General features: G+C 45.4%; 14 protein-coding genes and 12 long non-coding RNA genes across 137 annotated transcripts in view; 14 read left to right on the forward strand and 12 right to left on the reverse strand.

Annotated features, from left to right (window-relative positions):
- The window catches only part of NCOA1 (nuclear receptor coactivator 1), an 87,101-nt gene extending 76,026 nt beyond the window's left edge, over positions 1–11,075 (reverse strand). For 2 of the 4 annotated variants that reach the window (XM_086875410.1, XM_086875409.1), the window contains exon 1: positions 10,837–10,880. The gene's annotated coding sequence lies outside the window, so the exon portion shown is untranslated. Of the gene's footprint in view, positions 1–10,836 lie in introns of all 4 variants that reach the window. The other 2 variants (XM_086875412.1, XM_086875408.1) reach the window with 2 other exon arrangements.
- Positions 11,076–27,680: 16,605 nt separating this feature from the next.
- LOC147654543 (uncharacterized) lies at positions 27,681–29,469 on the forward strand. The gene is made up of 2 exons (XR_015282487.1): positions 27,681–29,213; positions 29,315–29,469. It is a non-coding gene; the product is annotated as an uncharacterized LOC147654543 (long non-coding RNA).
- An 11,715-nt stretch (positions 29,470–41,184) lies between these two features.
- On the reverse strand, positions 41,185–58,243 carry PNOC (prepronociceptin). Its single transcript, XM_086875416.1, has 4 exons — positions 58,210–58,243; positions 51,359–51,494; positions 45,641–45,968; positions 41,185–41,310 (listed from the first exon to the last, which is right to left on the reverse strand). The coding sequence occupies exons 2-4, from the start codon at positions 51,476–51,478 to the stop codon at positions 41,270–41,272; spliced, it is 489 nt and encodes a 162-aa protein (XP_086731542.1). The 5' UTR covers positions 51,479–51,494; positions 58,210–58,243; the 3' UTR covers positions 41,185–41,269.
- A 6,322-nt stretch (positions 58,244–64,565) lies between these two features.
- LOC111927350 (uncharacterized) lies at positions 64,566–76,290 on the forward strand. 2 transcript variants are annotated; one of them, XR_015282633.1, is made up of 4 exons: positions 66,656–66,717; positions 67,648–68,801; positions 72,058–72,136; positions 73,859–76,290. It is a non-coding gene; the product is annotated as an uncharacterized LOC111927350 (long non-coding RNA). The 2 variants fall into 2 exon arrangements; XR_015282634.1 differs by lacking the exons at positions 66,656–66,717; positions 73,859–76,290 and adding an exon at positions 64,566–64,738 and having other exon boundaries at positions 68,658–68,801; positions 72,058–72,483.
- ELP3 (elongator acetyltransferase complex subunit 3) lies at positions 75,302–152,600 on the reverse strand. 2 transcript variants are annotated; one of them, XM_023924175.2, is made up of 15 exons: positions 152,504–152,600; positions 151,958–152,057; positions 150,361–150,499; positions 148,456–148,526; positions 144,939–145,002; positions 143,604–143,672; positions 142,183–142,337; positions 120,363–120,524; positions 116,705–116,831; positions 100,772–100,965; positions 95,791–95,881; positions 93,355–93,420; positions 90,341–90,568; positions 88,988–89,069; positions 75,302–75,760 (listed from the first exon to the last, which is right to left on the reverse strand). In XM_023924175.2, the coding sequence occupies exons 1-15, from the start codon at positions 152,529–152,531 to the stop codon at positions 75,684–75,686; spliced, it is 1,653 nt and encodes a 550-aa protein (XP_023779943.1). In that variant the 5' UTR covers positions 152,532–152,600; the 3' UTR covers positions 75,302–75,683. The 2 variants fall into 2 exon arrangements, with proteins under 2 accessions (XP_023779943.1, XP_086731544.1); XM_086875418.1 differs by lacking the exon at positions 75,302–75,760 and adding an exon at positions 84,795–85,169 and having other exon boundaries at positions 152,504–152,582.
- A 6,479-nt stretch (positions 152,601–159,079) lies between these two features.
- Positions 159,080–192,805, reverse strand: FBXO16 (F-box protein 16). Of its 6 annotated transcripts, XM_086875577.1 has the most exons (10): positions 192,720–192,805; positions 186,638–186,761; positions 185,884–185,913; positions 181,551–181,586; positions 174,400–174,606; positions 173,302–173,466; positions 172,280–172,485; positions 166,181–166,286; positions 162,437–162,644; positions 159,163–160,595 (listed from the first exon to the last, which is right to left on the reverse strand). In XM_086875577.1, the coding sequence occupies exons 1-10, from the start codon at positions 192,776–192,778 to the stop codon at positions 160,528–160,530; spliced, it is 1,209 nt and encodes a 402-aa protein (XP_086731703.1). In that variant the 5' UTR covers positions 192,779–192,805; the 3' UTR covers positions 159,163–160,527. The 6 variants fall into 6 exon arrangements, with proteins under 6 accessions (XP_086731705.1, XP_086731702.1, XP_086731703.1 ...); XM_086875579.1 differs by lacking the exon at positions 185,884–185,913 and having other exon boundaries at positions 159,080–160,595; positions 166,193–166,286; XM_086875576.1 differs by lacking the exons at positions 185,884–185,913; positions 192,720–192,805 and adding an exon at positions 192,495–192,619 and having other exon boundaries at positions 159,080–160,595; positions 166,193–166,286.
- LOC147654545 (uncharacterized) lies at positions 174,753–181,115 on the forward strand. Its single transcript, XR_015282659.1, has 3 exons — positions 174,753–176,113; positions 178,029–178,461; positions 180,266–181,115. It is a non-coding gene; the product is annotated as an uncharacterized LOC147654545 (long non-coding RNA).
- A 56-nt stretch (positions 192,806–192,861) lies between the features above and the next one.
- On the forward strand, positions 192,862–239,121 carry FZD3 (frizzled class receptor 3). Of its 6 annotated transcripts, none has more exons than XM_086875534.1 (9): positions 193,010–193,101; positions 194,302–194,378; positions 196,438–196,497; positions 198,049–198,542; positions 216,800–216,996; positions 218,019–219,036; positions 233,279–233,427; positions 234,220–234,453; positions 235,159–239,121. In XM_086875534.1, exons 4-9 carry the CDS (start codon positions 198,324–198,326, stop codon positions 235,370–235,372), a joined length of 2,031 nt encoding a protein of 676 aa, XP_086731660.1. In that variant the 5' UTR covers positions 193,010–193,101; positions 194,302–194,378; positions 196,438–196,497; positions 198,049–198,323; the 3' UTR covers positions 235,373–239,121. The 6 variants fall into 6 exon arrangements, with proteins under 6 accessions (XP_086731655.1, XP_086731659.1, XP_086731660.1 ...); XM_086875531.1 differs by having other exon boundaries at positions 196,441–196,497; XM_086875535.1 differs by lacking the exon at positions 193,010–193,101 and adding an exon at positions 193,238–193,388 and having other exon boundaries at positions 196,441–196,497.
- A 741-nt stretch (positions 239,122–239,862) lies between these two features.
- LOC147654546 (uncharacterized) lies at positions 239,863–240,613 on the forward strand. The gene is made up of 2 exons (XR_015282665.1): positions 239,863–239,952; positions 240,477–240,613. It is a non-coding gene; the product is annotated as an uncharacterized LOC147654546 (long non-coding RNA).
- Positions 240,614–244,532: 3,919 nt separating this feature from the next.
- Positions 244,533–266,440, reverse strand: LOC111925856 (uncharacterized). 5 transcript variants are annotated; one of them, XR_015282661.1, is made up of 7 exons: positions 265,930–266,411; positions 263,478–263,774; positions 256,985–257,131; positions 255,754–255,994; positions 247,125–250,806; positions 245,142–245,173; positions 244,533–244,800 (listed from the first exon to the last, which is right to left on the reverse strand). It is a non-coding gene; the product is annotated as an uncharacterized LOC111925856 (long non-coding RNA). The 5 variants fall into 5 exon arrangements; XR_015282660.1 differs by lacking the exons at positions 244,533–244,800; positions 245,142–245,173 and adding exons at positions 252,078–252,982; positions 253,377–253,718 and having other exon boundaries at positions 246,983–250,806; positions 256,989–257,131; positions 265,930–266,433; XR_015282662.1 differs by lacking the exons at positions 244,533–244,800; positions 245,142–245,173; positions 263,478–263,774 and adding exons at positions 252,078–252,982; positions 253,377–253,718 and having other exon boundaries at positions 246,983–250,806; positions 256,989–257,131; positions 265,930–266,440.
- EXTL3 (exostosin like glycosyltransferase 3) lies at positions 246,731–376,974 on the forward strand. Of its 43 annotated transcripts, XM_086875485.1 has the most exons (14): positions 267,009–267,694; positions 286,364–286,426; positions 286,537–286,708; positions 287,764–287,890; positions 288,005–288,079; positions 312,857–313,035; positions 330,656–330,758; positions 332,950–333,010; positions 333,110–333,201; positions 352,304–354,929; positions 372,391–372,518; positions 375,037–375,181; positions 375,566–375,694; positions 376,420–376,974. In XM_086875485.1, exons 10-14 carry the CDS (start codon positions 352,782–352,784, stop codon positions 376,627–376,629), a joined length of 2,760 nt encoding a protein of 919 aa, XP_086731611.1. In that variant the 5' UTR covers positions 267,009–267,694; positions 286,364–286,426; positions 286,537–286,708; positions 287,764–287,890; positions 288,005–288,079; positions 312,857–313,035; positions 330,656–330,758; positions 332,950–333,010; positions 333,110–333,201; positions 352,304–352,781; the 3' UTR covers positions 376,630–376,974. The 43 variants fall into 43 exon arrangements, with proteins under 43 accessions (XP_086731612.1, XP_086731628.1, XP_086731616.1 ...); XM_086875515.1 differs by lacking the exons at positions 286,364–286,426; positions 286,537–286,708 and adding an exon at positions 349,016–349,118 and having other exon boundaries at positions 267,037–267,694; XM_086875519.1 differs by lacking the exons at positions 286,364–286,426; positions 286,537–286,708 and having other exon boundaries at positions 267,056–267,188; positions 267,620–267,694.
- LOC147654547 (uncharacterized) lies at positions 364,811–366,549 on the forward strand. The gene is made up of 2 exons (XR_015282666.1): positions 364,811–365,329; positions 365,894–366,549. It is a non-coding gene; the product is annotated as an uncharacterized LOC147654547 (long non-coding RNA).
- Positions 376,975–382,528: 5,554 nt separating the features above from the next.
- INTS9 (integrator complex subunit 9) lies at positions 382,529–442,884 on the reverse strand. Of its 2 annotated transcripts, XM_086875528.1 has the most exons (17): positions 442,607–442,884; positions 438,008–438,135; positions 433,681–433,741; positions 431,440–431,502; positions 427,481–427,620; positions 425,824–425,910; positions 421,522–421,642; positions 419,687–419,821; positions 416,975–417,086; positions 411,461–411,641; positions 409,199–409,259; positions 402,244–402,415; positions 397,422–397,546; positions 396,578–396,745; positions 385,956–386,054; positions 384,844–384,981; positions 382,529–383,936 (listed from the first exon to the last, which is right to left on the reverse strand). In XM_086875528.1, exons 1-17 carry the CDS (start codon positions 442,613–442,615, stop codon positions 383,760–383,762), a joined length of 1,977 nt encoding a protein of 658 aa, XP_086731654.1. In that variant the 5' UTR covers positions 442,616–442,884; the 3' UTR covers positions 382,529–383,759. The 2 variants fall into 2 exon arrangements, with proteins under 2 accessions (XP_086731654.1, XP_086731653.1); XM_086875527.1 differs by lacking the exon at positions 433,681–433,741 and having other exon boundaries at positions 442,607–442,740.
- Positions 442,829–560,056, forward strand: HMBOX1 (homeobox containing 1). 41 transcript variants are annotated; one of them, XR_015282651.1, is made up of 14 exons: positions 442,908–443,207; positions 488,834–488,917; positions 500,579–501,058; positions 503,128–503,213; positions 511,411–511,521; positions 518,696–518,849; positions 537,776–537,858; positions 540,032–540,127; positions 541,530–541,624; positions 541,786–541,887; positions 544,801–544,968; positions 546,443–546,573; positions 557,975–558,115; positions 558,656–560,056. XR_015282651.1 is itself a non-coding variant. In XM_086875547.1 (13 exons), exons 5-13 carry the CDS (start codon positions 500,592–500,594, stop codon positions 544,936–544,938), a joined length of 1,332 nt encoding a protein of 443 aa, XP_086731673.1. In that variant the 5' UTR covers positions 442,916–443,207; positions 488,834–488,917; positions 490,059–490,449; positions 493,331–493,570; positions 500,579–500,591; the 3' UTR covers positions 544,939–545,297. The 41 variants fall into 41 exon arrangements, 36 of the variants coding, with proteins under 36 accessions (XP_086731664.1, XP_086731679.1, XP_086731677.1 ...); XR_015282654.1 differs by lacking the exon at positions 557,975–558,115 and adding an exon at positions 490,059–490,140 and having other exon boundaries at positions 442,916–443,207; positions 541,786–541,854; positions 558,616–560,056; XR_015282655.1 differs by lacking the exons at positions 442,908–443,207; positions 488,834–488,917 and adding exons at positions 490,317–490,449; positions 493,331–493,570 and having other exon boundaries at positions 541,786–541,854.
- A 2,408-nt stretch (positions 560,057–562,464) lies between these two features.
- On the reverse strand, positions 562,465–680,814 carry KIF13B (kinesin family member 13B). 5 transcript variants are annotated; one of them, XM_086875476.1, is made up of 41 exons: positions 680,642–680,763; positions 669,511–669,604; positions 633,591–633,603; positions 632,053–632,113; positions 630,328–630,420; positions 629,523–629,703; positions 629,035–629,122; positions 627,610–627,744; positions 625,615–625,727; positions 625,051–625,162; positions 620,885–621,097; positions 617,234–617,344; positions 613,943–614,077; positions 611,786–611,916; positions 610,659–610,745; positions 609,822–610,012; positions 609,008–609,218; positions 606,986–607,148; positions 605,842–605,988; positions 605,244–605,393; positions 604,485–604,613; positions 603,078–603,248; positions 601,880–602,037; positions 600,746–600,878; positions 599,595–599,729; positions 596,844–596,873; positions 596,189–596,288; positions 595,741–595,867; positions 594,398–594,453; positions 593,338–593,462; positions 592,042–592,218; positions 590,469–590,561; positions 589,140–589,292; positions 588,140–588,217; positions 587,584–587,637; positions 586,717–586,737; positions 580,148–580,265; positions 579,749–579,882; positions 571,775–571,837; positions 569,312–570,281; positions 562,465–566,747 (listed from the first exon to the last, which is right to left on the reverse strand). In XM_086875476.1, the coding sequence occupies exons 1-41, from the start codon at positions 680,694–680,696 to the stop codon at positions 566,464–566,466; spliced, it is 5,793 nt and encodes a 1,930-aa protein (XP_086731602.1). In that variant the 5' UTR covers positions 680,697–680,763; the 3' UTR covers positions 562,465–566,463. The 5 variants fall into 5 exon arrangements, with proteins under 5 accessions (XP_086731602.1, XP_086731601.1, XP_086731603.1 ...); XM_086875475.1 differs by having other exon boundaries at positions 633,591–633,606; XM_086875477.1 differs by lacking the exon at positions 586,717–586,737 and having other exon boundaries at positions 633,591–633,606; positions 680,642–680,814.
- LOC147654548 (uncharacterized) lies at positions 569,436–573,480 on the forward strand. 2 transcript variants are annotated; one of them, XR_015282657.1, is made up of 5 exons: positions 569,436–569,904; positions 571,022–571,149; positions 571,792–571,895; positions 572,493–572,668; positions 572,819–573,480. It is a non-coding gene; the product is annotated as an uncharacterized LOC147654548 (long non-coding RNA). The 2 variants fall into 2 exon arrangements; XR_015282658.1 differs by having other exon boundaries at positions 569,460–569,775; positions 572,819–573,363.
- A 23,529-nt stretch (positions 680,815–704,343) lies between the features above and the next one.
- Positions 704,344–706,978, reverse strand: LOC147654549 (uncharacterized). Its single transcript, XR_015282667.1, has 2 exons — positions 706,433–706,978; positions 704,344–706,123 (listed from the first exon to the last, which is right to left on the reverse strand). It is a non-coding gene; the product is annotated as an uncharacterized LOC147654549 (long non-coding RNA).
- A 32,920-nt stretch (positions 706,979–739,898) lies between these two features.
- Positions 739,899–743,947, forward strand: LOC111927359 (uncharacterized). The gene is made up of 3 exons (XR_002863539.2): positions 739,899–741,079; positions 742,113–743,724; positions 743,827–743,947. It is a non-coding gene; the product is annotated as an uncharacterized LOC111927359 (long non-coding RNA).
- Positions 743,948–753,725: 9,778 nt separating this feature from the next.
- Positions 753,726–992,559, forward strand: MSRA (methionine sulfoxide reductase A). 3 transcript variants are annotated; one of them, XM_086875419.1, is made up of 6 exons: positions 753,726–761,633; positions 843,853–843,921; positions 866,897–867,016; positions 895,152–895,256; positions 910,729–910,835; positions 991,723–992,559. In XM_086875419.1, exons 1-6 carry the CDS (start codon positions 761,492–761,494, stop codon positions 991,885–991,887), a joined length of 708 nt encoding a protein of 235 aa, XP_086731545.1. In that variant the 5' UTR covers positions 753,726–761,491; the 3' UTR covers positions 991,888–992,559. The 3 variants fall into 3 exon arrangements, with proteins under 3 accessions (XP_086731545.1, XP_086731546.1, XP_086731547.1); XM_086875420.1 differs by lacking the exon at positions 991,723–992,559 and adding an exon at positions 912,029–912,139; XM_086875421.1 differs by lacking the exon at positions 753,726–761,633 and adding an exon at positions 776,846–778,440.
- Positions 959,686–962,236, reverse strand: LOC147654550 (uncharacterized). The gene is made up of 2 exons (XR_015282488.1): positions 962,075–962,236; positions 959,686–961,235 (listed from the first exon to the last, which is right to left on the reverse strand). It is a non-coding gene; the product is annotated as an uncharacterized LOC147654550 (long non-coding RNA).
- Positions 992,560–994,598: 2,039 nt separating the features above from the next.
- LOC111926124 (serine protease 55-like) lies at positions 994,599–1,011,420 on the forward strand. The gene is made up of 5 exons (XM_023922743.2): positions 994,599–994,778; positions 995,644–995,833; positions 996,670–996,917; positions 999,746–999,894; positions 1,011,097–1,011,420. Exons 1-5 carry the CDS (start codon positions 994,670–994,672, stop codon positions 1,011,394–1,011,396), a joined length of 996 nt encoding a protein of 331 aa, XP_023778511.2. The 5' UTR covers positions 994,599–994,669; the 3' UTR covers positions 1,011,397–1,011,420.
- Positions 1,006,667–1,007,112, forward strand: LOC147654551 (uncharacterized). The gene is made up of 2 exons (XR_015282635.1): positions 1,006,667–1,006,726; positions 1,006,967–1,007,112. It is a non-coding gene; the product is annotated as an uncharacterized LOC147654551 (long non-coding RNA).
- Positions 1,011,421–1,048,763: 37,343 nt separating the features above from the next.
- On the reverse strand, positions 1,048,764–1,097,609 carry RP1L1 (RP1 like 1). 2 transcript variants are annotated; one of them, XM_086875423.1, is made up of 5 exons: positions 1,097,565–1,097,609; positions 1,091,967–1,092,097; positions 1,074,023–1,074,680; positions 1,058,240–1,058,408; positions 1,048,764–1,056,351 (listed from the first exon to the last, which is right to left on the reverse strand). In XM_086875423.1, exons 3-5 carry the CDS (start codon positions 1,074,659–1,074,661, stop codon positions 1,048,904–1,048,906), a joined length of 8,256 nt encoding a protein of 2,751 aa, XP_086731549.1. In that variant the 5' UTR covers positions 1,074,662–1,074,680; positions 1,091,967–1,092,097; positions 1,097,565–1,097,609; the 3' UTR covers positions 1,048,764–1,048,903. The 2 variants fall into 2 exon arrangements, with proteins under 2 accessions (XP_086731549.1, XP_086731550.1); XM_086875424.1 differs by lacking the exon at positions 1,097,565–1,097,609 and adding an exon at positions 1,092,320–1,093,653.
- On the forward strand, positions 1,056,175–1,056,493 carry LOC147654552 (uncharacterized). The gene is made up of 2 exons (XR_015282636.1): positions 1,056,175–1,056,253; positions 1,056,341–1,056,493. It is a non-coding gene; the product is annotated as an uncharacterized LOC147654552 (long non-coding RNA).
- Positions 1,097,610–1,116,444: 18,835 nt separating the features above from the next.
- On the reverse strand, positions 1,116,445–1,120,827 carry SOX7 (SRY-box transcription factor 7). Its single transcript, XM_023918073.2, has 2 exons — positions 1,120,602–1,120,827; positions 1,116,445–1,118,718 (listed from the first exon to the last, which is right to left on the reverse strand). Exons 1-2 carry the CDS (start codon positions 1,120,825–1,120,827, stop codon positions 1,117,817–1,117,819), a joined length of 1,128 nt encoding a protein of 375 aa, XP_023773841.2. The 3' UTR covers positions 1,116,445–1,117,816.
- Positions 1,120,828–1,126,954: 6,127 nt separating this feature from the next.
- PINX1 (PIN2 (TERF1) interacting telomerase inhibitor 1) overlaps positions 1,126,955–1,148,268 on the reverse strand; it is a 61,893-nt gene continuing 40,579 nt past the window's right edge. For both annotated transcript variants that reach the window (XM_023924208.2, XM_023924206.2), the window contains exon 7: positions 1,126,955–1,129,821. In XM_023924208.2, coding sequence (XP_023779976.2) covers positions 1,129,222–1,129,821 — 600 coding nt within the window. In that variant the 3' untranslated portion in view covers positions 1,126,955–1,129,221. The remainder of the gene's footprint in view (positions 1,129,822–1,148,268) is intronic.

The following is a 1,148,268-nucleotide window of genomic DNA, read 5'->3' on the forward strand; positions in this document are numbered from 1 at the left end:
GATTTTCTCCATTTTTCCATAAAAATTCCCAAATTTTCTCCGTTTTTCTGGGAAAATTCCAAGATTTTCTCCATTTTCCCATGAAAATTCCAAGATTTTGCTCAATTTTTCTGTAAAAATTCCTGAATTTTCTCCATTTTTCCATGAAAATCCTGGATTTTCTCCATTTTTCCAAGAAAATTCCTGGATTTTTTCCATTTTTCTGTAAAAGTTCCTGAATTTTTCTCAATTTTTCCATGAAAATCCTGGATTTCCTCCATTTTTCCAAGAAAAATCCTGGATTTTTTCCATTTTTCCAAGAAAATTCGCAGATTTTCTCCATTTTTCCATGAAAATTCCAAGATTTTCTTAATTTTTCCAGGAAAATTCCAGGATTTTCTCCATTTTTCCATAAAAATTCCCAAATTTTCTCCGTTTTTCTGGGAAAATTCCAAGATTTTCTCCATTTTTCCAAGAAAATTCCTGGATTTTGCTCAATTTTTCTGTAAAAATTCCTGAATTTTCTCCATTTTTCCATGAAAATCCTGGATTTGCTCAATTTTTCCACAAAATTTCCTGGATTTTTTCCATTTTTCCAAGAAAATTCCTGGATTTTGCTCAATTTTTCCATGAAAATTCCTGGATTTTCCTCCTTTTTTCCAAGAAAAATCCCAGATTTTCTCAATTTTTCCATGAAAAATCCTGGAATTTGCTCCATTTTTCGAAGAAAAATCCCAAATTTTTTCCATTTTTCCAAGAAAATTCCCAGATTTTCTTTACTTTTCCATTAAAATTCCTGGATTTTGCTCAATTTTTCCAAGAAAATTCCAAGATTTTCTCAATTTTTCCATGAAAATTCCCAAATTTTCCTCCTTTTTTCCAAGAAAAATCCTAGAATTTCTCCATTTTTCCATGAAAATCCTGGATTTCCTCCATTTTTCCAAGAAAATTCCTGGATTTTTTCCATTTTTCCAAGAAAATTCGCAGATTTTCTCCATTTTTCCATGAAAATTCCAAGATTTTCTCAGTTTTTCCAAGAAAATTACCAAATTATCTCCATTTTTCCAAGAAAAATCCCAGATTTTCTTAATTTTTCCAGGAAAATTCCAGGATTTTCTCCATTTTTCCAAGAAAATTCCTCGATTTTGCTCAATGTTTCTGTAAAAGTTCCTGAATTTTTCTCAATTTTTCCATGAAAATCCTGGATTTCCTCCATTTTTCCAAGAAAAATCCCAAATTTTCTCCATTTTTCCATGAAAATTCCCGGATTTTTTCCATTTTTCCATGAAAATTCCTGGATTTTTTCCATTTTTCCATGAAAATTCCTGAATTTTCTCAGTTTTTTCCATGAAAAATCCCAGATTTTCTCCACTTTTCAAAGAAAATTCCAAGATTTTTCTCAATTTTTCCACGAAAATTCCAGGAAAATTCACAGAATTTTTAAATTTTTCCCAGAAAACTCCAAGATTTTCTCCATTTTTCCATAAAAATTCTTGACTTTTCTCAGTTTTTCCATGAAAAATCCTGGATTTTCTCAATTTTTCCAGGAAAATCCTCAGATTTTTTCCATTTTTCTAAGAAAAAATCCCAGATTTTCTTTACTTTTCCATTAAAATTCTTGGATTTTTCTCAGTTTTTCCAAGAAAAATCCCAAATTTTCTCCATTTTTTCACGAAAATTCCAGGAAAATTCACGGAATTTTTCAATTTTTCCCAGGAAATTCCCAGATTTTCTCAGTTTTTCCATGAAAATTCCTGGATTTGCTCCATTTTCCCAGGAAAATTCCCAAATTTTCTCAATTTTTCCAGGAAAATCCTCAGATTTTTTCCATTTTTCCAGGAAAATTCCCAGATTTTCTTTACTTTTCCATTAAAATTCCTGAATTTTTCTCAATTTTTCCATGAAAATCCTGAATTTTCTCCACTTTTCCAAGAAAATTCCTGGATTTTCTCAGTTTTTTCCATGAAAACTCCAGGATTTTCTCAATTTTTCCATGAAAATTCCCAAATTTTCCTCCTTTTTTCCAAGAAAAATCCCAAATTTTCTCAATTTTTCCACAAAATTCCAGGAAAATTCACAGAATTTGTTCAATTTTTCCCAGAAAATTCCCAGATTTTCTCCATTTTTCCATAAAAATTCCTGAATTTTCTCAGTTTTTCCACAAAAATCCTGGAATTTCCTCCACTTTTCCCTAAAAATCCCTGAAATTCCTGAATTCCAGAAGTTTCCGAGAGGGGGGGAAAAAAATGGGAAAATTCCCCAAAAAAATCCAACGGGAAAAGGGGAAAAATTGGGAATTTTGGGGAATTTGAGGGCTGAAAAAAGGGAAAATTTGGGAATTTGGGGAATTTTAGGGGGGAATTTTGGGGAATTCTTGGAATTTGAGGGCTGGAAAAAGAGGAAAATTTGGGAATTGTGGGAAATTGAGGGCAAAGAATGAAAAATTTGGGAATTCTGGGAATTTGAGGGTGGAGAAGGGAAAAATTTGGGAATTTTGGGAAATCGAGGCCTGGAAAAATGGAAAATTCCGGGAATTGTGGGAAATTGAGGGGGGAGAAGGGAAAATTCGGGGAATTCTGGGAATTTGAGGGCTGGAAAAGGGAAAAAAATTGGGAATTTTAGGGGGAATTTTGGGGGAATTCTGGGAAATCGAGGCCAAAGAACGAAAAATTTGGGAATTTTGGGAATTTGAGGCTGGAAAAAGGGAAATTTTGGGAATTTTGGGAATTTTAGGGGAAATTTTTTTGGAATTTTTTTGGAATTCTTGGAATTTGAGGGCTGGAAAAAGGGAAAATTTGGGAATTCTGGGAATTTAAGGGAGGGAAAATTGGGAATTGTGGGAAATCGAGGGCTGGAAAAGGAAAAATTTGGGAATTTTGGGAATTCGAGGGCAGGGAAAGAGAAAAAATTGGGAATTTTGGGAAATTGAGGGCTGAAAAAAGGGAAAATTTGGGAATTTTTGGAATTTGAGGGGGGATTTTTTTGGGAATTCTGGGAAATTGAGGCCAAAGAATGAAAAATTTGGGAATTGTGGGAATTTGAGGGCTGGAAAAAGGGAAATTTTGGGAATTTTGGGAATTTTAGGGGGAATTTTTGGGGAATTCTTGGAATTTGAGGGCTGGAAAAAGAGGAAAATTTGGGAATTCTGGGAAATCGAGGTCTGGAAAAGGGGGAAATTCTGGGAATTGTGGGAAATTGAGGGGGGAGAAGGGAAAATTTTGGGAATTGTGGGAATTTGAGGGTTGGGAAAAGGAAAAAAATTGGGAATTTGAGGGGGAATTTTGGGGGAATTCTGGGAAATCGAGGCCAAAGAATGAAAAATTTGGGAATTTTGGGAATTTGAGGGCTGGAAAAGGGAAAATTTGGGAATTTGGGGAATTTTAGGGGGGAATTTTGGGGAATTCTTGGAATTTGAGGGCTGGAAAAAGAGGAAAATTTGGGAATTCTGGGAATTTGAGGGCAAAGAAGGAAAAAATTTGGGAATTTTGGGAAATCGAGGTCTGGAAAAAGGGAAAATTCGGGGAATTCTGGGAATTTGACGGCTGGAAAAATGGAAATTTTGGGAATTTTGGGAATTTTAGGGGGAATTTTTGGGAATTCTGGGAATTTGAGGGCGGGAAAAAGGAAAAAAATTGGGAATTTTAGGGGGAATTTTTTGGGAATTCTGGGAAATTGAGGCCTGGAAAAAGGGGAAAATTTGGGAATTGTGGGAATTTGAGGGCTGGAAAAAGGGAAAATTCCGGGAATTGTGGGAAATTAAGAGTGGAGAAGGGAAAAATTTGGGAATTGTGGGAAATTTAAGGAGGGGAAAAGGGAAATTTTGGGAATTTTGGGAATTTTAGGGGGAATTTTTGGAGAATTGCAGGAATTCGAGGGCTGGAAAAGGGAAAATTTGGGAATTTTGGGAATTTTTGGAATTTGAGGGGGGAATTTTTGGGAATTCTGGGAAATCGAGGGCTGGGAAAATGGAAAAATTTGGGAATTCTGGGAATTTGAGGGAGGGAAAATTGGGAATTGTGGGAAATCGAGGCCTGGAAAAGGGAAAAATTTGGGAATTTTGGGAATTCAAGGGCAGGGAAAGAGAAAAAATTGGGAATTTTGGGAATTTGAGGGCTGGAAAAAGGGAAAATTTGGGAATTTTTGGAATTTGAGGGGGGAATTTTTGGGAATTCTGGGAAATCGAGGGCTGGAAAAGAGAAAAAATTTGGGAATTCTGGGAATTTGAGGGCTGGAAAAAGGGAAAATTTGGGAATTCTGGGAATTTGAGGGAGGGAAAATTGGGAATTGTGGGAAATCGAGGCCTGGAAAAGGGAAAAATTTGGGAATTTTGGGAATTCTAGGACAGGGAAAGAGAAAAAATTGGGAATTGTGGGAATTTGAGGGCTGGAAAAGGGAAAAAAATTGGGAATTTTGGGAATTTGAGGGCTGGAAAAGGGAAAATTTGGGAATTTTTGGAATTTTAGGGGGGAATTTTTGGGGAATTCTGGGAATTTGAGGGCTGGAAAAAGGGAAAATTCCGGGAATTGTGGGAAATTAAGAGTGGAGAAGGGAAAAATTTGGGAATTGTGGGAAATTTAAGGAGGGGAAAAGGGAAATTTTGGGAATTTTGGGAATTTTAGGGGGAATTTTTGGAGAATTGCAGGAATTCGAGGGCTGGAAAAGGGAAAATTTGGGAATTTTGGGAATTTTTGGAATTTGAGGGGGGAATTTTGGGGGAATTCTGGGAAATTGAGGGCAGGGAAAGAGAAAAAATTTGGGAATTCCGGGAATTTGAGGGCTGGGAAAAGGGAAAATTTGGGAATTGTGGAAAACTGAGGACAGGGAAGGGGAAATTCAGGGAATTCTGGGAAATCGAGGCCTGGAAAAAGGGGAAAATTTGGGAATTTTGGGAATTCGAGGGCAGGGAAAGAGAAAAAATTGGGAATTGTGGGAAATTGAGGGCTGGAAAAGGGAAAATTTGGGAATTTTGGGAATTTTAGGGGGAATTTTTGGGGAATTCTTGGAATTTCATGGCTGGAAAAAGAAGAAAATTTGGGAATTCTGGGAAATTGAGGGCAAAGAATGAAAAATTTGGGAATTTTGGGAATTTGAGGGTGGAGAAGGAAAAAATTTGGGAATTTTGGGAAATCGAGGCCTGGAAAAGGGGAAAATTCCGGGAATTGTGGGAAATTGAGGGGGGAGAAGGGAAAATTCGGGGAATTCTGGGAATTTGAGGGCGGGAAAAAGGAAAAAAATTGGGAATTTGAGGGGGAATTTTGGGGGAATTCTGGGAAATTGAGGCCAAAGAACGAAAAATTTGGGAATTCTGGGAAATCGAGGCCTGGAAAAGGGGAAAATTTGGGAATTTTGGGAATTTTTTGGGAATTTTTTTGGGAATTCTGGGAAATTGAGGCCAAAGAATGAAAAATTTGGGAATTCTGGGAATTTGAGGGCTGGAAAAGGGAAAAAAATTGGGAATTTTAGGGGGAATTTTTGGGAATTCTGGGAAATTGAGGCCAAAGAACGAAAAATTTGGGAATTGTGGGAATTTGAGGACAGGGGAAGGGGAAATTTTTGGGAATTCCAGGAATTGGAGGGCTGGAAAAAGGGAAATTTTGGGAATTTTGGGAATTTGAGGGAGGGAAAATTGGGAATTGTGGGAAATCGAGGCCTGGAAAAGGGAAAATTTGGGGAATTTTGGGAATTCGAGGGCAGGGAAAGAGAAAAAATTGGGAATTTTGGGAAATTGAGGGCTGGAAAAGGGAAAAAATTGGGAATTGTGGAAAACTGAGGCTTGGAAAAATGGAAAATTTGGGAATTCTGGGAATTCGAGGGGAGGAAAAGGGGAAAATTTGGGAATTGTGGGAATTTGAGGGCAAAGGAGGAAAAAATTCTGGGAATTGAGGGCAGGGAAAGGGAATTTTTTGGAGATTTGCAGGAATTTGAGGGCTGGAAAAAGGGAAAATTTGGGAATTTTGGGAATTTGAGGGGGGAATTTTTGGGAATTCTGGGAATTCGAGGGCAGGAAAAAGAGAAAATTCCGGGAATTGTGGAAAATTAAGGGTGGAGATGGGAAAAATTTGGGAATTGTGGGAAATTTAAGGAGGGAAAAAGGGAAATTTTGGGAATTTTTTTGGGAATTTTAGGGGGGAATTTTTGGGGAATTCTGGGAATTTGAGGGCTGGAAAAAGAGGAAAATTTGGGAATTCTGGGAAATCGAGGCCTGGAAAAGGGGAAAATTCCGGGAATTGTGGGAAATTGAGGGGGGAGAAGGGAAAATTCGGGGAATTCTGGGAATTTGAGGGCTGGAAAAAGGAAAAAAATTGGGAATTTTAGGGGGAATTTTGGGGAATTCTGGGAAATCGAGGCCAAAGAACGAAAAATTTGGGAATTTTGGGAATTTGAGGCTGGAAAAAGGGAAATTTTGGGAATTTTGGGAATTTTAGGGGAATTTTTTTTGGAATTTTTTTGGAATTCTGGGAATTTGAGGGCTGGAAAAAGGGAAAATTTGGGAATTCTGGGAATTTGAGGGAGGGAAAATTGGGAATTGTGGGAAATCGAGGCCTGGAAAAGGAAAAATTTTGGGAATTTTGGGAATTCAAGGGCAGGGAAAGAGAAAAAATTGGGAATTGTGGGAAATCGAGGGCTGGAAAAGGGAAAATTTGGGGAATTTTGGGAATTTGAGGGGGGAATTTTTTTGGGAATTCTGGGAAATTGAGGCCAAAGAATGAAAAATTTGGGAATTTTGGGAATTTGAGGGTGGAGAAGGGAAAAATTTGGGAATTTTGGGAAATCGAGGTCTGGAAAAGGGGAAAATTCCGGGAATTGTGGGAAATTGAGGGGGGAGAAGGGAAAATTCGGGGAATTCTGGGAATCTGAGGGCTGGAAAAGAGAAAAAATTTGGGAATTTTAGGGGGAATTTTTGGGGAATTCTGGGAAATTGAGGCCAAAGAACGAAAAATTTGGGAATTCTGGGAAATCGAGGCCTGGAAAAAGGGGAAATTTTGGGAATTTTGGGAATTCAAGGGCAGGGAAAGGGAAAAAATTGGGAATTGTGGGAAAATTAGGGGGGAATTTTTTGGGAATTCTGGGAAATTGAGGCCAAAGAACGAAAAATTTGGGAATTGTGGGAATTTGAGGGCAAAGAAGGGGAAAAATCGGGAATTCTGGGAATTTGAGGGAGGGAAAATTGGGAATTGTGGGAAATCGAGGCCTGGAAAAGGGAAAATTTGGGGAATTTTGGGAATTCAAGGGCAGGGAAAGAGAAAAAATTGGGAATTTTGGGAAATTGAGGGCTGGAAAAGGGAAAAAATTGGGAATTGTGGAAAACTGAGGCTTGGAAAAATGGAAAATTTGGGAATTCTGGGAATTCGAGGGGAGGAAAAGGGGAAAATTTGGGAATTGTGGGAATTTGAGGGCAAAGGAGGAAAAAATTCTGGGAATTGAGGGCAGGGAAAGGGAATTTTTTGGAGAATTGCAGGAATTCGAGGGCTGGAAAAGGGAAAATTTGGGAATTTTGGGAATTTTTGGAATGTGAGGGGGGAATTTTTTGGGAATTCTGGGAAATCGAGGGCTGGAAAAATGGAAAAATTTGGGAATTCTGGGAATTTGAGGGCTGGGAAAAGGGAAAATTTGGGAATTGTGGAAAACTGAGGACAGGGAAGGGGAAATTTTGGGAATTCTGGGAAATAGAGGGGAAAGAAGGAAAAAATTTGGGAATTCTGGGAGTTCAAGGGCAGGAAAAGGGGAAAATTCTGGGAATCCTGGGAATTGGAGGGCAGGGAAAGAGAAAATTTGGGAATTGTGGGAATTTGAGGGGGGATTTTTTGGGAATTCTGGGAAATTGAGGGTGGAGAAAGGGGAAATTTGGGAATTTGGGAATTGGAGGGCAGGGAAAGGGGGGAAATTTGGGAATTTGGGAAGCCGTGGGCACGGAGCCCCCTCGGAGGAGCCGTTCCCGATGAACCCGGCTGGGAAACGGCGCCGCCGGGGGATCCGGGGGATCCGGGGGGATCCAGGGGGATCCAGGGGGATCCAGAGGAACCCAGAGGGACCCAAAATGATCCAGGGGGATCCAAAGGAACCCAGAGGGATCCAGAGGGATCCAGAGGGACCCCAAATTATCCAGAGGGATCCAGAGGAACCCTCGAGGGGTCCAGAGGGATCCAGGGGGATCCAAAGTGACCCAGAGGGATCCAGAGGGATCCAGAAGGGCCCCAAATTATCCAGAGGGATCCAAAGGGATCCAAAGGGATCCAGAGGGATCCAAAGGGATCCAGAGGAACCCTCAAGGGATCCAGAGGGATCCAGAGGGATCCAGGGGGATCTAAAGTGACCCAGAGGGATCCAGAGAGATCCAAAGGGATCCAGAGGAACCCTCAAGGGATCCAGAGGGGCCCAGAAGAACCCCCGAGGGACCCAGAGGGACCCAGGGGGACCCAGAGGGATCCAAAGGGATCCAAAGTGACCCAGAGGGATCCAAAGGGATCCAAAGGGATCCAAAGGGACCCAGAGGGACCCAGAGGGATCCAGGGGGATCTAAAGTGACCCAGAGGGATCCAGAGGGACCCAGGGGGACCCAGAGGGATCCAAAGGGATCCAAAGTGACCCAGAGGGATCCAGAGGGATCCAAAGGGATCCAGAGGGACCCAGAGGGATCCCAAGGCCCCGGCAGGGAGGAACTGGAGCCTCCGGGGGTTATTTCGGGAACGCCGGCCCCGCTCCCTCCAGCCCGGCCGGGGCCGTTTGCAGGGCGGGAATAAAGAAATCCAAAACCAATTCATTAAAAAATGGAGAAATGGGTGGATTGAAAAATGGGAAGGATCAAAAGCAGGAGCGAGGGGAGGGGAGGAGGAGGAGGGGAGGGAGGAGAGGTCGGAGCGAGTTTTGCCCTGAACTTGGCGGCGCGGCCGGGCCGGGGGCGGGAGCGGCAGAGGCAGAGGGGACCCGCGGGGGAGGCGATGGCGGAGCCCGGGGTGGGAGCGGAGGCCGGGGAGGGAGCGGAGCCCGGGGAGGGAGCGGAGCCCGGGGAGGGAGCGGAGCCCGGGGAGGGAGCGGGGCCCGGGGAGGGAGCGGGGCCCGGGGAGGGAGCGGAGAGCCCGGGGAGGGAGCGGAGAGCCCGGGGAGGGAGCGGAGCCCGGGGAAGGAGCGGAGCTCGGAGCTCGGAGAAGGATCGGAGCTCGGAGCTCGGGGAGGGATCGGAGCTCGGAGCTCGGAGAAGGATGGGGGCTCGGAGCTCGGGGAGGGATCGGAGCTCGGAGCTCGGGGAGGGATCGGAGCTCGGAGCGGGGAGCTGGGGGACAGGACAGGGCCGGAGCTTGGAGCTCAGGGAGAGCACAGGGCCAGAGCTCGGGGAGAGGAGCTCGGGGAGGGGACAGGGCCGGGTCCGGAGCTCGGGGAGAGGACAGGGCCGGGTCCGGACCTCGGGGAGGGGACAGGGCCGGGTCCGGAGCTCGAGGAGAGGACAGGGCTGGGTCCGGAGCTCGGGGAGAGGACAGGGCCGGGTCCGGAGCTCGGGGAGGGGACAGGGCCGGGTCCGGAGCTCGGGGTGAGGACAGGGCCGGGTCCGGAGCTCGGGGTGAGGACAGGGCTGGGTCCGGAGCTCGGGGAGAGGACAGGGCCGGGTCCGGAGCTCGGGGAGGGGACAGGGCCGGGTCCGCAGCTCGGGGAGGGGACAGGGCCGGGTCCGGAGCTCGAGGAGAGGACAGGGCCAGGCCGGGGCCGGTGCTCGGGTCCGGAGCTCGGGGAGAGGACAGGGCCGGGTCCGGAGCTCGGGGTGAGGACAGGGCCGGGTCCGGAGCTCGGGGTGAGGACAGGGCCGGGTCCGGAGCTCGGGGTGAGGACAGGGCCGGGCCGGGGCCGGAGCCCGGGGAGAGGGGAGCTGGGTGAGGGGAGCTCGGTGGGGGGGGCATGAGCTCGGTGAGGGGGCGGGAGCTCGGTGAGGAGGCCGGAGCTCGGTGAGGGGAGCTCGGTGAGGGGAGCCCGGAGAGGGGATCTCGGTGAGGGGGCTGGAGCTCGGAGAGGGGATCTCGGTGAGGGGGCCGAAGCTCGGTGAAGGAACTCGGTGAGGAGGCCGGAGCTCGGTGAGGGGAGCTCGGAGAGGGGATCTCGGTGAGGGGGCTGGAGCTCGGAGAGGGGATCTCGGTGAGGGGGCTGGAGCTCGGAGAGGGGATCTCGGTGAGGGGGCTGGAGCTCGGAGAGGGGATCTCGGTGAGGGGGCTGGAGCTCTGTGAGGAGGCCGAGCTCGGTGAGGGGGCTGGAGCTCGGTGAGGGGAGCTCGGTGAGGGGAGCTCGGAGAGGGGATCTCGGTGAGGAGGCCGGAGCTCGGTGAGGGGAGCTCGGAGAGGGGATCTCGGTGAGGGGGCTGGAGCTCTGTGAGGAGGCCGGAGCTCGGTGAGGGGGCCGGAGCTCGGTGAGGGGGCCGGAGCTCGGTGAAGAGGCCGGAGCTCAGTGAGGGGAGCCCGGAGAGGGGATCTCGGTGAGGGGGCTGGAGCTCGGTGAGGGGAGCTCGGAGAGGGGATCTCGGTGAGGGGGCTGGAGCTCTGTGAGGAGGCCGGAGCTCGGTGAGGGGGCCGGAGCTCGGAGAGGGGATCTCGGTGAGGGGGCCGGAGCTCGTGAGGGGATCTCGGTGAGGGGGCCGAAGCTCGGTGAAGGGAACTCGGCGAGGAGGCCGGAGCTCGGTGAGGGGAGCTCTGTGCCTGGGCTGGAGCTCGGTGAGGGGGCCGGAGCTCGAGGAGGGAACGCAGCCGAAGCCGGAGCGGGAGGAGGCGCCGCCATGGCCGGGCGAGCTCGGCGCTCGGCCCCGTGACAGCTCCGTGAGGCGCGGGCCCGGCTCCGCCCGCGGGCCCCGCTCGCTGCCGCCGCCGCTGCCGCACTCACCTGCAGCCGAGGCCGCGGCGCTCCGCGCTCCGAGGCCGCTCCCAGGCACCGCGGGGCTGTCGGCGGAGCAGGCGGCCCCGCTGCCGCTCAGGGCTGGCCCCGGGCCGGCCGGGGCCCCCGGGCTGCGCGGAGGCTGCGGGGCTCCGGCTCGGGCTGGCCGCGATCCGCCCTCCTCCCGGCGGGACGGGGCGGAGCTCGGCATGGAGGGAGGACGGGGAGGGGAGCTGGGGATGGGAAGGGGGGAGGGAGGGAAGGAGCCTCCTCTTCCTCCTCCTGCTGCTGCTGCTGCTCTTCCTCCTCCTCCTCCTCCTCCTCCTCCTCCTCCTCCTCCTCCGCTTGCCGAGGCCTCGGAGCTGCTCCGCGCCGCCGCCGCCGCCGCCGCCGCCATCTTCGGCCGCCGGCCCCGGGCTGGGGAACGGGAAAAAAGGGGAAAAAAATGGGAAAAGGGGGGAAAGAAGGGAAAAGGGAACGGGAAGGGATGGAGGGAAGGGAAGGGAAGGGAAGGGAAGGGAAGGGAAGGGAAGGGAAGGGAAGGGAAGGGAAGGGAAGGGAAGGGAAGGGAAGGGAAGGGAAGGGAAGGGAAGGGAAGGGAAGGGATTTCGGGAAGGGATTTCGGGAAGAGATTTAGGGATGGGATTTCGGGAAGGGACTCAGGGAAGGGATTTAGGGATGGGATTTTGGGATGGGATGGGATTTTGGGATGGGAATTCCCTTTTCCTTCTCCCTGTCCCCACCCCGGGCTCGCTCCCGGCGCTGCCCCGGCCAGGCCCGAGTTGGATCCTGAAATTCTGGGATTTGGGAATGGTCCCCGTGGGATTCCTGGAGCTTCCGACCCCATCCCGACCCTGCCCCGGCCAACTTTTCCTTGGGTGCTCCCAGGGATTCTCTGGGAATTCCTTCCCAAATTTCTGCCCAATTCCCAGGGAATTCCCTCCATTCCCAGCCTGGGGTTGGATCCAGCCCCATCCCAAGGGAAGGAATTTTGGGAATTCCCTGGGAATTGGGGACTCCAGGAAGGGTCTCCCTATCCCAGAATTCCATAAAAATCCCTCGGGATGGATCCTGAGCATCCTGGATCCCGGAATGGCTTCAATAATTCCCGAAAAATTCCCGAATAATTCCTGAAAATTCCTGAAAAATTTCTGAATATTTCCCCAGTAATTCCCAAATTATTCCAGAATAATTTTTAAAAATCCAAAAAAATTCCCGAATAATTCCCAAATAATTCCCGAATAATTCCCGATTCATTCTGGATCCAATCCCAGGCTGGGAATGGAGGGAATTCCCTGGCAAAACGGGGAGGGATTTGGGATTTGGGAAGGAATTTCTGGGTTATCCCAAAAAAAAAAACCCAAATCCCAGAAAATCCCTGGATTTCTTTTCCCAAATTCCATAAAAATTCCTCGGGATGGGTCCGGAGCCTCCTGGATCCTGGAATTCCTCGGGATAGGATCCACGGATCCAGGTTGGGATTGGTGGGAATGGGATGGGATTGGGAACCCGCGGATCCCATCCCGAGGAATTCCGGGATCCAGGAGGCTCCGGATCCACCCGAGGGATTTTTATGGAATTTGGGAAAGGAAATCCAGGGATTTTCTGGGATTTGGGGTTTTTTTTGGGGATAACCCAGAAATTCCTTCCCAAATTCTTGTTTTCCCCGGGAATTCCCTCCATTCCCAGCCTGGGATTGGATCCGGAATTATTTGGGAATCAGCTGGGAATTATTTGAGAAGTACTGGGGAAATATTCGGGAATTATTCTGGAATTATTCAGGAATTTTTTGGGAATTATTCTGGATTTTTTCGGGAATTATTCAGACATTATTTGGGAATTATTTGGGAATTATTGAAGCCATTCCCCAGGCTGGGAATGGAGGGAATTCCCTGGGAATTGGGCAGAAATTTGGGAAGGAATTCCTAGAAAAGATCCCTGGGAGCTTCCAAGGAATTTTGGGAATCTCAGGAATGGAATTCCCAGCACTTGGAAAAAAATTCTGATTTTCCCTTTTTTTTTTTTTTTTTTGCCAATCCCGATTTTTTTTTTCCAGGAATTTTTTTTTTTTTCACCATGGAAAATTCCTTGGAAAGTTTTGGTGGAAAAGCAGGGATTGGATGGGAGGGAGCCGGGATTGCGCTGCCCTCGGCAGAGATTCCCGATGGATGCACGGGCGTGGAGCGGGAAAACAACGGGAAAAGCAATGGGAAAAAAATGGGAAAAAATGGGGGAAAAACCCGGAAAAAATGGGAAAAACAAAGGGAAAATAACGGGAAAAAAAATGGGAAAAAATGGGAAAAACAACGGGAAAAAATGGGAAAAACAAGGGGAAAATAATGGGAAAAACAACGGGGAAAAAAATGGGAAAAACAATGGGGAAAATAATGGGAAAATAACGGGAAAAAATGGGAAAAAATGGGGAAAACAACAGGAAAAAAATGGGAAAAACAATGGGAAAAAATGGGAAAAACAATGGGAAAATAACGGGAAAAATAATGGGAAAAACAATGGGGAAAATAATGGGAAAAATAACGGGAAAAAACAGGAAAAAAATGGAGAAAATGGGAAAAAAATGGGGAAAAATGGGAAAAACAATGGGAAAATAATGGGAAAAACAACGGGAGAAAAAATGGGAAAAACAACAGGAAAAATGGGGAAAAGAACGGGGAAAAAGGGGAAAAAGAACGGGAAAAAAATGGGAAAAACGGAAAAAACAATGGGAAGAAAATGGGAATAAATGGGGAAAACAACGGGGGAAAAATGGGAAAAACAATAGGAAAAAATAAGAAAAACGGGGAAAACAAGGGGAAAAACAACGGGAAAAATGGGAAAATAAGGGGGAAAAATGGGGAAAAAAATGGGAAAGACAACGGGCAAAAATGGGGAAAACAATGGGGAAAAATGGGAAAAAAATGGGGAAAAATGGGAAAAACAATGGTAAAAAAAGGGGAAAAAACGGGAAAAGAGATGGAAAAACAACGGGAAAAAACAGGAAAAAAAGGGAAATACAACGGGGAAAAAATGGGAAAACAATGGGAAAAACAACTGGAAAAACAATGGGAAAAACAGGAAAAACAATGGGAAAACAATGGGAAAAACAATGGGAAAAATGGGGAAAACAAGGGGAAAAATGGGAAAAACAACAGGAAAAAAATGGGAAAAACCAGGAAAAAAAGGGAAAAAAATGGGGAAAACTGGGAAAAACAATGGGAAAAAAACGGGAAAAGAGATGGAAAAACAACGGGAAAAAAACAGGGAAAAATGGGGAAAAAATGGGAAAACAATGAGAAAAACAACGGGGAAAACAACAGGAAAAACAATGGGAAAAAACAGGAAAAACAACGGGGAAACAAGGGGAGAAAACGGGAAAAACAACGGGAAAAATGGGGAAAATAACGGGGGAAAATAACGGGGAAAAATGGGAAAAACTGGGAAAAAATGGGGGAAAAAATGGGGAAAAAAACGGGAAAAGAGATGGAAAAACAACGGGAAAAAACAGAAAAAAAAGGGAAATACAACGGGGGAAAAATGGGAAAACAATGGGAAAAACAATGGGAAAAATGGGGAAAACAAGGGGAAAAATGGGAAAAACAGCAGGAAAAAAAAGGGAAAAACCAGGAAAAAAAGGGGAAAAAAAGGGGAAAACTGGGAAAAACAATGGGAAAAAAACGGGAAAAGAGATGGAAAAACAACAGGAAAAAAACAAGGAAAAAAATGGGGAAAAAATGGGAAAACAATGAGAAAAACAACGGGGAAAACAACAGGAAAAACAATGGGAAAAAACAGGAAAAACAACGGGAAAAATGGGGAAAATAACGGGGAAAAATGGGAAAAACAATGGGAAAAAAACGGGAAAAAATGGGGGAAAACAACGGGAGAAAGAATGGGAAAAACAATGGGAAAAATGGGAAAAGAGATGGGAAAACAAGGTTAAAAAACGGGGAAGAAAATGGGAAAAACAATGGGAAAAAAACGGGAAAAACACGGGAAAAACCACGGGAAAAAACAGGAAAATGGGAAAGACAATGGGAAAAATAATGGGGAAAAATGGGAAAAAATTAGGAAAAATGGGAAAAACAATGGGGAAAAATGGGGAAAAAAATGGGGAAAAATGGGAAAAACAATGGGAAAAATGGGGGAAAAATGGGAAAAACAACGGGCAAAAATGGGGAAAACAACAGGAAAAATGGGGAAAACAACGGGAAAAATGGGGAAAACAATGGGGAAAAAATGGGAAAAAACAGGAAAAGAGATGGAAAAACAACGGGAAAACAATGGGAAAAACAACGGGGAAAAAATGGGAAAACAATGGGAAAAACAACGGGGAAAACAACAGGAAAAACAATGGGAAAAAACAGGAAAAACAACGGGAAAAATGGGGAAAATAACGGGGAAAAATGGGAAAAACAATGGGAAAAAAACGGGAAAAAATGGGGGAAAACAACGGGAGAAAGAATGGGAAAAACAATGGGAAAAATGGGAAAAGAGATGGAAAAACAAGGTTAAAAAACGGGGAAGAAAATGGGAAAAACAATGGGAAAAAAACGGGAAAAACACGGGAAAAACCACGGGAAAAAACAGGAAAATGGGAAAGACAATGGGAAAAATAATGGGGAAAAATGGGAAAAAATTAGGAAAAATGGGAAAAACAATGGGGAAAAATGGGGAAAAAAATGGGAAAAACAACGGGAAAAAACAGGAAAAAAATGGGAAAAACAACGTGGAAAAATGGGAAAAGAGATGGAAAAGGAGAAGGGATTTAGGAAAAGGAATTTGGGAAGGGATTGAGGGAAAGGAAGAGGAAAAAATTGGGGAAGGAAATCTGGGAAGGGATTTGGGAAAAGGAAGAGGAAGAGGGATTTAGGGGTGGGATTTGGGTGGGAAGGAAATCCTGGAAGGGATTTAGGGAATGGAATCGGAGCCAGGGAAGGATGCGGGCCGGAGCAGGAGCCAGGAGAGACGGAAATCCAGGATAAACGGGAATCCGGGACAAAGCAGGATCGGGGATGGAGGAGGGAGCAGGGGAGAGACGGGAATTTGGGATGGACGGGAATTTGGGATGGACAGGGATTCAGGATGGACAGGGATTCAGGATGGATGGGAATTCGGGATGGACGGGAATTCGGGATGGGAATTTGGGATGGACGGGAATTCGGGATGGACGGGAATTTGGGATGGACGGGAATTTGGGATGGACGGGAATTCGGGATGGACGGGAATTCGGGATGGACGGGAATTTGGGATGGACGGGAATTCGGGATGGACGGGAATTCGGGATGGACGGGAATTTGGGATGGACGGGAATTTGGGCCAGGCCAGGATCCAGGAGATCTGGGATGGATCCAGGACAAGCACAGATCCAGGAGAAGGAGATCCCGGATGGGTCCGGATCTGGGACAGGATTCTGGGATGGATCGGGATCCCGAATCTGGGAGTGGGATCCAGGACAGGGATCAGGATCTGGGACAGGGATCAGGATCTGGGACTGGGATCCAGGACAGGGATCAGGATATGGGACTGGGATCCAGGACAGGGATCAGGATCTGGGACTGGGATCCAGGACAGGGATCAGGATCTGGGACTGGGATCCAGGACAGGGATCAGGATATGGGACTGGGATCCAGGACAGGGATTTGGGACAGGGATCCAGGATCAGGATCCAGAATCCGGGGCAGAGATCAGGGATTGATCGGGATCCAGGACAAGGATCAGGGATGGATCTGGGATCCGGGACAGGATTCCGGGATGGATCAGGATCCAGGACAGGGATCCAGGATGGATCTGGGATGGACCTGGAATCGGGACAGGGATCCAGGATTGGCTGCAGGAAAGGATTGGGATCTGGAACTGGGATCCAGAATCCAGAGCAGGGATCCAGGACAGGATTCCGGGATGGATCTGAGATGGATCTGGGAATCTGGGACAGGGATCTGGGACATGGATCAGGGTTGGATTGGGATCCAGGACAGGGATCAGGGATGGATCCGGGATCAGGGGTGGATCCAGGATCCGGGATGGATCTGGGTTCCAGGACAGGGATCCAGGACCGGGATCTGGGATGGATCAGGATCTGGGACACGGATTAGGGGTGGATCCAGGATCAGGGATGGATCTGGGTTCCAGGACAGGGATCCAGGACCGGGATCTGGGATGGATCAGGATCCGGGACATGGATCCGGGGTGGATCCGGGATGGATCTGGGTTCCAGGACTGGGTTCCAGGATCCGGGATCCGTGAATCCCCCGAGCGCCGCCCCCGTTGCCGTGGCGATTCTGGAGCTCCCATTGGCGGTGCCGGATTCCCACCGGGAATTCGGGAACAGATCCCTGCGTTTCTTTGGGATCTGGAGGGCAAATCCCAGATCCTGGGGGGATCAGGGCTGGGGGGATTCCCAAATATCCCAAAAGAATCCTGGGAATGCCGAGCCACGGGCGGCACAGCCGGCTCGGCCCCAATTCCGGGATTTGGGATTGCAAAGTTTGGGAAAAGGGGCTGGGATGGGAGGAGGAGCTGGAATTTGGGGATTTCCTCAAAGGGGGATGTGGGTTTGGCGGATCCCGGTGGGAATGGGGTGGGAATGGGGTGGGAATCCCATCCCAATCCCCAATCCCATCCCAATCCTGAATCCCATCCCAATCCCAAATCCCATCCCAATCCCCAATCCCATCCCAATCCTGAATCCCATCCCAATCCCAAATCCCATCCCAACCCCAAATCCCATCCCAATCCCAAATCCCATCCAAATCCCAAATCCCATCCCAATCCCCAATCCCATCCCAATCCCCAATCCCATCCCAATCCCAATCCCCAATCCCATCCCAATCCCCAATCCCATCCCAATCCCAAATCCCATCCCAATCCCCAATCCCATCCCAATCCCAATCCCCAATCCCATCCCAGTCCCCAATCCCAAATCCCATCCCAATCCCAAATCCGAGTCCCTTCCTCATCTCAAATCCCATCCCAATCCCATCCCAATCCCGTTCCCTCAGGATGATCCCGTTCCCTCGGGATGATCCCGTTCCCTCAGGATGATCCCGTTCCCTCGGGATGATCCCGTTCCCTCAGGATGATCCCGTTCCCTTGGATGATCCCGTTCCCTCGGAATGATCCTATTCCCATGGATGATCCCATTCCCATGGATCCCGTTCCCATGGATGATCCCATTCCCATGGATCCAGTTCCCTCGGAATGATCCCATTCCCATGGATCCCGTTCCCATGGATGATCCCATTCCCATGGATCCCGTTCCCATGGATGATCCCGTTCCCATGGATCCCGTTCCCATGGATACCATTCCCTCAGGATGATCCCGTTCCCATGGATGATCCTGTTCCCATGGATCCCGTTCCCTCGGGATGATCCCGTTCCCATGGATGATCCCATTCCCATGGATCCCGTTCCCTCGGGATGATCCCGTTCCCATGGATGATCCTGTTCCCATGGATGATCCCGTTCCCATGGATCCCGCTCCCTCGGGATGATCCCGTTCCCATGGATGATCCCATTCCCATGGATGATCCCGTTCCCATGGATGATCCCATTCCCATGGATCCCGTTCCCTCGGGATGATCCCGTTCCCTCAGGATGATCCTGTTCCCATGGATCCCGCTCCCTCGGGATGATCCTGTTCCCAGCCGATCCCAATCCCGTTCCCGGGTGTGTCCGGGTGTGTCCGGGCGCGGGGTCCAAAGGTCCCGGCCGATCCTGTTCCCAGTTAATGATTTCCCGGGAAATCCTTGGGATTGAGCTCCGGGAATCTGCGGGACTTGGAGAACCCCAAATGGGGAAAAACTGAACCCAAAAACCCCAAAAGGACAAAAACTGAACCCCAAAAACCCCAAATGGGGAAAAACTGAACCCAAAAACTCCAAATGGGGAAAAACTGAACCCCAAAAACCCCAAATGGGAAAAACTGAACCCAAAAACCCCAAATGGCGCCAGAACGAGAATCCCAAACCCCAAATGGGGCTGGGACAGGAATCCCAAATGGGGCCAAACCCCAAATGGGGCTGGGACAGGATCCCCAAAACCCTAAATGGGGCTGGAATGGCAGCCCCAGAACCCCCAAACCCCAAATGGGGCCAGGACAGGAACCCCAAATGGGGCCGGGGCTGAACCCTGAACCCCAAATAGGGCCAGGACAGAAACCCCAAATAGGGCTGGAATGGGAACCCCAAACTCTAAATGGAGCCGGAACGAGAACCTCGGAACCCCAGAAGTGCAAACGGGGCTGGGACAGCAGCTCCAGAACCCCAAACCCCAAATGGGGCCAGGACAGGAACCCCAAACCCCAAATGTGGCCAGGGCTGAACCCCAAATGGGGCTGGAATGGGAACCCTGAACCCCAAATGGGGCCAAACCCCAAATGGGGCCAGAACAGGAGCCCCAGAACTCCAAATGGGGCAGAACAGGAACCCTGAACCTCAAATGGGGCTGGGACAGAAACCCCAAATGGGACTGGAATGGGAAGCTCGGAACCCCAAACCCCAAATGGGGCCAGGACAGGAACCCCAAAACCCTAAATGGGGCCGGAATTGCAGCCCCAGAACCCCCAAACCCCAAATGGGGCCAGAACAGAAACCCTAAACAGAGCTGAGGCTGAACCCTGGAACCCTGAACCCCAAATGGGGCCAGAACAGGAACCCCAAACCCCAAATGGGGCTGGAATGGGAACCCCAAACCCCAAATGGGGCCAGAACAGAAATCCGAAATGGGGCTGGAATGGGAACCCCAAACCCTAAATGGGGCTGGAATGGGAACCCCAAACCCTAAATGGGGTCGGTACGGCAGCCCCAGAACCCCAAAACCCCAAATGGGGCTGGGACAGGATCCCCAAAACCCTAAATGGGGCTGGAATGGGAACCCCAAACCCCAAATGGGGCTGGGACGGCAGCCCCAGAACCCCAAATGGGGCCAGGGCTGAACCCCAAACCCCAAATGGGGCTGGGATGGGAACCCCAAACCCCAAATGGGGCTGGAACTGAACCCCAAACCCCAAATGGGGCCGGAACTGAACCCCAAACCCCAAATGGGGCCAGAACAGGAACCCCAAACCCCAAATGGGTCTGGAATGGGAACCCCAAACCCCAAATGGGGCCGGAACTGAACCCCAAACCCCAAATGGGGCCAGAACAGGAACCCCAAACCCCAAATGGGGCTGGGATGGGAACCCCAAATGGGGCCGGGGCTGCAGGAATTCCCTTCTCCCCATCCCGCTTTTCCAGAATTATCCCTAAAATCCAGCAGGAAAACCCCAAATTATCCCCAAAATCCAGCAGGGAAACCCCAAATTATCCCCAAAATCCAGCACAAAAAATCCCGGAATGATCCCAAAAAAATCAGCACAAAAATCTGGGATTTATCCCCAAAATCCAGCACAAAAATCCCAAAATTATCCCTAAAATCCAGCAGGGAAACCCCAAATTATCCCCAAAATCCAGCACAGAAATCCAGGAATTATCCCCAAAATCCAGCACAGAAATCTGGGATTTATCCCTAAAATCCAGCACAAAAATTCCCAAATTATCCCCAAAATCCAATAGGAAAATTGCCAAATTATCCCCAAAATCTGGGATTTTATCCCCAAAATCCAGGACAGAAATCCCAGAATGATCCCGAATTTTTTCCCATTAAAAATCCCAATTAAGAATGAAATTAAATAGAAAATTTAAATTTCGGTGTAAATATAGAAATATAAAACGTGAATATAAAACTAATTAATAAAGTGTATTAAATAATAATTAATAATTAATAATAATTACAATAAAATTTAATAGAAAATATAAATTTCGATGTAAAAATAAAAATAAAAAATGTAAATATCGAACTAATTAATAAATAGTATTAAATAATAAAATAATTTATAGTTAATAATTTATAATAATTTATTAGAATGAAATTTAACAGAAAATTTAAATTTTATAGAAATGTAAAATGCAAATATAAAACTAAATGATAAATTGTATTAAATAATAAAATAGTTTATAATTAATAATTTTTAATAATTAATTAGAATGACATTTAATAGAAAATATAAGCTTCAATGTAAATATATAAATATAAAATGTTAATATAAAACTAATTGATAAATTGTATTAAATAATAATTTATAATAATTAATTCATAATTAATAATAATCGTAATGACATTAAATAGAAAATTTAAATTTCGATGTAAAAACATAAATAAATAATGTGAATATAAAACTATTATAAAAATTAATAAATTGCATGAAATAATTTATAAAAAATTATAATTTATAATTAATAATTTCTAAAAATTATAATTTAATTTAATAGAAAATTTAAATTTCGATGTAAATATATAAATATAAAATGTGAATGTAAAACTAATTAATAAATTGTATTAAAAATTATATTAATAATTTTTAATAATTTATTGTAATGAAATTTAATACGAAATATAAGAAATTTCAATGTAAATATATAAATATAAAATGTGGATACAGAACTAATTAATAAACTGTATTAAATAATAATAATTTATAATTAATCATTTCTAATAATTAATTAGAATGAAATTTAATAGAAAATTTAAATTTCATGTTAATATAAAATATGACTATAAAACTAATTAATAAATTGTATTGAATACTAAATTAAAATATAGTTTATAAAAATAATTATTAAACTAATAATTAAGGTATTAAACATTGTTAAATTTAATTCTAAACTAAAATATAGTTTATTAATACAATTTATAAAAAGAAATTTAATAGAAAATTTTAATTTCGATGTAAATATATAAATATAAAATGTGAATGTAAAACTAATTAATAAATTGTATTAATCATTTACAATAATTAATAATTTATAATTTAAAATTTATAATAATTAGAATGAAATTTAATAGAAAATTTAAATTTCATGTAAATACAAAATGCAAATATAAAACGAATTATTAAGTTTTATTAAATAAAAATTAAAATATTGTTTATAAAAATAATAAATTATTAAACTAATTAATAAATTATAAACTAAAATATAGTTTATTTATTAATACAATTTATAGAAAACTATTTTTTTAGAAAAAGTTTTGTAAATATAGAATCAAATATTAACAATTCTATAAAATCCTATAAAATAGAACAAAATCTGATAATAAAATAATAATAGAAAAATAAATAATTACTTAATAATAATGAATATAAATTAATGTACGTTATAAATATTATCATAAATAATGATAAAAATAAATAAAACCTTGTCTATAATAAAATAATAAATGAATGAAATAATAATATAATAATTCTAATAATAAAATCAGGTTTAGCAAAAATAAAATATATTAATGAATCTATTAATGATTAAACTTTGTAAATGTAGAATAAAATATAAATTTTATTAATTAATTTAGTAGAATTTAATATTTTATCATTATTTTATCTTTTTTATTATAAATATTTTTATCATTTAATTTTTGATATCATTTTACCAATTTATCATTTTAATCATTAATCATTTTAATGATTTTTAAATGATTTTTTAATGATTTTTTAATGATTTATCCTTTAATTCTAAATATTAATTATGTTTCTAATTAAAATCAAATAATAATAAATTTTAATCGTAAAAAATGGAGGAAATCCGTCACAAAATAGGATTAAATATGTGGAATAATAATTAATAAAATAATAATTATAGAAAATAATAAAAATAATTAGAAGATTATTAATAATTAATCTAAGAAATAGACAAAAAATAGAATAAATTATGTAGATTAATGAATAATAAAATGATAATTAATCATATAAAATAAACACTGGGAAATAGGTAATAAATTAATTAATTATAGAAAATAATGGAAATAATTCTAATATTAAGATAATTAATGAACGGAATAAATTTGATATAATAAGTAATAATTAATAAAATAACAAGAATAATTATTAATGAACTGACAATTAATTATTAGGTAACAAAACCGAATAAATTATGTTGAATACTAAATAATAAAATAATTAATTTTGAATAAATAATTAATTTTTAAAAATCATCAAAAGAATTGCAAAATTATTCAAGTAATTAATAAACAGGTAACAAAATGGAATCAATTATGTAGAACAATTAATAAAATCATTAAGTCTGTAAAACAATAAGGATTATTATTGAAATAATAATAAATAGGTAATAAAATGGAATCAATTATGTAGAATAATAAAATAATAATGAAAATATAATAATAATAATAACAATAATAATAATAATAATAATAATAATAATAATAATAATAATAATTTTATTAAATAAAATAGAGAATTACAGGATAAAAAATTCCAGGATTTCAGTGGAATTCCCAGATTTCCAAGGAATTCCTGGATTTCAGCGGAATTCCCGGATTTCCGAGGAATTCCTGGATTTCAGCGGAATTCCCAGATTTCAGCGGAATTCCCGGATTTCAGGGAATTTTTTTTCGGGAAATTTTTTCCTGGAATTTTTTTCTCTTTGATTTTTTTCCACAAGGAGAGAGGGGAACCCAGAGCCCGGGAATGACGGGAATTTGGGAATGACGGGAATTATGAGAATGACGGGAATTTGGGAATGGGGACAAGGGGAAATTAGGGAATTATGGAATGGGGAATGAGGGAATTACAGGAATTTGGGAATTATGGAATTACAGAATGATGGGAATGAGGGAATTAAGGGAATTGGGAATGAAGGAATTGGGGAATGAGGGGAATTAGGGAATTACGGGGATTACGGAATTACGGAATGATGGGAATTAGGGAATTATGGGAATTTGGGAATTATGGAATTACAGAATGATGGGAATGAGGGAATTATGGGAATTACAGGAATGGGGAATGAAGGAATGAGGGAATTACAGGAATTTGGGAATTATGGGAATTATGGAATGATGGGAATTAGGGAATATGGGAATTTGGGAATTATGGAATTACAGAATGATGGGAATGAGGGAATTATGGGAATGGGGAATGAAGGAATTGGGGAATGAGGGGAATTAGGGAATTACGGGGATTAGGGAATTACGGGAATTATGGAATGATGGGAATTAGGGAATTATGGGAATTTGGGAATTATGGAATTACAGAATGATGGGAATGAGGGAATTAAGGGAATTAGGGAATTACGGAATGACGGGAATTACGGGAATTTGGGAATGAGGGATTTATGGAATTACGGAATGAGGGAATGACAGGAATGGGGGGATTACAGGAATTGGGGAATGAGGGAATTACGGGAATTTGGGAATGAGGGAATTACAGAATGAGGGAATGACAGGATTTGGGGAATTACCGGAATTTGGGAATGAGGGAATAACGGGAATTACGGAATGACAGGAATGGGGAATGAGGGAATTCTGGAATGACGGGAATTAGGGAATTACAGGAATTTGGGAATGGGGAATGAGGGAACTACTGGAATTACGGAATGGGGGGATTATGGGAATTTGGGAATGACAGGATTATGGGAATTTGGGAATGGGGGAATTATGGGAATTTGGGAATGAGGGAATTACGGAATGAGGGAATTACGGGAATTTGGGAATGAGGGAATTACGGAATGAGGGAATTACGGGAATTTGAGAATGGGGGAATGAGGGGAATTACAGAATGAGGGAATGACAGGAATGGGGGAATTACGGGAATTTGGGAATGAGGGAATTACGGGAATTACGGAATGTGGGAATGAGGGGAATGGGGGAATTCCGGAATGAGGGGAGTGAGGGAATGAAAGGATTGAGCGGGATCAGGGGAATGAGGGAGAGGAGGGGAGGGAGAGGAGGAAAAACGGGATGGGGGAATGGAGGGAATTGGGGAGTGAAGGGAATGAGGGAATGAAGGGATGAGGAGAAAGAGGGAATGGGGGAAATGGAGGGAATCAGGGAATGGGGGAAAAGGGAATCAGGAATGAGGGGGATGAGGGGAAGAGGGAATGAAAGGAATCAGGAAAGAGGGAATGAAGGGAATCGGGAATGAGGGAAATAAAGGGATGAAGGGAATCGGGAATGAGGGAATGAAGGGAATCAGGGATGAGGGATGAAGGGAATTGGGTGGGGAATGAAGGGAATTGGGAATGAGGGAATGAAGGGAATCAGGGATGAAGGGAATGAAGGGAATCAGGGACGAGGGAATGAGGGATGAAGGGAATCAGGGAATGAAGGGAATCAGGAATAAGGGAATAAAGGGAATTGGGGAATGAAGGGAATTTGGGATAGGGGAATGAGGGAATGAAGGGAATGAGGGAATGAAGGGAATCAGGGAATGAAGGGAATAAGTGGAATGAGGGAATGAAGGGAATCAGGGATGAAGGGAATCAGGGATGAGGGGAATGAAGGGACAGAGGGGCTGAAGGTTTGAGGAGGATGAGGAGGCTGAGGAGGCTGAAGGCCTGAGGGGACCAAAAGTGCTGAAAGGCTGAGGGGGTGAGGGACAGACAGACAGAGGGACTGAGGGACAGACAGAGGGGCTGAAAAGCTGAGAGGACGGAAAATGCTGAAAGGTTGAGGGGCTGAAAAGCTGAGGGATTGAGGGGAAGGAGGAACTGAGAGGATTGAAAGGCTGAGGGCGCTGAAGAGCCGAGAGCGCTGAAAGAGCGCGGCGGCCGCTCCGGCCCTGGGGGCACGGCAGACTCACAGAGCCGCTGAGGGCACTGAGAGCACTGCAGACTCACAGAGCCGCTGAGGGCACTGCAGACTCACAGAGCCACTGAGAGCACTGCAGATCCACTGAGGGCACGGCAGACTCACAGAGCCGCTGAGGGCACTGAGAGCACGGCAGACTCACAGAGCCGCTGAGGGCACTGCAGATCCACTGAGGGCACGGCAGACTCACAGAGCCGCTGAGGGCACTGAGAGCACGGCAGACTCACAGAGCCGCTGAGGGCACTGCAGATCCACTGAGGGCACGGCAGACTCACAGAGCCGCTGAGGGCACTGAGAGCACGGCAGACTCACAGAGCCGCTGAGGGCACTGCAGACTCACAGAGCCGCTGAGGGCACTGAGAGCACGGCAGACTCACAGACCCACTGAGGGCACGGCAGACTCACAGAGCCACTGAGGGCACGGCAGATCCATTGAGGGCACTGCAGATCCACTGGGGCACTGAGGGCACTGTAGACTCACAGAGCCGCTGAGGGCACTGCAGATCCACTGAGAGCACTGCAGATCCACTGAGGGCACGGCAGACTCACAGAGCCACTGAGGGCACTGAGAGCACGGCAGACTCACAGACCCAGAGGGCACTGCAGATCCACTGAGGGCACTGCAGACTCACAGAGCCACTGAGGCACTGCAGATTCACAGAGCCACTGAGAGCACTGCAGACCCACTGAGGGCACTGCAGACTCACAGAGCCACTGAGGGCACTGCGGGTCCACTGAGGGGCGCTGAGAGCACTGCAGACCTGCTGAGGGGCACTCAGCACTGCAGATCCATTGAGAGCACTCAGACCACTGCAGATCCATTGAGGGGCACTGCAGATCCACTGAGGCACTGAGAGCACTGCAGACTCACAGACCCACTGAGGGCACTGCGGGTCCACTGAGGACACTGCAGACTCACAGAGCCACTGAGGGCACTGCAGACTCACAGACCCACTGAGGACACTGCAGACTCACAGATCCACTGAGGGCACGGCAGACTCACAGACCCAGAGGGCACTGCAGATCCACTGAGGGCACGGCAGACTCATAGAGCCGCTGAGGGCACTGCAGACTCACAGAGCCGCTGAGGGCACTCAGAACACTGCAGATCCACTGAGGGCACTGCAGACTCACAGAGACACTGAGGGCACTGCAGACTCAGAGCCACTGAGGGCACTCAGAGCACTGCAGACACACTGAGGGCGCTGCAGACCCGCGGTCTCTCTGGCCCTGAGGGCACCAAGCGCTGCAGATCCATTGAAGGGCACTGCAGACCCAGCGAGGGCACTGAGGCACTGAGAGCACTGCAAACCAGCTGAGAGCGCCGCAGACCCGCTGAGGGCGCTGCACACCCGCGGTCGCTCTGGCCCTGAGGGCACTCGGAGCACTGCAAACCCACTGAGGGCACCGAGGGCGCTGCAGCCCCGCCGAGGGCACTCAGAGCACTGCAGACCCGCTGAGGGCACTCAGGCACTCAGAGCGCTGCAGACCCACTGAGGGCACCGAAGGTGCTGCAGACCCGGGGTCTCTGTGGCCCTGAGGGCACTCGGAGCACTGCAGACCCGCTGAGGGCACTGAGAGGACTGCAGACACATTGAAGGGCACTGCAGACACACTGAGGGCACTGAGAGCACTGCAGAGTCACAGACCCACTGAGAGCACTGAGAGCACTGCAGACTCACTGAGAGCACTGCACACCCGCTGAGGGCGCTGCACACCCACGATCGCTCTGGCCCTGAGGGCACTGAGGCTCTCAGAGCACTGCAGCCCCGCAGAGAGCGCCGCACACCCGCTGAGGGCGCTGCACACCCGCGGTCCCTCCGGCCCTGAGGGCACTCAGAGCGCTGCACACCCGCTGAGGGCGCTGCACACCCGCGGTCCCTCCAGCCCTGAGGGCAGTCAGAGCGCTGCACACCCGCGGTCTCTCCGGCCCTCAGGGCACCGAGGCCGCCGCAGCCCCTCTGAGGGCACTGAGGGCCCCGCCCTCTGACGCCGCTCGCGCCGCGCCGCCGCCACGGGCGGCCCAGGGGGGCGGGGCTTTCCCAGCTCCTCCCCTCGCCATTGGCCGGAGCCGCCCCGCCCCCTCCCCTCTCCCCGGCGGGCGGGGCCGCGAACGTGCGGCGCGAGCCGTTGCCGGGAACGTGCGGCGCGAGCCGTTCCCGCGGGCGGGGGGCGCGCGCGCAGCCTCGTGGGGAGCTGCACGTAACCAGGGCGGGCACGCGCCGTTCCCGCCAAGGCCCCGGGGAGCGGGAAAGGGAGCGGGAGAGAGGGGGAGCCCTGAGGGGAGATCCGGGGAGGTTTTGGGAATGGCCGTCATGATTGATTGGGAATGGCCACCGTGATGGGGAATGGCCGTCATGATTGTTTGGGAATGGCCACCGTGATTGGGAATGGCTGTCATGATTGATTTGGAATGGCCACCGTGATGGGGAATGGTCACCGTGATGGGGAATGGTCGTCATGATTGTTTGGGAATGGCCACCGTGATTGGGAATGGCCACCATGATGGGGAATGGCCACGGTGATGGGGAATGGTCGTCATGATTGATTGGGAATGGCCACCGTGATTGGGAATGGCCACCGTGATGGGGAATGGCCGTCATGATTGATTGGGAATGGCCACCGTGATTGGGAATGGCCACCGTGATTGGGAATGACCGTCATGATTGATTTGGAATGGCCACCGTGATTGGGAATGGCCACCGTGATTGGGAATGACCGTCCTGATTGTTTGGGAATGGCCGCTCTGACTGGGAGATCATGGGAGTGTGAGGGGTGTCCATGTTTGTGAGGGGAGATCATGGAGGAGATGAGGAGAGGTCATGGAAGATGAGGGGAGATCATGGAGGAGATGAGGGGTGTCCATGAGGGGAGATCATGGAGGAAGATAAGGTGTGTTCCTGAGTGGAGATGGTGGAGGAGATGAGAGGAGATAATGGAGGAGATGAGAGGTGTCCATGAGGAGAGATCATGGAGGAACATGAGGAACATAAGAGGTCTCCATGAAGGGAGGAAGATGAGAGGTGTCCATGAGGGGAGATCATGGAGGAGATGGAGGGGGTGTCCATGAGGGGAGATCATGGAGGAGATGAGAGGTGTCCATGAGGGGAGATCATGGAGGAAGATGAGGGGAGATCATGGAGGAAGATGAGAGGTGGCCATGAGGGGAGATCATGGAGGAAGATGAGAGGTGTCCCTGAGGGGAGATCATGGAGGAAGATGAGGGGAGATCATGGAGGAGATGAGGGGCAGCCATGAGGGGAGATCATGGAGGAGATGAGGGGTGTCCATGAGGAGAGATCATGGAGGAACATGAGGAACATAAGAGGTCTCCATGAGGGGAGGAAGATGAGGGGTGTCCCTGAGGGGAGATGATGGAGGAGATGAGGAGAGATCATGAGGAGATGAGAGGTGTCCATGAGGAGAGATCATGGAGGAGATGACGGCAGCCATGAGGGGAGATCATGGAGGAAGATGAGAGGTGTTCATGAGGGGAGATCATGGAGGAGATGAGAGGTGTCCATGAGGGGAGATCATGGAGGAGATGAGAGGTGTCCATGGGGGGAGATCATGGAGGAGATGAGGGGAGATCATGGAGGAAGATGAGAGGTGTCCATGAGGGGAGATCATGGAGAAGATGAGGGGAGATCATGGAGGAAGATGAGGGGAGATCATGGAGGAAGATGAGGGGCACCGCAGTGCTGGTTTGGAATATTTCTTCTCAGGTGTGGCAGCAGAACCTGCTGCCTCCCAAGGTGAGATCTCAAGGTGATCCATTTCACAGGCACCTCCTCTGCCTATTTAATAACTCAAATTAAAAATTAAATTAAAATTTTCATTTTAATTTTCATTCCAGCACCTAACGACTGAGAAACCAAAGCCTGAGGAGCTTGGGAGGAAATTCAGGAGCGTTTCTGGAAATAGAAGATTTTTTTTCTCCTGTTTGAGTGCACTGGAGAAGGTATTTGATTTAAAAATTTAAAAAGAAAAATACAGACTTTTGTGAAATGACATCGAATTTCATCTTTTAAATCACAACTGGGTTGAAACCCCTTTTTTTATCTCGAAGGAAAAAGGGAGTAAAATCCCACTTTTTGGGGGTTTGTGTAAATTCCTTGGTGGTAAAAATAAACATTTTTATTTTATTTTTATTTTTATTTTATTTTTCTCTTAGGGCCCGGTGTTTGTACAGCAGCTCTGCCTTAAGGGGCTGGAAAAGGGAAAAACACCAAAATTAGGGATTTTTTGTCATGGTGACAAAAAGCTGAAGGGGTTGAAGGGGGGGGAAAAACAACACCCCGAAGTCAAATAAACCCCAAAAGGAACATTTCTTGGGAATGGGGGAATTCCTTGGGAAAGGGATCACGGGGATCCAGATCCCTTGGGAATGGGGGAATTCCTTGGGAAAGGGATCACAGGGATCCAGATCCCTTGGGAATGGGGGAATTCCTTGGGAAAGGGATCACAGGGATCCAAATCCCTTGGGAATGGGGGAATTCCTTGGGAAAGGGATCACAGGGATCCAGATCCCTTGGGAATGGGGGAATTCCTTGGGAAAGGGATTGTGGGGACCCCAATCCCTTGGAAAAGAGGTTCAGGACAATCTGAAGTCCTTGGGAAAGAGGTGCAGGAGGATCCCAATCCCTTGGGAAAGGGATCATGAGGACCCCAATCCCCTGGGAAAGAGGTGCAGGAAGATACAAATCCCTTGGGAAAGAGGTTCAGGAAGATCCTAAATCCTTGGGAAAGGGATCACAAGGACCCAAATCCTTGGGAAAGGGATCATGAGGATCCCAATCCCTTGGGAAAGGGGTGCAGGAGAAGGGGGTGGAAACTCCCAGCCCCGCACAGATAGAAAAGCCCAAATTTAACCCATCGTTAAACCCAGGGCTTTTCAAACCTCAAAAAGCCACACAGGAAGTGACAAAACAATGGGAAAAGGAACAGCGGGAAAAGGAACAGCGGGAAAAGGAACAGTGGGAAAAGGAACAGCGGGAAAAGGACGGGAAGAAGGAGAAGGAGTGGGAGGACAAGGGAGAGAAGGAGGAGAAGGAGGAGAAGGAGAAGGAGAAGGAGAAGGAGAAGGAGGAGAAGGAGAAGGAGAAGGAGAAGGAGAAGGAGAAGGAGAAGGAGAAAAGGAGAAGGAGAAGGAGAAGGAGAAGGAGAAGGAGAAGGAGAAGGAGAAGGAGAAGGAGAAGGAGAAGGAGAAGGAGAAGGAGAAGGAGAAGGAGAAGGAGAAGGAGAAGGAGAAGGAGAAGGAAGGGGAGGACAAGGGGGAGAAGGAGAAGAAGGAGGAGGAGAAGGGGGAGAAGGAGAAGAGGGGGTGAAGAAGAAGGAGGAGAAGGAGAAGAAAAGGAGAAAAGGAGAAGGACAAGGGGGAGAAGAAGTACAAGAGGGGGAGAATGAGAAGGAAGAGGAGGAGGACGATGGGGAGAAGAAGGAAGAGGGGGAGAAGGAAGGGGATAAGGAGAAGGAAGAGGAGGACGATGGGGAGAAGGAAGAGGAGGAGAAGGAAGGGGATAAGGAGAAGGAAGAGGAGGACGATGGGGAGAAGGAAGAGGACGATGGGGAGAAGGTGAAGGAGGCCCCGCGGCAGCCCCGGGCCAGGGGCGGAGCCAATGCGCAGGAAGGGGCGGAGCACAGGGGGAGTTTCTTTACAGCAGCCCAGCCCCGGGAGCTTTAACCCGGCCAGGGGAGCACCGAGCGAGCGCTCGGCTGCGTCAGTGTGTCCCCTTGTGTCCCCTTGTGTCCCCTTGTGTCCTCTTGTGTCCCCTGGTGTCCCCTTGTGTCCCCTTGTGTCCCCTTGTGTCCCTTTGTGTCCCCTGGTGTCCCCTCTTGTGTCCCCTTGTGTCCCCTTGTGTCCTCTTGTGTCCCCTTGTGTCCCCTCTTGTGTCCTCGTGTGTCCCCTTGTGTCCCCTGGTGTCCCTTCATGTCCCCTGGTGTCCCCTTGTGTCCCTTCTTATGTCCCCTTGTGTCCCCTTGTGTCCCCTTGTGTCCCCTTGTGTCCCCTTGTGTCCCCTGGTGTCCCCTTGTGTCCCTTCATGTCCTGTGGTGTCCCCTTGTGCCTCCTTCTGCCTCCTCCTCCTGCAAATGGCACGTCCCAAATGAGAAATCCCAAATGGGAAATCCCAAATGGAACATCCCAAATGGGAAATCCCAAATGGGAAATCCCAAATGGGAAATCCCAAATGGAACATCCCAAATGGGAAATCCCAAATGGGAAATCCCAAATGGAACATCCCAAATGGGAAATCCCAAATGGGAAATCCCAAATGGAACATCCCAAATGGAACATCCCAAAATGGAACATCCCAAATGGGAAATCCCAAATGGGAAATCCCAAATGGAACATCCCAAATGGAACATCCCAAATGGGAAATCCCAAATGGAACATCCCAAATGGGAAATCCCAAATGGGAAATCCCAAATGGAACATCCCAAATGGAACATCCCAAATGGAACATCCCAAATGGGAAATCCCAAATGGAACATCCCAAATGAGAAATCCCAAATGGGAAATCCCAAATGGAACATCCCAAATGGAACATCCCAAATGGGAAATCCCGAATGGGAAATCCCAAATGGGAAATCCCAAATGAGAAATCCCAAATGGAACATCCCAAATGGGAAATCCCAAATGGGAAATCCCAAATGGAACATCCCAAATGGGAAATCCCGAATGGGAAATCCCAAATGGGAAATCCCAAATGGAACATCCCAAATGGGAAATCCCAAATGGAACATCCCAAATGGGAAATCCCAAATGGGAAATCCCAAATGGAACATCCCAAATGGGAAATCCCAAATGGAACATCCCAAATGGAACATCCCAAATGGGGAATCCCAAATGGAACATCCCAAATGGAACATCCCAAATGGGACATCCCAAATGGGAAATCCCAAATGGAAAATCCCAAATGGGAAATCCCAAATGGAAAATCCCAAATGGGAAATCCCAAATGGGAAATCCCAAATGGGAAATCCCTAATGGAACATCCCAAATGGAACATCCCGGGAATGGAACATCCCAAATGTGAAATCCCAAATGGAACATCCCAAATGGGAAATCCCAAATGTGAAATCCCAAATGGGACATCCCAAATGGGACATCCCAAATGGAACATCCCAAATGGGAAATCCCAAATGGAACATCCCAAATGGGAAATCCCAAATGGGACATCCCAAATGAGAAATCCCAAATGGAACATCCCAAATGGGAAATCCCGAATGGGAAATCCCAAATGGAACATCCCAAATGGGAAATCCCAAATGGGAAGTCCCAAATGGGACATCCCAAATGGAACATCCCAAATGGGAAATCCCAAATGGGAAATCCCAAATGGGAAATCCCAAATGGGAAATCCCAAATGGAACATCCCGGGAATGGAACATCCCAAATGGAACATCCCGGGAATGGCAGATCCCAAGGAATGTCTGGGATTTTCCAGCAGTGACAAACCAGAGACGGGGCGGAGGCCACCGGCATTCCCTGGGAACAGGGGATTCCCTGGGAATGGGGATTCCCTTGGAATGGGAGATTCCCTGGGAATGGGGGATTTCCTGGGAATGGGGGATTTCCTGGAAATGGGGATTCCCTGGGAATGGGGGTTCTATGGCAATGGAGGATTTCGTGGGAATGGGGGATTCCCTGGGATTAGGGATTCCCTGGGAACAGGGGTTCTATGGGAATGGGGGATTCCCTGGGAATGTGGGTTCCATGGGAATGGGGATTCCCTTGGAATGAGGATTCCCTGGGAATGTGGGTTCTATGGGAATGGGGGATTTCCTGGGAATGGGGGATTTCCTGGAAATGGGGATTCCCTGGGAATGGGGATTCCTTGGGAATGGGGGATTTCCTGGGAATAAGGGTTCCCTGGGAATGTGGGTTCTATGGGAATGGGGATTCCCTGAGAATGGGGGATTTCCTGGGATTGGGGGAATTCCCTGGGAATGGGGATTCCCTGGGAATGTGGGTTCTATGGGAATGGGGGCTCCTTTGGAATGGGGATTCCCTGGGAATGGGGATTCCTTTGGAATGGGGATTCCCTGGGAATGGGGGATTCCCTGGGAACAGGGGTTCTATGGGAATGGGGATTCCTTTGGAATGGGGATTCCCTGGGAATGGGGGCTCCATGGGAATGGGGATTCTTTGGGAATGGGGATTCCCTTGGAATGGGGATTCCCTGAGAATGGGGGATTTCCTGGGAATGGGGATTCCCTGGGAATGGGGATTCCCTGGGAATGGGGATTCCCTGGGAATGGGGGATTCCCTGGGAACAGGGGTTCTATGGGAATGGGGATTCCTTTGGAATGGGGATTCCCTTGGAATGGGGATTCCCTGGGAATGGGGATTCCCTGGGAATGGGGGTTCTATGGGAATGGGGATTCTTTGGGAATGGGGGCTCCATGGGAACGGGGATTCTTTGGGAATGGGGATTCCCTTGGAATGGGGATTCCCTGGGAATGTGGGTTCCATGGGAATGGGGATTCCCTGGGAATGGGGGTTCTATGGGAATGGGGATTCTTTGGGAATGGGGATTCCCTTGGAATGGGGATTCCCTGAGAATGGGGGTTCCATGGGAATGGGGGATTTCTTGGGAATGGGGATTCCCTTGGAATGGCACTTCCTTGGGAACAGGGGATTCCTTTTCCCTCCTTTTTTCCATCTTTTCCCTCACTTTTCCCTCTCCTTTCCCTCCTTTTCCCTCATTTTTCCCTCCTTTCTCTTCCTCTTTTCCCACCTTTTCCCCCTTCTTTATTCCTCCTTTTCCCTCCTTTTTTCCTTCCCTTTTCCCTCCCTTTCCCTCGTTTCTCCCTCATTTTTCCCTCATTTTTCCCTCCCTTCCCCTCCTTTTTTCCTTCCTTTTTTCCTCCTTTTCCCTCCTTTTCCCTCCTTATTTTCCCTCTCGTTTTCCCTACTTTTCCCTCATTTTTCCCTCCCTTCCCCCTCCCCTTTCCCCCCCTTTTTCCCCTCCTTTTTTCCTCCTTTTTTCCTCTTTTTCCCTCATTTTTCCCTCCTTTCCCTTCCTTTTTTCCCACCTTTTCCCCTCCTTTTTTTCCATCCCTTTTCCCTCCCTTTCCCTTATTTTTTCCTCATTTTCCCTTCATTTTTCCCTCTCTTTCCCTCATTTTTCCCTCCCTTCCCCCTCCCTTTTTCCTCCTTTTTTCCTCCTTTTCCCTCCTTTTTCCCTCCCTTCCCCTCTCCTTTTCCCTCCTTCTTTTCCGCCTCCTTTTCCCTTCCTTTTCCTCCTTTTCCCTCCTTTTTCCCTCATTTTCCCCTCCCTTTTCCAGCTCCTTTTCCCTTCTTTTTCCCGCCTTTTTTTCTTCCCTTTTCCCTCCCTTTCCCTCATTTTTTTCTCATTTTCCCTTCATTTTTCCCTCCCTTCCCCCTCCCCTTTTCCCTCCCTTTTCCCACCTTTTTCCCTCCTTTTCCCTTCCTTTCCCCTCTCCTTCTCCCTCCTTCTTTTCCTCCTCCTTTTCCCTCCTTTTCCCTCCTTTTCCCTCCTTTTCCAGCTCCTTTTCCCTGTTTTCCCTCCCTTTTCCCACCTTTTTCCATCCCTTTTCCCTCCCTTTTCCCTCCTTTTCCCTCATTTTTTCTCTCATTTTTCCCTCCCTTCCCCCTTCCCTTTTCCCTCCCTTTCCCTCATTTTTCCCTCATTTTTCCCTTATTTTCCCTCCTTTCCCCCTCCCCTTTTTCCTCCTTTTTTCCTCCTTTTTCCCTCATTTTTACCTCCCTTTCCCCTCTCCTTCTCCCTCCTTCTTTTCCCCTCTCCTTTTCCCTCCCTTTCCCTCCTTTTCCCTCCTTTTCCCTCCTGTTTTCCCTCCCTTTTCCCTCCTTTTCCCTCCTTTTCCCTCCTTTTCCCTCCTTTTCCCTCCTGTTTTCCCTCCCTTTCCCCACTTTTTTTTCTTCCCTTTTCCCTCCCTTTCCCTCATTTTTCCCTCATTTTTCCCTTATTTTCCCTCCTTTCCCCCTCCCCTTTTCCCGACCTTTTTCCTCCTTTTTTTCTCCTTTTTCCCTCATTTTTACCTCCCTTTCCCCTCTCCTTCTCCCTCCTTCTTTTCCCTCCCCTTTTCCCTCCTTTTCCCTCCCCTTTTCCCTCCTTTTCCCTCCTTTTCCCTCCTTTTCCAGCTCCTTTTCCCTCCTGTTTTCCCTCCCTTTTTCCTCCCTTTTCCCTCCTTTTCCCTCCTGTTTTCCCTCCCTTTTCCCTCATTTCCCCTCATTTTCCCTCCTGTTTTCCCTCCCTTTTCCCTCGTTTTCCCTCCTTTCCCCTCCTTTTCCAGCTCCTTTTCCCTCCTGTTTTCCCTCCCTTTCCCCACTTTTTTTTCTTCCCTTTTCCCTCCCTTTCCCTCATTTTTCCCTCATTTTTCCCTTATTTTCCCTCCTTTCCCCCTCCCCTTTTCCCAACTTTTTTCCTCCTTTCCCCTCTCCTTCTCCCTCCTCCTTTTCCCCTCCTTTTCCCTCCCCTTTTCCCTCCCTTTTCCCTCCCTTTTCCCTCCCTTTTCCCTCCCTTTTCCCTGTTTTCCCTCCCTTTTCCCTCTGGAATTCCGCTGTCTCTCCCGGCTGTGGCCGCCAGGCCGCGGTGTCCGCCCGCCGCTCCCTCCTTCCCTTCCTCCTCCTCCTCCTCTTCCCGCTTTTCCTTATCCCAAAAAATCCCCAGTCCCGGAATTTCCTGGGAAGGAATTCCGGGATGGGCCCTTCTGGGAATTCCCAAAATCCAAACCCCATCTTCTCCCATCCCAGGAAATTCCCGAGGGGAGAATTCCCAAAATTCCCTCTTTTCTGCGGGCTGAGCCCCTCCGGCTCCGTGGCCTCTCCCAGTTTTCCGTCCTGGAGAATTCCGTGGGAATGTGGGGACAAAAATTCCGGGATTTGGACTTGGAAAAGTCCCACGGATCCGACCTATCCCTGTCCCCCTGGAATTCCCAGATCCCACAGATCTGACATATCCCAATCCCCCTGGAATTCCCAAATCCCACAGATCCGACCTGTCCCAAATCCCATGGATCCAATCTATCCTGATCCCTCTGGAATTCCCAAATCCCATGAATTTGACCAGTCCCAAATCCCAGGGATCCAGCCTATCCCAATCCCTTTGGAATTCCCAAATCCCACGGATCTGATCCCTCCAGAATTCCCAAATTCCACAGATCCGACCTGTCCTGGTCCCTTCAGAATTCCCAAATTCTGTGGATCCGACCTGTCCCAGTCCCTCTGGAATTCCCAAATCCCACAGATCCGACCTGTCCCAAATCCCATGGATCCAATCCCTCTGGAATTCCCAAATCCCACAGATCCAACCTGTCCTGGTCCCTTCAGAATTCCCAAATCCCAGGGATCCAGCCTATCCCAATCCCTCCAGAATTCCCAAATCCCACGGATCTGATCCCTCCAGAATTCCCAAATTCCACAGATCTGACCTGTCCTGGTCCCTTCAGAATTCCCAAATTCTGTGGATCCGACCTGTCCCAGTCCCTCTGGAATTCCCAAATCCCACAGATCCGACCAGTCCCAAATCCCAGGGATCCAGCCTATCCCGGTCCCTCCGGAATTCCCAAATCCCACGGACCCAACCTGTCCCAAATCCCTCTGGAATTCCCAAATCCCAGGGATCCGATCCCTCTGGAATTCCCAAATCCCAGGGATCCAACCTATCCTTGTCCTCTGGAATTCCCGAATCCCACGGATCTGACCTGTCCCCATCCCTCTGGAATTCCCAAACCCCAGGGATCCGATCCCTCTGGAATTCCCAAATCCCACAGATCCAACCTATCCCAATCCCTCTGGAATTCCCGAATCCCACGGATCCGATCTGTCCCTGATCCCTCTGGAATTCCCAAATCCCATGGATTTGACCAGTCCCAAATCCCAGGGATCCAATCCCTCTGGAATTCCCAAACCCCATGGATCAGACCCGTCCCAAATCCCATGGATCCGATCCCTCTGGAATTCCCAAATCCCAGAGATCCAATCCCTCTGGAATTCCCAAATCCCACCCGCCTCATCCCACGGATCCGAGCTGCACGAGAATTCCACGGGAAGCAACATCCCAAAACCCCAAATCCCTGGAATTCCCTCTGGAATTCCCTCTGGAATTAACCCACGCTGGCCCGGAGCCCTCCAGACGCGGGGAAAAAACCGGGAAAATTCCCTTGGATCGGAGTTTTCCACGGATGCCGAGGACGGAACCGGGAAAGGGGAGGGAAAAGGGGGGAAAACCAGGAAAATCCCTTGGAAATCCCAGGGAAGGACAAATGGACGGAATTCCCAGAATTCCTGAGGGGCTGGGAAGTGCCAGAATCTCACCCCAATCCCAAAACTCTGGGAATTTCACCCCAATCCCAAAACTCTGGGAATTTCAGCCCAACCCCAAAATTGTGGGAATTTCACCCCAATTTTGGGAATTCCTCCTCAATTTCAGGAATCTCATCCCAATCCCAAAATCATTGGAATTTCACCCCAATCCCAGAATTCCAGGAATTTCACCCCAATCCCAAAATTTCTGGAATTTAATCCCAATCCCAAAACTGCAGGAATTTCATCCTGATCCCAAAACTCCGGGAATTTCATCCCAATTTTGGGAATTTTACCCCAATCTCAAAACTCTGGGAATCTCACCCCAATCCCAGAATTATTGGAATTTCATCCCAATCCCAAAACTCTGGTAATTTCATCCCAATTTTGGGAATTTCACCCCAATTTTAGGAATTTCATCCCAATCCCAAAATCACAGAAATTTCACCCTGATTTGGGGAACTTCACCCCAATCCCAAAATTGTTTGAATTTCTCCCCGATCCCAAAATTCCAGGAATTTCTCCCCAATTTTAGGAATTTCACCCCAATCCCAAAATCGATGGAATTTCACCCCAATCCCAAAATTGTAGGAATTTCACCCCAATTTTAGGAATTTCACCCCAATTTTAGGAATTTCATCCCAATCCCAAAATTGCAGGAATTTCACCCCAATCCCAAATCTGTAGGAATTTCACCCCAATTTTGGGAAATTTGGGGAATTTCACCCCAATTTTAGGAATTTCATCCCAATTCCAAAATTTTAGGAATCTCACCCCAAACCCAAAATTGTTGGAATTTCACCCCAATCCCAAAACTCTGGGAATTTCACCCCAACCCCAAAATTGTGGGAATTTCACCTCAATTTTAGGAATCTCACCCCAATCCCAAAATCGTTGGAATTTCACCTCAATCCCAAAACTGCAGGAATTTCACCCCAATCCCAAAATTCCGTGAATTTCACCCCAATTCCAGGAATTTCACCTCAATCCCAAAACTCCGGGAATTTCATCCCAATCTCAAAATTCTGGGAATTTCACCCCAATCCCAAAATTCTCCCCAATTTAAGGAATCTCACCCTAATCCAAATTTTTGGAACCTCACCCCAATCCCAAAAATCCCCTCCCAGCCTCTTTTCCCCATCAATTTTCAACCGCCAATCCCAAAAAAAAAAAAATCCGGGAATTCCGCCCCACCCTCCCCTTCCTAAAATCCCTCAAAATCCCAAATTTCCAGCTGGAAAATTCCCGTTTTTCTCCCTCCAAACCCTTGGATCAATCCCATTTTTTTTCCCTTTTCTCCATCCCGTTTCTCCCCCATAAATCCCAGATTTTTTTTTCCCGGGAATTTCCCATTTTTCCCGCCGTTAAATCCCGGGAATTCGGGGACGCAATCAGGTTGTAGAAAGCGTAAACCGATTTATTTTCCGATTCTTTTTTTTTTTGTTGTTGCTATGTACAAGTTTAATGGAGAAATCTTGGAAACAAAAAACAAATCCCAAAATAAATAAAATAAATAAAAATCGGGATTATCCTGGAATTTTTTTCCCTGTTTTTTTTGCTTTTTCCGGGTTTTTCCCATCGGGATCGTCGCGATTTTTTTTTTTGGGGAATTTTTACCGACGGCGGCGGCGACGGGAACGGGAATTTGGGAATTTTATTTGGGATAAATCGGGAAGGAGGGAACGGTTCCGGTTGGGATTTTCCTCCTTGGGGAAAAACGGGAAAATCCCAAATTTTTTTTTTGGGATTCGGGACGCGACGGGCGCGGAGCGAAGGAGTCGAACCCGGAGCGGTTCCGGGAATTCCCAGGAAAACACTTGGAAAACGGCAACAGCGAAAGGAAAATGAAAGGGGAGTTCAAATAAACGAGGATTTCCGGAATTCTGGGAGATTTTGGGATGCGAACCCCGAAATTCGGGAACGAATCCTGCGGGAAAACGAAATCCTCTCGGGGACGCCGAAAAAATTCTTTGGGAATTTGGGATTTTTTGGGGGTTCTTTTTGGCTCAAAAAAAGAACAAAAAATGCCCCAAAAATCCAAATTTTTTTTATCTTTTTTTTTGGCAAAAATTCCGGGGTTTTTGGGGTTTTTTGGGGTTTTTTCCCAAATTTTGCGTCTGTTTTTCCACGCGCGGATCCTTCCCCGCCCTCCTCGCCTCGGGATGACACCAAAAAAATTCTCTGGGAATTCTGGAGGTTTTTGGGGTTTTTTGGCTCAAAAAAAGAAGAAAAAATGCCCCAAAAATCCAAATTTTTTTTTCTCTTTTTTTTGGAAAAAATTCCGGGGTTTTGGGGTTTTTTTGGGGGATTTTTCCCAAATTTTGCGTCGATTTTTCCGCCCATTCCGCGCAGATCCCTCCCGGCGCCAAAATTTTTCTGGGAATTCGGGATTTTTTGGGGGTTTTTTTTGGCTCAAAAAAAGAACAAAAAATGCCCCAAAAATCCAAATTTTTTTGTCTCTTTTTTGGCAAAAATTCCGGGGTTTTTCCCCAAATTTCGCGTCGATTTTTTCCGCGCGCGGATCCCTCCCCGCTCTCCTCGCCTCGGGATGACACCGAAAAAATTCTCTGGGAATTCTGGAGCTTTTTGGGTTTTTTTGGCTCAAAAAAAGAACAAAAAATGCCCCAAAAATCCAAATTTTTTTCTCTCTTTTTTGGCAAAAATTCCGGGGTTTTTCCCCAAATTTCGCGTCGATTTTTCCGCGCGCGGATCCCTCCCCGCTCTCCTCGTCTCGGGATGACACCAAAAAAATTCTCTGGGAATTCTGGATTTTTTGGGAGATTTTTTTGGCCCAAAAAATGCCCCAAAAGTCCAAATTTTTTTCTCTTTTTTTTGGCAAAAATTCCGGGGTTTTTTGGGTTTTTTTCCCAAACTTTACGTCGGTTTTTCCACGCGCAGATCCCTCCCCGCCCTCCTCGCGTCACGATGACTCCCAAAAAATTCCCTGGGAATTCGGGATTTTTTTGGCCCAAAAAAAGAACAAAAAACGCCCCAAAAATCCAAATTTTTTCCTTTTCTTGGCAAAAATTCCGAGGTTTTTTGGGGATTTTTCCCAAATTTGATGTCGATTTTTCTGCGCACTGATCCCTCCCCGCCCTCCTCGCCTCGGGATGACACCGAAAAAATTCTCCAGGAATTTGGGATATTTTGGGTTATTTGGCTCAAAAAAAGAACAAAAAACGCCCCAAAAATCCAAATTTTTTTCTCTCTCTTTTTTGGCAAAAATTCCGGGGTTTTCCCCCAAATTTCGCGTCGATTTTTCCCGCGCGCGGATCCCTCCCCGCCCTCCTCGCGTCGCCATGCGTCGGCTCCGGGGTAAAATGAGGATTTGAGAGGGTGAAGAGCAAAGAGAAATTTTTTTTTTGTGCGTTTTTGGAGTTTTTTGGTGTTTTTTGGAGGTTTTTTTTTTGTTTTTTGGAGTTTTTTTTGGAGATTTTGGAGGTTTTTGGAGATTTTGGAGGTTTTTCGAGTCGGAAGCGCTTTGGGGTCCGGCAGAGAGGACGGAGCAGGAGCTGGAATTTAATTTTGCCTGTGCCGGGCTGGGAAGCGGTGCCGGAACGCTACAAAAAAATACAAAAAGAAAATGGGGGAAAGAAAGGGGAAAAAAGGAAAAAAAAAATAAAAGGGAATTTTGGGAGGGAAAAAGGAAAAAAAAAAAATTGAATTTTGGGAGGAAAAAAGGAAAAAAAAAAGGAAATTTTGGGAGGGAAAAATGAAAAATAAAAGGAAATTTTGGGAGGGAAAAAAAAGGGAATTTTGGGAGGGAAAAATGAAAATAAAAGGGAAAAAAAAGGAAATTTTGGGAGGGAAAAATGAAAAATAAAAGGAAATTTTGGGAGGGAAAAAAAAGGGAATTTTGGGAGGGAAAAATGAAAATAAAAGAGAAAAAAAAGGAAATTTTGGGAGGGAAAAAAGGAAAAAAAAATGGAATTTTGTGAGAGAAAAAAGGAAATAAAAGAAAATTTTGTGAGGGGAAAAAATGAAAAAAAAAGGAATTTTGGGGGGGAAATATGAAAAAAAAAAGGAAAATTTGGGAAGGAAAAAAGGAGAAAAAATGAAAATTTTGGGAGGGAAAAAGATTGGGATGGAGGAGGGAGGGAAAAATGGAAATAAAAAGAAATTTTGGAGGGAAAAATGAGAAAAAAATGAAATTTTGGGAGAAATAAAAGGAAAAAAAAATGGAATTTTGGAAGAGGAAAATGGGGGAAAAAAATGGAATTTTGGGAGGGAAAAAGATTGGGATGGAGGGAGGGAAAAATGGAAATAAAAGGAAATTTTGGAGGGAAAAATGAGAAAAAAATGAAATTTTGGGAGAAATAAAAGGAAAAAAAAATGGAATTTTGGGAGGGGAAAATGGGGAAAAAAAATGGAATTTTGGGAGGGGAAAAAAGGAAAATAAAGGAAATTTTGGGAGGGAAAAATGAAAAAGAAATGAAAAAAAAGAAATAGAAAAAATAAAGGGGAAAGGGAATAAAAATGAGGAAAGAGAAAATTTTAAAAAAAAAGGGAAAAAGGGAAAAATTTTAAAAAATAAATTAAATTTTTAAAAAAGGGTGAAAAAAGGGAATAAAAAGGGAGGAAGGGAAAGGGGAAAATTAAAAAAATGAAATAAAATGGAGAAATGAAAGGGGGAAAATGAAAATAAAATTAATTTAAATAGAGGAAAGAAAGGGAATAAAAAAGAGGAAAGAAAGGGGAAAAATTAAAATAAAATGAAATTAAATAGAGAAAATAAAGGGGAAAAAAAAGAAATAAAATGAAGGGATGAAAGAGGAAAAATGAAAATAAAATTTATTTAAATAGAGGGAAAAAAGGGAATAAAAAGGAGGAAGAAAAGGGGAAAAATATTTTTTTAAAAATGAAATTAAATAGGAAAAAAAGGAGGAAAAAAGGGAATAAAATGGAGGAAGGAAAAGGGGAAAAATTAAAAAACCCAAAACGAAACAAAGGAAAGAAAAGGGGAAAAAATAGGAGGAAAAATTGAGGGATGAAATGGAAAAAATAAAAATAAATCCAAGATAAAATAGAGAAAAATGGGGAAAATTTAAAAGAATAAAAAATAAATGGGAGGAAAGAAAAGGGGGGAAAAAACAGGAAATAAAATGGAGAAAAGAGGGGGGAAAATGAAAAGAAATAGAAAATAAAAGGGGGGAAAGGAAGGGAAAAAATTAAAAATAAACACAAAATAAAATGGAGAAAAATGGGGAAAAAATGGGGGGAAAAAGGAAATAAAGAGAAAAAAAAATTTAAAAAATTTAAAAAAAGGGGAAATAAAGAGGAAAAAAAATTTAAAAAAGGGGGAAAATGGGGAAAAAAAAAGGAAATAAAGAGGAAAAAAATTTTAAACAGGGGGGAAAAAAGGGGAAATAAAGAGGAAAAAAAAATTTAAAAAATTTAAAAAAGGAAATAAAGAGGGAAAAAATATTAAAAAAGGGGGGGGAAATGGAGAAAAAAGGAAATAAAGAGGATAAAAATTTTAAAAGGGGGGGAAAGGGAAATAAAGAGGAAAAAAATTTTAAAAAATTCAAAAAAGGGGAAATAAAGAGAAAAAAATTGAAAAAGGGGGAAAAAAGAGGGAAAAAGGGGGAAATAAAGAGAAAAAAATTTTTTAAAAGGGGGAAAAATGGGGGGAAAAAAGGAAATAAAGAGGAAAAAAATTTTAAAAAATTTAAAAAAAAAGGGGAAATAAAGATGAAAAAAAATATTAAAATAGGGGAAAAAAAGGGGGGAAAAAAAGGGGGAAAATGGGGGAAAAAAGGAAATAAAGAGGAAAAAAAATTTAAAATATTTAAAAAAAAAATAAAGAGGGAAAAAAATATTAAAATAGGGGAAAAAAAGGGGAAATAAAGAGGAAAAAAAATGTTTAAAAAAGAAGGAAAAAGCAAAACCAGCTGAGCCGAGAGCGGAGGGAGAGGGAACCTCGATCCCAGGAATCAGGGACGGAGGCGAATCCCGGAATTTTGGGAGACGCCACCCGGGGAGGGGCGAAAAAAAATGGGGAAAAAAAAATTATAAAAAATAAAAGGAAAAAATGGGAAAATCCTCCCAAATTTGGAATTTCTGGGGGGGACCCAGGGGGGTCTCGGCGGCTCCCACGGCCCGGCCCGGAGGTGGGGACGCGGAATTCCGGAATTCCCGAATTTCCTTGGGAATGGCGGAGAGTTCTGGGCAGGAATCGGTCGATTTCTCAATGGAGAAATTCTTTTATTTCAATGTTTAATCCAGATTTCTTTTATATTTCATTTTATTTTTAATTTAAAGCTGATTTTTAATATTTTATTTTCTTTTATTTTAAATATTTTATATTTTTTTTCATCTTTTAAATAATTTTTGATCGCTCTTTTATTTCTTTTAAATAATTCTGGTTAATTCCTTATTTCTTTAAAATGTTTTTATTTCTTCAGAATATTTTTCAGATCTATTTTTTTTAAAATTCCTTTTAAATATCTTGGAAATTTAATCTTTATTCCTTTAAAATGTTTCTGGAAATTCTTTATTCCTTTTAAAATATTTTTTGGGGGGGGATTTTACTTTTATTTCTTTATAATATTTTTAAATTTTATTCTTTATTTTAAATACTTTTCAACTCAGTTTTTTATTTTTTTTAAATATTTTCCCTTCGTCCTTTTGAAATTATTCGATTTTAACTTTCACGTTTTCGTTCCTTTTCCCTTTTATTTCATTTTTATTTCATTTTAATTTTTAAATTTTTAAAGTTTAAATCTCTTTTTTTTTAAAACCCCTTTTTGGTTTGATTTAAAACAAAAAACTCGATATTTTTTTTTTTTAAAGATTTTTCCCGGATTTCTTTGGAATTTTAATTGGTTTTTCCTGGGTTTTTTTTTAATTTGGGGGGAACCGACCCGTGCTGGACGTGGAGCAGCGACCCCTCGGTCCCTCCTCGCTGGCCGGGGGGTGACCCTGAGGTGACCCCGAGGTGACCTCAAAGGTGACCCTGAGGTGACCTCAAAGTGACCCCAGGGTGACCTTGAGGGTGACCCCCGAGGTGGCCACGAGGTGACCCCAAAGTGACCCCAGGGTGACCCTAAAATGACCTTGAGGGTGACCCCGAGGTGACCCCGAGGTGGCCACGAGGTGATCCCAAAGTGACCTTGAGGATGACCCCGAGGTGACCCCAGGGTGACACCAAAATGACCCCGAGGTGACCCCGAGGTGGCCACGAGGTGATCCCAAAGTGACCCCAGGGTGACCCTAAAATGACCTTGAGGATGACCCCAAGGTGACCTCGAGGTGACCTCAAGGGTGACCCCAGGGTGAACCCGAGATGACTCCAAAGTGGACCCTGAGGTGACCCCAAGGTGACCCTGAGGGCAACCTTGAGGTGGCCCCAAGGTGACCCCAAGGGTGACCTAGGAGGTGACCCCAAGGGTGATACCAAAGGTGACCCCAAGGGTGACCCTGAGGATGACCATGAGTGACGACCCCAAGGTGACCTCGAGGTGACCCCCAAGGTGACCTCGAAGGTGACTCCAAAGGTGACCTCGAAGGGTGACCCTGAAGGGGACGCTGAAGGTGACCCCGAGGTGACCATGAGGTGTCCCCAAGGGTGACCACAACGTGACCTTGCAAGGTGGACCCTGAGGTGACCCCAAGGTGACCCTGAGATGACCTCAAGGATGACCCCAAGGATGACCTCAAAGATGTCCCCACGGGCGACCCCCAAGGCTCCCTCGCCGTCCCTTCCCGCGTGGCCCCCGCGTCCCTCCCCGGCCTCGGCGCTGCCGTTCCCGCGCCGTTCCCGCGCGGTTCCTCTCGGTGATGGCCCCCGTGTGGGATGGCACCCATGGGATGTGGCGGGCGGGGTGGAGGGTGGCTCAGATCCCGCTCAGATCTCGTTGTTCCGGCCGGCGCCGCCCGGGCCGTACTCACTGGAGCGCGGCGCCATGCCCAGGTACTGCTTCAGGAACTCGCTAAACCTCTTCTGGTTGTTCCACTTCCGCGCCGACTTGCGCACCCCGATGAAGCCCCCGTACCGCTTCTGCACCCCCTTGGCCGCCCGGCCCGCTCCCAGCCGCCGGGAAATGTCCTCCCGCTCTTCCTCCTCCTCCTCCTCCCGGCGAGGCTGCGGGAAGGCGCCCGGCGCGGCCCTCTCGGCGTCCAGGCGGCGCGGCCGCGGGGCGGCTCGGCCGGCGGTGGCCGCGCACAGCTCCCAGGTGGCCCTGGGCACCGCTTGGCCTTCGCACTCCAGGATGCAAATCTGTGAGGGAAAGGCGGACGGACGTCAGGGGATCGGTGGGGTTGGATCTCCGGGAGATCTCTGATGGCTTCCCAGACCATCCCGACCCATCCCGGTCCATCCCGACCCATCCCAGACCATCCCGGTCCATCCCAGACCATCCCAGTCCATCCCAGTCCATCCCAGTCCATCCCAACCCATGGGGAGGTGCCGGCAGCTCGTGGTGAGCGTTCCCCGGCCTCGCCCCGGAGGTGTCTCCTCCCAAACCTGGTCACCCAGAGGGGCTGAAGGTGCTGGTGACGCTCAGCATGGCTCTCCAGCCTTGCCCAGACTGGATTTGCTAATCCCTGCCCACATTCCTGTTTTCCTGTGGAATTCCAAGCTCCTGCTCCAGAATTTCCAGCTCTGCTGGGCCCTTCAAGCCAGAAATCATCAGGTGGAGCTGGGACAGGGTGGTGGAGCTGGGACAGGGTGGTGGAGCTGGGACAGGGTGGTGGAGCTGGGACAGGGTGGTGGAGCTGGGACGGGACGGTGGAGCTGGGACGGGACGGTGGAGCTGGAAGGGGATGGTGGAGCTGACAGTGGAGCTGGGACGGGACGGTGGAGCTGGGAGGGGACAGTGGAGCTGGGAGGGGATGGTGGAGCTGGGAGGGGATGGTGGAGCTGGAAGGGGATGGTGGAGCTGGAAGGGGATGGTGGAGCTGGGACGGGATGGTGGAGCTGGGACGGGACGGTGGAGCTGGAAGGGGACGGTGGAGCTGGGACGGGACGGTGGAGCTGGAAGGGGATGGTGGAGCTGGGACGGGACGGTGGAGCTGGGACGGGATGGTAGAGCTGGGACGGGACGGTGGAGCTGGGACGGGATGGTGGAGCTGGGACGGGATGGTGGAGCTGGGACGGGATGGTGGAGCTGGGAGGGGATGGTGGAGCTGACAGTGGAGCTGGGATGGGATGGTGGAGCTGGGACGGGATGGTGGAGCTGACAGTGGAGCTGGGACGGGACGGTGGAGCTGGGAGGGGACAGTGGAGCTGGGAGGGGATGGTGGAGCTGGGACGGGATGGTGGAGCTGGGACGGGATGGTGGAGCTGGGACGGGATGGTGGAGCTGGGACGGGACGGTGGAGCTGGGACCGGATGGTGGAGCTGGGACCGGATGGTGGAGCTGACAGTGGAGCTGGGATGGGATGGTGGAGCTGGGACCGGATGGTGGAGCTGGGACCGGATGGTGGAGCTGACAGTGGAGCTGGGATGGGATGGTGGAGCTGGGACGGGATGGTGGAGCTGGGACGGGATGGTGGAGCTGACAGTGGAGCTGGGACGGGATGGTGGAGCTGGGACGGGATGGTGGAGCTGGGACGGGATGGTGGAGCTGACAGTGGAGCTGGGATGGGATGGTGGAGCTGACAGTGGAGCTGGGACAGGATGGTGGAGCTGGGACGGGATGGTGGAGCTGGGACGGGATGGTGGAGCTGACAGTGGAGCTGGGATGGGATGGTGGAGCTGATGGTGGAGCTGGGACGGGACGGTGGAGCTGGGACGGGATGGTGGAGCTGGGACGGGACGGTGGAGCTGGGACGGGACGGTGGAGCTGACAGTGGAGCTGGGATGGGATGGTGGAGCTGATGGTGGAGCTGGGATGGGACGGTGGAGCTGGGACGGGATGGTGGAGCTGGGACGGGATGGTGGAGCTGGGACGGGACGGTGGAGCTGATGGTGGAGCTGGGAAGGGACGGTGGAGCTGGGACAGGATGGTGGAGCTGATGGTGGAGCTGGGATGGGATGGTGGAGCTGGGAGGGGATGGTGGAGCTGGGAGGGGACGGTGGAGCTGGGAGGGGACGGTGGAGCTGGGAAGGGACGGTGGAGCTGGGACCAGACCATGGAGGTGGGATCGGACCGTGAAGGTGGGACTGGATGGAGGTGGGACGGGACCGTGAAGGTGGGACGGGACCTCTGGCCCATTCCCACGGCAGGTCCTGGTGCCTGGAGCTGTCCCTCCCCAGGGACAGAACTTTGCTCTCCTTGCTGCTCTTCCCGAGGTTTCTCCAGCTGGGAATGTTCCTCTGGATGGCAGCAGAGCTCCGTGGGGTCCCACCAGCCCTGCGGCACCCGCTGAGGTCCTCCTGCCCCTTTATCCTGGTCCTCCAGGATTATCCACCCCAGGATTGTCCTCCAGGATGTCACGGGACACCGGGATGAAGATCAAGGCCAGGAGCACCACTTCTCCTCCAGAAACCCACGCTGGCTGCTCCCGGTGACCTTCCCGTCCCCCACTCCTTTGGAACGGCGCTGAGCGATGAGGATGGGAATTCTCCACACTCCAACACCTCTCCGAAGATCCACGGGAAGCTTCCAGATCCTCCTCCGTCCTTCCTGGAAGGCAGGCGGGACCTCCGGCTCCTCCCGCCCCCAGGAACGGCCGTTCCCACCACGTCCCTTCGTCACCTCCGGCTCCCATGGGTTCATCCCACCGCGGTCGTGTCTCTTGTCCCTTTCCCAGCTGGGATTTGGTGCCACCAAACCCATCCAGAAGAAAATCACGGAAGAACCAAAGGGGATAAATGTCAGGTGGAAGGCCCAGAAGGGAAGGGTTGTCCTCCTGCAGGTGGAATCATCTCCATCCCGACTTCTCCTTCACGGTGGGGTCGTTCTGATGCTGAGCCCAGCTGGGTTCATCGGAGCCAGGTGGGAATTCCCATTCTCAGACCCTAAAACCCCATTTTTTATCCCTTTTTCCCCTCACACCACCCCTCGCTCCATCCCCTTCTTTACAAGGGGTTTGTCCTTCCTGCGGCTCTTCCTCACGAGAACGAATTCCGGATTCATTCCCGGAAATGCACCAAAACCTCCTTTCTTTGCCCCCTAAATCCAAGGAATTCCCACGGGATGGGACAGCGGGGATCTGCTCACACCCAGCTGAGCTGGAGAACATCTGGGGGAGGTCTCATGGCCACCCGCAGGCCCCAAACCTCTGCAGAACCTCTCTTCACCTTGGGACCATCGCCTTGGCCAGCCCGGAGGTGCCACCAGTCCCGGCGTGGTCCCTCAGGGCCGCGGCTCTGTGGGTTCTTCTCAATCCCAAGAGCTCCATGGGTTCTTCCCAACCCCGAGAGCTCCGTGGGTTCTTCTCAATCCCAAGAGCTCCGTGGGTTCTTCCCAGCCCCGAGAGCTCCGTGGGTTCTTCCCAGCCCTGAGAGCTCCGTGGGTTCTTCTCAATCCCAAGAGCTCCGTGGGTTCTTCCCATCCCTGAGGGCTCCATGGGTTCTTTCCGACCCCAATGGCTCTGTCGGTTCTTCCTGACCCCAACGGCTCCACCGGTTCTTCCCATCTCGAGGCTTCCATTGGTTCTTCTCAATCCCAAGAGCTCCATCGGTTCCTCCCATCCCTGAGGGCTCCATCAGTTCTTCCCAACACCAAGAGCTCCATGGGTTCTTCCCAATCCCAACGGCTCCATCAGTTCTTCCCAAGGTCTCCATGGGTTCTTCCCGACCCCGAGGTCTCCGTCGGTTCTTCCTGACCCCGAGATCTCCGTTGGTTCTTCCCGACCCCAACGACTCCTCTGACAGAACCCAGAAGAAGGAGAATTGTCCCCAGGCGAGGCGGTGCCGAGGGTTCTGTGGGATGTGGAGACCCCCTGTGCCAAGCCGAGGTCCTCTCCTGGCATCTCCAAGGCTTTGGAAGGGGCTGTGCTGCTGGAAGCGATGGATCCCATGGAGGTGACAGCTCCAAGGCCATCCCAGGCTGTGGTGTCCATTCTCCTGGAAGCGGTGGAAGGTGGCACCAAATCCCACCGGGAAGCTCCTTCCAGGCCAAGCCAAGCCTCGGGAGACCCCAAATTCCAGTTCTGTCTCCTCCGGCTTTGGGATTGGACCTGCCGTGGGATCCGTGGGCCACCAACCGTCCCAGCTCCTCTCCAAGGATCCCCTTGGAGCTCCAGGAGCAGGAAAAGGGGACCCCACAGAGCTTCTGGTGCCTTCAAACCAACATTTTGGGGCCCAACCGGGATGGCGGCACCCCAAATCTTGGCAGCAGTGACGCGCCTCTGTGGCACTGGGGTGGCTCCAGCATCTCCTGGAAGTTTCCGGGTCCTCCTGGGATTTTTTTTGGGATATTTCCCACCCCTGGGAGCTCCCAAGCTGTCGGCTCCTCTCGGGAAAGGCGGGGAACGGAATCCAGCAGGATTTATTATCCCAAATAAACGGGGGAGGTGACGGATGATTCCCTGGGAACGCCAGGACACGGCCATGGCTCAGCGGAGGGGAAAAGAAAGGATTTAGGAGCTGGAAAATTCCGGTTTGATGGCTCTTCCCGTCCCGTGTGGGATGCAAATGGAGACCTGGAGGAGCTGAGGGTTCTCCAAGCTCATCCCATAAAATCCAAGCGGGATTTTGGAGGCTCCTCAGGGGTTTTGGGATTGGGATGGGTGATGGGGGATGGAGGTTGGGGATGGTTTGGGGTCTTGGGAGCATCCTGGTTTGGGATCTTCACCCTGATCTGGGATCTTCACCCTGATCTGGGATCTTCACCCTGGTTTGGGACCTTCACCCTGATCTGGGACCTTCACCTTCCCTTGGGACCATCCTGATTTGGGACCATCCCCTCCTCAGGACCATCCTGGTTTGGGATCTTCACCCTGATTTGGGATCTTCACCCTGGTTTGGGACCTTCACCTTCCCTTGGGACCATCCTGATTTGGGACCATCCCCTCCTCAGGACCATCCTGGTTTGGGATCTTCACCCTGATTTGGGACCGTCCTGATTTGGGATCTTCACCTTCCCTTGGGACCCTCCCAGTGCCCATTCAGGACCATCCTGGATATCCCCAGCACCCAATTTGGGATCTTCACCTTCCCGTGGGACTGTCCTGGTTTGGGACCTTCACCCTGACTTGGGACCTTCACCCTGACTTGGGACCTTCACTGTGATTTGGGACCATCCCCTCCTCAGGACCATCCTGGTTTGGGACCTTCACCCTGATTTGGGATCTTCAACCTGATTTGGGACCATCCTGGTTTGGGATCTTCACCCTGATTTGGGATCTTTGTCCTGACATGGGACTGCCCTGACTTGGGATCTTCACTGTGATTTGGGACCATCCCCTCCTCAGGACCATCCTGGTTTAGGATCTTCACCCTGATTTGGGATCTTTGTCCTGATTTGGGACTGCCCTGATCTGGGATTTTCACCCTGGTTTGGGACCTTCAACCTGATTTGGGACCTTCACCCTGGTTTGGGACCTTCACCCTGATTTGGGACCTTCACCCTCCCTCAGGACCATCCCGGTGCCCCCCAGGGGTGCCGGTGACAGCGGTGGCACCGTCCCCTGAGACCCCCAACCCCTCCAGGCCCCACAGAGGGAGGCGGGTGTCCCGGGGCGTTGGGGACGCGGGGCGGTGGCGCTGGTGGCACTCACGAGGACGTCGAAGCTGTCGCGGTAGAGCTGGCGGTCGCAGTGCAGGCAGTCGCCGCGGCAGTCGCCGCGCGCGCGGGCGAAGAGGCACAGCAGCAGCAGGTCCCAGAGCACGGCCCTCATGGTGCCACCGGCGTGGCTGCGGGGACAAAGCCCTCAGGAGCCCGGGAAATCCCACAAAACCACGGGAAAGCCCAGAAAAATCCCAGAAAATCCCATAAAATCCCATAAGAACCTGCAAAACCTTGCAAAATCCCATAAAACCCCAGAAAATCCCATAAGAACCTGCAAAACCTTGCAAAATCCCATAAAACCCCAGAAAATCCCGTAAGAACCTGTAATATCCTATAAAAGCCTGCAAAAAACCACAAAATCTCATTAGAACCCCACAAAATCCCTCAAAATCCCATAAGAACCCCTCAAAACCCTGCAAAATCCCACAAAATCCCAGAAAACCCTGCAAAATCCTGCAAAATCCCAGAAAACCTGGCAAAATCCCACAAAATCTCATAAGAACCCCTCAAAACCTCACAGAATCCCATAAGAACCCCTCAAAATCCCATAAAACCCTGTAAAATCCCATAAGAACCTGTAAAACCTTGCAAAATCCCATAAAAACCCCTCAAAAATCCCACAAAATCTCATAAGAACCCCTCAAAACCTCACAAAATCCCACAAAATCCCATAAGAACCCCTCAAAATCCCACAAAATCCCATAAAACCCTGCAAAATCCTGCAAAATTCCATAAAACCTCACACAATCCTGCAAAATCCCATAAACCCCTGCAAAATCCTGTGAAATCCCACAAAATCCCCACAAAATTCCACAAAACTCCCACAAAATTCCATAAAACCCTCACAAAACCCTGGAAAATCCTGTGAAATCCCACAAAACCCCCACAAAATCCCATAAAAACACCACTAAATCCCACAGAATTCCATAAAACCCCCACAAAACCTGGCAAAACCCCCACTAAATCCCATAAAACCTCACAAAACCCCCACAAAATTCCATAAAACCCCCCACTAAATCCAATAAGACGCCCACAAAATCCTGTGAAATCCCACAAAATCCCATAAAACCCCCACTAAATCCCATAAAACCCTGGAAAATCCTGTGAAATCCCACAAAAATCCCACAAAACCCCCACAAAACCCTGCAAAATCCTGTGAAATCCCACAAAACCCCCACAAAACCCCATAAAAGCCTCACTAAATTCCATAAAACCCCCACAAAACCCCATAAAACCCCCACAAAACCCCACAAACCCGCACAGCGCTCGCACCAAAACGTTCCTGGCCGCTCCCCGCCCAAATTATCCGGTGGGGAAAGAAAGGAGCTGATCCCAAAAGCCGATCCCAAAAGGAGCTAATCCCAAAAGCTGATCCCAAAAGCTGACCCCGAAAGGATCCGATCCCAAAAGGAGCTGATCCTGAAAGCTGATCCCAAAAGGAGCTGACCCCAAGAGGAGCTGATCCCAAAAGAAAGGAGCTGATCCCAAAAGGATCCGATCCCAAAAGGAGCTGACCCCGAAAGGAGCTGACCCCGAAAGGAGCTGACCCCGAAAGGAGCCGACCCCGAAAGGAGCTGACCCCGAAAGGAGCCGATCCCGAAAGGAGCTGACCCCAAAAGGAGCTGACCCCAAAAGGAGCTGACCCCAAGAGGAGCTGATCCCAAAAGAAAGGAGCTGATCCCAAAAGGAGCTGACCCCAAAAGGAAGGAGCTGACCCCAAAAGGATCCGATCCCAAAAGGAGCTGACCCCAAAAGGAAGGAGCTGACCCCAAAAGGATCCGATCCCAAAAGGAGCCGACCCCGAAAGGAGCTGACCCCGAAAGGAGCTGACCCCGAAAGGATCCGACCCCAAAAGGAGCCAATCCCAAAAGGAGCTGATCCCAAAAGGAGCTGACCCCGAAAGGATCCGATCCCGAAAGGAGCTGACCTCGAAAGGAGCCGATCCCGAAAGGAGCCGATCCCGAAAGGAGCCGATCCCAAAAGAAAGGATCCGACCCCAAAAGGAGCTGACCCCGAAAGGATCCGACCCCAAAAGGATTCGACCCCAAAAGGATCGGGCGCGTCCCAGGGGAATTTTCCGGAGGGCTCCTGGCGCGAGTCCCGGGATTATTTATGGATGTGCTGGGGCAGAACATTCCCAGCTGTTCCCGGGATAATTCCGGACAATTCCCACCCTCCCTGCGGCTCCCGGCTGGGATTGGGGATCCCTCACCCCCTGTCCCCGTCCCGGGTCGCTGCTGCCGCAATCTGAGCCCGATTCCCGGAGAATTCCCACAGAATTCCCACAGAATTCCCAGAGAATTCCCACAGAGTTTCCGGAGAGCTCCCACAAAATTCCCAGAGAATTCCCGGAGAATTCCGTGTCCCAGCTGCCTTGGCCAACAGGTTCAGGTGACAATTCAGGGACCAGAGGGGACAGGGATGGGGACGTGGCTCCAGATTTAGGTGACAATTCGGGGACAGGATGAGGACGTGGCACTGGGATCAGGTGACAGTTCGGGGACAGATCTGATGGAGATGGGAACATGGCACCGGGTTCAGGTGACAGTTCAGGGACAGAGGTGACCAAGATGGGGACGTGGCACCAGGTTCAGGTGACAATTCGGGGACCAGAGAGAGGGGACAGAGGGGACAGGACAGGGATGTGGCACCAGATTCAAGGGACAGTGAGGTGACAGAGACCGAGATGGGGACATGGCACAGGCTGAGGTGACAATTCAGGGACCAGAGGTGACAGAGATGGGGACATGGCACTGGGATCAGGGGACAATTCAGGGACCAGAGGTGACAGATGTGACAGAGATGGGGACACGGCACAGTTTGAGGTGACAATTCAAGGACCAGAGGTGACAGAGATGGGGACATGGCACAGGCTGAGGTGACAATTCAAGGACCAGAGGTGACAGAGATGGGGACATGGCACAGGCTGAGGTGACAATTCAAGGACCAGAGGTGACAGAGATGGGGACATGGCACAGGCTGAGGTGACAATTCAGGGACCAGAGGTGACAGAGATGGGGACATGGCACAGGCTGAGGTGACAATTCAAGGACCAGAGGTGACAGATGTGACCGAGATGGGGACACGGCACCACAGGAGAGGACCCTAAATCCCCCATTCCCACTGTCTCCCCGTGTCCCCACGGGTCCCCACGGTCACCTTTTGTCACCAGTGGGCGTTTGGTGGCACTTTGGCGCTGTCCCCCGCTGGGGACCCGATGAGAGCCGGGGGAGCCGTGAGGAGCGGCCGGGTGAGTCAGAGCCCCCAGAACCCCCCGGAACCGCTCGACCCAAAATCCCGCACCAGGAATGGCACTGCCACCTCCTGTCCCTGTGTCCCCATGTCCTCATGTCCCTGTCCCCATGTCCCTGTCCCCATGTCCCTGTCCCTCTGTCCCCATGTCCCTGTCCCCATCCTCCTGTCCCTGTCCCCGTGTCCTTCTGTCCCCCTGTCCCTGTCCCCTGTGTCCCCATGTCCCTGAGTCCCTGTCCCCATCCTCCTGTCCCTCCGTCCCCCTGTCCCTCTGTCTCTGTCCCCATGTTCCTGTCCCCATCCCTGTCCCTGTGCCCCAGTCCCTCTGTCCCTATCCTCCTGTCCCATGTCCCTGTGTCCCCCTGTCCCTGTCCCCATGTCCCTGTCCCCCTGTCCCCATGTCCCTGTCCCCATCCTCCTGTCCCTCTGTCCCCCTGTCCCTCTGTCCCCATCCCCCTGTCCCTGTCCCCCTGTCCCCATCCCTGTCCCTGTGCCCCAGTCCCTGTCTCTATCCTCCTGTCCCATGTCCCTGTGTCCCTGTCCCCATCCCTCTGTCCCAGTCCCCATGTCCCTCTGTCCCCATGTCCCTCTGTCCCTGTCCCCCTGTCCCTCTGTCCCTATCCCTCTGTCCCCGTCCCTGTCCCCGTGTCCCTCTGTCCCCGTGTCCCCCTGTCCCTGTCCCCATGTTCCTGTCCCCCTGTCCCTGTGTCCCCATCCTTCTGTCCCATGTCCCTGTCCTCCTCTCCTTGTCCCCCTGTCCCCATCCCTGTCCCTCTGTCCCAATGTCCCTGTCCCCATCCCTGTGTCCCTGTCCCTCTGTCCCCATCCTCCTGTCCCATGTCCGTGTCCCTGTCCCCATCCCTCTGTCCCAGTCCCCATGTCCCTCTGTCCCCGTGTCCCTCTGTCCCTGTGTCCCTGTCCCCCTGTCCCCATGTCCCTCTGTCCCCATCCCCGTGTCCCCATGTCCCTGTCCCTCTGTCCCCATGTCCCCCTGTCCCTGTCCCACGGGCTCGAGATGGGAAGCGCTGAACCCCCCGGGGGGTCCCTCAACCCCCACCCCAAAATTCCGGCCGATTTTAGGGTTTTTTTTTGTGGGGTCCCAGCCACAAATCCATAAAAAAAACTGGGATGAGTTTCCTCCAATCCCCCAATATTTGTTTTCTCCATTTTTTCCCATTTCCCCACGGTTTTTTCTCATTATTTCCCATTTTCCCTCAGGGTTTTTTTTCCCCTTCCCCCCCACTTTTTTCTCTCATTCTTTCCCATTTTCCCCTCTCATTATTTCCCTTTTTTCCTCCCATTCTTTCCCATTTTCCCCGCATTTTTTCCTCCCATTATTTCCCTTTTCCTCCCACTTTTTCCTCTCATTCTTTCCCATTTTCCCCCTCATTATTTTCCTTTTTTCCCCACTTTTTCCTCTCATTATTTCCCTTTCCCCCCCTCATTATTTCCCTTTTTTCCCCTCATTCTTTCCCATTTTCCCCACATTTTTTCCTCTCATTATTTCCCTTTCCCCCCTCTCTTTATTTTCCTTTTTCCCCACTTTCTCCTCTCATTCTTTGCCATTTTCCCCACTTTTTCCCTCTCGTTATTTCCCTTTTTTTCCCCCTTTTTTCTCTCATTCTTTCCCATTTTCCCCACATATTTTTCTCTCATTATTTCCCTTTTTTCCCCTCATTCTTTCCCATTTTCCCTCTCATTATTTCCCTTTTCCCCCACACTTTCCCCTCTCATTATTTCCATTTTCCCCCACTTTTCCCTCTCATTCTCCCCCATTTTCCCCTCTCATTTTTTTCCCTTTTTCCCCACATTTTTCCCCTCATTCTTTCCCATTTTCCCTCTCATTATTTCCCTTTTTCCCCCCACATTTTCCCTCCCATTTTTCCCTTTTTCCCCCCACTTTTCCCTCTCATTCTCCCCCATTTCCCCCACATTTCCCCCTTATTTTTTCCCATTTCTTCCCCATTTTTTCCCCATTCCAAAATCATTTTTCCCCACCAACAAAACCCAACCCGGGCCCTCTTTCCCAAAGGATTCTCCCACCTCTCCCTGACCACACCACAACCTCCTCCGAGCCACAAAATCTTCCTTTTCCTCCCCAAAAAAATAAAAAAAAAAAAACCCAACCCACCCATCCCCTCTGCCCCGAGGTTAAAAAAAAAAATCCAAATTTTTAATTTATATTTCTATTTTTTTTCCCACCCGGTTGGAATCCCCTTCATCAATTTCAGAGAGAGGAACAATAAATAAGAAATAAAAAAATAAATCGGGTTTTTTTTTTTTTGTTCCTTTTTTGTGTTTTTTGATGGAAATCCAGCCTGCGCTGGAGATAAGGGCGGGTTTTGTTTTTTTTTTTTTTATGGGATGAGGTGGGAAAAATCCGGCGGATCCATTGTGGGAGCAGCGGGAATTGGGAATAAACCCCGGGAGAGGAGCTGGGAAGGGGCAGCAGGTGCTGCCTCAGATGGGAATTTTTATCCGCTCCATCGGAGACCATCCCAGCCCTTCTTCCCATGGGATTCTCCCTCCTTTGGGATCGCCCCAAACACCCCAAAAATTCCCGCTTTGGGATCATCCCCATCCCAAAATCCCAATTTTTTTCCCCCCAAAGCCAAGGCCTGATCCAGAGGGAAGGATCCGAGGGAAAGGAGGGAGAGATTTTCCCACCCTCCCCCCCCGCTTAAAAAAAATCAAAAATAAAAATCAAATTATTCCCCGAGAGTACCGCTAAACCCCCTGCCCCGAATCCTGCCGGGATTTTGGGGGGTTTTTAGGGAAATCAGAGGGATTTGGGAATGCTGGAGGGGGAGGAAAAAAAAATAAAATAAATAAATCAGCGCTGCCTTTTTTCGCGGTGCCCCTCAATCAGGTAATTGGCCATAATTGGCCAAAATGAGGCGCCGCGGTGTGACTGGAAACGCAGATGGGAGCCGGGAAAAAAAAGCTGCTTGGAGGTAAAAAATAAAAATTCCCATAAAAAAAAAACAAAACGGGAATAACATTTTTTTCCCCACAAAAAAAAAACCAAACCAGGAATAACATTTTTCCTCCTCAACCGCTTTTTCCTGATTTTTTTTTTATTATTTTTTTTTTTTATTTTTAGGGGGGTTCTTAAACCGAACAAAGCAATAAAATCAAAATAAAATTTCAGTCTTTTTATTTTTTGGGTGATTTTAAGGGAAAAAATCCCGGCCAAGTCGCGACTGGAAGGGAGAGGAGTGGGAAAACGGGATGGGGAAAAATCGCGGCGTGGCTGCCGCCTTCCAAAAATAATAAAAATAATAATAAAAAAATCTCAAATGCCGATAAATTCCCGTTTATCCCGGAGGAAAAGCGGGCTCCGGGCAGGCCACGCCGCCTCTTGTTGCATCCCTGCGGCTCCGCTGCCGGGATTTTGGGGCTGGAGAGCGAAACTTTTCCTCCGCCGGGATAAGAGGAGGAAAAGCGGGCTGAGGTTGGAGATTCAGCGGGGAGAGAGAGGGGCTCGGCGGAGGGTTGGGGAGGGGGGAAAAAAGCAGGGAAAAATGGGGAAAATCCCCAAAAAAGAGGGATTTGGGAAGAGGGAGGGATGGATTGGAGGGTTCCTACCTGCGCTGAGCTGGCGGCTCCTCGGCTCCGCGCCCTGCCCGGCGCTGCCGGAGCCGCCGGGGTTTTATAGCCGGGATCGCGCCCCCCGCCCCGGCCACGTGCGCGCCTGAGCCCACCCACCCCCGGGGCCGCTCCAGCCGCCCGCCCCCCGCGCCTTCCCCGCCGCCCCAAAATCCCGCAGCGTCCCCCGGAACACACCGCCCGAATCTTACCGGCGTCCCCGGTCCCAAATCCCGCACCTCGCGTCCCAAATCCGGCACCCTGAATCCATAATCCGGCACCCCGAATCTTCCCCACATCCCAAATCCCGCACCCCGCATCCTCCCTGCAGCCCCACATCCCAAATCCGGCACCCCGAATCCCAAATCCCGCACCTCGCGTCCCAAATCCGGCACCCCGCGTCCGAAATCCGGCACCTCGAATCCACAAGCAGGCACCCCGCATCCCAAATCCGGCACCCCGCATCCGAAATCCGGCAGCCCCACATCCCAAATCCCGCACCCTGAATCCATAATCCGGCACCCCGAATCTTCCCCACATCCCAAATCCTGCACCTCGCGTCCCAAATCTGGCGCCCCACATCCGAAATCCGGCACCTCGAATCCACAATCTGGCACCCCGCATCCGAAATCCCGCACCCCACATCCTCCCTGCAGCCCCAATCCCAAATCCCGCACCCCGAACCCCAAATCCCGCACCTCGAATGCCGAATCCCGCACCCCACATCCACAATCCCGCACCCCGAATCCATAATCCGGGACCCCACACCTTCCCTGCAGCCCAAATCCCTCACCCCGCATCTTCCCTACAGCTCCAATCCCAAATCCCGCACCCCAAATCCACAATCCCTCATTCCTCATCTTCCCTGCAGCTCCAATCCCAAATCCTGCACCCCGAATTCTCCCCGCAGCCCACATCCACAATCCCGCACCTCGAATCTCAAATTCCGCACCTTCCCTGCAGCCCCAATCCCAAATCCCGCATCCTCCCCGCACCCCAAATCCATAATCACACACCCCGCGCCTTCCCCGCATCCCAAATCCCGCACCTCGAACCCACAATCCCTCACCCTGCATCTTCCCTGCATCCCAAATCCCAAATCCCTCACCCCGAATCTTCCCTGCATCCCAAATGCCGCACCTCGAACCCACAATCCCTCACCCTGCATCTTCCCTGCATCCCAAATCCCAAATCCCTCACCCCGAATCTTCCCTGCATCCCAAATGCCGCACCTCGAACCCACAATCCCTCACCCTGCATCTTCCCTGCATCCCAAACCCCAAATCCCGCACCCCGAATCTTCCCTGCAGCCCCAATCCCAAATCCCGCAGCTCGAACCCACAATCCCTCACCCTGCATCTTCCCTGCATCCCAAATCCCAAATCCCTCACCCCGAATCCTCCCTGTATCCCGCACCTTGAATCCCAAATCCCGCACCCCGAATCTTCCTGGCACCCCGAATCCCAAATCCCGCACCCCAAATCCATAATCCAGCACCCCGCACCTTCCCTGCAGCCCCAATCCCAAATCCTGCATCCTTCCCGCACCCCGAATCCATAATCCAGCACCCCGCACCTTCCCCGCATCCCAAATCCCGCACCCCAAACCCACAATCCTGCATCTTCCCCACATCCATAATCCCGCACCCCAAATTCCAAATCCCGCACCCCGAATCTCGAATCCCGCACGTCGAATCCCGAATCCTGCACCCCACATCCACAATCCCGCACCCCAAATCCATAATCCCTCAGCCTGAATCTTCCCGGCGTCCCCAAATCCCAATTCCCGCACCCCAAATCCATAATCTCGCACCCCGCACCTTCCCTGCATCCCAAATCCTGCACCCCAAATCCCGAATCCCAAATCCCGCACCCCGAATCCCAAATCCCGCACCCCGCATCCCAAATCCGGCACCCCACATCCACAATCCCTCAACCTGAGTTTTACCGGTATCCCCAATCCCAAATCCCGCATCCTTCCCGCACCCCGAATCCATAATCCCTCACCCCACACCTTCCCTGCATCCCAAATCCCGCACCCCGAACCCACAATCCTGCATCTTCCCCGCATCCCAAATCCCGCACCCCAAATCCCAAATCCCGCGCCCCAGATCCATAATCCAGCACCCCGCACCTTCCCTGCATCCCAAATCCCGCACCCCGCATCTTCCCTACAGCCCCAATCCCAAATCCAGCACCCCGAATCCTCCCTGTATCCCGCACCTTGAATCCCAAATCCTGCACCCTGAATCTTCCCTGCAGCCCCAATCCCAAATCCCACACCCCGAATCTTCCCTGCAGCCCCAATCCCAAATCCCACACCCCGAATCTTCCCTGCAGCCCCAATCCCAAATCCAGCACCCTGCACCCCAAATCCATAATCCCGCACCTCGAATCCCAAATCCCGCACCCCAAATCCATAATCCAGCACCCTGAATCTTCCCCACATCCCAAATCCCGCATCCTTAAATTCCAAATCCCGCATCCTGAATCCCAAATCCCGCATCCTTTCCGCACCCCGAATCCATAATCCTGCACCCGGCACCTTCCCCGCATCCCAAATCCTGCACCCCAAATCCCGAATCCCTCACCTCACATCTTCCCTGCATCCCAAATCCCAAATCCCGCACCTCGAATCCCAAATCATTCACCCCAAATCCATAATCCAGCACCTCGAATCTTCCCCGCATCCCAAATCCCGCATCCTGAATTCCAAATCCTGCATCCTTAAATTCCAAATCCCGCATCCTGAATCCCAAATCCCAAATCTCGCATCCTCCCCAAATCCCGAATCCCAAATCCCAAATCTCGCATCCTCCCCAAATCCCAAATCATCCCAAATCCCAAACCCCAAATCCCAAATCTCACACCTGCCCAAATCCCAAATCCCAAATCATCCCAAATCCCAAACCCCAAATCATCCCAAATCCCAAATCTCAAACCCCAAATCCCAAATCTTGCATCCTGCCCAAATCCCAAATCCCAAATCATCCCAAATCCCAAATCCCAAACCCCATACCCCAAATCCCAAATCTCGCACCTGCCCAAATCCCAAATCCCGAATCCCAAATCCCAAACCCTGCATCAATTCCAAATCCCAAATCCCAAATCCCAAATCCCAAATCCCAAATCCCAAATCCCAAATCCCAAACCCTGCATCAATTCCAAATCCCAAATCCCAATAGGATGAGATGAGAGCCTGGATTTGGGGAATTGTTTTGGAAAATGGGATGAGATCCTGAATTTTGGGAATTTTTAGGGAAAATAAAGTGGAATGAGAGATTGGATTTTGGGAATTCTTTTGGAAAATGGGATGAGAGTCTGAATTTTGGGAATTCTTTGGGAAAATGGGATGAAATCCTGAATTTTGAGAATTTTTAGGGAAAATGGGATGAGATGAGAGCCTGAATTTTGGAATTTTTAGGGAAAATAAAATGGGATGAAATCCTGGATTTTGGGAATTTTTAGGGAAAATGGGATGGGATGAAATCCTGGATTTTGGGAATTTTTTTAGGGGGAAAAAAAGGATTTATTTTTTCATTTTAAAAATCAGATTTTATAATAAAAATGTCATTCTGCTCTCTCCTGGGTTATTCAGGAATATCAAAAATTCCCTGGATTTTAAAAGGTTTTGTCCTTTCCTGGGATAATTTCCCAAAATTTCAAGGTTGGAAAATTTGGGTGGAAAATAAAATTTTAATTATTTTTTTTTAAAATGGATTTTTTGGGTGTTTCTGTCCCAAATCCAGGTCCTAGAATCAGGAAAATTCAGGAAAATTCTGGGAAATTTCAGGAAAATTTCAGGAAAATTTCAGGAAAATTCAGGAAAATTTAGGAGAATTCAGGAAAATTCAGGAAAATTTAGGAAAATTCAGGGAAATATCAGAAAAATCCAGGAAAATTCAGGAAAATCACGGAAAATCCAGAAAAATTTCAGGAAAATTCAGGAAAATTTAGGAAAATTCAGGAAAAATTTAGGAAAACTCAGGAAAATCCAGGAAATTCAGGGAAAATTAAGAAAAAATTAGGAAAATTCAGGAAAATTTCAGGAAAATCCAGGAAATTTCAGGAAAATCCACAAAAAATCAGGAAAATCCAGAAAAATTCAGGAAAACTTAGGAAAATTTCAGGAAAATTCCAGGGAAATTCAGGAAAATTCAGGAAAATTTCAGGAAAATCCAGGAAAATTCAAGAAAATTCAGGAGAATTCAGGAAAAATTAGGAAAATTTGGGGAAATGTGGATTTCCCAAGCTGGGAAAATCGGGAATTGTTCCCCTGGAATTTTTCATTCCTGAGGATTCAGAGCACCCTGGGATCCCATCCCGAGGAATTCCGGGATCCAGGAGGCTCCGGATCCATCCCGAGGGATTTTTATGGAATTTGGGAAAGGAAATCCAGGGATTTTCTGGGATTTGGGGTTTTTTTTTTGGGATACCCCAGGAATTCCTTCCCAAATCCCAAATCCCTCCCCGTTTTCCCAGGGAATTCCCTCCATTCCCAGCCTGGGATTGGATCTGGAATGAACCTGGAATTATTTGGGAATTATTCGGGAATTATTCAGGAATTTTTTGGGAATTATTGGGTAATTATTCAGGAATTATTTGGGAATTATTCTGGAATTATTTGGAATTATTCTGGAATTATTCTGGAATTATTTGGGAATTATTCGGGAATTTTTTGGGAATTATTTGGGAATTATTCAAACCATTCCAAGGAATTCTGGGATTGAGGATGTTCAGGATCCATCCCGAGGGATTTTTATGGAATTCTGGGATAGGGAGACCCTTCCTGGAGTCCCCAATTCCCAGGGAATTCCCAAAATTCCTTCCCTTGGGATGGGGCTGGATCCAACCCCAGGCTGGGAATGGAGGGAATTCCATGGGAAAAGGGGGAGAAATTTGGGAAAGAATTCCCAGCTTTTTGGGGCTTTGGGGGAGCAAAAATTTTAACCCAATTTAATTAATTTAATTTAATTTAATTTAATTAATTAATTTAATTTATTTTTTATTTTATTACTTAGCTATAATCAAAATTGCAGTTATAATTATAATTTATGAGTCAAATTTAATTATTTTCCTTATAATTTAATGAATTTAAATAATAATTTAATTTACTTAATATTTATTTTTCGTATTTTTAATTATAACTATAATAATAGTTATAAAACCACAATTATAATGATAAAAACATACATTTATCATACTATCATTTATGCTATATTTATATATTGTATTTATATTATATTAGTATTACATTTTATATATTTTAAATTTATATTACATTATATATATTTTATATTTCTATTGCATTATATTTATTTTATATTTAATTTAATGTATATTTATATTTTTATAATATATATTTATTTAATATTTAATATTTTATATATTTACGTTATAACACCTTATAATTATACATAATTTTAAACATAATTAGAATTATAAAATTATAACCCGATGAATTATCATTTGAACCCCCATTAATTATTATTTATTAATTATTAATTAATTAATTAATTAATTATTAATTATTTTTATTTTTTAACCCAAACCAGGCACGATTGGGAATGGAAAATCGGGAATTGCTCCAATCCCTGGGAAAACGGAGTTATTAAAATTAAAAATTTGAATTTATAAATTTGAAAATATTGATTTTTGAAGTCGTGCTGGGGACCCCTCCCCTTTTCCCAAAAAAAAAAACTTCGGGAAATTGGGAACGGGGTGGAAAAATCTCATTTCCAAATCCCCAAAATCCTGGGGTTTAAGGGAGGAGCTGGGAATTCCCAGGGGCTGGAAATGGGGAGGGATGATCCAAATTTTGGGATTATGGGATTGGGATGAGATGAACTTTGAGTCCAAACACCTCAAAATTCCAGGATTTGATGATTTTTGACGTCACCTCTCCTCAGGGTGACGTCCACCGGAATTAAATTCATTTAGAAATAGGAATTTTATTTGTTTTTTAATAAATTTATTGAATTTTTTTAATACATTTATTGAATTTTTTAATACATTTATTGATTTTTTTAATACATTTATTGATAGTTACCATTTTTTTAAAAGTTTTGTTTTAATAAACCGGCTCTACGGAGCCAAACCCAGGCTACATTTTCCTGCCTTTTCCATTCCCGTGGTTGGACAGAGGGACAAAAGGACAAAGGGACAGAGGGACGGACACACGGACAGACGGAACCCAACCCTCCCGCACGCAGCGCGTTTCGCCGAGTTTCGCCTTCAGCGCGCACCCGTAGCCAGCCGCAGAGGCTCCTGGGAGTTGTAGTTTCTCCCCATTCGGCAGCGCCGCTGCGCATGCGCAGCACTGCCCCTTTATGGCGTGCCGAGGAGGAGGCGTTCGCTGATTGGTTGAGAGCGGTCGATGGGCGGGGCTAGAGGTCGTGGCGGGAATTGCGGCGGTCGGAGAGTTCGGCGCGAGCGGCACCGGTGGGAGAGGAGAGGAAACGGCTGTGGGGGAGCGCGCTGAGGGGAACCGAACCGAACCGAACCGAACCGGGCGGCTGCGGCAAGTGGCTGTGAGTGCCGGGGCTGAGGGGAACCGAACCGAACTGGGCGGCTGTGAGTGCCGGCGCTGAGGGGAACCGAACCGGCCTGAGGATCTGTGAGTGCCGGTGCTGAGGGGAACCGAACCGGCCTGAGGGGCTGTGAGTGCCGGGACCGAGTAGAACCGAACCGAACCGGGCGGCTGAGGCAAGTGGCTGTGAATGCCGGGGCTGAGGGGAACCGAACCGAACCGGGTGGCTGGTTGTGAATGCCGGGGCTGAGGGGAACCGAACCGAACCGGGTGGCTGGTTGTGAATGCCGGGGCTGAGGGGAACCGAACCGAACCGGGTGGCTGATTGTGGTTGCCGGGGCTGAGGGGAACCGAACCGAACCCGGTGGCTGGTTGTGGATGCCGGGGCTGAGGGGAACCGAACCGAACCGGGTGGCTGGTTGTGAATGCCGGGGCTGAGGGGAACCGAACCGAACCGGGTGGCTGATTGTGGTTGCCGGGGCTGAGGGGAACCGAACCGAACCCGGTGGCTGGTTGTGGATGCCGGGGCTGAGGGGAACCGAACCGAACCGGGTGGCTGTTTGTGAATGCCGGGGCTGAGGTGGGGAACCGAACCGAACCGGGTGGCTGTTTGTGAATGCCGGGGCTGAGGCGGCCGAGGGGCTCCGGCTGAGGGCGCGGAGAGAGCTCTGAGGTGCGTGGGGAGCCTCAGGAAAGAAGCCGGGAAAGGCTGGGAGTGAGGGAATGGTGGAAGGGAGCGGGGGGTGGTAAAAGGGGCTGAGGTGGGGAAGGGGATGAGGACTTGGCTGGGGAGGGAAAGGGAAGAAGCCGGGAAAGGCTGGGAGTGAGGGAATGGTGAGTGAGGGCGGGGAAGGAGCTGGAGCTGAGGTGGCCGAGGGGTCCAGGGTGGGAAATGGGGAAGAGCTGGGCCTGGGGAAGGAGGTGGTGGAAGGGCCTGGAGTGGGGCAGAGATGGGAAAAGGGGCTGAGGTGGAGGTGGGAAAGGGCTCCTGAGATGTTGGGAGGAGCGGAGGGGAGGTGGGATGGGAAAGGGAAGGGGGAAGGATTGAGGGGGTGATATTTTTATCGGAGTGGGCATGTGGGGAGATCGGGGTTTGGAGCTGCTCTGAGAAAGAGTGAGGGGCTGGGAATCAGCTGGGAGAGGGCAGAGTGAAAAGATGGGATTTGGGAAAGGAGCTGGGAGAGCTGGACCGAGGCTTTGGGGAGGGAGGGGGATTTGGGGAGGGGGGTAGGAAGTTTGAAGGGGGAAGGATTGAGGGGTTGGGGAAGGAATTGATGTGGTTTAAGGGATAAATTTGGGACGGCGTCAAGGAGCACAGGGAGAAGGGGGATGAGGGGCTGAGAAGGAAGCGGGGGGGAAAGAGGGAGGTGTAGGATTTGTACTGGATAACAGAGAAATAACCTGGAATGGGGAGTTTGGGAGCGGGACAGGGAGCTTTGAGGTGAAGTTCGGGGTCAGCTTGCGAAGGGCTGGGGAGACGGACAAGGAGCAGGGCACGGAGCGATCAGGAATTGGAGCTGGAAGCACAGGGACACGATGCCAGGCAAGAAAATTCCAAACAGGGAAAAGCTTCAGTGCCAAACCAGCACTTGTGGCCAACTCCATTAATTGGAAAGTCAATCCTGGGGACCCAGGAGGTCTTGCCTTCCCTCTGCCCCCTGCACAGAGAACGTGCCCACAGAGCCCTTTCCCCTCCTTAGGCAGCTCCCCGCGCCGGGGACGGATCGATGGCGCTTCCCGGGTGGTCGGATCCCGCCGGGATTGTGCCGGAGAACGGCTCCGAGTTACCATGGATATGGCTTGGGCCGCCTCTCCTCAGGAGACGGTTGGGTTTAGGAGGAGTTTGGTTTGGGTTTAGTTTGGAGTTTAAAAGTTGATTTATTTATTTTTTAAAAAAAATTTTTTAATGCTCTCCCAGTTTTCCCTGCCATGAATCCGAAGCAGCCCTGATTCCCGGACGGAATGGCCGAGGAGAGAAGGGTCAGGAATTCCTCAGAGACTTTCCAGGAGTTGGGAATGTTCACCTGGAGAAGGGAAGGGTCAGGAATTCCGTGGAGTGATTCCAGGAGTTGGGAATGTTCACCTGGAGAAGGGAAGGACCCTTAGAGCCCCATCCAAGAGCTGGGAATGTCCCAACTGGAAAAGGGAAGGGTTTGGGAACTCCTCAGAGCCCTTCCAGGAGTTGGGAATGTTCATCTGGAGAAGGGAAGGACCCTTAGAGCCCCATCCAGGAGCTGGGAATGAGAAGAAAAGGGTCCAGGAATTCCTCAGAGCCCTTCCAGGAGCTGGGAATGTTCATCTGGAGAAGGGAAGGGTCAGGAATTCCTCAGAGCCCTTCCAGGAGCTGGGAATGTTCACCTGGAGCAGAGAAGGGTCAGGAATTCCTCAGAGCCCTTCCAGGAGTTGGGAATGTTCATCTGGAGAAGGGAAGGGTCAGGAATTCCTCAGAGTCCTTCCAGGAGCTGGGAAGGTTCACCTGGAAGGCTCCAGGGAAACCTCAGAGCCCCTTCCCGAGCCTCAAGGGGCTCCAGGAGAGCTGGGATTTGGGAAAGGGTTGGAGCGCCAGGAGCCAGGGAATGGCTTCCCACTGGGAAAGGGGATCTTGGGAAGGAATTCCTGCCTGGGGGGGTGGGGAGGGGCTGGGCTGGAATTCCCAGAGAATCCCTGGGAATGTCCAAGGAAAAGCCGGAACACCCTGGGATATCGGGATGGGATTGAAGGTTCACCCAAACCATTCCGAGGTTAAAAACCCCCAAAATGGGATTTTTTTCCCATGAATTTAAAACCCAGGACATGGAAAAAATTTTCCCAAGGGAATTCCCAGCTCTCCTCCCTAAATTTCCAGCGTTCCCACGGATCTGGGATAATAAATATTGAATTTTGGATTTTTTCCTGGTTTTATCTCAGCAGGGATCGAGTCCCTGCTTTCGCAGGAGCCGAGGAGCTCCATCCACCTCTTGAATTCTTCGTCAGAAAATTCCCGGAAATTCCCGGATTCGTTTCCCGGAACGGTTTTATTTAAACGGACAAAACTTTATTTATTTGTACAGTCACTTTTTGGGGAAAACTCCCCAAAAAATCTCATTTTATCCCAAATTTTGGTGGTTTTCCATTTCTGTTCCTTATCCACGGGGATGAACCTCGAGGAGTTTCGGTTTTATCCGGGAGGAATTTCTCCATTCCCTCTTTTCAAGTGGTTTTTTGTCCCCTCTCTTCCCGAAAAAAACCCAGGAGAAACCACCTGGGAATGGAATTTCCAGCCCTGGATTCTCCCTCGGTGGAGAATTTGGTTCATGGGGGTTTAATTGGGATTTTTTGGGGGTTTAATTAGAATTTTTGGGGGGTTTAATTGGAATTTTTTTTTGAGTTTAATTGGAATTTTTGGGGGTTTAATTAGAATTTTTTGGGGGTTTAATTGGAATTTTTTTGGGGTTTAATTGGATTTTTTTTGGTGTTGAACTGCAGGTTTTTGTCTTTATTTCGGGTGTTGAACTGCAGTTTTTTGGTGTTTATTTTGGGTGTTGAACTGCAGTTTTTGGGATTTATTTTGGGTGTTGAAGTGCAGTTTTTGGCATTTATTTTGGGCGTTTTACTGCAGTTTTTGGTGTTGATTTTGGGTGTTTAATTGCATTTTTTGGTGTTTATTTTGGGTGTTGAACTGCAGTTTTTGGTGTTTATTTTGGGTGTTTTACTGCAGTTTTTGGTGTTGATTTTGGGTGTTTAATTGCATTTTTTTGGTGTTTATTTGTAGTTTTTTGAGTATTTAACTGTAATGTTTTGCTGTTTATTTTGGGTGTTTTACTGCCGTTTATTCACAATTTTCCGTCTGCGCCCCATCTCCGTCTCCACCTCTCCTCCCAACCCTTCCGCCAAAACTCCGGGCGGGATCAAAATCCACATTTTCTTCAATATTCTCCCAGATCGACCCAAAACCTTTCCTAAAATAAACCCGGAGAGTTCTCAACCCTGGGATGCGTCAGCGCCGCCGAGGGAATTGCGCTTCCCGCTGTGTCCCGCCTGCTTTTCCCGGGAAAGCGCCGAGCCCGGGGCTGCGATCGTGGCAGGTAAATGGGGGAGCCCAATTTGGGTGGAAAAATGGCTTTAATGGATTTTTAATGGCTTTGGCTTCCCGCCAGGGACGGATCCGACGGCGGCTCAGCTTTTCCAGAGGGAAGGGAGGAGCTGCTCCCGGAAATTCTGTGCGGAGAGGGCAGGAACATGGAGATTTTGGTTGGAAATTTGGGTTTTCCCCTCTGCTGCAGGTTCTGATTGAAGCAGTGGGGCACAAATCCATGGAGAGGATTTTCCTTTTCCTTTTCCTTTTCCTTTTCTTCTTTTCTTCCTCCCTTTTTCCTTCCCCTTTTTTCCCTTTTCCTTCTTCCTCTTTCTCCTTTCCCTTCCTCCTTTTCCTTTTCCTTCCTCCCTTATTTCTACTTTCCTTTCCCATTTTCCTTTTCCTCCTTTCTCTTCTCTTCTTCCTCTTTTCCTTCCCCTTTTTTCCCATTTTCTTTTCCTTCTTCCCCTTTCCCTTCCTCATTTTCCTTTTCCTTCTTCCCTTTTTTCTCCTTTCCCATTTTCCTTTCCCATTTTCCTCTCCATTTCCTTTTCCTCTTTTCCATCCTTTTTTCTCTTTTCCATTCCCATTTTCCTTTTTTCTTTTCCTCCTTCCTCTTTTCTCCTTCCCCTTTTCCTTCCCTTTCCCCCCTTTTTTCTCTTTTCCTTTTCCTTCTTCCCTTTTCCCTTTTCCCTTTTTCCATTTCCCTCTTCCCCTTTTTCCCCTTTTTCCCCTTTTTCCCCTTTTTCCCCTTTTTCCCCTTTTTCCCCTTTTTCCCCTTTTTCCCCTTTTTCCCCTTTTCCTCCATTTCTCACCCCTCACTCTCTGTCCCTGGAACTCCTGGCAGGAATTCTCCCTGGGAATCGCTGCCGTGGGAACAAAACTCATCCCGGAATTCCGGGGGATCACAACCGGATCCGTCTGCTGGGGTCCCCCCTTGGCTTTCCCACCCTCAGTCAGGATTCCCCAGCCTTTTTCCCATCCCTAATTAAGATTTTCCAGCCTTTTTACCATCTGGAATTAAAAATTCCCATCCTTAATTAAGATTCCTCATCCTTTTTTCCATCCTGAATTTAGATTTTCCATCCTTTTTCCCCATCTGGAATTAAGATTTTTCCATCCTTAATTAAGATTTCTCCACCCTTTTTCCCACCCTGAATTTGGAATTTTCCATTCTTTTTCCCACCCTTAAATCCTTAATTAGGATTTCCCATCCTTAATTGGATTAAGATTTCCCCATCCTTTTTCCCCACCCTGAATGAAGATTTTCCATTCTTTTTCCTTTCTGGAATTAAGATTCCTCTGTCCTTAATTTAGATTTCCCACCCTTTTTCCCACCTGGAATTAGGATTTCCCATCCTCAATTAAGATTCCTCCATCCTTAATTGAATTAAGATTTCCCATCCTTTTTCCCACCCTGGATTTAGATTTTTCCATCATTTTTCCCATCTGGAATTAAGATTTTCCATCCTTAATTAAGATTCCTCCATCCTTAATTTTATGATTCCTCCATCCTTTTCCCCATCCTTAATTAAAATTTTCTGTCCTTAATTAAGATTCCTTCCACCTTTTTTCCCATTCTGAATTAAGATTTCTCACCCTTAATCAAGATTTCCCAACCTTTTTCCCACCCTGAATTTAGATTTTTCCATCCTTTTTCCCCATCTGGAATTTAGATTTTCCATCCTTAATTAGGATTCCTTCATCCTTAATTAGGATTTTCCATCCTTAATTAAGATTCCTCCATCCTTAATTAAGATTTCCCATGCTCTTTCCCACCCTGAATTTAGAATTTTCCATTCTTTTTCTCAGCCTTAATTAAGATTTCACACCCTTAATTAAGATTTTCCCGTCCTTAACTAAGATTTCTCCCCCTTAATTAATATTTCCCATCCTTTTTCCCACCCCGAATTTTCTCCACCCCTTTTCCCATCCGGAATTAAGATTTTCCCATCCGGAATTAAGATTTTTCCATCCTTTTTCCCCCATCCTTTTCCCACCCCCAACCATCCCGGAGCTCTCCTGGCCCCGTTTTTCCGGGATATTTTTGGGATTTCCCACATGAGAGGATTCCAGGAAAATTCCTCCTTTTCCTCCTTTTTTTTTCCCCCCACTCAGTGGCTGGATTATTTTTATTATTATTTAATTTTATGTAATTTATTTAATTTTATTTCATAAATTTTATTTTATTTAATATTATTTAATTTATTTAATTTTATTTAATCTATTTAATTTTATTTAATGTTATTTAATTTATTTAATTTTGTTTAATTTTAATTTATTTTATTTAATTAATTAAATTTAATTTATTTAATTGTATTAAATTTATTTAATTTTACTTAATTCATTTTGTTTTATTTATTTAATTTTATTTAATTTTATTAATTTTATTTAATTTTATTTAATCTAATTAATTTAATTTTATTTAATCTATTTAATTTTATTTACTTTTATTTAATTAATTTAATTTTATTTAATCTATTTAATTTTATTTAGTTTTATTTAATTTATTGAATTTTATTTAATTTTATTTAATTTATTAAATTTTATTTAATTTTATTCAATGTTATTTAATTTTATTTAATTTTAATTTATTTAATTTATTTAATTTTATTAAATTTATTTAATTTTATTTAATTAATTGAATTGAATTGAATTTTTAATTCCACAAAACTCCACAAATTAATGAAATTTTGGGAATACTTTTTTTTTCCCTGCTGGGAAAAACCGCCAAGCATTTCCTTGGAATTCCTGACACCTCTTTTTTTTCCTTGTTTTCCCAAGTTTTTTTGGGTTTTCCCCCATTTTTTCACTCCAACAACTCCGTGAATTGGAAAAACGAGCGGATGGAATAATTCCGAGGGAAGGAATCCCTGGATCTCCCTGGGAACAACTCCGGGAGCCGGAATCGCTCCGGAGGCCGAGGGGAGCGGGATAAAAACGGGAAGAGGAGACGATTCCCTGGGATTTTCCCTCCTTCCCGCAGCTCAGGAGTAACAATTTAACCGGGAAAAAACAAAGGGAAAATCCAGGGAAATCCCAAAAATTTGGGAATGGCGGATGGGAAACCTGGAAAACGACGGATTTGGGAGGAAATTCCCAACTTTTCATTTCCGGAAATCCCAAAAATCGGCCTCGGGAAGCGGAGGAAGGCGTTTCCCAGCGGGAACCGCTCCCGGAATTCCACGCTTTGGGATGAGAGCGGTGCTGCCGGTGGGTGAAATCCTGATTTTTCCCGGGATGTAATTCCGTATCTTCATCCACAGCCTCGCCTCACCCGAAGAAAAAAGAGGGATGTGGCTCGGCGATTCCTCGAATTCCCAGGTGAAGGCGGGGAAAAATCCCGTAAGTTTTCCATTTTTCCGTGTTTTTTTCCTGCCTTGGAGCTTCCCGGAATGCCGGAGCTGTGATTCCTCGGATGCCTCAGACCTTCCCGTGTTTTTCCGTGGGACAAATCCCGTGGCTGGCAGAGATCCGGGGGCTGCATTTATCCAGGGAAAGGCGAAATCCCTGTGGATCCCAAGGCCAGATCTGGGATCCAAACCCATCCCAAGGATTCTCTGGGAATTCCAGCCAGGAATTCCTTCCCAAAATCCCACCCGTCCCTTCCCTCTGGATCTCCATCCTCATCCCAAATTCCCGCTGGCGATGGAGATGGAATTCCCAAAAAAAGATGGAAAAATTTGGACAAATCCTCATTTTTCCGCCCGGCGGCGCTGGCTGCGGGGATTTTCCCGAAACCCGACGGACGTGGGGAGGACACGGAATTCCAAAAGAATTCCAGCTGGGAATGAGCCACCGGCTCAAATCCGCTTCCTCTCCAGCAAAATTCCAGCAGCAAAATTCCCGAGGAAATTTTTAATTTTTTATTTTCTTTTTTTAAAATTTTAATTATTTTTAATTATTTTTAATTTAAAATTTTTAATTTATAATTATTTTTAAATTTTTAGTTTTAATTATTTTAAATTTTTATTATTTTGAATTTTTAATTATTTTAATTATTTTAATTATTTTAATTTTCAATTTTTAATTTATAATTATTTTTAATTTTTTATTTAAAATTATTTTTAATTTTTAATTATTTTTAATTATTTTTAGCTTTCAATTTTTAATTTATAATTATTTTTAATTTTTAAATTTTAATTATTTTTAGTTTTTCCCCATGGGAATCCGGAGATCTGGGAGGAGCCAGGATCCCCAATCCAGGAGAATCGGGATGGGATTGGAATTCCATCCTTCCCGTTTTCCGGGAACGCCGCAGGAATTTGGGATAAAATCACCTCTTGTTCTACCCCAGAATACTTTGGGGTTATTTTTTTGGGGGGATTTACCAAAATCTGGAGTTTTCCCCCCAAGAAAATGAGGAGATTTTTCCACAAAAATTCCATAAAAATCCCTCGGGATGGATCCTGAGTGTCCTGAATCCCAGAATTCCTTGGGATGGGATCTCAGGGTGCTCCAAATCCGCGGAGGATTTCATTGTCCGGAATTCCAGCCGGGAGAAAGGGATGGATCCTCGGGAGAAGACGGAATTCCCATCACCCTGCACTTCCTTGGATACCCGACCTCACCCCAGCTCCCACCCCGTGGTGCTTGGAATTCCTGGGAATTTTTCCCAGTTTTTCCCTCTGTTCCAACCTTTATCCTGGAAGTTTTGGGTCTTCCCAGCTCCAGGTTTCACTTCCACAGGGTTGGGTTTGGGCAGATCCTGGGATCCGTTGGGTTTTAGGGACAAATTTTGGGGTTTTTTGGTCTTTTTGGATGTTTTTAATTAAAGAGTGGTGAAAAATCAACTTTTTTCCATTGGGGAGGGGGAGGGGCTGGAATTTGGCAGCTCCGGGCTGATTATCCTACGGATTCCTGAGAGTGGGAATTCTCATGGAGCAAAAAGCTGAAATAATCCCCCAAAATTCCAAAATTCCGGAGCACTGGAAAAAAACCAAACCAGCCAGAAAATCCCTTGGAGCAGCTCCGGTGCAGGATGAGAGGAAAAAAGGGAATAATTGGGAATTTTCCCAGATTTTTTCCCTGGGAAGGGTTTTTCCAGCCCTGCTCTCCCAATCCCAGCACACAAAACACCGGGAACATCTCAGTGGCCTCGATATCCCAAGGAATCCGCGGTGCTTCCGAAAATCCCCGAGAACCCGGGAAGTTTCTGCGCGGCTGAGCCCGGAATGAGCCGGGAAATAAATGGGAAAAGCTAAAAATAAACCCCCGAGGGAAAAACTGCTTTGTTTCCCTGTCAGCTCCCAACGGATCGGCTTCCAACAAAATAAAAAAAGCAGGGAACGGATCCGACCTTTCCCGGTTTTGCCGGAGGGCCGAGCTCCCAGGGAAGCGTGAGCTCGGCCGGCTCCGGAAAAAAACCGGATCTGTCACGGCTCCGACGTCAGCGCCATCCGTAATTGTGTCAGCGGTGACAGGAGAACCAATTTTCCGGGAAATTTCACCCATTCCCAGCAGGAATTGCATCTCTCCCAAGGCAGACTTTGTCCTTTGATGGTGTCGACAGCTGAGCCTGACCCTTTTTTTCCAGGGGATGGAAAAATCCGGTTTTCCTTGGATCATCCCAACTCTATCCCGGGATATTTTGGCGTCTCTCCGACCCCGTGCTCCGGATCACCCAGAGCCTTCCTCATGGAATTCCTCCTCCTCTTCCCGGCTTTTCCGAGCCCTTGGCGCCGGCAAAGCTTCCGAGGGCTCCTGCCGGGATTCCAGCCCCGCTTTTGGTTGAAATCCCACAAAAAACAGGCGGAAAAGGTCGGAGCTCCGGGCGCTCGCTCCCGGATTGAAGTTGAGCTTCCGGAGCTCTGGAATTGCCGATGTCCAGGGACACTCCAACTTCTCCTTGGACACTCCCAGGGATTCTCTGGGAATTCACTTTCAGGGCCTCCCCACCCTCCCAGCCAGGAATTCATTCCCAAGATCCCATCCCAAGCTCCCCTTTCCCAGGGAATTCCCTCCATTCCCAGCCTGGGATTGGATCCAGCCCCATCCCGACTCCTCTCCGTGAAGGAATTTCAGGATCCAGGGGCTTCACTGGGAATCTCAGGACACCAGGAAGGGTCTCCCTTCCCTTTTCCATCCCCGAATTCCATGAAAACCCCTCAGGATGGATCCTGAGCATCCTTGATCCCAAGGATCCCGGAATGATTTGTGTGGGATTCATGGAACTTCAATCCCACTCCCTTTTTTTTCCCCAAGGTGAAAAAGAACAGGATCGTTTGGGAAGCAGGAGGCTGCAGCAAAGTTTGATCACGATGGGCTCTGCTCCTCTCTCCTGGGATCCGCCGCGGGCGGGCGGTGCCGGAACATTCCCGATTCCCGCGGGGATGAGACGATGGCGGCACCCTTGGAGATACTCCGGGATCACAACCCCAGCCCGACGGGATCTGCTGGGAGAGGGGAGCTCCTCCCTGGTGGTGTCACCTCCGAGGGACAATCTGGCTTTTCATCCCAATCCCGGGATTTGGGATCGCTTGGGATGGACAGAAGCAGCTGGGCCCGGAGTAAATAAATAAACACGGAATTTATTCGCTCTTAAAAAGCCGACAGCATCGGAAAAGAAGCGTTTTTCCCGCCAGGCCACTCCAGAGGGTCCCCAAATCCTGAAATTTCACCCCTCAAATGCGGCTGTTGGAGTCCATCCCGAGGATTGAGACACCTGGAATGTCCCCGGCCTCTCCGGGGGGAATGGGATGATCCCAGGGCTGCTCTAAAATCCTGGAATTTTATGGAATTTAGGGACCACCAGCATCATCAAGCCCAACTCTGGAGCTCTGTGTGGCCGCGGGCTTTGGCAGAAGCGAGTCCTGGGCTTTATTCCCGGGCTAAGCGTCATTCCCTGGATAATCGCCGTGTCCTTCCCGTTCTCCCAGGATCTCCGGGAACATCATTCCAGCCTTTTCACCATGTAGGGCCCTTCCAGCTCATAGCCAATCTTCCTGTAGTAATTCCTGGTGCCGACACCTGCCAAGAGGAGAAGAACGAGGTTTAATTCCGTGGGGACAAAGCTGGAAAAGCCAGGACAGGCCCTTCCATGCGGGAATGGCGCTGGAAGGAGCTCGGCCTCTCCCGGCTCGGCCGCTGTGCCGGAGCGGGGGCGGTTACTCGTTAACAGCCGGACTAATTACGGTGTTGTTCAGGCAGGAGCTGCAGCTGCTCCATCCACCCCGGATCGTGCCCCCCGTCCTTTGTCTCGGGAGAGGAACCGGAGCGGAAAACCGGGAAACGCCAACCCCAGGCACAACAAAGCCCAGACAAGGGCCCAGGTGCGGGATCATTCCCAGGAACCGAAGGGCCCTACAACCCCCCCGGACTCATTCCAGGGGCTGTGGGAATGAGCTCAGCTCCACTCCAGGTGCTCAAGTGGGCACAATTCAATTTCCTCCTCCGAGCCTCCTCCAAGAGCCTCTTCCCTGTCCTTCCTCCCTGGAAAGGCGGGACGGGCCTGGCTCCGCATCCTTCCCACCTCGGCTAATTAGTCACAGATGCGGTAATTACTCATCGGGGAGGGAGGAGGGATTCGGCACCACCAGCGGCACTGGATGGAGAGGACTCGCCTCTCTGGCAGAAGGAGCAGCCCCTCTTTGCTCAGATCCCTCTCCAGCCTTCCTAGAAACTCCTGGAATCGGCTGGAATGCGCAGGGAATGACCCCGGTAACCCCCTTCCTGCCCATGGGATTGGTTAAAAAGATCCTCGGCCGTTTCCGAAATGCACATTCCAGGAGTTCCTGAACGGGTTGAGATCCCTAAAAATTCCTGTCCAGCATTCCCGTGTCTCTGGATGGTCTTTAAGGTCCCTTCCAACCCCAACCACTCTTTGATTCATCCCACGATTCCAAACTGGATCATTCGAGGTGTAGAAAAGGCACCTGAAGCCCAGAAATGTCCTCGTGCTCCCCATTCCAGGGAAAACCCTGGAAAACCACAAAGAGCCCCAAACTGGGGAACAGCTGAGCAAATTCACTCGGAATTTTGGAACCTGAAACAGTGGGAGAGCCCAAACCTGCTGCAAACATCCATTCCCCGCTTCCCGATCTCTGCCTGGAAGGGTTGGGATCTCTGGCTTGGGGTAAACCATGACCTGAACCAACAGCTTGGCCAAAATAAAAACATCCCCGGGGTTCATCAGCAGAGCAGAGGAGGAATTCTGGCTCTGGAAGATCATGAAAATACAAAAGATCACGAAAATATGAAAGATCACAAAAAAAATGAAAGATCAAAATACGAAATTTGGCTCTGGAAGATCAAGAAAACACAAAAGATCACAAAAACCAGAAGATCAAAACACAGATTTTGGCTCTGGAAGATCACAAAAACACAAAAGATCATGAAAAATTAAAGATTAAAATATGGATTTTGGCTCTGGAAGATCATCTGTGACCCCAAACAAGTCGGATATAAAGAGTCGGCAACACCTCGAGCTGAAGAACAACCGGATAATTCCAAGTGACGATTTTAAAACCGTCACCTCCATCCCAGTTCTTCTTCTTCTTCCCCTTCTGAGTTTATCCCTCGGAAAACACGAGGGGTTTGAAGGCAACACCTCCGGTTGCTTCCATGAATCCCAGAGCTCTGAAGAGGCAGGAGTTGGTGCCAGGTCTTCCCGAGTATCCCGAAGTTCCGAGTGTCTCCGTCATCATCCCATAAAAAGTCCTTCGGTGGGAAAATCTTCCCATGGAGAAGAGCCTCGGAATGCCCAACACTCCTGGAACATCTCCACGGATAAAGATCCCTTCCCAAATCTTGGCCGATCCGAGCTGCACGCGGCGTTTTCCAGGGAAAAGAAATCCTTCCAAAAACATCCCGAAAGAACAATCCAGCAGGATTGGAAGAGTAAAACCAAGATCTTGGCTTTCCAAGCCGGACCTGGCCGAATTCCCCACCATGCGGCTTTGGGGTTTCACGTTAAATATTCCGGATCCAGCTGTGCCGGAGCAGGATTCATCCAGATCCGGATCCAGCGGAAGGAATGGAATGGAATGGATGGGAATTCACGGCCAGGAGCCAGGGGAGGATTTTTGGAATCCCCTCCTCGCAATCGTGGAGCGACGCATCCTCTGACAAGCGTGAATTTAATCCCCTTCTGGCAGCACGGGAAAGCTGGGATAACCCTCCAAAAAAACCCCTGGAATTTGCATCCCAAAAATTCATTAAATACATTTTTGGAGCAGGGAACAGAGGGAAGTGGCTCCAGCAGCAGGGATAAACACAGAGGGACGGGCACGGGAGCGCGGCAGAACCATCCCAGAAATCCATAAATTCCCGTCTTTCACTCAGCCCTGCCGCGCTGGAATTCCGACACGGCGTCCGAGTGTCCTCAGAGATCCTTCTGGCGTGGCTCACCCGGCACGGAAACGAGTGAAAATGAGGTCGTTTTCAGCAATGTTAACGACCCGCTAATAGTTCATTAAATTTCTGCGGCGAAGACTCGTGGAGACGCACGAGGGGCTTCGTCTCCACGTCTTCCACCGGAATGTTCTCCCAGGATGAGGAGTCTGGGCACATCCTGACTCACCAGCTGTGATTTTCCAGGGTTTTTTTTGGGGGGGGAATAACCACCTGGATCGGCGTTTTGGCTGTGGAAAAGGGAGCCTGGACATCCCAGGTGGGATCTCCGGGGAGTAGGATTGTCCGAGGGTGCTGGGAAAAGATCGGACAGCAGGACAGGAAATGGAGAATTTTTCCAGGGAATCTGTGGTTCTCCTTATCCCTGGAAATGTTCCAAGCCAGGTTGGATGGGGCTTGGAGCAGCCTGGGATGGTGGGAGGTGTCCCTGGCCACGGAACTGGGTGGGATTTTGGGTCCTTTCCCACCCAAACCATCCTGGAATTCCATGGGAGAATGGTGTGAGCATCACCAGAATGCTATGGATTTCACCCAGAATGAGCGGCGAGCATCAAGGCAGACACGGGGATTTAGGATATCCATGGGGATTTGGGATATCCACGGGGACTCGGGATGGCCACAGGGATTTGGGATGGCCACAGGAAATTGGGATATCCATAGGAATTTCAGATATCCACGGAATTTGGGATATCCACAGGGATTTGGGACGGTCAAAGGGTTTTGGGATATGCACAGGGACTTGGGATATCCACAGGGATTCGGGATATCCACAGGGATTCAGGATATGCACAGGGACTTGGGATATCCACAGGGATTCAGGATATCCACAGGAAATCGGGATATCCACAGGGATTTGGGATATCCACAGGGATTTGGGATATCCACAGGGATTTGGGATATCCACAGGGATTTGGGATATGCACAGGGACTTGGGATATCCACAGGGATTCGGGATATCCACAGGGATTTGGGACGGTCACAGGGATTTGGGATATGCACAGGGACTTGGGATATGCATAGGGATTCAGGATATCTGCAGGGAATCGGGATATCCACAGGGATATCCACAGGGGTTTCAGATAATCCACGGGGATTTGGGATAATCCACGGGAATTTGGGATATCCACAGGGAATTGGGATATCCACAGGGATTTGGGATGGTCACGGGGATTTGGGATATCCACAGGGATATCCACAGGGGTTTCAGATATCCACAGGGATTTGGGATATCCACAGGGAATTGGGATATCCACGGGAATTCGGGATATCCACAAGAATTTGGGATATCCACAGGGATTTGGGATGGTCACAGGGATTTGGGATGGCCAAAGCTGTTTCTCTCGGCACTGGGGACGCTGCGTCGGTGCCGTATGAGCCGAACATTTTGCCGCAGCCGGAATTCCACTTTTTATGGAAAAGTCACGGAGAAGGAAGCGACAAAAGCTTTGTCCATCACCTCCAGCATTCCAAGGACACGGACACCACCGAGCCAGGCAGGAAGAGCAGCACGGAACAGAAACTTCCCATTTTTAACCCAAAAAGGGAAGTTTTGGGTTTGTTTCTTTTTTTAACTCCTTGATCTCCACAGAATTCGCGGTGATGCAGGAACGGCTCGTTGGGAATGCCACCGGCGTCCCCAAGCCTTGACTCCCAAAGAAATCCGGCACTCGTGGAAATTCCAGCGTTTCCTTTGGAATGAGACGTTGCTCTTCAAGCTGAAGGGTCAAATCCAAGCTTTCAATCCATGGAAAATGCAGGAAAATAGGAAGAGGGAGGATTTTTTTCCTTTGTTGTGTTCTGGATGCTGACGGAGGAACCCGTGGGTTTGGGAATTGGGAATGCACAGCAGCTCCATCCACGATCTTCCATGAGTTTCCTTTGGAATCTCCGCTTCCCACAAGGCTGGGATTTATCTCCGGGGAAAACACGAGGCTGTTTCATGTGATAAATCCTTGGGAACGGGAACAACAGGAAGCAGGAAAAGGATCCGAGATAACCAGAAACTGCTTTATCAGCACTGAGGAAATGGGGGAAAATCCCACTTTTCAATAGCGCCGAGAAAACCGGGACACATCGGAGCAATCCAGGAGAAGTTCCGAGTTTAAGGAGTCAAGGAACGATCCCTCCAGCAAAGATTTTAATTTGACATCAGAGAACTGGCAAAGCGTTTTCAGGAAGTTCCTGGAGATACTGAGGAGATAAAAATCCTTGGGAAATGAGAGGATTTTTGGGAATGTTCCCCAGTATCCCGGAATGATTTGGGTTGGGAAGGACCTCAAAGCTCATCCAGTTCCAACCTGTCCTTGGACACTTCCAGGGATGGGGAAGCCCCAAATTCTGGGAAACCTGGGCCAGGACCCTCTGAGAAAATGGGAATCCGATATTATTAATTTCAAAGTTAATTAAAAACTCATTGAACGTCTCTGAAAATGCGTCAAATCCAAGCTTTGGAAGTGATTTTGGATATTTTTTCCTAACCCACGAGCGCCGGCGTCTGACGCACTTCCCTGCCACTCTCAACGGGATCGACATTCCCAGAGGGATTGAAGCCAGGGATGGGAGAGCTGAGTATTCCATGACCGGCTCCCGCCGCAGCAGCCACCGGGAGCCACGGGATCATGGAACGACGATCCCAAAAATCCTCCCTCAAACCCTGGCTGTGCCCAACCCCCGTCCTGCTGTTTGTTGGACCCCTGGGACAAATCCACCCCCGAAATCCTCCGGGTTTTAATGCCGAACGCAAGTTGGCATTTTGGGGGTTTTTTCCCCCTTTTTTTCCCAGCTGGAATGCTTCCCGGAGATTTTAAATTACTGTTTTCACAGCCCCTGTGTCTGGCAGCGAGGTTCTGGCACGATCTCACAGCTGGGTGATTTGAAATCACAAATGTGCGATGAGAAAAGGAAATCTGCGAAGTCTGGGAGCCGCTGGTCGGCAAAACACCGCCAGCCTCGGAGAGCCGGGACGGGATCATCTGTGACCCCCGATCCATGGGCAGGAAATCTGGGAGATGCCTGGAATCGCCCTCCGGAATCTTAAAATCCAAAATCCCCCCAAAAATCTTAAACACGGAGTGGATTTGATGGGAGTGAGGAGATGCAGAACATTCCCGATGGGGCTGGATTTGATGGGAATGCAGAACATTCCCGATGGGGCTGGATTTGATGGGAATGAGGAGATGCAGAACATTCCCGATGGGGCTGGATTTGATGGGAATACAGAACATTCCCAGTGGGGCTGGATTTGATGGGAATACAGGACATTCCCGATGGGGCTGGATTTGATGGGAATGAGGAGACGCAGAACATTCCCGATGGGGCTGGATTTGATGGGAATGCAGAACATTCCCAATGGGGCTGGATTTGATGGGAATGAGGAGATGCAGAACATTCCCGATGGGGTTGGATTTGATGGGAATGCAGAACATTCCCAGTGGGGCTGGATTTGATGGGAATGCAGAACATTCCCGATGGGGTTGGATTTGATGGGAATGCAGAACATTCCCCGTGGGGCTGGATTTGATGGGAATGCAGAACATTCCTGATGGGGCTGATCTGACTTCTCAGCCGGAGAAATAAAAACCAGGGAAGAAACCACAGCAGCTGAACAGAATTTTTGGGGAAAAAAGCCCCAAGGAAATAATGGAAATTGGAATTACAGAACTTATTTTTGAAGGCCAAGTCAGGAATCCCAGGGATTCCGGATGGGGAAGATTCCATCTCCTTGATCCCTTCAGGATGGAAGCGACGTTCCCTGAATTCCCACCCGGCCCTGCCGTGACCCAACAAACCCCGGCTCCGGAGCCAGGAAAAGGCGGAGCTGGTGGATCTCCCACTTCCAATCCCAGCAAAATGAAACATTTCGGAGTGAATTCCGTAACTTCCATCAGGATATAAGGAATTGTGGCCGTGGAGCATCGGGAGAGATGGGGACAGGGAAACGTGTCTGCTCCTCACCCCCGAATCCATCACGATTCCGGGATTTGGGAGGTTCTTGGACCTTGTCCAGAGGTGGTGGTTGGAATATCCGGCCTGGGAGATGGATTTGGGATGAGTCACGGAGCGTGTGAGACATCCATGATTCGTCTTTATCATCCTGTGGGCTCCGGGATGATAAACCCGGCGATCCCGAGAGCCAGCCCATCTCCTCCAGCAGGGAATCACGGGGTTGGGATGGACCTTGGGATGTCCTTATCCATGGCCAGGGACACCTTCGCTGCCCCAGGCTGCTCCAGCCTGGCCTTGGACACTTCCAGGGATGGGACAGCCACGAATTCTCTGGGAATTCTGTGTTGAGGATCCGCTTCAGGTGGCTCAGAACGCTCAGAGAAATAACGGAGCGAGGAGCAGGAGGGGGAAACGCTCCACAATTCCTCCGTTTCCCTCTTGGCAGGGCTCCTCCTTGGACTTCCCATCCCTGGAAGTGTCCAGGGAAAAGCTGGAGCAACCTGGGACACCGGAAGCTGGAACCTCATCCGTGCCACGGGGGGCTTTAAAGTCCCTCCCAACCCAAACCATTTGGGATTTGGTGACGCTCCGAGGAGAGGGGCAGGGAGCAGCAGCTCCACTTGGATCCCTGCAGAACCCTGGGAAGTTCTGATGTGACAAAGCAGGAATTAATGGAATTAAAATGAATTAATCCCAGCTCTGGATGGTTTTTCCCAGCTTTTCCCAGCTCCTGGGATGATCCCAGTGAAGGAGCTGGAGCTGCCTGACAAAGCAGGAATTCAGAGAATTAAAACAAATCAATCCCAGCTCTTCCCAGTTTCACCTGCTCTGCTGCTCCGAGCTGGGTTTTTTCCCAGCTCCTGGGATGATCCCAAGCTGGAGCTGCCTGACATCACCAGGAATTCATAGAATTAAGATAAATCGATCCCAACTCTCCCGAATTTCTGTTCCGAGCGGAGCAGGTCACGAAAAACCCTGGATGTTTTTTTCCCAGCTCCTGGGATGATGCCGGGGATGGAGCTGGAGCCGCCTGACATCAGCTGCTCCTCCCGCCTCCCATCGAGGAATCCATCCTGCCTTCCCCTCCCGGTGCACTCGGCCGTGAAACATCCCTGGCCTGCGGCCACGTTAATTTTCTCCTTGACAGCCCCCGAATGGCGGCCTGGGCCGGGGGAAACGCCGTCATCATCCCCATCATCATCATCATCATCATCCCCAGCATGGAAATGAGCTCCCGGCAGGGATCAGTCACCGCTCCGAGCCTCCTCGGGAGCCCATCCCGGCTGGAAGGGATAAAAGGCGCGATGCCCAGGGCAGGCGAGGAAAGGGTGCTGCCGGTGGCCGGGGATCGAGCAGCCGCAGGAGGGGAATTCAATCCCGGCCCTTCTGCGGGAGATAAGGACACAAAGCTGTCGGAACAAGCCGAGGCCGGCTGCTCCCGCTGGCAGCACAAACAGATAACGCTGACGGACGTCAGCGCGGCCCCGAGAGCTCTTCCCGGGATTCACAGAGCTGGATTTCAGTGCTGGAGAAGGAATTTGCAGTCTGAGGCCGTCCCTTGCCCTTGGAGGAGCCCCAGCAGCTTCTCCTGCTGAATCCCAGTTTGGATTCGCTGAATCCCAGTCTGGATTTGCTAAATCCATTTGGATTTGCTGAATCCCAGTCTGGATTTGCTAAATCCCAGTTTGGATTTGCTGAATCCCAGTTTGCATTCTCTGAATCCCAGTCTGGATTTGCTAAATCCCAGTTTGGATCCCCCAAATCCCAGTTTGGAATCGCTGAATCCCAGTTCATATTCACTAAATCCCAGTCAGGATCCTCCAAATCCCAGTCTGGATTTGCTAAATCCCAGTTTGGACTTGCTGAATCCCAGTTTGGACTTGCTGAATCCCTGTTGGGATCCTCTGAATCCCAGATTGGATCATCTGAATACCAGTCTGGATTTGCTGAATCCCAGCCTGGATTTGCTGAATCCCTGTTGGGATACTCTGAATCCCAGTTTGGATTCACTGAATCCCAGTTTGGATCCTCTGAATCCCAATTGGGATTCTCTTAACGAGGGGAGCCCAGGACAATCCGTGGGATAAAATCAGAGATGGTTTGACTGGAAGGGGCCTCAGGGATTGTCCCATTCCCGACACCTCCCACTGTCCCAGGCTGCTCCCAGTCCCATCCAGCCCAGCCTTGGACACCTCCAGGGATCCAGGGGCAGCCACAGCTCCTCTGGGAATTCCATCCCAGCCCCTCCCCACCCTCACAGACAGGAATTCCTTCCCAAGATCCCACCCAAATCCCCCCTTTTCCACTTCAGAGCCATTCCCTGTGTCCTGTCCCTCCATCCTTTGTCCCCAGTCCCTCTCCAGCTCTCCTGGAGCCCCTTTAGGCTCTGGAAGGGGCTCTGAGCTCTCCCTGGATCCTTCTCTTCTCCAGGGGAACATTCCCAGCTCTCCCAGCCTGGGAGCAGAATCCCTCGCTGGGGGAGGGGCGGCTCATCCCAGGACCAGCCTCGGAAAATCCCTGAGCGGAGCCAGGGGCAATTCCCGGGCCGGGAGGAGCTCCAGAGCCCGGCCGGAGATGTCGGACGCAGATCTCTCCCATCCCGGGATCGTCCCCGTGACCTCCGGATATTCCAGGTGGAATCGGCCACCGAGCCTTGCCAGGAAGGACAAAGCAGCGTCCCTCAAAAACAAAAAACAAACCCCAAAGGTACCAGATTTCTGTTTTCATGGAATTTTCAAGGAATTCCGGATCTCTCCGTCACCCAGAATCTGAGGGTGACGCCAGAGCCGTCGGGTGCTGCTCGGGGATAACACAAAGAATATTTGGAATTGTGGGAGCACATCCAGTCACCCAGGAGAGGCCGGAGCCAGCATTCCCGGGATTTCCCCGGTGCCGGTTTTAAGGGAACAGCTGGAAGTGTTTGCTCCAGGATTTGGGTCAGGTGGGGTAATTATGGGATGTCGAGCCTCAAAACCAGAGAAGCTGACAGGAAAGGTTTTTGGGACGGAGGATTGTCCTTTGTCCACCTTCAGCCGGATCCAGGGGTTATTCCATAACTCCTCCCCAGCTCCCAGAGGGAAATCTGCGGGAATTTCACGGGAAGGGGTGAGGAGGGAAGCTCGGCAGATGTTCTGTAGGAAGAGAAATCCCTGGAAAATGCTCAGAGCTCTGATTCAACTTCCCACTTCCTACTGCTGGGAATTCCAAATCCCCACGTGGGAAAACACGGGAAGGGAAAGGGGAAAGGGAAGGAAAAGGGAAAAGGGAAAAGGGAAAAGGGAAAAGGGAAAAGGGAAAAGGGAAAAGGGAAAAGGGAAAAGGGAAAAGGGAAAAGGGAAAAGGGAAAAGGGAAAAGGGAAAAGGGAAGGGAAGGGAAGGGAAGGGAAGGGAAGGGAAGGAAAGGAAAGGAAAGGAAAGGAAAGGAAAGGAAAGGAAAGGAAAGGAAAGGAAAGGAAAGGAAAGGAAAGGAAAGGAAAGGAAAGGAAAGGAAAGGAAAGGAAAGGAAAGGAAAGGAAAGGAAAGGAAAGGAAAGGAAAGATTCCCCACATTCCTTATATTTTCAGCACCATTTGGACACCAGAAGAGCAAATTTGGGAATTGTTTCATTGAGGGTTGGTGGGGGGGTTTGAAAAGGGCAAAAAGCAGCGAATTCAGAGCAGGTAAAACCAAAACTCAAAACCAACCCCCAAAAAAACCCCCAAGGAAAGGCAGAGCGAAACCCTGGCAATTCCAAAGGGAAAAGCAGCGATTTCAGAGCTCGGGATAACGGGAGCGATGCCCCCAGGGGATTCCCAGCCGGAACGGCGATCCCGAGCTCCCGGCCCTGCGGCACAAAGGCGCCGCTCGAGCAGAAAATGACCTGAAATGAGCAATAAAGGAACAAAATCGCTGCTGCTGAGCAGGGGAGGGGGCACCTCCTGCTTCCCGCTGGAAGAGCTCAGAATCCCGGGAAAAGCGCCCCCATCCCGGCTCCTCGCTGGGAATGTTCATCCTCAGTGGGTCCAGGAAAGAGCCGGATGTGTTTTGGGGGAAGGACGGGCCTTGGGATCTAAAGAAGTTCGAAATATCCAGGGATAGCGGAATCCTGGGAAAACAGCACCCAGGGATAGCGGAATCCAGGGAAAAGAGCACCCAGGATAACGGAATCCTGGGAAAAGAGCACCCAGGGATAGCGGAATCCAGGGAAAAGAGCACCCAGGATAGCGGTATACTGGGAAAACAGCACCCAGGGATGGCGGAATCCAGGGAAAACTGCATCCGAGCTTTATCCACGCCACTGGCATCATCACACCACAAGCCCCGGCTGATCGTGGTTCCATCCCTAATTCCCCTGAATCCCAAATCCTTCCCAATCCTCACTGTCCATCCAAAGGGGCTCCGAGCCCATTTGTCACCGCTCCGGGGCCCAGCACTGGAAATTCTCCCAGTGGTCCTCTCCTGGTGATGGGATGTTTAACCGGGAGCAGCTGGGATGGCTCCGGGAATCATTCCCGTCTCTGGGAATCATTCCTGGCTCTAGGAATCATTCCTGGCTCCGGGAATCATTCCCAGCTCCGAGAATCATTCCCGGCTCCGGGAATCATTTCTGGCTCCGGGAATCATTCCCAGCTCCAAGAATCATTCCCGGCTCTGGGAATCATTCCCGGCTCTGGGAATCATTCCTGGCTCCGGGAATCATTCCTGGCTCCAGGAATCATTCCCAGCTCCGAGAATCATTCCCGGCTCCGGGAATCATTCCCGGCTCCGGGAATCATTCCTGGCTCCGGGAATCATTCCCGGCTCCGGGAATCATTTCTGGCTCTGGGAATCATTCCCAGCTCCAAGAATCATTCCCGGCTCTGGGAATCATTCCCGGCTCTGGGAATCATTCCTGGCTCTGGGAATCATTCCCAGCTCCAAGAATCATTCCTGGCTCTGGGAATCATTCCCAGCTCCGGGAATCATTCCTGGCTCTGGGAATCATTCCTAGCTCCAAGAATCATTCCCGGCTCCGGGAATCATTCCCAGCTCCGAGAATCATTCCCGGCTCTGGGAATCATTTCTGGCTCCGGGAATCATTCCTGGCTCCGAGAATCATTCCTGGCTCTAGGAATCATTCCCAGCTCCGGGAATCATTCCTGGCTCTGGGAATCATTCCCAGCTCTGGGAACCATTCCTGGCTCCAGGAATCATTCCCGGCTCCGGGAATCATTCCCGGCTCATTGCCTGAGTCAGGGGATTCCTGCTTTCCCTTTGTTTGGAAGTGCCTTTCCATGGGTTCCAAGGAATCCTGGAAAATCCTGCTGCGTTTTCCCCCCGCTTTTCTCTCTCCAAATTAAAGAACCGGAAAAGCAAAGCGGCTCTGGAATCTCTCTGGGAGGAGATTCCAATGGGAACAGCTGGAGATGCCAGGAAATTTCCCTTTCCTTCCCATTTTCCATCCGAATTTCCCTCTGGATTGAGGAAAAGGCATTTCCAAACCGCCGCCAATCTGAGGCCATGCTGAATGATCAGCCGGAAAATCCTGGATTTTTCTGGAAGCTTTTCCAGCTTCCCAAATTCATTCCCTAAAGGTGAGCAGGACCCGACCAAGCTGCAGGACTTGGAGTTGGAAAAGACCTTCCGAGATCTTGGAATGATGATTTCAACCCCTCCACGCCCCCATGTCCCGAAATTCCGTATTTTTCCTTTCGGAAAAATGATTTTTTGTTGGAAATGTAACTCCAAAATTAAAAAAATTCCATCTCGGACCCCCCAAATTCTGCTCTCTGACAGAGGAAAAACTCCTGGCTGAGTTTTTATCCCGGATAAAACCTCTGGGAGAACTGGAATTCAGCATCTCCAAGGAAACAGCTGGAAAACCTGTGGATCTGGGAGAAATTGCAGGATATTGTGCTCAGCACTCCAGGGATACAAACGGAATCCGGGTGGAATTCCCAGATCAGACCGACACCGAACAGCAGCAGAAATTGGGAGACAAAATCATGGAATTCTGGAATCCAGGTGGAATTCCCAGATCACACTGACACCGAACAGCAGCAGAAATTGGGAGACAAAATCATGGAATTCTGGAATCCAGGTGGAATTCCCAGTTCACACTGACACCGAACAGCAGCAGAAATTGGGGAAAGATTGGGAGATGGAATCATGGAATTCTGAAATGGTTTGGGTGGGAAAGGGACTTAAATCCCATCCCATTCCAACCCTGACACCTCCCGCTATCCCAGGTTGCTCCAAGATTTCCCTGGACACTTCCAGGGATGGAACAGAATCCAGAAAAATCCAGGAGATTCACGTTGTCCCCACTCTCACTCTGACCCTCATCCATGATCCAAGAAAATCCCGGGATTCTGCAGCTGGAAGCACACAAGGATCCAAGCTGTGGATTTCTGCTTTTTGGGTTTTTTTTTTTGGTGGGGCAGCAGAAAATGAGGAATTTTTTTTCCCAAAAAAACCCCTCTGGATCAGAGCTCTGTTGTTAAATCCCCTGGAATTCTTAGGGAAACGGGAATTCCTCTCCACGTCATTCCCCAATAATTAATTTATATTAAATTATTATAAATATAAAAAATTATATATATAAATTTATAATTTTTTTTGTATTTTATATTCCCGCTCCTCAGGCCACATTCCCAAGTCTCCCAGGATCCAGCAGGGATTCCTGGATCCTGGATATACCACACTTCCATCCACCTGGAAAAACTTCCTTGAGCTTCCCAAAATCCCATCAATTCCAACCCAACGTTTTCCCTTTGCTCTCCCCACCCAACATCGGGAAAAACGGGAATTTTTCCCATTTTTTTTCCCCCAGCTCCTTTCTCCAGGATAATTCCGGATGCATCCTCCCTGCCCCGAGGAGCGTTATTTTGGGATTAAGATAAAAATATTCCCGGAAATCCCCGAGGGATGAAGCGGGAATACCTGAAATGACGGCGATTTTCCGTGCCCCGTGCTCCTCCCTGGCGATCCTTTCCGCCTCCTCCATCAGCAACATTCCAAATCCCTGGAATGGCAGAAAATCACGGGGAGGAAAAAAAAAAAGGGAATTTCTGTCAAAACAGAAGAAGATCGGTTCCGAAGGATCCGGATGATCCCGAGGTCGGGAATTTTGAGGGGTTGAGGTCAGCATTAAATTCCTCGGGGAATTTTTAACTCGTGGAATTCCTCGCTGGAATTTCCAGTGTCTGAGCGCTTCTCCGGGATGGGGTTAAATCCCCCAATGGGAAATCATCCTGGAATTTTAAACTGGGAATTCCCAGTGCCAGAGGGCGGGCATGGGTGGGATATGGGGAAGGAATTCCTGGCTGGAATTGCCGGGGAAGCTGTGGCTGCCCCAGGATCCCTGGGAGCGTCCTGGGATCAGGGAAGGTGTCAGGGGTGGGAATGGGATGGGATTGAAAATCTGTGGATCCCACCCAAAGCATTCCGGGATTCTGGGATCCAGGACATTCAGGATCCATCCCGAGGGACTTTTATGGAATTTGGGGATGGAAAAGGGGAGACCCTTCTGGAGTCCCCAATTCCCAGGGAATTCCTGAAATCCCTTCCCAGGGAGGAGTTGGGATGAGGATGGATCCAATCCCAGGCTGGGAATGGAGGGAATTCCCTGGGAAAGGGGAGCTCTGGGTGGGATCTTGGGAAGGAATTTCTGGCTGGGAGGGTGGGGAGGGGCTGGGCTGGAATTCCCAGAGAATCCCTGGGAGTGTCCAAGGACAGAAATTGGGGTGTTGTAATTCCAGACTGGTTTGGGAAGGGACCTTAAATCCCATTCCCATTCCAACCCCGACACCTCCCACGATCCCAGGGTGCTCCAACCTTTCCTGGGACACTCCTGGGAATTCTGATCCAGCGGGAAGAGCCCATCCCACCAAAGTCCCTTGGAAAGAAACCCGGGCAGCGCCAAATCTGACCTCCCCTTCCCAAGGGAATCGCTGCGGATTCCAGGAGCGGAATTCCTCCTTCCAGGAGCGGGAATTAATTAACGAAGGAAATCCAAAGGCAAATCGGCACTGGGAACGGAGCGGCTCCGGGAGCATCCGGAAAGGAATTGTTTCAAATCTCAAGGAATTCTGTTTAAAATCTCGGAGCTGGAATGTGATCCCATGGGAAAAAACAGACAACGAAAACACGGAAGCGACAGAATTCCAGCCAAAAGGAGCTCCAATCCCATCCTGGTCCTATCCTAACTCAGAGTGAAATGAAACAAAATCCCCAGTTTTTTTGGGGGAGAGAGGGAATGAGGAGCAGAGAGAAATCCGGGAATGCCTGGAGTACCTGGTGCTGGAATTTGGAGGGATCCCGGCTGCTGACGGGCACCACGCTGCCGTAGACGTGCAATTCCCGGACAATGGAGACGCCGCCCTTGAGCTCCGGGCGGAAAGATTCCGGGGAGCTTTTCCGGAGGCGCAGGAGCCCCACCAGGATGTCCTGCTCGGGATCCTCGTAGGACAGGAACGTCTCCCAGCCCCCGTTGGCCACGTAATCCCGACGGATCAACTCCACCTGGTCCAGGAGCGGGAGGAAAAGGAGGGGGAGAAGGAAAACCAGAGAATGAAGCTGATTCCGTGGATCCGTAAATGGAGAACGAGAAGGGATTCCCTAAAAACCAAATTTAATTCCAGGGGGGAGTTTGGAATTGGCTCAGGATCGACCCCACCTGATCCAGGAGGAGACAGATGAGGAGGAAAAGGAGGGAATAAAGGAAAATGTTCCATGGATTCATTGAATATTCCTCGGAGCAAAGAGGAAGAGATTCCCTAAACCAAATTTAATTCCAGATGGGAATCCCTGGGATTCCTGGGATCCCCCGTGGTGACCTCTGGCTCAGGATCTCGGAATGGTTTGGGTGGGATTCCATGGATCTCCAAGCCCATCCCGTTCCAGGGGGAACCTTCAGCCATTCCAGGCTGCTCCGACTTTTCCTTGGACACTCCCAGGGATTCTCTGGGAATTCCAGCCTGGCTCCTCCCTCCCAGCCGGGAATTCATTCCCAAAATTCCTCTTTCCCAGGGAATTCCCCCCATTCCCGGCTCTCCCAGCCTGGGATTGGATCCAGCCCCATCCCAACTCCTCCCTGGGAAGGTATTTCAGGAATTCCTTGGGAATTTGGGACTCCAGGAAAGGTCTCCCTTCCCTTTTCCATCCCCAAATTCCATAAAAATCCCTCGGAATGGATCCTGAGCAATCTCAACCCCAGAATCCTGGAGTGGTTTGGGATGGGATCCACGGATCTTCAATCCCACCCCACTCCAACCCTGACAATTCCCGTTATCCCAGATTCCTCCAAACCCCATCCAGGCCCAACTTTGGGAACAATTCCCATCCCTGAATCCTCCCTGGCCAGATCCCCTTTTCCCTGGGAAATCCCATTAAACCTCCGGTGCCTCCTCGGAACTTTGAACCTAAAACCTGCCCCCAGCTCCCATTTATTCCCGGTTATCCCGACTGAATCCCTGTTTTTCATGGATCGGGATCAGACCCCTCGGGATCCGCCGCTTCCGACGTCTCCTTGCAGCCGTAATTCCATTTTCCGGCCTTTCCCACAGCTGGAAAATCCCAGCCACCGGAAACCGCCTCAAACCAGCTCCAAAAAATCGGATTTCTGCCCCAAAACCCCAGGCGGGAACGCGCAGAGCCCTTAATTAGGCTGATTAATTGGAGTAATTAATTAATGAATTAAATTGGAATCGCGGCTCTCGGATCTCTCCGGTCGGGGGGACGTCGTTGTTCGTTTGCCAAGCCCCGACGAAGATCCACGGAAAACGTTTTTCCCGGGATTTCTGCTCATTCCGCCGGAGACGAACAAAGGGAATTTTCCGCTTGGAAAAGCCCGGGATGGGCGATTTCAAATTTACAATTTAAATCAGATCCAACAGAAACTCGGGAAGAGATTCCCAGGAATCTGGGAAGCCTTGGTTCCTCCAGGAAGGCTTGGAAGGACGGGATGATTTTTTGGGAATTTTTTTTGGGATTTCTACAGGAACGGGGAATATTTCACTCATCGTGGAGGAGAAAATTCCCTGGAATGTTCCCCAAAAATCCCGGGAATGTTCTCCAAACTCCTGGAAGCCTTTGGAATTCCAAAGCAGGAACAAGAGGAACTTTAGGAATTTCCAGCACTTCCCGAGGCCAGGAATGGCGGCTCGGTTTGGGAATCGGGATCGGGAGAGGGGTTTGGAAGCTGCTCCCTGATCCAGCCTTTTCCCAGCACCCAAAAAATTCCTGCGGGAATTCGATTTATTGGAAGGACGAAATCCAGGAGCATTTAGGTCCTGCCGGAATGTCCGCAAAGGAAGAGGGAGACGGAATTCCCAGGATCTGGACATTCCCAGGATATGAACATTCCATGGACATTCACAGGATGGGAACATTCCCAGGAACTGAACATTTCCTGATCTGGACATTCCCAGGAACTGGACATTCCATGGACATTCCACGGATATGGACATTCCCAGAACGTGAACATTCCCTGGACCTGGCCTTCCCTGGATCTGGACATTCCCTGGATTTGGACATTCCCAGGATCTGGACATTCCCTGGATCTGAACATTCCCTGGATTTGGACATTCCCTGGATTTGGACATTCCCTGGATCTGAACATTCCCAGGATCTGGACATTCCCTGGATTTGGACATTCCCAGGATCTGGACATTCCCTGGATCTGGACATTCCCAGAACGTGAACATTCCATGGACATTCCCAGGATATGAACATTACCAGGATCTGGACATTCCCAGGATCTGAACAATCCCAGAACATGGACATTCCCAGGAACTGGACATTCCATGGACATTCCCAGAACGTGAACATTCCCAGGATCTGGACATTCCCAGGGTCTGGACATTCCCAGGATCTGAACAATCCCAGAACATGGACATTCCCAGGAACTGGACATTCCATGAACATTCCCAGGATCTGGACATTCCCAGGGTCTGGACATTCCCAGGACGATCCCTCCCAACCCAAATCATTCCAGGATTCCGGCATTTCCCGATGGGGACGCTCCGATCCATCCGCGCACGTTTTCCTTCCTCTCCCACGAGCCAATCCCGCTTTTTTTACCGAGGATTCCGGGATTTTGGGAACGAAAAGCAAAATAAATGGAATATTTCAGTGAACCTCCCTTGCCTAAAACCCGTGGAAATTCACCCAAAAAAGCTCCAAATTCCCAACGATTTTAATCGGGGAAAAAAAACGGGAAGGTGGGAATTTCACCCCAAACCCCCTGTGGGGTTGGTTTATTCGGGAATTTCCTCAGATATGAGAAAAAAAAATCGGGAATTTTGTACCTGGTAGGGCCTCACTTTGTGGTGGATTTCCTGAATTCCGACCTCCCGCGTCCTCACGTCGCGGCACTGCGGAAAAACGGGAATGGGAAGGGAAGGGGTGAGCACGGAAAATTCCGGGAAATCCCTGGGAAGAGCCGAAGGGATGAACCTGAATCCTTGGATAAAAAGGTTTGGGATTGCTCCCAACTTTTCCTTGATTTTCATTCCAGAAATTCCAAATACCCCGTGCCAGGAACAGCTCAGGATGCTCCAAGCTTTCCTTGGATACTCTCAGAGATCCAGGGAATTCCAGCCCGGCCGGGAATTCATTCCCAAGATTCTGTTTTCCCCCAGGGAATTCCCTCCATTCCCAGCCTGGGGTTGGATCCAGCCCCATCCCAAGGGAAGGAATTTTGGGAATTCCCTGGGAACTGGGGACTCCAGGCAGGGTCTCCCTATCCCAGAATTCCATAAAAATCCCTCGGGATGGATCCTGAGCCTCCTGGATCCTGGAATCCCGGGATTTTTTTTGGGATGGGATTCAGATCCGGGAGTTTCTCTGGGGAAATGCGCGGGAAGGAGAAAGGCAGGAGAATTTTACAAGGAAATTTTTCCTCCCTTTTTCCTTCTGATTTCAGGGCTCCAATTCTGGTAAAAAAAATGAGAAAAATGGGAAAATAATGGGAAAAAAATGGAAAAAAAGTAGGGAAACTGGGAAAAAATGAGGGGAAAAAAGGGAAAAATGGAAAAAAATGGGGAAAAAAAGAAAAAATGGGGGGAAAAAATGGGAAAAAATGGGGAAAATATAGGAAAAAATGAAAAAAAATGGGAAAAAAAGGGAAAAATGGGATAAAATGGGAAAAATGGAATAAAAAGGGGAAAAATGGGAAAAAAATGGGGAAAAAAATGGGGAAAAAAATGGGATTTCCCTGCCCCAGTTTCCAGGTGCACTCAGGAGTGAGGTGGAAAAAGCTTTTCAGGAAGGAGATTTTTAGGCATGAATTTGATTTTTTTGGTTTTTCTTTTAAAGCCTTTTAAGCCAAATCTGGGGTTTTTTAGGTTTTTTTTAAGCTAAGTCTGGTTATTTTATTACATTCTATTATAAATAAATAGAAATTATTTATAAAAAACTTTAAATAATCATTAATTATCATTATTTTTTAAATCTTTTTTTTAGCCCAGTTATTAAGTACATTTTATTATAAATAAAATAAATAAATAGAAATTATTTATAAAAATATTTGAAAATATGATTATTTTTAGTTAATTTTTTATGATTTTGTTTTAGAAAAACAACATTTATTAAGCATTTTATTACATTCTATTATAAATAAATAGGAATTATCTATAAAACCACTTTAATCATTAATTATCGTTATTTTTTTAATTCTTCATTATTTTTTTTTAAACCCAGTAGTTAAGTATTTTTTAACATTTTATTATAAATATAAATTATAAAAAGACTTTAAATAACCATTAATTATCATTATTTTTAAATTTTTTTTCAAACCCTGTTATTAAGCATTTTATTACATTTTATTATAAATATAAATTATAAAAATACTTTAAATAATCATTAATTATCATTATTTTTTCATTTTTTTTTAACCCAGTTATTAAGCATTTTATTACATTCTATTATAAATAAATAGGAATTACTTATAAAAATACTTTAAATAATCATTAATTATGGTTATTTTTTTAATTCTTCATTATTTTTTTTTAAACCCAGTAGTTAAGTATTTTTTAACATTTTATTATAAATATAAATTATAAAAAGACTTTAAATAACCATTAATTATCATTATTTTTAATTTTTTTTAACCCAGTTATTAAGCATTTTATTACATTCTATTATAAATAGAAATCATTAATAAAAATACTTTAAATAATCATTAATTATCATTATTTTTTAATTCTTTTTTTTTAACCCAGTTATTAAGCATTTTATTACATTCTATTATAAATAAATAGGAATTATTTATAAAAATACTTTAAATAATCATTAATTATGGTTATTTTTTTAATTCATTATTTTTTTTAAACCCAGTAGTTAAGTATTTTATTACATTTTATTATAAATATAAATTATAAAAATACTTTAAATAATCAGTCATTATCATTATTTTTTAATTCTTTTTTTTTAACCCAGTTATTAAGCATTTTATTACATTCTATTATAAATAAATAGGAATTACTTATAAAAATACTTTAAATAATCAGTCATTATCATTATTTTTTTTTTAACCCAGTTATTAAGTATTTTATTACATTTTATTATAAATAAATATAAATTATTAATAAAAATACTTTAAATAATCATTAATTATGAATATTTTTAATTATTTTTTTCAAACCTAGTTATTAAGCATATTATTACATTTTATAATAAATAAATATGAATTATCTATAAAACCACTTTAAACAGTCATTAATTCTGGTTATTAATTAATTCACCTGTGTCCCCAGGTCCTTCATCCTGGCCAGGGCGAGCTCCCGGAGGTTCCCGTGCTCCACCCCGGAGCTGACCAGCGGCATCGGGATATCCCTGCCAGAAAAACGGGAAAATCCCAAACTTTCCAACATTCACCCAAAATCAGCATTATCAGCCCAAAATCACAAATTCACTGAATTCCCCTGGTTTTCAAGGGGTTGGGTTGAGTTAGAAATGGAAGAAAAAGAAATAGAACTATAAATAGTAAAAATATAAATATAGATATAAATATAAATATATAAATATATAGATACAGATATAAATATAGATAAAAATACAAATACAAATATAGATATAAATATAGATATATGGATATAGATATAAATATATAGATATAAATATATAAATATATATAAATATAAATACAAATATAGATATAAATATAGATATAAAACATATCTATATTATATATAAAAATTATATTAAAATATAGATTAAATATAGATATTTATATAGATATAAATATTAATATGAATATAAATATAAAACATGAATATTACAGAAATATAAATATAAAGTATAAGTATGAATGGAAATATCAGTATCAATAAATAAAATATAAATATAAATAAAATATAAATACAAATAGAAATATATATACATAAAATACAAATAAAATATAAATTCAAATATAGATATAAATATAGATGTAAGTATAAATATATATAAATATAAATATGGATATGGATAAAACATATAAATATGAATATTTTATAAATATACATACAAATTTAAATATAAAAATAAAAATAAATATAGATACAAATATAATGTAGAGATAAATGTAAATATAGATATAAATATAGATGTAGGTATAGATATAGATATAAATATACCTATGTATATAGATACGTAAATATAAAAATATTAATATTAATATAAATATAAATATAAACAATATAAATATAAATACAAATATAAATAATAAAAATTAATAGTAAAAGAAATAAAAGGGAAAAAATAAAGGGAAAACAAAAGGAATAAATCACAGATTTTTTCAGAGTGAAAAATCTGAATTTAAATCTTTACCAATCCTAAAAAAATTGGGATTTTTCTCTCAGGGATTCACTTGGGAATCCAGGAGAAAAAAAGGGATTTTCCAGATGTTCTTCACCATCTGCTGCTGGAGGCTCGGGAAATTTGGGAAAAATCCGTCAGAACGACGAATTTTCCACAGTTTTGGTGTTTCACTTAGAAAGTGGGAAAATTCCGAGCAGCAAATTCCTGCCGGGAATTCCCGGCATTCCCACGGGAATGTCAATCCCAGCCCGAGGCTGGCAGGAATCCGAACATCCCAAGGGAAATTTGGGAGCAGGTTTGGCCTCCCAGGCGGTTCCCGAGTTTGTCCCATGGAGATGAGGAAATCGGGATCCCTCTGGTTTTTAGGGAAAGGAGGATTTCTGCGTCATCCCGCCCCACTGACAAAATTCCAGCTGTTTATCCAAAATCCCTCCGCTTTCCAGGGAAATCCAGACCGGTCCCAAACATTCCTGGGTGGGTTCTCCTCCTTTTCCTCAGCTGGAAATCCCAAAATCCCACCCGGAGCTTGGGGCTGTAATTAATTAATTCATCCATTAATTAATTAATCTGCGCTGGTTTTCCATCCAGCAGCTCTGTGGAATGAATTCCTGGATCCCATCCCGGGCTGCTCCGAGCCCCACCCGACCTCCCCCAGGACAATTCCAGGGATGGGGATTCCCAAAATCCCATCTGGTCCTGCCCTCCGCGGGAAGCCATTCCCTGTGTCCTGTCCCTCCAAGCTCTCCCTGGGAGAAGGGAAAACGGGAAATCCACAGGATCCAAAGCCCCGGGATCACCGGATCCAACCGTTCTCCCACCCCTGATCCGTGCCCTGGATCCCACGGATTTGAAATCCCGGCGGGAATGGGAATTCCACGCTCGTCCTGGGAATGTGGGAGCCGAGGAGATTTTTTTTGGGATGGGTTTGGATGTGGGAATGTCCTGAGCACCGGGATGGAAAGGGATCCAACCCCAAGGAGGAGAAATGGGAGAAGAGGGATTTTGGGACCGCTTGGAATTCCGCCGAGGGATCCAAGCAGTCACTCCGGTGCATTCCCAAAATCCCTCCGGGCTCCGGAGATCTTGCCCAGAACTCCAAGGAAAATTCCTTATCCAGGGATTTCTCTGAGTGAACAAAGATCCTGCAGAGGTGACAAAATTCCCTCCAAAAAGCCGCGATTTTGGGGAAAAGCGAGCGCTTCGCGCGGTGACCGGAGAACGCTCGGATCCACAGGGATAATCCGGGGAACAACAATTCCGGAGCAGCTCCAGAAACGCCAGGCTGGGTGGATTTTCCCTCCAGGAACACAGATAAGAGAATCCTGCTGCGCTCCCATCCCGGGATTTCAGCTAAATCCGGGGAATTTTAACCCAAACCCCGCAAACAAAAGGTGGATTACAACCCAGAGCCGGGGAGCGAAGGAAATGAGAACACGGATGGGGAAAAGCGGATTTCGAAGGAAGGGAAAAGCAAGGAATGGGGTTTTCCGTGCCCACTTCGGATCGCCGGGAGCATCCGGACCAATCCCGGCCACCGGCCATTTGGGGACTCGTTAAAATGCAAAATAAATTTGGGATGCAGGGGATGAAATGCTGATTAAAGTTAACGAGCGATTTGTCAGCAGCTCCAGACAGGTTTATTTAATCTCCCAATTAATTAATTTGTGTTCCTTGCGTTTCTTGCAGAGCAGCTGATGGGAACTTTCCCAGGGAAATTCCGGGTCTGGCTCTCGGCTCCGCCCCACTCTCAGGGAAAGATTTGATTTCCTCGTTTTTCCTCATCATCATCAGGAAAATCCATAAAAACACCGAAATCCAAGGAAAAAGGGAACTCTCCTGTGGTTTTCCACACCCCACAGCCACCATGGGGATGAGGAGGATCCCAAATATTCAGGATAAATGGGATAAGGATCAGCCTGAGAGGTGCCTCCTCCTCCAAGCACTAATTTTTTTAAAAAAACCCCAATTTTCGGGTTTTTTCACGGAATCACGGAATTATTAAGGTTGGAGAAGCCCTTTGGATCATCAACAACGGGAATTAAATCCCAGCCTCAAGGGCCACATCCACAGGATTTTAAACAACTCCAGGGATGGGGATTCCACCTTTTCCACACCATTTCTCCGGATTTCCGGGAGCGGGAAGGATTTTTATGGTGTTCTGTCAGTGGCGCCTCTCCCGCTCAATAAACTGATTGTTTTGGGCTTGGGATGGACACAAACACAGGGAATTCCTGGATTTTCCTCAAAATCCGGTGCCAGGGAACGAGGGTCACCAAGGGAGGCTCTCAGGGCTTGGGATCGTGGGATCCTGGATGGTTTGGGTGGGAAGGGACCTTAAATCCCATCCCATTCCAACCCCGACACCTTCCACCATCCCAGGGCGCTCCAAACCCCGCCCAGCCCTTCCCTGGACACTTCCAGGGACGGAGCAGCCTCAGTTTACCTGGTGCGGTGGAACCGTGAGCAAGATAAAGGTAAAAACAAAAGTGAAGATGTCATGTCTGGTGATGTCATTATCCATCATATGACCCATGCCATTAATTATCCACCAGGGGGTCCATCCCATTAATTATCCACCATGGAACCCATCCCGTTAATTATCCATCATGGGATCCACCCAATTAGTTATCCATCACAGGATCCACTGAATTAATTATCCACCATAGGATCTACCCAACTGATTATCCATCACGGGTCACAAACAATTAATTATCCATCATGCGATCCATCCCATTAATTATCCATCATGGGATGCACCCAATTAATTATCCATCATGGGATCCATCCCATTAATTATCCATCATGGGATGCACCCAATTAATTATCCATCATGGGATCCATCCCATTAATTATCCACCATGGGATCTATCCCATTAATTATGCATCATGAGATCCATCCAATTCATTATCCATCATGGGACACAACCAGTTAACTGTCCATCATGGGATCCACCCAATTAATTATCCACCATGGGATCCATCCCATTAATTATCCATCATGGGATGCACCCAATTAATTATCCACCATGGGATCCATCCCATTAATTATCCACCATGGGATCTATCCCATTAATTATCCACCATGGGATCTATCCCATTAATTACCCATCACAGGATCCACCCAATTAATTATCCATCATGGGATCCACCCAACCAATTGTCCATCATGGGATCCACCCAATTAATTATCCATCACAGGACACAACCAATTAATTGTCCATCATGGGATCCATCCCATTGTCCACCATGGAACCCATCCCATTAATTGTCCACCATGAGATCCACCCAATTAATTATTTACCATGGGATTCATCCCATTAATTATCCACCATGGGATCCACAATAGGATCCACCCAATTAATTATCCACCATGGAACACATCCCATTAATTGTCCACCATGGGATACATCCCATTAATTACCCACCATGGGATCCATCCAACTGATTATCCATCACGGGACACAACCACTTAATTATCCATCACAGGATCCACCCCATTAATTATCCATCATGGGATCCACCCAATTAATTATCCATCATGGGACACAACCAATTATCCATCACGGGATCCATCCCATTAATTATCCATCACAGGATCCATCCCATTAATTATCCATCATGGGACACAACCAATTATCCATCACGGGATCCATCCCATTAATTATCCATCACAGGACCCTCCCCATTATCCCTCAGGATCATCCCAGCCCTGGATGTTGGCCCCGGCCAGAGGTGAAAGCGGCGCCTCCGGAAACTTCTGGGAGTTTCCTACCTCCCCTGAACGGAGAGCGAGCAGCTCCAAGATCTTTGCTTAATTAATGATTAAGGCTGGGAGATAACGAAGCCATAAGGAGATAACGGAAGAAGCGAAGCCGGAACCCCTCCCGGAGCAGGGTGGGGACGATTCCAGGAGGGAATAATTACCTCTGGACACGGTAGACGCGCGTCCACGGCGGCACCAGGGCCAGGATCCTGGCCACCAGATCCACCAGGGTGCTGGGGGGGTAACTCCGGTATCTCCCGCTTTTCCAGAGCTCGTAGAGCCCGGTGCCGCGGATCACCAGCGTGGGGTAGAGCTTCATCCCGTCGGGGCGGAACGCGGGGTTCTCGAAAAACTCCTGAGAAATAAAAACAAAAATAAAGAGTCAAAGCAAAAAGAGACAAAAAAGGAGTAAAATAAAAAGAAGGGCAAACGTTTCCTAGGGGTTGGGAGCTTTGGATGAACTCGTTTCCAGAGGAATTTTGTGTTTGTAAATATGGGAATTGCTGAGAATTCCCGGCTTAGGGAGAGCTGTGAGTATTTAAGGGCTGACAGAGTTTTTGGGAATGGAAAATTAGATTTGCAGAGGAGGCAACGGGAGGAAAAAAAAAATCCGCACAGCACCGGGACAAGTCAAATCCGCGTTTCCCTTGTATTTTTCAGCGTGAATTCAATGGATATTGCCCCATTTATTGTCCCAGAGGACAATAAATGCTCAGAATTGGGACAATAGGGATGAGTGAGAGCTTCCATCTCGGCAGGCCCAGATTGATCGACGTCGGCTGGGACACGGCACTGGAACAGCAACGGAGAAAACCAGATTTATCCTGGATTTCTGCTCGGATTTATTCTGTTCCTCCGTGTCATTCTCCGCTCTGAGCGAGCCCGGAGAACGGGAGGACAAAGCGCGGCTCTGATTCCCCTGCCTGAATCCCAGGCGGAGCACCCCACTTGGGTTTTTCCCAGATGGAATTTCGGGAATGACGATTAAAATAAAACCGTTCTGACAAAGGAAAAGTAAAATCAGGAGCCAGGCAAGGATTAGACTGATTGAAGTGACGACACGGCCGCGTTACGCCGGATCCGATCCTGGGTTAGAGCCTGGATTTATTCCTGGGATGCTCCCCTGATATCCAGGGCCTGGTCCCTCTCCAGCGCGGTATTCCCACAGGAACGGGAATTCCCACTTGGATAAGGTGAGTTAATGGCTGCTGTGACCCCACCAGCTGCGGCCCCAGGGCTTTGCTGGAGTCCTTCACACACTGTCATGGAATCCTGGAATCGTGGAATCCTGGAATTGTGGAATCATGGAATCCTGGAGTGCTTTGGGTGGGAAGGGACCTTCAATCCCACCCCATTCCAACCCCGACACCTCCCACAATCCCACGGTGTTCCAGCCTTTCTTTGGACATTCCCAGGGTGCTCCAGGGATTCTCTGGGAATTGCAGCCCAGCCAGGAATTCCTTCCCAAGATCCCGGCCCAAGCTCCCCTTTCCCAGTGGGAAGCCATTCCCTGGCTCCGGGCCCTCCAGCCCTTTCCCACATCCCAGCTCTCCTGGAGCTCCTTCAGCATCCAGAAGCGTCTCCGAGGCCTCCCTGGATCCTTCCCTTCTCCACGTGAACATTCCCAGCTCTCCCAGCCTGTTCTCCCCACAATATCCCAAATTTTTCTGCTTCTGCGCAACGTAGAAAGACCTCTCTGCTACCAAAACCCCAGCCTTGGCCTTTCCTGATTTAAACTCGACCCTAAAAGTCTCCCAGCAGCCCTGCTGGCTCCCCGTGCCTCCCAAACACAAAACTTCTCCTGGATAAAAGCCCCAGAACGGATCAGCTCAGCTCCAAGGCCCCCCAGATCCAGTGCCAGGATGGGGAGAAGGTCAGGGATCACAATAATCCAGGCTTTTTCTGGCTGATTCCCTGGCTGGATCCAGCCTGGAGCTCCTGTGCAGCTCCAGGAGAACAGGAGGTGGAAAACAGAGCCTGGAAAATGTTTTTCCATGCAGCTCAGCCTCCAGAGTCCCTCAGACACAACCTGGGGTCAGTCTGGGTGATAAAACAAGGTCTGGAGAGGCAGAAATTCCACGTAAAGACGTGGAATTGGAGTGGTTTGGATGGGAAGGGATCTCAAAGCTCATCCCATTCCATCCCCAACGCCTCCCATGATCCCAGGCTGCTCCGAGCCCCGTCCAACCTGGCACTGGGCACCGCCTGGGATCCAGGGGCAGCTCCAAGGCTTCTGCTGGATTTACGGATCAATTCAACTTCTCCTCAGCGAGCCCCTGGATGCAAAGAGAGAGGAAAACCCAACTCCCCGTGCTCCTTCCGGAGCAGGAGCCAGGAAATCCATCCCGGCTGTCCTCAGCCAACCCAAAAGGGGCCGAATTCCACCTTTTGTGGGCAGTCAGTGGAAAAGGCGGGGAAGGAACGAGGAGATGCGAGCGGCACCGAGGCACAGGAGGCATTCAAGGGTGAATCAACCACTCCAGGCAGAGCCTGGTTTAACGTTCCCCGTCATCCCGAAGCGGGAATGATTCACCAACATTCCCATTTTTTTCCGCGCAGCCAGCAAGGCCGAGGTCACCGGTGGAGGTTGCTCTCCCCACCCCGAATTCCGTCCCTTCGCCCCCTCTGCGCCTCTGACGTCAGAGCACGAACCCGGCCGGTGATTCTGCTCCCCGCTGGCTTTTAAAAATCCACACATCTCCCTGTTAATTCCTCAAGCTCTTCCTCAAAACACTCCTGGAGCCGACTCTCCGAGTAATTAATTCCAAACGAGATAAGGGAGCGGCGGCGGCGCCGTTCTTCCCCAGCTCCTTTTTTTCCCTGTAAATCCCGATATTTAAAGGCTCAACCTTTCCCCATTCACAAACAGCTTTTGCTGAAGTTCCTCCTGAAACAAAGGAAGTAGAAAATGCCAGCACGTGCCAAGCTTTAAAGGAAGAATTGTAGCTTTTTCTTGTGTTGTTGGTTTTTTAGATTTTTTTTTTTTTTTAATTAGACACCTTAAAAGGTGTCTGGGGCTGATAAAAACCCTTCCCAGCCGTTTCCTGCCAAGACAAATTGAATCCCGAAAATATTTGTTCCGGAGGCCACCATCCATAGCAGCTCTGGAGGTTTTCCATCAGCTCCTGGCTGAGTCAGGGCTAATCCACGTGAGAGGTTAAAGATGACCCAGGGAGGGCAGATCCCAAATTCCCGAACCCCTGGGGGACTCAGATTATTCCAAATGGAAGCAGGACCAACTTCAAAGCTGCTAAACCAATCCTCCTTCAAGTTTTACCCCCACCCCTCGAGGCAATTAACAGGTTTTAGATAATTAAGATGGACGCTGAAGGAAAATGTAAATTTGGGGGTGTGGTCAATGGGCAGGACATGAGAGATTACTGCGGCAATTTAACTGAGGTAAAAATTGAAATTTACATTTAAATAAAGCTAAAATAAAAGGTCAGCTCAGATGGGCTGAAACTCAAACCTGGAGGTTCACATGGACTCCTCCATACCTTGAAATAACATTTTCCAGAACATTCCTCAATTTATGGGATATTAGGGAAAACCTGAGGGTTTTTTCTCAGTAAATAATTACCATGGATGTTTTTTCTTCAACTCCCACCAAAAGCTTTCGGTGACATTGAAATTGCTGTCCAGGAAATCTGGGATTATGGGAAACCAAAAGCCGACCTCTGCCAGGTCAGAGCATAACCCCAAAATTGTGGAATGGTTTGATTTGGGAAAGATCCTCTCGTTCCAAGGAGATAAAACAGGAGATGGAATCGGGAGGTGTCGCCCTGAATTTCAGTATTTTCCCATCCCCGTGCTCTTGCAAAAAACCTTTTAAATCAGGAAACCCTTGGGTGACCCAAGGGAAAGGTTGGAGGATTTGGGATCCCCGTCCCTAAATTCAGCATCAGCCAATATTCCAAGCTTCCACCTGGAGGTTTTAATCGGATTTTCCTGACCGTGCAGTGAACGAGAATCCTGCTTCAAAACCACCCCAAAAAGCTGCAGCTCTCCCAAAGGAGAAAAACGAGGTGATTTCATGGGATTCCACGTGAACATTTCCCAGCCCCGAGATTCACCTGCCACCTTTAATCTCCTCGCTCTCCAGGTGTCCGACTGCCGGAGCAGATACCGCTTCGGGGATAAAAGCAGCAATTTTTGAAAGCAATTTACTGAAACCTCGGGATTTGTTCAGAGTAAAGGTCACCAAAACCTCTTTCTGAATGACCGGCACGGCCACCGCCATCGGAGACGGACTCTGCCCCTCAACCCCATCCCGCAATCGGCTCCTTCACCACCGCAGCCCCCGCCTGAAAAGAGATGATTAAATTCAAATTCTGAATAAGACGAGCATTATCTGAGCTCTCCATACCCCATCCCTTATCTCCATCAGCTGGATTATTTATAGCACTTGAAAGCTCCTGCCTTGAGTGACACTTCCAACTCCGCGGGGAAGGAACAATCACTTAGCGCTTTAATTACGTGCATTAACAGCAGCTCGTGCCTCCCGAACGCGGCTCCATTTTCCCTCCCCGATTTGCATTTCCCCCTCTCTTCCCCCCATCAATGCCGGGCTAATTAAAACCCTGACGATAGGATCTGCATTCAGCGGTGCAGACAATGGCCCAGTGACCGAGAAATGCAGATTCCAGGGTGCCTTTGCCGTGCCTTTGGAGCAGCCCGGGAACACCCAGGGCCTGGAGCGACGCTCGGCACCTGCCGGGCTGGAAATGGACATTTCAAAGTCACTCAGCTCCAGGATCTCTCAAGGATGCCACCTTGGAGGAGCCCGGTGTTTTCAGAACAGAACGCAGAGGTTTTATCTGGCGGGTTTATACGGAGGTGGAGAGTTGATTTTGTACCATTTTATCTTTTTTTCCGTCCTCAAAGAGCAACGCTTCCTGCCCATTCCAATGTTTCTGCTAATGTTCCCACCAGGAGAGCGAGACAAGAGGGGAGGAAGCCTCAAGCTACACACGGGGAGGTTCAGGTTGGATATCGGGAATAATTCCTGCTTGGAAAGGGTTTTCCAGCCCTGGGTAGCGGTGGAGTCCCCATCCATGGAGGGATTTAAATCCACGTGGATTTGGGGGGACACGGATCCCTGGTGGAGTCCTCATCCCATCCCTGCAGGGATTTAAATCCACATGGATTTGGGGGGACACGGATCCCATCCCTGGAGGGATTGAAAATCCCTGGATCTGATGTTTGGATTCAGTGATCTCCAGGGGCTTTTCCAACCTGAAGAATCCCAAATCGCTTCCTCTTAATGTCTGCGCTCACGGCAAAACCTCCCGCGGACGTGACTGAGGGGAGAAAACTCCTAAAGATCCAAAACTTTCCATTTCCTGTAAAATATTCCGCGCCCAAGGGAGGGAGGACAATGTTCCAGGGAATTGTTGCAGCTTTCCTGACCATCCACGGCCACACAACAAAACCCCTTCAAGCTGCCAAATTCCCCATTACGGAAACCACCAAGGAAAAAGTGACCCTCTGTTCTCTGAGGGTCACCAACACCTAAAACACCTCAGACTCTTCTGGAATTTCCCAATTTTGAGTGTCGGGTAAGAAAACCTTGGAGCTGCAGGAAGCTTCTCCATCTCCTCCCTTCCCCGGCAGCCTCAAAATCCTCAAACCCACACATCGAAGGGAGTTTTTCCAAGTGAATCCTCACCAGCCTCAGCTCCAGGGGAACATTTCCCACACTAAACCCAGGAATCACCCCACAGGCCAGGAAACTGCGGGGAGACATGCTCCTGCCTCCCATCCCAGCCCTTCCACAGCTTGTTTCCCCATGGAATATCGGGATCCGCAGCAGCCGATGCCGCCGGGGAGTTATCTCCAAAACCAGGAGATCCTGGGCCTGCCGGGACACGACCCAACAACCAGGAGAGACACGCAAGGCTTGGAAAAGTCCTGGAGCAGGAGCAGGCTGACCTTGGAGCGCGGGTTTGGCCGCCGAGCCCCAGACAGATCTCTCCAGATTGTGCTCAGCGCCCCGAGCAGCCCCATCTGCCCGTCGGCGGTGCAGGTGCTCCGAGCCAGCCTCCATCCATCCCGCCAAAAACCCGGGAGAATTCCTCCATCAATCTGCTCTCAAGTTCCACCTTCGCTTCTCCCCGCTTTTCAAGCCTTTCCGGGAGGGTCAGCGTTCCCCTCGGGCGCAGCGCAGGAAATAAAGCATTTTTCATTGTCTGCAACACGCTGTTTCTGCAGCGTGGATCCCTCAAAACTCTCCCAAAATAAAAGAAAAATTCCATCCTGCTTTGGATAACCCAATCCTCCTTCACCAACCTCGTGCTCTCCCCCCGCCTCTCTCGGCACCCCCCCAAAATGCTCGCAGCAAAATCATTCTGCTTTTTTTAATTAAAAAATAAAAAAATATATACAAATCCATGCAAAACCAACAATTAAGCCCTCAAAAATTTAATTTGGCCCTCGTGGTTTCTCCACTCAGTAGCTGATGGTGATCTGCACTGAAATAGGTGTTTTACTGAGTGATGCTCTCTTTGCATAAACGCCTGGGAAATTTGCACTCTCTACCCCTTTATTCCTTTATTTTTGGCTGCCTGATCCTGGCCATATGTTCATTATTGACTTCAGCAGCAAGGGGCCTCAGTGAAAAAAAAACAAACAAGAAAAAAAACCCAGAAAACAATTTCTGATTAGTAAAAAAAATATATATTCCTGGCTTTTTCTGGTGTAAAAAGCCCCAGAAGAGCGTGGCTGAATGAGCCTGAGCAGCCCGCGGGGTCTGGGGGCTGCAAAGTGCAGGAATCATCCCTCGGTTCGGGTGGAAAAAGGGTCAGAACTGCTCCTTTTGACTGAGCAGGAGGTTTTTGTGAATGGGAGGCTGCTGGCAGGCAGTGATTGGCATTATCATAACTCTGGTGGTTCGTGCGCCGCAGGAAAATGGGTGTGAGAGGGAAAAAAATCCTCATTTTTAGCAACCAAGGCAGCAACCGAGAGCAGAATAAAGGCAGCTTTTCCCACACTGCAGTGGAGTTTTTCATATCATGGAATTGTGGAATGGTCTGGGTGGGAAGGGACTTTAAATCCCATCCCATTCCAACTCCAACACCTTCTCCAGGTGGCTCCAGCCTGGCCTCGGACACTGCCAGGGATCCAGGGACAGCCACAGCTTCTCTGGGAATTCCAGCCCAATCCCTCACAACCCTCACCGGGAAGAATTCCTCAATATCTCACCCAAATTTCTCCTTTTCCCATCTGAAGCCACTCCCTGGTTCCTGCCTGTCCAACCCTTTCCCAAATCCCAGCTCTCCTGGAGCTCCTTTAGGCTCTGGAAGTGGCTCCAAGAATTCCCTGGATCCTTCTCTTCTCCACGTGAACATTCCCAGCTCTCCCAGCCTGTTCTCCAGACAAAATCCCAAATTTTTCTGCTTCTGCGCAACGTAGAAAGACCTCTCTGCTGCCAAAACCCCAGCCTTGGCCTTTCCTGATTTAAACTCGACCCTAAAAGCTTCTGAGCCCGCAATTCCGCGGAAGTGGGCACAGACCGGGGCTTTCCGTGGGTGTTTTATCCACAGAAATATGAGAGCAATTAGGTGTGAAAAGAGTTTCCAGAAATAGCCTGCTCCTTCCTACCACCATCCTCATTAACATAAAAATTACCCCGGCTTTGGTCACAGTTCACGGACCCCTAATTGCTCCTGAACTGAGGCAGCTTCTGAGCAGGGAGATTTCCTGAGATTCCAGAAGCTTGAGGAACGGCGGGACCGAGCATTAAACAGCCTCTCAAGGATGTGCCCACCAAATATAAATTAAAAACAAAAAACAAAAAACAAAAAAAAACAGTGAAAAAGCCACATTTTCAGCCATAAAACCACCTGCAAATCACAGCTTTTCAGTGAGATGTTTAGAAGGAGCTGAAAGGAAAATCGTTTACCCCACTAAACACTTCAGAGCTATATTTAAAAACACAGGGAACTGTCTTCCCACAGGAGGAAAAATCAATGCAGATCAGCACTCTAACTGTCTTTTATTACAGTTATTAAAAGCTCCTGATAGAGGTGCAATATTTTAGTTTCATTATGAATTTCATCTCCTTGAGAAAAACCAGAGCCCTCAGGAAAAGCCAGGCCTTATTTACAGCTAGAAATATTTGAAGTTTTGAGGTAACGTCACCCACTTTGTAAAAAGAAAGGACACTCAGATCATTTCACCATCATTTTTCCCCTCAGATGATCTCACCCTCATTTTTCCCCTGAGATCATGTCACCCTCATTTTCCCTTCAGATTATTTCATCTTTAGATTATTCCACCCTCATTTCCCCATCAGATCATTTCCCCCTCATTTTCCCCCCGAGATTATCCCATCATTATTTTTCCCTCAGATTATTCCACTTTAGGATTATTCCACCCTCATCTTTCCCCTCAGATTATTTCCCCCTCATTTTCTCCTCAGAATATTTCCACTTTGGATTATTTCACTGCCATTTTTCTCCCCAGATCATTTCCCCCTCATTTTCTCTCTCAGATCATTTTCTCCTAATTTTCCTTTCAGATCATTTTCCCCCTCATTTCTCCCCAGATTATTCCACACTCATTTCCCCCCCAGGATTATTCCACCCTCATTTCCCCCTCAGATCATTTCCCCTTCAGATTATTTCCCCTCAGATTATTCCACCTTCAGATTATTCCACCTTCATTTTCCCTTTTGGATTATTTCACTGCCATTTTTCCCCTCAGATCATTTTCCCCTCAGATTATTTCCCCATCATTTCCCCCTCAGATCACTTCCCTCTCATTTCCCCCTCAGATTATTTCTCCCTCATTTCCCCCTCAGATTATCTCACCATTATTTTCCCTTCAGATTATTCCATCTTCAGATAATTCCACCCTCATTTTCCCCTTTGGATTATTTCACTGCCATTTTTCCCCACAGATCATTTCCCCTCAGATTATTTCACCCTCATTTTCCCCTCGGATTATTTCACCCTCATTTTTCCTCTCAGTTTATTTCACCCTCAGATAGTTTCACCCTCATTTTCCCCTCAGATCATTTCCCCCTCATTTTCTTCCCAAATCATTTCCCCTCATTTTCCCCTCAGTTTATTTCACCCTCAGATAGTTTCCCTCTCATTTTCCCCTCAGATCATTTCCCCCTCATTTTCTTCTCAAATCATTTCCCCTCATTTTCCCCTCAGATCATTTCCCCCTCATTTTCTTCTCAAATCATTTCCCCTCATTTTCCCCTCAGATTATTTCACCTTCATTTTCCTCTCAGATCATTTCCCCCTCATTCTCCCCTCAGATCATTTTCCCCTTCGGATTATTTCACCTTCATTTTCATCTCAAGATTATTTCACCATCATTTTCCCCTCATATTATTTCCCCCTCAGATCACTTCCCCTTTATTTCCCCTTCAGATTATTTCACCTTCATTTTACCTCTCAGTTTATTTCACCCTCAGATCATTTCTCCCTCATTTTCCCCTCAGATCATTTCCTCCTCATTTTCCTCTCAGATCATTTCCCCTTCATTTTATTCTCAGATTATTTCACTCTCATTTTCCTCTCAGATCATTTCCCTTTCATTTTCCCCTCAGATCATTTTCCTCTCAGATCATTTCACCATCATTTTCCCCTCAGATTATTTCCCCCTCAGATCATTTCCCCTTCATTTTCTTCTCAGATCATTTTCCCCTCATTTTCTCCTGATTATTTTACCATCGTTTCCCCCTCAGATTATTTCACCCTCATTTTTCCCCTCAGTTTATTTCCGCTCAGATCATTTCCCCCTCAGATAATTTCCCCTCATTTCCCCCTCAGATTATTTCCTCCTCATTTTCCCCTCAGATTATTTCCCCCTCGTTTTTCCCCTCAGATTATTTCACCATCATTTTCCCCTCAGATTATTTCACCATCATTTTCCCCTCATTTTTCCCCTCAGATCATTTCCCCTCATTTTCCCCTCAGATTATTTCACCATCATTTCCCCCTCAGATCATTTTCCCCTCAGATCATTTTCCCCTCATTTCCCCCTCATTTCCCCCTCAGATTATTTCACCATCATTTCCCCCTCAAATCATTTCCCCCTCAGTTTATTTCCCCCTCAGATCATTTCCCCTCAGAATATTTCCCCCTCATTTTTCCCCTCAGATCATTTTCCCCTCAGATCATTTTCCCCTCGTATTATTTCACCCTCATTTCCCCCTCAGATTATTTCACCATCATTTCCCCCTCAGATTATTTCACCATCATTTCCCCCTCATTTCCCCCTCAGATCATTTCCCCCTCAGATCATTTTTCCCTCAGATCATTTTCCCCTCAGATCATTTTCCCCTCTCCCCCACAGAGGCCTCTGTATCTCTCACATCCCAGATGCATCAGGCCTGTCACTAAAATTAGCTCATTTCTGGGAAATTGCTTATTTTGCAATTCCTCCAGAAAAAAAAAAAAAAAAAGAAAAAAAGAAAATAAAAATATAAAATATCCCATCTTGACACATGACTAAGAGAAGGAATTTTCATGCTGAACTCATTCAGTGATTGTGTTTTATTTAAAGAACACGGGAGCGGCTCTGCAGATGGGAATCCAAAATCTCCTTTGCCAAATCCTTGTCCCCACGAAACGGCCCTGCCTGCGTTTCTGCCCTCATAATTTTATTTATGTCAGACTTTAGATGGACACACAGGATCCCCTCAAGGGAAAAAAAAGTAACTTTTCACCATCTGAGGGTCCATCTGATGGGTCTGGGCAGCATCACCAGCTCCTGGGACACTTCAAATTCCCAATCTTTTGCCTCTCTTCCCTGTTTTCCTTTTTCCCAGATTTATTTCACCTCTGAGGGGGCTGTTGGAGGAAGAGCACCAATAAACCACACTCCAGCAAACCCCATAAAAATAAAATATTTTTAAAGGCAGACACAGCTATACTCTCTCCATTAATAAATCTGTTATTTATAATGTATAAACGTTTATTTTAATTAGATTATTAATAGGTTATAATTAACAGATATATACAAATTCCTAAGAATTATTAGGGTTCCAAAAGCTGCGATCCTCCTATTACCACGGAGCGAGGAATTAACACCGGCGCCCCGGGAATTCTCCAACCTCCCAAAGTTTTGGGGTTGTTTTTTGTTTTGTTTTGTTTGTTTTCTTGCTCCAATCCAAAGTTCTGCCTGGCAAATGTGATTCATGAATCCTCCCAAGCATTTCCCCCCCTTCAGAGCCACCTCATCCCTCTCCCGGGGCAGCGGCGGAGCCGAGCGTTTATCGCGTTCCGCAGGATGAGGTGTCTGCTCCGGTAACAATTCCATTATTCCCGCTGAGTCCTTGATTTATCCTGACCATTATTCTAATTATTTTCTCCGACCACCTGCCTCGTGAGGCTCTGCTGGGCTCTGCCTGGCTTTGGGAGGAGGTTTTTTGGGGGTTTTTTTTTAGTGTTTGTGTCCGGGGGGAAGCGGAGCGCGTTCCCTGCTGCCCTGTGGCGTTCTCCTGTGCGCGGAACGGGGTGGAAAAGACCTGGAGTAGGAAGGAGATCCTCCCAGGCTATAAAAAGAATCAATAAAAAAGCACGGTGGAACCGGGACAAAAAAAAAAGGGAACTGAAATTCCACAGTGGAGGCAGGGAAAAGGCCACATTTTTCTGTGGAAAAGGCACAGAATCGGAGAATCCCAGAATTGTTTGGGTTGGAAGGGACCTTAAAGCTCATCCCATTCCCATGGGCGGGGACACCTTCCACTGTCCCAGCTCCAAACCCTGTCCAGCCTGGCCTGGGACACTTCCAGGGGTGGAGCCCACTGGGATGGGATCCACAGGGATGGAATCCACAGGGATGGGATCCAGAGGGATGGGATCCACAGGGATGGAATCCACAGGGATGGAACCCACAGGGATGGAATCCACAAAGATGGGATCCACAGGGATGGGATCCAGAGGGGTGGGATCCACAGGGATGGGATCCACAGGGATGGGATCCACAGGGATGGGATCCATTGGGATGGAATCCACTAGGATGGAACCCACCGGGATGGAATCCACTGGCATGGAATCCACAGGGACAGAACCTACAGGGATGTAACCCATAGGGATGGAATGCACAGGGATGGGATCCACAGGGATGGAATGCACAGGGATGGGATCCACAGGGATGGGATCCACAGGGATGGGATCCACCGGGATGGAATCCATGGGGATGGAATCCACTGGCATGGAATCCACAGGGACAGAACCTACAGGGATGGGATCCATTGGGATGGGATCCATCGGGATGGAATCCACAGGGATGGGATCCACAGGGATGGAATACACAGGGATGGAATCCACTGCGATGGAACCCACTGCGATGGAACCCACCGGGATGTAACCCACAACCTCTCCGGGCAAAACCAACGAAGATAAAACCCCCCCAGACGATACATTCACCCTTTCCTATCACAACGTTTTGAATTATTACCAACGAAACCACAACGTTCTGAATTATTAGGAGCAGCTGCTGAGCACGCACAGCCCGGAGAGGCCCGCGAGAGTCACTGCTGGGAGAAAAGCGGGAAATCGATAGGTCGGAAGGGACAGAAGGAACGTTCCTGCCGGAGCTGTAATTACCTGCCCCGGTTGAAGAAGCACCCGGCGCTTTCCAGGCCAAGGTCAGCACCATCAGCAGTTATTCCCTTCCCAGGAGAAACCCCGGGATTTATTATTCCAACTGGCGCTGAAGGTGGTCAGAACTTCTAAAGTCAACCGGGCTCCTTTGTGTCCGACCTTCTCCCGAGCTGGAGAGGAGCGGCCAGAAATGGAGTTATTTTGTCCAAAGTTACTCAGAACTAGCCCAAAATCCAAGATTTTATAAAGATCCCTGGGGAGCCACGGGTTTGTGGGAAGACAAAGAGCTGGGAGAGCTGGGGGTGCTCACCTGGAGAAGGGAAGGGTCCAGGGAGAGCTCAGAGCCTTTTCCAGAGCCTAAAGGGGCTCCAGGAGAGCTGGAGAGGGATTTGGGATAAAGGATGAAGGGACAGGAAATGGAATGGCTTCCCACTGGGAATGGGGAGCTTGGGCTGGGATCTTGGGAAGGAATTCCTGGCTGGGAGGGCAGGGAGGGGCTGGGATGGAATTCCCAGAGAAGCTGTGGCTGCCCCTGGATCCCTGTGAGTGTCCAAGGAAAAGTTGGAGCAGCCTGGGATCGTGGGAGGTGTCAGGGTTGGAATGGGATGGGATTGAAGGTCCCATTGCAGGATTCTGGGATCAAGGACATTCAGAATTCATCCTGAAGATTTTTATGGAATTCGGGGATGGAAAAGGGAGGGGAGACACTTCCTGGAGTCCCAAATTCCAAGTGAAGCCCCTGGATCCCAAAATTCCTTCCTAGAAAGGAGTCAGGATGGGGCTGGATCCAATCCCAGGCTGGGACAGCCGGGAATGGAGGGAATTCCCTGGGAAAAGGGAATCTTGGGAAGGAATTCCAGGCTGGGATGGGCTGGGCTGGAATTCCCAGAGAATCCCTGGATCCCTGAGAGTGTCCAAGGACAGGTTGGAACAACCTGGAATGGCGGGAAATGTCCCTAGGATGGAAGGTCCACAAATCCCACCCGAACAATTCCAGGATTGTGTCAGAGGATTTCTCCACTCGGTTCCTCACTCGTTCTCAGCAGATGAAATATTTGAATTTTTGCCAGCCTGGAGTGAGATTTCCACAGCCCAAAATGGACAAAAGTTGTTTTATTGACCCGAGACGAGGATGTAAAATTGGAATTTTTACTGAACCCTCCAGCTGAATCCTTGGGAATGACGGAATTCCAGGGATTCACCTGGATATTTCTGTTATCTTCACCAGGAAATGAAGCAATCATTGGGTTTGGTATTTTATTCTCCGGTATTTAGAAGGATATTTGATAAAATCCTTATTTTCTAAGGATATTATAAATTATTATTTGTTAAATAAAGATTATTAAATAAATTATATATTTATTATAAAAATACTATATATTATATATTATATTGTTATATTATATATGATATATTAACATATAATATATAATTTAAAATATGTTATATAATATAATATATTTGTTTTATATATTATATTTTTATAATATTTTATTATATTGTTATGTTATTTAATATTATATAATATATAATACTGTGTTATATAATATTGTATAATATATTGTATTATGTAATATATAGCATATTATATAATTATATTATTATGTTTATAAGGATATTATAAAGGATATCATAAAGGATATTTAAAATTGATTGAAAAACTAATTAAAAATCATTTAAATGAGGATGAGAAAGGGGCAATGACCCTTTTTCCTTCTGTTCCTTTTCCATCCTCTTCTCCCCACTTTTTTTAACTCCTCCTCTCCCAATTCCAGCCTCATCCCCGTCCCCCAGTTCCGAAAGCTCCGCCTTCCTCCTCTCCAATTTCTGGGAAAGCTGTCGCTGACGCAGCCAGGATGGCACCACCCTTCCCCTCACAACCCAGAAATTCCCAAAAGATTCCCAAATTTCCTCCTGTCAATCAGGAGAATTTCCAGCAGTGGAATTCCTTTAACCTCTCATCACCAATAGGCAGCAAAGGATAATTATTATTAAATTAATTAATTACATAAACTCCTCGGTTTTCCACCTTGGAAATATCTGGGATTTTGGGTTGAACCTGCCTGGGGTTGGCTCTTTCCAGGTTTTTTTGTCATTATTCCTATTTTTCCACCCCAAATTCTGGCCCAATCCCACAGAACTCCCACAGAATCCATGAATTCCGTGAGATGTGGAGGGAGAGGATTCAAGGTTTTGCTGTGGAGGAATTCCATGAAAATTCCACGTCCACAATCTACAGAAATCCGCAATTCCCAGAGCACGGGAAAAGAAATTAAAATAAACAAAAAAAAAATTAAAAAAAAAAATTAAAAAACCCCCCAAAATATGAAAAAAAATAAAATTAAAAAAAGAAAAAATAAAAATAAAATAAAATAAAATAAAATAAAATAAAATAAAATAAAATAAAATAAAATAAAATAAAATAAAATAAAATAAATAAATCAAAATAAAATAAAACAAAACAGAATAGAATAGAATAGCATAGAATAGAATAGAATAGAATAAATAGAATAGAATAAAATAAATAAATAAATAAATAAACATCTATAAAAATAAAATAAATTAAATAAATAAAATAAATAAAAATAGTAATCCAGGAACAGAACCTGGCGCAGGAATTTGGGAATTTTGTGCTCCTCACTTCCAGTCTCTCACCTTGGCCAAGAACCAAGGAAATTTAGGAAAAACTGAAGGAATTCTGCACAAAATCCCCCAAACGAGGTTCCTCTCCCAGGTTTCAGGATTCCTTTCCCAGTTTTTTTCCAGATGTGCCTTTTTCCTCTCTGCCTGTATTTTTAATCAATATATTTCATTACACTGATGTTTTTTAGCACCAGCCCGACCTTCCCCAGGAATCCCCCTGGGATTCCTCTGTCACGACTCCAATTTCTGCACTATTTAAAAAAAAAAAACAAACCACCCAATTTTGACTCAGGGGGGAAAAAAAAAATAAAAATAAATAAACCAGACTGAAAATCTACCAAATTGCTGCAATCCTCGCCCTGTTCACCATTTTCTCTTTATTCCTCTCATTCCAATCTTCTCCAGGAATAATTTTATATTTCCTTCCACATCAGTGACAAACTGAACGGCCGAAACATTTCGTAATTTTGGGATTAATCACCTTCCAGGGAAGGATCTTTTTAACTTGGAACTGTGTCCTGCTCTAAATCCAAGAGGGGAAAAACCACCTTGGGGAAAAAAGCAGAGCCCCGGTAAATACCGGGAAGAGCTGTTTTCCACAGGGATCCGAGTGACTCAGGCTTGCATGAGACAGGGATATAATTTTCTGGATGAAGTAGTTCAACAAATCTCTTTTTTTTTTTTTTTTTTATATTTTTTCACCCTCTTAAGGGGAAAAAAAAATATAAAAAAAAAAAAAGTTTTAAAATTGTTTGTCCTTTGGGAACGAATCTGGGAAGCGAGACAAAAAAAGCTTTCCGTGGAGGGGGGGGTGGAAAAAAAAAAAAAAAGTGGGAATTGATGAATTTTTTTTTTAAGGTATTTTTTTTTGGAAGGAATACTCACATAAAACTGGTCCATGTCCCTGTCCAGCCCCATGTTGGGCAGGTCTGGCATCATGTGGGCCACCACCTTAAATCCGGCGTCCTTGGCCAGGTGGAAGGACTCGCACACGGCCTTCACCGTGTGACCCCTGGGAAAAGAGGGAAAAGGGGTCAGGAAAAGCGGGAAGAGATGGTTTTTTTGGGGATTATCCGTTATTTTTTGGGGAGGTTGAGTTTGGAGGTAAAGCTGAGCCTAGAAGGGGTTTGTTAGACATGGAAGTTGTTCGTCCGCTGCGAGGCTCCGGGTTTTCCGGAGTTTGGGAGTGGGAATTTCCAGGTGGGAAACGCGGGTTGGTGTCACGGCAGGAGAACTGGGAACAAGGGAAATCAGCCAGAAATTCCTTCAGGAGAAACTCCCCCGGCTTTTGGGAGGTGCCAAACCTGGGCTGGATTGGGATTCCAGGAGGATCCTGTGTTCTCCCACACTGACACCAAGCGTGGGGGGATTGGGAGCCCAAAAACCGCAGAATTTCCCACAGTTCTGCGGAAAATTCCTTTTCCCTCCTGCCTCCACGGCTGCTCCAAGCTGGAGATTCCCACCACGGGAATTCCCACACAATCCTGGCTCTCTCCCACATTCCTGGACACTCCCTGGGCACTTCCATCCCAGTTTTCCTCCCAATTCCTGGAATTCCTGGCACCCAGATGAGCTCTGCAGGTGATTTTTTTTCCCCCCCCCTCCTCCAAATCCCTTGGGATAATCAAAAAAAAAAAATCCAACTCCCTTTGGGCATCCCTGTGCTCATTTCCCCTGAATTCCAACCCTCACGAAAACTAAACCAGCTAGTTTTAGTTTTTTTAGTTTTTCCAGGTTTTTTGGGATCTTTTCCTCCCTCTCTCCCAGAGGATCCAACCCCTCCGTGCAGCTTCCAACCCAGCCTTATTTACCTTTTTTTTTTTTAAATTTTTTTTTTATTTTTTCCAGGAGTTTCAACCCTGTTTTTCCGAGCCTGTTCAAGGACAGCATCACTCAAAGACCTCGAGCAGCCCGAGGGGAGCAAACGGGAGCTTTGCTTCATAAATAAAAATTATTTTCCTATTAGGAGCGGGATCCGAGCCGCATCAATAACTCGATTATTTGATGCCTTAGCTCCGCTCCTCAACATTTTTCTGCCTCACAGCCGCCGAAAGCGCTCAGAACCCTCACTAATGACTTATGGAACATAATAAAAAGTCATTTACAAACAGTTCCCCTAATTGGTTGCAATCTTGACATTTCCCTACCAGCGAAATATTAAAAAGTTTCGAGCCCAAAACGCGTCTCCTCCTCCCCCCGTCAGACGCGGAGAAAAGCAAAATGAGGTCGTCTCCACGGAGAAAAAAACTCGAATTTTGCTTTTTCCTTGGAGTTTTTTTTTTCCCTTTGGATGCTCCAAAGACCGGGAGAAGTTGAGGAGCCTTTTAGGAATTCTGCAAGGAGCCTTTAAAAATTCAATTTCAGGTGGGGAAAAGGAGTGGTTTTTAAGGGCCGATGAGGAATTGATTGTTGAAACGACAACTGGAATGATTTGGATTGGATCCTTCCCTCTGGAATGCTCTGGCATCCAGAAACCACCCCGAAACGGGAGCTTTAAACCCTAAATAAATGGATTTTCTTGTGTTTTGGGGCCGTGGCTGTGATCTCCAGACCCCAATTCCTTTGGGATTCCTCCTTGGAACCTCTGAGAAGAAAATGCCCAACGTTTTTGGCTTCGCTTCGGTGCCTCTGAGGTGGGAATTAACCAAAATGTGCTTTTTGAAAAATTTTAAAAATAAAAAAATCTCAGAATTTTCAGGCTTGAAAGAAAGAAAGAAATAGAGATTGGTTTGTATGGGGGGGCGGGTGAAGAAAATATCCCAAATTTTCCTGCAGAGCACAAGAGGTCTTTGGGCCGAAATGAGAAGGAATGAATTTCCTCCTGGAAATGTGTTTTTCCAATCCCTAAGGATTCTGTAAGCTTGGAATGACTGTGGGGAATCTCAACCCGGCCGGTGTCACCTCTCCTGCCCCAAAAAACAGGGAAAAAGGTGGAAAACGCCCCAAAAAACGACAGAGCGTTGTAAATTGTGATTTATTTGGGCCAGGAACCTCCCAAAATTGAATTTATTGGTGGTGTCAGGAGGAAAAGAGGTGCTCAACACAGGGAGAGAATGAATATATTAAAAGAAAAAAAAAAGAGAATGAATATATTAAAAAAAAAACCAAAAAAAAGTGGATAGTACAGGAAAAGAATAGATACATTAAAAAAAGAGTGTGAAACCCAGGGAATGAATAAATACATTTAAAAACAAAAATATCAGTGAAAAAGGGAAAGAACAGATACATTAAAAAGAAAAGAGAGATGGACAATACCGGAAAAAAACCAAGTTAAAAACCCAAATGTAGGACACCGGCGAAAGGATCCGAGTCCCAACTGAACGATCCCAATTCTATTTCCTCCCGCTGAGGAACCCACAGAATTCCCACAAAATTCTCTCCATGGAAAGGCCCAAGAGAATCCCCGGAGCCCTGGGGATGTCCGAGGGTGGATCTGGGTCACCCTGGGATCACGGGAAGTGTCCCTGAGGATGGGATGGAGGGTCTGTGAATCCCACCCAAACCATTCCGGGATTCTGGGATCCAGGTCGCTCAGGATCCATCCCGAGGGATTTTTATGGAATTCGGGGATGGAAAAGGGAAGGGAGACAGTTCCTGGAGTCTCCAATTCCCAGTGAGGCCCCTGGATCCCAAAATTCCTTCCCGGAGAGGAGTTGGGATGGGAATGAATCCAATTCCAGGCTGGGAGAGCTGGGAGTGTCCAGCTGGAGGAGGGAAGGATACTTGGAGAAGAATCCTTGGAGCCTTTTCCAGAGGGAAAGGAGAGCTGGAGAGAGATTTGGGATAAAGGATGGAGGGCCAGGAGCCAGGGAATGGCTTCCCACTGGGATCTTGGAGAGGAATTCCTGGCTGGGAGGGCAGGGAGAGGCTGGGATGGAATTTCCAGGGAAGCTGTGGCTGCCCCTGGATCCCTGGGAGTGTCCCAGGAAAGGCTGGAGCAGCCTGGGATGATGGGAGGTGTCAGGGTTGGAATGGGATGGGATTGAAGGTCCCTTCCCACCCAAACCGGTCTGGAATTCCAGGATTCCATGGCAAGGGAAGATTTTCCAGGAAGTTGGATCCGACAGTTTGGGATAGCAGGAAAATTCCGTGCCCACGGAAGGGGCTGGAACAGGAGGAGCTTTAAGGTCCCTGGAGGAGGGGAGGGGGAAGAATTCCCACCCCAAATCCTTCCCTTCCTGACCTTTTCCCAGCACAGGGATGAAGCACCCGAGGGAAAAGTGGGATCTGCAGAGGGAAAAGCCCCTCTCCAAATTTCAGCAAAAATCCCAATGTTGCCTGGAAAGGGGAACTTGGGAAGGAATTCCTGGCTGGGCCGGAATTCCCAGAGAATCCCTGGATCCCTGTGAATGTCCCAGGAAAGGCTGGAGCACCCTGGGGTGGTAGGAGGTTGGGATGGGATTGAATGTCCATGAATCCCACCCAAACCACCCCAGGGTTCCATGGAATTCACGGGTGGAGCTCTCAGCTCTCAGCGGCAGGGCCCGGCATGGCCGGGAAGCGGGATTTGAGGCGGGATTCCCTGGAATGGCGCTGCCCTGACCTGTTGGTGTCCCTGGCCACGTCCTCGTAGACGCTCTGGACGCCGATCTCCAGGCGGGTGCAGCCGTAGGAGAGCATGGAGCTGAGGTGCTGCCGCAGGCAGTAATCCGGCCGCGTCTCGATCGTCATCCCCACGCACTTGGTCAGGCTCCGCTCCGAGTACCTGCGCGTCGCAACGGCAGAATCAGAAAGGAATTTTAATTATGACTCTTTAGCCAGAGAGGTTAAGGAAGAAATACAAATGAAAGCACGGCTTGAATAATTCAGAGAAACCAGAACAAATTCTTCCTCCAATAAAACGAAGCCGGGACCCCTCTCCCCAGCTTTATAAGGAAAAGTCCAAAGTACCCTGAGATATAAAATCATACAAAAGCGGTGATTTCTATAGGTCACACACAAATGTTACTGTATCAGTATACTTATAAAGACTGGTTAGTGAAGGAATAGAATATTCAGTGTATAGATTATATAAACAATTGTAAAGGAGAGCTCGCTCTTCTCCTTCCTCTTTTTCCGGCTCTCTTTTCCCGGCTCTCTCACTTCTGTTGCTCTCTTTCTCAGCTATCTTCAGTCCTGAACTCAGGTGTTCATGTTCTACCCCTTTCTGTTCCCTCTGAGCCTGCTTTGAGCTTCATCTGCTGCCTCTCAGCAGATTTTATTTCAGGGCTCTCCCTCACCCACGGCGCCCTGAAATAAACTACAAACATCCAGCTCGACCGGAGAGAGGTCGACCGTCCGCGCCCCGAGGAATATCTTACGCCTGCGCCGGGGAAAACCCCACCCTCCGTTAAAATCCGCCCGTTTTGGGGTTTGGGATAAAGCTGGGGAGCTCCTGGTGTCTCCCAGGTGAGGGGTTTGGAGGATTGAAGGTTAAAATTCTGGGATTTGGGGGTTTTGGTGGAATGATGCGCCAAGACGCGTGTTGATACGAGCTGGGGCGTGGTCATTAATTGGGGGTGTAATTAAGACAGTCTGGGGGTTGTTTTGGGTTGTGGAAGCGGCCTGGGGGGGGTTCACAAGGATATCCATGGAAAATCCCGGAAAATCCCGGAAAATCCCTTCGGGAGGGCGCAGTTCCCAACCTCGCCGAAGGACAAAACCAAAATTCTTGGCTGGGCTTTTTTCTCATTTTGTTTCTCATTTATATCCCTGCTGGTCTAACGAAGACTAATTACTCCAAATGGTAAAAAAACCCCACTCCTGATGAAAAACGGGATCAAAAAAGGGGGAAAAAAGGGAAAAAGTACAAAAGAACCCAAAGGGAAGCTCACAAAAGGAAAGCATCGATCCCCGCCATCACCAGCCAGGAGAAAATTCCTTTCCACAGGGGAATCGATTCCCTGCAGCATTTTTTTCCTCAACTTTGAGGTGTTTTTGTCAGAAACCAGGATGTTTCAGGGGAAATCAGGCTCTTTAATGGCCCCAAACGATGATTTTTGGGAAATGCTGCCGGAAAAGGGGACACCTTGAGGAAGAGAGGGATGTTATTCCCATACCTGCACACCCAAATCGAAGGGATGAGTAAGTTCAGCTCTTTATTAGGAGTCTGTAAAGATTCATCATCCCATTGCTGGAAATTTCCAAATGGAAATAAAAGCTCTCAGAGCAGCATGGAACAAAATTTCCAACCCCCACCAGAAAAAAAAAAAAAAAAAAAAAAATCCTTCAAACCACCAAAAAAAAAAAAATCCCAGCAAAAAGAAAATTCCCCAAAGTGGGCTCAGACTCATTAAAAAAATATTAACTCCCTTCAAACTGTTCTAATCTATATAAAAACTGAGATATTTGGGGGATGTGCTGTCAAAAGAAACATTTTAAAAAAACAAAATAAAACAAACAAACAAACAACAAAAAAAAAAAACCTCAATAAAAACTACGTGAAAACATTTCCAAGTTTGTGGCTCACTAATCTGACAGCACCAATTGTTTATCACGTCAGGGAAAACACTGCCAAAGTGTGATTCATTAACAGCAGACTCCCAAACACCCACTTTGGAAGACGTGATTTGCAAAAATTAAGAGGGGAAATTGGAGCAAAAGAGGAGGAAAAAAATAAAAAAAATAAAAATAAAGTCTTTGGATAAGTTGGGACAAAAGGTACCCGCTCCTATTAACACCTAAAATCAGGGTAAGGATATAGAGGGGAGAGAAAAATAATTAAACTGCTGAAATTTGCAGAAGAAAGAGAAAGTTGATTTTTTTTTTAAATTTTTTTTGGGTGTCTTTTCTCCGCTGGAAAAGGTTCGCTCGGATATTCAAGGTTTTTCTCCCGTTGGCAAAAGGCAAAGTGGATTTCATTCAATAGACCAAAGGCAGGGGTTTGATTGGTTTAGAAGCCAAACACAAGAAATATCAGAAGTGGACACGAATTAATAGCTTTAGTGGATTTACATAACCCTGCCATTTTCTGCGGGGAATTATCGCAGAGTGCCCATAAAAGCTGAGCTGGGTATTATTACCCAGCACAAAGCTGCATTATACAGCTAAATTACATTTGATATTTTATTAAAAAAAAATAAATTAAATAAAAGAAAAATCTATTTGATGCTGGTTTATATTTCATTTCCACGTTTTTCAGTGCCGGGGGTGAGCGGTAAAACAGAGCTCGGGAAGGCAGGAAACAGCGGATGAGGGGCATCTCCTAAATGTGGATTTACATCAGGACAGGCAGGGATTTAAGGGGTTTTTTTTAACCAAATTGTGAGGATTTTTTAGCTTAAAGCAGGGTCAGATCCAAGATGGGCGTTTTCCAGTCAGCAGAGGGGAAAAAACCCAAAAAAACCTCAGGAAAATTGATGTGAGCTTAGGAATAACAACTTCCTCGGTGGGAAAAGCTTCTGGATCCCAAAATTCCTGGAGCAGTTTGGGTTGGAAGGGACCTTAAAGGTCATTTCAGTCCCCTTCCACTATCCCAGCTGGCTCCAGCCGGGCCTTGGACATTTCCAGGGATGCGGCAGCCAAAAATTCCCTGAGAATTCCATTCCAGGGAGGAATTCCTTCCCAATATCCCACCCAAATCTCCCCTTTCCCAGCGAGAAGCCATTCCCCACCCCATCCCTCTCCGCCTCTCTGGATGAGCCAAGAACCCAGCAGAATTCCCTCCAGGAATCTCCTAAATTCCAGGTTGAGCAATCAGGGAGTCAGACCCGTGGAGCTCTGTCTCCTGCCCGTTACCCATCCCCAAAATCCCCGGATGCTTCGGGTTGGAAGGGCCCTCAAAGCTCATCCCGTTCCCATCCCGTATCCCTGCTCTGGGGTATTTGGAATTCTTGCATCATCCCCACCCCTATTCTCAGCTCCCCTCCGGCTTTTTGTGGCCTCCTGCTACCAAAAAAAGCCGCCCGGCTCCGCAGCCGCGCCGCAACTGCATCCAGCTGGGACATGATTTGCCTATTCCCGTCCAATTTCCCACTATTTATGCAGTCAGGGGTAATTTGGCGGCTGAATCATACGGAAAGCTCATGATTCTGTGACTTCAGCCCGGAATATTCTCTTCCAGAGATTTCGGTGCTGCTCAGAATAGAATCCTGCCCCGTTCCTAGAAAAGCTGCCGGACGTTTTTCCATCCTGGCGCAGAGGAGCAGGAATGGGGGTTTATCCCGGAGCTGCTGGGATGGATGGCTGCTGCCAGCCCTGAGAAATGAGGATTTGAACGTGGCTTTAAACACCAGCCCGGAGGCAGAAACAGCAGAATCCTGTCAGAAACCTTCGGGGTCAACCACGGCGATTTTCCGCTTTGGAAATCCATGGAAAGGGTCAAACGCTGTCCTGGGCTCTTTCTGGATGTCAAACACCAGCTCTGGGTCAAATCTCCTGCAGAATTTTAGGGATATTCCGTGTTTCTGCCCATCCCCGTGAGCTGAGGAACAGGATCAGGGGAATTTATGCTGGCCATGGACATGATGGATTTGTCAGCACCAAATCTTTAAAAACAACGCAGCTCCAGCTGCAGATCCTGCAGCAATGCCGAGGAAGAGGGAATTGCCTCTTTCCAGGCAGGAAAATCTGGGAAGTGGAAACGGGGAGCTCTGAAGGGAGGGACTTGAGGATGCCCACACACAACAGGTGATGAAGAATTCCTGATGGAACTTCACCAACTGGATAGAGAAAACACGGAGAGCTGAGAGCTCCACCCGTCAATTCCATGGAACCCTGGGGTGGTTTGGGTGGGATTCACGGACATTCAATCCCATCCCAACCTCCCACCACCCCAGGGTGCTCCAGCCTTTCCTGGGACATTCACAGGGATCCAGGGATTCTCTGGGAATTCTGGCCCAGCCAGGAATTCCTTCCCAAGTTCCCCTTTCCAGGAGACATTGGGATTTTTGCTGAAATTTGGAGAGGGGCTTTTCCCCTCTGCAAATCCCACTTTTCCCTCGGGTGCTTCATCCCTGTGCTGGGAAAAGGTCAGGAAGGGAAGGATTTGGGGTGGGAATTCTTCCCCCTCCCCTCCTCCAGGGACCTTAAAGCTCCTCCCGTTCCAGCCCCTTCCGTGGGCACGGAATTTTCCTGCTATCCCAAACTGTTGGATCCAACTTCCTGGAAAAGCAATTCCTGCAGCACGGGCTCCCATCTTCTCTGGTGGCTTCCCTTGCCATGGAATCCTGGAATTCCAGACCGGTTTGGGTGGGAAGGGAGCTTCAATCCCATCCCATTCCAACCCTGACACCTCCCATCATCCCAGGCTGCTCCAGCCTTTCCTGGGACACTCCCAGGGATCCAGGGGCAGCCACAGCTTCCCTGGGAATTCCATCCCAGCCTCTCCCTGCCCTCCCAGCCAGGAATTCCTCTCCAAGATCCCAGTGGGAAACCATTCCCTGGCTCCTGTCTTTCCAGCCCTATGCTCAAGTTCCAGCTCTCCTGGAGCTCCTTGAGGCTTGAGAAGAGGCTCCAAGGATTCCCTGGATCCTTCTCCGTGTGAACCCTCCCGGCTCTCCCAGCCTGGCTCCGCAGGAGACAAATTTTCCCTTCATTCCTGAATTTTACCAACAAACCCCTTGGAATATTTCTCCTCCTCCCCTGGAACACAGAATTATTTGGCATTTGTGGCACGGCACTGCTGAGGATCCCCCGCATCATCATCCAGGAATAATCGGGAATCAAGACAAGAGAACAGCAGGAGATGAGAGAGGGGCAATTTTAATAATAGGCTGACCACAGAGGTTCATTATGCAAATGAGGCAGCTGCTAAGTCATGCAAATGAAGATCCACAGAAGATCTGTGCAGACAGCTTTCGTGAAGTCAGTGATTACAGAGCTGTCTGAAACAGGGAGAAATAAAGGTGAGATAATTAATTTTAATCGCCGGCGAACCTTTTGAGCGAATTCGCGGAGAAACAGCCACCGCACTAAGCAGACCTTTGGATCAGAAGCCTGCCTCTTAAATAAACTCATTTTTCCACATCTAAAAGGCAGCTACTCCTCCACCAGACGCGGGGTCTGGAGCGTTTTCTCCCTCAGAGGAAGAACAGCTCCGGTGACAAAGCCTCTCCATTAAACTCTGCTCTCCAGACAAAAGCCTCGTCAGCTGAGAGACCCCAAGATCGAAGACTCAATTATTTACAGCCAGCTTCCCAAATCCCCAGCCGGGATGGGGATGGCTGAGAGCCAGGAGGAGCGCGGAGAACTCCGACTCGAAGCGGGCGGAGTGACATCCTCGCTCCAAGAATCCTCACTCCTGTAAACCTCTTCTTTGGTTTGCTCGTTTTGGAGAAGCAGAGAATGGAAAAAGGCCAAAAAAAACCCCCAAAGAGAGCAGGAAGAGGTGCAGGAAGCAGCAGATGCTGCAAGAAGAAGGGGCTCAAAGGGTGAAGCGAAGCGATCACCAGAAAATGTTTAGGGAAAGAAGGATCTAAACCAACTCATCCACCCTGAAAAATTGCCTGCAGGATATTCCAGCGCTACTCCATCCCTGGAAGTGCCCAAGGCCAGGCTGGGCTTCCACCTGGTCCCGTGGAAGATGTCCAGGGGTGGAATGGGGTGGGCTTTAAGGCCCCTTCCCCCCCGAACCGTTCCATCGCTTTATGATTCCTGAAGGCAAAGATGGAATAAATGATAGGAATGTTCCTGTTACTGTTGTTGGTAATGGATTGGGTTCCAACAATTCCCATAGAAAGGGGTGCTCCAAGCCCAAATCCAGCACGGTGAGCGGTCACAGCCGGGCAGGGGAAGGCCCTGCTGCTCATCCGACCTTGGCCTATCCCAGAAAAACTCCGGAGAAAAACAAACCAGCAAACGTTTGAGAGCTTAGAGTCACAGAATTATTTCAGTTCGAAAAGACCTCCGGGATCATTGAGTCCAGCCATCCCCCACCACTGACCCCTGTCCCCAAATGCTACATCCACAGGGATTTTAAATCCCTCCAGGGATTCCACCACTCCCTGGGCAGCTGTGCCAGGGTTGGACAGCCCTTTCCAGGCAGGAATTGTTCCCAGTATCCAACATGAACCTCCTCTGGTGCAGCTTGAGGCCGTCTCTTCTCATCCTGGCCCTGTTCCCTGGGAGAAATCCCAATCCCACCTGGCTGTCCCCTCCTGTCAGGGAATTCCAGAGAGGAAAATCCCCTCAGGAGCCTCCTTTTCTCCAGGCTGAGCCCCTTTCCCATCTCCCTCAGATGCTCCTGGTGCCCCAAACCCTTCTCTGGACATGCTTCAGCCCCTCCATGTCCTTCTTGGAGGACAGAAGTGTCCTTAGAAAAGACCCTCAGAGTCTTGTGGAAAGATTGGAATGCGTGGAGGGTTGGGTGAGAAAAAACAAGAATTTTAATCAGAGATCGAAGGAGACCTGGGCCAGGAAAGTTCCCGGTCTTAACTTGGGGAAAAGCAAAGATTGGGAACATCCAGCACCACAAACAGATTTAACATGTCACAAATAAACCCCTCCTGGAGCCCTCAAGCAGCAGCAGCAGCACAGTGACATCTGTAATTGCAGAATTAAACCCAAAAATGACCCCACGGGTTTCTGAAGGGTAAAACGTGTCACTAAAACCCACGAGGATCTCGTGTGCTTAAATTACCTCCCTGATCTCGATCTTTAACAACTCTGCTTTATCACAGGGCAGTCTGTGCAACACAGCCAGCAAGAATTCATTCAGCATCCACAATTTCCTGTGAATAACCCCAGAATCAGGGAATATTCTGACAAAGCAGGTGGCATCTTACTCAGCTGACACGTCTCAAAAGCTGCAGGTTTGATGATTGCCCAGAGCAGCCATTTCTGAAAGCTCAAATGCCAATTATTTGACTTTATGCTGCTCCCTTTTTATTACAACATTTTTATTACAACGTTTCAGTGCTTTCTTTATCACCAGCACCGGGATTACGACACAGCGGTTTGGTTTCTTAGCAGCATCAGCTTCCCAAGGTTCAAGCTTTCAAATCCTGAAAAAATTCACTAAAAATACACCCATTTATTGACTGAAACACCATTTCCCAATTTTGATAAGGCAACAGTATCCATGCCTGCTAAAAGATAAGGGAGAACAACTTTTTTCTCTGTGAGATGCCACCAAGAGATAATTCTGATTCCTCTTCCTGTGTCACTTGGTTCAAAATCCACAATGGGATCCTTTCTGAGGTAAAAATCCTAAACCACACCCATTTTCTCCTCTTTCTCAATGTTTTTACCACATTTTAATCCCAAGGAATGGTCCTGCCACCTGAAATCACTCCCAAGAAAGAAAGGCCCAGCGCAAGCACAAGCAGCTCAGCTCAAAGATACTTCAGGCCTAATCCATTCTGAGGTAAAAACCCTAAAACATCCCTGTTTTCTGCTCTTTCTCAATGTTTTTACCACATTTTAACCCCAAGGAATGGCTCTACCACCCAAAAACCCTCTCAAGAAGAAAAGGCCCAGCACAAGCGCAAGTGGTTCAGTTCAAAGATACTTCAGGCCAAATCCATTATGAGGGAAAAACCCTAAAACACACCGAAAACACATTTGCTTCTCTTCCAAAACCCTTAAAACATATTTGCTTATATTTCTCAATATTTTTACCATGTTTTAACCCCAAGGAATGGCTCTACCACCCAAAAATCTTATGAAAAAAAGGCCCAGCATGAGCACAAAGCAGCTCAGTTCAAAGATACTTCCAGGCCAAATCCATTATGAGGGAAAAACCCTAAAACCCATTGAAAACACACTTGCTTCTCTTCTAAAACCCTTAAAACATATTTTCTTCTCTTTCTCAATATTTTTATCATGTTTTAACACCAAAGAAATGGCTCTACCACCCAAAAACCCTCTGAAACAAAGGCCCAGCACAAGTGGTTCAGTTATGAGATACTTCAGGCCTAATCATTCTGAGGTAAAAACCCCAAAACACCCCAATTTTCTCCCCTTTTTCAGTATTTTTACCATGTTTTAACCCCAAGGAATGGCTCTACCACCTGAAATTGCTCCCACAAAGAAAAGGCCCAGCACGAGCACAAGTGGCTCTGGTCAGAGATGCTTCGGGCCTAATCTGTTCTGAGACACTTCAGGCCCAATCCGTTATAAGGAAAAACCCTAAAACACACTTAAAACACATTTACTTCTCTTCTAAAACCCCTAAAATATATTTTTTTCTCTTTCTCAATATTTTTACCATGTTTTAACCCCAAAGAAATGGCTCTACTACCCAAAAATCATCTGAAAAAAAGGCCCAGCATGAGCACAAGTGGTTCAGTTATGATGTGCTTCAGGCCTAATCATTCTGAGGTAGAAACCCCGAAACACCCCCATTTTTTCCCCTTTTTCAGTATTTTTACCATGTTTTAACCCCAAGGAATGGCTCTACCACCCAAAAATCATCTGATAAAAAGGCCCAGCATGAGCACAAGTGGCTCAGTTAAGAGCCTCTTCAGGCCTAATCCAAGCAGGACTGTTTGCATGGACTAATTAACCGCCTGGCTGTAACGAGGAGCAGGAATGGCAGCTGCCAGAGAGGAAAGAGCTGTTTGGTTTATTTTTATTTCCCTCACAGCTTCCATCCAGGACCTCTGGGCAAGGTCTGGAGGGATCCTGCCACTCCTGCCAAGCAGGCCGGAGCCGCTCCTGCCACGCTGGGCTGATAAATGCGTAATTATCCCAAAAGCCGTAATCACTGCCTGCTCTCAGAGACATCCAAGCAGGTCCTGAAAGCTCTGTCTTAGCTCAGGAAGCAAAATAAATAATTAAAAAATAATAATAAAAAAAAAAGACACTGAACAGAAAAACCCTGACAAGACCTTCTCACACTGCTGGGTTTTTCGAGCCTGCGGTGTTTTCATCCATCAAGTTCACGGCAACAACAATTCAGAGAACTTTTTTTTTTTTTTCCCCTTTCCCAGCAACAAATTATTAGCCAGCTGTAACTGCAAACACCAGGATAAATTAACATATGCTGGAGTGAAATATTTCCAACAAGGAAAATGCGTGGCTGGAACAGGAGCTGAGTTGAAACCTCTTTTTTTTTTAAACCACCTCCATTAAAAAATAAATGTTTAGAGGGGGGGAAAAAAAAACCCCAAACAAGGCTAATTTAGGCAAAGCAGTGCTTATCTCCTCCTCCCTTATGTGAGCTCTCTGCTTTTCCCAGAGAGCAGAGCCAAATTACAGCTTGGAAATTACAACTTCACGTTTCTCCCGGCAGAGAAGCAGCAACGCCAGGTCCCAGACTCCTGGCACTGAAATTCAGGGAGACCCGAGTCTGGAATTGGACTCCCTGATGTTTTTAGTGGTTGTGGTGTCCCCAGGATCAGGCAGCTCAGTGTTTGGTCCCTCTCAGCCCAACCACGGCCTGCAAAAGGAAATTATTCCTTTGGATTTAATTCCCATTTCACCAGGTACCGCCAGTTCTTGTTGTGTCAGAGAAAAACCAACATTTATCCTCCTTTTCTCTTCTCTGTGCCACCCAGGACCTCATAAATCTCTCTTATATCTCTCTCAAATATCTCTTCCCTGCTTCCACAGCATCATTTTCCTCCTCCCTGATTTTTAAAGGGAAGAAATGAGCAAAGTTCAAGCTGTGAACGAGACGGCTCCACGACACCATTTCCCACTTTTCCCTCTATTCCCATCGCTGCAATTCCTCACACTGAGCTGGTTTTTTAACTAACACCAAGCACCAGGGCTGTGCTTCTCACAGTTATCGACTAAAACTTTAAAATCTTATTCATGAGTGGCATCAGCTGACTTGGAGATGGTTGTTTTGTGGTGAAAACAGGAAAATCTCTTTTATAAACAATATTTTATATATATTTATATATTTATATATATATATATATACACACACTGATTTTCTCCAGCCCTTTCACAACAGGTCAAAACAACCTGTTCCAGCCCTGGGACACTGCTAACGATGTCTGTTGTGTTAATTAATCATTTAATCCATCTCTTAGTATCTTTCAGTAATTTCTGCACGCAAAAACCTCCACTCTCATTGCCACAATTCGGTGAAGGGTTTTTAGAAGCCCAGGCAAAGTGACAGAGATTTGTCAAATGCTTCAGAGAAAGCCACGAGCCGAAATGTGTTGTTGAAAGCCGTGTGTTTCTTGTAGCCAGAGGGCAGGAATTCATCTGCCACACGATGGGAACAAGAACCTCTCTGTGCTCAATCTACGTAAAGAAGGAGGCGCTTTGGGGTTTCAGCAGCTGAAGGAAAACAAAATCTTGTCCTGATAAATAAAACCCAGGCCCGACGCATCAGCAAAACGCATTTCGCAATGTGTCTGGAAGAGGAAAACGCACAATGAAATGTAAAATGTGCCGTGTTTGATTTATCAGGCGAGGAGGGATCACGCTTTGCCTCACCGCGAGCTTCAATCTCGGATCAGCGCGTGAATGTCGGTACAAGAAAGCCGAGGATTCATCTCAGATATGGGGAATCCAGCACACCACCCATCATCCCAGCTTGGGTTTCCTGCAGCTGGGATGAAGAGATGATGGATGAAACCGTCCCAGAGCTCCTGTCCCACAGATTTCCCGTCTCTAAATTCCCACTGACGGCACCTGGCGATGACACCCGAGGAAAAGAAGCCGCGAAAGTCATCCTGAAAGATGTGACAAAGCTACGAGAAAGGGAAGGAATGGTTCAGAGGATTGAAGTTTGAGAGGCCCGTGAAGATCTGGACCTGCTGCAGGCGAGGGTGAGGTTCCTTGTGCCAACCTGGAGCTCGTCCCCCATCCACAATCACAGAACTAGGAATTTATTACACTTGGAAAAGCCGTTTAATTCCAAGCAGCATCGCCAAGCCCAGCACCCACCCCTGTCCAAAGCACTGCTAAACTGATTTCTTTTTAAAAGTAATGACCAGCCCTGCCAGGCTACCAAACCCACGCTGAACTGGGAGAAATCCCATTTCTGAGGGATAAAATCCCATTTCTGAAGGATAATAACCCCGACAGGGATGATTTTCCAAACCAGTTTTCGGCTGGCGATGCAAGAGGAGAGCTCGGAACAAAGCGATGCTCAGTACAAAGAGAGAAAATTGGAGACGCTTGGAGCCCTGGCGTTTCTGAAAGAACCAAATGCTTTTCTCAGGAACCATTTGGGGATTTCACAGAACCACACAATCACCGAGCGGTTTGGGGCGGAAGGGACCTTAAAGGTCACCCTGTCCCCACCCCCTGCCACGGGCAGCGACACCTTCCACCACCCCAGGTGGCTCTGAGTCCCATCCAGCCTGGCCTGGAACTCTTTTAGGGATGAGGCAGATGAGCAGAGATGGGAAAACTCTGCCAGGGCCTCCCCACTAGGAGGGAGGAGCAATCCAAGGAGCGATTTCCCTGCAGTAATAAACGCTCACGAGCGTCTCTTCGCTTCGAGCGTCGCCTTTCAGGGAGCGAAAAGCAGGAGGTTTGGGCAGCATTCAGTCAAATATTTCATTTTGGTCTCTCCTCTCGCTCAGCTTTGCCAGCTCTTCGCCACGGTGAGCACGGAGCACTCTCAGCCTGGAGAACAAAACCTGGCGGAAAACTTCCACGAGGAGAGGCCCCCAAGATTTGTCCTTGGTTTTTCTCATCTCTGCGGCGCGATTACTTCGGGAAAAACTTGAAAGGAAAACCATTCTGCCTGTTGCCAAATCAATACAATCAGCCATTAGGTCATAATTATAAAGACAAGCTTCCCAGGGAACAGTCAATACGGAGTTGCAGGCGTGGGCTAACAAAGGATGCAGGAAGTGAACAAAAAAAACCCACAACAATCTCCTTACATCTAAAATTACAGAATAAACGACACGACAGCCTCTTTTATTAAATCCGCCCTGAAATTCGAGTTTTTTCCCTGCTGTGCTTGACAAGAGAGACGGAGCTGGGTGAGACTAACACCGACTCTCAAAAAAAACCCAGCTCCAATTTCAGCTCTGATATCGACTCGCTGCGGCCTAAGGAAAGTTGCATATTCTCAGGAACAGCCACTTCTCAGCTCTTCCTGGGGAAAAACACCGCAAACCGCAGGCCCTGAAAGTGCTGCTGCATAAACCAAGTGTCCAGCCCAGCCCTCTGCTCTTTTGGTTTCTTTATCCACCTCTTAAATGAGATTGAGCTCGTCCCCATCTGACTCCGCCAGAGAAAACATTTAGCTCGAGGAAGGAAAACAGCTTGATTGCTGCTTTGAGGAAACGAAGGAATTGTATCCATAAAATTATAAAGAGAGCTAATAAAAAGCAGCCATCAGCCAGAATTGCCAGTGGAGATGCCGTGGTTTAGCTCATCTTGATCTCCTGCCAAAGCAAGTCCCTCACCTACAAAGCTGCGATAGGATGGTGCTTGAAAAAGTGGAAAATGTGAAAATCCTCGTTTTCCCCCCAAAAACATTCCTGGGCTTGCTGCAGCAGCTCCAGGAACTCCTTTTGCTCCCTCCTGCAGCTCCGAGGTGCACACAGCTCCTCCTCCTCGGCACGGGGCTGGAAGGAGATGAGCTTCAAGGCCCTGGCCGAGCCGATTTTATGATTTTACTCAACTTTTAACGGTGGTTGAGTCATTGTTTGGGAGATGATTTCAGCTTTCAGCTGCTGCATCGTCCTCGGGCACAGCCATCCCTCACAGCCCCAGGGACCATGTGCTGTCCTGAGGAACAACTTCCCGGGATGGTGAGATGAAATAATTCCTGTCACGGCTAAAAGCCCCTCCTCAAACGGCAGAACCCGGATTTTAATCAGAAATACACAGAGAGGAGACAGCCAAAGGTGAGCGACCGCCCGTGTCTTCCCCGAGGCGGGGAAAAGCAGGGACTGTGGGTGCTGGCCTCTCCTGCCAAGGAACGAGGGATGGGATGACAGGGAACGGCCTCAAGTTGTGCCAGGGGTGGTTTCGATGGGATATTGGGAATAATTTCATCCCTAGAGGGGCTGGAACGAGCTGCTCAGGGCAGTGGTGGAGTCACCATGGCTGGAAGTGCCCAAAAACATGGATGTGGCACTTGGGGACGTGGTTTAGCGCTGCTGGCTGGACTTCATGACCTTAGAGGTCCTTTCTAAACTGAATTATTCCATGATTCTATGGTCTGGAAAATAGAAGGGAACCAGAGACTGGAAGGTGCAGGAGGATCTTCCATAAAGCAAGGATTGGAGGAGCTCAAGGAGCCAGAAATGGGAGCTGGAAGTGGAAACTCCTCCTGTCCCAGCCCTCCTTGGGGTGGGATTCCCTCACCTCCCTGACAATCACAGCAGGAGCTGGATCCCTCCCCGCTGATTTCACCTCCTCCAAGGGTTCCTCGGGCACCCAGGAACACTGGAGCCGAGCTCTGAACCCGCCAGCTGAACCCACACCTCACCCCAGAGCTGCCAGAGGAAAGAAAGGGGAGGTTATTTTCACCCAGGGAACCAAATCCCGCCAATTTCCGAATTTTCAGGGCAGCGTGCCGACCGTCTCCGCAAACGGAGCAGGCCAAGGTCGTGCAGAGAGAGTTAAAAAACGAGGTCACCGCACACCCCAGACAGAAGGGGAGCAAACCAAGGCTGCACAAACACCCTCCAGCTTTTGAGCATCCCAACTTCCCGAACTTCTGAGCCGTGAGAAGCGCAGGACTCCCGCTGCCACGCGTATTTCAAACCAAACAGCCCCTGCTCTGCCGCAGCAAAACCCCGACACCCTCCCGGAAAAGTATGAAAATTAAACCCGGTTTTTTTTTGTGTGTGTGTTTTTTTCCCCCGTTCCGCACCGATTGCGCCCACCATGTCACCAGAAAATGAGTTTTCTTTCAAATTAATTTAGCGCCGTTGAAAGGCGGCGGCTCTGGGTTTACAGCGTCAATGAGGCGAGCAGAGCACAGCTGAGGGAGCCATAAACCACATCTCCCCGTTTCACCAGCTCGTTTTCATCGGGGCTGCAAAGCAATCTCTGCGGGAGAAGGGGAGCACGGGTCCCCCGGCAGCGCCGCAGGGCATGGGATGATGGGTTTGGATCGCTCGCGTCCTTCTGCAGCTCAGAGAAATTGGTGATATTCGAGTTGGTGCCTGCTCGGAAAATCAGAATACGGCAGCGGCCGCTCCTGCGAGGCGCAGGATGGGGTGAAACACAAGGGGATTCACCCAAGGGTGGAGTGAAACACGAGGGATTCACCCAAGGGTGGTGTGAACAACGAGGGGATTCACCCAAGGGTGGAGTGAACAGTGAGGGGATTCACCCAAGGGTGGTGTAAAGGATGAGAGGATTCACCCAAGGGTGGTGTCAAGGATGAGGGGATTCACCCAAGGGTGGTGTGAACAGTGAGGCGATTCACCCAAGGGTGGTGTAAAGGATGAGAGGATTCACCCAATGGTGGTGTCAACAACGAGGGGATTCACCCAAGGGTGGTGTGAACGATGGGGGGATTCACCCAAGGGTGGTGTGAACAGTGAGGGGATTCACCCAAGGGTGGTGTAAAGGATGAGGGGATTCACCCAAGGGTGGTGTCAACGATGGGGCGATTCACCCAATGGTGGTGTCAATGACAAGGGGATTCACCCAACGGTGGTGTGAACAACAAGGGGATTCACCCCAAAATCTCATTTGCGTGCATCACCCCGTTCTCTCTCCGACATCACCTCTGGATCAGCGTCACGATGGGAATTACGACCGCGTGATCGCCGGGCTGGGTTCAGACTCCCACAGGTGGCCGAGCCCTGAATAAAGCTCCATCTCCAGGCACCCACCCCAGCTGGCCACTCGGATCCCATCCCACCATTAACGTTTTAGCGCGGGTCACCGGAGAACTCGTGGTGCTCTGCCAAATTACACAGGCGCGGCGGCAAAAGCGAGCAAAGTATTCCCTCTGGCAGGTGTTCAGCAGTAATTTGCTGAAAACCTACAGGAAGAAGCAGGGAAATTCATTATTTAGCTCTGACAATGTCATGACCGCTAAGGCCGGTGCTGTTTGCAGCGGCGCGGGATAAAACGCGGCTTTACGAATATCGCTGATTTTGGGGCGGCTCCAATTCCTGAGGAAACGCCTGGGAATCCTTGGAGGAAGATGGGTTTGGTTCCAGCATCCCCCTTGGAAAAGCCAAAACCATACAATATCGCGGGGCCACAAGTGTGGGTTTGGCTTCCTCGCGTGTTCGGTTCCGAGTTGGAATGTTTCACAGGCAGGAGATAACGGGATAAGCAATCCCATTCCATGGCTGAGGAAGGAAATGCAAAGCTCCCCGCCACGAGATTAGGATCTGATGAAATGACTTTTTGCTTAGAGAGCTTCCAAATAACATCAACTCCGGCAGTTAAAAGTTGGAAAACGCAGCAGGAAATCAGCAGCACCGAGGGCAACAAAGGCCAGACAGCTTTGGGGTAAAATTCCCTAAATTCTGCAAAACTCACAAAGGCATTTAGGGATTAAACACTCGGTGACAAACAGGTTTTAATGGGAAATATCGAACGGTTTGGGTGGGAAGGGACCTCAAAGCTCGTCCCATTCCAACCTCGGCACCTTCCACTACCGCAGGTCTGGGACACTTCCAGGGATGAGGAACTGCAGCCTCCCTGGGAAATCTGTGCCAGTGCCTTACCACATCCAAAGCTGGAAACAAAGAAAACCTGTCTGTTTCCCCAGAATTATTACGAGCTAGGCTCCAAATCTCTGGGAACAAAAGGGAATTTAGGCAGATTTTCTGCTGTAAACGATCTGGCACTAAAACAACAGCCACTTATCTCCTGCCTGGCCCGCTGGGATGTCCGGAGGGCTTTGACAGACAAGCTCTGATGGATCCAGCCACGGCAATTTCCAACGCCGCCGCCTCTCGCTATTCCCTTCCTCCTGCCAGGAGGGGACACGGGGCCGGTGAGTCCCCCACACCCCGAAATTGCCGCTGGAAACGGAGCTGGAATTGGAGCTGAACCCGGCAATTTGGAGCTTCAAGAGCCTCCCTGTCACTGCACCCACTCATTATGGCAGGGCGAGGGGTGGGAGCTGACTGTCAAACCCCGGCAATTTTTAATTCCCCACTCCCCCCCGGGGCAGAGAATGAGCTCCTTAAATCGCTCTCCTCCCCAGAATTCCGCGGATTTGCCCCGGGGTGAGCCGTGGCAGCTGAAGGGCGAGGAGCTGCCTGCTCTGGAAGGGGTCACCTGGAGCAGAGGGTCAAGGTAGATAAAAGGAGAACAGCATGAATCACAGCAGAGTGAGTCAAAGCCCGGCTTGTTTTTTTTTTCCTGCTGGAGTCACAATTAGCGCTCGGCAAGCTCAATTAAGAGACATTAGCGGAACGAGCTCCGTATGGCAACGGAGCCCTGGAATTGCAGGGCAGCTTCTTCACTGCCTGCAGGAGGCACGAGGTGAAATGGGTTTGCTCTGACCCCTGGCCAGGAGGGTTTCTCGCTCCGGGGTCAGTGGAATACAGGCACGGGCTCAACGTGCTCGTCCGTTACCCCACGGATTTCAGAGTGCCCTAAAAGCCGAGCAAAAAGGCTGAATTTTGGTTAAAATGCAGCAACAGCCAGCCCAGGCTTCCCTGCAGGAACCTGTCTCCCAGAAAAGGTGCAAAAGTCTTATTTGGGGGAATTTAGATCAGACTTTATAAAGCGCCGTTTTTTAAAAGCAGGTTTGTTCCTCAGTGTTGAAAAGCAAATTCAGGCATTGCTGAGTTGTGAACCTTCAAAAAAAAATCAAAATCACAGAATTCCAGACTGGTTTGGGTGGGAAAGGACCCCAAAGCTCATCCAGTTCCAGCCCCAACACCTTCCCCTATCCCAGGTTACTCCAACCTGGCCTTGGACACTTCCCGGGACACAGGGGCAGCCACAGCTTCTCCGGGAATTCTGTGCCAGCCTCACAGCCAAGAACTCCTTCCCGAAATCCCATCTATCCCTTCCCTCTGCCTCCAGCCACCACGATTCCCTGGAGCAACCGCAGCTTCCGCCAGGAGAATCGCTGGTGTCTGAAATGAACCTGGGAATTTGGGAATGGTGGGGGTTGGAAGGGGCCTCTGGAGACCACGCAGCCTCCAGCAGGTTCAGGATCACATCCAGGTGGGATCTGAGGATCCCCAGACCCCAGAACCTCTCTGATCCGTCATCCTCCAAGCAATTTTCCTTTCACACGCAACACAAACCCCACCATCTGATAAGTCACACAAAGCACATTTGTCACTGCTCTGATCCGGCCCCCTCAGACTTCCAGCTGGGATTTAAAAAGGAATCTGGAGCTCCACATCCCAAACCAAGCACTGCAGGAACTGCCAGGGCTCAGGGTTGGCCGTTCTCCCTCAGTGGATTAATCCTAAAGTCTGATTATTTACAACCCGTGTCCTCTCCTCCAGCAGAGCTCGGATTTGTCTTCTTCCCAAAAAAAATCAATCCGGCTTCTGGGATACCTGAAGGAAACTTCCCTCCCCACCGGGATAATTGTGGATAACTGCTCCCCAGCTCCGGGGGGGACACAGATAATGCTGGAACACAAAAGGACTCCTGGCACCGGCAATCGATGGAAATCCGAGGAAAAGCTGGAGTCCGGGAGCTGCAGTTGCTCCGGGAGGAATCAAGGGCAGCAATGGCTGCTCACAGTTCTGGGATTTAACGTGGGAAATGAGCTTTTTGAGGGGCTGATTGGATCTGTTTTGGGAATATTTGTGTCTGCTCTGCTCCTGGATGTTGTCTCACTGGCGTCAGGTGCGCCAGACACCTGAACTGCATCTCCTTACTTGGTCACACGCAGCCTTATCAGATATCAGGCAACCCAAAACACAAAGATAAAAATTATCAATTACTCCCATGTCTCTCAAGATGCTGAAATCACAGAAATGGTGAAAATCATGGAAGGGTTTGGGGTGGGAAGGGACCTTCAAGATGGCCCAATTCCAACCACCTGCAGGCACCTTCCATTGGATCAGGCTGCTCCAGCCTGGCCTTGGACACTTCCAGGGGATCCAGGAGCGGCCTCGGCTGCTCTGGGAATTCTATCCAAGGGCCACAGCCAGGAATTCCTTCTCAATATCCCATCCATCCCTGCCCTCTGGCAGTGGGAAGCCATTCCCTGTGTCCTGTCCCTCCATCCCTTGTCCCAGCTCCCTCTCCAGCTCTCCTGGAGGTCCTGGAAGGGGCTGGGAGATCTCCCTGGATCCTCACCAGGTGAACATCCCCAGCTCTCCCAGGCCAGAGCTGCTGGTGCAGTCCCAAGAGCTGCAGATTCCTGATTTCCCTGCTTTTTCCCAAAGCTCTCCTTGGGCCTGGTTCCCTCATTAGGAGTCAGCTCCCGGCTGCTGCGGTGACTCACGGTGGCAGCTCAATAAGCCCAACACCCCTCATGACTCACGGGTCAGGTGAGAGGAGCAGCAACTCTCATTTGCATCTGCATTTTTTACACCTTCCCGGGCTCTGATTGTCCTCAGCAAAGAGCAAAAGCAGCCGCAATCAACTCAACACTCCCGGCCTCGATGGGAGCGGCTCCCGGGGAAAAGATTCTCCAGAGGGAGAAAAAATCCATCCTGCAGCGCTTCAGAATTCTTAATAATTCCAGACCTGCTCCTAAAAAAAGGGAAGCTTATCTCCAAGCCCACAGCCTGGCACGATGGGCGCCCAGAAGGGCCCAAAAATTCCGAAGCGGTGCTCTCTCGGTGAGAAAAATTAAAACTTCTCAGTCTTCTCGCGCACAGAAACAAAGATCCCCCCTGGCTCTGCAATTCTTCACCCACTCCTCGGCCAAACTATTTCTCAAAGCAAACCCAAGCACCTCCAGCAAAGATTTCTGTCTGAAAGGTCTAAAAAAGCGTTTATTACCCCAAAAGGGAGGTGCTGCAGAAATATTAAAACCCAGCAATGCTTTCTCAGGGAATTAATTTCCTTCCTCCCTGTGAAAAGCCTCGAAGTTTCCCTGTTTATCTTTATCCAAAAAAAAAAAAAAAATAATCACGCTTTTGGGTGATGAGTTCATGCATTTATCTGCAAGAGAAACCAGAAGGGAACTCGGGATTTCAGCTGGAATCCAAGGGGCGAGGTGGTTTGAGGGATAATTTCTTTATCCTGGCTGGAAGCGGCCGTCCCCAGTGAGGGACAGGCTGGACCTCCAGGGCGGGCTCTGCTCCGTTCTGCTGGGAACCGCACGGAATCGCATCCTTTTTATCAGATTAGCTGCCAGCAGCAGCCTCAGAGGGCTGATCGAGATGAAGCATGGCAAGAAGAAAATTGAAAATTACGTCGGGAGGAGGATGGATGCCAGATTGACGGTCCCTCAGGTCGGGTCGGCGCGCCGCCGCGACGGCAGAGCGGAGCGCGGGTTTGCGACAAAAAAAGGGAATTGTTGGGTGAAAAACCGGTTTTACTGGGTAAAAAAGGGGAAAATTGGGGTTTGGATCAAGCTGGGAGAGTGGAAGGGGTCCCTGTCCATGGCAGGGGGTGGGATGGGATGAATGAAGGTCCCTTCCAACCCAAACCATGCCGGGATTCTGAGATACTCTCCTGGCTGAAGGGCCTTTCCCATGTGAAGGAATCTCTGCACAAAATCTAAATTAAATAACGATTTACCCAAGGAATAAAGCCTCCACAATCCCATTTAGAACAAGGGCTGAGAGAGGCAGATCCCAGGGCCCTGCTGAGCACAGAACAGGGAAAATGCTCCCAGAACTCCTCACAATCTCTGCTGGAAGTGGCAAAAGAGCTGAAACCTCCCAGGATTCTGAGATCCTTTCCTGGCTGAAGGGCATTTCCCACGTGAAGAAATCTCTGCATAAAACCTAAATTAAATAATGATTTACCCAAGGAATAAAGGCCTAGAATCCCATTTGGAGCAAGAATAACGGTCCAGAACCTCAATCAGAGCAAGGGCTGAGAGAGGCAGATCCCAGGGCCCTGCTGAGCACAGAACAGGGAAAACTCCCAGAACTCCTCACTCCAACCCCTGCTGGAATTGGTGGAGGAGCTGAAACCTCACCACAAAAAGAAATAAATTCCACCTTGACTGCTCATTTCAAGTGTCACTGACCACCCCAACCAACGCTGCAGCCACACGGGGCAACGACCCAGCTCCAGCAGCAGGAGAAGCACCATCTCTGATTCATCTCCAAGCCCATCTTCTCCACCTCTCCAACCCGCAGGAAAACGCAACTCCCGTGACTCCCACAGAACTCCATTTACCGAGCGCTCGGCGTCAGTTTCGTGTCACAAATCTAAAACAAACCTTTATTTATCTGCTGAAGAGCCCACGCGCTGCCAGGGCAGGCTTTTTTGTCTGCTCTGACTCCGCCGGCTCCTTTTGGGGTTTAAAATTGCCGTGGCAGAAATAGTTCCCTTCTAATCTGCAGAGCAAAGGCCAGGCTGCTTGAAATGTTATTTTAATATAAAATCAGCTTAAGACACCTGCAGCAACGGGGGGAAAAAAAAAAAAAGAAATAAAAAATGGACTTCCCACACCGTGAATCACAGCAGTAATTGGAAAGGACAACCTGCAACCTTCCTTTCCCTGAGGAGCTGTGTCCTTCAGAAACTCTTTGCCCAACTTGTTTGATATTTTATCTCCGTAAAAGCCACTCGGAAAGAGCGGCAGGGAGCTTTTTGTTCGGTCTTTGAGCGACGAGAGGTGGGGAAAAAAGGAAAAGGGAAAAAAAAAAAAAAAGAAATAAAGCGAGGAAAAGCAGCCGAAGCGTTTGGTGCCCTCCAGAGGAAAAACCAAATTAAGTCGCAGCTTTGAGATACAAAGGGTATCAGATTTGGGTCTGAAATCGCTTCTGTTGGAGATCACAGTTCTAAAATCACTTCTGCTGGAGATAAAAGTTCTAAAATCCCTTTCCTGGGAGAGAACAGCTCTAAAATCACTTCTCAACAACAACATCGCAAATAAAAACCCACCACCACAAGGCAGCAGCAAACCGAACCCACCCAAGGCGGGGGAACGCTCATTTGTTCAACAACAACACCAAAAACACCAAACCTCTGCTTTTTTTTCTTTTTTGGTTGTTGTCCAAAAAGCAGAGAAAATTCGGTATTTGAATGGATGTGAATGGATGATGAGATTTTTGGGGCTGGAAGGGCTGACGCTCTGCGGGGCTGAGTCATCCCTGACGTCCCAGCTCCCCCTCCCCAGCTGCAGGGGATAAATGAAGAATAAATCCCGCGGCCGCCGCCTTCGTCACAACTCCGGAGCGAGGTGACGAGGCGTGACGGGGCTGGCTGCAACGCCAAAAAAATCGGGATGGGGAGGAAAAAAATCCGGATTTTCCTGCGTTTCCAGGGGTCTGTTTGTTGCTGCTCTGCAGAGCTAGAAATATTCTGTGCCCAAAAATATACTTAGATGAACGTTCACTTCAAAAATAGGATTAAAAAATGAAGTATTACCCCCAAAAAAATTAATTATATGATTTAAAAAAAATGTAAAAAATTTATAATAATGAAAGATTTAATTCTCCTGGGTGTTTTCAAAGCATGAATAGATTTAAAGTCTAGAAGGAAGTCCCCACCTGACGGCCTCCGCCACGCTGTTGGAAGTGTGACCCGACAAGGCGTCGTGCAGGTTCCTGATGAAATAATCTCTGTAATCCTCAGGTAAAGCCATGAAAGTCCCACCCATCACGATAAATTCCACTTTGTCCACGCTGTGGCCCAGCTGCTTCAGCTGGGAAATTAAAAATATCAGGGGGAAAAAGCCATCAGATGGGGATTTATCCGGGAGATTTCTTGATTTTCTTGTGCTGCGTTTCATTCTTTTGTTGTTTTATCGATGAGAAATTCATGTTTTTGTATGGTTTTTTTATAATCACTTCCCCTTGCAAAAAAAAACCCCTCAAAAGTCATTTTTTTTCGTCTACTTTTTTACTCTTTTTTTTACTTTATAACTCTACTCAGTGCAGGTATTGAACCCAGCCAGTGTGGAGGATTTTCCTGAAAAATCAGAATTATTTGGGTTGCTGGTTCCAGTTGGAAACAACCTAAATTTGGCCAAAAAGTCAAATTAAACCTCCTTGGTTTAATTTAAATCTCTTTCAATCCATGTAGAACAAACTCTCCTTAAAATCTCCAGGGATAAAAATACCGAATTCATGGGAGAATTTTCCAATGGATTTGGAGATAAAGAGATGCATATAATAAAAAAATAAATAAATTATAATTAAGCAAATAAGTATTATTATTTATTATTTAAATTAATATTAATTTAACTGATCACAGCTCAACAGGACCCAGAAACTTTTCACATCCAGCTCTCCAAGAAACACCCAAATAAAGCAATTTTGGAATTATTATTAAAAATAATTTATAAATTATTTAATAAATGTATAAAAAATCAAAATAAACTATTATTAAAAATCTTATTATTATTTTGGATTATTTATTTATTTATCTATTTGCTTATTTATTTGCGTATTTATTGTTTTGGAATTATTAAAAATTATTTAAATTATTTAAAAATTCTGCACAGGAAAGATCTCAGGAGAGGTTCAAAACTCACCACTTATTTAATGGAAATGAGAGCAGGAAAATTAAACATTTAATATAAATATATATATGAATTATATATATATATTATATTTATACATAAATTTATATACTTTAATATAGGTATTTATATATTTATATAATATACGTATATAATATATGTATATAATATGTGTATATAATATATGTATAATATATTTATATTTATATATATTTTAATATATAAATACATATTATTACATAATATGTATTACATAATTTTAATATATTAATATATATTATATATTTTATATATATTTATATAGTATATTTATATATAAATCCTATATATTTATAATAAGTATATAAAAAAATTGAAATAATTCTCAATTTTAATTTTAATTTTAATTTTAATTTTAATTTTAATTTTTTTTTACTTTTAATCCTGAGGAAAAATGTAAAAATGTACCTGCTCCACTCTGTGCCTCGTCTGGAGGTAAGGATCGTACCGAGCCCGGATGGCCCTCATGGATGTTGGCTGAAAAAACACAAAAAATCTCATTTTAGAAACAATTTTTCCCCCCAAAACAGCACAAAAGAACAAAATCCAACTTTCAGCGTGCTGAAAACTTTAAATCCTGACTGACCCAAACCTTCCAAACCCGCAAACCGAAACTCCGTAAAATTGTAAAATTGTAAATGTGAATTTGGCTCCTTAAATTCTTAAAAAGAAACAATTTTGTTACCCTGAGATGGCCTAAAAACACCAAAATTATTCAATTTTTAGTGTTCCCTCTAAACTCAGTCTGAGCTTCAAATATTCTCAAAATTATACTTCCTCAACTGAAATCCCCCAAAAACTCATTTTTCCTATCCCAAATTATTATTATTATTATTATTATTATTATTATTATTAATAATAATAATAATAATAATAATAATAATAATAATAATAATAATAATGTTAGTGTTATTAATAATAGGAAGAATAAGAATAAGAATAATAAGAATAATAAGAATAATAAGAATAATAATATATTAATAAATAATAAAAGCCTATTAACAATATTTTTTAATAAAATTTTGTATCCTGGATTCCCTTGGTACTTCCCCTTTTTTTTTCCCTTATTTCCTTCACGAGACAAAATTTAAATCGCTGAAGTAAAATTCCTATTTGAGAGGAATTTTCACCAAATTAATCCAAAATGGGATTTTACCTCATTTTCCTTATTCACATCCCTCCCACAGCTTTGGGTTTTTGGTTAAAACCAGTGAAAATAATTCAATCACAAAGTGATTTTAAACTTTCTACAGCCAGCAGGGGAGGAAATGTTTTGGAAATGTAAGAAAAAAAGAAAAAAAGGGAATTTATGTCATTTCAGAGCCATTAACAGCTAAAAAATGGGGATTTTTATACCAAAATTTGTATTTTTCTTAATCCTGCAGGAACTGGATTAAAACCACATCTCTGCTCCAGGGTTTGAAAACCCTTCTTACACAATAATTTTAATTGTTAATTGTAACTTGTTAATTTTAATTATTTAATTGTAATGAAGAATTTCGCTCCTAGACCTCGAGCTGCTTCAGCACCTTTGAAGCTTCTGAAAATCTGGTTTTATTTTCTTTATTTATTTATAAAATTTTGGTTTTATATTGGTATTTATTTATTTTTTGGGTTTTATTTTTTTTTTTTTTTGCATTTATTTTTTTGGGTTTGTTCTCGTAAATTAAAAATAAAGCCTGGCCTAAGGCAAAGCCGGGTTTAAGGAAGGCTGGAATTCCCTAAAATCCGGGAAATCCGTACCTCGTATCCCGTGTAGGACTGGGTGGAATATTCAAAATCAGAGTCAGGACCCCCTGGGCAGTACCTGAAGGATAAAAAACAGAGAGAAGAGGGATTAAACTCTCAGAATTCCAAGGATTTCCGCGATATCCGGGAATGCCGAGCCCAGCCGGGCTCGCAAACGCTCCACGGACAGCGCGAAAAAACGGAATTTTATTTAATTTTAACCAAAATGGGATGTTCCAAAACCAGCTCAGACCCGGCCAAATCCCTAAATCCACCTCAAACAACCCAGTGAGAAGCAAAATCCATTTTCTGGAAGAAAAATCCATGAATATTTTTAGGATGCTGCATCATTTTAGGGAGCAGCCACAAAATTTTGGGGCAGCGGATGAATCGATTTTTAAAAAAAAAACAATCTCACAATTTCTGTGTTTTTTGTGATTCTCTAACTTTATTCGAGTTAGAATGAGATTTTTTTGGGGGGCATGGAGAGATGTAAAATTGGGTTATCCACCCATTTTTCCAGAAATTTCGGGAATTTAAATATTTTGAGGGTGAAAAAGCTCGGCTGAGTCTTTTTTTCCCTGAGTTTGGGGATGTGTTATTGAATAAACAGAATATTCCGAGATGAATTCAGACTCCTTCAGAGGAGAATTCCAGAGAGAAAATTCCAGAGGGAATTTTCCTGATGGAGCAGATCCCTTTGCTTCCCGGGACAATCGATTTATTTCCTCCCTCAGTCATCTGCCATCGTTTATAAAGTTAATTATAAGTTAATTATTAAATCACCACGTTAATTTGCTGGCCAAGGGTTGGTGCAGCCCAAGCTGGAATTAATTCCTGGATTTGTGGTGGGGAATGTTTGGAAATTTTGTTTTTTTTAAATAGAAATAAAACGTATAAAATTTATAAATATAAATAAAAAACGGAGAGATGGGAAAAACACAACCAAAATCAGATTTCAGTGAGCAGAGTCGGAACAAGGAAGAGAAATTGGGGTAAAATTCGATTTTCAGGTTTTCAAATTCAGGTTTTCAAATTTCAAATTCAGGTTTTCAAAATTCAAGTTTTCAAATTCCAAATTCAAGTTTTCAAATTTCAAATTCAGGTTTTCAAATTCAAATTTCAAATTCAAGTTTTTAAATTTCAAATTCAAGTTTTCAAAATTCAAATTTCAAATTCAAGTTTTCAAATTTCAAATTCAAATTTCAAAATTCAAATTTCAAATTCAAGTTTTTAAATTTCAAATTTAGAATTCAAATTTTCAAATGTCAAATTCAAGTTTTCAAATTCAAATTCCAAATTCAGGTTTTCAAATTTTAAATTCAATTTTAAATTTTCAAATTTCAAATTCAAGTTTTCAAAATCCAAATTTCAAATTCAAGTTCTCAAATTTCAAATTCAAGTTTTCAAATTTCAAATTTAAAATTCAAATTTTCAAATGTCAAATTCAAGTTTTCAAATTCAAATTCCAAATTCAGGTATTCAAATTTTAAATTCAAATTTAAATTTTCAAATTTCAAATCCAAGTTTTCAAATTTCAATTCCAAGTTTTCAAATCCAAATTTTCAAAGTTAAAGTTTACAAATTCAAGTTTTCAAATTCAAATTTAGATTTTCAAATTTCAAATTCAAGTTTTCAAAATTCAAATTTCAAATTCAAGTTTTCAAATTTCAAATTCAAGTTTTCAAATTTCAAATTCAAGTTTTCAAAATTCAAATTTCAAATCCAAGTTTTCAAATTTCAAATTTAAAATTCAAATTTTCAAATGTCAAATTCAAGTTTTCAAATTAAAATTCCAAGTTCAGGCTTTCAAATTCAAATTTCAAATTCAAGTTTACAAATTTTAAATTTCAAATTCAGGTTTTCAATTCAAATTTCAAATTCAGGTTTTCAAATTTCAAATTCAAGTTTTCAAATTCAAATTCCAAATCTAAGTTTACTCAAATTTTATAATTTGGAATAAAACTGAGCCGATTCCAGGAGGTTTTTGGCAGCTCTCCTCCGCCTGTGCTCCGTCATTCCGGACTCATCAGGGATGCAAATCCCAGCTGGTTGTTAAAAAAATTAACATTTTAATTAAAATAAATTATTTACTAATTAGTATATTTAATTAAAATAAATTGCTAATCAGCGAAGGCAGGGAGCTGACATGGAATGGTGGCTTTGGGTCATGAGAGGAGAAGGTTTTTTCCCTTTTGGCTGAATCACCCCAAAAAATCTATGGGGCTGAATCACCCCAATAAATCTATGGGGCCGAGTCACCCCAATAAATCTATGGGGCTGAGTCACCCCAATAAATCTATGGGGTTGAGTCACCCCAATAAATCTATGGGGTTGAATCACCCCGATAAATCTATGGGGCTGAATCACCCCAATAAATCTATGGGGCTGAGTCACCCCAATAAATCTATGGGGCCAAATAACCCAAATAAATCTATGGGGTTGAATCACCCCAATAAATCTATGGGGCTGAATCACCCCGATAAATCTATGGGGCCGAGTCACCCCAATAAATCTATGGGGCCAAATAACCCAAATAAATCTATGGGGTTGAGTCATCCCGATAAATCTATGGGGCCGAGTCACCCCAATAAATCTATGGGGCTGAGTCACCCAAATAAATCTACGGGGCTGAGTCACCCCAATAAATCTATGGGGCCGAGTCACCCCAATAAATCTATGGGGCCGAATCACCCCGATAAATCTATGGGGCTGAATCACCCCAATAAATCTATGGGACCGAATAAACCAAATAAATCTATGGGGCCGAGTCACCCCAATAAATCTATGGGGCTGAATCACCCCAATAAATCTATGGGGCTGAATCACCCTGATAAATCTATGGGGCTGAGTCATCCCAATAAATCTATGGGGCTGAATCACCCCAATAAATCTATGGGACCGAATAAACCCAATAAATCTATGGGGCCGAGTCACCCCAATAAATCTATGGGGCTGAATCACCCCAATAAATCTATGGGGCTGAATCACCCTGATAAATCTATGGGGCTGAGTCATCCCGATAAATCTATGGGGCTGAATCACCCCAATAAATCTATGGGGCTGAGTCACCCCAAAAAATCTATGGGGCTGAGTCATCCCGATAAATCTATGGGGCTGAATCACCCCAATAAATCTATGGGGTTGAATCACCCCGATAAATCTATGGGGCTGAGTCACCCCAATAAATCTATGGGGTTGAATCACCCCAATAAATCTATGGGGCTGAATCACCCCAAAAAATCTATGGGGCTGAGTCACCCCAATAAATCTATGGGGCTGAGTCACCCCAATAAATCTATCGTGGGGAAGTCCAGGCAGGAATTGTTCCCAAACTCCACCCTGAAGCTCCCCTGGCACAGCTCGAGGCCATTGTTCCCTTTGATCCCGTCCCTCATTCCCGGCTCCTCCCGGGGCAATTCCAGCGGGAGAAGATTCATTCCCCTCCGGAGCTCCCTTCCCCCTGGAGCAGCCCTTGGGGCCAGCCCGGGCACATCTGGCACATCTGGCACATCTGGCTGCCCATACTCACACACAGATGTTGCCCGTGAAGTTGATGTGGGGGCAGCGGTGGGGTTTGCACATCACGGCCACCACGGCGATCTGCCGGAGAAATTGCAGAAATTCCCACTGAAATCACCAAAATCCAACAGTTTCCTGCAGGGCTGGGGCTGCTGGGGCATCCTTTTGAGGATAATTGTATTTATTTACTTAATGTTGTTAGTTATTTAATATTACTTATTCATTATTATTTAATGTAATTTATTTAATTTTTATTATATGTATATTATATAATATATATTATATTCCAGTATACATTACACCTTACATTATATATATTTTACTATTAATTATTATTTATTCACGGCTATTTATTATATTTTATTATATTTTTCTATTATTATTTATTATATATTACTGTATTTTGCTATTATTTATTATTAATTATTCTTATATATTCTTTTTATTGTTTATTAAACATTAAATTTCATTCCTTATTAAGTTAAATTGTTTATTTTATTATTTATTCTTCTCAACCATTCTTTTTTATTATTCTATTACTTATTAAATATTAAATTTCATTATATAAGTTAAATTTATTATTTTATTATTATTTTATTATTTATTCTCCTCAAGCATTCTTTTTTATTACTTTATTACTTATTAAATATTAAATTTAATTATTTATTAAGTTAAATTGTTTATTATATTATTATTTATTATTCTCATGCGTTCTTTATTATTTCATTATTTAATATTTTAATTATTTATTAAATATTATATTTTCTTCTTTATTACATAAAATTTATTAATAAATTATAATTAATTTTATTATTTTACTTTATTGTTACTATATTTTATTATTATTTAACCTCTACCAAAATCTCTACGGGTTAACCCCTTTTTCCCTTTCCTTGAAGGGGAAAACAAAACCAGCAAGAAATAGGAATACTTAATTAATCCTATTAAATATTATTTAATATTTTCACATTTGAGTGTAAATTGGGGTCTGAAGAATTGGGTGGTTTTAGTGTAAATTTGGGTCTGATCAGAATAATCAGATGGTTTTGGTGTAAATTTGGATCTGATATGAAAAATCAGGTGGTTTTAGTGTAAATTGGGCTCTGATCTGAAAATTTAGTTATTTTAGTGTCAACTGAAGTCTGATCAGAAGAATCAGGTGGTTTTATTATAAATTTGGATCTGATATGAAGGATTAAGTGGTTTTATTATAAACTGGAATATGACCAGAAGAATCAGGTGGTTTTAGTGTAAATTTGGATCTAATATGAAGGATTAAGTGGTTTTAGTGTAAATTGGAATCTGATCAGAAGAATCAGGTGGTTTTAATTTGGGTTTGATATGAGGAACCAGAAGGTTTTATTATAAACCGGAATCTGATCAGAAGAATTGTGTGGTTTCAGTATAAATTTGGGTCTGATCAGAAGAATTGGGTGGTTTCAGTATAAATTTGGGTCTGATCAGAAAAATTGGGTGGTTTCAGTATAAATTTGGGTCTGATCAGAAGAATTGGGTGGTTTTATTGTAAATTTGGGTCTGATCAGCAGAATCAGGTGTTTTACACTGCCTTGGATCAATTGCTCTGCTGAAATGTCCCTGGCAGGACCACAGACACAATTCCCCTTTTCCCTCAGAAAAATCTCAGGATATTTTGGGTTGGAAAGACCTAAAATCCCAGCCCTGACACTTCCCACCACCCCAGGGTGCTCCAAAGCCCTGTCCAGCCTTTCCTTAGCCGCTTCCAGGGATGCAGCAACCACAGGAAAACCTCCAAGGATGGAACCTTCCCCTCCACGAGGACACAAAAAAGACAACCAACCCCATATCCTGCATTTGGGCAGGAATCAAACCCAAATTTTGGTCTGGCAGCAGGGAGGGTGTGGGGGAACAAAGGGAAAAATCACTTTTCACTCACCCCACTGGCCGTCCTGATGGGTTTGGCCTTGAGCTTTGGGAGCAGAACCTTCCGGAACTGCGGAGGAACGGCCGCGATGATGTCGACGAGCCGGGGCTGTGCCGGCAGCCCGTACTTGGCTGAGGTCTTGGTCTTCAGCCTGGAACCCAAAATCATCCCAAAATCACCCCAAAATCACCCCAAAAGCAGCCCTCATTTCCAGCAGTCCCACAGAGACCCAGGCAGAAGTGATGAAAAGCAAAATGCCAAAAATGAACCCAAAACCGCTGATTTTTATATTTTCTAGATTTGGTTTTATCCCAGCCTCATGCAGGCAAGGCTCGTGCTTGTCCATTTTCAGGGGTAACTCCTGATTAATTAGTTTTAATTCCTGGTGGTGATTAATTAGTGTGTTTAACCCTTGCACACCCAGCCTGCAGCTGAGTTGGTCTCCAAGGCAATTCCTTGAATTTTTTTTTCCAGGAAAAAGTTTACAGTTCTGTCAATCGAGTGGAAAAAGGGGGGAAAACTCAGGTTTTCTTGCTCAACATAAATCAAGAAATTTCTATAAACAACAAATTCAGGTTTTCTTTTTCCAAATAAAGAAATTTCTATAAACAACAACTTCAGGTTTTTTTACTTCACATAAATAAAGGAGGAAAAAATTCCTGAGACAAAAAAAATCAGGTTTTCTTATTCCAAATAAATAAAGTAAGAAATTTTTATAAATAAGAAATTCAGGTTTTCTTACTCCACATAAATAAATGGAGAAGAAATTTCTATAAACAACAAATTCAGGTTTTTTTACTTCACATAAATAAAGGAAGAAATTTTTATAAACAACAAACTCAGGTTTTCTTCCTTCTCATAAATAAAGGAGGAAGAAACTCCTGTGAACAAAAAATTCAGGTTTTCTTTTTCCAAATAAATAAAGGAAGAAATTTCTATAAACAACAAATTCAGGTTTTCTTACTCCACATAAATAAAGGAGGAAGAAATTCCAGTGTACAAAAAATTCAGGTTTTCTTACTCCAAATAAATAAAGGAAGAAATTTTTATAAATAAGAAATTCAGGCTTTCTTCCTCCTCATAAATAAAAGAGGGAAACATTTCTATAAATAACAAAATCAGGTTTTCTTACTCCACATAAATAAATGGAGAAGAAATTTGTATAAACAACAAATTCAGGTTTTTTTACTTCACATAAATAAAGGAGGAAGACATTCCTGTGAACAAAAAATTCAGGTTTTCTTTTTCCAAATAAATAAAGGAAGAAATTTTTATAAACAATAAACTCATGTTTTCTTACTCCACAAATAGGAAGACAAAAGAAGTTTCTGTACATAAATTTGGGGGTGACACGTTGCTAAGAAAAGCGATTTAATATTATTTCTGTATTAATGTTTCCTTTCCCCGATGGATTTGGGACTAGCGAGGGATGGGAAAACATAAAAAAAACAATGAGAGTTTTCGGATTTTTTCAGCAATCCCACCCATTTGAGACTGGGCAACAAAAGAGCCCAAAATGTAGAGATTCTGTTGTTTTTACCAGCAGGAAATGTGAGAAATGTCAGCGGGACGAGCCCATCCCGCAGGGATCGGCTCCGGGGACACTCACTTGTTGAGATCCACATCTTTTCCCTGCTCGTGCGCCTCCAGCAGCTGCTTTATGATGTCTGCGATGGTCATCACCATCAGCTCGGCCTGGCTGAGCTCCCCTGATACGGCAACGAGGCAAAAACAGAGGGAAAAAAATGAGATTTTTCGCTGTTTGTCACCAGCGGGAATTCCTGGCGCGGCTGGGGTTGGAAAATTGCCTCAGGAGAGCGCGGCCAAGGCCAGGCGTGTCCCCGAGCGCCACATCCGCGGGGATTTTAAATCCCTCTGGGAATGGGGACTCCAGCTCTGCCCCGAGAAGCTGTGCCAGGGCTGGAGAGACTTTTAAAGGAGGAAATTCTTGGTGTTTTCCAGCCCGAAGCTCTCCCGGCGCGGCCTGAGGACGTTTCCCCTCACGCCGTCCCTGCGAGCCCCGTCCTGTCAGCGAGTCTCGGCCTCCTTTTCTCCACGCTGAGCCCCTCCAGCTCCCTCAGCCGACCGCCCCCAGCTCCATTCCCTCCCCCGGACGCGCTCCAGCACCTCGGGTCTCTTTTTTGGCTTTTTTTACCTTTTCCATTTTTCCTTTTCTGCTTCATCCCGGCGGATCCCGCGGCCCGGAGCGCCGCGCAGCCGTAAAGCAACGCCGCCCCGAGACGTCGCGAAAGCGCCGTAAAGCGCGAGGGGAGGGAGGCGTAACGAAGAGGGTGCAGTTCCGGCAGCGACCACCGGGAGGCGACGGGAGCGCAACGGAGCGGGGAACGCGCCCCGGTTTTGGGGGAAAAAACCGGGTTTTTTGGGGAAAAAAAACGGGTTTGGGGGATTTGGGGGAGAAAAACCCGAGTTTGGGGGGATTTGGAGAAAAACCCCGGGTTTGGGGAGAAAAAAAGGCGGTTTTTTGGGGAAAAAAAGGAGTTTTTGGCGGGTTAAAACCCGGGTTTTGGGGGGTAGGACCCAGGTTTTTGGGGTTTTTTATAGGTAAAACCCGGTTTTTGGGGGGTAAAACCCGGGTTTTGGGGGCTTTTTTAAGGGGAAACCCCCGGGATTTGGGGGGGGGGAAACCTGGGTTTTGGGGAGTCTGGGGAAAAAAAACCTGGGTTTTGGGGGTTTTGGTTGGAAACCCCAGGTTTTGGGGTTTTGGGGGGGGGGAAAACCCAGGTTTTGGGGTTTTTTGGGGGGAAACTCCATGTTTTGGGAGGTTTTAGGGGGAAAGCCCAGGTTTTGTAGGGATTTTGAGGGTAAAACTCGGGTTTTGGGGTCCCCCAGTGTCTCTGCCCATGCTGTCCCCGTTGAGATGCTCGGTTGGGCGGTGTTTGTGGAAAACTGCGGTGTCAGGTGAATGCAGAGTGCCTGGATCAGGGAATCCACCAGGGAATCCACCAGGGAATCAGGGAATCCATCAGGGAATCAGGGGATCAATCAGGGAATCAATCAGGGAATCAGGGAACACGTCAGGGAATCAGGGAATCGATCAGGGAATAAATCAGGGAATCAGTCAGGGAATCAATCAGGGAATCAATCAAGGAATCAGGGAATCAATCAAGGAATCAATCAGGGAATCAATCAAAGAGTCAATCAAGGAATCAATCAAGGAATCACAGAAGGATTAAATCACAGAGTCAGCGAGTCACAGAATCACAGAATGGAGTTGTGGAATCACAGAGTCGGAACCACAAAATTGTGGAATCCCAGAATTTCAGAACCCAGAGATGGAATCATGAAATCCCAGAATCCCAGAGATGGAATCACGGAATCCCAGAGATGGAATCATGAAATCACAGAATCCCAGTGATGGAATTATGGAATCCCAGAGCTGGAATCATGGAATCCCAGAATCCCAGAGACGGAATCACGGAATCCCAGAATCCCAGAGCTGGAATCATGGAATCCCAGAATCCCAGAGACGGAATCACAGAATCCTAAAATTCCAGAGATGGAATCCTGGAATCCCAGAGATGGAATCACAGAATCCCAGAGATGGAATCATGGAATCCCGGAATCCCAGAGATGGAATCACGGAATCCCAGAGATGGAATCACAGAATCCCAGTGATGGAATCATGGAATCCTGGAACCCCCGAGATGGAATCGCAGAATCCCAGTGATGGAATCATGAAATCCCAGAATCCCAGAGATGGAATCATGGAATCCCAGAATCCCAGAAATGGAATCCTGGAATCCCAGAATCCCAGAGATGGAATCATGGAATCCCAGAATCCCAGAAATGGAATCCTGGAATCCCAGAATCCCAGAGATGGAATCATGGAATCCTGGAATCTCAGAGATGGAATCATGGAATCCTGGAATCCCAGAGATGGAATCATGGAATCCTAGAGATGGAATCACGGAATCCCAGAGATGGAATCATGGAATCCCAGAATCCCAGAGATGGAATCCTGGAATCCCAGAATCCCAGAGATGGAATCACGGAATCCCAAAATTCCAGAGATGGAATCCCAGAATCCCAGAGCTGGAATCATGGAATCCCAGAATCCCAGAGGCAGAATCACAGAATCCCAAAATTCCAGAGATGGAATCCCAGAATCCCAGAGATGGAATCCCAGAATCCCAGAGATGGAATCATGGAATCCCGGAATCCCAGAGATGGAATCACAGAATCCCAGTGATGGAATCATGGAATCCTGGAACCCCCGAGATGGAATCCCAGAATCCCAGTGATGGAATCATGAAATCCCAGAATCCCAGAGATGGAATCATGGAATCCTGGAATCTCAGAGATGGAATCATGGAATCCCAGAATCATAGAGATGGAATCCTGGAATCCCAGAGATGGAATCACGGAATCCCAGAGATGGAATCATGGAATCCCGGAATCCCAGTGTCAGAGAGTCGCAGGTTCTGGAATCACGGAGTTACAGAGAATCTGACTCAGTCACAGAGCCACGAATTAATGGAATTACAAAGTCACGGATTCACAGACTCCCAGAATCACGGGAATCCCAGAGAAATCCTGGAATCACAGAGTATCGGACACGCAGGGTCACAGAAATGCAGGGTCAGTCACAGAATCACAGAATCATCATGGAATCACAGACTTCCAGAATCCCAGAACTGTGGAACTGGAGATTTACAGGATCAAGGAATCCCAGAATCACAGAGTCATGGAGTTGCAGATTTCAACAGAATCAAAGAATCATGGAATTACAGAGTCACAGAAACAGAGAATTATGGAATCATAGTGTCACAGAAGCATGGAATTACAGAATTATGGAATCACAGAGTCACAGAATCAGAGAATGATGGAATTAATTACAGAGTCACAGAATCCCAGAATCATGGAATTGGAGATTTACAGAATCATGGAATCACAGAAACAGAGAATTATGGAATCACAGTGTCACAGAATCATGGAACCACAGAATCATGGAATCACAGAATCAGAGAATCATGGAATCACTTACTCCCAGAATCCCAAAATCATGGAATTGCAGATAAAGAGAATCATAGAATCAGAGAATCACAGACTCCCAGAATCATGGAATTGCAGATTCACGGAATTATGGAATCACAGAGTCACAGAATCAGAAAATCATGGAATTACAGAATTGCAGAATCCCAGAATCATGGAATTGCAGATTCACAGAATCAGAGAATCATGGAATTACAGAGTCAGAATTACTGAATCATGGAATTACAGAATCACAGAACCACAGAATCATGGAATCACAGGCTCCCAGAATCCCAGAATCATGGAATTGCAGATTCACAGAATTAGAGAATCATGGAATTACAGATCCACAGAATTACAGGATCATGGAATTTCAGATTCACGGAATCATGGAATCACAGAACCACAGAATCAGAGAATCATGGAATCACTGACTCCCAGAATCCCAGAATCATGGAACTGCAGATTCACAGAATCATGGAATCACAAAATCACAGAGTCACAGAATCAGAGAATCATGGAACTGCAGATTCACAGAATCATGGAATCACAGAATCACAGAGTCATGGAACTACAGAGTCAGAATTACTGAATCATGGAATCACAGAGTCACAGAATCACAGGATTATGGAATTTCAGGTTCACAGAATCATGGAACCATAGAATAACAGAACCGCAGAATCATGGAATTGCAGATTCATGGAATCACTGACTTCCAGAATCCCAGAATCATGGAATCACAGAACCATGGAATCATGGAATTACAGAGTCACAGAATCACAGAATTACAGATTCACAGAATTACCGGATCATGGAATCACAGACTCACAGAATCATGGAACCACAGAATCACAGAACCACAGAATCATGGAATCACAGACTCCCAGAATCATGGAATTTCAGATTCACAGAATCAGAGAATCCCAGAATCCCAGAATCAGAGAATCACGGAATTACAGATCCACAGAATTACAGGGTCATGGAATTTCAGATTCACGGAATCATGGAATCACAGAACCACAGAATCAGAGAATCATGGAATCACTGACTCCCAGAATCCCAGAATCCTGGAATTGCAGATAATCACAGAATCAGAGAATCACAGAATCATGGAATTACAGAATCATGGAATTACGGAATCCCAGAATCAGAGAATCGTGGAATCAGAGAATCGTGGAATCAGAGAACCACGGACTCATAAAATCACCAAATCACGGACCCCTGCAGCCACAGAACCTCAGACTCCCACAGCCCCAGCATCTCGGATCAATTGTCTGAAGCCCAGGATGGCTGAGGCTGGGAGGGACCGCAGTGGGTGACTGCTGCCCCCTCCCTGCTCCAGCAGGACCATCCCAGAGCACCGGGAGCTGGGATTTCCCCGCTGAGGAGGCTCCGCTCCTTCTCTGGACAACCAGTGCTGGGGAAAGTTCTTCCTCATGTCCAGCTGGAACTTGCTGGGATCAATCCCTGCCCGTTCCTCTGGTGTTGGAGCCCCCTGGAGCAGAGCCTGGGCTCCGATGCCTGGCTCTGAGATCCAGGAGAACACCGAATTTCATGTAAAATTAAATTTATGGCCATGTTTTCATGGTGATACGGGAAAACAGCTGTGAAATAAAAAAGCTGAAAGTGTGAGTGTGTAGATTAAAGAGCTTTCTTAAGTCACTGGGCCAAAAAAATTCAAAGTTCATTAAGAAAGCAGAAGACAAGATAGAAAATTTAAAGTATTGTCTCATTCCCTTCTTCTTTCTTCTTCATTTTCTTCTTCTAGAAGTTTTTGGGTAGTTGTAATTAATTAATTAGAAAATATCACAGTGCAACACTCAGGTGATGAGTCATTAAGAAAAATAATCTATGTGTCCATTGTTAATTGGATAAAAATAAGTATAAAGATAAAAAAGCTGCAGAGTTTGGAGCCATTTGTTGCCATCAGAGCCCAAAATGTGCCAGGTTGGAGTGATTTGAATTTGTGTAGAAAGTCTGGGAAGATCTACCAAGTCTAATTGGGAAAAGGTTTGTTGGATGGGAAAAGATTTAATGGGAAATGGTTTGTCGAGAAAAGGTTTATCTGGAAAAGGTTTATTGGGAAAAGGTTTAATGGGAAAAGGTTTAATGGGAAAAGGTTTATTGGGAAAAGGTTTAATGGGAAAAGGTTTATCTGGAAAAGGTTTAATGGGAAAAGGTTTATTGGGAAAAGTTTTAATGGGAAAAGGTTTATTGGGAAAAGGTTTATTGGGAAAAGGTTTATCAAGAAAAGGTTTAATGGGAAAAGGTTTAAAGGGAAAAGTTTTAATGGGAAAAGGTCTGTCGGGAAAAGGTTTATCTGGAAAAGGTTTATTGGGAAAAGATTTGTCTGGAAAAGGTTTATTGGGAAAAGGTTTAATGGGAAAAGGTTTAATGGGAAAAGGTTTATTGGGAAAAGGTTTAATGGGAAAAGGTTTAATGGGAAAAGGTTTATTGGGAAAAGGTTTAATGGTCAAAGGTTTATTGGAAAAGGTTTATCTGGAAAAGGTTTCTTGGGAAAAGGTTTATCGGGAAAAAGTTTAATGATAAAAGGTTCATCTGGAAAAGGTTTATCTGGGAAAGGTTTATAAGGAAAAGGTTTATTGGGAAAAGGTTTATTGGGAAACGGTTTATCGGGAAAAGGTATATTGGGAAAAGGTTGCCAGGCTCCCCAGGCAATGCTGACGTTCCCAAGGCTGCCGGCGCTCCAGGACCGCGCTCCCAGGGATGCGCGGGGTGGGAATTCCAGGGTGTCCCTGCAGGGCCGGGGGTTGGAATTGGTGATCCTTCCAACTCGGGATTTCCCATGACTGCCGAAGGGTCACCATGGGGACACTGTGAGGGCAGCACTTGTGCCCCGTCCTCCTCGGGAGGATTTGCCTGATCCCAGAGCAGGAGGCTGGACCAGAGGTCTCCTGCGGTCTCGTGCATCCCAAATTCCGCAGCAATCCTATAAAACCGGCTCGGGATTCTTCTGTGGAAATCCCAAATCTTCTAGAACTGCCGTGAGCTTCTGGAGGCGGGGATTTCCCCGGCTCTGGTTTAGGGAATTGGCAGGGAATAGGGTTGTTGCTGTTTGCCAGGGCCTGGCTGATGCCACCAGCTCCCAAATCCGGGAATTCCAGCCCTTCCTGGTCAATCCCTGGATTCTGGTGGATCACAAACCTACCCGTGGAGGAGGAGAGAACATCTCCCACCTCTCCACACCAGCTGGGCGCTCCCAAAAATCCTCCCAGCCACCGAAGTTACACGTTTTCCTTTCCCTAAATTCCTTCTTCAGCTCAGAATAACCAGGAAAACTTCTGGTTTGGCTCCCGAGTTCCAAACCCTGGCATTCCCCCGGGGCAAGGAGTACCGGGGAAGTGCGGGTGGAGTTTTGGGGTAGCAAAGGTGGGGATCAGAGGTTCCTTCCTTCCCCACATCTGAGCGGGGCTGGAGCTGGTTCAGCGGCCCCTGGGCTTGGAGAGGCGCCTTTAATCCCGAGCTGGGGCCGATTCCAGTCGGGCAGGACCTGGAAACGCCGAGCGGGGCAGGGAAACGCGCGTCTCCAAAGGCACAACCCTGCAGTTTGGGAATTTCTTATCTGGAGTGGGGCTCAGACCATCTGCAGCCCCAGGCACTCGGGGAGGTGTGTTTGGCCCCCAGGCAGCTGACGGAGATTTTTTTATTTCCTCTCCATTTGGAATTCCAGCCCATTTCCTGACCTTAGGAATGATGTAAAATATGTTTACAGACAGTGTAAGTGCATCTGATTTTATTCTGATTAACGGGGTTTCTGTAGGTCTGATGGTATTCCAAGGATAATTGGCTTGGCTCAACACCTTCCTGGACATTTCTTTTTATTATTTTACAGCATCATAAATACAAAAAAAAAAAATATATATATATAAAATTATAAATCAGAGAAGGTTTAAGCTTTAAAATGCGCAGTGAGCGCTTAAGATGCAGCAAAGGCACAGAGCCTGTCCAAGACTCACCCACTCAGATCCTGGGAATTGTACAATTCCAGGGAAAATTGCTGGGAAAAGATAAACCACTGACATAATTTCCGTGTTTGGGACGTGGATCTAACCCTCAACTGCTGCCTAATGGAAACAAAAAAAATTTTGGATTTAGGAAGCCAAGGAAGTACCCACAGATCAATTGGTTGAACTTGGTTTCCTACATAAAAAAATAAAAATAAAGGCTGGTGAGGAGAGATTTGAAACTCCGGGGAATGTTTTGGTTTGCTCCACCTCACTTTAAATTCCCAAAATTTCACTCTCCTAATCAAAATCCATCATTCTGTTCTTCTGGGTAATTTTATGTAATCCTGCATAAAGTTTCCTCCTAATCCACATGGAAACGGCCTGGAGTTGCAGCAGGGGAGGATGAGGTGGGATAATGGGAGCAATTTCTTCATGGAAAAAAACAGAATCTTCATTCCACCGAATGGAATCACCATTCCTGGAAAGGCTGTGGGCGTGGTTTAAGGGATATGGGCGTGGTGCTGGATTTGGGGATCTAAAAGGTCTTTTCCATCCTTAATAATTCCGTGGCTCCGTGATTGGTTGGTTGGAATTTCCTCTGAAATGTGATTTTTGTCCGGAGATGCTGAGGATTCCTGCGCTTCCCAAAGTGTGGAAAGGTTCTGTTTTGTGCCAGCGCTCTGGGATGGATTAAAGTCCTTTCGTGCTTTCAATCCCCTGATCCTCAAAAACTGCTCTTTGTTCCATTTTCTGGGAATTCTTCTTGGAATTCTGGGAAAACCGCAGGAAAGACCAATGAGAGGGAGGGCAGGGGACTCCCAATCTCGTAAACGATGAATTCCAGCTCCTCGCGGATCCAGGCGCAAAGCCGGAGCGTGGGATTTGATCTCCTTCTCGCTAAGTGGGAAAGATGGAATTGCTTTAACCCCAGAAAGGAATTCTGTCTCCAGGTTTTCCGTGGGATGTGCCCCAGGATGTCCAAACGATCCACAGGCAACCTCCCATGAGGGCCAGCAGCTCTGGCAAGGATCTAAGGAAGCGTCTCCATGGGGAAAATTCTGGGAATTCCGGATGTATCCGGGAGGAAAAGGGAATGCAGCACCAGCTACGGGGAAACAGGTTCAGATCCCAAACCCATCAGGAACTTTCCTGTCGTTTCCCCAGTGGCAGGTGGATAAATTTCTCTTCTGCTTGGATGAAGGATACTCTGGATCCTCCCTTATTCCGTGTCAGATCCTTGGTTGGATGAAGGAATGTGCCAGGGCTGAGCCTCAAACAGAGGAGGGGCTGCATGAGAGAGAAACGATAAGGATCAGACTAATTTAGAGATTTCAGATGAACTCAGAGAATTCAGACTCTAAACGTATTTAAGTGCTCAGCCAATCCTTGGGGTTTTTGTGGCATTTGACACCTCAAATATCATTCCAAATCTGGATTGAGTGGGAAAATTATTCCCGCTCGTGACCTCGTTATAGGGAAAATAATCATCAATCAAAACATTTTCCCTTTTTCCATCCCTTCCTGACATCCTGCAAACGCAGCCTGGCGAAGCCCAGCAGGAGCTGGATCCAAAATTGGAACGTTTACTTTGGGAAGAGCCTGCTGGAGTTCACAGAGATCTGGGAGAGGTCACTGAAGGAATTAAGATAGGATTTGTCTCTCTCTGATACAAAAAAAATCCCCAAAAAACTGCCCCTAATCTAGGTGCAATCCCTCAGGGATAATTTACCTCAGCAGCGGTGTCTGGAGATTCTTTCCCTCCTAACCCCTTCCTCTTCCACAGTTTTTCATTTTCCTGGGATGGGATTTGGCACATCCCAGCCTGTCCCAGTATCCTCCACCAGTAACCGTCCCCGGGAGATCCCATCCCTGCAGGAATTCCCTGGGATTTTCCATCCTGATCCTGGTGGTTTTGTGGCCAGGATGTGTTTATGTCCTGCTTCCCACTTGTGCTTTCCTTAGGCCTCATTCATGGAATCATGGAATCGTTCAGGTTGGAAAAGTTCTCCAAGAACATCGAGCCAAATCATTCCCCCATCTCTGCCACGGCCACCACGGATCCGTGTGCCACATCCACGTGGATTTTAAATCCCACCAGGAATGGGGACTCCACCACTGGGCAGCTGTGCCAGGGCTTGGACAACCCTTTTCCTGATGCCAATTTCAATCCAATCCAAACATTCCAGTGCTTTCCTGCTGTCTCATCCCTCGTCCCTGGTCCTTTCTCTGGTCACGAGGATTTGGGATCGCTGGTTTGCACTGTGGATCCTCCTCATGGAGATGAACCCACGGATCTGCTAAAAACGCAAGGCTTGGGAGATCCAAAGGGATGCTGGAGGTCTCCACGTGCTCCATTGTCTCCCATCGAGATGGGATTACCAATAATTACTGGATAATCATTGACCTGTAGGATCTCCCATCACTCCATCCCAGTGTCCTTCCTAAAATCCCAACAGTATTCCATCAAAACCCTCTTTTCCTTTGCTCGCTCCAGGTTCTTCACCGTTTTTGCACAAAACGCCACCAGGGGTCACGGATTGATGACAAGCCCCGGGTGAACCACCAGGACTTCCCAAAGACCCCAAAAAGGCTTTCCTGACCCTGAACAGCTTCAGGATGCACCAGGAGGAGCTTCCAGAGCCAACCCCAGACTGAACTGGCGTCACATTGTTTGGGATCGTGTCCCTCTGCCTCCTTATTTTTGGAAACCCTGTCCTCTGGATTCCCACCATCTGGAGCACTTCCTTGTCCTCCATCCCCCGAGAGGGGCTCCAGGAGAGCTGGAGGGGACTTGGGACAAGGGATGGAGGGACACAGGGAATGGCTTCCCGCTGGTAAAGGGGAGATTTGGATGGGATATTGGGAAGGAATTCCTGTCCGGGTGAGTGGAGAGGGGCTGGGCTGGAATTCCCAGAGAAGCTGTGGCTGCCCCTGGACCCCTGGAAGTGTCCAAGGAAAGGTTGGACAGGGCTTGGAGCAACCTGGGATAACGAAAGATGTCCGTAGGGGGTGGGACTGGATGGGATTTAAGGTCCCTCCCCACCCGAGCCATTCCATGATTTTACGGTTCCATGATTTGGGTGTTGTCCCCAGAACAGCCCCCGCTGAGGACAGGACATCACACTCACACGAGGACCTGGTGTCCCCCCTGGTGACATCTCCAGTTCCTCTCGGCCGCGGTGCTGGAGCTCGGACAGGTCCCGGGCGGATCCCGGCGTTCCAGCGGGAGCTCCGGGCCAGCGCCTCGGCGGGAAGGGTCCTGGTGAGCTCAGGCGCGGCCCAGGTGGGACGGGCTGGGGGCCTGGGGACAGGCTGGAGATCTGCAGGAAGGGATAACTGGGAAAGGAAGGGATGGGATGGGATTGAGGGATGGGATGGGATGGGATGGGATGGGATGGGATGGGATTGAGGGATGGGATGGGATTGAGGGATGGGATGGGATGGGATGGGATTGAGGGATGGGATGGGATGGGATGGGATGGGATGGGATGGGATGGGATGGGATTGGATGGGATTGAGGGATGGGATGGGATGGGATTGAGGGATGGGATGGGATGGGATGGGATGGGATGGGATGGGATGGGATGGGATGGGATGGGATGGGATGGGGTGGGGTGGGATGAGGTGGGATGAGGTGGGATGGGGTGGGGAAGGGAAGGGAAGGTGCGGGAAGAGAAGAGAAGAGAAGAGAAGAGAAGAGAAGAGAAGAGAAGAGAAGAGAAGAGAAGAGAAGAGAAGAGAAGAGAAGAGAAGAGAAGAGAAGAGAAGAGAAGAGAAGAGAAGAGAAGAGAAGAGAAGAGAAGAGAAGAGAAGAGAAGAGAAGAGAAGAGAAGAGAAGAGAAGAGAAGAGAAGAGAAGAGAAGAGAAGAGATCATCATCCCAGCAGCTTCAGAGGGACTATAAACATTGGAATCCACTTATTTATTTATAAATAAATTTAATAATATAATAATAAAACTTATGCATTCCATATATTTTATTCCCAAATTCTATTCTATCAATTCTGTGGAATACTATCGATAAATATTGATTCTATAATCAATAATTTATTCCCAAATTATATCCCTTAATGAGATTCCTAAAAACTGCAGCCATAATCTGCTTGATTTGAATTGTGCTGTGGTGCAAATCTGCCTCAAGGACAGAAGGACCCAATTAGAAATTGGTGCCCACATTAATTAATTCTCCACACCAATTAATATGCCCAAATAAATACTAATTAATAAATTTAAATTAAATTAAAATAAATAAACAAATAAAATTAGTGTCCAAATTCTCCCCTGTGCATGTCCCCTGTCTTGCTCAGTGTTTGAAGACTCAAAACTGTAAAGGTTGAAGTTTATTTTAACTTTTATTTTACAAAAATTAAGCAAAAAAAAAATTCTTAACAACCCAGTTTATTCCTTGATAAAGATGCCAAAAAATAAAATAAAAATAAAAATTCTGGAAAAGAACACCTTGGAATTTTTGCGGGTTTTTTTTTGACTGATCTGAATTTTTTGTTAAGAATAGAGAACAAACATTATCACGTCGAATAAAGAAAATTCCAAGTAATGTTTGTAGAATATAAATATACGTTGCACAGGACCGTGTGCTGGGAATTCTGGATTTTCCTGTCGGCTATTCCCACCCCCTGGAAATGGGATTTTGACTCAGAAAATCAATTCCCTGCCAAAATGCTGTGGAAAAAAAGGCACTCCTGCCTTCAGATCCTGCAATCTCATTACCTTAGGGGCAGGGGACGACTGATCCTGTCAACAAGATGTTATTTAAGGACTAAAAATAATTTTTAGAGGACTAAAAATAATTTGGGAGCAGCTGTGAGGGTGGGGCAGTGTCTGGAGCAGACAAAGGCAGACCCAGCCCCTCCTTGCTGATGTTGACCCACCCAGTTTTACCTTCCCCGTAAAAATATTTGGGAATTTGGTGGGAAGGACTCATGGGAAGGGCGCTGGGCTCAGAAATCACAGCTCCTGGTCAGAGAGGCATCCTTGGAGTGTCCTTGTAGCCTTTCCCTGGAAAAAAGAGAGGGAAGGAATTCCCTGCCCCCTGCACAGACATGGGGGTTCCACGTGGCAGAATGTGGCCCTCCATTCAAAACCTAATTAACTTCATTCACTCTAATTTACTATTTATTCTAATTGGGCCAATTGACTTTAATTTATTCCAAACGAAGAGCGAGCCTGGTCACATTTTCTGCTTTCCATGATTAGCAACAAACTCCAAACCCTCCCAGGTTTTCTCGTTCACCACGGAGCCAGTGGATGCCCCCTTAATTAGGTGTTTATTCTTAATTTGGCTGAGCTGGGAGCTCCATCTAATAACCCCTTTTTAACATCTTCATTGTTGGCTGTAATATTCTTTATTCTCACCTACACTCTGCACTTGGACCATTGATCTGTTTGAGGGTTTTGTTTTAATTTGACTCGGTGTTTGCTCGCCTTGGGCTTTTATTCTTTCATCCCGGGCTATTCCTCTGGTAAGGATTTGCTGAAAGATTTGCACATTAAACCTCTTTATTTAGACTTGATTAAATAGGAGCCTTTTCAAAGGTCTTTCATTTCAACCAGGTTTCCAAATGCTACCTTTAATAAGGAATGGAAATTAATTTCGGGTTATTCCTAGAGAATTAATTATATTTTTATTTTTTTAAAATTTTTTTCTTAAGTATCAGCCTGGTTTAACCTCGGTTTTATTGTTTTTAGAGCTATGCTCATTTATGGCTGGCAAAATGGAGTCCCCATCCCTGGAGAGACTAAAAATCCCTGTGTAAGTGACACTTGGGGACGTGGATCGGTGCTGGCCTTGGCAGTGCTGGGAATGGTTGGACCTGATGATCTTCAAGATCTTTTCCAACTTCAACAATTCCGTGAGTCTCCCATTTTTTTATCACTTAAACACTTCCTGATTGGGGTTGCGGGCTAATTAACTTCAGAATTCACACAACTTTCCTAAAACCCAGGGAAAGAAAACCAAATTCACTTATGTTTCACTCTGAGCTGAGATTAAAAACTTCACTTCTGGCCTGGCAATGAAACAACTCGAAATTGGGAAGTGGTGGCGGGCTGAACCCTCGTGAGGACGCCGATCCCCAGAGAGCGCAAACTGTAAGCCAGAGGCTGAATAATGATATTAAATAACGATATTTTCTGCCCTCCAACAGTTCCAGAATCAATTTCCTCGCACGCGAGGCTGTATTTGGGTCAGGAGGATGCCTCCCCATCTGGGAGACAATGCCTCTCTTTTTTTGTAACCCTTTTTCAGCCCGCCTGCCGTGGCTCAGGGAACACCAGGGCCGCTCCCAGAACCCCGACACGCTCGTCGGCACGGCCTGCTCCCGGCGGTTATTTGTCTCCAGAGCCACAAAACCCATGGAGCGTTCTGGAATGACTTCCCTGGGCTCCTTTCATGGGAGGATGCTCCATTTTAGCAGCCCTGAGCACAAAGAGCCCTCAGTGTTAAGATTTGTGGCTGTTTCGCTGGGGCTCAGGGCACGGAGAATGAGCGGACATCGAACCGCGGCCACCCAGAGCTGTGGAATTTGGGGATAAAAGTCATAAAAGAAGTGTGGCAGCACTTTATAAAAAGGATGGAAAGGGGTTTTTGGGATAGCAAGGAGAGGGAGGAGCAGATAAATAACAGGGTCACTCTCTGCACTGACAGCGCTGTCACTTTCCCACTCTCAGCGATGTCTGGGATGCCACGGGGGGCTTTGCGTCCTCCTCCTGCCCAGGTGTCCTCCCTGGGCAGGAGGATAACTGGGCAGTTATCCTCCACTAACCCTAACCTGAGGGAAAAACTCGGAGCTCAAACATCCCTGGGGGTGCCTGACACCGCCCCAGGTGCTGGAATCACACGCTGGTGACACTTGCCAGGGATTTCACCTTCCGGAGCTGAGCGGATCCACGACCTCCTCTCCTCTTCCTCTCAGCCGCCTGCCGGCTCAGGTCCGGGGTGTGCCCTCCTCCCTTCCTCCTGCTGCAGAGCAGAACACAAGGATATCAATAAATGTATTTCATTTATCGGTAATGACTGATTATGAATGTATTTAATTTATTGATAATAAATGCCCTGCACTTGCTGCACTGATAAAAATCAAATCCTTTGGGATATTGCCACCTGAAAATTGTGGTTTGAGATAGAACATTTTTATCTTGCCCCAAAGAGCACAGTTGGCTACCAGGGGAAGGTGGGAACTTGATTTTTTAATGGTTTTTTTCAAAGTTGTGATAAATTCTTGATTTGAGCTAAGTCTGCCTAAGATGTCACAGCTCCTTAGGGAAATACACAGAAAAGAAGTCGAGCTGAATCCATCTGGGAGTTTTCAGTGAAGTCTGTGTGGCCTGAAGTGTAAAAAAGGCTGGGGGCCGCCCCTCCAGCAAGGTTTTTATTCAGTGTTTTTGTAGCCAAATCGTTCCATACCTGTATTTCCATATTTTTGGTATTGCGTGCAGCTGCTATTAAACCCAACACAATTAACTGGCAGAACGGGAACATTCCAGAGTGTGAAAATTAAGTGAATTGCGCTGGAATGTGGCCGGTTGCCACTTTTTTTTTTTTTTTTATTCCGATATCAGGAGTAAAATCCAGACTCTGAGGCAGTTTATTTCTAAGCGCTCAGGCAGGTTCATTATCCCAAGGCGTTCATTCCACATTCAAATCCCGCGATATGGAATCTGGGAATTTTAGACAGAAGCTCTGAGTGGTTCTCCCAGTGTCTCTGGGCAGCTAAAAAAGCACAGCAGGAATACAAAACCATGGAGATAAAGGGTGGATCTGGACTCTAAAAGCAGCTTTTATCCCATAAAAAACCAGGATCACACCACACACAGCACCAGCACGTGTCCAGGATTCCCTCATCCCAAGCCAGGATCGTAAAGTCAAATCCAGCATTATTTCAAATTGGAAATTGAGGAAAACCGCAACCTGTTCATAAACACCAACAAGCCAAGGGAGAAAATTCCAACCCAAAAGATTCCAGCTGGGAATGAATCAGTCATTTTGCTGGACCTGGCAGTGTCCAGGTTATGGTTGGACTCGGTGATCTTAAAGGTGTTTTCCATCCTGAATGATGCTGTGACCTTTGGGCAGGAGGCAGTAACTGTAAATATTGTGACTGTAAATATTATTGTAAAATATTACTGTAAAATATTACTGTAAAATAATACTGTAAAATAGTACTGTAAATTATTACTGTAAATTATTACTGTAAATTTTGGTATCTGCTGCTGTGTTCTGGTGTCCAAATCGTGGTGTCAGCTCACCCCCACAACCCCAGCTCCGGGTCAGGAAAACAGAAGGAGAGAGGATGAGGAAAAAGGACGGCAGGTCTCACCCCCAGTGCTGAAGTCGCCGTTTCTCACCCCGTTTTCCTCCTTCAGGGGATTTTTCTGATTCCCACACGCCCGGGGGGAGCTGGGCTGGCTTTTCAGCAGCCCCAAAAGGGAGAGGGGAGCGTGGGGATCCGGGAGGATGGGGCCGCTCCGAGCCCTTCTCACGCAAGCGAGCCCCTCTTTGTCAGAAACGGGGCCTGGGCCGCTGGCAGAACAATTACTGAAAGTAATTATTTCCTCGTCGGGTAAACACTCCGGGACAATATGCAACTGTTTTTTAGAGCCAGCCCATGGCCATAAATTACATAAATTACCCAAGGCTGGGGATGGGGGGAAGGAGCCAGAGCTGTTGTCGTGAGAAGTAGCAGGGCCCTGTCTTGAGGCGCGAGGCCGCGCTCTTGGCAGGGCTCCAGCGCTCGGATGGAATCGGAATTCATTATTCACCATGGAGTGGGAGGCAAATCTTTTGATTTATTGGCAACCAGCAGATGCCTTCCAGCAGAACTGCGCACACAGGGCCCGAGAGAAACGCCCTCCCGGGCCTCTGTAGGCAGATCAGAGCCCCACAGAAAAATCTCCTAACTCGACTCCACGCTTTAGATAAAAATCTTTCACTTCCCCTTTGCAATATTTCTTTGTGCCCAGAGAGGCAAATCCTTCCTTGATTATCTCTGGAGGGTTGTTGTTTGTTTTGATTCTTTTTTTAGTCTAATAACAAAAAGCTGCTTGGACAATTCAGGCAGAAAACAAACCAGACCTACCAGAATTTAGTGATTTTTGCGATTTATCGCTGTGATAAATTACAACACCGATAGTCACAGCTATAATTCTATTGAGGGGTTTTGATAAGCCCTTCCAGGCAATTTGTAACTCAGCCCTGTCTGTATCTCTTCCCTATCACCTCACCACTCCCTTGGCTGCACATCTGATCGTTGCTATTCTTAATTTCCCTGCTCAGTGACTGAGACGCTTTTCCCACACTGTTCCAACTAAACCCAAAGCCTCCCAGGGAATTGACTGTGGGATCTCTGTCCCATCCCCTTCACGCTGCCAGGGGGGTTTGCACTGAGCTCCTGGGCACAGATTTTAGGGTACAAACTCCTGCCTTTCTGAGCAGAGAACAAAGAAATCCAGCAGAAACAAAAAAAAATAAGTTTCAGTGATCATCCAGATTGCAAACGAACCTCATTTTTTGGGCACTCCCCGGCTGTGGCGCAGTTTAATTGTTCTCCCCAATGAGCACTGGCCTCATCCAGCTGCTGTCTGGAAATGTATTGATCTGTTTCTCAAAGCCAAAGAGCCAATTATGGTCTCACAGGATGCAGAATATGTTTGGTTTTTCCACTTAGAGGACTCCATCCCCACTGCCCTGCCTGAGAATTGACTGTAGCTCGTTCTGCTTCCCGTATTTCCTTTTTTCTGGCTAAGCAAGGATGAGTTCTCTGCTAGGAATTCTCAGCAGTGCTGTTTTGGTGCTGCTGTGGAAGGGAGAAGGCGGCTGATGACTCAAAAGGCCGACCAAGAAACTGATGAAAACTCTTCAGCATCACAGATGACAAGAAGTGCCTTTTTCCATGAGCAGTTTTAAACTAAAAGAGGAGAGATTTAGATTAAATATTAGGGGAAAATATCCTTCCCTGTGAGGGTGGAGAGTTCCTGGGCTGGAATTCCCAGAGAAGCTGTGGCTGCCCCTGGATCCCTGCAAGTGTCCAAGGCCAGGCTGGATGGGGCTTGGAGCAACCTGGGATAGTGGGAGGTGTCAGGGTTGGAACTGGATGAGTTTTAACATCTCTTTCCACCCAAACTGTTCAGGAATTCCATGAACTCTGCCATTTAAATGTCAATATTTCACCTTGGTGCGATGAACAGCAGAGTCCTCCCCTCCCTTTGGACCAGAAAAGAACTGCAGAGCGAGGTCGAGCTCCGAGGAGGTTTTAACCTGGCCCAAGAATTAGGAAAAACTTGTTTTTGGTTGATTGCCTCTTAAATTCTGCAAAATCCAACCTGAAATTAGGGAGATTAACTTGGAGTCAAGGTAGCAGCCGGTGACTCGTCTCACACGCTGCTTTGATGGTGGCGTCAGGTATTCCTTTGATCTGATCCTGTTTATTCACAAGGAATTCTCCACAGCTCCGGTTTTCCTCTGCACTCAAGTGGGGAAAACAAAAAAAGGCTTTGTTGGCTCAGGGATTTCCAGTTTCCCAGTCAAGGTGCTGGGCCAGAAGAGCTCCCTCCAGTCCTTTTCTCTCCACCATCACTTGGAGCTTCTGCGAGTTCTGCCGTGTCTTCTCCCACACGTTCGTGTCCTCAAGGAATGCCTCACCCCGGGTCCTTTCCTCAGACTGCAGCAAAAACCATTTCCCCTCCCAGATCCCCTTCAGCAAACCCCGGGAAATCGCTCCTATTGTTTCAGGATCTCGTTTTACACGGATCTCGTTCCTCCTGACATCCATTTTACATGAGGAGAGGTTGTTTTGCCCTTGAGCTCCGGGAATCCGGCTCATCTGAAGGAGAACCTGAAATCGCCGGCGGGGCGGGAGATTTTTATCTTGGGATTCTCTTCTGCCTTCCAAGCTGAGCCCTGGTCAGGTTTGGAGTCCTGGGAGACTCCAAACCAAGGCTTGGCATCCCAGAGGGACACCAGGACCACGGTGACGTTCTCCTGCCACCCCCACCAAAACCTGAGGGACTGAGGTGTCCCCCTGCTCCAGGGATCCAGCTGAAGAGCTGAATTCCTGTTCCCAAAAGGTGGAGAACACAACACAGAGCCTCAGCAGGAGGGTTTTTGGGAAGGGACAGCCAAGTGTCTGTGGAAAAGAAGCACCAGAACACGGTTGAGGGAGTGGGAGGCTGGGTCAGCACCTGAAACGTGGCACCTGCGCTGCTGAATAATCAGCACAGATGAGCCTGAACACCAGCAATTACCTGCAGCTTAAGAGATATTAAAGGCAGATCCTTGATAAACTGGAGAATCTCACAGAATTCCTCTCTCTCCTCTCCGTAATCCTCTGTAATTACGGATAAATGGCAGATTTGCAGGAACACTCGGCATTAAAATGTTCTCCACAGACGGAGAGAGGCTGGGATCTCGCTCGGGAGAGGCAAACAGGGAGTGGATTTATTATTTACTGTTTCTTTATTCCAGGTGAATTGTTTTCACCTGGTTCTCGGCCGCATCCACAACTCGGCGCTGGGACAGGCCACTTTTAAACTCTTCAAATATAGCTTGTCTCGTTTTTTTGGTGGCACAGGAGAATCCTAAACCTCACAGGGATGGCACAGGAGAACCCTAAACCTCACAGAAACCTCTGGGAGCTGCTACACAAAACCACTGAGCGCAGCTGGAAAATAACACCAGGACGTTCGTTTGCAGCAGGAAGCGTTTGGTGAAAATGCTCAGTTAAAAGCCTCAAAGAACAACAACCCAAAAGTGGTGTTGGGGTTGGGAAACATCCCACAGAAAGAGGGTGAGGTGGAAACTGGGAAGCTCTTTGAAGTAGTGCAGTATCCAAGGAGCAGGGGACGCGGATTAAAACGTGATTCATAAAAGGCTTTTGCTCAGGGAGCTCTGTGGAACACCCCGGAGGAGCGGTGGGTCCGGCAGAGTTAATCACGCTGGGAAAGGGCTCTGAGAGTGCTTGGCCAAACAATCCCTGGCTGGGGTAATTCCTGGGCTGATTGTTCCAGGGTGCAGGGATAATCTTGTCTCTGCTGGATATTTACTCAAACGCAACCCGGGTGATTTCCGTCGTGGCTCTGGCGGTTCCCAAGGTTTTCGTTGGCATGGCGGAGAGGAATCGCCTGCTCCGGGCAGGCTCGGCGTGGCGAGTCCGTGGATTCCCACAGGATCCAGGGAATGGTCAAGGGGATCTGTTGCCTCTTTGCCAGGCTTGGGTTAACGACAGCATCACCCTTTCCACAGCAGCTGGGCTGAGGTGACCCCTGGGAAGCGTCAGAGGTGGCGCTTCCAAGGATTCACACAAAAAAAACTCTTCCCACACCCTCCCTGGGCTTGTTAATGCACAGAAAACTGACCCTGGATCTAAGATTTGGAAAATCCCTGATGCCAGAGGTGGCAAAGGAAAACCTGTGGCAGTTCTAACATAGATCAATGTGCAAAACTCGGCTTTGGGAGGGAAATGCCTTTTTTAATTTTTTTTCCCATGTGGATAATCCTGGGAGCCCAGGAAATGATGGATCCCGGCAGTGCAGACACAAATACCATTCATCACCTCCATGCTCTGACATCCTCTTACACCTGCCCTGCAATTCAATCATCCCAGCCTCCTGTCAGCCAGGAGATCCTCGGAGCGATAGAATTATATTTCATCACAATTCATTCATTCTTCCTCTGCCCTGCAAAACCCACACATTCCTCTCAGCCTGGCAGCTTGATTTTAAAAAAAAACTCTCCTGTTCCAGCTCTGAAACATCCCCCAGGAGTTCCAGCCTGATGAGCCGTGCACAAATGACACAAAGCAATGTCAGCTTTGGATCAAAACCGATCCCCACCCCCCTCCAAAAAAAAAAGCCAAAATAGCAGGAAAGCGGGTTTGCAACCAGAAAAAGCAGTGTGAGCCTGCAGAGGACATGGGAAATCTTGTGCCAGGGGGACAGGAAAAGAGGAGAAGCTCTTACGCCTGCCTGGCCTGCTCGATGGGGTCGTAGTTGTCCAGGTAGTTGTAGCGGATGGTGTCCGTGGGGTTCCTGTCGGATGAGCGCCAAGGAGGGAGAGCTTTTTTCCCCCTGGCTGTCCCCTGTCCTGCCACGGAAAGTTTCCTCTCTGGGACGCTGCTTTTTACCGGTTGCACATCGATAACGATGAACTCGTCCTTGGAAGGTGTCTAATTGGAGAGATGGAAAGAAGAAAATAAGTTTTAGCCTATGAGGAGAATCAGATTGGGCTAAATTTAGAGTTATAATAATTGGGGATTAACTCAAAATTGGTCTTTGCGGGTTCCATTATGGTGAGTGGACAGAAAGAGGCACCCTGGCAGTGCTTGTCACCACCCTATAATCCGTATTAAGATGAGCTGAGTTGCTGTTGAGATGCATCAGCTTCTCTCTATCAACCACAGAGAGCCTGTGGGAGACTCTGCTCTAAATTAAAGAGCTGAGCTTTGAATTCAGGGCAGGAGGATCCCAAAAAGAGCAAGAGGCAGAGGGGCTGGGAGCCAGACCCCCCAGTTTTCCCAGTGGGGACAAACTCCCATGGAGGAGGTGCCTGGAGAGGCTACCAGGAACAGAAACTAGACAGAGCTAGAGAAATAAAGTAGGTGTTTATTAAAAAAGCCATCAAAGGATACACCCTGGGCAGCACAAGAGCCCAGCTGTGCCTCTACCTCAGATGGACTCTGAGTCATGAGTTTCCACACTTTCATAAGTTTTGGCCCATTTCCATATTGGGGTTAACTGTCCAATTATTATTATTATATTATTATTGTTCATGAAGGCCCATCCTCTCAGTTTGCTCCCATAAATTCGCTGCTGTCTGTACTTTTTTGGGGCCTGAAGCTGTGATTGTGTCCCCAGTTCTGGGATTGTTTTTTCTGACTAAACTGGGAACTTGCTAACACTCAATCTGGAATTCAGAGTCACGCACCAGTGCAGAATCTGGGAAAGAGGAAAGGTGAAACTCCTGGCACGAGGCGGGGCCGTACCTTGGGCCTGGAGACGCGCAGCTCCCTCACCATCTCGATGTAGTGTTTTTTCCAGACGCCCTGCTCGAAGGGCGTGGGGCAGAAGTTGATGAACCACCCGAAACGCAGGCACTTCAGCATCCACAGCTGATCCAGCTCCGACAGGTACTTCCAGTGCCAGCTCACCTGTGAATTCCCAGCCAGCTGAAAACCTTGGGGTTTAAAACACCCCAGATTTTGGATTTCTGTGCCAGGGATGTAATTCCCACCTATCCTTGAACGAATTCAATTCTTCTGCGCTGTTAATGCTCCATTTAAACCTTTGATTAAACCATTTAATCCTTTCAAGTCCTTCATGATGTGGGGCCCTCCCAACTCAAGATACTCTGTGATTCTAAATAATTTTCTAACCTATTGTCTCCCTGCCTGAGCATGGAGAGTTTGAGTTGCATCCACATGAAATGCTGGAGAAAGTTACTAAAGCAAGGCTTAGCCAAGCTGAGATTATTATATAATCTTAAATAACATGGAATATTTTATTAGTGCAGCAATAATGTCACTGAAAATGAAACTTATTAATTTAAAACCACTTCGGGCAGCATCTCACAGCATTTTGTGGCATGCAAACAGATTTTTGGAGTCTTAATCATTTTGCTCCAAAGCCCATCTGTAATTTTCTGCTCCCCCACATCCAACATTTGACTCTCAGGCATTTTAAAGGTTCTGTTTTCCTTAAAGGATCAAGTGTTGTACTTTGCAAAAGCACAAGCCAACGTTTCTCAAAGAATTAAGGGCTCTGCACATAGTGCAAGGTGTTTCAGAGGAATCTGATTCTCAGGAAGTACCAGGCTTCCCTTCTAGGAATAATCAGCCTTGAAAATATCACTTTTAAAATGCTTTAGAACCGAGTATTTAAAATTACTCTTCACTTCCATGATTCTTAGCCAATCTGGCTTAATTTAGGATCTGAGGAACGAGCATCACTAAGCATTTGGCATGCCAAGTCAGAAGACCTTTCGTCCTCACCAAAAAAATCAGTATTTTCCTTTATTTATTTTTGTTTTTAAACTGCTTTGACCTGGCTTTCTGAACCCCAGGCAGGTGCTGTTTTTTTTTTACCTGTGCACATCGGCAGAGGCTCCGTGGGTCCAGGAAGGAAAAGATGTACAAGGACAGGACTCGAGGGAGCCTGGTGGTAAAATCGACGGCCTCGGTGGGGACTCGGGCCTCGAGCTGCTTGGCACAGAATTTCTGCTGGGACAGGGAGCAGCGTTCCAGCAGGTCCACCAGGATCCTCCTCCTCTGGCCATCTGTCCACTTGTCAAACTGGAAGGGAAAAAAAAAAAAAAAAATTAAAAAAAATTAAAAATGGGAGTTTGAGGTGCAGAGAAACCGGAGATTCAGCGTCTTGAAATAAAACGAGGCGAGGGAAATTGCATGAGCAGCAGTTTCTGACTCACTCAGAGGGAGCAAGAGCGCTGGGAACAAATGGAATGGATGCATGAAAAGGAACTTTGAAGCCACAGGATGATTTGTAACCCTCAAAGGATGCAGGGCAGCCTAGGCCAGGACTCACTCACGCTCCTGAGACCGGCTCCGGGACTTGGCTTCCCTCACGGAAAGGAGGAGACTCAGATGGGTTTTTACAGGAGCAGGCCCCAAAGATGAATTCATTGCTGATTCCTTCTCCCCTGACACTTCCATGGCCCTCACCACTGCAATCTCAGAGCGCCTCACGGTTTGTAAAGTCATTTTTCCTCACAGTCCCACTGCATTGGCCCACCACGAGAGGCGGAGCTGAGGGAAACCAACCGAGCTGCCGGCGCCTCGCGGGGGAAAAATCCGCGGTGGCAGCGGAGTCACAAAGATTATAACACGGTTTATGGCAGGTACCTCAAGACGAGGATGGAATCCGTGTGGGAGGAACTCAGGGCAGCAGGGATGGCTTTGCAGAGCTGAGCAAGCTGGGGTGGGAGGGAAGGTGGCGCAGGCCGGGGTTGGGAAGGGCCCTGTCAGCAGCCATCTCCTGGGAGGAGATCGGCCTCATGCCCACAAGCCTCTGCCACCTGGCTCCAAACCTAAAAACCTGCAAAGCCTAGGTGCCAGCAGGCAGGAAAAGCCCTGGGATGGTGGAAGGAGCGGGAAAAGCCCCGGGATGGTGGAAGGAGCAGGAAAAGCCCTGGGATGGTAGAAGGAGCAGCGGGAATTCATAGCGGGAGCAGCAGGCACAGGGTGGGATGGTTGGGGGGGTGCTTCCTCCCTGAGGGCTTTTCTGAGGGGGAATGTGTGTTTTTCTTCATCCTTTCTACCAGAGTGTGTGGTAAAAGGACAAGGGGAAGGGTTTTAAACTCCCAGAGGAGAGATTTAGATGGGATATTAGGGAGAAATCCTTCCCTGTGAGGATGGGGAAGCCCTGGAAAGGAATTCCCAGAGAAGCTGTGGCTGCCCCATCCCTATGTAATAAATGGAATTGATTAGTGCTAACTTAATTGTAACTATTTGGAAAGTTATTATTAGAAGCAATCAAAAGAATCAGTGTTACAAGGCAGATGTACCCCTTTGCAGACATTACATGTTAAAATTGAGGTACAGGATGTAATTTGGAAGTGATGTCCCAAGACGAAAACGGCCTTGAGATGGGCAAAATTAGAATGACCTTAGGCATAGAGCCTAAAAATTATTAAATATAAGACTAATTAGTAGACTTACATAACACAACGCTTAGTACACACATGCAAACCTGTGAGGTTATCCAAAGGACAACGAAGAAGAGGAGAAGCCTTCACCAAAAGACCCCCAAAAGAAAACTGAAGACCCCCTAGCAACAAGTAAGGTATGCGCCGTGAAGAAAAGTGACATAAAGTCAAAAAAATCTGAAATAGGAGGAAACTTACAGGAAACATTAATGAATATGTATAAGCAGACAGTATATAAGCTTAGCTTGAAGTGCTTTGTTTTGTACGTGAGGCAAGGTGGGGAACCCCTTCCGTACCCCAGTCGGTTTTGCTTATGCTTTAATCATAATTAATGGAAAATTATATACATAAATTGTATTTTTTTGTTAAATTGTATTCTTGTACTAATCTGCTGTTAACTCAAAGGACCTAGTTGTCAAAATTCTAATTTCATTTATAACACCTAGAATGTCCCAGGCCAGGTTGGAGCAACCTGGGATTGTGGAAGGTGTCCCTGCTGTGACAGGAGTTGGATGAGCTTTAAAATCCCTTCAAACCCAATCTCTGGAATTCCATGAAATTCCTCCTCAGCACAGCAAGAGCAGCCTTGACCCAAACTCACCTCCTTTTCCCAGGGAGTAAGGAAAATGAAAAGGTTTTCAAAATTTTCAAAGGGGAAACAGAGCTGTTTGGGGAATTCCTCTCATTGGGAATGCTGCTTTTCCCAGTTTGTTTCCTTCTCAGGGCTGGCCACTGTTCCCACCTCTCCACAGCTCCCAACTTGCTCTCTGCAAGTCATGTCTCTGCATTTAATCCTTGTCTGCATTTAACTTCAGGGACATTTAAGTCCTTTGTTAAATGTGACCTCCAAAAATTAAATATTAAATATAAATATAAATATAAATATAAATATAAATATGTAAATATAAATGTTAATATTAAAATAGTAAGGAAAAATCTTCTTAGAGTATTTTTTTTATTATTATAAGAGGTAAATAAATGGTTTCATGTCCAGTTTCCCTTCTTTTCCCTGTCAGAATGAAATAGATTAGAAATGCAGATTTTTAGTTTTTTTCCTCTGCTTCCTCCCCACCTCAAATCTGTGCTCAAATGGAGGGCTGGCAGGATAATAATTTAAAATGCACTGTGCAGATGAAGGTAATTGAGAAACATTTTCTTTCCTGATCGTTTTGAAGAACTCCTTCTTTATTTATTTATTTTCCCTTGGATGAATTCCAGTGCTGGAGAATAAACTCCAGGAAGCAAATAGCTCTTTTCTTTCTCACAGACACTTCTGCAAGACCTTCAAGAAGGTCAGAGTGAAGAAAGTGTGGGATTGGCATTCCTGAGATCCTGGAGAGATGAAAAGCCAAATAGAAAAAGCTCCCTGTCTTTTCAGACACACTGAATTAAGGAATATTCCCCTTTTTTTAATCCCTGTTTTTTCATATAACTTTCAATTCTAATGATTCTTAGCAGGGTATTAAGGGAAAACTGAAGTAGAACCTGGGGATTTAGGACTTAGAAATGTTCCGTGAGAATAAAATCAGACAAAGATGTACCAGAGTGGCACAGAAGAGGTTTTGCCTGTCCCCTTCTCACACTCGGCTTGCAGTAAAAGGTTTTCTCTGTCACACGAAGGGGGTAAACTTCTGCTCTCCATCCATGATCCCAGCCCCATCCTCTGCTCGTTAAAACAATCCCCCATCACCAATTTGCGCTGATAAATTTCCGTGTGAGCTCCGGAGACAAGAGAGTAACTGGCTCCCTCTCTTCCACATCAAGAGATTAAGTGAACCAGTCAAAACAAATCCAGCTTCACTTCCCAGCAGACTGGGAAGAGCTGCTCCTTGTTAACCCTTCCCACCCTGCCATGGCTTTCCCAGCAGGGGAATTCCTTATGTCACCCTCAGCCTGTGTTTAAACTCCATTTAAAGCAGTGCCACAGCATCGGGAGCGCTGGGAACACCCAGCAGCAGCAGCAGCAGCCAAGGAGTTAAATTGGCAGGATTTGTCTCTTTTCCAGCATTAAGGAGCAGGTTTCCATCCCACATTTGGCTGCTTCCTCCACAGGTCCTCCCCTTGGATGTGATTTCAGCAGCCCAACCAGTCGGACTGGATTCCCCTGGCTTCTCCTTCCCTCTCCCCGCATCTTTTCCCCTCGCCGGGGCCTTCCCCAGAACAATGTCACTGCGGGGATCGTGTGACATCAGGCCGTGCTGGATCGGTTTGCAATTAATCCATCAGTGCACACACACAAATAACGAAGCCTGGCATGGAGGGAGAGCCGGAGAGGCCCCTGTGCTGCAGGACGCTGCTGGTTTTGCTGCCTCCAACTGCAGATGGACACAACAACCCTCATCTCCAGCCCAGGCTGGGATCCCCGTGCTCAGCAAGAGCAGGAATGGATTCTCCAGAAGAAAAACTATTTTCCCCTTCCGCCCCAGCCCTCCTCTCCCAGTGCTGCAGAGAGGATTTGCTGGAGACCCAGGAGCTGGGTGGGAAGGTGAGAAGCAGACAAGGCACCTGATATCTGTAAAATACCTGAATCCACCCAGCCAAATCCCAAATATCTCTGCTGCCAAGCATCTCCTTGTCAGCTATTAGGAGCTTTCCTCTGGGATCTGTTTGGTTTCACCTTTCCCTCTGTAGTTACACAAAAAACCTGATGTTTTACAGGAGAATCGTGGAAAGACTTGGGTTGGAAGGACCTTAAAGCACCAAGCCCTTCACCCAGGAGCTGACCCCATGGCAGGTGACAATGCAACCTTTCCTTCTTGTCACCAGGCCACTTTCCCTTCCTCAGAGTCTTCCCGGGAATCTCCTCTTGGAAGTGAGGCCTGGGATAATGGAAGGTTATGCCCATGGCAGGAGGTGGAATGATATGAGCTTTAAGGTTCCTTCCAACCCAAGTATTTCTGTGATTCCTCTGTAAAAGGTTTAAAATAATAATAAATCCTGTCAGGATTATTTGTTTGATACGGTGCTAAAGGTGAAAACCAGGCCAGGGACAATCCTGCCACGGAAAGACCAATTATTATCAGCAAAATTAGGGGCGGTGTTCTTGTGCTAATTGCAACTTGAGCAGAGGTGGCCCCAAGAATGTGGTTGGTGGCCACCATCCTAGAAGGGCTGAGTTCCACACAGAGGTGACAGAAGGAAAAGCAAGAGGTTAAATCACAGAATTCCAGAATCATTAAGTTGGGAAAGATTTCCAAGACCATCCAGTCTCAGCTGTGCCTGATCCCCGCCTTGTCCCCAGCCCAGGGCTCTGAGCGCCACGTCCAGGCCTTGCTTGGACACCTCCAGTGATGGGAACTCCAAACCTCCCTGGGCAGCGCCTTCCAATGCCTGACCACCCTTTCCATGGAGAAATTCCTGCTGATATCCAACCTGAGCCTCCCCTGGCACAGCTTGAGGCCGTTCCTTCTTGTCCTGTCCTTTATTCCCTGGAAGCAAAGCCCAAATCCCACCTGGCTGAGCCCTCCTGTCAGGTGCACAGAAACAGAAATTAAATCCCTTCAGGTCACCTCATTCCTCCTTTCTCAGCCTCTGTTTTATGGACCACAACACCCTGGGGGGCATCAAAGGTGTCCTGTGGCACCAACGGGAAAAAATAACAAAATGAAAATGTAAATCCCTGGATACATGCAGGTAAAATCAGGAAGAATTAAACAAACAGTGAGCATCCCAAGTTTAATTCAATCTTTATTTGGAAAACCAAATAAAGGGAAACCGCTGTGGCAAGGCCACACGAGGCGTTTCCTGTTCTGCTTTTCTAGGAGATTGGATGCTCCTTCCATGGAAAAAGTTGAGGGACACTGATCTGGTTCACCTCCCGCCCCAAGGCAGGATCTGCTTTCCCTAAACCACTCCTGGCAGTGTTTGTGTAACCTCAAAAGTCTCCAGATTCCACCTGTAACCCCCAGGCATGCTATTCCATCAGGGAATTATCTGCAGCACTGGATTTTGCTCGTGTCTAAATTGTGTCTCCATAACTGCAACGCAAACCCAGGATTTCCTCCCCGCTCCAGAGTGAGCACAGGGATCGGATCCCTCCCTTCCTCTCCCTCAACACCTTCTGTGCTATTAAAAGATGTTTTTATACCTCTTCTCCATCTTCCCTGCAGCACAGGGATGTTTTCCGTGTTTTCTGGACCTGCTCTCACCTCTGTCTTGTTCCCAAAATGGAGGGAGCAGAACCAGGAATGGTTTCTGCCTTTGGGATATTTCCCTTTATTTTAAGATGCTGTCAGTTTATATTCAGTGTGTGATCCACCCTCATTCCCAGGAATTTTTTTTTTCTGCAGAACTGCTGCATCCTTGGATTCTCTCAGATGTGAAGTTTTTGGGTGTCACTCTTTCATGCAGCACTTTTCCCATGCCCTTTTCCAGCTGCTGATCTTTCCAGCCTGACTTCCAAGCCCCAAAGTTCTGGAAAACGCTCCAAGCCTGGCGTCATCTGCGGACAGAATCGGGGATTCATCGGGGTTGGCAAAGCTCTCCGACCATCGAGTCCAGCCACTAAATGAGGATTTGCTTCCTGTTCCATCATCTGGATATCCCTGAAAATGCCTGACAGGAGTTAGGACAGGCTTCATCCTTCCAATTCCAGAAGAAATCCTTTACAGCCATGAAATCCAAGCTCCAGCAGCTCCATTTAGCCCACATTTCCCTCTTGGAGAAGGTCATGGGAACCAAGGTGGAAAATCCTGCCTGGAGCACTGAGATTTCTCCACATGGTTCCTCTCACACAACCCCAGGCCTTGTAGGGACTTCAGAGCAGCTTTTGTGCTTTTTTTTCCTTGGAATGCTGGCTGGCAGGAGCACGAGGAGAGCTCTGAAGGAGCCTTCTGAGAGCTGCTGATCCAATGTCACGGGAAGGGTCGGAGATGTGACCTTTTGGAGATGATTCAGCAATTGTGAGACTGGTTGGAGGAAGGTTCTGCCCAGATTTTGGCATTTTTAAGACATCCAGCAATTTCTAAGAGGCAGGTTTTATGTTTTCTGCTAAAAGCTGCTTTTTGAACCATAATCAACTCAATTATTTCATTTCCTTGGTGTCCCTGAAATTCCTTATTATCAAAACACAACAAATTATGGAAAGATTATTTCCTATAAAGACAAATAATCCTTAAAATAAAAATATTTGCCTGTAAAGACCATCTGAGATGCAAAAAACATTTCATGAGCGACTTCATAAGCGTAAAGAGTAATCAGTTCCAGCCCAAACTGATCTGTGTGTGCACTTGGTAGATAAAATGTCATTTATTACAGATTTTAAAGACCCTCCAGCAGGCCATGGCAATATCTGAGCATCCAAGACTTTACAGACGTTTCCTGGATTTTTTTCATCTCATTTCAGCTCATTCCAAAGATGGAATATGATTTCACTGCTTCAAAACTTATAGAATGTGGGAACTGAGGGAATTTACACCTTTGCCCTCCTCAAAAGCAGAGCAGTCACATCAGGGAAGCGAATCCCTTTTTCCAAAGAGGAGAAGTTTTACATTCCCATGAGATAAACTTCCAAAATCTGCCTGTAGCAAATGCTTTAAAATTTTTATTTTAAAATATTTAAAGAGAAAAGTTTACCCATTTCCCAAGCAGGGCTCTTCTTTCTTCAAATACCTGTAAAACACACAAAGAAAGAAAATTGAGTATTTAAAGGGGACTCAATACGTGCTGAGAAAAATCCAGCTCAAAAAACAATCCACAAACTATCAACAGAATTGCTGAATGGGTGATTTTGGGAAAAAAAATTAAGGAGATCGTTTAATCCAAACTTCCCGTTAGGATCAGCTAAAGGAGTAGCTCAGGCATGTCCAAGAGTTTTGGGTATTTTATTGGATGGAGATTCCAGAACCTCCCTGAACATCGTGTTCTCCAATTCCTTGATTATTCCCGAGGCCCTGTGCGGGATTTATTCCATAAATCCACGTGTTTCTTGTGCTGAGGAGCCCAGAAATGGACCCAGCATTCCCGACCTTCCCTGTGGAGAGGGAAAGAATCCACATCCCTTCTCCTGCCACCTACACTCTTCCCTTGGCTGTTCCTTGGTGATCTTGTCAGGAATTTATCATCCTGAACCCTGCTGGATTCAATGCTACATCCCTGGAGGTGTCCAAGGCCAGGCTGGATGGAGCTTGGAGCAACCCTGGGATAGTGGGAGGTTTCAGGGTTGGAACTGGATGAGCTTCAAGGTCCCTTCCAACACGAAATATCCAAGGATTAGGAGGCCACAACCTCTCTGGGAAATCTCAGCCAGGGCCTCCCCACGCTCACAGGGAAGGATTCCTTCCCAAAATCCCATCTAAATCTCACCTTTCCCAGTGGGAAGCCATTCCCTGTGTCCTGTCCCTCCATCCCTTGTCCCCAGTCCCTCTCCAGCTCTCCTGGATCCCTTTTAGGCCCTGGAGGGGTCTCTGAGATCTTTCTGGATGTTTCTCTTCTCCAAGTGAACACCCCAAGCTCTCCCAGCCTGGCTCCATGGGAATTCTTCTCTCCTGGACAACGCAGTGATGGGAGCTGCCCCAGAATTTCCCACCTCTTTATTTCAGAAATCCCATTAATCCCAACTTGGAGGCACCGGGTGCCTGAAATCCTGCATGGATTCAATCCCAACTCAGCAAAACCTCCAAGAACAGGATAACAAGAGCAGCCTTTGCAGCGACAACTCCCACCGAGGACAATCCATACCCAAATCCAGAGGAGGATTTCTGATGTTGACCTGTATCCGTAGGGAGCTGGACCCCAAAGCCACCAACACGTGGCTCCCCACCACCACCAAAACTCCTTCAACCCTCGGCATGGTGACCTGGGAAGCGAGGGAATGCTGGAAATGATTTTTCCAGCAGCAGAGAGATCAAAGAGGCGGGGGGGAAAAAAAGCCCGGCTTATAACCGCACATAAAACGGTGATTAAACCGCGAGCAGGAAAACACGCGCCATCGCTATAAACTCCAGACGTGTTCTTGCTCTGGCAGCCTGCGGGGATGGTTCCTGCAGAGAAGGACATGATCAGTGCTGATGTCTGCTGCAGCAGCCGACAGCTCCAGCTCTGCCTCTCCCAGCAGGAGCGTCACCGGCGAGGGCTGGGAAGTGACATTTCTTTTATTGGCGCATCGACAGTTTTTATTTGCTTTATTTCCGTGTGGGGCGTTGGTAAAACGGAGGGGAAAACGCACCCAAAAAACCCAACAAGCTGAACTTGGAAAAGGATCTGCCCCGAGGAAGCGATGAATAGTCAAAGATCTGAGTTTCTGGGGTGGAGAATTCCAGGCAGGAGGGAGGTGTTGATGGTCTTTGATCAAAGACAGACGCAGGTTTGCTTCCGGCGCTCTTGGAGACACATCTGAGCTGAGGCTCTCACAAAGTTCTGCCTCTCCAGGCACTTGGGAGCATTAATTAGCAACAGAACAGCCCAAATTTGGTGTAATTATCAAGCCCATGTCCTCTCCTCCGAGGCCTTGGAGCTACACCTGTGGAGTGCCTTAGATGCAGCCAGAGGCCGGGGATGATTTTGGGATCTGCTGTCTCACATCCATAGCTTCAGGGGGTTTAAAGATGCTCAAGTGGATGGAAAATCCCTCCATCCTTTGCTGCAAATGCCACTGGAGGCTCTTCTGCCTCAGACCTGAATTCCTGCCCAGCAGAAGGCAAATCCTCTCTGGAATTCCAGTCCTTCCGAGGACGGAGTCCGCAGGATGCTCCATCTCCTGCGGCTGTTTCATCCTCCCCTGCAGCACCCCACTGGCGTATCCGGGATTTTATTCCTGGTTTTGTGACCCTGAACAATTTGGGATTTCCTCGTTCTGCCTCCTTGGCTTTGGCCTGTCCCTGGTGGTGATCCTGCCTTTAAAGGAATCGTGGAATCGTGGAATGGTTTGGGTTGGAAGGGACCTTAAAGCTCATCCAGTTCCAGCCCCGACACCTCCCACTATCCCAGTGTGCTCCAAACCCCATCCAGCCTGGGCTTGGACACTTCCAGGGATCCAGGGACATCAAATCCAGGAGGTTTCAGGAATCACAGAAGGGTTTGGGATGGAACAAACCCTAAGGATCGTCTCTTTCCAACCCCCTGAGAAAATGCCAAATAGGAAGAAATTCCTCCCTGTGAGGGTGGTGAGGCCATGGAATAGAATTCCCAGAGAATTTGTGGCTGCCTCTGGATCCCTGGAAGTGTCCAAGGCCAGGCTGCAGACACCTGGGATAGTGAAAAGTGTCCCCACCATGGCAGGGATGGAACGAGACGGGATTTAGGTTTCTCCCAACCCAAACCATCCTGGAACTCTGTGGTGTTATTCCTACCACCTTTGAAAATCCAGGGAAATCTACAGGAAGTACCAATGAAGAACCCCCAGAATTACCCAAAATTTGTCAAGTAGCAAATTTACGACACCATAAATTCCCAGCTCCGCTCCTGACCGTGGAATCTTGACGCTTCTGCCTTGGACCAGCTCTGAATTCTCACCGCTCCCGCTCCTCATTCCCTGTTCCAATGGGTTCGTTTCTCACACATCTCATCTCTTCCTTCTTCTTCCATCCCTTCCATCTAAAAATTCCCATCCCTCCCATTTATAAATTCCTCATCACGCTACCTCCGGAGCGTGGAGAGGAGCAAACATATGACTGTACAAAAATGGCACCTCGTCCCTCTCCAGCTCCCTATAAATACCTCAGGGAACATCTCCTGATTCTGAACGTCAGAACTAATTTTATTCCAGCTATTTTTAATTTTTTTTTTTTAATTTGGATTTTTTTTTCACTGCAGAGCAAAGTAGGGAGATAAAAAAAGGAATTTTTTTTTGGCCAGGCTGGTGATTTAAAACCTGGATCAAGAAACAAGAAAATATATTTTATTGTGAATTTCCGAGAATCTTCAAAGTTGGAAAAGACACCACCACATTCCCCATTTGCCAAAGTTATTCTGAGTTCATCCCTGGTATTTTTTCATTTTTGAATATTCATTTCTGGGATTTTCTGGGATATTCTTGTATATTCCTCCCTACCTGGATCATCACCAAGCATTGGATTATTCAACAATCCAATATTAATCCCTACAAGTTTTGCTGAGACTGCCTAAGGAGGAGAGAAGTTAAAAAAAAAAACGTGGGAAAAGGTGGGAAAATGTGATTTTTTTTTTTTTTTTAAATTTCTGGTTAGGTCATACTTTATTGCGATACAGTGATGCGTATCTGCAAAAATAACGTTGAAACATCAAAATGATTCAAAGGCTGGAGAATTTGCCAGATTGAAAGGACTTCAAAGAGCTCAATCTCTTCAGTTTATCAGAAATAAAATGAATTCAAGTGTTGGCTTGAAGTGGGGTAAAAGTCCTTCCACAGGGAAAAAAAAAGGATAGAGAGGAGTTTAATTAGGGAGCAAGGGAAAAATCAAATTAATTTTAATGTCAGAGGTATCCAGACGGGAGACAAAGCTTCGTCTTTTTATGGTGTAAGGGATAAATCAAGAAAAAATTAATAAGAAAGTGGTGAAATTTTCATTTTTTAAGGAATGGCAGTCCTCTGCCCCCCCAAAAAATAAAATTTTGCGACTTTCAGCAAAAAAAAAATCCACTTTTTAAAAAAAAAAAAAAAAAATTATTTGGCAAAATAGCAGAATTTAAATCAAATACTTTAGCTATTAAAGTATTTAAGTATTTAAATCAAATACTTTAAATAAGTAAAATCTTTCTTTAAAATTACTTTTAAATTATTTTAAAATTACTTATTATATACACACATGCGTATATATATATATAAATTATTTATTTTTAAATTATTTTAAATAAGTAAATCATAATTTTTCATCTTTTCACGTTAGATTTTATAACATAAAGACTTAATGTGTCTGATCTCTCTGTATTTCCCACTGGGAACAAAATCTCCAAGTTTTTATTGGATTTCCCATGACCACCTTTGACTCACACTCGGTTTCCTCTGGGGTGAAACTGGAGGCTTTTGGTGCAAAAAAACAAAAAAAAGCATGATTTTGTGACTTTCAGCATGAAAAAAATCCTTTTTTTAAAAAAAAAATAAAATTATTTGGCTAAATAGCAGTATTTAAATCAAATACTTTAGTATTTAAAGTATTTAAGTATTTAATACTAAATATTAAATAAATACTTATAATTAATTAATTATTAATGTCAATTAAAAGAAATACTTTAAATAAGTAAAAATTTTTCTTTAAAATTATTTTTAAATTATTTAAAAATTATATATATATACACAGACATGTACATATACATATATATACATATATATAAATTGCTTATTTTAATTAAATTAATTTAAAGTAATTAAAAATTACTTTGAATCTTATTTCAAAATTACTTTAAATAAGTAAATCAGCATTTTCCATCTTTTCACATTAAATTTTATACATCTTTATATATCATGAAGACCCCTCCATACTTCCACCGGGGAACAAAACCTCCAAATTCTTATTTCATTTCCCATGACCTCCACAGGGGAAAATGAATTAAATTCCAGGTGGGATCAGGTGAAATGAATTAAATTTTCCTAGGGCTTGGGAATTTGTGAAATTGAGGATTTTGAGAAATCCTCAGTTTGGCTTTGCCTTGAGCGGTCGAACTGGGTTGACCTCCATGAGTCTCTTCCAAGCTCAACAATTCCACGATTCCCTATTTTCCAGCTTTTTTTTCCCCTTGGAACATACCTTGTCGTTCATGAGCTGGTGGTTCAGGGGTGTCCACGTGCTCAGCTGGAGCTTGGAGCCATCCGAATTTTTGGGAGGCGCAAATGCCATGGAGAGGGCGGATCCTCCCCGTCGCCACCAACGGCTACAAGACAGAAAAAAGACGGGCGTTATTCCCTGTTCCTTCATTTTCCTGGAAATTTTAATTGGGAATCCAATGATTTCGTGGCATTTCGTGTGCAACGGTTTCGTAGCGCATTTGTTTGGTGGAAAAAAGAATGATTTTTAACAAGGATGAACATAATGATTTCACAGGACAAAGGTGGACGTTATCCCTGTGCCATCCCTTCATTTTCCTGGGAAAAATTGTAATTTTAACAAGGAATCCAATGATTTTATAGCACAGAAATGACACAAAATGGAAAAATAATTTGAAATTCAGGTAGAGCGAGGCTTGTTATTTTGTGTAGCCACAATATCCGTGAGATTAAAGTCCTGGAAGTGTCCAAGAGCCCGTGGGAAAGGGCTTGGAGCAACCTGGGATAGTGGAAGCTGCCTCTGCCCATAGTGCACCTCCATGTACTAATCCATAATTAATAATTAATAATTAATTAATAATTAATAATTAAATAATAATTAATAATTAATATTAATAATTAATATTTAATAATGATAATTAATATTTAAGCAGGTCTTCCCCATCACCAGTGCTAACGAATATTCCTTTAAACAGCCGGAATTGTTGGACCTCTGGAAGTTTTTCCCAAAAATTTGGCTGTGGCACTTGGGTTGGTGGTGGCCGTGGTTGATGGTTGGACTTGACGACCTTAAAGGTTTTTTCCCAACCTTTACAACTCTGTGATTTTTTCAGGAATTTCCACATGTAAATCAGACATTTACCAAAATTCCTCCTTTTGGGGACACCAAATGTCTGAACTTCTGTCAGAAAAAGCAATTTTTCCATAAATTTTGGGCCAAATGTAGGAAAAGGGATTTTTTTTTTCCCCTTCATCTTCTCTCCTGCAGCTCTCAGTTTTAAGGCTGGAGCCTCAAGCTCCAGGAGCCTGAAAACCAAATAATTTCTTTGCCATATTAAAAAACATCTCCATACTCTGCATGTATTTTTCTGTAATTTTTTTCTGACATCTTTTTTTCTTGTAAATGATTTTTTTGTAATTTTTTCTGTTATTTTTTTCTGTATTTTTTTCTGTAATGTTTTCTGTATTTTTTCGGCAAATTTTTTCTGTAATTCTCTTCTGTAAATTATTTTTCTGTCATATTTTTTCTGTATTGTTTTTCTTTAATTTTTTTCTGTAATTTTTTTCTGTATATTTTTTCTGTGATTTTTTCTGTCCTTTTTTTCTGTCATTTTTATCTGTAATTTTTCTCCGTAATTTTTTTTCTGTAATTTTTTCTGTAAATTTTTTTCTGTCTTTTTTTTCTGTAATTTTTTTTCTGTAATTTTTTCTGTATTTTTTTCTGTAAATTATTTTTCGGTAATTTTTTTCTGTAAATTTTTTTCTGTAATTTTTTTTGTATTTTTTTCTGTCATTTTTTTCTGTATTTCTGTCATTTTTTAATGTTATTTTTCTGTAATTTTTTTCTGTAATATTTTTTCTGTAATTTTTTTCTGTAATTTTTTTTCTGTAATTTTTTTCTGTCATTTTTTCTGTATTTTTTTCTGTCATTTTTTTCTGTCTTTTTTTCTCTTAATTATTTTTCTGTAATTTTTTCCTGTAAATTATTTTTTCTGTCATTTTTTTCTGTCACTTTTTTTGTAATTTTTTTCTGTAAATTATTTTTATGTAATTTTTTTTCCCAGTAAATATCTCAGATTGCCTTGAAGCTTCACGGTGGCAGGATGGATAATGGGATTTTTAGGACAAAAAGAAAGGCAAATCCATGAATAAAATCCCTTATTGTGTTACCAGCCTGTGTTGAACCCAAACACATCAAAACCCACCCCAAAAAAGAGCTTTTGTAGCTAATCTCAGACCCTGTTCCTGCCTTAGCCAGTCAAAATTCCTCTCTATTTCAATGAATTCCTCCTCAAAAATCACTGCAGAATCTTTCTGGGCGCATCAATTTGCTGCTAAATTTTTCCTTCCTTATTATGGACTCAAAGAAATATATTTTAAAAAAACAAACAAAAAACCCACAAAACAAGCAAGCAAACAAAAAAATCCCGAAAAACAGCAAACAAAAACCCAAACAAAAAACCACACACACAAAAAATACCCACAAACCCAAAAAAACTAAAACCACAAACAAAAACCACAATCAAACAACAAAACCACAAAAAAACCACAATCAACCAAAAAAAACAACAACAAAAAAATCAAGCCAAAAAACAAAATAAAAGAAAAACCTGTAAGATTTTCATCTCCAAGTTCAGGAAATAAATTAATAAAAAAATATGATTTTTTTTCTTATTTTTTTAAGAACCTTAAATAAAAAATTTCTCTCTCCAATTTTAACGTTGCCAGCAAAAGATGAAGGACTCAGCCAGGTTTCACATCCACCTTCTTGTGCAACTGATTAGGAGGATTTTTTGGGTGGATTTGGGATCATTCCCTGCCAAAAAAAAACCAAATCCAGGCACCTTTGTCCTGAAAAACTTCAGGATCTGGGAAAAGTCTGGGTGAAACTTCAGGATCTGGGAAAAGTGAAACTTCATGATCTGGGAAAAGTGTCTGAAACTTCAGGATCTGGGAAAAGTGTCTGAAACTTCAGGATCTGGGAAAAGTGAAACTTCAGGATCTGGGAAAAGTCTGTGTGAAACTTCAGGATCTGGGAAAAGTCTGTGTGAAACTTCAGGATCTGGGAAAAGTGTCTGAAACTTCAGGATCTGGGAAAAATGTGTGTGAAACTTGAGGATCTGGGAAAAGTGAAACTTCAGGATCTGGGAAAAGTGTCTGAAACTTCAGGATTTGGAAAAAGTCTGTGTGAAACTTCAGGATCTGGGAAAAATGTGTGTGAAACTTCAGGATCTGGGAAAAGTCTTTGTGAAACTTCAGGATCTGGGAAAAGTGAAACTTCAGGATCTGGGAAAAGTCTGAGTGAAACTTCAGGATCTGGGAAAAGTCTGTTTTAAATTTCAGGATCTGGGAAAAGTGTATGAAACTTCAGGATCTGGAAAAAGTCTGTGTGAAACTTCAGGATCTGGGAAAAGCCTGTGAGAAATTTTAGGATCTGGGAAAAGTCTGGGTGAAACTTAAGGATCTGGGAAAAGTCTGTCTTAAACTTCAGGATCTGGGAAAAGTGTATGAAACTTGAGGATCTGGGAAAAGCGTCTGAAACTCCATGATCTGAGAAAAGTGTGTGTGAAATTTCAGGATCTGGTTAAAGTGTGTGTGAAAATTCCTCGTGGGGAGAAGTGGAGGGGCAGGCACAGATCTCTCTCTCTCCAAGACCCCGGGAAGAGGTTGGAGATGTCTCAAAGGATGTGCAGGTTGGATTTTAGGGTTCGGTGGGGTGCTGGAACAGCTCCCTAGGGAATGGTGGCATTCCCAAGAGCTCCAGGATGGGAATTTTGGGCCGTCTGTGCAGGGCCAGGGGTTGGATTTGATGATGTGGGTGGATCCTATGGAAAAGTCATGTTTCATAATTACACAATTCCATAAAGATGCACAAGCCATGGAACTGCCTGGGCTGGACTGGATATCCGAGTATTTGCTGGAATTCCTCAAAGCTGCACGTGCTGGGACTCGGTGCTCTCTGAGGAATTAGTTCCCAGAATGGTTTGGGTGGGAAGGACGTTAAAAATCACCTGGTGCCACCCCCTGCCATGGGCAGGGACACCTCCCACTGTCCCAGGCTGCTCCAAACCCTGTCCAACCTGGCCCTGGACACTTCCAGGGATCCAGGGACAGCCACAGCTTCTCTGGGGATTCTATTTCAGAGCCTCACCATCCTCACAGGGAGGAATTTCTTCCCCAGATTCCGTCCTCTGGCAGTGGGAAACCTGTGTCCTGTCCCTCCATCCCTTGTCCCCAGTCCCTCTCCAGCTCTCCTGGAGCCCCTTTAGGCTCTGGAAGGAGCTCCGAGGTCTCCCTGGATCCTTCTCCAGGGGAACATTCCCAGCTCCAGCTCCAGAGCAGCCCCACGGAGAAGCAGCTGGAATGCTGAGCAGGGCTGGAATCCAGAGGCTGCTCAGCCAAGGCCTCACTTTTCTCCTGCAAGATTCGTTATCTCGGGACTGGCTGCCCAAAATAACATTCCAGAGATTGCTCCGGCTCCTTCTTCCCACAGCCCGGGATGAAATCCGTCAGGCTCAGGTGATCCCAAAACATTCCAGCAGCGAGAGACAGGAGGGGAGGTTAACAAGGATCCAGACTTAAACAGACATCAGGAAAATGTTGGTTCACTGCCCAAAGAGGAAAAGCTATTGACACTCAATGTCAAAAAAAAAAAAAAAGGAAATAAATCTATTTTCATTGTTAAAAAAAATTAAAAGGAAATGTAGGAGCAGGCAGCAAGTATGGTAAAAATCAGTGCAAAAGAGATTTGGGGAAAGAAACCCCAAGTTTTGTGCTTTTACACAGGGTTAAAAAGTGCAAAATTGCCAAAGTCCCTAGGAATGGTTCACAGTTGGGATGTGAGGATCCAAGAAATTTGGATATGGAGGAGACACAAAGTGTCACAGGGCAGGAGACAGGAATGGCACAATCCAACAGCAGGAAAAATTCACCTGGAAATCACTGGAAATACCTCCACTCATTCCAGTACAAGTTGGAATTTTAAAATGCTTTAAAATAGAAGTGATTCCATAGAAGAAAGCTCAACAATCCATAACGACCATTAACCAGGGGCGTTGGAATAATTTCCTTTACCTGGGCTAATCTCTGTTTAGCCATACTCAAAACAACTCCTGCAAAAGCAGAACCATTTTATTAATGATTTTTAATCATCTCTACAGAAATAAAACCTCGGTGGTGCTCGGTGCTGCAGGCAGAGGTTTAAGGATGTATTCCCCTAATCCCATCAATCCACGTGGCAACAAGCTCATAAATAGGTTTAAAAATAAGTTTAAAAAAGTTTAGAATTTAACAGAAACAACCTCAAAGCAGGGGAGGGATTTTGATTGTAAATTGTTTTATCAAAATAAACAGTGCAGTGACTTAAGCAGCAGCACCGAGCACAGGTACAGGCAGGGCAGATAGGGAAGGACCTAGGGATGGAATCAATAACTAATAATCAATAATCCAGCAAGGCTGGGAACTTGTCCATGGATTCCACAGTGTTTTCCAAGCATCTCCTGAGCTTATTTGGTTTGCATGACGCCTTTAAACTCCCCCGACTGGAGAATCCCTTTGTGGGATCATGGAATTGTTGGGGTTGGTGAAAGACCTCTGGGGTCAGCAAACCCAAACACAAACCCAGCACCAATCCATGTCCCCCAGTGCCACATCCCCACGGGTTTGGGGCACTTCCAGGGATGAGGATTCCACCACTGCCCTGGGCAGCCTGATCCCACCTGGCTGCCTCCTCCCATCGGGGAATTCCAGAGAGGGAAAAGTTCCCCCCAGAGCCTCCTGTTCTCCAGGCTGAGCCCCTTTCCCATTTCCCTCAGCTGCTCCTGGTGCTTCAGACCCTTCCCCAGCTCCGTTCCCTTCCCTGGATGTGCTCCAGCTGCTCCACATCCCTCTTGTCCCAGCAGTGTTCCCAGGGATGGAGGTGGCCCAGCAGAGCCAGCACAGGGGACAGGCACTGCCCTGGCCCTGCTGCCAGCCCAGAGCTGGCACAAGTCAGCTGCCACCGGCCTCTCTGCCCACTTGGGCACCCCCATCCATAGGGATACATCCTTTACTGCCGGGATGTAAACACTGGGAACACCAGCGTGGAGCTCTCACTGACATTTTCCACCGGCGTTCCCCACCTTCCTCCCGCACCCCGGATCCGTTGTCCCCTCCGCATTCCCGGTGGTGCTTGTGCCACCTCCCCGCCGCGTGTCCCCGCCCCGCCGTGCCACGCTGCCGTTGTCCCCCTGCGACGACGCTCCATACCCCAGTGTCCCCTGGGATGTGTCCGCTCCTGCCCCACCGCGGCGACCCCCTCCCCACGCCCTCCCGGGGGTCTCCGGTGTCTTCCCGTGTCCTCTCACCTTCCTCCTCCCGCCTGCGGACGCCGCCTCCTCCTCTTCCTCCTTCCCCCCGTCCGCATCCCGTAGCTATGGCAACCCCGTGGAGGGGAGGTGCCAGCCAATCAGCTCCCGCCTCTTCCTCCCGCCCTCCCGCATCCCGTCTCCACGGCAACCCCGGGGGGCGCCAGCCAATCAGAGCCCCCCCAGCGGGGTTATAGCGGCCGGGGGTTCCGATCTACCTAGCAACCATCCCAGCGCACTCTGATTGGCTGAGCGGCGAAGAGTGGGCGGAGCGCGATGGCGCGGGAGGCGTGGCCACAGGAGGGGCGTGGCCGGGCGCTGCCGCCGCCGCCGCCACCCGAGGGGCGCGCGCGGGACCGTGAGGGCGGCGGGAGCTGCGCAGGTAACGGGGACACGGCAGGGACACGGCGGGGACACGGCGGAGCCCTCAGGGGCTCGTCCTGCCCACTCCGGGCACAGGCGGCGGCGGAGCTTGGCGGCCGTGCAGCGGGGAGGCCCCGCAGTGCCCCGCGGCCGGCAGCGCAGCGCGGGGACGGGGGATGCCGGTGCTGCGCTCGGCGGGCGGGCCGGCGGAGGACGGAGGATGCCGGCCCTGAGCGCCGCGAACGGGCAGGATCCGCTCCCCGTGAGGCCGGGGATGCTGGCCAGGGCTCCCCGTGCCGTAGCGCGGTACGGCGGTCCCGGGGAGGGGATGGGGGAGCCTCACCGCGGTTCGCTGAGGGCTCGGGGGCTGCCGGAGCCTCACCGCCCCTCGCTGAGGGCTCAGAGATGCCGGAGCCTCACCGCCCCTCGCTGAGGGCTCGGGGGGGCTGCCGGAGCCTCACCGCCCTTCGCTGAGGGCTCGGAGGATACCGGAGCCTCACCGCGGTTCGCTGAGGGCTCGGGGGGTGATGCCGGAGCCTCATCGCCCCTCGCTGAGGGTTCGGAGATGCCGGAGCCTCACCGCCCCTCGCTGAGGGCTCGGGGGATGGTGGAGAGCCTCACCGCCCTTCACTGAGGGCTCGGGGGATGCCGGAGCCTCACCGCCCTTCACTGAGGGCTCGGAGATGCCGGGGCCTCACCGCCCTTCGCTGAGGGCTCGGGGGGGGATGCCGGAGCCTCACCGCGCCTCGCTGAGGGCTCGGAGATGCTGGGGTCTCACCGCCCCTCGCAGATTCCCCATCGGGGATACCGGAGCCTCAGCTCCCCTCGCTGATTCCCCATCGGGGGATACCGGAGCCTCAGCGCCCCTCGCTGATTCCCCATCGGGGGATACCGGAGCCTCAGCGCCCCTCTCTGATTCCCCCATCGGGGGATACCGGAGCCTCAGCGCCCCTCGCTGATTCCCCCATCGGGGATACCGGAGCCTCAGCGCCCCTCGCTGATTCCCCCATCGGGAGATGCCGGCGCTGCCCGTGCACTCCCCGGATCCCTCCGGGAAGGCGGTGCGGGTGTTCCGGGCGTGGATCCGCTGCTCCCTGCGCCTCGGCCGTGCGGCAGCGATGCCAGGGGATGCGCTTATATCCTTTCCAAAAGGGATGCTGGCTCAGCCGGCAGCCTGCCTGCTTCCCGTGCCAGGGAACAGCAAGATTTCCCTCTCCAGGCCCTTCCCATGGATTCGGAGCTCGCGGGGAGGTGACAGATCTGTCCCTCCATATCTGCCCGTGGTGCAGGAATTCGGTGATCTTCAGAGTCCTCTCCGACCCAAACCATTCAGTGATTCCATAACAATCATGGAAAATCTCACCAGGGTTGTTTCTGCCTCTCCATCCTCCCTCTGCTCCTAATTGAAATAGGGGATGTGGGGGATTACGGTGTGGCTGCCCCTCAAGACGGAGTGGAACAGCGCTGGAGTTTCATTCCCACTGAGTAATTAATTAGAATGGAGTTGGGAGAATAATTTATTCTCCTGTTGTGCCTTCGTGTGGGTGGGAAAGGGCTGGGGAAATGCAATGAATGAGTTCATCTCCTTTCTCCAGGGTCAGAATTGGGTGGGGAATGGCTGAGAGGACATTTTCCTCTCCTCCAGGAGGAGTCTGGTTTGTTGTTTTATCTCCCCATTTCTCTGGGACAGATAACTGGGAATTAATCCCAGATACTGGGATTAATGAGTTTTTTCTTTTTCCTCGTTGATCCCTTAGGGACTTTGAAATTTAGCTTCTGAAAAAAAAATTCCTTGTGGGAATCAACCCTTTCTCCTCATGATTTTCACTGTTTATAATAATTGTCCGTGCATGTCTTAATTAATCCTTCCCAGCAAGAATTGGATGTGCTTCTCCTGCTGATAAATACCGTAAAAATCCACAGCCACACGAACAAACTCCTCCTTTTGCCTGCGTTTTATTTCCAATGCTTGTGGTGAGAGGGGAGGCCTCCCCTCCTCTTTTTATCCCCGGTGTCATCAAAAGTGTTTTGTTTTTATATACATACAAAAATAACCACAAAATCTCCTATGCAGAGGCTTAACAAAGAGTGCACAAACTGGATCTGTGGTGAGGAACTCTCCTGACACTGAGGGTTGCTTATTACAGCACTCGTCTGTCTGCACCAATTAATGGATCATCCATAGGCTGGTTTGCAAAACCTGGAGCTCCTTTTGCAATGGAATCCTTCTCTTTTCTGCTTCGTTTCACCCCGAATTATTTCAGTTTTCCCAGGTTGTCTGTTTTGATGTGCTTTCCCACCTCCTGTTATATACATTCTTAATTTTCTTTATGATACTCTAATTATTATCTTGAACGTGAAATGGAAAAGTCCCGAAGGGACACCATGAAATTTTTTTCTGCTTTTTGCATAGTTAAAACTTTTTTTTTCTTTTTTTTTTTCTTTTTTTTTTCTTTTTGTGGCTCGTTGAATCTTTGTTTTTTTGCATGTTTTCTTCAGCTTGAGGCTGTGGGGAAGGCAGAGGAGAGGTGGATGTGTTTGGATCCTGCTGTTTTGTGTGTCAATAATATGATTTCTATGGAGCATTCTTGGACTTTTTCCCCAAAACTTCACATCCTGTCCTGGATTTGCCCAATTTTTGTGGTGCAGACTTTAACTGGTGTGAGCACAGCTCATCTTAGGCTGCTTCTGAACCCTTTTTTGTGACGGTTTTTTACAGATCACTGCAATTATGCCTCAATTACACTGAAAACCTCGCTCATCCACACTGCAGGGGGACCTCACTCCAACTGAGGAATAAAATCCTTTGGAATTGGTTTAGGAGAAACAAACAAACAAAAAATTGTGAATCCAGAGTTCTGGAGATGCCAACAAACTCAAAAAGCTTTTTTTTTTTCCCCGTGAGTTTTGAGGAACTGTTATTAAAATGTTAAACCCAAGGGAATGGATTCCAGGGGGGATTGAGCACCTTGTCCAACATGGGATCACAGACTGGTTTGGGTTGGAAGGGACCATTTATTTATCCAATTATACAATATTATCCAATCTTTCTTTCACAAAACTGAGCAGGGATTGGTTTTATCTGTCTGATTTGTGACCTCCTGCTCAGGAGGTGGGGATGTGCAGGAAGGTCCAGGGCTGCTGATGCTGCCTGGCAGATGGGGCAGTTCAGCTCCTTGTCTCTTTCCAGAGTCGCCAAATTATGGAAAAATCAATCTGAGAAATGACATTTCTTAAATCAGAGCTTTTCCAGCTCGTATCATTTGGAAATGGACCTAAAATCAGCTGGGGTTACATGGAAAATATGTTAAATATTGTTAAATATTTCTAAACCCAGTGTGTTGACTCTTCACAGCAGCATTTCCTTCAGAACACAACATTTGAGGTTTGAGCTGTGTTGCTTCTCCCACCTCAGGTGTGTAGGTAGCTCTCTTTTTCCCTTTTTTTTTATGTTTATTTTTGCTCATGTTTTGTTTTTCCTGACTCTGGAACTTTTCCTATTTCTATTTTTTCCCTTCTTTTCACTGCTGCCTCAGCCACGGCTTCCCTGCCAATCCCTGTGAGAGGGAGAAGCAGCCTGTGAAAGCAAAGTTGCCAATAAACTGAATTTAACCTGGTTATCTTTAGCAAGCTTGAGGTTCTTTTTTTTTTTTTTTTCCTCCCCCCTCTTTGAATGTTTGTTTTTAACCAGCCTGTCTCCAAAAATCTCCAGCCAAACCCTTTCCCCTCTCACAGAGGAGCCCAGAATTGTTTAGGTTGGAAGGAACCTCTGGAAATTATCCAATCAAACCCACAAAGGCTTTGAAATCTTAATTTTTCTGACCATAAGATGGGCCTGTGTAAATAAAAATGTACATAACACATCTGGTAATTAAATTCTTCCTATCTCTCACCATTGGCAGAAAGGAAAAACTTTTTTCTGAGGAAAAGCTCCTCAAGATTGGGAATCTGTTCAGATTCGTGGCTGCCTGCTTTTGGGAATATTGATGGAATATTTGGGGTTTTCTAAATTTCTCTTCCTTTCTTAAATGATAATTCACTTTAAAGCAGCCAGTTAGAGACTGGATTTTGCAAATTTTACCGTTGTAAGACAAAATTTTTATGAAAAACGGGCTGTTTTGTACTCTGAGTGCTCTGTGGGCTTTTCCCACCTCCAATTTCAGAGTTTGAAACGGATGAGCACAACTATTGTGCTGAGAAAACCCAGGTCCAGCCCTGAGCAGCGATTCCTATTTAAATTGGCTCCACAGGGAGAGCAGAACTGGCAGGTCAGCCCTAAAATTTCCCTTTTTGGGGATTGTGTGGAGAAAAGGGGTGGCCAAAACACATTTTCTGGCTTCCCCTCAGCTGCTGGGGTGGTTTCTGGAGCAATTAAAATGGGTTTGGGACAACAACAACAACAACAAAAAAAAGCAGATTAAAATGCCATCTTTGAGCCCAGGTAGCCAAACCTCCCTGGGCAGGCCAGTGGCGAGCTGGGACTTGTGGGGTTGGTGGTGCTGGTGAATGTTATTTTTGTTTTTGTTTTATAATTATTCCTCAGGAGCTCCGAGGCCGTGCAGGGAAGGAGATGCTATCGGTGTGAGTGAGTCACAAACAGCCTGGTTTCAGTGTGGCCAAGCTAAATCTTTCTAAAAACATTCTGTCACAACCAGTACCATCCCCACGTTTTCACCATTTTTGGGTGCTTTTCTTCCATTCAATTCCTCCCATTTTCCATCAAGTTCTTCCCTTCCATTCTTCCATCAGATCCTTCCATTCAGTTCCTCCATCTTCTGTTAATTTCCTCCAGAAATTTTAAAAAAATCAGGATTAAAACTCGCAGGAGGAACCTTGTAGCCTTGCACAGGAGAACTTGAAGTGGTTTTGTCTGCCAGTTTAGGAACCTCAGAGGTGAAATATTTTAATATTTCCCTGGATGACAAGGCTTTTTAACATGTTCTGTCTGTTGTGCTTTGTGCTCCAGGTTTTCCAGGAAAATAAAGAAGGAATCAGGAAGCCCCTGGAGCTCTGCCCCGTCACCATGGGGTTGGTGGTGTGGGAATGTGGCTGAAATTGTGATATTTAATTCCTGCCACGGAGGACTGAGGAAAAAAAGGGGGGGAGAAAAAAGGGGAAGATTTCTCTCCCATCTGTCTGGACTGAGCCGAGGATGTTGAACACACAAACTCTTCCAGCTGGGAAGAGGAACCTCAAGCAAGGCCTGGGAATATTCCTGTGAAAATCGCGCGGAGCTGGAAGATGTGCCGGCCCCGTTGGCGGGGTGGAAGGATGGCTTTGGGCTGGCTGCTGCGTTCCCTGTGGATTTTGGGGGTCTGGCTGGCCCCCACGGGAGGGCACAGCCTGTTCTCCTGCGAGCCCATCATCCTCAGGATGTGCCAGGACCTGCCCTACAACACCACCTTCATGCCCAACCTCCTCAACCACTACGACCAGCAAACAGCAGCTCTGGCAATGGAGGTAAACCCGTTTATTTTCATTTTTTATTTCACAAATGCATCTTTATCTGCTTAATTTCGGCCTTTACTCACCAGCAGTTCGTAAGTTTTCATGGGGGGGGAAAAAAAAAATTATCAAGGTATTGAATAATTCAAATATAACCCCAAATGCCATATTCTAAATAGTCAAAATATTCCATGACTACAGATTCTGCCTAATTTAATATCACTGAGTGAGAAATGCTCTGGGTGTGTTTGTTATTTTAAATACCTCAAGTCTGATTTATACAGGACTTTTTCAGTCTATTTTCCATCCTAGCCAAGGAGTTTCCTCACTTGATATTCTGTGATAAGACTAAAATGAATGGAAATTCAGAATATTAATCAAGTTCTTGCTCTCAACCTGCTCAAAATTCCGTGAGGGATTTGTGCAGATTTGGTTTATTTGTATTTTTTAAAGTACTTGGAAACCCCTGAGGGTAAATCTGTGAGAAATGAAAGAATGATGCTGTGTTTTCATCTTGGAATGCTCTTCCTGACAGCACAAAAACTGAATTTCACTGTTCTTGTTAAATAATACAAAGCTTTGGCTTCGTGTGGTTTGTCTGTGGAAGAGTTTGGGGTTTAAATGTGGTGGATTTTTTAAAATTGAGGTCCTTCCCCTGAAATTTTCTCTTTGGAGGAGCTGTGAGCTTGGATTGCAGTGGCTCCTTTGGATGGGTCTGCAGATTCCGATTATCCTGAACACGGAGCAAAAGGATTTTACTGTAAAACAGAGCAAAAGGAGTTAATTTTGTTGCAGAATTGGTTCTGGAAAATTCTGAGGCACAGAATTTCCCAGAGGAGCTGTGGCTGCACCTGGGAAGTGTCCAAGGCAAGGTTGGAGAGCTCTGGGATCCTGGAAAATGTCGGGGTTGGAATGGGAATGGGATTTAAGGATCCTTCCCACCCAAAGCATGCTGGAATTTAATAATTTCATTTATTTATCCTCTATCCACCTATTTTAAACCATTTTTCTGCTGATTTCCTTCAACCCCCTCTTGGACTGTGGTGTAGTTAAAACCTTCCTGAGGTTTTGGAAGGCTCAGTTTTATCCCCCAGGCTTTTCCTCTCCAACAGGAATCATTCCAGCTTTTCCCCTGCAGTGTCCTTCTCCAAGTGCTGGCCTTCCTTCCTGCAGTTTTGCTGCTTCATTCCTGGGATAATTTGAATTCCCTTCCCCTCTCCCTGTTTTTTTCCAAGCCTTGTCCTTGTCCAGGGCACATCACCTGGGGTGTGGACACCGTTTATGATTAAAATCCCACTTTTTTCCCTGATAATGGCCAACAATCCTGCTCATTTTTCAGCCTTTTTGTTGCACCTTAAACCTTTCAGAGAACTGTCAGATACATTTTTACTTAAAAGCCATTTGCTGGAAGCAGAGGAATAATCCCCTGGAGCCCCAGCCTGAGGCAGAACAATCCCGGTGCAATTATCCCGATTTTTGTGGAAGCTTTCTGCCGCGGAGAGGGGAAGAGAGGAGGGCTGAGAGATGCAAAAACCTCGAGTTAAAAGCAGAAATTACCCTGCAGGAAATGCTGCAATTCACACCAAAGCCAGTTTTAGGTTTAGCACGGGGTGGGTGGGTGGCGTGGGTGTGTTTAACACTCCCTTTTTGCCAATAAAATCAGCATTTAAGGCGGTAATTCCAGTCTGGGGTTGGATTATGGGCCACTTCTGAGAAAAGGTGAATGCTGTCGGGAAAACAAAGCTTGGTCAGGATTAAATTCTCTCCCACTTCAGAGTTCTGAGCAGCAAAAAGGCTGAAAATCCACATTTTTTCATAAATATATTCCCATTCCTTGTATTAACTTAGATTACACTTTAATATGCACTTAAGAAGAGGGGTTTTTTTCATTATTATTTGGCTTTTTAGGCGTTACTTAATGACTCAGTTGTTGTGGAGCACTCAAATGCTGGAGGCTGTTAAATGTTGCATTTTTTGGGAACATCTCTGCTCCTCCAGCCCCCTCCCTGGTTGCTGTGAACATAAAATAACAGCAGAATCAGGGTGATTCATTTTGTGTACTGGAGGGAAGGCCTTGTAAATCTCTCATTTCCAAAACCTCTTTTTTACAGCAGTTCCTGATTAAAAACAACAAAAAAACCAAGAAAAACTCAGCTGGTTTGTACTGAAAGGGTGGAATAAAACAAAGAGTGGAGGTGAAGCAAAAAAGAGAATTATTGTAGCTGTTGTCTTGCCATCAATGAATCTGGTGGGCTTCTCTCCCAATACTGCTGATTGCTTAAAAACTTATTATTTCTTGAAAAAAATCAGCCAAGATGCCTTTTTGAGACTTTAAGTGGGATAAAGGAGACATTAAAGCTCATCCTGGACAATCCCAGGTTGCTCCAGCCTGGCCTTGGACACTTCCAGGGGTGGGGCAGCCGCAGATTCTCTGGGAATTCTCTCCCCACCATCCCAGGGAAGGATTGTTTTCCCAACAACCCCTCTGAATCTCCCTCCTTTCAGCCTTGAATGTGGAATATTCCATCGGGATCCCTCAGTGCCCCCTGGCCCCTGCTGGAATCAGCTCCTGCTCCTTGATTCACTCCTGGGAAAGAGAATTCCTGCAGCTTTGTGTTTTAATCCGGGAAAACTGGAGGGAGGGCTGCTGCATCCAGGGGTTTGGAGCATTATTTCATTCCCAAATATCCCTGAAGGATTTGGTGCTTTGGACAGAGGACAAACACCAATCCAACCTGACTGAAATGAGAATTATTTTGCCTCTGCTGTTCTAGAAGCAGCAATAAACGAGTGGTGACTCCCCAGTGAGGAGGTGCTGGTGGCCAGGGCAGGAATTTCCCAGCTCCTGTGGAATTTCTGGGATGAGCTGTCCAGAGCTGGGAGCTGTCCAGGGAGGATCGCTCCTCCTTCCCTGTGCTGCTGTCACACCCAGCGTGCTGCGAGGTGTTTTATTTGCTGTAACCTGCTGACAGGCTGATTTGGGGCAATATCCATCAGGAATAGCTGTTTTTTAGCAGTGCTGGTGAAACTTCCAGATATTCCCGAGAATGCGGCAGCATCGGGATGGCGCTGCTCCCATGGCTCCGTGTGTTCCATAAATCCTGGGCTGGTGGAGAAGTCAAATTACCCTTCTCCCCCACAGGGACCTGACCTCGTTTTCCCTTCTCTTTGGGTTATTATTGCTCCAAAGAATTATCTTCTGTCCCTTTTCCACTTAAAAATTCCTGCGGCCTTGAAGGATTTGCTGAGGTGCGCGAGCAGCGGGGTTTATCTGCCTTAACTCAGGTTTTGTGGGCAAACATTTTGATCAGAAAACGGGGAATTTGGTGGCTTGGTGGAGCCTGTGGCCGTTCATTTTGTCACTGATGATGTCACTGATGAAGAAAAGCAGTTTAATTTGATGATTGCCTAACTTTTTTGAATTAAATAAGCTGTCGCCACTTCTTTCTGCTCACCCTGATTTTTATGGGAGTGATGGTGGGGATCAAAGAGGCTTTAAAGGACAGGGTCCAGACACGGCTGAGGGCTGAATCTGAGTTTCCTTTTGGGATTAAACTGGAGGTCAAAGGCTCTAAAAAGGAGCTGATGCAGTCACCATATGGCCAGGGAGATAATGGCCCTTCCTCTGCCCTCCATTCCCATTTTCCCTATAAAAAGAGAGCAGCAATTGGGACTCAGGGATGCAGTGGGGTTGGCCAGGAGAGATGAAAGAGGGGGAAACAGAGGGGTTGGATTATCCTGAAGTTGATTTGGGGTTTGCAGAGTGAGGGAAGAAGGTGGGAAGAGCAAAGGAGCGGTGTCCACTTGTGTGCTGATCCCAGCAGGCAATCAGGGCATTGATATAAATAAACCCTCCCAGTCAGGACTTTTGGAATATTTAGGAGTTAATTTGCCACAGAATATCCGACTACAGACGTGAGGACATCTGATTTTTCATACCCTAGCTCAGATTCAGTGGTTTCTGTGAGCACCTGTTTTGGTGCTCACAGAGGACAATTCCACCGACCTCCCACAGAGCTGCAAAGGTGTGCCCTTGCCTGCCCTATTTTTGTCACCTTTGGAATCTTAATCCCTTTTTTCCACCTTTTTTTTTTAATTAAAAAAGAACCAGAGTGTGTTTAAAATGTTGTAACAGAAGGCATAGCTGTATTTACTCCCAGCCCAGTCTCAACATCTGGGATAAGAGGAATTTTTCCAGCAGAGGTCGGTCAGGTATTTAAGTAGCTCATCACCTTATCCCAAATTTCACACTTCTCCTTGGCTTTCTGTGTTCCTCAGCTCCTCTTCCCAAGCTCCTGGAAGCTCAGGCACATAAAGCTAATGGAAAAGTGGGTTTTAATCAGCTGCTGTTTCGTAAGCACCCTGATCTTGGGCACTAATTTGCTGCAAGGATTAATTTTCTCGTTAGCGCGTACGACTGCGATCCCCTCAGAACAATGGAGATCACAGGGATGCGAGCGGCGCTCCAGCTGATTAAAACCTTCCATTTCATTAATTTTATATTCTCTTATCTCCAGCTGGAATTTCTTTACCTTGGAAACAGCCACGTGAAGCTTTTAGATTTGCTGGATTGCTAAAGCAAAGCTGGAATCGCAGAGGTGAGGGCAGAGCCGGGGAATTCCTGATAAGGTCCTTGGGAATTCCTGCTCTAGGAATACCTGGGGCTGGTCTGTTTGAAATGCAGCAGCCTCTGGTTCAGGCTTGATCTGCAAAGTGTCATGCAAAGGTGAAATCCTTGGTGGGAAAGAACAACCTGGGAAGAACCGGAGCTGTTACATCCCCCAGCGGGTTTTGTACAAAAATGAGCGTGATCTGACAATTTTATAAAACGAGCTTGGAGCCTTGGATGGGCTCGTGTTAGAGCTGGAAAATTTTCCTTTTCACAGGAAAATCCAGCAGGCTCTGAGATAATCGGAGTGAATATTGCAAATTCCAAGAGCAGAGAATAATTCTGATTGTTTGGAGAGGAAGAGCGGCCACAGGAGGTGATAATTTGCATTCAGATAAAACATTTATGTTTTATTTTATTTTTATTTTTATTTATATTTTATTTCATGGACCTGCTCTGAGGTTGGTGAAGGCTGGAGGAAGAAAGGGAAGAAGCTTTGGCTGGGAATTTTTGGAAGGAGTTAATCCAGACCGAGTCATGTCCAGGAATAAATTTTTGGAATTTTGGGCTGCTGCTGCTGCTGTGTGCAGTGATTTGTGTTTGGGGGATGTGGTAATTCCCAAAGCTGGCAGGACACAGGGAATGGCTTCCCACTGCCAGGGCAGGGTTGGATGGGATATTGGGAAGAAATTCCTCCCTGTGAGGGTGGCAAGGCCTTGGAATGGAATTCCCAGAGAAGCTGTGGCTTCCCCTGGATCTCTGGAAGTGTCCAAGGCCAGGCTGGAGCCACCTGGGCTAGCCAGAGGTGTCCCTGTCTGGCGTTTCCAGGTGGGACGGATCCTTCCCAAATGGAACAATCATGTGGAGAACTCTCTGAATATAAAATAATGTAAAAATTCCTATCCCTGCGCTCCAAGAAACCAGGGAAAGGCACCCCAGGGCTGAGCTTCACAGGGCAACCTGAAAGGACCAGCAGCAAAAAGAGATTTCCTCCTAAAATGAGCACAGAGCACACAAGGGATCAAACTCCTGCCTGGAGACCACCAGTGCCCAAATATCAAAGCAAAATCACAGGTGTGAGAAAACCTGAATTTTTTTCCACCGCCTAACACGTGTTCCCCAAAGAGTAATTTAAGAAACACCGATTTTTTAATTTTTCATGTTTGTTAACAAGAACAAGATGCCACGTGAGGGTTTTTAAAATGCTGGCTGTGGCAGTGAGGGGAAAAATGAAGGGAATAAAGGTTTTTTGGGGGGGTTTTGTTAAAATGAAAAACCAGTGCTTGCACACCAGAGCTGATCTCTGTCACCACATTCATATTTGCTCAAATCCAAGATAATTAATTAAATCCAAGCAGAAACGGGAGAACAAATTTAAGCTTTAATGGCTTTAAGTGCAAACACAGAGGGGAAAAAAAAATTAAAAAAAAAAAGACTTTTACATAAAGATTCAGTTGAAAGTCAGCGCTGCACATCTTAATCAAGATGTATTCCCAGGGGGATGTTTTTGGGGTCAGGGAGGCAGATGGCTCTGCCTCGTGGCTCAATCTGCAGCAGCTGGTGGAGCCTTAAGGAGGAATTATTAGGAAAGGTGGAACACGCAGGGATTTATTTGGAATGGTTAAACACAGAGCACTGCACAAGTCAGATGGAGCTTGGAAAATGTAAATTTAGAGAATGTTGTGCTGCTGGAGAATTTTGGGAATATTTGTTTTGTTTTTACCACTCTCACCTGTTACGAGGTCGCAGATGTTCCTTCCCGTCTTTGCGTGATTTTTGTGCAAAAAATAGGCGATAAATAATGTTTGGCTGCTTAAAAGCAGGGTGGCTTGGCTGGGATGTGCTTTTTGGGTTGGAAATTGGCTTTTCCCTGCTTTTTCTGGTGCGTGATGGTGGTTCCAGTTATAGGGTAGATGGATCCGGAGAGAAAACCACACCAGAGTGAGAAAACAAGGAATAAATCTGCAATAACTGTCAGAAATATGTTGCTGGCGTGGCTGCAGTTTCCTTCTTTGTTTTGGGAGACACGGGTGAGTTTAGAGGAGATTCAGATGGTTTTTATGGATTTGGGACACCTTCCACCATCCCAGGTGGCTTCAGCCTTTCCTTGGACACTTCCAGGGATCCAGGCACAGCTTCTCTGGGAATTCCAGCCCTTGGAGCATCTCCTGTGACCTGTTCTGGAGCTGCTCCAGCAATTCCACATCCTCCTTATTCCAGGAGCACCAGAACCATGCCCAGTACAGGGATATATTTGTGATATTTATCCTTTTTCTGCCCAAATTTCCAAAGAACACCCCCCAAAAATCACCAGCTGCAACGACACGAGCTGTGAAGAATTTGCTGTTGTTTCTTTGGTTTGTTTTGGGGTTTTTTTCTTTCATTTTCAATAAACCACCTGCTGCTTTTCCATTCCCTGCTGGAGACACAACAAGTTTTCCTTTCTGTGGTTTTATAGGGCTCGTCCTCCCGCCGTCTCTTTTTACGAGGTGCCATCATCAAAACGTGCCGTATTTATATTTTTATGGAGCAGCTATTTCTGTTTTTATGGAGTAGATGAATGGGATGCAGTGCTGGTAGAGTGATTGGTGAAAACACCTCCAGAGCCCTTCAGTCCAAGGGATTATTCAGCATCTTCAGAAGGTTAAAGTCTCCTGTTGGATTCGGGAATCGCTTCTTCCCAGTTTCTCTGTAATCTATAAATCGGTTTGATGGCATTAACTGGATGTAGAACCAACACGAAGTTGGAACCCTTCAAGTTATCTTTAATTTTGGTTGATTTTTAAGACTTTAGACAGTCCTGGCATCGTGTTTTTAACCACACCTTTCCCGTTTTCTTCCCATTTCCCGATCTCGGCCGGGATCCCCCCTCCAGCTCCTCCCGATTCCATCGGGGTTGTTCCTATGGTTACCCCCCCTTTGTGGGGGGACAAAGGTTGGCATCTCTCTCCTCCCGAGCCAAATTCTGCCCTTTGACTCCCTCCCCTTTTCACACCCCTCGCTGAGCTTGGCCTCCTGCTCCATCCCAGGCTTGTCAGCCCGGGGGTTCCCATGGAAACAGGGAAGGAAATTTGAAAAGGGAAGCACAAAGGGCTGCTTAATTTGAATTTGAACAAGGGGAGGAAGGCTCCTTGTAGTTCATCTTTGTGCGGTGTGGAAACCCCGAAATTTATCTTCGGAAAGTTGCTTTCAATTTGTAAACTTGTTTATATTCCCTGTTTCCTGATTTGGAGGACAAAAGTTGTCATGTCCGTGGCGCTGAGCAGGGAGAAACATCTTTCTTTATAAATTCAAGGAGACAACTCTGGTCAGCCTCTCGCTTTCTTCTCCTCACTCACAGCTCCAAAAGCATCACTCGGGTTTTTAACATTTCTCCCTGAAAACTCACCCATGCATTACGTATTTTTCACTCCATAAGGACTCAGTGATATTGTCAATTATCTGCATCCCGTCTTTGCGGGGGCGTGGGTGAATTGTGTGTGTCCTTGAGAATCAGCAGATTCGGAATCGCTGCTCCTGAGAATTCATTTTCCCCTCCTTATTCCACATTTTAACCCTCAGGGTTGCAGGTGCAGCACAGACCTGTGAGGATAATTCAATATTATTGATATTATTGCAGATATTCAATAACTGCAGAGGATAATTCAATTATAAAGTTTGACCTTGGATCTCGTTGTCAGTAATGAAGGGGGGAAGTAAATTTTTTAATTTAAAAAAATATAATTAAAAAAAAAATTTAAAAAAAGGCAAGGAAACAAAAATATGGTGGGGTGGCGACATTTTATCAGCGTGTTTCACAAAGGTGTTAAATTAAATTAAATTAAATTAAAGGTTTGATATAAAGGCGTGAAAGGACAAGGAAGTCACTTTGCCTCCAGGTTTTTCTCCCTGACACATTATCCAGTTCTTCCAGGAAAGGTCTGGAATCCAACCACATCCAAGAGAAAGGAGTTATTTGGGAATCTGTCCTCCAAACCTCGTGGCTGAAACACCGACCCTGCAGAGCACTCAGACGTTTCCTTTCCTCTTCCTTTGCCAACCGTTCCACACGATAACCTTCATTAAAGTGGCATCAGAAAAAAGGCAACGCCGTTCTCCGGATCCGCTTTTTTCCCTGGCACCACGGGAGGCGGGCTGCTTTTGTCTGGGAATCTCAAACTTTTCCAGCCTTTTCAAATTTAGCCTTTTCCTCCCTTCCCACTTTGCTGCCTTGAAGATTCCGGGGTCACGGAGGGGACTCGGGAGAGCCAGGGACGGGCAGGGATCTGTGGCTTTGGGATGTCCTGCGGTGGGAGCTGATCCATCAGAAAGGAGCGCTGGGATGGATTAAAGGACAATTTTTTCATCTCTGGCTGTCAGTGCTCATCCCTGAGCTGGGAAGCAGTGGGAGCCGGGAGTGAGGGAAGAGCTGAACTCATTAAGGAATGCTCTGACACTCCTCCCCACTCCCCATCCCGCTGCTTCCAGCTCTTTTGCCTTCCTTGCCCTTCAGCCCCGCTCCTGCTCTTCCCTCAGCTGCATTTTCCAGCCTTTTGGGCACTTTTATAGACACATAAAAGGCATTTTGCAATTATTCAGAGGGAAAACTCACCCCTCCTGTCCCCCTCAAAGAATTCAGTCCAGCCTTTCCTGCTTTTGCAGTCTGATCCCACTGATTCCATTCCGTGCCGATTCCCCTCTTCCAAACTCTCCTGCAGGATACTCCATCCACATCCCGACGTTTTTAGGAGCGTCATTTACCGTTTAAAAAGGTTTTGATGGGGTTCTCCCACTGCATCCACGGATACTTGCTCTTTTTTATTCCCTTAAACTGGGAAATAATTTGGAATTATCCTCTGCAGAGCAGTTGCAGAATGAATTTTGTCTTCCCTTGTCTCCCTCACCCGTGTCCCCTCTCTCTTATTAATCCTGTTATTGTTTGGCCTTGTCCTGCTTGGGAGTTTTCCAGAGATTTTCCCCAAAACTCTGTCTGTGGTACAGAAGAGAGCCAAGAACAAACTCATGGCCTCGACAGGGAAGAAAATCCCAGCCTTTTGAGGGGAAAATATTCTTTAGTCTGTTTTGAGAGCACTAAAAAAACCCTTTTTGGGTGCCGCCGAAACAAATGAGTGGAGGCACCGTGGGAATTCCTGTCAAATATTTATCTGTTGAATTATTAACTGAAAAAATCAAGTCAGGGGCCTGGGTTTGACGGTTTTGGTGAGGAATTTCGGGATTGGCTGTTCAGAGGTGGATAACAGCTGTCTGGCCAGTGGAAAAGTGGGATACAATTGCAATTATTTTTAATTCTTTCCCCCCGTCCTCCCCTGTAGCGTTCAGCTGTGACCTCATTAACTTGGCACTGAATGGAAGGGAGAATGGTGCCTGATGAATCTTAAATTTTAATTTACAGCTGCTGCGTTCACACATGTTTTCTAGAAATGGTTAGTGGTTTGAAAACGGTTAAAAAATTGAAGTTGCCCGCTAATTATTTTAATTCCTCTACTTGGAAGCATAAATAATTTTCATTTAATCCGTTGGAGTAAATTGAGGTATCTCAGTCTCAACTTTTCTGCATTATTGTCTGGTGAATACAGAGGTCTTTTTGGTTGCCCTCTTGTAATTCTTTAATTGGATAAGAGAAATTTATATTGGGATGGGCAGTTCCTTTGAAAAATCAGAAAAAAAAAAAATCCCAATTAAAAAAAAAAAATAGGGAAAAAAATCCCAATAAATTCAGTCAGTGTTTGCTCAGAGCCTACAGACTCGCTGTAGAATTATAATCCTGAAAGAAAAGGAAAATCTCTTTCCAAAGATTGCGGTTTTCCCCCAAACCCACCTCATTTCCTCGTTGTTTGTGTCCAGCTGTGCAGGAAGAATTCCATGGCTAATTCCAAAATACGGGAAGTCGTCCCTGAGATTCAGCTAAAGCTCACCTTGTATTTCTGTAGTGATTTTTTTATTTTGGCTTGCTCACAGTACAGGATGATTTTGTGTGGAGCCCCAGGGGACACTGAGAAAAACACTCTTGGTTTTTCAGCCAGACTTTCAGGTGAATTTACAAATTTTCCTGAGTAAAATCTGGATTATGTCGTAATCTGGCCACATCTTCCCAATTAATGCATGGGAAGAGTGCTGGGGTGCTGCAGCTGGTGTTGAAATAATCTCCAGACCCTGAGAATCCTCACAAACAAAATAATCTGGAGTTAAAAATTGTAATAAAAGTAAATTGTAGTAAAAAGCAGTAACAGCTGGGGTGGGGTAAATACGGAATTAAACAGGAGGTGCTGCCGAGCTGAGATTTGGTGTTGGGGCAGCTTGGTTTGGGTGGGTCCTACTCCAGTAAATGCAGAGAAATGAGGAAGAAATTCCTCCCTCTGAGGATGGCAAGGGGCTGGGATGGAATTCCCAGAGAATTCGTGGCTGCTCCATCCCTGGGAGTGTCCGAGGCCGGGCTGGAGCAACCTGGAGGAGTGGGAGGTGTCAGGGTTGGAACTGGATGAGCTTTGAGGTCCCTTCCCACCCAAAACCATTCCATGGTTCTGTGATTCCATGATTCAGGGGACAGCAGGGCTGCAGAGGTTGTGGAGAATTATTTATGCTCATGGAGCAACTTTGAGTTTCGAATTAATGAGTTTTGAATTAATGATTTTTGAATTACTTCCACCAAAATAGAGCCCAGTGTCCAGGATCTCCCTGGAAAGCCAACAGGAGGGAAAAAGGACATAATATCTTTATTAGAATAATTCTAAACAATACACTTTAATTATTTCTCCGTGAAATATCCTTAATTTTGAGGCCCAAAGATGTGAATTTTTCTCTGCCACCCAACGTGTGCGTGTGGTTTTTGCTGGGATCTAGATTTAACAGATTTAACAGCGTTAGATTGAGACGCAGCTGTTAAAATGTCAGCGTGCACGTCGCTATCCAGAATCATTTTTACAACTTCAACCCAGCAGATTCATGTCCTTACTTCAGTTTGCATCGTGTTAATTCTGGATATTGTTGTAGTGGATCAGGCTCTGCTCCTTCCCAACACCAAAAAAACCCTTTTTGGGGTACTTTTCCCGTGGAGATGCGTCATTTTATCCCCTCAGTACTTTTGGGGTTTAATTTGGGCAGAAACTTTGTGGATATCGCAGGATCATTCCTTGAAGGATTTAGGTGAAATTTCTTTCCATAGGGAGCAAAAATTCAGCAAAATTCACTCATTTAACCCCTTCCCAAGGAGCTGCTGGTGCTGATTGTAGCCAGGGAAAAGAGGGGAGCTGTTGGATGGTGATTCCTTCTCGGAGAAGAGTCTCCAACATTCCCAGCTCAGCCATGAGGGGATTTATTCCAGCTGAACCCACTGTTGTTTCCCGGTGGGAAAATCCCACGGGAGAATTCCAGCCGCCGAGGGAGGAACAAACAAAACTTCCCGAATTCATTCAGCTCGTCACTCGCAGCTTTTCTGCCTGCCAAAGGTTCTGCTCCTGGGTTTCACAGCCTCCTGCCCCTCCTGGCTGCCGGAATTCTGCTCCAACAGCTTCCTGCCTCTTCTCCCAAGAAGGGTTTGTCTGCTGTGCTCTGGGGCTGAGGCTCTGAAATTCGCTTTAATTCGCCTTAAACCCAAGTCAGGGTAGCAGAGGAAAAGGATAAATTAACTTCTGCCTCTTGTGAAAATGTTTTAGGTGTCAGCTGGGATTTGCCCTCATTTTGTGACCGTTTGATGACAGCAAAATTGACATTTAAGGAATTGAGAGCCCTGCAGATGCACCTGCCAAGAAACACTTGGGCTTGAATGTCAAAATTCAGGGAACAGGAGCCTTCTGCTGCCATCCCAGTGGAAAACAGGGGAACTGTGATGTTAAACACCCTTGGACATCCTGCTCCATCAGCTGGGTACGTGAAGGAGCAGAATAAAACAGAAAAAAATGTAAATTCTCTTCAGTGGGAGTGCTCAGCGTTTCCTGCGTTTGGAAATTCAGCTCGTCTGGGTGCATTCTGCAGGGTTTTGGTGTTGTGTGTTATGTGGCAGACGCTGCCACCCTGCATTCTTAAAGCTGTAAAAATGAAATGGGGAGGTGAATACAAATTTTCCATCCCATTTGTGACTTACAGAAATCCCTTTTTTTGTTGTTTTGAGCACTGAAGAACCTGATCTGGCTGTGGATTCCATCCAGTCAGTGTCAAATCCTCTAACAAATCCCACCAAATGCTTTTCCTCCTTTGTTCAGCAAGTGAAATTTTTGAGCAGCAAAGGAGGAAAAGGAGAAGGAAGAAGAAAAGGAGAAAGAGGTTGTTGTTTTTCCACTTCTCACTATGGGTCTCCTTCCCCTCCCCACGGTGACAGCAGCGCTGGAGCTTTTCCCAGCAGGCCTGGAAGCCGTGATCACACTCCCACTGGGAATGTCATCCTTGCAGGAGATGGGAATGTGTCATTTCTATGAAAAACAGGATTTTGATGAGATTTACAGCTCCTGCCCTCAAGTCTCTTCCTTGCCCAGGCAAAGTGTTTTTTTATTTAACAGTATCTAAAATGCAGTCCAGGGGATGGTGGGTTTATTGGTGGGTTTATTTCCCTGATAACATCCCTCTGGAATTCTCCCAAGCCCATCACAGCAGGCACATGGAGAGGAAGGAAAAATCCCAAACCCTCTCAGCTGCCACCACCCCAACGCTCCCTGCAAATGGAAACGGTTTCCAGGACCACCCACCTGCATCCCCCCATTCCCAAAAAAACACCCACATCCAGGGAAAGTGCAGACTGACAGATGGATGCCGTCTTCCAGAGGAACTTTGGAATTCAGAATGCAGCAGGAGATGAAAAAATCCAAAGAGAAAAGATCCAAAAAAGAACGAGAGCAGATGGCTTTGCTTCCCAAACCTACGGGCAGATATTAACGCCATTCTCTGCCTTTTAGCTACTCCCATCTTTATCCCCCTTTGTTTTTTTCCCTGCAGAAATTAACCTTGAAATTAACCTTCTTGGCTAAGAAAAGAAAGCTTGGGATGGTTTTATTTATGGGCAGGTAAAATAATTTGCCTCGGGTTTTAAGGTGAATAACAGGGTGAGTGCCTAGTTCAGGCTATTGCATGGAAAAAACATCATTGGAACCCGCAGAAATTACTTGTCTTTTTTTATTGTTGGAGTTTCTTAAACAAATATTTAAATGCAGACATTTCTTTTTAGTGCTAAGGTAAAAACAATCTGATTATTTTTTCCCTTCTCAGCCCCTAAAGCAGTGCAGTGTCAGTCTATTCCTCATTGCAATGAGGAATCAATCATCAAATTATGAGATGTGGGATATTGAAAAGCTGTGGGGTTCATACAAATCATGGGGAATAGCTAATTCCAATATTGCTGAAGGGGAAAAACTCAACAGGCAGCCAGAGCTGTGCCCTGTTTGGCTTTTCATAGGTGTAGCACTGTGAGAAACCAGAAATAAATCCAAAAATAAAAGTACACCTCAGTTTTTCATACGTGTAGCACTGCGAGAAACCAGAAATAACTGCAAAAATTAAAGTTACACCTCAGTTTCTCAATGGGGAAGTAGGTGGTGAGGTAAGGCGGGATGTGCTTTGTGCCAGGAATTCTCGCTGAACGTGTCTTGGCACCGAGCACTGGGAGCAGGCTTGGGCAAAATCACCTTTTGCCTTCAGAAAAGGGAATAAAGGCTCTGCAGTGCCAGAGTCACATGAAATCGGGTGAGCTGGGTGGATTCCAGGAGAAACAAACTCACTCCTGCACACCTGGCTGCCATCCCCTTTGATTTCATGGCATGATCCAGCCAAAATGGGTGGGAAAAAGTAGAAATGGCCCTGATTTCCTGCCAAGTTCATGCCCCAAATCCCTGATTTTTGCTCTGCCGTGAACATTCCCTGATTTTCTTCAGGAAGCAGAGCTGGGTTGAGGCAGGGCCCTGTTTTATTCCAGCAGCTCTTTGGCTCAGGTGCGAACCTGCAGCAAACCCTTCCTCACCACGAGCTGCAGGATCCAGTGAATCCACAGAGGTTCACGGATGGAAAATAAATTTTCAGAGTTTCGAGGAAAATTCTGCTCCTCAGAGAAGCAGGCTGAAGGTGCTCGGTGGGAGCAGGAGCTGTCTGAAGACTTAAATCCAAACCAGTCCAGCTCTCCAGAGAGCCTGGAAGGCTTTGGGACACAATTCCCGATTTTTTTCCTTAATGAACAGGAGCTCCATCAAAGGCTGGGAGATTGAGGACAAAGAGCAGCTGATGTGGCTGCTCCAGCCGGGATGTGCCCGGAGGCAGCTGCTTCCACCCGGGAATTGCAACAGCAATTGAGAATCATCGCATCACTCTCTTCCCAGGAGCCTGGGGGGAGAAAAGTTCCCTCCTTCCCTCTCTGAGTTGATGAGGATGCTTCCTGTTTAGTTCTCTGATCAAAGAATAGAATGTATAAATAAACACAATGGGGAAAGATCATCCAAGTAATTTGGTTTGAATCTTACCAAGTCACTTCCCGAATGACAGCCAAATGTCGGTATAAAATAAAATAATTTGGTTTATAATTTGGTTTATTATCTCCTGGTGCTATGAGGTCTCAAATTGGAGCTCTGTTCCGCGGTGTGTTTATGATTTGAGTTACTGCTCTTGCTTTGCAACCAAAAGTGAGGATTTGTTAAGAAAATTATTTGGAATGGGGGAAAATCTTCTCATTCCTCCTGTCCTTTGATTTTCATCCCCTGGAGGATGGAAGTTGGCGGTCGGAACGAGATGATCTTTAAGGTCCCTTCACAGAACACCTGAGAGGCAAAGCGGAGGACAAGGAGAGTTCCTCTCTTCCTAAACATTTCTCTCTTCCTTCTCTTGGCTTTTCCAAGACTTGGCCTGAATCACTGAAGTCAGTTTGGCTGCCACGCCTCCTCTTGCCCTTGTCCTCTTCCTTTTTTCCTGCTGGAGTTGTTCACCGAGCGTTTTTCTGAAGCACATCCCATCTAACAGAGAGCCTTTTGTTCCGCTCGATGTCATAACTTGCACTGCTTCCTTGGGCAAGAGCATGAAAAGAGTCTTTTAATCTCCCCGTGTTTATTTTTTAATAGGGAACACCATAATCAGTAGGTGGAGGTGACTTTTCATCTCAGGAGCTGCGAGGGGGGAAGGAAATTTGGAGATCATTTTTTGGGGCGCTTACAGAGGGAGCTGCCCACGGGCACAAACGCTGGATCAGAGCGAGTGAGTTTCTTTTTCTGTGTTATCAGGAGTTGTTGTAGGGATTTTGTTTTTTTCTTCTGTTCTCCAGCTCTGCCTCTTCATGATTTTAAAGCTCACGGGATCATTTAGGCTGGAAAAGATCTTTGGGATCATCGAGTCCAACCTGTGGCCGACCCTCATCACCAGAGTTGAGTGTTGTTTCCTTGGACACCTCCGGGGATGGGGACTCCAAACCTCCCTGGGCAGCCCCTTCCCACGTTTAACAGCTTTTCCATGAGGAAATTCCCTGGGGTGTCCAGCCAGAAGCTCCCCTGGCACAGCTTGAGTCCGTTCCCTCCTGTCCTGCCCCTTCACCTGCAGCTGTGTTTGCGCACCTCGAGGTGCTCCAAGGTCTCTTCTCAGCCTCTGCAGCTCCGCCAAAACCAAACAGATCTTTCAATGAGGGAAAAACAGCAGGAAAAGAGGAAATTTGGGAACATCTTTTCCAAGAGAGGGGTGTATCCGGTGAAGGGAGGGGGGAAAATAGTCAGAACTTGAGATTTAGTGAAATTTAATGAATTTTGTGAAAACTTGCAGTGGTGGGAGGCAAAACTTTGGGATTGGGGTAGGCATGAGAACAGGAACTGTTTTCTGTAAAGTTTTACCTTAATATTCTGATTTTCAATGCTTTTTGAAAAGAAGGGAAGTTGAACTCTTACCAGAATAAAAGTGGAGTTCTTATTTTTCCCTTTCCATCAGGTAAAAACTTTTTACCTCCAGCTTTTCCAGGCAGGTGTTGTAACTCCCTGGAATCAAATTCTTGGATCCATGTGGTCAAACAATGGCTTTAACTCTGCTGTAGACAATATGCTCACAAATAAATTTATAAATAAAAATAAATCTGCCAAACAGAAGAAATTCTTTGAGTAACGTGAGCCTGTAAATGTAAATATTTCCCAACTGCTGCTGCCTCTTTCCTGGTTGATAACTCCAGGGAGGCTCATCCTGCTCTTCCTGCAAGTTATTGCTGAATTTCATGGGATGTTTGAGAAATTAAGGGAATTTTATCAACTTGATAAATAATAATGATTTTTTTTAAAAAAAAACCAACAATATTAAAATCATGGTTGTGTCTTCTATTCCCAAAATTAACCCTTTGTAGAGGGAAGGAGACTTCTGGGAAGGATTGGAAGAGTAAAGAGGTGGTGAGGGAGAAGTGAAATTTTTCCTTATAATTCCCAGTATTTGCTATTTTGTGGTCACGGAAAATTACCTACTTTTTCCAGTTAGATCAGTTCTTTTCTGTCGTTTTTTGGGGGAAAAAAATGCTGAATTGGTTTAAAAAAATTGCAGCTTGAGAATGTAATCTTTCTGCAGCTCCTCTTCAGCCTCACTTGTAACACGATTTAGGATTTATATGTATTTATACATAGCAGGTTCATTTGTGCCTCAGCTATCGCACTGCAAATTCCAAGGATTAGAATTCCCGCTCCTTAATCCTGCTGGGCTGTGGAGGAAACCCTGGTGTCCAAATAATGGATTTTTCCTAAAAATCTGTGTAGAACAAAGCTATTGATTGAAGCCACTGTCACCTTTTCCCTTTGAGCTGTGATTTGAAATATAAATCAGGAGAAGAAGTGGCTCGTGGAGGTGTTTTTACAGTCCAGGGTTTGTTTTATTCCAGAATTGGAAGTCCTAATGTATTCCAGTATTCCCTAATTCCGCTCTCACAGGAATATCATCGATCTTGATGATATCCAAAGAGATTGTGAGGCTTTGGATGGCGGTGGGTCCCACAGAGATTTGGGATAAAACATTGATTAATTCTTGGAGAGTTTTAAGGAGAAACCACAAAAACCAAGAGCAGAATGAACCCCTCACTGGACAATAACGCGGATTATCACGTGCACCAGCTTCTTCTGAGACATAAATCCCTGTCCTCTTTATTTTTCCATCCTTATCCTTCAGGAATACTCCAGACCAGCTGTATTTGCCTAACTCTGATCGATTTTCTCTCAGAGCTTCCAAGGAGCGTTGCTCTCATTGATACCCAAACCTGTTATAAAGCACCACGGGAGCACGAGGCGCCGCTTATTTATTCTCTTTTATTTTTTCAGGTTTTGATTTCGCGGTGCTTTCTGATGCTCAGGCAAGAAATGACATCTTGGCTGTGCCTTCAGTGTGGTCGCAGCCCTGGAAGTTCTGTGGGAATTTAAAGAGCTGGGATAACGCGTGGGCTGGGAATGTTTTCCTTCCACGGATACCTCTTCTTGAGAGAACTGAAATCCACCCTCAGGGCAGTTTACCCATCTAATTCCCACTGATTTTAATGCAGATGGAGGACATAAATATCCCTTGGGAACATTTTCGTTGTCCCCATACTCACCTGTCCTCCTAAAACCCCTGAGTTCTGTCCTGATGATCATTTCTCCCAGCAGCCAGAAGATCGCGGTTGCAATGAGACAAAAATGAAATATCCCACAAAAAACCACTGCTTGCAGCTATCAAATTCTCTTTTATTTTTTTTTTTTTTCCTTTGTGCCAGCCCTTCCACCCCATGGTGAACCTGGAATGCTCCCGGGATTTCCGTCCCTTCCTGTGCGCCCTGTACGCCCCGGTGTGCATGGAGTACGGGCGGGTGACGCTGCCCTGCCGCCGCCTCTGCCAGCGCGCCCACAGCGAGTGCTCCAAGCTCATGGAGATGTTCGGGGTCTCCTGGCCCGAGGATATGGAGTGCACCAGGTGAGAAAATACCTCTTGGTTTTTTGGTTTTTTTATTTTATTTTATTCCAGGGTAAAATTTTACTCCCATCCAGGATGTTCTACGTATAAAAAAACGTGTTTGAAACGTTTTCCGTCACGAGGGTTTCCTGAGGTGGGAGGTGAGTTCCTATTTCTGCCCAGGGGATCAGCTGAAAATTGTCTGGGTTTGATGAGGGTGAGATCTCAAAGCTGTTTGCAGAGCATGTGACCCTCGCTGAGCTGCAAACAGCTTTACATTGCACAAATAAATTTATGGAAAATCGATCCAGTGGTGTTCCAAGCTGTTCGAGACAGAATATGCACGAGAGTAAAAAGTGGTATCTTCCTGCTTTGTTGTTTTTTATAAATGGCTCCAATGGTTAATGGAACTGAGGAGCACAAAAAAGAGGAAATAATTTACAGTTGGATTGGAGAGAATGAAAAACAATTAAAATTGTTTTAGTTAAATAGGTCAGAGGATGTTTCTGGGTTACAGGGGTTGCTCCAATCTCTCCTTCGAAACTCCAGCAGTCCTCAGCCTCCAGTCATAACTTTATTTACACAAATATCACCATCATAATTCTATTTATTAATGCTGGTGTCAACCACACAAATATCTTGATCATAATTCCATTTATAAAAACTGGCGTTGCTAGTTGGAATTTTGGTGTCACCTCCTGTCTGAGGGCAGCGACTGCAGGTCCCTAGGAAAGGCTTTAAAATGTTTTTAAAATCCTGCTGCCGTGGGCTTGAATTCACAGATTTCCTGGGATGGATTTTGCATCCTTTCCTTCCTTCTTAAAGCCCAAACAGGCTCCTCATTTGTTTTATTTTTAAACTAATTTTATATAGCTTCAAACTTATAATTTTATATACTACAAACTAGTGCAGAATTTCATGGATTCCCCGTGTTTTGGGTTGTCTGCTTTTGCTCCAGTTGGTTTTCCTGAAGTCACACCTAGAAATGAGGTTACCAGTCCTTGTAAACTGTGAGCACATCCCTCGTAAATGCCTCTTTTCAGGTTCCCAGATTGCGACGAGCCCTATCCCCGCCTGGTTGACCTCAACCTGGCCGGCGAGCCCACGGAGGAGGCCCCGATGGCCGTCCAGCGGGATTACGGCTTTTGGTGTCCTCGGGAGCTGAAAATCGACCCGGACCTGGGTTACTCCTTCCTCAGGGTCCGGGACTGCTCCCCTCCTTGCCCCAACATGTACTTCCGCCGGGAGGAGCTGTCCTTCGCCCGCTACTTCATCGGCGTCATCTCCATCGTCTGCCTCTCGGCCACCTTGTTCACCTTCCTGACCTTCCTCATCGACGTCACGCGCTTCCGCTACCCGGAGAGGCCCATCATCTTCTACGCCGTCTGCTACATGATGGTGTCCCTCATCTTCTTCATCGGCTTCCTGCTGGAGGACCGGGTGGCCTGCAACGCCTCCAGCCCCTCCCAGTACAAGGCGTCCACGGTGACCCAGGGCTCCCACAACAAGGCCTGCACCATGCTCTTCATGGTGCTTTACTTCTTCACCATGGCCGGCAGCGTCTGGTGGGTCATCCTCACCATCACCTGGTTCCTGGCCGCCGTGCCCAAGTGGGGCAGCGAGGCCATCGAGAAGAAGGCCCTGCTCTTCCACGCCAGCGCCTGGGGCATCCCGGGCACCCTCACCATCATCCTGCTGGCCATGAACAAAATCGAGGGCGACAACATCAGCGGCGTGTGCTTCGTCGGCCTCTACGACGTGGACGCGCTGAGGTACTTCGTGCTGGCGCCCCTCTGCCTCTACGTGGTGGTGGGAGTCTCCCTGCTGCTGGCTGGAATCATCTCCCTCAACCGCGTCCGCATCGAGATCCCGCTGGAGAAGGAGAACCAGGACAAGCTGGTGAAGTTCATGATCCGCATCGGCGTGTTCAGCGTGCTGTACCTCGTGCCCCTGCTGGTGGTGATCGGCTGCTACTTCTACGAGCAGGCCTACCGGGGCGTGTGGGAGACCACCTGGATCCAGGAGCGCTGCCGGGAGTACCACATCCCCTGTCCCTACCAGGTGAGCAGCACCTCCCAAATCTACACCCACCACCCTTCTCCTCCTGTCTCGTGCAGGGCTGGGCTGCAAATGTGTCCTGAGAACTGCTGGCACTAGGGGATGTCAGTCTTGCTCATACTCCTAGAGGGTGAATGAATTTTTCAATGTTATTTCAATATTATTTCAATATTTTCGATATTTTTCAGTATTAAGATTCCTTTTATATTCCGAGTATTTAATGTAGGCATGGCCACAGAGCCTCACCTACTGTCGTTCTCCAAGTGTTATCCCACGAGCAAATAGAAAGATTTTATTTTACAAAACACTGACCTATGGACTCTGTAGTCTTATAAATTCAATTTTTAATATTTAAAGTCCCAGAAATTACCAAAGCACAAAGAAATTACTGAGAACAAAGGGAACGTAGAAAATTTGGATTTGTTTGGGGGGGAAAATGAATTCTCTGTGCCCTCCCTGTGGGGAAAGGGTGAAGGTGGTGGACATGATGATGGTGGATTTGAAGCAGTGGAATCACTTGGGATTTGAGCTGATTTGGGCTGGTTCCAGGGACCTTTTGGGTCTCTTTCCAGTCAAAGGAGATGTTGGGGGTGGAGTTTTCCCTCCTTGGACTGGGGTTTGTCACAGGTGGAAGTGCTGGTCACACAGAGATGTTGTGTCCTTGGAGATGGTGCCCTTCCCTCTGGGAACCTCCCCCCAGGCCTCAGGAAGGGCCCTGTGCCCCATCCCCAGCAGAAAAGTCTCCTGCTGGAGCAGCTGAAGGGCTGCAGGGAGCAGCCCTTGGGGGCAGCGGCCGATGAAACCAAAACATCGAATTCCCCACCACGGGGGGATTGTGAGAGCCCCAAGGCAGGAGGGGGCTGTGGCTGCCCTTTGCTCCTGGCCTGCTGGGGCTGAGCAGCCTGGGGGGGTCTAGAGAGGGTTTGTGGGGTGGGTGGGTGGGAAAAGCTTCCTCAGAAGGGGAAGAAATTCCTGCAGGAGGTGTGGAAGCTGAGCTGCGTGGCTGGGGAAGAGTTACTTGTCGTTCCTTGCTCAAAGCGCTGCTGTTCCTACTAAAAAAAATTATTGGGATAATGCCTTAGGGTGTTGTTGGGAAATCAAAAGCTCCCATCAGCTGCTTGGTGATTTTTCCTGGAGTTTCTGGGCTGTGTGACACCTCCAAGGGATGTAAAGATGTTGTTTTAAACCATCCTCAAGACCGGGGCTTGATGAGTTTATTTTCGGTCGTTGGGAGTTTTGGTGTTGAAACCGAGTTGTCATCAGGATGCTTTTTGTAATTCTTGTTCATCTTTTTGGGTTCTGGGGCTTGAATGGCCTGGAGGTTTTGGGGCTTTGATGGCCTGGAGGTTTGGTGCTCATTTTGTGCCAGGAACATCTGTATAAAATCCGACTTGAAGCGTCTTCTGATGAAAACCAGAGCTTGCAGCTCATCAGCTTTGGGGGTTTTTTTCCAAGAAATTGAGACTTATCTGCTCAGTTTAATTGAGTTATCACAGGAACAGAAGCCTCTAAGAGCCCAAAGATCAACCCCTCCACTGGTTTATTCAGATGCAGTTGAAAAGAAAGGATTTTAGGGATTAATTGCTTGCTTTTGGGCCAGAATGGCATTCCTTAGATATTTTCTGGAACTTATTTTAAAGGAACTTTATTTCCAGAGGGTTTCACAGCAAACCTCTATTTTACAGCTGCACGCAGAGGGACATTTAAAAATTAACATTTTGGGCTCTGAAGCATTTAAAACACCAGCTGAGTCATCAAAGCTCATATTTTAATGCAATAAAATATCACTTAAAGGTTTGGCTTAGGCCGGATAATAATCCTTTTATTACCTTTTAACCCTTTCTGGTTTGGGTTTTTTTTTTTTATTTCTCTTGAAGGTTTTATTATGGTGGGAGCATTTTTATGGCAGCAGATCTCTGGCAGTGGGTGTGTGCAGTTCCTTTGGCTTAATTGAGTCTTCACTGCTGCGGGTTTTCATCCGTTCAAACCGGCTGATGCTTCAAAACAAAGAGAAAAAATAAAAAAGAGCGACACGTGGCTTTCTCTTGATTCATTCCCAACACCCACCGCGTGCCAATCAAAATTTAAAGATCCATAAAAATCACGAGGGTTTTGGGGAGGCAAAATTTCCAGCAAAAAACTTGTTTTAAACCTCGAAACCGAGGGCGGGAATGATGAGAAAAACGTAGGAAAACGCTCCCGAAATCGCTGGCAAACCGTTTCCATAACGGCCCAGCGGGAGTGAAAAGAACAATAATGGTTTCATTCACATCAAATTGGGTTGAAGGACCTGCAGACCCCAGGGAGTGTTAGAGGGGTTGTTTGTTGGGCTTTTTTTTTCTTTTCTTTTAACCCATCCATTTATATTTTTTCTCCCTCAAACTAAACACACTTCCCATATTAAACAATCCAGATTTATAACTGAAACAGATTCCCAAAGCTGTGGGGGGGAAAATGATTTTATCCTTAGCTCTTGCTGGTGAAATATATCCTTAAATTAGGGGGAAATGTGGAGTTTTGTGGGGAATATCCCTCAGTGGTGAAATAAGAACCTGTTTTTACAAAGCTTTAATGTTATTTAATTAACTTCCAATGTTTCTGGCTTGTGGCAGTCAGGGGTTTTTTCCCAACACCAGCAAATCCGAGGTTAAGAAAAAAAATAATCCATTGGGGCGTGACATCATCTTGGCCATGGGAGATGATGCCACAGGAATTCCTTCTGGAAAATTCCCTGTGAGGGGGGTGGGAATCTGCAGCTGCTCCTGGTGGGAGGGTCGGTGCTGTGCCGCGGATTCTCCTGCCTGCTCCACAGCCAGGCTGGGGTTCCGATAAAAAACAGAAACCGTGTTTATTTGGCTGCCTAAAAACCAGAAATATTCCCAAAACTTGGAATATTCCCCGAGTGGAGAAAGCCACAAGATCCCTTTATGTGGGAAATCACCCACTCTGATTCCTGGCGTGGCCTGGGTTTGGATTCTCCTGGGTTTTTTTGGCAAATCTGGGAGGCATCCGTTGCTTTCCTTGTGAAATAAAATCTTCTTTACCCCAAGGCAGGGGATCCATGTCCCAGTTTTCCCTCTCCTCGTGGACAGGGACAGAAGGAATTTGTGCTGCCCTGTCCTGCGCTCTGTGCTCCAAAATCTGGGAGAGAGCAGGAAAGGAAATCTCTGCTCACGCTGGCCTAGAGCTGTCCTGACCCTTCCACTTCCCTTTTTACCAAGGTTGGGACATTTTTCTTTTTCTGGAGGGGGAAACAGTGCCTTTGGAATCTGCTTTGTGCACAGGAATACTCAACCAAGGAGCTGAATTTTGAATTTTGGGTCCATGAAATGAACCCAACGCCGCCTCACGGCTCCCAGGGCGGAGCCTCGAGAGAATTTCACCGTTCTCGATAATAAATTCTTGGTGCTGGTTTGGTTTGTTTAATCCTTCCCCAGTGTTCAGCTCTCAGAGTTTATCCCTTTCCTCTCTCATTTGCAATTCCTTCCCAGATGCTGATGGAATGGGACATCCTGTGGGAGTTAAATCAGATCCAGGTGCAGTGGGATAAAATTTTGGGCTGCAAAAGGACAAAATGGCCCCAGGTTGATGGGGAGGGTCAGGTTGGATTTTAGGAAAAGCTTCCACTCAGCTTTTAAATTCCTGTTGCCATAAAAGCTGTGATTTCCTTTCCATCTGACCCCAGAAGTAAAGGCAGAGGTGAAAAGGGAATAAAAAAAGCAACTTTGAAGTTCATTTATCTGCTGTTCCACATCCTTGTCCTGCATTTATCCTGGTTTATTCCTTGCAAGGAGAGTGATGGAGTTTTATTCCTCTTGGAATTACAAAGAAAATCAAAACTGGGCCCCAGTGACCTGCCCCAGTCTGTGGATAAAGGTCCCAAAACTGGGATGAATTTGGCTAAAAAGTGAAATAGAGACTCAGTAAAGACTGTCCCCAAAGCTCCTTGTAATGTACATTTCTCTTGTGAAAAGCAGGAGTTCAAAAGTCAAGAAAAATCTCATTTCCTGCAAAGTGAAGGAAGTTTTAAGTTTAATTTATCTCAAGTCCAAACCTAAAGAGACTCCACGAGTGCTTCAGAGGCAGACTCAGCACTGAGCTGCTGGGAGAGGCTTCAAATTTGGATACTAAAGAGATAAAAAAAGGCAAATAAAACATTTCAAAGACATTTGCAGCTGTACTGGGAGTCCTTGGGAGGAGGAACTGAGCAGGAGGAATTTGTCATCTCTTTCAGGAGCTCACATTGGTTCCCACTGGGTATTTTTATTTTGGGATTTTTTGCTGCAAAATTCCGGGGAAATTTCTTGGGGGAAAAAGGGGTGGGAAAAGTGGGGGGAGGGTTTGCAGTTAATCCCCTTCAAAAATCAGAATAAACTCTTTGAAATTCACTTTCTCCATCCTGACCAGCCTTGGCTGAATCTTTATAACCCTTCCAGAAAGAAAATGAGAGTTTCTTTGCCCATTTTTTGAGGATTGAATGTCAATAAGATGGAAATTCCCAGAATTTGGGAATCCCATTAGGGTTTCCCCTAATAAATAGGGGACACAATAAATAAATAAATAGGGAATAAAGATTATTTCACTTTGCTGCTGATAGGGAGGAGTTTTTCTGCAGGAATGATGAGCACAACTCTTATAAAAGTAATTTTCACCGAGTTCTTTGAGGCAGTTCTTGTGCTTATCTCTAAATCTTTTCCTTCTGATCTCCTCTTTAAAAAAAATTAAAACTGCCTTGGCATTTTGAAGAATTTAATTATTCTGAGCTGTAAAATGATGTCATAGCAAATATCTTTCTTATCAGCAAATAGACAATCTCATTTTTTTCACTTTTTTTTTGGTTTTCGTCTCCTGTCTCATTCCAAGTCCAGGCCCCAGCCTTGCTGTGGGATAAAATTAAAATAAAAAAAAAAAAAAATAAAATGTGGGGTTAAAATTAAATTTTACTGGAGTTTCACTCCACTCACTCCCATCCCTGGCTGGTGAGGCACAAAGGGAATAAAAGTACAAACTTAGCGGTTTATTCCTGTTAATATTGAGATTTTAACACAAATTTTAATGTTTTATCTGGCAACATTGGACCAATGGGTTTTAATACTGGGATTAAAATATTAATAAGATTAAAATCCTGTCACCTGCTGGAAATTTTGCCTCAAGAATTCAGCAGTTTGCTCATCTCCCATTTTTCCAAATGCACTTTTTGGAGCTGATAACGTTTAATTTTTAATTTTACTGTCCATTTTCAAGATCCTTTTAGATGTGGCATCCCTGCCCATGGCTCAGAGCGACCTGGGGTGGTGGGGATGAGCTTTAAGTCATTTCCAAACCAAATAATTCTCTGGTTCTGTGGACCAAAATTAACATTTTTTGTGTGTGACAAAAACCTCTTCGTTGCAGGCTCTTTTGGCTCATTAACATCCCCAAAATTGCTTTGTTTTGCATCAGGGGCAACATTTCCAAGTTTCATTCCTCCTTAGCATGGCTTTTTCCTTCCCTCTGCTGAATATCCTGGCTCCTGGAGCTCGTTTTAACTAAAACTGGGCTGAAACAAAAGAAACACCAAGAAGAGCCGGCAAGAATTAATCCCTGACACGCAGAGCCCGTGGCTTTGCAGTGCTCCTCGAGTCGGGATGGAACTTCTCCAGTTTTGGGAAGAAAATTCCATTTTTTCCCCCATTTCTTTCCATTTTTTTCACCCATTTTTTCCATTTTCCCCCAATTTTTTTCCATTTTTTTCCCACAAATTTCCCCCTTTTTTTTTCAGGTTTTCCCCCATTTTTTCCCCCATTTTCCCCCCCATTTTTTCCCCCATTTTCCCCCCCATTTTTCCCCAATTTTTTCAATTTTCCCCCCATTTTTTCCTTTTTTTCTCCATTTTCTCCATTTTTATCCTCATTTTCTCCCTCCATTTTTTTCAGTTTTTCCCCCATTTTCTCCTGAATTTTTTCAATTTTTTCCCCCCATTTTTCCCCCAATTATTTCCCCCATTTTTCCCCTCATTTTTCCATTTTTTGCTCCATTTTTTTCAATTTTTTCCCCATTTATTTCCATTTTCCCCCATTTTTCCCCCTTTTTTCCCCCAATTTTTCCCCCCATTTTTCCCCTCATTTTTCCATTTTTTCCCCATTTTTTTCCCCATTTTTTTCAATTTTTTCCCCATTTATTTCCATTTTCCCCCCATTTTTCCCCCTTTTTTCCCCCTTTTTTTCAATTTTTTCCCCCATTTTTTCCATTTTCCCCCATTTTCCCCCCATTTTTTCCCTCATTTTTTCCATTTTCCCCCCATTTTTTTAATTTCCCCCACCTTTTTCCCCCATTTTTTTCCATTTTTCCCCATTTTTTTAAATTTTTCCCCCCCCATTTTTCCCCAATTTTTTCCAATTTCCCCCCAATTTTTTCCATTTTTTCCCCCATTTTTTCCCCCATTTTTTCCATTTTTCCCCCCATTTCTCTCCCCCATTTTCCCCCCATTTTTTTTTCCATTTTTCCCCCATTTCTCCCCCCATTTCCCCACTCTGGGGAGCGTTCCCGCTGTTTTTTTGCCATTTTGCCACGAGAGTCTTTGCCAGGAAATCTCAGCCCCGTTCCCACCAAAGGGAATCCACAAATTCAGGGCTGTCCCTAAATCCCAAATTTCCCTCCCTCTTCTTCCTTCCTTATTCTTGTTTAGAATTCCTCTCAGGAGAGGTAATGGATTTATTGAAATCTGCCCTAAGGAGTTGTTTCTTGTTGGATGTAATTATTCCATCTTTAAAATAAAAAACCAAACCCAAAAACCAAAACAAAGGTGGAGATAAAACCAGATTTTCCATATTAATCACGAGAGATGCAGCAAATCTGAATTAGGAGTTTCATTCACAAACAAAATGGAATTTAGAACAGCAAAAATACACAGAATTTCTCCTGGTGGTCAGGGAAAAAAAAAACATATTCAAGGAGCAGCATTGAATCTTGAATTTTGGTTATTTTCCCACTGACTCTTTAATTGTGATTTAATTGTGATTTAATTGTGATTAAAACAGCAGGAGAAGCTGAGTGAAGTTGTTCTTTACCCTCAGAACTGAATGTGATGGGAAATCCATCCCCCAAAAACCAGATTTGTCCTTTTTTTGTTTAAATAAATTAAAGGAAATAGCTTAGGATTCACATTCAGAAATTTTCATTATTTATTTATTTATTTATTTATTTATTAAAGTAATTAAATTAATGTTTATTTATTTATTTTTATTATTATAAATTCAGGGTTTTTTATTTTTCTTTTTTAAAAATTTTTTGTGGTTTATGTATTTTTTTTCTTTTGAATAGCACTTCTGAATTCTATATACAACCCGAATTATTTAAAAATATCTGTTATCCTCAAAAATGAGCAAGATTGGGGTCTATTTCTCGTTTTCAGCAGTGTGAAGCAAAACTGATAAGCCTCAAAAACTGATAAGAAATGCCCAAACTGATAAGAAATATCAAAATTGATGAGCTGTGTCCGAATCAGGGTAATGCTTTGGCCAACTTATGTTTTACTTATTGTGTTTAAATTTTGGGAATTTTCTCATTTTTGCATTATTTCATAGTTTTGCATTATTAACAACCCAACTTTAATGAATGAAAACACTCAATTTCTCCACCTGAAGCAGTTTTTCAGAGGGAACTGAGAGGAATTCTAAGTAGAAATAAGTAATTATTAATAACAAGAGTAATTAATGACTCTTGATGGAATAACCCTGACACCAAATTATTTTTCAAAGACTCAAGGATGTGTTTTTTTAGGCACTTACAAAGTTAAAATTCTTGGGAAAAACGGATTTTAGATGGGTTTGGCACGGTGAGGTGAACCTGGGCTATCACTTAAATTCCAGGGTCGATGTTTCCCCCACAAGAGCTGTTCCACGTGACGATGGTGATTTTATAAACTTTTATTCCGTCTTTTATTAATCATTTATTTTTATCTTGGATTCTTTTGTGAAGCTGTTACCGGCCCGAGTCTTGCTGAGCAGCCAGCTCGGTGTCGTGGTTCGATGAAAGAAAAGCAAGATTTAAACAATAATTCACTTTACAGTAAAGTAAAAAATAATAAAAATAAATAAAAAATTAATAAAAATTACTAAAATATTAATAAAATAATAAAAATTGATTAAAAATTAATAAAATAATAAAATTAATAAGATAAAAAATTAATAAATATTCATTACAATTAATAAAATAATAAAAATTAATAAAATTTAATAAGAATTAAAATAAATTAGAATAATAAAAATAATAAAAATTAATTAATAAAGTAATAAAATAATTAAAATTAATAAGATAATGAAATTAATAAAGATTCATTACAATTAATAAAATAATAAAAATTAATAAAATTTAATAAGAATTAAAATAAATTAAAATAATACAAATAATAAAAATAAAAAAATAATAAAAATTAATAAAAATAATGAAAATAATGAAAAATAGTAAAAATTAATAAAAATTAATAAAAATAAAAATAACAATTATAGAAATAATAAACATAATGAAAATTAATAAAAATTTAAAAATTAATAAATATAAAAATAAATTAAAATAATAAAAATAATAAAGTAATAAAGATAATATGAATAATAAATTAATAAAAATAATGAAAATAATAAAAATAATAAAATCATAAAAATAACAAAAATAAAATAAAAATAATAAAAATTAATAAAAATTAAAAATAAAAAATAATAAAATGTAATGAAATGTAATAATAAAATAATAAAAAATAATAAAAGAATAATTTACTTCACAGTGACAAATCTTGCTGCATTTGACTGGAAAATTGCGAGTGCAATCCTGAACCTCAGAGTGCCAACAGTGATGGAAACGCTTTTGAAAGCGAGGCCGCTGGGTCGGATTCCCTTCGGCCTTTCCCCTCGCTCTTCCCATTTACAACAAAAGCACGGGTTAATTTGAATTTCATCGCTTTTTATCCTGAGGGAAATATCAAATGATTCAAATGATGGGCGTTCTTGCCCCAGAGGAGGGGGACAGGTGTTGTGTTTGGGTTTTTTCTCGTTAATTTGTGGTTTCACGCGTTTCGGCGGGAAGAGGCCTCCGGTGCCTGTCAGGGAAAAGCAGCTGTGATTGATCATTCGGGGGCAGGAGGGGAGAACATTCCGGAATTGGTTCTCTAAGCGCTGAAATGAGCGGCGTGCCCGCGGAGCAGCCTTGCTTTTCCCTGGAGGAATCTGGAAATTGATGTTTTGAACCTCCTTTCTCAGCGCCTGCCCCGCTGCGTGTTCCGTGAGGGAAGCGACGCCTCCGAACCTCGCTGAGGATTCTTGGATTCGCTGAGGGGAAAACTTCTCTGTTGGGTGCTTTTGGACCAGCCCAGCAGATGGGAGGGGGAAAATGAGCTACAAAAATACCTTTATTTCATCTGTGATCTTTGTATCTGACAGAACTTGCCGGGCCGGGCCTCGCTGCTCGCGGGATGTGTCTGAGCAGCTCCGAGCGCGGCGCAGGGCCCACGACCCAAATCCTGCATCTCCTTGCCTGTTTTCCTTGGCAGCTGGATGGCTCTGAGAGCCTGGATCCACAGGGAAATCCTTCCCTGGGATGGAATTCCCAAGGAATTTGTGGCTGCCCCATCCCTACAAGTGTCCAAGGCTGGGTTGGAGCAGCCTGGGATAGTGGGAGGTGTCGGGGCTGGAGCTGAAATGAGCTTTCAGGTCCTTTTCAGCCCAAACCGTTCTGAAACTCCATGGAATTGCCAAATTCTCATGTTCCTGGAGCGCACAAACCCCTCATACAGCCCCAGGAACGCGATCAGGTCTGAGGGAAAACAGAGAATCACCACCAGAATTCTCTTCCCTCTGGGAAAAGTTCTCATCTCTGAAGGACACGGCCCCAGGGCCTTCCACTCCCTGCGTCCCTGACACAGAAAAGCAGCTCCTGGCGTTCAGAACAAGCAGCTTTTTATCTAAAAAGGAGGACATTATCCCACTTTTTTAAGGCCCAGAGGAGATCTGTCTCTGGATTTGATCTTTCCAGCGTGGAGGTTCAGAGGTTCAGAAACGTTAAGAGGGGTCTGGCCACAGAGCCAAGTGGAAACAGAAGAAATGATGGAATTAAATCCCTTAGTAGATGTTCCCAGTCATTGTTTCAGCTGGTAACAGGAATGTAGACACTAAAATTTGGTTTAAGAGAGGATTTTTTCCCTCTCTGGCTGCATCAGCAGTGGAATTCACTCTCTGATCCTGAGGGATCACGGTTCTGATGGCATTCCCACATGCCCATCTCTGACAAAAAACCTGATAATTGTGATTTCATCTCCAAAACGCTGCTCAGGCTCTGATTTCAGATGCATTTGGAATTCTGCTGGTGCTTCACCACCCGGAGTTCTTGCAGAGCAGGGCTGGGAGGTTAAGCCAGTGCAGGGGAATCGCTCTGATGAGTAAATCATTGATGGGGGGATGAGGAAACCCCACATTTCTACAGGATAACAGAGGGATGTGGCATTTTCCTTAATAAAAATTAATTCCAGCGCATCAATAAAAGGCTGCAACCCAAAAATGTAGCAATGCCTTCAGCACACACCTTGCTAAAATACCCTTGAACCTTTAATTGTAGCTTCAATGCCATGTGTTTATCAGCACCAGCAAGAACAGACCCAATTTCTTTATAAAATGGTTTGGGTTGGAAGTTTATTCAGGTATAAATATAAATAGAGTCAGGTTGTGCGCAAAGAAATTCGCTTTTAAACGCAAAGATATTTCTTTGTAACCTGAATTTTCAAAAAGCACGGATGGAAAGTGCATCAGGGACTTTGTTCCATAAATTCAGACATCTCCAGAGTGTCTCATTTATTGGTTGTTCCCTGCTTCATCTCTCTCCAAGAAAATAAATTGAAACCAGGGATCCTGTCCAATTCTCACTTTTTAAAAGTGGTTCTGATGTTCTTTCAAGGTCACATTCCCCATCAGAGAGAATTTATTATAAATAAATTTATATCTATATGTATAAATATAATATATTTATATAATTTATTATAAATAAGGACCATTTATATCTATATGTATAAATATAATATATTTATATAATTTACTATAATTATTAAGGACCCTCAGATCATGATCACAGGTGCTTTTGGAAAATATTTTGCATTTTGGCTGAGGTGGAGTTTGAATATTCCAGGTGAATGCATCATTTCATGCGTGGTGAATAAATCTTTAAAGTTATATTTTGGACTCTTCCTAAATTGCTGGGCAGTAAAAAAGTCAAAGTTTTGATGATGAACACGAGTGAGTTTTTGCCTAATTTTGCTGTTTTTAAAACCAGTCTCTGTCCCAGGATTTTGGGGTTGGAGGAGCCCCACTTTGGGCTCAAACACCAGTTTTTTTTTTTAGCCCAGTTAAACCTGGAAGACTCATTTCAAGTTTCATTTTTCCGGTGTTAATTATTATAAATGTTGTTAATTATTATAAATCCCTCATACCTGCAGATTAATACCGTTTCAAACAGGTGCAGTCACTTAGTGTTAATGTGAGTTTAATGGGTGTTACTCCCTCAATTGGCTGCTTTGAGGCTTAATTCAGAGAAAAGCGTGTAATGATGTTTAATAACTCACTTTGCCAAAGAGCAGGACGTGCTTCCTTTCGCCTGAAAGATACATTTGAATGTATTTATTTTAATTTTTTTTTCTCTTGGAATTATTTGTAGCACTCAGCAGGAGCAGGTCGAGCCAGGAGTTTTGCTGTTGAGTGATTTATTGTAATATCTTGGTGGAATTAATACAGTGAGCAGCTGAGAGCTTCAGCAGTAGAATTGATGTGGTTTATTCTTGATGAAATATTCAAAATTAAATTCCCTTCAGGCCAGAAGTTCTGCCAGGGGAGACCTGGCCCCCGTGGACAGACATTAAATGTAAATATAAAGAATTCAATATAAAAAATGCACCTGGATGTCACCTTCATTAAGAAATGATGAATTTCACCACTTACTCCACTTAGCGCCAGCTGAAATAATAAGGTAAAATAATAATAAGGATTTTTTTATTGAGTAATCATTAATATTCTGGGATAATAATTCTGGGTGGAATCTCAGAGCTGTTCTGAAGGTCCAGGGGTGTCCAGGACCTTTCAGCACCCGTGGTTTTCCTGGATGGAAAGAGGTGGATGGAGAACTCCTAACGAACATCTCCTAATTACTCTCATTACATTTCAGCACTTTTATTTTCCATCTCTGGTGGTGACAGGACTGAAAATGTGCAATAATACAGAATATTAAACCGAGGATTGCTGGATTTCTGGATTAAACCACTGGAAACTGTGTTGCCCCTCAGCAATAATTGGAATATTCTGGAATATCCCGGGGTGGGGGCCTGTTTCTGGCCAGTCCCCCTGACACAGGGCACGATTTGACTTTGGATTTTTCAATTTGGGGCTCTGGACGTTGTTCTAGGAGGTTGTACCCGTGTTTTTACATCAATACAGGGTCAGAGGGGAGCTCTGATTGTCTCTGCCAACCTCTGTCCCACACTGGCGACACTCAGAACGTCCCTGTGTCCCCTCAATTCCTCCTGGGAGCCTTTCCAGAATCCTGCTCTCCTGAGGATGGAATTCCTCCATGGCTGGCATGGTATTTCTTTCCTGTTGCTCAGATTAAACACTTCAAAGTGTTTTTTTCCTCCACATTTTGGTGTTCAGCCATGCTTTTTCTCACACCTTTGAGTCCCTCTGGGCCACAGCAGCTTCTTGCAAGGGAGGGCTGGCTGTTCCCTACGAATTCCCAGAGTATTCCAGCCTCACCCTCACCTCACAGAGCACCAGCAGCTTCTCCAGCAGCTTCTGGGATGTTGGAAAGATTCCATGGGCCACAGTCCTGGAGCCATCCGCGGGTCCTCCTTCTCCCTTTGTGCACCGAGTTTGTTTCTGCTGGGATCAGGACGGATCTGCTGCTCGTCCTCCGCCTTCCCTCCTGTCCTCAGCCCTCATCTCCTGAGAAAATAAAATATTTCAAGGTGGTTTGGAAACCTCCCTCAGCCGTGACAAAAAGCTCAGGGAGGCTCCTGCTAAAGGCCAAGTGGTTTTGTGGCCAGCAGGTGTCTGAGCTCATGGAATCACAGTGAATTGGGGAGAGACCAAAACTCATCCAGTTCCAGCCCCAACACCTCCCACTGTCCCAGGCTGCTCCCAGTCCCATCCAGCCCAGCCTTGGACACCTCCAGGGATCCAGGGACAGCCACAGCTTCTCTGGGAATTCCATCCCAGCCCCTCACCACCCTCACAGACAGGAATTCCTTCCCAAAATCCCACCCAAATCCCCCCTTTTCCACTTCAGAGCCATTCCCTGTGTCCTGTCCCTCCATCCCTTGTCCCCAGTCCCTCTCCAGCTCTCCTGGAGCCCCTTTAGGCTCTGGAAGGGGCTCTGAGCTCTCCCTGGATCCTTCTCTTCCCCAGGTGAGCACCCCCAGCTCTCCCAGCCTTTATCCCAGTTCTCCCAGTCGCTGGAATTGTTGGAATTCCGGAGTCACACAAACGCTGACAGAGGACTTGTCACCACCACGAGTTTCTTCCTTCCCTCCCCAGCTTGGTGGCCTCGTTCAGGTTTGCTCTGGAAGTTCTCTCTCCCCAAAGGTTCAGTTTCTGAGCCGGGTTATCGATTCCAGAAAGGCCCTGGGTGTTTGTTTTGGACCTTCCTGGAAAGAAAACCTCTGTCTTCTTTGCCGAACAAACCCTTGGTGTATAAAAACGTTTGGAAAAACAGATCTTGTGAGCGTTTTCCACTTCCAGATCTCCCTGGAGAGAGAAGTTTTTGCAGGGTTGATAAGAACCAGGCACCTGCACCTGGCCAGAGCCTTGAATTCCCCAGGGAGGGAGACAGGGAATCCCTCCAGGGAATGAAGGATCAGCGTTGCCCATCCATGAAGCTTCCCCTGGCATTTTTCCCAAGAGCAGCCGCAGCAGCACCTGGTCCTGTATGTGTTAATCCCATCAAAGGAGCGACTCTTTCTGATTCGCAGACTAGAAAATATTTCACGGTTATTCAGGGCACGGACAAAAGACCAGAAATACAAATAAAGGCCAGGACCTCACAGCAGTTGAGCCTTTTGTCTGAGGCAGCGCTGGGCCCTGCAGCGCTCCCGGTCACGCTCCGAGGAGCCGGGAACAAAGGAATCCTGACCGTGTTTGCTTTGGCTCCAGGCAGGGAGGGGTGATTTAAATTCAAAAACGAGCGGTGAGCCAGGATGGGTCCTAGAATCTTCCTTTTGTCTCTTTTTCTCTCTCTCCAGGTCACCCAGATGAGCCGTCCAGATCTGATTTTGTTCCTCATGAAGTACCTGATGGCCTTGGTGGTCGGGATCCCCTCGGTGTTCTGGGTGGGAAGCAAGAAGACCTGTTTTGAGTGGGCCAGCTTCTTCCACGGGCGCAGGAAAAAAGAGTGAGTACGGATAATTACAGATAAACCCTTCCCTTGCTGTCCTGGGAGAGAGTTTGGGCTGGTTTTAATGGAGACAAAGGCAGCAGTGGGTGGAAAAATCACTTTTCAGAATGGAGCAAGGAATGACAAGACAGGCAACAGCTCAAAAAATTCCTCATTTCTCCCTAATTATTCTTTGTTCCCAGAATCAAATCTACATTTGTCTTCAGTTTGTTTTTAACAAGAATTAAGCATCAAATAAACACTGCAACTACTCTGCCTCTCACTGAGAGGTGGAATGGAAGCGTTTTATTTATAAATGTGCATCCAGCCGACTGAATCAGAGCTCTAAATTGAAATTAAACGCAGGTTCCTCTCACCGTGGTTGCAGCTGAAAGGATTTGTCTCTGCTTTTAGTCTTCCTTATGCATTGGTGCTGAAGAGAGGTTTGATAAAGTGACAGCAAGAATTTCTTGGAGCTTCCGTAAGGCTGAAATTAATTTAGATTAAGGTTGGCATCAATTAAGAGACAATCCGTGTGATTTCGTGGTAGCCACGGGTAGATTTCCAAATAAATATTGTCCTTTAAGATGATTTAAAGCAGATCCACAAAGGCAGGAACGTTTTGGTGACTCCTTTGGTGCATCCTTCAAGGGCTCAACTGGGCTGGAATAACCAGACAGGGAGGTGCTCCAGAACCGGGCAAACGGGGACGTTAGGCCGTAAATAACGCTCTGGTTTGCCAAGCCTTGTTCTGTTTGTGATCATTCCCTGCCGCGGTAATTAACGCTAATTGCTCCAACAACCGCTCAGAGTCGTCAACGAGAGCCGCCAGGTGCTGCAAGAGCCGGACTTCGCGCAGTCGCTGCTGAGGGACCCCAACACCCCCATCATCCGCAAGTCCAGGGGCACCTCCACCCAGGGCACCTCCACGCACGCCTCGTCCACCCAGCTGGCCGTGATGGATGACCAGAGGAGCAAGGCCGGCAGCGTCCACAGCAAAGTCAGCAGCTACCACGGCAGCCTGCACCGCTCGCGGGACGGACGGTACGCGCGGCCCCGAAACTGCGCCGTTACGGGTGGGAAGGGACCTTAGAGATCATCTCATTCCATCTTCCACCCTCACAGGTTGCTCCAAGCCCCCTCCAACCTGTCCTCAAACGATTCCACAACCTCACTGGGCAAATCTTGTGCAGGAGGTGGGACAGGCCCCTTCCAGCCAGACGTGTGGCTGTAATTCTGCTGAAACTGGGTGTTCTGGTGCATCTCCTCTCCCTGGCAGTGCCTGGAAAGAGAAGAAAATGCCATGATGTTTTCAGAGTCACTGCTGGTCTTGGGGCATTAATTACACGGCAGGGCTGGTTTCCCTGCACGGGAGCGATCTGTGTTCCACCGTGTGGGAAAACAAACCCGCCCCAACGTCAGCTCAGCACCTTCCTGGCTGCTTTTGTCCGGGTGTCAGTCCATTTTGTGTCTGTCAATACTCCCTGCCCAAGTAAACAGGGGACAAGTTCCCCTCTCTGAGCTGAGGTGGAGATCAGGCTTCCAGGGTAATTAATCATGGAGTGTTTCACTCCCCTAATTATCAGGACCAGACAGTGCTGGAGTAAGAACCGAGCGAGGTCTGTTGTGCGAGGAGCTGAACCGCTTCGCCCGGGGCCGCAGGAGCAGAGTGCCCGAGCTGAGCAGGGTATGCCTTTCCTCACAAGAGCTCTACCTGCATTCTCTCATTCTCTGTTTCCCCAAAATCAGGTACACTCCCTGCAGCTACAGGGGCGTGGAGGAACGACTACCTCACGGCAGCATGTCCCGGCTGACCGACCACTCCAGGCACAGCAGCTCGCACCGCCTCAACGAGCAGTCGCGGCACAGCAGCGTCAGGGACCTCAGCAGCAACCCAATGACACACATCACACACGGCACCAGCATGAACCGGGTCATCGAGGAGGATGGCACCAGCGCCTGAGCGGCTCCGAGGGCTCAGGCTGCCGGCAGGGCTCGTGGTGCCTTCCTTCCGCGCTCAGTGTTACTCTCAGCCGCTCACCAGGTGCTGAATTCGGGCGTCGGGAAGCCGGGGTCGGCTTCTCTGCTGTGGGACTTGCCTCGGAGCTGTCTTGAGTCACTGAGTAAAAAAGCTGGTTGTCTCCTCTGAACCTCTCTGGAGGTAATTATTTATTTGATAACTGTTCCTCATCAGACACAACTGCTGAATTTCTTACTCTCTGTGGAAAACAATCTCCCCCTTCCTTCTCTCTCCCTCCCTCCGTGGGCTCCGCGTGTCGGAAATCAGCAGGGCCGTGCTGGGAGTTGTTCTGATGAGGGAACTCTTGCTGGCTGAAGGAATCCCTCCGTGCAGCTCCCTCGAGGGGACACGTCCAGCGCTGCCTGAGGGACGTCTATGTGACCCGGCAGCGTTCGGTCACGCTGGAAACGCCACGGGAAGGAGCGTTCTGGAGAAGGAAACTCCTCTGAGGATCACCAGCTCTTCCCAGAGCTGGCCAGGCTCAGTTGTCCACAGGGTGGGGGGATGAGAGAGGCAGGGCAGAGCGATTTTTTTATACTTGTACTGTCCTTGCTTTTTTACAAAAGACTATTTAAATTTTCTACTCGTTTACAATTTCCGTAGGAAGAGATGGGTTTTAAAAGCAGTTATCTAGATAATATTCAGCCATTTATTTTTTAGAGTCATGTACAAAAGCTGAGATTGCCTGTTCCCGATCTATTTAAAGAAAAAAGATTATCATAGAAAAGCTGAATTTGTCACCCAGGCAGGAATGTACAGCCCGTTGTCACAGCCAGAGCTGAGCCTGTTTACAAAGCCCAGCAGCTGAGGCCAGGAGGACCAGAGGAGTTTATTCAAGGATTCCCCACCTTCCTCGTGATGTCACGGTTTGGGGAGGATCCTCTGCGCTGAGCAAGAATCCAGAGATGGCTGGGAGAAGCTGAGGCAGGAGCTGCCCCCAGATGGGGAAAAACGAGGATGTGGCAGCTGGAAGCCCAGGGAGCTCCTTGAGGAGGAGACAGGATCCGCAGTTCAGGGATCTTGGTTACGGATCCACCTCTGCTGTGGCTGTTTTCATCCCCTGCTGCAGATTCACGGTAGAGAATTCTCAATTTGGGCTGGTTTTGTGTGTGGCAAGGATCCGTTGGGATACCCCGGAGGCAGAATTGGAGGATGGTGCTGGAGATCTTCTGGAGCACCTCCCGGGGAGATTGATCCAGCACGAGGAAACCCTGCTGGCGTGCAAACCTACCTCAGTAATTGCTGCAGATCACTGCTGGGAAATGAATCCTTATTTTTGCATTGTCCTTCCATAATTCCCTCCCTGACCCGGTGGAGCCTTGTTGAGCAGCCTTTGTGCACCAACCTCGAGGGCAGGGCCGGGGCAGGAGCTGCTCCACAATTAACTCATTTTAATTGCAGCCGATGACACAGCGGCAGAGCTCGTAACCTGTGTGCTGTGGAATCAAAGGCTGCCCCGGGAGCTCCCAGACAGATTTATCCCAAATTCAGCGGCTCGGAGGAGAAGACAAACGGAGCCCAGCGTGGAATAACAAAGCTCTTTGTTGTGGGCCCGGGAGGGAGGTGCTGCAGGCAGGGCCCTGGGGCAGAGCAGGCTCTGTTTGCTCAGCAAACAGCCCCGGGGCCCGGGGATACCTGTCCAGCTCTGCAAAATCCTTTGGGCTCACTTCAACTGGAGAAGCTTCAACTCCCTGGAGACCCCAAGGTGGAACCTTGGCTGTTTTCAAATCCAGCTCCTCCCGACCCAGAGGGGTGATCTGGTAGGAATCCGGATCTGCAGAAGCTGAGTTTTCCTAAACACTGGAACCAAACTAAATAAGCTCAAGGGTTTACAATGATCCTCTTTGCTCCATTTCCTGTACCTTTTTTTTTTTTTATTTTTATTTTTTATAAATTGCAGCAATGCTTTGACTTGTTTGGAGACAGGGAGAGGAACTTGGAGATGGAGCTTGGACAGGATGGAGCTTGGAGAAGGATCCTGCTGGGAATGTTGTTAATTTGTGAGGCCCAGTCCCAGTACTGCTTCCAGATGGGAATATCCAAGTCATTCCTTGCTCATGGGTGCTAAAGGGACAGGCTCCTGTCACCCTAGGGAGGTGATAATACCTCAAACTGCAGTTCTGGCTGGGCTTTTTGTCTCCCTGCCCTCTCCCCTCTCGCTTCAACACCTGAGCCAGCGCGCTGTGCTCTCTTGGCAGAGCGTTCCTCCTGGGAAGAGCATTCCTCAGCCAGGGAAGAGTGTCCCAGCCCTGCTGCAGCTCCCCAGCTGGGGTCCACAGGGCTTCAGCTCCCAAATCATCCTGGCCAGGAGCTCTGAAGGCCATTCCAGTTCAAATGTGGTCCCACAGGGGCACCAGGGGTGGTTTTGGGCTGCTTTCCTACCTGCTGCCAGCTCCAGCCCGGGTGCCAGGTTTATGGGATCGGTGCCAAGCTTTAAATTCCCCCTGAGCTGAAACCCCTGGCCAGGAGGGCGTTTCTGCAGTCACCCAAGTGCTCGGGGCTCCCCGGGTGTCCTGCAGCGCTTTGTCCCTCCCCAGCTGCCACCAGGAGCTGCATCCTCTGTCCCTTCTCGCAGGGAGCAGGCAGGGAGGCTGCACAGGGCCTGGCTTCTCCAGCTCCAGTTATCCCAGACTCCATCCCTCTGCCCCCCACCATGGCTGCAGCCCCAAACTCCGCTCGGTGAAACTGCTCCGTCAGAGCTTCCTGCAGAACGCACGACTCCTCATCCCCAGCATCCCCAGGGATCTCCAGCTCCTCTTTTCCCGACTGCGCTGACAACAGATCCCCCCGAGTTTGTGCTGTTCCTTCTTTCTCAGTCCCTCCACAGCTCCCGTGAAACGTCCCCGATCGGAGCTGCAGTCGCGTTGCATGGAGGAGGCCGCTCCTCTTTTTTAAGGCATAAACAACCCAAGAGCACCAAGCAGCCACATTCAGGTGTCAATGCGTTTGTGTTCTCACTGTCGTGTTCCAGCACAAATCCCGGATTCTGTGCTGGAAGCATTGAGCCACCAGCTCCAGGGGGGTCAGTGGTGAGCGCAGGATGGCACTGGGAGGCTGAAATCCGGGCATGGCCGAGTCCAGCACCGCTCCCGAGTTGTTCCAGCAAGGAGGGAAGGGAAAATCCCTCAGGAAGGGCACGAGGAGAAGGCCCAGGCCAGGGGGGAGCCGATTCTCCAGCCCAGCTCCAGCGCACTGAGGATCCCAAAACGCATCAGGCAGCTCCGTCTGTGCGGTGAAACCAGGGCACAGAGCAGAGGAGACATCCCCAGCTCCACCCCGAGCAGCAGAATGTCCAGTTGAATGTGAAGCTTTACCCCTCTCCCCTCGTGCTTCTCTCCAGACGGGATCGATGGTCCCCGAGGCGCGGGGTTCTCCCGGGTTTTGCCGGTGGGCCCGGTGCCTCTCCCAGCCCTTCCCGTTGTTGAGACAACGTCCAGCTCCTCAGGAGAGGGGAAGGCGCTCCCGGGAGATCCCTGCGTGGTGGAATGTGTGGGGCAGTCCCTGCCCGAGGCTGACCCCACTCGCACTCGGCTCTTGCTAGACTTGTTTACAGTAGTCCAGTGTGGGTTTTGTAACGTTTAATTTTTAGCACTTTAACTGTGAGTGTACAAACTGGTTCCATTGTAGTTGGTGTACATTTTCATTTTAGAGCTTTGGAAGTTTTTAATAAAACCATGGAAAAACCCTGGCAACGGGTTTTCAATTCTTCTCCTGCGGGTGTAATCCTACCCCCCTTAAAAACCCCGGCTGAGCAGCAGTTGAGATATAAAGGTTAAATAATTAAATATCAGGTTTTACTCTGGCCAGCAGCTCTCTGAATTTGAAGAAAGACTTTGTAGACTTAATCTGCCCCCACCATCTGCACTCGTGGACGCCGGGCACCCTTCCAGCAAACACAATTTCGGGCTCCGGGTTGCTCCGCCCTTTTACGAGAACAGCCCTCTCAAAACCAGCAGCGTTTCACGGGCAGAGAGGAGCGCAGAGCAAGCAGGTTTGGGAGCAGCAATGCCAAGGATGTCTGGGGTTTTTTATTGCCAAATCCAACCCGAGGACAGGATGACTGATTTATCTGGAGGAGCTGTCTGGCACCTGGGCGGATACGCGGTTGTTTTGGGTTGGAAGCCTTCTGCTGAGCCTCGCATGGCTGGTGATGAAGTAACTCCTCTCACTAATTACTGCTGCTGGTTTAGGTCTCGGTAGATAAATAGTTCAGGGATGAAACTTCAGGAGTTGCTGGTCTGCTCCATCTTCCCTGAATTTAAACTCTGGTGGGTTGTGAGTGACAAGCTGTGAAGTCACAAAAGATGTGATCTCCTGCAGTCCAGGAGGGTTCCCCGCAGCTAAACCCGTCAGGGTGGGGAGTGGGAGCTGACAGCATTTCTCTGCTCTCTGTGCTGCATTGCCGGCTCCCAGAGGGGCTCATGCAGGACGTGGGGAGGAGATGGAGTCACCTGCAGCTTGTTTGGCCCTCCCGAGGAGGTTTAAGGAGCTGCAGGTGAGGGAGGAGCTGGAGGAGCAGCGAGGTCAGTTCAGAGCCCCAGGCTGGGATTAGGGCTGGGGGTGTTTTAGTCACGATCGCATTCCTGGCGCACCTTAACACCCCGGTGCCTGTTTTGGGGCTGGTTTTTGTCTCAGCTCTGCCAGCTCGTGCCCTTGTTGTGATTTATTCTCCAGTTTGAAGGGAGAAGAGCATCTGGCCATGCGCTCATCCTAAAGACAACAAAATCATCGAATCATGGAATGGTTTGGGTTGGGAGGGATCTTCAGTTTATCTCGTAATTCTGTTCCCCTGCCATGGGCAGGGACACCTTCCACTATCCCAGGCTGCTCCAAGCCCTGATCCAGCCTGGCCTTGGACACTTCCAGGGATCCAGGGGCAGCCACAGCTTCTCTGGGCACCCTCTGCCAGGGCCTCCCCACCCTCACAAGGAACAATTCTTTCCTAAAATCCAATCTGAACCTGCTCCAAGAAATCCTTGGTGACAAAAGGCTGAAACAAAATAGATGGAAATAGAAGGATCTTTTTTAAAAAAGTCATTTTTTTTAGGAGTTATCTCCAGCTCAGAGCTCCAGCCCTGTGGGATAAAACCGGCAGCCCTGGAGCGTGACCGGCCGGGATCCGCGTTTCCAACGCCCTCGGCTGCCGGTCCGACTGGTTTTTGTGATAACGCTCCAGACACCTTGGATTGATAGTCAGTCTCCAGTTTCAGTGCCTGCACCTGTTTGCCACCTCTTCCCTGCACCCACATCCTGCTGCTGTTCCCCCTGGGTCCCACGGGGCAGGGAAAGCCATTTTCTCCTCTCCCAAATCTCGTGGAGTTTGGGTTTTATGAGATCCCCCTTGGCTTCCTGCCCCCATTTCCTGCCTCCCCCTGCAGCTCTTGAATGTGTCTCAAAGCCTCTGCATCCCAGGAGCTGGCTTAAAATATTTCCAGGGTCTCCCACTGCAGGGATGCTCAGCAGTTTGGAGCTATCCTGATACCTGAAATGGTGGGAAAGCCGAAGCAGGATGGATCTGCAGTGCCAGATGGTTGCCAAGCTGCTGTAATGCAGTATTTTAAATATAAATATATTGATGTTCCTGTTTGGCATAGACGTATCCTCCTCTGCTTCCCGTTCAGTGCAGAGGGTTCCTGCCTTTGGGAGAAGGTGCTGAAAAAATCCCTCGAGGCCCTGAATTGCAACATAATCCAGCTCCAAATCCCACCTGGAATCCGTCAGGAGGGACGAGCCCTGACATTCCCCCGCCGATGCCTTCAAAGCCCTCTGATCTGCGCCGTGGAAACGACACCATCAGATAAGGCTCGGCCCCTGCCAAGAGACACAGAACATCTGCAAGGCTGCAGAAAGGGGGATTAGGGAAAAGTTAACCTTCCTCAGTTGTGATTTTTGGGAGGGAACCAACTCCTGAGCTCTCCTTTGCAGGGCGGGTTTGGGGCTTTCACGGTGGTCCCCAGGCCCTGAGGATGAGGTGTCCTTGGGGACGATGGCACTGCTGCACAGAGGGAGCAGGGCCATAAAATCTGGGGCTAACCAAGGGTTTGGACTTGTAGTGACGAGAGGAAACGCCCTCGAGCTGCGCCAGGGGAGATTCAGGTTGGACATCAGGAGGAATTTCTTCACAGAAAACACTGGAAGGGGCTGCCCAGGGAGGTGGTGATCAGTCAAAACTCAGACCCGATGGATCTCAGAGGTCTTTTTCTACCTAAATGATTCTGTGAAAACCAGAAACCAGTTTCCAGCCCCTTTCCTCCACTTGAAACGTTTCTCCCTAAAAGCAATCCCCAAGAACCTGCTCGTTTCCACAAAAGCTCCTGGCGCTCCCTGGGTGACCCGGCCTTGGCAGCAGCTCTGCTCGGGCAGGTGAAGGGTTAGCCCTGCTCTTTGGGAGCCTTGAACTCCAAAAACCCCGCGGGTCCTGCCGGAGCTCGTTCCCCCGTGAGCGGCGAGAGGAGCCCCGGCGCTGCTGATTGCGGTGGCGACCTCCGGGGCTGTGAGGAACCGGCAGCGGCACCGGGAGGAGGTGCCGAGCTCACCCCGAAAACCCTGAGCCCTGCCAGCCTGCCGGGCTGCTCCGGAGGGATTTCCATCCCCGTCCGGAGCAGCTGCTGTTGGAAAAGCTGCGAGCGGCGGGACTGAAAACTTTTTGTTTTTTTGAAGCCCGGCAGGGAGGAGCCCCGCGGCCCCGGCGGTGACAGTGGATGTCACAGGGACACCTCGAGCGGCCGTAAATCGAATGGAAAATCGTAAATGGAATTGCCAGTGCCGCTCCTGCCGCAGACCCTCCGGGGCTTTGCAGCAGTCAGAGCCGTCGGATCGGGGGTGGCGCAGGAGCAGGAAAAGCTGCATCGCCATCCCACGAGCTCTTGTGCATAATACTGGGCTCAAGCGGCTCCTGGCGTCATCAGAGCTCGTTTTACAGCAGTTGTCTCCCCGGCGTCCTGCTTTCCCAAGGATAACCCATCCTCGAATGCTTTTCCTCCATCCTGGGGCAGCGGGGAACCGAGCTTTTAAAAGAGCTCCTGGAGCAGCGCTGGCTGCGGGGAGGATGTTTGGCTGTGCAGGGGCGGAGGGATGCTCGTGGGGAGGAACTGGCGCTTGGGATGCTCGCGGAATCCTCGAATGATTAGAGCTGGAAGGTTTGGGAGGATGTTACGGGAGAAACCACGATGTTGGTTCAGTGCAGGGTCCCGAGTGTCCCACATCTGCCCTCGGGGCGCTTCGGCAGGATCCGGACCGTGGGGCAGAAACTCCCGGCGTTACCCTGGAAGAGGAAAATCCCCAGGGAAAAGTGCGGGCTCATCCCCGCCCGCCGGAGCACGGGGCTGGGACGGATGGATGGATCTGGGGCTCCCTCCGCGGGGCCGGGACGGCTGCGGGGAACCAGCCCAGGAAAGCGGCGTTGCCGGGAGCCAGCCGGGATTTTTAAGGCAATAGTGCCACCCTGTGCACCGCGCGGGCCCTGGGCGCAGCCGGGTGACACGGGTGGGGGACAGGGTGGGGACACACCCACGGACACGGCAGGTAAAGGGTGACATTCCCGTGCCAATCCTTCCATCCCACTGCAGCTGGGATCCTGCGGAGACCCAAAGTGTCTGTGGTTTGTAGGGACACCGTGAGAGCTGGAGAAACACGGAACGTGCACAAATCACATCGAGCTCGGCGCTTCCCGGAGCTGCGAACGGGAGTTTCGTGCTGATTGATGTTGGGGCAGCCCCGGTGATGTCCCATCAGTGACCTTCGTGTCCCTGAGCCCCGGGACTGGCCAGCACCACCAGCGGGAAATCTGGGATAATTGAATTGTCACAGCCTGGGGAGAAGCAGATATTCCGTGCGTGGGTGACGGCTGCCACCCCGGAGAGCAGGAGCACCCCGGACGGCTCCAGGGGGTCAAACGGGGACAAGAAGCTTTTGGGACATTTTTAGGGTCAGGTTTTGCTGTTTGGGCTCCTCCCCAAGTGTGCACACAGCTAAGGGCTCGAGCACAAATCCACACAGCCACCAAGACTGTTGGGAGGGCATCCCCCCATCCTATAGGGGCCATATGGGATCCTCAGGCTGGAAGGGGGGAAAGGAAAGGAAAGGAAAGGAAAGGAAAGGAAAGGAAAGGAAAGGAAAGGAAAGGAAAGGAAAGGAAAGGAAAGGAAAGGAAAGGAAAGGAAAGGAAAGGAAAGGAAAGGAAAGGAAAGGAAAGGAAAGGAAAGGAAAGGAAAGGAAAGGAAAGGAAAGGAAAGGAAAGGAAAGGAAAGGAAAGGAAAGGAAAGGAAAGGAGAAAGGAAAGGAAAAGGAAAGGAAAGGAAAAGGAAAGGAAAGGGAAAAAGGAAAAGGTCCCTGGGTTGTGCAAATAAATACTGGTGGAGCAGCAGGACATTTTGGGGAGAGAATTTTTCAGGGAATCTCTGGTGTGACACCCTCAGTGAGCTGGAGATGCAGCCATTTCCCTCTCCTGGATTCCAAAGGCTAATCCTTGGGGAATAACAGACATAAACCTCTTAGCTGGCGTGCTGTCAGCGCCTGTTGCTGATGAGCTGATTAAAATGGAGTGGAAAAGACGACATTTGCCCCTCCAGGTGCCCCAGGAGCTGCAGGTGATGGAGAGGAGATGCTCCTGGCTGGCTTTGCTCTTCCCTGCCTGTCTGACCAGACCTGGGATTCATAGAAATGTTTCCAGCCTTTGTAATCTCCACAAATTTCGTGCTCCACCGGGAGGTCCTGACTCCTTTGAAGATGTTGGATTATCTGTGTCCAAGCTGCCACCTGGAGCTGGAGGAAATGGTGCCAGGAAAACCAGATAGAGGCAAAATTTCCCATGAAGGAGCCCCTACCCCTGTCCTTGGTCACTCCCTGGGGACAGTGACAGTGTTTTACTTTATTTAAGCTGCTCAGAACAGTCATTGCAGCTCTGGACATGAGACTTGACAAACACACCAGGAAAACACCAGGATTTTCCTGGGATTTGAGAAATACTCGTAGCCCTCCCCAGAATTTGGCCAAATGTTGATTGGGACAGGGACCCTGATCTCCAGAATCCCATCCCTGCTCCGGGGAAGAAACAGGAGCCTGTAGAAAGACATCATGGGAATAGAGGCTGCAGAATGGGGAATTTGGTTGAAAAAGAAGCTTTTTGAGTCAGAACGAGCTACTGGCAGGGTCTGAAATGTCACTTCATACTTGCAGCAGACACAAGGTGGCATCAGAAAGCCAAGTCCTTCCTGTGAGGCTTCTCTTGCCACGGAAGAGAGACAAGCTGGAGCTCGAGGTGTGCACACACCTGATTGCTGTGCCTTTGGTTTTCCTCAGAGTCCTGCAGCAATTCTCCTCTCTTGTCACTGGTGGCTCTTTTCCAGGTCTTGTCCATGGCCTTGCTTCTCCTGACAGAAAAAATCCCTGGGAATTACCTTATTGGATCTTGGTGCAAACTGGGAATGTGGATCAAGGCTTGTGAGGTCTCACTTTTGGAGTGGGGTTTTAATCCCAATTTTGGGGTGATCCCAAGCAGGTGGGGGTAGGATCATCATCCTGCTGGGATCACTTTTCCTCGGGGTTTTGCTGAGTTAGTGCTTGGCCTCCAAGCAGGATCCCAGTGCTGGGCTCAGCAGAGCAAAGCTCCTGCAGTGCTGGCCCACAGAGGTCAAGCCACAAAGTCCTGTTAATATTTAGGTGATTCTGCTACAGAGCTGCATTAATTACCCACCTGAGGTGCATTAATTACCTTTCCAAGTAGACTGGGCACAGAGGAGATGCCTGTGGGGAAAAGCAGGGCAGAAAGAGTCAGGACTGGGGCTGTGACCCAGAGTCCCCAAACCCATCCTGGCCCCACATCCTCCTGCAACACCCATGGGTACATCCAGCCCATAAATCCATACATTTCCAACCTATCAATCCATCCATTTCCAGCCCATAAATCCATACATTTCCAATCCATCAATCCATCCATTTCCAATCCATCATTCCACCCATTTCCAGCCCAGCAATCCACCCATTTCCAATCCATCAATCCATACATTTCCAGCCCAGCAATCCATACATTTCTGTAACCACAGACCACTCTGTACCTGTGTCCAACGGGTTCTCACAAGGGGAATACTCTGAACCTCGCACCTCCAGCCATGAGTTTCACCCCAGGAGCTGCTGTGCCCCAACATCTGCCCCTCCCTCACCAAACCAGGGCTTCCAGGTGTTTTCCAGAGCTGTTTTAAGACACCTTTTTGGGTTCTGCCTGGGAATGGGCACAGAGAAGAGAAAGCTCTGGAGAGATCTCAGAGCCCCTTGCAGGGCCTAAAGGGGCTCCAGGAGAGCTGGAGAGGGACTGGGGACAAGGGATGGAGGGACAGGACACAGGGAATGGCTTCCCACTGCCAGAGGGCAGGGATGGATGGGATATTGGGAAGGAATTCCTGGCTGTGAGGGTGGGGAGGCCCTGGCACAGGGTGCCCAGAGAAGCTGTGGCTGCCCCTGGATCCCTGGAAGTGTCCCAGGCCAGGCTGGATGGGGCTTGGAGCACCCTGGGATAGTGGGAGCTGTCCCTGCCCATGGCAGGGGGGTAGAATAATGTGATATTTAAGGTCCCTTCTAAATCAAAATAATCTGTGATTCTAAGTTTTTACATATACACCCAAAATAAATATAAATATAAATATAAATATAAATATAAATATAAATATAAATATAAATATAAATATAAATATAAATATAAATATAAATATAAATATAAATATAAATATAAATATAAATATAAATATAAATATAAATACACACACATAAAATATATGCATACATATATGAATATATGATATACATACATACACATACATATATATAAATAAGTATGTTATATTACATATAATATATATAATATATAATATATATTATATATAATATATTATATATTCTATATTGTATATTCTATACTATATATTATATACTATATATTATATACTATATATTATATAGTGTATATATATAATTTATATATATACACACACATATACATACATACATACATATATACATACATGTACATGCATATATACATACATATATACATATATACACATATATACATATATATACATATACATATACACATATACACATACATACACATACACATACACATATACATATATATATATATATATATATTACACCACGCAGCCAGCCAGCGCTATCCATTAACACACCCACCCTATCAGAGCCCCAAACCGCCCCGCGGGTCCCGGGCTCGCAGCCGAGGGGAGCCCCACAGGCAGCAGGTGCCAGCAGAGGGCACCGCGCCCCCGTTTTTGGGCGCCGCTTCCCAGAATGCAGCGAGTGGGGCCGGGGGCTCGGCGGGCTCCGCACGCCGGGCTGCGGCCGCAGGGACAGCGCGGAGCTCCGCGGGGCAGCGCGGCCCCTCCGCCAGGTAAGCGCTGCTCCCCTTCGGGCTCCAGGGGATTATTTCGTTTCATTTCATGCTATGTTATTTTACTGGATTTATTTCCCGATTTTTAAAAAAAATATTTGTTTAGCTTTTTTTTTTTAATTCCCCCCCCGCCACCGTTTATTTGAATATTTTATTTCTTGATTTTATTGTGCTTTATAATCACTCCCTGCCCCACAGGAGGGGCGCCCCGGACTCAGCCGGGGAGCAGCACCAGCCCCTCCCGGGATGGAGGGGACCCATCCTCCTCCTCCTCCTCCTTCCTCTCCCTACCCGGGCTGGAGATGTCCCGGGGGCTCTGCATGTCCCTGGGGCCGGGGGTGTTTGGGGACTGGAGGTTTTTCCGGCGGGATGAAGCCTGGCTGAGCCGGCAGCTGCCTTCTTGGAGGGGGGAATGGGTTTTTATCCAGGTCCCCAAAGTTGGGGGAAACTCGTGCCGGTGGCCCCGGGGTGGCAGCGGCTCCTCTCCCGCTGCGCCGGGATGGTGCAACATAAATCAGGTTTAATGTGGCGGCTGCGATTGGAACAGCGGGCGGGGGCTGCTCTGCCCCCGCTGAAAGTTGCGTTCGAGTTTGGCAATTTGGGCCATGGGGAATGCAAGGAAAATTGGAAGCTTTGGAAGGGCTTCTGTGGCACAAGGAGAAATCCCTGCAGGGAAGGGAGCCGGGAATGGTTTGGGCTGCCCGTAAGGAGGAATCTCGGCGGTGTCGTGATACCTCTCACGGTTCAGCTACGGCCGCCTTAACTCCGTGTGTGGGATGTGAACCGGGAGAGTGTGGGCAGAGCCGAAGGGTTTGGAGGAGTCAGGATGCTCTGGTCCCGGTTCCTTGCTCAGGTCTCCCTTCGTGTCATGGATCTCGGGGTGCTCAGGACTCGCCATCTCTCTCCAGTTGTGCTTGCAGTTGGTTAAAAACCTGGTTTGCACCAAAGCCCCCAGCCAGGGCAACAGCAAAGACATTTTTCCTGAGCCAGGGAGGGAAGTTGGACCCGAGCTAAAGCAAATAAACTCGTATTTCATCATGCTGGGGCTGGGTTTCTTTGTGCTGCACTCTGCTCTGGGCAGTCTGGGCTCCCTCCAGCCCCGGCCAAGCTTCACCTCCAAACGTGCCGAGCAAAGAAACTTCTGCTCCTTCGCGCAAACCCCGCTCCCCGCGGGGGCTGCTCTGTGCTCTGCCTCCCTCGGGCTTTCCTCTGGGTGTTTTTCTCCTCGGTTGCTGCAGGAAGGGGCTTTGCAGGGTTTCTGCTCCAGGCTGAGATGCTGCAGACGTGGGAAGTGTGAGCGTGGCTGCCCTGGCAGGGCCGTGCTGCTGTGCCCAGGGATGTGCCGGCCCCGCGGCCAGCGCTGCTCGGCTCGGGAGGGAAGGGATGCTGCAAAGGAGGGAGAACTCGGGCACTTTGATCCCTGCTGAAAGCAAAAGGTGCTGAGGTGTTTCTCTGCCCGATGCCACTGCTGCAGACCTGGCCAGGTGTGGGCACTGGAGCCCAGCCGTGTCCCAGTGATCACGGGAATGTGCCCGTCCAAAGCAGGAGCTGATTTCAGGGGCGAAGGTGCTGCTTCTCATTGATATGAGACTATAAATGGTCCCAGAGAAACCTTGGGCAGAGTTTTCTCCCTGCTGGAAGAGCCTGTGCAGTCCCAGCAGTGCAGGATGTGTGCAGGAGTGATGAGGAGATGCAGACCAGTGCCATCAAAGACCAGAGATGGGGGAAAAAACATTCAAAATGAAATGATGTCTTGTGCCCTGATGTGCTCTTCCAAAATAAATAAGGGGGGATGTGAGCCTATTGATCCTGTAGCAATGGCCTGGGGGAACCTGTGGCTTCTCTGCAGCGATGCCAGCGCAGAATCTCCTGGTGAGACACAAAATCACTGTCATTCATTAAATGCATTCCATCCTCTTACAAGAAAACAGATTAACTGTAGGTGCCAATGCCTCGAGTTCGTGTGAAATGCTGTTACAGCGGGGGAGAGGGAAGATTTTGACACGTTGCACGGGTTCCATCCATTAGTCATAATATTTCCAGCATGCCACACGTGCTCTCACATTTTCTTATAAATGGATGCATGGGAAGCAAATTCAGAGGAGGCACAAGGGAGCGTGGAGAAACTCAGGTGGGTTTTTCCCCTGCAGGACCCTTTGTTGTCCAAGAGGCACCTCCAGCTCCACTCCATTTGAGGCTGGTGGAGGTGATGCATTTTATTTTTGATACATTTTTTGGCTTCTTTGTACCAGTCTTCCTGCTTTGGAGGGAGGGAGGATGGAAATGTTGCAATTCCTGTGGAGGGGTTTGACATTTTGTAGCAGATAAAGCCAAATGCAGACAGTTGCTTTGATTTGGCTCCTTTCTGCTGATTTCGAGGATGGGATTCAGGCTGGAGGTGGCGCATACATCTCTCATGTCACAGTGACATCCAGCTCTGGTTTTTCTAGCAGATGTACATCTCTGGGAACAGGCTCTTTCCAACTGGTTTTGTGCCCAGAAACTTGAATCAGTTGTATCCAGCAAAAATAAGAAGGTGAGGGAACTTCCACTCCCACGTTGCCGACATCAGTTTTTGTGGCAGCTGTGATTTGGCCACTGGGGATCCCAAAAAGGATTTGGGTGAGTTGAAGGCTCACAACTGCTTCCTTCATTTCTTCTATTTCTCTGTCTCCCTAGGGAATGAGGAAAGGGTTTCCAGTCCCATGGCAGCATTTGTTTTCATTCTATCTGTAGCTGGTCCCTGGCGGGTCCTGGAAGCAGCTGCCTGGAAATGGTCAGGCAGAAGTTTCATGGTTCTTGTAGCAGGACCAGAAGAGGTCCTGGTGTCCCTTCACCTGCCTGAGGAGTGGTGGGCACTGCTGGCTGTCAGATGGATGTTCACATCTGCTGACTGCTCCCAGCCAGGCGTGGCTCTTTCCAGATGTGCTGGTTTTTGGATCTGCCAGGGAGGAGGTTCTGGGGTGTCCAGGGGCAGAAGGAGATGGAGCTGCTCTCGGGGCTCTGTGTCACATCCCTGCCCTTTCTGTATTCCCTTGGAAAAAACAGAGTTTTCTATGGAATGTGGCCCAGGGATGCTTTTTCCTTCTGAAGGAGTCTGAACTTGTCCAGTTCAGCTGCAAAGCCCTCAGCTGCTTGCGTGGGCCACTCTCTAAAAACAAAGGCACTTAAAAAACTCTTATTTTCCCAAAAAATAGCTTTTGGTGGTTGTGACTGTCACTGGGTCGCATTCCTGGTGGTTTAATTATGGCTTTGTTCCTATTAGTTGATAAGGCAATGATGATGATAGGAAATTAACAGGAAGTTGTTAAACTAATTAATTAAATTAATAGGAAATGCTAACGAGCATCTGTCCTTCTCTGGGGCTGCCAGTGGATGATCTCTGTGATTTCCCCAGCTTTGCTGGGGAGCTGGGGGACACAGTTTGGCCATGTGGCTCCACAAAGGGACAATTTGCCGGCCAGCCAAGTGCCCGGCGTGGCGAGGGGAGCATTGAGCTCCCAGCAGGAGCTGGCAGCAAAGCCAGGCTCGCTTTCCACTCATCTGTCTGGGAGGTGGGAGTGTGTCCAGAGCAGGGGAAACTCCTTATTCCTGAAATGCAGCAGAAGGAGGAAGTGCTGGCAGCGATGTAGAGGGGCTGGAAGGAGGCAAAGAGGGTAATGAAAATCACTCATCAGCCCTGATGTATCTCCAGCGTGGCTTAGGAACAGATCCACCTTCAGATGGTATCAAAATGGTAAAGAATCCAATGTTCCTGGCTGCCTTGAGTGACACTGTCCTCATGTGCTGTGGTCCTGTCCCAGACTTTCACTGGCTCTGGCCTTGGTTTGCCAATCTTGAGATTTTCTCCAACCAAAAATCAGAAAACTCTGAAAATTTCAAACAAAAGCCCAAGCAATTCTTTCTCTCGCAGCTTTCATTTCACAGTTCACCTTCCCTTCTGGCTGTAATTCCTGCTGGGGTTTCTGGCTTCCTAGAGAAAGGGTAAAAAAGAAAAAAGAAAGCAGGCATTTAATAATAGATCAAAAATGAGATTACGCAGTAAGTCAGCCCTCCCCTCCCCAAAATGCAACCAAAGAAATTGCAAATCACCTTGAAAACCGAAAGGAAAACAGTGTAGATCAAACCTGATGTTAAGTATGGATGAGGTGTTTATATTTTATTTAATGGCTGTGTGCTGTCCTAGAACAGCCACCCTCCCCTGAATTTCTGTTTGTGATTAATTAAACACTAAAGATGAACTGGGATGGGGAAAATTCAGTGGACCTCCAAACGGGAATGCAGGGGGGCACAGGCTGGCACACCTGGAGACAGGCACAGCTGCTGGTGGCTGTAGTTGGAGGTAGCTCCCAAAAACCTGGAGGTTTAATGAGAGGCTCCTTGTTGTCCATTCCTGGTGACTCTGGATGCGTTCTGACCGTGTTTGGTGGAGCGGTGGGGTCACCGTGGGAAGGGAACCAAAAGAGCCAAAAGAGTGGGTGCCAGCAGAAGTGCCCTGATGGAGTGAAGAGGTGATTATTAGTCATGGGTAATTAGTCACCAGCCAGGCTGCCCTGGGAAGCTGGGCAAGCCCCAGCCTGGGCCAGCGCTCAGCCAAGGCTTGATGAGACACGACTTCCCTGGAAAGGAGGCTTAGCCCTGGCGCTGGGCATCGAGGCTGTCAACCCCGGGCCCGCTCTTGTTTGCTGTAAATCCTCCGGCTCACTCAGGGTTTGGGTTTGGTGGGGTGTTACCACAGGCCACGTGGGAGGGTGGGAGGTGGGATGTGGGGAATGTCTCCTCCTGGATGATCCCAGAGGTCTCCAGACCCAGTGTGGATGTTGTGTATGCCGGGTGTGTGGGCTCCAGAAGCCTGGCTGGGAGGAGGAGCAGGGGCAGGTTCTGCCTCTTGCTCAGTGTCTCCACCAGACAGCAGAGGACCTCCAGCATGACCCCTCTGAGGTCCTGTTTGCACCCTTGATGAGTAAAGTATCAAGAGGGACACAAGGCATGGAGAGTCCTCTCCCAAGTTATCCTTGTCCAGCATGGATAACCCAACCTGGGTCATGCTGTGGGGATGAACCTCCACACAAAACCATGTCAGAGGGGCTTGGAGCAACCTGGTCTGGTGAAAGGTGTCTCTGTCCATGGCAGGGGGCTGGAATGGGATGGACTTTCATGTTCTCTTCCAGCACAAGCCACTACATGTTTGTTTGATTCTATAAAACACAGCTGTAGATTTTTTTTTCTTGTTAAATCACTTACTTTTAAGCACAGGAGGTGTCACAGCCCCTCTCTGTGAGGAGACGAGGCTGAGGAACCACATCCATCGCAGCTCTGGTGGTGAAGGCAGGGTAAGAAGAGAACAGGAGCAGCAGTCCTGTGCTGGGTCTGGCATGTGGGGCTGTGAATGTCCTCCAAGGGTTGCCAGAGCACCAGACAAGGCAGAAGTTGCTGGAAATCACCACTCCCGTGTGTGATTAGCATCCTCTAGGGTGCTCATTTATCTTCTCTGTCACCTTCTTGGTCTCAGCTTTCTATTTGTAGAGTTGGAGAAGAATCTCTTTCATTACCTGCTGGGATGCTGCTCTTCTTGTTTATTCCCCAGAAGGCAAGAGAATTAGATGTGCCAGAGCTCAAACTTTAGAAAAATAAATAAATCCAGACTTTGGAAGCAACCACTTGGAAGCAGAATGATCCTTGGCACGAAAATGTTTGTCTTCCACCTTTTTCTGAGACTGGCTGGAGCTAAAATGCAGGGAGAAGACGGGGCAAGGTTTATTTTCTTATAATTTCAAATATATTCTGAAAGCTGAGCAGTTGGAATTCCCTTTTTTCCTTGAAGTTGCTTTGCCAGGTTTGGGTGGAGGAAACCAGCTGAAAGCCTTGCCTTGGTGGATGTGGGATGGAGGCAGGAACACGTTTATTTTCCTTATTTACCTATTTTTGCCGGTGAGGCCCTAAGGCAAACAGCAAAGCCACGGCATGCAGGCAACAGGAATGCTTTCCTCTCCCAATCCCTTTTCCCAGCACCAACAAGACCAGCAGCGGAGACACGCAATTGAGTCAGCAATGCAGATGCCATCAAATGTCTGCTTTATTCCAGAGCATGAATCAGAGCAGCGTCACAGCCTCGTATCCTGCATCTCCTGATAAGAGTGCAGTTACCTCTGAGGGAACGAAACACAGAGAAATCACATTATCCTGCCTCTTGCAAGCACCCAGAACTCACTGGGACCAGCAGTGCTTGTTTTAATGCAACTTCTGCTGTAGCACGTGCAGACTGTTATTCTTTAAAATCCCACATCCCGGAGCCAAAAGATGTTTTATCATTTGTTAATGTGTGACCAGCGTGGCTATATGTACATATGTATGCACGTGAATATATAAATATGAGTGTTTTCTGGAGCACAAGCTGCTTGTGCTAAGCCCTGTTAAACCAGTAAGAGCAGCGTATGCCGCCAGTCCAGGTGCTGGTTGCTCACTCTAGGTGTTTTTCCAGTGTATGGTATCCCAGGAGAAAAAATGGGTTAACTTCATTTAACTCTCCAACCATGCTCTTACCTCCAAAACCATCTTAATTTCCAGGCTTAAAGTCTTTCCCTTTCAGTTTGCTGTGGGAATCACATGAGGAAGTGAAACCCTTTATCCCCAGAAGTTCTCTGCTTCTCCCTTGCAGGACTTTTCTGTGCCCAGCTCCGTTTCCTGCTGTTGTTCCATGGGGACAGCTTCTGGCTCCCTCCACAAGGGTTACGTGTGGTCACTGGCTTTTGCATCAGTTGTCTCTTTTCTCCTGGTTCCAGGGCACCAGCTGTGTCCTGTTCCTGCTGCAGTCCCCATCCTGCACCCGGCCTGAAAAGCCTCAGTGGGATGGCAGGAGGCCTGCACTAGTGCAGTTTACATCCCCTAAAAGCAGACACAACAGTGAAATTTTGCTAAAATCTGTCTGTATTGCCCCCAAGGGATGTGTAGAGCTGTTTAAAAGACATTTATGCCACTGTGGTGGTGGTGGAGGCAGAGCAAGACAATTTTCACCTCAGATCCCTCTTTTGAGGGGCTTGTTTGTTCTTTGGGGTTTTTCTGCACCAGAGACTACAGAAGTTGAGGGGATTAAAAGCACTTCTGTGGTTTCCCATCTGTTGATTTGAGGGAAAATTAGTTCAAATCCACCACCCTCAGCTACATCATAAATCTCACTGCAGAAATACGGAGCCTAGACATTAATAATTAGGAGCTTGCACAATAAAAGACTGAAATATTTCACAAATGACACACCATCTTTTGGTCCAGCTGATGCTGGGCAGAGATCTGTGTGAAAGTTCTGTGCAGCCAAGGTGCAGAAGTTCTTGCTCCCATTTTTGCCTCCCAAAGTAGAAGAAAATGGGAAGGAAAAATCAGGTTGCGTCCCCAAAGCGTTCACTAAAGCTCAAGTATGGGAGTTTTAAGGTTTCCCCCTATTAGGAAGTGTTTGTATGTGCTGAAAGAAAATGATGCCAATTAATAGTTATCTTTTCCCAGCTTCCCACGTCTTGAAATCGCTCCAGTTCAGCCAAGCTGCTTCCTATCAGACTTTCACAGAAAAAAGGAAGAATCTGCTGGGCTGTGACTGAACATGAGCAATGTCACTCCCCAGGGGTCTGTGTCCCAGAGGTTTGAGGGCTGCAGGAAAAGGGCTGTGGGCCGTGAGATGACAAATGGAACTCCACAGTTGCTCGTTCATGCTCCAGCAAAGTTTTGTTTTGGGTTGTAGATATTTCCCAGCCACGAAGCTGAAATCTCAGCAGCTCTGATGTGAATATTCTTCACCTTTTTTTGTTAATGCAGTTTGAAGTAATTGGAGGGCTGGTGGTATTTTGAACAATTTATCCACCTGGGAAATGATGACCTTGGATTTATTCAATCAAATATTATCAAGATTAAGAGTGAAAATAGCTGAGCTTGTCAGTCACAAGGAATTGTCTTGCAGCCTGGGCTCGAATCCATCACCTGAAACCAGGAGACTCTGGCAGGATATTCTTCATTCATCAGCAAGAGGCAACGCAGCAAGATCATTTAACTGTAATTCATCAATTTATCAGGCTACTCAATTAAGTGGGGGCTGGAGAGAGGATAAAGGGAATGATTCTGTCTGTTGTAATGAATCTTTGACCACCTGAGGACTTTTCTTGCTCCTTGCTCTTTTGTATTTTGTGTTGCCTCGAAGACCTTGTTAGAGGAAAACAATCACGATGGTGGTGCAAAGGGAGGCTTAAAGAATTAAAAGGATTGATGGCTTAGAGCTTTTGCTCTACCTGGGTTGTCACTGGCCTGGGCCTGACAACCATGATCTGAAGAAACCCTGGAGAATCTCAGCTGGACTTATGGAAGAACGTGACTGCAGTGAAACTTTGTGCAGCCTGGATTAAAGGGATGGACCTCTAGGTCCATCTCAGCTGTGTTCTTCCTGTGTCTGTGGTGCAACCCCAAGCTCTTTGGTGAAGGGTTTGGGAGTGTGGTACAACTTCTGAGTGCTGTGAGGGGTCCTGGCTGGCATCAGCTGCCCTGGGACATTGGCAGTGTCATTCTGGTGCAGGCTGATGCCAAGAAGCTGGGCTGGGGGGGTTCCTTTATCAGTGTGGTACTTTAGACATTTGGCTTTTCCCAAGTTTATCCAAATACTGATTTTTCTGTGTGGTTACACCTAAATCTTTAGGTTGTTTCACTGCTTGGGATCTCTGCTCAGATCTGTGGCACAATAACCAACATCTGTGTTATTTTCTTACAAAATGAGCCCAAATTTCACCCAATCCCCCTGTATGTTTGTGCCACCCCAACAGCTTCTGAACCTGCCAGCCTGTTTCAGGTAAGCCCGACAGAGAGACACTGTGCTGGAGGGTAGTGAAGGTTGTGTAAGCTCATGAAAAACAGGCAGCAAGGCATGAGGGCTAGCCCAGGTACTCACAGAGCCTCGGGGAGGGGTGGAGCTCCAGCTGCTGCGTGAGCGGTACCAGTCAGCCCCGAGGAGGCAGCGAGATCTTCCAGCTGTTCCATGGGATCCGTCAGCGGGGGCCCTGAGCTGCCCTGGCACACCTCAGGCCCGTGGATGCCCATCTCTATTTGCAATAAAACTGGTTTTCAGTTGAAATGCAGTGGCAGTTTGGGCAAAAGTAGCCCGGAGTGAGGTGTAGCTGCTCGTCTGCTTTCTGCAGAAACACAGGAAAAGGCTTTTGAGCAAGTCCAAGAGCTCCAGGTCAGGAAAGCATTTCCTCCTACCTGGCTTTCTCACGTGTCCTGTTGTTTTCTTTCAACAAAAGCAATAGAAAGGGAGAATTCATTTGAATTTAATGCTAAAAAATCTCCAAAAAGATGAAGCAAAAGGAACTGTTAGAAAGAGGGGTAGGTGGAGATGAAAACCACTTTTTCTCTCTCGCTGTCCCTCGCACACACGTTATACATATATGCAGCCTGATCTTGTGCTATACAGGAAAATAAATTGTAAAGGAGACAATACAAATCAGGATGAAAGGGGAGAAAAAAAAAGAGGATTAGTCAGGTCTGCTCTGCTTATCTGAACCGAGGGGGAGCCTGCCTGGTGCTCCTGACAGATTTTTTAAGGAAAGATAATGCTTTGGGTTGATGACAGTTTATGAGATAGACTTGGAGGGGTATGAAAATTGCTGGTAGGTACTTGAATGGCTCTGACTGCACGGAGTGAATTGGAGTTGAGTCGCAACAATTTCCCTAAAGCTGTGCAGATTAACATAAAAATACCAAGGAAGTCCAATCTTTGAATTTTTATCTGCTTCAGTTTGAGAGAGTCAAATAGGGGCATTACAGAAGTGCCATCCATTTGAATCGATTGTTGCTGCAGCTTTTGTGGAAAGGCTGCATCTGGGTTTATTGATAACGTTGTTGAGGTGCTTAGAAACACAAGTGTCTCGGGTTTATTTTCCCTTTGGTAACTTATTCCTGTTTGTGGCATTTTGTTAAGGTATTTTTTAGTTCTGGTCTCCTCTGGAGATCTCTGCTGAGCTGAGCATTGGTAACAGAGATGTTACCACCTGTGCATCTTTTCTACAAGAGTTTGCCGTAAACCTGGATCTATTTCAAAGCTTTCTTGTAAATTTTAAGGTAATTTTATTTGCTGGAGGAAAAACTGAAATGAAGAAGAGAATCTAGGAATTGTGATTTACCAACCTTTTAGTGAGGAGGCTTAGCTAGGTGCTTCTTTATCTTGGTTAAACCACATCAGCTGAAATTCAAGTTTAGTGGCCAAAACTTCCTGCTGATCTCCATTGTAGCATCACTTCACCCATTTTACTTCCTCTGCTGCTCCCTGCCTGCAAGGAGAAGATATAAAATCAGTCTCACACATTAAAGAAGTAGCTTTTTATCTGAAGTTTTAGGTTGTAGATGTGTCCTGCTGTTGAAGAAACACAAGGGAAATTCCACCTACTGAGGGGGCTGTGTCACTGGAAACCTTGTGCTCCTCTGGTTTAAAAAATTGCTTTTTAGGAGCTGTGGCCAGTGACTTCACCATTTTGCCTTTGTTCTCATCTTTATAAAACTAAGGAGGTGGTTGTGAGAATTTGTCATTGGGTTTAGAGCTCTTTGGAGATGAAAAGTGGTGGATAACAGCTCCATGTGTATTAATGCCATAGATTCATGCGATGAGCGTGTTTCACAGCTGAGTTGCAAAGCCCAGCAGGTTGCAGTGGGCTTTACTTCACTGATCTGCCCCAGCTGTGCCAGCTGTGCCACCCGCATCACCTGGGCACCACAGCTGATCCATGGGCTGCAGCAGGGAGCCTTCCCCCTCCACACTCCCCCAGCGCTTCCACCGGCCTCCTGCCGCAGCGCACGCCAAGTTTAAATCTGGTTCTGTGTTTCTGGCTTCCTTCCTTCAAAATGTTTTCAATTTTCTTGGCTTCAACTGATCCCAGTGGCATCGTTTTATGATGCACTTTATTCTACAGCTTCAAGTGCAATAACACTTCTAAAGTTGAGCCTATTTTTAATTACCAGAAAAAAAAAAAAAGGCAGAGCATAGTATTGTTCTGTCACTGGTAGTGGGAGAGAGGGAGGATTTTTCTTCATCTTTAAATTTGATTGAATTTAAATCTCGACATACGTAGTGGTTTTAGTGGAACTTTGCTGTAATTGGAAGGGCAAATGGTTGTTTGCTCTTGCACTCTTGGGAGCCAATACTGGTATTGACTGAATGAAAGCATTGCCAGTGCTGGGGATTTATGGGGAGGGAAAAAAGGGATGGGAGGAGGACAGTGGCTGTGTTTGGGTTGTGTGAGTGTCCTCTCCTTGGCAGGTGGGTCAAAGAAAATGTTTATGAAGTGTTTTTGGCCACTTTTCATTTTACTTGTGCATCAGCTCTTCCTTTGCATGAGAATAGGAATTAATTTTGTTTCAAGTTCTGGAAACCTGAAGACATGCTGAATAGGTAGAAATTTGTTCTATTTATAGGCTGCAGAATTTCTCTGTACAATAAACCAGTTTGTTTTAATTTAAACTATGTATTCAGCACATTTAGCTTAATTTTATTTAACTACAAGTTTGACGTCCTTTTCATTGTTTTTTAAATTTGTGACATAAACCCAAAGTACAATGAAAAAGTCAGACTAGTCATTAAGAAACTTCATTTACCATTTCAAACATCAAATGTGTTGACTTGCATAGTTTATTAATTTTTACAAATGCCCAAATGTAAAAATAGGACATCTTTGCAGTTCAGGCAAAAGCTTGATTTATGGAGAAATGTGCCTTTGTTCTCCACCAGCAAAAATCAGCCTTTCACTAAAGGAAAAAAAAAAAAAACAAACAACCCAAAAAATGCAAAGCAAGAGGGTTTAAATCAAACAGAATTGAAGTATTTTGCTCCTGTTTTGCATGAATAAATCCTGTATTAAAGGCAGGATGGTTGAAGAAGGATTGGCAGGCAAGTTAGCAATAGTGTTCCTCACAGGCTGGTCTCAAGCCTGGTCTTAATCAGGGTATTGACTAACGATGGAGCAGAAATTAATGAGATTTGGAGGTGTCATCAAAAGAGGAAAACCAGCAGATCCCAGGAGAAGAATGACTGACTTTGGGACCATTTGTCTGTAAGCAAATGTGAGTTCTTGTAATGCAAACTCTGACAGAAAGCTGGGAGTTCTGTGTGGGAATTGGGATGTATTAATCAACCATGGGATAATTCTGATGTCCTGATGATAAAGGTACATTCAGGGATCACATTTGTCAACTGAATTATTCCCACTGGTGACAAAGGAATGTGAATGCCACTGCAACAGGTTTCAGTGAGGCAATGCTTAAAATGCATTCTGCATTCCTTGTCCATAGGAGAAAGATTGATTCCAGCTGGAAAAGGTGCAGCGGAGGGCATCTGCTAGAAATGATCTGGAGAACAGGGAATCCTGCTCCCTAAATGATTAAAGGGACCTGGATGGTGAGGTGGTGACAAAAAAATGGCAGAGAAAAATTAGATTCCTTCTCTGTAAATAGCAGAGAGGGAGAAGAGTTCTTTAAGTTAAATGACAATTCTGGCACAAGAACAAAAGGCTCTGAAAAAGTTTAGGCTGGAAAAGAGCAGAATAGCTTCAAACCAAGGGAGCTGCTTGAAGAGCCTTCTAATGGGAATTATGTAAAGGGCTAAAAACCCGATTGCTGTGAAGATGGAGCCTGATAAATGTATTAATGGGATTATTCAATGTGGTTGGCTTCAGAATTAAGGGATCAGACTCTGGATTTCCGGTCCTGCGTTTTTGCAGGTACACTTAAGAATCCTGCAGGTATGAGAAAAAACATGGAAGGTTGACATTTTAAGAACTATTTTCACTCTGATTCAGCTTGGAGTGGGTTTTGCTGTTTTGAATGCACTAATAATTGAATTGGGTGAGCTGTGGAAAGGAGCAAGTACCTTCTGAGTTGGGAAGAAGAAGCTGCCACCTGCTTTCTTATTTTAGCGGTCGGTTTTGGCGGCAGGCCTGAGCTACACAGATATATATTTTTTAAAATTTAAAGCCTTTTGTATAGTAAAGTTAGGACTTGAAATAGATTGTGCTCAAAACAGTGACAATTATTTATTGTTATTTATCATTGCAAGGTGTTTTTTAAAAACCTGCAGCACTTAAGACACACGAGTGTTTATTATCGATCCCGGCGTTCTCGTTATCGATCCCCATTTTCCCCATTTACAAATAGTCCCCAGATTTCTGGTTGCTTTACTAAAATCCCAGTAAATAAGACAGAGTGCCTTTTTGTCAGCAGGCCATGGTTATTTTATCAAAGACGGGTGCCAGGCTGTTTTAGCACGGTGTAACTTTGATTTCACGGGCATTTTGTGCTCAGGATTTCCATGCTTTTTATGTTTTGATTCAGCCTCAGTTCTCCAGCCTTGTCTGCCATTCAGAGCTGAGTCTTGCTCACCTTAGAATATCCTTAGGGAAGTTCTGCCTGGAGGTCTCCATGATCCCAGAGGGACACAGGGTATGCCTGTGGTTACAGGAGAACTTCAGATGCGCATTCAGACACGGCTGGGATGTCAGAGCTCACCCTTCCTTCAGCCCCACACTCTTTCACCCAACGGCAGCATCTCTATTCAGCCTGGGGGCTTGGCCCTGACTATCTCCAATCTCCAGCGTGTTCTCCTCGCTTCCCACGTGTGCTTCTTATTCACTTTTTCTATTCAGGATGCAAATGGCAGATGGTTTTTCTTTTTTTTTTGGTTTCAAGGTCTTCTCATCTGAGCCTTTCAGCCATTCAGCCTCTCAAACTGGTTCGCTTAATTACCTCAACTTTTTGAAACTGAAAACCTCGCAGACCTGCTTTCATTTTGCTTAAACCGAGTCAATTTGTGGAAAATAGGCTTGAATTGAGTGATCACAAGTGGCTTTTATTACAGCATCCTCACTATTTGCCAAAAGTCTCCCACAGAATCACCTCTCGTTTGCTCAGTGCCTGTTTTGTTCTGAGGTCTGTTGGCTCTTACATCCCGGACTTACAGAGCCCCACTGTTGCTATTTGTTCTTCCTTCTAGATCAGGAATTTAAGACTCCCTTATCAGCCAGTTCCTCAGAGTATTTCTTTTTCTCTCTAGCCATTTTTAAAAGCTCTCTGCACACATCCAAGCTCGATGGTGGGGTCTCCAGCGGACCTCTAGCACAATCCCAGCAGACAGCCTTTTACAGCCTTTTCCCAAAGTGACTCTAATCCAGAACGATCGTTTTATGCCTGCTATCGCTTTGGATTTTTAGCAAACACAGATGATTCACTCAGTTCACAGAAAGAACTGTGGAACAACATCCCAAAAGATTATTTAAATGGAGTTTTGGGAGTGGATTTGGGGTGACCATGGGTAGTGTGCAGGCTCCAGGTCTGACTTTGGTGTGGGGCTTTGAGGGTGGGTGTATTCCCCAGCCACCTGCAGACATGTTTCTCAGCTGCCTTTACTACAGGATGATGAACATTTCTAACAGATTGTTTTCCTGACAAGGAAGAATTATCCCTGGTTTACACTATGGGAGCTGAACCTGGGGAGAAATGGAACAGCTGCCTTAAACACACAGGTCTGTGAGAGCAGAGTCTGCTCTCCCCCAGTTGTTTCAAGCACTCTCAGCAATCTGGCAGCTTGTCAAGGCCCCTCAAATTGTGTGGACTCGAGGGTGAGCTGAAGTGCTGGAGCATCACAGCCTCAAATCTGGTAGCCTGGTGCAACAAAGCACGCGCTGAAAACGATGCTTTTGTACTTTACCCAACTGCTTGCTTTGCAGTCACTTTTAATTTAAGTTTAGACAGTGTTGAGCTCTTAATTAATAAAAAAAAGTGCTTTTGGTAGACAAGAGTGTAATGCCCTGAGCTGTGCCATGGTTACAATATGTAGTGTTTGGGGATTATGTTATAGACAAGCAAAACGATTGTTTCTTTTTAACTTCTGTTTAAATATGGTTCAAATGATGGAATATTTAGTAGAGCAGAATAAGCTGATGCCTGCCAGCTTTTTCATACCAGTGGTTACCAGATGTGTCTGCATTTAGAACCCCACCATCTGTTCCAGGGTGGAGCTTGGGGCTAGTCAAGGTATTTGGATGTGTCTTCTTCCTTGGGTATCTCTGGAAAACTTCAAAGCATCTGTGCTGAGATGAAGGGGAAGCAGGGTTAGCTGTAATACTCCAAGAATTCAAGGGAATTTTCCAGAAATGCAGCAGGGCTTGGAAGGGGAAGGAGCCTTGGGGAGAGAGGCAGTGCTGGTATTTTGTGCCGTTGTTCAGCCGTTGCCAAGAGCCAGGCAGAGTTTTGCTTGGCTGTCACCAGGCTGGGCTGCTGCTTCCTGCTTTGGATTCCATCTTTCTTAAGAGTCCATGGAATTTCCAGGAGCATTGTAATATGGAAGTTTCTTAATGGGATTTTAGAAATTATTTCTGTAGATAAGTTCTATTTAGATAATTTCTTTTGATGCTGAATTGGTGCAGAATTACTGTGAGCTGTTACAGAGCAAAGGGAGAGAAACCTGCTCTGCCTTTACCCTCTCCCACCACATCCAGTTCCACCAAAACCAGGAGTGACCCATCACAATGAAATTAATTTTTGGTTATTTTGGGGATGGGGAAAAACATATTTTGATCAACAAACTACTTGTGAAAAAGACTCACCTAGTAATGGTAACAGCCTTTGGTTGACAGTGATCTAAAAGGAAGGAAAGCTGCACATGCCTGTATCCATCCAGTATCTCATGGTTTATTTGTCACCACTGTCTTCATCTCTCAGAACTTAAATAATTGTTGTTGCAATAGGAAAATGAACCTTTCAGAAAGCTTCTTGTGAAGAAAAGAAGTCAGAGTGGTTATGAATGGTTTTATAAACAAATCATTGTGGTAATGGGGTTGGAACAAGATGATTTTTAAGGTCCCTTCCAACCCATACTACTGTGTGATTCTGTGATAATACAGTAATTTAATTAATTTATCCAGAATGTTTGTCCCTAATCATGCATGTGGCAATGTAATTCGACATACTCGGAGTGTGATCCATAATATTCCACCCCAAACAAAACCTTCTGCTCCATTTCTCACCCAATGATTTTTCTTTTACAAAGGCAGGTAAAACGAAACCAGTAACTGCGCCCTCATTAACAAGGGAACAGGCTTCTCTTTTCCTCATCCCATTTAAGCACCAGGCAGTGTCCTCCAGCATCTTGCCAAAAGCTTCCACTACTTTTATAAGCTTATTTTCTTTTGCTATCAGGAACTGGTTCCTCTGTGCAGGATGCTGGCAGTCCATTGTGTTTGCTCTTTGGATCCCAGCTGGGGCTGCAGTAGGTCCAAAGCAGAATTAGGATTTGGGAGGGAAGGGTCTGTGTGTCCATTCCTGTGCTGACATTTCCATTCCTGGGTGTTTCATTTCATGTTCCAGCCCTTGCCATGCTTTATGGCAAGTGGGGTTTATTGTTACAATACTCCTTGTGCCCATGGGGTCTTCAAAGGGCTTTATTTAACTCTGCTGAGATGCCTTTACCTACCACTGAAATGCAGCTACTTAAGCTGCAAAGCCTGGCAGCTGCTCCAACAGCAGGAGCACGACCAGGCCACTGCTTTTATGTCATAAAATAAGAGAAGAAAAAAAATTTCCATATCCATTAAAAAACTGCAGGGAAAATGTAAATTGTCAGAATATAATTACCTAAACTGGAGTTTGGCCAGCATTCCAGATTAACATTTCCTCTCGTAAAGCCGTGGGGTACCTGATGGCCAAAAGCAGTCAGAGTCTCAGCAGGATTAAAAACTGAGCTTTGCTGTGTGGTTGTTCCATAGTGGCTGAGAGATGTAGATAATCTATTTAGCACCTACAGCACCCTGGGGCTAAAAAGTGGCTGAATCCTATGAAATCCGATAGGAGTGTCTGAGGTTAAGAGTGCGGTCTGAAAACATTCCATGGAACTTGTAAAATCCGCAGACGGTCCGACCTTGGTACCCTCTCCTGTGGAAGGGAGGAGAAAGAGATTAAAAGAGATGTACCAAAAGGATCGCAGCAGGGAAAAGATGGAAGCTCAGCGCCCTCCCCGCCGTCGTGGCTCCATGTTTTTCTGAGGTTTATTTCAGGCCGTGGAAGTGTGCCATGGAAATGTGCATTAGCTGGCTCTGAAACTCCTTAATACCTGTTTGCAATGACTCAATGTAATTTAGAGCAGATTGGAGACACCAGGATGCAAGGCATGCTCAGGAGGAGGTGGGATGAGGAAGAAGGAATGTGGTGCAGGTAAGGAAAAGAGGGGAAGTGGGGACCACTTAGGTGGAGAGGATGTCAAGGTGTGATGGCATTCACTGTGTTCAGCTGCAGCTGCCAAGTGTAGGGTAACTTGAAAGGTAATAAATATAAAGGAGATTCCCAGCCTGAAATGATTCAGAGGTGTCTAAAGAAGTTCTGTGAGCAGAATCCCACATAGGTTTGGGTTAAAAGGGACCTTAAAACTCTTCCAGTCCCACCCCCTGCCATGGGCAGGGACACCTTCCACTATCCCAGTTTGCACCAAGCCCCATCCAGCCTGGCCTTGGACACTTCCAGGGATTATGGGGCAGCCACAGCGTCTCTGGGAATTCTATTCCAGGGCCTTACCACCCTCACAGGGAAGAATTTCTTCCTACAGGTTGAACAGAAGGCCAAGATCTAAACTGTAGCTGCTTTTTAGGTGGCTTTGCTTTACATCCGCACGTTTCCCTACAGCAGGATTAGTGGTTTTAGTCCTCTGCCCTGTCAGCTTCCACTCAAGGTCATCCTGGATTTTCCAAGTCTCTAACAGGACTGGCAGTCCTGTTCCTTTGGGAAAACAGGTTTGGAAGCTGATAGGAGTAAAAGGCTTTTCCTTGCCAGGAAAGTGTCGAGCAACTTTATCGGCAACTTATTTTCTTGTTTAAATAATTATTAATCACAGGTTACAGACCCTGCCCTTTAGGATCCGTTTCTGATGTGGAAATTTTACATGTATATGAGAAAATAAAAGCCCAGAATGGCAGAAAATGTGAGAAATTAGTGTATTTGAATACAGTAATTTTTCTTTTGGGATGAGGAGAAGGCAGCGGAGTAGTGGATTTTTTACTTGGTAGAAGTGAAGTTGAAAACTACTCTTTAAAACCAATTCCTGTTAGAGGAAGAAGGGGAAACAGCAGATTAAATCTGAAGGTATCTTTGTCAATATAATCTGTAATAGCCTTGACATTGCTTCCTGAAAGGGAGACTTGCCAGACCGGCTGCTGATCCTGACAGCTTCTTTTCTTTTGGGAGCTGGGAGAAGAATTGTTCTCCGGAGTTGTCCCTGAAGTGAACATTTTCCATTGGTGTTTCTTCCTCATTGAGGACCTGAAGGGATTGATTGTCTCACTATTTCCTCCCGCAGAGCTCCAGGTACACCAGGGTGGAATACAAAACCCCGAGCCGTGGCACAGTGGGAACAGATGTGTGTGGTAGGACAACGTGGGTATGTTCAGTGATTCGAATGTTAATTTTGTCTTTATACTGTGCCACAGTCATAGTCTTTTTTTTTGAAATTTTTGTCCTGATAAAATATAAAAAGTATTGTTTCTCTGAGCCTTTGAACCTGCAGTACCTATTCCTGCCCTTCCATACAGCACGTTCCCTGTGGCGAGATTGGATTTTGTATCCCTTATCAAAGGGCAGACCTGTGCCCCTGCCTCACCTCTTGCTGGTTTTTCATCTCAGAATAAAAGTTAGTTTTTCCTTGCATTCTTTACACGTGTGTAAATGACTGCTAAAAAGTGCAGAGCGATGGAAAAGTGGTTTTTCGCCGTTTTGAAGTGCTCATGTTTTATTAAAGCTGAGATTCCTTTGTGGCCAGAAACACATCACCCTTTTTACTCCTGGAGATAAACCCCCATTTCTTCCTGTGAAAGACTATTTCTCCCAAAGTTGTCATTTTGTGTTTTGGTGTGGGATTTGATTGCCATAGATACAAATGCCTTTCATTGAGGTCCTAAAATAGAAAATTAGAATGCATAAACAGAGGGCTGGACCTGTGTGATGTGGTTTTGTTGTGAGAAGATGCTGGCACTGTTACTTGCCTTTCCCCCCCAACCTTTATTTCTTCATTGCTTTTTTTCCCTGCTTTTGCTTCACTTACCATCTGTTGCATGCTATGTTCGGTACTTGTCGCTGATTTCTACATGGCTCCTCTGACTTCAGAACATTTAACGACTGATGCTGTTCACATCAACCCTCCAGCGTGGATCTGAATGCTATATTGTAACAAACTCCAAACCATTGTGGTCTTTTAGTATCTGCAGATCAGTTTCCGACAACACAGTTGTTTTCCTGACTCCTTTTGCAGGCACCTGGACGTCTCTCAGGGGGTCAGTGGCAACCATTGTGTCCACATCACTTCAGGGCTGAGGCATGATGGAGCTCCATGGGGGCATCGACATGGGCTTCTTGGGGGATACACATCACTGCATGTACTGACTGAGCTCCAGGGGGACACTCTGCCGGGGTTTTAGGGGGACACAAAGCGCTGCTTGCCCATGGGGCCGGGCTGCGGCTGTCCCTTCGAAGCAGCATTGTACACTGACAACATGGCGGCTCCTCCACGAGGGGAGCGGAGGGTGTGAAGGACGGGCTGCGCGCGCCTGCCTTTTAGGCGGGAAAACGCGCCCGGGCGCGGCGCGCGTGCGCAGCGGCGACAGCCGAGCTGGGGGAAGCTTCGGCTGTTCCCGTCAGGTTCCGGAGGCGAGAGTCTCGCTGCTCTCCGCCCTCAACCCTTCGGGAATCTCCGCCCCCGCTTCGCCTATCTCCGCCCCCGCTTCGGATATCTCCGCCCTCCTTCGTTAAGTTCCGCCAGCACTTCGGCAACTTCCGCCGGTTCGGTCGGAAATGGCCGAAGACGTGCGAGACCCAGCGGTTTAAGGGGAGAAGATCGGCCGGCTTCTCGGAATAAACCAACTGTGTCCGGCTCGTGGGGGGGGGAGCAGGGGAGGGCGGACGGAGCGGGAAGACGAGGCAGCGGCTATGGCTCCCCCCCCAGCCACTCACGGCTCCGCCCGGAGGGCGAAGTGAGGGCGCCGAGAGGTAGGAGAGGACCGTACCACGCAAGGGGAGAGGGGGAGGAAGGTGGGAGAGCGGTAACACACACCCCCCCGGAACCCCCCGGTGGCAGCCCGTGGGGCCGGGTAAGGCAGGAATGGTACGGTCCGGGGGAAGCCCCCTGGAGCGGCGGCGTGGGGGGGGCTTGGCTGGGGCGTCCCTGAGGGGCAGGAGGAGGGGCGCGGGGTCCCTGAGGGCCGGCGGAGCTCTGAGCGGGGGTCCCTCACGGCTGGGGGGCGGATGCGAGAGAGGTCCCTCGAGGCTGGGGGATCTGATGGGGATCCCTCAGGGTTAGGGAGAGCTGTGAGCGGAGGGTCCCTCAGGGCTGTGGGCACGGTGGGGAGAGATTCCTGAGGGCGGAGGGGTCTGTGAGGGGTGTCCCTCAGGGATGGGGGTTCGCGAGGGGACTCCCTCAAGGCTGGGGGTTCCTTCGGGGCTGGCGAGGCTGTGAAGGCAATCTCTCACCTCACAGCGTGAGAAGCATTGTGGGGATGTCACACTGCAAGGGGGGACCCCCACAAGGCTGGGAGAACCCCTCAGGGCTGTTGGGCTGTGAGGGCGGGCGTCTCTCACAGCACGAGGGGCGTTGTGGGGGTCTCACAGAGTGAGGGAGACTACGGAGGGGTCCCCACAGGCCCAGGGACCCTCACGGTGGGAGGGCTGTGGTGGCAGGTGGTGCCCAGGTGCTGCTGACAGGCTCCAGCCTTCCTGCCTGTCCTCCCTCCTGCATCCAGCAAGGATCCTGAGATTCCCCCCCCTTGTCCCGCCTGTGGATCCCCAGCGTTTCAGGGACTACCACATCCACCCTGGCAAGTGCAGCCGCATTTCTCCCACTCTCAGGCAGTGCCTGAGTTGTGGTCCCTGTGGTTCTTGCTGGGGTTCTGCGTTATGAGGTGGTGAGGACAGCAAGGACGAGGCTGCCCTCGCTGTGGGCTTCCTACCGTGGCTGGTATTGCTCTCCTGTGAGTTATTTGCTAGAGTTGAGGTCGTGTTACTCTTGTTTCTCAGCTGTTTTCCCCACATGAGGTCTCTTCCTTCTCAAGAAACATGATCTTTACCAAAAATTTTACCCGTGTGGTGATAATCATAATACTGATAGGCTAATGTCCTGTTATGCTGGTCCAAACCCAAACAATTTGGAGCCTGAAGGGACTGGATATAGTTCAAGTGGTACTAAGGATTCACAGAGATGCTGAGAAGCACTTTAGATAAGCTGTTCTGTTGCTGTGTGTGTGTTAAAATCCAAGCATTGACCAGTTTCTGACCTCTTGTTGCTTTTGCATGAGTCTTATAGATCAAGTGTGTTGATACCATGATATGATAACTTGCCTCTAAAAGTGCCTGAGTTTCTTGTGCTCACATGTGCGTGAAGAAGATTAAATAACTTTGTTTCCTGAGAGGAGTGTCACACGCAGGTGATTATCTTAGATATTTTTGTTCTCATGGAGGAATCTGTGATATCCGAGATAGTAACATCTTGGAACGTGGGTTGGCGGGTTTTATCGAGTACTGAGTAATCTTAAACTCGTTTCTATGCAGAAATAGCATCAGAAATGAACCACAGTCTGATTATGTGATGATGGGGAGAGAGATTCATCTCCCCCTGACAAATCCCTTAACTCCACATACCACCTGAGAGCCCAGTTGTTATCATGCAGTGTTATCTGTACCCACTCAGGCCTTTGTGATGTCTCTGCTTTTCCATTTCTTGTTCCAGAAATGGGAGTTTGCATGGGTTCAGCTCGGTGTTCAGGGATTCTGGAGCGGGGGTAATTGCCTGCCTTCATTGAGCAAATTTTTCCAGCAGCTCAGCTGTGGTACAGACAGTTCTCGAACTTCTTGATGTCGTGTTGCAGAAGGGAAGTCCAGAGCAGTTTTCTGGAATTCTCTGATTTTTCAAGTGGAGACTGTTAGCTCTCATGTTTGTTTACACGTGAGGATGGATTTTGGCAGTTGTCAGGTCAGAGCAAAAGCAGCAAATTCTGGGAACAAGTAAAACATGATTGTTGAACTGCCTTCAGTTAGGCTGGGTCTCAAGGATACTCTGCAAAAACGAAGGGTTGTTTGTGTGCTGTTTAAATGGGCTGGGAAAGATCATTATCATCATCATCATCATCTTCCCTTGAATATTTGTGGATCTCTGGGACTGTTTACCTGATGAGTCGGATGTTGTTGATGCGTTCACAAGTTTCATTTGCTTATGGGGAGCCAGAGCCCTTCCTGAGCTTGCTTCCTATGGCTATTAATTCTTGAAATGCCACGACACCTTCAGCTCAAATTTTTAGTTTGTCTCTTTTCTTCTGGCTGTGTATATTTTGTGTGTATTTGTTGTTTTTTTCCTTCCAGTTTCTGTTGCCTGATTTTTTTTCCTCCTTACTCTTTGACTCCCATTGCCTCTCCCAGTTGCCTTGCCTGTTTTCCCAGGGCATTCCCTGTGCTACCCACAGTAATGTTTTCACCAGGCTGGGAATTGCAGCTAACCACAGATGTTACCTGTTTGATGCCAAGATCACGGCAGCCCTTTGTGGTTTGGTTCCTGGTCCAGAGACAATTTCTCTGCTTTGGAGACCCCACAGAAACAGTGAACTGGAAAGGATCTCATGGTCATTGGCTCTTGTCTCATCATCAGAGATTTTTTCTGCCATCTGTGCTAAATACCTTTATTTTCTGAGAGGGTGAATATTTTGAGGCAGCTCCTAACTCTGGGATTTTAACTCGGGGTGGAATATTTGATGTTGCTCCTAATGAGCAAAACCCAGAGCAGGATTCCTATGTCGTAACCACCCAACAAGCAAAATATTGGGGTTTTTTGTTTCTTTTTATGTGAAAAGACAAGTGTAACTCACAGGCTTGTTACATACGCCACTCTACACTGAAAAGACAAAAAAGTATCCCTGCTTCTGTGTGGCTTGGCAGTCGGGAAAGCATTCCCATGGGATTTGGGGGATGCAGCTGGGGCCTCCAGTTGTCTCCTTACAACCCATGCTGACACAGGCTGTGCTTGCTGGGCTAGAGCTAGCACGGGTATGAGCTGCAGTTGTCAGGCTGCAATCCTCAGAAGCTGAGTTTTCTTCTCGGAGAACACTTGAAAGTGCTGATTACTGGGGCTTGTCGTGGTTGAGTTTGGGCTCTTGCAGCTCAGCACATGCAAATCGTGGTGCTGGATGCTGCCTGAGAGGAGGTGCAAAGCCAGTTTGAGGTTTTGGGGTTTGTTTAGGAAGGATAAAGACGGAAGCATGTGCAGCTCCGTGGCTTGCAGTTCATCGATCCCCGGGCATAGGAAGCCTCGAGCTCTGGCCCACCAGGTAAATTGATGTTATTACAGCACTTGCAGGGCCGGTTTTGAAGTGCAAATTGAAATCCCGTTTCTGTGAAGTCATTGCTGTTTGTTAATTGGTGCCTGTTACCGGCAAGAGCAGTTTAGAGGTCTGGCTAATCCATCTCAGATGAAAAGAGGGCAGGTTTAGGTTAGATTTTAGGAAAGAATTCTTTGCTGTGAGCGTGGTGAGGCCCTGGCACAGGGTGCCCAGAGAAGCTGTGGCTGCCCCTGGATGTGTCCAAGGCCAGGCTGGACGGGGCTTGGAGCAACCTGGGATAGAGGAAGGTGTTCCTGCCTGTGGCAGGGGTGGAATGGAATGACCTTTAAGGTCCCTCCCAATCCAGACCATTCTGGGATTTGATGATCTGTCCCTGCTAATTGGTGGTAAATGGGTAATGGTTTCTCAGGGCTATGTTGACATAACCAATAACTCTACAGAATGATCTGCTCCTCAAGGATAAAATCGAGTGAAATACAGAAAATTGAGATTTATAAATCAATCAAATCAATCCTGTAGGGGTTTTTTTTGGGTGGGACAGAACCCTAAACCTCCAAACCAGCGGTTAATCTGTAGCCACTAAAGGATGTAAGGACTATTTTAAAGCACATATTCTTAATGAGTATCAGATTTTCTTCTCTTACACTCAGCTTCTTGAATGACTGGAATCCTGTTGCCTGGAGTCAGGGTTTGTGTTTTCTCTGCTATACTCTGCCCTCCCCTTTCCCTGTGAATTTTGGTGCATTAAGAAAATGTACCACTTTTCTAATGCAAATGCCTGCCTGAGAGTGGTACCAGAATGTGGGATTAAACCACAAGTTCTAAGAAACACTTCTAAGTTTCTTCTAAGAGAAAATGTTAAGAACATTTCCCAGTGCAGAAGTAACATTTCTATTCCCCTCCTTTGCACAGTGCCCAGCTGCTTGGTCTTTTACCTGTCTTGTCTCATAAAATGATTCCTTTTACGATTCAAAATACTTCCAGGTATCTTCTCATCTGACTTTAATCTTAGGGACAGTGACAGTGCAGGTAGCCTGAGGTTTGTTTTCCTTCCTGTTGTGTTTTGGTACCAGCATCGCCTGAAGTGTGGATTTCTACATCTGCCTCTGGATGAGCTGCTTTCCTGTTCAGTGTGACCCTTGAGTGTAACAAAGTCATCTCAAATCCGTGCCTCAATATTTGGCATCGATGGATTCACCTGGAAGCGAGTTCTGTTTGTTTAAAGGCCACAGTGCCACGAAGCAGGAAGTGCACTGCTCTGCCCATGCATTTTACCTTCCTCAGGGAACACTTCCTGAAAGGTTGGGTACTTTGTAAATCCAGACAAAGAGATAAAGAACTCAAATTTGGACGCTTAATGTGGAAATTGCCTTCTCTGCTTATAAAAACAACGCAATTAAAACCACCCAACATCCACCATTACACTGTCCCATCAACACATCCACATTTCCAGCGTGAAGCTTTCCCTTTCCCCATCCCATACGTACCCACCTTCTTTTTGGTGTTTGATGGAATTGAGCACACCACTGAACATAGGGAAGGCTTCCTTGTCTTTCCCACCCGTGATCCAGCGCCTCCGCATCGTACGTAACGCAGGAGCACAGCGGGCTGGGATTCGTACGCGTCTTTTAGTGCTTCTATTACGGGCACGAGGAAGTCATTATTGCTGCAGGTCTGCTCTGTGTGGGCACTCAGTGGGAGGTGATGTGTTCTGGATTGTGCTGGTGTGGGGTGGAGGATATGCTGGGGAGTGCTGCTGACACGCAGATGATGCCTGGAAAAGGTTGGCATGGAAGCGGTGGAGCTTGTGACGAGAAGGAGCTGCCAAACAAGTGGGGAGCCTCAGAGTTGAGAGCAGAGCCTAAATATATAGAGCAATGCTGTGAGCCTCTTTCTCAGTGGTCTGGAAAGCAGAGCTACCCTGAATTCCCTACCAGAGCCCTTCTGTCTGCAGGGAAACTCGTGAGGGTCTGCAAGTAAAATAGGATGGAAACCTTTGATATAAGCAGTTGACATCAGAGCTGTGATGTGTGACCAGCAGGTGGGCAGAAGTGAGGACAGTATAATCTTGTCTTCCTCATTTAGAGGTAATTTAAGGGCCATGTGATACAGGAGCCCATTGACTCCCAGAAACGCATTGTACATCTAATAATACACATCAGGGAATAGGTTAGCGTCGTTCTCAGATAATTAATAAAGATAGCACTTCCATAGCAAATAGGGAGGAAAAAAAACCATGCATTGTTTAGCTGAGATATTTCTTTCCTTAGGCATCTCTCCTGGGAAGGCCTTGGTGCTTGTAAATGAATCTGCCGCCTACCTTGTGTACCTTCATTTTAATGTGGGGATTGAGGAGGAGCCAGCTATCGGAAAAGCAGCCAGAGATGGATGTCTTGGAAAGGTGCCACTAATTACTGTGGAGTCTGACAATTAGCTGTTAAGCCTTTCCTTGCAAAGTTCTCAAGGGTGCATGGGACACAAAACAAGGACCTGGAGAAAGGGGAGAGCTGTCCTTGTGGTGGTCTTGTAGGGTGGTTGTTAAAAGGAGAAGGTGGAGCTGATTCTGAGGTGGTTCCCTCCCAGCAGAGCAGGTCAGATTTGACAGACCCAGAAGCATTTTGGTTTTTTGTTGCTGGTCTCTGTTGTAATCTGCAAATTTCTTACACTCCTTACCTTTAAAATAATTTTAAGGCTGCCATTCTTCACGGGGAAAGCTATAAAAATCAGTAACGTCTGCAAAGTGGCATTGTTGATGTTAATCTGAGAATTTTTAACAAAAAATCAAGATGTAATAAAAAAAGATTCAAAGAAATCTGGCAGTTGGTTCCTTATGTTTCCTCCTGGGTCTTCTGACTCTGTTTTTACTTTGTGGCAATGATGAATAGCACCAAGCCTTTTGCCAGTGTCTCAAGGGTGTAGTTAGTTAGGAGTAATGATTGAGCTGGAGCTGGCAGGTATCTCAAGGTTTTTGTACTCAAGCTGATCTCCCCTCACCCCTCAGGGATCAGACCTGCTCTTTCTCTGAAATGACTTTTACGTTGTTGGGACAATGATGATTTTGATTAGAAAGGCCAGGCTACAGAATTATTTCTCCCTTGTCAAACATCTTGTTGGGGAAGATGTTTTTGCATGCAGAGTGTTTCGCTGAGCTTGTGTTTCAGGTGACATTGCTCAGGTGTCAATGCCAGAAGCATCTTCATGGCTAGTTTATACCAGCATGACCCAGGCTTCACTCTGACTAGTGTCTCTGTGTAATTCCATTGCCTTGGAAGGAGTGACCTGGAATCTGCAGACAGATCTGGCGCCTGTTTCCGTGAGCATCTCTGATCTCTGCTGCGTGCGCCGACACACGGGCCTGGGCTTCCAGCAGCTCTCCCTGGGAGAGAAAGTGGCAGCTGTGTGACAAATGTAATGGAGCAAGCGTTATAAAAAGAACCAAAGCGAATTTCCTCTCCTCAGAACTGGTTAAAGCAGGAGTGGTATTGGGAATGCTTCTTTGTGAGCTCGGTGTTCCTGTGCAGGGGAGTCTCGCTTGGACACTTTGCTATCCCTGTACCTATTCTTAGCCTGTTTACCCAAAGCTGTTGTATGTGCATCAAGAGATCTCCCTGTTCAGGCTCTTTGTGTGTTTATGTGGAGCCTTTTGAGGAGAGAGGGGATTATATCCAAGTTTTTCTCTCACCTCCTCCTGCTTCTGTGCTTTATAACTACTCAGGGAATACAGGTTAACGTTTCCATAGTGTTTGAGTGTATCACAGAGTGCCTGTGATGCAGGAAGTACTGTCTGCTACTTGTTGACACTGACCTTGGAATTTGAGTGACATGGTTGAACTGATTTCACAGCCTGCTGCTAGAAGGGGTGGCCTTGGTCCCTCTCTCAGCTCTGCAGTCCCAGGCTGATGCCTCAGTGAAGTGATTCAGTTTGAAAATCAAAACTGCTTGAAGGATTTTTGGTAGGAGATGGGGATTCCTCTTAGTGGTAGGGAACACAAGGCAAGGGTTGGTGCCCTGGGAGGTTTCATGCTGGAGTGTCCTTGGAGGGGGATCAGAGAATAGTTAAAATTGGAAAAGCATTTGGTGATCATGGAGTCCAACCATCCTCCAGCACTGCAAAGGCCACCACTGACCCATGTCCCCATTTTTAAAGCCACATCCACATGGCTTTTAAATCCCTCCAGGGATGGGGACTCTACCAGTGCCCTGGGCAGCTATGCCAGGGCTGGACAGCCCATTAAGGGAAGAATTCCTCCTGTTATCCAACCTGAATCTCAGCTGGCACAGCTTGAGGCCGTCGCATCCTGTCCCTGTTCCCTGGGAGCAGAGCCTGATCCCACCTGGCTGTCCCCTCCCGTTAGGGAATTCCAGAGAGAGAAAAGTTCCCCCCAGAGCCTCCTTTTCTCCAGGCTGAGCCCCTTTCCCATCTCCCTCAGCTGCTCCTGGTGCTTCAGACCCTTCCCCAGCTCCGTTCCCTTCCCTGGATGTGCTCCAGCTGCTCCACATCCCTCTTGTCCCAGCAGTGTTCCCAGGGATGGAGGTGGCCCAGCAGAGCCAGCACAGGGGACAGGCACTGCCCTGGCCCTGCTGCCAGCCCAGAGCTGGCACAAGTCAGCTGCCACCGGCCTCTCTGCCCACCTGGGCCACCTCCCCCAGGTCCTTTTCCACCCAGCAACTTTCCAGCCCCTTCCCCTGGCAGTCACAAGAGTGGCTGAGCTTGGGCAGGTGAGAAATGGGCAGTGGGACAGTGCCAGGGAGCTGCCCCAGCACCTTTTTATCTTCCCCACAGCCCCAGAGTGTGCTCAGGACCAAGGAGGGTGATTTAATGAAGCGCAGGGACTCGTTCTACATGAACACGCTGAATGGACAAGAATAGTTGGCTGTTGTGTATCGCCAGAATCAGATGCTCATTTTTCAGCTCCTCATTGCTGCTGGGTGCAGCAGAGCTTTGTGCTGACACAGGCAGTTCCTGTCAATTGGGCTGGAGTGGCACTGAGAGAAGAAAATGCCACGTTTTGAAGGTTCTTGGTAGCAAGACAACTGGAAAAATGTGTATTGGGTACAAATTTTTCAGACTTTGGGGGCTTCTTTTTATTGCCTGACTTTTTATTCTGATGTTTCCTTGCTATGAGTTGTGCTTTTCTGTTTTGAGAAGTGAAATTAATAATCTGCCTTGCTTCCTGTGCAGTGGGAAGGAATGTCTTCATCCTGGCCCAAGCAGATGAGACTTTTTTTGGGAACTGTTATGCAAAAGCAGAGGAAGAAGAAACAAACAGTTCTCAATTCTCTTTGAAATGCAGTTTTAATGGTTCCTTGGTAATTCATGCAATTATTTAATCAGCTGCATGATCCCTGGGATTATTATTTTTCTAGGTAATAACTGGAGCAGTAAAGATATCTTGTAAATTGAAAAAAAAATAAAAATAATTGGCATATGTTGTTTGCAGTACTACATTTTAGTAATTGTTAGAAATGACCTTTTGGAATCTCGGAGAGAAAATTTGTTTGCTTGACTTTCTCCCAGATCAGCTCCTGGCAATCTCGATATAGAGCAAAATTGAGTTGTTTTGGTTTTTTTTAATTACATTCTGATAGCAAAGCCTGTTTTTCTATGCGCATTACTGTTTTTGCTTTCTTAAAGGTTAAGCTCTATTTGACAGGACTTCCACAGATGAAATTTCTGAAACTTTTTGGTGTGGATGTTTGCCTGGATTCTTTTAAGCTAGAATTGCTTATTCTGGGTATTATTACAAAACATTTATTTATTTAAGGAGAAAATTCTTGATGTATTTTTGAATGTCTGGAGACGTGATGATGAAAGGTCTGTGGGGGTTTTTTGTCAGTTTTATTTGTGGGTTTGCTTTGGTTTTGTGTTATTTTGTTTTTGGGTTTTTAGAGGTTGTGATGAGATCATAGAAACTTGCCAGGTTTAGGGAAAGAAATTTTTTTTTTCCTTTTTTTTTGTTTTTTGAAGAAATGTTAGCAGAGCTCTTGTGAAATCTGGTTCCTTGAAGCCACTGGGTTGTGGTCAGAAGCCACTGTGGGTTTGGTTTGTAGGAAGATGTCCAACATCTGAGGGCCTTGCTGTGCACTAACTCTGTGTTAAACCTGCTCTTCTCAGGGATGAGACCAATGCTTCTTCCTTTTTCCCTTCCAAAAATTCTGGCATTTTTCCACTTTAAAATCTGACAACCCTTGAGAGCGAAGGGTCAGAAAAACACATTGTGTGAAATCTCTCAGCATTGCAGTTTTCACATTAAGAGCCCGTTGCTCTGTGTGTTTTCTGGAGCTGCACTTGTTGAGGCTGTGAGAGCCTGGTCCTCCAAACACACCGAAGAGAACTCAGAGCCGTGCCAAGGAGCAGGTGCTGCGAAATTCAGCTTCTGCCAACTTTGCAGAAAACTGCACTGATGGAGATCATCGTCTCTCAAGGGAAAATTAGGTCTCCAAAATGAGTGTTCAAGCTGGAACGAGACAACAGATGCCAGAAACACGTCCAGTAGCTCAGTTTGGAGTTTCCCTTCCTCTCAGGCTGATCCCTCAAGGCAGCATGGTGTCCCACAGGACTGAAACCTGGAGTTGTTTCCACAGGAGACAGAAATGACTGGAAGAATCAAATGGGACCCAGCCACAATGATCTGGAGCTGAGTGAGCAGCAGCCTGTGTGATTTCAGCCTCCTCATCAGGCTGGTTATGCACATCCTGACTTGAAGAAGTAGGTTTTTTCATCCTTGGATCTGAACAGACAAACCTGAGGGGCTCCATATTTCCTGCTAAACTCCAGATAAGATCTTTTACTGTTTGAACTTGCAAAGCAGTTTAGGTGTGTGCTTCCCTGCTCGCAGGGTTCCTGCAAAAAGTTTGATCCACCCCTTCATTTAGTTGAGTCTGTTTGGAATGAACAATGTTCTTCAAGCTGTGAATACAAGAATGGTTTAGCTTTTAAAAAAAAAAATCTTCCCCTGCAAACAGATGATGTAATGCCCAAGCTCCATGTTTAAACAGTAGCTAATTTGCCAGGGGATAAACCAGGGTGAAATCTGTCAGGCTTTCTAATTTCCCGCATTCACCAGAGCTTTGTTCTTTTTGCTTTTAAATGCAGGGTACGTTTGTGTGTCCACACTGTGTGGTTTCCTTCAGCTCCTGCAGCCAAAGAGTTTGTCCAGGGGCAAGAGAAAATGTTGCTGTAAACCTTTTGTTGCCATAAACCTCGATATGCATCTGTTTGGTTTTAAGTTTTACTTTGTGACTGAATTAAAATCCTGAGCCATCCCTTTGATGAGCTGCAGCACAGGTTTTATTCTGAATTTGGATCTTGTCTCTTTGCAGGCACGTTCCTTTGGCCGAGCAAGATTCACTCCCTGCAAGGTCCCCGGGGCACTGCTGGGTGGGAGACTCCTTGTCCTGCAGCTGCTTTGGGTTGCCTGTGGCTTGCTTACTTGGTGTTTGGACTTTCCCCTCCCAGCCAGTTTTGTACAAAACAAGGAACACTTAAAAAACAACATATTTAAAAAAAAAAATTAAAAATTTCAGGAGCAGCTTTCTCTTCTGGTGGCAGCTCTGGTCTGTGTAGTGCTTCGTGTCTGCTGACAGGAGGGGACTTTGGCTGGTTGTGGAAGAGGGAGGTTTGGATCAACACTCCCCTCCTCCTCCCTGGGATGGTCTGTTTATTGGAATTTTTCACTGACCTATTCCTTTAATCCTCAATTTTGGCACCATTTCCCAGGGCTGGTGTAAGCACGGGGCTTTGCCAGCCAGCAGGATGAACCAGGGCACACAACAGGGTCAGAGACATCCAGGAGCTGCGGTGTCAGCTGGAGGAGGGAAGATGTGACACGAGAAACTCAAGTGACAGTTAGAGGAATTGCTTCATCTTCTCTGGCTTTTTCTATCCAAAAGCAAAAAATGCCCATCTTCAATCTTGGAGCAGCTTCATCTTAAGAGCTGTCCCAATCTGGGGTCAGCCTGTTTCTCGGGGATGTCATCACCCAGCCTGGCATTTGGGGTGTCTTCAGCAGTTTTTCTTCTTCTGAGCAGCGCTGGCAGAAAGCTCTGAGGGTGCCTTGTGCTGACGCTGTTGCTGTGGAAAACAGCACTTGGGGAGAGATCACATCTGTGAGAGCCGGCGCTGACTCACAGCATCGAGATCTGCTGGGCTGGGCTGCTTTCAAACAGCTGGATTTCAGGATCTCACAAAAGTTCTGTGAGGGGCTGTCCTGCAGCTGATGGTTTATTTTTTCCATGGTTGAAAACTAGGAGTAGTGGGCTGCTTGCAGTTTATGGTGGAGTTGTGCTTGATCTGTTTATTATGATTTTATTCCCCATACTCTGCTTGCTGGTTTGACTCCTTCCTCTTTGGCATTGTTTTCACATAAATCCTTTTCCTCAGAATTTCCCTGCTCCCTGCCAGCTGTGGAGCAGCTGGGAAGATACCGGAAAACACGAACTGCTCTGAAGGGCTGCTCAGAGGGGCACGGCTTGGTTGTGGAGCCTGGATTTATCCAGAGCTCCTTGGATGGGCTGCACCACCCCAGCCCCAGCAGTGGTGGGGATGTGTTGAGGAGTTGTGGGCTGGAGACAAGGAGCCTTTTGTTTGCTTGCCTTAGCAACCCTGCCTCTCTGAAAGCTGAGATGTTCTCACTCCCGCAGTGCTGTTCCCGGGAATGCTGGTTGTTTCTCGGGGAGCAGATCTCAGGGAACTGCTCTTTCTATCCCTAAACCCCCTTCTTTTTTTATTTTTGGATGACAGGAAGTCTCCAGCCAAAAGAAATCTGGTGATCTGGGGTTTTTCCCCCAAGCAGCGAGTCCTGCTGACTCTCATCTCTGCTGTATCTGTTCTGATGGGCACGATGTGCTGAATTTAAATAAATTGTAGTCTTTGCTAAATATCTGTCAAATATTGACTTAGTCTGTAGGGTGAGCTGACTAAGCTGAAATCAAAATTTATTAAAAAATAAAGCTTGTTTGGCAGGGGTGTGGAGGCAGTTTCATTGCAGATGGTAGAGGAAATTAAGATCTTACCTTGACTGCAGCTCAAGGGGAGGAAAGAGAAGCCTTGGGCTTATATGGCAGTAAGGAAAGACTTGGTGGAGACAGAGAGGGGGAGTGTTTGTAAAGATATTGAGGGTGATAAAAACTCTTCCCAATGAGTGAGGTCATAAGAAAAAAATTGAGGTGGTGCTGTTAACTCTGTGCTCTTACAGATGTCATGAAATGATCTTCTACATTCTGGTCCCTTGCCATACCCCTGGGATAATTTTTCTAAATCTGCTGAAAATGAGATCCCAAATAAAATACGAGACAATCTGGCTGGTTGAGGTTTTGGCACCGGTGAGCAGCCTCTGTGCTGGTATCTGCTGGCTTTGTGTGTTCATCTCTGCAGGTGAACAACTCCACGTGTTCCTGAGGTGCTGCTGCAAAATGACAAAGCCCTGACACCTCCAAGTAGGCGAAGAAATGGAGATGCAAGGAGGTGTCTGAAGGGATCCAAGTGATCCAAACAAGCTGATGGCAGAACTGGAGCTAAACCACACAGCTTCCCTCGTGTTTGAGAGCCTGTCCTTCAAACTCCTGGGAAGCTTGTGGGGTTTTTGAGGTTATTTTTGAAGGGTTTGTTGCTGGCATAAATGAATCTTGGAATTCAAAACAATAAAGATGCAGCTTCAGGGCCAGTCCTGTTTGAGTGACTGCAGGGATCTCAGGGCTGGTACAGTGAATTTGATGGAAGTTTATGTAAATGGAGAGCTCATGAGTTGGTTTGGTTTTTTTTCAACACCTTTTTTCTCTTCATCCCTTAACTCTTTGCTGCAGGTAGTAAGACCTCCATTGCAACTTTCAGTTTTATGGGAGCTTTGTGCCTCCAGTCTGTTGGTTCCTGGCTGATCTTCAATAGCCCAGAGAGCAAATGTAATGCAGCAAATTCATTATATGCTAAAATATTTATTGTGTTACTGTAAAGGTCACTGATGGCAGTGGAGGCTCAGTAAGATACAGTCCCGAATCTTTCCAGATGGTGTCTGTCACCACTCTTTTGGGAGTTTAAAAAGTACCTGGAATTACTTATCTTCAGCCCATGTGTTTGGAGGTGCATGTTTGGACCTTGTGTAGGTTAATAAATGACTTCTGTGCTGCATCTGAAAGTGAAGGGCTGTATTTAATTTTTTTGTGTGTGCTCTCACAGGCAGAGCAAGAAAGGAGCCTTAGCTTAACCTTGTCCCTTTTTGCTTGATTTAAGTAATTTGCAGAGTTGTATAATAAAATCTCCACGATCTGATTTCTATTCTGGTTGTAGTAAGCTGGAATTGTCAGAAATGCCCAAGGGCATTTTTGCTCCTACCTGTGTAGGAGTGAATTACTTGTTGCCTAACATCACCTGGAAAGGGAGCAATGAAAAAGCTTCCTGGCAATGAGGTGGGCTGTGACTTCCCTTCCCCAGAACCACAGACTGAAATATTTAGCAAATGGATTCCGGGCTGGGAGGAACCTCTCAAAGCCTTTCCACAGGTGCAGGAGTGGTGCTGTGTGGCTGTTCCCCCCTGCAGGGCCCTGCACGGTGTGGGATACATTACTGACCTATTTGCTGGTAGTTTTAGCATCTGGCTGGGATTAGTTCAGCCAGCTGATCCCCAATTCCACGCTATAATGGTGTGTCTTTAAGCACAAGTTAGATGATTGGATACTGAGGAGCATTTTGGAGTCTGGCCTTGCAAATACAGCTTGTTAATTGAAGCTGTGCTCGCTGGCAAAGCTGCCTTTTAAAGTTCTGTCCTCCCTGCGATATTCCATCCTCTCTGCTTTCTCACTGCCTGCAGCCTGCCTGATCCGCCCTCTGCCTGCATCTCCTCTGCCAAGCAGCGGCTGCTGGCCTCACATTTGTCACCTGCGGCCACTCCTCTGGCTGTGAGGGGCTCTTTCCTCATCACACCGAGAGTTTTCCTAATTGGAAGTGAGCGCTGAAGGGGCTGCGTTCATTGTTCCAGCTCTTTGCCTGAGTGCGCGTTTTAGGCAGCTGCAGTGAGGTTCAGCAGCTTCGTCTGTCACGATCAGACAGAGCTCTAGATAATCTAGCAAATCTCTTGATTATGAGGGTGGAAAATAATACGCTTTGATTTACAGATGTTGCTGCACAAAAAAGTGCTTGTGTGAATTCTCTGAATGGCGATATCTGGGTACCTTTGGCATCCTCAGTCTCTGAGTGCATCCATTTTCTGAACATACCCTGAATTCCTGCACACTTGTCTCGACACAGACATGGACAGCTGTTTTACACACAAGCAGACAATTAATTATTTTTCAGGAGCATTTTAAGCCAAGTTCAGGGATTATATTGGGTCAAGGGACCTTGAAGTTTACAGTAAAAAGGACAAGGGATGGTGGAGGCTCTTGCCTTATGGCAAATTACAGCCATTGAAAACAGCAAGGGGGACAAAGCGTATTTTTCATTAATCTTCCAAACACCTTTTCCTTTCCTCCAGGAAGTTGTAGACAAACTTGAAAGCATTTTCCAGTGTCTGTACCATTCCGAGCAGGATCTGTGATGCAGCAGGCACAGAGGTCTCACCTCTGGTGCCAGAGGTGTGCAGCTGTGCTGGGGCTACACCAGCAGCAGGAGCACTGCAGGCGTTCCTGAAGGGGTTTGTAGTATTTTAGGCACACGAGCTCTCTTGGTTATGGACCGACTGACGGATCTGCAGAAGGTTGGGAAGTGTTTTCCCAAGCCCTGGAGGCTGTGGTAAGCTGGAAGAAAGAGCTCCTGTGGTCTCTCCTGGCTGTGTGACAGGGCAGTTTGGGAAGTGCTCAGATTGAATCTAAGCTCGGTTCTTGTTTGTGAGGTTTAGTTGTAATCTCGGTTTGTTGTGCAGCCACGCTGTGCTTTCAGTGGGACAGGGAAGAGGGGAGATGGTGAGAGGATAGAAATACACTTGTTCTGGTTGGAAGAGCTCCCCAATTTATGGCATTAGCTGCTTTTCTGCTGAAGGTGAGGAGAACAGTCGTGCAGGAGACATTTAGGTTGGGACTTTTTTTCTATAGATCTGGCTGTTTATCCTGTTATTTCTTTTTCTTTTTTTCCCCCTCTTTTCTCGAGGTTTGCTTTATAACCAGCAGAGAAAAACACCCCATTCTGTAGCACAGTTCATCTTGTCCTAAGCAGACCTCCCGAAGCAATCTGATTTTCTGTGCTCCAGCAGTGCCTGCTGCTGGTGCTGGCAGTCCAGCTGCTTCAGGTGTGCTGGGAGCTGCTTGTGGCCAGCATTACTGAGTGAACCTGGGCCTTTGCAAGGCCAAACCTTGGCTGCTGGCTGGGTTTGGAGACTGTACAAGCTCTCCTCATAGTTACAACTTCTTCCTGCTTGGAAGAGAGAAGAGCTGATGGGGCCACTGGATCTGATTATGCCCTGTGGTAGTCGGTCTGAGGTTTGAAAAGTATCTCTGGCCATTTTGCTGAGAGGCATTTTGAAGTGGCTCAGATGTCAATGAAGGAAGCTGAAAGGCTTTGTTTTACTCTCCTGACCCTGGGAATATTGGCCAGTTTGTCAGCTGGGATCCATCTGCAAGGGAAAGGTCCAGCTGGATGGGACGATGTCCTGGTAGCGAAGGAGGGGATGAGACAGTGCATGGCTCCTTTTCCCGGTGATTTTTGTATCTCTGATCAGATGTGCTTTGGTGGAGGAAATCACACTGAAAACGACCACAGAGCTTTCTGTTTTAACTCCCTAACTTGAGCCTGGATCATACAAAGCAAACCCTCCGAGCCTGTGAAGGGGGTTTTGTGGAGGAATAAAGCTCATTGTCAGCTGCCCGTGTTCAGACCCTTGGGAAATTGTGACCATTGTCTGGGCTATTATTGCTTAATAAAAGCTTTGCATTTCCTCATTCAGGGCCTTGAAAATCTGGTTCTGTGCTTTTAAAAATAACTCAGTGTGAGCCACAATTGGGAGCATTCACAGAGGAAATTCTTCAGCCATTTAAAACAAAGTGAAGGGAGGGAAAAGAAAGCTCTTCTTAAAGTGCTTTTACTTATCCCTGAAGAGTGAGTGTGTCCCAGCTGAGCTTCTGCTGTCTGGATGGAGCACAGGGGCTCTGCTCCTGCTCCTGTTTGCTTCCAGCCTTCCAGGAGTTTGGCTCCAGGGCTATCCCAGCTGGGGGACCTGGGCTGGGCATGCCAGATGCATCCTCTTGGGATGCTGTGTTTCTTGTGGATGAGCACATCTGGACAGGTGGGACCAGCAGTCACTGTGTGTGGTTGATGCTCTTTGTGCTTGATGCAAAAAAAAGGCAAGAAAATGTTTTTCTTTCTGTTTGTACCAGAGGCCGCACCAGAAAAGGGTCATTTCAGGCAAAATGAAATGTGGTCAAGTGCTGAAGGATGTGCAGGATTTCGGGCTCTGTGGGAAAGGGGGCAGAGGAGGGGGTGCTGTGGGCTCTGAGGTGTTCACTATCCCAAAGTTGGCTTCCCTGGAGTTTTTACTCTCCTGATTTGTGCTGGGAAATTATAGCCCAGCACAAAAGCCCTGAACTATTTTGCAGATCTGCTTTGAAGGCTTGTTTCTTTCCCTCTGTGTGTTCTTGGGTTTATTTTCCTTCTGGTGTGGAAATAATTATATTGCTTGTTTCTTATGTTCTGGCTCCGACTAAGAAGAGGAATGCACTCAGGTTTTTTTATGTTGTGGTGGTGGTGATTTTTTTTTTTTTTCTTTTCCCGATGCAATTTCTGCTGTTAAAATAATGTGGACAGCAGTTGCTGCCCACGTAGAGCACAGAAATGTGTGTTTGGTGGTTTCGAGACATGCTTGCTCTGGGTGTGCCTCGTTGTTTTGTTCAGTGCCAGTCTCTGCCCCTGTGATTGGCCATCGTTTATCATTGCCATCAAGCTCAGAGATATCATTTACATTAGTAATTAGTGCTTTGTGCAGGCCAGAATTAGCTACACTGCCTCTTGATTTGGAAATAGGTTTTCTCTTGGAGCTGTGTGTTTTGTCAGGTTAGAGACCAGGGTGTGAGGAGGGGATGACAATGGGCTACAGCAGCGTTGCCAAAGACACTTGAGAGTGAAGAAACCGATGGCTGGGATATTGTCTGGGTCTTACTTGTGGTAGGAAATGAATTATAGCAGAAAATGCCCCTTCCATGCCTCAGTTTCTCCACCAAGAAATGAATTCTGGATGATTTGCCTGAGTGTGTTTGTTAGCAGGAATTACTCTCCTCCCTCTTCCTGTCTCCTGGAGCAGCTGTGATACGCTCAGGGATGTGTGGTGATGCAAGGACTGGGCACAAGACACAGCCCTGCAGTAGCTGAATTCTGTCACACCATTGTCTACTTTTGTGTGGCTTGAAATTTTATAGCTCATGTGCACCATTAAAACAATTTCCATGCCTAAGTTTGGAGAATCTGCTGTGCCCACTTTTGTTTATATCCACGTGACTGATCCAGGGCCATATGTTAAGAATATAACTGCTTTTAATTAATTTATTTTTTTTTTAAAGCTATCGGTGTCTAAATATATCTAATAAAAATGCAGACTGGAGCTCTTTAATGAGGCGTAAGTCAATCCTGGCTCTCTTTTTTTATAAGACAAAACCACCTCACACACTGGCTTCTTTTTGTATGGACTTCTGCTTTGCATTTCCACACATTCATCATAGCATGAAGCCCCTGACAAAAGGAAATAAGAAAAGACTTTAAGAGACCGTTTTGCTGTGCATAAACCTGAACCTTTGCAAAGGGAAAACCCCTGGGCCTTCAGCAAGTGAAGTCATGGGCTGCGTATGAGGCTGTGTGGTGACAGAAAGGAGAAATAAAAATTACAGTGCTGAGTAAGTTGAGTGTAGTTGTGAATTGCACAGCAAAGAACAGGAACTGTTAGAAAGGGAAATATTTCCAGTTTTGTTCCTTGCCTTTGCAAAATTGCAAAGTTCAAGTGATGGTTGGATGCTTTTTGCCACCAAAGATCTTCATTTTGCTGGCACCCAGCTAAGCCAGTGGTCGAGGCCGTGAGCGGCAGCATTTGGGTGGAGGCTGGGGATGTGTGGCTGCCTCTGTTTTTGGGGGGCTTTGGGAGGAAATGGCTTTGCTGCAGGGACAGTTCAGCTCTGCAGGCTTGTGAAGATCCTCTGGCTGTGGTTTGACAGCTGAAGTCAGAGCATGGCTGTGAAATCAGACTCTGCTCACACGTGGTTGTGGCTGGGTGTGAAATCCTGAGCGGTTCCGGCAGGGACGGCGCCGGGCCTCGCACAGCGGGTCTGGAGTGGGGGGAAAAAAGGAGATCTGCTTGTTTTGGAAGGGCCTCATCCTTTTCTTATTGCTCGTGGGTTGATCCTGCATGGTCGGTGTGGTGACAAGGCCCAAGTTGAGGTCTCAGTCTCCTTTTGCCAGAGAGGACCCAAAACTCTCCTCACCAGGTTTATGGAGGAAGGGAAGGAGGAGAAGGCAGTCTTAGCAACTCCAAGTGTGATCCAGGACTGAAAGGCAGAGGTTTTGAGCATAGAACAATAGATCTGTGAGACAGAATAGATGGAGAAGTTGATGAGTTTTCTGAAATGTTGGCCCATGAGAAAAGTTTCCGAGGGAAGGTAATCAGGGCTGTGGTTTTTAATTTGATGACCTCTTTCCACAGGCAGTCAAACTTTCAGATTTAGCAAAGCTTTGCATTACAGGAGGTGCTTTGTTTACAGGCTGTACAGTCACTCGTAGACACAGCAGCACAATGATAAATTATTTAATTATAGATACCCAAAGAAGCGAACCAGGCGCCTGCTGGGTTGTGTTGTCCCTCTGGTTCCCCACTTTGCACAGTTCCTTGCTGGCTGATTCCCAAAATCCAGCCGTTTGCAGCAGTGGACTCTCAGTTATTAACGTTAATTAGCGAGGTTTTGCTCTGTGAGTATTCCTGCAGCACACACAGAGCGCTCAGCTCCTCACCCGTGTAACGAGCGTGTACTCAGCCCCATTGTTAATTAGCAACATCCCTCCAAGGACTTGTGCTCCTCTTGGGAATGGAAGTTTGGTGTGGAGCTGCCTGTGGTAGTTAGAGCAAGTCCCTGCCGAGACTCAGGTGCAGACTCTGCCAGGGTTGGGTTGTCAGCTCTTTGCCCTTTGTTTTAAGCTCAGCTTCTCCTCTGTGCGTTCTCCTTGCTAAGAGCACGGTTGCTAAGATTAGTTCTTTTCAGGTTTGCCATTAGAACCTTGTTTTAATCAGCGCTGACAAAGTCCTGGCTGGATCCGTGCTCCAGGTAGGGGTCGGATTTAAGCGTTCTTCAAAAAGCTTTTATGCTACAGGAACATGGTGCTCCTTGTGCTGACAACAGTTTTGTGTCTCTGCCTCTTAATAACCGTCCTGTAGTAACACCTTCTTCCTAGATTTGCAAAACAGCTCCATTCCAAGAAGAAATTCCCTCCTGAAAATGTGGAAGTGCAGTTTGTTCTTGGCAAATCCAGCTGGGGCTTTATTATCGCTCTGATTTTACATCCCTGCTGATGGAATGCTCCTGTTGTGAGGGAAGCATCTCCAAGAGGTGATTCTCTCTTCAGAAGAACATTCCCCTCCTTCTTTTTTATTTTTTTTTTTTGTAACACTGAAGGCAATGGAAGGGGAGAAGCTGGTAAATAATATGACTATAAATGAGAACCAAATTATACTTTAAATTTTATGTACGTTCAGGATAGAAAAGCAGTGTGTGATCAGGAGGTCTTTCCAGAAGAAGGAGGGTTGTTTTTAAGTATCTCTGCTTTGTCCCTAGTTTTATGTGTTCAGTATCATCCAGAAAACTCTTGGTTTTGCGTTTGATTGTAATTTGCATTTAGATTGGCTGCCTGAAGGGAGTCTCTTGCAAGGGGAGATGGGGCTATGTGGCTCCAGTGTCTTGCAGATCTGGCTGAAAGCAATGGCATTTACATAAAAACCATTAGCTCTGTTATTGATAAACATGAAAGGCATCCATTTCATTTAATTTTTTGATGAAGAGCTTTTAATATAAGCACACAATAGCACTGAGGTAGTAACATTCCTGCCCCCTATCCCTCCGTACTGACCTCTTGTTTTAAGGGCAAGCTTTGATTGGGATTTTGTTGGTGGAGAGATGGGAAGTTATTTCTATTCCAATTTACTGGAGTAGCCAGTTGTCTTGGTACATTGTGGGGAATTATTTAATGCTCATTTTAAGAGGTGTCTCTGTTAATTGAACGGGGATTTAATGTCTCCCTGAAGCACAGTTGGTCTGTGTGTGATGTATACTAACATGTACGGCTGGCAATTCTATGGATAATCTTTTCCTTAATCAAAATGGGTTTAAGCAGAACTTCAGTGGCGCCTCATTAAGGGGATAAAGTGTGTTGAAACAACAAATGTATTAAAGGGAACTTCTTTGGTGCACTCCAGATCAGAGCCCATGTAACCCTTCAGCACCGTGTCTGCATAAACATTTGTTCCCCTGCGTGTGTAATGGTGCTTTGGGGATCAGGACGTGTCACAAAGAGCTGTGATTCACCATCTCTGGAGTAACTGGCTTTGGGAAGCTGTTGCTGCTGCTCTCATGTATAAATACCTTGCTTTTCTCCTGGGCTGGATCAGGTCTGACCTCAACAGCCTCCAGAGGCAGCGGGTGCTGTCGTTGTTTTCAAACATCACAGCGTTTGCTTGAGAGACCTTGCTGAGAGCTTTGCAGGTGCTTTGAGTTCTTGACCTCAGAGCTGGGGAGGTGAGCATATCTGTTTTGCACTGATTACCTGGCCTATTTGTTGATTTAACATATTTTTTTAAAAAATTTTTGGTCACTTTATCTATATTTACAGCTCTTTTTCCTCCCTAACAGGCTTCAGACAGATGAGTAGAGAGCTGGTTGCAGAAGAGGGACAGATTCCAGTTTGCCAGCTGATCACCGTGTACAGTGAGTACCTTCATATTTCAGAAATAAAACTTTCTGTAGTGCCTGATGTCAGCCTCAAATTGCCTCCACTGGGGCACAGCATTAAGTCTGCATGCTTGGACAGTGTTTTCCTAAAAGTACAAGCTTCCTTGGCTTAGCTCTTGTTTGTGGGAGAAGTGTGCTCCAGCTCCTTTTATCTGAAGTGGTAAATTGTGTCCTCATCTCACTTCCAGTAGTGGCAGAGCAGAGAACTGCTGCAGTTCCATCTCAGGCTGTGGGGAATCAACACTAAAGTTCTGAAGGTGTCACCTGAGGCTTCCTGTGCTGCAGGGTCAGGAGTGGAAATGCTCTCCAGAGCTATTCCAGCCTTGTTGGAGGTGTTGGAACTGAGTGAGGAGGGACCTGCCACGGCGCATGCTGGGGTTGCTCATAAAGGATTGCTATGAAATCAGCCAAATGAGGCTTGGCTTGACTGGTGGGCGGAAAAAAGCAGGGAAAAAACCACTGGAGAGCGTTGTCCAGTTCATGGTAAGGGATGGCAGGTTTGCCCTGAAAGTGGAGGAGAAAATCTTTATTTCATGGGGAATTTTTACACATTAAAATTTCTTGCATGCGTGTTAATGGGCTGTAATAACGAGCCTGTGCTTTATGAGGTGTCTGCAAACATCTTAGAACTTGCTACTGTGAGGGAGGAAATACTGGAGCTAGTAAATACTGATTAATTGGAATGTCTTGGCCCATGTGGTGCGGTGGTGTGGCCAGATTGAAACAGGGAATTGCCTGAAACAGGTGTCTGAAAAGCAGGAGGATGCTCTAGTATGGGCTGTAAAATTCAGGTGAGTGTGGGAGCTGCAGCAGTTGAGTTTATTGTGACAGCCCTAGCAGGTGATTCCCTAAGGATAATGTGGGATGATGAAACTTGAAAGTGAAAGTGTTTGTTAACAAAAGTCAAGGATGAAATCATGCATTTAGAGACTGGGTTGTGTCACCACGTTGGTGTGGATATATCCAGGGAGCAAGGCAGAGAATTCCTGTGCTTCTGGGAAAGAAGGGAAAGAGAGGCAAACTTATTTGTGGCTTCCTCATTTCTCCCTATCTCTCCTCATCTCATTTCTTCTTGTACTTCTGGATCCAGGAAATCTTTGTGCCCTGCCAGACACAGCAGGGACTCCCCTCAGCTGGAACACAGCTCCTGTGAAAAATTCAGCAGTGAATAACAAAACTTGGGAGTAGCAGTGGGGTGACGTGAAGGACGAACGATGCCGGTATTGACCGAGGGTGCCAGCGTGCCAAGGTCCTCATCGACAGCTCTAATCCCAGTGTGTGCTCTGAGCCAGATCTGCTGACTTGAGGAGCTGGAATCAGTCAATACCATTGAATTCTCCTTCTCTTTGCATATTTTAAGGAGAAGGAAGTCTCAGGCTGACAGCTGTGCGGTCTGCACGAGGCCATGGGCTGCACAGGCTTCCCCCAGGACATCATTTGGCTTGTGCAACATTTATTACACTGCTGTGGTGTGCAGCAGGTTCAGCATTGACCTTCAGAAAGCCCTTCTGGGTTTGTGGGCCTGGTGGCTAGAGGAATGAATGTAGGAGACAAGGATTTCAGGTTTGGAGTCCTTTTTAGGGTGGAAGGCTGTGATTAAAGCAAGGAGTATGAATTTAGGTCAGTAGGAGACAGCTGAGGGAAGGGCTGTTCTTGGCAGGGAGCTGGAATAGAGGAGATGCTGGAAACAGTCTGTGATTGCCATGGAGCAGAATGGGAAAATAACCTGTTTCAAGGGACTCCTTAACAAGTAATTCTTATGCAAGACTCTCTCCATGGCACTAAATATCTAAATAACTGGGTTGGGCCTGGAGTTTAAAAATACTTTCAGGAGACTCATCTTCAAACACCTCCTGAGGCTTCCTGGCTTGGCAGCAAAGCCAAGTTCTGCAGGAGTTTTGTAGCATGATGGCTGCTGTGAGGATGTGGCACCATCCACGTGAACACGAGCGTGGGTCCGATGCTTCCTGTGCCTCACGTGGGGCTCGTGTGCTCTTTGCTCACTTGGGTATGGCAGGGAGGGTTTGTGCTGCCTGCACCTCCTGCAGTCCTCCTGAGGAGCACTGGGAAGTGAGGGGGTGCAATTCCTGCTTCTTGCTGCTCTTCCCCTCAGGAGATTCCGGAGACTTTTGTCTGCTTCTTAAAAACTCAGAACGTGGCAAACCTGAGCTGTGGCAGGCCATGACCAGCAGGAATGTCCTTCATCTCCCAGCAGTTTATTCAGCTCTTGGTTGAAGCCCTGTGTGCCTTCAGCCTCTGTCCTGGCATTTCAAAGTTTAACTTTGTGTGGTGAACCACTTCCTTTTGGTAACTGCACCTACTGCCAGCTCGTGTACTGTAATAAGCTCATGTTTGGAGAATTGTCATTGGCATAAAATGCTGTAAATTCCTCCTGTGTCCCCTAAAATGTCCTGATTGATTCAATAGTCCTTACAGAGGTGCTTCACATTTTTGACCATTTTCACTGTATTCACCATTTCCAATTTTTGGTCATTTTTTCTCCTCTTGAGTATTTTTACTAGAAGATTGAAGGAACCTTTGGGTTTCTGAGCTGCAGTTCTCTGTATGTTTAACCATAGAAAAGAAACCAGGAATTCTGATGTTCCGTGTATTAATAAGCTGTAGCCTTTTATTTATTTTTTTTTTTCTAAAAAGCAGAGTTTTTTTTTTGTTAATCTAAAAACCCTATCAGAAAAGCTATGAATAAACCTGACAGCATTCCAGTTCACTGAGTCACTAGAACAATACATTGTTAACAAGGAGCCCTGGCAGAGCTGTGTGGCTTTGTGCTAAAGCTGTCAGCCAGGATATGGGATGTATCTTTGTATCCTGCAGCAGTTTTGTGAACCTAAAATGGTTGCTGGTGTCTACTGCATCTTCTGAATGAGGACAAGAAATACTCTGGGTGTTAAACTCTCCCTCTGAGTTGGTTAAGAAATGATATCAAAACACAGAATTGGTCTTAGATAAACATAAATCGGAGTCATCAAACAGGTTCTGGTTCTGCAAGGGCAGGGCCTTGCTCTCCATCTCCTCTGCTTTGCATAAATGATATTTATTTTATTAGTGGCTCCCAAAAAGTAGGACTGGAATATGATGTGATTAAAGTGTTAACACCAAGGTTGCAGTCCCAGGGCTGCAGACTGACGTGCCTGGGGCTGACAGGTCTGTGGTTTTGTCTATCTGCCCTGACTCACATCTGTGGCTTTTGTGCTGCCCTAAGGTGAGTCAGGGCTCCCCCAGGGATGATTAAAGCCCTGCCCTGTGGGCAGCCTGGGAAATTTGGGCCTCTGTTCAGCTAAGAACTCTTGGATAATTTCCTCAGCGCTGAATCACAGCTCTGTGGACCATCCAGAGCAGTTTTCCCCAGTGTTGAGGTTTATCTTCCACGCCTCCACTGCTTTTTCCACCACTGTGCTTTTCTTCTTTCCTCTCTGCTGCCTTCCCCAGTGCTTCCTTCCTGCCTTTAACCCCAAAGAGCTCCCAGGGTCTGTCTGTGCTCCACTGGTGCTTTCTGTTCTTCAAGGGAAGCCAAAGAACAAAGTCCTTGCAGCAGTTCTCTCCCAAAGCAGCCAATCTGCACAGCACAATCAGTTCATCGCACTGACTTGTCAATAAAACACCAAAAACTCCCCAAAACATCACCTGGCCTGTCAAGATGTGTCACCTGTGCCTCAACCAGACCTGAACCCAGCTGGGGAGGAGACACCACGAGGAGGAGAGAGGGAGAAAAACACATCCAGGAACTATAGGCTGATTTTCTGTCACTCCTCAGGGTGTCCCAGCCTCTGCTTGTTGGTGAAGGATGGAGGTTTTTTAATATTCCTTCCTTTCATATATACATATAAAATACATAAATTTATGTTTATGATCCTTTCTCATTCTTCTTTTACTCTTGTGTATGTGGAGTTGCACACAGTCAGCCTGGCAGCCCACAGCCAGCCTACTATAATAATTTCAGCTGTAGTTTAGTAAGGTAGTAAATTCAGAGTAATTTTTAATCTGCTTGGGAGAAAAACAGCTTAATTGGCTGTTTCTCCTGGTGGTTCCAGCATTATTTTTGTCCTTAGAGGGTGTAAATGCAGCAGACATTGATCTCCCTGAATGAGGGGTCAGCTCTTCCTGGACTGCACTGGAACACTGCGTCTATTTATTTATATTTTACCTTTTTTTAGTACATTGCCTGAATAATACAGCCAGTGTGGAAAGGGCCTGTAAAATGCTGAGTTGTGTGGTTGAATTTTGCTCTGCCCAAGTAAATCTCTTGTGATGAGAGACTCCACACAGGGGAAACCTCCTGGATTAGCTTGGAGTGAGGGAATGTTTGGAGACCTCCCCGGGTTCCCTGCGGTGATCCAGCCACGCTGGGGAAATGGAAGTGGGAGAATCCAGCTCATGTCATCACCCAGGGGATTTTTCCATTTAATGCAGCCATTGAAGCTGGGACCAGAGGCTGTGTGGGACAATGTGTAACGGGGGAGCTGGAACAGGCTGCCTTTGTGGCACGTCACAAAGCCAGCACTATGTGCTGGAGTGCTCCTGCTTGCTGGGCCTGGAATGTCAGCCTGGGTTCTCTTCTCCTCCCTTCCCGCCAGGAGCTGCTCCAGACTTGGGGAGAATAAGTCACTGTTTGTGTGTTTATTTCTTTCCTGCTCACAGTTCTTCTTGGATCACACAGAGGGTTAGAGGGAAGGAGCTCAAGTGAGGTGAAAGCCATCAGGTTGCTGGGAGATCCTCCATGGTGTGTTAGTGCAGGGCTGCAATTCTCCAGGCCTCTTCTTGCTCCACAGAATTCCCTGACAGGAGGTTGTAGGGAGGTGCAGGTCAGGCCTTCTCCCAGGTAAGTGACAGGATAAAAGGAAACAGCCTCAAGTTGTGCCAGGGGAGGTTAAGTTTTAAAAATTTCTTCATGGAAAGGGTTGTCAAGCGTTGGAATGGGCTGCCCAGTGAAATCACCATCTTTGGAAGTGTTCAAAAAATGTGTGGATGTGGCACTTGAGGACCTGGTGCAGTGGTGAACGTGGTGGTGTTGGGTTGATGGTTGGATTTTTTCTGATTTTCCAACCTTAATGATTCCCTGATTCTTCTCTTGGTCTTGCTGGTTTTCTCATTATTGTTAAAAAACAAATCTCAGCCACCCCATGGAATGGGATGAGCTTTGAGGTCCTTTCCAACCCAACCCATTCTATGAACTCATGGCTTCATTTATGCAACAGCAGATACTGAGAGCCCTCTCTGGAGCTAATTTTAGTTTATCTGACCTCAGACACCTGGGAGGGGAACAGTGCTGGGACTAGAACCCTGTAAGGAACAAAGCCTGAGAACAGATGAGAACTTCTTCGTGATATGAAAATGTTGCAGTAATTATTTAGTATAATAAAACTGTTTCAAAGTGGTTAAAAATTATTAAAAGGACTCTCCAGGAGGTTTGCATTACTGTAGCAATGATTGGGAAGTGAGCAACAATGGCAGTAGCACAAGTTTGATTCTGTGAGCGAGCTCTAGAGACAGCTGGGTGTAAATGTGTTCTAGATCTCCTCAGACTCAATAAAAACTTGGGAACTTCTGCTATGGATAAAAGTGCATTAGCTCACATTGTCAGGTGAAGGTTCACCTGGCAGTTCAGAGGAATAACTGTGGGAAGCACAAGTGAAATTCTCCTTGTTTTTGTGTGAGTAATGAAGTTCTCAGTGCAACTCCATCACACAGGGCCCCTATATGAGAAGGATTTACTTGGTGAATTGTTCTGTCATCACTCAGCAGGATAATTGACTTCTGATTAGGGAGAAAATGTAGCTGCAGGTTGGTATTTGAGGTTCTGAAGTCCTCTTGAAAAGGCAGAACTCTTCCTCAAACAGCGATGGCTCTCCCGAGAACAGGATGCTGGAGACTCCATTATACCAGCATTGATGTAACAGCTGTTCCTGTTTGAACAACTTTATTTCTTCCTCCTCCTCCTGTTGCAAATCAAAGGAGGAGTGGGAATCAGTGTTGTTGTTTGTTCAGAATTAACAACAAGGTTATTAAATTTTTCACTGCTGAAGATGTTTTTGTCACGTGCTTCCTGCACTCGGTGCCTCTCAGACCTGCTGCTCTCTGGGTTTTAGCTGGAGATGCTGATGACTGAAGGATACTTTATTCCTTCTGTTCCCAGCTCCCAAGTGACTCAGGAGCTAAAAGCAAGCCAAGATCTGTGCCTCCCACAGGCAGCAGAAAGGCTGATGTGGAAGTCATGGGCATCTTGCTGTGAAGATGATGCTTAAAATTTTAGAAGAGCAATTCTTCTTGGTCCAGAGTAGTGAGCAAGGGGGAGCAGCTTCACCCCACCAGCGAGGCTCCTGGGCAGAACAGGTTTCACTTCTTCCTCTGAGGCAGGCTTCAGCCTGGACCTGCATTAGGTAGTGCTGCAAAATAATCTGCCTGGAATTGAAGAATATCCTGAGTTGGAAGGAACTCACGGGGATCATCCAGTCCAACTCCTGGCCCTGCACAGACACCCCAGCAATCCCACCCTGTGCCTGTCCAAATGCTCCCGGAGCTCTGGCAGCCCTGGGGCTGTCAGCATTCCCTAGAAAAGTGGGACTTGAATCTCTGCTATTAATTTATGAAGAGTCAGATTATTGTTTTGTCTATTAGTGTTTACACCATTGCAAAGAGAGGGGGATGATTTTGGAAGCTGGTGCTGAGTGGGGCTGGATCTGTAATGAGATCATTGCATGGTCCCTTAGCCCACGTAAGCCCATGATGACTGAAGGATACTTTATTCCTTCTGTTCCCAGCTCCCAAGTGACTCAGGAGCTAAAATCAGGCCAGGATCTGTGCCTCCCACAGGCAGCAGAAAGGCTGGAAGTGGCCACTGAAAGCATTTTTAGAGGAGAGAGTTAACCTGGGAGGGGTGGAAGAGGATTGCAGTGCACCGAAACTGCCCCTAAGGAAAGGAGGATTTTACTTCTTCCCTTTCCCCTCCCGTCTCCTGTGTGGGGCTGCCTGAACTCTCTGCTTCATCCTGCTGATCCAGCTGCTGCCTTTCCCTATGGACAGATTTAGACTCCTTTTAATTCCATCTGGAGTGCTCACCGTGAGGCACTGAAGAGCTGATGCCTTTGAGGAGGGCAGGGAGCCTTTGTCAGGTCTCCAGGGAGCTAATTTATACAGATCCTCTTGGGTTCACCGGCCAAGCGTGTCTTTGTTTCCATGTGCTTTTGCCTCTGAGATGGAATCCTAAGAGCAAGGCCAAGTGTCAGGGCTGCTGCTTGTGGGGGCTGCAGCTGCACAGCTCATCCTTTAAGGAGGGAAAATTGCCAAAGTTTTTGGGCTGAATTGGCTGTCTCAGCCTTTCTGGTCAAAGTTGGCTTTTGTTGTTCCAAAGTTGTGGATTTGGTCAACCTTTAACCTTTAGACTTAAAGCACTTTTTAATAATGAGTTTATTTTATCAGAGATAGAAGCAGGAGATTAGAAGGTGTGTGGGAAAAGAATGATCTTGCCCTTGCCAGCTCTGATAGGTATCACTGGTACATTATTGTCTGCTGTATGATTTCTATACACTGAAAAAATCATGAATGCTTGAAGAAGTGTTACAGCTGCAATTTATTCAAGCCACAATTACAAAAGGATAAAAAAAAAAAGAGACAGAAATTTACTGCTTGCTGTTGAACGGTGAGCTTTGCCTAATAACCAAAATTAAAAGTTTGTAGATGTCTTCCCTGAACAGTGTCTCCAGAAACTTCTTGGAGTGGAGCTCAGCCTGAATGGGAAAGCTTTTAAAAAGTCTGTAGGAAATTCCAGATCAGCAGGGGGTAGATGAAAATATCAACAGGAGAAAACAACCACATCTTCTGCACGGCCCGAATTTGTTCTCGGAGCTGTTTTCCCTTCTCTGGAGAAGGAGGAAATGCAGAGTGACAGAGAAGTGACTGGTGAAACCCAATGCCACTGCTGGGTCTCCTGATGGTTTTTCCTGCCCAAATGAAGGCCCCTGTTTTCTTTCTTTGCCTGTGTTCATTTTATTCAGAGTAAGTGTTCCCATTATCCGGTGCGTGTGAAAGGCTCCTGGCTGCTGCCTGAGCTGGATAATAAAGGAGTAAGCCAAGAGCAGCCTAATTTATAACTTGTGAAGTGATTCTCTTCAGAGCACTAATGAGCAGTGACCCAAGCACAGGTAAATTATCTGCAGGGGTTTTTTTTTTCCCCCCTTTCCTCTTAAATCTCTGATCATTTCCCTCCCCAGGCAACCTGTCTTTCACCACCATTAGCGTTGTCTCAGTTTTTGTCTACATTCCAAAGCTGAACCACTTTATCCACAATTGATGTGTGCTCCTGTAGGGTGGAGAGCACAACGCTGGTATAAAAGCATTTATAATAGCATGGCTCATTCTTGTGTTGGAGAGGAATAATGGACGCAGGATACAGCTTTAGAGTTAGAAAGCTCTCTAAATTTAGAGTGTGGCTGTGCGTTGTAGATGAACTGATCTCATGGCAGAGCTGGTGCTGCAAGGAAAGGTTTTGCTCCCAGCCTTGTGTTCCCACTGATCTTTTTGCAATGATACAGATCCAGTTCCTTCCCTCTCAGTCCACACAGTTTCCTTCCAGCCTAACTCCCTGATTCAGGCTGGGGAGCTGGGGAGGAGATCCCTCTTTTCAGCATCACCAGACCATGAGATCAGCTGAGCAGCAGTGCAAACCCACATCCCAAACAAAGCCAGGAGCACATCACCATCTGAAAGGTGTTCTGGGTCATTCTGCTCTCTCCCTGTTGCCATTGTGGGGCAAAAGGCAGCGTTTTCCTACTCCTTGGTTATCCTGAGTAAAGTTACTCCTCCTGGAAGGAGCTGTCTGTGCTGACAGTCCCCAAAAGAATGCAGAGAATTGTGGGCTGGCCATTCATACGGCACATGTTCTATGCGCTACAAGCAGCTTGAGAAATAATTAAAACCCCAATGTTTTGCTGGTTTTTTTTGCTGGATGTTGTTGGATACTTAATGGAGCTCCTTGGCAGTAAACACTCCTTCCCTGGGGATCTTTCCAGAGTCATTAAATGTGGTGAGGGATAATCTGGAATAGTCTCCTGTTTGTCTGGAACATTTGCTGGACACGGGAGCTGCAAAAAGGGGCCCTGTCAGGCATCCCTGAGCAGCTGCAGGGTGATAACAGAGGTGAAGGGCCAGCAGAGGGGTTCCTGAAAATATTAATCACAGATGATGTCTGATTCTGTAAATAAGAAATACAGATGATGCCGTGGTGGTGAAAAAACCCATCCTCTAATGGCAGTGTTGAGCCCCCAGGGAAAATTATGTAAAGGCCCCAAGCAGTGACTGAGAGTTACAAAGTGGCTTTTAGTCAGAGATGTGCAGATTCCAAACACTGGTTTGGGTGGGAAAAAAAAAAAAGGGAATTAGTTCAACAGCTGCTGGGCTCTTTCTGAGCCATTTCACAGGGGGCTTTGAGTTGGTGACTGCAGCAGGTTGTACTTGATGTAGGAGGTTTTGAGCTTGTTTATACCCTGTGTCAAATTCCAGGCTACGGAGTGATTCTTGTTTTGTGTGTGCTGTTTGCTCCCACAGGAGAGGGTGAGCACAGGTGGGGACATTGATCTCTAGAAGGTCATGACAACAGCTGCAAGGTGGCCTTTGCGAAGTGCTTCATGTGCAAAGGGATGTGGTGCAAAAATTCTCTGCTTTCTGCTCAGTTGGGGCTTTCTTTTGTAAAACATTCACTTTCTAGAAGGATTTAAATGCGATTTCCAGATGTTAATGTGATAGTGGGTTTAATGCTGTATTTTGAGGGAGCAGCCTTTGCTGAACGTAACCTTGGGCAAAGTTTAAAACAAGCAACCGAAAAAGCAAAAAGGGAAGTGATAAAGAGCTGGCAGCCATTCTAATGTGGATTTGTGTGGGAAGGCAAAAAATGTGTTGGGTCACTCATCGGAAAGCGGGGAATAACAAAGCCTGGCCCCTGCCCCTTGCCTGGAGACTCCTGCTCCTCCTGCAGCCTCCAGTGGCGAACTTCACACCTCTCCTTGGAGTTTGGAGCAGGGCTGCTCACGTGGCAGAGTGGCAGCAGATCCAGAACCAGACCAAACCCTTCAAATGTTTGTGGGAAAAACCCCAGACCAGCAGCCAGGAAAGGTCAGTGCAGCTGCCTTACATTGCAGCGTGTAAGAGAACACAGGAATAGTTCCCAGCTGGAATTGCCCTAATTCCAGCCTTGTCATCAAGATGAAGTGGACTGCAAATACATTTCTGTGGGAATTGCTTCGGATGCAGAGCACCTTTAATAATGTCTCAATATCGACCTCACTGTGTGCAGCTTTAATGTAACCAGAAGCCAAGGGCACAGATGGAATTATGAGCCAAAATACTTTGACTTGGTCATTTAAAATGACACTAAAACATTATTTTAATGCCTGTAGTACCATGGTCCTGAGTGAGCACATTGGAGAGAAGCAACTCTGAGCTGGATGGCAAAGAATCACAGAAACAGAATATCCTGAGTTGGAAGGGATTCGTAAGGATCATGGAGTTCAACCCCTGGCCCTGCACAGACACCACAACAATCCCACCCTGGGCATCCCTGAGAGAAATGTCCAACACTCCTGGAGCTCTGGCAGCTTTGGGAATGTCACCATTCCCTGGGGCCTGACGCACTTTAGGGGAAGAGCCTTTTCCTGCTGTCTCTGCATGGGAAGAGCAGGAGCTGGATCTGGCTGGTGGGGCTGGGTGGAGTGAGCCTGGAGAGGGTCACAGAGGGGGAACTGAATGCAGCAGCCACCATCTGCTGCCTCTGCCCTGAGTCTGTCCTCTGGCTGTGCCACACTGCAGCAGCACAGGTAATGCTGGAATTACTTCCCTGGGGAGGTTTTCCCTGGGTCTTTGGAGCTTCCTACCTTGGATCAGCAATGAGGAAATGGTGGCACTGACACAAAATGCGTGGGGCAGTGACAAAGCTGAGTTAGTGGTGGTGGCCCCTTGTGCTGTGGCGTGTCTCAGGCTGGTTTTTCAAGCCAGGCTTTCCATTTCCTAAAGTTCCTGTGATCATGCAAGCTCCCAAGAAAGCCAGCTGAGGTACAGATTAGCCTAGAAAAAGCTGTTCAGCTCCTCTGCTTGCTCTGAATGCAGCCTGCAGCTCTGGACAGTCTCCTGAGCTGATGGGCACAGGGTGGTGAATTGTGTGCTGTGCCCTGTGAACATAAATGGAATAGAAGCTAGGGGTCTATGAAAACATTACACTGTGTGTGTAATCAGTGTCTGCCTTTAGGTGTGAACTCTGCAGGAGAGACCCTGTCCCACAGCCTTTCTGCTGGGTAGGGGTCTGCAACAGCCTTTGAAAGTGCTCCACTTACTCCTAGGTTTCCTTTCTGATTGCATCTTTAAATGTGTTTCCAACTGAAATATATCCCAAATCAGCTGCTTCAGGGGGTTGAGGGATTTTTTAACAGGAAGAAACTCCAGATATGCTTATTTTCCTGGGAAGATCACAGGCATCAGCCACCACTGTGTATTTTGGTGTTTTAGTTCACATGTGTGTTTATGCATTTTATTCCTGACCTTGGAGATGTTCTCAGCTGCTCTTTTATAGATCTGACAAACTGACCCTTCCCCTCTTAAATACCAACTGTTCCATGTCAATTTAGCAAATAATGGAGTGGTTTTCTTTGGAGGAAAAGCTTTTTTTTCCAGGACACAGTGGTGCTCCTGCCCTTCCAGTGGAGGTGCCTCAAATACTTTGTGCCTCTTTTGTCTTTTTTGGTAGTGATCTCACTGCTCCTTTTTATTCCCACTGGTTCTGCCTGCTTTAAGTCACTGTTTTGGCTTAAATTGACACGATTACTGTTTTATTCTGTTGGAGAATGGTGTTTTATGGAATAGGAAGGTTGTTGGGAATGGTAGGAGGGGTTGAGGTCACTGGGCTTGTCCAGCCTGGAGAGGAGGAGGAGGAGGACAGGACCCAGGGAATGGCTGGAGCTGTGTCAGGTTTAGGTTGGAAATCAGGAAAAGGCTCTTTCCCAGAGGGTGCTGGGGCACTAAAGAGGCTCCCCAGGGAATGGTGACATTCCCAAAGCTGCCAGAGCTCCAGGAGTGTTTGGACAACACTCTCAGGGATGCCCAGGGTGGGATTGTTGGGGTGTCTCTGCAGGGCCAGGGGTTGAACTCCATGATCCTTATGAATCCCTTCCAACTCAGGGCATTCCATGATTTTAAGCCCAGGGAAAACTGTCACCTTTGAAGGAGAAAACCAAGGGAAGATCAGCTGAATTGGTTTGGGTTTTTTCTCTGCCAGCTCTCCAAGGGTCGCTGCTGTTTTAAAGCTCATTTGTAGTGCCCATATTCATCTCAGAGTTTGGTTTTTCTGCAGACTCAAGGCTTCTGTTGGGGCAGGAGCCAGAGAGAAGTGAGAGGGATCAACTCCATCCTGGCTGTGCTGGACTGGGAAGGTAAATTTGTGTTTTTAGCAGTGAATCTGTGGGGCACTTCCTAAGTACAAAGAGCAGCTTTAACCTTAAGTTAAAAGTGCCTGAGATATTCATTCCCCTCTCTGCAAAATACGGATAAATACTTCTTGATCTGCCAAAAAGGGGCTGTGTGGGTTTAATTAACATCTGCAAAGTGCTTGTGGATAACATCTTTCATCTGAGTCTCTGAAGCGAAATATTCTCGGCATCCTCGCTCAGCATCGCAATTATTCCTCCAGCTGTCGTGAGCTGTGCCAACAAAAACTACTCTGCTGTCATCAAGGGATTGTTGATGCCTTGTGACTTGTTTTGATTTTGATACTCTCTTCCCCCTACTCCTTCTCCCCATACAATTGCTGTGTAAAATACAGTGTATTCTCTAGATTTTGGGGTGAGAATAAACCTGTTCCTTTCCTCCACAAACTTATTTGTGTCTTGTGCTGTGTTCTTGCTTGTAGCTCTTTTTTTTGGTCTATGTCCTTGAAGTAGAATTGTCTTTTTTTTTTTGTTTCTATTCTTAAAATACTTTTGGTGTTGTTTTTTGTATCTCTTTTTAAAACACTGCCATAATTTATTAAATACCAGTCACTCCAGAGAGGTCTCCTGGCCCATGCACTGTCATTTCTTATTTCAAGGTAGATGTGAAAAACCAGATGAATTTCCTTCATTCCTTGGACTCAGATTCTCCCAAATTCCCACTTGCAGCATTTGGGGAGTTAAAACTTCCAGCTTTGTTCTCCCAAATGCTACTTTTATTGCTAACAGTGCTTTGTGACATCCTCTTAAAAATCAAGATTTCTCAAATCTACTTTTAAAGGAAGGCTTGTACCTATCTCCAAGTCTATAATATAAGTCTCCAAGGCAATAATATTACCCTTAAGAATTTATAAATTAAATAGTTCAGGTCCTAGCCAGGTTGAGGTTCAGTCTTTCTGCAAAACCAGAAGCACATCTCAGTCCCACCCCAAGTCTATCACTCAGGTAACTGTGGATGTTACAGTTATTTCTGTGAGGATTCATTAATCTTGACTTTAAAAGCATATGAGATTTAATTTATTTTTTTTTTATATTTATATACTTGAAGGAAGCACAAACTATCACTTGAAGTCTTGGAACCTCTAAGCTGGTAATTATCTGTGGGAATGAAGACTACAAAGGAACGACTTCAGGAGCGACTGTGTACGGCCTCTTTCATCAACCTGTGTGTTAAAGCTGGCTGTGTTTGCTTTAGCACTTAAACCCTTGCTCCTGTTTGTCCTTCACATGGAATAACGCTGTGGGAGAAGGAGCTGGGCTCTGTCCCACCGTGTGCTGCTCCTTTGGGGAGGGAGCTGCTTCTTAGTGACATTCACTTGTTATTGGCAGGGGTTTTAGGGGCAGAAAAATTAAATGCTGCACGAGAAATCCTCTTCCCCTCTTGAAGTTCCAGGTTGTAAATCGCAGAGCGCACAGCAAAATGTGGTTATTCTCTGCCTGGTGCTTTTGGCTTGAGGGGTTTGATGCTCCAAATTGAAATTAATAGTTCCCGCTGAGGGTGGGGGGAGTTGTGACTTCCCGAAGATTTGTGTCCGCCTTTGTCAGTGTGAACTCCATTATGGGAGAAGGGATGTCTGACTCCCACGTCAAATGTAGCAAGTTTCATCTTCCCAGATGAGAGTTCTGAATTTTGCCAAGTGTGTCAGTGACATTTTTAAAAATAATAAATCTGACCACGGTGTGTGTGCTTCCCTTCCCAGGGCCTGGGATGTGGTGGGTGAGTACAGCAGGAGCTGGGATGAGATCCACCACTGCCTCTCCGTGCTTTGGGCTTGAGGGGAAATGGAAAATCTTGGAGTGAGTGATGACTTAACCAACAGCTTCCATTAAAAACTGAGATGAGCCCATCTGAGCACCTCGATAATCATTTTCTCTTTATGCAGCTGCTGAGATCTGAGCTGTGTCCTTCAGGAATGGTGTCCAACAGGGGCATTCCCAGTGCTGCTCTCAGCTGGGGGAAGTTTTCTAGTTACCTTTTTAGCTGAAAAGCTTTTGATGTTTTCTTGAGAAGTGTCAGGAAATGTTGCTTGATATTTGGAAATCAGTTTTGCTTCCCTGTCTGTTTTGGAAGGGTTGGGTTTTCTCTTTCCTGTCTGATGCCTGTGGCAGCGCAGGTGTCTCCTGAGGCAACTCGGTTGTTCGTACCCAGCAACCCTGGCTGGGGGAATTGGAGAAACCTGGAATGGTTTGGGTTGGAAGGGACCTTAAACCCCATCCAGTGCCACCCCTAGCCATGGGCAGGGACATCTTCCACCATCCCAGGTTGCTCCAAACCCTGTCCAGCCTGGCCTTGGACACTTCCAGGGATCCAGGGGCAGCCACAGCTTCTCTGAAGACGAGTGGCTGTGAGGAGAGACCTGGAAGAGGCAAAGGAAGCAAATAGAGCAGCTCTGTGCCCTAAGAACCCTCATGGCTACAGATGAGTGGAGCAGGATGAGCATCCAGGGAAGTTACTGAGTTGTGCCCCTGGCCTGGGAACCAAACTGCTTCTCCAGCGTGTGTCATCCTGTGGCTTTATTGCTGAAAAATGGGGCTCCTACTCCCTCTCTTAAGGGACTTTTTGATGTTCCAGTAGTGCTTCATCACCTGAATAAAGCTCAGAATTACATCTGTGAAATTGTGATGCTATGATGGAAGCACAGCCTTGTGTGTAACATTGGCAGATATTTCCTCTCTCTCCAAACACCGAGGGCCATCAGTGTACGTTCCTTTTTTAGCTGCTCTTCACTCTGGGGCTCTTCTGTTCCTGGAGCAGAGGGGATCAACAACTTTGTCATTATTTGTTTCCTTACATATTCCTTAATTACAGCACTTGAGGGACTTTTCCTCTCTCTCCCTCTCGTTCAGTTTGTCTCATCATAACCCTTTTTTGGGGCTGGATTCAACTGGCGAGCTGCATCTCAGCAACTTCAGCTGGTGTTCAGCCATCCCTCACTTTAAAAATCGTGTGGAAATCCATTCCTGGAGTCAGACCTCTTCACTGTCTGCTCTGCCCCAGTGGCCTTTTCTCTTTTTTTTTTTAGCAAACTGGCATTTCTGAAGCCGGGTGAGTTACTCCCTCCCACCTCTGGGCCGTGTTTTCCCTGAACTGCTGTGATTGATTCCATTCAAGCAGCCCTTTTCACTTAGCAGAGTCAACACAGTAGAACGATCTTGGAAAACAGATTTCTTATTCCTTAATATTTCAAACTCCCCAGCCTCACATTTTTACTTTGTTTTAACAGAAGCCTCCTCTGGAAATCTTTTGTTGGAGGTTTTTATCTCTTCTATTTGATGGCTGGCTCCGGGCTCCAGCACTCAACACACGTTTAATGGCCTCAAGCATCGTGTAATGCTTCCCATTCCCAGAATCTGTGAGCCTAAGACAGCTCAACATCCACAGCTCTGGAAATTCAACCATCTGGGAGGTGGAAAAATGATTATTGACAGGAAGAGCAGCCTCACACTTCGGTCTGGGAGCAGAAAGTTAAGCTGAGGGTGCTGCGAGGTTCATGGCTCATCTGCATTTGGATACAGAGGCAAATTAATCAGAATTCAGCTTCTCAGGTTCAATTGTTTGAAGTTTATGAAATTTAGTTCTTGCTCTGAATGAAATTTGCCTGAAGGTTTGTCTTAATTTACTTCCAGAGTTAAAATTAAGGTAATTGGAAAGAAGGTCACTTCTGCAAATGGAGGTTTTGTACAGTTGGACTAATTGACTTGAATTAATACCCTTTTAGTTAAAAACAGAGTATTTTTCACTAAGTGAAGTCAGAGCTGGGGTAGGACCCAAAGATTCGTGCTGTTTTCTAAGGGCTTCTGATATACTTTGATTTATTCCCCATTTCTGTGGTGGCTGGGCCCTGAGTGTCACTGGCTCGTGTGTGTGTTGTGCCCAGCAAATCCACCCCCTCACCAAGGAAAATCTGCTTTCCCTGTGAAATAAAATGCCTTGAGTCTTGCAGAGCAGTTTTAATTGAAAATTTATTTTACAGCAAGCAGTGTTTTTTTTCCTGGCACAGTAAAGTAGTAAAGAAGAAAAGCTCCCTGGATGCTTGTAGGAAATTTCAGTTTTTCTTTTTAATTTTGTTCTTTCTGAAAACTACACTATAAAAACAACATTTCTGCGCAATGTAAGGGTTTTAAAGACAGTCCAAATGAAAGCTCATGGATCAGTTTTCCTGTGGAAAAGTCTTCTTCCTTGTGGATGTAGTAAAAAGCTGAAAAATCTTGCTTACAGTTTGATTCTCAGATTTCAGTGCAAGCCTGCTTTAAACCCCTTAAATCTACACACATAATTCATCCTTCCTGGCAAAAGCTCTGGTGCTGATTTTCCTTGTAAAATCAATGAACAGAGATAAAGAAGGAAAACAAGTGCTGAGATCTTTGAGCGAAGGGGTGTGCTGCTGCTTTTGCAGGTACTTGGGAGAAATGAAATTTAAGGCAATTTCCTCATCTCAAGCTGCTGTTCTTTTTGTAGGTATTGACTTTTAAATCTTGTTCCTTATCCTGTTCCTGCAAGGAGAGGAACACTTGCACTGAGCTGAACTCGAGCAGATGGTGTTGGAAAAGTGTGAACAGGAGAGAGGGACCTGCCACTGCTCTCAAGCGCAGATTAAACACAATTTCTCTGTCTGTAAAAGCCCCTCTTAACATTAGACCTTGGCTGTTTTACGTTGGGTATCATCCTTTCCACTTGAATTACAGTACTGCAATTTAATTGTAATAAATTACCAAGTTGAAATGTGGTCACTGTTTCAAAAGCTTGGATCTTGCCTGCCTGGTATTTGGATATGGATAGCTGTGATTGGCATCAGGAATTACTGCCTTGGCATTGTATTCAGCACAGTGGATAATCATAAAATCCCAGGCTGGTTTGGGGTGGAAGAAACCTTAAAGTTCGTCCTGTTCCACCTTCCACTATCCCAGGTTGCTCCAAGCCCCATCCAACATGGCCTTGGACATTTCCAGGGGCAGCCACAGCTTCTCTGGGCTTACCACCCTCCCAGGGAACAATTCCCTCCTGATATCCCATTGAAATCTCCCAGCCCAAAGCTTTTCCCCCTTGTCCTGTCACTGCCTTTGCAAAATGTCCTTGTCCAGCTCTCCTGTAAGGCCCCCTTGGTTATCTGTACTGATAAGGGATGGACATTGTGCTGGTTCTTAGCACTTCTTCAGTCTTCTCTTGGTTTCAGAGAGGTTTGGGGAAGAAGAAGAGCATTGGCTTCATTTATTTATTTCTTTCTTTAAGCCAGGAGAGGTTTTTTTTTGCTTCAGTAGAAGCCCAAAGCTGCTTCCCTTGGAGCTGAGGTATCTCAGGGTGATGCTGGAATATGCAGTGCAGAGGGAGCTTGAAATGTCTCCAGAAGTGCTCAAAGAAAAGAGATTTCTCAGATCTTTCATAGTAGAAAGTGTTTTAGTCACTGATGGTGGCTTTTGGCAGGACCTTTGCAGTGAGGGCTCCTTTTCCTTGTGGTGGGATCAGAGTGTGACAGGCAGTGGAGTCTGTCTGATCCCTTGGAGAGCAATTGTTGCCCTCAGGGGAGGATGTGAATCCACTTCATATCCTCTCTTGTGAGGATTTGCTGTGTTCCTGTTCAAAGTTCCATGAGCAGGGGCACCTGGAGGGTTTTCCCCAAAGAAACATTTACCTGCATATTGTCTCCTCCACATCCCACCCCAGGCCCTTCCCTGGAGTCTGTCTGGGAGCAGCTCTGGCTCTGGGGTGTCACTGGTGACCACTGCCAGTCAAGCTGTGACATTCCTGCCCTGTCCCCAGATGGCCTCAGCCCAGCTGGCACAGCCTGGACACGATCCCACTGTTAAACTTCCAGCTCCAAAATCAGGACAGCTTGGTCTCAGCTGCCTTTTAGGACATTCCCCAGCCTGTGCCATTTCCTGATCCTGATCTTGGACTGTTTGGGTCCAGTCTGGCTTGGTTTAACTCACTGTTGGGTTTAGTCCTTGTCCCTGTCATTTAACCTCTGATTTTTCCTCGTGTCACCTCTCTGTGTGGGAACTGAGCCCTTCCAGGTGAGGGACACTTCTCCAGGACCATGTTCTTGGGGCCATCTCTTTTCACACTAATACTGGTGTTAAATTTGCTGGTAATAGTTGGTCTTCCCATGGCAGGATTGTCCCTTTTCTAATTTTTCTTGTCTGACTTGACTGTTAAAAGTGTTAAAGTCTCTGTCAGAGGCTTTTTCTGTGGTTCTGTCTGGAGTCTCAAAACTTCAATTTTGCCACAGCACAGGACTTTTCTCTGATGGGTCTTTATCCTAACATTTGGGTCATTGTGCTAAATTCCCTCCTCTGTCCATGTGCCCAGGCCTTAATATGAAATTGAACCATGGGAAATCCAAATTACTTCAGCAAAAAACTCCAACTTCTGGTTATGAGGTGCCTCAGGATGGCTGGGGAAGCAGTGCTGATGGAAATCTGCACCATCCAAGGGCTCCCTCAGCACAAGATGCCAGGATCAGCACCAAAAGAGAGATAATTGCTTGTAGATTTCTCAATTTATGTGGTTTTAGTACATTAAATCATCTACAGAATGCAATCATACATGGTTTAAGGTTTATGGGGAGAGAGAATAAGGCTGCTTTCCCTTGGTGAGCAAAGAAATTTGAAAGCAATAGGTTGCCTTAGGTGATACCTCACTAAATCTATTTCTTCATCCAATGGCTACAACCTTAGATTTTACAAAAACTAATTTTTGTTTTTGTTTTAGGAGGAATCCAAGACAAATATTGAAACCTCTTAGGTATTCATATTTGAGGCATGTCAAACATCTCGTGTTGGCAGAACAGTTGAGGCTGATACAATAAAAGTGTAATAAAATAGATATTATGCTCCCGTCTGATGTTACTGTGAAATTCCCATTTCAGTTTCCTTTTCTGAACAAAATGACACCTTTTTTATGAATCCAGATCTGTAAGGGATGCTGAGCTTTCAAGTTCATCTGCCCCTTTCCTGGGTGGGATGTCTCATTCTAAGGATGTGGGGACTCTGTGGACTGTGACAGCAGAAGCAAGGAACTGTTTTTATTCTCTTTAGTGCTTCTTTGCAGTTTCTGCAGGCTGGAGGTGCCTCCTTCTAGAAACGACATAAAATCAAAAGGAGATCTGAGATTTTCAGTGTTGTGGTTCTTCCCTTTGCACAGCTGGTGCTCCTCAGAGACGTCTCAGATGGGGAAGTGAAACCCCCCCAGTTTTTATCTGTGGAGCACTGTGTGTTGATTGCTTGAAGTATTGCAAACTCCCAAGTAGTTAAGTGAAATTTCCAGGAAATTACCATTATTTAGGTCAGCTAAGTGCTTTTGAGTTGCCTTTTGTGTGTATCTGTTTCTCGTTGCAGCCGTGCTTCTGAAAAAAATGCAGCTGAAAGAGCAAACTGCTTTGTTTGTGACGGAGTCGTGGAATGGTTTGGGTGGAAAGGGACCTGAAAGATCTCATTTCAACCCCCTTCCATGGGCAGGGACACCTTTTACTATCCCAGGTTGTTCCCAGCCCCGTCCAGCCTGGCCTTGGACACTTCCAGGGATCCAGGGACAGCCACAGCTTCTCTGGGCACCCTGTGCCAGGGCCTCACCACCCTCACAGGGAACAATTCCTTCCCAATATCCCATCCATCCCTGTCCTCTGGCAGTGGGAAGCCATTCCCTGTGTCCTGTCCCTCCATCCCTTGTCCCCAGTCCCTCTCCAGCTCTCCTGGAGCCCCTTTAGGCCCTGCAAGGGGCTCTGAGCTCTCCCTGGATCCTTCTTTTCTCCAGCTGAGCACCCCCAGCTGATCCAATTCCCACCATCCTCAAAGCAATCGCTCTTTCATGTGAAGTTTCCCAGGTTACATTTTAGTGCAAGGGAAATGGCCTCAGGTTGCACCAGAGGATGTTTGGATTAGACATGGGAGGGGAAAAAAAATCATGGAAGGGGTTGTAAAGCATTGGAACAGCTGCTCAGGGGAGTGCTGGAGTCACTAAAAACGTGTGGATGTGGCACTTGAGGACGTGGTTTAGTGGTGACCCTGGTGGTGCTGGCTGACAGTTGGACTTGATGATCTTGGAAAACATTCCCAGCCTTAACGATTCTTGGATTTCGTGAAACCCAGCAGAGTCTTTGGAGAAATCTGTGCCTCATGAAGTGTGCAGCACAAAATGAAAGCAGACAGGGAGCTCCCCCCGTGTCGTCGGCAATGGAGCGTTTTAATTGAAGGCAGCAGGCGCGGCGTTAATGGCAGGCAGCCGCCTGTCCCCGCCCGGCTTGGTGGCACCTCGGGCAGTTCCGTGCCAAACATCATCAGAGTGTCAGGTCTTGAGGAGATCGGGGGGGAGAGGCTCTGGCAGCTGTGGAGTGTTTATTCCATCAGCACTGTCTGTAGTGCTTGCTCTCCATCGTCTCTCTGCCTTTGGTGCTGGGGTGAGGCACAAGGATTCTGAAGAATCCGGGACTGAGTGAAGATCTCAGGGTTCAAGTTCGGCCTCCTTGGCTTGGAGTGATCCCCATGAGCCACCAAGGCCTGGAGTGACCTCCATGGGCCAACAAGGCCTGGAGTGATCCCCACGAGCCACCAAGGCCTGGAGTGATCTCCATGGTCCACCAAGGCCTGGCTCAGTGATCTCCATGAGCCATCAAGGCTTGGAGTGATATCCATGAGCCACCAAGGCTTGGAGTGATCCCCATGAGCCACCAAGGCCTGGTTTAGTGACCCCCACAAGCCACCAAGTGGCTCAGTGACCCCCATGAGCCACCAAATCCTGGCTTAGTGACACCCATGAGCCACCAAGGCTTGGAGTGATCTCCATGGGCCACCAAGGCCTGGCTCAGTGATCTCCATGAGCCACCAAGGCCTGGAGTGATCTCCATGAGCCACCAAGGCCTGGAGTGATCTCCATGAGCCACCAAGGCCTGGAGTGATCTCCATGAGCCACCAAGGCTTGGAGTGATCCCCGTGAGCCACCAAGGCCTGGCTCAGTGACCCCCACAAGCCCCCAAATCCTGGCTCAGTGACCCCCACGAGCCACCAAGGCCTGGAGTGATCTCCATGAGCCACCAAGGCCTGGTTTAGTGACCCCCACAAGCCACCAAGGCCTGGCTCAGTGACCCCCACAAGCCCCCAAAGCCTGGCTTAGTGACTCCCATGAGCCACCAAGGCCTGGATCAATGACCCCCATGAGCCACCAAGTCCTTGGCTCAGAGAAATCCCCACAAGCCACCAAGGCCATGCCTCGCTGCCGAGTGTCGGATCCAGGGAGGATGGAGGAGCCAGGGCTGGGCTGCTGTGTGTGAAGCCTGAGCAAATGGCTCATTTGCATGGTGGGCTCACATGTTTGCAGAGTCTGTTTCGGGCGGTAAAGCACTCGGCTTCACTTTCTGACGAGCAGGTGTTTGGCAAGGAAAGAGCCATCACACCATCAGCTGGGAGAGAGGAGGAATCTGCTACCGGAGTGTTGATTCAGAAGTCATGGCTGCTGTTCAGGAAACTTTTATTGGAAGAGTTTTCTGAAGTTCTTTCCTTGAAAATGAGAGACCTGCTGGGCTCCCACTCTTCTGCTTGTAACTCCCTTTTCCTGGAGAAAAATCTTGACCCCCTCTGGCTGTCCCCTCCTGTCAGGGAGTTGTGCAGAGCCAGAAGGGCCCCCTGAGCCTCCTTTTCTCCAGGCTGAGCCCCTTTCCCAGCTCCCTCAGCCCCTCCTGGTGCTCCAGCTCCATTCCCTTCCCTGGACACACTCCAGCCCCTCAGTGTCCTTGTGAGGGGCTCAGAAGTTCTCCAGGGCTGGAGGTGCCTCAGCAGTGCCAGGCTCATCACTGCCCTGCTCCTGCTAGCTGCTATTAAGTTCATTAATTAAATTAGTCAGTGTCATCTCGTCTCTCTGTTACTGCGGAGTTCTCATTTATCTTGTTGCTGTTTGCAAGGTTTTCTTTAGGATTGAACTTCTGAACAAAGCCAAAAAACAAAGCCAAACTTCCAAATAAAGCCACAACTCCAGATTTGATTCAGACCTCACCAGGTGCCCCAAAGGGATTGTCGGGCTCCATGGTGATTTTTGCTCATCCTGGTACCCTGCTTGTATCAGGTGTGTTCCTGAGTTGCCAAATGGATGAGCTTAGGCTCTTTTGCTCTCTTTTTTTCCTGACTCCATCCCTGAATTCCTGGGGTGATGGCTCTGGCTGGAGCTGTGGGGACACCACTGGCTGTGCGGGCTTTTCCTCCTCAGCATTCCCACATCCTTGTCTCTGGGTTTGTGCTCGGATTGGTGAGTGGGAATGATCATTTTCTGAAACACTCCTGCAGCTTTGCAAGCTTTCATCCTGAAAAAAATGAAGCCTGTCTGCCCTTTACTCCTGGAATGATTACAGCTGGGTTTTAGCTTTAGGGAGATTATTGGACAGACCTTGCTGTTGGAAGGCAGAGGTGCAAATGGGATTTCCTAAACACAGCCTTGCTCCAGCTCTGCCCTTGTGTAACACAGTGGCAAAAATAGCAGTTTTTTCTGGGAAAGCTGGAGCAGTCTTGGAAGGTCCCACCTGTTCTATGTTCCTTGTGGTGCATTTTCCAGAGAGATTTTCACGCCGTGGGAGCCGGGCGCAGCAGCAGCCACGGAGCTGGGGCTGGTGCCTGTTTCTGTAGCCCTTTTGTGGGGATAAGTAGGTCAGTGGCACCAGTGCTGCTCGTGACACTTCCCCCTGAAAGCAGAGCAGAGCTCTGGGGCTGTTTCCTGGCCTCAGACCCTTTATTTTTGCTTTATTCAGAGTTACGTGTTTGGCCTTCAAACTGGCACAAGGTGACTTCAGTCTGCTGCTGTGGCACTGCCTTTCTCCTGAGGCTCTGAGCCACTCATCCCATAGCACAAACGTGCTGAGGGATTCACGGGATCCCTGTGCTGCTGCTGATGGGTCTGGACATGGAAAGGTGATGGGAAAAAATGCCGGGTTTTTTCCCAAGGGGTTCCCGTTTTTATCTCAACTTGTTATTCCAGATTACCCCATGTTGCTTCCCCGGTGTTGAAGCCCCTGTGAGGGGTTAATGCATTGTCTCAGCAATTCAGAGTTGATTTGGAGTGAGAGTTTTGGACTGGGAGTTCTGTTATTGGTTTGTTTTGGCTTTTGTTTTGAGGACCTCACAGCGTTTTACAAAGAGCTCTGGAAAACCAGCAGAAGGTCCTGGGTACTGGAATATGTTCTCTTCCAAAAAAAACCCCCAAACTTCAGAGCTACATGACTGAAGGGTCAGCAATAATCACCCTTTCATTCTTTAATTGTGTTCAACTTGTTGGGGTTCAATGCCTTTTTTTGGTTTTAAGCTTCAAGTTTGAGTTGTTGTATGTTCCTGGCATTTCTTGCTCCCATGCTCAGATTTTATTTCAGAGTCAGAGCTATGAAGTAGTTGAAGTCAGACCAGCACAAGATGATTAATTTTTTCCTGTCTCCCAAGATCATCTTTTGAGACTATCAAGACATATGTTCTCAAATAGATTCCCTGGTAGCGTGGGGGTTATGGGAATGGCTCAGCAAGGCTGTGCCCTTTCCTTCCTGTAAAATTGGGATGGCTGGAAGAGGCCAATCAATCAATTCCGTCTAGTACTTACATCTTTTGGTCGCCTTACGAACGAATTTGTAAGATGCTTTACATGCTGCTGAACAGGAAGTAGCTTTTGATTCTATTTCTCCTCTCAGCTGCTGTTTGTGAGCCATGAGCTCCCTGGTGAATTCCCAAGGAATGCTGCGAGCCAGGGAAGCGGAGCAGAATTCCCTGAGGTTGCGCAGAAGGGTCTGAGGCACAGCTGGGAATCAAACCCCAGTCACCCGACACCCAGCCCTTGCCTTAACTATTGTACAAGAATTTCCTCCTACTGTGTCTCTAATAGAAACTGCAGGGCCAAATTAAGTGGGCAGATTGTAATCACTGCTGCTGAGTTATCCCAGCGGTGGAATTACTGCAGCCCTCTGCTTTTTGCTACTAATTTGGAAAGTTTGCTTCCTCTTCCCCCCCTCCCCTCCCAGAGCTCCACCTTGCCACATTCCAGGCTCTGCCTTGTGGGAAAAAGAGCCCGAATGACCATAAAGAGCCCAGATGTTGTGGCTGGGGGCAGGAAGCACAAGTCAGCTCTCCCTGATTTGTGAAGCTAAAAATAGTGAGAGCATTAATACGAATCTCTGCCTTCAGCTGGCTGGGCAGCCCGGCCTCTCCGGAGGCATCTTCCTTGTGGGAGCCATACGGCACAAGGAGCAGGCAGGCAGCTCCTTGGATTAATTCCTCAGTGGTTTGGTTCCTTGTTTTATTTGCATTACAGGAGTGCCTGCAGGCCTGAGTGCAGCTTAGACGCCCAGCTAGGCATGGCAGGAGAGCGTGGCGAGAGACTGGACCGAGCCTAAAGATGCTCTGGAGGAATTTCAGAGTAAGGAAATGTAGTGAGTGACAGGAAAGGGACAGAACCTGCAGCCACGTGGCACCGACAGCAATAAACCTGGGGTGAGTTTTTATTTTCTATCACCAGCACAGCGAATGTCTTCATCTCTTCCCCAAGCTCAGTCAGCTGCCACAGGTTCCTCACTGGGAGCTGTGGGATGGGAAATTGGGAAATCCAGGCACTGTCCCCTTCCTGCAGCAGCACAGGAGCGTGGTCTGTCGGGGGTGGTTGCTCTGGATGGTCTTTCTGGATGGTGAATTCCTGCATGACCTTCCAGAGTCATTCCAAATCCCCTCTTCAGTGATTTCATATCAAGGGCAGCCAGTGAGGGAGCAAATTTTGGCATCTGGGGACTGGGGAGTGTCTGGACAGCGTTTTCCAGCCTTCTGGGTGGGGTGGGGAGGGTGGGAACAACGTGATTCAAAGTGGCTTTTGTTCCCTGCAGCATAGATTATAGTAATGTTGCTATGGCCACAAATCTCCCTCAAATTGCTGCAGACAATTCATGAATTTCCTTTTTTATTACATCCTAACACTGAAAACCAACGAGGCTGCCAGAAACCTCTCCCTGGGAAATCTGTAACCGCTGGAGATGTCAGGAGCTGCAGGAGGGGTTGCAGTACAGGTAGTGTGAGTATTGCTGTACTGGGGCATGCTGTAAAGGGAATCTCTTGTTGCTGGAACTTTGGGATGCTTTTGAGGTGAAGTAATTAAATTAACCCAAAATATCTAGCCACTCACTTCCATCCCATGACTCCTGATTAATTAGTTATTCCCATCTCTGGGGTAATTGGAGCATCAGGATGCCTGAGTCATAGGCATGGAGCCCTGTAAGCTTTATCCTGTTTCTCTTCCTTTCCCAAGGAAACTGTGTCCTCAGGTGAGCCTCACTGGGGTTCCTGAGGCTGGGCTGGGAGATCCCTGACTGGGAGATCCCTGGCAGTGCTTCCTGCTCCTGCAGCACATGGGAAGTTGTATTTTTAACTCTTGTTTGTAGCTTTGCTCACTCAACAACGCAGCGTGGACCTCCAGCAGCATTCGGGTGCCCTGGGCACTGGGGGTGGGGGATTTGTGATTGGTTTCTTTCTGGTTTGAGTCAGGCTGTACATCTGAAATCACTCATCAAAAACTCTTGTATTTGTGGGCAGAGAGGGAGGGAGAGGGGAGAGAGGAGCTGTTTTGGGTGCAGCACAGCTTTCTCACCCCTGTGAATTGATCTGCGGGGGTCCTCTCAGGGCTTGGGGGACAGGGCTGTGAACAAGGCTCCTAAACACCACTTGGTCACTGCCTTCCATGGCCCTGGGCAAGTCATTTAGCTCCTTCTTGCCTTAATTGGCCTAATTAGTGCCTTCAAGGTATCTCAAAGTGCTGGTAATTGGTGCTTCTGTTTGTACACCAAGGCAGTGGCCAAGAGCCCTGGGCATGTTTAGCCCGGTTCCTTGTTAGTCTGTAGCCAAATAAACATCAAATAAACATCAAAACTCCTGTTTGATGTGACAGCTTGGAGGTGATGACTGAGCTTAGAGTCCCAGAATGGTTTGGGTTGGAAGGACCTTGAAGCTCATCCCATTCCACCCCTGCCATGAGCAGGGGCACCTTCCTCTATCCCAGGTTGCTCCAAGCTGGCCTGGGACACTTCCAGGGATCCAGGGGCAGCCACACCTTAACCCAAAGCGTAGCTGTGGCCATTCCAGCACTCAGAATGTACTGCTGTAACCTTGTCTGAAAGTCAAACCTCATGTTATTTTCATCAATTTATTAATTTGATCCTCATTGAAACCTATTCTTGGTCCTGGTTCTTTTCTAGATCATGGGGTAGATTTTTTGGTTCCACGTGCTGGAGCACGAGTTTTAGTGCAAACTCTGTTCATTTCACAAGCTTAGACTCACATTCTGTGTGTCTACAGTTTGCATTATTTGAGGAACTGTGAGATTTATGGTTATTAAATGTGATGGAACCTTACTACTCAAGAGTAGAAATCATGGAAACACAGGATTTGGGTTTTCAGGGACCCTAAAAATGTAGTTCCAACCCCCTCCCATGGGCAGGTTGTGCCCTTCAAGTGTCTGGATAAAGCCCAGCCAGTGTTTTGAATCTTTCATGTTCATGGTTTGTTCTTCTTGGGCTGCCTGGTTTTTGTGGGTATTGTGGGTCTCTTGTGTGGTGCTTCAGCAAGGATCAGCATTTTGGGGTGCCTCTACACAAAGTTTAGGATGAAATCCTGATGCATTTACTGAAGCCTCCTGGAGCACTTGAGTGATGAGACAGAGAAGGACAAATGTGTAGGAAGTGAGAAATGGAATGAGGATTGTGGTGGAGTTGGAAGCAAAGGAGAGAAGTGACCTGGATGAGGAATGGGGGATGAGGAGACATGTTCAGTTTGTAGGCAGAGGCCATACACCCTGATTTCATTTTTTTTTTTTTCTCCTATGTTTTTTAACTTCCTTCCCTTCCCATTTGCACTCATGGTACCCACACTTTTAGTTAATTTCAAAGAAGAGAATAAAAAAAAAATTACTGAAACCGTTTTGGCGGCTTCAAAATCAGGAAACCCACACTGCTGTGGTGTGGCTGTTCCAGCCCGTTCTCACGCTGGTGGCCTGAGCTCTGCCACCCTCAAGTCCCCTTCCCATGGCACAGTGAGCTTGGACTGGTCTGCTGGGGCTCTCTGAGCTCCATGTGTGGCTGGAGAAATCCAGGCTGTCCCGAATGGACAGGCTTGGACAGCTCTGTGACACGGTGAATTCTCATGTTCACCCCACAAATGCTCTTGTAACTTGATGGAGCAGGAAGATTTACGTTCAGGGGAAGTCATAAGTGAGCTCTTTTTCCCAGAACTTAGTGTGCTGGATGTTAGTGTGATGTTTTTCTTCCCCCAGAACTGGGATGCTTGGCACAAGAAGGATGTGGATCTGTTAGAGGAGGCCACAGAGATGTTCCAAGGGCTGGAGCCTCTCTGCTCTGGAGCCAGGCTGGGAGAGCTGGGGGTGCTCACCTGGAGAAGAGAAGGATCCAGGGAGAGCTCAGAGCCCCTTGCAGGGCCTAAAGGGGCTCCAGGAGAGCTGGAGAGGGACTGGGGACAAGGGATGGAGGGACAGAACACAGGGAATGGCTTCCCACTGCCAGAGGGCAGGGATGGATGGGATATTGGGAAGGAATTGTTCCCTGTGAGGGTGGGCAGGCCCTGGCACAGGGTGCCCAGAGCAGCTGTGGCTGTCCCTGGATCCCTGGAAGTGTCCAAGGCCAGGTTGGATGGGGCTTGGAGCAGCCTGGGATAGTGGGAGGTGTCCCTGCCCATGGATGGGAATTGATTTTTTAAGATTCTTTGATAAAATGATCTTTCAGGTCCCTTTAACCCAGACCATTCTGTGATGATTTGAAGTGTCACAAATGAGTGTCAAGGGTGGGTCCTTTGTAGTCTCTTGTAGTGGCCACATTTTGCAGGGGACACAGCATGGAGCAAACAGCACACGTGGCTCCAGGTATGTTCCCTGTGAGAGGGATGGATCTGTACCTCTGGTGAAGGGAATTCTCTGTCATGCAGCAGGTGGAATGTGCTGCTTCTCACCCAGAACTGGCTGATTTTTCCTTGTTTTTCTCTGAATTCTTGGCTGCTGGGTTTGGGTGGGCTCAGGAGCTTTGTCGTAAAAAACTTCCAGCTCTAATCCCTCAGCGTGCCATCAAAATCCAGATAAAAAACACTCCAGATCCTCCTTGGTGTGTGTGTGTGTGTGTGTGGAGGCAGAGAGGGGCTGGGAGGTGGATTTTTGGAGTCAGGACTGTGTGGAAATCTTTCCCAATTCCATTCCTGTAATCAGTGCTTAACATTCTTGTTCTGTGCTTCAGCCCCTCACCTTTAACTGGAGTGCTCTGAGATTGCTTATCTGAAAGAGACAGAGGTTCATTATGTTAATTGGCTCTAAAATAACCACATCAAATACCAGTAATTGATATTATTATTCTGCTCTTGTTGTGTCCTAGGGTTTTCAGGGAGCAGAAATGAATATGGAAACCTGCACTTTGTGCTGTGCTTGCCGGCAGAACCTGACGTGAGGTTGGGGTTTCAAGAGGCTGTTGGGTGATTCTGGTAGCAAAGAGTGGGACTGGTGACATGGAAAGGGGAAAGATCCCTGCTTGGAGATGTCTGTGTTTAATCCCAGCTCCAGGGAGAGCTCCCTGCTCCGACCAGGGGGAGTCAGGGCTGTGAATACAGCAAAGACACGGCCACTTGGCAGGTGAACTACGGATGTGCGGCTGGAAAATTGATTTTAGGAGGGAGCAAGCGTGGAATAAGCTGGTGTGGCCACTCCTGACTGCGCTGCCTAAAATTGTTTGGAGAAGGGATAACTCCTTCTGGCATGGTGTGTCTGGCTGCTGCTGACAGCACTGTTTCTACCCAGTTATGAGATCGTTTTTCAATCAAAACTCTTCCCTCCCCAGCTCTCCTGTTTGTCCAGAACGGTTTTGTCCCTCATCAGGCAGAGTGGAGCTTTCCTGATGGTACTGACAGGAGTTAGCTGGGGCATAACTCAATCCTCTCTAAGCTGCAAAGCAGAGCAACATTTTGGTAATTTGCTGTAATGGGATCTCTGTGCTCAGCAGAATTTGTAATGGAGGCTGGGATTTGGTGTGGGTGGGAGGACGTCAAAAAGGAGGGAGGGTGGGTGGATAATTCCTCCTGAGGGGCAGCAGTGGGGCAGCTCTGATCTCTCCGTGAGCAGGAACAGGACACAGGGGACAGCTGGAGCTGTGCCAGGGGAGGGTTAGGTTGGATATCAGGAACAGGTTCTTCCCCCTGAGGGTGGTGGGACACTGAAACAGCTCCCCAGGGAATGGGCAGAGCCCCAAGGCTGCCAGAGCATCTCAGGGATGCCCAGGGTGGGATTGTTGGGGTGTCTGTGCAGGGCCAGGGCTTGGATTGAGATCCTCATGGGTCCAACTCTGGATATTCCATGATTCTGTAATGGATGAGGAATTGAAGAAGGTTGGGCCAGAAGAAGAGCCAGGAGCTGGAGTAAGGGAGAGGAAATGAGAGTAAAGGAAATGTGAGTCTGCTTTCGGTTCCTCCCAAGCATTTCTTTCTAAGCACATCAGTTTGTTTCCACTCTGTTCCCTGGTGATCCCTGGGGATCTGGCTCTGGCAGAGGGCTGGAGGGTGCTGGGCTGCTGCTGATCCATGGATAGCCATGGTTTCTTGACTGGGATATGGCCAGGACACCCAGGAGGTGTCGGGACAGGCGTGTGGCCATCCTGACTGGGGGGGGGAGTAAGACCAAACCGTGCTCAGTGGGCAAGGCACAGGAGTTATTCCTACTGCATTGTGGAAGAGCAGGTGTTTGTACTGATTCCCCTCCTATTCCTGCCTGTCCTGTAGCAGCCAGGCTGGAAGTTGCCAAGGGAGTTGCTTTTTCCATCCCTGGGGTCCTGTAATCAAACCCCTCCTACATTTGTTCAGACCAAATTACGAATAAGTGGGAGATGTAAATCAAGCCAGGTGCCCATTGCACTTTTACCCTCATCTACAGCTCCAAGCATCCTGGTTTCATCTCCTGCTCTCTGTTTTCCCAAGTATTAATTGGCTTGGCAAAACCAGAGGGATCTGCATCACCTCTCCAGCACTGGAATCAGAGATGAGCTTGGACCATCGTTGCTGATGCTCGTTAAAAGCTGAACTCCAGCTTTGGAGGTGCTGTGAGTTGGGTTAGAGTGTTAGAGCCATGTTACAGCTATATGGAATTATGAAAAATAATGGAAAATACTGATTTGCAGGAGGAGAGCTGCTTGGAAGCAGTGGAAGAGAACATGGTGGGCAAGGGAATCCTTTTTTCTCTCCAGCTGCCTCGTGGGTGCCTGGAGCTTTGTAAAGAAATTTGCCACAGTCTGATGCACTCATTGTGGAATTAAGGACAAACTTTGATGCTACTGTTTTAGGACAGCTTCCTTATTATCTGAATCTTTGGTCAGAAAAAAGTCTCAAGGTTTTTTTTTGTCTCTGAGTCCTCTCTGAGCAGCACAAGACACTATTGGCCTTTCAGTGGAGTCAGATTTTCTAGACTTTCACCTCCTCTATTATTTTATTATTTTATTTTTTTTATTTCATAAAATAAAATATTCCTTAGGTTGAAGTTGGAATGATACAGGTTCCATCTGGGAACTATTTTAGATTTAATTTGAAAAAACAGCCTGTAAAACACACACTCATAAAAACAGTTTGTCCTTTCCAATGTGCTTGAAAATGATTCTCAGCAGCCTCTTAATGCCCTCTGCTCGCCTGTATTTAAGCTCCATGACATGCTCAGAGACACAGTTACAGTGGATTTTAATACTGGCTCACACACAAATTCCCAGTATGGATCATTTGGGGAAGATTAATATGGAGAATATGTTAATAGTACAGAATTTGAAGTCATTGCAGATTTTGCAGCCCTGAGTGTGCACGAGGAGCTCGGTGACTGTAAAGTTGCCGTCAGGTTTGGCTTGAAAATGAGATAGCTCAAAAAATGTGCTTTGAACTTTGGAATTGGTGTGCCTGTGGGTGTGTGCACAAACATTCCTGCCTTAGAACCAGGGGATCCCAGAACGGTTTGGGTTGGAAGGGACTTTGGAGATCATCTCATCCCACCCCTGCCATGGGCAGGGACAGCTCCCACTGTCCCAGGCTGCTCCAACCTTCTCCAACCTGGCCTTGGACACTGCCAGGGATCCAGGGGCAGCCACAGCTTCTCTGGGCACCCTGTGCCAGGGCCTCACCACCCTCACAGGGAACAATTCCTTCCCAATATCCCATCCATCCCTGCCCTCTGGCAGCTGGAAGCCATTCCCTGTGTCCTGTCCCTCGTGGCACTACCCAAAAGCGTGGGTCAGTTTTTCTGCAGACTTCTGGAGCCCAGCTCTCCACTTTTGGCCTTTTAGCATTCCTTGAGCCTCCAGCTCTAGTCAGGGGAATTTTTTGGTATGAGGCAAGGTGGAGGCACCACTTAACTGCTTTAAGGATTTACCAGCTGATCCCATCAGTTTCCCATAGGGTGCCACTGATTTCCCAGGCTTTGATTTGATGCTGTTATTCATGAGCATCTCCCTCAGCCCCAGGGAGGTCCCTTGATTAAGTCATCAGAGCTCCCTGGGAACTCATGGGGAGCCCAGGCTGCCTCAAATAATGAGCTGACAAGAGTGGCAGCATCAGATGTGTCAGCATCCTGCCCCATCCATCCCTTCTCCTTCCCATTCCTTATTATTCATGGTGGCCTTGGTTACGGTGCCATCTGATTTTTGTGAGGGGAAATTTCTTGCTGCTTGGCTGTGGAGAAAGAAAATTGAGCAAGGATCATGTAAAAACAGTGTCTGGCCATGTTTGACCTGCCCTTCCTCTCCTTCATCCCCAGCTCCAGGGTTTGCTGGTGACAAAAAAAAAAAACAACCCAACAAACCCAAACTGAACATCAAATTGCTTTTGAGTAACGTGAAATCCTGATTATGGAAATGTGAATTGTGCATCACAACACACATATTCATGTTCTGCCTGCTCAGAAATCCTGCTGGTGGCCTGTGCATGGGCATCTAAAGGGAATTTTTAAAAACTTGTTGGGGTGGCTGTGTGAAACCAATACCATTGTGGCTAAAACTGATGGTTTTGGGTGCAAAGCAGCACTGATGTGTATTTTATGGACAAATAAACTGTTGAGGTCTTTTCCAAAGGATCAGGCAGCCTAAATTTGGGGATTGCAGCAAAGCAAACCAGCAGAGAAGGGTGGGTGAAGAGCCTTGAGAGGGGAATGATGGATGTTCTTCATCTGGGAGAGGGGAATGGTGGCATTCCTAAGCTGCTTCTGTGTTTGAAAATCCTATTTTCAGTTGTTCACATTATGTCAAACTTCAGGCAGAACATTCCAACTCGTTGCTTGCTGGTGCTTTTTGGGAAGACTGTAATGAAAACTGTTCAGCTGTTTTGGAAGATGAGACTGAGAAAATAAATTTCCTTACAATTAAAAATAAATAGAAATAAAGGCAGGGTGACCAATTCAAGTCAGGGTGCCTCTGCACTGGGGAGCAATGATTGGATGGTTGGCAAATACCTCGTTTGCAGTTCCCATAAAAATCCACCAAAGCTGGGCCAGTTTGGAAACACTGAGGGAATAAAAGAGGGAGAAAAATAGTTTCTTAATCATCACTGAGTATCACCCTCGGGTTGGATCCTGTCCTTGCTGTTCCCATGGACTGTGTCATTTTGGGGAAGCTGCTGGAAACAATCTCCTCAGAAATACTCTTCCCAGAGCACTGGTTTGGAGCTAAAAAAACCTAAAAAATTAAACCCTGGGTTTAGTTTTGCAGGGATGATGGAATTCAGTGGGACCTGCCCTCTCTGTGTATGTGGAAATCCGTGTGTACATAGAGGTGTATGCTGGTGAAGATGATAAAATAAACCCGTATATAAATGTGGAAGTGTTTAAGGCCAGGCTGGATGGGATTTAGGGCAAGCTGGGGTAGTGGAAAATGTCTCTGCCAGTGGCAGGGGGTGGAACTGGATGAATTTTTGGGTCCCTTTCAACACAAACCATTCTGTGCTATATTAAAATTTGAGGCATTCCCCCCACGAGCAGAAGCTGCCGTTCCTTGTGCATCCTCTGAGGCTCCTGTCCTTGTGGAAGGACAATGCTGGTGCCTTGAGAGCTTCATCCCAGGCTAAATTTGGGTTGAAACAGCTTCAGATTTTAGAAGAGATGTCAGAAAACACAGTTGTACAAATTGTATTTCTGCAAGAATCCAAGCTGGAGGTGGGATGGGACATTGGGCTCTTGGCTTGGAGCCTCCATGGGGGATAAAAACCCTTCTTTTTCTCTTGGTGGAGGTGGTGCTGACCTGCAAGAAAAATAAATATGGTGAGGCATTACAGAGTATTTTGGACCTGTTTTCCTGATCCAGGGAATTTTTCCTTGCACAGTGGCCGAGATGAACACACATCTTCCCCATGCCCACTTAACCGGGAGGAAAACGTGAGAGCCACTGAAGGATGATTTGTCTTATCTGCTGGGCAAACACTAGATTTGCCAGTTTTTCTGGTTATCTTTGTTTGATAGAGAGCAGATAAGCAGATTCATTTTTTTAGGGACCTCTCCTTGTGCTTAATCAATTTTCTCTTGTCCGTAGTGAAAAGAAATTGAGTGTAAAATTTGTGCTTATAGGGAGGAGTGGGTTCTCCGTGAGCTGCTCTCAACAAATCCATCTTTGTGTGATCAGAGCTGTCATGAGGATCGTGTGAGGCCCTGTCTCTGCTCTTTTTTCACCAGGACAGGAAATAGAAGTCATGGAAAGGTTGTGATAAAGCTGTAAATATGGTCATGGGAGTTCTTAGGAGAAGCTGCATCGTGGCCCTTGTGATTTTCATCAGGTACAGAGAACAAGAAAATCTGTGGAGTTCACAACACTAGTGGAGTAATAAATAGCTCCAAGAATGTGATAAATGACTTGGAGCAGTCCAGCTGATTTTTAAACTGGAGGATGGAGCGAGCAGAGGGGGCTGTGCCAGGGCAGAGGGCTCAGCCCTCCAGGAACAGCTGCTGTGCAAAGGTACTTGTGGTTGAACTCAGCAGCCAAATCTGCTTCAGTTCCCAGAATGAGAAGTGTTTAATGCCATCTATGGACATGTGAGCTGGGAAATAGGAACAAAGGATGTTTTTAATCCAGAAATTTCTGAAAATACTGCTGAAGTAGCTTATTTAGCTCTGATGTTTAGCTCGTGTGTTAAAATAGATATGGGAAAAGCTGGGAATCCTGCAGAAGGAGCAGCAGGGCAGCTTTTGGATCGGGGTGAAAACATCCAGAGCTGAACTTTTAAACTCTCTCACTGTGTTTATGGGTCAGGAGAGAGACCAAAATTTGAGTCTCTTCTCTGGGGAGAGGCTGCTGGGTGCTGCAGAGTCCTGGAGAGGGAGGGAGGGTGGGGAGAAGCTCTTTGGAAGGTGACATTGAAGGGTGGACATGGGCTGGGATTGATCCCGCAGCAAACTCCCAGGAAGGGTTGGATTTGCTGCCTCTGAATTTATCTTTGGAGGTTGAACTTGCTTTTTCTTTACCTGTGGGAATGCTGAGGCCAAGAGAGGGTGACACCAGTTGGGTGACAATGAGCAAAAGGAAGTTTTCATTCCCTTTCTTGAAGACAAATTCTCAAGGCACCTTTTCTTCTGTGAAAGCAAAACGCTGTCGTGGAACAGAGGGTGGCTTTGCACCATGAAATCCTGGAAGTTTTTGTTTGGACCAGTTCCTTTCCAATGAATTTTGGCTGTGGGCTGGACAATTTTGTGGAAGGGTATTGTTGCCACTTCTATGTGTTCTTCCTGCTGGAGAAGGAAGAGCTGTGCCAAGACAGATTCTGATGTGCCTGGAGTTATTCTTTGCAGCAGCTCATTTACCCCTGCTGAGCATCCCTCACTTTTATGCTAATTTTCAACTGGTTTAAGGTGAAAAGGATTTGTGATATCTCCAGCTGTTGCTTCAGGTGAAGAGGAACATTAAGAACCTTAATTTGAAGGTCCAGTTTTTATCCCTGAATGTCCTGAGCGTCTGCAGAGTGTACAAAGTGATTTCTTTTTAATACAGGTTTCCTGAGTTAGATAAGGGGGGAAAAAAAATTCATTCTTTCCTCTCAAAAATAAGTCTTAATCATGGAACCATTTAGGTTGGAAGATTTCTCTAAGATTATTGAGTCCAACCATCCCCCAGCACTGCCAAAGCCACCACTGATCCCTGTCCCCAAGTGCCACACCCACACAGTTTTAAAATCCCTCCAGGGATGGGGGCTCCACCACTGCCCTGGGCAGCTGAACCAGGGCTGGAAAACTCTTTTGGGGAAGAAATTATTCATAATACCCCATTTAAATATTGTCTTTTGTCTTGTTACTCCTTGTTGATAAACATTAGGAGTAACAATTCCACAGTAAATGTCCTGTTTTCCTTATCCACCCTCATTTCCATGTTGGAAATCCCTGTGCATTCCTCCTTTTCCTATGCAAAGCCCTCTCTATCAGCTCGATTTGCAGACTTGAGCTTGCTGAGGGAATTTGGGGATTTTTAAAGGGAACCTTTGTCCATTTGGGATTTCAGTGGTCACTTGGCCATCCAAGGGTCAAGGCTGGGAGTTGTGTCTCCTGCAAGGGGGCATGAAAGGGGAATTGTGGCATCTGGGATGCTCTCAGTGGAGCATTTCCAGCATGAGTTACACCCTGCCTTGTGTGCTGGCAGGCTCCTGATGGAAGGTAAATTATTAGCTTAAATCCCTTTCCCTTCCAGTGACTCAGCAGCTTTTAGGGCATCTCCAACCTGCCTGAATTTGGATCATGAGTCTGAACCCAGCCCAGCAAAGTCTGTGAAGGTACAGAATAAGAAAAAAGCAGGAGAAACTTTAGTGGCAGGTTTGGACTTGACTCTTGGGGCCAGGGGGGATAATTTCCCAATTTGTTTCTGGGAAATCAATTGGTTTTGTGCAGGTTTATGGAAGAAACTAACAGTTTATCCTTCACCAGCCTGTTAAAATTCCTTTCTCGCAGCGGGATCATAAAATCTTTGACTTTCTCTCTGCTTTCAACAACAGGTTTTAATTTCCCTGTTGGTGGGATTTTGTTTGCTGAAGTGGAAGGTAAATAAGGGCTCTCTGGAGTTTTCTTGTGGGGGTTTCTCCCCCCATAGACCCATCCTGTGTTATCCTACTCATAATAACAGGATTCCCAAGCACTCCTTCATTTCCAGCCCTTCTCTACATGTTGTTTCTCTGGAGGATTAATACGCTGGGTAACCTCTGTGCACAAACAAATCAGGAACAAATGCAGTTAATGGACCCTGATGGGTTTTTTTGCCAGTTTTTATGGAACACGTTGCCTGAATTAGCCTGGGAAACTTTTCTGCTCTTAAATATCATAGCTCAGTTTAACGTTTTGTGTTGTCCAAACATCTGCTGGACTTTGGCATCTCCTTAATGGCCCTTGGAATGGGAGTGCCAGGAATGCTTTCCAAAGCTGAGGGTCTGGGCTTGTGTTGCTCTGTCTCCATCATGTTGGCCTTCAGCTCAGCTTGGAGCATCCCAGGAATGATTTCCTGGGCATATTTCTGTATTAGTTTGTAGTATTTGTCTGCCTTAGTGCAGGAGAATGAGCTTAAATAACTGTACTGAAAGCAAATTTTAGATTGGCAGTGACACCTCTGACAGTGGGAAAAATGATGGTGGTACAGGCAGGTGAGGGAAGGAAAAAACCAGCCTGGATGAGAGCCTTGAAAGAAGAGAAAATAGGGAAGCAAGTGGAGATAATTGTCAGGGGAGAGTAAGATTGGGATGTTTTTGTGACCAGGAATAAAGGAAAAAGCTTTTTGGTGATCACTGTGAGGATGAGCAGAGGAAAATGGACAAATTTCTCTGGCTGGTGAAGAGATGAGGTCAGAAGTGAGAGCGTTAAATATCCCAAGATGCCATTTAGTGCTGTGTGTTCCACTCCTGCCCCAGCCCCCATGGACAGGAATTGCTCTGGGCACCTGGGGCTGCAAATTCTCCCTCCCTGTTTCCTGCAGGGCAGGAGGAGATCTGTGTACTTATCTGAGAGGCTGGGTTTAATTTCCAGGAGGATGTAAGTCTGACTTGTTTATGTTGGAGCAGCGAGCAGGAGAGGCCAGGAGGAGACCATGTGTGTAAGAGCAGGGCTGGATTCCCCGTGGAGCAGAGGAGCCTTCCTGGGCATCTCTCCAAAGCTGCTCTCTGCATCAGGCATGGGGAAAAAAAATGCATTTAAAATGTTTTTTAAAAAAAGATAACAACAGCAAAGTTCTGTTTCAAAGGATGGAAGGCTCCTTATCCACTAAATACATCCCATCACGTAGATTGCTGTGATCTCCAGAGACCTTCAGGAGCTGCAGCTCACCACATCAAAGGAGTGTCTGTGGGGCTTGGAGTACAAACATGGAATATTCAGGTGCCACAGGGGGTTCACAAGGCTCTGAGTCCGTGCCCAGGGAACAGATATTCCCTTGCTAAGACACCAGCTGACAGCCTCTCCCTTCCAGACAACTCTGCATCAAAGCTGACCTGAAAAACTTTTTTTTTAACACATTAAAACATGTCCCAAACTTAAAAATGCCAAAGTCCAGGTTTAAGAACTTTCCCTCTGCTTAAAAGGTGTTTCTTTACAAAGTAAGTTTTGCTTGTCCTCACAGATTTTTAAGCTCTGGGAGCCACGGGCCTCTCCTGGCAGTGTCTGCATGTGCTGAAGGGGGATGATCCAGGAGAATGATCCATGCTCCAATACTGGTGTGGCACATTCTGATCATCTTCTGCTGGCTTCCCACTGCCAGAGGGCAGGGCTGGGTGGGATATTGGGCAGAGATTCTTGGCTGGGAGGGTGGGGAGGGCTCTGGCACAGGATTCCCAGAGGAGCTGAGGCTGCCCCTGGATCCCTGGAAGTGTCCAAGGCCAGGCTGGATGGGGTGAGGATGAGGATTTCTCTCCTCTGCCCGTGGCACAGAGTGGTCCAGCAGTGTCCCCTCCACGCTGAGCCAGGATCAGTGCAGGTGACCCCATGGCCCTGTGAGCCCTTGCAGGACTGTCAGCCGTGGATCTCCCTCCCTGCAAGCCCCCCAGGAGGTGGGGGAAGGTGACCCACGTGTGTTTCATGGCAGGAGATGGGGACCTCAGGAAAGCTCAGCACCCTGGGGAGCACTGGGGACACCGGGCTCGGTCACACTGAGGACACTGGGCTCAGTCACACTGGGGACACCAGGCTCAGTCACACTGGGGACACCGGGCTCAGTCACACTGGGGACACCGGGCTCGGTCACACTGGGGACACTGGGCTCAGTCACACTGGGGACACCGGGCTCAGTCACACTGGGGACACTGGGCTCAGTCACACTGGGGACACCGGGCTCAGTCACACTGGGGACACCGGGCTCAGTCACACTGGGGACACTGAGCTCGGTCACACTGGGGACACTGAGCTCAGTCACACTGGGGACACCAGGCTCGGTCACACTGGGGACACCGGGCTCGGTCACACTGGGGACACTGGGCTCAGTCACACTGGGGACACTGAGCTCAGTCACACTGGGGACACTGGGCTCAGTCACACTGGGGACACCGGGCTCGGTCACACTGAGGACACCGGGCTCAGTCACACTGGGGACACCGGGCTCAGTCACATTGGGGACACCGGGCTCGGTCACATTGGGGACACCGGGCTCGGTCACACTGGGGACACTGGGCTCAGTCACACTGGGGACACTGGGCTCAGTCACACTGGGGACACTGAGCTCAGTCACACTGGGGACACCGGGCTCGGTCACACTGGGGACACTGGGCTCAGTCACACTGGGGACACTGAGCTCAGTCACACTGGGGACACTGGGCTCGGTCACACTGGGGACACCGGGCTCGGTCACACTGAGGACACCGGGCTCAGTCACACTGGGGACACCGGGCTCAGTCACACTGGGGACACCGGGCTCGGTCACACTGGGGACACTGAGCTCAGTCACACTGGGGACACCAGGCTCAGTCACACTGGGGACACCGGGCTCAGTCACACTGGGGACACCGGGCTCGGTCACATTGGGGACACCGGGCTCGGTCACACTGGGGACACCGGGCTCAGTCACACTGGGGACACCGGGCTCAGTCACACTGGGGACACTGAGCTCGGTCACACTGGGGACACCGGGCTCAGTCACACTGGGGACACCAGGCTCGGTCACACTGGGGACACCAGGCTCGGTCACACTGGGGACACCGGGCTCGGTCACACTGCACTCTGCAGTACTTTGACCAGGACTGGCCCCGTTCCTTCCACGCTCCCACAAAGCAACATTTCCCTGCTTTTCTGGGATAGTTGCCCTAGTGGGACCTGGAATGGAGTCCTGTGCCAGGCAAGCAGCCAGCACACGTCTCAGCAGCGGGATGTTCTCCCCCTGCAGCCCCGCAGTGTCCGGGGCAGCTGGATGGGGATGAAAACCAACATCTCCCACCAGCTTGGGCTGGTGAGGAGAAGGGCTTGGTCCCTGAGGTCAAGGAATTAATTTGCTTTTTGATCATCTGTGGGGAAGAATCCAGCAGAACCCCGGGGTGCTGCTGGGATGGAAAGCAGGCGCCTGCTGTCTCAGAACTCTCTTCAAAACATTTCTTCGCTGGCCGGCGCTGCTGGAGGCTTTCCTGGATTGGGTCTGTGCCAGCCTTGTAGTGCTCCTGTCCCCAGTTTGTCACCTGCCTTGCTGTGTCCCTGCAGATGTGACAGAGCCCTGCTGGCTGCTGATGGTGGGGAGAGTCACGACGTGTTTCTGTGTGCTCCCGTGGCTTGGCAGAGCCGCAGAAATCAGCATTTCCCCCTTTTATGGATCCCCCTCCCCTTCTGCCAAATGGGAATAACATTGCAGAAAGTGCCTGTTGTCGTGAGGGAACAATTTGGTGGCATTCAGGAGTTGCTGAGTCTTGAGCAGCTTCTGCTGGTCCAGCCAGTTCTTTGAAAGTTGGAGTTTTTGGGTACTTTTTTTCTTTTTTCTGTTCAAATAGCAGCTTGCGACGGGCCAGAAACTGTTGTGACAGAGCCTCTAAAATCCTTAAGCTGCTTGAATCACTCCAAGGAGCCAGGCAATAAAAGAGCTGGAATAAAATGTATCCCACAATGTCCTTCACTTCTGCTGACAACTGCAGTTTAAATTACTGGTGCAACCTTTTAGCATAGCTGGCTTGTAAGAAGTAATAAAATATAAAATGAAGTTAGAACAGCGACTTGCCACCTCTTTGATGGAGAGTAGGGAGAAACCATCCTTTTTTTTGAGGGTGAGCCTGTGCTGGGGTGCTGTTATTGCTTTAATGAGAGTGATCAGAATAAAATATTAACATATTCTGGAATTTTCACATCATATTAATTATATAGTGTTTATTAGACACGGGCCTTCACTTTAATCATAAAGCGGCATTTATTCTATGAAGAGCCTGATGTTTTCCAGAGCTCACATTAAAATCAGGCTTTTAAAAAAAACTCTTAAGCCCTCTTCCAGTGAAAGGTGTTGAAAAGGGGTTGAAGTGAGATGATCTCTGAGGTTTTTCTAGCCCACACAATTCTGTGGCTCTCAGGAGAGCGATTTGTTCCACTGATAGATTTGGGCATCCCCACTGCCTGATGATTCCTTGGCTCCTTTGCCCCGAGTGGCTGGAGTTTCACAGGGACTCGGAATAATTGGTGGCTTTGAAGGAAAAAAAAAACCAAACAGATTTTTGTTTTGTGAACTCTCAGCATTCCAAGCTTGCCATAAAACATCTCCAGCCCTGGGAGAGGCGGCGAGGGCCGTGCTGGGTCCAAACCTGGGTGAGGTTTGGAGCGGAGATTTCACAGGTCACGTTGGAACTCTGTTGAGTAACATCTCCTCTCGTGATTTCTGGAGAACCCTGGGAAGAACTTTGCAATCAGGGAAGGAAGGAGAGGTAGAAGGGTCGTGGCTGCTCTTGTTTCTGCAAACATTTTGTAGCCGGGTGCGGATGGAACCCTGCCAGGACCCGCAGCCTGCCAGGAGCTCCCATCACGATGTGTTTTCCTTCTTTGTATCCCAGAGATGTGGGCACTCAGGAAGTGTTTTGCCAGCTGAAGTGAAAGGGATGGAAGGGGATGGAATCAGCCTTTATAAGCAGTGCCAGCCTCCAAGGACCAGCCCTGACTCCCTGCTGGGAGCTGGGACTGGGGAGAGGGGCGGGTGTGGAACACATCAGTGAGAGTCAGGGTGGGGAGAGGGAGGTTGAGATGCTCTGCTGTCCCAGAGGCTGTGTAGGAGGATGAAGGCAGGATGTGGATGGCCCTTTTTGTTTTAAAACAAAGGGAAATGCTGCTGGATGGCCAAGCAGAAGGATAATCCTGGAGCCTCGGGCTTTTCTTAATGAAAGGTATTTTAATTTTCTTTTAATTTTATTTATCTGTTTGTCTGCTGAAATCAGACCGGGTTGTTTGCAGCAGAGGCGTGGCTGGGAGAGGATTTGAGCTAGGGAAAAAGCTGGATGAAGAATTGGTGGGAATTGCTGGGCTTGAGGCTGGGCTTGGTGAGTGGAACTCTGTGGTGTGTCACGGAACAGGTCGGGCTGGGTGGCTTGCAGTGATCTTGGACCTTGGCACTTATGGAACAATGGAGACAATGATTTTATTTAATATTTTTGTGGGAAATGATGGCATGGATGTAACCTGAGAGTTGTCAGTTATCAGAATTTTGTGTGAAATGAGCTGAGAAAGCTGAGAATGACTGGAAGCAGGCTCAGAACTGATGGAGCAGGGAGCTGATGACCCACGTCTGATTCCTTTTTAGATTTGCAATATCCCTCCTCCAGGTGGTCTCATTTGTTCCTGATTCCCCCTTTAGTGTCCTTCAGCCTCCCTTACTCCCCAGCAGCCCAAAATGTCAAACTTGTGGGAGCTTCCAGGCTTAAGACCACGTCATAAATCACAGAATCCCAGAATGGTTTGGGAGGGAAGGGACCTTAAAACTCATCTCATTCCACGCCCTGCCATGGGCAGGGATACCTTCCACTCTCCCAGGTCACTCCATCCCTGCTTGGAGAGGTCCAGAAGGAATGTTTATGTCACAGTGCCTCTCTTGCACGATGCCTCAGGGCCTTGCATAACTTATTTCTTGAATCCATGTGTTTTTGTCTGTGTTTTTCTGTTAAACAGGAGGGAAACCCTTGAGATCAGCGCTGGGAGAAAGAAGAGAGGTGGCGAAGGAGTCGATGTGGGATGTGGGACAGGTCTGAGCCAAGGAGCTGAGGGACAACAGGTAAAGAACAAAGGAGCACTGCAGTGCTAGGCTGCCCCACACCTGGGGTTAAATTGCTTCTTCCCCCTCTGGATTTTTACATAATTTACTGAAACATCTCACACCCTTCCAACAGCACTCTTCTCCTCCCCACAGCCCAGTTGAAATAATGGTGGGATGAAAAAAACTTGTAAAAATAGGGCAGGACCAGCACAGTGTCACCCCCAGAGCTTTAATCAAGCCCCTTACAAATTTTTTGGCCATCAGCTCCTTCATTTAATCATCCATTAATTGCTGAAAGTTTTAGCCAAATTAATTTGGCAGAACTGCAGGCGAAGAAGCAGCATTTCACAATATTCTGGTTTCAGCAGTTTTCAGTTTTGATTTTAAAAGCAGTGTTGAATGTCACTAATGGTCTGAGCTCAGTGTCTGGGTGCCTCGGGATCCAAATCCCTGCACACAGCTCAGGGGGAAGTTGGACTCTGAACATTTTTCTTCTTCTTCAGCATCATTCTCTGGGCAGATTGTTGTCCCCAAACTCTTTGTAATCGAGGTGTGAGGATTAGTCCATGGGTGCTGATCACAGCTCTTGCGGGGGTGTGTGGCTGCCTGGGAGCCTTCCAATCTCACTGCAGAGGCTGGAATTGCTGCCAGCAGCACATTTCTCCTTCCCCAGTTTTCTTCTCACTCCTGTAAGGAAGCCAGAGGATGAGATTTTGTGCCCTGTGCTGAGCTCCTTCAGGCAAACAGGCTCTGGAGTATTGTCAAAACTGCTGATGAGTTTGGGCTCCAGCAAAGGTGTCAGGAGTGAAGTGAAGGTGTCACTCCTGCCTGTTCCAGGGAATGGCATTTCCTGGCACAGGGACACAAGGACACCACCAGGCACAGTAGCATCCTGCACAAAGCTGCTCTCTCAGCCCAAGTTTTGGAGTGGAAGCAGCACGTGGATTGTGACTGGGAGCCACCAGAGTTACTCAGGTCAGAATCTGGCTGCTCAATCTGACTCCTGCTCTTGGGAAGACTTGAAGTGGTACAGCTCAGAGCACCTTAGGTGCTCTCATGGCCTTTTGGCCATGAACTCTGCTCCTCTCTGATGACTCACAGCCAGTTCAAGCCCCTTTTTGACTCCCTGTCAGAGGATTTCTCCAGGAGTGCCGTGTCCTTGGGAGCATCTGCTCCGTATATTCTTGGGCTGAACAGCTTCCAGCAGGCTTAGCTACTGTGCCTGTGATTTCCTGCAGGAAATCCAGCCATGCAGGATGGTGTTTAGCTTCTGGGACTGTGACTATCAAACCATCACAACCTTCTTAAGTTGCCTTTTTTTTTTATTATTTTTTTAAACCTGTTAGCTGTCTCCCCACCCCCAACCCCATATCTGTGCATCCATGGAGCTTTTTTTGCCTGCCTTGTTCAAGTGAAAGAGTAAATCCTTTTTGATTTATTCCAGAGCAGCCCTCGAGCTCAGCTCTTGTGAGAGCCTGTTGACTTGGAGTTCAAAAGCTCTCACGTCTTTGAGGCCAGGCTGTGGTCTTCCATCTTGCCTCAAAGTTAAACTGAAAGAGAAAATTCCTTTTTTTTTCTCCTTAAAAAGAAAATCACCATGCTGTGTAAGGGAATCAGACTTACCTGGAGCAGCAGAGAATGCCAGCATGCAGAATTCCAGGTTAAAATCTGGTTGTTTAGCAAGGCTTTATTTTCAAGCTCCGAGTTGTTTAGGAAAGTGTTTTATGGAGATAAATACTACTTTAAAAGCTGTGCTGTTGCCTGGCTGGGATCCAGCCTGTGATCCTGTGATTAAAGCATTTTTTGGGTGTTTAAACCACTACATTACCACGGTGGCTAGAAATGGTAGTTCTTATCCCTAACTTCCTGCAGATCTGCGGGGTTAGATTAGGTATTAAAAAGAAATTCTTTATTATAAGAGTGGTGGTGAGGCCCTGGGAAGCTGTGGCTGCCCCAGGATCCCTGGAATTGTCCAAGACCAGGTTTGAACAGGGTTTGGAGCACCCTGGGATGGTGGAAGGTGTCCCTGCCCATGGCTGGGGTGGAATGGGATTGTCTTTAAAGTCCTTTCCAGCCCAAATCATTCCATGATTCAGTGAGGTGCAGACATATCTGTCATATATATATGTGTGTGTGTGTGTGATTTATGTGCATATGCAGAGCAACACAAACCTGTAAGAACTATTTATATCCTATTTCACCTCCACAGGGCCCTGGTTAGTCTGGATTTATGCAGTTGTGGCTGCAGCTGTGAGCTAGGAAGGGCAGAGGTAATGGATGGAAGACTTTTAATACCTGTAGGGACCCTCCTTTTAAAATCCAGCCCCTCTGGGCAAGGTGACCTTGGCTCTGACTTGGGAATCCTGCAGGAGGAAGGAGCTGCTGATCCATGGAGCAAAGGCTTGGCCAGACAGCAGCAGAAGAGAAGGCACAGGTTGGGCTGGTGGAGTTTCCAGCACAGGTGAGGTTGTCAGGCTTGCAGTTACACCTATGGATGCTCTCCCAGATTTGTATTTACACCTGGGAGTTATTTTAAAAAGCCCCAGTCCTCCTATGGCATGCTGGGGGGAGAAACAGCTTTTTCACCTGCCTCCAAGCAGCACAAAGGACTGGCAGCAAAAGTGACAGCTCAGGTAGTCCTCACAGGTGTGAGGAAAATCCCACATGGTGTTTTGCCAGCCCTTCTCTGCACAACTCTTGCAGAAATCCTTTCTTTCAAAGTTTTTGGGCCTGTGGAGAATGTGCACGGGAACACCTTGGTGTTTTACCCCCCTTCCAGGAAAAAAAAATGTGTAGAAAGCTGAAACTGCAGTAATTCTCTGGCATGTGTGGGTACAGGAAAGCCACACAGCTCAGGTGACAGTAAAGGACAGGTAACAGACTGGCTCTTCAGCTGTTCTGTTCCCACTCCTCCTGCTCTTTCTTCAGCAGAGAAAACCCACATCCCGACCTTCTCCCGTCTTCTGAGCCAGCAATAAAGTAGGAAAATGTTTTTTCCCTAAATCTAATTTGAAACATGATGACTGGACCATTCTTCAACAGCTTCCAACTTAACAATAAAGAAACTTCACAGAGTGCTTGGCAGGAGCCTCTGTACATAATTTAGATCATAATCAGATGCATTAACACATTTTATATGGATCTCATGGGGGCCAGGAAGACGAGGTGTGCTGGGTAATTTCTTTCCAGATTTCTTTACCTGATTGTTTATTACTCTTGGGGACTTCATTTGTGGTCCAAATGTCACCAGCAGAATCCTGCTGCTTCATGTGCCTGCATTCAGAGTAGCTGCTAGCGAGGCTTCCAATTCCTTAATTGCTGTGTTCTCCTCAGTCTTTCCATCCTTGCTTGTCAAAGGGAGGATGGGGAAGGGAGAGAGGGAAGGGGAACAAAAGCAAGGACCCAAATCCTGCAAATTGCTGAGCTTCTCCTGTGCCTGGAGCTCGATGGGAGGGAAGGTACTGAGAGCGCTCCCTGTTTCCCACTGAGTACAATCAGGAGCTGCTGCTGGAGAGCTGCATGAGGGAAACACTTCCTCTCCCTCCCCTTTCCCTTTGAGATGTTCAACACAAGCAGCTCTAATTTTATAAATCTCCTGAAAGCTTTTCAACACTCAGAGAAGAGAAATGGTCGTGTGTCTCTCGCGTTGCTTGTTTTGCCACGAATCCACCCATGCCCAAGACAGCCTTGTGAAATTTCTCCTTTGACAGAAAAATCTGTTGCTGCTTTGAAAAGTGATGTTTTGTATGTCTTTCTGCTCTGCTGGTTTGTGTTATCCCCACAAAAGGTGGGAAGGGAAGTTCCCTGTCACTTCAGCAACTCCTTTATACGTGCTGGAGTAATAACCCTCCCCAGGTTGATGGGATTTGTTACTGAATGCCATGGGGTAGTGTAAAACTGGGGTTCCCACTCCTTCCCCAGCCAGGCTCTGCTCCCAGGTGGGTGCACAGCTCAGCTTTGGGACATGAGGAGCTGCTCTTCACTCGCTCATCCAGGCTGGAACCACCCAATGGTGGCCTCAGCCAGCTGCCACTGATCCAGAAGCTGGCACAACCAGGAACCAAACCTCCAAGGCCTGGGTGTTTGGGCAGGTGAGAAACCTCAAGAGCATGAAAATGGCTGGATTTGGGCCAGAGAACAGGCCCTGGGACCACAGCAGCCCATACCAAAACCACAGAGCTCCTTCTTCTCCCTTTTCACTGATAACGGTACCAAAAACCACCCCAGGCCAGAGGAGAGGCATGGATTTGTTTTCCTCTTTGTTTTTTTTTCTCTTTAATAATTGTTCATCCACATCAGGTGATGATGCAACAGCATCCCAGATTAGCTGAGCTCGTAAAGTTTTACCTTTATTAGCACAGAGCATAACACAGAGAAATGAGTATCCTTAAAAATCAGGGTTGATGGGGTTGCTGAATTTCCATTTCTTGTACTGAGTGAATTCCTGTGTCTCACCCCGTAGCTCCAGTGCCTTGTGCTGTGGAAGTGTCCACAGGGAGAGAGGAGAGGGTGAAAAATTAAACCAAAGTTTGGGTTGTTTTGCTCTCCTGAGCAAACCCTTTCCCCTGCATCTCATGATTCAAAATTGGCAGGAGAGCATCAGAGCAGCCTGGTCCAGGCTCTGAAGGGTTTGTGTGAGCAGGGCAGGCAGGAGTACACGAGGGAGAAAAATATCCCCAGTCCTTTTGGTATTTTTAGCCATGTCACAAGCAGTTTCCTTGCTCCCAGTGCCTGAGTTCCCAGCTGGGATTGATGAATTCTCCTGGGGTCAGTGGCACACACAGTTTGGACAAGCTCGATGGCTTCTGGGTCCATCCACAAGAGCTGCTGCTGAACAGGAGGAATGAGGAATTCAGGTTCTATTTAGCACTGGAATATATTCTGCTACTTTAAACTGACAGAGGGCAGAGTTAGGTTGGATTTTAGGAAGAAATTCTTTACTCAGAAGGTGGTGAGGCCCTGGCACAGGGTGCCCAGAGCAGCTGTGGCTGCCCCTGGATCTCTGGAGGTGTCCAAGGCCAGGTTGGAGCAGCCTGGGATAGTGGAAGGTGTCTCTGCCTGTGGTAGGGGGTAGAACTGGATGATCTTTAATGTCCCTCCCAACCCAAACCATTCTGTAATTCTGTGATTCTGTCCGGGGGATGCTCTTTAAATATCACAGGGAAGGGAACTGACATAAATAAGGCAGAATGGGAAGATGAGACAACTCTTCTAGTGGTTGGGAATGGGAATAAAGTGCATTTTCTGTCTCAGGCAGAAGGATGTGCCTGTTGTGAACGTGTGTGGTTGCCCTCCTCTGGTTGAAAATAGAACAACTCTCCCAAGACTGGAGACTTTTTTTTGGGGGCAGGATCGTTGTGTTTCTTCAGGGTGACTTTGAAAAGAGTCAGGATCATTTTAGATGCTGGGAATTGATCAGTGCAACATCTCCCACCCTTCATCTGCAAAGCCACCCTGGGCAAGGGGCCACTTCTGAGCTGCTGCAGGAGGAGGAGGATGAGCTGTGCAGAGCCAAGGGATGCACCAAAGCAAGAACCTGTCACCAAACATGGACAAACTGCAGAGGTGGGTGCAGGGTTTGGAGAGGCTGCAAAACACAGCTTGCTGCAAGATGTGGCTCTGAGGGATCTGTCACCAAGGCCTGGTGACCCCACAGCCCTGTGACACCTCAGAACAGGCAGCTGACCTGCCTGCCGCTCTGCTCGGTGGGGCTGGCTTGAGTTATGCATCAGGCTGAGAATTATGTGACAGATTTAATTAGCAAATCATTTGCTGACCTTCAGTTTTATGAAAATAGTCTGAAAGTGTGTTTATCAGCAGTTCCAGCAGAGAAGCAGAGGCTTAGAGGATTTAAGGGAACTGCATCCAGCACTGGTGATTTCCACTTGGGTGTGTTGGACCATGTCCTTGAAGGCTGCTGATACTAAGTCAGGTAATCCTGGTCAGCAAAAAAACTGACTTGTGCTTTGGGATTTTTTTTTTTTTTTTCCCATCTGGATCAGGACCAGCCAAGTCAGGGAGATAGCAGTGTGCCTTGCAAGAGTGTCTTAAAGGTGAAACCTTTCCTCTGCACTTGGAGCCATTTCAAAATGTGAATCCTAGGAATTATAGATTTTGTCTTCTATGGATTTTGGCAAGACAGTTGTTGGAGCAGCTGAGAAGGAAATGAACCTGAGAGGAGCTTTTGACTTTGGTGAAACTCAATAGTTACTTTCCAGTAATAGGGAGGCATTAAAAGAATGCCAAACCTGATGATATCTGCAATTCAGACAGGTTTTTTTCTCCCACTACAGCAAGCAGACAGGATCCAGGGTGGGATGTGCACACCTTGTGTATCTCTCTGCATGTTGGATGATCCATGGAAGGATTTGGGGAAATGATTGTGTAGTGATTGAGCAGGGTCCTTAAAAGGTTGTCCCTTAAATGTCTTTTAATGCCAGCCCAACCCGCTTAATCTCACAGCGTTGCTCTCATGAATGTTTTATTATCTCCTACAAGTATTAAGTCCTACAATGCCACTAAAACACGTTGAATTTTAGTGTGAAAGTGGTGTGAGTGTCTTTAACTGAAGAGATGTATTCCAGGGGTGAATGTTGGAGGGAGGGAAGCACAGTGTGCTGGAGGCTCCTCGCTGCCACCAGCTCGTACATCCAATGAAAAGCTTACAGAGAGGTTTTTACTGTCATCCTTTACAACTTTATCTAGTTCAGATATGTCCAGGAAAGGCTTCCACCTGCTCTCTGGCATTTCTTTAAATTGTAGAACAAACAGGTTTGGAAGGGATCTTTGGAAGTCTCTAATTCAATATCCTGCTTAGGGCAGAGGTGGATGAGATTGCTGGAGGCTTTGTCCAGTTGAGGTTTGGCTGTGCTGGGCTGGAGGCTCTCCAGGCTCCTGTTCCAGTCACTGGTTTTCCTACTGAATATCCACACAGGAGACTGCATCAGAAACCCTGCTGCTGTCACGGTAATCAGCATCTGCCAGGGATGGTTCCAGAAGACAAGTCAGTGAGGTTCAGTTTGCACATCTTCTTACCCTTGGTGGCCATGGGGATGGATTCCAGGAGGGTTTGCTCCATCCATCCCTGCCCACAGACTTCAGCTGGCAGCAAGGTGTTGCTGTCCTCTTTATTCCAGGTACAAGCTCTCTGCAGGATGAGTTTGTGCTGTCAAAGTCGATACTCGGAAAGTGAGTGCAGGTAACCTTGGCTTCCTCTCGACTTGGCTGCTCACAAGCTTTCATTGCCTTCTCTAATAAAGCCTTTACAATTGCTTAGAGACGCTTAAAGTCGTTAATGTTTAAATAAAGGGATTAATTCCAAGTCTCCTGCTGCCAAACTTGTGCGTTTGAATGTTGAGGAAGCGCCTTTTCCCTGAGAGGAGCGAACGGGCTCGGCCCAGTGGCTCCCTTTGATCAGCTGGAACTCGTGCTGGGTTGGACTGGACTCCTCAGCATCAATCTGCACTTGCCAGGCAATGGAAACGATGGAAATAGCTCCATGAAGAGTAAATTCAGAGGGATCTCAGGGCATGGTGCCTCAGGAACACCTGCCCTTTAAACCTGTTCCTGCTGTTGATTTTATTGATGATTGAATTGGTAACATTGAATTTTAACATTTCCATGCCTCTGTTTCCCCCCCCCTATAAATTACTTCTGCCTTCCTTTTGGGTTATTGAGCTCGGTTGACACATATAAAAATTGTCAAGGTAGGGTGCCAAGCGCAAACAAACTATTTTATTTTTAGTGTCTTTTGAAATCTTGGACTTTTTGTTCTCCCTTTTATCTATCTCTTCCTTTTTAATCACACCAAATGGAAATAAATTCAATCACAGCTGGTGCTGGAGAAGAATTATTAGGCCCATCCAGCTGGCTGTCTCGGGGCCAGAGCAGGATTGTTCTCTACGCTGTATTTCCAAAGTATTTTATCTCCTTTAGTCCTGTGTTTGTGGAGTGATGAGCTCCTTTCACTTCTGTCAGCTCCTGCCATCGATCCCAATGGGAAAGGGCTATTTTTAGGTGGCTGTAAGTAAATGGACATCAGGCACTGTGGAGAGGGGACTGGGTTATTTTTGGAAACCCATCAGCAGCCCTTCTGGCAGGTCCCGCTGCGGGATTTGTTTTCGGCTGGGCTGTCTCAGGTTGTGGTATCGGTTCCCAAGGTTGTGAACCTGGTTTTTTTGGATGTGATCTGAGCTCTGAATGTGGAATTAGCAGCTGCTGGAGATTGTGTTGATGGCATCAGTTTCTGGGATTTAATTCCTCCTAAGCCAGGTTGGATGGGGCCCTGAGCAACCTGACCTAGTGAGTGGCATCCCCTGTGGCAGGGGCTGGAATGAGACCAGCCTTAAGGTCTCTTCCAATCCAAACCAGTCTGGGATTCTGGGATTCTAAACCAGCCTGGCTGGGAGGGATTCAGGGTGGTGGCTGAGCTGGAGGTTTTGAGGCAGAAGATGAGGTTTGGCTTGGGGGCAATGTGGGAAATGCACCTGGAGTGGAGCCAAGCCACAGAGGTGATGTCACAGCTGGAGCCCTCGATGGATGTGCAGATTTGGCATCTGTCAGTGGCCACACAGCAGGTTTTGGGGTGCTCCTGGGAGTTTGGGGTTGTTCTGCTTCGGTGGATTGCAGAAGTGTGATGTTTTCTTGGTTTTTGCTTAGTCTTTTCTGTAAAAGATTTTATTGTGTGGGGACATGGTTTAGGGAGGGTTTGGCAGCACTGGGTTGTTAGCTGGACTCGGTGATCTCAGAGGGCTTTCCCAACCCTTAATGACTCTGTGATTCCATGATCCCATCATGATTTTGGGACAGCTGTGGCACAGTTTGTGTGTGGAGCTGGTGCTGCTTGGAGCCATTGGGCTCTCGGGTTACCAGGCTGTGGATGTGCAAGTTGGAATGTGGGGGCAACGACCAAATCAACACCACCACTGTGGAGAGCTCAGCCCGAGCAGAAAACCTCCTGTGGGGGATTTAGCCACACATTATCTTCTCTCTCTGCCTCAACAAAGAACCAAATCTAATTTCAAAGGTCAGAACATGCTCTCACCTGGGTGTTCCCAGCCTTTTATAGAGTGGTTGAAGGCCATTTCCTAAAATTAGTTGCTGCAGGGGAAAGCTGATACTGGCTCCATATCAGACCCTTTCCAAAGCTCTGGATGATCATTTACCTGATGGGTTCCTATTGAAACTCATGGGTAAAAAGCAGAAAATGGAAGAAAAACCAGAACTTGATGCTGTTTCTTAACTGAGCAATAAAATCATGTGTGTTTTTGGGCAGCCTCTTCTTGGTTGTTTTTGGAGGTGTTTTTTTTGGTTTTCCTGAAACTTTTCCAGGCAGGCTAGTGGCCTGCCTTTAGAATCAGACTTATTTTTGTTTTCCTCAAACTTCCTGGTGATCTAAACATGCTGGGGATCTCTGGGAAAGGGGAACATGTGACTCTGAAGGAGGCTGAAATGGTAAAGCACAGTCAGATCTGCTAAGCAACAGCATTGACACGTTTAAATAAATCTGCTGTTGACTAATATAGAGTGACATATTGAGAGCAATTAAAAAAAAAAAAAAAAAAAAAGGAAACTAGGCACAAATTTGGGAAATGAGTGGAATGGGAACAGAACAAAGATGTTAGAGAGGACGCTGGATAAAAGAGAGGGAGGGCTGCTCCACAAAAGGAGTGTGCTGGAGAACCAGGGTGTCCATCAGGAAGGGGGAGACAATAGCAGAAGTGCAGATTTGTGCTGAAATTATCCCTTGGCAGTAGGATCCTTGTATTTCTGCTTCCCTGCCAACTCTGCTGGCTGCCAGGATTGGAAAGATTTGTACTGCTTGGTGCAGAGAGGAGCATGTGGTGGGATGTCAGGCAGCTCAGAGAAGGTAAGGTGGCACTTCTTGTTCCCATGGTGGCTTTGGGACTGTTGTTCCTTTGGATCTGCTGTGATCTGGCTGTGGGTCCTGTCATTCCCATCCCTGTGGATGTGTGTGATGCTGGAGAAGGGAGCAGGGGCTGAATCAGGAGGGGTTGGGTTTGAAGCTGGTGAAAAGAAATCCCTTAAAATCACAGGATGGTTTGTATGGGAAGGAGCCTTAAAGCTCATCCCATTCCATCTCCCTGCCATGGGCAGTGACACCTCCCACCATCCCAGGCTGCTCCAAGCCCCATTCCAACCTGGCCTTGGACACTCCCAGGGGCAGCTTCTCTGGGAAACATGCAGAGCTCATCTGGGGAGGTTGCTGCTGCAGGAAGCTGTGAAACTCAGTGTTTGGTGTGTTTTTCCTTTCCCTTTTCCCCCACTGTTTTTTTACCAGTTCAAACTCTGTACTACTGAATATGTCTGTGATTGATTGCTTCAAAAAAAGCTATTTTGGTGGGCAGCTGCTCTTCTTCAAGGGCTCCTACAACTCCTATCTGTTAATGGTTCGGGGGAAATTGTCCTGAATAAACTGTTCCATGACTGTGATTCATGGTTATTTTACACCAAAGCAGCTGGAAATGAAGAGTGAGGGGCTGAAGTGAACGGATCATTGGCTTGATCTAATACAGCCATCCTAGCGCTTCCTTAATATTTTTTTTTTTGATTCTCTACAGAGTCCAAATTGAGTTGTGAGTTTTTTTGCCCATCTTAATGACTTTGTTCCAGGGTGATGCCTTTGTGTGGCACATTCTCAGCAGAGCTGTGTTTGCCAGCAGCTTTCCCGGCCTCTGGGAATGGCTCCCCTTTTCCTGGCTGGCCATCAGGTGTTTACTCTGGCCACCAGCAGCCTTTGTGCAGTGGGTGGCAATAGAAAACTCACACGCTGGCCAGCCTGGGATGGTGTGAGGCTGAAAGGGAGAGAGCTCTGCTGTCCCTCAGGGAAATTTTCAGAATTTGAGAACCATTCGTGGCTCCAGCCACTGAGATGAGAGTGAGATGGCACAGCTTGAGATGCTGGGGCTGGCTCTTGTGTCCATAATAATTGCTGTGAATGGCCAGGAGAGGCGTTTGTGGATTGCTCATCCATTAGCACCTCTCAGCATCTATTTTCCAAACGGTCCCTGAAGTGAGCTGGAACCAGTTCCGCGAGCTGGAACCGGTCTGATCTTTGGGATGATGGCTGGGAGACAGCAGCTTGTGTTGGAAGCAGTTCCTTCATCTGCATCAGCCTGCTGCTGGCACTCTGGCCCATTTTTCGAGCTGCTCCGAGGATATTTGGCCCCTGTTCCCTACAAAAATAGCTGCTGTGTGTCGGAGATTCCTGCCTGGAGCGTTTGGGAGCCAGAGGAGCTCCAGCCTCCCCAAACGCCCTCTCTGCTGACATTTGGAGTCCCTCCACCCTGTGCTGTGGGCAGGCAGGAGGGGTTTGCATGCTGAGGGTTCTGTGATCCCTGGAGTACAGGCTGTATCCACAATATCCATGCTTTCTCTGGGAATTTTCCCTCCTGGCCCTGGAGTCCCATTTGTGACGTGAACCATCCAAAGCCTGTCCTGATCATCCTGCTGCCAGTCCAGGGAAGCTGTTACACCATTAACTCTGCAAAAACTCGGCTGCTTTGAGGTGCTCAGTGACAGCAGCAGTCTCACCACTTGTGGCTGGAACACTTGGACTTGGTGTGATTGCAGCAGACAGATTGCCTCAAAGCCACAAGGTATTCATTGGCTTTCATGTTCAATACCAGTTAATAAAAATTTCCTTAAAAAGACACATTCCTTAGCATTAGATGCTCTTTAATGTTGTCAGAGGGTTCTAACAAAGCTGGGCTTTGGCATCTGCTCTTACCCGTTAGTCTTCCAATAACTGTTGAATCCATCAGCTGTTTGCACTCAGATTTGAGGGATGGAGCTCACCAAAGCAGTAACTCTGTATAAATGGTCTGAAAACAGGGAACTGAGGCTCTTTATGGGCTGCTGGACAGCCCCATGGAAAACTGACAGCATCAAACTGGGAGAATTCAGCTTTGTTTGTGCTGCTGTTCAACTGATGGGTTCACACCACAGATATTGTTCTCCAAATACCACACTGAGCATTGCAGGGCCTTTACAAGCACTTTACTAAATTAATAATCATTCCAGCTCTTTCTCCAGCTAAGGGGACACCGTTAGGTTTGGGAGAGCAGCTGGGAAGTGCATTTGGACCAGGCTTTAAGCCTGAAAGGTTTTGGGTTTCAAAGGCGTTGTAGAAGCGCTCCCCCAGCTCACACAAGGAGCCATGCTCTGCTGCCTTGGCCTGGAAGGCAGCATGGAAGCTAAAAAATCTATTAGTGAATTTCAATTTACTCAGGATAAATCCTTCCCTGAGGATTGCTCTTGTTCTCTGGAATTACAGGGTTTGGCACAATAACATTTTTTTTCTCCTTAATTTGTCCCTTTTGCACTTCCTTTCAGCAAAACTCCAGCAGGAGAGAGGTGGAGGGTTCTTTTGGAGCAGGAGATGTGTGCAGGGTGCAGAAGGAGCAGTGAAGCTGTGTGAGAGGGAGGACAGGAGAAGAGACCCAAATGGGATTTGGACAGGAGGGAAAAGCTGGTGAGAGAGGGGGGCAAAGAAAACCATCTCAGCAGCTGCATTTTGGGCGGCCACTCCTGTATCCTGCAGCTGTTCATTAGAAATTCTGTTTATGCCACAGGGAGTTTTGGAGTCTCTGAAGCTGACACAGTTTTAATAGACAAAGACATTTTGAGTGCAGCACATCTGCTCTGGGATGCTAAGGAAGAGGTTCCATGCAGTAGTGCCATTGGTTGAAGCATTTCATCTTGCTTTATTTTTTTATTTTTTTATTTTTCATTTTAAGGCCTCTCTTTTATCCCAAAAAGTAATTTTTGAGGTCAAAAGAAGTGCTGTGTTTGCTCATTAAGTTTGCAGCCCTTAAACTGAGAGTCCTGCTGTATTCTTGCTAATACCCCTGAGTTCCCAGCCCTGGGAGCAGGCAGAATCACCTCTGACTTGGAAGGATCCTAAAGCATTTCCCATTTCACCATCACAGAGGTGTGAAGCACAAACACGGGCCTGGGGCAGGAGGGTGCTGCTCCAGAGCAGAGACCTCCTTTGGTCGATGCTGCATTATTGAATATTTGGTGAGTAGGTCTTAAATTGATCAATTTATTTCTCAGCAGGCTCAATCTAACCCTCAGCTTAACTTTTATAACCCGTGGCTTTCCAAAACTCATCTCATCTCGGCCGGTGATTGAATCCACCTTGTGCAGACGAAAAGTTAATTCCTTCCTTCACCCCCAGCTCTGGTCAAGTTCCTTGGATCCCCTCCTTGCCTGACCTGTCTCTTAGCCCTCCAATGAACAGAACAGTGTCACTTTGCCCTTCTAACTGCTGTTATTGCTCCGTCTGCCCCGCAGCATCCTCGGCATGTTTTCTACCTCCCCTTTTTGGTAGGAGCAGTCTCCACGCTGGATGCAGCTGCTGAGTGGGGTTTGCCATCTCCCATCCTGCCTTTTCCAAGGAATTCTGGCTGTGTCGGTCTTCTCCAGCCAGAAACAGCTTGAGAAGAGCTTTGTTTGTTGTGTTTCTTTCTGACCTGTGGGAGGGAAGTGCTGGGCACCAGTGACAAGACGGAGCACGGCGTGTATGGAATGATCCGGCGTCCCAAATCCAAGCGGCGGTGCTTTGTAGGAATTTAATTACCGTGGGTTGTGCTGCTGCTTCTCCCGTATCATCCACTCTGCTGCTGGTTAATGGCTTCCTTAGGCACACACACAAACCTCACATGCTGTGTTCTGTCTTTTCTCGGTGTGTTTTGAAGTGTTTGGCCACGTCCTCATCTGCAAGTCCTGTGCAGTGGAGTGTCCTGCAGGGACCTTCACTGGGTTTTGTAGAATGGTTTGGGTGGGAAGGACCTTAAAGCCCATCTCATTCCACTCCCTGCTATGGGCAGGGACACCGTCCACTGTCCCAGGTTGCTCCAAGCCCTGGGTCAGCTTTGCTCAGGATGGAGAAATGGAGATACACTGAGAGCTCCTCTGCTCTGGAGCCAGGCTGGGAGAGCTGGGGGTGCTCAGCTGGAGAAGAGAAGGATCCAGGGAGAGCTCAGAGCCCCTTCCAGGGCCTAAAGGGGCTCCAGGAGAGCTGGAGAGGGACTGGGGACAAGGGATGGAGGGACAGGACACAGGGAATGGCTTCCCACTGCCAGAGGATGGGAATATTGGGAAGGAATTGTTCCCTGTGAGGGTGGGCAGGCCCTGGCACAGGGTGCCCAGAGAAGCTGTGGCTGCCCCTGGATCCCTGGAAGTGTCCAAGGCCAGGCTGGATGGGGCTTGGAGCAACCTGGGATAGCGGGAGGTGTCCCTGCCCATGGCAGGGGGTGGGGTGGGATGAGCTTTAAGGTCTCTTCCCTCCCAAACCATTCTGAGATTTTCATTTTCAGCTTGATTTGCAAGGAACTGTGTGGGATAAAAACCCATCTGCTGTATAAATATGGGTGATCCAACACATCAGGTAATATAATTTTTTTTTGTGTGATTGATCAGGCTGTCTGGAACAGAACAGCTCCCATTTAAGTGGTGATGAAGCATCTCCAAAAAGTGCAGAAGGCCCTCAGCTTGAGGCTGTGGGTGGGTGCCCACCCCGTGCATCTGAGAGAGGAGAGAGGAGCTGGAGCTGGGCACAAGAGCAGGGATAACGTGGGAGCAGGTGAAGGAGCTGTTTCAGGGAGGGAAGGTACATTTGGAGTTGGTTAATTTGGCCATGTGTCACCGAATGCCACCGAACCTCGCTCAGATGTTGCAGCCGGGGCTCCCAGGTTCCTGTTGGCTTTCCCTGGATGCGAGCTCCCAGCGTCCCTGGGTTGTGAGGACTCGGTGCTGAGCTGCCTCCCTGCCCCCTGAGCTGCACAAGAACCCATCTGTGTCATCTCATGTTTGTTACAGGCCTCTCCATGGAGGTGCTCAGTCTCCAGAACTATTTCATTCCCTGTGTGTGCAGGAAAGGAACAAACTTCCCATAAAACCCACACAGATGGATTCTTTTCCATAGAGACCCACCCTGCTGAGTGAGATGCTGTTAAACACTCTGTGTTTCTGTGCTTTTCCAACAGTATTTCCTTATAACTTACCCAGGACAATGAAACTTTTAAATTTGTGCTTAATTATGACCTGAAGCTTCTGTCAGAGGGCAGAAGCCTGAACCTGCCACGTGGGTATTTCCTGCTGTGGAAGCAGCAACGAGGGTGTTTTAGGGAGGTGAGAGAGGCTTGTGGTTTTGCCTTGGGGAAAATAACGTGCCTGAGCTGTCTAGGGCTGGAAACCACAAAGAATACCAAGGATTTGAGCTGTCTCATGGAGTTCAGTGTTTGGGAAACCAGCCCTCTCTTCCTGCCTGGAATTGACCTCCTCGTGCTTCTCTCGTGTGCCGGGGAGCGCCCGGCCCTTGGCTGTGGTTTAACCTCAAGAGAGTTCTTGTTCATTAATTACTTCAAGGTAAAAGCAAAGAGAGGCTTTGCTTCCTCCCACACCTAATTTATCCCTTTTAGGAGCGAGTAAAAGCTTGTGCCGCTGCATCCTGGAGCATCCTTGGTTTGATTCCCACATCCCAGAATATCTTCAGCACTTCATAACCGGGAATGTGGTGGGCACTACAGCATCAGCCATGGTGGCTGGAGGGATTTTCCAGCTTTCTTGGAAAACTCTGCCCTGTGACCACTTGCTCTGAGCTTTGGAGAGGAGAGGGGTGAACTTTGCATCCAGGATTTTCTGCCACTCCATCCCACAGGACACAGAAGGATTTGCTCCTAAGCTGGATGTTCCTTTGAGCGGAGAAGCGCTTTTATACAGCCTGGAAGAACAAATAAAACACTGTGACTGGTTTATCACCAGAAAACAACACTAAATAATAAATTTAAGAGCTAAAAGCTCTATATGTAAAGCAGATTTCGCAATGCATTATGCCAAAAGCAGAAAGGCACTGGAGAAGGAAAGCACTGGAAGAAGGCAGGCTGGGCAGATGGATGATCTTGCAGACAGGACGAGGAGATGTGGAGTGAATCCCAAGCTGGCTTCTTGTGCAAGTTGTTTCTCTGCACCTCCATTACCTGCTCTGTAAAAACAGGATGTGTTTTTCCTGTCTCCAGGATTTGATCAGAATAAAGGAGTGTTTGTGAAGCACTCAGCTGAGCTCGGCCGAGGAGAGGGGACAGCTGAGGGCAGAGCTCAGGAACCGGTGAGCACCTGGGGGAGAGCTTTCTGTGTTTCCTCAGCTCTGAGCATCTCCTGGAGCACAGCCTTGTCCCAGTGCCCAGGTGGGAACACAGAGCTGACAGCTCAGTTCTTCACTCGTCTGCCTTGAAGTGATTGAGATCACCTTTGCTTTGTGGAGAGAGAGAGGGATGGAGGCCTGGCGGTGCCTGATTTCCCCTGGGTGCTGGAGAGAGGCAGTGTCGGAGCTGGGGGCAGGCCCAGGACATCTTAACTCCAGGTTTCTCCTCAATTTCTGAATTGCTGCCCCCTGGGAGCCTGGACACAGAGCCATACAATCATTTAGCTGGGAATGTCGGGATGTGTCTGAACATGGGCATTCTCCAGCGGGTTTTGCATATCTGTTGGCCTCACATCCTATTTAAAACTCTTTCCCTGAGCCCTCCTAACTCCTGCAGGATGAAGTTTTTCTCCCTTTCAAGCAGCTGAACCCTCTCTGTTGCCACCAGACCTGGTGTGGTGTAAACCAAGCCATGATCCAAAGGCCCAAAATTCTACCTGCTCATAGCCAGGTGTTGGCTCTTGTTGGCTCTTGTTGGCTCTTCCTGGTTTTTCCCTCGTTCATTCCCTGCAGCTGGGAGGACAAAGGAGAACTATAACTTTTTCATTTGTTTTGTTTCTTATTCCTCTCTTTCTTGATTCTGCTGCTGTGCTTCTTCTGCACATTTTTTTTTCTCTCCTGGATTTCTCAGTCTCCTCTGAGCTGAGCTCCTTGGGGATCTTCCTTCACAGGGAGTCCCACTTATTATAGTTCTCAGGACAGAAACTCTAAATCCTATTAGGATCTTGTTTCTCCTGTTTATTAGAATGTTATCACAGAACTTGGCAGATTTCTCCAGGCTTTCTGCACAAGTTCAGTTCACTGCAACCTGGATCATTTCTTTCTGGTGGTACAGAATGGCCTTGTGGCTCAGTTTGGCTTTGAAAGCTCAAAATGGCCCTGAACTGCGCAGTTTTTTTATCTTTATACTCATTCTTAACCAATTAACAATAGTCACATAAATTATTTTTCTTAATGACCCAATGACCCATCACCTGTGTGCTGCACTGTGACATTTTCTATCCAATCACTCACTATTACCCAAAAACCTCGAGAAGAAGACCATGAAGAAGAAAGAAGAAGGAAAAGAAACAACACCCTAAATCCTCCATCTTGTCTTCTGCTTTCTATACTATTTTAAACTCTAACTTTTTCACCCAGTGGCTTAAGAAAACTTTCAAATCTACACACACTTTTAGCTTTTCTATCTAACTTCAGCAGTTGTTTTCTATGTATTGCTATGAAAACATGCTCATAAATTTCATGTTATATGAAATTCAGTGTTCTTCTGGATCTCAGAGCTGAGCAACACTCAGACTCCAGCAGAGAACATCGTTTGTGTGCCGTGGTGACAGGAGTGAGCGCCCTTCTTCCCCAAGAACTTGGGGTGGAAAACTCAAAGTTCCTCAAATGCCACCTCTGAAGCCACTGCCTTCCTCAGCACATGTGGTTTCCTGCTTTTCCAGAGTGAGAACATGGAGGGGCTCCTGGAGTATTTTTCCAGGATTGCTTTACCCCACACACGTCCATGTGGATGAGGAGCAGGGCTGGGAGCAGGTTTGGCTTTGCACAGAGCTGCAAACGTGCAGAATGTTCCTTTGGTTTGGATAAAACTGCCTAAAACCAGGGATGCAGTTTATCCCTGGAATTTCCAGATTACAGGACCTTTCAGCTGCGCAGATCTCAGCCTGGGAGAATTCCTGTGAGCTCTGGAGATGGTACAAATCCCTCGGGATGATCCCCAAGGCCGCTGCATGCAAAGCATTTCAGAGTGAATTTTCCACCTGCTCCTTTGAAGGATCTGCTCCCAACCAACTGTACCTTAAAGCACACACCTGATAGATTTATTCTCCTTGTTCAGCTGCTCCTGTTCCCAATGTGATTGGGAGATTTGGGATGTAATCCTTCCCTTTGAGAGCATTAGGAAATAGAAAGTTATCATTGATGAAGGGTTGTTCGGGGTTCATTTTCTTCCACTACAGCCTGTTCTGAAGGGGAGAATTCACTGTATTTTTTTTTAAATTTAATTTTATGCTGAGAAAGAAGCAGTGTTTCTCTGATTTTATAGGGAGATGGATAACAGAAGTGTCAGCAGGGAGGAGTATGCTCGAGTCTTTGAACATTTGCAGAGCAATGGCTCCATAAACACAGTCATGGATCAGACCAGCCAGGTAATTTCTAAAAATGCTAAATGAGGGAGAACCTGAGGTATTCCCATAACTTCACTGGCACAGGAGCTGAGGAAAGCTGGGAATGCAGCCCAAGCTTTGACAATGTGCTCTGAGCAGCTGAGACCTGTGGGAGAAGGAGCTGCAAACCTGTCGTGCCTGAGAATTCTGTCAGGTGGGCATTTGGGAAGAGGCTCTGGGATTTATTGATCTGATCTCCTGAGAGCTCTTCCTGCCTCTTTCTGTGTGTAATTAGCTCCATCAGGCAGCAAAATTGTGCTATAACATCAGCAAGAGTTTTCAGTGTGGAACTTGGTGAGTTTAAAGGACTTAAATAGTACTTGGAGCGAGAGGGGTAAGTTGGCTGGAAAGCCCAGCAGCTATCCTGCTTCTCCTCCTCCCAAATTTCTTTTTGGGAACGATGGGAATCAGCTTTGGCTTTCTCCCCAGGGTTGATAAACACAGCCCTGAAGTCTCTCTTGATGAAATCACAGATTGGGTTTTTACTTTGGTTTTTTTTTTTATAAGTCCTAATGGCAATGTGTCACAACCTCAGGCTCTATTGAGTTGATGAGGAATAAAATCTTAATAGTGAAGAAGAGTCCAGGAGTGTGTCTAAAGTGCTCATTTTATCACCAGCACATATTTCATCCTGACAGTTCATACTTTTAACTAATCCCAAGCCACGTGTGGTGCATTTTAAATCCCTCCTCAGCCTGGTCTTTCCCTTGTGGTGTTTTCCAGGAGAGCAACAGAGTCACACCGGCAACCTCAGACTGGGGAGCATACGGATATTTTGAATTCACAGCCCAGATTTTGAGGCAAGGAGGATGAATTTTGTTCTGTGTCAAGGAAGGGAAGGAGCAGAGGAGCCCCTGGGGGCATTAGGTGACAGAACAGCTGCTGAGGGTCAGGCGTGGCGTGATGGATTTGGCTTTTCAGTTGCCATTTTAGGGAGTCCAGTTTGTCATTTTATTACCATTTATGGCTTATAAATGGGCAATATAACCACAAAGGAGTGAGATTTTGATGCAATCTTACCTTTGGGGCTGCAGTTTTTTCTGACCAGCCCAATGTGTCCATGTGCCCACATTCATGATCCCTCATTTCTGTGCTGCCTCAACAACCCTACAGCTTTTGACCCCACTTACCCCATTGCATCCCCAAACAAAAAAAAGCCAGCAAAGCTTTTTTAAACTGATTTTTAGTTTCTGTGGTGTTCAAGTGAATGTGTGCTTTGACATTTCCCTCAAGAAAAGCATTATTAGGGCAGCTCATCTCCTGGCCAGCTGTTTGCAGGAAACTGGTGGCAACTGGAGGATCTTTGCAGCCCTTTTGAGACCAGGCTGAAATAGCAGGGACTGGCACACACACAGAGCGAGCTTCACTTCCTGCACAGGGCCTGAAAAGGTGGGAGAGAGAAAGAAAAATAAAATAAAATAATTTAAAAAATATAAATAAATAAATATAAAATAAAAATAAAAATAAAAGCTTTTTAAAAATTAATATTATTATTTTTGCCTTCAGTTGCTAAAATCCTGCTGCTGGGCAGAGCGGTCCCAGAGGCTGGAGCCTCCCATCTGCCCACAGCCATGTGCTGCCAAGATCCAAGAAAGCTGATTTAGCCTTTTGCTGACTTTTTAGCCCCTTTATCCTCCTGGCTTTCCGAGATTTACACCACTGCTGTTTGCCAATGTCGCGAATTTGAAATCTGCCTTAGTTTTAAGTGTTTGTGCTGCTTTGCAACGGGGTTGTGGGTCACATTGGTGGGGGGGATGGAAATGCCATTTAATCATGGGGTGTTATCTCAGTGGCAACAAATGGCTGTGTTACAATAGGTCTGAGGATTTTGCTTTATTAGCCCACATATTTCCCTTCCTCATGATGATTTTTCATGGTTAAAATCAAATTTCCTCTCTATTTTCTCTGACATTCTCTTGAGTACAACACTGAAAATTCCTCCTGACTTCTCTCTGCTGCATTAAGGTGAACTTTTTTGCTTTGGCCCATTTCCAGATCTATCTTTCAGCTGAGATTTGCTTCCTCACTTTCTTTTTGGGAATTCTTGATGAGGAGATGAGAGGGGTATTAAATAGATTTAGTGAAAAATGACCGTCACCAGCGTGGATGACTTTCTTCTAATTAAAAATTGAAACGGAAATGAATGAGCTTCTCTTGAGGCCGTGCAGGAGCTGCTGCTAAGCCCAGCTCTATTCATCAGTGGTGTGGCAAGTCCAGTGTATGAAAGAATATCCCAGAAACTTCAGTACCTTGGAGGATGCCAATAAAAGGGGAGATTTTCTAGTGACAGCATATTGATGTGGCCTAGATTTAAATCTGTTGGCCTAGAGCTGAGTCAGAGCTGAATTTCATAGAATCACAGAATGGTTTGGGTGGGAAAGGACCTTAAAACTCACCCAGTTCCACTCTGTGCTGTGGGCAGGGACACCTTCCTCTATCCCAGGCTGCTCCAAGCCCTGTCCAGCCTGGCCTTGGACACTTCCAGGGATCCAGGAGCAGCCACAGCTTCCCTGGGCACCCTGTGCCAGGGCCTGCCCACCCTCTCAGGGAAGAATTTGTCACAAGATGTTCCCAATAGATCCTAATTCAGCGTCTTCACTCTGATGTACGGTGTAGAATTTTCCAGTGTTGACCAGAAATTCCCTCATACGCAGCCATCCAGTTAATCGTAACCAACACAAGCACGTTCCCTTTAAACTTTCTCATGCAGTGAATCAAAATTTTCCAGCAGGAAATGAAAGCAAAACACTTCATCTAAAAATTCCTCATCAGCTCTAGTCACCAGAGCAGAACAATGGTGCTTACACTCAGTTATGCAGTCCAAATTCCCAGCACTGCTGCATCCCGGGATCACAGCAGGGAGAGCAGGTGTACGTCAACACCTCTGGTTGGGATGAGAGGAGAGAGAGGGGGCCTTGCAGGTGGGAAAAACAGAGATCCACGCCCAGGGCTGAATAGGCTGTGTGGTCTGGAGCTTCCCTACACAGCCCTAGAGCGCCTGGAGAAAGCTGTGTGTCCACATCTCATGGATCCCATCACCTCCTCAGGTGACACCCCAGAGCTCGTTCTTTTGAGAGAGGACAATTGCTTTTAAATCTGTCCGTGTCTTGGGTCACTCTTGGGTTGTTTTGGTTGTGTTGCCTGACTGTGTGATTGTTCTCTTGTAGGAATGGCAGAGCTTCACCCTCCCAGCAGCGATGAGAGAGACTGACAGTGCTACGAGTCCCTTCTGGCTCCTTCTGCACCACGGCTGCCGCCTCTGCATATTCATGGATGGTAATGCAGGATGTCGGCAGCAGCGGTAGAGTTTGGCTCGGTCCCACTGCGTTCTCCTTCTGCCGGTTGCGACTCTGAATCACCATGACAACGCTGTGACACTTCCAGCAAAGGTTGCCTGCGGACCAGGGGTGGGCTGGGGGTGGGCGAGAAGGTCAATGACCGAGTCTAACGGGATCAGAAGTTGCGCCTGCAGCAAAACAACCGTGGAAGAGCCGCCGGCACGGCAAGAAGATGAAATTCCCCTTCCATTGGCTGCTCGTTAAGCAGGCACAATAACATTTCCCTTGGAGAGACTCGCTATAAAAACTCCTTTGGTTATGGCTACTGATCCAACGTGAGATTGTGCGCGCGGCGGCTTTGGAACTCATGACTGGCTATACGATGTTGCGCAATGGGGGAGTGGGGAACGGAGGCCAGCCGTGGGTGTTGAGGTGGTCCAGTCGGATCCGGCTCACCTGGCTCAGCTTCACCCTCTTCGTCATCCTCGTTTTCTTCCCCCTCATTGCCCACTACTACCTGACCACCATCGACGACGCGGACGATGCCGGCAAGCGCATCTTTGGCCCCCGCACCGGCAACGAGCTGTGCGAGGTGAAGCACGTGCAGGACCTGTGCCGCATCCGCGAGTCGGTCAGCGAGGAGCTGCTCCAGCTCGAGGCCAAGCGGCAGGAGCTCAACAGCGAGATCGCCAAGCTCAACTTGAAGATCGAGGCCTGCAAGAAGAGCATTGAAAATGCCAAGCAGGACCTGCTGCAGCTGAAGAACGTCATCAGTCAGACTGAGCATTCCTACAAAGAGCTGATGGCTCAGAACCAGCCCAAGCTCTCGTTGCCCATCCGGCTGCTGCCAGACAAGGACGATGCGACCTTCCCCCTGCCAAAATCCAACAGGAACTGCAGGCTGCACAACTGCTTTGACTACTCACGCTGCCCGCTGACGTCTGGCTTTCCAGTCTATGTCTACAACAGTGACGATTACCCTTTTGGTACTTCCTTAGACCCTTTAATTAAACAGGCCTTTGAGGCGACCGTCAGAACTAACGTTTATGTTACTGAAAATGCAAATATTGCTTGTGTGTATATAATTTTAGTGGGGGAAATGCAAGAGCCCGTAATGCCAAAACCTACTGAACTAGAGCAACAGTTGCACTCTTTGCCGTACTGGAGGACTGATGGACACAACCATCTCATCATCAATCTATCGAGGAAGTCGGAAACTCAGAACTTCATTTACAACATCAGCACGGGGCGCGCCATGATCGCCCAGTCCACCTTTTACGACGCCCAGTATCGACCGGGGTTTGACATCGTGGTGTCACCTCTGGTCCACGCCATGTCCGAGCCCAACTTCCTAGAAATCCCGCCCCAGGTGCCGGTCAAGCGTAAGTACCTGTTCAGTTTCCAGGGGGAGAAGATCGAGTCTCTCCGCTCCAGCTTGCAGGAGGTTCGCTCTTTCGAAGAGGAGATCGAAGGCAACGCCCCGGCCGACTACGACGACCGGATCATCACCACCTTGAAGGCTGTTCAGGACAGCAAGCTGGACTTTGTTCTGGTGGAGTTCACGTGTAAGAACCAGCCTAAGGCGAGTCTGCCCACTGAGTGGGCTCTGTGTGGAGAAAGGGACGACAGACTAGAGCTACTGAAGCTTTCTACTTTTGCACTGATCATCACCCCCGGGGACACCCGTTTAGTGATCTCCGCCGGGTGTACCATGAGACTGTTTGAGGCTCTGGAGGTCGGGGCCATCCCGGTGGTTCTCGGAGAGCAGGTTCAGCTACCCTACAACGACGTGATCCGGTGGAACGAGGCAGCCTTAATTATACCAAAGCCACGTATCACAGAAGTGCACTTTCTTCTGAGAAGCATTTCTGACAACGATCTCCTTGCCATGAGGAGGCAGGGCCGCTTCTTGTGGGAGACCTACTTCTCCACCTCCGACAACGTCTTCAGCACAGTCTTAGCTATCATAAGGACTCGAATCCAAATCCCCGCTGCTCCTATCCGAGAGGAACCCGCCGTGGAGATCCCCCACCGCTCTGGCAAAGCTGCTGGTACAGACCCCAACATGGCAGACAATGGTGACCTGGACTTGGGGCCTGTGGAAACGGAACCACCCTACGCCTCTCCCAAATATCTCCGCAATTTCACCCTCACCGCAATGGATATCTACAGGAATTGGAATTCTGCCCCGGGGCCTTTCCACCTCTTCCCCTACACTCCCTTTGACCCCGTTTTACCATCAGAAGCAAAATTTTTGGGGTCTGGGACTGGATTTCGACCAATTGGTGGAGGAGCGGGTGGCTCTGGGAAGGAGTTCCAGGCTGCTTTGGGTGGCAACGTCCCGCGGGAGCAGTTCACGGTGGTGATGTTGACTTACGAGCGGGAGGAAGTGTTGATGAACTCCCTAGAAAGGCTCAATGGTCTCCCCTACTTAAATAAAGTTGTGGTGGTGTGGAACTCTCCCAAGCTTCCCTCCGAGGATCTCTTGTGGCCAGACATTGGTGTCCCAATCATGGTAAGACAGATGTAGCTACAACGGGCTTGCTCGTGGTGGGGTTTGCATGGTGCAGTCGGCTGTGTCAGCTCAGCTTCAGTCCTGGGGGATGGTTGAAGGTGTCTGTAGCTTTTTTGGATACTTCCATCAGCGGAGAAAAACAAGAGGAGCCAGGTATTTAGCACTTAGAGAATGCAAATTGCGTTTGAGGAGCCTAATGTGAATTTTGATGCTTAAAGCTAAAGATTGTTGCTCGCTGGAAATCTTTGCTTAGGCTCTTTAAGTGCCTCCCTGTGAGGACAGTTGACACCTTATAAATACCTAAGTAGTAACTGTTTCTGCACTTTGCCAGATGAATTTTTTATTAAAACAAAAGAGGGACCCACTGAATTAGTGTTGGCTGCCAAGACCTCAAAACTCATCTCTCACTTTGTGTTACAAGGGATGGCAGAGAAGGAATTACGAGCCAAGGCTGACGTGACCGTGAGAGCTTCCATGCTCCCAAGGTTGGAGCTGACTTTTTGCATATATTTGGGTTGATTATTTTTTTCCCCCCCAGCCAAACTGAAGAAGTGACACCTTCAAATGCCAACATTCATTTTCAGACCCATGCAAATGTACTCACTTGGACATTGACTTGTAAGGAGTTTATTCTCCCCAAATTTTTATTTATTTTAGGACTTCCTTGTCATCCCAGCATAACTTTCTTCATTGTTAGCAATCAAAATCAAATATAAATCTCCCCTCATAAAGAGAGCAAGGGCGCAGAGCCATTAACAAGAACGAGCACTGAGTGCTCCAAATCTGGTTGTGTTTAGAGGACAAATGGAAGGATAATGCCTTACAAATTAGGGAAGGGAAAAATAAAAGAGGGAGATGGTACTTAAATACACAAACTGCGTGTGGTTTATGTGACAGGACGCTACTGAGCTTAATAGCAACGCGAGCTTTATGCTGCATGCAAAGAGATTCATTGATTTAATATTTCGTTTTATTATTATTGTGATGAATAAATCCTTCTGCTCACATTTAAAAACCCTTATGGTCCGGGAACAATGAGGAGAGAAAATTGCTTGGATAATTGTGAAATAATCTTTCACATTAGTCCTTTTGAACCTGTGAATTCTACAAAATCTTTGCATTGTGTCTGCCGAAAAACTGCATCCTCCTTTGGAGCGGAGATTGTTCTCCTTGGAGCTGCTAATGGGTGTTATTTGTGAAAGAAAAATACATTTCTGTTGATGGAAGATAATGGCTTTTTGTACCTGGCCCTCATCTGAACATCTGTTGTGCTGGAGCCCTGCTGGTTTTTTGGGGACTTGACACACACGAGGTGCTTTGTGTCACCTTCGAGCTGGGGGGGATGTGGGGAATGTTGGGAACCGTGTGGCTCCAGAGGAGGGAATTGTCCTGTGCCTGCTTTGGGATGGTGACACTGTGGAGTGGCAGAGAGCTTCTGCCAGGTTCTTCCTGAAGGGATGTTGGTCTGATAACAGCGTTGCTTTCTTCCCGTTTTTCTAAATCCCGGTTTTTAAAAGAGCCCAAATCTGGGATTTCTCACAGGAGGGTTAACCCTGAGCAGCCTCCAGGCATCCACCCCCTGTTGCTAAGCCCATCTCCAGTGGGTGTTTAATCCTGCTGGGAGTTTGTACCATTCATCTACCAGGATGGTTTGGTGTGGCAATGATGGAAAACTTCCCTGGGCTTCATCAGGCAGTGAGAAATGCCAAGGTCTGCTCTGGAAAAGGGTGACGAGGACTTTGGGAGCAGAGGTGAGGCTCTGTTTGAGCCTTGCTGGCTGAGATGTGGGGTGTGGGATCAGCAGGAGACACAAGCCAGTGGCAAAAGAAAGTGAGGAGCTGTGATTCTGATTTCCTTACGAGGAAAAAAAAAACCCTCTTTTGATGGGGAATATCCAATTCTCTCAGATCTGGCAGTGGTGCTTTATCTCAATGTAATAAATACATTCCCAGTGACTTTGGGATGCAAGGAATTGCTCCGTGTTCAGGTCCCAAAGCACAGAGCTTTCCAGGGAAACCGGAGGGGAGAAAAGAAGGGGATGAGGGTGGATTTGGGTTGTGATTGATGTGGGTCCAGGCACCACCTGACTCCGAGGAGCAGCAGCAGCACACGTGTCTGCCAGCATGATCCAGGATCAAAGCACCTGAGGCCAGAAGGTTTTTGAAGAAAATCCAGCATCAGAAAGATGTGGACTTGAGGGAGTGAGTCCAGAGGGGGCCATGGAGCTGCTCTGAGAGCTGGAGCCCCACTGGAGCCAGGCTGGGAGAGCTGGGGATGCTCACCTGGACAAGAGAAGGATCCAGGGAGAGCTCAGAGCCCCTTCCAGAGCCTAAAGGGGCTCCAGGAGAGCTGGAGAGGGACTGGGGACAAGGGATGGAGGGACAGGACACAGGGAATGGCTTCCCAGTGCCAGAGGGCAGGGATGGATGGGATATTGGGCAGGAATTGTTCCCTGTGAGGGTGGGGAGGCCCTGGCACAGGGTGCCCAGAGAAGCTGTGGCTGTCCCTGGATCCCTGGAAGTGTCCAAGGCCAGGCTGGATGGGGCTTGGATCAACCTGGGATAGTGGGAGGTGTCCCTGCCCATGGTAGGGGTGGGGTGGGATGAGCTTTAAGGTCTCTTCCCTCCCAAACCACTCTGGGATTTTCATTTTCAGCTTGATTTGCAAGGAACTGTGCGGGATAAAAACCCATCTGCTGTGTAAATATCCCTGGCAGTACCCAAGGCCAGGCTGGACAGGGCTTGGATCAACCTGGGGTGGTGGAAGGTGTCCCTGCCTGTGGCAGAGATTGGCATGGGATGATCTTTCAGGTCCCTTCAACCCAAAACATTTTATCATTTTATGTAAATTACATGCTAATGAGACAAAGCAATGTGTGTAGCAGGCTAAAGAGCCTTTGGAAGCCAAACAGAGTCCTAAATGCCACCAGGGCCTGCTGGTGCAAGATCTCTTGCTGGTGCAAGGGATGTGTGGCTCTGTGCTAGCAGAATCCCCCAAGGGAGATTTGGACTTCTCCTTACTCCATGAGTTGACCTTATTTATTGATGATTTATTGCAAACATCGTTTGCAAACTGCGCTGCTTGGCTGTGATTTGGGGGTTGTCCTCCCAAGCAGATTTCTTTTCCCTGGTGGGCTGGGAATTAATCAAGAGCTGAGCTCAAAGCTGCATTGGAACTTGGAATCTTTTTGTGGATAACGAGATAAACAGGGCTACAGAATATATTTGATTTTTTAAAAAGACTTTGGCTTAAATATAGATGGCATGATTTCCTAAAACATCAGTGAGATTCCTAAGCTGCACAGGATTCTGATCAAATATTCTGTCCCTGTCCCCAGCCTGAAGTGAGTAGGTGGAAATCCAACGTAATGTGAAGTTGTTTGTAGTCACTCAGGGCTGCCCCTGGAACAGATGTAGGCACTTCACCCTCACATTTAAAGCTGTAAAAACTCTTCCCATCTCACGTTAATCAGTATTGCAGCAAAACCCAAAGGCTGTGAATGAGAAATCCTGTTTGTGCAAGCTCAAAAACTGACTTTTCCCCAAGTGTTTGTATCTCTAGCACTGCCTTAGGAGAACACCCCAGGACAGAAGGAGTGTTCCAGCTCCAGCAGCCACATCACAGCCACTGCTGAACTTCTTTTTGTTGCCCAGAGAAGCTGTGGCTGCCCCAGGATCCCTGAAAGTGTCCAAGGCCAGGCTGGCTGGGGTTTGGAGCAGCTTGGGATGTCCTTGCCCATGGCAGGGGTTGGGACTGGGTGAGATTTAAGATCCTTTCCCACCCAAACCACTCTGGCATTCTGTGATTTGGGGCTGAACCTTACTCAGCCCAAAGCATTATTTTCACAACCTCTGCTCACGTTCTAAGAAGTGGCAGCCTGAACTTCCAGCTCCTCTCCCTCTGCTGGCTTTGTGAGGGCCCTCAGTGGCTGGAAAAGCCCTGCAGCAGTTTGGTTTCTCCTCCTGCTCGGGGCTGAGATGAGCTGGGAGTGCTGGAGGCATCTCTGAGCACTTAGGCTGGGTTCAGTGCCAGCCCCTGTGGCTGCCAGCAGTGACTAATCCCTTCCTTCAGCTTTGTTCCAGAATAAGTCGCTGCCTTTGATCCCTGCAGCCACTTCCAGTGGTGTAACATCCTTTGCTGCTGGCCTGGTGGCTGGCTGAGAGGGCTCATTCCATTTAGCTGCTTGTTTAAAAAGGAATCATCTGTGGAAAAGGGCTAATCCGGGGCTGCAGACCCGTTTGGCTGCACACGGGTCCCCCGACATGGTGTTTAATAATCGGGGCAGGGAATGCTGTCCTGACTTCCCCTGCTCTTTGGGCTGTGTAAATGTGCTGTGCTGAGCTGGCTCTCAAGCTCAGATGCCTGAGGTTTGCACGTCCTTTCCAGCAGAAGGACTCAAAGGGTTTTCTGATATCTCCATTTTGAGGAGCACAGCAGGATCTGTAGGTGATGCTTCTGGCTAAGAGGACAGAAGCTGCTCAGGCTGGTGGCTGTGGTGGCAGAATGAGCTTCTCTGCTCGTCCTTCAGCAAGCAGCTGGATCCTCGAGCTTGGTTTTCTGATGAGAGCAGCACCAACCTTCCAAACTCAGCAGCAGCTGGAGATTCGTGGTGTGTGCGATCCAGAGCGAGATCATCACGCTGACCTGGAGTTAAAAAAGAGAATAAAACCTCCATGCTGATCAACACCACCACTTCAGTTGATGCTTTTCCTTCCTGGGAGCTTTGCCTAAATACCAGCTCAGGGTCTGGTAATTCAGCATTTACCAAACTCTTCCTTGGTGGTATCACTTGCATCGACTCACCTGCAGAAACTCTTGGGTGAGTCGCAGCTTTATCCTGCTTTTCCCTGCCTTGCATTGACCCACAGCTCTTGTGTTCCAAATCAGGAAAATCCCAACTCTGCTTTGAGGTCCTGGATTGCATATGGGAGTGGAGAACTCCAGGTTTACTTCCAGAAGGAACAATTCACACAAAATCAGCCGAGAAAATCCCTGTTTCTTAGCAGCGAGTCACTTCCCATGGGAGATTTGCCCCATCCCTGGGCTGAACAGTCTGTGTTCAGTGCAGCAGCATTTCCAGCAGTGTGTCCCAGGTTTGTGAGCTCAGTTTCTCCACGAGAGCACTTTCAGAAGGCCCGGAGATGTTCCACAGAAGCGCCTGGGTGCTGCTGTCGGGTTTGCAGCACCACCTGCTGCCCGCGGAGCCAGTGCTGCCGGGGAGGCAGCTGAGCTCTGAAATCCCCGTGAGTTTTGCCATCTCCATATGGTGTTTTTTCTGTTGTGTAGCAGCAGAGGAAGGAACAAATTTGCTGCTTAGTTTACCTGTGAATCCTAAAATCCAGATGCTTGTCACTGCAGGGCCCGAGCAAAGGTGCAGCCATGCGTGAACGCGGGATGATAATGGAACAAGCAGCACCGACTCCTCGGAATTTGCACTTGGAATATTAACTCCAGCTCCCTCACAGTCCTCGCTGCTACTGCCTAGACCCAGCCCTTCATTCTTCCCCGTGGCATGTGCTGGTTTGTGATGGCTTTCCCACAGATAAAACCTTCCCCTCCAAATCCCCTTGGCTCGGGATGCAGCTGATGGGGTCGGTGAACAGAAGGAAGCGTGTTTGGGGCATTGGAAAGGAAAATCAAGGGAGGGAAGCGTCTTTGAATGCTGCTGGAGACATAATTGGGTGGGTTTTGTCACCCTGAAGGTGTCACAGGGGCCAGTCCCCCGTGCTGGAGCCATTAAACATCGCCACAGAAGCTGCCTGTGCGTCTCAAATGCTCCCTGTTTGGAGCAGCTCTGTCACAACTGCTGGGGGACAAAAGCAGCACGACAGGACTCGGCACCAGGGGCAGTGCAGCAGCAAAACCCACTCTGATTTTCCAGGGCTGCAATCCTGCTGCTTTTAGGGTTTGTATTGTGACCTGTTTAAATACCAACAGAATACCAAATTATTCCATAATAATTTGGGGGGCAATGGAGTGTGTTGGGTGCATTTTCTCTCTTTTTCCCTTTTGTTTCCACCTACTTTTCATCCTCTGTGACTTTATTATGATGGAACTGAGTGTTGACATCCACTTCACTGCAAGCCATGCCCTTCTCCCCATAAAGTCCCAGAGCCTGGATATCTGCATTTCCTTTTCTTCCCAGGCTTTTTATCTGTCCTGGTGGAGCAGTTCTGCTGTGCAAAGCCATTTGATTGTGCATTCTGCACAGGCTGCCTTATTTGTGAAGACAGCCTTGTCTCCCAGAGTGGCCATAACTTGATGCTGTGCCACAAGACAAGGATGGATCCCCCGGCACAGGAGGGAAAGGAGCGAGCAGGACTCACCAAAGTCGGGAATTTGGGTATTAAATAGAAAGGGAAAAAATAAAATCTGTGTTTGCTGGAACAGGAGGGACCTCGTGGGGCATTGGGACATCAAAGAGGCAGCTGTGAGGGACATGAGGAGGTTACAGAGAGGAAGGTACCTCTGGATATGAGGTTAGAGAAAGAGATGAGAAGCAGGAGAAAGGATTTTTTAATCACTGCTTGCTGCTGCGTGTCTGATGTAGCTCCCAGACGCCTCCCCAAGCTCTGTGGATCGATCAGCAAAGGCATTGCAGCTCTCAAGGAGAAGGTGATGATTTATTCCCAAGTTTTGGCGTGGGCTGGCAGCAGCAGCCACCCCCTGGAGAATCCCCCTTTCCTCACCTGTGTCAGGTGAGGAGGCAGATGCTGCTCTCTTACCAAACTCATGGATGCTTTGTTCCCCATTTTCATAAAATCAAACTGTTGGTGATAAATCCTGCTGGGCATATGGAGTGCTCCCCTCTCCAGAAACCTGGAAAAGGTTCATCTCCTGTGAAAAGCCATTGACAGCAGGTGTTGGAGTAGCTGGATTCAGAACCTAGGGCTGCAGTTTGTTTTCCCTTTGTCCTGTCTCCAGAATCCCTGCAATCAGTTGTTTCACTACAAGCACCCAGAAAGGATGGAGCTTTTTCTCCTGTTGACAGTGAGGGAATGTAATTTTGGAGCCTATGAGAAAATCAGGGGGGAAATCAGTAGTTTTCAGACACTTCCATTTACTTAAAACCTTTAGTTAATTAAAATCTGTGTTAGCCCTGTTAAGAAAAGGGAGAATTTTTTTCCTACTCCTGAAATTGGCCGAAGGAGCATCAGCAAAAGGAGCTAAGGGCACTAGAGGGAAACTGAGGCCGTACCTGGTCACTGAAACATCCACATGTCTCCTTGTAAGTCCACAGAAATGCTGTTTTCAACTATTCCCAGATTTTCTACCGGCAGAAAGATGGGAAATGTGGTGAAGCTTCAGTCTTCCCAGATAACACTTCCAGATCCAAATAGTTCAGTGAAGTCTTCAGCTTCCTGAATGCTCATTTGAACAGAATTCTGAGGGGTTTGAGCTTCGTGGGGGGAAGAGAAATGGGTTTTGTTCTCGACATTGAAGGCATTTGGGGCAGGGAAGTTCCATTTCCAGCCTGATCAAGGCTTTGATCCCTGCCCAGAGCCCGGCTTGTGGGAGCCTGGCTTATCTCTGTGACAAGGGACAGCCCCATCTTGGGCTGTGACAGGAGACAGCTGAGAGGGAATGAGAAAAGCTTCAGAACAGCCATAAACTGGATTATTCTTTCCAGTGGGGCTCAATTTCCTCTTGCTGTGAATGCAGGTGACAACGCAGACGAGTTTCAGAACACTGATATGAATTAAGTTGATTTTATTGGGAATTTATGGAAGGAGTTGTTTTGAATTGTGACTCGTTTATGTGATCTCTGTGATTCCTAACACATGCTGGCCCTTAATTCCCAACCCATGCTTGTGGGAGGTGGTTCTGGGATTCTGGATTCATCCCAGCCCTGTTTTTGGCAGGAATTATTAACTGCCTCTTGATGGAAGCATTTTTTTCCTCCTGGATTTTGTTGAACCAAGTCATTTATCCCAAAAGCCTTGGGATAAATCAAGTTTTGAAGGACATGACATTGCCTGTGGCTTGAGTTCTCTGATCCTCTGGACTGGTGTGAGACATGGACCAGGTAAAGTAGGATTTGGCCAAGGATTCCAGCAATTAGGATCCAGAAATTGAAATCTGTGAGCAAAGGGAAGTTCCTTAGAAACCCATCTAGACCTCGTATCCAGATTTGTCACTGGCTGCCTCTCCCTTTATTTGTCCCCTTTCACATCTTGAACTGGAGCTGATGGAAATTGCAGCTCTCAGTGAGTTCTGCTCATGGAACAACGGGAAAAACGAGGGATAAAATGCCAGTTTGGGGATTGTGGTGTGGCCACTGGGACAGTTCTTCTGACATGCCATAAAGGAGCTCTCATCCCTCCATGACGGATTTGAGGGCAGGCATGCTGGCAGCAAACTGTCTTCATTTCACCCAGAACTTTCCTCGTGAGATCTCAGAAATCCCCGGAAGGCTTCCGGTCTGGACTCAACCTGGAAGCCAGAAGTGAGTTTATGTGCCTGAGTGCTTTATGGTTGCTGCTCCCAGCCACATAAACATTAATAAATCCACTGTCCTCTTCCCATCAAAACAATAACCTGCCTGCAAACCTGATGGCTTCTTGGCTCTGCTGCTATCAGAGTTTATATTCCAGGTTTTTTTAGTAGCTGCTCAGTGAGTTATAGTCTGACTTCAGTTCCCTCCTCCCTTTGTTGGGCTGTGCTGTTCATTTGGATGCCCTCAGATACAAATGTTTGCACTGAAGCTCTTGTAGGATAGGTCAGAGCAGCTTTTAATTGCTGGAAACGTCTCCGAGCATCCTTGGGAACGATGTTTTCCGGAGAGCGAGGCGCACCAACGTGAACAAATTTACAAATAATGGCACCTGCTCTGCCAGGTGTTTTGTTTTCCTGCTGTGGTGGAAATCCTGTCTGACAGATCCCGAGGAGGAACCTGCTGAAGAAGTAATTGCACAACAATACAGAGGATTTGCACTGACGAGAGCCTCTGGTAATTAAAGCAGCCGGGCTATCAGCCAAAGAGCAAAGTGTGGAAAGATAAGCTCTGGAGGTGTTTCCAATAATCCCCTGGGATCACAGCCCTTGGATTTCCAGCACTCTGCCTCTCTGCTGTGCATTTGTCTCCAGGATGGAAGTTGCTGGCTTTCCTCCCGTGGTGGCTCTGATGGCTTGGTGAGGGGAGGAGACCTCGGGGTGCTCCTGAGCCCCTCCTGACTTTTCCATCTGCTGTCACAGATGAGATGTGACAGCTCCTCTCAGCCCCACCCCTCAGCTCCCAGTCCATTTGCTGCCAGGCTTCTCAGCAGGGATCAGGGGACTGGCAATGAATGTGCCTTTTCCAGGGAAATCAGAAGTGTGGGAATCAGCTGGTGATGGGCTGAGGGAGAGCTGGGCTTTCATACTTCAGGAGTTTTGGAGTTTTACTTGTTTACTGAAATCAGGTCAGGCAGCTGCAGTCTGTGAGTGGCTCTTGGGCTCTTGTGTGGCTCTTCTGAGGACAGCAAGGAACTTGTACCTGGCCTGACACAGCTCTGAGTGCTCCTCACATCTGGGAGCACATCTGGGAGAGTGAGGCAGGGCAGGGAAAATGAACATTTTTGCCAAAATAAGGCCAGGCTTTCCCAGTCAGTTCCTTGTGCAGCTCTGCCCTGCCTGGTGCAGTGGCTGCTTCCCGCTGATCCCAAAACAGATCCAGGAGATGGGAACCAGTTCAGAGCAGTGGTCACTCCAACCTGGGGTGCTCCAGGGATCTGCAGCCAAACTCCTGCTGAATCCTAGGGCTGTGAGCTGGGTCAGTTCTGAAGTGGAGGGTGGGATCTGCTCCCAGGCTCGCTGACTGCACACATCCATTCCTCAGCTGTCGGTATTTACCAGTCTGGGAAGCTTTTGTTACCTAAAGGTGGTTTGAATCCCTCATCCCTGAGCTCCAGGCAGTAACACTGCACCTTTTGGATGGAGTTAGAAGCTGCTGCCTGCCCTCTTTCTGCCTCTTTGCGTGTTCTCTTTCTCAACAGTGGTCCCAAATGACATCTCTGTGGGTTTGGTACAGGCAGTGTGAGGAAGGCGTCCCCACTTCATCAGAACAACCTTTTTGTTGTTAAAATTGCCACTAGAGCAGCCAGGGGTAATTTGGAGAGGAAGAAGAGGCACAGAGGATGAAATTGAGAGCTGACAAATAACAGTGTACAGATGGGAAATCCGTGCTGGGGACACTCCTGCTGCTGCCCATCGTCTCCCTGGGGGGTTCCAGCTCTGGCATCCTGGACTGTTTCTAGGCTGGGCAGAATTCCTTTGGAATTATCAGGCCTTGGATACCAAGGCAGGTGAAAACAGATTCATCCAGCTGCAATTTGAGAGAGAATCGATGAAGAACAGTGACATCTGTCAGGACATTGCTCCTGGCACGTGCTGGGCACTGCGGGGACACCTCCAATCCCAGGGTCAGTTTGGGGCCCCCTGTGGCAAGAGAGACCCTGAGGGGCTGGAGCGTGTCCAGGGCAGGGAACGGAGCTGGGGAAGGGGCTGGAGCACCAGGAGAGGCTGAGGGAGCTGGGAAAGGGGCTCAGCCTGGAGAAAAGGAGGCTCAGGGGGCCCTTCTGGCTCTGCACAACTCCCTGACAGGAGGGGACAGCCAGGGTCGGGCTCTGCTCCCAGGGAACAGGGACAGGAGGAGAGGACAAACCTCAAACTGCACCAAGGGAGGGTCAGGTTGGGCACCAGGAGGAATTTCTCCATGGAAGGGGTGGTCAGGCATTGGAGCTGGCCAGGGCAGTGCTGCAGTCCCCATCCCTGGAGGTGGTAAAACACGTGGATGTGCTGGGTGTGGATCGTGGGTTAATGGTTGGATTTGATCACCTTTGATCTCTCCAGCCTTAATGATTCTGTGGTTGCATGATCACACCTCTGGGAATTGTCCCACCAAACCAAAAATTTGGGTTATCGCTATCAAAACTCTCAAAAGAGTGAGCTCTTTCTTCTTGAAATGTCTTTTCTTGGCTTCACAGCAAACAGCAGCTCGTAAATCTGGCTCGTGATCCCAGAGCTGCCGGTGGAAGTTGGATCGTGAGCTTTGCACTCTGCAGTTTTTCCCTGTGAGCTTTCATGGAAAGCACACACAGGAATCTCGGGAAGTTGAGAAGGGAATGAGCTGCAGCAGTGGAAGTATTGGAACATGACAGCATGCTATCCCAGGGACCTTCTTTGAGCCAAATAATTACAATTAATTGTAAAATAAATCTAATTGGACAGCCAGCTCCATGTGCATCTCTAATTGCACAGCCACTAACAGCAGCACACAGAGAATAAAAATAAGGATCTGCATCCCTTTAATGTTAAAAGGAGCATCCTTCTCCTTTCGTTTCTCCGGGAAGACGCGACAGCTGCTCCTGTACCAAAATGAATAAATAATCAGTTTTATTTGTATCTCAAGCTGTTTTCTCCTCTCAGAGACGAGTGACCCACTGATCTCTGCTGAGGAGTTTAAAGGGAGACCAAGTGTTTGCACATTTTCTGTGCGTGGACACGGCATCAATTTTAAAAAAAAGCCTTTCCGTGGTATCTTCCTGTGTGGTTTTGTTCTCAGCAGGGGATAATTTATGCTGGGTTTTATGTTGCATTATTTAATTACATGTATTTTTAAAATGCATCTGTTTTGCCAATTTATATTCAGCGTGTGCTGCCTTTGGATGGCTTTGGAGCTAAATACCCTTCTCATACCTCTGGAGATGAGTCTCAAAATAGTCTGTAAATCCTTTTAATTCAGATTTTGAAACCGCTTTAAGTCGGAGGTAACAAAGCTGGAGGTTCAGGGCATGAAGGAGGGGCCGTGGCTGTTTCAAGGTGAAGAGGAAGGAGCAGGGAATAATTAATACACGAGAAAGGGGAAAACATTAACTTCCCACTCCATCTTTACAAGGGAGGATTAAAGGGAAAACAAGAAGGTGAAGAATTGCCAGGGGAAACCACTACAAACCAGGGACAGCTCCTCAGGCAATGCACGACCGAGGAAACATCCTGCTAAAAGTGACAGGTTTGGGGTGGATGCTCCAATAAATTGATTTTTTGGTGCCATCGAGTCGAACAAGGGAGCAGATTCCAGAGGATTTCTGTGGGATGGGAGAGGACTGATGTCCCCCTTGGCTACCCACAGCTCCATCCAGGCACGTCCTGGGACTCATCCAGCCCTGGAACAAAGCTGGGAACCAGCTGGGAACGGTGAGAGACCGGTCACGAGAGGAGCACGTCCCTGGATGCAGGAGGATCCAGGCACCTCCCTCAGGATGGCTCTGGATGTGGTAATTAGGAGCTGATTTATTCCCATTTATTGACGTATCAGGATCTGAGTCTGTTAAACCCAGACTAACACCCAAACATCTTTGTCCTGACAAACACCTCAGAGCTGCTTTTTGTGCTTTATCTGCGATTTCGCCTCTGCGTCCCAAGGTTTTTAAACATTCATTATCACAAACACAGCCAAAAGAACATCCATTTTCCTTTTACAAATGCCAGCCTGCTTGGATCTGGCAGGGGCTTTGACACCCTGCTCACACAGTGTCAAAGTGCAGGGCAGCGATTCCTGCGGGATTCGCTGCTCATCGGGAGCTGCCGCAAACGCCCTGGAGTCCCGTGTTGTGCCAGACTCGTTTCCTCGAGCTTTTTTGGGTCTGTGTTGGGAAAAGGAGCCTGGTTTTGGGGAGGAAGGGCATCATCCCTGGGGCTTGGCTCTGGTGGAAATGCCATGCTGGCATCCCATCTCCTCCCTGCCCACGCGGCTCTGGAAACGTGCCGGGAGGAGCCTCGTGTTGTATCGAGTGCGGCCAGATTCTTTCATTGCTCATGAAATGAGGAACTCCTGGCTGAGCCAAAGGCCTGGGTCTGTGCTTTTGGCTTTGGAATGCAGGATGCTGGCCAGCAGGAATTTCTGTCCTCTGAGGGTTTTCTCATGGTGGCAGTTGAGGTTGGCAGGAGGGAAAAAGTTCTGTGTGGGCAGGGCAGGACAGCAGCGCCGCCGGGTGTGAGGCTGCACTTGGAAATCTTCAATCAGCACCACCGTGGTTGTCCTTGGTAGGGGCAGCCAAGCAGATTTGAGGTCTGGGCTGAGAGCCACGGTGATCCTGCCAGCTTTTGTGGAGCAGCTCAGCTTGCTCAGAACAGGTAGTGATAAAACACCGAGAAAAAAGAGTTTAAAATGCGGCCGCGGTCGGACTCGCGGGATTTACTCCAATGTCATCCCACTGGGAATGGGCTGCAGAGATTTTGGGTGTCATCATCTCTGGTGATGACAGCAGCTCCTTTGGCTTCTCCTTGGCACCTGTCCTGGCACAGAGCTCGGCTGCTTGTCCCGGAGCCAACGTGATCGTGGCTCTTCTCTCCTTCCATGAAGTGAGAGCTCAGAGACATCAGGATCAAAATCATCTCTACCAGAGGGAACCCAAGGTTTCCATATGGAGCCTTACCCAGTGCCAGAATTCCTGCTGTAGCCAGGATGTCGAGAGAATCACAGAACCATTCAGTCCTTCAGGCCCATCCAGTCCCACCTGTGCCCCATCCCCACCTTGTCCCCAGCCCAGGGCTCTGAGCGCCACATCCAGACCTTTCCTCAGACACCTCCAGTGATGGGAACTCCAAACCTCCCTGGGCAGCGCCTTCCAATGCCCGACCACCCTTTCCATGGAGAAATTCCTCCTCTCTACCCAGCCCGAGGCCGTGTGCTTTGTCCCCGTCTGACATCCCACATTCGTCGCCTGGCTCAGTGCAAACTCCTTCTGACAGCTTCACTTCCAAAACACGACTCAGCTTCCAGGAGGATGCTGGTTGATGGGACCAGGCAGAGTTGTTGTCTCCCTCGTGCCCATCTCTGGATGCGTTTGCAGAGCTGCAAGTCCCAAACAAAAGTCAAAAATGACCAAAATCTGGTCTCACGCCTCGGCTGCAGAGGGAGCGGGAGTGGAGTCGGCCGTGGTAATAATGGATGTGATTTATTCTCTTCCCTCCTTCCAGGGAGTTGTAAATAATCCCAGAATGTGTGCCTGATGTGCAGAGGGAAGGGACCCTGGTGGATCTCAGTCTGTGGATCTCAAGTGCTGATTCAGGCAACTTTCTTAAAACCTGTCTGGATTTGTCCAAACCAGGAGTTGAAATTAAAAGCGTGTGACAGGGTGGCTTCAGGGACACTTGGAATTCATTGTTCCCTTTTCCTAGAGTTTGCCATCTCCCAAAGTCCTCCAGCAGAGCCCTCCCTGGCCTCTGTTAAGCTTAGATTGGCTGATTTTTAATTGATTTCTTTCCCACGTGTGCACGTGGGAGAGCTGGGGGAGCCTCGGCTTCCTGTGCGCTGCTGCGGAAAGCGAGGAGGGCGGGAGGCGACCTGCTCAGCCAGGAACCAGGGCTGGGATGAAGGTCATCAACTCCCAGATGTGGCACTCCTTGATGGCTGGGGACAGTGGTGGCACCGCTGGGGCCAAGTTCCGAGGCTGGCCGGGTCAGAGGGGTCACCGGTGATCCGGGAGAGGCGTTAACCCTTTCCTGCACGGAGAGCATCCAAGTGCTGCCTGATCTTCAGTGAGTCCCCACCCCACCCTGCTCTCCTCCCCCAGCCCCTTTGGATGGAATTCCTCATCTTTGGCACAGATGGGAACGGATCCTTTTCCTGAGGGCTCATTCACTGTCTCCCCAAATTATCCAGCTCTCCTAAGGGCATCATCCTTCAGGCTTTTCTCCCCTCACAGACCTGACATGAGCAACGAGGCGCCTGCTTTCTTGCAGAGTTTGCTCTTTGCCCAGGAATCAATCCAGTTCACTAAGCTGAGCTGTCAAAACTTCTCCAAGGGCACGGGCATTCCTCATGTTTTCACCATCAAATTGTATGTGACACTTCATTTAAAGCTTAAGCATGAAGCCTCACTAGCACGGAGATTGCTGGAAGGTATTGATTTTGCTGCGGGTTTTTTTGTGTTTATGAATAAAAAGGTATTTTAAAGTATCGGTAAAAGGACATTATTGCTGGGCAGACTCTGGATTTATGCTCTGGTTTAGTTTTTCTCTCAGGTTTTTTAAGATCTGTTTGTCCAATGTGTCTGTGAATAACAAAACACTGGGAGGAAATGGACGTTGTGGGGTTTTGTGCTCCTTGAGTCGAACAGATCCCATGTTCTGGGACTGAATCACCCGGAACTGATTTTCTAAAAGCAGAAGAAGCTTTTGATGTGTTCTGTTGGGTTCTTGGAGGCATTTCAGGTATCTCCAAACTTTGCAAACTGCTCAGGAGGCTCATGGTTTTGAGCTCTGGGCCATTGAGCTGATGGCAAAGCGTTTTAAAGAGAATTAGTCCCAAACAAAAGCCAAAGGATGACCAGAATCAGGCGAGCAGGGCACAGTCTGGGGTGGTTTTGACTCTGGAGGGGTTGGGTTTGGTGCAGGTCCCAGCACTGGTGCTCTGCTTGGTGTTTGGAGCCCTTGCTGTGAGGGGAGGAGGTGTTCTGGTGATGGGCTGGGGTCTCTCTGTTCTCTGCCTGATTTTGTGTCTGAATCTCCTTGGGAAGGAGAACTGCTGCCTCCTCCTTCTGCCAGAGCCTCTCAGCTTTGCTGAGGGAACATCTTTCTTTGGGTTTTGACAGAGCTCCTGCCTCGAGACCATTAGGGAACAAAGTTGTGGCAAAATTGGTCCTTAAAACGATGGAAATGTGGGAGAAGCAGCGCTGGGGGAGAGATTGAGACCTCAGCGTCTGAAAAGGGACAGAGAGGGTTGGTTATGGCACCTCTGGGCACTTCTGGGGGTGAGACCCACCCAGGGCAGGGGGTGGGAGCTGAAGGGACACAATTCCCAAGGAGCAGTGTTGATGTTTGAGAGGAAAGGTGGATTCTCTGACTCTGGCTGTGGAGGTGGAGACAAGAAACTCTCCTGGCAGAGATCTCCCAGTGACAGCTCCACTGCCCTGGAGCACACAGGAGGTCAATGCTGGTGACTCCGAGGATTCCAGAATGGTTTGGCTGGGAAGGAACCTTAAATCTCATCCAATCCCACCCCCTGCTATGGGCAGGGACACCTTCCACTATCCCAGGCTGCTCCAAGCCCTGTCCAGCCTGGCCTTGGACTCTCCAGGGATCCAGGGGCAGCCACAGCTTCTCTGGGCACCCTGTGCCAGGGCCTGCCCACCCTCACAGGGAACAATTCCTTCCCAATATCCCATCCATCCCTGCCCTCTGGCAGTGGGAAGCCATTCCCTGTGTCCTGTCCCTCCATCCCTTGTCCCCAGTCCCTCTCCAGCTCTCCTGGAGCCCCTTTAGGCCCTGCAAGGGGCTCTGAGCTCTCCCTGGATCCTTTTTTTCTCCAGGCTGGACTCACTCCAGCAGATCCACGTCCTTCCTGTGCTGAGGACCCCCGAGCTGACCACGGAGTGTGGAGTTGTCTCCTCCTGCTTCCCTCCTCACCCCATTCCCACCCTGATTCCTGCAAGCTCTTTTCCAGCAGTTCCCAGGCAGAGAAGAAACCCTGGGAGCATCTGCTGGCTCTGGATAACCCTTCAGCCAAGCCAAGCACTGAGCATAGCTTTGTGATGCTGCTCCACCTCGGGAAGGAGCAGGATCAGAAATTCCTGTGCTGACATTGTCCCTGATTTTTCCATGTCCTGATGAAACCACAGAGCTCCCGGGGTGGGAATGCTGCTTTTCCATTGCCCAGAGCTGCCTGGTTTGCTCACCTGCAGTAGATTGTTGGTGCTTTTAATGGCTCTTTAATGAAATATTCCATGTGTTCCTGCCCAATATTCCACCCCCCTGGAGGTTTCAGCAGATGAAAGCTCCAAGACCGGCTTTCCTTGGGAATTGAATCATCCCAGCTGTCACGCAGATCCCGATACAAATATTTCCACTGTTAATGGTTTCAGCATGGGCTTTTTTGTGGGATCAAATGTAATCTTATTTAATGGAGTTCTGTGATGCTTTGGTATTTTCACCAGGCTGGGCTTAATTTTATAATGGAAATTGTTCAGAGCAGAGGCAGGGAAACGACTGGAGGGATAGAATGGGGTGGGAAATGTGGGATGGACGGGGTGACTTCAGATCAGCCACGGGAGGCTGGAAGTGTAAGAGCAGGGGAAAGGATCCAGGGTGGATGGGGCTGTCAGGGATGGTGTGAAACTGTGCAGGGGAGGTTTAGGCTGGATATCAGGAAAAGGTTCTTCCCTGGAGGGTGTCAGGCACTGAAACAGCTCCCCAGGGAATGGTGACGTTCCCAAGGCTGCCAGAGCTCCAGGAGCGTTTGGACAGCGCTTTCAGGGATGCCCAGGGTGGGGTTGTTGGGGTGTCCTGGGCAGAGCCACAGGCTGGACTGGATGATCCTGGTGTGTTCCTTCCAACTCCATGATTCCACACCATGGTTCTTGGAAGAGGGAGAAATCCAGTAGGATTTTCCAGTAGGATTTTCCAGGTGTATGGCTGGGGGTGAGGGGAATTGTCACCACCCTGGGCCCCGCAGCCCCTAAACGTCACTCCCGCCCCGCAGGTCGTGCGCACGGAGAAGAACAGCCTGAACAACCGGTTCCTGCCCTGGGACGAGATCGAGACCGAGGCCATCCTGTCCATCGACGACGACGCCCACCTGCGCCACGACGAGATCATGTTTGGCTTCCGGTGAGAGCCCTCGCACAAAGCGCTCCTCCCCGCAGCCAGGATCTGCCCAGGGACACGACTGGGGCTGGCACATCCCTTCCCACGGCTCCCCAGCTCCGTTTCTTGGGGAAACACGCGTTAATGGCGTGGGGAACCTGATCCCAGCTTGTCCAGGAAACCCCATTTCCCACACTTCTTAACCCAACTCTTCAGCTTTTGCCGTGCTGATCGTGGTCCTGAATGGATTTAACGCCTGTGGCTTCCGAGGGTGGAAATCCAAGAGGATTTGTTTCATGTGCTCCATCCGTGAGCCAGAGGCAGGGCTGGTGGTGGCTGCCACCCTCTGCTCCGTGTGGCACTGGGGAGTGACAGTTCCCTTTCTCCTGCAGAGCAGCCCAAGGCAGGCTGCTCTCACTCCCAGCCCCCAGCTTTCCCTTGACTTTTTCCCTGGAAAAAGCTTCCTGATGACGGGAATGAGGGGGCTCCTGCCGGGGGAGGTTTGTGCCAGCTGCTCCTGCAGCTCCTGCAGCCAAACCTCACTCCCTGCCAGGAGCTGCTGGGGACTGAGGGTGGCTCAGGGAGCAGGGACTGCGATTCCCGGTCGGAGAACACCCGGCAGCTGCCCGGGGGAGTGAGACAGGGACCAAAACCTGCTTGGGAGGAGGATTAAAAGGCACAGAATACGTGGAAACCCACCAGGCTCCCCCAGAGAGATGAGAAACAAGGCGTGAGAGGGATTAAAGTGCAGGAGGAGGCGTCAGGATTCCTGGCTTCCCTTCCCTGCCCCATTCCAGGCTCTTTATCCAAACTGGGCTGTCGTCTCCCCTTTTTTGGTCTCTGTTTTCCTTTGCCTGGCTGAGGTTTTGCTGATTAGCCCTGGAGAGCATCAAATGAAGGTTGTAAGTGCCCTGTGTCATTCTCACTCATGTCCCTGCTTACAGACACCCTGTTCCCACAAAGGCTCCCTGTGTTAACACATTCCCAGGAACTGCCGGAGTCTCGGCACTGCAGTGAACCTCTGCCCACAGCAGCTGTGCTTTGTCAAAACTTTGCTCCAGGCTTTGATTCTTGGGGCCAAAAGCATGGTTTTTCCCTGTTTGCCACTCAGGAGGGAGCTGGAAGCAGCTCTCTGAGCGCCCCCAGAAGGATTCTCCAGAGAAATCCTGATTTTTGTGAGCTGGGAAGGAAAAAGCATCCCGTTCGTAGGAAAGCGAAGATGTGGGAGAAGAGGAAGGGAATAAGTGTTTGGACTTCCAGCTTTTCTAAACAATTACCCTGGATTGACAGGAACTGCAGCAAACGAGTGCTGGGGGGAGGATAGAGCCAGGGAAGCTGCTGGTGGTGGTGATTCCTCAGGATTATCTTGGAGTTTAATTAATTGGAGTGGAGGACTGAACAACAAACACTCCTGTGCTCCATAAGTGTAGGGAAAGCTCAGGGAATCTCGGTCTCCTCTGCTGCTCTCCCCCTGTAGCTCTCCCAGAACAGGGCTAGTGGGAGAAACTCACACCCAAATGAGGGAAAAACCCAAATACGGCACTTTCTGCCCAGTTTTGTGCCTGGGAAGAAGGGAAAACCCTTCTGTGTGCACTGGGAGTTCTCTCCTGCAGCCTGGAGTCACAGCTTGGGCACGGAGCAGCAGGAGGGGGCTGGATGATCCAAGGAATCCAGCACCCCTGCCTCTGGAAGCTGGATTTGTTTCCAGGCTTAGGCATCAGGCACTGACTTTTTCCTTAATTATTCCTGCCAGTGTTGCAGCTCCCCAGGGGGATTTCTCTGGAGGAGCGTGAGCTGCAGATGAGAGCAGAACATGAAGCAATCCACAAAGCTCAGGATTTCATTCCCGAGGCTGGACCATGAGTGTGTGGTGGGGTGAGGGAGGCACTCAGGGCCCTGGAGGCTTTTCCTGTATGGCCAGAGCCCGGGAAGCTGCAGTTTGGGATGAGGAGCTGGCACTTTGGCAATCCAGGTCTTCCCTTGGGGCCTTCAGCATCTCAGCAGTTTTTTACAGGATTATGGAATTGTGGGATTTCCAGAGTCCTGGAACAGTTTGGGTTGGAAGGGAGCTCAAAGCTCATCCAGTCCCACCCCTGCCACGGGCAGGGACACCTTCCACTGTCCCAGGGTGCTCCAAGCCCTGTCCAACCTGGTCTTGAAGCTTTCCCTAAGGGAGGTTGATGTTGTCTTGGCTTCACTGAGCTGCTGGCAGATGGAAAATCCCAAGGATTTGGGGAAGAGGCCAGCAGGTGTTGGGCTCCTCCCAGGCTGAGCCTGGGCTGCTCTGGCCTTAGTTTTCTTTCAACCTCCAGAACAGCCCTCATGAGCTACAAAATCCCTGATTTATGGATTAGGAGCCCTTTCCCTGTGCATAAGCAGCTCGGCTGTGTTCTAGGTCGGGAGCACATTTTAACACAGTTTTCCTTTTTGCCCTTTAGGCATTCCTTGGATAAGCAGTTGCCAAACCCCTTTGTGTTCTCCATCCCTTGCAGCCCCTCTGGGCTCCCAGGGGTGTGTCTCACGGGCAGTTCTGTGTTTGCAGGGTGTGGAGAGAGGCCAGGGATCGCATCGTGGGTTTCCCGGGGCGCTACCATGCCTGGGACATCCCCCACCAGTCCTGGCTCTACAACTCCAACTACTCCTGCGAGCTCTCCATGGTGCTCACTGGTGCTGCCTTCTTCCACAAGGTGAGAGCTCCCCGGGGCTGCCCCTTCCTCCCCACAGCCTCCTGAGGCTGCAGCTCTGGGGAGTTGTGGTTTTTTAAGGACAAATGTGGGAGCTCTCTGTTCTTTTCCCCTGACTTCCTCCAAACTGAAACACAGCCAGAACCTGAGAGCATTGGGAAGGGTATCCAGTGGCTGTTCCTGCTGGGCTGGCAGGAGGGGGCTGGAACCCCCATTCCTCCATTTCTGAGGTTCCAGGAGAGGAGGGTGGTGCCCGTGGCAGATTTGCTGCCGCTGTGGCTACAGAGGATCTCGGTGTGGGATTAACTCCGTTACGGGAACGTCTCCGCCGGGATCCCTGATCCAGCTGTGGGTCAGGTCCCGACCGGCCGCGTGTTCCCGTTGCAGTACTACGCCTACCTGTACTCCTACGTGATGCCCCAGGCCATCCGGGACATGGTGGACGAGTACATCAACTGCGAGGACATCGCCATGAACTTCCTGGTGTCCCACCTGACCAGGAAACCTCCCATCAAGGTAAAGCACCGGCACTTGTCTCGGGGTTGGCTTTGCTGGAGAAGCTGTGGTTGGGAAGTGAGTGGCGTCTGCTCCAGGGAATCCAGCTCCAGTGGGAAAGCTCAGCCTTTGGAATCAGCCAAATCCCTTCCACAGAGCAGGTGAATTGAGGTTTGACATTACAGGACTAAATCAGATGGAATTCTGGTGAAAGGTTCCCTGTCCACAGCAGAGATGATCTCTGCTCTGGAGCCAGGCTGGGAGAGCTGGGGGTGCTCACCTGGGGAAGAGAAGGATCCAGGGAGAGCTCAGAGCCCCTTCCAGGGCCTAAAGGGGCTCCAGGAGAGCTGGAGAGGGACTGGGGACAAGGGATGGAGGGACAGGACACAGGGAATGGCTTCCCACTGCCAGAGGGCAGGGATGGATGGGATCTGGGGAAGGAATTGTTCCCTGTGAGGGTGGGCAGGCCCTGGCACAGAGTGCCCAGAGAAGCTGGACTGGAAGTGTCCAGTGTCCAAGGCCAGGCTTGGGGCAGGGGCTTGGATCAGCCTGGGATAGTGGGAGATGTCCCTGCCCATGGCAGGGGGTGGCACTGGATGAGCTTTGAGCTCCCTTCCAACCCAGTCCATCCCAAGACTCCATCCCGAGATTCCATCCCGAGACTCCATCCATTCCCGAGCCCCTGGCAGTGCCCCAGGCTGGGTGCTGTGGGCAGCGTGGCACTGACACCTGTGTCCATCCTGCAGGTGACCTCCCGCTGGACGTTCCGCTGCCCCGGCTGCCCCCAGGCGCTGTCCCATGACGATTCCCACTTCCACGAGCGGCACAAGTGCATCAACTTCTTCGTGAAGGTGTACGGGTACATGCCCCTGCTCTACACCCAGTTCCGCGTCGACTCGGTTCTCTTCAAGACCCGCCTGCCCCACGACAAGACCAAATGCTTCAAGTTCATCTAGAGCTGGGAGCAGCTGGACATTGCCAGCTCCCAGCTGTGGCCGCAGGCGGGGGAGGCCGGCACGGGGCTGCTTTGTTGGGGCTGTGAGAGCAAAAGGCCGTTTGCTCTGGACTCCGGCCTCGCTCCCGCCGGCAAACGGGACGGCCTGGATTGGGACGGGCACTTCCCCGCGCTCCCAGAGCGGCTCACCCCGACAGGGAATGGGATCCTGTGGCTCCTGGAAGGACGCTCCCACGGATCGTACACTGAGGAATGGCTCGCTGGCTCTGCCCCTTCGCTAGCCAAGGGCAGCCGTTCTTTTTAATTATAATTATTGTTATTTAAAATGAAAGTGTTTTAGATTTGCCGCGTGAGGCGCTTTTTTGTTTTCTTTTCTTTTCCCTCCCCTCTCCCCACCTCATTTCCCCCTCTGGACCCTTCAGCCCGTCCGAAGGGACCGTAGCAAGGCCAGCTCAGAGGTGTTTGGGTGCAGCATCAGGGCAGCTCCTGTCACCGCTGCTGTCCCCATCCTTCCTCCCATGGCACAGCCCTTCCCACCCACCAGATCCTCCTGGCTTCTCTTGCCCTGTGGCTCCTGCTGAGGCCTGTCAGGTGTCAGAGTGCTCTGCTCCCCACCCTGAGCCCTGGAGAGGGGTGAGGTTGGCCTGGATGGACGTTCCCAGCTCCAGCTCTGGCCCCGTTCCTGCCGCAGCCCGGGGGGTTCAGTCGCTGCTGTCTCGGTGTCTTTTCCCACCTTGTCCTGCTGATCCTCTAAAGACAGGGAGCGTGTTTGGGGCTTAGGGAAGATCCACCTGCAGCACAGCCAGGCCTGGAAGTGCTCCAGGCTCCTGCAGGCTCTGCACCCAGCCTGGGTGAGCCAGAGCTGCAATTCCTGCTCTGCCTCATCCCCATCCCAGAGTGCGCCGTGCCCACCTCGGCTTTGCCGTGGGGCTCAGCGCGGCTGCCTTAACCCCCGCCTGGCTTCGGGCTGTGGCCCAGGCTTAATCCCAACAGGAGCTTCCCAGCGTGTAATGCCGCTGGGATCACGTTCACAGCGTGGGTTTGGAGCTGGTTCCTCTCCCCCAGAGCAAAATGCTGTCACAGTTGTGACCACCCGAGCTCAGCTTGGCCCTCGTGTGGTTCTCCCTCAGCACATCCCAGGTGTTTGTGAGCAGCCTGGGGAAGCTCTTGCTGGGCAGGTGGGAAGGTGTCCCTGGTTTTCCTGGATGTCACCCCTGGTGTGTGAGAGCAGGGATGGTCCAGCAGCAGCTCCTGGGCTCGTTCCCAAGGTCAGCCCTGTCCTTGTTCCTCCTGCACCACCTCTTGGGGCCTCTCCAAACTCCGCTATAGGTTTTCCTATCAGCACTGACACTTCCTCCCTGGGGAGGGAAGGAGCAGCCTGTTCCCAGCAGAGCCCATGGCTCGTGCCTTCACCAGCACCACTGACCACAGCAAAACAGGAATATTTCCCTGTGTTTCTTTTGCCCTTTCCATTCCCTTCTTGTTCTAACATCAGATGCTCAAAACGCAGCACGTGAAGTCTCACAGTCTCCTTAAAAATGCCATGGGAGGATTCTCTGTGCTGCCCAGAGTGGAAATGTGGCACTTGTCAGGAGCTGTCAGCTCCAGCATTCCCGAGGGGCCTGAGCTCTTCTGCCACGGCTTTAATTCCAGCCTCATTAGTGGGGGTTCGTTAGCAGCGATGCCGTGGCTCAGGCACAGCCCGGGGTCAGCTCTGCCCTGCCGGAGCACGGGGTGATGTGGGCGAGGACTGCACTTTATCCAAACCCAGGCACTGCTGCAGCCTTCAGGCTTTCCCAAATGCCAGGGAGATGTTACTGCAGCGAGAGCCGGGGAACACGGAGGGGATGGGAAGTGTTGGCATTGCCCAGAGCGTCGTGGGGCTCGGGATGCTCAGTGTGTCGGAGCCCCAGGCTGGGAATTCTGCTTCCCCTTGCTCTGTTTCCATTCGAGGCCAGTTGAGATCAGGGATCAGCAGAGCAAATCCAACTGTTCCCAGGCTCTTTGGCCTTTTTCCCAAGCTGTTTTTTTTCTCTTGGGATGATCCCCCTGCCCCTTGTGCTGGAGCAGGAGCAGGATGTGCGATGGGATCTCTCTGCGTGTGGTGGGATGAATTCCTCCTTGCTGAGCGCCCCTAAAGGGGAAGGATTTGGGAGTGAAGGGATAAAGAGGCTGCTGCTGGGAGATACCAGGGCAGCAGCAGCGTTGGGAGGGATGGAATTCTGTGAGGAAATGAAATGTTCCGGCAGGAACATCTTCCCCACCCACAGGGCTGGTGCTGCCCCTCCCGACCCTTCTGCTGCGGCTTTTCCCAAATTATCCCAAACACCACCGAGCCCCCTGGAGAACAGGACCGGCATTCACAGCCCAGCTTTCTGCTCCTGAGACCTGCCAGGACCTGCCAGGAGAAGAGGGGCTTTTCCAGAGCGCGTTCCCACCCGTGCCACCATCCCAAACACCTTCCTTGCCACACCCAGCGTTCTCCCGGGGTTTTCAGGGCATCCCAGGGTCACTCCGAAGCTCAGGTTTGGTTGTACGATCCCATCCCAGCTCCTGGGGCTCTTGGCAGCTGCACCTTTTCCCCAGTTCAGGAGTTTCTGCTGCTTCCCCCGGGCACGGAGCGAGGCCTTTCCCGCTGTAAATAGCAACGACCGAGGTGACAGGGCCCCAGCCCCGGCTGTGTCACACGGCCCCTGCCCTCCCCTTGTGCCCACCGTGCCCTGAGCACCGACAGGAGCTGAGACACAAGGAACACTCCTTCGACACGAGCACAATGTTGAGGTTTTTTGTAAAAGGTTCCAATAAATGGAGAGTTTAACTTGGGAGAGTCTCGGTGCCTCTTTGCTGGGGGTGGGGACGGGGCTGATGCTGCTCCTGGCCCTGGGACACCCCAAAAACCAGGGAACTTCTGGGCTTCTGTTCCCATGGAGCAGGTGAGCTGGTCTGGAATGCTGGGGACTCCTCATGGATGGCAGTGCCTGGGGTTCATCGTGTCCCTGCTGAGCTCATGGCTGGGCCAGGACAGCCCCTGGGAGGGGTTGGACCCTGAGTGGCTTCCAGGGCCACCCCATCCCCGTCCTGGGGCTGCTCTGTGTGGTTTCTGTGGGTGTGGGGGTGTTTGTAGGCAATGAAAGCAGCAGCTGAGCCAGCTGGGACTGCAGCTCCATCCCTGCCCAGGAATCCAGAGCCGAGGGCTTTCAGGGGACACTTCCCATGGCATTGATGGCTCAGGATGCTCCTGGTCCCTCTCCTATGCAGGAGGTGGAAAAACCAAATGGATCCACGAGGTTTGTAAGCAGATTCCCAGCTACAAACATGCAGGGAGGAGCAGAGGGGAGGAATGGAGCCAGCTGGGCCACGAGCCATGGGATCCCCTCCATGCTGGGCTGGGAATCCCTCAGGATTTCCTGCATGTGGCTGCATTTCCTCTCTCCCTTCCTATTGCCTTTTGTTTTTTGCCCTCCCTCCTGAGCAGCTGCTTCCTCCGTGGTCTCTTTTCACTTCTGCTGTCACTTTTCACCTCTGTGTCTCTTGCCCTTGCTGCTCCTCCCACTGGGAATTGTGTCCTGCATTTTCCCTTCTGCCTTGGAGTAAGGCTTGGTTTGTGCTGGGGTTTGTTTCCAGGAGAGGCTCCAGGAAAACCCCAAAGGATTTTAATCCTGGAGGGAAGAGGTGGATGCTCAGCCTCCCAAATACCCGTGATCTGTCCCCAAAATACTGCAGGGAGGCAGGGCCATCACTGGCAGGGAAGGGCACAGAGGATCCCGGCCTGGCAGCAGCAGTGGGATGTTGGTTTGGGATCTGGCTCCCAAACGAGCCCAGCAGCACCTTGGGCACAGACTCAGCTGGAGCCGATCTTCTCCTGTGCCTTTTCCCGAGATAAAAATCTCCTGATCAATAATTTTTCCTGCTGTAACTGCTGTGTTTGGTGAGAGAAGCCACAGCCCCAGTTCCATTTCCCCGTTTTCCTCTGAGAGTTTCTAGCCTGGGATGAGGAACCGGAGGTGATAAATCCTGTTAATCATTCATTCACTCCCTGCTCCCAGGAGGAGAGCAGGGTGAAGTGCTTTACACTCCACTCCTCTGCACTACAAAGTGCCCTCGATTCTCCCTTTTGGATGATGCACTCCTTGCTAAAACACAATTCTGCTGGAATTGTTCTTGTTCTGGCCAGCAGTGCCATGAAAGCCACCAGCTCCTGCTGAGCCCAGGACAGGACCTGCTGCCACCCCTTCCCGGGTGATCTGTCCCAGGTGATGGGTCCTGGGAGGACTTGCCCTGCTTCATGGTCTTCTAGGGAAGAGTTCACAGCCCATGGATCCTTGAGGGAAAAGTTCACAGTCCATGGATCCTTGAGGGATGGGGTCACAGTCCATGGATCCTTGAGGGATGAGGGTCACAGTCGATGGATCCTCAAGGGACTGGGGTCACAGTCCATGGATCCTTGAGGAATGGAGTCACAATTCATGGATCCTCAAGGCATGAGTTCACAGTTCATGGATCCTTGAAGGGTGGGGTCATAGTTCATGGATCTTTGATGGATGAGGGTCACAGTCCCTGGATCCTTGAGGGATGGGGTCACAGTCCATGGCTCCCAGGTGACAGCTCACCTGTGACAGGTGAATGGGACCTGTCAGATCCCACCTTTCTCACCACAAGCCTGCCCAGGCTCTGATGTGCAGCCAATCCCAAATCTCCCACTCCTGCCAAAGGCTGAGCTGCTGTGGGGCAGCTGTGGGGCACAGACCCAGCTCTTTGCTCCGGTTTCCCTCTGCTCCTCACGTCCAGGTGCTCATGGAGGTGACAGAGCCCAGTGACAGTGACTGAGCCCGGGCAGGGACCGGGCGTTAACTCCCCTGCTCCAGCTGTTTTCACTGGGTCTCACGTTAAAGGAGAGAAAACACAATAAACTCATCTCCACCAGCTGCTCCATAAAAGCCATCCCAGAGCAGAAACCTGATTTTAACCTTTCCTCCCCTTTATTCCTGTGGGAGCACAGGGTTGGGAAGTCACTGGGAATTAATCACTTGCCACACACCCCACTAACTGTGTTTAATGAGGGAAGCAGTGGAGAGAGGCTGGAGCAGCTCAGGAAGGGATGGATGTGGGATCCAGGGAATGGGGATGGCCACGGCACAAACAGCCACAGGGGGGCCAAGGGAATTTATTTTCCATTCTGGAAGAAGAGTGAATCCAGGAACTTTGCTGCTCTTTGGCCATGAAATTGGGAACTTCTGGATAAAGCCTGGATTGCATCCATGGTATTCCTCCCCTGGCAGCTCCCTGGGCTGCCATGGTGCCCTCTGCAGGACTGGGCCAGCCCCAAGAAATGCTGTTTGTTTTTCTCTCTGTGCAGAAGGAACAAACACTTTTTTTTCCCAGTTTAATTAGGGTTTCCCATTAAAGAATTCCCCTCCCAGCACATTTGCTTTCAGGCACAACCTGAATACAACAAAACAACCTACTCTCAGCTGCTGGACTGATGGAACAATGAGAAATTTTCCTGCTCAAAATGACAGGAAGAAAAACATAAAACTTTCAATTTTTAAATTGAAAAGCCTTGGGAATGTGAAAAGGAAGGCACTGGAGCAGTGGGATCTGTGCTGGAGGTGAGGTAACCAGCAGAAAGATGAGTTTATCCCACGGCCTCTCTGGGTTAGGAGTAATCCCTGTGGAGTTTATTAAAGTGAAATTATCCCAGTTCATTTACTCTGTTTTTAAGTGATGCTAAAGCAGCAAACCCCGATGAGGATTTAATTCCACCGCCCCAAGTTTCTCATGTTGGTGACACCACTCCTCACACACCTGTGCACACACAGAATAAAGGTGTGGGTGCTGGCATCTGCACACCCAACCCAGCAGAAACCCTTCATGGGAATGATGAAATGGGATGTGGACACTGCAGTGGCAAAGAGATTTTATTACAGAGCTGCTTCCACTCCCTCCATCTTCCCAAAGGGATGAACTGGAGGAGCAGCTTTATTTCCCAAAGGCATCAGGACAAGGATGTGGAATGGGCATGGAGAGGCTTTTATAAACCATGGGATGTGCTCCCTCCCGGGCAGACTCACTCTGCTTTTTATTTTTTAACACCAAATAAATACAAAACAATCCAATAGGAAATGAACAGCAGTAAATCTGAGAAATGGGAAGCCTTTAAAAGCAATACTGTTGACTGAGGTGGGGCCCCAAATACGTGATTTGGGGAGGGAAAAGCCTCCCCAGGTCTGCAGTACAGATGGGTTTGGATAAATGACTCAGAATTCCATCCAGGATTTGGGATGGGGGCGCTGCAAGGACAAGATTTTGGAAGGTAGAAACAAGAGGCACTTAAATCTCGAAAGGATTTTTATGAGAATTAGGAATTTTCCTGCTTTATGGACTTCCCTAAATGTCTTCCTGAGGTGTTTCCTCTGCTGCTGATGGAGGAACCCAGGAGGAACCAGTGAAGGGCCTGGAGCTCCAGGGACAGATCTGGCTGTAACAGGTGAGGCTGCAGCATCAAATAAACACTTGAATTCCTACAGGATGAAGCTTTTCCAAAGTGCCTCTGCTTGTGCAGGGAATGGCCAGGCTCTTCCCACTATTCTCCATGTCCACCAGACCCCCTTTTTCCATTTCTATTTGTACACTCTTTGCCTCATCAGCTCTCCCCTCCTCCTGCCAGTGAAGGACATGTGAACAACACACAGAAAGGAGAGGCAGGGAGAAGGATCTGGGGCCTGGGAAGAAGCAGTGGGAGGAAAAAGGCCATTGTTTCAATATTCCTACACAGTTCTGTCAGGTGAGGGACTGGGCCAGACACTTCTGAGGGACACAGAGAAGCAGCAGTTCACCCTGATGTTGTAAATAAACACTCCAGTTACTTACTCTGCAGTTCCTATCTCCTGTAAGATTCCCAGCTCCCACTTTTACACAACAGGAATCTCCTCCAAAGTACTCCACAACAGGTTAAAAATAAGATTTAAAAAATAGATATTAAAAATACTCCCTTGCTTCTCCATGAAGGGGAATGTGGTTTCTGGTCTCTCAGAATCACAGGATTCTCTCTCTCTCTCTCTCTCTCCTTGGACAGATCCAAGTTCTGCTCCTCCAGGCTCTCTCCTTGCAGGGCCTCCTGATGTCCATGAGCTAAAATTTCTGCAGGAATTTGAGCACCAGGTCCCGCAGCTTCACCCTCAGGGGCTCGTCATTGTCACAGATGATGTGGGTGGAGTCCTCCTCCAGCTGGATCAGGGTCTCTGCCTCCTGCAGCAGCACAATGTGGCCCTTGGCCGTGTCCTCCACCTTCACGTCGCTGAAGCCGTGCTGGATTTGGGGTGGGAGAGCGAGAGAGGGAAATAAATGAGCACATTTCAGGAAAACTGGGAGAGAGGAGACAGCAGGGCACAGGGGAGAGGGGAAATTGCATGGAATCAAAGATCGGTTTGGGTGGGAAGAGAACCTTAAATCTCATCCAGTGCCACCCCCTGCCATGGGCAGGGACACTTTCCACTGTCCCAGTGTCTCCAGGCTGCTCCAAGACCCATCCAGCCCGGCCTTGGACACTTCCAGGGATCCAGGGGCAGCCACAGCTTCTCTGGGCACCCTGTGCCAGGGCCTGCCCACCCTCACAGGGAACAATTCCTTCCCAATATCCCACCCATCCCTGCCCTCTGGCAGTGGGAAGCCATTCCCTGTGTCCTGTCCCTCCATCCCTTGTCCCCAGTCCCTCTCCAGCTCTCCTGGAGCCCCTTTAGGCACGGGAAGTCTGCAGTCCTGCCCTTTTCCCTGCTAATTATCTCCAATTATCCCCTGCAGGTATAAGGTACAAGACTCCAGAGAGCAGCAACCGAATTTGTGCAGCTTTCTCAGGAGGCTCCTCCACCAGTGGAGACATTTCCAGGATCTATTCTTCACTTGTTCACCTTCTTACAAATCTTGTAGAAATTTAAATGCTTTTGAGACTCCCTCAGCTGCTGAATCCAAAAGTTCTGTGAGGCAAATCATACACCCAAAAGCTCTGCTTCCATGGGAAAGAGGAGGAGATCACTGACATGAACCCTGCATAGCAGGAACAGCTCCACAGGGAACAATTCCCTCTATTCTGAAGTGCAGAGACACCCCGGAGCACTTTGGGAACTCACTGGCCTTTCTCCATTTCAAGCCACAATAAAATTACTTTCCCTCTCTCTGAGATGAGCAGAAATCCCACCTGCCACCAAAGACTCCTTACCTTCTCCAGAGTCTGCACAAACTGGTCCACAGGGATGGAGCCACTCAGCAGCGGCTTCAAAGATTTGCACTCGGGCACATCATCACTCACCCGCTTCCTCTTCTTGCTGGCAGGAGGCTGGGGAGGTTTTGGGGGGAGCTGATGGATGAGAAAGGGAAAAAAAAAAATTATCCTACTCTAAAGCAAGCAACAGGTTGGGAACAGGCAAATTCAGATAGAGGAACTAGTCAGGGAATGAGAATGTGGCTTAGTTCCAGCCATTTATGAGGATTCTGGCATTTTAAGCCCAGGTCTAAGTTTATTTGGCAGCAGGAATGGGTGGAGAAGGGAGTAAATGAACAACAGCAGCCTCAGCCCAATTCCATTGCAGCACTGCAGTGTTTCCAGAGCTGCTGAGGGTTTCCAGGGAAGCAGCTTGGGAAGAGGAGGGCAGCCTGTCTGCTGTGCTCTGACTGAAATCCTCACCCAGCCTTCACGTCCCTGACATTTCCACACTGGGCTCTCTTCCCAAGTGTCCTGGGCCCAGCCAGCTCTGCTGCCCAGTGTGGGAAGGGTTGTTCAGTGGGGCCCTGCAGCCTCATGGATCTGAGAGAAAGGGGACCAGGGCAGGTGCTGCTGAGCAGGTCCCTGGCCATCCCCTGCTCCTGCAGAGCACCCAGGAATTGCAGTGCCAGGCTGAAGGGGGTGGCAGGAAGGGAGTGGGCAGGGGTGTGCAGAGATGTGCAGCCTCCAGGGACACGGAAGGCAGACGGTCCCTTCCCAAGTCTGATGTCCCAGGTCATCTCTCTCCTCCAGCCCTTGGTCTGAGAGGTTGACTGATGCTGTTCCTGACTATGGAAGACAGCAGGATGATCTGTAGCCTCTCTTCAGGAATTATCTCACTTCCCCTTTTATCTCAGCCAGGCACATAGCCAAGGAAAAGAGGGCAGAGAGATTGATTTGCATCCCACTCCCTGCTCCGGCTGTAATTCCTCACCCGCACATGCCAGGGCAAAGCCTCTGCCAAGGGCTCTGCTCCAGTGGGAAGGAGCTGCAGGAGGGCTTGCTGGGGTCCTGGGTGGCAGCAAAAGCCAGAATAAGGATATTTTTCTCCCTTTCCTGTTAGACTGTACCTGCAGCACGTGCTTGTTGTCCTTAGTATGCAGCACAGCAGAAACTGTTGCCAAGGAAATACCAGGCTTGATCTCCAAGGGCACCAGGGAATCTGCAAGCTGAAGCAAAAGGAGATTTTGTTCAGCAAGTGATCAGCTCAAAACATGCATGAACCCAGCTGTGAGATAAATTGGCAGTGTGGTATTTTTAAACATGGGCTAATGAACTGTAAACACAAAGCCACTGATAGACTGAAGAGCTCCTCGGACCTGCCCAGCCTCCTTCCAGCTCCCAAAATTATGGATTTCACACCATGAGCAGAGCAGCACGAGGTTTGCAGGGAGCAGGGCTGGTCCCAAAAACCATAATAAGCACAGAGAACCCTTGTGTGAAGGGACAATTGTTTCATTAATAATTTCAGTGAGTAAAACTTGTGGTCTAATCCAGCATTATTATGTTTGTTATGCTGGTGGACAATGAAAAATCAAAGTGAGTTTCCTCTCAGTTCCTGACTGCAGAATATCTGGAATAAGAAGGGTTTGTCCTTAAAAACCCCAGTGTTTTCAGTCAACCCACAGTTGATTAGTTTGAAATTATTCCAACAGTGCTGCACAAAACCCTTCCCACAGCCTTTTATATAATTCTTCCCTGAAAGACATAAAATTTAGTCTTGGCTTGGAGTTTGGATCTAACAGTGCTGGCAGTGCCTGGAGTGGGCAGTGCTGCACCTGCTGAGACCAGTGGAAGTTGGCCAGTTCAGAAGCACCTCTTCCAGCAACTTTTCCAAAGGAATTCTGTGGAAAAACAGTGCTCATGAATGGAGAAAATGATTCCCTTTTTCCCTCCAAGGGAATTCAAGGTGCCTGGATGCCCAATCCTTTTGCCACGAAAGCACTGAGAGAGTTTTTCTCTTGGCTTAGGTGGTGGCAAAGTTATTTTAGTAAGTTCTGAAATCTCACCTGCCACTGTTAAAGATGCAGGAACATTTTGAGAGCAGCTCCCTGGAATAAAGCAGTTGGTGTGTTGGAAAAACACAGGCTGCATTAAAAATCCCTAAATTTTGTCTGTATTCAGCCTTGGTGAATCCTAGAAATCCAAATCTGATGGAGCAATTCAGCTCACTGTTACTCTGGGACTCTGTTCAAGATCTTTAAAGCAGGCAATTTGAATAAAGCCTTTATGGTTTGTTGTTGAAGGCAAAGAGAATGAAAATATAACAACAATCATGGCTTCAGATTTCTCCTGGGAGCTGAGAATAGCAGCACTTGCAGCAGGGAGTTCTGCTGCCTTGCCAGTGGTCGAAGGCACTTTCCATTCCAGCCACCTTCCCGAGGAGGATCGATACAAAACGAGCTCTGATGAAGAACAAAATGACAATTCCTGTGAAGAGGAAGATCCTTAAAGAACAGGGAGTGCCTTGGAACCGAAGTCTTCTCCTGTCACAGAAGTATTTTGCTATTAATATTTCTGCAGGCTTTAAACAGGCTAAATAGCAACACTTGGATTATTTACAGTCAGAAAGACAGTAGGACAGGCATTCATTTTTATTTCCTCCCCAGCTCACAGCCCTCTCCATGTGGCAGCCAATCCTTTTATTACAGAAACTCAGTGACCCAAACCAAAAAAGGTCATTTAATCACATCCAGTAATTCACCCACCAAGGCCAGGCAGCACTGCTCTACTCCTTTCAACTGACCTCCTGCACACACAAATCACAGAACTCCTCCAAAACGCTGGATTAAAGAAACCCTTTTCACAGAGGCAGCAAGTCTTGTCTGAACTCCAAGCTACAGCAACTCCACTGTTTCCCCTGACAAGTGGTTTGAAACTTTCATTCTCCTGGCAGCCAGGAAGCCGTGTCTCATTTCAAGGTTGAATTTGTCCAGCTTGCAGTGGCTGGCTCTTGTTGTGCCTTTGTGTGTGAGATTGAAAAGCCCCCCACCATGCAGGAATAAATGAGTCTTCCTTCCAGTCATTATCCCCAGCCCGAAGTCACACGCTGGCACCAGGAAAGCCACCAAAGCAGGGACACTGAGATCTAACACCACATTAATCAGTGCCCATGGATGAGCACTTGGACTGCCTTAGGATAAATTTGGGGGGGATGTGTGCACTGTTCCAGTTTTCCCTTGGGATGTTCTCCTGTGATCAGACCTGTCTGCCCACGCTAAACCAGAGGAAAGATATTTTTGCCATTAAGTCTCTCCTGCAGGGTTGCATTTTCCACCCCAAAAGGGGATTTGACACACAGCCTGTGGGCACAAACACTGCTGTTGGTCAAACTACAGATGTTGATAAAGAACAATGTGGGCTGAGTCACTCTTAAGACTCTCCTAAAGACTTCAGTGGGAACAATTCTCCCCAGGTTTGTCTTCAGTCAGCAGCCAAAAATCCTCTTGTTGGCAATGAGGGGCTCAGCAACCACTGAGAATGGGACCTGAAACTCCACAGTAAAAATAAATGAGGCTGAATAATCAGTGAATAAAATCAGGGCAGGCCCAGACTTTCAGCACACACCGTCTTGGTTCTGTGGAGGATTCTCCCAGGCACAGACACTGGGTGTAGAACAGTATTTTAACACCCCAGTTGAAGTAATTTCTTCTTAGATTTTTGGGACACCTCTCCAAACTCCTTCCTTTTCCCTTTTTACCTCTGGCTTACACTGGAGAGGTCACAGGAAGATTGACCCAGCAGGGAGAGGCAAAGTTTGGGCTGAGTGAGGTGATCTGGATATGGAGAACAAGCAGGAGCACAGCAAACTGACCAGCAGTTAAAATCCCTTGAACTTTTAGGATCTGAAATCACCAATGTGTACATTAGATTACAGCATGTGTATTTAGAAAGGGGCCCAGCTGTGTTTCTACATCATTAAATGTGTTTTCCAGATTTTCAAACTGCATAAATATGGGATTTCTGCATTAGAGGTGGGATCAAACCAGAGAAGCACACAGGAAACCCCAAACTGTGGATTTCTCTGGTAGTCCTGAGGTGGGGAAAGCACTGGTTAAAGGAAATATTCCCAGGCAATTCCTGGGCTGCTGCTGCAATTCCTGAAGGGTCATTCCTGAGCCTACTCCCAGTTTTCATTAACGACATCAGGACAGGAGTTTTCTGAAGGTCCCACTGAAGTTTGTAGAGCACCTTTAACAGAAAACAGGACCAGGCTGTGAGAGAGGAAAAACTCCAAGACTTCAGGAATTGGAGTGAGAAAACCAAGATGGAATTCAATAGCAGAAAATGAAGGCCAAGGATGGGGCTAATGCTGAGAATCTCTGCTGTGGGCTGGCTGCTGCTGCAAAGGACAGAGGTGAAGGGTTCAGGTTTATTAATCCATACCAGGAGAGTCTACAAATGTGACATGGCCACGAAAAAGCAAAATGCAAGCCCAGAAAGTATCAGGTAATTCTCTCTGAGATGAGCTATTACTCTTACATTTGGCCTGGCAAGATTTCATCTGAACTACTTGTAAATTGTGGGTAATTTCAGTTCAAGTAAGAAATTCTGAAGGGTAGGTTAGGACAGGAGGAGCTGCCTTGTAAGGGGAAACTAAATATCTTGGCTTCTTTAGCCTAGCAAAAAAAAAGAAAGCCAAAGGGAGAATTTGATGATTCTACATAAACACCACAGGGAAAATACCAACAAAAGGGAAAATGTATTTATGTTCAAACATGATGTTAGGAATAAATGTGTGCAGGCCAGCAGTGAATATGTGTAGGCTGGAAATTAGGATGTTTCTGGCCATCAGAGACAGTGGGGGCTTGAACAGCATCTACTGGGAACAGCAGGGGCAAAAGTCTCTGCAATTTGAAAGCCTACATATTTTGGAGGCACATTATAAACACTGCTGGTGACTGCAGCTGGGTTCTGGCCATGTAAACCCTGAGGGCACTTCCATTTCTAGGTGGGAATGATGGAATACAGCCTTGGAGCTTGCTGGGTATGAAACAATTCCCACCCAGATCCTAGCCCCTGAACAGGATGGAATCTGCATGGGACAGAAAAATATCCCCTGCCAATTATTAGAGAAGCCCAAGGATTTTTAGATCTGCCTGAGTTCAGAGGAAGCCCTGGAGATCACTCCTGCAGAAGTTTTTACAGTAACTGCTTGTCAGCAAAAACTGAATGGAGAACCTTCCTCATCCTCCACCCCTCCACTCCCCTGCTCCTCACACACACCAAATCCAGTTTCTGGGTGCAGGGAAGCATCTTTAACAGGACAAAAATTGCTCCAAGGCTGTGCAGGGGCCTTGCTGCAAACAGGGAGGCTCTGTACAGTCAGTATTGTAAGCAGAATTAAAACCACGGTCTTTGCCATGTCACTTAAATTTGGATGGTGGTGTCAGGAGAGAAGGATAATTTCCCTCACCTCTTACTTCCTTGCCTCCTCTTATACCTTAATTTTTAAAGTAATTTAGTTACAAATTAATTAATTAGTTAAGCACCAGGAGCTCTGATGGCCAGGCCCTTGTAACCAGACACAGGAGGAGTCTCCAACAGATCCAGCCTTGGTTTCACAGCCCCTGCTAAACCAGGGGACAAGTGCAGGAATTCTGCAGCTGTCAGATCCTTCAGAGGGACAAAAAAATGTGGGGTCAAGCACATGGGGTGAGGGGGGAATTGAAATGTGCCTGTGGATTCATGACCAGCAGGCACAGGGAACGAGGCACAGGCACGCTGCAGGTGGGATGGAAATTGGGGAATTTTGCTAATGAGACCTAAAGGAACAAAGGCTTTTCCACCAGAGAACATCCCAGAAATGAAGGGCATCTGTAGAATCATTAGTGGGTGAACTGAGTCAGGTCTTGTCGGGCTTTCAGCCTCACATTTGACACAATCCAAGGGTTTTAATTCAGCTGCTGAGTTAACCCAAACTTCACAGAGCTGTCGCTCGCTGGGGGTCTCCCACAGCTCCCTCTGGAGCAGATTTTAAAGTCTCATTAACTTCAGTGGATAAAGAATCATACCATGAACACCTAAAGATTTTGCTATCATCAGTTGCAAAAGCCCAGATCTTGGCTTTGGGTTTCCACAGAGCCAACATCCAGTGAAGAAATAAAAGAAGCAGCAGTCTGCAGTTTTGAGCAATGAATTCAAGCTCTTGTTTTCCATGGGCATGTTCCACCTGCAGCTACTGGACCAGGGCTCCACATCAGCAGGAGGAACCTCATCCCCAAAACCTCGACCCCAAACCAGAAACACACCAACCAACCACCAGGGAATAATCCTGGGTGGGATTCCAAGCACCAGAACCCACTCCAACCACTCAGCACTAATTCTAACCACTGGCTTTTTGCCAACCCTGTGCCAAAAAAAGCAGTTTAAGGAGTATTTTAGGAGTGTAATGTAGGAGATTTATGGCTGTTTAATTAAGCTCTTCCCCAGGAGCCTGGGAGCAGGCAGGGAACAGTTGTCTGAGGAACTTACAAAGGATGGTGGAAAACAGAACCCGCAGAAGCAGAAATTATGCTTGTATTTGAATGAAAAATGACAGGTAGGGGAAGCAAGGACATGAAATATCTTCAAAGTAAAGGCAGTAAAGCTTGCAGATGCAAGAGATGAGTCATTTGAAAGACATAAAAATTGCATAAATCAAAATATTCAAAATATAGTAACCATTTTATGGGTCAGAATGTCAAGTCAGGATGGGATGTTGTTGTTGAAGCTGACTGGGAAGAGAGAGCTGAGTGCCTGGCTAGAAAAGTGTTACCTTACAGCCAGCCATCAAAAATGAAAGGAAAAACAAAGCTAGACATTAATACAGGCAGGCAAAGGCAGGCTGGAAGCAGAAAAGCAAATCTGAGTTCCACCTGACTAAAAAAGACAACCTGGGGGTAAGACCAACCACAGAAAAGGTACAGCAAAAAAAAAAAGGCAAAGGAAATGAAAGATAACACATTCCAACCCACAAAAGAGAGGAGGAGGGAGGAGAACTCTCTCAGGCTGAATGGCTGGGACAGAAGAGACACCAGAGTGAGGTGGGAGACATTTTTAAGGAGAAAATAAAGGCTGCACTGAGCTCTGCTGATGTAAGTCAGGGGAATTTATCAGCACTGGTTCTGGATCTGTGCGAGGAAAGTGGGTAAAAACTGGGAAAGAGCAGTTTTGGTAGAATGTCAAAAGGTGAGGTCCAGCTTGGAGAGAGACTCCAGGCAATTCTGCAGTGAGCTGGGGCAGGACTGAGCAGCAGAAGCAAACAGGTTGTATTTCATTTAAACAGGCTGTATTTCATTTAAATAGGTTGTATTTCATTTAAACAGGCTGTATTTCATTCACTTTTTTTGAGGCTACAGCCCATTGAACCCAGGGGGAATAGTCAGGGAAAAAGGAACACAGAGGTCAGAGACTGGATAATGTGGGGTCACCAAAATGAGCTGAGAGTGGGAAGAAGGACAGAATTCAAAACTCCTTAGTCCCTGAAACACAGAAGAAAGTTGTAAAGGTCAGGTAAAAGCAAGGAAAAAGAGCCAAGACAAAAGTTCCATAATTAAAATGGCTGATTTCCTAATTCTTTCTGCAGTATTTTCTGGTAATTTCACTTGGTGTCAGGCTGTGCCTTGTACACTGACACTCTCCTGACTGGGCTGTGTCCTGAGGAACACAAAATTGAGTATTTGGAAAGCACAGAGCCCTCAGTGAAGTGTCTGCTGCCGGCAGCGAGTGATCCGCACCATTGTTTGGCTGTAATTAAACTGGAGGCACTTTATTTGCTCAGACACTACTGTTTAATTTTATCTGTTTGCTCCAGAAGGTGTTTTCCATTTTCCCACCTTTCTCCCGTGAGCAGACAATGCCTAACCAATTTCCAGGAAGCAATCTTTTTTATTATTATTATTTTATTTTTTTTTTTAAGTGAAAGGCAGGTGCTGAGAAGAAATTATTTGAAGTGTAAAGGTTTGCACAGTCCCTGGGAGAGCCATTCCAGCCTGATGCCTTGGGACTGTTAAAAACTCTCTCCAAACAAAGGCTGCTGTGAGTGTAAATCTCATTATCATACAACAGGCCTGCCTGACCTGCCTTTGCTCCTCGGTGAAGCGATTGAAATATAGACAAGGTCCAGCAGTAAAAGTAAATTTCTATTAGTCTGGCAGGATCTGAATCACTGCAAGTTTTGGGAAAGGAAATTTCACTCTACCACAGCATCAGCCTGCACTGAGTGGAGCCACGCTGAGCCAACCCTTTGGTTTTCCAAAGCTGGAAGAATCCAGGCAGAAGTTTGAGCTGGGAAAAGGACTGGGGATGTCAGAAAAGGGCCCTGATCAGGATTTCATTGCAGCAGCTGTTTTTTTATGAGACTTTCAGGTTTACTTCACAAACAAATCCCAGTCCTGCAGCAGATCTAGCAATTACTGGTTTTTCCAAGGTGGATTTCATCATTCCATTTCAGGCTAACATGGTTTTGACAAATAACAAGCCATTGCAAGGTTTCTAGGAGCTATAAAATGCCCTTTTCAATTGTCACTTGAGCCTGCACAGAACCCCAGGGCTAGTGGGAGCCCATATTAAACAAATGCCCTTTCCTTGCAGTACAGAAATTCCTATATTCAGGAACCCTAAACTACTGAAAAGGGAACATTAAGCAGGAAATACTCCCACACCAGGGAGCCCCATCCATCACGTCTGAAATCTGTCTTGCACAACCCACTCAGCAGAAGGGGAAGCTGCATCCATTTTTTACCAGGACCATGTAGTTCCCTTAAAAAGAAGGAGCAAGATCCTCTTTTGGAGGATGATTTGCATACCTTGGAGCTGGGGAATGGCATCCTGTTAACAGCCCTGAAGCACAGCCTTGCTCTCAGAAGCCTTTTCAGGAGCATCACTACAGACCAAGCAGCTTTTGCAGCGAGCTGTGAAGAGCAGCTTTGGAATCAGGGAAATCCCAGAATGGATTGAGTTGGGAGCAACTTAAATTTCATCCAGTTCCACCCCCTGCCATGGGCAGGGACACCTCCCACTATCCCAGGTTGCTCCAAGCCCATCCAACCTTGCCTTGGACACCTCCAGGGATCCAGGGACAACCACAGCTTCTCTGAGCACCCTGTTCCAGAGCCTGCCCACCCTCACAGGGAACAGTTTGTCCCCAGTATCCCATCTAACCCCGTTCTGTGACAGTAGGACGCTATTCCCCCCCTGTCCTGGCACTCCAGCTCTTGTCCAAAGTCTCTCTCCAGCTTTCCTGGAGTCCCCTTCAGGTGCTGAAAGGCCAATGAACAACCAGCCTGAAGAATCCCTGGATATGGACAATCACAAGATGTTTCTCCTCTCTGAGCATGGACAGCTCTGAAATTAGGACTCCTGTGTGAATTTAACTGGATGATATTTGTTAGGGGAGGAGAAAAAAAGGCCATTTCTGTCCTACTTCCAGATTTCTGCTGGATGTCTCCAAGTTAAGGGGAACGCAGTAGAACCCAGCTCGCTTTTCCCAGGTAGGTGAATGCCACATTCCCTACAGAACATCCTCCCTCCCAGCAGTTTAGGGAAGTTCAGGGAGAGCTGGAATCCAGCCCCTTCAGAAGCTGACACAAGGGACAGGCTCTCATACAAAGGCTCAGTTCCACCTCAGTTTAGGTGGAAACCCAAGGCTCCAGTGAATTTGAATCATTGGTGAGCCCCAGGCTGGCTCCCTGCACTCTGAACCCAGGATTGGTTTCATGCTGGTGAACTGAAGCCATGTTTCACCAGCATGAAACCAATCCTGAGCTCAGGATTCTTTCAGTCCTAGGTTTAATGGGATCCAATAAAGATGCAAATTTCCCAAACAATTAAATATACATTTATATTTAATGCAGCTCCATGATGGAGCTGCAGCCAAGCATATTTTGTAATGAAAGCCTTCTCCTTGTCTCCAAGCAGTGGGCTGGGCAGGCTCCTCACAGAAATGGTGTGAAATGGTGGCAGTGGCTGTTGTGGGCTGGCTGAAGGGATTTGTTATGTGGGTCCCACTTCTGCTCTTCATATTTGGCTCAACTAAAGGATGTTTCCTCCTTCTACACTCCAATGAAAAGTCACTCAATATTCCAGTTTCCAAAGGGCAGTAATGCCTGCTTGCAAAAAGCCACTGTCACCTTTGATCCAAGGGCACATTTGTGCTGATTGCATTGTCAAAAAATATTTTAAGCTGGTGTCTGTCAAAATATGGGTCACCCTGTGTAATATGGGTACATTTGGATTTGACTTATGCGGTTAATAAATCATTAATAGATGTTATGGGGATAAGTAATCCACATTTTAGATGGCTACAAGCAATCCATTAACCTGCTGGGCTCCTGCAGCCTCTAGGAATTAACCATTTATGGAAATTGTTGGAATACAAATGAGCCTTTCACTGCTTCTTTACCATGACTGAAAACTGATCCTTAATGGGGAGGGTATTTCTAACAGCAGGTGAATTTGGGGAAGGAGAAAGACAACTCCTGGCTGCTAATTCCTTGATTTTCTGGATCCTTTCCATGGTCCTGGGGCATTAGTTCAAACTGTTGTGCCTAAAACTTCCACATATTTAAAGTGGAGGTGACTGGTTGCTTCACTCACGGCAGAGATCGCGGTTTGTCTTGTGGGATAGGATTTTCTTGCAAAGGAAAACTCGCCTGAACACAGTTTTTGCTTGCTCACAATCACAGGATCATGGAATGGTTTGGATTGGAAGGAACCTTAAAGTTCATCCCACTCCAATCCTGACACTGTCCACTGTCCCAGGTTGATCCAGCCTGGCCCTGGACACTCCCAGGGATCCAAGGACAGCCACAGCTTCTCTGGGAATTCCAGTCCAGCCCCTCCCCACCCTCCCAGCCAGGAATTCCTTCCCAAGATCCCACCCTAATCTCCCCTTCCCCAGTGGGAAGCCATTCCCTGTGTCCTGTCCCTCCATCCCTTACCCAAGTCCCTCTCCAGCTCTCCTGGAGCCCCTTCAGGCACTGGAAGGGTCTCTGAGGTCTCCAGGCTGAACAGCTCTCTCAGCCAGACAATGTTTTTTTTTCAGTTCCCATTAGTTTACAGGATGAAATTATCTCTCAAAAATGCATCTTTCCTAGCTCTCCAGTTGACAGAATGTGCTTTACATGATGAGAGTCAACTGTAAATCCCAGCCACAAGACATCTTTAGGACAAATACCTTTAGTTCTGAGGCTGCATCTCCAGTCCTGAGGACTGGGACTCTCGTGACAAGAGGGACACTGAGGGGCTGGAGCATGTCCAGGGCAGGGAACGGAGCTGGGGAAGGGGCTGGAGCACCAGGAGAGGCTGAGGGAGCTGGGAAAGGAGCTCAGCCTGGAGAAAAGGAGGCTCAGGGGGCCCTTCTGGCTCTGCACAGCTCCCTGACAGGAGGGGACAGCCGGGGGGGTCGGGCTCTGCTTCCAGGGAACAGGGACAGGAGGAGAGGCAACGGCCTCGAGTAGCACCAGAGAAGGTTTAGGCTGGATACTGGAACAACTCCATGGAAAGGAAGGTGGAGGAGTCCCCACCCCTGCAAGTGGCACCTGAGGCCAACCAACAGCGGTGGCACTGGCTGACAGCTCAACTCCACGACCTTAAAGACCTTTCCCAACCACAACAACTCTGCGATTCCATTCCAGCAGCTGCTGAGCTGGAATTTGGCTACAAGAACCAATCAAGAACCCCCCCGAGCCCGTGCCCTGCAGGGACTCACGTCGGGCATGATCTCGATCTTCTCGTAGCGGCGCTTGTAGGGCAGCGTGAGCACCTCGGCGCGGCGGTAGGACATGGCCGGGGGCTGGCAGTCGATCATCAGGTCCGTGCGGTGGGACTGCGTGGGAGGGGGCTGCGTGTACTGCTCGGGGCACACCACGTGCAGGGGCTGCAAAAGAGCAGTGGAATTCCCATCAGCACAGCAGGGAACTGATCCAGGAGCAGGGAGCCGCCCGGAATTTGTGTCCTTAATCGTTACTTTGATGTCGTACTTGCCGCAAGGAGAGGAAAAATCAAAATATCAAACCGCTTTTTACTATCAAATCCTTTCCAGATAAACTGGAAGGAAATGGCAGCAGTGGTGGAGACCATCCCAATGTGAGGCTGCACAAACTTTGGCTGTCAATAATCAAGAACAAACTCAAAAAAACAACTCCTGGAGTTTTCCAGAAAAAATGTTAACGAAGCATAAACAGGCTGGTTGCCACTGCAGGGTTTAAGGAAGCCAAATGAGAAGTGGTTCTGCAAGCTGCCCTGGAGACAGCACAACACATCTTGTGGATGTGGCTTTTCCACTAACATGGAAAGAGATGTCAAATTTTAGTACAAAAATCAGGGTGGGCCACAAAAGCACCAGAATCAAGGGGGAACAGCAGATACTACAATAATCCTCTTTTTCTTAGGCCGTTCCTAAAGCAGAGCTCAATTCTGTGTCCTCTTGGTGGAAAAAAAAGGATCTGGGTGTTTTCTCCCTTTTTGTTGAATGCAACATTTGCTCACAATTAACTGATTTCATTTCAGGTGTGTGAAGAAACGTTAAGAAAAGGCAACAGAAAATTCATTACCTGGACTTCTTTGAGTAATTTAGACACCTGAATAAAGTTGAGTCTCGTGTCAATGGGACAGTAAACACATTTCATTGCCAAGGGCTGATAGGGAGCCAGGGCATCCAGGTAAGAGAAATCTGGTTCTGGAAAAAGAAATGTTGAAAACACTCAAAAAAGCCCCATTAACAACAAAAAATGCCCAATTCCTCTCTAATTCCAGTTTAGTCAGAGCTGTTGCTCAGTGTTAATTCTGGTACAGATTTCTCTTCCCTTCCTCCTTCCCCCACCCATTATTTTAAATTAATTTGATGAAAATTACGCCCACAATTAGTCTTACTTTAATCAAGCAACACAGCAATACTATTTCATTTGAACACATTATTGCATGATTTTTAGAACAAATTTAATCAAGACAAAAACATCACCTCTTATTTTTAATCAGATCCTGTAAAGGAAGGCAAAATGTAGACATTTTGAGTCTTGTAAGGTAATCCAAATGGCAAGTTGGTTTTCATTATGACAAAAATGCAGCATAAAGATGGTAATAAATATAAGTATTTATTATTTTGAATCTAAGTGCCAGGTTTTGACTGGTGGGAAACCAAGGGTTCTTCTATTACTGGATTAAAGGTTTGCCAGGGAAAAGTCAGGCACTGAATGGGCTTTTACTCCCACAGAGAATAATGAAACATTGAGAATACTACAGAAAAAGGTTATTTTTTTTTGGTGAATGACAAATGCAGATCTCAGGTGACACAGTGTAGGGTACAGGTAACCTCTTGATTCTGGGGGTCAGTCTAATGGTATGGAAAAGATTATGCCCTCTCTATCCCCCTGCTAATTGTGGGATAGATGAGACAAAGGGAATGCTGGAAAAGAGAAAGGGATGCATGAAAGTCTCATCTGCTGGATTATCCTGGACCACAAGGCCTCCAAGGACACCAGGCAGAGCCAAATGCAGTTCAAGCCTGGCTGGAACACAGCAGGAGGGATTCTGTGGGACCTGCTGAGGCTGTGAAAGGATGAACTTAAAGGAAACTGAAATTCAAAGCCTCCAGTACAGATTTAAAGAGCTATCTAGGATGTTCTGACATGGCAGCAGAGCAGAGCACTGGTTGGATTTCTCATGCAGACAGCAAGAAAAAAAATCTCCTTCAAACCTTAACAGAGCAAGTTCAGCACCAGCGTGACATCCAACAAAAAGACAAGTTAATTGCTCACCTAAAAATCTCAAAATCTCAAAATCTGCTGCTGGCTAAGCACCACTGAGCACAACGTGGGGATATTTACCCTGAGAGAACAGAACATGGCAGCAGGCAATGACACAAATGTTTGGAACTGCCAAAGAGATAATTTCCCCAAGTTTAAAGCAATTGTAGCTGCCTGGGAACATGAAAGTGAGTAATATTAACAAAAAATGAGCGCTGTACAAGGACGTGTACATGAAGCCATGAATCCACAAACACGAAATAAAAATTACACTGGGCAAAAAGCCATGTTAGTTAAAAGCAGATGTGGTGGTGGCAATGAAACAAAGCCTAAAAATATCAATGTAAAAATGGCATTTTATGTCAATTAAGTTTATTAGCAATGAATAGCAATTTAAAAATAGGAATACTGAGAAAGTTGGGAGCTGAAGAATGATCAGTGATCAGTTAAGGTTAAATAACAAGGCATTTTAAAATTCATTAGGGGAAAACAGAAAACTAAGTCAGGCAGAGGTTCTCTGCTAGAGATGTGCCGTGAAATTGTCAAATTTTAAGTTTAAAAAGTTACCAGAAGGGAGGTTCTCCATCCCATCTGGGGTTGTGGAAGACACAGAGATTTGCGACAGCATCTGTTCAGCATCTCTGAATCAGCAGGTTCAGAGAATGTACAGACATGGAGTCTTGGTCTAGGAATCCCATATAAAATCCAGTTCAAAGCCTCTCTGAACTTCTAATAAGGACAGGAGAGCCTTGGAAAATGGAGAAATTCTAATGAAGGAATGCCAGCACGGGACTTGGGAGATTTAGAATGTTAAAAACACAACTTGAGCTGGGCTCACATGTGACACACAGGAACTGCTGTTCTGAAACCACCCAAAGTCCCAAAGTCACCTGTCTGGAGGCAGCAAGTGCTTGTCAAGGACACATATTGACTTTTCCTGACAGAATCTCAGGTCTTTAGCTTTCCCCCCAAGACTCCTGATTTACTGCTGTGTGACACTGAGTTATAAAACCTTCCACTGTACAGCACTGACATGCTTGAGCTGGTTTTAACATCTCCAAGGAAGCTGGTTTTTAAAGGAGACTTCTTTATATTGTATATTCTCCTGGAATTTCTTTGTGGTTCAGCTGTATTCGATATTTTCAATCAATAATCTCCTCAATACTGCTCCAGCAGTGATGTCTGCAGGTGACACCAGCCAGCAGAGCAGCACCACAGTTCCCTCACAGCCAGGTCCTGGCTGCTTCAATTTATATTCTTGTTGTTGTTTTTTATATTACAGATTGGAAAGGTGGAGACTGACTTGTTCCTGTGGACTGAACAAGCAGTGTTCATTAACAATGCAGGATGGTTTGGAGTTTAAAGGTTTTATTACCACAAACCAGGAGTTTTTCACAGGAAAAGCTACAACATCATCTGCTCTCACACACTGCTCTAATGGACCGGGGTTCTTTCAGATCCACAGGAGATTTTGGCTTAAAACAGAAAAGTAATTAAATAATGGAAATCAGTGGCATCAGTGGAGGTTCAGATTCAGATTTTTCACTGGTACTAAGAACAGGAGAATTTAATCAGCTAGGAATTTCTATAGACACAGAATCATTTAGGATCTCTACAGTCATCAAGTCCAACTGCCAAACCCAGCACTAAACCCTGAGTGTTGTTCCAGCTGAGACAACCATAAGGAAATAGTCACAAGGCAGTAGGACCATCCTGCCCAGTGGATGTGCCCAGAGACAAAAGCCATGGATAGACAGAATTTATGAAAAAAAAACCATCATAAGCATCTGGAATCACTGTGCACTACAAGGTCACCCAGCTAAAGTAGCTCTCAACTGGAGTTTCATGAAGTACAAACTGGGAATGGATCTCCAAGACCATGACCTGCTGCACCTCCAGGCTGTCAGGAGTGACATTTGGATGCTGTAACAACCTGCCAGGGCCAGGCTCTGACAGAAGTGCTGGACTGCCTCAGTTCACTGAAGGATTAGGATCTCACACAGAAAGGTCAATTGCCTCTCCTTCCAGAAGACACAGAGGAAGAGTTCCTGCCATTAAAGGCCAGTTCCTGACACCCTGGGCAGCACATTCACAACGTGATTAATGCCACTGGTTCCCTGGGGATGCATGGAATACACACCCCAGCAAAGGCTCTGCCAACTCTGCCTTAATTGAAGTCCTGACTGGTGTAAAATTCAGTTTCCAAGACAATGCATATCCACATTGCAATTTTACCCAATTACTGTAATTAGAGAATGTCTCCTGAACTGCCTCAAAGGTCAGGAGGGATGGGCACTGCAGCAGCTGTACCTTTAGTGCTGTGGTACCTTGCAGAGTTTCCCAGCACAAAACCAGTCTGGATTTAAGTTTTCTGCAGGAACCTCCCCGTATCTCCCCTCCCACTGAATAGGGTTAATTTTACACTATAAATATCCCCAAATTGGTTTAACACTGTCATGATAGTGTCACACTTTTTGGTGCCAATATTGTGAAAGAGTCAAAGGGACTTGCTTGTCACTAGCCTCGAGTTCACAGTTTAAAAAGAAAGAAGGAAATAACCCTTTCCCAGCCCTCTTTTCTTCAGGTTTTGTGCTGTCCAGCAGCTTTCCTATTCACTAAAAATTGAAGGAAAATAAACTTAACAGTGGGACTCCATCCCACCCTTGCTGTGGGAGTAGGTTTGATTTGCTCCTCAGGGCTCTCCTCCCCAGTTCTAATTACTTTGTCCAAAAATCCACACCTTCTTTAGCTGGCTAAGTCATATAGAGCACACCTCCCATTATCCCAGAGCTCCTTAGACTCAAAATCAGGAGTAAGGACCTAAAGGATTTTCTTTGCCTCCTAAGATCAGGACAATGCCCACTGCAGGGCTTTGTCTGGGTGACACATCAGGTACAAACACACCTGCACAGAACCTCACTTGCAGGGAAGGCCTTGAAGGATTTTTAATCAGGGTCAGCACTGGAAGCAGATGGAGAGAAGTGGGGGAACTTTAAAGACCTGTTGAGCACTGAGAAAGGAAAGAGCTCCCCTGGGGAATGAGCCTGAGCTGTACCTTCAGCTACAGATGTGTCTGCCAGCCAGAAACCATCTGAACAAAGCTCAGCCCAAAGGCAGGAACAGCTCAGATCCCCGTGCCAGGTCTGTGTGGGGTGCACACTTCTGGGACAGCAGAGAGGACAGAAACCTCTTTAGAAACACTGAAAGATGAAAAGGCAGGAGAAAGGATGAGGAAAGGTTTGTGGTTCCACCGGAATATGGAGAAGTGTTTCTCCTTTCTGACCAGCATCCATTAGGTCTTGCCTGGGTTTAACTTGCAGCCAGCTGCTTTTAATTCAAAAATTAATTTCCTGTAGGCATTTTACTGCTGTGCATAACAATGATTTTGCTCAGACGTGGCAGGAATGGACTCTGCATGGCAAAGGTTGGCTCTGCAGGGCTACACTGAATTAAATGGCACAATAATTACATTTGTCCCTGCAGCCAGTCCTGGGGCCTTAATTTAGATAAGCTCCTACTGAAGTCAAAAACTTCTGTCCCAGAACAAATGAGTAAAGCCCCAGGGGTGTAGCCACACTTAACCAGAGTGCACAAACTGTTAATTTGATAATGGCATCAGCATTTTACTTACCTGTGAATATAACAGTGTTCAAGCTGGATTTTCCCCACAGCTCCATGAAATGCACCACATCCCCAAATCTGAGAGAGGGATGCCCAGTGAACACAACACAGGGCTGCTTGAAGTCATTGCTGAAGTCTCCATGGATGCTGGGATAATGTTTCAATTTGTTTGTCTGAATAAGCTGAAAGAAAAACAAAAATCCAGACAGTGCAACTTTTCATGCCTCTGTGCTTGAGTGTGTTTATTTACATGAGATTATAAATGTTCTACAATTTATTCCTAACTCATCAGGAGAGTCCCTTCCTGTATACCCCTTAGATTTTTCCAACAAATTTAGTCATGACTGTCATAAATGTTATGAAAAGGAAGTCAGAGCATGGGGCCAGGGGCCTCCAAGTCCTTGCTCTCACTTCTTTGGTACCAGCAGGATGGTGACTGGGAGGAAATTCTGCAAACACTCCCTGCTTCGAGCTCCCTGGAGTGAGCAGAGTGTTCAGCTGCCAAATTCACAATAAGCTCCTTTTTCTTATTTGCCATGTCTGCAAAGAGCTCTGGGCTCATGTTTAACCTGCTTTTCTTGCATCACAGCAGTACCAGGCACTTTTGCCTTCAGCAGGATGTTGCTGAGCTTCCCCCATCTAAAGGTTTCACACAAAATCAAACCTGCTGAAAAAGAACAGACTGACTTTCCCTTCCTTAACCATCTCTGAAACCAGCAATAAACATGAGCTGAGAGCAATAAGATGTTTTGCAGACACAGTGCAATCAGCTCTGCAGGTGGAACAGATTTCTTTACTAAGATGGAGAAGTTTATTTATCAAGGCACTTTTTGAAGAGTTTTGCTTTATTTCTCCTGCCACTGTTTTCTAATCTGCAAAACAAGGTGCAACTTAAAAAGCAATTTAATAACCAGGCTGTGAAGCACTTTCATGGAATATTTTGCGAGTTTCTTCCTTGGCAGGTACATGCTTCCATTTCCAGCATGAAAATAACTGTAAATACAGTTTAAAAAGCAAGGAATTTAGCACATGAAATCACAGACTGAACAGCTGAGAGAAAAACCATGGAGATAAAGAGTGTGAGGGAGGGAAGGGGGCTTCCTTTGTCAGCCAGTTTTAAAAGGAGGTTGGGCTGTTCAACAAATCACAGAATCTTGGAATGGTTTGGGTTGGAAAGGAACATTAAAGCTCATCCTGTTCCATACCCTGCCACAGGCAGGGACACCTTCCACTATCCCAGGCTGCTCCAAGCCCTGTCCAGCCTGGCCTTGGGCACTTCCAGGGATCCAGGGGAGCCACAGCTGCTCTGGGCACCCTGTGCCAGGCCCTCCCCACCCCCACATGGACAATTTTCTCCCTAACATCTCATCTAAACCTTCCCCATTTCAGCTTAAGGCCATTTCCCCTTGTCCTGTGTTACTTTTTACAATGGCTGATCTAAGGTGCCTCTATGGAAATGAAGAGAAACTGAATTCTCAGCAAGTTGTGCACCACAAAGCACCTCAGAATTCAAGGTTATGACACAATTCTGTAGATGCACATGGATCATTTCCACGTGGATCCTTGAATCATGGAGGAGGTAGAAACTGGACTACATTATCTGCAGTTTACAAGTAATAGCTAATTCCTATTTAATCTTCAAGAGGGAAATTAGAAAGAAAACACTCAGTAACTGCTCTGGCAGTTGATAGGCACTGAATCTCAAAAACATTCCTGCAATTGTACTGGTACAGATTTCTGATTAACACATCTGGAGTGCAGGGTTTAGAATCTAAAAATAGCTTCAGTAATAAAAACTGCAGTTTAAAACTAATTTGAATCCATAAAATACTGACATTTAAATGAACTTGCAGGAAACGACCTCAAAAAGCGTTTTTCTGTTTGTTTGGTTTTGTTTCCTTTTTTTCAGGGAAACCAAAAGTCTCAAAACTGAAATTGCAGAAGCAGTTTCAACTGAGTAAACTGGAAGAGGAGGATGATGATCTCTATTTCAAACATGTCATATGGATATGTGACATTCCAGGGGAAAACTTTTCCAGGGACAGGCAGATAGGTCTGGGAAAGACATTTCTACCGCCAGCACTGATCTAAGACACTCCTGAAAATCACAAACTGTTGTTCCAGCACCTTCTTTCACAGGTTCCTTCAAATGATATTTATTTATATGCAGCATTCAGATCTTTGGGAAGATGTGAGAGCAGCACTGGATGTGGAGAGCAGTGAACAGCTCATTTCCCTGCCAAACCTCCACAAACGTTCACTGCTCAGCAACATAAAAGCTGTATTTTCTTCAAAGCATTATGGAAGCTTCAAATCCCCTCCTATTGCTTTGTAAAGAGACACAGGAGCTATAATCCAGTTTTCAGGAGCTTGTTGGTGATGATTCTTTTTTCATCTTTTCTTTTTATCTTGCCAGATCTTTTCTGATAAGTCTGGTGAGGCTTCAGAGCTCAGCTCACAATCCCTGACTCTCACAGGTGGACAGAACAGGGGTGAAAGGCTACAAAAACAAGTTTAGAGCCACTCTACTCACTCCAGTGAGAAAGCAGCTGGTGGATTTTAGTGTCTATAGTAAAGCCTCTTCTCAAAAACCTCATCAAAAATACAGAACTGAACTTGCAGAACAGGTCCAACAAAATTTCCCAACTCATTAAGGGGGACTGAGTTTGCACTTTGGTTTGTGCAGGAGGGGTTTTGTATCTGCAGGGTGTGCAACCTTTGCTGTGCCATGGCCAGACCTCCAGCCTGGGCCAAACCCAACGCCTGGCATTGAGCCAGCCAATATTTCCACAGTGGGCCTGGTTTCTGGGAAGCACAAGCAACATTCAGAGCATCTTTTTATAGAAAAAACAACTATTGACTGAAAGCTTAAGAGATAGGGGCTGGTAAAGTACTGAATCAAGAGTGAGAGCTGCGTTTTTCTGCAGTCCCAAATGGTTCTGTGCTTCCCTTTAAAGCTGGAGACTTGATTTACAGGGTCAGCAACTGCTGCTATAAACAGGATAAATCTCCAGAGCCTTTGTGTACCCTTTGTTGAAGTGAGCCAAAATACACTGATATTTACTCTGTGTGTGTGTGTGTGTGCTCTGTATCCAGAATTCGCAACAGATGTGGCTGCTATCAGGGAATGAGAGATGCATTCATTACTTCACCTCCCTCACTCCATCAGATCAACACTAACAGGGGCTCAATTTTATCACAGAATATCCAGAGTTGGAAGGGACCCCCATGGATCACTGAGTCCAACTCCTATATGATAATATTTATAGCATAATTCTATAAACCAAACCATAATACTCCACAATCACCTGGCTGCAGGTATTTATTTAAATGTGTTATGCAGGAACTGGTAAATGGAGGAGGGAATAAAAGATGAAGAAGACAAATGCTGGTATTTAAGACCACAAAATCAATATTACTCCCACCCTGGCTCTTTTTTGAGTCAGAAAAAAGGGTTTTTGCAGCCATTTCTCTTAGATCTTGCTAACAGAATCCCTAATAAGAGCACAGTAAATCCAAATCCTCCCTCCACTGGCAAATACTGATCAATACAAATTACCTCTCAAATTTTATTGTTGCAGACATTTAGAGGAGTCTGGATTCACTTAGGGCCTGAAATTGTCCGTGTAAAGATCGAACAGAGAGGAACAATTCAGCCACAACAATTGAGTCATTCCTTTATAAACATAAAGCCTCCACCTCCACAAAAGGGATGGGGCAGAGTGTACAATCCATGGATCCCGTTAAAATGATCAAGGAGACCGCTAATTCCTCATCTGGGGCTGTGCTGGGATGGGATATTCCCGTGTGGAATTTGGTAAGATACCACATGTTGGTTCTGGGATACTAGAATAACAAATCTAAGCTAAACAAATTGCTGGTTTATTCTCCACAGTATTTCAGCAAGGCATTGTGGAGCTTCAGTCTGAGCCAATTTAGACAGTTGATCCTTGGATAAAATGGATAGAGGGGCTTGGAAGTGAAAATCACCCCCTGCATTGCCAGCCTGTGCTGACAAATATTTGGGATCTCCAGTTTTTTGACTTTGCAGTCAGAGCAACTCTTCCCTCAGAAACACCTTTAAAAAGATCTTTTAGTTAGTGCAGCAATAAAAGGCTTCAGGAGAGACTTCAACAAGAGCCTGGACACTCCATTCTCACTAACTTCAGCAGGAACTGATGTCCAAATCCATCCCTACAAACCTGGAGCACTTCAGCCCACATTCCTTGCTCCTAACGGAGGGAAAGCATTCCCTGTTCACTCAGACTGGATGTTAGGGAGCAAACTGCCACCACAAGAACTGTGCCAGGACTGTGTAGGAGGAGATAAGATGAACATCTACTCCTCCATTTAAGTGGAATTAAACAAGGAAGGAGAAATGTTTCAGGTACTCTGCAGAGCTGAACATGTGTCTGGTTTTATTCAGCAGAGCAGAACAAGGAACGAGTTCAAAACACGCAACATAAATCATAAAACAAAAATTTCCATGCAGAGAGAATGCAAAAGCTTCAAACAACTGAGTGTAGAGGGTGAGGAGAAATAAAAATAGTAATTGTAAAGACAATGAAGATGCTTTTATTTACCCTCTTGTGACAGTAATAAAGGCATAGTTAAGTGAAATGCCAAATACAATCTGATTAAAGGACGGAATTATTCTGTTCTACTACACATCAGGCACTGCTGGAACTCATTGCTACAAGGGACAACATTGAGGATTTGGGGGATTTTTTTGCCTTCTTTGTTTTTAAATCTTGCTGTTTATACAACTAACAGGAACATCAAATTTCAGGACCAGCAGCATGCTGGGCTGGGCTTGTTCTGTGGATAATTAGAAGCTTATTTCCTGGCCTGTCCCTCTCTGATGTATCATGCCAGGCATGTTATTAATGCTTCCTAAGAAGTAAGAGGCATGTCTGAGTAATTCCCTATTTTCCTCCAACAACTGAGCAGTTAAGCACATCTTTTCATGATGGGCAATTTCAGCACAGGTTACATTGCACAAGCCTAGCATTACTTTGAAAAAAGCCAAGCAATTCTCCACTAACAACCTCTCCGATAGAAACCATCATTCACTGTCTGCTTCTGATACTCATTAAAAATCCCCTGAAGTGCCAGTAAGCAAAGCTCTTGCCTGGGGGAGGGGGTTGTGGAGGCCCAGGGTTGTGCTGGGAAGAGGTTTTATGGATATTTCACACTGTGTGAATGAAATTCAGTGTCAGGTGTGAGATTTTGGAGATTTAACAAGGGACCCGAGGCACGTGCTGAACACTGGGCTGGGGGGCCCTGTCAGGGAGATCCCGTGGGATGCTCCATCCTGCACCTGGAACAGGCACGTTCCTCCCTCTGTGCAGGGAAGCTGAGCTGGGATCCACTGCTGGGAGGCCTTTCCTACATAATTACCCTGATCCACACAAGAAGCACAGAGCAGTTATTGCAAAGCTGTTCCAATAATTTGGCAAAATCTCACAATCAACAGGCCCCCGGAGAATATAAAACGTCCCAGGAATTAGAGGACAGAGTTATCACTCTATAAACATAAAGACCCATTGTATAAGATGGGTTAATTAATCCAGTCTTTGACAGCTGCATGTTTGGCTTCTCTTTTTTGGATGGGTTTTCACTTAAATCTGCCAGTTCCAGTGAATATTGTAAACCAGAATGTGGGATGTCAGTGAATCCAATGACACTGTGCATCAACAAGGACACCCCAAAAAGCAGGGATGGAGGGCAAGACAGAAAGCACAGCCAGCAGCAAGGCTGCAGAGCCTTGTACTCAGAGAATTTGGAATTGATTTATCAGTGGGAATGAATTTTTTGGTTATAAAATAAGTGGTGAACAGGTGGCTTGCCCTGCAGTCCACATTATTCTTGGTAACAGATTATACATAATTCACTGCACATCCTGCTTGAAACACATTCAAGCATCTGGAAAGAGTGAGGGCTCCTGGTCAGATCCTACTTCCAACAACGCCTTTGAAGCACCTACAGATGATGGATATGATGGCTAATGGCAATTTCCAGAACAAGTCCCTGGATGAGATATCTCAGAGGAAAAAAAACACCCAGTGTCTGTAAAAACACTGAATTTCTGGGCTCTAAAACCTGCCATGGCCACTCTGCACATCTCATCAAACAGTCTGGACCACAGCAACTAGAAGAGCCAGGTTTCTGCATGTCCCAAGGGGCTCAGTGGCTCACAGGAGTAGGATTTAGCCAAAATTCTCTGTCCTGTTTCTTCCTTTCCCAGCCTGCCTCTTGTTTACTTCGGTGGGAAAGCTACCTGTTCCCAGGGGAGAATTTCCTGTCCTGATACATGAGGTAACTTTGAAGGCACCAGTTATATTTATTGTCTGCTTGGCTAAAGCATCCCTTCAAATTTTAATTTTGTTGCAGGGAAATCCTCCAAATTTAGGAGCCTCATTTCTCTTTGCTTCATTACAATGCTCAAGTAATTTCATTTAAGACTGCCATGGACAGCACTCAGTGCTGTGAACTTTGAATTTTGATATCAAAATCTCTCTTTCAAGATACCATTCCTCCTGCAGCAGACATGGTGCCTGCTTCAGTGAGGGAGGAAGGAGCTGGCATGACTAAGCTGTCTCTGATAACAAGCTCTTAGTTTCACAGACTTGGAAAAAAACTGCTTGGACAAAGGGAATGCTCGTGGTTGCAGTTGATAAGAGCAAACATCCCACACCAGATCTCCTTCTGCGGGGGAAGGAGTGAGCCAGGCCAGCCTGTGCAAGTGATAGGCTGGAATAAACAGGGTAATTCTGGAGTTTAGGGAACACCATCACTCATTCCTCCCCCACGCTCCCAAATTCATCACAGAAAGCAAAGGAAAGAAACACGTTTATGAAAAATTAAACAAAACTTTAACAGCTGTAGAAGGGTTCATCAGAAAAACAACAACTACACTGTGTGGACTGTGATCCAGAAAGTGAACAAGACCATGGTTAACTCACCTCAGCATGGGGAAAAGGAGGTTCTGGAAGATACACCTTTGTTTGTTTGTTATGACACAACCTTTAAAAGAAAAGAAAATCAGCCAGAGTTAGAGGTGCAGCACATCCTGCAGCATCTGCTGCCATCTACTGTTACACTTTTGGAGAAAACTGGTTTGGATCTGAGGCACCAGGTGCAAAATCACCAATTTGTCCTGTTGCTGCCAGAGATTCTGGTTGGAGGTCCTGCACCTACAGGACACAACCCCTCAGTCCCAGCAGGATCACACCGAGAAGCTGCAGGGCAGCTGAAGGTAATTCTGTACACACTGGAACTGCACACTCTGCTGCTCAAGATAAATCTCTAACTCTGCATCCACAGTGGTTCCTCATCCAGATCTCAGCAGCTTCTGCAAAGCCAAATCATCTGTCAGCACAAAAATGCCACTTGCCTCATCCCACTTCTCGGCAGTGACTTGGTCCTTTTGCTCATTCTAATCCAATTCCCCCGTGCGTTTCATTATTGCAGTTCAGTGTTGGTGAGCTGCCTCTCCCCACGGCCCAAGGCTCACTGTGACCTGGCATTTTCCATCAATCACTTTTATCTTTAAAACAGATATTGAGAGCTGTTGATGAGCTCTACCCAGACTCCTGATTCATCCTATTACAGCAGCTAAAAAAAGCTGTTTGTCAGAGGTCTGGGTGACGTTACAATGATCTGCAGTGACACTGTCCTGGTGGCTTTTCTGGGAAGCACTGCCTGGCTCACACTTGCACTTTATTAAAAAAATATGAGCCTGGGTCAAACTAATTTTGATAAAGTCTAAGGGGTACTAAGAGCGAGGCATTTCCTTTAGTTGAGTAAAGGGTGGAATTAAAGGCTGGAATCCCTGAATATCAGACACAGTTCTGACCCCAAAATTCTATTTTACAGATGTTCACCCTCTGCCTCCATTTCCATGTAAATCCACCAGCTTTCAATCCTCTTTACAATCCTCCTGAGGGATCAATTACCACAAGATTTCCAGGACCTGTTTTTTCTTTCCTGAACTCCAAAATCTGGAGAGGAAGAAGAGGAGAGCTGCCTTATTGTATTTAATATTCTAGAGCATGTCTCCATTGGTAAGAATTTGGGAAGAGTTCCGAGTGGTTGGGTTCTGCTTTCCAGAATCACAGAATGGCTGAGGTTGGGAGGAACCTCCTGAGATCACCAAGTCCAAGCCCTGCTCAGGCACTCTCAAGCAGAGAGTGATCCAGGACTGTGTCCAGTTGGATTTTGATGTCTCCACAGCAAAATCTCCTGAGATCTCTCTGCACAGAGGCTGCAGTGTTTCACAGAATGATGGAATGGAAGGGATCTGAAGGATCATTCAGTTCCAACCCCCTGCCATGGGCAGGGACACATTTCACCATCCCAGGTTGCTCCAAACTCCATCCAGCCTGGCCTTGGACACTTGCAGGGGTGGAGCAGTCACAGCTTCTCTGGGCACCCTGTGCCAGGGCCTGCCCACCCTCACAGGGAAGAATTTCTTCCCAATATCCCCCCTAACCCTGCCCTCTGGCAGTTTAAATCCCCTGCCCTGATGGAATTCCACGTGTTTTGATTTGTTCTGCGAGCAGGCCCTGCTGAACAGACTGAGCCCTCACCCTCATTACTTCCCATCAGGTGTTTCTACACAAGGGTGAGATCCTCCTGAGCTTTCTGCTCTCCAGGCTGGAGAGCCCCCCCAGCCTCCCCTCATCTCCATGGCCCTGTGCTGGCCTCATTCCAGAAATCCCACATCCTTCTGGTTCTGGGGAGACCAGAACTGCACAGAACACCATCCACGTGGCCTCAGCAGTGCTGAACAGAGCATGATCTCCTCTCCTGACCTGCTGGCTCTGCTCTGCCTCAGGCAGCCCAGGACACTCTTGGCCTTTTCTTGCCATGGCTCAGCAAAATTAAGCCTTAAAACTCTATTTTGCTTGGCCAGGGACATCATGGTAGAATCTGGGGGGGCTAAGACTCGCAAACAAGCACAGCTAAAACTGTGACTCAAGTCAGGAACATAATTTACTCATTAGGGTAAGCACCAAAAGGCAGAGATTGAGTTTGTACATTCTATAGGAAATGATCCTAATTATAGAACATGTTCTCTCACACACACACACACCCCCTGGTGACTCCAGGAACGTGTTCACAATCCTAACCAGGTGTATTTTAGAATCTGTCAGGTAGAGATAACCTGCACCTGTCTCTTCCCACAGCTGAGGGTGCACTTGGGGCTGCCCTGGCACACCTACCACTCGGCAAAGATCTGGGAGAACTCCAGAGAGCTGTTGGCAACAGGTGAGATGAAATAAAAGGGGACGTTGGAGAGTCCTGCAGAGTCAATGTACTGATAGAGACACTCCAGCAGGTCGTAGATCACTCCAGAGGGGTAACAGGGAACCAGGACATTGCCTCCATTCCGGACAGTCATCGCTAAGGGAGACACAATGAGAGAAATCAACTCACCGAGTTCGTATTTAAACTTTCAATCAATTCCTTTCATCCAAATATTATATAAAACCAGCTTTTGCATGAATTAGCACAATACATTATGCACATGAGTTGGGAAGAAAACCTCTGATCATTAAATACATTTATTTCCTGCCTTCTCCAGGCTCAATGGAGCCATTCTACTCCTTTAGCTGGGGGGCACATGACAGCCTGAGCACATGGAAAACTCCTGACAGGAGAGGGCAGCCGTGCATTGGCACAGGAGGATAAAGGAGTGACACAAACCACCTCACATCAAAATAAACCCTGTTCCATCTCTCAGCTGCCTCCAGACAGGAAGGACAACAGCTCCCAGGTCTCAGCCAAAGGCACTGCAGATGGTGAGCTGTTCAGTGCTTGGATTTCAGATGAAAAGCCAAAAGTGTGGTTATTTCAAACAGCCCTCAGAGCTAGAAATGGTTGATGGAATGTTTGTCCTTTTTAAAAACTCTAAATTTTTCTGTCCTTTCTGTATAACAAGAGCAATTTCCAACTTGCAGGCAGCGTGGGACTAGATAAAAACGAGAAGAGAAAGGAAATATAGGTTTACTCTGTAACTGAGACAGATCTGAGTACAACAGCAGAAGCAAACAGAGCAAACATCACGTTCTTTTGGCAGAATGAATTACAAAAATACTGCACCTTCTGGGAAAGGAGAAATACTTTGTTCAGCTCAGTGAGCAATTTCACCTGTGGTCATGGGGTAAAACCATCCACTGCTGTTAACTGCAGTGCAGCAGCAGTTACATCATGCACCAAGCGTTCCACAAAAAGCTGTGGAAGAGCCTGAAAATACAAATATTGCATCCCCCTCCCCAAACCACTTTCTTGACTTCCCATTTCTTGCTGAGCTTTGTTGGGGTATGGATTTAGCACTTTAAGGGTCTTTTTGCCCCTGATGGGGCAAAATCTTCCTCAAGGAAGATTTTTTCTGGCTGAATGTTTAAGTTTTATGGAGTTCAGGGAGATGCACAGCCTAGTAGGATTTTTCACATGCAGTTGTGGTTGTTTTACTCCTTGCAGCAGTCAGTGCCTCTGACACAGTGCTATCAACAACTGCTGATCAAAGGCCCCTTGTTTATCACTTATAATACAACTGCAGGGTAGTGGATTTATTTCTCCAGGCCATATACAAACTATACCATCCAAATATTTGTGGAGATGAACAGCAATAGTTCACATTTGTCCAGAACTCGAGATGTTCCCAAACATCCCAGCAATGTGTGACATTATCCCCCTCACATGGGCAAATCTAAACTATCCCAGCTGTAAACAGGATGTGAAGAGAGCAATGGGGAGGTTAAGAACAACATTTTCAAAGCCATCTGGAGGTGGAAGTTGAGGCTGTGGCTCCAGGACCTGAATTTACACTCAGACATCATACACCCAAAAATTCTGCAGAGGAAAGGCAAGTACCTGCACCCACTGCAGCAGGAGTGGTGCACAGGCCAGGGATAGGATACAAAACAGAGGTTAAAGAATGTGTCAGGCCACAAAAAAACAGAGTTCCATTCCTTTGTGGTGCTTTAACTGGGTGCCCACCAAAGCTCCTCTATCACTCAGCTGGACAGGGGAGAAAATGTAACAAAAAGCTTGTGGGGAGAGCTAAAACCAGGGAGAGATCAATGACTAATTACCATCATGGACAAAATGGACTGGTGGAAATTATTTTTATTTATTATGCCTCTCTCCACAGGGTACAGGCCTAGCCAGGACCCTGCTCCAGTGTGGCCTTCCCAGGGGGTCACAGCCTCCTTCAGGCATCCCCCTGCTCCAGTGTGGGGTCTCCAGGGGCTGCAGGTGGATTTCTACACCTTCCTGGGCCCCCATGGGCTGCAGGGACACAGCTGCCTCTCCCTGGGCTCCATCCTGGCCTGGAATCTCAGCTCTGGTGCCTGGAGCAGCTCCTGCCTCTTCCTCCTCACTGCCCTGGGGGTCTGCTGGGCAGTTCCTCACTTATCCTCACTCTTCCCTGGCTGCAATTGCTCCTGCACAGCAACTTCTTTCCCCCTCCTCACTCTGTTATCCCAGAAGTGCTGCCACCTCTGATGGGCTTGGCCTTTGCCAGCAGTGGGTCCATCCTGGAGCCAGCTGGGATGGGGGAAACTTCTGGAAACTCCTACAGGAGTTTCCTGTAGCCCTACACTACCAAAACCTGCCAAACCCAATAGAGCCTGGATTCCCAGCTCTCCCTTCCCCACAGCCACTGGTTCCCTGGAAACCTCAAGCCTCCTCTGCTGAAAACAAGCACAAGATCAAGATTCCTGGGGCCACAGAGGAAATAAGGGAGGGTAAAGTCTTGGAGGCGATTCAGCTTGAGTTTGTCCCCAGCAAAACTGCAGAGCTGGTGAGCAGTAATGGATATAAAATCACAATCCAGGGAGTAGAGAATGATTCCAGCCAGGCGCCCACCAGGCCAGGGATGCACAAAGGGATAGGAATCACCTCCCAGCTTCTGCAAAATGGGTGGAAACCTTTCCAAGAATATTGCTTTCCACACAAGCAGAAGGTCCAGTCTGGCTCTCTGCAGCCCTACAACAACAACTTTTCAGAGCTGTCAGTAAGAGGACACATCTCTCTGAAAGTTGTTTAAAGCCCAATTTATCTTGGTGACTGATGGATGCTCTCTCCTGATGAAAGTTGTATAATAATCTTGGCATTTCAAATTTAGTCTCCTTCAGCAGCTCCATAACAAGTTGTTCAATTTGCAGCTCACAAAGAGATCCTTGCTTTCCCAACAGCTGCCACCTCAAGGTCGAGTTGGCACCTAAAAAGCAAACTGTGCTCTTTTCTGCTCTCCATAAACACACACAGCCTCACACTCACACAAAATATCACCAACTGTCCCCACAGACAGACTGGCAGCTTTGCTGCTGGTGCCCAAGGCGATGTGGAAATGAAATTGCTCTCCTTGAGCTGCAGAGTGCTGGTGCAGCAGGGCTGAGCAGGGAAAAACGGGGCTTGGGGTGAACTGAGAGGAAGCTGGAGGTGGGACAGAGCGTGGGGAGGAAATTGTGTGTGCCTTGGGAATCCTGGGAGTCAGGGCTGCAGCTCCACATGCTGGGATGAAAACAGAGATCCATGTGGAATTTTCACACTTGCATTTCTGTGCTTCACATCCCTCCTTCACAAGCATGCTGATACCTCCTCATACACACTTCTGGTGAATTTTGCTCTCCTTTAGAGATTTCACCATGAGTATTCTGAGCTGCTTGTGCACTCCCTTGAACATTTTGGAAGTGAGAAAACACAGGTGAAAACTACTGTGCTCTGCCTGACTTCTCAATTGCTTTTCCCAGCAACTCATTGCTTTTGGACTTTTTTGAATATTTGAAAGAAAACTGAGTCTCTATTTTCCTGATGTTGGGTAGATAAATAAAGCTGGTATCATGTAAAAGACAGCCCTAAACTGCATTAATATAGAATTATTTAATTTCTTCAGACTGCTGTTTTTTGGCAAGTACCACTCAAATTCCAGATTCTTACAATGGCAATATTTCTTATTATATTTAATATATAATATTAATAATATTTCTTATTATTACAAAGCATGTATCTTCCTTTGTTCTTTAATGATTTTCTCATTTCTCTGAGTTTGCCTCCTTCAAGATGGAAGCTGGCTTGAGGACCTGCTAACCCCTGAAAATAGTTCAGAATGTTTCTGTAAACCAGAACAAGTTGTGCAGACAAACAGCCACCTGCACTGACACATGTAACACATGTAACATGTAATGTAATGTTTATTTATACACAGTCAACTTGTGGATTCTGCTTTGGCCCAACTACAGCTCTAAGACTTTAATTTGTAAATGCATTTTAATTAATAGTCTCACTACTGTTTACTCAGTGTGATAGGAGGGGATTGTGCCACTGTCTGCCAGGGGGACAGTGACCCCCACAAAGGTCCAGGAGGGACAGAGAAGGGCAGCACACCTGGATTTACCAAAACAAGGTCACCAGAGCTTATCTGTGGCAGCTCACAGGGTAATGAAATTCACAATGTTTAAAAACAATGAAAACATAGGTGAAATACACACACAAATGTAAAAACACACATTTAGGAAAGGAAGTCTCAGGTGTTAACACAGCTTCAAGGGGAGGTTGAACAAAACCACTGGACATCATTAACTACACAATCACATCTAATTCAGGAAATTCCTGAAATAAAGTACTTTAAACATCATGAGAGGAAAGTATCCCAGAATTTCACCCTCCACTCCTACTCTTCTTCAGGCATCTGCACACAGTCCCTCTTGGAGCCAGGATGTTGGCAGAGAGGATCTTCAGTAAAACCCATGATTATCATTCTTATAAAATGCCAAAATGTGCTCTATTAACAGAAATTTAGGATCATTGAGTGGGTTGGGTTGGAAGGGACCTCAGGGATCATCCATGGGCAGGGTCCCATTCCAACAGACCAGGAATTCAGTCTGATTTAGGTTTGTCATGTCTTTTGGTAACCTTTTTCAGGATCCTCCTCCTGTCATGAGCTTTTTAGTTTTATTTGTAAAAAGCAGAGACTTTAAAATAAAGGGAAGATCTCTGATAAAAGAACAGGCAACATAGAGCAGGACAGACATGGAAAAGTGGTTTGATGAAAGAAGCATGAGAGCACAGAGGAACTGAGCAGGGGGAAGGGGAGAAAAGGAGAGAACAGCACTGGATGTGACATTCCAAAGAGGCTGGAAAATGCTGCCATTCACACTGCTATCACAGCTTTGCAATTATCAGCTTTTCCAGCTGTGAAAGCGTCTGATTAGGTTTTATATTTCTGGGGGTCTATAAATATATCTTGACTTGTTTTTTGTTTTTTTTTTTTTAAACAGAGATTATGCTGTTTGCTTTTGATATATTTAAAAGTCAGGAGTAAGAAGGGAAGCAGATGTGCTTGTTTTCAAAACTGAAAGGCATAAAAAAGCATGTAAAGATTTTACTCTGGCTGATACACAGGAAGGAAACAGTAATATTTCAGCTGGGAACAATATCCACGTAGCCTGTTGGCAGCCAAGTGACATACTTAGCAAACCAGGAGCAGCAGATGATTAAATCTCATTATACCTGTTCCATTCCAAAACATTTTAGGTACAACTTGTGTCTCTCCAAGCACTTACTGTATTAATGACATCAAGAGCACATCGTAAAATCTAAACAGGTAGTTTTATGCCAGGAGCTGTAGCTGGACAACTTATTCAATTCCAGGAATCTCAGAATTATTTCCCACCCAAAGCCATGAATAAGATGATAAAAGAGGCAGGAGATTTCTCTCAGTGACCTACCCAGGTTGCTGCAGAACTCTCCCACCATTCCATCGGGGTTGGCAGTGGGGATCTGGGTCAGCCCTGTCAGGATGAGAACGTCGCTGTTTTTAAGAGAAGCCTGGTCCATGGGCTGGAACAGAGCAGAGGGAAATGAAATCAGGAATGGGAATTTCTCCATAATAGACACAGTCACCAAACATTTCACAGTCCACACTCCTCCATCTGTGGAAATCTAACTTGTTTTATACTGGTATTTTATTAAAGCAGAATGAAAATGCAAACCCATTTCTCTGCATTAGCAAACAGAAAGTAGATATTCAGAAATTAGACATTTGTGTGACACTAAATACATATTCTTGATATTGAAAATGTAGCACAATCCAATCTTGATAATGTAAAACCCAATTCTCTCTCTACAGATGGTGAAAAGGTAACTTTGAGTCTCACTCCGGGTTGGGATGCCCTTCCCACAGCTACTGATTAAGCTAAAGTGGGCAAGCTGTGTGGTATTTTATGGTTATTTACTCTCAATAAACAACTCTCTGCAGTCTCACCAACCAAGAAAGACTTCTGCCAGAAGAGACAGATGAAGAGATTTCCTCTGCTGAATCTCCAAAACCACTGTAAGGTCAATTCCCCTGCTCACAGCTCTCCAGAGCCATTCTGAAGCAGTTGAGAAGGACCCTGCTCTGTTAAACATGCGGGGGAATTTCCTATCAGCTCTGAGAGGAGTTTAAACTGTGTGCCCCCTCGTAGGATCACACCTGACACCTGAGATTTATCACAATCTTCGACTCTCTCCAGTGTGTCAATGGAAATGAAATGCCAATAATGCAATAAAAAATAATATGGAATCTGCCTGTGATAATGTACATAATGATTATGGCATATTAGATCCACATAATTTCAGATGCCATTGCACTGAGAGGGCCTGCATTGATTTTTGTGGGTTAATGTAAAGAAAATGTCTTAAAAGGCTTTTAGTGACATGTCTGAACCTGTGCTGTCAACTCCTGTTCTCTGCTTCAGTGGCAACGGTGTCAATTCCAGCCTCAGGAGAGGGGGAGGCAAAATTTCAATGGAAACCATCTGCCAGCAGAACAGGGAACAGTAAATGGTGCCAGGCCTAAATCCCAATTCACTGGAAAATCAGCTCTGGATATGTTCAAAGTATATCCTTTTCTAAAACAAATGCAGTGACTGTTTTCACACTCTGCTAAAAAACATGGGAATTTCATGATGAACTTCTCATTATGATCCAATGAAGAACCAGGACAGAAAAACAACTTTTCACTCCCTAAGAAATGATTTGTTGCTCACAATTCTGACTCTGTGCCACTTGAGATACTGTTATCACTACATATTGTCTGTCAAACATCAAAGAGATGATGAAGAGCTGGTTGGAAGCTCCCAAAACCCACATACAGAAATACCAGATTGTAGCAGCCTGTGCTGGTGCTCACAGGGATTAACCCCAGGACAAAAACTATCCATTGTCTTCAAAAAGCATCTGGAAGCAAATGCAAGACAATGATGATATGAGGTAACATCTGTGATGTGGTAAATAACAAGGAAAGTACAAACTGAATGTGATTTTAACTATCTGTTAAACTATTCTTTCTGAAGATGTGCCCATGAGCAGTTTACTCACACCATTCTCTGCCACTGGGACTTAATTTCCTTAAAAGCAGAGGTTTTACCAGAAGCTTCCAGAGAAATGCTCACCTCTGGAAAATGATGAAGCCTGGCCAGTCTGACCTGATAAACTGAATTGCATTTCATGTCAGTGAAGAGAAAACATTCTCAGTTACCAAATTACTTCATACAGGGCAAAGTTTCTCCTCACAGAATTATCCCATTCACACATTGTTAAATACTGCTGCTCCTTCTCTAGGAGGGGATGAGAGCACAGCCCAGGATGGAATGAGGCTGATGTGAAATGGGGATTTAGAGGCTCTGATACATTTTGTGCACCTAAGGATGGCCCTACTATTATGGATCATTTAATCTACTGTAGTTTCTCAGCTGAGAACAAGCTTTTAAGTGAGGGATGCTCAGAAGCAAAGCTCTCCAGCAGACACCCACCTTGGGGGAAATCACTTACTGATCAAAAACCTGACACATCTTCTAAATTATTTTTAAATACCTCCTGCAATAATGCTTTTAACTATTTTGACAACTTCTGAAGCGCACAGCACTGCAAACTTCAAGCCTTTCTTTGCACTAAGAATTTATGGATCTAGAGAGAATTAATTTACTGGAAATTACATCTACAGCACTATAAAGACTTTGCCCTTAGCAGAGCAGGGTGGAAAAGTTGGCAGCCACTGAGCTATCATTCCTCCTAAGGAAGGATGTTTCAGAAGTGATATAAAGCAGTCTGTGAACTGTCTGTGAAGATTCTTCAGTCAAATATGGATTTTTAAAAAAAAGTCACTAATGCTCTTTTGTTTAACTCTGTTGAAAATTTCCTCTTTAAAGTGAAAGACAACTCCACAGTTCTAAGTGAGCATCAAATCACCAATAACAAAGAATTTTAGTTATCTTTCTTTTTAGTTATTGATACCTGTAATTTGTCAGGGTATGTCTTATCAATGCCCATTAAGTCCAGGCACTGCTAACACAGTTACCTTAGAGTGGCTTTTATCCTAAACCTGATCCCAGCTGAAATAACCCCTTTTTTTTGGAGCAAAATTTCCTCCTAAAGACTAAGAAAATCAGGGGCTGTACCTGAGGGTGTGTTGTAAGCAGAGAAGATCCTGAAACATAAGAAACTTTTTCATAGTGTGACTGGATAATCCAGTTGGAACTCCCAAGAGCGTAGCCCGAGCTCAGAGGGGTGACCTGCACAGCACCAAACAGCTCCTGAAACACAGTGAGAGACATTAACTTGAGGGAGCCCCAAAAGAAATCAGGACAGGTCATTTTATCATCAGTGATAGGAGTTTTAAAAGCAGTTCTGCTGCTCAAAGCCTTTATGAAGCTGTTCTGCTGTGAATTACATCTCCTGGTTTTACCCACCCATGTCTAGCAGGACACACACTCTGAGAAAAGCTTTTCCCTTTTCCTGAGGCAGGGCCTCTGTAAAGTCTCCCTTCCATGAGAATTTTATGGCATCTGAGTTCACACTGAACAATAACACCTCAAAATGAAGGAATCAACCAGGGTCTTGATCCTCTGCCTGCCTCTGCTGTACTGAAGAAGTCTGTGGGAGCTTTTTATCTTTGAAGACTCTATTCTCCTTTAGTCAAATTAAATTGGTACTGGCCAGCAGGAGAGAAGGAAGGACAAGTACTTCTATATTGATATGAAACTCTGCTTGGGTTGCAAATTTTACTGTGCAAAACAAACTTAACCTCAAACTCACTCGCTTTCTAACTTTATTTCTTCCTAAATGCTACCTGCTGTTGATTTAGCAACAACACCCTGCAAACTCAATTCACATTTTAGTTTCAGTGTAAGCAACTTGACAGTTGCCTCCTTCCCAGGTGTCATTAGGAATTGTATTCCTTCGTCTACACCCAGGAATGTGGAATACTTGTTTAGAGAAAGGAAAATAAACCTTCATGTACTCCCTAATGTGATCCACCTTCTGGTTACTGAATAATAGAACAAGCATCTGATTCATGCAAAACTAATGATTTTTTTAGTATTTTAATACATATTTGGATGCCTTGAAAAACAAGGCAGGGGGCCTTGTATTCCTCAGAGTGTATAAGCTAAGGCTCTAAAGTTTGATTATTTGAAAAGTTAGCTTTGGGAAGAGAAAAAATATGGGTTTTTTTCCCCAGTAAATATAAAAGAATGATTGGCTCAGATGCACAGATCTAAAATTAGGGGAGATGCAGCCACACTGTGAGGACAGTCAAAAATGAACTGTGACAATCCATGGATAATGAGGAGTCACAACTTACTTTAACTCGTATTTTTATTTTTTATGGCCTCTGAGCAGAAAAACTATGTATTATGGTCCAAACAAGAGCAGGGATCATGGCCCACATGCTGCCTACAATCTCAGTGGGATGTGCAGACTATGGAATTGTTGGTTCAGTTCATTCTGGAAACTACACTGGATTATAGTCAACAGCATTACAGACAATAACTGTTAGCTGGGAGCCTTGGGAAAGGAGTTTCTGAAGTTCACATTGAACCATTAGGTTTTGTTTACAATCCCTAATTTACAGTATGGAATAAAGTGGAGGCTAAAGCACTCAAAAGATTCCCAGAAGTGAGATAGGGGAGCTGGGAAGGGGATGTGGCTTAGAGACAGAGAGGATACATTCACTCCCTGCATCCTCCCAGCTCTCAGTGGGCCAGCCATCAGCTCCAAATTTGAGGGCACGCCGCCTTAAAATTGGCCTCCCCAAGGAAGAGAAGAAACAAATGGATATTCCCTGATTTCACCAAACAAGAGCCCTTCCTGGGAGGCAGACTGAAGGGCAGTCTGTGCAATCCTGTCTTGCTTGCCTAGACCAGGGTAACTGGGTCCAGCACAGAATTTAGAGAGGAAAAAGCTGGGGAACAGTTGCTGGCGTTGCCCTGAGGGCAGCTGTCCAGGTACTCACGATTTTCTGGGAATAGCCCACCAGCTGGATCTTGCTGAGGGCTGCGTTCACCTCTGGCATGGTGTAGCACTTCCTCCACATGGACACTTCCACCGCGTCCTTCAGCGGGGCCGGCAGCAACCTGCGAACACCAGCGGGACGTTCTGTGGGATCCAGAACAACACCTGGTGCTGGACCAGCTTCCACAAACATTTACATTCTCCAGATCTTTGATTTTACCCTTTTAAATTTATATTTTCATTGTGCCTGGTACTTCAAAGTGAGGAGCAAGACTTTCTGCCTGCTGAGGAGCAGAGCCCTGTTTCCCAATCCGCCTCTCCCCGAGGATTGCTCTCCTTCTGCTCTGCTTGTTGCTGCTCTGCCCAGCCCTTGCATCAAAGAAGTAGCTGTGATCAAGGTGTTATCACAACTCTTGGGGTATTTTCACCACTGATGAAAGGTGCTGGCTGATCTGAGATGTCAGCATGAAATGCATCCCCAGCACTGGGATCTTGGATTGGTGTCTATTTTTCATATCATAATAATCTGAACAATACCCTAATAATCTGAAACCTAATCTGAATAATACCCTAATAATCTGAAACAATCTGGTGATTAAAGTACAGTTACCAGAGCACGAGCAGGGATGGCTCTGCCCTGATTTCTGCCACTGGTCTCTTCCAAGAGCACGTGTCCCTGCAGGTCAGCTTCTCTGCCTTCAATCCCACTTCCCTTCCGAGTGCCCTGGCAGGGACAGACGAGCTGACACTGCAGAGCTCTTTGAAATCCCCTCCACGGAAGTATTTAAGATGTTTTACACCAAAGAAAGATCCATCCATTCTTCTCCTCGCAGACATTGCGAGTCAGCTGGCCAGCGTTGTCAAGGGAAGAAGTGAACTATAATGTCACAGGCTGGAAGAGGGATGGCTAACTTCTGGGAAATAAATCTTCCTTAGCAACATGAACTGAGGCAGGAAGCAGCACAGCTGCCAAATGCGTAAGAAGAATAGGATTTTTTTATTTTTTTTTTTTTGTATATTAAACCAATGTTAAATCAAAGGCTAATTCAAACCATTTTCCAAAGATTTATGGAAATTGGTCAAGTTTCTTTGATCAATTTGTTTAAAGGAATTTAATTTATTGTTATATCTACTAGGTCAGTGAACTCCTCCATAATTTAAGATACTGAAGAAAGGATTAAGGGCAGCTCTTGCCAAGACCACAGCACAGGTCGAGAACGATAACTGTAATTCCAGCACACGCTGGCTGAAAGCAGCCTGTGCTTCAGGAAACAAACAAAGCCTTCAAGGTCTTTTTTGGGAAGTCATAAGCAACAAAAGGCCACACAATGTGGAGAGTTGTCCACCACTGCACTGAAGCAAATTGCCTGTAAAAGCCTTTAACCTACCATAAGAAGCATTTAGTGTTGGATGCTTTCAGGAGCTTCTCTTCTGGGAAGAGGAAAATGTTTCTCCAGGTAATGGAGAAAGTGGGGAATTGTCCTTGGTGACTGAAGGAAGTTTCTCTTAGCTTTGACTGTGGCTACACTGAAAATCCTCTGATCCCTGGCAGAGACCAGTGGCACAAGTCTCCAGTGGCTTCATGAAGCTGAGTGGCCATGAGGTGCTGGTCCCTCAGATGTGCCCCTGTCAGCATCCAGTCTGTCAACTCACTTCTAAAATCCCTACAGAGTTACCACAGGATATTTTGTGGTCTGGAGTAAATCTACTGCCTACCACGTAGGCAACAGCCTGTTAAGGATCACCTCACAACAACCAGACATGTGAGGGCAACTGCTGGGACAGCCACAAACAGGGAGGTACCACAAATCCATGTGGTTGAGGATACAAAATTCATGCTTAAAAAACTCAGGGATTTGTATTCTTCCCTGGGATCTGCACAGAGATAGTTCCTCCTGGTCAATGCAAAGGGTGACATTTAATGCATGACATAAAATCCCAGAATTGTTTGAAGGGAGAGGAGGAAGGCAGCACCACAGCCTCTCTCGTGCCCTGCTCAGCCTCAGGAAACAGCCTGTTTCAAACACTTTAAAAGATATAGGAAACCACCTAACAAGAAGTCAACAAAGTTCCTTTCATAAGGCAAACTTCCTCTCTAGTCCCTGAATCCAAATCAGTGTGAAAGATATCCTGGCTGACATCTACAGAGCTTCCACAAGACTGCTCACTTGAAATAAAACCCAGTGGCAATAAAACTGGCTAAGTAATTAGTTCAGACTGGATCTGATAATGGAAAAATGTAAACCACTATAATGAACTTATTATATTTTATACAGTATTTGCATTTAAAATGCTCCAGTGCTTTATCTAATGAAGATGATAATACTTTGTGTTTTATACTAACTGTTTGGAGTAGAACTAGCTGAACTGTAAAGCAGTAATGGGGATTGATCAGCCTGAAAAATTAAAGTTAGACTCAGAAGTAATAAGTATTCTGCTCTAGCAACAGCCAAGAAGGAAAAAAAAAAACCCAATTCATCAAGATCACATTTTCTTAAGTAACGGATGTCAGTCCAAGCCTGCATGTGCCATTAGCCAGGTGCTAATTTGGGGATCAGTGGATGTTTTGCTCTAATAATCAGTTCCATTCACGCCTGCGTGACACTTGTCACCAGGCATCTCAAAACACTTTGCAAACATTAATTAAAGTCCCCGTGTGCCCTCTGTGCTGGATGGGAGCTGTTTTACAGATGCACAGGGAGGTGAAGGGGGAAACTCGGGGCACAGGTGGGGCAGAGGTAGAGAGGGAGTTCACATTTGTCCTCTTGCTCCAGCTCAAAGACAACACTGGTTCATACCAGCAAAGTTTATTATATACTAATTTATGTTATTAAACAGCTGCTTAGTAGCTCCCACCTCCCTGCTACCCCTTTACAACAGCCATGGGATGGAACTATGAATTTTGGGGGACATCCCCAGCAACAGGAGAGAGGAACATGTATTTTAAACACCATTTAAAGGAAAAAAATCTGCTCTACAGCAGCTGAATCAGAACAAAGATTCCCTCTCTGTGTTCTCCTCTGGAATAATCAGCAGCATGCAAAGTGCCAGGCAGCACTTTTCCTAAAATACGACCACCAGGAAAGTGACATTATATGAGCTGCAAGATATATGATTCTCCTTTAAACCATGCATACAAAACACGCCTGGTGTGACAGGAATAACAGCTCCAGTCCTCTCTCTCTGCACACTGGGACCTTCAGCAGTGGCTATGGGCAGGATAGTGGACCCCAAAATATTTTAAAAAAAAAACAACCCAGTATTTGGAAAATCCTGCTGAACTTTGGTGTATTTAGTTTTGCTTTACATCTGAGTTGGCATCTGCTTGTCTTCTTCAGAAGAACGAGAGTTATGGTGTAAAGACTGCTCCCAAATTCAGCAGGGGAAGGCAATCTACAGCTAAAATCATGGGAATTTGGATTTTTAACTTTTGCTTTGTGAGATTGGAAAATATCAAGCCTACTCTTCTAATGTAAGAAATAATTCACTTTTAGGAAACTTCTAAATCAAGCCATCTTAAGAATCAGGAGTATAAAATGGAAGATCAATTAAAAATGCACAAAGCAGCTTTTAAAAATAACTTTTTAATCAACCAACCCTATCTTTAAAATGTGCTAAAAACAAAACTGCCTTCTCCAAGGAACATGTTGTGCACTTAAAATTGTTTTTATTCCCAAGGAAAGCATCAGCTGCAATTAGTAAACTGTATGGATAAGTTTTAGTTTCCATAGGCTTTCAAAACTCTGAGCATCTTGCTTTGATATATAGCTGGAATAATGGACATGGTGCTTCCAAATAACCTTTTTAATTCAGATTTTAATTTGTTTTTAAGCTTTGGAAAGCCAAAAAGTGCATCTCTGCTGGTGAGGTGTAAAAGAAGATGGGAAGAAAGGTAACACCAATGACCTCCAATGGCTGTGTCTTGACTTTCTTACTATGTCAGCAAATATGAATGTAAATACCATTTAAATTATTCCAAATCAGTATCATTAAATTTAAATAACCTGCTCATTTCAACAACATTTTATGATGTTAGTACCAATATCTGCTGGTTTTATCTACCATCATGGAGCTGAACTGTGTGAGGGGAGATTAGGGGAGGCTTTGCTGTTACCAAATCTTTCTCCAAGAAACAGATTTCTGAGGTTGGAAAAACACCAATGCGCAAAAAACGATTAAAGAAATAATCGACCCAAGGAGTCAGAGCAGCAAATCTCAAATGGTGGGAGCTGAGCCATCCTCACAGTGACTCCCAAACTTTGGTGCTTTGGCACAACCACCTTTCCTGGGACTTGTTCCTCACCTTTGCACCTCCTTGTTCTTCCACATGGAGGCAGACTGAGCCTTTGGCACGCGTTCAATGGAATTCACCAGCTCTTCCATGAGGAGCCTGAAAACAGAAATCAAACCTAAAATAGCACTGCCTCCTCTCACACGGGAGAGAACTCTGGCCCAAATCTTTCCAAAATACCAAAGAAATTGTAACGCTGGGAGAGGTTCTTCCCACAGAGGGAAGTTACCAGCACTGTCCCTGTTTCTCCACGGAGTGTTTCCAATTCCATCTGCTTGCAACAGAGGAGGATCTGGCCCACTGGGTTATGGGGCTATTTGGAAAGTGCAAAGATAATTTCTTCATTACTGACTGCTTGTGATATGTGACAAGACAAAACACACAACAAAAACTCCTCAGCTGCTGCCTGTTTATCACTTAGGAAGACCAAGCATGCTGTCAGAGTGAACTCTCCTCATCTGCCAAGACACTGAAAGGTGTCAAACATTAGAAATTCTCTGTGCAGATTTCCCTGCCCAAAACCAAGCAGCATTTGTGACTGTGTGCAGACTTTCCTTTGAAGTTTGGAGCAGAAGGATGGCATCTGGAGACTGTGCTTGTTTTCTCCAGCTCTGGACCAGGAAAGCCCAGCGGTCTACTACCCGTTCATATTTACACAATTCCTTTCACCTACAAGGGCCTTCAGTTTCTGTTTGTTTTCACACAATGGGGGAATTACTCTGGCATGGGAAGTTTGCACAGGACCTTCAGTGGACAAAAATTCCTGCCCTAAAGTGCTTACAGAGTAGTCCAGATAGGAGGGCCTAATCTGGCTCCTAACTACTGAATGTGGCAGCTCTGCAGGACAGAGGAACAGAGCTCAGTTCCAGTTAGGCCTCACCAAATCTGCAGTGTTTGGTGTTGACCCATCCAATCAACAACACAATTCTGTAAAACAGACTGGCAAGTTTGGTAACTATTCTGGTTTTGCCTGCACTGTAATGTCTTTTTCTACCTCAGTCTCCTATTTCTGCCATTTTTCCTAGTGCTCCTCTCTGGAGTTCAGAGCTCACGTAGCTCAGCTGCCATTTGAGATGAAGTCAGCTTGAATTCCTTTCCATCGAGTGGAGGGAAGTGTGATTATGTGGAATCATAAAATCCTAGAATGGTTTGGGTTGGAAGGGACCTTGAGAATTATTTAGTGCCAACACCTGACATGAGCAGGGACACCTTGCACTAGACCTGGTTGCTCTAAGTCCTGTCCAACCTGGCCTTGAACACTTCCAGGGATGGGGCAGCCACACCTTCTGTGGGGAACAAGGGGTTTTCTGATTGAGAAGACTCCTTTTGGTTAAAGGGAACACAGCAGAGCAGAAGAGCTCTTTGATCCACAGTTTTTGAAGGTCTGCAGTTGCCAATTACTGAGGTGTCTCAGCCCACTCAAATTCCACTGTCCCACATCTATGGCCTGGACTCTAAACAAAGCACCTGCTGGAAATGTTGATGATTCCAGAGGTTGGGAAACATGGAGTTAACACATTTGCAGCACTAAGGACTTGGCTGGCGTTCAGCTCCTGCCTGAAAGCCTCTTCGGAACATTAGACACCACTCCTCTCTCCCCACATTGTCCTTTACACCTTCTCCTCAGCAGTGATGGAAGAGGAGCAGAGAACATGAAGGGGCTTTTTACCTGCCAATTTGAACAGTGGGCTCAGTGGCATAAACTGTTCCAGTGAATCCTGTGTACTCTGTGATGTAGGGCAGGGCCATCATGCAGTGATAGTTGGAGATCAAGATTACATCCACCGTGGAGAGGTCAAGCAGTTCAGTCTGGAAACAGAGCAAAGAGATAAGCAACTTGCAGCCCTTTCATGAAGTTTAATAAATGGCAGAAAAACTTATTCTATTTTTTTAAACTTTATTGCAGGGATGTAATTTGCTTATAAAAGTCTCAGCTGCAGCAAAGATTAATGTTGTCTTTAAATTAGCAAGATTTATTTGAAAAGCTCCCTAAAATTATTCCATTCTCCAACCTGGAAAGGAAACCATGCCCTGAGTTTTTCTGTCTTTCAGGTGATGAAATGGCTGCTGTTATGAGATCCATGATTATTTTACTTTTATCAAAGAATTGATGTATGCACCTTCTTGGGGAGGAAGAGACACCAAAACTTCTACAGCAGTGATTTAGGGCAACTCATATTTTTTTAAAGCATCACATCATACCGTACCCCAAGAAAGGGATGAATGAAGACTGTATTTGTTCATATGCTTAAAAATAATCCTCATATTTTTCCCAAAGTAAATGCATGGCATCTTTATCATTCACATTTTCTACAGCAGGAGATGAAGCCCATTCACAGGATACAACAAAAGGGATGGGTGGGCCCAATTCGTTTTGATGTGACAGTTTAGACAAGAGTTCTGAGACTGAAAGAAGATTTCACACATTGTTAAAAGAATTTTAATTAGAAATATTTACTGGTAATGCTACAACACAAATGGTGTCAAGACAGAAATTTACAAGATTACTGACCTCTAACTCAGTTATTATAGAGCAGCTAATGGAATTCAACACTCATCAAGCACATATTATCTGATTACAAGGCTTGGTCCAGCAATTTGAATAAAAAAAGGCAAGAAAGTAGGTCACTCTGCTTTGCAGAGGGCTGACACAGTGCTCTGGTGACAAGCTGCTTAACTCCTCCTAAGCGCTCATGGTTTCAATCCATGATCACAGCTGATGTCGGAGCAATGATCTCCAAGTTGAGAACAGCAGGTGAAGCACCATCCTCAGCTCCACCACAGGACACCTTTCTATCTTCCTGGGTTTCCAGGCAGGAACAGTCTCCCTACAAAGAATTACAGGATCTGCTGATGCCTGCTCCTGCCAAAGCTTGGCTTGTCCATGCCTTGGTTTTCAGCTGTGTCCAGACTGATCAAATTCAGGACTGGTTTGGGTGGGAAGACCCTTAAAAACCAACTTGTTCCACCAAGGGACACCTTCCACTATCCCAGGCTGCTCCAAGCCCAGTCCAGCCTGGCCTTGGACACTCCCAGGGATCCAGGAGCAGCCACAGCTTCTCTGGGAAGCCTCTGACAGGGCCTCTCCATGCTCACAGCCAAGAATTCCTTCCCAATATGCCACCTACCTCTGCCCTCTGGCAGTGGGAAGCCATTCCCTGTGTCCTGTCCCTCCATCCCTTGTCCCCAGTCCCTCTCCAGCTCTCCTGGAGCCCCTTTAGGCCCTGGAAGGGGCTCTGAGCTCTCCCTGGATCCTTCTCCGGGTGAGCACCCCAAGCTCTCAGCCTGGCTCCAGAGCAGAGGGGCTCCAGCCCTGAGCTGAATCCCAGCCCAGAAGAGCCATCAGGAGGATACACTCCAGCACTTTCCAACCTTAAGCATGCCACATCTCAGCACCCTAGAAGCATTTACTGATAGGATGAAAAGGGTGTCAAAACCAAAACAAAGTGAAATCTTCCCTGGGGCTTGCAGCAATCTCACTAAAGTGCCTTTGAGCTGAAGAGGCTTAAAAATGTTTCTTGCATGAGAAGTGAGAGAGCAGAAGGTTGCCAAGCAAAGAGAGGGCTGCACCCTGCACTCTGACATGTGTGAGAGTACTCTGCTGCCGAGACAGCCTCCTATCACCTTGTGGCTGCTGGATTAGATCCAAAGCTTGGCTTGCTTTGGCAACGGTGCTCTGGAAGCGATACTGAGATCGTCTGGCTAACTGCTTCTGCAGACAAGTTTCTTCAAAAGAAGTGGCAGGGAAGGAGACAAAGTAAAAGCCTCTTTCACACAAGCTCCCTCTTATCCTGTGCTGCCAAACAGCAGCAACATTTCCACTCTTTGCAGCTGGCCATGACTCCTGAACCTCCTGCAGACAGGTGAGCTCAAGGTGTGAGCTGGGTATCTCAGCAGATCCCTTCCCAGTGTTCATGCAGGAGATGTGGCATCTGCTGGGAATTTTGGGAAACATTTTTAAAGTCCCCACAATGATGATGTGCAGCTGCTTGCCATCTTCTGGTTGTAGGATGGGCTGCTGGGAAGCAGCTGCATGCAGTGTGGTGGTTTTAAAGCTAAAACTCACCAGAAAACTTATTAATGCTTTATTCTTGTTTCTTATTCTTGTAGTTCTATTAATAAACTTCCTTTATTCATTTTAAGTTTTAAGCCTGTTCTACCCTTCTCCTAATCCATATCTCACAACAAAAGATGAGTAAGTTTTCTGGTGGTTTTTACCTAGTGCTTTAAAACCACCACATGCAGTGATAACAGGAGTAAAATGAAGCAGTGACTCCTTGTCTGTCATATTTAGAGCAACACATGTGGGTATTTTCCAGCCCAAAGTAACCAGAAAGTCTGGCAGAAGCACCCTAAGCCCCAGTAGATAATCATTCCAAAGAGAATCCAGTACATAAACCCCGTCTTTCCCAAGATCTGGATCATTTTCTACACACACAGATGTTTCCCACATCCCTCAGTTTCACAGAACAGTAACCAAAAGGCTCACAAGAACTGAGAATTATTAAGGTTTCGGGCTGATCTTTTTTGGTGTGATTGGATTATGACAATTCCAGTTGGGTTGGAATGGTTATAATCTGTTGGAATCACTTGCCAAAAGCAGTACCAGAACTGCCAGCTTGTTTGGAAGAATCAAGGTGACAAGAGTGATGCCAGAGGTGAATTCCATGGGATCCACACATGGGAGCAGTATTGCCAGAATCTCAGCAAGCTGACAGCAACCTTCCAGGAGTGTTTTGTGCTTCCCGTCTGCAAGGTCAGGCAGAAAAGAAAATTCCTGCCCAAAACCAATTGTGTCTGTCTTTGAAAGACAGAGAAAACATCCCACCGTGAAATGAAAGAACTGATATTATCACACTGAGGAAAGGGATACTATTCCCATGCTACTCTCCATCATTCATCCCCACCTTTCTCTGCTCAGCTTTTTAGATCTTTATTTCTCCTACAGCACTCCCCTGATCCATCAGGTGACTCCAGGTAATCCAAACATCTTCAGTAGCCTCGCTTGCTTTTTCCAAATCCAGAAATTACAGTAAAAACCAGCTTGAGCAGCCACTTGCAGCCATGCCTGTGGATATGTGGGCCCAGTTCTTCTCTCAAAGAGGCTGTTAAGGTTTTTAACCTGATTGTGCTACTGGCAGAAGGGCAGCCCAGCAGAATCCAACCTGGCTTAACCACAGCTGGCTCCCAGGGAGCTCCACTGGCATTGTCCTGCATCTGTGGTTAGAGACAAGCAGCTTTCCTCACCCTCGTGCCCTGCCCTCATCTGGATCAGCACATGGGCCCTGTCAGTCAGCCCAGCTCAGTCAGGCTGTCTTTGAAAAGGACACAAAAAGGGACAGTTCAGTCTGATAATTGCTCAAGGAGACCTTCCACATCTCCCAAAATCACAACTGAGAATGGTTGTTTCCATCCTTTTTCCAGTGCCATAGAGCCTGGAGGCACCTTAACAACACAGAATTTTAGCAGTATTATTTACTGAGTATTAATAAATTAGCAGGAACATATTATTATTATTATTATTATTATTATTATTATTATTATTATTATTATTATTATTATTATTTAACAAGTTTTTCCCATGTGATTGAATGGAGATTTTTTCAGTAAGGCTTGGAACAAACTCACCTCTGGTAAGCAGAACTCAGGCACAGAGTCTACAAACACATGGCCAGAGCACTCCTTCAGCTCCTGTAAAAAAACACACCAACAGAGAAGACACAAAAATACAACACAGTGTTACTCCTAGGCAGCACATTTTGGATTTTCCAGACATTTTCTTTATCACAGATAATTTCCAGCATGTTACTACAGGACATTTATCCCCCTTCTAGACACAATTTGGTGCAGTCAGATGTGCTGAAATTGCTTTCATGCCAGATTGAGGCTGCTTTGTACCTGTAGGGATCAGATCCTCCTTGGGAAGGACAGAGAGAGCACTCTGGTAGGTAAAGAAAGAGCCCTGGTAACCACCAGCAAGGCAAGTCCGGAATTTACTTTTGGTTCCAAATAACATCCAACCTCTTCTGTCTTATTAGAATATAAATACAATTTATAGCCCCTGTCTCAGAGTATTTGGTGAAACAGCTTTTGGGGATCCAATCTCTACATTGCACTTTTTGTTAAACTCTACCCCTTATTTTCTTCCTCTTTTTCCATGCTGACATCAAAAACTTTTGTCACGTGAAAAGTCATGTTCTTCAGCGTGGAACAAAAATATTCCCAACTCTACTCCTAGCACAACTCACAGGCTCCCTACCACCCACCCTGTCTTCTCTCCTGTCCCAGAGCAAGTGGTCTCAGCCAGCTTCAGACTGACAGAATTAAAGATTGAATCCAATTCTTAATAATTACAGTGCACCTGCCAACTAATAACGAATGAGCAATTACATCTAGTGGCAGAAGTCTCCTAACCTCATCTCAAGGGAGTTCAAAATGATTAAAAGTAGATCACAGCACATTTCAGTGCCTCTCCAGGACTGAAGTTTTATAACTGAATGCTGTAACAGGGATGTCCACCCCACATGATAAAACACCCCCCTTTGACTCCTTCCCTTGCCTTTTTCCAGCATGGGTCAAAGAATTTACCATTCCAAGCACTTACAGTGGTCAAGGTGAAGTTAAGAGATGCTGCCTGTGAATTTTTAACATGATTTCCATTGCCACTGTGTGAATTTGGAGGTTTCTCCCAAGCACACACTGCAGCATCCTAGAAATTTAAATATATTCCAAATAAAACTACAGTGACAGTCTGTCCATTCTTTGGATCCCAAAGCTCTGACACCAAAGCTGGAGTTCAGAAGACACAAATTCCAGGGAATTCAAACTGAGCAACTCCATTTCTGCCCTGAGCCTCTGCAGCCCTGCAACTGCCAGTTAGCAAATGCTCCGAATAGAGCTGTTACTATTTTACCAACAGAAATGCTGCCTGCACAGTTTCTTTTGTCTCCAATGAGAAGAAAAATCGGGTCTTTAATCTATGATCTTCAGCTCCCTTGTCTGTAAAAATCAGATCAATCCATTTTGTCCACCTCAAAGTCCCCTACAAAAGCAACTATTATCACTGTTTCCTTTAATGTTCCCATAGTCAGAGAACAGTCTATTAAGCATTTTCTCCACTGGTAGCTATTGCTGCCCACATTTGAAATGTATCTGCCTATTTTACTAACATCTGACATATTTTTGTGTTCATTGTTCCCTCAAGGCAGATCAAGCTGGCTGCTGCAGTGCCAAGTTTTGGTTGAAGCCTCAGATAAATTCTGTATCTCCAAAACTGATGGAATGAAAAGAGGGGGGAAAAGAGCAATTCTGTGTCTCTCATGTTGCTGAGGAAGTTCTGTGTCTTAGAATCAGGAGGCTGGAGATAATATCCTCCCTGCTATGTCCAGCAGCAGAACACATGTTGATTTCGGAGGCCAAAGCCACGCTTTTCCTCTCTGAGAGACCTCCCATAGGCAAACCATTGCTTTTCTCATAGTTCTGCCTGAAAAAGGGTATGAGACCAACCTCATTTATAGGCATGCTCTGAAGCCTCAGTGTCAGAAAAGTGAGACTGTGGAATAAAAGGCACTCTAAGAAGGCGAAGCACTATTATTTATGGAGCTCCATGAAATACAAAAATATTCACACTGATGACTTGTGCATTTTAAGTGGATTTTTTTTATAATCTAGGCTACCCCTGAAGGCTGAGAGTTGCTATTAGCATTTTGTTTCAAAATGTTCTGCTCTGCAAGGACATCCTGGCTGGTAAAGGTACACAGAGAAACCTTTGGGATGAGTCAGCGTGGAACACTGCTCCTGCAGCACCAGACCCTAACCTGTAAGGTGGCTTTTTGCATGGCAAGAAAATTCCAACCATCACCCCAGTACCTTGTCTAGAAATGTGCTTCCATCTTTCAAAACCCAACCGGGAAGTTTGGACAGCCTGGGGCTGTGGAAAGAAAGAAGAAAAATTATTGCAATATGAACTGAATTATTATCAGTGGCTAAGCACAGACCTTCTACTTGGAGTCATACAGGCAGAGAACACCATTCCTGTCTCAGGGAAGTAACAGTCCCAATAAAACAGACAGACAGTTTCACTGTGGTTAAGTGTTCACCAAAATGACTTTTACAAATCATGATGATGACACTTAGAAGTAAAAAGAAATAAGAGGACGAGGCATGCAGGGAGTTTTTAGTCATTTATGGTGAGGATTTTAAAAAGGCTCACTGCTGCTGAGTTCCCTGTGGTGAAACTGGATTAATAAACAGAAGTTAGGGAAGCAACAAACTCTGAGCTCAAAAACAACTCGAAACAACACAAAAGCACCATAAAACTGTTTTGGGACAGAGGGCAACAGACAAATATTCCCATTAGCAGTGGCAGGGAAAGACTGATGCTCTGGACTAAGTCATTTATAGACACAGGTTGGGATTTTATATCCACATAAACCATGGTTTTTCCTGCCTGGGTGTCACCCTGAAGACCCACACCAACAGCTGTACAGGACACAGAGGCAAGGAGGCTTGGCAGTGAACTGCAGGTTCTAAGCAACAGCAGAGCCCCTTTTTTTCACTGTTTCAAATGTTAATACAGGAATTTAAAGGTAGACATAGTAATTCTGAGTTTACAGCAGTAATGGCTGCACCATTTTTTGCCACCATAACTGACAGACTTACTTATATTTCACAGTGACATCTGATTTTTGTGTGAGCCTATAACTTAGCTCTAAACCCACTCTCTGCCCAGACTGAAGTTTACTTACACAAATTTAAAAGAAAATTGAGTAAACAAGAGAATTGAACCCACCTGAAACCAAACCCTGAAACAACTTCATGTTTGGACACAGAACTTGGTTGCAATGTATTTTTCAAGCACTGTGCACTGATCTCTACAGACAGGCATGTTTATATCCTAAAAGGGCTTTCAAATTCAACATCTTGAAAATAGGAAGTGATTCAAGGGCTTAGAGGAATGCTGTGTTGAGCCTAACAGCAGTACAAAAGAACAAATTCTGACACCCAAGTAAGTCACAAGGAAGGAAAAAGGGGAAATCCAAGAGTCAAGGAGTGAAGACAGAAGGTAAGAGGTGAGAGCAGAAGGATCTGTCATGGAGAGGCTGTGCCAGAGAAGGGCAATTCCCTTCTGAGGATAAAGGGCAAGGCTGAAGAAGTCTGATGATAGAAAAGATGAAGTGGCTAAATGTGCTCCCCAGTGAATTGTTCAAAAGCACAATTTAGGAGCAGTAATTTGGAGACTGAGGGAGCTGAGTAGAATTGGTGCAGTGAGTCTAAAAGAGTTATGGGAAAAGCAAGAACAGACCACTCTGATATGCAACAACTGACAGATACAGGAGGAGAGGACAGGAACCTTGGCTGGAAGGGCCACCTGGAGGGCTGCAGTTCAGTGTCTCAACATCAGCACAAGGTCAGGTCAGTGCCTTGTGCCTTGCAAATCCCTGGATCTATCTGTGGTTTCAGCAGTGTGAGGCAGAGCAGAATAAACTTTACTTGTCCTACTCCAAATAATTTAACCTAGCAAGAGTTTTGCTTTACTCATGATGAAAGAGCATTAAAACTAAACTATGAGTACTAAACTGGCATCCACTGAGGAGTGAAGAGTCAGGGTAGGCAAAATGAGCAGGTGTGTCTTGCGTGTGGCTGAAAGAACAAGCAACACAGGACAGAAAGGACTCTTTACCTTGAAGACAAGAAGCAACACAGCTCCTCCTGACATAGTTTTGACATTGTAATAGAGTGATTGATTAATCCAAAATAGCTGGAACTGTCCCATAAATAATGTGAGCAAGTGTGTCATGGCTAGACAGGAAAGGTTAAGAGCTTCCCACATGTTCATTTCACCGTTTTGCATTTGACTTTGGTTCAGGGGAGAAAACTCCAGTTGACAAACCTCCTTTAAAGTACAGGAGCATAAAGAGTTGGGCAGCTGCAGGTGCTCTGCACATGCTCCATGGGCTGGTGAGAACAGGGAATGCCATTTCCAGGGCAAGGGGGAATCTAAATACCTTTGCACTGGCATTTCTTTGAAGAGAACTCTAAAAAATACCCAGTCCCTTTAATGCCACAAACACTGCAGCACTTTTCTCTCTTAGAGATAAAAGCACAGGCTCTCAAAATATTTGCTCAAGGAGGGTCCCATGCCAAGTACGACACAGGACTGAGGTGTGTAGCAAAGATCCTCTGTAATATCACACATTTGGGCAGCTTTGCAGCCCACATACTGAGATTTGCAGAATCCAAGGAGTTCATGGATCCTGCTGGAATCTCTGGTTAAAGACAGCAGGGAGAAGCATGGCTCCTCTCAGGTTAAGGTCTCATCCACATCCACCTCCAATAAGCACATCTAGTTCTGAGAGGACACAGCTGGTGAGAACCCCAGATCTGACAGACCTGTGCTCAAATTCCTCAGGCAGTCAGGCTTTCCTGTCACCTCACCTGGCATCTGATGACAGAGTCAGCTCTCTGTCACCCCATGTCATATTGATAACACATTTGAGTTTCAGAGGTGTTTGGATATTGTGGTAATGGAGTCCTAATCTCTAATGCTACAACTGTGAGTACTACAGAGATAAAGACTTTGCAGTGGCAGCCACATTCCTCCTGGCATTTCTGACTTATTTCCACAACTCTCTGCAGGACACCTGGTTTGCAGAGGAGATCAATTACTTGCCCAAGTCCATGTGCTCAGGCCAATCCTTGCTCTAAGGGGTGTTCAGTCACCTCACCGACAAGATTGATTGGATTTAAATCCAAGTGTTTGCTCCAATTCCACTGGGCCATCAGGGGTCAAATCTGACATCCTCTCTTATTGAGTTTGAGTCATTTTAGTGCCGACATTCTGGAGGTGCTTGGGGAATTCCAGGTTGTGACCTGCAATTTGGCTGTTCATTCCCAGGGTCTGCTATCAGCAGACAAAGCTGCCACATCCCAGGGGAAGGCTGATTCCTGCCGCTCTAAAGAACCTCCTGAGCCTTTGTTCAATCACCTCATTTTGCTACTTGTTCCTCTCTGAATTTGCTTTTTTTTTGGGAAGGTGGGAAAAAGCAAATGCAAGGAAATTCTGTCTGTACCTGGATTTCCAAAATTTGCTGATCTATTCAAAATAGATCTGTTCAAAATCTATTACTGCACCAGTTGTTGCAGCCAGCAGTTGCATTATGGAATGGGACAAAAACTGACTTTCACACTGATCCCTCTGAGGGCATCTGTTGCCTCTCTATAGCAGATCCTGAACTCCACGTTCTTGCAGAACAAGGCACACATTGTCTATTCCTTTCCTCTCCTCTCCAAAAAATAACAAATCATAGGAAGTGCTGGACAAACTGCTCTAACTTCACTAGGTCACTTAGGAAACTCCCTTTTCCAATTGTATTTTCCTCCTCTTAACCAAGCCTTCCCTGAACCCAGAATGTTCCTCACTTGTTTCCTTGTGGATCAAAGTTACTAAACAGCTTTTGAGAAAACTCCTACTGCTTCCCATCACTGAGTGACTCATTCCCACCTTTCCAACTGCTAATTTTTGTCATTTATTCCATTTACACAAAACATGTCACCCTAACTGAATATCCAAATTAATCTAAAAACCTGGGAAAACACAACTTTGTAGCAGGGCATAGAAAGGAGATCTCAGGATTCTCTTCTAGACTCTGTTTTTTGGTTCTCTGCTGCTCCCATCTCATGCCCAGCTGCATTGTCCTTCTATTTATTTAACTTTTAAAAGGGAACAATTATGCCATGCAGGCAACTAACAAGGGCTGCTAACTGTTGTTTTTCTTTGCATTAGTCTGTGCTCTGAAGAACAGCCTGAGAAGATGGTGGTTAAACAGGACTTGCTGGGCCCACACACTCCATCTCAGTTACCCATTTATCTCATCTTGCATGAAGAAGCCAGAAAGATGACAGATATGTGACCTCACTTGTGCTGAGCAGTTGCAGCAATACTTTACTGAAGCTTAGAATAAATTATCTAGAAAAACCAATCAATAAATCCATAAAATGTCTTCCGTCTACTGAGCCAAAGGACGTTATTTTGATAAAGAGAATTTTTAAGTGAACAAAGTCTATTTATGATATCAGATGATGCTGTTCATTTGTACCCATCCCCTCCCTCCTTCCAATACACCATTTCAGGCAGAGCACTCCAACTGCAACCCAAGAAGATGCAGACTAAGTGCTGACAGGCCACAGAACTCACCTCTGGACCAGAGGCAGTGGGAGGAAATTGAGGGTAGACGTCATATCCAGCCCACAGTCCAGCATGATGGTGGTGGATTTGAACTTGAGCACGTTGCATGGCAAGGTTGGATGTCCTGACAGGCAGTACTGGAAGAAGGAGGAGAAGTTACTCAGGACCCTTCAGAACATGACCCTTCCCTGTGTGCTGGGCACTGGTGAAGCCACGCCTCGAATCCTGTGTCCAGCTCTGGGCCCCTCACTGCAAGGACATTGGGGCTGGAGCGTGTCCAGGGAGGGGAACGGAGCTGGGGAAGGGGCTGGAGCACCAGGAGAGGCTGAGGGAGCTGGGAAAGGGGCTCAGCCTGGAGAAAAGGAGGCTCCAGGGGGACCTTCTGGCTCTGCACAACTCCCTGACAAGAGGGGGCAGCTGGGGGTGCGGGGGTCAGGCTCTGCTCTCAGGGAAAAGGGACAGGATGAGAGGAAATTGTGCCAGGGGAGGTTTAGGTTGGACATCAGGAGGAATTTCTTCAAGGAAAGGGTGGTCAGGCATCGGGAGGGGCTGCCCAGGGAGGGGTTTGGATTCCCCATCACTGGAGGTGTCCAAGGAATGACTGGATGTGGCACTCAGTGACGAGGTGAGGTCAGTCACAGGTTGGACTCGATGGTGGAGGTCTTTTCTAACCTCTGTGATTCTGTGAACAGAGTTTACAAACTGCCTTTCCCCCCTTGTTTTTAAACACAGTTCCTTACACACCCTAATAAAACATGATTTTCCATTAATCTGTGTCCCACAGCTGTGTGTGTTCATTGAGATTTCCCCATGTCAGGGTATTAAGGGGCAGATTTCCTTCAGACAGTTTTTCTGACCCCAAGGGTTGAGTGGATGGCAAAGCTCTTCTCTCCGATTCAGGAGACATGCAAAATCTCTTTTTTTCCTTGCAATCACCTATTTCCCCCAAAACCCCAGAAAATCAGCTTCTTCCAAACTCTGTCCTCCTGACAAAACTTGCCTAGAAAATCTGAAAATGACTCGAGTTGGACAGTGAAGCAGAGAAGCCCTGCAGGAACACAAGTTTTTATTTTGGTAAGAAACCTGCCCCAACAACCCCTGCACAGGTGTAGCAGCTCTGGGGCAAGTTCTCACCTACTTTTTGTCTTGCTAAACACAAACAGGAAGCAGCAGGGACTGGGCATCCCCACCTGAATGGAAGAGTTTGTGTATCCAAATCCCAAAGGCTTTGCAAGCTTAATGAGCCGGTGAGCAGGTGATGTAGGGGGCACTTGAGCATCATTGAGATGCAGCCACCTCCTGTCTGGAGTGACAAACATTTAACGAGGCACGGGAGCTTTGAGGGAGAACAGAACAGAAAGGTCAGCTTTAAAATGTGGGATTAGAGACAAATGTCTGAGCGGGAGCGTGGCCACCTCTGCAGGAGGGTTCCTTTGCTCCGAGGAGGGATTTTGCATCTCCAGCCTCCCAAGACTGGGCATCTGGCAGCACAGCCATGCTCAGGTCAAACTGGAGCTTTTAAATTCAAGTTTTTGTCAATGAAGATGAAAAATACTACTTGTTTGGCCGTGCACTGTACTAAAAACAGACTCAGCCTTTTTGTAAGTCATTTATCCCTTAAGCTTGTGTTCTACACTTCCCTCTACGAAGTGGGGAAAAAGGGAGATTAATAATTTCATTTTCTACCTCTTCTCACAATAATGTTAACACAGAACTGCAACTGTCTGGATTAACAGCCCTCAAGGAGGCTATTTACATACATTCCTCAAAAACCTGCTTTAAACTATATTTAAATAGTTAAACCGACTAAGCCCCAAATATTAAATTTAAAATATCACAGAGAGTTTTGTTTTAAATTCACAAAGCTTTAATTATTAAGGAATTACATCACATTTTGCCTTTCTTTTAGTAAAGTTTAAAAAAATATGTAAAGCCAAGCTGGTGAAGGAGTAAGGAATTCAGTTGGTTTATTCACAAATGTAACACACTCACATGAAATTAAGTTCTCACCAGACCAGAACTTTGACAAATGAAGCTATAAATTGAAGTAAATAGAAAGAAATGAAGGGAAAAATAAGTTCTATTTTTGTAGCTTTTAAACTATTGGTAATTTAAAAAGGCAATGAAATATCACCACTTTTATCAGCAAAACATTTTCTTGCCTGTTTTTATAATCATGAGTAGTATCACGACCCTGACATCTATGGGCTAACGGGAAAATCCTCCTTTTTTCCTTCTTTAAAAGCAGTTAAAATCATCTCTCTCTGTGGCTGTCATGCTGTGGTAAATGGATTCCTGGGAGTCAATGGATTCTTTCTACCAGATTCAAACAAAGTGACAGAAAAATAAAAAAGCAATTCATATTTTCTGTACAGCTGTTTGCACAGGTGACATTGCTGGGCCTGCACCTCTGTTAGAATTTTAGATTGGGAATCCAGGAATGGGAGTGCTTGCACCATGTGTGTCTCTACACACATTATAAATGTGATCATTTCCTCACAGTTTATATTTGTTACTGTTTAAAACAGAGCCAGAACTTTCAGTCACGTTCCTGACTGGACTAAAATGTAAGTTTTTTGTTCCAATATTTGTTTGCCTACAGCTTTATTCTCTTATGGATAAAGGCTGGTACAGCCAACACACAAAGGTGCCTCATCTCCTAACTCCAAAAGTCATGTAAAAAAAGACACAAAACACACAAAAGGCATAAATACGCCCAGCTCAGCTCACAGATTTCCTGGCAGGATTTGCAAATGGGATGAAAGTTTGGCAGTGAGGCACAAAGGGCCCAGGTTGAGGGGCTGATTCCAGATCCTCAGGGCCTGGGAGAAGAAGGTTGTCCACAGACATCCCATTCCCACTGAGCATCTCATGGAGGGCAGAGTGACAGAGGACAGAGGTAGTGGCTCAGACTTGCAGCTCCAAAACAGAGTTGTGCAGGTTAAAGGCAGAGCTTGGAATTCCAAGTGTAGCCAAGAAATCCTGCAGTGCATTCCTCCAGTATTAGCATCACATGCCAGCTTAAAATCTGGGGGGAAAAGAGCACTGAGATTTGCCTGAGCCAAAGCACATTTGAGTTTGTGGGTGTCTGACATTTTCACTGGATTCTGAATCAGGTCTGGAGTCAGAATCCCAGAATGGTTTGGGTTGGAAGTGACCTTGATGCTCATCTTATCCCAACCCTTCTGCCATGGACAGGGAACATTCCACTAGTCCCTCACCTCTACCCTGTTCTTCCAAATTCAACCCAAATCTATGAGAAAAGAGGATGAAAAGCATCTGACTCTTCTCCTCACAACCCCAAATTCAGACACATCTCCAGAATGATATATGATGCAGAATCTCATAATTCTCAGTACCTGAATTTAAAAATAGGTCTAAAAATGCTCCAATACGGAGTCCAGACAGTTTGCATTCCCCCTCCCTACCCCTATGCAAGACTCTAAACATTAAAAGAGCTCTGCATTTCCACTGGGGTCTTTATTTAAAGATTTCTATCAACCTCTACAATCACACCCAGAAGTGCTTGACTTTGCAGTGTTTGTCCCACTGGTAAAACTCATCCTTGCACAGATCCTTATCACACAAGTAAGATTAAGCAGGATCAAGCTCCTTGACCACCTGCCTCTGGAAATAATTGGACACACTTCCATGGAGAGTGGTTTCCTAAAAGTCTAAAAACAACCCAGAATCCACATTTACTTCTATGAAGCTTTATAATAACACACTGCTCAGTCTCAAAACCAAGAGATAATTTTAAATTGAATAATGGTGCTACTTCAGATTAAATACATCAAATATTATGCTCAGGTATGTTGAAAACTGCTTGGGTTTTCACCTCCAGACTGAGAACCACAGCACATTACGTGAAACTGAAATTCTTCCTGGAAACCAAAGCAGTGCCTGAATCCAAGGTCTCTAGGAAAGTTAAACAGTTCAAGAGAGGAGACCAATATCATGGGTCATGTACTTTCTGACAGAAGACTGTAATATCAAAACCAAGATCCTTGTAAGAAGCAAGGTACACCCTTGGCAAAGCTGTTCCAGGCTGATTTTTTTTTATTAGTATCTCCCTATATTATCACACTGCAGATGGAAAACGTCTTTATCACAAACCACGGGGATTTATTCACGCTCCTAGCAGAGCCCAGCAGAAGCCACACGTGCAGGGGGAAAGCTCCACGCCAGACTCATGTTTAAGGCTAGGAAGGCTGAGAAACATTTTCTCCTCCTCCTCCAAAATCCTACTAAGATTTGATCCCACCCAACGCCTCAAACTCGGGCAACGGCCCCCCCTAACCCTCCCCATTCAGGGCCGACCCCCGCCTTCCCCCACACCTCAGGGCCGACTCCCGTCCCTCGCTCAGCCCCTCCCCGCCCCAGTATCTCCCCCTTATCCCTCAATCCCCTCCCCCCCCCCGACTCCCTCAGGATCACCTCTCCCCCTTTTCCCTCAGCCCACCCTCCAGCGCCTCAGTTTCCCCTCACGCCCGGCGAGGCTGAGACTGCGCAGCCCGCAGGCGACGTCGGGAGTCCCCCCCCCCCCCACCGCCTGGGGAAGACCAAGCTCCCTCCCCGCCTTCACTGCCCCCCGCCCCGGGCACTCACCAGCTTCATCGCGTCCCCCGGTTCTATTTACCGGGACAATCCTGCCCTCCTTCCTGCCCGCCCCGCTGCGCTCCGGGGCATCATGGGCATTGTAGTCTCGCCGGCCCCCCGCCCTGGATAACGTCATGGCCGCCCGAGGCACGCCGGGAGTTGTAGTCCGCTCCGAGCTCAGCCCCGCCGCCCCATTGGCGCGCCACGTACCCGCGGCACGCTGGGAATTGTAGTCTCGACTCCGCGGGTCTCCCCGTCACCCTGGGGAGGGGGGAACTACAAGTCCCAGGGTCTCACAGCTGCAGCAGGTGGGGGCTCGGATGTTGATATCAACATGGCGCTTGTCAGACAGACAAAGACAGTCGGTCTGGTGTGATTGAGCCAAAAAAAAAAAAAAAAAACCAAAAAAAGAGAGAGGGAGCGGCAGGAGGAGCGCCGGGCGGGGAGGGGGCTGTGTCCTCGGGGGGCGTGGGGGGGCTGAGGGATTTCCTCCCCCCTATTGTTCTCGTCCCTCCGCGCCCCCCGTTAATCCCCCCTCAATCTGGGGCGGGGGGACCCCCCCCAGTCCCGCCGGTCCATGGTGAGGCGGAGGCGCCGGCAGCACCCAGAGGTGAGTGTCGAGGGGGAATACGGGGGGGGAGCGGCGGTGGCGAGGGGAGGGGGCGGGCGGGTGGGTGGGCTGGAGGGAGGGAGGGCAGTGGGAAGGGGTCTCCCCTCCGCCGGCACCGCCGGGAGTCGCGCCGAGCCGGAGAGCGGGATGTGCGTGAGGGGGCAGCCGGGGGCGGGCAGGGGTGGGCAGGGGCAGCCCCTCAGCCCGGGCGGCAGAGTTGGAGCCGCGGCTTTGGGGGGCTCCGCGGGTGCCCCCGGATCGGGGGAGGAGGAAGAGGAGGAGGAAGGTGTCCCCGGGAGGCTGCAGCGGGAGGGCAGGGCACCATTGGGGTTCGCTGTTCCTGCCATTTGTATATTTATTTTGATTCCTCCCATCTCCCGGCTGTGGGGCACGGAGTGGCGGCCGCGGAGCCCCCTCAGCCTGGGTGGGTGCTGCGGTTTGGGGGTGTTCGGATGTTGTTCGCCGCGGAGTTTTGGGGTAGGCTGGTGCGACCCCCGGCGCTCCCTGTCCCGGGGACCCCCAGGGACGGCAGGGGAAAGAGGGACCGACCCTCAGGGATGGAGCCGGGCACGGAGCCTTCTCACTCTGCCGGTGAGCTCTGCCCTGGCTGGGGCTGTGTGAGGGCTTCGGGGGCTCCTTTTCGGGAGCTTTGTGCCGGTAGAGGTCGAGAAACGGGGCTCACGGGTGCCCCAAACCCCGCCGGCTCCCAGGGCTGCGAGATCTCTGGCAGCTCCCGCGGCTTCGGGAGGTTTTCGGGGAGGGCAAAGGCGTGAAACCCGAAGGGTGTCTGTTTGCTGGAGAGTTTAACATGGGAACGGGTGGGGGAGGAGGAGGACCCGGAGGGAAGTCATTCCCAAAATGTGCGAGGAGAGCTTGGGTGGGGTGTCAGACGCTTGTTTGTTTTGTACTTCTTGGGAAGAGGTGGGGAGCGGGGGTGGGGGGTAAATGCTTTTGTGTCCCGTGTCCGGGATGGTTTTGGGTCAGAACGGTTTGCCCGCAGGAGCGGTCGGGGAAGCGGTAGAGAATTCTGCTGGAGTGTTTGCCTCAGCTTCGGGGTTAAAACAAAACAAGAGGCGAGTGTATTTAGGTGCAGAATACACACCCGAGGCGGACCCCGCCGACTTCTTCGACCTCAGTTTTGTCTGATGGATTATTTTTTTTTATTATTATTATTTTTTTCCCCTAGTTGGTGGAGTGTTTCTTGGTATGTTTGCAGAGCACTTCTTCGGAAGCATTTTGTTCTTTGCGATAGGTCTGGAAAAGCTTTGGTTGGATGTGCTGTTTTTGCCCCAGTTCTTTCGTGTTAGGGACGAAAAAAAAATGCTCTTTTGGGGGTGGGGAAGGAAGAAGGAAGAGGAAATGAATGTTTAAGCATGTTCGTGGAGTCGGGTCTGTCTCAATTTGTTCAAGTAACACTGGGAGCATGATTCGGTGGCTTTTAAGTACAAAACGTTTGTGAACAAAAAACTGGGGAGATTTAAACTTTGTAGGGAGGAAAGCTTTAAAGTGATGGCCAGGGAACGCAGATCTGGGAGATGCTGCCTACGTCCCCCTGCTTCAAACTAGGGGGGATGGAGGGAAGGAAAAAAAGAAAACACTGGGGGAAATTACCCCTACAGTTTGCATGAATGATGCCATGTAAAATACCGGAGTGAGGAATTGTGCTCTGCAGACGATTTGTGGGCTGGCGAAAGCCTGAAGTGCCTGCTCGGGTCCCGTGATATGACTCGCTCATTTCTGCAGGGCTCATCAGGTACAGACTCCGCTTCCTTCCTGGGATGGTGCAGCTGGCATTTGATTTCCTCCATGGATGGGAGAGGAGGAGTCCTGTGCAGTTTTTTTCCCCGAGATGATTGCATTTTCTTTGGCCTTGCTGTACCCTGCCTCATTAGTAGGAACTGCATCTATACTTATTTACCATTATACCATGTCCCTTGGGAAACGGGGTGTAGTTTGGAGTAGGTATATATGGATTTATCACTCCTAACATTTTTTTCCTTCCATCATGCTGAGACCAAATCTGTCAACAGCAGAGAACAAACTTAATTTATTTCTGCGTTTCGCTTCTCCCTTTTTACCATTTCTCTTCCAACCTACTAAGAAAACCTCTCTGAGATGGAGAGAGGGGAGAAGGAAGAAAGGGCCAGAAAATGTTGTCTGTGCAGGGATGCATTTGTTATCTGCAAGTCCGGGGAGCATTGGGCTGGGGAAGGGCAGGGTTTGTTTCTGTATGTGAAAACTGGGGTTTGGGAATGTTCTTTTTCCCTCGTGAAGATTGTTCTTTAGCCCTGTGACGGGCACAACTTTTTTCTGTCTGGTTGACAGAATTACCCGACGAGCCTGGGCAGGAGGCTGGGAACAAGGAACTTGTGTTTCACTCTGTGCTGCCTGTTCTTCCTCCCCTCGTTCACTTAGCACCAGTGCAAGCACCAGAACAGGCATCAGCATTTTTACTCCTGTGTCATCCCACTGTTCCGAGCAGGTCTAGACGACATTGTGGTATGCAGGCTGCCAGCTGGGTTACAGGAATGCTGCCCAGGTGAAACGGCAGGATTTTTAAGGAGGGGTAGGGAAATCTGGGAGAAAATCCTGTGTGAATGAAGCCTGGTTTTCTTTAGAAGTGCTTCACTGAGCGGTGTCAAGCAGCTCCCTGGGTTTATTGACCTTTCTGGACAACGTGCATCTCTCTAGCATTGTGATTCTGACAATTCCCTGGAATCTGTAGCTGGTGTCAGCTGCAGGAAGCTTATTTTTAAGGCAGTTTCTGTGTGGGTCTTACTGGTCTCTTACAAAGGGATATTAAAAGTTGATAGCTGTGCAGTGTTTTGAAAACAAAATTATTATTAAGTGTTTACTTTATAGTGATAATCCATAGGTTCATGGGAGTGTTTGCTATATTTTTTCATTGCTGTCTGGATTTGGGAAAAGAGTTAGGCTCTGACATTAATTTTTAGAACTAACTTACTTTTTAATAAAATGCATTTTTATTAAGAAACTGTCAGATATTGTTCTGTCAACTTTTGGGACTGTTCTTTTTGTGTTGTGTGTCAGTGGGGCAGGGGTGAAATTTGGGTCTTTGGGTGGAGAATTGGGAGAATCAATGAAACTGAACCATGAGGGAGGAGGAAGCTGTACTGTTCTTTATACCACGTGATCTGGGAAGGTGTTTGGTTGTATATGTTACAAAACAAATGAATTTTCAGGAAACAACAGCACATTTTAATCTAAAAAAAGCAACTTATGCTTCACAGTGATTTCTGTGCAGAGCATTTAAGGACATTACAGAATGACAGGCTACAATATTGGCATCTGTAGCAAATCTTTTTCATCTGCAAAGTTCTAGAATTTGAAATCAAAATACTGTCAGCTTAAGAATCTTATTGCAAAAAACAGATGCCTTTGTTCCTCCTGTCGATAACTTCATGCAGCTTTGGTTCTAAAGTCCCTGAAGTTGATTTCATGTTACGCTGATTTTAGCAGAGTGGGGATTGGATTCTGCATACATGTCCTCATGGGACTGGGCTTTAATTATACCTATCCTGATAATATGATCTTGTGAGTTATCAATGTAGTGAGACCAATACTATGATTACAGCAGGATTTTTAGGACATAATGAGGAGAATTTGATTTTTTTTTTAAGGCAGGGGGCGGTCATTCTAACTCGGAAACCTAAAGCTGGTTTTATTTGTAAGGTTAGTAACAAACTGTATTTTAACATTCTAATATTCCTGTATTGACTAAAGCTCCCTTCTGACTTGTATTAAATTAGGATGGCTGGGTAGCAAAGTGTACTAAGAGTTTGTATCTGAGCACTCTGTCATGCAGATGGGTTGGTTCTGTGGTAGCTGTGAATGCAATTCCCAGGGTTAATGCTAAAGATAAGTGTTTTGACAAATGCTTTTAATTTGGGGAACAATACAAGCAAGAATGACAGGATATGAAAAGAAACTGCTATTTTTCGTCTCGCAGGTGGCATACCAAGGTGTGGAGGGATCAGCTTGCCCAGGTTCCTACAGGGAGTCTGCAGCAGAACTCGCAATCAGTCTGTGATCTCAAGGGTTTGTCAGGGCTTTAATCAGTTTTTCTTCCTCCCCTTCATTAATTGGCTAAGTTTGACATTTTGAAAATAGCATCTAGAGATTATTTCTCTTTTCTCCAGTTTCAGACATTATCGCCTGAAGTTTGTTTTTTTTTGGTTTTTTTTTTTCATTTTCAGTCAAGCCTTGAAAACACAAGGTTGGAAAACTTGATCTGAGCAGCACCTCCCTGACATATGATACTATCTCCAAACAGCCCCTGACAAGTGAACCCTCTCATTGAAATCATGTGAGGAATTTTATTACTCAACTCTGAAGATCTTCTGGGGGAAAGGAGGTTGCAAACTATTAACTATGTGGTCTTCATTGCAAGTTGGCAGATAAAACGCTCTTACGTACTTGAGGCTGTCATGTGCTCCACAGCCAGAAGTAGACAATCAGCTTTGTAGTCGCTGACCAAACGAAAATTTCATCTTGTCACTGTGAGAAACACATTTTTTTTTGTGTTGTGCCTGCAGATTTCCAGTGAATATATCCCTTTCTTTAAATGTGCTCTTGGTTATATCCTTCCCATCTCTACTGGGCGCTTACACAGCATTAGCCTGTGGTCATATGAACACGTGGAGAAGCTTTTATCCTAGATAACCTTAAAAAATCTGTTGGGTTTGGGCAGCTCCTATTCTTTGCTGTTGCAGGTGGTTTTAGCAGAGGTTTGTGGTTGGTGCAGGCTCCCTGTGTGACACTGCCGAGCGCAGGGCTCATGTCACAGTCCCGGAGCCGCTGCTGTGACAATTACGGCGTCGTAAAGCCCAACCTAATCAAGGCTGATCGATTTATGGCTGTAGCTCCTGTGCTGGCTGGAGCAGCGTGGCTCCAGTGGCTCCCATTCGCTCACTCTGGCCGAGCCACTGCCCTCCTTTGGTGTTCCATGTCAAAACAGTACTTCATACCTCTGTTTGTAAATCTCTACAAGTGCTTGACAGAGGTATTGGTGTTTTACAAATTGAGAAACTGAGGCACGAGGGCCGAGTGAGGTCACGGTCTGAGGCAGCAGCACTTCAACATAGGTGTCTCCTCATCTGTTGCACTTTCTATCTCTGATATATTGATGTATAGTAACCATTAAGGAATTTATTTGTTGGTCATCTGATGTGGTCATTAAGAATATCTAAGTCCAGAGATTATTTCTTATGGTAATGGGAGGATTTCCCACTGACTTCTGTGGCTGGACACTTCTCATCCTTACTTATTCAGTTATTTTTCTTGCTTTTAAATCCATTATATTCCGCCTCCCATCAGGTCAAAAGCAAACTTTCTCCCAAGACTTTGAGGGATTCCTTTCTTGTACTGCTTTTCTTCTGCTTCATTTAATAGGATTTTTTTTGGTGTTGTACTTCTACCTCAGGATTGCACAGGCATGTTTGTCACTTGTTTTACTTCAGTCCCATGTTAATGCAGACACCAGCAGGTTGAACAATTGCTGTTTTAATGTGCTTTATTAAGAATTAAAAGAAATAATCTGTAACTGGTTATTCTCCCTGTCTTAGTGGAGGTTTCCCTTTCCCAGCTGTAAATCAAAGCTGCATGCAGAGTCTGAAGTTAAAGTCTGCTCTTAAAACAGGGAACTGCCGTAGTGCTCCTGACAGAGTGAGCTCTGCTTTATCTTCCTGTGCGGCCAACCAGGAGCTGTGGAAGGTCACTTCCCTTTTTCCTACAGAATTCCACTCTGAACGTTCACTTCATCATCTCTTGGTTTGAGTGCAGTTACCAGCCTGAAACTCATTAGCAAGCAAAGCCCTTCCAGCAGGTTGTACATGAATACAGCTAAATCACTTTAGTAATACGGCTGGACAAAGACCCCACTTAGTGTGTGTGTGTCCATGGAGTGCTGGCAGGTAGTGCTTCCAGTCTCCATTTGCCCAATGGGTGGAGTGTTGCTTCCAGGGAAGAGTTTCTTCCAGCCTGAGGAAGCAAATTTTCACACCTGCCTCACGCATAGAGGTGGCATTTTTTTTTTGTTCTCCATATGTACAAGTTATATTTTAAGCTTTATTAAATTTACATGAATCCCGTTCACTGCTGTGGTAGTAGATGAGATTTTAATGTTGGGTTAAGGAAGGAGTTTACAAGCCAGGCATAAGAATTCTATTAATTATATTTGGCTCTGCCCCCCCAGTTGAATCTTGCTTGTTCTGAGTTCCTGGTATCTGTCTTCTCCCCACTTCTGAACTTAATATCTAAGAAGCCATTTTTTCTTTTCACTTTCTTAGAATTTCAAAGTTCAACAGCAGGATAACTACCACTGAAACAATAGTGTAGGCTACTCTTTCAGTGGCCTTGTGAACAGCCAGTTTTGTTCTTCTGATAAGCCTTTGCCCTATCAATTGGGAAGTGCAGCATATAGTCATTTCCTGCATTTCGAGCTGCCTGTTCCTTCTGAGCTCTGAGGCGAGCACTGAATCTGCTTTTTGTTCTTGCCATGGCACTGTAATACCGATGGCAGCAGAAAGCAGTTAGTTAGTTCATCAAATACAAGTGCTCTTCCTGCTTGGATATTTATTCTGACCTTTACTTTGGACAGTTTCTCTGCCATGATCAGATTCTCTGATTACAATGTCAGCTTTCACCAGAAATCTCTTAGTGATTTAACTGGCAGCATTTGGGGGTGTGCAGTAGCTCTGACATGGAAGTGGTGCTTGAGTGCTGGAAAGTTTTTCCTGGCAATGAAATTTCCTTTCTAGGCTCTAGCAGCATAGGTTTTATTTTATGACCTAGGGCAAACTTTTTGACTTGCCCATGTTCCAGAGTGGAATATGGAAATAATCTTTTCAGGGCTATTGAGATGCTTTTATGTTTAAAAAGTATTGGAGATTCTTGGCTGGCTGTCAATGGGTGCTGCTGCTCTTGGGAGTATAACCTGGGTGTCAGAGGTGTAGTTACCCAGAATGAGAACTGTTTTTTTAAGCTAATACTGACTTTTCATGCCCCTGGTGGGAGCTGATCAGAGTTTGCCCAAGTAAATTGCATTACATGTGGTTTCCAGACATCATAGCTGATCATTCCCTGTCTATTTCATGGGAGCTCCATCTGTGGTGGAGCGGTGCTGTTTAATGGTAAGTCTGAAAAAGAGGGAACTTGCTGAACTTGAAACTTATTCCTCCCTCTTTAATTTCCTGGTCCACAGAAGTTGAGTGATGTTAACATATTGGAGATTCATAAAATTTAAGGCGAGAACTGATAATTAAATTGCCTTCCCTGATATGTTTTATATGCTTTGTATCACAGGCCTTTAAATTTTAATCATTTACTCTGAAACTGAGATCAGTAAATGATGTTTGGCTAAAAACAATTTGAAAGCTTTCCAGCCCTGAGTGTCCATCACTGGTAATTTCAGGCTCATCACTTCTCTTGGTAGTTATAAGTGGCTGATTTCTAATTTGAATTAGTCTAAGTTCTGCCGCTGGTTCTTGTTAGGATTTTCCTGACAAGATTAGAGCCCTTTAGTATCCAGGACTTTCTTGCCATGAAGGTACTTAAACTCTGTAATCAAGTTACTTGATAGATAAGGAAACAGAGTTGAGCTTTTAAGTCTCACTCTGAGGCATTTTCTCCAGCACTCAGATCATCTGGTGATTCTTCATGGTCTCCATTTATTTTTAACATGGTGGAGACCAAAAAAAGTGCCTGTTCCAGCCTGTGCCTGATCTATACCAAATTCTGAGGTGCCTTTAGCCCTTTTTGCTGCAGAGCCATTGAAACAGTTCCCAGCAGACCTTTTGCATAGGGAAATCCTGCTCATGAGCCTCACTGCCCCAGCACTGACATTCTTTACTCAAGTAAAGTCTGCCATTTGGTAGTTACAGTCTGCATTTTTTTGATTATAAATTAGCCTTTGTATTCTGATGGGTTTGGCTTTCCTGAGCTAACTTAAGGCAGGTTTTTGGCCTCCTTTCTCCTGCTGTCCTTTCCTCCCAGTAGTGTCCTGTTGTGCTACAGTCCTGGTGTCACTCAGAGATTTTTATCTGCAGTGATAAAAATGTTGAACTGCATCAGACCTTAAATTTAGTGACAAAAAAAAATTTAGCATGATGCAATCCCAGGAAGTAGATTAAGAACTGGCTGACTGACAGCTCTCGGATACGGAGCAGCCGATGTGGGTTTCCACCAGAACCAGAGTACGCTCTGTGCGTGTACTTGACTCTGCACAACTACATTTGTAATCTCACAAGAACAAAGTTAGTCCTTTATCAAGACATTTGCCATTAAAACGTGCTGGCTGGCACTACTGGTGTCCTTGTTCTTGTAATTCTTTACTGGGAAAACAGATTTTTCTTTTCCTGTTCTTTGCCTGGATGGATCCCTAGCTTACAGCTTTGCAGATTCTGTCCACCTCCTCATTGAGGATTGGTGAAATAAGAGCATCCACCTGGCCTGGGGTGAAAGGCCTCTTTGGTGCATGGGTTTTAGGCTGATTTAAATGTTTTCCTGCTAATGGATTTTCTGGGAATCATCTTTTATTTGCTGGTGAATTTTCATGTGACAAATGCGTGTTGCCCCAGTTGACAGAAAACTCTACTCTCCGTGGTTTTTCCTTCCACTAGAAAGCTACTGGGGTTTAAATTTTATCACTAGTGCTGTGTTTGTTTTTCAAGATACTTGGAGTCTTGCACTTTGGTTATTAAGAAAAACATCCCAAGGCCTTTTGTTTCTGGGTGTCCTCAAGTGTAAAATGCAGTGCTTTTGGGGTGTTTGTGGTGCATCTGCTGCCAGATCCCGTGGCGTTGTGGAAGCGATGAACTTCCCAACCTTTACAAGCGCCTACTTCTGAGGACACTCGTGAATTACCCTTCAGTTCATGGGCATTATTCCCATAAATACTGGTGTCACTCCTCTGTCACACTCAAGGAAATTCTGATTTATTCATAGCACTGTGCCTTCTTGCTTTTTGTTAAAAATGCAGCTGCCTTTGCTTGCTGGCTGTTCCCTTGAATTTCCCTTTTCCTGTCCCAAACTGATTTAGCTTTTACTCCCTCGGTGTTGCAGCTGTAATCAGCAGTGCACAGGAATGTTGTCTTCTGCAGTAGAGGCAGTATTTTTGCTATTGGTTTTTAGGATCCTGGATAATATGGAACCTTGAAACCAAACCTTATTTAAATACCACTAACAGGAAGAAGTAAAATGTGTGGTGTTTTAGGTTGGTTTTTTTTTGTGTGTGTTTTTAAGGATTTGCTCCCTGAGAAAGTCCCTATTTTGAAACCTGCAAATTCCAGGCAGATAAGCTGCAGGGAGGTCGGGTGAGTATCTAAAGTTTGGGATGACTGCTTCCTTTCTGGTTATCGGGTGGGAAGCTGGCCACAGCGATAGGCTTTGAGGAGAGATTGGGAAGAGAGAAGAAAAGGGGAGAGCACTGAGGTACAGGATCTTGGAGGCTGGGAAAGACTGTGGAAGAAACTGTGCCATTTGTACTCCTGCACTCCGAGGTGTGGAACACAAGCGATGGGGACCCAGCGCTGTGGAGTTTTGGTGGACATGGATATTTCATGTCATGGCAGCCTTTGAGCTGAGCCAGCAGCTCTCCTGCCTCCTGGTTAAATCAGGATCTGATTTTCCTGTTCCTCTGCTGTCTTCTTGCAGGAGTTGTTTATTGACTGAAATTGTTTCCATATGGCTGCAATGTAGAGCTTGATTACATTAAACGTGGTGCTTTCCTGTGGCACTGCAGTGCTATGGAAAGATCATCCCTCCCTCTCTCCCCTTCCTCCATAAAACCTTGGGGTTGGAACATGGAGCTTGTTCAGTTATTATCATCTTTCCCCTCTGAGGCTTGTAAAACGGGAAAACTGGGATCCAGATCTTTTTTGGGTCGTTGTATTTGATTGCTTAGGTGGGTTACCTTGGCGTATAAATGACTCATAAAATAGTTAAGATTAAAGTGGCAGCAGTGCTGGAGCTGGGCCTTCAGGGTTTTAAACACTGAACAAGCAGAAAAGAGTCTCTGCTTCCAAAGAGGTTTGGGACAGTCCATTTGGATTGTATTTGTTGACACTAATGATCAATTTAGATGCTGCTCCAGGAAGGTGTTAAAATTCCTGTACTCTGGATGTTGGAAGGCAGATTCCCTGCTTATCTGGAGCCTGGAGGCTGTGTCCAGTTTGTGGGAAACAGATCTGTTTAATGGCAAATGGATGCATCTGTATCTTTGATAAGAATAAAAGCTGATTGTTGGCTAAGTTGGCTGATAAAACCAGGAATGAAGCATCTCTACCTTTTCTTTGTAATTACACCTAAACTTGAGCTTATAACCTGAATTCAAAATCTGATTTTTTTGTTAAAGTTTTCTATTTAAATAGATTAAAATATTTAAATGCCTTTTTCTAAAGCCTAGGCCTTATGCTGTAACGCCTCTCTTTCTTGTAATGGCTCCAGCAGAACCTCAGCATTGTATTTCTACTGCAAATAAATCAAGTCAAACGAGTCAAAACCACCAGTGGAGTGGTGGTTGTCACTCTTGGCTGAGCACATGGAACCAGAATCTGATTTTGACTGAGGTAGCCTCTTCGGCATGTGCATAGAGAATATTTCCTTTATTTCTGTGTATTCAGATAGTTCATATCACAGCCTATTTAATTCAAAACTGAGAAACCATTTGGGAACTGTAAATGCCGAAATACTTGTTTTCCTCCCCTAACATAAGGTGGAAAAAAGAACAATGAGGGAGGAGATTCACTAATACTGAAATCTTTCCGTGGAGGACACAGCAAGGTTCAATTCATTTAATAAAGAGAATTCATTTGTTTTCACTAAAGCATTTTAAAATGCAAACCATGTTTCTGTAACCCTTTTATGCATCCTGCACCTATGATGTATCATTCAAGATTAATAAAACTGTAATACATAAAAGCTGGCATTTTAAAATTGTTTTATAAACAGTCTGGCTAACAATCCAGGGTGGAAACTGGAATGCAGGTATGCTGCTCTTCAGGCCCATGCCTGGCTAGAGGATGAAGCTCCAGGGTTTGTTTTTTTTTTAATTTAGTGGAAAATGAAAGCTTTAAGGGAAGGTTTAAGCCCAGAGCATGGGGTATTCATGTTCAGGGTGGTGTTGGTCACTCTGAGGTGTCTGTGGCTCAGAGAAAAGCTCAATGAACGTCCCTCAATAAATGTCCCTCCTAATTTAGGGGTGTCTGACTCATGAGCTGGCAGGTAAAAGGGAGACAGTGATCATGGAGTTGTCCTGGCCATCTCCTCTGCTTGTCCTTAAAGGAATTGCTGCTGTCCAGTGCTTGGAGAAAAGGATGTGGGCACTTCCTCCAAATTGGGATAGTACAAATCTGAAAATTGTGGGAGCTGCCTCCCTTTAGCCCACACTAAGACACCACATTCAGGGAGGGTGGATTTAAACCATTCCATTCTGCTTTGTGTATCAACACTGCTACTTCTCCAGCATTTCCAGTATCAGGAGGAATTTCCTCATGGAAAGGGTTGTCAGGCACTGGAAGGCGCTGCCCAGGGAGCTTTGGAGTCTCCATCCCTGGAGGTGTCCCTGAAAGGCCTGGATGTGGCACTCAGAGTTCTGGACTGGTGACAAGGTGGGGATTGGTCACAGGTTGGACCTGATGATCTCAGAGGTCTTTTTCAACCCAAATGATTCTGAGATATTTTTGGTTTTTTTGGATTCTTTGATGGTTGTCTTGTAGACATTGTGAGGAGAGAACTTCTTGCAAAAAGCTGGGGACCCTGCAGCTGTATGCCTGCAGATCCTGATTTATCTTGAAAACTTCTCTACTCCCTCCCTGTTTTGAAAAACACTGTGGGAAAGGTAGGCTGAAGAAACCTGAGTTTCCTTCTGTCCCTCACACAACCCACTCGCTACATGAGAGCAGAAATTAAAGACAAGGACGTTTAATTTTAAGTGTTGTCATCCTCACAGAAAGTCACAATTTATCTTTCCTTCTCCCTGGCACAGAGCTTGTCTGTGCTACTTCTCACACATCAGAGCTGCTTTCTGCTTCTTGCACACTGCATGACCAGCTAAAACAAAAATAAAACTTCACTGCTTTGAGCCCCTCCAGAGCTGCCTTCAAGGAGCAGCTTTACACCATAGAAGTTTATTTGGTTTGTCAGTTACTTTTCGGTGATTTCCAGAACTGCTGAAACACAATGAATTGGTGAAGACTCTCTTGTGTATTTTGTGTGAGCTCAGACATTTGAATATGGAGTAGGTGAGTAGTAAATATCTGCAATTTCCATTAAATTTTGATATCTTTAAGGGATGAGTCCTTAAAATAAGCTCTTACTGGTGTTAGAGGCGGTGGGATTACTCTCTGTTGGCTCTCACAAGAGCTGAACTGGAACTTTATTGTGGATATTTTGTTTTTAATTAGCAGATCACTGAGTTCTAGGTCCTTTCATATTTAAGAATAATTAATTCTCCATTGTTTTTGCTTCTGACAGACTTTTACTGAGCCTTCCAGAGGAGACATTGGCCCTCCCTCCAGTTATATGATGAAACAATTTACTATGAGCAGCCTTCCCCCACCCCTCATGGCAGAAATTTGCCTCTGGTGTCCTCCTGGGTGCTGCTTCCCAGCTCTGCTTTATGGTTTCCATTTCTTCCATATAAAACCTACACAGGGATGGGATTGAAACACTCAAACTCCCCTTGCCCACTCCTTAAAAATTCCACAGCGCTGGCCTTCCAGTGAGCACTGTGTGTTAAATGTCCTGCAAATCACTGGATGAAGAGGATGATCCTTCAGTTTTCTTCTAATGAGAATGACATCTGAGAAGGCTGCAGGCTCAGGGCCATGCTGCCATTGCAGTATTATCAGTACATTTTGGCTGCGAATGTGATTTCTTTTTTCTTTAATATTAAAGGGAGGGGTTATGACTTCTGAGCTATAATTGTGTGGAGACATTGCTTGGGCAGACCTCCTAAACTCCCCTGCATTAATTTGGATTTGCTGGATACGAGCTCTGTGCTCTTACAGCCACTGAGGATAGTCCTGGACCATGACTGGTGTTTGCAGAAAGCAAAGAAATGGCAAATTATGTGTTTTGGAGTTTATCTTGCCTGTTTTCCCTGCTACTGCTGATGGTCTTTCTTTTGTATCCATTCCTGTATCATTTGCAGTCACAGTTTTAAACTTAGACCCAGTTTTGGCTGAACTTTTTGGTTTTGGCCTTAGCCACCAAGCAAAAGTGATTTATCAACCTTCCCTCAGGTTTCAGAAGCCACCCTGCTGGGCTGTGCCTACCCCAGGGCTCTGAGGCTGCTGGGCTTTGTAGGAAAGTGTATTTTTGTAGTCCAGTCATTACTCCAGCACCAGCCTAAATCCAGGTGGATCATCATGTTCCTGCACAGTTATTTTTGGAGTGAGTTGCACTGGAAAATTGCACTTAATGCAGGGGTTAGACTGGACAAGCTCAAGAGGTGCTGTCCAACCTCTGCAGTTCTGTGGTCTGTGCAAAGAGGGAACTCAAACTGATAATTTTCATGGAGATGCATCCTTGTGCTTTTCATCCTGTCCTCTCCTCTCTCTCTCTCTCTCTCTCCTTATTTTTGAAAAGGGGAGCTTGTAAAGTGTTTTGCTGTCGTTCTTAACAACATGCAACTCTTCCTGGATTGAACATTGTGGCTGGCACAGGGGAGACTTAGAAAGCAATTGTTCAGTTTGCATTTTACGTGGTAGACTTTGAAATTGGGGATTGAGTGAGGCTTCTGCTTTGCTGCTCTTTTTCTTCAGGGCAGCAATGATACAAAAATAAGGGGGTATATATGTCCTGAGAGTGTTGCTTAGGGCTGGTTCTGAGCTGCACCACCACAGGGCTGTGCAGGTTTGTAACTATATTTGGGCAGCTATAAAGTAATGTTTATGCAAGAATTGCAAAACTCAGCATAGGAACTGAGCTCAATTCAAATCAGGTGTAAAAAATGTGCTCTTGGGATCAGATCAGTAGTTTGCCTTGTCTCTGGCACAAGGCTGAATAATGCAGTGGTGAGTGCTGAGGAGAGCCTGGAAGAAGAAAGCAAACATTTGATCCCTCCCCAGCACATCCTTGCAGTCATCCTCTCGCTATGTGCTGCAGGTGATCTGGGTATTCTCCATATCCCCCCTTTTCCACCCAAAGGGAGCTCCAGATGTGTTTGATCCCAAATGGGGATTGTCCATTGCAGTGTTTTCCCCTGCTGAATGTCCCATACCTGGAGGCCAGGTAGCCCCTGTGAAGGGAGGTGCTGTTAGCTCAGTTCCTAGTGAGCAAGTGTCCTTAATTTCTAATTTAAGTCACCTTATTTTCAGTTTGGCTTGTTTTATTCTTTTTGTTGTCTTTTTCTTTTAATCCTTGTTCAGTCCTGTGCCACTTTAAGCATGAACAAATACAGTATTTAAACTCTGTGAGCTGGATAGTGAATCCTTCCCATTCCCATCACCACCAATATGTTCACAGGGCTGTTTAATAACTCTTGTACTTGGTTCACACGGAATCAGTTGGGAGAACATGGATATCTGTGTAACTTCATGATCTGACTGGAATAGGAAGTAGTTTTTCTGGAAGTGATTTGGGGAATGTTCAGAGTTCTGAGCTGGCAAGACCCTGCAAGTGCTCATCCCTGGCAGGGAAGGACACAGCTTGGATTTCTGATGGATCAACATCCAGAAAAACACACCTGGCTATGTCCAGCATGGCACAAACCCTGTGGAATGAGGGCAGGGAATGGTTTCTTTCCATTTTGGGTGCTCTCCAAACATCTTTCACCCTCTCAGTTACTGTTTAACTCCGCTCTGTGTACTCTTCATATACAGGGACTAAGTCTGCTGTCATTTAGAAAATGAAGGTTTTTTCTGACCTGTCAGTGCCTTTTTGGTGTGGTGTGATTGCTATTTGCCTGTCATTTCTTTAACTTGTAAAGCTGTCTCCAGTGTATGCAGTTTTATATCCCATTAGCTCACTCTTTCTCATCTTATCGCAGAGCACTGTAATCATCTGTCCTCTTGCTACCCCTAAATACTGGCTTTAAATACTGTTTTCTACAAACCTTCCTCATGAAAACTGCCTCTGTGTGACATTTTCCTTGCATACAGTGCTATATGTAAGACTTGAAGAAGGAATTTAATATTTATTTTATTGTAATTTTTTTTCTAGATAATGTATTTGATAGATGCGCTTTTTGGAGCCTCCTAATTTACCTAAAAGGTTATTTTTTGTAGGGGATGTGTTAACACACTGTCTCAAGTGCTGTACAACAGTGGTGATTCTTTAGTGAGGGGGGAAGGAGCTGAAAACAAAGGAAGTTCTGTCAGTTACATCACTGAAAGCACAAGGGTTAATTTTTTTTTTTTTTGCCAGTTGTTAAGTCTGTTTCCTGCTTTTAGTTTAATGTCTGCATATAGAAAGATTTTGGTTTCTTTGTCCCTTTGCACTTGAACTAGAAACTGTAATCTATTTGTGGTGCATCGTAGAGAAGTTATTTTTTTAGTACTTTTGGTTTAACAGTTTCTCTGTAGAGAAAAAAAACAGATTGAGACATCCTTCCAGTGAAATAAAATGAGAGGATTGTGATATCTGAATTTAGCAACGCCTTGCTAATAGGACCAAAGATGACAAACCAGATTGAATAGTCCCTTATCCCTCTGTTTTGGAGAGAGCCAGGCTGAAGAGAATAATCTACAAATAAATGGCTGGGAATGACATTTGCATTTCTCCTTGTAAGAAGTTGGTAACAGTTCTACAAGGAATGGATTGGAAATGAGTTTTCTTAACCTGTAATGAGTAGAGAGCTTAAATTTCATTGCTGCTGAGGATTTCTAGCCAAAGATTTCTGTTTTACAGCTGTTATTAAAAATTTATGGGGTAGCTCGAGATCAAAGCAAATATATATTCTCTTTATTATGTAAACTTGGTTTTGTGCAACATATGCATTGCATCTATATAGTTTAGGCAGGATTTTTTGTTCTAGCAAAGGCAAACAGTCTTTACATGGTGCAGTTATATTCCAGTGACTAATGGTGGTCTGATTCTCTTCTTCATTCCTTTTATTTTACTTCTTTTTTGGTGTTCCACATAAGGCAGGTTTCCCACTGGTGTGCTGAAGGACTTCCTTGGACTACCTTTAACTTCTTAAAGCCCAGACCTAAAAATATTTATATAGTGATATTTAACCTTATGGGGTGGATCTCCTCACAGTCAGGGCTTTAGGCTACAAGAGGTTTTCAGGAAGGGAGTGGCTGGCTTTTGTGCCATACTACAGGTACCAGGCTCCTTATAAATGCCTTCTCTTCATTCTAATCTCTTCTCTGAATATCTTCTTCTTGCCCTCCATTCCCACCTTGCTGTATATGAAAGCAAGCTGTCAATATTAGCATATTTTATCAAATTTTTAGAGTGAGGGGTTGTTTTATATGTTAGTTTTGAGAATATGCTGGTTCTGAATCTCTAATTTTACCAGTACCTGCAGTCTCATTTTCAAAGTCAAAGTTTAGACATGAACCCTGATGGTTTTAGTTGGAGAAGACAACTGGGAATACCTAAAAAACCAGCATCATTAAGGTTGGAAAAGAGGAAAGAGATCGAGTCCAAGCTGTGACTGATCCCCACCTTGTCACCCAGCCCAGAGCACTGAGTGCCATGTCCAGGCCTTGCTTGGACACCCCCAGGGATGGGAACTCCAAACCTCCCTGAGCAGCGCCTTCCAGCTCTTTCCATGAGGAAATTCCTCCTGATGTCCACCTGGCACGGCTTGTGGCTCTGTCCTGTTGCTGTGTCATGGCTTCTGAAGGGCTGTGGTTGCTGTACTCAAGAATCTCATAGAGATTCACACATTCCAGTTCTTTTTTGGTTTGTGTTCCTTGTATCCCACTTCTGTTCCATGTTCCCTGGTGGTCTCTGAGCTCTCACGTGAGCCGCTGCTTTTTGCACTTACTGGGATTTGTGTGCACAGCTTTGGGTGTACCTGAGCCCTTGGTGTGTGCTGTTACTTTAAAGCATTGATAAAAAGGCTGTGGAATAAGGGAGAGAGGGAGGGAAGGAAGGCAAAAATCTGAAAAGCTGCTGAATCTTTAAGATTAATCAGCCTGGTTTAAATAGCAAGCAAAGCTACAAACAGCCTTTTCTACCCAGTGTACTTTCTTCCATTGCTTTTGCAAAGCTGTCTCTCCAGGGGAAGATTTCAAGCTCCATAAGACTTGTGTTCTTGTATTAGTGTCAGGACAAGGGCTGAGATTATTTGTGTGAATATGTACAAACAATTCCATTACCTGGGGTTCCTTTCATGCTTTCTCCCCGCTGGAATTATGGCCTCATATTGCATGATGGTGTATCTATTCCTGTTCGTACAGATCTGAATTTACAAACTCAGGCCAGGGAGCTCCTGTACATGAGCTGAGAGAAAGAGAAGTCAGTGTAAATGACAACCTGTGACACAAAACCAGCCCTCTTTATAAATATAATGAAGGATATACAACAGTGCTCTCACAAGAGGGGTGCAGGCAGACTTAGGGTTGCTGTAACGTGGGGGGGTTTTGGGGTTTTTTGTTGTTTTTTCATTTAAAGAGCAAATACCCCCATGTCTGTGAATGGCTGCCTGCACCTTTTTAACTCACAAAGATTTGATTCAGCTCTGCTCTAGGGAAGGAAGTGATAGGAGCAACCTGGAAGATGGGGTCAGTTCCTAGAACACATCATCCCCCAGCACTGCACTGGCAGAACTGGCAGCCACTTCTCCTCCCTTTGCTGGGGCTTTTCAGCTCCTCTCCCTCCTGGGTTCTCTGCTTCCCTAAACAGGCTCAAAGAAAAGCTGTAAAACCACGACGGGGGCAGGGGGAGCAAGGGAAGCAGGTAGAAATGATTATTTATTCCTTTACATTTTCTCCTCTTTTCTAAATTGATTACCAGTTGTGCTTACAAAGCACCATTTACAACAGAAATCAAACCTGAGGAGGTCTCGTTCAGATCTGGATCAAACAGCAAGTTTCCATATTGGTAGTAGTACTGACTTTCTATCTCTTGGTGGACTGTAAGGTATTAGAAAAAGGCCCCTGAAATGATTGCAGTGAATGTGAACGTTCTGTCTCCTGGGCACATTCTCAAGCACTGTCAGTGTTGCTGGGATTATCTGAGAAGCAGAAGCGATGCGGGTTTTTATCAGTATTTGTAATTAAGAAAATGTTCTGGTGAAAATGATGAGTGGTTTTATGACTCTGATGTGTCTTGTAGTGTTAGTGGGATACAGGGTGGCCTGTGGAGCAGTTTGCAAAAAGTTGGACTTTTTTTTAAGGTTAAGAGATGTGATCTTGTCCCAGGGCAAAGGGAAGAAGTGCAAGGTGGACACGATGTCTGAGGTTGTTGTCAGACCTCTTTGTGCCTGTAAAGTTGATGTGTTTTACCACCATCAGAGGTTGAGATGAGAATTAATAGTTTCCAGTGTGCTCTGGTGATGGAAATATGTATATATATATGTTTATATATGACTTAAAACTGGAAGTGCATATTCATTTATTGAACAGCATTTGATACAAGATCAGAATTTATGTTTAGAGAGATAAAACACCCCCTGAAAAGAAGAGCGAGAAGGGCAGGAGGGCAGGTGTGGGTCATAGGGAGCAGGTGGAAGCTGGACTGGATGGACTGGGAGGACTGGTTGTGGTCCTTTGTAGGACAGTGGGGCCCAGGAAGGTGGTGCTCCAGTATCCTGCCACTGTGGCAAAGTGAACCGTCAGCGGTGATAAGCGATGGAAAGCGAGATTTCGGGGTGGTTGGACATTTATTAGGAAGGATTTTTGCCTTAGGGAGGCTCAGATCGTGATATCCATCAAGGAGTGGTTATAAGATCACCTGGCAAGCAAGAGAAAATAAAGAAAAACAAGAAATTGTGTTTTCTAGGACTCACTGTCCTGTTGCTTTCCCAGTCATGATTTTTTTGGGAAAATTGTTTTTGCTGAATAGTGGATTCTCAGACAGGCAGTTAAAGGAGGAGAAGACGGTTGCTTTTATTTGAAACATCTTGGGAAGGAAACAGTCTTAAAGGCAACAATAAATGTTCTGGCATAATGCAGACTAAACCATCCTTAAAACAAGTCTATATCCATCACTCTGATATACTGGAGTCCCAGTCTGCTGATTTGATGTCAGGATGATGAATTATGACCTTTTATTATTTATTTATTTTAAGGTTTAGTTGCAGACTTTATAAAAACATAAAGTAGGTCTGGATTTGGTTGTGAGGTTTATGGAATGGCTGGGAGAAGCTTATGGATTTGCAGCAAAAGCAGGTGGCTTCTTTTCCTGTATTTGGGTTTATTTTATATACACCCAAATACATTTGTATGTACATAAAATTTGTGTTTATTTATATATACACAACTTACACTGGGCGAAATTAGAACGAGGTATAAATTGCTTTCACTTCTGTGCGTGACAGTGGTTAGAGGTCAATTTGTGGGTGTTGCCTCCTGTGCTCAGCAGGGTTCCTACATGTGGAGACACAAATTTAAGCTGATAGGGAACCAATTTCAGATGAAGCTTTGTGAGGCACTCACAGGGACACTCGGGTTGTGCAGATTTATTTAAATTGCTCTGAGGTCTGGTTTGATCCTTCCAATTTGTGTAGACAAGACCATTGGAGAACATCCCTGAAAATACCCTGTAAATGCACAGCAAACACGGTGTTCCAGTGCTGGCAGGCCATTTCAGTCCTGGGATACCATGGGATGTGTTCAAACCCCATCACCTGCACTGTGTCCCAGCAGATCTGGCTCTGGGAATGCAGTGCTGCAGTGTTCATCTGTGCAAGGCTGTGCAACCATGGAATGGATGGGAAGGGACTTTAAAGATCATTGTGTTCCACTCCCTGCCATGGGCAGGGACGCCTTCTGCTATCCCAGGCTGCTCTGTCCAACCTGGCCTTGGACACTTCCAGGGATCCAGGGGCAGCCACAGCTTCATCTATGCCAGGGCTTCCCTAGCCTCACAGCCAGGAATTCCTTCCCAGTATCCCATCTATCCCTGCCCTCTGGCAGTGGGAAGCCATTCCCTGTGTCCTGTCCCTCCATCCCTTGTCCCCAGTCCCTCTCCAGCTCTTCTGAAGCCCCTTTAGGCTCTGGAAGGGGCTCTGAGCTCTCCCTGGATCCTTTTCCAGGTGAGCACCCCCAGGTCTCCCAGCCTTGGAACATGTCTGTGGCCTCCTCTGGACTCTCTCCAGCAGCTCCACATCCTTGTGCTGTTGGAGCCCAGGGCTGGAGGCAGCTCTGCAGGTGGGGTCTCACCTGAGCAGCGCAGAGGGGCAGAATCCCCCCGTCCCCTGCTGCCCACGCTGGGGGATCAGCCCAGGACATGGGGGGGCTCTGGGATATGAGTGCCCATGGATGGGCCATGTCCAGCCTCTCATCCACCAACACCCCCAGGTCCTTCTTCTCAAGGCTGCTTCGTAGTCAGATACACACGGAAAGGTTGCACATTACTGTTCCTTTGTTTTAAAATAAAACTCTTAAACAGCTCTTCTCTCCAAACCACTCAAGTTTTTCGTCCTCTTTGAGTCAATCAGTGTGGCTCTTGGAAAGTTCTGACCTTGTGTGATAGTGTTGATGTCTCATTTTGGTGTCTGAAATATGAAATTTCATCAATTGCCTTATTCCTCATTTAGACTAAAACCTTCTCTACTTCTTGACAGCGAGTAAATTGCCCCCTAAATTTCCTGACATTGCTTTTGCAGCTTCCTAGCGTGGGAGTGACCAACTCTGCTTGCTCACAGCAGTTGAATAATTTCTAAACAGCTTATTATACCTGTTTGAACATTCTTTTATATTTCATGTGATACAAAACTCATGCCCAACCCCTTCTAGTTCATATTTTTAGAAGGTGTCAGAAAAAGTGGTTTGGTTTTAATTTGCATGTTTATTCCTAAAGGAATGATGCATTTGTTTACAAAAATATACTTGAAGCCCAAATTCCTCTGGTTGTCTTGTGGTCTTCTCCCTGCATTTCTTTGCTCCCCTTCCCTTAGCTACTCAGGGCAGAAGTAGGACTCTCTCCCAGGTAGATAAGATCCATGAAATCCATCCCAGAAGTTTTCTTCCTCCAAGAATAAAAATTCATCCCATGGATATTGCATAGGCCCGAGTGTGGCTTCAGAGGGTGGGAGATTGTACAAAGTTAACGCTGCAGCATGTGGATCGATGCGAATCAAAGTGGTTTAAAGAGCAGGAAGGAAACTTTGGTTTGAATAATTGATCCTTACTTTTGTTTTACACTTGTATTTCTTGGGTTCTGCTGAGAATTTCAGGGGTTTGTAGCAGGTGTCAGAATGTAACCTGAGCAATTACATTGCTTCCTATACATTTATTACATGCTGAATTAGAACATGGTTAATCCTGCATATTTCCCAGCTGATTCCTATTTAAAATCATGTCAAGCTCCATTTGGATGGAAACTAATTCAATTGAAAGTGCAGTTTTACTTGATGTTAAGGCTGTGTTACACTTCTGTCAAAATACAGCTTTTCTTCTAAAATACATTTATTAAATACAGTGAGTCTTGCTAAGCTAAATTTCACCTAATTTCTGGTTACCTTGTCCTTCAAAACCATAGAGCTGGCAGAGCTCATCAACTTACCTTATTTTTATTCTTCATTTAAAAGCAAGAAACTGTTTTTCTTGCTTTCTGAATTCCCAGCTGATTTCTCAACTTTGAAAGCTGCAGTCATTGAACTGAGCTAAATAAGCAAAGTAAAAAGAAAATGTTTGTTCTTTTGTACTTGCAGACAAGGATTCTGCTTGAAAGATGGGTTGGCACTTCATCATACACTGGTTCCCAGTGCTTACCGAGTGACTTCCACTGCTTTACTGCCTTGAGATTCTTCTCCTTTGGAAAATTTTTGCAAAATACGCATCTTAAAATCGTTTTTCTAATTTAAATTATTTCAAATTAGAAAGTAATTTTCAAGCTTTTATTTTTAAACTGCATGACTCTGCAGTGATGCAGATGCACCTTTGCTTGTGAGTATTGCAGCTGTGTTTGTGAAGTCAAGGGCACGTGTGGTGGCAGCCCCAGCCCTGCTCCATGGATATCCTTTATTGGATGTGGGATTAGCATCGTGCTGCAGGCTGGGGATTGGTGAACACACAGCCCAGCACTGCTGTGTCTGCTTGAGGACCTCATATCCCAAATTTGGGTGCTTCTCTGGGATCAGCATTTCAGTGGGATGACGAACCAAGGACTAGGAAGTCATTGAATGATGGAATCAGAGTGGTTTGGGGTGGAGGGGACCTTAAAGCTCATCCTGTCCCATCCCCTGCTATGGGCAGGGACACCTTCCACTATCCCAGGTTGCTCCAAGCCCTGTCCAACCTGGCCTTGGACACTTCCAGGGATCCAGGGGCAGCCACAGTTTCTCTGGGCAGTTTGTGCCAGCACCTCTTCACCCTCCCAGGGAACAATTCTTTCCCAATATCCCATGTAACCCTGCCCTCTGACAGTGGGAAGCCATTCCCCCTTTCCCTGTCCCTCCAGGTCCTTGTCCCAAGCTCCTCTCCAGCTTCCTTGGGGGCCCTTTAGGGTCTGGAAGGAGCTCCAAGGTCTCTCTGGATCCTTCTCTTCTGCAGGTGAGCACCCCTGGCTCTCCCAGCCTTTCTCCAGAGCAGAGGGGCTCCAGTCCTGTCCAACCTGGCCTGGAACACTTCAGGGATGGGGAGTCCATAACCTCCCTGATAACCTGAGCCAGGGCCTCACCACCTTCACAGAGAGAGGTGATGCTCTCCTGGAGCTGCAGAGAGGAAATGTCCCCTGCTGGACACTCAAGCTCTGGATATTGCCCAGCTTTGAGTATTCCAGGGATTTTTCCTTGAGGGGAAAGACCCTACAACTGAGAATGTATACATGGTATGTCTGGACTTCACGAACACCTGAAGTAACATGCTGAGAGTGAGCTCTTAATGTAATGTCTGTGGGAAGGCCTTCAGCTGTCTCAATGACAGGGTTTGGTTTGACTTCTTGGTTGTTCCTGCTCTGAAGTTTTTAAGGTGAGTCTCTGGAAGATTGGTGAGAAGGAACTTCCAAAATTGTTCCTGCTGCAGGATCCACGTCTGTGGCTGGTGCTCACTGGCTGACAGGGCTCTGCCGGCTATTTTGAGCTCGTTTATCTTTGTAGATAATGCTTGTCCTGGCATCATTCATTGCACTCCTTTAACTTTTAAAGGCTCTAAATGCGAGTTAAACATAGACCATCTACTTCTAAATCCTTCTTTTTGTGCTCACGTGAGACATTAGAGACAGCAGCAGTATGGAATTATGGGATGGTTTGGGTTGGAAGCTTAAAGCTCATCCCATTCCACCCCTGCTATGGGCAGGGACACCTTCCTCCATCCCAGGTTGATCCAAGCCCTGTCCAACCTGGCCTTGGACACTTCCAGGGGTGGGGCAACTTCACTGGACATGTCCTTTTCCTGACAGAACAATGGGACTTTGGCAGGTGGCAGAGCTGTGAAGGTTAAAATTGGAATTACTGTGTAGAGGAATAATTTCTTATTCAGAAATGGTTTAACTCTGCTCAAGGCAAGGCAGGCAAGTCTCCCTGCAGTCTCTTGAGCAGGAGCTCTGCTTGCAAAAAGAGCATCCTCGACAGATGCAGCTTCTGTGCAGTAGTTAAAAATAAATTGTGAGCAGTTTAACGAGAAAAAAAAAAGGTTGGGAAACAAATCTGGGCATGAGTTTATGACAACTCCGGTTTTCTGAGTGCACTGGGGAGTGAATTTTTAAGATCTTGAGGCAGGAAATGTCTGTACACAGCCATAAGAGCAGCTTCTGCCTTCTTTTTGGGATATTAACTTTTCCTGTTCCTTAGGTCTGGGCTGTTTGCTCTCCTGAAGGGAGCTAAGCTCCATCTGCTTTTTAAAAATGGGGAAAATGCTGTTTGCTACACACTTGGATTTGAGGTAGGGTTTTTTGGTGGTTTGTCCAGCAAGGATATTTTAGGTCAGCATAGTAATCTAATATTTATAACATTTGGGTTTGTTTTTTTTCAGTGTTGAACAAAATAGTGCCTTTAGTATGATCTGAATTTTGTCATCTAAAAATGTTGTCATTTCCTGTTGCATATTTTGTTTTATTTACCAATTAGTGATAACTAAATAGATCACAAATACATAGATTTTGATAAAACTCCCTCACTAAAACACAGACTATTTGTTTTCATTCCTTCCCTCTTAGTTTGAAGTCAAAAGCATAAAGCTGCTTAGGATTGATAGCTTCCTGGTTTTCTTAGGAACAGAATTCTTTTTCCTCCACTGTTTTTTTGTCCCACATGTGTGTTGGAGATACTATTTAAGCTCTGATCCTGAAAATGCTGAAGTATGCTGGTAATCCTACTAAATCCACTTTGAATCTCCCAAGTGGAAAAGCTCACGCAGTCAGGGCCGGGCGTTCTCTAACCAAGAACTTTCCAGCATGGTAACTGTAGATGGAGAAGCTGCAGCACTATTTAATCTTTAAAGTACTGTAATACTTTAAAATGTATTGTAATTGGATCAAAGTGACCAGGATACAGTTATTGGCTTTGTGCTGTTGCGTTAAAATGTTTGCTTTTAAAAAAACCTGCTCGGTACTCGAGACAGTCATGATTTTGTCTATGCCAATAAAATAGGTAAAAGCACTCAATGGTTATTCTTTGTTTTTGAGAGCTGTTATTTACATAAAATGCTGTGCGTGCAGAGAATTGTTGGAATAATTAGTCGATTTGTGTGCTTGAAAATTCATAGAATGCCAGAAGGTTTGAGTTGGAAGGGACCTTAACACTTTTCCCATTCCAACCTCCCTGTCATGAGCAGGGACATTTTCCATTATTCCAGGTTGCTCCAAACCCTGTCCAGTGTGGCCTTGGACACTTGCAGGGATCCAGGGGCAGCCACAGCTTCTCTGGAAAATCCATTCCAACCCCTCATGACCCTCACGGGAACAATTTGACTTCAGTCTGTATCATGCTGCCATCCTTTGTGCTCTCGCCTCCTTCCAGCTCCTCCAGCATTTCCTTCCTTGTACCTTGAAACAGGGGCTTCAGGAGAGAAGGTAGACCCAAGGAAAAAAGTTGATGTTTTAAAGGGTTTGGACAGTGTCAGAATGTCTGGAAAATTCAGGTGAAGAGTCTGACGGTGAAGGAAATTAGACAAAAATGATGGTATTCTACAAATGTCCTTCAAAAAGGAAGGATTCTACAAATCAAAAAGTTTCTGTTGGATAGACCTAAGTAAGCAGGAAGGACTGGGAGGAAAATCCAGCTTTTATGAGATGAATGGAATCATGCAGAATTTCTTGGATTGGAGGGACCCTAAAGCTTACTCCCTGCCATGGCAGGGCCACCTTCCAGAATCCCAGGTTGCTCCAAACCCTGTCCAGCTTGGCCTTGGACATTCCCAGGGATGGAGCAGTTCTGGGTAACCTTTGCACTGCCTTCAGCAAAGGCAGTTTTCCTGGAGTGAAGGAGCTCCTGCACTTTGTTAATCCCTGCCTTGCTCCCGTGATCAATGCAGGAAAACAGCCTGCTGTGAAAATTTACCACCATAGATCAATAACCCCTGGCTACCCAACTGTATTAAAGGGAATTGATGGGCTGAGGGATCTTGTAAACACTTGTTTGTCCCATCAGCATGTTTGTGTGTTTGGTGATGGGCAGGACGTCTCCAGAGCTGTGGCAGGGGGATGTGGCTCCCGTTGTACTCAGGATTACCGCGCAATCGCCTCCGTTTATCTTTTAAACCACTTCGGCTGCCCCAAGCTGATGAGACACCAGGAATGGAAATGTTAGGGCTGATAGGGAATTTTGTAAGTTTTTAAATAAAAACACAAAAGCTTTATTTATGCTGGCTGAATTGAGATTTAGAGAAATACCCAGCTAACTTTGGCCCCTGGATGACATTTTAAGGGATAAACGATCAATGTTATGCAAATGAGTGAATTGATCAAAACTGGTGATTTAAATCACTTTGATTTACATCAGCAAGAGGGAAGCTTTGATTTAAATCATTGATTTTAATCTTGTTTTGGGATTGTACTTTCATTATTTTCCTAAAGATAGGTTGATTTTCATTGGCTGGTAACTGTTTGAAGCTTGTTTATTTGCAAACAGGTACAGCTCTTAAGTTAATTCCTTCATTTCTTTCTTTGGGCAGGAGCAGGAATGCTTAGCTGGTAGGGGAGGTGGGGTGGGAATATGTCCTGAACAGGTACATAATTCAACAAATCCTCATTTAAATTCTGTAACGTTTACATTTCTAAATGAACAAATTATTCCTTTTATCTGCCAAAGAGGGCAAAAGTGCTTTAGCACTTGACTTCTTCCCAGTGCTTCTGCTGTAGTTTTCACCAGCCAGGACTGGGATTTATTTCCCTTCCCTTCTTGCCTCCCAAAACACAGCAATAGCTAATGCTGCTAAATATTTTCCATATCATTTCAAATAACATTGTACTAAGTTAATGTTTTGGAGTAATTGATTAAAATTGTCATACAACTTTTAAAAAAATCAAAATACAATTCAAAACTTTTTTTTTTTACATCTTGCATTATAAATTCTAATATGAATTCAGGTAGTTTCTGAGTGGTTTTTTTTGATGGTGAATGTAATCGTGGTTTGGTAGTCAAAGTGAAAAATGCACTAAGCTATGGAATACATACTGAATTTCTTATTTCTTCTCTGAAGGACTTCAGCAGCAGATTTTTTTTAAATTTGTCTGTGGAGTGTCTTGCAGACGAGTTCAAGTGCTTTGGTCAGTGTTTAAATTCCCCAAGCTAACGAGGCAGGCAGACACTGCTCTGTGTTCTTGTGATTAAAACCAAAACTCTTTCACACTTGTATTTTTTTTTGTTACTGGGCCACAAGATTTACTGCAGCCTAAGAGCAGCTTTAGTGGAGATGGAATAAGCAGAGACAAGAGATTCTGGTCTGCTTAGATTTTCTATTACACTTTGTTAACATTGATGGGATGATGATAGCTTTGTCTCAATTCTAAAGAGCACCTTAAATCCTTTGGTAATTAACTCTTTGCTTATTACTCTGCACTGTGTAAATATTTCTGTTTAGGAAAAAAAGGCAACTGTTTGAGGTGTTGAGCTGATAATTCTCATCTTCCACAATATCAAACCTGTGGTGCTACTTAGAGTGCAGTGCCTGTGATAAAAGTTGTCAGCATTTGGGTAAAAGATGCTGCAAGGCCTCTCTTTCCCCCTCCCAGAAAAATAAAATTAATTCTTTAAATTGTACTTTTTTACCTTTGTACCACTTTAAAACAAACGCCTTCCCCATGCTGATGAACCAGCACTCTGTTGCTGAATATGCTGCACTGTAAATCAGGGCAAAAGTGAGGTCCCAACGTTTTGTCACTCTCAGTTTGAGCTGAGTTCTGTATTGTCAGGTCATTCATTTGCTGCTGTTTGTGTTCCTTGGTGATGGGGTGATAAATAGCTGTCCCTGCCATCACTCAAATGGCTGCTGCTGGAAGTGACAAAGTGATGCAGAAACCAGGCTCTTGCAGACGTTAAGCTCTGCTTAATAAGTTAGAAAACACTTAATTTTTTCTCTGATGAGGACAAAATCCTTTATATGAATGCAAAACACTGTTGCTGCTCAGATCTGTAAAACTGGAAGGGGAAGTTAATGGCCCGTATGACCTTAACACCTCTGGGTGCTTCTGTCCCATTTCCTAGATGAGATTTTTAATTCTGAATCAAAAAATTCCACCCATATCTGACTACAAATCTTATGTTGGTGCCTGATGCAACTTATTGAGAGGTTTATATATTGGAATATTCATTTTCAATAAAACCAAGTTGAGATGGAATAGAAATGTCAAATGGTAAAGGGAAATGAAGTGGGAAGAGCTGTTTCCCCGTACTTGTAACAAAGGGAGTGGTAGATGTAAAATGGAGTGGAGAGATCTCCTTCAGGATATGTGGATAAAAAAATGAGGATTTCTTGTCCATTGCTATGAAACACTTGATTCTTGGTGGTGTTTCGTGTCTGGTCCCTCAAAGATGTGGATGTGGGAGCTGCAGTCTTTGATCACTGCTCATCAGCCCCTCTAGATCCAGCTCCTGGCCAGCTGGAGCACACACTTCCTCTTGCTCAGCTGGACAAGCAAACCAAAACAAAAATGGGAATGTGGGGCAGGAACAGGACTGGAAACAAGATGTTGTGAAGTTCACGTAGAAGCTGAGAATGTGGCAGTAAAAGGATGGAGAGATGAATTCCCAAAGGATTCCTACAGTGGAAGGAAAGAGCAGGAACCTTTAAAGTGAACCTTTCAATAACCCACCCCACTTGCCAAGAGTCGTGCAAACCCAACATGGAAGTTTCTTGTAGGGAAATGAGAAATGTGATGTTTTCTCATCATCTGTGGGGAGTACAAGAAAGAGTCAACCTTATTTTCAGCAAAAAAAGGATATTAAGAAAATAATTTCTGTGCTGGACTTCTGAAATAGCTCACTTGGGGAGTCTTAATATTCTGGTTGCTATTCCCTGAGTTGGCCTAAGCTTTTCCTGCCAGTAACTTCATCTCAATGCAGCAACAGTTATCTGTGAAGTCTAAGTGATCCTGCAATAAAAGGGCCTTCTTAATCAGAGATGGTAACGTCTGAGACAGTCAGTGCTTTCAACATTGGCATCCTGTTCTGCTCAGGCAATCCCACGTAGGAGGAAGACAGACACAAAAAGTGATTTGGCTGTAATGCAGCAAAACAAATTCTGGCCAAATTGTGGACTTGGAGTTAATGGGTACACAGTGTTACTCTGCAAGTCTGCAGCGCTGCCTGGAAATCAGGGGCAGTTTTGTAGCCTGTTAACTACTTAGGACTGTTTTGTTATTTCAAGTTTGGCTTCAGCCAGTGAAAAATGGGGCACTTTCACATCTTATATTTCAAAAATAAAAACGTTTTAAGAATATTAAGGGCAAGTCTTACTCGATTGCTTTAGAGCGGGTGCTGAGGCTGTGATCTCATCCATTTATATGCATGTGTGTGTCATCCCCCTTTCTCCCCCAGCCAACTGGATGTTGACTTATGGTGTCAGTTTTCTCCTTGTGGATGTGGAGCGAGCCTTTCCTGCCGTTCCATGTTTTACAGTGCATCCACGCTCCGGAACGGCTGCACATAAATTGTGCCCAGGCCATTTAAGAACATCGGATCCTGCAGGGTCAGACTGGCAGACGAGCCCAGGAACCAGTCTGAGATGGCAGTAAAAGCACTCCTTGCAGAAAGTCAGCCTTCATCTGGCAGCTGGAGAAATGGCAGAAACCACACCCAGGGCTTCAGCTTTTGGGGTTGTTCAGCCTGGAGAAAAGGAGGCTTAGGGGGGCTCTTCTGGCCCTGCACAGCTCCCTGACAGGAGGGGACAGCCAGGTGTGAGTTGGGCTCTGCTCCCAGGGGACAGGGACGGGAGAGGAAACACCTCAGCCTTCACTAGGGGAGGGTCAGGGTGGACATCAGGAAGAATTTCCCCATGGAAAGGATTGTCAGGCATTGGAACTCCCCAGGGAGGCCTGGAGTCCCCATCCCTGGAGGTGTCCAAGGAAGGCCTGGATGTGGCACATATCCAGTGCTCTGAGTTGGTGACAAGGTCATGATGGGTCACAGGTTGATCTTGGAAGTCTTTTCTAGTCTAAATGATTTTGTGATTTAGAGATAGAGAAGCAAAATTTGGGCCATCAGGTGTTGTTTCTCTGCCCTTGCCCAAATCTTTCCATTACTATTTCTCCTGATAATCCTTGACCCTCATTCTGGAGCTCTTCTGCTCTGAGCTCTTGTCAACAAGGGCACTTGCTGGTTCTTGCCTGATCAGTCTCAGTCACAGGTGAAAATGGCTCCAAACTAATTTTTACAGGTTAAGAGAGTTTTTTAGACCAATCCTGTTTGGTTGTTTGCCAAGACCTTTATATTCCAAAGTATTAAGGCTGAGTAGTCTTTTGATATTAACTGCTGCTTGTTATTTGCAGCATCAAATATACCAAATAAATTCTTATTAAGTCAGGGTTTGGCACAGTGAAGGACACAGGAAGGTATATGATGTATTTATTTACTTTACATCTCTCAGCTTTTATTTTTTCACTTCAGATCATTTGACTTCAGGAGCTGGAGCTGAAATAAGAGCAAATGTGAACTGTGTGAGGACAGTGGGAGAAGATGTTTCACTTTCTGCTTTGGATTCTAAAGGAGGTCCTAAAAAAAGAGACTTGTCAGAGTTACTCCACTTCTCCTTTTCTTTCTCAAATCCTGAAATGGTTCTGTTGTTGCAAATCCTTGGTGAGAACTGCTGGGCACCAACCAGCACTGTGTAGTTATTAACCCTTTCCTGCTATCCAGGTATTTCATTATTTCCATCACCCCTCCCCTGTAGACCTCATTATGTCTTACCATGTAATGGTAATCTAGTGCCAGCAAGAGGGGAAAAGCTTAAAACACGTTGCTTCATCCCTGGGAGTGTCCAAGGCCAGTTTGGACAGGGCTTGGAGCAATCTGGGATAGTGGAAGGTGTCCCTGCCCATGGCAGAGGGGTGGAATGCGATGAGCTTTAAGGTCCCTTCCAGCTCAAACCATCCCAGGATTCTGTGATAATCAGATTTATTTTTTTAAATACAAAAGCAGTCTAGGAAAATCTGTCTCTTTTGACTGTGAGATGAGAACTTAAAACCAGTGACTTTTGTGCCATTCTGTTGTCTAGAGGAACTTGCAGCAGTCTTGCTGCTGTAACTTTGGAATGTCTTCCAGGAGTTGTTTAAATTCTAGGACTGACCTCAGGCATGGGAATTTGGCTGTGCTTTCAGTGGTAAGTCATGTTTCAGGAGGGGTTAAACTGGCTTAACAAATTGTCTCCTTGGGTGGATAGTGGCAGAGATTTATATAAGAGATAAGTGTGCCAGTGTGCCAGTGCATTATCAACTGGGTGTAAAGAATCATAAAGAACTAAGTAATAAATGAAGTTGAAAGTACCCCTTTATATAAGTCAGTGTTTTGGATAATATTCTTAGAACTAACTAGAAAGATAAAAATTCATCCTCCCGTCTCCTGTGCTTGGCAGCAGAATTGTTGGTCAGCAGGAATGTGCAGAACTTTGTGAAAAATTGTTTTTTAGATAATTGCCTGTTGCAGACTGTCTAGAGGAACTCACATTTTATTTTTGGCATATTGCATTAAACAGTAGCTTTTACATTTTAGGCCTGATGTGTTGATTTATATATCCTCCAGTCCTCTGGTGGACTTCCAATTTCCAAACTCTCTTCAGTAACTGGAGTCAAAATTTTTAGTTCTCAGACAGGAAGAGTAACTTTCCAAGTCAGTACCTGTCCAGCTCAAAGAAAAACCCCAAGGTGATGATGGGGATGGGTCTAAAAGCTTGTACAGGAAAGGCTCTACACTCATTCCCACCTGGATTTTGGGGTGTAGACCTTTGAATGCCTTGGCTGTCCTTTTGATCAATATCCACGCACTTGGAGAAGGCCTGGAATTTTACCTAAAAGCTCAGAATCAAAGTGGAAGTCATGTTTGAATTAAAAACACTGGGTTTTTTCTTTAGTTGCCCTTAAAACTGGCAGCTTGTTAACAGCAGCTCATTGTTTTGTCACTGCTACACAGGAGATATTGCACAGATATTTTTTTAATTTTGCTTGTTAGCAGCCAGTGTTGCAAGGGGAAAATGCAGTTCCTTGATGGTACAACCACAGCTCTTGAAATATATTTTGGGGGGGATGCTGCTGGCTCATCTTGGTTCTCCAGCAGCTGAAAATCAGATGGAAGCATTCATACCACAAAAAGATCTTGCACCTATTTTTAATTGACAGTTATTGTAACTTTAATTAATATTTCAATGACACGTGTGTAAATCTGGGTTTGTCTCCAACTGCTGCTTCTCTTGTTTTACAGTGTGACTGGATGGGATGAGATTAATGGACTCTTTCATTTATTTTGATTTAAAATAAAATGAGTACGTGAAAATACACAAACCTACAAACCTCTCTCCAGGAGTCTGAATGGCCAAATATAAAGAATTTTCCCAGATCTTTGAAACACAGGGTGAGGCATGGAGATGGAAAGACGTGGAAATGATGGAAGAATGGGCTGGAATAATTCCTCAGATGATTTCTGGTTATCTCCTTGCAGCACTGGGATGCAGCTTTGAGGAGTCAGCCTTGCTCTGAGAGGATCCCTTTGAACCTCAGAGCTGGTATCTGGCCCCTCTGGACAGGAACAAGGATCCCTTACACTTCCTTGGCTGTTCAGGGTTTAGGGAATAAGCTGTATCCTGGCTAGGAAGCTTTTGGATTAGGGAGAGGTTTAGGGAGTTAAAGAGATATTTTTTCTGTGGATTGTCATTCCAGCAGGTAACACAGGTTGAGTTAAGAAGGGTTTGGACAAACCCTGATGTCAGCAGCCCACTGGTGTGTCAGAACAGCTCAATGCTTTGGAATATAGAAAATATCTGAATATGCGAGATAAATTAATGGTTTTTAGATACTATTGTGGCCACTCTGCTGCTGCTTCCCCCAGCACCAACCTGGACCTTGTGTTTAATCTAAGTTCAAACAGTTGGTTCATAAACCAGCTGTAGTAGATAATGCATTTTCTGCTTGTTTCTGGAAGCACAAAAACTCCAAAATCAATCAGCTTTGAGAGTAAATTGATGGCAAGTCTGCCTGTGTTGGGTACAGATGATTTGTTCCTAATTCTTCCTATCCCTTTACCTTCTGACTGGCTCACAGTTAGCAGGTTTCCTGCAGACATTGCCTGCATCCACTTGCATTATATATGGAAAAAAAGAAAGTTTTCAGAGAAGTTAGCCAAGTGAAAATGGAGAATGTAATGGCAGCCAGAACTGTAGCCTTTGCTGACAGTGACAGCTATAATTATATATGGGGCACATACATTCTAGCAGATCCTTCCATTTAACCACCCTGGTTTAAGCACAGACCAAATTTAGGATCTGAGCTTGGTGACCATGGCACTCACTAAATCTCTAATTCCATCTTCTGCCATTTACTGTCTTTCTCAAATGCTCAGTGAGACTTTTTTTTCCTAGTTGTTCTATGGAACAGCTTTGATTTTTCTCACTTTGTGGTTATTTTAAGCTTCAGAAAACAATAAGAATGTACTTTTTTTTTTTTTTTTCTCCCCTCTTTCCTCTGTGCTTTTATGAAAGCAGAATCTGTGTAGATAAAGCACAGTTGATCTGTTAGGGATTACTGTTTCTCAGTTATTCTTTTGCTCTTGCATATCATGCCTTTATGTAGAAGAATATTTAAAGGTGCCGTGTAGAACAGTGAGATGAAAGATTCTTTGTGCATTGAAGAATTCTGGTGTCACAGGAGTCCACCTGTTCTCCCCTAACTTTTTTTTTTCCTCCAAACTGAAGTTTATTTAAAGTGATTTTTAGTGCTTAGAAAAGCTGCTGGCTTTTGACAGCCTTCAAGATTGAAAGGCTGTCCCCACAGGTGGTGGCAGCAGCACTGTGGCCTGGAATTCAGGGCACAAGAGTGGGAATCAGAAGATCCATGCTCTGTTCTCATCTTTATCTCAGCTGACCTTGAGCCAAGTGGCAGCAGCTGAGGCTCGGTTTTCTGTGGGGAATTTTACCCTGGTTCACGAGGACATTGTTGTAAAGATTTGCTGCTCACTTAGGGAAGAAGAGACAAAGGATAAAAACTCCTTGCATCATCATCAAGCGACAGAGCTCGTGTCCAGTCCACCAGCCACGAGAATAATTGACAGTTTTCAGGAGAAGATACTACCAGCAGCCCGTGGAAAACCTCGGGATGAGTGGGAGTTCTTTTTGTCTGTGCAAAATTGTCCCAGAGGGGCTGACAGAACCACACTGGTTTCTTTTGGTGTGTCCTACATGAATGAAATCGTGGTGATTCCTGTGGAGAGTTGAGCTGGATCTGCCCAGAGATCCATTGGATGTAGCTTTGTGTGTCACATCCTGGTCAGTATGGGACAATTAATGCACCCATCCAGCTTGCAAAGCTCATCCTCTGATTAAGCACCAGAGGAGTTTTCTTTTTGACCCTTTCAGGCCATCAGCTTAATTCCCAGAAGCTTCAGATTTAATTACCCAAATCATTACCACAGCATGCGTAGCTGTAGATTTTATTAATGACCATAAAATTACTGAATCCTCTTTAAAATGAGTGTGGATTCTCAGCCAGGCTCCCTTCACACCTCAGCTCTAGCGCAGGTGAATGCCACAGGTTGGTGCAGCACCTTTGCAAGTGCCACCTTTCTGCACCTGATTTCCTCCAAACTTACTCCCATTAGTAATAACCCTTCTGCATTTCTGCCACCAAATTCAGGTGTTCTTGCCTCTCAAATGGTAGCTGAGCTGAAGTTTTACATTTTTTACAGCCTGTTCTTATACCTTTAGCAGCAGCTTGACCTTTACACCTCTCTGTTTCAGATTCCTTCCACTCACTCTGTTGCCTTTGTGCCTATCCCTAAAATGTTCTTTAATCCATTTCAATTCCTTCTCCCTGCACAATACTTTATGACTTTGTAAATCAGCCTGAGTGGTACAAAATCAAATGCTTTCCTGAGATCCTGATAACTTATGTCCACTGTTTCACTCTTGTCTAACCTAACGATTTGGTCGTATAATAAAAAGGATTTCAGCAGATTTGTCAGGCATGACCTTCCTTTTATGAATCTGTACTGAATGTCCTCTACTAAATTATGCATTTCCAAATGTTCTGCAATTTTGGCTTTTATCAACACTTCCAATACATACCCACAGCTGAAGCTGGATTTCCTGTTCGAAGATTCAGCAGAACTGTGTAACAGCCCAAGGAAATTCATCAGTTTTTCAGAAGTCTCCATCATACAACTTCAGCTTCTTGTCCTCGCCTTACTGAATAGTTCTTTCTGAGAGAGAGAGGGTTTAGATTGGATATTATGGAGAAATTCTTGGCTGTTGGGGTGGGGAGGCCCTGGCACAGGGTGCCCAGAGAAGCTGTGGCTGCCCCTGGATCCCTGGAAGTGCCCAAGGCCAGGCTGGATGGGGCTTGGAGCAGCCTGGGATAGTGGAAGGTGTCAGGGTTGAAACGAGGTGAGCTTTGAACCACCTTTCTACCCCAAACTATTCTGTGATTCTATAATCCTTGACATTGCAGTCAGTATTTTGGTTTATAGAGCTCTTGACAGTCCTGTGTGCTCAGGAAATGCACAGGATTGGTGTCACACGTGGAATGAGTTGCTGAGTCTCAGCCCACTCACAGGTGAGGGGGATTAGCCTGATAGCTCAGTCTAAATTTGCTCCCAAGCTTCCTAAATAATTTCAGTTGAGACTGGAGGTCAGTTCACCTCTCTGTGCATCCATTTATTTTCCTTGACTGTTTCCTAAAGAGTATTTTCCATTGCAGACTTGTGTTGTGCTTTTGGCTGAATATATATGTGTGAAGGGGGAAGGGAAACTCCAAATCCTCTGAGTGTTCTCGCTTAAAGCCCTTATGTTTGTGCTTATACCTACTTTGAACGTATACCTTGTCACTTGGGCTATGCTTCCAAATCTGGATTTCTCTTGGAGGGATGTTCTGACCCACCTACTTTGCACTGCTGATATATTTAGCAAAGTTTTGCCGTAATAGTCCTCTGGTGCTGTCCCAAAGCTGTCACCTGTTCTGCTGCCTCCCTCCTTCCCAGGCCCCTGCCATGCGTCAAAAGCCACCTGCCAGAGTTGCTCACAGGACAGGGGGAATGGCTTCAAACTGGGGGTAAGTTTAGATTCTGTGCTGGGGAGAAATTCTTCCCTGTGAGGGTGGTGAGGCCCTGGCACAGGTTCCCAGAGAAGCTGTGGCTGCCCCTGGATCCCTGGAAGTGTCCAAGGCTGGGTTGGATGGGGCTTGGAGCAACCTGGCATAATGGAAAGTGTCCCTGCCCATGACAGGGGGATGGAATGGGACAAGCTTTAAGGTTCCCTCCCACCCCAAACCATCCTGGGAGTCCCTCATTCCTTGTCCCCAAGCCTGGCTCATTCAAAGCAGAGGTGCTGTTCAGCCTGGTTAGGTTGAGACCGGCACAGAGGGGTCCCAGCTGGATCTAAAACTCCCTGACAGGAGGTTGCAGCCAGGTGGGGATCGGCCTCTTCTCCCAGGTAAAAACAGACAGGACAAGAGGAAATTGCCTCAAGCTGTGCCAAGGGAGATTTAGATTGGATATTAGGAACAATTTCTTAATTGCTGCCAGGGAAGTTTGGAGTCTCCATCCCTGGAGGTGTCCAAGGAACATCTGGACGTGGCACTCAGTGCTCTGGGCTGGGTGACAAGGTAGGGATCAGTCACAGGTGGGACTTGATGATCTTGGAGGGCTTTTCTAACCTCAGTAATTCTGGGATTCTGGGATCTCAGTGCTGGAGCAGAACATCTGGGGATGGAGTATTTGTTAAGGCCATAGGGAATGGTCTATTCTTTAGCCTGAACCCAGCTTTTAGAGCACAGACATTACTAGAACCCTGCTTGGGTCTGTGCCTGCCCTGTATCTGCTTCTTATTGAAGGAGAAAACTGGAGTTATGGAGATACTTAACTCAAAATTACAGAAGATGCTCAGTGTAATATATTGGCTTTTCTTTAAAAAGCCAGGTTTTGCCTCCCTCCTCCAATCTTCCTGTTAGATGTCATCCAAGATGGATTCCAAGTGCAAAATATAAAAAAAAAGGAAAGGAAATAAAGCAAGTGAACCTGCAGCAAGTGAATCATTCCTACTAAATTTAAACCACTTATTATGGGGAGGGAAAAAAAAAAAAAAAGAGAACTCGGATTACAGGTTTAGCAAGCGTGAGCACATACTTCAGCTTGTATTGCTGGATTCACAATTGCCAAACTACTGATTTCTTGGAACTCTGCTATTAGCATTGTTAAGCAGTGTTCCAGACAGTCACTCCTATAAATCCTGTTAATATGTTAAGCAGGAGAAGGCCTTTGAAAGAATAATATTTAGCTGGCAAGTGATCTCCATTTGGGTGTGTGGTCTGGGCTAAGGTAGGGGAAATGACTGTGCTTGCTCTTGGAATGTTTTGCTGGAGCTTCCAGTTGATGTTTGATTGAATGTTGTTTCTAGTAGGCGCTTGGGAATATTTTATTTATTTTTTGGGAGAAAGGTGTTAAATGGGGCTATGAAGGGGCCAACAAGAAAACTGGAGAGGGACACAGGGAATGGCTTCCCACTGCCAGAGGGCAGGGCTGGATGGGATATTGAGAAGGAATTCTTGGCTGTGAGGATGGTGAGGTCTTGGGATGGAATTCCCTGAGAAGCTGTGGCTGCCCCTGGATCCCTGGAAGTGTCCAAGGCCAGGTTGGACAGGCCTTGGAGCAACCTGGGATAGTGGAAGGTGTCCCTGCCCATGACACAGGGTGACACTGGATGAGTTTTAAAGTCCCTTCCAGAACAAACCATCCTGTGATTCCACGATTGTCCAGCTCTTGATTTTGGAATTAGTATTTTGTTTCACCTAGCTTTGAGAGTACTCTGCGCTCAGATCAGGCTACCAGCAGCTCCCACCTGCATTTCAGCAGGGTGGGTGTCACACGTGGAAGGAGTGTCTGAGTCTCAGCCCAGTCACAGATCAGTGAGTTCCAACCCCCTGCCTTGGGCAGGGACGAGTAATCTCTGTTCTGCACAAGTCACTGGGGAGAAACAAGATGAATTCTCTGGTATAAAGTCACCAGAGTACAACTTTACCTTGGACTAAAAGCTCATCCTCTCCCTTTCGTCTGCTGCTCCGTGTTCCTCTGCAGGGGTGGGAGAGCCCCTCAGGCTTTCTGGCAAAGCTGTGAAAAAGGAAACTTTGATCGGCCTCTTTGCTTGCCATGGATAATTCCTTTAGAGGGGAAGCTGATCAAAGTCCAGGTCAGCCGGGAGGAAGAAGAGGGGAAGCAAAAAAAAGGACGGTAGAGCCACAAATCGATATTTTCAGCACAACAGGTTGACAAGGGCACGGGGTGGAGCGGGGCAAGGGGACGTGTTTGATCTGTGCTGCTGCAGTGGGGACACGTCTGCCACATCCCAGCCCTGTTCCAGCATCCCTGGCAGACTCAGGATTCTCAGATAACTCCTCTTGTTCTCAAGTGAACAACAGATGGGTGCCCTGCGTGCCCTGTGGCCTCCAGCAGTTGTGAGCAGAGGGCAGACCCAGCGACACTGCCCTGCTCTCAGCCTCCTTTTGTGGCACAGTTTTTGTGTAGACCTCTTTGGAGGTGAAAAAGAACTGCATTCTTATTTTATTACAAGTAACTGAAAGCTCACAGCATTTTTCAGAACGCCATTTTAAATTTTGTAAAGTTCCTACCAAGTTTATTGTTTGCACAGCATTTTATCATATTCCTTTTTGGGAAGAAGTAATGATGATCTTAAATCCAAAACCTGTTTTAAAACTGATAATACTTAAATTTTATGCAGTGACTTTGCTATTGTCAAATGATACCACTTTCCTCCTAATGCTTTTTCTTGTGCCATACAGCAGTGCAAAAATAAAGGATTGTGAGGCATGACTTGTTTCTCTTGCCTTGTTCCTGGTACAAGTGATGGCAGATACAATTCTGTTTTCTTTTTTTGGGTCAGCAGCTTAGGTGCAGGTTCTTGAACTCAGTTCACCTGAATGTGCTCCTCGTACTGGGCATCTTCATTGGATCGTGTAGTTCTCTGTGCCTGCTAAGGGTTTTACATCCGTGCAAATGCAAATTCCAAGCATGGTAGACCACTCTATGAAAAAAGGCAGCTTTTGGAAGTGTTCCCTGATTTGGCACATGAAAACTTAAAATCAAGTCAAATGAAAAGGAATTCAAGTTTGATTTAATCAACATATTTCAAAGCTCTTGTCTTGCAATTAATCTCCCTCTGTCAAGGACCCAATGCCAAGTGCAGTTTCTGGAATTCCACTAAAGAGGGTTTGGGGCATCTACTGAGGTGTTCCCTGGAGAGTCATGGATGAAGGAAGGTCCCTTCCTGTCCAGTTGGATAAACACTCTGATTTCTTGGAGCTGTTGTATCTTCTGCAGTGTCCCTTGTTGACCCTGCCCTTTCCCAACTACAACCTCTACACAATCTGTGAGTTCCTCTTCCTAGTGGACTCCTGAATCCCCTTTGGGACAAGCAGCCTGCAGTGGAGATGGATTCATGGCATGCAGATGTTGTGCTTGGCAATAGAGCACCTCATTTCACCAGGGCTCCTGTGTCCCTGTATCCCTCACAGAAAACTGTTAATTTGGATGGGTTTTAGAAAGAGCCTCTCATTTATTTTATGTTTGGCCTAGGCTTGGACTCAAGGACTTGGCAGTCTCCCATCCATCAGTTTTGTTGGGATGAAGGTGTGTTCCTTAGAGGTGCAAACCCTGCTGGTGTCATGTAGGGACTTTAAATCTCAGTTCCACTTCAGTGTCTGCCTTGCCTCTTGTAGCTCTGGAGGAGTCAGGTGGCTCTTAATTCACTCTTCCTCCCCCATTTCAGTGGTCAGACTGATCTGAGGTGACTCAGAACCTGTTTGATCCCTAAGGAAATTGAGCTGTAGCAGTCACTGGCTGTCCTTGCTAGTCAGGAGTTTGTGCCTTGCTGCCACTCTTCTGAGGGTGACGTTCACATGTAATTTCAGCTGGAAAAGACAACTCAAGCCTGGTCTTTGATTCCAGGCAAATTTTTAGCTGTAGATGGAGGGGTCAACATGCAGCAATCCAGGAGATACATGTGTAGGTGGTGGGGATGTTAAAGCTGGAAGCTCATTTGTAAGCAATAACCAAAGTGCAACCAAGGTGCTCTGCTCAAATGTGTCTGCAGAGGTGGCTTGGTGACAGCATTTCATTTCCAGCTGCCATTAAGGACAAAGCAACACTAAATTACATCCTTTTACTGGGATTGCATTGCCTTTGATGGATCTCTGGGAATTCTGGAGTAGCTCAGGGGTCCTTTCCAGTGAAATACTGATGGTCATTTCTGCCTTTCTGGAAGCCTTGGAGTTTGGGAAACTTCATGATCTTGTGACTTCAATTTTTCTATAGTGGGATCTGTTGCCAGTCTGCCTCAAAACAGAGCCTGGCCTCTGCCTCGTGCTCTAGGAAATTCCACTAAATCTGGGCAAGGAGGTTTCTTTTGTATGGGATTTGGGAGGGAGGATAAGGGAGAAACAGTTTTGTCTGTGATCCTTGGCTAATTGTCCTGTGCAGATGTGATGCAGGGCATAATGTACGAGAAATCATTTATTTGCTTTTTTTACATTTCCCTGTAATAAATGATAAGCTGTGGCTGTATCATAAGATTAAGGTGTTTGTTTTCTTCTGTCATTGTTTTCCCCGCAGAGTTCAGAGAAAAACCATGATCCCATAAAGAAATTGTAAACTTGTTAACTTGACAAGGAGCTGCTGCATTCCCTCACCATAATCCCAAAATATGGCCTGCTCCAGGGTTGCACTGTGAAAGGTTTGGTAAACAACACAGTCACAGTAGGAATGAAAACAGCAATGGCTGGAGGTGACTTCTGAACATTTTTTCCAAAGATTTTTGTGTTCATAAAAGGCCTGATCTTTTGCTGTTTTCCACTCACTGGTGCAGGTTGCTGAGAGAAAATGAAATCTTGAATTTTGAAGATACTCAGGACATGGTCCTGAACAACTGGCTTTGGTGGCCCTGCTCGAGCAGGGAGCTTGGATAAAAGGATTTCCACGTGGAACTGGATGCTGCACGTCACCGAGCCGTGGGGTGTGCTCAGGAGGTGGCAGTGCCTGGAGAAGGTTCCTAGCCTTGCTTCCCAGGGCACAAATAAAACACATCCTTGAGTCATATGGCAAAGCTTTTTTTAATTTTTTTTTTTTTTTTCCTAATATGCCTATTTTGGGAAAATGGGCTAGAGAGTCCTAGATTAGCTCCAGTATTTTGGACACTAGTCCTACTTTTGTGCGTGTACCCAGATGAATTTAAGTTTTGATACAAACGCGGTACCTGGACTTTTAAAAGCACTTGGTAAATAAAAGCCTGCCTGAACATCTCCCAGAAATAAAGGACTTGGGACTGACAAAGGAGGGTTGCTGTCTGGAATGTAAGGCCAGACACATTCAAAGTAGAAATCAAGCACAAATTTGTAGTGGAGAGGGTGATTAATCACCAGAATGAACTGGAGTGGATGGATCCTTGGTGTCTTGCTGGTTTTGAGGAGAGATGTCCTGGGAGGGAAGTTAACCTAGGTAACAGCTTTACTTCACACTGGCCTCAGTTAGAAAAGCCAATTGAAGCCCAAATCATTTAGGTTGGAAAAGACCTCCAGAACCATCCAACTGGATTGAGTCCCAGCTTTGGCAGATGCTTGTCACCCAGACCAGAACATCGAGTGACACACCCATTTGTGCCTTGGGCACCTCCAGGGATGGGAACTCCACCACCTCCCTGGGCCCATTCCAATGTTTAACAACCCTTTTCATGAAGAAATTCCTCCTGATGTCCTGAACCTCCCCAACACACATTCACGGACAGGTGAACACACATGCACAGGGTCCACCCAGAAAACCTGACAATTCCTACAGACCTCAAAATAAAAGAGCAGATCTTAACCCTTTACTGAAAAAAAAAAAAATAAAAAAAATATATATATATATATATATTTTTTTTTTAGTGAAGTACCTAATTTTTTAAATTTTTGGTGTTCTAGGAGAGTAATTGTTTGTAATTATGCATGGGGATCTGCCTTTACTGTGAGTTCAGTAGTGCTAGAACTTTGTTCTTAGGGCTGAATTTCTTCAGCAGCCTGGACCTTGGTGGTTTCAGGAGTGGTGTGACAATTGTAGTGCTGGGGCCTCTGCTGTGTTCAGCCACTGATATTGCCCTGGGTGGCTTTAAGCCAAGAATTCAGCCCCTCTGTTCATGTTTTACTTTTGTCAAAATGGTGATGTTTGTCTTCCCCAAGGACAAAAGCTTTTAGTTTGTTATTTGTAAAGCCCATTTTAAGAGCTCACCAAGGAAGGTATTAGTGAAATACAAAGTGGTGGCTTTGTTTAAAATATTTTTATATTGTGTGAGTCACTCAGAAATTAAAAGAGAAAATGAGTTTCTCTTCCAAATAAGTGATATCAGCCTCATCTTTACCAAGTAACTTTCTCCTTGCTTCTGCAGGGTGTTGTGGGGATCAGGGTGAACTCTACTTCAAAACATTTAATTGCACACAGTGAGAAATGAAGAAAACTGAAGGGGATCCCAAGAATGTATTAAAAATCAGAACTAAAATGAGAATGATTTCATGTCAAGTGAGACAAATGCAGAGTTGATACTCCAGTGCTTCACACTTCCACTTGTCCTTGGCACCGAGAAAATGAGATTTTTAATATCTGAAAAACAGATTGCCATGAAGACTCATCCATTGTAAATTTAAGCTGCCTTTATAGCAACTTAAGCTGGGGACAAGATTGTTCATTACATCCGATTCTACAACTGCAGCCATGATTTCCATATTAATGGTGACTTTTTTTTTTTTATTGTCTCTACCAGAAATAGGACGGGGAGCTGGTTGTGTTTTCCCTGGGTTAGCAGATAATTTATTTAATGAATAATGCGAAAAGGGCAAAGGTTTGTGAGTTCTTACTCCCGTATCACCACAAAGAGTGGTGACACCTGCCGTGGCTGCTGTGCTCAGACTGCTTTGGTTTGTGCTGAAAGGAGACTGAGGGAAAGGGATATTGAGTCATGATTCAGAATCAGGATTTGTTGCTGATGGAATTTATGTTGGTCAGGATTGAATTGTTTTGACTGAGATTTTAGGTGAAGGGTTTGCTTGTTCCTGATGTGCCCCTTAAGTGACAAAAGCATTGAAGCAGCTTCTCACATGTGTCTGGGGGTGGGGAAGGTATTTCTGTGCCACTGAACTTTAGACCAAAGTGGAGTCAAAGACTGTTTGTGCCCCTTTTCAATAGCGGCCGCTCGGGGCTGGCAGCGGCCGGAGGAAGCACCAGCTTCCTCTCCTTTCTCTGGAGCTGGGTTTCCTTTCACCAGTCCTGCTCCCAAGGCAGACCTGAGCATTCCCTGTCCTTCCTTCCTTAGTCTGGGATAATTTCTGGTTCTGAGTGTAATTCTGGTTCTGAGTGTAATTCTGGTTCTGAGTGTAATAAACCTGCCTGACACTTTAACACAGCAAAACCAGAATTATCCCTATTTTCTCATGGATTTACTGCTGCTTTTTTCTGCTGAAATCCCCTCGTCCTCTGTCTGCACTCACAGATCTGGAGTCTCTTGGAAAAGCTCATCTTCCTCCTCTAATCACGTCCCAAATTTGGTCTAGATCCTAATGGCTCTTCTCTTAAAACATCTGAGGTCCATACCAGTTTTTTCCTCTTTCATTGCTATCACTAATATCATCCTCCTGCCTTTGTCATCTCAAAACCTGAGTTACAGCAGCCTTTTCTTTGCTTCTCTTATCTCATCTCCTCGTGTTCTACTTTTAATCCTGCATTTCATGATGATGGAAGGTGATTTTTTTTCTTTCCTTTCTGGGTTTTCTTCTTCGCTACATCCACATTCTTCACCCTGGAAGCAGATCTTTCTCTGAGGAATCCAGTTCTTTATCATTAACCCCTGTGACCTTCAGAAAGTTTGTATATATTTAAGTCTAATTTGTTCCTCTTTGGAAAACAAAACAGCTCTCTGTATTAAAATTTGGCAAGAAGTCAGCAGCATGATCTCATATTTTTTGTGACTGCCTTGGGGAATATGTTTAAAATGCAGTTAGGAGATTTGTCAGAGGAGGGGTTTGATGGGGGAGTCTCTCTGAAAGGTTTGGGAGGGACCTGGGTGTTTGGCTCTTCCATCCATCAGTGGTTTGGTGTCACTGATTCTCTCCCAGCTCACAGAACGTGAGGCCTCTGAGGGTCTGCTGGGACCATTTGTCTTGGTGACCTCTTTTCCTGGGGAGAAAGAGGCAGCTCAGCACCTCAGTGTGGGCCAGATGAGTTGTTCTGGAAGAGCAGCAGCCAACTCTCAGCACCTCCCCTCCCTGGAAACGCCCAGAGCTTTCCATGGCCACAGCTGGGTGGGAGAAGGCTCTTGTGGACAGGCTTAAGCCTTCCAGGAAAGCTGGTGGCCAAAAGCTGAGTGCTGCCACTTCTGGGAAAGTTCTTTCAGCCCAGCCTTTGGTCCTGAAAGTTCATGAGTTTTTTCATGGAGGAAAAAAGGAAAAAAAGAACGATGTAGAGACAATATTACCATCCCTGGAGGAATTTAAGAGCTGTGTGGATGTAGCACCTGGGGACATGGGCCAGTGGTGGCCTTGGCAGTGCTGGGGTAACAATGTGACCCAATGGTCTTGATGGAGGTGATTTTCCTCCTGTACTCTGTTTTGTGAGACCTCACATGGAATTCTGTGTCCAGCTCTGGGGTCCTCAGCACAGGGAGGATGTGGAGGTGTTGGAGTGAAACCAGAGGAGGCCACAGAGCTGCTCTGAGGGCTGGAGCCCCTCTGCTCTGGAGCCAGACTGAGAGAGCTGGGAATATTCAGCCTGGAAAAGGCTCCAGGGAGACCTCAGAGCCTAAAGAGGTTCCAGGAGAGCTGGAGAGGGACTGGGGACAAGGGCTGGAGGGAAAGGAGGAATAACTTCCCACTGCCAGAGGGCAAGGATGGATGGGATGTTGGGAAGGAATTCCTGGCTGTGAGGGTGGGAAGGCCCTGACAGAGGTTTCCCAGAGAAGCTGTGGCTGCCCCTGGATCTCTGGAAGTGTCCAAGGCCGGGCTGGATGGGATTTGGAGCAGCCTGGGATAGTGGAATGGGTCATGGCACAGGGTGGGACAGCACAAGCTTTAAGGTCCCTTTCAACCCAGACCATTCTGGGGTTCTGTGACCTTAGAGGGCTTTTCCAGCCTAACCAGCTCTGTGCCTCTGCATCCCAGCGTGCCCAGTGGGCTCCGTCTGGGACAGGTACAGTTCTCCCCCAGCGTCTTCAGCAGGCCTCAAGGGAGTAAGACTCATTCTCTAATACCTGGACCACTTTAAACCACTGAGAAGAGCCAAGATGTGTCCATCCATGATTGCTCTCCATGGATTAGCAATCCACCATTGCTGATGTTACAGATGGAGCAGAGGAAATTATCCAGTTCAACTCCCTATGCTACTGTGTATCCACTCATTTTCTATCCCAGCTCTGCCTGGATATAACATCCTGCATTTCTCTTTCCTCTTGGTTAATAGTTTGACTTTTGGAGCACTTTCAGTCCATGTTAGTTTGTGGAAAAGACATCAGCAGTGATAGCTGAGGAAAATTCTATTAGGTCATTCCTCCTCAGAACACGGTACCTGTCTCCTGAGCTCTTTGCGGATGTTGGCCAAATAATCCTTTTAATAGCTTTTGTGAGTTAAAAGGGTAGGTAACTGTCATAAGGCTAAATGATTGCATAGATTAATTTACTTGTGGCCAAAAGAAATCAATTGTAATTTAAATTTTTGTCTCTGGACTGATTACAACACCAGACATAAACTTTCTCTGTAAGAATCTGCCGTGTGCCTTGAAGTCTGGGAGTCTGGATTAGTGACAGATTATCCAGAATGATGTGATTGGATCTCCTTGCCTCTCCCAGACATCTCTAATGTTCTTGGATCTTTTCCTTGTGTCTTACAGAATGGTGAATAACACTGAAGACCCTCAAGAGGCTTTGTAACGTCCCATCCTCATGTAAAGTATGCTCAGAACTTTTCCAGTAGTGTAAGTACAAACTGAAGAAAGTTGTAACAATGAAGAGTAATTTTGTGGTGTTCTGTTAAACTGTCTAAAAATAGCAGAGAAATGGTTGCAATGATTATGAGCAGTTGGTTGAGTTGGAGAGTTTCACTGGTTTAGTGGAACATTTAAACCAGGGATAGTGAAATAACTGGACATTTAAATCAAGGAGTAGTAACGTTGAATTCCTCACTTGTTCTGCCTCATGTATTGTTTGTGCTTCTACATTTCTGTCACTGAAACAGAGAAGGAAAATGATACAGTTCTTAGAAAATCATAGAAAAATCAGTGCTAAAGGGGAGATCTTCATACAGCAACTCAACAAATGAGAGGCATAAAGAGTTTAACACCATTCTAGATCTGCTGAAAGGGATAAGCCACCTTCAGTTTAGTGGCCTCTGGCAGATACAGAAAGTCTGGGGCATCTCACCTAACCCTGGTGCTGGATGTGTTGGTTCAAGCAACTCAAGTATCTTGAGCCCCAGTGCCAATCGAGGTTGTCCAAATCTCATTGTGGAATTTGAAATCAGTTTGTTCCTTTTAACTACTTCTGTCATATATCTTCAATTTAATTGGTTTCCATGCTGTTTCTTCAATAAATAAGCAAATAAATTCAAATTTTAAAGCTTGTCAGGCTGAAAGGAAGGGCTTGACCTGCACTGTGCTGTCACTCATCTCCCACTGGCCAGTTCTGTATTGCTGTTTGCAATATCCCTGTTGCAGGCACAACCAAATGCTTGTCCCCTGCAATCAGATTCCTCGTGACTTAAAATTATTCCTTCTGTCAGACTGAGCTGGAAAGAGAAACCTTTTCTGCAGGATAGGTAGCAAGGAGCTGGGCTGCTGTGAATGCATCACATTTTCCCAGATGGATTATTTCAAGGATGAAGATCTATCCCTGGACCGTGATAGTGCAAGTGGCAGTGCAGTCACAGCCTTCTGTAGAAGGAGTCACAGCAAAAAAATAATGAATGACAGGGATTTAGTGTTGGAAACCAAGCTCCAGTGGATTTCAAAACCATTAATTAGTCATTTTCTATTGCTGGTGGCTAAGTGTTCCGTTCAAAACTGGTGGTTTTCTACTTTGCTGCCAGTCCCTTGAGCCACCTCCTCTTCTTCCTTTTAGCTGGAAGCATGTTGGACTTCACTATTAAAATCACCACTTAAAATTGTAAAGATCTGGTTCACAGCAGGAGAGAAGTCTGGAGGTAAGGCCACATCACCCTGGGCATCTTTGTTATCCCGGTAATTTGAAATTTGCTGGGTGACCTTAGAGCTCCTCTGTGCTTTGAGTGAGCACAAGGACATGTCACAACTTTGTGTCGGGCTTTTGCCAGAAATTTCCAGACGTGGAATTGCATAGCTTAAATTTCCTGTGTTTCAGCTCCATTTCAGTCAGGTTCTGCCCCTGTGCAGTTTTCTGCTGCCTCCTCCCAGCAGAGCAGTAGCGGCTTCCTTGATTTTATTCCAGTGTATGTGCAGTTAACACGGCCATGGAAGATGCAATAGAAGTAGAGGTGAATAATTTTTGACGGAGGGAAAAGTGGGGGGAACCTATTTGGAGGGGATTAGAGAGTATTAAATGAGAGGAAATGGGCCAAGATGACCCATTTAGATAGAAAGTTTTCAGATTAAACCACAGATATCTTCTAAAATAGGTAAATGGGATTGTGAAGGGGAAAGAAGCAAATGGAGCCTTAAAAAAAATGTTTGGAAGTTTGAATTCAAAGTGATTAAGATTAAGATGGAAAAGTTGCAAAACTGCCACGGTAAGAGAGTAGTTGGGTTACTCCTAAGAGAAGGAGTCCCCTGGGTGCAGTTACCATTTCACTGCCTCATTTTTACCCTTAGTAGGATGAGAGCCAGTGTTGGAGAGGATTTTGAGCCATGGTGTGGACACAGAACTCTTGATCTTGGCCTCACAGGAATTAAGAATTTATCTAAAGTCCTGTAGCCAACACAGCTTTATCTCTATCCCCATAAATATGGGAGTAATTACTTGAGCTTTGTAGTCTATATTGATTAATTAATACGTGTTAATAGTGAGCTATGACCATCAGTATGTTTTACATCCCTCAAAGTATGATTTCTGATAGAACCAGACAGTTTCACTGTCGTCACTTCAAATTTACCTGAGTTATCAAGCCAGTGCTTATGAATTTAACTGCCAGCAATGGCAGGGGTGTCTGGGGAGTGAGTAAAAGAAAATCAGGGTGAATAATGCAGGTGGAGAAGGACTGGATTGAAGCCTTGTCACAACTGGAAGGAAAGAACAAGAGTGTGAACCCTACCAAGTCAGCACAGATTGAAGAGCAGGTACTGGACTTAGAGTGGCTTAGAAAATCACCACAGGCTGAGCTGTACCTGTCCAGTGTCCTTGAAATGTGACACAAATCAGGTTAATTAAACTCAAGTAACAGAAAACTGAGCTGATTTTCATCTTCTGTCTTTGGTGACAAAGTATTGTGTAAATAGTGGGTGATTCTGGGAGCATTCATTTGGATTTTTTAACTTCTTTAACTGAAACAATGTCCTGCCTGAGCCTGTGGTTTTGCTTTAGGATAAACCAGATGAGTTAATTCATGATTTCACAGCAAAAGGGACCTAAAGAAGAATCTTGTTGAATGGTAAACTTTTTTCCCTCAAAGAGGTTTGGCACAGCTGTCCAGGGAAGTGGTGGATTCCCATCCCTGGAGGGTTTAAAAGCTGTGTGGATGTGACACTTGGGGACATGGGGGAGTGGTGGCCTTGGCACTGTGGAATTTAGACTGGGTCTTGTCTGTCATGCAGGAAATTTCCCTGGTTCGGGTCTGGGTTACACAAAGAAGTGTTTGTTGCTTTAGAAGCATTAATTAGGACATTAATTTCTTTCTGAAATACTTTTAACTAAAATAAAACTTCAGTATGGAAGCAGCAGTGGCCAGAAGCCCATAGTTTTTGCTATTACGATTTATTTTCTTCAAGGAGACTCTGTTACCTATTCCTGAGTTCTCCAAGTGTAATCTCTGTCTTCACTAAGGCTGTGCCAGCAATGCTGCACTTGCAACCTGTTTTTCCAGTGGAAAATAATTTGCTTTGTAGTTAAGCACAAAAACAGGAGTAGGTGAGGTTCAACTGTTTGCTAGGTTTGGATTTTAGTTTCCTGAAGTAATTAATTTCTCTTGAAAGGAAGTGTTTTAGTTGTGAGTGCTGATGATAGATCCTGGAGAATGAAGGTGCCTGAAACACTTCAGAATGTTTCTTTTTCTTCATGTGTGGAAGAGGTGGTGGAAATCCTGGCAATGGCTTTGCTTGAAACTTGTCCTACACCTTGTCATGTGTGATGCTCTGGATGGACCCTGTGTGTGTGGTGAGAAAATGCTCAGTTTGGCCAGGCTCTTGGTCTGCCTTCTTGCAAAATTCCTGTGTGACTTCAAACAAGTCATTTGGACTTGTCCAAAGTCCAGCCCCTCTCCGGGAGCTCTTGGTCACAAAAATTAGTGTAGTGTTATTTCCCTGCCTCACAGAGATCTTGTGATTGGAGTATTTAGATACCTCAAGTGGCAGAATTAATGGAGAAGAATTCTGAGATTCTTCCTGGATTTTAATAAAGGATTGATAAATTTTCGAGATTAAATGGAGAAGGCAGAAGACAGCACTGTACGCTGTAATCTTGATGACTACAAATTACGAATTTTCATAGAATCCTATAGTGGTTTGGGTTGGAAGGGACACCAAAGATCATCCAGTCCCATCCCCAGCCATGGGCAGGGACACCTTCCACTATCCCAGGTTGCTCCAAGCCCCATCCAACCTGGCCTTGGACACTTCCAGGGATGGGTCAGTCTGGTGTCCTGGGCAGACCTGTCTCTCAGTTTTATGGATGACTTTTTTAATGACTGTTTCTTCACATGGATTACACTATTTCAGTGTGTTCATGAGATTTACTATAACTAAAACACACAACTCCTGCTTTTACAGAGCTTATATATCCAAAGTTTAGTCTTCGGCTCCCGAATCCAAGAGCTCCTCCTTGCTCTTGGCACAGGTTTGGGCTTTGGGCCCTGGTTCAGCACTCAGCTGCCACTACAGTTTTTCTCTCTGTTTGTTAGTCCTGCTGATCCCTCATTCTGCCCTTGAATCCAGGCTCAGAGTTTGAATTCCTGCCTTGTTGCTGTAGAATTGCAACAATAGCAGGAAACCCAGATTTTGGAAGTAGGGAAGGTTAGGGTTAGACAGATAAGGTGTCAGTGTGAATCAGTGTGTGCCTTGAGTAGAATTCAGAAGTATCTGGCTGCCAGCCCTGTGCTTAGTCAGAGGTCAGTCCCTTTTGTAAGACTTGGATTATGACAATAATTGCCATTTATATTATATTTTTGCCTTGTAAGATCAATCTCAAGTTCTCTCTCTCTTTCCCAGAGATGTAAAGCAGAGTAAGTTACTCACCCAAGTGGCAAAACGACTGGGTTTGCTCACTGCCAGCATCCATTAAAATGATTTTATCAGCAGAGAATTTCAGAGAATAAGTGGAAGAGCAGCTTGTGTAGAGCAGTGAGTCGGGGTTTGGGGCTCTTTAACCAGCTGAGAAACTTGAAGCCTCCTGAAGAAACGATGTGTTGATATTCTGCTCTCAGCTTGCCTCCTCTAATTTGTGTAGCGGTGAGTATTTGATTACGCCGGATTTATTTTCAGAAGTTTCAGGCTGCTCTTATTAATTGTCCCCATTTTGATCGAAGGCGTGTGGCAGAGCTCTGCATTCCGGAGCCGCTGTTTTGCATTCCTAAACAGAGCTGGTGATGCTGAGGCTCCGCGGCTCAGCTCGGAGCCTGATTTCCCTCCTCGCTGCAGCGCGAGGCTCTCGTTTCCCCGGGATGAGAGCAGTCATTACAAGAATTACATTTTGTTTGTGAATCAGGGTGAATGGGAGTAAGAGGCCTTTTTTTGAAAATCAGAACCCAGAGATGCAACTGCAGGAGATAATTATGCAAACGTATGGATGAGGATGGCTCTGTGTTCGTTGACATGATGAGCACTTCAGGCCTGAGGTTTTTTTCTCTCTCTCTCTCTTGAAAACCGGTACAACTCCTCTGAAAATACTGGAGTTGCAACTGATGAGCATAAGTGATGAGTCAGATCCTTAATCCTCTGTTACGCCCCAGAATTCACAGCATCAGCTCCTGGTTTTGAAGGCAGCTTTGCTTAATATGGTGCAAAGTTTTAGGTGCTTCTGAAATATTTATATTGCTGTGAATCATTGAATCACACAATGGTTTGTGTTGCAAGGAACCTTAAAGATCATCTCATTCCAATGGCAGGGATGCCACTCACTGTCCCACATTGTTCCAAACCCTGTCCAGCCTGGCCTTGGGCACTTCCAGGGATCCTGGGGCAGCCACAGCTTCTCTGAGAAACCTGTGCCAGGGCCTCCCCACCCTCTGAACTGAAGGAGATTCATTTGTGCAGTAAGAACAGAAAAGGCCAAATGTTGAATTTCAGAAGACTGGATACTGTTATGCCCTAAATGCCCCAATTCTCTTCCAGCAGTGCCTTAGAGCTGCCCTGGAAGGGTCACGCAGTCTTTGCCTCTGGGTTTGATGATCCTGGTGTGTCCCTTCCAACTCAGAATATTCTGGGATTTTTTGGTGCTGTATGTCAGTGCTGTTTGTGGAACTGCTGTAGCTCAATGAAAGCCCTTCCTTTGAGCATCTCGTAAGAAGCAGCTGCATCTTTTGGGATGGGGTAAAGGGTTGGATGGGACCCTGATCAACCTCATCTCTCAGCGCCATCCCTGCCCGTGGCAGATGAGCTTTAAGGTCCCTTCCAACCAACACCAGCCTGGGATTCTGTGTAGAAAAGGAAGGGCTGAATGAAGCTATGCTTGGTTCTCAGATCTCATAAATATGTGTGGAGAGAGAAACAAGCTTGCATAACCTAAAACAGGGTTATAAAATTCAGAGTGGGCAGCTGGAAGTGGAGTTTCTTTGTAGTTGCTGGTTCTCGTAGGAAGAATCCGGAGCAGTATTTCATGTGAATTCAGTTGTTGAATATCAGACTGGGTGATAAACAAATTACATTGCTCTGGAAATAGCAACGCCATCCTTAATGCCCATTTTTAATATCAGGAGGACATCCACCTCCAGAGCTGTTCAGGCTGTAGTTCTTACCAGTAGTGGATGCACAGACACACAGGAAAAATCTGGCAGGTTAAGGAGTTCAGCTTTCAGCTGTGTTGGTAGTTAAAACTCTGGTGTAATTAACGAGTTGTAGAAAATTATATTTTTAGCTGTGTACTTCAGAAAAACCTATTTCAGCTGGAAAGCCACAATTTATGTCATGATTTTGCTCTTCCATTTGAACGGTGAGATGGCATTGAGTGACACCAAGGAGCTGCCCGTGATGTTGTGAAAAATGCTGGTGCTGTAATAAATGAGATGACAAATCCTGGATGTCCCTGTGAGCGGGGGGGGTCCTACCCTGTGCCATGTGTCAGAGAAGGGTAAATGTTGGCATCTCTCCCCATCCTGCTCTCCTCAGTTGATGGGACTTGATCAGAATCATTCTTAAACCAATTACCAGACTTAGGATCCTGTTCTGAACACTTTGGCTCATGCCCACATCCATATTATGCAGATTATATCAAATATAGGTCTTACAGCAAAAAGCACAACTGGTTTTGTCAGTCTTGAGCTTTGCTTATTAGATAAAGCAGTGAATTTTAATGGGAATTGGAGAAGGACCTCTGCAGAAGAGCATCTCCTCAGTGATGCTAGAGTGCTTCCTACTCATCTACAGTGAGTAGAAGAGTGGAAAAAATGATTTCTTGTGATCATTAAAGAGTCCAGAGCCATTTTCTCAAGTGTTAGAGGTGTTAAGGCTGCTGTCTGGCCTTATTCCCAAACGGGTAATTGAATTGCTTTGAACTTCTGCAAGTTCAATTGGACATGGACTTAGCTCGTAGCTGTTTTTATGGGATTATTCTGCTGTGCTCCATCACCTAGAAAGTTAAGTGTTGGGTAAATGATTCCTGCATCAGCGTGGGCTTGGGCTGTGAGAATAGGTGAGAAACCCTTGATGTGTTTTTTCTTTCCTCTATACAGTGCAGGAAAATAAAGGAGGAGGGCACTCTGGCCACATACCCCAACAGGAGATCAGAACAGTCAAACTAGGGGGGAGCCCCACATCCAAAGGGTGAAATTAATTTAAAAAAAAAAAAAAAAAAGAAGTTAAATAAACCTTGGTGGAGTGAGAAGGAAGGGAATGCTGGTGAGAGCAGCCCCTGAACAGCCTCCACACCACAAAATCCCCATAGAAGGGGAGGAGTGGTGCTGCATTGGGCTGGGTATTTTATATCTGCGGGTTTGGGAGGGAAAATAAATTCCTTTTTATTTACCTCCTCAGACTTCTCCCTTCAATCTGATATTCAGGTACCTCAAGTTGCTTTTGGATGAGCCATGAAAGATGAACATGAAGTTTTAATGCTTTGTAACGGTACAATTGGACCATTTTTGGGGGGATGATTGCTATGTTAGTGTAAGGAATATAAATAAGTTTGATACTTTAGGCTATTTTTCATATCAGGACCTAAAGAAACTTTGTTTTAAAGAGCAAGATTCAGTTGTTAAAAAATGTGTCACTTTTAGTTTTGAGCTTAATTAGAAATTTACAGAGGTTTTGCTTGCAAAATTTCAGGGAGAAAAATGCACAGCTGTTCTCCCTTGGTTATCTTTCTTTTTTTGGGTGTCTCCCCAAGCCCATTGTCAGTGGTGAGAGCATTGATAGCAGATAAAGCATGGGATGTAGAGGATATTTTGCTACACAGGCAGCAAAGTTTGCCTACAGCAAAGTTTCTCCACAGTCAGTGTTCTCAGGAAAAGTATCTCCCATCTTGATTTTCTCCTATACTCCCCAATCATTCTGCTTGTCTCTATCTTATTTTATTCCTTGCTACTTTTGCAGTTGATTGTATTTCACAAGGAAAAAGAGGGGGAAGTAAATTGAATTACAGGTAGCTAGAGGAGTGCAGGAGGATAAGAGGCTCTTACTGCAATGTTGGGGGGATGAAGTGGTGGAGAATATCCACTCATTAATGAGGTGAATGAAATTAGGGTGATTCTAAAATGGCTGATTTAATTAACTGCTTTGTAAATTGATCTTTAAACAGGGTAAGATTATTAAAATATTTTAAAAAGAGAAAATAACCAAAGTCCTGCACAAGTAACAGTTCACAATATTGCTTGCTGTAGTTATTCATTAAAAAGTTGTGGATAGTTGTCAATGTTGGAGCATGTTCAGTAATACCATATTTTGCAATATTTGTTTTGGGGTTTTAATGGAAAATTCCAAGCTCCTGCAGTTGTTTTCAATACGTGAAAGTCCCTCAGGAGCATTATTTCTAGATCTCATGTGTAGAAAAGTACGTGAAGATGGGAACAGGAGTTCCAGATCAAGAAGACCAGTGAGATGTGTCAGTGCAATATATGCTGAGTGTACAAATATAAACAAGGCACTTTGAACATCTCTGTATGGCATTAGTGAGACCAGCAGGGAGATACTCTAATTTTGGTGTTCTTACCTCTCAAGTGTTGAAAAATTACCCAGAAGTTGCCTTAAAAGTGTTGGAGGTCTGTAAGAATCCTTTGCATGGACAAACAAGCAGATCATTGGCTTTAGTTTGTTGTGTTTTTTTTCAAGTTGTCCACATTTTTCCAGTGGTTGTGTTAAACACAGTATCATGGTGTTAATTTCACTGTAGGTTTGCTACTTTTACATTACTTTCTGCAAGGCTTTAAAGTCCACTGATGAACAGGACTCCAGAATACAAGTTGGAAGTCATTGAATATCTTACTTTGCATCCCTGTGAACTGAAATTCCCACACAAGATGTATCAAAGAGGGACAAATTGAGGCTGGAGCTCTTTCCTTCATACAGCCACGAGTGACGGGAGCTCAACCCCTGCCCCTGCATCTGAGAACTCTGCACTTCATTAGCTGGAATTTTAAAGGACACTTAGGATTCACCAAATCATTATGTGTAATTCACTAAAAGAAATTCATTTGGCTTGGGCACCCAGATCCAGGAGCTGAGCCCTGTCACTTTAGACAAATTAGGAATGACACCCAAATTTTAGAGAGAATTGCTGCCCATGGCCACCAACTGCTGCAGGAGGTGAGGAGACCCTGGCACAGGGTGCCCAGAGAAGCTGTGGCTGCTCCATCCCTGGAAGTGTCCAAGGCCAGGTTGGACAGGGCTTGGAGCAACCTGGGATAGTGGAAGGTGTCTGTGCCCACAGCAGGGGGTGGAAATAAATGATTTTGCAGCCTTTTTTCAATCCAAACCATTCTGTAATTCCATGATTCTGTGTTTGACATTCTTGAAGCCATCTGGAAAGTCTTGCTTTTGTCAGATGAGAGTTTCTTAGTTCACGGGGCTACAAGGACAAAAATTCTGGGTTTCTGTGTCTATGATAAATGGATGATTAAATAATTTAAAGTATGTTTTAGTATTAAATGTTGAAGAGTCTGTAAAGTAGGAATTTTGAGTGGAGGTAATTCTGGTTGGAGGCTCTGACTCATTAAATTCTCCAATTCAAACAAAGAACTTGAGCACATAAAACTTGCTATTGACAGATAAATGATGCAGGAAGTGTTGGCATTAGAAATACAGGTAAGAAATGTCCAAACCAGGTGTTTCCCTGAGGAAGGATGAGCTGGAATATCCAGTGAAAACCACCTCAAGGCCAGAAGTTTAAAGAGATTTTCTGTTTGAAAACTGTGCTGCTCGGAGCGGTCTGTCGTGAGTCAGTCAATCCGTGTGACATTTCTCCCAAAGCTGGGAGAAGAGGATGGAGCAGCCCTGCCTCTCCCAGAGGCCAAACCTAGAACAGTCCGTTTCCAAATGCTCGCTGTCGAGCTCCGAAGGTCTCAGGCTGGGATGCCACTTCCAAATCGTGGTTGTTACAATTCCAGTCAGTCGCAGGTCGACTGCTGCATTGCCTGCCGTGCCCTCCTGTGGTTCAACAGTCTGGGTGCTTGTCTTGAAAAATTTAAAATGGCCTGGATGTTTCCAGTAATCAGTTTTCTGGAGAACAGCACATTCCCGTTGGGCTGAAGCGCTGATGTGGATGTAGAACGTCTGTCTTCTCACAGAGGCATTTTCTTGGATGGGAGTCATCCCCTTGCATTGTCCTCCTGCTTCCATCTCCCATGAAACAATGGAAGGGCTGGATGAGGGCAAAGATGGGATTTTCTTCTCATTTCTGTATCTCCCAGGCTGCAGGTGCCATTTTTGTGGATTTGTGCATCCTGGCTTTGGCTTTACAGCTCTACTTCAGCTCTACTTCAACAAGCCAGTTCTCAGTGTTATTCTTCAGCCCCAACTATGTCATTCCATGACTCCTGTTGGGAGCTTTTCTGTGCCAGGGCAGAAATGGACATGAGGAGTCATCCTCAAAATTTGTGGGGAGGAATAGGCAGCCCTGTCCCTGGAAGGTCTCAGCCTGACAGCCGTCGTCCCTCTCCTGGCTTTCACAGGGTCCTTGGAATTCTTCCTTGACTTTCCCTAGGCTGTGATTTGCTCTGGCTTGCAGGGATTGTACATCAGCTCTGTCACATCTCCTGGAGTCTGAGTGATCTCTTCACCCTGCTCTCCTGCAGGAATGGTAATAAACCCTTGACTCACGAGAAGGATGGAAAATGCCATATTCTGCTTGCCAAGTTCTGCCTGCCCTCCATCTGCCATCCCTTCTCAAGATCTAGAGTTCTGAAGGAGGAGATCTTGTTTGTGTGACATTTGGATCTGTAGCCAGGAGACTTAGGAAAGAAGAGCGATTAAGAGAGCATACTGTAATTTTTTTTGGGCTTTGCAGCAAATAATGTTCATTGTTACAGCACCTTGGGAATTTTAGGAGTTAAAAATTATTTTGTTGAGCCACCAGGATGGTTGAGTTATCTGAGAAGCCAGTCTTTGGAGGGGAAAAAGCTGAAGACTTATTTCTTTAAATGAAAGCTCAGGAGTAATTGGATGTGCTGCACTTTTCTTGTCAGGGCAGGCAATCTTTGACAACATTCCAGGTTCAAAAGTTCCTAACTTCAGAAATCAAACTTCAGTCAAATCAACTTGGGTCCTACAGGCCACTAGAATTTCCGCTGGGTGTGTTTTTATCTGTGCTTTTTTTTCCAAGGTAGCAACAAAAGTTAGGGCAACTCAAACTCTTTGTAGTTAAGATTTGAAAGAGTTGAGATTCATAAATCTCTTGTCATAACCGGTTAAAACTTGTCCAGGAAAACTCAGATCTGTGGCCACCACAGAAATCTGAGATTCCTGTCTGATGGGTACTTAACACTGGGCAAAATTGTGGCTGGAATCAAGTTGCAGCCTTAATTACTGAGCAGCCATAGTCTCTGTAGCATTGGTTTATCAGAAGCAAAAAGGCACAAACTGCAGGGTTGGTGCAGGTGTGGGGAATGTCAGGAGAGGTCCAAAATCCTTTTACTGTGTAGTGAGACTGGCATTCATGGCAGGTGTCAAGCTGAGGTTGTTTGGAGGTGGATTTTGGAGCTGTTGTGTGTGTGTGTGTGTATGTTTTGCACCAAAGTTTATAAAGTACTTTCCATGTGCCACTTTTAGGAGCTTTGAACTGAAGTATTTTGTATTTTACCTCATTTCCAGCCTGCTGGAAACCATGTCTCACTACACAGACGAGCCAAGATTCACCATAGAGCAGATCGACCTCCTGCAGCGCCTGAGACGCACGGGAATGACCAGGCATGAGATCCTGCACGCCCTGGAAACCTTGGACCGTCTTGACCAAGAGCATAGCGACAAATTCGGGAGAAGGTCTGGCTACGGAGGCGGCTCCTACAGCAACAGCACCAACAACGTCCCGGCGTCTTCCTCGACGGCCACGGCTTCCACGCAGACCCAGCACTCCGGGATGTCCCCGTCCCCGAGCAACAGTTACGACACCTCCCCACAGCCTTGCACTACGAATCAGAACGGGAGGGAGAGTAACGAGAGGTTGTCTGCCTTCAACGGGAAGATGTCACCCACCCGCTACCCCCTGGCCAACAGCCTGGCCCAGAGGTCCTACAGCTTCGAGGCTTCCGAGGAGGACTTGGACATCGACGACAAAGTGGAGGAGCTGATGAGGTGAGTGAAGGTCTCTGTAAAAAGTTTGGGGGTGAGAAGAGCCTCGGCAGGAATGGGCACGTTGGAAGAATGCTCAAATAGGGATTATAGGGTGGTAAAATGTTGGCACAGGTTATCTGGAGAGGTGGTGGATGCCCCATGCCAGGAAACATTCAAGGTCAGGTGGGACAGGGCTCTGAGCAGCCTGATCCTGTTGAAGATACCCCTGCTTATTGCTGTAGGTTTGGACTAAATAACCTGAAATGTCTCTTCCAACCCTCACTGTTCCGTGAGGGTTTGATGATGATGATGATCAGGAGAGCAGGAGCTGCTTCAGACAGTTGCTCCTGCCAGTGCTCCAAGGGTCACCATCCCAGAACCTCTCACCTCCCTTGTGGAGGCAGCTCCTGGCCCTGTGTGGGTGTCCCCCAGTCTTGACTGTTGAAATAATTTTTCTGCTGCTGTACCAACAATTGGGATTGATGTTAGAGCACTTGTTTTCCACCCTACTTTTATTCAGGATTCTGATCAAATGCCAGTTCACATGACTCCTCCTCCACTGTTTCACACCCTTTGTGATTCCTTGAATAAAGAGGGAGAGTAAGGAATCCAACTTGGATTGGTCAGTGCTTTCCAAGTGGGATCTGGAGAGGGTGCATGTTGTTTATAGTTTGTGGCAGGGATTTGCAGAGTGGTGCAGGAAAATACAAATAGTAAAGAAGAAGCAGAAGTTTTCTCTGAAAGCCATTTGCGTGGGTTTTTTTCAGGTCTGACCTTCCTTTACTTTTAGCAGCTTCCTTTTCAGGATTATGGCAAAGATGAAAGGAGGGGATTATGCTCCTGAGGATGAAAGTCAGAGTCAGTGGGCTTTGAGAGCAGAAAGAAATAAGAGGAAAGGCCAAATGTCTCAAAACAACTTCGATCATGTTGGAATTTATTCTTTTTTCCCCTCATAACTTCACCATTCCTGTAGAGAACTGGAGAACTGGGGTCCATAAGCTCCAGAATGGAAATATGTTGGAAGTAATTTGGAGATTTCAGGGAAAGATGTGGCTTTCTGGGGAGAGGATTAGAGATGACCAGTAAGAAAAAAGCCGATCAACCTCATTTGCTGTCAGCTGCAGGATGATGGAATTGTGCAGGAAGGGAGTGAGTACAGCAGAGTGCCAAGTTACCATAGTTGAGGTTTGGGTTCCTGTGCAGTGAGTCTCAGGTAATGCTTTTAGTGCTTATTTAAATTGAAATTACTTGTTTTTGCAGGCATATGGAAGATGAGTGTTGGTACAGAAATAAAAATGGACCCACAGCACAGCATTCATTTTGCATTTACATTTGCAAGCTTGAGTCTGTCTTCAACGCTGCTAGGGCAGGAGGGGAGAAGAGGAAGGGAGATGTCTCAGAAAGCCTAATAAAGGCTGGTTTTAATTGCCTGCCCTTCTCAGGAAGGGAGAGAGGAAGAGGAGGGGCAAAGGATATGTTTATTGCAATTGAAATTTGCCATGTATCACAGTACATGTGCAACCTCCAATTTATTTGCTTTTTAGCACAGTTTTTGCCCCTTCTGAGCTACCTGTGCAGACCTTGTAAAAATCATACAAAGACCTCAGTTCATTCACTGCAAGCTCTAGACTAAGTAGGGGACTTAAGGACAGAGGCTGCAAAATTTTGGATCTTTTCCTTGGGATGCTGGAAGAGGTTGGTGTATGCATATTCATTTGGGTAACTAACCATGCAGCTCCTGCTATCCTTTATTTTTTATTTTTCTGCCTCATTTTTATGAGTGAGGTTTTTATGCTGGTATGAGAGATTTATTCATCCCTGTGTAATGAAACTTTGTACATTCCATATGGCAGTGCTGCACCTAATATGAATTATATGGGACATGAGTCATCCATTCTCCTGCTATGGTACTTTGATCAAACGTGACACTTGTTAAAAGAAGTGTCCAGCACTGAGCCACTTGGGCTGCTTTAATTCCAGCCTTCCCCACTCCTAGTCCCGTAAATAAAGGAAATAAAGGCATTTTGCATCTTGCAGATGCGTTTTGGTCCGTCCCTCTTTTTGTGTGTCCTGTTGTTTTGTTTTGGTAGGAGGGACAGCAGTGTGATAAAGGAGGAAATCAAAGCCTTCCTCGCCAACCGGAGAATTTCCCAAGCAGTTGTTGCACAGGTAACAGGTAAGAGCTCGGGGAGTCCTTTCCTCATTTTGGGAATCTCTGTGGCTGAGCTGCCTGTCTGAGCACGGTGCAGATGTTGGAATATCACTTGGCTTTCTGCATTGCAGTGCAGATCTGTCAGCTTAGTCATGATAATGTATGCCTTTGATTTAAGACCCATTGTCCTGCACATCATGGAACTTCCCCAGTGAATCACTTTTTTTTTTTTCTTTTTTTTTTTTTTTTTTTTCCTGTGGCTTGTGCTGGCAGATTTTATTTTACAGCATTATAATAAAGCCTGAAGTTCTTATCTTAAAATGAAAATGGTTTTCCTTAATTCTTAAATTGTTGTTGAGTATGGCAAATAGATGTGTATCTACATCTCTGGGTATGGAGAGAGAGAGAGATAACGTGTATTTATATATTAAAAAGCATATGAATAGTCAGGGGACACAGCTATATCTGGTACCTCTGCAGCAAGGAGTTGCAGGAGGAGAGTTGGAAGTTTTATCCATCCTTTGAGTCAGAATTAATGAAAATCTGAAGGGAAGTTAAGGGATGACCAGACCAGCTCAGGTTTTACCTGGAAGGAGCAGCAGTTCTGGGTGCCCTGTGCCCTGAGCCTTCTCTCTCACATCCAGACAGGTGCAGTGGGGCCACTTCTTCCCTGTTCTTCTTCCCTTTACAGAGGGGGTGACAGAGCTTTACAGAGAGGGTGACAAAGTCCTGTTGCTCCTCCATGGGGTGGGGTATTACTATTTCTCTTGCCTGGAACAGCCTCAGAATAATTTTGGTTGGAAAAGCACTCTAAAACCATTGAGTCTGATCACTCCCCCAGCTCTGCCAAGGCCACCACTGATCCGTGTCCCCAAGTGCCACATCCACATGGCTTTTAAATCCCTCCAGGGATTGGGACTCCTCCACCCCTGCTCTGGTGCCAGGGCTGGACAGCCCATTCCAGGCAGGAATTGTTCTCAGTATCCAACCTGAACCTAACCTGGCACAGTTTGAGGCTGTTCCCTCTCATCCTGTCCCTGTTTCCTGTCAGGGGACCAGAGGACAGGTGCAGAGCCAGAAGGGCCCCCCTGAGCCTCCTTTTCTCCAGGCTGAGCCCCTTTCCCAGCTCCCTCAGCTGCTCCTGGTGCTCCAGCCCCTTCCCCAGCTCCGTTCCCTGGATTCACTCCAGCCCTTCTTTTAGGATGAAGACTTGATGATAACATTCAGACAGCTCAATCCCATTTGTTAACTTTTTAACCCAAGCTTGGATGAAGATCTTGAAACAGATGATTTTTAAGGTTCCCTGATGTCTGGGAATTCAAAATCAGTAGGAGGGAAGTTGTTCTTTTATGATATTTCCAGGATTTGAAATGTCATAGGAACCCACTTGTCTGGGAGCTGTGGGTTTGCAGACGTGGCAGCAGCTGAGGTGGGCAAACACAAACTGGTGCTTGAACCACAGAGCCAGGAATTCCTTGTGTGTCTTCAACTCTTCTGTGATCCTGGGTAAAATGACTTTTCCTTCTCTGGTGTCAGTTTCATCTGGAAAATCATGAGATTAACTATTTGTGTAAATGTAAGGGATGTTGGCCTTATCAGATGTTAGCACTAATACTGCAAAAAGTTGTATGTAAGTTGAGTTGCTTAAATTGTACCTGAACTCTACAATTTTGGTAGTTAGTGGGCCAGTCTCCTGCTTTTGTTCATTCCTTGCCTGAATATAGTCCTGGAAGAACCCATCTCTGAATTAACCTTTGTGTAGCACCCAGCAAGTCAGGCTGGCTTCCCCTGCAAGAGAAGTACTGCAGAGAGAAAAACAGTACAAAAAGAGTCTTTCCAAAAGGAGACACTTTTTTTGGTCAATGGGATTGCCACATGTGGGGTCATTGAATCAGAATCACCACACCAGATCCAAGTCTGTATCAGTGAAAGGAATGGATCTAATTATAATTAACTGAGTGTCTTGGTGTGTGTTTGATACCTTGCAAGAAGCTGTAGGAAAGACAAGACCACTCTCTTCACACCTGATCCTTTCCTTCCTTCCATCCTGTTCTCTTGGATTTCAATGGACATTAAATTGGCATTTATCCTTTGGGAGCTCTCATTGTTTCCTCCTGAGAGTAAATGACACCAACCATCCACTTCAGACTTGGCTGACTGAATTTCACACCCTTCCCACTCAGCCCTCCTGCGTAACACAAGGGGGATCCACAGTGTGCTCACAGAGGGACCAGAGAAATACTGCAGGGTACCAGTGGGACAGAATGAGGGCTGAGCTGAAAACACTGTGTTATTATGTTGTTTCCAAGACAAATCCATGGGAAACCAATACCTCCTTGCATCTCAGTCATCCTCCCTGTGCTTGGAGGGAGCTGATCCATTTTAAATAAACCTTGTGTAAGCAGATGTGTAGCACTTACATGCCACTCTTAAGTACATAGTAATGGCTTATCTGAGAGGAATGGTAAATCTCAAAGAGATGTTTGGAAGGACCAGATTAAAGAGTGTACTCAGCTCTAGCAGGGGGAAACATCAGCTTCCTCTCAAAAGCAGGGAGTGGTGAGGTGTGACTGAAATAGCGCGGGACAGAGATCCGGAGCAGAGCGTCCCAGGGCTCTCCCTTCCAGAGCTGTCTCGGGCATGATGAGTGCTGTAAGACTTTGAGTGTTCTTCAGATGCCTCCAACATCCCTTTCAGCTGGGGAAGAGACTCCCAAAGAATGTCTGGAAACCACTTCTGGTTCAGTATAAGACCAGTTTGCATAGCCCAAGGCTTTGCAGGCTGTTTGATCCCAAATGGCATCACCTCAGGATTTACAGCCTTAGTCTTACTGATAAAGATTTTCTGTAAAAAGTTACTTGTACAAGAGGAAAGTTAGAAATATTAGCTTTTAGTATTCATCCCTTCTGCTTTGGGAAGAGGCAAGAAATGAAAAATTTATGGCTGGTTCTGTCCTGGAGACTGGCTTGGCTTGGCTTGGCTTGGCTACCTCTGCTGGGAACTTTTCCTTTCAACCTCTACCAATTCTCCGTTTCCCTGGTCCTTATGACCTTATTTATCCCCGTTCTGTAACTTGCTGTGTTCTGTCCTTGGTGCAGAAACCTCTACTGCAACTGTGACCCCTCGAAACCTCCTTTTTACCTTATTTTTCTAATTCTTCAAAACTACTTTCATTCAGAAACACATTTCTTCTTTTTCCTATCTTAATTCGAACATTGCAAAGCACTCAGAGAATCCTTAGTCCTGCAGAGCAGCTCTGCATCAGTAAACAGTTTTTCTTCTTGTTTTTCCTGCTGTAGCACAAGGCAAGTGATGGAGAGGGAGGATGCAGGAGAGAGGAAAACAGAGCTGAAGGTTAAAGTCAGCTGTTGCAGTAGAAAAATGTTGAGGCTCTCCTAATCCTTATAAAATTACCAGGAACTTTAAAAGTCATTTAGATAATGAATCTGACAGGAAAAATTAAACCTGGAAGACATTCTACAGGGCTGCCTGGTGTATGGAGAGGACAGGGCAGGTTGGAAAATAGTAACAGGGTATTAAAAAGTGACTTGAAAATAAAAGGGTGATTGATAAGAAGCAAAAACTTAGCATAACACTTCCTAGTGCTGGTCCTAAAAACAGGAGCTGCTTTTTATAGAAACTTTTTTAATGGTGTCTGTAATAAGATAAACAAGGAGCACTTGGGTTGGGCTCTGTATAAATAATCTCCTACTGATAAGAAAAAATGACAGTATAAACAGGAGCTAATAATAGTTCCTGCGGAATTTCCTATCCTGGTGTTTGGAGCTCCTTTTAACATCACTGCAGCCTGCTCAGGGTTCAGCCCCACGTGGGGCAGGTGAGCTGCCAAATTTTGATCAAATACAATTTGAAGTTGTGTGTTGCAGTTTTCTTAAATTGCCACAAGAATTGGGCACCTGGTTATGGTCAGAAGGCAAAGGATGAAGAGAGACAAGTAAACTTCTCTCAGAGGTGCTGGCTGAGCTTCCCAAGTTAGATGGAGGGTGGGGAAGTGTTTTCAGGAACTGATGTCTTTCTGTCCTACAGTAAAGGAGAGAGGGAGTAAAGTGCAGGGATGAGCCCTCTGCAGATGGGCTAAAGTGGTTTGATGGATGATGCCTCTGCAAGGTTTGGAAATATTACCTTTCCTGTTTTTTACACATAGGGAGTGAGGGAATTAAAAAACCACCCTTCTTTTCCTGAGGTTACAAAGCAGAAATTTCAATTCAGTTTTCTCAGTTCTTAAAAACATAAAACCCAAACAACCATTTAAAAAAACACCAACCAAACCCATCAACAGTAAAATGCAGAAATCATTTATTGGGTTGTTTTTAAATACACATAGAGCTTTCCAGGGTGCAGTTCTGGTACCCTTCCCAATTACTCTGCTTGTACAACCCAGCCCTGTCCTCCTGCCTCTGCCTTAATTGATAGGAGATCTGCAGGACTTGGCTTTAGATTATGCTAAAACACACGTGCAGTGGAAGGCAGCTTTGGAGCACTGCTGGAACAAATAAAATCCCCCCAGGTTTGGAACCCACACACAGGGATGCTGAACAAATGCCAATACACAGGGAAACTTTACTAGTTCCATTGTGAAGAGAATTCAGAAAATTCCTGAATTACTGATCATCTCAAAATGCATAAAACTGCATTTTGAGAAACATTTTCCTTCCTGGGTTGTTTTTTTTTTTTAATACTCATGACAACACAGAGATATGTTTTTCTATGATTTTGATCTTCGCAGGTTTTCTGTAAACAAGCTTTGCTAATCTCCTAAATTGATAGATGTCCTTTGCAAGCACTTGTTCTCTGAATCTGGGACTTTGCTTACAAAGTGAAGAATTAAAACACAGGCAGTTACTTTCTTCTCCAGGTCTGATGTATTCCAGGTGCTTCTGAAAACCTCTCCTGAAAGAAACATTAAAGAAATGCAAAGCAGAGCTGATGAACAAATCTATCTGTGAAGGTGAAAACCAGATCCCAAAGACTTGATGAATAACAGAGTTGAGGGTTATGAGCAGGTTTGAGCTGCACATAGCAGTGGCCTTCTCTTGATGATGTATTTTGACATTTATTTTATGTGTTTGGAGGGGAAGCTCTCCCTAAATCAGTTGTGTAGGACACAGCAGGCCTGGCCAGGGGAGTGAGCACATTTTTTTTATCACTGGGAAGTGTGACCTGCTGTGGGAAAGAGTGAGTGTGACACAAGCATCTGAACTGCAATAATCCTTTGTGGATACCACTTTCCTTCAGTATTTTCCATGAAAAAACTGGTGTTGTTCATAACCAGGTGTGTTCCTGGCCCTGCTGATGCTGAGCCTGGAGCAGCACACCCCTCCTTGATGTCCCTGCTTCACTTGGAGAGTGAATTTCCTCAGCACAGCTGGATTTTCACTACTCCAGAGAAGTTATTTCATTAATTGCTTCTGGCAGAAGGATGATTTCTTTTTTCCTGCCACTGCAATTCCCTAAAGCAGAGTGTGATTAGAGACAACAAGACAGGAGGGTCCTGGTGGTCCAGAAACCACTGTTTTCTGTGTGAAACCCATTTGAGATGCAGGAAACTCGGGCATGACAATTTGTGGGGTTTGTTTTTTACACTGAAAGGAGTTAACGATGGGTTTGGATCCCACAGCACTGGGATCTGAGACATCCTGGATGAGTTCTTCTGGAAGACTTTGCATGTGACCTTGGGTTGGTCAAGCTGTTGGGATACTGTTTTGAGGCCTCTAAACCTTGCTGAGGTGCAGATAAATTTTATGCCTTAAAAACATTCTGCAGCAGCAGCTTTATGAGCTGTGAGGACTCGCAGTAAGTCAGAGGCTCAGCTACTGTGGCTAGATGACAACCACAAAAGGATCCCAGCACAGATCCAGCTCTGTTTGGGAGAACTTTGATGCAGTTCAGGACACTGGCACAGTGCATAATTTGTGGAAAAAAGCTTTTTATGATGAAGGTGGCACAGGTTGGTCAGGAAGTTGGTGTCTTCCCCATGCCTGGAAAGATTCAAGGTCGGGTTGGACAGGGAACAGTGTGATCCAGTTGAAGGTGTCCCAGCTCATTGCAGGGGGTGTTGGACTAGCTGACCTTTAAAGGTTTTTCCAACTCAGATTTTTCTGTGATGCCATGAAAGTGGACATGGCAAGACCCAACTTGAGTTTTTTGGCTCCTGCTGCTGTGCCTTGCCCTCGAGCACATTGTTTGGAGCGGTGACATCTGTGCCACGTGTGACAGTGTCAGGCAGCCTCTTGAGCAGAATTTGGATTTTCCACTCGGGGCAGACTTGTAATCTCTATTTATAATTTTTATCTGCCAGTGCTTTGTGTTTGTATCTTAGGTTGTTATCCAAACACTCAACACATGCTAATTCACTACAATAAGTGTAAGTGGACCGTAGTAAACAAGTAAATGACTGGAGCTGTTACCCAGTGATTAATTAATGGGAACAGGGCAGCCAAGAGCAGTGAGACACAAACCTTTGTGTCCCACAGGCCAGGACAAGAAATGGCTTTTATCAATCATAATAGGTCAAGAGCTGCAAATTTTCAAAACTTGGACTTTCCACTGATGATGAGGCATGCAGATGGCAGGGTTTCAACAAGGCTGGAGCCTCATTTTGGGCCAGAGAGTGTTATCAACTTACACTGCCTTCTTTTGGTATTAACTTGTGTGCTTCCACAGTTACTTGATGTAAACTTGGCAGGGTCTGAGGGTTGTGTTTGGTTGATTAATTCAACTTCCCCAGTAGTATAAACTCAGTTTTAGATCCCAGTGTGGGCCCTGGGGGTAGGCAGCTCTTGGCTGTCCCAGCTGTTCCTGAACTCTGTCGGTTGAGGGCAAGGTTCTGGGAAAATCAGGGTCTGTTTTGTGGGCACAGCTCTGCTGAACAGCAGTGAGCTGCTGTATCTGAAACAAAACACACCCATCTTTCCCCCAGGACAATTTAAAATTCATAGCCTCTACAATTCTACTTGTGGAAAAACAATTAAGAGTACAAACCCAGTGATTTTAAAAAATCTGGTCGGTGTAAACCCACCTGAATATGATACCTGAGAGTCAAGTTGAGACATTTTGAAGTTAACTACCTTCAACACACAAAAACCCCCATAATAAACCCCCACATTAGAAGTGGTGAAACTACAGGGGGCTGTTTTTCAGGAGTTAAATATGATTATGAGAGCTTATAAAACCTTGATGCATCTCTAGAGGGGGGAGGTAGTTTGGGTTCTCTGTGCAAACCAGCCTCTACCTGCCCGGGTGATTTCACCAAGCAGGTGGTGGCACAGGTGGTGTTGGCAGTATATTGGTACTTGGAGCACCTCCTAAAACTTCACTTCTCAGGAGAGTTTGGATGTTGTTAACCTGTTCTGAAGGGCCTTGTGGAAGGCACAGGGTGTTCTGAAGTAGTGCTTCAGTTACTCAGCAAACTGCATTTTTGACATTTTCACATGAGCCTATTGCTGACCTCTTCATGCACTTCTAAACCTCTTGCTGTATTTAGTTCCTCTGCTGATCACTTCTTGCCCTTCCTGCATTGATCCTTCATTCCCTGTCACGCTTTGGAAATAACTATTAACTTCTAGGAATTTTTTCCCCTTCTTACTGTTTTCTTAGAACTCTTGCTTTAAAAACTGCAGTGTTTTGTCCCTAATCATGCCTGGGTACCTCGAGCTTGGCTCCTGCTTTGCTGACAGACAGCTGCTCTTTCTGGCTTCTTTTCTGGCTGTTGTTACAGCTGCTGACAGTTGGTTTGCTCCATTTCTGTGCTGATGTGATCTATGTCACATAAACTGTTTCCTTTGTTTAGCTCCTTTCTTATTCAAGCATCGGATGATAAGAATTTCCTAACAATCATTTTTTATATAATAGTGGGGAAGGGGCTTGTTCCCATTTCACAGATGTAGTTTAGGAATCAGGGAAGGTGTGGACAGTTTGAGTCTGTGATAGCTTTGGCTTATCAGTTTTTACCCTCTTTGCTTTTGGGCTGATCATGCAGATTCCAGGGTGTTCCTTGAGTGAGGTTGAACATAGCTCCAGGGAGAAATTTGGGCAGTTTGGGACTGAGCAGGGGAGCTTCAACTCTGCTTTCTCTGGGATTGAAGCATCACAAGTTCCTGGGCTTTGTAAGACACCACCTTTTATCAGTAGATAAACCACTTTTAAATGTTTGGTAAAGAAGAACTTTTCTCTTTCTTTCTTCTGTTCTGGTTTTTCACAGGTATCAGTCAGAGCCGGATCTCCCATTGGCTGTTGCAGCAGGGGTCGGACCTGAGTGAACAGAAGAAAAGGGCATTTTACAGATGGTACCAGCTTGAGAAGACAAATCCTGGTAAACAAATGCAGCCTCAATATCTCCTGCTGTTTATTTATGGAATGGAAGCCTTTTGTTTATTAGCACTGATAATTCACTTCTTGGAATCTGGGATACTCCAGAGGTTCTCCCTCTGACCAGGTTGATTTTTAGGAGGGTGGGAACAAATTGCTTTTTGCTTGGCAAGAAATGATGCAGAGCTGCTTCATCCAGAGCTGGCTCATCCAGAGCTCCTCAGCCACAGGTACCTGCCCTGCCCTCCCACCACTCACTAAATCTGGGAATCAGAAGCAGCCAGTGAAGTTGTAATCAGTAAACATCAAATAGAAGCTGAGTATCTTCAGAATGAAGAAATAGAAACCATTAATAATGGCTGCATAATATAAAGTTGCAGCAAAAAACCCCACCCAGTTTGTCAGAGAGGATCTTCAGAGGATTTTGGGTTGGATCTCAAGCTCACGGATGGGATGTTGATAGTTACAGTGATAAGCTGGAGATGTGTCTTTCAAATCCCACCTGCTTTTCCATATCTCAGAATAGATCTTGAATACAAAAAGAGAAGTAAAGCTCCTCATTATCTTTAACTAACCAGCAATCTTCAAAATCACAGTTGAATTAATTTCCTTGTATTGTTCTTCTCCATAGATTTTGTTTGATCACAGTTCTTATTTTTCCCTTTTAACAGTTTTATTGTAAAGATCAAAATATTTACGTTTAATTTCCTTTAAACATTGGCTTGATTAAATTAACTGTGTAATTGTTTCAAGGAATTTAAAACTCAGGCTCTCTAATGTGAACTTGGCTTCAATATCCAGAATTCTATTAAGAAAAATTCCAGTGGAAACAGAGCCTCAAAACTTCTGCTTTGTGTATAAACTGAAAATCAAGAGGCTCCAGCTGATAGTTGGCCTGAGAATAATTCAGATTTAAGTTGGGTGGGTTCAGAGGGATAACTGAGCCTGTATTTTCTGTGAAGCATCTTAAGATTCATTTTCTTAAAGTTGTTTTAAAGAGTAAAAGTGCCAAGAAGCCTTGATTTTTGTGCTGGCTGGACTTGTGATACTGAGGATCAGCAGAACTCCTGGGTACAACCATCCAGAGCCAGCTGCTTGGAAAGGCTAGGGTTTTACCCTACAAAGTAACTCCCAGACATTTCCCTTTGATGAAAGGTGTTGCCTCCAAAGCAGTAGAAGGACTTGAGAGTTTTTGGGAGGTGTAAAAACCATCAAAACCCTCTCCAGATGAAAGCTGTTGTGTGGATTTTTCCCAGCCTTGCATCCTTTATTTGCAGTATTACATGGAGCTGTTTAAAGAATAGTATTTTGTGCTAATAACAGAACCCTTGTACAACCTAGCTCTAAAATCTTTACTTCTTCCTCTTTACTTTCTTTTTCCCCCATATCCATGAGCTCATGTCTTGTTTGTCCTTTTGCTCTTGAGAGTTGTCATAGGAAGGAAGATTTTCCACACTGAAGATTTTGGCTGAAATTGAAATGAATCAATATTAACTCTGCTTTGCTTTAGACATGGAAAAACTCGTTGAAGAGTGGTTGTTTGAGTGTAACCTTTTTCCCAATAAGAGATCTTAAACAGCATTTTCAAGGAGTGTAAAAGTCAAATTGTTTCCTCTGCCTAAGCTAAGGGACTATTTGGATGCACTTAAATTCCTTTTAGAACCAGACAGCACTTGGTTTCTTTTTAGAAGGTGAGGTAGAGGGAAGAACCTTCAGTTTTCCTCTCACTGTCAGGAAAAATCTATCTGATTTTTATCTATCTGATTTATCTGAAAATCTGAGGAAAATGGGGTTGTATTTATTTATTCACTGTAGGCTAATCCACTCTTTGAGTCATTGCCATCTATTATATTGCAGGTGAGACTAGGTAGCCAAGAAGAATTAACATGGGTATGAAAAAGTGTGCAAAGGGAGGCACCAACCTTGTCCTGGATTTAAATCACTGTTAAAAAAACCATCTGGAGCTGGAGTTTTGGGTGCTAGTACACAGTATCCTGTGATTAGTAGACAGAGTAGCTGGTCTGGTTTCCTCCTTAGAGACAGAAAATGAGGAAATCATTGGGGCTTCCTGCCATGTTCCCAAAAAGTGCTGCCATCACCACACTCTCTGTAGGGTGTGAAGGATTGTCCTCCTTGGAAGAAACTTGAGAGATGAAATGACTGCCATGTGGGTTTTTTCAGTTGCTCATTTAGTAAGAGATGGCATTTGGCTTTCTGTTCTCATACATCCCATCTTTTCCAGTTCCAGCTGCTGGAGGAAGATCTCTGTCCTTTGAGAGAAAGTCAAGTTTGTATGCAGAAGGACCTGCAGGTTTGAGTTATCAGAGGGCAAAGTGAGGCTTTTGGGAACTATTGGTTCCCAAGTTTCTGTAATTCCTAATCTTGAAAAACTGGATCTTCAGAGTAAACCCATTTTTTGACTGAATTTGTGTAGTAATGGAAAGAAAACCTAAAATTGAAACAGTTTTGGAGGACTAGGACAGCAGATGTAATCAATTTCTAAACTGTGAAGGAATAGTTTGTGTAGAAAGGACTGGAGATCTCTTGGCAGACTTTCCCTTGGCTCTGCCAGTTTTTCTCTGCAACTTATAGAATTCACCTTTTATGTCCCTTTTCTATCTCCTGGATACAGGTGAGACCTTTCCCTGTGGGTGACACCCCTGCCTTGCCTTCAGCTCCTCACAGCAGGACCTGTCTTTTTACTGTGCTTATATAAGCAAATTATGACTTAAAAATATATCAAAAGATTTTATTTTTTTTTTAAATGTGCTGTGTGATGCTTTAAATCATCCACAAGCAGTGCTGCATCTGCCAACCAAAGGACTTGATGCTGGGGAGCCTTAGGGCAGTTTTAGGGTGTTGCTGGTCCTATATGGAAGAGACTCAGCAATTCCATCCCTTCCATTCTTTTCCAGCTGGCTTTGAGCTCTTGAATGTGCTGTTTGTTATTTGCCTGGCTTTGATTGCTGGTTTGCATGGGCAGTTTCTGCATTTCTCCTGTCCTTGGTGGTGGGTGTTCAGACAGCACCAGACTGGAATGTTGCAAAGGAGACTTGAAGTCTCATGGAACAGGAGGAAAACACCCACTTGTCCCACTGTATGCAATAATCTTGCTCAAAAAAATGTCTTAATCAATGTTTTCTTGGTAGGAGTGATGTCAGAGTTAATGGCAGTGCTGTGAATTCCAGTGTGCTACTGATGGAAATTTTTCTGGAAGGAGTTGCCAGTTAGGGTGAAAGGCAGTGGTTTTTTTTTTGTTGAAGGGAAGAAGTCAGTGCTAAATGCAGGTGTTTAAAAGGTCTTTATTCCAATTAATAGGGATACTTTTCATTTAGATGGAGCTTTTTTCACACAGGCACCACTTGTCTGTCCTGTGTTTCAAGGAGGACTGAGAGCATTTTGGCAATAGATAAATTCTGTATATTTCAGAAGCCAGTAGTGTCCTGCAGTGTTCTCACTATTATTTTCAGAGCCCATAGGTTTTAAATAATTTTGGGGATTTTTTTTTGATTGGTAGTTGTTATCCTGATTAATTTCCCTGTCACTGGCTATTGGGCAATGTGGGAAGTTTGTCATGGAGTAACTTCAGCTTGTCTCTTGCCTCTGTGTAGTGCAAACTGAAGCTGGCACCTCGAAATGATGTGTTAAAGTTACAGATGGTTACAGGCTGCTTCCATTTAGGCTGGGTATTTATTTCTGCCACTCTTCTCTAATAGGAAGGCAGCTGTGGTCACCTTGGAGAGAGCCATGGGCTCTTCCTCCTTGAACAAAAGGGAAAATGAAAGGGAGCTATTATCAGGATGTAGCATCTCTTTTGTTATTTTCATAGCGGTTCTTGTTTAGCTATGAAAGAAAAGCCAACCCAAAATCAGGGGCTGGCTGTCCCACGAGGTTTGCACTGGGAAGGGCTGGTTGGGAATGTGCTGTTCCACAGAGCTGCAGAGCAAACAGGCTCTGCTCCTCTTCCTCCCCACCCTGGGCTCTGTATCCCTACAGAGCACCTGTACCTTGTGCTGCTGCTGATTTCTGACCGAGAGGTGTTTATTGTGTGATCTGGGGTCAGCCTGGCTAAAAATACAGTGAGGCATCTGTTCTTATCAGGATAATGTACAGCAGGTACTTGCTGCAAATGAAAACTTGCCAGGAAATGGTTTCTTGGAGCTGGGAGATGCCTGGGGCTTTCTGTGACCGTGCAGTGGCAGGGCCTGCTTGAGCCCTGGGCTGGGGAGCAGCGAGTGCATGTGATGCTCTTAGAGCAACTCCCTCCCTTCAGGATGGGACCTGGGATGTGCAAGCCTTGGCCAGGAGGAATTTTGAACGTGGAGAGAGCTCCATTCCAGCTGGAGAGCACATCTCCTGCCTCCTCTCCCCCAAACCCACCTGCAGCATCCTCAGTCACACAAAAAATTCACAGAGAAATCGCAGTGCTGTAGGAGAAGGTGCTGAGCACTGGCAGGGAGTGAGAGCTGTCTCCTTTCATTTCTGCGTGTGAAAGGAGTTCTTCCCAGGCGCTTCACCTCTGCACCCCTCAGAGGTGTCTTGCTGTTTGATGCATACACTGAGAACCTTGTACTGTGTTTTCTCCACTCTGTCTGCTCAGGAGAGAAGTTTCACTTCTCCTTAAAAGCTGTTTTAAAGGGGTTTAAAAAAAGAAGCTGAACTGGTGACTAGGATGGAACTTGCTAAGTTATAAAGAAGTGGAGCTGGGTGGCGAGAATATTGTGATGGAATGTTGGAACAGCAGAATAAACGGGAGCTCATTGAAGAGATGGGGATGAGGAAAAGCTCCGTGGGTTCCTTATCAAGTGTGCATATCATAAATGATAAATTTGGATTCAAAGTCATCTCATTTCACCCTCTGCCATGGGCAGGGACATGGACACTATCCCAGGTTGTTCCAAGCCCCATGCAACCTGGCCTGGGACACTTCCAGGGATCCAGGGACAGCCACAGCTTCTCTGGGCACCCTCTGCCAGGGCCTCCCCACCCTCCCAGGGAACAATTCCTTCCCAATATCCCATCCATCCCTGCCCTCTGGCTGTGGGAAGCCATTCCCTGTGTCCTGTCCCTCCGTCCCTTGTCCCCAGTCCCTCTCCAGCTCTCCTGGAGCCCCTTTAGGCTCTGGAGGGGGCTCTGAGCACCCCATGTTGCCATTTTTCCACACGTTCAATCAAGCCCATTTTGGGCCTCTTTATGCATTCACATCCTCCTCTCTTGCTGTGTGGGGGTACTTGCTTGTAATTCTCAGCATATTCCTCTCTTATCTGCTGCTGATATTGATGTTACCCCATAGAAAAGAGAAATGGCTAAATTGATCTAGGAAGGCTACTAAAATAAAAAAGTGTATTATATTCAGTACGTGAACATACCTGTAGCAGCAGCAGAAAATTTATGCTTTCGATGCAGATTTTTTTTTCAATCTTTGTCTGAAAAATCTCAGGCAAATTTAATGGAAGGATTCTGCATCTCTTGCCTTGATGTGAGGCAGCACTGATACTCCTGTACTCTCCCTGTGAAATCAAATCTTTAGGTAGGGAAAGTATATTGCTAACACAGTGCAGGGAAAGCTAATTTCTTTTCCTGTTCTCCCCTGTCTCTTTCTAAAATTTTCCCTTTTTTTTTTTTTTTTTTAAGTTTTTGAAGTGTATTTAAAACCTGGCAACTTGATAGCCACCCAGCCCCCTAAACTGTGCAAGTAGTAGAAAGACTAGATAAGGAGCTCTCCTTGAAATGGCCTCCCAGTAAATTGGCACTATAGGAAATATTTCATGTTTCAATGGAACCAAGTAATCTGTGTAGGCTCGTTAGCTGGGAATTAGGGAGAGGCACCGTGCCTTGTGTGTGCAAGGCAGAGATTGTGGGCTTCACTTCCTACTGACTCCTCCTGGGGAACATTTGTAAATTATTTTGGGCTCCACTACCTAACACAGATGCAAGCCCCTGGCAGGAAGAGAAAGACTCCGTGTGCATTTCTGGAAAGGAACGCAGCCAAGTGCCTAAACAGCTCATTTCTTGCTTTTTAGCTGTAGGAATTTGTTTATTGGTTAAACTCCTAGGTTCCCTTGACCCTTTCACTCCACTGTGTATTAGAGGAGCGGTGTTGTTACACTAACACTGTGTGTTTTGATGATTAAATCCCAGCCATTCTGAGTGAGCCTGAGCACCCAAAGGGTGCCCAACACCGTGAGCAGGGCTGCTGCTTCTCCTGGATCTGTCCAGGCTGGCTCAGTGCAGGAATTCCACTGGAACCCAGGATGCTTATGGGATATAGGTGGTGATTTATCTTTTCATACAACCTTTTTCTCTAGTTTTTTTTTGTTGCAGACTAGAACAGCTCTCTCTTCCCTGCAGGGGAAGTCACTGAGCACAAAGCTTGTCCTTCAGAACATACCCTGATTTCTGTCCTTGTGTCCTATCCCAGATTCCCATCCTCACCAAGGGATGGAGGAAAGATCGATCTCCCAGAGTGTCTTGATTTATTTATCTTGATTTATTAACTGAGAGGCTTTTGTGGAAAGGATCAGGGGTAAGTTTCAAAGGGGCCTTTCCTGAAGGCATCTTGCCAAATCCTGTCCTGTGCCTGATGCTTTCCAGCTCAGAGTCACGGAAAGGAGAAATACTTTCAAAGAAGGGGAGCAGGAGAGGAAGGTTGTGATGTTAATCTGCTTGCACTGACTTTTTCAGGCACCCTGGCACTTGGGAGCCCATGATTTCCCAGGCCATAGGGTGTGTTTCTATTGGTGGAGCTGCTTTCAGGTATTTTCTCAGCTCTTTAGACACACTGAAATACCTTTGGTAAAAATTTCCCTTTTGCTTCCTGAGACTGTGGTATAATTAAATAGAAACTGCTATTTTGTGACAGCTGAGGTGGCAGCACAACCTAAATGAATCCCATCTGGGGCACAGTTCACCCTTTTCCTCTTGATGAAGACAAGACAGATTTTCCTCAGTGCCCATCAGCTCCTTGGATTTCCATGGTCATCCCGTTGTGCCTTGGAGGTTGGGGAATGGGAATTCTAGCTGGCTTTGTACACCTTTAAGTTGTCTTTGATAATATTTTATATTTTTTTTCAGTTTGAACGGTTTCATCACCTGTTTTGTTCTTTTTTCACGAGCAGGAGTGAGAGGACGAGCCTGATTTTTAACCCTCTGGGAAACACAGTGTTTATTGTCCCTAGGGGCTACACTAAGCATGAGACCCGCTCCCATCCCAATAGAAGAGCCAGAATGGAGACAGACGCCTCCCCCAGTCACAGCTACCTCTGGGACCTTCAGACTACGGCGAGGCAGTCGGTTCACGTGGAGAAAGGAGTGCCTGGCTGTTATGGAGAGGTACGTGCTGGCTCTCTGAGGGGGTTTGGAGTTGGGAAAGCCAAGGCAAGGGTCCTTTTCCCTGCTCTGGTTTTCATGGATATGTTGTAGCCTCGTGCAAGCCTGTAAGAATTGGATTTGTAATGGTGGAGTAGGAGGAGCTGTTTTGCCTCTTGTGTTGTTTAAAAAATTGTAGCTCTGCTCCGGATCTCTTTATTTTTGTACATCATGTCCTTAGCTCAGTCTGAACGTGTTGGTGTTCAGCTCTCCTTGCAGAAACTTTTCCACTTATCCTGATCTGGGCTCTCTTGGGAGGGTCTTGCAAGCTCTTTCCATTCTACATTTTCTCCTTTCCACTTTCCTGACTTGTCTTCCTGATGCCTCGTGGTGTTTTAAAGTGGATACCGGCATTTCGGCAGCGCTGTAATTGTTTGGGATGCAGAACTTTGCCTAACAAGCCGTAGATTCCTGGTCCAAAAAGGCTCTTAGAACCCTTTTACAGGAGCTGGGAGCAGCACAGAGCAAAGTGGATCTTTCAAATCCATATGCAGAGTGGCAGGTGATCATTTGAGCTCTCAGCTCTCCTCTTTGAGCCCAGGCGTGCTTTGCCTTTCCTTCTGCTTACAGGAACATCTCTTTTGTGGGTAATGTTGTACAGTAGAAAAGGGCTGGGGAACTTGGATGTAGTTTAGGGATGAATGCTTATTTCTGTCCAGGGCTAAATGGCTGGGAGGAGTTTTCCCCCTTCTGAGGAGCCTCCTTTCCATGGAAGGACTGGATGACTGTGTGTGCTACCCTCCTCCTGGGTCTGCAACCCCTGTGAGATCTCAGCCAGCAGATTTGTATGATGTGATTTTACAATTTCTTTAATGCTTCCCTTTCCTCTTGGTTGCATGGGGGTCTTGGGAACTGATTAGGAGCAGGAGATCATCTTTTGCCAGAGCTAAGACTGAAATCCTGAGCTCCCTCAGGAGCAGAGGCTGGACACACTTCTGTGTCTTTGCAGCACTGGAACCAGTAACTTAAATGTTTGTTTCCCTGTTCTGGCCTGGCACTGATATTTTATCTGGCATTGATATTTTTGGCTTTGCCTGAATGTTTCCCCAAAGGAAATAACGTAAATGTTTAAAATCTGTTCTGCCTTTTTAGGCCCAACTAATGCAAAGACCTGTGATCTGATAGTGTGTTTTTTCTAGTGTCCCCCTCCACAGAGGCAGAGCAAAGGGGCAGGACAGGATCTTTAGCACTTTGAAATGTTTGTCTGACTGTCCTGATTGTGTGTGCAGGACAGAACCACCACAGCTGTCTGTGCCTTCAGGGCAGCACCCATCTCCTGATCAACCCTCTGTGTGTGAAATGCTTATTGGGAATAGAATCAGAGCTCTTTGGGCATGGCTGGTTTTGGGCATGGCTGTTTTTCTTCCTGGTTTCTGGCTGGCCCAAAGTACAGTAACTGCTGTTATTTGCTGTTTGAGCCCTGATTGTGCCTCAGATTTCTTTGCTGGGAAAATTGCTGATAGAGAGCTGAGCAAGCCACCCTTTCCTCATCCACCTCTCTCCTCGAGCCAGTCTCTGCTGGGACGCTCTAGAAATTGAAACTGTGGTGTTTTAGTACATCTGTTAGAAAGGTGTGTGCTTTGGATTTGAGAATTGAAAAAATCAAGTTGGTCTTTACACTGGAAATCATCTAGTTATGAATGCAGATACATAATGGCTGGATCTTATTTTTCATTAAATTCTTCTTCTTGGTTGTTCTTGGTTTTGTACTCTGTAAAGTCTTTGCTGCTGGTGTTTTCTCCTTATTCTGCTGCTGCCACATTGCCTTAATCCTGGCTTTTAATATTAATTTGCCAAGCCCTTGGCTGGGTCACTGTGGGTGCTGGGTTTCACAGCCTTGTGTGGGATACTGGGAAGCAAAGCTGAGGAGTTTTACTCGAGGCAAGAACACAGTAAAAGTGCTGTGTGACAATAAAGCTACACCATAAAGCAATGGGAATATGGTTGTTTAACTGTTGTGCTTTAAAAGGCCTCGTTGAGCTGTAAGGATGAGCTGTTTTATGTGACAAGTTTTGAAAGAGTGGGAGAAAAACGCTCTTCTGGGAGCCCTTGGAAAAAAACGTCACTAATTTCACTTACAGGTCACTGGAGTTTTGCAGGCTTGGCCATGATATAATTCATAACAGCAGCAGCATGAAGGTAACCAGATCCCTCTGGCCCAAGCAGATCAGGTTCCCTTGATGGCCCAGGGTCAGGAATAAGCACTTGGCCACTAAAATGGTCTTTGGCATTGCCTGTGGGCTGGTGGTGCCATTTGTCTGGTAATTTGCATTTTCCTCTGCAGGATTAAGTTTTGACTCTGAGTGGAGGCATCTCAGTTTAATGGACTGTTTTCCCTAATGAAATGTAACTTTGAGTGCACTGTGTTTGTGTGTCCTGCAGCTTCTGGCTCTGATGTTGGTGCACACAAGGATTTAGGCACCTGGTTTTGGAGCTGCTGCTCTGGGAACCTCAGGAAAGTGCTCGTTCATTTGGGCTGATCCCTGTCCAGGAGGGAGAAACAGAGATCCAGGAGACAATTCCATCCCACTAATGCACTCAGAGGAGGGCTCTGTGCACCTTCCTCTCCAGCTGCCTCCTGCAATTAGAACTAACTTTGATGGTTTAGTTTAATGCCTGAAGATAAGAGGGTGGAATCCAGGGCTTAGTGGAATCTCTGCAGAACTCCACTCTGAAATGCTTCTGTGATGCTGTATAAACATTTTTTGGCTGAGGATGAGGGTGTTGACCTGTTCCATCACTGAATTGTGCCCCGTGCTCTTGCTTTTGTCTTGGATTCAGTTGGTAAAAGTTGGAGTTGCTAAAAGTCTTATGTGTCAGACCAGCTGAGAGTACTTCAAGGGAAGAATCTGAATGTGATTGCAAAATTTTGAGGGATTTGTTTCTTAGGAGCAGGCTCTCCAATTGAAAATGCGCAGCATGGTCAGGATTTGATCCATGAACTGAATGGGAAGGGTGAGGGTTGAAATGGTAGTTTCTCTTTTTTTTAAAAAAAGCTTTAAATCAACAAAAAAAATCCAGTTAATTAATTATTATATTGGTGCCAACCTGACAGAATGAAGATTAGAGTTAGGGCCTTATCCTGAAATGTCTGATGTACCTGAGGGTCTGAGTACAGGGTATGTGTATTAAAGGAACTAATTGGTTTATACTGGATTTCCAGGATGCTGCTTGTGGTTTCTGTAATTCAATTCTCCAGCCTTTACTGCTTTTTTGGAATCCTCCCAGGGTAGTTTTTTAATCCCTGGTCTTAGATTTTTTTGGACAATAAATTCAGGTCTCTTTATCCCTTTACTTTTTATTTTTCTTTAGATATCTCCCTGAATATTTATGCTCTGAAGGTTAAGAGGAGCAGTGGTTCCAGAAAGTAAAGTTCTATATTTAACTGCAGACTAGGTGTGGTTCAGACAACTGCAGTGCTACTGATGCCAACCTTGACCTGTTCTCTTGTGGAGCCTCCTGCTCATGGAATATGCTGAGTTTTGAGTGTGTCGATGTTGTTGTGTGGCTTTGCCCTCCTTTGGGAGCAGAGCTAAGACTGCAAGAGTCCTTTCTGTGCAAACCCGAGGTTAAACTTGAAAGCCTCTTTCTGGTTCACTTTCGTGTTCTTTTTTTGTTACGTCTTGTCCCACAGATAATGTTGTGTTTCTTTTTTCCTCTTTTCTCTGCTTTGCTTCTTCTTTTCAACCCCTCTCATTAGAAGTATGAAATTGAAAATTCCCTTAGGGCTTTCTGTTTTTTTAATGAAGCTGTGTTGTCTTGTCGGTCTATTTTTTATTATTATTTTTTCTCCCCCAGTGATTTATGCTACTCTCCTAATCATATGTTGGAGTAGAGTTTTATCTTCTTTTTCAGACAAAAAAAATATCTAAGATTGGCAGCAGAATTGGTGATTTTATACCCTTTTTAAGGCACTTTTCATGAGTGCTGTTAAAGACTGAGGGGGGGAGTTGAGTGTTGTTTTTTAAGTATATGCTTTATCCAAAGATTAAATTAAAATAACTGTAAATTCTGCCCTAAACAAAAATGAATAATTCATCAGTTGAACGTATTTCAGTTTGTCTAGGGAGCAGGGACTTTGCTTTCTGGTTGAGGGTTATTTGGTTTGATTTTATGGCTCTGGGTTTTTATTTTAACACTTGTCTGTGCTTCTGAAGCTCCTTTTGTAAAGGTGTATTTAGATTAAATAAGACTGAGATGCCGTAGATCCCCATCACCCCCATTTCATAGGTGGCAAAACAGTCAGGTGTTTCACTTGGCTTTATTCAGGAGAGAAATGGGTTTAGATTTCCCAAGATAGGGGGGTACAGTTTCGTGCTGTAGCTGAGCTGAATTAACAGTTTGTCACCAGCTCATCCTTAGGTGTTACCCTGCCTCTCCACCCTTCTCAATTCCTCCTCCTCAGTTTCCCTGCTCCTGCCAGCCTGTGCTGTGCCAGAGATGTTTCTTGTCCGATGGAAATAGCAGCCAATTCAGCCTGCTTCAGGAAAAATAAATCCTTTTTATTTCCCCCTGCATCATTTTCCTGAATTGTTTTGGCTTGCTGTGCCAGGGCTGTGCTGGGGCAAAGGACAGGAATGCACAGCTGGGAGCACCAGGAAGGGGAAGTTTAACAGAAAGATGGTGATTCTGTGGGGTTGTTTGGTCTGCTTGGTTTTGTTCTGATTTTGTCTGGTTTGAGTTGGAGGAGTTCCTGGTTTATTTAGAGGCATGGTTATACTGGCATCTTGGAAGAGGGGTCCTTTGATTTTTCCAGGAAAGCATGAGGTCCATGAGGATTAGAGGGATGGAACAACCTTTCCTCTGAGAGAATTCAGGCTTTCCAGCCTGGAGAAGAGAAGGATTCAGGGAGAGCTCAGAGCCCAGAGGGGCTCCAGGAGAGCTGGAGAGGGACTGGGACAAGGGATGGAGGGACAGGACACAGGGAATGGCTTCCCACTGCCAGAGGGCAGGGATGGATGGGATATTGGGGAGGAATTGTTTCCCGTGAGGGTGGGCAGGCCCTGGCACAGGGTGCCCAGAGAAGCTGTGGCTGCCCCTGGATCCCTGGCAGTGTCCAAGGCCAGGCTGGAGAGGGCTTGGATCAGCCTGGGATAGTGAAGGTGTCAGAATTGTAACAAGATGAGATTTAAGGTCACTTCCAAGTCAAACCACTCTGTAATTCATGATTACTGTGGCACCATTGCCCAACTGTGTCTGATTTAACCAGCTGTGTTTTTGTTCCCCCTCCAAAGTGGACCCAAGCTGAGGAAGGTCATCTCCATGCCGAGACCAGCATTCCCATCATGGTGCTGGGAGATTCAGCCTCATTTCCCCTCCTGGAAGGGGCTCATCCCACCCCAATCCCGAGGCGGTGCCCTGGGCATGGTCCTGGCCCCGAGTGAGATGAGGCCTGACGTGCCTTATTAGAAATCCTTCCGACTGTGAAAGCGCTTTTACTGCAGCTCTCCTGAGCGCCGGGGCTTCCACGGCTTCCCTGGGGAACACGAGAGCTCTATTAGCTCCTGAAATTCAGTTAGGAAATTTTCTTAGTTAATTTCATCCCATTACTCTTAGTTATGTCTTCCAGCAGAACCTTAATACCGGCCCCATAGGGGATCTAAGTTTCCTGTGCAAGGCTTTGGAGGAGATTTAAGTTTGGGATTCATTGCGTTTCTCCCTTTCCAAGCTGACAGCAGAGCAGGAAATAATGTCCTTTGGCCCCTTCCATTAGGCTGCTACATTGTTAGAAACAGAACAGCAGCTTCTCATCAATATAACGATGGCCATGGGTTGGCTGGGGAATGCTGCTCATCTTTCCTGGGTTTGCTGGGAGGGCTGGGAATTATCTCTGCTGTCCTTGTGACCCTCAGGTGTCCTTGAACCTTTTGGTGACTCGCTGTTCTCAGCTGTGGAATAGCCACTGCCAGCTTGGGAGATGAGTCAAGGCAAGGGAAAAGTGCCAAAAGCCTTTAATTCTTGGGTTACCAAGGAATACTGGCATTAGGAAAAACTTCCTGACTTCAGGAATGGCACAGCACTAAGCAGGTTATCTACAGGAGCTACAGAACATTTCTCAGGAGCAAATTAGCTGAAATCTGTCAGGATGGTTCTGAGATACTTGATCTTAACGCAGAGAGAAACATCAGGTGATTTCTTTATATTTTTTCCAGCTCTTTCAATCCTGTCATAAGGTGTTTGTTAGTCAGCAACTTCCAGGGGGAGATTCAACTTCATTAAGCCCTTTGAGACGCAGGCAGTGGGGTTTTTTTAGGATCTTTGCTGTTTGTGCTCCTGAAATGCTTCGAGATCTGAGCGAAGGCACTTTGCAAAGGCACCCAGCAAAGTTCACTTCACCATTCAGACACGAGCAAGAATCATCTGCCTGTGTGAAGGTTCAAGTGGTTTGGCTCAGGGTCATTGCTCTGTGTCTTCATGGAATGCAAGAGCAGCCATTTTCTGCTTGGCACACAGGATCTGCCTTATTTTGCATTAGATCAAGCTCTGTTCCCTCTCAGACATGCATAATATACAAGCTTCCTATTCTAATCAGCTGTAAGCAAATCCCAGTTGTTTGGCAGATTGCAGGCAGTAAAATAGAATGCAAGGATGTCTGTCCAAAGCCTTGCCACGCTATGGTTTCTTCAAGGATCCAGCACCTAATGGGTTATTTTGCTTTCTAGAGAGCTCAGGTGCTTTTTGTGTCTTTGTGTTTTCTCTCTCTCTTTTTAAAAAATAATAAAAAGATGATCTGTGGGAGGGGCAGCTCCTTGCAGCAGACTTCAGATAAAATTCTTGTATCTGCCAAGGTCAGAATAACTGAAATCTACATTTAGAAAAAGCAACTTTGTCAGTCTGATCTGTAACAGCACTGGCTCGTGCAGCAAACCCACATTTTAGAAATGGGAATTCTCCTCTAGTCCAGATATTCTGCTGCATTTCTCCAGCACTAGTTGAGATCCTCTGTGCTCTGTCTCCCTGCTGGTGAAGGTGACAAGCAGGATCTCATCCCAGGTGATGATGGTTGTGGTGTTTATCATTCTTTCTACCTGTGCCTGGTTCACACCTGGCCAGCAGCCATGTGGCTGTGGACAAAAGCTCTTATCTCCTATCCTGTATTTTTAATCCTGCTATTGCAGCTCTGGGCGTTCTTGTTATTCACATAAATATGTAATTCCTTCTAAATCCTGCTAAGGTCTTCAGGGTGCTTCCGGAGAACTAATTATACCTAGTTTCATTTTATATGCTAAAATGTGTTTAAAAAGTCAAAGGTCCCTCTGGCATGAGTATCATGAGAAAGAATAAGGCAGAACGTTGCATTTATCCAGGATCATTCTCTGCACGTGCTGCTATCAATGTGCTGCTCGTTTATCTCCTCTCTGAACTTAACAGTCACTCTCTTATCTCTTCTCAGACACCAAGGCTTCCCTTGCCTCTAATAATATTAATTGTCACTCTTCTCTGGACCTTTTCTATTCTTACATTCAATTTTTAGTGACCTGGGGCAGGTGAGTGGGGACTCAAGCAGAGCTGATTTCCATATTTCCAGGGTGAATATTCCAGCTTACACAAGCAGCTGAATCCAAGTCCTGTTGTTCTCTGACCTCCAGCCTAAAATTTGTTTTTTTTGCTGATCACTTCTATGTATCGATTTGAGAGTATCTCTTCTTGGAATAGTCTCTCCTGAAGAGCTGCTACTGATTTAGACCTGGTCATGTAAGTGAGGAGTTGGAATTTGTCCTTTTCCACGTGCAGTGCTTTGCTTAATGCCGAGATAATGAATGAAGTTCAGTCGTGGGAGTGCTAATTGCTGTGAATTTCAAAACTCCCAGCTATATTTGTATCCAGTGTAAATAATTCTCCTTGCAGAACTTTATTTAATGTAATTGTTAGTGCCAGTGGTTTTAGGGCACAGCTTGTTTGAGTCAAGGGCTGGTGCTGAGTTCATACACAGAACTTCTCACTCTTTACAATCATATTGAGACCTCTAGGTGCTGGCCTGCTGTAAGGACAGAGTAAAAATACAAGTCTGGTGCTGTGATTTCTGTCTCTTTGAGCTTTCTGGGTTTGTCTCAGTCCTTTCTGGTGTTGTTCTTCCTGTTTAAAAGACACAGAAGGAATGAGGAACAAGAAGCTTGTATTAATCAGCTAAATTATTTTCTCAGCTATTTTAACATGGATTCAGGAGGCAGGGAAAGCCATGACAACCTTGTCCCACAAACTGTGTGAAGTGTCCCCTGGCACGTTCAGGATGCATTTTATGTGGTTGTTCATAATGTCTGGGCTGTCCAGGACAGCTCCAGGCTGAGGGAAGAGTTACCCCTCCCAGCAGGATTCACCCAATCCGTGTGTGATGTTACTCCTGGGACAAACACACTGAAGTGAATTACAGAATTAACTTCCTGAGTGATCTGGGAAGCATTTGGAAGGATTCAGGACCAGGCTGGCACCTTGTCACCTCTGGCTTTGCTGCTCCTGTCAACAAGGAGGATCCAGGAGCACCATCCAGCCCAGAGCGCGGTTGGATTTTCCCATTCCTGTTTTCCAGAACTGTGCAGAGCATTCCTGCTGACTCTCACTGCAGCCCAGTGCTGAACAGAGTCCAACCCTACCTCAGCCAGAGGAAACTCTCTGCCATCGAGTAACAGATGTGAGGTCTTTACACAAGTAATAAACAGAGTCATTACGAGGAGAAGTGAGGGAGGAAAATTCCAAAGTCAAACTCTTAAGTTGTTGCATCATGTATTTATGGGCTCTTGGTCAGACTGTGGAGCACTTTAAACAGCCTGAAAGAATGTTCTATCAGAGAACCCTGTGGGCTTTAGCCACAAAAGTCGCTACCACATCCTAGATTATTTTTTAATTCTTTTTTTGGGGGTTTTTTTGGGTGATCCTGGATAGTACAGCTTTCTTATTTGTTTGATTTTTCTTTAGAACACACAAAAGTTTAAATTTATTTTGAATACTAAGCTATGTGTGAGGAACTCTGTCAACAGCATAGAAGAAGTGCCTTTTGTAATACTTTTCTCTCTGGATTGGGAATAGCAGCATCCTCAGCTCTGTCAGGCTTGGCCTTTCTGGTGCTTTTGTTGCATTGTATCTTTTGGTCACAGTGACTTCACAAAAACTGATCTTCCCAGCTGATGATCTTTTTGTGCCTGCAAAGTTGTTGTTCCCAAAGTGGGTGACCTTGGATGCTGCACCGTTAAATTTCTGTTTGGTTCTTGCCCTTAGGATTCTCTGTTCCTTTTTATGGTGCTTCAGTTCCCTGCAGTGATGTGGCTTCTGACTTTGGCCTCAGCAGATTCATCACCATGTACAGACGTTTTTCTGTCAGCATCATTAATTGGTTTTGTTTTTAAGATGCTCCAAAGATGATTATTGAGGAGTATCCCTGATTGTTGTCTTCCGTGCCATTAGCTTAATTTTTCAGCCTCTTTTTAGTTACATGTTTCCTTTCTACCCTATCTTGTAATTATACTAATCTTTGTCTTTTCCAAAATCATGGATAATTTCCCATTATGTCACTTTATCAAATGCTTTATTAAAGTCCAAAAAAATGCTAAGAATAATTAGTTTTTTTTCTAGTAAACAACTCCTCAGTTGTTTTTGGAGCTTTACTACCAGCACTTTTTAAATCATGTCTCCTAAAAGGATTGTCCTCAGGAAACTCGGCTGATCTGAGCGTCATGACAATGACATTTAAGAGGAAGCACATGGCAAAAACCATGGCTCAGGGTAGGGAGCACAAATCTTGGATTGTGCATTGATTTAATCTCCTTTCTTGGCTCTGCATCTTTTAACTTTGCTGTTCTTCTAACCTGTAAATTCTTATAATAATATTAAAGAGCAAGATGAAAAAAGACAATTTCAGAATACTTCCTAAAGGGATTGATGATCTGGGTATAAAAAGTGGTCTTGAAATACGAAATATAATGGGTGTTGGTATATGAAATAATCTTTTGAGTCTTTGGAGCTTGTTATTTCCAAGATAACTACTCATAATCCTGTAGGCAAAAAGAAAAATGTAAAAAAGTTGGATAATAAATTCAGCTATTTTCCCCTCCCTATGAATGGTGAATGGTCACTGAACAATCTTCAGCAAATAAAAAAAAAAAGATGTTGCTGCTGCCAAGTTTGAGAAATATTCTTTAAAGATCCCAAAGTTTCCTGATAGCTTAAAACTTCCCTTAAATCTCCTTCTTTGCTGTGCTGTCTGCAAAGAACCTCCTGAAGTTGGTCTTGGCACTGTAGTAGTTTAATCCACTCCCATTACTGGGAGTTCATTCATTATTTTTCATTTTCCTTTGCTTCTGTCCATCTGTTGTGTTGTATTTAGGTTGCAAGGTACAGAATAGATTGATATTAAAAGATTAAATATATTTTCTGCTACCTGTCTGTCCAACACTTAATGGGATAACAATTTTGGCCCAGATCTTGGAGATACTGCATGTTAGGAAAAATACATGTATTGAGCCCAAAGTCAGATTTCATCCTGACTTTAGGTGCTGGATAACTTTAGGTGCTGCAGAAATTTGTTTTGTCTGTGGAATCCTGTAGGATCCTTTCATTTATAGCTGAATTAATTTTTATTTTCTAAAAATGTAGCAGCAGCTGGGGGCTCTGCTGAGCTAAACCAAGTCTGGTCCAAGACTGGAAACTGAAAACAAAACTTTGTGGATTTTTGAGGGACAATGCTGGTGGTGATGTTGGGAGCTGTCAGTTTATACTAAGATTAATCCCAAATTTCATGGCTGGTATTTTAACTTTCCTGGAGGCTTGGGACAAAGGGATGCTGCATGATTCCTGTCCAGATGTAAAACGTTACTGAGGCTAAAGTGAGGAGAAGCTGAGGAACCTTGGTGCTCACACTGACATTATTTACAGACATCCAGGGCTGAGCTTCCCATTTTGGAGGCTGTTCTAGGAATACCCAACCAGATGAGCTGAAAACCGAGCTCTGGCTCTGCTGAGTGGAATATTTTGTTCCAGAGAGCAAATAAAGATGTTCTGCGTTGAGAAATGTAAAAACTTGAGTTTTGCTATTTGTGTTGCCATATAAAGCCTTGGAATCCTGTGTTGTCTTGTGAGTGGTGTGTGTAAAAGCCTCAGTGCTGATCAGAGTTTGTCTGGTTGGAATTGTGGGTCACCAGCAGCAGAACAGCCCTTCCCAGTGGGTGGGCCAGGGCTGATTCCTGCAGGGCCTCATCCCTCCTTGGAGATGTTTCACCCATGGGCTGACCCTGCCTTGGCTTTGCTTGTGAGGACCAGATAATCCAAAATACAACTGAAATAACTCTTGCCCTGTACCACGTTAAAAATGAAGATGAGATGTTTGTTTTGCAGTTGTTTGCAGGAAGGTTTTGTTTATCACTTTGCAAAGTCCAGCGGATTTGATGCACATAAATATCCCTGCAGCATGGAGGCCTCAATTTAAATATTTCAAGTAAATAAAAGGGAACAAGAGATCCTATTATTCATGCTTTGGAATTCATTCTTGAGAAGAGCTTTGAAGACACTGTTTTTTCACACCAACCACTCATTGCAATATCACAGGACAATCCTCACTTTATCTTGTCTTGATGTGCTGGTTACTTGCTGGCTTCAAAATATGTCCACTTTTATTTTGTGAACAATTTAGTGAACTCTGTTGACTTTGAGAGTCTGGTGGTGCCAGTAAATTTAAGGATAAATTGAAGTATATTCAAAATTTCAGCTGTCAGTGTCTTCAAGGTGCCTTAAGCAGAAAGTACCTGTGTGTTTCAAATTGCTGCAAACTCCAAACCTTGCCATTCAGAAGAGGCCTGTTGTGTAATTTCAGAAACGCTCTTATCACCAAATCCAATTACGAGGAAGAGTAAATCACCACCTCGGATGTCTTAACTATTCTTTTTTTTTAATTGTTAATTATCTCGACAGTAGGGTGCTAGAGATTAGGAGGCAGAGATTATCTTTTGCAAGTACGAGGCTTTCAGAGCTATTATCAATTAATTCTGTTTCTAAACAAATTTTAGGATAATATTAATAGCTTGATAGGATTGTGGTCCTGGAGACCGCTGTCAAAATTTTGAGAAAGTGATGTTGAAAGAATGAAAACCTCATTCTGTTAGCTTTGAAGGTCATCCAGCTTTCCCCACTCCGTGCAAGGTGTATTTTTGGCATTTTAATCTACGTGGCAGAGGAGATTCCTGCTAAGAATCATCAGTGAGATGACTCTCTCAGAGGTTAGACAGCAACTTGTAAAACCAGAACTGAGAGTCAGCTCTGTTGTGTGAGGGTTTTTAATGCGTACTGACATGGCTCTGGAATTTACGTACGCAGACACATCCTGAGGTGTAAAATAATTTCAGTTTCTCTCCGTCTGATGCTCTAAGTGATCTAGTGCTGGTGAGATCTCTCCTCCAGATTTGCACTTGCAATGAAAAGAAATCCAAGAATGAAACATTTCTTAGAGTGAAAGGCTTAAGAACTGTGCTGTCCCTGGACAGAGTGTGGCAATACCCTGGGCCTGAAAGCTCAAGTTGGGAATGAGAAAGATTTTTTAAAAAATGAAGATTTTTGCGGTTTGTTTCCGAAGTTGATTTAAAGTTACAGTAGATTCTGCACTGGGTAAACCCCCAATTTTTTATGTTGGGACTGGATATCTCTGCAGATTGAACAGAAGATCTGGGCTTAACTCCAGAATTGCTGAAAGCCCTCTGGTCAGTGCTGTAGAAGAGGTCAAGCTACAGTCCTGCAGTGGTTTCTCCTATTCCTGTAAATCCATGGACCTGTGGAGTCCGTTGGCTGAATGATGGTGCTGTGTAAAACACAGCAGAGACCTGCAGCTGTCGTGTTTGTCAGTGGTTTTTCTGGGTTAGGGATTTTTTTTCTTAGATTTGTTTTGCTTCTTAGGTCTGGTTGAGCTGATGCCTCAACTCAGGTTCATCCAGAGAGTTGCACTTCCCATCCTTGCCTGGTTATGTTTTGCAGTCCTGGGGGAAGTTCTCAGATCCATCAGAGTTGATCTGTTGAGGGGATGCCTTTGAGCTTTAATTTTGCTGTCAAAAATAAAAATGACTTTATATTGTGGGTTTAGTTGACACCCATGTCGTTACTGGGGAATCGATAGAAATATCAGCAGATAAAAGTGGTGGTGTCATCTGCTGGCCTCACTGAGAGTGGCATTAGTGATACTCTTGGCCAGTATTTACTGGGAAATAAACCAGTCATTACACTTTCTGATGAGATTGTGCTCTGAATGTCACTTCTCTGACAGTCTGTCTCATGCCACGGCGAGATAAGATCTCAGGCACAGATGACAGACTAACTTCAGAAATATTTCCATTGATTTGACAGCCTGAATAATAGTTCTGCTAAAAGCCACAAAGACTGGAACAGTGACCTCTGCTTGCTGGGTGATACTGGGGTGATAAATGTACTAATGAGAGATAAATAGGTAACTACTTGTCAGTGGGAAGCAGAGGAACTCTTGGGAGGGGAAACCAGATAGGGAGCTGAAATTACAGGCGTCTTATCAGAGCCAAAGGAGCAGCTTTCACCTCATGTATTTTGAGACACCAGAGGGTTTGGCAGGGAGCTCCGTTCCTGGGGACAGCACAAGCTTCTTTTCATCCACAGGGGTGGGAGCTGGGCAGTTCTGCTTTGCCGTCCCTCCCTGGGCTGGTGGCCGAGCCCGTGGCTCTGGCTTTGCTTTCAGCATCCCTTGGAGAGGATCTTTGGGAGCTGCTGTGGAAGGAGCTGGGCCCAGCTGCCTTTTCAGCCGTGTCCTCCCGCCTCCCTTGGCTGCACAGCCGCTGCTCTTGGCACGCGTGGGGAGCTGGACCGGGGAGGCAGCCGGGCACAAAACATTCCTGCAGAAAGGGAATGAAGGAGAGGATGGGACCATTCCCTTTGCTCTGTGATTAAATTGTGGTAAGCTGGACTGCAGCCTGAGTTTCGGGGAAGATGAATCTCCCATTCCTGGAAGTGTTCAAGGCCAGGTTGGAAAGGGCTTTGGAGCAAGCTGGGACAGTGGAAGGTGTCCCTGCCTTTGGCAGGGGGTGGGAACTATAGAGGGTCCTCAAGGTCCTTCCTGGCCAAAGCATTCAGTGGCTCTTTGGTCTCCAGCAGAGGAGTTGGAGCCCCAAGAGGAGTGCCAGGATATTTCACTTGCAGGTGAAGCTCCTGCAGGGATGGAAGTGGGAACCCAGGGATGCAAACACAAAGTGAAGTGAGGGAGTGAGCTTGCAGCACGTCTGCTGTTCTTCAGTAAATATCCATCTGTGTATTCTTGCTCCCCATTAATTGCAAGGTCAGTTATCCTTCCTCCAGTGAGGGTGATCTGTGTCCCTGTGCCTGAGTGACCTCACCTGAGAGTGATTCAGCTGCAGCAGCACCGTGAATTGTTACCCTGCACCACATTTGAGCCTCTCCACTTTGAACCCCTGCCACACTTGAAAGTTTTAACCCCTAGGTTCTGCTGTAAACTAAGTATTTCCTCAACCTGGGGTCTTTTGATCAGTTTTGGGGGTTTTATCTCTTGCCTTATCTGGAAAAGCACCGACCCCATCCGGCCTTCTGCCACTCTGCAGTTGTCATTTCAGACACTTCCCTGGCAGCTGCAAAGCTGATAGGAAGCAACAAAACTTCCAGTGTGGATTATCAGGAACACTACTGAGGCATTGCTTAATGCATCTGATATCTCAGCCACGAGAACAGAAGGGAAAAAAAAAAAAAGGAAAAAAAAAAGATTGGCAGCTATTGCAGGAATTCAGAGAGGGGCACCTTGGTAAAGAGCCGGGGGGAGGCTTCTCCTTCCATTACAGAGCCCTGGGCTGAGATGGATTCCCTCTCCATCATTGTCCTAAGCACATTATCCCTGAAAGAAAGAGGGTTTCTCTGAATCTGCAATTTTTCTAGGCTTCAGTGTTATTGAAATGAAACGGCTTCAAGGATATCTACATTCTTTACCATCATATGGATTCTCATCTCATGTAAATTATTTGGCCACTTTTCATTTTAATCCTCCACTGTCATTTTCTACAAAAGAGATCATTTGGTTTCTTCATGGAAGGTATTCAGCTGACAGCTGCCCTTTGTCTAGAAAGCAGTGTGCCTTTGCAGGAGTTACTTGTGCCTGCTCCTTCTCTTTTTTTCTTTCCTTTTAAGTTCATATTGCTTCATATTTTTCATCTGTAGCTTTCAGAGACTTTTCAGACTGTGAACAGGTTTGTGGGTGTGAAGGGAATTTTAGACATCCTGCATTCTTTCCCTGTGTACCTGGCTGATAAGAAACAGAACTGGAGGCAGAATAATTAATTTACTGCAAAAAGAACTGTAGTCCAAAAAAGTCAGAGCGTTTTCACAACTTCTGTATGAGAAAACAAAATAGTCAGTGATGAAGTCTTGAATTTTTTTCCATGGCTTCCCTGTCTTGAAAACTTAATTATTCTCATCTACTTTTCAGGAATCATATAACCACAGAGTCATTAGGGGTGCAAAAGAGCTTTAAGATCATCAGGTCCAACCATCAACCAGCGTTGTGTTCATCACTAAGCCATGTCCCCAAGTGCCACATGGTGGGAAGTTTTAAATGTGTTTTGTGGCATGGTGTGTCATCCACAAGACCTTGATGGGATGGGGATGAAGTGTGATGTGTTGGTAGAGTTTATGCACAGGGAATTTGGAGGGTGAGGAGGAAAATCAGCAATTAGGGTTGGATATTTTGGGTTAGCTGGTGCTGTGAGACCTTTTCCTTTCAGGGTATGAGCTCTGATAAAGCAGCTTGCACTCCTTCAGACACTGAAAGCACCATGTGGTCCTGGAGAGGAACAGTATGGCCTCAAGAATGGAAGAATGGCCTTAAGCTGAAGTGGGGTGGATTTAGGTTGGATTTGGGGAACAAATTCTTCCCTGGGAGGGTGGCACAGGTTGCCCAGAAAAGCTTGGCCGCCCCTGGATCCTTGGAAGTGTCCAAGATTGGGTTGGAGCAGCCTGGGATAGTGGAAGGTGTCCCTGCCCATGGATGGATGTTGGAACTGAATTATCTTTAAGGTTCCTTCCACCCCACACCATCCCAGGATTCAGTTCTGAGGAGAAGATTCAGTTTTGGGGCGCTCAAGTTGAGGGCTGGCCAAGTTTATAGGGAGGTGGAATGTGTGGGGGAAGTCACATCTTTAATGAGGATAAGGAATAATCCAGCAGGGAGAGAAACAGGCAGGTTCTAAAATTATTGTCAACTGTAGAAACAGAGTTTTAACTGCTCCAGTACTTCTCCTTCCAGCTGGTACCCACTTAGCTTTGTGATCCCCACAAAAATTACCAGGACAGCTCTGTGACAACTCACTGAGATTTTTGATGCTTTTTCATAAATTGGAGATTTGGTATGAGAAGAATCTCACATTTTCTAGTGAGAATCACTTTTCTTGTAGACATTTTTAGACATTTTACATGAAAAGATCAGAAATTCCTGTTTGAATTTAAGGAAACGTTTCAGAATGATGAAAAATGTCAGGCAGATGAATTGTTTATAGCTTAGTTGTAAAATGTTTAGAGATAAGAATTACTGTTTCAGCAGTTTCTGAATCACAGAAATGATTGGAATACACAGAACTCCTTCATTTGCTGGAAGAGGTGTCTCATCCATTGTCCATTTCTGGAAGTTTGCTCCATCACAGGGAGATTTCATGTTATCACAGAGAACTGTAAGCATGGGTTGAAGTTTTATTGTTAGAAAATACTTTTGTTATTTGTTGGAGGCAGCAGAAGCCTGGCTGAGGCTTGGTAGAGGGACAGTGTCAAGTTAGGTGACAAGAAAAGGGTCACTGGTGGCTCTGGTGTTGTCTTTGCTGCTTTAATTAGTGTCTCAGTTTCTTGCATCAACAAGAATGGGCAGTTCAAGGACACCCTGATTGATAATTTTAGGTATTTGTAGTATTTCTTCCATAAATGTTGATTTTTGTACACGTGGTGCTGACCTGGATTGCTGGTTGGGACTCCAGGGCAGGCAGTATGTTCATGTAAATAACAGAGCAGCAGTTTTCAGCTGTGATCTCTCGATGCTCCTTTATCTCAGGGTGCTTAAAAGAGGAAATGATTCTTGGCTCTGGGCAGAGGGCAGTGCTCTGCAGGTGGGAGAGCTGAAATATTGTCATGGGGCTGTTGAACTGGGATCCTCAGCTTCTGCTTCCATCACTAACTACTGGAAAAAGCGTTTTCTGCTCTGTTTTCCGAGTTCTCCATTCCCCAGAAATGCATCTTTGTACAGAAAGCGACCCCTTTGAGCAGAAATTTGCAAGTTGAGATAGACACACACATCACTTCAAAGGCTGGAATGACAGAAAGGGGATGGACATGGGAGAGGGGAGAATACACTTTAAAAATTGCCACATCCAGAGGGCGTGATGTTCATTCTAAATTCTCATAAAGCTGAACAAAGACACCAATCCTGTGTCAGGGAGCTCCTCCTTTGATTCCTCAGTCACCTTAATTCCAGCAGTTAAGTTCATTCTAATACTGGAAATGTTGGCTGACAAACTCCCAACTTTTCCAACACTTGAACCTAAGTTTGAGGCAGAGCTGCCCTTTATTTAGAGAAGATTGAGGCATTCCTGTGGTTCCATTTGCTCTCCTCCAGCAGATCACCTGGAAGTCCATGAATGGTGCAACTCTCTGAGCTGATGTGTGATTTCTCTTGCTCACTGAGCAGCAACTTTGAAATAGGGACCCCATTTTGGGCATGGCTGTGGCTGTAAATGACTCTGTGAACAGAGGGATGAGGTAATGGCACCTAAAATTCAGCCTGAGCATTCAGAGTTTGGACAGAAACAATTCCTGTATGGAACAGAATCTGGATTTCCATAGAAAGTAGCTGGGGGAAATCCACTCAGTGAATAATGGAAAATAATAATTGCCTCAATATGCCTGAATCTCCTACTACCAATTGATCTACAGTTAAGGAAGTAAATATCTTATTTTCAAATCCAGAGCAGCTGTCCAACAGCCGGACCTGCTGCTTGATCAAAGTTGATAAAGGAAATCCTAGGATTATATATTATGGATAATCTACAGAAAAAACAGTGGTAGTCCCTGCTTGTGGTGTGATTAGCAGAGTCCATTGAAGTAAACAGGACATTTTGTTGGTTTAAATGCAGATCTGATAAGCTCTGCAGAATGTAAATCAGTTCATTAAAATTTGCAGAGCAGTTCAGTGAGGTAAAAGAAGAAACAGTTTTAACTTTTATAGGATGTTTACTGCATATAAAGTACAAAAAACCCCCACAAATATTCTGGATAAAATGCTGTTAGAAATGTGCTGTACTCAGTGTGTCGTTCTGAGGAACATTGAAAAATTTTAAATTGTGGTTTTAAAAAAATAATCTGACTGTAGAAATTGTTGGGTGTAATTTCACAGCATCTCCACACCATACCTGTCTCTGCACTATTTGTGGGGTTTTGCATAATATAGATGTTAAAAGTATGTGGATGTGTGTATGTTAACAAATACATATGAACAGGGATCAAAATAATTGTTAAACAGTTCCTTCTACCTAAGCTGGAGGTGTGTCAGGGGATAAATAATAAATAAATGATAATAAAGTCAAAGGCTTGTGGTGTCTTGGAGATGATGCTTCACTTGACAATCTTACTCTGATATCAGTGGAGTTGCCTGCATTTTTGGGTGTCCTAGTAGAATATTCCAAATGCTGAGATAATGTTAATTTATCTTAGGGATTTGGGAAGTTTTCCTTTATTCCATGTGGACATAAGTGCAGGCTGATGTTACTTTATCCTTAAAAGTCACTGTGTCTGGTACCTCTGGAGGAGTGATGCATCAATCAGCAGCTGACACCTTTTAGTGGAGCTGCTTTGGAACCTTCATGCTCTGATTTCTTAAGGAAAAAACCTGGTTTTTTTTTCCCTTGTTGCAGTTACTTCAATGAGAATCAATATCCCGACGAGGCAAAGAGAGAAGAAATTGCCAACGCCTGTAACGCAGTTATACAAAAACCAGGTGAGGAGCTGCTGGGGGGCCCTTCCCAAAAACAAAGAGGTTTCAGCACCTTGAGTTCTCAGACTGATGCTTGCAGAATCATTTGGGCTGGAAAAGACCTCCAAGGTCATCAGCCTTTGACTGATAAATGAGGTTTTTGGAGGAGGAAAGAGCTCAGCTCTCCTGTTTTTGGGTGTTTTACAGCTTCCAGACAGAGATCTGATATTAGAACCTGAGTGTTCATGTTGAATCTTATCTTTAGGTCAACAAGTTGGATTTTCCCTGTTTCTGGAGAAGTTAAACTTGGGAGAGGAGCATGAATATTCAGTGTAGTGTTAGTGGATGCACCTGCCTTTGCTTAGTTTTGCTAACCAAACATTTACTTTGATTTCAGAACTTGTGTTTTGGATATATTTAGATTTCATACAACCAGAAAAAAAAATTAATGAGAAGGCAGCTAAGGCGTGACTCATGCACATGGAATCACAAAATTATTTTGGATGGAAAAGCCTCTGGGATCATTGAGTCCACCCAATTGTCCCCAAGTGCCCCATCCACAGGGCTTTTAAATCCCTCCAGGGATGGGGACTGCACCACTCCCTGGGCAGCTGTGCCAGGGCTGGACAGCCCTTTCCAGGCAGGAATTACTCCCAATATCCAACCTGAACCTCCTCTGGTGCAGCTTGAGGCCGTTTCCTCTTGTCCTGTCCCTGTTCCTTGGGAGAGAAGATGAATCCCCACCTTGTTATCCTTTCAGGGGGTTGTGGAGAGCTGGGACTGCACAGGATAGCACAGGGTCAGACCAGTTTAGAATGGAAGTGACCTCTGGGGTTCATCTGGTGAGGCAGGATCAGTTTAGGTGAGATTGTTCAGTTTTCAGTATCTCCAAAATCAGAGGTTTTCGCACCTCCAGGCCCCTGTTCCACAACGTTGAGCACTCTCACACCAAAGTACTTTTTCCCTAATACCTGCTGAAATTTTCCCTGAAAAATCCATCAGGAAGAGGACCAGAGAGCTGAGGATTTGATTCCTGGCTCTGCTGCTGGTTTGTGGAGCAACTTGGAACAAAGTGCTGCAGGGCCATGTCAGGGAGCAGTAAAATACTGCCAGTGGTGCTGATGCATTCAGCAGCAGCCAGGCTATCAATTTCCAGAGTTTTCTTTCTTTCACTTGTCTCATCTCTCCTAACTTATTTAAGTGTGCAGATTGCTGCAATTACATGTTGTTTTTTGGTTTTTTTGTATGCTGAATAAATAAACTTTGAGAAGGAGTCAGAAGCAGGGGGGCTCAACCCTGTGGGGCCTGCAGTGGTCTGAGGATGCAGATATGGAGAATATTTTGTCTAGGGTCAAGAGCAGCAGAAGAGGTTTCCAGAATGTCCTTGGAATACCGAATCCCTCCAGTCTTCCCTTACTTATACTGATGACCAGATAAAGGCATAGTTTTCTATAGCTGCCTTCTGGTTTTTGGGGATTTTTTTTTGTTGGTTTAAGTGTAAAAATCCAGTGATCTGGTTTCCAGCATCCACCCCGTTCTCCCAAAAGATCCTGAGTGTCCTGGCACAGCTGGGAGAGTGTGATGGGGCTGAGAGAAAGGAAAGCAGATTGCAAGGGTGACACAAAACCTCTTCATTCATTTTGCTGCTGTATAAAACCATGAACTGTACCCTGGTGACACAGAGTAAGAGGAGGAGCCCCAGGGGTGGGGGTTGTGGCAGGAATTGCAGTTTTTGGAATCTCAGATCTGTACTTGAACTGGAAAAGCAGCCCTTCATTCTCCCACAGCTCTGGATTGAGTTGGTTGAAGCTGTAAAGAAATCCCTGTATTTCAGATTTTTAAAAAGCAGAAGAGAAGAAGATGTGTGGCAGTTAGTGCTCAGCACCTGGACACAGGAATTTGATCCACATAAAGTTGACTTTTTTCTCAGTTACAGTAACTTGTCAGTGCTCTCTGTGTTTCAGGAGTTTATCCCATAGAATTCCAGAACTGTTTGGGTGAGCAGGGACCTCAAATCTCATCTGAAGTTACAATCCCAGGACAGGGTCAGGGAAAGGGACACCTTCCACTGTCCCAGGTTGCTCCAAGCATTGTCCAACCTGTTCTTGGACACTTCTCAGGGATGTGGCAGCCACAGCTTCTCTGGAACCCAGTAACACCACTGAAATACTACTTTTCCCTTCTGTTGCTTTCCTAGGTAAAAAGTTGTCGGATTTGGAGCGAGTTACCTCCCTCAAAGTGTACAACTGGTTTGCCAACAGGAGGAAGGAGATCAAGAGAAGAGCCAATATCGGTAATGTATCACAGAGCCTGCCTGCAAGGCTTGGGGTTTGCTCAGGAGAGGTGGCAATTACGTAAGAATAAATTAGTGAAAACACCAGAGGTGCTGACAGCCTCAGGAGAAATGTGGAGGAATTATGAAAATGAGCCCCTCGCTGTTCCAGATTTTTTGTGAAATACGTATAATTTGTAGAATTCTGTCATCAGTGCTGGAAAAGTGGTGCAGTTACAAAGTTTTACTGGAAGATCAGCTTTAAAAAGCAAAATGAGAATTTCATAGGTGGAAGCAGAGTTGCATTTTCCCTCCTTTGAGTATCCAAACTCAAATCTGAAATGAAACAAAATTGTAAATAAAGGAGATAGAGATGTTGGCAGGATCACAAACTTAATGTGTTTATCCTGGTTATACCTCTGCCCCTGACATCTTTCCAAGGTTTTGCCCAAGGCCAAGTAGGTGGAAAAAAGCCATATTTTTTGTTGATGATCAGGAAAAAACAAAAGTCACTTCAGAGTTAACCCTGTGGGTTCTTAGCTGATAATAAGGAAATCAAAAGTGACTCTGAACTTGTAGAAAGGAGACTCTCTGGTGTGGGTAAGATATTCTAGGGAGAATAAATCACCTCAGTGGCCTGGATTCAACAAACTCCTGCCATTCATAAAAAATGTGATGCTCTTACTTAGATATGAAGAATTACTTTTGCAACACATGGGTGAACAGACATCCATATCTGCTTATTTCCAGTATTTTTAATTATTTCAAATGTTCCACTATTTTACCTTATTTCTAAATAAGAAAAAACCCTTCTTATTATATCATTTAACACATTGCTGAAGTTTAACTAAATTTATTTTTCTACAAGTAAAAATGGCTTCTCAAAGGGATGGGGGAATAAAGCAAACTCAGTCCAAGGCGGGTGGAGTTTAGTGTTTGGGGAGGAGGTTTGGAAATAAATTAAAAAGAACCAAAGGGAGCTTTAGATGTATGGATTCTACTGGAAGCTGGATTTTTGTGTCTTCAAATCCCTGAAGTGCTTTCAGAAATTTCTCCCATCTATTTTCAAGCACTGCCCACCCCCTCGAGTCCTGGCCAGTCCAAACTATGGGGGAAGATTTATAGGGAATGCCTTTGGCACTCCAGTACCTTAGAAATTACACTGATTTCTGTTTAGGACTGCCTGGATAACAGGGATTTTTACTCACAGACAAGTTGGCAGGGAAGGATTTCAGGCAAACCAGTGTTTACACCTGTGTTGCCTTCCCAAATGTTGGAGAGTGAAGAGGAAGGGGCTAAGAACTAACCCTGTTCCTCCAGTTATTCTAACTTCCTGATAAAGGAAAAAAAAAAAAAAAAGCCCAGTTGCTTTAACTACTCCAATGCATCAGATAAATGAGGGATCCATTTGCTTTTTTCGAAGAAGCAGCAATCCTGGAGAGCCATGGAATAGATGTACAGAGTCCAGGAGGTCATTCCAACAGCGACGACGTGGACGGCAACGATTACTCGGAGCAGGTGAGCACCGGAGCCTCGTGGCCCAAACAGGGAGAGCTCAAACACCTTAAAAGGCCCTTTTACCTCTGGAAAATCCTGTTTTGTTTGGCTTTTGTGTCATTGTGATGGGGAAAGGGTGAGACTCCAGTATTCACCCACATGGATTTGTTGCCTCACAACAGGACACTTGGCAAGTCCGCAACGGGGAGGAGGAGGGACGATGTTCCGAGGGAGGCAGAGAAGCAGAGAAGGTAGAAGAAGACAGGAGGATCTGCTCCAAACAAGCAAGTTACACCCCTCACACCACACACAATGTCTGAGACACGGCAGGAGAGCCTCACCTCAGCCAGAGCCCTGCCATACTCACTCTCTCCTTCCCCACACTCTGAGTTCCCCTGCCTCAGGAAGGGATGGACAGGTCTTTCACAGTCCTGTGTGTCCCCAGAAATTGTCCCCGAAGAACTGGGCAGCTCTTGCACCTCTGATTTCTTTCAGCAAGAAAAGGCCAAGGCCACACCTGCAGACATGAGCAGGAGGGAGGGTCCCTGCCCAGGAGCCTTCAGAATTCCTTGTGCCAGCCTTTCCCAGCAGGATTCTGAGTGCCCTCCTGGAAGGTCCTGAGCTCCCTCTGTTCTGTGGGAGAACCTTTCAGGAGCTTCTTGGGATCATCCCTTAGACACTGACAGACAAAGGATGAAGGGTGGGGGGAAAGGATTTGATTGACTAAACTCTGACCTTTAATTGGCCTATTCCATATTATTCTGCAATAGTGTGCCACTACTTGGATTGTTTACATATTATCTGTCTTTTTTTCTTTGTTCATTTGTTTTTGTTTGTTTGTTTGCATTTTTATTCTTGCCTGTTCTCTCTTTTTCTTGGTTGTTTTTAACTCTTGACAGCAACTTCTTTTTTAAATTCTCTAGCTAAAGAATACCCCTTCCCGCACTCTGAGCCCTCACCTACCCTAAAGTTGGTGACCCTTCCTTCACACACCTTCCTGACAGGTATTGCATCCCTTCCCAATTCCCAATCCCAGTGTTGGCCAAACCCCCAGGGCCGTGTGTGCTTGGCACCAGTGACTCCACCAGTTCACTCAGCTGCTTTTGAGAGGAGATCTTTCTGTGCTGGATCACTTTCCACTGCCTGTTCTGGGAGAAGCTGGGAGTTCTCCCTCTCCAAAGGCTGCTGCTGGAGTGGAACAGCAGCTGAGTGGCCTGGAATGAGTCCCTGGCACACTTGGCTCTGGCCCAGTTCAGCAGGTCCCTGGCAGAGGCATCCCCAGCTGCTCTGCTCCTGATGGGGATTGAGACCCTTTTTATAGGGCAGCACCAGCAGATTTGGTGGGACCAACTTTTCTGGCTCTCAGTGATGAGAAACTGCTCTGTGACTGCTGTAAAATATTTAGGAACCACTGCCAAGCCCAGAAAATTCCCTGTCAGACAGATACAGGACCGGAATACTGAGGTGGAGTGTGATGTAGACTCCCAAACCACGTTTTTCTTCTGTGCATTAACCAGCATACTTCAAAAAGAGAAATAAATCGGTTATTAAAATTTAAAGATCTTTGTTTAGAGGCCTTAGAAATGACATTTCTCAGTAATCTGGGCTCCTCTACGAGGTGTAATTAGTCGTTAGCAGCAAAGCAGATTAAATGGCAGATTCTCCCAATGACCATTTAACATCCCTTAGCTGTTAAACCCAGAAACTGTGTTTTCTACAGCAACACTTAAACTCTAATAAATTTTAAAACACAAAGTTCATCTAAATACTAATGAAGTACCTAAACCCCCAGATTTTAGGGCACTTATTTGTGCCATGATAAAGATTTCTGAGAGGTCCTAAAATTTACCAGACCCTTGTTATAAATGAATGAATCCTTCTAAATAACCTCAGGATTTTACCAAAACCTGTTTTTTTGGGGTTTTTTTTGTTTTGTTTTTTGTTTTTTGTCCTCCTCAGCATTTGCCACCCATCATCTTCATTTAAAAATGCTTTATGCACATTTTTAATTTTAAATCACACAAGTTCATCACTTGAAGGCTGTTGGGAGACTGATAAATGTTTATCATTTGCTTTCTCTAAATGATAATGATTTAAAAATCCAGGATCACAGGGGGATAACTATGAGTGCCCTGTTTTAAAGAGGGGAAAGCACCAAGATTTTTCCCAAAATTCCTTACTTGATTTATGGTGGTTCCAGTACCCTTCAGTCACTGGTTTTCTTAGCATTCAAAGATTTTTCCAGCATCTTTTCCCCTATATCTGTGTGAATTTAATGTTTTCACAGGATGCTGACTTGGACCAAGGGTTGGGCTTGTGTCATGGTTCTGGTCAACAATTCCAGTTAAAGTACTTCTCTAATATATATAGAATTATTTCATTCTAATAGCTTCCAGCTTCTGGAAGTCAGTAGTTTTAAGTCTTCCTGAGTTTCCATGATTTCTAGCAGACTAATTTTCCCTGGATTTGTCAAACCCCTGCCTTTTAAAGCCATTTTTACTTTTGTCTGATGTAAAAATCAGTGAATCCTGAACTGAACTGTGCTAAGTGAGCAGTGCTTCCCACTGCTGCCTTGGATCACATTATCATTCCAGTGAGTGTCCCTGATTACTAAATCATAAAAAAACATGGACAATTGTCCTCCTATTTTCCAATTATTTGTAATAAACATTTCTCATATCAACCATCAGCCATTTCTTCCCCAAACTGGAGGCCTTTACTCTGTTTAGTTTCTTTTCATGAGGAAACCTCTTCCCTTTTTCTCTGCCTTTACGACTTCTGTTGTGGCATAGAATAGAATCAGAGAACCACAGAACAGTTTGTGTTGGAAGGGACGTTACATGGCCAGGAATGACCTAAATAGGGTGCCCAGAATATTCCAACAATAAGCATGGACCTGTGCCGTGCCCAGTGATTCCTGTCTTAATTTGCTTTCCTGACTAAACCTGGTGTATCACTTCTGTCTTTATAATTTAATATTTATAATAATGTCTGTTATTGAATATTTTCCTCCAGCTGGGTCCCCCACTCCCTGCCTTGCTTACCTCTGCACAGTGAGGGAAACCCTCACTCCTAAACCCACGTTGTGAACCCGCTCTGTCCCCCCACGATCACTCAGCGCATTTGTTTTCTCCGCTGTGGTTTTGGACTTGTGGAATAACCCTGCTTCTCTCTGCTCCTTCCCACATGATTCCCAGGATGACAGCACTAGCCATAGTGACCACCAAGACCCCATTTCCTTAGCCGTGGAGATGGCAGCAGTCAACCACACCATCCTGGCGCTGGCCCGGCAAGGAGCCAACGAGATCAAGACAGAGGCTCTGGACGACGACTGATGCCAAGAAAGGGGAGGGTCAAAGCAAGAAGTAACTTAGTTTTAGACGTAGCACCTTAGCAGACTTTCCTCGGTCCTTAATATGTGTTCTTACAGTATAACTTTGCAGTTTCTTGTACGTCAGTTAGCTGTTAGGGTCTTGTTCTGTGAAGATGGCATGGTGCCCTCAGCCTTTGCATATACTCTCTCAGTATTAATTCCCAGTAAATAATCAATCAACCAACCAACCTCCCTCTCCCGGCCCCCAGTGGCTAGAAAGGTAAAATCAAAAAACAAAAAAACAAAAAAACAAAATAATCAAAAAAAAGAAAAAAAAAAAGAAAAAGAAATATATCTTGCTGCTCTGTCTTAGCATTCAAAGTGCTTCCAGGTATTTTAGACAGCCCTCAATTACAAGTCTTAGGCTACACTTAAAATCTTGGATAACCTTAGAGATGGTGTTGAAACCGATAGTCCGTACGCTTACCCTGCCCTGAGACTGGAAGGATGCAAGCTGAGGTAGTGGCACAGGGTGGATGGACACCAGACCGGGAGTATCAACAGAGAGTAAAAAGAACACTTAGAAACCCCACTCCAGCATGGGAATAAATGATTTCCAGCTGCAATAAGCCGTGCCTCACTGGTCATACAGTGACTCCGTTTACTTCCGGGTGCTGTGCTGAGAATGTCCATTGGAAACACATTCCCACATTTCGGTTGATGCTCACATATTCAACACAGACATCCTCTACTCTCACAAGCTGCCTGGCTTAGTGGAGAAGTGCTGCCTTCTGCCTCTGGGACCATGGTTGAAGCCCAGCCTGGGATCAAATGAAAAATGAGCTGAATGTCTAATGGACAACAGTCCACTTCTCAGAACCACTGCGCGTTCTTGGCATGGCTGGCAGTGCCTGCTCAGAAGAGGTCTAGACTCTTACCCATCTGTCATTAACAATTTCACCTTTAATTCCTCCTCTCTCACCTTTTCTGTCCCCACCCTACTCCCCTCTCCACTTTGCCACTTTCAAAAGCAATGTTTTCCAGGAAGGTTGTTAAGGTCCTGAAATGGGTGAGTGGATTTTCACACGCCTGTGTAAGTAATGCCTACGTCCCGACTAGCCTGAAAGGTTACTGGAGAATTCGACATCTGACCTTTGCTAGATAACCATCAGAGCATAAATATTCTCCTAAATACGAACTTTTTTTTGTTGGTTTTGAGGCAGGAGGATCTCTTACCTGAGAAATGGGGTGTGAATGTTTTGTGTTCTCTTTACTCTGTCTTTGTTAAGGTGTGAGAAAGCTATACTGCTACGAGCAATTTAATTAATAATTGGAAGCCATACTGATAATGGATGTGGTAATATTTGTAAAGCAAACCTACTCTAAGTAGCAGGAACTAATGGAATTGTTTTCCTTGATCATATGTAGCACTTTTGTTACTTTTTTCTTAAAGATATTTATATTTGATAAGTCTTTTTTTTATCATTTGAGAATTCCAAATACCAAACAGCAAACTTGCATTACAGAGTCACCCTGCGATCACCTTGTCATCTAGTATCTAAATGATGAACTGTGTGTGCATCTAAGAAAATTACATCTGCTAGCATTGTGTGGAAATGATCTCCTGGCATCCTGATAAAATGATATGTTGCTGCCGGTAAGAGGAAACATTTTGATGGAAACAGCACGAGAAGCGTTAGAGACGGGCAGGGCTGTGTTACATTAACAGAGAACAAATTAAAAACCTACGGAAATTTTTGTGTAGAGGCACATATATAAAAGTTTGCATAGCGTTTCCTCCACATTCCACTTTATCTTCCCAGTTGGTGTGGGAATAGCTTAAAGAGGGGAAAACAGCTCAGTCTGAAGGATGGGCTTCCCTTTGCTCCCCTCCACTTCCGAGGTGGAGCGAAGGGAAGTTCCCGTTACTCGCCTTGTTCTTGTCCCTTCCTCCCTCTTAACTCTCAGTGACCCCTCCAGAGCGGCTCCTCAGCAGGTTTTGAGCCAGGCTGAGCCCTCCAGATCAGCTTCCCCCGTGTCCATGTGGAGCAAGCTGCTCCCCCAAGTGCCGAGGAGATGCTGTGCTCAGAGGGCACTGCCCTGCCACCTCTTTGTCCCTTGGAAGATCTATAGGTAGGGCTTGGCCTTGACTTCCACTTATGGATTTCATTGGAAAATTTATGTGCTTTCCTTAGGTGTAGATCACTGGAGCAGAATGAAGCCGTCTTTTTTTTTCTGTTTTATTGCATTTCTTGAGTAGGCAAATTCATGAGTAGTGTCAGGGTGGACTCAGGAAAGGCAGGACTTGGATCAGTGACCATTGCACCACTGCAGTTATTTTCTTACTGCCTGTATGAATGTTTTGGTACTAAGGAGTGAAAGGATGGGGAGAGCTTTTATTTCTATTTTTGCACAGCAGAATGATCGAGCAAACTCGAGCCTTAGTGGAATTTTACCTACTTATTCATTCCACAGTCACACACTGAGCTGACAAGCAACATCCACGATTTATAGTAAGGAGATTTTAATAATCGATGACCTCTTTACGTTGGGCTTGCCACCACCATTTGTTCTGGCTGTTTCATTTTAAAAAGAACAGACTCAAACTGTTGGACAGCTGCAATTTTAAAAGACATATTGCTTATTGCTTACCATAGTATCTGTAAAAAAAAAAAAAGGCATTGTTTGAGGCTTTGCCTTTTAAGAGCAATAAGGAAGAATAAAAATAGTATTAGAACTTATATATCCTGATTATAGGTTCATGTGATGCAGGATCAAAGTAACACCGCTGAAATTGTGTGTCTGTACCATCTAATGTGGAATAATCTGGTCTTAATTCTGTTTGTCACTGTCAGGAAGCTGCTGACATCCCACACCAGTATCTTCTCTGAAGGTTAAACAGGTAAAAAAACCCTTGTGAGCAGATCTTCCTGGGCTGTACATGCCAGTTCTCTACCTTCCCACATCATCATCTTACCAGAGAAAAGATCAAATATCTGGGGAATCAACCCCTTGGTTCTGTGGGGTCGATGTTTGGGGTGTGTCTGCTCTGGCTTCTCTTTGGGCATCGGGAGGTACGAGTGGCACCTCAGAGGGATGAGTGGGACCTCAGCTGTCCCCAGGGTGCTCCTGGCAGGTTGTTCCCTTCATTCTGGAAATTCACAAGGAGCCATTTGCAGCTGGTCAATCCCTTTTTGGTTTGAGGTGAATTATCTGGAATGGGACAGGTGCTGATGTGATGGTTCCGAGATGAACGAATGTGATCTGGAGTAAGTAAAAGAATCGGTGGAGGGCGTGTTCTGGAATTCAGGAATCCTGGAATTCTTTCTTTTGGAGGTTTTTCCACGATCTGGGAGTCGTCTTTGTCTTTCTGTCTGTGGTTTTCCTTGGACATGAAGCCTCGTTTTGGTAGCACTGCAGTGGAGTGGCAGTTTGTTGTAGCCAGGCTGGAGTCACTGCAGTTTGTTCTCCTTGAAGTGGCTCTGGTGTCAGATCCGAGCTTCCTTTTTGTTCTGTGACCAGAGAAGAAGTTAATTTAAGAAGCTCCTCATCTGTGATGGTCACAGATTGCTTTTACCTTCGTAGAGTGAGTTCTGGCTGATACTTTGTCCCTCATAAAGTCCTTTTACTTGAGTTGTTGTCTCTGACCGTCTTGTTAAAACAACGATTTCTACCTCCACTTCTTTTCTGGATTGTTTTAGTGTAGGGTTTTTTTTTTTAGTTCCCCCACCCTTTTTCCTGAAGTATGAGATCCTAAACATTTGCAAAAGCCTTATGAGTTGATAAAAATCAGCAGATTTGTTACCTGTTGATCTTGTGAATACTCTGTAGACACACGTGTGGAATCCTGTGCTGGATGTGAGTCTGCAGTGCACCCTTGCAGCAATTAAGGAATCTCATTAAGAGCCTTCAGGAGGTCATGGAAAGGGTTTAGACCCCTCTGTCTATCTTTTGTGGGACCATTGTGTGGGCAAGAAGGGGGGAGATGGAAGCACATGTCACATAGTGGGAGATTGCAGGAGCTGGGATTGTCCAGGCTGGGTCACAGTACATCCCAGATTTTGGGTGTTAACTGTCTTAATAAATTAATTTTAACCTGGGGGTCCAGTGCAGGGTCAGGAGTTGGAATTTGATGATCCTTGTGGGTCCCTTCCAACTCAGGATATTCTGTGATTCCAGAGAAGACAGAGCCAGGCTCTTCTCAGAGGTGCCCAGCAAAAAGCTGAGGGGGCAGAGGGCTGAAGTTGCATTAAGGAGAATCCCAGATGAATATAAATAGAAGTATTTTCATGCTCAGTAGTAGGAATGGCCCAGAAAGTCAGTGAAATTCCCATCCTTGGGGATACACAAAATTCAACTGGACAGGGTTGGATTAGAGACCTCCAGAGGTCTCTTCGGACCTAAATTATCTCTGATTCTTTGCAGACCTGCTCAGGTTGAGGTGTTCCTTAGTTCTGATTTGTACATTTTGACTTCTTTAAAGAAATTCTGTTAATTTGTTGAGGGTTTTTTTCTGTTTTGCTGTTCATAAAAATTATCTTTTCTAGTTTACTAATAGAGAGGAGCTTTATTTGCAGGGTCTGGCTCCAGGCTCCAATCAAGCCATAAGTTAGAGATTTCATTAATTATTTGCTCTGTTTACACAGTTCTTCAGGGATATTTGACTTACTCTGTTTGTTTCATTGCCTAACATCAGACTGGTAAGTTTTTCATGTTTTTGTAACATTTGTGATTTGTAGATCAGTTTTTGCCTTCATTTGTGAAGATTTATCTTTGTCTTGCTGCTGTGAGTCCAAGTGAGAAACTCCACATAGCTGAACCTATTTCAGGAAAAACTCTAGCCCACTGTGGTAAGCCAGAAATTTTGGGTCAGGAAATCACAAATTGGTGATTGTTAGGAGCTGAAAGGGTTTGATTGGGAAAAAGTCAGATTGTGCTCAGTTGGATCCCCCTTATGCTGTTGGCCACTTCTAGGAAAAGCAATGTGGTAGTTGAAATAGGTTTTATTTTTCATACAGACCAACCTGCTAAAATTGGTGTAAGAATTTTCCAAACTCAAAATTGCAACCTTGATGCAGGATGTTGGGTTCCCTGTGTGTGTGATCCTAACTGGAATCCAAAGCTGGAGTCACACTTGGCAAATCACTAAATTCAGTGTGAGACTGCCCATAATCCTGAGCTGTGTGTGTTCAGCTGGGGATGGTTTCCAACCCCTCCACTGCTTTATCCCCTACTCATTTTAATTAATATTTGTATTAATGTTCCTCCTTCTCCCACTCCAGCTCCATCATGGTGCAGCCCCCACTTCCCAGTGCTCATCAGCTTCTTTCAAACTCATTGAGTAATTACCAGCAAATTTTAGAGGGTTTTGTCAAAATTTTGCTCTTATTTTATCTGAGTTTTCCCACTCGATTAGCTCTTGCACTCTTTGAAGTTATTTAACTTGATAATATTATTTTGATCAAAGTCTTAAGCTTACAGGCAATAATCTTTGGTTTGGTGCAGCTTTTGGCATTTGGCAAGAACCTTTGTTGGCAGGATTGGTTTTAAAATTGTGTTACATGTCAGTGACCTTAATATACGCTCCTTGCATGGATTTTGTGTGTTCTTAGCAGAAGTCAGGGGTTGGATCCTGATCCCAGCTACTTTAATGGAGTTTTATGGAGTTTTCACTGTGATGATTCCTTGGAAGGGAAGGTTGATGGCCTGACCAAAAAAATACCTTGCAGTTCCCAAGAAGAGTTGCAGAGACATTTCAACCTAAAACATTCCCCCCTGGGCTTTTGAGCAGCTGGGATATTTACTCAGGATATTGGAACAATTATTGGCCAAAAGGGATTTGGTACAGCCCTAAAACCCTCATTTCAGCCTCTCTTTCTCCTGTCAAATTTATGGGGTTTAAACTGTCTGACTAAAGATGTTGCACATTCATGAAAACCAGAGGCATTCTAGAGATGGCAGCTACAAATCCAAATTTAAAATACACTGAAATTATCTTTTTTTCCTTTATGAGAAATGTGTTACAACTAAAAGAGCGTGGTTGAGTGTTTTGAGGACTGTCAGTAGGGTGACAGGGATTTGATGTTGGTTTTTGTCCAACAAATGTAAATCAAATCAAATCAATGGAAGTTTATCTCAGTGGCAGCAGTGAGGCAGAGGAAGAAAAATTTAAACTCTTTTACCGAAGAGTTTGTTGCCATCCTTGGTCTTAGGTTATATCACTTAAAAATAGCCTGGAATTGTGGAATTCCAGGAGGAATCAGAGGATCGTGGAATGGGTTGAGTGGGAAGGGATTTTAAAGAGCATCCAGTCCCTCCCCTGCCATGGGCAGGGAATCCTTCCACCACCCCAGGTTCCTCCAGGCCCCAGTGCCCATCCTGGCCTTTGGACACTTCCAGGGATAGAACTTCCATGGAGCTAGAAAATAATTTGCCATTTGAAACCCAGGGGAAAATTCACACAAAGCATTTTAAATGCCCCTTTTAATCAGGCTGATGCAGCAGAAGAACCGATGGGCTTGATGGCTGCAGTCTGGAGCTCTTTCCCTTTCTTTCAGGGAGGTCTGGAGCGCTCCAGCCAGGAGCTGGAGCAGGAATGAACCGAAGCCATTGAGCTGGAGGGGCTGGTGATGGGCCTTTGATGTTTCTGTATGTGCAGAGCATCTCTCCCTCAGCTGCCTTGGCAGAAACCTCCCTGTGCCATTTATTCCCTCTCTGCTCAATGGCAGCGGGAGTGTTCTGCTGATCAAAACACCCAGCACACTTGTGCTGAATCCTTTCAGGCTGCAGCCAGGGTAATTGGGATGGGCAGGATAAATGTATGGGAGTATGGCAGTCACAGTGATGGCAGCTCTTTTCAATGGCTGGGTGTCCCTGACGGGTAATTAGCGGCTTTAGAACCACGGGGATTGGCATGGCCGTGATTAAAAGGATTTCTGTCTTTTCTGTGATTGAAAACAGAAGATCTCCCACCCCCTAATTCTCTTTAATACCAGTGTTATTAGTGACACTTGGAACACAGCTCCTCTGTAAACTTAAATAATGACCTCAGTGAATGGTGACTTACAGCAGCAGGGACTGAAGCGAGCTCAGTTTTCTATGCAGAGCTGCTCCTCCTGATTCTGTTTCCCGCTCCACGTGTGTCACTCCCAGCGAGTTTGGAGACAAAGAGGACATTTGGTTGTGTGACAGCCTGAGGACAGATTGCCCAGAGCCTGGTTTAGCTCTTCTGGCTCATTTTGGATTTAAGGAGATGAAGAGGATGAACTCTGCTGGGCTCATCCTGATTTTTCACCTGTCTGCAGCTGGAGGGTTCCTTGGAGCAGGGAGTGTCCCTGGCTCTTGGGTGTCACTCCAAGTTCCCATTCCCAGTTTGGAAGCCTTATCAGCACTTGTTGCCATGCTCTCCTCCAGCTCTGCTCACAGTGTAGAGATGGGAGCTAACTCCCCTTTTTCCTTAAAAAAAAATCTCTAAATATCCCCCCACAGGAGACTTGGCTGGACACTATCCTTGCCATTCACCCAGGATATCTGGTGGTGACCCAAAATATCATCATTTTCCCCTGATCTTGTTAGATCCTCCAAAAGCATCTGCCATAGGGTGTTCCGTGCCTTTTAAATCTGTTTTTGTGAGTATCTTTTGCCCACTGTGCACTGCAGAGCCTGTGCTTCGTTTTTGCCCTTAATTCTTGACCAGATTTTTCCATAATTTTGTTCTCCACTTATCAGGCAGGTTTCCACTTTTTGTTGGCATGTAAAGATGCTTAAAGGGACTCTGAGACAAATTTAGTAAAATTGGCAGGTTCCTATCACCAACAAATTCTCTAGAGAATTTAGGGACTTCCCTTAGGCTCTTATTTAAATCTTCCAGTTACTTTTCAGCTTCTTTGCCCTGAAATCCTTGTGAATCCCGGTTCAGAGCAGACCTGTGGCCCTGGGTACTTCAGTTCTCCCAGCACAGTTCCCAGCACTGCACTCACAGTAGCAATGGGAACATCTTCTCGTTTAGAAAATACATTTTTAGATATTCACTTGCTGCTGTCACTGTCCTCAATTCAGCTTCCCGTCCTCCTCTCCCTTCCCCTTAACTAATTAAAGTCTTCCATGTTATGGCAAGATGGCATATGTAGCTTAAATAACCCACCTCTTTAATTAAGAGGTTGAATTCAGCCTTCTGAGATATATTTGACATCATTTGAGATTTAAAAATACATTTTACTTACACAGTTTATCCGTCAGATCGCTCAAGGAGGGCAAAGAGATAATGAGAGTAAATTATTAATTAATATTTCTCACCCAGTATATTCCATTAAGAATATTAAGCATTTATTCCATTCCTCAAAGCACATTTGACTTTGGATAGAATTATGTTCTTAAGTCTGCCTGCTGATGAAGTTGCTGCTGTCTCTCTTTGACAGGACTGTAGGGACAGGGTGGAAAATACCGTTCAGAATCTAAATCACAGCCAGGAATTCCAAATATCAACTCACTGACCAGGTTTTCCACTTTAGCATTGTGAGCAGATCTTTTCAAGCCAATCATGCCACACACTGTCCCTGACACATCCAAGCTGTTCTTAGCTTGAAAACAGTTGGTAAAATTATGGAGTGAAAACAGCAGCAGGAGCATCTCCACTTCCAGTGTATGGGATGGAGTGGGGTGGAATGGTGAAGGAATTCAAGATGTTGCTGGGAAAGACCCAGGAGTATTGCACAACATCTGGAACTGCTCCCTGAAAAGGGGAAGCACCTTGGGATCTTTGTTGATGAGAGGATTGAAATGGTTTGGGAGCTGTTACTGGATCTGAGCTGTGCTTTTGTTCATTTTCTCACAGAGGTAGTTCAGGGAAGGGCTGTTAAATCCCATCCCATCCCACCCCTGCCATGGGCAGGGACACCTCCCACTGTCCCACGCTGCTCCAGCTTGGCCTTGGACACTGCCAGGGATCCAGGGGCAGCCACAGCTTCTCTGGGAGTTTCATCCCAGCCACACCCTTAGAGGGAACAATTCCTTCCCAGTATCCCATCCATCCCTGTCCTCTGGCAGTGGGAAGCCATTCCCTGTGTCCTGTCCCTCCATCCCTTGTCCCCAGTCCCTCTCCAGCTCTCCTGGAGCCCCTTTAGGCCCGGCAAGGGGCTGGAAGGTTTCCTGCAGAGTTCCCTTTCAGTTTAACCACACATTCCCACCTTGGCTGAATAACTGAACCAGTTCAGTTCTAAGAGTTCAATTCACCACTTCTTCATTCAGAGCCCTTCACTTACACAAACCTTTCTTCTGTAGAGCTTTTTAAGTCCCAGTCCTCTTTCTCCAGGGCCTTGGAGAAAATCAGTGCTGTTGAGATGTGGAAATGTTTATAAATCTATTGGATATATGTGATAAATTTGTCAAGAGTGATGCAGAATGGAGAGACACTTTCAATTAGGGTTGGGTTTAGTTTTTTAATTTTTTTTTTTTTTTTTTTTTTTGATGAAGTAGGTGGAATAGGGAGTTTGCTTTGGGATTGTTGGAGGCCACCCGACCTTCAGGGTCTCCTTGTAGGTGGCAGACTGGTCCCTTCTGGCCTTAATTGTAAATCTATGACTCCAAAGAGATAAAATGTGTCTTTTACCTTTAGAACTTGTTCAGAATATTGAATAGTTTATAGAGATTTGAGTTCTGGAGGGGTTCTCTGCAGCAAGAACTTTCCATCAGAGAACACTTTGTGCCTTATGTCTCTAACCCCACTTCCAGTTCCAGACAATAAAAATCTTGTACCATTACCCCCAAATTCAGCATAAATAGAATTTGATCAATTATAACCATTTCTTTGGGCTGCAGTGCCTCAGCAGCTGATTTTCACAAATACCATTGTAAGAGGGCTTCAAAAAATCCCACAGCCAGCACAAGCCCTCTTGCTAAACTTATTTCCTCCATGGAGCCTGCATTCCTTGAAGAAATTTCTGTGGAGAGTCTGAGCTCAACCCTCCTCAACTGCTCTGAGCCATTTGCTTCCCTCTGAAGTTGATTCTTGGTACGGAATTTGTGATTATACTTACATATTTGTCACATTATTTTCCCAGATTTCAGTGCTTCTCATAGAAATAATCTCTTTTATCTTTCATGCAAGCTCCTTCACACCCCAATAATCCCATTTTACCTGGTTTGCCTGTTCTGAAGTGCTCTGACCTGAAGGTCTTGTCCTTGCAGCCTCCAAGTAAGGGATTGATGTTTCCACCTTATAAAAAAACAATCCATTGTAGGGCAGAAGGTTCCAGACTTTCTGCTCTGGGGTTTCCCAGCTCTCAGGCCCTTCTCCCTTCCCTCCTTGCAGTTTAGATGATTAGAAAATCACAGAAGTAACAATTTTTAAGTATAATTTTTTTTTATTAGTACTTGGAGACTCTTTTTTTTACTGGGAACATTTGTTTACTGGGAGACATCCCCGTTTCCTTTGGCCTTTTAGATGGTGCTGTATCCATTACTTACTTGAAGTATATATGAAATAAATAAGAACAATTTTATCTACTTTGGCCGGTTAAAAGGAAAAAAAATCAGCTCATAAATTCAGCCAGTTTACAGCAGGTTCTTCACTTGCACAATCCTGTGTGAAATCAGGACCTTGGGAGAGGGACAAGGTGGAAATGGTTTTTTCATTGAATTGTGGAATGGTTTGGGTTGGAAAGGACCTTAAAGCTCATCCATCTGCCATGGGCAGGGACACCTTCCCCTATCCCAGGGTGCTCCAAGCCCTGTCCAGCCTGGCCTTTTTTGTTCCAATTTATTTCAGTTTATTTTGCCTTGCTTGCCCTTTCTGTTGGAACCTTAATTGGAGCAGTGGATTTTCCCGGTTTGGGTTTGGTTTTAATGTGGGTGTTTGGGACAGGATGCCTGGATTTGCACAGCTTTCCCAGGAGTCTGCTGCTTCCCTTGGACACTTCATTTATCCAGGGTTAGGAATCTCTCATGGCAGCCAGAGTAGCTTTTTATTATTATTCATAAGTTGGTTTAGGCTTGAAAATCATTGGAAAATCTTGAAGTCGCTTTTCCAAATGAAAGAATTACAGTGAAAACAGAGTTTGGATTTTGAGCTTCCCATCTTCCAGTGTTATCCACTGAATTTTCTGTTCCTTTTTTTTGGCTTCTGTGTGAATTTGGGTGTCATCCTGAGCCTTGTGCTGACCTGAAGCTGGTGACTGGTTTTTGGTGGCTGTGGGGTCAGAGCCCTGTTTGGTCTTTCGGGAGGGACAGATTCCCCATTCTGTCACCCAGTAAAAACCCAAAATCAAACCCCCTTTTTCCTTGCTGTTGGCTCCAGGAATGTCTTTCTGAATCTCATCAAAGCCTCCCTAATTTTGCTGTTGTAATTCTGGGCAGCACTTTTCCAGCCAGTGCTGCTGGTTGAGGCTGGGAGAGCCCAAATCCCTCAGCCTTCAGTCAGATCCTGTGGGACGGGGCGATGTCATTGTGTCATCAGGGACAGGCTGTGTCCATAACCCAGGAATATCAGATTTAAACTCAGTTTAAACAGCAGTTCTGTCACAGGGTGATGAGTCAGAGTCAGTTGTGGCCACGGGAAGCACCATTTTCCTGACACATTGCCTTGGCTGTCTTCCTCTTGGTCTTTATGTTCTTCCCAAGGCTGCTGCGAGCCCGGGAAGCGGGAGATGCGTGCAGTACTTCTTTCATTTTAGGTTTTTTTTCCTTAGTGTCGATTTAAAAAGTGCCTAAGTGAGGAACAGGACTCCAGAGTGAGCTGGAGGAATAGGATTAGACCTCATTTCCCTCTTAAGAAAAGAGCCCTCCCTGCATCCCTCCGCACATCCCTCCAGTGAGTCCGGAGCCCGGCAGAATCCGGCTGGAAAAAGCTCCCTGTTCTTGCCTTGTGCTGCCCTCCTTGGTTCTCAGTCTTTTAGGGGGGATCTCATTTCTCAGCCAAACGTTTGCAATCTCTGGTTTGGGGTGGATGGCAAAGAGGGGGGAAGCTTGGATGGAATTCAGTAGGAAACTGCCTCTTGGATTGCAGATACAAAGAGCTCTGTGTGATAAACACCCACCTCTGGAAAACCAGGTGGAAAAAGCTGATGTCCTTCCTTAACCACCTCCTTTGGAATCACAGAATGGTTTGGGTTGGAAAGAACCTTCAAAATCATCCAGTCCCACCCCCTGCCATGGGGAGGGACACCTCCCACTATCCCAGGTTGCTCCAAGCCCTGTCCAACATGTCCCAGAACATTTCTAGGGATGGGGCAGCCAAAACCTCTCTGGAATCCCAAAGGCAGTTTCTTCCTATATTAATTATTTCTAGGTTTATCATAGTGGCACCTGCTAAACATTTTGTCCAAATAATCCTGACTATTGGCAGGTGGTTATAATTTTGTAAAGGTGAGAATTTTATGTGGGTTTAAAGACTAAAGGAATCTGTGATAGTTTAAAAAAAAAAAAGAAATCATTAAAGGAGGATTTCTTCTGACCAGAGTGAAAGGAGGTAACAGAACACTGTGAAGGTGTTTTAGTACCACTTAAGGGTTCAGCAAATGAAAGCAATCCGTGTGTAGATGTTTTATTTTTCATTAGCAACAAAGTGTTTTCACTCTGACAACATCCGAGGTGGGAAAGCCTGGGGAAGGACTGTTGGAAAGTTGTGAGGACATCTCTGTAGAGATGAAACAGCCTCTGGGGAGTGGGTGGTGATAGAAGCAGATAGAATGTGGGAATCCATTGCTGGGGTCCTGATGGAAGTCCCCTGTTGGTGGAGCCTGTGGCCCTGCTCAGAGATGCCTTTTGGGAGTGGTATTTTCCCTGAGAAGGGGTTGTCACCGGCAGTGGATGTTGGTGACAGCAGATGGATGCTGTAGTCGAGCACTGCAAACCCTCAAGGGAGGGCAGGGTGGAACGAGCTCAGAGCCACACAAAAACAGAGCTAAACCCTGGCGAAGGCCGGGGAGGTTCCTCACACCCAAATCCTGTGTGACTCGACTTCGTCCCACCGTGCTCTCGACCTTGGGGCGGGTACCAGCCCTGCATCTCCTGTCCTGGGCTGGGATGGCTCCAGCTGCCTCCTGTCACTTCACTGTCACCAGGTCCATCAGTGACACCCAAGACGAGCCGTGTCCCATCCCTGTCCTGTCCGTTCCTCCGTCGGCCTCTCCCACCCAGCTGCTGCTTTGCCCCAGCTGGGCCCCGTGTCTCATCTGCTGTAGGTGTCCTGCCTACCTCAAGAGGTAACCATGGGATCCTGGAGCGGTGTGGTCACCCTCTGGTCAGTTTTCCATGAGCACTAGCGCACACTCTCACACACACACACACACAACACACACTGGAATGTATATTCTCCTCCCCCCCAGCCCCCAAATAACCTCTTGACCTGATCCTTGCTGTAGCCACCACCAACTCCTCTTGCAAATTGGATGCTGCTTTAAATGTGAAAACAAATGTTCAAGAAGCTATAAAACCTGAATGAAAGCTAAAGCTGAATTTATAAAGCCTTGTTGCATATGAGCCAAAAGTGCAAAAAGCTCTATATAATGAACTAACCTGCCACTCATATAAATATAAATATATATAAATATATTAAAATCAGACTGTTCTACAAAATTGTGTATTTGTATTTTTGTGTACGTACAATTTTCTGCTAAGCAGAAGGAGGATGTAGTATAGGATGATGTGAGAAGAGATTTTGTTTAATCATATTTCTTTGTTACTTATTTTTGTTAACATCCAGATGCCTGTCTTTGTCTTATGTGTATGACACTGTTCCAAAGGTGCAGTATCCCTCTCCCGCTGCGCGTCCGACCTCCTTCCTCCACAGGGAATGAGTCAGGTGATGCCCCTCATCGTCATCATCATCATCATCATGTCATCATCATCATCATCATCCCCTTCAGATCCACCCTGGTCTTGATCTTAAGGGCTGCTTGTTCAGCTGAGAGACGAGATGTTTCATTGCCCGCGCCTTGTGTCGCTGCTGCTCCTGGTGAAGTTGAATATTCATGTGCTGGTTGACTCCTCTGCATGTAGCTGTTCCCTGAACACGTTTCCATGCTCTGCTGCTGCTCCTCAGCCTGACATTTTGGGGAGAAAAAAATGGATTGGATAGGTTGGGAGGGAGGATGAGCAGATCCTCGTGGTGGGAAGTTGCTTGTGGAGAAGGAAGTGCCGGGGTGGTCCCCGGGGCGAGCCTCACTCAGAGCCCACGGGGAATGGAGGAAGCACCTCGTGTTCCCCACGCTGGCTGTCAGGGAGGAAGGCTGGGGAGGAGGTGATGGGTTGTAACTCGCCCTGTGCCCCCTCAGGAACATCCACCCCAGCACCCCTGGTGACTTTGGGGCACTTTGGCTCTTGGCTTTGGGAGCAGCCCTGAGAGGGATCCATCTGTTCATGCGCTGCCCTTGCAGTGAAGGCACTGAGTGTTGAGAAGAACATTCCAAACTCTTCCCCCAGTCACTGCCTTTATCTGCAAGGTGCTGATGGCTCCCTGCGAGGAGAAAAGGAATAGTGTAGGAAACCTGAGAACCCTTGGTGCACTTGGGAGTCGTCATTTATCCATCACAGAGAGCTATCCAGGGAAACAAAGGGCCAAAGGAAGCTGGATAGAACAGGATGTAGTGATGATGGAAGGCTTGGGGCAGGAGATGATGAAGTTCACCTTCAGTCCCACCACAGCCCCTTGAGGAAACTGATCCAGCCTCCATCCCAAATGCAGGTGAGGGTCAGTGTCCATCACACCTTCCCCTGGCAGCAGGTGCTGTGAAAACAAACCATCATCCTGTCCCCTTGTGCCCTTCTTCGTTTTCTCTTTTTTAATTTCATCCCTGCCTTCGTTAGAGCCGACCCGCGGCCCGGGGAGAGCGATACTGCACCTTTCCACGTAGGGCTCATATTTATAACAATGTGTAATGACTGTAGCAAAAGTCCTTGTTTCTGTATGTGAATGGACAGAGAAACAAGTGCTCTATTGTATTGATTAAAATAGTTCAAATGAGTCCTGTATCATTGTATCTCCTATTCTGGATTAGTGCCTTTTGGACAGTAGACTGTTCTGTAATTAAAATGTAGTATAACTGCTTTTTTGTACAGTTTTGTTTTAATAAAACTTTTTTTTAATTTGTGTTTATTTTAGTATTGTACCTATTAGAAAATAAAAATGTATAACTCAACACCGACCCTTCTCTTCCATCGTTCTTTTTGTGCAGGGCTTGGCTGTGAGACCTAAAATGTGTCCTGAGAACAAAACAAATGTAGAAAATTTGGATTTGTTTGGGGGGGAAAATGAATTCTTTGTGCCCTCCCTGTGGGGAAGGGGTGAAGGTGGTGGACATGATGATGGTGGATTTGAAGCAGTGGAATCACTTGGGATTTGAGCTGATTTGGGCTGGTTCCAGGGACCTTTTGGGTCTCTTTCCAGTCAAAGGAGATGTTGGGGGTGGAGTTTTCCCTCCTTGGACTGGGGTTTGTCACAGGTGGAAGTGCTGGTCACACAGAGATGTTGTGTCCTTGGAGATGGTGCACTTCCCTCTGGGAACCTCCCCCCCAGGCCTCAGGAAGGGCCCTGTGCCCCATCCCCAGCAGAAAAGTCTCCTGCTGGAGCAGCTGAAGGGCTGCAGGGAGCAGCCCTTGGGGGCAGCGGCCGATGAAACCAAAACATCGAATTCCCCACCACGGGGGGATTGTGAGAGCCCCAAGGCAGGAGGGGGCTGTGGCTGCCCTTTGCTCCTGGCCTGCTGGGGCTGAGCAGCCTGGGGGGGTCTAGAGAGGGTTTGTGGGGTGGGTGGGTGGGAAAAGCTTCCTCAGAAGGGGAAGAAATTCCTGCAGGAGGTGTGGAAGCTGAGAAAACACAAAGTCACAGGAGTTGATTTATTCAGTGAGATAGTGGCTGGGTCCTGCCATCCTGGTTAAAATCAGGATGTGCAGCTGTGGCTGGGGGCTTTGCTCAGGATGGACACCTCAAACAGGGGAAGGAAACTCTGGAGAGGTGCAGATGATAAAAAATGGACTTCAGGAGTGGAAACACCTTTCAGACTGCTCCTTATGCCTCTCAGACATCAAAGAGAGGGATAAAATTTATCTCCACCCTCCCCATCATCAGCTGCTGTGTTCGTAGAGGGAATCTTCTGGAGGGAGGAGGCTGGGTGGGGATCATGGAATCCCAGAATGGTTTGGGATGGAAGGCACCTCAAAACCCATCCAGTCCCACCCCTTGCCATGCAGAGACACTTTCCACTATCCCAGGCTGCTCCAGGTTCCACCCAGTCTGGCCTTGGACACTTCCAGGGATGGGAGAAACACTTCCAGGGGTGTCTGCTGCAACACCTGGGCTGCTGGATGAAGCCCACTCTCCCTCCTTCACAGCTGAAAACCAGGAATACAAAAAAGCCCCATTTGGAGATGTTTTAAAAAACACAAGAGGAATAAATCCACACTGGAGGTCTGTGCTTCTGCACTTCCAGACCTTTCTGCCTGTTTTGGTGGGAAACCAGATTGATCAGGTTAAAAAACAATAATTTATCACAGGTTGGTGTCCAAAGGTGAACAAAACCCCCTTGGAAATGTGCCCAGCTCGTGGCAGGGCAGCTCCTCTCTCCACTCAGGGTGAAGCCCAGGGGCTGCTGCCTCCCATGGCAAAGTGTTTGAAGCCAAGCGAGGCCGATGGAAGCGGTGTTAATTTGAAGGAAAACGGGGAAAAATGTGTCCTTTGTTAGTTTTGGGGTTTTTTAAAAATTTTTTTCCTGCTCTTTTTGATCGGAGCCTTTTCAAGCCAGCTTTGGCTGCAGAACAGAACGTGGCAGCGCGGGGAAGGTGCCGCAGCCACCTTCCGGGAAGAGCGAGGTTTGAACAAAGTGACGCCGCTTCAAACAGCTCCTGTGTTTCAGCCAAAGAGGGTTTTTTTTTCTTTCAGAAGGTAAAACATAAAAGGGAAGTGGCTTTAAAGAAAAAGCTGTTTTCGTGTGCTGATTGCAAGACAGTGCTGATAAAAATATCCTTTGCTCGCTGAGTTTCAGTGGGGATGGGGGGGGATCAACGCAGTGTTTGTTGCTTTAGAAAAAAGCCAAGATAAACTGAAAAACCACACAAAATAATCCCAGTCAAAGCCTGCCTGTTGTTTCCAATGTGAGAGAAATGGGGCTGAAGAGAAAGGAAATGATGTGGCCCAGGCAGGGGGTTTCAGGGACATCATGAAATGTTGAGGGGGGTTCTCATCACCCCAAGGCCTTCTTGGCCAGCAGGGTTGGTCGTGGCAGTTCCCTGAGGCACCAACCTCCCTAAAAACCAACCTGGAGCAAGGCAGAGAAGTCCTGGGGATCCTCATCCCACTGTGGGTATCAGGAAAAAAATCTTCCCCATCAGGGTGGTCAGGCACTGCCACAGCTGCCCAGGGAACGCTGGAATCACCATCCCCTCCAGGGATTTAAAATCCATGTGGATGTGGCACTTGGGGACATGGGTCAGTGGTGGCCTTGGCAGTGCTGGGGAACCACTGGAATCAATTCTGGAAGTTTTCCCAACCTAAACTATTCCAGTTCTAAACATTTTGGTGTCACTAACTGGAACAACAAAACACAGACGTCCCGGCTCTAAAGAAGACGTTTATTCAGGTCCTGCAGGCGGCATCGCACGTATGATACAACATTACAGTCATTTAGTATGGTACAGAAATAATTAAAAACTTTACAGCTCATTACAAAGTCTCTTTGGATTTCAGCTCATTTAAAGTACACGGAGCCCCTGTAGCGTCTGACCCTGGCAGGGACAGCCGAGCTGGGACCGGCTCCCAGGGAACCCGACGGGATCGTGGTACAAGACACTTGATCGTGACCCCACTCGGGGTGTTGTGACGTGTGACCAGCCCACACCGTTCCTCACCGCCTCATTCCCTAAAATCCAGGCACCCCGAGGCCGCCCAGCCCTCGCTGCCGGCTGCTGGCCCCGGGATAAGGCACTGGGAAAACGAAATCTTGTGCAAAGAACTGGAGGAACCGGCGGAGGGACAACGGGAACATCACCACAGACACGGCTCCACAGGGCATGGACAACCCCCAGGCTTGGTGGGGTTCCCCCACTGTGGGGAGGGATGAGGGGGTCCTGCCTTTGTAAGGAGGTGAACATTTCACCCCAGCCACGGACAAACCCCTCTGTTCAAGGACCCAGGTGGTGTCACCACACAGAATTTGCTTCTGCTCGTTTTCCTCAACTCAACAACGTCATGAAACAGCAAAGGGCCAAAGCCTCGGGGTTAACAGGCTTGATTTTGGACATGGAGATCAAAACACCTCAAGAGCTGAACCTAACACAGGAAAAAGGCGTGGCTTGGCTTGAGAAAACCCCAAAAAGTCCCTGTGAGCAGCCTCCTCTTGGCTGGCTTGGTGCCACAGCCCCTGGGGAGGAGGGACCCCCAGCCCCACAAACACAGTGGGGACAGAGCCTTTCCAAACCACCAACACCATTTTCCAAGAATCTGAGACCCACCCACAATTCAGGGACACAGCCAGCAGGACTGAACCCCCGAGAGACACCAGAGATGAGACACTCGATACAAATGACACTCTCCTGCATTAAATATTCTTCTTCCCTGTATAAAGTGCATGAAAATCTTGGAAAAATCTGCATAGCTATTCACACACCAGCCTCAGTGCTGGGTTCCACTTAAGAGCACCTCCTCCTTTAGGCTGAGACTAGAGTTTTTCAAGATTATCAGTAAAAAATAGACATTACTACCTCCACAATGATTTTTACCTCTTTTCTGGTTAGTTGGCTTAGCTGGGGTGAAGTAACAGATGGCTTTGAGTAGAGGAGTGTGCACTCACTCTGCCAAAAATTGAAAAACACCTTTAGAAAGGACCTCACCTGCCCAGGAAAGCTGTGAGGGAGCAGAGAGAGTCAGGGCATCCTCCAGGAACACCCTCATGGCCAAATCTGATGTTTTTGGCTTTCTGGAGCTTGTGCTGCATCAGGGTGATTTTAATTCGAGGGGAGGTTTTGTTTCCAAAGTCAGAGGAAATGGTGAAAACCAAGAGAGCTCTGAGCAAGGTCCTCCCTCCAGGAAGGCACCGCAGGCTCCTCGTGCTCTTCATTCTCAGTGGATTCCTGGAGCCAGCCCAGCCCTACTGAACAGATTTGCTTCCAGGACGAGTTATCCCAGAGGAGGCAGCAGCTGTGGGCTGCTCAAACCACCCTTCACACCCCTCCCCGTGGTTCTGCAACACAAGTGAGGCTGGGAGGAGAGGGAATCCAGCCGGGATCAGTCAGATCCGGCCGCGTGTCCCAGGAGTGCAAACACTGGGACAATGTTCGTGTTCAAGCCATGGCCAGAGGAGTTTATAATCAGCAGCAGAAACAGGGAACCATCACCCCAGCTCCTTCTGCTCCTCCCCTTCTCTCCTGCAGCCTGGACACCTTTCCATGGGCCCTGGGAAATCCTGGATTCCCAAACAGCAGCACAAGAAAAGAGGCTTCAAAAGGACTTGGAGGCTCCTCCCTTCACATCTTCCCCAAAGGGGCCACCGAGCAAACCTGGAGGAGTTCTGAAGACATCCCTAAATCCAAGTATCTGAAATGCTGAGACTAAAAACACACAACTCTGGGGAGGGGCTGCTTCACATCGGCTTCTTCCGGCAGCACATCAGAACAAAGTGCAATTAAAAACACGGCCAGGGTGGAGTTCAGAGAACCAACAAGGCAGCGTTAAGAGGCATCAAATTAATTAGCGGGTGGTCTTTCATTGGCAAGACTCCTCAGACCCCAAAACGAAGAGTTTCACTGTACAGGTTGTGTTCACAAAAACTGTTTTCGTTTAAAAACCCAGGATTTCAGCATCCGAATCCTTTACTACCAAATTCCTCCCCCCATCGTGGCTTGGATGGACAGGAGCTTCGTGCAAAGGGAAAAGAGGGAAAACTGTACACTAAAAATATCTTTAAAAAGCTGCTCTGTACATTTTATATTAAGATTTCTTGAGGAAAATTTAGGAAACGCTGAAACTACTTACACCAAGCTGAAAGGATACACAACCCCTGGCAGGTCTACGCAGGCTGCATCGGAACCCAGCCCACTTATTTCTGCTACAGATTAGTTTCTATTTTAATTTTATTCCTTCTGCATAAATGATATTAATTACAGTAAATCAGCATAATTATCTCCTTCACTAAGCATCCCTATCTCCTTTGATGCCAATGGAGCTTTCCCCTGGACCTCGAAACCAGATGTTTAAGGCACTTGGATACCCACGGGCAGTGACTGAAGAGATATTAAAGTTTAATCATTAATTTAGCATCCTAAATAGTCCCCACGTAGCTAAAACATCTATTGCTCAGGCTGTCCAATCCCCCCGTGATGACTAAACAAGATATAAACAGCTCAGGATAGAAAAATCCGTGGCTTTTCAGGATCTGATAGGAAAACAAGGGTGGGTTGATCCGTGCATGGACACACGGACAGGGATACGTCCCCTGTGCCACAGGCAGCTAAAAATTGGACAGAAATAAAACCAAGTTTTATAAAAGCCAGCCCAAAGCTCCCCCTTTCCAAGAGAGAGGCTGGTTTTGGGGATGACAGAGGCACCTCCTCTTTGGATCGGTGCTGGGAGAGCTCCTCTGCGCAGCATTGGGCGGGGGATGATTGTAAAGCGCAAACATTTCATGTTTTAAAAGAATAAATAAAAATAAATAGACTGGATTGATCCTGTTATGAGGACAGAAACCCCCTACTTGGCAAAATTCTGAGTGTCTCCAAAGGCTGGGTGGGAACAGGGAAGCACTTCAGTGCTGACACCTCTGCAAAAATCCTTTCAGCCCGGGGAGGAACCAAGGAGAAGGTCCTGCCACTCTGGGGAAGTGAGAGAGGGGATCCTGTCACGGTGAGAGCAAACATTAAATGGACCAAAAATCAAAAATAGGACAGAGCTGGCCATGGGCTTTCTCCCACTCCCAACAAACCAGCTGGGAAGAGCACACTGCTTTCCACAGGAGAGTGGGATAATGGAGCACTGATCCAAACAAGCACTGGTCCCACCCACGTAACCCAAGGGCTGCTGCTTCTTTAAATAAAGGGACACTTTGGGGGTTCTTTATCTCCAAATGAAATTCTACTTTCACTTTTCTGCCCTTGTGGAATAATTTCCACCTTGCCCTTTCACGGTGGATTACATGACACGGACACAGCTCCTAGAGAATTACAACACAGCTGTTACTTTGGGGAGGTTCTTCAGGAACTGCCCTGCACTTCCAGGGAAGCACCAGTGCCTGGGGAGGACTTGGTGGCTGTTGGGAAGTGTTTTGGTGCCGTGGTTTGACCAATTTTCCTCTGAAGGGAGGAAGAGAAGGAGCTCATTACACCCAGCCAGCGCCGGCCCCAGCTGCCGTCAGCTCCTCTCGGAGGCGTCAGGACTTGGGACGGGAAACGAAGGATCCAGCACCACGACGAGGCAAAGAATTATCGTGTCAATCACCCAGAGCAGAGAGAACAAACCCTTCATTAGTGTTTGCCACCAACTGGAAGTTGGGATGGTTGGCTTGGCTTCCCGAAGCCACCGGCTCCCCCGGCCGGGTCCCCAGGGTGTTCGCTGGGCTGGGAGCTCTCAGTTTGCCCAGGATTTCCTGTTCTCCGCGTTCTTCTGGCTCTTCTCCAGCCGCAGCGTGGATCCTCCTTCCGACTTGGCGAGGGCTGTGAGGGAGGCCAGGTTGGAGGCCGAGCCGGAGAAGTTCCCGCTCCTCCTGTTCTCGGCTGCCGGCAGCCTCGGGCCGCTGCTGCGGCGCCGCGCCGGGCCCGGGGCCTTCCTCACCCGGCCCGGCTTCACCAGCAACCCGTAGCCGGGGTTACACCTGAAATACTGCTTCCCGCCGATGGAGCCGTCGTTCTTACCTGGGACGAGAGAATCAGGGAGTCACAGACTGCTTTAGGATGGGAGGGATGTTAAATCCCAGCCCCTTTTCCAACCCCGGCACCTCCCACTGCCCCAGGCTGCTCCAAGCCCCGTCCAGCCGGGCCCAGGGATCGTGAGGCAGCCACGGCTTCTCTGTGCCACCCTGAGAGGGATTTTATTCTGTGCAAATTGCTGCTACTGCACCCAGAGAAGGAGGCAAGGAAAAAACGCTGAGAGGGAGAACTGTTCCTTAAAAATACAGAATGGAGCTGAAAACTTCCCTGTGGAACCCCAGCAAGGCCCCAGCACGGAGAGTGACTCTGAAGGGGACACTACACCTTGTCCTTCCCACTCGCTCTGTAATTTCTCCAAAAGAGGTAAATAACCAGTTCCATTGCCACAGTACCAGGAAGGAAGGAAAACCAGACATTTAAAAGAGCTTTTGGCTTTCCGAGCTGACGTCTGAAGTTGAGGACTGCCGCTCTCACCATGTCATAAACCCTACACAGAACAGGAAGGATAATTCCTCTATGCTGATGCTGTTGAGACCTTTCTATTTCTTATTTTAGATAATTTAAAATTCCCAGGATCACTGTTCAGGGATTGCTCCCATGCATAAAGGGGAGGTGGAAAGATTCAACAGCTCTTTAAATGACATAAAGTCACCCCTTTGGCTTTTGGGGTGTTTCATTCTCCCACCATCAGCACGTCGGGTCCAATGTACCCTCAAGGGACTTGGATTTCCATGTCCTTGGAGTTTTATCCCTGTTTTCAGTGTGACAAAGACACCACTTTGTGACCACATTCCTCAAGTGAAGCTCCAGATATGCCAGAAGCCAGCATCCACCAAAACAGGGTCTTAATCCTTGTGGAAATACAGAAGGGGTGGGAAAAAAATTCCAGCAACATCAACAGCTGAGTCCTCAGCAGGCCAAAAATCTCCTGACTTTTCCATGGAAGCTGCTGCTTACTGGGATGTGCAAACAGAATCAGCACTGGAACAGCTCAAGAGAGGGAAGGTGACCTTCCAAAACTGAAATCAATCTGTAAATATATTTATATTTTTATTTATATCCATATCTATATCTATATCTCCCTCTATATATATATAAATATAAATACATATAAATATGTGTATTTATATAAAATATACACAATACATTAATATATAAAATAAATATTACATATTACATATTTGATATAATTTTAATTTTAATATATTTTTATATATTTATTTTTTTAAAATGAGGCACAAATCCAGGACTGAGGAACTACCACAGCTTGCAAAAGGATCAAGAGCTCCAGTTTGCTTTCCAGGATGGAAAACTGCAGAGAGTTTTCCGAAACCAGCTGGGAAGTCACTGCCCAGCTCAGCTCCGATGGGCACAGGGAGATTTGGGAGCTCTGGATCTGCTGGATGAACTGCTCCAACCTCAGGGAAATGTGCAGAGGGGAGGAGCACGGGCTCCCTGGCAGGTGCTGATTTACCACCCAGCCTGGAAATGCTGCACTGGGCTAAAAGGGTTGGAATAAAGAGTTTTATGTGCCCTGGGGAACCCAAATCCTCTCACTGTCACCCCATCTCTCCCAGATTTTCCACTGGCACTCCCTGACTCGCTCCAATCCTGCCTGCTCCTGGAGAGGAAAGCAGTTGGGAAGGCTGGTCTCCAGCAAGGATCAAATCCCAGCCATCACCTTCCTTTCCTCGTGTGCTGGAGACACCCTATTCCCACATCACCACCACAGGAACCGCACCCTGATTTCCAAAAAAATCCTGGAAACCCAAAATTCCAGGAGTTCCACAGCTGTACAGGCAAGAGTCAGGCAGGGATGACAAATGAGATGATGAAAGAAACCTCAAATTATCTGTATGGCCTGGTGGTCAGTGGGTGATTATTTCCCACTGCTTTTCACATATATGGGGGCATGTATATAAATATATATATATATATATATATATATAGACACACACATATACGTGTATATATACATATACATACATATAGTGTATGTACATACACATACACTATATATTTATACACATTATATATATACACACACACAAAAATAGTCTTTTGCAATTTTAAAGCTTACTTTAAAATAAAATCCTATTACCTCTTAATACCTATTAAGAGACTTTGCAACTCATTTAGCCTAAATGTCCCTTTGAACTAAATCCCACAACTCCTGTTGTGCTTTGAGCACCCTCATCTTCACAGCAGAAGCCCAGAAGAGAATCCTATGGACACAAGGCCTGTCTCCTGCAGCTGTTGCTTACCAAACTGCATGGAAAAGGGACCCTGATTCCTACTTCCAGTGTAAGAAGCCAAGAAATGACTGGAAAGGGACAGTTAGGGATCACAGAACTGTTTGGGTTGGGATCTCAAAGGGGTTGGGAGTGAGAGCAGGGAAGACCTTTTACATTTTCCTTTCCAAAATGCCTCCTGCAACGGGCAATAAACCCCTCAGTGGGTAACAAACCCCCCAAAAAAGCAGCTTTAGGATGAGCTCTGCCAGCTGGGACACACCAGCTGCTTCCCACCTGACCCAGGGGATGTTTTACCTGAAGGCAAGTCCAGCTCAACACCAACCCACGTTCCTTCCTGGAAGTCTGTGGGCCCGATGTATCTAACGGTGCCCGTCTTATTGGTGCCAACTGTGACATACTCTCCCTCTTTCAGCCACTCGGGAATTTCGTTGGTGTCTTCAGAGTCGGAAATCACCTCCAGTTTTTCCTCTGCTGTCTCTGACCCGTTGTGGCTCAGTCCACGAGCACTGGACGTGGTTTTTCCTCCTTCCTGCTGCTCTTCTGTGCCCAAGGAACTCGTGGGATCTGATCCCAGCATGCTTGTAAAGGATCTCAGCTCCGATGTCTTCACCTTCTGGATTTTGAAGGGGGAGGCTGCAGCGCTGTTGGGATGAGCTTTGGGAAACCCCAGTTCTGAAGCCCCAGAAGACGTTTCCTTTTTCCTGGCTTGTCCTGCTGGCTCCACTGATTGTTTGGATATCGATTCCTTTGGTGTGGAGGTAGAGAGGAAAGGTTTTGCATCAGTGGCTGCAGAGGCATCGTTTCCCTGCTCGCTGGGAGAAGCACAAGACTTTCCATTCACTTCGGGGCCGTCCCTCGGTCTAGGGGGAGCACTTGGAAGGCTGAAGGTGGGGGGATTCTCCTTCTTTCTGGCCAGAGAGCTCTCAGAAGCCCTCTCTGAGTGTCCCTGCACGTCAGAAGGGACCTGAGCCAGTGCAGGAGCAGGGGAGTCGCTCCCTGCAGGTGTTGGACCTCCTGTCTGAGCCGCAGCGTCGCTCCCCGCTGCCAGGGCCTCGGAGAGGGTGGCTGTGGAGACGCTGTGGGAAAAGTACCCACTGGAGGCTTCACTCAGGGGGCTTGGAGGTCCCTCCTGGCAGTCCTGGGCCTGGCTGTCCCCTGTGGGCTGCTGCAAAGGCACTTTGGGTGTCTTCTCCAGACTCTTGTCCGCCTCGGGCGTCTGCGCCACGGTTTCCAGTGGCTGCTTTGCTGCTTCCTCTTGGTTCACCTGAAACACAGGGGGAGAGGGAACGTGAGGCTCCATCATCCAAAATATCTGGGCTAAAAGCACGGATACCAGACCTCAGGGAAGCACCAAGGCTTTGAGCCTATCTAAATCCCTGTGTAGCTGCCACCTCCAGAAGATGGAAGCTGATCCCAAGTCAGCCCAGCCAGCGTGGGAGGATTGTCAGCTCACTCCTTCCATTAATAAGGGAAGTGTCAACCCCAAGAAATACGCTCCCCAATATTTACTGAAAAATTATTTATATCACAGCAATGGTCATTTGCTGTTTGAACAGCAGGATTTATACAGAATGGGAACCAGCAGTGATCCATAAGTCTCTCACAGTTATTAGGCTTAAGTCTCTGGGTGGATAAATCATCCCCCTGCACCTAAACTGTCACTTCTGTCCCCGTTTCCAAATGCCATTCCCACCTCAGTGCCGCCAGCACCTCGCACTTCCAGAGGATGAAATTAACTGCACCTCACGAGATTAACAGTCCATTTCAGTGATGTATTTCTTGGCTGTAAAGTTTACTAAATCTGATAGATCAATATCTTTTGCCAGCACATGTACTCTAAAAGATTAGGATGTCTCTAAATCTCTTTGGGAAAGAGGGAGGAGGGAGAGTGCCAATAGGAAGTGGGGGGAAAAAAGACGTTGGAGAAAGGCAGATTTGAACAAATCCTGTCTCAGGTGAACATTTTTGTTTATTATTCACAATTTTGTGATTTCTTCCATCTAGTGGCTGAGTGTGAGACTCCGAACTACAGGATTTTCAACTTACTCCCAAAATGCCTTTTCCCCTGGAAACTTAAGCAGCATTTGAAGAAAGAGGGATTTGACTGGATTACTAGAATTTCAGAACCAAAGGTTTGCTATTGCTAATTAAAATGTAATAAAAAATGAAAACAAAAATAATTTAAAAATTAAAATTAAACATTTCAGCAGATTAAAAATATATTGTTCACTTTCCTATGGCAAGGGTGGTGTCCATGTGGACTCAGGAGCTTTGCTCTTTCTGTGGATTTTCCCTTTGGACAACACAGAATTTTCTAAGACAATAAAAGCACAGTGGGAGGAAGCTGATGTGTGCTCAGGAGACTGAAGTTCTGCTGAAAAGTGGGAGATCACAGGCTCTGTTTTCTCTCCAGCTTAGCAAGAGTTTTCCCATGATATCATGGTAAAATGGGGAATTAAGCTCCACACTTAGAACAGCCACATCCTGCTTACAGACACTGCCAGAGCCTAGAAATTTTCCTTTTAAAGCAGTGAACCAGCTAAATTTCAGCTAATTATCTGCTAATGCTTTCAAATATCAAAGTGTAACCGGGAACAGGAGAGGAGATTTCACCAGGACCTAAAACACCCGGCAGAATTTCACTGTCTCACAGAGAGGCAACAGCACAAGTGCAACAGGTTTTAAGCAGATGATGCTTTGGCCACCCCTGGCAGGTGAATACAAAAATTCCATCCTCACATCCTGGGATGTGCTCACCTGTTTTATCCTTGCAGCACTGGCATCCAGAGTGGCTGACTGAACCATAATTCGTGGGACAGCCTGGGGGAATGGAAATGAAGAGAATCGTTCAATGAAAGGATTAAGTATTGGCAAACTGGTAAATGTTAAAGCTTGTGTTTGAAATTTTGGGATCCTGAGCGAACCTTTGTCACAAAAGGATGGAAAACTACACCGGGTTTTCAGTACCTGAAATGGAGTTTGTCAAAAAAAAAAAGGAGGGACAGAGGCTTTTTACACAGGCAGAGGGAATAGTTTTAATCTAGGAAAGATTTAGGTTAGATATTAGGATAGAATTCTTCCTGTGAGGGTGCTGAGTCCCTGGCACAGGGTGCCCAGAGAAGCTGTGGCTGGCCCTGGATCCCTGGAAGTGTTCAAAAATCACCTGGATGTGGCACTTGAGGACCTGGATTAGTCATGACCACAGGGGTGGTGCTGGACTTGATGCTCCTCAAGGCCTTTTCCAACCTTAAGGATCTATGGTTTGATCTCCAGAACTCCTTCTCCTTTTCCAGTCTCTAAATTCAGTCTGGATCTGAGCAGTGTTGGCTTTAACTCAAAAAGCAAGGCAGAATCCAGGTCTGTGCATCCCTTTTTCCAGGAGGACATTCCCTCTGCCTGCTGCACGGGGCTGGATCGGCAGGAACTGACAATAAACAGCCCTCACTTGCTCCATATTCAGGTTTTTATGTTGCAGATTTGAAATAATCCCTCTCCTGAGACCAGAGCAGCACACTGTGACACCTGATATAAATCTGAGGCTATGCTGTCGGCTTGGGCTGTCACACAGGAGGGGAAGGAACCACCAGATCAGTGGAGAACCTCGGGAAAAGGAAGCGAGGGAAAATGAAGAGAAAGAGAGAGGAGAAAAAGGTAGAAAAATCTCTTTAAATTAAATAATGAACTGCAAGGGCAGGTTTAGACTTTGAGGGGAAGAGCTCCTTAAGGGAGACACATTACACAATCTGGGAGCTGCTTTTATTCTTTTTATGTATGTTTTTTTTTATTCTTTTATTCTCCAAGGGACTTGAGAATTCCTTCTGTACAAACACACAGGCAGTGCTCAGCTCCCAGACAAGTGATTCCCAGAACTCAATAATCTGTTTAAAGCACTGAAACCTTCCAGCTGAGGAGTGAGGAACCTTCTCTTGCATCCCTTCTAAGCCCAGTAAAGCAGAAATATGACTGATCTTACCCTCAAGAGGAATAAACACGGGAGAGAAGAACAGCTTTTATTTATACAGAGATTTCCAGGCATTAAAAAACCAAGGTGGTTCGACGTAGAAAATAAAAAGACAAAAATTGGACAAAACCCCAGCAGGGTCACCACGGACCCAAGTAAATTTTTTGATGACATTAAAGCTCCAGTTCAATAAAAGGAAGCAGGATATGAGGGGGTTTTGCTTTCTCCTAAACCTGCTAAATGAAAATTCACTGCTGGAATGGGGTTCAGAGCAAACTGTCTCTGTTTTGGGTGCACAAGTTTGTGCATTTTGAGATGCTCAACTGGTCAGGAATCAGTCAGGAAGCAGATGGATCAGAATAAACCAGTGAAGAAACCCTGCAAAGTTTAGGTTTTATAAAATTTGTCCAGCCTTATTATCGAGAAATAAGCATGCAGAATTGGAATATGGAAAAGTATTTAAAGCTACTTTTCTCCCTTTAAAACAAATAAACAGAGTAAAGAGTTTGGGTTTTTTTATCTCTCCAAAACCTCCAGTCTTATTGCCTGAAAATGCACAAAAATCTAAAAATCCAGTTGGTATCACACAGCAAAAGAAAGAAAACCATTAGGCTTTAATCACTCCTCATCAAGTTCTCCTCCTGAAAGGATGACAGATCTCCAAACCACAGTAACTTTGCCAAGCACAGTTTAGAAAAACAGGGAGGGAAAAGCAATTCTGAGAGGAGGCACTTGCCCAGTTTTGGTGCTGACAAGAAGCAGCTGGGCAGGAACACCCTCACTGGGGCACCACACCAGACCAGGGGACAAAATGCAGTCAAATTCATTGGGGAGGGGGGGAAACACACTGAAAACAAATGGTTGGGACTATCTGGGGTGACACTGCTGGATGAAAAATATTTCTGGATCCAGAGCCAAATTCTCTCATTAAATGTTTGTAGATAGTGACTGCTAAACTTGATGCATCTATTTATCCACTGGCAAAACACGACCCTTTTACACTGATGATTTCTGGCAGAATTTCTTCAACCAAGCTGACAAAACACAGAGTGAGGGAGAACATGAAAGCTTTTCACTTTAAAGCATCTTTGATTATCTTCTAAGAGCTGCTGCTCTGTGCAGGGAGATGATGAGGATTTCTGAAGCTGGACGTGCCCCAGGTGTGTGCACTCCCACCCCAGAAATCCCCCCAGTGCTGGGGTGATCCCCCAGTGTGGGCAGCAGGGGAGGGGGGAATCTGCCCTGCTCAGGTGAGACCCCACCTGCAGAGCTGCCTCCAGCCCTGGGCTCCAACAGCAGAAGGATTTGGAGCTGCTGGAGAGAGTCCAGAGGAGGCCACAGAGATGTTCCAAGGGCTAGAGCCCCTCTGCTCTGGAGCCAGGCTGGGAGAGCTGGGGGTGCTCACCTGGAGAAGGGAAGGATCCAGGGAGAGCTCAGAGCCCCTTGCAGGGCCTAAAGGGGCTCCAGGAGAGCTGGAGAGGGACTGGGGACAAGGGATGGAGGGACAGGACACAGGGAATGGCTTCCCACTGCCAGAGGGCAGGGATGGATGGGATATTGGGAAGGAATTCCTGGCTGTGAGGGTGGGGAAGCCCTGGCACAGATGAAGCTGTGGCTGCCCCTGGATCCCTGGAAGTGTCCAAGGCCAGGTTGGACAGGGCTTGGAGCAGCCTGGATCAGTGGAAGGTGTCCCTGTACATGGCAGGGGGTGGGACTGGATGATTTTTAAGGTTCTTTCCAACCCAAACCATTCCAGGATTCCACAGTGATTCTATGAACCTTTGATCTCTGGGAGTGCACATTTTGTGCTCACTCAGAGGTCACTTTGCACATTCTCTGAGGTGACCAAAAGAGAGCCCAACCTGCCATGCTGGTGAGCTTGAAGAGGAAAAGCATTTGTGTGTCTCTCCCCAGCTACAGCGGCACCAACTTCATTAATCCTGAATGAACATTTTTTTCATCCCATATATTCCACACATATATAACAGCCACCTCTTCCAGGAGCTCAGCAAAACACATTTGGTATTTCTGTGTCATTAAACACTTTGTGAAATGCCTCTGGCAGCAGTGACTGATGACTTCAGTGCAAAGCCTTTGATTTCGTGTCACTTGGATGAAAATCCCTCAGTATTAACACCCAATATGCAGAAAGTTCAGTGGCATTTAAGAGAACAAATCAGGCCAAGAACTGCCCTGTGAATGGCAGCTATGGTTTAGCCAAGGTTGATATAATCCTAAAAGGACATTATCCCAAACTTCCACTGCTCTTTTCTTTGCCTTCCCATGCCCAGACAGGAGGGGCTGAGCCTCCTCCCACTGACAGTGTTATGGTCCCATCACTATTTAACAACAGCTACTGCGAACTTCTGCAGCAGGACAGAGATTTAAATTCATTAAACACAGATATAAATCAGTTTGGAGCACTCAGGATAAAATACTTCCAACAAGGCGTGCATGGAAATGCAGGGAGAATTCCAAATTCCCTAGTACACAGCCTGAAAAAAACCACCCATTTTTAAACGGTAACCCCCCCCCACCCCAACAATCTTCCTCTTGAAAATTAATTTTAAATTGAGGGCAAAGTCATTAATCACTCAAATATAAAATCTCCTGCCTTCCACAAGGAGATCTGAAATCCAGTGCAAGTTAATTTGTTGGGGTTTTTTGGTGTTTGCTCATTTTCTTCTCTAAATACACTCTGTATTTAAATATTAACCCAAACAACCCCCTCTTATCCCACATTCCATATGTGGAACGTTTCAGCCTGTAATAAAACTTCAGAATTCCCCACTTCTAGTAAAATTTATACAAAATTAACCACACCATTTCCTATGCAGCTAAATTACTTTGTTTCTAGGTCCTGGCAGATTAAAAGAGTAATTCATACCCATTTTTTAAGTTCGTTTATAAAGAAATTTGAATGGTTTGGAACATCCAAAGCCAGTTTTCCACACTCATTCTCATAAAAAATTATTTGTATTTGAGGATTACAGGGAAAACCGAGCTCAGAAGGAAATGAAAACACCAACAACTGAGTCACAAGGAGACACACATGAGCTCTGCTGATTTTGACATCCAAATGATTTTTAAACTCTGAAAAAAAAAAAAAGCCTTCAAGATGTTAAAGAAAGTTCTCCAAGGCCACATTATTTACATTTGATTAAGGAATGTCAGTTCTAGCAATTATACTGTGCACCAGGCCCACCCATGAAACTGTTATTTTTTAATGGACTGCCAGAACAGGGGTTTTGTCTACTTAGAAAGCCTTTCATTAACTGCATTTCATTAGTTTCTAAGATTAATTTCTATGTCTGCATCAGAAGGGAAAGAAGTGACAGCTGCCCTCTCCATGTGGCTACACCACAAAGCAAAAATGAATTATCTGGAAATTCAAAGAATTTATCTTTTTTTTTTAAATAGTTCTGTGACTCAAGATCTCTCTCTCAAGCCATGTGCTACCAAAAAGACATCTGAGCATCCAAAAAAATTCTTGGATAGGAAGGTGACCAAAATCCACTCACCAAATCTGCCACAGGAATTTCCTTTTGCCACAGCAATGCCAAAAAAACCCAGAAACTGAAATTGAATATGTCCATTTTTAATGTCATCACTCAGTGATGCCCTGAACCACGGTTACACAGACAGTTCCTGGAGAGCCACAGGGGCACAGGGGAAAAGAACAGGAATTCTGCTTGGTGCACACTGGGAAAGCCTCAGCATGTGAAGAAAAAAGAGGAGTTTCAATTCCTACATAATATAATTTAGCACAGACAGATGAAACTCTGCTTCCCCCTCCACCTGCATATTTCACACAAGGATTTTAAACTTCTCCCCATCAGCAGTGAGGGTCAGAAGGCTCCAAATCTTGCACTCTGTGCTTCTCAGCTTTTTCAAGAACAGGCTGGGAAAATAAAAAGCAATTCCAGCCATCGAGAAAGGTTTAAATTGTTGTTTTTTTTCATTTCTTTTTATTTTTTTAATTTACAGACTACTGGCAATTAATTTAAAGGCACCAGATAAAGGAGAAAATAGGCATTTTCTAACTTTAAAGTATATAAACAGCTTCATCAGAACCCAATCTTTTAGGTACATAAACAGCTTCATCGGAAGCCGTTCTGCGAGTTACATAAAGAATCCTATTATGCCAAATTAATTCAATCTAACTAATTAGAGAGCAGGAAGTTCTTTCAATTATTTTATGTGCTGTCTGAGAAACACACTTGAATACGAGAGCAGATTTCATTAATTGCGGTTCATTATTCTCCAGATTAGTTACTAAACTTGCAGCAGAAGGTCAAAGACAGCAATTTTGTTCACTGCCACCACCTTGACTGCGATGTCTCTGCCTTTATTTTATTTTTGAAGCTCAAGCAACCGCTCTAAACAAGGGAAGATCACTTTGTAAAGGTAATTTTTGTCTGGGCTCGCTCACTTTAATGCTGATGCTGCTCTAAGCAATGGGCAGGACTAAAATAAAAAGTGTGTTTGGAAGTGTATTTTTATAATGACTGTTAAAATGTTTTTACCAGCACAGGATCAGAGATTTGGTACCACACCCACTTGGAACAGTCATGGTGAACTTCAACTCCAAACTGGGATAAAGGGTCAGTCCTGCTCCTCTGGAAGTTTGCTTTTCATGGAATCATGGAATATCCTGAGCTGGCAGGGACCCCAAGGATCACCCAGTCCAACCCCTGGCCCTGCACAGACACCCCAACAACCCCACCCTGGGCATCCCTGGGATGTTGTCCAACACTCCTGGAGCTCTGGCAGCCTTGGGAACATCACCCAGTGCTGGGGCACTGGAACAGCTCCCAGGGAATGGTGACATTCCCAAAACAGCCAAAGCTCCAGGAATGTCTGGACAGTGCTCTCAGGGACAGGGTGGGAGTACTGGGGTGTCTGTGCAGGGCCAGGGGTTGGATCAATGATCCCTGTGGATCTCTCCACCTCAGGATATTCCACAATGCCCTGGGATTGCTGACAGCAGTGAAGAAGCCCCATTTCCCTACGGATGGAGCTGCAAGGAATTTGTGAAACCTCTCAAACTAGGGAGGTGCATTTGCCATTCAGCTGATTTGTTCCACTGCAAAGCCTGAAATCAAGAGTAATTCTAACATTTCATTGTATTGCACAGACCCACTGGTCGTGGAAACCCTGGGCTGCTCTCCTGTGCAAGCACTGAAGCATCACATACAACTCTTTATTTTTTGAAAAACAAACCATTAATAACATTTCCCCTCCTATTAAAAATCGTTGAGATCATGACCTGGTTGACTTTCCATAGTAATCCATAATATAAACTAAAATCTCATTAAGGAGATGTCTCTGTAGTTTAAAACTTGATTTCTAGACAAATCATCCATGACTGATCTTGAACAGGAAAGGAGTGGGAACAGGTGGTTAGACTAGAGGCAGGAAATTAAGCCTAGTTTCTCCTCTCAGCTCTCACTGATTCACTGAGGCTTCAAGAAGGTGTGAAAGGCTCTCACTGCAATTGTAAGAGCACCTATTTGCATCTTTCCTTACCCAAATACCTTTAAAGAAAGTCACCACTTTCATTTTAATTCTCTACAGTTCATAGATGAGGAGGTTTGTACAATTCCAGCCTCAACATCAAGCAGAAGGCAACATGAAAATGTAAAATGAATCCCCAATCAAGCTAAAAATATTTTAAAACTGCCTCATTCTTATTTGTGCTGTATGTGCCAGAAGTTACTTTTAAAAATATTTAAGTGTTAGTGGATTTATTTTTGCTCTATTTAATATTTTACTGTATTTCTATTATGCCAAAACAACTTCCTGTACTCCAGGTACGTTCTTGTAAGAGCAAATTCAGTTGTTGCAAACAAAATATGTGGATTCATCCACAAAAAAAAAGAGTTCAGGGACTCATGTTCAGGGATTTTAGGGTTTGTTCTGAGGAAGACTTTCTTTAAAATGTTTGCCTGCATGGCAAGAGGTGAGGAAAAGTCTGAGTTAATAAGTGATGAGCTTCCAGAACTCCAGGCAAAGGACGAGGGTGAGAGCAGAACCAGCACAGACAGAATTCAGATTCATCTTCACAGCAGTTTTTAAACCTTCAAAATTTACTCTACAGGGAAATATTCCTTTATAAATAAGCTACAGCCTTACAAATAAAGGAGATTATATGATTTATAATGGGATTCTCTATTTCATCTGATGTTTTTTTAAAAGACAGAAGTGTTTTTGCAGTCAGCTTGACCGTGCATCAACTTCTGCTCGGAGCACAGAAGCCACATCTGGAGCAGGTGGGAGCTTTGCAGCACAACATCCAAAAGAAAAAATGGAAATCAAATGACATGTGGAATAGGTGAGAATGAACAAAAGCACCTGCCCCAGGTACACAGGAAAAGATGGTAAAAGGTGGCACGAGCTGGGGCGAGGGGTGGGAGGGGATGGGATATGAAATAAGGAATTAAAAATAGAATTACATTTTCCTCCTGGCAATACACAAACAACACTAAGTGCCCTTCATAAATTTCACCATTGTTGCTGCGAGTGGGAGGCCCATAAATCACCCTGGGAGTGGAGCTGGCTCTTGTAAAAAGCCAAGTGGGCTGAGTGTGTGTCAATAAGTTCCAGCAGCTCCGCTAGCCCTGGACAGGATGGAGGGGAAATGGATCACGAGGCTTTACTGTGCCTAAAAGCCTGGTTTGCTCTGCAACAACTTCCACAAAACAGCTCTCTGCCAGCAAGCCCAGCAGCACTCACCAATATTGGATTTTGTGGGTGATTTAATGCTTTACCTGCTGTGCAAAGGGAGAGCTCTGCCTGCCCTTTTTCTCATCTCTGACAGGGAACAGGGACTTCAGCAGCTTTGGCATCTGAGGCACGAAGGACTTGACAGGATTCAGGTAGGAAGCAGCCAGGCTACCAATACCTGTTGGAGAAAAATAATAATACATAAAAAGAGTTATTCTTTGGAGGAAGTGGGGAAAAAGACACAAGACCCTCTATAAAAAAAATCTTTAAAACTTGTTTTTAGTCTAAGATGACTTCTGTGGTCAAAGAATGAGCAACTCTCTGACTTTTTGTGTCACTAAGGAGCTGCAGTGACTTCATCCCATGTTTAGGAAGTTCCCTGAGCTGTAGGAGAGCCCTTATTTGGATCAGGAGAGTTTTCTGAGCTGAAGAAGAGCCCCTACCTGGATCAGGAGAGTGGTTTTGCTGCCCAGAGCCCGGCAGGGAGGTACGAGATGGACTAATGCCTCTACTGGAGTTTGTGGCACCTTGGGACACATCTTGCTGACTCTCCCATCGACCCTAGAGGGGATAAAAAAAGGTGTTTTTCCAAGTCAGCACAAGAGCAGGAGCACAGCAATCCTGAGACACCCTGCACAGCCCCTCTGCCAAGCTCAGCGAGCCAGAGCTGAGGAAAAACCCTTCCCCAGAGGTGCTTTTAGTTGGCAGACCCAGCCCTGCAAAGATGGGCACCCTCAGCAGAAAGGCACAGAAAAAGTTTATTTCTAGACCTCACAGCTGCAATATTTATTTCTATATTCTTTCTGTTTCTCTCACTTGTGCTGCTGTGCTTTGGAAGCTGAGTATGTTACAACCAGGTGAAAATAATATGGTGCTGTCTGCCCAAAATTCCTGAATATTCTGTGTATCTACTCAGGAGCAGTGGAAGCAGAAAAAGGGTGAGGACAGAGCTTTAAACAAGAAATACAAGACCTAAAAAGGCTGGATGTTGGTGTCTGGAGTCAGAGAAAGGAGGAGTTGATCAGATCAAGAGGAAGCAACTGTGGCACTGCAAAGCTCTCTGACAGCCTGGGAAAGAGAAAGCTGGAATATCCAAGTGGATTGCAGGAGCCACAAAACAGATTAGCACACGTTAGAGTTTTGGAATAGGTTTTGAAGATGAAACAAGAATATTTTCAGCCCTACAAGATGCAGATGAGGAAGAAACAGTGACAGAGAAAAGAGCAGCTCCTTTGCCTTCCCAAGATCCCAGGATTCTCTGTTTGGGTTTTCCCGCGGATCCCACACACCATTCTGCACACGAGGGGTGATTTCTCTTGCTTTTACAAAGGTCCATTGTGGTTTTGGAACTTTCCTCTCAAACTCACAGCCAGAAACTGGCTCAGTGACAAAGCCTCTTGTCCAACAGAGGCCACTGTTTCACATCAGCACGTGAGTGACAAGAATCTATGTGTCAAAATCCATTTTTTATTAATTCTCTCATCTTGCTAGGTAGAATCATTTATAAATTCATCTGCAATGATTACTCCAAGTGACTGGCCAGGCTGGGTCCCTGCTGGAAGTTTCATGAAGATGCAGGACAAGGCCTGGTTTTGCTTCACCAAGCTGAGTGTGCAGAGCGGGAAGGGAAACCAAAATTCCATGGGGTTGTCCTGAAAACGTCTGAGGGAGGCACACATGCAAAAGCACGTTGCCAAAGCAGTTCCTCCTCATTTACATGATTTATAGGAGACCTGAAAACGATCAACACTCATTTATGAGCCTATGGGTCAAAAGAGTCCAGTCTCAGACTCATCAAGAAGTCTCAGGGTCTTGTGGGAAAATGCTGTCCTGTTCAGGTGGCAAAATGTTTTCAGGATGAGTTTGCAAAGCTTCACCTTTCCAAAGGTGCAGCCAAACTGATAAAAACTGAAGTCTAATCCCATTTTTTTTATTTTTTTTGGTAAAGAATTTTGCTATGGCTGATGCAAAATCTGGATTTTACTGTACACCTGAATTTTTAAATTTGTGTTTCAAAAGATATAACAGGAAGATAAATCCTTTCAGAGTAAAATGGTGCAGGTGTTACAAGGGATGGAAGGACCTGCTGTGTCCCAGACCATAAGTTTCATGTATTTTTTCCTGGAGAAAAGGGGGAAAATGTACTTTTCCAAGAAGCACCCCGCTGTTGGATGCAAGGAATTAATCTGACCTTGAACATAAAAATGACAGGCAGCCAAACTAATCTTAACTGGAACTTGAAGTCATGAATGTTTCACAAATAATAAATAAGCCAGGATAGGAGGAATAGATTTCTCCAATGGGTTGAAGGTCACGGTGAGCAGCCCAGGGCAAGAATCATTTCCATTTGGATCTATAAGTCAGTCCCAGGGAAGCTCTCCTGCTTTGAATAGCAAATAACCTCACTTGGGCAGAGCAGGACCTGTCCTCAGCCCTCCTGCTCCAGGTACAGACAGTGCTGCAGCTGGGAAGACAAATTTGGGATAACTGATGGATGTCTGATGTCACTGAGGCATCCTGAAAGTCAAGCTGATGGAGGCCAGGCTGGGAGCAGCAGGGGTTTGTTTAGTCTGCTATTTTTGAGGATTTTGGTGTTTAAGCCCTTCTTGAAATCTTCCTGCTCTGCCCATGCCTTAAGCCTCCAATTCCAGCATTATCTTTGACCTGCAACTCATTTGTGTCTTACACACATCCAGCAGTCATGTCTGAGGTTGGAAAATTCTACCAGATGCTCCCATGAAACCATCTTTCCTACTCCTCATCCCCAAACTTTCTTTTTTTTTTTTAAATTTTTTTTTTTTTGGCTTTTGTGTTTCTATTAGTGCAGATTTCTCTCAGGTGGCCTTATCATGCACACGGATTAATAAAAAATAGAAGACTCAAACCAAACAGCACAAGACTCAAAATGATCTTTAAATATTGATTTTGCTGCCTCCTGGCCTAGTCTGCCATCAGCCTGGTAGATGTTGGCACTGGATTAGGAAAAAGAGCTGTGGAAGAGTGAAAAGCCTCTGAAAGGCTCATTTTTGGAGAATATAAATCTTGATTTGTGATCCTTTTGCATCTTGAGTTAGTGATCCACCTGAAGACAAATGGATGAAGGTGACACATCTTGAGCCAAGCCCAAGTGCTTCTGGAGACCACAGGAAAAGCAGAAACAGAAAGAATATTACAAATACTCAAGAGTATTGTAGCTTACTAGAACAGGGACTCGGTGCAGGTAAAGAGCAACTAAATAAATTTCTGAGTCATGATCTGTTGAGTCAGAAGTGCCCTTCACTGACTGTTCCAAGAGACAAATTATTTCAGGCAAATATCTTGACTTTCCCTGTTTGGGGAATGCTGAAAAAATGGAGTAGGGAAGAACCAGCAGAACATTTTCAGAATATTCATCCCTCACAGAAACAATAGCAGCATCTGGTAACTGTTTCTGCAGGAAAAGGCTTTTTCCTTAGGATCTTTCAGAAATTTTATTTCAGCCTTGAAACTCTGGATGACTGTATTTTCTAAATAATTTTTAGTGTTTTGCCAGGCTAAATAAAGGGAAGAAGAGGAATGAGAAAAGGATTTGTGTGGTTGTTGACTTAAGACATGTCGGGTTTTTGAATCACACTTGCTTTAGAGAGAGTGAAGAGATCAGTTTTAGCCTGAAGGTCAGATTTGTGACCCTTAACTCTGAGATGACAACAAACCATCAAAATTAGGTTAACCAGGGCAATGGGTGGAGAAACATTTGGAAAATAAAATTCTGGGGACAACTGGAAGTGTCAGCTACTGTGCAGAGGGAAAAGGTAATTCATGAATGATTTTACTAAGCTGGATCGAAAGATAATCCATGTCAATCTCACTAAAATAAAAATAAAAAGAATTGTTAACTATATGAACTTGATGAAGTTCCCAAGTTTCCCACCTGGATGTCATCCACTACTCTCCTGTGTTGCTTTGTGCATTCACCAACTGCAGCACTACAAGTTTTAAGTCTATTCTTTTATTCTTATTATTTAAGTGCTGTGAATCTTTTCTCTCTCAAGAAGGGTGGTGAGAGAAAGAGAGGAAGCTTATAAATCATTTGCCCAGAGGAGCCATCGTTTCATGAATATATTTGCTCTCTGCCAAGTGACCAAACGGAGGTCAAGTGATTTAATTTAACAAATCAAAGTAGCCACCAGAAGAATGCAGGTCCCTTGATGTGTTTTAATGCAGAGCTGTTTATAAAGTGCTTTACTTTTATAATGCTTTCTCCTTCTCCTCCTCTGCCTTCCCTTCCTTCACACATCCTCCATGAAAAACCCCAGGGAATTTATTTCATGCACAAAACCTTTAGGGCAGGTAGGGATGATCACTACCTAAGTTATCCGGAGGCTTTACCTGACAAATCTTTCCTTGAAGTTGACAGACCATTAAAATGCAGCCACTGGGTAAGAGAAATGAATAGTTCTTGTGTTTTATTATTTCAGCAGTTCAGAAAAGGCTTAGGAAAAGGTGACCATGGAGCACTGGAATACAAGCAAACAGCTGGGACACACAGCTGGGACAAAAGGCACTTGTTCTCATGAACAGCAGGATTATTCAGCTTCAATCTACACGGTATCAATTTGATGAAAAAAACTCTGGTTCCCAGAAAAACCTGAAGGGTGTCTTACTTGGATTTTGAGCTACAAATACCAGGTCTTTGGGAAAGGAAGGACAACTATCCAGGACAAAATGGTTCTTGTCAGAGGTGTTTTAAGAGAAACTTGTGATATTTTTCATCAATATGTGATTTAGCCTGATCTGGAAAACACCTCAGAGGGGCCTTCCATTCATTGTGCCTCTGATTCATCCAGTTTAGTCAACCCAGTTTTTAAATTCAGCATCCAACTGAACTAAATTAAATTTCCAACAAAAGCCCCCTTGAACATGAAAATTCACCTTCTGTATCTGGTATCAAGACTAAGACACTCAATACTCCTGCACCATCCGATGTGCAAGGAGAAATCAAACTCGTCTCGCTCATCCCTTACAACATTTGCAGTGATAACGGGAGTAAAAACTGCCTTTTTCTCATGTAAGCAAGCAGACAGAACCTAGAGGTGAGGCCATTTGCAGTCCTGCTGGCAATACCAAAGCCCACAAAACTCTTCCCAAGTAAATTCAGTAATTAGGAGTTCCCAGTGGTAGCTTAAATACTTCCCAGGAATGCACAGCTCAGTGTGAGAGTCATCCTGCTCCCTGGAATCTGTTGGCACACTGAGATATCCTTTAAGGTGTTTTTTTCCCCAAAATGTGCCAATCCCACACCTCTGCTCCAGTCCTGGAGAGAAAGACGCCTCCAGCTCTTCAGGAAGATGTGACCCATCCATGTTTTTACTACCAAAGTCCTCAAGATGAATCCATGTCCTAATTCTTGAAATTCCTGAGCTTACTGCTGTAGCTGCATTGACACCATCTTGAATTCTTAGTTGAACTCATACAACATTCTTGTTTTCTTGTTTAATACTCTTTTTTTTTTTAACAGGCATGGTTAAATGAGCCCTGGCACTTCTGAGTGCTGGAGAATGGAGCAGCATCCACATTCCAAACTTTACCAGCACGGATGGCGCTTGGCATAGAGGAATGAGACTCAGGAGCCCTTTCCACAAAACTAAAAATCCATGGCAAAGGCAGCAGGGATGCAAGGAATAACAATTAGAGAGAGAGAAATAAAGTAATGGAATATAGGTTAAGGAAAGGAATATTCTGGAATGTGCCAAGGGCTTCCAGCAATTTTCTGCACCCGGTTCAGGTGCTGTTGCTGTCCTGTGACTGCTGTTTCCTGTGATACATTAAATCACTTGTTTGGGATTGGCTTATTATGATAAACAACACCAAATTCCTGGTCAGATGACAAAAAAATAACAATCCATGACTGCTTTGCCATCAAATATCTTGTCAAGGGACAAAGACATCCAGCTTAACCAAACTCTGTCTATTGAGCTATTCTCAGGTCCTTTATCCTAAAGCGGACAGAAAAGATCTCAGCAGTGAGTTTTTTTGTGATGTCCCTGTGCCACAGGGACATTTAAGGATTTGTTAAATATTTCACTGGGATTACAAATGCTTTTGTTCACCTTCCTACTGAAACTGGATCATTGCATGACAGAAAAGTTTGGGCTGGGAGGGTTCAAAGATCACCTAATTCCACCTCCCTACTATGAGCAGGGACACTTGCACTAAGCCAGGCTGTGCCAAGCCCTGCCCAACGTGGCCTGGAACCAGAGATCCATTAAAAACCAGGAATTCCCAGCTGGGGAGGTCACACCTCCACGTCCTGAGGAACAAGTGCCTTGGATTGAAGCTCACTGCAAGCAAGGGGAGCAGCTCCACCACCTCAGCTCCACATTCCTGCAGCACAGAGTCTCTGTCAGCAACTACAGCCACAGCCAAGAGCTGCAGAACCTCATGCAAACCACTGCCAATGACTCCAGTTAACCAAAGCTTGGGAAAAGGGGTCATTCCTCTGAGAGCAATAACACAAAACTAAGGAGAAGCATGTTTTCCATTGGCCCACTTATTATTTTAAGGTCATTTGTTCATAGAAATCAAGAGTTGCTCACACTGAGCTATAAAAGCCATGAAGCCTGAGCAAGATTTGAGAGAAAGTCTCAATGTTTATCTCATCTCCAGGCTATATTCACTGGCAGATATTTAGATATTTGCTTGCTTTCATGTCTATTTTTTTTCAGCTGAGAGGGGGTTATTTCTGAAATTACTTCACCCTGTCCAAAAATCTGTGAGAAATGGCACTAAACAGCTCCAGCTCTGTAAGAACCCATCAGAGGCACCCAAGGAGAAAAGTTCTCTGCTTTGTACCAGTTCACGCTGCATTAATGACAGGATTTCAATGGAAAAACTCGTTTGCTCTGTGCTATGCAAATGAGGCACCACCAGCAGCATCTTCAAAGCAGGAAATAAAAGCGTGTGAGTGAGCAAAATCAACTTTATAGTGAGATAAAATTATTATCCCACTCATTAGGTGGACCTAATGCATTACCTCTGCTGGGACCTTTGGACTCTGAAACGTGCAATGAGAGAAATCATTGAGGGGAAAGGGAGGAGAAAAACAGAAATCATTAAGAATCCTGATCTTTAATTTTTGCTTTAAAAACCTTACAATATTGAAACACCCCACAGTTCTCTCCAAGCAGAAGTTGCTACAAACACTTTATCACCTGCACATATTTTAGCATTCTATCCATGGAGCAGATGTAGCAGATTTAGCAACCAATGCTGGAGCACTACATCAAAATTCTATTATTCTGTGCAACTGCATTATGCATTAAAATGCCTTGTCACCACCAGATTCTCCCCCTCAAAATGACTCCACGCTTGCTGGGCAGAATATCTATCAGGAAGAGATCCTTCAGTTGATCTAGGATTCAGAAAATAAGCTTAAATTTAATTTTTCACCTTGTAAAAGAAATGCTTTGGGTCTGTACTGGTGTTTTTAAGGAGTGAAATGGGCTGAATTATCACCCACCACAAGTTTAGGACCACTGGGAGGTCAGGGACTTTCTTCACAGCCTTTATTCTGTCCAGAGGTGGACCTGAGCTGACAGATGGACCCAGACCTCTTCCTTTCTCCCAGAATTTTTCCCTCCACCCAGGTGAAAGCTCTGGAAGAGCTCTAAAGCTGGACAATGCTCCTGAGCACCCCACAGGAGCTGGGACAAGACCTGGGAACTTCCCCAGAGAGGTGCAGAGCAGCACATCCAAACCTATTTCTGTCCCAAGGATCCATGAGCACATGGGGGTGGCCCATTTTTCACAGATATTTCCCATTTATGTTCCTAATCACTGATAGAGGAGAGCAATTTCCTTTTTTCTCCCCAGTTTTCCCAGGAGATCTGCAGATACTCACCCTGTTACTGCTCAGGTTGTAAGGAGGGGCTAAATCCTGGCGACTTGCAGAAAGCTGGAAGAGTTAAGCAGAATTATTTCTTAACAGGAACTTAAAAAAAGTCGTAACTATGCCTCTTGACTAGTAATGCTGAAAAGAAAGAGTCTTGTGGTTAAAGCAGAATCAAAATCCAATAAATTAAAGGTGAAAAATTATTTCTTGATCTAGAGGAGCCCAAATTTGACACTAGTTTGATTACCAGTTCTATCAAATGATTTCTTTCCAAATTTTGAGCAGCAGGATTTTCATTTTGATTATGCACAATACTGGTACAAAGCTTAAGTTCAGCATATACTTGTAACTTGTTTTCAAATCTTCTAAAGAAAAGGAGAAAAAAAACCAACACCAAACCCTTCAACTTGGAAAGGAAATGAAAAATCTCCAGTGTTCAGGAAAAAAAAAAAAATAAAATAGCACAGAGGGGTCAAAAAGAAGGAAATTCATTGCTCTGCTCCATGACTCCAGGACCTGAGAATGAAGAGTGGAGCTGCTGGAGATGCCAGCAGGGAAAACTCACCCGATTCACGTTGGGGGAGCTCAGGCTCCTGCGGTAGAGTTTTCCTTTTCCCATCAGCTGCTCCTTTACAGCAACCTCCTGGCAGTCAGAGAGAGCAAAACAAAGAAAATAAGTGTATTTGGCAAGGATTAAAGCTCTGAGCATCCCAGGATAGCTTTGTCTATATGAGTAAAATGTTTCTAAGCTGCCTTGTGGCACAGGCTGCTGTCTGTAAAGTTTACACGGCCAAAATTATGAATGGATAAATTTTAACATCTGGTATTTTACTGATTGGCACGTGTAGGATTTTGCAGCTAGTCTTGATTCTAGGGGATGACAGAGATGCAAAGACTAAGACTCTCTTTCCTAGCTGAGCTCCTATTTTAATCCTTTAAACTAATTATAAATGACAGGGAACTTGCTTTCAATATTTAAAGTACATCACACTTCCCCGTGAATTTATAGTGGGGAGGCACAAGCTCCAGCTTGTTTTGCATAACTTTTCTCTTTGTGCTTGCATAATTTATATCCAGGAGAACAATTTTCAATAAATGTTTTTCTCTTCTGTATTTTTCCCAGTAAACAGATCAAGTTATAGTACTTAAAATTAACCCAATCAATGTCTTTTTTTTATTGGCAGGATGGCTTTGGTGAATTCCAAGTAGAATGTGGGAAAAAATGAGAAAAATTCCACTGGCAATTGCAGAAACCATTGCTAAATCTTCAGAAAGCAAAAGCTAAGGCCACACAACTCCTTTTCTTGAACCAGAATTAGCAATGAACAGCCTTAAAACCAAACCAAGCACCCCAGAACTACACCCTGAGCAGAGAACTCCCAAATCCATCCACACTGGACCTGAGCGAGGACACCTCAGGCTCCCTGGATCTTTGCCACAGGCCCACTTTGGGAGGCTGAGGGGTGCACTGGGGTGGTTTTTGGGGTTGTTTGGTAGCTTTTGTGCACTCAGGAGGACGTGTGGATTGCACACACTGCTCTCAGGGCACAGCCCTGCAGCCAGACCTGGCGCAGCCGGTCCAGGGTGAGGATGTTCTCCACGGCCAGGACGCTCCGCAGGTATTTCTCAATGTAGGCTTCAGAGTCAGCTGAAGCTGCATCTTCCACGTTTGCTGCCATCCTGGCCAGTGCCTCCCGCTCCTCAGCCCCTTGAGCATCCTGGGGAGGCAAAAAGAGAGGGCAGCATTTTAAAATAAACCCAAAATCTCCCACATCACCCCCGGAGAAAATGCATTTTTAAACCACACAGCACCAGTTCAGCACTCTTTGTCCTTACGCTCAGGGGCAGATGAGAATCATGGAATAGGGTTGGAAGAGACCTTAAAACTCATCCCATTCCACCCCCTGCCATGGGCAGGAACACTTTCCACCATCCCAGGCTGCTCCCTGTCCAACCTAGCCTTGGACACTTCCAGGGATGGGGAGTCCAGAACCTCTCTGAGCAATCACTGCCTCACCACCCTTAAAGAAAAGGATTTCTTCCTAATATCTATTCAAAATTTCTTCCTAATACCCAACCTAAGATTCTGATTCAAATAAACACCTCGTGCCATGCAACCTGCACAGGTGCTCCTGCCACTGTGGCAGACATCTCGAGCTGGATGTGCTTATTGTTTTGAGGCTTTTTGGGTTCTTTTTGAGAGTCTCACAGCGAGACATTGCCATTAATTAGCAAAAGGGCTGCATTCAGATATTTCATAATTAAAAAGTGCTCGAGCACATTTGGGGCGTTATCTAACCTGAGAGGAAAACAAAATTTCAAGTGAGCTGCAAGAAGAAAAAAAAACTGAACACTGCTTGAGAAGCATCACAACACAGGGCGCAAAATGCAGCAGAACATGAAAGAGCCAGGCAGCAATCAGAGCTGTGGCTCCTCATGTGTTAATGTTTCCACAAGTGCTCTGATAGAGCATCTCTTTGGAAGGAATGGATTAGCATCTAACTGGGAATATGCTCAGGAATCAAGAGTTGCATAAAGACATTACTGAGAAAAAGCCACTTTGTTATTTTTTTTTTTTTCCCCCCAGATTCTCATGCTCCCTGCAGCAGGCACTTCACCTGCCCATTTTTCTTCATCTTTTTCCCCCCTCCCTCTCTCTTCAAACTGCCTCTTCAAGGACCTGAGCAAATAGATGCTCACTCAACAAAACACACAGTGACACTGATAAGACAGAGGTTGCTGCTAAGTCACAGCGTGTAAAGAAAAAGGCTCCATCTTTTACAAACCACAGTTCATGCTGGCAGCAGCACGAGCCAGCAGGCTCAAAATTATGGGGGAAAAGCACCAAATTAGAGGCTCTTGGCCAACTGGAGACACTCTGGTTTCTCATTCACCTCTGGAATGTTTGAGACTATCTCAAAAGTGACGCCACAGCCAGGGATGGAACTTCGGGGGGACATCCTTCGGAGGAAACTCTGCGCAAAACCCTGTGGGGAGGAAAACAGGAGGAAAACGTGGAGTAACAGATTCCAGCTGAAATAAACACAAGGAAAACGTGGATTAACAGATTCCAGCTGAAATAAATACAGTTCACAACGGAAGAAGCCCAAACTCCAAAGTCTAACCAAGAAATATGTAAGAGTCAAAGACTTCAACTTGGAAAAAATAATTTGCTTGCTTATTGTGGATTCACGAGAAGGATTCACTTCCTTGCAAGGTGACTGTTTCACCAAGCATCAGCTGCTTTTAGAGGTGTTTTTTTTTCCCCTGACAGAGCCCTAGGTAACTTGTCTTGAATATTGACAAGTACAGACATTAAATTCTTGACCAAAGAGATCGTTATGAAGAATGATTTAAGGGGCATGGTCATTGTTTATGCTGACTTGGCGCCTTGCAGGGTTAAGAACTGGACTGTTGAATTAATGCAGAGATGAGTCATTCAAAGATGCTGCTGAGACAAACTCCCAGGAAAGGTTATTGATGGGGGAGGGTTTTAGAAAAACAGGAAGAAAGCCAAAGATTCCGCATCGAATGAAAGTAAAAAAATGGCATTGACTAAATCTGTAGAAAACAGAATTGATGAAAACTTCACCCGATTGTGATTATTGGCATGCTCAATTGATCTGGTCAATACAGTCTCCCATTCCACATGACAAAAAATTCACTGCTCCTCCCTTGCTGAGAAAAAGCTTCTGCCTGATGGAAGCACCAAGAACTGGGGTTCTACTTCCAGCACTGGGAGCTGCCTACAGAGTTTCTGAGTGTGACCACACCTCTTCTCTTCGCTCTTGACTCAGAATTTAACTACAGATGTGCAACCAGAATAACAATCCAGGCTTTCTGCTTTGTCATTATCACTGCCAGGGGAGGCTGGATTCTCAGACAGTGCTGAACAAACTCCTGCCTCCCCCATTGTTCTCAGGATTTATGTTATTTTCAGGGCATGATGCTGCAAATGGAATGACAACTTCACTGCCTGCCATTTATCAAACACCCTGTTCTCACCTGCACATTATTGCAAGAGCACCAGCTGGAAAACATAAAGGACCAAGAGTGATTAACTGTGGTGAATTAACACAAGGGATCTCTCCTCCAGCTCTTCCTAGTTGATTTCTAAATACCAGGAGGTGTAAATACAAATGGTCAGCAGCAATGTGTGAACTCAATACAGGACCAGGGAAATACGTATTTATGCAAAATACGAACTCCAAGTTCAAGAGAAATTAATTCTTCTTTCTCCAGCGAGAAAGCACTCAGGGGCTAAGAGAAAAATTAATTTCTCATATTTAGATGCCTTAAAAAACAAGTTGTATCACCATCCACAATACAAGGGATACCAGGAAAACGATTTGGCAGCTCAAAGCCTCGCTGGACGCCGCTGATCCGGCGCCTCTGCCCAGGCTGAGATGGGGGCAGAGACGAGGGAATCCGAGTCCTGGGAAGTGGGAAGGGCTGCAGGATCTGTACCTGTCTGCCATAAACGTTGACACAGATGCGCTTGCGCAGCACCAGCTGCATCTCTGCAGGGTGGCTGAGCTGGACAGTGGCTCTGACAATCAGGTAAACCCTCTCCTCTGCCGCCGTCCCCTTGCTGAGCTGGATGCAGTCGTGGACCGTGGAGTCCCACGAGGCTTCTGCTTTCACCTGCAAAAGGGGGGAAAAAAAAAAATAAAAATTTATCCTCTAATAAGCATAATTAGGTGTATAATTAACTGTAATTAATTAAGCATAATTAGCAAAAATACATAATACATAAATTTTGAGAGTCGGTTTCTCCGTTTCGCTCCCTGTGAAGAAAAAAATCCCCGCACTTTAGAAGAGGCCATTTAAAAAATCAAGATCAGTTTGCCAAATGAAGACGTTGGGATTAAAAATGCCAACTTGCTCAAACTCTGGAACATTTCCTCTTGAAAAAAGATCTTTGAATACCCAGGATCATTGCAAATAAATTATAAAATATGCAGAAGTGCAGGGCCATTTGGCCTAATTTATTAAGATAAACCAGAGAGCAACAGAGATTGCAGTGGAAATCTTCCATCACACCACAAAAATTCTCTTGCCTGTATTAGAGAAATAACTTTGCTGAAGACTTTCTAGCAATACAGCAAAAGCTGGAATTTTTCTTCTTGCATATTAAAATGTAATGATGATTTGAATGGTTTATCTTCAAGCCATAAGAAAACTGGCCTGGTAGCCAAATTTCCAGGCTCTAAATACAAATCAAGACCAAGAAAAAAAAAAAATCCCTAACAGAACTACCAGGAATAAAGCTCCTCTAAAAACCAAAAAAGTTTCAGAGAAAGGAGCAAAATTTTAAGGAATAAAATAAGTCAGAGATTCTAAACCTAATAGCAGAAATTATAAACCAACGACTGTGAAGTTGTGAAAAACTGTGAGTTATATGGCAAAATGGAAAATAATGAGTGTAACAATACAGAGGTAAAAATGTTAACAATTAAGATTGTTTGGTTTTCCAGCTGAGGCTTTTGCACTCTAATTTGCTCAGGGGTTTTGCTTTGCTAAACAGAAAGTGAACCTCAGGCTTTTGGAATGCTTGGATTTGGATGAAGCAAGATCCTTGAGTTTTACTATTTTCCAAATCATGGTTATACTCCTAGTGAATATTCCTTGAAAACACAGTTGCTCACAGGAGAAACAAGTGCTCTATCATTTCTATGACATATTTGATGTATTATTTTCACATGTGAACATATAAAAAGAGCAATTAAAGACTAAAATTCCCTGGTCTGCAGCTTCCCTTACCTCACTGTCGTGATGCTTCACAATCTGAAGCTCAAAGAATTCCTCCTCCTCCTCTGCCACCAGAGTAGCATCCCAGCCTCCTGCCTCTGGGTCATCCAGGTTATCCTGGGAGCTGAAGTCATCAGCTGCAAACAGGAGGGGATGTGGAAGGTGAGGGAAACACAAAGAAATCACCCTTTTTAAAAAACATCAGCAAGTCATGAATTCACATTTTCACCCCCAGCTTGGTTAATTAGGCTTCACCTACAAAATTAAAGCTGCATTGTTCCACTTAAAAAAAAAAAAAAAAATCCCGTTTCTATACAGAAAGTGTGCACAAAGATTTTGGGATACAGACTCAAGTGTGCCTAAAAAAGGGCAGGAATCTCCCCCCTGTGGCAAACACCCCTTCCTTGCCCACAGGTGAGTTTTCAGCACTGAGCTCATTTGGCATTAAATATGTGATGCTGTTAATCTGCTGGCTGAACAGGAGGAAAACTTTTAGATCATGATTAAACAAACCCTTAATGTGGGTTTTGAGAAGCTCAACCTGTCCTGGCTGGAATCCCTCCCCAGGAATTATTCACCAGCTCCTCTCTGAAGCCACTGGATCCATGGATGTGCTGTCCCAGGTGGACAAACCAGCAATGTCAGAAGACTGCAGCCCAGGTCTCCTCTCAACAGGCTGAGCGTCACCTTAATTAAATATTAACCCTCTTTTAAACATCCTCTCAAGGATTTATTTAACTGATTGCTCCCTGGATGCTCTGGGGCTCTCACCTTTGTGGTTCCAACTTCCCATCTTTGGTAGGAGCATGTGACAAATACATTGTTCATACTGGATCTTGCATTGGGATGCACTGAAACATGGGATTATTAAAACCTCTGCTTCCTCCCATACATAATATTGTTCATTTTGAAACATAAAGCAATATGTTTCAGGAAAAATGGGCACTTCTCCAATTAACCCTCCTGCCATTCCAGGCTTTTGTTAATTTTAAGAGCTTGCTTCAATTCTGTAACGTCACTGGCTGGACAGAGTTTGTTTTCAAATTACTCTGCTATCTTAAGGACCACTTACCATTCAAGTCAAGGAATATAACAGGAATGTGAGTTTCCATACCAGCCACAGGAGTCCTAAAATACAAGACAGTGACAATGGTGGCATTTAAAGTACCAGAGATTTACCCAGCACACGTCCCTGATGATCCAAACCCCCAGGACACTGCATTTAGTCTGCAATTGATAACCCTGGCAAACCTCTTTATTTTAATTTACTGCTGCAGATTCCAGGAGACTCAAACAAATCAGTATTTCTTTTATATCAGCTGTCTTAGAATTATCTTCTTTGAGCTCTGATTTCTGAAGTGTTTTCTCTCTCTTAAATGCTAAGAGCAAAACTGAGTTTATTTACTCTGACACACACATTTATGAAATGCAAACCCCTCTACTTAGTGATGGCAGGGAAAATGGGGAATCAGAAAAGCCAGTCTCAAAGTTTTTAAACTGACACTGATGCTGCCACTCCACACTTTATTGCTCTTTGTTACAAAACAGAGACTGAAGAGCCCAAACTGATGAATTTATAGTGAACAAGAGCAGGCTGGAGTCTCATGTGATACATAAAGTGCTCGAATCATACTGAACATTTCCTCTAGTGCAATCCAGAATCTTCTTGGAGCAAGTTCCCTGCAGTTCCACTGTTTTCAAAGCTAATGAAACACACATTAATGTGAAAGTTGATGTGTTTCCAACAAGAACTTGATGTTTTTTATGTTTTAGAAGCTCTGACAAACTTCAGCTTAAAACTCCATGACACTCAATTCCATAAATAAACACTGTCAGAGGTTGCTCAGAGAAGATATCCAGGAAGCTGCAAGCAACTGAAGATGAGTTTGAGGTGAAACAACCCTGAATCCTTATCTGCAGTTGCTGCTCACAGCTGATCCAGCACAGCAGTCTCAGTCTAGTGCTCTCTACTATTTTTAATGTTCAGAAAATTACATGGAACACTTGCTGACTAAACAGAGTTTGTTCTCAAACCAAGAGTGCAACAAAATGCTCCTGGAGATGCAGTTTTATGATGAGAGGGCAGCCTTTTAAGTGAATGAACTAGGTAGTTAACATATTAGCTAATTTTTTTAAATGGTGAGTGCAGTGGTAATAAATATTGATTCCTTTTTTTTCAGAAGGTTATAATTACACCCTGATCAATAACAGTATCGTTTACCAAACAGCATTTCTGGATTTCACAGACACAACCTGATAAAATAATTTAAGCAAGAGGCCTAATTTTAACAACTTTGCTCATGCAGGGTACAGAGGCCAGATTGAGGAGAGAATAAAAAACCCGGCCACAGTCCAAAGCCAGGAATGGGCAGTGCATCATTTTTACATCCCTCCTCTGGGAATGGATGTTCCTACCACTCTGCTGGAGCTCCAGGGATCCCACTGCCAGCAGAAGGAACCATCACAGCATTCCTTTCTTCCGTGAGGGTCAGCCTCATCTCCAAGAGCTGAGCCTCCCGATCCGCGTCGTCTTCTGTTTTATCTGCAAGCAGGACGTCAGTCAGGGCAGCAGAGCAGCTCCCACTGCCTCTGGCACCTGGCAGAGATTTTGAACCACCCAGGACAGAACAAACCCTGCTCTGCTCAAAATCCAGTGCACAAAGGAACACCCCAAAACAACAGAATTTCATAAAAACTTCTCCAACTTTAACTTCACCCCTAAAAAAAGCAAATTACTGCCAAGCTCAGAGATCCAACTCTCCATGAACATCTCTTCTAAATCTGAATACATATCAAGATAAAAGAAGTGTGGGCACAACTCTCAACTTTTTACTGTTATTGCCTTTAACAGGATTCTCCTCACCTGGCTTCCCCACCAGTTTCTGCAGCTGCTGATCAAGGTACTCCTGGCGCTTTGTTAAGGCACAGAGCCACTTCCGACGGAGCCTCTCCAAGTCCCTGTCCTAAAAAAGGGGAAAAAACCACATATTGTCCAAAAATTGTCCAAAAAACCAAATATTGTCCCAGGAATGCCAAGCTTTCCTGATTGTGGTTTGCACATTTGCTCAACCCTTCTGCTCATCCTACACTCAAGCAGAAGATAAGGAAGACATATCCAAACCCTTCAACTTTCCATAACTTATTTGAATTATTTTTGCTTGCCAAGTCTTAAGTCTTAAGGTTTTTTTCTGTACTACCCAGCTGAAAAAACCCCTTCATTTTATGCAATTCTTTGCCCCCAGACTCACTCACTGGAGCTGGAAGACCCAGCCCTCACCACTCCCCTCAGTGTCCTCACGTCAGGAATCCATCCCTACCCCACATCATCCCACTGTTATGGCATTTGCAAATAAAATAATTTATAAAAGAATTATAAAAATAATTAAAATATTTTTTTTTCAAGTGCTCATATCCTTTAAAAAACCCCCAAAACACCTGAATATCCTTAAGAACGTTCAGCTCCTCCTCTAATATGCTTTAATCTGAAAACTTTGTAGGAGAGAACTTTAAATTTTTACCTGATAACTGTCCATTTCATCCTCTTCTTCCTAGGCCAAAACACAAAAAAAAACATGCCATTAGATTTTGTTTTTTTTGATAATGGGAAACACACTGAATGAGAAAGGTTTAACTATTTTAAGCACTATTAACAGTCTTCCAGAAAAATAAAAGTCTGAGTTTAGCAATGGCATGGTCACAGAATTAAAACACACTGACATCCCAAAGATTTGCTGCTGTCATCTCCTCTAAACACCAACCACAACAATCCAATAATTATAATGGAAAAATTCACAGCAATGTAACTATCAGAAGTCTTAAGAATTGAAAGAAAGTGGAATACAAGAAAGAAACAGAAGAAACAGCTTAAAACCTGTTGATCCCAGACAGCAAAGAAAAATGCTGTTTTACCTCTGAGATTTAAGGATGAAGTTACAGCAAGTGCTGAAAAATCAAAGCCTGATATAGAATCCCAGGATCCCAGAACTGCTGAGGTTGGAAAAGACTTTTAAGATCCCTGAGTCCAGCCATCAACCAGCACCACCACCATGCTCAGCACTGAACCTCAAGTGCCACATCCACAAGTTTTTTGAACACTTCCAGGCTTGGGGACTCCACAACCGCCCCAGGGAGCTGTGCCAGGGCTGGACAATCCTTTCCATGAAGGAATTGTTCCAAATATCCAACCTGAACCTTCCCTGGCTGGTTTTTTTTTATTATTTTATTATTTTATTATTTAATTTAAGGCTGCTCCCTCTCATCCTGTCCCTGTTCCCTGGGAGCAGAGCCCGATCCCATGTGGATGTCCCTTCCTGCCAGGGAATCCCAGAGAGGATAAAATCCCCTCCCTGAGCCTCCTTTTCTTCAGGCTGAGCCCCTTTTCCAGCTCCTTCAGCCTCTCCTGGTGCTCCAGCCCCTTCCCAGCTCCATTCCCTGCCCTGGATGTGCTCCAGCCCCTCCAGGATCTCTCCTGTCATGAGGGTCCCAGAACTTCCCCCAAAAGTGAGATGTCTACAAATGATCAGAGGTAACTCTGCTGCAAAGGAGAAAAACTGTAAGAATCCAGTGTAATTATTAGGGAATTAGAACAGCAGCCACACCAGGAGTGACAGTGAAGACCTTCAACCTTTTATTCCCATTATTTTCCTTTAACTCTCGACCTTCATCCTGAGCAGAGCCACTTGCAATGAACACAACTGCCCCTCCTCACAGGGAATGGAAAAGGAATGAGGTCTCCAGTCCTCAAGGAGTTATAACTTACCTAGTTAAGCAGTAACGAGCCACCAGAGCCTACTTTTCTACCTTAATCATGAAAGCAAAAACTTGGCTAAGCTAAAATTAAAAAGCCATAGAGAACAGGCATTTCCTCAGTTCAAGGGCTTTAGAAAATCTTCCACATTCCAGAGATACCTGATTTACCTGAGATAAGAGAAATGATAATAAGGAGACTAAAAATCCAGGTGCTGATGTCCAAAGCCTATTGTAAGCAATAGGTCTCATAAAAATCTGATTTTCAATGGCCCTTTCCCATGGGGTTTATCAGTGTCAGGCACAACTCACTGGTTTCTCTCTCTCAAGTTGAGTTTTAGTCTTTCTTCTTGACAGAATGTACTATTTTGGAGATTGCCAGCTCTGTGGAATAAGTCTGGAATTGGTCAGTGGATCAGGAATTCACTGGGGAATAAATAAGGTGAGGCAGACAGGATGCTCCCCTGGGACTTGTCCTTAAAAAACAGGCTGAAAGGGGCATCTGTAGGTCGTGGGTCAAGGAAAAACTGCAAGAATCAATTATTCTGTCCTAGGAGAGAAACTTCCTCCATTCAGGAGTTTCCTGGCTTTATAGGAAGGAAATGTGGGTATCAGGGGCTGCAGGGAGAGCCAGCAGGAGCTTAATGGGGAATAACAGGAACAATCTGCCCAGGATGCTGCTGGAAAGGTGGAAAAATTTCCCCTTTTTGTACCCCAGACACACAATGGGAAAGGACTGCCCAGTTTAGGAGACAACAGAAACCCCAAGAACTTCAGAGCTCAAAGGAAAAGCCATCCTGATTAAGCAAAAAAAGGGAGCAGACAGGGATTGAATCATATGCTGTCAATAGGGTAAATATTTCGGGACATCTCAGACTTTTCCATTTAGCTGGCCTTGTCTCAAGCAAGGCAGAAAATCAAACAAGTGCAGAGACTCGTTCTGCTGCACCAGATTTCAGCTTTGTCAGCTCCAGGGAGTCACTGAATTCTCATTTATTGGGGGGGAAACAGTCAAAGTGCACCAGAAACTCACAGGAGCACTGCAAGAAGACAATCCCTGAAAAGAGAAAGATCCACATGAGGTGCAGTGTGTATGAGATTATCAAAGAACTGCCCAACATCTACTGTGGGCCACGAGTGGTTCATGGAATTCTAAGGTTTGTGTTTGGACACTATTTAAATATATGCGGCACTGGTTTATTTTAGGCTGAATTTTTAATTTGAATACTTTGAATTAATTTTTATTTTGAGTACTTACTTAATATTGCTTTCCATGTCTAATACTTGAAGTAAAATCGACAGGAAAAACTATTAATGGGTTTTAGGAATGTTTGCATTTTCTTTTCTTCTTTGAGTGGTGTGTTAAGGCTGTGCTGCTTTCAAAGATAATAAAAAAAAACACCCAACCAAAACCAGAAGAGACACAAAACATCTTACAAGGGTTATTTTTACCATGGAAAATGTTTCCCCTTTATGCTTTCCAGCTCTTGGAAATAGCTGAGAGTAAATATTCAGAGTTTTACCTGATAATTTTGTGACCTGACATGTTTTATTTGAACACAGCCAACACCAACAGATAATATGGATTCCTCCATCAGAGGCAAGGTCCCAGACTCCTGCACAGATTTCACCTCAACCTGGATTCGTCGAGACTGCCCCTGTACAAAAGAACAATTTGAAATTATTGTTTAAAAAGAAAAGAATATAAAGTGCTGAAAGTTTAATTCCAGAGAGACCTCTACTGGCAGACATTGGCAAGGAGTATTCTGTTTTTCCCAATAGCACCATGTTCAAGAGATCCCCTTCCTGTAGCAAGGATTTATATTTACAGGATTTATGAATTCATAGAGGAAAATAAAAGTTCAGCATTCAATGACTCCCCAGTTTACTCTTCCGGAGGGTTTTCCAATATACCCTTACAGGATTTTATTTTTAATACTTCTGGAAGCAGAAAATGCGATCTTTTCCCCACCTACAAAAGAGGAGAGCAAATAGTCTAATTTGGTGAGCTACTGGAATTTCAGTGAACGTTTCTTGACTCTGCTCTCCTTGACAGAAAATTCTGACCCACTGATGGCATCAGTGCAGCAAAGCAACTGCTCTTTAGTTAAACTGTAAGGGGGGAAAAATAAGCAAATAAAAATAAAATTAAAATAAAAATCAAAGGAGTTGGTGAGGTCAGAGGAGCAGCCTGTATCTAATTTTTACTGATTCCTCCTGTTCTTTGGGCAGCAGCTTATCAATAGCTCACCATTTGAAAACGTGAGCTGTCCAGTTAAGCATTAACAAGTTAAAGCAGGCAGAATTCAAAGAACAAAGGAGTGCTTGGCTGGAAGGATCAAATAGAAGGGAACTCTGGACCTCTTTAAAAAATAATGAAGTTGAGTGGAGACTGATGTCCCTTCTGCCAGGTGCTGGCACAGGACAGAGCAAAAAGGTTACAGGGAGGGCTTTGATCACTTTAAAGCTGAGTTTTGCTCTGTGTCCCACTTTACTTCTGTTTTCCACAACATCATGTTTTGCACCCAAGCTTGATGTTTCTTTGGATACCTTGGCCATGCAAAGCAAAACTTCCCAGGTGCTTTTTGCACAGCTGGAACCCTGCCTGTTCTGCCTAGCAGAACTGCTAGTAAATAAATCCTGCTGATTTTGTTACTGACAGTAAAAACCTCACCTGTCTGAGCTGGAAGATGCCTCCTGTGCTGACGTCCTTGGCGGGGGTCACCTCAACTGGGCAGTACTCCCCGTTCTCATTCAGCTCCAGGATCTGAACCCACAGCTCCACTTTGCGGGTCACCTCACTCCACCTGCACAACAAATCACACACTGGCTTGTTCCTTTTGTTTGGTTGGTTTTTTTTGTTGGTTTTTTTTTTTTTTCCCCCAAAGAAAAAGGAATTAAAACATCAAAACACTGAGCTCAGAGTGCAGATTAAAGCACCAACAACCGCTGCAATAAATGCATCACTGGTGAGCACACAGGCACCAGCTGTGCAGTGCTTCTAAACTCTCCTGGCAGCTGTTTTAATCAAACACCAGAAATAAGCCTTTTCCTGATTCCAATACAAGCCCCAATTCCACATTGAAGCTCTGGTTTCAGAGAAACCAGAAGCCCACAGAAGCCCAGTGTTGTCAGGGCAATCAGATTGAGATGGAAGAGAGAAGAATGAAATATGACATTGTCTCAACAAGCTCTCAAAATTCAGAGCAGTTTCCTGCCCTTCTTCATATCATTCCAGCTCTTCCCAGAGCTTAATAAGAAACATTTTTGTGGAACTTCAAAATTAAAAAGGATAGAGGTGCTCACTATTTAGCTATCAAACATAATTCACTATTTTAGGGCATCCCTTTCCTCCTTGCTGTATTTCCCTTACTTCTATTTTAAATTTACCTATATGCAGCTCAATAGTCAACATAAGCTTAAGCTGCAAGTCAAAAGAGAAGTAACTGCCAATAAATTAAAATTCAGAGCTGCCTGCTAATTGAAGAGGCAAAACAACTCACATTTAAGAAAATGCTACTACAAGATTACTTTGGGGACAACAAATGGTGCCAGCAAACAAACAACACCCCCCTGCAGTCTGAATTACCATAATATTGCATATTTATCCAAAGTGAGGTAATAAGGAATAATACTTTCTCAGTGGAAGCATTACAGGGATGGCATTTCATAGCCAGGAATGAATTGGAGTCATCCAGTGGCCTCCAGTTGAAAATTTGACTCCTTACCCCAAACCTGCTTCAAAACCAGGCACCTCAGAGAGTGATTTTTCCCAAATTCCAACCAAAGATGTATTTTCCACATTTACCTGTCCCGAAGGCTGCGTGTTTTGGCTTGAATTATTCCCAAATCCCACAGGGCTGGGTTTTTGCGGTCACCGCTCTGCTTGTGCCCGTAAACTTCAATGGCCAAAGCACCATCATAAAGATGTTCCATGAAGTCTTCAGAAATATTCACAGAAACCTCCTGGAAGGGACAAATCAGTTGGTAACTGTGACTACACGGCTCAGGCTGGGAGATTTTGCAGCCTTGATTTTAATAAAAGCATTTAGTAAAACCCCCCTGGTTCCCAAGACACAGCCCAGGGGAAAGGAAGTGTTGCCTCAGTTTGTAAAAGCAGGAGGCAGGTCAAAGGCATGTGATTTTCCAAAGATTAAAGTCTGCAAGGAGCTGAAAAATGACCACAGGCTGTTGCAAGCCCAGAGCCAATGGCTGAGAAAAAAAATCAAAGCACATGTTGTAATGTTCAGAATCAGGAAATCAAAACTCATCAGAAGGTGTTACATCCATTTCACAAATGGTAAGAGGAATAAATTGCTCAGTGTGATGAGAAGTGATAAAACACGATGAGAACTGGGCTGATTTGGCTGGGATTCATCCAAGCTGACTTTAGATCTCTCTTTTAAGATGCCTCTGCTCAGGTGCTCCAAAGCCAGTGGGAAGAAAGAGCCCGTCCTAAATACTCTGATCTGACCTCTAACAACCCAACTTCAGCACCTACAGCAGCCCCCTGTCCCAGAATTGGGACATTTCTCTTCATTTCATCAGAGTTTAGAGTGATCAGCTCAGTTATTGACATCAAATATCCTCAGATAAATATCCCTCATCCACAGTGAATTTTACTGCGGAGAAATTCTAATGTAAGTTTCTCTGATGAACTGATGTTTTCCTTTATTAAGCCACTTCACCTTCAGTAATTTTTGTACAAATGAACAGTGTAGAAGAATCAAACTTAAATGGACTCTGAAGACATTTAAGTCCTTACTAAAAAAAAAAAAAAAATTACTGTACCAACATTATGAAATTAAAAATGGTATTAGGGCATCCTGAACTACAACGTGAGAAAACAGGCAGATAAAACTGCTACAGAAACCTAAACCTGCTTTTTTTTTTGCCTGCCTTACAGTTTAATTAATGAAACAGAAAATTTTAAAAGATTTAAATTTAAAAAGATTTAAATTTAAAAAGATTTCAATTTAAAAAGATTGTAAAGAAAAATAAATTACATTGCAGTGGTCGAAGACAACCATGCACCGCGGCTCCTTGCTGATGGAAGACTGGGAAGGATCCACCTCAGGGGCAACAATAACTGGCTCCACCTGATCCCAAAATGTGTATTTGCAGAACACAAAGTTGGACAGGTGCTGTGGCAAACCTGTAGCTTGAAGTATTTTAATCTGGAAAGGAGGCAAGAGAGAAATGAAAAGCATTTATTTTTCATCAGGCATGGAATTAAAAACATCACCCGGCAGAACAATGTTCCACCGCAAAGGATAACAAAAATAAGAAGAGCAAACCAAAATCAATTTAGCAAACGAAATTTCTGCACTAGGAGACAATATTTGGAGTGCAGCAGCTGAACACTAGATGTCACCAGGCTCATGTTTCCTGGAAGGGATATTCTGCTCATTTTTTAATGGTGAAATGCACCAAACCCATTGCAATTGAAGAGGAATACAATAAAAATCTCGTATTTCCAGTGGCTCCTTTATGCTCCAAAAATCCTTGGTTTAAGATACTACTTGTTCTTACTCTGTGATGCTGGAAGTAACCCAAAATCAACCCCAAATAATGCAACATTAACCTGTCCCTTCATCAAATCAAGGCAAAATCGAAACAAAATTCTCATTCTGATCTAAAAGCCATCATATTCACCATCTATCTAATAAACTTTTATTCTCCATTTGTCAAATTAAGACCAAATGAGTCGAACTTCTGCAGTATGATCCTCATGACTAGGCAGGAATATTTTTTGCCAAATTGCCCCATTCTGCTTGTAAGTGCTGGAACTCTATAGGACAGGACAAAAAAGTGGGGAGAAAATACCCCCACAATTTCTCCCAAATAGTTCAGATTGTCCAGAGGTCAGCAAGGCTGGGGACCACTCCCTCTAATAATTTTTGCCTTTCTTTTCTTACCTGTAATTTGTAGTTTTACCATATAACACAGAACTTCTAGTAAATACTTCCTACTGATTTTCTTCTTATTACTAACAGTAATAAACAGACTGTACATATTTTACAAAATATTAAATATTTAGAGAAAGAAATATTGAGAGAAAAAGAAATATTAAGAGAAAATGAAGAGAAAATGAAGAGAAAATGATTACTAGAATGTTGGGAGTTTATCAGACTCTGTGACTCTCATTGAATTGGGTATTGCAGTGCCAATCCTAATACAAAGATCTTCCCTGGATATCAAGAAGCTTCCTGGGGTGAGCCTTTGGCATATAAATACAATTAATGAAAGGGACAAACCCCAACTAATTATCTTATCTTATGTTACTTCAGCCACTCCAGAAACAAAATGAGGTTACAAAGAGACATCCAATGTCCAGAAGCCAAGGATTTCTTTCTGACTCAGGATGGGAAGAGAGAAGGTTGCTCAGAGGTTGGGATCCATCTGGAACTCACCCTGCAGACAAGCTTTCTCTCCTGGATGTCATTTTCATTGGAGTAGTCAGGACTGTCCTCACCTCCCACCAGCCTGTCATCGATTTCCCCGCTCACTCGGACAACTTCCACGTGGAGACGACCTGAAACCTGGCAGGACAGGACTCAGAATTATTTGTGGGCCAGAAAACAGTGACAGGTTCACCCCCTCCCAGTCTGTAAGCAGCCAACATTTTATTCCTTTTTGCACTGTTCTTGCACTCTGCATTTGTTGCACCACACCAAGAACGCTCTGGCACAAGAATCAAAAAGCCTTTGTTGCAAAAACCGTGAAGAAATTGCTGAGGTGACCTGGGGACCAATCTCACCTTCAAACCTGACTCTGGAGAGTCTGCAAAGTGCACACTTGATGCAGAGCATGGAGAATGCTGCCTGGTGTGCTCTGCTGCCTTTGAGGTTGTTCTTACAGAATACACTTAAGAACCTATTTTCTTAATGGCAGGCAGGGAAACCAGTGGAGCTATAACTCATCCTAAGGATTATTTTGGGGTATTTCCCTCAGGAAGGTGCTCAGGAACCTCTCTCCTTTCACAGTCACCGTGCTGGGATTCAGAGCTGTCTGAAAACCCCAGTAAAGTATTACGGGATTTACACAACTCCACATTGCTAGCGAAGAACTCGTGCACATGAAACTGGAAATTATCTACTTCATCCTGGTTGTAGGATCCACAGGCTGTAATTAAACAGCTGAGTAAGGACAGATGGTAAAGAATGACAAACCTCTCCCTTCTGATTGATGATTGGAACAGCATATTGAAGCTTCACATCATAGAACAGGCACTCAAGGAAAACATTGGCTACTCCGATAAGGCTGTGGTTTTCCTGCTCGTCGTAGAAGGGATCAGCTCTCCTGAAATAAGCTCTCATCACCTGCAAGCAAATCCAGCAAATCCAGAGTCCTGTCAGGAAACCAAATCTCCCAGGAAACACTTTTCAAAGTGCTGCACAACCAGCCCAGGGAAAGAAAAAAGGGACTCAAGCAAGAGGCCAGATTGGATCACAAGAAGAATGGAGGTGAATTCTACTTTGGGTAAGGCCTGTCCTGAGCAAATTCTCCTGAACTTTGCCAGATTCCTGAACATTAACTGCTGTTGTGTTACCTGCTGCTTCCCATTGTGTGCTCCATTCCCCCACCAAGCTATGCATGCAAGCAGGGATCAGAGTGACAAGATAAGGGTTAATGAAATGCTGAGGATCAATTCAGGAAAAGCAAAACCTCAGGGAAACTCAGCTCCTTGCATATTCTCTCCCCACCTCCACCCAACAATCCTCCTGAAAACGTAAGAGGAATGTAATTACAGGAGTGTTTTTTACTTACTGGATTGTCTTCCTCACAATCTTTCCACTCCTGGTAGAGGTCCCTCATATCCACCAGTCGGTTCTCCAGCTTTTCCAGTGACCAGATCTGTTTGCCCTTCCCTTTCCTCCTCACCTGGATTGCAGGCTCACTGAGAATTGCACCTCTCTGCAAAACAATTCAAGGGATGCCAAGAAGGAATTCGTGTCACAGCAGTGCAAAAGGAGTTTAAAACTAACACAAACTTGAGAATATATTTGGGAAAAGTCTGTTCTTTTTTTTTTTATTCTGGCTTGAGCAGCCAAATCTGAGTGTGACAAGCTCTGAGTTCAGCTGTCACAGTGTATTGGTGCTTGCTTTAACTGGGAAGTCTAATCACAGCTACAGGCACTGGTTTCTGTGGATTTTCACTTTGCATAAGTGTTAGAAATGGGAACACTTAAGCATTTCACATATATCCTCAAGTTACAGCAGGCCTGGAGTTCCAGCTAAAATTACTGCAACTTTCAGTTAGTGCAGATACTTAACCCCCTTTATTGTCCTGGTTCTGTATGTGTCTTCCCCAGAAGACTGAGACAAAAACTTCTAAAACAACTGTCAAAAATTAGAATCCTGGAATAAAATCCATCTACTGCACTAAGGACACTCTGAGTATCACCAAAATACTGATTTGGCTCCATGAAATAACACCAGCTTAGGTAGCCAGCCTGAGACACAGAAGTTTGGGTTCAGCTCCCTCCTTCCAAAATTTCTAAAATGCCTGGGAACAAACAATCCAAGTCCTCTTTGTTCCAGTCCCTCCATAATGGGGATGGCAGAATTTTTGCAGCTCACTGGGATGATGCAAAGTCAAATGCCCACAAAGGGATGGTAAACACTTGCAGTAGATGTTACCAAAAATCCTGCAGAGACAGCAGCAAGTGGGAACTTCAACACCAGGGGAAAGGTCTTGCACCACAACATTTGGTGCAAGGCACAAATTTGGTGCTCTTAAGGCACATTATAGGATTTTCCTGGTATAAAATAAGATAAGGATGTAGCAGAGACATATTTAATGCACATTAGTGGAAAACTAACTCAACCATTACAGTCAGAGTAAAAGAAATCTGAACACTGGGGGACAAACTTACTAAACAGCCATTTAATTCAGTCAGGGTGGCTGTACCTTGCTGTTGGCATTAAGGCTTGAAGCTGGGATCTGGAGGGTCACTTTGTACTCTGTCCTCTTGTCCAGTTCCTCTCCGATAAAATTGGCTTCTCTCACGTACAAATTGGCTTTAACAATCTGCTCTCGCAGCTTCCTCAGGCTGTGGGTCAGCATTTCTTCTCTGGAAGAACAGGATTGGGAAAGGGAGAGAGGACAAATCATGAGGTTTATGTACTGAAAGCAAAACAAATGGATGAGGAGGCAACTCAGAGCTTGTGGGTGAGGACTGAAGAGGGGACAGGTGACATTACAGCAGGGCTGCTACAAACATGGGACAGATGAGCCCCTCCGGAAAACCCAGGAGCAACCTCACGCTCACAAGCCCTGGACTTCACCTCAACTTGGGCAAAGGTCTGGACCTACACATCCTTGGGCTCAGCTCTGGGGCTCCCAGCGTAAAGAGGACATGGAGAGAGTCCAGAGGAGGCCATGGAGATGTTCCAAGGGCTGGAGCCCCTCTGCTCTGGAGCCAGGCTGGGAGAGCTGGGGGTGCTCACCTGGAGAAGAGAAGGATCCAGGGAGAGCTCAGAGCCCCTTGCAGGGCCTAAAGGGGCTCCAGGAGAGCTGGAGAGGGACTGGGGACAAGGGATGGAGGGACAGGACACAGGGAATGGCTTCCCACTGCCAGAGGACAGGGATGGATGGGATATTGGGAAGGAATCGTTCCCTGTGAAGGTGGGGAGGCCCTGGCACAGGGTGCCCAGAGAAGCTGCGGCTGTCCCTGGATCCCTGGAAGTGTCCAAGGCCAGGCTGGATGGAGCCTGGAGCATCCTGGGATCGTGCAAGGTGTCCCTGCCCATGGCAGGGGGTGGAACTGGAAGTACTTTCAGGTCCCTCCACACCAGAATCATTTTTAACACAATAATCAGGTGTATGAAATTACATTTCAACTGGGGGAAAAAACCCAACCCTATCTGTATAAATTTAGCCAATATGAAAATTAGGATGCTGCTGGCTTTGAAGACTTCTCTATGCATCTGCTGAACAGGCAGCTACTGTGTGGCTCATTCCAGAGCTTCCCCACCACAGATGTGGATGTTCCATGTTACACAGAAAGGTTTATTCAGACATGACTTCCTGGCAAGCGTGAGAGAGAGTGGCAACTGTGCAGCCAAGGAATCTGGTGCCACAAAACATCCCAGGCACAAAGCTAGCACCTTGTCAGGCTGTCTGAAATACCTTTTACTTCCAAAGTTGCTTTTCTATCCAAATATACTAGATTTGTATTTTTCATGACAATGTCTTTACCACACTTATTTATTTAGGGTTTCACCTTCCTCCTGCAGCTGCTCTTTTTGAGAGCAATAGTGGGAAAGATTATTTAGTGGCTGAAGTAAATAACTCAGTGCAGAAGAGACCGAGTGAACAGTGACCCCTCTGTGGTTATTAAATGGTTTTTACCATGATCTGGATTAAAATTCTTTGTATCATCCTCTTACTCCTGTTTTTCATTTGCACTCTTCTGCCTGCCAGAACCTGCCAGGTCAGACAGCTGGATGCGAGTGGAGAGCAAAAAAACCTTCCTGCAGCTGAGTCATGCATGACCCATGAAGGAACAAATTCCCACAGGAGCCTCAAAATTTCATCCAATCACCCCATCTTTAGTTAAATTTGCTGCTGATCAGGATAGAGCTTCTCCTTAATAACAAAGCAGGAACTCATTATTTCTCATATTTTCTACCATTTTAGATCTGGTTATTCTGGAGGTGTTCAAGGTTGGACAGGGCTTGGAGCAACCTGGGATAGTGGGAAGTGTCCTCTCCATGGCAGGGGTGGAACTGGATGGTCCCTGAGGTCCCTTCCAACCCAACCTGTTCTATCACTCTGTGATTTTTAGATAAGTATTATAGCTGTGATCTATCAATGCCCCACCACGAGCCCTCACAGAAATTCACCACAAGCGCAGCACAACTGAGATCTTGCCAAATTCACTGCAGAAATTTGACTGAACCCCCCTGATGGCCACAGTGGGTTACCCACCTCTCCTCTGCCCACTGCCTGAGGCGCTGCTGGGCGCTGGGGGAGTGGAAGGAGAACCTGTCCATGCTGCGGAAATGCTGCTTCTCGGGCGAGAGCCGCCGCCGCAGCTGCTCCAGCTCGTGCTCGTACATCAGCCTCTGCCTCTCCAGAGCTGACCTCTTCTCCTCCTCGTGCTGCTGCTCCAGGCTTTGCAGGATTGACTGCATAGGGTCTAGGCAGAATTTGAAAATAAAGGAAGTGCTGCAGTGAAATCCATGCTGAGGAGGGTCCTGGATGCGTGGTGTGAGCACAGGTAGCAGGTAAAAAGGGAAAGGCTTTTTTGGTTGCAGTGTGTGTTTAGAAATTGATGCTGAATTCTGAAGCAAAACAAACATTTACAGGACAGATGATTTAAGAGAAAACAGAAGGGAAAGCCCAAGCTTAAAAAAAAAAAAAAAGTCCTCCTGTTTCCTAAAATAATGTCATTCTGGGACAGCTACATAAGACCACAAAAACTCAAAAACACCGTTTCAGAGACAGAAATCTCTGCAGTTAATGCCTGAGTGAGACATAACACAAGAAAAATAAACAGCCAAGTGAAAACACTTTGATTTGAGACTGCAGTTCCACCAGCATTCCACTTTTGGCTTTCCCCTCAGCAAGAACTGCCAAACCAAACAGTCTGCCATGGTTATTTTTCCCTCCTCAAGCACAAAAATGACTGTGATGAGTCACTGACGAGAAAAAAATTCTCCAAAAGGAAGTTATAAGGGCAAAAGTCTGTGGTTATCCTCATATTTTGTACATATTCCCAATAATTTTTGTGGCTCCTTACCATTACTACCAAGAGCCTTCATGGTGACTTCCATCTGGGCATATTCGTAGCTGAAGTTAATCTCACTGGACACCTCACTGGAATTGTCTCCATCTATATCCAGCTGCTCCACACTGTTACTGCACTTCATGGAGCTGTCCCGCTCCTCATCCTCGTGATCTGCCTTCTTTTTCTTCTTTGGCAAATTCAGCCTTTAATTAAGAGGAAAAGTTTTAAAGAACTATTAATTGCTCAGCTCTGAAGCACAGGGTTGCTTTCAAATATTGTTAGAATTCAGTAGAGCCTCCAAATCAGAAGATTTTTTTTTTCCCCTTTCAAATTTTATTGATCTCCTGTGGGTGTAACTTTCCTCAGGGCAAAAACAGGAGCCTTAGGTAAACTAATCAATCCATTCTACATTCTCATAATTAAGTACCTGATACCACCAGTAATACAGTTTAAATAATCATGACATTTTTTTAGTCATTCCACATCCAAATAATTTAGGGGCAATAACGAAGTGACACCTCACTTTTTTACGTGGGGTTCTCCTTTTAAGAATAAAATAAAGCTATGAAATTTTAGATTATTGTTCAAATCCACTGATTTTTGAGGTATTTCAGAGCGTTTCAAAGTACAGTCTTGAACAAAAAACACCTACCAGTGATCCTGTCTGATACAGGAAGGTCACAGATATGGCTGGGACTACAGGGGACAGAGAGCACAGTGACCTTGTAATAACATTTAGCAATAAAAACCAGTCCAATATCACTATTGCTTTTATAATCCACCTCTTTCCTCATACCTTAAAAGCCAAAGTGGGTGCCAATTTACAATTCCTTTAATAACTTTTGTTACCTGAAGAAGTGGTTGTTTCCCCACAGGATTCTGTCTCCATGGTGAAGCTGGATGGGACAAACGACAGCAGAGCCATTCACAAATGTCCTGTGAAAAGGCAAAAATCTAAAGTAAATATAATTATAGAAAGCGTAATTTTTTCCCCCTCCCAGTATTACTTTCATTACTGCAACAAGGAAAAGTAGAAAAGATTTATGGATTGCAAACAGGCAAAATATTCCCAGAAAATTCACTGAATTACCCAGTGCCTCAAATTCAGCTTCTTTTGACCTCCTAAGCTCATGAAGTTCAGTGCATTTAGACAGATATTACTACAGCTGTGTCTGGGGAGTCAAATTAGAGCTTAAAAATGAGCAGCCTGAAAAAGTCACCAGAAAAAAAAACCACTTGCACACTGCTGTGAAATACAGACACAAAGTAGAAATATTTGATTAAGGCAACAGATACCTTTGCTACAAGCATTGCTTAAAGACACTAATTGAAATAATCAGAAACTACTTTTATTTCAGAGTCAGATTAACTTTGAAAAATAGGATGATGGGATAACTCAAATTTGAAGGGAAACTCAGGTTGTCACCCAGTCAAATCTGCTCCAAGCAGGATCAGCCACAAATCAGCGTAAATGAGAAAAGTTTGAATTTTGTGTATTAACAATAAATTATTGGAGATGCTAACTCTGCATGTCATTTTGTGATCAATCTGAATATGCCAGCTGCTTCTCAAGTAGAGCTACTTAATTGAATAAAGCAACAAATGCTTCAGCAGCTCTTTGCATATCAACAGATTTCCTAGAAAATTAATTCAAATTTTGATAGGAGTTGCATCTACACAGCTGCAAATCAGTGTGTATCTACTTGCTGAAAGCACATGCAATTTACCCATCTTCTCTTTGAAAATTTGGTCTACAAACACCCTCCCTGAGAGAAATCTCACTGGAATGGAACATGAGCTGACAGAGGAACAGGTGACAATTAAAATGTAAAAGCAGCATACAAAAAGCAGAATTTTCCTTACTACGAAGGAGATGGAGAAGTTTGTTTTCCAAGCATCTTAGTGCACCATTAATCATAAAACACTGGATAAAATGACAACTATCAAGCAGCTCTGGCTGCATTTTATTCCTTCACCTGGTGTTTTTTTGAGGGGTCAGCATAACCTGTCCTTCTGGGGTGATGTCTATGATGCAGTGCTCAGGAAGAATTCCCATTCCACACAGCTGGATATCTTGAGAGTTGTCTGAGCCTATTAACGTGTGCTCCTGGGGAAAAATTAATTCAGATGTTAATGATGGATTGCAGAGGTTCACTGGGTCTAAAACACCCATTCTCCTTCTGGATGTGTTGTGTCATCTGGTCCCAAAATTTCACAGCTGTTCAACTCTTCCCTTAGAGGGAAAAAGGGAAGCAAATCAACGCTTTGTCTCACAGTAACAAGCAGGGAGCACTGAGGAAAGTTTACAGGCAACAGTTAAACATGAAAATGAAGAGAATTTCATGATTTAGTGGAGGAATTCAGTGCCTTGGAATGTTGTAGAAGCCAAAGGAATGAAGGATTTCAGGCAGGAATTAAGACAGGCTCGCAATGGCAGATCCACAGTTGATTATGGAGGTTCCACCTCGATCAGCAACAGCTCAGGAAATTCCTGGAGCACTCAGGTATGGGGGATTTGGAAGATGAAGGATCACCCCACACACAGAATTGCTGAGGTTGGAAAAACCTCATGGTTGAAGGCCATTCAACCCCTCTGCCAAGGCCACCACTGCCCCATGTCCCCAAGTGCCACATCCATAACAGCTTTAAAATCCCTGCAGGGATGGGGGCTCCACCACTGCCAGGGCTGGCTCCCCCTTTTGGCACAGAAATCTCTTTTTTAGGCATCTCCAAGGCAACTTTGAGGAACAGTTTAGACAGGTCAGAGTTCAGGTTGTTCTTCAGTACTTGAAGGACCTGCTGAACACACAGTTCAGAGGGAACATGGGCAAATATTCTGAGAAACAACAGAGTAGTTTTATCATAATAATTTCAAAGGACGGGGGATTGTTTTACACCAAAATTCCACAGGAGCAAGACAAATCTGAGTTATTAAAAAAAAAAACCAAAGACTAATTGAAGGAGATCAACCTTTGTTAGAAAATCTACCCCAAGGAGCTTTCCCTGGAAAAGGAAAGGAGCACAGAACCACCTGAGACTTTTCCTGCTGGCACTGATGGACCAAAGGCTTTGCCTTGCTCTTGTCCTTGTTCCCAGTGACCACTGGGAGAAGTGGGATCTGTCCCAGTATCTGTCAGTGATTTAGCAGCTGAGTGACACTCTGGACTTCTATGTGCAAATCTGGGAAAGAGTCAACCTCTCCCAAAACCTCAGCTCTTATCTCCTTTTTAATGTGGTTATTTTCAGCAGATACAACATGGAAAAAGAGTTCTTGTTTTTATTGAGATATCGCAGAGCCACGATGGCAGATATAAAAGAGGATCACGTATTTCCTAAGACTGACTAAACCAAAACCATCTTTCAGCCTAATTGCTGATTTTGTGGCTGCTTTCAGAGTTTCTACCCCACTTCAAAGGGAAGAGAATGATTTAATGTGGAGCTCAAACTGCCGACGTTTGCTGCGAAATCTTTAGGAGTTGCACTCCAAGATGTGACTTTAAAATGGTTGTGCCTCGTTTCTCCTCCTGAGTCCTCCATCTAAAATTCATAAAAAACCACAATAAACTTCCCTAGTGTTTCAGCACAGGGTCCAGAAGTCACATCATGTGTTTGATAGTTAATACCAGAAAGAGGACTGCACATCAGAAGTGCTGAGGCAGAACAGAACTTGTTTTTCACTCCTGGTAAGTTGCACGAAGAGGATTAAAAGTGCATTTCATAAACTGAAGACGGCAGCCAGAATTTAGACTGCACATGGAGAAGCTAGCTACTGCTACACCCAACCCCCATATAAAACATTTTCATAGGTAAAAGCTTGTGAAATTTTACATAAAAAAACCCAACCAACAAAAAAAAATCTCATCCCAGAACAGGAAGTGGTTTCTCATAAAGAACACATCTAAATTTCTTGTTAAAAAAAAAGGCAAAAGAAAACCAAAACAAAAACATCGAATCCCCAAACCTTTCCTGTGCTAGAAATAATTACATTTGAAATAAAAAGGTTGTGTAAGATAAAAATTTTAATATTTTCAGATATACAGTTTTGTAAAACTCTCTAAGTACACCTCTGCTAAATGAATTAGAGGCCCGCTTCTGACATTAGAAAAATTTTATATACAAAAATATATTTTTACCTTTAAATAGTACACCAGGAGTTCATTGAGAGCTGGATCTGCATTCAAATTAACCAGGAAGCACTTATTATCCCCAACTTTTATTCCAGAGGACTGCAGGGATATGCCAAGACTTTCCAGCTGCTTCTGACGCTCCTGTAAGAGAGCAGCCATCAAAATTTATCCGATTGACGCACGACCCTTCGGAAATCCATTCCCATCTGCAAAAATGACAAGTTGATACTTCTAGAACAGGAAACTCCTCCTTCTGCATCAGGTGGGGCACAGAAGCCTCGGTTCTACCAAGCTCTGAGCGGGGGTATCTGTGATTCCTCCCGTCCTCGCCCCTCTGCTCTCGGAGGGCTCCGTGCTTGGGTCCCACACATTCCCATATTCCCAGTGGGAAATGAAAGCAGCCGGGAGCAGCCTCCTGCAGCACTGCAGAGCTTCTCCATGACCTCACTGGAACAGCAAAACGCTACCACAAAGCCATCTCTAGAGCCCTTTATTCTCCCTTTCCAGCTAAAAAGCAACAAGTTAAGTTAAATCCCTGCCAAGCCAAGCTCCATGTCTATCCTTTGTTCCAGAGCAATCAAAATGACAAAAAACTGGCAACCTGCTATTTAAGTAATGCAAAGAACACTTCCTGCTGAACAAGAATAGCAGCGTTTTGGATGGTGTTTTGTTCTTGTCAAAGGACTTCATAGAAATGCCCAACAAAGCATTACTGTGCAAAAATGTACATCTCTCAAAGGGAAGGGTTTGGGTGAGACCAGAGCAGTGAAAGGAACATTAAACATTTCTGACTTAGGAACAGAAAGGGATTCTTCTATTAAAAAAAACCCACTGGGATAGAAAAGTTGAGGATTGTTCCCAGGATCAGAGAAAAACTGAAGCGAGAATCACTGTCCACAACAGCAAAAAAATAAATAATAATAATAAATAATAACAATATATAATGATTAAATAAATAATAAATAAAAATAAATATAATTAATTAAATAAATAATAATAATAAATAATAAAAATAAATTTAAAAAATTAGAAATAATTATGGGAGGGTGCTCACAGGATTACTGGGGGAAGGAGAAACAGGAGAGGGTGAAATTAAATAATAAGAAGTAAAAAAAAAACATACAAGAGATCTACAGTGCTTTCTCTGTGTTGCTGAGACTTTAAAAAATATAAAATTAAATAATGTATGAATAATCCTGGAATGTTTATCTTTACCTATCACCGTGCTTTATATTTAAAAACTGATTATGGCACAATATTCAGTATCATTCTCTGCTCAGCGCTGGAGCTGCACCATGTCTAATCAAGATTAAAATTGCAAAGAAACGGCACAACTTGCTCTTGGTTTTCTGTTCCCTGTCTCCCCACACACTTACAAACCCAACATAATGTCCTTGTAAGGAAAAGTCATGTGTGTGTGTGTGTGAGAGAGAGAAAACAAAGAACAGAGGAGAAACTGCAGCGTGATGTCAAAGATCTCCCTTCCAATCACCAGTGCCAGGCTCTGAAGTTCACAAAAATCCTTATTATCTACAAAGATAAAGCACATGTTGCCCTAAGGAGAACTTGGCCCACAATGTGAATCACTTAGGATTAACTGAGAGAAAAAGAGCCAGTTCCTGTTAATTTTTTCTCAAGACTTCATGTTAATTAACTTAAACACTGAAAAGAACATTAAAAGTATGTCAAATGCTCACTGAAAATGCAAAAAAAATTGCCTGTTCATGTGGCTGGTGTTTAAGGCTCTGAACTCTTATTGATGCCTCTTCGATGGTCCTTGCTCTCTGTTAGGAATCTCCCTTTCCTCAAAGATTTACAAATATCCCTCCATCCTGACATAATCTGAGAGACAGATGGAAAAAGCAAAGACAACATGTGGAGAACAGAGCTCAGCCCCCTTTCCCTACATCCCTGTCCCACTTGGGGGTAGGAAGTAGAAAATCAGGAGTGGAGCCTGGAAAAAAAGGAGAAGAGGGGAGAAAGCGTTTTAAGATTTAGTTTTTTATTTCTCATTACCTTACTCTGATCTGATTGGTAACTAATCAATCTCATTCTCTCCAGTCAAATCAGTTTTCCCCATGACAGTAATTGATGATTGATCTCTCCCTGTCCTTATCTCCAGCCAGGAACCTTCTGTTACATCTTCTCTCGCCTGTCCAGGTGAGGAGGGGAGTGACAGAGTGGCTTCCACTGACTTCCAGACACTCCTAAAACAGCCTGTGCTGCTCAAACACTTATCTTTATCCCTCCCCTGGAAAAAATATCCCTATTTCAGGGCTCATAAAACTCCCAGCCCTGAAACATCCTACCAGGCTGGGAATTTAGAGACAGAAAAGCAGAGAGTTAAAGCAGCAACATGCAAACCTTAATGCACATTTAGTCTGGAGAGCTGAGCCCATTACTTCATTTTTTTCAACCTCCTCACACATTCAATGCCTAGAAACTATTGTGTAAGGATAAGAGCAGGGTGTTTTTTTACTGTTATTATTTTTTATTTTATTCTTTTCTCCACCCTTATACACAAGGAGGAATTACACTGAAAGGCAGGAAGCCCTCGTAGTCACAGGCAGCACTTCTTACAATGGATCTTTAAAACCAAAGTCAACACAGTCTATTCTGATTGTGGCATCTACAAGAGGGCTTTGTACCAGAGGCTCCGTTCTCCCCTTATTTATTACACACTATTCATCACCTCCCAACAGTCCTCCCCCTCCCAGAGCTCCCCTCTGCAAATAGATACATCAGCATTTGTGTGGGAAGAACCAGGAGTGCCGTGCAATAACCGTGGTGACCTGCATCATTTTTCCAAAGTAATCATCTCCAGCTATGCTCTGAGGCCCTAAATATCACTTTAGGAGCTGTTAAAACATACAGAGATCCTCAACAGCTATGTTTTTTATCATTCTGAATGCCCTTTGACTGGTGCATTGAGGCACTCAGTCCATAACCTTGCACTGAATGCTCTCAGTGCTCCCTCATCACAAACAATTTTACTGCCTGAAGAATATAAAAATCCCTGTAATCCTCTCATCTGTGGATTATTTTTTTTTTTTTTCCTAAATAACTTCTCCATTTGCATACAGTGACAATTTATTATTGTCACTGGAGTGGTAATCTGGGAGGCACCCATCTATCACAGGAATTAAGTGAAGCTTTTCAAAAGGGCAGCAAGCTTGACCTACTTACCCATAAATGTGGGGAGAGACTCAGACAACCTCTATGAAGTGACAGACAAAGAAAACAAACCTATTTTTCATAAAAAACGGGGGCAAGGAAGGAGGAAATAAAGCAGCAAACCTGAGCTATCTCCTCAGTTTTTCGTAATTTTTCTTCCCAGGTCACGGTCATCTCCTGAATCAACTTTTCCGATTCCTCCAATCGTTCTTTTAATTCTGGTGATTTCATAGCCTGCAGGAATAAAAGCAAACGAAACAAGAAAAGCGTGTTGTGCTTTGTGTTTTTTTCCCCTCTGCAGCCACACAGATGGGGGAATAAAGACAATATGGCTCATTTTTCAAGGCACACTTAGCAGTAAGTAAAGGGGTCTTTAAAACACATATTGCACGTAAAGAATCCTCCAAAAATCTCTTTTAATTAGTTTCAAGTACAGATGTTAACGTGGAGTTTATGTACTTCAACACAAACCAATTAAATGATACTGGCAGGTTTGCACACAGATACTCACACACAAACTAATCTTATTTCTACAGCCCAAGTGACTCTTACCAAAACCAGTTTTATTTTTGAAGATCCTGCTGCTCTGGCGATGTCCCCCTCAGTTGTCAAACCCTCAAAATGCCACCTCACATCTCAGTAAACTGCCATGCCACTAAAATATTTTTACTGCTCATTTTTAAGTGAGCCTGATGCGTGCAGTATTTTTTTTCTATAGGAAAAATGCAATTTTCTATAGGAAAAAAGCTCCTCTGGTTATGCACCTCCACACTTCTCCATGCAGTTTACAAAGTGAATATCAAAGGAAGCTTTACAATGTCCTTCTGGACACTGAAATTCCATTTTCTTGCTCATTTGCCACAGGTCTAATTTTGTCTGGTGAAATATTCAAAGGCCCATGTTCCAAACAAGGACTGCCTTAAGAGTAAGAAGATCCTCCCACGGCCACCCATCAGACACCCCAAAAACTGAAAGGGAATCAGCATCTCCCCATCCCTGGAAGTGTCCAAGGCCAGCTGGATGGGGCTTGGAGCACCCTGGGATAGTGGAAGGTGCTCCATGGCAGGGAGTTGGTCTAAAAGAGCTTTACAAGGTCCCTTCCAACTCAAACTATACCGTGATTTTTCAAACTTCCACCTCCACACTGGCATTTCCTCCTCTATTAACTTTGATCAAAAAGCCCGTGGACTTCCTTATGTCATTATTTCATTACTGCTAACGAGGAATATGGGTTTGGCTGGTTGGCATTTATGCAATGCCAATTAAACAATGGGAGCATCGTCCTCCAGCACCAGAGATTCCCTTACCACAAACCCCAAACTCCTCACAGGAACCCAGATCAAAGAGTGGCCTCATTACACTGCAGATCCCTCAAGAAATGTACCAAGTGCCAGGATTGGAAAATCCTGTTTCAAGATGGGAGTTTCCTCTGCCTCAAGACACAACAGTCTAGGAACTGTCAGCTGATGTGTCCTGTGTGAGCTTTTTTTGCTTTAAATACCTAAATATGGGGTAAAAGGAAGAAGGATTTTGGACAAGGGTCTGGAGGGATAAGGAGGAATGGCTTCCCACTGCCAGAGGGCAGGGATGGATGGGATATTGGGAAGGAATTGTTCCCTGTGAGGGTGAGCAGGCCCTGGCACAGGGTGCCCAGAGAAGCTGTGGCTGTCCCTGGATCCCTGGAAGTGTCCAAGGCCGGGCTGGAGAGGGCTTGGAGCATCCTGGGATAGTGGAAGGTGTCCCTGGACAGGATGAGATTTAAGGTCCTTTTCAACCCAAAACCACTCCATGATTCTATGAATTCCACACAGGAGAGGAAGTGAAGCCAAGGCAATTTCCCAAACAAACATTTATAATGCCAGAAAACATGATCGGTTCAAAGCGGGGGACACTACCAGGGCAGAATGATGAAGCCCAGATACTCTCAAGGTTTAGTTTGTCCATCTCTTTGGACAATTAGTGAACATTTTCACACGTTTCAGCTGCACAATGACCTGGGTAACTTTCCTCATTCTCTAAAATGCCCAAAAAAAAAGCCAAAGAAATGGGCCCAGCCTGACCCCAGACCCATGAACTGCTTCTCTGATGGAAGCAGGTGAATTCCCAGGAAGGACAGACTGCTGGCCTTTGCACAGACAAATTAAAACATGATGTTAATTCTGACAAAAAAAAAAAAAAAAAAAAAAAAAAAAAAAAAAAAGCATGGATTATAAAAGAAAAGGGGAAAAGAAGATAATTCCATAGTCTGTGAGGGGAGAGTCAGCTGTCAAGTTCTGTTCTGCCTCTTTGGGAGAGAAAAGGACACTGACACCAAAGGGTAAAAAAAAACCCAAACCCACAACTTGGCAACTTCTATATCTGGAAATGAGCTTTGAAAATGTAACCTGTCATAATGAGTCAGTGCTTTTGTTCACTTCAGGAAGTTATTTATGCACATTTCTCTAAGAAAAATTAGACGGGCAACAAATGTAATGAACTGAAAGGAGCACAGGGCTGTGAATGTGGGGTTTGACCTTTACTGTGCAGCCTCTTAACAGCAAATTGCTCTGGTTTTTCCCTGCTCTTTGTCAATGCCACTGGGATGACAACTAGGGTGGGATTTTAATACTTGGGAAAGGAAATATTTATTGTTTCATCCTTAGGAAACACTACTTCATTACTTTGGACAGCTGCCATTGTTTTGGGAGTAATGCTGAAAAAAAAAACAAATGGGGATTACTTGCGACTCTCAAGAGCACTGTTAAGGCTGTGGTTGATATTTTAGAGGATTTTTTAGATATTTAATATTATGATATTTAACTTGAAATACCTTAAAGAAACTGATATACACACAGTGGATGCTTAACATATCAGGCAGCTCAAATGAGGAGAGTCCAAAATCCACAAGACATTTGCACTATCACAGCCAGCACTCCCTGCATACCTCATGATGCAAATGCTGTAATCGAATTTTTCTGAACTGCAAACCACAAGGATTACATCGCCATTGCTCTGTCCCTTTGGGAGCAGAACTCAGAATTACACTAATTCTTGGCCTTCATCTAACATTTAGACCATGTTTCTCTTGAAACTTCACTGCAGAAGCAATCACAGAATAGGTTGGAAAAGACCTTGGAGATCATCGAGTCCAACCTATGACCTAACACCACCTTATCAACTAATCCATGGCACTGACTACCACATCCAGCCTTTTTTTAAACACCTCCAGTGATGGTGACTCCACCACCTCACTGAGCAGCCCCTTCCAGTGCTCAATCACTCCTTCTGTGAAGAATTTTTTCCTAATGTCCAGCCTAGATTTCCCCTGGTGCAGCTTAAGGCTGTCCCCACCCATCCTGTCACTGGTTGTCTGGGAGAAGAGAGTGACCCCCACCTGGCTACAGCTTCCCTTCAGGGAGTTGTAGAGAGATATTGCCTAGTGCCTATAAGAGATTCAACAGAACAAGCAGGAAAACTTTATTTAACTGAAGTCACATCTTACAGGATGTGGCCATGCTGAATTCTTAAAATACATCAGCAGAGCTCTGCTTAGAAATCCCCCAGTGTTAACTGGAACTATCCATGTCTCCATGCCCTCTGCCATCACAGAGTAAAACCAAAGAATGCTCAACAAGGTGTTCAGCATCTCAATGAACACCCGCATTTCAAGATGGAAACTACAGAAAAATGTAAAAAAAAAAAAATCATATAAAGGGAGATTTCAGCATCCCCTGGACACCCTGCAACGTTCCCTGGGGGAAATTCCTTTTGGAGAGCCAGGCTCCCAGTCTGTACCTCGGCCTTGGTGAGCTGCTCCCGCAGCTTCTCCACCTCCTCGCGGAGCTCGCGGATGATGCGGGCGTTGGGGTCCTCGTTGACCACGGCGTGGTTGACGATGTTCTTGGCCCTGTCCGCGTAGCGCAGCGTCGACAGCGTCTCGTCGTAGTTGTCGGCCGCCGGGCTCACCGTGGCCACCATGGCCGTCTTGCTGTTGCCCCCGAGGCTGTCCTGCAAGGTTTTTATTTTTTTATTTTGTTTTTTATTTTATTTTGGTTTGCTGGCTTAAGAGTTTAAGCTGCGCAAGTGAAGAAAAAGTCGCGATTTTCAGTGTTCGCTTTTGAAAGCTCGTTGAGGAAATGTCATTCTTGGCTTTCGACATTCTTGGCTTTTTTAGTTTCAACAGGAATTAAAAAAAGGCTCTGTTTTGGGCTTTACAGGGCCTGGTAAAGGCTTCAAAGGTTTCTTTCTGTGTTTTCTGCTTAGATTTACAAACCAGAATTGTAAACACTTCAGCACTGAACTTCCCAGACGCTACTGAGGGAGCTCAGGAAAAACCATGAGGAATTCAGATTATCTCATTTCAAAGTCTAGAAGACAAGTGTCTTCAAGAAATAAATGACTGAAATATCTCTTCATAAACAATGTAGCTGATTTTATTCCTATAAACATCCAGAATGGGGCCCTTCCTTTCCTCCTGCTGGCACAGCTCACAAATCTAAACTGAGTGACATAAGAAATTACCCTCCTGGAATTTGCTTGAGAAGAAGGGCATGAATCAAGGAAGGAAACAAGGAAGGAAACAAGGAAGGAAACAAGAAAGGAAACAAGGAAGGAAGGATTCAATCTTTTTATTGACCATAAGATTATGGTTTACAATTTCAGCCAAATATAGATGTATAAAGCTAAAATATTCTGGTTTAAATTGTGCAGCATATTTTATTTTTTTTTTTGCTTAGCAGTTTGGTTTTTTTGGTCTGTTTGGAATTTTGGGGTGTGGGTTTTTTTTTTTTGTTTGTTTATTTGTTTTCCACCCAATATCCCTTTCTGAGACAAACCACACTCTTAATTTTCATCTTCAATAACCCATGAAATGTAGGTCAGGCATTGCCATTAGAACAATCTGACTGCATTAACTGCTTGTCAAACCATTTCAATTCCAAAGCACACGTGGAGCTTTCCCCAGCAATCATTAAAATGCCCCTTTAAGTATTTCCCCAAGAATCTCTTTTTGGCTGTGTGATGCCTAAACCAGTTTGACAGCAGTCAGGCTGTTGGCAGCACTTGGCTGTCTCTGGTCATGCAAAAGGGCATGGAACTCATATGAAATGTAAATATATAGTGTTCAACACAGTCAGCACATGCAGGTAAAGTGTATTTACACAGAAACCAGTGGCAAAGAACAACTTTTTGACTGATCTCACGGTGACTTTTCTCATCCAAGGACTAGCCAATGTTTACTCCAAATTAATCCATGGCTCAGGAGGGTCTTCTCTGTACCACAGAAATGTTTTTCAACTGAAAACTTTAAGACCAACAGGAGCACTAATTAATCATTCCATGGGATTTCCTGGCAAAAAATTAGGAATGACACCCTGCAACTGCGATCCCTGCTCTTCATAAAAAGCTGAAGTTTGGCAGGGAGCTGGCCAGGTACTCCCAAATCCAACCCTAACGGTTTGTGCTTTGGGAATGTCCTTCACTGCACTAATTAGCTCCAAAATAGGATGAATTCATTATCTGAATTGCAGCTCTGCTGTAGAGGCAGCTGAGAACGCTGTAACAGTGATACACCAGAACCCACAATACACCCATTATGAAATGGGCAAAGTCCCTCTTGCAGCAATTCAAGCCCAATGCCAGACTGTCTGATAAAGTTTTATGTATAAACCCCGTGTGCTGATTTCACTGGTTTCTTTAATGATAAGCAAGAAAGGTAAAAAACCAGCAAATCAGCCTCTCACTAGTAAAGATTATTTGTAAATGAGCCTGGCAAGGCTTGCATACATTAGAGAGATAATGGAAATAAGTAAGTTATTTCTAAGAATTAACTAGCTTTTTCTCCTCTAGCAGCAAGATTACTGTGAAAACAACTCAAAAATGACTTTTTTAATAGCAGCCATCAGGCTTCTGATGACACAGGAAAACAAGATGTTTGTGCCAACACAATTTGATTAAAACATGAAGTTACAGAACTGACAAAACTATTTTACTGCCTGCACATAACCTGATGCCACTGCTCAAGCAATGATATTTTTTACCTGGCGCTTTTGTCTAAAATCATAAACAAAATTAAGCAAAAAGTGTCAGTTCTTGAGGTCTCCTGATTTCTCAGATTTGTGGGGAGACACTGTATTACAGATATTCCTGCAGTTAGAACACATTTAGTCTGCTTTGGTATCATAATTAGAAGTTGAAAGCCATGGAGAAAGGACAGCCCACCATCTCATGGCTTCTCCAAACAGGCCTCTTTACATAAATAAATCCCTCCTTTGATTTCTAATTAAAAAAATAAAAACAATTTTAAATTTTCCCCCTTTTCCCCCCTTTCTAAACAATGCTTCAATGAGAGCTTGTTTGTTCAAAAACCCCAAAAGCCCCCAGCCCTTTTGCTGGCTGATGTTGGACACAAAGAGGGTTTTCCCTGAAAGGAGGCAGAACAAAAGTGGGCTCCCATTCCTGCGCCGCGGCCGGCCGGCGGCACCGTGGCCACAATGCCTCAGACAGGTGCTGAACAGGAATTGCAGTCTGCTCCCTGGATTTCTTTAGAAATGGAGCAGCAGAACTAATTCCTACAAGGCTGGAAATTCGTGAAGGAGGTTTCCACCCTGCTGCAGCCACATCAGGAACCCTGAGCGGGGCAAAGAGAAGCTGGGCAGTGGCTTTGATGCCAAAAAAAAACTTGTTTCTGATGAATGGGAGTGAAAACTCAGTGTAAACAGAGTGGTAAAAAAATGTATTTAAACACTGAAAAAGCCTCAGTGCAAGAACACTGTGCTATGAGGACTTGTTCTACTCAGACACTGTGTTGTGCCATTTAGATTTTTACTTGGCTATTTGATGTCCACATCTGTTAGGGATAAATAATTTCACAAGTCATACTAAACAGTTCATTAAAAGGCAGCACTGAGAAAAATGAAGGTTTGTGTGTCAAGAGGTTACAGGAGCAGGGATTTTTTTTTTACTTAAGCAGTGAATTCAACTTTGTTTTCAAATCTCTGCAAGGGAAATGTGTTGGGTTTTTTTTATCTCCACACTTCTGTACAACCTGCAAGTCACCCTGTCTTTTTCTTTCCACATGCATTTAAATCCCAGGGATGTGAAATTTCAACACCACCTAAAAACATTGCTAAAAAAGGGTGGGGAAGCCAAGACAACAAAACATAGCCAGAGCACCTACAAAAAAGTAAGAGGACAAAGAAAGATGCCACAAGTTGGTTTCTTCTCAGATTATTTCTTTCTACCAATAAGTATCTCAGTTGCTCCTGGATAACAACTAAACAGAAATAAAAGAAGAAATTTGAAATATATAGACCTCATATTTAACAATTTGGGCTTCTTCATTTAGACTGTACAGATCTTCATCCAAGTGCCATCATGATGCACTCCTTTTTCCCCCAAAATAAGACGAAATAAAGAGTCCTGTGCAGTTCAGAAAATTATTTAACTGCTCATTTCACATGAGCACCATCCCTGAAGTCTCCTGACCTGTTCCTCAGACTGTAACTGGGATAATCCTCTGCTGACAAAAGTAGAATATCTTAACAATTAAATTAGACAATTAGGAAAAGGTGATAGTCTTAATCAAGATCTTCAGAGCTAAGCATACCAGTATGCAAAATCAGCTGCGTGCAGAAATAACCCAAATTAAATTAGCCCCAAGGTTGTGTGTGAAGCTGTACTTACACTAACCCATAAAATACACACTGCTTTTCGTTTTATTTTTAATGTTCCTTAGTCCTTAGGCCATTGCAGGTCAGCAGAAGACAGGGAACATATTTAGTCTGCAGAGATACTAATGGCTTACATCCAGCTCATTTTCCAAAGACAATTATGGTTAACATCAAACCCAGAAAATGAGGCAAAAAGCACAGAATTTCAATTTCATTTAATGAGACTCTTCTCCCTCTTTCCTCTCTTTTATTTCACTTTAAAAAAAGAAAATTTAAAAAAAAAAAACTTACTTTAAGTAACCAAGTGAGCACAGAATCACGATATGGAACAAATTTGTTCTTGTTCTTGCCAGCAGCCTGATCTGCCAGGGCAGAAATAACCAGCCCCAGAGTTGTGAGGGATCTGCCCAGAGAACACAAACAGTCATTAACAAGGGTAAATATTCATAAGTCAAATGCATATTTAGACAGTGGCTTTCTCTCCGAAAACATGCTCTGATGAAAAAACTCCTAGTTTAATTTTGATCATGCTTTCTTCACAAATGCTCCACTCCTATTTTTTTCAGTATGTTTTCAGTCTTAAAAATCAGGTCTTCACAATTAAATTCGTGGCAGTTACAGGAACAGAAATGTTTTTTTAAAAGATGAGGACCTTACTCCCATATCTCAGAGTGCTGCATGTCAGAAGGAGAACTAGAGAAGGAAAGAAAGATTGACTACAAGCTTTGTAGAGAGAAGGAAAGGAGAAAATTGACTACAGGAACTTCATCTTGCTTCATCCTGTTTTACAAGTAGGCTGTATTTAGCAGAAAATGGTGATTAAAAAAAGGAAAAGAAATCATCTCAAAGTCTTACTTGTTAATGTTGCTTCCTTCTTTCAGCCTGTCTCCTGCAGCACCAGTTTTAGTTGCCCTTTCACTACCAGCCAAGTCCACCAGGCTGAGCTTGCCCACCTTCTCACCTGATGTCTGGGGAAGGAACCAGAGAACAGCCCCTGTTAGGTCACTTCAATCAAGTTACATTGTTTGATGTATTTTATATCAGGAATCAGACTTCATTTTTGGTGTAAACTCTTGTTCCCTTTGAGAACAGCTGGATCTGAGCAGTGTCCTGTGCTGAGTCACTACCTGCTGCTTCAGAAACAACAGTCAAGTCATGGATGGTGTGAAGTCAGGTACTCTGATACCTTCAAACATCTCAGAAATCTCCAGAGATGTACACAGGGCACGCTAATGAGGTGCTGAACCATGAAAAATTGCAGAGTTATGCCAAAGGAGTGACAAGCAGGGACATGAGGTTCACAATCCTATCCTGAAAACAGTCTCCTAGAATCCTCAGATTTTATAGCAGGGTTTCCTCTGTTTTTCATTCACCAGGAATGAAACCTGGCAAGAAGCACTTTACAATTTACATAAATTATCAGAATTGAAAAGTCTCCTTTATCCTTATCAGCCTCCTGGAACACGATCCCATCTATGTGAGCACTTAAACCTATAAGGCAGATTTTGTTACAAACCCTTTCATCTCATTTGACCCAAAATGACATTCTGAAGCACCCCATGGGTTCCCTAAATCAATTTGAAACAGAAGAGCCAACTGTCTTTGAGAACAGCTTGCTCACATCATGTTCTTCTGCAGCACCTGCACCTTCAGCACCTCAGGATCCCAAATGCAAAATTTATGTTCCCGTAAATGAAGGGGATAATCAGAATCAATAAACTTTCAAAAATGTCACCCTAAACCTATCAAAATATGATGTTTTCATGGAATGTGCCACTTCCAGGACTGAAAGGACCAGCAGATAGGAGAACAGGGATTTCTGTGGCAGAAGTTCACACTGGAAGGTGCAGAGAAGAGGGACAGGCACAACCACTCTGCATCCAGGCTGAGCAGGACCACACAAAAACCAGGTATGAAAAGCATGCAGAGAAGCCACAGCAAAACTGGAATGACATTTATGGAAAAAAAAAAATAAAATAAAAAAATCAGCACAGTATGATGCTGATTTGAAGTGGAAAGGAAAAAAAAAATCCAAATGAAGAATGAGGAAAATTGTGTGGATAAGAAGATTGGTGGAAAGGGAGAAATCAGAAGGAAAAAAAGCCCAAATTCTCATTATGTTTTCCAATATATTCAATATTTAGGCTCAGATTTGCTCTACGGATACTCAAAATTTCTCCAAGCCTTTGAAAATGTTAAAGAATTGTTCAAGCACACAATCTATCAATGAAGTTTAAAGACACTTCCTTCAATTCCAGTTTATCACCATTTTCTGGGAGGGACTAAATAATATTGACCTAATGTATTTCATGCACCCCTTCACAGCTTGTTTATGTAAAAGGGAACATAAATTAAAATATCTGCAGCTTTAAATGTTTTTTCAATATTTAATATGTACACATAAAAGCATTAATAGTGCACAATGCAAAATATTTAAAAATTAGTATTTTTTTCAATTTAGAAAGTTGATAATTCATACAAATTTGCATTAATTTATAATTAAATTAATTAAATCTATAGATAAAATAAATATATTAATATGAATTAAATAGAAATTACTACTGATAAATATTTTAATAATTATTATAAATTAAAATTAATTAAATAAATAATAAATTCATTACATTAATTACATTTTGTAATTTATACAAATGTGCATTAAATAACCATGGGAAGGAAATCACCAGAGGTGCACTCAGGTGTATTTCTATTTTTCACCTATTTTATCTCTAGCCTGTACTACAAACTGCTGCTTCCAAATAAAATGTCTTTTTTTTTCCCTGTGAAATACATTAAAGCAAGAGACATATCCCAGCTTGACATTTGGACCTTGCAACTGGATTTTCTTACCCCTGATTGCACATCATAGAGGGTGTGGGTGAGGATGATCTTGAAGACTGCGTGGGACCGACTGCTCTCCTCATTCATGTTGGTGGCAGCCACTGTCCGAGATTTGTTGCCCTCAGACATCAAGGACTCAATGTCCTAAATACAATTTTCACAGCCATGAGCATATCTGCATTAACATCCTTATCAATTACCTCCAAAAATCATCTCATCTTGGTCAAATACAGCGTTTTCCCACTAAACCTTACATTTTTTAATTCAGAAAAATGTGAGGAAAAAATAAAAGCGATCCCCCCCCTTGAAAGGCTAAAAACTCCACAGTGTCACGACTTTACCCACTCCTCAACCTAGATATTAAGTTATCGACAAAAATAATGCACCTGGCTGCAAACAGCAACACTCAAAAGCAGGGAAAGAAGTGAGGAAACAGAAATTTGTGTTTGAACCCTGACACATTTTAGCCTCAGTTGTTCTGGTCTGAGACTCTGGAATATTGACAGAAGGCTGAGATATTTATAAAACAGAACCACGCTGAACAGGTCATTATAGTCCTCCAAATTTTAAGAGCTTATTAAGTGCTTTGATCTGTTGTGATGCTTGAGAAAGGTCCAGCTCCCCTGCTCTGTGTTTTCACAGCAATTGTGAGGTTAAAACCTCAGGATCTTGGGCTAAACTTCTATTTCTGCAGCTCTAGCTGGGTGATGCTGAAACAACTCAAACAGTCAAACAAAGGACCACCACAGACCACTGACTCCAAATTCTGGATTACACAAAGCTGCTGGGCAACATGGAAAGGCAAAGCATGAAATGTGTCCTGTCTTAGCAGAAACCACCGAGATGGGGTGGGTGAACTGTTTCCATGTCTTGGTGAAGCTGACAGATTCCATCCTGTATTTATCCATTTTCCCCAAAGTTAATGCTCCTTTTAAAAAACAGGGCACTTTGTGAATGCACATACAAACACTTACTATCCTGCAAGCCAGTTTCATGTGATGCTCTCAAGTATTTGCTCGGTAAACAACCATTACTTCGTAATTCCAGCATGAGCTGCTGGGAAGGGAAATTACTGAGTAGAGCATGACAGGCAAAAAGTGACACAGTGGGGCACTGAGAGCCCGTCCTCTGCTTAATCCTGGGCCTGTAATTAATCACAGAACACTTTCTCATGACAGTGTGCACTCATCTTAAGGCTGAGAGGAAGTCTGTTCCATTCAACACTTGAATTACTTCCAGAATTATTGAGCAGCACAAGACAAAGGGAGTTTCTGCTCTCAGCCCTGTTCTCCCCAGGGATCACAACACAACAATCTACAGCTCTCTTGCTCTATGGGTACTGATATGGAGCATTTCAATAATTCTGTCCAGTTTAAGGGACAGCACCTGGTGTTTAGGATGTCAAGATAAGCCCTTCATAAAGTTGATCCTTACCTTGTAGCTAGCAACAGCTAGTTTGGATAGGCCATCTACGTAAGGGCCATAAACACTGTGTTCTCTAACCTTTAATGACTGACGGCTTCTGGTTGGGGGAGAAAAAAGGGATTTATAAGCACATGACTGACTTAAGACAACATTTACACAAAGTCCATTTCTCACTGACACATCTCCAACAGGATGGCCTCACAAATACCCACTGAAGCACAGAGCAAGGGCCAGAATGCAAACAGTGAAAGCTTTATAACACATAAAAAAGCTGACACAGACAGTGTTGTCACTTCACAAAAGGTAAATTTAAATTTACTCCAAGCTTTTAGTCTTGCTACGTTATTTTGATTTATAATGAGGAGATGCTGAAATCAGGAAGCAGCAAAAGCCATCCTAGGCAAATGTTTTAGATGGGATCCATTAGGGCAAACTGGTTATGGAAAGGAAGGGTGTAGGACAAATACTACAGTGCCATTCACACACAAATTCCATACCCTTTGGGGTCAAGGAGATCTCTGACTTTCTCATTGTAAATTTCCATGTAGGACACTTCCACTTTGAAACTCTGCTCTTCATTTTCTTCTTTCTGCGCTCTTTCAAAGAGTCCACTGCAAAGTCTAGGGATTAATCCGGGCTGATCAGCAGTACCCATCATGGTGTAGGATTTTCCAGACCCTGTTGTGAGGGAAGCTGTGCTTAGAGAACATGCAATAAACGTTCCTGCTGTGCAGAATATTGATAGGAAATAAAAGAGGTTAATTTTTTTTTTTTTTTTTCATTTCAGTGAAAGATATTTGCTCAGTTTTCTGCCTTAAAGTAATCCAAATGCTACTGAGCTAAAGACTATTTTAATTAGAAGGAAAAGGAAAACAAGAAATTTGGTTTAGAGTGCTGGAGAACTTTTAGGTACATACAGGATTACTGCAGATGACAAGCCACTAACACCCACAATTAGTAAACTCTTCAAATTACTCTTTAAATATTACATGAATATAACAATTCAAGATTACTTCAACTGCAGAGGCAGAAAATCTGAGCGATGCTCTGAGCTCAAGGACAACCACGGTCATGCCAAAGATTATAACACGAAGTGTGAGAAATAAGGGCAGCCAGCAGCAACAAAACCTTACTTCTCATCCTGCCCAGCTCATATCTGATGTTACAAAAGAGGAACAACATTTCTTATCTGCGCTGGGAGGTTATTTCTCCTCAAGCAATGTCACAGGAGCCGTGGAAAGCACCTCCAGCCAGAACACAACACCTCTGGAGGGAACACTTCTCCCTCACTCCTGGACTCACCCGTTTGCCCATAGGCAAAGATACAAGCGTTGTAGCCTTCAAAGGCATTCTGAAGAATATTCTCTCCAAGGCACTTGAAAACAACATCTTGACCTAGAAAATAGAACACACAAGCCAACATTGTAACACAGCGAGAGCTTTCTGTCCCCTGATTTGGATTCTTTGAAAATTAGGTAAAAGCTGTGAGGGTTTTCCTGCTGCTGCTGCTGCCTAAAACACATCCAGTAATCCAGGTTTTCTCCATGGAAAGGAGCAGAGGATATGCTCCAGATTTATGCTGATGTAGAAATCAGGGGCTGGGATTATTGTGGGTATACCTGGATGTGCTTAAAGCAACATCCTATCAAGGTTCATACTCAGAAGTTTTATCAGCAGAGAATCTACGACCAACTGCAGAATTTAATCTACTGGGGGATGACACCTCCTCAAAATATACTCAAGATGTACATTTTAATGACAGTCAGTTGATTTTAATCCAAAGGAATCAGCAGAGCACTGGAAAATTTTACTGTGTAAGACATTGGGTCCACAAGGAGATTTTTGCAGGGAAGGAATCACGAGGATATTCACAGGATATTTTGCCACTGGCAAAAAGTAAGGTGTATCACTTCTTTTGTAATTAACTTTGAGCGTTTTGGATCATTTTCCAAGCAGAAGAAAAAAGGCTTAAAATATCTGGGTAGTAACTACTTGAACAAAACCTATTTTCAGAATTAATTTCACAACCAGGAAAACTCAAGCCTGAACAAGGCATGACAGAACTTGATGGACTGAAAAGTCCTCTCAAATAATTTTCCTTTAAGCTCTTCCTTTCTCTCACTAAAGTTCCTATCTTTACAGGCAAATCCATGCTAAATTCCCCATCAAAAGCAGCAAGAGCTGTGCCAGGCTCAGCTGGGGTAACAATTCCACTGTATAACAGACCAAAATATCAGTTATATAGGCACCAGTGTTAGTTTGAGGAACAAAGTATGTAATATTCTTATGTAATTTGTATGGCTGAAAGCTTTTCATGTTTTTCTCAGTGGCCTGGTACGTTGTTATTCAATAGTTATTTGTCAAAGAAATTAAAATTAAAATGTGTACGTGTCTTTTTCTTAAATTTTTATAAAATCATTGTTAACAAGTTCAACTCATCCCAAATTTTAAAGGGTAACAGCTCTGAAAGGAATAAATTACAGGATAATTCCAAATACATTTCATATTCTACCATAACTATATGCCAAAATGCATTATAATAATACACAGAAAACTTTGAATTGAATACATTACACATTCTCACTAAAGCATCTGAATTCACGTACACTTAAATGAAGTTAGGCTTTTAATGTTCCTTTATTAGGTTTTACTATGATGCCAAACTCCCATCAGCACTGAAAAACATGAAATCACATATAACAGTGTTCCTCAAAATAAATAAATGGATCTGACACATTTAAAATGATGGAGCAGTACTTTAAAAAAAACTGTAAATGGGAGTCAAACATCGTTGTGCTGAGTTTCTCAACTCTCTGCAGTGCAAAGGGCTGTCAGTGCCCATTGCTGTTGTCATCTGTAGAGAAAAGAAGCTGGAATGATTGAAGATTTCCCTTTTCCTTTTGACAGCAGCCACTCATAGAGGGGGCAGCACTTTGTGCCATATGGCCGGTGCCCTGCAGCCAAGGGCTGTATTTTAATCAGATCATTCCCACTTGGAGACAACCAAGCCACAGAAAATATTATTACCTGCATATTTTTCTTTGACAGATTCATCCATAGACCAAAAGCAGTGATCATATGCAAACACCTGCAGGGGAACAAGCAGGACACCTTACAACAGCTGCTGCCAAATCCAACACGTTATTCACATTCTGAACTCAACATACATTCCCACTGAATTCCTCATTTTCTAGGAGTTTGAAGCCTAAACAAACACTTCATTTTCCTCTATGCTTTTATTTGTTTCTATTTGTTCCTTTTTGTGCCAACCCAACTCCCCTCTCTCCATGTGCCAACCCAGTGGATGTCAAGGACCTCTCTATTTCTCCCTCCAAACCCATCCTTGCAATTCATTTTTCACCAGAGTTTCTCTTTTGCAAACTGACAGATGTCCTCTAGCTCTTTCTGCCTCCCATCTCCCCGTGCCTCTTGTCTGCATAAATTAAAAACAAGCCTTGGGGTAGGAAGCTCTTCCCATACAAGAGGAGTAGGTATTTTTATTTACATTCCATGATAAACCAAAGCAGCCATCAAAGTCTAATATTTGCAAAGAATAATAGAAAGCAAACCAGCTTTATCATTAAAAGAGCAGCACTGTAATATTTTTGATAGAAAACTTTCAATTTTGCCATAAATCCATTGAAAGCTCCACAGGCACCTTTCATCCTGACAGATAACCTGAAATAATACAATGTATATTTTGGGATGTTTGCAAAAACAGCTCCCCTGGGTATGTATCTGCAAGGAAAAATATTAATTAGGGAAATGTCTGACCTACATTCACACAGATGAAATTTATTCTGTAGGATGTAGGAAAAGGGAAGTGCAACGTGGGGCTCTCTGGCTGTGGATTTCCCCTCTAAGCTTAATGGAAGCTGCTTTTTCCCCTTTGGATGTCCTGCATTGTAATCTTGCTGACTACCATCATTTATCAAAATGCTTAACATAGCAAAATCCTTGAAATTTAAATAACTTTTCTTCAAAAATACATTGTTTCCCCCCTACTGTGCTGATGTACCAGCATCAACAGATAAAGTAGTTATTTTATAACCTCTGAGGAAACAACAACTTGTGTATTAAAAATTAAGGTGCTCCTTTTTTTTTTTTTTTGCCTTTGAATTCATTTTACAGCTAAACATATTATTAAAGCATCCCAAGCCTTCAGAACATTAAGTAAACCACCACTGGCTGCATGAGCACATCCATGGAGCTGAACCCTGATATTCCAGGGCAGAGTCTTCAGAACAAGTGCGAAGTCACGGGACCATAAAAAACAAAATGAGTTTGCTTTAACACAAATACCAGAAAACGCTTTTAAAAAGCCCACAAAGAACAAATATCCTCCATTCAGAGGCTGCAGTGCTGAGTGTGGATGTTCTCATTTGTTCCTCTGACTCATTTCTTGGCACGGGCTGTACAGAGCATTTCTGCAGCAAGGAGATGCTTCGAGTTTCTTACTCAGCAGCTGATCAGCGACAGCGCTCTGCAAAACGCTTTTAATATCTGGATAACCCAAGAGTGAGCAAGGGAAAGGACAACTCTCACACACTGGTAGAAGCCCTTACCTTTGGGTGAGTCCTGCTGTTCCCCAATGCATCAGGAATGGAAAGGATTTGGTACAAGGTCAGGGGAAGAGAAAAGAAAGACAAAAGAAGAACAAGGACCGTTAGTTGTAGTGATTTTAGCTTAATTGTGCTATCATTAATCATTGGAATGCACTGTATTTAAAAAGTTAATTTCTTTCTTCAGAGTTCTCCTTGCTTACAGATTCTAAGTAATTTTATAAACACTTTTAGGGGCAAGATTTGAGATACTGCTCAGAATTGATTTAAAATTCAAAGCCCATGATTTTCCTCAAGCTGCACCTCTTCCTCACTCTCTCACAGGTTTATTTTTCTTGTGACACCTCTCTCTCTTTCTGGGTGTCACTGCCTCTTAAAAACAAAGCACCCAAGCAACATAAAAATTTCCAAAACCACTTGAACAGGAACTTCAGGAGTGTTATTCAAGAGGAAATTTCAGAGTCCAGCCCCTGGGCTTGCCCAACCCAGCTCTCTCTGGTTGCTGGGACAGCAGAGCAAACATTTGCCTCCCCAAAAGAATGAGCAGAGAACAGCAATTCCTCTACTCTGTTATGTGCAGAATTTAAAAGTTTGGGGGTTTTTGTTTGTTTGTTTTTAAGCAAGTACAAAATTACTGGAGTGACCTTTAAAACACCAGTTGATGACTGCAGGTTATGCAGCCTCCCCACATCAGAGGAAAAGCAGTAAATACACAACAAGCCACTGATATTCCCCTTGTCCTGGACCTTCCAGATGACATTAGGAAACTCTTGACATCAGCAATGAGTAAAGTCTTGTGACAAGCAACACTGATTTCTTTTGAGCAGAGCAGAGGAAAGACATGGGAGCCATACAGGATTACCCTCACAGCTCCTGCTGCTCACAGGGCTGGAGAAGCGAGTTTAAAAATAGTCATTTCTGAGCACTGTCTCTCAAAAACTATTATTTATTATGCAAATCCATCACCTCTTTTTACTCGTGCCTGGATCTGCTCTGTCTATCTGTTTGACAGAACAGGAATGACAGGCACTTGGGAGAGCAGGATGATTATTTAAGTCAAGGTCACCCCGTGTCACGGGGTCATCCGAGTCAGCAATGACAACACAACCCCTCTGCCATCTGGGTTAGATGAAATAAAGGCTCTCCCCATGTCCTTGGCAGTGAGTTTGGTGTGGACTCTTGGCTGTTGCTCCTGGGTGGATTTTACTGAGGGAAACTCCTTCACTGACTGGGGCTCTGATCCAGACACAGGAGACTCCAGAGAGCCCCTCTGGATCCTTCTCAGAGAGACACAGGAGCATCTTCATGGCTCTCTGTGCTCTGAAATGCTCATGGAGCACTTTGCTGCAGAACCTCACTGGAAACTGCTTTTAGGGAAGCTCTGCTTATATATTTAATTACTATTCCTACAAGAACTTTCTCCTTGTAAAACAAAGGGAACAGCAAGCCTGGATTCATGAGTTTAGCACTCAGAGATGTGACACTGCCCTGCTCACATTCCCCAGCCCAATTCCAAGGCAGGATTATATTGCAACAACCCAGCTGATCTGCCCAGCCCTCAATATAGGGCATATTATTGAGTATTTGGGTTAAAGCAGCCATAAGGATATAAACTGAGAAGTTCTACCACAGATACAATTTTAAGAGGATGGATTACACGGGGCTATGTATCATCAAGCTTAACTTAAGACCTTTAGTCTGAACTAAGTATCTCATTTTCTGAAGGGCTGCACAAACACAGAAACCCAGGTCTTGGGTCTTGTTTAATCCAAACGTGAGGGAACAGAAGCCCCACAAAACCCAGCATGCAGCATTTGGGATACAGCACAGCTATACACAGGGCTGCAGCTTGTTTGATGTACTTTTGACCACAAAGAGAATAAATGGGACAAATGTTTCCCCAAGGAAAGCATTAAGGGTGCAGCCTGCATCACACAGCATTGTTCTGTGCACATATGAGCCCATTAATGCTGCAGCTGCGTGCTGGGCCCAGAAACCCATGAAAAGATTTTTAGCCTGATTCAAAATCCCTTGGGAAATGAATAGATGGGGAAATAGAGCACCCCCAGCAGCCTGGCTGGCTGCAAGGACACACTGGGAGTGCTGGGTGTTCACACCCAAGTGCTCCCGTCCATCCCAGAGGTAAGGAAAAGGTGAATACCAAAAACAGCATCACCCACCAAGCAGGGAAAAATCTCCTATGACAAAACCCACACGTCAGGAACACGTGCAAAGAACGAGGAGGTGACTTTCTCCCTCTATTCTGCTCTTGTCAGACCCCACCTGGAATGCTGAATGCAGTTCTGGTGTCCCCAACATGGGAAGGACATGGAACTGGTGGAGCAAATCCAGAGGAGACCACGAGGTCCATAAGAGGACTGGAGCACCTCCCCTGAGGAGACAGGCTGGGGAATTTTGGGCTGCTCATCCTGGAAAAGGTTGTGTGGAGACCTCACAGCACCTTCCAGTGTCTGAAGGGTGACAGGGAAGCTGGAGAGGGACTGTTCATCAGGAACTGGAGTGACAGGACAAGGGAGAATGGGTTCAGAGTGGAAGAGGAGAAATTTAGGTTAGATATGTGATATGTGGAAGGAATAATTCCTTAAGGCTCTGGCACAGAGAAGCTTCCAGGGATGAAGCAGCCACAGCTGCCTTGGACAATCTGTGCCAGGGCCTTCCCACCCTCACAGCCAGGAAATCCTTCCCAATATCCCATCTGGGAGTGGGAAACCATTCCCTGTGTCCTGTCCCTCCGTCCCCAGCTCCCTCTCCATCCCCAAGGATGCTGCCATTCCGAGGTAGCTCCTTGTCTCACAGCCAGAAATTCACATCTATCTCGGACAAAGCAGAAGCATCCAAGGCAGGGAGGGAAAACTTATCTTTTAGCCACTGAAGGATGTCACTGAGATGCTTCCAGCTACTTGTTTTCACTTGTAACCAGTCTGACAGGAATTCGCCAGCTCCCTTCTTTTATCTCTTCTCAGCTCCGTGTCAAACAGAAGTTAGGGGAATCTAATGTATCTAATTTAATTCTAAAATTAAAGAAGGAAGACTACTCTGAAACAACATCCTACATTTAACAGCATTTTATCTGTTGCAGGAAATTGCAATGAGATGATCTTTAAGGCCTTTTCCAACTCAAATCATTCTGTGATTTCATGAATATATCTGCTGTTTTGAGAGTGAACGAAGACATGGAGCTTTGGTAATAATAATTTCTGTTTAAGTACAATTGTTACACAATGTAAATATGTCCTGATCAAGCTTCTTAATGAGGACACACTTGCTTTTCTGTGAACATTCTGGTGGTTCCACAGATCTCAAGCACAATGGAAAAACATGAATAAAATCAGAGCAAGTCCCAGCTGGGACCATCAGTGTATGTGCAATACCATGAGTGCTTCTGTTTTTTTAACAGAATAATTAAATTACATACTCCATCAATTACATATTCAAACACAATAAACTGTTCAACCACAGTTATGAGTGGCATTTTAATAACACCTACTTTTTCCATGTTCACAAGGGGATGGAAGGTTCAGTAGGCTTTGGTGTATTTCAGAATGTGCAAATGTTGAGGGGGCAAACACCCCAGCAAAGGAGCAGAGGTGAAGCCTGGCTGGAGAGAGGAGAGCTCAGCCCTTATCTCTTCTGTCTGGATGACCCCACAGCTCTGAGATAGCAGCCAGCTGGCAAATCAGCACATGCTCTAAATCAGTCACAGCACATCTCACTTCTTGTCTAAATCAGAAAGAGGCAGATGGGGCAAAGGGAGGAGAAAGGTGGGAGGTGGCAAGGCAAGAAGCAGGGAAAAGAGCTCCAGGAGCTCTAGGACAGGAGCTGACATGCCAGCCATGGGTTTTCTTCTCCATATTTTTTTTGAAAATGAACATTTCCTGTGGCAACAGCAACTGCAACAACATCCAGACTGTACACCTGAGTGATACTGCCAAGTGGCACAAGGCTATGCTGGATTTATGGAATTGAAACATAACATTTTGTCATTGTCAGAAGCTTCTGGACTGGCAAAATGTAATAGAAGCTTGAGGGTTAGAAAAAAGAAAGAAGGAGGCAACAATTCCAACTATGAATCAGGAAAGTCTCAGCAAATCTCTCCAGAAATTCTTATTGCTTTCCACTTTCAATCTTCCATAAGCATTGCAAAAACAACCATATCAAATTCCAATGTAATCAGTGCTACTTTATGCCCTTCAGCAGAAACTGTCCAGCATAAGCTCTAGAAAGCAACTAAAAATGCCACTAGAAAAAGAAACTGATGGGGAAATGCTCCTTGGTGTTTACAAGTGAAAAGGTGTCAGTGTCTCCCAGAGATTACTCTGGAAGGCCACATCTTTATGTTCCCAGCTGGCTTAAAAAAGTATTATTATTATTAAAAATAAAGTTTATATGATGTGTAACAGTAATTTACTTTTTGGATCCAGTCATTCTGGGATTTTATTAATCAGTTTTTGCAGACAGAAGCTGTACAATAACTCTCCTAGGTTCTGGCAGACACAACAGCATCATTTACCAATATTCCATGAAATCAAAGAACTAAGTTGGGCAGTTTGTCATCCCCTCAAATCTTTCCTTCCTTTCTTTCCTTGGTGAAGTACGGCTCAAAATAGCACTGGTATGGAAAACCCTGAAGCACAATTCCTTTTGTGGCTCCTGTTCAGTGTTTTCATGGAATCACAGAAGGATCTGGATTGGAAAGGACCTTTTAAAGATCATCCTGTTGCAATCCTGTGCCCCTGGCAGTGATATCTTCCACTGGAATGAAAGGTGTTTTCCCTTGTTCTTTCTCACTCACCTGCTATGAGCTTCTCTACTAAACACAGCAGAGCCAGGAGCACCTCAGGAACATTAAATATCCAGTTCCCAGCACTTCAGCACAGAGCTTTGCTAAGCAAACGAGGCTCTGTTCAAAGAGCAGTGGGTTAAAACAGAATGGATTTCATGGTCTGAAGGGTTTCTCAAAAAAACTCATCCTCAAACAAGGCTTTCAAGTCTTGAGGGTTCCCAGGCTCCCCAGGGAATGGTGACATTCCCAAAGCAGCCAGAGCTCCAGGGGTGCTTGGAGAACACTCTCAGGGATGCCCAGGGTGGGGATGTTGGGGTGTCTGTGCAGGGCCAGGGGCTGGACTGGATGAATCCCTTCCAGCTCAGGATTTTCTATCATTTTATAACCCCTGACTATCTCAGAGGGCAAATATTGGGTGTAGAACAGTGGAATTCCGAAGGAAGTGCTCTCATTGCCTCAGCAATAGACACCTGCCTGGACAGGAGATGGGATTTAACAACCCACAGTCTTTTATTCTTTTATTTATTTACAATTTCCAAGCTTCCCTATCCTTCACTGTAATACAGAACCTTCCTAGAGTGGAGAAGCTGATAAGTGGTGCACAATTACTCAAGAGATCCAGCACAAGCAAGTCTCAAGGCCTTGCAGCATATGCAAAGGAGGCACAAAAAATAAATATATATACATATATATATATATATCAGAAAGATCTTGGATTTGTTTGAAGTTTGGCAGCCCAGTTATCTTTCTGAAGCAGATCCTTTAATTGGGAGCTTGTGTGGGTTTTGGGTTTTTTCCTGTATGAATAATGGACTCAGAATTAAGTATTTTGAAGAGCCAGCACTGCACTGGTCAGTTTTATTGTTTAAATTTCAGCTGCAGAATTTCTTTCATGGCATGAAAAAGCTATGAAATAAATGAAATTTTTTCATGAAATTTCACCAGCCAATGGTGAAATAAAACGTAGAGAATGGATTTAATAATTCTACTAACACAGACATAACTGAAAGACAGTAGTAGGACAGCTGATAACAAAAATTAGAATTCTTTGAGAAGCTGTTTCCTTTCCTTCTGCCTTTCAGAAGAATATAACTTGCAATCCATTTTGCTGCTGCCAGGTATGTACAATGAGAAGAAAAGTCAACTAAATCAAGTCTGATCACTTCAAGCTTATCCTAGGATACTTAGAAATCCATTTTCACAGAATATTTCAGACTGTAAAATGCCTAAGGTGTTTGGTTTCACAACTGTTGAACAATTTATAAATATTTTTATCCCATTTTTTACATGCAGACCAAGTGGTATCAGAATGCTGAGGCCCACCAAACTCCAATTTATGATGATGTCCTGCTATTATTATTTTTCTTACAGTCTCATTTTTACTTCCACAGCAATACTGAGTCCTTTGGGAGAAAACCACACTGCCCTGTTTGATCAAAAGATTGTTCTGCAATCAGAAACAGCCTCTTTAAAACAAAATCCCCAAATACATTAAAAAAAAAACCAAACAACAACCTGTGAAAGAGCGTACACGGTTCAAAGCCTAAACTTGTGTAGCTAAAAGGAACAAAGGTGACCACTGTTCCTTGGAAAATTCCTCCAGTGCTCCAGGGCATTCCAGGCGTAGTTGGCTTGGTGGTTACTTAGTTTCTACTGACAAAACTAATTTTTGCCAGCTCACTCAAACAATAAAAAATAAAAAAAAACCTACAAAAAGAAAAAAAAAACCACCAAAAACAAAACAAAAAACCACCCCAAGAACTCGGGTTGAGCAGCAGCTTTGTGGTTTTGTGTTATTTTGTACTTGGAGCTAAATTTTCTGTATTGTTGGTACAATAATCTGCTTAGTCCTGACCACATTCAAGCAGAGCATGGATCCCATAAAGCTGGTGTTATGACTAGGGGATTACAACTTTATCCTTTTGTTTGTAAATACTCAGATGTCAGGATACTATTGTGCTCTAGAGAATGTCTGGTGAACAGCCAGTCCCCAAACTTTCAGTTACTATTGTGAATTACTGTATTTTTTAATGAAGTGGGCTGTCCCTACCTTTTTATAACCATGTGAGGGAGGGAAAAAGCCTCCTTAGGACGTGGCAGCTTTTTAACCCCTCCAGGGGATCCCAAATGGAAAACAATGGCAGGTGGAGCAGCGTGTACAGGAAAATGTACAATATATGGTGATCTTGTTCTACACATCAACAAACTCAGCACTCACACCCAGGACAACCTTTAGCCAGGCCACTGGCATGCAGGATTAAACCAGAATGATCTCCTGGGCACTATGGAAAGCAAAAGATTGTAACTGAAAGGAAATTAATCCTTGAAAGGGTATTTCAAGAACTCATGTCCACCAAGAGTGGGTATTCCACCTTTAGTAGATCACCCAGTGGTATTATTGAATCCATAAACTCATTAGAGCCTCTACCTTAAACCAGTTTGAGCCTGAGTTTGTCTGATCTTGAAAACACAAATGCAACAAACAGAATCACTTTGAAAGGGAGCTGATTTTCACATGGACTCTGCAATATTAACACAAGTGTGTGCATCCAATATCCCTTGAAGAAAGAAGAATCCTAGAACAGTCTGGGTTAGATGGATCCTTAAGTCTCATCCAGTTCCACCCCTGCCATGGGCAGGGACATCTTCCACTATCCCAGATTTCTGCAAGCCCTGTCCAACCTGGCCTTGGACACTTCCAGGGATCCAGGGGCAGCCACAGCAACTTGTTCCAGGGCCTCACCACCCTCACAGGGAAGAATGTATTCCCTAAAATCTTCTTCAGTCCCTCTCTGCTTCAAACATGGAAGAGAAAAGGAGAAAAAGTGACATTTGCAAAAGAGACAAAGGGATCCACAGCCATGCAGGCTCCAGAGCAGCCCAGAAGCTCTTCACCCTCACATTAATCAATCAGTGCACACTAAGGCAATTACTGCAAGGACTCTTCAACTCAGGGAAACAAATGCCTCAGCAGGAGCATTCAGAAAATGTTGGTAATGTTTTCTATTTCTTTTAAATTGGCACTAACTCCCTCCAAGCACAAATGTGTAGAAGAGGCGTCTCTGAGTACTTGCTAATTCCCCATCTACTCTCCTACTGAATTACCAACACCATGAGGCAGCTCTGTACTCCTAACACCTGACAGTCGATATTTTCTGACATCCCCAGAGAACTTTCAGTCATTTATCCTCATGACTGTCCAGGCAATTTGTGTTAGACAATCATAGATGCAACCTGGGAGACACCTTCCAGCCCCGAGGCCTAAATAAGAAGTTAAATTGCTTCCTTCACTTTATTTTTTTGGTTCCACTCGTCTGCCTTGTCCTCCAGTGGAGATTACCACCCTCCTCTCTTTGGACTTGGTTCTCCAGCTTCTTTAGCACATCCACCAAGCATTAAGCAGGAAATGTCTGAAGTGGCAGCAGTTCAAAAGGGAACATCGTTGTGGCCACATTTTGTAAATAAATCAATCTTAATGGTGCATTTTGTGCACGCTCTCAGGGCATTTACAAGCTTGGGAAATTCACTGGTACAGCAGCCAGTCATTTCCTGAATTTAGATGTAATTTTAGCACCTCTGGATCTCCAGCTGATGAAGAGGGCACATGCACAGTGCCAAAATTTGTAGTTCAGAGTCATTTTTGGTACCTCCAGAACCAGATGGCTGCTAAGCACAGTGTTACTGTCATGTGGTAAAGTCTATTCATGGCCTGTTTTGGATCCAGCTCTAAGGGATTCGAGCAGTATTTAAAATACAAACACACTGGAACCACAAATGATGTTGGTCTAATGGTGGATGGGGAGGAGGGAGAAGATAAGAGCTGTAGGCAAGAAGGGTTGGTCATTAGCATAAAAAAGCGATTTGTCTTGGCTCCACTGTTCAGTAACCAATTTCCTCACATCAGCACATCCACATTCCAGGACCACAGTGATAACCCAGAGGCTGTTGCACGAGATCTGGGTACTCTCAACCCAAACACATCCAAGGAGCCTGGCAGGTGAAAGAACAGCGTAACTCATGTGAACCACGCTGCAAACAAGAATAGCAGCTTGTCAAGGCACTGGCATCTCGAAAACAGCACTTCAACAAAAGCCTGACATGCACTAGAAGCCTCAAACAAGCAGCTAGAGTAAAATTAGTGGTTCTCAAAAAAGAATGATGTCATGCTGTCCTTTGCTCTTCCCAAGAGCAGAGACTCTGCACCCTCCCTGTTCAACCCTTTCAATGCTGTCTATATTCCTCCAAACCACTAAAGACAACCTGACTGACAGCGTGGAGATAAGGAAGCAGGCAGCAATCAATATCCTTATCACCATCCCTGGAGAGATCTAGCAGATGCAGGGATGTGCTGCTTAGGGACATGTTTTAATGCTGGGCTAATGGTTGGACTCCATGATTTTAAAGGTCTTTTCCAACCTTAATAATTTTACAATTCTATTATTCCAATTCCTTCCCAATACCCCATCTAACTCCAGAAATCTTACTACAGGAGCAGCTGGCATGAGGAAATAAATATAAACTTTGCCCCAAAGAAAGAACTGCTTTCCAGGGTAACATTTTTGAGCCAAGCTCTCTTCTGGCTGACCTAGAAAAGCAATCCTTATCCTCAGTATATCACTCCAATCAGCTGTTTGAACTTCCCAGCACAAGGATGAGAAATAAGCTATAATTGACCTGTTTGCTGGAAAGCAAAGGGAAAATACAGCATATTATGAAAATTACAGGCAAGCCTTCACCATGACAGCTCAGCTCCAATGTCTTTGCATCTGCCCTGCTAATGGCTCCAGACTGCTGCAAAAAATGTCAGAGTGCTCTAGGCAGAATTAAGTATTTGCTTAAACATAGAATTGCATTGAAGTGAACAGATCTGCATTGAGAACTTGTTCTGAAGACAAAATATAGTATCTTTGGAGTGAGAAGGAAAGAGAGAAATAGAGATTTTTTTCATTATTTGGCAGAAAAAGCACAATTACTTCTTCCTAAATAGGTGTTCCTAATTCACTGTAACATTCCTCTGCACCCTAAACTTCCCAAATTCATCTTTTGGCCACATGATGAACCTACCCATCTGCTTTTGTCTGTTCTTCTCCCTCCCACCTCAGCAAATGGCTGTGGTCATTTTTAAGTGCAGGAAATATTTTTGTGACCCATTCTTGAGTCAACACACTACAGAACTATTTCAAAGCCCTGCAGTTCTTTCATGCCCATTGTGCTCCAACTGAAAGCTCTCACTTGGGCAATCAGATAATCCTGAAGAATTTAGTAAGGAAGGTAATTCTGAATACACTTTTATTCCTTACTTCTTGTTCCAATGATGGGATTCTTTCACTAAACACTTGTATCAACACCCAGCACCCCAAAAACCAGCGTGGCAGCTGCTGAAGGGTTTGTTCATTACTGCTGCTGAGTTATTCATGCTGGAGAAAACAGGATCAGGAACAGGCATTAGCAGATGAGTGTGACTGGTGGGACCAAGTGCAGGAGCTACAACGTCAAGAGTGCAAAACCACCTGGCCCCAAATTAATTCAGAAGTGAATTAGCTGGAAAAGGCACTGAAACTGGGCTTGGTGAAGCTACACACCATTTTTGGCTGACAAACATTCTTCCAGAGACTGTGGCCTGCAGGGATGTAAGGAGCAATCAGGGATTAAGTTATCATTTCATGTTCTGGCAGCAGAACGCAGATATTAAACAAGGTGAAACACGCACCGTGCACCATCACGTATCCCTTTCAGCCAAGTAAATTGTGTCAGACTAAATCCCACCATGTACTTTCCTGCCAGCCAATCTCCTGGGCCTGGATCCTGGCCAGAGACTCGCTGGCTTTTGCCAACCCTCATGTTGTCCCAGGGCAGGGCAGAGAAGTGTTTGCAAGGAGGATGCAATTCCCACCCTCCGGCAGACTGCTGGGAGACTGCTCCCAGTGCTCCAGGATTAGATTAGGTTTCTAAAAAGTGCAAACACGAGTCCTCTGGTCTATCACCAACTTTTATCACATATTTTTGCAGTGCCTGAGAAATTACACTCTGCAAGTTGCCGGCAGATTTTCCAAGGGAGTTCAGGTAAAACCCAAGAGCTCCGGCAGCAAATTCTTCCCCAGCAGCCTCAAAGCACCTACAAGCCAAGGTCAGAGTTGCTGCTGAAAGTGCCACAGCTGCCAACCAGATTTCCTCCTGCCTCACTCTTATCCCTAATTACTTCTAAGAGCTTCTCACAAGCAACAGCCATGGATTCGCTTCCTGTGCTGCTCTTATTCCCAGAGCTGTTTATCACCCCAGTATGCTTTCTCTTTTGAAATCCCTTTCAACACCTCTCCCTCAAACAAAAACAGAAAAAAAAAAACCCAAAACCCAAAAGGAGACTTAAACCCTTCCATAACGCTGTTTCTGGAGCAGAAGCTGTTTATGGTTGTAGATATTTAAGTAAAAGTCCTTTTCAGGACCTTACACATGTGCTGGGTTACATTCAGTTCAGGCCAATTAAAAGTTCATTGTATGGTTGAGTGTTCTTTACTGCACAAATGCAGCTCTGTGGCTCTTTAGTACCTTCCTCTCACTTGGACAATATAAAGGGTCTGAAAATAGGGAAAGTAACCAACAGAACAGGGAATCACAAAGCTGGATAACAAGAAATGCTGTGTGCCCCAGGGCTGTGTGTGAACGAGTCATGTAGTCACTGAGAACAGAATTTTAGGATGGTTTGGAAGGGACTTTTTAAAGGTCATCTCATTCCAACCCTGCAGGGACATCTTCCACTATCCCAGGTTGCTCCAAGCTCCATCTCCAGCCTGGCCTTGGATACTTCCAGGGATCCCGGGGCAGCCACAGCTTCTCTGGGCACCCTGTGCCAGGGCCTCAGCACCTCTTTTAAAAAACCCTCTTAGATCTAATCTAAAATGAATTTGCTCCAGCTGCAGGACAGATCTAATGCTGTAAATTCAATGCTCCAAAGCTTTTTCTAGACTAAAGCATCTACAGTGTCCTTCCTGGATGAGGACAACAGTTGTTTGGCTTTTCTGTGAATGTCACCATAATAAATTGGTTTTATAGGAAGTCCTAGTGAACAGAGAAATCCATCACCCAGAAACTGGAACCTCTGTGCTGATTCCCATTGCCACGAAATGATTAATATAAAATGGATACTTGGGCATTGAGGAAAATATCTAAATATATCTATTCTCATCACTGACCATGTGCTATAGCCCTGCAAAAATACTGTCACCAGTTAATTCTGCCAAAAAAGCAATGTAATTAAAGAGAGAAAAACTTCTAAGAACCAAGAAAAGCAATTACAATTCCCTGCTGGAATCTGAGGGAATTTCTTGCTCATACTTCTAAATTCTTCACCTAAAAGTGGAATTATAGAATCATAAAGGTCAGAGAAGAGCATCAAGTCCAACTGTGAACCAGCAGCACCACCATGGTCACCACTAAACCATGTCCCAGGTGCCACATCCAGACTTTTTTGAACATTCCCATGGATGGTGATTCCAGCACTGCACTGAGCACCCTGTTCCAATGCTTGACAACCCTTTCCACAAAGAAATTTTTCTTAATGTCTGATCTAAACCTCCCTTGGCACAATCTGAGATCATTTCCTCTCATCCTGTCACTTGTTACCCGGGAGGAGAGACTGACCCCCCTGCAACTCGTCATGCAGTTGTGCACTTTTGCAACCCTTAAAAATAATCTACCATTGCTACAATACCAGGATTATAGTAAATTTTGTATCATTTCTTCATGAGGGAAACACAGCCTTTGCTCCACATGAGTTCTGCTCATTTGGGGCACAACACTCTCTGAAGAAAGTTGAAATTCTAGAAGCATAAAAACCTAAAACAAGATAGAAAAATCAACTCCAATCCAAAATTTGAACTAATGATTACCTCCTCACACCATTCTTTCATCCCACAGTAGCCACCAGCACCAGACATTTGCTGGCAGCTGATTTCACTTTAAACTTCTCTTTTCCAAAGATCTCTCTCAAAGACAAATTCTCATATGTGCCATGTGGAAAACAGTTTTGTGTTTTGTGGTCTCAGTGATTAAATAGTGTGATAGTTCACATACACAGCAAAGGAGCCATTAATTTCCCTGAAAAAAAACCCAAAAACACCTAAAGGTGATACCAAATAAACTTGCCAGCTGCTGATGCCAAGTTTGCATTGCAGAGAAGTTATTTTTAGCCTGCAAAGTGTGGGCTACACAGCAAGTTGCTGGTATTCATAAACAGGGATGGGATGTGAGGCTTTCATGTGCACTGAACAGAGCCAAAGGATGTTTCCTGCTGAATTCTAACTTTGAACTCCCAGGCTGCCTGCTGCTTGTCTCTTCTGGCTGAAAAATATTTTGCTTTTAGATTCAACTTGTTGCCTGCTTGACTGTGCTTCATATGGCACAGCACATGCAAAAGCACTTCTTGCGACACTATCATGATTTAGCACTGAGCACAGCAGTTCCCTAAAACAAGAATAAAAGCAGATGTCTACTTGTAGCTTGAGAATCTCTTTTAATTATTTTAAACACACACATCACCAAGAAATGCATTGTTTTTGCTACTGCTAAATGAAATTTGGAGGTTAGAAAGGTGCCCAACAATACCTTCTGCTCATCCTGAATTACAAAGAGCAGCTGTGGATATCTGTGTTGATGAACAGGCAGGTATTGGAATTTTATCAGATAAACAGGACTGGCTTACTCTCAATCTGAAGCAACTGCTCTTATAATCACCCATACTTTATTCTTCTAAATCCAAAAGACATCAGACCACTTTGAGAAGCTGGAAGCCAAATACTGAATTGAATTAAAGAGTATACCTCTAATGCTCAACACACAGCTCTTCATACAGAATGACAAAACAAGAATCATTAATTTAATTATTCCTCTAAAACTGTCCTGCTGGATTCCCTGGTGACTGCATCACTCACAAAGCAGCTTCATGGTCACTGCAAAAACCCAACAATCCCATTTGGAACATAACATACAACCTGAAGCTCAGCTCCTCTCCTTCCCACTTGCATCATTACCATAAAAAATGTTTTCTAACAACAGTTCCTTGTTACAACAGTTCTTTACCCACTTATCAAATAAACCAAACCATCTTCATTTCCATGGGGACGTTTTCCTGGCTGTAATTCCCCCAAATTTTGGGGATGTATCAGCTCAGTTGCTTTCTTACAGAACAAAACACACCCAACATCTACAATCTGCTAAAGAAAACATTATTATTATATTTATTATTGCATGAAAGTTTACCAGAAGTCTCATTAAAAATAAACTACAGAATATTTGTGGATTAGTTGTTCCACAGAGCTCACACTTTGTCCACCACTGCAAACCATCTTTTAGTCATAAAAACAGTAAATAACAAAAAACCAATAATCCCCAAACTGGTAACTTCACAAAGAAGTTTGCTGTACACCAGCAGGTAGCAGAGATTTGGAGAGACAGACTGGAATTATGCTGCACCAGGGAAAACACAGACATGTAACCAGTATTTCCTCTCTCAACAGGGAGAGGGGGAAAATCAACAGCCAAAATTATCTCTGAGAGTCACCAGTCTGGTCTGGCCATCTGGAGGACAGGACTGAGATCAGGGAGATGAGAAGACACCAGGGTACACAATCACTCTGAGCAGCCACACACACTTTCCTTTTCCACATCCCTTGCTCTTGGCTGAAGCCATGGTGAGACAGAAGTTTTTTAGCTGTTACACCATCTACAAATGTTTTTCAGCTTTTTCCTTCCCTCCCACTTAATAAAACCATCACAATTTTCTAAAAAGCCTGTGAGGCTAGAATGAACAAATCTGCATTTGAAGACAGCAGACCTTCTTCTGCAGAGCCTTTAGTGACAGTGCAGGACATCCATGGCCCCCTCCCACAGCCAGCCCTAAAAACACAGGAACCCACCCCTTTAGACAGACCAGGTTATCCTCCTCCTCCTCCTCCTGCTGCCAACAGAAACAAGGAAGAAAAACTCCTTATTTTGCAGACAGATTGGGAAACTATCCAAGGTCAGCTGTCCTAGGACGATGCTTGTGTTGCAAAAAAATAGTTAACAGCTGTTTTCCCCAAAACATCTGAAAGTGGTGGGGAAAAGAAGTCCTCTTCCCTGATTTTTTTTTTTTTTTTTTTTTTTTTTTTTGCAAGGGGAAAGGACTTTGACGAAAAGAAAACAAATTTAACACGTTTGAAATGAGTATCAGACTTTCAGAGAAAAAACTGTGACGCTGTAAGAAGTAAATACAAGAATTGACACAGTACAGGAGAGGAAAAAAAGCAAAGGGATATTGATGTAAAGCTCAGATAACATGCTCCAGCTGAGTGAGCTCCTCAAAAATCAGCCTTCAGGACCAGTCTTGCTGTCCTTGGCTACTGTTACTGTGTTCTGCTTGAACACAGGCTGCATTTTAACATATGATAACAACTAATTTATTAACCACTTTTGATGTTACTAAACTGGTTGGCTTTTAGCTGGTTGCATTTTTTTGTTTCTTTAATCACCTCTGATTATGAGCATCAATTTTTCAGCCATGTAAACACAATTATTTAGCAAAGCCCATATAAAAGACACACAAAAGGCATTCCTAAGCAGCAACACCCTAAGGAGTTACCCATTTTTCTATTGCACTCAGTTTTCTGTAATATTAAATGCATGTTTGCCACATTCAGTAGTGAGCTATGAATTTCTAGAAGCATTACAGGTGACCTATTGTATAAAATTAACTTTAGAGACTGTCAGGTTGTCTGACATCATTTAAAAGAGACAAATTCCAAGAAATAAGAAGTTGATATAGATTTAACACCACACATTTGTACTGTTCTGCCCCTTCTCTCTGCCTCTGTCATGAAATTAAATACAGGCAGAAAGAACACTCTAAAATCAAAGTATTCAGATATATACACAGCAGAAAAATCACAGGTTTTAGGTAAGATAGTCTGGTACCTTTGTCACCTTGACAGTATCCCTTTAACCTCATTATTGTCCTGCAGCCAGGATAACAAAATAGACAAGATGTCTAATTACCATAATTTGTCCACTCTGGCTTATAAAACCCTTAAATGCTCATTCATGCAGCTGATTGAATGAGTCTGTCCAAGCATAACAACAAACACAGAAAAGATGCTGGATATTCAATTTGGTCACTTGATGCCTCAGGAAAACAGGGCACAGCAAGAAAGTTTCTCTCGGCAGGTACTGCAGCAACAGGCACTGCCCTTTTTAGAATTGCCCACACTCTTGGAACGTGCAATCCAGGATTTCATAAGCCATAAAAATAAAGCCATAAAGCTCCCATAAAAATAAAGCCATACAGAAATTTAAGGTGCTATTTTAAGCACAGGGTGAAGACAGGATGTTGAACGATGGACTGTCACTGCAGACTCATCACACCCAATTTCTTTGTTTAATTAATCACTAGAAGCTTCTTGTTGAACAGCAGCACAAAGGGGGCTTTCTCCTGTGATTTCTCACTACTCCAAAATGCGTAGGATGAGCAGAGAGGGTTTATCCTTGGGGACAACCTGCCCTGGCCCTGGTTTAGGGCTGGACTGAAGGGTGACAGCAAAGCACTGCTGGTCACAGCGGCCAGGAATCAATCTCCAGGGAATAAAGCACTTTGTACAAGTGGCACAATTATAAATCAAATGGGAGGAGGGCTGGCCTTCCCTCCTCCTCAATACAATTCATAAATTAGCATTCATGCAAGACTGGAGCAGCACTGGGATGCAGCCTCACCTGACTGCCCAGGCCACCTCGTTTTGGGTAGAATCAAAAGGACTTTTTGATACCAAAAGAAAACAGGAATTTGCAACTCTGAGGAATCAGGGCTGGAACAAATTCCAACACTTGGCCCACTCAGAATGTTCGAAACGTTTTTGTGTTAAAAGCAAATACCTGACAAAACCCCTTCCTAGCACATATCTCCCTCCTTACACCTCTATTTTCTCTCTTGCACTTCAGCTTTCCCATCAGGAATTTAATGACCGAATGCTCCCAGGGGGAAGAGTTGGGTTTCCATTTATTGTTTCACAGAATAAGAGGAAAATCCAGCCTCTCCAAGTACAACACAGCATTTTAAACATTACATTTACCTTCCAGAGTTGAAAGGGAAAGAAATGTGCTTAAAACATGACTTGCAAAAAGAAAGGAAGAGAAAATATGTTACAGGCATAAAGCTGTATTGTAAGAGGCTACTTGAAAGGCTGCCACTGCTTCAATTCCCCACAGCTCCTTTGTAACCCATGCACATTACAAACATCAGGAGTACCTAATATGATTTTTATTTTTAAGCTGAAGAGGGCTCTGATACCAAGACAGTGATTTTTAAACTCTCAACCCCTTTTGTCAGACTTTCAAAGGGTGCTGGCTTGTGTCAAGTCCAAGGTTCCTTTCAGAAATCAGGCAGAGGACTTGGCCTGCCTAAAAATCACTGAGCAAACCAAAAAGAAATTAGCAGGGGGAAAAAATTCAGATCTCTCAATACCCTCTCCTATTTATTCTTCTCCAATGGAACTGCTTATTTAAGTTCAACTGCTAAATGCAATTTTTTCCAATGACTTACACGTACTTTAAGGAAAAATTCAATACAAAAATCTTTCAAATGACACAACCCTTAATGGGAATCAACCCTTCATTAGAAAGAAAACCATGGACAGCTACACACATAAACATCCCTGTACTTGATGCAAATAAAATAAAAATAAGCCTGCTTACTTTAAGTAATGAGCCCAGAAACCCATTAATTACCAATACACAACGAAGCAGGCAGTATTTCAAGCCCAGTGAGTTTATTTGCTTTATGTTCTTAAAAATGTCTTATCAAACTACCACAGCACGATATTTAAAAAATATCTACATTTAAATGTTATAGATCTTAGATCAGGCTGGGTGTGGGTTCTCAAATGCATCTGCCCAGGGGTTTGCTGACATTAACTCAGCTCCCCGTGCCATCGACACACACCAGATGATTCAGAAACAGATGTAATAAATGGGAAGCCTTCCTTTATTTTTTTTTTATTTCCTGAGCAAAATAAAAGAACCACAAGTCTGTTGATGCTTCCTGCATTGTTCCCACTGCATGGATATGACAAAGGGGAACAGTAACTTATCCAAGGCTGTGCTGGCAGCAGAGCCTGAACTCAGTATTTCACATCCCCCCTCCCTGCTCCGTGTTTTATTGCCAGTCATGCCAACCTAAGGAAAAGAATTTCACAGCACAAAGTCATTTCATCCAGCACTGCAGGCCTTCAGAAAGAAGGGAAGAAAAAGGAGATGGTGTTTCTCAAGGCCCAAATCCAAAGTATTATCCTGCCTTTCCCTCCTGCCACGTTAACTGAGGTTTGTTCATGGAGCTGCTCCTGCCAAGGCAACCAGAACCTTCCAGGGCCTAAAGGGGCTCCAGGAGAGCTGGAGAGGGACTGGGGACAAGGGATGGAGGGACAGGATACACGGAATGGCTTCCCACTGCCAGAGGGCAGGGATGGATGGGATATTGGGAAGGAATTGTTCCCTGTGAGGGTGGGCAGGCCCTGGCACAGGGTGCCCAGAGAAGCTGTGGCTGCCCCTGGATCCCTGGAAGTGTCCAAGGCCAGGCTGGATGGGGCTTGGAGCAGCCTGGGATAGTGTCCATGTCCCTGCCCATGGCACGGGATGAGATTTAAGGTCCCTTCCAACCCATACCACACTAAGTCTGGCCATGATATCCTCTCAATATTCAGAGATATTAAAGCTGGAAAGAAGCACCACACAGCCAACCTGACCTTGCAAACAGCTACACAATTACAACATTTGGGCATCACTGCTCCCTTCTGAAACATATCCTCATTCCTACCAACAGGAACTCTCTGTTACCTGCCACAGTCAGTTCCAATAGTTCATAACCTCTGCCCTTAAGAATGGTACAGATAAATTCCCAATTTGTATTCTCCTAGTTTTAGGCTTTCATACACCTGGTTCTTGTGCCAACTTTCCCTTGTCACAACACAGCTTTCCAGGGTGATGGCAGCCCCTTGTATCAAGTAGTCCTCTGGTAGCTCCACCACACAAAATACTTCACTATTTATGATCCCTCAGCCTCTAAAACCTGCTGTGTGAAGGTATATTTCAGCAAAATGAAGTAATTTCAGTAATGTGACCAATACACGCTGACAGAATGTATCTTACAAAATATCACATTTTATCTTCATTCCTATCCTAAGGTGTCTTACAAAGCTTTCCTGAGATCTCTTTATCAAGAACTAAGAAACCAGGGATAAGCAGCTAAAGCCATTCCATTCTCCCACCTTCAAGACTACCTGGTTTATATAATGGGAAAGGATATTTTACTGAATTATTCCAATAAAACCCCAAAATGAAAAATGCCACGGCAAAGAGCAAACATGCAAGGCTACAGCACAGAAAATAGCCTTGTTTTCAGAGAATGACCACTGCAAAAAACTCAAAAAGCACCTAATTTTTACCAAAGGGCAGAAATAAAAATTCTTTCTATTTTTTTAGCTTTGGCTACACTAACACTCCATTTAAAGAGGGATCCTCACATGAGAGCAGCACAGATCCTCAGCCAAAATCTCCATGGTATCAAAAGTCTCGAGTGCCAGCAGGTGAGCAGATAGTATCACCAAACAAGTGGGACAGAAGGTAGAATAGGGAATAATTAATCACTCAGATTATTAGAAAGTGTCTCTGTCATTTCAAACAACTCAACTGGCCCCTATTTACCTTGCAGGATTTCAAGTAAGGGGTGCTGGACCAGCATCACTTTTGTTGCTGACACCACAAGACTTAGCAGCAGTAAATCTTTCACTGCAATAAGCAGTCTCAGATGATCAACAATATTTCCATCTGCATCAGATCCTCAACCACTGCTAATTAAAAACCTGATGAAAGGGAATAGGCTATTTTGAAGCAGTGATTCATCAGATAAACATGATATGCATTGGTGGCTCTGAGTGCAAGGTCTACCTTTAACTACCAGGAATAAAAAGTTATAGCATGTAAAAATATTTTAAAAAAAATTAAAAAAAACCCCCTCAATTCAATCCACCCTGTCCAACTCTCTAAGAATATGGAAAGTTTAGTTTAGTTTTCCACAGCACAGAAGGATCATACACACTGAAAAAATCCTGGACACAGCAGCAGTAGGTGATTCCTAATAAAGATGCTTTTAAAAATAAAGACTTTGAGGCATGGAAAGTGAGTGTTTACAGGAAGGAACCTGCTCTGCCTGGATCACTGCTGTGAAGAAAGGGACTTGGAAGTTCTCCATGGCTGCATTGTTTCAGTTGATAAATGACAAGGTAAACCTTGGAGGGAGGTTAACACAAAACTCCAGCACTTGCAGCTATTTTATGGCTTCAGGGAGAATTGTGAGCCAGCAGACAAAGCTGCTCACTTCACTGATGCCATCAAATACTCCAAGTTATAGGTGAAGTAACTCATGGCTTTGCATTAATTAAAAATTAATAAAACATTTAGAGCAGCTGTGGTCACCTAGGCAAGAACACCAGGCCAGGAAAAGCACACCCTTTAAAAAGGGAGATTCACCCAAGAGGGCAGAAAATGCTGGGTTTTGATGCCTCCTCAGAATTGCTCAGGTTTGGGGTCGGCCTTCCCAAACCTAAACACCCTTCATTAGCAGCTCAGAGGTAGAAAAGTGCTACTCAGGCCCAGAACAGGACAAAAGCACCCCAGTTTGGTGTTAGAAGTACTCTGCAACATTTAACAGCTGACTGGAACCCAAAAACTCAATAATCCATCCAACTCTGCCTCTTGGACAGCAAACTGATGTACCAGACAGGAATGAGAACTGTGCTCTCCAAAACACCTCAGAACTGGTAAAACACAGGCAGAGGCTGCCCAGGGAAGCTGTGGCTGCCCCTGGATCTGTGAAGTGTCCAAGACCAGGCTGGATGGGGCTTGGAGCAACCTGGGATAGCGGAAGGTATTGGAGTTGGAATGGGATGAGTTTTAAGGTCCCTTCCCACCTAAGCCATTCTATAATTTGATATATTCCACTCAGATCAAGCCAACAATTTGCTTATCCACGTTTGTTACATCACAAACACGATGGATGAAAGGGAAGGGAAGTGACTGGGAAGGGGAAAATGAGGCACCTCCTGAACAAGCATCATCTTGAAAGCACAGAAATCACTTCCAGTGGGCTGTTCTTTATCCTTTGTGATCACCACAAAATCCTGCAGCAACAGATAATTCTCTCTTTGGACAAGTTTGCCTTGTCTTGGGCACTGTGCCCTTCCTGGGAAGAGGCACCACCATGGCAACAGGATGAGGTCACCCTCCAGGGACTTTGCAAGGCCATTTTGGGGTCCCTTCCCTTCTGTCACTCAAAAACTGAAACAAGGTTTGAGACACAGAGAAAAACCTCCCTCAAATTCGGATGCACCATTGGTCTGGTTTTTTTTATTTTCCTTCTTTTAGCATTTAATAATAGAAAAAAACCTACAAATGAGCCTTCTAGGAGAAGCCATAATTTGAGCATATTCAGTTGGTTTAGCAATGAGAAAGATTCCCTATAAAGCATCACGTAAGAACAGGCTCCAGCGACTTGGAATTCAAATAATAAACTGAATATCTCCTTTTAAGGGAGAACAAGTATCTTACACTGTAGTCCTGCCATTATTACTCATTTTCCATAGTGCCTTTGGTGCTGTATTCAAAAAGAATCATATTTATAAATAGGTTTTAAAAGTCCTCAAGTTACATCCTTCAAATCATAATTAAAAAATTAATAACTGTTTCAGCATAGGATTTTTCCTCCTTTTTGAGTTCCCAGAAATAGATTTTCAAGTCTGACTAGGAACTCATTATTCTTCATTATGTTCCCCTGCAAACACAGATGAAAACTTGCTCCAAAACTCCAGTCATAATTCCAAGAACAATCATTTGCAAAACTGCAAAGATTTTTAACTTTTGGCCATTTCATCAATTTTTATAATATTTTATAAACCACTGTACACAGATGGGACAACAGCAGGAGAAACCACAATTATGCTGTAATTAGTTTCTTGTTGGCCTTAAGATGCCAGGAGAGACTAAACTGTCAAGTTTCTTTCTTTTGTGATAAAAATTAACTTCATTTTTCTGCAAGGATGGATTTCAATACTTTTCCCTGAGGAATCAAGCTCTTTCTAAGCATTAATCCTGACAATAAACGAGGTTTAATGACTTTTATGCAACTTGGCAACAGTTTTAGAACTTGTTAGTGCCAGTGAAGTCTCTGGGATTATATCTGCCAAAATTTGCAGCAAGTCTAAGGCGCAGGCATGACTAGAACCCGTGAGCTCCTAAACACTCATCTTTCTACCTCATCTGCAATATCTGAATTCATCTGTCCAAATCTTCCCCAACATTTTTCCTTACAGAAACCTTAAAAAACACTTTACCAACATCTGCTGTTGCCAGGGTTCAAGGATGCAAGTAGTTAATGTTCAAAATGTAAGGAAATAAAATGTTATTTTAAAAGCCATGGTAACCGGGAGTGTGTCTTGCAAATTTTGCTGCAGGTTATAATCACTGATATGCTAAAGAACCTCCCAGAGGTTACACCAAAACTCAGGCAAGATCTTCCCCAAAGGAAAAATGATTGAAGGAAAGAAAAAATCATTTTTAAATCCTGGATTTTTAGGACAAAGGATGTCATGCAGAGGTTGTGCCCACAAAACAACAAGCCAAAGCAGCCAATAACACAAGAAGCACTCAGCACTGCTTGAATTGGAATTTCTCTGGATATCACTTCAACACGAGGTAGAAACTAAGTTTTCATTTAGAATATAATTATTCAAGATGAACATTAGATAACTGTGATTAATTTTTATAGTTTCTGGATAGATGTCCTGCTAAATATAATTTCCCAAAAGGTGCAGGCTTGTGGCTTGCCAACAACCCCTCACAAATGAAGCTACAATTAACTGCTGACATCACTACTGCCTTGAAAATGAACTTGTCTCTCACTTTCAAACATATTAATTATGGACACAATTATCCAGTGACAGCTGGTATTTATACTGACTTCTGTCAGCTTAGTTCCCACATCTCAGCAAGGCAGGTGCAATCCAAATTCCACTCAGAATCGGGTCACTCTTCAACAGTATACAAACAATTTACAACTGTAAATTATTAATACACAGACACATAAATTATCTCAGGAGATATTAAAAAATACATCTGGACATAATCCTGGGAAAGCAGCTCCAGCAGACCCTGCCCGAGGAGGGAGGGGTGGAGCAGACACCTCCAGAGGCCCCTTCCAGCCTGTGACTCCACACGCACATCCCTGTGTTCAAGACTGCCATGAGTAAGCCTGCCATCATTCCAACAGCAATCCCAAATTATTCCAGGACTCCTCAGCCTCTCACGTCTCTGACCTGGAGGCAGCCAGGTGATCTTGCTCAGCAAAAGAGCTGCCACAGAGCACAGGGAATCTCAGCCCTGGAAAGGGGTTGTTGGCATGGCCTGACCTGGGAAAACCTCACCTGAGAAACCTGAGCAGGGAGTAAGAGACAAACAAAAATAAGGTATGAGGAAATGTTTGAATATAGAGTACACAACAACCTCAGCCCAGAAAACCAACACTATCCTGGGCTCATCCCACAGCGTGGGCAGCAGGGGAGGGGGGATTCTCCCACACTGCCCCACTCAGGTGAGGCCCCACCTGGGACACTAAATCCAGCTCTGGGGACCCAGTTAAGGAAGACATGGAGCTGCTGGAGAGAGTCCAGAGGAGGCCATGGAGATGCTCTGAGAGCTACAGCCCCTCTGCTCTGAAGCCAGGCTGGGAGAGCTGGGAGTGCTCACCTGGAGAAGGAAAGGATCCAGGGACAGCTCATGGGACATGGGCCTGGAGGAACAGGACAAGGGGCAATGGCTTCAAAATTGAAGAGGGCATGATTTAAGTGTGACACTGGGAAGGAATTCCTCCCTGTGAGGGTGGTGAGGCCCTGGCACAGGGTGCCCAGAGAAGCTGTGGCTGCTTCTGGATCCCTGGCAGTGTTCAAGGCCAGGCTGGATGGGGCTTGGAGCAGCCTGGGATAGTGGGAGGTGTCCCTGCCCATGGCAGGTTGGAATGAGATGGTCTTTAAGGTCACTTCCAGCTCAAACCATTCCATGATTCCAAAGACTGACAATTTCACAAAAAGCTGTACCAGGACATACCAGGATATACATCACACTCTCTCAGAGAACTCAACCCTTGTGCCACCTTCACAAGTAAAACACCTCGCTACCTCTAACCACGAGATTCTTAATTATCACCAGAAACTGGGTCATGGAGGACTATACCCAATTCCAAACCTGTGTTCACACGCTGCAGTGATTGCTCAGCACACACAACTGAGCTCACTCTGTAGCATCTGCACTCCTGTGCAGGGTGAACCTGCCACGGTTCTACTAATCTCACGTAATTCCTGGGAACACTGTGAAAGGCCTTGCCAGTGCTCCTCCTGCAATTCAATTAAACTCTTAGCAGCACAGGAAGATACCTCAGTGGTGACAGGGAGAGATAAAACCACGTGTGCAAACTCTGCAGAGAGGATTTGCACAGGCAGGAGCAGAGCAAGGGTGGGAGGTTTCAGCGTGAAGTTGCTTCACAGCCTCTTTGCTGCTTAGGGCAGGTGTTTAAGTAAGAAAACTGGTAGGCAGTAGAGATGCTGGTAAAGCCTCAGCTGGTGCAAATGTGGTTTCTGAGACCAGAAAAATACTTCCTCTCACGACCATCTCTATTTCTCTCTTCTCTGCCACAAAATCTGCAAATGGTTTTTCTCTTTTTTCTTTTTACTTCACACCTCTGAAGTTTCTGCGGAGCACACTGTAATTCTCCCTTTCTGTGGTGCCATTGCTGCAAATTCTGCAAAGATAGTATCTTCTTTAGTATCTTGTGTTTTTTTGGGAAGGAATCAGAAATATATAGACTGTGACATACATGTATTCCAAGATATTTCATATATTCCAAGAGCTCAGAGGAGTAGGGAGAAGAGCCTTCAAATCGGGAAAAGGTTTAACAGAAGAATAAAACAATGGATAATGTCACTGCCATAGAATTCCAGGATGGTTTGGGTTGGAAAGGACCTTAAAGATCCCCCAGTGATTTTCAAACCCCTGCCATGGGCAGGGACACCTCCCACTATCCCAGGTTGCTCCAAGCCCCGTCCAGCCTGGCCTGGGACTCTTCCAGGGATCCAGGTTCAGCCACTCTGGGCACACTGTGCCAGGGCCTCATCAACCTTCCAGGGAACAATTCCCTCCCAATATCCCTCTGGCAGTTTGACCAGAGCTAAATTTCCATAGGAGTTATTCATATTAGGTACTACTTTCTGAGTGATTATATTTGCTCCCAAATATAGATAAAATTCAGATCGTAAACGTACGCAAGTTATGCTGTAAAAAAATCCAGAGAGCTGGAAGTGCTCGTCACTGCAGGACTACTCAGATAAAGCTGAGTGGATATCCTGTTGCTTCATTTCATTTATCTGACCAGCACAGCAAGGCTACAACTGTTGAGGGACAGAACAAAATGCTGGCATGAGGCTACAAACCCTGAGGAGAAAGGAAGAAAATGGTATTGTGCTTTCCAAAAGGCTGAAAATTCAAGTAAGTGGACGAGCCTAAGAACCTCAGACAATACACATTAAGATATAGGGTTTCCTTACGTCACTACCACAATATAAAGGCCCAGAGTTCTGGCCCCACTGAGTGATGTGACCTAATTAATTATACACCAGCACAGGAAGCTTCTTGCTGGGGAAAAAAAAAAAGACCAAAAAATCCCCTAACAAAAAAAAACCCAAGACGACAACAACAACAACAAGAATAAACCAAAAACCATCCTCCTCAAACAATAAAAAGCCACCCTCCCACACAGTAAAATGTTTCTTGGACTGGATATCAACCAAAAAAATGGGAAAAATGCTAGATTTATTTTAGAGGCTTGAAATGGAAGAGAAGAATCTGCAGTTCGCAGTCAGATAAGGAACATATGGTAGAGGTGAGGCAAAACTTAAATCCCCTAGTGCAGCACCACTCTTAGAGAAGTCCATCCTTCCTCTCCTGATGTCCTTCATGCCCAGCCCTCTTCCTTTAGCCAAAAAAATCACTATTACCCTGATTGCTCCTCTCCTCAAAGGAGTTCCAGCTGGATAATTAGTTTTATAAGGCAGTATATGCTTATCAAACCTAATGCTTATCAAGGCTGCCATGAACTTTCGAGCACTAATTAAAATGTCATTTTATTTCACATACTCCCAGAGTAGGGAATGCAACACTCATCCCACAGCCAGATTTATATCCCCAGAATCTGTCCTGCTCCACACAAAACAAGTGGATAAAGACACAACTTATTTTAATGCAAATTACAACCAAAGGAAGATAGTTTGGTACTTCCAAAACAGCAACAACACAAAATTTAGTGCTCCTTTTAGGAGGAGGCCATAAACAGCCAGACTTCCAGAGCTTCTTTCCAGGAAGGAAAAGCATTCCCAGCAGAGGGAAGGGTGCTGCCCATGCAAGAGCAGCAGATGCAGCATTCCTGCAGGCAGAGCTCATGGAAAACAGAAAGCAGAAATACCTACAAGATGCTGATTGCTGATTTCTCCTCACAGGAGGAGGAGAACAAACAGGCCTGATGTGTTTCTCCTCATCTCCTGAAATTCAAATAGGTAGAAGAACATCAAATCTTGAGGTGCTACAGCAATTCCCATTTTCTCATTTTACTGTAACAAACACATGGAGAAACAAGTTCCACTGCATTCCATACCTTTATTTCAGACTTTACAGAGCTGGTGACAAAATCAGATTAAACCCCATAGGTAGCATCAAGTGCAACACTGCCATCCTGAAATTAACACCATCGCAACAAAAAAAAGGACAAATTACCTCAAAGTGATGCACTTAAGCAACTCTAAACACTGGTTCAAATTTCCTCATGCCAATGTCTGTAAGACACTAAGAGGTTTCTCCTTTCCTTACTTTTCTTATTAAGCCTGTATATAATTTAGAAAACAAACCCTGACAGTTTTCCTATTCCATTTTCCAAAACAAGGAAATTAGAAGACTATATGCAACATTATCTGCCTGTGCCTTCCAGTTGACCATACAATCACTGATAATATGATGAGGCATCATCCACCTCCTTAGGACAGCATCAAACCCTGTCCTGCCAAAGCAGCTCAACCCTGACCATTCCAATCATCTTATTTCAAATTAGCCTGGGGGACACATCTACACAATCAAAATGACTGCAACAGAGAGGGTGAGAGCTGTACACAAAATTATCCTGGTTATTACTAGTCAGTCAGTCGTGTTGGAGAGTGGGAAATAGCCTCTTCTTGCATCTCTTTCTGATCTCATTATATTAATCTGAGGTCAAGATTTTGGAGTATAAACTCAAACATCTCCAAAACAAAATTGGTTGAGCATAAAAAGAGTGATATATATATATATATATATATATACACACACACATATATACATATATATATACACACACACATATATACCCACACATATATATACATATCTATATACACACATACATACATATATATATATAAATATATATATATATATGGAGAGAGAGATAGAAAGACTCTGCTTAAAAGAATTTGTCTGTTTTGTAGATTTAACAAGCCAAGAAAACAATTAAAACTTCACAGTCTCTTTGAAGCATCAACAACCTGTTACTGGAAGCTTCAGAACACAGGTGGGCTTGAAAACCAAAACTGTTGAGACAGTTCCCTCAAAATTGCCATAAATGCTTCAATAAAAGCTACATTCCACTCAAATATTAAACACATTCATTCTAATAGCTTCAGCATGGCACCAAGAGGGGTTTTGGTTTTGGTTGAGGTTTTTTCCAGAAAAGAACCCAGCTCTGGGAAGTGGTCCCTACTGCAGGGTACCACTGTGGGAAGGGATTACAGGTAACTTTCTGTTTGCAGCAGAAATCAACTCCTTGGAGAAATCCCAGCCAAAAGCCTTTGCCAGCTCCAGAGGAGTTTTCCCAAAGGACTGGATGCTGAGCAATTATCACCACCCCCCTCCAAATGCCATCTGCAAGCAGGTCAATAATCCCATGAGTACTTCAGAAGTTGCAGCTAGATTGCACAGCAAAACCCTTCAATTTAGTGAAGAATTATGGCTTCAAGGCACTTTACAAATGTTTTGGGGGTTTTTTAAGGAGAAAAAGCACCAGAGATTAAGAATCAATAAAGCACAAGTTGAGGGTTGTACTTCAGATCACATCACGTGAAACAAATTAATGTTTTCATCTATTTGATCTTTCCCTGAAACGCAGCAGGTTATTACCAACTTGGTCAAATGAGCAGCAAGGCCAGAAAAAGCCTCTTTGATGCTCATCCAAGGAATATGAGGGGGCCAAGGATGATTTCAGTACTGACATGGCCACCCAATTCTCACTTCAGGAGGATACAGCTCATGTTAAAGCAATTTTCACTTGTCACATGGGCACAATGCTTTTAAATAACAGATAATCCTAATTAGTTATCACTACATTTGCCATAAGAAAAAGCAGATGTAAATAGGTGTGACCCAGCTGGTGGGAAGGGAATCAGCTATAAAAGAAGTCATTAACACAAGTCTCACCATTTATTTATTTAAGCAATACAAAATACCTTACAGGTCTGTTTTAATCACATTGACACACACAAGCACAGTTCAAAACTTCTGTTTACTTTTTATCCACCACAAAAATCAGTGGAGGGCTTGTGTCTTGGATTTTCACTTTTACTTCAGTCAAGGCACGTGAGTTGGAGCAAACACTTCCTCAAAAGCACAACTTGGAAGCACAGCAACCCCCTTTTTCTCCTGGCAGAACTCCCACTTCTCAATTTTACATGAGATAAGGATTTTAAAAGGTGAGCCTTCACCTCCTTGTGCAAATTGATTTCTCCCTTGTGCAGCCAAAGCCTTGGGAGGTGCAGTGGCAGAGCCCTGTGTGTCTGTCCTGCTGTCCCCAGGACTCCTTTAACAAAATGATTTCTAGGTACTGCAGAAACTCATCAGAAGTGTTTAGTCATATAATTTTTACATCAGAAGATAATTTTGAGAGAAACAGATGATTGGGAGCTGGATGCAGTCAAGCCTTAATGCACATGGAATTATGAGAAGTCCTCTGAGACCATCAAGTCCATTTTCCCAGCACTGCCCCATGTCCCCAAGTGCCACATTCACATAACTTTCAAATCTCTTCCAGGATCCCTCCAGCACCTCCCTGAGCAGCCCCTTCCAATGCCTGAAATCCTCCCAGCAAATAAATTGTTCTTAATACCCACTTAAACCTTCCCCCAGCACAAGTTCACCTCCAAATTATAGGTTTAATACCACTTCCTACAAAATAAGCTTTGATGGCAGATTGAAAAAGCGATGTTTCCACCACAATTTCATTCACTCACTTAAATTACTCTGTCAATTTTAAATTAGCCTTATTTGTCCCTTCTCTTCCAGCTTCTTCAGGCAGTTCAGTAACCAATAAAATCCAGCAGAAACAACTGTAATTTTACAGAACAAGCTCATGCTTGAAGTAAGAGTTGAGCAGGGATGCAACGGAGGCCAAGCTGGCAGCGCAGGAAAATCTCACGGCGCTGTTTTAGCAAACATGAACTTCCTGTGAGCTGTTCTTTGCCCAAAACCCACCAGTTTAGATGTCAAGAGAGGCAGACTTCCCTTTCTTTTGGATGTCAGCTCTCAGCCTCAGGAATCCACACATGCTCCCTGCCCCCTCCAGCTTCCTGGAACACTGCTGCACATGAAAACATCGCACAAATCTGTTCCCCGGATGACAACGCTGAGCTAACATCTAACCCAGAAATTTTCATTCTCAGAATTTTATGGTTCAGTGTGACACCTCAGCCAAGGGAGCCATTCCTGCTTGCTGTGTGTCCCTCCCACGCATCCTAATCTGAATTCTCCCCACCCCCAGGGGTTTATACAGAATTAATACAATGCCAGGAAAGATATGGAGAAGCAAAGGCACAGCAATTAGCTTTCACCCATCTTCAAAGACAGTAATATTTCTCCCTTTAAATTGCTTTGCTGTCAAATAGCAACCGTACCACAGCATGCAAATGGTTCAGTGAGCCCAAAATTCCATTTCTGGTGGTGCCCAACAGCTGAGACTCCCCAGCCAAGTGCAGGAACAGCTGGGGACACAGATGCCTGAGATGAGACAGCTCTCCAAGTGGTTCTTGCCTAACATCAGGCAGGATGCTGGGTGATTTTCAAGAAAATGTGGGCATTTCTCCACGACTCTACCAGTAATTGCCTGTTTTCTTGGGAGTGTGGAGTTCTGCAGATTATTTATTATTATTTATTTCATAAATAGCAATGCCTTCATACATTTGACTCCTTTTCTGATCCAGTATGTCCTTTTCTGATTCTGCATGTCCTTTCCTAGGGTGGACATGAAGTTTGCACCCCAACACGCTCCTGCTGCCGTGAGTTATTTTTTAAAAGTCAATTTTTCCTGGTTACTCCTACCAGTCAACTTTTCCAGTTGATAGATATCTACATATTTAAGAACATCTATGTAATCCTGTCAGCATTTCCCCTCTATGCATCTTGACTCTGTGAGTGAAGCAAATGGATGTTTGTGTGCAAGAATTATAACATACAGAGCACAGGTAGATTGGACCATGATGTGCTCAACTTTTGCTAAACCCCTCTTTAATTGGGATTTTTGCTTATCATTCCACATATATTCCTTGTATAGCGCACTGAAATACATATATTTCAGTATATATATATGTATTTTTTTTTCCAGTAGTATATATACTTTGTCACATCACAAAGGTATTTTTTAATTTATCATTGTATTTCCACACAATGTACATTGAGGATCTTTATAAAGATTTGCTTTTAAGTTATCTGTTTCTGGATTTAAACCAGCTTACTTTTCTATACCCACAAAGACAGGTTTTTTTACTCATCAAGTCATGGTGATTAAACTCAATTTGGTTGTTTTTAAAGAGTTCTGGAAACTGAGAAGGGGTCTGTTGTTCTCTTAGGCTTGAGGATTTTTGCAGCCTTGCAGCAGCTGAGCTCAGTGATTTCTGCTTTGATGAGGAACTGGGTGAAGCCCAAGTCTATTTTACATAGGAAAGAATATTTTTAGAAGACTCTTCTGCCATTCCAATTCCCGTTTTCTTTCTGAGACGTATGACAGTCCTGAAGAATGTTGGGAGGAGATGGGGCTTGGAGCCCATTTATTTATTTATATATTACATATTTATTTTACCCCAATCAACACACTCCCTTACCTATAATTTCTTACAAGAAATCGAATTATGCTCAGTTTTGCCAGCTCACCACTTGGGCATTTCCAAGCTAAAATTCCCATTTCCCATTATGACTGAGGGAGCTTGAGATCTCTAACACCCCCCACAGCAAGAGCTGCTAAGTCATGACTTATTTCCAGCTTTTATCAGCTTTAAGGGGAGTTCTGGAGTCACGCTAAGGAGTCACCCACACACCCCAGGCAGGTGAAAGGCGGCTTCACCTTGCTCTGGGCAGACCCAACATTGTGTAACTGCTCGGGCTGTGCCAAGCAGGAGCTTATCCTGCCTCTGCAGCACAGGTTTCCTGGCTAAAGAGAGCACAGGGAGCTTGTGTGGGCTTGCAAGAACACCCCATTCCAGTTTTTAGCAACCAATCTGTTTGTTTTTAAATTCAAAGTCACGTTTCAATGTTTGTTACCGTTCATCCACTTTGCACTTAACCCTACAAAAAGAGTGAACTAATGTTGCTTAGTCCTTGAGACACTAATTCTTGTTTTCTGGTAGCATTTTCTCAGTATCTAAATCTTTGCCAGGACTCTGTCTGAATTGCCCCTAACCTTCATTTCTTCAAAAGGATTATAAAAGCTTCTTCAGCTTTGTAAGAAGAAGGAAACTTCAGTCCAAAGACAAATTCCAGGAAGTTTTAACACACTGGGCTGTTAATTTTAACCCAGTCGCTGCCTGAAGTCCATCATCCACCTGAAATCACCAATTTATTACCCACTTGAATCACAGTTTGGGTTGGAAGCTTAAAGCTCATTCCATTCCAATCCCCTGCCATGGTCAGGGACATTTTCCACCATCCCAGCTCCAAGCCCCATCTCCTCCCCACATTCTTCAGGACTGTCATACGTCTCAGAAAGAAAATGGGAATTGGAATGGCAGAAGAGTCTTCTAAAAATATTCTTTCCTATGTAAAATAGACTTGGGCTTCACCCAGTTCCTCATCAAAGCAGAAATCACTGAGCTCAGCTGCTGCAAGGCTGCAAAAATCCTCAAGCCTGAGAGAACAACGGACCCCTTCTCAATTTCCAGAACTCTTTAAAAACAACCAAATTGAGTTTAAGCACCACGACTTGATGAGCAAAAAAACCTGTCTTTGTGGGTATAGAAAAGTAAACTGGTTTAAATCCAGAAACAGGTAACTTAAAAGCAAATCTTTTTAAAGATCCTCAATTACTGAATTATCTACTACAAAGCACTAATTATAAAGACATAGCTAAAGAGGAAAAACCCAGCCTGGTTTAGCACACTTGTCAGCTCCAGTTAGCTGCACTCATTCCTTGGAAGAGTTTTTTTACCCTGTGCCAATCTTTGGAATCTCTCTGTTCTGCAAAACAACAGGGAAAGCAGCTAGAAACCACAGACTGCAACAAAAGTACAGTGAAGTCAGCACTTGTTTCATTTTTAAGCATTTTTTTCTTAATAAAAAGGCTCCGAGGTGGTTTGCTGGGCAGATTTAATGAATGCTTTGCTTTACAAATACCATGGCTGATTCACGGGGCTGTGCCAGACTGATATACCACTGATCTCTGAGCTCATATCAGTTACACATCAATTACAGTTATGTCTGCAAGACAGAATAGACCTCCTTTGTCTGACGTGTCAAAAAAAAAATAAAATAAATTTATTCATTTTAACAGGTCTTGTATGGGACATGCAAAATTAGCACATAAGCAAACTGACAGTTAAAAAAAAATAAAGAAAAAAAAAGAAAAATTAAAAGGCTACAAAGGAACCTGGAGTAATTAGAGTCAATTTGGAGATTTTCCAAATAATTAATTCCCATAAACATTCCAATTGTTGCTCAGGACTTCTCTACCCACTTCAATCACTACGAGTTCACACCCTCTTCCAAGCCCCAGCCACCGAGTGAGAATGTTGTGAGTAATCTTTGCAGCACAGAGTAAATCCTGAGTAGATAAAGGAACTTCAGCTTTGACCTTTGCAAGGGGGAGAGCAGAGGGAGCAGACAGCTCAGGAAGGCAAACAAAAGAGGGGACAAGTCATGCTAATGATATTATCCATCCACAGCGAATCCCTGGAGCTTCTCACATCCTTGAGGGGAGGTTTTGATTTACAGAGGTCATTTGGGGAAATTTGTGACAGAACTCAAAGATCTGTCACAATTAATTTTGTGAAGGCAGCTAAAGAAAAGGGCGACTATTTCCACACTCTGTAATTTTGATTTTAACATGAGAAACCACCACCCAACCAAAGCCACCCCCCAAAAACCCAAGGTTAATAGCAAAGCCTGCCCAGCCTGAAGGTCATCCCATGGATTTTAAAATTGATCTTTTGTACGTGATCAGGTTACTGAAACCTGTACAACAACATTAAGGATTGCTCAATAAAATAACTGCTGCCTCTCTCCAGCTCAGGAGAGGTCATTTCTTGGTTAAGGAATAAAAGGAGAATACCAGATTTTTTTCAGCCATATGAAATGAGACTTCTTTTACGAGCCAGTGTTTTACATGTACTTATTAATCCTCAAGTCTCTAGAGAAGTGTATAAATAATATATACAGTTTGTAGATGCAATTAAAAGTGAGGTCCATGAGTTACCACTGGATTTTTAAAACATTCCTTAATTTTTAATGCCAATTTTGAAAAGCTACAGACACTTTTCTGAAGACTTGAGAACGTTTCAGTGGCAATCACACAGACACAATTTGCCCTATGCAACAGTCAGGTCCCACACACCTCAAGTTGGGGGATTTATTTGCTTCTCCCCATCTCCCAGGCTTGGTTTCTCCCAGAGAGGATGGAAGTGGGGGAAAAAAAATGCTTAAATCCAAAAGTCATGGGTTGTTTTTCCAAATGTCACTCCCTGCCAGAGCAAGGCTGACTCATGACAAGTGGGGATGTGACAGCACAGAGCTCTGTTTCTAAAATTCTTTTCCCAGTTCCTAAATTGGCCCTGGCATCTCAATGATAAAAGCAGCAAAGCTCTGGAGGTTTTCAAACCTTGTTCTGCTTTGCAAGCACCTGAACTGTGTATTTACAATACTAATTACTTCTCTTCCTTGTTTAGTTAAAAGGTTTGCCAGAATTCCTTCAGCTCACTTGAGACACCAGAAAACTCTGAAATCCAAAGGAATTGATTTTGCAACAGAAGGAGAAGTAGTTGATGGTGAATTTGGAAACGGAAGCAGAACCTGAGCATAAATTAAGCCCCAGACTTAGAAAAACTGCAACTACAAAACTGCAACCTTTTTCTAGATCTGATATTTAAGATTCCTTTGATGGAGCTGCAGAAGCCAAGACAATTCAGCAGCAGCCTCTCAGGGGTGTAACCTGTTCCAAAAGGACCCTGTTCCAATCCCTCCCCGCTCCAACTTGTGTTTTTCAGATCTGTTGTCTCACCGTGTGCAGGCAAACCCACAGTGCAGTTAATGGGCCTCCACTTTCCCCTCTCCTATTAAATCACCCCATATAAATTTCCTATGCTTCCTGCTTAGATTAGCAATGGCCATTTGTGAGGATGCAAATGAAGCATTCTTCGCTCTGGCGCTGGATTCTCACACTGAGCTCACCACCTTGTCTGGGACCTCTAGCCACTGCCAACCCAGCCCTCCCCTGCCAAGGGACACGATTTGCATGATGTGTGGCAGCCCCATGAATGTTTTTAAACACATATTAGGGACTATAAACCAGGCATTTCATTGCCATGTTTTAGAGAAACTACGAGTAACTTTTTTAATCCAGCTGTGGCTGACTTGGCTTCTGAGAATCTCAATTTCCTGCCATTTTTAGAGGCTCAAATCAATGTAGGGTTTTGGCAGCTGAACAATGCACATGTTTCTGGAGGAGAAGGATATTGATACAAACAAAAACACCCCCCCACACACACAGCCTGTTTGGTTTTAAGTAGCTTATTAAAGCTCCAGTCCCACTATCTGTAATAAATCTCTCTCAGCTAATGACAATGGAAGGTAGATATTGCACCTGATGATCTCTTCGCCTCTCCACTTACTACCACTTGGGTTTGAAGAGCTGAAATTATCAGAGATCAGTTAATGAAAACTGACCCCTGATACACAGCTCAGAGTCACATGAGAATTTAAACAAAGCTTTTCTATGTGTTTAACTGATTTTTTCTCCTGTTACCCTTAAGACCTCTTCCTTTTCCCCCCACCCCAGAAAACAGATGATTGACTGCAGACATCCAGCAACAGGTTTTGCCTTTTCCTGCACCATTATTTTGTTTCATGCATGTATTTTCTCATTTCCTCCCCTTGCATCATGCAATAAATTAAACAGTCACAAGCTTAACTCTAGCATTTACTACATGACTCTTCAGTTTCACAGTAATTTAATAGATTAATGGCAATTCTGACACGAACTGGTCCCTACCCTCAGCCACTTCTCCACGGATTCTTGGTGCATGAAATTCCTCACTGTCAAGAAACTCCTAGAGCTACATCAGAATGTTCCCATTCACCTTCTTACACCATGACCCATTATAAGAAAACAACTTTGAAAATTAATTTAATTCCAAAATGACAAACTGTGCTCTGCTCGAATTGTTTTGCAGATTTACATTTCTCCTGTCCCATAGCAGCACACAAGAAAAAAAAAAAAGAATGTTCGTGGACTTATTAACCACTAACAGAGCAGGAAGAAAATGCTCAAGGTTTTCAAAGCAACTTCACAGCCTGGTAAAAAGAGCCTTATTTTATGATGGCAATTACACTGCAGAAAGAATATATATAATTTTTTAACTAAAAGCCTTCTATCAAGGCCTACATATCCGAGTTGTTAGACTCATATTTAATTTATGCAGCCTGACCTTCTCAATTCAAAAATCTTACCTGGCATCTCCTTTTGAAAGGTTGGTGTTTACAGGGTGAAGAATAACCTTGTTTGCATCCACATCCACCACACATTTTGTATGCAGATCAAGCTCTATAAAGAAATGAGAGAGTGTCAAGTGCTGCTCCTAAAGCACTGGGATTATATACACCATTACTTCCTCCAGACACCAAATTTATTCATGCAGTCTGACAGCCACCCATCAGCCAGAGAATAGAAACAGGACTTTTGCCAAATTCCACTTCTAGGGATATTCTGACAGGATGGATTCTGTCCAGCTTTAAAGCAAGAACTCTTTTCAAAGCAAGAAAAAGCATTTGGGTTTAACTGAAGGACAATCCGCATATACAAGGGCAGTATGAAATTTCTTCTGGGGGAAAAGGACCATTTAGGCTTGGTACCACTTTGACAGCTCTTCTTATTGCTCCCTCAATGCCTCACAGGGAAAGCTGCCCCTGCCATCTGCAGCACATTTTCCCTGGCCACTGCTGTGATACGGTGCCAGCTGTCAGTCCTGGGGCACCTGCTCACAGAAATTCAAGTCCCATCAAAAATAATTTAGGTGCAAGCACGTAGAAAAGGGCTTGTCCTTCCCCCACAGGCTCCCGGCAAGTCCAGCTCTCCCAAGTGACGCCAAGCAGTGGGATGTGGACTATGAGTAATGAGGATATTTGGAGTGTGTGAGAATTCTCGGCCGTAGAGACGGGGAAAGCAAAATAAAAGCTTCAGATAACACTGACAGCAGTCCAAGGTACCCACCCAGTGACATATGGGGTTAGGTATGGGATAAAGCACACAGCCTGCACACAAAGTCACTGCTATAGGATGTGAGGCCTGAACACAAACATATCCCTGCACGGTGACATTAACCCTGGAAAGTGATTCCAGACGCTGATTCTGATGGCCATGATACACTGCTCACACCCAAAATCACTGCTAGACACCCAGGACACGGAGCCTGGACATGAACAAACCCCTGAGCAGTGACATTAACCCTGGAAAGTGATTCCAGACACTGATTCTGATGGCCATGACACACTGCTCACACCCAAAAATCACTGCTAGACACCCAGGACATGGAGCCTGAACACAAACACATCCCTGAGCAGTGACATTAACCCTGGAAAGTGATTCCAGACACTGATTCTGACGGCCATGACACACTCCTCACACCCAAAATCACTGCTAGACACCCAGGATACAGAGCCTGGACACGAACAAACCCCTGAACTGTGACATTAACCCTGGAAAGTGATTCCAGACACTGATTCTGACGGCCATGACACACTCCTCACACCCAAAAATCACTGCTAGACACCCAGGACATGGAGCCTGGACTCAAACACATCCCTGAGCAGTGACATTAGCCCTTTCCAGGAAAGGGCTCCCAAAATGCAATTCTGATGGCCATGACACACTCCCCACACCCAAAGTCACTACTACAGACACCCAGGACATGCAGCCTGGACACAAACACATCCCTGCACAGTGACATTAACCCTGGAAAGAGCTCCCAGACGCTGATTCCGATGGCCATGACACACTGCTCACACCCTCCCACACCGGGATGACGAGGGGCTACACTGAATAACCTCCACACAGGGTTCAGCACCTCAGCTGAATCACCCAAATACGCTCGTGTCTAATCATGTTAATTATAATCCTCATCCTCCTTCATCTCTGCTCTTTCCTCCTCAGTCACCTGTACTTGCTCTTTCACCTCACAGCACCTTATAAACTCAGTCTGGAAATGTCTCAGGCAGAGACCACATTGCAATAAGAGATCTTATTGCACAGCATGTTGCGGACTTCTCTCTCCTGACACAATAATGTTCCATGAACATTTTTGGAAAGTAGTATTACAGTCTTTTTGCTACCTGACAAAGCAAGAAAGCCAAAGCTTGAGAGGATTGGCCAAAGCAGGCAGTCACATGAAACTGAAATTTTCCTGGGCAGAACTGCTCCTCTGTTATTACACTGTGCCTCTGCAGGAGGAAGAGCCAGACAAGTTCCAGAAGCCAGTGTTTATTTTAATTTCTCCCCACACCCTGAAAGCCAATTTACCTACCATTAATATGCAACACATGCTTGCTCAGATGAAACCACGGTCTTCGTACGTCCCATATCCGACAAGGCACTTTATCTTGGTCTGGCTGGTTAGTGATTAACATGCTCTGTATTGCACTGACCTGCTTTTCCCAGCTCCTCAGGAAGGGTTTTACCTGCCTCATGCAAAGCATAAGGTCTGCAAGCAGCATGGTTTCTGGCACATTTTTTAATGCAGCTCTTGAGAGAGAACACCCATGGCATGTGTTGCATGCTTTGCATCCGTGACTGCCCAGTGAACTCCACGTTACCAGCGCTCATTAAACCTCTCTTTGTCAAATGAAAAAGCACACAGTCAGCATAAGAGACTCCCTTAAAGCCAAATGTCCTCACAAGAAAAAAGGTTCAAATCCAATTTGTCCTGTGCAACACACCTTGTTTGATTATCACCCTCACACAGGTAATGCTAAAACCCCTCACCTTGGTGTGCTGCACGGTTTTGGAAGATGTGGTGAGCCAAACTAGCAGCTATTTCCAAACAAAGAGGTTCCAGTCCTTCCCTCCTGTGCCTGTTGCTCACCTTCTGCCACTACCATGCTCAGCACATCCTCTGCAAGTCATCTCACATCACTTCAACAGCAGAAAACTACCCAGCATGGAAAATGGATGTATCCAGACCCTATGGAAAGCTCCAGCAGCCCGCTGAAAGGCTGGCCATGCAAACAGGTGGGGAGACCTGTGCAGAGGGAAGAGAGGAGCTGGGAGAGATCCTGTCCCAGCAGAGATGAACTGCTCCACCAGCTCATGGTGTCACATGAAACAAACCCCTAAGAAACAGCTACACTGAGCCTCTAAGCTGGGTCTGGATCCAGACAGCCTTAAGGCTGCTTATCCCAGTTACCTTGGCCAGAGGCTCGCATGGAAACTCTCCTTTCAGCTGAAGAAACAGTTTAAATCCTGTTTGAACAGCACATCACTCGCTTTCTTCAAATTCTGGCTCCATTACATTCTTTGGCAGATTACTGAATTCTTTAATGCTTCCTGTACACTGAGAGATGAATCTTACATTAGCCACTGCTGAAACTTATATCATCATCATTTCTACCTCATTAAAATTTTAATATCATTGAAGCAGGTTGGCCTTATAGTCAAATTATCTGCCTGCTCTTTTGGATATGATCACACAAGGACTCCACCCTTACTTTTACTAGTTTCAGTGTCTCCCAGGTGAGCTGGGTACTTGCTGCTCCTGAACAACAAGAAAAAATTGGGATGCACCAAGATAAGATCATAAGGATGCACATCCAAACACCCCAATTAATTTGTCCTGTAGTAAGGACTCGATTGTCAAAGTTCGGTATCATTTTCTTCAACTATTCAGGTGTGGTTTTTTTTGTGGCAGCATGAAATTCAGAAATTAAAGATGAAATTAAAAGATGACAGAAGTGGCTCACTGTCAAACTTTGGAGATTCATCCCAAATTTTGCACCTCAAACAAAATCTCGCCTATTATTATTGCTAACCTGCTTCTGCCTTCATTCATTACAGAGCAAACACAATCAACTACTCATCTGCTTCATCAAATCAAGAAACTAATCAGCTAATTCCTCTTTGAAGGATTAAAACTCAAACGTTCAACATCAAGAACCATTTATTGCAGAGAACGAAAATCTCTTTCACAGCTTCAGAGTAAGAGAGCTGTGACATCCATAATGAAAGGGTAACACATTATCTGAGTCACTTCTCCACATTTACATTTCACAGCTGTAGAAGTGTTAAGCAAAGCTGGGCTGAGTGCAAGAATAATTGTTAAGTGTTGTGTCCAAGCTGATCACAGAGAGTTCCTTGGATGAGTTTTTATTTTACTTGTGAAACTGGATGGTGGGGGTTGAAGGAAGTCACTCTCCTTCCCCTTTCCCTTGATTTTTCAACTCCTCACAAGACTTTTCTAAAACTGGGATTCAGTGTAGATCATAGCTGAAACCACACTTGCGTAAATCCCAAATTACTACTTTAATTTAATTTAAAAATTATTACATTTTATCAAATGCCTTATAAAAGTAATTCACTCCCCATATACACTTTGGGCTTTTTCACAAAAATTCATTGAATTTTAAACAGGGTGGAAAACCCAGCAAGGAAGAGAGAGCTGGAAAAGCAAAGCCAGGAGCAGCCTAGCACTGCAAGGAACAGTGGATTGAGTGGGCACTGGCCCATTCCCACCACAGAGAAGGATTTCCAATCCCTCTGTACAGCAGTCACCATGCCAGGTAATCATCAACTCACCACAGCATATTTTCCACAACAGAGTTAGGAAACACTGGCTAAGGTGCCACTTGAAATTGTATTAATCAGGTTTGGGGCAGAGACCAGGAGTGTGTGTGAATCCTGGAGGAAGGGCAGAGAGGTGTTTTGGAAAACGCTGGATGTTTTCACCCCTGGGAATATTCTGTCTTTGCTTATGGATCAGGCAGGGAGCTGTTTTCATGGACTGGCTGCAACTACTGACAGCAGAGGTTGGGTAATGTTGTACCCAACTCTAGAGGCTGCCTGGGGTGGCACAACACAAACACCTGAACTGCCATGTGGTGACACTGCAGCTTCCTCAGCCACCACCCTAAAAACCATCCCACTTCAGGTCACTGCATTTCACACCCAAACAAAATGATCCTAAGAGATGGCTTTTGCAGGGCAGCCTGAAATAATCTTAAAATGAACAATGATACAGCAAATAAGGGGGTATGCAAGGTTTTAAACTAATGGTTGGGGGGCCATGGTGTAGTAAGAGCTTTTAGTAGCATAGCCAGGGTAGATGAAAGGTCTGTTACAAATTATGCCACACTCCATATTTTCCACTTTACATTCCCTACTTTTTCACATTGTATAAGATGGCAGCAGCCTTCCAGGGCCTAAAAGTGCTACAAGAGAGCTGGGGAAGGGCTTGGGACAAGGGATGGAGGGACAGGACACAGGGAATCCCACTGCCAGAGGGATGGGATATTGGGCAGGAATTGTTCCCTGGGAGGGTGAGGAGAGCCTGGCACAGGGATCACAGGGAGCTGTGGCTGTCCCTGGATCCCTGGAAGTGTCCAAGGCCAGGCTGGATGGGGCTTGGATCAACCTGGGATAGTGTCCATGTCCCTGCCCATGGCAGAGGTGGAATGGGATGAGCTTTAAAGTCCCCTGCAACCCAAACCATTTCATGATTCTATGAATTAAGGGAAAGCACTTCCCAGTTAATCAAGAGCTTCAATTTCCATATAAACTTTTCCATTAGATGTCAATTTAAGAAATTAGTTTATGAAAGTTGACTATTTTCCAGCCCTTTCAAATACCATTTGATCCTAAACCCCACTGAAACAGAGCCATGAACCTGGTGCTATGAGGTTGAATAAAAGTTGTCTCAGATTCCTCCTGGTCCCACTCCCAGATTTAGGGCAGCTGTAACCTTCAGTGACACCTCAGGACCCTTTGGAGATGCGATTCAAGCTTCCACAGAGTCACTGGGAACCAGAACAACTGGCCTTGCAGAGCTTCACAAAAGCTGGCAAAGCCAACTGAAGTATAACAAATAAAATGTGAAAGGTTTAAAGTGCCTCTCCTAAGCTCATAAGCCAAAATTGGCCCCAAATACAAAAGCTAAAATAATCTCCTGTGAAGACAGACGATAGAAATTTTATATTTTAAATTGCCAGTAGATTTTCAGGAGATTAACATTCCCGTGGAGGTTAGACCTGGAATGTTGTGGCCTGAGCCGTCAAGTTGCATTGGATAAGAAATTACAATTGGTTTTTCATTACCTTTCTTGGTCTGGAAAAGCATATAGCAAAACCACTGAGCAATGTTTAAATGGTAACTTAAAATATTTGTTTATCACACAAATCGACTATAAACAATGAGAGGCTGTTGTTTGGGGTTTTCTGTTGTTTTTTTTTGATTGAAAAAGAAATGTGAAAGCCAGTTCAAACACAACAAGTCCTCAAGTTTCCCCGACAATATTTGTTTCCCAAGGGTGACTTTTCTCTTTGCCCTTTGCTATGTAGGAGCCAACACAAATAAAGGCAAAACTAACTGAGGAGATGAGTGAATGTGAAAATAACTTCCATCTACATGATAATGCCGAGGGCTTATATGGAAAAAAAGAGCGTAAAAGGACTTTTACAGAACTGATTACAAGACACAGTGATGAATTCTGACAAAAATACAGTAATTTGACTTGTACTTCACATCTACCAACATGAAGGCACCCTTCAAGCTTCTCTTGTTATATGAACTGCTCAAATGTAAGTCATTAAATTTTCAGTTTGCAGCAATTAAAGATCATTAAATATGTAGGAGTGCATCTGGAAGGGCGAATGATGCTCTCAAAGCTTGTCCATGAGGGGAAAGTCAACTCAAACTCAAGAGCACGTGGAACAGGCAAGGTGCCCCCTCATGTTAATCCCATGTTGTCCAAATGGTAAAAAATGTGTTCTGTCCTGTGCTGCTTCACTTTCTGCGAGGAAAGAGCTTCCCAAACAGCTTTAGTGAAGGAACTTCATGTATCTGGACATGGACCTTGCTCACAGCCAGGTCTGCTGCTGCCAACATCTCTGTGCTCGTGGGGACTGAGTAAATAAATCAGTGTGGGGATCTGGTGAGCTCCAAGGAGGTTCAACACTCTGGAGTTAACAGCATGAAATTCCCAAGTTTTCCCTGCCACCAAGCACCCAAAAGCCAAGGCAGAGCTACTCCAGGTGTATCTGATCTTCAGGAGGAGCAGCCAGCCTGAAACCAGAGCAGCAAGGGAACCTCCCCCTGCACTAGGAGCAGGGAAGGTGCAATTAGCACTAAAATTGCTTTGTGGCATCCACGTTGGATGTCTGGGAGTCTCTGGCTGCAGGGAGTAAGGCTGTAAGCAACTTAGGAGCTCTTAAAATACAATTGCCTCACAAGATGAAACATTAACTCAGCATCCTTTACCCATTTGGCACCTTATCTCAAGGTTGATCCTGCTCCTAGCCCAAACACTATTTTATAGCTTATCAACCATCACCAGGAAATATTCCAAACGCCAGGAACTCGTGCAGGACAAGGATAATGGTGAAGAAAAGCCTTGTGGTTTGCACGTTGCCATCAGGATACAAGAGGTTTTCACGCCCTCCAATACTGTAATTAACCTTATAAACCCGCTTGCACAAACTCCAGTTTACACATAAATTGTCTCTGTTGTAATCTCCATGGGAAAACAAACAGAGGATCACAGGAACAACCCCCACCTCCTCACCTCAAACCCCAAAAACATTTCAAGTAGCTGGAAATGAAACCTCAAAGAAGTGTAGGAGGACATAAAATTACCACCTGACACAGTGATCAGGAGCTTGTACAGGCACAGAAGCAAATTCCTTCCTCACAAGCACTGGAAACAGAACCTTTATCATCAAAGCACGAGAAGATCCCTGTTTGAACACTGATCATCTGGATAAATGTTTAATAATATAAATAAATAAATATATCAATATATACCAATAATATCAACATGAGAGATACCTGGCTCTGTACTGACAGGCAATTCAGGTATTTTAACTGGAGCTGCAGGTCTTACACTACAGTTCTAGAATAGTTTAATCCAGATATTTAAACTGGAGCTGCAGATCTTACACTACAATTCTAGAACAGTTTAATCTGGCAGCATTGCCAGAATACAGGCAGGTGCTTTCCTGCCTTTCTTGCTCGAAAAGTGTTGACCCAAGTGAGATGTAGCAGTTTGGACTGGCTTAAGTGTCATCAGCCACATCCTTGAGCATAAGTCCTGTTCTTTTAAAATGGAGCAACTTTTATCAGTATTATTTAACACAACACTGAACTGATTCAAAAGCACAAGGAAACACAATGACTTAATATACTTATGTACTGCCTGTTCCCAAACATCACCTCAAAACAAAGCATTCAGTCAGAAAAATCTTAATTAAAAAGCCTTCAGCTGTCATTTGCTTTGTTTCATGGAATGGCTTGAGATTTGCATTTACCTGAAATATGATGAGTATCTGCTAAGAGAAGTCAAACATGACACTCATAAAAGGAAATCCATTACAACTCTTAAATAAAACAGCAAAAGAACTTCCTGATTGTTATCAAACCCCCATTTGAATAACGCAGTGCACTAGGAAATACTTTAGTGAATTACAGAGGCAAGAAAATAAAAGCCTTATCTAACAAAGTAATACTGAATTATTTTATTCATAAAAGCCTGTTATGCGAGATCCCAGTTTGCAAAGTAGAAGGGATGTAAAAAGATGCCTCAGTTGCCACCCAGGAGAGCCTCCAACTTCAGACGTGGCACTGCAAACGTGTGGAGACAGCAGCATTTTTATAAAAGCAAAGCCTCCACACAGACTTGGTAGGATTGAGGGCTGATTTGAAGATCCAAAATAAAGTAGCCTGGAAAAAAGCCCTCAGACCCAAGTACAATTAGAAATGCTTCCCCTCACTAAAAATTAGAGCTATAAACTGAGTTTATGGATTACCACTCTGCATGAGAATGAGGCAGGACCCTCAATCCAAACACCTTGAAATGTGAGTGCTATAAATAACCAATTATTTGATACACAAACCCCTTCCACATGCAGGCAAGGAACCCATTACACTTTTATGAGCTGTAAAAACTCCTAACAGTTAAGCACACCACTTTTATTAACCTAATAAACTCTGGCCTTAAGAAATTCATAACTCAAACACCGAAGACAACCACCACCACCACAAGTAAACACCGAGAATATTTCAAAGCTTAACTTTCCACAGTCTCAGCCATCTGACAGGTTTGCAATGTTAAGCCCTTCGGTGCAGAGGGAAGGAAAGAACATTACTCGTGATCCCGAAGAAAACAAATACTTGCTTCAGGTCCAGAGCCCCAGAACTCCACACAAATCCTGCTCAGAACAAAATGTGTATGAAAGAGCTTGCAGAAAAGCTGCCTCCTGCCTCAAAGCTTAATAAAAAAAAAGCAAGGTCATAGAAGTTTTACAAATGGATGACTCTTCAGAAAATCAGTTGCATAAATGCTTAAATTTAACATTAAATAGTTAAGAAAAATTGTATCCTTGGTATCTCTGTTTGTTTCTATAAATTCAAGGTGCATCAGAAGCACCATAGGGAGGTATCAAGTGTTTAGACCTGACCAAAACATCTGGACTGTGACAAATAATCTGCTGGGAAAAAAAAACAATTCTAGGGAGAAAAAGACATGGATTTTCTAGGCTAGACTTAAATGGATTTAGGCATCACTCACAAATAACAGGATGTTTAATAGCAGCAAACTGACAAGAGCGGGGGGTTCAGACCCCCCTTCTTTCTGATGAGCATCAAGGACTGAAACTCAAATGTCCCTCAGTCCTGGATGAGCCTCCTGAGGAGTCATCCTCTTCATAACATTTTTAAGTTTATACAGAATAAAAGACAAACAGAAGCTGGACTTGTGGATCCCTTTCAACTCTGGAGAGTCTATGAAAGACAGTGACAAGATACAATCTAGATTTCCTCTAGATTCCTTTACTTCCCCCACTGCTTCCCCACAGTTCCTGGCTGGAAAAGGACATGTGGACAAACTCAGGGCTGATCAGACCTAGGATATATGTGGGAGGGAGAGGTGCATTAGTCACCCTGGGAGATTCCAAACTGCACTGATCGAGGCCCTGTGCAACCTCATCTCATCTGACATGCTCCAGAGGTCCCTTCCAACCTGAATTATTGTCTAATCCCGGGGGTGAGGAACACCAAGCAGTCAGGAGACGTCTGGGGCACAGCCAAGGAAATGACCTATGTCAGGAAAGGGACATGAGCAAGAGGAAAGCCCAAATCTGTCACCGACACCAGGCACCACCTTTCAGCTCCTCTCCCAGCTCCCACCAATCCCATCTCCTCCAACCAATTCTCTGTAAGGATGGATTCCCCTCAGTTTTTGAGAGCTGGCACCTGAAGTTTAACAAAATGCAGCTTTTGGGCAAAATACCCTCAATTTCCCTAAATCATCAGACTGTAAAGACATCAACGCCATCTCTTGTTCTGGGACTCAGGAGCTCTTGTGAACTCAGTGAACATTTCCCTGCTGACATTTTACAGGTGTCGAATCACTGCATCCAATACTTTAACCCTTTCTCTTTTTTATAGGAAGGAATTAAAAAGATATTGTATGTCAGATCATGCAGACGATAAAAAGCTTCCCCTCTCCTTCCTTTTTTTCTTCAACTGCTAAGCTGACTTCACTGGATTCGCTTTCCACAAAAGGAATTATTGGCATACTCCTGTGAGAATGTGAGATAAAAAAAAAAAAAAGCCACCCTACACTTTCTTGGATTTCTGCCTTCTTCACCTTCCCATTCCCTGGCTGAAGCTGCCTTTTCATATTTGCTTCCTCATCATCCAGAGCAAGTTTTTCTAATTAAGACAAGTCATAAACATTTAAACAGCTGCCCAGACCACGGTCTGATTAACATAACCCTTAGGCAAGTTTCGCTGAGGGGGAAAAAAAAGCCAACAACAACTCAAAAACAACAACAACAAAAATTCCTCTTGTCAATTCTCGCTTCCTCTTCTGTAATTTCTTGCCTGTTTTTTGCCCTTGTGCCGCTGTCATCTGCTTAACAGCGTCCTGCTCAAGCACCGAGGGCTGGAGAGCAGCGGGGTGAATTAGCACAGGGCAAAATGCAGAAAAAGCAGCATTTTCCCCCAAAACCGCCAAGCAGGAAGAAGGAAGGGCTCTCCCAGCAGGAAGCGGCTGTGAAGCAGGTGCAAGAGGTGTGCACAGGGCTGTTCCCCGGGGGAGCGGGCAAGGTAAAATAAAACCATAAACCCGGGCAGCTTTAGGAAAAGGGACATCGGGAGAGGGGGGGAGGTGAGGACGGCGCGGCTGCGGCCGCAAACCCGCCTGTGCCCATCCGGGCTGTGTTTATTCCTGATAAATCATTAAACACACACGGACACGCACCGATTCACCCGCAGCGGGGCACACCTGTCCCGACGGACACCTGTCCCCAAGGACCGGCACCCCGCGCCGCTCCCGGCAAGGACAGGAGAGGGGGGTGCTGAAGGAAGAAGGGGGAGTCTCACCTCGCCGGTTCATGGGGCGGACACGCACCGCCACCTTCACTTTGGAGTCCCCCATCCTGCCGCTCCAGCTTTCCCGGCTCCCTCGTCCCTGCCCGGCTTCCGTCTGCCGAGGGAGAGCCGGAGAGGGGAGGAGCGCCGGGGAGGGAGGTGCCGCGCCGGGCCAATGCCGGCTGGACTACAACTCCCAGTGTGCATCGCGAAGCAACACGCCCCATCGGCTCCCAGCGGGCCGCCGCGATGCACGCTGGGAGATGCAGTCCTTGCCGCTGCCCTCAGCCCGGCAACGAAGCAGGCTGGCTGATTCACGGAATTAATTAGTGTGGAAAAGCCCTCCGGGACCGTCGAGTCCAACCTGTGATCCATCACTATCTTGTCACCAGACCAGAGCACTGAGCGCTATGTCCAGGTGTTCCTTGGACACCTCCGGGATGCGGACTCCAAACCTTCCTGGGCAGCCCCTTCCAATGTCTAAACCCAGAATCACAGAATTGGTCAATTGAAAGGTGGCCACAGCGGCTCGTCTGGTCCTCTGCTCAAGCAGGGTCATCCCAGAACACATGGCTCAGGGCTGCATCCAGACAGTCCTGGAATATCTCCAGTGAGGGAAACTCCAACCCTTTCTGGTCAAGCTGATCCAGTGCTTGGTCACTGCACAGGAAAAAAGCTCTTCCTCACGTCCACATGTGGAACTTCTGGGCACCCCTTTTTCTGTGAAGAAATTCTTCCTAATGACCAACCTGGCACAACCTGAGGCTGTTCCCTCTCATCCTGTCCCTGTCCCCTGGGAGCAGACCCTGAGCCTCCCCAGCTGTCCACTCCTGTCAGGGGGCAGCCATAATGTCCCCCCCAAACCTCCTTTTCTCCAGGCTGAGCCCCTTTCCCAGCTCCCTCAGCCTCTCCTGGTGCTCCAGCCCCTTCCCCAGCTCCGTTCCCTGCCCTGGACACGCTCCAGCCCCTCAATGTCCATATTGAAGTGAGGGACCCAGGCACTGTATGCTCAGATGGGGAGTCTTTCAGAATAGAAGATTCTGGGAGGCTGCAGCCAAAATGGCATTTGTAGAGCAGAGGGAGCTCAGGGTCACCACAGACCCTGCCATTCCACCCGTGGGTGGCTGCAAGGGAAGCCCATCACATCTCAGTCCCCTCATTTTCGGGAAATACTGAGGAATTTCATGTTGAGCAGACAGCAGCATCACCACTGGAACTGACACACCTCACCTTGGCATTTACTCTGTGTTCCGTGGAGCTTCTGTCTGTTAGAAATTGCTCCATAAGTCTCATCACATTAAAGATTACAGAATCACAGAATGGTTTGGGTTGGAGGGGACATTAAAAGCTCATGTCAGTCCAATCCCGACCACTTCCACTATCCCAGGTTGCTCCAAGCTCCATCCAGCCTGGCCTTGGACACTTCCAGGGATCCAGGGACAGCCACAGCTTCTCTGGGCACCCTGTGCCTCGGCCTCAGAACCCTCCCAGCCAAAAATTTCTCCCCAATATCCCATCCATCCCTGCCCTCTGGCAGTGGGAAGCCATTCCCTGTGTCCTGTCCCTCCATCCCTTGTCCCCAGTCCCTCTCCAGCTCTCCTGGAGCCCCTTTAGGCCCTGGAAGGGGCTCTGAGCTCTCCCTGGAGCCTTCTTTTCTCCAGGTGAGCCCCCCCAGCTCTCCCAGCCTGGCTCCAGAGCAGAGGGGCTCCAGCCCTTGGAACATCTCCGTGGCTTCCTCTGGCTTTACTCCAACAGCTCCACGTCTCTCCTGTGCTGAGGATCCCAGAGAACCATCGTGAGCCATAACCCAATGTAAGACCATGGGTCCAGGTCCTGCCTGGCTCTGGTTTCACAGAGCAACCCCTGAGGGTCCAGTGTCATTCGCTCAGTGAAGGCAGCTCAGCTCAGCAGGAGTAATCAGACACAGCCTGAACAATATCACAATTTATCCTCATTAGACCTCTCAGCTGCTCAACCACAGCCACCTATTGCAAAGACTGAGAACGAAACTATAATGCAAAGATGCAAAAAAACCCCAAACCTCATTTAAATGGTCATGGTTGAAAACCCTTCCAGCTGTTTTTTTAGTTCAAAATAAGGATTCTCTCAATCTTGTTTTGAAAAGGCAGATTTCAGCAAGGACGGAAAAAACCCCCAAATTCACAGCTGTAATCCTTTGGCTTTCCAGCACTGAACAAGGTTTTGTGACAGAAGTAAATAAATAACACACTTCCAACTGGGTTCGAGATAAGATTTTGGCAGGTGGCACTTTTTACCCAGAAGAACTGCACTCAATATTTATCATTTCATGCCTGTCTGACCTGAAGAATATCTTGTTAAAGCAGAGAGAAAAACGAATATTAAGTTGGCATTTGAGTCACCCTAGGATTAATGTCCATGCTCCTAAGAGCATCCCAAGCGAGGATGAGGGCTGGGAAGACGTCTTGAAGCTACAAAAAAATAATAAAAAAAAATGAAATAACAGGTCAGAGCAAGCAGAGTTGTGAAAGCTTGAAGCAAAACTTGAGTTTTTGTCTGCAGCAGGGGAAAACATCGTCTCTGCAGTCCCTGGGAGAGGGGGCGTCCCTCTCTGAGCCTGCACAGTTGGTCCTTGCACTTGTGAACTTGAGGATCCAATTACAGGATGAGACCCGGCTTTGAACTTCTTGTGGTATTTTCCAGCTGGGGCCTCGACAAAACCGCACCAAGGTTTTCTGAAACCGAGTGCTTTGGCCGTGGAGATAAATTTAATCCCCACTTTCCAGCTGAGCACCACGAGCAGCCGAGTGGAGGGTGGGTGGTTTTTACCTGGGGCTGGGATTTTCACCTGGGATTTGATTGAGGGAAGTGGGGTGAAGGCCGTGGCCAGATGTGCGCACAGCTGGGGGTGGCAGGTGCCACCCAAAGCCAGCCCTTCCTCCTGCATCACCAGTCATCACTGGATTAGGTAAAAACAGCAAATCTTTAAAGGGAAGGGTCACACACCACTTTTTTATCTGTTCCAAAGAGCTGCCGACGCGTTTTTAATGCAATCACACAGTTCTTGCAAGCTTCGTTCCACTTTTCTACTCGGAATGGAGAATTCGTTTTAAAATATGAAAAAAAAAAAAAAAATCAAAAAAATCACTCTTTTAGCTTTCCTTCACTTCTGATAGCCAAGGAGAAACCAGATTTACATACAACCATTGCTACTTTCTGCGAAGTTCTTCAAAGACAGAGACATCCTCAGAGTCCAGAGACACATCTCAGTTTTGATGCTGTTGATCGGCAGCAATAGAAGATGCTCGGGAGCCATAAATTTCCGTGGCTATCTGCAAATCCTGCCTCTGGACTTTCCCTTTATGCTTCCCTGCGCTGAATTCCAGCCATGCAGCTCCCCTTGCACTGGCACAAGCGCTCCCTCGGTGTAATTACCCCACTGTGAATTCCTCGACAAGCCCTTTCCCTGGCTCAGCCTTCCACAATCTGTGGGAAGCATCTCCCTGGAGGGGCACAGCTTGGAGGGAGGATATTGTTTCCATTCACAAGCCTTGGAACATGCTAATTATGCCGGGAGGAAAGAGGAGGGGTGGCAGCTTTCACTTGGGAGGGACGGGCCGGGCAAATAGTTTGTGAAACGCCAACTTAACCCCATCTTGTAGGGAATTGTCTCCCAGCTCTTTTTCCCCTTCCTCCTTTCTGTAATGAGGGGCTGACTTCCCAGATTAGCTCTGGCTATTTAAATGCTAATTTAATTAACAAAACATCCTTGGAGGGGAGGCTCTGCTTGTCCCTCCCATTCATTTATTGAGTTTCTGAATGCGACACTGTTTTCATCAGGTTGAGGAGCCACAGTTATTGCTGTGCCCACCTGGTTGTGGCAGGCCTTGGACAGGGATGTGATGAGAAAAAAAAAACCAAAACAAAACAGGTCCTTCATCTCATTTTTGTTTTTAAAACAACTAAATTTTATTAGTTTTGTTTAGAAATAGAGTGTTTATTGAAATATAGTGGTTACAGTGTGTCCTGCCCGGGGTGTGCGTTATCACCAGCCTGCCAGGGAAGAAAATTTTGCTTTTATCTTGATGAAGATATGGATGTTTCAGCTCTCAGATCACCTAGAAAGAATTTTATCTCCGGGCGAGCCAGAAACCATGACAGTCCTTTGGATGTCCGTTCATCCAAACCACAACAAGCAACAAATCAAGTGCGTTTTAAATCCACTTTTCCATTTGTTCGGCTGCGCGTTGAAAGAATGGCATTAATTATGGATTTGCTGTAGACCTACTTTGTGCCCATAAATCATTCAGGCCTTGGAAAACCAAACCAGGGGATCTTACCATGGTCTAGCCAAACTTGGAAACTCTCACCACTTCTGCAAAAATCCCAGCACATCTGGAACACTCCTGGGATGCATCCAGAGCATCCAGCAGCTCTTTAGCACCTGCAGTGATCAGATCCTCAGCACAAAACATGCGGTGAAACATTTAAAAAATAAAACCTTTTGCTATTGTATATTTTTTCATAGATTTTTTTTGTTTTGTCCAGTCCCTGGGGTAATAAGTTTTCATCTGATTTTGCCTTCTGGTTAATCTTGCTTTTCAGCCTGAAGATATGAGTGTATAAATGAAGTAGAAATTTCAGACAAAAACAAAAGACAAGTTTGTTATGAATTTATTTCTGCTTTAATTGAGAAAGTGCCAAGGAAAACCAATATTAAGAACAGGTTAAAAAAAAACCCCAAGCAACTGATTAAAACAGCAAATAAATTTTTCCAAACCAGTTGTGTCAAAATTTTGTTTGTTATAAAAATTTATTTATTTATTTCCAGAGAAACTGCTGAAATTTCTCACTGTGCAAATGTGCAGGTTCAGGAGATTCACCTCAATTTTTGAAAACAACTTTCTGTGCTCTATTATTTTAATAGGAACTTTGTAAATTTGAAGGATTGATTGTTTCCAAGGCCATTCATAACTCTGAATTACACTGATGCTGAGATGGATTTTTAAACGTATTTGTGCGTGACCTCCTGCCCTCAAAATCCCCAGAAAAATAAACGAGTCCTTGACATCTTTCTTGCAGCAAAATACAACAGAGTAAAGGTACAAACAAACTTTTTATAGACATCTCCCACTTTTTAAAAGTCATTCCAAAGTTCAGAGTCCTGGCCATAAATTTTATGGCATTATAGGACGTGGTGTTTATTCTTACATTACCCAGAGGGAATCCCAGGCTCTGATATCTCCATAAATCCCATCCATATCCTGTTTATGGAAGGGAAATACCTTTTAGCTGTGCTTTAATAGTGGGATTTCAACACAAATTTTACCTCTGGCAGCCACACAAGACCAAGGAATACCAGAAATTTATGTGCTGGTAGAATGAGGCCCCTAATGAGAATTTTCTCCTCTTGTTGACTAAAAAATTTTATTATCCTTATCAGCTGCTCAGTTTGCTGATCCAGCCTTTGCCAAAGCAACTAGTTTTACCCGTCACGTTGCATTTTATTGGAGTGGTTCTTTCCTCAGAAAAAGATTCCACATTGGATTTCATCTGTATGAAAATAAAATAGATTTTCTGCCACTGGAGGAAATGGAGAATCTCTAGATAGCCCCAAAATTACAAAATCTAGCAGGAGAGCAGGTTTAGCTGTTGAGAGACAAGTTTGTTATCCCAGAAAAGCAAAACCTCCCCCAACACAAAGTACTCTGAAGTATGCATATTTAGGGAATTGTGTAATGTTTGCAGCCTTTATCTCCTGGTAATTCTGAGATACAGGATCGGTGAGACCCAAACTGCCTTGACTTCAAAGGCTGGAATGTGTTACAGCTTCACCTGCTGAATCATGTTCTTACTGCAGAAAACACCTGCAAAAGCCTATTTTGGGCTTTTTCACCCGTCCCCAATTTCTCTCCTCATCACTTTCTCTCAGACACCCGATCTAAACCCAGATCTAAAATTTCCAGCTGCATTTACACCAATAATAAAAAAAATAATTTAATGCTTTTTGCAAATAGCACCGCAGGCCAAAGTGCCAGATCTCCTCAGATTTAATGAGTTGGTGATCCGATGTTGAAACCCCTGAAATTGTGATAAGTGGGGGTGATGGATTTATCCTCCAGTGGGAGCAGCAGGATTTATTGATGAAATAGGATTTTACCAGCCACAGAAAATTCCTTTCTGACTCCGCAGGCAAGAGTGACACCCGGTGGCTCTGGAACAAAATAAAACCAGCTCTGATTGCAATGTTCCCTTTTTTCCTTTACCCTTTTTTTCCATTTGGGTGGAGGATTCCCGCTGATCCTTCCCAAGTTTGTCCAGGTTTCCTCATTAGGACATGAGATGGGATTTATTTTAACCACGTTTCATCTAAAATAACAAGATTATCTCAGTTATCAGAGAGAGGTGGATACTTGGGAGCTCTTTTTTTAATTTGTGCCTGCTAGATGTTGTTTATTACACACTAAAAATTGTGGGACAAAAGGAAAGAAACAACATTTTTCTACTTACTGTGGACATAACCTGAATACCTTCACTAAATAGTGATTGAAGTGCACTGTGAATGGTTAAATACCACAAGGAGAGTGCTAAAAAAGAGATAAATTAGTAATCTTTCATGAAAAATGGGTTTTATTTGGACTTTCATTTGGAATTACTAAACATGAAAATGGAAATGGCCAGGTAATTACATCACTCACTGAGCTGTGGCTTTAATAAATGTCAAGTGTTGGCAGAGCCCCGCTCAGAGTTGGTGTCACGAGCTTCCCTGGAAATGTTCCCATGGAAAAAACCAAAGGTTTGGCTCCTAAATCCGAGTTCCTGCGATGTTTCTGTGTGGGAGAGCCATGATATTCCATATTTCCTTCGGCACCCATCCATATCTCAACGTGCAGAGAGGCAGCTCTGAGGTCTGAGCATTCCAGTTTGGTTTACTGGGAAGACGAAGCCCAGCTCTGATATTTGGATCTTGATGCTGGCTCTGCTTTCAGTTCTCTGTTTCCCTGGTGCTGCTGGATTTAGGAGCTGGGTGATGCTGTTAATAATTGAAAATGTGGAGCAGGGGGAGGGCTGTTGGACAGAGAGATCTTGGTGCTCTGGTCCCTCACTCATGGCTGGCTGCAAAATTAAGAAAAATGCAGAAATATTGTCTCTCAAAATGTGGGAACATCTGAGTGAAAATAATGAAATTCTCTCTTGAATGCAACAGAAAGGAGCATCATTTTTGTGTCACTAAGTTTTTTGTGTTTTCAAAATGGCAAAGAACCATGTGATTATGATTGTCACACGTCCCCAAAGGCCACATCCACATGGTCTTAAACCCCCCCCAGGGATGGGCACTCCACCACTGCCCTGGGCAGCTGTGCCAGGAAGAAATTATTCCCAACATCCAATTTAAACCTCCCTTGGAACAGCCTGAGGCTGTTCCCTCTCCTCCTGTCCCTGTTCCCTGGGAGCAGAGCTCGACCCCCCGGCTGTCCCCTCCTGTCAGGGAGTTGTGCAGAGCCAGAAGGGCCCCCTGAGCCTCCTTTTCTCCAGGCTGAGCCCCTTTCCCAGCTCCCTCAGCCTCTCCTGGTGCTCCAGCCCCTTCTCCAGCTCTGTTCCCTGCTTTGCACACAGTCAAACATCCAAACCTCCTTCTTCCATTGTCAAACAGCTTCAGACTTTCAACATAGCTCAACAGATTGCATCTGGAGAGAGTGGTTCCAGAATGAAAATGTTCCCCAGGTCCTTCTGTTCCAGGCTGCCCTTTGGCTTTTCCTTCTTTTCCGTTCCCTTCTCCATCTCCATCTCCCTTTTCCCTTCAGGAAGCATTGGCACTGGTGAAAATGTAGCAAAATGGGAGTTTTTGGAATTTTTAGCTCAGAAATCCACAGCCCCGAGGCCACACAGAAATCCTGGCTCAGGCTGAGCACAGAACCTCAGCTCTTTGAGTTTCTCTGTTTCTTCCTCTCCCTTGTGAAGTGAAAATAATGAAAAGCCAAATAAAAGCGTCAAAATGTGCAGCATCAGGAAGAGTCAGCAAGTCCAAGGGCTGATCCAGATGTTGTGTTTGGGGACTCCCGTGGAAATGATGTGCTCAGGGCTTTGCCAGATGCAGCCAACCTTCACTGCCTCCAGTTACCCAGGGACCTCGTGTAGCATTAAAGATTTCACTCAGCGTGCTCTGAGTGCAAAGTCGCTGTGAGTCTGTGGTCAAATCATGAGTTACCAGCATGAAAAAAAATAATGAGGGAAAGCTGTGTTTCTCACCAAGAGTTAGTGGGAACTTTCCCCCCTGACTTCCACGGGAGGTCTCTTATTTCCAGTTTTGCACATCCCTTTCTTTCTTGGCTAGGTTTTGACGCCTCTGCTGTGTATGAAGGGGCCATCCCTTACTCTTCCAACCCATAACTCATCTGAGTTCATGGGTGGTGCTGTGCACATCCCTGGGGGCAGTGCCTGGATTAAAATAGGCACCTACAAATGGAATATTCACATGAATTAACTAAACAAATCACCCTGCAAAAGGAGAACACTGATTCACAGCAGAACCAGAAATACTGGAGTGGTGGATTTGAGATTGGACAAGGCATGCCCAGATTTATCCCAAATCAGAATTTGTGTTTAATGATAGATCCCAGAGCAGGAGGGGCCACTGAAGTCTCTGACCCCTCTATAGAAATGATGAATTTACACACTGGTTCTTTCTCTGAATCTTCAGTTCTTTCCAAAACCAGAGCTGCCAGTGCTTTATCTCCAGTTTGAGTCAGTTTTGGTTTTGATCCCAGCCTTCAGCTCATTCTGTCTTCATGTTCGAAATTGTCTTTTAAACAGATGAGATTGTTTGCTTCCCACTCCATATTTTCTACAGAGATGCTCTGAAACTTGCCGAAGGCTTGGATAGGAAGAGGAAGGGACCTTTCTGGCCTCCTTCAGCTCCTAAAAATATAGAATCCAATCACAGAAAGGATTGTAAAGCACTGGAACAGGCTGCCCAGGGCAGTGGTGGAGTCACCTTCCCTGGGAGTGTTCAAAAAAATGTGTGGATGTGGCACTTGAGGATGTGGTTTAGGGGTGACCATGGTGCTGTGCCTCACTGATGATATTTTTCAGCCTTAAGGATTCTGTGGTTCCATGACATCAGTCATCTCCCCGTCTTTGCAGAGGGAAAGAGAAGGAAAAAAGAACCTGGAAGACAATTTTGTATTTTTAGAATAAGTATTGAAGATCCATGGGATAAATCACCTTTTTGCTGCTGCTGGTCTCTCTCTGGGGGACAGGGAGGCCTAGAGGGTAAAGGTAAAGGGAAATAGCTCCCACTCCAATCAACCTTTTCCATGTTTTAGGTTGCAGATCTGCAGTGATCCTCGTTGTTGTCCTTCCAGTCATCCCAGGACTCGGTGGAGCTGCTTTTCTCCTGCCCTGCCAGCAGCAGGATGGTTATCAGGGAGATGTGTGGCTCTGGGAACGGGCTGTTCCCGCTGCTCAGAGATGCTCAGTGCCCTGCCTGGTGTATTTTACAGGAACTTGGTGCTTCAGAAAGTCATCCTGGCCCTCCTTTATGGCTTCCCACTGCCAGAGGGCAGGGTTTGATGGGATCCTGGGTTTGATGGGATCCTGGGAAGGGATCCTGGGAAGGAATCCTTCCTTGTCAGGGTGGGGAGGTCCTGGCACAGGGTGCCCAGAGCAGCTGTGGCTGCCCCTGGATCCCTGGAAGTGTCCAGAGACAAGCTGGGCAGGGCTTGGATATCCCAACCTGGGATAGTGGGAGGTGTCAGGGTTGGAGAGAGATGAGCTTTGATGTCCCTTCCTACCCAAACCATTCCATCATCCCGATTCTTTTCCAGGCACTGATGTTCTCAGGCAGAAGGGGGAGCCCACACATTACTTTTTGTGTGCGATCCTCTCAAAGCAGTGCCAAACCCATGAGAGCAGGAGGGATTTTGGAACACGGAGAGCTCCTGCTTGGCTGGAGTTACAGCCACACACAACCAGGGGAAGGCAGGGCCTGACTGCTCTTATCTCTTCCTTTGCCACAACGAGAAATCGAGGAAGATTTGAATTCTAAACAACTTTATCTCGTGTCATCACATCAGCTCCAATGCCAGAAAACAGAATTTAATTAAGAACTTGTTAAACAAACAAAAATACAGAGAGAAAACAGAGCCTTTAGAAACGGAGCAAGTCATTGCCGCGTGACATTTATTTTTTGCTAATTTACTTACACACCCACTGGGAAACCAAATAAGTCATCTGTACAGTGCTGCTGTGGTTATTTGTACAGAAACAGTGTGTCAGATGCTTCCCAAGGATGCACGGGAATGTTAAACCATTAAACAAGCTCTGGGCTTTTGTTGGGCACTTGTCTCTGGATGAGCAGCTGAATAAAAGCACTGGGGAGGTTTTTTCATCCCTGCCCAAACCCCCTTCAAATCTTTTCCCAGCACAGAAGCTTCCAGGCGTGTCTTTAGTCACAGATCCTTCTCCAGCCTATAACCAACATTTTAATCCACACATGTGCATCCAGGGAAACCCCTGAGTTCATCTGAGCTCTGTGAACCCCCACAGTTCATCCCCCTGGGATGGGTTTCTTGTTACTTTTCTCCAATAAAAGGTTGGAATGCTCTTTCTAAGGAGTTTAAAAGCAAGGAGGTTCTTTTGACCCGTGGTTTTAACACCATCTCTGCTATTCTTTACAGAATTCAAGAGTCATTTAGGTTGGAAAAGACCCCCAAGACCATAAACCAGGGACAAATCCTCACCTTGTCCCCAGCCCAGAGTTCTGAGTGCCACATCCAGTCCTTGGACACCTCCAGGGATGGGGACTCCAAACCTCCCTGGGCAGCTCCAATGCCTGACCACCCTTTCCATGGAGAAATTGTTCCTGCAAAGAAATTCTTCCTGACAAGAAATTCTTCCTGAAAGAAGGAATTAGTGGCACTACCCACGTGCTGGCTCTATGTCAGAAATTTGGCTCCCAAAAAGAAATTTGAGACTGGGAAAATAATGCGCAGGTTTGGAGAGCTAAAGGAATCTGAGGCTGTAGTGGGACTTGGAGCTGAAAACCTCATCTAAAGGCTGGTAGGAGATCCCTTAAAACTAGAAGTGAGAATTTGGAGAATACAGAATAAAATCAGCCCAAGAATAGAAATTTAATTCTTATGCTGAAGTATATATTAACTTTTATTTGAAACTGCAGTGGTAGCTTGGCCAAGAAAAATATCCCATTAAAGAGGGGAAGGTTTCAGCCTACATGAGGGAGAAATCCTTCCCAGTGTTGGTGTTTTTGCACCTGATGTAAAGATAAACTCAAAAAGGTAAACTGGAAATCCTCTCAGGAAATGGTGTTTCTGTTAAAAGGATGAAAATCTGCCTGTTGCACTGATGGAGATGATGTTCAGGAAGCAGGAATTCAGAGAAATGAAAAGTACAAAAATACAAATGAAGAGCAGCCCTAAATGGAATTGTAGAAATAGCAAAGGAAAGGCAAAAATTTGAAAAGAAAAATGCCCCAAATAAAAATTTAGGACAGAAAACTTTAGTAGAGAGGAGCTCCAATAAACAGAAAGATGTTGGTCCTGAAAAAAAAAAAAAAAAAAAAAATTCCTGTGGTAGTTTGATGGAAAGGAAAACAAATTTTCCCATAAGAATTAATGTTTAACAGAACAATTGAAATGCACAGGGGCATTATCCAGCAGCTTAAAATCATTCCCACACAAACTCCATCCCTGAACAAGGCAGAAGAGGTGGTGTGACACTTAAATCATTTAATACTCAAGTCCTTAAAACTGTACAGTTGTTGCAGTTGTACTCCAAACAACTGTGTCTTCGTAGGTATTTTAATGCAAATAAATAACTCTCTCAGAAATAAATTGCCACCAATTGCCAAAATAATTTGGTGGCAGGAGGGTGAGGGGCAGAAGAAATCTGATGACAGAAGTCAGGAGACCAGGGTATCAAATGATTGTCTGCAAAACACTGGGAAGGGAAGTGATGGAGGGAAGAGTATTCATGTGCTCTCCAAGAGATTCCTCCTTTCAGGAGAAATCCGAAAAATTGTAACAGAAAAAGAAAAGAAGAGAAAAACATTTGTGTAAAGCTAAATTATTTTAAGAAGTCTGTAGGCTGAAGTGGCATACATTTATTTGGTTATGATGTTAATTCTGGATTAGAAACACAAATGCTAGGGATTCACATAAAATTAAAATGTTTACTCTGAGGGCACTGCATGGTTGAAAGCCTTTGCAGCCTCAGAAGAATGCAGATATGGTGTTAAAATAGACATTAAAAGGGCACTACCCTTAGGGAAGTTGCTCCTCATCCCATGAGGAATTTTTATATCCTCATGGGTATCCTGGAGGAGGCTGGAGTCCATCCAGCCCAGAATCCATCCAAGAGTGGGGATAGGGAACAGCAGAGAACAAGGTGCATGGATCTGGTCCTGCTTCCCAGGCTGGAATTCTGATTCCATGTACAAAGGCCAGTGGGTTGGGAAAGAGAGAGACACCCTCTACATGGGGGAAAAAGGAGGATTTTCAGTGCTCAAGCAAAACTGGAAAAATCCAGGCTGGGGAGGACTTGGAGGAGCAGGCAACATCCATGGCTGAGCATTTTCCTGGGCATGGAGACATTCCTGTTTTAAACTGTTCAGGCTGTATGGAAGGTTTTCCCTGCCTGTGTCCTTGCAGGTTACAGCAGCAGAGCTCTATAGGGATAACTTCAGGAAATTCAGGTTTGTAAAACTTTAATCTAGCCCAGAAAACCTGTACAGACTGGGGGTGACTTTTGAAGATTCGCTCTCCAAGCAAGCTGATTTATCCAGGTGCTGCCTGCACTGGAGCTGTCCTTCCCAAGCACGACTCTCCAGCAGGAGCTGCATTTCCCTGGGATGTCCCAGGACCTAATTTTGTGTCTGACCTCAGACTGCACCCTCATGACAGATGGGTCCCAGAGCTGGTGTGTTTGGCACAGCTATGGTGGAAACACCATCCCTGGAAGTGTTCAAAAGATGTGGATGTGGCACTTGGGAATGTGGTTCAGTGGTGAACAGGGCAGTGCTGGGGAAATAATTCAACTTGATGATCTCGGAGGGCTTTGCCAACCTCAATGACTCTGTGGCTCCATCATCAGTGTCAGGAGCAAGGTCTCAGATGCTCTGGGGGAATTCCAGGTGCAGCCCCACAGACATCATCAGCAGTGGCCCTTCCATTCTCCCTGCTCCTGTGCTCCTGCTCCAGTGCTGAGGAGGTGCTAAGCAACATCCATCATCCATCCATCATCCATCCATCATCCATCCATCCATCCATCCACCCATCATCCATCATCCATCCGCATCCATCCTTCATCCATCCGTCCATCCATCCATCCATCCATCCATCCATCCATCCACATCCATCCATCCATCCATCATCCATCCACCCATCATCCATCCATCCATCCATCCATCCATCCACATCCATCCACCCATCATCCATCATCCATCCACATCCATCCTTCATCCATCCGTCCATCCATCCATCCACATCCATCCTTCATCCATCATCCATCCATCCATCCATCCATCCATCCATCCATCCATCCATCATCCATCCATCCATCCATCCATCCATCATCCATCATCCATCCACATCCATCCATCCATCCATCCATCCATCCATCCATCCATCCATCCATCCATCATCCATCCATCCATCCATCCATCCATCCATCCATCCACATCCATCCACCCGTCATCCATCCATCCATCCACATCCGTCCTTCATCCATCCATCATCCATCCATCCATCCATCCATCATCCATCCATCTATCCATCATCCATCCATCCATCCATCCATCCATCCATCCATCCATCCATCCATCATCCATCCATCCATCCATCCATCATCCATCATCCATCCACATCCATCCATCCATCCATCCATCCATCCATCCATCCATCCATCATCCATCCATCCATCATCCATCCATCCATCCATCCATCCATCCATCCATCCATCCATCCACATCCATCCACCCATCATCCATCCATCCATCCACATCCGTCCTTCATCCATCCATCATCCATCCATCCATCTATCCATCATCCATCCATCCATCCATCCATCCATCCATCCATCCATCCATCCATCCATCATCCATCCATCCATGCAGCAACCAGCAGCTCCACCAGCACCAGGATACCGTGGTGTGGGTACCAGTTTGTCCTGCAGCAATGATTCCACCTGGGAAAACCCCATCCTTCCCCTCCCAGCCAGCAGCAGCCTCAGCTTTGCAGAAACAAACAGCTGGGAGATGGACAGAGCTGGCTTTCCTAGGAAGAATCTGTGCCTTGGCTCACAGGGAGGCATTTAGGATGGTGAGGATTTCTATTAGCCGGAGCAGAATGGGACATTTGTAGGTCCAGCCCTGGCCCCAGGTGTGTGATCACGGAGCTGTGGAATGGTTTAGGTTGGAAGAAGCCTTTAAAGCTCATTCAGTCCAAACCCCTGCAGTGGACAGGGACATCTTCAAGCAGATCATGTTGCTCCAAGTCCCATCCGACCTGGCTTTGGATGTTTACAGAGATCTACAGAGATCTACTGCCTCTCTGGGAAACCTTTATCAGTGCCTCACCACCCTCACAATAAAACAATTCCTTATATCTGGTTCAAATCATCTCTTTTTTACTCTAAAACCATCACCCCTTTTCCTGTAGCAATAAACCCTAATAAAAAGTTTGTCCCCATTTTCCTTATAAGCCGAGGGAACTGATGGTAAAGGTCAGGCAGGGACAGGGTGGGAGCTGGACAGGGGAGGACCTTGTCTGGCTCCCCAAAAACCCTCCAGGGGCAGAGAGACCTCAGGAGTAGCCAAGGAACTGGATTTGTCCATCCGACCTCGGTGCAGCTTTAGCATCCTAGACGTGGCTCACCTGGCAACTCTTCAGTTCCAAGACTTGGCTTCCCATAAAAAGCAAAAAAGTCTTGGCTACAGGGATGAAGTCATGGATATTTACAGCAGCTTTTCTTGAAAACTAGCAAACTGTAACTGTGCTTCTCTGATTGGAAAATATTTGGGAGGTTTTTTATCCCTGTACTGCCTCCTTCCAGCCCTGCAGCCCCTCGGTGTTGTTGGAAGGGCATCGCTTTCCACAGAGATTTGCAGGAATATTTAACAGGAGGATGGATTGCTCGGAGCCAGCACTTTGGGAAGCCAGACAGGCATTTTTTGGTTCGCTTCGTGCATCGCTTGCATCCATCCTTCCCCAAGCCTCCCGCCTTCCTCCACGCCGAGTTTCGGCTCGCTCCTCCTCCCCAAAGGCTGCAGGGATTTTCCGAGTCCCTCTCCCGGTGCTGAGCCCCCCTCTAGTGGCTGCTGCTCTGGAATGTTGGAATGTTGGATGCGCTGCGCGTTCAAGGAATGGTCAGCGCTGCCAAAATCCTGTGCCAGAGCGCGGTGGCTCCTGCGGGATGGGGAGCGGGACCCGCAGCACATCCCCGGCTTGTGCCGTGCCCTGGCTGTGCCCAGAGGGGTTTGGGAGCTCCGGGGCGATTCCTGCTGCTCCTCGGTGGGGATGAGCTGTGTGCCATGCAGGATTTGCTGTCCCGATCCGCAGGGAGGGGTGGGATGGGAAGAGCCGTGTCAGGTCAAGGGCGCTTCTCCTTCCCGGCGGTTTTGCCTTGCCAACAGTTTGGATTTATCCAGACCAGACATGCCAGGGGAAAAGCTGGCTTTATTTGAAATCTCATTACGGGCCCTCTGCGTTTCATCATCCTGCAGACGCTCTCTGCTGCAGCATTGCTCCGTGCAGGAGCAGGAATTGCAGGGGAAGCCTCCACGCCTGGTGGGAAGGGAAAAGTGCTCTAAGAGCTCCCAACACCTCCACTTCTCCATCCCTTGGAGCTCAGCCCGCAGGAATCCCCCACAGCCCTTCTCGGGGTTAAACCACCAAACCTGGCACCAGCAGTGGGGGTTTCTGGGGGATGTTGTGCAGGTGTTGGGAAAATGGGGGTGCAGGGGAGCATTTCCTCCTGCCTGGGGACCACCAGAGCAGCACATCTGAGCCTCCCCAGGGTGAAAATCCAGAGGTGTGTGAGGTGCTGCTCGCCTTAGAGCCACAGATCTACCAAAGCAGGAATGGCTTTGAAAACGCAGGGTGATTATTTAAATGTAAACATGACTAAATCTGCTGCTGCTGGTGTTACCAAAACCCATCCTGACTGAATGGAGCAATCAGTCTTGGTATCTATCCCCAAAACTCTTCTCCCAACGAGCAGCACGTGCCAAGAATGATTTCTGACTGATGAAAACTCAGGTTTTTTATGATCATGGATCTTCCCTGGGTTGTCTTGGTTCCAATCTCAGTCTCAGTGTTCTTCCTAATTAAAGGACAACCATTTCTTAATTACTGACCAAAATTTTCAGCACTTATTGAGATGCTTTGCATTTCACTCAGCTTGGCTATTAAACTAAACTGGAGCCATGAGGGCTTGGAGTCCAGAAACTCCCTCTGGTCTGGGGCTGATCCCTCAGGGTGTTTGGGGTGTGATACAAAACACAAGCACAAAACATTCACATTAAATATGGAAACCTGTACCTCAACACCGAAATGTGGTAACAGCAGCACATTTGCCACCTTCCAGCTCAGTTATTTCCCTACATCACAGCCAGGGATTTACAGGAAGCAGATGTGGGCAGTAATTAGGATAATTTCAACTGGGATCTCAACTGGATTTCACCTTTCAGCTGAGATTTACAAGCAGTGCTATAGGGGAGCAGGAGATCCCTGTCCCAAGGGATGTGTCACTGCTTAGATGGAGCAGAAGATGCCAGTTCAAAGTGACAACCCCAACCCCTTTGTCCCTCTTGAAGGTCACTGGGGACATAATGGGTAGAGAACAGCTCCTTTCATGCCATGTGAGATATTTATATATCCAAGGGCTGCCGGTCACTGGGAAGCTGCCCAAGACTTTAATGGTTTAATTGCTGTTTCCTGTACGTTCCCCTCTCTGTTGTTCATCACAGATGACAATTGTGGTTTCATGTCCACGGGGATGGGCTGGGTCTCCCTGGGAATCTCATCTCCTTGTGCAGTCACTGCTCCTGGATATCCCTGGGTATGTCCTTGAAATCTCCCCCTAATTAAATCATCCTTAAAAACCTTATTTCCTAGTGGGAACTCCTACAGGATGATGGTGGTCCCTTTTTTTACCCTGAGGTATAAAGGAGGGATGGAGCAGAGATCTGGGCATCCCCAGAAAACTGCTGGGGTGAGACCAGAACGGACAGGATGAGTGACAGAAAACCGGGATGGGCTAGAAAAAAAGCACATTTTGGGTACTCTGGGACTCTCTGGTGGTGCCACAGAGCTGCATTAGTGCAAAACAGGGCACAATTAGATCTTCTCAGCCTCGCAGATAAATACACCATTTGCTCCACCCTGATATTGATCCTGAAATAAAACCATGCCGCCCTCCACTCCCACTGCCATTATCTCCAACCCCAAACTCCCAGAAAATCCAGCAAGAAACCCCCGGATCACAAAATTGCTTCCAATTTCTTGACTGTATTTTTAGTGCTCTTTCTAATGTACTTTGGATTTGCCTTCTGGGTTTTCATTTGTGTTTTTTATTTTTACCTGCTCGAGTAAACTCAGCTCATCCCTCAAAGCTTTTGGACACTGAGGTTTTTAAGAACTGGGTTTTGCTTTAGGGAAAACAATGTATATATGTGTGGATTTGTATTCCTACAGATGTTTATACCTTCATAAAATGGTAAAATTACACAAGGTGGTGACACAAGGATCTCTTTGAGAGGGTGACAAATCACCTACACCCAACACAGCAGGGACTGAGGTGAGAGGGCAGAGGTTGGCTGGGCTCATTTGAGCTGATCCCCTGTGGGTTTCACACATGAACCCCCTTTCCATGTCTGGAAACATTGGGATACTCCCTGAATTTGGGCTGGGCTGCAGCCAAGGACTGGATGTTTGCTTTTAATCACAGAGGTTTTCTCTGCCACGCTTTAAAAGCTGATCCTGGGCTCAAGTCATTCCAGGAGGAGTTTTATCAGTGATAGGATGGAGAACCTGACAAAAAAAAAATAAATCTTTCAGGACATTAAAAAAAAATAATAAAAAAAGGGAGGTGTCTTCTCCTCTGGACATTTTAACAAAGGGGGTTGCCCTGGGATTGAGTGGGTGCCCCTCACACACCTCTGCTTATTTCACCTCCTGGCACTTTCTCCTCCAAAGCTGCCATTGGCACTCAGGAAATCTGCTGGAGAAGGCTGCTGGGAATTGTGTTTGTGTGTGGGGCTGCTGCCACCTCTGCCATGGGCACTGCTGACCCCAATCCACAGGCTGCTCTTTGGGGAAAGGTCAGGGACCTTTTCAGGACCAGGTAATCCCAGCCAGGGAGCTGCTCCCCTGCCATGGCATCACAGGAAGGATCTGAGCCTTCATATTTAATGCATGAGGAGCATTGGGATGATCTTTTTATAGCTGGTGCTCTCAGGCTTTCTTTTGTTTTAATTGTTGGGTAATAAGGGGTTTGAAATTTGGGGTTGGGCCCCCAGGTTGGCAGGAGACGTCTGTAGGATCAAAATCTGGAGTTAGAGCTTTGCTGGAACCCTGAGGACCAGGGACCACTGGGGAGCCCACGGATCATAGAATCACAGAAAGGTTTGGGTTGGAAGGGACCTTTAAAGGTCACCTAATCCAGCCCTACAAGGACTTGTGACACCTCCAGCCAGAGGATGGCTCCTGGTCTGGAATATGCTGGAGCCAGGCAAGGAATGATGATGGAATGGGGGATTCAAGCTCCTTTTTCATCTGAGTGCACCTCCAGCTTCTTCTTCCCTGAAACTGAAGTAATTTGGATTAAACTCTGATTTTGAGCTGTTAGGTTTTGTTGCAGAAGAATGGGAATCTGGGGGTCTGGAGTGTACACTGTTTTTTAGCAGTGATGTGCTGGCTGGGAAGTTTTCCCTCTGTTAAAACCATGTGAAATCTTCCTTCTACCTTTGTGGATTTGGAATCACCATCTTGAATGGTGGATTTGGCCACCAGCTTGTGGCTTTTTAACCCATCCTTCAGTGGGTTCAAAACTGTCAGTTTTCCCTCTCCAGACACTGTATTTCCCTTTCTTCTCTGTTGATTCTGGCACTGATGATTTTAAAGTGAGATCCTTGAATCCCATACAGCGCTCCTGAATTTTAACCTCTGGCCCATGGATGGTCACAAGGCAGCTCTTACAATATAGAGATTTTTCACACCACACAAATGAGGCAAGAAAGACAGAGATTGGAATTGGGATTTCAAGGGCATTTCAGGTGTCATCTCTCTTTTCCATTGGCTGCCAGTGAAGGAAGTGGCACACGAAGAGCCTTTGGGATTTTAATCCTCATTTGCAAGTTAGCTGGACTGATGAACCGATGTTTGGGTGGAACAAAACCTTTGGATCTCACTTGGCCCAACCCCAGCTGGTCCTTAGCTATTATTTTTAGAGCAATTTAGTGTTTTTTCCCAAGAATGATGGGAAACACTGGGCTCTAACCCAACCCTTTGTCCCAAGGCAGGCTCAGGTGTTTTCTCCTGTCATTCCTGTAATTCCTCTGACTTGCTATTCAAACCTCCCAGGAGCAGGGACTCCAACCTGGTTGCAGGTAACCCATCCCACACTAAGCTAATCTCACAAGGAGCATCTCCCCTGGTAGCAGGAAAAACTGCCATTATCCACAGAATCAAACAATATTTATTTTATTGAGTTTATCAGTCACTGACCCTGGTTTTGTCTGGGTTGTTGAGATCGTTAACTCTGGGCTAACGAGGGCAGCGTTAAGAGGATGCTGCACTGGGGAGCGATGAGGAGAGAGGATGGAGAGGGAAATCCAGGTCCCTTGTAGGTCTAGAGTTAATCACTGCTGTAGGGCCCTTTCCCACTGCGAATCACATCCCATCACATCCCTCCCTGTGAAGCAACCCTGGGCATTTCCCTTCTCCCCGGGAAAATCTGACCAGAGAAATTCCTGGCCGTACAGCAGAGCTCGGAGTGGTGAGCAAAAGGAGAAGAAAATGCAATATAATGGGCCACAATATGGTGCTACCTATAAATATTTTACCAGGAAAGGTATGCAACTGGTATTTTGAACAAATCCCCAGCCACAGTTTTAATAAAGTGCCTTTAGCTGCCACTCTGCCGTGTTTAAATCTAATTCCAGTTGTCAGTCAAATCGCTGCGTGTTATTAACCTATGGGCATAATTGCCTATTCCAAGTCTGCAGCTCTAAGAGGCTTTATGTATGATTGTAATAAATGAAATAACTTTTATGATTCCAACTCCTCGCTGAACACATTGACATTGGAAATTACACATGCACATGCATCACTTTTGTCTCTCCCTGGATGAGATGTTCTCGGAGCGGCTGTGGCTGCGGAGGAAGGCCTGGGTGAGCAGGGAAATGACTGAGCTTTGCATTAGCTCATCCCTACAGCTGGTGCCACAAGGAAACACTTGGTCTGAAAAGGCAAAATCTCCATAAAAATAAGCGAACGTTCATAGAATTGCCACCGTGTGCTTCGACAGCAGAGAAATCCTCGTGTGCTGCTGTGGCCTAAGGGATTTCTGTCTGATTTTAGTCCCTAACCTCTTTCCTCTTCCCCAACACACTGTATTTTGTGCCTGTAGGAGGAATTGATGCTGCAGGAGCCATTGGCTTGTTGGTTTATTTTTCATTTCTCACCACTGGGGCAAGGGGAACATGAAATTCAAAAGGCAGAGGCAGCATTTTCCAGCCTTTTTGTGCTGCCAAAAAAGCCACAGCAGAAGTGAAGGGTTGCTGACCACTAAAGGATGTAGGTGCTGTGAGTAACAGGCCCCTAAAAATATCATCTCAGCTCCTCTGGTTATGGGTGCCCCAAGCAGAACACTATTGTTGAGTCTGGAGAAATGAAGTCACTGGAAAGACCTCAGAATCTCTTCCAGTGGCTAAAGGGCTCCAAGAGAGGGACTGGGACAAGGGATGGAGGGACAGGACACTGGGAATGGCTTCCCACTGCCAGAGGACAGGGATGGATGGGATATTGGGAAGGAATTGTTCCCTGTGAGGGTGGGGAGGCCCTGGCACAGGGTGCCCAGAGAAGCTGTGGCTGCCCCTGGATCCCTGGAAGTGTCCAAGGCCAGGCTGGATGGGGCTTGGAGCAACCTGGGATAGTGGGAGGTGTCCCTGCCCATGGCAGGGGGTTGGAATGAAATGCTCTTCCAGGTCTTTTCCAGCCCAAACCATCCTGTGATTGTGTGAGTTTATGAATCCATCCAGTCTTGTTGAGGAGCTCAGGGCCTGCCCCCGCAACTGCAGCGCAGCCATCGGAATCTCTCTTCTTCCTTCATCCTCTGGGATATTGGACCTTGTGCATCAGAGCAGCCCCATTCCCACCTCAGGACTCAGCCCTGGCTCCCTTTTCCCAGAGTGCAGTGATTCCTTTGGCTCTGCAGAGCAAAGCAGGCAGGAATCACTACAGGCACTGGGACACCACAGCAGCATCCCCGCCCAGCACCGCAGCACCACCGGGCACCGCGAGCGCGCACGGCTGCGCAAGTGCCACGGGAACTCTGGCCTGGCATTCCCAGCCACGCAGCTGGACCCACCTTCCAGCTCCAGGGTGAGATGTGAGTCCCCCTTCTCCCAACCTCTGCACCGGGCAAAGCTCACTCGGCTTGGCTCCTCTGGATTCTCCCGGCCGCACCGCGCATCTCCGCGGTGCTGATCCGTCAGGGCCTTTCAGCACAGCTCCTGATGGGAATTAACCTAATGGCTGCTCCACTCTGGGCATTTTGGGTGCTGGGAGAAATATATTTGGAGATGTCTCAAGACAGGGTGGCCTCGGTGTGGGGAAGGATCAGTGAAGCGTCGTCCCTGCTCCTCAGGGTGCCGCGTTCAGCCTCCCTGTTTGACCCCTTAATTTCCAGCAGTGATGTCACTGAAATCCCTGCTCGTGGTCGCGCTGCCGGGCTAAATTTAGAGTGTTTGAGATGATTTGTGACTCTGTTGCTGGGGGGAGGCGGGGCAGGGGGGGATGTCGGGGAATGACATGTGAGTCCTGTGTCGTTGAGGCTCATTTGGGCTTTGAAGACGGTGGAGTGCAGAGATGACAGCGCTGTCCAGGAAGAGCAGGGAGGGAAAAGGAGATGGGACTCTCAGCCCTTTTTATAGTCTAACCAATTTAATCGAGCTCGTTGCTTAGCTGAGACATTAAGAAAGGATTTTCCCCTCGAAACTTGATTAGATTTCCCAATAAAACGCCCACTTTGACTGCTGCTGCTAGGAGATGTGTTGGCTTGTGGTTCACGGTGGTACACGGCACAAAAATAAGCGGAAAAAAGGAGCTGGATGCTGCGGGGATATGGAGCAAAAGGCCTTTCTACATGGAACCATGGGGACCATCATCCCTCTTGGGGCTGGGTAAAGAGTGGGGCTGGCACTCGACAGAGATCTGGGAAATGAGGGAAATAGAGGAATTTCCCACATCTTCCATTCCACCTCCGTGCTGGAGCCGGAGCATCTCCAGCCCAACCAGCGCTGCAGTGGCGAGCGAATCGGTCAGGGGTGGGCGTGGGCAGGGAGAGATAAAACCGGCATAAAATCGCATGTGGAAGGATCTTCACTCCCTATGAATCCTCTCCCTCCATCCCTTCCCTCTGCCCGCAGGATGGGTACCCCGGGGTCCCAGTCCCCGGCCCCTTCTAGTGCACGACCTTGAGGGCCAGACGCCTGAAGGTTATTCGGGGGCATTGCTGTGTTAATCAAAGCTGCTTAATTCCCCCCATAATCCAAGTGGGGACGGAGCCTGGCAGGTCCCTGCCGTTATGTTTACATCGGACTGCGGGTGGAGGGGGGGAAGGAGGGGACAGGGAGGGAGGGGGGAGCTGACGTGCTCGGAATAAAACCTGGAATAAAACCGTGCCACCTCCTCCTCCATCCCTCAGTGAAAAAATCAAACGCATCTGTCCACCCCCCCAACCCCCCCCCCCCGTGCCAATTCCCTTCCCAAAGTGTCCACCCCGAAGGGGAGGGGCAGCACTGCAGCTCATCTCAAGGGGGCAAAGGTCTTGGAGGAACCCCCGGCCTGATTTATTCAGGGCACAGCAATATTTCTTGGGATTAGTATTAATAAGAGCCTGCTGCCCCCTCCTCTCCACCCCTCTGGGCTGAGCCCGAGGCAGGCAGCCGGGCCCCGCCAGGGGTACCAGGCCTTGGGATGCTTGGTGATGGCGTCTCTTCATCCCGGCCATTTAGCAAAACAGAAAAGAAGGTCGTGTATTTATTTGGGGTTATTTGGGTCTTGTTTTCCTCTCCCATGCCGCGGCTTTAAAAGGAAATCCGTCCTGCTTGTGAGGGCCGGGTGCTGTGGGGCCGGCGGTGCCGCAGAGGGATGCTCGGCGCGAAGTGCGGCATGGCAGGGATCTGCCTGCCGGGATGGGGGCGATCCCAGAGAGAAGGCACCCCAAATCGCTTTCTTTTCCCCCCTTTTATTCGCCACACAGGAGCCCTCTGGCAGTTCAGACTCTCCTGGAGGTCCAGGATGCGGCGGTGCCCGCCCAGGGTTGAGCGGGCGACCGCGGGCTGCCGAATTGCAAGGCTGAGGTTTTTATTTTGGGGCGGATTTTAACCTTCATCCCCCACCCGGTGCTGAGTGCGGGTCCTTCAGGGGGGTCCTGCCTCCGCCGCCGTAAAGAGACGGGCGAGAAACCTCCACGAACAAAGGAGAGGATGCAGGAACCCGCAAGGAAAGAGCTTTATTGGCAGGACCCGACGGGCTCCTTGCGGCATCCGCAGCGGCCGGGATGCGAGCCCAGGGAGGGATGTCCCGAAATACCTGCAGAACCCCTCGGCGGGTGCAGAGAGGCGTCCCAGGGAGCCCGAGCCGCTGTCAGTGTTCCCAAGGGCACCATTCCAGAGGTGAGGCTCTGTGCGTGGAGCTGCAAAGAGAGATGGGACCCCCCGCGCTGTCACCAAGGGCCCCCCCAAATTTGGGACAGCTCTGCAGATGCCCTCAGGGGTGGGGGACTGTCCCCTCCAGTAAGGCCTGTCCCTCCCCGGTGCCAGGCACCTGCTGGGAGCACTGGCGGGCCGGGATGAAGGGATGCGGGGCGGCCTCCAGCTGCAAAGAGAAGGGAAGGGAGGAGAGGGATGGGAGAAGGGGAAGGAGGTGAAGGGCTCCAGCGGGGAGCAGGGCAGAGCGGTGGTGATGGCTACGAGGGTGGAGGGGGGGGGGGAAAAAAAAAACCCGAAATAAAAATAAAAGCGTGAAAAAGGAGGGGAAGAATAAAGCAATGGGGTGTCAGGGGTAGGGGAGGGGAATGAGGGGAGCAGCCCCTGTGCTGCAGGAGGCTCTGGGGGGCACCTGCCCCGCGTTAGGCCGCGGGGTCGCAGCATCCCTGCGGGGTCGCAGCATGCCTCCCTCCCGCCACCTCCGGATTTTTGAATTTTATTTTATTTTCTGAATAATTCAGGTGCTGCTTCTCCCCCCCCCCCACCCCACCACCACCCCCTTCATGCTCACCCCCTCCCTCCCCTCGGCTCCTCGCACACACACGCCTCTCGCCGGGGCTGTGTAAGGAGTATAATGAGGCAGCCGATGGGTAATTGGGATCTTTTGTAGGGAGGATGTATGGCTGGGGCAGCTGCTGGGGGGTGGGGGGGCAGCTGGGGGGGGGACAGCATTACCATACAAAGGGAACAAATGACATGTTTATCCCTCCGAGAGATTTACGCCCGGCCTCGCCCTGCAGACACAGCGCTCCCCCCCTTCTTCTCCCCGGCACTTTTGATTTAAATTATAAGGATTAAAAGGAGAGGGAGGGCGGAGGGGAAAAACACACAAACAGCCACCGGAATAATAATAAAATATATATATATATATATCTCATAATAAAGCTTTAAAAAATAAAGAAAAAAAGCGGCTTTGCCCCAGCTTCCCCCCCCAGCCCCCTCCGCCGGGGGAGCAGCGTGAGCCCCGGTGACCCCAAGAGCTGCCCTCGCTTTTAGCAGGGAAAAACCCCACCGCTCTGCGGAGAAAAGGCGAGAGAAAAGGCAAAGCACAAAGCGGCGGCAGCGGAGCAGCCCCGGGGGCAGCAGCCGCGTCCCCCCGGGGCCCACCCGCGGGGCACCCCGGAGTGACAGCTCCGGATTTCACACCCCGGGCTCCTGTGCTCGCAAGGACCCCCTCTCCTTCACCGCGGAGAGCCCCCCGAAAGCTGCCGTGAGCCCCGAGCCCGTCCCAGCGCATCCCATCGCATCCCGTCCCGTGCATCCCTCTCGGCTCCCTCCCCGCGCTGCGGTGCCACCTGCGCCGGTGCGCAGCGCTGCCTGCGCCCCGCGGCCGCGCTCGGGGGTGGGGGGGGATGGCAGGGGGTGCGGGGGGTTCCGCGGGTGCTGGAGAGCCGCGGAGCCGCCTCCGGCCTCGATGCTGGTCAGCCTCGTTCTTGGCATTCACCGCGTGCCTTAATTGTATGGACATTTAAATCAAGGTCCGCTGTGAACACGGAGAGAGGGGCCTTTCCTCGGGAGGAAGAAAATATAGAGAAGGAGAAGGGGAAATGGGAAAAGAAAAGAAAAAAAAGGGAGGGGGGAAGGAGGGGAGGGGGGAGAGGGACCCCGCGGAGCCCAGCCTTTGTTCTCCGCGCCCCGCGGAGGCTCGGCGCGCCCTTCCCCATGGGCGGGGGGGAGGGGGGGGACAAAACCCAACCTAACACCCCCCCCAGCCCCCCCGTCGGAAAAAAAACCCCAAAAAAAACAACAACCCTTCTATCAAATCAAAGAAGCCCCGGGCTGTGGGGTGGGGGGCGGCGGGGGGGCCCCGTTACCTGCCCTCCGTCTCTGCCCAACGCTGCCCGCTCTCTGCCGCCTGCCCCGAGCCCCGCCGCGCTGCTATAAGCGGGGGGGTCTGGAGGAGCGCAATAAACCTTCCCCCGTTCGCCTGCTGCAGTCAATCCTTTCGCTCAGATCCCAAGTGGTGCAAAAAAAAGAGGAGAGGGGCCCATCTGGCTTCTCATCAGCTTTGTCAAGTCTTGCATACGCTAAAATGCTAATGACCTAGATAGCTCATGCAAAATGCAGCAGAGAGAGAGAGAGAGGGAGGGAGCAGCGAGGGAGGGAGGAGGGAGGAGGGAGGGAGGGGGAAAGGCAGAGGGAGGGGGAGAGCCCGGGTGCATCACCCCCCCCCTCCCCAGCACCCCCCAGCCCTTGCTGCCCAATGCACCTTGGTAGGTACGAGCCGGGCTTTGATTTGAAAGGTCACCCGGGTACGATGGGGGGGGGCGGGCAGAGCCCACGGATAAACCGCCCTGGCTTCATCCTTCATCCCCCCCCGCCCCAGCCCTCCAGGGGGGGAAGAAAGGGCGCGGGGGGGCGGGTGGGAGCGCAGCCCCCACTGCATCCCCCCCTCCCCCGTGGGGTGCTGAGGGGTGTCCTGTCTATCCAACCCCCCTTTCCCGGCCCGACCCCAACCCAAACCCGCCCCCCCAAGAAGAGGAGCGAAGGAAATACCCTCTGCGGCAGCCCCGCCGTGGTCCCTCCGTCCTGCAGCCGGTGCGGAGCGCGGCCAGGCGCGTAATCCCGCGGAGGATGCTCGGGGAGGCAGGGGCTGGGATGTGCCCCCCCCGCGCTTTGCGGAGGGGGGTGAAATTATATATATATATAAAATATATATATAGAAAAGCAAAGGGAAGGGGGGGCTGGAGCCAGGCCGGCGGCGGGAGCGGAGCGGGCGGCCGGAGGGTGCGGAGGGAGCGCGGAGCAGCCGGGCGGGCGCTGCGCGGAGCGCGGAGCTGTCAGCGGCGCCTTCTCATTTATCATTAGCCAGCCCTAATCTTGCTCGCTGTCCTCCTTCGGTGATGTTGATTCACTTTCCCTCCCTCCTCCCCCAGCCCCCCCCCCCCTTTTTTTTTTTTTTTCCCGCACACCCCCTCCCCGTAAAGGATTATTCAGCCAAAAAAAAAAATCCCAGCTGCTGACTCCGTGCGCCGCAAACAAGGCGGCTGCAGCCCTCGTCCCCAGCCCCGCTCCCGCAGAGATGCTCCGGGTGTTGTCCGCAGAAATGCTGCCTTTTAAAACAAGGAGCGACCCGCGGGGAAAGAGCCTCCAGCCCTGCCCAGCTCCCCCCGCAGCCCCCCGCACCCTCCACCCGCTTTGGGGGGGCTGCGGGGGGGAACCCCCTGCCCTGGCCCCCCCAAAACCCCGCTGCGGAGAAAGGATGCTGCAGAGCTGGGTGCAGCTTTGCAGGGGGAGGAAAAAAAAAAAAAAAAAAAAAAAAAAAAGTAGTAAAAAAAAAAATAAAAATGAAAGTACCAATTTTGGCCGAGGCTTCGCTTTCTCTCCCCCCTCCACCCCCCTCACCCCCAGCACTGCTGGTTTCATGGCTACGCTACTGTAATTATGAATTCTTCTTCTTGCGACTCGCGTGTGTGCAGGGGCTGGGGGTGGCAGTGGCTGTGGCTGCGGCTGACATCACTGCAGTGGCGTGGGGCTGACAGCTCCCAGCGCTGCGCAGCCTGCAGTGGCTCCTCAGCTTTTTTTGCAGCCTCTCTGCTGACAGTTGTCAGGGAAAAAGAGGGGGGGCCCAGAAAAATAATAATAATAATAATAATAATAATAATAATAATAATAATAATAATAATAATAATAATAATAATAATAATAATAATAGTACCCAAACCAACCAACGAGCCCACCCCATCTCACCGCGTTCAAGGTGAATTTCAAGGAGAAGAGAGCGCTTTTTTGTTTGTGGCGAGGTGCTGGTGGCCAGGAGCGCACGCCGTGGTTATTTACACATCTCTATCCAGGGATATCTACACATCCCCAGCATCACCAGTCCCGGCCGAGCGCCCTGTTACACCCTGTAACCTTCTCAGGGTGCTGCACAGCCTAACCCGGGCTAAACCCCCGGCTCAAGCAGGCTCTGAAGGCAGGAAATCCTTAATTACTCGCCGGGTGATTTGGTGTCAAGGGCATGTGCCCGCTCCTGGGATCTCTGCACAAGCCGCAGCTCCTGAGATCATTCCAGCGCCGCACCGCGCCGCAGCGCACGTCTCTTCCTCCTATCCCTTCCCATTGCACGAACACAAACACATCCCTTCTTTCCTCTCTTCCTTCTTCCCTCCCCAGCCGAGGCCTAGAAGTTGCTGAGAGCCCGCATGGAAGCGCGAGCGGGTGGTTGGTACCCCGAGAGCGAGGCCGTGTGCTCTGAGAGGGGCAGCAGCGTCCAGCTCTGAGTATGCACAAGAACCTTGGGCACATTGGGGGTCCGAAACACATGGCTGGGAACCTCTGGGAGCCTCTGCCCTCTCCCCTCAGTGCCTTCTCACAATCCTACCTCTGTGTTCCCGTTGCCTTAATGACATTTCACTTAACGCATCAGATCAGAGGAGTTTTCAAGGAAATGCTAGAAACTAGCTGTCAAAAACGGTTTGGGAGAGCCACCAGCTCAGCCACAGAAATCTTTCCGCCTGCCCTTTATACCATCACCCCCCTCAAAGCATGACACAATATTATTAGCTTAAAAAAAAACCAACCCAAACCCTATTTACCCTGAGAGAGCAACTCCACCGTACACCTCCCTTGAGCCGTTTGCAATTCAAATAAGGCCTCTAACAGCGCAGATTTTAAGGTCTGGCTGACAGAAGCCAACAGCCAGAGCATCCCTCTGAGACCGCCACGCTTCCAAGCGCAGCTGGAGCCACGGGGCCACGCGAGCATCCGTCCCTGCCCCGCAGGCAGCTGCCCAGCGGGGACCGGGATGGGGTCACGGCGCCGCCTAATTCATCCCCTCTTTGGTTCCCTGCCTCGGAGATTTATGGAGAGCTGAGGTGGTTTATTTCAAAATAAATAGATGAGTTTCGTGGTAGGTTGGAGGTGAACGGTTGTGATTTCAGTATCCCCCCCCCTGAAATTACTTCTGCATGTTTTTCCATGAAGATTTATTTTTTATCTCTCTGTAAGACCTTTCCTTTCGAGGAGCCAAAAGCACCTTGGGAGTCTAAATAAGCCCTGATCCCAATGGCAACTTGAAGGAAGGAAATGCAATTCTCTCTCTAAGAGAGGAAACTGAGGATCGGGGGCCTTGGGGAGATTTTGCCACCCATCCTTCATGGCTTCAAATGGAAAGGACCCATGGATGGAAATTATGGGAGCAGCAGGGGGACACAGACCCCGGGCAGGGCTCACGGCCCCCAGGGCTGGGCAGAACGGCTTTGTCAAATGGACACGGGGATTTTCCGCCTGAATTTTGGCTCACACGGAGCTGGACGTCACGTTGTAAACCTGTGCAGGATTAAAGCTCAAAGGGCTCTTCCAGGGCCTTTTCCAGCTCACCCTCCCGCCCGCCGCCCGTCACGTTGGCCGGGGATATTTAAAGCCCGCTCGGAAATACATTACGCTCCCTTAAAAACATAAATCCTCGGACTTAACCGGTGATCCATCCCCTCCCTGTGCACTATTAGCACATTAAGAAATTAAACGATAAAACTCCCAAAGATCCGATTGACTGGGATCGCGACGCTCCATATGGCACGGCATATGTGTCCGGCCCTCGGCCGGGATCGCCGGGATGCGCTCGGCCAGGCTGGGGTGGGAAAGGGGTTTCAAGGCAAATTCAGATGGATTTAGAGCTACTTCTTTTTTTTTTTTTTTCTTTTTTTTCTTCCCTCTCACGACATTTCACTTCTCTGCTCCACCCCCAGCGCCAGAGGGAAAGCTGTGGAGGTGATGTATGTCCCTAAATAAGGATGCAGAGCCTGGCTTTGCTGGAGGAGGTCAGGTGAGGCTATTTAACGCTTTGCAGCCTCCTCGAAGGGTTTGGAGAACCATGCCTAGCCCCCAAAGGCACCTCCCCAGAGCAGCTTCACGGCTGCTGGGGATGATGGCAGAGGTGATGCCGGGGGAATGCGGCCCTGCAGGTGGAGGGAAAAGGTCCCTTTCCTTTCCTACCCTCTCCAGGATAAATCCCCTTGCAGCAAACAAAGGGCTCCGGGCCTCGCTGGGAGCCTTCCCCGAGCGACGACGCAGGGTTTCTAAAAGCCTTTAGTGGCTTTTTCACTGCTTTGGTGGAATTTAAACCTTTCCTTTAATTTCTTTCTGGGGCTCACTTGAATTGTTGAGTGCTGGGAGGTGCGAGCGGAGCGAAGATGGCAGCTGGATTCATCCCTGTGCCTGGCACTGCGGGATGGACGGGTGGACAGAGCCTGTACCACAAAACCTAGCTCTAAACATGACCTAAACCAGCTTAGCAGGGATATACATGGAGAAAGGGATTAACCCCCCTCACTCCCCAGCCAGGAGCAACAAATCCCATTAACACCCCATCCCTGGGAGGGGAAACTCCGCATCCACTGCTCCCCGAAATAGGGACCTGCCGCATTGGGTGAGTTATTTATTTCAAATAAAGATCCCAGCCCGTGGCAATGTCTTCTGCAGAAGCTCCATGGTGAGAATTAGGGATTTTTGTGGGAAGCTCCGGCATCGCTGCGAACCAGCCTGGCCGTGTTATCCTGGTGCAACGCCTGCGCCGGCTGCTCACCTCCTAAATAGTTAATTCCTGGAGACTGTGAGAAGGTTAAATATGTATCAGGATCAGATGCAGTCACCTACAGCATCCCTTTCTGCAGGATTTCTCAGGGTTACTCAGAGAACTGGGAGCAAAATTCGGCGAGAGGGGGATGAAAAATCTCCCTCTGCCTGAAAAACCCAGCTCTCCCCCAAGTAATTTGATTTAAAGCAGGGGAATTACTCACCGAGGTGATAGGTAGGAACCGTGCAAAATATAGTGGGGGGAAAAAGAAGCTGTTAGAGACAACAGCAGGAGAAGAACTCTGTTATCTATGGTAACAGTCTGGAGACTGATTTATCCAGTGTATAAATAGAGCGGGAGAGGCTTTCGTGCTGTAGACGCTCCGATGGGGAAGTGAGAGTTGATTTTACCCTCCCTTTCGGGTTCAGCTCGATAGGAAAATTTCCCATTGATGCAGCAGCTCCACGGAGCGAGACATGGCACCAAATTCCAGAGGAAACGGGCCCAAACTTTCTCCCCTCGCCGCCGTGCCGGGAGCAGCTGTGGGATGCGATTCCAGCATCCCCCCCTTTCCCCACGTAGCCATTCCATCTTAATCAACATCCCAGCTCCCCCCAGAGCTGCCCTCTCCAAGCCCCCAAATATTATTGCTTTGTTTACTACTCGGTTTTATGGAGGATGAAGGCTGATGGACCAGATCCCTCTCCCAAATACTTATTCCCTTCCACACTTTAAATAATATTGTTTCACCTACTGGGTGTAGAGATAAAAAAAAAACCCCAGCAAACAAAACACCCAAAATCTCCTGCACTCTCTGATTTATTTCTGAATTTTCCTCGAGGAGGGGAAAAAAAGTAATCTAAAGGTCTTCATGCTTCAGGTTTAAAACACGTATCATATTTAGGCAAATTCTACTGGAGGAAGCACAGGGAAAAGAGGGAAGATGCAGTGTTGGGCTGGAGCCTTGTTCAGCATTTTGAGTAGTGTAACACAGATTTTAGAGGATAAAATGTGGGGCTGGGAGGGAGGTTTCAAGGTTTGTCTCGTTTACACCTGGAATGTTCATCTTTGGGAGCCACAAACCCCATTTGCCATTTGGTGCCTCCATCATTTTAGGACAATTTGCAAAACCGATCAAGCCCCCAGAACTCCCCTCACCTTGCTGGGATTTGCTCTCTATTTTCCAAGCTGCTCTGCCACAGCAGCAGCGGCCTTGAAATCCCATTGCTCCCGTTTTTCCAGCGACATCTCCCCGGGTGTGCATTCCCCTATTGTTCCACAGGTCAGCAGAGAGAGCCCCAGATCAGGTAAAAGCCCTTTCCCAGTCCCTTTTGTGCCGTATCCCACAATATCCACGTCTGCCTAGTGTGTGTTTCCCCAACGCAGATTCCACTGGCATGGAGGAGCAGATGGCTCAGGTAGAGGATTTAAAGCTGTCCCAGCCCACCCCCAGGCCTGACCTATATCCAGGATGAACGGATGGATGCCAGGAATACCTTTGCTTTCCCCTATGTCCATCATACATCTACGGATTTTTATTTTTTTTTTGTTTTCCCCTCCCCATCAGCTGTCAAAAAAAAAAAAAAAAAAAAAAAAAAAAAGGGAAAAAAAAGCGCAAAAAACAAAAAGAAAAAGCAATACCTTCCTGACTGATATTTACACAAGTAAATATTTTTTATGTATATACAGCCAGTATGAAATGATTTTTAATGAATTATCTGTGAGTGAAAACAGTTCTGTAAATCAGCAGGGCTGCAGGCAATTTTTACCATATGTCGGCTCGCATTTGTATCACGGAATTTGTTGTGGCGAGGACGAAATATCTGCTTTTCTTTCCTTGCTGATGTGCTAGAATTAGGATCTACATAACTCAGCGTGTTTAAGCAGGAATATTATCTGGTTTTATTGGACTATTATTAATGCAAAAGTGGCTGTTCCCTGTTCGGCTCTGCACGCCCAGCCAGCGAGAGCTGTATGGGAGCAGGGAGAAGCCTGAATTACATTAAAAATCCCTCTTTTTCCCCTATAAAGCTTCCTTCAAACCTTCCTCCAGCAGGTTTCCAAGACTAAATCAGCAACTCGCACAGCAGAAAGGAATATCAGTGAAATATAAGCTGTGCTCTGCTCTGCACATCCATCCTGCCTTCCCCTTCTGTAAAATAACATCTGAATTCCTAATGGCAATAAGGATGAATTACTTAATGTATGCAGGGGGGGCTCAGGCTAAAAACACATCCCAGGGTAATGCTGGGCTTTAACAGCACTGTATTTACCCCCTAAAGCAAGGGGGTGAAACAGAAACCAGAGCTCCAAAATGAGGAATTGCCACCGTAACACCCCGCAAAATGCAGGTAAAAACTTCTGCCTGATCCAGGGTAGGAATAGATTGAATAAATTGCTCCTAAATTCAGGTACAAAACCAAGACAAAAAGTAAAGGGTGGGGGTGGGGGGGAGGTTTAACACAAAACCAAAATTGCTATGGATATCACATATTCCTGCGTTCCGGGGATTTTATTTCGGAGCTGTTAACACTGAGGGAATGTTTGAATTATATTTTATAAAACAGTGTCGCAGGGAAGAATCTCCGGCCTGATTCTCCATCGTTTTTCCAGGGCTGAACGGGAAGGTGGGGGGATGTCAGCCAGGTTGCACTGATGCCAGCAGGGAGGGAAGGCCTCTGGGAAGAGTGGTACTGGATCTGCACCCCGAACAAAGAGAGGTCACCCCTGTTTGTATCTGGGTCCTGCACATCCAGGGATTTGCTGCTGGTTTCAGTGGGAACAGGATGCTTTTCCTTTCACCCACGGGAATATTCCTGGATGCTGCCTCAAGCAGGGGGAGGAAAGGAGAGAGGTTGAAATTATTATTATTATTATTATTATTATTTTTTTTCAGAGAGAATAAAAATCATAAATAACAAAACACTTTAAAAATCCTAATTCTTGCCTTTCTGCCTCCGTTTTCACCCTCTCCCCTCTCCTTCTCTGCCAGGCCAGGACGCAGCCACGAGCCAGAGGACGGCAGCGATTCTGTAATGACGTAATGCTGAGATGGAAAATGTCATAACCATTTGTCACCAAACGCCCCGTGCACCCAGATGAAGCAAACAGTGTGAGACTGACAGGCCTGATGAAAAACAGCACTTAAGCTAATTTTTTTCTCCTGCTAAACTCCGTTGTGCACTATGCAAATCTGATTGCGAAAGTGGGACATTATCAACACTTTAACGCTAGTTAACTTTGGGAGATGATACTCAGAGCAATCAACATAAACTTAGCATACAGTAACTTAAATAACAAAAATGTTTCTCTGCTGCTGCTGCTCCGGCGCTGGCATTTGGATCCAGGCATGTGATGGATTGTGCCGTGCCTGGGAACAAATTAAAAATACAGCGCCTCAGATCACTGGTGGCAGCAGTGGAGAGGAACGGGGTTTAAACCAGAATAACAATAATGGCAATTAGACACCAACCTGGCCTGAATCATCTCTGCCCTGCGAGCAGTTATTGATTATTAATAGGCTTATATTTGCTTAGACCCCATCCCTCATCCCTCTGGTTCCCACGCCAGCCAGAACCGACCTGCTCCTGACGAATCCACATTCCAGCAGCTCCTCAAAACACTTTTCCCCCCGCTCTTAAGGTCCAATTTCTAACTATGAGAATCCCAGCTTTCCCCTCCTTTTTCTCCTGGAAAATAAATTTATCTTTATCCCTCGGTGAAGTGCATCGCGGACCCTAAAGGTCACCCTCCCAAAGAAAGGAAGGATAACCCGCAATTTGTTATTTTTAAAAGCTCACAGCGGTGGGAGAGGTGGAGATGAACTGATGGAGAGGAGAGGACGTGTCTCCCTCGTTAGCATTCCCCCCGTTCCCCTGCAGCAACGGGGAACGATAATAACACCTTAATATCTCCCAGCGGGGCTCAAAGGAGCTGGAAAAATAGGATTTAGGGTGTGAGCTGGGAAGGAAAACAAAAAAAAACCCCAAAACAACCCACGGCGGGTGCTGCAGCTGGAAAGTTGAAGCTGGATTTTGTGTCGTGGCGGTATTGATTGGGATGTTAACAAACCAGGAGCTGAGGGAGGTTGGATCCCAGCCAGCTCCCGCTGCCGGCCCAGGCCTGGAATGATGCCTGCTCTGATACGGCAACAACCACTTCCCCAGCCCAGGTCTGCCCGGGGTTCCTCCTAAAAATGTTAATTAAGGCTCGCACGCTGAGTAAATTACAGGGAATTAGCTCTATTTTGCATATGCAGAATTAAGGTGTGAGGAGAAGCACCTGGATGAGGGTGGCCCAGGGAGTCCACCAAGAACTGAGCTCTGTCTTCATGGTCTGAGCCCTCCGCTGCGGTCTGAGCCTCATCTGATCTTCTCCTGAGCTCATCATACCCAGTTCATTAACGAAGCACAGGAATTCATAGCAATTATTAGACAATCACAGAGTCATGGAATATCCTGAGTGGGAAGGGACCCATGAGAATCATCGAGTCCAACTCCCGGCCCTGCACAGACACTCCAACAATGCCACCCTGTGCCAAGACAAAAGTTCATGGGTTTGGTTTCCAAAAATGGGCTCACTCAGATTGCCCAATCTCATCCATTCCCAGAAGTTCTCCCATTTCCATGTGCAGAAGATGCCAGTCAGTTCTATCCCCATTCATTCCTGCTCTCAGTATTTTCTTCAGATGAATTAGGTGTTTATAGCTGGTATTTCAGGCACAATTAGAATCTACTTTTATTTGTTAAGACTTTTCCCATTACAGCCCAAATCCCAGAGGTGCATTTTTCCTGTCATCACCCAAACTGCAAATTCCAGCTCTGTGGAGAAAATGTCCTTTCCCAAAAGGGATAAACCCCATTTGTGGGGTATCCCTGGCTGAACTCTTCAGCTGTGACCTCCATTTGTTGGGACTGGCAGAAAAAACCCAAAGCACCTTTTCCAAAATTCAGGAGACATGCCAATAGTTATAGAGAGATAAGTAGAGCACCAGTCTACCTGGCCAAGGAAAGAATTATAGCCAAGGAAACATCTTCCATCTTGGGATGGCTGGCTGCAGAGGTGCACCAAGGTGCAGGGATTTTCTCCTTGTGGAAGTTAGGGAAGGCATTTTATGGGTGAAGAAACCAAGGATTCTACTGGACTGGGATTGACACCAGCTCCATGGAGGATGGGCGAGGCTTGCTGCTGACAGCATCCCACCAGAGAGCCCAGAAAACCCTTCTTAGACAACTCTTCACGGCCTAATTTATTAAAAAATAGCAAAATGTGCTTCAGCTCTTCTATAGAGTGAAAGAACAAGGCTTACACAACTGCCTGCTCATGGTGAGGTGGGATTCACCCCTTCAAACTTCAGGAATGTGGTTGCCCAGTGCCAAAATCTGCTCCAAGGTGTCTCTGAACCTGCAGCAATTTGGGGGCAGCAAGGGAAGGCTGAGGCTGCACATGCAGCCCATGGTGAGAGCTCCTCCACCCCAAAGACCTTCCTCATGGCCAAGGAAAGAGAATCTGGAACTGGTTTATTTATTCCTGTAATTTATCAATCCCTGGAAGTGTTCAGGGCCAGGCTGGATGGGGCTTGGAGCAGCCTGGTCTAGTGGAAGGTGTCCCTGCCCCATGGCAAGGGGTTGGAACAGGATGAGGTTTAAGGCCCTTTCCCACCCAAACAATTCCATGATTCATGGCCAGTCGGATCTGGGTCAGCAGTGTCCTGGCAGCCAGGAGGGACATCCTTGTCCTGGGGGCATCAGGCCCAGCATCACCAGCAGGGAGAGGGAGGGGAATTGTCCCTCTCTGCTCTGTACTGGGACGGCCTCAGCTTGAGTACTGTGAGCAGTTTTGGGCACTGCAAAATAAGAACGACCTGAAGCTGTCAGAGAGCATCCAAAATAGGCTACAGAGATGGTGAAGGACCTTGAGGGGAAACCTACTGAGGAGCAGCTGAGGTCGTTTGGTTTGTTCAGCCTGGAGAAGAGGGGACTGAGGTCAGCCCTCACTGGGCTGCAGCTCCTCCTGAGGGACAGCTCCAGTTTCTGCTCCCTGTGAGCAGGGACAGGGCCCAGGGAACAGCTGGAGCTGTGTCAGGGGAGGTTTTGGTTGGATATCAGGGAAAGGTTCTTTCCTGCACTGGAGCCCCTCAAGGAATGGGCACAGCCCCAAGGCTGCCAGAGCTCCAGGAGCATTTGGACAATGTTCTGAGGGATGCTCAGGGTGGGATTGTTGGGGTGCCCTGGGCAGAGCCAGGAGTTGCACTGGATGATCCTGGTGGGTCCCTTCCAGCTCAGGACAGTCTGTGATCCCAGTCTGTGACCCTGGGAATTAACTGGAGACCATCCCCCTCCATGGCAAACCTTCTCCTGCTCCCGTGGTGGCTCGGGAGGGGAGCTGAGGTCAGGCAGCACACAGCTCTCCGTGTCCTCACCCAGAGCAAAGGCACTCTGGATTTCTGAAGCTGTAACGAGCCCAGTCCTGGTCCCCAGCTGCCTCTCACGGCCATCAGCAAGTCCTGGAGTGAGAGCATAAATGCACTTGTTCCGCCTCTCTAAGTGCAAGGAAACTGCCTCAACAAAGAGGATGAAATATTTCTCGTGGCTTTCTGTAAGTGAAGGCAGAGAAAGCGAGGCAGACAGCAGCTACTTGAACCACTCCACCCGGACAGCCGTAGCCTACAAGAGCTTCGTGGGAATGCTGGGACAAGGCTTTTCTGCCACAGATGAACCTGCTGCTGCTTTGTCATCTCTGCCCAGGCTCCCTTTTCTGCTCTTCCAGCTCTTGCTTTCATAATAAAATAGTGGTCAGGTCTTTGAGGGATGAGTGAGAACAGTCCCCCACGGCCTCTTGTCCTGCTCTCCATGATATCCCTGAAATCCACGTTGCTTCCACAGTGGATTTTTGCATTTCCAGGGACTGTGGGATGCAGGGCACCACTACTGCTAACCCCCAAACCAGGAATTGTGCTGTTGGGTTGGCCTTTGACTTCATTTTAAACAGACAGAGGTTTGGGTATGATGGGGTTGTCCTCCACCAAGTGACGTCCACCCCAAAGACCCCTCCTGCATTTGGAATGGAGGCCAAGAAAATGTCCCTATCGCTGTCACATCACCTCAAATCACTGTTGGTTTTTTCTGTCACTCTGAACAACCGGGATCCGCTCTCATCCTGTGTTTTATACACGGTCAGCAAGAGCCAATCTCTTTCATAACAGGAGCACATCCAATTAAACTGGCAAACAATATTACATTTTCCTATTACTTTGTGTAGAACATCCTTTCTGGTAAAGAGAAGCCCAGAGGTTATAGAAATTTTAGGGATTTCTTTTTCAGACTCTTACATGGCTGAATCTGTGATCTCAATTTGAATTAGCTGGGACCTGCTGTTGGGGCTGTTTGTTGTTAGATGTCACCAGTGGTGGTGTTGCCAGAGAGGCTGGAACATAATAGACTCAAAAGGACCTGAGGTCAAGGGCAATGAAGTTTAAAATATAATCTCTTCTTGCTTGGAGATATTTTTGCACATGTATATCCTGAACAGAAAATTCAGGAAGAATAACGCTTTCAAGTGCAGTCTGAATGAAATCACAGGGAAAAAGGCAATATATTTTGTAATGAATTCGTTTAAACAACTCAGTGATATTGTTGATTTGCTGCTCCCTGGATTGTAATTTATTAGAAATTGCTTCTGATGTTTACAGGATGCATAAAGAGCAGTTTGATGTAAATAAGGAGCTGCTGTATGGTTAAGTGTCCCTTCTGGTGAATTAAATAACTTGGTGAAAAGACTTCTTGTGTGTATTTATTCCACTTCCTACTTCAATGTCATCTTGGCTCAGTTAACCAGAGGAGAAAAATCAAGTTGCAGGGGAGCATTTCCCCATTTTGGACAAAACCGTATTTTGATATGCCTTGGAGACCCCCTGCTGCCCTCCTCACCCCCTTAGTCCAATCACCCCAGGGACAATTTTAGGGGCAAGATGCCACCATGTGAGGCAGAAATGCTCTTTCCCCTCCTTCCACCACTGTGCCAGGGCCAGAGTGCTGAACCCAGCACACAACAACTGCTGCCAAACCAGGGAGGATGGAGCACAAAGCCTCCTCAAGACAGAGCTCAGGACATTACTCAAGACTCACCTTTTTGGCAGAGGGATTTGCTGCCCATGTAGGAATAAATCTGAAAATCTGTACACAACCATCTCCAATGCATCAGGCAAATCTTGCACAGCCAGGGCTAAACAGGAGGAGTTGTAACATGTGGATTCCTTAAAGCACCTGAAAAGGAACGTCAGGATCTATCCCAGAGCCACCACTTTTTCTGGAGTGCCCTAAGAGGGTTATACAGACATAATTTAGCTGGATTGAACAGTCCAATCTGAGATTTACAAGACTGGCAATGATCTCTTCCCTGCTAATCAATTCTTGTGGTGCAAGAAGGAGCTTGGGAATGCTCAGCCTTGGTGTGAAGTGCATCGATTCTTCCCGACAGGTTTATTCCTCCACCAGTTGTTTGTTGATTGTGATTTCACCATCACAGACAGCCCAACAGAGCAGATCTGTTTGTTTAACCAATTTACAGCCAAACTTTGAATACCAGCACTTAATTCTACCATTAAGCAGCCCTCCTCCTAATGCAGAAACATCTTGCAAGTCCCCAGCCAGGTTTTATTCCACAGCATCCCACATTTTCTCCCAGCACCAGTGCCAGCTGGGCTGGCTTGCTGTACAGGGGGATCACCCTCCTCTTGGCACCAAGGCTCAGGACTCTGTAAATCCCTCACAGTCTTCAAAACATAGATTTTTTTGACTCTCCAGTGTCACCCCAATATTCCAGAAAGTCCTCTAGGAAACACAAAATGACTCCTCCTTCAGGGCAGCATGTGATTAACTTTATCCTTGTGCTTTGATTTCTCTGAAGCATTCGGGAACGTACAGAAGATGAATTTGCTGGGGTTGCTTTTACAGACACAGAATGATGGAATGGTTTGGGATGGAAGGGATCTCAACATGATCTCGTTCCACCTTGTCCCAGGGGCAGGGACAACTTCCACTATCCCAGATTGCTCTGAGCCCTGTCTAACCTGGACTTTGACAATTCCAGGGATGGGGCAGCCATGGCTTCTTCTCCCCACAGCCTTGTCCTGTGTCTTGTGGTACTTCTGCCAGTGGGAAGAAGATGGAGCTAGGGAAAAAAAAGTGTTGGCTAAAATGGGGGTAATGATGTAAACCTAAACTAAAAGAGGGGAGATTCAGATTGGAGTGAAGGAAGATATTTTTTATTATGAGGGTGGTGAGGCCCTGGCACAGACTGCCCAGAGAAGCTGTGGATGACCCTGGATCCCTGGAAGTGTCCAAGGCCAGGCTGGACAGGGCTTGGAACAACCTGGGATAGTGGGAGGTGTCCCTGCCCATGGCAGGGGGTGGAATGAGATAAGATTTAAGGTCCCTTCACATACAAATCACTCTGTGATCCTATGATTTTATGAAATCAAAATATCTTCTCTTCCTCTTCCATGCTCTGTGACCATATGCCAAGTCTGGCTGTCAGAATTCCATCACCAGTGCTGGTTCCTGAAGCAGAGGAGACTCTTAACTTATTCTCCTTCCTGTATCTAGGCAGAGAGCTGCTTGTGACACAAGCTGAGATAGAATTAACTCAATCATATTTTTTTTTTTTTTTTTTTCTGAGCAGAAGCACAATGTTCCTTAGGTTTGATCTTGCAGAATGCTGGCTGCTCTGGCCCTGATCTGTGATCCACGATCAGGATCCAAGCATGGTCACTTGCAGCATGTCTAGAATGCATTTGCAATGTGCATTTAAATTCTGTAAAATATGTGCTCTGCTGTTGACATGGAGTTTGTTCTACTATGAGAGCTGGGTCACAGTCTAGAATCAGAATGGTTTGGGTTGGAAGGGACCTTGAATATCATCTCATTCCAACCCTCTGCCATGGGCAGGGACAACTTCCTCTACCCCAGCTTGCTCTGGATGGGGAGATGCATTTGGACCTTTTCTCTCCAGGTCCTCATCTTCTGTCCTGCTAATGGAGCCACGTTTAATGGCAAAAGGCACTTTTTTTACAGTTCAAATGCTCTTAGATTTGTCTTTCCTGGATTCTGGTGGGACAGGAGAATAAAGCAGCGAGGAAATTAGAGAGGGGAGGAAGCTCATTAGTGGATGGAGAGCTCCTGCTCGCTCCTTTCTTCTGAAGCCTGATGAATGCCACAAACAGGAGCAGAAATTCAGGAGTCAGCTCTGGGAGGGCTGTGATTACCTCGGAATTCTGCTGGGATCCTTCCATCCCACAGCTGAGCTGTGGCCCTGTAGAGCACAGACCTGCAAATGAAGCCCCCCCTGCCATGCTGGGCTGGCTCAGCTGAGCTCAATGTGCCAGCAGGCAGCAGAGCCAGTTTAATATTTATAACCTGATTTGACCACTTAATATAGTCAGCCTATTTTTAAGCTGCCTGGCTGTGCACGGAGGGACGGCTCACATCACGTGGAAGGTTTCTGGCTCCTGGAGGCACCTGGAGGAGCTTTGCAGGTGATGGTCACACTTGAAAGGGAAGGTTTCCACCCTTGCTTTGGTTTCCCAGAAGTGGGAGAGGGCTGGTGTTGGGTTATGGATTAGGAATTGCATGGCCCTGGCCAGGGTGGGATTGGTTGCAATTGCATCAGGAATGTTCACCCAAATTTTATCTCTGGTTTATTCTATCCTGGAAAATGCTCCTGCTGGTGCTTTATGAAGAAATTCTGGAAGCAGTTCCCAACCACTGGTCAAGTTATTTACACAAAGAAGGGTTCAGGTAACAAGAAAACACCACTGTGAGGCCAAACAAGCATAAAATCAAAATTTTAAAGCACACAAACTCATTATAATTCAGGTAGTGAGAGACCAGAAGGTAAATCTATGGCAAGAGCAGCTGAAATGAGTCTTGTTTGGATTATGTGATTAGAAGTTTGATTATTTTCAGTATCACTAATCTGAAAAAGTAAGCAATGTCAGCAGAAAATTAGGCAATGTGGGAGGAAAGTTTGGTGAGTATTTTGGGGTTTATTTCTGGAAATCAATTGTTGGCTGAAACAGGGAAATTCAAGCAGCTGATGTTTCATTTCTGTTGCACACAGAGCTGGGATGAATCAGTGGCCTTTGGGGAGGGAATTTGCAAGGGCCATGATACTTAAGTGTTATTGTCTCTAAACAGAGATTTTTATTTTTTTTAAAATGAAATTTTGGGGGTCTGAGAATTATTCATCATCCAGTGTATGAAAGAGAAGTGGCTGGTCATGAGGAGCTAAACTTCATGTCTCCAAACCAGCCTCACCTGGATGAGATTTCTGCCCACGCAGGTGCCTGTGAGTTATTTGAAATATAAATAAAATATCCCCAACTGTTCACACAGTGAATGTGAAGGTGAGCCCAGTGTGTGACGTGCCCAAATTTGGGGTTAAACCAGATGTGGGCCCAGATCTCCTGGTTTTCTGTCTCATCACTCATCCCATAGCCGGCAGGAAAAGGTGAGATTTGGAGGATGCTTTTTGAATGAGGACTCATTTTCCCCTCCATGATTTGACTGTGCTGAAGTCAGCTCCCCTCCAATTTTGAGGGAAAGCTGGTGCAATGGGAATTGGGATAATCCAAAATACTGGGCCTAACCCTGAAAGTACTAACAGGCCAGGGTGGGTTTTGAGACCAGTGACCCTGACTGCTGTTTATCCTCAATTCTTTCCCATCTCAGGATCAATAAACCATCCCCAAAAATGACTGTGCAGAATCCAACCCTTCCCTGATCTCCCCAGAGATGCAGAGGTCTCTCAGGACCAACCCTGTGAGTGGCTGTGCGGAGCACGGGCTAAGGAAGAAAGGTGATTTAGGGATTTATTTCAGGAGTAGAATTCCAATGCATCGTTCCCAAAAGAACCGGAGCTGCCGGCGACTTCCTCAGCAACCCAGGTGAAGCTCTGGGCAGGGCTTGGAGGGTGGTTCAGCCAAACTTTTAGAATAGAAATGTCTGTAGTAGGATTAAGGGGTGCCAGCCGACTTGGGGGAAAGGCTTGGAGAGATTAGAGGAGGCATTGGGAGGGAGGATTAGCGGGAGACACAACAAAAACGGAGGCCAGGATGGTGCACGCAGCGCTAAGGACGAGTGGTGCCACGTTCCACACACACTCAGGGTTAGACAGGATATTGGGAAGGAATTCTTGGCTGTGAGGATGGTGAGGCCCTGGCACAAGTTGCCCAGAGAGGTGGTAGATGCTCCATCCCTGGGAGTGCCCAAGGCCAGGCTAGACAGGGCTTGGAGCAACCTGGGATAGTGGAAGGTGTCTCTGCCCATAGCAGGGGGGCTGGTGACCTTCAAAGGTCCCTTTCAACCCAAATTCTTCTATGATTTCCCAATGCACTTTCCATATTGCTGCAGGCTCTGTATGGTTATAAAAACAGAATCATGGAAAAGTTTGCATTGGAAGGGACCTTAAAGCCCATCTCATCCCACCCCTTCCCATGGGCAGGGACACCTTCCACTATCCCAGGTTGCTCCAAGCCCTGTCCAGCCTGGCCTTGGACACTTCCAGGGATCCAGGGGCAGCCACAGCTTCTCTGGGCACCCTGTGCCAGGGCCTGCCCACCCTCCCAGGGAACAATTCCTTCCCAATATCCCATCCATCCCTGTCCTCTGGCAGTGGGAAGCCATTCCCTGTGTCCTACCTTAAACTTCAGACACATCCCAAATATCACTACAGCAAACCAGAAGAGAACAGAAATGGACGAGGTTCACATCTCTTACCGACCTTAAAAACCCTCTTAAAGGTCTTCAATGGATTTTTAATTTTTTTTCTGGCATAGACCCACTCCTTTGGGGACCTTCTCTTGGTATAAACTTGTGCTGATACAATCTAACATCTGAAAAAAATCTGCAGTTGAGGTAATCCTTTCAATCCCAATCTTATAAAACTCAGAGTACCATCTCCACCTGGAACAATTGTGTTGTTTTATTCCACCTCTGTCTGCAGCAGAGGATCTTATGGACCCTTTTTATAGGGCTGAACACTATTTCCCATATTCCCAATGCTCCTGTTGTGCGCCTTGAAGGTGGTTCTGACACTTCACTCTTCTCTCATGAAAAAAACAGGCTACAAGATCTTCCTGAACAGCCTCTTGATGTTAAAAAATTACATTTCTTCACTAAATTCCCTTGAAACATGGCAGGCAAAGTACTTTCACCTGTTTACTCAAGTGTGTATCGTATTATCTGCACCCACATTAACGTATCACATGAGCGGAACCTGGATCCATCCCACTCCTGGAACGTGCCGCGACAACTTCCTCCTCCAAGGGATAGAGGAGCCAAGGAGGAGAGGTGCCAGGCTGGACCTGTTCCCATCAAAAAGGAGGGGCTGGTGGGGAATGTAGAGCTCAGAGGCAGCCTGGGCTGCTGGCACCATGGAATGGTGGAGTTTGAGACCCTTGGGGAGGGTGCAGAGCAAATGCATTACCCTGGGCTTCAGGAGAGCCAATTTCAGTCTCTTCAGGGATCTTTTTGGTTCAGTCCCATGGGATAATGCCCAGGAGGGAAAAGGGGCCCAAGAAAGCTGGTCGATATTCCAGGATGACCCCGTCCAATCTCTGCTTCCATTGTTTTCTGCCTAAGGCCATTATTTACAAATTGGAAGCAAGGCCCAAACTTCATGTCCTTGAGGACCAGTGTTCATCTTACTGTAGGGTCTGTCAGAAATCGGGAATTTAAAGTGTTTTGGAGCCCAGAAATCATCATCAGCATGACTCTGGAATGGTTTTGGCCTGGGTTAAGTTTTGCTGAGCTAAGGGCTCTGGAGATGTCCCTGCCCATGTCAGGGGGCTTGGATTAGATGATCTTAAAGGTCTCTACCACCCCACACCATTCTGTGATTTGATGTTTCTGTGGAATAGTCCTCAAACCCAGATTAGGGACAGATCCTGGCACTGTTCATTTCACCAGGAAAAATGTCCTGGAATCCCAGCCTGTTTTTGGAGAGGCCATCTTCCAGTGCCAATGGGTATTTATTGCATCATGGGCTTTGTCTGCTTTTCCTAAAGCTGTGCAGTGAGAAAGTTGCAATTGGAGTCTTGGAATTTAATTTAGTGGCTGTCTGGTTGTTGGGCAGTTCTTCTGCCTATCGTGTGCCAGACATAATCATATTCCATCAGATGCAGGATTAGCCAGCATGTCCTTCATTGCTAAGTGCAGCACAGGCCCACTGGCCCTCCTTGGGTTTGTTGTTTTGCTGTTTTTTTTTAATTCTTTTTTTTTTTTTCCATGACACATGTAAATATTGGTTATTGGGACTCTTGTCTGTGGACCTCTGAGCGCTGAGTTATGATGGTAAAAGGGGACAGCAAAAGAAATGGTGAAAATGCCAAGATGGAAAGGCCAAACAATGGTTTAGGTGAGATAAAATAACAGTGAGATTACAGACAAGATCAGCCTTGTGGTTGTCATGTTGTAAATGATAAATATTGTGCCAGGACTGGGAGAGGGAGAGGAGCTGATGTTGGAATGGAGTCTGGAGCAGAAACAAAATGGTTTTGTGTCTGTCCATGTGCACAATGGACACTTTGCTGTACTCCTGAGATAAGATCACCTTCAGGGGATGTGGCAGCCTTGGTAGAAGGGGGACAGTCACCTCCTCTGGCTGTGCTGGCTCTTTCATAGCTGGGCTCCCTGCCCAGCTCCCATCAGCCTGGGGCAGCGCTGAATTCACATCTCTCTGCATCCATTCCTGCTGAAAAACCCAGAGAAACCCCAAGCAGCACAAAGTGAAGTTATCTGGAATAAGGTCATCTTCCAAACCTGCATGGAGAGCTTGGAGCACAAGGAAAACCCACATATTGAGGCTGTTTCTGCTCTTAAATATGGAGCTGAGAGGACAGATAGATAAAACTGAAGGATTACAAAGAACCCCCATAGAACCAGATGCATTCAACACAAATGCCTTTGAAAGAAGGTGGCATTGGCCAGACGACAGAAAGTCATCTAAAATAACAATTAATTCATGGTCATCCCTATCAAAGCTTATATTTATTAATATTATAAAAATTAAATTATGAAGTGACAACCAACAGCAGCATTTAAGCCATTCATGAACTGCTGCTGGAGAGCCCATCCCAGGTGAGGGGCAAGAGCTGATGCAGATTTTGACAAAAAAAATATTATGAGGATGCAAACAGCGTTATTCAGTCAGGCCACTGACGTCAGCACCACAACACCATGTGGAGATGCTCCCAACTGGAGGGCTGCTGGGAAATTTGTGGAAGATGCCCAGATCCCTTGGAGAAGCTCAGCTGCGGTCCCCCAGCAGCTGCTGGCACCTGCCAGTGGTCCTCAGTTGACTTTATCTCCTGGCTTCACCTCCCAATGCTTCCCTGTCCTCTTTTGCTCCCTGTTGGAAGCCCCTTCCTTCTGGCAGATTGATGGTGTCCCAGAGGGTGTCCCCAGTGGCTGTGCTGCCATCTGTCCCCCTCCTGCCAGCACAATCCAGGGACAGGGATAAGCGCTTCCAGGGGTCAGGTTTTCCCTCCTGTCACTGCTGAGGGGAGCAAATATCTCTTGGTGGGATGCAGGCACCTCAAAACTCTGCCCAAGAATGGGATGGACGGTGCCCTGCCCAGTGAAGACAAAACGAGGCTGCCCCTTTGCTGTAGGGTCTGCTCCAATCTGTCACAAAAATAACTTATTCCAAGGCGAGCGGGTCCCGGGAGGGAGCAGAAGTCCTGGTTGCTCTTCTGGCTTCATCTTTTATCCATCCCTGTGGCTTTTCCCTCCCCTGCCTGCTGCTAATCAGCATTCCTTGCAAAGAGCAGCTGCTAATCTGCAGCAGGAGTTGGTGTGTGCAGGGTGTGGGGAGGTGGTGGGGTGGTGAAGGGACACCCTGCTATCAGCTCCTGCTGCAGCAGCACCAAAACGCCCCTCTCCCAAAGCCACCGTGGCTAAAAGGGATCCAACCTCGTGCATCCACAAAAGAAAAGCTGATTTGTAGCACTTGCAATTTATTGAGGGAGAAAAAAAAAAAATGTTTGTCTTTGTATGTGTGTGTTTGTGTGCGTGCTCGTGTGTGTATATAAATACATATATATATTTTCCCCTCTGAAACAACTCGCTTCCCTTTGGGAATAAAGGGGATCTTTAAAAATGCAAAAATTCCTTCCAGACAGTTTGTCATGTCTTACTAGAAACAGCCGACCCTATTAGCAATTTAAATGATGTCTCCCATTAGCATAATTTTTAATGAAGCAGAGCACGTGTTTCACATTTGTGTTTCTGACGTGGTGGGGAGGAAGCACTCGGACACTCAATGAGTGTCAGGAGAAATTGGCTCTGAGAAGATCAGAGGGATGAGACAGGTGGGATTCCTGGCCAGGACTTTATTTGGGATGTTTTCCTGCAAGTGGTTTTGCCTTAAAGTAATTTTCCTAAAGTCCCAGGGTAGTTTGGAAGGGACCTTAAATCTCATCCAGTGCCACCCCCTGCCATGGGCAGAGACACCTTCCACTGCCCCAAATTGCTCCAAGCCATATCCAACCTGGCCTTGGACACTTCCAGGAGCTCAGCTTCTCTAGGCAACCTGTTCCACCACCCACATAATGAAGAATTTCTTCCTAATTTCTAATATATTCCCAAAATTTTATCTTTCATTCAATGGAAAAGCTTCACTGACAAAAAAGACAATGGGCATAAACCACCAATCTAGCAGAATATTTTTTAGGATCAAGAAAAGTTTGCAAAGTGCCACAGTTGGATGTACACAGAGAAACTGTGGTTTTCATTTATCTTTTTTTTTTAATCCAAAAAAATGTTTGGAATAACAGGACTTTTCTTCCCCATTGCCATTCATAAAATCTTGAGAAACTTTTAATCATGATCCAGAATCTTCCTCAGGCTGTCACACTATGAGCCAGGCTATGGCTCCCACCTGGAAATCCAAAAGACTTTAGCAAACCTGGAGTGACCGATGGCAATAAGTGCTAAACAGAATCACTTTGCCACCCCAGATGTGGTGGTACTATTATTATTATTAGTATTAGTATTAGTATTAGTATTAGTATTATTCCAATTTTTATTTGCTTTAGAGTACCCCCGTGGCAGAGCATGGGAAGGGAAGAATGCCAAAGGGTTTTCAGCTTGATCAAACATCAGATAAAACAGGATGGGGGCTGTTTTTCATTGCTGAAAATATACATGGTTTCCCTAAAATTAAACAATGACTGAATTTTTTTCTGTCTTTTCCCCTGTTTTCCCCTTGTTTTTCCTACTTTTCCCTGCCTTGCATTATGCCAGGTCCTTGTGCACGAGCCATTTGCAACGTTAGAAGGGAAATTGTGCGTGGGTGTGAAATCTTGTGTGCACACATGTTCCACATTTTGTTTGCTTAAAAGCCCGTGCAAAGCTTCTAGGGTTTTTTTTGTTGGTTTTTTTTTTTTTCTCCCCCTTTTCCTAATGGGAAAACACTCCTGGGAACTGAAGTTAGACAGGCAATAACACACATGACACAAGCCAGTAAGTGATCCTGATGGGGAGGACAGGGACACCCTTGTGCTGGGCCACCCTTTGGGACAGCAGGAGGTCACTTGGACCAACCCTTCCCCGGCATCAGCCTCCCCGCCTTGGTCTGCCACCGCACGGAAACATCCTCATTAGGATAATAGGCAGATTTCCAGGATCCACTTCTGATTCCCTCGCCCTGGAACGGTCCCAAATATCACAGATGTTTTGACGGCTCTCCCAGAGGGCGGCAGCAGCTCGTCCTCCTCCACTTTCGGCACGTCGAGCCCTGGCATGCGGCAAGCAGCTGATGCCCCTGCTCTGTGTCAGGGATGGCAGCTCCCCCAGTGCTCCCAGCACCCTCAGAGCGAGAGGTACTCCAGAGGGGTTGTGCCCAGCTGGGATTTTCAAAGCCATGTGGCATTCTGGAGCTGCAGTCTTCACTCTGTGCTTGCTGCTTCTAAGGAAAAATATGGCTTTTTAGGGCATCCTGCAAACAAGTGCTGCTTCTGGAGATGGAGTTTGTTTTAAGAAAGTTGCAGAGGACACAAGGAGGAGGGATGAATGTTAATTATTCCTTTTCACAGGCTTGAATAGGAAGTAAAGCACTGAACCCCAGTTAGGTCAGTCTGACCAACAGAGAAAAAGCAGGGAATAAACTTTCAGCATTAAGATTATTTTCCTCATCAGGAGGACTTTCCTCAGACTTCCCCAGCCCCAAGCAAACAGAACCCTGATTTCCATGCTGGATCCAATCCTGATGGCTACGGGATGGGACAGTGAGTGCACAGAGATGAAACCAAATCTTGATTTGTTGGTTAAATTCAGGAAATTATTTCCCTTCCACCTTCCCTCCTATTCTCCCCAGCTGCCTCAGGAGAGGCTGGGAAGTTCATTTCACTCAGGATTTCAAAATGCTTGGGAAAGTTCAAGTTGAAGACAGCATGGAGCTGTTGTTGCTGCTGCTGCTGTTTTATTTTGCCAGTCAATTAGGGGAGAAAACCTGAGGATCAGAAGTTATTCACTGCACTGTGTAACAGCCTCTTGTAGGATGTATGTTCTTTGGGAACGAGAGCTCCCTGTTTATGGGAAGAGTGGAAATGTCAGACAATAAAAGAGAAGCATCTCTGCACGTGTCCGACCTGGCCCATCTGGTGTCCTCAAACCTGGCAAAAAATCAAAGCTCAAGACAAAATTAACAGGTAAGTGGCAGAATAACCATACTTAGTGCCATCAACACTAGGTTGGATGGGCTTGGAGCAACCTGGGATAGTGGAAGGTGTCCCTGGCCATGACAGAGGGAGGAATGTGATGAGCTTTAGGGTCCCTTCCTTCCCAAACCATTCTGATTAGTCCCACAAACCTTGTACCCTTGCTGGCCCTTTATTGAAAGCATTAATTAATACAATTATTACATTAATACGAGTATTAATCAAAGAAAGTGCATTGAAGTCCTCTGTGAATAAGTTGTGGACATTTGGATCTGTAATGCTGTCTCCCAGGCCACTGGACAGTCCATCCCTAAAGTGGTCACTGGAGCAACTGGTGTTCCTGCGAGGTGTCATCCATGATTTTCAGGTTGTTCTCGCACCTACACCCTCACAATTCCCAGACCTCGAGCTGGTTCTCTTCATGGACTGAGCAAGAGCCTCAGAAGGTGATTTGTAATACATCGTGTAAGGCACATGGCGGGATTCCCAGGGCTGTCCAGGACCAGGAGATGCACTTTGATGTCCTTGTGTGTTCCTTCCAACATTCTGTTCCATCAGAATATTCTGATTCTGTGATTCCACGATTCCATGACCATGGACACAAAGATTCAGAGCCCCTGCCTCAGGGCTAAAATCCAGCTCTCTCCCTATCTTCTACAAACAGCCTTTTCCTTTGGAAGAAAGCCTTGGCCCTTGGCCCATGGCCCATTTTGGGGACATGAGATGGGATCACACATGCTTATGATGAAGAAACCCTTCTTTAGTGCACCAAATTCAATTTCTCAAAGATAAATTGCGGGACAGACCATAATTATTCAAGTTAGAGCTTGGCAGAACAGTGCAGTGAATTCTGTTCAGAAGGACACGTGTGCTGTGAATGTCACCAGTGGTCACAAACCAAGCTTGAGGTCTCTGCAGGCCATCAGCAGCACTGACCCACCCAGGGCTACCCAAGCACAGGAGGAAAAGCCACCTGCAATGATCCGTGCCAGCCCGAGGCCACAGATCCCAACTTTGTGCAGCCAGGACTTGTGGAATGTCATAGGATAGGGATGTCCATCCAATACAGATCAACATGACAGAACACCCTCTTCCTTCTCAGAAGTTGTCCTGAGAGGATGTGGATCCAGCCATCACAGCTTTCTCCACCCATACTCACAGATGTTAAGGAATTCAGGAAGTGTTTTCTCTCCAGAAGGGATCTTTGAAATGGAAAGTATCTTTGATATTCATAGTCTTACCTCTGTAACAGTTCCTATGAAAACCCATGATATGAGTCTTCCTTCCCTCCCTCCTCAGGAGACACCAAATCAAGTTGATCATAAAATTTCATTTATTTTATTGTCCTCATTTGATCTGCCAGGTGGAGGTCAAGAGGAAATATTCCATTTTCTTTTGGATTTTAATTTAAGAATATCTGAGTTATCGTAGCTGATTGGAGCTGACCCCTGCAACGCTGCTGCTGAATATTTCAGAGAAGGGAGCAAGACACCTATCAGTGGGTGAGGATGAAGTTCCTTTCTTGTCAGAAATAGTTCTGTAAACATTTTAATCAGGGCTGCTTTTGCAGCTGAATGACCACTTAGGTGGAAGCTGCAACTATCACGAGTGGTGCAAGGATGTCAGGATTCCCTAGAACACTCCACTTTGTCCAAGTTGTTCCTGCTGTCATCTGGAACACAAGCTGATGGTAATTGGCTTTTTAATAACACCAGCACATTGTCCAGCATGACCAAGTGCCAGGACTGATTTGGGCTTTATTGTCATGCACTCTTCCAGAAAATTAATTGCTATCTCTTGCAGTGATAACCCAGAGTCTTTAACATGAAAAGCTCCTCCTGGTTTAAGTAGTAAACTTATTGGAGGAGTGGTTGCCTTTTGCTTTTTTTTTGTTTGTTTAAACAAGATTTAATTTGCTCTGAGGAAGACTGAGGTGAGTTTAACTCCAAAGGCTGAAACTTAAGTTTTGATATGAGTTTTCTGTCCATCCATTCATCCTGTTCATCTACAGCTGACAAGTCTCCCAGTGATGGGGGGACTCCAGGGAGCAAACAGAAGGATTCACTCCAGCTCCTGCCATTTTTTGGCCAAAGCCAATCTCATGCAATTTCAGAGGAGCTCCCCCCCAACAGGCACCTCCTGCCTGTAGGTTTTGCACTGGGCAGTCTGTTAAATTAATATAAAATTCCTTTTCAGATGTTCTGCAGAGTAAATTTTTATTTTCTGTGTATTGGTCACTGGGCTAATGTTGGGAAGCAGCAAAATGGGCCATTTGCAATTGTAATGCTGAACAGCCAAGAGCAGGCGTGCTCCAGGCCTGTGGATTGGCAGCTGGCACTTGAGGTGTAGCCCTTAAATTATTAAAATGATCGGTCTTTGGAGTTTTAAAACCTTTCCTACACTGGGGTATTTATGGGTGCTCTGCTGGGATTAACTGGCTCATCTTTGTGGGACCCTAAATTTTGAGTCAAGCCAAAGTGCCATGTTCATAGAGTCCTCTTCAGAGGAAAAAGAATCTTTGTAATCACAGAATCACAGAAGGTTTGTGTTGGAAGGGACCTTAAAGCTCATCTTGCTCCCCCTCCTGCCACGGGCAGGGATGTCACTCACTAGATCAGGTTGCTCAGGGCTCCACCCACAAAATCCAATAAATAAACCAATTTTGTTACAAATTCCTGGTTTTCACCTCTCTTGTCCAGCCACAAAGAGGGAGACCCTGGGTCAGGACCTCTCCATTGTGGATCCAGAACTTGAAACTTTGAAGCTAAAGCTTCAAATTCTGACCCAAGCTGATGGGAATCAAACTTTTCACTAAGGAATTCCAATGGAACAAAATGTGAGGGAAAAATAAAAATGTTGAAGAAGCAATTTCGTCATATGTGCCCACAGCACTGCTGGGGAAAAAATACTGTGCCAGTAACTCACTTCCTGAAAGACTTTCCTAACTTCAAATGAATCCCAGCCTGCTATTTTCATGGGATACAGAGGGCTGGTGTCTCTCCTTGGATGATGCAGGCTCACACTGACTTAGAGGTGGTGCTTCAGAACATGTTCTAGCCCATTCTTGCCATGAGAGGACCACAGGTCTTCAAGCTGGAATCACATTTACTTTTCTAGGTGATTCAGTATCATAATGCTGTTAATGCCCTTAAAAGGATCTCCCTGCATTCTCTACACTTCCAACCCTTGTACTTTGGAAGCTCCTCAAGCTTTTTAAGAACCACAGTAACACTTTGTCTCCTTCCTCAGCAAAGGGAAGTTATTTCACTTTATTTGTCTCATTTAACTCCACTGTGGCCCAGGAAGAAAAAAAACTCACTGGGCTCTTAGAAGGTTTAGAAGGGGTTGCCCTGGAAGTGGTTTGGAGAAGTGATGGGAGGGTTCAGCAGCCCCATCTGAGGCTGTTCACAGAGGGGACAGTGCCTAGAATTATTGTCCTGTGCAAACTGCTTGGCAGGAGCACTGCTTCTCCCCCACAAGGATGGTGGGAGGTGCATCGTCTTCCTCTCCGCAGAGTTGCCGTGAAATTAATGTGGCCATATGGAAGTAGGCTGCAGATCTTGACTGTCTAACACACTCCAGTTTCCAAAATCATGCTCCTGACACAACGCACCCATAGGCTGCTCCAAGCCCAAGCCTCGTGGCAAAAAGACAATTTTGCTCCTCTGCATCAGCCAAGGTACTCTTCGGTGTGAAAGCTAAAGGTCTCGAGCAATTTATAACTGCTAATGTTCTGGCCCTGAAATAATCATGGAAGACATTTTATTTTCTGTTTATTCCTCCTGCCTTGAAGTGAATCAACTTCTGAGCTCACACCATGTGACAGTGGCTGTGCCGCATGAGTTTTCTGTGCCAGGAGAGAGTATCCAGGCAACTAGACCAGATATCAAAATCTTGTCAGATTTTTCCCACCCTGTATTTTGTCTGTCTTATGGCCCTTATTACCACTGAATTCAGGACCCATTGATCTCCAACAAATTCATCTCACAGCTGCCTTTTGCAGACAGAGAAATGTCTCAGTTCTGCAGATGGAGATAGGGGACATGGAGAACCCTGTAAGAAAGTCGGGTGAAGCAGGGATTGAAATGGGATATCCCAGGTCAGCAACCAGCACCAGAGTCCCTTGTTTAAAGGTGGGGACAGTTTTGAGTGTGAGGGGTTCAAGCTAAAAAAGGAAAATTAACAAGGTGTTGCCTTGCTTGATTGTAGGAGAATTTGGGCTGGAAGGGCATTTACGAGGTCTTTGGTCTTGCTCTTCCAAGAAGGGTCAGCCCTGGGTTTAGACAAGATTGCTCACCTGGTTAGGTCTTAAAAACATCCAAGGACTGAGACTGCACAACTGCAACCATGCAAGTTAATGCCCTCCCATCACTTCTCCAAACCACTGCCAGGGCAACCCCTTCTAAACCTTCTAAGAGCCCAGTGAGGTTTTTTTCTTCCTGGGCCACAGTGGAGTTAAATGAGACAAATAAAGTGAAATAACTTCCCTTTGCTGAGGAAGGAGACAAAGTGTTACTGTGGTTCTTAAAAAGCTTGAGGAGCTTCCAAAGTACAAGGGTTGGAAGTGTAGAGAATGCAGGGAGATCCTTTTAAGGGCATTAACAGCATTCAACATGCAAGCATTCAAAAGTTATTCGGATGTGGCATTTGGGGGCATGGTTTAGGGGGGCTTGGCAGTGCTGGGTTAACAGTTGGGATGATCTTGGAGGGCTTTTCCAACACAAATGATTCTGTGATTCTACTCTGAAGACCTCTGCAAGAATATCCTTAGACCATCCGTAACTTCTCTGAACTTGTCACCCATCTCTGGGCAGGAAAACCAGATAAGTTCACCTGTCATTGTAATTCCTCCCCTGTAAGCGAGACACAAAAGCCGAATCCTACAGCATTAACTTTTAATGCTGATCCTTTTTGTTCCTGCTTTTTGTTCGGCACTTCACTGTCAAGAGGAGAAATTGAGGGAGACAGGCATCATTTCTTGTATGACCAAACAGCCACATCGGAGATAGAAATACCTGACTTTTTTTCTCTCAGTAGTTAGGAATGTGGAAGTCAGTCATGGACATTGTCATGGCAGAAAAGTGTCTGGATACTGAATTAGACTTTAACTAAGTGTGAATTTTCAAAACCTGAGAATTATTTGTTATGTTGCAGAGATTCATCACCCTATTAAGGAAAGAATAAAGTTTCTTCCATTGTAAGTTAAAAAAAGTGATGGCGATGGCCCAAAAAATTTCAAAATTTGGGGTGGGGTCAGGAAAATAATATACATTTTTAATTCTTCCTCATTTTAGTTTAATGTCCTCTGGTTTTATTTCTTCAGCGACTCCAAAATGCATTTGTTTCAAAGCCTATGTCCTAATTAAAAAGCTCTGTGCCCTGAAATAAGAGATGGCATGTGTGAATGTCCTAAATAAAGAAAAATAAATAAATAAATAAAAGGCCTGTTAAATTTTATCCATAATGTCCACAAATGAGGAAGCATCCCCCTTTTCCTTTTTGACCTATGGATATCATTAATATGGACTGTTCCAGCACAATGAACTGGAAAGAATGGTAATATTTTTAATTTCCTCTCCTGGGGAGAAATAGATGCTTTTCCACAGTAATGTTCACATGGGTGATACACTGACTTCTGGCCTTTATCTTGGATTTTGTGAGGATCTCAGAATACATTCTCATTATTTGGGAAAACAATATAAATGCTACAAATTCTAATGAGTTTTCCAGAGGAGGCACATGTAAGTTCTTCCTGAGTGACCTGGGGCTGAAAACAGCTCAAAATTCCCGCAGTCAGCTTGGCCAGCCTTGGTTATAAAGTCAGTAAAATGATGATTTTGCAGTAGGTTACAGGTGTAATTCAGCTTTGTCAGTTTAGGCTGACACTTGATTTGTACTTTTTGCTGATGCAGGAATACAGACAAAGGGAAGGGGAGAAGAAAGGTTTTGGAGTTTCGTTTTGCTACCAGACAGGAAATACAATGATGTGGCATGAGAAGAGCATGCACTTGTGTAAGGCTCTCCTGGAGCAAATGTCATTGTTCCCCAGGAAAAGAACTGGAAGAAAAAAGCTTTATTTGGAGAATGAAGATTTAGGGTTAGATATTAGGAAAGCTGTTCCACTCTAAGAGTGGAAGAAGACTTTTTCCAAGAACCTGATAAAAAAATAATGCATCAGTATGACTGTGACATCTTCAAGAAGCAGTTGAGGCTTGCGTGGTGAACTTCATGGATCTGACATGACCCACATCAAGTTTCAAGACAGGTCCTGGCTACAGGGGATCACTCTCCCATGTTTCTGTGTTGATCTTGCTCCTGTGTTTCTGTGCTGATCTCTCTCCCATGTTTCTGTATTGATCTCTCTGCCATGTTTCTGTGTTGATCTTTCTGCCATGTTTCTGTGTTGGGGCATGGCCTGGGAAGGCCCTGGAAAGTCCTCATTGGGCTGAAAGGCTGAGTCAAATATCCACTGAGATGACTTCTTTCCACTCAGGGGCAAGAGGAGTCTGATCAGCATCTGGGAAAGCCTCTTGATGTCCATTGTCCATCCATCCATCCATCCATCCATCCATCCATCCATCCATCCATCCATCATCCATCCATCCATCCATCCATCCATCCATCCATCCTCCATCATCCATCCATCCATCCATCCATCATCCATCCATCCATCCATCATCCATCCATCCATCCATCCATCCATCATCCATCCATCCATCCATCCATCCATCATCCATCCGTCCATCCATCCATCCATCCATCCATCCATCCATCCATCATCCAGCCATCATCCATCCATCCATCCATCCATCCATCCATCCATCCACCATCCATCATCCATCCATCCACCATCCATCCATCCATCCATCCAAGCATCCATCCATCCATCCATCCATCCATCCATCCATCCATCCATCATCCACCCATCATCCATCCATCATCCATCCATCATCCCTCCATCCATCATCCATCCATCCATCCATCCATCCATCCATCCATCCATCCATCCATCATCCATCCGTCCATCCATCCATCATCCATCCATCCATCATCCATCCATCCATCCATCCATCCATCCATCCATCCATCCATCATCCATCCATCCATCCATCCATCCATCCATCCATCCATCCATCATCCATCCATCCATCATCCATCCATCCATCCATCCATCCATCCATCATCCATCCATCATCCACCCAGCCATCCCCCTGGCCCCCAGCCCTCTGAGCAGCACCGAGCACTTCCCGTCGCCGAGGCACAAAGCTCGGGAGCTCCAACACGCGCTCGCAGGAGGGGGCCCGGCTGCAGCATAAATGATCAAAGGGCAGAGCAGGCTGATGTGCGGAGAGACGCTGTGATACAGCAGCAGAGATCCCCTCCAGCCCTCGCCAATGCTAATGCATATATTTACCTCCTGATTGACTTCATAATTAATTGACTACACGGGGAGGATCCTTCTCTCACCTCCCCGGCTCTGAAGAAGCCAAGTGGTACGGGTGTAAAACGGGGCCACGAGAGGGATGAATGAGGCCTTTTGTCTTTATTTTCTCTGCAAGTGCATAGAAGCCATAAGGAGCCTGTAAGGATATAAATGAGGGCAAAATTGTGTTTCTTTCAATCCCCAAACTGCAGCAGGAGAGTCAGCAGAGACAAGGGTTGAGGCAGTGGTTATAAAGTAGAAAGGTTTGTATTTTGGCTCGAAGGTGGTTATATTTAAAAAAAAATGGTAGAAAAGTAAGGGAAATTAATACTTCCATCCCAACCCGAAGAAGGAGAAGAAGCATTTGTTATGCAAATCTTTTCATTATTGCAAATCCTGAGTGCTGATAAGAGATAAGCGTTGTTCTAGCTTTATTTCAAGTAGCTCCTGCCCAGACGCGGAGACGTGATTCTATTGCTGCGAGAGAAAGAAACAAACACACACATTTTCTCCCTGTACATTTATTTCTGTTACTGGAACACGGATTCTGGAACCTGCCTGAAAAGGCATTTGGTCCATTGAGGCTTGTTCATTTTACTGCTTTGTTTTCTGCTAAGGTGACATCTGCTCCTGAATGACCTTCGCATCTTTTCTCGGCGCAGCCTGGCCCGGGTGGCCGCTCCTTTATGCGCATACATTAACGTGCGGGTGAATCGCAGCTTCAGGAGGGCTGTTCTTTATCCTTTTCATTTTCTCTAATCCCGGAGTCTGCGGGGAACAAAGGGCTGGATCCTCACGGTGTAAACGGCCAGAGCCGGCTGCGGGGATTTACATCCGCTACGGCGTGACACCGGTTATCTCCCAAAGCCATTCCCCGCTTTACCACCTCCGCCATCATATTCCTTGTTCTTGGTAGAATTTATTGCTTTTTTCCCCCCTGTTTTTTGACTGCTGGGATGCAGCTGTAAAATCTGCACAGGGAGCAGCAGCAGCAGCTCTCATCCCACTGCTGGGGCTTGGTGGTGGGGAAAGGTTGGTGCTAAACACATGGGATGCTGCTCCCCATCCCTGTGCCAAGATGCTCCATGTTTTTGAGGCCCCGGTGCAGGATATGCCCACATCTGCTGCAGCCTCCCATGGAAATCAATGAGGTTTGCTCAGCCCTGCATTTAGCTGAGGCTCAGTCTTCTGTCTGCCTGGCTATTAAATTACTTTTCCACGTGACAGCAGAGCTTCCAAAGTTTGCAGCATGATTTCAGTCTCACATGCAGCTCTTCAAGCCATTTTCCCTCCTCACCCATTGTTTCACTGCTCTCTCCCCATTCAGCAGCTCGGTGTTACAACAGGAATATTCCACTTGCCCCATCTCCCTTTGTCTGGCACTGTTGTTTTTTTGCATCACCACCAAATGAAATCAATTTTAGAACTGATTTCTCTGCCCTGGCACTGGAATGACATGCCGACAGTTTCTGCTACAAATTCTCCTTGCTGTCCATAATAAGTTACTTAACCATTCCATTATTTCATGCTGACTCCCGGTGGGTTTGAGCTGCACAAGGCATCTTTCTGATGAAATTGGCACCGGCTTTTAAAAAAATCCAAATCAATTATATCTCCTGGGCCTTGCTCAAGACTTTAAAAGAGGTTACTTAGGCAGGATCTTCATTTTTGCACATCTGGGTGGAAACTGCATAGGCATTTTTCCCCCTCTCATGTTGATTTTTTTTTTTTTTGGTATAAAATTGTTTATCATTGGTAGAGTCGGGAGCTCACTCCGGGAGGAAATTTGGCTGATATTTATGGCAAGGCTCCAGTAGCTTTAATGAATGAAATGTTGATCACTTGAACAACAGGATCAGCAATATGGCAGGGATGTGATAGCCCTTTTCTCCAGCCCTGGGTATGAAGTACCAGATAACACTGTTGTGTCAAAGGGCAGCTCTCAACAGAGGGGAACAGTCACGATCTGGGTGTCAGACCTGGTTTCTTCTCCCATCTCCAATGACAGCTGGAATTAGATGATCTCCAAGGTCCTTTCCAAACCTAACCACTCTCTGGCCTTCTCCCCAGGAAGACTGTCCCTGGAGCTAATCCAAGTCTTGTTCTATTCAGAGAGATATTGAAATCCAATATTACCTATCCTGGCAAGCTTTCTGGTAACAATTGGAAGCAATTAATCCTAATGAACTTTTTAATCACCAATTTCACTAGATTTCTCAATCTTCTCAAGCAAGTCTTACTTGATCTATTTTCTAAATGAACACTGAAATGTTCCTTTATGGAAAGGAAAAAAATCGACTCCCTCACTTCTTCGAGGTCATATCGTTATGCAAAAAACCCACATGTGCAGCACAACTTCCCACCTTTTTAAAAAATCAAACCTAAATCTGACTTCTTCTAAGTACCTAATGGGAGCTGCAATTTCTTGCTAATTATATAATTACTCCAGATTGTTATGTAGCACTGGCAATCAAACACTCGAAATACTTTTAGCTTGAAGAAAGTAATTACGTAATTCCAGCGAAGCCGCATTCATTGCTGCTCCCTTCTCCCTGTGGCTTCATGTCCGCAGCCAGCAGAGCTCAGACAAGCCTGGCACATCACTTTACAGCACCTGAAGGCCTGGCTGGGTATGAAGAAAGGGTTTAATGTGAAAAAAAAAATCTTATTGATACAAACAGAGTGAGATAGATGGATGTGTATATAATATATGTATATATGTATTATATTCTAGATTTCAAAGCTTTTTTCTTTTTAGAGGCAACAGGACCATGCTCATCCCAGCATGGCAGTCCCCCAGGAGACCTCCCTGTCACAGTGTCTGATATAGTCCCAGTCCTGGGGCTTCCCAGTGGATATTTTCATGGGAAGAGCTTGCCCAGATCCAGTGACAGCTCAAGTGTAGCCTGATTGTTATTCACCAGCTCCTGCACACCTGGACCTACACCCTACAGCTTCACATGTCTGACCAACACAGAGAGAAAAATTCCCTTGTCCCCTGTCCCTCAAGGTAATGTCCCTTGACACTGAATGCTTTCAATTCAGGTGACAGCTCTGCCTCTGGGGTCTCCATGTTCCCTGCTCTCCATGACAAGACATTCAGGTGATGCTTTAGTCTTCAATCCTACACTGTAATTGCTTCCTTTTCACTGCAAGCTTCATGGAGAATGAAACTGTGTGTGTTTCAGTGAGATCTGTATGACATTTCAACATTTCACCGACTTTTTGCTTCAGACTTTAAGTAGGTTTTGAGAACAGTTACCAGGTTTTTTGTAAGGAGCAAGGGGAAAAATAAATAATGAGAACAAAAATAGTCAAACAACAGGCTAAATAATTGACAGAAAGCAAAAGGACTGGGATTTGATGCTATTCAGTTGAGAAGAACTCATTGATATCCACTGAATTAAACAAGAACCTCCTGCTGCATTGCTTATGTTATGGTTACCATGATTCAAACGCCAGAAGTCATAATGGATTTTATTTCTGTTTCTATTTATGTCCCACGGACCCAATGACTCCTCCTTCTTGCTTGGTTTTGTTTTGGTTATTTTTCATTGTTGTTGCAGTTTAGTTTTTTCTTCCTCAGGACTAAGGCCTGAGAGCAGACCCTCTCTTTATGGCATCACAGAAGGGTTGGCGTTGACAGAGGTTTCTAGAGACCACCCAGTGCCACCCCCCTGCAAGAGCAGGGTCACTGGAGAAGGTCACACAGGGTCTCATTTAGGTGCCTTTGGAATATCTCCAGAGCAGGAGACTCCAGAACCTCCCTGGGAAGACTGTTCCAGTGCTTCATCACCCTCAGAGTAAGTTTTCCCCCACATTCAGATAGAACTTCCAAACATTCTGGTTTGTGTCCATTGCCCTTTCCACTGTTCCAGGGCACCACTAAAGGAGCCTGACTCCATCCTCTCGAGAGCTGCCCTTAAGTTATTTGTGTGCATTGATAAGAACCCCTCAATCCTCTCTCCCTGAGGCAGAACAGTTTCAGCTCCCTCACAATTTGTGAGATGCTCCATCCCAGCATCCCAGAATTGTTTGGGTGGGAAGGGACCTAAAAGCCATCTCATTCCAGCTCCCTGGCACAGGCAGGGACACCTCCCATGAAACCACAGATGAGATACTGGGAAGAAATTCTTCCCTGTGAGGGTGGTGAGGCACAGGTTTCCCAGAGAAGCACTGGCTGCCCCTGGATTACTGGAAGTGTCCAAGTATAGGCTGGACAGAGCTTGGAACAACCTGGGATACTGGTCTACTTTAGCCCTCACTTTGCTGGAAAGTATTTTCTTCTAACTCAGAGTGCAAATTGACCTGGAAAAAATATCTCTGTTGGAGATGATCAGAGATGATCTGTTTTGACTTGGCAGAAAAAGCACCATATATTTATATATATAACCCCTTCCATTTTCCTTGCTCCTCCTAAGCTGGGGACAGTCCTCTGTTTAGTCATTTCTGGGGCTGAAACCAGTATGGAATGCTAAATGGATTAATTATTACTACATCACTCTAAATTTAGACAGCTTCCTTTCAGAATTAGATTTCTTCAGGTTTATGCCATTACATTTCTTAAATGTACATTCTCAATCACATTAGCAATTATGAATACATTACATTTATTTTTGTTCTGAAATATTTTACTGTTGTACCTTTAGGATATGAAATACACACAGTGTCCTACCCAGGCAGAAATGTGAGGTCACTACTGCCCATGATTTCATTGCACATCTCACAATTTTAAGGATAATCCTGGGACATTTTCCCAAGAACTATCAATTATTTCCTGGTGTGAGAAAACCAACTTTCATTTCTGAAAGAACTTTTTATCTTCTGCACTTGCAGAGATATTGCAGGAGTCTGTCCCCATGGAGGGCAGTGCTGGAACAAGATCTTAAAGGTCTCTCCCAACACAAACTGCTCTAGGATTCTAGGAGTCTTGAAAAACATGGAGCATTTGCAAAAACCAGGAAGTGAATAAAAGCATTTGACATTCAAACAAAAACTCCTGTATGTTCTGGCTCCCATGCCAAAGGGTTGGTTGCCCTGGGGAGGGGCCTCAGGGCAGTCCCCCTCCAGGGCTGCCTGCACGGCTGGCAGTCACTCAGGCTGGGGATGTCTTCTTGCATTTTGGGGCTTGATGGCTCTGCTTTGGGGCTCAGTGACACTTCTGCACCTCTTGGCTGCCATTTCCTGGGGCCCTCTGCACTCTCCTCCCACTCCATGCAGACTCAAACAGGTTGTGGATGAAATTGTTATAATGGAAAAGCAGAACACTGAACAACATCTTCTACATCTTCATCTACAGCTACATCTTCATCTACATCTTCATCTACAGCATCAAAACCAGCCTTCCTCCATCCCCAAACAATGTGAGCCCTCAAAAGGCCTAATCCTCTATTTCTGCTCCAGCTCTGCCTGTGGGAGCCCTGTGCTTGCTGTCAGCCCTGGGCAGAGAGCTCTTCCTCTTCTTCCCTCACCTCTCCAGCCTGATGCCATGTGTGGACACGCTGCCCTGGGGTGGTGGCAGCTCTGTCCCTGCAGGCTGCTGTGGCTGCTGATGTTTCCTGCCAGTGGTCCTGCCATGCTCTGTGCTCAGGATGACTTTGGAGCTCTGTTCAGCCAGGGGCACCTTCCCAGGCAGCCAGAGCTGGGTGCTTTTGTGCAAGGGCTGCTGCCCCTGGTACCTGCAGTGTCCATGGCCATGGGGACACTTCTGGGATCCCCCAGGGACATGTGGCCCCCAGGGCCTGGCACAGGAGCTCTCAAAGGTCTGCCCTGGGCAGATGTGGCCACCCAGGGGTGCTGGCCATGCCCTGCTGAGCCCACGGGCCACAGCTGGCACGGGGGCACTGGGGGGGCTTGGCTGATCCTGTGGGAGGTCACAGCCCAGGATGGGGGTCAGACACTGAGGGCACTGAGGAGGAGGAGGAGGAGGAGGGAGAGGGTCAGGGCAGGAAGGGCTGGGAATGTCCCCTCAGTGCATCCCTGGGCTGCTGCATTTAGGATCAGGCCCTACCTGTGCTGCAGGAGGGCTTGGGGGAGTGGAGGGGCTGCAGGAGCTGGGCTGTGGGGGAGCTCTGGCTGCCACAGCGGTGCCACAGAGCTGACAGGACCAGGGCCACTCAGGCTCAATGGCTGGGCAGCTCTCTTGACTGGACACAGGTCTGGACGCTGCTCTTGGAGCATCTCCAGGGCTGGAATGTTGGAGCTCCCATCGTTGTGTCACACAGCCAGGAATGCTGGGGCTCCCCTTGTCCTGCCCCACCCACAACAGCTCTGCCAGCTCCTGGTGGGGAGAGAAAGGCTGAAAACCACAGAGCTGGAATTACAGAATATCCTGAGATTTAAGGGGCCCACCAGGATTATTGATGCAACTCCTGGCCCTACACAACCACCCCAACCATCCCATCCCACCCCGTGCATCCCTGAGGGCATTGTCCAAATATTCCTGGAGGTCTGGCGGCCTTGGGGCTGTGCCCATTCCCTGGGGAGCCTGGCCAGTGCCTTCTCCTCTGGGGGAGGAATCTTTTCCTGATAGCCAACCTTATATCCCCAGGCACAGCTGAAAGTCTTGGTGAAAGAGGTATCTTGCTGCGGGGACACTGTGGATCTTGGAAACAGGACAGGCCTGGAGAAGGCCACTTCTACAAGTGAAGAGAAAGCCACTTCTACTCAGCCTCCAGCAGTGCCATATCTTTATTTATGTGATTGTCTCATTGGGGTAGGGAGTGGGGAGATGTGAACCAGACCCTCAAAGGTATTTGGGTAAATCTCATGGATCTAGTGGTTAAATTAGATGTGCCATTCCTAAATCCAGTTAATGCGATTGGGCACTGAACCTGTAATGGCTCATGTTTTAGGCTTCCCCCATCAATCCCACTTCAGAAGTTCAATCTGGTAGGAAGGTTTTAACGAGTCAGGACCAGCACAATCCAGAGTATTGGAGGATGGTTTTATTTAATTAATTCTGGGAAAGGGTTTCTCTAGCAAGATGCTGGACACCAGGGATTTATGCCCTCCTTTCTCTGAAGAGTTTCAGCCCCCATCTCTCCAAAGAGCTTTGATCCCAGGATGGGGTGTAAGCACATTATTGTTCTTCACTGGAATCTTTTAAGCTTTACTTGGCAATTGAATATTAAATTAGAGAAAACATGGCCCTTTAGCCTGTAAGGGGAGGCCCAGGTGAGGCCTGTGGTGCTGGGTTATAAGGCTGTGAGGGCAGAGAAATGGTCAGCACGTTCCCTGGCCTATTTTTGGTCTGTGCCAGCTAACACTGACCCAAAAATTCCCCCAGGCACAGCCATGGGTCAGGACTCATTCCCAGTGAATGGTGTGGACATGGCCAGCCTTGTTTTGGGGACAGGGAGCTCAGTTGTATCACTTGACCTCAGGGCAAAGAGCCATTCCCTGGCCTTTGTTCATCCCCATTTATTTTTTCAGTGAGAAGGAAGGTGAGGGATTAATTGGTGGAGCAAGGGCTGGGTCACAGGGCTCTCCCAGCAGCTCCAGGAACATATGGCCCATTAGAGACCCATCTCAACAGCTTCAGCACAAGGAGTTAAAAGGGTTCCTTCCCTGAGAGGAAGAAACGTGAGGGCAAAGCTGCTCGTCCGTCCCATCAATTTACTGATTAGTTGTAACAGCACTGATTTGCTGAGTTTGAAAAGAAAAAACATGTTGGGTTTTATTTTTTTTTCATGACAGCAAAGTCTCCAGTACCTGGACTGTGAAATCTAAAAGTGGGTAGGCCCCTATATAAGATATGGAAAAAATAAGTGCCCTTTTGATGCCACAGAAAAGGTGCAGAGACTGATGCTGCCCATCCCAGCCCTGCCCCAGTGCAGGGGGACACTGCACATCTCAGGAAACACAGCACACAGAGGTGCTGAGACAGCTCCTGCTCATGGCTTTATGGTTTTGGGACATGGCAAGCCTCCTTTGAAAATCTAGTCCTGGTCCTAGAAAAAAATTTAGTTCTGGTCCTAGAAAATTTACTCACAGATCTGTGGTCAGAGAAAATTATGGTCTGGCAAAGAAATGAGTTCCATTTGTGGGTCCCATCATATAAATGGGATGGGTGAGAGTACAAGTATCTATTTATACAAATATTTACACATCTTTTTATTTGACTCTATGTAAACACATCAACATAAGCTGATTTTGACACACACACACGCATACACACAAAAACATTGAAACTTTAAGGTCATTTCACAATAAAGAGTAAATAGGGAAATGTCTTTTCAAAGGATTAATTTTACCATAAAACTTGAGGACGCAGCAGCTCTGCTGTGGCTTCATCCAACTCATACCCACTTTGTGACTAGAGGTGGAAATGGAGTTCAACACCCTGCCAGAACTGCATGTATCACATGTTAAACACACCCACAACACCCCATTTTTTCCAGTCTTGCACTTGTTATTTTATATCTAGGGTGGTCTCACTGGTCAATCTTAGCAAGGGTAGAAACCTCATTTGCCACCTGAGATTTAATTTTCTGCCTCTTTCTTACATCAGTAAGTGAGTCTTTGATGTTTTCTCTGCCTTCCTGCAGCTTTATCTTTGGCTGGATTGTACTACCTTGGGAACAGGAGTCTTGGAACAGAACAGCATCGATGCAGAGACTGGCAGTCAGGGAGAAGTCAATCTTGTTCTTCCTTTAATCATGTGGGCTTTCCCCTTTCCAATTCTTGGTGACTTTCCTCCTACAGGAAATGAGTAGGATCTTCTGGCTCTGACTATTATAACATTTTACCACATGTGTTCTCTTTTGTTCCTAATTTCTCTTCAAAAGCGACTGCCTGGGTTGCTTTTCCCATGTTAAACCTGGTGAAAAAAATAGATTTTTATTTCTCCTTTAGCAGCTTGTGACAGATCTTGAAACCTGTCCTCATTGTACAGTTCCCCATTGTAGTTTGTGTCTTTACTATTTCAGGCACTAATTAATTTTATTTATCCTCTCCACATCTCTTGCCTTTGCAAGGGCAAAAACACTGTGTATTTCATGGGTGTTCTACAGAATCACAGAGTGGCTTGGGTTGGAAGGGAGCTTAAAGATCATCCCATCCCATCCCATCCCTGCCATGGGCAGGGACACCTTCCACTGTCCCAGGTTGCTCCAAGCTTCATCCAGCCTGGCCTGGGACATTTCCAGGGATCCAGGGGCAGCCCCAGCTTCTGTGGGCATTCTCTTGGGCCTGTAGAATTGGGACTACCCAAGAGAACACTTATCACCCTGAAACTACAGCCTTCTGATTGTATGGAGCATTGTTTATTTTTCCTATTACTTTTCCTTTTGATTGTTTAGAATGCTGTTAGCTTCTTTGTTCATTTTCTTTGCTTTTTCTTTTTTTAAAAACAAAAAGGGTGAGATGTCACCGTGAAAACTCAGTTTTTTGATCTTGCTGACATAGTTTCTAAAAACTTTCCCAGGACAGTGACTGTGAACATAGATATGTATACATTCTTTCTGATACATGTCTTTTGATGGACATCTCTCACAGACAGTGCGGTTGGGAAGGTGTTAACCTGATATCCAATCCCTGGCCGTGGTCAGAAACTTATAAATACTGAGAAAAGAAAATAAAGCTCTCTTTCTTTTACCACACCTCGAGCTGTGTCTGTGGGACTCATTTCGTGTCCAGCAGCAACAAACACTGGAGCAACGACACCAACCCCAGACATGGCTCCAGCACCCCCTGGGAGTTTCATCCTAAGATTTTCTGCCCACACAGATGCCTCTGTGGCATTAAATAGAAACCCACCCCAGATGAGGGCATATCTTGGTTGGAAAAGACCTTCAAGACCTCTGAGTCCAAGCTGTGACCCATCCTCACCTTGTCACCCAGACCAAAGCACTGAGTGCCATGTCCAGTCATTTCCAGTCAGTCCAGTCAGTTAACACCTCCAGGGATGGGGACTCCAAACCTCCCTGAGCAGCCCCTTCCAATTCCTGACCACCCTCTCCATGAAGAAATCCTTCCTCATCTCCAACCTGACCCTCCCCTGGCACAGCAAGAGGCCGTGTCCTCGTGTCCTGTCGCTCATCCGTACCACGGCACGCAGCATTATCCGCAGTGCTTTGCACGGTTCCATGGTTTTAGAGCTCATCATCTTCCAGCTGCTGGGAAGGGCACGTATCAGAGCCATAATCAAGGCAGAATTCTGCTTTCAATTACACCCCTTGCGACACGTTGAAATCAGCAGCGTCGCACAACCCCATCGGAATGCTCAAACGAGGAAACTGGAGAAAAAGAAAGTGAAGGGAATTTGGTAAAACTTTCCTGTTCTGCTGGAGGTTCAGACACTGAGTTCGGTTTTAAGAAACTTTTGCTGAGGGGAAAATTTGGCCTTTTTGCTCTCTTTTCTTGTCTTTTCTAATTAATTTTTTATCTTTTTGTTCCAAAGGACATGCTAGTTTAAAAAAAGAAAGACTGAATGTCAAAACTACTAAAAGCAAACTTTGAAAACCAAGGAATAATTCATTTAAAATCAGCATCAAACTCATGCCTCTCCCTCGTGTTCCTCCATAAACTCCTTCAAAAATTAGGTGTTTCAACAAGAGCAGTTAATTATACAGACATAATGTGGAGCAAGACATTTATAAAATCCCCAAATGGCTGATGGAATGATCAGAGCATCACAAAACATTTGCAATTAAACGGAGAAATATTCGGGATTTCTGTTTGTGCCTTGCACTGTTGGTGGTTATATTATAGTAGCATATAATAAAACAGTTGTGGAAGGGAAGAAACCCCCCTGGAAGACCAGGTGATGAGAAAATACATTGTGATCCCAGGATAACAAAAACCTGCACTGATTCTTAATCAGGATCAGGTGAATGAACCAATTCTCTGCTTCCCTGTTTCTCAATGAGACAACTGCATCTTGTCAAATAACTGCTTAGCTCAAGCAAAGACAAAAACATCCAGTAATTATTTTTATATGCAAGAAACTTGGATTAGAATACAGGCATAAAATAACAGTGCTGCCCCACTTGAAAAGAATTTGTATTTTGCATGCAGAAATGTGTCTTTTCCTATGAAAAACACGTGTCCTGGGGAATATCTGAGAAAGATTTCTTGTTTGAGTATTTCTTGTTTGTTTGGTGGAGGATCCCACATATTCTCCATACTTGGTGTAGGAGTCCCATGCTAATGTCAGCACAGATAAAAAAATGTCTGAAATTTTCAGGAAAACTTCTGGGAGCCAGCAACCTTCTTGTTCCTACAGGTTTGCAAAGGAGTTGAAAGAATTTTGCGATATCCAATGGAGACACACAATTTGTATTCAGAACCGGCTTCTGAAGTGACAGCAAGATTTTTCCATCACAGATTTCCTCAATTAACCCCAAGACATGCAAATTGGCATTTTTACTAATATTCTCCAAGGTCTCAGGCTTGTGATGAGCAGAGTCTCTCATTAGCACACCTGCATGAGCTCTGCAGCAAGTACACACAGCTCCCAGCATCGGAATGTTTTCCAACTCCATTCCCAGATCATTAGCTCCACTCTCATCCACTCTCATGGGATGCAGAAGACAATGCCCAGATCCCAGCAGGGCCTCATGCTGCTCCAGACTGTGCAGATCGACGATGCCACTGGGGTTTGGTGGCAGTCCCCTCCGAAAAGTAGGGCTGAGGAAAGATTCAGTCCCCTAAAACATGAGCAAATGCACATAAAACAGGATCAAAGAGAGATACAAAGGAAGAGAAAGTTATATAAGATGTATGACAGAATATCAGGGAATCGCTGAATGGTTGGGGTTGAAAATGACATTAAAGCTCATCTCCTTCCAACCCCCTGCCATGGGCTGGGACACCTTCCACTAGACCAGGTTGCTCAGGGCCCAATTTTCAGAGTCATTACATGAAGTGCATTAGAAACAGCATTTCCCACCCTCCAGGCAATGTCCTTTCCTTGCTGAGAGTCCAGACTCCAGCTCTCCTGACCTTCAGCTCATCCCTCCTGGCTGTACAAGTGCCCTGGTGTGAGTGTGAAGGATGGTGTTTGTCTGGAAATTGAATCCTGGCCAAGGATTGTTTGTTCTGGAGCGAAGGGTATGATGAAAAGTGAGAAAGACATGGTGGGAAGCGGTGAAGATCTCTTTGGGCAAGAGCCAAAAGTAGGACAACAATAGAGCTACTCCTCAAAGGCTTGGCCAGGGCAGTGCCATGCCCGAGGTGTCCTAGAGGAGCCCAAAGACACCGTGGGTACACAAGATGCAATAAAGAGGGGAAACCTATTTGTTCATGTACAATGGATAAATATAATGGATACTGAGGATAAATGTTTAGATACCTGTGAACAAACACTCCTTGGAGATTCATTCATTGGAGAAAGAACTCCTTGTGCAGCCCAGGATCATTATGGTGTTATCAAAGAGAGACTCTGTAGGAGAAGCCATAATGTGCTGAGCTCCAGTATAGTCATAGGAACAAGGCAGCCAAAAATATCACCAAGCACAGCGCTGGATTTAAAAAGGAGACCTACGAAAAATGAGGAGACTCGTTCAAAGGAAATTAGTACGAGCCACGACGGGGTGAAATGTTTGCAAGCAGCAGAGATATTGTTTAAAGACACCATATTAGAGGCTCAGAGAAAATACTCGGAGTGTATCAAAAAAGACTTTTAAAAAGACCAGAAGAAAGCTACTGTAATTAAAGATCAGAGCGAAGGAGGCTGTTACAAGTAAGAAGACTTCGTGTTCAAACACGGAAAAAATAGAGAGCAGGCATTCTATTAAAAGGTAGACTAAGAGATTTGAGGAACTACTTTGTAAGAGAAGGAATGAATTATCAATCCTTTTACAAATATGAGTGGATTAGGAAGCCTGCCAGGCAGTGTGGAGGGCCAAGAAAGGAGCAGGGTGTAAAATGAGTAACTTCTGATCTGCAGGCCATAGTAGATGGATCAAAGAACACCAAAGGAACTTGAGTTTGAAGTGTCTGGGCAGAGAAAGTTGCTTGGAATTAGAGAAGCTGTGGCTGCCATGGTTCCCTGGAAATGTTCAAGGCCAGGCTGGGTGGGTCTTGGAGCAACCTGGGAGAGTGGAAGGTGCCCCTGCCCATGGCAGGGGATGGATCTGGATCAGGTTTAAGGTTCCTTCCAACCCAAACCATCCCATGATCCCACGATTCTATGATTTGAGTGGAGACATCCTTCCAACCAGGATTGCTTTGCATGTCTCTAGATCTTGGTGCCTCTGCACCTTGAAAAATCTGTGCTGCTTGAGTCTCCTTTCTCCCCCCTCAAAAAAGGAAGCTGGAAAAGTATGAATGACAGGAATGAGGATGATGGAAGCAGTGGAACAGCACTAACATGAGAAGAGGGGAATTTGACTAAACTGCATGCTTGAGCTGAAGAAAGAGGTAGTGGATGTGCTATAAAGAGATGAGCACGCAACATTTACAATTTCATAGCACAAGATCCAGAGATTGTCTGAGCAAATGCCTGAGCTGCAGGTTCACCAGCAGCCAGGAGCAAATTCTGGGGAAGAGTCAGCCTCGATCTCCCAGTTTTCCACACGTTTGTTAGTGATTTCATCAGAAAAACTCCTCAGTGGAGGAGTGCTGTCCTGTGCTGTTCTTCCCAAGTTCCAATGAGCCTGCAGTGAAGCAGCAGAAGATCCACCCACAAAAACACCTCTTCAAGGCTTGACCCAGCTTTTGTATAACCTGGAATAAAGAGAAAGCAGTGAAATGAGTCCTTCCTCCAGCCTCAAATGCTGCTGACACGTTTCTGTAGGTCAGGTCAAGATCAGTAAAAGTTACCAAGATGGAAGCTCACAATGGATAAAGGGAAAAGCTGCTGCCAGGGCTCCTGTGCTTTGTAGCTCTGAAACCTTCTCCTTTCCCCATCTGCTTTTTTAACTGGCAGAGAACTCTGTGTTTTCATCCTGAAGGTTGGGAAGGGCAGAGGGAGGAGGAGGAGGATGAGGAGGAGGAAAAATGGTGGGTTTGCAGCAGTGGTTATTCTCTCTAGTGACAAGCTGTATTTGTCTTTGAGGAAAGGTGACTATTGCCTGCCTTTGTGACATCAAGATTAAATCCCAGAATGTTTAAAATAATAGGAAAAATGCATTTCCCATTGACTTCTTTGGGAGCAGCTTGCACAGTTCTGCAAGCAGATGGCATGATGTATATTAAATTATCACTTATGTCGGGGGGCTTATTTTAAGGATGGAAGTGTCGTCTCTTGGTATTTGTGCCAGAACTGCTCATCCCCAAATCAGGATTTTTGTATCCTTCCAGCCGTCCTGGAAAACATTTGAAGGAACATGCCCTTCCCAAAGAGAGGTAAAAACAGCATCATCTTGTTCTTCTTTTGCATCTTCCAATGAAAAGTAAATAAATTTTAAAAATCTTTATGAAAGAAAGGTCCAAATTGGTGTAAAGCAAACTAAAGACAAATGTTCCTCAGAATTCACTGTAAATCTCCTCCATTTGGGTGAAGGTTCACACTGACAAACGGTGACAGCAGGAATAAGGAGTGCAAACATGGCTGGTAAAGCCCAAAAAGTCTAAAGCAAATGCTGAGTCATCAACAATATTTATAACCTCCAACACTCAGAATAGAAGGTACCAAGGGACTGCAATTACTGAGATATGACAAATGTTGAATTTTTATTCACAGCAGCTGCAGGACACTTGCTTTTCCAAGCATATTGCTGCTGAAAGTCACAACCTTTGCTTAATCTGTGGACATGGGTTCTAAGTTATGCTCTGCCCACTTTGTCCATGAAAAGTATTGCAGCCCCTAAGAAGTTATGTCCAGGTTTGCAGCTCTCCATATCCCACTCTCCTGTTCTACTACTTCTCTCTCTGCTCTGGTTTGATAACAGTCCAATCCTCTCTGTCACTTGCCAACCCTCTCAGGCTCATTTTGGTTCCTTACACCCCACAATTGTCATGACATCTTCTGTGGATGGTTTGTACTTTAATACTCTTCATGTCCCTGTTTCTGAACCAGCTTCACAATTCTACCCCACCACCATGAAAAACTAAATTCAGTAAACAACATCTGCGCTGGGCTCGTTATTGCTTTCACAGAATCATGGAATAGTTTGGGTTGGTAAGAGCTTTTTAAAGGTCATCCAGCACAATCCCCTGCCACAGGCAGAGACACCTTCCACTAGACCAGGTTGCTCAGAGCCCCACTTTGGGATTTTCTATCTCATTTGGAATGTAACTTCCTGGGGGTCAGAAGAGGTGACAGAGTTTTCCCTGGGACTAAAATATCTATATACCAACAGAACTTCAATACCTAAGGATCTTTTATGCTTGGAAATGTCCAAGGCCAGGCTGGGCAGGGCTTGGAGCAAGCTGGGATAGTGGAAGGTGTCCCTGCACATTGCAAGGGGTTGAACTGGATGATCTTTAAGGTCCCCTTCCCAACAAAACCATTCTGTGACTCAATGATCTGAACCTGTGTTTTCCTGTAAGCACTGCACAACATCAGGTATAGCAATTCCAATAAAGAATGGAATCAAAAGTCACAACATCCCATGGATGATTAAAGATAATCTAATGGGCAGTCAAATATATTTTACATATGCTGTTAATTTATTTTCTTCCAAACAGAATATTACCTGGCATTTAATTTCCCTAACGGATCCAGATGCTGTCAGGAAATGTCCTGATATTTTTGTTTAAAGCCAAGAAGCATTTCAGGTGTCTCTTAATCCACTTTATTATGATTTTTTCGATGAAATCACCTCAAACACACAACCTATCCATTTCCATCAGCACCTGAGTGCATTTTGCCAAGCAGTGACAGGCTGCGCTGCAGATCTATTCCCAGAAGAGCTTTCTGTGTTGTGATTCCATAATCCCTGTTATTGCTGGTTGACACAACAAAACCAAGCTATTTGTGGTCAAAACCCTAAAAATTTCTCATGTATTTAATGAAATACTAATTTTGCTTTATTTTTACGTGTTTCCTTACATAGAGAGATGAGGAGATAGCTCATATTCCATAAAGATCACCTTCTTGGAGACCAGTAAATGCCTCGTTTGCAGGATGTGCTGCTGCAGTGGAGGAAGGAGCCCACGAGAGGGCTCAGGGAAGCAGCCCTGGACCAGCATCCCTGGGAATCTGCTGGGCAGGGAAAAGCAGGTCCTTGAGGGAAAGCTCATCTCTTCAATCATATTCACCTTAAAACATCTCATCTAGGGCAAGCCAATAAACAAGCAGTCCAAACAACATCAGCTTTTATTACCACAGCTAGTATCACGCATGTATTTTTAATCTTTTCCCTGTGTATTTCTTACAAACTTTATTAATCCCGGGGAATGCTGCTGCAGGGAATATACGATGGCACTTAGAGCTGATGAAGCTCCCTCTCTGTTTTATGGTGTCGGCACAGCGGGCTCCGCTCAGCACCACATGAGCACATTTATAAAAAGCTTATTACAGCACATAGCACAAGAGTTGTTGGGGTTTTCTCTTCTTTTTCTTTCCTTTTTTTTTTTTTTTTTTTTTAACTGGGAAACCAGCACCATTAAATCAGATTATTTTCTTTAGCAAGGCAGCGTAAACAACTCTGTCATTTGTTTTTATAAAGTCATCAGTTTCACTGAACGCAAACCAGCACCCACTGATGAGGCCGAGGCAATGCATTTAGAACCACCACCAGAGCATGGGTGTGATCCTTAATTTTCCACCAAAAATTAGAACTGATTCCAATGTATTTTTTTATATCATTCTTTACTATGGGAGATACAAAGGAAACCCAGTTATTCACCATCCCCTTGTATTTTCCAGCTCAATCCCACCAGTACCTCCAGCCTTGGTGAAATGTTACCCCAAAGTTAACAGTTTATTTGTTTTCACGCTTATCTCTTCGCTAATGATAATTTAATATCATGCTTATTTCTTCACTCATGGTAATTTAAATAAATAGAAGTCATTAACATACTCCAGCCACTTGCTTGTGAATGGATTTCGGACTTTCAGTGATTAAAATGTATCTGAGCAAACAGGAATTTGGGGTTCAGAAAGAATTTTAGTAAGGGAGGGATGAAATCTTGAGGACTATGAAATCAATATAGAAAATCTGGAGTGGGGAATGTAAAATGCTACTAAGGATGGGGAATTTGAAGGATATTGTGCTAAAGAGTCAATTTATTTTGGAATTGCTAGTCAATGTGTAACAGAAGCAATATTTTTATGAGGTTAAAATTTACTTTAAGTCTTCAATTTTTCCCAGTTAAATAAATTAAAAAAATGTTCATAAAGTCAGTCCTGCAAAAACAGAGCTCATGGTGATAAAAACACACAAAAAGCGAATAGAATCAAAAATATTTATTGAGGAATTTCTTACCAGAAATTACAGTTTTACAAAGAAAACGCTGGGTCATGATGACACAAACTAGTGAAATCCATATTTAAAACGTCAGATTTTAGGCAAGGACACTGCCAGTGACCATCTAACTTGATGTGCACAGCACTGGCCACTTGATGTGCCCAGGAATTTGTCCTCTCCTGAACCTGATCTACGGAATATTGTGTAGAAATCTTGATTTAAAAACTGCAGGGCCGAGCCTCAGCTGCTGGGAATTTAATCCTAGGAAATTCATGGAGCTGTGAGAAGCCATGCTGTTGGAGGAGATCTCTGCTAAAGCTGGGGATACCCAGCTGCAAAGTGTGAACCTCAGGCAGATGGGCCACCAAAATGCAGGTGCCTGTCACAGAATCAGCTTGGGTTGGAAAGGGCCCTAAAGCTCATCCCATTCCACCCCTGCCATGGACAGGGACACCTTCCACCAGACCAGGTTGCTCCAAAGCACATCCAACCTGGCCTTGCACACTTCCAGGGGTTGGCCAGCCACAACCTCTGATTGTGTGGTAATAAAAGTGTACCTTGAACTCCAGCAAAGGGAGGAGAGAACCAAAGGTTCTCCCTGCAGAGAACTTGTGCTGTATTAGCATTTTTTTTCCCTCACTGCTACAGCGCCACAAAAAAATAAAGAACCCATGTGACGAGACTGTTTGTATCCTGTGTTTTCATCTTCTGCCTGGCACATATGGTATACTGTGTTCCATGAAATTGCCCATTGTTTTTGACATCCCTCTGTAAATCCCAAATCACTGCATTATCCTGAGGTACAGTGCTGATGGCTCTTCTACGTCAGTTCCATTTTTAGGATAATTTATGTAGCTTAATCTCTATCTCAATGCTTATCGAGATCCCAAATGGAAGGCGGATGAATGACTGATTAATCTTCCCTCCTCTCTCTAGAAACTGTCTCACGTCGATCCTTTACTGTGTTATCATCTTTGCTGTCCTTCTGGGGTAACAGATACAGCTGTTTCAGGGATTCTCGTTCCCAAAAAGAACTGTGCCACTCAAAGTCTCTGGATCCCTTGACTGAAAACCCTTAGAAACAGTTTGTGGTTTTTTTGCTAAAACTGGGAAACCGACTTGTGTGTCCTTGTGAAAATTCGGGCTTTTTCAAAGATGTTGTTATCTGACCAACCACAAAACGTGACTGCAAGGAGGCACCTATCATGAGGTTGCTGTGTTTATAGTGATATAATATCAGCATCAATCCTCAGGTCATTATGAACTGAGGAAACAGCTGGAGCTGTGCCAGAGGTGCTTTAGGTTGGCTATCAGGAGAAGGTTCTTCCCCCAGAGGTGGAGGCACTGGCCAGGCTCCCCAGGGAATGGGCACAGCCCCAAGGCCGCCAGACCTCCAGGAATATTTGGACAATGCCCTCAGGGATGCACGGGGTGGGATGGGATGGTTGGGGTGGTTGTGTAGGGCCAGGAGTTGCATCAATAATCTTGGTGGGCCCCTTAAATCTCAGGATATTCTGTAATTCCAGCTCTGTGGTTTTCAGCCTTTCTCTCCCCACCAGGAGCTGGCAGAGCTGTTGTGGGTGGGGCAGGACAAGGGGAGCCCCAGCATTCCTGGCTGTGTGACACAACTATGGGAGCTCCAACATTCCAGCCCTGGAGATGCTCCAAGAGCAGGGTCCAGACCTGTGTCCAGTCAAGAGAGCTGCCCAGCCATTGAGCCTGAGTGGCCCTGGTCCTGTCAGCTCTGTGGCACCGCTGTGGCAGCCAGAGCTCCCCCACAGCCCAGCTCCTGCAGCCCCTCCACTCCCCCAAGCCCTCCTGCAGCACAGGTGGGGCCTGATCCTGAATGCAGCAGCCCAGGGATGCTCTGAGGGGACGTTCCCAGCCCTTCCTGCCCTGACCCTCTCCCTCCTCCTCCTCCTCCTCCTCCTCAGTGCCCTCAGTGTCTGACCCCCAGCCTGGGCTGTGACCTCCCACAGGATCAGCCAAGCCCCCCCAGTGCCCCCGTGCCCCTGCCAGCTGTGGCCCGTGGGCTCAGCAGGGCATGGCCAGCACCCCTGGGTGGCCACATCTGCCCAGGGCAGACCTTTGAGAGCTCCTGTGCCAGGCCCTGGGGGCCACCTGTGCCCTGGGGGATCCCAGAAGTGTCCCCATGGCCATGGACTGTGCAGGCACCAGGGGCAGCAGCCCTTGCACAAAAGCACCCAGCTCTGGCTGCCTGGGAAGGTGCCCCTGGCTGAACAGAGCTCCAAAGTCATCCTGAGCACAGAGCATGGCAGGACCACTGGCAGGAAACATCAGCAGCCACAGCAGCCTGCAGGGACAGAGCTGCCACCACCCCAGGGCAGCGTGTCCACACATGGCATCAGGCGGGAGAGGTGAGGGAAGAAGAGGAAGAGCTCTCTGCCCAGGGCTGACAGCAAGCACAGGGCTCCCACAGGCAGAGCTGGAGCAGAAATAGAGGATTAGGCCTTTTGAGGGCTCACATTGTTTGGGGATGGAGGAAGGCTGGTTTTGATGCTGTAGATGAAGATGTAGATGAAGATGTAGATGAAGATGTAGATGAAGATGAAGATGTAGAAGATGTTGTTTAGTGTTCTGCTTTTCCATTATAACGATTTCATCCACAACCTGTTTGAGTCTGCATGGAGTGGGAGGAGAGTGCAGAGGGCCCCAGGAAATGGCAGCCAAGAGGTGCAGAAGTGTCACTGAGCCCCAAAGCAGAGCCATCAAGCCCCAAAATGCATGAAGACATCCCCAGCCTGAGTGACTGCCAGCAGTGCAGGCAGCCCTGGAGGGGGACTGCCCTGGACCCTTCCCATGGGAAGAATCCAGGGAGCCAGGACAGGTGGGGCCATGCCAGGCTCATGGACATGTCCCCGTGCCCAGAGCAGCTCTGAGCACACCCTGGGCACAATCCTCCCCATTTGGGGTTTTAGGTTCTTCCCCCAGGGGTGTTTGGGCACTGAGAACGGAATGGGCACAGCCCCAAGGCTGCCAGAGCTCCAGGAATGTTTGGACAACATTTTCAGGGATGCACAGGGTGGGTTGTTGGGGTGTCTGTGCACGGCCAAGTGCTGGACTCAGTGATCAACGCTGAATCCCTTCAACTCAGGATATTCTGTGATTCTGCGATTCACTATCTGACATGATAGCTATAAATGACACTTAGCTATAAATCAGCTATGGAGACGAATTGGGAAAATGATTTCTGTCAGCAGCTGAGGAGAAGCTGCAGGAGCAATAGCAAGACAAGGGACTGGAACAAGCCTAGATTAGTGATTTAAATGGTGACAAGGTCTAGGCACAGAACTCAATTTTCTACGCATCTGCCATAATCACCTTTATATTTCCATACTTTGGTAATCAATTCCTTTGGGAACCCTCGAGAAGTCTCAGCAATGTATCTGTGAGGCTGGAAGGTCTAATACTGCTCTTGGACAGATTAAGGCACATCCAACCAGGAATCAAGAAACCAGATTACACCGGCACTTGCTTGGTCTGAGCAGCACCAGAATGGTGAATTCCTTACTCACATCTTCATCAAAGCGGGAAAAAAATCAGGAAATACGTCACTTGAAAACCTGAAGAGCGTCCAGAGATGTGCAATGACTTAAGAGAATTAGAAAACATCCTTGACAGTGATGAACTCCCAGAGTCCTGTTTATCTTTTCTTGAGGGATGACCGCAGCCTGCAGCGCTAAGTCTTCATAACAAAACCTGGATAAAAGCAATCTCTTCATTCCAGGGAAGATAAGCTAAGCTGTGACGGGTGCGAGCCAAAGCCAACCTAAAAATAAGCTGCATATTTTTAACAGTAATCAAGCACTGAATAATCCACTAAAGCCCGTGGAGGATCTTCTTTCACTGCATGTTTTCAGATAAAAAAGAGATTGCTTTTCCAGGAGATGCACACTGCAGCACAAACCTGCCTTCCCCAATCCCTGTATTTCCACGGAGATGGCCACACAGGGCTTTATCAGTTTCAAGATACGGCAGATTTTGTTACACGGGAAAAACACATCTATACCAAACCACAAAGACTAGGAAATGTAACTCTGACGGATTATATATAGGAAATGCCAGGTCCTGGAAAAAAAATTGTGTGTATTTTGAGCAAGTTCCTAGGACTAGATGAGTGGGAATTTGTGCAAAGCCCTGGCTGAAAGGAGAGAGGTAAGCCCACGTCCCTTTTCTTCCTGCTCTCTCTCTCTCTCCTCTCTTTTTCCATTTTTACACAAAATTTTTAGCATCTGCCATAAAATTGCTGTGCTGGGAATACTGTGATAATTACATGGGAATGCAAGCACTGTCTAGGTGCCATAATCCAGGCATTTTTTCCTGATATATTTCTTAATTCATCGTGTTAGTACACAGAAAGTCTGTGTTTAAGTGTAAAGCGTAATACACCATAAATAAAAAAAATAATCACATTCTACTGCTTGCTTGGAGAGGTAAAAAAATAAGAAAACTTTAAAAAAAGTTCGAGTGTAATTTTCAGAGTCTCTCACACAGACCTCACCCTCAGCAACAAGGGGAGGGGATAGCTCACACTTTCCTGAAATATAAGTGGGATTTATCTAATTTAAACAGTCTTCTGTTTCCATGGAGCCAACAAGCACTAAACCCCTGTGAAAATCAGTTTTTATTTGTTAAGTGGCATGGTGGCTTATTACCATTTAATACTTGGGATTCAGTGACGAGTCAGGGACAGGGTGTGTGAAGTGCCACGCAAACAGGGAACACCAGGCTGATTCCTGCCCCCAAGAGCTGTAATTTTCCAGCATCAGCAGCCCCGCTGTCACTGCTCTGGATCCCAGTCCTCCGCTGTTTTCAGCCTCATGAACAAAGCAGCTCGACTGGGTGATGAAGCAATTTTTCCTGGAGGAATTAATGCACCAGAAAGGGCACCCATGATTTAAAGGATACACAGAGTATCAACAGCCGAGGAGGTTCAGCATGGAGGATGGCCAGGATCATTGGAGTGGAGGCAAGGCTGGCTTTTCAGCAGCTGGGATTTTGGAGCACCTCTGGGCTCTGGAGCACCTCAGCCACTTCACCTGCAAGGCTGAGCAGCCAAACACGAGCCTTCTTTTCTGCCCCTCACCACTGACTGCCCTCAGTTCACGCAGGGAAGATGGCAATGAAAACAAAACTGGTCGCAAAGAGGCAGGAAAAATTCAAGCTCGCAGGTGGAGACATTAATTCTGAGGGGAAAATTCCATTGCCATCCATCGTGACACTGAGCAGTGCATTTTTTAGGAACACACTGTTGGCAGATAGGTGTGGTGAAAGTGAAGAGATGGGCAGTGTATAAACCAGTGGGTGTCATCGTCTTTAGTGGCTTCTTACAAAGAAATAGCTGGGAATTGACACAGTGACCATAATGAGGGAATAACTAATTAGGTAAACATGTTTTAAATGAAATTCACCCTTTGTTATTGAGCGTTTCTGGTTCTTACTAACTTGTACTCTCAAAACATCACACTTATTTATCACAAGCATCTCTCTACTCACTCATTATTCGATGGATTTTCTCCAGGTTATTACAAGACTTTTTTTGAGGTCACCTGAGATCCTCTCCAGTCCTGACCACAGTAATTCTAGTTACCATTAGTTAGAAATTTTGTTCACATAAAAAAACTTGAAAAATTGATTGCAATCTTGGGACTACCTGTGCTCAAAGAGGATGTTGTTCACCTTTCAAACACAAAACAGGGAACCTGAAAGCTAAGGTGGGACAGCTTTGTTTCTCCTGTTTCTATCTGAATTTTTAATTTTGAAGAAAGCTCCTAAACACGACTTTCCCACTCCTCCAGATTGTTTCAAGAGCAAATTGTGGTAATTATCCAACACCTTTACATGTATGAATTAAATTCTAGGCCTCAGGATTATTGCATTCACGTAAAACCCAGCTTGATTATAAACCAAATGGAACTGAATCTGTCATAGACAATTTTTTGAGAGAATTATCCAACCTTCTTCTCAGACTAGCTATCAGTCTGGTTTTTATCTTCTCTCTATTCAGCCAACAACTCAATTTTTTTCAAAACCCTCCAGAAGAATTTTGCCATCAATTAATATCCTGTCCCTTGCATAGACCAGTGGAAATGTCCCTGCCCATGGCAGGGGCATGGAATGAGATAAACTTTAAGGTCCCTTTCAACTCAAATCACTCTATAATTGTACGAATATGCACTGTATTACCATCAAAAGCACAGTGGCTATTTTCCACAAGCACTCACACTCTGATCACTTTATATCTATTTTTATTGCAAACATAGGTGCAGAAAATTCTCCCTGGAGATTTATGTTACTTGGAACATATTCACTGAAAAAATACTCTGCAAAATTGTGATGATACAGTACATTGGCCAAACACAACACAGGAAACTGCTGTCAAAATTAACAACCAGAAAAGTCACGGGAAAAAAAAATGTTATTGGGGATCAGAACGAATTAAGTTTAAATGCCTTTTCCAACCCAAACCACTCTGTGGTTAATGTACAAATAAAGCACATTACTGCATAAAAGGAATGTGTAGCGTGTTTTCCTAAGTGTGTCTACAAAATCCCCTCTAAAACCGGGAGCGTGGACGGGCCACAGGGTGGATGTGACACGGATGAGGACACGAGGTGGAGGCGACGCCGACTCCATGAGGAAAACATTGGGAACAACGTGTGGGCACACTTCAGAACAAGCCGCATTTCACAGAGGTGCCTCCCAGGAACACGGCCCAGCGGGCAGAGTCCACGGAAAGAGGTATTTCGGGATAAAGAGTCACTGAGGACACTTAGAGCCCTTGAGGGACACCCGAGGCAGCGGCGAGGAGAAGCTGCCTTGCCCCGCTGCCGCTCGGCAGGGGGCGCGCTCCCCGCCCCTCCCTCCGGGGCTCCCTCACACCCCCAGCGGGCGATGTCGCCGCGCCACCGCCTCCACCTCCTGCTCTTCCTCCGCACTCTCCACGGCACCACCTTCGGCATGGGCGACTGGGCCTCCCGCCTGCCGCAGGCGGGCGAAGCGCTGCCCGGCAGGAGCCAGCGCATGGCGGTGCCAGGTAAGTGTTAACTCCGTTTCCTTCCTCTCCCGTCCCGTCCCCCGCTCCCGACCGCCGTCTCCTCATCAGCCGCGCGCCCCTGCCCCGCGCTCAGCGTGCGCATGCGCGGTGCCCTTGCGGCGGGGCGGGGCCGCTGCGGCGCGTGCGCGCTGAGGGGCGGGACGGGGCCGTGGGGAGGAACATGGCGGCGGCGGCGGCGGGGGGTGCGTCCTGTGAAGGGGGGACGGGGGGATTAAATTGCCTTGAGAAGGTGTTTGTGTTGAGCTTCACTCGCGCAGTGGCGTTTCTTGTGTGCCGTAAGAATAGGGGTGGGTGGGTTGTTGGTGAAGACAGCGAGCGCGGCTCTGTGTGGGCCCAGGGAAGCTGTGGCTGCCCCTGGATCCCTGGAAGTGCCCAAGGCTGGGTGAGCCTTGGAGCAGCATGGGATAGAGGAAGGTGTCCCTGCCCATGGAAGTGAATAGAACTGGATGAGATTTAAGATTCCTTTCCATCTAAACCATCCTGTGATTATTTTCCGTAATTTCTCTTAGCAATGTATGAATTTTCTCTTTATTTTTTATTGAAGTCAGCAACAGCGTTTTAAACAGATTTCTTTAGTCCTTTTTTTAAAAAAATAATAATACTTAAAAATAATACCACGATGTGCTGTGTGTTTTCTGTGGGTGGTCTAGGAAGGAATTGTTCTCTGTGAGGGTGGTGAAGCCCTGGAATAGAATTCCCGGGGAAGCTGTGGCTGTCCCTGGATCCCTGGAAGTGTCCAAGATTGGATGGGCCTTGGAACAACCTGGGATAGTGCAAAGTATCTGCTCATATCAGTATTTGGAATGAGATGGTCTTTAAGGTTCCTTCCAACTTAAATAATTTTATGATTCTGTTTGCAAAATGCTTTAAGTTCTTAATAATTCTTCCTATTATTTTTCTTCTTTGGGTAGATGTGTGCCATCAGGTAAGCGAACTAGCAACCCACAATTAAAGAATTTATTTTCTGACAGTCCTCCTAGGAACTGAAGGTGTTCCGAGATGACTGTCAGTGCTTTTCAGGAGGAATTTTAGTGGCACTGAGGTGCTCTAACACATGTATTTTGTAGTTCACATACAAAGTTTTTATTGAACAATGTGTTTATGCGTATATTTGCTTCAAGCTCTTGTGGATCCTAATGAAATGTGTGAACTTATGGCATAAAATAAATACTTAACCACATTAAGTGTGTAAGTGCTGGTGGAGGAATTATAAATGGGTGATGGCATAAGCCCAGTGGTCAAGAGAATAATAAAATTTTGATTTGATTTGATCCTTGGTAAATAGTTGAAAGTATTGGTGAAATTAAAGGTAGCAGGGAGAATATTATCTCTGATGTGGAGAAAATGGTCTAAAAGGAGGGGTGCAAAGGTGGGGTGTGTGCCATTACAGCAGTGAACTCCAGAGATGACACCAAGAGGAACACATTGCCTGGATTAAAGTGGCAACTTCATGTTGTTTGTTGAGTAAAGAGTGGACAGAAGACACACCAAGCTCATTTTATGCTGAGTAACTGCTCAGGTAGAATAATTTTGGGCTGCTGTACAATAAGCATCCTCATAAGGCCAAACACAATTTTAAAAAATGTTTTTCTGTGCCTAAATGTGGTATTATATATTTAATAACAGCATGGCCTTCCAGTGAACTGTCAGTGTTAAATGAGATGTAAATTGCTCAGAAAAGAATGGCAATTAAAATTTTAGGCTGATGATCAACTCAAAGCTGATTGACCTTGCAGACCCTTGCCATGTTAATGTCTTTTGTGAGTCAGGAACCAGAACTGGACCTGGTATTCCATGTGAATTCTTACCAGTACAGCATAGAAAGGGTTTTTTTCTCTGCTGCCCAGAGTCACAGTTTGTTTTCTCGGCACTGTGAGCACATTTAACCTGGCATCCAGCAGGACTACAGCTCCTTCCCAGCAGCTCTGAAATCATCTTGCTCTCCTTGTTGACCTCCCTGAGGTTTCTGTTGGTGTAGACCTGGAATTTTTCCAGGTCTCCTCGGATAAACCTCTGCTGTTTGCATTGTGTTTAACGCTGCCCTCAGATCTGCTGAGCGTGTTTCCTGTCACATCACTCACGTTGCTGTTTCAGCTGTCCAATGATTCTGGCCCCAGCATCAGCCTGTGGGGTCACCTGCTGCTCACCAGACATGAAGGCATTGATCCCTGACTTTGGAGGCTGCTGCTCTTGCCCAGTTTTGACTTGGAGGCTGTTCCTCCAGCCAGGACTTTGTCAGCTTCTGCAGCAAATGCTGGGAGAGAGGGTGTCAGAACGCTGCTGAAGTCAACATGTGCTACAGGCGCTGCTCTGCCTTGCTCTGCAGAGCCATCATTTCAGCCTCAAAGAGCAGGTCAGCTGGACAAGCATGATTTGCCTTTGGTAAATGTGCTGGTTATTCCTGATTACTTTCTTGTTCCCTGTTTGTAAATAATTTCTAAGAGGGCATTCTCCATGATCTCTCTTGGAACTGAGCTGAAGCTGAGCATCCTATACCCACCCAATTCTTCTTTTTCCTTTCTTAAAAGTGATTGTTACTGTAGCCCAGATCTCATCATCAGAGATCCCCGGTCACTGTGGTTTTTCATTATTTCTGATCCGTCACAGTGTTCTGATGGCCACACCAGCAAACTTGGCCTCCCAGCTCTGGAAAAACTCCATAGGACTCCTTGGATTTAAATATATTTAGCTTCTCTAACTAGCCATAACCCATTTTTCCTCATGTTGTTTGATGCTTTTCTTCCTGACTCTACCAGCCTGGAGACATTTTGGAGCAGTTGTTGTTTGTGGAGACTTATGCAAAAGAGGTTTTGAGTACTTTAGACTTTCCTGTACGCACTTCAAGGCTGTCTCCTATGCATCAATACCCCTTGATTCTTTCTGAGCTTCTTTTCGCTCCTATAATTTTTGTGGATTTATTTCTTATTGCCATTTACGTCCCCAGCTAGGCTGAACTCCAGCTTTGGCCTTGCTGATTTTGTGCCTAAATGCTGAGGTGGTGCTTTTTTGTGCCTCCTTTGTTGCTTGTTTTTGATGTGTATTTTAGTGCATTAAGCAGCTCTGTGTTTCTGATGAAGTTCCCAGTTTTTCTACATGATGTTTTTTCTTTAACTCTCCTAGAAAGTTTTTTTTTTTTTTTCAAAATTCAGACCACCCTGAAGAGCCCTTTTCTCCTTCTGGCAGCCTCCTGGAGGCTTCCCAGAGGCTGCAGCTCCTCCTGAGCAACAGTGGAGGGGCAGCTCCAATCTCTGCTCTCTGGGACAGGGCCCAAGGAGCAGCTGGGGCTGTGTCAGGTTTAGGTTGGGTCTCAGGGAAAGGTTCTTCCCCCAGATGGTGTCAGGCACTGGAAGAGCTCCCCAGGGAATGGTCACATCTCAAGGCTGCCAGAGCTCCAGGAATGTTTGGACAGCGCTCTCAGGGATGCACAGGTTGGGATTGTTGGGGTGTCCTGGGCACAGTCAGGAGCTGGACTTTTGGGAATCTTTTGGGTCCCTTCCAACTCAGGATATTCCATGATCATACCCTATATAAGCCAGAGTTCAGCAAGCTGAAGATGCTAACTCTGAGTACCTTTCCAGCCTTCCTTTGGATCCCCATCTCTGCTGTCTTGTGGTTACTGACAGAACTGTTTCCTTCTGGAACCCTGTGCTCTCAAGGAGTTGTGTTTCAGTGGAGTGCAGCTCCCCATCCTGTTTTTCTGTGCTAGGAAGGATTGCTCTTACATCCTGCATAACCTGTTGTGGTCCCTGCTCCAGCTGTGTGTGCTGTGCCAGGTGTCTGCTCACATCAGAGGTCTGTGACCGCACCTGGACATCCAGGTGAGCCAAGCTCTGCCTTACAGTGCAGACACTTGAGGAAAATTTCTGCCAGAGCTTTCTGGACCTGCAGTGTCCATCCTCTTCACCTTCAGTGGTGTTAGCAGCCTTTTACTTTCCTAGGTGAAGAGCTGCAGAGCATTTAGCTCCTTGTCTCTTGGCGATCCCACTGATTTCCTACTCCTCATCCTGGTGGGATGAAACATCCTTGGAGCTCCTTCCTAGTGCTGCAGCAGCCGTGTCTGCTGCAGCAGAGCTCCCAAAAGTGAAGCTGCTGCCTGCAGGAGCACCAGGCTCTTCCCAGGGTTCATCTGGAGGGAGGCTGAAGTTCCAGAGATGTTAGTGCACACCGAGGATCCAAGAAAATCATTCTGTTAGAGCTGGATAAAACAATCTGCATTAGCTGGAAGGAGTACAGACATTAGCAAACTTCACTTTTTTTGTAAGCATGTTGAGTTTATTTGGTCTCGTACAAATTTCATAATCTGGGAATTGGAGTTTGTTGTGTTGTTTTCTTTCCTTGCAATAGAGCATCTGCATTCATTTTTTAAAATTACTTCTTTCATGTCCTTGTATAATGGTGCAATATGATGTTGTGCTTTATAGTGTGCATTGTTTATTTATTGCTTCTAACTTTCTAGTATAGCTCTACTTTTCAGAGTTAATTTTAGCTTGATTGCTGCTCAAACATGTCTGTGTTTTCTGAGTATGTGAGGATATATTGCTTACACTATTTAATGAACTGTTTTATTTTATGACAGTGGTAGGAGCAGAAGTTGAAAAGCTGTATGAATGTAGACATTGACTAACATACATACTTATATATACGTACATATATATATATATATGCACACACACACAGAGGTTTTTTTTCTGCTAGATATCCTGAGGTAGCAATGTGTAATAAATTAAAAGAATGTTTTTCCTCCTGTTCCCAATGAGCAGTGTCAGAGAATATCTTCTTACATATCTGTAGTGGCTTGACTTTTTTGAGGCAGAGAAAGTTCAGCTCATGGGTAGAGAGCCTGAGGATTGTTTAAACCCATTAGGCCTCTTAGCTTTACATCTAAAGATTAATAGAGCAGTAATTACAAATGTGAAGGAGGTCATGGTGAATTTTAGTCTGACCTTCTGTGTTAAAAAAAAAAAAAAAAAAAAAAAAGCACAGCATTGCCATGAATTAATTCTTGCTTGAATCAGATCACGCTCTTTAAAGAAAACATTGATTTAAAATGTCATTTGACAGAGGATCCACAGGCTTTCCCTGTTAGTCTTTTTTTACCATTCTCAAGATGTTGAACAGAAATTACTGTGGTCAAACTAGTGGCCTGTGGTCTGGTACTTCCATTTGTCTCACCACCATGCTCACCATTAAACTATGTACTCAAAGTAAGGAATAAAATGAAAAATATTCATGTTTATTTCCTTTACCGGTTAAAAGAATTTGTAATCATGAGCAAATACAAAATTTTCTCAGACATGAATTTAACATTCCTGTGTTTTAGGTCTAAAATAAAGATTCTTGAGTGAAATCATACCTCAGGACAAAACCTCAAAAGAAAGTTCATCCTAAGGTTTAGGAGGATTTGTTTCTTCAAATTTTACGCCACTTTATTTATGTAGTACAGGATTCTACATAATTAATTAATTAGTTGTCCATTTTTATTGAGTTTGTATGAAATATGGACAAAAAAAAGCAAGACTTGACTTCCATTGCGATTCAGTGGAGTGTTTTGCATAACAGTGTCATATGTGGTTTAGCACTTTCAAAATTGCAATTTACCTTTCGAAGTCAGAAGAGTTAATTACTTGTTTCTTCATTCTAGAAGACAATCTTTTCCTCAAACGCACTCAAGCCATCAATTTTCATAAATTATTAAATTTCATTACAATTTTGTTGTGTATGCCAAGATTGAAAGCAGAGTGCACAGCAGAGAATCACCTCACCCCAATAAAATAATAATGTTTATTATCTGAAAAAAACTTCTCAAATTTGTGGTTACAACTTCTTTACAGGTACATCCAGGATGAATTTCCTTGGAAATCCTGCCTGTCATGGCATTTTTTCATCCACTATATTTTTTTTGTGCACTTTGTCAGGTAATTATATCCACACACTAAACACCTAATTTTCAAGCCAACTCTACAGCTGTAAATCTTGTGCTCTCATTTGAAAAACAGGAATTACTTTTACTCCCCCCAATTGCATTTTGCATTTTGGAAGGTGCTGCAAGGAGAAGCAAAGATTAAGTCATTATAAAGAGATTTTTTTGTTGTTGCTGTTTTTTGCATGTGCTTTTTTGCTCTTGGCAGCTTGAAAACAACAACCTAGAGGAAGTTAACAGGCACAGAGGATGCTGGAGAGATGGAAAGCGTACAGGAAATATATTTACAGAGCTGCCAAATGCTGCTTTTGATGTGGAATAACCCTGACGGAATAACCCTGCGCTTACTTACCACCTCTCACCACATCCCAAGAGAAAGACTGACATCATTCATCACTAAACCCCTCAAAAATATAACAAAAAAGTAGAAAAAAATGTCTGTTGTTCGATGTCCCTGGAGTTCCTGGAGCTCTGCTTAGCATGCGGCTCACAGCCGGGGGTGCGGAGGAAGCGCTCCCGGGGCTTCTCCTGGCAACAGCCCGGGTTGCTGGGAGACAGCATCGCCTAAATGGAGAGAAACTTCACCCAACTGGCAGCCTCCTGCATCCAAATGAGGCTTGGTGGAGCCTTCTCGTGCTGATGCCGTGATTTCCCTCTCCGAAATGATAAAGGAACCCAGGGGATCTGCACTCGGAGGGTTGTGTGTGGATGCTGCTCTGAGGGGTCATTCCAAGCTGTGTAATAAAAGGGGATGATTATTCCTGGGTGAAGGTAGTTGTGGTGCACAGGGTTCAGGAGCTTCTTTTTGCTGCTGTTTTGAAAAGGGGTGTAAATGTCTGAAGTTGCCAAGTTTGGGGTGTTAAACCTATCAGTTATGAGAGTTAAACACAAGGTTATATTTACTCAGGTTATTTTTCCTGACTTAGAGAATGTTTTATCTGATTTTGTCTGACTCCTGGGATATATTGGCTGTTTTGGCTGATTGTGTCCATTTATCTTCAGTGCAGGAATGACACTGACTGGACATTTAGGTAATGTTGATCCCTGGATCCCACATTTTCCCCCATAATTAAGTGCATGTATATCCCAGGCACACGTGGAATTAGGTTTCCCACTGCTTCTCTTTCCACAGCAGGTAGGGGAGTGTGGGGCCAACTTTACATTGCAGCAGGAACAGGGTGGGACAGAGCTTTGGAAGGGGCTGAGTGCTGCTGCAGCAATACCCAGAGTTAGGCTGCCACAGGTGGAACAGGCACTGGTGTGTTTGGTTCATCAAAAGACATTTAAATCAGGGAAATAGTGCCCAAAATGCTCTTTTCTTCCACGGGCTGCAGGAGGGTGTGGTGACCAGTGCAGGTCCAGCACCAGCTCACTTGGAGGTGTCTGTGTGACAACCAGCCACACAGAGAGTCTTGGCTTTGCTGTATTAATGACCTGTCCATGCAGTTGATATTCAGTGTAAAGCCTTTATTTTTTTTTATTTATTGCCCAGGGTCAAAAGCTGTATTTTTATTTATCTCTCTACACCAAACACCAGTTCACAAAATCATATTTTTTTTCTTTCTTTAATTTTCCTGGTTCATGCTTGTATACAATATTGCTAATAATGGAGGAAAGAATTTCCAAAGTCAGGTTATCCAAATGAGTGTGAAGCTGTTTACACATGGAACTGCAAAGGTGCAGCATCTTTAGTTCCTTCAGAGCACACAAGGAGTAAATAATAAAACTCCTCACCTTAATTGATTAGAGTGAAGATAAGTGCAGAATAGCCCTTAAGGCAGATTTAAGGTAGCTTGAATATTTCAGGTATATTAATTCCTGCGTCTTAGTCCTTTTGTGTTTCTTTGAAATACAGTATTTCCTTTTGAATTTTTTCAGCTTTAAAAGCTTCTCTTGTTTAATTAATGTCTTCCTGTCAAATTTATACCTTCAAATTACAGTGGTGTACATTGCCTTAACTTCAGGTTTCTGTAATTTTTATTGGATTTATTTTTACTTTGCAACCATTGAATTGTTTGGCTTGTAATTTATTGCGTGATAGGCATTGCTTTATCCTTCCATGCTTATCTTTTAATTATTATGTATGGAATTTCAGTGATATGGATACATTTGATTATTGCACTTACTTTGTTGCAAATTTTTATATGTATGAAGCTTGCATTTAAATTTCCAGTACAATTAAAATAATGCACATAAATAAACCCTTAGTACAAATCAGATTAAAAACCTGTTCAATGAAACCCATCACAATCCAGGGATGGTTATTGCAGTTTCTTGTGTATTGCTCATAGTTAATTCCTCTTGCATATAATGCAAAATTGGAATTAGTGGAGATTATTTGGGTCTTTGTTTTGAAGATGAGATCTTATTTTCTGCTGAGAAATGTGGCCAGGTAGCTGATACCTGTATTTTTACTATAGTTTGGGCTTGATTTCTCAGGAATTTGAATTTCTAGGAGCCTCTAGAGATGCTTTAAGGAATGCCCATTTTTCAGGAATGGCTGAGAAGCAGAACTGGTGGGAACTAATTTCTTTAGTGTCCCTCAATGTGAGGCATCCCTCATCTTGAGGATGTTTTGTTGAGGACTTCAGTTGTAGAGATTTGGTGCCTGAGTCTCTGGCTCAAAACTTTTAGGAACCCAGTGAGGAATGAGAAATGGTGTGCAAAGGACAGACAGTGGAAGTGTCTTTGTGTTTCTGACATTCCCCATTCACCATTTACAGGCTCAGAAATGTACATTTTTGCTTCATCAAACATTCAACTCTTAAAATTTCATTCCAGGACTCCTCAAGTGGGAGCAGGAATCAGGGGAGTCTGGTATTGATGATTTAACAGAGAGGGATGACTCCAGACAGCCCTTGGTGGGATTGGCAGGGAATGGTGCCTGTGTATGGCAGAATGGAATCACAGGATTATCCAGGCTGGAAGGGACTTGAGGAGGTCATTGAGATTGGGATCAGTAGGTTGGCAACTGATCTGCTCCTCTTGGAGAGAAAATATCTGTAATTATCTGCTCTCCCAAATGTTGAGTTTACATTTTAAAAAATGGCAAAATTCCAAGTCAGGGAATCAGTGGCTGATTTAGCAAACTGCAATAAGATTTTGTCTAAGATCATCAGAATCAAAACAACTGCACCAGAGATAACATTACAATATATAGGGTCTATGTGCACTATTCATATAGATTCTTTCTTTTGTTTATGTTCTTCCCTAAGAATTCTCCTTCTTATCTAAGTAGGGATACCTAAACCTCCTTCTGCACTTAGTGAGCTTGACCTGGGGAGCAGAGATAAAAATCTCATCTTGAAGAGGTTGCACTCAGACAACTTCTGATAGAATAAACTTCTCACAGAATAATAATGCTTCATTTCAGTGGGATCTTGAGTAACAATTTTCCCAGTTACCACTCAGAAAGGAAACAGGAAAGGGAAGAAATGAGCAGACAAACCAAATGTAGAGGGTGCATTCTTAAGGAGAATGTTCTAATACATCTTTATATGAAGAAGAAAAATACTCATAAGATGACCTAGAGATAAGTTTACAGTTGGTTCTTAAAATACTAATTTCAGGAAGTCAGAACTTAGAAAAGATCCTTTTTAAAAAACTATTTTAGGATGTTCTGAGCCTCCTCCACTTTGTTAACATTTCTCATAAATCGATTCATTAATGGGTATAACTGCCTTGGAGACCAGCTGCATCCTCTGGAAGAAGCAGCAGGATCAGTGGCCCATCTGTTTGCCACATTGGGTTCTGAAGTTCTGCTTCTGAAAGATGTCTTCTCATGTTGTTGTTTCCTGTTTAAAACCCGAGTTTTGAGCACTGGAGGGATTTGGGGGAGGACCTCACACCTCATATCTCCCCATTGAGTGGCTTCAATGCATCTGTTTTCTTACCAGTTGTCTGCACTTCTTGCTATTTGATATAATCTGGTCCCTTGTGCCGTTCTTAGTCATCAAATTGCTTTTCAAATGACCTGAAAGATGCTGTCTTTTCCTGGAGGAGGATCCCATCCCACTCAGGAAAAACTGGATGCAGCCTAACGCTGCATTCCCAGGGTGGGAATTGCAGATTGTTACTGTGACTGTGCCCCTGGCTGGGGATGTGGAGATGATTCAGATCATCCTTAAATCCTTGGAGAGATCCTGGATCTGCCCTTTCCCTGGTCAACCAGTACATTCCTCTGAAATTCCTAGATGTGGAACCGTTTTCAGTTGACAGCTGGAACACAACACCGTGTTTTGGGTGTTGTTGGCTGTGCCTGGGCTGGTGACACGAGCACAGAGGATGGGATATGAAGGGTCATCAGCAGGATTTGAGTGTCCCTCCATCCAGTCCTGGGTGGTGTGGAATTGCAGACTCCCACACTCAGCCTTTTGCATTAACTCATTTCTCCTTTAATCCTTGTTTGTTGTCTTTGTGTTAAGCATTCACACACCAATTAAAACCTACTCGGTGTTTGATTTAGTTTACAATAATTAATAGCAAACTATTTGAATGAGAGGCAAAAAAAATCACCAAATGTGTATTTTATCCTTTTGGATACCTGCACACAGATGTTCCCAGGTAAGCCTGTTGTGAAAGTATTAAGGAAGTGGAAAAAGAGGAAAACCCAGCACTTTCTGGGCTGATGGCTGGATAAAGATGAGGAATTCTGAGACAGTGATCTCTGTAGAACCATTTAAAATATTTAATTAGTGAAAATTGTTATTGAACACAAAGCACTTTGTACCTGAATTTTACAATAAATTCCTTTATTAGTGCAAGACAAAGAATATGTTCTTATTCCTCATACCTGGTATTATGAGAACTTAACTGGACCAAATTTTGGATGAATTCTTTTAGTTACCTGATTTTTTAGAGCCTCCATTTTCATAATAATTGAAGATATTAGAGAATTTCTAGCCACAAGTCGATTTTCATTCCACCCAAGTTAACTGTGAGTAGATTTTATTATGAGTAACTATTTCTACCTCAAGTTCTGTGCATTTATTTTTCATGTTTCACACTGCAATCACTTTTTAAATGCCACTCAGCTCTGCCTGTAACTGTTTATCTCCTGAGAACTAAAATGAGATAATAAACACTTAATGGTACCAATGGCATTTAAAAATCCATGGTGTGCTTTATCTTGGAAGTGTTCTGGGTGGTACTGGATGGAGAGAATGGGAAAATATTTTAACCTAGGAATGCAAATTCTGTTGGCTATACCCTGGAAACCATCTGGTCCTAAAGAAACTAAAGAAGGAACACATTTAGTGGAGATTGACCCATGGATTTGGAATTTCAAATTGGGGTGGAATGACAGCACATGGTGAGCAACTGAAGGACAATCCTACAGTGATTTTAGGAAGTTGTTGACAGCTTCCCATAGAGTTTGGTCTTGTCATTTATTTGCCTTGCAAAGCTGGAGGACTCCAGCCCACAGTGTGACAGTGCCAGCCCTAAACCCACCGGGCTCACGGATCCGCTGCTTTGATTTTCACCTGGATTCAGCTGGAACTCGCCATTCCTGGGGCTGATGTTTTCCATGGCACAGGAAAGACCACAGTCAGGCATACATGATGTTGTCAGAATGATAAATGGTAAATGCAGGTGGCAGGGGGGCAGCTGCCAGGAGGAGACAGCTCATCCTTGTCCAGAATTAATTGGGGATGTGCAAAACTGCGCAAAACGAGCTGCCAAAGGTGGTCCCTGTATTGACTGACCTTGGGAATCTGCAGGACCTGAGGCCCTTGCAGGTCTAGTCCTTCATGTTCTATTTTTTAAATGAATTTATAGGCCTTTATTCTTGTGTTCTTTTATTTTTTTAAAAATTTTATTTGGTTAATTCTTGAAATGTTGACTTCAGCTCTTGCTGTCTTCCCCTGCCTCTTCTGAGTGGCTGCAATATTCCTTCCTTTTTCCCTTCTCTCAGTATTCCTTCTCATTTTATTGGTCTTCTTTATTATTTTATTGGCCTCTGTGTAATAGCTACAGTCACTCATATGTTCTTACAGCCAGTGTTTGGCTGTTTAATAATAAAACCCAGAAAAGTGGAGATTCAGCAGGAAATTCTTTGTCATGGTCTCTGTATGAACAGTCCAGGCAAAAGGACAGGTAAAAGGAGCCTTTTTCATGTCACATGATGCACTTTCACCCTTCAATAATAAATCAGCAAAGCATCCAAAATTAGATTCCTAAAAACCTCTGGCTTGTCCTCAGAAGCATTGGATTCACTTATCTCTAATGGAAATGCCCACAAATGATAATGGGATTATGATAGCAGAAAGACTGATAGTGTTAGCCCTGATACACCAGATATTCCAAAGTGTTTATTTTTAAAAATAAAATATTTTGGGGACTGTCACAACCAGACTGAACTTACATCAGGTGGTCAGGATAAAGTGTTAGCTTTTATTGGTCCATGACACTGAGATGTTCAGCAAGGAAGAGAAACAGGGAAATAAAAGCTATACCTGACATTTGAAAGTAACTTTTTGGGGTTGTATTCCAAATAGAACAGCTTAAATGAATGAGTTACTTCTATTCTAAAGTTTTCCACTTGGGAGGTGGGAAATCATTCTCCCTTCACATGTGCACTAGGACAGGTGTGTCCAGGTGTACCACACTGGGGAGACACACAGGCATTTGAGAGAGATGGAAAAACACATGGATAAAAGGGAATATGATGACATCAGGAGGCTTTCACTGGGAGAATTTTAAATGAACAAATTCCAGAGGCATGAAGGTAAAATGCATAAAAGATCACAGAATCCTTAAGGTTGGAAAAGAACTCTAAGATAATCAAGTCCAAGATGGAAAACAAAATTTGAAATGAATGATGATCAAGGCACAGATCAATATTAATTTTTTTCCTAATTCTTCAAAGAAAGAGCAGTGATAGCTAAGATACTGCAAATTTGGGGATTTTTCTCCGAGCATGGGGATATAAGTTGTGTTGAGAGACAGAGCTCCACGTGGTTCTGTAATGCTAAACAACAAAGATGGTAAAATTTGGACTGGAGATGGATAGGAAAATACTTGGAGTGATGAGGAATTTGACTCCATATTTTGTGCATTGGAAGAGAGTGACATCAAAGAAACATCAGTAGGACAGCTGGAGAGAGGAGAATGTTCAGGAGAAACGTGTGAGGGTGAAAAAGCACATTATGGAGTCACTAATGCAGAACCTGGTGTTTGGGTCGTTATCTGGGACTTGAGTACTGGATTATTGCATCCTTCTAAGGAAAAATCCACAGACTTTGTGCAGGAAGGAGAGGAAGGGGCTGACTTCACAACTGGGAGAGACAACAACAAGAAGGGCAACTTGGAGAAGCTGAAGGGGGAACATGGTGAAAACGTGAAAAAAGGGCCCGAAACAAGGTGTGGAGAAAATTTTATGTTTTCTTCCTGTCTGGAGGATACTGAATGCTCAATTCATTGGTCTAGAAACTTCTGTATGTGAAGGAGGAGAAATGGAGGAAGAGAAATTAGTTCCACTGAGAGACACCAGCACCTTGGAGAGAAGGATGCATCTTGGAAGGTGTCACAGAGGGAACTGGGAGCAATTCCAGTGGAGTGCTGTAGCTGGAGTCCTTAAGAGGAGAGAGGGAATTAGGAGAGCTGCAGTGAGCTACACCTTGGACAAAAGGCTTTGAGGCAGGAAGAGTGGACTCATTCCTGCACAAATTCCACTCTTGTTGGATCCACTGCCTTTGGAGCAGTATTTTAAGGGATAAAATAAGGCTCTTCATCCTGTTAGCAAGTTCTTTTCAGGAAAATACTTGTCTGCTCAGGAATAGATTTGTTTTTACTGCCTTAACTTTCACTAAGAGTAAAGAATGAGCAGCTAAAATAGTTCATCTCTATTGGAATCATATATATATATTTACTATTGCTGAAGTCCCCTGTTGTCAATAACATTTTTTGAAGGAAAACTAATTAAAAGCTGAGCATTTAATAGCGTCTGCTATTAAATGTGGTAGTTATTTCCACTGTCAATAATTTCCTTGAGATTTTTTGTTCCCATGTTGATGCCTGATGGTCTGTCAGTAAAGTGACACATTAGTTTGCTGTCAAGTGCACAAAGAAAAGAAATAGAAAGATCATACATAGTTTTTTTTCCCCAAGTTGGCCCTGTCATGAGGATGCGAGGTGCAAATGGAAACAAGAGAGTGTGCAATATTTTGAGGTAAAAATGAGATTTTAAAGTTAATGGTGTTTCTTCAGGGGTTGGGAGGATACTGGAAGAAACATCGATGGGTCTGTTACAGTCATTGGAAACAGGACAAGGGGAATCTTGGGTGGATGTCTGAGGCCTGAAGGGCAGAGAATTAACCTGGTTTTTTTTAAAAAAAATCACTAGATAAGGTCACCCAATTTCGGACAGAATAGAATCTTTAGAAACAGAGAGGGATTTCCTTGGATGTTGGGAAGGAATTATTCCCTGGGAGGCACAGAAAAGCTGTGGCTGCCCCTGGATCCCTGGCAGTGCCCAAGGCCAGGTTGGACAGGGCTTGGAGCAACCTGGGATGGTGGAAGGTGTCCCTGCCCATGGCAGGGTATGGAGCAGGATGGTCTTTAGTGTTCCACCCCAAACCATTCTATGATCTGTGAACTTCTGAGACTCTCTACTGAATAAAATTAGAAAATTAAACACTTCAGGAAGGTTTTTTCCCTCAGAATATTCTATTTAGCTCATTAATGTAATGCATGTATTTTAAAAAGTTGGCATTTTGCCTTGGCAAATAGCTTGAAGATAAAAGAAAGTTTATTCCTGTAATTTTCCTCACATGAATTCTTGTCATTTAGAATATCTTGAATGAAGTTCCAAATATAATTTTCTATCCTTAAAGTCTTGCAACATATCAGAAAATTTCCCACCAGAGTTGACTGTTAATGCTGAGCCATTTCTGCTCTGTGCCACAAGAACTTGAGCTGTTGAATTAACAGATGACATCATTGGATCTACGGATGTGGGGAGATTTTTCTGTGTATGAGCTGGGATCCGATTTCTTATTAATTTTCAGCTGATTTTTAATAATGGTGGAATTGAGAAGACCGGTTGTTTTCAAGCTGGAGTTCAGATAAAGTTAAAATGTGCGTGACTTCTGAGCGTGATCGTAATTCAAATCTATACGTCTCCTGCTCCTGGCATCTTCCCATGATTCTGGGGAGGAGAGAATGAAAACACATTATTTTAAGGAGTATTTGGTGCTTATTAAAATTACACATACGCCCGCCTTCCAAAGAGTCTTGATTTACTGCAGGTTGTTCATGTGTCGCATGCGGACATTTTTAGCGAGCAGATTTCTTATCCCTGCGAGAACAGGGAATGGCTTCCAGTGCTCCACGATCCGGGAGCACAAACGTTGCATCCATTGTAAAAGGTAGGGAACCATGAAATCTATAAAGCCGATTTGGCAGGAGCAGCGGCTGTTGGTGCCAAGATTTGGTTACTGACCCACAGTTTCCTGTTTGGAAATCTATTAATTGATTCGCAAAGAGCATCTTTTTGGAAAACAAGGATTCAGACAGGCTGGCACAGGCTGGAGCTCCGCCAAGACTGCTCGGGAAGGTTGCCATGCTGGGAGCGAGCGAGCGAGAGAGCGAGAGAGCGAGCGAGGCGAGGGAAGAAAAAAAGGCAAGACTTGGCACAGCTCAGTCAAATCAGCTTCTTTTGTCTGCTGTCTCGGCTTGAGCTTCGCGAAAGAAAACCGTCCTGGGGTACAGAAAAACTCACAACTTTTTTTTTTGGTTTTCAAACTTCCGTCGCTTTTTAAGTCTCGTTGGGCTCTTGGGAAGTGGTGGTGACATTAAATGACGTCCAGTTAGCAGTGAGCAGAGAAATAAAAGCTTTTAATGAAGCCTCCACAATGTCAGTTTGTACATATGGGAAATACGATATTTGGTGATTTTTTATTTTTTTTTTTTTTTCCCCTATGTCTGATTAAACTGTAAGGGAGCCGAGTAACTTGGAAGATTACAGAGGGAATGTGTAAATAAAAGGGAGAATTTTCATTTTTTTGCAGCAAAACAAAAACTTTTCATCGACACAAACATGCTTTAAAACCGAACCTGACCTCCTTCGGAATACGTTTGGAACGGGAATTCCAGCGTTTCTCTCGACAGAAACGAACTTTTAATGGAACCTCCTTAAAGATTTCATCTGACCCAGCAGTGAAGTAAGAGTAGAGAGAAAGTTGTGACACCTCAATAGAAAAGTGAGTATGTTCTTAAAGCCACAACATTTGTTTTTGCTGCTTGGTGCTGCCCTGGCTCCATGTCCCAGCCTTTAGGGACAGACCTGAAGACCCAGCAGGACACGCCGAAGACACCCAGGCTATGCCTGTAGGGCAGAATCAGAGCGTGGTTATTCTGCTCCTGCTTTCAAACATTCCCTTCAGTGCATCTTCCTAGAGAGCCTCCGAAATCGCTGAATTTTCTACTTTTAGAAGCAACAAGAGATGGAAAAATATCCGACTGCTGCCAAGTGAGGGATGTTTGAAGATGACACAGTTGATGGCACTGGATACGGAAACTTCAGTTTGTAGTTACAGGACCTGTTTGCTGCAAACAGTGAGAAAATCTGCTCTTTTCTCAGGAATTAAAAGAAAACGGACTAAAAACAATCAGTGACGGCTGAAGCGTGGACGCTTTACGATTTCAATAAAATGAAGGACCTAAAAGTCCATTGTTTTCTCCAAAGGTGCCTGGATTTCCAGGGAGAGAGGTACCTGCCTTCTGATTTCCTGGGAGCAAATATGATCACACTGCCTATTAGGCCTGGATGTGCTGGGATTATCCTCCTGCTGCTGTGACAATCAGCATTATTATTTCAGGGAGTAACTGTAAACCGTAGATTTTTACGGATCGGCTTCGCTTGGAGTAAGTATTACCCTATCCTTAAAAACTGGATTGTTCAGCCTGTGAGATGTGCAATTCCTGGCATGCTGCACAAGTGCATTTCCCTCATTCTTCCCTGCTGAAGGGAAGAAACAACATTAATGGACAGGTTTTTAATAGGAATGTGTTTGTGTTTTAACTGTGGCATTTGGATTACGAGAGTGCTAAATTAACTGGTGTTTTTGATGATGTCAGAAACTTGGGTTACTTAATTTTACATTAAATGGGTTTCTTAGCAAGATCTGTCTGATTTTTTTACTACATCAGTGAGCCTTTTGAAAGATGCTGTAGTTAAATAGTGGGTACGATGCTGTTGTGATTAATATTTGGTGCACTGAAACCTTTTAATAGGGTTTCTTAGGGAGTTTTGGAGAAAAATTTCTATTATTCACACAAGAACCCTGTCTTTCTAAATCCTTAAAAAATATCCTCAGCAGTTCTGCGTAGGAACAGGTATCCCATGGGGGATTTCAGATGGATCCTGGGTGGAAGGGGAGTGTTTGGAGGAGTTGAGTTCTGCTCTCTGTGTGGCTCTTGTCTGTTGTTCCTGCGCAGGCATTGCCATGGGATGTGCTCGGGGACACGGGGATGTGCTGGGCTGAGTTTGCATCACAACAGTGCCCTAAGTTTGTCTGTCTGTGGGGAATTCTGTAAGGAATTTCCTTTATTTCTCAGAAATCCTGTGCAGTTCTCAAAGCGTTTGCTGTTTTCTTTAGTCGTCACATTCCAAACCAAATCTTTACTGGGTGCCCCTATTAAAATTCAGAAAACAACAGAAAACATTTATGGTGCTGCCTCTAAGGGAAATATTAAAATGACCATTACATTTCTAAGTGATACATTAAAATAGCTATATTTCTCTCCCAGGTACCTACATAATTTCATAAATTCATGTTTTAAACATGATCAACATGTGGGTTCTTGCACTGCATTTATAAAGAGAAATATTTGTACAAATACTGCAACATCTGTGGACACTGAAGTTACTCTGAAACAGTTCCTACAATGTTGGAAATGCTGTTTATCTCTGAAATATCTCATCATTACATTCTGGGTTCCTAAATCAGATATACACCATTGCACATTTCTCTTGGCCTACATATTAAAATATTTTTCTTCCTGCTAAACTCTTTGAGTTTAAAAGTTTGTCTAAGTGCTGATTTTTTGGAAAATAGCTCAACTTGGCAATTTAAAAATGAAATTAGAATTGCAAGCTTTAAATGGTTGGAAGCTGAACATTGGTTGGATTGCATACAAATGGAATTTCTGATGTAATTTGACATGGTTTATTGTATTTATGCATTTTCTTTATCAGCTGGGGTTTTCTGGATAGTTTAATCTGATTATTCATGGCCATCATTCATTCATCTGTGATCCTTAATTACTGGATAGTTTTAATAACTTCATAAATGAACAATTTGTGTTCAATTCTTAATGAATCATTAATATCTGTTTTAGATTGGATTGTATGGTTCTTTAACGTGGCAGATTTTAACGTGGAGGTGAGGGTTGGTGGTTGGGGTTTAATTTAATTTTTATTCTTAAACCACAGATAATATTTCAAATTAGAGCATCATGTTTGATGCTGTGATGGGCCAATGTCTGACTTCACTTGTGGTGATTAATAGGACATAAGCCAAGGTTTGCTCTGTTGTTTTAATTAGTGTCAAAGTAGTTCGAGATCAAAATAGGCCTGGAATGGGCTTAGTTTGTGCCTTTTATATTGATATATTAAAGCATTTTTAAAATGAACGCTTACTCTGAACCCCTGTGGTTACTGGACAAGGAAGACATGGGCAGTTCTCAGTATGACTGTGGATTCTCCCTAAATATGGTTGTAGGACAATAATATAAACGTTAAAATGCAGTTTATGGAGGTTTTGGGTGTTACTTTGCATTCCTATAGCCATGGGAGATTATCTTGATGTTCTGCATATGGTAGAACTCCATGTGCTGAGGTGTCCTCACCATCTATAATAATATTCTTTTTTAAAAAATTAAAAGGTTATATTTTATATATATATATGTATTAAGGCTCTTTCCATTTACCATTTATTCTTTACCATTAATCCAGAATAATTGCTTATTTTGTAGTCCACCACTCCAAGGTGTTTTCTCTTGGCACAGTGGGATTGACTTGGGTGGAATTCCACTCCTTTATTCCGTATAGGCCACAGTCTTTATCCATGCCACTAAAGTTTTGAGCAAAATCAATATTATTTTGTCCACTCTAACTTTTAAAATATCATTTAAGTGAGCTGAGTAACTTTTGTAGTCATTGTGGAGGAATAAACACCTTTAGGAGGTGATTAGGGAGGTTGTCCCATCAGTCCTGTGAGTCACTCTCTTTATTGACCATAAAAAATTGGAAAAGAGAAGAAAAAATGGTGAGGATAAAAAAATATTAATTTGTAGTATTTTTTAGTTATATTGTCTGCTATATTCTCGTTTATTTATAGATGAGGAATAGCTCACAGTTGTTTAGGATCTGACTGATTCTGATAATTTCCTTATTGAACTTGTTGTAGAAATAATAGAAGCTTGTACTGTTAATAATTATGGGAATCCATGTTTTTCCTCATTTTTTCTATAATTAAGTTATGCCAAATTTACATCTGTTCCTCCGAGTCGCTACAGCAGTTTTTCTATATTTATTGGATGCTATGGAATTGAAAATATTTTTAGGGATACATTAGAGGTCATGCAAAAATTCCCATTATTGTTTTGCCTTTACATTTGTTTTATCACCTATTTTTACTGAGTTTGCCAGGATCAAGCAGAGTCTTGTGTCATTTTTTCTCCTGTTTGCTGCTGACCTCTTCAGCCCGTGTCAGATTCTGGTTTGTCTGAAGTTACAACCTCTGCAGTATCAAATTTTGGGGTTTTAAAACAGGAAATGCACAGTGTTTGCAGCACTGTTTGCTCTGTGTGCTCTTGTTGATCAACAGATTAACAGGAGAGAAATCAGGGAATATCCAATCCCTCATCTTCCACTATCCCAGGGCTGCTCCAAGCCCCGTCCAGCCTGGCCTTGGACACTTCCAGGGATGGGACATCCACCACCTCCCTGAGCAGCTGGTCCATGACTGGTGGTTCAAACACTTCCAGATCAGGATTTAATTTAATCAGGATTTTCCAGATTCAGGAATTAATCAGATCCCAAGAAAAGTGTCTCCCTCATACGGACACAACTTTTACTGAATGCCAAAGGAAACTGGAATGTCTGGAGAAAGGCTTGGTTGAGTTCACTAAACTGCAACACAAAGATCTTCCATATAAATTAATATTAAAACAGTAAGAGAAGATTCATGAAAAAAAACACTGTTTGTTTCTCTGCTGAATTACATCCAAGTGGAAAATTTTTTGACCCTTTTCTTGGATTATTCATGTAAGAGTTGTGGCTTTTTTCCTGACACATAACAAGTGTTTGGTCCTCGTTCTCCAAACGCAAACTTTGGATTCCAGCACTGAGAGGTTTCCATTGTGTTGATTTTTCCATGCAAGCCTTCATCCCTTTTACACCTCAGCACAGCCCCAAGGGTGCAGTGTAAGAGTAGATACAGAGTGAAAGTTCTTTGCTCCATGAAAGATTCCTCTACTGGTTTTGTTTTGGAAGCCCCAAGCCATGTTTTTACCAGTCCTACATATAGGAATAGGAATAAAGTCTGTTTCGTGTTCATCTAATGCACAGCAAGTAAAAAGTAAGAACTCTACACACAGTACAGTATTAAGATGATTCAAATTTTCATTTTCCACAGACAGTGATTTTGGTAATAAAAATTCCATCCCAGATTACAGCACCTGCAGAGACTGTGGAGAGGACAGACTGTGAGAAAATGTGTGGGTTCAGGAGGAGCATGCTCAGAAAAATCTCAATTTGTTTTGACCTGTATTGATAGAAATGGTTGAACATGGTAGGTTGGGAAGTTTTGAATTGTAGGTGGTATCAACTGATAAAATCTTCTCCAGGAAATTTGTAAAATCCTCTTGTTTTAGGCAGTTTTCCCATTTCTAAGTGTTTGCCAGTGCATTTCTAATCTGTTCCCAGTTGGAGAGTTGTGTTGCTCTGTCCTTGGTTGTGAATTGTTTGTTCATTGTCCATCTTCCTTCTGATCTCCATAGGTGGGAAGGCAGGAAGGACTTCAAGGGAAGAGAAGATCTTTTCTTAGTTAAGGCTTATTGCTTTCATTGACAAGATGGAATTTTGGAGTGAGGAATCCTTTGGGTTAAAAGGGACCTTAAAGTCATCCAGTCCCACCCCCTGCCATGGGACACCTTCCACTATCCCAGGCTGCTCCAAGCCCTGTCCAGCCTGGCCTTGGGCACTTCCAGGGATCCAGGAGCAGCCACAGCTTCTCTGGGCACCCTGTGCCAGGGCCTGCCCACCCTCACAGGGAACAATTCCTTCCCTGTATATAACCTAAATCCACCCTCTTTTGGTTTTAAGGCATTCTTCATTGTCCTAATGGCTTTATTACCTACCTTTTATATGGCTTTTGTTTATATCTATGGCTTTATATTTATATATTACAAGTCCTTCCATTAGCTGTTCACAGTTGTGATGCTTTTCAAGGGCTTGAGATGTTTTGTTCTGCTGCCATTACACTTCTGGCTCTCCTTTCCTGTTTTTGTGCACCCAGTGTAAAAATTTCCCATAAACAAGTTTTTGTAATGTCTGCTGTATTTATTTTCTTTTTTTTTAAACTATGATTAAATTGGTAAACTCACAGTGTTGGTGTAATTTTGCATTTAAGATACATTCTGCTGTTGCAATAAACCCCATTGTCCCAGTATGATGCTTTTCCTTTCATATGGATTCATGCTGTAGAACATAATTCTTTCTCTTTGGTAGAAATTCATCTGAAAAGGAACTGTTAAAAGCCAATATATTTGCAGTGAACGAAGCAGTATTAGCAGAGAGAACAATGTGATTCCTTGCAACACTGTCTCCCTGTCTCCTCTTGAAAATTGCTCTGGTGCAGGAGACTGTTGTGGCACTTATTTTTATAGTTGGGAAACATTATTCTTGTTATTTAATTCAGCTGCTGACATAATGAGTGCTTGGCTGTAATGAATATTTGATGTGTTTATGCTAATGTAAAGGCCCAACTATTGCCAGTTCTCACCAACCTTTCTAACTTTTTAGACAACATTTTTAAGAGTGATGCACTTTGGCCAATGTGTCTTGATGAAAAGGGAGAATATTTTTATGGACGCTCAATTAACAACTTGTAAATTCATTTTCTTGTGGTCTTAGCTGTTACTCTGTAAGATTTTAACTTGAAATGGTCTCTTAAGACTGTCCTGAGAGAATTGGGCCAGGATCAGGATCTGCAGGTGTAGGTATGTGGGACTCTACTCCTGTTTTCCCTCAGTCAGCAGCCAGAGCTGGGCACTTTTAGGCAGATGTGGTCATTATCTAATTCCAAGCTAATCTGATTCCAAGCTGTTGGAGTTGCAGGTGGAATAGTTCCCAGTAAAACACAGAGTCTTATAAATAATTTTCTCCTAAAAGCAGCATAAGAAGGACACAGACATGTTTGGAAGGGTCGAGATCAGAGGACAAAGATGCTCCAAGGGCTGGAGCCCCCCTGCTCTGGAGCCAGGCTGGGAGAGCTGGGGGTGCTCACTTGGAGAAGGGAAGGATCCAGGGAGAGCTCAGAGCCCCTTGCAGGGCCTAAAGGGGCTCCAGGAGAGCTGGAGAGGGACTGGGGACAAGGCATGGAGGGACAGGACACAGGGAATGGCTTCCCAGTGCCAGAGGGCAGGGATGGATGGGAATTTGGGAAGGAATTTTTGGCTGGGAGGGTGGGGAGGCCCTGGCACAGGGTGTCCAGAGAAGCTGTGGCTGCCCCTGGATCCCTGGAAGTGTCCAAGGCCAGGCTGGGCAGGGCTTGGAGCAGCCTGGGATAGTGGAAGGTGTCCCTGCCCATGGCACATGGTGGCACTTTGAGGTCTCTCCTGACCCAAATCATTGTAGGATTTTTTTCAAATCCTGCACCCACCTGTGCAGACATTTCTGGATTTCATGACCTTGTAGTGCCATGAAATTCTCAATACTCTGATCACTCTTCATGAACTTTTAGGGTTTTTTCTTACTCTACTTTTATTTTTAAAAAATAAAATGTTTCCTGTGCTCTGTTTTCCTTTCTTCACATGAAACTTGCATGACAAATGTCCTCAAAATTGTCATTATCACAATCTCAGTGATTGTCTCCCGACTGCAGACGTCACCTTTGAGCTGTCTGTGAGATGTGGAGAATTTTGACTGTGGTATTTCTTCTCAGCTGTTCCATCCTCTGGGATCAGGCAGAATCCCACTGGCATGAATTATGCCTGGTATTACTGGAAAACATTCCTGACTGTGTCTCACTGTGAAAGGTCACAGCCCTGTGCCCTGGAGTGGCCAGGCTTGGATTTGCTTTGTGGCTTCCTTTGTAAGGAGCTCATTGAAACAAAACTTTTGGGTATTCAGCAGCCAAAGGTAGTTTGAAAATACAAAAAAATATTTTTAACATAATCAGATAGTGAGAAAAATGCAAAAAATCATAGACATAGGAGGAAAGAAATCAAATAAAGAAAGGGGGGGGATGAGAAAAATGCTTTTAGGTGAAGTCTTGCCAAGAAGTGACTCCAGACAAGTTTTCATGGTCACTTTTCTTTTTCTATTAGGAACAGAAATATGTTGCTTTCACAGAGCTCTTTTTCTCTGCAGCATCGATTTTCCTTGCCCTCTGTGCTTTGTAGTAAATGATCAATGTCCTGTGCTGGCAGGGAAAGAGTTTTATCTTTGTCCTGTGTTCCTGGGGTATGAGGGAACACAGCCAATTAAATTAATTTAATTTTGGTCAGCATATTAAGAGTCAGTAATCCTATTGTATTACAGCTGCATGTCAATTAAAGTTATTTGCACTCTCTACTTGCTTGGATTTTTTTAGCATATTTGGATTTTTTTTTTATGTTCAAGAAAGTTTTTTGCTTTTGTGTAACTGCAAGGTCCTTGTAAGTCATTAAACTTAATCTTTCACATAGAAGATTTTATTTAAAGATGAGAGTGGTGTGCATATATTTATACAATATGGATATGTCTATTTTCTCCCAAATTTGCCCTAAACCAGGACAGTGGTGAAAGACTTTTTGCTCATGTGCTTCTTTGAGGTAATTAAACCATTTACATTTTTGCATTATAATCAGTTATCATAAAGTCTGTTTAAAGATTTTTTTTGTTTTTCTGATGAGTTTTCCAGATATTCTGGTGTTCAACTCAGTTTGTGCACCTGCTTCAGTTTGAGTTTCTGGCTGACATTTAGACCAAAAACTCTGTAATTATTTTCTAGCAAATAATTCCAATTTCATCTGTAATAGTTAAAAATAAACCAAAGAAATGTGTAAAGTCCTTGTCTGCCCACCCTGTAGTGAAGCATTTCCTTAAAAGCCTGTGGTGGGAGCTGGAGCTTCTCATGTTGCCTCAAATTCAGCGCTTCTCTTTTACAAGTAATTTTTATGTAGAAAAAGTGTATAGATTTAGGCAGTGAATGCAGTTATTAGATTTTAAAAGTGCCTTTGAGCTTCGGGCTGGTTTTTGTTTCATGCTGCAATGAGGGACGTGCTGACCCTCCACTTGCCTTTCTGGGGGATGTGTGAAAATAAAATTTGTCATCTGTGTCTCAGGATGAGACTGGGAGGCTTCTGTGGCTTGAAAGTCAAAATACCTGATGGAAAACTTGGAGTGCACTTCCTGTGATCCTAAAACCATTAAAGGACAGAGAGGCAGGAACTCCACTGCTCTTCCTGCTGCCTCGAAGGGCACAGTTTGCTTCATTGGGGATTTCTGCTGAAGCTCCTGAGTTTTCTCCTGCCACTTTCTGTCCAGATGGGGTCTTTTGTGTTCCTGGATCAGACACTCACATCTCAAAGCTCTTCTCCTTGAGGATCCTCTAGAGATGGCAGCAGCATGGAGAATTCCTTCCTGTTACTGGGAAGCTGTGAGGCTTTGCTGTGAAACCAGCTTGGATATTATGGAGAAATTCTTCCTTGTGAGGGTGGGGAGGTTTCCCAGAGAAGCTGTGGCTGCCCCTGGATCCCTGGAAATGTCCAAGGCCAGGCTGGACAGGGCTTGGAGCAACCTGGGATAGTGGAAGGAGTCCCTGCCCATGGCAGGGGGTGGAACTGGATGATCTTTGAGGTCCCCTCCACCACAAACCATTCCATGATTCCACGATGCTCCCCCCCAAAGAGAGCCCCCACAGATGCTGCAATTGCAGTAGGGGAAACTGAGACATTCAATGCAGCTGATGAGGATTTTCCAACCTTCTCCTGCAGCTCAGCAAATAAACGCCACTTGCTGTGTTAAAAAAAAAATCCCAGATCCTGGCTCCTCAATGAGAAAATAAACGATACAGAAAGGGTTTATTTCCCCCATTCCTGTGGGTGTTCAGAAAAGGACTTCAAACTTCTTTGAAAGAAGTCAGAGGTAAAGATACACCTGAAAATAATGCTTTGTATGGATCACCTGCAGGTTCCATATTCCAGGCTGCGATTCCTAGTTTGGGAATCACAGTTTGGGGGCAGTTAGATAAATATCCCTCTCCAGTAACTCAGTATAATGTGCAGTGACTTTAATATTGATGAAAAGGCTCCCTTAGATTATCCTTTAAATAGTTTTATTCATAACCTATGAATACTGCTTAGCAGTTTCTGATAAAATTGGCTGTATATAAAATTGAAGAGCCTGGAGAAAATGTTCTGTATTGTTAACTCTGTTTTGGCTGAGTCAAGACTTGCACATCACAGGTTGTGCAGAGATTGGACTGGAATGGTGGGACTTGAGCATTTGCTATCCCCACACAGCTTCTGCTGTGAGTTACACAAAACTTGAGCTTTTAAAAATCTGTTTTGTTTGACAGTAAGTGAAAGTAAACACTTCTCCCCTTCCAACCTGGGAAGTGTCACCTTCTTTATCTGACAGTTTTTTAGATCAAGCAATTGCAGATTCCAAAGTCCCAGTGCCTTTAATGGGACAGCTTAAGTTTAAGTGGTCATAAAGATGATTACAGATATTTTGTATAGTTCAAACATTGTGAACCCAAGCTGTAATTTTGCCATTGGTGTCAGCTGCTATTAGAAAAAGACATTCCTGAAGCATTTGGAACCCTGTGAGTTCCATACCTTAGGTAGCAGGAACAGGCTTCCAGGGCTTCCCAGATTTAATTTCTGCGCTGTGACAAAATATTTGATGCACATATGTTGAAAGTGGCTTTCACAGCCTGTATTTGGGCTTTGATTATATTGGAAGGTGTGTGAGACTGCTCCTTTGGAAAATCAGGCTCCTCTAATTACGTAGGTAACATATTTTAAAATGTTAGAGTCTGCCTATGAATCATTTCTCTCCCATTATTAGAGGTGACATTTCCATTTAATTTCCCAGTGGGATTCCATTTAATGTTTTCAAAACAACATCAGTCGAAATCATATTTGTTTTGGTTGTTTGCCTTTACAAAGAAATTTTTATGAGAGGAATTGAAAAGTTTTTAAAATGGAAGAAAGAAGAGTTTTTAGAGAGGAAATATTTGTAAAACTTCCACTTGTTATTTTCTTTCAAATTCAGTACCTTGAATAGATGTCAGTCTCATGAGGCAGCTGGGACATGTCTAAATATTCACAGAAACAAAGGATTTGGGAGTCTGCTGAATTTTCTTATTCTGATCCTGTTCTCATTCAGTGAATTGTGCATATTTAGTGCTGTGAATGGAGCTGGTCCTTTGCCATTAATCACATGAGAAAAATTTAGTCCATCCTTGGAGTATTCTGAGCATCTCACCAGGAATATTTTTTTTTTTTAAGCTGGTATATTGAACTTTTGTTACATTTCTCCTCTGATGGGACATACACAGGCTGTTCTGGATCTGTCTGTTCTAAATAAAAGTGATTTTTGACCCTGAGCACACGTGGCACAGCCTGGAGTTGTCACACAGGTCAAGGCAGGGTTCAGCCGAGGGGATAAGACTCTGTGTTCTCCAAACATCTTATTTTTTGTAAAGGACAAAGGCTAATTGTGGCTTGAAGTTTTATCAGCCGTCACTAATAAGATTCCGGGAGATATTTGAGTCTCTGCCTTGTTTTGGGGTTGGTGTATCAAATGTAAAGTGAAACTGAAATGCTGCAAAAATTGTAAATAAAGGAAAATGCTTCTGCTTTTGGGAGAGTGTGAAAAGGGAGGGAACAAGCAGCGAGGGCAAACAACATGTGAAGAATAAGAGAAACATAAAATCTTAGTATGCTGCTTATTAATAGGATTTATTGCTGCTATTTGTAATAACCCCGATTAAAAGCATTTCTTTTACATCGTGTGCTTGGTATTGCCCAGGAAATTAGAAGAAAACATTAAATGTGTTGCTTTCTACCCCACATCTCCTTTCCCTTCCCCTGATCATTTTTACTTGGGAGGTTTTAAACATTTATGGGGGGAAACCATTTTAAAAAGGGCATGTAGCACCAAGGTAATAATCACAGAGCTGTGCTGCTTTATGGGGCAATAATCCAGTTGCCTTGTTTGAAAAAGCTACTTGGCCTTCATTCTCCAAGGCTTTTCCTTAGGGAATGGGGCTGGATTATTGCCTTGTAAAACAGTGCTGCATCCCTCTTGTTGATTAATTATAAATCTCTGCTCATGGAGTACTTTCTGTTTTACAGCATTCCCCTTCCTTTCCTTCATGGCTTTTCCTGCTTTCTGAGAATTGACAAATAAAAGCTGAGTTTTCCGCGATTTGTGGCGCTCGAACATTAATCTCCAGTCTGGGAGTTCTTCTATGAGCATGTTACCCATTTATTTTCTCCAGATAAAGGGGAAGCACAGTTTACTCAACTTTCTACCACATATCCACTTCTTTTCTGCAGCCACTGGGATGTATAAACCTGCAATAAATAAATGTTAGTGAGGAACTCGAGTAGTACCACCCATATGAATCTCCTGTATCTCCTTGGGTTAGAGCTGGAAATGTGGGCTGGTACCTCATGGTGACACCATCAAGCTGTTGTCATTTTTAGCACTAAGATGGGTGTTGAACACCTAAATGTTGTTGATTGATCTTTCTTGGGCTCTTCCATAAAAAATTTAAGTCTTTTTCCACTTCCTGAGGCTTTTTGGAAGTGGGAAGGAGCAGTCTAGAAATACCTGAAGTAATGAGAAGCCAGACACGGGCATGCTCAGGTGGTTGCTGGCAGGACATTTTCCAAACTCCAGGTAAGCTGGCAGGACAGTCAGGTTGGAAGTGTTGCCAAGCAGGGTTCCAAACTGATAGACCCTGTCCAAACTGGAATATTATGGGATTTGTAGCATCACCTGTAATTTGTGTGCTGAAGAGGAGCGTGAATAATGTTCTAATGACTTTTTCGAGTGGTGTTTGCTCAGTGTACAATGAGGGAATGGGTATTTTTGGATGTCACATTTATGATTCGTGCTTGGCAAAGTGGCCATCACCATTCCTGATTTATTTATCTATCAACCTCCATACAATGGGAACTATGCTTGAAAACAATTAGGAAGCTGAAGCTGTTGTGTGACCAGCAGCTCCCTGAGCCGTGCTCGATACGGAGCATTTATCACACCTCCAGCTCTACATCAGTGATGATTTTCAATTGTTTTCTTGATGAACAGCAAAACCATGACAGGGAAAGGTGTGACTGCATTAAGGAAAATGTTCTTCATAGTCAGAGTGTGAACCACCAGCCTTGGAGAGTTTGAAAACTTGATGGAGGTGACCCTGAGCAGTTGGATTGAGCGTTGGATTTGTTCCACTGTGGGCAGGAGTTTGGGCTCCACACCTCAGTGATCCTTCCACACTGCAAACTTCAGTGACTGAAAGCAGGAAGTGCTGCAGTGGATTCCAGTGAAATTCTTCCACATCAGACAGCTTTTCACTGTTCTCACTGCTTGTGGGAACCATCTTCTCATTCTGCTGCTTTAGTAGTTCATGAACTGCACAGACACGTGGAGAAACTTCTGGATAAGCTGGAGAATTCATCCTCGGGGTCTGTGTGTGTGGGACAAGCACAGGTGTTCTGCTCCCTGAGTTTTAGGGGCACCACCAGATGTTGGTGGAGTAGTTTTGTGGAGTCAGCTGCTCTCAATCCACACATCACCAGTCAGGAGAGAGCCAGAGTGGGGAGTATTTACAAACTTTTCAAATACTTGACAGAAAGGATCTCAGCCTGTGCTTGGTTGACCCATCCCAGGATCACACCTGGAATACATTTCTGTCTGTGATTAATTGATAATATGACTGATAATATTGTTAATTGGTAATTATGATAATATGATGGCTACATCATCATAGTAAATGAGTTTTCTGGTTTTGAGTCAGTCTGACCACTGTTAAACTCCTTCAGCTGACAGAGCACTACAGCAACACTGTAAACAGCTTTTGGGGAGGTTCCTGGTCCATGCTGACACTTTTTGAGCCCAAAAATACACAGCCAGTCTGCAGGACTCTCTTGGATCACGAACTGGTCTGAGCTTGGAAGAGACCTTAAAGATCACCTTCCAAACCCCTTCCATGGGCAGGGACACCTTCCACTAGACCAGCTTAGATCTAATACTTAAAACTCCTTAAATTAGAATTTTTCTCCCTTTTCTTTCCTCCTCAGCTTCATGATTTCTTGTTTTTTTTTTTTTTGTCTCTGCTTCTGTTCCTGACAGCTCAGTGACCTCACACACTGAGATCACACAAGTTTTTTTACACTCCATATGCAAGAACCTCTCGTGCTTGCCTGAATTACAAGGAGGTTATTAACTCCTGGTGGGGTCACTCCTCTTTCTCACCCAATAAGGCAGAGCACAGGTTTCACAGTGACATTCTGTGCCCCGCTTTTTGTGGTTTTTAAAAATACAGGCGGTCACAAATGGGTGTTATAGACACATAGATGGGAGATTACTGCATCCTGCTATTGATTTTTGTTTGAGACCAGACATTGATGATTCACAGTGAATTTTGGGATCCTCAGTGTTGTTTTTGAGGGAATTCATGATACCTCTAGAAATTCTTGATGTTTGGATGCTTTGCAGAGTCTGCCATTCTCTGTGTGAAATGGTAACAGGTGTGGTTGCCCAAGAAATGAGAATTTTTCAGTTGTTTGGTTTAAGTGATCGGTGCTGATGACTCCTCACATTTACAAAGGTCTTTGATTCCTGAATATTAGAGAATCACAGAATGGTTCAGGTCAGAAAAGACCCTTAAGATCATCAACTGTTAACACTGCCAAGCCACCACTGAACCATGTTGAACCATAGAATAGAGGTAAATAATTCTCAGTTTACCCATGTAAAACCGTTTAACACTAATAATACCAAAAGGGCTTTTATCAACAGTGCATAGTGATGAATGGTGTTGTATTATTTACTACTATTTACAGTTATTTAATAATTTGTGCTGTGCATTTTTATTTTTACTCTGTCTAAATTTGGGGTGGAATAGATAAACATATTCAGTTATCAAAGAGATTATTTACTAACAAGTAGAATTAGGAGGAATGCACAGGTAGGAGAATAAGTTTTGAGAAGCAGCAGGAGAAGGTTACTGTGTACTTAAAGGGCTGAATTGCTGGTTTTTGTTACAGCAAATCTCTGAAAAGGTTTCTAATGAAGAACCAATTTGAATTTAGAAAAGAGGAATCCTCATGTGCCATCACCTGGTTTGAGACATGCAGGTTAATAAATATTTTCCCTTTATGTATCCTCAAGAGAGGCATCCCTTAAAAATGAAATACATTCCTGCTCCCCCACCCCCTAATTTCTTATTGTTTTGTGCAAATGAAGTCAGAGCAGGAGGGGGTTTTAACTTCACTTAGAGCAATAATTGGTAGGATATATGATGCAAATAAATTGGCTCAAATTTTCCCTTAATGTACCTCAGCTTCAATTCTCCTGCTGCCCTTCTGAACTGTAGTTATTGTGCTGGCACTGGAGGTACCTTTGAAGAGGCAGAGCTGCCTGTGGCAGTCGAAGCAAAATCAGAAGAAAATTTAAATGATTAATTAATGTAATCTAGTGTCTGTTTTACCAAAGGCTTTCGGGGACGTACTGAGCTCGATTAATGAGAGAAATTCCAGCGGCAGGTTTGGAGAATGTGTTTTTGAAGAGTAGAAATGACACAGCTGCTGCAGGGGAAGTGATCAGGCGCCTCTTCATATTAAACCACCTACTGAATTAGGACTTAGGAAAAATAGTCTCTAAAAGCTTTTGTTTTTCAGTTAATTATTGTTAAGTGTTTGTAAAAATCAACCTGGTACAGAATTGCTTTAAAGCTCTAAAGGACAACAGGACATAAATTTCTACTGTAGTTATGAGCTCTAAATGTCCACATTCTTAAAAGGGACTGGGCAAACACATGGAAGAACCACTGGGGGATATGGAAAACATTCTAGGAAATTTTTAGGTGGAAAACATTCTAGGAAGTTGCTCATCTCTTGGAGGGTCCAAACTGACTTTTAGTTCAGCTTGGTCTCTTGTGTGTTTTAGGATTTAGAAATAACTGCAATCAAATAAGGAAGATAAAAGAAGTAAAAATGTTGATATATTTAAAATCTAGAAATACTTTTATCCATTTAAAATTGTTGGTTTCCTGCTTAAATTTGAAAACAGGCAGCGATGAACTAAAATATCTTTTATTTCATATTGTTACAGACAAATTAGGGATTCTGGAAGTTTTTATAGTTCGGTGCCTTGCTCTGAGCACGGCAGCCTCCAAAGTTTGGGCCTTGCTCATTGACTTCTGAAAATCTCTAAGGTTTTAATACCATTTTTAGGCACCTTGTTCTTGTGCTTAACTACTTCCATTGTGAAGAATATCTTCCTCTTGTGGAGTTTTTCTTGCTGCTGATATTTTTGTTTCAGAAATATACAACTAATACTTGTGAAGCATTTGCAGGGTTGTTTTGTTTTGTTTGTTTCTGTTTTAAAATTTATTTAAAATGAAAACTAAAAAGTGAAGGTTTGCACTTTTTTTTGTGTAATTGTAGGGTAGTGTACGTTGGAAGAGTCAATTTCACAGTTGCCTACCCATCTAAATATAGATGGCTCTCTATCAAAAATGTTTAATTTGTGGAAAGTAAAAGTAGATTTTTTTTTCTAAGCTGTATTAAGAGAGTTTTTAGGGGCCAAAATGTCAATGGCAAAAAGAAAAAAAATATGAGAAAATATTTTGCAGTATAGGAAAAAGTGGGTCTGCTTTGACCTGGCTCTATGGACTAAGGGTAAGAATGTTAATTTAAAAGATGTAATTTAAAAAATTTAATTATTATTTCTTTTTCAAGAATAGGAGCAACAATATTTCCAAAGGTCTGACAGTCAGGAGGCCAATTTGGCAGTGACAGAATAGAGAACTGGAGGCAGAATTATAGAATCGGGAACATTCTGGTTGGAAAAGAGCTCCAGGACCATCGAGTCCAAGCTGTGACCGATCCCCACCTTGTCACTGAGTGCCACATCCAGCCATTCCTTGGACACCTCCGGGAGTGGAGACTCCAAACCTCCCTGGGCAGCCTTTCCAATGCCTGGCAGGCCTTTCCAGGAGGAAACTTCTCCTGATGTCCTGAGGTGAAGTGATAAAGGAGTGAGAAAGTTGGGAAAGGGGCTCAGAATGAACCCCCAGGAGCTGTGATACAACTGGGAAAAGCAGGATGGAGATGTGGAATTTTAAAGGAACACGCTTTAAAGTCATGAGGCACAGAGGAAAGCCACCAAAAGAAGCTGAAATCTGTCCCCTCCTCAACACCATGATCAGACAGTTCCTCTTGCTGGGGTTCCCAGTACCCCCAGTATCCCCAGCAGGACCCTCAGATTCCTCCTGTGCTGGAAACAGAACTGATCCCCCAGCAATCTGTGTGTGCATGAGCAGCCAGGTTTTAGTTTATCTCTTTCATGAGTACCTTCCCCAAATTACGGCACGTGATCTGCCCTCATTTTTAATATCAAGAGGTTTCACTAAATGTGGAAAGTATCTTTTTTAAAGCTTGCATAAAATCCTGCATTTGAATACAAAGCAGCTGCTTCCAGGAGCCATAAACCAGCCCTAAAGCACCAAGGAGGTTCATTATTCTGCCCAGGAACACTCACGCTCCTCATGCTCACAAATTCAAGCACAAATGGCCTCCCTCTGGCTTTTGGTTTAGTGAAGGCTCTGCTAACTGCACGTCTGTTTTTTCACTGACTCCATAAACACCTGGATTTATCCTGGTTGCCAGCCTTGTTCCTCGCCTTGTAAATGCATGCAGAACCTCGATTTTGATTATGATGATGATCTAGAAGTGACAAGTTAAAATGTCTTTAAGTAGCTTCACCTTATCCACAAGTACCAAAAGGTTCTTTCATCCCTTTTCTGTGGTTTCTGTTTCAAATGACTCTTGGTCAGTGTCAGGGGGTACCTGCCAGCACAGCAAAGGATGGGCTGTGCTACCCAAAAATTTTCACTGGTTTGTATCTGTCAGTGATAATTCTGTTATTGCAGCCTGCAAGAAAGATAGAGAGAGACTTCGGACAAGGGCCTGGAGTGACAGAAGAAGGGGTGAGATGGGATATTGGGAAGGAATTCCTGCCCTTGAGGGTGGTGAGGCCCTGGAACAGGTGAAGCTGTGGCTTCCCCTGCATCCCTGGAAGTGCCCAAGGCCAGGTTTGATGGGGCTTGGAGCAACCTGGGATGGTGGAAGGTGTCCCTGTCCATGGCAGGGGGTGGAAATGGATGAGCTTTAAGGTCTCTTCCACCCAAACCATTCTGTGAGTTTCCATCCCATCTTCTTTAGTAGTTACCAGGCCTTTAAAGACATCGAGTTACTGTGTTAGAATTTTTCTGAGTTAAAACATGTTTATTTCACATAATTTTAAAGGTACAAGTTGGTTTGATTGTTCTTTAATAAGCATGAATATAATATAATGTCCATAATTATTGATGATTTGAAATTGTAGTGTCCTAGCAGCTGAAATCAATTTTAAAAAAAAGGTTGTGTATACAGAAATCTACTTTTCCCTACTTAGGTATTCCTTTCATGCTCTTACTAATTGGGAAAACTGCAGCCATATTTTTTTTTAAAGAAAGCCTCTTTATTTGCTCAGTACTTTTTAGTATTTTAATACTTTTTAAGTGGGATTGTTGGGATGTTCTGTGCCAGGGCAGGGGTTTGGCTTGATCATCCTGGTGGGTCCCTTCCAACTCAGGGGATTCTGTGATTCACTTTGTACCAGATTAAAAGAAAGCTTCTAAATGTCCTTTTATACCAGTGGGTTATGAGGCCCCTGAATTCTTGATTTCTGCCCACTGCCCAAATGGGTCTTGAGATTAATTTGATTAATTTCATGACTTCATTAGGATTTTAAGTTTCGCTTAATCTATCTCGTGTTTTCACTCACAATCCCTGCATAATGGATACTTGTGAGCATTAATATTAAATTATGTATTACACATTAAATATTATTTAAATATTTCTGATTTTTTGTTATAAATATATATTATATATTATTTATTTAAATATTATTTAAACCTGCATTTTAAAAGCAAACCGTACTTTAAACAAAGCGGAAGCAGCACATGCGAAGACGTAACCTTTGCATTTGATACCTCTAGTTACTGCAGGCTTTTGGGGATGTTAAAAAGTTGTTGATAAACTCAAATGCTGGAAAAATCTTGATCTCTCAGCTTTGTACCATTTCATGCCATGCTTGGCTTAAGGGACTTCTTTTTCCCATTTTGAATATTTTTTAAAAAAAGTCACATAAACCTACCCGTCGATCCAGAGGAGAATTTTTGTAATTAATGGAAAGCATTTTGTCTTTATTTACATTTTACACACTGATTTTCTCTGTCCCAGTAAAAATGCCATTTTCTAATCACGGTTTAAATGTGGGGACCAAGAACACTTGTCAGAATGGGGACGAGCTCTCCGAGAATCTGTTCCTGCTGCAGATCTGGGCAGCTCAGAAATCCTTCTGCACTTTCCAAGACGCTGTCTTGAACCACGGGAGACATTTCAAAGAACTCTCCCCTTCTCACAGGGGTATTTGCTTAATCATCTTTGCTGGAACAACTTCCTTTGGAATGCTAATGAATCCTCAGCTCCGGGAGGTTCTTTGTACAAAGTTGCACTACATGAGATTTAACGCTGTGAAAAGCACACACAAGGAAATTTAACCCCCAAAACAGGGGCCAGCCTCGTTCTTGCTGCTCCTTGACACGCAGGACATGAAGAGGTGATTGACTGAAATAAATGTTGTGGGGTTGGAGAGGGACAGGCTCGGTTGTAACCTTGCTCCGCTGGGTGTAGGCAAAGCCCTGGGGTGATGCCCTTGTAGGTCCACATTAATTACTCAGTAATTATCCAAGGAGAGAAATAAATGATTTTTTTTGAGAGAAGATATTAGAAGGGATGTTGTACAGCTGTACTTCTCATTGAAAGAAATAGCCTTTCCTGGAAGCTTTCCTCTTTTGCCAACTTTAATGACTTTTAAGAATTCTCCTTTTTAACGCATCAGCTCAGGGTATCAGAGAATGGTGAAATGGTTTAGGTTGGATGGGATTTCATCCAGTTCCACCCCTGCCATGGGCAGGGACACCTTCCACTATCCCAGGTTGCTCCAAGCCCTGTCCAGCCTGGCCTTGGACACCTCCAGGGATCCAGGGGCAGCCACAGCTTCTCTGGGCAGTTTGTGCCAGGGCCTCCCCACCCTCACAGGAAGGATTTTCTCCTCACATCTCATTTCAATCTCTCCTCTTTCAGTTTAGAGCAGTAAATAAATACTGGCCAAAAATGACATTACTCAAAAATTCGAAGAGGGTTTCCAAAAATTGCAAACATCAGTTTCTGGACTGGCTTTCCAGAGGCAGTAATGAGGGAAATCATGTAAATTTTGTATAAATTAAAGGACCAGGGTATTGCTAGAAGCATAGGATTGACTCAGTGACCCGGCTGATCCCTTCCTAATAGAATAACAATTAGACAGTAACTGAGAAAAGAATATAATTTCCAATTTGAATTGTGTTTATCGGAATATCTGACGTTTTTTAAAAAAATGGTTTGACTCTTCAGCCTTTATGAATTGTACAACTAGGGGCTGAAGATAAAATTTTAACTCATTGAGGAAAATACGCTGCCATTCTTTGGGAGTCTTGAGATGTGCTATTATTCCATTTGATAGTTGCAGAAAAATACCTCGGCGAATAAAAGTATTTTTATTAAATTCCTGCTATCACATCTCCCTTTTTACATTTGGCAAGGATTAATATTACTCCATCGTTTAGTCATAAAAGAACAGGTCCTTGTAATGAACTGTGGCAGGGGAGAGGTGAAGAAGAGCTTTGATAGACAGATCTGATATAATGACACAGAAGATAGCACACAATCCATGGTTCTCATATCTTGATCTTTTATATATGTTCAGCTGCAGGAAAAATTGAGGGAAAAAAGCTTTTTATTAAAAGAAAAAAGCACTAAGAGAGTTTGATTACAGAAAACTGGCTTGAATTACTGCTGTGGAGGAGGAGAGAATGTGTGTGACCACCTGACCCTCTTTTCCTCTTTGTGGGGGAATGGGAACCTTCTCTCAGTGGCCGCTGGAGCCTAATGGAGGAATCATTTTGCTGAGATGTCTTCAAGACTGTTCATTTATCCTGCTGAAAAAGACTTTGGAGAAGACAAAGGAGAGAAGATTTCTCCTTGGAGCTGTCCAAGGCCAGGTTGGGATGGGGCTCGGGGCAACCTCGTCTATGGGAGGTGTCCCTGCCCATGGCAAGGGTTGGCATTGGATGAGCTTTACGGTCCCTTCCAACCCAAACTATTCCATGATTCTATGACATTAAATATCTGGGCCATTTTGGCTGTATTTCTCTCTTATTTCTTCTTCATCTCCTTTTGCCTAAGGTGTAAAAAAAATATTTCCAGCACGTAGATCTGTGTTAGCACCAAAGTGCCGGGATTGTGCCACACGTCTGTCCCTGTTGTTCCCAGGAACTTGTGGTCCAGCTGATCAGCCTCAGGGAGATTTGAGGGAAGGATGAACTGAGGGGAAACAGAGCAGTGAGAGCTCACACTGGTGGAGAGGCAGGAAAGTTCAGTTCCTCTGCTCCAGGGACTCTAGCCACACAGATCTTGTCCTCGTGGTGTCTAAGTTCAGTCTCAAACTTCATTTGCTTCTCCAGCAGCAGAAAAAGTGTCATGACAAAGACAAAAAATGACATTTGGAGAGGAGCTGTGATCAGTGAGAAAGCAGAGGGGAAAAAAGTTTGCAAATAAATAGGAAACCCATCCCTGAAAGTGTTCAGGCCAGGTTGGATGGGGTTTGGAGGAACCTGGGGTAGTGGAAGGTGTCCCTGCACATGGCCTGGGGTGCAACAAGGTGATCTTTAAGATCCCTTGCAATCCACACCATTCTGGAATTCTGTGACTCTCTAAGGTGTGAAGCCAAGCCAAGCTTTCCATGTAAAGGTTTTCCTAAGCACAGCAGTGACAATGAACTGTTGTTCAGGGCATTGTCCTTTCTTTGCCCCCTCCTTCGGCATGAACCTCCAAAATTCACATTTTGCCCTCATTCTCACTGTAAAAAAATTGTCAAAAATCTGAAGGTGGGAGTTCAAATCCTTTGCACCTGCCCAATCCACTACTGTACTTCCAAGGAACTATTTTCTGCTCAAATACTGTCTCCATTTATTCTCTCCTAGCTCAGCTGTTACATTTTAATTTGAAGTGTCACCCTGGAGCCAAAGAACTGCCTGGTTTTGAAGAGACCAAGTTTCTATTTACTTGTGACTCTAATCTCCCTAAAACTACCAGAAGGATGATTTTAACTCAGTACCCTTTGTTTCTTTTGTTTAAAGATGTGTTTAATTCTTCTTCAAAAACTTTTTTTCAATGAGATATTATCATTAAAATAGCTGTATTAAATTCAGCATCATGAATAATTCATAATGCAATTTGAAAAAAATGGCCATGCAAAACTCCAATAATTAGTTTTATGTGATAGGAAAAGCCTTATTTTCATATTTAGACAGGAAGTACATATTTATTTAGATACACCATTCATGGTGTAATAAATTATGGCAGAAACTACTGTTTGTAATTTAGAAAAAATGACAAGTTAATTTGAAAGCCAGGTCTAAGATGCAGACTTCTACCTTGCAAGGTACCTGATAAAATTTATTACTTTATGTATTTATGCATTTGCTGTTAAATGGGTGGTTTTCAAATGTTATCCCACACTGAAAATAAGACTCGGGCCCATGATGTTGCCTTTTATGTTTTATTTTTTTTTGGTGAGATTTGCAAATTTGAAAATCTGTAATTTTCTGAGGACACAATGACAATTGTCATTAATCCCCTCCAGCGTTGTTGGTGGCATTAAGGAAGTTGTGGGATGGTTGGCTGGACTCATGACACACCTTCCAATACATGAATTTCCTGGATCTGGGATTGGAAGGTGCCTAATTCCTGTTGCTCAGTACTTTCCTACGTCTTCCCTAAGGAGTCTGTCTGGCAGTTTTGAGTCCAAATCTCTTTTATTTCTCTTATTAGCATTTAAAAAAACCTTCTCCCTTTCTCAGAGCAAATCTCTGTGTGCTGAGTGCCTTGAACCCCACATTTCACAGAAACCTGAATTTCTCTCAATTCAAAATGAGTGGCTTTTTTTTTTTTTTTTTGTTCAATGTAATTGATCACCACATATAAAGCAAATAAGAAACAACCAATTTGATTTCTTGAAGTGACAGGCAAGGCTTCCAGGGCTGTGCAGGAAGAAGGGCACAGATAATTTCCATGTTGTCCTCAGTCCTTGAGTTGCTGGGTGTTCTTCCAGGTCCTAGTAAGATAAAATGTGATCATCACTTGCATTTCAGCTTCTCTGCATTTTCCACATGATCCAATTAAATCGTGGAGCCCAGCTTTGCATCCTAAGCTGTGAAAAGTTTGGCAGCTTCCTTTGATCTTGCCAGTCCGTGAGAACATGTTCATAAAACAGCTTGAATAATAAATAGAACACAGTTATTTATTGATTTATCACAAATACAGTGGTTTTAATGAAGCAACTGGAATAACTTTCTGCTTTTGTACATTAAATTATGAAAGTTTAATTGTGCTGGGTGGATAAAGGTGGCTATTTTGAGCTGTAAAACCAGAATGGTTGGGAGGTGAACTGGGACCTGCAGCATTGACTGAGCAATTCCATGGCTGCCATCAGCTTCAGAGAGTTTACACAGACTGTGAGATACAGGCAGCTGCTGGGTTAAAGTGAAGCACTGAATAAATTCCTGGTCACAAATTAGAGCTGAGATCCTGCCAGAAAACTGGAATGACATAATTGAGTTAGTATCAGGATGGGGACACCCAGCAGGATTGCTGGGACAGATGTGGACAGGAATAATTCTGGCATTTCCAAACTTCTGAGCACCTGATTTTGGGATTTTTATGTGATTTGAATGAGTTATTTGAATAGAGCAATGCTGTGACAAAGGGCTTCTTGAAATGCTGCTGGTGACTCAGAGCAGCCAACAGAATTTTTATTCATATCAGAAAATCATGGAATCATTTAGTTTGGAAAAGCCCTTTCAGACCCCTGAGACCAACCCATCCCCCAGCACTGCCAAGGCCACCACTGGGCCATGTCCCCAAATGTCACATCCACATGGCTTTTAAATCCCTGCAGGGATGGGGAATCCAGCACTGCCCTGGGCAGCTGTGCCAGGGCTGGACAATCCTTTGTGTATTCTGACCTCTGCGCTGGGAGAGCTGGGGGTGCTCACCTGGACCAGAGAAAGAGCCAGGGAGAGCTCAGAGCCCCTTGCAGGGCCTAAAGGGGCTCCAGGAGAGCTGGAGAGGGACTGGGGACAAGGGATGGAGGGACAGGACACAGGGAATGGCTTCCCACTGCCAGAGGGCAGGGATGGATGGGATATTGGGAAGGAATTCCTGGCTGTGAGGGTGGGCAGGCCCTGGCAGAGGGTGCCCAGAGAAGCTGTGGCTGCCCCTGGATCCCTGGAAGAGTCCAAGGCCAGGCTGGATGAAGCTTGGAGCAGCCTGGGGTAGTGGAAGGTGTCCCTGCCCATGGCAGAGGATGGAATGGAATGATCTTTATGGTCCCTTCCCACCCAAACCATTCCATGACTGGAATAATTTGAATATCAGGGGTGTCTGACTCTCAGAGCACATGGTGAACATTGCACTCGGTGTCTTTAATATGAGCAGCAGTGAGGTGAGACATTAATTCTTGTGCTTCTGTATTAAAATACAACTCTGTGACTAATTTACCTCAAAACTTTTGGGAAGCTTTCAATTAAGCGATGAGCTCAGCATAGCTCTGCACCCTTAGAATTCTTTCCCTGAATTTAAGGTCCTTTTCTACTGGAAGTGCTTGAAATAATTTAGCTGGGTCTTAATTACTCTGTTAATATCTTGGGATCTCCTGGGCACTTGGCTTGAGAAGTAAGGCAGAGGTATTGTAGATTATTGCTGTGGGAGTGCTGCAAACAGTGCTAGGATATCTCAGTTATCCCTTAGTATTTTTGTTTCCTTTTTTTATTTCCATGATGAGTTTAGGACCATTTGTCAGTGACTCCTACCTGGCTTAAACACCTGGAAATATTTTGTTCAGTCACCTAGGAAGTCCTACTCTCGTTCTTTGTACTGTGGCATTTCCTCCACCACAAGGAGGCTATAAAATGTTAGCAAATAATTTTTCTTCTCAGTTCCGTGGAAGGCATCATCAGAAGAGTCTGCACAGCGGGTTTGACACCCTTTGTAACTCCATCTCCTGCTCAGAGCAGGGCCTGCTCACTTCATCAAAGCTGCTCTATGCAAACTTTTGTTGTGCTAATGCAAACTCCCTCAGGGCTCTCTCAGGCACCAGCACTAATTTTAACATTTTGGCTTCTGCACTGCTGGATTTTGTGTATGTCACCTGAAAAGCAGTGGGGATTTTGTTTCTTGTTTTTTGGGGTTTTTTTGTTGTTATTGCTGGTTCTTTGTTCCTTCAAAGGCTTTTCAAGGCATTTTCCTCTATTTTTGTGGAGGCGTTGATTTCTTTCTGGGATTTAAAGTCAGGAGAAGATTTTCTCTGTTACTTTTTGAACCGACAGGTTCTGTCTGAGCTTTCAAAGGCACTGCAAGATCCAGGGTTGTGTCGTTATCAACACTGTCAGATTCTTTCTGCAATAACAAAAGAGCCATCCAAAGATCCTCTATAACAAGATGAGAATTTATTCTGGATAAGCAGAAGCCCTGCCTGAGGTTTCTTCTCTCAGCTCCTGGAGTCTCAAGTCTCATCATGACAATATCATTGTTATAAATAGAATATAAAAGCCATGTTGTCTGTGCAGAGCATGCTGCCGTGTCCTGGTGTGGCTGTGCTGGCCCAGGAAATGACAGAGTGGTGGAAAAATACTTTTATTTTTACTTTTATTACTACATGGGGCTAGATGTTTGATCAGGTGTCCTCTGAATCTTTTCTGATGTTGGTGTTTCTGTGGATGGTGTGTCCCCTAAAGCTGGAGTGGGCAGTAAAGGATGATTTAGGGTAGGATCAACCCTAAAGGTTGGAAAGGACATCTAGGATCATCAAAGCCAACTGGTAACCCACCACTGCCTCATGTCCCCAGGCACATCAGCCTCTAAATTTGAGCTAGTAGAATTATGGAGAAATGCTGTATTTCATGGAGAAATATGATGTATATTAATTTTCTGTTTCACTGGCATATTCTGTTTACTTTGCCTAAGTAACTACTGAGAGCAAAATGATTACATGTCCCCAGGTGCCACATCCACCCATCTCTTAAATCCTTACAGGGATGGGGACTCCAGCACTGCCCCGGGCAGCTGTGCCAGTGCCTGACCACATTTTCAATGAAAAAAAAAAATTCCTAGTATCCAAACTAGGAATTACCTCCCTTGAGGTAATTTCCTTTTGTCCTGTCATTTGTCCTGTCAGGGAGTTGTGCAGAGCCAGAAGGGCCCCCCTGGAGCCTCCTTTTCTCCAGGCTGAGCCCCTTTCCCAGCTCCCTCAACCCCTCCTGGTGCTCCAGCCCCTTCCCCAGCTCCATTCCCTGGACATGCTCCAGTCCCTCCAGGTCTCTCTTGTCAGGAGGGGCTCCTTTGTGGTTAAAATTCCTACAGGAGGGAGAGAGGAAGCATTGGATCAGGAAGGAGTTAATATCAAAAAGAGAAAAGGGATAAAAGGTTTGCAACACAGTTAAAAAGAATCAATAAAAATGAAATCCTTCCCCCCCGAGTTAGAGGGGAAAAGGGAAAAGCCACAATATTTTGAAATAACAAAGTACTCGTTTTCTCCTGAAATAAAAACTGTAAATGTGCCCCATCAGGAGTGACATTGAGATACTGAGGGGTGAAACATCTGAACTTCAGTAAGTGCTGCCATAAAAAGAGAATTTCCAGGTAATGGGAAGGCTTAGAAGGTGGCAAGCCCAGTGTGACATCAAATAATGCGGCTTTAGCTCATGAAAAAGGTCTGTGTCTCTTTGACATGACATCATAAATAATCTTCAAGTTCTGACTTAAAAACAAATTCTGAGTGTAAATGCCAGGACCAAGGATCTGATTTGACTCTAGGTTTTATCAGTTGTGAATTTCTGGCAGCCTCAGAGCTGAGGTTAAACGTCCCAGCAAGACGCAGTGTCAGATTCCAAGAGTTAATAGAATGAAGATTAAATTGTCCCTTCTGCTAAAAAAAAAAAACCCTGATATTTGCAGTTCAGCTTCTTAAAAATACAGATTTCTATGAAGGAAGCTTTTATGGTAAATCTCTGAGTTACTGAGCACACCAGCCTCTAAATTTGAGCTAGTAGAATTATGGAGAAATGCTGTATTTCGTGGAGAAATATGATGTATATTAATTTTCTGTTTCACTGGCATCTTCTGTTTACTTTGCCTAAGTAACTACTGAGAGCAAAATGATTACATTTTAAACATGTGAAAAACCTTGTTGTTTCATATGGGTGGTAAATATTCACTCTGCTCTATTTGCAAAATAATTTTTATGTTATTTATGTAAAACTTCTTTTAGAAAAAGGGGTTGTCTCATTTCATAGTATTTGAAGTTTTTTCCAAAGTGCTGCGTTGTGCATATAAATGTTTATTTTTCTGGAAAATGTTTTAACATTGAATCTCACTTCAACAAAGTCATTCCACAGATTTCATCTTAATTCTAATTAGAATTGGACCAGTTTATCTTGGAGACCTTTTAATATGGTGATTGACATTTTAAACCAGTTGGGGGCTTAAAAATATACAGTTTTGAGGACTGAAATTGAGTTAATTGCAATAGGTAAGTAGCTGAATGCATGATTTATTAATTTTATTAATTTTACACAACGAGCACCTGTAAAGTCACGCTGAGGGGATCTTTCAGCAAACAGACTCGAAGTTCTCTGCCAGGCAGGAAGAGCAGATGAAAATGTGCTGATGTTATTCTTGCAAAAACTGAATCAAGAACTCAGAAATAGATTCAAGGTAATGATGGAGGAATTATTTTGGCCACTTCCATGCTTTTATTTATCTGAATTACTTCCCGAGTTCACGCTGCTCACTCCAGTTACGGCATTGGGAGGAATGAATAGAAGATACTGCTGCATTCAATCTATATAAATTCTGTTGATCAAATTCTTGGTAAAGTATTCTACTTCTTAAAATAGCCCCACTGAATAAAATGACCTGAATGTGTACATATATATCTATATCTATACTTCTTTTTTTTTTTTTTTTTGTTCTGTATTAATAGTTCTCCTGCCCAGAGACATAAAGAGCATTTCCAGCTCAGTTCATGATGCTGTTTTTCAGAGCAGGATACAATAAACATCTCCTTCCCAAGCTTTTGTCTTTCTTTTTTTCGTACCTATTCAGCTCTAATAATAGCTGGACAAAGTAAATTTTGAAGACTTAAGAAGCTGAAAATTGTTTGATAGCAATTCAGGCTTATTTGTTTGGTGCCAGCTCATCGTTAAAGCTCTTTAAAACTGCTATTTTTGCTGCTTCCTGGCATTCTTTTCTGCTGAGTTCTTTGATTCTTGTCATACCTGCATGGTTCTGCGTGAGATCCTTTTATAGGTCTTAAAGCTTCTTGGATTTTCAGCATTCAGGATATTTGGGAAGTTGATCATAGACTGATTTTATGTTTCCATTCTGCCTCCAAGTAGCCTCTGCTTTGAAGGGAGGAATACAGGGTTATACAGGGTTGGGTAACTTCAGAACTACAACTTTATCACCTGTATCTTTAGTTTGTAAATGCTGAAACATTACATTTTAGTGCATTATAGAATTTTTTTTCTGTTTCCCCTCCTAATTTTCAGGGAAATAATTTGCATGGTGTGCCCCTGTCCATGGCAGGGGGATTGCAGCTGGATGGAATTTAAAGTCCTTTCCAACCCAGATAATTTGTGATTCTGTGATTTAAGCTAAGACAGGAATCCCTTCTGGAGGGCAGTGCTCAGTATGGGGGAGAAGCTCTGCTCTTCACCTCCCTCTTTGAAGAGATGAGACGTGGTGATTTCTCTCTTCAGATATTTGAATTCTCTCATGTAAACTCTCCATCATGGAGAGCTCCTGTCAGGCCGGGGCTGGAGAGTGGTGCTTCAGGAACTTGGGATGGATTGAGGGGACAGAAAGTGTTTGTAAGGCTTGGAAGGTACAGAAATCCAAATGGAAGCAGGGATTTCTGGAAGCCCTTTCATGTCACTGAGGGCAGATGAGATGTCCAGGGCTCTCCTCCTAGAAATCCTGAATAAAAGGATTTTATAAAAGGTATAAAAGGACATTTCAAATCTTTCTTTTAAACAAGTACAAAGTGAAGCATGGAATACCCTGAGCTGGAAGGGACCCATCAGGATCATTCAGTCCAACCCCTGGCCCTGCACAGACACCCCAACAATCCCACCCTGTGCATCCCTGAGAGGATGCAGATCCCAGATGTTCTTACAGCTCTGGGAATGTGCCCATTCCCTGGGGAGCCTGGTCAGTGCCCAACAGCTGCTGGGGGAAGAATCTTTCCCTGATATCCAACCCAACCCTCCCCTGACACAGCTCCAGCCCTTCCCTGTGTCCTGTCCCTCGTCATGATGGTAAAGCAGCTCTTGGCTTGGTGTTTTGGTTTATGACTGTGTGAAGCTCACGAGGCTTTCTGCTGTTTTAGGGGGTGACTAATTTCCCAGCTCTTTTCAAAGAATTACTGTATGTTTTTGTTGGAGTGAGGGGTCGCTAAAATTTGAAAGTTGGATGCTGTCTCTGGCACAGGAGAAACAGAATGGATTTCCTGAGGTCTTTAGTTCCTCATCCTGCACAGAGCTGATCACTCAGGGCTTTGACTGTCAGAGAACCAGGGGGGGTCTCTGTCTCTCCAAACCCTTCCTTGACCAGGTTTGTGGTAAATTTATTGTTCTTTCTTGTTCTGAGTTGGAATCTCCACTGTTTCAACTTCTCTTTCTTGCCTCTTGTCTGTTTAGTTTACGCCTGCTGGAAGAGTTTGGTTTGGTTTTCCTTCACCCTCCAGTTGGACAGAGAGAAACGAGGGACTTTGGAAAAGGACCTGGAGGGACAGACAGGGAATGGCTTCCCACTGCCAGAGGGCAGGGATGGATGGGATATTGGGAAGGAATTGTTCCCTGGGAGGGTGGGGAGACCCTGGCACAGGTGCCCAGAGAAGCTGTGGCTGCCCCTGGATCCCTGGCAGAGCCCAAAGCCAGGCTGGATGTGGCTACATGAGCTACACAGCTGGAACTACACATTTTTTAACTCAAAGGGTCATTCTCATTGAAAGATATTTTTTATGTGTTTTAAGTGATAAATATCTAATCTCTAATTCCATCTCTAAGTTATATTTCCTTCTTCACTTCCACGTTTGCTCCCTAAGCAATGCTGGCAAAGCAGGTGGCTGAGGCCGTTTGTTTTACAAATGCAAAATATCTAAAATTGCTATTTGCTTTTGGAAGCTGAAGTTATGGAAATACCATAAAATAAACACAGAGCGGATGAAAAGAGGAAAATTTATAAGATATATAGGAATGTGTATTTTTTAAAAACTGTCAGGATCTGCCATGAGCTTTCAGATGTTAAATACCATATTGTCTTCTTATTACTTTTATTTTATTCTTTTACACTGGCTATTAGAAGAACAAATGATGATGGAATTTAGAGGATGAGAAGCGAGGATCAGGAGATTGAAAGTAGTATTTGCAAGTCCTTAAAGATGAAGGCAGCAGAAAGGCAAATGACTTCCAAAAAGGGCCATTTCGTGGGGTAATTTATCCGATGTGGCTTTGCCATTTGTTGTATCATTCCACTCTTGTTGCTATGGGAACCAATTTTACTGTTGCAGTGATTGTTAATCAGGATTTGTAGTTATACCATTTTTACCACAAGGCCTTATATCCTTCCAGATTAAATCACAGCTCTCGTTGACAGTGGTGTTCATCAAACATTATCGCCAGAAATAAAACCTGACCAACCTTCCTGGCATTTTCCTCTCCATTACCAGAATCAGAGAGCAGAAGCTTGAGTTAACTTTTACAGGAACTCCAGGATTCTGCTTCCGTTCCATCTGTCCCACTTGTACAATTCCAGGAAAAGAGAAGAAAAAAACCCAAACCATGCCTTGCAGTCTGCCTAGCAGTATAATAATTTTATTTTTCATTTAAGTGGAACTAAACTGAGTATTCTGGAGATCCATTGTCTACATATCCCTTCTCTGAGCATCTCTTAAGGTATAATTAAAGCTTAAGGTCATCTAAGCATAAGAAATTTGAAAACAAATTTACTTTTATGGAGGATTCAACATTCCATGTTTAGGTATCGAAAATATTCCCTATCCTTTCCATCTACCCTGTGTTTTTGCACCAGCAAAGAGGGGTTGGCAGGAATAGGGACAAACAGGTGTAGGTTGTATGATCCTTCTTCAGGTAAAGGAGGATCAAGGGGTCAGAGTGTGAATTCCCTGGTCCTGGTCTGTACTCTGTAGGTGGAATAGAAATGGGAAGAATTCTTTCCATCTAAATTTACTCACTTGATGACCTGGGTTGAAATATTTCTCTGGATGCTGAGAGCTTAAAGCTCCCAAGATTTCTGCTTGATTTCTTTAATGTATCCTATGATTTCCTTTGCTGCCAAAAATATAATTTAACTTCAGAAAAAGGGAAAAACAGAAGCTGTCAGTAAATTGTAAATTGATGAAACATTGCACTCAAAACTCACAGGAAAACATATGAGAAGAGTTAAAGTCCCTGTTCCTCTCAGCAGGGGTTTTGTGCTGAAGTGATGACCAATATTGCTCAGTGTTGGTCTGAGATTAATTTAATGGAATCATTAAACAAAACGCTTCTCTCTGAGCCCAGACCTTTGATGGAAGAGCTCCTGTTCTTCACTCCCCCAGGCAGCTCCTTTCACTCACACAACCCAAAGCTGTCATCACAAAATTCGTGGTGGGTTTTGAGCTGAAATTGGGAGGATCATGTCATTTGTGCACAGCCTGGGCTGGGGGTTGTTTTCCTGCCTGCTCTGTTATTTGAGTGGCGTTTTGGCAGAGTTTGCCAAGTTCTGCCCCAGAAGGATGGGAAATTGCAAGTGTTGTTCCCAGATTTATGTTCATTGTAGAATCACAGAATGATTTGAGTTGGAAAGGACCTTAAAGCTCATCTTGTTCCACACCCTGCCATGGGCAGGGCTACCTTCTGCTATCCCAGGTTGCTCCAAGTCCTGCCCAGCCTAACCTTTATCTGACAATATCTTATCAGTATGATCCAGCCAGGTAGCAGTTCACGTGATATTTGACAAAACTCCCCTCAGATTGATGCTTTTTCTTCCCCAATGAACCGAATTCTCAGCATCTCTCATTTCCAGCCATCCCCTTAGAGCCCAGCCCATCTATGTCACAGTTTTGTTTCCACTTCACTGTATCCCAAGTACACTGAGGGATGCACAATCAAAACATTAGCAAGGTGTTAGTCACATTGTTTTGATCCCTCTCCCGATTTTCTTTCTCCTTTCCTTCTCCTTTTTCCCGTTCTCTGCTGCCAATGCCCAGCCCCCACTATAATTCTGATTGGCTAAATTAATTCTGCAGCATCCTGCTGTGAATAATTATGTTCATCCAGTGTGGAGCTGGATGCCTTTCTCTTCCCCCCTCCTCCTCCTCCTCCTTGCCTAAATTATAATGTGACAATTGAAGCTCACAGCTGGCTCATCAGAGGTGGCCATTTTGGGAATTGGCGCATCTGAATGTGCCTCTCTCCGTTAACTCTGGGCCTTGATTGCTTAAGACAAGACATATGTAAACCCCCTGATTATTTCCATTTTGTGTGGTTCACAAAGATCCTGCTTCAAACTGCAAAGCTGTTGTGTTGGTTGGGGGGAGGGGAAATTACAGGAATTTTTCTCTTTCCCTCCCCACAGTTCACTCTAACAATAAATAGCTGTCAGACTTATGTCAAGAATGAAATTATAGGAGCACATGAGGCCTTGATTACATTGTTTTGGATAGATTGCTATTAGCATACTGAAATGAAGTCTAATTTTTCAGTGCTTTAGCTCAGTCAAGAATCAAGTGGCACAGGAGGGGGAAGGGATGTCACCCACGGGAACTGTGTGATGTAATTCTGTGCCATCGTAATTCTGGAGTGCCATCGTTTCAGTTACGAGAAACGCAGAAATAAATAAATATATTCTGCTGAAATGTTTGGTGAGTTGAGAGCTAAGGCAGAGCTGGTGTTGCTGAACAAACTGTTCACAGATTTATTGAGGCTGGAAAAGAGCTCTGAGACCATCGAGGGCAGCCTGTGACCGATCCCCACCTTATCACCAGCCCAGAGCACTGAGTGCCGTGTTCAGGCATGGACACCTCCAGGGATGGGGACTCCAAACCTCCTTGGGCAGCTCCTTCCAATGCCTGACCACCCTCTCCATGGAGAAACCCCTCCTGGTGCCCAACCTGACCCTCCCTTGGTGCAGTTTGAGGTTTGTCCTCTCCTCCTGTCCCTGTTCCCTGGGAGCAGAGCCCGACCCCCCCGGCTGTCCCCTCCTGTCAGGGAGTTGTGCAGAGCCAGAAGGGCCCCCTGAGCCTCCTTTTCTCCAGGCTGAGCCCCTTTCCCAGCTCCCTCAGCCTCTCCTGGTGCTCCAGCCCTTCCCCAGCTCCGTTCCCTGCCCTGGACACGCTCCAGCCCCTCCAGGTCTCTCTTGTCAGGAGGGTCCCAGAGCTGTCCCCAGCACTGGAGGTGTCCCAGCAGTGCCAGCACAGGGGACAGGCACTGCCCTGCTCCTGCTGCCACCCCAGAGCTGGCACAGCCCAGGTGCCATTGGCCTCTTGCCCACCTGGGCACACAGATAAAATGTCACCTGGTTCAGGTTAGGTGTCATTCTTTGTGAACTTCTCAAAGACGTCTCAAAATTGGTGTCTGTTTAATCCATCCTGACAGCTTCTACTTCACTCAACATGTTTGTATTTTGAAAATATAACTATTTCTTATGAGTTCTTTGCATAATTCAAAGCACAGTACCTGTTTGGGCTCCTCTAAAGATCCATCTGTATTATCATCTATTTTGTAGGGCAAGCACCTTTGTGTTTTTGTTGTTTACAATTTTACACATTGTTCCCTTAGTTTGAAAATCTTTCATTTTGCATTCTCTGAGCATCCTAACCTTTAAATGTTTTTTGTAAGACGGGAGTTTTAAATATTAGTCACAGGCACATTGCTGTAACTTGTCTGTGTTTTGTGGGTGGAAAGAAAGAAAAATTGTTTTCACTGATTCTTTATAAACAATTGACCTGGAGTTTGCAGAGGGTCAAGATCCATTTGGGTTCACTGGGACAAATGAGAGCAGCAAGAAGAGAGCACAAGCTGTGCATGGTGAGACACAAAAATTCTATTTACAGGAATGTGAGTTGGCCCTGTTCTTTCTGAGTGGCCAAGTGTTTGGTGAGAAGCACAAGACATCCAAATCAAGCATTTAGCGAGGATTTGTACCACAACAAATCATGAGTTGGCTGGATGACACATTCTGTGCAGAAAGTTCTTACTGGAGTGTTTTTACCTTGCTAATTTGAAAGGCTGAGCACTTGGACATGACTTTAACAGAGCTGCCTCAGCCGCAGAGGAGCAGGGTAATTACAGTTAATTGCATCTGAAACACCCCTAAATTGAAATCAAATTCCTTGGTTATTCTTTAAAAGGCAGTTAGGACAGCTGCTGTTTTGGAGGTGTCTTCTTACTCCACGAAAACACTGTTTATGTTGTTGGAAGGTTGGGAATCTCTTGGTTCAGTGGCTCATGCAGTCTGTGGAGCTCATTGGCAAAGGCTGCTGGGAATGCCAGGAGTTAGAAAAATTCAAAGAAGAAAAATCAGAAAAATCAGAAAAATCAGAAAAATCAGAAAAAAGCTGTTAAACAGAAACTACAACTTCCAGGAGATGCCTTTAGTGCAGCTGTGAATGAGAGATCTGTGAGGAATTTCCATGATGTCCTTATGCTCTTGCACTGGGAAACCTCTAAAGCACTATCAAAGAAAGGAACCCAGGTGTGGTTTTGGCCAGATCCAGCATAAATGTTCCCAAATTTATGGAATACTGAGATGAGAACCTTGATGGGAATCTCCTGATGACCCGGAATGAATAAAGCCCACTTCAGCCCTTGCCTTGCTACGTGACTCCCAAAACCTCCTTGGCAGCCAGATGAAATGATACAACCCTGTGGTCTCCCACTGAAAACATTTCCAGCGTTGGGGAATATTTATTTTGAAATTTCTAAGCTGTCTTGGCCTATGTTATGGCCGTGAGGCCAAAGCATTAGACTCAGTGCCTGAAAATTTACTGTGGTGGTTTAAGGAACATTTAAAATATTCTTTGGTTGTAAGTCAGAGCTTGGGGATCAATTCTGGGCTGTCTGACGTGGGAGTCAAGGGAAAAATGGAAATAACTCAGCAGGGTTTGGGTCTCTGTTATGCCTTGGGCCTGCAAAGTAATTTGGTATTTCAGATCAGACATTTTCCAGCCGTGGTAGGGATTTCTTGCTGGGATTTTGGTACAACCTCAAAAGCTCAGTGTACTGTCACTGCATTTGTTTACTAAGAAATGTGAGGAGAGGAGGCTCAGGGATGACCTCATTGTGGCCTTCCAGGGCCTAAAGGGGCTCCAGGGGAGCTGGAGAGGGACTGGGGACAAGGGATGGAGGGACAGGACACAGGGAATGGCTTCCCACTGCCAGAGGGCAGGGATGGATGGGATATTGGGAAGGAATTGTTCCCTGTGAGGGTGGGCAGGCCCTGGCACAGGGTGCCCAGAGCAGCTGTGGCTGCTCCTGGATCCCTGGAAGTGCCCAAGGCCAGGTTGGAGCAACCTGGGATAGGGGAGGTGCCAGGTTGGAAGAAGATGAGCTTTGAGCTCCCTTCCAACACAAAACCATTCCATAATTGTATAATTTATGATCTCTCTTCGAATTAGGTGAATAACACTTTGAAATAGTTGTATAAGAATGTCTTGAAATGACATAGACCTCAAATAATTGTGTTAAGCAAGGTTTCAGTTCCATTGCAGTCAGAGAGAAAAACAAACTTAATAAATGGAGGAGTGTAAATTCACAGGGTAAAATGATTTTTACTTGGAAATTGCAAAAAGAACTCAGAGTAGAAGTAGAGAGAGAGGTATTAAAGAGATGTATTTTTAAAATATGCCTAAGTGTCATTTTTAGAGTCATAATCCAATGAAGAATCCTGAAAACCCTACATAACCTTTCAGAGCAGAACAGAATTTGTGATTAGAGGGCTGCCACTTTTCCAGTCTGTGCTGAGTGAACTTTTCATTTCACTGCAGTGAATGCGTGGTAAATATTTCCTCTGAGCACTGGAGCTACAAGTTTACAAGAAATTAATGACAGGAGTTGAGCTGTGAGACATTTCAAGGTTTTCACAAAAAAAAGGGGCAGAATGCAAACTCATCTTAGAAACCATAGCACTTAATAAAAGCAGCAAATGAAGTGCTAACACAGCCAGAGGGAAAATTGTTACATCACTTGTTTCCTGAGAAATGGGAGTTTCAGCCACAATTAAGGCAGCCCTCCCACATTTGTGACAATGCTATTGATGAGCCAATCAATGATTACTAACTACAATCTCTAAATTACAGAGTTTAAACCACATTACATTTTATCAATGGAAACAAACCAATTAAAGTGCTCTAAATGAGTACAACTAATCAGGAATTTATTACATGCTAATTGTGACCAAAATTCCAATTAATGTGTGGATACATTACATCATATCCAAGAATGTAAGAAATGTGAAGTAATCGTGTTCCTCATGGTCTTACCAAATGAACTCTGGAACCTACCAACAAAAATAATTGTAATTTTCTGTCATTTGTCAACTTGTTCTTGTTAGAGAGATGGGCTTTATCTGTTTATGTGTGTGAATATATATCTGTGTGTGTATATATATTTATATAAGCCCAGAGAAGCTGTGGCTGCCCCTGGATCCCTGGAGGCGTCCAAGGCCAGGTTGGACAGGGTTTGGAGCATCCTGGGATAGGGGAAGGTGTCCCTGCCCATGGCAGGGGGTTGGAATTAGGTGATGTTTTAGCTTTTTTCCAAGCTAAACCATTCTGTGATTCATTATATATATATATATATAAATATATATATGTGTATGTAGTACCTGGCTTGGTGTGTCCCAATCCTAGGGTGGCCTTAAGGTGACACTGCCAAATCTGCCACTTTTTTTTTTTTTTTTTTTTTTTTTTTTTTTTTTTTTATAATGCTGTTTCTATCATCTCATTTTTAAAATGTGATTGAGTATTTTAATATTCTTTAGGAAAACAGAAGTGCTGGAGAGGATTAGGAGGCGACTGCAAACAGCTGACAACAGGATAAATGTGTTTGTGTAGGACCTGTTCTCTCTGAGCAAAGTAAGATTTGTGTGCTGAATTATTATTTGAGGAGTGCCAGCAAATCGGAATTTCCTCTTTGGAAAATGATTGGATAATAATAAGAATTTGTATCAGCATCCCTCTTATTTTTACCTGTAAACGATGGTGAATGTCTTTAGGAAGACAAAAGGGAGTTAAGTATGGAGCTCTCAAGAATAAATGGAAATTGGACACTTTACAAACCTCTTTCTCAAGTGATTATGAGTAATAATGAGCAGTAACAGCATAATATCAACTTGATCCCTACAGGAGTAGGTGGGAAATAGGTGGGGAAAGAATTGCCAAAAATCTGAACAGCTGCTGAGATAAAGCTGCACCTTAGGGGTTGGACACCTGAATTTAGGGGTGTTTAACTGCAGTTTTTTTCCACTGTTGGTGGCTCTTGGCCCTGCAGTGACACGTGGGGGTGTCCCTGTCCTGCTCCTGGGCAAGGAATGCTTCCCCTGCTGGGATTGCTGGGGGTACAAACAACGAGGTGGAAAGGGATCTGTGCAACCCATCATCTCCTCTGTCTCAGTAACAAATGTGATTTGAAGAAGTTATGGATGGGACTTGGAGCAACCTGGTCCAGTGGAAGGTGTCCCTGCCCATGGCAAGAGAGGGAACTGGATGAGCCTCAAGGTCCCTTCCAGCCCAAAACTTCCTATGACTCTATGACATAATCCAGAACTTTCCTGTTGAACGAAGGAAACGGGGTAAAACAAGTTCTCTGGTTTAAACCCAACCATATCTACTTGGGACACCTCTAGGAAAACATAAAGCAGGAAGAAGCTAAACTTCACCCAAGGGTTTTGGATCAGGGATGCTCTCAGCCGATGTGAGAAATCCAGTTTGCTGCTGCCTAACAGGATTTTAAATGATCTTCTTATGTTTTCTTAGGAATCCCCTTGATCACCAAGCAGTGAAAAAAACATATATTTTTAGGTGATACTTTTGACCTTTAGTTGTTAATGATCTCAGAGGTATTTTCCAATTTAATTATTCCATGACCTTTTTTCACTTAATAAGTAATAAATAAACATTCAGTCTAGCAGGGAAGTGAACCCAAACATCCCATTTCCAGAGGACACTGCAGGTGTCCTAAACTGAGATTTTGAGTTGCTCTTAATCCACTGAAACTACAGTTTGATGGTAGATGAGATTATCACTGGATGATCTAATCACAATTTTTCTATCTCACAATTTTCAGTGTGTGTGCTCATGAGAATTTGCAGATAAATTTTAGGAACCTTGAAGTAAGCAGGAAAAAAAGAGATTGAGGTGTTAAAGCTATACAGAGTGGTGAAATGACATCTGAAGTGCAAATAAACCTGTTTGAGGTGTGTAGAAAATACATAAAGTGCTCAAAATTGTCTTAAAAAATGATAGTGGGATTTTGCAGGTTTGGAATTCACGGTTGCAGGAGCTGAGGAATTTCAGAGAGAAGAAATGTGATCCTATTAAAAATGTCAAACACCTCGAATAAGGTCATTATTCTGTCCTACTTGCCTGGTTTGAGTGCTGTGTTCTATTTTGGACACTCCTTTAAAAATAGCACAATCAAACTGGGTTGGCTCTGTATGTAATCAACCAATACACTGAATTTTGCAGAATAAAATTTCAGTAGAGGTTTCAATAGGATTCAAAGTGTTTCCCCTCAATAAATAAGCTGAGGGAAGCTGAGGGACCACAATCAACCAAGAAGGGAATTTTTCCACTCATTTAACAACAGAGCAGTAGATTCAGGATTCAGCACTTTGCATTTCTACTGGAAATCCCGAACAGTGTTAAGGATCACTTGGGGATATAAAGCTCAATTTTATGTGTCAGGTTTCTTTCACAGGAAGCTGGAGCTGAGCAAAGTGTGCCAGAAATGGAACAAATTCTGGTGGAGTGGAAATGTAGTTTTCCTCTTGCATTTTAAAGACTAACAAGGTGAGGAAATGTTCTTTAGAGAACTGAAGATAATAAATCAAGATTAAAAAGAATGAGCTTCCAGTGCCTAAAAGGACTCAAGGAGAGCTGGAGAGGGACTGGGGACAAGGGACGGAGGGACAGGACACAGGGAATGGCTTTCCACTGCCAGAGGACAGGGATGGATGGGATATTGGGAAGGAATTGTTCCCTGTGAGGGTGGGCAGGCCCTGGCACAGGGTGCCCATAGAAGCTGTGGCTGCTCCTGGATCCCTGGAAGTGTCCAAGGCCAGGCTGGACAGGGCTTGGAGCAATCTGGGATCGTGGGAGGTGTCCCTGCCCATGGCAGGGGGTGGGACAGGATGATCTTTATGTTCCCTTCCCGCCCAAACCAATAATTCCATGATTTTCCTCCCCCTCGAGAAAGGCATTTATAGAAAAAGTTTGTTAACAGTAAAATTGTGAATCAGAACAGAATCTGTAGAAGGATCACATCACAGGACCTTTGCACCCACTGCAGTTTTTCAAGGGAAAAGGAGCAGCTCTTGAGCCCTTAGGGGAGGACAGCGGTGACTTTGGACAGCCAAGCCAGCAATCAGTGTCCTGCAGCAATAAATACTGGAGCATCACACTTGAGGTAATGACTTTTCTGGTGTGTAAAGTTTCAGGAAAGAATAATACAAAAATTAAAATAATAATAAAAAAGAACAGTGAGGGAAGAGAAGTGAATAAGCTAGTGGCTATTCAGATGGCAGAAAAAGAGACTGAAGATGGCAGTGAGGGTATCTTTGAATAACTGAAATTAGGTTGTTCCTTCCCGCTAAGTGATGAGGTTAAATGCACCTTTACAAGGTTATGCAGAGTCCAGGAATAAAAGGAAGGGGTTTCTTCCTTGTTTGTGGAAATACAACTCTGAAGTCTCCTGTGTAAGGGAGAAGCTCTGGAGGAATTCACCTCCTTTATCATCGCCCATGGGTCACACAATGTCAGATAAAACCTTTGGTTTCCACCCTGGAACCTGAAGAACCTGTCGGAATACTCTGAAACTTTGGTCAGATCCTGAGAACTGTGGAAAAACCATTGGAATAAATTGAAATAAATGCTCTTCTTTTCCACCCAAAAGTGAACTGGAATAGCTCTTGTTATACGAATGCCTTTTTATTCCTTATGAATAGAGTTACATTGTCTCAGGTTGTGGAAAGAGATGATCCAGGGAGGTAATGCAGGAAATTCCCATTACTTGGAGTGAGCAGCAAACAAATCATCCATGTGAGGAATGTCAGAATTCCTTCTGTGCTAGCTAGAAGGTGTCTGAGATCCATGGCAAATAATCAGAACTGTATTTTAAATTTCTGTCCACGAGAGCAGCAGCGTTTCCAATGGTAACAGAACCCAATGGAAAATAAAACATCCACGTGAGCTGAACAATTTAAGGATCTGAGTCAGACACAGATTTCTGCTCTGCACGATTTAACACTCCCATAAACAGTGGTGTCTATTTTGTACCTCAGCAGAGATCTCTAAATAAATGCACAAAATAGCCCAGATTGTTTGAGGACACACTCTGGTGGATTTATTTGTCGGGATACTTTTGATCAGTTGGTAGTTTTCATGTATTGATGATCATATTGATTGATCTCCATGGTATGAGAGGACTTTTCCAGGGGTTCTATGGTTTTATGATTCCATATACAAATAATTCCATTTGGAGAAGACTTCAAAACTTTTATACAGAAAGCAGCGTCCTTTCATTTGAGTCTTTTACTTTTTCCTTTGAGTTTTTTTGATTTACTCATTTTTGAGCAAAGGTGCTGTTCTGTGCAACGTGATGACAAAGTATGGGAGTGCATAACTAGGAATGAGATCTCTGAAAAGTGACAGGTTTTTCTTACAATTCTACTTTCTTACGGAATTAAAAAAAAAAAGTAAATACAGGACTCTAGGCAGAGCTGGAAGTATCACTGGATGAACAGAGTTCATCTGGGATAGGAAAAGAGAACTGAAATATTTGGAATAATAAAAAGGTTCAAGGGTTCAAAGCCATGTTGGACAGGGTTTGGAGCAACCAGGGACAGTGGAAGGTGTCCATGCTCATGGTAGGGGGTTGGAATTAGATGAGCTTTAAGGTCCCTTCCAATCCAAACCATTCCATGATTTGATGACTTTTCCAAGATTGTGAATGTCTAATACCACCATTAGAATCAAATCCTAAATGATTCTTGAAAAAGTAAAATATTTTTGACTTTATTTGCTTTTCATCTTGAGAAAATAAAGTAAAATTCTGAATAATGATTTCTCTTGGTGCTGCAGGAGCATTTCCAGAAAAGCAGCGCTGCTCTGATAGAGGGTGATCACTACAAAGTCTTTTATGTTGCGTGCAAGTCATGCAGTAAATCCTGAAGTTTGGACATCACAGATTCCCAGTGGGATTTAGACGGATGGACAACTTTGGTTTTATTTGGTTTCAAGTCAAGGTTTCTGGCTGTGAATTCTGCAAAGGCACAGAGGTTATCACATCAGTGTGATCTTCCCCAAGATCACAGATACGTCTTAAAAGAACCAGAAACATGAACTGGCCACATGCACAATCCCTGCCTGAGTAGATCCCAAACTTCCAAGTTCTTTTTTTGCCTGGTATGAACAATGCATTCAGGGTTTTAATGGAGCATTGCAGCTTGTTTCTTAGAAAATAATGTTAAAGCAGGGGTCAAACCATCACATTAATTACCTGGAGGTCATTTGGAGAAAATTACCATCAAACGTGTTGGAAAAGGTTTTATATTCTCCCCGAAATTATGATCAGCTGTTTCTATGGAAACTGCAACAGGAGTTCATAAAAGCTCTTTAATGGAGGTTTTCAAAAGCTTGAACGTCCTGAAGTCTCCCAACATTCATGGAAAAAACACATGGGGAGAGTTTCAGCCCTGCTGCAACTCTGATTTCAGCCAGAGCTCCACCAGGCATGGCTCAAGTCCCCAGCAATTACAGTTTTATAGGATACAGGGATAAATAGGATAAGATAATATTTGAATTGTAATCCTCCCATCGTTCTCCTCTGTCGGACACCGTCAACCCGAGGAAATGGAGCAGATCTTGGAGGAATAGAGCTATTTAAAAATGAGCATTATTTCAATCTGTAGAACATCCTGGCCTAGGATTTGATTCTCCCATTTCCATATTCCATTAACTGCGCTGTTCCGGGGTGCTCAGGCTGGAGCGAGGCTGAACATTCTGTTTTACACACGCTTAACTTCGAGCGTGTGAATGGTGATACCGACTTCAATGCAGCAAGATAAGAAAATGCTTAAGTGCTTTGCTGGCTTGGAGCCAGATTGCTCAGCTCCCAGCAAGAGAGAGGGCCCAAATCAGTGATTAATAATAATGAAAGCTAGAATTTGCATTTTTTTTTAGATAGTTTATTGATAACTTTCCTGAGATGAACGTTCCTTTTATCTCCCATGCGCACACACAGCCTGTTTCTTCGCTGTAAAACATGTTCAAGAGGCGTTCACTCTCCTTTAGTTGAGGACTAATCAACATGAATCTTGCAAAAAGAGGGATAATGGGATGTTTTAGTTCAAAGTACAGCTGTGGTTTATTAGAGTGATTTGGGGAAGATTCAAACTGTCACTGCTTTGCTGAAAAACCTGTCAGCTAAATTTTCAAAGCTTGATAACAGTCCAGGGAAAAAAAAATTGTTGTTGGAATTATGGTGAAGAAGAGACCATTACATAATTTAATGGAAATGATAGAAACACCCTGATAGATATTACAGATATATAGATGTTAGTTCTGTATGATTTTTCTGCTCAGACTTTTTAACAACTCCCATTTGTTGAGGGTAATGAAATCCTGGATGGAATTGAACCACAGGCTGTTTGCAGATTATGGAATCCTTTATGTTTGTCTGGGTTTGTATTTGCTAATGAACATGTAAGGGATGAAAGTAATAATCAAAAGTTTGCTTATCGGCATAAAAAGTGGATTTTTGTCCTTTGCTAAATGGATATGGGATGAAAGGGGAGAGAAAATGGAGAGACAGAAAACTGGGAGACATCACACGATGTGTGTATTAAAAAGTGTGGGTAAACCTGACATATTTTAGAGAATTCCCTGCAATTGCAATAAAAGTGTCGCTTTTTTGGCTGCCAAAACGGGCACAAGTGACTCTAGACCTGCTCAGCCTTTACTGGTGGTTGATGGTGTTTGGGGTCTGGAAGGGATTTGAGATCCCAAATGGGACAGGTCAAAAATCAGTAGAGATTGCATCATGGTCTTACTTTTAGACTAAAGCAGGATTAAGTTGAAGTCCATGATTAAACCCCACTGTTCTCTAGGAGAATCAACCATTTTAGTCATCCACGAAAACTTCATTCCCTCTCGTCATCTCACTGATTAAAATAAAGCCACAGCAAAAACTCACTGTAAATGTAAACACACTCCATATGAACAAAAGGTACCAAATATTTTGTTTTGTTATGGAGACCCTGATACTGTTACAGCTTTTTTCCTGTTGAGGATCCAAGACCAAAATAGATACGGAGACCAACATAATTTCAATTTCATGGAATCCTGGAATGGTTTGGGTTGGGAGAGACCTCAGAGATCATCCAGTTCCAACCCCTTCTATTGCATAGGTTCAGTTCAAGGAAGCTTTGTTGAGTCTGTCTCAGCCACACTCAGGTGAAATGAATCATCTCTCCCTCATCTCCATCCCAGCCCAGGCTCTTTGTCAGGTTTAAATTGCTGTGCAATTCCTAAAACACTTCAAAGGACACCTGTTCCTCAAAGACCTCCTTCACTCTTCATCCAAATAAGGAATTCTTAAAATTCTCTAACCTATTCTCAGTGTATTATTTGAGATTGCATTAGTAATAGAATAATTAAGCTGATGAATTATTTTCATGGAAAGAATGAAAGTACTTTCAGTAAGTATCAATGGGGCGTTAACAAAAATAGGATTTTTCTTTTCAAGGAAGCAATTAGACATCAGCTGAGAACCTGTGCTGTTATTGTGCTTTTATTTGTCGGATTTCTAGGAACTGTTCATTTGCTCTGTAAGTAGAAAGAAACCCAATGTGGTTTAAATCTCAGTAACCTGCTTCAAAATTTGGCTGTCCCAACACCCCTGTAACGCCATTCCTTGGAGCAGTGCCGAGGATATTTATTTAATTAAATATCATCTGCTTCCTCATTAATATGTGGTTCTTCTTGGCTGTTTTGTTGTTTCCTTTGTGCAGAAATCAGCCAATAAATTTGCATCAGGCCTGATGTATTTTCTTCATTAGATGCTTGGGCTGATGAGTCCCCAGGCAGGCCTTAATTTGATTTACAGTGTACAAAGAATTGAACCTTTTTTACAAATTAAAACCAAAATGAAACAAACCATAAGACAACAACCTTCACCAAAGCCCTGGGAAATGCTACTGTTTGTTCTTTTCCTTTGGAAAAATAATGGAGAGAAACTCCAATGATGTCATAGCAAATTATTACCATAAAATTAATTAGAATCATAGCATAGCTTAATTCGAAAGATATGTGTTTGGGCTTAATTAATAGTCCTTATTAAGACAGGAATTTTCATCAGCTTAAACCTGAAGATTGTTTTTTATTTTCTGCAATAAATTTTATTTGTTTAAAAATCTTCCAAGTCAGGCTGTTGAGATGGGAATTTCTGGGGTTTAATGTGGGATATTGACACATGTGAGGGAATAAATGCAAATTATGTGTAATGTCAGTGGTAATTAATAACAAAGTCCAGTGCATCTTCTCTAGGCTGGACACCCCCAGCTCTCCCAGCCTGTCTCCAGAGCAGTAGATTTTGACAGCTTTTAGATTGATTGAAGAGAGCAATGAGCTTTGAGGCTTCTGCTTTGAATTCCAGACTGGGAAATCCAAATGAATACTTAACACTGAGCACACCAAGGTTTACAGCCAAGTTCCTGCTTTAAAATAGGGGTGGGGGGGCAATTTGAACTCTCAAATTAAATATTTTGTAAAGATTTTTATTTTGAATATGGGTAAATATTCCTTTATTTCCCAAAATATGTCATGAGAAGAAGCTGAATTAAAGTTATGTAGCATTTGTAAAAAATTGAATAGATGGGGACGTTGAAATGGGAAAAATTTCTATAAAAATTGGATGGAGACATTGAAACACAAAAATTTTCTTTGAGCAATGGAAGTTTTATAGGGAATGTGAAATGAATCCGCTGTGAGCAATGGTTAAGCTCAATTATTAGTGCATGGACACTGCTGCTACCACTGAGCTCCTGATGGAAAATCCCTGGGTTTTGTTTCCATATTTTCCTCACAATGAATGATTGTGGTTTCTAGGAGTGATTTCTAATATTCTGCTACTTGAGACTGAAGTTTGGTCAGCAAATACTGACCTTCTGCAGAAATATTCCTCCTGTGTTTCCCCTTTTCCTGGTGGATGTTACACCTGACCCAGACCTTCCTGTGTGAGTAATTTGCAGGACTGTTAAATCCCAGTTCCTGAGCACATTCCTGCACAGCAAGTGCTGCTGAAGCAGAAGTAGAGCAGATTCCAGGGTTTTTTATCCTGCTGGAATATCAGCCCAGCTTTCCACAGGAATGTTTTGGGATTGGCTCTACTGCAGGATTCCCAAATCCAGAGCAGCACTAACGAGGGTGACTATGACCCCTGGGAGCTCCTTTGTTCTTCTTGTCCTTCACCCAGGGGGAGCTCAGGCATTAATGTGTCACTCACTATAAAATAATGCAGAGTGGTACCTGTGGTGAGCGTTTTTCTCCGTCACTAATTACTGTCTGGAGATTTGTAATGATATAAATGGGTTTGGCTGGAGTTTGTTTTGTACATCAATTATATGGAGCCAGGCTGGGAGAGCTGGGGGTGCTCATCCTGGAGAAGAGAAGGATCCAGGGAGAGCTCAGAGCCCCTTCCAGAGCCTAAAGGGGCTCCAGGAGAGCTGGAGAGGGACTGGGGACAAGGGATGGAGGGACAGGACACAGGGAATGGCTTCAAACTGGACAAGGGAGATTTGGATGGGATATTGGGAAAGAATTCCTGGTTGTGAGGGTGAGGAGGCCCTGGCACAGTTTGCTCAGAGAAGCTGTGGCTGCCCCTGGATCCCTGGAAATATCCAAGGCTGGGATGGATGGTGCTTGGAGCAGCCTGGGATAGTGGAAGGTGTCCCTGTCTGTGGCAGGGGGTGGAACTGGATGATTTTAAAGGTGTCTCCCACCCCAAACCATTCCATGATGTGATTTTATGTGTCCTATAACAGAGCTCAGTTGGACTGGAGCAGTGGTTTGGTTCAGTTTCACAGGGTCAGGCCTTGCCTTTGCAGCTGAATGATTTTAGTTTCTGACTTGGACTTCTCTTGCAAGTCTTGCCCCCTGCTTTCCACCAACTACAAATGTTTAACTGGAGTGATTTGCCTGTCCCAGTTCAAGAAACTTGTGAGACATTTGAGGGCAAAATCCAAATCTTACAAGTCTGACTTCAGCATCTTTAGAGTTCCCACACTTAATGTCCTCTGTTGTAACAACTGTGACTTCTTTACTTTAGTCACTTCATTTCCCTGTATTAAATTTGTTTCCTTGTCAAGATCTAGCACTAATTCAAATTATATCTCTTTCCGTTGCTGATTAAGTTGTTAACATTTAGTACTGATTTGAACATCAAAACCACTAATCAAGCACAAATATTAATGGCTCTGTTTTGGAGCTTTCCCCCTGACCTGGGCTCTGGTGGATCTGTCATAGATCATGAGGCTCAGGGCACAAACAATTCCTGGTGCAGCATTCTTCCTGGAGAGTGTGAGGAGAGGTTGGAGGGATTTCTTCACCTACCTCCTTTTGTTCCTCTGGCTGGTGGCAATGGGATTTATTTGTGATAATTGGAGCCCTCTCCATTCCCAGTAGATTAATTTACTCCATGATCTGTCCATCCTGTTCCCTCCTTGTTCATCAGTCCTAACTCTCTACCTGTGGACTTTTCCTTGGCATGGATGATGGATTCCATTTGATGGCTATGAAAAATATTCTACTGGGTTTAATAGAGGAAAAACTGTTAATAAATGAATGCAGTGCATTGGTGCTAATTAATCAGTCTGGGTGGCCCGATTTTCCATTTTATATGTCAGCTTTATGACTCTTTCCTTTCTAAACAGGACTTTCCATTCATGGTCATCTTCTTTAAACTAAAAGAAGAGATACTTTTATTGGATTTTGGGAAGGAATTGTTCCCTGTGAGGGTGCTGAGGCCCTGGTACAGATTAATCACAGAAGCTGTGGCTGCCCCTGGATCCCTGGAAGTGTCCAAGGCCAGGCTTGGAGCAATTTGGGATAGTGGGAGGTGTCCCTGCCCATGGCAGGGGGTGGGAGTGCATGAAATTTTAGGTCACTTCCAACCCAAACCATTCCATGTTTCTGTGATTCTTGAGCTTGAATATGATTAAACTGGTGTTTTTAATGGTGTCTCTCTGTGCCACTTTCCTGCAATAAGCCTTCCCTCTTTCTAGTGGCTTTTTCTTATTTTCCTGGGAATGTAGAATTCCACATGTGTTCCATGAACTGTAACAACCACAACATCACTCTAAATCTCTCAGTCTTGTTCATTTTTGTGCAGGTTTCTCAGAGACCTCAAGCCTCTAAGATAACATCATCTGTATTTAAGTGTATTTAAGAATTGGAAATCGAATGTTCAGGGTAACTCAGTAATTTCCTTGCTTTTTTAATTTTTTTTTTCTTCTTTTACTACATTAAATATGCATTTATAAATATAGGCACCAACAGTGTGAGCCCCTTGCCTCCTTTGAGTTCCTCCCACAGCAGGATGGTTATTTTTGCTGATGGTTATTTTGGCCCAGAGCCACTGAGCAGCTTTCCCAAATTCTGAATTAAGACTGGGGAACAATGCAGCAAATAATTGAACTCCGTGTTTCTGGCCACTTGCTGTCTTCCATCTGGCAGCTTGTCTTTCCAAAGGTTTTGTGCCTGTTCCTGGTCTCTTGGAGAGGAACAGGATGAGTAAGAGTTTTCCAGTTGTTTTCCCTTTTTCCCCTGCATGAGGAGAGATTGTTCAGCGCTCACTGAATGTGCTTGAGGTGATAAACAAACAATCAATCGAGGTTTTTTTTTTAAAGAAAACCCTAAACAGAAGCAAATTCAAAACACTTGGAGGCTTCTGAGAACGCCTTGAATTGCTGTTGAGCCACTCTTTTGGCTGAAAGCTGAAGTGATGGCCCTAAAAACCTCCTTACAACCCTTTCATGCCTGGGGTGAGGGTGAGGCAGGATTAGTGAAAAGGAGGGAAGGAGATTAAAGGAGGAGGAATTTTGGAGAACATTTCCCAAACTAAATATTGCTTGTCATGTTCTATAACTTATCAACAAGCTGACAGCCTATTTCAGATTTGGAAATCTCCCAGAATTTGAAAATAAATCATGTCCCCTTCTTCCAGTTCAAGGAGTGCTTTGCCCCTTATCTTGCTCTGCTGTTTGTGGAAGGGTGTAAGGGGAAGGTGGCCTAATCAAGCTCTAAATTAAATTGCTTGGCATTTTTCCAGTCCCTGTTTTTTCCTGCTACCATGAACTGTGTCAAATTTCTTTTCCTCTCGGTTAGCTGTAATCAAAGTGTCATTTTGTCATTATTGATCCTTATTAGTGCCTGGAAGTGCTATGGTTGAAAGTGATGCTTCCTTAGCCCAAATTTACAGTCAATAAATAAAATTTTCCTTCTCCTCACTTCATCACGAGGATATTTTCTTACACTTCCCTTATCTTTTAATGTATTTCTCTTAGTGAAATTCCTATAAAACATCTGGACTGGATGAAGAGGGAGCAGGGGAGAAGTCGGGATTTCTGTAACCTCTTTCCAGGCTCATCTTTTTTATTTTGTTCCTTTTCAGTCCCCAGTAAGTTGTTCAACTGTGACATCTCAGAATCTGTCAGTCCCACTGCCAACCCCCTGACTTTTTTAGGAAATTGGGATAACTTTCCACTTCTAACTTTTTAATGTTCCTTTTTCTCTTTGCAGTCACTTCTGGCAGTGGTGAAATCAATGATCTATTTGTCTCCTGGTGATTTATTTTTGTTCCTTCACATCTCCCCTTGCAGAGTTCATTTACTTCTGGTGAGCTCCAGTCCAGAACCTTCCATTAGAGACACTGGAATGGTTTTCCCAGAGCAGCTGTGGCTGCCCCTGGATCTCTGGAAGTGCCCAAGGCCAGGTTGGATGGGGTTTGGAGCAACCTGGGATAGTGGAAGGTGTCCCTGCCCATGGCAGGGGGTGGAAGAGGATGATCTTTAATGTCCCTTCCAACCCAAACCATTCTGTGGTTCTGTGACTGGATAAATGTCATAGTTTAAATTTACAGATATTTCCCAGCCGTTCAGTTGATCTGGATTTATTTTTTGGAGGAAACAGCCAAAGTAGTCCCTTTGTGTGAACATTCTCTCTGTGTAAATAAACCAAGTTTCATTCCCAGTCTTTGACACCTAAGATAATATTTTAGTGATTTGCTGGAGATCCAGAAAGTCAAATATGAAAGACTTAATCCACCACTTTCTGCATGAAATACAACTAGGGAAGCAATTTAATTGTATTTTGATTCTCAGTTCACTGTCCAAGTATTTTGTATAATTGTTTATTAGTGATTATTGTAATCTCTACTACAATAATTAAAAGATGAAAAGCAATAAAAGGAAATAATCCTGTTGCACAAGAACGGGGCTGCCTGACTCTGTGTGTTTTCTTTTGCAGTTATTAACCAGCAGAGATATTTTTCTAGTGAAAATCATGTTTCAAGAATTGCATTACCAGCTAAACAATTTCAAAAGCTGCATTTAATAATATTGTAAAATAAAACTCTTTCCTATGGCTGACTGAATAATGCAGCTTCCTTGAATAGTACAACCCTTCGCTAATTAACTGGGTGCTTTCATATCAGTAGCTGATTATTGCTTCTGGAAACAATCATTTAGCCACTGAGAGAGGAACAACACATCTTAATAAAGACATTTTTCCTTACAGATCAGCTCATTAAAAATTTTCTAGTGCGTGTCATCTGCAAGGCTGTAAAGTGGCTGTGACTGATCCTGCAAAAGTCCTGGGTTTCTGTCTGTAAACTGGGGATATAACTGAGGTGGCCAAATGGTCAAAGGATTGTTTTGATGTAGAGAATCTGTTAGAATTATTGATATTAAAAATACCCTGTCTTTAATTGCTATTGTGAACTTGAGATTGAACTGGAATGTTCCAGAAAAATACAATTACAGTGAAAGCATTTTTGCTCTAACTCTGATTTTGATTTGACGAGATGGGGTTCAATAAAATGAATGTCGAGCATTGGTTTTACTTAAACTAACAAGCCACCCTGAGTAAAGAAATCAAATGTAAAATTATCTGTGTAATGACAAACCGCCTTCACACAAACCGGGCCGTATTTTTTTCCCTGGATGGGGAACTCTACGTATCTATTTCAATATGTGGATGTCCCTTTAATTGTGGGCACTTATCTAGAAGTGTTTTTTTTGTGCTGTTACCCTGGTCAGCAGAATATCTCAATCCTCTGTAAAGGTTTTGTTGACAGTTACGTAATTTTAATTCATTTGTATAAACACCAGTGAGGAACAAAACCGTGAGTCACAAGCCCCGGACAGGCTGTGTCAGGCAATCTTTAATTTAAGAGCTGGGATTGAAAACTCGCTGTGAAGTTCATCACCGAGTGGTTTTATTTGAGCACTTGATATCGCCTATAAATCTGTTTGTCCTGACAGAGGTGGCCCCTCAATCATCTCCTAAAATTTCTCTTTTCAGAAGGACAAATCATCTGGTAGGAACATGACTGACTCAGGCTGGAGGGACCTCAGGAGGTCTCGTGTCAAAGCAGGGTCAGACAGTCTCTCTGTACAAAGTGTTCCAGAGCTTCATCCTCAAACTCCTCCCTACATCCACTTGGAACCTTCCCTCTCAATTTGTGACAAGAGGAAACCGCCTCAGGTTGTGTCAGGGGAGGTTTAGGTTGGATATTGGGAACAATTCCCTCATGGAAAGGGTTCAGCTGCCCAGGGCAGTGGTGGAGTCCCCATCCCTGGGGAAGAATTGTGTGGATGTGGCTCTTGGGGACATGGATTTAAACCCAAGTGTACCCATTTGGGACATAAAGCAAGAAAAAGTTGAATTTTACCCAAGAGTTTTGGAACGTGGATGCTCTCAGTGGAGAAATCCAGCTTCCTGCTCCCTCCTTTGCCTAACAGGATTTTAAGTGATCATCCTCTGCTTTCACAGAGATTCCCTTGATCAAGAAGCAGTGAAGAAATGGCAATTTCTTGGGTAGTGCCTTTGATGCTTTTAATGGTTAGGATTTGGTAATCTCAGAAGCCTTTTTCAACAAAATTATTCTGTTCTTCAGTGAATCTGTGGGCTTAGTGATGGCTTTGGCAGTGCTGGGATAGTGATTGGACTCAATGATCTTAGAGGGCTTTTCTGACCTCAACAATTCTGTGATTGTGTGGTTGTTCCAAGCCCCGTCCAGCCTGGCCTTGGACACTTCCAGGGATGGGCAGCCACAGTTCCAGGGCCTTACCACCCTCAGAGAGAGGAATTCCTTCCCAATATCCCATCAAATCCTACTCTATTTCTGTTTGAAGCCATTCCCCCTTGTCCCATCACTCCAGGCACTTGTAAAAATTCCCTCTCCATCTTTTTTTGTTGGCTCCCTTCAGGTGCTGGAAGGCCACAATGATTGGCCAAGGTGAGAAAAGGATCAGAATGAATTTGACTTCCAAACCTCTTTGACTCCATGGAATAACTCCAGGTTTTGGAGGGGGGCAGGGCCTGGGCTGTGTGGAGATGAATCAGTTCCATTTCCTTTCAATAGTGTCTCTTAGACAGGAGCTAATTCCTTATGCTTAGATCAGGAATGAATTCCTGCCCTCACATCCCTCTGTAGCATCAGAGAGAACAGCTTTTATATTTATCTGTGCAAAGCCTCGCAAATTCGGCCTACCTTCGATCATATCAATTTTGTTTTATTTGATTTGAGGGTTTCTCAGTAAACCCAGCCATGGGGAGGAATTCCAGCTGCAGCATATTTCCTCTCCTGGCTTTCTGTGCCTTCGTCAGCCCCGTGCTCCTCATTTTGTGCCTCCACTGAGTCATCAGCACTGGTCTAATGGACTGGAACAGCCCAAGGTGGATAGTAATTACTTATTGAGTTGCTGATAGCCCAGATGAGAATAGGACTTATTAGATCAGGAATAATGAAAAGCTGTGTTTAATGCAGAAAATTTAGAGTCTGAAAGACAAGTGTCTCAATTTATATACATATTTTTTTTTATATGAAAGAAATTAAAATTGTGGTATAGGAAGGTTTAAAATTAATTATATGAATGATGTTTTTCCAAGTTGTTTCAGAACTCCAGGTTTTGGGCTGAGATATTTTTGAACTTTTTTGCCTGCCATTGATGCGTAGGTTTAAGGGAACAAAACGTGTATAAAGCGACCACTGATATTTAAAATTTTCTTTTTTTTCTTCAGCTGAATATGATGCTTTTTCTTCCACTCTTTAAACTTCTATGTATCATTGCAGGCACAGACCTGGCTTCATTTATTATCCCCCAAAGTAATTTTCTCGTTCATCATCATGAAATGTCCTTTATTAAAAGTTCTGCCGCTGCATTGTCAAATAAAATAACAACAATAACAATAATTGTTTGATTTAACTGACACATAAAATTGGGAACGTGGTGCTTCACTCCACAGGATAATGTAGAACATTAATGGAGACATGACCCTGAGCTCAGAAAGAATCTCGAGATTGCAAGGATTCAGAAAAATAGGGAAGATTAGAAGGATGCTTTGTATTAGAAGGATGTTTTACTTTAGAGTTTGGTTTGGAGCCTCTGTTTCTGTGGTCTTTTCCTGAAATATGAAATATGTTTTTGAACATCAGTGTCACAAAAAGCTCAACCTGATTCTATCAGAAACAAAGAGCCTGTCATTCTCCTCAGGTTCCCATTTTTATGGTGCGATTCTAACCCTTCACAAGAAAGGCTTCCAGAATCCCTTGGCTGCAGTAAATAAAACTTGAAGTGGTTTTCCTGAAAGAGCCACAGTAAATAAAATTTGAAGTGGTTTTCCTGAAAGGGCCTTGAATAATTTTTTCATTTGGAAGAGAAACTTTGCCTTCAAGTAAGCAAAGAGTTGGAGGGACTTGGATCAGCCTGGGGTAGTGGAAGAAGTCCCTGCCCATGGTAGGGGATGAGCTTTAGGATGCCTTGTAATTTCTGACTCAAAACTGGTTTTTAACTTGCCTTAACTTAACCCTACCTGATAAATCATCACCCCTCTCTCTATATATTACTTATATTGAATGCACGATTTTGGTTGCCAGTTTTCAAATACCAGGGTAAGTGCAGCAGTAACTTTAATAAAGACAGCAATTATATTTTCATTATTCCCTCACTGCTTGTTAAATTGGTTTTGGAGTGTTTTATGGATCTAGAGCAATAAACATTATCTTACTTTGAGAGGTATTATAAACTGTTGAGAAAAACATAATTATTGTTATTGGAAATGTTTTAATGTGAGAAGGTCAGAGAAACTTAATTATAGTTGTTTTTTTTCACCAATTAACTTGATATTTTTGAGCTCTGGTAATGCCATTTAGAGCCTTTCATCTATGGGCATCACCCCTGAATCTTTGGTAGGAGCGGGCACTACTTGCTGTCTGAATTTTGTCAGCAGCTCAACCCTATTCCATCTCCATTTGTACAAAGATAAAAGATTCTTCCTCTTTCTAAACAAGTCTAAATTCAAAAATATCACAAATTCAGAACCATAACTTCCAGGCTCAGATCTTTCTGTGAATTGCTTGCCATAAAATTCGGCACGTGGATCATTTGTGAGAGGTTGTAGCTTAGAAAGAAATTTGAACCTCATCACGAGGGAAGTTCTCTTGGTTGTGTGATAAAATATGCACCAACCCTGTTAAAATCCAATTATTTTCCTTGAATACCAGTCGAAATAATAACCCAGGAGCCAGTTTTTGGAAAGATCCTGCAATATAAAGTGCTGAGCTCTCAGGAAAATCTGCCATTAATTCAATGGGAACTGTTGAATTGTGGTGGAAAAGTGTCCTTGATTCTGTAGCACCAGAGGCTGCAGCTGAGGCAAGAAAAATCAGTGCAAAATTTGAGTCACATTTATGACACTGTTTCAGCAGCAGAAGGGTAAAAATATCGTAGAACTGTTGTGTTTTCTGCTAAATAGGCTTTAAAAACTCAGGGCACTTCGTTATGTTGATTTCTGGTAAATCAAGATACATTAAAGGACTGAAATCATCATTAGTTTTGTCATTTTAGGAAGAAAAAAAATTGTTGAAAACCCCTACATCTCTTTTATGTCCCAAAAATGTGCTTTGGCTGGCATGAAACCACAAGCATTAGCTCAGTTTGTCAGTAATTTCAGTGTATGACAGACCAAAGACTGAAATTCTGTTATTAAGATTGTTCAGAGCAAATTCAGATTTGGGAATTTGGGAAAGAAAAATTGGGAAGAACGTTAAACTTCTAAACAAGACACTTTATTAAATAGACACTTATTTGTTAATAAAAGGAGGAAACTTTTAGGAAAGAAGGAATGTGCTGAAGATTTGGGTACAAATAGTTTCTGTGTCCTGATTGAGGAAAGGTTGGATTTCTGTTCTGTAAGGCAAGTGGATTCACTGTTACTTACGGAATTTTATGTTCTAAAATAGTAAATTTTGGGGTTCAACTAACACATAATAACACAGTCACCCTTACTGGGCTTGATGGGGTTGTTTTCTTCCTCAGAGGAGTGAAATTTGTTGGAAATACAGGATTCCCTGGAAAATTAAAATGAAATTAGGTGCTGCATTGGAGATGACAAATCACTTCTTTACAAATAATAAAATTGTTGGATTCATTTGGCCAGTCTCACCCCTGGCTCCATCACATCACAACAGGATAAATGTCCTCAAGGAATGATTGGAATATTTTAGCTGATGGCTTTAGGATGAGATGAATCATACTTAGAATTTCCAGCCTACAACACTCCATGCTTTATTTGTTTATCTCTCTTGCCATAACAGGTTGAAATGTTAATTTTGATGATTTTCAGATAAATTCTCATTTCCAGCTGAAATCTGCTGTGATTTGTGGGGCTATTCATAGAAATGAGCATAAAGAAGCTAATTTTAGCATGAGTGAGCTAAAATCTCCCATGTTTCTTGTTCCACATTCAATGGAGAGACAGAGAGTCGGAGAAAACCTTGTTCAGAAGGAGGTTCAAAGCTGAAACCTGATTTTAGATTGTCTGAATTGCTCTCTGCTTGTGTGCCCAAGGCTGGCAGAGCTCCAGGAGCGTTTGGACAACACTCTCAGGCACAGGGTGGGATTGTTGGGGTGTCCTGGGCAGGGCCAGGAGCTGGAACTCATGATCCTGATGGGTCCTTTCCTGCTCAGGATATTCTATGGATCCAACTCCAAGATTCTGTGTTTCAGTGCCAAACCCTGGCTGCCTCTGAGAGCTTATGTCACTTACTGAGGTTTGCTGGCCAGCCAAACTCATCCTCCTTCATTTCAAACCCTCTTCTGCATCCCATCCAAAACCACTCTTACGCTTGGGAAGGTACAAAATGGGAATTGGGAGTTTACTGTGAGCCATCCCTTCAGGATGGATCATGGCAGATGCAGTTTTGTAGTGGCTGGTGGCTGGTTTGGTTTTCAAGGGTCATGACTTCAGTAAAGAAACAGAGTTTGAGCCTTAAATTTTGGAGTGATTTGTTTGGCTTAAGGTAAAAGTGAAAAAAAGGACATTTGTTCCGTATATTTTATTTTGCAATTAGTGTCACTGCAAAATAGCTTTAAACCATGTCAACTGTTCATGATGAAGTCATAAGAAATTTTTTATATTGGGGTAACTACTTCCCATTTCACTTCAGAAATGCTTTTTATTAAATCCCTTCCCCATCCTCTCCATATCATAACGTAGTCATCCCTTACCAGGCTTGTTTTCTTCCTCAGAGGAGTGAAATTCATTGGATGCTGGATTCCCTGGAGAATTAGAAATTAGGTGCTACATTGGAGATAACAAATCACTTCTTTAACAAATGTGTTCATTTGGCCAATCCTCCCCCAGGCCAGGCACTGCTGGCCCCGTACATACATTGGATCTGCTGAACATGGGGAAAGGCTCTGGAATCTTCATGAAATCATGGAATTATAGAATGGTTTGGGTTGGAAGGCACCTTAACGATCATCTGTGCGACCAAACCTGGCCGCACAAACCCGAACCAGTGATTGGTAGCACCGTTCTCACCTTCATTTTGCCATTAGCTTCTGAGCTGCTTCACGCGGTAAAACCACAATTCCCTTTATCTCAACAAAGCCCAGCTTGGCTCTCCTGGTTTCCCTTCGCTGTGCTGAGTGGGGGAGATCACCAGGAAAAAGGCTGGAGCAGATTGGGAGGCTCAGCTGAGCGTTGGGGCTGGTCATTTATCACTGTCAGCGGGGCCAGGGGGGATGAGGCACCGGAGCGTTGGCGCTCATCCGTGGAGTGACAGCTGACGGGAGCCTGGCGCAACCTCCAGGCGGATAATCTGCCGTGGAGAGGGAATGTGTGCGAGGGAGATACTCTATCACCAGCCACACGCGGCTCCCGACGGCTCCACGAGGCAAAAGGGAACAGCAGCAGGGCTTTGAGGGACAGTGGGAATTGGGATGTGGTGCTAAAACAGGGCTGGGCATCGCTGCCGTGGATTTGTGGATTCTTAATTCCAGGTGGATGGAGGGGTGGGGATGTGTGGGGAGGCACGGGAATGATGATGGGATGGCAGCGTTCTGATTGAAGGCGCTGGGTGTTTCACATCTCGGTTTAATTCCGCTGCGAAGTTCAGGAATTATTTTAAAATAGTAAAGCCCACCCTGGCAAATGCAGGCCTTAGTGAATCTAAATACTTAAAAGAATAAGAAAAATGTCTTGTGATATAAAACTGAAATTACTGCAGGAAAAATCAGATAAGAGAAGGTTCAGCATAAAAAAAGGTTTGTGGGAATTGGGATTGTTCAGCCTGGAAAAGAGAAACTTTGAAGTGACCTAATTGTGGCTCCTTCCAGTACCTGGAGGGAGCCAAAAAGAAAAGTGGAGGTGGAATGTTTACAGGAGGATGGAGAAGGGCTTCCCACTGCCAGAGGGCAGGGATAGATGGGGTATTGGGAAGGAATTCTTCCTGTAAGGGTGATGAGGCCCTGGCACAGGGTGCCCAGAGAAGCTGTGGCTGCCCCTGGATCCCTGGAAGTGTCCAAGGCCAGGTTGGACAGGGCTTGGATCAACCTGGGATAGTGGGAGGTGTCCCTGCCCATGGCAGGGGGGGGGACTGGATGATTTTCAAGGTCCCTTGCAGCCCAAACCATTCCATAATTCCATGAAATATTTCTTGTAGGTGCTAATTTAGAGCAAGGCTCCTGAGCCAGTGAGAGAATATCCTGATTCCAAAAATTCTTGTTCTGCCACCTAATAAAAAGTTTTGCATCTTGAATTTGGTCAATCTGCAATTCAAAACTTATTGTTTTGAGTTTGCTGTTATTTTTATTAACCATTTTGCTTTTCATGACAAATCATATGCATTGACTTAACTGGGGAACATTTTAATTGAGCACTGCTGGAGATTTTCCAATAAATTAACATTACATGTTTTTAACAGATGTCTGAAGTTGACATTGTTATTAGACATTGTAATTAATAGAAGTATTACCCAAATTAAAATCTCAGGGCCTCAGAAAAATTAAATTGTAGGTGACTGAGTGATATTAACTCATTAATAGAGAGTGACTCTTGAATTCCCTCCACTGGGTTTTTTTAGCCCGTAAACACATTTTTTCAAGTAGCTGGAGAGGGAGTAGGACAAACCCTTTGGAATAAGGGTCTTATGAATCAAGACATGTTTTACCAATGATGTTGCGAAGTTCTTTAACCTGTCATTGTCTTATTGGTATGATTTGCCCAAAAGTACCTTTCTGGGATGTTTTAAAATTTTAGTATCATAGACTAGTAGAATCTTAGATTGGTTTGGTTTGGGAAGGACTTTGAAGATCATCCAGTTCCAATATCCATATATGTAATTAGAGATTTGAAACAACGCAGCTCTGCTCTTTGTTTACAAATTAACAGCCAGCCATGAATTTCAAAGGGCTTTTCCCACTTTAAACATGTGTGTGAATTTCCAGCAAAAATTATCTCGAGTCTCATTTTGAGAAGCCTTGGACATAAAAATCAGTAACAACTCATCGGTGTCTCATGGCACGAGGCTTAGCTGCTCTCAGGATGAGCCCTCAAAAAAGGAGCAGTCTAAATCCAAAGTCACACTTAGGAGGTTATTTATGTAAATATTAACCTGTAAAAGGAAATTGTAAATAAACAATGTGATTAAAAACAGTTGGGAGGGGATTTTTTAGGTCTGCATTGTTTTACATTGCAGAGGCTTCCCCAGAATTTGGCATTTCTGGTGCTGATTCACAAGTGAGGAGATGCTGAAATGAGCAGAGCCAGGAATTCCCTGACCAGCAGAGAACAGGCCCCAGCCCGTGGCTTTCCAGAGTTTATAAAAGTTTATTTCTCCCATGAATTTTCAGGCCTTCCCTCAGGTGGTTCCTGCCCTTTCTAGACAGTTTTTTCCTCAGGAGTTATGGGATGCAAACTTATATTCTGCAACAGAACAGAATGTTCCTGGAGCTGCTTTGCCTCTCTCCATGCTCCATCGTGGAATTCCTGCCTGGAGCTTTGTGCTGCTTCCCATTTTTCACGGTGTACACACCATGTTCCAGATGAGCATCCAGGGCATGTTTTATTCATGTGCTTTTCACCCCTTAGTTGGGATCATTAATAAAGCTGCTAAATAAACCCAGGCTTAACAGCCCTGCTCACCACACCCCACTGGACACCTCCTCCCGCTCCCTTGCGCTCTGTTTATCGCCATCCTTTGTTTGGATCTCTTGGTTTTCCAGCCTGTCTGGTGCCATTCTTACCCAGGCTGGTTAATGTGAGGGTTCAAGTGGGGTTTTGAGAAGCGTTGTCTGTAATTTTTGAAGTATATCCATTTGTATTTTATCATCTTCATTCAGTTCCTGTGCTAACAAGAGGCTCCATGAAGACCAGGAATGGCAGAGATGGCCTGGATAGTCCGTGCTAGGTGGATACCTCAATGCCAGGCTCTGCTTCAGCTTTAAGGCTGCTCTATTTTCTTTTCAATTTTATATTTCAGGAAGTTCTAGACTCCCATTCCTGGAAGTGTCCAAGGCCAGGCTGGACAGGGCTTGGAGCAACCTGGGATAGTGGAAGGTGTCTGTATTTTTATTATTTTCTTTTGTGTTACCCCATTCAACCTGGCCTTGGACACTTGCAGGGATGGGGCAGCCATAGCTTCTCTGGGAGGTTAAAAAGAATAAGTTTTAAAAATAAGAACTGCTCATTATGCTATGACAGAACTCCATGAGTTAAGTTTTTGGGAAGTGAAATGATGTGACAGTCTCAAAAATACCACAAGAGTTGATTACACTGTGTATCTCATATATCTGTGTTACCTTTCTGATCTGGCAGCCCTTCTGGACAGGATTCTTACACGATCATGGATTCCTTTTGGTTGGTGTCATTATTTTCCTCTGCCATTGTTTCCTTTGCTATTTTGGTCATGTATTTTACTGTTAATGTTTGTTCTGGTTCATAATCCATAATCTCCATTGGTGTTGAGGCAATATTATAATAAATATTTGTTTACACACAGGTACATCTAATTCTTCCCCTGAACAGATCCTGAATCTCTGTGATATTACTGCAGGGTTAGAGGTGGAATCCATTCAAGTTTGTCACTACTTTCCTTATAATCAGTGCCCAGAAAGGGACATTTTTAAGTATGATTGGTTTTATCCTGAAGAAAACAGTATGTCAAATGAATCACCACACAAGTGTCTCATTCCTTCCAGAGTACAGGAGGATCCAAGGATATCCAGGGTGGAAGATGAAAGCCAAGTGCAAGGGTCCAAGTTTAAGAGTATTTAATTTAGCCTTAATTTTTGTACCCCAAACCTCCAAAATTCAGCGCCTTCAGAGTCAGAGAAGAGATAAAGCAGAACATGTGGTCAAAATCAGACTGTGATGGGTCACCTTTATCTGGGCCTCATAAACTTTGTGTGTGGGAAAGTCACATAATCTCACAATCCCAGAATTGTTCGGGTTTGTTTGGGAAAAGCCCTCAGAGATTGCGGAGTCCAACCGTCCCCCAGCACTGCCAAGGCCAGCACTGACCCATGTCCCCAGTGCCACATCCACAGGGCTTTTAAATCCCTGCAGGGATGGGGACTCCACTCCTGCCCTGGGAGGCAGGAATTCCAGGCAGGAATTGTTCCCAATATCCAGCCTAAACCTTCCCAGGTACAACTTGAGGCCATTTCCTCTCATCCTGTCCCTCATTCCATGGGAACAGAGGCTGTCCCCCGGCTGTCCCCTCCTGTCAGGGAGTTGTGCAGAGCCAGAAGGTCCCCCCGAGCCTCCTTTTCTCCAGGCTCCTTTCCCAGCTCCATCAGCAGCTCCATGGTTTGTGACCTGGTCTCCTGCTGTAATTTCCAGGATACTTTCCCTTATTCATACCCCAAATATATCCCTGATCCTCATATTTTACTCCCACATCCCGACTTGTCTGTCCCAGCTGCCACGACTCCAGTCCCCCACTCTGAGTATGTACCTCTACCCCAGGGGACTGCGAATTTCACAATCACCATTTCTCCTCCTCTGCACCTCCACAGCCCTCTTTTAAGGAATTGATTGGTTTCCATTCCAAAACCTCATTTTCCTGTTGCTCCTGGTCCTTTTCCCGGAAGGAATGTCAGAACAAACCCAGTGTGTGATCTCTGGCCTTTGCTCATTAAGCAGCGCCTCTGTTTTTTGAGGAGCCCGTGTGTTTCGGAGGCTGAGCTGACACTCTGTGCTAGGACACATCACATTCTGTGCCATCAGTCAGTCCCTGGGTCCCAATCTGTTTGATGGCCTGGATGCAGAGAGCACAGCGTGTCACATTGTGGGACATCATCTCCAGAGTACATTTCCAAACTGGTTGCAGCTGCCATTCTTCCTTTCCTGAGCTGTTTTGATCAATAAACTTACGTATTTTTCAACAACATTTGTGATTATTACATTCCATTGAGTGATATCAGCTTTTTATTAATAATAGCTGGGATCCCTTGTGTGAGGACAGCACCACAATACTACAAAGAGTCAAATCATTCAAATAATTGAAAATTCAAATTGTTGTATTACTGTCACCTCTCCTTTTAATTGGTCATGAGCTGACAGCTGATCTCTCCTGATGGAGGATGGAACTGGAGAAGTGAGAGATGAAACAAACACAGCAGATCCTGTTCACCATCTCTTTACCAATGCTGAGGCTCCAAGTGACTCTTCAGAGGTGGAGACATAAATGACCAGGATTGGGGATTGATGTCTCTGCACTGAAAATATCCTTTGGGAGACAAAGGGATGTGAACTGTAACACTTGGGAGTTCATCTGAGATGACAGTAGGTTTTCATATTGCTCAGGAGCTCTTAGAACTGACAGCTCTGCTCATTGAACTAGACCTGAAAAGAAAGAAGAGCTTCTGTTTCATCACCAGCTAGGAAGGATTTACGGATGAAATTCTGCCATAAATTAAAAATCTCATCCCTCTCAAGGAGAGCAGCCCTCTCCCTTGTGTGCCTTTCTTTAGTCCTTCAAGAGCCCCAGTGAATCTCTGATTTCTTGTTTTTTTTTTTTTCCATTGAGTAGCTTTTGAAATCCCAGAATTTGAAATCCAGATTCCACCTTCAGGAACAAGGAAAAATGGGGGGGTCTTAGTTTAGCTCAGAAAAAGAGGGAATTTAGCAGGTAATTCCTATTCCTTCACAAGCACTTCCTACAACCTTTCTCTTCAACAGCCAGTCTTCCCCTCTGTCCTTTGCAGGCCATTGTGAAACCTCCTCAGAAGCATTTTCTGGTGTACAGGAGAACTTGGGAGAGGGGATGAATATAAATGAAGTGAATGATTTCACTCTCTGTTTCAGTAAGTGAGGATTTGCAACACTCCCATCCTTGTAAAATTTACCAAATCCTCATTTTTGGCATAATTTGGTACATGAGTCACATCTGTGTGACTCCTCTTGGCACACACATCAGGCACCTTTTTAGAGAACAAAACCCTTTCTTTAGGGGAATATCTCTTGGGTTATGAAACAGTGAAAAAAAAACATCCTTAGGTTTAAAAGAATAAGGCTTGAAGGTATTTAGGCCTATAAATGAATGTCCTGTTTTACAGAAGTTCTGTGGTGGCTTTCACAAATGAAAAGTGAACAGAAATTCTGGAGCCCAGAAGTTCCTAGAATTCTTTTACTCAGGCCAAGGTCATATCCCTGCTTTCTAAAGCAGGTGAATGAAATATAATCAAATTATATTATGCCTTATCTTCCACTTTTGGAAATAATAACCTGTGAGATCCTTTTATAACTGCTTAAAAAAATTCTTATATTCCCTGATCTGTTTTTTCTCACAGATTCCCAACTCCTCAATAGCCAAAATCCTCCACTATGGCAGTGTGATGGGAAATGTAGGAAAAACATAAGAAAAGGCAAAAAAGGAAGGGGAAATGAATCCTTCAAGTAGCAGCTGATTTACTTTGGGATGTTCCCATCCCTGCTTTTCCCTTTTCCTCCTCCTCTCCCCCTTCCCCACCGTGGCTGTGCTTTAGGGGAGATGGAGAAGGCTCCTGGTAATTGGTTAATCAGCTATTTTCAATTCAATTCCTGGCTGTACTTACCATGGAAAATTAACAGTCCTTGCGTATAAATATGACCCCTACTCCTGGATTAATTTGATTATGCGAGAATCTCAGTTTTCATTTAAAAATAATAACTTTCTGGCTGCTCTGATAAAACAAGTTTGGATATGTAATCTAAATATTCCCTAATGGCTTAAAAAAAAAAATCAAAAGACAAATATGAAGAACATATGAATCTCTTGTTAATATAATTTAAATGTTCTCAAATCTTTGCTGTGATTGCTAGAGATTGAATATTTTGAGACCAGAAAATTCCTGATTTTCATTCACTGCTGGATCAGCATTCTCTGATAGCCAAACCTTCTTTAAGTATCTTCATTTGGGTCCACAAATAGAGAAGTGATGTTCATTAAATGACTGGGGATATGTTAACCCTGAGTTCTCTAAATTTCCCTGGGCTTGTAAATCTCACTAGAACTTAGGTCAGGATAGTTTTAGAAAGGAAATATTTTTTAGAGAACTTTCCCATTTTGGACATATTTCATTGTTGAATCTATTACTGGTGTGATACCATCAACCCATGGAACTGGGAGGATAAATGAAATGTATCCTAACAAATTAAAATGTGCCAGAGAACAGGTCCGGGCATTGGAGCTCGATTCTCCACGCTGATAAATTGCTGGGATAGGATCAAACATGATTTCAGCTGGGCTAATTAACTCTCAGATAGTTTGTAGATGGGCTGTTTGAGTGGTATCTCATGGTGAGGGCAGCAGGGAGGGAGATGGTTTTACTTGGCCTTGTGAGACCCCACCTGCAGAGCTGCCTCCAGCCCTGGGCTCCAACAGCAGAGGGATGTGGAGCTGCTGGAGAGAGTCCAGAGGAATCCACAGAGATGTTCCAAGGGCTGGAGCCCCTCTGGAGCCAGGCTGGGAGAGCTGGGGGTGCTCATCTGGAGAAGAGAAGGATCCAGGGAGAGCTCAGAGCCCCTTGCAGGGCCTAAAGGGGCTCCAGGAGAGCTGGAGAGGGACTGGGGACAAGGGATGGAGGGACAGGACACAGGGAATGGCTTCCCACTGCCAGAGGGCAGGGATGGATGGGATATTGGGAAGGAATTGTTGGCTGTGAGGGTGGGGAGGCCCTGGCACAGGGTGCCCAGAGAAGCTGTGGCTGTCCCTGGATCCCTGGAAGTGTCCAAGGCCAGGCTGGATGGGGCCTTGGAGCAGCCTGGGATAGTGGGAGGTGTCCCTGCCCATGGCAGAGGGTTGGGCATTTTTTAGATGGTTAGATGGTCTTTAGTTCCTTCCCAAACCATTCCAAGATTCTCTGATAATCCACGTGTGGACAGAACTTCACCTGCAGTCAGTGACTCTTCAGCCAAGGGCTGTTGTAGGACCCGGTTAGAAACTATCCAGTGATAGGTGCAAAAACTGAGTAACGCCTAAAAAATATCCAGGATCAGTTTAGCAACTTTTGATTATCTTTCCATGTTTCCTTCCTTCTTTCTTTGTGAAGGATTCTTTCTGTTAAAATCAAGATAATCCAAGGACACGAGGCAGGCACTGCACCTGTCTGAAGCAGACTTTGCCTGAAGCTGAAGCTGAATGGCAAGTCCTCCAGGATCTGTGTTTCTTTCAGGTCCTACTGGTTCTGTTCAGCAGGGAGCAAAGTGTGTCACAGGAACCTCTCAGGCTTAGTCTGGAAAATTTAGGGTTTTGGCAGTTGATGATGGAGCAGCATTTGGAAGTTTTGAGAGGTTGTTGTTCATGAATTTATGTTTGTGAAAATTCTGAGTTTCAATAAAATAATAAAATAAAAGTAAATATAAAATAAATAAAATAAATAAAATGAAAGTAAGAATCCAATCCTTGACTTTACCTGGGAACCCTGAGGATCAAAGAGATTAAAAAAAGTGATTTAGAGACATTCCTGGAAGTATTCCAGGCCAGCTTGGACAGGGCTTGGAGCAGCCTGGGGATGTTGGAAGGTGTCCCTGCCCATGGGAGTGGGTGGGAATGGATGAATTTAAGGTCCCTTCCAACCAAACCATTCTGTGAATTTGATGATCCATGTTCTTCTAATTCAGCTTTTCTGCACCCATTAATGGATTAACTCCACAAATTGACAGTATTTGGGTGGAATGTGCTGTTTCCAGCCCCAGGAAGCTGAAATGAGCTCTCAGCCAGTCCAGTGCTCACTGGAAATTTCTCCATGGCTCTGTTACACCAGGTTTTATCCTACTTACTGCAGTTCCCTGTGTCTGGGATGACAATGAGCTTGGAAAAGTAATTTATTTTTTCTGTTGGCAAGCTACAGAGATAGTCCTATTTTTTTTCTAATTCCATGGGGCCAAAGTATTCCTGATTTTCTGGAGTTAGTCAATCCAATTTTTAGCTGAGAATTAAAATATTTTCACATGGAAAACTACTCAGTAAAAAGCCCCAAACTGGGACATTCTTTAGTTCTCCTGGGGGAGAGTTTTTGTTACTTATACATTGTTATTTATTTAGGTGTTGTTACTTTCTTCCTAAGGTTGAATGTGTGTTTTGTTAAGGTCCTTTTAAATTTGGGGTGTTTTTAGTTTATTTTTTACTATTTAATGCATCTGTGCAGGAAATACTGGAAAAAATAGTGAGCCAAAGTATGAATGACAAGAAAATGAATCATTTTATCTGGCTGAGATCTTTGAAATTAAAGTGTGAAGACATTGGGAGACAACTTGAGAACTCTGAAAATATTACTTTCATTCAAGCCCGTCTCACCTCTGAAAGTTTAATTTTAATTTTAATATATTGAAAGCCTGGCCATTTGAAATGATAACTGCTTCATACATCATGGATGTCACTCACTCTGTAAATGAAGGCAGCTATCAGGGCGAGGGCAGGGTTAGTTTATTTGATCTTACAAGATGTTCCATAATTTTTCTGACTGTTCACTCCTCTCCTGTGGCTGTAGATCATGTTGGGAATACCAGCTACAGCTAACGAGGTTGAAACCTTGGTCATGTTGCTCCCACTCTGGAGCTTCCCACCAATTTTCTTCCCAAAGCCCCTCTCTTGAGGCACAGGACATTCAATTTTCCTAAATGCCACCAATTGACTCGTGGCACCTCTTGCTCCACTTGCAGATAACCCTGATTTTCCCTTCTCTGTTGGTAAATGTTGGATGCCAGCTGGGACTAGGAATGGGCCTCCCTGCTAATGAGAAATATTGTTTCCAGAGAATTCACAAGTGAGCCCACATTCCTCATCTGACCTGGTTTGCTCCTCACCAGCATCAGGACTAAAGGAATTAAAATAATGCATGCACTGAGAAAAGTGAATCTGGATTTTTCTCCATGGGAAACATTTTGTGAACAGAAAGTTGTATTTTCAATGCTGGCAGTTCAATTTCTTGCCGCCACTGTTTGAAATGTGTTTAAAAGTAGCAAAAAATTAATGTGGAGATGGCAGTGAAAAGGTTTTGAACTACAAGAGGACAGGGATGGATGGGATATTGGGAAGGAATTGTTCCCTGTGAGGGTGGGCAGGCCCTGGCACAGGGTGCCCAGAGAAGCTGTGGCTGCCCCTGGATCCCTGGCAGTGTCCAAGGCCAGGCTGGATGGGGCTTGGATCAGCCTGGGATAGTGGGAGGTGTCCCTGCCCATGGGAATTGTTCAGGTTTCAGTGGATCCATGAGATCCACTGAAAAACAATTGATTTTATGCAAATACTCTATCACATTTTAACTTGTTCATTTTTTTTCCCCTTCTAGATAAACATCATGTCAATGGGAACAGAATGGTTGAACCTTTCCCAGAGGGAACACAGATGGCTCTGTTTGGTAAGGCAGCAGTTTGAAAATAAAAGCTCAAAGCTCTGTGGTGTTTCTGCATTCCAGATTTCTCAATTTCAGCCTGATTCCTTTGAGTTTCAGAATCTGGGCTGCTCCTGCCATTTCCCAATCACTGACACCAGCTAAAGCCACTGGGCATTTTGGGATATGTCCTTTATATGCCATTTCCATATAAAGAAATACACTAAAAATGTTTTTTCTTAGTTATACAAACAGAAAATGTAAATCCTCTATTTTGTTCCCTAAAATTTCCAAAATAATAGCTTTATTTATGTATTATAATTTGTCTAAGATCATTCATTAGTTTAAAAAAAAATTCTATGATGATGATCCATGATTCTCCACACTTTAAACCATGAAAGGAACTTCAGGTGTTTGGGATCTCCTGGACTTGGAGGGTTGTTACCATTTACATGTCCTAAACCAAACCTGCTGGTTTCTACCTGACCTTGTGGAATTCCTGCTGGGAGCCATCAGAGCTGGAAAAGGGGCCAGCTGGAAAAGAGAAGAGGTTTAATTTCTCTGTATCTGTCTCTTTTCTACAAAAATGTCATTCTTTGAGCCCATTTTGGAGACTTGAAAAGGTGTTTCTCCAGAGAAATTAATGACTTCTGGAAGTAATAAACATCCTAAAATAGATAAAAATCACCCTTTTCCAACCAAAAATCACTCTTTTCTGGCCCAAATCTGGGAATTGTCAGAGCTCTCATTTTGGGATGTGCTGATGTCAGTCCTTAAGGCAAGGGATTTACTGGGAAGAAAAAAGTGGATTTCTATGGCAATTATTAAAATTTATTGCTACAGAGAATGAAAAATTTCCTAATGCTGTTTTGATACAACTGAATTGTTTATGAAGGATGTATTTCTCTATTAACATGTGCAGGATGGTCCAAAGTGCCTAGGAAAAGTATTATATTCTATTAAATGTTTCTCTATCTGTGCTGCTGAAGTAAATATGAATTCACTCCCTGGTACACATTAGTTTAATACTCCAAAAATGATCTTTTCAATTGATGATGGCAAAAATCTTGGGGAGTGTCATCTTCCCTGTGGAATTAATGTTGGAGTAGATTCATTGTTGAAGAGGAGAAACGGCTTGTGGGTGTCACCCTTCAGTTTCCAACCTGATTTATTCAACTTCTCTTCAGAGTTCCTCCAATCCAGTGTTGCCTTTCTGTCAGTGTCTCCTCCCCTGTGGATTTTGGGAACATAAACAAGTTCTTGAAGTGGTGGAATGAGTGATTGTTTTATAATTTTCTTTTGGAGCAAATGGAAAATGATTTTAATCTTTTATGCTCCAAGGCTGAGACGGATTTAGAGATTCTTCTTTGGATTTCTTACAGCAGGAAGGGTCAGAGGGTCCTGTTTCAGTCTGATATTGATGCAGTCTGTGCTCTATAGATATTATTTTTTAAAAAATAAACTTCTTTCTTTTGTTTTAATTTTCTGTGTCATGATCAGATGAGATTTCTGGTGTTTTTGATGGGTGTTAGTTCTATCATTGGACAAAATTTGTATAAATTCACAGAAAGAAACAGAATTAAATTGGGAAAGTGCAAAATCTTATTAAATAGCTCGCTTTGAAGCATTCCTGAGGAACTCTGTAACATTCCTCTCAAGCCTGGGAACTTCCATTCTTTTTCAATTGCCCTAGATTTTCCACAAGGCTGTGATTGCAAGTGTTGGGCTTAAGTGATGAAACCTCAGGCTGGTGCCATCTGTGCTGTGAAGGAACAGAAATCCTGATTTTTGCTATTAGACCTGCACTGGAATAGTGCACAAACATGACTCTGATAATAATTCCTGGCATTTGTTGGCATTGGCACCCCAGTCTGAGGGGTGGGATGGGAAAAGGGAGCTGCAGTTCATTTTCCTCCCTCCAACCCCTCTGAATGGGAATAAAAGGTGAGGTTGGATGAGGCTTGGAACAACCTGGAGTAGTGGAAGGTGTCCCTGCCCATGGAACTGGGTGAGCTTTAAGGTCCCTTCTGAACTAAACCATTCTGTGACTCTCTGATTCTGAAACAAGCACTGGAAGAAAGTTAGGAATTCCTCTCCTGGGATTGCTACTCATCCTATCCATGTGTGATCCTGTTAAGAGCTGGGACTCTCTAAACTCAGGAGAGAGCCTGAGCCAGTCGAATTTCTGACTCCACCTCACCAAGACAGGATTTTCACACCCCTCTTCCAGAAAGATCCTTTAATCCTTTACTTGGGATTCACAGGGACGAGTTTGGAAGAGCAGACAGTAGTTACTTAGAAGAGATCCCTCTTTCTGCCTAGAGAGGGTGTGGAACCTCACTGGGGTTATTCCAGCCTCCCTCAGTGGGCTTATTCCAGACCCATCTGGATACAATCCTGTGCCCTGTGCTCTGGGGTGACCCTGCTGGAGCTGGGACTTGGACCAGATGACCCCAGTCTGACCCATCCTGTGATTGCTTAAAAAGGTCTGCAAAACCCAAAAGTTGGTTGTGTAGAGACAGCAAATTTGCAGTGAATTTTCCTCCTGCTTGGATAGTTTTAGATGCACCAATAAACCAGCAGAATAAAATATAGTGCAGGGTTGTAAACACTGGATTTCATTCCACAGCTCCCTCTCCTGCAAAACCTCCTCAAGATGCTCTTCCTAATGGTGCATTATTTATTTGATGGTGTGACTGCTTGTTTGGATCAAGGGACAGGGTGAATGTACTCAGGACATTGTTCCCTCAGCTTTCCTATCTATAGCAGAACCTCACAGATTTCAAAGAATGATTTAAATGATCTTCAGACTCTCCTGTTGTCTGTTCAGCATCACTCAGCTGCTGGAGGTGCACCGATTGTTCATTAGGATAAAGAAATGTGTCCTTGTTTCTACAATGGGGTAAAAAAGCCACATTTTGAGGGTGAGGGTGATTCTTTAATGGAAGTCTTTCAGTGCTCCCCATTCTGTGACTTTGTGAGCCAGCTCCCAGCTAGGATTAAAGCACTAGGGGAACACGATGTGTGCACAGGCACAGCCTCACTGGAGACACTGGAATGCTGTGTCAAAAATTCCCTGGAGTCTATTCCCAAATTCTTTGACTGCTGCCCAGAGAAGCTGTGGACTCCCCATCCCTGGAGGTGCTCAAGAGCAGCCTGGATGGGGCTTGGAGCTACCTGGGATAGTGACAGGGGCTGGAACTGGGTGGTCTTCAAGGTCCCTTCCAACCCAAACCATTCTGGGGTGAACAAGTGAACAACATGAAATTTGATGTTACATGTTTGTGTTATGAATGATAAAGTAGAAGCTTTTCAATAAATGCCTGTCCAGAAAGCTTTCTTGGCATTTTTATGGCCATGGATATATTTAGTTAAAAGTCTTAATTGTCTTAAGAGACTGATTTTGACCCCAAATCTAATCAAAACTCAAAATCTGAATATAAATAAGGGGGGTTGATAATATTTTGAAAAAAAGCAGTTTAGGGTCTAAATTCAACTAATTTACCTGGGGTTAAAAAACCCCAAATATCTGAAAGCTGCAGAACATTCATAATAAGAAATTAATATTTTCCTCAGCACCATTGCAACTCTTGCATATTTTAAACACATTTAAATGCACTTCTGCATTATCATAACGTCATGGAATGGTTTGGGCTGGAAGGGACCTTAAAGATCACCTTCTTGCAACCCCCTGCCATGGTCAGGCAAATTAAGCCCAGAAATGTTTCTGGTCAGGTTTCTGTTGAATTTTAAGCACTCCTTTCCCTTATCAAGCACTGCTGGTGCAAGACTCCAGTTTATCCCAGAGCACCTCCATATTCCCCAAGATTTCTGTGTCACCTGATCCCTCCAAGAGGAAGAATTGTGCATATGGTGTGTGCGTAGAAGGGCTCTTATTTACCTCCAGTGAAATCTGGCAATAGTTCAGATTTGTAATTACAACACTTCTAAAACGCAGGAGCACATTGAGCTCTGTTTGCTTGACATAGACTGGCTTGTAATGGGATAATTGGTTTCTTGAGGTAAACAAAGTGCAGACAGAAATAGGATGTTAAGGAACTGATAAGGTCTAATTATGGATATTTCGGAGCTGGCAGACGGATCCAGGCCCAGTCACCTTCTGCCCTGCACTTATTAGACAGCAGCACATTCCAGTAATTCCACAGAGCTGTGTTATTACTGTGTTTTGCCTGAGTTATTGTGTCCTGTCACAACTGCATTCCCACTGCTTCCAAAGGTTATTTAAAAATTAAACCAGGTTCCACCAGGATTGTCTCAGCCTGTTCCTGAGGCCTCTTCAGCTGCTCCTGCAGCACCTGGGTCTGGGGCCCTTGGAAAACTGAGCTCCTCCAACACATCCCGCTCTCAGGGGCTTCAAGTCTTTCCCACAAAGGTTGGATGGGGCTTGGAGCAGCCTGGGATAGTGGGAGGTGTCCCTGCCTATGGCAGGGTGTGGAAGAGGATGAGCTTTAATGTCCCTCCAACCCAAACCATTCTGTTTCTGCGGATAAAACCCTCATTAGGGCAACTTCTCAACTAAAAGAAAATTATTTCCCTTAGAAGTGGGATGGTGGGTTCAAGAACAGATAAATCCATACAGAGTTTCTTTTCATCCCCCATGGAACAGCTGCTGGTGGCTGTGTCAGAGAAGAACCAGTGTTAGGAAGTCTTTTGGTCCAGCTGAGTTTTCAATGACTATTTTTCACCAGGAAAAGAAATCACAGGGAACAAAGTTTCGCCCCCAAGAGAAATACCTTTTTTTTTTTTTTTTTTTGACAGTAAAAATAGAACAAGCAACTTTTCTCAAAGAAAAAGAAAAAAAAATATCCTTAAAACAATGCTACACATCAGAAGATGTTTTATCTTTATCTGAAGAGAATGCAAGACTTGATAATGTTGAAAGAGGCGTGTTTGCTCTGACCCAAATGGAGGAGAAACATCCACAGCAATATTGTCACAAGGTGCAAGGATCATGTTGTGGAGGAAGCGAGAGCCAGAGGGAATGCATTGCAGAAGGGGTTCATGTCTCTTGTGTTAATTCTCTTTCAGCCTGTGGAAAAGGGAAGGAAGTGCATTAATTGGCTGGCTTTGCAGAGTTCTGAGGCATTAATGCCGTCCTGTTTTCACACAGTAATGGAAAACTAGACACAGCATTTCTGCAGTTCTGGAATGAGAGAAAAAGCCTAGGAAGTCAGGGCATAACAAAAGGGAATGGCCTACAGGGAGGCTGCTCTGTCCCTAAACCAAATTGTGTTTCCATTCTTACCTTTGCAGTGTGTTTATTAAAGAAATCTACCCTTAGTTCCCATTTTCCTCTTTCCTCTCTTCCAGACACCGATTTTGTCTTTTTGTTGCCTCTTCCAGAGTGCTGAAACTCAGCCCAGTTCCCAGCCCCTGCTGTGTGCTCATGCTTCATCTCTATTGCAGCCACTGCCTAAACATGGAATCACGGGATGGTTTGGGCAGGAAGGGACCTTAAAGATCATCCACTGCCACCTCCTGCAATGGGCAGGGACACCTTCCACTATCCCAGGCTGATCCAAGCCCTGTCCAACCTGGCCTTGGACACTTCCAGGGATCCAGGGGCAGCCACAGCTTCTCTGAACAACCTCAGGGTCTCCCCACCCTCACAGCCAGGAATTCCTTCCCAACATCCCATCCATCCCTGCCCTCTGGCAGTGGAAAGCCATTCCCTGTGTCCTGTCCCTCCATCCCTTGTCCTCAGTCCCTCTCCAGCTCTCCTGGAGCCCCTTTAGGCCCTGGAAGGAGCTCTGAGCTCTCCCTGGATCCTTCTCTGGTCCAGGTGAGCGTCCCCAGCTCTCCCAGCCTGGCTCCAGAGCAGAGGGGCTCCAGCCCTTGGAACATCTCTGTGGCCTCCTCTGGAGTTTCTCCAGCAGCTCCAAATCCTTCTGCTGTTGGAGCCCAGGGCTGGAGGCAGCTCTGCAGGTGGGGTCTCACCTGAGCAGGGCAGAATCCTCCCCTCCCCTGCTGCCCACACTGGGGATCAGCCCAGGACATTGGGGTGTTCAGTACTCATGGTCAGGGTGTGTCCAGCTTCTCCTTCACCACCATCCCCAAATCCTTCTCCTCAGGTCATCTTCTTCCGCACAACCTCTCCTGAAGTGAGATTCTCTGGTTTGCTGGCCAATTTTTTAAGTCATTTCCAAGGAATGTTTTCTGTTTTGATTTTAAAACCCAAGCAGAAAAGCCCTGAACTGAAAATTTACCCCTAAACCTGTTGTAAAATAAGGTGATAAACACAGGAAAAACACACATAACTGTGTGACCTTTTGAAATAAAAATGTCAGTACTCAGTTTCTCTTGTCCTGTGGAATATCCTGGGCATTGTGCTTTAAATGCTGCCGCTCTGATTTGATGGAATTGTGCATCAGCTTTGTGGGAATGTAAATGGGCAAAGCACTGGGCAGGGAGACCCTGATAAAAACAAAATGCTACAGTTCTGCTTGGTCCTCACCAAGGACATTTCCTGACATTTATAAACACTAATAAGGGACAATGAAATATCCCTAACACAAAGTGAAAGCTGTCCTTGATGAGCACAACCCTTCATAACATCTTTTGCTTTCAAAGGAGCCACATCTCTTTTTCCTTTAGAAAACAAAAGTAATGTGGCCTTCAAACACAATTTCTGTGCTTCTCCATCAGGGAGTTTTTAATGTTAATTTAGGTTTCTTGAGGTAATGAAGAATTCAGCTTTGTGTGATTTCTGCTTAGAGTGGCTGTTACACATTAGGGAAGATCTGGGGGTTTTTAAAAGTCAGACTGCAGCTTTTTAATCAGCATCATTCACCTTAAAACAACCTTTTAATTATCTTTTGGAGGTATTGCCACATAAAGGAGCAGAAGAGACACAGTTAATTTCCATGACTTCTAGGATAGGGCTTGGTGATCTCCAACAGCAGGAATTGTCTTGAAGAGGATCATTATTTTTCTATTTATCTATATATTAATTTTTTTAAATTTAGTAATATTTTATTTATTTATTGGGGTTTATTATTTTATTTTACCAATTTATTCCTTAATTTTCCATGCAAAAAAGGCAGCAGGAGCACCTTGAGCAATTGCAAAAGCCTTGCAGAAAAGTAATTCCTTGCCTGTGATAAATAGGAGTGTATCAACGAGCAGGAGGAACATATGCTTGGCATCATTCTGAGTTGGTTTAAGTTGGAAATAGAAGTAAATTATCCTGTTAATGACTGGAGGCCGCCCTGATCAGATTGATGCTGCTTTGCAGGAGATATATTTGTGTGTGTGTTTGTTTATGTGCTGGGATGGGCACATTTACCATTGGATTTATCCTTGGATTCCTGCTAATAAAGCACAGAGAGTGGTGACACGGAATAAAACACACGGAGTGCTAATGATTTATTCTGCTCAGCCACCAAAAAAATATGTAAGAGGGTTTTTGGAGGGGGAAAGTGGTGCTGTTTTGATCATTTCAGATATATTGTGACATCCACAAAGCGTTGTCAGCGGATCCTAATGGATTTATCTTCACAATAAAAATGCTGGCACAGCCTGGAAATTTTAGATCTGGGTGTGTGAGACACAGAAAAGAGGGTCCTATATTAAAAAATATGGATTACTTACTATTGGGTTATTTAGTCTGGGAGAATTTAGAGTGATTTTCCTGATTTTCAGGAGTTTTTCTTATCTGATGAAGTTACTGAAAAAATACATCATTAGATAACTTTACTCCAGATCAAAGATACAAAAATCTTCACCAACTTTTAAAATACTGGCTCAGAAATACTCCTGAAACGTGGAGGGCTCAATTGGAATATAATTCCAGAATAGTTTGGGTTGGAAAGGACCTTGAAGGTCACCTCATCCCATTGCAACTGGATCTCCAGTGGCTGTCATGGGAGCTTGGGCACCTTTTGTCACATGTGAACGCAAATTGTGGAGATTTCAGTGCAGTTATTCCAAGTTCGCATGAGGTTGGATGGGAAGAATTGCTCCTAGAATTGCTCCACAAATCCTTTATGTCCCAGTACATATTTATATAACAGTATTTATATTAAGAAACATTTATATATAATGTGTGTTTATGTATTATTGGTACATTATTTATTAGTTTATTTTGGGTAATGCTCAGATTATTTTCAATGGCAATTTATGGTGACTAGTACAGGCTCTGCTTCTCCTGGATGACAAAAAGTCTTTTGTCTTTAGAAAAGAGTAAAAACTCCATCTTTTAAGAGACTCAAACAGCACCTTATTCCAGATTTTTATTCTGGAATACCTGAATTTGTTCTCTGTGCAGGACACTCTTGAGAAATGAAGGCAAAACCACACTTCAGCCTCTGGAAGAAAGAAACAACATGATCAGTTTTTCAGGCAAGATAAGAACTAATCACAAAAAACCCATTCTGGTTTAAGTTGAATGTGAGTAATTCTGAGACAGCCGTAGTTATTTGTTTGTGAGCCAGGGAAAACAGCATGAGATATGTCAGGCTTGGAGATAAAATTTATTGGTATGTCATTGGCTTAAATCCAACATTATGCTCATAAATAATCTAATACTGGTGTGACATATTCCTGCTTGAACCTTGACTGAAAATTATTGAGAGTCATGTAATGAATTATGCAGAAGCAGACATGTGCTCCAGTCGAGGGGATGGAGCTGGAGTGGAATGCTGGAATGTGTTTGGAATTAGGGATGGAGGGAGGGAGGGCAGGGTGTCCTCCTGGTATCCAAAGGGGTGACGTTTATCTAATGGCCATCCAGCTTTTCTTGGCTCTTCTGGGATGGAAAACGTGGTCGGGAATGTTGTTGTCATTGTGTCTGTCCCTCGTGCACTGTCAGTCCCTGAATTTGCACCAGCTGAGGACATCCCAAGGCTCCAGACAATCCCTGCACAGCAGGATGGGCTTCACTCGGGTAACTCTGTGGAATCTTCCTGACAAGCCAAGAGAGGACAAGTGTAGGTGTTTAAATGTTAAAATGGTGAAACTCAGACTCAGCCAGTGGGATGGGGTTTATCCCTGGGGTATATGAAGAGATTTTAATTTGCTTTGTTTTCTGGAGACCAGTAAACCCAAGATTATTTCACTGCATTAAAGATCTGGGCGTGTTTTTTTAGATGCAGAAGGATTTTTGGTTGCTCACCTGGTTTCTCTTCACACCACTGTGTAGTTTGCTGGACACCCTTGTGTGAATCTGGGAGTAATTCATCTTGGGTATCCTGGGTAACTTGGACAGTCTGGAGAAAAGAAGAATCCAGGGAGACCTCAGAGCCCCTTCCAGGGAATAAAGGGGCTCCAGAAGAGGGACTGGGGACAAGGGATGGAGGGACAGGACACAGGGAATGGCTTCCCACTGCCAGAGGGCAGGGATGGATGGGATGTTGGGAAGGAATTCCTGGCTGTGAGGGTGGGGAAGCCCTGGCATAGATGAAGCTGTGGCTGCCCCTGGATCCCTGGAAGTGCCCAAGGCCAGGCTGGACAGGGCTTGGAGCAGCCTGGGATAGTGGAGGGTGTCCCTGCCCATGGCAGGGGTGGCAGTGGATGATCTTTACGGTCCCTTCCAAACCCATCCTTTCATTCTGTGATTAGTCACGAGAAATAAAAATTTAAAGGTATTTGTGAATCTTTTTCTACCGGACAAATTTTGCAAACTTGATAAACATCCCAGTAATTGCCCCTGAGCTGCCTTTGAGTTGTATGTCCATAAGAACCCCCAGAATTCCAAAGGAGACAAAGTGACTGATTGCACAGTGATGCTGTAAGCAAGACAACAACTCGTTCTGGATGTGTCTGTGGTGTGGATATGGGAGGAGTGCTGGGGCTCAGCTGGGCTGGATGCAGAGCATGGGATGGGCTCTCACTGCTCCCACCCTGGGGCACCACAGCTCTGTCCCGGTGACTGTGGAGTTATCCCAGCCTGCGTGGATAGCTGAAGTTATCCAAACACATTCCCACAAGGATCTGTGGCAGAGGCTCCCCAAAATCCAGGGTTAGAGGGGCTGTTTATTGCAGCCCTTCTGCTCAGTCTCCTGCCAACCACAGCTGGAGGGCACAGGGTGCTTTTTTTGGGATGTCTGTGTAAACCATGGATCTGCAGAGCTGCAGGTCATGGACTTTGCTGGCAATTCCTTTGCCAAGCCATTGGTGCCACTCTGCCTCAGCGTTTTTTATAGTTCCTTTCTGTCCAACGCTGCCACTCCAGGGTTTTTGGGAATGATTGAGCTGCACGATGGGTAAATGACTAACCACATTAATATTTGGCCTCTGTCTGCCCCTTTGGATACAAATTAGTTTTTCTCTAGCAATGTACTCCGGTATTTTCTTGAGTAATTATCTTTTGGGTTTTTTTTTTTTTTTTTTGGAGATGGGTAGGAAGAGTTATTCTCTTTTGCAAGTGAGAACTCACCATCATTTCACTGGCTTGCAACAGATGAGAAAATAACTCTTGGAACTTCCATATTTCCATTAAGGACAGCTATGGTTCAAAATAGATCCATTTGAATGATCTAGGTGCACTTGGAAAGCATTTATTGGTTTGGAAAAGGGTTAAGGGTAAAGGAGGACAAAAGGACTGCTTGAATTGCTCGTTATTTGAATGTAATTATTTTTTTGCTCCTGAGCAATTATAGATTGTAGGTTTAAATAATTGTCAGGGTGCCTACAGCTTTCTATTGTTGTTTGAAATCTAAGGCTACGAATATAATAAGGAATATGAGATTACTTTTCCTGAATGTGGCTATGGAAGTTCATTTAACTCAGCAATAGTCATCAGAAAAAAAGGAAAGAAAAGGCAATTTTTCTATTCCTTGCAGTAAACAAACCTTGTAAACAAGTTATTATTTTCTGCAGCTAGGCCCTAGAAGTGATTCCTATTTTGCTGGTAACAAAACGTGGCTCTTTGCTTTTATAAGAGTAGAATATATTTTGTTTTGCTTCTCTCTATCTCAAGCTCCCCAAGGTGGCTTGGGAGATTAGAGAGATTTTCACAAGACAAGGGTAAAGCTTGGGTGTTATTGCAGAGATGGATTTATATGAAATGGATTACACAGCCCTGATGACATCTCTTATTTTCTGTGTACATCAAGTTCTACTTGAGTAGTGGAGCACTAAAGTGTGGCAAATGACCGGGGATGATCTAAAATGAATCTCTGCCAAGCGCTGGAATGCTCAGAGTGAAGGAAGATCACAAAATGATTTGAAAGCCTCAAATCAATGGCTGAACTAAAGATGTGATGCTTTGCAATGAAGCAAATAATCAGCTTGATGATAGGACTGTGTAGCTCTATCTCAATCTCTTCACCACATTATTGCAGCAGCGGTTCTTTTTATCCCTAACAGACTTTGGAAACATAATATATTAAGAAACTTCTCTCTTCTTTAAAGAACAGAGGAGGCCAGGTTGAGGCATGATTTGTTCTTTAGTGACTTTAGTGTTCTTTAGTGACTAAATCCGTGAGCTTTCTGCTGTGCTCGTTCAGATTCAGGTGGTGCACCTGGATTGGGGCAGCCCCCAGGATCAATCCAGGCCGGGGATGAAGGGATGGAGCAGCCCTGGAAAAAGGAGTTGGGAGTGCTGCTGGTGGGTGAGAGCTGGACATGACCCAGCCCAGAAACCTCAGTGGGCAGCAGGGGAGGGGGAGATTCTGCCCCTCTGCCCCCGTCGGGTGAGACCCCACCTGCAGAGCTGCCTCCAGCCCTGGGCTCCAACATCAGAGGGATGTGGAGCTGCTGGGGAGAGTCCAGAAGAGGCACCAGGATGAGCAGAGGGATGGAGCAGCTCTGCTGTGGGAAAGGCTGAGAGGACTGGGATTGTTCAGCCTGGAGAAGAGATGCTTTAGGGTGACTTCCTTGCCCTCCCAGTACCTGAGAAGAACTGCAAGAGAGCTGGAGAGGGACTTTGGAATAAGACCTGGAGTAACAGGACAAGACGGAATGAATGGCTCCAAATCAACAGAGGGCAGATTTAAATTGGGTATTAGCAAGAAATCCTTCCCTGTGAGGGTGGGCAGGCCCTGGCACAGGGTGCCCAGAGAAGCTGTGGCTGCCCCTGGATCCCTGGAAGTGTCCAAGGCCAGGCTGGACAGGGCTTGGATCAGCCTGAGATAGTGGAAGGTGTCCCTACCCATGGCAGGGGGTGGGACTGGATGATCTTTAAGGTCCCTTCCAACCCAAACCATTCTATGATAAGTTTGATTCCATTTTTTGACAATTCAGGGCCGTGCTAAGAACTTCTGACGCTTTTATTCATCACATTTTCATCGATCAAATAATTTATTTGATAAGAGAAATTAAAAGGAGTAAACAAATAGTTCAAGGAATCAGATTTCTGACCATAAACTTCGACATTTTCTTTTGTGTCCTTGGGACACTTCAAGCATCATATTTGTGGCCAAGAAACATCAGGTGCCTACAGGACTCCTTGAGATGACTCTTTAATGGATTAGACATGAAACAGAAGCAATTTTAATCTCAGCACTTTGCACTTAAGGACTGATTGTTCCTGCTTTGTGAATAGCTCTTCTTTCCTGCGGGTCAGGTCCATTTGTGGTGCAATATTGCTTTGGGTATCAGTCAGTTGTTCATGGAAAATGCTGCCTGTTGATCCCAGCCACAAACATTCAATCAGCTGCATTCCCAAATCCCCAAACATGAAAGGAAACAGGTGTTTATTGGTTTCCCCTTCCTGAATTTTACAGTTTGTGACAGTTCTCTTTGATGTTTATGGAATGTAGGAATATGAACGACCCTGTAAGTAGAAAAAGGCAACTTTTGGGGATGTTGCTATTTTGTTCTGTGGGTTTGAAAATAGCAGCACTGCTAATGATGGAAATCAGCTTCAGAGAGGAAAACTCTAAATTCTAAAAAGAGTCTGAGTTGAGCCTTGAATTCCCAAAGCCTCCAGCTCATCCTGTTTTTTCCCAGTGCTCCACCTGTCTAAATATAATGGGACTGATGATTTATACAAAGCCAAGTAGACAGATTTCAGTTCGTTTTCATGAATGAAACTCAATTTAATCTATGGACTAGACTGGACCTTGACCTGGTCTAGTGGAAGGGGGGTGGAATGAGATCAGCTTTAAGGTCCCTTCCAACCCAGACCAGTCTGGGATCTGTGATGTTCCCGTGATCAAAGACCAAATGCAATTTTTACCATGGAAACATTTAGGAGTAAGACAATGAACTGTTTCTTTGGATGAATTCTCAATTTATTTTTAGATGTTTCCGTTACTTATTCTCTCATGCCTGATCTTCAGGGAATCATGAAATATCCTGAGTTGGAAGAGACCCACCAGAGTCATTGATTGATCCTGTGGCCTGGCACAGGACACCCCAAAAATCCCACCCTGTGCCTGAGAGCGTTGTCCAAACACTCCCAGAGCTCTGGCAGCCTTGGGGCTGTGACTATGACTTATCCCAAGTTTTACTGAAGAACACAAACAAAGCAAAATTTGTGAAAGAAAATTTGTGAAAATTTTACTAAAGAACACAAACCAAGCAAAATTTGTGAAAGAAAATTTGTGAAAATTTTACTAAAGAACACAAACCAAGCAAAATTTGTGAAAGCTTCCTTTTTATCAAGGTTTTATTAAGTTGTGTTTGTCTTACTCAATAGACACAGAATCAGAGACTCTGAGGTTGGAAAAGACCTCTCAGATCATCGAGTCCGACCTTTGAAAGTTACAGGCAAGAAATGAGAAAGAGATTTTTAACAAAGACCTGTGATTGGGATCCTTTGGTATTTTTCCAAAAAGGATTCTTTGTTTTGCTTTGGTACCACTCATACCTCGATTGTGCAGCATTTAAATAATATTTAATATATTATAAATTATATGAGGTTTGATTATTTGCAGTGATTAGAAACAAAGTCTGTATCCCAAGATTAAGGAAAAAGAGAGGGAAGAACTGACAAAGGTTCTTGGCGTTCTTCACTCTCACAAGTTCTCTTCCTGAAAAGTGGATTATTGAGATTCTGATTATTCAGATCCTTTGTGAACTTCTGGAGGCTCCGGGTGCGGCTCATGGGTGGAAATTGAGGTGCACCATTGTTCTCCTGGCTCTGCCAGGTTTGGGGAAGTGTCATGGGCACAGGGACATTCTGGGCCAGCTCTCAAAGGCCACAAAGTTTGGCCTTTTGCTGCTTTTCCGTATTCTCCTTCCAGTGTGTGATGAGAACCTTTCAGGTCACCAGGAATGATTTTTTGGCTGGGCTGTACCTTCCAGTTTCTGGGAATTAGAGGCAAGTTTTCCAACAGAGGCAAGTTTTCCAACAGAGAATTTTGGCAATGGAATTTTATTGTGTGGAGTCACCAGAAAGCAGCTCCGTTGATTTTTGAGACAATAAATGGTTTAAATATTCCTGCTTTTTGGGTGGGAAAGGATGTGAATAAGTGAATAAGTGAATAAGGCCACCCTGGGAAGTTGTGGGTCTGTCCCTGCTCTCTGCTGGTTAAGCTCTAAATTGCATTGAAATAGGAATATGTGAAACCTCTCGTGTTCTGCCTGGGAAGTTCAGAGCAACTGTGCTTTATGCCTTATTAACATTCTGGATATTGGCTTCAGCTTTGTTTGAATCCTGTTGAGTTTGTATTATTTATAGCTTGTAACATGCTTTAGGATGGGTTTGATAAACACATTTTGCAGTCGTTTTCTGTATCTCCCCACTGCTTTTCCCAGTTTGAGTGCTGTTGTCTTCAAGGGTTTTTTTCCAAAGTCATCCTTCTGACACATTTCCCGTGCTGAAAACATGGCAGTTTTTCTCTTGACAGTAAAATATTCCTTCCCTCTGATGATAATCTGCTTTTCCTTTTGCAATAATCTGTTGTGCAGCTTTTATCCAAACATCCATCCGTACACAAACACGTGCCCACGCCCGCGTCCAACGTCAGCAGCCACAGGCAGGAACCAATTTCCTGGGCATTTGTTAATTTGAATGAACATGAGGCTTCTGCTTCTCCTATGGAAAAAAAAAAAAAAAGAAAAAAAAAAGAAGCAAACCCAACAGTTTCCCTGGGAATTCATGCAGTGTGAACAGAACACATCTTGGCAAAACGGTGAGCCAAGAAATTCCTCTTTAGTTGCTCTGTTAGGCAAACTGCATTTTAAATTTCTTGCCCAGGGCTTTGTTTGACTTGCCCCAGGCAAGCTGTTCAACATATTTATCAACCCTGTTGGAGCATTAGAGCCAACGCTCATCGAGGAAGATCATCCTCTTAATGCCATCTGTCATCAGCAGTTTTATTTCTTTCAGCTCAACTTGTTCTCCATTTCACCGTTTTTTTCCCTATTCCTCCCAACCATTTCTTAGCTGATTGTTTCCCAGTGATCTCAAATATTCTGTGATTGCTCAGATATTCAGGGGCTGCTGGATGTTAAACCCCTGAGGGTATCAATGGTACAATTTTGTTTTAAATCCTGATTGATAACATTAATCCTGTATGGATCCAGATGGCTGCCAAAGCACCCTACGAATCTCAGTGCTGTGCAAAAGATGAGAGTGCATTTCAATCTGACTCTGGAATTCTTTCCAGATCCTCGACAAGGACGTGAAAATATTCAGAACAAAGGCTCTGGGGTAGTTTCATGCTGTATTTTTATCTTGAGGACATGGCTTTGATCATTTTAGATTTTCAAGGCCTTAATAAGAGTTGTGTAAGTGCACAGACAGTATCAAAGTGTTCAACAAAGCTGTTTCTGCTCACTTCTCAAGGGATTTGAGATCCAGTTTGCTCTTGGATTTGTATTCACAATCGGAGTGGGGCTAAAGGGACTGACAGGAGTATTTCCCTCTAGACAGCAAAAGTTAATCTTTTGAGAATCTGGTGCTATGGAGTTATATAAAGTCAAAAAGAACTATGGTAGGCAGGTGAACATCCACTGTGTATAAACTGGATATTCTGGATGTTCTCCTGAGTTCCCAGGACATTTTAATCTCATTATCCAAACAGGGAGATCACGGACTCTCAGAATGGTTTGGGCAGGAAGGGACATTAAAGCTCATCCAGTCCCACCCCCTGCCATGGGCAGGGACACCTCCCACTATCCCAGGTTGATCCAAGCCCCATCCAGCCTGGCCTGGGACACTTCCAGGGATCCAGGGACAGCCACAGCTTCTCTGGGCACCCTGTGCCAGGGCCTCCTAAACCCTCACAGGGAAGAATCCCTTTCCAATATCCCATCCATCCCTGCCCTCTGGCAGTGGAAAGCCATTCCCTGTGTCCTGTCCCTCCATCCCTTGTCCCCAGTCCCTCTCCAGCTCTCCTGGAGCCCCTTTAGGCCCTGCAAGGGGCTCTGAGCTCTCCCTGGATCCTTCCCTTCTCCAGGTGATCACCCCCAGCTCTCCCAGCCTGGCTCCAGAGGGGCTCCAGCCCTTGGAACATCTCTGTGGACTCTCCCCAACAGGTTCTCCAGAGACCTGCAGGTTCCCATCACAGCTTCCTTGCCACCTACTTGCCCACATTATTTTTTGGGAGGGAACACAATGGTGCTCACCAAGGTCTTATCCTGACCTTCCACGGTGAAGCCAAGGTCCCCTCCTCAGCCTGAGAAGTTCTTAGAATTAATGGTCTGCACAATTTCACAGCACAGAGCATCAATATCCCTTTGGCTCTGTGCTCAGAAATATCAGTACTTGGACTGTCTTCAATCAATCAGCTGTACCAACTGCTCTCCACAGTTTTTTTTAAGGAGGAAAATGCCAATCACACTCGGCATTTGGCTGAAATGTATGGAATGAGCATTATTCTATAGGGATGGAACTCGTCGAGGCTCAATTTATTCCTTCCAACTGGGGAGGGATGGGGTGGGGGAAACAAAAAAAGTAAAAAAAATCATTTCAGTACAAAGCAGCTGAGCACTTCCTTCTCCAGATTTTATAGAGGGAACAAAATCAATCGTATTCAAAATCTGGGCCAAGTCCTGTGCTGGCCAAGGGAAGCAGGATCCTGGCAGCTGTGCCTCCAGCTCCTGGAGATGCTGGCTCGGGCAGGAAGCTGCGAGGTAGCCGGTGGGATGTGCTCTTGGCTGTCCTTTGCTGCCTCAATATATGGGAGCAGCCTGTGGCTGGATCCTGTGGCATTGGAGCAGCTGGCACAGCCACTGCTCCCAGGGACTCAGAGCAGAGCTTGGCACGAGAGGCTCCTCCGTCTGGAAAGATCCTGTCCCGCTCCTTCCTCTCCTCTGGGCATTGGGAAGAGGTTTCCAGGACTCTGCTCTTTGTTCTCCCAGCACGTTTTATTATATTTAAAGCTGACATTTCCCCCCCCACCCCACACACCCCTCCCAGCTGGTGGAATATATCCCGAAATCCTGCTAACAGAAGGAGGAGCAGGATCCGTGTCCTTTGCAGTTCATCTTCCTCAGCGAAGCATTGCTGGCATGGGAACAGCTCCTTAATCTGCTGCATGGAAAAGTGCCTTGGAGTGTGGGTGTAGGGATGGCAGGCGGCGGGCCAGCAGAGGCTTGGCATGCCAAGGAAATGAAGCACTCATTCTTCAAAATATGACAAAAAAAAAGGAGTCTTCTGGATGTCCTGTTGGACTGCTGGGAAGGCAGGGAGAGAGGGAAGGCTTGGAAATGAAGCTGGCAGGAGGGAAAGGTCGGTGGGGAGTCAGGTGTGTCTGCACCTGATGCCGCCAGAGAAGGATATTCCACAAAGGACAAAAGGAATTAAAAAATATTCCACAAATGAAAACATTGCATATGTGTATATTATAAAAAATGAAAATTGGCCAGTATAGAACACAATGCACCCACTGTGAGTTTCTTCAAATAAATGGAATAAATGGGAGGCTGAGGGTCCCGGAAGCTTCCACCGAGCTCCGGAGTTAATGGATGTTAATTAGCACAGAATGGGTGCAGCTTGTAGGGCTGGAGTTTGGATCAGGAATACCCTTCTGATGTAAATTTACTGCCTAAGCTCATTTGCATAATGGAATTATAAATAGGAGTTTACATTAGGGAATCATCGTGGAGACCAGGGACCGTTGAGATGTGATGGAAACAGGTATTGGAGAAGAGATCAGAACAAAGGTGAGGTGAGGGCTCCTTTAGAGATTGTAGAGTTCCTCGTAAGATTGGGGGAAAATGTCTGGAATGTTCTCAAGTAAGTTTTCAAATCAATTTTTTGGTGTTCTGTGATGGCTTCTGTACACAGTACAAAAAAAAATAAAAAATTAACAATATTACAAGCTTTGAATATTATTATGAGGATAGATAACTTTGGAATTAGTAATTTTGTCTCTGCAGCACAGAGTCCTACTGATCTTGTCAGGTTGGTCATTCTTTATGGACGTGGAAGAGAAATAAGCAAATTTCAGACAAAAATCACTGTATTTTGGGAGATTTGATTCAACTTCAGGTTCAGAGATTCTCAGGGTTTTGTAATATCTGTGTCTGGAGTAGGGACTGGTTTCTCCTGCCTTAAAATATGCAAATGGGATGCTCTGGTGAGACCCACCTGGAGCTCTGGGATATGTGGAGGATGTGGAGCTGCTGGAGAGAGTCCAGAGGAATCCACAGACATGTTCCAAGGGCTGGAGCCCCTCTGCTCTGGAGCCAGGCTGGGAGAGCTGGGGGTGCTCACCTGGAGAAGAGAAGGATCCAGGGAGAGCTCAGAGCCCCTTGCAGGGCCTAAAGGGGCTCCAGGAGAGCTGGAGAGGGACTGGGGACAAGGGATGGAGGGACAGGACACAGGGAATGGCTTCCCACTGCCAGAGGGCAGGGATGGATGGGATATTGGGAAGGGATTCTTCCCTGCAAGGGTTTAGGAGGCCCTGGTACAGGGTGCCCAGAGCAGCTGTGGCTGTTCCTGGATCCCTGGAAGTGTCCAAGGCCAGGTTGGACAGGGCTTGGAGCAACCTGGGATAGTGGAAGTTGTCCCTGCCCATGGCAGGGGGTGAGGTGGGATGATCTTTAATGTCCCTTCCCACCCAAACCATTCCATGATTCCATGAGTTCCATTTGCCATGTCCAGGAGCATTTTCCCTGCCCTTTCACATGTTTCTCCCAAATTCTGTGTCATTTATGTCAGCCTTGTGCACACAAATGTCCTGGACATCCTCAGGCATCTCAAATGATCCCAAATAGGATAGTTTAATAGTTTAGTAGTTTAATAGTTCAATAGTTTAGGCAAATAAATAAATTCCTGGATGTTGAAGCTTCTGTGCAGCCAATGGAGACCTGGTCAGTGTGTTTAATCCATAATGCTGCTCATCCCTGCAAGCACCTGGGGTTCCATTCTGCTCTGTTTGTCTTGGAATATTTCAAATTTTTTTTATCTCTAAGAATGGGTTGCTTATCTCTTATCAGAGTAGCATTGTGCTTACATTATTTTAGAGGAATATTTCAGTTTATGCTATTTATTAGGAATATGCAAATTACAGTGTTGCCTATGGAAACACAGGGTTCTTGGTGACAAAAAACCTTGTACAGAGGATCTATAGGAGTATGGATCCATAAAGAGAATAGCAGGAGAAAATGGGTGTGGGTGCTGGAAAGGAATATAGATTCTATAATTTAATCCCCAATTGTTGGATTAATATTTTTAATAGGGATGCTTGAACATTTAAAGATTCCTGTCTCAATCTGTTTGGGTTTGAAGTTCAAAACCAGAAAAAAAAATAATTCTAAAATACCTTTTGAAATTCCAATTAAGAGTCAGTCAAAACTCATCACTATTCTTGTTTTTGTTTTGCAAATTAGCAATTAAAAAGTGACAAATGTCTTCAGTGCTAAAACACTCCTCTGCAATACCCATTATGTTCAAATAAGACTTTTTTTTTTCTGGGAACATGAGTGTGTTTCCCTGTATTTCCTTTTTTTCATCCTCTTAGGAATGCCTCCAGAAGCTCCCTCTGTAACTCCAAAGCTGCACTCACTTCCCCAGTACTGGGGATTATGAAAATCACTTCATGAATAGTTTAAAATCACATTCATGTTTTCCAGTTTTAAATTATAATATGGGTGGCTTATTTTGCTTTTATGGTACTTTCTCTCTTTTTTTTTTTTTACTATTTTGTTTCCCCCTCTGAGTTTTTATTTAATTATTTAAATTTATTATTTAAATTATTTATTTCTTCAGTTTCCTTACTAAAGTAGTAATAATTAAGGGAAGGAAGCTTTTTTTTTTCTTTGTACTACAATACCATGTGAAATCTTGAACTGAAATGATTTCTCTGTTTTGGTAATAATTGTCCATATTAACCATGGCTGGAGGCAGCCAATGCTCTGGAAAACAGGCACTCCATGAGCTCACGTGTCTAATTCCAGAATATTATGTGGGATTTTATTGTTAATATTTCTCTCCTTATGACAATTTCTGTGTCGAACGTGGCACCACTTTAGCAGAATAACAAACATCAGCTGAATGGATTAATGCTGGGGAAAGCAATTTAGTGCTGGATTGTTGTAAATTATGTCTCTTTACCAGCAGGTTGTTTTATTATGACAAAGATTTCAATTTTATCTGTTCTCGGGGATGGGAGGATTTATTGTTTGTGTGAGGTGGCAGCGCACTTGAGAAAATGATGAGAGCGGTTCTTCAGGAGAATGAAATCCCTCTCTCTGGGAAAGGGCAGCACAATGAACTCAGGCATCAGCTGGAAGAGGGGAGAATGGAGGAGTCCATGATGGGGACACAGCTCACTGCTCAAATCCACAGGGTCACAGATTAGTTTAGGTTGGAAGAGTCTTCCAACACCAAGTCCAACCATCCCCCAGCTCTGCCAAGGCCACCACTGCCCCGTGTCCTCAAGTGCCACACACACAGGGCTTTTAAATTCCTGCAGGGATGGGGGCTCCACCACTGCCCTGGAGAGGGGGGTCAGAGATGATTATTAATGATAGAATCCCAAATAATACAGATCAGGTCATAGCCCTGATGACCAGGGATTTCAACAACAACATTAGGTACTTACTGAACATTGAAATCCCTGAAATAAAACACTAAGAATGAGCATTTCTACTTTGTATCTGAAATTTGGCCTGTATCTGAACTCAAACCTGAGTTTGGATTGTCTCCTTAGTCTGGGGTGGCTCATTCACGCTCAGGTGCCAGCCCAGGAATGCGATGTGGAAGAGAATGTGCGTCTGTCCTATTCCTTGGCATGGACGATTTTGCTCCTTGGCCACCGCTCAGCGTGTTTGAACAGCCAGTGGTGGGTTGATAAATTGGCTCCAGAGTCGTTCCAGCGAGAGCCTCAGCCTCACTTGCTGTGGGGACAGATGGGATTTTAGGCAGCTGGAGCTCAAAATTCCTTTGGAATATTAAGGATGCAAAGCACTGAAGTATTAGAGTTGGGCAGAAGTTTGTTTTCTATGCATCTTGTGCAGATACAGATTTGGGATCTAAGGGACAACCCCCAAAAGAAGTTAAATCACCCTTGGAAGCAGTTTTGTACAGCCTTGGTGTGCCCAATTCCATGAGAGTTCGAATGGCCCCTCTGCTCTGGAGCCAGGCTGGGAGAGCTGGGGGTGCTCACCTGGGGAAGGGAAGGATCCAGGGAGAGCTCAGAGCCCCTTCCAGGGCCTAAAGGGGCTCCAGGAGAGCTGGAGAGGGACTGGGGACAAGGGATGGAGGGACAGGACACAGGGAATGGCTTCCCAGTGCCAGAGGACAGGGATGGATGGGATATTGGGAAGGAATTGTTGGCTGTGAGGGTGGGGAGGCCCTGGCACAGGGTGCCCAGAGAAGCCGTGGCTGTCCCTGGATCCCTGGAAGTGTCCAAGGCCAGGCTGGACAGGGCTTGAAGCCACCAGCCTGCTTTAGATTAGGAGCCCAAGTCCAAGAGCTCTTATTATCTGTGTAATCAGGGAACAATAACTGCAATTTCATCATCAATTTATGTCTTCTGCAGGAATTGTCCTCAGGAGGCTCCTGCCTCTTTCCCAGGATCTCCAGGAGCAGCCTTGGCTCTTAATTTCTGCAGCTTGATTAAGCACCTTAGAAGTAGAATTAGAAATAGAAATCCCATTTCTGTACTTTTTAGGTGCATCAAAACTTAAATTTGAAGTTAATCTCTGAAGGTTCAAAGAAAGAACACTGTGAGCCATCAAGGTTGGAGGAGGGGCTGCTCCGTTCTGGTTGTGAAGGATCATTTCTGTGACTTTTTAACCTGTCATATCTTCAGTGATATCAGGAGAAAACTCTCATGGATCACTGATTTCTGTGTATATAGAAATAGTGTATTTAATATTTAGTTTATTTTTACTGTCTTCATTTCAACTGTGTTAGAAAGGGAATAATAACAGGATGTTATCACTGAAAAGGAAAATTCATTGCTCCAGCTTGACAATACTGGAATCTCCATGACACTCTAAATAAATAATTTAATAAATAGTCCCTTAAACATTTGTTTAACTAAGCCATCAGACAATTGTCAGTGTTGGTGTGTTTGCTTCTTAATTCCTTTAACCAGGAGAGGTTTTAATTTACACCCTTAAACTGTCTGATGTCCTTTGATAATTGGCTATGGGGGTGAATGACTACAAAAAAATCTTGTCTGAACATCAAATATCTCTGTGCATAAATTGTTCAACTGAAGCATTTTTCCCTTTATATAACATATAATACAATCCATTATTGCTGCCACCTCTGCCTGAAAGCAGAAAATTAAATAACTGTTTGCCATTAATACAAATTATTGTGTTTTGACAGCTTCCTAATCAGCTCAGGTAAAAATGGTGCTGTACAAACAGCACAATTGCCTTGTAAGGAACTTTTTTTTTGGTGCCTGCATGAGAATTCTCCTTGTTCAGGCCTTGAGCCCTTCCAAGGTTTGCCCTCTGTGATAAATTGATATTCAGAAGCATAAATCAAGCTGTGTTTGAGTCGTGCTCTGATGCAGAGTGGATTTCTCTTTATAGTTACCCTATAAATAAACTTGGAAAACACATAACCAGCAGGTGCTGCCTATAGATGTTCCTTCCACTATGCCCTGTATCAATTAATATGCAAATGAGTGATTGAGTATTGGCAGATTTTGACCTGGCAATGTGTATTTTGTGCCCTTTTCAGGTATGGGCTGCTTCTGGGGAGCTGAGAGGAAGTTCTGGAGGCAGAAAGGAGTTTACTCCACTCAAGTGGGTTATGCAGGAGGACATACCCCAAACCCCACCTACAAAGAGGTGTGTTCAGGTGAGTCCTTCCTCTTTAGTTTTTTGAGGGTCAGGAGCAGAATCCTGAATTATTAATGAAAACAAGGAGTGAAATGAGTGACTGAATAAGGAGACTTGGGGTTGGCTTTACATCCTAAACTGTATTGGAATCTGTGGATTGCTGTCTCCTAATAATTAGTGAGTCAGTGTATGAGAAGATACTCTGTTCTGATTAATAATCTGTTAATTTCTCACATAGTTCAGTGCACAGCATCCTGTCATTTCCAGGCCAAACCCTTGCATTTCTTTTTCACTCTGCACTACAAAACCCCAAAGCAGTTTCTTTCTGAACCACAGAACCCCTGGCAGCCAGCTAATGCTGCTGGTGGAGAAAATCCTGGTTTTCCTGGACTCACTTGGAAGTTTTCCTTTGGTCTATTTTCTTGTTAACATTTTTATGGCAAATGCTGATGCTGGGGCTTGTTCTTAGTGACAAACTCTCACGTGGGCTTCATGGAAAGGGTGTGAAAGGTGACACTAACAAGTAATAATGGACACTTGAAGCCCTGTGCAGAGGTGCTGCAAGGCAGCCAGAAAGGCAGAAACTTGCTGGGGATTGTGAAAAGTGGGAAAAGGGATGATTTAAGGTGGAACAGAATGGAATGGAATGGAATGGAATGGAATGGAATGGAATGGAATGGAATGGAATGGATATAGAAATAAAAATGGGAAGGGAAGGGACGGGAAGGGAAGGGAAAAAGGAAAGGAGAGGAGAGGAGAGGAGAGGAGAGGAGAGGAGAGGAGAGGAGAGGAGAGGAGAGGAGAGGAGAGGAGAGGAGAGGAGAGGAGAGGAGAGGAGAGGAGAGGAGAGGAGAGGAGAGGAGAGGAGAGGAGAGGAGAGGAGAGGAGAGGAGAGGAGAGGAGAGGAAAGGAAAGGAAAGGAAAGGAAAGGAAAGGAAAGGAAAGGAAAGGAAAGGAAAGGAAAGGAAAGGAAAGGAAAGGAAAGGAAAGGAAAGGAAAGGAAAGGAAAGGAAAGGAAAGGAAAGGAAAGGAAAGGAAAGGAAAGGAAAGGAAAGGAAAGGAAAGGAAAGGAAAGGAAAGGAAAGGAAAGGAAAGGAAAGGAAAGGAAAGGAAAGGAAAGGAAAGGAAAGGAAAGGAAAGGAAAGGAAAGGAAAGGAAAATTGAATAGAATGGAATTCTAGAATGGAATAGAATATTGAATATAGAAAATTGAATAGAATGGAAAATTCTTTTTCCATTTTCTGGTGGCAGCCATGCAGAGGACAATCTGAAAAAGCCTTCTGGAGGGTGTGCAGGATTTGGAGCTATTTTCAGTGCATTCCCCTAATACATAAATACACCATTTTTGGCCAGCGTTAGACAACCCAGGATGTTCATTCAGCACCAAACATCTTTTCATATTTTGCTTACAGATGTTCAGAACAATTCTGTTGCTCTGTATATTCATCAGCTTTTAGAAATCTGCATAGCTCAAGTGGCACTGAAATCAGAAGGGAAGAACTCTGCTGTTGTTATTCATAAACTGGGGATGTACAATTACCATATAAAATACACAGCTAACGATAATTTCCTTAAAAACAGGGTCGTTTATAGGCTTGTGGTTCAGGCTGTTCACGTGTGAGGAGGTCATCTGAGTTTGCTTTCAGTTGTTCCCTTTGTTTATCTTCAGTGACTGAAATGTAAGGAAAAATAAAACATGTCTGGTTATTAGATGATATTAGTTAGAAGGCTGAGATTCAGTGAATTAAACCGATTTATAATCTTGTCAGTTCTCATCTTTCTGGGACATTTTCTCTCGTGCACAAATCACAATTTCTAATAATTAACAATTCAATATAAAAATGTGCCACACAGACTTTGTTTCTGCTCTGAGTTACGTAAAATATTTGGCTGTGAAGTTGTTTCACATCTCCTAAGCAGCAAATTAATGTTTTTCTGAGGAATACTACTGCCTCTTGCATAAGAATTAGTCTTTTGACTGATTCTTCCATATTGGATTTCCAATTCTCCTTAAAATGTCTTGGCTTCCAAAGGTCACCTGGAAGGCTTCTAAATAGCTGATGGGAGAGAGTGGAGGAAGGGAAAATTAATTTTTTGCTCTGTTACCTCCTGTTCCCGTGGTCAGCTGGTGATTTCCCAAGTTAATTCCAAAAGCCCAGAGCAGGGTGGGGATTGGGATGTTGATACAAAAGGGTGGAAAGGTGTGAGGAGAGTCTGGCTGGGTAATGTGGGGTTAACTTTACATATTTGTGCATAAACTGTTGGTATTAAAGGCAACAATGGGAAATCTGATGGGAACTTTTCAGAAGTGGTTGATGGCAACAGAGAAAAAAATGTAATATAGGAAAGTTCTTGGCTTCTCAGATTTGTCTTCCCTAAAAATACAGAAGAATGTCCCGTGGAAAACTAGCAGCATGTTCATGGAGTCCTGGAATCTTTCAATGATTTTGGGTGGGAAGGAACATTAAAGATCTTCCAGTTGCATCCCCTGCCATGGGCAGGGACACCTTTCACCATCCCAGGCTGCTCCAAGACCCATCCAACCTGGCCTTGGACACTTCCAGGGATCCAGGGGCAGCCACAGCTTCTCTGGGCACCCTGTGCCAGGGCCTGCCCACCCTCACAGGGAACAATTCCTTCCCAATATCCCATCCATCCCTGCCCTCTGGCAGTGGGAAGCCATTCCCTGTGTCCTGTCCCTCCATCCCTTGTCCCCAGTCCCTCTCCAGCTCTCCTGGAGCCCCTTTAGGCCCTGCAAGGGGCTCTGAGCTCTCCCTGGAGCCTTCTCTTCTCCAGGTGAGCACCCCCAGCTCTCCCAGCCTGGCTCCAGAGCAGGGGGCTCCAGCCCCATGATGAATTTGTGACTCTCCTGATGTTCAGACGTGGCCTTGTATTCCTTGTAGAACCCTTCAGCTGGACACCACAACACTCTTCCAAAGTGGCTCTGGTTCTCCAAAGTGTTTAAATGTATAATTAAACTACAAATATTCCCTTCCCTTTCTCTAGCTTGTAAAGGGGATCTGAAGGTTTCCATGGACAGGAACTAAGTCCACAAGATTAAAGTTTCCAAGCAGTAATGAGAGTGGCTCAGAACATTTTCTTTTGTTATTAAATTGCTGTCAAGAGAATAGATTCCTGTTGTGCCTTTGTCTGGTCTTTTTTTTTTTTATCCTTATAAGAACAGGATATAGGAATTTTAATGACTGAGAAGGATATCAGTGTTCACCATGCCCTTGATCTGTGCCTTGATAGGATTGGCCAATTGCTCCACCTCTCCCCTTTTTTTTTCCCCCCCAGTTCACCTGTGAGAAAGGAAGGAGAGGTCAGCCAAAGTGTAAAATACTGCATCAATCAAAAGTTAATGTCATGAACTGTGGGAATTACTGTTTTGTGTATTTTTTGTAGCAATTGAAGAACAGGATTTTGTAGAAAATCTGTAATTTTTGTTAACTAGAACAGTTGGAACAAGTTGTGTCTCTGCAATCATGAGATTATCGTCCTAGGATCCTCCTGGATGTGCATCTAAACCTTGATATGACCCCAGAAACTATAATTTGTCCTCCATGCAATTGCTAAGTCATGAAATAAAATGAATGTAGCAATTTCACTTCAAAAATCATTTGGAAAGGTGATGGCAGATGCTGCTGCAACGATCAAACCTTGGCAACAAGAACCCAGCAGATGCACTGAATTTCACTTACCTGCTCCTCTGCAGCTTTACCTCCAAATTTTCAAAGCTGACACTACTGAAATTTTTTTTTTCAGCAGAGAAGGTGACCAAGAAAACTTTATTACGCCTTAAAATCCAGGGTGCAGGAATGGAGTCTGTATATTTGTCATTTAAAAATGAAAAGCAGAATAAATATTTACTTTTTCTGGTAAATAAATGGTAAATAAATTTGCCATTACATGTAAAACAAAAAGCTCCTTGCCCATAAGGGATGGCAACAACTCTGCTGAGGGAGCTCTGCTCCATCTGTAATCAAGGTTGAATTCACTTTTCCATCTCAGAACTTGACTTCTCAGGGTTAATGTCTTGTCTGGTTCAGGCTTGAAGAAACCAAAGTGATATTTATTATTTAGATACCTGATTTTTGCCTCCTGGCAAATTTAAAATCCTAACAGCCTCACTGCTGTCCTCTGCTCCTTTCATCTGTTTATCCCAGCATTGCCCACAATCACAGGTTTGGCTTGTAGCAGCAATATAAATACCAGATATATTATTTATTATTAACAACTTTATTTGAATTGTATTCTGCTGAGATGTGTTGTTTCCATCCTTCCCATCTCCTGCTTTATTAAAGATATATATAAGATGAGAGTGTGGGAGCCCCAGAGGTTGAAAGAGCCATTACAGAGCAAGTCAAAGACAAAATCTTCTGACCTGGAGCCTACAGGGAGCTCCCAAAGGAGCTTCATTTCGACAGGAGACTCCGTGCAGGGTTGGGCTGTGACATTCCCCGTGTCACTGGGCCTGAAAACAGAAGATGCAGCACAGAGCAGCTTCTTTTTAAGTATCAGAACATCTTGTATTTGTGAAAATGGTGTTGTGAAAAAAGCTCAGTGCTGTTGTTGTGGCCAGTGGGGGGGTTCCCTACTTTGGTGGGATTTTTTTTTTTGTTTGTTTGGTTTTTTTTTGTTTGCTTGTTTTGGTATTTAATTTAATTTAATTTAATTTAATTTAATTTAATTTAATTTAATTTAATTTTATTTTATTTTATTTTATTTTATTTTATTTCATTTCATTTCATTTCATTTCATTTCATTTCATTTATTTATTTATATATTTTTTTTTCCTGTGGAGACCTTGTAAAAAAAAAGTAAGCTACAAAGGCAGTAACTCAGTCTGTGCTGAAACTGTGCTCCCAGAATTGGTGGTTACTACAGGTGGTAGATATTGGGAATAAATCCTTCCCTGTGAGGATGGTGAGGCCTTGGCACAGGTTCCCAGAGAAGCTGTGGCTGCCCCAGGATCCCTGGAAGTGCCCAGGGCCATGTTGGACAGAGCTTGGATCAACCTGGGATGGTTCCCATGGCAGAGGAGGTGGAAAGGGATGAATTCTCGTATCTCTTCCAACCCCCTGTCTATGAAACCAGGGAGGAGCTCTTGGGAGATCATGACTCTGGAATTACAGCAGCTTATGGAACGTGCTGGTATTTCCCCTGCATTTCTTGTTTACTGTGGTTGTGCTCCTGTTCTTTTGCTGCTCCTGCTGCTCGTTCTCCCAGGTGAAATCTTCCCTCCTTTCAGGCACAGGACTGACATGCTGTGGTGTCAGTGTGGATGTGTCTGATAATGTATTTTTCCTGAAATTGGGAGAGCACTGCAATTACTCTGTGCAAACATCACCCCCTCTGACTTGCTTGTTCTATGGAACATCTTCCTGTGCTGGCATAAAAAAGTTCAGAAATTGACTCTTGTCTCACAGAGGTGATTAAGATTTTGAATGATTCTGCAAGTGACCTGCACAGTTTCTAGCTGTTGGATGAATAATGAAATTATCAAACCACAGGAGTTTAACTCACTTCTGTTTGCTCAGCTGTGCCCGAGACTGTTATAGTTCAGTTTTAATAAGTAAATTATGATAGTGAAGCTGTGCTCTTCTTTGCAGACCCTCACACTTTTACCTGAGCTTCCTCCAGGTGAGGAGAATTTGGTCCATGGGGGAGACAAGAACTCGATCCAGTGAAAGGCAGAACCTTCGGATCCTCATTGCTGTTGTGCACTGCAGCAACAACAATTTAAAGGATATTTGGAGACGGATTCTGGGGAAAGCCAGAGCTCAGGAGAGCTCTTGGATTTCCTCATGGGTTTGTTGTGGGCCAAGGCCTGAGCTCATCCATTGTAGGTGGATTCTTTTCAGAGGGACAAAAGAGACAAAAGCCTTTCAGGATCTTTGGTGCACTAAAAAAGGGCAGATTGTGAAGCTGGCATTAGAGAATGTGTAGGATGACACCTGCAAACTTCTGGATGAAACATTAAAACCTATTGCAAGGTAGAATCCATCCCTTTTTACCTCTCAGGCTGGAAGCCCTGGGTGTAAGCAATGGAAAAGACTCATCCAATTTTTATTTGAACACCCAGAGGGATAGGAATTTCACCATTTCCATCTGTGGGCAGTAATAGGGTTCAAACCCCCTCTTAAACGATTTGTAGGACTCAGTTAATTCTTTTTAACACTGGAGCAGAGATCTTTGCCTGCAGAGCCCCAGGGATAACCCACAAGGCACCCAAAATACTTCTGACAAAAGATAATTGAGATACAGCTGAGGCTCCTGCTCCTTTCCAAAAACTGTGTCTTCCTGTCGGGGACCTGGCTGCTCCTACAGGAGCAGGAGGGAGGGTGGATCACTCTTTCCCTGACCCCAGGATGTTTAATGGAATACCTTGGCCATTGCTGGGACAACTGGGTCACTCAAAGGTTTATTTTGCCCTTCACTCGGGGACCAAATCCCCTTTTTATTTAAGCTACTTTTCTGGAAATTTCTTAGATAGGTAATGTCAGAAAAGGAATAAAAGAAAGGGAGGATTTTGGAGTGTTTGGAATGTATCTGCTGTGCTGGTTCACACCAAGGATGCAGCTGATCTGAGAATCTACTCCAGCAAAAGTCAGCACGAGTTGGGCTGGAAGGGGCCTGGAAGAACCTGGACTAGGGAGCAGCATCCAGCCTATGGAAGGGATTGGAACTGGAACAACTTTAGGGTCCCTTCCCACCCAAACCAGACCAAGTTCTGTTTGCATTTACCTCCCAGCTTCCAGCTATTAATGACTTAGTCTTTAATCATCACTGATGACCTTTTCCGTATTAATTTGTTTATCCACCTCTTTAATGCGATTTTATTCCTGGCATTCATAAATAGGAGGGAAATTGGGGGTTCATTAACTCTGGTTCTGAACCCGTACAGGAAGTTACAAAGAGAACTTGTTAAAAGATATTTTGCTAAAGGTTAATTCTTGGCAGCTACAAATCAGCATGTCTGGAAATTAAGTATTTATTCTGAGGGGAAAGGAAAAATTTACTAATATTCTTCCTTTATTTATGAGTATTCCATAGTGATGTGCTGTACCATCAGTGGGGTTCAGAGCAATAGGTGAGCTGGGAAGTGGTGAAAAAACAAGGTAATGGGGAAAAAAAAGACAGATCTGCCATAGGAGGCCTGAAAATATCACCTATGCACAAGGCTGCTGTCAGGATGTGTTTTTTCTTACCCAGTAGTTCAAATAACAGTTGCTGTTACTCATCTACTCAGGATTAAAGTTGTGATGTGAACTGTGGCCACCAGCACTGGAACAGTTTGGTGTGTTTGTGAAAATGGTGTCAACAAAAAGCTCGCTGTTGTTACGGCGGCCAGTGGGGGTTCCTTGCTTTTTCTGCTTCTTGTACTGCTTGTACTTGAAGTGCTTCTTGGTTTTGCTCTGGAGACACTTGAGCAGTAAAAATAAGCTGCAAAGCCACTTATTGAGTTTACCAAACTGTGGTCCTGGATTTAGAGGGGGGCCTTAAGGTGATCTGGTTCCTGCAGCACTCAGAGCAAACCTGATTTCTACATGGAGGATGTCACTTCAGCCTGTGGATGTGGATAAAGTGACCAGCCTGAGGTGTCTGACCTTAAACTTCTCCTTCCAAAGGAAGAGAAGCTGCCTGCCTTGGACAGAACCCTCTCAGAGCTCTTAAAAATCAGTGGAAGGATTGTCCTGTTTGGTTTCTAAAGCAGCTTCTTTGTTAAAAGCAAAAGGAATACACAGAAGTACCTGAAGGGAGCCTACAAGAAAGATGGAGAGGGAGTTTTTACAAGAGCCTGGAGGGACAGGACAAGAGGGAATGGGTTTATACTGACAGAGTAGGTTTAGATGGGACACTGGGAAGAAATTCTTCCCTGTGAGAGTGGTGAGCAGCTGGGATGGAATTCCCAGAGAAGCTGTGGTTGTCCCTGGATCCCTGGCAGTGTCCAAGGCCAGGCTGGGAGCCTGGTGAGAGATGTCCTTAGCCATGGCAGGGGTCCCAAAAGGGGACTTTTAAGGTCCCTTCCAACCCAAACCACTCCAATTCCATGATTCTACATAGCCAGGACTCCTCCTAGACTCGTACTTATTAGGAAATATTTTGCTCTGAGGAGCTCATTGCACTCTTTGCACTTCCCTGCTCTTGTTTTCAATCCTTCTGAGGTGTGTTGTCTGTACTGACATTCCCAGCCATCCCTTTTAAATCCATGGATCCTAGGAATGCTCTGTCTGGGAAGAGACAAGAAGGAATCATGAGGTTTCTCTGCCTGGAGACATTTCTGTGCCTGTTACTAAGCCCAGAAAAAGCATCGTGGCAGTGGCAGCGTCTGTGTTCCCACACATGCCCACAGTGCATCCACATCAAATGTTCCTGGGAAAACAAACCCAAATCCCAACATTTGTCCAACTGGAGTTTTTTGTCTGCTCCTTCCCCTCTCAGTTTAATCCAGTGTTTACTCAGTCAAGCGATTCAATTAGAAGCTGTTTTTATTTTCTTTCTGAGGAGTGAAGAATGTTAATTGTAGCTGAAATGCCTTCGAGTGATTCTCTCCTAATGTCACATTTCCATAAAATCTAGGAAAGCTTTTCTCTCTGCAAAGAAAGTGCAGGAGCAGAACAAAACCGCTAAAAAAGTGGGTTTCATGTTCTGAATGCTGGACTTGGGACCTTGGTGGGGAAAGCAGAGGGAAAAAAATGAAGGTCCTTTACTCCCAAAGTGTTGTGTTAGACTGAGAGAAAAGACAGCAGATTGTGCAGACAGTTGGAGAAATCAAGGCTTAGGAGAATTTTAATTAATATGAAAAGCCATGATCTCAGTGTGTACAGAGATGTCACTGTCTGGGTTGGTGCAGAGAGGAAGGGAATGGAAAACTTTCCATAAAGCAGCTTTAATTCTGGTGTCCTTGTGTTCCCAGGCTGTTAAACTGGGGTTAACTGGAGCATGATATGGATGGGGTTGGTCCTTCCTCTCAGGAGTCTTGTGAGCCATGAAAAATAGAGCTGCATTCCCACTGCTGGTACTTCATGGCCTCCATTCATGGAATCAGTAAAGTTGGAAAAGCTGGAAAGTTTGGGAAAAAACCTGAGATCATCAAATCCAGCCATCAGCCAGCACCACCACCATGGTCACCACCAAACCATGTCCCCAAGTGCCATATCCACACCTCGTCTGGACACTTCCAGGGGTGGTCACTCCACCCCTGCTCTGGGCAGCCTGAGCCAGTGTGTGATAACCTTTTCCATATAGAAATTGTTCCTAATAGCCAACCTAAACCTCCCTGAGGCAGCTCGAGGCTGTTTTGTCTCATCCAGTGATTTGTGATCTGGGGGAAGAGTCTGACACCTCCTCCCTGCACCCTCCTGTCAGTGTGTTGTAGAAAGCAAAAAGGTGATCCATGACCTGGGATTAAGGAGATCCTGATTTATCCTGACCACAAAATTGCTTTCTGCAACCTGAGAGGTGACAGGCGCCATGGGCTAAACTGAAAGTTTGAATTATCATTGACTGTCATATTTTCACATTGTTTACTTCTTTTTCCCTTTTTTTTTTTTTTTTCTCACTTAAAATTTTAATTTTTTTTAATATTTTTTTTGGTGTTATTATGGCTTAGATTTTTATTTGGAAAGGACACAAGGTTTAATCACATCGTTCCCTCTGCTGGATGCTGTGAAAATTCTTTGTTCCAAGTCAAATGGAACACCATTATAGCACACTTATCATCTGCTAAAAAAGTAATAAATTGGGTCAAACCGATCCTAGACATAATTCTACTGATGTTAATGGTGTTACAACAGGAAGAAATTTCTCTCAGCCTGTTAATATGATGATAAGATAAAAATGTGGCTATCAAGGAGCAAACAGAACTTGGAAAAAAAGAAGTTCCCCTGATCTTGCCCTGTTTCTGCAATGTTTTGAAGCTGCAAAGCATTGCAAGAGTGCTAAATATTGACATTTTTACTATTATTATTATTTTTTGAATGGGCTGGTGATGGTGGGGGAGGTGGTCAGGGTTCTATTCCATCCTTCTCCTTTGAATTTTTGGCTCCAGCAGAGCTGACCCTGAACCAGAGGTAGGTGCAGATGGGACCATTATTTTTCACCGCTCCATTTATTTTGTTTTAACAAATGGTTTCATTTTCTCTCCTGCCTCGTTGCTCTGTGTTCAGGGCCAGTTCAACCTTTCTGCAGGTGTTCAAAGGTGTTCAAAGACAGGAGCAATGTGTAATGAGCTCTTCCCTCGTGTCCCAGCTGCCTTTGTGAGCCAGTCAGAAGTCTTTAGGTGAAGCTAAAATTAAATGGAAAAGTATAGGCTGGGATCTGGTGTCTTTAGTCTGAGCTGAATTTAGGCTGGAAAGCACAAGGAAGGTAGGATCCAGTTTGCATTAAGTGGGTCAGATTTTGGGTAGAGAGGGGACCTCCTTCCTTCTTCTGCTGAACATGCAGCAGCGTGTAATCCAAAGGGGAAAATGAAATCCATATCCAAATAATCTAAATTATCCAAATATGTGGAAATAGAAGCAAACAAGATGAGATTCTTGCACAGGGAAAAGCAGAGATTTGGCTTCCCACACTGTATCTGTCATGAAGCTGATGCAAGGTGCATCAGCCCAGGTGTTAACCCTGGGTACGAATTCCAGGACTTTTCCTTTCTGTCTCTTCTTCTCCCTGCCCATATTGCCCCAAGCAGATGAAGAAAACAAACTTCCCACCTGGCTCCTGGTGTCCAGGGCAGGGAACAGAGCTGGGGAAGGGGCTGGGGCACCAGGAGAGGCTGAGGGAGCTGGGAAAGGAGCTCAGCCTGGAGAAAAGGAGGCCCAGGGGGCCCTTCTGGCTCTGCACAACTCCTGACAGGAGGGGACAGCCGGGGGGTCGAGCTCTGCTCCCAGGGAACAGGGACAGGAGGAGAGGGAACGGCCTCAAGCTGGGCCAGGGGAGGTTCAGGATGACTCTTAGGAAAAATTCGTCATGGAAAGGGTGGTCAAACATTGGAAGGTGCTGCCAAGGGCAGCGGTGGAGCCTCCATCCCTGCAGGGATTTAAAAGCCGTGTGGATGTGACATTTGGGGACATGGGTCAGTGGTGGCCTTGGCAGAGCTGGGGAACAGTTGGACTCGATGATCTCAGAGGGGCTTTTCCAACCCTGATGATTTTATAATTTTATAGTCTCACAGTTGTGTCTCAGCAGTGGCCTGGCTTTACCAGGACACGTAAGGAATGTGCTTCCTGAACATTTCCTCTAAACCTGGAGTTAGGAGGCTTTCAACAGAATTGTCCCTGATTTTGAGAGTCCTTGGGGATCCAGACTCCAAACGCCCTGGGCAGGATGGTTTGAACCGAGGGCTGCCACACCAAAATTCAGCAATATTTTTCTATCAGCTCCCACAGTTCCAGGTCTAATTAACTAGGAAAAGCAAAATACTTCTCCTGGTCTTTTCCAAAAAATTCACAGACTCCAACCCAAAGTCTCCAAAGATTAGCAGTATCTTTCATATACAGCAGTTGAGATTTATGGAACTTTGCATAATAAAGAGAATCGTTTCTATGGCCTGCTTGAGGGATGACTATATCAGGCAGCATTGGAAAATAAAATAATGAATTAAAAATGGCACAGCTTTGCAGCAGAACTGCATTTGTTGCTTCTGCTTTTCTGCCAGGCAGTTTTGGTCCACCGAAGTGCAGGAATAATCAGTGTCACAGCAGATATGGAAGGCAAATCCTGCAGACCAATTGAGTGGAAAGCCAAGTGTCTCCCTGCATATTCATCTATTTATCGCCTCTGATTCTCCTCTAATTCCTTTATTTTCCATATGATAATAGACTTTTCTCCATGCACACCCATTGTTCCCATGAAATGGGATTTGTCTGCACGTGAGATGTTCATATAACATGTGAGGGCAGAATTCATCAAAACAATTGAGCTTCGAGCAGGGATCTCACTGAGTTGCTTTTTGCCTCCTTTATTCCCATCTTTTCTGCATTTGAATTGTTAAACAGGAGCTCTGCTGCAGTGTCAAAGAGTGCCTTACAAAAGCTGTTGCCATAGAATTACACCTAGAAATGAGTTCTTTTTAAATCAGCAGCACAACAAGTGGTTATTTATTTGTACTCAGGTCTATTTAACAGCTCTTCATTACAAGAATGGCCCAGAGTTTGAGGAGCAACTCATCCATTACAGCTCCTGCTCCCAGTGTTTTCCACAAAGAGCAGATAACGACTTCTCAAACATTTTGAAAGAGTTCTCAGAAAATAATTCCCTCTTTTCTCACCTCTTCCAGGAACTCCTGAACTGCCCCTGTGATTGTCACACCAGCAACACAACCTCTTTGGGATCCCAGAATGGTTTGGGTGGGAAGGGACCTTAAAGATCTTCCAGTCCCATCCCCTGCCATGTGCAGGGACACCTTCCACTATCCCAGCTTGCTCCAAGCCCTGTCCAACCTGGCCTTGGACACTTCCAGGGATCCAGGGGCAGCCACAGCTTCTCTGGGCACCCTGTGCCAGGGCCTGCCCACCCTCCCAGGGAACAATTCCTTCCCAATATCCCATCCATCCCTGCCCTCTGGCAGTGGGAAGCCATTCCCTGTGTCCTGTCCCTCCATCCCTTGTCCCCAGTCCCTCTCCAGCTCTCCTGGAGCCCCTTTAGGCCCTGGAAGGGACTCTGAGCTCTCCCTGGATCCTTCTCTGGTCCAGATGAGCACCCCCAGCTCTCCCAGCCTGGCTCCAGAGCAGAGGGGCTCCAGCCCTTGGAACATCTCTGTGGATTCCTCTGGGCTCTCTCCAGCAGCTCCAAATCCTTCTGCTGTTGGAGCCCAGGGCTGGAGGCAGCTCTGCAGGTGGGGTCTCACCCGAGGGGGGCAGAGGGACAGAATCCTCCCTCCCCTGGTGGTCACAGAACCCTTTTGAAACCTTTCCTAGGAACTGAACTTCTCCCAGGTTGCTGTCAGATATTCCCATTCCCTTCAGAGGGGCAGCACAGGTGTCTCAGGGGATGTGCTGGGATCTCATTCCTCCCCTTTGCTGCTCCTGCCTCTCCTGTTCCTCAGCAGTGGTTCCATGCTGGAATTTGCCCGGCAGCCCTCTGGAGCAGGATGGGAGGAGGAGCAGGAGCAGCCGGGCTGTTACCTGGAGATTCAGCTCATTCCCTTTCATTCCTGGCTCCAAGGCTGACTTGGGTGACCTTCAGCTCTTCCTGCCCATTGTCCTCACTCATGAAAAAGGGAGATAGTTTATCTTATCTTCTAAGGGGCTTTGAAATCCATGGATATATGGATTTTTCTGGGACTGAATGTTGGAGGAAAGCACAGGCAGGAAGGGCAACTCAGAAGTTGTGTTTTATCTCCTGGAGTCGTAGAGAATTTTAGCTGATACATTTTGGTATTTATACATCGAAATTATTTTATTCAGCTGAAGAGGAACTATAGATCTGAATAGTTTGCTTAATTTTAATAAATTTTTTAAAGTTCAGATTCCTCTCAGGTCCTGTACGATGAAGTAGATGCTCCAGTGTGTCATATAAAATCTTCTTTGGGCACCTTATAATTGCCCACATTTTGCAATATTTAATATTACAAACTACATACCACGTCTGCTCGCCAAAGTGCTCTGTATATTTAACTTAAACATTATTTTTAATTGAAATAAGGTTTCAGACAGATCTTTACAGCTCTGCAGGATGTGACTTTCTGGCTTCATTCATTCCTTACATATGGATTGAAAATCCACTAAGTTCATTCGATTTACTTTTAATTTCTAATCAAGGTACTGATGAAGTATCTGGCCCTGAAGCTTTTGTAATTTTAATATTAAATATAATAAAAATGTAATAGCAAAGGTAATATTAGTTTTAATATTAAAATGTAGATGGACCGTACCATGTTGCCTCCTTCACTGACAACCTTCTATGAAGATTGGGATTTAAAAATCGTTTTCATACAGAAATATTCTAAAAACATTTTGAACTAGTTCTCAGATGAAGGCTTTTATTCCCCCTAGAAGTATTTAAAATATTTTTTTTTTGAAATCTGAGTTGAATGGAGCAGCATTTCAGTGCTACAAGCCAAGGCAAATCGAATTTCATTGTAAAATTCCTCCATTTACAGAACCAAAACAATAATAAAAATTAAAAAAAAAAAAAATACTCTCGGCAGGGGGTGAAAAAAAAAATCCCAAAGCCAGAAATTTCTGCTTTTGCAAGGATAGCGTTGGTGGTGCCATTCCCTTTGAAATAATTCCTCCCTAATTGGTATCCCAATGTAATGGGTAAGTGAACATATTTCACAGCAGCAGCTGTTGGATGTTCAATGACTGGAAAATACGGCGCTGGTGAAGTGTGTGGAGTGCTCATCCCATCAGGAGGAGTAAGTTAATCATACACAATTCACTGAGCACTGGAGCTGCATTTGCAGAGCAGGGGCTGCCTTTTAATTGTCGCGGGCCCTTTTTCAATATCTTGCAGGATCTTTTGTCTCAGCCGTAGCAGTTTTGGTTGCATCCCTAAAACTGTCAGTCTTCCTTATTTTTGCAAGGGCCTAACAATTCCTCCTTCACAATGCAGCTTAAATTGGACCAGATGCTGCATCAATAGAGCAGTCTGCCCATCTCAGAGGCATTAAGCCCAAAATTATTTAGAAAATTGAAGCCTTTAACATACTCTGGATTAATGTGATTAAGCAGAGCTTGCTTTAATTCATAGCCATCTATTCCTTTATTAATAGCCATTTCATCAACAGGAGCAGCACATATGGGGACAAGATGACTGAAAGTTAAATTGATTGCTGGAAGCCTGGAAGAAAAGCATTTAATGTTTCAATAATAACTGATGTAAGACTTCACTGCGGGGCATTTTGGATAGATTCAGACCAGATTATAAGCACAGTATTTATTAGTATCTTTTAATTTTTATTATAAGCTTGCTAAATGCAAGTTGGTGGGCTTTATTTTGTATTATTTTTATTTTTAATCCCATCTTTAAGTCTGCATTTGATGTACAAGATTTTTAAAGGAGAGTCTTTCATGTGCCTGATAACAGCTGGGCCAGGCCATAGCGGAGCTGGGACTTCTGGAAGGCTTAAAAAGAGATAAAATATAAGAGAGAATAATTTGTTGTGATTATTTGCACACATCCATTTCTGATCCTAGAACAATTCCAGGTGCTGAATGAGTGTGTGAGGCTGTTTTATGTTTTATAATTCAGGGGAGCCATCCCTCACACACGTAAACCCTGTTTGTGGGGAGGGTTCACGTTTGTCCTGGCTTATTTCCCAACTCAGGAGTTACATCAGTGCAAATTTATACATGGAATAATTAAAAAAAAAAAAAATAAATCATTGAATAGAATGACAGAATCACAGAATCCCACAACGGTTTGGGAAGGAATGGACCTTAAAGCTCATCTCATTCCATCCTCTGCCAAGGCCAGGGACACCTCCCACTGTCCCAGACTGCTCCAAGCCCTGTCCAGCCTTGCCTTGGACACTGTGTGTTGGGAGAGAGGCATTTACAGGATGATCCATTACCATGGAGTGACTATTCCAACAACTGACAATTGAAGGGATCTAATCCCAGTGCCTGGGAATATTGAAAAAAACTAATCCCAGTACCTGGGACAGCTCCCAGTGCTGTGTATTTGCAAGTCAAGTCAGTCCTAAATTCTGCTAAAGGTAATTAAGATGCCAAAGTTTCTGGGTATGTTCAGACTGGTCTGATTCACCTAAAATAAATCTCTGATTTAAAATGGAGAACAAGGAGAAGGAGCTGTGGTTTGTGGCCATAATTAGAATGGAGTAGGATCCTGAAAATCAGGGTTGCCAGTCTTTATTCTAAGCTCTCATGGGAAGCAGGACTATCTGCAATGCTCACCAGGCCAATTCAGGAACAGCTCTGGGGTGGAGGGAGCAGAAAGGCTGCACTGCAGGACTGTCCTGGTGATTGAGGCTCCCCAAATGTCCTGATGAGCCTTCCACGCTGTGGGATATGGCCACTGTCATTTGCTGGGCTGTCGATCCCTGATGAGGAAGGAAGATGTGGAGCTGGCTGGAATGAATCCAGAGGAGGCCATGGAGATGTTCCAAGGGCTGGAGCCCCTCTGCTCTGGAACCAGGCTGGGAGAGCTGGGGGTGCTCAGCTGGAGAAGAGAAGGATCCAGGGAGAGCTCAGAGCCCCTTGCAGGGCCTAAAGGGGCTCCAGGAGAGCTGGAGAGGGACTGGGGACAAGGGATGGAGGGACAGGACACAGGGAATGGCTTCCCAGTGCCAGAGGGCAGGGATGGATGGGATATTGGGCAGGAATTGTTCCCTGTGAGGGTGGGGAGGCCCTGGCACAGGGTGCCCAGAGAAGCTGTGGCTGTCCCTGGATCCCTGGAAGTGTCCAAGGCCAGGCTGGACAGGGCTTGGATCAACCTGGGATGGTGGGAGGTGCTCCAGCCTATGGCAGGGGGTTTGGAACAAGATAATCTTTATTCTCCCTTCCCACCCAAACCCTTCTGTGACTCCATGATATCCTAAAAGAAATAATGTCAAGCATTTCTCCTGCAGTGTTATAAAACTGTATTTTATTCCAGGTGGGATTTATGTAACCTCAGCTTTTGGCCACAGGATCTTCCAGTGCAGCAAAACCAGAGCTCATTTGAATATGAGAAAAAAAAATCTCCAGGGAATGGCATCTGTGAGAAAGGAAGTTTGTGCCCCTCCTTTTGCCAGAGTTGTTGTTCCTAAATTCCAACAGTTCTCCAAGTATTAGGGATGTACAAATTCATAAATGAAAGCACAGCAAACCACATTATTTACGTATTAATTCCCTGAGTCTTGGGTTTTTTAAATAAGTTAACAATAGTTTTTTTTGGTTTTTTTTCATTGTCCTTTCAATACTCTTGGGCATCCAAATTGGTCATTCTTTTTTGGATGAATAAATGTCAAGAAATACTAGTTTCACTTGAATTGAGAATCCCTTCTTTGCTTTGTTGAAATGATCCCCTTTAAATGGCAATATAAAAAGGATACAAGTGACCTATAGTTGAAAACTCTTGATTTGGGGCTTGTTGAACAGAAATAATGGATAATCAAATGCAGTGAATGTTCATTAGGCTTAAACTGGAGGCAAATGGTTTTACTGGTCTAATGTGAATGATGATATTTACATTTTAGCAAAAGGAAAAAAAGCAAAAATACTTTTTGTTTTGCGTGGGTAGCACTGCACTGTTTACTGGAATTAATTCTAATTAATTGTATTAGTGGCTGAAATAAAGGCTGCTTTTACTGGCTTATCCCAGCATAATTAATCATGGTAATAATTCATTTTACGTGACTTCTTGAGGTTGAGCTTTGGTGGAGCCATTCATTAAAATTGAGAATTAATAATGTCTGAAAGGTTGGCCACAAAAAAAAAAAAAGGAGAAATATCTGTAAAGGTTTATTAAAGGCCAATGATTGATCTACTCCTCTTTGTTTTTTAAACCTGGTCTCAGACCTGGGTCGTGCAGCTGTAGAAGTCTCTCAGCTGGTGTTTGATCTGGTTCTGTGGTTAATGGGCTTTGTGGAGTGTAATTTTCACAAGTCCTTAAGAAAATTCTTCTCATCACTAAGTGGGGGTTTGTCCTCAGATCCTCAGAATGAGGAATTCCTCTCTCCACAATCAGAAATGGGATATTCTAGAATAGGGCCTCTGATGATGCTGGGCATGGAGCAAAATTCTTCTCCCTGCAGGGACCTTTGTAAGAGTGGTTGGGAAAAATAAAGTTACAATCAAGGAGCTGAGGCGAAAATGAATTCTCAGGATGATTTTCTGTCTCCAAAATCTTTTGATTAACAGAGTTTTCAGGGGTTTAAATACCTTTTTATCAACCAGACAACCAATTTTGTCACCTTCTGTGATTTGAACTCTCCTTTGTTGCTCTTTGCAGACATTTGTACCATGCACCCAAGACTGAAAATTCCTGATTTCCCAGTTTCTGACCTTACTTCAATTTTTAATATCTCTATTAAAATTTTAAATATCTCTACTGGGCAAATTTTTAGCCCCCTCCTTCAGTAACCTTGCAGGAATATCACTTGAAGAGGTGCAATGGCTGTAATTTATAATTAAAAAAAGGAGCAGGATTTCTAAAGGTCTTTGAAGGAAAGTACAGTAAATGAAATGATTAAATATAATTTTAATTAATTATATGTCTTATAGCTGTTCTGGATATATATAAATTGTCAAAATTTTACCTTTTGAATCTCTTTAATAGTTTCTGCTAAAGACTTTTTCAGAAAATTGTTGCTTGGGCACTTTTAGAACTTTCTAGAATTCGTTTATTAATTTTGGTAGACTTGGAAGTATTTGTCTAGTGTGAATCAATTCTGAATTTTCATCCCAGCTCCCTTTTTACTCACTGAGTGTCTGTTTGTCATCATAAACTGTGCTCTGTTACTTTCTCTTTGCATTTTGATGCTGTCTGGTGCAACCAGGTTGTCTCTACTGCTTTTTGCAGATTTGTTTTGGGGAAATTAGGAGGGAAACAATGATCCCAATCTTATTTATGTATATAATAGAACTATAATATAATATATAATATTATATATTATATATAATAATATAATAGTCAGAATACTTTAATGAAAATCAGCTATTAAGGAGAAGCTTTCAGAGCACAAATACAATAATTTATCCCTCTTTTTTTTTGGTCATTCTGGTCTGTAGTTCTCAGGCATTAAGATCTGCACATTTTTTTTTTTTCCTAAGCTCTTTGGTGGTTTCCAGCTTCAGAAAGAGTCAGAATTGTCACATTTGAGAAACCAAACCTTTTATTCAGAGATCTCCTCCGAGTAGTAATCTCTTACTTGATTCACTCTAGAGAGACAAGGAGAAAACCACAATTTTTGTAATTCTAGTAGAAAATAATAAACATTAGAATATCTTACGCTCATGTCTTGTTTTTTGAATTCCAGGTTAGTTAATATTTTCCAAATCTCCAGCTTGCTATTAATAGATGTTCCCAGGTATATTTACCTCCATTATCCCTTTTCAAAGCTCTTCTCAGTGCATGACATATTCCCCACATTCCTATTATTCTTTGCTTTCCGTTACACCCATTTATTTAAGGATATTCTTTGTGTTGCGTAACAGTGGCACAGAGGCTTTGCAGATAAAAGCTGTAAACTTTTAAGGAAAAAAAAAATCAATCATATTTTCTGTTATATTTCCATTAAAACATTTCCCTTTATAGATTGAAGCTGGGTTACTAAATCCAGGCATTTTCTTTATGTATTTATTATTAACTTTTAAATCTAAGCTTTTTCTGTACCAGCAGCAGACAGATGCCCAGTATCGCTTTGGTTTGGGACATTACACCCATTTTTGGGAATAAATCATCTCTTCAAATTCTTTTCTGAATATTTAGGTCTTCTGTTCCTGCTGTGTCCTATCATTCCCTTTCCAGCCAAAGGGAATTACTGTTTTCCATTTGCCTTCTTCAGAGCAAATCACAACTGAAGCAAATGGGTAAAAATATTTGGGCTATTGAGGAAGGCTTAGATGGGATATTGGGGAGGAATTGTTCCCTGTGAGGGTGCTGAGGCCTTGGCACAGCTTTCCTGGAGAAGCTGTGGCTGCCCCTGGGTCCCTGGAAGTGTCCAAGGCCAGGTTGGATGGGGCTTGGAGCAACCTGGGATAGTGGAAGGTACTTGAGGGTTTTTTTTAGAGGAAATGCAATTTATTGGAATGTAAAGTCTCCATCCATCAGATGTGTCAGTTAAGAGTTAAATTTAGGCTTTAAAGGAGAATTTTTTTTGATGTGAGAATATGGATTTTTTTTTTTCTATTCCCAACTCCATAGCTAAAATATTTCAACTCTACTACATAAAAATGATACAGAACTTGTAGTTGGGTCAGAGTCTTCCTCATCAACCATGATGAAAAAAGATAACTCAAAAGTCCCAACTCTTAGCACAGATGAGTTTGGCATAGAAAAGCTTCATTAAAGCCAAATGAACAAAGGAAAAAGGGAAAATTCACTCATATATTCCCAGCCTTTAAGGCTGGTAAGGGCTCCCTGCATTACTTAATTTGACATTTTTATATTGTAGATCATTATGTTTCATCGCGTTACTGTTTTATCAAGACCTATCACTTTTTCCTTTAAGTTTAGCTGATATTTGACTGAAGTGTCTCCCCCAGAAGGAAATGTGATTTGATTTGAAAATGAAGAGGTGCTTTTCAGGACATGGGTTTAGAGGAGAAGCCCAAGATCCAGTGGTGCTCCTGAGCATGGACCATTTTCCATGTCTAAGAGCCATTTTCCATTTGGAACACCTTGGTTTTCATCCCTTCCACTGACTCTTGATCTGCCTTTCCATTGCTTTCTCAAAGGTCCCTTCTGAGTCCCCTTCCTGAGGCCATGTTCATCTTCTTGAGATGCAAACCTCCAGGGGTTTCTTTTGGAAAGGGTAAATTCACCCAGCACTTGGTGGCTGTCGCTGAAACGACTTTTCAGGATTTCTTAGTGCCAGGGTTGATCTCACCAGAGCTGTTCCTACAACCCCTTTTCTCTTTGACATCCCAGTTCAGGCCTTATTTCCTTTTGCTGCAGTATGGCAATGAAATTGCATGTTTATTTCCACCCTTGCCTCAAAGGTTGTTCCCCGTTTTCAGGTACCGTGTGTGTCACTTTTTCCCTTCAGCAGAGACTTTACCTCTGACTTCTCTAACACATTTTTGATTGAGCGACCCCAGTGCAGCAAAAAATGGCTTTGTAAGGCCATCCCATCAGCTCCTCATCCGAGTTATCCAAAGAATTTATAAACTGAGACTTTATATTTCTTGCAAATTCCTGATGAAGGGCTTTAAGAGCAACAGGCTCTGTAGCAGTCCCTGCAGAGGACAGATAAAAATGCTGCCATTCAAGCCTTGTTCCCTTTGGACAATTTTTTTTTTTTTTAAAGATGTCATTTAGACAATTCTTAATCCACTTAACACATGCACTATCGATATGGGGGAGTGTTAATTTTTTAATCAGTCATGAAGTAATAAGTCAAATGCATTAATAAAGCCTAAGTTCCATCCATGCTATTACATCCCACATTTATTACAGTCAGACTTGTAATTCCATGGGAGGATGAAATGGAGTTTGGCTGACAAGACCTGTATTCCATAGGAACATGTTGTTAATTATAAGCCCATCTTTGACATTTTTCCTTCACTTGGCTGAAATTAAACCAGAGTATCTTTTCTAGGAGCACATTCCAACTGGGAACAGCATCTGGTCCACAGGACCAGGCCAGAGGGAGTCTGAAATAATCCCCTTTTAAGGGTTTTTAGTGTGGACATTCAGCCTATGAAAACACAACCTATAATAAGTACAGTGAACAAAGAAAGTTTTGCCATCTCCTTTTTTACCTACAGGTTTATATAATTTATTTTTCCCCTTTTATTGGCTGTTCAGTGTACAGCCATTTTACAAATAAAAAGGGTTTATAGCAGTGGTCTAGCTTCCAGATATTCTGTTCAGCTAAACCAATCAATACTCTGTTTATCAAACCCATTTTGCTGCTAAAGAGCAGACAAGATTTCAGAAAACAGTGAAAATTTTTACAGCTCTGACACAGAAATTTTAAATACTTGCTAATAAGAAACAGGTTCATTTAGTACTTTCATTTGGCAGATTTTTTGAAAAAAAACCAATGTTTTTTGTGAAAACTGCCAATCTTTTAAAATTTTGTTCAAGTAGTTTACTGAAAAATATGAGAATTTCTGTGAAAAAAAAAAAACAATAACAGCATGTTCTACCCCATTTTTACTGGCAATTTTATTCTCCCAGTTTTGTTTTCAAGGGGTAAAAAATGAAGTGATTCTAGAAGGCACCAGAAATAGCAGTTCATTGTTTTATCAGCAAATTTTCTTATCTTTATGAATTTTCACTTACTGGGTGATTCACTTGTCCTCTAATAAACCAAATAAATGAAGTTTAATAACATTTTCTCTTCAGAGGCACCACACTGTAGCTGCTGTACGAGCTATTTTCTGTAGGTATTAGAAAATACTTGATTTTCTTTGATCCAGGCAGAAGTTTCTGGAAGTTTCTAGAATTTATGGACAATTTATTTTGATTTAGAACTGCAGGATTGGCTGGACCATAGTGATAAATTGGCTTCTTACTGGAGAGGATTGACATGTTTTGATAAAACTGGATAAAAAAGAGTGTGGATCACACTGAGAAGTTAAAGAATGATATTTTCTAAAGCAGAAATTCACAGTGGTTAATAAACCAAGCATTATCTCCTATTTCAGTGCTGGTAAAGTCATTAAAGTGATTTAAAATACAAAGAAGTAGGTAAAATAAGTTAGTCACATATTAGTGACAGTGTAGGAGTACAAAATAAGGGTGTGTTCCATGAAATTCTCTCACTGTTGGGCAGGAATTCAAATAAAAATATTTAAATGGACCCTTCTTAAAAATCTATGAATCTGGAATTATTTCCATTCTTTTCATCCTCATTGATTTGAAGGTAAGAATGTAAAGGGAAGGGGACACCCAAAATGTGAGCTCTCAGTATTTTAGTGCTGAACCTTTGGTTTGTTTATTTAACAAATAGGAAGGTGCTGGAAATTTTTGGTAGCAATAACCACGACTTAATAAAAATTCCCAGGTTGGGTTGGAGAAAGAGATGCTCAAAAGGCCTCCCCATCACAGTTTTTTGGTAGTATTTTGCATTTTTATTTGGGCCGTGACTTTGAATAACAGAGTTTGGTTTAACTCCCAAGTGAGTGCTGAAGTTTGCTTGAATTTCTTCACATTCCACATTGGCATCGTGGCCCTGGCACAGGGTTCCCAGAGAAGCTGTGGCTGCCCCATGATCCCTGGAAGTGTCCAAAGCCAGGCTGGACGGGGCTTGGAGGAACCCGGGATAGTGGAAGGTGTCCCTGCCCATGGCAGGGGGTGGGACTGGAAGATCTTTAAGGTCCCTTCCCACCCAAACCATTCTGGGATCCCAAAGAGGTTGTGTTGCTGGTGTGACAAGCACAGGGGCAGTTCAGGAGTTCCTGGAAGAGGTGAGAAAAGAGGGAATTATTTTCTGAGAGCTCTTTCAAAATGTGTGAGAAGTCATTATCTTCTCTTTATGGAAAACACTGGGAGCAGGAGCTGTAATGGATGAGTTGCTCCTCAAACTCTGGGCCATTTTTGTAATGAAGAGCTGATAAATAGACCTGAGTACAAATAAGTGGAACAAAATGATCTTTGTGCTCCCTTCCAACCCAAACTATTGTGGGACTCTGTGACTTACTGGAGGCAGGACCTTATTTCTGAAAAGAGCCAGGTCCTTTTTCCCGTTTTCCAGAATCGAGGCAGGAGGGAGTAGTTTTGGAATTTTTTCATTGCAGAATTTAGTTCACCTGAAGCAGGGCCAGGTGGAGGTGAAACCCACGTGGATGCTGGGAGACTCCCAGGTGAGCAGCTCTCCAGCCAGCCCTAGGAAGCTGCTCCACTTTGCCGGAGATAATTAAACGCTCCCTGGATCCAGCCAGTTAAAAAGAATGAGTTCTCTTCCCTAATCCCTCGGCTTGGGCACTCACCTGGGACATGATTAAGAAGGTGAGAGTCTAAATGCTCTTAGGAAGAAAATGAATTGAAAAGGTGTCACTCAGACGTCTTTTTCTCCTGCTCTTTGCGGGGACGTTTTTTGCCAGGGTTGGAATCCCCACTGAATGAGCTCGCTAGAGTTAATCCTCCGGGAGCGGCCGTGTTTTCTAAGTGGGAAATGGATCCAGGATAAACAGACAATCTGCTCTTGGCACTCAGCCCTCCCTGCCTCGGTGTAATAAAGTCTTCCCATCTGCAGGGAGGTTCTTCGATGGTTAAAGCCCTTCCAGAGCTGAAGGAACTGAGCTGCAGCACTGGAAATCTGATAATGGCTCTGATAAAGAAAGGGTCTCTGTTTGCACAGTGAATGGCGCATGGAATTATATTTATAATTACATAAATTATTTAAAAAACGTGATCCAGACATTGAGGGTTCTAGAAATGTTCATACTCGTTCAAACTTTTGCTGTGGGATATTAAAGATCCGATAATTAAAAGCAGTGGGTGAACTGAGGACACTGTGACTCTCTGACAAGATAAAGGGACATTTCAGGAGGAATTCTGAAGGAGGCACTAAGGTGAAGAGCTGGATGTCACTGAGAGAATCACATCTCCCACTGATCATTTGAAATCCTTGCAGCTCCTCGGTGTCAGGCTGTTAAATTCATCATTAAAGACATGTGGGCTTTTGGAGAACAAGTGGGTTTATTGTTTCTCTGATTACTGCCTCTTCATTTTAAGAACTCTTATAAAAAAAAGTTTGATTAGAAATATTTCAATTATTTTTTTCGCCGTACAGGGGAGTAGTTAGCTGGGTTGATGCTGTGTTCTTTTGGCGTTGGATTTGCCAAGTGTGTGAGACACAAACAAAATGGGATTATTCTGTTTTCATAGTCAGACTCAAGCCTAATGCAAAAAGTCACCAATGTCAAGATTGTTATTAGGAATAGCCACAGCAGAAAGAAAATCCACTGTATTGTGGAAAGGCTTTGAGGAAAATGAGAGGTGAATCTGGTAGGGCCAGCAGCATTACTTCCTTTCTTTTCCCCTGAGGGTGAATATTGATTTTAAATCTATTCTAACAGTCTCTTAGCCACACATCTGAGGATATTTTTCATGAGGTCAGACTATAGTTCTCAGAGGAGCACCATTATTTCCTTATTGTGGGAAAAAAAGGAGGCTGATCCTTTGAACTTCTGGATTAGCAGGAGCAGGCAGTGTTGACAAGGTGTAATTGCTGCTTCAGTCAGGAGGAAAGGTAAAGCCTCTGTTGTTTTTAAGTTCTTTGGGAAACTTTGCTGTGATCTAAACCTGTTCATTTTAGACAGGTAATTTGCTCCTGCGTGATAAAAACCTTTCATAAGATTCATGTTGGCTTAAAAAAAATAAAAATACTGAAGTCAGAAGCCACTCTTTAATCTCATTTTAGTTGTACAATCACACACAGAATCACAGAATCACTGGAAGAGACCTTCAAGATCATCGAGTCTGACCCAGCCCTAACACCTCACCTAGACCACGGCACTGAATGCCACATCCAGTCTTTTATTAAACACATCCAGGGATGGTGACTCCACCACCTCCCCGGGCAAACCATTCCAGTACTTTATCACCCATTCCATAAAAAACTTTTTTCTAACTTCCAACCTATACTTCCCTTGGCGCAGCTCAAGGCTACGTCCTCTTGTTCTGTCAGCTGCTGCCTGGAGAAAGAGACTGACCCCACCTGACCACAGCCACCTTTCAGGGAGCTGTGGAGCGTGATAAGGACACCTCTGAGTCTCCTTTTCTCCAGGCTGAACACCCCCAGCTCCCTCAGCCGTTCCTCACAGGGTTTGTGTTCCCAGCCCCTCACCAGCCTCGTTGCCTCCTCTGGATGCGCTCAGGTGTCTCAACATCCTTCCCAAACTGAGGGGCCAGAACTGGACACAGAACTCCAGGTGTGGCCTCACCAGTGCTGAGCTCAGGTGAAGAGATGTGTCACCCCCGTTTGCCACACAAACTGCAGTGCCACGCCCTCAGAGATGTGCCACGCCCCTGTTTACCCATGAACGGCAGTGCCACACCCTCAGAGACATGTCCCACCTGTTTGCCACGCCAACTGCAGTGCCATACCCTCAGAGACATGCCACACCCCTGTTTGCCTGAGAACTGCTGCCCAAACTGCAGTGCCATGCCCTCAGAGACATGTCCCTCCCGTTTGCCATGCAAATTTTAGTGCCACACCTTCAGAGACGTGCCAGCCCGTTTGCCACACAAACTGCAGTGCCACGCCCTCAGAGACATGCCACACCCCTGTTTATGCATGAACTGCTGCTCAAACTGCACTGCCACACCTTCAGAGACGTGCCACGCCCGTTTAGCCATGAACTGCTGCCCAAACTGCAGTGCCACGCCCTAGAGACATGCCACACCCCTGTTTAGCCATGAACTGCTGCAAAAACTGCAGTGCCACACCTTCAGAGATGTGCCACGCCCCTGATTACCATGCAGACCGCAGTGTCACGCCCTCAGAGATGTGCCACACCCCTGTTTACCCATGAACTGCTGCCCAAACTGCGGTGCCACGCCCTAGAGACGTGCCACGCCCATTTGCCTGCTCCTGTTCATCATGTTCCCTTGACCTTCTTTTAATCACCCTGCCACTCGCCAGAGGAAAGCCCCATCCTGCACTTGCATGGCTAATGAGAGCAGTGTTGGCTTGGGAGAGCTGGACACACCACTGCTCGTGCTCTCTCCTTTTTTTCCTCAAGCTACAACAAAAGTCCCAGTCTGGGCTCCACCAAGTTCATTATTTTTGCTGATGGACCACGTTAAACCACGAAATCTGAAATGAATTCCATCCCTGGCCTAAGGAGGCCGTCAGTTCTTGCTGAAGACCATTTCACTTCATTTTTAAGGCAATTATCTCTAACTTGTATTTTTATTCTGCTGAATGGATGATCCTTCCCGCTTCCCACAATCTGAATTTGGCTGCAGGTAATGCGATGCCTACCTGGACTGTAAAAGGCAGAGAGGAATTGGGTCACAGCTGGGGACATCCTGCAGGACAGGGGGACCTGGCTTCACTCCAGCTCACAGGAAATCTGGATATTCTCTTTTCACTGAGCAGACTTTTGTTACATTGAAATAGGGATTTTTGATTTTTGATTTTATCAAATCTAGACTACAGGTATCCCAGATGTGTCCTCCTTCACTCCTCTGCATTCCAGACTAAATTTTAATTCCAGTCTTTCAAATCCCTTTTATCAGCTGGCCCAGCCCTCTGTGCCTCGTTTAGGTTTTGCTTCAGGTGCCCCATTAACTGATAAAATCCTGTCAGACTTTGCCCCATCATGGCTCTTTAATATTTCCCAGCATCCTTTTCATTCCTCTCAATTTTTAAAAATTCAAATTTCTCCTCATGTCTCTGCTGAACCCTCCTCAGTTACTCACAGAATCTGATTTTTCTTGTTTAGAGCAATCATTTTCTTGATTCAGGAGCCATCACTGGGCCAGATTCAGCCTGTGTGGAATTCCTTGATTCTGTTGAGATCAGTGAAATAAATCTGCAGTTTGTGTTGGTGTAAATTAAATAAAAACCTCCCTTGTTTGATCAACAAGCTTAATATGTCCATACCAAAAGGCAAATCCAGTTCATTTTTTAGATATTTGCTTCTTATGATTTAATTGAAGGATGGGATTTTTTCCCCATTCATGAATAGGTAATGACAACAAAAATGTCTAATTTTTAAATTACAAAATATAAAACATATATAAAAATAAAATGCACTTTTTGCAGTGGACTCTCACCTGAAAGTCAGAGTACTCATCACTATTAATTTAAATTTAAGTGAATTATGTGGCCAGATTCTTCAGAAGTTGGATGTCTCAATAATATTCTGAGTTATAAACACAAGAGAAATGAAAAAAATTCTTTCCAAAGTGTAACTGAAAATTAGGAATAATTTTTTTTTAAGTGTTGTAATTCCTGCTAATCTTCCTTGTATTTCTGCTGTCATGAAATTTAAAGTTCAGCCAGGCTTTCTTTGACACTTTTGAGCCTATCAGATATTGTGAAACAGTTTGGAATTATTTGTGTGCTCTTGTGTAAAAACACCCTTGGCATTTGTTTTTATCATCATCAATGTTATTGATATTTTACAATAATGATAATTATTTAATAATTCATTATATTACCCACATCTCCATGGGAACAAAACCCAGTCAAGACAACTTAGACCTAAAAGCTTTCATATTTTAATGCTCTATTTAGAATATTTAAAATATTTTGCTAGTTTTCAGTCATATATTTGTTAGAAATATTAATTTTTTTCTCCTTTAAGTTAACAAACTGCTGTAATAACATCACTGTCTTCTCGTCTCTCTGCATAGTTTATTTCACTATGGCCCTGTCTGAACAAACAGATTTAGTAGAGTTGACATAAATATAAAATATTGTGCAAAAAAGCTCAGGTATAAATGGTGCTGAATCAAAGTGTTTTTCAGAAAACGTGAAACAAAACCAAAGGACTGTGCTTGGAATCGCAGAGACAAAACCCTGAGCGCGCCCTGGCTAATTGTCACTGCTAAAATCTGATTTTATTTTGAATTTGCAGGCAGAACTGGGCACACCGAGGCCGTCCGGGTGGTGTTTGAGCCACAAAACATCAGCTTTGAGCAACTGCTCAAGGTCTTCTGGGAGAATCATGACCCGACACAAGGTAGAGTGATGAGCGAGCCAGTATTTAATTATCTTACTAATTACAGCTGGGATAATTAGTGTTTGAGCTGCATGGAAGAGATGAACCTTGAAATCACACTGGAGCTCGGGAATATGATTGCAGACATTTATTGACAGAGAAAGAGAGGGTGAGGGAGAATGGGAGCACAGAAGCTCTGAGTGCCCCTCCTCCCTTACAGCTGCCTGGGCTGGGAAAATTCCCACAGAGTGGCACGGGAGACAATGGAAAAATCTCTTCAACTTTGATTATGACAATTTATTCTGTAATTTCTTTTGTCTCTTCAATTAGAGTATATTTCTTTGCATCTTCAAAATTTCTATAATCTTATTTTATTTTACTTTACCTTATTTTTGAAATTTTATTTTATTTTGCTTTTTTTATTTTGGTTTCTCAAATTTTATTATTTTATTCAATTCTATTTTATTTCTTTCTTTTCTTTTCTTTTCTTTTCTTTTCTTTTCTTTTCTTTTCTTTTCTTTTCTTTTCTTTTCTTTTCTTTTCTTTTCTTTTCTTTTCTTTTCTTTTCTTTTCTCTTCTCTTCTCTTCTCTTCTCTTCTCTTCTCTTCTCTTCTCTTCTCTTCTCTTCTCTTCTCTTCTCTTCTCTTCTCTTCTCTTCTCTTCTCTTCTCTTCTCTTCTCTTCTCTTCTCTTCTCTTCTCTTCTCTTCTCTATTTTATTTTAATTTAATTTTACTTCACTTTATTTTATTTTACTTTATTTTATTTCATTTCTAGCCAGGCCCTTTATCCTTCATCACAACCTGGGATTTGGCGTTTTTCAATGGTACTGAGCATATTTTGTGATTAGAAAAAGGGAGCAAACAGGGTTAGAGATGTTGTGCAGAGGCAGCAGTGGATCATTCTACCTCTCTGCCTTATCCAAACCTTTGGATTTAATTTATCCTTCTTGGCAGAGGTTTTGTGCTGACACGACCCACATCTGTGCAAACAGAAATGAGAAACTGTGTGCAGAAAACATTTTGCATGTTTATAGAGTTCCAATAAACCCCATCCCTTCTCCCATTTCCCAGAAACGCTGCACACAAGGAACTCATTTCAATATTTGAACAACCATCGTAATTATGCCACTTGTTACCGCATCTGGGAACAAAAAATTTGCAGATGATACCTCCAAAATGTGATGCCATCCTGGGAAACAGAAACTCAAAGAGGGATCCAGGGACTATTGTGGATAAGTGTCTTCCACTGAGCCCAAAGTGGTTATTGCAACTTCTGCCTGTATGGAAGGGGCTTGAGTCAGGAATTTTCTGTCTGCAGGGCCAGGAAATCAGAACATGTTGTGCAGTTCCCCTGTTGCCATCCCAGGGATCTATGGAAATATTGCTGGGGATTGCTGAAGATGAACAGAAAAAGGATATAGAGCCCAGAAAACTGCCCCAGTGCTGGGAATAGACACATTAAAGAGAGAGAACTCCATGTCGGGGGGTGTTGGGTTGGATATCAGGGAAAATGTTCTTGTTTTTAGAGGATGGCTGGGCACTGGAACAGCTGGGAATGGGCTCAGCTCTGAGGCTGCCAGAACTCCAGGAGCATTTGGACAATGCTCTCAGGGACAGGGTGGGATTGTTGGGGTGTCCTGGGAGACCCCAAGGAATTGGATCAGTGATCCTGGTGGGTCTCTTTCCAACTCAGGATATTCTGTGATTGCATGATCAAGTCATCCTTGCAGGTACCATGTCACAGGTTGAGAACCTGATCCCGATAAACCAGAACAAGCTCCAGTAGCTGGGAGCTGAAGTTTGGAAAGTTCCACTGTGGAATGAAACAGCTTCACATCCCTCAGTGTAATTAAACATTGGAGTCTTTTTCCATCACCATCCTTTCGAGTCTTTCAGATGGGATAATCCATCATTTTAAAAGAGGGTCTTGATTCCAGTCAGGAGAAGGAATCCTGTGAATCTGTCAAGTGCAGTGGCCCATGCTGTTGATTTATGAGCCTCCCTTTCCAGCCCCTCCTTCAGAGCTGTGTTCAGGATCATTTATCTGCACCATCCCTGAAAAACTTGGAGCTCTGCATTCAGACAGACCCCTCCCTACGGCAGAGGGTTGGAACAAGGTGATCTTTAATGTATTTTCCAAACCATTCCAGGATTGTGTGATTCTAAGACAATCTCCACCCTCAAACCATGCTGTTGGACCTTCCTGGTTTCTTGTAGAGTTTATGGAGGAGTTTTTCTTTCTGTCCTACCAGTTTTTGGTTTTAGATCTTTTTCTTGCTGTATTTTTTATTTGGATTATCTGAAATTGGCCATCACCAGAGGGTGGCTTCTTTCTTTCAGCCTGGAGAAGAGAACCCTCAGAGTGACATCACTGAGGCCTTTCAGTACCTACAGGGAGCCTACAGGAAGGATGGAGAGGAATATTTACAAGGGCCTGGAGTGACAGGGAAAGAAGAATGGCTTCAAACTGAAAGGGAGTAGGTTTAGATGGGATATTGGCAGGGAATTCTTGGCTGTGAGGGTGATGAGGCCCTGGCACAAGTGCCCACAGAAGCTGTGGCTGCCCCTGGATCCCTGGAAGTGTCCAAGGCCAGGTTGGATGGGGTTTGGAGCAACCTGGGATGGAGGAAGGTGTCCCTGCACATGGCAGGGGGTGGAAGTGGATGGTTTTTAAGATCCCTTCCAACCCAAACCATTCTGTATTTCCATGACTCCCATGGATGCGTTGTTTTGATGCATCAAGACAATTGGTCCACGTGTCTTATTCATATGTTTGGATTCATCCTGATTGCCAGAGCTGGGAACTGATGAGCAGGAATTTATGGTTCTTCATCTTCCAGGTATGAGAAATGGATTTCTGCTGAAATAATTTGAACAATACCCAGATAATCAATCCTTTACCATGTCTGTAGTCTTGGCTTTTGGAGTGGTTTAGGCTCAGCCTGTGGCCTACAGAGAACAGGGAAGTGCCTGAAGGGCTTTAGGATGACTGAAGTCCATTATCTGGGCACACTGGTATGTGGATGAAGTGCAGTAGTTGTGATAACAGGTCAGATAAACTCATCAGCTGAATTTATGATTCATTCTGGCTCTAAACCAAACTAAAATCATGACATTATGTCTTTATATCCTCATACAACTGAGGTTCAGCACCGTTCCACTCTGTGCTTTCAGAAGACGGTGGATGTGGCAGATGTGTGATTCACTCTTGGATTTCTGGCAGCTGGGAAGCATCACCTAATTAGGCCAGGCAGGAGGCCTTGCTAATGTGGCTGAATTCCTTCTGGGAATGAGCTCCTGTATCCATGTGACACCGAGCCGTGGAGACACCCAAATCCTTCACAACTGTCTCAGGCTTCTGTGTGGCAGTGCTTGGTGAAAACAGCCCCAAACCTTCATCTAAGCTTGGATCAGTGGAATTTCCACGTGTTTCTTCCATAATAATTTGCCAGAAGTGAGAGCATCACTTTACCCCTGGAAAAGATGGAATTGCTCTCAGAAGATTTTGCACGCCCCAGCCCTGCACAGGTTGCTTTGCCTGGGTATTTTTATGGTTCCTTAAGGGGAGGTTGGACACCAGGAGGAATTTCTTCATGGAAGAGGCTGTCAAACTTCAGGAGGGGCTGTCCCTTTCCTGTTGGAGTCCCCATCCCTGGAAGTGCCCAAGGAACACTGGAACTGGACGTGGCAGTCAGTACTCTGGGCTGGTGATGAGGTGGAGATTGGATTTAATCTTGGAAGTCTTGGAGGTCTTTTTCAATCTAAATGATTCTGTGATTCTTTGATGTTATTGTTCTAATCTCAGTCCAAGAATTTTGCAAAGCTCTTCACACCTCATTCATATTTCTTGATTTGAGAAAAACCTGAACCACAAGGTCCCAATGCCAGATTTATGTTTTGTAAGGTAGGGATGGTAGAAGGTCTCTGAGTTGGGATTGTTTCTTTGCCTTGGTTTGTACCTATTCCCTGTTTTCAGCTGGCTGTGGGAAATACGGATTTATGTAAAAATACTGAAAATTAGAGTTACCTCTCTGACCTGCAATGTTTTTTTCCTTTGAGGTTGAGCTATGTGCACACAGTTTTATTCAGGCAGCCTCGTGGGAATGCAGGACTCAGTCTGCCAACGAGAAGATTTTGACTAAGAAGATAAATGAGAAGATTTCTTATTCAGCACAAATCTTTGGGAGAATCTCTTGTCTCATACAGCAAGTGCTGAACTTCTTGAGTATGGCTCTCATTCGAAAATACAGAAGCTCAGTGTGTTTTATCTTTTTCCAGTGTTTGGGGTAACACCATTTCACCCCTTCTACCCCCAGCAGAGTTAATGGACTTGTCTCATTGTTCTGATGTCATTAAACATACAATGTGTACATTCTGTGGCAGATTAAGACCTTTTGGTATTGGTTTAGTTGGTACCAGGTTGCTGAAGAGTACAGACTGCCAGTCCCATCATTCATCATTGTATGAGTGTATTAATATTCAAAAACTCCTGCTTTCTAAGCAGTTGTCCTTTAGAAGAAACTGACACCTCACTGGGATTCAAATTGTCCCTGGGAAGGAGCCTGGCTCTTGTTTAGGGAAGCTCTGGAGTGCACAGAAGTCAATTGAAAAGCAGGAACCTTTGATCAAATCAAACAGTTGAAAGAGATCCTCCCCAATGAGCATCTCCGAAGTGTGGGGCCCTGACAAAGTCCTCCTGACTGTTAATTTAGGCTCTATTTTATAATTCATTAGAATTGGGAGACTGAAAAAGCAACAAACAACTCCCTGACTTCTGCCAAGTGGCATATGGCTGTCATCTCTGCTCAGCCTCCAGTGCCCTGCTCAGCATTCCTGCTCTCCCAGGAATGAGCTGATCTGTAAGAGGATTGCTCTGGATGGCTCTATAAGTGCTTGAGATGATGTTTCTTTGTCACTGATACAGAAATGAGGGATGAATGGGATATGCCAAAAATACTACAAAAAAAAAAATCTTTGTAGATAATTTTATTTTTTAACATTTGCAGAGGTGTAGGGCAAAGTCTGTATTGGCTGTTTTTTTACTGGGGCTATCCTCAGAGCTTTCCAGATTTTTTTTTTAGACTGTAAGCCTGACTGTCCCCTTAAAGTTGTGCCCTCACCATGGTCCTGCTGGCATCTTCTTGCTGCCTATAGAGAGGGACTTGGATTTTCAGCCCATCAGTTTTGTGTGTCTTCTGTAGTGTCACAATTTCTGTAAAGTAATATTTGACTTCCCTGTTGGGGAAAAGGGTTATTTCCTCCTCTGTCCCCGACCTTCCAGCCAGATACAAGCTCTTTGTTTGTGTTGACTCTGGCAATCACAAAGTTCTCTGCTCAGGCTGAAAATTAACCCTGCATGAATGGAAGTGAAACGTGGTTTCCAGCCAGGATTTAAATTGCCAGGAGCAGGAATTCTGGTGGGATCACCCTTGTGGCATCAGCACTGACCTGCGGTGCCTGAGCCAATTCCAAGCCCCACTGTGCTCCTGGTTGGGGAAGAACATGTCACATTGGATCAGATCTGGAAGTTTGGCTGCTCTTTGTGGGGTGTCAGAAACTGTTTCTCCAGACCTTTGGAAAAATCAATCTGATAACAGAGGAGAGTGTTTGGCGTGGTGCAAATGTGAGTCCTGTAAAGGACTTTAATCTTGGAATTCTCCTGACCTGTGTGTGGGTGAAGTCCTTTGTCTGTCAGAGATTTCAGCCAGCTCAAGGTGGCTTTAAAGAAAGGCTCCTTCTTGCTTTCATAGTCTGTACAAAAGTCAAGCAGACAACCAAACTAATTTCTTTTTAGAGCAGCCTGGTCTAGTGGAAGTTTTCCCTATCCATGGCAGGAGATGGAACAAGATAATCTTTAAGGTCCTGTTGAACCCAAACCATTCTGTGATTCTGTGAAAACATGTTTGGGAGAAATGAAAAATCCACTTGCCTCCTTCAGCTCTGTTCTTTCCTGAGCACAGCCCAAACCAGATGCTTGTTTAGGTAGTTCTGCTCCCCACATTCCTCAAAAATACCCAATAATTCCCAGCCCACAGGGAACAGCTCAGGTGCAACTACAATTCCCTGTGCTGAGTGCCTGTTGTCCAGAAATCCCATCATTTTTCATTCCTTCTGTCTTTCTCTTTGGATTTTTGAGTTAGTGGCAGAGAGGAAGCCAGGACTCTGCAGCTTTGGTCACTCTCTGACCACAGGGCGAAGGACAAACCTTTGGCCACCGCTGCTCAGGGGCTTCTGGAATTTCGTCTCCAGCCTTGTTGATCCTTTGTGAATACCCAGAGAACCAAAGTCATTGCAAGGCATCTCATTCCTGTCAGGGACAGGTCCTTATCTCGCCTGTGTTTGTGCAGGAAATGTAAGCAGGGCTGATGTTTTTCCAGCAGTTGAGGACCATCTGTCCTACAACAAACTCATCACCTGCCAGACTTGTTCAGAACGTCTCTCAGTCCATATGTCTTGTGTATCCATGATAAAGAAGAAATGTAGGAGCCATTTCTCTTCCCTGTGACCTTCCAAACATGCTGGCATTTAGCCTTGGTGCTGATACAGGAATTCTCCAGATTAATATCTGCTTTTCGTTGTGCTGACCCAGTTTGTTTGCAGAGGGGATATTTATTTCTCCCCAGCTTTGAAGGCCTGTACTTTTTTTAGACATTGCATAAGGAATCTATCATCTGCAAATAATTAAAATTAGACACTAGAAATGACATTGTGTTGCTAATGAGCAGATGTGTCTACTTATACCAGTGGAAGAACAGCTGTACACATAAAAAACGCTGCAGCCACCCTAAACCAACATTTGGTATTCTGCTACAGGCCTGGAACTTCATTTGGAGATTAAAGGGGAAAAAAAAAAATAATCTCTCTCAGTAAAATATAACCATTTTCATGTTTTGCCTTTACATTTTTGTAACACACTTCCCTTTATAATTTGAGTGAGATTTGTGAGTCTCAGATTAAAGCGCCTTTGTCGTGTATTTCAAACGTTATTAAGAGCCTTGATGGTCTCAGCATTATTACAAGGTGTAACAAAAAACAGTAGAAATACAAAATCTATTGTCACCAGGCATATTAAATATATTCAAAATAGAATTACCAGCCCCTCAGGGAGCCATTCTTGGTCCAATACTCCTCAATATTTTCATTAATGACTCGGAGGATACAGTGAAGAGGATGCTAATTAAATCAGTGGTAAAGACATTGCTGGGAGGCCCTTGAAGGAAGTGAATAAAGCACAGCTCTGTGTTGATAAATTAACGTAAGCCACGGAAATCTATGTGCCGGACACAATAATGATAAATGTGTGGTGGTTCCTGCAGGGCTGGACACTCAAGAGTAGAACTGGGTTGTTTGATAGGAGCCTTTCTGTTGCCTTCTTCTAATTTCTGTCTTTGGGACAGTTGATTGATGCTAATTCATCCAACCAGAATTTAGTCCCCTGCCCAAACTCACCTCCAAAATACCTGTGGTTTGTGTGGTTTTTTTTTCAAAATAGTAATTTCTTTGTCAGAGTTGCACTTTGAGAATGCAGCACCATCTCCTTCCTGAACCGAAATCTTGTGTTTTGTTGTTCCCACTCTTTGTGTTTCTCCAGGAATAAACAGGCATTAAAAATAAATAGGTGTTATTAGGCTGCTTTGCATCCCGAGGAATTTCAGCTGCCGTGTCCTAATTTGCACGTTGGACTCTTTTTATCCATATAAATTAGAAAAGACTTTTCCTGACCTATATTTGCAGTTTTGGAGATGATATTTTCCCTGCATCTTTCTTAATGAAGGGGATTATTAACCAGAACGTTGGTTGCTGAGGTGGGCTCACTTTTTGAAGTGAGTGGTGCTGAATCAATTCTGGCTCAAGGGTAAAAGTCCTTCTGGGCTCTGAATTCCTCTTTCAACTGCTTTTAGGTTCTTTATTTTACATCTGTCAAGGATGTGTGGACCATTTCCCCAGAACTACTGAAAATTAAAACTCTGACACTGTGTGAAACATGAATCCACCTGAGGGAGGTGAGGTTTATACTGGATATAAGGAATGATATAAATATCATTCCTTATATGATATGGATATAAATGGATATAAAGAATGAGCTTATATTTTATATATATATATAATATAACTTCATGTGGGTCCCTTCCAACTCAGAATATTCTGTGATTCTGAGATGATCTTTAAAGGTCCTTTCCAACCCAAACCATTCCATGATGTCATGGTTCTATCCATGAAACCGATGGGAATGTAGTGAGAATAACAACATCAAAATTTTAATGTGTTTGTAGAATTAGGAGAGCACAACCTTAGAAAGTCTTTTTCTGCAGAATTTTTTGATAGATTGTTCCTAATCCTTAGTCAAGGAAAACAATAGATGAAGTCAAAACAAAGAGGTACCAAACATTGTTTTCTTCTTCAAATAATAGTGAATTTACTGTACTTGGGTCTGGAAATCTGAGGCACTGAAGCGTGGCATCATTAATCATAGTTTATGGTGATTATTAGTAGGCTTTTAATCTTTGTTTTCGTGTATAATTAGGTACAAGAGGTCAAAGCTGATTCTCTTCTGAACAACAATATTTTCAGTGAATGACTGTTTTTCTCTTCCTGCAATTTCCTTGTGCATATTTATAAGAGCACACTTGTCTGTGTTTTGAGAGAGCAGTGTCCCATGAGCTTATCTGCTGATAAAAGCAAATGACAACACTATTATTTTTATTATCACTAATTATTTTTATTACTATTGCAACAGCACCTGGTGGATCAGAGTGGGTTTGGATCCATGGTGCTGGCAAATGCCTAAATTGAGGCGAGGCACTAATGAAGAGCAGATAAAGAGAAAGGAGAAGGCACATGAAGAAAACAACAGCAAATCTGTGTGGCTCCATAGCTGAGCCCGTGTGGTAACTGATCTGAATCCCTGAATTCCTTAATCGTATTTTTCCCCATCATCAGTTGCTCAGCTTTCGGTAACATCACAGCAAAGTTAATTCCTGAAGAAAATCAGCAGTGAGGGCCCGATTCCGAGGCCCAAACAGAAATGCCTTTGCCATGACAGATGCTTTTGGGAATTATTCCTGTTTTCCGGCAGTTAGAAAATGTGGAGCTCAGTTCTGTCCTCTGTCATGCCCTCTAGTCTCTTCCACACATCCCTGCATTTTATTTGGGATTAAAGGGTATCACGATCTCCAGGCAGGCTTGTTTCTCCAGCACAGCCAGGAGAGATAAAGGCTGAGCTAAATCCACCTAAATTTAGATGTCTTCATGGGTGTAGAGGGGCTGAGCTCCCACGGGTGTTGTCAACCCAGTTGACTCAAATGAGGCATCAATCTTTGGTCAGCTTTGGTTGCCTAAACCAAAGCTCAGTTCCAGCTTCACTGGTAAATATTGATAAAAATTTCATTCCCTTCCCGTGTTCATAGAATCATGGAATTGTCTGAGTTGGAAGGGACCTTAAAAATGATCTCATCCCATCCCCTGCCATGGGCAGGGACACCTTCCACTATCCCAGGCTGCTCCAAGCCCCATCCAGCCTGGCCTTGGACATTTCCAGGGATCCAGGGACAGCCACAGCTTCTCTGGGCACCCTCTGCCAGGGCCTCCCCACCCTCACAGGGAACAATTCCTGCCCAATATCCCATCCATCCCTGCCCTCTGGCACTGGGAAGCCATTCCCTGTGTCCTGTCCCTCCATCCCTTGTCCCCAGTCCCTCTCCAGCTCTCCTGGAGCCCCTTTAGGCCCTGGAAGGGGCTCTGAGCTCTCCCTGGATCCTTCTCTTCTCCAGGTGAGCACCCCCAGCTCTCCCAGCCTGGCTCCAGAGGGGCTCCAGCCTTTAGACCATCTTTGTGGCTTCCTCTGGAGTTTCTCCAGCAGGTTGAGGTTCATCCAGCTCTCAGAGAGATTTTGAAGAGAAAGTACCTCTGAAAAAGCCTAATGCCTATTTATGGCAGAAAATGTCTAAAATCCTGCCTAAACCAAATCATTTAACTTTTGATTAAAGTGAAGTCAGGTTTGATTAAAGTCCCCTACAATAAAGTTAGTGCCATTAAGGATGATTTATGTGCATAATTCACTGTTCTATTCATCTGTTCTGTGCAGTACTGGTAAATATGAATTTTCAATTAATAAGTAGAAATGGATTAACACTTTTGCCTGGCAGTGATACTTGAGTTAATACTTGAGCTTTGTTACACTTATCCAAAACAAACCTTTGAGAGTTTTTTTTTTCCTGGGCTCAGGTTGATGATGCACTTCCTTCAAAGGTCAAAGAACATTCAAAAATGAATTTATAGATTGTTATATCTGAAGGAATTAAAAAATAATGAATATACAGGGAACTTTTCTTCTAAACCAAGTCTTCCTTGAGAATTTCTAGTTTAAAAAAATATGTCTAAAATATTTGTAGTGATAAAGGAGCAGTATTGCTTCTGGTATGTGAATCACAGAATGGTTTGGGTTGGAAAAGACCTCAAGGATTTTTTAGCGCCAAAAGAAGACCAAACCCAGAGTTTCCTCCTTGACACTGAGAACTGTGTATACTGAAAACTTTCTAAACCTTGTTGACAGTGTAAAACTTTCCTTTATTATGTACAAGCTCATTAATTCTTTTAAACCTCCTGAACAAACTCTTTTCTATTTAATTTATACTTCCTGCACAGCAGCACCTTGAAAATCATCCAGAACTCTCAATGCACAGCACTGTAACGAAATTCTTTCCTATTAACATTTTTCTCCTTTAATCATGTGCCATAAAGAGTTTTACTTTCCCCTGGCAACTTTTAAGCTGTATGGATGTAATCATTAGAGTGAGTGATGACATCAAGCCAGGGTGACATGGTGCAATTGATTTTTACTAAATAATGATATGATGAGCTGGAAGAAGGAGTTTTATTAGTCTTAACTCAGCAAGGATTGATTGGGGAGAAGAAAATGACCAATCCGTACCTCAGGTTGCTGCAGGTATAAGAAAATAAGTGACAGCTGCAGAAAAGTCTATAAATCATGGGAAAAATTATGATAAAAATAAGAGCTATGAACTGCCCTTTAAAATTTCACTGGATGGCAGAGAAGAGTCGAAGAGACCTCAGCCATTTATCTCCATTATGCCTGGGATCCTCCGAGAATAGCAAAGTTGACGGATGATGCCATTACATTTTTTTTATTATTTTTAAATGGAGGGAAGATAAGGAATGGTGTATAAGTGTTACTTTCAAGTCATTAGAGGGTTGAGTCTTTGAAAGAATTCCTTGATTTGGCCAATAAAATAAAGTGTCTTTTGCTTTAGCTTTCTGTAGGTAATGTATTAAACATTGGCTTTTTGGAAACAAGTCTGCTTGTTTGCAGTTTCTGAAGAAAAAAAGTAGTACTGGGAAATCTGGGGTTTTTTTATTGATCAGAGAATCACAGAATGGTTTGGGCTGGAAGGGAAGATCGCCTCATTCCACCCCCTGCCCTTGGGCAGAGACACTTTCCACTACCCCAGGTTGCTCCAAGTCTCATCCATCCTGGCCTTGGACACTTCCAGGGATGGGGATTCCATATTCCAGTCCATATTCCAGTAATTCAAACCAAAGGAGAGCCAGCATTTATTGCTTTGATGCCAAAGAATGTGAGGAAGATCGAAACTAAGTCATTCCTAGCCAGGTGCATCAGAAGATACCAAAGTGTTGGTAAGAAAGGGATTTTTAGGGCCATTTCTTTGCCTGTTATCTACACCTTGGCAAAGAGCAGCTTTCCTAGTGGCAGTGTGTTTATATTTCATGGCAGTCTCAGGCTGGGAATCGTTCCTTTGACAGGATCTGGGAGCCCAGCACAGCTCCCTGTTCTCTCCAGGCACCATCCTCTCACCACAAATTTCCATTTCACTTAAAGCAGAGCTCAGCTCTTGAGGGCTTTCTGTGGTTAATTGGTGCTCTGGGCTCTGCTGGCACAGTGAGGACATTCTGTGTTCTCCAGAGTGTTCAGGGCTGAGCTCTGCTGAGGTGCTTTGGTCAGCCAGAGGGAAATTCCTGAATATGATCCATGCCCATTTGGAGCTCCAGATGCCCTCATCTATCCTGGTTCTCCAGAGACAAGAGCTTTCAACAACAGCCCAGTGCTCACACAGAGCCTGGGCTATTGGATTTTGGGCTTCTTTTACACTTTGGCACCACACAACCGTATCCAAACCCCACATATTTTTGTGTTTTGCCAGAGAGGTGAAAATTCTCTGCTTTTCTCTCTGTTCTAAAATCAGCCTCTCTATCAAAGCAACTCTTTGACAAAAGGTTTTCTGGCTGTTCCCAGCAGATCAGCCGTTTTTTTTTTGTTTCAGGCCTCCCCAGTGAGTGCCAGGCTGTTACCTCAGAGGTCTGGTTGTTTCTGTTCCTGCTGGCTGTGTTCCTGATCACCTGGTCAAGGACACAAGATTTGTCTTTTCCCATCTCTGTCTTGCCCCACTGATATTACTGAAGTAGATCTGGATGAGAACAATTCCTTCATGGGAAGGGCTGTCCATCCCTGGCATGGCTGCCCAGGGCAGTGGTGGATTTCCCAACCCATTTATTTTTATATATTTTTTTAAAAATTATTTTAAATGCAGCTCTTCTTTGATTTGTTCTGGCTTTGAATTCATTAGGAAGCCTGAATTAGCATCCTGCCACATTGTCTGGGGCTTCTTCACTCCTCCATCCCCTCAGGTACAAACACCAGGATTCTGAGTCAGGATTCTGAACTTCAGCTAAAGGGGAGTTGACTGAAATACAGAGCCCACTTCTTCATTTTTAAACATTCTTTGCAGAATGGAACCAGAATAAGGATTTTAGCAACAATTCCTACATGGAAAGTGTTGTCCAGCCCTGGCACAGCTGCCCAGGGCAGTGCTGGAGTCCCCATCCCTGGGAGGATTTGAAAGCCCTGTGGATGTGGCACTTGGGGACAGGGGTCAGTGGTGGCCTTGGCACTGCTGGGGGATGGTTGGATTTGATGATCTCAGAGGACTTTTCCACTCTCAGTCATTCTCTGATTCCTCAGGGTTAATATATTTTCCTACCAGCTTCAAAAAGTAACGTCTTTATCATCGCAGCCCTGAATAAAAGGGAAGTTCAGGTCCTACTGACAGATTTCCCTATTATCCTTGAGGAAAAAATTGATCTCCTGGAGCTATGCTAAAAAACTATCCATAAACTGTCTGGTTTTGCACAGAGAATGGCTTTGAGACATCTCACAGAAGAGTTAGAGACACAACCAGCCTTTCCCAAAAAAATCCAGTTGCTCTGAAGTTGTTCAGCTGACGTTCTGGAGGAATTGTTCCTTCTCTGAGTTAAGAGTTTAATCACAGAGGTGCTGTGGAGTTTCAAAGATTCAAGCAGAAGTTGTTTTGTTTTGAAATTGCTTCTGTCTGAAAAAAGGAACAGGGTGCCCAGAGAAGCTGTGGCTGCCCCTGGATCCCCCCTGGAAGTGTCCAAGGCCAGGTTGGACAGGGCTTGGAGCAGCCTGGGATGGTGGAAGGTGTCCCTGCCCATGGCAGGGGTGGGACTGGGTGATCTTTAGGGTCCCTTCCAACCCAAACTGTTTCATGTTTCTATGATTCTATGAAAATGTATTTCCTTAAAGTGAAGCCCTCAGGAATGGAATGTGGCTTTAGGTTATTGTTCAAGAGATAAATGCTCTTTGTTGCTTGGTTGTTGTCTTATTTCCCACCTGGATTTTGGATACTTTGCCTTTCCATTGTCCTTCCAAGTTAAATAACTTTGGCAAGACTGAAGAGCCTCATTTCTCTGGTGGTTTTCTTTTTGTTTTGCTTTTCTCTAGAAATATATTTTTAATTTAGAGTAATTTCTCCTCTTAACCTTCTCTTCAATAAATTAATTAATCTGACTGGCTCCCTGATTCTGTGTCACGTTGGCACATGCAGATATTAAATAATCTGATTTTTTTCACTCAGAGCACTGTGCACATGAGCTCACACCAAACTTAAACTCCTAAATTCATGCTGGAAACCAACACCCTCTGTAGTGCCCCTCCATTTAGAGAGATTTTTGTAATCTCCTCCCTATCTGGGTGTTAAACAGATTGTTAAGCAATAAATAGATTTGTAGAATGTTAATGCTTAAGCTCAAACATCAATCACCATTAAAGTATCCTGGCCAAGCTAAAGCTTTCCTGGTCTGTCCTCATTTTATCCCAAACTGGCTTTCCCAGAGCTCCCTGCCACCCTGGAAGAACTTCCAAAGGACTGAACAAAACATCCCTTGGTGGCACCTGACACTCTTAAGTATTGATGAAGAAGCTTGCTGTTGTATTTAATTGCAATAATACATTTTAACAGCCAGAAAAATTACCCACATCATCAGAAAACTCCATCAGATGTTCTGGAATCAGATTCTTTCATGTAGCTGTTGGTCATTGAGTGCAGTTATCCTAATACATATTTTAAAATATTTTTGTGTCTTGTTGTTCATAAATATTTCAGGCAGTTTTTGTTTGTTTATAGTATTTTCCTTTTAATTTTTTTTTTTGTTGCCTTGTGGGGGTCCAAGAGGGATAAATCCATGATTTAATGAGGAGTAGTGAGTTGAGGGCATCTTCTTCCTCCAGTAATACTGGAGAAAAATACTTCCTCCACTCCCTTTTCCAGGGGGGTATCAGGACATCATTTCCTTTTTCCATTTCATCTCCACACTCCTGAGAGTTGATGGGAACCATCAGAGGGGCTTTTGCAGCCTGGTGGCAATCACGACACCAGTCCTGATGATTTCCAATTTGTCTTGAATTGCAGCTTTTTGGGAGGACTCTGCTTAAGAAACTCCACAACTTCATACATCAAGTCTTTTGAAGGGGTTACACATACCAGCAGAAATATCACAAAATCCTGGTGCCAAAATTGCCCATCCAGCCTGGCCTTGGACACCTCCAGGGGTGGGGAGTCCACAAGCTCTCTGGGCAGCCTGTCCCAAAAATAACTATTTTTCTCCAGAAGTATTTTTTACCTTTCTCCCATTAAGTTGTACTCCCACAGCACAAAAAAAAAAAAATTATAAGCACTTGATAAAATCAACTTTTTTTTTTGGTAACCATTTGCATGGTTCAAAATCAGTTTTGTTGTTTTTTTTTAAGAGTGCCTTGATTACAGTTACTGCAGATTAATTATTTAAGGTTTGGCATCTCTGTTTTACTGTTGTGTGATGGAACAAAACCGTAAAATGCCCATTTTTGTTTAAAAGGAAATTTAAAAGGAAATTTAAAGGGAAATATCAGCATTGAATATCTTCAGGACTCTTTAACCAAAGACTTGGACTTCCTAACACTCCCTGCTGATTGTGCATGGAAGGAACTGTGCTAATCCAGCTGTAACATCCTGAATTTAGCGGGAGGTGTCGCATGGCAATTGTCCCATGGAATGAGATGAGCTTAAAGGTCCCTTCCACCCCAACCCATCCTGGAATTCTGTGAAATGTGGGTGTTTTGGGGTCCTCCCAGCACCCAGGGAGGGAGGGAAGCTGATCCCCTTGTGTTCTGTCCCCCCAGGGATGCGGCAGGGGAATGATGTCGGCACTCAGTATCGCTCGGCCATCTACACCTTCTCCCAGGAGCAGATGGAAGCTGCCCTGAGATCCAAGGAGGAATACCAGAAGGTAACACTGGGCAGGGGGTGGAATTGCTTCACCTGCGAGCACAGGGTCGAAGAAGTCACCAATTAACACAAAATCACTCCTTGTGCTGTGCACTCTCCTCAGTCCAATGCCCAACTTGCATCAGAGTTGCTTTAAATGCCAATTTTTAGGATTGTTTTTTGTGTGAGTCATTTTATAACCGTGCAGAAAGAAAAATAGCTCCTTATGCAGAGATATTTTGAGTCTCTTCTACAGGTTTTATTTAGTGTGGGCTCACCAGAATACAAATCTGTGGTCTTTAAGCTTCTCTGGACCCCAAACCCTGAAGGGTGTACCCAAAATCCCAGATCCAGGAGTTCCTGAACATTGCTGATCAATAATTGAGCTGGATAACTCAGTATCACCCACCTGATGCTTGTGAGATGCTTCTATCAAGCCTTTCCATAATTATCCTGGATGAGATGTGACAGCCTGTGACTTAATGAGAGTATTTTTTGTGACACAAGGATTTGTGTGAGAGAGCATTGACCTTCCTTTCACAGGATTTTTCCCTGTTTTCTGGGGAAGATGGATTCTGTGCCTTCCCTGCCACGTTACTATTTAAGTAAAGGCAGAGGGATTATCACCCTGCAGTGTTGTTGCACTGTGGTGCAGCCCAGTGCTCTTGTCGATGCAAAATACAGATTCTGCAGCAGAAAAATATTAAATTATTAAAATTTACATGGAAAAAAACCCACTCACCTGGGACATCAGTGCAGTAAACTTAAGTAGTCCTAAAAGAAAACCAGCGTTCATTATATTTAAAGTCTTCTCACTGGTGTTATGTTAAAGAACCAGGAGTTTTGGTGTTTATTTGATGTTAAAAGTAAAAAAATCTTTTTACATCAGCCAGAAGATCCCAAAAGGCAGCAGTTTTTTTTTACCAGTGTGGGTATGACTGGGTGAGCTCCTAGGGCTGGTTCCTACTTGCAATTGGAATTATTTTGAGTGCAAAGAGGTGCTCAGAACAGCAGGTAAGTGATTTCCAGATCTGATAACTGTGTGTGTAGATGAAGTGCTCAATGACTTATGTTTTTTTCTGGTGGGGCTAAATCAGTCTTGCAGGGTTTTATCTGGTGGATTTGGAAAATATTTATCATTCAAAACTTACTTTTTACTCATTATTTACCTTAGATCCACTGCTTTTCTGAATTCCTTTTATTTCTTTCATTTAGCATCTGCTGACCAACATCACCCTGCAAATCTTACAGCTTTAATTTGCTTTCTCAACTCTATTATCCTCTGCTGTTATTTGTCATTAAATAAATACTGACATGAGAGCAAAATTGCCATGTGTGAGATTGCAATATGATATTACAGAAATTTCCATCATCAAATAGATTTCCTTAATGGCACCATTTAAAATTTACCTACTTTGAAAAGTGTGTGTAATTAGTACATTTATATAATTAGGCACAACTGTAAGTGAGCACATGTAGAGTTTGTTTTTGCACTGAAGTGGGGAAGGAAGGGACGGTGTTGCCAGCTAAGGAAACCCAGGAAATATGCACTGAAATTCCTTAGGGATGTGTGTTTCCCATGTATTATTAACAACAATATCTCCAATATTATCTACTGGGGTATTGCAGGAGCAGTGGAATGGCTGTGTGGGAAACACACTGAGCAAACAATTTGTTCAGGAATCCCTTTTCATATTAAATGCTGTGCGTTCCATTATTTTAATGTAAATGTAATACAGCCACTTTCCTTATTATTGCAGCAATTTAAAATAAATATCAAGCTTTTCTGGCAGTGACACGTGCCAGATAATCATGGATAAAAATGTGGGAATGGCACAATTTTTCCTTGATAAGCAGTGGTGCCTGCAGCCAGGGAGGAAGGACTAACAAACACAACAATAACTGCAGTGGGCACGGGTGACTCCAGCGTTTTTTTGGCCCTGCAAAGGAAGAAAAATAAAATCAAAAATGTCATTTATCTTTTTGTTCAATGAATAATTGTGCCTGTGCTCTTAGATGTGCTTTGAGCTGAGGGCCTGAAAGAGCCCTAAAAATGGCTTTCAACCAGAAAATGATGGGTTTGCTAGATGAGGTTTGGGTTTTTTCCCAAGTGGCTCCTGGTGCCCAGGGAAGGGAATGGAGCTGGGGAAGGGGCTGGAGCACCAGGAGAGGCTGAGGGAGCTGGGAAAGGGGCTCAGCCTGGAGAAAAGGAGGCTCAGGGGGGCCCTTCTGGCTCTGCACAACTCCCTGACAGGAGGGGACAGCCAGGGGGGAACAGTGAACAGGGACAGGAGGAGAGGGAACGGCCTCAAGTTGTGCCAAGTTGTGGTGTAGATTGAATATTAGGGAAAAATTCTTCACAGAAAGGATGGTCAAGCATTGGAATGGGTTTCCCAGGTGGAAATCCCAGGTGGATTCACCATTCCTGGAGGGATTTAAAAGCCCTGTGGATGTGGCAGCTGGGGACATGGATCAGTGGTGGCCTTGGCAGTGCTGGGGGATGCTTGGATTCGACGATCTCATAGTGCTTTTCCAACCTCAGTGATGCTGGGATTCAATTTTAAATGACAATAATCAGATTTATTACCAGGCTGTGGGTGAGACCCTCAGTGTACCTCGAGCCCAGGTACCCCACAAGGTCACGTCTATTTTAAGTTGTGGAACTTGCTGCTGGTTCCTGCAGCTGCTTTGAGAGCTGAGGAGTGGCAGGAGTCAGAGTCAGCTGCTGGTGACAGAGGCTGTAATACAATAGTGCTGCTGCTAAACGGTGACACGGTGGAAGAGTAATCAGAAAAAAACACCAAATGAGGTCCATGCCTTGGTGAAATCACTGTGAATGAGCAGTTTTGCCTGAAGCTGATGTTTTTAAATACAAGTGAACCTGAGGTTACTCAATTTTCAAGACAGTTGCTCAGCTGGGTTTGGTTTTCAAATGAATTATCAAGGCAATTGTAATCCAGAGAGTGAAATCAGGGTGGGAAGAAGTTTGTATTCATTTTTTTTTTCAGAATCAGACCTTGTAGTTGTTTTGTCAAGCACTAGCACTGGGTTTTAAGGCTCCAAGGATACACTGAGTGCCTCCCCTTCATGGAATCACAGAATGGTTTGGGTGGGAAGGGACCTTAAAGCTCATCCAGTGCCACCCCCTGCCATGGGCAGGGACAACTTCCACTATTCCAGGTTGATCCAAGCCCTGTCCAGCCTGGCCTTGGACGCTTCCAGGGATCCAGGGACAGCCACAGCTTCTCTGGGCACCCTGTGCCAGGGCCTCACCTCCCTCACAAGGAACAATTCCTTCCCAATATCCCATCCATCCCTGCCCTCTGGCACTGGGAAGCCATTCCCTGTGTCCTGTCCCTCCATCCCTTGTCCCCAGTCCCTCTCCAGCTCTCCTGGAGCCCCTTTAGGCCCTGGAAGGGGCTCTGAGCTCTCCCTGGATCCTTCTCTTCTCCAGCTGAGCACCCCCAGCTCTCCCAGCCTGGCTCCAGAGCAGAGGTTTTGGCTGGATGGCTCCTTGGAATAAGGCACACAATGAATTAGCACCGGCCAGCAGACGATGCAACAATCCCTGCAGCGCTGCACTTTAGCAGACACTTCCATCAGCTTCCTGTGACATGATGTGGGAACAGCAAAACCCTCAGGTGCAAAAATAAGACATTTACATTTGGGATTAGGGAAAAGAGACTGAAAAGCTGGACTTTCCAAAAGTGTTCCCAAAGCAATGAGCTTTGGAGTAGCAACCTGCAAGGAGGTGAAGTTGTCAGGATTGTATTTGTCAAAGCTGGAGGATGGGCTGTTTACAGACCTCTGGGATCTGCTGTTCTGAGTTGTTAATTCCATGAAGGAATGCCTGGTGGTGGGAATTGACAACCTTCATCTGTGTTTTTATCTGACGTGCTGTGTGAATTCAGAACTAGCTTTTCCTGGGAGATGGTTTTTCATGTGATTTTTTTTTTGGCTGGGAGAAGTTAAATAGCTCTTTTAAAATGAGATTGTTTTTATTAAAGCAATACAATAGTCAATAAAAAAAATAACACCTGCTTACTCCTCTTCAAATTACATCTAATTCAGAGCTTTATGTGTCAAATTATCTCTGCTTCACTCTGCTGTGAATGGCAACGACTTGATTCCTGATTGATGGTGGTGGCTCTTGTGGAGACAAGCAAAGCTGATCTGATAAGCTGAGCCATTCTTTGGTTTGTAATCACTTTTCTGTGCTACAGAGATACCCTTTGTATGTTCATCCCTCTTGGAGAAAGCTGCATTTGGCTACGGGTGAGGAGGTTTTGTGTGAGCAGTTGTGAACTCTTCTCATGTTACTGTAACCGCAGAAAATTTGACTTTGCCACTCCGATAAAATTCAGGCACCTCACAGCGGGAGAATCTCTCGAAACTAATCCTAATCCATTTCTTGATGACAGTGGCAGCAAGATAAAAGCATTAATGGCATGAACTTAGGATGAACTTGTGGATGTGTCTACCTGGACTTCAGCAGAGCCTTTGACAGCATCTCCCACGGCTAATTCCTGGAAAATCCAGCAGCCCAAGTCTGGGCAGGTTCCCTCAGGGCTGGGTTAAGAGCTGGTGATGGCTGGGCACAGGGTGTGCTGGGGAATGATGGCACTGATGACTTGGTGACAACAGTCCCCTGCAGCTCCAGGCTGGGGCAGAGGGGCTGGGAAAGGTCCTGGGGGTGCTGGTGACACGAGCCAGGCGTGCCCAGGTGGGCAAAAAGGCAATAATGGCACCTGGGCTGTGCCAGCTCTGGGGTGGCAGCAGGAGCAGGACAGTGCCTGTCCCCTGTGCTGGCACTGCTGGGACACCTCCAGTGCTGGGGACAGCTCTGGGACCCTCCTGACAAGAGAGACCCTGAGGGGCTGGAGCGTGCCCAGGGCAGGGAACAGAGCTGGGGAAGGGCTGGAGCAGCAGGAGAGGCTGAGGGAGCTGGGAAAGGGGCTCAGCCTGGAGAAAAGGAGGCTCAGGGGGCCCTTCTGGCTCTGCACAACTCCCTGACAGGAGGGGACAGCCAGGGGGGTCGGGCTCTGCTCCCAGGGAACAGGGACAGGAGGAGAGGGAACGGCCTCAAGTTGTGCCAGGAGAGGGTTAATTTGGACATCAGGACAAATTTCTCCACAAAAAAGGTGATTAGATGTTGGCAGGAGCTTCCCAGGGTGGTGGTGGATTCTTTAAAGCCCATTTCATCCCACTCCCTGCCATGGGCAGGGACACCTCCCACTATCCCAGGTTGCTCCAAGCCCTGTCCAACCTGGCCTTGGACACTTGTGGGGATGGACATTCCCTGAGGCAGAGAAGTGCCACCATCCCATGCCGAGTGCATCCTGCTACTCTTCCTGTTCCAGGAATGCAGCGCATGATGCTTATTTTAATTAATGCTGAGGAAGACAAGATTTTTATTTTTTGTTATAACTTTCAATTCTGCATTTATTGTCTTCACTTGAGAAAGGCCAGGCATTTCACTTGACCCTCTGACTGTTGCAAATGCAGCTGATCCTGAATTTGGATTTAGGGCCAGGAACAGCAGGATGAAACCAGACTTTGTATTTTGCAATAATTTTTTCATCTGGGAGGTCACAGGGGTCACCGAAAGAGCCGTTTGCTTTATTGCACTGGGAATGTGAAGTTTATATTGGACATTTAAACTAATGCTAGAAATTGCCCTGTAATAAACTAATGTAAATATCAAATGGATTTGACTCCAAGAGTGGGTTGTAAATAAAACATTTCCTGCTTTGTGTGGCTTGCCCTGTTCTGCCTGCCATTAATGTAAAAACACGCTGGATTTGTGTAGACATCCCATTTTCATGTCCTTAGCCAGATGAATTCTCAATCTCCAGGGCAGATCCCCATATTGCTTCAGAAAATGAAGATTTAAAGGGCTGAGCTGTTGTTTGAGGGGTTCTGCCCTGTGTGACCTGGCCTCCAGCTGGGCACAGCTCTCCTGTGGCTCCTGGGTCGTCCCAGTGCGAAGGAAAAATAGTGGGATGTGCCCTGATGGCAGCACAGAGGTTAAATCCCTTCCCATCAGCCTGGAAACGTTCTCTCACATAGTTTCAGTGGTGTCTGGGATCTTTCTGAAGAGCTTCAAGTCCTGGCTTTTGAATTTCTTGATCTTGATTGTGCATCTGTTACAGCCTTCTGGAAGTGTCACAAGCGCATTAAATGTCAGGTGTGAAAACGTGATAATGACCTTAATGATGGTGGTTTAAGTGGACACAGGAGTTACAGGGAGCAGGGTGGAATTCCTTCTCTTCAGGAAGCTCTCAGGAAGTTCAGTTTAACTGGGAGATTAGTTATGGGGAGGACAGGATAAAATAGAATGAGGTCAAGGTAAAAGGAATATGGTGGTCATTGGCTGGTGACGTTCTTGTTCTCTTTGGGTTAAACACAGCCCTTAAAACTGACCTAAGGAAAAGTTTCCAAGAAATAAACCTGAGGAATCATCTCCAGATGTGTTCAGTCTCATCATGTGTGACAATGTCGTGTCTTAACTCTGCTCTGCCCTTTGGATCCATCCATGTCCAGGTGAAGGATGAGATTTGAAGTGGGAATCTCTGCATGGACTGAGAGAGGGAGAGAGATTGGCCTGGTTTGAGGTTTCCATACAAATTAAAAAAATTCAGAAAAAAAGCCTTTTTTAAAGTGACATTTCTAATGAGTGTGGGAGCACTACTGCTCTCCCAACAGTTTGTTTGTCCCTGGTGCCAAGCTGTGGGATCCAAGAACACTCCTCAAACCTTGTTTTCTCAGGGACAGAAGTGTGCCTGAGCCAGGATCCAAATGAATACTCATGGAACACTTTCCCACTGTTTACTCAGCTCTGAAATACAAAGCAAAAAATGTACCTGAGCATGATGGCACTTCAGGAAGTTCTGAGTTTCACAGAGCTCTCATGTGGAAATGACAGATTCTCAACATTTATAACATATCCTGCTCAGGCCTCTGAATATGGACAGAGGAGGGTCCACTTAAACACTCATGTCCCCATGATTTGATAACCAGAGGGTTGATAACCAATTGTGCTGACAATTCATCCCTGCTGAAGTTGTTTTCCAGCTGATGTTGCCATTTGCTTAAATAACTCTCAAGATTCCCTCACAGGACCCAGTGCAGAACATCCATAAGCTGCAAATCCAGAGCAACACCATTCGAATCCATGGAATTACTTTGGATTTCCAGTAATGCAATTGAGATAAAAGTGTGGCCCAGGAGTTTGGTTCCTCTTGGTGTTTTTGTTGCCCAAAGAGCTGCTGTAGGATTTTGTGTATTATTTTCTGCATGAAGCGTGCCACTACATCAAAGAGAGCTCTCAGCTTTGGGGAAAACAAGTCAGTTCTTCCTGGAAGGAAAAATCAGAGGATGCTTTAGCCAGCAACGTTGTCATGTCTGGTTTGATCTCTTGATCTTCTGACATCAAGTCGTTTTCTCCTTTATTGACTTCCACAGATATCTTGTAGATTGGTCTTTTATTTTATCATGGAATCACAGAATCCCAGAATGATTTGGGTTAGAAGGGACCTTAAAGCCCATCCCATCCCACCCCCTGCCATGGGCAGGGACACCTTCCACTATCCCAGGTTCCTCCAAGCCCTGTCCAACCTCGCCTTGGACACTTCCAGGGATCCAGGGGCTAATATATTTATATTTAGTCAACCACAGCTTCTGTGGTTAACCTGTGCCAGGACCCACCACCCTCACAAGGATCAATCTTCTGTCATTTGATGTTGTCCCTCATCCTTTTCTTCCTAGTTCCACATTTTCTCCAGTCCTCAGATTTTCCGCTTTTTTTTCCTCAGGCCTGTGTTTCTGCAAAACCTTCCTTTTTTTTTTCCTTTTTTTTTTTTATCCTTGCAGACAAAGACAAAATTGTATTTTTTCTGGCTGACATTTAATAGGTATCATTTACTCACTGGGTCTGAAAGTGAATCCAACTACCCAGCATAAAGTGGACAAAATACATTCCCTCTTCCTGCTGCCTAGAGCATCCCGAGATACCTTCTAGGGCCATGGAGTTATGTGCAGGGAGAGTCATCAAAGGCTGAGAAATCACTCTCAGTGAATCCCTGCCTCAAGCCCCAGTATTAAATCCGGTATTTAATCCTGACCTTTCCCCGAGCAAGCAGCCTCCTATGGATTTTTGGGGTTAATGTATTTCCATTGTGGCTGCTCCTTTCTCCTGTGCTGTGGATATTTTTAGTTGGCTTGGTTAAACCAGGCCTTTTTCAGGTTTTAAAGGAGTTGTATTTAAGGTGTCCACAAAAGGAAAAACTCTTTTACACATCAAGACCCTTTGAGAGGTGGTGGGGAAGAGGAGGAGGAAAAGCTGTATCCAGACAATGGGTGAAGGTGGAATTTTGGATTTTTTCCCAAAGAAAAAGGGGAAGCCATGGAGACAATTTTAGATTTAACTCCATTCCAATGATCTCAGTGGTCCAGGGCAGTAACTCTGACCTTCACATGATCTCCCAGTTGTACCAGAAATAATTTAAAAATTATTTCTAAGCCTTGATCAGCGCAATTCACAACAATCCTGGTGAAAGTCCATCTTAATCCAATTATCATTCCCTATATCAATACCATTTCTTCACTTCTTGTTTTAATTAAATTAATTTTATGATACTTAATCAAACACAAAATGTTCACTGCATTGGATCTGCAAATTTTCCTGTGTCAGCTGAACTTGTAATAGCATCAAAGACAGATGTTTGGTTTATATCTGACCTGTTTTCTACAAAAACATTGATTGGCACTAATTATATTCCCTATCATTTGAATGTCATTCCTTTTTTGGGGGGGAGTGGTTTTGTTTGGTTTGGTTTTGGTGTTTGTTTTTTATTTGTTGTTTGTTTGTTTGTTTTACCCACATATAAATTGACCCAGTGTTGTTTGTGTTGTCTTATTTTCCCTTTTGAAGTGCTCAGGGAAATGGTGCTCATTCACTCTCCCAAAATTTTCAATATTAATCATCTACCAATTATGTTAAACCCTTAACCCTTTTTATTTTCCTTAAAAAGCTAAAAAATTAGACAAATTTGGCTTTATTGGCCAGTGCTTCATGCTTAAGGACACCCAGAATTAAAGGTTTTTGCATTCCTTAAAGATATTTTCTAGATATTTCTATATCTAGTATATAGATATAGGTAATATATATTACCTATATCTATATACTAGATTATTATAGATATTATACTATATTATTATAGTTATAATATATCTATATAGATATAATATATCTATATAGGTATAGGTAATTTAGATTTTTTTTTACTATAGAAAACACAATAATTAAATTTTTAGATTTATTTATTAAATATTGAACAAATACAGTTGTATTTATCACAAATGGCTGCCCTGGAAATTAAGAAAAAACAGTTTTCTCCTGCAATTACAAGTTTAGCCCAAACCATGAAGTTTTGTGGAGATTAAAACACCCAAAAAAGAATTCTAGGAAAAAAAAAAAAGAGAGTTGAAAAATTGCAGTGGGGGATTGTAGCATTCCTCCTCCTTCTCCACACACACATACACAAACGTGCACTTTCAACATCATCATCATTTTATTTTCTGTAATATTTCTTATTTTTATCCCAATCAGCTAATTATATCCTGGGTGGTGATTTTTCATCCAGCTCTTCTTGCTGTTATATGTGTGTGGCTGCTCTTTTATGTGCCAGCCATCCTGGGAAATATATTTCCCCATTATCCCGTGATATGTTATCATAGGAAAAACCTTCAGTGTGAAATTAGGGGGTTTTCCAGGGCTGGAGAAATCCTGATTTCTTTCATTGCCCTCTAGTGGGCTCGAACTCTTCTGCAAGGGCAGGGAATGAGGAGCTTTCCCCTTCTCTTTGTGCCACACAAACCATCAGGTTTTCTGTAATTTCGGTTATTTGTCCATGTTTGTGTGATTCCTCGAGCATCATTTCACGGATCAGACACAGCAGAATTATCCTGCTGGGCTTTATGGATTGTGACAAAAAGGGGATTCTGTGCTTTGCGTATTTTGCTGTGGAAAATTTGGGCTTTGCCCGAATGAACATTCCCCAGGTGAGTTTTGGGAAGGACACTCCCAGATGTTGGGCTGTCATTGAAATATTTACAGTCTGGAGGAGTAAATATCAGGTTTTTGTCATTTCCTGATGTTGTAGCTGTGTCGAGCTGTGAATTCATCCCACAGTCCAGCTGAAGGAGGGCTTGGTAGATGTTCCATCCCATTTATTTGTGAGTTAAAAATGTGTGGTTCTGTGGCCTGGGGACACTTGTGGGTGACACTGTCAGGCACTGGATGACTCTGGGTAAATTTGGGTTGGACAAATTGTTCTCTGTAGAGCGAAGGAATGGAGTGATCAGGAAACATGGAAGAACTGAGTACAAAAAGACTCTGATTTGTTACCTAGCAAACAAGCTGAGCAAGGAAAGAGTTGTTTTGGTGTTTTGTTGGGGGTTTTTTTGTTTGTTTATTTTTTAAATTTAATTTTATTTTATTTTATTTTTTAATGGTTTTGGGTTGGAAGGGACCTTAAGGATCACAGGCAGGGACACCTCCCTCTATCCCAGGTTGATCCAAGCCCTGTCCAGCCTGGCCTTGGACACTTCCAGGGATCCAGGGGCAGCCACGACTTCTCTGCCCACCCACCCAGGGAACAATTCCTTCCCAATATCCCATCCATCCCTGCCCTCTGGCAGTGGGAAGCCATTCCCTGTGTCCTGTCCCTCCAGGCCCTTGAGGCAAAGAGATTAATTTTGAACAGCAAGATCAAAGGAAATCAAACACAACTCCAGACTGGTTGTTATTATCTTTTATTTTGAATTAGAAAACAATTTACAAATGTATAGTGTATCATAATGTATTATGGCTTGCTGGCTTTATGAAGTGAGTGACTTTTTGATGTAAAATCACCGTTTAATATATCTTGGCTTCATATAAAGTTGCATTTCTGCACTGTTCTGGAAAGAGAGGAAGGGAAAAAACTCTAAAGGGCGTTTTGGAAATGACAGCATAATTCTGTCTCAGATACTTGGGGTGGGTCAGGCATTAATTTAAATCATGAGAAAATCACAGTGTTCTTTAGAGAGCAGAGCACAAGGGAGTCAAGCACCTGTGCAAGAGGCAAAAGCAGGGTTGTTTAGAATCATGGGATTGTTTAGGTTGGAAAAGCCCTCAGAGATCACCAAATCCAACCATCCCAGCACTGCCAAGGCCATCACTGTCCCCATGTCCCAAGTGCCACATCCACATGGCTTTGAAATCCCTCCAGGAATGGGGACCCCACCACTGCCCTGGGCAGCTGTGCCAGGGCTTGACAGTCTGTTTGGGAAAGAAATTATTCCTAATATCCAATCTAAACCCCCCTGGTGCAGCTTAAGGCCATTTCTTGTAGTCCTGTGTGATGGAATCACCATCCACAAACCATCCACTGATGTGATGGGTGTCACATTTGCTGCCTTCCAGTGGATTGGAACCTCCCTGGTTTGCCAGGATGTTGAGAAATGATGGAATGTGACTCAGGCAGTGCTTCTGGCATTTCCCTCAGCATCTTTGGGTGGATCCCATCCCACCCCATGGGCTGGTCTTAGTGGTGTAGCAGGTTTGTGACAGCCTTGGATTACGGGATTCATTCTGCTCCCTGTTTCTCTCTGGAGAACAACTGGTCTGACTGTTAAAGACTGAGGCAAAGAAGGCATTAAGTACCCCCACCTGCTCCTCATCCTTTGCTGTTCCATTCCCCCTGCACCCAGCAAAGGATGGAGATTTGTACGTCTGTGTTTGCAGATGTGCATTGAGAGCAGCAGGGAAAAAAAATCCTGCAGCTTTGCACTTTCCTTCAGGAATGACTCACTCCCTCTGGTGGGAACATTTCATTCTGAACGTGTGATGCTGCTTTCCCTCCTCCTCCTCCTCCTCCTCCTCCTCCTGCATCCACCCCCCTCCCCACATCCCCATTCCTGCTGCTCCGTGTGCTGCAGAGCAGCACTTTGGTTTCTATGGCAGCTGCTGTAGCCACTGGACCCATGGACTGGGAGGGAGAGGAGGAAAAAAAATGCTCCAAGTGGCTGAATTCAGGATGTCCATCCTCCCTTGGTCAGAGGGATGTTTTTGGAGAGGGTGTCCCAAGGGTAGGTCGCTCCCATGGGTGGCAGCTGTCAGGACATTCCAGGCTCATTTCCTTCCTTCTCCTGGGAAAAGTGCCTGCAGGCCAGCAGGGAAGTGGAGGGTGTGAAGAGCAGCAGATTTTGGGTTTGGTTGAACTTCACATTTCCTTTTGTCTCGTTTAGGTCTCCACTTTTCAGTGAACTCTCCTCGGCTTCTGCCTTTAAGGTGGTGAAAATGCAGATACCAGACCTAAGATATTGTAATTAAGTGTCTATTTATAACAGAGTTTGTCATTAGAATTACCATGTCATTTTTTAAACAAGGGAGGATAATGCCAGTTCACAATCTACACCTGTAGCTGTGTTTTTGGTTTGGTTTTTCTTTTTAAAATTATTTTAAATGCAGCTCTTCTTTGATTTGTTCTGGCTCTGAATTCATTAGGAAGCCTGAATTAGCATCCTGCCACATTGTCTGGGGCTTCTTCACTCCTCCATCCCCTCAGGTACAAACACCAGGATTCTGAGTCAGGATTCTGAACTTCAGCTAAAGGGGAGTTGACTGAAATACAGAGCCCACTTCTTCATTTTTAAACATTCTTTGTAGAATGGACCCAGAAAAAGGATTTTAGCAACAATTCCTACAAGGAAAGTGTTGTCCAGCCCTGGCACAGCTGCCCAGGGCAGTGCTGGAGTCCCCATCCCTGGGGGGATTTGAAAGCCCTGTGGATGTGGCACTTGGGGACAGGGGTCAGTGGTGGCCTTGGCACTACTGGGAATGGTTGGACTCAGTGGTCTCCAAGGGCTTTTCCAACCTTAATGACTCTGTGATTCCATAACATCATTATGCCACACCATTGCAAAGATAAATTTGTTTTAGAGCAGTTTTTTTCATGGGAGGCAAAGCTAGTGGGAGCTGGGATCCACAAATTAATATGAACATGGTAAATCATGAAATCATGGAATGGTTTGGGCTGGAAGGGACCCTAAAGACCATCTTCTTCCAACACCTGGGAGAAGACAGGTTGTCAGGGATGAAGGTTGTGCCTCCTGTGCCCGTGTGTGTGGGCACACGGATGATCCTGAGCTCTGACATATCTCCAGAGACACATGTCCTGCCTGGGTGAGGGGAATTTAGAGCTGGATCTACTTTAGAGAACACTGAAGAGCTCTCTTTGTGGCAGATGAACAAGTCCTTTTCAGGTCCATGCTTCTTTTATTTTATTTTTTCACTGAAAAATGGTTTTTATTCCATTTCCTGTAATCCTTGGAATTTCAAGATGCTGAGGCCAAACGTTTCATCTTATGTGAAGAATATTTTACATCTTCAGCATTCCTGCTGTACTTTGTACTATTCTGTTATCCAGCTGTGTTTGCACCTTGCATCTTTTTTTTTTCATTCCCTTTTGTCATTTATTCCCATTTAATCCCATATAATCTTTCCTGAAGTCTTTATCAGCAAGCCAGACCTCAGATCCCCTCAGTTGTCAATGACTTGATAAATCCTCTAAAATCAGTTGGAGTCTGGTGTCTGTGGAGCTCTGGCATGGTTCTACAACAGCCCAAATTGGACTTGTTTTTATGGAAAACTATGGCAAACTGGGTTTTTTATGGCCGACTACAGCACAAGAAGAGCCTTTACCACGATCACTAATATTTATGGTTGTCTCCCAACTTTAAGGTGCTGCTTGTTTCCCTGTTTTACCCCCAGTCTTGCTTGTATTCCCATGTGTTTTATGGACCCTCTTCCAGCTGCATGGAAATCCCAGCCATCCTTAAGCACATTCCATTTCTATTTGCCATTAGCAATCTTTATAAACACCTCTTTTTCCTTTTCCCCCCTCTCTTTTTGCTGTTTCACTGCCTCTAAACTGGCTCAGCTCTGACTTGAATCCCTCGAGGTGTCACATCAGGTAAATCGCACACAGAATCACGGAATCATTTAAGTCTGAAAAAAACCCTCCAACACCATCAATTCCAATCTGTAAATCCTACCCTTGCCTTCTAAACGTAGCCAAAAAAATAAAAGAATAAATGAAATAAAATTAAGTTAGATCTCCTTAGAAGATGAGGAAATCATCTGGGTCCTACCCCTCACAGAATCATTGAGGGTGGAAAAGAGCTTCAAGGCCATCGAGTCCAAGCTGTGACTGATCCCCAGTTTGTCACCCAGCCCAGAGCACTGAGTGCCACGTGAAGCCTTCCCTGGACACCTCCAGGATGCCTCCTTGGGCAGCCCCTTCCAATGGTTAACAATCCTTTCCATAATTAAATATTCCTCCTGATATCCGACCTCGTGGAGGGCACTGTAGATCCCGCCGTTTCCATTATCTCGTTATGGTGCTTAATTGCCAGAACCTCAACTGAAATCTGGGTATTTTTTTGACTTTAAAAAAATGAAAATTAATTAATAAATAAATAAAAAAAATTTAAAAAGGGACATTATTTGGTCCTTTTGCACCTGTTGTTTTTCTTTCTTGAGTTCAGTTTATGACTTATGTGTCTATGCATGAATCAATGTTAGAAGATAATATTAAAAAAGGGATTAGCACATAGCAATGATCTATTAAATAGTGTAATTCATCATTGTGCAGAGGCCATCATTAATTTAATTTGTTTAATTAAAATACCCCATTAAAATGGATTTAGTTACTGGCACCAAACCACTGCCGGCTTCCTTTTTGTTACTAGGACTTTTTATTATACAAAGTCTCACCAAATTCAACATTTTGCTAATTGAGTCAGTGGTTCAATTTGAAATTAGTGTTGCTGGGAAGGAGAAACAAATCAAATAGAGAACCTCGTTAGCATTTAGAACTTAAGACAGGGGGTTTCCTTACTTCCCTTTTAGTGGCTGTGAGCAGGAGGTCAGGTTGTTCTGTGAACATTAAAAAATGTCATCCCTCGACCTGCTGTTTGCCTGACAGTGCCTCGTGTTTATCCTGACAGGAAGAAGCAAACAAAACAAAATGAAAAGGTAATGAGGTAGAGCACAGAGGGGATGGGAAATCTTCCCCTCAGAAAGCTCTGCAATGTTTATTAATGCTGCTGGGTCAATGGAAAAATGCAGCCTGCCAAAAAAAAAAAAAAAATATGCCACGGAGTGTTTTTCCATTTCAGCTTGTCCTTTTGGAATTTGCCCATGCTAGAAAAGACAAAAATGAAATAATTCCGTCTCTGGGCATAAAAGCACAAAGTATATCATGGTCAGCAGGTTTCGTTTCTAGTGTGGTTTTGTGACCATGCATGCAGTGGAAAAAGTCCTAAAAGTGTCACCCTTTTACTGAAGTCTTAATTGTCAGTAATCATCTTAGAATCATGGAATGGTTTAGATTGGAAGGGACATTAAGGCTCATCCCATTCCAAACCCCTGCCATAGGTAGGGACACCTTCCACTATCCCAGGTTGATCCAAGCCCCATCCAAACTGGCCTTGGACACTTCCAGGGATCCAGGGACAGCCACAGCTTCTCTGGGCACCTGTGCCAGGGCCTCCCCACCCTCACAGGGAAGAATTCCTTCCCAATATCCCATCCATCCCTGTCCTCTGGCAGTGGGAAGCCATTCCCTGTGTCCTGTCCCTCCATCCCTTGTCCCCAGTCCCTCTCCAGCTCTCCTGGAGCCCCTTTAGGCCCTGCAAGGGGCTCTGAGCTCTCCCTGGATCCTTCTCTTCTCCAGCTGAGCACCCCCAGCTCTCCCAGCCTGGCTCCAGAGCAGAGGGGCTCCAGCCCTTGGAACATCTCTGTGGCCTCCTCTGGACTCTCTCCAGAAGCTCCATCATGGCCCTCACCTTCCTGATGTCTTTTTTTCCTTTCTCCATGGCTGTTTACTTCTTCTTTCTCCCTCCATCTTCCCTCTTTGGGTTGGGTTACAGTGGGGCCTTGAAGCAGAACTCCCAAACCTTTTTACTCTCCAAAAGCCCAGTATGTGCCTGTGCTCTGACCTGGCTGATCCACACTGGATACTCCAGTTTCCAAAACTTGAGCACAAATGTCTGATGGCTTGGGAATTCTGAAGGGGATGATACAAGAAAAGTTTGGTTGCCTGAGGTAGCACCTGGTGCGGTGCATGACTTTAAGGTATCTGTGCCATTCATGTGGGGCTGTGTATGGTGAAAGGATCTGGAGATGTCCTGTGAGTCTCTGGGCCTGTGGATGGACATCAAAGCAAATCTGAATTTGGGCAACTTAATCCAACCTCCAGTCTACCAGCAGATGCCTCTGCTGAAGAGTCATCCAGAACTGGGTCATGGAGTGAGCTGGAGTTATTGGACCCCAGTTTGGGCTGTTTTATTCTCTGTTATGGGTCCAGGTGGAGGCCAGGCTGGCAGTCCTGTGCCTGGGCCCAGGTGCTGCTCTGCCCTGGGCACCCTCCTCAGCTGTTGGAGTGGTCACTGACATGGCTTTAGCCTTGTCTCACTTTGGAGAGAGGTCTGAGGGCGACAGGGGGATAGTTCCCAAGAGGCGGTTCCAGCAGGACCTGACCCTTGGGAGCAGCAGGGTCTGGCTGCTTGGACCTCACGTGAGGCCAGCTGCTCTTCTGGGCCAGAGTGACCGATGGATGACTCAGCACACTCCATTTTCCAGGATGAATGAGGTCATTCCATGGAGTTACTTCTAGGAATGAGAAGGACTCACCCTGGTTGAGTCCACCCACAATCCTTGAATTGTGGAGAAATCAAGGAATGCTCCTACATAACCCACCTCACGCAGATGGATGTTGTCATGCATGCTGAGAATGATGGAATGTTACCCAAAAAACCCATAAATTTATCTGGATTCTCAATTATCCAAGCAGACAAAGACCATTGGATGGGGCTTCAAGCAACCTGGTCCAGTGGAAGGTGCCCCTTGGCAGGAGAGTTGGACCAGATGAGCTTTTGAGGTCCATTCCAGCCCATTCCAACTCAGTTCTGTGGTTCTATGACCTGGGGACACTTGTGGGTGACACTGTGAGGCACTGGTTTGTTTTTTTTTGTGGTTTTTTTTTTTGTTTTGGTTTGGGTTTTTTTGTTTTTTTTTTTTTTTTTTTGTGGTTTGTTTTTTTTTTTCTTTGATTTGTTTTTTTTCTTAGAAATAGAAAAACATATCAGGAAAAGGGGAAAAAGCTGTTTAGGATGGAGAACGATGGTAGCACAAATCCAGGTGGCTATAAATTGCCCATCTTTATGTTTAGGGTTGGAAATCAGATGTTTTATAATCGTTAGAGCAGCTGGGTTCAGGAACAGCTGCCCAAACAGAACAGAAGAGGTGAGAAATCTGACAATTTATGCAACAGGGCATGCAAAGTTCATGAAAGGATGGATGTGAGTTTCCAGTGGCAGGAAACTACACACAGGAAACACAGGAGGAGGTTTTCCAGATCTGTGGCCCCATCACTACGAAGTGCTGCTATTTTATGAACTCATTTCTCCTCTATTTTTCCCCATATAAAAAAAAAAAAAAAGCTGTGACTACATTAAACCATTGCACTGCATCCCGTGCCTGGCCATTAGGAATTTAGAGATTAATTGGGGGAGCCAAATGATCAATATTCAATTTCCTGGGCTCTATGTTTTGTGTGTCCCACTATTCCCAGCTGCTTGTGCAATGTCACAAGTTGCAAAGTCAGATGGACTGAAAAGATTTGATGAACAGAAAATCAGCAAATTCTGTGGCAGGGGAGAACTCCAAGGTCTCCTTCTCTTCTCCAGGCTGGATATTCCCAGATCTCCCCTGTCTCCAGAGCAGAGGGACTCCAGCCCCTGGAGCATCTCTGAGGCCTCCCCTGGGCTCATTCCAGCAGGTCATATTTTATACAAACTCACGCACATCCTATTTATTTTTTAAATTAATTTTACCATTTCCATCTAAAAAATACTATTTGAAATCATAAACATAAAAATATATACAGAAAGTCCAACCAGTTAACCCACAAATGATAGATGCAGAATTTATTTCCATCACTGAATTCAGAGGGAATACAGATCACAAGCAGCTAAAAGGCTGAAATTAGCGTTTTTGGGTATTGAATAAATAGAATAAAAAGAGCTGCAATTCATGGAGTAAAATGATAGATAGTCTGTGTATGGATGCAAAAGTGGTTTTAGGTCTTTTGAACAGAACCTTTTTTAAAATTTCAGGCTCCATTTTGCTAAAATATATCGAGTAAATCCTAGATGTTGGTGGTCCATGGTGTCTGCTGCAGGAGTAGAGCTTTCCTGTCAGGAGCCATATTTAATTCAGGTGATCAGTGTCTGAATATTCCAAAATATCCCTGATGTGGAGAGCTGGATTGCAAATGCACTTTGATTTTGTTTTTAACCTACAAGGTTAATTATTGCTTTGATTTTCGAGCTGGAATTGCCAACTGTCACAAGCTCTGTGGGATGACCAAGCTTCTTTTGGCGTGGTGTTTTCCTACATATAATGTTTATTATTCCCAAAATAATACAATGTGGGACAGATACTATCATCCTGGGACTGCCTGCCGTGTGATGGCTTTCTCATCCTCACACTGCACTGATAATGCAGCTCCACTTCCATGTGCCACCATTAGGCTGTGAGGAACACGATATTATTTTATGCACAGCTTAGAGAGAGGAAAAAGTTCTGCATCCCACTGATAGACCAGTTTAATTAATATTATTTCTGTGGAGAAGTTTGCCAGGAGCTCTCTGGAAAGTTGAGAAAAGAGAGTGTCACTGTCAGATGAAAATGTCCTCATTTTCTTGAGATCCTCCTCAAATCTACCCTCCTCAAGATAACCCATTCCTCGTGGGCACTGGGAAGCTGAAAGACAAATCTCCTGGTGCTGACAAAGGTGGGGAAGCACTGGAATGTTTTCCCAGAGAAGCTGTGGCTGCCCCAGGATCCCTGGAAGTGTCCAAGGCCGGGTTGGACAAGGCTTGGAGCCACCTGGGACAGTGGAAGTTGTCCCTGCCCATGGCTGGGGTGGGATGGGATGATGCTCAGGGTGTTTTCCACCCCAAACCATTCCATGATTCCCTGGTTCTATTGCTGTATTACAAGGGAAATGCAGAAACACATCCACTTCTGCCTGAGGCTTTGCAGATAAAGGGAACATTTAACAACCACCCCAGACTGGAAGCTCATCCAGGTGAGAGAACAAAACACGTGGAATTGTCACTAAATGAGCAGGCAGCTGTGTTATCCCTTAGCTCAGGTCTGAATTGAGCTGGGGCTCCAGTTCTGGGAGAAGACATTCCCTTTGTGAGCCTTGCTGTGACAAGGACTGCAACTAGTGGGAGAAGTTTGGGAAAAAAAACTCACATTCCAGACCAGAACTAAATTAAAAGCTCATTTCACAAACTGGCAAGCTCATGCAGTGACACCACCAAAGCCTTGTGCAGGTATTTTTCCCTTAAAAACAAGTAGAGGAAATCTGTGGGATGTGTCACTCTTTCCTGTGTGCTGTTAAAAAGATCCCTCCATGTGGCATCTTACCCTGTCACTCCTTCCTTCTCCAGCCTTTTCCTTGGCATTTTTTGATCTAGAAACAATAAAGGATATTTGAACCCAAGAAGAGTTTGTGGAAGAACTTCAGAAATGTCCAATTTTTTTTTCCCCCTGATGTTTCACATTAAGCAAATCAAGCCTAAAGGAGAGGGCTGGGGTGTCACCTCCTTTTTCAGTTTGTTGAAGTGTTGCTGATGTAAATCCTTCTGACCATTTCCAATTACATAAAAAGGAGGAAAATAAAAGATTAAAAATTAATTGTCAGCAGCTTTCATGATGAGTTGAACCGACAAAATGTGGTATCTGTTCTATAGGCAGTGAATAAAGTGCTTGGGATTTCAAACTCCAGGAGATGGGAGATAAGAAAAAAAAAAAAAATCCTTGGGTGCTTGGGGGATTTTTTAACCCCTTTTTCACAGTTTTCCTGTGGAACACACTGCAGACAAATTTCAAACCCCTGTTTACAGTGCTTTGCAATTAAATTCCCATCAAAACCACAAATGGAAAAATCGATACGCTTCATTCAGCGGGTCTAAAGTTCTTTAAATTCAACCTGAAAAAGGACAGGTTGAGAGTGGCTCTTTCCCTTGTTCAAAAAAACCCCGATATTTTAGAGTCTCACCTCTGAAACTCGAAATAAACTTGGAACTTTTGTCCTCCCCTTCACACTTTCTCTAGTGGGAGATGTCCCTGCCCCTGGCAGAGGGTTAGAACCAGATGATCTTTACCATCCCCTTTCAACCCAAACCCGTCCCGCGATTCCGTGATTAAATGCGACTCCTTAGGACGTGCCTGGTTGTGTCTCTGGGTGTGTGTTTTCCCCAGCACGGCACCAATAAAGCGAATTTCTCCTCGGGCAGGCTCTGTCCCTCCCTGCCTGCTCCGGGCCCCCTCCAGCCCTGCCCGAGGCAGCGCTCGCAAGTCCCGAGCTCTTTCCGAGGGGGAACCTCCGAGGATGCTCAAGGAGGTTCGCATTTTCAGATGAGGTGTCGGGATGGGCTCCCCGGAGCATCGGGGACATTTTTGCTGACCCGACTTTGCCGGCAGCAGAGGCGGAGCGTGAGCCCGGCTGCCGCCTCAGCATCGTTTTAATTAAATAGATATTGCTTTATTTAGCCGCGCGGATGGCACCGCTCCTATTACCGCTCCTAACAGAGGGCTGGGATGCAAATGGAGACAATTTAAGCGCAGGGAGCAAAGATTTAGAGTAGGAGAAAACATCCTAATGAGAAGAGTCGGGGCCGGGCGATGTTACCGTGATGGCAAACTTGGCTGAAATGTGAATTCACCCATCATCTCAGCAGATCCCACTGCCAGCTCCTCCCGAGCCTGCAGACTGTGAGCACAGGCTCGGGGTGCTCGGGCAGCGTTATTAAAGCAGCATTAGTATGCAGGGAGATGCTCCTCGCCCTGCCGGAGCGGGGCTGCGAGCGCTCCCTCCTTTTGTTGTGACAGCGCTGCTCCTCACGCTTTGAGGCAGGGCTAATGAGACTTAAAAGCAGAGCTAAATTAGGGAGATGGGGAAGTGAAGGCAGGGGTAGAGACTGGCTGGGCTGATGGAAAAGCGTGGGTTGGTGGGAAAGGCAAGAGAGAGGGAGAATGGAGACGGGGAGAGATCCACGGGAGTCGGAGGTGAAGCTTGTTCTGGGTCTGGCGTAATAAAGGTGGCTGAAGTGACCTCATAAAAAAATGAAATAAAAATCCACCCCCAAATCTGCAAAGCAAGAAAACCCAGTGAAATGATGCTGTCAGGCACATGGTGAGATCCCTGGGGGTGTTCTGTGCAGAGACAGGGTTTTGACTCGATGATCCCTGTGGGTCCCTTCCAACTCAGGAGATTCTCTGGCACATAAAGAAAGAGTGAGGAATAAGGGGGATATAACACACAAAGAGAGATAAATGGCTGGAAAACTGGAACATATCTGCTGGAAGGAAAGAACATTCAAGCCATCTCTTTTTTTCCCCTACAGACTTTAGACCATGAGTGCTCATAACCAAACAGACACCGCAGTCCTGGTCCTATATGGTATTTTTTAACACTTGCCAAATGGTGTCTGCTAGCTTGTAACAGATGTAAAGGATTATTTCCCAAATCTGCAAGAATTGTCACTTTGCACTTGCAAAGTGAAGACATCTTGACTGGAAATACAGGAAGAATGAATTATGCATGGGAAGTGCTGCATGCCTATTTTTAATGGTGCATGGGCATAGGCTAAAATATCATTTTTTGCCTCAGCTTGTGTTTAAAATTGGGGTGAGTAAGGAAAGAATGAGAAGTTGAAGGGGGAAATCTGCCTTAGAAACATGTGCTGAGTTTTCCTGATGGCGGAGACCCCAGCCCAGCACTGCAGATCAATCCTGATCCGCAAAGAGCTGAAATTAGTGTGTAGGTAACTTTATACAATCATGGAATGACTTGGGTTGAAAAATACCATAAAGTCCATCTCATTACACCTCCTGCCATGGGTAGGGACATCTTCCACTATCCCAGGCTGCTCCAAGCCCTGTCCAACCTGGCCTTGGTCACTTCCAGGGATCCAGGGGCAGCCACAGCTTCTCTGGGCACTCTGTGCCAGGGCCTCACCACCCTCAAGATTCCTTCCCAATATCCCATCTAAATCTCTCATTCCCCCTTGTCCTATTCCTCTGTGCTGTCCCAGGTGATAGATGGTCCCTGGTCCCTTATATTCCATATTTATATCCATATTTAGAATCCATATTTATATCCAGTTGTAAAGGATGGGGAGAGTGAACAACTTGTACATCAGAATATTTGTATTGGAGGAGAGATAAATGAGATAAAGAAGTGCTTCCTAGAACCATTTGATTTGAGTCTTAAGAGGCGTCTGAGTGAAAGAATTCCAAACTGAGCACGTGTCCAGGTTGCAGCTTCATTGCATCACAGTGCATATCAACAGGAATGATTTGAGTGCTGAAGTCACAATATTCCATTCTAAATAGAATTTTGACTCCCTTGATTGATTAAAGCAGATTTATTTTTCCAATATTTCTATTATATTTTGTAGACTTTTTGTGGGGCAGGTCAGAACACAAATTCTGTTTCTTAGAAAATATCAAGGTTATCGTGTTTCTGTGCTTGCTTTTGCTTCACATTAAAGCAGGCTTTAGAATGACTTGATTTATGTGTGTGTGTGAGAGAAGAGAGACGCTGAGAGAAGGAGGGTTTGTGATGGCTGTGAGGTGGCTCCCTAGCACTGATTCCTGGATGATCCTGGTGAGATGGCATGGTGCAATCCCCTGGTGGGAGGTGATCCCTTCATGGCAGGCAGCAAACATTCCTTGGATTTTAGTGGAGAACTGTAGAAGAGAAGAAAGTTGACCAAGGCAATACAAAGAGCAGAAAGCAAAGCTTGGTTTGGGATTTCCTCCATCACCTAGTGATGAATGGGACCTTGATGGGTGTTTCCCTTGGATAATTCTTCCGTGCCTTAGGATACAACAATGGCCTCTCAGCATCCTCTGATTTTCCTCTTTTTTATCATCTCAGCCATTGGGAATATCCTGCTTGACACTGGTGTTAAATTGGTACTTTGCTCTTTAATAACTCATAATTTATCACTGGTGTACAATGCATGGTGCATGGGCATAGGCTAAAATATAATTTTAGGGGTGAGCTGTGAAAATCTGTAGTTAGGGAGGTAAAAAGGCCATCAAGACAATCCATGTTCTCTGTGGGAATACTGCTGTGGGGCTGGAATTGTGCACCTGAAGGGTTTGTGTACTGCTTCTGAAACATTTACATCAACATACAGTGCCTCTGACATGTTTCCAGGGTTTTCCATATGTTTTTTTTTTTTTTAGGAATTGCATTTTACGATGGTGTGGGAACAAAATTCTGGTGAGGAGCAGCTGAGGGAGCTGGGGGGGCTCAGCCTGGAGAAAAGGAGCCTCAGGGGGAGTTCCTCACTTTGTTCTCCCAGGGAACAAAGGACACGACAAGGGGAAACAGCCTCAGGTTGTACTGGGCGAGGTTTAGGTTGAATATTGGGAACAATTTATTCACCAAAAGTTGTCCAGCCCTGGCACAGCTGCCCAGGGCAGTGCTGGAGTCCCCATCCCTGGAGGGATTTGAAATCCATGTGGATGTGGACTTGGGGACAGTGGTGGCCTTGGCAGTGCTGGGGAATGGTTGAACTTGGTGATCTCTGAGGGCTTTTCCAAACCAAAACAATTCTATATAAAATTAAATGCTTGACAGTAGTCAGGATGTCACATTCCATCTACAATTGCATTAAATTGTTGGTATACCCAGCAGCTTTTTGAATAAAAGTGAAACCAACATTCCTTTAAATTCTGGGAATGTCACCCCTGCCATGTGTTTGCCATCCTGACTTTGTGCCCGCTGACTCCCAGGGAAGCAATTAATCCATTTTTGGATTGTAGACTGAGGAATCTGGGTTCCATCCTATAATGAACATCTCTTGGTTCCTTGGAGAAAAGTCTTTTGGATATCATGGCAGCGCAATGCTGGGGTTTACATGTTTTATGTTCTCCTGGAGCTGCACCTTGTGCACTACTGTGGGAATCTGGGATAGTGGGAGGTGCCCTGCCCATGGCAGGGGGCTGGAATGGGATGAGCTTTAAGGCCCAAACCATTCTGGAATTCCATGTGACCCCGAGCAGACAGATCATTGACCACCATAAATAATCACAACCCTGGGATTTTCCAGGCATTCCCTTTCTTTTATGCTGAGATTATGATTGATACCCTTTCCAACGTGCTGTGGTAACAAACTCAGATCCCAATCCTGTTTTCAGCAAACTTGGGAGACTTTCTGCAAGTGGTGCCAGAGGAGGCCCAGGTCTTACAGCTTTCCTTCTGTGCTGCTCCCAGTTTGAAGGTTTGGGAATATGTTTGCTGGGATGAAAAGGGCGAAAGGCAGCAGTGCTGCTCTTCATCTGTGCAAGTCCATTTGTTGGGTAGGCTGTGTTCTTTTACTGCTTTCCTCAAATGCCATTTTGTAACAGTAAAATGCTCACTAAAAATACTCAAATATTTTTAGTTGTCGAGTACAAGTCAGATTGAGCTGCACATTTCCCTCGTGAGTAAAAGTGATGAGTTTGTGTTCATTAACTCAGGGCCATCTGGTGCAGACATGCTGCAGTCTGTGAATCAAACATGCATCAAACTCCAGGGATCAGAACAACCGCCAGACCCAGGGTTTGGGGGGCTTGGGGTGGAGGGAGGAGGAAGAGGGTGGTGGACATAGATTTCACTCTTTTTTAAAAATTAACTCTGCTCCTAATGTTGTAAAACTCTGTTCCCAGCTCATCAGTGACCATTCCAGCAGCCTTCAGGGTGTTTGTGTGCCATTAAAGTAACAATACCCATCATCCCAACTATTTTGTGTGCAAAATGATTAAACAGAACTGTTTCCCTGCATTTTTAAATAATGCATCTGGTGGGTGCAGCTACACAGATGCAACTGAGAAATAAATCTCATCTCTGTTTTTCTGGGCCGGTACTGGTGGAAGTCAGTGATGTTTTCACTCACTAACAGGATCAGATTTTGTAGAGTTTCATAGAAAACTCTGGAAAAGTAAGTTGTAGTTAAAGGCTCTGATTCCATTCTAAAGATGTGTTCCAGCCTGAATGATTCTTCTTCTTCCCTGTGAGGGTGGTGAGGCCCTGGCACAGGGTGCCCAGAGAAGCTGTGGCTGCCCCTGGATCCCTGGAAATGTCCAAGGCCGGGCTGGATGGGGCTTGGAACAACTTGGGATAGTGGGAGGTGTCCCTGCCCATGGTAGGGGTGGGACAGGGTGGTCTTCAAGATCATTTCCAACCCAAACCATTCCACAACTCTGTGAAATCTGCTGCAGTTACCAACCTGGCAGAAATGATACATTTCTCACCCAAATATCTCCAGAATTTCCTCTTTCTGCCTTTCCTGTTTATTTTTTTTTTTTTGTGGGCTCTTCCCTCACCTCTCCCAGTCTCGTGCCTGTCAGGGGATGCAGTGATGGGCCCAAGATGGGGGGAAGAGCCTGTGCTAAATCTACAGATATTAAGAGATGATCCAAAGTCACCAGACTTCACTCACAAACCTGTATAACTCTGTGAGTTCACCACAGAGTAACTCAAAAAAATAACTCAAAAAAGCCCTCCAGGATCATCAAGACCAATCATTCTCCCAGCACCTCCAAGGCCACCACTGAGCCATGTCCCCAAGGGCCACAGCTGCCTGTCTTCCTGTAAATGCCCAAGTGAAAAGTTTCTGGAGGAGAATTCCATTTCATTTATTTTATTAGATGTCCTGTGATGAAAGTGGTATTCCTCACATCTGTCATGTGTTCCACTGGCTTTTAGAGTAAAAAAGTTGTGTCCATCCATGAAAAGGATGGGATGCTATGTTTCCTTCCTGAGCCAGACCAGCTTTTCCTGTGGATCGTGGCTGTGCCCATGGGCCACTGCTGCAGACAGGCTGTAAATGAGAAACAAACCAGCTGAAATCCAGGATGAAATTCACACAGGAGATAGGAGAAGATTTGGGCCCATAGTCTGTCACTGATTTAATAATAAAAGAAAAGAGTTTTAAAAAAAAATCTATTATTAAGATATGAAGGGCGAGCAGGAGTTAGTGATCACTTCTGAACAAAGCTCATGTTTCCATGACAATACCCCTGTCACTGGATAATCCATACAGCACAAGCTTGTCTGTCCTGCTGGGATGTATTTGGGTGTATTTGGAAAGAGAAATTCGGAAACTCAGAGTTATGCCTTTGAAAGAGTTGTGTTTTATTTAAAGATTCCCATTCTTTTCATCACTCTCTTAAATGACTGGTGTTAATGGGACCCCGTCAAAGGAGATAACAGCACTGCACAGCCCCTTGTTTCGTTTTTCTGTTCCCTTTGAGTCTCCTCATCAAAATGACCGTCCCTGCTCCATTTCTTAATTTCCTGCCTGGATTCAGTCACTCTGCTGTCCCATTAAGGGCAGTTTTGTGAATGACATCTTTGAAAGCTTTCATTTGCCTGCGAGGGAAAATGACTGCTTACTCATCCCCTTTGGGAGAGCGAGTTTACCTTCCAAAGAAACCTCTTTTTTTCACTACTTTGAGCCAGAGTCTTTGGAATTTTCTCCATGCACTTGTTTGCTGCCCCTTTGGGCCACCTCCAGGAAGAGAAACACACGTTCATGCTCATTTAAGCAAAATAATGGGTGACTTTCAGGCTCTAATGGCTCATTTTTCACGTAACTTTTTCTGTAGGACAAGGTGATTCTCTGTCAGCCTCTACTGAAAGGTGTTTCAAAGTTGCACCAATTTCTTTCTCTGTAGGGTTGCTTGTCCCCCTTCAGTCTTGTGATGTTTCAGTTTGACTCTTTGGATTTTGGATGCTAATAAAATTCTGGATTCTGGTTATTTTCATATTGCCTTAAGCTCTTTGGGACCCAGAGCATGAAGCTGAGGCAGGGAAGGGTTAGGCTGGATTTTAGGGAAAGGTTCTTCCCCCAGGGTTGGTCGGGCACTGCCCAGGCTCCCCAGGGAATGGGCACGGCCCCGAGGCTGCCAGAGCTCCAGGAGTGTTTGGACAATGCTCTCAGGGACAGGGTGGCATTCTTGGGGTGTCTGTGCAGGGCCAGGAGCTGGACTCGATGATCCTTGTGGGTCCCTTCATGATATTCTGTGATTTTGTGATTCCATGAGCTTTTTATCCTCGCTTTATGGCTTCTTTTCAGAGCAGCTGCAGCAGGTTCGCAGCAAGGCTCAGCAAAGATGAAGATGAGGTTCACAGATTTTATCAAAAGAGAATTTGGTGTTCACCACAGCTCTTGATCTTGCCTTTCCTTGAGCAGATATAACCAGAGTCTTTGAAGGTGGGAAAGACCTCTATGATCACTGAGTCCAAGCATTAACCCAGCACCACTGTTCACCACTAAACCATGTCCCCAGGTGTCACAAAGACATACAAAACTTCCCAAGACCACCATAACCTGACCCAGCAGAATTCCCAGCTCCTGAGCACATTGGCCTCATCCACCAGGACCGCTGGTTCCTGCAATTTGCTCTCCACACTTTTCCTCACTGCGAGTTACCAGGCAGTTATTTTCCATTTCATGGAAATTACATGGCTTGGTGCAACTCCCAGTCAGACAGAAATACCTCAGCAAAGTGCTTTTCAATTTGTTTTTCACTGAGTTGCTCACTTGTGCTTTCCTGGGGAGACTTTGGAACTGCTGGTCTCTGGGAGCAGAGATCCCAGGGGCTGTAGGGGATACAACACGGTTATTTTGCATATATCTGCACTTACCCTGCTTCTGGTCTCTTTTTGGTAACTGCATCTTGTGTCAGATAAAGAGAAGGGATTTTATTCAGTCTCTTGTCCTTGTTATTAGCCTGACTCCATCCTTTCCTCTTTTCTCACCTCTTGGAGCAGGAAGTGGCCTTTCCTACAGACCCTCAGAGACTGAGTAGGCTCAGCCCCAACAAGCTCAGCAAAGTTCAAGCTCCTCAGTCACTTGAGGGAATTTCAGACAAGTTCCTCTGGAATCTAACAGGGACAATGACTGTCACATGCCGTGCCAGCACCATGGAGCGGTGCCAGTGCCATGTCATGGAGTTGTGGCAGGATATTAAGTGACAGGGTAGAGCCAGCCTGTCCTCCTTTATGGCCATGGCTCGGGTACAGCTGTGCTCCTGCACGGGGCTATGTGGGAACAGCATTCATTTGAATGCTTTAATTCCATCTGGATCTTCTTGGCTCTATTCAGTGGCCCCACAAGAGCTCTTGTTGGAGGCAGCGTAGCTGAACAACCCCATTTAATGCACTAAATAATCCATTGCTATGTGTTGGTCAGAAAAGAAGGATGAAGAAGTCCTAATTAATCAGATCTCTTCCTAATTGGCTGTGGCACAGAGATTTCTCAGCGTGCCAAGTGCACACAGTGGCCTGAGCGGTTGGCTTTGCCTAAATAAGAGAGAGGCTGTTCCTGCAACTGCTGTCCTGAATTTGTTTGGATTTGCTTTGAGGAGTCGGCAGCAGAGTGTCAGGTGGATTAATCCTGGCTGCTGAACATCCTGTCTCAGGGTGTCATCCCTGTGCCTCCCACCCACTTTGCCCAGAAGTTCGACTGCAGCGTTTTTAGCCTTGAATTTGGGACTGCTCTGATGAGGGTCCTGTGAAATAAATAGGATTTGACTGGCAGCTCTGGAGCCAGCGATGTTCCAGTGGGTGAGTGAAGGGAATTAAATTGTTGACTGTGTGTCATTAAAGAAAGGAGAGTGGGATTTATAGTCTTTGCCAGTAGTTTTTAAAGTTTTTGTTCAGAAAACCTTTTAAACACCTTGATTGAACAAGACAAAAAGTGCAGCTTTGCGACATTTCCAAGCATTAAAACCTGATGTTGACCCTTTCTGTTGGTTACTCCTCTGATCTTGGTAATTTTGGATCACCTCTCTGGCCTGTATCTGCTCCCTTGGTGGGGAAAGGTCCAAACCAGACCTGCTGGGCAGGAATCCCTTGTCAGCTGTGTCCAGAGAACTGGACACTTGTTCTCCATGGAGAACTTGGGATGCTGTGAATGTATCACTGAGAGAAAGTTCTGACCTGCTGGCCCTCGGAGCTTCTGTGTTTTCAGTGCCTAAAGGGGCTCCAGGAGAGCTGGAGAGGGACTGGGGACAAGGGATGGAGGGACAGGACACAGGGAATGGCTTCCCACTGCCAGAGGACAGGGATGGATGGGATATTGGGAAGGAATTGTTCCCTGTGAGGGTGGTGAGACCCTGGCACAGGGTGCCCAGAGAAGCTGTGGCTGCTCCACCCCTGGAAGTGTCCAAGGCCAGGTTGGATGGGACTTGGATCAGCCTGGGATGGTGGGAGGTGTCCCTGCCCATGGCAGGGGGCTGGAACTGGATGAGCTTTAATGTCCCTTCCCACCCAGACCATTCCATGAGTCTGTGATTTGAGCAATCCCCCAGGAAACACTTGGAGTTAAGCCCAGACATTTGAAAGGAGCCTGTGCTGCCCTTCAGCCCAACCAGGAGCCCCTTTGTGCCAAACTGCTCCCGTGGAGATGCCAGAGAGGAGGAGCTTTCCTGTCCCAGCCCATCCCAGGAGAAACCTTGCCACAGAGCTTGAGGTCTGCAGTGATTCCTCATTCTCTCCATCTCACAGATAAAGACCAGCAGCTTTCCCACACCAGCAGCAGTACAAAAGATGAGATGGGTACAAGTGAGGAGATGAGATAACACTGGGGTAAGAATGGCTGCAATCAGCTTACAATGAGATCATATCAAACGTGTTGTGAAAGTTCTAATAATTAATTGTTTCTTAAACTGTGCAGCCTGTTTGTTTGATCTTCCCTCTGCATTTCTAAAGCAGTGTATCATTTATTTTCCTTCATCTCTTTTTTTTTTCCTCGTGCACCATATTTCTATACTTCAGACTTGATTCAGTAACCATAGCAATGAAATAAATGCATTGTCTTCATTTACAATGGTGTCTAAATAGGTGCTCAGCTCCCTGTAAGTCCTTTAACAAGGGATGGTTCCCTGCCACCACAATGAGGAGGCTTTGGGTGATGTTATTGAAATCATTTTCACTTTGATTTCATGACACCGAGTCCAAAAGTCTCTGAAAACGCATTTGTGTCTACTTCATTTCTCAAGAGTATGTACATAGAAATATAAAAACCAGAACTTTCCAGGGGGGTTCTTTGTGGAGAGAGTGAACATGGTTGGCTTTATGTCTTTCCAGATAAAAAGAGATGCATTAATATCTTTTATTTGCCTACACTGTCCTCACATTATCAATAACCCAGAAGTTTCTACAGACAAAGAACAAAAAGAATGCAGACTGACTTCTTGTCTGAGGAGGAGTGAGTACTCCTGTGCTTGGGCAGTCCTTACAGGAGTAGATGTAAACTTCTTTCCTAGGGTTAAAAATAAAAGCCGCAAATGAATGAAAAAGAAAAAAAGAAAAGAAAAAGCGGAAAAGAAAAGAAAAAGAAAAAGCCTCTCATTTTGTGCTCTTAACAGATTTCTTTTGCAACTCATTGACAGACATGTGACTTCATTCACCTTTTGTATATTAATTCTGTTCGTCAGAGTCTTATGCAAACATAATTCAGGCATTTTCTAGAACACAGACAGAGATTCTTTTCCATTTATGCTGCGGCCAGGCTGGCACCCCACAGCTCTTGGAGGGGTTGGGCTTCACATCTGGGCAGCTCTTTCCAGCTCTTTTCTTTTGTTGGGATCATGAGGCACAATAAGAGAATCATGGAATGGTTTGGCTGGGAAAGGACATTAAAATGATCCCATTTCACCTTCTGCCATGGGCAGGGACAACTTCCACTATCCCAGGTTGATCCAAGCCCCATCCAACCTGGCCTTGGACACTTCCAGGGATCCAGGGGCAGCCACAGCTTCTCTGGGCACCCTGTGCCTCCTGAACAATTCCTTCCCAATATCCCATCCATCCCTGCCCTCTGGCAGTGGGAAGCCATTCCCTGTGTCCTGTCCCTCCATCCCTTGTCCCCAGTCCCTCTCCAGCTCCCCTGGAGCCCCTTTGGTCACTGGAAGGGGCTCTGAGCTCTCTCTGGAGCCTTCTCTTCTCCCTTCCTCTCAATCAGAGAGTGCTGGGGTGGATTCATGCTGGAATTGGAGAGTTTCCTCTCTGCATCCCATGCTTTCCCTACCTCTGGCCACAGCAAAAATGCTGGGTTGGTGTCTGCGCTGAATCCTGCCCGGATAAATGAAAAGTGAGTGTTGCTACATTCACCATGAGCCACTCTCGGATGGAGCAGTGTTACAGCTCCCTGAGATTTAAATTTAAAGCTTTCAGCTCCAGGCATATTCCTTAAAAGAAAAGCCTTATTATCTGTTTTACATCTGAAGCTTGGATTTCATAGAAAAAAGGAGACTAGAAAGGATTTCAACCATTAGCAAATTAGAGCCCTAAATTAGAGTTCCCTGAAAATTTTGCACATAAATATTTTTTGACCAAAAATGTGGGTTTTTAACTAAGGGAAATTGTCTCATTAGGATGCTTTTTTAATCTTTGGATACTGAAGCCTCTCAAAAATCCATTTTAGACTGTTGATTGTATATATGTGTATTTACATATGGCTGTGTGTATTTGCTGTATAAACAGCCATTATCTGAATTTTTGGGTTTTTTCCATGACATTTAGAAAAAACAGTGGGGTAAGACTAGATTAAAACATGATTTTTCTATTTTATTTTATTTGAGTTCTTCAGGGGAAAGGAAAGAATGTTCCTACCAGCTCTACTTTTATCAGTAATTCGTAGCTTCTGGCCATTGCCTGTGTGTTATAAATGCCCAATTGCAAGAGCCAGGTGCTGACTCTGGACTTTTAAACTCTGTATATCCCTAATAAACTAAATCAAGGAAAAAAAATCTCTTGCAAGTGCATGGCATGGGTAGCAGCAGGAGAGGCAATTTATCCATTCCCTGGGGTTTGCAGGGAGTCTGGAAATTGAAATTGAAGCTTCGCCCTGTGTCCTGGGGACATCACATCTGTGTCACTTGCCCATGTGGTACTGAACCAGTCCTCACCTGTGGGGTTTGAGCCTTCACTGGGAGGGAGAACACAGAGAATTCTGCGTTTTGGACACTCACAGGACTTTGGACCCACAGAGAGTTGTGCTGGGTCCCTCCAAAGGAGAGCTTTGTGTTGTCCTTGACTCAGGAGAAAAATACTTTTATGTTCTGAAAACCTTCTGAAGTGCAATTTCTTTTTACTTAGTGCTGGTTTAGATGTCAGTGCAGAAGGATAATGAGTTTGAGGGTTATGTTTTTTAGGGGAAGGTGTTAAAGGCAGAGGCTGAGCCTCGAGATTGCAGTAAAATAGGAGTGAAGCCTCTTAGCCTGATCCTAAAACAGAAGTGAAGCTGGGCAGACCCCTGAACCCTGAGTAATGACAACAGAAATAATGAGATTTTGGTGGTGATCAGCCCTTCCTTTTGTGTATATCTCAAAGAAATAGGGAATAGAAATGTTATAGGAAAGCAAGGTGTTCATCCTCTCCCACCAGAAAATTTGTGGGATTTGGATTTCCACACAGTGGAAGGTGTCCCTGCCCAAGGGGGATGAGCTTTAAGGTCCCTTCTAACTCAGACCATTCTGAGATTTTATTATTCCTTCCCCAGTAAAAAAAATAAAAATTCTCTTAATCCTGTTTGGGTAATTCCCATTCTGGCCTTATTTTTTCATCCTCTGCCTCACTTTTTTGCTCCTTGGGAAACAACTTTGCCAAGTCCCAGTGTCACAGGGTGTCATCCTGTCATTGCAGTTGCACTCTTCAAAGCCTGTGCTTTGTTGGTTTTCATAATTGGGTGAGGGAAATGCAATCCTCTGTGTTTTCTCCTCTTCACTTTTAAATGCAAACATCTCAAAAAAAAAGTGAGGGAATCTAATGGATGTGTTCTCTATGCTAAAGGTGACAGCATGGAAAGGGGGGACCTGATTTTTGACAAACCATTTTAATTTAGATTTTTTAAGATTTGTGCAAGTTCCAGAAAGATAAGCAAATGCTCTTGTTCTTGTAAACCATTTTCTTTCTCACTTAATGCAACCCAATGCAGATGCTCATGACAAACCCCACTGTTTTCTTAGCATAATATTCAGGTCCTCCATATTTCTGAGTTTATTATGAATTATTGTAGCAATGGGCTAATTAAAAATGCAGTTACTATAAAACTGCAAGGGATATCTCATGCCTGCAAATTCAATTCCAGAGGTGGGGAAGCCACAGCTTCTCTGGGCAACCTGTGCCAGGGCCTCCCCACCCTCACAGGGAAGAATTCCTTGCCAATATTCCATCCATCCCTGTTCTCTGGTAGTGGGAAGCTATCCAGAATTCTCCCTGCTCCCCTGATGCTCACAGGGGTTTCTGGGCTGGGTCATGTCCAGCTCTCACCCACCAGCATCCCCAAGTCCCTCTCCCAGGGCTGCTCCATCTGCTCGTGCCCAGCCTGGATTGACCCTGGGGGTTGCCCTGACTCAGGTGCAGCACCAGCACTTGTTCTTGTTAAATCCATGAGATTCCCATGGGCCACTGCTCCAGCTTTTCCAGGTCCCTCTGGATGGCATCTGGCTGACACCGGATGTCGACGCGTGGTAACCGATCCCAGCCCCTGTGGACGCTGAGCTCAGGTGTCTGAGCCTGGTCCTGGGTGTCACTCAAGTTATTTAGGAATGCATTCTGTGATCTGTCATTCAAGGGCATCAGGGAATTCAGTCTGTGAGTCCCAAGCATATGTCAGTGTAGTGCATGGCAGCATTCCCTGGTTTCCTCGGGACATTTAAGGAGTTCATTTCCGAGGCAGTTTCTTTTGATGGCCGTAATTGGATCCTAATCATCTTTGTACACGTAACATTAAGTTTTTCATTTGCCTCATTAACTGTTGCTCTCAAATTTTGATGGTCAAATATTGATGAAGTACTGAGCTCTGGGACTGATCATCTCTTCATTCACCAAATCCAACAGGGTTTGTGGTATTTTTATCTTAGAAATTTTCATCAATTCCCCTGTGCGCACAGTTCAGTCACTTTTCCTTTTGCCAGAGGAAAATTCATCACAGCTGAAGTGTCCAAGACCAGACTGGATGGGGCTTGAAATGACCTGGGATAGTGGAAAGTGTCCCTGCCCATGGCAGAGAGGGAATGAGATGAACTTTAAGGTCCCTCCCAACCTAAACCATTCTGTGATTCTATAATAATTTGTATTTCTGGACATGCAGAATTTGAAGTCACTTGGAAACCAAAGACAGGCTCTCCAGTCCTGCCATTCCTACTGTAGGCCTTTCTCACAGCATCCCCAGTTTTAGAAGATCCTTTAAAAACGTGGTTGGCAGGAGTGGATTTAATATTCCAGCATTAGTCTCGATGCTGCCGTAAATGAAAATCAAGTCACTCTTTCCTCCCACTCCTCCTCTGCTGCGCACATGTCCGTGAATTGCATTAGTGCTTTTCATCACAGCATCCTAATGGCATCCTAGAGCCAAGCTTTTTGGCTACTGTGACCCCTAAATTACTTTCAGATGCTATTTTCCATTATGTAATCCTTTGTTCTCTCCATTCCTGCGTTCCTGCTCTCCTAGCTGAACACACACTCTTATATTAAAATATGGGTTTGCTGATTGAGCCTAATATGCTAAAGAATCTGAGCTGATTCTACAGACACCTCACACTCCTTAATACTTACTATGATGTCAAACTTTGTGTCATTCACAAATGTTATCAGCAATGGTTTCGTGTTTATTTCCAGATCCCATAAAGAAAATTTAATGGCCTTAGACCTAAGACAAGGCCTTTAAAAGGTGATGCAACACTTGGGAAATGGCTGGAGTGGTTTATTTTATAGCCAGGGGGAAGCAGGGAGTGTGTTGGAATAACTCACAGGTTCTCAGCGGTGCAGATGAATGGGGAGTAGTGATGCTTGTGATGTTTGTTACTGGTCAATATTGTCCAATAAATCCCTTTAGAAAAAGGGTAAAAATGAGGCAATCGTGTGCAGGTTACTCAGCCAGCCGAGAAAGAATGGAGAGAGTAGATCTGGGACTTGGACACCTGGAATTGCCTCCTCTCACTGCAGCCTGTTGAAGGATGTCAGCATTCTCTCCTGCCTGAACCTGGGCCCTGTGAATTATATCCTTCCCCCCAGCATTTAAACAATGAGCCTCCCTTCTTCTGGCTCTCTAATTTGGGGTGCCAAACCCCTGTGAAATTCCCTCAATAAACAGCGTCAAGAACTCACATCAACCCCTCAAAATTCAGGAGTCATTTCAGTCTCACATTTCCCAAGCAGCTTCCCCTGCCTACTTTGGGTTTACAGGGATCTTTAATTTCCTGATTGCAGACAGGTTTTCCAAGTAATCCAGTGCTCTGTACACACATTTTCTACAGTTTTCAGAAAAAAATCCAGCTTGATATGAGCAAAGTAATACAGGACTCCTGTATGATCTTCTACGTGTGAATGTTGTAGAATACCAATGTACAGCTGAGGAAATATCCAGCTCTGCTGAGTTTTTTCGTATAAATTAACTCCGTATCTAATTACCTCATCTGCCAGTCTGCAATTTGTGTGCGTTCACAGGTATATTGCTTTTGTGCTTAACTGCTTAATTTCCATGAGTTGTTGGCAGAAAGGGGTTGTAGAGCTTTGTGTTGCACGATTGCTGCTTGCTGAAATATTGAAATCCACACCTTAGAGGGAGGAAAGATCATTTAAAGTTGATTAAGGTGATGTTAAACAGAGCAAGTATCCATGAAGGAATGCTGCCTACCCTTATAAACAAACCAGCACTGGAGGGAGATCTATGAAATTATAGACAGCAGAAAACAGCAGAATCACCTTAAAAAAACCAAATCTTCCTACTACAAATAACTTCATTTATTTCAGGGGACTTGGATCAGAACAAGTCTGGGCAAGATTGTAGAATTCAGAATGGTTTGGGTTGGAAGGGGATTTAAGGACCATCAAGTTCCAGTTCCTTGCCCTGGGCAGGGACACCTTCCACTAGATCAGGTTGCTCCAAGGCCTTTCCAAGATGAAAGGAACCCTGTGTGCTGTCTGGGGCACAGAGGGAAGTGTGCAGGTGGCATTTCCTGATTTTGTTGAATGCTAAATTGCAAAAAAAGACCTCACACACTTGGCTCAGAGTGGAATTTCTCAAACTGAACACCACTCAGAGCTTGTTAACACCCAGCAATACACAGCAGGCAACATGGGCATGGCTCACAAATACCTGGAGGAAGCATCCAGACTGGAAATGAGCACATAGGAAAGCTTGAATGTGGATCCAGAGTTTTGGAGCACGTGATCAGTCAATTAACGCACTCCCTTTTAATGAGCTGTTCTTCCCTAATGCTGCTTCTTTACTGCAAGGTGTTGAGGAGTGTGTCCAAAACCACTTTGTGTTACTGGGCTGTGGGAAGGTTGAGGTGAGGTTGAGACTGAAGGTTGACAGCAGACTGATCCTGCAGTTGTTTGCATAGGAGAGCTTCAGCCTGTGTTACAGCTGGATTATCTGCCCTCTGGGAAGAAATGGGATGAAACTGCCTCCAGCTGTGCTGTGGGAGGCGTAAATTGCATATTTGGAACAATTTCTTCACTGACAGTGTGGTCAGGTACTGCTACAGGCTGCCCAGGGCAGTGTTGCAATCACTCAGTGATCTTGGAGATCTTTTCCAACCTTAATTTTTGAATCATAGAATAGCCTTGGTTAGAAGGGACCTTAAAGATCATCCCATTCCACCCCCTGCTGTGTCCAGGGACACCTTCCTACTTTCCCAGATTGCTCCAAGTCCTGGCCAACCTGGCCTTAAACATTTCCAGGGATGTTCTTTTCTCCCTAATCCTGGCACAGTTTTGGCCCTGGTGAACATTCCAGACCCTTCCCAAGCACTCTTTGGGAGATGGCACCTGCCAGAGACCATTCCCAAAAGGCAGTTTGGATGCTGCTAGCCAGTTCTGGAGCACAGAAGATCATGGGCATGGCCAGCCCGTGCCAGCTGGCCCTTTGCACTGGGTCAGCTGAGCTGTGGAGGTGTAAAATTTCACAGTTGGAGCAAAGTTCTGCTTTAGAGCTCCCACCCTTTGCGTCGGGATCCAGCAGAGCTACTTTTAGCTACCACGAAGTGAGATGGCTCCTCTGAGCTCCCAGAGCTGCGGGAGTGAGGAAAGCTGGGCTCCTCCAAAGGGCGACTCTTCCCACTTAGTTACCAATTTGGGAACGACCGGCAGCGGGTGCCGAGCCTTCCCATCTCATGGCAGAGCGGCTGCGGATGGTGAGGGGAGGGCAGACTCCCTCTGTGGGAAGTGATGGGAGCAGAGATCACGGAATCCTAGGGAAGGGATTCTGCTCCTCTTCCCCACTCAGGTGAAACCCCACTTGCAGAGCTGTCTCCAGCTCTGGGACCCCAGCACAAGACCTGGAGCTGCTGAAGAGAGTCCAGAGCAGGCACCAGGATGAGCAGAGGGATGGAGCAGCTCTGCTGTGAGGAAAGGCTGAGGGAATTTGGGAGTGTTCTTCCTGGAGAGGAGAAAGCTTTGGGGTGACCTCTCCATAACTAAATGGAACTCACAAGAAAGATGGAGCAAGTTTATTTAAAGGGGTCTGGCACGACAGGACAAGGGGTAATGGTTTTAAACTGAAAGTAGGTTTAGACTGGATATATTAGGAAGGAATTGTTCCCTGTGAGGGTGGGGAGGCCCTGGCAGAGGTTTCCCAGAGAAGCTGTGGGTGCTCCTGGATCCCTGGAAGTGTCCAAGGCAAGGTTGGATGGGGCTTGGAGCATCCTGGGATGGTGAAAAGTGTCCCTGCCTATGGGAGGGGTAGAACTGGGCAAGCTTTAAGGTCCCTTCCAACCCAAACCATTCTGTGATTTTATGATTCAATGATTAAGGTTGGAAAAGACCTCCAGGATCATCGAGTCCAACCTCATGCTTGGTCCATCCAGAAAGAAGCACCAGAGGCCTGCGCCGAGGGGCAGGCACCTGGCCAGCTTGGACAGCAGGGATGACATTCATCCCTCTGGGAAGAGCAGCTTTGTACAAGGCTTGTATAACCCACAGCCCTCGTGTGGGATGTGAGTGGTGCAGAGCTGTAAAGCCATCAGGGCACAGCACAGAAAGGAGCCCTCAGCGAGGGAGCGCCGCGTTTGCGTGAATTGCGACAACGCTCGCTCTCATCTCTGCTAACTCCCATCCAAAAAGTGCTGATGGGGAGAAGAAAACTTTCAGCTAATTACTGTCATTTTTTTTTTCCTTTAATTTTTTTTTTTTTTTCCCCTGTGAGCTCTGACTACTGTTCTTAATTTCCTGACCAGCTTGCGCCCTTCCCCCGCGCCTCTCCGAGCATCTGTGGTCGTTTCAAATTGAGCTGTACTACCTGCTGCTCCGACTTTCCAACATACCCCACCAGTTGGTTTGCCAAACAGTGAACTGCCAGCCATCTGCCATCCGAGGCAGAATTTACATTGTTTCATCTTAAAATAACGCCTTCGGAATATCAAGTAACTCTCGGCATCAGGTTTTGCGCACTGAAAATCGGCCAGGATTCAAAACAAATACCAAATGTGCCTCGGAAAGAAGTGGGGAGGGGAGTCAGGGGGGAAAGTTGGAGAGGTAAAGTTTTGAATTTGCTGATTACCTGATAGGGAGTGAGATGACAAGGCTGAGAATTTTAACCTTGAAAAGGCAAACTCCTTTAGAATCGTGTAAATCTGGGAGTGGTTTGGAAGTCACCCCCTGCCATGGGCAGGGACACCTTCCATTATCCCAGGCTGCTCCAAGCCCTGTCCAGCCTGGCCTTGGACACTTCCAGGGATCCAGGGGCAGCCACAGCTTCTCTGGACAACCTGTTCCTTTTTTCAGAGAGAGGCAGTTTGATAGGAGCTGATGGGTTGGAGCAGCAGGGTCCAAGACTGGTTTCTGTGCATAGCCTGGTACCCTCTGGCATTTCTTGAGTCAAGCACTCCTTAGGCCTCAGTTTCTCTGTCTTCAAATACTTAAAATTAAGTATCCACAGGTTCCTGGCCTTCAGTGTGCAATGTGTGTACAGTTTTCATGACTACACAAGTAGCTGTGAATGAATGAGGCAGTTCATGGAATCACAGAATATCCTGAGTGGGGAGGGACCCACAAGGATCATTGAGACCAACTCCTGGCTCTGCACAGGACACCCCAACAATACCACCCTGTGCATCCCTGAGAGCGTTGTCCAAATGTTCCTGGAGCTCTGGCAGCCTTGGGAATGTCACCATTCCCTGGAAGCTCTTCCAGCCCCACCACCCTCTGGGCAAAGAACCTTTCCCTGATATCCAACCTAAACCTCCTTGGCACATTTCCAGCTGTTCCCTGGGTCCTGTCCCTGGTCACCAGAAGAGATGAGTGCCTGCCATTGTAGCAGACAGTTAACTTTGTGGAGACCTGAATTACCTGAATCCTTAATCCCAGTTATAATGAGGAAAAATAATAAATTTACTAAAAACGAGAAGCATGTTCTGTTTTTTAATAAATCATGAGGCTTTAGGACATATCCCTGCCCACAGGGGGCCATTTTGGACCAGGTGATCTTTAAGGTGATCCTTACAAGACAATGGTACCATTTTCTATCTTAGTGACAGTGTCCTGAGAAGTCTTTTGAACTCAAACAGCACCCACCACTCTGTTCCTACAGTGAAAGTCTCCATAGGTGATATTTGCTTGTAAAACTTCCAAAATAAAAGAGTGATCTGATGACTGACCATGGTTTCTCTGATCAGTCATGGTTCCTGGGATCTAAAGCGTAGTTTCAACAGGTATTTCTGCTTGGAAAAGTCTATCAGCACATCCGGTCTGTGACCTGTGAAGAAAGGCAGTGAAAAAAGGGTTAAGATACCACCAACAGTCTTTCACTTGCCCCTCTCTCCTCTTCCAAACCTTCTACATGGTTCTAAAATTTCTTGAGCCCTCCAACATTGCTTTAATGTGGTGGTTTCTTCAGGCAATGTGTTGGAAATATCCTCGTTGGCGAAGGAATCATGGATAGTGACAAGTCCAATTAAATCCGTTGCTTTCAGTAATGGAAGGTGCAGGAACATAGACACAGGAATGTGTGGAAATGCCAGCCCACAAGATGCATTCCCAATGTATTTAGTTCTTGCAAAGGGGAAAACAAGTGCGTATTCCAGCACACAGGATAATATCAGGCTCATTCTTCTCATCTCCCAGAACTGTGGGAAAGGTGCATTTAGAGCAATATCCATTTGTTAATAGCAAATTAATCCTTTCAAATAGAATCATCACAGAGCTGACATGTCTCTATCTCGGCCTGGGGCACCCTGCCAGAGTCAGATGGCTTTTCTGTGGTGCCTGATACATGCTAAACATGCAGGAGCATTCCTTTCCAGCAGCATCTCCTCTGGGATCTGTAGCCCTGGATGGAACTTACGTTTTTGGGCCAAAGAACAGGAGCACATCAATTCCATTGCTTAAGCACTCAGAGGGGGACTGATCTGACCTGCCTTTAGCTGTTTAACAGTAATGGCCTTAAGCTAAACCTTCCATTATCCATGGAAAGATAGCAGCTCCTCCTGGGGACAATCCAGCATGTCCCAGGATCTGCCTGGAGTCATTCTAACTCAAGGGCAATTTCCCCCACCTTTCTGCTGAATGTAAGAAATGAACTGCCAGCAATTCTCATGTCCCTGGAAGTGTCCAAGGCCAGGCTGGACAAGGCTTGGATCAGCCTGAAGTAGTGGAAGGTGTCCCTGACCATGACTGGAGTTGGAACTAGATGAGTCTTAATGTCCCCGTCCAACCAATCCATATCGGAATTCCATGATCCTATGACTATATTTTAAATGAATCCTACTGAAATAGATGCTACCTCCCATTTTTTGTTCCAGAAACGACACACTGGGCCTTTCTCCAGCCAGGATCCAGCAGATGCATTTGAAATTATTTTTTCCCACTGATTTTCAAAAGGCTGAACTCCTTTCATTTGAACATTTGGCCTCAGGAGGCCACTTTATATTCCAAGTCAGGGCTGGATGTCTGTGGTGGCAATGCTTCATTTAGATGTTTAAGCTTCAAATCAAGTGGATTGACCCATCTTCATGCCTAGAACTCTGAATTACTCTTCAGAAGTGCCTAGGGGCAGGTTAGTATTGTTCTGTTGAAGAGCCAAGCAGAGTTTTGGGCACTTGGAAAACCATTCTCCGCACTGATATTAAAATGATATCAGGATTCCTGGTACAGTCAGACAGATTTGGACCTGGACAGTGATCAGGCATGGTTAGAAAACTTGTATGGACAAGGAGCTGTTCCCAGTTGGCTCTTTGGATGCATCGAGTAGGTTTGGGAAGGAGAAAAGTTTAGCTGTGCCTTGTTTTTTCGAGCCTCAGGGGCAGCAAATGGGAACTGGCCCGATTTTTTTGCCAGTCTAGGTGGTAGCTGGAGTCTGTTGATTGAATTGTGCTTAATTGAAGTGCTCTGAATTCATTCTAGGCACCTGCATTTTAGGTGTTATAAAATCTAAACAGGGACCTGGAGCAGCCAAAGGTTTGCTTGGTTTGTTCAGAACTGGGCAAGAACCCAGACTCTGCTTTTAGAACTTCCTGGGTTTTTATATTCTCATATTTCAGTAGCCACTACAAGCCCCAAACCCACGAATGCCAAGTGTTTGCTGTCACACAGCACAAGATTGTCCTGTCTCCAAACCCACTTCTGATTCCTGTATAAGATGAGAGGTAGGGAGTATTTTCAAGGAACAGATGGTGGAAATGCAGGATAACAAAGAGATCCATTAGTGAAGGTATTCAATGAATTTCCTCCAGTGCCTCCTCTCCCAAAGCTCTCACAAAAGGTGGTTTAGGCTAAAACTACTCCTAAAACTCAAGAAAATAACTTCAGTAAGGGCTTGAGGGTGGCGAGGCTCAAGCTGGGGGATGTGACTTTACTGCAGCTCCAGAAAAACTAGTGGAGAATATTGATACCCAAATTACTCCCAAAATGGTTCTGAACTGGGAAAATTACCCATGTTGAGCTTCAGGCTGGCACATTCAACCTACTCACAGGCAAAGTAGGTGTTTTCAAGCCATCAACACAAACCCTGAGTTTTCTGGTTGCTGATGTGTCATGTCTCTCCTCATTCATACTGAGAAGCTCAGCCCCTGCTAATCCTTTCACCTGCCAGCTGTGTTTGAGGATTAGCAAAAAATCTGTTTCCCCTTGTCCAAGGTCTCAGAGACGCTTCATCAGAATTGAATTCCAGCTATCCAATGCTCTTAAACCTCACAGAAACACTTGAAAACAGTTCCCCTTTTAGAAAACCGAGGATGGAGGATTAGATCATGTTCTGTGATTTGCATTTATCAGTAAATGCATTTACGGGCAATTCTTGTGGTTTCTTCTTTGTGCCTAAGCTGAAGGTCAGCCACCAAAAATGCTCAGCAGCTGTCAGGGAGAAAAGGAAAAAAGAACTACAAGAAATAGCACCTGGCAAAAGTTGTTCTTATTTTGGGAGAAGTTCTGGACTTTTTAGGTGGGCTCAGGCTATGAGAATCCTTCAGGTTTCTGGAAGATAAATCTGTGTTTGAGTGCTAATCTCTTTGATGTTTCTCTGTTAAAGAACTTTTTATAGGGAAAAAAATGTGAAAATCAATGTATTTTCACAATATTGTTGCTATCAGCCATGGAACTATCCACAAAAGATCAAATACCATATTTTTCTTCCAGTTCTGTAAATAACTTCAAGCTTTTAAAGCCCAAAGAAATGTATCAATGGAAATATTTGAGATGTAACGATTAGCATTCATAACCCCTATGCTGTTATTTATAAGAAACTGAGGAAGCACAGGAATGGTAAGTGGATTAATTGCAAAACAAACTTTTTTAAAGAAAAAGGTACAATGAGCAGCCCTGTGCTGGGTGTGGTGCCCGAGTTAATGCATGGAGGACTCTGACTGTTGTCATCTGAATTATGTCATTTTGGAAGGAAGTGCTGCAAAGGATGTAATTGGTAGGAAGTTCATTTCCATCCTGATATAAATGGACACGTCCATTTTGTGAAACAGAAAAAAAAAGAAAAGCCTGTCAGAAATAATTCTAGGTCTGTATATAGGCCATTTATAACACCAAAATAGATAAAACTTGGGCAAAGGAAGCTGCCGAGGTCAGATATAGCCATGGGAGTGATGTCACTGAGAAGCACTTGGTAGGAATGTTCATAAAAATGATGGAGAGAGGATCACTGAAGGACAAAAGCTGGAGAGAACTTTTCCCATGTGCATTTTCATGCCTCAGTGCAACCTTTCTCAGCCAGGGCAGCATCTCTGCTGTGTGGAGAAAGGAATGTTTTTAGCCTGAGAAAAGCCATTCATTTGATTCCCTCTGAGAGACTCATCCTGCATAAGATGCTGTCTGTGTGAGGGTGGAATTCAGGAAATGTTCAGTTCCTGCGCTGAGAACGGGGGCTGTGGACTGAATTCCACCTCAGAAGTTCTGTGCTCTTTGTACCTGACAGGGCTTGACCTTCTCCACAAAAATAGCAGTGATGTCACATGGAGTTTGCTGAGACAATGACTGTGCAGGTGTTCAGTCATGGAGAAGACAAGCTGTGGAGTCAATATCCTGGAAAAATAACCAGAATCCTATAAAAAATAATTTAGTCAGTGAGCTGCTGCCTTGTGTCTGATCCAGACATGGCATGAATGGGGGTATTGAGGAGAAACAGGTAAAAGATCTTGGAAGTTTTTGTGATTTTGAGACACTCATTGATACCCTTTGTTCAATTCTGGATCCATTTGGAAATGAAAGTCATGGAAATTAGATCTAATAGAATATTAGAGGGTGAGCTTAGATTAATTATGAGGAAGGAATTGTTCCCTGTGAGGGTGGGCAGGCCCTGGCACAGGGTTGTCCAGAGAAGCTGTGGCTGCCCCTGGATCCCTGGAAGTGTCCAAGGTCAGGTTGGATGGGGCTTGGAGCAACCTGGGATAACAAAATTGAAGATATTTGAATAGTAGGATTGTAGAAACTCAGATAATTTAGACTGGAAGAACCTCTGGAGGTATCTGGTCCAAGCCTGTGCTTAAAGCAGGTCCAACATACCCAGCTTGCTCATGGCCGTGTCCAGGTGAGTTTTTAATGAGTAAAATGCTTTTTCCTGTTACACCTTGTGCTTCTCACCCCTCCACTCTGCACCTCTAAAGGAGTCTGGGTTTGTCTTCTGTACCCCCTCTTTCACAGTCTAGGAAAGCAGTAGCACCTCCATCAGCATTCCTTTTGTTGGAGGAGCCCAATTATCAGCCCCTCCTTTGTCTGATGCATCCCAAACCCCCAACAATCTCAGTGACCTTCAAGGCAGGGACAAAATGATGCATTTGTTTTACATTTTTACCAGGACACCGGACACCTTTCTTGAGAACCTGTGTCTGAATTCCTGAATTCCCGAATTCCTGTGATAATTTATCAGTGCTGTGGAGTGTCCAGGGAGGTTGTGCACTACGACTGAATCTTACAATAGAGAGTTGTTGATGGGGACATGCAAGAAACCAGATCAAAAGACTTCTCATGCTGTATAAAAACAAAAAAAACCAACAACAACAACAAAAAAGCTTTTCTTGGTTTTTTTGCTGATTTTTATTTTCGTTTGAATCAGTTCCTTGGTGTGGTTCAGAAAAGAGTGGTTGAGCCATTCTTCCTGGAGGTGTTTTCAGGTTTTCCTTGAAAAACTGCAACACCTGCTGCCTGTCACACTTTCCTAGAGGCAATAACATTCTTGAGGTGAAATAAACTCATCAATTTAGCGAGAGAAAAGGGAAATTCACAGCCAGGAACCTGGGGCTGGTCAGAGATATTCACACACATATGTGGACACACACTTGTGTGTGTGTGTGTGTGTGTCCAGTGTATTCTCTAATACTTCTCCTTCCAATCTGTGAGTTCTTAGTTGAGCTGTTCTGGGGAGGGAGGTGGAAAGGAGAGGGGAAGTGGTTGAGATGTTGGCATTTTGAAGTTACACTTTTCCAGAAATGAAATGGAATTTCTGATCTTTCCATTGTGAAGCCATTTTTTGAGGAAATCATATGTTGCTGTGTTTTTACCTTGTTGCTATCCCCATTTTGACCTGTAATACAATAAAAGATGTAGTTCTCTTGCTGTATTTTCATTTTTTCATGGCCATCTTTTATTTCCTTGTTATTATTTTTGATGGTAAGGGAGGGGAAAAGGACAGGGATAAAAAGCATGACAAAGGTGAACATAATTGTGTTATTGTGTTGCACTGTGGAGATCCAGAAGAACCCCAATTCAGAGTTCACAAATGGTGATTTCTTAGGAAAATGAGAATATTTCATAAAAATTCAGCTTTGCCACTGAAGTTTTCATTTCCAGACAAAATTCATTTTTTCAGAAGAAAATTTAATGGCTTCCACATTTCTGTTCAGTGATGCTGTTGCTCTGAAAGCCTTTTGTTGATGGTTGCTATAGAAAACCTTTAGAAGAACAGGTGGGTATATATAGGAAGCTTTTAGCCAAGAGCTTTCTCCAAATTATTTTTCTTTTACATTAACACCTGATCTTGACAAAATAGATTTACAGATGGCCATGTCCTAAATCTCCCTTTAATTAGGGCAACTCAGAAGCACTTCCTGAGCATCCCTGAGACTTTGCTGGTCCGGAAGTGAGCAAATCTCTCTTCTGTGTGTTTATTTTATGGCTTTATTTCCCATGGGCTCTGCAATTATTTATTTATATTTGGCTTAAACATCTCCCCCCTGAAGGTGACACAAGCCCAGTTTTAAATGTTTTTCTTTAGCAGTCCAGCTCATGCCCCAAGCGTGGTTTGGCTCACTGAGCACAAGATCCTTTCACATCCCTTCAGCAAAATCTTCCATCAGGAAGTCATGAGCCCTGAGAGAACTTGGAGAGAACTTATTACATTATTAATAAAGTGGCTGATTAAAGGACACAGTTCCCTCTGGCTTTTCCTAAACTGGTTTTGTTCATGGTATTTTAATCCGGGCACATTTTGTAATTAAGACATTTTGATTCCGTATCTATTAATGGTTATAAGGAACCAAAATCATAATAAAAAATTGAAATGAAAGTGGAGAAGGGCCTGAGGACAGAAGCCTCAGAGAGAGCCCAGCATCCTTCAACTGAGTGCTATTTTCTGTATAGAATAGAATTCAAGTTGGAAAACACCTCCAAGGTCATCAAGTCCAACCTGTGACCAGGTGCCAAGGCCACCACTGAGCCATGTGCCACATCCACACAGCTTTTAAATCCCTTCAGGAATGGGGACTCCAGCACAGCCCTGGGCAGCTGTGCCAGGGCCTGACCACAGTGGAAAGGTCCAGAGGAAATAAATCAAGTTTGCAAGACCCACATGTGCCCAGGAATTCTCTGAGCCATTTGTTTCCACATCTCTCTGCGTTACGCAGAGGCTTGAGCGGATTCTGCCTTATTAGACAAAGACAAAAGGTTTAATTGAAGAAAGATGCTTTAATTATGCTCAGCATATGCGGTGGGCGTTGGCAATGCCCTTTGGATAAAAACAAAGCCCATGGGAGCTGAGCTGACACCAGGCAGGATCGCTGACTTCCAGCTGCACTGAGCTGAGCCCAGTTGTGAGCCAAGCCCAGCAGAGCTGGATCCCACAAACCCCCACCACTTTCATGTGCTCCAACTGGAGCCTAATAAATACATCTCTATGAGGAACCTAAATGCAGCCAGGACATGGGCTCGGATGTTGGCCTAGGGTTTTTAGTAAAGCCTCTGACACAGTTCTGGCCAGATTAACGGGGCCTTTCCCAGATGGGAAATGAGGCAGCACATGCCAGGTACCAAACTGACATTTGGATGTGGCCTCTTGTTTTGGAGTATTTGTTTATCATGTCCTTAAACCAGGACATTTGTCCCATTCCTGGAAGTGTCCAGGGCCAGGTTGGACAGAGCTTGGAGCAATCTGGGATAGTGGGAGGTGTCCCTGCCCATGACAGGGGGTGGAATGGGTTGGGTTTTAAAGTGCTTCCAACCCAGAACATTTTGGGATTGATTCCGTGATCTTTAGACCAGAGTCCTTCATCTATTACAGAAACCCTCCAAAGGAGCTTACAGGCAGATATATAAAATTAATCATCATAATAGTAAAAACATAATGTTCTATATTAATGCAACACTTCAAGAAAGGAAGTTTCTAAATGTAGGGGCAAAATGTTTAGTGCCTACACTTCTGTGTTCCTAAGCATCAATTACAGAGTCTTAACATGTCCTTTTGTAGTAGATTTGTGGCTCAGTAGCTGCAGAAGGGAAAATTTGATGTTGTCAAATACCTGCCCACAGGTGCAGAAATAGATTAGCTCCAAAATTGGCAGCTCAAAAGTAATAAGGGAATGTGGGTCTGGGTAAATGATACAGGAATGTATTGAGGCAGAAAGTAGGGAATCTGACTTAAAATGTGTGGGAGGGTGACTAAATAATGAAGGTTTGGGGCAATTATCAAAGATGGGCCTGATGGAACCAGTAGAGAGGAGACCAAGGAGATGTTCCAAGGGCTGGAGCCCCTCTGCTCTGGAGCCAGGCTGGGAGAGCTGGGAGAAGAGAGAGAAGGATCCAGGGAGAGCTCAGAGCTCCTTCCAGTGCCCAAAGGGGCTCCCAGAGAGAGAGCTGGAGAGGGACTGGGGACAAGGGATGGAGGGACAGGACACAGGGAATGGCTTCCCACTGCCAGAGGACAGGGATGGATGGGATATTGGGAAGGAATTGTTTCCTGTGAAGGTGCTGAGGCCCTGGCACAGGGTGCCCAGAGAAGCTGTGGCTGTCCCTGGATCCCTGGAAGTGTCCAAGGCCAGGCTGGATGGGGCTTGGAGCAACCTGGGATAGTGGGAGGTGTCCCTGCCCATGGCAGGGGGTTGGATCATGGTGAGCATTGGGAGTCTCTTCCCATCCCAAACCATTCTGTGATTCTGTGACTGATCCTGTGACTGTGATCCTGTGACTGTGGTTCTGTGCTGTTTCTGCTTTAATCGACATCTGATCATGTCGTGTGCCGAAAAATTTATTCCAGAATTTAAGGAAGAGCTGTTAAGTTTGTCCTTCCTACCATTTGTCACCTGCACTGTGGCAAATCAGGGCAGGCCAGCCTGCACCTGCAGGAGATGCTGCTGGGCATGGATTAGGCACTTCTGTGCCTATTTCATCTTTTTGAGGAGCTGTATTGACTCCAGTGTGAAACTGGTATTATGAAATGAAAGATGAAGAACTCTCGAGTGGGTCACAGCAGTGGCTCCGAGCTGAAGCTGAATTCAGGTGTCACCTTGGCCCTGACACAGGGATAACTTCACCTTCAAGCATCATGGCTTTCAGGTGGATGGTGAGGCACCTTTCAGGTGGATGGTGAGGGTTTTGTTTCATTCTGACTCACCACTGGCTCAAGAAAAGATTTATTTTTCTCTCCGTGATGTTTAGTGCAATAAGCACCAAAAGAAGCCTCTGCTTTGTAGGTCACCCACCCCTTATTCTGCCTTACAGCTCTTAAAGTGCTTCTCCACTCGCAGCTCTGTGATTTTCCAGCCTCTCACAAAAGGTGGGCTCGAGGTCACCCTGAGGGTCACCAGAAATGAGCACTGTGAGCTGGTCTGATCCAACAGCTGGAGCTGGAACTGGCTTTCACACCCCAAATAAATAAAACAACCCACGGAGATGTCAGCTCAAACCCACCCCACCCTCCAGACTTCTGGAATTCAAAGGACATTTCCAGAATCCTTGTGTTGCTCTCGGGTGTTTTGAAGCCCTTCCCAGACAGATGTGTGAGAAAAAAGGAAAGTATTTAAATTTTACGTTTCAGATCTATTTATTCAGTATTGCTGTCTTTAATATTGCTGCAAAATGATGTCATGAGCATGTGCCATCCCAAAGTAAGCTCAGAGGAGAATAGTATTCCACTTCTGGGGAGGAAGGAAACATTTAATTTTCTAGGCCCCTGCCCAAGACCCTGGAATTTGTGGAAGTCAGCTTTTTCTGTATCACCAAGGGGTTCCTATTCCTTTGCAATATGGCAAGCTATTCTTCCCTCTTAAATTCAGTTTCATCAGCAGAACTTCAGTTGTGGCTCAGTGTGGGGCTTTTCAGAATTCCACTGATGTTTTTGCAGGTGATTCCTTGGCACAGGACACTGCTGTAGCTGTGGGCTCTCACAAATATCTGCTGGGACTGACACAGGGAGAGCCCAACCTGCCTTCAGGGAAGGCTGGGTTAGAGGTCCTTCCCATCCTATTTTTACACTTTTATTGTTTATTCAGTTGCCTGGTTTTCTCTCCTTTTTGCCTGTCTTCAGCACTGATTGTCATTATCTGCCCCTAATCTTCTTCTATTTTGTTTTGTGATGCCCTAATAATGAGCTTTTGTCATGTACAATGACTACATCTTGTTTTTTTTCCCCCCCCTCCCTCCTTTATATCATGATATCATCTGCTTGGGATGTTTTGAGAAAAATGCAACAAGCTATGATAAATCACCCTGTCAAGTTCCCCAGCAATTCAAGCTGTTGCTGAAGTTACAGATAAAACCCAGCAAGAGGCTTTGTGGGGAAGAAAGGTGGGGGAAGGAATTCGGTTCCTCAGCGCCTGCATCTCTCTGGTGCCTGTAATGAATCCACGGGTGGGATGAAACGTGGGGGATGTGTCAACCTTGCTGTTGTTCCTAATGAATCAAGGAGCTATTTTGAAGAGTTTCTCCGTCTCTCAGGAGCTGTTTCCATGTCTGCAACGTGGAATTTTTCGTGCTTTTTGAGCAGCTCTGCCTTTCCAACCTGCGCCTGCAGTGCAGTAAAATGTGTTTAGCTTTGTACGGGGCACTTTGGCAGGTCCAAGGGTTGGGTGGAGCTGGCTGAGAACTTTCTGGAGCCCTTTGAAATGGGGCTGAGGTTTTGCAGCAGGAAGTCGAGGCAAACCTCGATGGTTTCAGAGGTGGTGTAGCTGTGTTTATTGTCAGGGATATTTGAGGCAAAAAAGCTATTTCCTTCTCTCCTAAAGAAGCTCGGTGGCACAAGTGCTCACAAGACATTCAGACCAGTTAGTCTGTGAATAACAGAAGTTTTAGGATTTCCCTTTGTGGTCCCTTCATCCAAAAAGTGAGTTCTGACAGAGCAGGAACATCCTCCTTTCATAGCTGCTTCATCTGCTCACGAGTAAAGAGCAACAGCATCCCTGAAGAGTGAAGGTCTTTGTTTTCAGATGAAAGGAAAAGGACATAGGAAGTCCAAATCCAAGGGTAAGACACAGGATGTGTTCCTTTTCTCTGAGAGCAGCCATCTTAAACTGAAATAATTCCCTGAATTGCAGCTTCTCGTGGCAGATGGGGAGGGAAGCTGCCTGGATACTGAGCTGTACATAGCAATGAAAAGCAGAAGAAATCCATGATTACAGAGAGAAGGAAGAGCAAAGTTTTAAAATAGTCCTATTCCCCATTCCCTCTCTCCCCCAGTGTAGCAATGCTTCAATAGTTTAACACATTAGTGGAAAAAATAGCACCCAGGAAAGGCATCATCCGGAGGAACTGAGATACCATCACTTATCTAGAAATGCTCTGTGCATCAGAAGTGGGAAATAAGCCCAGTGTAAGTCATGGAATGACAGAATGATTTGAGCTGGAAAGGACTTTAAAGCTCATCCGGTTCCAACCCCCTGCCACGGACAGGAAAAACTTCCCCTATCCCAGGTTACTCCAAGCTGGCCTTGGACACTTCCAGGGATGGCGCAGCCACAGCTTCTCTGTGCCAGGGCCTCCCCAATTCCACAGGGAGGGATTCCTTCCCAATATCCCACCTAACCTTGCCCTCTGGCAGCGAGAATTAATGCATAAAGCACAGCCTGACTTGTCCTTGTGTGTTAAATTGTGCAGAGGAGGTGGCCCTTGGCCCATCCACACTCTGTCAGGACGTCCTTGGCACAGTGGGGCTGGCTCTGGCACCACCCCAGGCAATTCCTGGCCATGGTGGACAGGCCAAGGAGCATTCCCAGTGTGGAATCTGCATGTGGAAACCCATCCTGAGGGTCTGAGAGAGGTTAATGGATGGCTGCGAGCTGGCCTGGAACATTTAAGCCTCTGGGCCGCGGCGCGGTCTCAGGTGCATTTTGTGAGACAGGAATCAAAGAGTGATTTCCCCGACAAAAAGAGGGTTTCTTGTAAACATCCTCTGCAAGAAAAGATATTATTAGATTACCTTTACACACATACTAGCAAGAAAAGTGTTTGGTTGGTGTTAGGCTGGGAATAGGCGTCTTTGAGCAGAAATGCTTGCGCTGAAACACAATTACCAGGCCCAGCTTTGCACAGCTGCTCGTGTGGGGCCTCTGTTGTGTGGTGCCAGATGCGAAAATGTCCCTTTGTTCAACAGTTCCACACAGTTTGTTCAACAGACGGTGACAATTTCGTGTTGGGTTCATTCAGCTGAGCTCATCTATAAATTATGGAAATGGCCTGGGATTTCCCTGCCTGGGAGATAACCTGGTTATCTGTGCTGCTTGCCTGGAGCACAGGCCAGGGATGCCGTGCACTCCCAGAGCTTTTGGAATCTCCAACCAAACCTTGCTCTCGGGGCATTAAACCATCCTGCAACTCAGCTCTTTATGTGGGAGAAAAATGTCATGGAGAACCATTATTTATTATTTATATTTTTATTATTTAATAATTATTATTTATTTTATATTGTTATTAATATTATTATTAAATTATTTAATCATTTTATAGTTATTTATTTTATTAAATTTATTATTTTAGAAAAAGATATTTTTGTTTTTTTTCCCCCCCCACACTCTTTTTCCTGGTAAAAGATAAGAAGTCACATGTGTGTAGCGTGGATTTGTCTGGTTGAGCTTTGAAATAATTTCAGTAAATACCTGAAATACCTGAAAATGTGGTCTGTTTTCCACCCTCCCAAGTGGCCAGAGTGGACATGCTCCATGCCTTGGGATGCCAAATTCAGTTTCCTTGGGACAGAGACCCATCATTCCTCATTATGCCAACAAAGGCCATATACATCTTGCTGATATATATATATCTATATATATCTATATATATCTATATATATCTATATATATCTATATATATCTATATATATCTATATATCTATATAAATATATCTATAAAATCATCTTGTCTATAAACCCAGGGTTGTCATGGTGATTTGAAAGCTGCTGTAATGTTGTCAATCTTATGCACAGACCCACTCTTCAAATCAACCATACAACAACTCACCTTATCTGTAACAGTGTCCAACCTGCCCCTGGGGGAACAAAAACTCTCCATAACATTGTGCAGCTGCTTTTTTGGGGGGAGTGGGAGCATCCCCCTGCTTTAGACCTGGCTGCCAGAGGCTGTCAGCTCTTCCTGCAGCCCTGAGAGTATTCCTGCTTATTTATAATTTAACTCAGGACAAACCTGGGCTTTCTGCTGGGGTTTGGGGCTCTCCTGCAGGAAGAGCCTGTCTGTAATTCTTGGTGACACCTCAAAAGTCCAGCATGGAGGTGGGAAGCTGCTGTTTTGTCCCTCTGCTCTGTTCCTTAAATATTCAATGAGGAGACAAGCAGAGGAGATGGAAGGAAAGAAAAGAGGGGTTAATTTTGCCAGCCCTGTAGAAATGCTCTGCAGGGAGCAGCTCAGCTCCAGTGGAAGTCAGTGGGACAGGATCAGGCCTTGGGAAGACACGGTGAAATAAAAAAGAGGTGGAATATTAATATTTGATTTTCAAGGACTGGAAGTTTGGTGCCTTTCCTGAAGAGAGGCCTCTCTGTACCCATCATTATTCTGTGTGGCCCTTCCTGCTCAGGGTACTCTGATTCCATCATTAAGTGCAAAATTTTCAGTTTTTTCCCTTTCTGTATGGGAAATTAGATAAAGACAAGTTGCCCTTATATGTAAAATACATATATCTATATTATATATCTATACATTGTATATCATATTCCAAGTACAAGGGAAATTTCACCATATAAAATGGAATTATTACTTCCTAAAATGTTTTTCAGCACTGGGAAGGACCAGTTTCAACGTGTTAGTGTTCAGTACAGAAGAGGGATCAATGGGTGAAGTTTGGGGGGAACTTCTACTCTGACCAGGGACAGGACACAGGGAATGGCTGGAACTGTGCTAGGGAGGTATGGGTTGGATATCAGGGAAAGGTTCTTCTTTCCCCAAAGGGTGTCAGGGACTGGAAGAGCTCCCCAGGGAATGGTGACATTCCCAAAGCTGCCAGAGCTCCAGGAGTGTTTGGACAACGCTCCCAGGGATGCCCAGGGTGGGATTGTTGGGGTGTCTCTGCAGGACCAGGGGTTGGATCGATGATCCTTGTGTGTCCCTCCCAGCTCAGGACATCCCACGATTCTGATTCCATGGTAACACTTTGCAGCCCTAGGATGAACAACAGTGAAAAACAAGAGGGATTTTAACCTTCTAAGTTGCACATTTTAGCTCTGGGAAGCCAAGGAAGTCCAAGACAGAATGGAAATGTGAATCCTTCATTGTGTCCTCTCCTCATTTTGCATCCCTGTGGTTTCCAGCAGAGCCACCCAGGGCTGCTCTGGAATGTATGGGTGTGGGAAAGGTTGCGGAAAAAGATTATTTAAGAAACAGTATGCAATGATCTGATAAAAGATGACAACATAATTAATATCCTCGAGAAGGCAGAGTTAAAACTCTATGAGCCTTGCATTTCTCATTTCCTGACTTTTGAGTGCTTAACTGTGCATATTTAATGTTATATTAAAATAAAGGAGAGGCACACATTATAGGCAAAGAGCCCCTTTCCTGCTACTTGAGGATGCTGAATTATTTCACGGAAGATGCATTGTTTTGATGGGATCTGCATGATGTGAATTGAAGTGACATCAGCTGCGAGCCACATCTATAATTCTAATTTATAATATATTCGTAAATTGGGCCATGCATGATTCTCTCCACTATCAGAGGACGTGCAGCTTTCTGACAGACATCAGCTGAATGTGAAATCACAGAATCCCAGAATGGTTTGGGTGGGAAGGGACCTTAAAGCTCATCTCATTCCATGGGCAGGGATACTCTCCACTATTCCAGATGGCTCCAACCTGGCCTTGGACACTTCCAGGGATGAGACAGCCACAGCTTCTCTGGAAAACCTTTAGACAGAGACAATTCCATGGGAGCTGGCGGGTTGGAGCTGAAATTCCTGAAAGAGTTTTGTCCTGATGGAAGCAAGAAGAATCTGAGGCTGCCTTGCTCCTCTGCACGTGCTTCTCTGTAGAGCAACTGGTTTGAAGTGGGGAGGAAAAGCTGGCCTGGGGAAGTGACCTGGAATGTATTCATAGCTTCTCTGCTGGGGATGGTGGAAGCTCCCTTATTGTAAGACTGAGCTGAAATGAGGTAAAGCTGCACAGAAACAGATTTCCAAACATAAGGGTAGGTAGTGACTTCCTAAGAAGCACAGGGGAAGGGGCTCGGTGGGGATTATTCCCAGAGATGTCACGAGACACATTACAAATGTTTCCTCTTGTAACTTCTTCGGAGAAAAACCTGAATTCTCAGCAGGCAGTGTCACTGCTCTGCTCTTTAATGTGCCTGCCTGGCTGTGCTGCCACCTCCCAGCTCTGGTGTCAAAGTCACAGATCTGCACAGCCCTGCAGATGGAAGATCACGTTAAATAATAAATTCCCAAATCAATGCGCAGCACTTGGAGGTGGAGGGGAGGTGGAGTACTGAGGTGATGCTGGGGGAATGGCAGCTCTGGGTGTTCATACCCCGGGCTTGCCATCAGGTTTGGATGGCTGGAGTGGTGTCAGGGGAAGTTCAGGTTGGAAATCAGGAAAAGGTTCTTCCCCCAGAGAGTGTTTGGGCACTGCCCAGGGAATGGGCACTGCCCCAAGGCTACCAGAACTCCAGGAGTGTTTGGAAAACACTCTCAGGGACATGGTGGGATTGTTGAGATGTCTGTGCAGGGCAGGAGTTGGACTCCATGATCCTCGTGGGTCTATTCCAACTCAAGATATTCTGTGATTCCGTGAAATCCTGCTCTCATCCTCATGCTCTCAGGGCTTTTTCCTCACATCTGAACCTCCTCTGTGCTCCAAACACCCAGGAAGGCTCTATCCAAGTACCAACCCTGTGTTACCCAGCAGGACTGACCTGGAGGCAGAAGTGCCTGCATGTAAATGTAAATTTAAATTAGGTCATTTTTTTGGGAACTTCAGGAGTTATAAGGCTACTGCATTTATTGTTTTGAAATTTGGACAAGCCCTTGTAAAACATATTTACATCTGTCTCCCAAGGGCACTCCCCACAATAAATATTCTTATCAGATCAATAAAATGTCTGGATAGGCATGGAGGGAAGACAGGAATGTGCACAAATGGGGTTTAATAGGCATTTCAGGCTTTTTCACAGTCCCTGGCACTACTGATGCAAACCTGGAATAATTTTGTCTATGGATGTGGACCCAAACCTAGCAGGAATCAGATCAGACTCAGGTCTGTTCTGTGGGCAGAGAATTGCAAGCAGTTTTCTGCCATCATGAGGCAAATTTTCCTTCACCCAGCTGTTATTCTGGACCATTCTTCACCAAGCTGTTATTCTGGAAGGCTGAAAATTGTGCAAACTGCATAAAAACACAGGACCAGGTGTGCTGGGGCTGACCAAAGGTCCACCCAGCCCCTTGCTCCTGTGACAGCCACCTGGGCTGGGCCTTAATCTCAGCCTAAACATGATGAGCTGTGGGAAAAGCATAGCTCAAGCCTTCCTTTTTCAGACAAAACTGGGCAGGTTTGGAGATAAGGTGACTGGAGTAGGAGGTGAGACCTCCAGATTAGAACAATTCCTTCTTTTTCTGAAGGTATTAGGAGGAAAAGGACAAGCTCTGAGTGCTGGAAGATTGTGATGTCATTCCTTTTTATCTTCAAATATCCAAATTATCTTTAAATAACAAGTATCTTTAAATAATAAAGATGCAGAGAGGAGGTGTTATCTTGGAGATTTAGAACAGACTTGAGAAGGAATTTGGGACCCATCTCTGTGGATCCTTTTGATCCAGCACTTTTCAGACAGTGGGACAGATTTGATGACCCACCTGGCTGACCAGGCTGGGATGGAGAGCTCTTGCTCTGGCGAGTTTCCCAAAGCCATCTGTTCCAGTGCCCACTGGCAAATCCCAGACTCTGGGGTCTTGCTGCAGGTTTTGGGACATGCAGAGCTCGGGGCTTGTGCTGAGAGCAGAAACTCCCATAATCTGAGGATCTGCAGCCACTCCTCAGCAGGATTTGCAAGACCTTATGGCATGGAACAAGGAGAGATTTGGATGCCACAGGGAAGCTTGGCCAGACTGGGGGAAGAATATCCTGAACTCTGCTTGGATGTGGTTGTGGAAAAAGGAAAGGTTTTTGGTTTATTTTGCTGCTGCAAACCTTTTAAAGTTGGTTGAGAGGCTAAACTCTGACAACGTGAAAAAACCCCAACAGTGAGAGCAAAGTAAAACACTTCCTGTCAGCAACATCCTTTCACTGGGATACAATAGGAACAAAATAATCCTGCCTTTCATAAAGCCACAATTAACTTCTGATCACTGGTACCATCCTGGATGTTGTCTTCTGCTGAATTTGTACTCCTGACAGAGAGAGGAGATGCTAACACTGACTGCCAGGGACCCAAATAATAAAAATAATAAAAAGCTGCCAGGTGATGTAAACTTTGGAGAAGGAATTTCCGTGAAGGGGACATGAGTCAGGACTCTCTGTGCCATCACTGCCAGCAGGGCTATGTAGGACACCACGGCTTGTGTTCCCTTCACACCCAGCTTGCACCAAAATAGCTCCTCTGGCATCAAAGTCGGAGCTGCAGGAGGAGGAGGAGGAGGAAGAGGAGGAGGAGGAGGTGGAGATCAGATCCAGGTGCAGTTGCATGGCTGGGAAAAGAGATCCTGGCTTCTCCCCTCTCCTGCTCTCCCCTTCCACGATTCCTTTCCACAGGGACTCTTCAGAGATCTAAACTGGCACAAAATACCAGGGTTAGTTTTCCATTGATACAGCTCCCTGGGCAAGTTGTCCAGATGGCAGCAGAGCTCCAGTACTCCTGAGGAGCCTGGGAGAGCTCTGAGCAAGTCCCTTGCAGCAGCACTGGTGTCCTTTGGCCAGGGTACATCAGCATCTCAGCTGGTTGTTCAGGTACATTGATGTTTTGTGTCAGTCAGTGAACTGTTGCACTCAGCAGCCTGCGAGGTCACAGAGTCACGGAATGGTTTGGGTTGGAAAGGACCTTAAATCTCATCTCTCTCCACTCCCTGCTGTGGGAAACCTCCCACTATCCCAGGTTGATCCAAGCCCCATCCAACTTGGCCTTGGACACTTCCAGGGATCCACCACAGGGTGCCAGGGCCTCACCACCATCACAGCCAAGAATTCCTTCCCAAATTCCCAAATTCCATCCATCCCTGCCCTCTGGCAGTGGGAAGCCATTCCCTGTGTCCTGTCCCTCCATCCCTTGTCCCCAGTCCCACTCCAGCTCTCCTGGAGCCCCTTTAGGCCCTGGAAGGGGCTCTGAGCTCTCCCTGGATCCTTCTCTTCCCCAGGTGAGCACCCCCAGCTTGTTGAACTTTGTTGCTGGGCCAATCCTCATGGCTCTTCCTACCCCAATCCAATGGGAATTTGCCTCCAACCCATTAAGTTCATTCTTTGTGACGTTGCTTTCAGTGACAGCTTTGAATGGGGGAGATCTAAGTCTGAATTCAAGGAACAGAGCAGGGCCATCCTGGAAATGATTCCTGGTGAGTGGCCCAATGTCCTGGTACAAATACTGCTCAATTAAGACGTTTTCCATCGCATTCTCTCTTACAAATGTGGATGTTTTATTGATGCAGAGCTAAATCAAGTATCTGCCATCACTACCCTTTCTTCCTCCACTCCCAGCTGGCATTTCATGCAGCACATATTGCAGTTTTCTTTTTGAACAGAAGCCTTTTCATCTACTGGAAAGCAGAAAAATGCCATAGGTGACATAGTTTAGCAGCATTAATCACATTAAATCTGTCTGAACTGCTGCAGATGGGGGAAAAAAAAAAAAAGAAAAAAAGTCCTGTTTGCATGTCAGGGCTCCAGGAAAACTGATTTTCCTTTCAGATATGAGAACTGCATTTTCCTTTCATTTAGTTTAAAGAGAACAGAAACTTGGGTCTGCAAAGGATTCCCTGGGTCAGCTAATGTGGTTCCTTGTTATTCTGGGCAACAATCTCATGGAATCCTTCCCATAAAAATGGATCAAATACCATTCAGCACCTAGTGAGGTTTTCCTCCCAGTTATTCCCGTTGTGAGGGGAATAACCTCATTTATCCCAGAGTAAAAGATTTTGGTTGTAATGTTTTTTATATAATTTCCACATGTCTTCATGGCCAATTGAGCCACAGCTGTGGTTCAGATTCACTCTCAAACCCTGTCCACATCTGCTGGTTGCTCATGGGCCTTGGACAGGGGACAGAAATGCTTTGGAGGACTGGGATAATGTGGAATGGCAGTTCTGCTTTGCCAGATGGTGCCATTTTTTAGGAGAAAACTGTCAGTCATTGCCTGTTGGACTAATTCCTTGTGCCAACCACTACAACAAAGCTGATAATGGATGATTTGGGAGGTTGAAGCCATGGAGGATTTAGGGATTTTCTTGCACTGGAGCTTGAGGGAGCTTTTCATCAGTGCAAGAGTTGAGGCTGTGGGTTCCCTACACAGCACAAATACGGGGTTGGAGCTATGAACACCAGGATGGGGTGAATTGTCCTGAACTTTAGTGATGGAATCATTAGAAAAGACCTCTAAGATCATCCAGTCATAATGCTCTGCTGTCAAAGAGCACGGGGAGAGGATCGGTGGCAGACTCCTGAGACATCCTTGGATAGGTCCCACTGGCTTGCCAAAAAAACCCCTATTTTGACAGCCAGTTTGATCCCAAAATCTTGGAAAGGCAGCATCCTGCCACTCTGAGGGTGGCTGATTCAGGTTCTGGTTCAGTGGAGATCAGCTCCTAAGGCTTAGAGATATCACGGAGGTAGAAATCACCTAATTCTGAAAGATTTACCTGCAAATATCATCCAGTGGGAGAAGATGGATGGAAATGCCAGAGCCAAAGTGCCATCCAAATGACAAATGACTGAAAACTGCTCACCCCAGCTTGTGTCATCAGCAGATAAATTAGTGGAATAATGATTTCAGCCGCTTGATAATGTACAGGTGGAAGAAAAAAGAAAAAAAACCAAAAACACAACAGCGCTAATTAATACGGAACAGATTAAGAGATGCCCCAAAAAGCCTTGAAAACTGTGGAGTGCAAAAGTTCTGTAATGTGAATAAACTGTGTAGGAAATGCTCTGGGCAGTCCCACCAGCAGCCTGCTGTGGCCATGGAAGGAAACTATTAATGTCCATGTGTCTATCCAAGAGATTTCTAGGATGGTTCTATTCCTGGATTCCACTTGTCTTGTTAAGAGGTGCATGGGTGAAGCTTGAAGGGCAGAGCCTGGTTTCATCCATGGTATTAATTACTACACAAACTCCTAATTTACTCTTGGAAAGAGGTTGGCCACGTGCAAACTGCCCTTGGAAATGATCCCTGGGGCCCCATCTTTGGAAGTGTGCTGGGAAAGGATGGGAAAGGGAGTTAGTGGGATAAAAACATGGCGTGGTGTGCTCTAAACCCTTTCAGTCCTGATGATGAAGTTTATCTGCCTGTGCCCGTCACTGCAGTTGGAAAAGCCTTCCAAGATCTTTGAGTCCAACCATCCCCCAACACTGCCAAGGCCACCATTGATCCATGTCCCCAAGTGCCACATCCACATGGCTTTTAAATCCCTCTGAGGATGGGCAGTGCAGCCCTTTCAGGGCCCTTTTTAGACATATTTTATTTTATTTTATTTTATTTTATTTTATTTTATTTTATTTTATTTTATTTTATTTTATTTTATTTTATTTTATTTTATTTTATTTTATTTTATTTTATTTTATTTTATTTTGTTTTGTTTTGTTTTGTTTTGTTTTGTTTTGTTTTGTTTTGTTTTGTTTTATTTTGTTTTATTTTTTATTTTATTTTATTTTTTAAATAATTGAAGATTTTACTTTTCATGCCTGGATTTAAATCTTCCTTTTTCATCCATTGCTGAGTGCTCAACTCTTTCTGATCAGTTGGTTGTTTTTCCATGGTTTTCCAATCCTCTTCATATTGATCTTGGAGATGCTGGTGCTTCCAATTGGCTGGAACTTGCAGAAGATGGGTGAGGAATAAGGAATATTTGGTGTCTGTCTTAATGGGAAAGGAGGACCTGGCAGTGTAGACATCACCCACTCTAATTCCTAGAAATATGCTGGCACAAATAATCAAAGCCTTCACAAGCACCCAGAAAATCCTTCTAAGCAAGGAAAGGCAACCAGGTCAACCTGGCAATCAGGAACTTCCAGAAAGTCAGCAGGAAATTTGCTGGAAGTCTGAAGTCAAAGAATTTAACAAGAGTTTTGATATTTGTTCTGTGTCAAAAGAGGAACTCGCATTGAATGGAGCTCACAGGGCTCTGGTTTAGGCAAGAGAATGTAACTCTTGTATTTGGAGTGGAAAACAGCAAGGCTGGGAGACATGGGAAAAGACTGGGAAAATATCCATTGGGAAAGATGGAAATGGAGCTAATTCTGCTGTGGGACAGTGGGATGACTGAGAGAGCTGGGGGTGTCCAGCCTGGAAAAGAAAAGGCCCCAGGGAGACCTTAGAGCCTCTTCCAGTGCCTAAAGGGGCTCCAAGAGGGTGTTTGGACAATACTAAGTGCAGGACGCAGTTTACACGTGTAATCGAATGAATTATTTTGGAGGAATCTGGTGAAATGAGTGTTAATTACCACGGTGGGGGAGTTGGAACTAAATGATCCTTAAGTCCCTTCCCACCAGAACCACTCCATGATTCTATTTCCAGCATCTCTTCTGCGAACCCTTCAGAGTCTCAACCTACAGAATCCATTTATCCTATGTTTGGTTCAACTTCTTCAGGAGAATCATAGAATTTCATGGGAACTTAATTATCCCGTTGCTAGACGTCAACCCCAGATCCAAAGGAGAGCAGTTCCAGATTCTTGTCTTATTTTAGGGCTCTGGATGTGCATGCAGAAGGGGTTAAATCTCTCTCCCCATCCTGCACACACACACACACACACACACACACACAACCCAACACGACACTTTGTTCCATGTGTCTGCTTGGCAACTTGGGAGAGTTTTTGCTGGCATGTGGGAGAGACCTGCAGGAGTCGAGTGCAGCATTAATGTGAGCTCCCAGTGGCTTCGGGGGAAGCTCATTACTGACCTGGCTTCGGCGTCTTCATTTACAGTAATGCTTTAAATATTTAATCCATCTCTCCTTCTTTCCTGTCATGGGCCATTTTCCCTCAATTGATTCCTTGTTTGGGGCTGGGGGGAGGGGCAGGGATGGTTGGAATGCATTTATGTTAGTGGAATTCTATAAATTATCCTCATTAGGAGGCCTGGTAACAACGGGCCAGCGTGGGATTCGTCAGAAGTTTTGCGCTGCACTTTTTGCCTCAGGTCCCCAAAGCACTTCAGAGGCACTGGTTGGGTAAAGCTGAGGAGCAAAGCTTTGCTGAAAGTTAGAAAACCTGAAGGAAGAGAAGTAGAAGGTCGACAGGATAATCATGGAATGGTTTGGGTTGGAAAGGACCTCATAGGGGATCTTGTTCCCACCATGGACAGGGACACCTTCCACTATCCCAGGTTGCTCCAGCCTGGCCTTGGACACTTCCAGGGATCCAGGGGCAGCCACAGCTTCTCTGGGCACCCTGTGCCTGTTCCTTATCACTTTTCCCAGCAAAAAGGTGCACGGTCTTCATGGCTGCATCTCCTGGGACTCCTCACCAGGTCAGGCAATGTCGAGGCTCCCACGTGCTCAAACACAATTCAGCTCTGCTGCAAGTACAGATGTTGCAACATCTGCTTTACTAGCAGGCACAGGAAGGGATCTGCCCCAGCCTCTCATCCTGCAGCCTCATAAATCTTGAGCTGACTTTGCAGGATCACAAATCAGTCTTTCCCCAAAGATGATTTCTTTTTTTTTGGTGATATTTTTAGTGAGATCTCTATGCCTCACTTTGTAACCCCATGAAATCAGCATCAGGCAGGATGTGAAGACAGTCAGGAAAGTCATGAAAACAGTATCACACCTCTGGGGCTGTAAAGGGGTCTTGGAGTGCAGTTTGGCCTTGTTCCTGATGACCACAAGATCATTTTATGAACCCCATGAAGGAAGAGCTGGAGATGGGGGCAGGGGTTTGCCTTTCACCAAGCCAGGCTCAGAGAAGAGAATAAAACCCTTCAGTAGCTGAGGGCAAATGCTTTTAATGGGCGGGAAAAATGGGGAACAATGGGGCTTCTGCAAATGTACTTTGAAAGAGGTTCACAGAATATTTTGGGTTGGAAGGGATGTTAAGGATCATCAGTTCCAACCCCTGCCATGGCTCTACTAGGCCAGGTTGCTCAAAGCCCCATCCAGCCTGGAGAGGACAACAAAAATATTAACAATAAATCAAATCCTTTGCACATTTCCTCACTGTTGCTGATTTTCATTTATCAATCAGCCAATAAATGCTCAGGTGTGTCAGATATGCACCACCTGTGTTTGCACTGCCAGTCTTAAATCTGGGGTCCTCAGTTAGCTGGAACAACAAATTAAAAGAAAAACACTGCCAAACCTGACCTGTTCCTTGATAGCTCAGCATGAAGTGCTATCCCACAAGTGCCACAAGAGTTTTTCTGCAAATACCACTGATCCAGCACAGAAGAAAGTGAAAGCTGGGTTCATGCTCTATGGGAAGAGGGTATTTTCATTTCAAGGAAGATTTCTTTTCATCACAATACCTGGTAATACCACCAATTATTACACTGCTAAAACGCTCAGCCTTTGAACCCAGAAAATGGTGTAGGACTCAAGGACCGGGCTCTGTCCAACTCCATTTGTGCTGCCACAATTTAAGCAAGGATTTGAGGAGTGGGCTCTGAATACCCACAAATTGCAGAACAAACAGTGCTGCTGTTATTATTGATGGTTTGTGTCCTTGATACAAGTGCTGCATCTCAAGGAGAGGAGTATTCACTGGATGGTCCAGTGCTGACTTTCTTGGTACCCTTCATTTCAGTTTTGTTTGGTGAGTGCTGCAGGCTTTGAATGAAGATGCAACATTTCATTTACTCCCCTCTTCTCTTCCCTGGAAGTTGTCAAAGGATGAGAGCCGGGATTGTAATTGAAAACATCCCAACAAAGCCTCAAAATTATTATAACTGAAATTAAAAAAATCTCATTCTTTAACTACTGTTAGGCTTCACCTTGAAAAGCCATGCCTGACCTTCAAAGAGGAATTTCATGGCTAATGGCAAGAAGAATTCGATAATTTAGTAGATGTTGACCATTCCTTTTCCTATATGGTCACAAAGGAACCTCAGTCTTCTAATTGAAAATGTGATTTGCTTTGACCTGGAATCACAGTGAGGAATTCTGGCACCTCAGTCTTGCCAGTGGAGCTGGATGCTCCCCATTTTAGGGATGTCTGACAGTTCCTCTCACAAGTCTTTTCCCTCAGCTGATTGATACTTCAGCAAACATTAATTTGGGGGGGGGTGATGTGACATTTTTGTGCCAGTTTTCTGCCTCCTCAGACGGATATTTTTAAAGTTCCAGCCAAAATTCTTGGGAGCAGGAAGCTGGAGAAAAACATGTTGTTTTCAACACTAAAATATTTCTCCCAACCTGTCTATGAGGAGCTTTAGTACCTCCCCACTGCAGAGCAGGGATCTGAATTTCAGGAAGGAGGCGTTTTTACACATATCCTGCTTTTTTTTTTTTTTTTTTTTTTTTAATCTCCCTGTGGAAATTTCCCTGGCTTTTCTTAATTTAAAGACATTAAAAAAATTCAAAAATCAAAAAAAACAAGACACATTTGGGAGAGATGTCACAGCATTTAGAAGCTGAAGCCCTCAGGAGATGCTGCAGGGGATGTGCTGTGCTGCTCTGGCTGAGCCTGCTCCTGCACCACAGTGTGTTTTCCAAGAAGACAGGGATGCTCCTTTCCCATCCTGGCTGATGTTTGCTCTTTAAAAATTTGGGAGCCAGGTTCTCCTGGGGGTTTAGAGCCCAATTTTAAAGTTCCAGCATTTAGGTTGGATAAGCTGCCCTGCTAGAAGGCAAAAAGATGAAAAAAATAAAATTTTAAAGGGGAAAGGAAGAGAATTTTGGGACAAAGAGGAGGGAACAAGAGAGGAAATGGGGGAAACAAGAGAGGAAATTAGGGCTACTCAGAGACATTGGAGGGGAGATGGGGCCAGGGGAGCCAGACCCTGGTGAAGAAAGGGAAAAGTAATTCCCATTTCTTGGTCTAAGGACCCCACAAGCCAGCAGGGTGACTATTTAAATCGTGGAATCAGAGTATCCCAGCATGGTTTGGATTGGAAGGGACCTCCAAGACCTCCAATTCCAATCCCTGCCACGGGCAGGGACACCTTCCATTCATTATACACAGCTGCATCCCTTCTTTCCCCTGTTTTCAGCATCCCATCCACAGCCCATGATCCTGCAGCTCCTCCTTTCCCAGGGAACACAGCTCAGAGCACAGGGGCCGTGTCAAACTCCCCAGAACAAAATACTTGATGATGGATTCCATCATCCCAGCAATCCCAGGGAACATCCCCTTCTGCAGCGTCAGGTATTAGAGAAGGAGAAAGACACACTCAGAGAGGGGAAAAAGAAAGGAAATCAAGCTGCTTTCATGTGTTCTTTGTAATTATTTTTCCCCTGTTGTTCAGAATTCTAGTTATAAAAAAAAAAAAAAAGGAAAAGAGGGCTCTAACATTTACTGGCAGTAATCATTGCACCATCTGCTCCAGGAGCTGCTTCCAGAACACACGTTCTCAGCTGCTGAGCAGTCAGCTCCCCATCCCTTCCTCTCGGAGACAGGGATGCCAGCAGTTCCTAAACTGTAACAGCATGAACAAGCCTTTTTCTTTTCTCTTTTTTTTTTTTTTTTTTTTTTTTTTCCTCCTTTTTTCCCTTTCAGTAGCTGGATTTTTTTCTTTTTTTTTCTTTCTTTTTTTTTTTTTTTCCTTTTCCTGAAGTCAGGAGAGTTTGGATTTTTCACCAGATAGTTTCTAAGACTGAGCTCTTCCTGATTTGAGATTCTTCATCAGAGCATGTGCTGGTGGTAAAAATATGGAGAATTTCAATATTTTAATATTTCAGAATGTTCCAAGGTGGGGGGGTTGCTTTGTAGCAGAACTTCACTGGCACCTGGGCTGCTCTCAGGGGTGGATTAATCCCATGTTTCTTCTGGGGGGAAGCTTTCCTGGTGGGATACTTTTCCTCCTAGGCACAGACACCTGATTTCTGCTCTCATGATCCATAGCTGCTCCAAACTCCAGCTTCTTCCCCTTCTCTTTTCTGCATGCAAAGTCAGCACTGAGCTGTTCAATATCCCTGCCTTTCTCAGACATCCCAAATTCATCAGGGAATCACAGGATATGAACCAGGAGGAGATTCCTCACCACCAAACATGCTGAAAAGAGCTGGGACATCCAGAGCTGCCCTCTCCGTGTTCCTGCATCGCTGCCCTTTGGCTGGTGGGGAGCAGAAGCTCTTCAGGAAGTACATGACCAATTTTGGGGGTGGAGGGTGACATTATTTAGCGAGCTCATCCTGTCCTTAGATGCTTTTATGTCACTGACTCCTCAGTCTGAGGCTCCTGAGCCCCCTGTTGTCGTTTCTCTCAGCAGTAACATCTCACAGTCTCTGTACATTTAAATTCAGGATGAAAAACCATCCCTCTTTGCAAGCCCCTCTTCAGCCCTCCCACTGCAGAGCCAGCACTTCCCAAAGAAGTGAGGCAGAGGGATGCAGAGCCCATTAGGCCTGTCCCAGGAGGCAGGGATCTGTGTGCTTACAGATGTGCTCACAGGGAGAAATCTGCGTCAGGAAAAAGAATTCCTGCTTGACCGGCGGATCTGTGCTAAACCACACGGCTGGAAGTGCAGCTTTGCAGGGAGAAGGGACTCTGGGATGGCTTTGTGTGATTTATCTGGGTTTCACTGCTGCAAGAGCAGATTTACTCCTTTGCAAGCTGGAGAAATGGGATTTCTCCCTCAGCCTCGTGCACTTGCTCTGAAGCTGGATGGGTGTTTTCCCATCCAGAAATCAGGGTTGGGTTTTTGTTTTGTTTTTTTTTTGAATCAGCATTTGCTCCAGCTGAACTGTTGTTTTCACACCTGGAAATCAGGGTTGGGTGGTTTTTTTTGGGATCAGTATTTGATCCAGCTGAACTGTAAAGCACATCACAGAGCTTGGAACCTCAAAAGCACTTTGGGAATATCCCTTGTTCCTCAAGGCACTGCCTGTGTGCACGAGCCTCTGGATTTTCACAGGCTGTGACAGTCCCACCAATCCTCTGCTGCCATTTAAGAAAATACAAATTTCCTGGGTCCAATGGGTCAGACAGACAATTTATAAAAAAATATTTATTCTCCTCATAACAAGGGATTGTGACACGGGCTAGACCAGAAGATGGACATAAATAGTTGGGAAGGCAAGAAATGGAAGATAAAATGAGGAAGCAGGGAAATGAGAAAAATGTGAAGATGTTTGGACCTGAAAGGGCTCCCAAATCTTGGTGCCCATTTCAAATATTCCCTCTGCAAGACAAGCCCATCCATTGATGGGCATTGATCCTGTTGCTGTGACTGGAGACGGGAGCTCCTCGTAGTCCTGTTGTTCCTCCCCAAGTGATTTAGATGTAGGGCTGTGTGGTGAAGGGGATGAGGATGATTCCCTGCAGGATGGCTGATTTTTAGGACCAAAAGCCCTTTCATAGCTAGGGCTGGGCAGGTGCTGGTGCTGTCTCTGTGAGCGGCTGTGTCACACGGGCCGTGCAGGACAGGTCAGCCATGGGACACAAGGCATGGCTTGCTGAGGAAAATGAGGAACAGCCCATGCTCGAGAGGTTGGGGAAGAACAAACTGGATGACCTCATTCCTTCCATGGATGCACAGATGCCATAAGTGGGGATTAAGGGCAGCAGATTTGAGACCATCCATGGTGTCAGGCACGGTGGGAGAGGCCACGCTGACTTGTGAACCTGGATCTGTCGCTTGGACCAGGGTGGGAAATCCTTTCATGTGTTTTTCCTGCCCACTCCAAGTTCTCTGGGTGGTGGCAGCCCCGTTGCTCCCCCTGGAGAAAGGACAGCATGGCAGGGCTGGCAGCTGCTGGTGCCTTGATCACAGCAAGCACCTGGACCGAGTGTCCCCATTCCTTCCAAAATCCCTCCCAGGACCCCCACAGAGATGAACACAAGGAGGCAGCCAAAGGGAAGCAGTTGTTCTCCAAAGGAAGGAGTCAAGGGGTGTTGCTAATGCTGGGATTCCTCAGAGCAGCACGTCCTGGGGCAGCTGCCGTGCCAGGAGAGGCACCGAGCCATGCGCGGCTCCTCCAAATGCTCCTTTGGCTTCCAAGAAGGAAACAGGCGGGGGACAGGGCAGAGACCCCAGTGGAAGTGGTGTTTCAGGGGACACCATCACTTCTTTTACTTGGTGTAACACCCTATATAAATGAACAATTTGGAGGTTTCATAAAGCTCTTAATTAGGACAAACTTAAAAAAGGACCACTTGGCATCCTCGGTGGTGGGAGCCATGTGCTACCTGCAGCAGGCCAAGTCCAAAATGAAACTGATTTTCCTCTCTCTTACCTACATTCTGCATTCAGGCAGCTGCTCCTAACAGGTGCTCGCTCTCTTCCTAGCAGATGGTGACAAAAAATGGGTTTGTTGGCAGGTTCTGCCACGGAGCAGCCTTCTTATCACACATATTGATGTGTATACAAACACACACGTGTTATCAGGTGTTGGGCTTCAAAAGGAATTCTCCTTCTGAGGGAAGGTCACTCACATGAGGGGTTTAGCCAGGATGGTCTGTGCCTGTCTCCTTTGTTCCCTGGGTCTCAAGGCATTTGGGGACTTTGGTGCCATGTCAAAACCCCACAGATATTTGGCCATTAGTTCAGAACTCCTGATGTATCTGAAGGTGTTTTAGGAGGAACATGTGGTGTTAGGCTGTGTCCCTTCATATTTATCATAAATCCTTAATTGCCTAAATAACAACTCCAAAACAGGCAGGTGTTAGGTGGGGAATGTTTTCCCTGATGTTTTTCTCCTTGCTCTTGGTTGTGGTAATATAACAGAAAAGCAGAAATCAGAAAATCATGGGATGTGTTGGAAGGGATCTTAAGGATCATCTCATTTCAAGGATCACCCTCTTTAAATAAAAGAACCAGTTAAGAAGGTGCAGTGGCAAAGAAACACAGCAATGGCTTTAAACAAAGAAATCCAAGTGCAGGGTTTTATCCTGGGAAATGCACCAGGGCTCTGAGTGCTGAAGTGTTTGAAGCTGCAGAGAAAGCACCCGGAGAGGATTTGTGCTGTATCCATCACTCAGAGAGAGGCAGCTGTCAAACAAATCCCTTTGGTTCTTGACTCTGCTTCCACCTCCCAGACTCTGCCTGGTGAGGGCTGTGAATTTGTCAAAATGGTGCAAAGCAATGCCAGGTTTGGGGAACTGGGGAACTTTTCCTCCTTCTATTCCTTGTGCAGGGAGCACCAGGCAGAGCCGTCCTCGCCCTGCTTTGCTGCTCATTTCAAAGGAGCAGCCTGAGCCAAGAGAACCAGATGAGGGTGACATCTGGCCATGGAGCCTCTGCCAAGTCACTGCTGTTCTGTAGCTGGCAGGAAGATGATGTGCTGCAAATGCCAGGTTCTCTCTGAAATGTAAAGTGCATTCCCTGCATTTTCTTTGCTTCCTCTCCAGCCTCAATCAGCTCGGTATTTTGTTTTACTAATGGCCAAATTCAAATCTCCTTTCCAGACGTATAAATCCATTCCAGTGGTGGTGGGTGGTTTATACAACGAGAAGAATTTGACCCTGAATCCAAAAGGGTCTTGTATTTTCTAAGCTTCTTGAGAAATTAACCTGTTGACTGTAAGTCTCACTCAAATCTCAGCCCCTGTGGGGTGTGTTGAGGGCCACTAATCATATATAATCATAATCATATATATCAGAATTGTTTGTACCTAAACTCTTCCAGGATCCCTCCAGCAAGCAGGCAGAGCTTGGGGCAGGTGGAAAAGCTAAAGAAGCTCTGGAGGTTTCTTTCACTGATACTTTTCTGGAAGCTTAAGGTCCACCCCTTTAATAAAAAAAAAAAAATCACTAGAGCTGATCGAGAATCTTGAGAAAGAAACCTACTGCTCATACAAGGTAGGGACAGTTAAAATAAAGTTTTGGGGTTGGAACTAGATGTGCTTTAAGAGCCTTTCTAACCCAAACTATTCTGTGATTCTGTGATTACAGGTGCCCCGTGCACACAGTTACTCTCTGTTGTGTCCAGAAGGAGTAGGGATGGTGTGGCAAGGAGCTGAAGCTGTAGGATTTACCCTGTTTCCTTATGAAGCATTTTTATTTTCACCCTTGTTGCTGAACTCTCAGCACTTTTGGCAGCTGTGAAACGGTGCTGGGTTTGCAGCTGATGTTCCACACAAGTGCACATTTTCCTCATCCTCTGGTAAAATGGTTTTGCTGCACCAATTTTCACAATTGTATAAGAAGGGGGGTTGTATTAAATCATTTTCAGACTGGGAGAGCTGGGAGTGTCCAGCCTGGAGAAGAGAAGGATCCAGGGAGATCTTCCAGAGCCTAAAGGGACTCCAGGAGAGCTGGAGAGGGACTTGGGATAAGGGTCTGGAGGGACAGGATAAGGGGCAAATCATTGCAATTTTATTTTTAACTTCATCAAAAGTTATCCTCTTTTATTTTTAACTTCATCAGAAGTTACCCTTTTCCTACATCACAGGAATAGCTGAAAATGTTTTGAATCAAAATCAAGTTTTATCAGATTTGTCAAATAAGGTGAGACTTTTGCATTGGAAGATCTATACAGATACCATAACTAACCTGAAGCCACCAAGTTGATCAGAGGGATGGAGCATCTCTCTTGTGAGGAAAGGCTGGGAGAACTGGGATTGTTCAGCCTGGAAGAGAGAAGCCTTGGGGTGACCTAATTGTGGCTTCCCGGTACCTGAAGGGAGGCAGGAAGAAATCTGGAGACAGACTTTGTACAAGGGCCTGGAGGGACAGGACACAGGGAATGGCTTCCCACTGCCAGAGGGCAGGGATGGATGGGATATTGGGAAGGAATTGTTCCCTGTGAGGGTGGGGAGGCCCTGGCACAGAGTGCCCAGAGAAGCTGTGGCTGTCCCTGGATCCCTGGAAGTGTCCAAGGCCAGGCTGGGCAGGGCTTGGAGCAACCTGGGATGATGGAAGGTGTCTCTGCCCATGGCAGGGGTTGGGACTGGATGGATTTAAAGGTCCCTTCCAACTCCAAACCATTCCATGATTCCAAGATCCTATGGATCAAGTTCAATGCTATGTAACAGCTCAACAGGAAATATCGTGAATATCAAACCGAATCTGGGTATCTTTAGATTCTGTCCTTACCAATTATCCTCTGCACCCTCCTGGAAAACCATCAGTTAACTCATGAAACTATCAAGGCAGTATTCTTTATTGTCTGCCAGAAAAGAAATTGCTTGATATTATCCCAGTTCTTGAGAGCAAAACTTATTTTCCCCAGGAAGATAAGGAACAGCTAATTCAGGTTTTGCAGAGCATGTGCACTGTTATCGTTAGGAAGGAGCTTAACCAACCTGAAAGCAAATGCTAAATGATCCAGATCTTGGTCTTATTAAGCTTGTGTGTGTTTTTTCTACCACTTAAAAGCCTGAGGATCCGGGTAAATGAGATTTTCTGGAAGGCAACGCTTTCAAGTTTACCTCCCTCTCTTTTTAAAGCACGGAGGCGATGCCTCTGTTTACGCGGAGCTCCAACGGAGCGAGTGCATCCCTGCTGCAGCGTTTCATGGAACATCCTTTGTTTATTCACACTGTGCCACTTTTAAACTTCAGATGTAAACAACAAAGACTTCTTTGTATTTCACACTATCTCATACTCACTACCTTCTGAAGTCCAAAGCCAAAACACTGTGGAATTTTACCCTCCTCACACTTTCTCCTGCTTGTTGGATGGGTTCTTCCAGCCTTTTCTATTTATAGTGGCTGAAAAACTACTTATCTTCTGATTAAAACATGCTCTGTTCATTTTCTCTTGACTTTTCAGTCCTTGGAATGGGCTAAAATTGTATTGCCTGGTAGCCATTTCAAATATAATTTTAGTAGTAATTATGCATATATTCGATAACAGAAACAATTTGTCATCCTGAAGGATCCAAATTGCTTTAAAGTATTCGGCCTCTCTCTGATCTGATACATGGATTAAAAATCCAGCAAATATTCCACTGAAATAGGCTGGACAGAAAGGTCAGAAGGACCTAGGCTGGAAATGCAGCAACTGCCTGACAACACACACTGGGGGCACAGAAGAATTTGAGTTCTGTTTTAAACCAGAGTGGAATTTTTGTTTGGAAATTTTACAGAGCTGCAGCTGCACTGACCCTTGAGATCCAGCACTGGGATGTGCCCCCTGTTTTATACCCCCTGGGGGAAGGACCTCGATTTTCTGTTCCATCTAATGTGCAGTGTTGTGGTGTTTGGATCAGTCTCATGCTGGATCCATCTCTTCGCTGTTTGATGAACTGTAGAGAGGGCAGCCATAGAGGAATTTAAGATGTTTGGAGAAGGCATCTTCATGGAGGGAAAAAAAGGACAATATCCAAAAAACCAGAAAAATGTGGTGTTGATTTCTTCCCTTCCCTTCCCTTCCCTTCCCTTCCCTTCCCTTCCCTTCCCTTCCCTTCCCTTCCCTTCCCTTCCCTTCCCTTCCCTTCCCTTCCCTTCCCTTCCCTTCCCTTCCCTTCCCTTCCCTTCCCTTCCCTTCCCTTCCCTTCCCTTCCCTTCCCTTCCCTTCCCTTCCCTTCCCTTCCCTTCCCTTCCCTTCCCTTCCCTTCCCTTCCCTTCCCTTCCCTTCCCTTCCCTTCCCTTCCCTTCCCTTCCCTTCCCTTCCCTTCCCTTCCCTTCCCTTCCCTTCCCTTCCCTTCCCTTCCCTTCCCTTCCCTTCCCTTCCCTTCCCTTCCCTTCCCTTCCCTTCCCTTCCCTTCCCTTCCCTTCCCTTCCCTTCCCTTCCCTTCCCTTCCCTTCCCTTCCCTTCCCTTCCCTTCCCTTCCCTTCCCTTCCCTTCCCTTCCCTTCCCTTCCCTTCCCTTCCCTTCCCTTCCCTTCCCTTCCCTTCCCTTCCCTTCCCTTCCCTTCCCTTCCCTTCCCTTCCCTTCCCTTCATAACCTAGGGTTATAAAACAGTGATCTTGGGATCCTGAAGAGAAGATCCCACTGTGTTTTTAGAGGCAAAATGAGCAGCAGGGATGACAGTTTTCCCAACAATTTCCAGTGCAAGGATATTTAATGTATTCCAATATAGCAAATTTTATGCTTTTAGTGTGCATGGTCTCCCGTCTGGAAGTTTTTCCCTCCAATCACAACAGAAATAATTTCTGGATTTTTCAGGATGAGTTTAGGTAAAGATAAATTGTTTCTCTGGAAAACTCATATTTGTTCCTGGGAAACTGTCACGCTTATATGTCATGGAAGAAATACTTGATGTAAATCTAGTGAGAAAAATAAAATGATGGCAGTGTAACAGCAGAGCTGACCTGAGCCCTCTGGGTTTGATATGGCAAATGAATGTTTTTACTTCCTCATTTGTGCTCCCCTGCATAAAAAAATAATTGCAGAGCCTTACATTCATTGCCAAGGGCTCACACCCAAGGGAGCACCACAAGCTGCTCTGCACTTGGAACAAAACATGATCCAGAGATAACTGAGCTAATGGAGGTGGGAAAGTCTTGTTGACACGGTATTTACATGTGGAGGGTTTTATTCTGTCCACAGACAGCTGGAGTTGCCTGATTTTAGAGTATTTTTGGACCTGAGTTTGCTTCTCAGAGTCACCCAGGGCCAAACCACTTGTGGTCTCCAGTGGGGAAAGTTCTGCTCTGAGTGTCACTGCTCTGTGTGTGGGTTGTCTCCCCCATCCCAGCTTGGCCCTGGACATTGTTATTTCAGGAATACGAGAGTGATGGATGAGTGATTAGGGGAGGAGACTCTGCTGTCTCCAGCCACAGAAGAGATCTGAGCTTTAGATCACTGGAAGTCAGGATGGGCATGAGTTTTCTTAGGCATCATCAATTATCCATGCAGGATGTGCAGTAAGAGGCTGTTTGGCTGCGTTAAAATTGGCCAGACAAACAGAATTTCCATCTCTCTCAATGGCTCCTTCAACACCTAATTAGCTCCCAGATGCTACTGGAGCAAGATGTCTTTTATCTTTGCTAATGTTATCTCCCTCTACCTCCTAAATGCCCGCCCGTGCCATTCCCCACTTTCATCTCTCTTCCCTCAGGAGAAAACAGGATGGGTGTTCAGGAAGCTCCACGCTGAAGGTCAAGCTTGTAAAGACTCTGGGTCAAGCTGATCCTGTTAAACCAGGCAGTATCTGGAGAAAAAAAAGCTTTGAATCCAGAATTAGATGGATATGATGGAGAGCAGGATGCAACTTCCTTCCTATGCACGTTCACAGGATCTGCATCCAACAGGAAAAAATAAAATTGCAGATTTTATTTTGCTGTCAGTTGTGTTTAAGATGATTTAGGACAAATTCAAAGCTCCTCTTTTCCCATTGTGGGAGAAGGTGCCACAAAATCTGGCTGGATAAATGTGAGATTTCAGCTGGCAGAGCTCATTGTTGTGGGCAACACTCAGGTTTTACACTCAGAGGTAAAACAGGAGGAAATATCAGCCTAACTTCACTCCTGGTCCTCCCTAGACCCTCTGAGCACAACCACTTGGGGCTGTGTTAATACCAGGCTATCATCCAACTGCGATTTACCTTGGCAGGACTGATGGATATCCAAGCCCAGCAATTCCTTCCCCTCTGGCAGGGAGGACGGACCAAACAACCTGCTCCAAGCTAAGTGGTTAAGAGGGAAACATTTCAGAGAGAGAGCAGGCCTTCAAAGAGAGGGAACACACTTTATACACACACCCAGCTTTCCCTGAGGCTCCTGGAGATGTGTCTCCAGCCAGGATCAGTTTACTCCACTCTAGTGACGTGTTCCATTGTGTGGGAGATTTGTCCACAGGGGAAAGCTCAGACAAAGTCAGTGTTGCAGTTTTATGGATGAAAACCAGCATTCTTCAGCTTAGATTTTCTACCATCTTCTTTTTCTATCCTATTTCTTCTTACCTGCATTTTCTCTGTGCTGAATGGAAGGATGCATTCCCTGGAAAAATTCCTGCAGGTTCCTGCAGCAGCACTTCTCCTCTTTGGCCAGGGAATGGGTAACCCTGGGGTGTATCCTGAGCTGCACCTGAAGCTGTGTGACCAGCAGGTCAAGGGACCTGATTCCATTCTGGTGTTCCTCACCTGGAGCTCTGTGTCCAGCTCTGAGGATCCCAGCATGACAGGGATGTGGAGCTCTTGGAGAGAGTCCAGAGGAGGCCAAGGAAATGCTCCCAGGGCTGGAGCCCCTCTGCTCTGGAGCCAGGCTGGGAGAGCTGGGGGTGCTCAGCTGGAGAAGAGAAGGATCCAGGGAGAGCTCAGAGCCCCTGGCAGGGCCTAAAGGGGCTCCAGGAGAGCTGGAGAGGGACTGGGGACAAGGGATGGAGGGACAGGACACAGGGAATGGCTTCCTACTGCCAGAGGACAGGAATGGATGGGATATTGGGAAGGAATTGTTCCTTGTGAGGGAGGTGAGGCCCTGGCACAGGGTACCCAGAGAAGCTGTGGCTGCCCCTGGATCCCTGGAAGTGTCCAAGGCCAGGTTGGACAGGGCTTGGATCAGCCTGGGATAGTGGAAGGTGTCCCTGCCTATGATCTGGATGGTCCTTAAAGGTCCCTCCCAACCCAAACCAAACCATTACATGATTCTATGACATTTTTCTTCAGATTTAGTCCCACAGAAGCTGTTTTTCTCTCCCACTGTAGGGTCTGTGGATTTCACCTTTTCTCTTAGATCCATGTGCCCATTCTGTGAAAGATGAAGAATTTATACCCCCATGATTCCCTCATTCCCAGTCTTGATCTTGCCCAGTTTGCCAGAGGCATTCTGCAAAGAGAGTTCTGAGACCAGACAGCTTCCCTGCAAGGGTATAAATAATACTCAGGAATGACACAGCTCTCCAGACCCCGTGTGAGCATTAGCTAATTATGTGGAATTAACTCCACAGCCCTGTGAAAAGCATTTGCCAATCAATTCCAGCACCACCCATCAAATGCATCAATACCATGGAATCCACTGGGCAGAGGCAGCTGGAAACAGGGGGATGTGGATATCTTGTCCCAGTCCTTGTGGTAGCTGGGGTTGGACTTCAGCAGTCGCCACATTTCCCTTGGCATGGTCCTTCTTCCTGTCATAAACACATCATTTCCAAAAGCAGGACACCTACAGGCTGGGAATGCAGATTTTACCAGATAATCAGGATTTCAGCCCATTCCAGCGCTTGTAGAGGTTGCTGGCATCAATTAATCTGGGAAAGCCAACATCAGTAAGTGACATAGAGGAGACTGGACCCGGTGTGACAAACTGAGCTGTTCCAGCCAACTGAAGGCAGCACAAAGGAAACAATTTCAGATCATATATCACTGATGACACAGCAGAGTGGGCTGAACTGACAGAAAGGAGAGGGAAGGGAAGGGAAGGAGAAAATAAATGAAGAAGAAAAGAAAACATTGGTAATTGCTGATTCCTCTGGACCCAAGTTTGTTCCTCTGGATCAAGTGAGCCTGTAGGGCTGAATTTCTGCTCCCAAACCTGCCAGCAACTAATCCCCAAAGCTGGCAAAGTCAGTTAAGTTGTTTTCCAGTTAAAAATATCACAGGAATCAAGGATGCCCACAGTCTCCCACCCTAGAGAGTTCACAGAGCTAATTCCTGCAGGTCTTCTCCTCCGTAGCACAGCTCCTTTAATTCTTAGAACTTTTGGAAAAAGAGCTGAAATTCAGGATTGCTGCTGCTGGTGTGAAATTTTGAGTAGACACTGCAATGAAGGGAGAGCCCAGCAGATTTTATTTGGTGAGGTTGTTGTTTGAGTTTGTTGGGGTGATGGCACAGAAGCTGTCACATGTGTCAGGATGCTCTGTGGTGCTTCCAGCATCATCCTTGATTTTTCAAGGCTTTAGAAATGCAGCAGCTTTGTGCAACTCACTGGGACAAGAGACAGAGTGGATGGATGTTGGTACAAGCTGGTTTATAAAGTGTCTATTGAATCAAACACAGGATGATGCCATTTTTATTAAAAGCCACAAAATGCTTGAAGCCAATTAATACTCCCCTGCTTTACTAATGCCTCTGCTCCGAAAATTAAACGGTTTCATTTAGCAAAACCAATTTTAAAGCCTTTTTGTCAGATTTATAATGACTTTAGCATGAGAGACTCATGCCTTGCACGCATAATACAGGTTTTTTTTGAAGAGAGCAGATGCATAAAGAGGTGCCACATGTGAAATAAGAGGAAAGTTGCTCTTCTGAGTGAAGAACTGGTTACAAATAGGAAATAAAAGGTAAAAATAACTGTGCAGTTTCTGCAGGGAAGAGAGATTATCCTGTCTGGGGAAGCTGTGCAGCTCAATATCCTCACAAAAGGGCTGAAAAAAGGGAGGGAGGCAACAGTGACGCACCAAAACCTGCTGAGGGTTTGGAGTTATTCCAGGTGAACCAAAGTCGACACGGCTACAAAAAAGTTGCAGAAGAATCTGACAATACCACAGAAAATAGCTGCTGAAATTCCATGTCAATAAAAGTCAAGTGCAGGCACAATGAGAGGGTTTAAATTAGCCCGGGAAAGAGGTTCTGGCGTCACTGCAGATGGTGCTTTGGAAACATCTGCTCCGTGCTCAGCAGAGGTCAGGAAGGCAAGTGGAATGCAAAGAATTGCTGGGGAAGAGATGGGGAATGAAAGAGGAAATGTAAGTACAGGGCTGAATAAATGCGTGGGGCTCTTGAGCACAGTGGAATTCCAGTCACCCCGGTGAGTGCAGCGGGGAAGGAGAGCAGGGAGAGGTGCAGGGAAGGGTGAGAAGGCTGCCCTGGGTTATGGATTAGGCTGGAGACATGGATGGGCAGAATTTAGGTGTAAAATACAGGTTTCTATGGAGAGAGGGGAGAAGGAATTGTATTAGGGGGCCACCAAGATGATCAGAGGGATGAAGCATCTCTGCTGTGAGGAAGGGCTGTGACAATTGGGGTTGTTCAGCCTGGGGAAGAGATGCTTTGGGGTGACTTTTGGGCTTTCCAGTGCCTGAAGGGGCCTACAGGAAACATGGAGAGGGCCTGGAGTGGCAGGACAAGGGGGAATGGCTGCAAACTGGAAGAAAGTAGATTTGGATTGGATGTTAGGAAGAAATTCTTCCCTGTGAGGGTGGGCAGGCCCTGGCACAGGGTGTCCAGAGAAGCTGTGGCTGTCCCTGGATCCCTGGAAGTGTCCAAGGCCAGGTTGGATGGGGCTTGGAGCAACCTGGGATAGTGGGAGGTGTCCCTGCCCATGGCAGGGGGTGGAGCTGGATGAGCTTCAAGGTCCCTTCAAACCCCAAACTGTTTGGGATTCTGAGATCCATTGTTTTGTGACAGAGGAAGTGATGACTACTCTGGTCATCAATGGTCAGGCAGAAGTTTAAAGGAAACAACAGTTAATAAAATTTCAGAGTCTGTCAATTAGGAAAATCACCAAACACGTCTTTTACATGCTGAAAGTACAGGTTGGATGAAAAACTTGTAGTGCTGAGGTTCCCAGTGCTGGCTTTGTCACCTCCATGATCCTGGAGGTCTTTTCCAACCTTAATGGTTCTGTGATTCCTTGTTCCTACTCCAGTGCTTCTCCAGTGTCCCAGGATGGCTGTGTCCCCTCTGCAGCTGGCTGAGATTTGGGTTCTGGTTTGGTTTGGCCCCTTCCTGGTGGAACCTGACAGGATTTTTGGGCTGGATTATAATCAGCTAAAGGATTTCTTGTGATGTTGCAGTGACTTGGTAGTGTTGGGTTAACAGTTGGAGTCGATAATCTTTCAGGGCTTTGATCTCTCCCATGACAAAAGCCACAGAAATCCTCTGAAGGAATAAATTCTCTTTGAATTGCAGTGGATTATTGGAGGGGAAAGTTATCCAATGGGTCCCTAAAAATTTCCTGCACTGAGTTAAAAATCCCAAGGGTTAATTGCAGCATGGTAATGAGAGGTGCCATTGGATGGCTTAGGAATTTTGAGGCAGAGAGGACTAAAAAGTCTTCGAGAACAGGATTACCATTAAATTATATCAGCCTCAGTGGCAGGAAATCAATCCAGAGTGGGCTGATTTACACCTGCCAGAGCCAGCACATCCTGAACATCCCCATCTCTCCCAGTGATGTTTTTATCTTCACATCAACACTGTCAGTGCAAGAAAAATAATTTCCCCTTTAAAATCCAAACATCTCCAAGGTGGGATTTGGCAGGGTGTCAGAGCCTGGGGTTCCCACTGCTCCTGACAGCAGGACCAAAGTGCAGTACAAGGAGTCATCTTGGGTTCTGCTTTAGTCAGGTTTGAATGGGCTGGGAAGGGATAAATGATGTTTATGCCCTCTTGTGGTGCCTCATCGAATGGAATGGATTTCCTAACTGACAAAATGAGGCCAATGATGGAAAAGTCCCAGGTTAAAAATCTGTAACAAACACTGTTTTGCAGAGTGGAAAAATCTCTCCCCCTCCAGCATGAGCATCCTCATGACTCAGGGAAGGGGGAGAGGCCAATTTTGACTGCATTTGCAGCAGCAGGTAAATGAGTAATGCCCACGATGGCAGAGTTTGTGCCATCTTTCAGCAGTCAAGATCATTCCAAAGTGTCTTCTCTGTGCTGGGAAGGTTGGAAAGTGAAATAGTGCTTTGTAAAAGGAGCTGTGTTGACACCTCTTTGTGTTTGGTGCTGTTGAGGTGTTGTGGTTCAAACCTTCACATGTTTTATCTTCTTTACTCACACGCCTGACAGGTGAATAACCTGATTCCCTTGGGACAAGGGCTGTCCCAAAGATGGAGAAGAGCTGGCTGGTGATTTTACATGGGGACATAAGGCTAGGTTCCTTTGGAACCTAGTGTACTCAACACTTTCCAAAGCTGTGCTGAGAATTCCAGTGCAGGTTTGGGAACTTGGGGCTCTCCAGGCTGGTCAGTCACGGATTTTGTATCCACCTTATCACTTCATTCCTGACTGAAGACTGAACACAGCAGAATGTGTCCTTTAGACAGTGAAACTGTGGGACTAAATCAGAGTAATGCTCTCCAAAGCCCAGCAGCTGCTGTCAGGCTGTGGGCAGGGCTTGGCTGTGCTGGGGCAGGATCTGGGAAATCCCAGTGTGGATTTGAAGACTTTTTGTCCCAGATCATCTCCCATTGTTTAAACCCAGTATTTCCATTGCATGCCATCCTTGCCTCTCCCCAGCCATGCAGGAGATGAAGGAGGAAGGGAATGATTTCCTTTCCATGTCCAGGATGAGTAAACCCACAATACTGGGTTTGAATGAAAGTACTGGGTTTAACTAGGCTTAGGAGTGTTACTAACTCCTAGGCTTAGGAGGGACTCTCTAACAGGATGGAAAATATTGGAATGAGGACCTCCATCTCCAAAGATCTTCCACAACCAATGTTTTTTGCCATCAAGGCTGCTATCATTCAGTCCATCATGATGATGGAGGATGGGGTTGATGACTGATGGCAGATTCACCATTTTGTGATTCCATGTGATGATTTCCCTTTATTTGTATTTCATATATTTAATACTACGATGAGGTAACAAATATTTTTATGGGAATCCTACATGCTGACCCTTCAATCAATTCTATCTACATCCAGTATTCATAACTACACTTTGCAACAGGACTCTGACATTAATTAAAGCTCTTATTAGGTTTTAGCACGGATTTCAGAGCACAAGTTATGTCCCCAATGAGAAGAGAATTGGCTCCAAAATGTTGGTGTTTACCAGTTTTCATAGGAAAGGACAATGCAGTGGGGAAAATGTCACAGCAATTCATCTTAAAAAGAAATTTCCCCTGTCAGAAACCTCTCAGGAGTTCCAAATTCAGTTAGAGGATATCAGAAAGCAATTAAAGTCTAATTTAAAGTCCCCACCCACATTCCATCTTCTCTTCCTGCCAAGTGATTATTGCTCCTGGTCCACATATTGGCAAATCTTTCCAAAATGAGCCATAATTTGCCTTAAAACTTTCTGGTGAAGATGGAACTTTTCTCTTTGAAGAATGAGTTTGCAGTGACTCTGCAGAAGAAAAAAAAATAAAATAAAAAAAAGCCTAAATGCTCTGATTTCCCAAGGATATCCTTGGGGTTGAAATTTCACCCAGAAATTCTTCTTGGACAAGGACATTGGGGGTGGGTTTTGTAGCCGAGGCACCTTCCAGGGGACGTCCCCGGACACTGCAGCTCCCCAGGGTGGATCCGAGTGCGCTCTCCCTTTGTTTTCCACTTTCACTGATGGCTCCACATCACTGCCCGGGTTAACAAAGAGAATAAAAAATAATAAAGAGAATAAAAGTGTGGCAGATTAAACAAATGAGCCATTAAAAGGGGATGGTTCACTCCCTCTCTGTGCCCACAATGTCTCCGAGCAGAACACCACGAGGGCAGGGATGGAAAGCTTTCAGGGGTGAGCCGGGAACGCGCGCGGAGAGACGCCTGTGGCTCCTTCAGGGAGGAATCCTGATGCCATTCACAGCAAACCACTAATGGCTTTCCATGGTCTCTCCTGACAGGTGTTGACGAAGGGAGGCTTTGGCCCCATCACCACGGAGATCCGGGAGGCTCCCGAGTTTTATTACGCCGAGGAATATCACCAGCAGTACCTCAGCAAGAATCCCGGCGGCTACTGCGGCCTGGGCGGGACGGGGGTTTCCTGCCCCATCAGCCTCAGGACATAGCCTGTGCTCGCTCCACCACCTCCTCCTCACTGTAGAGAGCTTGGGAAAACACACCCAGGAGCCCCGGTGGATGTTCCCCCAGCATCCCTGGATAAAGATTCGGGAATCTGCTGGGGAGGCTTTCCGTAATCATAAGTTTTCTGCTTGTTGACATCAAGAGCCAAAGTAGAGGCAGGAACTGGTCCTGTCGCAGCTTCTTGCTCTGTGCAGCTCCCGGGGTTTCCTTGTTGTCTGGAGAGGTGGAAAGAGATCCAAACTTCCGAAAGTTTGCCTCGGAATGCTGTTAAAAGGGTGAATTAGGAGGTGGTTGCACCCGTAGCTGCTTCGCATTTCCAGCGCCTTTGGGCTTGTTGATCTTCTTAGGTTAAATAATTTCCTGGTGTTCCCAGAGCTTTGACTTCTGGAGATGTGGTTGGGTTCTTTACCTGTCACAGCCCTGGAATCTGATGTCTTTGGGAATGATGAATTGACCAGATCAGTGATTCTCCTACCACAACTCCGCTTTCATGGCATTTAGTACCACCTGTATTGCCTATTCTCTGAAATTATTTTGGCCAGAAAAAGTCAAAATTGTAATGTGATGCTTCTTTTTGACTGTTCCAAGAAGTGAATAAACACAAAAAAGAAATCAGTTTTGTTTCCTGCTCTGCAATAAATGACAGAACAAGAAAAGAACAATGTTCTCTGTGATGTGTTCCAAGTAGATATCTGGGTTGATCAAAAAAAGAATCATCAAATATTATAAAATGCTGCAGTTTGCTAATTAAACACCAGGACTTTTAATCAAGACAGTACAGTAGTACTATTCTACTAATTCTACTGAGTAGAATTATCCCTAAGATTAATTATTCCTACTTCAATAACTTGGGGAGCCCCCACCAAGAGCAAACTCATGGCAAACGTAACTTGGGGCAGTTTCCAGTGAGTGCGCAGTCAAAATAGAAGGACATCCAGAAAGGGAAAAAAAAAAATCAAATTGGGGTTTATTCATGGGGTTCTCAGAGTGCAGACTCAAAGCTGCAGAAAAAGGATGCGGGGATGCACGATTTATCCCATATGGAAATGGGATCCTGTGGGTCCAGAGCTCAAGGAGTGAGCCAGTTTTGAGGGACACAAGTCCACAGCACTTCCTTCTCCATGGCACTGCTCTCCACAGCTTGGTTTGGTGTTTCCTGCTCTCCAACTCAGCTTTAAAGCTCAAAAAGGCCCAAACCAGCTCCCTGAACATCTCCTGAACCTGTGCAGCAGATCAGATCGTGCTCCAAGCTTGGAGAGACTGAAAATGTGCCCCACCAAGTCAGTGTTTGGGATTGTAAACCCAGTGCTGCAGCCCTGCCTGCTCTTTCCAAAGATGGGCAGCAAGTCCATGCCAGAAAAATCAGCTCCCCATCTTCCCTCGCTCCTCAGCTGATGCTGAGCTCATCCCAGTCTCAAATCCAGAGGAAATCTGTCCTCTTGGCAGATCACACCTGGGTCAGGCTTACAGGAGCTGACTCAGGCAGGATTTCCCCATTGGGCTCTTTCTGGAGATGTCCCAAAATGTGCCCACAGCACATTTGGAATTTTCCTTTCTGTGGTAATTGATCCTGCCCCTAACCTGTCCTGCCACGGAGTTCTCTCAGGGTTCACAGCACTTGTGTCTCATTTCCTTGGCATGAAGTGACAGAGAAGCAAAGAAGAGAGGGAAATAAAGTGTGACCCTCATCCTATGCATTGTCAACCTCAGTGAAATCCAGACTATGGTGGTATAACTCCTGATGTGCTCCAAGGCAAAGCATTTCAGGTTCTGAGTCATCTGGAGGCTCATAAAATAACTTCTGGTTCTCTTCCATTCCTCTCCCTCCCCTCCTACTCCGTGCTGTAGTTATTGTTTTGAAACAAGCTGGAAAATCTTTGGGAAAAGCTCTTATTATAGATATTCTCAATTCTGAGCCTGGCTGAGGTTTTTATTGGGTCCTGTCCTGATGGAAATGATGTGTTGGTCTAAAAATCAGCATAATGGCTCCATTGATACTACAATTGGTCCATACCAAAATATTTTGCTACCACTCAGAATTATTTACAGACATCTTTGATTTGATTTTGATTTTGATTTGATAGTTTTGATTGGGCACTCTTTGGATATTGTCGTGTGACAGAGCTGCTGCTTTCTCCTACAAACACAGAATCCCAGGATGGTTTGGGTGGGCAGGGACCTTAAAGATCATCCAGTCCCACCCCCTGCCATGGGCAGGGACACCTTTCACTATCCCAGCTTGCTCCAGGCCCTGTCCAGCCTGGGCTGGAACATTTCCAGGGATGGGGCAACTCTCCTGTTTACGTACACTCGAGTCAATACCCCAGGCATGTTCTAACTGGAGAGAAAATCACCAGGAAATGAGAAAATTAACATGATGATAGGCTTTGGAGATGAAGTTGAAAGCTGATACAGGAGCAGCTCCTGAGATCTTCAAAGCTGGTTCAGGATCCAGCAAGGAGCACCCAGCTCATGAAATGCACCATTGCCATATCCTGTGAGGTTAGCCCAGGATGCAGACAGGAATTTCACTTCTGCCCTGTCCCTGTTAGAGCTGAGGAAGTCACAAACCTTTTGGAAATCCCTGAGCTTTCCCTCAGTGACCCTTCTGCCTTAGGAAGGAGCATTTGAGTGCTGCAGCAAGAGGAAGGAGCGGGTGTTGTGATGTCAGCCGGGGTTGTGTTGACATGGAATGCGGGCGGTGTCCTGAGGCATCTGCAGAGGCATCGCTGCTCCGAGAGCTGTGGGAGAGTGCTGGACCAGGAGATGCTTCTTCTTACCCTCTCCTTTTTAGCCTCCCTGACCAGCAGTGCCCAGGCAGGTTTTGTTTCTCAGCATTCTCAGCGCAGAAGAGCTGCAGAATATTCACATGTGGGTAAGTGAGATGGGGCTGGGCTCATTCCTTCTGCTGGGGGAATAAAGATGTGGCCTGTGCTGCAGCCTGGTGCACCTTCCACTCCCTAAACAAGGGTTTTATCCCACCTGCCTATGGGACGTGGTCAGTGGTCCCTCCCACCCCAAATTCCTGGGCAGTGCTTGGCAGAATTTCGGTTTGGGGAGGTGACAGGGATGTCATGGATTTTGGTATTTCAGATCCAGGGAGGGCATTCTCACCCTTTACTCTGCTGAGACCCCACCTGCAGAGCTGCCTCCAGCCCTGGGCTCCAACAGCAGAAGGACGTGGAGCTGCTGGAGAGAGCCCAGAGGAGGTCACAGAGATGTTCCAAGGGCTGGAACCCCTCTGCTCTGGAGCCAGGCTGGGAGAGCTGGGGGTGCTCACCTGGAGAGGAGAAGGATCCAGGGAGAGCTCAGAGCCCCTTGCAGGGCCTAAAGGGGCTCCAGGAGAGCTGGAGAGGGACTGGGGACAAGGGATGGAGGGACAGGACACAGGGAATGGCTTCCCAGTGCCAGAGGGCAGGGCTGGATGGGATATTGGGAAGGAACTCCAGGCTGTGAGGGTGGGGAGGCCCTGGCAGAGGTTTTGCAAAGAAGCTGTGGCTGTCCCTGGATCCCTGGGAATGTCCAAGACACAGGTTGGATGGGGCTTGGTGCAACCTTGTCTGCTGGAAGCTGGGGTTGGAAAAATTATTTTTAAATCTCTTCCAACCCCAACCCTTCTGTGATTCTGTGTTTCTCTGATTCCATGGGTATTTTTATTTCAGTGCTCAGGGATGTCCTGCCCCTGCCTTTCAGCAGCACAGGCTGCTGAATGTGCCCAAAATGTCCCTTTTTGTACCCAGGGTGTGGCCTCCGACCATCCTACGAGTCCTTCCAGAAGACTGGCAAGAGGATTGGCACAGGGACAGATGTCAGTCCTGGGGAATTCCCGTGGCTGGTGAGCATCCAGAGCCACGGGAAGCACATCTGTGGAGGCACCATCATCAGCGCACTGTGGATTTTAACTGCAGCCCACTGCTTCGCAGACAAGCTGTGAGTGCTGCAGGGGTGGCAGGGCAGCCCAGGCACAGTGAGGGGATGACTTTCCTCCTGGTGGGTGCAGGATGTGCATCTCCACGTGCCACATTGGTGTGGCTGAGCCCTGAAAGCAGGGATTGTCTCCTCTGGGGGAAACAGGCCCGTTTTTGAACATGGGAATGTGCAGAAATCTGCATAACCAGGAGAAGCAGATGGGGAATTCTTTGAGGGATGGCCTGAGCAACCTTGGATAAATGCTCCTAATGCTATTCTGATGGCCCCAAGAATTTCTTGTGCACCTGCACCTGTTCCAGTCCCCTGGAAAAGGCGATGTATTCCATTCTAGCTCATTGTAGCCCCCAAATCCCCTTTGTCTTTGCACAGCAAACACCTTTACCTCATGGAGACTCTGAATTTAAAACACCAAGCTCTGGATAAATCAACTCCATGCAGTGTCCAGGGGCAGAGTCCAGACCTCTGTGAGTCCCCTCCAAAACGTGGCAGGTCCAGCAGCTGAGACTGCTCGGTGACAAATGACCTGAGGCAGCACAGCCTGGAGCAGCTGGCTGGGGACAGCAGGGTCTGAGCAGCCAGCCCAGGGCACAGAGATCCAAAAGATCCAGACCATTCCATCTGTGTGGTAGTGACTGCTATTCACAACCTGTCTGCATTCACGTTCTACCTCTGCACCTCTCTGCCCTGGAAATCATCCTTTCCTAGGAGTGAGGGTGAATTCCTTGGGAATTCCAGCTGAACTGCCTAAGCCACCACCATGCCCTGCTCTGGGGAGGAGGCACCAACCTTTATAACCCAAACCCCTCGTGTTTACCGTGTCCTGCTGTGTTTTTAAGGCCACCAGACCTGACGGTGGCAGCGGGGGGAGCTGACCTCAGCCTCCCGCTGGAGGAGTACAACCCGGACAGCCTGATCCTGCACGAGGAGTTCAACAGAAGCAGCCTGCAGAACGACATCGCCCTGATCCTGCTCAGCAACCCCATCGAGTTCAGCAAGGAGAAAATTCCCATCTGCCTGCCCTTCCTGTGTGACAAGGACATGTGGCAGCACTGCTGGGCTGCTGGCTGGGAGAACACAAGTGCAGGTCAGGTGCTGGGGGAGATGCATTTGCTGGTGGAAGATGGGTTTTATCCATTTAAAGGGGATGGCCTCTCCCATGAGGGGTTTTCCAGACAAAGTTCCACCCCCCACCTCCCTGGTTAACACATCCAGACCCCCCAACCTCTGCACATCCACCAGATTCCCCTTCAGGGCAAGAACCAGTCACCAACAGAACCCCAGGGCAAATTCTGGGACCTATTTTGGTGCCATTTCCAAACTTTGGACCTCTTTTTGGTACCCAGATTAAGACAAACTCCACCATGGTAGGTAAATTAGCACAGAATTAGCATGGAATTATTAGGGCTGGAGGGAAGCTCATCTTATTCCACCCCCCTGCCAGGGGCAGGGACACCTTCCACGATCCCAGGTTGCTCAGAGCCCCATCCAGCCTGGCCTTGGACACTTGTCACCTTGTGGGATCCTTGTGGGAACTTCAGCTTGGGGTATTCTATGAATCACCCAGTTAGGCTGGGTCTAAAATAGTCTGGACTAAAGGAAATGAAGGTCTGGGGCCATCTTTGGCTTAACAGCTCCAGGAGCTGGATTGATTTATTGGTTCTGGCCACTCCTTCCTTCATTCATTTAGGACTGCAGATTGCTGTTGCTAATTGATCTCATTTAAGCCCTAATGAAAGCAGTTCCAGAACTGTGACCAAAATTGTGGTCTTCCAGAATTGTGACCCAAAATGTCTGTTCTGAGCAAATGTCACTAAATAGTCAATGAGCTGTTTCATTACTGGAAAGAATTAATCAGGACTGGGAGGGCAGAGGCCTCCTGGAGCTTGAGTTGTCCTTCCCAGGATGCAATAAGTGAATATCCCGTTAAATCCTTGCTATTCTGCTCCAAAGTGTTGCTGCTTTTCCCATGAAACTCTGCATTTGCCTTCTTAGGCTTCATTTTCCTCTCTCAGCAGTAACACACAACACTCTTGAAGCTGTGAAACTCTCCCATTTCACCAAGGTAACGTGTTCCCAGAACAGAGGGGCTGCTGCAGAGGCCCTCTGCAGGAATTCTCTTGAGCTCCTCTGTGCAAAATCCAGGGAGCAGCTCTGGGGATCGGCCTCGTGCTGCTCTATGGGCTCAGCTGACGTGGGTTCTACTTCCAAAAACTGACAGCCCTGGTAGCCCCCACCCTCTGCCTGGTTTTTGGAAGAAATCCAGCAGAATCTGAGTGTGGTGAGAGAGGGGTGTGATGGTGTGATATGGGCAAAGCCAAAAGGTACAGGATCAGGGAATGGATTGGATTGGAGAGACCTTAAAGCTCATCCCAACCCCTCCCCTGCCATGGGCAGGGCACCTCCCACTATCCCAGGCTGATCCAAGCCTCTTCCAACCTGGTCTTGGATCCAGGGACAGCCACAGCTTCTCTGGACACCCTGTGCCAGGGCCTCCCCACCCTTACAGGGAACAATTCCTTCCCAATATCCCATCCATCCCTGCCCTCTGGCAGTGGGAAGCCATTCCCTGTGTCCTGTCCCTCCATCCCTTGTCCCCAGTCCCTCTCCAGCTCTCCTGGAGCCCCTTTAGGCTGGAAGAAGCTCTTAAGTCTTCCCAGAGCTTTCTCTTTTCCAGGTGAACACCCCCAGCTCTCCCAGCTTCTCTCCATAGGAGAAGGGCTTCACCTTCCTGGAGATTCCTACACCAAAGCAATTTCATCTTTGGGAACTTCCATCTTAGCTGGAAAAGGGATGTGACCACTTTGCATCTTTTAGATCTTGGCATTGAGTCACAGTTCCCTGAAGGTGCTGGGAGGATTTAGCACAGTGAAATATGAAACAGGGAGTGAGTTTCAAACGATCTGAAGATCTCAGTTTTATCCTTTAGACTCAGGTTCTCTTTAGAGAGAAACGTGGGTGAAATAAGTGGGGTTTCCATGTAGCCCAGCATATTTTTCTGTCTTTTTGTCACTTACAGCTGTGGTATCTGTATTCCCATCCCAAGGGAAGAATAAAGCAGATATTTCCTTTGTGTGCTGCCATCCCGAGAGCCACTCTGTGAAGATACAGCTGGTCCCTTGTGTGAGGCGTGGCCCTGCAGCCCTCCCCAGGGAGAACAATGTTTAGATTGGATATCAGGAAAAGGACTCTTCCCTGGAAGAGTTGTTGGGCATTGGCACAGCTGCCCAGGGCAGTGCTGGAGTCCCCAACCCCGTAGGAATTTAAATGTGGATGTGGCACTTGGGGACATGGATCAGAGCTGGCCTTGGCAGTGCTGGGGGAATGGTTGGACTGGATGATCTCAGAGGTTGTTCCAATGTAAATTATTCCATGATTCTGTATTTTCAAAATTAAAATTCTGGGGAAAGCTCAGTGGACTTTGATCTGCAGGGGCTTGAACAGGATTCCATGAAAAGCCCCTCAGACTGAGTTCCCAAAAAAACATGAGTGAGACACCCCAGGCAGCCCATCTCAGGTCATCACCAAGAACACCAGCAGGAAAATCCATCCCTTTGGGGGTTTCCCAGTAGTCTGGCATCCCTGGAAGTGTCCAAGGCCAGGCTGGACAGGGCTTGGAGCACCCTGGGATAGTGGAAGGTGTCCCTGCCAGTGGCAGGGGGTGGCACTGGATGATCTTTAAGGTCTCTTTCCACCCAAACCATTCTGGGATTCCGTGATAAACTCAGGAGCACAAACTCATCCTTGCCAACACTTGTGGATCCCCTGTACAACCCCACAAGCCCAGAACCCGATGGTTCTGCCAAGAGACCCCATTGCCCTGCGATGCTTTAGAAATCCAGCTGAGATTCTTCCCAAGGGAAGTCTCCAGCTGCCCTGCAGCTCTGTTGATCCTTCTCTTTTCATTTGCTGCAGCATCCCATGTGCTGCAGAAAACACAGACGAAGCTGATCAGCAGGGAGAAATGCCTGCAGCAGATCCCACACCTCGTGGAGACCGTGATGTGTGCTGAGACAGAGCAAGGAGGAGGAGGAGGAGGAGAAGGAGGAGGAGGAGGCTGCCAGGTAAAGGGACCAGCATTCCTGGTCTGCTCCACGGCCAGGTTACAGCCTTGAAGGAGATAGGAATGGTTGTCCAGGAGGTTCAAGGCAGAAGAATTGGGAGGGAAGTTTAGTCTGGGGGTGTTTAATTTATTTTTAAATTATTATTATTTTAAATAATTTTTAATAATATTTAAATATTTAAATATTTTAAATATTTTTAAAATATTTTAAATTATTTTAAATTATTATTAAATTTAATTTAAATATTAGAAACATTTCTCAGGTGAGGTCTTGGCTCTGACCCAAATTAATTTAAATACTAGAAAATTTCTCGGGTGAGGTCTTGGCTCTGACCCAGATCTGCTTGGTTGGTCTGTGGATGCCAGAACGAGTCACATCTTGTGGCAGTGTGTTGGTGACACAGGCACTTTTCAAGCTGAATCACAGTTTGAGCAGTATTTTATATCAGGGAGCTGACACAAACACCCAAATTAGGAAAAACTCAGAACCTGTGCCCTCACAACACATTCCTACCCCAGGATTGCTGTCCTGGTGTCAAACGAAGCCTGGAAGTCAAAAATCACCTTGTCATTCATAGCATCCAGCTTTGAACCCCTCACCTGAGAGACTGAAAGGACTGGGCTCTCCTGCAGCCTCTGGCTCCAGACAGATTTCCCTCCTCCACTGGGAAATGGTTTTCTAGGAATCACAGAGTGGTTTGGGTTGGACAGAGCCTTAAACCTCACCCAGTTCCAACCCCCTGCCATGGGCAGGGACATCTTCCACTATCCCAAGTTGCTCCAAGACCCAGCTGTATTTTATACCATGGGTTTGGAGGGGTCTGGGTGGGGATATGGATGGGCAGCTCCATCCTGTAGCAATTACTCACTGAAGGAACTAAACCAGCACTCAGGGTGGAGAGAGATCCTCTGACTTTTGGGCAAAGGCAGGGGGCACCAGAACCATGGGATGCTGAGGGAAAGCTTGCTTTGCAAAATGATTTTTTTGATTAGCCAGAGTTCCATCTGCCTCTGAAACCATCCAAGGAGTGACTTTCACCTCCATTAAATTAAATCAAAAAAATCTTGAAAAGAATCCTGCCACAGGATAACATTAACATGATTAAAGGATGCACTGCCCAGCCCAGCCTAGCCTGAAGTTCTGTGGGTGAATGATGCTGGTGAAATAGCAGGAGCACTTGTTCCCAGCAAAATGAATCTCCTGGTCTCAGAAAGCTGATGAAGAAGCTATTTTAATCCACAGTAATGTCAGAGTTGTCTGAGGAATGAAGTAGGAATGTGAGATTTCCAAGCAGCAGAAGCACACATCCTTTGTATGGGTGATAAAACTCAGAATACAGCATCTCTCTGATTTTAGTGGGATCCTGACCAGGCAGGAATACTTTGTAAACTGGAATAAAAGGGAACAGGACAAAACCAGAGCTGAGGATAAAAGTTCTACTTTTCAGGGATGAAACAAGGATTTCAGGACTTGTTACCAGATTTTGCTGATTTGCTGGAGGGGAAGTGTTTTGCTGCTGGATGGTTTCCTGGATTTCTGAGAAATGCTGATTAAAGCCAGGGGGACACATCTTGGCCTCAATGGGCTGGGTCAGAAACCTGGTGGCTTGTCCATAGGAGGCTGCCTGCTCATGGCCTGGGACAGGACAGGGACCACTGGGCAGAATCCCAGAATCAATCAGGTTGGAAAAGCCCTCCAAGATCACTGAGTCCCACCTGTGCCCAAACCCCACCTTGTCCCCAGCCCAGAGCTCTGAGAGCCATGTCCAGACCTTCCTGGGACACCTCCAGGGATGGGGACTCCAAACTTCCCTGGGCAGCCCCTTCCAATGCCTGACAGCCCTTGCAGAGAAGAAAATTTTTCCAATCTAAAATTCCCCTGGCAAGCTTGGGGCTTTTTTGCCTTGTCCCTGTTCCTTGAGGGCAGAGCCTGACCCCCCTGGCTGTCCCCTCCTGTCAGGGAGTTGTGCAGAGCCAGAAGGGCCCCCTGAGCCTCCTTTTCTCCAGGCTGAGCTTTCCCAGCTCCCTCAGCCTCTCCTGGTGCTCCAGACCCTTCCCCAGCTCCGTTCCCTGCCCTGGACATGCTCCAGCCCCTCAGGGTCTCTCTTGGAGTGAGGGGCCCAGAACTGGACAATCCACTGTGGACAGTGCAGCCCCTCAAGCTACCATTGCCTGTAAGGATGACAGGGTCTGTGTCAGGTGAGAGTGAGGCCAGGTTTCATGCCCTGGGCATGGCATTGGTCTGTTCCACCCAGCTGTCTCCTGGGGGACTTCCAGGCTCCAGAGCTCCAGCTCTGCATGGATCAGGAGCCACCCATGAGTCACTGTGAAGAGGCCAGGAAGGATTAGAAGTTCGGGCAAGGCAGAGATTCCTGGTCAAGGAACGAGCCCTGGAGATGATGAGTTTGCTGTAGCCTGAGGAACCCTGGACACAGAGGAGATAAAAGCCTGATATTAACCTTTCCTGGGATTTGCTGAGGATCAGGATACGTGCTTTCATGTCCAGAGCAGGTCTAAGGCAGGAAAGTTGCTGGACTCAAGGTTGAAAATCCACATGATCCACATTTGGATCCAAATCTGTGAGCTGTGATGGAGGGAACAACTTTTCACATGGGGAGACAGTGACAGGACAAAGAAGAATGGTTTTAAACCAGAAGAAGAGAGATTTAGATGGGATATTGGGAAGGAATTGTTCCCTGTGTGGGTGGGCAGGCCCTGGCACAGGTGAAGCTGTGGCTGCCCCTTGGTCCCTGGAAGTGTCCAGAAGGCTGGACAGGGTTTGGAGCAACCTGGGATTGTGGAAGAAATTCCTCCTGATGTCCAATGTGAACCTCCCCTGGTGCAGCTTGAATTGAAAAGCCATGAATAAAAAGGCTCAGACATTTCACCAGCTGCCTTCATACCAGACCAGCCTAATTTGTGGATAACTGACCATGTTCCTTTAATAACTCAAGGAGATTGAATAGCAGAGCTCCCAAGTATTTGTACTTTAAAAAAATTATCCATTCCCTTAAAAAGAAAAATCTATTTTATCCCAATTCTCTGTCAGTTCTGCAGACAAATATATGGATTGGCTGGGAATTAACACTACCAGGAGCTGTAATTGACTTATAGTTCTATTTAGTCATAAACATTAACATTAATGGATGTTCAGGGGGTACAAGTGCTAAGGAACAGACACTGGAGATGGCCTATGTATTATTTTTTTGTGTGCTACATTTCTTCCATGACCCCATGAACCACAATTGATGTCTCATTCCTTGCTTTCTTAAGCATCTTTTGTTAGGCTCTGATGCAATGGTAACTTGAACAATAATTAGAGTATAAGGGGCTCACAAAGCAAATGTCTCCTTCAGTGCCTTCCCTGCCCAGGCAAAATTCAGTAAATGGCCCAATTATCGTCCAGAGGGGCTGTGGGGGGAGCTCTGATGTGGTGATTAGGACAAAGTGTGTTCAGCTGGAGTCACAGGTCACCTACAGTTCAGCAGCACATGAAGGGGGGCCGGGCCCTGCTCTGATTCCAGGGGAAGGAATGGTTGTGTGACCCCCAAGAGCAGTGGGGTGGTTCCAGCTCAGGTGAGTCCTGGGCTGCAGGTGTCCACCCCCTCCTACAGCCTGCAGCAGGGGGGATTTGGCAGTAAATCACACAATGGTTGGGGGTTAAAGGGACTTTAAAGCTCATCTGGCTCCAACCTTCCACTATCCCAGGTTGCTCCAAGCCCTGTCCAGCCTGGCCTTGGACACTCCCAGGGGTCCAGGGGCAGCCACAGCTTCTCTGGGCACCCTGTGCCAGGGCCTCCCCACCCTCACAGGGAACAATTCCCTCCCAATAGTCCATCCATCCCTGCTTTCTTTCAGGTTAAAGCCATTCCCCCTTGCCCCATCTCTGAAAATGCCCTTTGCAGGCTCTGGGATGCTCAGGGCTCTCACCCCACAGAGCTGGAGCAAAAGCAGCAGTTTCTGTGCAAACCTGGATGGGCTTTTCCAGCCATTTCACAGATGTCTTTTCTATAACCATCAGCATCCACAGAACCAACTTTACACTAACAGAGAGAAAAAAAATGCCTGATGATGGGAGTCGCTGAGATGGTTTTAAGCATCTGTGTTAAAATGACATCAAGCCCTGTATGTGTGTTTATTGCTCCCCATGAAATGAAATCCAGCTGAAGGGCTTTAGCTCACAGAGGGGGCACTTGGGTCTGAGGCAGGACAGTTGCCTACATTTAGTTCTCTATTAGATATCCCAGGATATCCCCTGGAATCCCACTGCTCCCACCTCAAACCGTGCCCCAGTGACTGCAGTGGGAGCCTGACGCTTCCACGGGAAAAGCTCTGGCATCCTTTCATATGGTCTTGCATCCTTTTTCTGCTCCAAACATGGCCCCAAAACTGCCAAGAAAGACTCATTAAATAGAAATTTCTAAGGGAAAGAAGTCTGCAAATGAAAGCTGTGGTTTTTATAGGTAATTGTCATGGACTCAAGGAGAAGAGCACAAACCAGGATAGTGTGGTCAGTCCCTGAAGCTGCTCGAAATACCTGAAGAGAGGTGGTTAAATGAGGGTCTGGCTGCAGTCTGTAGGGATGGGGAGCATCCACAGGAGCTCTGGGGTCCTTCTGCCTATCAGCCAGATGTTCCCTGGGGCTAGGAGTCAAAGTTATCCACATTTCAGTCCAAAGTTACTGCAAACCCCTTAAAAGTACTTTATTATTGTATTTTACCTTAATAGTAGAACCACAGAATCAATGAGGTTGGAAAAGCCCTCTGAGACCATCGAGTCCAACCATTCCCCCAGCACTGCCAAGGCCACCATGAAACCACATCCCCAGGTGCCACATCCACCTGTTTTCTGAACATTTTCAGGGTTGGTGATTCCACCACTGCCCTGGGCAGCAGTGCCAGGGCTGGACACCTCTTTCATTGAAGACTTTTTTCCTAATATTCAGTGACCACAACCTCCTGTGGTGCAATTTGAGGCTGTTTCCTCTTTTCCTACTGAACAGAGTGACCCACTCCCCATCCTTGTCATGGATTTCCCATCACTGAGCTATTGCTACCACCATGAGGTGTTTCTTCTCCCCAGGGGACAGATTGCTTTAAACAGGAAGGCGTTCTGGGAAGCCCCAGAACGAAGCAGTGGAGAGGTGTTTCTGCATTTGCAGTCCCTTCAGTTTCCTTCTTTTTCAATCCTTTGATGTGCAGCTCACAGAAATCAGAACACTTTTCCCGTGGCCCATGAGTTTTTGGGGCTTTCATCACTTTATCATTTTAGGGTGTGGGCAGACAAGTGAGCACATTCAGGCTCTGATGGCTTTGCTCTTTAATCTGTGAAAAATTAAGACCCTGGGATGGTGATGAGGATGATGTTGGGTGTCTCTTCTGCTTTCTTCCTCTGGGTCATAGATTCTGCTCCCTCAAACTGAAGCTGTTTGGGAGCCCAGCATGGTTTTGTGTCCTGGTGCAGCTCTGGATCCAGCTGAACACAAAATCCCAGCTTGCCCTGGGAGTGAGGAATGGCTGTGATGATTCAGAGGAGCTGCTTCTCATCCAGTGACAGCTTTGAGGGGAAGCTGTGACTCAGAGGCACATCCAAATTCTTTAAAGGAGTTGCCAACCCTGTGGAAGAGGGTGGTTCAAGCATCTAACATGTTCTGAGACTCCCCAAACCCTTGCAAGGAGATTCCTCACTGAGAGTTCATGGAGAAACGGGGCTGTCACAAAGTGGAAAGGATTTGAGCAGAGAAAGAACTTCCAGGAAGAGGGAATGTTGATGTTCCAGGAGGGCAAAATGCCAAGATGACCAAGTTGGCCAATGCCACAGCGTTATTCAAAGTGGTCAGAGTGAAAGGTGGCTGTGCAGAGGTGCAGCAGGTCCCATTATTCTGAGTGACTGGGGGTTAAAACAGCAGCTGCAGCTCATTATTGATAAAGAAAAAGTAATGGATATACGGAGAAGCCATTCTGGCTGCACACTGGCCATAATAGGCTCTAATTTAGCTATTACCATGTCAGAAGGGCTGTGGGTAGTCCTTCAAAAACATCAGCTTGAGGCTCTGGGGAGGTCAAAAGGGCAATGAGAGCATTAAGAATTATTAGGACAGGAATAAGTGGCAAAGCAAATGTGTTGTGCCAGGGCACTACTCCTGGGAGCCTCCCTGCCTAATTCCCATCCATTCCATCCAAGAAAGGAGTGGTAATTTTAGAAAAGGAGGGAAGTGGAGCAGGAAGGATGAACAGGGATGTGGAAGAACTCCTGGCAGCACAGGGAACAGCAGAGAAAGACTCTGAGGCTTGTAGGAGAGGTGTCTGATGGGGATGTGACACATTTCCGACCTCATGGGCAGCATGGAGAGGAGTCAAGAGCTGTCCTCGTGTCACTGCTGCTCCAAGCACATGAAGGAGGCGTGTCAGATGGCCTTAACAGGCAGCAGATCTAAAACAAAGAAAAGGAAGTGTTTTCTCTTCCATTAGATAATTAAACTATGGGAGTCGCTGACCAGGATGTTGTGGGTATTTATCCTAAGGGATAAATGGATTCAAAAAGCAATTAGGCAATTTCCTGGATGAAGATCTCTCTGAGGCCATTAGCCACTGGGATGTAAATACAACTCTGTAAATACTTGCCCTGTTCCTCCTTCTCGTCCCCTGAGCACTTGCTGCAGATGACAGAGACAGGAGTCTGGGCCACAGGGCTTTGGCCAGAGGCATCTGCACTGCCTGTGCCACCGCGGTCACTCGTGCCCCTGCTGACATCACAGTGAGTGAATTCAGGTCGTCTCCTCCCATTTTCCAGCTGGGAGATGGAGGGACAGAGGAGCTGAAGCTTCTCCAAGGGTTAGTGTGAGAGGGGTGTGATATATAATATATAATGCCCTGTATTACCTGGTGCATTTCTGATACCTGCACATCCGTGTGGCCACAACCCCTTTCCTCCCGCTTCAAAGGCAGCTGGAAACAGCTGGGCAAGTGATGTTTGCCAAAGCCTTTGCCTCCAGCAGCCAGGGCAGCTCTGATGGGCACTGTTGCTATTCCCAGTGCTGCTATTCCCGTGCTGATTGTCTCCAATTTGCACAGAGCTCACCAACATGAAAACGAAACCAGCAATGACTTGCAGGGATTGTGCATCCACCTAATGAGGATCAGATGAGTTGTTCTCCCACCCCCAGAGCTTCTCCCACCTCGGAAGATTTATGTGGCTGAATGTGTTTGTTCTGATCAATGACTGTGCTGCAGACACGAATACAAATGTAAAAGAGAGATTACACTTTTGATCCAAAGCCTGCTAAAGGCAGCAGAAAGACTCCTGATGCTCACAAAAAAAAAAAAATAAAAAAGGTTTTGGCCGCAATGAAAAAGATGAAATTTTTGGTCAGCTTCAGTGAACAAAGCACCTTGTTAGGCAGTGGCAGATTTTATACAACCCACAGCTATTTATCAGTGAATGTATCATTGCTTTCACCTCTCCTAATGGGAGGATTAACATGTTTCAGGCAGGAATTCAGCACCAGATCTGATTTGTTGCGCTTGCTTTTCGCTCGTCTTCGAGATGACAAGAAACATGAAACAGAAGCAAAGCTGCTATTTTTAGTTTGGTTTTTCCAATCCAGAAACTTGGCTCTTAGAGGGAAAAGCAGGAGAAGGTATCTGGTGTGTGTTGCTGACCAGGAGCGTTTCCGCACCAAGATGCGGGAGCCTGAAAAAACAGCGTTTAATAATTCTTCAATCCTCAGAGTCATTAACCTGAGCGTTCATTAAATTAGCGTTACTGGAAGCATCACAGAGCTGAGATAATTGTCCCAGCACTCAAAAACTCACTCCTCCCACTCCCTCTCCTACACAAGGATGGAAAACCTTGGGCCGGCATTCCTGAAGGCTTAAGGTGGATACAGGGATATTCAGAAACGCCCGAGGACTGGGTTTATTTTCTCCATCTCTAGTCCTGTGAAAACCAGGCTCCTGATTCATCCGGGCTGCTGCTGTAATTACATGAGATTATCACACGGGGAGGATGGTTTGGCCCATTTTGTGATAAAATCCTGATGTGAAGGTGCTGAAGTTTAGAGAAATGACATGTGAGAAGTGGTACCCAGGAAGCGGACGAGCTCAGCCCGTGTGGAAGGAGATCAGGATTTGGGGCCCAGGCCTTGTGGATTTGGGAAATCCTAAGGATTTGGGAATTCCCTAGGGAAATGGATTTGCAGCTGCTGCCTGGGCTGTTGGTTCAGAGCATCCCTGAGCTCCCTCTCTGCCCAAGTTTTAAATCACCCATCCTGCAAACATCCCAGGCCGGGAACCGAATGGATGTGGTTGAAGAGGGGAAGATCAGATCTGATCTGAGAGGGAAGCTGGGTGAGGCAGAGTTTAACAGGGTTCTCTGGCTCTGCCACCGCCCGGTGCCAATCGCATCCCTGCCCTGCAGCGGCTCCCGGTGCGACAATTCCCCCGGGACAGTCACAAGGCACCAGGAATTCACTTGTAAAGGAACACCCTTTCCAAGTGTGAACAGCCTCCGAATTGGAGGCTGAAACCCATCTCTTTTTTTTCTGAAAATCTCTATTTTATTTTATTTTATTTTATTTTATTTTATTTTATTTTATTTTATTTTATTTTATTTTATTTTATTTTATTTTATTTTATTTTATTTTATTTTATTTTATTTTATTTTATTTTATTTTATTTTATTTTATTTTATTTTATTTCATTTCATTTCATTTCATTTTATTTTATTTTTCATTTTCAATTTATTATTCTTTATTTTTAATTTTTATTTTTATTTTTTATTTTTTATTTTATTATATTTTTATTATTTTATTTTATTTTTATTTTGTTTTATTTTAGTTTATTTTATATTTTTTATTTTTATTTATTTTATTTTATTTTATTTTATTTTATTTTATTTTATTTTATTTTATTTTATTTTATATTTTATTATAGTTTTTATTATTTTAATTTTATTTTTTATTTTATTTTTTATTATATTTTTATATTTTATTTTATTTTATTTTATTTTATTTTATTTTTTATTTTATTTTATATTTTATTATAGTTTTTATTATTTTTATTTTATTTTATTTTATTTTACATTTTATTTTATTTTATATTCTTTTCTTTTCTTCTCTTTTCTTCTATTTTATTTTATTTTACTTTTTTATATTTTATATATTTATTTATTTATTTATTTATTTATTTATTCTTTTTTTTTTTCCTTTTTCCTGCTGGGAGGAGCTGGAGCGGAGCATCCCGAGCTCCCACTCTCCAGACCGAGCTCCTTATCCCCGTGTGGGAGGCTCCCAGCGCCTTCCCCTCGCCAGGATAATGCATTCCTGCCCCGAGGGGATCCGCAGTGAAATCCCCGGTAATGGAATCGTTCGGGGATGCTCATTCATCCCAACAGGATGCCCGAAACGCGCGGCTCCAAGGTCACCTCTGCGGTTTTCACGGGAATTCTTGGCTGAAATAAGGTCAGGAAACCCCTTTAGATGCTGGCTCTGAAGAGGGTCCAGCAGCACTGCTTGAGATGCAAGGACGTGGCCACAATAACAACAAACACTGTTGATTTTATGTTTGGACTCAACAATCTGAAAGGTCTTTTCCAGCCTAAATGAATTTGTAAATCTCTGGTCTAAGTCAGTCCCTTCCAGCTTAGGATATTCTGTAATTCTACAAACATTTCCTCTGCATTTATCTTCATTTTTACCTCCTGAATGAATACTGAACTGAAAAAAGAAAAGAAAAAAAAAAAAAGAAAAGAAAAATATAAGAATATTAATGACCAGAAGCCTCCAGCTATTGGAGTGGGAATTCAGCCATAAACTTCAGCGAGTGCTGATGAGCTGCACAGGGAACTTCAGCCCCTTCCTTGCTCGTTAATTAATGTGTGTTAGCTCAGGGTAGCTGCTGGCAGAAGGGGTTTCATCCATTAATGACAAAGATGTTTCCCAAAGTGGTGTGCAAACAGGGAAGGACAACATTTCCCAGTAAAGTTTGCTGTCTTGGGAAATGGATTTGTATTGAATTTGTTTACCTCAAGTGCTGCTTAGAAAAGGTGGAAAAAAAGACTCAAACACACAGTGCAAGGAAATTTATTTATAGCAGGGACTGCACAGCACTAAAGATGTCCTGAAAACCAGACAGGTTTGGCTTGGAAGAATCTTAAAAATCTTCTAGTGCCTTCCATTATCCCAGGCTGATCCAAGCCCCATCCAGCCCACCTTGGACACTTCCAGGGATCCAGGGACAGCCACAGCTGTTCTGGGCACCCTGTGCCAGGGCTTCACCACCCTCCCAGGTCACAATTCCTTCCCAATATCCCATCCATCCCTGCCCTCTGGCAGTGGGAAGCCATTCCCTGTGTCCTGTCCCTCCATCCCTTGTCCCCAGTTCCTCTCCAGCTCTCCTGGAGCCCCTTTAGGCCCTGCAAGGGGCTCTGAGCTCTCCCTGGATCCTTCTCCTCTCCAGATGGACACCCCCAGCTCTCACACAGCTTTTCCTCAGAAAAGTGCTTCACCTGCCTTGGGTGGATTTTGTGCTGCTTTCTCTTCTCCCTGGGCTTGTGTCCAGAGATTTCAGAGCTGGGTGTGCTCTTGCTGTTCCAGCTACAGCAGCCAACAGGACAATATTCCTTTTTTGAGGTGGCTGCAACCTGCACTTAAGGCCTTGCCCACACTGGGTGAGCAGTGGCTGTCCCCACAGCAGCAGGAAAGTTTTCAGGGGAAGTGTCTGTGGCTTCAAGAAGGATTTGTCAGGATTATTGTTCATCTGCTGCCCAGTTTCTGGGTGCCAGCCCCCAGAATTTGCAGTGGCAGGTACCCAGCACCTCCACGCAGCGGCTTTGCCGAGGAGACAAGGACTGAGTGAGCAGTCACAGCAAATGTCCCTTTTCTCTCTGGGATGCTGTCTCTTGCTGACAGGTTTCAGGTATCCTCCTGGGGCCACAGGAGCGTGTGGAAAAGGCTGGGAATGACAGGGCAGCACACTGAGCCAGAGCCTGATCTCTTCCTCCTGCCTTCTGTATATTTATTCTGCAGGATTTCAGAGCTGAGCTGCGAAATTTTGACTCCAAATTCCCTTATTTTTTTTTGCCCCCTCCCCAAATCCTCACAAACCTGAGGCAGAGATTGATTTTCCCACTCAGGCTGTGTGAAGCAGCTCCCCTGAGGCACCTGAGGTTGGATCCAGCTGTAACATCCCTCCTTCTGCCGCAGGTGGACAGCGGGGGACCTCTGGTTTGCAGCTACTGGGACACCATGAAGTGGTTCCAGGTCGGCATCATCAGTGGAGGAAAGCCAAACAACAGGATTTTAACACCTGTTTACAGCTACCAGGACTGGATTGAGAAGGAAACAGCCATAAGGGGAAAACCTTTCTTCACTGAGGGTGTGGACAGCGGAACACATCTCAGGGTTGCTCGTTCCAGGGCTGGAACACGGGTGTTTCTGGAGTATTGTCTCCTTTTATTTATCTTTTTAATAGCAATTCTCTCTACACTGAGGGAAGATTTTTGAAAATAAAAGTCACAACTGACACTTCATTCTTCTTTCTGAGGCCACCCTGCCCCATGTCACTGATGTGGACACAGGCACCAAGAGATGTCACAATGAGACAGGGAGTGAGGCAGAGGGTGAAGAAATGAAATGAAGGAGGCAGAATTTGGCCAAGGTGAGCCATAATTCTCTGGAAAACACAGATTTTCCACACTGCTGGGTCACACTGGACTCAGTTGTTTGCTAAGCCAAGTGAAGATGTGGCATCTGAAGGTGCTGATCCCCTTGGAAAGTTGAAACCCAGAGGAAAAGATTCACTTTATCATTAGTTGTTGTAGGATAGCTCTGGGCTTTTGTACCTTACAGATATTTATTAGTTGCCCTAATTTATTTTAGTCTAATTTTAACTAATTGTTTTTTTTACTAAGAGCACTCACAGGGAGCTCAGCCCCTGCTCAGGTGCTGTCAAACTTCAGGGACAGAACCACTGAGGCACTGGAAGAGGTTTCCCAAAGAGGCTGTGGCTGTCCCTGGATCCCTGGAAGTGTCCAAGGCCAGGTTGGACAGGGCTTGGAGCAACCTGGGATAGTGGAAGGTGTCCCTGCCCATGGCAGGGGGTGGGACTGGAGGAGATTTAAGGCTTATTCCAACCCAAACCATTTTAGGATTTTGTGGTGAGAGAAGTGTTTTGGGGGCTATCCAGAAAACGCTGCCGACAAAAACCCCTCAGTCTTAAAAATAATCAAAATTAATCCCTTGCAAGTCGATGGTAAAGAAAAAAGGAAAGAGATTTTTTCTGCTCTGTTTGAGGTGTTTTTTTTTCCCTGAGAGCTCCACATCCCAGCCTGAGCTGGGACTGAGCTGGTCCTTCACATCCTTCCATCCTACACGTGGTCCTTTATTAATCTCCAGCATTCCAAACATGTTGCTGCTGCTCACAAGGAGGTTTCAGCTTTTCTTGGGAGTGATGGGGAAGGAGAGAGGCAGCAAAGTCCCCTTCATGTCCCACCTTTGCATAAAAACACCTGCAATTTGCAGCAATGATAAAACCCAGTGAATGTGCAATGGGACAGAACCTCACAAATTGGTTTTAATTACCTTGATATTTTCTGGCTAGCTGGCAGAGAAGCCTTGTAAATGAGAATTAATTCATCTACCTTAAGCTAATGCAAACCCATCTTGGCATAAAAGTCAGGCTTTATTTTCTGTGTTATCTGAGCAGAAAATAATGCTTAATTATTATTAGTTCTGAGTAATGCTTATGAAAATTGCTCCACATTAATTTCACATGGCTGACTGGCTAATGGATGCATAAGGGTCTTGTAACCCTTTGCAAAAAGACTAATAAGAGCTAAAAACAAGGGGAATATATTACTTTAACAGCTATTAGTAGCAGACAGTGTCTGCTGGCATTAATACCTATATTTATTTTCCTTTCTATTAATAATATATCAACAGATTCTGGAAGCTGTGGACGTCAGGAAATATTTCCTAATGTTGCAATCTCTTCAGCTGCAGAATTGTTTCCCCCAGAGGAAATGAGAGAAGTCCTCCTGCTTAAATTATTTTAATGTAGGGGTTGTATAAAGCACTTTTGTCTCCAGCACATGGCAGGGAAAAAGCCTGGGCTTACAGGGGCCTGCAAAATGACCCAGTAGGTCTTTTCCATCAGAAGCATTTGCAAATTGATCATGGTCTGTGCTAAATGAAGGCAGGGCACTGCTGCTCCGGGCTTTGATTCATCCTGCTCTTTATTTATTCAATGGATCTGGGGATAAGTTTGTGCTTGGTGCCTCAATTTCCCTGCTTGTAAATAGAGAGCATGAAAGAGGCTCACTTTCCTATGTGGAACATCACTCCTAAAAGTCCAGACCAGCAAAGAAACAAACAGGAAAAACCTTTTCCTCCTTATTTAAAACATCATAAAACTCAGTAAAGTGAATTCATCTTTCTTACTACTTCCACTGTTCAATAATTAGGGTGAGAGAGGACATGTCTGTTTAACATTTCCAGGCTGCAATTAGGTCTGATGAAAACATCTGGATGCTGTGGGGTTTTTTTTCTGAGGGTATTTGGGTTTTCAGGGAGCATTCTGACTGTGGATTTGATGGGAATATGTTGGAGCCACTCAAAACCAAAATGCAGCTGCTCAATGGGACACATTATCTATTTTTTTTAGCTTTACCACATTGGTGTTAACGTTAATGATGTTACTGCATTCTGTATTTGGAGAATCCCAAAATGGTTTGGCCAGGAAGGAGCCTTAAAGATCATCCAGTTCCACCCCCTGCCATGGGCAGGGACACCTTCCACTGTCCCAGGTTGCTCCAAACCCTGTCCAACCTGGCCTTGGGCACTTCCAGGGATCCAGGGGCAGCCACAGCTTCTCTTTTGGGTTTAGAACACCATTTCCAAACTGAAGGACCTCAATGTTTGTGCTTCAGTCTGCAGTTGGCAAAGTTCACTTTTTGTCTTAACTTACAGCTCATTTCTTATTGCCCCTCCCTTCTTCCCAGAGGCAGATTTTGTTTGCAGCACTACACCTTTAGCAGCAAATAAACAGGATATGGAAATGCTTAGAGACCTGGGAAAACATCTGTAAGAGGATTCAGGGGGAAAAAAATAGGAGGATATGAGTACTCAAGCAGAGAAAAGAGGTGGTCAGGAGCTGCTTGCACATTTTGCTGAGGAGATAAGAAGAAAAGCTCCCGTGAGCACTGAAGGCAGCAATTTAAAAGCCAATACATCAAAGTAATTTTGGCTTAGTTCTGCAGAGATTAAGGGCTTTGTGTATCCACGTGTTTCCCTGTCTGCCCAATCCCAGCTGGCATTCGCACGCCAGCTGGAGCACGGAGCTGGAAGAGTTGAAGATGATGATGTTTGTGCAAATTTGGCAGCAAGAGCTGGTGGAGGTGAGAGGTGGGGAGGGCTCCAAGCACAGTTGTGTGGCTCCACCTCAGAGAAGGAAGGTGGGGAGAGCAGCAATCCCTGGTCACAGGTAACTGCTGCTGGAGAAATCCAACCTTTACCCATCCTGCTGGTGGAAGGCGTTCCTGCCCAAGAGATGAGCCTTAAGGTGCCTTCCAACCCCAAATATTCCATGATTCAAGGGGAGGATCCCAGACCTGCCACCCAGCTCCTTCTCAGGACATCTCACTGGGGGATCTGAAGACAAAGCTGTTGTCCCTGTAGGGGACTGAGATTTCCCATTTCTCTCCTTTCCCAGCCTGGATTTCCTCACAGGGGTAAAACAATAAAAAGCCAGGTTTGTGTTCTCCTGCTCCCCTCAGCACCCTGAGCACCTCTTGGTCCCTCTGAGGAGAAGGCAGAGGGCACACATGGCTCTGATTGTGACCACTGCCATCCCTTTGTCACTCCTTTTGCACTGCATGGAGAGAAATGTGATTTTTATTGATAATAATGTAGGGTTTGAGGTGGAGATGGAGGTGCACAGGATCAGAACCTATTCCCACAATTCCCAGCGCTTTCCCATGTGGCCTTCATGACATTTTTCAGAGTGAGGCCCCTGTTTATCCTTCTGTAAGCATGGGAATAATTAAAGAGCAGGGACATCCCTTGGGACGCACCATTGGTGAGAGTGATTAATCACTGTTGTTAATTGGAGGTGGCTCTGGGAGAGAAAACACCTCTGACAGTATTGAACTCCTTGATTTGTTGAGGAAACACTGGTGAACACTTGTGGTGTCAGGCTGGAGACGCTCAGGGACACCTTCCACCATCCCAGGTGGCTCAGATCTTGGCCAGGACCTTCCTGCCCTGGGCACTGGCTCTGCTGGGATGGAATTCACATTCTTTATCCCAGCACACATGGTGCTCTGTCTTAGACTCAAATCTGTGTCAGGGATTTCACAGTTGCTGGGCAGGGCTTGCAGTGCCCACCAGTGGGGAGGCTGGGAGGGCAAAAGGAGCTGGGAGGGGACACAGGTGGCCCCAGATGACCACGGGGATATTCCATGCCACATAATGTCATGCTCAGCAGTAAAATCTTGGAGAAAGAAGGAGGAAGGGGGTGTGTCTCAGTCTTTCCATCAGGTTTTAAAATAGAAAATACTTAGACGGGATATTGGGAAGGAATTATTGGTTTTGGGGGTGGTGAGGCCCTGGCACAGGGTGCCCAGAGAAGCTGTGGCTGTCCCTGGATCCCTGGAAGTGTCCAAGGCCAGGCTGGACAGGGCTTGGAGCAACCTGGGATGGTGGAAGGTGTCCCTGACCATGGCAGGGGGTGGGATGGGCTAAATTTTAAGGTCCCTTCCAACCCAATCCATTCTGTAATTCCATGATTCTTGTGCCTCTTTGCTTGCACACAGCTTTGCTTCACTTATGAAACTGCCTTTAGCTTGCCCTCCAGGATTTTTGCCTTCACACTGGACCCTGCACTTCCACTTTCCTGGTATTTTAAATCCCAAACTCATGCACCTCCAAAGACTCATTTAAAAACCACCTCTGCAGGTTGGTCTTTACATAAGCTCAAGGTGACTCTATTTTATTTTCCTTGCTACCAGCACACAGATGTTGATATTTCACACTTCCCATAACTTAAATGGTACCAAAACCTCTTTTCCACCCCAAGAACCGACTGGCCCTGTCCTGCCTGACCCACATGGTCACATTCTCTGTATTAGGGCGGCTGATCCAAGCTGCCTCCTGGCAAAGGGCCTTGGCCTGTGTTTGGGTTGGTGTTTGGGTTGGTTTTGCCATCTCTGCTCTGTGTGGATGGAAAAATCCTGTACCCACTCATCCCTATTTGATTTTCCAGCACAGAGCTCCCTCCTCCAAACCCCGCTTCTTTCCCAGCTCTTCTTCCAACGATTCCTGCTCTGCAGCCATCCCAAACATCCTCCTACAGCCTGGCAGGCTCACTGGAGTCATGAAGCCACTATTGAAATCCTCCAATGGCTTTAAAAGATGCATTCTGGTGTTCTGTTTCCCCCACTGTGTTTTGGGGCACCCTGAGTCACTGCTGAAAAGGGTTTGGGCTGCCAGCTGATTCGGGAAGGGGCTGCATCCCAAACTTCTCAAAGCCACCCACGCCCCTGCCTGGCTGCCAGGGTTTCAAAGCAACCCGCTGCACAATTACAGGCTAAAAATACAAAAAAGGGAAGGGAATGGTGCCATCCCACTGTGATCTCGTGGAGAAACGCAGAACTGTTCTGTAATAAAGGTAAATCGGTTTCTGCCTTGCTGCATAATGAGCCTCTGATGATTTCAGCAGGAGAAATCCCAATTAGGCACGGCTGGAAAAGGGGCATCCCACCTTGGGAGCATGTTGGAGGGGCTGAGGATTTTTCCTGTTGAGCTTTGTGGTTAAAATGAAGCTTTTGCATTTTGGGATAAGCTTCCTGAAATATCCAGGCATGATGCTGTGAAGCAGAATCCCAAACTTCTTATCCCTTCCCGTCACCTGCTGCAGCCTGGTGAGAGGAACATCCCCTTCCACCCCAGGTATGATCCAGGCCACAAGTCCATGGGCTGCTGGTGGGAGTCACTGTGGGACCTGCTCTGTATCTTATAAATGAGTATTTGCAAGGATAAAAGGGTAGGAGACAAAGAATCACAGAATAATTTAGATTTGGAATGACCTCCAAGACCATCGAGTCCATCCTGTGACCGATCCCCACCTTGTCCCCAGCCCAGAGCACTGAGTGCCACGTCCAGACCTTCCTGGGACCTCCAGGGATGGGGACTCCAAACCTCTCCTGGAAGCCCATTCCAATGCCTGACCACCTTTTCCATGAAGAAATTCTTCCTGATGTCCAACCTGAGCCTCCCCTGGCCCAGCCTGAGGCTGTTCCCTCTCCTCCTGTCCCTGTTCCCTGGGAGCAGAGCCCGACCCCCCCGGCTGTCCCCTCCTGTCAGGGAGTTGTGCAGAGCCAGAAGGGCCCCCTGAGCCTCCTTTTCTCCAGGCTGAGCGCCTTTCCCAGCTCCCTCAGCCCCTCCTGGTGCTCCAGCCCCTTCCCCAGCTCTTTTTACTTCCTTGGACACACTCCAGCCCCTCAGTGTCCTTCTGGCAGTGAGATGGGTTTAGATATTTGTAATAAAACTTTTCAATAATTCTGAAAAATCTCAAAGTAAATGCAGGAGTGAAGGGGAAGCAAAGGCACCCCCTGATGCAGAGCCCAGACAGGGTTGTAGGAATCCCAGATGTGCCACTTGTGGTGCATTATGTCAATGAACAATGGTGCCAACAATGGTGGCAACCTCATAAAGCCAAGTGAGCCAGTTTGGCCATCTCCAGGCTTTTAAAAACTCTCCCTTCCCCATATGGGTGCCCTCAATCCATCTGCCTTTTGGAAAATCCTGGATTGGTGGATAGTGTGATGTCCTAAACACAAGGATTTCATCAACTGAGTCTGACTAGGGATGCTCCCATGGCTCAGCTACCGGGAAAAGATTATTTTATCCTATTTTATCATCTCTTAAATTTTTTCCCTGGGCATCATCCACTTAGAAGATCTGGAGACGTAAAATTGGGCTAAACAGCCCCAGTTTGGATCTCACTCAGGGCACTCCTTCCTTCAGTTGCCACTTTGGTGGAGGAATGAAATGCTATGAAAATGAAACCAAGTTTTTCATGTGCTTTCTAAATTTTGGATCTTTATCATGCGGGTAAGATGGCGAAGTTTGGGCTACATGAGATGGAAATGGGGAAACTGTGACCAGTCATAAACAGAGCATGTTGGATTTTCATGGAATCATGGAATACCAGAATGGCTTGGGTTGGAAGGGACATTAAAGCTCATCCCATCCCACCCCCTGCCATGGGCAGGGACACCTCCCACTGTCCCAGGTTGCTCCAAGCCCCATCCAGCCTGGCCTTGGACACTTCCAGGGATCCAGGGGCAGCCACAGCTTCTCTGGGCACCCTGTGCCAGGGCCTCACCACCCTCACAGGGAACAATTCTATCCCAATATCCCATCCATCCCTGCCCTCTGGCAGTGGGAAGCCATTCCCCCTTGTCCTGGCACTCCAGGCCACTGTTAAAAAAAGAAACTCATCACATAATTTTGCCATCTGTGTAGCACAGAAATGAAATATTGAATATTAAAATATTGTTTTGCTGTTAGCTTATTAATATTTTAAATCCTTCAGCAAAATGCCCAAGCAATGAAGAGTGGGGCACACCTTAAATATCAAATAACGTTTTTCCTTTTTTACTCACATGTTGAATTCTTTTATAGGCTGAGCTTAGCTGTGGGTGTTAAGCAAAAAAATATGTGATGCTAATGATGCTACTGGATATCTTGCAAAAATTGAGGTTTTAAAGCAGAAAAAAAATAAAAGATCTCTTTCTTCCTCTTTTGTTCTTTTGTGGATTTTTCTAAAAACTCTCCTCCCTGTTGGGAAATGGAAAATAAACTGTGTTTTCTCATGTCCTTTATGCAGCACATTTCTAACACAGACAGTGCTGAGATGTTGCAGTAAAACAGAAATTAAATGAGGTTTCTTTCTGAAAATTCACAGAAAAAAAAAGGGATTTTCTCAACTTCTTACATTTTAAAACTTATTTTTGCAAAGAATTTATATTCTTTTTTTATGTACTGACATATTTGCAAGCACAGATTCAAGAGAGGTGGAATTACAGTTTTCCTTTTTCAGTCCTGCTTGTAATTGAAAAACACAACCCCTAGATGGCAGAAATTCCCTCTTTTGGGCTGTTCTGGTTTGTTTTAATCCCTGCATAGGATCCCACGATGTCAAGTTTCAGTATTTATGATAGTCAGCCTTATCCAAGATCTCAGACCGTGATGTGACATCAGTGAGTTTTAAACCTCACCAAAATCGCTTCATGCTGATCAAACTGCAAATCTCATGCCAAAATGCATCTCCCTGTCCTCTTATCAGACAGATCCCAGGGCTTTTTGGTGCCCTTTCGTGTAAATCTGAATGAGCTCAGGGCCTAAATATTGGATTATTTGGATGCGTTGGTGCAGAGATGGAGGGGAGATGAGGGAATTACAGAAGTGTTTGCACAGTCCAGTTGATACAATTATCAGGTTAGGGGGTAAAAACTGGTTCCTAAAAGTTCAGAAATCAGACTGAGGAGGTTTCATGGTTGTTTTTCGCTGTCCATGGAGTGAGACAAGTGATTTATTCCCCCTACTTGGGACATCCACTTTGTTTAAGGATCACTGCTGCTGCACTTTTGTAGCCTTATGCCTTCTGTCGCTGAAATTTATGGATTCCCATCCCCACCTGGGGCTGCACAGGCTGGGAAGGGATGGCAAGGATGGCAAACCAGGTTACTGAAAACAGGGTTGGGTCACTGAGAAGGAAACAGGGCTTTTATTTATCTGCCTGCCCATGGTGTCACAACCAAAATACACCTTGTCCATCCTTTCTTCTGGCTCTGGGTAGCAGATGGGGCTTTTCTTTGCTCATTTCTACCTCTTTGTGTTTTTAATTCTCTTTTCCCACCTCTGTTCTCAGCCAAGGGTTTCCTGACCTTGGCCCCAAGAGTGCTCTTCTATAGCTGATGTAAATTTCCAAGACTGATGGCCATCCCGTACCCTCTGGCAGCGTGTCCTACCCCACAGCTATGCATTAAATCCACCTGCCTCCAGCCATGGGGAAATCTGAAGGATATGAGGCAAAAAAAAAGGAGTCTGACAGTAAAATGGAGCAGATGAATGCAGGAAGCCAAGGGCCAAAACCTTGATTATAGCTCAGCACTGACCAAAGAACCTTGGATAATCCTTGATATTAATTAGAGAGAAGTCTGTGATCAAGCAAGGATTGGTGAATAAATAACGGGGAAAGCTCATAAGGCAGAATATAAAGCAAGAACCTCATGACTGAATGACTTCAGTGATGAGTCCATCCAGTCTTTACCAGGGGTGAGTGTGGTCAGGGTGCCTTTGTAAAGAATGGATGATTTGTTATTCTTTGAAATAACAATAAATCCCTAGCTTTGATGGCCAGAAAGGACCTAAAATCATGTATCTGAGTTCCTCTGTAGGTCCAGGTCTGGGGTTTCATGTCCATCTCTCTCCTTCTCCATAAGCCATCCTGGGGAAACAGGATCTGGCTCACTTCAGCACACCCCCAGCTCCAGCACAGGGGCAGGAATTCCCTGGGATCTGTCCTAGGAAGGTGCATTTCCCAAGGTGGATGCCCTGGATGCCACAACTCATCTCACCTGCCTTTAAGCGCTTATGGCTTTTTTATCATCTCAGTTCTTTAGCCTCTTACACTGCCTATGGATCTCTGGCAAATATTCCCAGCCAGTGATTCACCTCCCCGTAAATCAGAGACCTCCCTGTGGTCTGATGAGTCACTTCATTGACTGTCTGGTTGGGTTTCTGTGGGATAAACACCCACCTGGGATGTGGATGTCTGTGCCACAGGTCTGTGATTCAGCTGCCCACACAGGATGTGGGCACTCGGTGACATTTGAGCTGCCCTGAAGTACCTAAAACACCTGTATCTCCTGAAAAATCAGGTTCCCAGTGCTGAATTCTCAGAAGATTGGTTGTACAAACTACTTAGGATGCTTTCCTTGTTGCACTGATGTCTCTCAGCCAGGAAAGCTCCATCACCATGTGCAAGTTGCTGGGAGAGAGGGGGAGAAGCCGGGATGAGGTGGCTGGGATGAAGTTTCATCTTGTCCCCAGTGAGAATCTCCAACATCGTGCTAATAAAATCCAGAAGTCATTAAGAAATCAAAATATGATCCCAAAGGAATCAAAGTGCCTTAAGCTGAAGGGAAAGAAGAGTGAGGTGAAGGGATAGAGGGAATCACCCATGGATATAGCAAATCCCAGTGCAGGAGCTGACTTCCATGTGGAGCCAAGGGCACCCTGAGGGACAGAGATGGATGCCCCTGGAGGGGCCAGAGTTTGGGAAGCATTTCTCTCTTTCCCTGCATCCTAGAGATGTAAAAATCTTTATAAATTGTGACAAGGAGGGAAAACTGTCATTTCAAACCTAACATAATCCTCTGCCCTTCTCTCTGAGGGTTTTTGTGATGCTCAAACCAAAAGGACCATTTCATGCCCTCAGCAATCCTGTTAATCCTCAAACCTGGACCTTCATAGCTCTGCAAAGTCAAAAACTCCCCAAAAACGGCTGAGTTCTTGTCTGGGGAGTTATCAAGCAGCAGTGGGGATCACCAGAGGCCAATTAAAAGGTAAAATAGACCATAATCAGGACTTGTACCAAAACATCTCCATGCAGCTGGCACCAAGAGCAGGTGGTTTGCTGCAAAGTTGGGTCCTTCAAGGAGGGCTCCAGTTCAGCTCCCAAAAACTTCAGGAATGTAAGCAACCATTCCTGGATGTCATTATTTCCTGGGAATAATGTCCCTGTATGTGAGAGCAGTGGCCAGGCTGCTGCATCTATCCAGGGGCAAAATGGGATCCATCCCATGGTGGTGGCAAAAGGTTTGTTGGGTCCCACTGTCCCCCCTGGGAAGAGACACCCTGAGCCCTGTGGGGACAGCTCTCACCCCATGGGAAAGGATTTTGGGAAGGAATGAGGTCAGGAGCAGCAGGATCAGGGATCAGGTCCTGCAGCTCATCCACAGCTCTGTGGTTTGGCACTTCCATCCCAACAGGCTCCTGCCTGGGGATTTGGAGAATACTGCGGAGATGGGGAAAGGAAGGAATAGAGTTTCACCTTTTATTCTTTTATCACGGCAACAATGTGTAGTGCAAAAAAAAAAAATAAAAAAGAAGAAGAAGAAGAAGTTGTAAATGGCAGAATTAACAATAATACACCCCCCCCATCCCCATCCCTCCCCCGCTCCCTGTGCCGTCCATTCAGGAGACCGACAATAAACAAGGTCATTTGATTCATTCAGCTCGGGGTGTAAACAAAGCCTTACAATAAAACCCCCCCAACCAGGGCCCCCCTTTTTCTCCAAGAATAGATGTCCCCCCCTCCACGCCGGGGCCCCCCCGCTTGGCTTCTCCTCTCCCATCATCCCTGGACCAGCCCTGCTGCCACTTCCGCAGTCCCCATCCCGCTCCGTGAGGCCCCGCTTCCTACTTGGTGTGGGAACCTCGGCTTCCCCGGGCAACATCTGCACGGACGGCCCCACTTTCTCATGCTGGCCTCATCCCTGGATCCTGATCCAGGGAGAGGGAGAGAAAAGAGGGGGAAAAAAAATTCATAACAAACCAAACCTGACCCAACGCCTAAGGGATTTGCATCCCCTTCCCAGGCCCATCGGGAGCAGATCCCAAAAGCTGATGGTCAGCTTTCTTTACTCACAGGCTTTGCTGGGATCCCTGAGGCTGATGGAAAAATAGGTCTGTGTGTGTGTTTGCACAAGCAATGGGGAGAGGATGGGTTGTGCAAGATGTTCTGTGGTGGGATAGAGCCTGGGATGGGGCCCAGGGGGTGACGTGAGGCTCCACCGGCAGCAGGGAAGGTGATCGGAGAATCATGGAATGGTCTGGGTGGGAAGGGACATTTAAAGCTCATCCAATCCAACCCCATGGGCAGGCATGTCACCCACCACATCTGATTGCTCAAAGCCCTGTCCAAGCTGGCCTTGAATGTTTCCAGGGATGGGACAATCACCATCACTCCAGGCTTGGGAAGTTCTGCGACTTTCTCCACCTCATACCTTGCTTGAAGGAATTCCTATGGAGCATTCAGTGGGTGCCAATGACCCACAGACCTGGGGATTTATCCCACCTGGAGTGTGCAGCCTGCCACCTGCACAAGCTGGGATGACACTTGTGGGTCCTGCCTGAGGATTATTGCCCAAACATGGGGATATTTTGTGTTTACCAGAACCTTCCCTAACCTTTGGGTTAGGGATTTCTTTGGGATTCCTTCCAGGGCCTTCCAATGGCTCTGGGGTCTGGTGGGATGAAGGAAGGAAGATCTCAGCATGCCCACATCACACAGGGGGCTCTATCCAGGTTGGATGGGGCTTGGAGCAACCTGGGATAGCAGAAGGTGTCCCTACCCATGGCAGGGGTTGGGATGAGCTTTAGGGTCCCTTCCAACCCAAACCATTCCCTGATTCCATGTTTTCATGCTTTGGTCAAGACAGATTCTCCTGGGTTTTCTCCCTGTGTTCAAGCAAACATGAATCTGTTCACTGCTGGATTTAAGCACTGGGAAATCGGGTTCAGCTTTTGCCTCTTGAGTTCACCACAAACTTTCTCTATGTGACCTCAAACAGCCCAAATCCTCAGAATTGCTTCAGTTTCCTGCTCAAAAGCGCTAAAATAACACTGGGGGCTAAACACCTTTCTGTGCCTCAGTTTCCTCCTTGTTTTTCCTCCGTGTTCAGTTATTTAAATTGCAGATTTGCAGCATCAGGGGTTGTCTCACAATGTTTCCACGTCACTTAATACTAGAGAAAACTGCTCATCTTTGATAACTGATTTGATACCATGGTGCTTCCACAACGGTGTCTTGAGCACTGTAATAATAATAAAAATAATAAAAAGGGAAGAGTTATTCCTTCTCAGGGGAGAAGGTTTGTTTTCAGAGATGCTCAAGAGATGGGTAATAACAAATAATTCTAATACAAAACCTGTTTCTTTGCGATTTAATATTTGCAACAACACAAATCTGGCAGTATTTGTACTTTGTGCTTTGTTTACTGGATCCCTTCCACAATTACTTGCCGGGGTAAGAAGTTTATTTTCCTGTACTTCTGGGGAGAGAATTCTTCAAAATAAAAAACTGTGAGAGACCGAGCTGCAAGAGGGTGGAAAATCATGGCCAAACCATCATTTGGTACAGCAAGAAAACCCAACCAACGGTAATGAACTTTTCTACTTCAGTTTTCACCTGCAGAACATAAATGTGTCTTCCAAGCACAGAAAATGCCTCTGTTCTTCCCTCTCCCTCACCCCTGCTCAAAGACACTGCAAACATTTCTCATTTCATCTGTGAAAATATTGGCAGGTGGTGCCTGCAGGTGCCATCCAGAGGAACATCCAGCTGGGATCACCAGGCATCCTGCATTGCCCTGTCCCCTCTTTCCAGGAGCAGATCCATGACTGGGTGTTCATTTCTGGTAAAATGAACCAGAAAAATGGTAAAATGGGGGTGGCCTCTCTGGCAGGGAAGTGGTGGATCCCCATCCCTAGAGCTGTGAAAGAAACTTTTGGATGTAGCACCTGGGAACATGGGTCAGTGGTGGCCTTGGCACTGCTGGAGGAATGGTTGGACTGAATGATCTTGGAGGGATTTTCCAGCCTTAGTGGTTCCAGGATTTTGAGTTTGTGCTACACGACATTCGAGCGTATTTAAGCTTCAGAGATCACCAATTTTTGAATTCCAGCATGGAAAAGTTTCATCCTGCCAGACATCAGGAGAGTCATGGATTAACAGACTCTTGGGTTAGTATCCCTGTACAGACACCTGGGGTGCACCTGCAGAAGAGCCATGGGATAGACCTGGAGTGTGTCACCAGGAATTTCCTATTCAAAAAAAAAAAAAACAAAAACCTCTGAGCTGGGAAAAGATGAAAAGCACAGAAATTGGAATCCTCTAGGTTGGAAAAGTCCTTCAAGAGCATTGAGTCCTCCCATTCCCCAGCAAAGCCAAGGGCACCACTAATCCATGTCCCCAAAGGCCACATCCACATGACTTAAATCCCTCCATGGATGGTGATTCCAGAACTTCCCTGGATTATTCCTGGTAACCAGTCTAAACCTCCCCTGGTGCAACTTGAGGCTGTTTTCTCTTTTCCTCTCTTGTTCCTTGGGACAAGACACCAACCCTCACCTGGCTCCACCCTCCTGTCAGGGAGTTGTGGAGAACCTGCCATATTTTTTTTTCAGTGGGTTTCTCTGAACTGGATTAGGATCACTTTAGGTCTGATTTTTGGATTTTCAGCCCAGTTTTCCACTGGGCTTGGCACCTGCCCTTGGGGAATGATGTGGCTCCTTAGCAGGCCAATGAGAAGGGAGGGAAATTCTCATTTTGAAGCTGTTTGAGAGGATACATTGCAAGGGTGAAGGAAAACTTCAGCTCAGTCCCTGGGAATTCTTCTCCTGCCAAGAAATCTGCATTGTTGGAAAGAGTCTCCCAGAGGAAGTGATTGAAATATCATTGTGTGAATCATATCTGTAACAAGGCTGGGCTGCAAGAAGCTTTGCTGAACCCTGGGAATAGGTTAAATGACCTAAAAAGACTTTGTTTTCCATGCAGGAATGGCCTCTGGCAGCCCATGTTAAGGGAAGGCTGCTGGTCTTGGAAGTCCACCAAGGCTGTCCCCCAAAATCACCTGTGCTGTTCAAGGTGCTGGAGAACAGCTCTGGGATGGATTTTCTGCTGTCTAAGGAGGGCTGAGATACCTCAAATAATAACTCTGGTGTGATAAATTCTGCCTGGGGTGGGTTCTGGTGGTGTTTGCTGAGACTCAGAGCAGTTGTGGTCAGACTGGGGCGATGATGAGGACATGGGGACAAGGGGACCTGTGAGGGTGAGGTTGGCTGGTGAGTTTGGGGTGCTGCTCTGGGGAAAGTGGCTGGTGCAGAGATGGGAAATGGTATTTGGAATGAGACATGAGATATGGGGAGTTGAATTTTGTGCTGGGATGAAGAGGCTGGATTGAGCCACAGAAATGGAATCATCATCCAGTCCCACCCTCTGCCACGGGCAGGGACACCTTCCCAGGTTGATCCAAGCCCATCCACCCTGGCCTTGGACACTTCCAGGGATCCAGGGACAGCCACAGCTTCTCTGGAAAACCTCTGCCAGGGCCTCCCCACCCTCACAGCCAGGAGTTCCTTCTGTCCATCTATCCCATCCATCCCTGCCCTCTGGCAGTGGGAAGCCATTCCCTGTGTCCTGTCCCTCCATCCCTTGTCCCCAGTCCCTCTCCAGCTCTCCTGGAGCCCCTTTAGGCCCTGCAAGGGGCTCTGAGCTCTCCCTGGATCCTTCTCTGGTCCAGGTGAGCACCCCCAGCTCTCCCAGCCTGGCTCCAGAGCAGAGGGGCTCCAGCCCTTGGAACATCTCTGTGGCCTCCTCTGGACTCTTTCCTGCAGCTCCACATGCTCCCCATCCCCATCCCAACCCCATCCCCACACACTGTCCCAGGACAGAGCTGCAGGGTGTTACAGTCCCTCTGCTCAGCAGCTCCCACCTCATGCTCCTGTTATTCCAGCCTTGGCTGTGCACTCCACACATCCCTCATCCCTTTGCTCAGGTCTTTCTCAGAAGATCTGTCTGTCAGCCCCTGCTTGAAGTTCAAATTCATCATCCTTTGCCTTCAGAGCCCTGCACAACACTGCCCCTTTCCTGCTCATTCTTCCTCTTCCTTCCTTCCATACAAGTGGAAAATGCCCTCTCTGAGCTCAGAGCTGCTGACAATGTCTTTTTTGAGGGAAAGAGGCCTCAAGTCTAGGAAACAACCACCAGCCTCTGCAGGCCCCTCATGTACAATTTGGACAGTGGTGTTGGCCTGAGTGAGAGCTGAGGAGGAAAAAAAAAAAAAAAAAAGTTTATTTTTCCCATTGTTCGCAGGAATTATTAAACACACACAGCATGGAACAGAGTGAATCCCTGGGCAAATGCAGTCACTGACAGGTGTTGCATGCCATTGTTACCAGGGCTGGTACAAATCTGTGCCAGGTTTGGAATGTTAAATATAGGGAATGGGATGAGCTGTTCGTGTTTTCCTCAGTAGGAGTGAGCTGGAGCAGGCAGTGAGGATGTTTGGCAAGACAAAGCGACTACAGAAAATAATAGATATTCATCAAAGACACCTAAAAAACCTCAGTTCTGACAATTTGTGCAGAATGGCTTGGGTTGGATGGACCCTAAAGATCTTCCTGTTCCAATCCCTCCTTCCTTTGGGCAGACAAGAAGATTTGCAATGTATTGTGATATACTGTAATATATTCAGTATTTTCCTCAAGTGTCAATTGTTTCAGCAGTTTCAGGAAAGGTGAATTTAGATTTTCAGCTCCTTGGAGCAAAATGCCTTTTTCTGTCTGTCTACACAACAAGATGAATTATAATATTCCCCCCCAGCCCAAACCACTCTAGGATTCCACAAATGGGGAGTTTGTGGTGCTGTCTCAGGTTGAGAAAAGGGCTTGGGAGGGAAGCCAGGCTGTGTTTGATAGGGAGAAGCTGGATTTTTCTGGTGTTGGTGAAGATGATGAGATGTTGAAAACAACAGGGAGATGCTGAAAGCTAAAGGGTCTTGACAATGTAGACCTTCAAATGCTGTGAAATTTGATCTGGTTAAATGTTTTATAGACATCAGAGTGCTCAATAGCCTCTGTTTTTTTCCCCAGAAATGAGCCTTGGGAGGCTGAGGAGCTGCATTCCCCTGCTGGTGTCTTGTTGTGGATGGGCAAGCGTGGATGTCTCACTAGGAATGATGGGATGGTCTATTTAAAATGGAAATTTGGGACCTTCCAGCTTTGGATTCTTGAAGAAACCTCCTGACCTGAGGTAGCACCTTTCCACATGTCAGGTCTGGAAGGGAACCCACCCCAAAAGCTTGGAGAAGCTTTGCCACTGACCTTGTGAGCCCATGAGCTTGACAGTGGCCCAGAAGACAAATTCACCTTCGTTCTGATCAACTGAGTGCTGTGTTTACAAAAAGTTCAAAAAAAAAAAAAAAAAATTTGGCAGGCTGTGGTTGCCCAAAGTCTGAATGAATAGAAACTCCAAAGGAAGCACCTGCTGCTAAAGGAAATCCAGGACAAGTTTTATTATCCTTTTTCACAGGTCTATTCAGGACTACATTAGGGGTTTCCTCTTTCCTTTTCTGGTACTTCACACTCATTCACAACAAAAAAACATATTGTGCTTATGAATTATATTCCAGAGAATATGGCTGGAGCTTATAAAGGCTCTGGCCAAAGAACTTTATTTTTAACCTTGCTCCCTTGAGGATTAATTTCTCAAATGAAAGCTTTGCAATTGTTTGGGGTTATTTTTCTCTTTTTCTTGGATGGGGCACAAGGGCAAATCCTGCCTGCTCTGTGTTAACAAAAAATGCCTCTCAAGGAACGAGGAGCAAAGGAGGTGAGTGAGGAGCTCAGCTATGAGGAAAAAAATGTAAAAAATCATTGTAATCTCTCTTAAACCAGTATCACCCACCTATAAATGATGCAGTGGCTACTTCAGTGCATACAGAACCCGGAGGGAAATTTTTCAGTTTCTGATGGAAAGGGAGAGGGAAAGTCCCTTTGGCTGCTGGAAGAGCAACTTTTGGGGTTGATCCTGAGACCATTTGAGGCGGTGATGGGGGACCAGGAGGCACTGGGGAGTTTGCTGGTCAAACACAGCTGCCCGACTCGGCATCTCCCAGGTACAGAGCACATAAAAGCTGAAGGGTTTGCAAACAACGCAAGTGCAACACATGAGCCACTCGTGCTCCAGAATGTTTGCTCTAGGGTAGTTTTGCACCTGTGAAATAAGGATATGACCCAACCCCTGAGTGGCCTGGGAAGGTTTTGCACCCTCCTGCTCCAGGGTGTGTGCCTGGGAGTTAGCACTGGGTGCTCTCTGACAAATACATAGTGCCCTGTGAGGGCAGGGACCTTCCTGTGCATGCACACAGGATTCTCCTTCTGATCTGTCCTTAAAAGTCTCATTTTTGGCTTTAAAAGCCCTTTTCCACCGCCTCAGGAGATCACAGGAGGGTGAGGAAGGTGCAGCCACCTTCCCCTGCACCTGTGGGTGCTGGTTCTCCTCACAGGTTGTATTTTGATTTGCAGACTGTTTTAAGAGCAGAAATGGCCTGCTCTGCTTTTGAGCAGCACCCAGCACAAGCATTTCTTCTCCGAGCCTGAGGCTCCTCGCTGTTACTGCAGCGGAAATAGTGAATTATGGCAATTAACGGTGGCATAAATCAGGGACTGTGACCAAACCAGGTCACTGAGGGCTCAAGGGCTGCATCACACCAGTAAATTACCCCAGACAGGAATTCCTTCATCCACACCACTGGATTGTTTGAGTGTTCCTTGACACGGGTTTGGCCCAGCTCAGTGACAGCGAGCCCAGGAATGGCTCAGGCATCAGCATGGATCAGTGACCAGCTGGGAATCTTGTGTGGGACCCCTGTCCCAGGGATCAGAGGGCAACTTCCACAGGGACACGGCTAGGAGCAAGTCCTGGCACTGGTTGGTAGAGATACAGCCTGTTTTTAATGAGCATGAGCCCATTTTAATGAGTGTGTTTGCATGGCAGTGACATTTCCCCACGAGGAAAACGTGCTCTGGTTCCCAGATCCCCACTGCAGCTCTCACTGCCCTCGATGCTCTTCACATTTCTTCCCCTGCAAGGTTTGAGCTAAGGGTGCTTTCAAGTGCTGCCCCAGGGTCAAGATGTTGGTCCTTGTGATTTCCAAGTGGTGCCAGACACGGTGTCACCATGACCTGAGGTAGCACAGCTCCTTCCCTCGCAGTCTCAGCCACCCACAAAGACTTTGCTGCACAGCAGGGACTTCTCTGACCAGATGGGATTGATTTTTCTCTTTCTCTCTTTGTCTTTTAGGATGGTTTTTCTAAGTGCTCTTGACTGATCTTAATGGGTGACACAAATACTTCCAGATATCACCTAATGCTTTGTGATATGGGTTGAGCACACAGCTCTTTTCTAGACTGGGCTAGACTACAATATCCTGAGCTGCAAGAGATTCACCAGGATCATCAAATCCAACTACTGGCCCTGCACAGGACACTCCAACAATCCCACCATGTGCCTGAGAGCAGTGTCCAAACACTCCTGGAGCTCTGGCAGCCTTGGGAATGTGGCCTTTCCCTGGGGAGCCTGGGCAGTGCCTGACCACACTCTGGGGGAAGATTGATATTCCTAATATCAATCATAAACCTCCCCAGGATTAGTGGTTTGACCACCACCTGTCCAAGCTCTTGGTTCTGTGTTGCTGATGGCCTTGTCCCCAAGCCACCAGCAAGACCAGCCTGAAATAGGTTGTAACAAAATGTGGCAGAAAGAATTTAAATCCTTTAAAAGCAATAAATTCTGTACTAGATCATAAATGCTACCTCTGGCCAGGTATTGCACGTGGGGCACAATCTTCCTGTGCCCAGTTTGCATGGGATGGTGCCTGCCCTCATTCCCGTCTCCTGCTGGAGCCGTGCTGCCTGGATGGGAATTCTGGCTTCAAAGGGAGCTTCAAAGGAAGATTCTTTGTGAGTGAGTAGTGGAATCAAGGGCCAGTGGGACTGATTTGTGCCTCCAAGGAGAGCTTCAAAATTTTCCATGTAACAGATCATATCCTCCCATCCACAAAGACTCCTGCCTGCCAGGGAGAGACTGTCCTTTCTTTGAGAGCAAAAATGAGGATTAGGCTGTGTCCCTCCTGTTTCTGCTGCCTGGGAGGTACCCAAAGGCTCTTAGGACACAGCAGATGGGTCTTTATTATTTTCCTATAGGATGTAGAAAAGGAATTGCAATCTGTGGGGGAGAGCTGGGAAATGCTCCACTAAACCTCACTGGAATTTGTGGAGGGGCTGGAAAATGGCCACAGGTCTTTCCAAATAAGCATAGGAATCATAGAATTCCAGAATGTTTTGGGTTGGAAAGGACTTGAAAGCTCATTCTCTTCCACCCCCTTCAAGGGCAGGGACACCTTCCACTATCCCAGGTTGCTCCAAGGCCTGTCCAACCTGGCCTTGAACATTTCCAGGGATTCAGGGTCAGCCACAGCTTCTCTGGACAGCCTAGGAGCTGAGTAGCAGCAAAGGAGTTCCTCTTCTTTTATTTTGCAGTCACTTTCAGGTGGTGGAAAAGTTCATCCAACACTTACTTGGTGGGAAATTAATATCTGATATTTCTTCTGCACCCTTAGCAGAGAAACTCAGAACATCACTACGGTAAAGGCCATAGGGAATCAGGGAGGAAAAAAGGCAGGTCCAACATCCATTACCAAGGTCACTGAAGGGGGAAGAGGTTCCCACTATTTTTTGTTTTGCTTCTGGGATTTAATTCAGATGGAGGAGGTGACTCTGGGGACAAGCTAGAGGAGTCCAGCAGCTGTGGCATTGAAACACAGGGATCATGAATGGCAGGAGGAAGGGAAACCCGGTAAACAGTTTTCAGATCTCCACCGAGCGCTGCCTCTGAACTACAAAGACCTGCGAGAAAGTGGTGTCAAACACCCAGCTCCCACTTTGACCCCTGCCTGAGGGGAAATGAATCAATGTTGGGAAAATAAGGAAAGCAGGATGAGATTATCTACTGTATAAAAGAAGCTGGAAGAGATGGCTTGGGATATTTGTGTATTGAGGCTCTGCCCACGTCCTATTCCTTTAGGGGGGGTGCTATTGTACCTATTGTGGCAGATCATTATCGGCCCTGTTTATCACGTTGGGTGTGGGGGAATGTCAGATTGCTGAATGTCAGGTTGTTGACTGTTTTCATAACAGGAAGCTGCCTGCTGTCTTGCTGTGTTAAGGAACTCCCCTATGTACAATATTTTCCAAAAAAAAAAAAAAAAAAAAAAAAAAGAAAAAAATCTAAACACTCTGCTGTGGTTGGGCAACCTCATGGAATCAAGTTTCCATTGTTCCTTGTAAGGCAAAATCCTGTGTAGATAAATCCACTCGATACACATTTGCCTGTTGTTTCTTTTGTGTACAGATACAGGAAATACGGCTGTTATTTTGTCAAGATGAAATATTTCCCAACGCCAGAAGTAAATCTCCACACTTTCATCAGTGCTTGGGAGCCTGGAGCGCTGCCACATCTGGGTGCAGGTGAGACGTGGGAGAGAGAGGGACAGGAATGGGTTTGTCACCACCATGGAGCATCGTGGGACTTGGAAAGTGCCTTCATCCCTGGGAGATGAAGGAGGCATCTAGCTCACCCAGGAGTGGGAGACTCATTCAGATTCCTTACTGGAAAACTCAGCCTGCCTCCTCTCACTGGGAAAAAAGGGGGTCCAAACTACCCTGGCTTCCCTGAAAATCAAACCCGCAAGGGTGGGCTCTGGGAGCTGTAAGTCACCCGTGTGAGCTGGCTGGGGGGTGTAAAACAGAGGACACCCTTCACAGCGGGGACACAGCTGGGCAGGGTGGGCACAAGGTATTGAAATGTGAGTGAGAAGAGGTCTCAAGAATGTTAGAGTCCTGAACAGAATTTGGGTGGGAAGAGGTCCTAAGCAGCTGAGAATCTTGAATAGAATCCTGCTCTTTATAGGTACCTTGATTGTTTGTTGGAGCAAGGTACTAACAAAACTCCTACACGGGTCCTCCCCAAGTGACAGCAGCTCTGAAAGGCCCAAAGGGTGGGCAGATGTCATGTGTGGAGTAAAGGACCCCTGGTCACAGCCTGGCTCATCCTGAGGCCCATTACACCTTGGTGCAATTAACAGGTGTTGGTCTGAAGCACCCCTAGGATGAGGAATTCAAACCTAAGCCTTCCCTAATCCTCCTGCCTGCTTTTATCAACAGACAGGTGAGGATGAAGTTTTTCTACAACAGTAAAATGAATCAGAGTGGGCACCTAAACTTTGGACATTGGGTCTTTGATTCCCTAAGGGCTTCTCTTGGACACCAAGGTGTTGAAACAGGGGTCAATGTGCCTTCAAAAATCAGTCAGAGCACAGCCTGGATGCTCTTTCTGACTCCAGGACTCCAGAAATCAGTCCACAAGTGTTTCCATGAGACCCCACAAGGAAGTTTCTCTCAGACATGTGCTCTCTCAGGATGCACCCTGGGCTGTAGGATCACAGCACAGCTGGAGAGAAAGAGGGATTGAATTGACAAAGGGATTTCTTAAAAGTTCCAAATGAAATATCTTGACACCAATAGAAAATTCAGGGTGTTTTCTGCCTGCATAGGTCTCCAAACATATTTCAGCCTGGATAAAATCCCTGTGGCACAGGCACAATTAATGAATTAGGTCTTTGTTCTTACTGAATTAAGCCTTTGCCCAAAGCAAAATACACCTTTTAAAGAGAATCTTCTTCCTCTCTAGTGGTCAGATGGCTGCCAGCCCAGAGTGGATATCTTGTCAGAAAACGAGGACAAGCCAATGAAAATGGAGAGGTTTTGGAAGCAGATTCAACCTGAAAGTTCTGTGTGCTCAACTTTAGGACTCAACTTTTTGTGCCATCCAGTGATGAGGAAAGTCATGATCCTGGGAGACAAAGATGAGCCAGACTTTTCAGGATTTCAGAAACTCTGTGAGATATTGGGGTGATGGTTGTGTAGACCTCAATCATAGATGTAGCATGGCTTGGATTAGAAGGGACCTTAAGACTCATCCCATTCCACTCCCCTTCCATGAGTAGGGACACCTTCCTCTATCCCAGGATGCTCCAACCTGGCCTTGGACACTTCTAGGGATGGAACAGACACAGCTTTCCTGGGCAAAGAGAAATTTTGGGTGAACTACTGAGGAATTCAGAGTCAATGACAGCATTCGTACTACTGGGATGGAGCACTGGAGGTCACCTGGCCATGCTGTTAAACTGGTGGAGGAGCAGAATGGAGCAGGGAAAAAATACCATTGAAAAGAAGGTTTAAGAATATGGAAAAAGTTGCAACAATCAGAATTCAAGCAAAAATTATTTTGTTCTGGGGGTAAGGAATGGCCTACAGGGCCCTTCCATTCCTTATTGTTGCTGTTATTTTATGCACGCGTAAAAACAGAGCTGTCCATGGCAGGGGCTTGAAATGAGATAGTTCTTAAGGTCCCTTTCAATCCAAACCATTCTGTCATTCTGTTATTCCAGGATTCTGTGACTCTGTGATTCTGTGGTTCCGTGATTCTATGATTCCATGATTCCATGGCTCCCATGGCTCCCATGACTCTATGGTTCTATGATTTTATGATTACCATGATATCATGGTTCTATGATTCTATGATGTCATGACTCTGATTCTATGATTCCATGATTCTGTGGTTCCATGGCTCTATGATTCCATGATTCTGTGATATCATTCTATGATTCTGTGATGTCCTGCCTCTATGATTCCATGATTCCATGATTCCATGGTATCATGGTTCTATGACTCCATGATCCTGTGGTTCTATGATTCCATGATATCATGGTTCCATGATGTCCTGGCTCTATGGTTCCATGGTTCTGTGATGTCCTGGCTCTGATTCCATGATTCCATGGTATCATGGTTCTGTGATGTCATGACTGTGATTCTACGATGTCCTGGTTCTGTGATTCCATGATTCCATGGTATCATGGTTCTATGACTCCATGATCCCGTGGTTCTATGATTCCATGACATCATGGTTCCATGATGTCCTGGCTCTATGGTTCCATGGTTCTGTGATGTCCTGGATCTGATTCCATGATTCCATGGTATCATGGTTCTATGATGTCATGACTGTGATTCTATGATGTCCTGGCTCTATGATTCCATGATTCCATGGTATCATGGTCCTATGATGTCATGACTGTGATTCTATGATGTCCTGGCTCTATGATCCCATGGTTCTATGATATCATGGTTCTATGATGTCATGACTTTGATTCTATGATGTCCTGGCTCTATGATATCATGATTCCATGGCGCTTTCCATGATTCTACTGTTCAATAACTTCATGATCCCACGGTTCTGTGTTTCTGCGATCCCATGTCGCTATGACTCTGTGATTCCCTGACCTTTACATCCTTGAAGAGAAACGCGATAAACTCACATTGATCAGCAGCAGAGGGCGTCCAACACACGCGTGTCCCTAAATCCCGGCCCCGAGCTCCAACAGCAGATCCAACGGCGGCCAAAACTCTTACTCGGAGCGCGGCCGATGCTTCCCCGCCAATTGTGCCGCTGCCCCAGGTTTCCTTCCCCGCTCCCTGCTCGGTGCCATACGGGAGGTGCAGACCCGATTGTTCGCCCTGTGGCCCCTGCAGACAGGATACGAGCCCAGTGCCAGGTGTGGAATTATTTTCCTGCGTGGTGCTATAGCATGGGAATTGTTGATAACGCTAACAATGAGGCAAAGGAAAAGTGGGAGAGGAGCAGGACAATTAAGCAGCCTTTGAAAGCCTTGGGGACATGGAAAAAACCCTCCCCCTATTCATGTGTCTCCAAATCCAGGTTCTTTAGGATGGAAATGGGGGTGTTTTTACTAGGTGAATCCTTCTTACAGCCTGAAAATCTTCAGTGATGAGACTTGTCCAGTGGTATCAGTCACCCCCCGGCTTAGTGGAGATAACTTTGGTTTATCCCAGGAGCCTGTCAGGATGGATCAATTTTCCAGGGAATAGCTCCCTATCCCTGCTATGTTTTGCTGGTTCAGGGGCTGAGTCAGGGCTGGGAGCACAGCCTGCTCTCGGTGAAAAGCCGGTGGGGGACAGTGGCTGCAGCAAAGTAGTGGGGACTGTGGTGCAGGAGGAGTTTTGTGGGAAAACAGGGTCAGGCCCTGGATCCAGACTCCCTTTGGGATGTTGAGAAAGTCACTAATCCTTGCCACTCCTGAACTACTGCAGAAATAATCGGATTTTTAGGGTTGAAACCACATACAGTGATGCAGCACCATACAGAATCAATGAATGTTTCCCCATCCTGCAAGGCAGCATCCTGTGGGTCTCCCAAGAGAACATTAAGGGCTGACATGCAGAAAAAGGGGCTGATTCCCTTTTTCCTGAGCTCCTGAGCTCCCCAGGGCTCAGGGTGAGACTTTAGCTGGGTTTCCACGTTTGCAGAGCTCTTGACAAGCTGGTGCCACCAACTTTTGTCACAACACCGAACTCTTGCACTGGCCAAGAGGCCACTCTGCCCCAGCCAGCTGAGACCCCTCGAGTTCACTGCCACAGTGACACCTCCCTGTTGTCCAGCTCACAAATCCCAGCACCTCTGATTAGGAATTGTTTTGTCAGCATTTGGCACGGTCCCAGCAAAAGTGACACCAATTATTCGTGTCAGCTCCCCTCTGAAAGCAGGAGATGTATAAAATCTCACCCCAGGACAATCCATCACGGCTTGCAGTGGGATTTGGGACCTGTCATTCTGAGGGGGTATTGACTGAGCGTGGCGTCTTCCAGGCCACAGAGGTTATGGGGAGCTTTATATCATCCTCAGCAAGACTGAAACTGAAAAATGAGCCTCAGAGTCTCTCAGCTTGGGTAAATGGTTCAACCAAAAGTTAATTCAGGCTGCTACTTGTTCATGTAATTAATTTTAATAACTGAACCATGTTTTAATGGCAAATGTTTGTTTTAAATTGAGCAGGGACCATGTCTTATCTCTGTCTTAGCATCAGCTTAGGTTAAAGTCTGACCAGCAGGTTATGTGGAGACCTCTTGCTTTGCTCAAGGACCACTGGATTTCCCAGATGGTCCTTTCTTAATTTTTTTTTTCCTGATGAGCAGCAGTCGGGTTTTTGTGCTGATATGAAGCTCTGCTTGCAGATAGGATAGGAAATGGTGGGAATGCAGCTTGGAAGACAGGAATTGGGTTGTGCCTGGAGAGTCACATCATGTCCATGATCCCTTAATGCCTCCTTGCAGTTTAGTGAAAATAGTAATGAATATCTTGAATTATTGGTGGCTCTGCTCATCCCACAGCTCATCTCAGCTCTGCCCTGAGCTTTATTCCTCACAGTTTGCTGTCTGCAGCTCCACTTTCCTGCAAAATGAGATGGACTGGACTGGACTGGACTGGATGAGTCCAGGACACCTGGGCCATCCCTTTTCCTCTTTCTTCATAGCCTCATCTTGGGATAGCCCAGGGTGAGGATTTGCAGATCACATCCCACTGGTGCAGGAATGATGAGAACAAACCAAGTCCTGAGGGCTAAATCTATAAACTCCCATAAGAAACAGTGATCTTTCGTGCCTGGAAGTGCCCAAGGCCTGACTGAACATGACTTGGAGCAACCTGGGATAGTGGAAGGTGTCCCTGTCCATGAGGGGTGGAATGAGATGAACTTTAAGGTCCTTTCCAACCCAAACAATTCCAGGATTTTTTAAATTTTACCCCTCTTAGAAATTTGCCATCATCACCATGAGACAACCACAGATAAGTCACCTCCCCAATACCCAACTCCCAGCCACTCAAATCCCAGGCAGGTGGAATTAAGCACCCTGGGTGCCCATGGGCAGGAAAATGCCCATTGCAAGAGCTCTTGGTATTTATTGAATGAACACCCACATCCTCAGTCCCACACTGAAGTTATCAACCAACAAAGCACTCAGTGAGGCATTGAGGAGGGGAAGAATCAGGCCAGGAGAAGGATAAAAGTGCATTTTCCCATTATTCAGAATAGTTATTCTGATGGTTTTATTACTGTCCTTCTCCAAACCACCAGGGATAGGAGCTCTGCTCATGGAGGGGAGCAGGAACATTATAAAACAGCCTCTGAGGTCTCAGTTTCCTCAGTGCCATGGCTACATTCAACCTGAAAATTTGGAGCCTTCTCCTGCCCAAAGGGCAAGTTCAGCCTGGTGCAGTGCTTATGGGATTTGTCAGTGTGTACAGAGAACCAAGGGAGCCAGAAAATCTGTTTTTCTCAATCCTACAGGCTCAAAGTTCACCCCAAATCCCAATGCCAGTCAGAGCTGGAGTGATCCAGGCGATCTCCATCCTGGAGCTTTGGGAGGAACACTTCACACCCACCTCCTCTGTGCTGACCTTCAACAGGAGCAGCTCTCCCTTGGGTGTTCCTGCACCGAGCTGCTCTTCTCTGACAGTTCACTCACCCCATGTCTTGCCACCCATCACCTTTCCTCTCTTCCCTTGTCATTCGGGGCTGACTCACTGCCAGGCTGTGCCAGGCCCTGCACAATCCCTCTGGCTCCTCAGAGAGGATGGCCACAGTCTGCAGGGTGGACACAGCCTTGGGAGGCCACTGTCACCCATCTGGGGACAGCTCAGGAGACTCGAGGAGAGGAGACTCGAGGAGAGGAGACTCGAGGAGACTCGAGGAGACTCGAGGAGAGGAGAGGAGAGGAGAGGAGAGGAGAGGAGAGGAGAGGAGAGGAGAGGAGAGGAGAGGAGAGGAGAGGAGAGGAGAGGAGAGGAGAGGAGAGGAGAGGAGAGGAGAGGAGAGGAGAGGAGAGGAGAGGAGAGGAGACTCGAGGAGAGGAGAGGAGAGGAGAGGAGAGGAGAGGAGAGGAGAGGAGACTCGAGGAGAGGAGACTCGAGGAGAGGAGACTCGAGGAGAGGAGACTCGAGGAGAGGAGACTCAAGGAGAGGAGACTCGAGGAGACTCGAGGAGAGGAGAGGAGAGGAGAGGAGAGGAGAGGAGAGGAGAGGAGAGGAGAGGAGAGGAGAGGAGAGGAGAGGAGAGGAGAAAGTTTCCAGGGGAAAACACTAAGGTGGTGCTGAGGACACCAGTAACTGTGGGTTATCTGCAGTTCTGCCTGTGCCTGTGAAGTTGGGATGTTGGCTGAGTTGGATATGTACCTCATGCCTTTCCCCAGCCTCAAATGAAGATTATGGACCCAAATCACAGGAATTTTCTCCCAGATGCAGAGCACCAACCCTACTGAAGAGATTCCCATTCTGAATGCGGCTAGTGCCCACTGCTTTCCTGGCTAACTTCATGGAAGGACACCAAAGTCAGGGCTTCAGCAATATTTCCAGTCTAGTTGGGTTTCCCTGGGTTATTCATTATTTGAAGATGAAAATAAATCCTTTAACCTGTGAAAATGCTGTGATGACTCTCAGCAGAGCTGTTCATTCATGGTCAAATGGGATCTTTTAAGCAAGAGGGGAAGTGTTTTTCTTTTCTTTAAGTACACCACAAACTCTTCTTCTGTGTCAGGAGTGCAGAATTAAGTCCTAATTAAAGGCTGTAAAAATGCAGTGAATCTGAGAGGCCAGGAGCAGGTACATATTATCATCCCTTTCATAGATCATGCGAGCTCTGTGGTGACATAATAAATAATCCACCCCAAGTTTTTAAAGGTAAAAACCATCAAATCATTAATAATGTCTCTGGCACCATATATCAAACTGAAGCCTTCCTCTTACAGCTGATCCCCAGCTATTCCCAGCTGCCTTTTTGCACTGCTGCTTCCCCCCTTTGCCCTGCTCATTCTTCCCATCTTTTCTGCTGCAGTGTTCCTGTGCTTTGTCCACCTGTGTTTATTTCTGCCGTTCACTGAAGAACTGCAGGTATGAATAAGGCAAGAAAACAAAAATCACACTCTTTAAACCCAACCTCAGGAGATTTAAAACTTGCCTGGACAAGAAGAGGCAGGCAGAAACTGTTTTTCAGGGTAGAGAGCGGAACTGGATGATGATGTTTCACTTATTTCTGGCACACCTGATCAGTTTACACTGCTGTCTGTAGTGGTGCAGCACTTCCCTCCATGTCAGCTTTGCTGTCTTGTCACCCTCTCTTTTGTGATCTTTTTAAATTTTTCTGTAACCCATTTCACTGTCTCAGTCTGTCCCTCTGTGATTCCATTTCTGAAGGGCTGGGATACAATCTGTCATCACTTGTTCGTGCTTAGTGTTCTCAGTTCTTCCAAAACCATGGAATCATGGAATTGTTTGGTTTGAAAGAACCTTCAACACCATCCAGTGCCACCTCCTGCCACGGGCAGGGACACCTCCCACGATCCCAGGTTGCTCCAAGCCCTCTCCAACCTGGCCTTGGACACTTCCAGGGATCCAGGGGCAGCCACAGCTTCCCTGAGCACCTTCTGCCAGGGCCTCCCCACCCTCCCAGGGAAGAATTCCTTCCCAATATCCCATCTAACTCTACTCTCTCTCAGCATAAAGTCATTCTTCACAAGAAGACATTCTTTTGACATTCACATTCATCACAAGATCCTGTCACTGCATGATCTTGTCAGAAGTCCCACTTTGACCTTCTTAAATTTCTGGGCTTCTTGGGATTGTCACCATTAGTATATCTCCATATGACTCATATATAATCACAGGGATTATTCCAGTGGTGCCTCAGTCCAGTGGCCTGATTTCTCCTCTGTCCCATGATGTGGAATTTTATCTTTCCTCTCTTTAGGTATTGAGGGAAGACTCCACAGAGATCTCACAGGGGAGGAAGGGACTGCAAACATGGAGACAGGGTGGTCTCTTGCTAGGTTCCCCCACCTGGAAGTTGTGGATCCAAATGCCACACCTTTTTCCTGGAAAAGGTAACAGCAGTAGGGAACTCACTCCAGCGGTTGAACTTCATATTTTATGCTTGGATTTTATTTATTTATTTTTTCACCCAGATCTGGGAGTTGCTGCAGCTTTAATACCATTCCTGAAAAAATTCAACTCTCTACCAATATTCTGGGATGAGTTACTGGGAGGCACTACTCAGTAAAGGTGAAATTTCTCCCTCTGTGAGTATCTGACCCACTCTGTGAGTGCCTGCCCAGAGAAGCTGTGGCTGCCCCTGGATCCCTGGCAGTGTCCAAAGCCAGGTTGGACAGGGCTTGGAGCAACCTGGGATAGTGGGATATGTCCCTCCTCATGGAACAAGATGAGCTTTAATGTTCCTTCACACCCAAACCCTCGCATGATTCTATGGTGATCAAGGCCTATGAATACGTTGACTGGAGCACTACCAGCCTGTAAGTGTTACTGATAGCTAAGGCTTTATAACACCGCTAACATCTAGGCAGTGGTGTTGTTTCAAATTCTTCTCCAGCTTTGTATATCCATGCCAGAGCAAAATGGATCATCCTCTCTCTGTGGATCATCTCCACAAATCAATAAAACTCTTTTATGACACCCCAGCTCATGGAGTTGTCTCTTGAGACCCCAAGGGTCAGGAAAGTGTAAAGTCTTCCTGTCTTAGCACCAACTGCAGATGTAATTAGCATAGATTTGAATTCCAATCCATGGTTATTAATGAAACTAATACAAATCCACCATTCTCCACAAGCTGGTCTGCTCCAACGTGGCAAAAAGCCAAGAGTGTGGATTTCTAGAACCACTCCTGCTTTGGAAAAGAGACTCAGACTCCTGTACTTGCACATGTTTCCAGACTCCTGTTTGGGGATGGATGCTCTGTTCCTCTCCTTTTCTTCCAAGGCTGTGGGCTGTGGGTTCTGCCTGCTGCCCTGGGTGCCTTCCCTGCCTCCCTGGCTGGGATCAGCCCCGAGCCCAAGAGGAACTTTGGATTCCTGTCACAGTGCTGGGAAAAGGCTGGTGTCTGCTAGGATCACCAGGCAGGAAGAGATAGGGAGGAGCGACAGGAAAGTGAGAGAAGGGAGGGGAACAGGGGGCTCGTTTTTTTCCCACTTTCTGTCCTTCCTCTCCAGCAGAGCCCTCCCACGCATGATGTGAATCCAAGGTGTGGCCAGAGATGCACAATCCTCTTTCCTTGCTCAGGGGTGTCACAGGAAGGTGAAACCTGATGGGATTAGATGAGTCCCTTGCTGGGACTGGCTGACAGCACCAAAAGACATCTGATGTAACCAAATCCTCACAGTTCAGCGTGGGCAGTGGTGAGATAAGAAACATCTCTCACATGTGAGGTGCATTTTTCTCCTCAGTTCTCCTTCCCTCCCAGCACATGTTGCTGTGGTCAGCTGATATTGCCAGAGCCCTCATTAATCTGATCTCATTCCTTAAGTTTCCTTATTTATGAAGTACATCCCCAGGGCTGAAAGTGAAGTTACGACATTACTACTCAGAAAGTTAAATTACTACACTAGTAACCTCCAAAATTTTACTCTTGATGTGAATTTGTCTTCTTGGGATGGAATTTTCAGCTGTGAAATATGGTGCCAGGTCTGAATGAAACATCCTCGCCGCTGGGACAAGCATTATGGCTCTGTCCTCAGGTTACTCCTTAGTGTCCTTCTATTCCCTGCCTATGGAAAGGGGTCAGAACTGGATGATCTTTAAGGTCCATTCCAACCATTCTATGATCCTATGGTTCTATTTTCATTCTCCAGGTTTCTTGGGAAGCCAAGTGAAATACAGCATGTTAGGGCTGATGGGTGTTTGCCTTCAAGGTTAGGTTCGGGACAAGGTGGGAGACTGGGAAGAGATCAAGATCATGGTCTTCTGCCATGAAATATAATTTGGGTTATCAGAAACACAGGGATGTTTTTATTAACAGCAAACCCTCCATTCTTCAAACCATTGCAGATTTTAATGTGAAATCTCCCTTTCTGCTCCATCATGTGACTGGGTTTAGCAGCCCAGACCAGCTAACATGTCTGATGCCACCACAAAGATCAAGGTAAGATTTAAAACTCCCCAAATTCACCTTAGCTGGTGCATGGGGTCAGCGAGGGTCATGCAGCCCACAAAGTGAGAGAGCAGAAGGGCTGTGTCCTTCCTCAAGGACAACTTGATGCATTATCCTCCCCAGAGCAGAGCATTGTCCTGCCCCACCCCTGGAAGTGTCCAGGGCACTTGGGACAACTTGGGGTAGAGGAAAGTGTGCCTGCCCATGGCAGGGGGTGGCACTGGATGAACTTTAAGGTTCCTCCCAACCCAAAGCATTCCGTGACTGTGAATTCCTGCAGGGATTGCAGCACTGGGCTGTGCCTGCCGTCCCTGGGGTTTGATGAATCAGGTGTCTGATGCAAGGAGGAACAGCCAGAGAGGGACTGCAGCCCAGGAAAGACAGAGGGAGAGCCAAACCTGGCTGCATTCCTTGCCTGTTCCTGACTCCTTACGGAGGGTGAGTCCTGCTGTTCAGTGAGATTCTCAAGAGCAGGAGTTGGTTCCTTGCACTTCAGTAAAGTTCCTGCTCTGGATAACTTGGGAAGGAACTGACACTTGAAAAAGAAATACAGAAATCTGAATATTTAGCAACCCAAAAATCACTCTTCAAATGTTTTAGTACACAAAGAAGAGTTTTTTTGCAGAGATTTACCTGTGCCATTCATGAAACTTAATATGGAATTACCCTTGAGTGGCTGAGGTTGCTGTGATGGAGAGGATGGACAGCAGTGGGAAGGATGGTGTTTGTTGGATGAGCCTGAGCCTTCTCTTCAAGGGGATCAGGAGTACCAGACCAGGAGCCAAAGTGTCCACTGCCCTAAGGCTGGACTGACCCTGGACCAGGGAGAGCTCCCAGGTTGGGCCTGGTGCAGGGGGAGGATTTCTGTGCTGGAATAGACTAATTAGGCACCACAGGGAAGCATTTCCATCCGCTTAGGAAGCGCTGTCCTGACCTTGCTCCTACGCCCACTCCCTCTCTGTCACAGGGCTGAAAGAGCCTGCCTCAGCTCTTTTAAAACTGGAAAAGGAGCCCCAGCACCATCCTTTATGCAAGAGCTGAAAGGTTAATACATGTCACATCTGTCAGCCAGGACTCTGCAATAGGCAAAGCCCTTTTTACTGAGGGGAAAAAAAAAACCACCAGCCTGTCACAGCCTGACCTTTCCACCCTCACACTCCAGCCCCACTTTCACACCACAGGGCTGAGAATAAACACATCCTTTTCCAAGCAGGGCTGGATCCTCTCAGCTGCAGCAAAATGTGATTCCTTGCAAATGGTGCAGGTGGCTCTTAGGTAGGGGTTTTCCTGTGGATTGCAGGGATAAGCAAGCATCAAGCTCCTGGAATTAGAAAGGTCAGCAGGGATGCTTCCTGTTGGAGCTGCACAAACCCTGGTGCTCGGATCAGAGGGCAGGGAGTTAAAATTAGAAGTGGCCATGAGGTTACTGAGGTCGCTCCTTGAGCCTGACAAGGTCAAGGGGTCTGTGGCTTAGGGGCATGAGAAAATAAACATCTCCAGGCTTCTTATTTTCTAGAGGATAGCAGAAAATACCTCTTCTGCCTTTAGCATGAGGTTTGGAATATCAGGAATTCCTCCTTAAATAATCCCTCTCTTTCCCTGGCATGTAGAGGATGTGTACACACCTAGCTGACCACACCAAAAAAAGTAAGGACTGGAATAATTAGGGAGTCCCCAGCTGAGTCACCTCCTAGAAAGGCTGTGTTGGATGGACACAGGAGATGTCTTGGCATTTGGCATTTTCCTGGGATATAAAAGACTGGGTCAATCACCATTCAGAAGTGCAGAATGAGCCTCTCTCTCTGCTGAGTTTATCCCGCAACTCTGGGAAAATTTTTCGCCAAAAGCAAGGCAGCTCCAGCAGAAGAGATGTCGGGAGATCCTGCAGCCCCCAGGAAGCCTGTGTTTGTTTCAAGCCTTCATCAGACACCCTTTCCCAACTGTGTGGCTCAAGGTATCCCACCTGGAGCAGGGCAAACTGGAGTGTGGCCAAGGATGTAATGTCTGGTCAGAGTTTAAACCAGCTTTTGTGTATCCTTTATCCCACGTCCTAATCACTCCTCCTGCATCCATGAGGAAGTGCCTCTCTGGAGGAGCAGTGGGACTGATGGATTTGCCCCCAGGAAAGGAGTGTCACACTTTTGGAGGAAAACACTGCACCTCCCAAATGCCTGGAGCTTGATGTGTGCATCACACATTTGATTTGAGTGTTCCCATCCCAGCCAGGAGGAGCGCTGATTCCTGCACTTTGCCAAAGAGCAACCAAGCCCTGCAGTGCAAGTTCTCCACCTTCCAATTAAAAAAAGAGGGAGCTTGAAGGGCACATCCACAGCCAGCTAGGAAATTCTCCCTGCCCTCCAGAGCAAAACCTAATGGAGGAGCCTGAGGTCCAGAAATAACCACAAACCACCCTTTCCTGTCAGGCAGCTGGGATTTCAAGTGGTTGGAGATAAATATGGCACTGTGTCAACAAGGAGCCACCAGGAAAGGGGGATTATTGCTCTCCATTAGTGAGAGGAGTGTGCTCACACACGTCTGCAAAGACCTCAGCCTTGGAAAGCACATTTCCTTCATTTCCATCGTTTGTGTTGAGCTTTTCACCACGCTCCTCCTCATCTTTCACTGGATATTTCCCATTTCAAAAGCAAGCAGGCAAACAGAACCGAGGCACATCAAGAAGCAATTTGTCTGGCTGGTAAAGAAACAAAAACAACCACCCCGAAGCCAGGCAGAGGAGCACAGGAAAGCACGAAGTACAGCTGTGCAAGTCTCGCATCGCCTCTGCTCCCTCCTCCTCCTCAGCCCCGCTGAAAGACAGCAGCTGTAATCCGTTCCAGGTGGTGACAGGAGTGATCTTCCCAGCCCCTACGAACGTGACAACCCTGAACCTGGCTGGGAACACGTTCCCGTGCTGTCAGAGGGAGAGGGGAAGCTGCAAGACCCAACAGGCGCCTGAGTCACAGCAGCCAAGGGGAAATGCAAACGTTGGAAGCCGTGCAAGCGTGAGGGATGTGACTGTGAGGGATCCTTTTCAGCCGGTTGCTTCCTTCACAGATGCTCTGGGTGATCCTGGGTGAGACTAGTGGAGGAAGGAGACACCTCCTTCAGCAACATCTGTCTCTGGATCCCCACTGGCTGCTCCCCAGCCCCTCTTGAGTGGGGATTTTGGTGAGCAGAGCTCACTCTGCCCTGACTATGACAGGCACATGTGTGAGTCACTGCCCACACACGCTGACAAACACAGATATGAGTGGGACAGGTCTCCTGGGCAGGAACTTTGGTGATTTCAGTTTTCATGGTTTGACAACTGCATTTTTGTGTTGCTTTTAGTTTCTTTCTCCTTACCCGTGCTGCAGGTGAGGAACTGACTGATTCAACACGAGTAGGGCGTGGCGTTGACTGTGTAAGCAGCTTTAAAGTGATCAAAGTCAGCAGCTGCAGGAGAAATCCTGGGAAATGTTTGCCCTTTCCCTAACCTGTTGAGTTCCAGCAGTGCCTTTTAGCAGCTGCACAGAAAGGCAATCACAGAATCTCAGAATGGTTTGGGTTGGAAGGGACATTAAAGATCATCCAGTGCCACCCCCTGCCACGGGCAGGGACACCTTCCACTATCCCAGGGTGCTCCAAGCCCCATCCAGCCTGGCCTTGGACACTTCCAGGGATCCAGGGGCAGCCACAGCTTCCCTGGGCAACCTGTGCCAAGGCCTCACACCCTCACAGGAATAACTTTTCCTAATATTCAACCTAAACTCTTTCAGTTTGAAGCCATTCCCCTTGTGATCTTGGAGCCAAAAAAACTCCACTTTTAAAACTTCCATGGGATAACTGGCTTGAGCTGTTGCCTGAAAGTCATCAAAGTAAGATGCTGTAGAGTAGCTACAGTGATCTCAGCTCTTCCCATATGAGACATTTTGGAAGGGGCTGCCCTGGGAAATGGTGGGGTCCCCACTCCTGGAGGTGTCCAAGGAATGACTGGACGTGGCACTCAGTGCTCTGGGCTGGGTGACAAGGTGGGGATCAGTCACAGCTTGGACTTGATTGTCTTGGAGGTCTTTTACAACCTAATAACTGTGTGATTCGGTGATTTTCATCTGAGGAAGTTGTCTAGGCTCCCTGTGCACTCTGCAGGTAGGAATGTACCTGCTGGCAGTATAGCCCCCTCCTCCTAAGGGAGCAGCCTGCAGCAGATGAATCACAGTGTTTGCCCCTCTCTCCCTGCTGGTTATGGTGGGAGTCTGGAGCGTGGCTCAGGGGGAGACATTTCACCAGGAATGTTTGGAGTTCACTCAACATGTACCACATCCAGTCATGTCAATCTCATGTCTCATCCATACCTCATGTCAAGATTAGAGCTGTGACTACCAGGCTCAGTTCTTTTTAGAATCCTGCATGAATTGATGTGTCACAAAGCTGATTATGAAACCAAAAGGGTTTCATAACATCTACATGATGTAGAACCTGGGACCATGGTTTAGTGGTGAGTTTGGCAGTGCTGGATTAACTAAATTTGGTTTGATGGTCTTTATGTGTAAAAATTGAAAGAGGGGAGATTTATATTGGGTATTAGGAAAAAATCCTTCCCTGTGAGGGTGGTGAGGCCCTGGCACAGGTAGCTCAGGGAGGCTGTGGCTGTCCCATCCCTGGAAGTGTCCAAGGTTGGAGAGGGCTCAGAACAACCTGGGGTAGTGGCAGGTGTTCCTGTCCATGGCAGGGGGTTGGAACCAGATGATATTTGGGGTCCTTCCAATCCAAACCATTCTGTGATTCCATGAAGTTCACAGATGGGGCTGTCCTTCTTTTGAGGATGGTTATTTTAACTTCTCCATCTTGAGGATGGTGCTGTTCCCTGGATGATCTCTCTGGAGGCACTGTCCACCTCTGTGGGAACAGCTCAGCTGAGATCCAGCTCTCCACTGACCTCTCCCAAACTCTCCTTATTCCTCAGACACCCAAAATTGTTTCTCTCTGAACAACTGTTTGTCTTGGGAGCTGAACCCAGATCGTTATTTGAGTGAAATGAATCTTATCTCTGGTTGTAAGTTTAAGAAATGGATTCTAGAAATGAAAACCACAGGAATTATTTCGTTTGGAATACTGATTATTTAAATGTCTGCATACATCTTCACAAACCCAGCACAACACTACACACATACTTTTTCTCCATACGATTTAAGGCATTTTGTTTTCAACCTCTCTGTTTTATTCCCCCTGCAAATTTTTGATAAAATGAACTGTGTCCCTAAGAGCTTTACTTGAGTATGCAGCTGAGGTATGGTCAAACTTCTCCTGGCATTAGTTGGGCATTTATTCAGAAATGTTTATATTTCCCCAGAGGAAGGAAAAAAAAAAAAAAGAAAAAAGTTACAATCTGGTAAAAAACAGTTGCTAAATGAAGTTTGCAGTTCTAGTGTGGTTTGTAAAGTCCAAGCTCTCCAATAACTGCTTCAGCCTTTTCCAGCTGTTTGCTGCAGCACAAATGCCCAAAGCTTTTCCATGTTAAAGGGAAAATTAGTTTAAATTTTGTCTGCAAGGATGGGGCACTGAGCCATTGCAAATCCCATTAGCTCCAGAACAGAGCCTCGTGCAAAATTGTCTGAGGGATCCCAGATGGTTGTAAAGTGCTTCAATACCATCATTGGCATAGTAAAGGACATCACAAGGGATTGCATCTATCCCTAATTTGGTCAATATTGCATTCAACCACTTCTCAGAGACCTGACAGAGTGAATTAACTCATCTTTTTTATCTACCACTACAGTGATGAGCATAATACAGAGAGATGGGGTCTGGAAGAGGATCTACTGGAAAGACCTTACTCCATGTTGAGGCTTCCATTGAAATGAGGAATGAGCTCAACATCTACTAAAGGGGAAAAAAAAGAAAAAAAAAAAAGAAAAAGGGGAAAATCTTTAGTATCTCAGACCCTTTTTTCTGGGTACAGAGGAGGTGGGGTAGGTGAGGGAAAGATGAATATACAGGGTATAGGGAAGGTAGGGTAAGGAGGAAGATGAATGTACATCTCTGTGGGCTCTGACCAGACTTTGGCAATGAATCCAAATTTTGTCATGTTTCTGTGGATTGGCAATCTCTCCAGGAAATTGTGTGCAACAGGTGAAAGGCATCCCAAAGTCACACAGAGACGATGCCCAGCAGAGCCACAGATCACTCCAGCAGCAAACAGCGTGGCTTAAAGGGTGGGAACTAGAAGGTATCCCAAACAAAACAGCCTTCTCTTTCCCTAAATCACTTACCTATTGAGACCACAGGATATTAATGAGCTACTAGCCCTCTAGAAATGAGGGCAGGTAATCGCAACATTACTCACAGGATTCAAGATTGAGTTTACCACATTTAACTCAGAAGAAAAGCTGATTACGAGGGCTCAGCTCACCAGAGATAATGAAATATACAATGAAAATGTACTTTTAAAAAAGAAAGAAAGGAAGAGAGAAAAAGTCAGGTTTTAGTCAGCAGTTCTAGAAGTCCAGGTCATCCTGGTCAATCTCATCAGAGTTTTCTTTCTTTTTAGAAGACTGAACTTCCTCAGTGTTTTCAGCCTCCTTTGGCTCTGCACCTTCAGTATCTGGCTGCTCCTCATCTCCCACAGGATCAGAACCCGAAGATTCTTTGTCCTCTTCCTCTTCCTCACTGTCAGGATACATCTGGGAGGGCTTGGAGCTCTCATCACTTCGAACCTCTCCATTGGGGTGGTCGCTAGTGGGGCTATCATCACCTTTGCATTCCTCTTCAGCTACTGCTTCCTCTTCAACTATTCCTTCCTCTTCGACTACTTCTTCTTCATCTACTCTTTCCTCTTCATCATCAGACCCCTTCTGGGATTGCTGTGAGAAGTTTCCAACAGAAGAATAACAAGAAAAGGCTGTGGATTTTTTCAGAGTTTCTAACCTTTTGCTGGTTTTCTTGCCTTTGGTCTTTGAAGCTTTCTCAGAAAATTTGCTGTTGCATTGGGCTTCATGTTTTTCATGTGCCTTGTCAGGGTCATCATCAGTGGGTTCCTCACCATTCTCATCAGGTTTCTCATCTTCTTCACTGTTTTTCTCCTCAGCCTCATCTCCTGACTCTGGTTTTGCATCTTCTTCTGCCTCAGCTTCATCTTGCTCAGCTTCTTCATTTCCTTCCACAGCATCTCCTTCAGGATTGTTGTCAGCTCCAGAGCCCTCAGCATCTCCTCTGCATTCTGATGTCTCTGCCTCATCATCAGCCACAACTTCCTCATCCTCTGGCTCCTCTGCTTCTTCAGCTTCATTTTCACCTTCACCTTCACATTCGGACTTTTCTTCAGCTTCTTGCTCTTCATTTTGAGCTTCTTCCTCTTGTTCTTCCTCTTCCCCTTTTTCCTCCTCCTCCTCCTCCTTTATTTCTTCCTCCTCTTTTTCTCCCTGTTCTTCTTCTTTTGCTTCTTCCTCCTCCTCTTTTGGGTTTTCTTCCTCTTCCACTCCCTGCTCCTCTTTTGTTTGACCCTCATCTTCCTTTGCTTCCTCATCATCCTCTGCTCCTTCTTCTTCTTCCTTCCCTTCCTCCTCTTTTGTTTCTTCTTCCTCTTTTTGCTCTTCCTCCTCCTCTTCTGCTTCCTCCTCTTTTACATCTTCCTCTTCTTTTGCTTCTTCCTCCATCCCTTCATCATCCTCCTCCTCTTCTTTTTCTTCTTCCTCTCCCTCCTGTACTTCTTCCTCCTCTTTTGCATCTTCTTCTTCCTCCTTTCCTTCCTCCTCCTCTTCTTTTGTTTCATCTTCTCCCTCCTTTACTTTTTCCTCCTCCTCTTTGTCTTCTTCCTCTTCCTCCTCCTCTTTGTCTTCTTCCTCTTCCTCTTTTCCTTCCTCCTCCTCTTTTGCTTCCTCCTCCTCTTTTGCTTCCTCCTCTTCCTCCTTCCCTTCTTCTTCCTCCTCCTCTATTGCTTCTTCTTCCTCCACTTTTTCTTCCTCCTCTTCCTCTTTTGCTTCTTCCTCCTTCTCTTTGGCTTCTTCCTCTTCCTCTTTTCCTTCCTCCTCCTCTTTTGCTTCTTCCTCCTCCTCTTTGGCTTCTTCCTCTTTTCCTTCCTCCTCCTCTTTTTCTTCTTCTTCCTCTTTGGCTTCTTCCTCTTCGTCTTTTCCTTCCTCCTCCTCTTTTGCTTCTTCCTCCTCCTCTTTGGCTTCTTCCTCTTCCTCTTTTCCTTCCTCCTCCTCTTTTGCTTCTTCCTCCTCCTTCCCTTCTTCTTCCTCCTCCTCTTTCACTTCTTCCTCTTCCTCCTTCTCTTGTGCTTCCTCCTCCTCTTTTGCTTCTTCTTCCTCCACTTTTTCTTCCTCCTCTTCCTCTTTTGCTTCTTCCTCCTCCTCTTTTGCTTCTTCCTCTTCCTCTCCCTCTTTGGCTTCTTCCTCCTCCTCTTTAGCTTCTTCCTCCTCTTCCTCATTTGCTTCTTCCTCCTCCACTTTTCCTTCCTCCTCTTCCTCTTTTGCTTCTTCCTCCTCCTCTTTGGCTTCTTCATCTTCTTCCTTCCCTTCCTCCTCCTCTTTGGCTTCTTCATCCTCCTCTTTGGCTTCTTCCTCCTTTTCTTCCTCCTCCTCCTCCTCCTCCTCTTTTGCTTCTTCCTCTTCCTCCTTCTCTTCTTTTTCCTCCTCCTCTTTTACTTCCTCCTCCTCCTCTTTTGCTTCTTCCTCTTCCTCCTTCTCTTCTTTTTCTTCCTCCTCTTTTGCTTCCTCCTCTTTTGCTTCTTCTTCCTCCTCCTCTTTTACTTCCTTCTCCTCCTCCTCTTTGGCTTCTTCCTCCTCCTCCCCCTCTTTTGCTTCCTCCTCCTCCTCTTTGGCCTCTTCCTCCTTCTCCTCATTTGCTTCTTCCTCTTCCTCTTTTGCTTCCTCCTCCTCCTCTTTTGCTTCCTCCTCTCCTTCCTTCCCTTCCTCTTCTTCTTTCCCTTCTTCTTCTTCTTCCTTTGCTTCTTCCTCTTCCTCCTTTCCTTCTTCCTCCTTTGTTTCTTCTTCCTCCTTCACTCCCTCTTCTTCTTCCTTCTCTTCCTCATGTAGTTCCTCTTCCTCCTTAGTTTCTTCTGCTTCTTCCTCTTTTACTTCCTCATCTTCATTAGTTTCACCATCCTTCTCTTTTATTTCCTCCTCTTCAGCCTTGGCCATTTCTTCTTCCTCTTTCTCTTCTTCTCCTTCTTGTGTTTCTTCCCCTCCTTCTTCTGCTTCTTCTTTGGTTTCTTCAATTCTGGCCTCCTCCTCCACCTCAGCATTTTGACTATCTGCTACTTCAGGTTCTTCTCCATCTCCATTCAACGTTGCACCATCATCTTCATTTAATTCTGGCTCTTTTCCTTCATCATCCTCCGCTTCTCTTTCACCTGTCTGAGGTAGCTCCTCATCCTTCTCCTTGTTTTCTGCCCCTTCCTCCACAGAACCATTGGGAAGTGTTTTGGTGTCCTGGGCTGCTTCTGTGACGATGGCTTCCTCATTGTCGTCTTTCTTCAGCCTCAGGATTTTCTGCAAATCAAAGGCTTTCATGACTGGGGCATTGGTGGCCACCACAGGGGCTCTGGCAGGCCTGGAAGCCAGTTTTTTCCTCACACAGGAGTCACATGGGCAATATTCCTCCTCACTGGATTGTTTGTTAATGCTGTCCTCCAAGGCTGCACTGAGGTTAAAGTCATTGTCTACATCTAATGATAAGTCTGACGCCTCCTCCAGCCTCATTTGGGCACCATTCTTGTCTGCAAAGAGGGACTTTTTATGCATAGTTTGAAGTCGCCATCTCCTCTGCTCAGTTTGGAGTTTGGACTCGCGTGTGGGTGGCTCTTCTGGAGGCCTTGGCATCCTCCTTCCAGCCCTGCTTTTGATCTTCCTCAACTCTTTCTCTATGCTCTTTTGTATCCTTTTACTCACTTCCTCCTTCAGCTCCAGTATCATTGCATCCATCTGCTGGTTGTCCTGCAGGTTCCACCTGACTTTAAACTCGTTCATGGCATTGACATAGTGAGCCATGAACTCCTTCTCGATTTTCTTGAGTAGTCTCAGGACCCAGGTTGGGTCTGGATCCACGGAGTTTTGCTGGACAACGGATGTGTCCACAATGGTGGGTGTATTGACTTTGGGCTCAGGGTCATTTGGAGACTCTTCTTGGGGCTGCTCTTGCAATTCATCTTTCAGCTCTGTCCTGACATCAGCATCACCGACATCGGCATCACCAGTGGTCTCTGGCTGATCAGCTTCCTCTTCAGGCTTTTCCTGTGGGACTTCATCATTCACAACTTCAGCTTTTTCCTGTTCTCCAGTTTCAGCTGATTTGTTTTCTTCTTCATTTTCATTTTCTCCCCCTTCATCCTGACCATGCTCACAGTTACTGCCCTGATCCTCCTTATTCTCTTCTTCCTCCTGGATTACAGACTCCTCTCTAGCAGACTCTGCTTTTCCCTCACATTTTGCCTCTGAGCAGGCTGTGGAAGGGCGGGATGGCTGCTCTTCCTCTTTACTTTGCTCCTCAACCTCAGTCAGTTCTGTGCCAGTCTCTGCATTTTCCATTTGCTCGGCTGATTTGCATTCCATGGTTTTCTGGGCCACCAACGTGGCACCAGCTGTGCACTCTTCTCCTGAGCCACCAGAGCCACTGCAAACATCGACCCCAGAGGAGGACATGGCAGTGAAGGCGTGATCCATGGATTTTGGGACCTTAGACCCAGACACTGGCTTTGCTGGCTTGCTTGCCTCTTGGCCTGAACTTGGGCCGCTCCTTTCAGCAGTGCACCCAAACCAGAGGGCTTGAAAAATATTTAGCAGCTCTGTGTACCTTGACTTATTCAAATGTTTTGAGTTTTCTGATGGATCCTCTGACTCTTCATCAAGGAGCTGAAGGCTGGCAAGACAAGAAATCAAAATGTTAGCGGAATTACTCAGTTTTCTCCCCATTGTGGGGGACACTTCGGGCAAGCTGTTTGATCGGTCAAATTTGGTCTCGTGCTTTGAACTGAGCAAGGCCTTCATGATCTGGACAGACGTCTGGACAGAGGTTGGCAGGTCTCTCTTGTTGTTATTTTGGCTGGATGTAACTGACTTGTTGCATTCTGCCTGCTCAACTTCGGCAGCTTCAGGTGCAACCTCAGAGATTTCTTCCTGGTTCACGCATTCTTCAACCTCTTCAATAATAGCTGTGTCTTCTGCTTTCTCTTCTTCTACTTCATCCTTTGCTTCATCCTTTTCAGCCTCCTCCTCCTCCTCATTCTTTTCCTCAGCTTTTTCCTCCTCTGGGGCTTCCTCAGCATTTGTACAGTGTGATACCTCAGTGGTCGACTCTGCACATTCCTCCTCTCCGTCATCCTCCATTTCATATTTCATAAGCAACGTTTCCGAAGGGATTTTTCTGAGCCATTCTTGCACAACTTCTTCTGGAGATGTATTTGGTAGAGCTGATGGCATTAAATCACCTCCTTCCTCCTGAACACTTGTGTCTTCTACCTCTTCCTCTGTTTTTTTGCTGCAAAAATCATCAGTCACTTTATTATTCTGACCATCTTCTTTGGCTGCAGTGGATTTAGAACCATAGGAAGTTGCTTTGGAGGAATCCACAATTTCTTTCTGCTCTCTTCCTGCGGTCAGCACAGACTCGGTGCCGATGCTGCTGATGGAGGAATTCTTCAACATGGTTGAACGCATATTTTTCCTCTTTGGCTTCCCTTTTGGTGGGGCAGGGCAGTGCAGACTGCACACTGACATAGTCTCCGACACTGATGCCCGGCTGGAGTTTGACACCTTCACACGAAGATTTTTTGGGTTTGTCTGCCTTGATTTTGAAGATAGAGACATGTTTGACTGTGAACACCTATCATCAGTTTCCTGGGATATCTGTGTCAACACACATTTATCTTTTATTTCTGACTTTGAAGAGACTCTTGAGGAGCTACTTGTAGGTTTTCCATTCCTAATGCCATCCTCAGCTGAGTGATCAACTTTTGAACATACACTCCCACTCATGCTTCCCTGTTTTGAAGAAGAGGGTTCTGAACTAATCTTGGCATGACTCTCTCCAGCTTTTCCATTAGGACTTGAAAAACTTGAGTAGAGGGATGATGGCTTGCTGCTTTCTGCTTTATGGCTTCTCTTCTTTGAGTTTTTTGAGGATTCACTGCAGCCACTGGCAGTACTTTTTGAGCTTTTCTCCTCAGCAGGACCTGCATTTGCCTCTGCTTCACTGGTAGATGAAACGTTTGAGTGAAGAGATCCTGACTTATGAGATATGGTGTCTCCAACAGATTTTTTCTTGGTTTCACATGAGCTTTTGGAGTAAATTGATGCCCTGCTGCCCGATCTTGCATCATCTGCATGTAGCGAACTCTTCTTTTTATTTGGAGTGGATTCAAGTGAAGAGACGGATATTTCAGACTGTGCATCCAAATGAATGTGGCTGCGTTTGCTCTTTCTGGACCCTCTGGAAGAGCAAGAGACACTACATGGAATGTTCTCATCACTGCCACTTTTCTTGCTGTTCATGTCACTAGCCTTGGAACGGTGGGTTCCTTGCGTAGAGCATTGCTCCCCTTCACTGCTCTCACCCCTGATTGACTGACTTGGCTTTGTTTTTGCTGACACTGAGCTGACTTCATTGACTTCACTTTCTTCCTGCCCTGCTTCCACCTCTTCAGTCTCTTTCTTGGGGCAGGACTCACTGGAGAAAGAGGACACCACTGGGTTGTCATCAGAGGGGTCGCTCTGCTCAGTCTTTTCTTTTGGTGTGGTGCAGTTACTGGACTTGCTGTGCACGCTGTTGGCAGGGGTGGAGCACTGGCTGTTGTCTCCCTGATTTGCCTTCTGAAGGCTTGAGGAGGACATGCTCCTGCCCACGCTGCTCGTTTCCTCACACACGTTCTTCTTGCTCTGCTTGGACTGCAGAGATGACCTGGACATGACACTCCCAACTCTGCTGCTTTCAACCTCTTCCTCCTCATCCTTCAAGCACTTCACAGAGGAAGCTTCGAAACAATTTGCATCCTCATTCTGTGAAATTATTTTGGTGATCTCCTGGTCTTCAGGGGTGTCTTGAGTATCCAGGTTGTTTTCACAGCTTGAATGTGACATCAAGCCCAAGGATGAAGGCCTCTGGCTGTTTCCCGTGCTTGTCTGAGTGTATTCCTGCTGTTCTTCTCCATTGGAAGCACCAGTAGACAAATCACTTCGGCACATACACTTTTTAACAGATCGATACGCCACTCTGTTCTTTATAGTCTCTGAGTAGGATGAGGACTCTCTCACAATGTGCTCAGAGAATTCCTCACTGGATGTGGTGTGGATGCTATCTACAGATGTCATTTTTTTGTGGACTACTCTCCTCCGGGAAGATGTGCTGGAGCATGACGACCGTGTGTGCCAGGTGCTTCGCACGCTGGGCTCTTCCCTCTGGGACATGTGCATGGGGTTCTTCCAAATGTCATAGTCCTGGTGTTTCTTTCCACAGCTGTGACAGTGGGCCTCGTCACATTCTGATTCCTCAAGTTTGGACATGTAGGAATCGATATCACAGGGATATAAGGAATCATCTGCTTCCGAGCTGGCTTCCGGGTTCATTTTCTGTAGGGGATCTAGTCCACTGTCCTCCTCCACTCCTGACTCTTCACAAGGCAGCCGGTTCATCAGGTTGGACTTTTTGATCTGAGTGGACCACTGCAAAGTCTCATCATTGAGCAAACGGAAGCGAACCTTCATCTCCACAGACAAGCTCCCATCCTTGTTCACATGGACCCGCTTCTCGATGTCATCATTGACCAAGGACTGGACCAGGTCCCCAGCTTTTGGGTGAGAGCAGCCATTGGAGAAGGGTGCCCCGTTGTCTGGAGAGGCCACGAGGCCATTGGGGTATGACTTTTCTGATGACAAGGAAAATCTCATTGATCTGTTGCTGGATGCTGACCGTGGATGGATAACGCTTTTTTTGGCTTTCAGTCCGAAGTTCACTGGAATGAAGAAAAGAAAGACGGAGAAAGATGTTAACTCATATAAAGATGACAAAATATATGTGAGTCAAACCCTCAAACTATTGAATCCTGATGTTATTCCATTAAAGCCAAGCCTATGCCAATTTACAAAATTTGAAAATTTGTCATTGACTTCATGATGTCCATTAATCATAGAACAGCTAAGGTTGGAAGGGACAATCTAGTCCAAATTCCTTGTTAAATATTAAGTTTTGAATTAATAATCTATAATAAAATCTTCTATATCTTAACTTTATTTTAAAAAACAAATTGAACTACAAACACTTTGTTTTATTAAGTGCATGTCAGGAAGTAAAATTAAGAAAAATTATATATACATATACATACACATATACAACAATTTAGTCTCTGAGTTTGAGCATTTTATCACATTGCAAATATTCCTTTATTTAACTGTGGAGGTTTTCATTCCTCTTAATTAACAAGGGAAAAATACATAGGGAAGTGACCCTCTTCCTTAGCTGACCACTCATTTATTATGCATCATCCACTTCTCCACTCATATTCCAGGAAATGTGTGGCCATGTTAACCAGAGTAACACCCAGTCCCTGCAGGGATGCGCCACTAAGAATAATTATATTCTTATTAAAACTTAAAGGACAAACAGAAAATTAATTGTAAGCTGGTGAGAATTACAAAGAGAAATAGTGGGAGTTGTAGAAGAAATCAAGGAGAATAAGGGAATTGCAATTGGAAGAACATTTTTATTGCCTGTGCAGTGATCTGCATAGGTTTGTTTAGGTCCCTTCATTTCAAGCAGAATAAGAATACATTGCTATCAGGTTGTCTTGCAAGACATTCATCTGTCTTGTTTTGAGTAGAACTTTGTCCAAAATTTCCTCGTACGTATATCTGGATAATCCTGTGCCTCCATGGGCATATGGATATGCAGCTGGTTGGAGGGAATTTTAGAAAGGAAGTGGAATAGGAGCACATAGAAATCAGACGAAATAGCTCTTCCCTGACCATCCTAATCACTGAACTGATGGATTTGCTCAGTCTTTTGATGGGCAAAGCTCCAGTTTATTCCCATGTTTCTCTCCAATATTTTATGTCTAAACAGTGAGCGTAGGATGCCTCTGTCCTTGAGTTTCTACAACTTGTTGGCAACACACAAATGAATCTTTCCAAGCTCCTGGTGTTGACAATGGAGAGAAACAGATGCACCTCCAGGGCACATTTAATTTCATCCTACAATAAATCCTTAATAGAGGTGAGATAAATAGCCTTTTGGAATTGGGATGTTTCTTTTCCCAAGCTACTGAAGGTGGCTGGTTTAATTACCTGTGACCTTAAATAACTCATGATGGAGTGCCAAAGAAATATAATCCTGAATAATCCATAACATACTCTTTCCTGAACATAAACTTTCCATTAAAACACACTGTGTTCCCAAAAGGCCAGCTGTAACTTGCAGGAGAAACTGAGTCAGAACCAGGGCACCCTCTGGTCCTGGTGCAGGAAAATGCAGGAGTGAAGGCATGATAGGACAGACAACGAGGGGATAGAGGATTCGTGGGAAATCTCAAGGGTCTGAGAGGACAGACACAGGAAAGGAGGGATTTCTGGAAGGAAAAGGAGACCTAGAGATATGAAAGAGGAAGGGAAGTCAGCCAGACATGGGGAGCATGTAAAAGAAAGACTAGGGGGTGTAGGGAGGAAATCCTAGAAGGAAACCAGAGAAAAAGAAGGGGAGGATGGAAAGGCCTGGGAGGCAGGGAGAGGGAAGTGCATTTTCCACATGAAATCTGTACTTTGGGGCAGCACAATAGGGGCCCGTAATCCCCATGCTGTGGGACACAGGCCTGGGTATGGCTGCGCGACACGGCCCCGAGGTTTTCTTACTGTCATTGTTCTCGTTGACATTGTTGCCATTGTTGGAGCGGGGAGGCAGGTTGGGCAGCTTCTCCACCGAGTGTTTCCTCAAATTCTCCATGGATATAGGTTTGAATGGCTCCCGGCCGACACACACCAGCACGCTGGGGCAGTGGAGCAGGGCCTGCATGCTGTCGATCTGCAAAGGAACAGCAAGTGGAGCACCGTGGGCCCAGACAGAAGAATTTGGTTCTTCCAGGCCTGGAATCTACTGACAATGAGTTGTGGCCTACATAAAAGAGTATTTGGATAATGGTCTCAGGCATGCAATGCTGTTTTTGGGGTTTTCCTGTTCAGGGCCAGGAGTTGGACTTGATGGCCCCTGTAGATCCTTTCCAGCTCAGGATATTCTGTGATTCAATGAAAAGAAACGTGGTTCTGGAGAACTTAGGGGTCTACCAGAGCCTGTTGGAGAATTCCTCCATAGAAAGTGAAGATCTGCTATTTTTTGATCAGATTTCCTAAGATAGGGAAGGGCTGGGAGAGATTGCCTAAGAGAGAATAGATTTCATTTATTATGCATGATACAAGATTTCACATATTCTGGAAAAAAATTGGTTATATTCCATACGGTAGTGAGGAAGAGGGTGGAACTGGAGGTGTTTCAGTTTGTCTCACAGAGAATTATAACTTTTAAAATTTTCTAGCTCCTGTATGGGGCAGCTTTTGTTACATGAAAAATGTTACAATTAGTTTTGTGCCTTAGTTGATCCTTTTCTTGCTGAGGAAGAGGGACACAGATTTTAACTTCCGCTAATATTCCCTCAAATACTGCTTCAGTTATAACCCCAAGTATTGCCTCAGTGCTGGACAGTGAGGGACATTGTCCCCAGCGTGGGAAGTGCCTGTGAAGGAATCTTTGTTCCTCCACGAGAACCCAGGTTTGCACCCTTCATCCTCACCACATGATCTGTTCCTGGATCACACACCAACTCCTTCATGAGTCAGTTCTCATGGAACTCTATAATCCTAGAATAGTTTGAATTAGAAGGGAATTTTTAAATGCCATCCAGTCCAACCCCATACAATGAGCAGGGACATCTTCAGCTGGAGCAGGTGAAGCAGGTTTCTCGGATCCCTATCCAGCTTTTACCCAAATATATTTGTCTTGCTCAAAGAGTAGGAATCAGTCCTGTGGGAAGTACGAGCAGACAGATCCTGGACCCATCTTCCATCTTGTTCCTGCAACCTCTCATTTGAAAGACTGAAGTTGAGCTCTCAGGTAAAATACTTGATGTCTTTCAAAAGAAGAAGTCTCTCTTGCTGTCTTGAGAGGACTTTAGAGCGGCCAATTTCTGGCAGCTTTGTGTGTCTCCACCATGTGGGATGTCCCTTCCTCCTCAGCCTGCTACATCAGGAGAACATCTCTAGGGCATAGGGAAGACCTCAACAAGAGGAGACCCCACCATGGGTCACCAAGCCAGCACTGGTGCTGGGCTCAGCACGATGCAGCCTGACCTCACCCTGTCATTTAATCATCATTCCCCTAATGAGAACCAAAATAAGGAACCTCAGAGCAGCAGTGATGACAGTTCTGCAGCTGTCACATGTGCCTCAAATAACAGCTCGTGAAGGAAAGAGCTCAGCCTCTGAATATTGTTACAGCCAAGGAATGAGGAACCAGGATTCAGAGCCCAAGCCCTCAGCTTGTGAAATGCTCCTGAGGTTTTCCAGGATGTCCCACCAGGACTGTGGGAGGCACTAAGGGATCTGGTGCAAATGAGGGGATAAATGTGTGGAGGGTGAAAGAGCAGGACAGAGATAAATGGAAGCACATTCTATATCCAGTTAATCACTTCTGAAAACATTTGTTACAATAAAACACATGGCATCAACTTTTTAGTGGGAATACAGTAAAAATCCCTTTGTCTTCCCATTATTTTTTATTTTCTGTTTGTGCTATAACAACACCTGTGTTCTAGGCCTATCCAGCTTGCTATGAAACCCAAAAATAAGAGAGCTTTTCTCACTGAAACTTTCATTAAATTCTGCAAAGCAGCGAAAATGCCAAATTCCTGTGATGGGTACCATGAAACAGAAAAATAGCTCACAAATCTCAGCTTGCCTTTGTTCACTCCACTTTTGGTCCATCTATTCCTAAAGAAAACATCTTTATATAGTCCTAATGAAAACAACTTTCTAGCTCACTTTAAAAGTTTATAGAAAGTCTAGAATTTAATAAATCAAATATTTCAAGTGTGCTTTTGCCATCTGTATATTTAATTTCCTTCTTTGCTTTTCTGTTCTTTTTTTTTTTTTTTTTCCTGTTCTTTTTAGTTTTATTGCCTTGGTGAGATCTTTCCCCCTGATTTTATACAAGTAGAAAAAAACAAAACAAACAAACATGAGGATAAAATAGAAGAGAAAAGGAAAAAGAGGGAGAGAAAAAAAAAATAGACACAAAACATGTTCTGTCCCTAAAGTAAAAGAATCTGTCTTTCAAGCCCCACTAAGTTTAGGAACTGTTTCTATTTGTAAAGGACATTTTTTTCAGTGAAAGCTATTTTTTGCCCACATTTTCTCACGTGGTTCCATGTCTGGGTGTAGATATTTCAATCACACTCATCACTGTTGTGCTGTGTGCAGAAAATAGATGGTGCCAATGACAGGGAGTCAGGGATCCATGGAGCTGGGCCAGCTGAATTAGGGAATTTCTACTTCCATTTATATGGAATACACTTGTTTTATGTCACTTAAAATAGTCTGTATTTGTAGTATGAAGTATTTCTGACATCAACAGCACTTTAGCTGTGTTTGTGTCTATAATAAAAATTTTCTTCCTAATGCCTTTCTGGATTAATCTCTTTGAATTAATAATTCCAGAGGTCCATCTTTGTAGTGCTTCATTGCTATATTCATTGTTCATTGGTAGTTTTAAATACTACTGAATGTATTCTGAGTGTTAAATAAATCCCATTCTGCTGCAGGACTTCCACTGCCCCACCCATGCAAGGGACACCTCCCACTATCCCAGGTTGATCCAAGCCCCATCCAACCTGGCCTTGGACACTTCCAGGGATCCAGGGGCAGCCACAGCTTCTCTGGGCACCCTGTGCCAGGGCCTGCCCACCCTCACAGCCAGGAATTCCTTCCCAATATCCCATCCATCCCTGCCCTCTGGCAGTGGGAAGCCATTCCCTGTGTCCTGTCCCTCCATCCCTTGTCCCCAGTCCCTCTCCAGCTCTCCTGGAGCCCCTTTAGGCCCTGCAAGGGGCTCTGAGCTCTCCCTGGATCCTTCTCTGGTCCAGGTGAGCACCCCCAGCTCTCCCAGCCTGGCTCCAGGGAAGAGGGGCTCCAGCCTCTTTTTTGCTATTGTGCAAGAGAAGTGATCCTGTTCTTCTTGGACACAACAACCACCAAGTTTTTATGACTTGAGCAACTGCCACGCAATTTCTGCCAGAGATTTTCATGCTGGGAGAAGGAACTGGACATCAGACAGAAACTTTGAGAGAGAGAAGATTATTATATGTGGCAGTAGGACCATGGTGAAAAGCAGACACCGTACTATTCCTGTTTCAGAACCATGTGAGCCTCAGAGAAACAAGGGAAATATTAGATGGGATTAAATTCTGAGAAAATAATCTGATGTTGAATTGCTGTTCAGATTAGGTAAGAGGTGGAAATGATCCTGCAGAAAACAGTGTGAACTCCAACATATGGAGGAAAAGGAAGGTTTGGTGATATGATCTCCAGAAATATTTTCCAAACTCAGTGATAATGTGATTAGGTGTTCTATTGTAGAAGTGGATGTTATTCTCATGGAGACATCAGTTAAGAAAAAGTGGAGTGGAACTGAAAGACAAGAAGGTGAATGTTCTTATCTGTTTTAGCTCTCACAGACAGTGGAGAAAATTGAAAGCCACTGAAGGGGGATGTGATAAATCTGAAAGTAGATCTTCATGATTGTGGAGATCTTGTCCAACCTTAATAATTTCTGTGATATTAAAGCAATAGTAAAACCTTAGATTCTTCTGGTAAACTGATTCCCCACTTCCCTCAGGCTGCCACAGCAAGATTCCTGAGCAGCCATGCTAGGATATTCAGAGAAAACAGTATTTAATCCCACCACAATTTAGCTTAAAATAAACCCAAAGGCAATGGATTGTAAATCCTTAAAATCTGGCAATCACCTGAAAGAGATGGAGAAGAGAATGCCCTGCTCTAATATTTCTCCATTAATTCATCCCACAGGATTGTAACTCATCATCTACAATCAAGGCTTCTTGATGGAGAGCAGCCAGTACTTTTGGGAGACAGGTAATTTAAACCTGATCCAAGTCAATATCCCCCCTTGGACATGCCTGACTCTCACTGAAGACAGAGTAAATCATCTCAAAGCAGCTGTCTAAATGTAGATTCCTGGAACAATTTGAGATGTTCTAGAGTATCCAACATGTGCCTGAGGATGGCTGACAGGATGAAAGATAAATACGAGACCGGAAAGCTCGGCAGGAAACATCAACCACCTTTATAAAGTTAGAAAATGAGATATCTTCATTTGCAAGCTGAGTCCCAAAACATGGGAACTTCAAGAACATTTTAATCCATAAGTGAACAGTTAGGAATAAAATGGAAGAGAAATAATGGTTCATGATAAAGGTGTTGGGTTAGCAAAGAGTTTATTTGGAAATCAGGATCCATTTAAGCCTTTTTGGAGTTCCCTTGATGTAACTCAGTCAGAGTTAAGTCTGTGTATTATCAGAGACAAAAATCCACCAAAATTCATGGGATCAGTCTCTAGATGTTGGCATTTAGTGGGCTGGAATAGACTCCCATTGAAGTTTATGAAGTAAAATTAAATTGAGTTTCTCAATCTTACTGTAAAACCTGATCCAAGTCCCACTGTAATAGATGGAGAGAAAATGGGTGATCTCCACAGACTCTGGATCAGGATCCAAGAGGATTATGGATTCTGTGAATGAAGTTCTGGCCAACAGCCCAGGTTGGATGAGTCTTGGAGCAGCTTGGTCAGGTGGAAGGTGGCAGGGGGTGGAACAAGATAATCTTTAAGGTCCTTTGCAACTCAAACCATTCTGTGATTTATGATTCATTATTCCCCACCCGAGGAACTCCCTTCCCCAGTGGGATATGGCATTTATGGATTGGTCAAAAAAACTCGCTGTTCTTTCCAATAAAAATGATTTACAGACATTAAACTTCCACTGGAAAGGTCACTACAAGTGAGGTGTAAATGAAAACACATCCTCTTTTCTGAAACACCCTTTTTTTTCCAGTCTAGCTGCTATCTGTCGAGGATGGATCGTCTCCATGAATTCTGCTGCTCAGGACCCACCAGCTGCTGTGATCTCAGCAAGGACCTCTAGGTGCTACTGCAGCACAACAGTAAAATGTCATCAATACCTATACAGAAGTAAGGCAAACATAACTCCTCTAAAACATGGAAGCAGCTGGTTGTTGTGGAGAACATGCCACCCTCTGGCTCTTCCCAGAGGAAAAAGAACCACTCAGCCTTGCTCACCTTGGAAGCTGAACACAAATACCAGTTTCTGATGAAGGCAGAGTGAAGGAGACCCCTTGCCAGCCAACCAAAGACATCAGAGACTTAGACAGAACGTGGAAATAATGCGAGACATGGTTCAGAGGACAAGTCTATAAACTAATCCACCTTCCAAAGGAGTGCAGAAATGCATGGGAGAAACAGGAAAGTCTGGAAACACACCCACTGAGGAAGAGGCCAGTGGGCTGAGTCCATGGCCTGTGCTGTCCCACTGCCTCCTCTCACAGAGCTCTTCCATCTGCTCCATTTTGTCTTCCATTCCCACTTACACCTCCTTGGAGTGTGAACAGCCCTGCTGTTTTGTGGTTGTGCCACATCCAATCCGGAGGCATCCAGGCTCCGAACTGATGTATCGTGGTTTAACGATAATGGATTTTGCGTTTTATTCATGCAAAGAACCCATTTGCCCTTCCCTTCCCCAAATTTTGCACCAGAGGAATTAGAGAGTGGTTCTTCTGGGGAGTGGCTGGGTAATCCGTGGTCAGAAGGTGAATCATGGGGTGTTGCCACTCCATGCCCACATACAAATTAGCAAGGCAGTGGAAGAAAAGGAGGAGGAAGAGATCAGGAAGTGCACGACTTGTCCTCCCTTTCTCTAGCTTCAGCAGGGGTCAGAAGGCTCTTCCTTGTCACCAGGAGGAACATAAAACAAGAGGTAATACTGAACATAGGGCAAGGAAATACTGCATGGAAAGGGATCTAATCCTCTGGAAATTCTAGCATCCAAATTATTAGTCCAGAAGAGAGGACACAGCATCCCTTGCATCTTCCCAAACCAAAACTCACATGGATTCTTGAACTAAATTAAATATCAGGTCCCCAAATCCACAGAGAATCATGAAATGGGTTTGGGTGGGAAAGGGCTTCAAGGATCATCCAGTTCTACCCTGTGTCATGGGCAGGGACACCTCCCACTATCCCAGGCTGCTCCAAACCCCATCCAACCTGGCCTTGGACACTTCCAGGGATCCAGGGACAGCCACAGCTTCTCTGGGCACCCTGTGCCAGGGCCCCTCCACTCTCACAGGGAACAATTCCTTCCCAATATCCCATCCATCCCTGCCCTCTGGCAGTGGGAAGCCATTCCCTGAGTCCTGTTACTCCATCCCTTGTCCAAAGTTTCTCTTCATCCTTCTTGTAGGCTCCCTTCAGCTACTGGAAGGCTCATCCCAAAACCTTCTTTTATCAAAGGAAGATAGATGAATCAGGATAGATTCCAGTGTTCAGGGCTCTTGTAAGAGCAGGTGGTTCGTTAAACACAAATTTCAAGCTGCTGCCTTTCTTTGATGCTTATTTAATGAGAATATGGGCAAATCCAGTGCTCCATGCTGAAATACAGCGGTGTAAAATAATTTGCCATTCCAACATTTCTCCAAACATCAGCATCCTCTAGATTTTTACAGACATGACCTGTTCAGCTTTCAGGTTTGCCCAGAGTGTAAAGATGCATTAAAAAAAAATGAGAGTTTTGGAAGGACATGAAGCACTCGAAGAGACAAATAAAACATGTAAAATAGAGAGGAAGAATGCAATAATGCCCTGCTCTGCTATCTTAGTCAAGCACAGGCAAAGATCACATGTAACTATTGCTCTGTTGGCAGCTTTTCCTGGAGTACTCACAGATGATTTTTCCCTGAGCATGACACTTTGCACACATATAAAAAAATGTTCTAGGTTTTGCCCTAAAAATACTTTGGACAAACAACTCTTCCATCATTCCAAGAGAAGTACTGCAATGAGAAAATCAGTGGCTGTTGAAAATCACTTGGGTAGCAGCAGAAGAGAAAAACCTCATGGGAAAAGGGAAAAGGGGAAGAGGATTAATAGGGAAAATAAGGGAACAGAGAAAACATGTTTTTAAGAAACAGGTGAAGAGGCTAAAAATGGGAAGAAAAGTGATTTCTAGTAGGGTTCAGTTTGGAAGTTTTGATTGTGTGAGGGGTGCCACCAGTCCTGCCACTGTGCAGGATGAGCTGGTTCCTGATGAAGACGATGGGAGGCTTCCCAAGGACTTCACGAAGTGCTGGATTGATTTGGGGAGATCTCCACATCTCACTGGCCTTATCAGTTTTGATGGCCTTTTCTCTCTCCTCACCCACCCTGTCTGCTCAAAATTAGGTCTTCCACTGTTCAAGCTGTGAAGCAGCCAGAGAAAGAGCAAACTGCTGTTAAAGGTGCAAATTTTGACTGAGAAGAGAGGACGGCCTTTCTAGAAGAGTTTCGCTGCTGATGTTTGTCACCTTCTGGCTGAAATTACAGTCCCCCACCTTTGGCATTGGGTTCATTAGATCTGGTCCATCCAACATCAGCATTTGAAAATGATGAGTCAGAGTAACATCCACTCCACCCTGAGAGCCTGCCCTGATCCTCTCCTGGGGCAGGATTAGCTTAAAAATTGACATGCCTTGAAAAATGTGAAACATTTGGTTCTTGTGCTCAGTCTTGTGGTGGCTGAGTCAGTGGGAAGGATCCAAATTTGGGAGCTCAAGCTTTTCCCTATGACCAGAAGTTGTCAAAACTCACTCCTTTCATATGGAGAATATTTACATCATGGATGAGAAGGTATTCCAGTTGGAAATTGTGAGGGAAGGAGGGAAGGACAAAGTTTTGCTCCAGTTATCTCTAGGAATTGGAACTGAGGATATAAACTGTCCTGGATCAAGCTCACAGATCCATAGGGAATTGATCCATGGTTTTCCCATCTTGGATGTCTCGTAAAATCTGTGGGCTCCAGAAACTCTGGGCACAGAGAGAGACACATTCAGCTGAAAATTTGGGTTTATTGAGTACTTTTGTTGTTGTTGCTGTTGTTCTTCAGCCCAGGTTTCACTCTCATTTTGCAAAGTCCATGGTACAAATGGGTAAAGTGGGAAGGTTTCTGCTTTTACTTCCAGACCTTGCTAAGAGTTGCAGCAGAATCCTTTGAATTCCATGTTCAAGGCCCAAAAGGAAGAAGAAAATTGATGCAAATGTAAAAATTCTCTCTTTTTCTCCTTTTACTTGCTAAAGACTCCCAAGTCTTCATTTGTAAAACCTAATTTCCCTTTGAAAAAAACCCACAGACTTTCCTGTGAAAATTCATTGAAGAAACAGTGATTTCTACTGAAAGTACTTACAGAAAATTCACAGTTTTTCCAGGAGAGGGTGGAATTCCACTATTTTTTGTACTCTCAGCAAATTAATAAATAGAGAGATCATGGTGACAAATCTTACTCTCCTGAAGTCCACTTTTATTTAGTGCTCCTTTTCTAAACTATAAAGAGAACCATCAACAGGAAAAGCTTTACATTTCTCATAAAATATTTTGTAACACAACCTTTTCTGATGGACCCTGATTTTTTCCCACAATTTACCTGTTACTGACATAGAGCTGGTTTTATTGGCTCAATACATTTTTTCATAAACAAAACCCCCATACAGGATCTTTATATCAAGTTTAAATTACTGTTATGCACTTTTGTGCCCTTTGTTGCATTGACAAACCTGCATTTTATAAGTCTGGGGTGTTTTGTCTCTTCTTTAACCATCTACAATCTTTCCAGAGGTCTAAGTTTCTATATGTTGGTAACTATAGAAGTAATTTTCTTCTAAGTACTTCCTAAAATTTGTTGAAAATGGAAAAAACCTAAATGTGACAAAATTGTACCTATAAAAATTCAATTCCTCTTTTTTTTTTTTTTTTTCCAAAACCACTTGCATTTAAAAACAAAATAGTTTGTTCTGGGGAAAACACAGAAATGCCAAAAATAGTTGTAGGAGGTATCCATAGCATGGCAGAAGCTTTTGGTTGTATAATTGAAGTCCATAAGGAGAAGTTAAATGAGTGGTAGAATTTTCTAAATTGCTATTAAGAAAAATTAGAAAATATTAGTGGTCAAACCAGCAAGGCTGCCAGAGCTCTAGGAATGTTTGGACGACGCTCTCAGGCACATTGTGGGATTTTTGGGATGTCCTGGGATGTTTTGGGACAGGAGTTGGACTGCATGATCCTTGGGAATCCCTTCCAGCTCAGGATATTCCAATGAATATTGCATACACTCAATAACATTATTGGAAAAGTCTTTTCCCTGGATTAAATTCAAAAGGATTAGAAAGCAATAACACTTCACTCCACTATTACTGAAAGAACAAAACCTCCTCAGGCTAAAGGAATCATCTGCATTTGGTGTAGGTTAGATAAGAAAGTATCAGATTTGCTGCGTGCTAGATAAGAAAGTCGCTAAACATGGGGTCCCTTTAACTCTACCTTGTAAGGCACCCAGCCAGATGATCTCAGGGCATCTCAAAGGTTCACAAAACACACCTGGATATGAATCTTCTTGTGGATGAGGTTCATGGAAAGTTTTGCTGAGGTTTACAGATCGCTTGTGTAAATCTCGTTGGAGTCATTGTGGTTTTGGCATGGAATCAGAGAATATCAAACCTGAAACCTGTGGTTTGTTTTTAGACCATGAGTCACACACGTGGTGGGTGGAAAAGTGGCACAGCTCACTTGATAACAACGTTTTGCTCCAGATCAGGGGCTGGAATTGGCTGCAGTACTTCATACCTGAGCACAGAAACCGAGCGTCGCAGTGAATTCATCAACGCGCAACCAGAAAATTAACGATCCCACGGAGGCAAATTATCACCTCTCTTCTCTCACTGTTTATATACATACCACATTTTAAACCAGCTTATCTGCCTCCATGTATCCCGTTTTCCTTCCATCATGGTCTTGATGACACCTGTCATTAAGACAGATGAGCTTGGTAGAGAGCCCAAACATGAGTGGCCGAGAGGATGCCTGCGGGCAGCCTACAGATGTCCTAGGAATGGCTCTATGGATGTGTAAATCTGAGTCAGGAAATATGTCAGACAAGCCTGTTTCCTGGCCTTGCACCCCTAGGTCGCTGTAAATACAGTCATTATCAAGAACTACTTAGTAATAATAGCTAGGCCACCAGCTTGGCTAATAACATCTAAAAATAAAAGTTTTGTCTTTACTGCTAAATTAAATAAATTCTGGATTGAGGGCATTGGAACAGCGTTGCCTCTACCACGCTTCTTAGAGTGGTCTTTAGAGCACTTAAAGCCTGGACCAACTGGCACTCTCCCAAGCAATTCTTGGGATTGTGGGATGTGGGAGTTAACGCATGCCAGGGAGCTTTTCTAAGAAGCAGCTTGAGCATGGCCACCCCTGTGGGAATTAGACCCTGTTTTGGGTGCTAAAAAGTGTGATTATCCACAGGCTGTGCCATTTGGTGCCAGAGTCTGTGCTCTGATATTCTCCTGGCTATTGGAATAGCTGTGAGGGCTCATCATGCTGCTTTGGGCTGAAGGTCTTATCCTACAGCTTGCTGGAGACTGGGAAGATACACAAGGGAAGGAGTCACTTCATTTGGACCATTTTGTCTTTCTCCAAAACTGGGACATGGCCAAAGATGGCTTGATTTGCCCCAGAATGGTTGGTCTTGTCTAAGTACAACCTGGGCCAAATTCCACACAAACACAGGAGAAAACTGAGGGTTCTTACCCCAAGATGTTTCTAATAACTAATCCTTTACAGTCTCCAGCTCGTGGTGCCTGAGGAAACATTCCTTAACTCATGATCTCTCCGCTGATTAACCCACACAGCAATTCTCTGATCCCTCAAGGAAATTTGGTGGCACAGAGTGCTCCTTCTGCAACATTCTCACTTGCAGAATCTGAGGCAAAATCGAGTCTTTCTGGTCTTCCACTCGACCTTTCCACACAACAAAACCGGATCAGATTCACTCATTACATGTAACAACTTACGGTCAGCCTTGAGTGCACCCAAACAAAAAAACATCTCAGCCTTGGCCTCACTCCAACGAACATAAAACTGGCCACATCCCCTGGAAAACTCTTCTGAGGGCTGATAAATCCCATTTGAGCTGCTCTTGGTAATTGCCACCAGTAGCCATAAACTATGTAGACTATTTGCCATCTCACAGTGTGGTTTCAAACGCCATGTGAGGAGGAACGTTGGATTTTAAGAGTTTGATCCGGTTCTTGTTTTAATTTAGCACAGCCAGTAAAAGGAAGGCCTAGTGATTCAGAAATCAGGACATCTGTGCCTGGACACAGTCATGGTGCTGGGTTCCTGTGACTTAACGAAATCTTAATGACTCTTCAGCTGGTGGGCCCTGGATAGTTGCCATTTGTAAGGGAAATCCTCTGTCGCTGCCTCATCACGCTACACGTAATTTCTTACAGCTTAGGAGGATTTCTGCCCTTTCTGTGATCTCTCTTTGCCCCCAGAGACATCCTTCCCTCTCCAGAGGCGGGTGGTGGGGATCTGAACTGAGGTGCATTCCTGTGGTTTAGACCATGAGGAAGAAAACCCACTATGTGGCATAAAAACTTCCCAGAACGGAGTCAAGAGGTCATTTGATGGAGCAGATAACCTAACCAATTTTTCTTTTTATTGAGGTATCTGCACACCTGGTTCTTTTTTTAGCATAGAACTGATGTTCTCAGTAAAAACTAGGAAATATGTGGTTTCCAACAGTCTCATCAGCTAATGGATGTAAAGTCCAGTATTCGTGTTTGCCAATATCTAAACATCTGTAGTACTTTGTAACTAGTATATGAAAACTTGGCCTAGCTTAATTTACCAGTCTCAGTCAGTCTTCCTGTGTTCTATAATTAATAAAGTGGGTCCAACAGGCAAAATGTCCCCTCATCCCAAATGCCTCATAAAAAAATCAGATTTAGATGAATTCATGAATTGTGTCCAGGATTGTCTATATTTTAGAAATGGGAAATGTTCATAGAGTTTCACTGGCCAGTTAATTGTGTGTCAATGTTAACCTAAATAGAAAATTTCTCTATTTGGGCAGTTAATCCAATTATTTCTAGTTAATCACCTGGAAAACACCACCAAGTAACTTGACCTGAAAAAAAACCCCCTATGATTTACATTTCTTTTCTTGCTGAAAGTTTAACTGATTTTGCATACCTAAAACTGAACTAAATTTTTCTCCAGTCCCATAGTCATTAAATTTCTAGGCAAAAAAAATCTTGGTTAATTTGGGAAAATGGGCTATTTGCCCTGATGAAATGAGTGTACAAACATTTCACACCTATTTCAATGGGACTATGATTTCCTAGTATGAAATCTGCTTGATGTTTAGGATTAAAAACACTGGTTTCACCTCACTCAAGGCTTCAGGAGTTAGAATGAAAATGCAAATATGTAAATACCAATAGAACCAATTTGCATGTACTTCCATGAGAATCAGGGCTTTAAAATTCTCGGATTCTATGAATTACTTTTGAGTCATGATTGAATTAAACTTAGAGGTTTACTGGGAAAATTTGTGGACTACAAAAGGAAGAAATCACTTTTCTCAAATCAATACTCCATGAAAGGAACACAAAACAAACCTGTTCCATGTGTGTATAAGTCTATACCCACATAAAGATTTGTAATTTCAAAGTGTCCTGAATTTACTCATTAAAATGGTAAGAATATGAAAATGAAGCAGATCAAAACAGAGCCACTGGGACAGAGGTGATTTAACTCATTTTAGGATTTAAGTTTAGATCTGGAATTACAGTAGTAGAAGAAGCAAAAGGAGATTGGAGAGCAAACACTCTGAGGTCTGCGAACATAACTTCCATTGATGGAAGATTGATTGACCTGTAGGATGGATTTTTCCCCTTTTTTTTTCTATTTTTTTTCTTTTTTGTTTGGTTTTCAAGAATTCTAGGAAAAACTGGCTGAAAAAGAGACATTGTGAACCTGCTGTTAAATGATGTAAATTTTGTTATTCTGAGCCAGACAAATATGAAGTCAATCCATCAGTAGTCCAGATGCATTGCTTACAAATTATTCTGCTAACCTGTCAAAATATGGGAATAGATATCAAAAGTTACTGTTCCACTCAATCCCAGCCATCTATCCCAGAAAGATCTCTGTCCTAAGTCATGGGGGAAAAAATTACATAGATAATTGGGATAAAAGATATATAAAATTATTTAAAGAGAATTTAAATTATTCTTCAAAGAGAATAATGTAAGAAAAAATGAATTACCCAAGAAACACAAAACATCCAGATACCTTTGAATGATCATGGAAGAATGGAAGCTTCTTCCTATTGTCTTTAACTGAAAATTCAAATTCAAGTATGAAGATAAGATGCACAGGTAAAATTGAATCCCAGCACCAGTGGAAGGAGGTTATTTCAGAAAAGCTCAAAATTGTGCATTGAATTCACAATTTTCACTCCTCAGTGAAACAATTATATCTGAAAACTCAGATACAGCCAGCTGTGTATCAAAAGCAGAGGTCTTGAAGCTGAGCTATGACAAAAAAACTCAGAAGGAGAAGAACAGAGATGGTTTAGAGAATCCATGTGAAAGGAAAAGATTGGAAAATCCAAGACAGAGTGAAATTTTTTGTGGTGTAAATGCTTTGCACCCAAGCCCAGAGTAACAGGAAGCCCTAATAGGAATGTTTGTTAAATGAACAGTGGTGAACAGTTTGAAAGCTGGAGGTAAGTTACTAAAATTAATAATGGTCAAAAACTCACTGTAAAAGATTCCCAGGAGAGGTATTAATAATCACATATCTCCTAATTATGTGGAAGATGATGATGTTGCTGAGGTTGGAGCCCTCATTACCTATCACTGTGATAATTATGCACAGGAATTAAAGGAATGTAAATAGAATTATTAAGGTATGAAAATCAACTATTTATTGACAAAACAGTAATGAAAATTTTCATATTAAAAATATAGAATCTGAAGGGACCATGGAGGGATTAAGTGATAGTGTTTGACCCACATCCATATTTCTGCTGATGGAAAACATGGAAAGGTTGGAAAAGACCTCCAAGATCACTGAGTTGAAGATTTGTGTTTACAGAGTGCATATTTAGCTCATATCCGACCTAAAATATTGGTGCTGATAAAGACTAGAAGGAAAATTGTGGGGAATTCATTTAGGAATTACAAGGGGAACATTAAGACTGCACTAAGAACTAGAAGGCAAAACTTTTCTTCAGAGAAATCAGTGAAAATTCTCAAAAATTAAAGAGAAAGTTGCTATCAGTTCACAAGATTATTATGTTGGTCTGGACTGAGCAGGAGTCCAAGTCTTGAAAACTGGAGAAATCAGTGGCAAAATAAGTTAGCTATCCATAGATTATAAAATATCTTGGCAGCAGGATTTGGTTTGGTTGGAAGCTCTTTCCAGACTGGTGGGGATAGCAGAAAGCTCTGTGATAAGACAAGGTGCTTCCAACAGGAAGGATGGCCTAAATTATCCCCTCCCTCTCTCCTTTCTACTGCACATTCCTCTCCTTGTGCCAGGTAAAAATGAGTTTATTGCAAAATATTCCTGCATTTTTTCCCCTCCTGGATAATGGGTCGTTTGAAGGCAGGTCATTTCAGTCACCTGGCTCAGAAAGTGACACCACAAGTGGTTGTGTTTTTGCCGCTGAGGAGCTGGCACTCAGCCCTGTAAAGGTGGGAAAAGTGGCAAAGGAGCTGGGAAATCTCCATTCACTGCAGGGACAGGGACAAGTCAGGATAACCCGTGGGATTCTTTCAAAAAACTGGAGGTAAAGGCTTAATTAGCTAAAGAGAGATGGAGAAGAAGTCAGGAAAATCTCAGGTTTGCCCAGAAATTCATTTGGGTTCAGAAGAATTAAGGGATTACCATGCCCTGAATTTATTATAAGAATTTCCCCCCACAGCAGATTCACTAATTCATCGATACAAAAGTGTTTCTTGATCCCACTCAAACCTTAATTTTTTATGCATTAATTGGTTATCATATCATCATCATTAGTTATCTCATCTTTTCTCTGTTGAGAATCCCACATGATGAGCAGGACCCTGTTCTGTGGGCAACCAAAGGTCCCCTTATTCTGTTGAATTTCCATACCCAGTGGTCAGGTATGGAAAAGTTGAACCTCTGTCATGACATGCCTCCCCAAAAAAAGGTGAGAAACGCTGTAACTAGAAGAGGTTTTATATCTGACTACAAAAACTTTAAACCTCCTACTAACCCAAACAATATTTGGCATGAAGTTCTTGAGTGGCTGAACATGATTCTTCTGCATCAAACTATTGTGAAATGAATGGGGAAGCAATTAATGTAACAAAGCCGGGAGGATTAAGGTAATGTGGATAAATTTTTGGAGCTATGAGCTAAAGGATTTGCATCACAAGGAAGGTGATGACTCCTGTTTGAACAATTGAGAAGCACCAGAGATATTTACCTTCTTCCCATCAACAGTGTAGAGCTTCTTCACTGGGAACTGCAGGATCTCTGTGATCTCATCCAGGAGCGTTTTGAAACTCCGGGCATTTCTGCGGTTCAGGATGATGGAGCGCCGAAATCCACTTTCCCCGTTCTTAACCAGAGTGATTTTCTTGGGTATTCTGGGACCATGGTGAGTGAAAGGTGTGGAATAATCTTCCAGCTTGCCCTCCTGGGCCGCTCTCCTCATGGTGCTGGAGGGGCGACTGTTCCGTGGCGGGGCCGGCCTGTGTCCCCCAGAGGTGATGCTGATGGGCTTCACGTACTTCTTGTCGGAGCACAGGTAGCAGCCTCCGTCCTCCAGCTGGTCCAGCTCACTGATGCAGTGTATTCCTCGTGGGGTGGTGATGGTCCGGACCCCGAACGGCAGCGGGACCCGATGGGAGAGGTCATCCATGAGCGCGTTGAAGCTCTTGAAGCTCCGCTGGTTGATGGCCATCTTGACTCCTGCAAACTGCGGGTCTCCACTCTTGAAGAAGGTTATTTTTTTGGCTGGAGGGACCTTGGTGAGGGTGCTGGCCCGAGCCACGGAGGGGAGGGGTGGCTCATAGTTGTAGGAGCTGGTGGTTGACAGGTAGTCAGCAGGCACCTGAGTCATCCCTCTTGCTTAAAGATAACTACAAAGAGAAGGAAAAACAGAGTGGTTAGTTTGAGTCAGGAAGGATCAGAGCCTGACTGGTGTGGGAGCAAGGTTTGTGCTCCTCACAACAGCTCCATCCTGAGCAGATTGTACCAACAACCCTTAGGAATTAATGGATCAGGCAGATACAGGGAAGCACAGCGAGGAGAGCGTCCATATCCCTGCTCCTCACAGTCAAACCTTCCTGGGCCTGCAGATTCCAGTGGGAATCCAGTCACTGTCAGTCACCCCCGAGGCACAAAAAGCATGAGTCAGACCCCAAGCAAAACCCACAAAAAGTGCATTGTTGTCCTTTGGAGTTTTGTGTCTTCCTTGCTTATATTTTTGAGGTTTTTTCTGAGATTATCAGAGCCAGTGATTACTTCAGCTTTATTTTTACAAGCACAGCACTGAGATTCTCATGTAACCCCTTAACCCCGTGGACTGGAGCATAACAAAAGCCAAAACAAAGCAGAATTTCTTCAAGTTGTGATTACACTTTGTAGCACACAGTCAGTCCTGAGAAGTCTGGTTTTAGAACAAGCCATACCATTATGTGCTGAGTTCTGGATGAAAAACTTCAGGCAGTTATGCAAACAAATAACAAATAGCACGAGATACAAAATAGAGCTACAAAACTTGGTTCTGCTAAAGAGTGGGAAAAATGGAGATTGGTTGGGATCATCTGCCCAGTTTTTGTTGGTGTCCTTCGCTTTAAAAGATAAACTGATTTTGGTGTTTCGGTCTGGTGGTTGCATGCCACATTTGGAACAAAAATGGTTTTGATGTCATTGTCCTGATGAAGACAAGACTTGCCCTTGTCAAATCCACTGTCATGGAAGCCAGTAGCTAAAAAATTAAGACCTCCCATGGAATGAACTATTATGCCCAAAAGAGAAGACACTTTGATTTTCACATGAAAAAATAAAAGAATTAACAATATTTTTCCAGCTGCTAAAATATTGGCTGTAATGAGCACAATACATTTTTTTCATGAGCATGAGCAGTGATTCCCCAGTTTGCTCTGAGCGAATTACTCAGACTTCAATGGAGTAGATGGCACTTAGATATATCATCTTCAGGTAATTTATCTGCTCTCAGATAGGAAATAATTTAAATTGTTAGTAAGGAATCAGCAGAATTTTAACTTGCAGAAGGGGGTTCTGGCCACAAACACCTACGTACAATTTATTTTCCAAATTCTGTTCTTAGTTGGTATCAGTTTTCTATGGTAACTTTCAAAAAATATCTTACAAGAAAGGAATTATTTTTTAGTGCTCACGAATGAATTAGAAACCAGCAAATGTATTTATAATGAAATGGTGCTTTCAGTTTGCTCCTGGTTACCTCTCCTGCAGCAGCTGAATGAAGTTCTAGTTTGAATAATTGTGATAATAACAATTTATTCTTTGGAGAATCAATTTGGTGACCACTGCCATTAATGGGAATTTCGTCTCTGCTGCAGCATTCAAAAAGCTGTAAATGCTGAATTTCTCTACATTTTAGAACAAAACCACTATATTCTTACCACAGTACCCTCAAGTGAAATATCTGTGCACGTTGTACTACAGAAAATGCTGCAATAAATGGAAGTTTGAGCTCAGCTAGGTGAGAAAAGACATTAGGCATCATTTGAAAAACCATTATTGTGACAAATCCCTCCTTTTGTACATCCAGGCACACCCCAAAGATTTCAGTATGATTTATTCTTTCCACATACACGTTTCACCGAGCAATTATTCACTTATTTATTTCCCAGTTAAAGGTCAATCCATTACTCCAACTCATCTTTTCCAGGGAAGAAATATCTCATTTCTCTATTTTCCAACAGCTTCCAGAAAGGTGGGTTCAACTTCTTCTCCACAAGCCCCACACTGGAGCTTTCAAACAGTGACAGCATCATTTCCAAACAAACCCATTATCCAAATTGTAGTCACTGGACAAATGGTGATCCACAATATGCTGACTGCATTCCCAGAAATCTAAACTGCTTCCCAAGGATTTATTGAACATTTTTCAGGTTTTTAAATCATATTATAAGAAGTACAGGAAAAAAATTAAATACAGGACGAGTCATAACGCGCTTTCCCAATACTACTTCTTTTCTTGGGGAATAATTTGGTTGGATTGTTATGGGATGACTAATTTAAAAGAATATTATTCCTTGAGTTTTGGGTGATAGAGCTGATTACCCACCTCAGCCTAGAGGGTCTGTCAGACCTGCTCTTACAAAGCCATAATTCCCCCTCAAAAAAGTAAATATAAGCAGTTTCCATACAGAAAAGTTTAATATTATCCATTTGAAGGGTCAGAGTTGAACGGAAATTCTACTGTTAATCTGCAAAGGAAAATGCTCACCTTGCCCAAATACACCTTTTTAGAGAAATAAGAAAAGCCTAAATGAATATTTTTGTACTTACACTGAAGTACTTCATCCCTCTGGCTCAAGATGGCTTTTTCTTACAGAATATCCAAGGGGTTAAAAATAAAATCAACCAAATAATAATAATTTAGGAAAGCAACACATCCAGCCAGCCACCTACAGGATCAAACACACTGGAAAAGGCAGGGAAAAAAGTGTTAACAGGTTACCTGCTGTCAATCAACCTGGCCTCAAAATGACTGACCACAGCTTGGAGGGTTAAGCAGGGCTGTGTTGCTAAGGATAGAAAGAAAAGCCACCTAAGCTGCTGGAGGAGGCTCTCAAATCCACTGGGGCTTTAGCCACAGTTTGTCCAATCCCTCTTTTCCTCGTGGCCATGTAGCAATCTGACTCCGCTCCAAAATCACACCAGTACAACTGGAAATGCAATCCAAAGTATATTCCTCTCTTAAATAAAGCCCTGCAGAGACCTGGAAAACTTTCCTGATCCACTCACTAAAACACTTTGGAATCTGGTTTTTGGCAACTCCAGGGAAATCTATGGGACTGGAGTAAAGATGATGCTGGCTCTGAAGGATTTGTGTGGATCTGTCTCTTTTCACCTGGTGGATAGTCCCATACTCAGGACAGAGATAACACCGTGACAGCTTTTTCAGGGAAATATTAACAGGAAAGTCTGGAGAGCCCCAAGCCCAAAATTTTCAAGTTCATGGCAGATGTCAAAGTCACATCTCAGAATGATGCTCAACAGCTGGATCACTGAGATTTGAGCATGAAATATGGACAGATAAACACGTGGATGACAAGTAATGGGAAATTGCTTGTTTGCTCATAAGTCCTCTAAGGATAAATAAAAGAACAGTAAAACCTGTAAGAGCCTTCCTGTTTTGTCTCTCAGTTCCTACTCGCAAAAAAAGACACGTACAAAAACAACAACAAAAAAAATCAGTTGGATTTAGGTACAAAATCAGTGAGAAATCTCACTCCTGCATGGACTGGAATTATTGAAGATTGGACCTGATGATCTTGGTTGGTCTTTTGCAGCCTTAGTGACTGTGATTCTGTGATTACTTACACAGCCTGTGCACCCTCCTCACTCCCAGCACCAAGCGGATTCTTTTGTAGAAACAAATTACATGCAGAGAAATCAGGGTCCTAAAGGGCTTCTATTACAAGGGCAGGGATTTGGGGATCCTGCAAGAATAATTTCAGCAAAGTTTACATCTCAGATCCTTAGCAGGAATCTTCTAAAGGTAATGTCAGTGTAGGAGCTCTTACAGTCCTCTTTGTACAGCACTGCTTTCCGGCTGTGGACGCATCTTTGAGGGTCCAGAGGCCATTCCTGTGGGATCCTTGACCCAGAGGACCAAGGTCACCTCTTTGTGGGTTTGCATTGAGTATAAGAGGTCACAGGTCTACAGGAAAATGTGTAGAGTCCATCCATGGGAAAGACTGAGCCCCTCATGGAGGCTTTTCTACAAACTCAGGGCTGTGCCAGGGCGCTGGTCCCCGTTTTTCAATTTCCCATCAGAGTCTGAAATGAATTCTCAAGAAGATTAAAGTGTACCAGGCAGGGAAGTCCTGGACTTCTCAGCCCTATCAAACGTCTCTTGCTGGAATTCACACAGAGGAAGCTGTGTGACCCCTTAGCCAAAACCTAATGTAATGGTTTGGGTTGGAAGGGGCATTAAAGACCCTCTCATTCCATCCCCTGCCATGGCCAGAGACACCTTCTACTATCCCAGCTTGCTCCACCCTGGCTTTGGGCACTTCCAGGGATCCAGGGGCAGCCACAGCTTCTCTGGGCACCCTGTGCCAGGGCCTCCCCACCTTCACAGGGAACAATTCCTTCCCAATATCCCATCTATCCCTGCCCTCTGGCACTGGGAAGCCATTCCCTGTGTCCTGTCCCTCCATCCCTTGTGCAAAGTCTCTCTCAGCTCTCCTGGAGGGCCCCTCCACTTGCAGCATTAACATCTGTTCACATCAGTGTCCCTTGCACTACTCTTATCTGGGAAAGGTTTTTTTCCTCCTCCTCTCTCTCGGGGGTGTAGAAGAAGCAGAGGAATCCAGAAGGTGCCTGAGCCAAGGCAGGAGAGCTGTCAGGGAATGTGACTCCATGAGCTGAGCACCAGGTCTATAACCACTGCTCAAGGCCTTTAAGAGGAGCTTCCAGACTTGCTTTAAATACTTTACATTATCAAGGATCCATCCCATCCAGCAGTGACAGCTCATTAATCCCACTTAATACTAAAACCTGCATCTTTCCTCTCGCCTGAACAGTTCCAGTGTCAAATTTTTTATGACTTTAGTTGATTAATCAGGTTGCAGAATTTTTCTGAAAATTTCTCCTCTCATACAAGTAATTGTGGCTTCTACTTCTGCAAAGTCATTTCTTTCAGACAGAAGAAAAAATTACAGACCACCACTAACATTTGGAATGCAGCTGGTTGAAAACTCTAGATTTGTCTTCCTGGAAAATCATAAACAAAATTATTTAATGTGGAGTTTTTCCCAGAATAGGTGAGAGTTTCTAGCTGGGAAGATGAATCAGTTTGAAGATTTAACCATGTGTTTCTAAAAAAAGCTCATTTCAATTTTTCATGTGTTCTTTTTGATGAAGAAAAATATTTTTTAAATATCAAAGTGATCTTAATTAACAAGGAGCATTTGTGGTCTGACCAAGACAAAGTAATGTATGGAAAATTACAAACTTTGAGAAATTTGATTCATAAAAGATAAAAGCATTGAATTGGAAAACAGATTATCCGTTTTCCTGTGAATATATAATAATTATCTGGAAAAAAAAGGAGACAAAAATAGATAGAATGTATATTTTCTCTTCAATTAATTTGTTAAATTACTTGGAAAGGGTTATAAAAAAGACTTTTAAGTTTTTCATTGTTTAGGAAGGAGATTTCTGATAGCAAATGTGTCATTCCATTCCATGAATGAATGAGCCTAAACCATTCCTCACTTTTCCTCATCCAGGTCCCTGTCAGAGCTGGTCTTAAAGCCGTGGAAAATCACCTCTAGGTAGGAAGAGTGTTGGAGATTTGAGGGATTGACACCATTCCTTGAATCTCACTGATGGGTCAGAAAGGAAGCTGGAAATGCAAACTCTGTCTTCTGTGCCAAGAAATCTTCTCGATTTGACAGCACCTACAGCTTAGAACATTTTCATCAGCTGTTTTCTAGGAGGGTTTGGATTCACTGCATCTAAAATAATTCTTTTTTTTTCCCTTCTATTCTGGGATTTTGCTAGGAATTTGAAGGGTAGATGGATGGGTAAAGGCTCCATCTCTAGAAACTTTCATGGACAGGTTGGGTGGAGCTCTGAGCAACCTGGTGTAGAGGAAGGTTCCCTGCCCATGGCAGAGGGGTGGAATTATGTGGTCTTTAAGGTCCTGTCTATGATTCTAGGAGTGCATGACATGGATAGAAATTATAAGAGCACTGGAATTATTGAACCTGGAGAAGGACCTGGAAACATCCAGGGTAAAGGTATGGGATAGAGACTCTTCCCAGAAGAGTAAAGCATTGAGACATTGCAGACACAAGTGGCAGCAGGAAAAAGGTTATTTTGGTAGGAGAAAAAAATAATTTGTGATGATGACGAGAGACTGGGGCCTCAGAGGTGGAGGAACAGCCAAGTCTGAGGATATTCAAAATGCATCTGATCTACTGAGACTAAATCAATATAAAATGAGTGTAAACCCTCCGAAATCTCTTCCAGACTAATTTATTCTGTGATTTAACAAAGGCAAGGCAGCTTCTACAAAGGTTGCCTGCACTGGGTCAGACTCCTGCCTAATTCACAGTTTAATGTGATGCATCCTTTGCAGACACCTGAAGTGTTCCATCATCACAGATGTTTTCTGGGATCTGATGGAATATTCCACCGCAAATTTCTTTAACATTATTCTCTCTTCCCTTTTGTGATCACTAAATTTCCTTCTAAAAATTTAAATATCCGTTCATACATGTGACATTTTTGTTGTTCTTGGTTTGGAGGGGGAAAATTGGTGGGATTTTTTTAGCAGGGTAAGAAGGGCTTTTTATTAGTTTGGGGTTTTTTTTGTAAAGAATGTACTTATTTTTCTTTACTTGGGTCCATACAGTTTTGAAACAAGTCAAACCTCAAAGCACAGCAACCCAAGCTGCATTTTCAAGTACAATCTCTAATGCAAAGGATTGCAATGCACTTAGCCCAGGTAATAAAGAAGCCCAGCCTTCTGGAGGATAAGAATTAGTCTCAGGGATCAGATGCATCTACAGAAATCAACCTGCTGTTCTAGATGTATTACCTAATTAGTCTTTCAGCTACAGGTGCAAAGAAAGAAAATCTACTGAAATTGCTGAAAAGCCAGGGTGCTGATTTTTAAAGCATTATTTTTAATAATGTTCCTAATTTTTAAATTTTTAAAATTTTAAAAAAATTAAATTTATTTTCTTATTTTTAAAGCATTTATTCTGTTACAAGGTCTCTACAGTTGATACATCATTTTGCACGGGTTTAAATCATGAAACTGAGCGCCTTCCACATGGAGCAAAGTACAGGAGTTGAGAAGCTTTAGAGGTTGGGTTTTGGAATGAGACGGTGTTTCAGGTCCCTTCCAACCCAAACCATTCTGTGGTTATTCCTTTGGCATGAGGTGCCCTCACCATGCAAATAAAAGGTGTACTCATGAAGCTGAAGACCAAACTCCTGGTACCAGTTCAGAGGCTAAGGACCGAGCCCTAAAGATCTGGTTCCAGGATCAGGACCTCAGACAGGACAGACCTTACCAAGGCTGGCTCTAAACTAAGGCTTGGTTCAAACTCTTCAGTGCAGAGTTTTGCCTTCTGCTTAGGCTGCCTGTGGAAATAGTGGAGTAACCACCCCTCAAAATGTTCAGGAGACACGCAGATGTGTGGGGTTAGTGACAGCCCTGGGTTCAGGGTTGGACTAGATGATCTTAGGGGGATTTTCCAACCTCAGTGACTCTTGTGATTTGTGATGAGCAGGAACAGGGACACTGTGATTCCTGTTTGTTACCCCTTCCCTACAAATCCTGTTGTCCCCATCCCAGAGTCCCTCTGTTCAATCACGCTGTGACATCTCCCCCAGGGTGCTGATAAGCACAGTCCTCTGTGAGATTGAAACACTCTCCCACCAGAGCAGACCTAACGGAGAGGACTGCTTTATTTTCCTAAAGAAATGTAGGATTCTTCTTTCCTGAAATGAAAATAAGGGTTTTATAAACTGGAGGCAGAGAGGCCAGTTCTGCCACTTGCTGTTCAGCACCCAGCTGTGGTCTGTTGAAACAACAACACTCAGAGAATGGCTGAATTGGAAAAGAACTCAAAGATCATCAGGTCCAACCCGTGACTGATCCCGACCTTGCCACCCAGCCCAGAGCACTGAGTGCCAGGTCCTGTCATTCCTGGGACACCTCCAGGAACTGGGACTCCAACACCTCCCTGGGCAGCCCATTTGGCTGGGACAGCCCCAGTGACACCGTGACAGGATCCGACAGCAGCAGCCACATCTGGGTGTTTCTGGGTCTGCATTGTTTATCTCCAGCAACAGGGCAGAAACACCTCTAGGATCGGGGACAAAGCTTTTGTTTCAGAGGGTATTTCTGGTGCTGAAACCAGGCATTCCCCAGTGAATTGCTACAGGTAATCTGCACCGCCCTTTATTCACATTTTTGGCAATGTTGGGGAAAGTAACTTAGTATTTCCTTCTGAGGTGAAGTTTGATGTGCCCAACATGCTCTGCATGTTTGTATCAGGAAATTGATAAACAGAGGTGCTATTTCTCTTTTCTGTAATAATGAGGGATAGGACCTGAGGGAATGGTTGGAATAGTGTCAGGGGGAGGTTTAGGTTGGATATCAGGAAAAGGTTCTGTCCCAAGAGAGTGGTTGGGCACTGGAAAAGCCCCAAGGCTGCCAGGAACATTTGGGCAACGATTTCAGGCACGGGTTGACATTGTTGAGGTGTATTGGGCAGGGCTAGGAATTGCATCAATGATCTCTGATTCCATCTCACCCTTCCATCTCCAGAGATTCTGCGATTCCATGATTCTATTCATCACATCAGACAGAGGAGAGAGCATGGCAAAACTGGAGCAGCCTGCCCAACTCAAACCTAAAACTGTACAATTAATCACCTGAAAGGAACAGGATCCCAGAACCACATGTGCATCACAAGGATCAGGAATGGGCTGGGCAGATGTCAGCAGTTCTTCTGCCTCCCTATGGAGACTGTCTGGTGGGGGTGTCCCTTGATTCCATGATCACAGTCACCCTGTGCCTCCCAACTCTCATCCCAGGGCTGTTTCCAGCTCAGAGGAGGAAGCTGAGGCACACAAGGAGTTTATAGAGAAGCAGCTGTGGTCTCCTGTGCTGGTGAGCACCTCTGTAACAGGGAATTCCTCTCTCTAACAAGGAATGATGGAAGAGGCTGACAAAGTTCAACATCCAGGGAAGCAAAGCAGGTGATTGGAGTGAGAAGCTGAAGAACCAGGAATATGCACAAAACCCAGGACCTGAGGCAAACTGTGCCTAACAATTGCCACCCAGAAGCTGACTGCTGAATGAAGAGAACCCCCACGAGCTTTGGAGAGGTTTCAGTCTGCAGCTGGATCTGGCCTGGCATCTCAAGGCTGTACATCAGGAGAAGGAATTTACCACAGGTTCCAGAAACTGAATGGGTTGGAAGGGTTCCTTTTTCTAGTTTCCACAAAAAAAAAAACACTCCAGTCCTTCCTTAGAACAACAGACAACCTTTGAAATACACGGGCACTTTATTGCTCAGACCTCCAGAGCTCAGCATGTGGTTCTCCATATATCCAACAACCATTTGCATCCCAGGGTTTCCACCTCCATAAGGCACAAGTCAATTTCCTTTACACCACCATCATTTCCTTATTTTACATTTCCAATAAGACATTTACTTGAGATTATTAAACCTTTGAATGAAACACTGGCTTTTTTTCCTCAATACAGATCTAATTTTTCTGACCATTGTTAACATTTCCAGGCCCCTTTATATTTCTCTTTCCTTTCTTATACCCTCAGCTCCTTCCAAATGATTATCAATTTTGATTTTCATTAACGTGTCTTTTACACTCCTAAAAAAGTTATTTTAAAATTTATTAAATCAAATCAGTTTCTCCACATTCCATCATGTATATCCTTTCTCTCTCACTTTTTCAATGTGTGTTACCGAATCCATGGACCGCATTTATTCATCCAACAATGTCTCTTTCTAAAACGCTTTCAAATAATTTTCCAAGCCAAATCCAGCACTGTGCAAAATCTGATAAACAGTAGAAACAGTCAAATTTCTCTGGAATCATGTGTTTATCTGGCCTTTTGTTTGGAATTCTTCTGCCACACAGCTGCGCTCTTATTTGGGCCTCAACACTTGCTCCATTGTATTAGAAGACACAATGTCTCACCTGGAGTCACTCCTTTTGGCTTTGAGTAGTAGGAGGAAGAAAATTATCAGGGATATTATCCCAGTTTTTTCTCCTTTATTCATCCCAGCTCACATCAGCTGCCTTTGGGAAGTGACAGAGTTGGTTACTCACTTAATTCTCTAATATCAAACTTGTCGAGATCAGCAAAGCTGATCTGTGTTCTTTCCATTTTTTTTTTCAAGGATTCCTCCATTTGTTCTTTACATTTTTTTATAGTGACTTCCTTCCTCACTTCAAATCCTGTCCAAATCACTCTCTTATAGTTTTCTTCTTCAGGAGATTTTTTTTTTTAAGTTGTTCAATAACTCGGCCAGTTTTGAATTGTCCTCCTTATTAATTTATTATTAGTTCTGCTTTTTCTGCTACTTTTTCTCTACCCCCAAGATTTATATCCTTCCAGTTCTTACTTATCCTCGATTTTAGTTCATGTCAGCAAAACTCTGACCTCTCATGCACAGCAGCATTGCTAATACTGGTACCCTGGCCAAAGTCTAAATTTGGTGTTTTCTGCGATTTTTGCTTGCCTACACTTTCAGCACAATTAAACTGTTCTTAATTTCCCCCATCTATTGAATCCCAGACTCTCTGATCAGATGAGCCAGCAAGAGCTGACAGGATCTCCTGGGATTGAACACCTGCTGTGTTTGGGCACTGTGCAGGAGCAGAAGGGACAATGCTTCCCCTCCACTGCCAGCTGTGGGACAATGGGGCGTATTTCTGACACAAACGCTCCTTCCCAGATGTTCTGGGGCCCTTCTGGGAGAACAAAGTGTCCTGGTGGGGTCAGTCAGGTGGCCCCACAACTGCTCAGCCCTAAGCAGGGTCAGGGAGGTGGTGCACAGCCAGGGAGTTGGGACAAGGATCAGCTCCTGGATAATGTGAGACAAATAAATCCTACTGGGTGGGATGCTTGAGGCTGGATGTGGGTGTCTGTAATGATTCCAGCTGAGAACATCACTCCAGCTCTCCTTGAGAGCCACCAGAAGGACACAGTGTCTCAACTCATGGAATGGTATGGGTGGGAAGCAATAAAAAAAAATAAATTAAATTAAATTAGTAGTTTTTCTTCACCTTAATTACTCTTTCAAAGCATTTGAAAGAATGCATGAAAAAGAATAGAAATGTCATATTGAGACAAGGTTTGGGGTCTGTAAAAGATTCCACATTTGAACTTGTGATTTAAAACCAAAACAGCTAAAAATGTCACCTCCTGCTCCTCCTCCCTGTTGGTTGCAGTTGAAATCCAGTTCTCCTCCATAGCAATGGACACTGTGCTTTTGAGGCTTGGTCTGCTCTGCTGCCTTCACCCCAGGGTAGGATCTGAACATCCTGGTGCTTCTTCCTCATCCCCATTCCCTCTCTGCTGACATGGTGATCCCTGTGATGTCAGCTGGTGACATCAGTCTTGATATTCATGGTGTCAGGTGCAACCCTCCACTGCTGGGTCTCTCCTTTCCTCCCTGAGCTTTCCCAGAGGTGGTTCTGTCAACACTTTTCATGGAATAATCTGGGTTGGAAGGGACCTCAGGAGGTGTTCCAGTCCAACCACAGCACCAGGGCAGGGTCACCTGGAGCAGGTGACACAGGAACGCATCCAGGTGGGTTTGGAATGCCTCCAGAGAGGGATTCTCCATTAAATCCTTTTAAAAGGCAGCCTTTTATCACAGTTAAAAGAATACCTCCTTGTCTCCCACCACAGCTCCTCCCTCCCTGCTGGAATAACCTGCACTCATGCAGCACTCAAGCTCACAACCTCCATGTCATGTTCAACACCTTCATCTCCTTCACACCAAACATTCCCATCCCAAATCTTACAGATTCCTAGCTGAAATTGCTCCTAAACCTCCTGCCGTCCCTTCCTGTGAAACACCTGTTTCTGAGTGGCCTTATCTCAGCTTACACAAACTTCTATCAATTTTCACGATATTATACAAGATCCATTCAAAATCCTGCCTATAAAATTCTTCACTTCTGCAGTCACAGAATCCCAAAATCATTTAGGTTGGAAAAGACTTCTCCAAGATCATCAAGTCCAACCTGTCACCAAACACCATCTCACCAAGGAGACCACAGCACTGAGTGTCACATCCAGTTGTTTATTGAACATTTCCAGGGTTGGGGACTCCACCACCTCCCTGGGCAGCCTCTTCCAGTGCTTAACCTCCTCCTTTTTTCCATGTTTTCACCTTTTGCCCTTACCATACTCAGCTGATCTGAAGATCTTTCTTGCTCCTGCCTCTCCTGAGGACTCCAAGGGTTGGCCAGTCCAGCTCCCACCTCTCAATCCATGGAGCAGGAGTTGTTTTCATACTATGGGAATGGGCAGCAAGTGAAGGTTTAGGGAGAGCTACAGTCTTTGCTGCCATTCTCCTCCTTTCCCTGGCCTCACACTCATCCCAAAACCACAGATCTTCTAGAACAGTCGGAGTTACAGCTGAGCTTATATAACACTGCAGTGATCACTCAGCTCCTCAACTCCACCATTTCCCAGCTTATATCTGATCCTGACCTGGATTCAGATGGGAACGCTGCTCCATTTGTCCTGTCTCTCACTCAAAGGCAGATGTGATAAGGAATAGCAAGATTATTTGAGAGGCTTTGCATGCTTTTGAGGAAGGTTGAAGTGACAGTGTGTTGAAATGGGTGAGTGAATCGCCAGCAGTATGGGAATGGGTCTGGAAAAGTACTGCAAAAAATACCTGGGATTATCTCTGCCCATTTTTTTTTCCATGGGTTGGCCAAGGGCCATGTTTTTCTGACTTCAGTGTTCACTTTGCCTGAACTTTAATGGCAAGGGCACCTGCCAAATGCGCTCGTGGGCTGGCTGAGGTGTTCGTGGAGGGCAAGTCAGAACTCCCTCCCTGCCAGGCCTCATGGCCACATCTCAGTGACACGAGATTGGCTTGTGCAGTCAAGAATCGTGGATGACACCTGGTGAATAAGTCTGGTCAGCTAATGCAGAAAGAATGTGAAATGCAAGAGAAACCTGGGAGCAGTGGGTATGGGACAACTTCAAACAAACTTTGATGCAGCTGGGAATGTTCCCAGAAGTAGGACAAAAAGTTCCACCAGACTGTTGTAACTTATTGAAGCAGCTGTAGTGGCCTCATTATTCCTAGGTGCAGTTTTAGTACCAAAAGTTGCTGCAAATGTGTTTCTTCCTAGTAACTCTTGATCAAATATTCTACATTTAGGTCACAGAATCGTTTAGGTTGGAAAAGCCCTCAAATGTCATCGAGTCCAACCATTCCCCCAGCACTGCCATGGCCACCACTGACCCACGTCCCCGAGTGCCAAAACCACGAGGCTTTTTAAATCCCTGCAGGGATGGGGACTCCAGCACTGCCCTGGGCAGCTGTGCCAGGGTTAGACAACCCTTTTGGTGGAAGAAATTGTTCCTGTTCTCCAATCTGAACCTTTCCTGGCACAGCCTGAGGCCGTTCCCTCTCCTCCTGTCCCTGTTCCCTGGGAGCAGAGCCCGACCCCCCCAGCTGTCCCCTCCTGTCAGGGAGTTGTGCAGAGCCAGAAGGGCCCCCTGAGCCTCCTTTTCTCCAGGCTGAGCCCCTTTCCCAGCTCCCTCAGCCTCTCCTGGTGCTCCAGCCCCTTCCCCAGCTGACAACTTTGCAGTTTATTTTTATTACTGCTCTCTGGGCTCTGAGGCAGGGTTTCCTCTCCTGTCACTCCCAGAACTACCCAGTTCAACCCAGCACAGAAACTGGAGGTTAACTGGTACACATGATTCCATCAGGCAGCAAAGAGTCCTCTTCTAATTCTGACAGCTTTACTGGCTGCACCTGGGTAAAAAAATCCAAAAAACCATGTTTGTTTAAAGAGTAGAACTGGCACAACGTGGTTCTGGGATGAGCATCAGCTCTGTTGAGCAAGCAGGTATAATTTCTACAGATTTATTGGTCTGTTGGATTCCAGCAGCGCTCCAAGGCTGGATGGGGAATACACACGTTGGGACACAGACCCAGCCAGGCAGCACAGGCCCAGGCCTGCTGGCAGGAACAGACTTGCTGTGATCAGGCATGAGCACACAGAAAGTCACCTCTGCTCTCTGGGTGCCACATCATGAGCCAGCCTCCCTCTGCTGGCTGACATCCAGGTCGTGCTGCATTGCCATCACTGGATCATGGAATCGTAGAATCATCAGGGCTGGAAGATCTTCAAGGTCATCCAGTCCAACAATCAGCCCAGCACCATCACTGTGACCCCTAAACCACTAAACCACATCAGCCAGTGCCAGGTTCAGATGACTCTTAAACATCTCCAGTGATGGTGATGCCTTAAACACCTCCCTGGACAGCCCCTTTCAATGCCTGACCACCCAAACTGTGAAAATATTTTTTCTGATATCTAATCTGAATGTCTCCTGTCTCAGCTTAAGATCATTTCCTCTGGTCCTCTCAGTGCAGTCATGGTAGGAGAAACTGATCCCATTGACTGCAGCCTCCTATCAGGGAGTTGGAGTGATGAGGTGCCCCCTGAGCCTCCTCTTCAGATCGTAGAATCAGAATGGTTTGGGTTGGAAGAGACCTTAAAGATCATCCAGTTCCACCCCCTGCCACGGGCAGGACACCTTCCACTATCCCACATTGATCCAAGCCCTGCCCAACCTGGCCTTGCACACCTCGAGGAGTGGGTATCCACAATTTCTCAGAGCATGAGACAGAAGACACAAACAAAAGCTGAAGGGAAAATTAATTTCTGATGGATCAAGTAACCTGCCCAGTACCACTTGCCTGGCCGTTGGGACAGCAATAGGACACAACCTTTGTCTGTTTGACCCCGGTATTTTGATTTACATTTCTGCATGAAAGAGAGAGACACAAACCAAATATCTGACACAATTCCACTGTTTGCAGGTGAGCTGGAAATCCATGGGAGGATTTTCTCTCCCTTCTCCAGAGCCCACCTCTTCCTCTAAGCCCTTAAGCACACACAGGATCCTTCTCACGCCATCCAGGGCACCAACGTCAGCAGAAACACCAAAAAAAAAAAATCAGGCAATAAACTCGACTTCCATGCCCTGCAGGAGGAGGAAGACTGAGGGTAGCAGTGGACAACCACAAGCCTGGAGGATGCTGCCAATTTTGGGAGGTTTTGGAGAAAATCAGCAGAGTGATTGAGGGGTTGGTGAGATGAAGGAGGGAGAAAACAAAATGTTGAAAGAACTAAATATACACTGCTCCGCCAACTAAGGCCCAAGGGAAAATTCAGGAGCTGGCAGGCAGGAGGGAGCCAAGAGCCAAGGAAGAAGTAGGATCTCCATTGTTGAGAGCTCACAGCCCTTGGAAGTGAACAGTGAGGAATGACTGGGAGCCAGGAGATAAGTTAAGCTGAGGAGAGGAGGCACTGCACAGAAAGATGAAATCAAGTCCTTTCTGGAACAACATTTCTGGCAGCAGCCAGGCACCTGGGTCTCAACTTTCTCCTGTATTTTTTATTCTCTAAGTGGTCAAAACGTTAAGGCTCTAATTCTCCCTCTTCCCAGACGTGCAGAGGAACAGCTTAATGTAGAGCAAGAGGGTAAAAATAGACGTGATGGGATAAAACTGAGAAAAGGGCAAGTGAGGTCATTTAGATTGGAATAATCTTCAAATGAAGGAGCGGAAGCCCCTTCCCACAGGTTATTTAAAACTAGACTGAGTGGGGAAAAAGAGATTGTTTTGTTTTTTTGGCACGGGGGAAAGAGTCACACTGTGAAGGGAAGAGATTAAAAGATGCATTGTTTATCTCCCAGAAAATATTTTAAATATATATAAACCATCTAAGCCTTATAAATGTCATTTAATACTTAAATGTGCAGTTTGTCCCTGTTCTACATTAATGGGCATAAATTACTTGTAGCAACTGATAGCAATAAAACTCACCTCTTGGCCAATGCTTTGCGTTTCTTCAAATCAAAATAAGAAAACAGCCATAATACAGGGAAATAAATGAAAAGAGAGGAGAAAAAAGACTTACTGAAGTTCCAAAGGAGAGCCAAGAGAGATCCAGTGAAGAAGGGGAGTAAAAACCCAAAACCAAAAAAGCATCAAGAGATGAAAACTTTATCTTGTGCCCTCAGTTGCTGTAAGGAGCCATTTGGGGGAGTAGAAGGTGTGGAAGATAAAGAGAAATCAATCACCAGCACAACCAATAGTTCATAGTGATTGCAGCCAGGCCAGGAGCCTACTGGAGTTTCAGATGTTCAAAAGCAAATACAAATCTTGATCCAAACCCTTGAAGAGTCACAGAAATTCCCAGATGAGGGGTATGGCCACCAGAAAAGATCCTTCCATAACAGGCAGCTAGAACCAGCTGGGTTTTCAGCAGAGGCAACCATAGATTGCCAGGTTCTTCTCTTCAAGGGCTCAGTGGAATGCTGACCTGTGGCATCCTGGGGAATTTAAATCAGTTCTCACCTTCCCTTCTGTATTAATTCAGTTTTCGTGGTCCTGCCATGACTTTCTCAACACAATGTGAAAAGATCAGAAAGCAAAGGAGCTACAGGATGAAATTCAATGCTATTTTCTATTCAAATGGTCACATTTGATGATCTTAATGATCCTTGTGTCCCCAACAGTATGAATCTCTCTTCAGCCCAAGAAATCAATCCATTTTTAAATAGTAATTCATTAAAGAACTGTCAAGGGTTAATAACCTGAGACTCACATTAGCCAAAAAACATAAGCCCTCCGCTTTTAGCTTGTGCTTAGAGAGTCTGAGGGGCTGCCAAGAAAAGAAAAAGGGAAAAAAGAAGGCCTTGTGGTTATTCAGTTCTTACAGAGAAAATCAGAGCAAAAATTCTGGTTTATATTCCAGCTGGGTTTGTGGTGACAGTGACATCTCTCCCATCAGGGCCTGGAGCAAACCAGGCTCCCTGCCTGGGCAGCACTGCTTAAAATGTGCAGGAGTCCCCTGTTCATGCACAGGAGCATGGATCTTCTTATGGGATTGATCCACTCAATCTCCTTCTGCCCATAAATAGCAGCAGAGGCTTTAAGTGGCCGCAGCAAGTTACATCAGGAAAACCAGAATCCAGCTCTGGTCAGAAAGGAGACCTGTTTTCCTGGGAAATGCCTGAAAAAGGATGGACCCAGAGCCCACTGCAAAGCCTCCCAGGAAAACACAAACACAGCCCTTGGAGGCTTTCCAGGGATAACATCTGTGTTGCTCAACAGAGCAAAGAACAGCCACCAGCTATGGCTTGTTCCCATCAGAACCCTTCCCTGTAAGCAGAATTCCTGTTTATCACAGGCACCTATTTCTCCCACGTAACCAACAACATCTCAATTTCCTAGTAAGAAGCAAACCAAAAAAGAGTTGCTGAAAAAAAGGGAATTAGTACTAACACCAGTCCTCCAGCACCTCCCTTGTCACTCCTTTTCCCAGTGTTGCTTTAAAAGCTCAGAGAGGGGCAGAGAGAGGCAGGTTCCACTCACCACAGCGAAGGTAATCCAGGTACATAGCTTTGCTCAGGTCAATAATCCATCCCGGGTCAGGCCTTCCTCGAGCACTGACAGCGGAGATCAAATGCCAAGCAGAGAATTCCTCTGGCTCCTGCTCCTCAGCCCTGTGAGTGAAGGGTGGGATGGTTCTGCTCAGTCCCTGCCTGCACAGGGAGATGGGCCCCCACCTCCCTTCCTAAAACTTTACATCTCTCCCCTTCCCGCAGCCCTCCCCACTGCCAGGCGCTCCCGTGCTCCGCCACTTCTCCAGATGACAAAGCCAAACGGGCTCCTCTGCCAAGGGGAGCTGCTTGGAATGGGATTAGGATGAGCAGAAAGGAGCTTACAGCTGGGCACCATCTGCGGTGACGATGATTAACTAATGAGGTCTTAAAGTTGTTTTTTCTCTGGTCCCCCGTGCAGGTTTGGTGATGGAGTTTTGGTGATGGATGCATCTCTGTGAACAGCGTGGTCTGCTGCTCACCCAGCCTGACCCAGTGCCCCCTCCTCCTCTGTCCACATGTATCCCAGCCAAGAGCTGGAGCACAGGGAAAAGCTGGTGGCAAAGGCTTTCTTGCCTTCTCTGATCACCAAGCCCATGTTTTAAGTCTATAGTCTCTGATATGCAATAATTAAATCAGATTAAGTCAATGCAAAAGCCTCTCCCAACCTGAAAAACTCCCATGGATGGCAAAAAGAAAAATTCAGTACCCAAGAAAAAGTTTCAGATATTTCTTCAGGGACCCTTAAATTGTATTATAAATTATAAGGAATGACAAAAATCACAGCCCCAGAGAGGTGAGGGTAAGTGTTTTTTTCCTTCATTGTTTTCATCCTTTCAGTGGGAGAAGAGGCATCTTCAGATTCTGGTATTTTTCCCCACAGTAAGGCCAGATGAGGATCCCAAATGTCCTAATGCCAAGCTCAATACCTTCACCCCAGATGATGCCTCCGTTTTGATGAGTTTTGATGCCAAAACTCTTGTGTTTTCTTAGGCTTCTTTCCCACTTGGGCACTGCCCAGGCTCCCCAGGGAATGGTCACAGTCCCAAGGCTGCCAGAGCTCCAGGAGTGTTTGGACAAGGCTCCCAGGGATGCCCAGGGTGGGATTGATGGGGTGTCTGTGCAGGGCCAGGGGCTGGATCCAACCAAATTATCCAACTCAGGATATTCTATGATTTCATGACTCACCCTCAAGAATGACTTCATCTCTCCAGGGAATATGGGAAATTTGGGATTTTAGCTCAGATACTGACCTCTGGAATGGACAGCAGGAATTACATGGGATGGGTGCATCCTCTCACCGTGCTCAGTCTTACAGGACAAGCACTTTCCAAAATCTTTCTGCATCCTGGAGTGAAAACTGGCTGTAGCACAGAACAGCTATCACAGAATCCTGGAAGAGTCTGGATTGGGAAGGACCTTAAAGCTCATCTCATTTCACCCCCTGCTATGGTCAGGGACACCTTCCACTACCCCAGGTTGCTCCAAGCCGTGTAATGAGTGGTACTATTCCTCCCAGGACAAGACAGACACCCCTGGAATCCTTCCTTTAGAAGGAGTGGAACCATTTTCCAGACCCTGTTGACCACGCCTCATCCAGGAGGAACATCATCATATGCAAAACACATGCAGTAGAAGAATAATCAGTTCAGTGTTTGAGTTTATTCGATGAATCCCATAATCCTAAATGAGGTGTGGCTGTAAATAAGAAGCCCCAGAAATTCTTACCTACATGCAGGTGCTTCTGTTTCTTCCAGGGTGAAACAGGGAAAGCTCAGCCAGCTCTGAATTACCCCTGCAAGTGACTCTTGCCTCACTGATAACAGACCAGAGGCTGCTTGCAATTATTCAATAGTTGTAACCACAGAAAAAATATAAAATTCTGCATGACTGGCTCAAAATAACATCCCAAAAGATAAGGCCACAAGAGCTGTGGTGCAAAAAGACTCTCCCTTGCTGTGCTGCACTCCCACCTCCTTCCTCACCCCATCCCCTCCAAGACTCAGTAAAGGGAACTGATTTCAGCCATGTGTGAGGATTCCACACATGCAGGCTGTAACTCTGGGCAGGTGTCATGTTAAATCTGCCGAGGGATTGGTGGCTGTTTATCATCAGAACAGGGGGAATCTCTCCAGCTTTACCCCATGCAATGGCTTCATCACCTAAAGCCGCACATGATCAGCTTGACCTCACTCTGCTGTGGTTGACTGGGTTTTTTTCCAAAAGGAGATTACACAGAGTTGCTCTGAGTGGGATTTCCAGCACTTTTCTCCTCTGAGACTGTCTCAATAATTAATTGTTTATTATAATTAATGTGCTTTGGCAGCCTCCCTGGACTATTTTACCTGTAAATCTCCATGTAACTTCAAGGCATTAATGAAAGCAGACTCACCCACGAAGGTGGCTGAGGAGCTTTTATTAAGTGTTAAGGGAGCATGCAGGAGGGAAAAGGCATTTTGGAAAATGTGTTAGGCTTGGAAAAACTCCTGCTGGGGCCACTGCTCAAATTCAAGGCTGAACCCCAGTAAAGTCTACAGGGGAGAGAAAGCATCAGGGTGGATAACTATTAACCCAGATTCCAGCCTTTTTAATAAATTAAAGCTGTAGGTCCCAGCTCCTCACCACAGTGGCTATTCTGACCCCATTTCCTCCCCAGATAAAGAGTTCTGTAAGGTCTTGAGCTCAAACATCCAGTGACACAGCAGCAGGTCATGCAACAAACCCCAGGGCTCTCCTTTTCTAGCCCTCTACTAAACACCTCCTACCCCTCGAGGAGAAACTTAGCAGAAGACAGGAGACATTTGCTGACTGCCAGACAGGGAGAACTAAATCCCTTTGACTCCCATAAACCTGTCCTTACATTTGGATAATATTAGCACCTGTTTCCAATCCATTATTGAAAGGTTTTACACTTAACAGTGAAATTAGCGAGGCTGGTGGGTCTCACTCAGAAAAACTGAGTGCGGTACAACTGGGGTTATTTTGGGGAAATCACTTAGTCCCTGTTCCCATAGGAATATGAGCCAGCACCTCATTTCCAGGAGATGTTTAACCTCCTCCTGTGTTTTTCTCTTCTGAACAGGGTCTCACTTTCTCCCCATGTAGTGAAATTCCAGTCCCAGACCTCCCTGTGTCTGTTATCAGTTTCTTCTCTCTACCAAAATAACTTCCAGGGAAAATTAAATTCTCATTGTGTGTATGGTGAAGCATCAGAATTGTACTGTATTTATTATTTAATTTATTGGATTTTTTTATTTAATTTTAGGCAGACTGCACTTCAGGACTGCTTTGCTCAGGTGATCCCAATGGTGGGTGACCAACTTTTAGGAGGTCTAAAAGCCTGGGTGTTACCAAGACTGTCCTGATCTAGTTGAAGATGTGTCTGTTTATTGCAGGGGTTGGGCTTGATGAACTTTAAAGGTCCCTCCCAACCCAGACCAATCTGTAGTTCTGTTCTATAGAACTGCTTGAAGGGAGTCAAGAAACTTGAGAAATTCAGCTGCAGGCAGACTCCTCTTTGCCATTGAGACTGAAGTTACTTCTTTGCCAAATCTCTTTCCTCACCAAACACACATCCTTCTTCAGCCTTGCAGGGTCACTTGAGAAAGCTCTTCATTTGCTCTGGAATTTTATAAAAATAGAAACACCTGAAAACCAAACAAGCCTGAAAACCGTGTTTTGTCCTGAAATGCGGCTGTATAAATGCATGAAGCTGTGTGGGCCAGTGAAAGAAGGGTGGTTGGGCATTGAACAGGGAATGGCCAGGGCCCCACAGCTGCCAGAGCTCCAGGAGTGTTTGGACAATGCTCTGAGGCACAGGGTGGGATTGTTGGGATGTCCTGTGTCGGGTCAGGAGTAAGAGGCCAAAAGCACTGGTCTCAAAACACTGATTGTGTGGAGGTTTGGCTGGTAGGACAGTGACATTACCTTGCTTGGGTCCATCACAGATGCAAGAGACAGCTGTGGGACACTCGAGCATCTTTCAGACCTCACCTCCTGCCTGGGCCCCTCTTTAAAACCAACCCCAGGCTCCCCACAGTGGTCTGAGCAGAACCCTCCATTAGCAACATCTCTTCTGGGTGAGCCTGAAGGAGAGCTGGAGCTTTTCCAGGCTTGTCTGGGCTCCTCTGGAGCACAGTGTCTGCCATCTCCTCAGGGCTCCATCTCTTGGTGCTGGGAAACGAGCAGCAGAAGCACAGGGTGACATCCCTGAGCACCCTCTCAGTGTGCTGGGCTCTGAGATCAGGATCTCACATTGCTGTTGGGAGCCAGCTGAGCCTTGCTGGGCTGAGGACAAATCTCTGCCCTTGCCACAAATGAATAACCTGCAATGGGTTATGCAGTTTCAGGAGTGCATTTTTTCACCTTCCAAGGTGCAGCAAATGCAATGAGCCCTGGATGCGCTGCACAACATGAGCACAGGAGATGAGAGACCTTCAGTCCTAATCCCCTTGGACCCAAAATTGGTCTGAGAGAGAAGAAACTGCTTTATATGCCGAGGCATTAATGGATTAGCACTAAGAGCATTAGGGACTTGATTAATGATGCAACTTCCACGCCCCCGCCCACCACGTCACTGGCCTTTAAAGGGCCTTGCCTGGTCCTTGTGCCTTCCAGCACTCACTTCTCATCTTGTGGAGTCACAGAATCATGGAATGGTTTGGGTTGGAAGGGATCTTAAAGTTCATCTCTTTCCAAACCCCTGCCATGGACAGGGACACCTTCCACTATCCCAGGCCCCATCCAGCCTGGCCTTGGACACTTCCAGGGATCCAGGGGCAGTCACAGCTTCTCTGGGCACCCTGTGCCAGGGCATCCCCACCCTCACAGGGAACAATTCCTTCCTGATATTCCATCTAACCCTGCCCTCTGGCAGTTTGAAGCCTTTCTTCCTTGTCCTGTCACTCCATGCTCTTGTGAAAATTCCCTCTCTGTCTTTCCTGTAGGCTCCCTTCAGGTACTGGAAGGCCTCATTATCACCCCTAGAATTAGATCACCCCTAATCTGTAGCTACACTCAAATACAGCCATGTGCCAGCTTGGTATCTCCCATTCCCCTCAGGTGATACAATTTCCCAGCAGGAATCAGCTGCTTTGGCTAACTGCTTTAGCCATAACCCAACACTTCCACTCTGGGGCCTTGCCTTCAGCTCAGAGGGAATTTCTGCAAAGCAGAGCTTTTTGTGGTTCGATTTTTTCCACAATTTCAGCTGCATCAGCCTGAATTCACCCAACCAAGCTGTAGGTATTTACAGAGTACATGGAGATCTTCCTCAGGGAGAATATTTGCTGGGAAAAAAACTCAGGCCATACAGGGGAGGTGGGAGAAATGTGGAAATCTCTGTGTTCTGAGGAATGATGCAACTTCCTTAAATCTTAAACTGAAGATCTGGCCTGTCATGTGAGCACATGGGGACACCTCTCCCACTCATCCAGGAGCCGTTTGTTTGAACACTTTAACATCCAAAATATGGTGATGGAAATGATGAGCAGGAAGTTTAAAGCTCTGGTGCTCTCTTGGCTGTGCCACAGACTGAGAATGTTTTAGGGAATCCTCTAAACCTGGGGCACAAACTCCTATTTTGTCTCACCTGATCAGCAGCCATGGTTAACCAGAGGATGCAGGAGTTGAAGACACCTTTGGGGAATGCTGGAGCGTGTCCTGTGCTCTCTAGGATTGCCACACAAATGACCACAGGAGGCTGGGAAGGGAGAGGTGGGTAATAATCTCAGAATTCAGATAAAACCACTACAGATTTTCTGGTTTAGAGAGGATGGGTGACAAAAAACAGGATTTGCTCACTCCAGCATTTTCATACCTTGGTCTTTAGGATGCAAAACTGATACATGACAGGAAGGTGACTCTACCAGGAAACCAATCAGTGCTTGGAGTAATTTTCTGGTCCTGATAACAGTTGTCAGGGCTGGCAATGCCCACAGTATTAAACTTCCTCCAAAATGAAATGAATGGTTCCAGTCTGGGATCAGCGATGGGCTTTGGTAGCGGTTTGGGCCAGACCTGGGATTGTGGTCAAACAGCTTTCACAGACCAGTTAACCCAGTGCTTGTCCCTGACTCTTCTTCCCAGCATCATCACTTTGCTAATTCAGAGAGCAGAAAAAGCTGGAGACTAAAGGAAAGCCAGAACATGATGGAGAGGGTGGAGAACCTTGAGGAAAAGGAAATCTGACTCTGGTCAGGCCCTCAAGTGCCAGAGGGGATGTGAATCAGGGCAGGAATACTTCCCCAGGGAAATGACACTGTGTGCAAAGTGGAGGTCCCTTCCCTACCCACCACCCAGCTCTGGTCCTCTTGGAAAAAACTTTCAGGGAATGAGATTTAGAGATTTAATCACAACTGTGGGACTTGACACCTCCAGGGAAAGTGGCTTGGATTTCTCCTGGCTTTGCTGAAAAGGGAAATGCCTTAAAACTCGTTAACATGACAGTGCTACAGGATGAAACCTGTCCTTTTGGGATTCAAAATCCACTCTCCCAGCTACTTCACTCTGCTCTTCCCAGGCACTTTCTCCTTTTTTTTTCTCTCTTCCCTTTCACTTTTCTTTCACCTTCAGGAATGAATTTATTTTCTCTTTCCCTGGAAGCAGCCAATAGTAGGAGTTACTAATTTTCTAACAGGGCTCCAGATCTTTGCTTTGGCTTTGCAAAAGCCTCTTGCAGACCCTGAAAACTCCTCCCAAGCACAAAAGGTGCCACTGCAACCAGATTTGGGATCTTCAGTGCTGTCCTCTACAACAGCAGTGAGGAAGATGTAAAGCTCCTCAAGGATATGTAGGACTGGTCTTGTGTGCTCCAGCATGAACTGTTTGCCCTTCCTCTCCTGAGGTGAAGTAGGAGAGCAGACAGGAAAGATGCCTCCAGAGAGGTGTTACATGAAGAGTTTGGGGTGCTTACCCAAAATCCAGGCTGTACTGGGTGAATGCCAATTGCCAGGGGTTTGGAATGGGATGGCCTTGAAGGCTCCTTCCAACCCAGAATCACAGAATTAACTAGGCTGGAAAACACCTTTGATTTCATTGAGTTCCACCTGTGACCAAACACCGCCTTGTCAAACAGATCATGGCACTGAGTGCCACATCCAGTCTTTCCTTAAACACCTGCAGGGATGGTGAGTCCATCACCTCCCAGGGCAGCCCATTCCAATGCCCAATCACCATTTCTGTGAATAAATTCCTGATGTCCAGCCTAAACACCCCCTGGTGCAGCTTAAGACTGTTTCCTCGTGTCCCATCCCCAAACCATTCAATGTTGTTTCAGAGAGGAGGTGTAAATACGGGCAGGAAAGTTCCATGGCAGGCTGAGGGTGGCCCCAGGCTGGGATAAGCCCAGGAGGGAAGGGTTTGTTGGAGCTGTGGTTGCTGGGGACAGCAGGAGCAGTCATGCTCTGGGTGAAGTGTCTGGGAGCACAGCCTGGCAGAACGAGTCTGGTGGGGCTGCCGGTGTGTGCTCACACCGCTGTGACTGGTATGAAATCCTGCCCTCACCCTACCTCCCAGTGAGCTGTGAAGAGCTTCCCTGTGTTGTAACAGGGATGTCAACATCCACCTGTGCCCTGCCAAGCAGGGATCTGAGAGTGGCAGGGAAAACATCCCCGTGGTGCTGAGCTGGAGGGGTCCTGCCCACAGCCCCTGCACACCTCTGAGTACCTGTGGTTTGTGCAGCAAGGGGCTCTACTCAACACACACACACACTTCACATACAGAGCTCTGGGAGGATTTGCTCCTGGGTAAAACTGGCTCTTTAACTTCAGCTCTGCACTCAGGTCTTGGGTTTTATTCAGCTCCTTTCCTTGTCCCAGCCTTTTCAGAGCACATTTACACCGCATCAGAAATGAAAAATTAAATAGAACCCCTGAGACTTCAGTCCCCTGTATGGCAGTAAAAAATATTGCTATTGATCTTACTTGTATCTTATATTGCTTTGGACTTATAGACATTCTTGGGCATCAGGTCTGGACACAGATTCTCCATCACAGTAGCATTGATCTGATCAGCTTAAAGATGAAGGAGCTACTGTGGCTTTACATCATTAAAATAAATCCAGAATTCAACCCCTCACTTGATGCTGATTATTATATTCATGTTGGGCATTACAGTCTATCCAGTGGAGATAAATTTGCTCTACTGGGTGGGGTTTGCAGGAGCCTGGATATGCCATTGCTGCAAATCCCAGTGCAGATGGATTCTTCCCAGAGAACAAGGCTTGCCTTTGTACTTCTTCTCTTCCAAAGCCCATGTCTTGATCTGCTGAGCCTCCACCCCTGGTGCTGGATGAATGTCACCACCTTGCCCAGCTCTGACTCTCCACTGAAGTGGTCCCAACTCTTTAATGAGAGCTGGGATATTTCTTAGTGGAGCGTTTTCTACTCCCTTCCAGTAGTGGAGTCCCCTGAGGATCATCAGGAATGCACTGGTAATTTTAAGGAATGAATTAGCCCTGAAGTGTACCTGTGCTGGGATAACCTGACTGCTGACTTGAGTCACTGGGAACTTTGGCTACCTCTAAACCCAGCATCAAATCCCTGGCAGCATTTCAGCATGACCTTGCACCACTCCTGGGAACAAACCCCAGGTGTGGATCAGGAGTCAGCGCAGGTCCACCCTGTTTTGAAGGCTGAACTTGGCAGGATGGACATGTCCAAACCACGGCAGGTGGATGAAGTCCCAAAGAATGGAAAAGGCGCCGTTTGATTTCTAGATATTGCAATAAAGGGTTTATTTATGTTGCCTCTGTTGGTTTGTGGGTTGTTGAATAAGAATACCTTAGATAAGAGTATCCTGAGGGCTTCCCCCTGCAAGAGCCTCAGTTTTCTTCTGTTATGGCTTCAGACTGAACCCACTCAGTCCTCCTGTGCTTTGAAGTATCTGCATTGCTAGGCTCATTTTAAACCATCATCAGTTTGATTCTTTCTCTCCTGCACTCGCTGCCAAGCAATAATCCCAGATTCACGCTTCCCTTGTTTGCCTATGAGATAACAGAGCAGCCTCACAGCCTGGGGTGTGCCCTGTATGCCCCAGCTCAGCTCCCTGTGGTGATGGGGACATCACCTCTGACCATGGATCCTGGTGGGAGCTTCCTCAGAGCTTCCCTGACCGCCAGGGCTGGGCAGCTGCAGCTGGAGCCGTGTCCAGTCTCCTCACAGAATCACGGAGCAGTGAGGATCAGAAGGAACCCCAGGAGGTGTCTGATCCAAAACCCATTTCAATGTTAGGTGCAAATTCGAAGTTACATTGCTCAGAGTCACACTCAGCAATATTTTATCTCCAAGGATGGAGACCCCCACCCATCTCTGGGTCACCCCTCCCATTTTTTATTCTCTTTACAATGCATTTCCCCCACCTTCAATCCCCTAATGTCTAACTGGGATTTATGTTCTTGCTGTTAGAGTCAATTTTCACTCTGGACATCCAAGGAAAATCTGTCTCTACTTTCTCTATACCCTCCCATGGCTGAACTAACCCAGATCCCTCTGCTTCCAAATCCTGCTCTTTATCTTCATAAACATGTCAGTATAAACAAACAAACAAATAAATAAAAATAACCTGACTTTCTGAGAGTTTATCCACCCCCTCCTTGTGGAAAAGCACAAAACTGGGAAGTCTCTGACCAGGCACAGTATTCTGGATGTGTCCCACATGCACCAAAGCCTCCCATAAAAAGGAGAAAAGCCATCTAAGACATGCTGATGTTGTTCTGTCACACCCCATGGCACTCCAGAAGGTGTAATAAGGATTCTCTTCCTCTTGGACTCTTTCATATCTATCTTCTCGGTATTTTGAGTATTTTTCTTGTTTGAACTGATGCATGTAAGGCAGGAATCAGATCCAACCTGAGAGAAAGGTGAGGGTGATTCCCTTTTCCCTTGTGCCTCCATGGAGAATGAGAACAAGTGATGAGAGGAAGCAGTGACACTCCATTGATCAATTCAAAAGATTTACACCCACAACAGTTGGGTGAGAAAACATCTCCTGCACTGAATGGAGAGAAAAGAGGGAATTGTGGAATTTTGTACAATATTCTGGTTTTCTTCCCACCTCACCCACGTTTGGGAGGTGGTTCATGTCCATGGCATGGACAAAGAGAGATAACAGGGGGTTGTGCTGATGCTGGTTAAACCTTTGCCCACTGGGCTTTTAGGGCTCCTGTAAAATAAAATTAAGACATCACTAATTTATAATTTGACCCAGAGCTGGTTCCTCTCCCTAAGAAAAACTGCTGGGACCTTCTAAGCCCTAAGGATCATGCTGGGGGTGCAGAGCAGAGCTGAAGGGAAGGTAGCAGCCTGTATTGGATCAGACCCTGCTCAGGGAAGCCAGATGAGATATTTTGATGCTTACAAAGCTGTTTAATCATAAGATAACATACACAGCCTGTTCACACAAATTAGGGTGGGTCCTGTTTGCATAATGTTGATTCCAGAGACAAATTAATCTCACAGACAACTTGTTGCTGCTGCAGATTTTATCCATTCAGCACATTTGATACGGGATCAGCTCTCAGGCTGAGGAAACTGTCACAGGGTGAATTTTGAGAGGGAGGAAAGAGGAAAAGGGAAAAGCAGCTGGATTTCACTGTGGTAATTGCTCCTGGGTTGCTGGGTTTAGGTGGAATTTATCCCAGGCTTTATAATTTGAAGGGAATCTTTGCTACTTGCTGATGTTCCTAATCAGAAGATAAATATCTTAATAATTATTCATCCCTTATTTATTTTACAAATAACACAAATTCAGTCATGGATCAAACATCCCAGCCCTCCTCCAGGTGCTTCTGGCCCCACTGATCTCCCAGTCCTTATAAAAAAGTGTCCATTCAGTACTTTCCCAGCACTACACAGGATCAGGGCACCAATTCTCAAGCATTCCCTTTGAAATAAAAATCTATTCAGGACATCCACTGCTTCTTCACAAATTAATTAAATTTTAATTAAACGTCACTAAGAAATTACATCTCCCTTTGCAGCCAGCTGGGTCAGGAAGGGCCATGGGGCATTCTGACAGAGCTGCAGCTTTTCTCAGCTTTCCAAGGGGAGGGATCTATGCTGATTCATTCATAATCAGCTCACTGAATAATGCATGAGATGCTAATGTCAGTCCAAAGTCCTGCAGAGGAGCCAGGATGTACTTCCACGACTCTTTTCTTTTTGAGAGGAGTTGGGGAGATGGCAACTAAAAGAAAAATAATTTCAGTTTAAGAAACAAGGATGGAAAGCACAGCCTTGAGGACTTTGTGGGTTCCTGAGGAATTTCTGGGGTATTGCATTTTTTTGGTGGTAAATTCAGAAACTGCCTTCTGGGCTCTCACTCTGGCACTGCACTTCCTCTCCTGTAACAGGAGTATCAGTACTTGAAAATAAATCCTGAGGCAGCTCTTGCTCTCACACAGCCCCACAAACACAGGGACCAGAGGAGGGGGCAATGGGGGGTGTGTGGTCCTGGGAGTGAGAGAAGCTCTGGGGGGACAGAAGCAATGAAAATTGGGGGTTGGAGGGCTCAAACAGGACTTGCTTGGATATTCCCTCTACAAGCCTAGAAATTGTCCCTGCTTAGAAGGGTTTTTTAACAGAAATCTGAGGTTCAGGGCTGTAACCACAGTGCATGGCTTTGATTACACGGGAGTTCTAAGCCACCCTAAATTATTTCATATTTAGAGAGCACAAAGGCTTTTCCTGCTTTGCTGCAGTGAGGGAAATCTCCAGTGAGAGGTTGGGAGAACAAAGTCGGCTGGAGGAACAAAGTCAGCTGGGGCACAAGAAGCTCAAAGCTTCCAGCAGCCAATGTTTAGATGAACTTGGATGAAAAAGGAAACGAGCGAGAAGCAGAAACACATTTCTGGTTCATTCCCTGAACCTGGGATGTGTTCCTGCAAAGAAAAAGCAGGATGAGCAGATGTCTCTGAGATGAGGCTCGTTAACCTGTGTCCAGTTCTGGGGTCCTCAGCACGGGAGAGACACGGAGCTGCTGGAGAGAGTCCAGAGGAGACCACGGAAATGCTCCAAGGGCTGGAGCCCCTCTGCTCTGGAGCCAGGCTGGGAGAGCTGGGGGTGCTCACCTGGACCAGAGAAGGATCCAGGGAGAGCTCAGAGCCCCTTGCAGGGCATAAAGGGGCTCCAGGAGAGCTGGAGAGGGACTGGGGACAAGGGATGGAGGGACAGGACAAGGATGAATGACTTCAAATTTCCAGAGGGCAGGGATAGATGAAATATTAGGAAGAAAGGAGGTTTTATGTTGGATATTAGGAAAAGTGTGTTCCCTGAGAGGATTATCAAGCCCTGGCACAGGCTGCCAGACTCTGTGTGTTTTTGGGATTTATTGAACTGCAGGAAACACCCTGCAGCTGGAGAAATCCAAGCTCTTGCTTCCCTTTACACCTTCTGGAGAATAAAATTGAAGAATGGAATAAGAACGAAGGTTGCTTTTCAAAAGGACAAGCTTTCTTATTTTAAAATAGCTGTATAAAATACCCTGGCCCTGTTTGGAGGTCATCAGTCCTCCTCTTGGACTAGAGGCAAATCAAATTAGCTGACACCTGGATTTTTTGGTTATTCATCTTCCAGCAAATCAGGGAGTCCCAAGGCACCAGTGGTGGAGCACTGCTGTCCCATCTGATAGAGAGAAAAGACATTGAAATGCTTGTTTTCTTGGAAAACCAGCAAGACCCGTGTATTCCTGTGCAGATTGTGGGAGCTTGCATTTCCTAGGGTGATTCCCAACAGGCAATGAAGATATACCATGCAAAAATCTTTAATATTACAATTATTGAAATAGTCATAGTAAAATCATAGATTCATAGAAGGGTTTGGGTTGGAAGAAACCATAAAGACCATAGGCAGGGACATGCTTCCCTAGAATATTTAGACAATTAATGGAGATAAAGCTCTGAGTTTCCATAATTTAGGTGGGATAAACAGCACCCTACATTTTATTCTGTGCTCACAGAATCTGTAGAATCCTTAAGGTTGGAAAAGACCTCAGAGTGCGATCACAAGACAGGTGCTGAGTTTTATCCTGCCATTTTCACTACAGGGGAATTCAGCAGTGCTGTGCACAAATCAGAGGCAGGGGATGGCTCTCAGGGCTTCAGTTCCCCAGAAATAATATTTCCCCAGAAATAATAGTTCCCCAGAAATATCCTTTTCTGCTGGGAGACATGCTCAAAGCTTCAGGATTTAGGGACTTCAGCCCTGCAAGTTTTTTCCTGCATAAATGCACAAAGGCTGCAGACTCCACTTTTACCCATGAACCTCTAATTGCAAAAGGCTGGAGAGTGGTAGCCAGGCACTTTGCACAACAATAACCTGTTCCTCTTCATCCCACAGGATCCCTGAAAGATTTTTCATGCCTAGGCAGGACGAGGCGTACCCAGTCAATTCCTGGTCTCACCCCCTAACCCCATTCCCGGGACATGACTCATTTTTGGACATCCAGCCCAAAGAAAGTCCAGGAATGAGCCTCCAAGTGAAATCAGTGGGCATCAGGCTCCTCCAGCCTCCTGTAATTAAGCTGTCTCAGATATTCCCCACCAAAAAGGCATTGAGGGAATGCTGGACTTAATCACCACATCAGTTTATCCAACACATCCCCAGTGGGCTGGGCTGGGCTTTTGCCATGTTTTTCCATGGATCTTCCTTCCTAAACAAATGTTTCCATGCTAACAGCCTCATCTCCCAAGGCTCAGCCTATTCCTGCAGACATCTCTCCCTCAAGACACCGAGCTCTCTGCAGCTCGTTCGTGTCACCTTGGAGGAAAGCAACAACAGCATGTGCTCACTTTAGGATCTTGCAGGGAATAATAGATGTTCCCTGGTCCCTTAAGGGAGGAATTATCATCCCAGTACTGCTGACAGGTTAGACACAGCTCACTGGGGTTTAGGGACCTGGCAGAGGGTGTGGAATGATTCGCTGGCAGGAGCAAAGTCATGAAAATGCAGAGATCTGGTTCCATTCCTAATTATTCTCCTCCATTAACATAAGGCAGACTGCAGAGTTAGGAAGCAGATCCCTGTTTCCCTTCAGCTTCCAAACATATATTTTATGAATATTCCCTAATTCTATAAATTCTTTATCCAGTTTGACTGAAGGGACAGACAAAATCAGCAACAAACCACTGGAAAATCCCAATTGTTCTCTCAGTTGAGGTCCTCATCTTTCTTTCCTCAATAAAAAAAAAAGAAAAATTCCCTTTCAGAAAGAAAAAACTTATTAAAATCTTTTTTTAGAGAGAAAATTGTCTTCTCTACTTCAGTTTTATCTTTGTTTAATTGAGAATAGTAATCTATCAATTTAATTGAAAAATATCTTATTTTATTCACAGTTATACACCTGAATACAGTTAATACTAAATTACAGAATCACTGGGCTGCCAGGGATCTTCAAAGATCATCTACTCTGACCCCTGAAACTAAATAGGTCTTAGAACTGGTAGAATCTGGTGATGAGGATGAAGCTTAACTTGACCAAATATTAGCTGTTAAGTTCAGCTAAAGGGAAGGAAAAAGTACAGAACATGAAAAAAAAAAAAAAAAGGTCTGTTTTCTATTTTTTATGTTTTGGGGAAGTTTGGATATTGCTACGAAAAACATTAAAAAAATATACATCTTGGAATTTTAAAAACATCAAACAATCTCACCCTGACTGGCCCCTCATCACTTCTATTTTTCTTTTCTATGAGAAAAACCTGAAAAGTTTCATAAAATGCACTTTCTTTCTAAGTGTGCTTAAGGGAAACAAAGCTAAACTCTAAGTTTTCTTTTAGTTGCTGAGCTTTTTTTTTTTTTTTCCTTTAGAAGGATGTTTTCTGCAAGGAAATCATCAATGGAAAATGTTTGACCAGCTGTACCCTTATCTGCAGATCTGGAAGCACAGGCAATACATGGAAATCCCCACCTCACTCGAAGTTTCAAGGGGGTGACTGGTTTTTGTGCTCGTGCCTCTTTCGATGTGAATAAGTGCTCCAGTATTCGCTTTTGTTTGCCATCCATCCACTCCAGCCCAAGGAAAAACACAGGGAAATTTCACCTTGTGCAGGATCCCGGCGCAGGGACCCGAGGAATCCGCGCCGGGTCAGTTTTGTGCAGTCCCCTGAACAAGGCCTTGATTTTGGCTCCTTCTGGAGTCTTCAGGGAATTTGAATCTGGAGATCAACTTGCAGCTTGCAGGAAATAACAGAGACAACCTGGATGTGTCTTGATGCGGGATGTGGCTCATTTGCGCTCCTGGCTTGGTTTGAGTCTGCTGGAATGATCCCAAATGATCCCAGCTGTGGGTCAGGAGTCAGCACGGCCCAAGGACCACTCCTGGTGGTGGTTCAGATGCAGCCACCTTGCTCTGGAGAGAGTTTTGACCAGACCAACTGGTCTTCAAGGCAGAGGATGGGCACAGGTTCATGTGAGAAGCTGTGGCTGCCCCTGGATCCCTGGAAATGTCCAAGGCCAGGATGGACGGGGCTTGGAGCAACCTGGGATAGTGGGAGGTGTCCCTGCCCATGGCAGGGGGTGGGACTAGATGGTCTTTAAGGTCCTTTCTAACCCTCACCCCTCAATTCTAAGACTTGTCATTGACAGAAGAAGATCTAGTTTTGTTTGCCATCCATTATAAGTTTGGAATTCCTTTGTCCCTCTGCTTTTTGCCAAGCTTTGATTGTGGGAACTGATCTGAGGGTGAATTCTAATTCCTGACCACTCTATCTCCTCTCCATATCCTACAAAGGGACTGTAGTGCAAAATCTTCCTGGTCTTCCAGGAGTCCAGCAGGGAAAGTTTAACTTGTTCAGCCTGGAGAAGGCCCTGGAGGATCTTCTTCCAGGGGAACAGCACTCAGCAGGAGTGGCAGGAGCAGAATGTCTGTTCAGTTTGGTTTTCCCTCCTAGTCTGAACTGGATTTCCACCTCTGTATTTCCGCCTCTGGCCTGTATTTCCACCTCTGAAAAATTTATTTCATACTCCAGCCATGAAGTGTCAATAAAACTTTGGGGAAAAAAAGAGACACCCCAAAAGCCCAGACACACACACACACACACACACACACACAAACTTGCTTGGGCTTGCATTTCAGGTTCTCCACCCGGGAGCAAATCACTTGGGAAATTTAATTAAAGTTTAATGAGGCACTTTGATTGCTGGGCCGTACGCCTGCTGGAATTAATGTACAATGAAGGGGTGTCTCGTCACGCTGCTGGCAAGGGCTGGCAGTAGCTGGCAAGTTCATGTAGAGCAGAGCATGTCATCCTAAATCACCTTTTGAACCCGGGAAGGCAGCAGGAAAGAGCAGCCAGGAAGGTCTGATGGGTCATTTGGTCCAGCAGGTCCTTTACAGGGGAGTCCCATGCCTTGGAGAACTTCCCTTGGAGTGGCTTTTGGGACTTCTCAGGAGGTTGGGAATGGAAGGCAGGCGAGGTGGTGTGGGAGCTCTGGACTGTGGGTTCCCTTCACTTCCTTCCCTTGAGTAAAAGAGGGGAAGAGGAGCCTGGATTGGAGGGAGCTCTGGCAGGGGAAATCCTGGGAGAGTTGGGATCTCCATGGGTCCTCTATGGAACCATGGTGCCAAGATACCCAAACTGTTGCTGGTGGAGTTGTGGGTTCTGTTTGAAATGAAGGGCCTCCAGGGCACCAGGAAAAGGCATTTTGGAATGCCATGCTGGTTTGGAGAGGGACAGTCAACTCCAGGAGAGTCCCACATCCTTCTGCCTCCAAACCAGACATTCACCTATGCAAAGATCTGTGACAGATCCCATATGGGATCTCCAGGGGTCCCTTAGAACCTCAGCATTTCTGTGAGAAACACAGAATCACAGAATATTCGGAGTTGAAGAGACCCACAAGGATCACCAAGTTCAACTTATAAGTGAATTTCCCACAGAGGGATCACACCCACAGCCATGGCATCACTGGCACCATGTTCCAACCAGCTGAGATGAAAACTGCACCGGGATGGATCTGACCTCCAAATCAGAGACAGCTGGGCATGCCTGGGAGTTAAATCCCAACTTTAATCACTATTCAGGCTTGCCCAGTGCAGTCACTGGGAAAGGACCTGGCAGGCCTTGTTAAAACTTAAATGTTGAGTGGATGCACCCAAATCTGCCTGAGCTGAGAGTGGTCCAAGGGGCCAGAAAAGTTCATTGTGATCCTGTAACCATGAGATCAGCGCCTCCCAATGCACTGTCACATCCTGGGAACTCCTGCAACTCCAGCTCTCCTGCAATGCCTGGCACCTGGAAGGAGCAGGGAGGTTGCACGAACACGCTCCAGCCTGGCCTTTCCTAATCCTGGAGCACATGGTTCTGCAACTGCAACACATCTTCCATCTTCCTGGGCATGGGGGAGGGAAGTGGGAATGTTTTCTAAGGCAGTAAAAGCCCAGAAGATAAATCTTTACTCTGGAGGAACCCATCAAAGAACAGGAACAGGGTCAGAGGCTTCCCCATGACCTTCCAATTGTTAGGGGTGATTTTGGCCCAGATCAACTGGCAGGGATGCAGCTACTGCCCAGGTAAGGTTCAAGATGAGCAAAGGCCAGGGATCATTCCAGGACAATGTCTGGGTGTTGTCGTCCTTTTTTGGGAGGCTGAGAGCATGGACCAGTTGAATTCAGGGCTGATCCCTTCATTTTCCTGCATAGGTGCATCCACAAGGGTCTTTGGAGCCTCTGGAACCCCCAGAGGCACAGCCAGAGGCTGACAGCTCTCCCAGGCCAGCACTGGAGAGGATGAGAATCATGGAATCCTGGAATCAGAAAAGATCCTGATTTGAAAGGGACGCACAAGGATCCAGTCCAGCTCCTGGACCTGCACAGACACCCCAACAACCCCACCCTGCGCATCCCTGGGAGCATTGTCCAAAGGCTCCTGGAGCTCTGGCAGCCTCGGGGCTGTGCCCATTCCCTGGGGAGCTTGGGCAGTGCCAGCACCCTCTGGGAAAGAACCTCTCCCTGATATCCACCCTAACAGGACACACGAGACATGGACTCTGCTGAGAGTGCCACCAGACTGTGCTGAGAGCTGTGGAAAAGGAGACCAAGGAATGCTTTCTCTAAGCCATATGTCCTATATTCTCTTATAAAAGAAAGATGAGTACTCCCAACTCTTCTCCTTTCATTTACTGGAGATACCAAATATACATATATAAATATATATAAATATAAAAATATGCACATACAGGAGATATGACACATACATGTACATATATATATACACACACACATATATACACACACACAGAGATATGTAAAAAATCATAAAATCATGGAATACAAGAATGGCTTGGGTGGGAAGAGACCTTAAAACTCATCTAATTTCACCCCCTGACATGGGCAGGGACACCTTCCACTAGACCAGGTTTCTTCCTTCTATTTAATCTAAATCTACCCTCTCTTAGTGTAAAACAATTATACTTTATCCTGTCATTACTGGCCTTGCTAAAAAGCAAATAAAAATAAAATAATAATAAAAAGTTTGAACTCATTTTTCTTATATATATATATATATATAAGTATCCCTTATACACACAAATATATATATATATGTGTGTGTGTGTATATATGTGAATATATATATATATATGTACATGTATGTGTCATATCTCCTGTATGTGCATATTTTTATATTTACATATTTTTATATTTATATATATTTATATATGTATATTTGGTATCTCCAGTAAATGAGAGGGGAAGAGTTGGGAGTACTCATATTTCTTTTATATATATAGATATACAGATATATAGATATATATTGATAGATATAGATAGAGATATATAGATATATAGTTATATAGTTATACAGATATATAGATATATAGATATATATAGATATATAGAGATATAAAGATATAGAGATATAGAGATATAGATATATGTGTGTATATATATATGTATGTATATATATGTGTATATGCATTTTTTAATTTTTATTTTTGAAATAGAAATAAATAATTTTATCATTAAATATGAGGGGGAGATTTGGGAATGTTTGAGTGGTGTCAATCACAACCATGCAAAGCTCTAGATGAGAAATCTGGCCCTGAGAGGAGAAAATCAAGTAGCTGGTCCCAGCTCAGGGGTGCTGAGGAGCCTCTTTTAAACTCAGGTTTTTGGCATCCTCCCTGAATTTTGGCCAAGGCCCAAACGGGCAGTGTGGAGACTCTTCCCTCAAGAGGGAAGCAAATCCAGCCTTTCCCACTCCAACTTTATGAAATAAAATCCCACAAGCCGTGTTCTGTTTATCAAAACAAATAAAACAGTGTGTTGGACGAGGATTTTTGGTGCCCCAGCCCGTCAGGGGTCGGTGGGACCTGGCATCCCTTGGTACCCGTTCCCGCTCCCTGGGATGCCGGGAGGAGCAGCGGGATCGTGACTCAGCCCCACATGAGCCGGCTTCCTTCCTGCACCGCCAAGCCTGGCCTTCTGATGTTTTGTTTGCCGTGGAGCTCTGGGGGCCAAGTAGGAGCTCCTGGAAATCAAAGGGAAAGAACAACATCTCGGGCTGGCTGAGGCGGGGTGCGGTGTCCTGGCTGGATGGGACACGGGGGAATTCCGGGTGCTGAGGGAAGAGGGGTGGGAGACGCTGGAGGAGGGCACAGGTCAGGGCTCCAGCATGAGGCTTCTTATCCCAAAATTCTCCCTGAATGCAGCAGTGCTCCCTGGATGCCCTTCAGCTGTCAGAGGGAGCCCTCATGGGCTCATCAAGCTCAGAGGAGGAAGAACAGGGCTTCTCCCTCTCTCCTTTCTTTTCAGGTTGTCCTCCAGTCCTCTCTCGGGCCCCTTGGGTGTGCAATGGGACCCTTTTGCATTGAGATGGGAGTGGGAGGCAGCTCAGCTCTCGTTAACCACCCTGCACAGGAGATTGACAGGTTTTGTCTAATGTAACATTTCTCCCTATTGATGTCCAAGAGAAAACTCTCCATGCAAACTTGCTCAGTATCTGGATCCATCCAAACCAGGTGGCCACATCCAAACCCTCACCAGGAACGTCCTCACTGCCCCTGTCCTGGGTCTGGGGCAGGACCTGTGGCCTGGGCATGGCTGTGCTGGGATCTGGGGTAATTTCAGTGGGAATGGTAACGCTTGAGGGCTGGTGGTCTTCCCTGTCCTCATTTCTTGACCAGTCTAAGTCTAGTGCAGGTCTCTCCACATTCCTTCCGTCACCCAGAGGTGGCCCTGGACATGCACCAGCCCTCAGGCAGTGCACAGGTTGATCCTTGGGGATGCTCCCAGAAGGGCATTAGGAGAGCACAGCTACAATCCAAAGAAGAGGCCCTGGCCAGCACTGGATTCTACTTATTCATTGCAAAAAATATGGAGAAAATCCGTGTTTTCCGCATTCTCTCCATACCCACTCCACAACTTCCCCCTCCCTCCCAGCCAGCCGGGCTGGCAGACCCAGCTCTGGCGCTGTCCTCCTTCTGCCAGCATCCCTGACTCCCTGGATGGCCAAGCTGGGCTGCCAGACCCAGCTCTGGCGCTGTCCTCCCTCTGCCAGCATCCCTGACTCCTTGGATGGCCAAGGTGGGCTGCCAGGCCCAGCTCTGGCACTGTCCTCCCTCTGCCAGCATCCCTGACTCCCTGGATGGCCAAGGTGGGCTGCCAGACCCAGCTCTGGCGCTGTCCTCCCTCTGCCAGCATCCCTGACTCCCTGGATGGCCAAGGTGGGCTGCCAGACCCAACTCTGGCGCTGTCCTCCCTCTGCCAGCATCCCTGACTCCCTGGATGGCTGAGGTGGGCAGGATAACCCTGACCTCCAGCCGTGGGGGCTGACGCTGTTGGCCTTGGCTCTGGCCTTGCAGGGGCTCCCCTGAAGGATGAGGAGAAATCCTAACTGGATTAGGATCTGCTCCAGGTGGGCACCAGGGGTGACACGCTGGCTTTGGCCAAGGTGACCCCGGATTGATGCTGGCCCTGATCCCACAGTGCTGAGCCTGCAGTACCCACCCTCAGGCTCTTCTCCCCACATCCATCCTGCCTTTGCCTTGCCACATTCCCAGGCAGATTCAGAGAGCAGGGAGACACCCCAGCCTGCCCACAGCCCTCCCACAGCCTCCCCCATCACCCTCCTCGCCCCTGTTTTCCTATTCCCAGCATCTTCCCTGCTGCACGTAGCCCTGGGGGAGCCAGAGGATTGTACACAGAGGGAGAAGTTATTTTTCCTTGACATAAACATCCAAGCCTTTCCTCGGCCCCTTCTCTTGAAACGTGGAGGTAGGACCTGGACTCATAACATCCGGCAGGAGGGGTTGGCCTTATCTGCCAGGAAACACTCAGCTCCGGATACATCCTCCCCTGCTCCCGGCACCCCAAGCAGCTCCCATTGGCAGTGCTGGGCAGGAAACCACTCAGCAGCTTGTCTCATTCCCTCCTCTGGAGAGATGGGAGGGAGGGCCTGATCCTGCCCTCCCCACCCTGGGGTGCAGCGGGGTTCGGAGTCAGGGTGGGGTGGGGGGGGAAAAAAAAGGGATGGAGGGGGAAGGTGAGCAAAAAAAGGGCAAAAGGGGATTTAGGATTTGGGGATTTGGGAGAGTTGGATGTGTTGAGGGTCTCTCTAGGCTCTGCCACTGATTTGAAGGGTGAGCTCAGTCCAGTCACCTCACCTCCTTCTCTGCCTTTACTTCCCTCACCTGGTTCTGCTTTGAAAAATCAGGGAAAATTGTTGTCTCCCAGATGATTTTGTAGCAGGATCCGGATCCCTCACATGGGGCAGGGACCCCTTGTGCTTAAGGCAGCACAAGCACTGGATCCTGTTCCAATTCTGGGGAAGAGACAGGTCATGTCCCAGCTCTGGCTGGAAAAAGGGCAGGAGGGAAGGAAGAATTATCTCTGTTTTACAGTCAGGGAAACAGAGGCACAGAACATCCACACGGCTGCTGTCACCAGGGCCCACCCCTGCCCAGTGGCACTGGGACAAGCAGAGAGAGGACAGAGAGGAGCCACCACCTGCTCAAGGGATGCAAAGGAAATCACCCAGGGCATGACACACACGGCAGCTCCTGGCCAGCCCAAATCCCAGCTATCTGGGAATGTGACCTCATCCCTGCTCCCAATGCCCAGCACCACCTGCACAGCCACACTGAGGACTGGCCAAGGCCACCAGACATGGGGACAGGGGGCTCACACCCTGCTCACCTCATGGCAAGGAGATACCTCTGTCCACACCCAAGCTGGAACCCCTGAGCAGGAGCCCAAATGTGGTGTGGGGCCGTTTTATCCCTTCCTGCAGCTCTGATTGAATTTTCCTGCTGGTTCCCAGGCTGGGGACAGCAGGCCACAAACCACAAGACTCCTCAGCATGCACCGAGACAGCCATGGGCTCCTGGATTTGGAATGGGGAGAGAGGAGAAACATGCCCAGGACTGATGCAGAATGAGTCCTGCTTGGGGTGGAGACCCCCCCAACGTCTGTGAATGCTGATGGCCAGCAGTCTTTCATACGGATGTCCACTTTCCCAGCAAAACCACTCCTTCCCACCTCTGCCAGCCACTTATTTTCCATCCGCTTCCTGCAGCAGCGCCCTGCATCCCAAAAAACTGCTGTGGGTAGAGGGGATTGACCCATAGCATCTCATTTTCCATCCCACCAGAGAAGGGGCGGATGGTTCTGCTCCTGAATTTCATCTCGGCTGCAGTGTCCTGGAGGTGGGAGCCGGCTGCTCCCGGCGCTGGGCGTGTGCCTGGATCCGGCCGTGGCTCCCAGGGAGCCGCACCTCGCCTTGGCTGCGGCTCCCAACGCCCTCGGGGGGCCCTGGCTCCCAGTTGGGGCCTGTAGCTGTTCCTGGCGTGCAGAGAGCACAGGGACAAGCTCCCACCTCTCCTCACGTGGCTCCGGCTTGAGCAAGTGGGGACAGGCTTGGCTGGCGGGGCTCTCCGTTCATCCCGGCACAACGGGCTCCTTGGGGATGGGGTGCGTGGAGAAACCCCTTTTTTTCCTGGGGAAATCAGACTCTGGGAGCTGCTGGGAGCTCTTGGAGAGGAGTTTGTTTCCACCAGCCTTGCATGGGATGAAAGCAAGGAGGGAAAAGGATTATAGGGTGGTGCAGTTGATCCCATCATTGCTCAGGGCATGGGAGTAAGGAGAAGGACCAGTAGGAACAGCCAATGTCCTGCAGAAAGGGTCCTATAGGGTCAGAATGTGCCATCCCAGATCAGGCTGGTGGCAATACCCAGAGCTGAGTTTCTGGGGGGGCTGGGACAGCTGAGCCTCCTCCCTGAGGCAGTTTGACTGTTCTCAGTGTATCTCAGGCCTGGGGCACCACGGGGATTGCAGGGAGAGATGGAGAAGGGGAAAGCAGGACTTGTCCAGCCCCACTCCTGGTCCTGGCACGATCCCACGTGAGTCAACGCTGCTGGGCAGAGAGGCCAAACAGGATCCTGGCACCTCCCTCCCTCCAGCTCCAAAATCCTCTTGGAAGAGTCACATTTGGACTGAGCCACCCCAGTCAGGGAGCCACCACAGTACCTGGGGCTGGCAGGACATCCAAAGGTATCCATTCCTTTCCCCCTAAAAACGAAAGGCCAAGGGTGAGATGGGATTGCCCGAGAGGTGGAAGAAGGAAGAGGCAGGATGGGAGAGCTGAATCCAGGGGTTACAAGTGGGGGATGAGGGAGAACAAGACAGGGTGCCTCCCCAAATACTCACACAACCTCCACCTTCTGGGACCATGGGCTTTGTGGATGAGAGACGTCACTTATGGGAGACAAGCCACCCCTGGGGACAGGATTGGGTTGGATTGGGTTGGGTGGCATCTGAAGACCCCTCCCAGCCCCCACACAGAGGTGGCATCACAGAGTGCACTAGGAATATGCTCCTCCACTTTCTGGGGCCAAGCAGGAGGACCCAGCCTGGGAGGACCCTGCTTTGGAGGTGTTTACCCTGCCTTGGATCTCCAGAGGTCCCTTCCGACCCTAACAACTCTGGGATTCTCTGTGCGTGGCTTAACCTCAAGGACAGCCTGATTTAATGTCTGGCAAGAGCAGGCTGTGATGTTTTTCTAGGGACAACAACATGGATCAATCTTTTCTCTTTGCTGGCCAGGCCTGAAGACCATCACTCAACATCACCTTCACGTGGCTCCCCAAAATTTGACCCCCACACATTTCTGAGGCCTGGTTGCCTCGATCTGCACCTGAAACAAGGACTCTTTTCAAGGTCCCCACACTGTGGAACAACTTAAAAGGTGAATTAGCCCAAACTGTGAAAGAAAAGAGAGCTTTAAATGTGACTAAAACCCACGCTCCAGGCACTGGCACTGGCTCCATAAATTGGAAACATCATCTGTGCTCACCGAGACACCAAAGGCAAAGCTGTTGACTTCACTGTAATATGAAAACCGGATTACAAAGATCATATCTGAGAGATGGCCAAAGCAGGATCGAGGCCAGCACAGTGACCTGAGCCCCGAGACACTCCATGAAAAGTGAGGGTAAGCACTCATTGTGCCCCGAGCCTGTTTGTTAGAAAGCAATCCACAGTTTGTAAAGATAACCACAGATCTTTGTTTTATTTATAAAAAAAATGGAAGTAGAAAAATTTGGCTGAAAATACCAACAACAACGACAACAACAAAAATATAAAAAAATAGCACTTGCACGGGAAATGTTTCTGTTTTGAAAACTGTTGTCAATAGCGACAGCAATTTAAATCATCGAACAATCATCATATAAAAACATATTTATTTAAATTAAATATTTTATGCAAACTCGTATCTACACTCATTCAAAATGCATAGAGTCACACAAAAGAGATGGAATGTATTAGCTTAAAAAATGGTGAACTTTTAGGGGTTTTTTTTTTAAGTTTTCTTTGCAATTATTATTAATACATTTTGGGGACTGGAACCAGGAAATCATAACCACGTTACTAAGGAATCATTACCAAGTGCCATACAGTAAACACTAAGATTAATCATGTCATATAACTGATTTAAAATAAAGCTTCATCTTTATGGAAAGGAAGAGAACTCGAGCAATACAAAATCCGAGGTGGGGGGGAGGAATAACGGGAGGAATAAATCAATGTACAGCTTTATTACAAGCAATAAAACGCCAGAGTTAGGAGAGGCATTGGGCACTGTGGCTCCAAACACGGAGCCTTCCCCTTCAAAGGATGTTTGATAAAAAAAGTGTCTGCTACATCATCACGTCTTGGCCAAAATGTTCATCCTGGGACCTGCTCCCAGGGGTGGATGCTGGCCAGATCCTGCCTGTCCAAGCCCTGGTCTTACCCCACTCCAGAACAGGCTCAGCGCCCTCGGGGCTGGCTACCCCTCTCCTGGCTGTTGTCCCATCCTCTCTGGGGTTTCCTGAGGGATGAAGCCCCCAATCCAAGCTCTGGGGCAGGGGATGGAGGCTTTAATCCCCGTTGGAGTGGTCAGGCAGGTCAGGGTGGCTGCAGCAACGCCACCACCAGAACCCAAAACCAGCTCATAGACCTTCACCAAAATCTTCCTTTCTCCCATCCCTGCCTTTCCCTCTTCCATGGGGAATTCAGATCTGATGTTTGCTGCCGCACTCCTGGCTCCAAAGCAGAGCTGGGGATGCCCCAAAATGAAGGGCAGCCTTCCTGTGCTCCCAGGAGCATCCCTGCTTTGGAAGAGGGACTTGGCCAAAAGGGCTTTGGCGTCGGGAAGTGCCCCCTGGCCACAGTGGGAGCAGAGCACTCCAGCCTTTGCACGGTGGTGACCCAACAACCCAAATCCTTTACCTACAACACCGAGGAGACTCCAGGGCCCTGCGGTTCGGACTCGGTCACCCTGAGGGGCCGTGGGCGATGTCCCCAGGGAGCAACGCCTCGGAACAGTGTCGGGTCCTTCCTCGGCCGGTCCAGGCGGCCCCGGCTGGGCTCCTAAGAGACGCTGTAGTTATTGTAGTAGGTGGCCGTGGCATCGGCCAGGACGGAGATGAGGCTGTTCTCGGAGCTGTGGGAGCTGCTGGATGCTGGCACCTGCCCGCTGGCCAAGGCCCCGCCGTGGTGGTCACCGTGGCCGGGGTTGTTGAGATACTGGTCGAACTCGTTGCGGTCCATCTCCCCCAGCAGCTCCGCTTGGCTCAGCTGGTCCAAGGTGTCGAAGCCGTGGTGGTCGGGCGGCGGGGAGAGCTGGCCCAGGTGGGCATGGAGGCTGGGAGGGGGCAGGGAGGGGAAGGCGGGTGTGTAGTAGCTGGGAGGAGGAGGAGGAGGAGGAAGGGGAGGGCAGCTGGAGGCCGGGGGGATCATGCAGGTGGCCGGCTGTGGCATGGGGCTGAGCGGGTGGTGGCCGCACGGCAAGGAGCCGCCCGCGTACTCCGGGGAGAAGGTGGCACCGGCGAGGTGGGAGCGGTGATGCTCCTCGGGACAGGGCGAGGAGAAGAAGCTCTGCTCGGGGTCTATGGCATCCAGGGGGGACATCTCCGGCGGGGTGGGCAGCCCGTAGGGGTAGGTGTCCACGCTGGTGCTGCTGCCGCTGCCCGGAGCCTCCCGGTACCCCCGCACAGCCGGCAGCCCCGGGCGGGGGGGGTACTCACCCGGGCCCTCTTTGTCCCCCCCGGCCCGGCTGCAGGTCCGCTTTTCCGGCACAGAGTTCTGGTCCCGTGTCAGGCTGCCCAGCAGAAAGCCGGGATCCACCCTCTTCCCGATGCGCTTGACCTGCTTCTTCCGACGGGGCCGGTACTTGTAGTTGGGGTAATCTTGCATGTGCTTCACCCGCAGCCGCTCGGCCTCCTCCACGTAGGGACGCTTCTGCGACAGGCTCAGCGCCTTCCAGGACTTCCCTGAAACGGAGGACACGTTCCCTTAGCACCCACAGCCTCCCAAGATCCCACCGGGCACACGCAGAGGACACATCTGAAAAGCCTGCAGGGGGACGTGGTGGCAGCGGGTGGGAGAAGAAGGGAGGAATTGAGGCTGCTGTAGGGTCTCTGACTCCCTTCATCCCAAATCCCCACACAAGGTGGGTTTAGGGTTAGTAAATAAATGCAGGCAGGTGAACTCTCCCAGCTCCATGGGCTGGGACAGAGCCCAGCTGTGGAGCAGGGACAGCTGAGGCCATGCCTGGCTGAGCAGAGGGTCAGGACGTGGTGTCCTTTAAGGTGCCCCAGCCTGTGCCCTGCCAGGACTTGCACCAGGGCACAGGGAGACCTGGGCACTGTGACAGCTGGATGGTGGAAGGTGTCCCTGCCCACGGCACAGGGATGGATTAGATAAAGTCCCTTCCAACTCAAACCATTCCATGATTCTTTAATTCTGTGACCTCGCTCCTCCCTGTTTGAGATAAAACGGCCCCAAGACACAGTTCAGAAAAGCAGCTTTGGGAAGGGGGGCTTTATCCCACACTGAAGGTGTCCCAGGCTGCTCCTCAGGGTAAGGGGGAGAAATGAGGATACAGATCAAAGCCTTTGATGCCTTCCCATGGCCTGAGACAGCAGAAATAACACTAATAAGCTGAGATGCTGCATGGCAAAGCAGTGAGGAGAAAACCCAAACCACCAAAGAAAACACCACAGAACTGTCCAGGGAAACACAAACTTTGGATAAGAGGTTGGGCAGCAAAGCTGTGTTGCAATTCAGGCAGCTCTTTCTCAGGCTGTCTGGGCTGGTAATTTTGGTTTGCCCTCTTGGTTTCACATCAAAATGGGGATTGGGAGAAAGGGAGAAATGGTGGATGGGGAGTGGGAAACAAATGTGTGTTCAAAATGGGTTGTAATCCCCCAAAAGTAACAACAAAAATACACACACGCTAATGTAATATTGGGACAAAGTGGGACAGCAAGGACAGGCCACACAAATTTGGGGCAGGGCAGCACCCTCAGGGTTTGCAGCAGAGGGTGGCAGGGTGTCTGTCCCCCGGGATGCAGGACACCATCAGGCTTTGCACCCTGAGGAGTGGCTGCACACCTGGAGTGTGGGACAATGCTGGGGTGAGCACCCTGCGGGTGGCTGCACGGTGCTGCTCCCGGGGTGCAGAGCTCCATCAGGTTTTGCAGCCCCAGGGTGCTGCACCCGGGCTGGCTTTGCCCCCCAAAACGGGACAGGTAGGTGTAGGGGTGCCCTCCTGCTGCGTGCCAGACCGGGTCCCCACCTGGGCAGGGCTGGCACCCCCAGGGATGGCCAGTGGCACCGATATTCCCAGTCCGAGGAGCTGGATCTGGATGGGATTTGCACTCCGGGATGAGCGGGTGGGTGCATGGTGCCCACCCCGGGGCACTGGATCCGAACGGGATTTGCACCCCAGGAATTGCCGGGGGGTGCCTGGATCCCCACCCCGGTGCTCCGAACCCGGACGGGGTTTTCACTCCAGGGACCGCAGGTGGGTGCCCGGGAACCAAACCCGAGGGTGTGCATCCCCTGCCCGGGTGGGTGCGTGCTGCCTCCCCCGGGCCACTGGATCCGGGCAGGATTTGCGCTCCCAGGAATGCTCTGGCGGACTCATGGGCACCGAATCCGGACAAGGTTTGCACCCGCAGGGATCCCCGGTAGGTGCCCCTGGGCACTGAATCCCGACAGGATTTGCAGCTGGATGGGCGGCTGGGTGCCCGGCTGCTCACCCCGGGGCACCGGATCCGGGCAGGGTTTGCACCCCAGGGGATGCCCGGGTGGGTCCCCGACCTCCCCCCGCTCCTCGCCCCCCCAAACCCGCGCCCACCGCGCTCCTCACCGAGCATCTTGCTGAGCTCCGCGTTGTGCAGGTCGGGGTTCTGCACCGCCAGCCGCTTCCTCTCGTCCTTCGCCCACACCATGAAGGCGTTCATGGGTCGGCGGATGCGGCTCTCGGAGCCCTTCTCGCCCTGCGACGCTCGGGGGGGTGGCCCTGGGGACAGCCCCTCGCCCGCGTCCCCCTCCAGCCGCTCCGGCCAGGGGAATGTGCTGAGCAGCGCAGCCATGGCCCCCCGGCCCCCCCGCCCCGCCGCGCTGCCCTCGGGGTCCCCGCGCAGTCCCAGCCTCCTGCCCGGCCTCTCCCGTATTTATGAGCTCCTTGGAAAAAGCCTCCTCCAATGACACCGAAGGGACTCGCTGCTCCTCCTTGTTTGCAAACTCCTCAGCCCCGGCCGGGATGGTGCTGGGAGAAAACTTCTCCCCTCCCTCTGCCCGGCACCCCCCGGGGAAGCAGCAACCCCAACACCTCCCTTTCTCCTTCCCGCTCCCCGCTCCCCCTCTTTTATTGTTATTTTTCCTTATTTTGCCCGCTGAAAGGGAGTGAGGAGAGAGCTGGAGATGTCCCGCCCCCGAACAGCCCCGCTGCCCTCCTGCATCCCAAAGACCTTCAGACCTTAAAGGCTGGGGGGGTAACAAGAGAGAGGAGATAAAGGCACTGAAAACTTGGGAAGAAAAGGAAAATGGCACCGAAAGGAGGATCCCACTGGGGTGCAAAAGGACCCTCCCCAGGCTTTGACAAGCTGCAGGAACCCTCTTTGCCAAGGGAAATCAAGGCACGGATCCCACAGGCCCCTTTTCCCCACTTCTCCTGCTTTAACCACCAGACCAGTCTGTGCTTTGCCCACCCCATGTGGGTTTTCACCCCAAATTTCCAGGTCCCATTGTATGGGATGGAAACTGGGACGCAGCGAACCTGCTGGTGGGTTGTCCAGCCTAGTCGGACCCCTAAGGGAGCTTTTAGGGGAAAACAAGGCAGCGATGGGGCTGGGCACAGCTCAAAGAGCTTGAGACATCCCCAGTCGGTCCCCGCCGCCCATCCCTGGACCCTGGGAGACAAAGGATCTTTTCCTCATTTTATGGAGTCCCAGAAAGGCTGGACGGGATGGAAATCCCAAAGCCACACAGTGGTGCTCCCCATTAACCCCAGCTGGGTGTTCACTAGGGTGGGAAAGTCACCGAGACAGCATTCCTCTCACTAGGACAAAGGATGTTCAGGAAGGTGATGGCACCGAAAATCCCCAACTGGCTGCCCTTTCCCGGCTCATCCCTGCAACCTGCCCTGGGGAATGTATTGGGTGGTTGGATTCCTTTATGATTTTGACCCTATTACGATTTTGGGGCTGCAGCGGCTCCAATTTGACTGACGGTGGGCTTGCTCTCCTCGCTTCCAGAAAAAGCAGCGGGACGGGGTGCGGGATGGGCCGGCGTTTCCTGGGGCTGCCCGAGGCTGCCCCATCTGACCCCAAGGCTGGGGGAAAAACCCCGGCGCGGATGCCAGGCCGGGGAGCTCGGGCAGGTTTCCCACGTGCCTGGGTGTTCCTATTGACTCTTGTCAGATTAGGAGTGATGGAGAGAGCTCATGTAAATGTGAGCCGGGCAGGATCCGCCTGGGCTTCCTGGTCTCTCCCTTCCCTCTGCACAGGCAGGGAGATGGCTCTGGTTTCTTGATTCCAGCGATTTTGGGGTCAGGAGAGCTGGAATCTGACAACTTCACTGGCAGAAGAAGCAGCAGCTGCCCTCCCCGAGCTTTTCCCCGGGACCGAACTAAAACCCTGCGGAAGCAACAACATTTTCCAAAGGATCTGATTAAATCTATTAAGCTATTTACAAGTGGGCTCCATCAGAACTGCGTTATCTGGGAATACAACAGGAAGGCAACTTCTCTTAAATCTAAAAGGCGCAGGAGATTTCCTGGTCTCGGGACAGATTTATAAACCCTTCACACACACAAACACACACACACACACAGAGGAGCTGCCTTTTATCAGGGGTTTGGAGCCGGGCACGCTCCTGGGGACAGCTTGTTCTGTCCCAGCAGCTCCAGATCTCTCCCAAAGCCCTGTCTCACGCCTTGGAGTGCCGGGATGGGGCAGGGAGAGAGGATGCCAAACTCTCCACCCTGCCCTGCACGGGTCTCCCGGGTGCATTTTTGCAGGCTGGAGCTGCTGCGGAGGTTGGCAGCGAGAATTTGGGGAGAAAACCTGGAACATCCTTAATTTTGTTTAGTTTTCTTTAGGAAGGGTGGAAGTGCCCTGAAAATGAGGCTGCCTGGCATTGCAAGGTTTTATTTTGAGTAGGGTGGTACTTTGGGTATGGTGAATATATTGCATGTCTCGCTGGTACTTTTTAACCCTCAGGATGCTCAGGACCTGGATATCATGAATATAAAAACAGCCTCTGTCAAGGCCCCAGAGGCCAGTAATTTTTAGTAGCAGCAGCAGAATTTCCCTTCCTGGGAAAAGGAAAGAGATGGATGAATTCCACTTGATCCCTTTTACAGGACTGCTTCCACCTCGCCCTGCATTTCCACATTTTACAGGATGGGTGGAAAGGTTTGGGAGAGGATAAAACCCTGAGCAAGGACAGGACCTGAACCCACCTCCTGCCTCTGCTGCCTGGAAGCTCTGGGAGCACCTCTCTGGGTGTTCCTGATCCTCATTATTCCCTCCACATCCTGGGAGCAACATTTGACCTCCCAAAGGTACCACAGGGGTCAACTCGTGGCTTTTCAGAACCTCCTGAGACACGATCTGGGGCTCCCGTGTGGTTACAGCACAAAGAAATCCGGCAGAATATTCCTCCTTTGGATTTCCTCCCTTCCCAGGGCCCCCACACAGAATTTTAAGTGCAAACACTGCTACTATTATTAATAACCACTTTTTCTTTTTCCCTTCTCCCCCTCTGCTGCAGCACCTGGCATTCTGATGGCATTAGTAAGGAGGGTTTAATTCTGCACCCTGCCTAAAATGCTGGTCAAACCTGTCCTGTCGGAAGCTCCCGCGTTACATAAAGGAGGCTGGGGCCATGTGAAAACGCCACCTCTTAATTGCCACCGGCTCGGGGTAATTAGTCTGGAAAAACCTCGGGATTACCTTTTATATTTTTTTTTTATTATTATTTTTTAATTTTTTTTTATTCTTGTGTGCTCACCTTCCCCTGCTCTGCTGCGAGGCTTCACCTGTATCTGGGGCACAGGAAGCAGCAGAGCTCTCCCAGGGCTTTGGGAACGGGGAAATTACGGCGAAAAGCCGCGAGCGAAAATAGACGGAGCAGACAAAGGGGGGAAAGAAAGCTTTGTTCTCCCCCATTTTCACGGATGGGGAACAGTGGCAACAAATCCCAAGGGCCAGGCAGAAAATGAGTGGCTGAACCCTACGTGGAAGGACCTTCTCTTTAAAAATATTTCTCTCTTTTTTTTTTTTTTTATTTTTTTTTTTTTTAGGGGGGTGGATCTGACATCTGGAATTTTACTCCTGCAAAGGGAGGGTTTATTTTGTTTATTTTCATTCCCCCCCACCACTCACCTCGCACCCCACCAACCTTCAGGGACATTAAAATCTGTGAGAAAGTGCAAATCCTAAATTAGCTCAATATTCACATCTTCCTTAATTATTGATGAAACCCTTGGCTCCCAAGGGAAGTTTTTTTGCGGAGAGAGCTGGGGGTTCCCAGCAGAAGATTCCCTCAGTGCTGCAGTTCCCAACTCTGTGCACCGCCCATCCTCCCTGATTCCACCAGGTTTTCCCCAGGGATTACCACCTGGACCATTTATTTTCTAGGTAAAAAACCCCAGAGCTTTCCCATTATACAGAAAAATGCAGAGAACTCCCCCCACCCCCCACCCCAAATGCTAAATTTTTCAGCATGGTGCTGAAAATTTCTGCTCTTACGACATTTAAAATGCAGTTTTAAGGTTACAAAAATATATATTTTAGTGCCTTTAGGTTAAAAGGAACTAGGAAGAGTTTCTCTCTCACACCTTTAAATTTATAAAGATGGATAAAGACAAGAGAAAAATGTATTTGAGTGACTCAGAAGCAGATTTTTACTGGCAGACAAATGGGAACTTCAATTTGTTTTACGATATTCCCACTTCTGCCAACACAAACCTGTGTATTTGTACTGCATTCCCCAGTTCCACATCACTAAAAGTTTGCTGATCCAAGAAAAAAATTGATTTATCCCGGGATGGAACAGGTACAGAAAGAAAAGCCTTGGTTATTGTCCCGTGTTCTCTGAGCTCTGGCCTTTCCTAGGGGTCCCTGCCCGGGACTGAGGGGGAATTAGGCAAAGGATGGCTTTGGATGCCCACAATCCTCACCCCATATCCAGCAGGATACACTATCCCCAGATCTTTTTTTCCAGCCAGGTGTGATGCTGGGCGGTGTTTCCAGTACTTTGTGTGGTTTCCCTCTCTTCTTGGAGCTTCCTTCCTCCCCTCAGTGTTGGCAGGTCCGGAGGTTTCGTGACGTAAATTGTGCCTTTTGAAGGTGGATGCTGCAACAGCTTCGCTCTCGTGTGTTTAAACAGGAGAAAATTGGTTAATTACGCTGATGAATGCAGCTAATTGTCCTTGCTGAGAGCTGAGGAGCTGGAGGCAGAGAGCACCAGGGCAGCAGAAAGGAAAACTGCAGCCATGGACACGATGCTGAGCTGTCCCCAAACACTTCAAGGAGCCACAGAAGGGTTTAGGGTGGAAAATGCCTGAGAGAACATCGAGTCCAACAATTCCCCAGCACTGCCAAGGCCACCTCTGACCCGTGTCCCCAGCTGCCACATCCACAGGGCTTTGAAATCCCTGCAGGGATGGGGACTCCTCCACTGCCCTGGGAAGCCCCTTCTGATGTTTGACCACCCCTTCCATGGAGAAATTCCTCCTGATGTCCAACCTCAACCTCCCCTGGCACAGCTTGAGGCTGTTCCCTCTCCTCCTGTCCCTGTTCCCTGGGAGCAGAGCCCGACCCCCCCGGCTGTCCCCTCCTCTCAGGGAGTTGTGCAGAGCCAGAAGGGCCCCCTGAGCCTCCTTTTCTCCAGGCTGAGCCCCTTTCCCAGCTCCCTCAGCCTCTCCTGGTGCTCCAGCCCCTTCCCCAGCTCCGTTCCCTGCCCTGGACACGCTCCAGCCCCTTAAATTCACAAAAGTCACAAAGCAGCTGCATCTCAATGGACTCAAATTCACCTAAACACAACCATTCTGAAATTCTGAAATTCTGAAATCTTTAATGGTGCCTTGCATCTGTGCTTTAAAAACCCCTGGTAGTTACTAAGGGGCACTTGGGGACATGGGTCAGTGGTGGCCTTGGCTGTGCTGAGCGAATTGTTGGACTCGATGATTTTAGAGGGGTTTTCCAACCTCAGTGATTCCATGATTCTGCAATTCTGCCTCTGCTTTAAGCTGGCTGTGTGTGAAGCATGAGAGCTGGAACATCTTGGGAGGAAATTCAAGGAATTCTGCCTTTACCACATGTCTGGGCCCTCACCTGGGGTGCTCCCGTGCCATCTCCCACCCCTGGCTCCAAGGAAAGCTCCACAGTCAAGACAAAACTCCTAAGTTCACGCAGATTTGGGTCCAACAATGGTACCAGGACTATTTTTCCACAGTCTCTACTTCCCAGGGTAGTTTGGTGCCTGCAGGTGTTTACAAGCACAATTCCACCTCCATTATTGCTGCTCTAACACTGCACTTGCCAATCACCTCCTTGGCTGTGGATCCCGCAGCAAATTCCGAGCCTCAAAGCCAAGAACAGCCCTATCCCTGCAAAGAATGGAACAACTCAGGAGAAACCAGTGTTGGAATGTTCCCAAAGCAAAAAGGAAAATTTCCTTCAGTCACTGCTGACCCGGGGTTACCAAAACTGAAAACATTTTAATATCTTTGTTGCGCGTGCGTCGTTCGCCGTTCCGGAGCGACGGCAGCGCAGGGAATCTCATTTTCCTTGGTGTCCAGGTAATTTCACTGGAAGCCACCTCATTCTGTGAGTACAATGGATGAATTTATAACAAAAGGCCTCGGAGTTTGAAAGTCTGATTTTCGCGGAAATGAAACCGAGTCGTTCCTTTGTGCTCGCGTTCTGCTAATTCCACCATCTGGGCACTGACGTAATTCTTTTTCTTGTGCTTTCTAAAAAAGGCCTTTTTGCCAAACCCAGAGTTGGGTTAAAACCGAACTCAAAACCCACTAGAAACAAACAAACCAAAATATCTATATGTAATTTATTACTCTGAAACATGTTCCTCTTGTTCGAAACATCCATGTCACTGGACAGGATCTGCTAAGAAGAGCTTTTCATTGAGTAATGCTGACCACAAACACAGAGCAGAGCAATTAAATAAATTGCCTCTGTCAAATCCAAGCAATTTATGATTTATGATTATTTATTTATTATGATTTTCCCCTCTTACAACCACATGCAGAGCTTGGGGCACATTAAAATTCCACATTTCCCAGGATAAAGTGCCGTGTATTTATTTCAGAAATAGAGAATCTTCCATTGGTAGCTGATACTTTCATCTGAGCCAGATTTAAGTCTTGGGTATCCTGAATTTAACAGGAGCAACAGCACAAATTTAAAGGTTTATTGCTGGTTTTATTCTTCCTGTAACTGACACTGGAATGTGGCCAAGCACCCACAAGAATCAGCACACAGAAACATGAAAATTCACAGAGGGAACAAACAAACAAGCCCAGCAGTATTTGGAGAAGGAAACCTTATTCCTTCACTAGCACCTTTTTAAACTGAAATCCCAGAGAGGCTGTAAAGTTTAGTTGGGTTAAGAGATAAAAAATAATAACTGGAAACAATCAGGCTTTTGGATTCTAATAACAAAATTCATAATAAAAAATCTAACTTGTGGTGACCAAGAAATCGGGAGGGATGCATCAGTTTAACATAAAACATTATTTTGCTGTCTTCTTCCACTGAGAAGATGATTTTTTCACCTCAAGCATGAAGTTTCCTCCCAGTTTGACAACAACTGATGGTATTTGGTGGTATTTCATTTAAGGAAGCCAGGGACAGACAGATTATGGCGAATAATAATTGTACAGCCTGAAAAGGAGATGCAACAAGGGTTAGAGCCCCTGGCATGTGAAATCCAGGGAAAGGCATCTTGTTCTCCCATACAAGAAGTGAAACTTCATTTTGCTGCAGTGAATGAGCATGTCCTGAGGGCAGGGAAAAAAAAAAAGGTGCTTTGGAAACCAAGAGATCTTAAAAAAAGGAGGAGTTGAGCTGCAACCAAACTATCCATGTGGTCTGGGTGCTTCCTCCTCTGCACAATAAAGGCAGCTTAAGGAAATTCTTTTCCCTATTAACATCTGCATCTTGACAATGTTCCTCAGACCATGTTAAGCAACTCTGCTGAGCTGAGACAATATAAAAATGTACCCATTTTCTTCAGCAGAGCAGCCAATGGGATGTTTTAGATTTACACTGATGAAACCCAGCCAGGCCTGGATGAAATGAGCAGCTCATGGATTTGGATGCTGGATTCTGCCAGGATAACTGGCTTGGTGTTCAGGGTTGTGCTGTCAAGTTTGCTGTGGCCAAAGAAGTATCAGAACAGGACACCAGGATGGTGAATCCTTCTTCCCATTCCACCACTTCCAGGCTTACCCATCTCTTCTGACAGCTCTGAGTGACATTAAAATGCCAAAAATCACACTGAGTGTTTCAGATCTCCCATAAAACTGCTTGTGGCAGTGCCCAGTTCCAGCATTCCTTATTTCCAGGCTTACAATGAGAAACAAGCTCTGGTTATAAATCCAAACTGCAAGTTTTCAATGTGTGAATGGCCATAGCAATCTGACTGTGCTTTCAAGATCTATTGGTTTCCCAATTTCAGGAATAAACCTGACTCTATCCAAGGCAGCTTTCTGGATTCCAGAGGTACCTGTGAAGAGCTCCTGAGTATTTCCTGGAAATCAAAGATTTAGGTATGGTTAATAAATTATAAGGTTCATACACATTTCCTTTAGCTTTGGTGCAAAGTTACAACTGTTTGAGAATGGTTTGGAGGCACAGAGAGGTCTTTTTATTTCATCCTTTAGTGCTGACACTCAGGAGCAAAATTTTAATCAGAGTAAGCATTTTGGGAAGAAATAACATTCATTTTATATGTAAAAAGAGATGAATGTAAAAATTGGACACCATGTTGCAAAAATCAATGAGAAAACAGAGACAGCTTTGCAAACCCCCTCCTGCTTCCAGAAGCAGAGCTGGGCTCTCACAAGTGAAAACAATTTTAATAAAAAGGCAGTACGAGGGTTATTTTATTTTATTTTTCTTTCCTGGATTGAGAAAAACACAGTCAGTGTGAAGCAGCAGAAAGTCATTCCCTGCCTTTCACAGTCTTGATGTGAAATCCTCCATGTGGATCCCTTTTGAATGTTGCTCCTGTTTGCCACGTTTTCCCTTGGCAGAGCTGGGTTTAGATCCAGCCTGAGTTTAGATCCAGTCTGAGTTTAGATCCAGTCTGAGTTTAGATCCAGCCTGAGTTTAGATCCAGCCTGAGTTTAGATCCAGCCTGTCCCAGCTAGAGCTGGAGCAGTGTCCAAGCCTGGAATGGAGCTGTGCTTACACAGAGCCTCTCTAACACAGACTCAACCCCTGAGCCTGAAAGGGTTAAATGTTCTTGCAGTGCTTCTTTTTCTTTCTGGCTGCTCCTTCCCCACACTCCCCTGTCTCCTCTTTTTGCTTTTTGTGCTTCTTCTTGTGGCGTTTCTTCTGCTTCTCCTCCTGCTCCTCTGCGCTGAGTTCCTCCCCCTCAGACATTCCCACAGAAATTTCTCCACTGCCTGTATTTTCATCACAACTGATGTTTTCTCCTTCATTCTCTTCTTTATGTTTCCTCTTTTTTTTCCTTTTGTGACATTCATTTAGTGGATTATCCAGTTCTTTTCCATTCGAGCTCCCTGTCTTGGGCTTTTTCCCTGGTTTCTCACAGTCCTCTGTCCACTCTGCCTCATCATCTCTCTTCTGCTTCTTCTTTTTCTTTTTGATTTTGGTTTCCAGCTCTTCTGAAGGCTCCACAGCTTCGTCAGCTGCTGGGCTGGAATGTTCCACCTTTGTTTCTGTTTCCTTCTGGGATCCCTTCAGCTTTGCCATGCGCTGGGCGAAATATTCCTGGACAGTGAGAACACTCTTCACTGTATTGGAACCATCTCCAGGGCTGGAGAGCCAGTTGTTCTTCTCTTCCTGGGAGTCAGGATCAGCAATATCCTCCTGCAAGGGAACAGAAAGGAGCAGGAGTGAGTCAGGAGTCACAGCTTTAAACAAAATGCTGGTTTTCTGCACACTAATAAGGAAAATACTGAAAAGCAACGTGGTGCTTGGAAAATTAACTGTGAAAGTGCAGATTTGGGTGGAAGTGAGGCAGCCCTTAATGTGGAAGATGCTGTGGGTTTAGGGAAAAGAGGTGGAAGGAGGGAAGGCAGCAAGAAAACACAAGCCAAGACAATTTTCAGTTGTTTTGAGTTCCTTAGTTTACCTACTCCTACATAACTCATGTCTACCACTGTCATACTCAGTGCATTACACTGACTTTACAAAGCACACGTCTCTGCAAGACATAAACCAGCATGAAAAATGATCCACTGCAATCCATTAGCCTGTGGCACAAAGGAAATCCCATGCCTGGAATAACTCTTCAGCAAGGAACTTGTGATCCAGGGAGCAATCCAGCATTGAGGCATCTCTTCCATCTTATCTGATCTTTGGAAATGTTTGTTTCGGAGCTGCTCTGCTGTCAGGGTGTCCCAGATGTTGTTATTTAAACAGGCTCCATTTGATCACACGTTATCAGATGGCACAAACAACATCACAGGTTACATCTTACAAGGTTTCTGCAGACACGGAATAAAGAGCTGCTCATCTCCAGCTGCAGGTGAAGTCTCCTTTGTAGAAAGGAAATATCAAACTAAGAGCAAAGTATAGCTCTGGAGCTGGATGTTATGGATGGCATGAAGAGAATTGACTGAGAAAGCAACAAATGCCACAAGATGGAAATGTATAATTTGTTAAATTGTCTGAGATTTACAAAAGAAACAAACCAGGAAGGCAGCTGAAATTAAGGCTTGTTCACATACATACCAAAGCACTCAAAACAAAGCCTTTGTGGTACAGCCTTTTGCTGCAAATGACTTTTGGAAATGTCCCAAATTTTCACAGAATCACAGAATCATTCAGGTTGGAAAAGAGCTCCAAGACAATCGAGCCAAACCTGTCACTTATCCCCACCTTGTCTCCAGCCCAGAGCACTGAGTGCCATGTCCAGACCTTCCTGGGACACCTCCAGGGATGGGGAATCCAAACCTCCCTGGGCAGCGCCTTCCAGTGCCTGAGTGCCCTTTCCATGGAGAAATTCCTTCTGATGTCCAACCTGAGCCTCCCCTGGTGTGACTTGAGGCTGTTCCCTCTCCTCCTGTCCCTGTTCCCTGGGAGCAGAGCCCGACCCCCCCAGCTGTCCCCTCCTGTCAGGAATTGTGCAGAGCCAGAAGGGCCCCCCTGAGCCTCCTTTTCTCCAGGCTGAGCCCCTTTCCCAGCTCCCTCAGCTCGTTAATTGCTTTTTTTTTTTAAGCTTTGTACACACCACAGGGAACCAGGTACCCCCTCTGGATGGGAAAAGCTGGGAAGGATGGTGTAGAATCCTCACCAAAATCTGCTCTACAAAATCTGCATCAAGGGATTCCAATCAGGTAATTCCCTGTTTTTCCATTCAGAAATGCATGGATGGGTAAGAGCATCCACTCTGCCCACACATCCTGAATGCTGCCTGCCCAAATCAGAGCAGTCAGATTTCACAGCCACTTTCACTTCCATAACCAGATACTCAGGGAAGGCCAGCAGAGAGCTGGGAGATAAAACCCCACTTATCTCCACACTTTATAGCTATTGCATGATGCTGCAGATAAGGGACCTGGCTCTCTTGAGGGCATCGTTAAACTTGCTGGCTGAAGTGGGGTTTATTAGGGTTTGTGAGCAAGGTTTTCCAGGTCTGGCTCCTTATGCATCCATAACCTTTACTCCCATGAGCAGGAATGCAAAAATTGGTGTCATTAGTGATGCATTACGAGTGGTGATTTCCTCATCCATCTGCTTTCAAGAGAGCTATTCCAGTGGAACGAAAGTAAGGCTGCACTTGAGATTCCTGTGATGTTTGTGTGGGCACTTATCAAAATTAGGGACTTTTCTTGTAGGGATATGTTGTAGTTTTCCTGAAGGGTTATGAAGTAACTGAAACTATTTGAGTTCTGGCAAAGAAGCCTGAAAAGGGATGTGGAACACAGGGAAAAAGAGGATGTATCCACACACATCTCCACACGGGTTACATTTGAAAGGGGAGCTGCAGGAGAAGTTTAACAAGACAGAATTCCCAGGGTAAATGGGTCAAGCTACATTTATATTAAACCTGTTTTTAATAAGATCTAACCTTACAAGTAGAGAATCTCATGTCATCACAGGATCATTTAGGATGGAAAAGAGATCCAAAACCACCAAATCCATCCTGTGACCATCCTTGTCACCCAGAACTGAGTGCCATGTACTGGCCTTCCTTGGACACCTCCCGAGATGGGGAATCCAAACCTCCCTGGGCAGCCCCCAACAATGTTTAATAACTCTTTCCATGGAGAAATTCCTCCTGATGTCCAACCTCAACCTCCCCTGGCACAGCTTGAGGCTGTTCCCTCTCCTCCTATCCCTGTTCCCTGGAAGCAGAGCCCGACCTCCCCAGCTGTCCCCTCCTGTCAGGGAGTTTTGCAGAGCCAGAAGGTCCCCCTGGAGCCTCCTTTTCTCCAGGCTGAGCCCCTTTCCCAGCTCCCTCAGCCTCTCCTGATGCTCCAGCCCCTTCCCCAGCTCCGTTCCCTGCCCTGGACACGCTCCAGACCCTCCCTGTTTTGTTTTGTCAGGAGGGTCCCAGGGCTGTCCCCAGCACTGGAGGTGTCCCAGCAGTGCCAGCACAGAGGGACAATCACTTCCCTGGCCCTCCCCTGCTGAAGCCCAGGCAAACAGGGTCATTTTCCTTCCCCCCACAGCAGGACTCTGACACCCTGGATTGCAAAAGGACAAACAGACTCCCAGGTTTTCGACCAGACCCGTTTCCCTCCCCACCCCGATGTGTAAAACACACTTGGGCCCAGAACACCCGTTACCCCCTGGCCAACCAGGAAAGGATTTTCTCATTGCCTTGGTGACTTCAACTCCTGACAACTTAATTACTGTAATTGAAGGCAAATATTACCTGAACTCTACACATTTCTTTCTTTTCATGAAGTACATTAGGCATAAAAACAAATGTTCCTTTGGTTAAGCAGAGGAGTTCCAAAGGTATGTACGAGTTTAGAAAATAAGAACCTTGCTCAGAAACTCCTTTATTGATAAGAATTTTAATAACCACGGGCCACTGAGCACAGAACTAACAGGGCATGGAGACAAGCAAAGAGGTGCCAACCCTAGAAAACCTCTGGGTTTAGGAAAAGCTTATGTGAAACCATAAATCACCTGGAAGGGCTGTTAAATGCCAAGGTATTCCTGCTTCCGTGCTATACCTGTCCCAGTAGCCATGGGAACACTGCTGAACTCTAACCAGGGGTTTTCTCTAACCCCTCACAGTTTATGCAACTCCTCCCCTGCTTGACCTAACACAGAGAAAAATTTCTAAGAAAAATAAGGCATATATTCCTAAAAGTTGATTGTGCTGCTGCAGCTTCTGAAAGACAATTTTTCACCAGATGAAAGACTGAAATATTCTTGCTCCAGAGAACTGATGATCAGGTAAAAGAGAAAGAGCAATTGTGCTGTAACTGGAGAATATGTTTGTCCATGCCATGAGCTCCAAAACTGCCCACAAAAATGAGCTGAGGGGATGAAGTGAGAAGGAATTGGGAATGGGGAGCTGGTAGGATGGTCCCAAGCCAAAGAAAAGGACTGCTCAAAACATGGTGTTAAATGTGAAATGACTAAGAGGAAACAATAGGAAAATTCAAGGAGAGGCTGGGAAGTGCACAGGAAGAGATGAAGGTCAATTACAGGCAGAAGTCTCCTGTAAATATCATCTGCTTATGTAATTAGTGAAATGTATGGAAAATAACCTAAAGGACATAAAGCACTCCCTGTACCACCGTGTTTTTCTCTGCCTTTCTTCACTTGCTGATTAAATCATTAAGGGAGTACACTAAGCTTACAGAGGGAAATCCTGGTTCCCTTGAATCCTGCAGGATCAGGATTGCATCTCTAGGGCATCCCACTCTCAGAGCACCTCTCAGTTATTTAGTGAAAGGGAAAAAACAGGGGGTTATGGTCAATTATCAAAGGAATTCACATCAGTGAAAGCAGTTTGGCAAGAGAAGAAGCCCAAAGTGGGAAGGATTTAGACGCCTCATGAAATCAAATGGGTTTGATGATCTAGGGGAAGGTGTCCCTGTCCATGGCAGAAGTGGGAATGAGATGAGCTTTAAGGTCCCTTCCAACCCAAAACTGGGGTTACTATAATTAATATTCAAAATATGAACTGCACCTGCATGTTACCCTGGGAGGAAAAGTGAGATAGAACCCATGTGCAAAGCAAAGGGTGCTGGCAACAACAGGAGCAACAGAAACAGCCTGGGTTCATTCAGAGAAGTTTCCCTCCTCTTCAGAATGCAAATATTTCCATTTTAGTGCTTAAAATCTTAAGATAGGGGAATAAAAGACTCTCTTATACCATCCCTGTCTGCTACATAGGAACCACTATTACTTAAGGCCAGTAATTTTACATCACTTTGCTTTGTTGGTACTAATTCACAACAATTTTGTGAAATCTGATTCACAAAAACGACACAAAAGGCAAAGTCCAGAAGGGATGAGCAAAAAGGCAGAATAAAGCTGGCTCTCACTTAAATGACAGAAAGTGGGCTGGATGAAGCACATGGAGCCTGGGTTCCATGGAAAACACAGGATCACTCTTAGCTTTAAAAATGCAGCCACCCCTGTTCTGCCTTTCTTACCAACCTTCTTGCTGAGAAACTGTAACAATAAGATTAAAACAATCCTGTTCTGTTCCTGCTGCTGCAGATCCTCACCAAGAGGTTGGTGGGACCCCCATGCAGTGCACAAAATGTGACAGGCAAGAGCTGAGGGCATCCCTGTATCTTTCCATCCCAGGAATGGCTGCAGATATTTCCTGAAGAGTCACTCTGGAGCTTTGCAGACATCCACGATGACAGAGTCTTGCTTTAAGGAGTTGACAACTTCAAGTTAAGTACGAGCATTAACATTTGGATTGGGATCAAACAGGCGAGAGGGTGAACAAAGACCTGTAGCCTGATGAGTTTAAGCAGGATTAAAATAAATACATGCATAAATAAGGCCACATACCACCAGTTCTGCAGTCAATTCTGGCATCAGAACAGGTACCCAGGAGGCTCTAATGCTTTTAATTTACCTGATGAAAATTGGTTTATTGCAGACAGCATCTTGAGAACAGACTCCCAGTACAGAAATGGCTGATGCAAAGGGAAAACCGGACAATTTCCCCAGTGCTCATGAGGAAAAGGACAAGCAGCAGATGGAAATTATCCACAGGAAAACTTTGCCAGCAGGAAAAATCAGCATCTTTGTGAAGCCTCAACAACTACTGGGAGTCTCAACCACTGAAAGCAACTCAGACAACTAGCAGAGAAGTGTTATGGGGAGTTAATCCTTGCTTGGAATGGAAAATGTGGGATCTGGGCTCCAGGAGCATCTCTCAGTCCTGTAATGCTTCAAAAACCTAAAGAGGGACACAATTTGACCTCCTGGTGACCATAGAATTATTAAGGTTGGAAAATCCCTCTCACACCATTGAGTCCAAAAATTCCCCAGCACTTCCAAGGCCACCACCAGCCCATGTCCCCAAGTGCCAGATCCACAGAGCTTTTAAATCCCTCCTGGGATGATGATTCCACCACTTCCATGGGTAGCCTGTTAAAATAAATGAGGGTTTATTGAGATGAGAAGCAGGGATATTCAGCCTGGACAAAAGTGGTAAAAATTCAGGTCAGCTGCAACTTCTAATTTTTGTTGGCCATGGTGGTGTCATCACCAGGACCAGCCACATATCCATAGGAAGGTTTAATTTTACTACTATTTATCCTGAATGCCAATAGAACAATGAATCCACTGATGGGAAATGGAATGTAAATCCTGCATGTCCAATACCTGGACGAATGACACTTGTTAAAAGGATAAATTCCAATTACTATAGAGAAGTACTTTCCTGCTAAAATAAATTCTGTTCCAGAATATAATGAAACATCAACTGCTGTCTTGCAGTTGATATTAACTTCTACACTCCACATGAGCCATCAGCTGCCTCTAACCCAGCCAGGAGAAGAAGAGAGGTTAGGAAGTAATTCATGGAAAGGGGACAAGGAAAAATATTTTAAAAAATATAATGTTTTTCCATGGAATTATGAAGATCCAGTTTTGCTGCACTTGCAACTACAAAAGAGCAGATTTTTTCTCTAGCAATCAAAAGGCTAAGGAATTTTATTATAATAAATCTAAGCCTAAAATAATCTGGAGGTTATTAATAGAATCACTGACCTCTGGAGCAGAACTACTGTGAGTGTTAGACCAGCTCCAATTTTCTTAGTGGTAAAACCTAAAAAGACAGAGGTTTTACCATCCTTCATGATATCCCTGTTCTGATTACAGAGTCATGGAATGGTTTGAGTGGGAAGGGACCTTAAAGCCCACCCCATTCCACCCCCTGCCAAGGACAGGGACACTTTCCACTATCCCAGGCTGCTCCAAGCTCCATCCAGCCTGGCCTTGGACATGGCATCACATCCTAATGAGGTTTTATCACCACATAACAGCACCCATTTCACCCCACTGCAGCAATCTACAGGAGCTTGATTTTCATTTACATTGTATTTGCTGATTCAGTTTTTATTTCAGTTTTAAATTCCATGGTGCTGAATTTTATTAAAACACATCCAAATCCTCCCAGCCTGTCTTGCCCTTCTATTTTATATTTTTGTCAAAAGCTCATCCTGTACCTCACCAAGAGGCCAGTTTTAGCAATTTTCATTCATTTTTATAATTCACACAACAGAAAGCCCCCATCTCCCTTGCTGAATACTCCTGGTAAGCAAAATGTCATTTGTTTGTGATATAAACAATCCCTTTCCAGGGGTGTAGGATGAGCTGGAGCCCAGCCTGATCCCATCAGTGAAACAGGAGCTGCACAATAAAACTGTGACACTCAGCCAGGTTTTGCCTCCAGCCTGCAAACACCAGAGGAACAGGAAACAACAGGGTTGCAAAAGTGCAAGGGATTAAATTTTGGCCAGGGACTTGATTGCAACGATAGTCCTGGGGATTCATTCCAGCTGTCCTGAGCAGATCCTGGTCAGGCCACAGCACCTGTACTTCCAAGGGCAGCTTGGGAATCCCGGCACCGTGTCCCACAGGGCATACACACACTTCCTCCTACTGTTCTTACACTTTTCAGGAAAAAAACCAAATTTATTTAAGTTTTTGCACAACAAAGGCAGCGAGTAAAATCCAGGAACTGAGGCTAAGGGGGAATACACACCGTGGGATAATTCCCAGGAGGTGCAGAAAGCTGAAGGCACATAAGGAAAGAGTTAAAAATCTCAGCACATGGCAGATTTTTATATTTTTTCCTATCTTGAGAGACACTTAGATATCCCTGTGACATCTCATTCCACTCCAGCTCCTCTGCTGAGGCCAGCACAACCTCTCTTCCTTCGCATTTCCCTGCAAATTACATCTGTGCCTTAGACTGGATATAAACAAAACTAAAGGAAGAGATTTCCCCTAGGATCTCTCTATTGGCACGATGCAGAGATCCAAACACAGTGACTTCATCTTCCCAAAAAGCACCTAAATCAATTCTAGCTGTTCTGTTCTCACCTTGAATAACAGAGGAAGTACAGTCCAGCAAAGCGAGCACAGAACGGGGAAGGTCACGTTTCCCAAGTTCCCTTCCCAGCTGGTGAGAAACCCTGGAGAAGATATTCCCTCCAGCTCTGGCACAGGCTGTCAAAGCACAGAACATGCCTGATCAACTGCATGAAACTCACAGCAGAGCTATGAGTTTTATAAAGTGTTTGTAAGGTGCCTTGAGATCCTTCACAGAGGTGTCCCAGATGAACAAGGATGGAAATAACCCTGGAATTCCACTCACCTCTGCCTGGGGCTGGGACACCAAACACAGACCTGACCCAGCAGCACTTCTGTGATAGATCTGTGAGGAATCAAATCACCAGGAGTCTCAGATACTGTATTTTAAAGGAATGGGCAGGAGAAAAAACATAGAATGGTTTGGGTTGGAAAGGACTCTAAAGCTCATCCAGTGCCACCCCTGCCATGGGCAGGGACACCTTCCACTATCCCAGTTTGCTCCAAGCCCTGTCCAACCTGGTCTTGGACACTGCCAGGGATCCAGGAGCAGCCACAGCTTCTCTGGGCACCCTGTGCCAGGGCCTCCCCACCCTCCCAGGGAACAATTCCTTCCCAATATCCCATCCATCCCTGTCCTCTGGCAGTGGGAAGCCATTCCCTGTGTCCTGTCCCTCCATCCCTTGTCCCCAGTCCCTCTCCAGCTCTCCTGGAGCCCCTTTAGGCCCTGGAAGGGGCTCTGAGCTCTCCATGGATCCTTCTCTTCTCCAGCTGAGCACCCCCAGCTCTCCCAGCCTGGCTCCAGAGCCAGGTCCAGCCCTTGGAACATCTCTGTGGCCTCCTCTGGACTCTCTCCAGCAGCTCCACGTCCTTCTGCTGTTGGATCCCAGGGCTGGAGGCAGCTCTGCAGGTGGGGTCTCACCTGAGCTGGGCAGAGGGGCAGAATCCCTCCCCTCCTCTGCTGCCCACACCCTGGATCAGCCCAGGATGCAAATCAATGCAGATTGTTTTGTTAATCCTGAATCCAGACTCTAAATATCCAAACAGTCATCCCTGTCCCCAGTACTGTGGGTGCTGTGCTGCGCTCAGAAGCAATTGGAGCCTTCTCCACATGTCCTGTCACTCCCTGGGCACCTTTTATTGTCCCTTTGTAACGTGTGTGGAATGGGCAGCTGCTATTAAGGATGCAGGAGACCAAACCCTCACTGACTCTCGAGTTCAGGATTTCTTCCTGTGCTCCACAGATACAGAACTCCAACAGAACTAACAAGTGGGCTTGGCCAGCCAGATTGTGAATACAAGCAAAGGTATCAATGAGGGTTCTGAAGATTTGGGATGCTGAGAGAAAGGATGGAATAAAAACCATTGGAAGCTTCCAGAGGAGAGAAAGGAGTTCTGGCAGCAATTCCAAGAGCAAGCACAGTCACAGCATCACAGCTTTGGCTTCTGCCAGAGGAAACTGCACGTGCTTCTAAATCTGAAAACAACACCTGCCTATGTCAAACTCCTCTTCTGGCCCTTTTCTAATAATAAATGTAGAAAAGCAGATCTGTGTACAAATAAAGTGTTTCCAGGATCATTAGAAGCAGGTAATTTAAATCAAAGCTTTGCTCCTTTTCCCTTTCTCTCAGAAAATGCTTCTCAAAAGGAAAATCGACACTTGAGCCTCTTCTGTGCCTCTGATCCGAGAGGGTGATTTGTGGGAGGGCTGATCCATGGATCCAAACCAGTTCAGACCTCTGGGCAAGGGGACAGACATTTCCTGTTTTTCAGCACCAGCAGTGGCCCAGGAGCCCCTGAGAAATACCTTGTGTCACTTTGTTGTCACTTTCTAGTGACAGGCTTGGTTCCTTTCCTCTAAGCCAGGTGTGAAGGAGGACTCAGAGCACAGGGAAATGAATCAGAACTTCACAATTTGGGACAGGACAGACCAGAAATACCAAAAATACCAGCAGGGCCCTCCTGTGTAGGCTAAAAGACAGATGCAGAAACACAAACAGCAAGAATGAGAATTAAATTTGAAATACAACAGCAGGTCTGCGTATGCACATTTTTTTCCTTCTCTCCCACCTGTAAGGGTTTGAAGAAAAGAGTTTGTATGAGGAATGTGATTTATTTTTAAGGAATACCATTCATGCAGTGTGCCTACAGTTCATAAGGATCACAACCTTGTTTTCAAGGATTCATACAGCACAACCCAGCCAGGTACAACCTCTCTGCAGCCTTTTTTTTATAAATTCTTGCATTTCCTCCTCATTTCTGCCTTTAGTTCTGGTGCTTCCTTAAACAACTCTTCTGACAATCAGCTCCTCAGATCAATTCCAACTGGGACTCATCCTCCCCTCCAAAAAATCAACCCAACTTCTTCTCCTCTCAGCTTCAAAATGCTGCTCCAAGTGTTTCCCTACCCATCCTGCCGTGTCCTACCTTACCCTCTCGCTATCTGAGATGTGTAACATCCTGCCCTTGTTCTGTCCATCATTTCCTTGCAAGCTCTCTGGGGAAGCAATTAGCCCACTTGTGAGCACTCTACAACATAATTAACAAATAATAACCACTGAGAAATGTAGGCCAAAAAAGCCAAGTTATCACAGCCCCATTTCTGCAGAGACTTGCATTGTTCCGTGCTCGCAGCTTCCAAGTTCCTGGAGGCACAGATTCTCCTCCAAGGCAGCACAAAAGCAAAGGTGAACGCTGTGTTTTAAAGAAGACATAAAAAAGTTCTGACTTTATTTGGATTTTCAGGCTTTGCTGCTTTTCCCTGTTCATAAACACGAGCAGTTGTGAGTATTTACACAGAGAACACTACAATAAATCTCAGAATTGGAGGTGAAAGGCTCATAATTTGGTTCTAAATTAACTCTGGCAATGGGAGCACTGAAGGAAGGAAAGACAGGATGACTGTAACCATGAGCAAGATGCAATACCAACATAATGACATCATTTAGCATGAAAAAAACTGCTGGAGGAGACAAGGACAGAACCTATTCTTGGGTTTCCATCCACATACCCCATAACAGCCAGTAGGGAATGGTTATCAGGGAAAGCCTAAAAAACTCGCTCTTATTTCAGCAGCAAATAAAATAATTGCAATTCCTGAGGCTTCCTACTGTAAGAAGCTCTTCCAGGCTCCTGCACACTTCCTAGCAAGTGTTATGAGTCCTGGGTATCCCTTCAGTATTGAAAAATAAGGTGCCAAAGCAATTAGACAAGGTTTCTAATTAGGCTGAAGCAGAATTCTGCTGGGGAGCCAAGGAAGCATAAAGGAGGATGAAGAAAGGGAAGAAAAGGATAAATGATCAGTTTGCAGTGGTTATTGGGATGGAAAAACATGGCATTTGGAATGTACAGAGAAGGAATAGCGTTGAGGAAAGAGAGGGGAGAAAGTCTGGGGTTAAATCTCCACATTTTACAGCCTTCAGCAGGTCAACAATGACCATACTCTGAAATTCTGATTTTAGATCCACCCACCACTGATCCTGGCCTGAAACACCAAACTGAGGTGATCCCCACTGAGAACAGGACAGTGAACAGCACATTTCGGCCACAAAGCAGCTGGAAAACCTGCAATGGAGCAGTTGGCACTAATTTATGGATAATCCTCAGAGTCTGAAGAGTGCCAGGATGTCCCACCCAGCCCTGCAGCCTGAGCAAGACAGAGCACGTCTGCTGTGACCTGGGACAAAGGATCCTCATGGTCATTTTGTGAAATCTGCCATCCCTGGCACAACTCTGGCTCTGCCAACCTGCAGAACAACTCACCTGGTTTAACCTGAGGTCATTTGAGGAGAGAACAGCTCAGATCAGCATGTACAGGACAGACATTTCCCAGGCCTGCTTCAGTGGCAAAGGAAATTTTGAATGTCCAAGAGGAGAGGTCTTGTCCTTCAAAACTGACAAAAAGCCACGGCATGGCTGGAACTCAATTATATGCAAGGACCCTTCCAACCCAAATCTTTCTGTGATTCTCTGATCCTGTAATGTTGAGACACTCACAGTTAGGATCTTAGCTCAGCTTTTCTGCCCATGGACAATTCAGTCCTGATCTCCCAAGCATTAAAGATGAAAATAATTGATTTATTCTTGTTTCACATCTGTATCTGTCCAGCCTGCTCTTCGGTTTACACTCTCCTGGAATTCCTCTCCTGGGAGTAAAGAGCCTCATTTTCCACCTCCATACCCATCCTTGGATTTCTTACCTTTGGGCTGCTTTCCAAGGCTGATCTTTGTGTTTCTGCTCTGCTTTTCACAGAATCACAGAATGGTTTGGGTTGCAAGGGAACCTAAAGCTCATCCAGTCCCACCCCCTGCCATGAGCAGGGACACCTTCCACGATCCCAGGCTGCTCCAAGCCCTGTCCAACCTGGCCTTAGACACTTCCAGAGATCCAGGGACAGCCACAGCTTCTCCATGCCAGGGACAATTCCTTCCCAATATCCCATCCATCCCTGCCCTCTGGCAGTGGGAAACCATTCCCTGTGTCCTGTCCCTCCATCCCTTGTCCCCAGTCCCTCTCCAGCTCTCCTGGAGCCCCTTTAGGCCCTGGAAGGGGCTCTGAGGTGTCCCTGGATCCTTCTCTTCTCCAGCTGAGCACCCCCAGCTCTCCCAGCCTGGCTCCAGAGCAGAGGGGCTTTCCCTTTTTTTTTTTTTAATTGTTTTGGTGATGACTGCATCCCTGGTTTTGACCTGGTTGAGTTTTAAAGGCACACTTGTCTTTCACTACACCAAGTATGAGCTTTATGGAACTGCATAAAGATTCCTCAGCAATGCAAAAAAAAAAAAATGACAATGAGAAAATCCCCAGGCCTGCAATTCCAGATAGATTTCCTAGGATTTTATTATTAACACTTTGTGTAATGCCCTGAGGGGAGCGAAGAGCTCTGTGGTTGCTCAGTGAACCACACAAAACACAGAAGCTGTGCCCCAAGGGACTTGCAGGTTAAAGCTCTGAGTGGGTACAAAACAATACAAGTAATTGCCAGGTAGGTGATCCTGCAGTCAGCGCACGCGTTCCAAGCCGGAACGTCTCCTGGCACAGGAGCTCTGGAAAAGAAGTGGGAATGGGATGCTTATCAGAGCTCAGCAGCAAACTGCTCCAGGAATAAGGAGAAAAATGAACACTCAAGAGGAAATGTCAGATTAAAGGGAAGACCAATTTGTTCCCAATGTCTCATTTGCTCCTAATGCTCTGTGGTCTGCAGGTAAGCAGAGGAAAACAGTCATGGAATCACTGAGGTTGGAAAAGCCCTCTGAGATCACTGAGTCCAACCATCCCCCAGCACTGCCAAGGCCACCACTGCCCCACGTCCCCAAGTGCCACATGCACATGGCTTTTAAATCCCTGCAGGGATGGGAATTCCAGCACTGCCCTGGGCAGCTGTGCCAGAGCTGGACAACCCTTTCCATGAATAAATTTTTCCTATTTTTATCCAATCTAAACCTCTCCTGGTACAGCTTGAGGCCATTTCCTCTGGTGCTAACACTTGTCACTTGGGAGAAGAGCCTGACTCCCACCTGGCTGATCCCTTGGGGATCTATCAGCCCAACACAGAGCTGGCTGTCCCCAGCCTCCTCCTGTTCTGTTGAGAGGGAAGTGCTGTTGGTTGGGGTCTCAAATCCGTAATGGAAGGCTCAGAAAAGCTCACCAAGAAGTCCTAAGTGTCCTGAAGCAAATAAAAAAAACCAGATGCCAAAAGCAAAGAAATTCCTGCTTGATGCTGGTGGAGTGAAAAGGGAAATAAAGAATCACAGAATGGTTTGGGTTGGAAGGGACTCTAAAGACCACAGGCAGGGACACCTTTCATTATCCCAGGTTACTCCAAACCCTGTCCAACCTGACCTAGGACACTTCCAGGGATGGGGAGTGTCCCCTCAACCAGCAGACCTGTGTGTCCCCACACTTGGCAGGAACATAGAAGGTTCAAAGATGTTGCTTACCCCCAGTTACACTCTAAAATCCACCTTAAATCTGCTTGCTAATTTTGCTTTGCCTTCTTCCAGTTAATCCTCCCCTGCCCTGTTTTTCCTCAGGTTTGCCTTCTGCTGATCCCTCCTGCTGCCTCCAGAGCTGGGTGGTCCCTCCACCACCAAACCATCCCATCCCAAATCCCTGCAGTGACTGAGAAATGCCAGCTCAGGTTCATTCCCTTCATTACCCCACACTCAATGTCCTGAGAAAAGCAGGAGAGTGGAGCCAGGGAGTTCTCCAAGAAGTCATTCCAAGCACAGGTGAAGGTCACGGCTGCTCCAAGGTGGGAGCTCTGCTTTTCACTTAGAAAAGGATGGTTGTGGTAACTCTAAGCAAAGCAGCTCCACTTCCTGTGGCTTTGGATATTGTGGCTGGATGACCCTGGACCTGATAAAGCTTCTAACAGGTTCTGATAGAAGCTCTAACTGTGGTTATGGAGTTTTTAACACCTTTCCTCCATGTGGATTCTCTGATGTCGAATGATACAGTTGAACCCAGCTGGGAAAACAATTTGTCTTTCCTTTTCATCCAACCATTTATTTTCACAGAGAGTAGGAACTTCATATTTGTGAGGCTGCTGTCTGCCTGTGGATTGTGCCTCAAATCAGTGAGAGAGGATGGAACAGACAAAAAAAATCACAGAATCATGGAATCATTATAGTTAGAAAAGTCAGTCCAGCACCACCACCATGTTCACCCATAAACCACATCTTCAAGTGCTACATCCACATCTTCCAAACACTTCCAAAGATGTTGAGTGCTCAAAAACAAACACACAAACAAAAAAAATCATCTGTTCTTTAGCTGACCTGGAAGCCAGGCTAAAAAGGAAGCAGTCCTTTAAGTAGTTGAAATAAAACCAAAATAATAAAAACACATGGGTAAAATAGAACCTAATATGAAATGATGTAAAACTAGAAAGTCAGGAGTTCATCCAGCCTGTTACTGGATGCTATTGATGCTTGTGCATGCCTAAAACACCGTATCTAAAAGTAGTTGGACAATTTAGAATGCAGTATATCACACAGATGGAGGTTAAAAAGAAATCCCTGGAATGCTGGTTGGTCCAAAGCTCCCCTAAATCAAGTGTGTCAGAACTATTTACCATTAATTCCAGCTACCCTTAATCTGATTTCTCAGACATTTCTCACCTCCTTCATGCAAACAGGACTTGTGCTAAAAGGAGGCGTTGATTTAAGTGGAAGCAGGCTCAGTGTGAAACAGGAAAACAGTAACAACGGTACAAATGACCATGAAAGACCATTTAGAATAATATTTTGTGCTGAAGCAGACAAGAAGCAGCCACAGACCCTTTTCCAGAGAGGAAATCACCTCTGGAAAAGTGGCAGCAACATCCAAATGGAAGCAGTGAGAGTAAGATGCTGATGGCAACCACTAAGACGACTATTTTTGCAGCAATCAACACTTCCTGAAGAAAAAAAAAAAAAAGCAAGAATCCATGCTAAGTCATAGGTGGTAAGAAGCCAACACAGCACTGAAGAGGAGGAATTGTTCAATTATTATCCTGGGTATGAGCATTGCAAATGCAGGCACTGACATCCGTGTTACAACCTGTTAGCGACCGCAGCATGCTGAAGGGATTAAAAGCTAATGACAGGCCACCATCCCTCTTAAAACCCAGTGCCAGGCCAGGGGCTTCCACTTTCTCAGCTGAAATATCCACAGTTGCAACATCAGCCCGGCGTTGTTTGTTCCTAATGAAAGAGGTGATTCACTTTCTTTCCAGGAGCTGCGCTGTAAAATGTTGATTAGAGTGAGAACCGCCCCCAAAATTTAAAGCGGAGGGGAAAAAGAATACAAAGTGAGGTGTAAAAGGAGATGGGAGTCGAGGGGGAAATCAAAGCAGGGAATTCACCAGGAGGTAGAGATTTTATCAAAGGGATTGGTTCATTAGGCAGAAAATCTGACTGTCATTACTGCAGTGCTTTTTGTTAGTGAGTTCTTCAGGGCAGACACCTTTGTATTTTTACTTGTAAAACACCAATTAGTACCTCGGGCAGACTACAAACAAATCAACAGTAAAACAAAGCAGTGAAACAGAACCATTTGTATCTCCTGCTAAGCCTGGAGTCACCAGGACAGATTCAACTCTCTGGAGAGAGATCGCAGTCTTCATTCCCTAATAGTCTTCCCCTCGTTTGCTGCACATCTGTAGGAGTTTAAAGCACAAATTTGGATTTATCTCTCTGCTTGGGCTCAGAGGGAGTTCACCATGGGATGCTGCTCAGGGAATTCTTGTTACAGGTTTTGTGTGTGTGTATTCAAGCTGGTTTTCGATTAATAACAGAGTGATTGTTGCAAAGCCCACCCAGCACAGGCAGGCATCACTGCTTTCCCAACGTGGAAGTGAAGGTACCTGTTCCACATCCTCTGAAAGGCCACATTTGGGGATTTAAAAATGGCTGGAAGGGTGGAAGGAGCCAGACCTGGCTCAGTCTAGTCCACATGGATGGAATGGGAAGGGTTCCTGACACTATCTCCAGAAATTCAAAGGGAGTTTGCTCATTCACTTCCAAGCAGAGTTTGGGAGGGAATTTACTTCTGTGGAAGATCCATTTCCTCTGATCCTGGTTCTTGTTCCCTGGGAGAAGAGCCTGACCCCCACCTGGCTACAATCTGCTTTCAGGGAGTTGTGCAGAGCCAAAGGTCCCTCCTGAGCCTCCTTTTCTCCAGGCTGAGCCCCTTTCCCAGCTCCCTCAGCTGCTCCTGGTGCTCCAGCCCCTTCATCTTTCAACTTGCCCTACCTGTCTTCTCCCCCTTTTCTCACACACACTTTCTAAACAATATTAAATGTCTTTTCCTGTTTAACTCCCTAAAATATGTTCAGAGGAAAGATCAGGCACAGCAACAATCAGCTGGTTCAGGGTCACAGTAATGGTTAAGATGCCAGACTACAGATTCAGAGTCTGAGCCTGCCATGATTCACACTGAGGGCTGGTCAGGTTATTCTCATCGTAAGGAGAAAAATGGTAATTTAGCCTTGATGATTGACAAAACCTGAAAATCTGCCAGCCTCATCTCTGCCTGGAGTGCAAATAGCTATTAAAGCCTTAACCAGGGACACAGGCAGGAATGCATGATTTGGGGTTTATGATTCCTGGAGCAATGTGAATGTCAAAGGCTGTGAGAGAACGATGGTCTCACCTCCGTGTTCTACAATCTGTGGTAAAGAAATAACGATTGTAAACAGAAGCAACAGAAGTGCATTTTTTGAAGAGTTGGAGAAGCCTTTCCACGTTAGTCAGGCACACAGCAGCCTGTGCAGAGCCTGTGGGGTTGATGTAAAAGATCACCCAGTCATAGTGGGATTTTTGAATACATCTGTCAAGACTCACGTGAGCAGAGCTGATCCCTCTCGGAGAAAAGGTGATGGATTTCATGAACTCTTAGGTCCTCTCCTAAACTACCTCCCGTGTAAAGAAACCTGGACAGCAGCTTGGAAACAGACTGGGAGCTCTCCTGAAGGAGTTAACCATTCAAACAGCTAATCTCCAAATTTTGAAAGAATTTGGCCACCGGAGCTACTTCCCTGCAACAGTTCCGAGGAGCTGCTGCCAATGTTAACATGGGGAGGCAGCTACTGACAGGTTTCATTTTGCCCAGTCTGATGCTGCTATTGACACTCATGCAGACAAGCCAGCACAAACAGGAATAAAAGGCCACCTTCCACGGCAACCCTTCTCAAGGAACTAAGGAATTTACTGACAGCCCTGAAATCCCTGGCAGGTGGTGGGATTCGCTTCCCAAATGTCCCGGGGCACGGAAAAGCTGATGGGACTCACGTAACAACGGCTCCTACCACGCTGCTGGGCAGCTCCAGAGATGAGTGACAGCCTCTGCAATATCCAACAGGAATTACTGGGTAATGTGGCCCTTCAGGCAGTGGCCAAGTGATGTGGAAGGTTGGGGATAAATTCCAGTTGCAGGTCAGGGTCCTCCTGAGGGTGTTGGAGTCTGAGATACAGAGTGTGTGCCCTTGTAGAAACACTGAATTTCATGTAACATGAAATTCATGAGCATGTTTTCATGGTGATACATGAGAACAAATGTTGAAGTTAGATGGAAAAAGTGTAAGTGTGTAGATTAGAAAGTTTCTTAAATCACTGGGTGAAAGAGTAGTTTAGAGAACAAAAGACAAGATGGAGGATTTAGGGTGTTGTCTCTTGTCCTTCTTTCTTCTTCATGTTCTTCTCCTAGAGGTTTTTGGGTGGTAGTAAATTATTGGATAGAGAATGCCACAGTGCAGCACACAGGTGTTGGGTCATTGGGTCACTAAGAAAAATAATTTGGCTGGCATCTGTTAATTGGGTAAATGGACATATAAAAGACCTTGAAAAGGATCTTTGTTATCCATTTTACCCCTTTCTATCATAGTGCACATAGCTCCTTGTACCTTGTAATGCTGATAAGGAAAGAATAAACAACTGAGACTGAATAAGAGAAAACTGCCTCCCTCCTGTCAATCTTCAGTTCAAAAGGAAAAAGAACCTAACCCAAAAGTCCTTAACGAGACATGAGGGGACAGAAATTTTTGCAGAACCAACAGCTACTTGAATTTTTCTTCAGGCTCAACAGCAAATGGCAAATTTCTTACCCAAGAGTTACTGCATGGGGCTTGGAGCAACCTGGCAGAGTGGAGGGTGTCCCTGCCATGGGACAAATCCCAAACCCATCTCTCCCTTCCAACCTAAACCTAAACCATCCATAACTCTAATTACCATCCAAATTTCTGCCTCTGCATCTTCTACCCCAGCTCACCCCCTAGCCAGGCAACTCTGTGAAGTTTAAAAGTG

Source organism: Cyanistes caeruleus, chromosome 2 (assembly GCF_971803275.1).
Source record: "Cyanistes caeruleus chromosome 2, bCyaCae1.hap1.1, whole genome shotgun sequence".
NCBI classification, from domain to species: Eukaryota; Metazoa; Chordata; class Aves; order Passeriformes; family Paridae; genus Cyanistes; species Cyanistes caeruleus.

Bases quoted from the DNA above. Each gene is read 5' to 3' on its own strand.
- RP1L1 (XM_086875423.1), bottom strand. From the start codon at position 1,074,661: ATGACTCAGGTGCCTGCTGACTACCTGTCAACCACCAGCTCCTACAAC. The intron at 1,058,409-1,074,022 runs GTAAATATCTCT...GTTCCTTTGCAG, and splicing joins ACACTGTTGATGGGAAGAAG to ATCGACAGCATGCAGGCCCT. The intron at 1,056,352-1,058,239 runs GTAAGAAAACCT...TCTTCATTCCAG, and splicing joins TGTCAACGAGAACAATGACA to TGAACTTCGGACTGAAAGCC.
- MSRA (XM_086875419.1), top strand. From the start codon at position 761,492: ATGTCGCCGCGCCACCGCCTCCACCTCCTGCTCTTCCTCCGCACTCTC. The intron at 761,634-843,852 runs GTAAGTGTTAAC...TTCCCCTTCTAG, and splicing joins CCAGCGCATGGCGGTGCCAG to ATAAACATCATGTCAATGGG. The intron at 867,017-895,151 runs GTGAGTCCTTCC...TTGAATTTGCAG, and splicing joins CTACAAAGAGGTGTGTTCAG to GCAGAACTGGGCACACCGAG.
- ELP3 (XM_086875418.1), bottom strand. From the start codon at position 152,531: ATGAAGCAGAAAAGGAAAAATGGAAAAG. The intron at 142,338-143,603 runs GTACATTTTTAC...TTAATTTCCCAG, and splicing joins CGAGGCACAGAGTGGAGCAG to CTGAAGCAGCTGGGCCACAG. The intron at 89,070-90,340 runs GTACTCCAGGCA...CTGCCATTCCAG, and splicing joins CCTCCAAATTCCAGCACCAG to GGATTTGGAATGTTGCTGAT.
- KIF13B (XM_086875475.1), bottom strand. From the start codon at position 680,696: ATGGGGGACTCCAAAGTGAAGGTGGCGGTGCGTGTCCGCCCCATGAAC. The intron at 589,293-590,468 runs GTGAATGAGAAA...TTGCCTCCCCAG, and splicing joins TAGTCTCAAACATTCCAGAG to GATGCTCAAGGGGCTGAGGA. The intron at 586,738-587,583 runs GTGAGTATCTGC...TGCACGTTTCAG, and splicing joins ACAACCTGAGCAGTAACAGG to AGTCCAAAGGTCCCAGCAGA.
- SOX7 (XM_023918073.2), bottom strand. From the start codon at position 1,120,827: ATGGCTGCGCTGCTCAGCACATTCCCCTGGCCGGAGCGGCTGGAGGGG. The intron at 1,118,719-1,120,601 runs GTGAGGAGCGCG...CCTCCGTTTCAG, and splicing joins GGAGCTCAGCAAGATGCTCG to GGAAGTCCTGGAAGGCGCTG.
- HMBOX1 (XM_086875536.1), top strand. From the start codon at position 488,895: ATGCTCAGAACTTTTCCAGTAGT. The intron at 503,214-511,410 runs GTAAGAGCTCGG...GGTTTTTCACAG, and splicing joins AGTTGTTGCACAGGTAACAG to GTATCAGTCAGAGCCGGATC. The intron at 518,850-537,775 runs GTACGTGCTGGC...CCCTTGTTGCAG, and splicing joins TGCCTGGCTGTTATGGAGAG to TTACTTCAATGAGAATCAAT.
- LOC111926124 (XM_023922743.2), top strand. From the start codon at position 994,670: ATGCTTCTTCTTACCCTCTCCTTTTTAGCCTCCCTGACCAGCAGTGCC. The intron at 994,779-995,643 runs GTAAGTGAGATG...TTTTGTACCCAG, and splicing joins TGCAGAATATTCACATGTGG to GGTGTGGCCTCCGACCATCC. The intron at 995,834-996,669 runs GTGAGTGCTGCA...TGTGTTTTTAAG, and splicing joins CACTGCTTCGCAGACAAGCT to GCCACCAGACCTGACGGTGG.
- FBXO16 (XM_086875576.1), bottom strand. From the start codon at position 192,619: ATGGAGCGTCGTCGCAGGGGGACAACGGCAGCGTGGCACGGCGGGGCG. The intron at 174,607-181,550 runs GTAAACTTTTCT...TTTCCCTTCCAG, and splicing joins GAGCCCTGCTTGGGAAATGG to TTTGACAAGTGGACAGATGG. The intron at 166,287-172,279 runs GTAAGAGCTTCT...TCTGCTCTGCAG, and splicing joins ATCGAGCAGGCCAGGCAGGC to CAGGAGGAAGGGAGGAGGGC.
- INTS9 (XM_086875527.1), bottom strand. From the start codon at position 442,733: ATGACGTTATCCAGGGCGGGGGGCCGGCGAGACTACAATGCCCATGAT. The intron at 425,911-427,480 runs GTAAAAAGCCCC...TTCTGTTTTCAG, and splicing joins CCCACTGTTCAAATTGGCAG to GCTCCTCATGGAAGAGCTGG. The intron at 411,642-416,974 runs GTAGGTCACTGA...TGTCTCCCTTAG, and splicing joins AGAGTTCTGCAGCAACCTGG to CGATGACTGTCCGGAATGGA.
- FZD3 (XM_086875529.1), top strand. From the start codon at position 198,324: ATGTGCCGGCCCCGTTGGCGGGGTGGAAGGATGGCTTTGGGCTGGCTG. The intron at 198,543-216,799 runs GTAAACCCGTTT...CCTTTGTGCCAG, and splicing joins CAGCAGCTCTGGCAATGGAG to CCCTTCCACCCCATGGTGAA. The intron at 234,454-235,158 runs GTACGCGCGGCC...CCCCAAAATCAG, and splicing joins CACCGCTCGCGGGACGGACG to GTACACTCCCTGCAGCTACA.
- EXTL3 (XM_086875486.1), top strand. From the start codon at position 352,782: ATGACTGGCTATACGATGTTGCGCAATGGGGGAGTGGGGAACGGAGGC. The intron at 372,519-375,036 runs GTGAGAGCCCTC...CTGTGTTTGCAG, and splicing joins GAGATCATGTTTGGCTTCCG to GGTGTGGAGAGAGGCCAGGG. The intron at 375,182-375,565 runs GTGAGAGCTCCC...TTCCCGTTGCAG, and splicing joins GTGCTGCCTTCTTCCACAAG to TACTACGCCTACCTGTACTC.
- PNOC (XM_086875416.1), bottom strand. From the start codon at position 51,478: ATGAGGGCCGTGCTCTGGGACCTGCTGCTGCTGTGCCTCTTCGCCCGC. The intron at 45,969-51,358 runs GTGAGTGCCACC...TTTCCCTCACAG, and splicing joins GCGACAGCTTCGACGTCCTC to ATTTGCATCCTGGAGTGCGA. The intron at 41,311-45,640 runs GTGAGTACGGCC...ATTTTTTTGTAG, and splicing joins GGGCATGGCGCCGCGCTCCA to CGTTCCGGCACCGCTTCCCA.